The sequence below is a fragment of the Schistocerca serialis genome, chromosome 6 (assembly GCF_023864345.2).
Source record: "Schistocerca serialis cubense isolate TAMUIC-IGC-003099 chromosome 6, iqSchSeri2.2, whole genome shotgun sequence".
Taxonomy (NCBI): Eukaryota; Metazoa; Arthropoda; class Insecta; order Orthoptera; family Acrididae; genus Schistocerca; species Schistocerca serialis.
This window is the reverse complement of record NC_064643.1, coordinates 224,767,203-225,920,635: the sequence shown is the minus strand read 5'-3', so window position 1 is coordinate 225,920,635 and position 1,153,433 is coordinate 224,767,203. Positions and strand designations below refer to the sequence as shown.

At 42.3% G+C, this 1,153,433-nt stretch overlaps 4 protein-coding genes across 6 annotated transcripts; 2 read left to right on the top strand and 2 right to left on the bottom strand.

Moving 5' to 3' along the window:
* Positions 1-190,782: 190,782 nt before the first annotated feature.
* On the top strand, positions 190,783-746,022 carry LOC126483771 (venom dipeptidyl peptidase 4-like). Of its 3 annotated transcripts, none has more exons than XM_050106923.1 (16): positions 190,783-190,932; positions 666,072-666,300; positions 685,331-685,425; positions 686,864-686,938; positions 695,306-695,358; positions 695,494-695,705; positions 698,737-698,906; positions 707,220-707,314; positions 707,402-707,525; positions 713,132-713,367; positions 717,440-717,665; positions 733,779-733,960; positions 741,265-741,459; positions 741,573-741,733; positions 743,917-744,128; positions 745,207-746,022. In XM_050106923.1, exons 1-16 carry the CDS (start codon positions 190,846-190,848, stop codon positions 745,300-745,302), a joined length of 2,448 nt encoding a protein of 815 aa, XP_049962880.1. In that variant the 5' UTR covers positions 190,783-190,845; the 3' UTR covers positions 745,303-746,022. The 3 variants fall into 3 exon arrangements, with proteins under 3 accessions (XP_049962880.1, XP_049962879.1, XP_049962881.1); XM_050106922.1 differs by lacking the exon at positions 190,783-190,932 and adding an exon at positions 574,803-574,924; XM_050106924.1 differs by lacking the exon at positions 190,783-190,932 and adding an exon at positions 638,164-638,417.
* Positions 746,023-840,909: 94,887 nt separating this feature from the next.
* On the top strand, positions 840,910-846,078 carry LOC126484772 (dynein axonemal assembly factor 1 homolog). The gene is made up of 3 exons (XM_050108369.1): positions 840,910-841,894; positions 841,995-843,238; positions 846,049-846,078. Exons 1-3 carry the CDS (start codon positions 840,910-840,912, stop codon positions 846,076-846,078), a joined length of 2,259 nt encoding a protein of 752 aa, XP_049964326.1.
* Positions 846,079-859,695: 13,617 nt separating this feature from the next.
* Positions 859,696-1,053,186, bottom strand: LOC126483772 (endoplasmic reticulum transmembrane helix translocase). Its single transcript, XM_050106925.1, has 22 exons — positions 1,052,793-1,053,186; positions 1,046,623-1,046,712; positions 1,033,027-1,033,217; positions 1,024,830-1,025,058; positions 1,023,490-1,023,643; positions 1,023,256-1,023,408; positions 1,020,156-1,020,338; positions 1,010,639-1,010,776; positions 1,010,420-1,010,540; positions 994,261-994,415; positions 992,528-992,703; positions 992,187-992,423; positions 991,898-992,107; positions 983,067-983,256; positions 977,025-977,146; positions 965,706-965,834; positions 953,858-953,981; positions 925,642-925,838; positions 913,887-914,029; positions 910,268-910,400; positions 885,641-885,784; positions 859,696-861,748 (listed from the first exon to the last, which is right to left on the bottom strand). Exons 1-22 carry the CDS (start codon positions 1,053,051-1,053,053, stop codon positions 861,641-861,643), a joined length of 3,588 nt encoding a protein of 1,195 aa, XP_049962882.1. The 5' UTR covers positions 1,053,054-1,053,186; the 3' UTR covers positions 859,696-861,640.
* A 63,712-nt stretch (positions 1,053,187-1,116,898) lies between these two features.
* LOC126484213 (uncharacterized) lies at positions 1,116,899-1,130,235 on the bottom strand. Its single transcript, XM_050107626.1, has 2 exons — positions 1,129,553-1,130,235; positions 1,116,899-1,117,325 (listed from the first exon to the last, which is right to left on the bottom strand). Exons 1-2 carry the CDS (start codon positions 1,129,934-1,129,936, stop codon positions 1,117,191-1,117,193), a joined length of 519 nt encoding a protein of 172 aa, XP_049963583.1. The 5' UTR covers positions 1,129,937-1,130,235; the 3' UTR covers positions 1,116,899-1,117,190.
* Between the last annotated feature and the right edge of the window lie 23,198 nt (positions 1,130,236-1,153,433).

Here is a 1,153,433-nt window from a genome sequence, read left to right as displayed (position 1 = left end):
GACAGAGATTTAGGAACCAGGTTTTAAATTGTAAGACATTTCCAGGGGCAGATGTGGACTCTGACCACAATCTATTGGTTATGACCTGTAGATTAAAACTGAAGAAACTGCAAAAAGGTGGGAATTTAAGGAGATGGGACCTGGATAAACTGAAAGAACCAGAGGTTGTACAGAGTTTCAGGGAGAGCATAAGGGAACAATTGAAAGGAATGGGGGAAAGAAATACAGTAGAAGAAGAATGGGTAGCTCTGAGGGATGAAGTAGTGAAGGCAGCAGACGATCAAGTAGGTAAAAAGAAGAGGGTTAGTAGAAATCCTTGGGTAACAGAAGAAATATTGAATTTGATTGATGAAAGGAGAAAATATAAAAATGCAGTAAATGAAGCAGGCAAAAAGGAATACAAACGTCTCAAAAATGAGATCGACAGGAAGTGCAAAATGGCTAAGCAGGGATGGCTAGAGGACAAATGTAAGGATGTAGAGGCTTATCTCACTAGGGGTAAGATAGATACTGCCTACAGGAAAATTAAAGAGACCTTTGGAGATAAGAGAACCACATGTATGAACATCAAGAGCTCAGATGGAAACCCAGTTCTAAGCAAAGAAGGGAAAGCAGAAAGGTGGAAGGAGTATATAGAGGGTCTATAGAAGGGCGATGCACTTGAGGACAATATTATGGAAATGGAAGGGGATGTAGATGAAGATGAAATGGGAGATACGATACTGCGTGAAGAGTTTGACAGAGCACTGAAGGACCTGAGTCGAAACAAGGCCCCCGGAGTAGACAACATTCCATTGGAACTACTGACGGCCTTGGGAGAGCCAGTCCTGACAAAACTCTACCATCTGGTGAGCAAGATGTATGAAACAGGCGAAATACCCTCAGATTTCAAGAAGAATATAATAATTCCAATCCCAAAGAAAGCAGGTGTTGACAGATGTGAAAATTACCGAACTATCAGCTTAATAAGTCACAGCTGCAAAATACTAACACGAATTCTTTACAGACGAATGGAAAAACTAGTAGAAGCCGACCTCGGGGAAGATCAGTTTGGATTCCGTAGAAATACTGGAACACGTGAGGCAATACTGACCTTACGACTTTTCTTAGAAGAAAGATTAAGGAAAGGCAAACCTACGTTTCTAGCATTTGTCGACTTAGAGAAAGCTTTTGACAATGTTGACTGGAATACTCTCTTTCAAATTCTAAAGGTGGCAGGGGTAAAATACAGGGAGCGAAAGGCTATTTACAACTTGTACAGAAACCAGATGGCAGTTATAAGAGTTGAGGGACATGAAAGGGAAGCAGTGGTTGGGAAGGGAGTAAGACAGGGTTGTAGCCTCTCCCCGATGTTATTCAATCTCTATATTGAGCAAGCAGTAAAGGAAACAAAAGAAAAATTTGGAGTAGGTTCGCCGATGACATTGCAATTCTGTCAGAGACAGCAAAGGACTTGGAAGAGGAGTTGAACGGAATGGATGGTGTCTTGAAGGGAGGATATAAGATGAACATCAACAAAAGCAAAACGAGGATAATGGAATGTAGTCGAGTTAAGTCGGGTGATGCTGAGGGTATTAGATTAGGAAATGAGACACTTAAAGTAGTAAAGGAGTTTTGCTATTTGGGGAGCAAAATAACTGATGATGGACGAAGTAGAGAGGATATAAAATATAGACTGGGAATGGCAAGGAAGGCGTTTCTGAAGAAGAGAAATTATTAACATCGAGTATAGATTTAAGTGTCAGGAAGTTATTTCTGAAAGTATTTGTATGGAGTGTAGCCATGTATGGAATTGAAACATGGACGGTAAATAGTTTGGAAAAGAAGAGAATAGAAGCTTTTGAAATGTGGTGCTACAGAATAATGCTGAAGATTATATGGGTAGATCACATAACTAATGAGGAAGTATTGAATAGGATTGGGGAGAAGAGAAGTTTGTGGCACAACTTGACCAGAAGAAGGGATCGGTTGGTAGGACATGTTCTGAGGCATCAAGGGATAACCAATTTAGTATTGGAGGGCAGCGTGGAGGGTAAAAATCATAGGGGGAGACCAAGAGATGAATACACTAAGCAGATTCAGAAGGATGTAGGTTGCAGTAGGTACTGGGAGATGAAGCTCGCACAGGATAGAGTAGCATGGAGAGCTGCATCAAACCAGTCTCAGGACTGAAGACCACAACAACAACAACAACAACAACAACAAAGCCGTTCATAGTAGCTTACCCGCATTCCTGTTTTCTTATTCATTATTAACCCCACTCGTGCATTACCCCTATGTGACATTGTATCTGTAACCCTGTTTTCACCTGATCATAAGACCTTTCCTTCTGCCAACGAACTTCGCTAATTCCCACTACATCCAACTTAAAAGCTCTCCATTTCCCCCTTTAAGTTTTATAACCTACTTGCCCGAATGAGGAATCTAACGTTCCGATCCAAACAACGATAACGAGAATACGGTAAGAAAATATGTGAAATATGTAATGTGATGTTTCCTTATTTGTAACAAGAGTTATTTTAACAAAGCAATTATATGTTATTTTTAATAGATATCACAACAGCCATTTTATAGCTTATTACCACATTTTTTACGTTCTGTGTTAAGCAGTTCACACCCAATCTTCAGGATTTTACACACATAGCTATAAAAACTAAATTTTAACGTTTATTATTATAATTCTTATAACTGCTCACTTTCTATGCAGTTATAAATATACCTAATGGCAGTATTGAACTTTAAGCTGTAGCTATTTAAGAATGTAGTTAACTATTTTAAGATGACTTGCCAATCATGAAACATCTAGAATAAATAAATAATGATTACAACTATATCGTCACCTAAAGATAACGTATAGGGAACTTTTAAACCTTCGTTTCGAGACGACGCTGTTACTCGGCAAATAATCCTATAAAATGTTACCAGCTAGGTGAAAGTAAGTTTGCGGATATGTAACCCCTTCTAAAGCTGTACTGACGAAGGCGATGTCCCTTCCCTGCATCTTGAACGCTTAGGCTACGGAAGCCCCCCGAAGAGTCTCGGTTACAGGAAATTACGCCCCTGGTGTGCCTGCCGCTTCCGCCAAAATTAATGAGCATACAATTATTCTCCAAATTCTAGCCCTGATCGGGAAATTTACTACTATGAAATACCGTTTCCTAAGAGACTGGATATTGGTACCATGTCTTCAGTTCTTCGCATATGCACTTGGGGCATTGGCTCAAATATCTTCAGGAACTAGGTGGGAATGGAGTCCAAACCAACAAAATCTCTTCCTACAACAGCTAGAAAATTTTTATAGGTGTTTGTGGTTAATGTAAAGGTACAGGGTGTCCCACTCAAACCTCCCTGGTTTCAAGGACTCAGGAGATAAAAACCACAGAGCATCTCAAAGAATTTATATTCCCGCATCATAAGTGCCAAGTATTGTCGCCAGAATGCAGCATGGTCGCATGAAGTGAAAATGGCGACTCCACAGCAGTGTGTGCAAGCAGTAGTGTGATTTGCAGATGCAAAATCTCCGATTACTGTGCAAAGAAATTATCGTTGTGTGTATGAATGTGATCCACCTGATGTGAAAACAGTTAAGGAATAGTATGGAAGTTTCTGGCAACAGGAAGTGCTCTGAAACATTCTGGCAGTGCACATTATGGAGTTTCAGAAGAGACAGTGGAGGACATCAGACAAACGCTTCTCAGAAGCCTACGTAAGTCAATTCGTCAATCATCTAGGCAACTTGATGTACTTCGATCAACATTGCATCGTGTAGTTCACCAGCGTCTTCATATGTGTACCTAAAAGTGCAAATTCTGCAACATCTGATGCCGACAACAATTTGCTGCAGATATGCTGCAGCGTATTGATAAGGATGCCAGCTTCCTGGAAAGATGTTTATTCTCAGATGAGGCAACCTTTCATCTATCAGGAAGGGGTATTAGGCATAATTTCGGATTTGGGGTTCCCAAAACCCGCACGTTTCATTGAACATGTTCATGATAGCCCTAAACTAAATGTCTGGTGCGGGCTAATGCACGACAGGATTGTTGGACCGCTCTTCTTTGCGGAACAAACAGTGAATGGATCAGTGTATCTGGACACATTGGAGCAGTCTGTGTACCCTTAGATACAAGACTTGCAACCCAACATCACCTTTCAACAAGATGGAGCTCCGCCGCATTGGTCAACGGCTGTTTGCAAGTTCTTGGTTAGGAAATTTCCCAATCGTTGGATCGGGCGCGGAGGTTCCATTGCCCGGCCACCATTCATCTGACTACGCCGCTTGATTTCTTGATGTGGGGATTCGTGAAGGACCGCGTATATGTGACCAAAGTGGACGATATTCCTACGTTGCGACATCCTATCACTAATGCGATTGCAATATTATCAGAGGAAATGTTGCAAAGAACTTGGCGAGAAATTGAATATAGACTCTATATTCTTCGTGCTACAGATGGTTCACATGTAGAGGTGTGCCGATGATAAAAAATTTTTTTGAGATGCTCTACCATGTGGTGCATTTTTCATTGTCCTACCTGCTGTGGTTTTTTTTTCCTGGGTCTTTGAAATCAGGCCAGTTTGAGTGGGACACCCTGCATAATCCAAAACCCAAATGCCATCGCTGAGACACAAGATCTCTGCAAATTCGCAATGCACCGCTATCGACAGATGGTGTTTTTGGACACTCTTGTTAGCCACCTTTATTATATTTTCAAATAATTTAAAATGCCTGTTGCTTGTAAAGCTTTAACTCTCAACCTACCGAAGCATTATCACGTACGTTCTCGACATTTTTATTCGGAACTGTCCGTTCCAAGTAGTAACAGTTATTCTAGGAACGTGCCGTAAAAGCGCTGTTTGTTAATGTTACCTGTTTACAGGTCCCAAACTGATACCTTTGATATCTCCACTAAATCCCTCGCAAGGAACTTTGTCACCCTGATGACTCTGTCACTCTCGACACTCTTCATCTGACCGTCTGTCGCGCAGCACGTTTGGATCCCGTAAACGTTTCGTTAAGAATAGCATTAGGTGCTTTTGATGTTGTGTATGGTCTTTTTCCACTGTAAATTCGGGGATTAAAATATGCTCTGTCCACTTCGCGCGCAAGAAGGAACAAAGATTGTCTTGACAGAGACATGACAAAATTTTTACAGTACGTTACACTGAAATGCACATTTGAAAGTTATCTAAATAAATAAAATTATAGTGAAAGTTATCTAGATGAATAAAAATGTAGATTGAATGAAAGCAAAGCTGCACTGTAATAGTGATTAATTGTCGTAATGAAAAGGGAAGCCTTTCATACTGTAAAAGTTAGCTATCTGACTGCAAGAACTTTGAACATTATATATTTCCTTAATAATTAGCCTGGACATGAAACCTAGAGTTATTGGCTTCGGAAAATTAATCACAAAAACTGTCTGAATAACATAAGTTGATCCTGATTGAATAAATATAATACATCATAATATTTTCTTCTTACATCTAATGTGCGCAAACCTGGATAAAGCATTGCTGTACTGTTCTGTTTTGAGCGCCGCTAAGCTAAAGCTGCAAATTACTGCATCTCTGTTAACTGCAAATCAAACTGTTTATCGAACATACTTGGTTGGACGATCCATTAAAAAGAATTGTAAGAGAATGGTTGGTAAGAAAATGAAATATGCGCATAAATGACAACACTAAGTTTTTTGTATTATGTGAAAAAGTACTCAAGGCAGATTTTACATTTAATGAACTTCTCAACATTCAAACAATACACTTTCTATCTCTCAAATCTAGCAAGCCTCAGTACAATAACCAAGTTAGTCCGATGGCGCAGCTATAGTGAAAAAAAAGTAACATCATTATAACATTTAACTGATATTCCATTAGACTTCCTGCTTCACAAAAAATAAATTAATAAATTGAGACTCTAAATTTGAAATATAATATTGCCATTGCTTCCTCGCTCTGGCACAGCAAAACATTGTCTGCATCCTTACACAAACACTGCTTAACATTGTCAGCCTAACTCTAACACAGCTGAACTTCGACTGCTCTCTAACAAAGCCAAATATAGTCTGTCTGTCTGCCTGCTCCACTGCACCATCGCGCAGCCCAGCGTTACTAGCTGAACTTCTGCGGTACAGATTACAACATCGCTGCTCGCTCACCGTCGATTCAGATACCATAAGTGCACATGACACCTATCACAGTGTGATAAAAAGTAGTGATAGCCCATCAGTTCACGATGTTCAGTTAGCCACATTGAAAGGAATCAAGATTGGGTCATACTGCAAAGTACTGAACAAAAGTTTGAGAGATATGAGTCTACTTGCAACGGATCTTGAAGAGAAACTTGGCAGGAAGTCTACAATACAGCCGCGCGGGATTAGTCGAGCGGTCTGAGGCGCTGCAGTCATGGACTGTGCGGCAGATCCCGGCGGAGGTTCGAGTCCTCCCTCGGGCATGGATGTGTGTGTTTGTCCTTAGGATAATTTAGGTTAAGTAGTGTGTAAGCTTAGTGACTGATGACCTCAGCATTTAAGTCCCATAAGATTTCACATACATTTGAACTTTTTCTGCAATAAAAACAACTTGAACGACATATGTAATACGTTTCTTCAATCCTGTTGTCACGTTCTTTGATAACTCCCTCCGATTAAAAAACAGCAGGCAGACAAGCGGTACTAATAAAACAAACTGAATGGAATAACGGATGGGATTAGAATAACATGCAGGAAGAAAGAGGAGTTGTCTGACATTATGACAGGAAGTCAGAGTTCGGTAAGAGAATTTCAGTACAGAGAATACAATAAAGTGCTGAGGAATGTTATCAGGCAGAAGAGAATTAGTAGCTCTCAGAATAAAATTAAATCTATACGGTCAGTTGTGAAAGAGAGTGGGTGCTCGACACGCCTCTCTTGTATGAGAATGAAGCTGTTAGTGATCCACCAGAGTTGTGGAAAATATTTAATAATCATTTTTTGTCAAGGTCGGCACGTTAAATCAAAATTTTATTTGTATAAGTAAATATATAGAACTCTTGAAAGCTGGTGTTCCGAGTTCACTACATCAAATGCAGCAACAAAAAATAAGCAAAGATGAAATTAAATAAATTATTTCGTCATTTACGAGTGAAGACTCCCAAGGGTATGATGAAGTTTCAAGTAGCACTATGAGGATTAGGCCCTGTACGTTAGTTGTGTAGTCAGTCACCTGTGCAATGTGTCTTTCAGATGTGGTTAGTTTACTGACAGATTAAAATACTTGTCAATGAAACCACTTTACAAAAAGTTGCTGTAGTTCGATCTTGTGTGACGGTATGGGACCGCGGCTGGCCAGATAAGTTATCTGTTTGTTGCTATTATTGTAGGGGCCATTATAACCAACCGATTTCCGTAGACTTCTAACTTCTCAGTCAATGTGGACCCTTCACGCCTCTATCGCGTTATAGTGGTCCCTTCAGTAACACAGACGACTAGATGACTTGCGTAGCCTCGTGTATAGGAGTCTGAAGATGGTGCGAATGAGGCACTGAAACTGGTAGCTAAATAAAATTATTAAATAAAATTATGGCTGGTGGTATCTTTTTTCTTCAAGACTTCTAAAAAAGGTTCTGAGAGAGAATATAGGCAATCATCTGCCATTTTCGTTGCTACCAGTGTTTCCAAAGTTTTTCAGAAAATAATTTACAGGAGAGTAGTTGAACGTCCCAGTTCACGTAACTTGCCGTCAATCTCGCAGTTTGGTTTCAGCAAAGAGTTACCCACAGAAAGTGCAACTTCTCCCTTTGTGTGTGAGGCCCTATCGGGGCTAGACGATAGGTCGAGGACAGTAGATATTTTCTTTGATTTAACACAAGCATTTATTGTGTACTTCTGCATAAGTTGAAACATTATGGAATTACGGAAAAATCTCAACAATGGTTCACTTCCTATGCGGAAAGACGGAACCAGAAATTTGTGCTCTAGTGTCAACAAACAGGGAAGAGGTTCGAATATGACAAGGGTCACGTGAATTGCAGGTGCCACAGGGGTCTCCTCTGGGTTCATTGCCATTCCTGATGTATGTCAATGATCTGCCACTGAACATGACAGAAAAGTCAAAAAAATTCTCTTTAAAAATGACGAAAGTCCTCTCGTGAAATATATGAAATGTAATATAAATGATGTACGGTAATCAGTAACATCAGCTCCTGGATTTCAGAGAACAGATTAATGCTTAACTGCAACAAAACGCATTGCATGTAGTTTTTGACACGCCAGTCTTGTAAACGCGGAATTTCATTGTCCCAAGCTGATCAAACAGTGAGTGAATTCGACCATTAGAAATTCTTAGGATAGAGGGTGTAAGGAAGAGTTTTTTTGGAAGTATTCATTCACGATACTATGCACAAACTGAATACTGCTACCTCCGCTAAAAAGAGTGACTTCCACTACCTCTGACACTAAATCGCGCAGCCTTGTTCCCTTTTTTTCAGTGTCACCATTTCGTGACAGGGAACCGGCAACCGTATTACATTTCTTAAAACGTTTGTTAACGGTTTTGTCAGCAATTGCAGTATTTATACTAGGCGACTAGTTTCTAACCTTAAAGGTTCATTTTCAAACCTGGCCTAGTCAAGCTGCGCTGACATGCCTGAACTTAATACTAATCATCAAAGTCGCAACGCATGCTTTATAAATGTTTGCAAAATGAATGTCCCAATACACACGTTGCTCTTACTATGTCAAAATCAGAAGAGGTAAGAGGCACGTATGGATTATCGCATCATTATGCAAACATTTATAAAGCGTGTATTGGAATTTTGATGTTTATTATTAAGATCAGTCACTTTCAGTGCAGCCTCAGTAGGCCAAGCTTGAAAATGAACCTGTACGGTTCGAAACTAGTTGCCTTGTATAAAAACTGCAATCGTTGACAGAATCGTTAATAAACGCTTTTCATGAGCAATAAAAAGGGCGGAAATGATGTTTATGTTGATCTCTATTTCTATTTTCTATACAGGTTCCGGAACTCTCTGAACCGAGGTGGTGCTAAACAGTTTTTGATGTGTGTATTTTTTTCTTTTATACGCAATTTTCAGCCAAACAACAAAGTGTGAGCAGCAGAGAACTGCAAGATACCTGCTGCAGCAATGAATACATTGAGTCTTTGCATTTTGGTGAACCACTTTCCTGTCATTAGGTATTAGGTATTAGGAGAAACCGGGGTAGGGCGCAATCATGGGGCAGAACGGAACTACGTGTTTAGTTTGGCTAATAAGTGACGCACTTTAGAGTCACTTTCAGGAACTATTATCGAAGCGACAAGGTTCAAATGGCTCTGAGCACTATGGGACTTAACATCTGAGGTCATCAGTCACCTAGAACTTAGAATTACTTAAACCTAACTAACCTAAATACATCACACACATCCATGCCCGAGACAGGATTCGAACCCTCGACCGTAGCTGTCGCGCGGCACCTGACTGAAGCGCCTAGAACTGCCCGGCCACAACCGGCCGGCGAAGCGACAAGGAAAGCAAGATGCCATTGTAGAAGAGTTTGTCTTTGATTGTTGTGCCAGTAACGCGTTTGTGTTTGTTTTCCACGTACATATTGCAATATTAGTAACTTTTTGTCTGCAGTGTAAGCCAAGACTCTTTTTCTACTTACTTTTTTTACTTAAAGTCTCAAAATGCGTGTTAGGCCCTTTATTTTAGTGCGTTTAGAGGACGCTTATTTTTCAGAGCACTGTACCTAACCTGACAGGCGGACCGAGGTTCCATTCTGCTCCATGTAGCATACCATTCTTTCCTAGTGTTTATTTTTTAGTATTCATATTTATTGTGACACTTCGAAAACATATTACTATATTTTCAGGTTTTTCATAGTGATGCTATTGACAACCCAAAACTATTCTTCGAAGTTGATCTGCAGAAAACATGGAAGGGGCAGCGGCAGCTACTGTGAAAAAACAAATGGGTTTAGGGAAGCGAGTTCGTTGTTCATAAAACAACTTCAGAGAGCAGTTCAGAGTAAACTTCAAAATGAGACTTTTCAAATTGTCAAGCCAAGGGGAAAATTTTGTCGTGTTTTCTGGAAAGAACAAGAGCCAGAACTTGTCGGTTATTTAAAAGACATGCTTGGCAGATTGTTTGGATTGGCAATGAAGGAGTTCAGAGCGTTAGCTTTTCAACTGACAGAGAATACTGGATGACTCAGTTCCTTTCGAGGCATTTCACATTCTGCCACTAGGTAACTTAAATGCTTACAGATCTTTCGTGAATTTTAGAAAATACGATTAGATTTTAAAGTTAAAATTGTAATAAAATGTAAGTTCGTAATAGCCCTTACACTATCTTCAAGTTACGAATCTGGTTCCGTAATGCCTCAGGCTCGGGCATAACAGAACAATTTTCAACCTTTTTTTAAATTTTTTGTCGTGTTTACCTATTTAAAGTATATATTAAAAGTCACACAGAATTTTTGTTTAGCTTTACCTTTGCCATTTTAATCGAACTGCGATTATTTTAATGTTGGCATTTTCGTCCTGCCCCGGGTTCCCCTACGCGTCTTTTTTATAAGGAGAGACGCATTTACACGGATAGGTTGTACTAGAACGGTTGAAGATCTTGGCTGCAATTTATCTTCCTTTAATTTGTGTTAAAAGTACCTTTATGTATTACACTGCACAAGGTATGTTTGCTTAGTACCTCATATTTCATTAACTGTTGTCAGAACGCGTTTTTGTTCATTCGTGAGTCAAGTTTCATGCAAAGGGAAATATTTTCAGAGCGTTAGTACCGGAGTTAAAACTTGCTATGCACTCAGGTTAGATTATAGCAATATATAGAATACGCAGTTAACTATGTTCTGAAATTAAAAATTTTATACGGGGGGTTACAGCGTACGCAACATTCAAGACTCTTTGTTGATGGACTAGAGCCAGTAAACCACCAGATTTTGACTAATTCCTGTTGTAGGTGTTCAGTAGGAAAACTAGCTGATGGAACTGGCTGATAATACACGTCTTTGTCCTCTACTCCTTCCAGTCTTTCTTCTGCTCAAGCCCACTCTGTAATAAACGTGATTCCCAGATAGGGATGCTTTTCCCATACTTACAATTGCTCTGCTAATCAGAAGCAGAATTCAACAAAATTCTTGTGAGTGGGTGACCACAGCGTGATGTGATAAAATCAACAATGTTTCCCCTGCTGTTGCAGGCAACCTTTAACAGGGAGACTACCACATTAGCCGAAAAGGAGTGTAACATTTAGGGCTACTTGCCCACGTAAAAACTATAATGTTGCGCATTATGGTTTCAATTCCAATATTGCGTAAGATATTGTATAGTGGTCACGAGCTAATATGTGGCACAGTGTCTCCACGTCTCATTGGTTGATCGTGACATAGCCTTTGACTGGCAGAAAATCAGGGACAGACTCCAATGCAGCTTGACAAATCTCGTCGCGTCCGCTGTGAAGAGCTGCCCTGAAGTTCGCGGCCTAAGAAAAAGTGAGTTCAGTTCTCAGGATGTTTATTACTGATCCATTGACATCAAATGTTGTTTGCATTGCTATCAACGAGTCGGCTGGCGACCTTAAGCGAGAGCGGTCGTAATTCAAGCGTTACTGATCGTGGTCTGAGCAAAAATGTTTTTGCTGCTCAGGATATTTATTTTAATACTTTATGATTCAACTTTAAATTTATTCTTTTTAATGATTGGGGCATGCGTTTAGACAATGAAATCAAATCAAACGGTCATTCATGTGAGGAAATTACATTGTAAAATCGTTTAGAAGTGTGTAGCAGGAGGTACTGGAGATTGTATCAGTGTTTGTAAATGTTGCTACCAGCATCGTAACGGTGGAATAAATTCCTTAAAAATTTTCGCAATCATTACTGGAAGGTAGGCCTGCACATTCCTGTAACAGCTGGAACCACGACGTTGCGTGATCTTGTGCGAGAGTGACTCTGCTTTAGTAGACGCTTGGTGTAATATCAGAACCTAGGCAACGTGAGCATGATGTTGTATATGTCCGCCTACAAATCCCATATGCCCTGTTCAAAGTTGTTACGACCATCCACACACTCATGACGACTTTTAAGTAGAGCTCATGCAGCAGGTATTTCATAGTCTCGTGATACGCACACAGTAGGAAGAATTTTACTGAAATGGTCATCGACGTCGAAAGCGTATGCTCTTATGTAAGAAGAGTTGTTTTGTAACGTAATACTGCGGTTAACAACCGTAGTTGTAAATCGGAGCTTGCTCCAACTAAGGTTGACAACCGTCGAAAGTCAAAAATGGAAAGGTCTTTTAGGAAAAAAATTCCACCGTCCTGCTCAAAAAGGCAGGAAAAGGCTACATCGGATTCGGTGCGTAGTGAACTAGAAGACAGCAACGAATCGGAGCGTTTGCAACCATCAAAAAGCACACTAAAATACAAAAAGAAGATTAAACATGAGCAAATAAATGATGTAGCAACACACAACACAAACTCACCACTTCACACCGGAAAACTCAAGTAGCTCACAGATGAACTAAATAAACAAAAAAAATTAATAACAGGGATCCAAGAAATGAGAAACACCACAGAGGAACCATTCGAATCACAAGGATACAGAATTTATAATGGGAAACCAGGACCGAGGGCAATGAAACAATGTCCCCAGTTTTAAACAGGGTTTTTAGTAAACATAAAAATAATAGATTCAGTAACGGATTTCCAAGCAGTATCACCAAGAATTGCGACTCTAAGCTTTAAAACAATGAATAAAACCTATACAATAATAAATGCTCATGCCCCAACAAATGAAAAAAATTGTCTAACAAAAACAAAGGAAGTGGTAGATAAATTTTGGGACCTTCTAGAACAAACTGTGAACAGAGTAAATAAAAAGAATGTAAAAATCTTATTGGGAGATTTCAATGCTCAGTTCGGAAAAGAAAGGAAATATAAAGATATAATTGGAAAATTGAGTCCACATAAATTTACAAACAAAAACGGTCAAAGACTTGTAGAACTCTGCAGAGAACACAACCTTATATCTAAATCGACATACTTTAAGAGGAAGCCAAGTAAACTTAAAACATGGAAACATCCAGACTGGAGGAAGGGGGAGTGGCACCTAGACCATGTCTGTATGGACAAAAATTTTCATAAGGAGATCCACAATGTTAAAGTACTGAGAGGAGTAGACACAGGCTCAGACCATCATATAGTTAAAATTAAAATCAAATTCACTCCGTTCAAGAAGAGGACTGGAAAAAATAATAAAATAAAAAGGAGGTTTGACCAACATCAGCTAATTAAAAATAATAAATACCAACAAATAACACAAATCATCAAATTAACAGATGATCTAGAACAACTAGTGCCTAATCTTAAAAAAGAAGCAGAGAATCTAGCTCCCTTGAACCCCCGAAGGAAACATGCATGGTGGACATCAGAATGTGACAAATTCCATGAAGATAGACACCAAACATGGTTAAAGTTTCAAACACATAAAACTGATGATAATGCCATTAACCTAAAAAATGAAAGAAAAAAATTCCCACAAAATATTACCAGAATCAAGAGAGGATTCCATAAAGGTATTATAAATTCTATAGAAGATAATTATCATAAAACCAACTCCAGAAACTACTATAAAATCTTTGGGAAACAATTACAACACTATGAGGCCCCTACACTAATACTGAAAGATGAAGATGGAAGAATGACACATAGTAACAAGGAAAATGCAGAAATCATGGCAAAAGCATTTAACAAACTTCTGAATTGCGAGGAACCCAAAGAACCCTTACAAATCAACATAAACACCCCAATAGAAACCAAACCTAACAAACTAGACCCTCCAACTTTCCAAGAAGAAGAAAAAATTCTTAAAGGACAAAAAAATTATAAGGTATGTGGAGAATATCAGGTTTTTGTTGAAATGTGGAAATATGCAAGTGACACAGTCAAGACCTCCTTACACATGGCTCTAACAAAAATTTGGGTAACAGAACGATTCCCCGAACATTGGACCACAGCTATCATCCACCCACTACACAAAAATGGAGATAAGAGCAAACCAGACAACTACAGAGAAATCTCTCTCCTAGATTGCACATACAAAATTCTATCCAAGATCCTATATGAAAGAATCAAGGAGCAATTAGAACAGGAGTTAGGGGAATATCAGGGATGTTTCAGACCATGGAGAAGCTGTGCAGAGCAGATAATTAGTTTAAAATTGATTATGGCATGCTACAAGAAACGGAACAAACCTCTGGCAATAACATTTGTAGATTTTAAGAAGGCATATGACTGTCTCCACAGACCTTCAGTATTAAAAATTTTAAGAAATCTTGGACTCCATCCAAAACTAATTAAAATAATACAACTCACTCTAACCAACACCAAATCAAAAGTGAAGTTTAGAGGAGAAATTTCGGAACCATTCCTCATAAACAGGCTTAATACAAGGTGACTGCCTATCACCATTACTGTTCAACTGTTCACTGGAATACATAATGAGAGAATGGTACAAGGACAATCCAAAGATGATAAGAATTGGAAGTGAAAAAGATGATATTAGCTTAAACTGCTTAGGATTCGCTGATGATCATGCTCTCCTAGCCAACACCGTTCAAGAAGCCAGGCAACAAGTGAAATCATTACAAGAAACAGCAAAGAAGGTAGGCCTTACATTTCATTTGAAGAAACGGAGATTGTGCTAACTGATCCACCACTTGCAAACAAAATTACAATAGGAGAACAGGCAATCAAAATTGTTGATAAATTTAAATATTTAGGCGAAATAATAACATACAATCTAAATGAGAAGCCATCATGGCAGAATTGAATAAAAAAACTGAACTACACAAATTACATTACCAAAACTACATACAACAAAAAAAGCCTATCTATAGATGCAAAATTAAAACACTATAAAACAGTTACACAACCAGAAATAACGTATGCAGCTGAAACTATCTTCAAAACAACTAATACAGCAGAAATTGACAGAATACTAAAAATAGAAAGAAGAATAATTACGACATGTATAAATAAACTGTATAAAATAAATGGACATTGGAGAATAGCATCAAATGAAACAGTATATAAGAAAATAGAACCAGTCATGAGCACGATCAGGAAGAAACGCATCTCATTCTTTGGACATCTGATGAGGACTCCAGAAAACAGAATTAGTAAAAAAAATAATCCAAAAATTGTGGAATAGCAAGAGTGACTTCAAATGGATCACAGAAATTAAGGAAGATATAAAAGAACTCCAAATTACAGTAGATGACCTAAAAAACAAGACAGAGAAAACCAGAATACTGCAAGACCCGCAAACCAGACTACAAATGAAAATCAATAAAAGGAGTACAGGAAGAGTGGTCTCAGATGAAGAAAGAAAGAAAATATCTGAAAGAATGAAGAAATATTGGGCAGACAGAACAGCAAAACACCTTTCATATAAGAATAGACTCTAATAATTATATTACCTAAATATCATATTAAGTTATTGTTGAGCCAAATTGTATCCCTGTGTAACAACTTGTTTACAACTTTGTATTTTTGACTAGAGTGGTCCAATGAAGGCCATAAAATAAATTATAATAAAATAATAAAAATAACTGGGAAGATAAGAGTACTTAGACGGAAAAAATCTCAGTACCAAGAAGATGTTGTGCCACATAAACGAAAGTTGGTATGTGGCCGAGCGGTTCTAGGCTCTTCAGTCAGGAACCGCGCTGCTGCTACGGTCGCAGGTTCGAATCCTGCCTCGGGCATGGATGTGTATCATGTCATTAGGTTAGTTAGGTTTAAGTAGTTCTAAGTCAAGGGGACTGATGGCCTCAGATGTTAAGTCTCATAGTGCTTAGAGCCATTTGAACCATTTTTGATAGTTGGTAGGCGTGTTTCTACATCTGGAAGATGACATCTGTTCAAATTTCGCGCCAGATGCATAAGAGTAGCACTAGCAGCGACGGTATAAGGATGTAAATCAAGTTTACTTTAAATACAGCCTGTAAGGGTTGAGAGTGGTAGGTATCTTTGAGATTGGACTTGGTGAGTTGATGTCAGTCGAGAATGCAACGAAGACGACAATATCAACACCTCACCGAGTTTGAACGAGGTCGTGTATTATGGCTACTAGAAGCTGGACGTTCCTTCTGCGATACTGCAGAAAGACTTGGCAGGAATTTAGCACTGCACATGATTGCTGGCAGCGGCGGTCACGAGAATGTTCGACCGCAAGAAGACCGGGGTCCGGACCACCACGTGACACTACCGACAGGAAAGACCTTCGTGCTCGGCGTATAGCTGTGTCGCGTCGTACTGCACCTGGAGCAGCAGTCTGAGCCGCAGTTTGCACCACAGAGACACAACGAACTGTTAGAAATCGGTTACTTCAAGAACAGCTCCGAGACCGACGCCCTGTAACGTGCATTTCATTCACCCCAAACGACCACCAGCTGCGACTTCCGTGGTGTCAAGCGAGAGCTCGTTGGAGGGTAGGGTATAGATCTGTTGTGTTTTCTGATGAATGGATGTACCTCGGTGCTAGAGATGGCTGTGTGTTTGTTAGAAAGAGGCCAGTTAAGGCTCTGCACCTAACCTGTTTGCGTGCTAGACATCCTGGACCTAAATCTGGAGTCATTGTCTGGGGTGCGATTTCGTATGAAAGCGGGAGCACTCTCGTCGCTATAACACGCATCCTGACTGCAAAACTGTACGTGAATCCGGTGATTCGACCGGTTGTTCTGCAACAGAGAGGGTGTGGAGGGTGTTTTCCAACAGGATAGCGCTCGCCCACATACCGCTTTAGCAACGCAACATGCTCTGCAGAGAGTTTACGTGTTGCCTTGGGCTGCACGATAACCAGATCTGTGTCCGATCGAACACGTATGGGACATCATAGGACGACAACTTCAGCGTCATCCACAAACAACATTCACCGACCTTGTATTGACCAACCAAATGTAAAGGAGTGAACTCCATGTACGTTTGCATGTTTGTATTCAACATTCTGGCGGTTACAACGGCTACTGATGTACCAGAATTTCACGTTTGCAATGGCTTGTCCTGCGCTTACATTAATCAGTGATCCTGCGATATTAATCACTCATATACACCCATGTTCAGAATGAACGGAACACCTTCAACGACTAGAGACGAGACGTTCACAGGACATGTACATTAGTATGCCCTGCAGCAATGATTAGCATTTGAACCATGTCGGAACGAGCGTTCAAGGTCAACATCGATATCGGGGCGCAACTCCACCTACCGGTAAAATGTGCCTGTGGATCTAGCTGTCGCTATAAACCTAATGAAATGGATCAGTGTGAAACGCAGACCTGCAGGATGCCCCGCAGACGCATGTGTGAATCGTACCGTCAAATCGGTAAATTTCAAAGAGGAATATGATGCATCCATCCGGGAAACTGCTGCTCCTGTGGGACGAAGTATTTCTGCACTGCAACGGATGTGTGAGGAGTGATTCACCGAAGGCCGAAGAATACGACGAGATGGGTCGGGTCGCAAAACACAGCCCCCCCACCCCCCACCCTCCCCTTCCACGAGAAGATCAACACCTCATCCGACTGGCACTGCAGGACAGATCTGTATCCTCCTCCGCTCTGGCCCAACAGTGGAACAGTGTAACACATCGCACAGTATCAGGGATGACAGCCCGTCGACGATTTTCACGGTATGGGTTACGTGAGCACTATATTTGACGAACGCGAAAAAACTTGCTACACGGCAGTGGTGTATAGAACGACGTCACTGGGCGCAAGAATGGCGTCAGACAGTGTTTGTAGACGAATGCAGGTTCTGCTTGTTTGAAAATGATGGCCGCAGTTTGATTCGCCGCAGACAGGAGGAGCTGCATCACAGCGACTGCATTCGCACAAGACATACAGAGCCAACACATGACCTTATGGTGTGGGATGCTGTTGGGTACAGCCACAAATCACAGTTGTTGGGTGCCCAGGCACAGTTACCAGTGTGACCTACGTGAGTGACATCCTGCGACCCGTAACCATGCCCTTTCTGCACAACGTACGCCATTTATCAGCAAGACAAAGCACGACTACATGTTGCTGCACGAACACGTGCCTTCTTGGTATCACAGGATATCAGCATTTTGTCCTGGCCCACCAGATCACCAGCGCTGTGACCCAATGCCAACCACCACAGATGAACTTTGGAACCAGCTGAATGCAGCGTGGATGGCTATACCATAAGACGCCATTCGCGCCTTATACGCATCTATGCTATTATCACGCGCGGAACAAGATGTCAGGACCCATGGCAGACTCTGCTCCTACTAAGCAACACGACACATGCTGAAACGAAGTGTTTTTTTTCTCAACACGAGTGTATGTTACCTATACAAATGTTTTCCCGCAATTTCTTTACTCCTACATTAATTATTTTTTGGTTTTGCGTCTTTTTTCCATCTGTGTACTTAGGAACAAGAATCCAAGTGAGTAAAGATAGCATCCTCGTTTTTTTTTATGAAAGTGGCTGTAACAATCAGTTCACCTGGAAATAAGAAATGCTTAGTAAACAAGTAGCTGTTATTGGTTGTCAGATATTAATAATGAAATTAACGTATTTTGGCGTAACTGAATCATTCATTATCATTGGGGTAGCTTCTTTTTTTAAGAGTGGAAATTCTGGAACTAGAAATACCTTTCTGTCTTCCAGATACACCATACTTTCACATAAATTAAAATAATAGTAGTAAATTATATTATATAGGAGCTAAAGAAGATCTATGCTGATGGAATTTATTCAATGAAAGAGATCTGCTGTTGAAATAAGGATAAATCACTGGTCCATGTTATTGCTGTGTCATCATATAGACCACTCGTCACTATCATGATTTTGTAGAACGTCAGTATTATTTACTCCATTTGTCCAGTAGTCTACTAAGATACCATATGTGTGTTTAATGTCTTATATACAAGTGAAATTCTCAAGAGGACAGTCGGTAAATAAACTAGGAAAGATGCAGCAATTACACACTACTAAACTACGGCTGAAACGAGCCGCCTACATGGCAGTGAATATTCGATTTTACAAGGGCGGGTTGAAAAGTAATGCCTCCAAAATGTTTATGTAAAAGCTCTATAGGCTTGCTAAAAATAAAACAAATTTTATAAAAATTCTATATCTTCAGTCTTCATATCTACATATTTATTTCTCAACATAGTCACCTTGGCTACGAACACATTGCAAACTTCCAACTTTCAATTGTAATCATGACTTTGATGAAAATGGCAAAGGTAATGTTAATCAGAACACTGGGAGAAGCTCTGATCTAAACAGCAATAGAAGTATTCATTCTTCTCAAGACAAAAAGAAGGATAAAGAAACGGCACACAAACATGTTTTTTATTGGACAAACGCTTTCAATGATATGCGGTCTATGGTGACAAAGTGACCAGGTGGAGATCAATACACGACACTAACCAGAACTAATCGCTTTACCTGACTACATACATGCGAATCCTTGGTGTGGCCCAAAGACTGCGCTACTATCAAGCATCTACAGGGTGTTACAAAAAGGTACGGCCAAACTTTCAGGAAACATTCCCCACACATAAAGAAAGAAAATATGTTATGTGGACATGTGTCCGGAAACGCTTACTTTCCATGTTAGAGATCATTTTATTACTTCTCTTCAAATCACATTAATCATGGAACGGAAACACACAGCAACAGAATATACCAGCGTGACTTCAAACACTTTGTTACAGGAAATGTTCAAAATGCCCTCCGTTAGCGAGGATACATGCATCCACCCTCCGTCGCATGGAATCCTTGATGCGCTGATGCAGCCCTGGAGAATGGCGTGTTGTATGACAGCCGTCCACAATACGAGCACGATGAGTCTCTACATTTGGTACCGGGGTTGCGTAGACAAGAACTTTCAAATGCCCCCATAAAAGAAAGTCAAGAGGGTTGAGGTCAGGAGAGCTTGGAGGCCATGGAATTTGTCCACCTCTACCAATCCATCGGTCACCGGACCTGTTGTTGAGAAGCGTACGAACACTTCGACTGAAATGTGCAAGAGCTCCATCGCGCATGAACCATATGTTGTGTCGTACTTGTAAAGGCACATGTTCTAGCAGCACAGGTAGAGTATCCCGTATGAAATCATGATAACGTGCTCCATTGAGCGTAGGTGAACGGAACTAAAATGAGCTCTAACATGGAAATTAAGCGTTTTCGGACACACAACATCTTTTCTTTATTTGTGTGTGAGGAATGTTTCCTGAAAGTTTGGCCGTACCTTTTTGTAACACCCTGTATACTCTAGTATTCCATAAAGAAAAATATAGTTCCAAAGAACAGGGTGCTGAGAAGCATATATTGGAGCCCTATACCGTAGCAGCGAATACTTTAACCTCCTGCTGGTCAGGGCACCACACCACGATCCGTTCGGTAACTACTCGTAGAGTCACGGACGGCAGCAATCTGTTATTAATGGCGCGCGGTCGAAAATATGCAAGTACGCGGTCTTATGTTCGGCTAACTCGGAACGCAGGTACTTTCCTATGAGCCTCTGAAACCCCGGTGGATTCCAGTGTGCAGGTGGACCCGTTTGCTGGTCTGCCAAACCAATTTGACTCCGTGACATGACTATGCGTGACGGAATATGTAAAATGTTTAGACAGCCGACTCAAAACAAATAAGTAAAACCACGCATCTTTCGTTGTGTGCGTGATGCTAGAAGCAGCACCTCTGACGGTTCAGATGATGACTGGCACAGGCTCTAAGTGGCACATGAGTCAAGGACACAAGTCTCAACATTTAGGTAAAGACCTGCAGTTCTTTGCTAGTGAAGCACCAGTACAAGAGTGTCCTCTTCTCCTTCTCTCAGCTATCCTTGCCAGCTCGGTAGCATAGCACATTTATATCTTAGATTACTCCCACTTAAGCACAAGCCTATCACGAGTTGGAGTGCGGCACTCGAAGCTAGGAGACTGCCCCTTACTCTACACAGACTTGACAAATCAGTAACTTTAAAAATTAATTGGGAGAAAAGGAAAAAAGATTCAGGTTCGTGGCCTCTTTCCCATGCGTTTACGCTATATCTGTTGCTAAAAGCCTGACCTGGAGCCGGCCGCGGTGGCCGAGCGGTTCTAGGCGCTTCAGTCGGGAACCGCGCGACTGCTACGGTCGCAGGTTCGAATCCTGCCTCGGGCATGGATGTGTGTGATGTCCTTAGGTTGGTTAGGTTTAAGTAGTTCTAAGTTCTAGGGGACTAATGACCTCAGATGTTAAGTCCCATAGTGCTCAGAACCATTTGAACCATGACCTGGATGGAACCACAACCCTCCATAGAAAGATCGTTATCTCCCCTGTTGCCTTCATTTCGAACTTTCGAAAGAACGGCCATAAACTCGCTAAAAGCCTCGTGCCCTCACAAATATGTTTTGTAGCAGAGTCTGAGCAAGCCAGGGTGACCGAGCAGTTCTAGGTGCTTCAGTCCGGAACCGCGCGACCGCTACGGTCGCAGGTTCGAATCCTGCCTCGGGCATAGATGGTTGTGATGTCCTTAGGTTAGTTAGGTTTAAGTAGTTCTAAGTTCTAGGGGACTGATAACCTTAGATGTTAAGTCCCATAGTGCTCAGAGCCATTTTTGAAGCAGTCTGGATGTCTGGGCGCCACTGACCTGTCCCACAGAAATTTGTAGAAACACGCAGTCGTCTCATCGGCTTCCTGCCTAACAAGGGCCCATCTTCTGCTTTATTGCCGGTCATCAATGCTCTGCCCATAGCAGTGGCGACTCCTCGGGGCTAGTCAGCCTACCTGGACGCGGCCGCCGACTGACTGGCGCCATCCAACGTGTCTGCACAATGAGACTGAGGGTCTGGACAGTCTGCAAACGTTTTCACCCAGGTTCCACCGAATAAACGCTCCCCTAGCCCTCAGCCGCCGTACGCTTCTACTGCAGTCATTTCAATCGGCACCCTCTTCCTTTGAATGCAGGTAAAGCTTACCGCTATTCACTAGGGCAAGAGCGTTAACTACGGCCAACCATTTCATCATATTAATGAAGTCAGGTCGTATCCAGATATAGCAACCAAGTAATAAAGATCAACTTCCCTAAGAACATTGTGCAGCATAACACCATATCAGAAGTGAGAGTGTCCTGTAATCTCTCAATTTCTCCAAACGAGATGAGGAAAGACAGTATATTTGTTTTTCTACAGCCGGCCGAAGGTGGCCGTGCGGTTAATGGCGCTGCAGTCTGGAACCGCAATACCGTAGCAGTCGCGCGGTTCCGGACTGAAGCGCTTAGAACCGCTCGGCCACCGCGGCCGGCAGAGTATTTCAGATTAATGAATAGGCACGATAGTAAATTTTTTTACAATCTTATGTAGTTGGTTAGGACGAACACTATCTGATCGTAGCGCTTCGCAAATAATATAAAATTCGTAAGAACCTGGCATTATCATTTTATAGCCTTCCTTTGTTCAAATTGTCTAGAACCATCTCACTAGCTCTGGTAGTTGGTTGTAATAAAGTGAAATCCAGGAGTTCAGAGTCCTTTTAATAACGCGGGATTAAAGACATGTCAGTTACTTTCAGTTCACTAGCAATGTTTTCTCCAGTTCTGGGGAAATGTTTGTATTTCCAGCAGGAAGCGAAAGTAAAAACTTGTTGGGTTAATTCTTAGTAAGCCTAAACAGTGAGGATGAGGCAGAGTCCACGTTTCTCTCGGCCTGTGAGTATTCAGGGTCGTGACTACGTGTAGTAAAAATCTTGATCTCCACTCACCCCAGGGCTGCGCGCTCTCGTGAAACAAGTCTGTCCTGCGGCCGAAGGGCTCCAACTTTTGTACGCACGCAATCTGGCTACAAGACGTAATTGCGCAGCTGTTAGCCAAGGTCTTATTAATCGGTTCCCGAATCAGCTATTAGTATCTCGGACGCGCCGTCAGCCTCGCAGTTGCTCGCGTGACAAGTTTAAAAAGCCGCAAGTTCCAGAACTGACCACTCCTGTGCGATTACTCTCAGATAAATTTCAGGATGCGACCACTGGAGTGACTACTTATAATGTTAAAAATGTCAGGTTTGCCTTCCATGTGTTATTCGCTACGTCCTCGGTAGTAATAGAGAGGTAAATATTGTTAAAAGGTACGATAGTGAGAAAATAACACCAGTATCAAACACTTCAGATCATCGGGATCAATACCATTTATTCCAGATTTAATAAATGTCACCAAGTCTGTTTCTTCGACCAGCATCTCCTCATGTTAATTGTGGACTCCACGACATAATACAAATCTCCAGATGAATAATAACAGCATCTTGGATTAAACCAGCGTACACTCGACTCTGAAAGTCACGTAGCCCAATTCGCTATAAAAGCTGTCGTAAAGTCACATCTCGTACAGTCTCCTGGAATGCCATAAATGAAAGTAAATACTGTCCTATTGCGTCAAGTACAAAGCGTCCTAAGGTCAAAGACCCAATGGGAAACAGTGACAACGTACAGCAACAGATAACATCAATATTCCTATAAAGAAAAGAGCGCCGATATCAATTGTCTGGTATGAGCTGTATTGGTATTGTGCAAAACGCTCGGTCGCTGTTATCTGCTGAGGTCTGTAAGGTGTATTATCTGTGAGTCAGTGTGAAAATATTTTAAGTATCGTTAATCCTAAATGTTTTTCACTCGAGTGAAATAGTATCCCGTGCCATATACAAGATTAATGAACAATATTTGCTATCAATAATAACGCCTTCAGCGCATCTGCATTACTTGATTGTTGGCAGTCATTACGGCATACAACAGGATTTTGTTTGAAGGAGCTTTATCATCAGAAGGTAATTGGCAAATTTCCTGACGTTGACAAAGCTTTAAATGTTTATCACAAAATATTAAAATAATTTTCGGTTATTTCGCCCATACCGGGGTAGATAATTCGAGTACATTAACAGGTAGCCATTACAAGAGTCAAAGGAAAGGTATTAAAGGAACAAGAAGGAGCTAATGGCTCGCGTCTACGTATATCTTCGAACTATGACACATGAAATTAAAGAGCTCATTTTCCCCAGGTGTGATGAGTAATGTGACGTGATGATACGCTCAAGGTAATGTTACGTGAAAAGAGAAAGCTAAACTTTAAGCAATTTCATTTTATTCTCTGTTTGAAGAATAAGAACTGAGACAGCATAGATTAGATTAGATTAGTTTTTTGTTCCATAGATCCGTGCTGAGGAGATCCTCGTGGATGTGGAATACTGATGAAGCAGTATTAGATTATAACCACCACATTATTTTATATGTTTACGCCTCGTAGAAATCAACTACGACAAAATTAGACCCCCACACATTCACTCATTATAATGCCTGCGCTAAAGTGGTACAAACATTGCACGAAACCGAGGTACCCAAGGAGTAACCGTGAGCGAGATCTGTCACAAAACCTGTTCTTAAGCAGCCAGTAGTGATTAGTTTAGCACGGTAAGGCTTGATGATCTATAATTTTAAAGTGAGTGACCACCAGTGACGAGAGCGCTTTTTTTCATCTGAAGATGTGCCGTGTAGTCTAGTGTAGTGCGCGTGAGTGTATGCACGTCATCTGAGTAGGCTGCCACATACAGGTGGGTAATGAACAAAACGGCACGTCGCGAGTTAACCGACTTTGAACGCGGGATGGTAACTGGTGCAAGACACATGGGTTATGGTATACCGGAGCTTATGCAAGAATTCGGGTTTACGAGGACGGTAGTTTCTAGGGTAATTTCTTAATAACGCAGAGGCAATGTTACTACTTGCGTAAACAGTCGCACAGGACGACAGCAAGTGTTTGACGAACGGACGTCACGTCGCCTCTGCGTAGCCATTCGGGGCGATTACCGGTCTGCCCTGCGTCAGATCACAGCCAAACTGAATATGGGTGGAATATCTGGAACTCATTTCTACTAGTAAAGGAAAAGGAATGAAGATTAGAGTTCGGCGTACATTCGACAGCGATGTCATTAGAGATGGAGCACAAGTTCGTAATGGTGAAGGATGGGGAAAGAAATATGTCGTGTCCTTCCTAAGAAACTATCCCAGCATTCGCTATGAGGGATTTAGGAAAATAACGGAAAATTTTAATGTGTATGACCGAACTCGGATTTGAACCGTCGGACTCCCCAGTATGACCTCAGAGTGCTAACCACTGCACTACCTCGCGCGGTATTTCTACTAGAATAGTATGAAGGGTAATATAGCGCAGATGCTTCAACAGCCGATACCGACGTCACATACAGTGTTCTCGATAGAGACGTCGCATCCAGTGCTTTCCCATGACTGTTGACCTCTCACTGTAGTAGAGGTTATGACAGTTGCAAATGCAGTAGACATAGAAGAAATCAATGCTGATGGAGGCAGAAGTAACAGTAGTAATATAGATAAAATGATTACTTTATTTGTAAACTAGTGTGATTGTAGAATAGTAGTGGGAAAATACCGTGTACGTTGAACTCTTGCTAACAGGCTCTGATGTAGAATAAACAAATAAAAAAACGTTGCCTGATCACACCTGCCGTCTTTTCCGTGCCACTCGAGCCCGTTGCCCTAAGTTCTTTCAGAGAAGACGCTCCAGTTTGTGGTCAGCTGTCTTAGCTTTCTTTCTACATTTTTGTAGCCCCTCTGTCGCTAAAGAGCTCTGAATTGCTGTTTGTAACATGATGGAGTGTAATCGAGTTTCCAATTCGAACAGTCCGTCCACACATGGAACACCTTCTCATTCAGCATGACAGTGCAAGATAAAACAGGAGAGTTGTGATATCTGCAGTAGTCCGATACCTTGAGTTCGCTGTCATCGATTATCCTCCATACAGTCCCGACATGGCCATCTGTTTCGAAAACTTAGAGAATACCTCCGAGGATTTGACTTTGATAGTGATGAAGTGGTGCAAAAAGAGTGAAGTTCTGTGTTTCCGTCAACAAAGCCAAACATTCTGTAGTGAAGGTAATCAGCTTGTTACAGCCATTTTAGTAGAAAAACAAACGGTTCAAATGGCTCTGAGCACTATGGGACTCAACTGGTGGGGTCATTAGTCCCCTAGAACTTAAAACTAGTTAAACCTAACTAACCTAATGACATCACAAACATCCATGCCCGAGGCATGTCCTTAGGTTAGTTAGGTTTAAGTAGTTCTAAGTTCTAGGGGACTGATGACCTCAGATGTTAAGTCCCATAGTGCTCAGAGCCATTTGAACCATTTTTTTGAAATACTCTACCTATTTTGTCTTGAAACAACTGTCAATAGCATATTTATTTCTACGAAGCCTGGTTTAAAATCTCAGAAGTCTGTAAACTTATATCTAGTTCTCAAGCGAGCAATGTTTCTTTTTAATCACCTAAGTGTTAAAAATGCCAACGGCCTTGCCGCAGTGGTAAAACCGGTTCCCGTCAGATCACTGAAGTTAAGCGCTATCGGGGTGGGCTAGCAATAGGATGGATGACCATCCGGTCTGCCGAGCGTTGTCGGCAAGCGGGGTGCGCTCAGCCCTTGTGCGCCAAACTGAGGAGCTACTTGATTGAGCTGTAGCGGATCCGGTCTCTTAAACTGACATACGGGAGAGCGGGATGCTCAGCACGTGCCCTTCATATTCCCATCCAGTGACGCCTGTGGTCTGAGGATGACACGGCTACCGGTCAGCACCGTTGGGCCTTCATGGTATGTTCGGGCGGAGGTTTTTTAGTTTAGTTTAAGTGCTACAAATAGAGCGGTTATCAGTCCGACCGTTGTTTTAAGCATCGCCATGCTGTACTAAGCTGGACCATACGAAATATGTCTTCCATCCAGTCAGTTATGGGGATCTAACATGGAATTTCAAACACTGTGCAGCTCTATTTTTATACTGACAAAAAGTATTACCAATCATAAAAGCAGCGGTAACTGAATGAAAAAAGTATATTTCGATACATCAGATGTCAATTTCAATTTCTGTTACATTATTATTGAGCAACTGCTATTATGTAACAGCTCCAAATTTTCTCCTGTCTTTGACAGTACCCCTTCATCTTCTCTCCATGTTGTCTTTTTCTTTCCTCTGTCAACGTTGTTACTGATTTCTAATTTTATCTACTTTGAATGCCTCCAGAATTTGGTATTTTACTCCTAAAAATTTCTTTCTGATATTTCCAGTTCTTTGATGTTGTTTCATTGTAGATGTTTGCTTAATTATGTACTCCGTGCTATGGTTCGCTCCTTTTTCAAGAAGTACTGTAATGTATGCTTCATTGATCTATTGTCATTCATTCAGCAGAAATTTCCATTGCCATTCACTTTTCCGTTACTTCCAACATTTTCTGTATATTTTGGCAGATAACCTCACTACTGCTAATTTTCCAACTGCTAATTTTAATCTTCCAGGAAGTTCCAAGCATTTCTTGTTGTAGATATTTTCCACTAAGACATATCAATCCCAATTATTCTCGTGAAACCAGTTAGCATTTTTCTTATTTTATTGCTCAGTATTTATGTTTGTTTTTGCTCATTTTTTATGTAGGCATTTTTCTCCTTGGTATTGTCTTCCGTGTGATTACTGACGGCTTCAGATTGGTTAAAAGATTAACAGACTACCTACCGTCGACCCTTTAATTCGTACTAAAATCGAGAGATAGGTTTTCAGGTAAATATTAGGTAAAAAGTTTAATTCAAGGTCATGGTTAGTTTTTTTTTTCCGTGTACGTAGTATAGATTGAGTTGGTAATACCGACTGATGAGCTCTAATTTAATTGTTTATAGTCCACTCTGGAAGACACAATAATCTAATTTCCGGTTTCTCGTTTGTTTCAAATAACAATACACCTTAACCGGTAGTAAGCTTCCAAGCTTCCACCAGTTTGAAGGAAAGTAACGTTTGGTACCGCTCAAAACAAACTCCGCTGTGATAAGGGAAAGGGAAGTTTTGATTTAATTGAATTCATCACGAGAGCAGAGATCACTCGCGTTATAGCTCCACAGGACACTGCAGAGAGGTTTGAAATTTAATTCGGAATATTGGCACATGTTCTGTCGATCGGGTACTGGACGCCACGATATCGGTTTTTTTTTTTTCTTTCCTTGCCAACAGAATTCCGCCGATGAAAACTCGCTCGGTTTTCCCGTGTTCGAGTGAATATAGCAAACTCTTGCTCTTAAGCCGTCCTCACACGGGACGAATTACCTGACGTGAGCTTTGTGACTCACTTTCTGTTATTTCACACTGAGGAGCCACTGCCGCGCGTGAAAGTCAGCGTAAGTCCTGCAATGTTTCTGCAACTTGCTACGAAACGCTGAACCAATGGGAGACAAGAACGCGCTCTACGTCACAAGCAGAACACAGAACAATTTCGCTATTTTCAATTGATGGCCGATGGGTTTTAGATAATAACTTACGTCCCATGAATTTTACTTCAACTGCTATTCAGAAAAACTACAAAATGCGAAATAAAATAAACTGTTGATGGCCGATGGGTTTTAGATAATAACTTACGTCCCATGAATTTTACTTCAAATGCTATTGAGAAAAACTAAAAAGTGCGAAATAAAATAAACTGTTGCTTTATGGTCCTGTTGCCTGTAATCACCTGGTAAATGAGCAAACAGTTACTGTAACACATAACAGTAAATGGGTAATTGTAAAGTGATGACGGTAGCTAGGTGTGGGAAATGGGTGATAGTAAATAGGTAACATTAAAAGGGTAACAGTAAATGGGTAACGGATGCTGTCTAACCATTCAACCGTGTGCCTGGTGAATACATTCTTCGGTACCCCCATTTAAGTGAAAAACGCGCTGGAATCAGTATGGATATACCACTGACAACAGTGCTGATATTGGTTTGGTTCAGGATGGTCATGGAACGATGAGTATGCCTGTGGGACATTATGGAACTGCAGGTAGCGACTAAGAGTCATTCAGGGGGAGGAAGGTGGGGAGGGGGAGGAAAGTGGAAGGATGGTATGCAGTGAGGAGTTGTGACTGGGGCTGGAAAAAAGGGTACATCTCAGCAGAGATTTCATTTTTGTGTAGTTGGAGTGGACTAAGTTCTGAGGAAGAGGATGGATAAGGCATGAAGGTGCACGGAGTGTTGTAAATGGATTAGTGGTGCTGCAGGGTTGATAGTTGGTGGATAGGATACTAGGTGCTGTGACTGTTTCTGCGGGTAGTGTACTGGATTCGAAGATGCTCAAAGGAGACAAGAGGGTGTGGGAAGTGGATGAGTTGATATAGAACGCGAGTTAAGGAAGGTAGGGGGACGCGGATGGCGCAGCGAAGTGCACATCCTTTCAGAGTTTCAAGGGTGTGGTTGAATTTAGGGGAAACGGAGATCCAGCAGTGTTGCCATACGTTACGATGGTGTGGACGAGTGAGTGATTTATAGGTAAGGATAATGGTTTCAGTGTGTATACCCCAGATGCGGCCTGTAGGTAGTTTTAGCAGTTTTAGTCGTTTCTGGTTTTGAGTTGGGTGGTTAGGATGTGTACACTTCGGTTTAGTTTACTGTGTTGCTGTGTTAGTGAGAGGGATGGTTTGGTTGTAACTGGAGAAGTGGAAACCTTAACTACTTCTTTAATTATTTTTATTAAACACTGACTTACAAAATTTTCCCTGACAAAGACGACTCAGACTTAATCTATTCATTTATTACCCACAATATTGAAGCCCAAGGCAGTCTGACTGCTATACATTGACAACATGACTTCCCATAATTAATACAAAAGAATGGCCCTGAATTGCAAGAAATCCTAACAATAATACAAATCCAAAAAATATAAAATTAAATAAATATGAAACTATCTCTCTCTCTGTCAATTGCCTAAACTCATTTCAATCACGAATCCCAACAGTGCAAACCCCATTCTTTTTCATAAGTCACTTACCTCACAGAAAATCTTCATAACACGAACTACAGCAATTACAGCAAATAGCAACTACGCCAGCTAAATAAAAAAATTCTAACTACTATAGACACTAACTACTAGGAGGTATATGGTTAGCGAAAGAAATATTTTGTTGAGGATCAAACAATGTATTTAGAAAATTTTACTTTATTCATGTGACATCCAGTTCCAAAAATAATTCCACTGCACAAACATTATCAACCAAATATCCATCATCATACATTTCCTAGTGTGTTTTCTTATAAACACATCATTTCATCTCACTTTACACTGCATGCCCTACCAACACAGTGTCTCCACTAAGAAAATCATGTCCATACACTTCCCTATCCACGCGCTAACTGCCAGTCCGTCCAACCACAGAACCTCTTGCCGAAGGCACAGGGGGTTGCCAGCGATATTAACACGGTCCATAGCGCTGCCAACATACAAACATGCTACTTACAATCTGAACGATAGGAACGGCGAGTAGTGCGACCAAAGATGGTTGGCTGGCTTTTCAGCAGGTGAAGTTTCCACTTTTTGTACCACTTAACCAGGAGATCAAGTGAACTTGGAGGCATTGGAGAGTTAGAAGGTGTGGTGAGTAGCTAGATAAGCACCTAAATCTTGATTTCCATCTACTTATACAGTCATTGGTGGTGCCCCACAACGAGCGCTCCATAACCACGACTGCTCGAAAGAAATATGTAGCGCGTTATGGGCGCAGGCCGATGAAAACAGTATTAAGCTTTGGGAGAGATTCATCTGGGGTTTCATGTGACCTGTGATAGTAATAGAAGGCACCATGGCAGCTGTGGACTACGTGGACATTTTTGACAACCATCTGCATCCTTCATGTCTGCCCTCTTCTCCGACGTCGATGGCATCTCCCAGCAAGATAACTGTCCATGTCACATGGCGAGAATAGTGCTGCAATGGTTTGAAGAACATGGTAGCAGCTCACGTTAATGTCTTGATCTCCAGATTCTTGTAATCTGAACTCGAAGGTAGACGTATGTCTCGCTATCAGGCGCCAGCTCCGCTCCCACAAACTATCTACCGGTAATGTACGAGAAACGAGAATAGTGTTACCTGTGCTTAGACATCTGGTTCCTCAACCCTCCAGAAACCTATCACTGCATTGTAGAATAGCTTATGTATTGCAGTCCAAAGGGGGTGAACGCGCTATAATGTTTTGGTTCACTAATGAATGTCAGCCACAGAATACCAAAATATCAGAAGTGCAAGACCTGTGTTACAACACCGAAACACAGCAGCGCTCCAAGTGACGTGGCAGTGAACTTTGAATACGAGAAACATGGCGCGTATATCCATATTATAGCTTTTGGAAGTACCAGTACTAGATGATAATATTTTTCATTTATGCTTCAAGAGTAGGTACCGTAGTCTCGTGGTAAAGTGTATTTATTTGTATCACCCAATATTGCAGATTCGACTGTATGGCTGTTATCAAGTTGAAATCATGTTCCTGATTACGACCACCTCGTGCATATTTGTCTCTTTGAATCGTGATGTAAATATGTTGCTTGTTTCTGCTCATTTTTCGTTCTCATCTGTAATACTGAGTGGAGTAAATGATTCCATATCTGTTTTTGTTTCATATGAAATAGAAACTGGTTTCGTCTCATGGTATTCTATGGATTCATGTCTATTTGGTCCTGCTTAAGAATCCGTGTGTGAACTGCTCGATTCAAATGGACTGTAAGTATCTTGCTTGTATTGAATGTTACTTTTGTTACCATCCGTTTCCCATACTCACGCGTTTAGTGGAAGCCACCGAAATTTTCATTGACTTCTGATAAAATGTACTTTTTGTAGTACCTGTTAATAACGTGTGTAAACATCTGCATAACTACTGTCGCTTTTTTAGCATTTGCAATAGAGAAGGCTCTGGTCACCAGGACTACAAAGACACTTTGAAACGGATGGCACTCTGTGGCAAGAAGCATCACTATGCAAAGCAGAATATTCATTCCGCGGCAACATGCTGTGAAGTTGAATATCAATTCTGTCAAATTCTGATGACATGGACTTCTCCATTAAATGCAAGATAGTTCGGAAAACGTATACAGTCGAAAATAACGTAGAATACGATCAATATACTTACAATACATTTATATCGAGCAGTAACAGATACACACAAGTCCGCAGATCATCATTCGCCGAAAGCAGCTTCTGTTTAATGTGAAACAAAAATAAATTTGGAATCATATACCGCACGGATGCGAGAAGAACGCCGTCAGAGTACGAGTAACATACACTCCTGGAAAAGGAAAAAAGAACACATTGACACCGGTGTGTCAGACCCACCATACTTGCTCCGGACACTGCGAGAGGGCTGTACAAGCAATGATCACACGCACGGCACAGCGGACACACCAGGAACCGCGGTGTTGGCCGTCGAATGGCGCTAGCTGCGCAGCATTTGTGCACTGCCGCCGTCAGTGTCAGCCAGCTTGCCGTGGCATACGGAGCTCCATCGCAGTCTTTAACACTGGTAGCATGCCGCGACAGCGTGGACGTGAACCGTATGTGCAGTTGACGGACTTTGAGCGAGGGTGTATAGTGGGCATGCGGGAGGCCGGGTGGATGTACCGCCGAATTGCTCAACACGTGGGGCGTGAGGTCTCCACAGTACATCGATGTTGTCGCCAGTGGTCGGCAGAAGGCGCACGTGCCCGTCGACCTGGGACCGGACCGCAGCGACGCACGGATGCACGCCAAGACCGTAGGATCCTACGCAGTGCCGTAGGGGATCGCACCGCCACTTCCCAGCAAATTAGGGGCACTCTTGCTCCTGGGGTATCGGCGAGGACCATTCGCAACCGTCTCCATGAAGCTGGGCTACGGTCCCGCACACCGTTGGGCCGTCTTCCGCTCACGCCCCAACATCGTGCAGCCCGCCTCCAGTGGTGTCGCGACAGGTGTGAATGGAGGGACGAATGGAGACGTGTCGTCGTCAGCGATGAGAGTCGCTTCTGCCTTGGTGCCAATGATGGTCGTATGCGTGTTTGGCGCCGTGCAGGTGAGCGCCACAATCAGGACTGCATACGACCGAGGCACACAGGGCCAACACCCGGCATCATGGTGTGGGGAGCGATCTCCTACACTGGCCGTACACCACTGGTGATCGTCGAGGGGACACTGAATAGTGCACGGTACATCCAAACCGTCATCGAACCCATCGTTCTACCATTCCTAGACCGGTAAGGGAACTTGCTGTTCCAACAGGACAATGCACGTCCGCATGTATCCCGTGCCACCCAACGTGCTCTAGAAGGTGTACGTCAACTACCCTGACCAGCAAGATCTCCGGATCTGTCCCCCATTGAGCATGTTTGGGACTGGATGAAGCGTCGTCTCACGCGGTCTGCACGTCCAGCACGAACACTGGTCCAACTGAGGCGCCAGGTGGAAATGGCATGGCAAGCCGTTCCACAGGACTACATCCATCATCTCTACGATCGTCTCCATGGGAGAATAGCAGCCTGCATTGCTGTGAAAGGTGGATATACACTGTACTAGTGCCGACATTGTGCATGCTCTGTTGCCTGTGTCTATGTGCCTGTGGTTCTGTCAGTGTGATCATGTGATGTATCTGACCCCAGGAATGTGTCAATAAAGTTTCCCCTTCCTGGGACAATGAATTCACGGTGTTCTTATTTCAATTTCCAGGAGTGTATTTACAACGCAGTTCAAAGATAGTTGTAATCAGAAGTATACTGTGATGATACAAACTTCTGTCAACTAGGCCTAATATTCAGACAATAAGAAATAATGGATGATGGACTGATAAACTTGCACTCCTCCAAGAGGCGTGTCAGCGAACCAAGGCCGTGTTAGCAAATGTCCCTATACGAGCTTCACCCCCCTTATGTCAGCCATGAAACAGCACTGCAAAAGGTCTTACCATGACGACGCAGTACATGCTACATTATTACATTATTACTGTGCACTCAGGTGAAGCTAATTCAGGTGCATGCACTTGCAGTTTCGATATAAAAGGCTTAGCAGTGCTGACTTGCGTAGAAAAAGCGTGCAGAGGATATTTTATAAACTTTGTATCTGGCTCACGTAGTTTCTTCAATTCTCCAGTCTCTAAGGCTGAATCTCATGAAAAAGCACTTTCTTTCCAGAGGCAATGGCAGCTCGACAAAAGTATGTCGGAACCAAAAATTTACAGAAAGTTTATTATAACACTTTGTGTTCCTAGTGTCCGTAGGTGCTCGCACATTATCCTGTTGTTAGCTACCAATGAAACATCTCTCACATTATTATGTAATCGATTGTCTGGATGTCGTTCGCTTTATTCAGTTCCTAGTTCGATAGGAAGAAAACCTGTCTCAACAATAGCAGTGCTCAGATTACCGACTTTTTCCTGTTCCAGTGACTGCCGCTCTGTGGTATTCATATGTGCTAGTAGCTGAGTTTGAGGCGAATTGACTTGTACGAGTCTTAGATCGTTCGTTTCAGTACGACGTCTTATTATTCCGAAAATAACAGATGACGTACTCACATTTCTTGGTTCATAATACCAATATCGCGTCTGACATTGTTATTACTGATAATATTTTTAAACTAATACTCTATCTGTTGAACAAAGAAAATTAGTAATAAAAGACCTCGATGGAAACTGAAAAAAGACAAAAGAGCGATGTAGGCCTTTCGCCAGAAGATGGTAGGAGAGAACATGCCTTTCAAAACGTCGAGGACACGCTGCGGAAGGCACGTCGAGAAAACAGACGAGATTTAATTGCGTCGACACGCCTTGGAAGCCTTCATTTGCATTTATTCTTGTCTGTTCGTGTGACTACACGAAGTCGCAAGGCTGAGTAATTCGAAAACAGCAAGCGTTCTGCGGCGGTGGGTCATCTTGCATTGCTTGTAGCAGATGCACTGAAGACCATCATAAGAGAAGCTATCTCTCTTCTCCATCACCGTTCAGCCAACCTCTCCAAACGTCTATGTCATCCTGATTAAAAATGGTTCAAACGGCTCTACACACTATGGGACTTAACATCTGAGGTCGTCAGTCCCCTAGAACCTAGAACTACTTAAACCTAACTAACCTAAGGACATCACACACATCCATGCCCGAGGCAGGATTCGAACCTGCGACCGTAGCGGTCGCATGGTTCCAGACTGAAGCGCCTAGAACCACTCGGCCACAACGGCCGGCCATTCTGATTATCTGCATTGTGTCTTTATTTCTGCCAGTAACTGCTAAAATAAGTTTGTCACAATTCGCTAAGTGTTTTTTCGAGCAGCACTCTTTTAACGTCAACATGTTTTGTTCATCAGAAGCATAGCTCATTCCCCTACTCAGGTTATGGGCTATTGTGGCTCGTTTCGTTATGCAGTGGAACCCTTCGTCTTATAGCTGAACATTGTAATATATGGAAAAGTCTATAGGAATCTTCTAGCTAACTGTGTGTGTCAAATAGCTCATGATGATGGATCTGTACTCTAGAATCAAATATTAACCTTTTTTTTAATCTGAAAACCAGCACATATGAGCTGTATCGTGAATCTGAATTTCTGGAAAGTGAAAAAGAAAAATACTCTTATAATGCTAAAACTGTTTGACGTCTCAAGTAACTGCCGGGTAATTTTAATTTATTGAATGTAAATGTTGACTAAGGTGGAAGTTCAAGGCACTGGAAGCATTTAGTAGCCCTGATATCTGATCTCAGCGATCGTCCGCAGCTGATTGCTCAGAATAAATAACTTCATTATGAAGGATGAATTGGGAGCAGAATATGACTTACTTGCTACTTGCAGCCAAGCTAGCGAGAACACAGCAGCTGTAAAAGAAAACGAACTGCTTAATCGAAGGTTGACAAAACAGTAGTAGGGATTTTGAAATTATCTAAAATCGCTCAAAAGGACGGTGATACGCCGTTAGGGACCTTTAAATGTAAATATTGTAATGGATCATTGGATGTAGAAGTGTTGCTTTGCTCTTTGACCTGTGTAAAGGTGGTAAATGACTCATGTATACTTAAGTCAAAATGATTTCCAACGAAATATTAATTATTTTAACATGGTGAAAGAGTTCTGTTGATTGATCGATTATACTAAACTTTCCACTCCTCCTCCTCATTTCACTTTTCCTCATTTTTTTTCTATTTATTTAATTACAGAGGCTCCTCATCTTAAGGGAAGCCCTAGCGTATTATTATAGGTGGGGGGGAGAGAGGGTACTCGTAAGTAACATCATTGAGCACTGGACTAGAACATTAACTGCAAACTTCATATCGTGTGAGGCCAAATATTTTAAAATTATCTTACAGCTTCGATTTATGCGAGGAAAAACGTTTTAGTCGTCTGTTACTTACACTACTTAATAGCCTAAAGAGAGAGAGCTTGTATGTTGAAAAGAATGATTTACGATGACGCCGCCTCCGCCACCGTATAACTTGAAGCTGTGCATCAATGTCGTCTTACCTGAACTGCTGAAATTTATTACAGAAAATAAAACACATGCACTGCTAAGGCCCGTAGCGTAGCCTCTGAGAAAACTGTAATCTAATTGAATGGAGCATGTTTTGCATGAAACAAAGACTACATATTCAAACATGGAGACAAGCTACCCCTGGTATAACTTGTGAAAGAAGGAAAGGTGCGAGATAAAGAATTTGCAAAGCCCGTATTTATCAGAAAATATCAAATAATCCACGAACAGGTGTGATACAGTAGAAAACTTCTCCGTCGTGGCTACGAACAAACATTCAGTCATTAACATTTGACATCATTTCCAAACATCATGGTACGCAGTTGAGTAAAATTACTTTACAGATCGTTTAGAAATATGCATGCAGTGAAAGAATCTGCTTTTAAGTCATTTGAATTTATTAAAGTTTACTATGACCGATATCAGTTGACACGTCTATGGAGGAACTGGAAACGAGATCAAGGAGCTAGCGTTATGCACGGTAAGACCATACACGAAAAATAACGCGAAGAGACACTGTTTTACCTAACTTCAATGTTATCACTGTCCCCAGTCAAATGAATGAAACTCGAATGTTCACTGCTTGCTGTGACCTCACCATTATGCTGAAGTTTGCTGGTCGAATGCGACGATAACTGAACACTTCTGTTGCGGAGTGACCATCTTGAAAGCCGAAACGAAATGCTTTTGTTTCACTTTCCAACAGAATCAGGGAACCCAGCGAGCGATAAGTGATTAGCTCTATGATTGGCTGATTCCAGTCAAAGCTTTAGTCTCGCAGTGAAAGACTCTTGCACATCCCTGTTTGGGCAGAGATGAACCGCTAACGCGGATAGAGACGTCTAGTGACCGACTGCGAATCAATAAGTGAGCAACGCATAATGCAGTTTCGCGACGTATGAAAGGAGCTCCCTAAAAAGCTATCGCCCGTCAAACTAATCTCGCTATCGGATACTATTTGATTATTTTTTATTGTTATATTATGCTGCGCCTGCCCACTATAATCATCCATTTTGAGGAAGTGTTCCATTCCGATTGTCTCCACTCTTTTATTTCTTTTTTGCCTGCGAGAGTTGTTTGGATGAGTGTCATACTAAACCCACATCCATCTTGTTTCAGGTCTTCCTGACGTTAAGGTAAATGCTTGGATGTCATTTTTGATAAAGAAGCCACTGATTTCTTTCATCATCTTTGATCTTTGTCCATTTCAGATCTTTGCTCTGTTCTAATAACGTCATCGCTAAAAGCTCGTTGAGATCTACTTACTGTTTATTTTAAACTGACATTAAGTAGAGCCCCCACTAATAACGTTGATTCCCGAATGTAACACTCCAGTGGATATATCTAACTTGTAGTGATCCCTTTCTTTTACGATTGCAGGTCCACGATTTCATATGTATGTTTCAATAATCTTGGTTTATTGTTCTGCAGGTAAACAAAACCATGAGATCGGTGAAGTAAACGATTGACGTATCCAGCTTCTTCAGTGAATCACTGTTGCCACCTTCACACTAATTAGACAAGATACAGCGCCAAGTTGCAAACATACGCGTATCCGTCGTCTGCTAAAGCGGTTACCAAGACTCCCACTACAGACGTCCACGTAGGCTCTACCGCCAAGAAGAACCCCTCTTCCGCTGAAACTGCTGCATTTTTTTCTAGTAACGTAATTCCCATGGCGTCAGACAAGCCTTACATCAGTATTACGCCGCGTCTTTTGACTCAAATTTGTATTGCATAAATTTAAATTACACTGATGGCTACTATACCGATACTTCAGTGTCTCCAAATGACATTTACACTCCCTCACAAACTTCTTGTTCTGATCGCTTGCAAATTGTGTTTATATAATGTTTCGATTGAAACGGGAGAAAAAAGAAGAAGATTGGTTTTAGCGTCTCGTCGACATCGAGGTCATCAGAGACGGAGCACAATCTCGAATTGTGTCGAGAATGAGGAAGGAAATCGGCCGTGCCCTTTCAAAGGAAACATCCCCGCATTTTCCTGGCGCAATTTTGGGAAATCACGTAAAACTAAATCTGGATAGCCGGACGCTGGTTTGAACCGTCGCCCTCCAAAGTGCTAGTCCAGTGCGCTTCTTACTCGGTGATGGAACCGGGTTGAAAGGGGTGGAAATAGGTGAAAACATACAAAACAAAAAGTCATTAAAAACCCCAGAATAAAAATACAACAGAATGATGTACAAAACTGTACGTGATGTACGATTCCGTTTAATCAAAGGATTGCAAAACTGTAATCGGATTTTGCTTAAGTCAAGTATTATGAAAGTTATTAACATCTCTTCGTCGATGTTTTAATCAAACAATAGTAATGAAAACATCTTCTAAATGAAACTAGCGAGGTATTTTGACTTCCTCTTCCCACTGAAAAACATCAAATGATTGAAATGACTTGCCTACAAAAGCGTCAAAATTTCAATAAACAGTGTTCTCATATCAATTTTTGAAGGATTAGATGAAAGAAGCCATCCCTCTGAAAACCTGTTACATTGCTCTGAAGAAGGGACGGTTCGGATTTTCAATGCACGTTAGTAAAGCAGACAATAATTTTTGAAAGGCGAACCAAAAGGTTACAAAGTAAACATAAGTAAAGGGATCAATATGAAAATGGGCAGATCATTTCAAGCATTTTTGTGTAGTGGCCGAAAATGTCTTGTCAGAGGCTACTTTAACTAGGTAGAATTTGGATTGTGAAGGACAAAGCCGTTTTCATATGATGCTGTCGATTTGGAAAAGATCGAGTGATCACAATCGGCCTCAGATTTATAAAAAAACTAAATTGAGGTTAATACAACCAAGTTCGGCTGCCGTTGGACCGATACTAGAAATCAGTCACATGCCGTACCTTGCTCACTGTTTGGGAGACGCCATTGAAATTCATCTTATTTCGTTGTTGCCATATTACAACGTGCGTGTTACGGCAGTACGCTGTTTCAGGGCAATGCCACATTGAAGATTTATCACAAACAAGTCAGTCTCGATACGAGTTGTTACAATTAAAGGTCATCAGGTTACCTTCCATTCGGAAAGTGGGTGCACTCAGCGACTGTTATATGGCTTATAAATTATAGAGTGCAGCAATGAGTATTCAAAGAAATAAGACTGACGTCCGAACAACAGGGACTTACATGCATCTAGGATAGAAAGAAGATAGTGCATTGAGAATGGCTAGCCACTGGCCGAAATCTGGATTTGCGTAATAAAATCTAAAGAAGTACGACTGATTGCTGCACTCTATAAATTATAAAAATAAAAAAAATTAAAGGTCAGTTACTGAACATCGGCAGTAAAAGCGTGGAGGAGATCCTAAGATAAACTATAATAATGCATATATTCCTGTTTGTGTACGGATTGTTGGAATTCGTTATTCCTGTAATAGAAGTACGTTCTGCACTAATCGATGTTATTTACATTTAACATCACGCTCTCTCAGAAATGACGTTCTTCGATTTTGTGACTTCAGTCTGATTAAAAAACGGAAGACGACATTGCTTGCTTGTCACAAAGATCTGGATGCATCTCCGGATGTGTCGCGATTTCCGAAGGTGTGGTTGGGCAGGAACATAAGAGTAAAGATTAAATCGCTGCTAGTGAAACGAGTAGCTGCGACATTTATGTTGTTGGTTGTCACAGATATTTAGTTGCAATAGAATCCATAACAACGCTTTCGTAAATTAGACGGTCAAGACAAAGCGCCATTAAGGGAGGGATGTTACATAACCTGAACCCCAGTCAAACGCTGCTGTAGCGTCCTCAGTTCATTAGCTCGAAGATTTGGGTAGAATTATATCACATCGTTCTTCAAGTGCACTACTGGCCATTAAAATTGCTACACCACGAAGAAATGCAAATGATAAATGGGTATTCATTGGACAAATATATTATACTGTAACTGACATGTGATTACATTTTCATGCAATCTGGGTGCATACATCCTGAGAAACCAGTACCCAGAACAACCACCTCTAGCCGCAATAACGGCCTTTACACGCCTGTGCATAGAGTCAAACAAAGCTTGGATGGCGTGTGCAGGTACAGCTGTCCATGCAGCTTCAACTCGATACCACAGTTCATCAAGAGTAGTGACTGGCGTATTGTGAGGAGCTAGTTGCTCGGCCACCATTGACCACACGTTTTCAGTTGGTGAGAGATCTGGAGAATGTGCTGGCCAGGGCAGCAGTCGAACATTTTCTATACCCAGAAAGGCCCGTACAGGACCTGCAACATGCGATCGTGCATTATCCTGCTGAAATGTAGGGTTTCGCAGGATTCGATTGAAGGGTAGAGCCACCGGTCGTAACACATCTGAAATGTAACGTCCACTGTCCAAAGTGCCGTCAATGCGAACAAGAGGTGACCGAGACGTGTAACCAATGGCACCCCATACCATCACGCCAGGTGATACGCCAGTATGGCGATGACGAATACGCGCTTCCAATGTGCGTTCACCGCCAAACACGGACTCGACCATCATTATGCTGTAACCTGGATTCATCCGAAAAAATGACGTTTTGCCATTCGTGCACCCAGGTTCGTCTTTGAGTACACCATCGCAGGCGCTCCTGTCTGTGATGCAGCGTCAAGGGTAACCGCAGCCGCGGTCTCCGAGATGATAGAGTATGCTGCTGCAAACGTCGTCGAACTGTTCGTGCAGATGGTTGTTGTCTTGCAAACGTGTCCATGTGTTGACTCAGGGATTGAGACTTGGCTGCACGAGCCGTTACAGGCATGCGGATAAGATGCCTGTCATCTCGACTGCTAGTGATACGAGGCCGTTGGGATCCAGCACGGCGTTCCTGAACCCACCGATTCCATATTCTGCTAACAGTCACTGGATCTCGACCAACGCGAGGAGCAGTGTCACGATACGATAAACCGCAATCGCGATAGGCTACAACCCGACCTTTATCAAAATCGGAAACGTGATGGTACGCATTTCTCCTCCTTACACGAGGCATCACAACAACGTTTCACCAGGCAACGGCGGCCAACTGCTGTTTGTGTATGAGAAATCGGTTGGAAACTTTTCTCATGTCAGCATGTTGTAGGTGTCGCCACCGGCGCCAACCCTGCGTGAATGCTCTGAAAAGCTGATCATTTGCATATCACAGCATCTTCTTCCTGTCGGTTAAATTTCGCGTCTGTAGCACGTCATCTTCGTGGTGTAGCAATTTTAATGGCCAGTAGTGTATTTCTTAGGGAGATCTAGCCTTCCCTACCACCTGGTATCTCAACAACCACTCCTCACTCGTCGTTTAGCAAAAACACACTGACGGAAAAAAGGTGCAACATCAATAAATAATTAGTGTATACTACAGATTTTTCGGGAATACGTTTGTAAGTGATTAACAGTGCAAGATCATAGGTTAATGTAGGCGCAAAATAAGCCATTGTAAATGCAAAGTGCTGGTACATTAATAGCAGGTGTAGCAGCCAGAACGTTGAATGCAAGCATGGAAACGGGCATGCATTGTGTCGAACAGGTGCCGCTTGTAAGGTTGTAGGCTGGAGTTCAACGCATATTGCAAATGTTTGGTGAGTACAGAGACGTTCAGTGCTGTTTGTGAATGACGCTGGGGTTGTCGTTCGATGACGTCCCATATGTGCTTGATTGGAGACAGATTTGGTGATCGAGCAGGCCAGGGCAACATGTCAACACTTTGCTGAACACGTTTTGTTACAACAGCAGTATGTGGAAGAGCGAATCCTGCTTATCCTGTTGGAAAAAATCCCCTGGGCTTTTCATAAGCCGGCAGTGGTGCCCGACCGGTTCTAGGCGCTTCAGTCCAGAACCACGCGGCTGCTACGATCGCAGGTTCGAATGCTGCCTCGGGCATGAATGTGTGTGATGTCCTTAGGTTAGTTAGGTTTACGTAGTTCTAAGTCTAGTGACTGATGACCTCAGATGTTAATTTCCATAGTGATTAGAGCCATTTGAACCATTTTCGAGCTTTTCATAAATGGCAGCACAACAGATCGAATCATTGGACTGACTTACAATTTTGCAGTGAGGGTGCGTGGTATAACAAGTGCTCCTGCTGTCAAACGAAATCGCACTTCAGACCATAACTCCAGATGTAGGTCCATTGTCTAGCATGCAGACACGTTGGTTACCACCCCTCTGTGGCCTCCCTCTAACCAACACACGGCCATCACTGGCACTGAGGCGGAACCAGCTTCCATCAGGAAACACAACAGACGTCCACCCTTACCTCAAATGAGATGTCGCTTGACACCACTAGCGTCGCAAATGGCGATGGTTTGGGGTCAGTGGAATGCACGGTAAAGGGCGTCTGGCTAGGAGCTGTCCTCGAAATAACCGAAGTGTAACGGTTCGTCGTGTCCCTGTGGTGCCAACTGCTGCTGAAATTGCTGCTACAGATGCAGTACAATGCGCCAGAGCCATAGGCCGAACATGATGGTCCTCTCTCTCGGTAGTGCCACGTGGCCGTCCGGACTCCGGTCCTCTTGCGACCGTACATTCTCGTAATCAAAGTTGCCAACACTCATGTGCAGTGGCTACATGCCTGCCACGTCTTTCTTCAGTATCGTAGAAGGAACATACAGATCCTCGTGGCCCTATTACACAACCTCGTTCAAACTCAGTGAGGTGTTCATAATGGCCTTTGTCGCCTTACAGACAGTCATCAACTCACCACGTCCAATCCCAAAGGTAACTAACGCTCACGACCGTTATAGGGTGTATTTAAAGCAATCGTATTTGTACCCTGATAGTGGCGCAACTAGGGCCATTCTTATGCGACTGCCGCGAAATTTCAATAGACAGCATCTTTCAGATTAAAAACACGCCTACCAACTTTCGTTAATGTCGCACAACTCCTTCTTGATGTTGCGATTCTTTTCCGTCAGTGTATTTTCCAGTTATCTATTGACAGTACATAGTGAGGATCCTGATAGTGGCGCAACTAACTGCCATTCTTATGCGACTGACGCGAAATTTCAATAGACAGCATCTTTCAGATTTAAAACACGCCTACCAACTTTCGTTTGTGTCGCACAAATCCTTCTTGATGTTGCGATTTTTTCCGTCAGTGTATTTCCAGTTATCTACTATCAGTCGCGTACATAACTGTGCAGATCGCACTGTAGTAGCTAGGAGAAACTATAGCGTCCACTGGTGGTGAATCCGGCGCTTCCACCCGAGCAGGGAGGCGCGGTCCGCGGACATTGAAGCTCTGGGCGTGGCAGCAGCTCAGAATAGCGGCCCACGCTGCCCTGCCCTGCCCTGCCCTCGCAAGTTGGCGACCCTGTCCGCCCGTCGCCTGCTAGCGAATAACGGCGGCGCCTGCCAACGGCTGCAGGTGGATGGAGACTCGCTTTGTTCCCCTTAACCGGATGCTCAGAACTGCCTGTTAGGAGGCTTTGGCGCAGGCGGAGCAGCCTATTGACGGATAATTGGATTCGTCTGGTCCATTGCCCGCGGGGTACGCCTCCTGCAGAGTCCGTTACGCGTATACAAAGCATCGTTATTCTAAAAATAATGACGCCAGTATCAGTCTCAAACCAAGAATAAAATTTTTATCCAGACTTTTTCTACAATATTTAATGAGCCACGACATTTTCCTGGTCTCAACTCGTCGTCAGATGTGCATTCGCATTTATGAACACACAAACGATGTGTAACTGTCAAGTGACATAGCTCGATGAAACGTGGACCCTACATGGTAAGAGCTGCTACAGTATAGAGCCTAACGTAGCTGAAACGCAAAGAGAGGAACAGAAATGGCACTTTTATTCAAAGACAAGAATTATAATGATGTCACTGTTATCGACGCTGCAAAAGGCGCTTCTTAACAAGGTTTGTGATTGCCACGGACAGCAATGGATCCTCTACAACGTGCTTCCCTGCTGGCCACAAGGCTGGTAAGGAATTCTTGGGGTAGGGCCCCCCTATTCTTCCAAAAGTGAGGTTGTTAACGCTGGGTGGTCGATGGTGCCTGTGGAAGTGCTGGAGTACGTCTCTCCAACTCCTCCACATGTGAAGTAAGACGGGAGAACGAGCAGGCCAGTCCATTCGCCGAACGTCCCCTCGTTCCGAGAACACCTTCACCTGCGCTGTCTGCGGTCACCCATCGTCATCATAAAAATGAAGCCAGGTCGAAAGCATCCCTGAAAAACGTGGAGAAGGAGTACAGCGACATAACAACGTTGACCGATGAGTTACCGTGTTCAAAGGTTTGGTTAGTACGCCCATGTAACATTATTCTTCCCCACATGGTAACGCCTATACCACCAGAGTGATCAAGGTTTGTTCACCTGAGTGCATACATTTAAAGTCCTCCGCCGCATTTTCCAGTCTGTATTTCAAGAATGATCTCAGGAACAACTGTAGCGATTCTAATAACATTTTCGCTAATAGATAAACTAATTCATGCAGGGGATTTGTACGTATAATTTATTAATGCTACACCAGACAAGTCGTCTGGCCGCACATACTTAGTGCGGCCTGTGCGAACCAGCTACGGGTCATTAATATACAGGGTGGTCCATTGATAGTGACCAGGCCAAATATCTCACGAAAAAAGCACCAAACGAAAAAACTACAAAAAACGAAACTCGTCTAGCTTGAAAGGGAAAACCAGATGGCGCTATGGTTGGCCCGCTGGATGGCGCTGCCATAGATCAAACGGATATCAACTGAGTTTTTTTTTAAATAGGAACCCCCATTTTTATTACATATTCGTGTAGTACGTAGAGAAATATGAATCTTTTAGGTGGACCACTTTTTTCGCTTTGTGATAGATGGCGCTGTAATAGTCACAAACGTATAAGTACGTGGTATCACGTAACATTCCGCCAGTGCGGACGGTATTTCCTTCGTGATACATTACCCGTGTTAAAATGGACCGTTTACCAATTGCTGAAAAGGTCGATATCGCGTTGATGTATGGCTATTGTGATCAAAATGCCCAACGGGCGTGTGCTATGTATGCTGCTCGGTATCCAGGACGACATCGTCCAAGTGTCCGGACCGTTCGCCGGATAGTTACGTTATTTAAAGAAACAGGAAGTGTTCAGTCACATGTGAAACGTCAACCACGACCTGCAACAAATGATGATCCCCAAGTAGGTGTTTTAGCTGCTGTCGCGGCTAATCCGCACATCAGTAGCGGGCAAATTGCGCGAGAATCGGGAATCTCAAAAATGTCGGTGTTGAGAATGCTATATCAACATCGATTGCACCCGTGCCATATTTCTATGCTCCAGGATTGCATGGCGACGTCTTTGAACGTCGTGTACAGTTCTGCCACTGGGCACAAGAGAAATTACGAGACCATAACAGATTTTTTGCACGCGTTCTATTTAGCGACAAAGTGTCACTCACCAACAACGGTAACGTAAACCGGCATAATATGCACTATTGGCCAACGGAAAATCCACGATGGCTGCGACAGGTGGTACATCAGCGACCTTGGCGGGTTGATGTATGGTGCGGCATTATCGGAGGAAGGATAATTGGCCCTCATTTTATCGATGGTAGTCTAAATGGTGCAGTGTATGCTGTTTTCCTACGTACAAGATGTTTCACTGCATGACAGAATGGCGATGTACTTCCAACATGATGGATGTCAGGCACATAGCTCGCGTGCTGTTGAAGCGGTATTGAATAGCGTATTTCATGAGAGGTGGATTGGTCGTCGAAGCACTATATCATGACACGCACGTTCACCGGATCTGACGTCCCCGGATTTCTTTCTGTGGGGAAAGTTGAAGGATATTTGATATCGTGATCCACCGACAACGCCTGACAACATGCGTCAGCGCATTGTCAGTGCATGTGCGAACATTACGGAAGGCGAACTACTCGCTGTTGAGAGGAATGTCGTTACACGTATTGCCAAATTCATTGAGGTTGACGGACATCATCTTGAGCATTAATTGCATTAATGTGGTATTTACAGGTAATCACAGTGTAACAGCTTGCGTTCTCATAAATGATGAGTTCACAAAGGTACATGTATCACATTGGAACAACCGAAATAAAATGTTCAAAAAAACCCACGCTCTATTTTTTAATTTAAAAACCCTACCTGTTACCAACTGTTCGTCTAAAATTGTGAGCCATATGTTTGTGACTATTACAGCGCCATCTGTCACAAAGCGAAAAAGTGGTCCAACTAAAACATTCATATTTCCTTACGTACTACACGAATATGTAATAAAAATGGGGTTTCCTATTTAAAAAACGCAGTTGATATCCGTTTGAGCTATGGTACAGCCATCTAGCGGGCCAACCATAGCGCCATCTGGTGTCCCCCTTCAAGCTAGACAAGTTTCGTTCTTTGTAGTTGTTTCGTTTGACGCTTATTTCTCGAGATATTTGGCCTGGTCACGATCAATGGACCACCTTGTATATATGCGGGATAGACAAAAATATGGAAACACCCAAAATACAACGCATTACCACACCTAATATGGTGTAGGAAACGCACTGGCATCCAAAACAGCTTCGGGTCGTCTCGGAATGGATAAATATAGGTCATGTGTGGATATCAATATCTTATACCATCAGGCAACTTTCTCTCCGAAGCAGACCACAAAATATTCGATAATATTGAGACCTGCTGAATTTGTGGCCAGGGGAGAGCGGAAAGTTCAACGTTGTGCTCACAAAACTAGTCGTTGGCGATGCGAGCTGTGTCAACACTGGCCTTCTCGTCATTGAAAACAGCATTAACTTTGTTGAAAGAACCATGAGATGGACCTGATCACCAAAAACGGCCTCTTCATCCTTGCAAATAATGCTACCTTACAGAATAATCATAGGACACATGGAATACCACGATTTCCCTACCCAATCACAGCCATGTTTCACTCTCAGTACGTAAACTCGACCAGAAGTTAAAAACAGTGCAAAACAAGACTCACCCTGTGCTGGCGTAAGCTGTCGCCAGCACACTAGTCGGCAGAGATGAAGCGGAGATCGATTAGAAGGTGCTGGATCAAGCATGCCTATCACGAGACAGGCCAGAGACACACCCACGAGCAACACGCTGCAACGCCCTCTCGACGGCATGTATTTAGGCCGCTGCCACTGATTGGAGGGCCCCACTCACTCACTCACTCGCTCACCCAGTTTGGCGTCTGTCAGTTTAGTCGCAGAGTGGGTTTAATTCGTCAGAGGCGGCGGCAGTACATAGCGACCAGATTAGTGACTATAGCGGGACTATTACTGATGAGCTTGTACCACAAGTTACGTAACGCTATTCAGGTTAAGTAACTGTTACAGTTCATGTAAATAAAGAACCGTATTACTCGACGCGTGCGTTTGTGTTGCAGAAAGAGGGTACCGGCCACCCATAACAACATCCTCTCCCTTGCTCCCTTGCTGTAAAAGACTCTACATATCCGACCAAATGACTCTTCCATTGCGCCATAGTCCAGGTTTTATGGCTTGGGCAGCACGTTTTCCTATCACGGGCTCTTGCATCATGGATGAGTAGTCTTGGAATTCCAGGTCACCTTGCAGTTCCCTGCGTCCGAAGCGCTGACTTCGTGTTGTTTCGGTGCTGACGGGCTCCGCGAGTGCGACATTCGGTTCTGCAGTGACTTTTGAAGCTGTTGTCCTCTTGTTTCTCGTCACAAACCTATTCGCTGACCGTCTGCGTTGTGACTTTGCGAATTATGCTTTTCTGCTTTTCCTCTATACGGTAAATATCTTTGATACTGTGCATCTTGCAACGACAAACACTTCGGCTACCTTGGTTTCGGAAGCACCCACCAAACGAGTACCGACAATCTGGCCATGTTCGAATTCACTTAGGTCCGACATAATGCACTCCACGTACTCAGAACATTGTTCTGTCCACGACCTATACTTGCAAAGTACTGAGAACGTGGCGCAGGTGCCGTTCGTGGTGAAATGCAACAGCGCAACCTGCTGGCTAGGCTAGCGTCTGGGCTTCTGCTCAAACAAGCATTTATCGTAATGTTTCCATTTTTTTTGTCCAATGCCTGTGTATTTTACATGAGGTCAAAGTGCTAAACTGTTCATCCCATACAATTTCAGAGACCTTTCAAATACTATAATTCTATTTTCTCCCGGATAATTTGTGAGAAAGTCCACTCTAAACGATATATAGTCTTTTCTCATAGACGAACTACTGAAGATCTGTTATCCTCGGTACTCTTTACACATGGAGCTTCCGTGGCTGTCTGCCCTGTTTCCTTCAGGAAATTTTAAAAGACCGAGTTTTCAAGGTGCTTGTGGGTTCTGCCTTGTCGGACACCTTTATCCAGGAAAACGGTGTGCCTCAGGATTCCGCCTGAGCGTCGTCCTCTTTGCTACCGCCATTAACCCTATAATGACCTGTCTTCCGCTGGGCATCTCCGGCTCCTTTTTTGTTGACGATTTTGCCATCTATTGAAGCTCTCCACGGACCTGCCTCAGTGAGCGGCGTCTTCAGCGATGTCTTGATCGTCTATACTCCTGGAGCATCGACAATAGCTTTCGTTTTACCTCTGACAATAGCGTCTGTATGAATTTCTGGCGGCGCAAATGGTTTCTCCCACAATATTTACATCTTGGGCCTGCTGCCCTTCCGTTCGTTGAAACTAGACGAAATTCCTGGGGCTCATGCTCAATAGGAAGCTCTCTTGGTCCTCCCACGTGTCTTGCCTGGCAGCCCACTGTAAGCAGTTCCTCAATTACCTACATGTCCTCAATGGTACTTCCTAGGGTGCCGATCGAACCGCCCTCCTCCGTTTGTACCGGTCCCTTGTCTGTTCGAAACTCGACTATGGGTGTTTTGTTTATGCGTCTGCACGTCCATCACTCTTACGCCGTCTCAACACTATCCTCCATCATGGCATCCGTTTGGCATCTGGCGCCTTTTACACTAGCCCAGTTGAGAGTCCGTATGCTGAAGCCGCTAAACTACCACTGTTCTACAGCCGTGACTTTCTCCTCAGAAGGTATGCATCCCGTTTGTCTGCCGTGCGTGGAAACCCATCCTATGCACCCCTCTTCGATGATTCATTTGATCGCCAGTATGGGGCGCGTGCCTCTTCTCTGTTACCTCCTGGAGTCCGCTTTCGCCACTTTCTACGGCGGCTTAACTTCACGCTACCTGCAACTTTCCCAGTGAGTGTGAACCCTTCACCACCGTGGCTTCGTGAGGCGACCCATGTTAACCTTGGCCTTCATTCGCTTCCTAAGGACACTACTCCAGCCTCGGTCTATCGTCTTCAGTTTCACGACCTTCGCATGGAACTTAGTGATAGTACCTTTGTATACACTGATGGCTCTCGGACTGACCGTGCGATCGTTTGTACCTTTGTCACTGGCACCTGTGTCTTTCGATATCGGCTACCAGCACTCTCCTCAGTATTTACGGCCGAGCATTTCGCCTTGTATCAGGCCACGGATTACATCTGGCGACACAGCCTTCCCAATTGTGTCCTCTGCTCAGACTCACTCGTCGCCCTCCAAAGCCTCTGTACGCTGTACACTGCTCATCCCTTAGTGCAGCTGGTCCAGGAAAACCGTCACTTGCTGACTTGGTGGAGCCCGTGTCATGTTTCTGTGTGTTCCTGGTCATGTCGGTCTGCCAGGCTGACGCTACTGCCAAGGCTGCTGTCCTCGTACCTCAGCCCACGAGTACCTACCTGTATATTCCCTCCGATAATGTCTGTATTGCCGTCTGTCAGGAGGTGGTGTCCCTTTGGCATCGCCAATGGTCGTCCCTTCTTCCGCATAGTAAGCCTCTCTCGGAGCCTTGGGCGACCTCTTCTCGGCCCTCCCGCTGGGAGAAATTATTTTAACTCGGCTGCGCACTGGGCACTGCCTTTTTAGCCATCTTCATTTGCTCAGTGGCGCTGCCCCACCACTTTGTACGCATTGCGCCCAAATTTTAACTGTCCGCCACTTCTTGCTGGAATGCTCTTTTTCTACCAGTTTACGTTCCTACTTGGGTTTGCCGTCTGAGTTATCAGCCGTTTTAGCAAATGAAGGGCAGGTTGTTGACTGCGTTTTACTTTTTATCCCCCAAAGCAATAAGGCGATGGCCAATTAAATTTTAGTTTTGCGCCTCTGTTTCTGTGTGGTCTCTATTTCAGCCGTTTGTCCACGTGCCTAACTGTCTTCTCTTCTGTTAATTGGGACTGACATATAGTCGTTTTTTAAATTCTCTCTGTCTTCGTGTTCTATAGTTTTGACTTGGGCGTATATAACCCCAGTTGTTTCTTGCACCCAAAAAAAAAAACAGAACAAAACAGAGATGTAGATACGAACTTCACTTTTCAATATGGAACTTGTGGTGTGCGTACTGTAAGACCTTTGGTACACACACCATCGGATCATTTGACTTGTCGCTCTAACGAAGTAGGCGAGTGTCAGCAATATATCTCGTGGTCTTATCGTGGCGTGTTTCTCTTGTGCCGTTAGGTCAGACGATATAAAAGCCACTTGCACGCTTAGAGTAGCAAATTGACGGTGACCAAAATTGACAATCTGAAGGTCCTTTCGTCTTGGTACGTTAATCTTATTCTCACACATCTCTGATACTTGACAAAGTGTCTATACATTTCTCTTCATGGCTATGTACAGGAATATGATAATCTTATTAGGCGCAGACTGAAACTTGACTACAGACTAATGCAGACTAACTAATTGGAGTTCAGGTATCACTGCGCGAGTGTGATCTGTGGTGTCACCGCCAGACACCACACTTGCTAGGTGGTGGCCTTTAAATCGGTCGCGGTCCGTAGTATACGTCGGACCCGCATGTCGCCACTATCAGTGATTGCAGACCGAGCGCCGCCACACGGCAGGTCTAGAGAGACTTCCGAGCACTCGTCCAGTTGTACAGCCGACTTTGCTAGCGATGGTTCACTGACAAAATACGCTCTCATTTGCCGAGAAGATAGTTAGCATAGCCTTCAGCTACGTCATTTGCTACGACCTAGCAAGGCGCCATTACCAGTTACTACTGATGCTGTAAAACATGTACCGTCAAGAGCGATGTTCGCCAATTATGGATTAAAGTTAAGTATTCCAGCAGCTATGTACGTTTTTTGTTAGTCTCATTTCCTTGACCTGTTCCAGACCTCACGCCAGCTTGCATGAGATAAAACGCGTGCCTTTCGGCTTCCTCTCATAGTGGGTTGGCTGTCTTGCCAATCCACAACATGATCCTCGAGGAGAAAAGGTTCTATGTTAGCAGCAATCTCATTGGCTGCGTTGCATATTAATACGCGGATCGGCGGAAGCAGAATTTGGTCCTTCTCTATGACAGAGCCATCTCGTAGTACGGAGACAGACAAGCGCTGCACCTGCGCTGTTGTGCTTAGCGGAGCGCGCTCTAGTGGGAAAGTTGTGTACGCGCTGACTACGCGGAACTATATACACAACAGAACTTTATTAGTTTCTATTGCTAATATCGTAGTTCTAAAAGAGACGAATTCGGCTAGTTTCGGAGTTATTACAATATTTAGAACTTGGGATTTATCCGTTTTAAACGTGAAACTGTTTGCTGTCTTCCACGGAACTTTGGGATTTCATACCCGGATAGTGAAATATGTCATGTTGGATAAAAAGGAAACGTTGAGTTGCGCGATATCCTTGAACGTCATGCTCTCCGCCTCGCCTATCGCATCCGTCTCCCCTCCCCCACGCGGATCCTGTACGATCTCCTCCCCTTCCCCCACCTCCTCCTTTTCCTTGAAAGGATACGGATCCTGTACACCTCCCGCAAACTCGATCCTCCGCACCCGCTCGTCTCCCCGATCCTCTTCCACCCCCGCCCGCTGCCGGGCCTGTACTCGCACATCCCACCCGGTCTCCATCTCTCCACCCTCCTTACCCTCTCCCAAGGTGGCTTCCGCCAGCTCCCCCTCCCTGATGATGCCCTCCTCCCCTCCATCTACCCCTCCTACCAACTTTGATCCTCCCGCCCTCCTCCTGTGCCTGCTCCTCTCAGCACCCTCCCTCCCTTTCTCTCCCTTTTCCCTCCCTCCTCCATTTCTCCCCCCTCCTCCCCTGGGCCTCCCCTCCCCTGTCCCTCTCCTCCTGCCCCCATCTCCTCAGCCATTGGCATAGCATCCTTTTTCTCCCCTCTCCCCCACCTCACCCTTATTCCCCTCTTGGCAGGTCCCCGGACTCGCACACGCTAAGTGGACATTCGCGCGCCGGAGATCACCGCCATCAGTGTTTCGTGTGTGCCTTCGTGTTTAGTGTTCAGTGTTCACCGTCACACTCCATCGTTCACCAGTGCCATCGTCTTCTTCAGTGTTTGTGCGTCGTATCAACAATTTGCAGTGTGGATTATCGTCGCGTGTGAACGGCTCCGTGTTTGTCTTTATGTGTCTACTGTTTTATTGCTCACCGTTCTGTAACTTATGTGTCTTCTCAGTGTTTCTTCTCTTTGTGTATCCTCTGGCTGAAGAGCGGCGTAGAATGCTGCTGACAGCCTGCCTGTTGCACGGGTTTAAAATAACAATAAAGAAAAAAAAAATTGCGCGATACCGATGTAAAAGAGACACAGAAGAAATGTAGCTTTCATTCTTTTATACACAAAATGAGAGAAAATGAATGTGCTACTTACTTACGAAGAACACAAAAGTTCACTTTACATGCAATGGTATCCCAACATATGGTGTCCAACAAGGATAACAAATCAGTGCAAAAAATTATTATTGAAAGGGAGCTGGAATGCCGCATGGAGGGTAAGGAAAAAGCCAGCAGCAAAATAGATGTTCCTGTGTCTGTTCCTCATTAACTAGCTACTACCTCCAGACACATTACGACTGATTCTGCAATAAGTCGTTTCGCATTTTATGCTCAAATAGCTTCCGTCAGTATCATGTGCTACTTCACCAGATGAGCCAGCGGAACTGCAGAAGACGCATGGAATTCTGTCTTTCGGTACTGGTGCGACATCAGGAGCATAAGTGGTTTCTTCATCGGAGAAACTTTAACGGGCAAAACTAAAACTAAATTACGCTCGAACAGGCCATAAAGGCAAAATGGTACCGACCGACCGCCGTGTCATCCTCAATCCACAGGGTTCAGTGGATGCGAGTATGCAGGAGCATGCGGTCAGCACACGGCTCCCCCGGCTGTATGTCAGTTTACGAAACTGGATAACGGTTAAAAGGTTCGCACAACTTCTCAACGAAGCTCTCCTACAGAAAGTACCATTTGAAATACGTAGATATACTATCAGTTCCAAAACAAAGTGAACGCCGTTACCTATATGAAATAAAAGACACTGTTGTAAATATATACACTTTATTACTAACTGCACAATTACCTAATAGTTAATCCAATCGCCACCGTTATCGATTACAGTTCGCATGCTTTTCACAAGATTTTTTCCATATTCTCTCGGTAACGATCTCCACAACGTCCTGATTTTGTATGACAGCTGCTTCAAAGCATATATTGACTTTCCTTTAAGCTTCATCTTAGTATACGACCAAAATTTTCGATCGGTTTGGCACCTGGATACATTGTAGGCTAATCCATCCCAGTGTCTTGTTTCCACGCTGTACGGAGACAGCTGCGATGTTTCTTACTATTATCTTCTTTCAGCGCCCAGTTTGCATCGTTCGAACCAAATAGCTTCTTAACGGACCCCAGAACACATTTTTGATAAATATTGCACATTTTCTCAGCCTTTAAATTGGCTGTAAATAAGAGCAAATACCCAAAACTGCAACCGAAAAAACAAAAACGTTCAACTCTCACACTGATTATCTATACACTGTGCAAAAGCGCATTCAGTATAGATTCGAGACCAGTATCAGAGATACCACTGCCGGCGTTACAATTAACATTATGGCGTACTCTTACTTGTGGAAGTGACTGTACGTGTATATCAGTCGGGCTGCAAGTTCACATGATTTGAAGCCACTGAACGGCGTCGCTGGGGCAAATTCAGAAATGAAATCTATGCACAAGTTCCGACGAGGAACTTACGGCATCGCTGGAGCATGTGCAGATGGTGTCGAAGGAATATCTTCAGCTTACAGAATGAAATTTTTACTCTCCAGCGGAGTGTGCGTAAATGTCAAACTTCCTGGCAGATTAAAACTGTGTGCCAGACCGAGACTCGAACTCGTGACCTTTGCCTTTCACGAGCAAGTGCTCTACCACTTGTCCACAAAAGGCAAAGGTCCCGAGTTCGAGTCTCGGTTCACCACATAGTTTTAATCTGTTGGTAAGTTTCATATCTTCAGTCTGTCCGAAACTTCTTGCACCAGTGACTGCAAGCGTGTATTGCCGTAGACGGTGTACATTTCGAACAATCGATGACATAAATGGAATTTGAAGTAGTGTTTATGGCATAATGTTCTGATCACCTTCTTGTTGCTCTTGCTGATGTAAGTGGATGACCACTACCTACGGATTATGGCTCGGAGGAACCCTGACAACAAAGCCACCACGTCGAATAATGCTTTTCGTGCAGCCACAGGACGTCGTGTTACGACAACTGTGCGCAATGGGCTGCATGATGCGCAACTTCACTCCCGACGTCGACGGCGAGCAACCACGAAACCATGCAGCGTGGTACAGATGGGTCCTACAACATACCGAATGGACCGCTCAGAATTGGCATATCGTTCTCTTCGCCGATGAGTGTCGCATATGTCTTCAACCAGACAATCGTCGGAGACTTGTTTGGAGGCAACCCCATCAGGCTGAACCCCTTAGACACACTGTCCAGCGAGTGCAACAAGGTGGAGGCTCATTTATGTTTTGGGGAGGGATTATGTGAGGCCGACGTACCCCGCTGGCGGTCATGGGAGGCGCCGTAACGGCTGTACGATACGTCAATGCCATCCTTCGACCAATAGTGCAAGCATATCGGCAGCATATTGGCGAGGCATTCGTATTCATGGACGAAAATACACGCCCCCATCGTGCACTTCGTGTGAATGACTTCCTTCAGGATAACGACATCGCTCGACTAGAGTGGCCAGCTTGTTCTCCAGACATGAACCCTATGGAACATGCCTGGGATAGATTGAAAAGGGCTGTTTGTGGACGACGTGGCCCACCAACTACTCTGAGGGATATACGCCGAAACGCCGTTGAGGAGTGGAACAATCTTTGATGAATTTGTGGATAGTATTCCGTGATGAATAGCGGCATGCATCAATGGAAGAGGAAGTTCTACTGGGTATTAGAGGTACCGGTGTGCACAGCAATCTGGACCACCACCTCTGAATGTCTCGCTGTATGGTGGTACAACATGCGATGTGCATGCAATGTGTGGTTTTCATGAGCAATAAAAGGTCTGCAATGATGTTTATGTTGATCTCTATTCCAATTTCCTGTACAGGTTCCGGAATTTTCGGAACCGAGATGATGCAAAATTTTTTTTCGTGTGTGTACATGTTAACCAAGTCTGTTTTTATACAGAAACAACAACCATGTACGAGGCGTGTTTCTTAAGTAAGTACCGTTTTGAAATAAAAAAGGCGTGCTAAGACATCTCAATAATTTTATTTTTAGATGAAAGCCTGTACCTTAATCTACTTTTCTAATTAATTTCCGTCAATATTGAGGCACTTGTCATAACGTTGTACCAGTTTTTGAATACCCTTGTTAACTACTGCATCACCACTGTTTTGACTTCGTCATCATCTTGAAGACGCTGACCGCCCAGGTGTTTCTTGAAGTGCTGGAATAGATGGTAGTCACTGGACGGAAGATCGAGGCTGTACGGAGGATGATCTAGAGTTTTCCATCGAAAAGATGTGATGAGATCTTTGATCTGATTCGTCACATGCACTTGCAGCAAAACGATTCCCTTGCTCAACTTCCATCGACAGTTGCTTAGATTCTGGTGTGACGTAGGCCACCCATGTTTCATCGCCCGTAACCGTTTGGCTTAAGAAATAATCACCGTCGTTGTGGTACCGCTCAAGGAAAGTCAATACACTGTCTAAACGTTTGCTTTTGTGTACAACCGTCAACATTTTCGGTACCCAAAGTGCGCACAATCTTCGGTAATTCAAGTGCTCGGTCACAATGCCATACAAAACACTACGAGAAACATTAGGAAAGTCATCCCGCAAGGATGAAATCGTAAAGTATCTGTTTTCTCTCACTTTATTGTCCACTTCCTGCACCAAACTTTCATTAACGACCGAAGGACGCCCACTCCGTTGTTCATCATGCACATTTGTGCGGCCATCTTTAAATGCTCTCACCCACTTTCTTACCATTCCATCACTCATAATGTTTTCTCCGTAAACTGCACACATCTCACGATGAATATCGATCGCTTTTAGGCCTTTAGCACTAAGAAATCTTATGACAGCCCGTACTTCACAGTCGCCGGGACTCACGATTATCGGAGGCATCTTAAACACTCAGTACACAACGTAAACAAAGAAGACTCAGACCGTAATGGCGTCAGTGCGTAGATTAAGGTACAGGCCTTTATGTAATAATAAGATTATTGAGTTACCTTAGCACGTCATTTTTTAATTTCAAAATGGTACTTACTTAAAAAAACACGTCACGTAATTGCAAAAACGCGACGTTCGTAACGTGTACAAGAAGCCTAGAATATTACTGTTTCCCCTGTTTCTACGATAACCCCATGTCGTGCAAATCATCAACTGCAAAATAATAAAAAATGGTTCAAATGGCTCTGAGCAGAATGCAACTTAACTTCTGAGGTCATCAGTCACCTAGAACTTAGAACTAATTAAACCTAACTAACCTAAAGACATCACACACATCCATGCCTGAGGCAGGATTCGAACCTACGACCGTAGCGGTCGCCCGGTTCCAGACTGTAGCGCCTAGAACCGCACGGCCACTCCGGCCGGCCGCAAAATAATGAAAGGATCTAATTTTACTTATATGAAGTTCTCGTGTACACCTTATATAATCCTTTCGTGAAAATTTATTTTCAGAGTCCTGGCGGATGCTGTAATTTCAGTCCTTTCTTGGAAATTTATCTGCAGTCCCAAATTTTCCTTCGCGTTTCCTTCAGTGGCTTTGGTGAAAGCAACGAAAAAATTCCGAACGGAAGAAAAAGCTACCGCTTAGGGACATGACCCCACGACACTCAGATTACCGCTCTGAACCATTTCCGCTGTGTCAAACGTAGCCTACAAATTACCCTAATGTAGAAACACGGGAGAACTGCGGGATATCAGTAACGTCCTGCCACGATATTTCGGCGCAGTCTTCTGGCCATCTTCAGGTGAGTGCCACTGTAGTAGTATCGTGGCAGGACGTTACTGATATCCGGCAGTTCTCCCGTGTTTTTATGGAACAATCAGTACGCTGGGAAAGCTTTAAACATCATACACTAACGTAAATTACCCTGTCGCTTTCATTTCTGACCAAGCCCTGAAAATACCATAAATTTGGACGAAATCTGTGAACACGAGTAGGCGAAGCCCCCTTGCTAGCGCAAATATCAGCACAGCATGTGAATTACTCTACTTAATTTCCTTTAATTATGACGATACACTAGTTCGCTGCGGAAGCTGCACATAACTCGCAACAGTGTGTCAATCGACCTACTTTTCTGACCTGGCCATTGAAAAACCTTTCCTTTTCGTGTATGTAGTTAAGAGCCGAAATACTTGTTACCGTTACACGGAGGGAAGTGCCTGCTTTGACGGCGATGCCGGCGACCTTGCGGCGACCTCGGAAGCGGCCAAACCGGTCCATCTCGGAAACGGCGTCGTTGTGTGAGGGCAACCTGCAGCATCCGCGTCGGCAGGTGTGGAGACGTACGGCGGCGAGTACGGCGTGTGTTTATGTTTCCTTTTAGGCCGGCACCGCGCTCAGTTAGATGTGGGTGTAGCGCGTTTTCGCATTTACCCTTGCAAAAACACGAGACTCAGATGAAAACTGCAGGGAGCATCGACTGCTCTGTGCACACACTAACAATCACCTACTACATGTTTCCTTTAGACTGTAGAGGGAGGGAGGGATGGAGTGACGGAGAGACAGAGAGGGAGGGAGAGAGAGAGAAAGAGAGGGAGGGAGGGAGGGAGGGAGAGAGAGGGAGAGAGAACTGTACGACTGCTTTAACTGTACTGGCGATGTTTCTCTTCAGCAATACCACTTTGCAGTATATACACTCCTGGAAATGGAAAAAAGAACACATTGACACCGGTGTGTCAGACCCACCATACTTGCTCCGGACTCTGCGAGAGGGCTGTACAAGCAATGATCACAAGCACGGCACAGCGGACACACCAGGAACCGCGGTGTTGGCCGTCGAATGGCGCTAGCTGCGCAGCATTTGTGCACCGCCGCCGTCAGTGTCAGCCAGTTTGCCGTGGCATACGGAGCTCCATCGCAGTCTTTAACACTGGTAGCATGCCGCGACAGCGTGGACGTGAACCGTATGTGCAGTTGACGGACTTCGAGCGAGGGCGTATAGTGGGCATGCGGGAGGCCGGGTGGACGTACCGCCGAATTGCTCAACACGTGGGGCGTGAGGTCTCCACAGTACATCGATGTTGTCGCCAGTGGTCGGCGGAAGGTGCACGTGCCCGTCGACCTGGGACCGGACCGCAGCGACGCACGGATGCACGCCAAGACCGCAGGATCCTACGCAGTGCCGTAGTGGACCGCACCGCCACTTCCCAGCAAATTAGGGACACTGTTGCTCCTGGGGTATCGGCGAGGACCATTCGCAACCGTCTCCATGAAGCTGGGCTACGGTCCCGCACACCGTTAGGCCGTCTTCCGCTCACGCCCCAACATCGTGCAGCCCGCCTCCAGTGGTATCGCGACAGGCGTGAATGGAGGGACGAATGGAGACGTGTCGTCTTCAGCGATGAGAGTCGCTTCTACCTTGGTGCCAATGATGGTCGTATGCGTGTTTGGCGCCGTGCAGGTGAGCGCCACAATCAGGACTGCATACGACCGAGGCACACAGGGCCAACACCCGGCATCATGGTGTGGGGAGCGATCTCCTACACTGGCCGTACACCACTGGTGATCGTCGAGGGGACACTGAATAGTGCACGGTACATCCAAACCGTCATCGAACCCATCGTTCTACCATTCCTAGACCGGCAAGGGAACTTGCTGTTCCAACAGGACAATGCACGTCCGCATGTATCCCGTGCCACCCAACGTGCTCTAGAAGGTGTAAGTCAACTACCCTGGTCAGCAAGATCTCTGGATCTGTCCCCCATTGAGCATGTTTGGGACTGGATGAAGCGTCGTCTCACGCGGTCTGTATGTCCAGCACGAACGCTGGTCCAACTGAGGCGCCAGGTGGAAATGGCATGGCAAGCCGTTCCACAGGACTACATCCAGCATCTCTACGATCGTCTCCATGGGAGAGTAGCAGCCTGCATTGCTGCGAAAGGTGGATATACACTGTACTAGTGCCGACATTGTGCATGCCCTGTTGCCTGTGTCTATGTGCCTGTGGTTCTGTCAGTGTGATCATGTGATGTATCTGACCCCAGCAATGTGTCAATAAAGTTTCCCCTTCCTGGGACAATGAATTCACGGTGTTCTTATTTCAATTTCCAGGAGTGTATTAAACGAACATCAAGAATTCTACCATTACCCCTTTAGCTTGCAGGTTACAGAAAACCCCTGCGCCCACTGATCGAACAAGCAGCGGGCATGTGGTGCTACACTAACTAACAATACATCGGGCTACTGCAACGAGGTAAAAAGCGAGTCAAGAAGTTGGCTCTTATCCTGGATGTCCACTGGGGCCAAATTCGTCCGACTAACAGGTTGTCCGCCTGGTCGTCCTACTATGGCCGACCGATGAAGGTCATTCAAATGTTCAAATATGTGGTGCTAAGGGACCAAACTGCTGAGGTCATCGGTCCCTAGACTTACACACTACTTACACTAACTTATACTAAGAACAACACTCACACCCATGCCCGAGGGAGCACTCGAACCTCCGGCGGGAGGGGCCGCACAATCCGTGCATGGCGCCTCTAACCGCGCGGCCACTCCGCTCGGCGAAGATCGTTCACTGCAGCAGAGTGTAACATCTCTAACATCCGACACACGGTAGACAAGCAGTCAGTCGCGGGGTAATTGAACTGAAGGCTTACCCGATGATACCCATCCCACTGTCTAAACTAGGGCCCATGCGAACAACTTTCAACAGGTGTCTTTCTAAGATCCGACATGTGATAGAATGTATCGGAATTGATAAGTCTGTTAATATTGACACTATACTCAAATCCCTATGCTGGTTGTACAAATCGTAACCGAGAAGGAGGGGAAGAACCAGCAGCTGCATTCACTTGCAACTAACATAATCGAGAAAAAGATACGCTTCTGTTAGCGTGAATCGCAGTGTCCGTGCAGACTATTCCACACGACATAAATATATGACGTCCATAAACGGCCAAATAGACAACCAGTCAATGGGGTTAGGCGTATCACACCCCAGGAGTGTTGTCACCCAGTGAGAACTCTTTCTCAGTAGCTGCAGCAACAAACTGTCGTTTGCACCACGCTGAGAAACTCTGAGCATACCTACTAAAAGCAGCAGCAGCAAAAACAGTCGTATCGCCTCTCGACGGAGAAGTACTCTTCAGTAGCTAACACAGGGTCGCCACCTCGTTTTGGCTCGCCGAACGGTGTGTTGCGGTACTGCGGCGCAGGCATGTCAGTGTGAACAGGGACTACAGACATTTACTGCCAAACAAACAAAAATGATTTACGAACTTTATTGTTTCGAGTTGATAATTCCTCGGGTTATCCTCTGAACGCCATATATTGACTGTACTTGAGTCTTGACACGAAGACTAAGAACGCAAGACCAGAGAAGGCAGCGAAATGACGTCGGCCAATGGTGCGCTGATTAGGACGGCGCCACGACAGGAGAGACACCTGCAAGAAGTGAATACAAGCGCCGCTCCTGCCAGCTTCGGTCGGACCTTAGTGGACAGCATAGGCACAGTGGTAGACTAGCATTCGCAGATCAGATATTAATGACGTGAAATGATAATTAAATTGAAACCCTTAGTTGCCGACTGGTGTTGTTGATATACATCAATGGGGACAGATGAAAATATGTGTCCCGACAGGGACTCTGGATCTCCTGCTTACATGGCAGACGCTCTATCCATCTGAGCCACCAAGGGCACAGAGGATAGTGCGACTGCAGGGACTTATCCCTTGCACGCCTCCCGCGACACCCACATTCCCAACTGTCCACAATCTACATTCGTAGTGTTCCTAATAGATATTTGCCCATTCACTCATTACTCGCGCCATACTAGGCTGACGAGTCCCTTAAGAGTTCGGGCAAACCGTGTGCATTCGTACAGAAGAAGGTCAATGGCCGGGTAGCCTTTAACTATATGAAGATGGTATCTGTTCCCGAAAGAACAGATACCATTGATGACACTCACGGGAGGCGTGCAAGGGGTAAGTCCCTGCAGTCGCATTATCCTCTGTGCCCTCGGAGGTTCAGCTGGATAAAGCGTCTGCCATGTTAGCAGGAGATCCCGGGTTCGAGTCCCGGTCGGGGCATACATTTTCAGCTGTCCCCATTGATGGATATCAACAAGACCAGTCGGCAGCTAAGGTTTTCAATTTAATTATCATTTCATTCTAGAAAAGCTGCACCGTCATCAATGGTATCTGTTATTTTGGGAACAGATACCATCTTCATATTAATTACGTGTGTCAAACTTGCAGGAACATTGCATATAGCCAAGGACTCTGAATTTTATTGCATGTCGCCCATCGTCTGTGACAACATTTTGTACATTTAGTTAAGTATTGTTAAATCTGCTTTATAGACATAATACTACTAATTTTATTTGCTTCAATTGTTTTATAGCATTCCGAAAACACAGCATCCTTTAAGGCACCCTATACGAGTCGAGTGGGCAAGTACCAAGAGAAAAAACACTTCACTCCGAATTTTTGCACCGGCCGTTGTGGCCGAACGGTTCTAGGCGCTTCAGTTTGGAACCGCGCGACCGCTACGGTTGCAGGTTCGAATCCTGCCTAGGGCATGGATGTGTGTGATGTCCTTAGGTTAGTTAGGTTTAAGCAGTTCTAAGTTCTAGGGGACTGATGAACTCAGATGTTAAGTCCCATAGTGCTCAGAGCCATATGAGCCTCCGAATTTTTGCAAACAGAATCAGTCCACTCATTAAAAGAAAATGAATGTACCAAACTGTATCAATGAAATACGGACTTTAAATCATTACAGAACGATTCCTGCGCAGAGTTTATACTTCAGAATATCGAAAAATAAATAGAAACAGCAACTGAGCGGTGGAATTACAGCTATCTTTTTACCAGTGGTAAGAAGGTCACAAAAATTGTTTTCTGTCGGGAAAAAATGGGGCTTTTACCGTCACGATTTCTCCGAGGCGAGCTCGTAGCAACAAGTAGATTTTGTGTCGACTCAGCAAACATAATGGCTTATCTCCCGGCTCTCAGAGCTCCTTAACGCTGGGGTGCCAGCTCATTGTCGAGGCGCGAGAGCAGATTAAATTTTGCTGTCGGAAAGCGCCTCAGCTATCATTTAATAATGTCGCCCGTTCCTTTCGCTTAGCTGCCACGAACAGCGTTGTCACATCTTGTTACTGGCCACTTCCTTATTTTCGAATCCTGTCGAATATCTGACGCAAATATCGTCAGATCCCGCAATGCAGGCGAGCTGATGAAATGTCTTTCAATAAATATATATACAGACAGACAGACAAACACACACACACACACACACACACACACACACAAATAGGGCCCGTTGCTTCGCTCGCGTTAACTTTATGCCTTACACACAGCTTTTTTTTCCTAAATCGAATTTTTATGTTGTTTATGGTTATCAACTTCATCCAAACTTTTCAGCCTCGTTCAGGTCACAGAAACACGGTCTTTTCCGCATGTACTTGTGACGAAAGCTCGTAGCTGGAGCCGGAGATCTTTGTTAATCCTGCCTTTTAAGTTATTGTCGGATTATTTTCATATAAACTTTCATTCCCTAACACAAGTTTCTTTACATCTCAGATACCAATTTTCATACATTTAGCTTTAAATATATTTTAATATAACGAAATATTTTCATAACATTTTCATCCCCCGTGCACCTCCTCAGCGGATGTCTTTCCAAAAACACTAAACCCCTACTTTTTTATTTGTAACCGAGAAGAGAAGTATCAATTATCATAGATGTAGCTTTAAAAATGCTTTCGTGGTTCTTATTAATGATTTATTTTTTTGAAAAAAGGTTTCACCTACTATTTCACTCCTATAGAGATTAAATTTCACAAAATGCTGAAACAGGTATTTCTTTATTTCTGGCCGAGAAACCAAATACCAATTTTTGTAGTTCTAGCTTAAAACTTGCTTTAATAGCTACATGTTTTCAAAAAACCTTTCATCCTCTGTTTCACCCGCTTAGGGATGGAAGTTCAAAATCTCTCTTCTTAAACGATACCTACAGTATAACTTCAACACTTTCTCCAAATTTCGAGCTATTTCAAGCTCCTGTCCTTAGTGGTTTGGGGCTGGGCAGTGGTGAGTCAGTCACTCCAGTCAGGACTTTTCTTATAATGTGGCATCACGTGACCGACGTCATAGACCTAATGACGTTATCATCCGTATCAGTGACGTCATGCATGACATCATCAATTAAGTTGTTATGACTATCTTGCACGCTTTAGTGGATACAGGAGCGAGGAACAGATGCCGTTCATGAACAGAGAATTCAGACATTAATTTATTCTACATTTAATATCAAACACATAAAATAATACGTACCTTTGTTGCCGTAGTTGCAGCGTCAGTCGCTAACAGTAGCTCTGAACGTCGAAACATATACAGACACTGGAGATTTACAAATCAGTCTTCAATACGATTATTATTCTGTAGATCACGAGGCTTGGCCACTATGGTACTCTGTAAATGTTGTTCAACTGGAAAACACACAGAAAAGGCCCAGCGCATGAATGTTCGAACTGATGTGTACCCGCCGTTGGAGCTCCGAAGAGGATATGCTTGCATCTCATTGGCATCGGCGTAACCGTTGGAAGCCGGCCGGTATGGCCGAGCGGTTCTAGGCGCTTTAGCCTGAACCATGCGACCGCTACGGTCGCAGGTTGGACCCTGCCTCGGGCATGGATGTTTGTGATGTCCTTAGGTTAGTTAGGTTTAAGTAGTTCTAAGTTCTAGGGGACTGATGACCTCACCTCTTAAGTCCCACAGTGCTCAGTGCCATTTTTTAATCGTTGGTGGCAGCGCGGCGGCGGCGGCGTGACTGGAGGAGCGCGTATTTGAAAGTGAGGCCGATAGGATAGCCGTCGATACCGCAATCAAGAACCTCTCCTACCTCTCCTGTTTTCCAATCAGACTAACGGTACGCTTAAAATAGCGTCATATTACATTCTATTTTTGACATAACACACAAAGTGATGCCCCTTCACTATCTCGAGAAAATCATAGTGAAGCATTTTTTAAAATTCAAGATGTGTTGGAAACAGATCAATTGAGTGCTCCCTCCCATCTTTTCCCAACCACTCAGAGCGTAATATTCAAATGATGTGTAAAAATGGCACTACATATGTAGTAAATTTACTTAACCTCCACTTGAGAGTCAAAGATAATCATTATTTTCTTAAAAGTCAGAGATATTCAACTTTAATGTCTCATTATTTCCTTCAAAATCAAAGATAATCATTATTTCCAACATAAAACGGTGTCAAGCTATTTACGTACACATAACACACACACTTGTATGTATTATAGCTCTACATCTCTCCTCTTTCCAGCTCAGTATTAAAAATCCAAAATAATTGACTAATGGTGTGCGCGCCTCCTCCACATAAACGCTGATCGCTAAACGGCAAACGCTAAATGCTAAACATTTAATGGTAAAAGTGTGAAGTTGTTCACATGAGTACTAAAAGAAATCAGCTAAATTTCGATCACGCGATAAGTCACACAAATCTGAGGGCTGTAAATTCAACTAAATACTTAGGGATTACAATTACAAATAACCTAAATTGGAATGATAACATAGATAATATTGTGGGTTGAGCAAACCAAAGACTGCGATTCATTGGCAGAACACTTAGAAGGTGCAACAGGTCTACCAAAGAGACTGCTTACACTACGCTTGTCCGCCCTATTCTGGAGTATTGCTGTGCGGTGTGGGATCCACATCAGGTGGGACTGACGGATGGCATCGAAAAAGTATAAAGAAGGGCAGCTCGTTTTGTATTATCGCGAAATAGGGGAGACAGTGTCACAGACATGATACGTGAATTGGAGTGACAATCATTAAAATAAAGGCGTTTTTCTTTGCGACGGGATCTTATCATGAAATTTCAAGCACTAGTTTTCTCCTCCGATTGCGAAAACATTCTTTTGGCACCCACTTACATAGAGAGAAATGATCATCACCATAAAATAAGAGAAATCAGGGCTCTCACAGAAAAATTTAAGTGCTCGTTTTTCCCGCGTGCCGTTCGAGAGTGGAACGGTAGAGAGACAACATGAAGGTGGTTCATTGAACCCTCTGCCTGGCACTTTATTGTGAATAGCGAAGTAATCACGTAGATGTAGATGTTAATGCTAAATGATGAATGCCAAACAACAAACGCTAAATGGTAAATACTAAATGGCAAAGCTAAATAGTAAAAACTAAATGCTAAATGCTAGATGGTAAACCCTTAAATACTAAATGATAAGTGATAAACGGTAAACAATTGACAGTAAAGACGAAATATTAAATGTAAACATTAAAAGGTAAACGCTAAATGGCAAACTCTAAACGCTAAATGCTAAATACTTTAACGGTAAACGCTAAATGCTAAATACTTTAACGGTAAACGCTAAATGGTAAATGCTAAACGCTAAACAGTAAACACTAGACGCTTAACAGTAAATGTTTAACGATAAATGTTAAATGGTAGACAGTAAACGGTAAACTCTGGACACTAGACGGGACGCGCTAAACGGTAAACAAAGCGATTCCAAAAGGACCCTTAACTGGAGCAGCGTACCGTTACTTTCGACACAAATCTGCTTGAAACAATATCACCTGCTGTTCGTATCAAACTATGGTAAGTTACCGCAGTTCCTGGCAGTCCCGTACTGCTGGCAATATCCCATAGACTCTCTTCATTTAAGCATGACCGTCTGAAACGCACGCGATATCTAATTCATATATCTGCACCTCACTAAGGACAACGCTATTGATACTCAATCGTTGCATAATTTTCCTCTAATAACTCTCAGCATGTGTTACTTTCATTATCAGTTCGTGGACTTTCGCCTCAAGTCTTTCCACACACTCGTCACTTCAATTTCGTCCATGACTACATGTGAGGTCGTGGCTGTAGTTACCTTGAATGCTAAACTGTGGGCTCAACCATTCACAACGCAAAAGCAGACCAGTTCTTATTCGTTTCGAATGTGCATACCTTTATCATCATCAGAAATATATTAACAAAAGAACCTTCTACTGCAAACTTCAGGCCAAAAACTAGTTTGATGCGATCTCCACGCCACCCTACCCTGTGCAAGCCTCTTCATCACCGAATAATTACAGCAGCTAACACCCATTTAAACGTGTCACATCCATACAGGGATGCAATTCGGACAAATACGACTTCCTATCACTAGAAATTATATTATGTGTTAGCAAATTTCTTTTCTTCAGAGACGCTTTTCTTGTCATTGCCATTCTACATTGTATATCCTTTCTTTTTTGTCCAAACAGCAGCTTTTAGTTCCTTATTTTCTAATCTAATTTCCTCAGTATCACCTGATTTAATTCGACTGTATTCCATGACCCTTATATTGCTTTCGTTAATGTTCATCTTATATTATCCCTTCAGGAATTATGCATTCCTTTCAACTGTTCTTCCAAGTCCTTTGATGTCTCCGACAGAGTAACTATGTCATGACCAACCTCAAAGTTTTTATTTCTTTTCCCTGAACATTATTCTTTCTCAAAATTTTTCTTTGGTTTCCTTTATGGCTTACTCAGTGTACAGATTGAATAACATCGGGGTTAGACTATAATCCTGTCTCACTACCTTCTCAAACATTGTTTCCCTCTCATGTCCTTCGACTGTTAATAACTACAGTTTTGTTAATGCACAAGTTTCAACTAACGTTTCACTCTCTGTATTGCAAATCTGCTACCTGTAGAATTTCAAAGTATGTATTGACAAAAGCTTTATGTAAATCTACAAACACTATATGTAGGTTTGCCTTTCTTTAACCTCCCTTCATAGACTCGAACTCGGGACCTTTGCCTTTCGCGGGCCCGAGTTCGAGTGTCGGTCGGGCACACAGTTTTAATCTGCCAGGAAGTTTCATATCAGTGCACACTCCGCTGCAGAGTGAAAATCTCATTCTAGTATCATACCTGCTATCTAGTCTTCATCTACTTCCTCTTCCCTTTCTACAAAATTGCCTTCAAGTTCATTTCCCTTGTACAGCCCCTCTGTGTACGAGTTCCACCTTCCAGCTCCCCCTTCTTTGTTTAGTACTGGTTCTTCACCTCAGCTCTTGGTATTCATACAGCTGCTTCTCTTTTCTCCAAAGACCTCTTTAATTTCCCTATAGGCGGTAACTATTTTTCCCGTAGCTATACATGTATCTATTGTAGCTATACATGTATCTATAGCTTTTCATTTGCCCTCTAGCCATTCCTGTTTACCCATTTTGGACTTTCTGGCAGTCTCATTTTTTAAACGTCCTTATTGTATTCACTCTCGGTTTCTTCACTTGCTCCTCGTCTGCGCAGGATATATTCATAAATGAAACACGGGCAACTGCATCTTGAAACATTCCTGTTTTATCTATCGACCACGGTCTTTCAGCCGGAAAGTTTCAGTAGAAGTAAACGGAGGATGTAGAAGCCTTCATTGTATTGGTATTATAGTTTGTTAAATCTGTTATTTCCTTCATGTCACGGCATTTGTTAGCACCTGCCGCGTGCTGTGGAATATGCAGTTTCTCAGAAGCCTGATGGCCTGCTGTAAAGTCTCAGAAGTGACCGCCGGTGCAGGCAGTGGGCAGGTTCGTACCAAGGACGGCAGCGCAGCGAACTGGGTCACTGCAACGCAGGGAGGTCACCGGTTGTGTTCTCACACAATGACTGCGTCTGACGAAGTCCGCCGCGGAACATGTGCAACGATACCAGCTCGTAAATGGCAACTCTCAGGAAGAACGGAATGTAATCTGTAGCTCATTAAAAATTCCGTTACCATCTCTGTATCGATCTGGAATCGAAATGTATCAATAAGACATATTAACCCAGGCAACGGCGTGGAAAGCTCAATGCTTGTTGTAATGGCTCTTTACTTACGTGACCATTACGGCACTCCAACCCCAGTTCTCGATACCAGTAATATCGTACTACTTTTCTTCGAAGTAACAGACGTATTTTTGTGACAATATTCACATTTGCTTTTATTAATGTATAGGTACTCCGATGTATCGATATATTACAGTGATATGATTCTTGTGTGTATTCATTTCTGTGAGACTGTCATAATCTTTGACTTACTTGTAACCGTTTTGGCACGAATGCGCACAGAGCAGTCTTTGTTTCACTTCGCAGAAGTTAAATTGTTATTTCGCTTTGTAAAAGAACAGTCAAGTCTTGTGTTTGGTTAAAGTGGAAATCAAATATATGAAGATTGATACAAAACTGTTTTCTTGATGATGTGACAATTAAGAAGAAGTATATGTGAATTTACAAGAAGTTTAATAAAAATGTGGATCGTGAACACCAAGTCAAAAATTATTTCTACCATACCATTGTTCTGATCTGGGATTGTTTGATCATTAAGAATTTCCTGAAAAACGCATTTGTTAGGTCATCAAATATTGCTAAAATACAGATCTGGACCTTCTAACAGTCAAAGTGGAATCACCCTAGAATCAACAAGATGAGCCATAACAACTTCTACGAAATCTACGTGGGAATCCATTCAAGATAAGTGTCAAAATTAATGACTTTTTTACAGTGACTTCATTATTTCCATTCTGACGAAACCAACCACAGTCAATAACTTTGTTGTTGCCCGATAAAGCTAACATATTCTGCGTGAGCAACATTATTAACCTGATTTCTAACCTACTTTACGAGTGGTGGTATTGTTAGAATGTGTTGTGCTGATACGTAACAATGCTCACCCACATACGACTCGGCGGCCACAAGTGTTCTGAAGCAGTTCGCCCGGCATCTGTTTGATCGTCCACCTTAGAGTTCTGATCTTGCTACCAGCGATTTCCATCTTTTCGTGTCCAGCAAGAAATGTCTGTCCTCCGGTCAGCATTTTCACAACGACGAAGAACTGAAGACGGCTGACACACCGCTGTTCCCATTTCCAAGCGGCAGACTTCTGCGGCACACCAGTACAACAGTTGAACCCACGGTATGATAAATGTCTCATTTCTGGTGTGATTCTGTTGAAAATAGATGGAGACTTAGTTTCTGGATGATCCTCGTACATTTCAATCGCTGTCTTTCCTTACGGCGTTTGCCCCCTAGTACCAAGATAGTTATTTCCTGACGGCTTACCACAGATCCTATCATCCTGTCTCATCCTCTAGTTACTTTTTTTCACATATTACTTTTTCCCTGATTCTGGGTAGAATCTACTCCTTCTCCAATCATATTTCAAAGCTTCGATTCGCTTCTTCTGTGGTTTTGTCCCACAGCGCATGATTCACTTCAGTGCTGCGTTCCAGACATGCAGAGAAATTTCTTCCTGAAGTGAAGATTTCTGTTCAATACTACTAGGCTTTTCTTAGCGAGGAATGCTCTCTTTGCATGTGCTACTATGCTTCTTAATTCCTTCTTCCCTCGTCCACAATATCTTATTTTGACTACAAAGTAAAGCATCCGTCTTTCTTATTAGTTATTTTTAATTCATATTCTGTGCTCAGTAGATTATAGATGCCATTTAATGTAGGGTCCTGCCCACTCGTCTCGTATAGTGTGCCTAAAGCATGCTGCGTCCTCGGAATGCTATACGACAACTGAAGCAAACCACATTAACAGTTTTTATTACAATAAAGAAGATAGACAATACTTAACATTTATTTACAAGAACGTGTCGCAAGCCATGGGTGACATGCAAATAGTCAGTGTCTTTCTCTGTATACAATGTCAATACAATCAATGGATATGGATCACTAACATCATCTATCGTAGGGCTCTCCTAGTGCCGGTCTAGTACTGTGCGGCCGAGGCTGTCAGGAGCGGCGCTTATATTCTCTCCGCTCCTGTCGTGCTGCGGTCCTAGTCAGCGGGCTCCTGGCTGACGTCGTCTAACAGCCTTCTCTGCTCTTGTGTTCTCCATCTTCGAGCCGGCGATTGTCGATACGCCGGGACATTCTTTCACACTTCCACAGAAGATTGCTGTGTCAGAAGCGATTCTTTTCACTGACGTCCTTTCAGCTGAATTTTGATCCCGTCTCTGAATCCCTTCTGTCTTTTTCGGACGTACACAGCAAACAGCATTTTTTATAATCTCTTGTTGTTTCATTCTTGTTGTTCCTTCTAGGCTCTTATATACACTACTGGACATTAAAATTGCTACACCAAGAAGAAATGCAGATGATAAACGGGTATTCATTGGACAAATATATTATACTAGAACTGACATGTGATTACATTTTCACGCAATTTGGGTGCATAGATCCTGAGAGATCAGTACCCAGAACAACCATCTCTGGCCGTAATAACGGCACTGAGTCAAACAGACCTTGGATGGCGTGTACAGGTACAGCTGCCCATGCAGCTTCAACAAGATACCACAGTTCATCAAGAGTAGTGACTGGCGTGTTGTGACGAGCCAGTTCCTCGGTCACCATTGACCAGACGTTTTCAGTTGGTGAGAGATCTGGAGACCGTGCTGGCCAGGGCAGCAGTCGACATTTTCTGTATCCAGAAAGGCCCGTACAGGACCTGCAAAATGCGGTCGTGCATTATCCTGTTGAAATGTAGGGTTTCACAGGGATCGAATGAAGGGTAGAGCCACGGGTCGCAACACATCTTAAATGTAACGTCCAGTGTTCAAAGTGCCGTCAATGCGAACAAGAGGTGACCGAGACGTGTAACCAATGGCACCTCATACCATCACGCCGGGTGATACGCCAGTATGGCGATGCCGAATACACGCTTCCAATGTGCGTTCACCGCGATGTCGCCAAACACGGATGTGACCGTCACAATGCTGTAAACAGAACCTTGATTCATCCGAAAAAATGACGTTTTGCCATTCGTGCACCAAGGTTCGTCGTTGAGTACACCATCGCAGGCGCTCCTGTCTGTAATGCAGCGTCAAGGGTAACCAAAGCCATGGTCTCCGAGCTGATAGTCCATGCTCCTGCAAACGTCGTCGAACTGTTCGTGGAGATGGTTGTGGTCTCGCAAACGTCCCCATCTGTTGACTCAGGGATCGAGACGTGGCTGCACGATCCGTTACAGCCTTGCGGATAAGATGCCTGTAATCTCGACTGCTAGTGATACGAGGCCGTTGGGATCCAGCACGGCGTTCCGTATTACCCTACTGAACCCACCGATTCCATATTCTGCTAATAGCCATTGGGTCTCGATCAACGCGAGCAGCAATGTCGCGATACGATAAACCGCAATCGCGATAGGCTACCATCCGACCTTTATCAAAGTCGGAAACGTGATGGTACGCATGTCTCCTCCATACACGAGGCATCACAACAACGTTTCACCAGGCACGCCGGTCAACTACTGTTTGTGTATGAGAAATCGGTTGGAAACTTTCCTCATGTCAGCACGTTGTAGGTGTCGTCACCGGCGCCAATCTTGTGTGAATGCTCTGAAAAGCTAATCATTTGCATATCACAGCATGTTCTTCCTGTCGGTTAAATTTCGCGTCTGTAGCACGTCATCTTCGTGGTGTAGCAATTTTAATGGCCAGTAGTTTAGTCAGTGTCTTTCTCTGTATACTATGTCCATACAAACAGTGGATATGGATCACTAATAACTGCTCTCCGAGTGCCGGTCTGCTATTGTGCGTCGGAGGCTGGCAGGTGCGGTTCTTATATTCTCTTCTTGTAGAGGCCGCTCCTGTCGTTGTGCGGCCCTAGTCAGAGGGATATTGGCTGAGGTCGTCTCACAGCCATCTCTGCACTTGTGTTCTTCATCTTTAAGCCGGCGCTTGTCGTTACGCCGGAACAATTAACACCTCCGATAATTCTTTCACAGTTTCACAGAAGATTGCAGTGTCAGAAGCGATTCTTTTCACTGACACCCTTTCAGCTGAATTTTAATCCCGTCTCTGAATCTCTTGTTATTTCATCCTTATTGTTCCTTCTAGGCTCTTATATATTTGTATTCATTCGTCTTTGCCTACAGCGTGTCCTATTTTTGCGTGGATTTCTAACATTGTTCTCAACTTTACATTGCCGAACGCTCCTGCTAAGTCGACAGGTGGTGTAAAGGTATCTTGATTTTTGTTAAGCCATACTTCCATTATCAAGCGAACGTTCAGAACTGCTAGTTTTCCATTCAGGAAGCTAGACTGATCGTAAGGAAATCTATAACTTCCATACTAGCTGCAGTAATAAGGAGGTTTGACGGTGCAGAATGAGATTTTTACTCTACAGCGGAGTGTGCGCTGATATGAAACTTCCTGGCAGATTAAAACTGTGTGCCGGACCGAGACTCGAACTCGGGACCTCTGCCTTTTGCGGGCAAGTGCTCTACGAACTGAGCTACCAAGCACGACTCACGCCCCTTCCTCACAGCTTTACTTCTGCCAGTACCTCGTCTCCTACCTTCCAAACTTAACAGAAACTCTCCTGCGAACCTTGCAGAACTAGCACTCCTGAAAGAAGGGATATTGCGGACACATGGCTTAGGCACAGCCTGGGGGATGTTTCCAGAATGAGATTTTCACTCTGCATCAGGTTTGACATTTTCGGAAACAGATGCAATAGCAGACGGGAGTGCAGGGCAGAACCGTAAAAGGAAATCTTGCAGCATATGGAATATGAAGGACAGTTCATGTTATTAGTGTACAGAGAGCGGCATTTTGGTCGTAGGATGGATACAGATGGAGAGGCATAGAAATTTTTTAAAATATCCGGTTTCAAGGTAGCGTCGTGCGCCCTTGGAGGCGCGCCTCGACTGTGGCCAGAGGGAGCGGAGTACCTGGGCGTGGCCGACGTCACCTGTGCCGCTCCTTACGTAAGCCACCAGACTGGGCGTGGCGCGGGTCAGGGTCGTGACGTGGTTACCTGAGCTTAGCCGATCGTAGCCCCCCCCTCACCCTCCACCCCCCCCCCCCCCCCCACCTCCTCACACCTTGACCGAGTCCTTGAGGGAGACGCCGCCAGCTAGGGGATCACGCGTACCCGATGCTCTGGAAGTCTTCATCTCGCCACACGTCGCGCCCCACCCTGAGGTCGGCATGTTGCTCCAGGAAGAGGCGTGGTAGTCGCTGTCACCGATGCCGCTGCAGCAGTTAATTAACTGCACTCCTGTTGAGCCCTTACTTCAAACAAATCTGACTATCTACGATGACATTCTCGTCATCAGATACTGTTCATTCTGAAACTTCCTGGCAGATTAAAACTGTGTGCCCGACCGAGACTCGAACTCGGGACCTTTGCCTTTCGCGGGCAAGTGCTCTACCAACTGAGCTACCGAAGCACGACTCACGCCCGGTACTCACAGCTTTACTTCTGCCAGTACCTCGTCTCCTACCTTCCAAACTTTACAGAAGCTCTCCTGCGAACCTTGCAGAACTAGCACTCCTGAAAGAAAGGATATTGTGGAGACATGGCTTAGCCACAGCCTGCTGCAGAGTGAAAATCTCATTCTGGAAACATCCCCCAGGCTGTGGCTAAGCCATGTCTCCACAATATCCTTTCTTTCAGGAGTGCTAGTTCTGCAAGGTTCGCAGGAGAGCTTCTGTAAAGTTTGGAAGGTAGGAGACGAGGTACTGGCAGAAGTAAAGCTGTGAGTACCGGGCGTGAGTCGTGCTTCGGTAGCTCAGTTGGTAGAGCACTTGCCCGCGAAAGGCAAAGGTCCCGAGTTCGAGTCTCGGTCGGGCACACAGTTTTAATCTGCCAGGAAGTTTCATATCAGCGCACACTCCGCTGCAGAGTGAAAATCTCATTCTGGAAACATCCCCCAGGCTGTGGCTAAGCCATGTCTCCACAATATCCTTTCTTTCAGGAGTGCTAGTTCTGCAAGGTTCGCAGGAGAGCTTCTGTAAAGTTTGGAAGGTAGGAGACGAGGTACTGGCAGAAGTAAAGCTGTGAGTACCGGGCGTGAGTCGTGCTTCGGTAGCTCAGTTGGTAGAGCACTTGCCCGCGAAAGGCAAAGGTCCCGAGTTCGAGTCTCGGTCGGGCACACAGTTTTAATCTGCCAGGAAGTTTCATATCAGCGCACACTCCGCTGCAGAGTGAAAATCTCATTCTGTAAACATCCCCCAGGCTGTGGCTAAGCCATGTCTCCACAATATCCTTTCTTTCAGGAGTGCTAGTTCTGCAAGGTTTCGCAGGAGAGCTTCTGTAAAGTTTGGAAGGTAGGAGACGAGGTACTGGCAGAAGTAAAGCTGTGAGTACCGGGCGTGAGTCGTGCTTCGGTAGCTCAGCTGGTAGAGCACTTTCCCGCGAAAGGCAAAGGTCCCGAGTTCGAGTCTCGGTCGGGCACACAGTTTTAATCTGCCAGGAAGTTTCATATCAGCGCACACTCCGCTGCAGAGTGAAAATCTCCTTCTGGACTGTTCATTCTTCCGGTAGCCCGCAAACGTAATAGTCATAATACTCCTCTTTGAAGCCATTTTGACTATTTTTCTCCGGCCGGGGTGACCGAGCGGTTCTAGGCGCTACAGTCTGGAACCGCTACGGTCGCAGGTTCGAATCCTGCCTCAGGCATGGGTGTGTGTGATGTCCTTAGGTTAGTTAGGTTTAAGTAGTTCTAAGTTCTAGGGGACTGATGACCTCAGAAGTTAAGTTCCATAGTGCTCAGAGCCACTTGACTATTTTTCGACGGTGACTGTCTCAAGAAATATGTAAAGGTTTTTTTTCAAATTACCCCTACCAGTCACAAAACTTGTCAACTAATGTATTAATTATTTATTTTGCGCCATGTTCCGAGGGTTAAACCTCATCTTCAGGCTAAATGGAATTACAAAAACAACTTTACAATAAGGTCATACTGATATTACATAGTCTTTTCGTAAATGCTGTGGTCATCCTGTGGAGGAAGAGAAAACTTAGGAAGAGGGGATGTCAAGATGGACCACTGCACTACAGAACTGTTTGTGATCGTGTTTCCAAGTTACTGGCATGTTAGTGACAATTTCGTGAACAGTGACCAAGAGAGCCACGGAAATGGATACACCGCAACACATCACAACGAGACTGCCTCGCCAGAGGAACAAAGTGAGTGACCGTTACACAACATTTTCATTCAAACATCAAAAAATGTTCAAATGTGTGTGAAATCTTATGGGACTTAACTGCTAAGGTCATCAGTCCCTAAGCTTACACACTACTTAAGCTAAATTATTCTAAGGACAAACACACACACCCATGCCTGAGGGAGGACTCGAACCTCCGCCGGGACCAGCCGCACAGTCCATGACTGCTGCGCCTCAGACCGCTCGGCTAATCCCTCGCGGCCATTCAAACATCAGTCCAGCATTCAAAGTGACGTCGCCTCTTACTAAGTTCTCTCTTCTTCCACAGGATGACCACAGCATTTACGAAAAGACTATGTAATATCAGTATGACCCTATTGTAAAGTTGTTTTTGTAATGTCATTTAGCCTGAAGATGAGGTTTAACCCTCGAAACATGTCGCTAAATAAATAAGTAATACAATAGTTGACAATTTTTTTGACTGGTAGCGGTAATTTAAAAAAAAATCTTTACATAATACTCCTGTCCGTCCCCGGTAGCTGAGTGGTCAGCGCGACAGAATGTCAACCCTAAGGGCCCGGGTTAGGTTCCCGGCTGGGTTGGAGATTTTCTCCGCTCAGGGACTGGGTGTTGTGTTGTCCTAATCATCATCATCATCATCTCATCCCCATGGACGTGCAAGTCGCCGAAGTGGCGTCAAATCGAAAGACTTGCACCCGGCGTACGGTCTACCGACGGGAGGCCCTAGTCACACGACATTTACATTTTATAATACTCCTTAGGCGAAAGCTGTTGGCAAGGATGGCGTTATTGTACAAGAGGTAGACAAAAGTACTGTAACTCCAAAAACAATTTCATTACCGTACGCAAAGCGGTGTAGGAAAACAGCTGGCATTCAGAACAGATTATGTCGTCTCGGAATGGATAAATACGGGCCCTGTTTGTTTTTGAGGGAATCTTGTATCATTTTTCCTGCAAAATAGTGGCAGTTACAGGTAGTGATGATGGAGGTGGATAGGGATCACGCGAAGACCACAAAGGCTCAATAATAGTGACATCTGATGGTCAGGGATATGCGAAAATTCATCCTCACACTCACGAAGCCGGTCCTGGACGATGCGAGCTATGGGCATAGGGACCCTGTTGTCTTGGAACACCATTGGGGTACATATTTGTACCGTGGGATGGACCTGATCAGCCGAAATTGTCACGTAATCCTTGGCTGTAATGCTATCTTGCAGAGTAACTGCGGGACCCATGGAGTACCACAAAACGGCACTAAGCCCTATGGGACTTAACATTTGAGGTCATCAGTCCCGTAGACCTAGAAGTACTCAAACCTATCTAACCTGAGGATTCGAACCTGCGACCGTAGCAGCAGCATGCTTCCGGACTGAAGCGCCTAGAACCGCTGGGCTACAGCGGCCGGCCATGGAGTACCACATTATGTCTGCCAAAATCATCACCGAACCCCCGTCACGTTTCACTCTTGGGACGTAAACTCGGCCACAAGTTACAAACGTGTGACATAAGACTCATCGGACCAAATAACACTCTTCCATTGTTCCATATCCCAGTTTTATGGCTTCACTACCATGTTTGCTGCTACGGGCTTTCGCATGGTGGACTTCCAGTTCGCCCTGCAGTTCCCTGCTTATGGCCCTCCCTCCGTATTGTTTTCGTACTGACAGTGTCGGTGAGTGCAGACTTTTGCAGCATACGTCCTCTTATTTTTCGTGATAATCCTCTTCAGTTACTCTCTGACAAGATCACCGAACACACAATCATTTCCGCGATGTGACTATGCTTTCCCTGAATACGGTATAAATCTATGATACGGTGCCTCCTGAAACAGCGAACACTTTGGCTATCTTAGTTATGGAAGCATAGACAGTACGAGTACGAATAATTTTCCCTCGACAGAATTCACTTAGTTCCGACATAATGCACTCACAGCTACACTGAACGCTGTTCTGTTCACGACTGACACTCGCAACGTATTGAGGGCACTTCACAGATACCGTTCGTGATAAAATACAAGTACAACAGCGCGCCCTGCGTGCATGGCTACCATCTGCATTTGCGTTGAAGCGTTTGTTTTTCGCGGTGTTTCCATTTTTGTCCAATCACTATAAACGCTTCGTTTTCCACGAAATACCAAGCGTGCAGGTCCTCAACTACCCGCTGCAGAGTGAAAATCTCATTCTGGAGACCTGCTACTCTTATTTTGGTAGCACGGCACCGCGACACTTCAGGCAGCGTACGTGCGCTACAGGTCTTTGTCCAGTCCCACAATTTGACGTTATTACAAAGGTAAATATATTACTCACACCTTAAGAAAAAAAAAATGGCTCTGAGCACTATGGGGCTTAACTTCGAAGGTCACCAGTCCCCTAGAACTTAGAACTACTTAAACCTAACTAACCTAAGGACATCACGCACATCCATGCCCGAGGCAGGATTCGAACCTGCGACTGTAGCGGTCGCGCGGTTCTAGACTGTAGCGCCTAGAACCGCTTGGCCACTCCGGCCGGCAGAATCAAGAACAGCTGACACCATGAGTAACTTAGAAGTAGATATCGTCGGAGTGGTGAAGAAAGTTAAATCACTTAATAAAAGCAAGTTTTACGGTCCAGACTAAATACCAATTAGGTCCTTTCAGAGTATGCTGATTCAATAGCTCCATACTTGACTGTCATATACAGCCGTTCGCTCGATGAAAGATCCTTACCCAGACTGGAAAGTTGCAAAGGCCACTCCAAGAATGGCAGTGGCAGTAATCCACTAAATTACAGGCCTATATCATTAACGTCGATATGCAGCAGGATTCTGGAACATATATTGTTCAAATGGCTCTGAGCACTATGGGACTCAACTGCTGAGGTCATTAGTCCCCTAGAACTTAGAACTAGTTAAACCTAACTAACCTAAGGACATCACAAACATCCATGCCCGAGGCAGGATTCGAACCTGCGACCGTGAACATATATTGTGTCTGAACATTATGAGTTACCTCGAAGAGAACGGTCAACTCGGATTTACTAAATGTCGTTTTTGTAAAACACAGCTAGCTCTTTACACACGCAAAATGTTGAGTATATTGACAAGAGATTTCAAATTCATTCCATATTTCTAGATTTCCAGAAGGCATTTGACAGTGTACCACTCATGCGGCTTGTAGTGAAATTGCGTACTTATGGAATATCGTCTCAGTTATGTGACCAGATTCGTGATTTCCTGCCAGAGATGTCACAGTTCGCAGTACCTGACGGAAAATCATCGAGTAAAACAAAAGCAATTTCCGGCGTTCCCCAAGATGGTGTTATAGTACCTCTGTCGTTCCTAACCTATATAAATGATTTAGGATACAAACTGAGCAGCTGTCTGAGGTTATTTGCAGATGATGCTGTCGTTTATTGTCTAGTAAAGTCATCAGAAGATCAAAACAAATTGCAAAACGGTTTAGAAAAGATATCTGAATGGTACGAAAATCGGCAGTTGAACCTAAATAATGAAAAGTGTGAGGTCATCCACATGAGTGCTAAAATCTCGGTTACACCATAAATCACTCAAATCTAAAGGCCGTAAATGCAACTAAATACCTACCAATGTATAATTATAAACAACTTAAATTGGAAAGAACACACAGAAAATGTTGTGGGGAACACAAACCAAAGACTGCGTTTTATTTGCAGAACACCTAGAAAATAACAGATCTACTAAAGAGACTGCCTGCACTACGCTTGTCCGTCCCCTTTCGGAGTACTTGTGCACGGTTTGGGTCCTTACCATATAGGATAAACGGAATACATTGAAAAAGTTCAAAGAAGAGCAGCACGTTTTGTATTATCGCGAAACAGGGGAGAGTGTATCACGGACATGATTCAGGGCTTGGGGTGAACATAATTAAAACAAGGGCATCTTTCGTTGCGGAAAAACCTTCTCACGAAATTTCAATCATCGACTTTCTCCTTCGAATGCGAAAATATTTTGTTGACCTCGATCTAATAGGGACAAACGCTCATCGTAATAAAATAAGGGAAATCAGAGCTCGGACGGGGAGATACAGGTGTTCGTTTCTTCTGCACGCTGTTCGAGATTGGAATAATAGAAAATTATTGTGAAGGTGGTTCGATGAAACCTCTGCCAGTCACTTACGTATGATCAGCAGAGTATTCATGTAGATGTAGTTGTAGATGCATCAATGCAATCTGTTCATTGTGTCTACATGAGGAATCGTATACCATTCGGAACTATGGCCGGCCGCTGTGACCGAGCCGTTCTAGGAGCTTCAGTCTGAAACCGCGCGACCGCCACGGTCGCAGGTTCGTATCCTTTCTCGGGCATCGATGTGTGTGATGTCCTTAGGTTAGTTAGGTTTAAGTAGTTCTAAGTTCTAGGGGACTGATGATCTCAGATGTTAAGTCCCATAGTGCTCAGAGCCATTTGAAGCATTTCTGAACTATGCAGTCCGGCGTAACAACAGTAGTCGTAGGACGATTCCTACTGACAGATACCAGAGATGAGTGTCACATCTTGTCAACGGCAAGGGACTGAGATTCAAGAGCCAGTTAACGGAAATTCATTTCAAACAGTTTCTGAGCCAACACTGCGAAGGGAACTGAATGCAGTGGACATTTCGAATCAGGCATCTCGCAGAATCTCATTGCTCATAGCGGCACATAAGGCTACACATATTTAGTGGGCGAGACGTCACAGATATTGGACACTATCTGACTGGAGACATGTAGTGTGCCCGACATGTCTGATTTTGCCTCTTTTATTATGATTCATGGTTTCGAGAGTGCCGACAGCCCAATGAGGCCTTTAACTCGCTGTGTATGGAGGATGTATGCAGTTAAGGCTGAAAATGCTTCTGTGAATATGTGGCTGTGCTTTCTTACCGTTACTTGAGTCCAAAGATTCAGGTTACGCTGAACACGAGCGTGGATTTATTTAACAGTCTCGGTGACTAAGAGCTACCCGTATTTCTATTTCTTCATAGTGAGTACGTTGTCAACTGTCCCATGTTCCAAGATGCAAACGGCCATGTGCGCATACATGTTCATGGTTTAACGAACAGTAAATTACTCGACCTTAATCCCACAGAAAATGTCTGCCATTATTTGTAACAGTGGCCGAAACGTTGTAATCAACATTCCCATAATTTTTTGGGTCTTCGCGATCTAATAGTCAATGACTGACTTCAGTTACGTACGGCATACTTAAACTAACTTGTAGACTCGCTTCCTCGCCGAGTTGAGGCCGTTATCAAGGCTAGAGATGATGTTATACGGTGTTAAAGTGATCTATATCAACCCTCAGCATTACTATAAATTAGAAAACAATTTCGCTCAAGGGTTTCCAACCTCGATACTAAAGTAAAAAACACAAAATCGGACCTCTGCCTTGTAACAATCCCATTACTCCCACAAGTAGAAATTCCCAGTGGTGGGATAGATTTTTTGAAACCATCTACAAGGTGATGCTGGTTAGTGTCGCAGGTATCACGCCATGCAGCTATTCACCGAGGTCAGACAACTGATTTTCAGATAATGGCAAGATCGGACCGCTCAGCTTGAAACAAAGACGTTAAAAATCTTTGAAATGATAATTAAATCAAGACCCTAAGCTGTCGACAGACGTTGATATACATCAACGGGGACAGCTGAAAATGTGTGCACACACGGGGACTCGAACCCGGGATCTCCTGCTTACATGGCAGAGGCTCTATCCATTTGAGCCACCGAGGGCACAGAGGATAGTGCGACTGCAGGTATTTATCCATTGCACGCTCCCCGTGAGACCCACATTCCCAAGTTAATGTCCACAGACTACATTCGTAGTGCCCCTGCCCACTACACTCATTACTCGCGGCAGACAATCTTACCGAGTCCCGTAAGAGTTCGGGCAATGCGTGTGCACCCAGCACAGAATAAGGTCAATGGCCAGTTAGCCTTAACTATATGAATTTCAGAATGTGGGTCTCATTGTGGGCGTGCAAGGGAATCCCTGCAGTCCCACTTGTGTCCTCGGTGGCTCAGATGGATAGAGCGTCTGCCATGTAAGCAGGAGATCCCGGTTTCGAGTGCCGGTGAGGGCACACATCTTAAACTGTCCCCGTTGACATATATCAACGCCTATCGACAGCTTAGGGTCTTGATTTAATTATCATTTCATTCTAAGAGAGCTGCATGATCACCGATGGTATCTGTTCTTTCGAACATGTCCGAAAGAACAGATACCATCTTCGTATATTAACAACCTTTGTTCAACCTTCACGTAGTTCTCTGCCATCTCTACTGTAATCTCAGGATAAAAATGTCAATAGGGTTAACAGCTCAAAGATATGGTCATAAAGTCTGCCATGTGCTTTGCGCTGTTGACATATTGGCTTGTATGGAAACTAGGTACTTTCCTGCATCCCATAATTTTGATACAGTTGTTGTATAACGTTGATCTAGATAAATCTGTCATGGTTCGACACATGTCCTGCATTTTTTTTTCTGTCGATGGTGCATGGGGGCTTAATTATATAAATGAGAATAATTTTTAATTTTTCGTAGCTGTATGTCCGATTACGAAGTCTCGTAAACGGTTGGCCCTGACTAGTTTTTGTCCGCAATCTGACTGCATGGAACAACAACAAAGAATGAAATGAAAATTTTCGTTAACACAATTAATTAATTAAGTCCCCAGCAACTATAAAACCTACGAAACCAAAGCACAAGTATAACTGTTCTGTGTGTGGAAGTATGACTCAACGTACACATCTGGCACGGTTCTTCTTCAATAAGACAAGAAATTTCAAATACCATTTATACTGACGTGATAAAAAAAATTAGAAATACTATAATTGCGCAAGAAAACCAGAATTACACTCTAATACAAGAACACAAGCCAGATGCTTTGTTGACTGAACCTGTAATGACGCATTATTCAGGACATTGAAATAATGAGAAAAAAAAGAAAAGTAGTTTGCTACCTTCATTTATATTGATGAAAAGCCCTCTAATCATTACAATATCTCCACACCGACTCGCTACTGCCACATCTCGGCAAGCACTCTTCACTACGACATCTCAGCAAGCACTTGACTACTACGAGTTCTCAACAAGCACTGCTCTCCGCTACTTCTCAATAATCACTGCCAGTGGAGGCGGCGAAACAAAACTCTCTGGCGCTGTGGCTCAGTGTAGCCACCTTTCATATGCCCTTCCTCCACGGGCTAGAATTTGATGGTATTTTTGCCACCATTGGTGGTGAAAATACCACCAAATTCGTCAAAAAAAAATACAGACAAAAATAAAAGGTAATATTAATATGTAAATATCACATAATTAGATAAAATTTTGGCTTTGCAGTGACCTTTCAATAACCTAATATAAAATACAGTAGGCAATACAAATTCTTTCATACATGTGGCTTTACATAATAGTTTACACAATACACAAAAAATCAGTTCATACAAATGTTCACATAAAATATTTTTAATTATTCAAAAAAAAAAAAAAAACAAATCGTTGATAGTTCCAGCAGCAGCACCCAGCAATGGTCAACAGGTGCAAACACCAACAAGTGACATCATTTTAGTAAAAGCAGTTTCATCTGTGGCACCCAGTAATGTTGAACAGGTGCAGACAGCAAGAAGCAACATCATTTCAGTAGAAGCAGTCCATCAGTGGCACCCAGCAATGTTGAGCAGGTGCAGACAGCAACAAGTGACATTATTTCAGTAGAAGCAGTTCATCAGTGGCACCCAGCAATGTTGAACAGGTGCAGACAGCAACAAGTGACATTATTTCAGTAGAAGCAGTTCATCAGTGGCACCCAGTAATGTTTAGCAGGTGCAGACAGCAACAAGTGACATCACTCAGCAGAAACAGTTCCATTAGTGGCACCCAGCATTGTTGAACAGGTGCAGACACCAACAAGTGACATCATTTCAGTAGAAGCAGTCCATCTGTGGCACCCAGTAATGTTGAACAGGTGCAGACAGCAAGAAGCAACATCATTTCAGTAGAAGCAGTCCATCAGTGGCACCCAGCAATGTTGAGCAGGTGCAGACAGCAACAAATGACATTATTTCAGTAGAAGCAGTTCATCAGTGGCACCCAGTAATGTTGAACAGGTGCAGACACCAACAAGTGACATCACTCAGCAGAAACAGTTCCATTAGTGGCACCCAGCATTGTTGAACAGGTGCAGACACCAACAAGTGACATCATTTCAGTAGAAGCAGTCCATCAGTGGCACCCAGCAATGTTGAACAGGTGCAGAAACCAACAAGTGACATTATTTCAGTACAAGCAGTCCATCAGTGGCACCCAGCAATGTTGAGCAGGTGCAGACAGCAACAAGTGACATTAATTCAGTAGAAGCAGTTCATCAGTGGCACCCAGTAATGTTGAGCAAGTGCAGACACCAACAAGTGACATCATTCAGCAGAAGCAGTTCCATTAGTGGCACCCAGCATTGTTGAACAGGTGCAGACACCAACAAGTGACATCATTTCAGTAGAAGCAGTCCATCAGTTGCACCTAGCAATGTTGAACAGGTGCAGAAAGCAGTCCATAATATTCACTATCACTGATCACACTGTTCATCAGAGTTTATAAGCCGAAATTAAACATGTCCTAGTGGCACCAATCATGTAGAAAAAGTACAAGTAACAGTCCATAATATTCACTATCCTAATCACACAGTTCATCAGCAGAAATTAATCATTTCTAAGTGGCACCCATTATGTTGAAAAAGTGCAGGTAACAGTCCATAATATTCACCATCACTAATCAGACAGTTCAGGCATGAACAATAGTTTGAATGCACATACAAATGCTTTTACAAAATTATTCTCAATGCTCTTACACTAAACATACAAATTCTAATAAACACACAAATGATATCAGATAATTGTCATATTAACTATTACAAATACTCAAATATCAGTAAACCTATAATATTTATGGGTGTCAGTGCAAGCCACTACCAACAAATAAAATAATATTTAGGAGATAGGTGGGTAGGATTAGGAAAGGAAAACACACAAAACACACTCACTCATCTTTCATCCACATTAAGTACTACTGTGTAATTGAATAGGGTTAACTGTGTAAATGCAATTCTGTCAAAATTTGATGTTCATCATGTGTATCAAGTAGTAGTGGCAGCAATGTATAACAGTCAATAATAGTTAAGTCAACGTCATAGTCATCATGTCAATACCAATGTTTGCCAAGCCAGATCAAAATGTACGGTTGCTGAACAACTGTCAGTGAGCCAAGATATGCAATTACTTCCTCTCCCCAAAAAAAGAAAATATGTACTGCTTATTGATTTAACAAAGTGTGTGTAGACAATTTTCCTTCTACTTGAGTGTTCTAGTCTGCTATCTTCATCCTCCTTGTTCCATATAGACCAACAAAAAAAAAAAAAAAAAAAAAAAAAAAAAAAAAAAAAAAAAAAATACGCACCTCACTTACTTTACCTCTTATCCACCAAAACTCCAATAATCATCAGCATCACATAATCTCAATACTTCAATAATACCTCTTACGTCGATACATATAAATCTTATCATCAATATCATTTACCTTACCTCTTGTCCACAAAAACTCCAATAATCATCAACTTCATATAATCTCAATACCTCAATAATACCTCTTCAATACGTCGACACATATAAACCTTATCGCCAATATCATTTCACTTCCATAACAACTCTTTCCTCTAGTCAGTCTCCTCGAACAAGTACAGATAAAATCCTAATGCAAACCTCATCATCCCATACAATCCGAAGACACACTGTCAACACACAACCTCTGTGTAATCCATCTGACCCAAATCATCTACTCATTATAAATTATAAGATGAATTTTGGTTACCTTGTCCATCATTAAATAAAAGAAATGCATACATGACCTCTAACAGACTTAGTTCGAATAACTCTCAGTAATTAAGTACGATTACGGAGTGTGAATGATCATAATATTTCACAGTGTGTACACCACTTCAAGAATTATGGCAAACAGAAGCAAACATGTGGAGTATTTCTTGTGTCAAGTGTCACTTCCTATTTCAATTGCTCACGAAAAATGCAGTGTAATAACTGTCAATGGTCTAAACCTAGTTTTGGTATGTCATGTCGTTAGCTTCCTTCCTATTAGCATAAATTTATACAGCTTCCATAAAACCTCCAGCTCATGTGACTTCTATGAAGTTTCTTGTACGAATGTCGTTTATGTCGAATTATAGCAGTTCATTTTCCTATCTTAAAAATATAAGGCACTAAGCGTAAGCAAAACATGCAATAGCGAGTAAATATACCAGTAGAGAACAGAATGTCAACAAGTGGATGCAGCACAATTCTTACAACGAGGCTCTGCCAAGCGAACAATCTATAATTAATACAATAGTGTGACCTAAACTCTATGTTTGTGCACAGTATATCAGCATTTCTATATACCAAATTAAAGAGTAGTTATGACAACAAACAGAAATGTATAAATATGCAATCCATACACACAGCAGCAAACATATATCTTACGTAATAAACAGGTCATTAGCATCATATCAGCATAAGCAAATAAATGTTCATATGTCATCTTAATAAGTAAACATGAAGGCGCAAGCAGATAAATCACAAAGTATAACTTACATACATATCAGCACAACTAATCAGGTGACAATTATAATTTAAATAAATAAGCACAGCAGACACATAATAAAAAAATATGACATCAGCGAAAAAGCAGTGCAGCCAAGCGATGCATAATATATACAAATAACAACCCTGTTCATTAATAAAACATTGTCAAAAATCAGCAAATGTACGCAAGCACGTTGCTTCACAAGTAAATTCATAGAACATGAAATTAGCACAAAGTATGAATCATGTAATTGCGAGCAGCAAATTACGTCTAAAGTACGTACCTAAGTGGAAATATGTTACCTGAAAAATAAACTCAATTAATAGTTACCTTTTTAGTTTATTAGTTTCTTCTTGGAAATTACATTCTTTCTAAAATTTTCTCGATAGCAAGTCCTCTTAACGTCGGAGACACACAGAATTTACCTGAAGTTCTTAAATATTTTATACAACCGTATCCTGAAAAATACTGAACGTTAATAACATAATTCATCAAGTCACTATAGCTTTATACTGAGTTTAGTCGGAGAAATTAGACTGTGTATTTGTTTACGGCTGTCAGTGCATTCGCACTGAGCGCTCGATCAGCTGTAGGCGCGTGACGTAGGAAGCAATTGTTTGCGGTCAACGACTGCCTTGTGCGGCGCGCAGACTTGACTGTTGCTTTGAGTATATGCCGCCGCCAAAACACAGCGCGGTATCCTTGTATTCTCTGCATGTTTACGTAAACTGTTTGTTTCTCGAAAGTATGTCATTCCACAAAAATTTTAACGTTTGATATATGATGTATTCCCTTAGAGCGTCGTGATTTAAGAGTTTCTACTTCAACAGTGTTATCATGAATAATTTTGCGAATTCTATATGGACCGCTATAAAGCAGAAAAAATTTGCGACACAAGCCTTTTCCTTTGTGAGACAAACGATGAGACTTAATTAACACCTTTTGACCAACTGACAAGATTTTTAAACGACCAGGATGCTTAGCTGATTTCTCTCTTCTAGCAGCCGCAGATGCAATATTTTGTAGAGCCAGGTTGACAACTTCAGAATGCCGCAGTTTCCGTGAAGGCGGAAAAGGAACGATTTCAGATATGCGATTTGTCGGTGCTTTGTTTTTTAATATCAGTGAAGGCTGTAAAGAAATTGAGTCATTAGGAAGTTCATTCAGAATGTTTTGAAAAATATGAAGATACTGATCCCACGTTCTGTCATTCTGATGACAATAAAGACGACACAATTTATTGATTTCCTTCATCCATCTCTCTGAAGCGTTAGATTGAGGGTGAAAAAGTGAAATGAAAATTGGTTTAATTTTACGACGCCGTAGAGTACGAAGCCAAATTTTAGAACGAAACTGTGATCCATTTTCTGATATAACCTTATCAACATGACCAACTTCTTTAAGAAAATGGTTAATGAAAGCATTAGATACTGAACGAGCTGTTGCTTTGCGTAACGGTGTAAAACACACATATTTTGATGTCAACTCCACTGCTACGAAAATGCACGCAAAACCATTAGTAGAACGAACCACTGGACCGAACAAATCGACTGCAGCCATGTCCTTTAATTTCGCTGGAATGACAGGAAACAACGGTGCTCTGTCAGAAATTGTTGGCGGCTTAGCCTTTTGACATAATTTGCATTTGGCCAGAACAGATCGAATACGTTTTTCCATATTACTGAAGTAACAATTTTCTCGTAATTTATGAAAGCATTTTCTGGGACCAAAGTGTGGATAACTGAAATGCGTATACCAAATCAGCTTATTAAACCACTCATCAGGAATACAAACTAACCAAACAGGGTTGTCGACCGAGTTTCGTTTAAAAAGAACTTTCCAGATAGTTCGCAAAAACAATGTGTGGCCAAATTGTCCAATCTAACAAAGCGTCTAGGAAAATTAGAGACACCAAGGAAACTACGAACGTCACGTTTTGTGGTGGGAACAGCATAATTACGAATAGCGTCTAGTTTCTCTGGATCAGGAAGAATACCTTCTGTAGAAATAATGTGACCGAGAAATTTCACCTGAGAACGACCAAATTCAGATTTTTCCAAGTTCACTGTACTGCCAACTCTTGCAAAAACACGTAATAATGAATCCAAAATTTTGTTGTGTTCACTCCAAGAATGTTTAGCAATAAGAATATCGTCAACATATGAAGTAATATTGTCAAGAAGATAAACAGGTAAAATTTCGTTTAAACTACGAATGAATGCTGCTGAAGGTACAGTAAGTCCAAACGGTAATTTCCGAAATCTTTTTTGGGTAAAATAGTCATATCCGGTTATTGTTTATCTACTGTCTAGATAGATTGATAGTCGAAGAGTTGGTTTGACAGATGCAAAGAATAGTAAAAGAGTAGGCAGCGGTGCAGAAAACTAAAAGGGAAATAGCACCACTACAGCTCGGGGACCTATGCACGCTACGGCACATATTCACTTGGAGTAGTGAATCCCCTGAGGACTTTAATAGCCGCACATAATTTCAAGTTTGTGACTTAGTGGCAAATTTGGCGAAAGTGCGTACATAAATTGATCTAACCATGAACATGGATGTATGTCATTCTTAGAATTGCGGAAGATCTTAAATTTCCGAACAGTCAAAAAGTGTTTATAGTCAAAGTTTTCGGCTCGTGGCGACAAAGACCTACCGCGTCTGTCCCAGTCCCAATGTTGATTATTATCAAGTTCACGCGCCTGGCGCTCTCTTGTTGCATCCCGTACACGAAACAAATTACTTTCTTCAAACCCCTCTGCTACCTGTGATTCTAAATTTCCTTCCCAGTCACAATGACGATTATTGTTAAATTCACGCGCCTGGCGCTCTCTTGTTGCATCCCGTACACGAAACAAATTACTTTCTTCAAACCCCTCTGCTACCTGTGATTCTAAATTTCCTTCCCAGCACAATGACGATTATTGTTAAATTCACGCGCCTGGCGCTCTCTTGTTGCATCCCGTACACGAAACAAATTGCTTTCTTCAAACCCCTCTGCTACCTGTGATTCTAAATTTCCTTTGCTGTCTTTTCCTCCGATTTCGCCTTCAATTTGTTTGACTTGCTTTCGTAATGCCTCAACTTCCCTTTTAACGCGTTCATTAAATTTTCCCTGATTTTCAACATGCTTGTTTATGTTCTGGTACTCTTCGGTTTCGGCAAATGGCAATGGTGCTGTATCATCTGAATCTCTGTCCCCATGTAAACTAAGATTTGTCAATTTATCTGAAATCTCCTCAACTCTTTCCGATGAGTCACTTAATTGTTCTTTCTGTTTATTTACGTCTTCCGTAAGTGTCGCGACTCGGGTTTCAGTATTGACACATTTGGTAGTTAACTGTTCATATTGTTGTGTTAGGTTATTTAATCTGTCATTTGGTACGGATTCCTCGACTCTCTCAAGTATTTCTTCCTTATCGTGTGCACATTGTAAATTTAACTCTGAAAATTTTTGTACTATCACGCGATCTTTTTTTTCCTGTTCTCTGTCCTGTTCCTCTTGTCTAATTTCTGTTGAAATTAAACTATTATTGTGAGCGTTCAAAATCGGTTGTACTTCTTCTCTAATTTCTTTCTTTGATTCATCTTTCATGTTTTTGAAACATGTCCCTATTCGTGAGTCTAACCGTGTTGTCATTGCTTTCATCTTGGTTTTTAATTCAGATCCCCAAGTTCCCATCTCGGTTTTAATTGTTCCTATTTGTGATCCCAGTGAATCTAACCGTGTTTCCATTGTTCCCCTATCTGTTTTTAATTCAGATCGAAACTGCTCCATTGTTCCCATTTGTGAGTCTAACCGAGATCCCAAATTTAATATTGCACTCATCAACTGCTCCATGTTAACTGGCTCGAAACTTTTTTTGCCTCTAACATTTCCCGCAAAACCAACGTCTTCCGTCAAAGCTGTAAAGCTATTTGTGTTCGATACTATTCCAGAATATTCTGTCGTTAATCTCGGATTCTGAAAATTTTTTGATTGAGAAAAATTTTGAAATGGTTCCAAACTATTTTCCCGACTTATTAAATTGTTTTCCACTTCATTATTCATGATACTGTTTTCCTCTGTTGGCGAGTTCGCCATGTTAACAATTTCGTCATTCTCACTATCCATCATTTTTGCCTTTTTCATCGCTTGCGTAATCATTTACAAATCATACAAAACTCGTCATTGTACGAAAATTACACACAATGACTCCTCATCTCCAACAATACCATTCACACGAAATGTTTCCCTCAAACACGATTAACGAACAATTGAAATAATTGCACTAAATTGTCAAACGCGTATACAAGACAACAAAATCAAATTATACAAAAAAAATACCATTAGAAGAATGACAATTACCAAATCTACACATGCAAAATAGACTACAATTACTAAACTACAAATTACTACAACAATACTACTGTCTACTATTTTTACAATCAGAAGAATTCCAAGGGACGATCCTGGCAGGGTCGCCACGTGCATGGGGGCTTAATTATATAAATGAGAATAATTTTTAATTTTTCGTAGCTGTATGTCCGATTACGAAGTCTCGTAAACGGCTGGCCCTGACTAGTTTTTGTCCGCAATCTGACTGCATGGAACAACAACAAAGAATGAAATGAAAATTTTCGTTAACACAATTAATTAATTAAGTCCCCAGCAACTATAAAACCTACGAAACCAAAGCACAAGTATAACTGTTCTGTGTGTGGAAGTATGACTCAACGTACACATCTGGCACGGTTCTTCTTCAATAAGACAAGAAATTTCAAATACCATTTATACTGACGTGATAAAAAAAATTAGAAATACTATAATTGCGCAAGAAAACCAGAATTACACTCTAATACAAGAACACAAGCCAGATGCTTTGTTGACTGAACCTGTAATGACGCATTATTCAGGACATTGAAATAATGAGAAAAAAAGAAAAGTAGTTTGTTACCTTCATTTATATTGATGAAAAGCACTCTAATCATTACAATATCTCCACACCGACTCGCTACTGCCCCATCTCGACAAGCACTCTTCACTACGACATCTCAGCAAGCACCTGACTACTACGAGTTCTCAACAAGCACTGCTCTCCGCTACTTCTCAATAATCACTGCCAGTGGAGGCGGCGAAACAAAACTCTCTGGCGCTGTGGCTCAGTGTAGCCACCTTTCAATGGCTCTTTTTGAACGAAATTGGTAGGTTTACTATACTGATATTCAGCTGTTGCACCCAAAAATTATTTTTCAAAAAAATGTAAAAGTTGTAAATGATAGTGTCCTTACAGTAATTTAATCAGTTCCATCTGACAGTCTTTCTTTTGGTTTTCTCGGCTGGATTGAAAACAAAAGCAGAAGAATTGTCTGGGGGTCGGCCTCAAATCCATGGAACGTAAGCCAACTTTACCATCCGCGACTTCAGTCGAAAAGAACCTGGAGTTTCGGTTCATGCTGTATAGGCGAAACAGTGGATGATAGGTTTGGAATGTAAAAGTACAAGAACACAGATCTAAAATGAGATGAACTGCTGGAAAACAGGACAAACTGAAACGAACTGGAAACGTTTTAACAAAATCAGACAACACCAACAGGAGCAAAATTGGGAGGTGTCGTGTGACGAGTGTTTATTTGTGACAACAGTAATAAATTATAGTTTGAAGGCCACATTGCCGCAGCAACGAAAAGTATGAGAGAAGTGCTCATTGTGGAATGAAGTGTTTGCAGACGCCTAGGAATGCGCGTGGGAAAATAAGTTCTCCAGTGACCGCATGAGCTTGCGAAATCGCTCTTTTGTCTGGCCTGTGCGACTGTTTTCTCTGTTTTCTGGTGTAAGGAACATTCGTGAAATAACAAGTTTCCTATTCACGCGTAACCAGTCACCGTGTAATCGTTTTTTTAAAGGCGTTTCATATAAAGTTTCTAAGGCTGACCTTAGGGAGATTATGTAAGCATTTGTATTTATTTTTCTACTTCAGTTCCACGAATCACGCGACGTAGGAACATTCCAGCACAACCTTTGTTGTTCTTGGCAACTGCCAACTAATCACGATTACATGAATTTCTTTCGCTACCCGCCTTTGAATCCGATGAAATTGAAACTGTCCTTTATCAAACACTGACAGACTACAGCCATTTGCGTCGAAATCCCGCTCAGCTTTCTTTCACATCGACTTAGAACCAGTGTATTCATGATTTCTGAGAAAGATATGTAACGATTTCTGTTATTCTAGGGATGTACACCTCCGCACATGTGATTCGCAAGCATTGTATACCCCCTGTCGAATAGTACGCATTTCAAAGATTCTATTTACAGTCATTTTCAGAACATACAAATTAGCCAATATCATTAAAGTAAAATATTATGTGGGATATTTTTTCTTTCCTTACCAAGCACTGAAGATTTCCTCGTACATTAATTTACTTATGGGACACAATACTTTTTTTCGTAGTCATAGTTAATTTGTCTCAGAATGAAATTAAATTACCGTCGTTCATTACTGTAGCATGGTTTATTTCAAGGCTTTCAGCCTCATATTCAGATGTACCTAATACATACACATGTAGCTGAGATCATGTCTTGCTGTCGTCAGCTGCCTGCACTAACGTGCACTCTCAAACAAAGGACCCTTAGCACCACGCACTTAGTGGCACCCCCACTGTATCTAGACTGAGCCTTCGTATTTCCCTTTTCAGATTTTCTAGTTTCCCTACCACATTCACTTCTGATAGCCGACGATCCGACTTGGAGGATGCTACCCTTTCGTTCGTGGCTCAGTCTTATTCTCGTCGTTACCTCCCCTTTGGCAGTTCCCTACTGGAGAGCCGAATAGGAGGCTAATCCACAAGCTTTTGCTAATGGAGAGATCATTCTAACACTTTTTCAGATACAGACAACATGACATTCGGATGTACATTATGTCTGTAATGCAGTGGTTTCCATTACCTCCTGCATACTAATCACTGCTGATTCTTCCACCTTTTAGAGGAAGTTCCCCACCCTATCGGCGAGAGTGCCCTGAAGCTCTGTCCGCTCCTCTACCCACTTTAGACAAGGCTGTTGTTCGGCCGTCGTTGCTCACTATTTTTGGTCAAAATTTAAGCAGTGGCGGGGTTCGCTGAGGACAGAAATTTCCTTCGACCTGAATCACCCAGCCACCAGATGTAGAGGGGTCCTACTGTGAACCACAGTGGATCTTGGAATGTTTCACAATTTAAAAAAAAGTATTTCCAATGCTAAAAGTATCGATAAAAGACCTAAACACTAGTAGCAGCGACTGATTACCAAACTCCAAACCACTGAATGTGAAAGCTAGCAACGACTTCGCCACCCAATATGCAATATAAAATTACGCAAGCCGAACAGCGATGTTCTTGAGATTTGATCGTCTACTCGTCAGCAGCCGACTCACTCATGACACTTTTGTTATTTTATTTCAAAAGAGTAGTTACTGGCGTATTGTAATCCTCGACTTAGTTATATCCCATTACTTTCTTAGCAAGTTCAAATCACACTAAGTGAGCAACAGTTTTGAGAGAATATACGTTAACAATCAAAATGGTTCAAATGGCTCTGAGCATTATGGGACTTAACATCTGAGGTCATCAGTCCCCTAGAACTTAGAACTGCTTAAACCTAGCGGTCGCGCGGTTCCAGCCTGAAGCGCCTGGAACCGCTCGTCCATAGCGGCCGGCCGTTAACAATCGGTGTATATCGCTGTTGTGATAGATAAAGACTCGGAGACTGAAAATTTAGTAACTATCAATAAGTTTCGGATGAGATAACCCAAAACGTATATTTTAAAGTGGTTCGTAATTAATGGTTTACGTGCATCAGAAATAATACTAGCAGTACATGCACAGTCAGGGCAGAAGAGACTGAACTTGTCTCCCTATAGGTAGCCACAGTCAGACATTCGTACTTGGACACATTTTGATAGAAACTCGTCCAAGTTACTTTCATAGCAATTTCGTTTTTCAGCATACACATTTCTCCTGATGCGTAGAATTAGTGTCAGAAGACTTCCGCAGAGTGTAATAACACAATGGTAGTCTCGACAGACTTGATGCCGAAGAGAAGTTTGTTGTTGTTGTGGTCTTCAGTCCTGAGACTGGTTTGATGCAGCTCTCCATGCTACCCTATCCTGTGCAAGCTTCATCTCCCAGTACCTACTGCAACCTACATCCTTCTGAATCTGCTTAGTGTATTGATCTCTTGGTCTCCCTCTACGATTTTTACCCTCCACGCTGCCCTCCAATGCTAAATTTGTGATCCCTTGATGCCTCAAAACATGTCCTACCAACCGATCCCTTCTTCTAGTCAAGTTGTGCCACAAACTTCTCTTCTCCCCAATCCTATTCAATACCTCCTCATTAGTTACGTGATCTACCCACCTTATCTTCAGCATTCTTCTGTAGCACCACATTTCGAAAGCTTCTATTCTCTTCTTGAAGAGAAGTGTGGTTTGAATATTTGTAGGTTCGGCGTAGTTTAACGTGGGCCCTGAACCAAGCTACATCCTGGCATGTTCCATGTACTAAAGTCTTTTTTCGGTGCTGAAAATCACTTTAAGTGACAGAAAACAAATCCTTAAGATCACATGGGAGCCGGACACGAGATTTCTGGTATGATAACATGCCTTCATCAGCAGAACAATATACGCTAGGGAATCAGTGTGGAGCGCTTTAGTTGCCGAGAGGCATTTAAGGACGCATCTTGCGTTATTGAACCTTAAGAAGCATCATATACCTTTAGAATTATGGACTACCCTTAGTTTTCTTATCATAACAACAATGAAAAAATTGAAATTAACGAGTAACCATGACAATATTGTATTTTTCAGGTTCTGTAAGATATGTTTCATAAAAGAAACTTCTGTCATTTCTTTTTGTGCCCAGAATACTGTGTCGAGGTTTCAAATCCCTGTGAAGCCATCGTTGGTTATAAATTGCTTGGTTCAGCTACATAATTGGAAGTGAAGGCTCGTTAAGTGATTCAGTTCCCATTTCTTCTCCAGATTAGATGTAGACCGGCTTCCATGATCGTAACATCAGATAATATCAAATTCTAACTTCCCTCTGTCACTTTCATTTCTTTCGAGTTCTGGCTGCCTCTTTATTACTCTTTTCAACAAAACTTAAGAACAAAGCGTACTGCAATTCTAGGTATTCTTGTCACCAAATCCAAGCGACAACCTTAAGAATTAGCCAGATTTCACAAGTCTACACACAAAACTCGAAGCTGTACCCTGCGAGTAAACGCAAAAGAACTGACCAACGTCTAGGGCAGGGCCTGCCAAACGCTGCACAGTGTGCAGACGTGCGGAAGTGCTGCACATGTGCGCACGTGTGCGACAGCGACATCTGTTATTAGACATGTGTCCTAAATGAACGGCGACGGCTCCACTTCCCTGTTTATGTGGTACAAGCAAGAGGAAAATTGGTCATTAAACCGATTGTTTCAATGTATACTTACATTTAGGGTTTTTTTTATGTGTGAAGGACTACGCTCAGCTGAAGTCGATAAAACATAACATTCATCTAACTGTCGGTTATTATGCAGATTTCAGACGGAACTGATGAAAGATATAGCAATAATGGTATCGAAATAACAGGTGATCATCGAGAGGGCTGCGGTTATCATTCTGTTCAGAGGTCAGTGAGACAGAAATTATGTGAGTGTAACTGAGAGCACCGAGAATTAGTTATAGAAAACCTTGCATTAGTTTAATGTTATTTGAAATCGTGAATAAGGTTCGTTAGAAGTCGCTAAGTGCTCTCTTTCTTAAATACTAGCTCAAAAACATTACGCGTATTTACGTGCAGTCAGTCAAGCTGCATTAATAAAAACCCACGGTTGTTAACTGTATTACATGTCTTACTGGGTTAAACTGTTAACATAAAAGTAAATGTCTCAATGAGTAGACTCTGACAGTATTTTAAATGTTTAATACGCGAAATACCTTCCCATGGTTGGCTTGCAAGCTGTGGAAAGAGCACTATAATGCGCCAGTATAGAGTATCCCAGCAAGTGGATAAAGCGACATCTGTGCGTAGAAACATGCACTACATGAACGCTGACGGCTGCGGCGTGCACGCTGTGACCCGGAAGTTGCACATGTGCAGGAGCACCGCACGCGTGCAGAATTTCTGGCTGGCCCTGGTCTAGGGTTTATCGAGCCTCTGCTTAGTTAAACGCTCTGACTGTGCAAGATAAGGGGTTGGATTTTGATGACAAGCTACCCCTTAGCATGCGAGTCCTTGTGGCAAAGTATCTGCTTCGCGGCCAACTTGAAGAGCCACCATTAGATCCAATCATCTAGAATAAATATTAAAAACGTGACAGCTTAACTGATGTCTATTACGTTCATCAAGCGATAGCATGATAGCCTTTGCGATGCCTCAGACTTATAGATTATCTTAATCAGATGATAAGCTAAGACACGATTATTGTTAGATAGACACCCATCATCGTGTTCCGAGAGTTCAGCATCAAGATTCTTTCCTAGCCACCACCTATATACATACTTCGCAAACCACTGTTCAAAATGGTTCAAATGGCTCTGAGCACTATGGGACTTAACTGCTGACGTCATCAGTCCCCTATAACTTAGAACTACTTAAACCTAACTAACCTAAGGACAGCACACACATCCATGCCCGAGGCAGGATTCGAACCTGCGACGGTAGCAGTCGCGCGGTTCCAGGCTGTAGCGCCTAGAACCGTTCGGCCACCCCAGCCGGCGCGAACCACTGTACAGTGCTTGGTGAAGCGTACTTCGTACCAATATTATCGATTTTTTTCAATTTCCATTAGCATATTGAGGGAGGGAATAATGACTGAATGCCTCTGTAGGCGCCCTAATCTCTCCCACCTTATTCTCATTATTTCTACTCGAGCTACAGGATGAATGCAGCATAAAGGTCAGAGAGCCTTATTCGGATATAGACTCACTAAATTTACCCAGCAGGATTTCGGGAGAACCGACCGCTGTGGTCGCGCGTTTCTACGCACTACAGTTTGGAACCGCGCGACCGCCACGGTCGCAGGTTCGAATCCTGCCTCGGGCATGGATGTGTGTGATGTCCTTAGGTTAGTTAGGTTTAAGTAGTTCTAAGTCTAGGTCACTGATGACCTCAGAAGTTAAGTCCCATAGTGCTTAAAGCCATTTGAACCATTTGATTTCATTAGAACTCCGTCGTCTTTCTTGCTTGGATCCCAGTTTAAGTTCCCCTAGCATTTCTGTTACGCTTTCGTGGGGCCACACAGACCCACTACTATCCAAGTGACGCGTCTCTGAATTAGTTCCATGTTCGCTGTCATGCCTACTTAAAAAGGACTCAAAACACTGGAACTATAGTTTAGGACTAGGCACGTTTATGTGATTTTCTTTGCATATACTTTGTCCCACTGTCCCTAATACTGACTTTACGTGATCGTCCCATTTCATATAGCTTCTCACTATTGTCTCTCAATACTTACACTACGTGGCGTTCTCAAGAACGCCCGAACAAGAGCGTCTTTCCTGCCTCTGCCAGGTGTTCGGGAGGAGTGACTTAAGGTATGAACAATCACCTAATATGGATGAGCGCCCCCTCTGACGGGGGCCCCCATTTGGGAGGAGCGCGTCCTCGGACGCACTGGCAATCATGGAGGAATATTTTGCACTGAGCCAAACATGTTCTTCTCAATCTAAGTCTACTAAACATAAATGGAATGAGACTAACGATTCAAAGACCATCCCGGCTGCATCTCGGTCCCTCGTGGATTCGTGTACTGAGGATGGTCAATTCTTGTTACAGTTAATCTGTTTATTATTAAGAAAGGATGCAATTTCTGGCCCTATGAAATCCTACTTTCGTTTACGCAATGGCACTTTGCTTTTGGAGACTTCTTGTGATTCTCAAGACAACAGTTGCTTGCAGCTTAGCTCTTCCATGGCTATCCTGTTCTCTCGAGGCCCATTGAATGCTGAATTCTTCGTGTGGTATTATTTAAAATAGGCCGCTCAATGATCTGACTGGGGCAGAAATCCGTGCGTCTTTGCAGTCCACTGGGTGATGAAAAATGTATATGCAGCCTTAGTGCCCACATGCACTCTTTTTGTCACATGTGGTAGAGTAGAGCTTCCATTAAAGATCAAGGCATGGTATGAAATTATCGCAGTCCGACCGTACGTTCCGAACCTGATGCATTGCTGCCGGTGTCATCATTACAACCACAATCGAATGTCATGTCGACGTCCGGCCAAATGTGTAACCTGTGGTAGGGATGCTCACAAGGGCGATTATCTGCCTCCTCCTCCCTGCTGTATCAACTGAAACAGCGGAAATGCAGCCTCCTCCTGAGATCGCCCTGTGTATCTCGATTAGCAGGCTCAGGAGATCCGAGTGAAGGAAAAAGTACCTTCCCCTGTTCAAATGGCGCTGAGAACTATGGAACCTAGCTTCTGAGATCATCAGTCCCCTAGAACTTAGAACTACTTCAACCTAACTAACCTAAGGACATCACGCACATCCATGCCCGAGGCAGGATTCGAACCTGCAACCGTAGCGGTCGCGCGATTCCAGACTGTAGCGCCTAGAACCGCTCTGCTATACCAGCCAGCGCCTTCCCCTGTTTCTTGCAAGTTGTTGGCTAATGAGAAGCACTGCCTTTTACCATCTGGCACTTACAGTGCCATTCTTGCTACGTCTCGCTCCACGAAGGACATGGCCACACAGGCATGCGACTTCAAATTGAGCACCACGGCTGTAAAATCGCCCTGTGTCATGGTACCTTCCCCATCGCTTTATCCTCCGGCTGTGCAGCTCGCAACCAAATTTTCGCCTCACGAGGCGAAATAAACCTGCTGCACAACCAGCAGCCCTGAAAGGACAGAAAGACTACTCCTGCGAAAACGTTTTATGTCCCTCCAGCCAACAAACATCTGAAATATCATCTGACAACTGCAAAGGCTCCAAGAAATCAAACAAAGGCAAACGGTCTTCTCCTTCGCTACCTTGGAGGTCCTCTTCAATGGTGTCGCTGCGTGATACCCACATTCGGCCGACCTCCATGACGCCGTGCGAACCGCCAACCATTTTTCTGCACTGGGCTGCGCAGACCGACCGAGGGAGAATGCTGACGCCTCTGTAGATCTCATGGAGTAAGATCCTCCAGCCTCTGCGCCCTGTAGCAGAGAATCTTCGAAGGCTGGCACTCGGCAGCGGCCGAGGTGAAGCCCTTTCATTTTTTTCCCTCCTCCCTTTTCCCTGTTATGATTCTCCTCCAATGGAACGATCGTGGTCTTAGATCCAACAAGGAGGAATTACGGCTGCTGTTGGAATTGCAAAGTCCACTCGTTCTCTGCCTCCAGGAAACAAAATTGCGTCCTCACTACTACTTCGACCTCTCGCATTTCTTCCCTGTCTGCACTGATCTTCCCCTGACGCCGGCATTCCATCTCATGGAGGAGTCATGCTGCCCATTTGGGATGACGTTCATAGTCAAACCATCTCCCTGAACACCCAGCTGCAAGCTATTGCAGTCTGCGTTTTTCCGTCCTCGCTTCACCTTTTCCCTTTGTACCGTTTACATCCCTCCGTCATTCAATGTCACAGGGCAGACTTCCTCCAGCTTATTGGGCAACTCCCTGACCCCCTTTTGCTGCAGGGTAACTTTAATGCATACCATCCCCTTTCGGGCTCTCTCAGAACTTGTCTGAGGGGTGCCCTCTTGCCTGACCTTCTCAGCCAACTCAATCTCATCAGCTTTAACACTGGAGCACCCACGCTCCTTTCAGACTCCCTGCACAGTTATTCCCATTTGGATCTCTCGTTCTGCACTGCCCAGCTTGCCCATCGTCTCGAGTGGTCCGTTCTCTCTGACACGCTCTCAAGAGACCATTTCCCAAGTGCTATCCGTTATTGGCTCCTATCGACCCTACGTGCAAATGAAATTGGCAGCTTTATAAGCCCAGACAAGAACAACTTTTCCCCAGTTGTAATTCCCAGGTAGAACACCTTACAAACGTTACCCTCACCACCGCAGAATATTCCTCGCACTTCATCTTTACTATGCCGTGGCCCAGTCCCTTCGTTTAATGAGGCGTGCTGTGACGGGATTCGCGCGCAGAGATGTGCCCTCCGCGTTTTTAACCGTCATCCTATGATGGCGAACTGTATTCGTTGTAAACAATTGTGTGTGCAGTGTCGTCGCGTTCTTCAGGGTAGCAAAATAGGTAGGTGGTTTTCATTCACTAGTTCCTTTAACGGTTACACATCCTCTTCCGTCGTGTGGACCAACCCCTGACCGCTCTTTGGGACCAAGGTTCATTCCCCAATTTCCGGCCTGATCGTAGCAGATGATGTCATTGTGGACCCTATTGCTATTTCCAACACCTTGAGCAGCTATTTTTCGGAGATTTCGAGTTCATCTTCAGCGTTGTCTCTATCGTCTTTACTCGTGGAACATCGACAATAGCTTCTGGTTTTCCACTGACAAAACCATCTATATGAATTTCTGGGGGTGCAGTGGGTCTTTACATCTTGGGCCTGTTGCTCTTGCCGGCCGGAGTGGCCGTGCGGTTCTAGGCGCTACAGTCTGGAGCCGAGCGACCACTACGGTCGCAGGTTCGAATCCTGCCTCGTGCATGGATGTGTGTGATGTCCTTAGGTTAGTTAGGATTAATTAGTTCTAAGTTCTAGGCGACTGATGACCTCAGAAGTTAAGTCGCATAGTCGTCAGAGCCATTTGAACCTGTTACTCTTCTGTCGTTGGAACTACAAAATTTCTGGAGATCAAGGTCGACAGGAAACTTTCTTGGTCGTTCCATGTGTCTTATTTTGCAGCCAGCTGTGCCAGGCCCCTCAGTGTCGTATGTTTTCTCAGCGGCACTTCCTGAGGAGTAGATCGGACCACCCTCGTCTGTTTGTACCGATACCTTGTCCGTTCGAAACTAGACTTTGGGCGTTTTTGCATTTGCTCGTCCATACTTCTTACGCCGTCTCAATATTGTACATCGCCATGGTATCCGTTTGGCCACTAGCGCCTTTTACACTAGCCCGGTCTGTCAGCAGGTGGTGCTACTCGGGCGTCACAGCTGGTCTTCCCTTCATGGGAATTAAACCTCTGCCAGCAGCTTGGCCAACCTCCTCTCGTCCCTCTCGCTGCGAGATCATTTCAGCTATGTTGCGTATAGGACACTGTCGTTATAGCCATCGCCATTTTTAAAGTGGTCATTCCCCACCACTTTGTGCTCATTGTCATCAACCTTTGACGGTTCGCCATTTCCTGAAGGAATGCCCTTTTTTTTAAACCACTTACGTTCTAAATTATGTTTGCCGTGTGAGTTATCGGCCGTTTTAGCGAACTAAGCGCGGGCTGTCGACCGCGTTTTAATTTTTATCCGTCGTACACGGAGAACATTTAATATTTAGTTCAGGACCTCCGTTGTCTTTATGGCTTATTTTATGTACCTCTCTCCAGGAGAAGGAACCTGTTTCTAGCAGTCTTTCCTTCCATCGATTGGACTTAACGTGTAGTCGCTTTTAACTCCTTTTTTTTTCTTCGTGTTCTACGGTCATATGTAAGGGATCCATGACGCCACGAACATAGATATTAGAATCCGATACCCCGATCGATTGAAGACCGGAGACGATTGTCGAGCTCTGCAGGAGGCAGTGAGACGAGTCTGATAATAAAATGTAGACTTTCACAGCCGGAAATGTCATGTCCATTATAATTATCGTTGGGAATATTACCGTTGGGAATTGACACAGAATTCATCAACCGACCACGGCATAACAGCCCGGATAATTATAATGGACAGTGAGACGAGTGTCGGGTGAGAAGTAGTACTGGAGAGGCGGGCAAGGATTGTGGTCGAGTGAGTAGTAAACGCCGGAGTATGACAGATAAGTGCGTCCCCCTGATCGAAGTGGGGTGGACCCTCATCGATACCGATTCGCGAGTGATATGAAACCAAAAGTGACAAGCGCGAATTACGTGTTTCGCGCCAACCGTGTCGGCCAGCAACAACCATGGATTGCAGTGAGGATTGTTGTGAATATTACTGCATGTGACGAAATACATAAAATCGGCAAGCAGTAAAAGATATAACCGTAATTAGACGTGTAAGGCGAAGATAGCAACTGCCTCAGAATTTGTGTGTTACAGAAAATGCATATCAGTTTGTACATCGCAACCTTTATGGTCTTTAATTATAGACAAAGTTTCAATCATTAACTATTCCTTCTCAGAACAGCCGCACTCGATTGAAATACCCCGAAGCCACAGCATAAAAACTGATAGCCTTAAATCCATTGAGCACACGGTCATATAATCATAATAATTGTTTGGCGGCTTCGGTAAATCACACAAAACCCAATAAAGAATATAAATGACGTGTTTCATATAACATTGGCGCGTATGACCTTAGTTTTTTTTTTACCCCTAAAAGAAAACGAACCAATCGATATGTAGCCAAGGGATTCGCGAATTTCCTACGTGCGTACGGTAAATGCAGAAACGTGAACTTCGGCGATGTTATTACCAATAGGCTGTTATCGTTTTCTTGGCCGCCGTAGAACAAAATATCGGTAGACTTCCATCGGAGAATGAAAAATGTGCATGTGGAGGCATATCTGTCGAAAATAACCATTGTGGAATGGTGAACCAAGTTTTTACTGGTAGCGAGTCGAAACAAGACGCGCCCACATCGAAAATGTGTCGCACAAGTTACACCAACTCGAGTGGGAAGCCCGAGGGCTACCGCTCTATAGTTTTGATCTCTTCCCATATAACTGCCACACTTTCGGTCCCTTAAAAAAAGCCTTGAAGGGTTGACGATTCCTATCGGACGGGGTGTGCAGCAGGTAGTTGCGGACTTCCTACCTAAGCAGGAAGCGATGTTTTAACCAAAGGAATAGCATCAACCTGGCGCCTCAACGGGATGATTACCTCAATGCTTGTGGCGATTTTTCCTGATCAGCACACCGATTCTGGTCTATACGGCCTTCAAACGGAGACTTTTTCATCGCCCATGTACACTACTGGCCATTAAAATTGCTACACCAATAAGAAATGCGGATGATAAACAGGTATCCATTGGACGAATACATTATACTAGAACTGACATGTGATTACATTTTCACGCATTTTGAGTGCATAGATCCCGACAAAATCAGTACCCAGAACAACCACCTCTGGCCGTAATAACGGCCTTGATACCCCTGGGCATTGAGCCAAACAGAGCTTAGATGGCGTGTACAGGCACAGCTGCCCATGCAGATTTAACACGATACCACAGTTCATCAAGAGTAGTGACTGGCGTATTGTGACGAGCCAGTTGCTCGACCACCATTGACCAGACTTTTTCAGTTGGTGAGAGATCTGGAAATGTGCTGGCCAGGGCACAAGTTGAACATTTTCTGTATCCAGAAAGGCCCGTACAGGACCTGCAACATACGGTCGTGCATTATCCTGCTGAAATGTAGGGTTTCGCAGGGATCGAATGAAGGGTGGAGCCACGGGTCGTAACACATCTGAAAAGTAATGTCCACTGTTCAAAGTGCCGTCAATGCTAACAAGAGGTGACCGAGACGTAACCAATGGCACCCCATACCATCACGCCGGGTGATACGTCAATAAGGCGACGTCGAATACACGCTTCCAATGTGCGTTCACCGCTATGTCACCAAACACGGATGCGACCATCGTGATGATGTAAGCAGAACCTGGATTCATCCGAAAAAATGACGTTTTGCCATTCGTTTACCCAGGTTCGTCGTTGAGTACACCATCGCAGGCGCTCCTGTCTGTGATGCAGCGTCAAGGGTAACCGCAGCCATGGTCTCCGAGCTGATAGTCCATGCTGCTGCTAACGTCGTCGAACTGTTCGTGCAGATGGTTGTTTCTTGCAAACGTCCCCATCTGTTGACTCAGGGATCGAGACGTGGCTGCACTATCCGTTACAGCCTTGCGGATAAGATGCCTGTCATCTCTACTGCTAGTGATACGAGGCTGTTGGGATCCAGCACAGCGTTCCGTATTACCCTCATGAACCCTCCGATTCCATATTCTGCTAACAGTCATTGGATCTCGACCAACGCGAGCAGCAATGTCGCGATACGATAAACCGCAATCGCGATAGGCTACAAGTCGATCTTTATGAAGGTCGGAAACGTGATGGTACGCATTTCTCCTCCTTACACGAGGCACCACAACAACGTTTCACCAGGCAACGTCGGTCAACTGCTTTTTGTGTATGAGAAATCGGTTGGAAACTTTCCTCGTGTCAGCACGTTGTAGATGTCGCCACCGGCGCCAACTTTGTGTGAATGCTCTAAAAAGCTTATCATTTGTATATCACAGCATCTTCTTCCTGTCGGTTAAATTTCGCGTCTGTAGCACGTCATCTTCGTGGTGTAGCAATTTTAATGACCAGTAGTGTATAAAGGCTGGTGTTCCTCTCTGCGTTAAGTTCTTCTCAGTACCAACATAGCAAAACCATGTTGTCTAATGTTATAAGGCCAGGTCAGCGATCCTCTAGATTGTTGTCTCTGCAATTTGTGAAAAGGTTGCTGCTCCTCTTCAGGAACCATATATTAATATCGCCTCTCCAAGTATATCCTTCCGGTTTGGTAGCGGCTACGATACAACTATCTGTATCGTTGAGGAACACAAACCACCTCACCATAGTAAGGTCAATGGTGCCACAAATGATAAGCATTTCTTACAAGTGTGCTTTGTCCCCATTAACTCCTTCCAGTCGCGCGAAAGTAGTTCCCCGATGTCTTGACGCATTTCCTATTACCCCTTCCGTTATATTCTTTTTCTCCACGGTTCTGCGAAGAACCGTCCATATTATTATCATTCCACTCATCTGTCAATATACTACTGTAACAAAACATCTCAAACGCTCCAATTCGTTTCTTATCCGGTGCTCTTGCAATCCATGACTCACTTCCACAGAAATCTGTGCTCCGTAGTTACATTCTGAGACTTCTTTCTCATATTAAAGTCTGTGCTAGGTGCCAATGGACGTTCTGTTCTCGGGTGAACCTCACTTTGCACTTGCTAATGTGCTTCTTTACCATCCTTGCCTGCAATATTTTGCTAATTGCTTCATTTCGCCTACTACGTCAAGTTTGCATCTATTTCTCATCTCTGCTGCTCCGTAACAATTACGTCCTTCTTTGATTTATTCTCAGTCCATATTTTGCTCTCATTGAACTGTAAATTTCATTCATCAGATTTTGTAATTGTTCCTCATTTTCACATAGAATAACAATGTCATCAGCGAATCTTATCAGTGATATCCCTTCACCCTTTTAAATTCAGTTCTTATCCTCTCTTTCATTTACGCCATTGCTTCTTCGATGTACAGGTTGAACAGTAGTGGAGAAACACTGCGACCCTGCCTTCCGTACTTTTTAGTCAGCACATTTTTCTCTTGGTCTTTAATTCTTGTCCCGTTTTTGTTCGAGTAGGTATGGTGTATTTTTCGTCATTTCGTATGGTACATACTCACATTCCTCAAACTTCAAATATTTAGTTCTTTTTTATGAGTACTGAGATTTTGTGGTCGACTTCTTTACATCCTGTTTACGAAGGTGTGCTGAAAAGTAATTCCTCCGAATTTTTTATTCTGTTCTAAAGATCAGCTGATCTCTCGCATATTACTTGGTCGACTTTCCTGCTTCGCTGACGCAAATTGCAACACTCTACCACTAGAGGGCTCACAATTGCAGCGTGAAACACGGCGGTGCCTAACTTAACTGTGTACTGCGAGACGCTCAGAAGACAAAAAGCACCAATTTGAAAAGTTCGCCCCCTCCCCTTCGGTGTTAGAATGCAAGGCTACACACGAGCGCTGTGACATCTACAATAATCCTACACCTTGGAATCATTGTCATCGATCATACTCCATATAGTCTCGACTAGGCCCCATGTGATTTTCATGGGACACTTTCGAGGAATTCGCTTTGATAGTGATGAAGTGGTGCAAGCAGAGGTAAGGTTGTGCCCCCATCAACAGAGTCAAACATTCTACACTAACGTTATCAACAAACTGATCTATCGTTGACAGAAATGTGTTCGTCGCCAGGGTGACTATGTTGAGACACAAATACGTAGACACGAAAAAATATTCAAATGTGTGTGAAATCTTATGGGACTTAATTGCTAAGGTCATCAGTCCCTAAGCTGACACACTACTTAACCTAAATTATCCGAAGGACAAACACACACACACCCATGCACGAAGGAGGACTCGAACCTCCGCCGGGACCAGCCGCACGGTCCAAGACTGCAGCGCCTTAGACAGCTTGGCTAATCCTGCGCGGCACGTAGACACGAAGAATAAAGTATAACGTTAATGAAGTTTCTTTTTTTGAAAAAAGCTTTAAGAGTTTTCGCAAAAAAATTCAGAGGCATTACTTTTCAGCACGCTCTCGTCCGTGCCTACCGACTGAGAAGGTGTTCATATGCGAAATTATTTTTTTGGCTTTTATGCTACAATGACCGGGAATATGACACAGCCGTAGAGTATAACAAGTTTTCATTTTAGGACTGGATGGGTATAGAATGACGTGGAGTGTTGGAAGGTGTGCGTGTAAATTTTTGTTGGAATTTTTCTTGTTTTGGATGTCTGGCGTCGCGCTTGTAAGGACTGAATTGCTTAGACATACGCACGCAGCCTCGGCAGAGAAGGGGCGCTGTACAGAGATGAGCTACAGGAGATATTTGGTCTGCGAAGACGCGTGCCAAATTTATCGATTGATCACGAGGAGAGGAGAGGAGACAGACAATAGAACTTTCGTGTTAGATGTTAACAGTCGAGTTTTGGTTAAGTAGTGGTAATCAGCAAACATTGGAGATTTTTGGGAATTGTGTTACGGTTTAATAGAAGATTTGTTGTAGACGGAAAAAGAATTGATTTTTACATTCGTACGATTATACAGAATGGATTACAGGTAATGATTAAGTTTCTTTTATTTGCGGCAGCGGTTTGATAATGCAGAATTCTTGATTCGTCAGACTTCCAGATTAGGAATCTCTTTGCTTTTAAATATTTTGTTAGGATTTATCGATCGTTGTGAGCGAAATTGATTTAAGAATTAGTTTTTGAAATTTTGTTTGAGCTATGAATATACATGTGAAGAAGTTTAATTTTTGTAATTCTTCGATTATAGTTACTTGATTTCAGAGAAAGCTTAACTATCATGGAAGTTTCATTAAATGTTATTAAGTCAAATAGTTTGATATTGCTATTGAGTTCATTTAACCCTGATTCATTGTCCACATCCCAATTTTCAATTTATTTAAATCCCTTATCAAAAATTATGAACGAATAGTTACAGCAATGATTTTAGGGAACGCATTTCAGCTTTGCGTGTCTCAACAGTTAGATAAATTATTATTGGCTTCTCCGTCTTGAGCATACTCCAGTTTAATTGAAGAAAATTTTTTTCACTACGTGCGTTTCGCTTTTATTTATAAAGCATCTTCCATGGGTACTGGTGTTTCTTTACATATTCTCCAAACCATTGCTTCTTCCCTCCTTGCTAGCAGCTGTTGATGTCGAAAGACGTCGTTTCACGTATAAACTTGGCAGTGCCGAGTGAGAAAAAACACATAACTTTAGATCGATTTACAAAGGTGAATAGCCCAAAATTCAGGGCAAGAAATACTACAGATTGGCGAAAACTGCCAAGTATATATGTGAAACGAAGTCTTTCGACATCAGCCGCACCTAGCAAGGAGGGAAGAAGCAGTGGTTTGGAGAGAATGTAAAGAAAAGCCAATAACCACGGAAGATGCTATGTAAATAAAAGCGAAAGGCGACTGGTGAAAAATTCTCTTTAGTTAAACTGCAGTATGTTCAGTACGAGAAAACCATTAATGACTGATTTAACAGCTACTGCGGGAGATGGCCATGCAAAAAAACTTACTATAATGTTTGTTAGATTTTGCAACTCTATTATTGAGACGCGCTGTAGCTACATTCGTACGATTATACAGAATGGGTTACAGGTAATGATTAAGTTTCTTTTATTTGCGGCAGCGGTTTGATAATGCAGAATTCTTGATTCGTCAGACTCCCAGATTAGGAATCTCTTTCCTTTTAAATATTTTGTTAGGATTTTCGATCGTTGTGAGAGAAATTGATTTAAGAATTAGTTTTTGAAATTTTGTTTGCACGGCGTTTTCCAGTGCGACTCAGGTAAGCCAAACAGTTTAAAAACAGATTATTTGTTTAATTAAATTTCACAGAGAGCAACTTTAGTGTCCAAGTAATCAGTTTTTCACCAAAGTTCATAGATTTTGTGATAACAACTAGTTCCAGCCGGCCGTTGCGGATGAGCGGTTCTAGGGTCTTCAGTCAGGAATCGCGCGACCGCTACGGTCGCAGGTTCGAATCCTGCCTCGGGCATGGATGTTGTGATGTCCTTAGGTTAGTTAGGTTTAAGTAGTTCTAAGTTCTAGGGGATTGATGACCTCAGAAGTTAAGTCCTACAGTGCTCAGAGCCATTTGAACCATTTTGAACAAGTTCCAGATGCTGTTGTTGTGGTCTTCAGTCCAGAGACTGGTTTGATGCAGCTCTCTATGCTACTCTATCCTGTGCAAGCTTCTTCATCTCCCAGTACCTACTGCACCCTACATCCTTCTGAATCTGCTTAGTGTATTCATCTGTTGGTGTCCCTCTACGATTTTTACCCTCCACGCTGCCCTCCAATACTAAATTAGTGATCCCTTGATTCCTCAGAATATGCCCTGCCAACCAATCCCTTCTTCTAGTCAAGTTGTGCCACAACTTTCTCCTCTCTCCAGTTCTATTCAATACCTCCTCATTAGTTATGTGATCTGCCCATCTAATCTTCAGCATTCTTCTGTAGCACCACATTTCGAAAGCTTCTGTTCTCTTCTTGTCTAGACTATTTATCGTCCACCTTCCACTTCCATATATGGCTACAGTCCATACAAATACTTTCAGAAACGACTTCCTGATACTTAAATCTATACTCGATGGTAACAAATTTCTCTTCTTCAGAAAGGCTTTCCTTGCCATTGCCAGTCTACATTTTATATCCTCTCTACTTCGGCCATCATCAGTTATTTTCCTCCCCAGTTCCAGATAGGGCCTGATTTTCTTAGAATTCTCGCTGCTAGATTTCTCTGTGCATTCTCGCAGTTTAATTTTGTTACCAACAGTTAGCGTTACGTAAGCTATTAGCTTTTAATTCTGGTATGTGTACCATTCAAAACAGGAGGCCCGAAGCTTAGCATCCAACAGACAATTTAACGTTAAAAACACAATCAACGTTACAGATCCATGTTCACGAAAATAAATCTCAGTGTGAAAGACAGAATTTTTATCATGTTCCGTCGGAGAAAGCTGAATACTTCACAATTCTGGACTGTATATGAACGTGAAGGAAACTAAAGTGGTGGGGTCTCTAGTCAGTAACTTAACGAATCCTACTAAGCATTACCGTAGTGGTTCACTTTTTGGTGGTGAGAGATCTTGCGATCGATGCTGCGGTGAACGGATGCGTTGAACGTGATGGTTTCCGTCGGCCGAGGCTGTTCTAATTCCCCAGCAGATCGTGCTGCACGCCATCTTGGGCAAAGGTCGCCCCCGGCCTGCCTGTTCCGCGACCGCTTTCCTCTGCGTGTGCACCCATCGCTAAGCGGACGCCTCTCAGGGCATATAGCAAGGCTGGGTCGAGTATCTTATAACAAGTAGGAGCACTGCAGAAGTAATTTTAGCACTGTCGTTAACAACAGCGGATGGAACTCCGATAAAGAAGGAATTATACATCGCATTCATAGATTTGAATGAGGCTTTTGATAGTGTGGAATGGAAGAAAATACAACATTTTGTATTCATTTATTTTGAAGCAGATGGATCCAGTTAGCACAGACGGAATGCTGCAAAAGGCCAACATTAGGAATGATATGAGGCAGCGTTGCTCATTGTTAGCCTTAATACCGATATTTAATTTGTACGTCTTCCCCCAGTGTGGCGGCAGAAAATGAAAGTGATAAGATTCGCTGTTTACGTAGCTATGCTCGCCTACAGTGAACAGGAATTGAGTCAGATGCTTTATGAATGTATGCTGCCTAGTGACTATCCCTTCCCCTCCTAACCCTCACTGTTGTGCAGGTTAAGTTTTTACTTTTTTCTGTCGGACTGGCTTCCAACAGACTTGCTTCCAACCGTCCTGCAACGATTGTGCTCGTTATGCGCTTCTATTTCTCTTGTTTATGATGCCATTCGGCGACAATACTTTTCATCGCGGCACATGTGGTAAGAGTTTTGTTGAAAGGTTCAAGCCGTCGCCGGATCAGTATCTCGCAATTACGTTAAACTGAGTTGTTTCGGCGATTTACAGAGTATTATTGTTTGGAAAGAAGTATTTAGTGTTATACTGCGGGCATTTATTAGTAATCTCTGGAATCTCTCTATGCATACGATTTAGCCTTAAATACATGAACCAGCACGTTTGTGTTTACTACACAGATTTAGCCTTGAATGGTCGCGCTGCTGTGCTCGAGCTATTTGTGACTTTTTTGTACATTTTTTAATAGGAAGACTTTGTTCTGACTTGAGTGACTCTCTCAGTGTTTACTTCACTTCATAGATCTTCAATTTTCAGCTGTTGGTTTCTCTATAGAGAACACTGACGTTAAAACCAGACAGCGAATAAGTACGTTATGGATATTGTTAAGTTTAGACTGTCTCTCGAAGTGTCTCTTTTCCTGCTCAGACAAAAAGAAGAGGGCAGATGTGTGGTTCAAATAGTTCAAATGTTTCTGAGCACTATGGGACATAACATCTGAGGTCATCAGTCCCCTAGAACTTAGAACTACTTAAACCTACCTAACCTAAGGACATCACACACATCCATGCCCGAGGCAGGATTCGAACCTGCGACCGTAGCGGTCGCGCGGTTCCAGACTGAAGCGCCTAGAACCGCTCAGCCACAAGGCTGGCGCAGAAGTGTGTGTGGTACTGTTAGACCTTGAGTTAGACACCCCAAAAAAGACAAAATAGACTAACCTCACCCAAAACAGTGTAGACAGGGGATACGACGAGCAGTAGCCCACAGTGAATGACATTTTGTCACCACAAAATCGTCAATATGAATGAACTAAAACAAAATGCATAAAATATAATCAGTGTCTCTGTCCTGCAACGGGAAAGGGTTGCTTAAAACTTTCATAAAAAGTGGAGCAGTCTGTATCATACCTTTGTATTGCAAAGTTATAAATTCGTTGTGATTATTATTCTTTTTGCCATAAAATGTGAGTTGTAAAGTACACGGTGATTCAAAAAGAATACCACAACTTTAGGAATTTAAAACTCTGCAACGACAAAAGGCAGAGCTAAGCACTATCTGTCGGCGAATTAAGGGAGCTATAAAGTTTCATGTAGTTGTACATTTGTTCGCTTGAGGCGCTGTTGACTAGGCGTCAGCGTCAGTTGATGCTAAGATGGCGACCGCTCAACAGAAAGCTTTTTGTGTTATGGAGTACGGCAGAAGTGAATCGACGACAGTTGTTCAGCGTGCATTTCGAACGAAGTATGGTGTTAAACCTCCTGATAGGTGGTGTATTAAACGTTGGTATAAACAGTTTACAGAGAATGGGTGTTTGTGCAAAGGGAAAAGGCAGCCCGTGACAGAGCACTTCATCACTGACCTCCAAGAAGCCCTGATCTTACCCCCTGCGATTTTTTCTTACGGGGGTATGTTAAGGACATGGTGTTTCGGCCACCTCTCCCAGCCACCATTGATGATTTGAAACGAGAAATAACAGCAGCTATCCAAACTGTTACGCCTGATATGCTACAGAGAGTGTGGAACGAGTTGGAGTATCGGGTTGATATTGCTCGAGTGTCTGGAGGGGGCCATATTGAACATCTCTGAACTTGAGTGAAAAAAAACCTTTTTAAATACTCTTTGTAATGATGTATAACAGAAGGTTATATTATGTTTCTTTCATTAAATACACATTTTTAAAGTTGTGGTATTCTTTTTGAATCACCCTGTACATAACGTATTGCTAGAATTTTTGGTAGAAGTGAAATAAGAAAGCAGTTTTATTCGTTGCTGTTCGTCATAATGTCAGTTTCATCTCACTAGGACAGAGAATACTTAAGTTTAAATAAAACTTGATCCCACAATATCGTGTTGGTGCTTTTCCCCTTGACATTTTAGTGAAAAAATTTTTTTTCCTATTTTTCCGTCCTGTAATAGGCCAAAATATTCAGAGAATTCAACCAAATTCGCCAATTCCTTAAAAAAGTTTTCAGATTGGAAATGGCTATAATACACACATACACAAAGAGGAAACAAAGGTAATAGAGTGTGCAGTAGGTGTGGCAAAATGTTAAACTTTGACAAAAGTCTCTTCAAACAGTCGAGGCGGGTTTCTAGTTTTTTAATATATTAACCAACGATTGCTGACGCGCTGCGATGTTGAAGGTTCTCTTCAAACAGTCTACGAATTTTGCTGTCCTACAAAGAAGAAATATGTGACGCTGCGTGGTAGCGAGGATTGTAAAACGCAAAAGGGCCTTCTATAAAAAAAATTTAAAAAATAAATAAAAAACCAGCTCTTTACATCCAGTGCTATAAATTTTGAGATGAGAGAAATGTTTGGTGCACAGGTCTGTAAGAGTGACTGCGAAGCGTGAATAATGGGGAATGCAGTAAGGAACGATTTCAAGCCTCTGGAACGTGGCGCTACAGGAAGCTGTAGAAGGTCAGGTGAATTAATCGGGTAAGGAATGGAAGATATTTCGCAGTGAATCAACGATAAAACGTTGCTAGTAAAGACATATTTAATAGAAGAGATGAATGATTGGATACATGTCAGAGCCTGAGTCTTTCCGAAAACTGCGGGTGAAGGGATGGTAGAAGAAAAGAAATGCAGAGGCATGTGTGGATACGAATACATAAGGTAAATTCTCGAAGACGTCGGACGCAGCAGTTAGGCTCCAGTTATGAGGATAGCCGGCAAGCGACAGCAACTGAGAACTTCATCAAACAAAGCTTAGGGATTGTCACCAGTACAATTAAAAAATACCCCTCCAGTTTGAAAGCGAACAATCAGTAAACACAACGCGAGACTAAAAACCAGAACAAAACGTTACGTAACTGACAAGATCGCCAGCCACGTTCTTACATAGAATTTGTTGCATAACGCATTTTTACAAAAAAGAAAAGATAATAAGGAAAATTCGTGCATAAGGAGAAACAACTCTCGTCGTATGATGTTCTTACCAAAATCTATTTATTTCTAAAAGAACTTTCGGCAAGGCGATCATTACGGATGGATGACAAACTTAAATGCGCCACTGGTCAAAATCAGCTGTACGAGGTACTAATGTGGTTTACGAAAAATTACACCAGTTCATTGAATCACCTAACTTCCCGCGTATCATCCAAAGCATTTTTAGCAACTTCTTTTTTTATTCTTTTTCCCCTTCTTGCTTCATTACGCTCTTTACTTGATCCAAACACGATGAATATTTTTCCTCGTCGTAGATCGGGCACTTGTTATACGTCCGGGTGCGCTTCTCTATGCCACAAGGTCAACAGTATCCAAGAGGAGCAATAACCTGAGTGGCAGGTTTCTCAATACTGTTTGCATTGGCCAGCGTTTCGACTTTTCCGGCCTGATTGACACGAAACATGCTTATAGAAGTCCAGCTGGGATAAGGATTCCATTCTCTTACACTACGTTCAGTCGTTCGATGCCAATCATCAGCATATGTGTAAAGAGACACAATCGGTATTCAAAATGATACCAGGAAATACAGTGACGGAAAAAATAAGACTACATTTGTCTAGGTAAAATATTTTAGTGATTAACATTGCAAGATCACATGTTAATGTAATCGCTAGATAAGCAATTACAAATGTGAAATGCCGCTACGTTAACAACCGGTGCAGCCACCAGAATGTTGAAAGCAAGCAAGCAGACGTGGATACAGTGTCTTGTATAGGTGCCGGATTTCAGTTTGTGGGACGGAGTTCCATGCCTGCTACACAATACAGGAACGGTTCATACTGGTTGTGAATGATGCTGCAGTTGTCGTCCCGTGATGTCCCATGTGTGTTCGATTGGAAACAGATCTGGTGATCGATAACATCAGGCCAACATGTAGACACTCTGTAGAGCGGTATGTGGGAGAGCGTTATCCTGTTAGAAAACACGCAATGGAATGCTGTTCATGAATGGCAGCATTACAGGTCGAATCACCAGACTGGCGTACAAATTTGCAGTCAGGGTATGTTGAATAACCGTGAGAGTGCTCCTGCTGTCATGCGAAATCGCACCCAAGATCATGACTCCAGGTGTAGGTCAAATGAGTCCAGCTGGCAGACAGCCCTCAACTGGCCTCCTAGCCAACACTCGGTCATCACAGGCGCCGAGGCAGGAGCAGCTTTCATCGGAAACCACAACAGACCTCCACCCTGACCTCAAATAATTTCTCACTTGACGTCACTAAAGTCGTAAATGGTGGTGGTTTGGGCTCAGTGGAATGCACGCTACAGGGCGTCTGGCTCGGATCTGTCCTTGAAGTAACAGATTTGTAACAGTTCGTTGTGTCACTGTGGTGCCAATTGCTGCTCAAGCTGCTGCTGCAGATGCAGTACTACGCTCCAGAGCCATACGCCGAAGACGATGGGCTTCCCCCTCGGTAGTGACACGTAGCCGTTCAGAGCCCGTTCTTCCTACCGTACATTCTCATGACCACCGCTGCCAGCAATCATCTACAGTGACTACATTTCTGCCAGGTCTTTCTGGGATAATGCATAAGGAACATCCAGCTTCTCGTAGCTCTGTTACACGACCTCGTTCAGACTCAGTGAGAGGTTGTTGATAATGACATCTTTGTCGTCTTAAAGGCATTCTTGACTAACACCAACTCACCACGTCCAATTTCAAACGTAACTAACGTTCGCAACCGTTCCAGCTTGTATTTAAAGCAAACCTGAATTGCATCCTGATAGTGACGCTACAAGCGCCACTCTTGTGGTACTGACGCTAAATTTTAATAGACATCATCTTTGAGATGTAGGATCACACGTACCAAATTTCGTTTATGTTTACAACTCCCTTCTGCTGTTGCAATTTTTTTCCGTGAGTGTACGTGTAGAGAGATGCAGTCGGTTACTGGAAGTGACACCAGGAAATACGTAGTGTATTTCTTCACTATGTTTTTGTATTTAAATGGACAAGTCGGCAACTATTAAACTATATGATAAAAAATCATTTTCCAAAATCTTCACGTACCGTTCGGTAGTCAAATTCTTGATTTTTAGAACTTTTGAACAGGTTGTCTTCAGCTTGAACTCTTCCGCAAACTTCCTTTGAGACGCAGTTGGGCTGTTACTGCTAGCGTAGTAGGCCTTCACGAGCGCTGTACGCTGACATTTTCGCGCGCAAATGGCCGACAACAACACGGCGCGTGCGCGTGCGCGTACTAATTCCCATCATGCCCCGCGGCCAACCGTGCAGTTTGAACATCCTAACGCAAACCGTTCAGAAGTTGTGACGATTTTATTTCAGATAGTTCAGTAATTGTCACCCTCAATAATGGGCTGGCGTTGGTTGGGATGGGAAGCCAGTGGGCATTCAGGCAAACAAATGGGGGAAATAGACCAAAAAGCGACTGGCCAGTGTACGACACCAGAAGTCGTTATTCCAGCGAACGAATTCGATCGGAATAGCGCTAACGTTCCTGTCACAGCACTTCACATTGGACGAGCAGGTCGTTGTAGCGTATGGTATTACATTCTGCACCACAGGAGAAGGTGGCTTCTCAAAATGATACGACTGTAGTCTCTAGCCAAAAGGTCGCTAATGTGGCTATGGAGTCCAATGCGACTCTTCAGCTGGTATCTCCAGCGTGCGTTGTTGCGACGCAGCCACCTACTCAGGTGGCAAGATCAGAAGATTCGCCGCGACTCTGCGTTCTGCATCTGGCTCACTGGACGCATTTCTATCTTTCTGTGCTGCTTGTTACCACTAACAGGCTTCAAAAACTATGAAATCCCTTAGCTGCTGGTTTCACAGTGCTGTCATAGCTAGCTCTACCTTGGCACTTACTTTTCACCTAACTTACATGTAACAATTTCATAGCTTCTCTGATAATGTCAAAGGAACGTAATGTAAGTCTTACGTAAGATCTTTGCCTGTACATTTTCCATTCTCCTTTCTTACAGCGCTCGAAGCTCCTAGCTTTAATTATGAATTCTGCTCTCAGAAATTAAGTTGACGGCATCGTTACGCAGTGAACTCATCGGCTCTGTATGATGGGTGACACCGGAATGAGGCGCCTTAAACCAACTATAACTGTCCGCAACTGTACCTTCAACCCTAAGTGCAGTTTTTATTTATCCTGTTCAGATATCTTTACAAAACGTAAGTGGATGAAGAATATACGATTCTCAGCATGCGGAGCAGGGACTGTGTTCCCATTTAATGCCGGCAGCATGTGGTATTCGTGATAACTTACTTCGTGGCTCACTTTCTTCTCCAGAATGATTCAGTCAACTGTTATATATAAGAAAAATCCTTTTTGTCTTATAATCAACAAACAGTTTCCAACTTTTTAGTTTTTTCCGCTAAGCCCTACTACACAAAGGAAACCGACCGAGCCGTAAGTCACTTCATATTCACGTAATGGACCATTTTTAAACATCCACTCATCTACTTTTTTAATTTACTCTCTAACGACATTTAGATGTCCTAACAAGAATTGTCAGCATTAATTTTAATGTACTTTGCAGTTATCAATACGTCGCAAATTACACTTCGAGGTTTAAAATGGGAAAGATGAAATACGCAAAACTAGTTGCAGCACAGCAAAATTGTGTAACGGCTTTTTGGTGGTATCTGTAAAACGTAGTAAGCAACAATTCATCAAGAGTGTTACCACATTATCTTGTTAAAAACGTTCATACATAAAATTTAAATACTACTGTTTTCACAATCACATAACACAAGAATTTACCGTCTTTTGTTGCAGGTACGTGGCTTTCATTTCCGTCCTCATGGAACGCCAACAAAGGTATGACATTAGAACAAGACTTAGATACGTAAAATGCTCGGAAATGCATTTGCAGTGTGGTAAACAATTATAATTCCACATCAGATTTTACTAGCCCGAACTGCAGCCTATGATCTACAATTTCTGACCGCTTAACTCCTCTTTTCCCTTTGTTATTCTGTCAGTTTACTGCAGACAGAGCCCTTATGATAAAAGGACTATATTAAAGGCGAATGTATGTATGCCACAAGAATAGATTGCTTCATGACGGGAGAAGGATGACAATTACCGTAACCTTACTTTTAAAAACCAACCCTTCACTCATGAAATAAGATCGTACCTAGGTTTTTAGCTAGAAAGGGGGGGGGGGGGAGGGGGAAGCTGAGAGTTAGGGAGGGGGCGATGTGGATGCAACTCGTTTTCGTTTCACGAGAACGACGGTTAAAATCTCCTGCGCGGCGATCCAGATTTAGATACTCCGTGAATTCCTTAAATCGCTTAAAGCAAGAGGCGGGATGGTTCCTCTGAAAGGCCATGCCTAATTCCTTCCCCATTATTCTGCATTCCGAGCTTCTGCTTCCTGTGATGGCCCAGTTTACGACGGGACGTTGAACTCTTAATCTTCCTTCGTTTCATGTTAGTTTCGCGGTGAGTGACACAATAGTTGACCTTCCTCGATAATAGTTGTGGGTACAGTTGCCACCAGTCAGTTCTTTTAAATATCTGGCTTTCTCCAAGCTAAAAGTGAATAATACGTCTATACATTTGGCAGGGCAGGACGCAAGTATGGTTTCAAAAAACACAGAGAAGAACGTCTGGAGACGCCCCGAATACCGGTGGGATGCGAACCTGATTGTCGCCCCCCATAGAACCAGACAACCAGGACTGATGGTCTGGGACGCCGTTTCATTTCACAGCAGCACTCCTTTCGTTGTCATTTGCGGCACCCTTACAGCACAGCTGTAGGCAGACAGTATTCTACGCTCTGTTTTGTCGTCCTTCATGGCAACCTATCCTGGGATTACATTTCAACGAGATAGTGCCCGCCCACACACGGCGAGAGTTTCTACTGCTTGTCTTAATGCTTGCTAAACCGTATCTTGGCCAGAAAGTTCGTCGAATCGCTCCCTAACAACGTTCGGAGCATTATGCATAGTGGTGTCCAACTACCTCGGGATTTTGACGATCTAACGTGCTAATTGGACAGAATTTGGCACGATATCCCTTAGGATGAGATGAAACAACTGTATCAATTAATCCCAAGACGGGTAACAGCTTGCATAAGGACCAGAGATGGACCAGTGCGTTATTGACTTGCTTAACTTGTGAAGCTGAACGCTGGTATGCTACATTTGTAGTGTAAACGATCTGCAGAAGCCACATTATTGCAACCTTTCTGCTCATCGTCCAAGCAGACATTAAAGCAGAAAATCTGAAAAATTAATGTATTAAAAACGAAAAAAATCTATATTTTATTAGATAAAATTAATGATCTAAGCGTGATGATGAACGATTGCAATCTTCATGCACTACAGTTTTAAGGAGCAGATGTTGCTGATGGCTTTCATTAATTAAGACTGGTGACGTAGACGTCATGATGAATGATTGTTGTGTTGGCGCAGTTGGTGTTTTTATCCTGCAGAGTATGTTGATGTTTGAGCTGCTACGATTATACTGGAAGTACACTGCCCATCCAGAAAGTTCCGAGACTGATTTACTTCATGGTGCTTAATCGACGTCAGGGCAATAACTGCGGTGACAATTTAAATTAACAGCAGCTATAAACAACAGAAGTGCATTCGACCTGTCTGCTGTGAGTAGGCGGTGTTAAGTACAGGACGAGCGCTCGTAATATGTCAGCGTGGTTGTCACAAATCGCTGTGAAGAAACGAAAGGAATCAAGTGTTAAGGACATTCTCCGGGACGTTCTGAAAAAGGGAAAAGTGGGTAAACATTGTCCCGCATACTTTGACGATCGAACAATAACAACGACGCATGAACGCCTGCCGTGGCTTGATTGAAATGAGAAACGCGGACAATTCATTTCTGGAAGAAGATCGTCACGGGTGACGGGGCTACCGATACGAACTTACAACAAAACAAGAAGATGCAGAATGGGCCTCTGATGGTTTTACAGGACCGAAGAAGGTACGAATGTGACGCGCGAGTTGAACAGCATCCCTATGAAGCACTTTTCTGTGCGCTGTACTCAAATTGAGGGAAGACTACGTAGAACATCTGAAGAGTTAAAACCACTGTCTTAACTTTTTTCTATTTTTCTTATTAACCCAGTCCCGCAACTTTTTGCACTGACGGGGTAGTCTATCTGCGGCTTGGTGAATAGCTCCGGGTAAACAGAAGGATGAAGTGGGATTCAGGCAGGAATACGCCACCCGCGTAATAACAGTTACAAATTAACGGTAAGGAACCATCTTGCATATATGTTGACAGAATGTCTCATAAAATGACTCCCTATACAGATCGGAAAAGGCAAGGCTCCTGTACCTTTGTATTTGGGGGAAAAAAAGAAAACTATTGGTATGCATTGACTCTTCTAACCATTCTGCCGTAACCTGCGACACTGACAAGTTTCTGATGACTCAAACATTTTCCCAGTATATTAAGTATATATTTATCACTCTTTCAGTGCCCTATCTTGTTCTAAAATGTTATTAGCAGTAGAGGTAGACGGAAGGAAGGAAGATTAGGGTTTAAACTCCAGTGACAAAGAGGTCATTACAAACTAGAGCAGAGCACTGCATTTATGGGGTGCATAAAGACGTAGCCTATTCTGGCTATGAAAGTAGCAACATTGTACAAGGGAAGTACAAATCAAGTGCAGCGCTGGATGTTTTTACAATGGACAGACAGGAATGTGTCTAGGTATAAGGTACACTAAGCATGGGTATAAGGCACATTAACAATTACAAGTTAGTAGTTGCAATTCATTTGTATTACACTTCAGTGTAATTGAAAACATTGACATGATATACTTCACGCTCACAATAAAAGACTCCAACTACGTACGTTATAAACGATTGAAATATTAAAGCATTAAGATGAAATCTGACTAGGTCCTCAATAAAAAAATTAGACATTGACGACAAAAAAATGAGCTTCAAAAGGAAAAGCCTCTTTCTTAAACCATATTAACTTACGGTGGACTCACCTTAGAAACTGAACTGACAGAAAAGATGTATCTATATTTCCCTCTCTATTAAGAAAGCAAACGTGTAATGTAATTACATCGAAACTCCCAAAAATTATAAACTATAAACTTCTTTGTTTTGAAAGCCACTTACCTAAATCACAAAGCAGTCCACTGCTAAAATCGTTCTGTTAAAAAAAGCATTGTTATCAGTTACTAAAGATTCCAGACAAATTACACAGCAATATTTGTTCTCACTTGGCTCAGGCATACAGTTACGAGAACACCAGTTACGGTACGTACGCCAGCACTCGCCAATCCCTCCCCCTCCACCACTACTCGAAGGTCGTTTGAAATTCTTGTTTATCTTCGTCTTTGGGGAACAATCATTGTACCATGGGATTAATCTTATCAGCCAAAACGGTTGCATAATCCTTTGCAAAAACGTGATCTTGGAGAGTAACCATGGGGATCCATGGAATAAAACGATGTGGCTGCCCAAACCATCGTCGAATCCCTGCTATGTTTCACTCTTGGGACGTAAAGCCGGTCAGAGGCTAGAAACAGTGTGCAAAAAGACTCAACCAACCAAATTACTTCGACTGCTTCCTAGTCCAGGTTTTATGACTTCTGTACCATGTTTCTGTTACGATCATTTTCTTAACTGATGTGGGTTGTTCTGGAATTCCAGTTCACCCTATAATTCCCTTCTTATGGAGTTCCCTCCGTGTTATTTTTAAGCTGACGGTGTTTGCGAGTGTGACATTCAGTTCTGCAATGACTTTTACAGCTGTCGTCCTCTTATGCCTTGTCACAGTCCTCTTCAGTGACAGTCCGATACGATAACTTAACACATACTTCCATCTGCGTTGTGACTTAAGCAGATAATATTTTTACGCTTTCCCTGTATGCGGTAGTACTTCCGATACGGCATTTCTCGAAACACACAACATCTGGGATACACTGGTTACAGAAGCAGCCAGCATACGACCATCAACAATTTGCCCACTTTCCTATTCGCATAGTTCCGACTTAATGCACTTACAGCTAGAGAAAATACTGTTCTGACCTCGAATGACACTCATAACATATTGAGTACATCGCACGGATGCCATTGGTGGTAAAATCCAACAGAACACTCTGCAGGCTTGTCTAACATCCTCATTTATGTTCAAGCATGTATTTCTCACGATTTTTCCATTATTTTTCCAACACCTGTACCTTCAGTAATGCTTACTAAACACAGTATCCATATACAGCGTCTGGAATATTAATGATCGAGGTATGCAAATTTTAATGGTGTCTTTTCGTATGTTCAGCCGACATATCGATTACATTTTATGCACAATATTTCGATGATTGTTTCAGCAGTCTTCTCCAGGTTCTGCGAACTGTGTTTTTATGTACTCTTGGACGCGTACGACCCCCCCCCCCCTCCTTTTTTTGCGCATCTCTCATTTTTGTCTTCTGAGAGTTCTTTTCAGATAAACATCCCAGTGGACTAGAGGTGTGGTGGATGGCTTTCTAACTGGGGACATTTGCGATCGGGGTTCCAATTCCGTTTTTCGCCTGACAACCAACGGAAACCTGTCCCAGTGAAAAATTAAATCAGTACTCGCATCTAGCTCGCTCGATACTGGTGACCTCCCTGCTGCTCGGGAGTAAGGTAATGACTATTTGGTAGCACGAGAACACTCACTTGAGAGCGATTCGACTGGAATTGTAGCGGACAGGAAATAGACGAAGTGTTATAATGTATGAAACGCAATGAAAGCTGCATGCATGACAAGGACCCGTTTCGTGAAGACATTTTGTCACCATCATAATAGTTTGGCCTTCATATTTTCTAGCCATCTTGCTGACATTCGCTTGGGCAGACTGGCATTGGCCCCTTATTACCTTAATAAATTTCTACTTGAAAGAAAAAATAAAAAGATCATGTTTTATGATCAGTAGTGAAGTTCTATAGAGCACATGAGGTCAAATCTAAGCAATACGTGTCAGGTATAATTGAGTTTGTCACATACTTGCAACAACAGCTATTTGAGAAATTGAACGTCGACAACACTTTATGCAGTAAAAGATTTTTATTCCACATTTTGATAATACGTTGATTAGGTTCACGTGATTAAAAATAAAAAATACATGGTGGCATACATTTTAAGTAACTATATGTAATACAATATTATTCGTTAAATTTTTTCACATACAGTTTACTTAAACGAATGGCAAGTGTTTCATATTGGCCGGAGCGCCGTCTCTTAGCAAAGGCACAAGTATTTGGCAGGCAGATCCGCCATAACAAAAGCCGCCCTCTGCACAGAGTTAATAGAGCACGTCTGTGGCTCAAAAATGTTCAAATGTGTGTGAAATGTTATGGGACTTAACTACTAAGGTAATCAGTCCCTAAGCTTACACACTACTTAATGTAAATTATCCTAAGTACAAACACACATACCCATGCCCGAGGGAGGACTCGAACCTCCGCCGGGACAGTATGCACACACATCAGTGTGTTGGCTGGTTTTTTTTTTTCTGTATCGAACAGTCTACCCACAAACGTGTCACAAACTTTGATCTGATGTTTTCCTCATGGCCATAACTGCACCATTAAATGGACTATGCCAGTCAGTGTAGACTATCAAATGGCTCTGAGCACTATGGGGCTTAACATCTGTGGTCATCAGTCCCCTAGAACTTAGAACTACTTAAACCTAACTAACCTAAGGACATCACACACATCCACGCCCGAGGCAGGATTCGAACCTGCGACCGTAGTGGTCACGCGGTTCCAGACTGAAGCGCCTAGATCCGCACGGCCACACCGGCCGGCAGTGTAGACTACCCATTTTGCGTCCACTAGTCTACATTTCAACACGTGACCTGCTGCCAAGGGGAAAATAAGCATTAATGACTTGTTCTTGCCGCTTGTACTTGGAGGTACAAACCAGCCTATAAATATACTACTCCTAAAAACTATAATTATTAGTCTGCAGATGAAGTGATTACCGGTCTAATGTTGTTCAGCACAGCGTTCTCGGTCACCAGCATAAATATCTGCAGTTATTCGTGTTACACTCTGTATATGTCCCGGAAATGTTGCGTCAAGCATACGTACCTGTGTCAGGAAACGTCGTCTAACGACGCTACAGGGTGTCTAAGTTATACGTGCCGGCGCCTGACACTAGGCCACCCCTTAAGCAACAAACGTGATTTTGTGCTTTGACGGACCATAGGTCGATCGTCTCGCAATGTTGTTTATTATTCAGCCAGCAGCCTCCAGCTGAGCAACAGCAGCAACAGGGAAGTGAACCATTCTGTGACTTTTTGCGAGTTCCTAAACAGTTTCGAATTATGTAGTCTCATCTGTGTACTTTTTCAGTTTACTTTTGAATCTCTGCGTGTTGATCTAATTTACTAGGTACAGTTCTTGCGTTTTCATTAGTATCTGTAATAGAGTTCTGTAACGTGTGTCGATAGTCGTTTGTCTGTGCAATGTACACTCCTGGAAATTGAAATAAGAACACCGTGAATTCATTGTCCCAGGAAGGGGAAACTTTATTGACACATTCCTGGGGTCAGATACATCACATGATCACACTGACAGAACCACAGGCACATAGACACAGGCAACAGAGCATGCACAATGTCGGCACTAGTACAGTGTATATCCATCTTTCGCAGCAATGCAGGCTGCTATTCTCCCATGGAGACGATCGTAGAGATGCTGGATGTAGTCCTGTGGAACGGCTTGCCATGCCATTTCCACCTGGCGCCTCAGTTGGACCAGCGTTCGTGCTGGACATGCAGACCGCGTGAGACGACGCTTCATCCAGTCCCAAACATGCTCAATGGGGGACAGATCCGGAGATCTTGCTGGCCAGGGTAGTTGACTTACACCTTCTAGAGCACGTTGGGTGGCACGGGATACATGCGGACGTGCATTGTCCTGTTGGAACAGCAAGTTCCCTTGCCGGTCTAGGAATGGTAGCACGATGGGTTCGATGACGGTTTGGATGTACCGTGCACTATTCAGCGTCCCCTCGACGATCACCAGTGGTGTACGGCCAGTGTAGGAGATCGATCCCCACACCATGATGCCGGGTGTTGGCCCTGTGTGCCTCGGTCGTATGCAGTCCTGATTGTGGCGCTCACCTGCACGGCGCCAAACACGCATACGACCATCATTGGCACCAAGGCAGAAGCGACTCTCATCGCTGAAGACGACACGTCTCCATTCGTCCCTCCATTCACGCCTGTCGCGACACCACTGGAGGCGGGCTGCACGATGTTGGGGCGTGAGCGGAAGACGGCCTAACGGTGTGCGGGACCGTAGCCCAGCTTCATGGAGACGGTTGCGAATGGTCCTCGCCGATACCCCAGGAGCAACAGTGTCCCTAATTTGCTGGGAAGTGGCGGTGCGGTCCCCTACGGCACTGCGTAGGATCCTACGGTCTTGGCGTGCATCCGTGCGTCGCTGCGGTCCGGTCCCAGGTCGACGGGCACGTGCACCTTCCGCCGACCACTGGCGACAACATCGATGTACTGTGGAGACCTCACGCCCCACGTGTTGAGCAATTCGGCGGTACGTCCACCCGGCCTCCCGCATGCCCACTATACGCCCTCGCTCAAAGTCCGTCAACTGCACATACGGTTCACGTCCACGCTGTCGCGGCATGCTACCAGTGTTAAAGACTGCGATGGAGCTCCGTATGCCACGGAAAACTGGCTGACACTGACGGCGGCGGTGCACAAATGATGCGCAGCTAGCGCCATTCGACGGCCAACACCGCGGTTCCTGGTGTGTCCGCTGTGCCGTGCGTGTGATCATTGCTTGTACAGCCCTCTCGCAGTGTCCGGAGCAAGTATGGTGGGTCTGACACACCGGTGTCAATGTGTTCTTTTTTCCATTTCCAGGAGTGTAGTTTTCCACCATCTTTAGTATGAACGGCTGCTTGTCGCTGCAGTTGATAGGCATCACTGTTGCTGACCGGCCGCAGGGATCCAGCGTACGTCCAGCACAATCCATGAGTCTGGCCATCTGTCCGCACCGCTGGCCAGCCCGGTTACTGCTCGCAGTTAGGTTGATCCCTCATTCGTGGTGGAGTGGAAGGCCGCCAGGGCGTGGCAGGCTGCGAAATACTTCTGTGGGGGCCAAACTTAAGGCCTCCCCAGTTAGTCTGAAGACAGGTCCCAGCTGCTGTCTGTGGCTGACAACTTGCTTCAGAAAGACGCATTCGTTTGTCCTGTTTCAGAGGAAACCTCTCAGCCTGCAAGATCGGGGCAGTTACAGTGGATGGGATTATTGGTAGTTGGGATCTCCAATGTTAGGGCGTGTAGTGTGGCCCCTTAAGGACATGATTCCCAAGGAGGGGAAGAAAGCCAGTGTGTGCTCTGTGTGCATACCAGGTGGAGTCATTCCAGACGTGGAAAGGGTCCTTCCGGATGCAATGAAGAGTGCAGTACGTAGCCAACGCAGGTGCTGGTTCACGTCGGTAGCAACAGTGTGTCACTTTGGATCGGAAGGGATTCTTTCTGGTTTTGAGCAGCTATCTGAAGTGGTGAAGGCTGCCAGCCGTGCTTGCAGGATGGAAGCAGATCTCACCTTTTCCAGCATAGTCGACAGGACCCATTGCAGATCTCTGGTACAGAGGCGAGTGGAGGGCCTGAATCAGAGGCTCGCACGATTCTGCGAAAGTGTAGGCTGTGCCATAGGGTGGTGGGGTTACGGGTTCCGCTAAATGCATCAGGAGTCCATTATACACAAGAGGCGGTTACACGGATAGCAGGGCCTTTGTGGCGTAGACTGGGTGCTTTTTTAGGTTTGAGGACCTCGGGGAAAGGGCTTCATACTCAAAGGGTGCAGGTCGAACATAGAAAGAATGCAGATCTAGGAACCTTCGGTGTAACAGTTGTAAATTATTGTACCTGTGTTGGGAAAGTACCAAAGATCCAAGCATTAATAGAGAACATGGATGCTCAAATCGGTATAGGCGCTAAAAGGTGGCTAAACCTGAAGATAAGCTTAGCCGAAATTTTGGCGAACGACCTAACAGTCGTCAGAAAGGACAGGCTAAATACAGTTGACAGTTGCGTGTTTGTTACTAAAAAAAAATGGCTCTGAGCACTATGGGACTTAACATCTATGGTCATCAGTTCCCTAGAACTTAGAACTACTTAAACCTAACTAACCTAAGGACAGCACACAACACCCAGTCATAAACCTAACTAGCCTAAGGACAGCACACAACACCCAGTCATCACGAGGCAGAGAAAATCCCTGACCCCGCCGGGAATCGAACCCGGGAACCCGGGCGTGTTTGTTACTGTAGACGTAGTTTATCTCGTAGCGCAATTGAAAGAGATAGCTCCTGTAAGTTAGCATAGGTAGACATCATTCTTAGCAGCTGGAATAGAATAACAGCTGGATCCTTTACTGACTTCCCAGCTCCGGTGATACGATTGCGGAAATGTTAAAAGAAAACTTGAGTCAAATTTCAGACAAGTACCATACTCATACAATAGTAGTTGATGGTGACCTTAATTTACCCTTGATATGTTGGTGAAAATACATGTTTAAATCGGGAGGTACGCATAAAACGTCTTACAAAATTATGCTAAACGCAATTTTTTTAAAATTATTTCGAGCAGTTAGTTCAGGAGCCCACTCGAATAGTAAACTGTTGTGAAAACATACTCGACCTCTTAGCAACAAATAATCCTTAGCTAATAACGAACATAGAAACGGTTGCAGGAATTAGTGAGCACAGGGTTGTCGTAGCGGGACTGAATCTTAAATCCACAAAAAATAAAAGAAAAATATATCTTTTCAAAAAATCAGATTAAATTTCACTTGACGCGAATTTAGACTCCTTCCAAATTAACAATGTAGGTGTAGGCCAGATGTGGTTTGAATTCAGACAAATAGTATCGAGATCAATTGAGAGCTCCATATGAAATAAATTAACAAAAGACAAAGTTGACCCCCAGGACCAAAAGAGGTCAGAACACTGTTGCAGAACGCAAAATCCCGAAGATTAGGGATCTTTCACGGAAGCTCAAATTTTCACGGACTTCAATGCGAGATGCCTAGAATAGTTTCCACAACGAAACTTTTTTCGAAACCTGGCAGAAAATCCAAAGAGATTCTGGTCGTATGTAAAGTGTACTAGAGGCAAGACACGATCAATGCCTTCTCTGCACGATACCAACGAAAGTATTATAGAATGACAGTGCTGCTAAAGCAGAGCTACTAAACACAACTTTCAGAAATTCCTTCACCAAAGAAGACGAAGTAAATATTCCAGAATTTCAATCAAAAACTGTTGCCAGCATGAGTAACTTAGAAGCAGATATCCTCGGAGTAGTCATGCCACTTAAATCACTTAATAAAAATAAGTCTTCCGGTGTAGACTGTATACCAGTTAGCTTCCTTCCATAGTATGCTGATCAAGTACCCTCACGTAACAATCATATACAGCCGTTCTCTCGACGAAACATACATATTCAAAGACTGGAAAGCTGCACAAGTCGCACCAATATTCAAGAAAATCAATAGCAGTAATCCACTAAATTGCAGGCCCATATCTTATCGTCGATATGCAGCAGGATTTTGGAACATATACTGTGTTCTAAGATTATGAATGACCTCGAAGAAAACGATCTATTGACACACAGTCAACACGGATTTAGAAAACGTTGTTCTCGTGAAACACAAGTAGCTTTTACTCACAGAAAGTGTTGAGTGCTATCGACAAGGGATTTCAAATTGATTCCGTATTCTAGATTTCTATGCTTGTAACAAAACTGTATGTTTATAGAATAACATCCCAGTTATGCAGCTGGATTCGTGATTTCTTTTCAGATAGCCCACACTTCATAGTAATGGACTGAAATCCATCGATTAAAACAGAAGTGATTTCCATATATATATGGAAATCACTTTATATATATATATATATATATATATATATATATATATATATATATATATGCTATTTAAGAGACAATCCGAGCAGTCGTCTTAGGTTGATATCAGATGATGCTATCGTTTATCATCTAGTAAAATCATCAGAAGATCAAAACCAATTGCAATACGATTTAGATAAAATCTATGTATGGTGAGAAAATTAGCAGTTGATCCTAAATAATGAAAAGTGTGACGTCATCCATATGATTACATAAAGGAAACCATTAGACTTTGGTTACACGATAGATCAATTAAATCTAAAGGCCGCAAAGTCGGCTAAATACCTAGGAGCTACAATTATGAACAACTTAAATTGGAAAGAACCCCAAGAAAACGTTGTGGGAAAGACGAACAAAAAACTGCGTTTTATTGGCAGAACACGTAGAAGATGCAACAGATTTACTGAAGAGACTGACTACGCTACGATCGCCTGTCATCTTTTGGAGTACTAATGCACGGTGTGGGATTCTTACCAGATAGGACCAACGGAGTACGTCGCGAAAGTTCAGAGAAGTGCAGCACGTACTGTATTATTCATAAATATAGGACAGAGTGTAATGAATATGATACATGATTTGGGATGGAAATCATTAAAACAAAGGTGTTTTACATTGTGTCAGGATCTTCTCACGAAATTACAGCCACCAGCTATCTGCTGCAAATGTGAAAATATTGTGTTGACGTCGACTTACATATGGAGAAACCATCATCATAATAAAAGAAGGGAAATCAGAGCTCGGTTCGTTTCTTCCGTACGCTGATGGAGATTGGAATACTAGAGAATTATTGTGAAGCTGGTTCGATGAACCCTTTGCCAGGCACTTAAGTGTGATCTGCAGAGTATCCATGTAGATGTAGATATAGATGTGAATGGCTAATGTTCCAGTCCCCGAATTGTTTCTCAGACACTCTCTTCAACTTCTCTAAGTTTATTGCAACGTTTCTGGATGTATATACACTGGGTGTTAAGGTTATACGTGCAGAAATTGTGAGCATTGGTACCTTATGTGTACCCACTTAATTGTTTTAGTTGTTTTTTTCTCTGCGCCAAACAGTCTTCCCGCAAACACAAATTTCACTACCAAATGTTTTCCGCATGGTCATTAACTGCGCCACCAAGTGGACTATGCCTCTCTGTGTAGACTAAGCGTGCTGCGTCCGCTCTTTAACACCTACCTGATGCCCAGGGGAAACGAAGTGTTGAATGGCTTGCTCTTGCCGCATGTACTTGGAGGTTGTAACCAATTTAAAAACATACTACGCCAAATAGCTACAATTAGTCTGCAAATGAAGTAAATTCTGATGTAATGTTGTTCAGATCACCGTCCTCGGTCACCAATAGAAATATCGGCACTTATATGTAAAGAACACAATTGGTCACTGAAGAACTGTGGTGCTGCAAATCAACGAAAATATCTGCATTTATTTCACTTTATTTCATCTCTTGCATGCACCGACGAAGGGTTACAAAGGCCTGAAGAAGCGTATTTTAAAAATAAAATATTTTCGAATCAATTTACACATGCAACTTGTTTATTACATCAAAATGAGATTTACGAAACCTCATAGATGCTACACAGCAATTAAATAATTTTCAGAAGTAAACTTTCCTCTGTATCTAACTGTAATTGTCCTAACATTGACGATAGCTTCTAGTGTGTGTGTGTGTGTGTGTGTGTGTGTGTGTGTGTGTGTGTGTGTGTGTGTGTGTGGTGAACAAAGGCGTGATCATCAAGTAGTTCTCGAAGTATCCAAAACAAGTTAAAGTAGTGCATCGCTGGAACATAGCCTAAAACAGGAGGCCCTCTAAATTCCTAGGCCTGCCGGAAAGCCTCTAGCAGATCAAGACCTACACAAAGGACATCAGTCCCCAAATTAAAAGAGCGGAGCAGCCGTAAATAAAATGGAAATACAAACTGTTGTACAACCCAACATCCCATAATTCCCATTCCAAAACTTACAACTACGCTATTGCAGTGCCTGTGTTATTCTGAATTACGATGCAAAGTTCATTTGGGCGTGCATTTATGTCCAAAGGAAGAGGCGCTACGGCGACTACAGCCGTTATGAAATACATTAAATGTATTATCAATTGCGAATATGGACAACCATCAGCTGTAGATTGCAATGACTACAGTGAAAATTTGTAGCGGACCAGAACTCGACCCCGTATTTCCCGCTTATCGCGAGCGGTCGCCTTACCATTTGGCTACCCGTGGACGAATCCCGATCAGATCCAAACTTCCGTAAGTCGTTAACCACACGTCTACAACCTGTACTCGTACATCCATTATGTATGTTCCCGGAACATTGCATCGTAATTCAGAATAACACAGGCAGTGCAATATCGTTATTTCCGCAGACACCGGGCAAGCGACTTTCAAGTAAAATACACTACTGGCCATTAAAATTGCTACACCACGGATATGACGTGCTACTGACGCTAAATTTAACTGACAGGAAGAAGATGCTCTGATACGCAACTGATTAGCTTTCCAGAGCATTCACACAAGGTTGGCGCCGGTGGCGACACCTGCAACGTGCTGACATGAGGAAAGGTTCCAACCGATTTCTCATACACAAACAGCAAAAAAAAAAAAAAAAAAAAAATGGTTCAAATGGCTCTGAGCACTATGGGACTTAACATCTTAGGTCATCAGTCCGCTAGAACTTAGAACTACGTAAACCTAACTAACCTAAGGATATCACACACATCCAAGCCCGAGGCAGGATTCGAACCTGCGACCGTAGCGATCGCGCGGTTCCAGACTGAAGCGCCTATAACCGCTCAGCTACAACGGCCGGCTACAAAAACAGAAGTTGACCGGCATTGCCTGGTAAAACGTTGTTATTATGCCTGGTGTAAGGAGGAGAAATGCGTACCATCACTTTGATAAAGGTTGGATTGTAGCCTATCGCGATTGCGGTTCATCGTATCGCGACATTGCTGGTCGCGTTGGTCGTGATCCAATGACTGTTTGCAGAATATGGAATCGGTGGGTTCAGGAGGGTAATACGTAACGACGTGCTGGATCCCAACGGCCTCGTATGACTAACGGATCGTGCAGCCACGTCTCGATCCCTGAGTCAACAGATGGGGACGTTTGCAAGACAACAACCCTCTGCACGAACAGTTCGACGACGTTTGCAGCGGCACGGACTATCAGCTCGGAGACCATGGCTTCGGTTACCCTTGACGCTGCATTTCAGACAGGAGCGGCTGCGATGGTGGTACTCAACGACGAACCTGGGTGCACGAATGGCAAAACGTCATTTTTTCGGATGAATCCAGGTTCTGTTTACAGCATCATAATGGTCGCATCCGTGTTTGACGACATCGCGGTGAACGCACATTCGAAGCGTGTATTCGTCATCGCCATACTAGCGTATCACCCGGCGTGATGGTATGGGGTGCCACTGGTTACACGTCTCGGTCACCTCTTGTTCGCACTGACGGCACTTTGAACAGTGGACGTTACATTTCAGACGTGTTACGACCCGTGGCTCTACCCTTCATTCGATCCCTGCGTACCCCACATTTCAGCACGATAATGCACGACCGCATGTTGCAGGTCCTGTACGGGCCTTTCTCGATACAGAAAATGTTAGACTGCTGCCTTGGCCAGCACATTCTCCAGAGCTCTCACCAATTGAAAACGTCTGGTCAATGGTGGCCGAGCATCTGACTCGTCACAATACGGCAGTCACTACTCTTGAACTGTGGTATCGTGTTGAAGCTGCATGGGCAGCTGTACCTGTACACGCCATCGAAGCTCTGTTTGGCTCAATGCCCAGGCGTATCAAGGCCGTTATTACTGCCAGAGGTCGTTGTTCTGGGTACTGATTTCTCAGGATCTATGCACCCAAATTGCGTGAAAATGTAATCACATGTCAGTTCTAGTATAATATATTTTTCGAATGAATACCCGTTTATCATACGCATTTCTTCTGGGTGTAGCAATTTTAATTGCCAGTAGTATATATCACCTGTATGGGAGTATACATAATGGATGTTCCAGTAGCCGGCCACTGTGGACCGCGCTGCTGTTACGGTCGCAGGTTCGAATCCTGCCTCGGGCATGGATGTGTGTGATGTCCATAGGTTAGTTAGGGGGCTGATGACCTCACATGTTAAATCCCACAGTGCCTAGAGCCATTTGAACCATTTGATGTTCCAGTACAGATTGTGGACGCGTGGTTGAGGATGTATGGAAGTTTGGATCATGTCGGAAGTCGTCCACGGGTAGACCTCTCGTGATAAGCGGAAAATCCGGATTCGAGTCCCGGTCCGGTCCAAATTATCACTGTCGTCATTCCATTCTACAGTTGATGGTTGTCCATATTCGCAGTTGCGAATACATTTACTGTAAAACTTAACAAAGGTCTGGGCTTAAGGCCGTGCCATACATGGATCAGAATAAAGCTAGAAAGGCGCTCTTTCAAACACTGAAATGAACAACAACGGGGGAACGTAGTCCGTGCACCTACAGGCAGGTGTGAGTACACAGTGTGACTCGTGAATAAAGGTTGCGACTTACCAGTGCTGCATAGACACCCGCAGGCCCGTGCCAAGCACACCCCAATGTCTCAATCTTTACTCGCGGGTCAAATTGAGCTCTCACACATGCCTCTAGGTGCACGGATTGTATACCCCTGTTTTCGTTCATTTCAGTGTTTGAAAGATCGCCTATCCAATTTTATGTGAATCCATGTTTGACACGGCCTTAAGCATGGACCTTTGTAAGTTTTGGAATTGGAATTATGGAATGTTGGATCGAATAATAGTTTATATTTTCACTTTATTTACGGTGGTTCCGCTCTTTTATTTTGGGGGCGGATGTCCTTTTACGTAGGTGCTGTTCTGCTAGAGGATTTCCGGCAGGCCTAGGAATTGAAATGGGTTCCTGTTTTATTCCATGTTCCAGGGATGAACTATTTTAACCTAACTTAACCTCCTTATTCGACTTTTAGGGGTTCACATTGTATGTAAGTACCTGTTTTTTTCTTTAGAATTTTAGTTTAAGTTTCACTTAGCTTTTTTAATGCTAACAGTTTAAATAGGCGTCATTATTTATTTACAACTTTGCAGATACACCTGAAGATGGGATACGGGTCCTGGAAACAGGTTGTGCTTTTCTTATAGAAAATGAAAAATTTTACAACTGTAGCTGTGTTCTCAGTAAGTTGTATCAGTCGTGCTCAGAACAATGTTCTGTGTACTTGTGCGTGTGTTATGTCGGAAGTAAGTACATCCGAGCGCGGGCAAACTGCTGACGGTCGTAAGATGGATCCTTCCGTTGTGCTATGTTACGTTATGTTAACCGGGGGACCTAGAAACGACGGAGAGGCTCCGTCCCCGCCGCAGCCGCAGTGGTCCCAACACTCCGCCGCCCCACACCGAACCCAGGGTTATTGTGCGGTTCGCCCCCCCCCCCCCCCCGGGGAACGTCCCACACCAGACGAGTGTTTGCGTGGTGGAGTAATGGTGTTTTACGCGTACGTGGAGAACTTGTTTGCGCAGCAATCGCCGACATAGTGTAAAAAAAATGGTTCAAATGGCTCTGAGCCCTATGGGACTTAACATCTGTGGTCATCAGTCCCCTAGAACTTAGAACTACTTAAACCTAACTAACCTAAGGACATCACACACATCCATGCCCGAGGCAGGATTCGAACCTGCGACCGTAGCAGTCGCGCGGTTCGGGACTGAGCGCCTGAACCGCTAGACCACCGCGGCCGGCGACATAGTGCAGCTGAAGCGGAATAAGGGGAACCAGCCCGCATTCGCCGAGGCAGATGAAAAATCGCCTAAAAACCATCCACAGAATGGCCGCCTCACAGGACCTCGACACAAATCCGCCTGGCGGATTCGTGCCGGGGACCGGCGCTCCTTGCCACCCGGAAAGCCGTGCGTTAGACCGCACGGCCAACCGGGCGGGCTATCTTCTGTGTACTTGTGCGTGTGTCATGTCGGAAGTAAGTAAATTCGAGAGTGGGCAAACTGCTGACCGTCGTTAAGTCGGGTAGTTCCGTTACCAAGATAGCCGAAGTGTTCTGTGTTTCCCAAGCATCGTGTCGAAGATTTATACAGCATACAGGGAAAGCGGAAAAACATCATCTGCTAAGTCACCACGCGTAAGAAAGTGAGTGTTGAGTGATCGTGAGGGACGCCCATTGAAGAGTATTGTGACAAAAAATAAGGAGACGAGAACTGCAAAAATCACTACAGAACTGAACGCCGCACTCGCGAATCCTGTCAAAAACAAAACGACACGAAGGTAGCTTCAGAAGTTGGGAATTGCAGAGCGAGTTCTACTTCCAAAACCACTTAACAGTGACGCAAATGCGCGTACTAACAGGAAAACGTGGTACTGAAGCCATTAAAACCTTGACTATAGACCAATGAAAGAATAAAACAAGATTCATCCGATCAAGTGACACACTGTTTCAAACTTCTGGCCGAGTTTACATCCCACGAGTAAAACATGGCGGGGAATTGGTGATGATTTGGCTAGCCACGTCGTCGTATTCCATGAACCCAATGGTTATTCTGTAAGGCGGGATTACTGGCAATGATTATGTGAGCATTTCAGCTGATCGGGTCCATCCCATGGTACAATCTTTGTTCCCCAACGGTGATGCTGTGTTCCCAGACAACAGGGTCGGTGTTCACACAGCTCGCATCGCCCAGGAATGGTTTTGTGAGCACGAGGATGGACTGTCGCATCTCCCGTAGACAGCACAGTCACCCGACATCAATATTATTGAGTCTTCGTACTCTACTTTGGAGAGAGGGATGCGTGACTGTTATATACTTCCATTGTCATTACCTGAACTTGCCACTATTTTGCAAGAAATGTTATGTAAGATTCGACTGAAATCCGTACAGGAGCTGTATTTATCCAATTCGAGACAACATGATGTTGTTTTGAATGCCTACGGTTTTCCTACGCTGTGTTAGGTATGGTAATTTGTTGTATTTGTGGCGTTTCAGTATTTTTCTCTTCCTCTATAGCTACACATGTTATAAACTACAGTCCGTCGTCGAATTTTTCTTTCCGTTGTAAGTAGGCTGTTTAGGTTTTTATATTGGTAACGCCACGTAGCGCTCTGTATGAAAATCACTGGCTGTGCTGTGTGCAGTCTGTGGCTGGTTGGCATTTTTGGAATAGTCGCTATTGTAGTGTTGGGCAGTTGGATGAGAACAGCGCGTAGCGTTGCGCAGTTGGAGGTGAGCCGCCAGTAGTGGTGGATGTGGGAAGAGAGATGGCGGAGTTTTGAGAGCGGATGATCTGGACGTGTGTCCATCGGAGACAGTAAATTTGTAAGAGTGGATGTCATGAACTGATATATACAGGGTGGTCAGAAAATGTGTGAAATGCTTGTAGGGATGTTACAGGGCAGGTTGTACTGAGACATAAATGTTAAGAAAGAAATTCGATACGTTGCTCCGTTTCCGAGTTATTTAGCATAGAATTTAGCCAATCGGGGCGTCGCGCGCTCGCATTCAAGCGGCCTACCAGGGGCGGTGTTGACCAACGAGTGCTTTGTCTCGTTAGCTGAAACTTGAATTTACGCGCGCAACGATCTGATTGGCTAACTTCAATGCTAAATAACTCGGAAACGGAGCAACGTATCGAATTTCTTTCAACACTATTAAGGTAAATACATTGTTTGTTCTCTATCAAAATCTTTCATTTGCTAACTATGCCTATCAGTAGTTAGTGACTTCAGTAGTTAGAATCTTTGATTTAGCTGGTAGTATTGGCGCTCGCTGTATTGCAGTAGTTCCAGTAGTTCGAGTAACAAAGATTTTTGTGAGGTAAGTGATTCATGAAAGGTACAGGTTATTGTTGGGCAGGGCCATTCTTTTGTAGGGATTATTGAAAGTCAGATTCCGTTGTGCTAAAAATATTGTGTGTCAGTTTATTGATGATCTGAATAAGTAAAGGGAGAAATGTCTGTGCACGTTCAGTTTTGCTCAGCTGTTTGAAAATCAAATAACGTAAGGGGTTTATCAGCACAATCATTCATAAATTTTTCTAAGGGAGGCTTTCACTGTATGTGAAGGGTTATCTCAGGAACTAAGGCAAGGAATTTGAAATGTTTTTCCGTAATAGACGGGCTGATTCAAGGAGACGTTTTGTGGCTATCAGTGCAAGTTATAAACAAGACGTCTGGCCATAGATGTTTAGTGCTGCCCGTGCAAAGCCGGACTGGGTCGCTAGCTGTGCATAAAATGGAATCGGCGATTCGGCTTAACACATGAAAGCAGGCCGTTAATGAGTCGCACCGAAAAACGTGAGATACCAAGTACGAAGTTTTGTTTCTTCCTGCCACACTTTCTAATTACCGTTCTTACAGCACTTACTGGCACTGTGGTGTCTCTGTCTGCAGCAAAAGCAAATGGTTTTCAGATATTTTAATAGTTTGAGAAGGTTCGTTTTTCTCCATTTTTTAAGGGTACGCCAGGCAAGTTTCTCTCCTCCGTAGTTTCCACATTCACGCGTATCTGCATTGTATTTATAGCAAGGCACTACACCATATTTCAGCCTACTACTGAATAGATATGCGAGCCATTGTGACGCCGTCTACTAAGAAGAGTTTCCACGTTTCGACAGCTATTTGATTCGTCCCCATATTCTGTGGCTACGTGAAGTTTCTGTTTGAGAAACTTATTTTCGGCAGAGCATTTATTCTGTCTTCAGTCTGGCACGTTCACACGCAGACATTTGCTGCCTACTAAGTATAGTGTCAATTGGTTTCACGTTTCCATTTAACGACTACTCTTCACTGCCTGATCTTCGCGAAACACTGACCTTTGTAGTCCCATAAAAGAGAGAAGTCTTGTGCCTACAGTCTTCTTACAGCTGATGCGCTCTTCTAGGCATATGTTGTTTTCAAAAACATCGTTTTACATCATTGCACACTCCGCCTTTGATCACTAATCGTTCTATTAAAAAACTATGGCGACTTGGTATACTCTCATCACGTAGGTTACGAATACCTGATGTTTGTCAGACAACTGTCGTTGCTTTGCGTTGCACCTGTCCGCCGTAAGCCTTTACGCTTTCTAAAGCAAGTGCTGGTTGTCCTTAATTGGAACGAGGTGAGTTGCACCTTTCCAGGAACACAAGATGGTATTGATCTTCACTGAGCCAAGACTCCACCGGTCTTAGCGACGGATGGGAATGGTCGACATTCGGCAGACTGAAACTGAATATCTCGTCATCTATATGCCTGCATAGTGCCCTAGCTGTTTTATTATCGCAATTATTAGCATGAAAATAATTTCTAAGGGACAATTTCTCTTTTTTTTATTTGTTAGCGAGCATCTTCGCAGTATTCGTAAGAGTGACAGTAAGCAGTATTTATTGCAATGATGCTTTCTAAGGGACAATTTCTCTTTTTTTATTTGTTAGCGAGCATCTTCGCAGTATTCGTAAGAGTGACAGTAAGCAGTATTTATTGCAATGATGCTGGCCAGAGAATTTGATTCAATGTAACACTTAGACAGTATTCTTCTGAAACTGGTAGTGAATTCTACGTAGCGTGCATCTCAGCACATCGAAGAGGTACATCATCCCGAATAAAGCTCTTCCTTAACGAAACTGTTCGCATAATTATCTGGAATATGTACAAGTTTTCATCAATTCCACTTATAATACACTCAAGAGCCAAAGAAACTCGTACACCTGCCAAATATCGTGTAGGCCCCACGCGAGCACGCAGAAGACCGCAGCATGACGTGGCATGGAATCGACTAAAGTCTGAAGTAGGGATGCAGGAAACTGACACCATTAATCCTGCAGGCTGTCCATAAATCTGTAAGAGTACGAAGCGGTGGAGATTTCTTCTGAACAGCACATTGCAAGGCATCCCAGATATTCCGAATAATTTCTGGGGAGTCTGGTGGCCAGCGGAAGTGTTTAAACTCAGGAAAGTTTTCCTGGAGTCACACTGTAGAAATACTGGACGTGTGGGGCTTCGCATTGTCCTGCTGGAATTGCCCAAATCCGTCGGGATGCACAATGCACATGAATGGGTGCAGGTGATCAGACAGGATGCTTACGCACGTGTCACCTTTCAGAGTCGTATCTAGACGCACCAGGGGTCCCATATCACTCCAACTGCGCACGCCCCATACCATTACAGAGCCTCTACCAGCTTGAACAGTCCCCTGTTGACATGCATGTTTCATGGACTCATGAGGTTCTCTCCATACCCGTACACGTCCATCCTCTCTATACAATTTAAAACGAGAGCGACCAGGCAACATGTCTCCAGTCATCAATAGTCCAATGTCAGTGTTGACGGCACAGGCGAGGCGTAAAGCCTTGTCGTGCAGCTTTCGGCTCCGAACGCCCGCCCATATCGATAATTTTTCGTTGAATGGTTCGCACGCTGACGCTTGTCGATGGCCCAGCACTGAAATCTGCAGTAGTTTGGTTAAGGGTTGCACTTCTGTCACGTTGAACTATTCTGTTCAGTTGTCGTTGTTCTTGTTCTAGCAAGATCTTTTTCCGGCCTCAGCGATGTCGGAGATTTAATGTTTCACTAGTTTCCTGGTATTCACGGTACACTCGTGAAATTGTCATACGGGAAAATCACGACTTCATCGCTGCCTCGGAGATGCTGTGTCCCATCACTCGTGCGCCGACTATAACATCACGTTCAAACTCACTTAAATCTTGATAACCAGCCACTGTAGCAGCAGTAACGGATTTAACAACTGCGCCAGACACCTGTCTTATATAGGCGTTGCCAAAAGCAGCGCCGTATTCTGCCCGTTAACATATCTCTGTATTTGATTACGCATACCTATACCAGTTTCTTTGGCGCTTCAGTGTAATTTTCACTATATTTTACTTTTATTGTTAATCTGTTAAATTCTAGTGCTGGGTCCGAAATATGTATGTTTTTGGTTTTTAATACATTCGATGAGTATTTGCCTCGCCGATAACGAATATCCACGGTACCTTGGAGCTACATTTAACAAAACGCTGTCATTTAAACAGCACGAAACGGAGACCGTACGTAAATTGATGTCAAAAAGTAATAATCTGTGTACGTAAATTGATGTCAAAAAGTAATAATCTGCAATAATTAATCTGCAAAGATAACGCAATACAGCATGGAGTTTTGCAGCTTGGACCCTTGGCCTTGTCTACTCAGCGGCAGAAAGTTCCAGCCCTGTCAGGATCAACAGTAGCCACATGGATCTGGTACATGCGCAACCAGATCAAAAAAATTGCTCTGAGCACCATGGGACTTAACATCTGAGGTCATCAGTCCCCTGGAAGTTAGAACTACTTAAACCTAACTAACCTAATGACATCACACACATCCATGCCCGAAGCAGGATTCGAACCTGCGACCGCAGCGGTCGCGCGGTTCCATACTGAAGTGCCTAGAACCGCTCGGTCACTCCGGCCGGCCAACAGGATCAGACAGTGTGAACAAGGGTTGTAACAAGAGTCTTGTTGCAACCCTCGTTCACTAAAGTACGAGCAGCCCTTAGCGGCTCGCCATCTTACAACTATTCATGACGTCGCCTTTCCGGCTTAGGTCTTTTTTAATATGTGACTTGTAAGTACTGCATCTTTTTCCAGTCAGTACAAACGTTAATTTTATTAATGTATTATATACTTAATATGTTTTGCAACAGTTAGTCTAATTCTGGAGACGACGCTCATAGTAGCGTCGAAACCTGGTCAATTTTGACTTAATATTTGTGACCGAGGACTTATTTGTTCTAATATAACATAAAAGTAACATAAATCACATGCACAAGGATTCCATATGAAAAAAGAATGACAGAAAGATGAAATGAGAACTAATGAAAATGTTATTGCGGTGTTTAAAAGAACGTGACCACGGACTAGAAATAAAAAATTTTCATTGAAACTACTTAATTGAATTAAAACAGAGATTAAAGTTATTTCGTAAACATTTGAAAATGATAAATTTCGGAACATCTGTTAGGATTTAAACCCACAACCTTCTGAATGTGAGGAATGTAACCTATCCACTAGGCTACGCCATCAGTCTTCATAACTTTAAGGGTCTATAACGGATCAAATAAATAGTTGCAACCATTACTACGGTCGCAGGTTCGAATCCTGCCTCGGTCATGGATGTGTGTGATGTCCTTAGGTTAGTTAGGTTTAAGTAGTTCTAAGTTCTAGGGGACTGATGACCACAGCAGTTAAGTCCCATAGTGCTCAGAGCCATTTGAACCATTTGCAACTATTAATGTTCCAATCCGCGTACATAAAGCGTTTTATGTCAAGTCGTTTATTTGCGTTGCTACCGAACTTCAAACCGTATACAGCCGACAAACGCGCTCCTCGTTTCTTTTACTCCTGTCACATGTACACATCGGAAATACAGCGCAAGCGCATCTTATGCGACGGATATATACTTCGCAAGTAGTCGATAGAGCTGGCAGTAATAACGATTCCAACACTACCTAAACTGGCTCCTAATATGTGGCGTGACAAATATAACACCAGTCTCTCTAACACCGGATCCGCTTTTTCTTCCAAATCGACATCCATTTATTGTTCTAATAGCTGGGTACCTGGAGTTGCCCAGGTACCTATAAGACCATTGCTTTCTTCCACCTCTCTCTGTCGATTTCCACCATCCCCTCCCTCTGTCCACCTCCTCTACCCCACTCTCAGTCCATCACCTCCTACCCCTCTCTCTGTCCATCTTCTCCTACCCTTCTCTCTGTTCATCTCAACCTACCCCCACCCCCTCTTTCAGTTTGCTCCTCCCAACCTCTGTGTATCTCCTCTTACCTCTTCTATCCACCCCTCCTCCCCCTCTCTCTGTCCACCTCCTTCTCCTCCTCTCTCTCTGTCCATCTCCTTCTCCTCCTGTCTCTGTTCATCTCCTTCTCTCTGTGCCTATTTCTCCTTCCCCCTAGCCATCTGTTCATCTCCTCCTCCCCCTTTCCCTCTTCACCTTATCATGTTCATCCCAATAGGAGGCTACAGTATTTCTTTACAGATTGTAACTATACACATTATGTGATCAAAAGTATCCGGAAACCTAGCTGAAAATGACACAAGTTCGTGGCGCCCTCCATCCGTAATGCTGGAATTCACTATGGTTTTGGCCCATCCTTAACCTTGATGACAGCTTCCACTCTCGCAAGCAAACGTTCAATCAGGTGCTGGAAAATTTCTTGGGGGATGGTAGCCCATTCTTCACAGAGTGCTACACTGGGGAGAGGTATCGATGTCGGTCGGTGAGGTCTGACACGAAGTCGGCGTTCCAAAACATGCCAAAGGATTCAGGTCAGGACTCTGTGCGTGTCAGTCCATTTCAGTGATGTTATTGTCGTGTAACCGCTACAGGCCGTGGATTATGAAAAGGTGCTCGATCGTGTTGAAAGGTGCCATAGCCATCCCCGAATTGCTCTTCAAAAGTAGGAAGCAAGAAGGTGCTTAAAACATCAATGTAAGCCTGTGCTGTGACAGTGCCACGCAAAACAACAAGGGGTACAAGCCCACTCCGTGATAAATTCGACAACACCATAACACCACCGCCTCCGAATTTCACTGTTGGCACTACGCGCACTGACAGATGACGTTCACCGGGCATTCGCCATACCCACACCCTGCCATCGGATCGCCACATTGTGTACCGTGATTCGTCACTCCACACAACGTTTTTCCACTGTTCAATCGTCCAATATTTACGCTCCTTACATCAAGCGAGGCGTCGTTTGGCATTTACCAGCGAGATGTGTGGCTTATGTGCAGCTGCTCGACGATGAAATACAAGTTTTCTCACCTCCCACCTAACAGTCACAGTACTTGCAGTGGATCTTGATGCAGTTTTGAATTCCTGTGTGATGGTCTGGATAGATGTCTGCCTATTACACATTTCGACCCTCTTCAACTGTCGGCGGTCTCCGTCAGTCAACAGACGAGGTCAGCCTGTACGCTTTTGTGCTGTACGTGTCCCTCCACGTTTCCACTTCACTATCACATCGGAAACAGTGGACCTAGGGATGTATAGGAGTGTGGAAATCTCGCGTACAGACGCATGACACAAGTGACACCCTATCAGCTGACCACGTTCGAAGTCCGTGAGTTCCGCGGAGCGCCCCATTCTGCTCTCTCACGATGTCTAATGACTACTGAGGTAGCTGATATGGAGTACTTGGCAGTAGGTGGCAGTAGACTGCACCTAATATGAAAAACGTATGTTTTTGGGAGTGTCCGGGTACTTTTGATCACATAGTGTATATAGTAAATTTGATTTAAATCGTCCCAGGGATTTAGGATGAGTTTTTTATACGTAGAGTTGCCAGCATACTCACATATCAAATTTATTTCACATATATTTAAAGCATTTCACACGTATTTGTTCACATATTTCACCTGTTGTCTGGAGCATTTCGCCCTCTGGTTTCATTTTCAGGCAGCTCAGTGTTTATGACATTGTATCTCCTAAACTGTGTACTATACAATGACATAATTTTGCAGGTACATCCCGTGTTATATGTGGCTACTGTCTGCAAAATGTACTGTGACTAGAGTTAGTAGTGAAGAAGTAATAAATTAGGACGTCATGCATGATGCGGGAGTTTTTAACGCGTATGTTTATGACGTCATATATCCTAAACTAAGGTTCGTTCAGTGAGGTAATTTTTTGAATTTTGCCTCCAAAATATTTCCCTAATACAGTTAGTAGTAAGAAAGTAATAAATTAAAACGTCATGCTACGTGGTGACCGTCTTACTGAACAACAAAAATGTAGTAAGCGGCAAACTTTTTTCCTTTCAGCATTTTGTGGGACGTCGTCAGGGATAAAAAGGTTCGTAAACGTTTGAAATTGTGTATAAAATTTGTTGAAAGTATATAAGGGCTTTCATTCTCAAATACTGGGCGACTGAAATATGGGTATTTTCGCATTGTGGGCCACACCGCTATTTCAGCCCCACCCCCACCCCTTTGATAGGTGGGTGGTTGTTACACCACAGTGACTGTTTACAAACAGTAAATGATATATGTACATACTCTGGTTGAAATAGGTCCAATGATTTAGGAGGAGATGTGGAATATACGAGCATACGTATACACGTACAAAATTTGTGTGGAACAAACTGTTTCACAGTGATATACAGAATACTTCTCTCCATTTAAGAGTAAAATCGCTTTTGCTCTCTTAATGGTGACGCCTTTACGTCTCAACTACCTACCATGGTATGTACTGTACTATCGCAATATCTACAGCCTCAAAGAATTTCGAACGCACCTCGTCATATCTTCAGTATCTCAATTCGTTGTCCTTTGATTCCTTCTCGCGATCCTCTAAAACATCAACCCACTCTTTATTGCTACTAAACTATGGTCTGAGTCTGCATTTTCTCCTGCTTCGGCCTTACAATCTATCCGACTTTAAAAAAATGTTCAAATGTGTGTGAAATCTTATGGGACTTAACTGCTAATGTCATCAGTTCCTAAGCTTACACACTACTTAAACTAAATTATCCTAAGGACAAACACACACACCCATGACCGAGGGAGGATTCGAACCTCGGCCGGGACCAGCCGCACAGTCCAAGACTGCAGATTCTGAGACCTCTCGGCTAATCCCGCGCGGCAATCCCACTTAGGAACTTCTGCCTCACTGTGTTGTGAAATGGCTGGTATGTTCCTGTGTCTCCTGACCTTTCCCAAGAAAAGTCTCTCCTTGTGATTTTTGAAGAGCGTAGAAGCAGGTAGCTTCTTGAGGTGATTGTGTTCATCATCTGCAAGAAGTACATTAAGTACGCAATCCGCAAAAAGGGCACGATGGAGCTTATATCAAAATTGCCACTTCAGACTCCAGTAGGAGTGGACGTCCACAGCATCTTTTGCCGCTTGTCCTTTATATTGTGGGCCGTTAATTGTAGACTTGTCGACAGTCCCAAATGATTTCTCGCCTTCCATCAGTTAGTATGTCAACTCGGCAGCCTTATTGTTGGTGAATCATTCTTTTGTGATGAGCTAGTCATTTAGAGTGTCGTCAAAGTCCATTAGAATCCAATTTTTTACTTCAATAAATTTTCTTCAGAGCGGTTCATTGTCGTTATCACAGTTGAGACATAGGTACAGGAAGATCGTGACGAACGCCTGCCATCTACTCTCAGCTATGTACTGTAACAGTTTACGTTTTCATAGATCCATAAAAATTCTTAACTTCCATCACTGACATTAGTTTCAACAACAAACAGATTTTTGGTTAATCGAAATACATTTAAACTAGCAATCAATTTGTCTTTTAAAAGCTTGGGAAAACAAGAAAATACATATTTCGGACATTTCACTAAGCTACTGTATTGGCTAGTGACAGTCGAAGACAATGTTGCGTGTTTGGCGATACACTGTGTACCTGAATATCTGAAACATTTAATTCGTTGCACAACATCAAGGAAATTAGCAACTCTTTCCCAGTCAAATCTACATACATCAGGAAAATACATTTTCATTGGCAGGCTTTGTATCAAATACTTGAGATTCAGTGCCCTTAAAATGTCGCAGAATGGTTCACACATGCTAGAAAAATGCGCCTCGCAGACAGGATGAAAGACAAGGTTAGCCTGCATCAAGCATTCGCATCACACACTGTCTTGGCACTTGCTCTGGAGCTGTTGGAACAAAATGGACACGCCCTTCGCGATTGGCGGCCTGGAACCAACGCTTTTACTGGGAGGACGATGTATGTCTCATTCTGTTGAAAGAAGTACAAAAGAAGTGAAAGCCAAGGTAATGTTGCCAAGTGACATTAAAAGTCTAGAAGAATGAAAGAGAGATATCACTCATGCACCAACATTTCTGAAAGGGAAAATTGGCTCACTTTTTCAGTGATGGTGTCCGAAAATTGGTTATCAGAAAATGTAAACATTACCTTTTGTTTTGTTTTAAGGTGTAAAACAACTATGCGTGAAGTTAATGTAATAGTATATCACCTGTCTTTTAAAGAAAGTATAACATTTTTTGTAATGCATGATTTTTCCGAAAAGTATTTAGGTAGAAATGAAAGAATAAAATAAAAAAAGGATCGTAATGATATTAGATGTCCAGAATAGTCGTGATCCGGTTGACTTGCAGACAATAACGAAGTGTACACTCTTAGTAACGAAAATTAGAAAAAATGTCTGCAATGCTATTGGTATGTATAACAGAATTGTATTATCAAAGAAGAGAATTAAATTTACAATTGATGAAATAATAAATGTGAGTCTCAGACACGGTTCTCAACAATTCAATGATAGTTATAACAACGTGTGCTACGTGCATGTATTTTCATTATCCGATATTGAAAACTTTTTATTTGAAAATAAAAACGCCTTGTGAACAGTTCTTGCAAACATTAAGTCTCTGATATTTGTATTGTATAACTCAGGTTGTTTTAATTCCCATGTACTTTGTGAAGAGCGAGTTGCTCATACTATCGTGTTTTTCTTAGAAATTAGACTACAATTTAAAGTTTCATAGTGACATGAGCACTATCATACTTGCTATTTGTGTATGCATGATTCTTAACCACAGATGTTGGATAGTTAAAGAAAATGCGTCACAGATTAACCATGGTACTTCTATGCTATTCAATGAGCCATATGCTCACAAAGATCTGTATTTCTTTATTAATTATCTCTTTTATGCTACATCCTCGAACTTTTTCAGCCTGTACTGTTAAGAATATTTTGTGTTATTACGGCCAATTGCCATAACAACCGTGCCAAATTCTTCAGAAGGGGGCAGCAGGGTTATGAAAGGTATATACACGGGACACATTTTATTCAAGTTTTATAGGAAAATATTATATTGAACCAGAGATGGTCAAATGTGGTATTGATTGTGTAGCAGCGTAGCTGTGTGCTGGAGATATCCTTACTTGCTACGGGCAGTAATGATTTTTTGTTTGCAAGATGCTATGATGTTTGCTAACTTTAAGAGGAATCTCAACTAAAGTTGGAATTAATTATGGTAAATAAAATTATTTTGTTACTAATGCAAATGCGCGTATTCATAAGTGTTGACTGAGACAATCTATAGAACTCACATCCAATGATTTTGTAAAATTAACTGATAATGTATAATCAGTTTTTGAGATTGTTAATTGTGAGCATTATTAATTTTCGAAGAGTCGAAGTACACGTTGTAAAGTTAGTGCTATATTGTTACTTACCCCAAGTCAGTACCAATTCCCAGAACGATGTCATTTTTTATTAACTATTTTTTTCAATAAGTTATTGTCTCAGTCATATTCGATTTATTTAAAATGTATCCTAAGCAACAGCCTTGTGCAATAGCTGTTAGATAACTATACAATTTAAAGTAGTAACAGAGAACAGTGTGAAGAGCGTTACCATTGCGCAGATAAAGGTAAGAATTTTTATTGTTTCAGGGATGGCATCACAGAGACCATTATTTTCAAATTGATCATGTTTTGTTTTATAACTAGAGCCAATTTCAAATCAATAGTGTTGCATCAGATTCAGTTTTTGTGTTACGTAAGTTCATAGAGCTTTGGTTTGGTTTTATTGACAATTTACATTCTCGCAGCGAAATTAAATTTACATTGTCGTACTCACAAATGTTTAGCACACAGCAAAGCGGATAAGCGGCGAAATAAAATACACGTTCACATGTCATTCCCGTTCTAACAGTTGTGTTTCACACCACTGTCAGTTATGTAATTACGTCACCCTCGGGCTCGACAACGCTGCAAACAGCAATGCGTCAACACATGCATAAAAATGGCCACGACTCAGTTTATGTGACGTGTAAGGTGTATTAATAATGCCATGTTGGGCACCAAGTCTTACCACAGTTCTTCCCAATGCCACTGTGGACGTGACACACAACCGGAAGGTCGTGACACCCTCTCTTACCGTCATTAGACCCCTTCGTTTAACGCCTCTCCGATGGTGATCACAACCGCGCCGCCCAGCGTAATCACGCGGTTTTCTAATGAGTGGCCGAGGAAAATATTCCAGACTCACCGCCGCTCAGAATTGGCATTAAAATGCGGCAGAGGGATCAGTGAAGCCACCACGTTTCTCTGGGGCGTTGACTCCCACACAGTTGGCGTTAAAACAACAGTTCACAGTGCGACGAGCAACAAGAAGACGTTCTTCACACAACCTTTGACACTTCTGACATCTTCGGTCGTTTCAGTCCTTCTCTAAGGACATTGTGAGGCTGCATCTCCATCGAACGTGATCGCACCCGTTTGGAGCACAGGGCGATCGCAATTTTTGCTCTCGTGTATAGGTTGGAACCACTAGGGACCGTTCAGAAGCACTCGTCGAAATTTCAAAGTGATCTGATCGCGAGGAGATACGAAACTGACACAAATGTGAATGAAACTGAAAAGGGTACCTGTAAGACAATCTCAGGCAATGCCTTGTCGCAGTGGATACACCGGTACCCGTGAGATCACCCAAGTTAAGCGCTGTCGGGCGTGGTCGGCACTTGCATGGGTGACCATCCAGGGTGCCATGCGCTGTTGCCATTTTTCGGGGTGCACTCAGCCTCGTGATGCCAATTGAGGAGCTACTCGACCGAATAGTAGCGGCTTCGGTCAAGAATACCATCATAATGACCGGGAGAGCGGTGTGCTGACCCCACGCCCCTCCTATCTGCATCCTCTGCTGAGGATGACACGGCGGTCGGATGGTCCCAGTAGGCCACACGTGGCCTGAAGACGGAATGCTAAGACAATCCCAGTCCGACAAAACGCTAGTTGGCACCTGCCAACCTTTTTTAAGAATTTTAAAAATCTACCTCTACAAACAGTACCAGGCGTCCATAGGCAGGCGATGTTGCTGCTCTTTCGCAACTACAGTGTTGCCCTTGAGCCTGACAGTAGGCCATCTGGGATCAGAGGGTGTTGAAGGGGTTGCCTGCTTGCAGGCACCCAGTACTTCGTCACAGTTTCTGTCTGTCGAAGTATATTTTGAAAATTCTTTATAGAAGTGGGTGAGTCGCACCTAGGGTTTTCCCAAACTGGGGTATCTTAGAGGGCCCTTTGCCATTTTACTCAAGCCTGTGCCAACGTCGCATCCCTCCACGATCATGCCACAGGAGGAGACGAAATAGGAATGCTGAGAAAGCATAAGCATCATTAGCTGCTTCGGATCACGTTGAAATTTCGTCAAATGGTTTGAACGGTCCCCAATGGTTCCAACCTGTACAGGAGAAAAAAAAAATTCGCTCCAAACGGACGTGTTCACGTTCAATGACAATGCAACACCACAATGTCTTTAGAAAAGCTTTGAAACGCACCAGGGTGTCAGCAGTGCCAGAGGTTGTGAAGGACGTCGACCGCGAAATGTGTGGTAATCAACACTCTAGGGAAAGAGGCGGTTTCATTAACGCTCTTTAGTCCACCCCCTGCGGCATTTTTGTGCCGATTCTGAGCGGCAGTGCGTCTGGAATTTTCCTCGGCCTCTCATAAGAAAACTGCGTGATTTCAACGCTGGGCGCCACGGTTCTGACCTCCATCGCAGAGGCGTCAAAACAAGCAAGGGGTGAACTGTAGGTAAGATGGGTGTTTGGCGATCTTCCTATTGTGTGACACTTCCACAATAGCATTTGGCTAAACTGTGGGGAAATTTGGTTCAATGGGGCACATTTAACCTATCTTACACGTTGCATGAACCTCTGTACTGTTCCTTGTTTTTTTCTTTCCTTTATTGTAATTTTAAACACCTGTACATCAGGCGGGCTGGCAGCAGCATCCTATGCTGCTCTTCAGCCTCATATTTGACAATGAGAAAACAGAAAGAAGACACATAAGAGACAACAAATTGGCAGGCAAAAAACAGTAGACACAGAATACAAAAAACACGAAGCCTTTCACACTCGACGAAAAACACACTAATAACTGTCGGCATGGCGCACAAACACTGACGACTTCGACGGCACAGGTGAACGTAGGAGCGTGACGGCGAACACTAAACACAAACACGATGGCACACACACGAGAAACTGATGGCGTTGATCTCCCGCACACGAATGTCCACGTAACGTGTGTGAGTCCTGGGATCTGTCAAGAGGGGAAGAAGGGGGAGGGGGACGGCGAGGGGAGAACAAAGATGCCAATGGCAGAGGAGATGGTAGGAGGAATGGAGGTATGGGGGTAGGGGAAGCCTGGGGAAGGAGTGGGGCGGAAGGGAGGAGGGAGGAAAGGGGGAGAGAAGGGAGAGAGGGTGCCCATAGGAACAAACACAGGAAGAGGGAGGGAGAATGAAAGTTGGTAGGAGGGGTAGATGGAGGGGAGGAGGGCATCATCAGAGAGGGGGAGCTGACGGAAGCCACCTAGGGAGAGGGTATGGAGAGTGGAGAGATGGAGAGCAGGTGGCACGTGGAAATACAGGTGCGGCAGCGGCCGGGGGCGTGAGAGGATGGGAGAGACCAGTGGGTGAGGAGGATCGGGTTTACAGGAGGTGTAGAGGATCAATATCCATTCGAGGAAAAGGAGGAGGTTGGGGAACGGAATAAGGTCGTACAGGATTCGCATGGGAGAGGGGAGATGGATGCGATAGGCGAGGCGAAGAGCATGGCATTCTAGGATCTGAAGGGATTTGTAAAAGGTAGGGGGAGCGGAGATCCAGGCAGGGTGGGCATAGCAAATGATAGGGCGAATGAGGGATTTGTAGGTATGGAGGATGGTGGAGGGGTCCAGACCCCATGTACGGCCGGAAAGGAGCTTGAGGAGACAGAGTCGGGAGCGTGCCTTGGCTTGGATTGTCCGGAGGTGGGGGGGTCCAGGAGAGGCGACGGTCGAGGGTGATACCAAGGTACTTAAGGGTGGGGGTGAGGGCGATAGGACGGCCATAGATAGTGATGTAGAAATCGAGGAGGCGGAAGGAAGGGGTGGTTTTGCCTACAATGATCGCCTGGGTTTTGGAAGGATTCCTTGTTTTCGAATGTGTCAGATATCTGAAGCGGCAGCGATACCTAGGGGTGTCTAAAAATGGATCCCTTATTTCTGTTGCGCAATGTATATTATTTCGATTTCTGGAATCAGTCTTGAGGTGCTCAGCAGCAGACTTCGGAACAAACGCATTCTCTAACAAATTAACGGAAAAACTGAAGACTAAAATCAACACAACTGATTTTATGATGAATGCGATGAACAATTCCAGTGAAGTTCTTCACATCGCATTAAAAAGATAAGGTGAAAAGGTAAGATGAAGTATGGAAACACACGACAACGAAATCGGATTTATATGCACTGTCAATCATGCACGTTACGGAGACAGAGTTAAATAGATAACTGCACAGAAGACATCTAGAAACTAATTTAATGCTGGTGAAATTTTACCACAGTACCTTGTCATATAAACATTATGTTAACTAACAGTTTCTTCTCGTAGTTGCATAGTGTTGATCCAAGAATAAATACCCAGCATTCGGATCCGTTGGTATAATGTATGCTAATGATCGAAAGTAACTGCCTTGTCTGCTTAGATTGTACCAGTGACTTGAATATTTGTAAATGTGTCTAATGTTCAACGTATTTCCTACTCAGTCTCGGTTTCCTGAATTTAGATGTTGTTATGCAAGTAAAATGTGACCCAGAAGAAGGCCGCTGTAATCGTGGCCGAAATGGATTTTCTATAGCAGCAGTAGTTTTTATATTATGACGCGGTACCAAACCCAGAAAACTTTTATGTCGACTGTCAAGTAAAATGTGATTATAGTACAAAGAACAGATTTCAATCTTTTATTATAGACAGACTGTGAAACATAAAAACATACTGCGCACATGGCTGGATAGAGTAAGGTTCAAAGTTTTATGTTCGAATAAACACTCAACGTGACTTCCATGCGTTGCTCGGGAAACATCTAAACGGTAGTCCATTTACCTCCACACCCGAATCACCAGGTCACTGTTATTCAATCGACAGCTCCAACAATCCGATTTCTCAGATCCTGAAGAGCCACTGCAACACGGATTTATGTGCCCCCACACGAGAAAGTCACAAGGTATAAGGTATGGTGACTTGGGAAGCCAAAAACAATTAACAAGATCTTTTTGCCCACCTCTTTCAATCGGACGTTGTGGGATGGTGTTGTGAAGATAACGCCGCACTTCAAGATGGAAATGGCCGCGCGGTCTCGGGCGCCTTGCCGCGGTTCGCGCGGCTCCCTCCGTCGGAGGTTCGAGTCCTCCCTCGGGCATGGGTGTGTGTGTTGTCCTTCGCATAAATTAGTTTAAGTAGGGCGTAAGTCTAGGAACCGATGACCTCAGCAGTTTGGTCCCTTAGGAATTCACACACATTTGAATATTTTTGTCCAGGTGTGGCATTCCTTTACAGTTTCCTCAGCAAAAAAGAAAGGCCCATAAATTTTGTGACGCTGTGATTTTGTGGCCCTCAAGTTCTAACATTATGGCGTTTTACTTTACCGGGTAGATGGAACGTCGATTTGTACGTAAAGGTGAGTTGTTCGTCTGCCATATACTGGAAAACTGAAATGAGTAATCCGTACTTTCTAGCTATGATCACCGGGACGCAATTGCTAAAGTTAACTGCAGCATGTAAGGCTTCATATGCATGTGCTGTCGTTTCAAAACAAGCCACGCCTTTGTTTGAGTAAGTCTAAGTTCTCGGCCTGTCAGCCCTGTGGACCTCCGATGGCTCCGCGTGTTCTGCATCTCGGAAACGCTCGACATTTTCTTCAGGCGCACGTGGCCGACCAGTTCTCTTCCCTTTGCATGTACAACCAGCTTCCACGAATTTTTCATACCAGTCACAAAGCTGGTTGTGCACGGGCTGCGTCTTGCTGAATCGACAGCGGAATGCACGTTGCACTTCGACGATGAAATGACTTATCGCAAATTCCAGCACACAAAATGAAGGTGTAGTCGCCATGTTGCTACAAACAAGCAACAGCTCAGCTGGGTCAAAACTCTGAACCTTGCTCCATCCAGCGACATGCCCAAAATGTTTCTATCTTTTATTGTTTGTCTGTAGTAAACAGTTGCAATCTGTTCTTTCCTTTTTGTGTCACCCTGTTGTTGTTGTGGTCTTCAGTCCAGAGACTGGTTTGATCCAGCTCTCCATGCTACTCTATCCTGTGCAAGCTTCTTCATCTCCCAGTACTTACTGCAACCTACATCCTTCTGAATCTGTTTAGTGTATTAATCTCTTGGTCTCCCTCTACGATTTTTACGCTCCACGCTGCCCTCCAGTAACTAAATTGGTGATCCCTTGATGCCTCAGAATATGCCCTACCAACTGATCCCTTCTTCTAGTCAAGTTGTGCCACAAATTTCTCTTCTCTCCAATTCTATTCAGTACCTCCTCATTAGTTATGTGATCTTCCCATCTAATCTTCAGCATTCTTCTGTAGCACCACATTTCGAAAGCTTCTATTCTCTTCTTGTCTAAACTATTTATCGTCCATGTTTCACTTCCATACATGGCTACACTCCATACAAATACATTCAGAAACGACTTCCTAACACTTAAATCTATACTCGATGTTAACAAATTTCTCTTCTTCAGAAATGCTTTCCTTACCATTGCCAGTCTCCATTTTATATCCTCTCTGCGTCGACCATCATCAGTTATTTTGCTCCCCAAATAGCAAAACTAATTTACTACTTTAAGCGTCTCATTTCCTAATCTAATTCCTGCAGCAACACCCGAATTCATTCGACTACATTCCATTATCCTCGTTTTGCTTTTGTTGATGTTCATCTTATGTCACCCTATAGAATGAAAAATGGAGTAAAAAGTAATTTACTCCTCAAATACAAAAAACTTCACAATCTCTAGCAACCTAGGGAGGTGACGCAGCGGTTAGCACACTGGACTCACATTCGGGATGACGACCGTTCAAACCCGCGTCCAGCCATCCTGATTTAGGTTTTCGGCGATTTCCCTAAATCACTTCAGGCAAATTCCTGGATGGTTACTATTTTCAGGGCACGGCTGACTTCCTTCCCTAATCCGATGGGACCGATGACCTCGCTGTTTGGATCCCTCCCTCGAATCAACCGACCAACCGATCTGCAGCAAAGACTGTTACGAGACTGAACGAATGAGCTGTTCTCACAAGATGCTCGCCAACATGGCACCTAGTGCAAGGCAGCTCAGAGAGATCGCCGCTTTCATAAGCAAGTTCCCAGTATTCCTAATACTCTCCTTTTTCAGATAAAATCGTTGCAGATTATGAACTGATTCTATTTTAAGAAATAACTCCTCCACAGGTACATCTTACTTCTTTATTTATTGTGTCACAGTTGACTTCAAGAACAAAGTATCTTTATTAAGTCATTAGTATTAGCTGACATACATACTAATTGGATCATATCTAACGTGTTTCACCATTGGTCAAGTTTAAAATAAGAAGTGTTTACGGTACAGGGTGAAGTGGGCTAAGGGTGTTCTCCCATGAAATAAGTGCTAGGTTTCTTCTGTTTATATGTATTGTGCAATTTAGCAGAGGAATAGTTTCAGTGTTGCTGCTGTTTTGTTCGTTTGTTGCTTGAATATTAGCGCCATTCCCTCTCCTTTGGCGTTACACGGTGGATGGAATGGTAATGTGAATACGTGTTCGATGTCTTTCTTCCTCAAGAACTCTTTGAGGTGATTTCATGTAAACTGTGGTCTGCTGTCCCTAACAGTTCTTTGTCGATTGAGAGTATCTCAGTTGGCACTCGGGTGGTGATATCTATGGTGATAAACTGTGCGGAAAGTTAGGCAGTTTGTCTAGTACCTCTACTACAAGGATGTTAAAAAGAACTCCGCAAAGTCCAACACTGCCGATGGTGACTGGGTCTGTGTCATGATGCGAGTATTCCCCGTAATGCCGGCTGATGTGCAGATTGTCATACAATCACAGCATCTATACATACTTGTCAGCAAAACTGTTCCTAGTCAACGGCTTTTTTATTGTGTTTTCTTTCCGGTTATGCGCTAACGGCTTCTGTGTAGTTTTCATAGGATCTACTGTCGTCGTTTCTCCAGAATCATCAACCGATGCTGTTCTAGATATGGTGTCAATATCCAAATTTCATTAACTAAAAATAGTTGGAGATTTTGTGCAAAGAAGGAGCACAGCGCTGGTTCAACACATGCATGGTCTGGTTATCTCTGATGCGCCCGCTGATCACTGACGTTAGAATACAGTCTTTGTTGATGCCTAGAATGACTTTATAAGATATTACTGGGAAGTCACCTGATGCTTGTTACAGTTCTATATTTGATTTGAAATAGGTAATCTACTTTGCATCCAGTGCTTAGTATCACCCAGTTAGAAGTCTGATTGGAATATTCGCATCATGGTAAACATCTATTCAAATAACGTGCTATTATAATAATAATAATTATTATTATTATTTTCTTCTATTATTTTCACTATCGTATTATTGTTAATTATCATTCTCTTTATTTTATCATTATTATTACCATTACCATCTTTAATATTATTATTATTATTCTTGTCAGTGTTTTTGTAATATTTTTGGTATGTGCTGTTCCTGGTCAAATGTAATAGAGGTGCTTAAGGCTCTAATCTGGTCAGGCTAAACAAGAAATAAATAAATAATAAATAACATTTAGCGGTAACAGATGCAAGTATTGTGTGTGTGTGTGTGTGTGTGTGTGTGTGTGTGTGTGTGTAATTGAGGTGTTGCATCCGTGCCTCATCCATCCACTGCGACGAGTGCAGTTGCGTAATCACGAGTTCTTTAACCTTTGCACTCATGTCTGTGAAGCTGCAGTCAACCAGAAGTACGGTTGAAACTGGTACCCACTATACATGAAATTTACAAGAACATGAGATGATCAGCGATACATGTGTATAAATACCGACCTGAAGTGTAATTTTTGCTGAAACCTCTGCGATATGATGTGCAGTTTAGACAAGTGGCTGCCGGTACATCCCGGAAAAGAAATGCACATGCTCTGCCAGAACACACTGATCTAAGCCCTCAAGAGCGTCTCCAAAGAAACTAAATGTGACTGACACTGATAGTTGTTTTAATTAGTATTTTATATCACAAACCGTCTCAGTTTAGAAACCATTGTTCAAAAGGGATGGAACAAGATAATTTATAACTATTCACCTCCAGACCTGACTACGACGACCATCCGACAACTCTTGCAGTGGTTGGTGACCAGTACCCGACGCCAATGATACAGGTTTCATTCCACGTGTTCCTTTTTCTTCAGATCAGGGTGGAACCATCTGCTCCTGACATCAATATTTTTTTACTTTATGTCATTTAATTTTGGTAATAGTATATGCACTACAGTTATTATAAATAGCCACTTCATTATTTAAATCGAAACCTCATTATTCACTGCGTAGGTTCTCAAATGGTGGAATAATAATACAATTAGTTCATACGGAAATATTTTCTTTAAGGAAATGTTAGTGATGTACCTGTTATACACGCAAACCACCTGAAGGTGAAATTTTCAGTGAGCAACTAGTTGTTTACATTCTTCAGGTTGTCCTGGCATTCTTTTGGCATCTTAAGGTGTCGGTTGTTCTTCTGGACATTATGGTCGTCTATGCACAGTATTTCGACAACGAGATTCGTTGCCTTCAGAGGTGCTACCCAAGATTGCTGTTGAGCGTGAGCTGTCAGTCTCTGTTTATCTACTAGAAGACAAACATCAGGTAATAAATCAGTCGCTTGTTAGAACGTCATCTAATTTGCAGTTAGGCATATGAAATGTGGAAATGGGAAACAATATAAGTGCAATTTTTTCACGAATTACTTTTTCTGTGCTCTTGTGTTGTCGTTACTCTGTTGCATGTACCTAGATCTGATCCAGATGCCAGACCGTGGAAAAAGTCTTTGTGCCAAAATTGTGCTTCCCTCCGGAGTTCCAAAATTTGAAAGATATGAGAAGTGGTTTTTGTTGTCTATAGTTCTACTAGCTAAAAACGTTTTGCTGTATTCCTGTACCTGTATTACCCCAGTGCCTCATTATCAATGGCATTTGAAACAAAAACTTTCTTCCTGTTACTTTGTTGAAAACCGACATTTTTGAGACCGTAATAATGTACAAAATACGAGATGATTCAAGCAAAGAAGTAAACATCAAGCAGCCACTGTTAGTAATGTTGTCTACTTACACAAACTAGCGCCGTTATTGTTGTCAAACCCAAAGGTGCATCTTCAGGCTTCGAACATCATGCATAGCCCATGGTTCTGTAGCTTTCTGTCTTCGCTGTTTTTCTTGATAGAACCAGAATTTATCTCGAAATCTTTCTTTATTTGGTCTCGAGTTTCTTCGTCAGTTCTTTCTGCTTCATTTTAAGAATATCTGCCGAATATAGAGTAGTGTCTAAGTTAGGCGTTTAAGGATATCCATCTCTATCGTAGATGCCTTTAGTTAGTTGCTAGGTCATTTCCATTTTTTTTAAAAGCGTGACACGAAAGCTTCTTTCTTTGAAATGTTAGGGTCTATCTGTTCACGTAAATATTTCAACTTTTTTGCCTGTTTAATATTTTCTGGTACGATCTCCAGTTCTATTGGAGCTGATGTTAAGTCTATCCGAAAATGCGTCTTCTCAAATGTGATCTGAAGGCCGACTTCATTGCCCATGCCTTCAGTAGTTTGTTTTGCCGCCGTATGTATGGAGTCTGAAAAGAGTACTAGATAATCGGCGGGGGCTAGACAGTCCATAGTAAAACATTACTTTTGATTAAACAGCATCTTCTACTACTGACGGTAGTGAAGCAGGATGGTTTTAATTCACGAGGTGATCTACGGGAGACAGATGATTTTCAGATGGACAGTACTATGTTGTTTTTTAATGAAAAAATCTTTTATATACAGGGTGGTCCATTGATCGTGATCACTAAATAAGCGTCAAATGAAAACACTACAAAGCACGAAACTTGTCTAGCTTGAAGGGGGAAACCAGATGGCGCTTTGCTTGGCCCGCTAGATGGCGCTCCCATAGGTCAAACGGATATCAACTGCGTTTTTTTGAATAGGAACCCCCATTTTTATTACATATTCGTGTAGTACGTAAAGAAATATGAATATTTTGGTTGGACCACTTTTTCCGCTTTGTGATAGATGGCGCTGTAATAGTCACAAACATATTGCTCGCAATTTTAGACGAACAGTTGGTAACAGGTAGGTTTTTTAAATTAAAATGCAGAACGTAGGTACGTATGAACATTTTATTTTGGTTGTTCCAGTGTGACACATGTACCTTTGTGAACTCATCATTTCTGAGAACGCATGCTGTTACAGCGTGATTATCTGTAAATACCACATTAATGCAATAAATGCTCAAAATGATGTCCGTCAACCTCAATGCGTTGGCAATACGTGTAACGACATTCCTCCCAACAGCGAGTAGTTCGCTTTCCGTAATGTTCGCACATGCATTGACAATGGGCTGACGCATGTTGTCAGGCGTTGTCGGTGGACCACGATAGCAAATATTCTTCAACTTTCCCCACACAAAAAAATCCGGGACGTCAGATCAGGTGAAGGTGTGGGCCATGGTATGGTGCTTCGACGACCAAACCACCTGTAATGCAATATGCTATTCAATACCTCTTCAACCGCACGTGAGCTATGTGCCTGACATCCATAACGTTGGAAGTACATCGCCATTCTGTCATGCAGTGAAACATTTTGTAGTAACGTCGGCAGAACATTACGTAGGAAATAAGCATACATTGCACCATTTAGATTGCCAGCGATAAAATGGGGGCCAATTATCCTTCCTCCCATAATGCCGCACCATACATTAACCCGCCAACGTCGCTGATGTTCCACTTGCCGCAGCCATTGTGGATTTTCCGTTGCCCAACAGTGGATATTATGCCGGTTTAGGTTACCGATGTTGGTGAATGACGCTTCGTCGCTAAATAGAAGGCGTGAAAAAAATCTGTCATCGTCCCGTAATTTCTCTTGTGCCCAGTGGCAGATCTGTACACGACGTTCAAAGTCGTCGCCATGCAATTCCTGGTGCACAGAAATATGGTACGGGTGCAATCGATGTTGATGTAGCGTTCTCAACACCGACGTTTTTGAGATTCCCGATTCTCGTGCAACTTGTCTGCTACTGATGTGCGGATTAGCCGCGACAGCAGCTAAAACACGTACTTGGGCAACATCATTTGTTGCAGGTCGTGGTTGACATTTCACATGTGGCTGAACACTTCCTGTTTCCTTAAATAACGTAACTATCCGGCGAGCGGTCCGGACACTTGGATGATGTCGTCCAGGTTACCGACCAGCATACATAGCACACGCGCATTGGGGATTTTGATCACAGCAGCCATACATCAACACGATATCGACCTTTTCCGCAATTGGTAAACGGTTCATTTTAACACGGGTAATGTGTCACGAAGCAAATACTGTCCTTACTGGTGGAATGTTACGTGATACCACGTACTTATACGTTTGTGACTGTTACAGCGCCATCTATCACAAAGCGAAAAAAGTGGTCCAACTAAAACATTCATATTTCTTTGCGTACTACACGAATATGTACAAAAAAAAATGGGGGTTCCTAATTTTAAAAAAACGCAGTTGATATCCGTTTGACCTATGGCAGCGCCATCTAGCGGGCCAACCATAGCGCCATCTGGCTTCCCCCTTCAAGCTAGACAAGTTTCGTTCTTTGTAGTTTTTTCGTTTGACGCTTAATTCGTGAGATATTTTGCCCGGTCACTATCAATGGGCCGTCCGGGGTGGCCGAGCAGTTCTAGGCGCTTCAGTCTGGAGCCGCGTGACCGCTATGGTCGCAGGTTCGAATCCTGCCTCAGGCATGGATGTGTGTGATATCCTTAGGTTAGTTAGGTTTAAGTAGTTCTAGGTTCTGGGGGACTGATGACCTCAGATGTTAAGTCTCATAGTGCTCAGAGCCATTTGAACCATTTTTTGAACCTTGCAACTTCATAAAAATATTTTTTGTTGCTCTGTGAGCCGCAATCCATCGTGGGATCGTACTGCGAAATGCAGCTTTGCCGTTACAATGACAACGAAATATACGACACACTCAGCATTTACGACAAAGATATCGGAAGCCATACACAATTTTCTACCTTCCACTGTCTCATTGCTACTGAAATGCTCTTCTTGATGCCTCAAGAGGAACAGATGACCGAAACCGTTAGTAAATAAAGATTTATTTTATGAGCCGATATGGCGGTTTGGTATCCCCGCCAGGCTAGTGTATGTCGGCCGAGGACTTGTTCATGTGCGAGAGTTGGAACGATCCGCGACTCCACGGTAAGCGGCGTAAGTGTCGCCTACCTTGGGCTGTGCCTGTGAGGCACGGCAGTGAAACTTATACAGGGATTTCCAGTGAAACGACCTTGGTTCGCTGCCAGGCCACGTGGAGCGCTGCAAGTTTGTCAGTCCCTCGGTGCCTCTTCTTCTTATTGGGTGATTTAAAGTCTTCCATAATTTTGATTCAGTGTGTCATATATATAGAGAGGTCAAAAAAATGTATCCTCTGTTTAAAAGTCCATAACTTGCAAACTAATTGACGGAGTTGTCTCATATTTGGCTAAAGTGTAGCTTAAAGTCCAACTTAAAGATATCACTGTAGGTGTTCGAAATGGTCACCATTGACATCCACACACAAACGATGTCGCCGAACTGCAGCACGAACTACTGACTGCAAAGTGTTCAGTTGGATATTTACACATGAATGTACGATGGATTCTCGAAGTTCATCCAATGTGCGTGGCTTTCGTCGATAAACGATGACCTTTAGTGTTCCCCACAGGTAAAAGTCCAGAGGAGTTACGTCTGGGGAACGTGGTGAATACTCCACAGCACCTCTACGGCTTATCCATCTTCCTGGTAGATTTTCGTCGATATACGCCCTAACACGATTTTGGTAGTGGGCTGGGGTACCATCGTGTCGAAAGTAAACTCTCCCGTCTCCATACAAGTCTCTGATGGCAGGTAAAATGGTGTCTGAAGCTTGTGAAGGTACACCTCACCGGTAACTGTGCCGTCAAAGAAGAATGGCCCAATCAAGCCCTGGTAAGACAACTCACACCACACATTTACTCGCGGCTTTGTCTACATGGACGTTCGGATTTTCGGCTGCCCAGTAGATGCAATTGTGGCGATTTACTGCATCATTGAGTTTGTACTGTGCCTCATCGGACCACACAATCACCTCTGCAAACTCTTCATCGTTGCGCACCATGTTAGTAAACCACTCGCAGTACTCCATTCTACGATCTGGGTCGTCCTCGTTCATTGCGTGTAGCAATCGTGGGATGTAGCACTTCCACATTGCTGTCTTCAAAATTCGCCGAACACTTGAGCGACTCACTCCAGTTTCACGGGTACACTGTCTCAGACTTCTGTGGTGAGCGAGTGAATTGTTGTAACACACGGCGGGAGTTAGCTGGACTTGTTACTGTTACAAGTCGTACAGATCGTTGTTTGTGTACATCTTTAACACAGCCGTCGGCATCAAATTTTGTCGAATGCGACGAATCGTTAAACGTGTCGGTGGCTCAGTTTGATACTCATTTCGCCATTGCCAATGAGCCTCATTAATGTTTTCTTACTTAAAATACCACTTCAAAAGTGACTTCCTTTCATCGAATGTAAACCTTGCGCCAGCCATGTTTAATCGAGAAACTAGGTGCAACTAAGAACAAAACACTGACTATCTGGCGACTGTCATCTGACAAAACAAAACAACGCAATACAACGCTTGTGTGGCGATTGCCGGAACTACAAACTATTACACTACCAAAGATGAGACAAGTCCGTCAATTAGTTTGCCAATTATGGACTTTTAAATAGTGGATACATTTTTTTGAACCCCTCTGTGATCACGAATCTATATGTGAATCGCTCGATTTAAATGCGCTCTAAGTATATTGTCTTTATTCTACTTTATTTTTGTTTGCAACCGTATTCTGTAGTTTCCTGCATTTAATGGCTAACGTATTAGCAACTTTCGTCATAATAGGTATTCAGCTTTAATACATCCTGCCATGAAATGAGTATATAATTCTGCTTTGAATGGTGTTGCTTCTCGCAACAGAGTGCGACGCATTTCACTACGATTTGCATAATATGGATGTAGATGTAGATGGGTATGCTTCATAGTATTAGTGACTAAACCATACTTCCTCATAAATGCTACAGTAGTTATGCAAATGTGTTCAAACGTTACTAACAGGTACTACAAAGAAGGCATTGTAGGAGACATTAATTTAGTAGAGTTATTCTCTCATTGCAATGAAAATTTCGAGACCTCCATTAACACACATACAGTGCACTCAAATCGAGGAATTCACACAAGAATTCGTAAGCAGTAACAAATAAAGCTGAGTCCACAAAATACCATGCAACGAAATTAGCTTCTGTTTTATACGAATCAGAAACAAAGGTGGAATCACTTACCCCACCTAGTACTGTGCTATGGATGCGAGCAGACGTTAAGGAGATCTACAATACACACAAGAAGATCTTAATGACGAACGAACAGAAGTAAATCTTGCTTCTGTGTAACGTGATGTCAGATGATTTTTAGGTTTTGACAAGTGCTAACGCGCAGCTGTTTCCACTTTATGATGGTCACATAGTCGAAATTGCAGTATTTGGTTTACAAACAACTAATTTTACAGTCAAATGGTGACCTCGATCTCACTTAGAAGATCTTGCATGGCCATGAACCGCAGCTACGAGTTGTTAATCGCCTGGCATTGAACTTCGAATACGGGAAAATATGGCGCGAAAATGCGTATTCTTGCTTTGCGAAATACGCGTATTGCTTGATAATATTTTTCATTTATAGTTTATGGTTGGTGTGGTGTGCGTACTGTAAGACCTTCGGTACACACACCATCAGATTATTTGACTTGTCGCTCTAGTGAAGTAGGCGAGTGTCAGCAATATGTCTCATGTTCTTATCGTGGCATGTTTATCTTTTGCCGTTAGGTCAGACGATAGAAATGCCACTTGCACGCTTAGAGTAGCAGATTGACGGTGACCAACTTTAAACAGAACTTGATTAATTTTTACACACATTTATTAAAATAATAACAATCATAAAAATAACTTAACTTGGTACTGGATGCTATTTACAATTGACAATCTGAAGTTTCTTTGGTATTGGTACGTTAATCGTTATCTCACATATCTCTGATACTTGACAAAGCATCTACACATTTCTCTTCATGGCTATGTACAGGAATATGATAATCTTATTAGGCGCAGACTGAAACTTGACTATAGACTAATGCAGACTAATGCAGTCTGACTAATCGGAGGTCCGTACACTCGTTATAATACCTCGAGCGTTCAGGTGTCACTGCGCGAGTGTGATCCATGAGGAGAAAAGGTTCTACGTTAGCAGCAATCTCATTGGCTGCGTTACATATTAATACGCGGATCGGCGGAAGCAGAATTTGGTCCGTCTCTAAGACAGCGCCATCTCGTAGTGCTGAGGCGGACAAGCGCTGCGCCTGCTCTGTTGTGTTTAGCGGGGCGCGCTCGATTGGGAAAGTTGTGTACACGCTGACTACGTGGAACTATGTACACAACAGGTGGGCCTCATAATCTGGTGGTAAACTGGGTACTTGGAAAAGTTTTTGTAGCCTTATAAAATAATACAGGATGGGGCAAATAAAAGTGGCTCAGAGAATTGGATACGATTGGACGTGAATGTACGGCAGCATTAAAAGATGAGGAAAAAACCTGCAGTTACTTCCAACGGGATGGAGCAACTGCCCATACAGCCAGACGAACTTTGGACACATTTTCACAATCTTCACACCTGATAGAATTGTTATCAGAGGTCAGTCTGGTCGCGGATCTAGCTGGCCACCCAGGCCACCTGATATGCCAGTGTGCGATTATTTCGTGTGGGGAGCCCTCAAGTCTGAGAAGTATTGCAAAAACCCTCATAGTCTCCAAGAACTGCAGCAGAACATTTCGGATGAGATTGCAGCAATTCCAACTGTTCAGTTTCATCGCCTTCAGCAACTTGCTGACCAGGGCCCATATATGCCAAGAGATGAATGTTGGTCACTTTCAGCATCTGCTGTAGTCAGGTTAATACTGTATTTCCTTTCCTCTGCTATGCTTCTTTGCAACCTGCAACGTTGTTCTCCGAGCCGCTTTTGTTTGCCCCACCCTGTATTGCTTTGTAAGGCTACAAAAACGTTTCCACGTAACCATTTTACCACCAGACTACGGGGCCCACCCATAAAGTGTAAATGAAAATACTATCATGTAATACGCGTATTTCGCTAGACAAGAATACGGATTTTCGAGCCATATTTTCCCGTATTCGAAGTTCACTGATAGGCCACTAGGAGCGCTGCTGTCGTTCTGTTTCCCAATCGTAACACGGGCCTTGCACTTCTTATAATACAGTGTTATGTACTTTGGAGTTTTAACTTGCCATGTGCGACCACGTGGACCCAGTCAGTCACATGCTAGCATTAGCTGGGACGTTTGTTTACTTCTCGCTCGCATTTGTGCGTAATATTTCGTGATGTTTCTTGGTTTTTCACTAAACGTGTTTTTGAAATCTCTGCTCGTTGATTAGCTTGACATTCAGTGTTTGTTCACGCGTGCCTTGAGTCTCCGTGCTCGATCCGAACGTTTTTGTGAACGCTAACATCTCGCTACACGAGATATAATAGGTTATTTTGAAATATGACTTTAGAAAAAACTTCTAGTCGAATGAATAGAGCCAGTTTTTTTAATACTTTAGAATGATTACCATTAAGGCCTGTCCAAATCTTCGACAAGAGCGTCTTTTCGTGCCAAGCTCTTGTAGTTCTTGTTGTCGCTCTGTCAGAAGACTCGCTCCATGCAGTTCACCGCGTTAGTCTATCCTGAGCAAGCCTATTCATCTCTGAATAACTTCTGCAATCTACATCAGTTTGAACCTCCTTATTGCATTCAAGCCTTTGTCTCTCCCTCAGCAATTCCCCAAACTTCCTTACATTACCAAGTTAACCATCCCATCATGCCTTGGGATGCGTGTTGTTAACAGATCTCTTTCTTTTAGTCTAGTTGTGTCATGAATTTCTTTTTTCCCCCAATTCGAATCACTACCTCCCTAGTTATTCGATCTGGCACCCTGAACCGTGAATATCCCTTCAAAACCTTTTCTTAAGAATTTACTTTACTTACTAGCGATTCATCAAGAACATTAATACATTTAATCACACTATGTCAGCGTGGAAGTAGGTGCCAGTGGGTAACTGATGAAAACAAATTAAATTAAGAATGAGATTTTCACTCTGCAGCGGAGTGTGCGCTGATATGAATTAAATTAATTTCAACAAATGGGAAATTTTATACCTAAAAGCCCTTTTTTCGGACAGATTTAAAATTATAATCAGAAAGCACCCTCAAAATATCAAGTGACAATTTTATTCAGAGGCAGAAAGAACAAATATTGACAGTATGAGCTTTCGGGCTGAGAACCTTGCCACTCCCTTTTGACACGGCCGTAGTCACGACCACTCACAACAGCCCCTGAAAGACTACACTGGTGCAAATCTGCAACATACCAGATTACTTGAACAACTCACACAAGCACATAAACTATGCACTCTGTAGGAGGGATGGAAGTCGTACAAAACACTAACATTAAAAAAATTAACTTGGCACCGAAGGTGCAACTTGATTTAAAAAAACTCTTACGGTGGAAGGGTGGCAACTTTATATACTGAAATGACCATTTAAATAAAAACCCATGAAATGCAATCTTAGATAAAATATACAAACATGCTCTACATTACACATATACCGCCTCTCAAGATGATAGGCAAGATAAAAACATATTTCAGGAATTCGGCCGTTACACTTCAGGCAATAAATTCGTTAACATCGAATCCGACAAACATGACAGAGGCAGCTATTAACGTATGGCAGACCGACAGACAGACACTAACTGCCTAACAAATGCGGACGGGAGACAGACGAGCAAGCTGGGGACGACAGACTGACCAAGAAACAAGTAGAATTTAACAAGTAAATGAAACAACATATCACGAATCACTTAACTTCTAATAACTGCGATGGCTGGCGAAGACCTGGCGCAGCACCCCCAAATAGCTCTCCCGAACCGTCCGCTGCCAGCCGTATCAACGGACGCAGGAAGGCGCGCCGATCTCTCCCGTCTCACTGCGTCGCAGCTCGCCCCGGCCAGACCGATGTCATGGGTTGGCTCCTGTTGCTCTCGTGTTGGCCGCGAAGTCTCTAACCCTCGTATACGGCGCGGCCCACTGGACTGACGTGGCGACCTCACATGCGCCGACACTCAAGACGTACAAGTCATCTTGTGTCTCAGTGCGTGACTGACCAACCGATCGATCCAACCGCCAATGACCATTGCCTGAACAAACTCGAGCAGACTGGCGGCCTAACACATACTAGCACTCCAGACGACAGACAGACACTGACTGCTCCATACTGACCCAGCTGACTAACTGACCGACTGGCGAGTTTTTTTTTTTTTTCTTTATTGTATTTCAATTCCCCATCGGGGCGGGCTGGCAGCAGCATATGCGCTGCTCTTCAGCCGAAAAACAGAGAACAATACAATAGAAGACATTTAAAAACAGCAAAGGAGAGAATAAGGTGAACATAGATATAAAAAAGGGGGAACATCATGGAAGGCAATAGACAAAAAACGGGGTGGCTGTAAAATGGAGATAAAAAACTGTTTAAAAGTAGCACACACAAAAAGCCACACACTGCAACGATTAAAAGAACACAAGGCACAGTATGACTGGAGCATAAAGGTGTTGATGGATGGCATAGCACATAACGTAACACTGACGGCGAACCTCAAGGCAGTACACAATTAAAATCACACTTCTTGACACACACGAGAAACAGCACTAAACACAACACTGATGTGGCACACTGATGATGATCAATACAGAGGATCTGCCAGGTTCTAGGAGATGAGGGAGACCAGAAGAAGGGAGGGAGGGGAAGAGATGGGGGAGGGGAGCGGGGGGCGCGCGGAAGAGGGCCAGGTAGGGAGGGATGTGGGAAGGAGAGAGGCAAGTATGGGGTGCAGGGTCTCAGGGGTAGGGAGGACGGAGGAAAATCCGCTCTGGGAGAAGGGGGAAAGAGGAGCAGGGGGCCCTGGGGAGGGGGGGGGCGAACAAGGCCAGGTTATAGTTGGAAGGAAGGGTAGATGTCACGGCGAAGTTCGTCATCCAGGAGGGGGAGGCGTTGGAAATTGCCCTGATCAAGGAGATGGAGGGTGTGGAGGTGGAGAGAGGGAGGGATACAGTGATAGAGGCGCGGCAACGGGCGGGGGGGTGGAGAGGAAGGAGGAAACCAGAGGGTGGGGGGGATCAACCCTGCGAACAATGTAAAGGATGCGGAGCTGTTGGAGGAACAGGAGGAGGTGGGGGAAGGGGATCAGTTCATACAGGAGCCGTGTGGGGGAAGGAAGGCGGATACGGAAGGCAAGGTGGAGCGCATGGCGTTCAAGGATTTGGAGGGCCTTGTAAAAGCGGGTGGGGGCGGAGATCCAGGCGACGCTGGCATAACAGAGGATAGGACGGATGAGGGATTGGTAGGTGTGGAGGATGGTAGAAGGATGCAATCCCCATGTCCGGCCAGACAGGAGTTTCAGCAGGCGGAGGCGGGAATGGGCTTTCTGCTGGATGGTCAGGAGATGAGGGGTCCAGGTGAGGTGTCGGTCAAGGGTGAGGCCAAGGTATTTCAGGGTGGGGGTGAGTTGGATAGGACGACCATAAAGGGTGAGGTAGAAATCATGGAGGCGAAAGGAGCGAGTGGTGCGGCCTATGATGATTGCCTGGGTTTTGGAGGGGTTGAGATGGAGGAACCACTGGTTACACCAAGTGGTGAACTGGTTAAGGTGGGTTTGGAGGGTACGTTGAGACCGTTGAACGGTAGGATAGAGAGCCAGAAAGGCGGTGTCATCAGCATATTGGAGAAGGTGGAATGGTGGGGGTGGCTTGGGCATATCAGCTGTATACAAGAGGTAAAGGAGAGGGGAGAGGACAGAACCCTGGGGGATAAAAGATACGGGAGTTGGTGTTGTGGAGGGTGACATAGGAAGGACGGTGCGAGAGGAAGGAAGCGACCAGACGGACAAAATTGATTCGCAGGGCGTAGGTTTGGAGTTTAAAGAGGAGACCGGGATGCCATACACGGTCATAGGCATTTTGGAGGTCAAGGGAAACAAAAATGGCGAAGCGATGGGAGTTGAGCTGGAGGGACAGAAGGTGAACAAGGTTGAGGAGTTGGTCGTCAGCAGAGAAGGAGGGTCGGAAGCCACACTGGGTAAGGGGGAGGAGGTGGTGTTGAGCAAGGTGCTGATGGATATGGTGGGAGAGGATGGATTCAAAGACCTTACTGAAGACGGAGGTGAGGCAGATGGGACGATAGGAAGAGGCGGCAGAAGGGGGTTTGTTGGGCTTGAGGAATAAGAGGACGCGGGAGGTCTTCCACAGGTCAGGGTAGAAGCCAGTAGAGAGGATGACATTATAGAGATGTGCGAGGACAGTTAGGAAGGAATAGGGGCTTTCTCGAAGGTGACGGTAGGTGACACAGTTGTGACCAGGGGCCGTGTTGCGTTTGGACTGGAGGAGAAGTTTAATGTCTTGTGCTGTGATGGGAGTGTTTTTTGTGGCGGCGTTCGTAGCGACAAACAATTCGCTGTAGAAACGGCTTACGAAGTCACCGCCACACTTTTAATAGCGGGCCGACCGGCCCGCTGGAACAGTGAACAGAAAGATGAAAACCCAAACACTCTGATTAAATAAAAGTCGGTACTTATCTTTATTAACGAAGATACAGAAACACAGTACTGAACTCGGTGTCTACAGAAATCTGTCTAGTCGAGTCGGAGCGGCTAGGTCAGCGTCGGCTGACGACAAACAACAACTCTGCTGCGATGAACACACAACTGACTAGCAAGTACACAATTCGGTGGCGAGTACACAACTGAGCGGCGAGTACAGAACTGTCCTAGCGCTCGCGACTCCAGCGCTTAAGAACCCAGAAGCCAGCGGTGGCGCGCGCAGACTTGCGGCGATTTCCTGTCTCGCTGGCGCTGCTTATGCGGTCGGCGTCCGGACTTTGATGCTGCCAACCTTTTGGCAGCGGGCTCGGGTGGCATTACTGGCTAGGATATAACACTCCTCCCCCCCCAAATCGCCGCACCGTCGTTGAATAATGACGTGGCGAGCGTCGACGGCGGGGGAGGGGTCTGGCCGCAGGCGTAGCAGAAGAGACCGGGGCGGAGACTGTTGTCGGTGGCAGTCCCCGGTCCGCACCCCAGCATTGGATGCGCGGGGCCTCGGGAAACACCGACTGAAAACCGAGGTCAGGGTGCACGCCTGTGACCACGGGCGCAGCTTCTGGTACTGGACGCGACGGGGCGTCGGGACCCACGAAGAGAGGCAGCGTCTCCGGACGCTGCGTCGACGGCTGCTGAGTGGGCGCCGGACAAGGCGCTTCGGTGTCAGACTCCTTGGGGGTGCCCAAGGAAAGTGGCTGCAGGACTGGCTGCACAGCCACGGCTTGGGAAGGCGGTCCGGCTGAGGGGTCGACGTCCATCAGCTCCGAAGGCGGTGGCGACTGAAGAGGGACCGCAGGCGCCGGAGCGACCACCTGGGGCGCTCCCGGATGAAGCTGCGCGGGAGGCATCAACGGGACGGGCTGCCGGCGTGGTAGCGGCGACGGCTGCTGCTGCTGCCCTGGGGGCGGCAGAGAAGTCGGAAGGCGCGGCTGGAACCCGCCGCGGACCAAATCTGGACAAAGAACGAGCGGCAGAATCCGGGCGGCCAGCGCGGCGCAACTGGTTCTGATGCCTCCTGTGCAGCCCAGTAGCACCTTGAACAGTATAAAAACCGCGACCCTGGACACTTATCACGGTACCACGTTCCCAACGACGGCGACCGTGATAAACTCTGAAAAAAACGGTGTCGTTGCGCTGAAAACGCGTGCGATGCTCAGAAGCGGCGGGTCGATCCGGGGGGTGCAACAACCGTAGTAGGGTGCGATGACGACGTTCGTGGAGAAGCGCCGCAGGCGAAGGGCCGTCGCGTGGCGTGGTCCGGTACGACGACAGGAACGTGATGAGGGCCTGCTGACGAGAGTGCGTAGCACGAAGGCGGTCCATATGATTCTTGAATGTACGTACAAAACGTTCCGCTGCACCATTCGATTGAGGGTGGAACGGCGGAGTAAGAACATGGCGAATGCCATTGGCAGAACAAAAACTTTCAAATTCAGCAGAGGTAAATTGTGGACCATTGTCAGACACTAAAACTTCTGGAAGACCCTCAATACAAAAAATTGAAGTCAACGCCTGTATAGTTTGTGCAGACGTTGTAGACTGCATGGGCACAACAAACGGAAAATTACTAAATGCATCTATCACGAAGAGCCAACGAGAATTCCAATATGGACCAGCGAAATCAATATGTACTTGCTGCCAGGGACCGGCAGGGCGTGCACACTCAAAATAGCGTTGAGGCGGAGCAGCTTGGTGTTCGGCACACGTCGAACAATCTGTAGACATCTGCGTAATCTGCTTATCAATGCCGATCCATGTACAATGACGGCGGGCAAGCTGCTTGGTGCGGACCACTCCCCAATGACCTTGATGCAACAAGTCGAGGACCTTGGATTGGAGCACTTGGGGAACCACTACACGAAGCTGGTCATTCTCGGTGCGTAACAGCAAAACTCCGTGCGAAACAGACAACAGATGACGTTGCGGATAATAGCGACGAACCACAGGATCCGATATGTTCTTTGCCTTGGACGGCCAACCACGTTGAACAATACGTAATAGTAAACTCAGATGAGGATCCGTAGCTGTCTCACGTGCCACCTGACGATAATCAATCGGAAAATCCCGGAGGGATTGATGCTCATCGGCGTCAATCTGATGGCAAGAGTCGTCAGAGGAATCGAAGACATCATCCGCAGCAATCGGAAATCTAGAAAGCGCGTCAGCGTTTGCATGCTGAGCTGTAGGGCGATACAGTATCTCATACTGGTATTGTGATAACAAAAGAGCCCAACGTTGTAGTCTCTGAGCTGTCCGCTGAGGAACTGGTTTAGACGGATGAAACAGTGACGTCAGGGGCTTGTGATCTGTTACTAAATAGAATGGTCTGCCATAGAGGTAGTGATGGAATTTTGTGACACCGAACACAATAGCCAACGCTTCCTTGTCCAATTGGCTATAATTACACTGAGCTTTGTTTAGCAATTTAGATGCGAACGCAATAGGACGTTCGGTGTTACCGACTCGGTGAGACAACACAGCACCGAGGCCGAAAGAAGAGGCATCACAAGCTAACACCAGAGGCTTGTTAGGGTCGTAATGGACCAGACAACGATCATTCAATAAAGCCTCTTTAAGCTGCTGAAAGGCTGATTGGCAATCAGTTGACCACACAAACGGAACATTCTTACGGCGGAGACGATGCAACGGTGCAGCAATCTGTGATGCATTAGGTATAAACCTAATATAATATGTCAATTTGCCAAGAACTGCTTGCAATTCATGCAGATTGCGAGGGGCGGGCAAATCACGAATAGCCGCTAAATGTGACTGGGAGGGATGAATGCCTTGAGCATTAATAACATGTCCCAGATACTCCATCTCCGTAAGGAAAAATGAACATTTATCGATGTTGCAACGTAGGCCTGCCTGAGACAACACTGTAAACAAACACTCCAGGTTACGGAAATGTTCAGCAGGCGTCCGACCGGACACAACAATATCGTCTAAATAGTTGCAACACGAGGGCACATTAGCCAGAAGTTGTGACAAAAAACGCTGAAAAACAGCTGGAGCTGACGCACAACCAAAAGGCAAACGCAGAAAACGGAACAACCCCAACGACGTGTTTATGACAAAATACTGTTGTGATTGCTTGTCGAGGGGCAATTGCAAATATGCTTCACGGAGATCAATTTTGGAAAAGAAACGAGCTTCCCCTAACTTATCCATCAGCTCGTCCGGTCTAGGCAAAGGAAAAGAATCAATGACAGTCTGAGGATTAACTGTCGACTTAAAATCAGCACACAAACGTAACTTGCCAGACGGTTTCTTTATAAGAACTAAGGGAGAAGCCCACTGGCTCGCTGAAACGGGTTGAATAACACCGTTGTTTTGCCAACGACGAAGTTCATCTGCTACAGGTGCCCGGAGGGCGTGAGGCACTGGACGAGCACGAAAAAATCGAGGCTGAGCATTATCTTTTAACGTAATATGAGCGGCAAAGTTTGCAGCACAACCTAGTTCGTCTTTAAATATGTCACTGTATCGTTTACACAAATCGGTTATGCTGTCTTGAGGAACAACAACAGAATTGATTTGCAACACATTGTCTTGGATAGACAGGCCAAACAAGTCAAAACAGTCTAATCCGAAAATGTTTACACTGTCTGTAGCGCGGAGCACTGTGAATGAAACTGTTTTTGTATTGCCACGAAATGTGGCTGGCACGCTACATACACCTAACACAGGAATTTGTTCTCCACTATAAGTAGCCAAAGAATGTTTTGCCGCTGAAAGTTTAGGGCGGCCGATAGCCGCATACGTAGCACTATTTATGAGAGTCACAGACGCACCAGTGTCTAATTGAAAATTGAAGGTCTTATCCTGGATGCGTAGCTTCACAAATAGTTTATTACACTGTCTCTGGATCGGTGCAGTGGAGGCGGAAGACACAAAATCAGCGCGTTTAGCGCGTGTTCGCTGCTTACGACAACTCGTGGGTTGGGCGGGTGGAACAACAACTCCCGCTTCACTTGCAGTCTGTACATTACTTTTTACAGCGTTTGAATTACGCTTGGGTCGCATAGCAGTGGGCTGGGTGGATGGCTTATTGCGAACAAGTTTATTACCCACACGAACCGCGGAAGAGTCTTTAAACGCGACCTTCTGGGCGGGCTGGCTTTGAAGAACATGAATATCCATGGGCTGGGCAGCACTAGAATTGTTCTTGCGTTTACGCAAACAAACAGTCTGGATGTGTCCTTTTCTTTGACAAAAGTGATAAACCGCGTTTCTTAACGGGCAACGTTCACGAGTATGAGCAAGAACACACTTAGGGCAAGACTTAACTCTATCATTTTGCACACGCGGCTGACGAATGTGTTTAACATGACGCGGCCGGCTAGTGTTTACAGTCTGACTCTGCCGGTGGGGCCGCGGGCGTGACATAACTTGCTTAGCACAGGCAATTTGAGAAATACATGGCTGATCTAACTCACACTCAGCATAGTCAAAAGTATCTTGGGCTTCAATGATGTTCATCACAGTCTCTAATGAGGGGTCAGGCAACTTTAAGATAGCAGCACGAATACGAGAATCTGCAATGTTTTGAGTAATAGCGTCTCGTAACATGACATCACTGTAGGAAGCTCCACACACACAATTAAATCGGCACTGACGGGTGAGGCCCCGTAAATCTGTTAACCACTGTTTATTAGATTGATGTGGCAGTTTCTTTAATCTGAAGAACTTGAATCTGGCTGCTGCCACATGAACTCGCGACTCGAAATACTCAGCAAGCTTGTTAACAACAACGTCATAGTCTAAAGCTTCTGGCTTGGATTCCGGGCCGGCCGCGGTGGTCTAGCGGTTCTGGCGCTGCAGTCCGGAACCGCGGGACTGCTACGGTCGCAGGTTCGAATCCTGCCTCGGGCATGGGTGTGTGTGATGTCCATAGGTTAGTTAGGTTTAAGTAGTTCTAGGGGACTTATGACCTAAGATGTTGAGTCCCATAGTGCTCAGAGCCATTTGAACCATTTGGATTCCGGGAACAACTTACAAAGTAGTCGATAGACTTCCACGCCTGCAGTGGAAATTAAATAAAGCTGCCGCTCAGTACCCGTGATTTTGTAGACTGTCATGTGCGCCTGCAACTGCGCGAAATATTCTCGCCATTCTTCTCTTGATGCATCAAAAGCACGGAAAGGTGGTGCTGCCTGTGCTTGTTCCTTTTGTGTTGGAGGATTAGCCGCTTGTTTGGCGATTGCTTCCACCAGACTTTGTATTTGCTGACTCTGTAACAAGATCAACTGGTGTAATTCGGCAGACATAGTGAACACAAATTAAACCAGCCCCCAAAATTTTATCGCTATAATTAGTATAACCAGAAACAAGTTGAACCAGCCCTGCACACGAGTTCGGAAGTCCTCGTCGCCAGTTTTGTGGCGGCGTTCGTAGCGACAAACAATTCGCTGTAGAAACGGCTTACGAAGTCACCGCCACACTTTTAATAGCGGGCCGACCGGTCCGCTGGAACAGTGAACAGAAAGATGAAAACCCAAACACTCTGATTAAATAAAAGTCGGTACTTATCTTTATTAACGAAGATACAGAAACACAGTACTGAACTCGGTGTCTACAGAAATCTGTCTAGTCGAGTCGGAGCGGCTAGGTCAGCGTCGGCTGACGACAAACAACAACTCTGCTGCGATGAACACACAACTGACTAGCAAGTACACAATTCGGTGGCGAGTACACAACTGAGCGGCGAGTACAGAACTGTCCTAGCGCTCGCGACTCCAGCGCTTAAGAACCCAGAAGCCAGCGGTGGCGCGCGCAGACTTGCGGCGATTTCCTGTCTCGCTGGCGCTGCTTATGCGGACGGCGTCCGGACATTGATGCTGCCAACCTTTTGGCAGCGGGCTCGGGTGGCATTACTGGCTAGGATATAACAGTGTTGACGTCGGAGGGGGGCAACTGCCCCAAGTACTGGAGCGACCGAGGTATTGGCACGTTCCATAACGGTGGGGAAAAGAGAATAATCAAAGTGGGGATCATCGGGGATGGAGAAGACCTCGGAAAGGTAGGAAGCGAAGCGGTTGGCCTTACTGAGGTTGTCAGGAAGGGGGCGATCGTTATGGAGAAGGGGGCAGTGGGGAGCGGAAAGGGAACCAGTAAGACGATGGAAGGCGGACCAGTACTTGGAGGAGTTGATAAGGAGGGTGGCGTTGAGTCGTGTGCAGGTCTGGCGCCTGTCTCGGCATTTCGTTGCTGTAATAAGGTTCCGTACGTGTCGCTGTATTTGCTGGTGGCGTTGGAGTGTATCCCTGTCACGAGTGCGCAGGAAGGAGCGATAGAGGCGGCGGGATCCACGGAGGAGGAGGACAGCCCGCGGAGGGAGAGTGGGACAGTGTGGGTGGATGGTTTTAGTAGGAACATGGGCCTCCACGGCGTCAGTAAATACCTTCTGAAGGAAGGACGAGGCGTGGACGATGTCGTCAGGATGGCGATAGGTAAGAGGATGGCTTTCGGCCTGGGTGGAGATGGAGTCCCGGTAGGCATCCCAGTTGGCACGGCGATAGTCATGGACGACCTTGGGAGGGGGTGCAGGGTGCGGAGCCCGAGGGGGGCGGTTTGCAGATGTTATGGTGAGAAGAACAGGGAGGTGATCGCTACCTGTGGGGTCAAGGACGGCGACAGTGATACGGCCAAGGAGGTTGGCGGAGGCAATGACAACATCAGGGGTGGTGTTACTTTCGGGTCGGGTGTGCTGGGGAAGGGGAACAAGGTCACCTTGGATTGTGGAGAGGAACTGATGCCACCGCCGAAGAGCAGCAGGAGTGCGGGTATGGATGTTGAGGTCGGCGGCAATCACATAGGTGGAGAAGGTGTGGTCAATGTGTGAGATAAAGTCATAAGGAAGAGGAGCAGTGGAGCGGACATAGATGGTGGCACAGGTAATGGTGAGGGAGGGGAAGAAGACGCTAAGGATAAGGTGTTCAGTGGGGTCATTGAGGAGAGGTTGTGGCCGGACAGGGATATGCTTAAGGTGGCCAATCGCGACTCCACCCTGCGCACGAGGACCAGGAGCGTCAGTGCGGTGGAGGAGATAGGGGAGGTTCGGATAGAATGGTGGGGCTGGAGAAGGTTTCATTCAAGAGGAAGGTGTCGACCTGGTGGTGGGAGAGGGTGTGCATGAGGAGGTATTTGTTGGAGCGGAAGGAGCGAATGTTCTGGAAGAGGATGCGAGACTCGTGCCGCGCCATGACGGGAAGGAGGAGGGGACGAGAGGGAAGGGAAGAGACTTAAACTAGGGTGTCAAGGCGGGTGAAGGTGAAGTGGGCTTGGTTGTGGGAGTAAGTGGCGAAGGTGTTCAGGTGGAAAACAGAGCGAGCAGCAAGGGATATTTGTTGGAAGGTGTGGGGGCGCTGAAAAGGGTGAATGTTTGGAGTACAATGGTAATGAACTGGATGATGTCCTCGGCCGTGGGGGGTGGACGGAGGGAATTGTTGGGATGGACAGGGCGATCGACGGGGCGAACTGGGACTGTAAGTTCAGGGGAGGCTGGAGGGGGTTTAGCTTTACACTTGTGGGAGTATGTGGGATGGGGACCATTGCAGGTATTACAGGAAGGAGGAGCAGCGAGGTTGGGGCAGTTCTTAAGAAAGTGGGAGGCCTTGCAGTGGGGACAGGTAGGGGGGTTTTTGCAGTTGGGAGTCAAGTGGTCATTGTACATCAGGCACCGCTGGCAACGGTAGGATTGGGGAGGGAATTTGGAGGATTCAACAGGGTGGTGACGGTGGTATATCAGGGCACCCTCAGTGAGGAGATGGTCTATGGATGGGGCGGATTCAGAGAATACCCGCATGAGGTAGGTGGGACCAGAGGCATTGTGGATACGGCGGGCAGAGTGGATTTCCAAGTCCGGGTGGGAGTTCAGTTCTACCAACACTTCATCCTCTGTGATCACCGGGCTGAGCTTGGTGATCACAGCGGTGTAGGTGAGGGGGCGACGGGGAGGCTGGGGCTGACGAGGAGTGGAAGCGGAAAGGGTGTCAGAGAGGCGTGGGGGCCAAACATAACTCGTGGGAGTTTTCGCAGGAGGTCTGTGTGAAAGGATGCGGACGGGGACTTGATAAGGACTGAGTCCCTGCGGGGAATGAGTTGGGAGAAGGGAGCACCAGGTAAGTTCTTTCGTATTTCCTTGGTGAGGGTACGAGCGTCGAGGAACTTAGGATCGGGAGTTGACAGGACAAAGGTTTGGAGGGTGGTGGCCAAGGTATGGGTGGCAGGAGGAGGGGTGGTGTCCATGGTGACGGCAGGGGGAGGGGGAGGTGGTGTTGATTTTTTGTGGGAAGTGGCGGGAGCAGAGTCGGATAGGACGCGCTTTTGCTGTTGTTTGGAGACTGGAGGCTGGGAGGAGGGGAGAGGGATGGGGAGGAGAGGGAGGTGGCGGGTGGCAGATCCCTGTGGCGTAGTGGAGGCACCGGGAGAAGCAGCTGGTTCAGTGGTGGCGATGGTGGCTCGGCGCGACGTGATGCGTGCGGGAGATGCAGAAGACGAAGCGACGGGGTCGGTGAGAGAGGGGAAGCCAACCACCTGAGGGGCGGCAGCAGAGGCGGCAACAGAGGCGTACATAAGGGCGGGGGTAGGAGTGGGAGCTGTTGAGGGTGTGGAGGCTGGAGGAAGGGTGTAGAGGTGTGGGTATGCGGGGGAGGAGATAGGGGGATGGGTAAGTGGGGGAAGGGAGGGGGAGGAGTGAGGAGGGAGGCCAGGAGAGGCACTCCAGGAAGTGACTGTGGGAGAGGGGGAGGGGGAGGTGTAGATGACGGTGGAGGTGGGAGTACTCATTGCAGACGATTGGCGACGGACAGACAGGCGTGCAGCAGGCAGCGGCGGCGTCGGCGTCGGCGTCGGCGATGGTCGGCGGCGAACAGACGGACGAATAGCAGGCGGCGGTAGCGGCGGCAGCGGTCACGACGACGAAGACGGCGATGGACAGCGAGCAGGCAGGCAGGCAGGCGGACGGACGGACGGACGGACGAACAGCGACAGCAGCAAGCGGCGGGCACACAGACAGACAGACAGACAGATACAATCTTCGGTGACGGAGATTCCACCCTGAGAGTAGCCCAGGCTTTGCAATCTGATGCTTTCGAAGGAGGGGATCCAACCCTCTAGATCTCTTCGACTGGCGAGCTCATAGCGCCCCTTAAATGCACGTGAACAGGCAAGCTTTCCCCTTTCCCACCAGAGGGAGACACGAAAGCTGCGATTGCCACAGCGGCGCCACCGCCAGAAACGGAGGGCGACTGCTTCACACTACGCGCTGCTGCGCGCTCCTCAAAACAGCAGTTTTTACCACGGCTCACACCCCATTTCGAAACGTTCTGTACATTCTCGTCTGAACGGCTAATCGTCCACGTGTCACTTTCGTACAAGGCTACACTCCAGACAAGTATCTTCAGAAAGAGACTTCCTAAGCCTTAAACCCAAATTTATATTAGATGCTAAAAGAACTTCATTTTTTGTTATTACCAGTCTCCATTTTATATCAAATCTACTTCGGCAATCATGAGTTATTTTTCTGCCCAAATAGCAAATCTTCTGCCTCGTTTCCTTATCTGATTCTCTTATGATTGCTTAATTTAATTCGACTACAGTCCATTACTCTTATTTTACTTCTGTTGAAGTTCATCTTATATTCTCTTTTCAAGACGCAGTCATTCTGTTTGCCTGCACTTCCAACTCCTTTGCTGTCTCTGACAGCATAACAGTCTTATCAGGAAAGCCCAAAGTTTTTTCTTCTTCCTGGTTTTAATTACTTCCCCGTATCTTTCCTTAGTTTCCTTTACTGCTTTCTCAGTGTACAGAGTAAATAACGCGAGACAGAGGGTAGAATCCTGTTTCGTTCCACTCTCAACTACTGCTTCTACTTCAGGTCATTTGACCTATATAATTGCACTCTGGTTTCTATACGAGTTGTAAGCAACTTTTCGGTCCCTGTATTTTATTCCTCCTACCTACAGAATTTATGCCATTTTTCTCTATTTTACAAGTTGTGAAACAATCATGAGAGGATTCCAGGTATCTAGGAAATTATTTGCATTATTTAATTACAGTCTTGGATCATAATGTTTATTTTTAATCAGTTCATTAATTTTGGTAGGTAATGATCATCTTCAGACCTAGAAAATGTAAGAGCATTTATATAGAAATTAATGACTATATGAATTTAAAGCAGAAAACAACTATAAAACAACTGTACAACTTATCAATATCTCAGTGAAAACGTGTTGCATTACACATATCACGCTATTACATGTTATGGTGCACTCAAATCATAAGCCATTTCTGCTTCGTTAAACAAATAAACATTGTGATCCAAGGCTTTAATTACAATAAAGCAAATTTCTTACCTATCTTATATGATAAATGATGGTGTCAGTGCTGCCGTGCGTATTCCTACATTACTCGGGAACCCAAACTGATCTTTCCATTGGATGGCTTATGCAGTTCCGTAAATAATTCTTGTCAGTATTTTCACACAACTAATTATGAAACTGATAGTTTGGTGGCATTCACGTCTATCAGCATCTGCATTCTTTGGAATTGAAATTATATTACAGTCTTCTCGAAGTGTGAGTCTACTTCGTCTGTCTTGTATACCTTGCTCACGGGCTGAAATAGTTCTGTCACGACTGGCTCTCGCAAGGATCTCAGTATCAGATGCAGTCAGAAACGTTCCTTCGTTTTTTTTTCTTTATTGTTATTTTGAAACCTGTATTACAGGCAGGCCTGCAGCAGCATACGACGCCGCTCTTTGGCCGCACAGAAACACAAATATACAAATGAAGACATTTAGAGAAAAAACATGGTGGACATATAAACGGAGACAAACACTTTTTAAAATACAAGGTGCCGTTCACGGGCGTAGGGTCCAAGATAAAATTGTTCAGACACTTGGACACAGACAGAGACGAAAATTGTCACACGTGAACGTAGGTGCACAAAACGAATAACACTGAATCACTTAATCACAAAACGACGGCACACACAGAACACGAGGCGTTGATCTCCGGCGCGTGAATGTTCACTAACCGTGTACGAGTCTGGGGACCTGCCAAGAGAGGAGGAGGGGGGGTGGGAGAGGGAGAGGGGAGAGCAGATGCCATGGGCAGGGGAGATAGGGGGAAGGGAGGAAGGGGGAGGGGAAGCCCGGAGGAAGAGGGAAGGAGGGAGGGGATGGGGGAAAAGGAAAGAGAAGGGAGGGAGGGTGCCTAAAGGAAAGGACACAGGAAGTGGGGGGGGAGGAGGATCAAAGGTGATAGGAGGGGTAGATGGAGGGGAGGAGGACATCATCAGGGAGGGGGAGCTGGCGGAAGCCACCTTGAGAGAGGGTGAGGAGGGTGGAGAGATGGAGACCGGGTGGGACGTGGGAATACAGGCGCGGCAGCGGGCGGGGGTAGGGGAGGATGGGTGAGACAAGCGGATGAGGAGGATCAAGTTTGCGGGAGGTGTACAGGATCTGTGTCCTTTCAAGGAAAAGGAGGAGGTGGGGGAAGGGGATGAGATCATACAGGATCCGCGTGGGGGAGGGGAGACGGATGCGATAGGCAAGGCGGAGAGCATGATGTTCAAGGATTTGGAGGGATTTATAAAAGGTAGGGGGGCGGAGATCCAGGCCAGATGAGCGTAACAAGGGATAGGGCAGATGAGGGATTTATAGGTGTGGAGGATGGTGGAGGGGTCCAGACCCCACGTACGGCCGGAAAGGAGCTTGAGGAGACGGAGTCGGGAGCGTGCCTTGGCGTGGATTGTCCGGAGATGGGGAGTCCAGGAGAGGCGACGGTCGAGGGTGACGCCAAGGTACTTAAGGATGGGAGTGAGGGCGATAGGACGGCCATAGATGGTAAGATAGAAATCAAGGAGGCGGAAGGAAGGGGTGGTTTTGCCTACAATGATCGCCTGGGTTTTGGAGGGATTGACCTTGAGCAACCACTGGTTGCACCAAGCAGTGAACCGGTCAAGATGGGATTGGAGAAGGTGTTGGGATCGCTGCAGGGTGGGGGCAAGGGCAAGGAAGGCAGTGTCATCGGCAAACTGGAGGAGGTGGACGGGGGGTGACGGCGGCGGCATGTCCGCCGTATACAAAAGGTACAGAAGGGGGGAGAGGACGGAGCCTTGGGGCACACCGGCGGAGGGGAAAAAGGTGTAGGAGTCGGTGTTATGGATGGTGATGTAGGAAGGACGGTGGGAGAGAAAGGAGCCGATCAGACGGACGTAGTTAATGGGAAGGGCGAAGGTTTGGAGCTTGAAGTGGAGACCGGAATGCCATACGTGGTCATAAGCTCGTTCGAGGTCCAGGGAGACGAAGATAATGGAGCGACGGGAATTAAGCTGGTCGGAAAGGAGATGAGTGAGGTGAAGGAGAAGATCGTCGGAAGAGAAGGACGGCCGAAAGCCACACTGGGTAACGGGAAGGAGGCGGTGCTGGCGGAGATGCTGGTGGATGCGGCGGGTGAGGATAGATTCCAGGACCTTGACGAAGACCGAGGTAAGGCTGATGGGACGGTAGGAGGAGACGGCGGACGGCGGTTTGCCATGTTTTCCTTCGTTAGCACAGATACTATCAGATTAAATATATCCGCATACCCCTAAGTAGTGCGAAACTGACCGCTAGATGTCCCGAGTGGCGGACCCGCCAGTATAAAAAGAAGTATGGAGTATTGGGTTGCCCGTAAGGAAGCAGTAAAGGCTCAGTGACTTGAATGTCGCCTGAGTAACAAATCGGTCAGGCACATTTAAATCCTTTTAAAGTTATCTAACGTGACTCTCGGTGAAGCGATTGGAAGTGGAAAACGAAGCAGCAACCACAACTAAACCAAAATCAGGAAAACCTCACGTGCTGGCGGAGAGGGACGTTGAGCATTGCGGAGCGCGGTTGTAAAAAATGACATGGAATCAACGAACCACTCGTGAGTTCCAATATGCTACTAACAGACCAGCCAGAACAACTACTGTGCGTAGAAAATTAAACCAACTGCTAAATTATTTATACAAGACATCAGTAAGGCGCCAAAAGTGGCAATTTACCCTAAATAATGAGAAGTATGAAGTCATTCACATGACTGTTGAAAGGAATCCTCTAAACTTCTGCTACACGACACATAGCACAAATCTAAGGGCTGTCGACTAAATGCCTACAGATTACAATAACTAATAACTTAAATTGGAGGGATTACATAGATAATGTTGTGGGTGTGACGAATCAAAGATCGAGTTTTACTGAAGAGGCAAAAAATCCACCAAAGAGATTGGCTACATTACGCTTGTCCATCCTCTGCTACAGTATTGCTGTGCGGTGTGCGACCCTTGAAACATCCCCTTAGAAAAATTTAAAAATGGCAGTGCTGGAAAACCTCTTACGTTATTTGATTTTCAAACAGCTGAGCAAAACTGAACGTACTCAGACATTTCTCTCTTTATTTATTCTGATCATCACTAAACGGACAAACAATATTTTTTTAGCGCAACGCAATCTGACTTTGAATAATCCCTACAAAAGAATGGCCCCGACTGACAATAACCTACACCTTTCATGAATCATTTACCTCACAAAAATCTTCGTTACTCAAACTACTGCAATACAGCGTGCGCCAATACTGCCAGCTGAATAAAAGATTCTAACTACTGAATGCACTAACTACTTATAGGCATAGTTAGCAAATGAAAGATTTTGATGGATAACAAACAATGTATTTACCTTAATAATGTTCAAAAAATTTACTCTTTCTGATAGACACACGTCCAGATCGTCCGCTCTAAAAATTCTGCCATCTCTGTCCCCACATCCACCACTGCTGGCGGCTCACCTCCAACTGCGCAACACTACGCGCTGTTTACATCCAACTGCCTAACACTACAATAACGAATATTCCAACAATCTTTTCACGAAAGTTCAGTCACCATCTTTCTCCTCCGAATGCGAAAATATTCTGTTGACGCCCATCTACATAGGAAGAGATGATCAGCGAAATAAAATAAGAGAAATAAATTAAATTGAAATACTTAAGCAATTTACACAAAGAAATACTCACCCTTCAAACAAAGAATATTTATAGGTAATCAGTGCAAAAGTAAAAGATGATAAAAATGGTTCAAATGGTTCTGAGCACTATGGGACTTAACTGCTGTGGTCATCAGTCCCCCAGAACTTAGAAGTACTTAAACCTAACTAACCTACGGACATCACAAACATCCATGCCCGAGGCAGGATTCGTACCTGCGACCGTAGCGGTCGCGCTTTCCAGACTGTAGCGCCTAGAACCGCTCGGCCACGCCGGCCGGCAAAAGATGATATTCCCGAAAATAACCAAGAGAACAAGTATAAACCCCATAATAATAATTCCCATGAAGGAAAGATTTAGATGTTCGATAGAGAAACGATATGAAAGAGATTTGATGAACCCTCTGACAAGCAGCTAAGATTGTAGATTACTTATGTATTGTAGATATAGATGCAGAGTGGGGTGCAATAGTTGAACAACTCGTCATAAGCCACACATTTCTGTAATCGGTAGTAAGCGACGCTTACGGGGGAGTAAAGAGAGCCGCCGCTGTATAGTAGATGACTGGAAATCAGTGCTTTGAAGTGGTAAATCATGATATACCTTGTCGTAATACATGGAAACGTTTGGGTATGGCGATTGCCTGGACAACGTTACCTGCAATCTCGTATAGTGCCAACAGAGAAGAGCGCAGGAAGGGGTGCTGAGCTGTCGGGGTGTTTTTCGTGGTTAGTGTGTGGTTCACTTATCGCGCTTAAGAAAACGCTAAATGCGGAAGAACGTGAGTATATTTTACAACATTGTGTCTGTATACTATAGACTAGGCCTGTTCACCGATCTGTTTGTGCGAGCTGACTCGCACTCACGCTTCAGCACTGAGCAGCCGGCGTGTAATAGGCTGGGATGAGAAGGAGGGAAGCAGCGAAGGGAATCGGAAAACGGCAGCTCGGGGCGAGAAACTGTTGTCAACGAGTGTATTCTACGGCCGCTGATAGCTCTACTAAAATGTATTGCTTCACGGTAGCTAATTAATGCCTTAGGCAAATTTATTTCCTAAAACTGTTGCACTGATGAGAAATGGTACTGAAATGAAGTTTACATTTCTTTTAATCGATGAAGCAAAGAACGTGGGACTGCTAAGTACGGAATTCGATGAGTGTTACAACCGGTGCAGCCTTGTGACGAGTATAGTTATCAAAGGAAGTTTAAATTAACATCAGAGTGTGTTTCGGGAGTATTTTATTCACACGTTAAACTCAGACACACTGCATGTCAGTGAATACGACTTCTTTTACTTTTCAGTGTCTTGCACCACTTTCTCTGCACTGCTAAGACGAAGCTATCTTTTTCCAATTGAGATCCGTCAGTGAACTTCTGTGAGCAGATTTCGTTGTTGTCGTCGCGGAAAAAAGTTGCTCGCACAAAAACGTAGGTCCAAACATCAACATAACCATAGCTGCAAACCCATAGAGATGTGGAAAATTACTTTGAAGAAAACTTTTGAACGAGTCAACGAGACTTACTCCTTATTGGTGTGGCCGAGCGGTTCTAGACGCTTCAGTCTGGAACCGCGCGACCGCTACGGCTGCAGGTTCGAATCCTGCCTCGGGCATTGATATGTGTGATGTCCTTAGGTTAGTTAGGTTTAAGTAGTTCTAGGTTCTAGGGGACTGATGACCTCAGAAGTTAAGTCCCATGTGTGGTGGCCTTAGGTTAGTTAGGTTTAAGTAGTTCTAAGTTCTAGGGGACTGATGACCATAGATGTTAAGTCCCACAGTGCTCAGAGCCATTTTGTTGATTCTTTTTGCATTTGGTGCGGTCTACGCCGGCCGCTGTGACCGAGCGCTTCTAGGCGCTTCAGTCCGGAACCACGCTGCTGCTACGGTCGCAGGTTCGAATCCTGCCTCGGGCATGGATGTGTGTGATGTCCTTAGGTTAAGTTACTTATAAGTAATTCCAAGTCTAGGGGGACTGATGACCTCAGGTGTTAAGTCCCATAGTGCTCAGAGCCATTTGAACCATTTTTTTGTGGTCTACGGTGTGATTGATAGGACTTACGGAGGCACCATTATTTCATGGGCGGTTCCTCGGAAAAAGCCAAAAAAAGAGTTTTTTTACTATATTTCCGCCGTCATTAGCGGACCAAAACCCAGACGAGGTTTCCAATACGGTTATGCACAGCAAATGGCTAAAATTTTTATGATATATTCTTAAGATCCTGACCTCGAATAACCTCGAAAATTTTCTTGATAACTTCATCCGTTTCCAAGATACAGAGGCTGAATGTCACCATACTTCTACACGTAAAATCCAGTATGTGGCCAAACCTAAGTAATAAATAACTGCAGAAAGTTGGTCAAATTTTAGCAGTATATTCTCTAGGCATTTACCTAGAGGAGCTATTTCCCGTTTTCAAAAATCTTTATCCGTTATCGACAAGCATCTCAAATCCTTTTTTTTTTTTTGTTTTGTTTGTTTTTTTGTGGGGAGTACGGAAGGCCAGCTACGACACAGGAAATGACTGTTTACATTGTATTCTTAAGATCCCGATCTCGAACAATCTTGAAAATATTCTCGATATAATGTGTCGTAGCACGGGAAACATGCAAGCAAAGTGTCTCCGTCATCATCTGGGATTGTTGCATTATTACAATTTCACGTAAGTAAACTACTTAAATTTTACTGACTAATGGTTTTGCTTTCATAAGAGTAACATGCCGTGCTGCAACAGGAAAAAGAAGGGAACTAGCGGAAAAATGCTCCTATCGGAGCACAAAAAATGCGAATATGTTCCCGTTTATTTAAAAGACTGTCTGGAAAGTAAGGTACCAGCTGCCCCATTTTACCTTCCTCGGCACCAAAAAGTTTTGGCATGCGAACATATTCCCGCTCTTTAAGCTGAGACAGAAAAAGACGGTGGTAGTGGTGAAGAGACGGAAACGTACTAAATACTGGTAGATAGACAGAGGTTATGTTGCAGAAGTAGCGAAGGAGACAATGGCAGTGTGAGGGAAAAAGAGTGACACAGTGGCAGTGGAATATTTCTGACAGTGACAGGACAGTGCTAGAAAAAGACTGAAGGAGACAGTGCCAGGAGTGGGAGGGGGGCGGGGAGGAGAACAAATGGTTCAAATGGCTCTGAGCACTATGGGACTTAACATCGGTGGTCATCAGTCCCCTAGAACTTAGAACTACCGGGAGGCCGACGGTTCAATCCCGTCTCCAGCCATCCTGATTTAGGTTTTCCGTGATTTCCCTAAATCGCTTCAGGCAAATGCCGAGATGGTTCCTTTGAAAGGGCACGGCCGATTTCCTTCCCCATCCCTCCTTCACCCGAGCTTGCGCTCCGTCTCTAATGGCCTCGTTGTCGACGGGACGTTAAACACTGATCTCCTCCTCCTCCCAAACCAACCAACCAACCTTAGAACTACTTAAACCAAACTAACCTAAGGACATCACACACATCCATGCCCGAGGTAGGATTCGAACCTGCGACCGTAGCAGTCGCGCGGTTCCGGACTGAGCGCCTAGAACCGCTAGACCACCGCGCCCGGCTGGAGGAGAACAGAACAAAGAGAAAAAGAAAGTGGAAGTGAGTGAGAGCTGGTGATAATGAGAGACAGAGTATGTGAGAATAACAGCGGACCGAGCGAGGTAGCGCCGTGGTTAGCACACTGCACTCGCATTCCGGAGGACGACCGTTCAAATCCGCTTCCGGCCATCGTGATTTAGGTTTTCCTTAATTTCCGTACATCACTTCAGGCAAATGCCGAGGTGGTTGCTGTGAAAGGGCACGGCTGACTTCCTTCTCCATCCTTCCGTAATCCGATGGGACCGATGACCTCGCTGTTTGGTCCTCTCTCCCAGATCAACAAACCAACCAATCAACCAACTAATGTCAGTGAGGAACAGAGAGATAGCGACAGTGAGAAGAGACTGCAGTAGTAGGAAGGAAAGAATGAGGTATTAGCAGTATGAGACAGCAAGAGGGAGACAGTGACAGTGAGTGTAGTAGCAGGACAGAAGGAAGGGGACTGTGGTTGAGAGACAATAGGCAATGACAAAGAGACATGTAGAGATTGTGACAATGAGTTGGGCTGAATGTGTGAGAAAGGGCAACTGGGAGTGAATGGGTACGAGGGAATTGTAATGATGGCGTAGTGGGTTCAAATGGTTCAAATGGCTCTGAGCACTATGGGACTTAACACCTGAGGTCATCAGTCCCCCTAGACTTGGAATTACTTATAAGTAACTTAACCTAAGGACATCACACACATCCTTGCCCGAGGCAGGATTCGAACCTGCGACCGTAGCAGCAGCGTGGTTCCGGACTGAAGCGCCTAGAAGCGCTCGGTCACAGCGGCCGGCGTAGACCACACCAAATGCAAAAAGTATCAACAAAATGGCTCTGAGCACTGTGGGACTTAACATCTATGGTCATCAGTCCCCTAGAACTTAGAACTACTTAAACCTAACTAACCTAAGGACACCACACAACACCCAGTCGTCACGAGACAGAGAAAATTCCTGACCCCGGCGGGAATCGAACCCGGGCGCGGGAAGCGAGAACGCTACCGCACGACCACGAGCTGCGGACAAAAAGGATCACCAGATATGCTCCATTTAGTTATCAGGAGATAGTGTGTAATATTCATACTTTGACCGTAAATGTCCGCCCCGGTAGTTGAGTGGTTGGCGGCACGGTAGCTCAGCGTGTTCGGTCAGAGGGCTGCGTGCACTCTGTAATAAAAATGCTGAGTCAAGGAATCAACGATCAACTTGAACGGATGTTTTGTGACGTCCGCCCAGAACAAACTCAGCGAACTACATCGAACAAAAAAGGAAAAAAAATTGGTCAGAGTGAAAGAATGTCAATCCTAAGGGACCATGTTCAATTCCCGGCTGGGTCGGAGATTTTTCTCCGGTCAGGGACTGGGTGTTGTGTTGTCCTATTCATCTTCGCCGAAGTGGCGTCAAATCGAAAGACTTTCACCCAGTGAACGGTCTACCCGACGGGAGGCCATAGTCACACGACATTTACATTTTTTTTTACCCTATAATGTAGAATCGTTACGACTCGCCAGGTTAGCCGAGAGCGCTAATGCGCTGCTTCATGGGCTCGGGTAGGCGCGCCGGTCCCGGATCGAATCCGTCCGCCAGATTAACGACGAGGCCGGTGTGCCGGCCAGCCTGGATGTGGTTTTTAGGCGGTTTTCCACATCGCTCTAGGTGAATACCGAGCTGGTCCCCACGTCGCGCCTCAGTTACACGACTCACAGACATTTGCAACACATCCGCACTTTTCCATGATTTGCACTGGATGCAGACACATGGGGTACTCTGATTCCGTCCCAGGGGCGGTACGGTGTGGCAGCAGGAAGGGCATCCGGCCACCCCTTCACATTTTTTTTTTGGGTCATCAGTCTACTGACTGGTTTGATGCGGCCCGCCACGAATTCCTTTCCTGTGCTAACCTCTTCATCTCAGAGTAGCACCTGCTACCTACGTCCTCAGTTATTTTCTTGACGTATTCCAATCTCTGTCTTCCTCTACAGTTTTTGCCCTCTACAGCTCCCTCTAGTACCATGGAAGTCATTCCCTCATGTCTTAGCAGATGTCCTATCATCCTGTCCCTTCTCCTTATCAGTGTTTTCCACATATTCCTTTCCTCTCCGATTCTGCGTAGAACCTCCTCATTCCTTACCTTATCAGTCCACCTAATTTTCAACATTCGTCTATAGCACCACATCTCAAATGCTTCGATTCTCTTCTGTCCCGGTTTTCCCACAGTCCATGTTTCACTACCATACAATGCTGTACTCCAGACGTACATCCTCAGAAATTTATCCTCAAATTAAGCCCGGTATTTGATATTAGTAGACTTCTCTTGGCCAGAAATGCCTTTTTTGCCATAGCGAGTCTTCTTTTGATGTCCTCCTTGCTCCGTCCGTCATTGGTTATTTTACTGCCTAGGTAGCAGAATTTCTTAACTTCATTGACTTCGTGACCATCAATCCTGCTGTTAAGTTTCTCGCAGTTCTCATTTCTACTACTTCTCATTACCTTCGTCTTTCTCCGATTTACTCTCAAACCATACTGTGTACTCATTAGACTGTTCATTCCGTTCAGCAGATCATTTAATTCTTCTTCACTTTCACTCAGGATAGCAATGTCATCAGCGAATCGTATCACTGATATCCTTTCACCTTGTATTTTAATTCCACTCCTGAACCTTTCTTTTATTTCCATCATTGCTTCCTCGATGTACAGATTGAAGAGTAGGGGCGAAAGGCTACAGCCTTGTCTTACACCCTTCTTAATACGAGCACTTCGTTCTTGATCGTCCACTCTTATTATTCCCCCTTGGTTGTTGTACATATTGTATATGACCCGTCTCTCCCTATAGCTTACCCCTACTTTTTTCAGAATCTCGAACAGCTTGCACCATTTTATATTGTCGAACGCTTTTTCCGGGTCGACAGATCCTATGAAAGTGTCTTGATTTTTCTTTAGCCTTGCTTCCATTATTAGCCGTAACGTCAGAATTGCCTCTCTTGTCCCTTTACTTTTCCTACAGCCAAACTGAAGAAGAGAAATTTGTTAACATCCAGTATTGATTTAAATGTCAGGAAGTCATTTCTGAAAGTATTCGTATGGAGTGTAGCCATGTATGGAAGTGAAACATGGACGATAAATAGTTTGGACAAGAAGAGAATAGAAGCTTTCGAAATGTGGTGCTACAGAAGAATGCTGAAGATTAGATGGATAGATCACATAACTAATGAGGAAGTATTGAATAGGACTGGGGAGAAGAGAAGTTTGTGGCACAACTTGACCAGAAGAAGGGATCGGTTGGTAGGACATGTTCTGAGCCATCAAGGGATCACCAATTTAGTATTGGAGGGCAGCGTGGAGGGTAAAAATCGTAGAGGGTGACCAAGAGATGAATACACTAAGCAGATTCAGAAGGGTGTAGGTTGCAGTAGATACTGGGAGATGAAAAAGCTTGCACAGGATAGAGTAGCATGGAGAGCTGCATCAAACCAGTCTCAGGACTGAAGACCACAACAACAACAACAGCCAAACTGATCGTCACCTAGCGCATTCTCAATTTTCTTTTCCTGTCTTCTGTATATTATTTTTGTAAGCAGCTTCGATGCATGAGCTGTTAAGCTGATTGTGCGATAATTCTCGCTCTTGTCAACTCTTGCCGTCTTCGGAATTGTGTGTATGATGCTTTTCCGAAAGTCAGATGGTATATCGCCTGACTCATATATTCTACACACCAACGTGAATAGTCGTTTTAGAAATTCTGATGGAATGTTATCTATCCCTTCTGCCTTATTTGACCGTAAGTCCTCCAAAGCTCTTTTAAATTCCGATTCTAATACTGGATCCCCTATGTCTTCTAAATCGACTCGTGTTTCTTCTTCTATCACATCAGACAAATCTTCACCCTCGTAGAGGCTTTCAATGTATTCTTTCCACCTAACTGCTCTCTCCTCTGCATTTAACAGTGGAATTCCCGTTGCACGCTTAATGTTACCACCGTTGCTTTTAATGTCACCAAAGGTTGTTTTGACTTTCCTGTACGCTGAGTCTGTCCTTCCGACAATCATATCTTTGTCGATGTCTTCACATTTTTCCTGCAGCCATTTCGTCTTAGCTTCCCTGCGCGTCCTATTTATTTCATTCCTCAGCGACTTGTATTTCTGTTTTCCTGATTTTCCCGGAACATGTTTGTACTTCCTCCTTTCATCAATCAACTGAAGTATTTCTTCTGTTACCCATGGTTTCTTCGCAGCTACCTTCTTTGTACCTATGTTTTCCTTTCCAACTTTTGTGATGGCCCTTTTTAGAGATGTCCATTCCTCTTCAACTGTACTGCCTACTGCGCTATTCCTTATTGCTGTGTCTATAGCGTTAGAGAACTTCAAACGTATCTCGTCATTCCTTAGTACTTCCGTAACCCCGAGCAAAATGTGGGACAAAGGCGCAAGCGATAGCCATAGCGAAATGTAGAATCGTTACAGCAAGGCGAGTCTTCTCTTGGGTATGTAAATGGTCCCTAGTCCGAGGGCTATCACAGCACTTAGCTCTACCTTCGTATCACCAGCGGAACCTGAGGTATGAGCACAGCGAGATCCTGTCTTTGTGGGCGACGTTTTGGAACATATTAGGTACACAAGCCGTCGCATGCATACGGATAATGTGGATCGGAACGCGCCAAGTACTGATGAAGGAGGAGGAGCAGAGGAGTAGGCAGTGGCTGCGTTCCGCCGCTGCCGGCCTGCTCGCGTTGGCGTGTCGCGCGGCCAGGAGCGGCGGCAGCAACAGGAGAGCGCGCCCACTTTCACCGCCGCGGAGTGGCGAGGCGACGGTGGCTGCCGATCCGCTCGCTGGAGGCGCGCCGGTCGCCAGGTGGGAGCGGCTGCCGTCCGGCCAGGCCCGGCCAGTGTCGCGCCAGACGCCGACGCGAGAGGACGTGTGTGTGCTGTGGTCCGCGGAACACGAGCCATGGTCAACGAGAACCGCGCCGCCTCGCAGGGGACGCGCGCCAACCGCGGCTCCGCCGACGCCATCGAGATGGGCAACAGCTTCCAGGTGAGCGCGCCTCCTAAGCGTCGCGGATGTAAAGCGCGAAGAATGGTTACCGGTAACTCTCTGTAAAGCCCAAATTTCTGCAACGTTACCGTTGTGGTAATACTGTGAAGTGCGTGGCAGAGGGTACTTTCCATTGTACCACATCTACACCCACAGTTCGCAAGCCAGCTGACGGTGTGTGGCGGAGGGTACTGGCAGTGGCGGACTAGTTTCGGGGCGGCAAAACTAAGTGCAGCCTCCGATTTGCGTGCAATTTGATGTCAATGTAATGACGTTTTTGTGAAAAATTATTAATATGTAGATAACTGCTGACAAAAAATTCAAGTATTTATGATGTGTGTACTCTACGCTCTAGTACAGTGGTTCCCAACAGGTGGGGGTCCGCGAGCTATGCCAGAGGGGTCCGCAAGATGCTATTACAATAAGAAATATATTAAATATATTTCATATGATAACAGCTTTTTTGTTTTTACCCCTCAATATTTTTTCACTAATGAATATGTCAATGTTTTTTCTAAGTACCAAAAATAGAAAACGTATGAAAAGACTCTTAATTTGGCTTTTTTAGGTACTTAATACTGTGATATGACAAGGTACCAATCATGCTCGATGAGAGGGCCTTCGAGAAAATTTTGTTGGGAACCCCTGCTCTAGTAACTCAAATATACATACTTGAAGATACAGGTGCGAAAATTACAAAACGAATCAGTATTTATCGCAACAACCATCAGTTGGAAAAGAAATAATAAATATCAGAGTAAGAAAATGACCTTGTACAGTTATAAGACCAGCTACTTTCGTAACCTTGGTACCAGACGTAATTATTACTGATATTATAGTACATGTTTTCGTGCCTTTATTTTACTGAAATTCACAATAACGTCGTTAACATCTATATTTCTTCAAACTTATCTCTCGACTAATAAAATTGACAGAATGGCTAGTCGTTATTAATTCATAGTAGAGCGAAGACAACTTTTTATTTGTTTTAGTTTAGGAAACCTGCAGCATGATGCGACTGAGACACAAGTGGTCAAGAAGTATTGGACTGTAGGTATTATACATGGGAATGATTCACTAAATTCTTATTTAGCCCTCCGTTGCCCGCGCGGATGACACTCGTCATCCACATAACTTTCCCACTCAATTTTGTCTGACAGTGCTGGACTGAATTCGCGCCATTTTCAGTACCTTTCTGTTAAGTCTCCGGCTGTTAGCTCCAATCATTGTTGCCTTTCAGTTACGAAAGATACATTGTTTATGAAATTATTATACTCTGGAGGACACTTGTTATCCGCGCGAGCTCTGCTGCCACAATCTGAAACAAAGTAAGTCTGTATTACATTATTGCTTTCCAAGATTCAATCGTTCTTTCATGTGCGTAAATTTAGAGGTATTGAAACTGATTGCAGTTACCTTCCGTGTCACCTAGTATTCTCTTTATTTTTTTTAAATTGTGGAAGAAATGTCAAAGGCAAAAAACGTGGGACAGAGTTTAGTAGAGATCCTAATGTATGGTTGCAATGGTTCAATGAGCTGAGTGATGAAGATGCTCACGGTGATAGCGCTGACTCAGAGACTGAGGATTGTGTTCATGAAAGCGGCCATGATTCAGGAACAGAACAAAAAGTGTCAGAAAATGATGAATATGAATCACAGAAAGAAGTAACTCAAGAGGGCGCATTTTGTTAGGGAAAGATGGAATAACTAAACGAAGGAAAAATAAATATCCTACCAGTGTTAGAAGCAGATCTTGTAATTTTATTACGCATTTGCCTGGACCAAAAAATCAAGCTCGTATAAAAAACACAGAAATAGAAATCCTGAATTTGTTCTTGGATGAAAACATAATAAGCATTATCGCAACATGCACTAATATATACATGAATGAAGTTCGTGGTAACTTCTCTAGGGAATAGGACACTAAAGAAACAGATGCGACAGAGATCAGAGCTTTCATTGGTTTGTTATATCTATGTGGATCTTTGAGATGTTGGAGGAAGAGTGTATCCAAATTGTGGGATAACTCAAAGGGAAATGGACTTGAATCATGTTATTTATGCATATAGAGACTGGTATCAGTACCATGTACAGCGTCTTCAGGCACTATCAGGTACCTAACTTATTGTTCTGTTAAGTGCTTGCCGGCCGAAGTGGCCGTGCGGTTAAAGGCGCTGCAGTCTGGAACCGCAAGACCGCTACGGTCGCAGGTTCGAATCCTGCCTCGGGCATGGATGTTTGTGATGTCCTTAGGTTAGTTAGGTTTAACTAGTTCTAAGTTCTAGGGGACTAATGACCTCAGCAGTTGAGTCCCATAGTGCTCAGAGCCATTTGAACCATTTGTTAAGTGCTTTTCCATGTCACCCCCATTTCCTTTGATTGACAGGAAATGGGAGTGACACGGAAAAGTACTTAACAGAACAACAGATTAAGTTCCTGTCAATCAAAGGAGAACAATAAGTACCTGTCAATCAAAGGAGAACAATAGATTTGCCCCTGAGTGCATACCTGCCCCTGATGTAGGCAACCTGCACTAACAAAATGTGCCAGAACATAGCTTGTCCCCCTACTCACATTTACACTGAGGTGAAGATTGACACGTTATTGAATGAATCATTCGCAGAAGTGTCCCCATGCAGGTAAACCAGCTGCTGATAGTGCCTGAAAACGCTGTACATGGTACTGATACCAGTCTCTATAAAGTGGTAAACATTACTTGCCATAGGTAATTCTCTTACGCTGACATGAGAATTGTCATCAACTGTGCAGAGAAGTTGCTCCTCCAGTTGGGGAGTCCTCGTCTTTCTAGGCCTTCCCAGGGGCGAGCAGTAGACTAAGATGTCCCATGCCTCCAAAGCGGAGTATCATTTGCTTCAAATGCCCTCCTGCCGGGGCACTGGAGTTCGGGAAATCTCTCCCAATACAAACGCTGAACGTCCCAGCCATTACCATTGGCCAGTCCGTTCCGTACAGCAAATGAGCATCTGCCAACTGAGCACTCAGCATTTATTTATATATATATATATATATATATATATATATATATATATATATATATATATATATATAAGGCTCACCTGCCATTTGACCATCTTCTTCTGTGCAGATGCACAAACACTGCCCGAACTCTTACGGGAATCGGCAGTAAAGCCGCGTGTAATGAGTATAAGGTCAGGGGCACTACGAATATAGTGCAGGACAATAAGATGCGAATGTGGGTCCCACAGGGGCGTGCCAGAGACAAGTCCCTGCAGTCGCACTATCCTCTGTGTCCTCGGTGGCTCAGACGGATAGAGTGTCTGCCACATAAGCAGGAGATCCCGGGTTCAAGTCCCGGTCGGCACACACATTTTCACGTAGTCAGATATGTTAGAACTCAGCCTCAATTGCGCCGGCACGGTAGCTCAGCGTGATCGGTCAGAGAGCTGGTTGGCCTCTGTAAAAAAAATAAATAAATAAATAAATAAAAAAAACTGAGTGAAAGGATCAACAACCAACTTGAACGGATGTCATGTGACGTCCGCAACGACCAAACATAACGAACAAAATGCCAAACAAAAAAAGGATGGATAGAGCGTCTGCCATGTAAGCAGGACACTCCGGGTTCAAAAAAAAAAAAAAAAAGAAATGGCTCTGAGCACTATGGGACTTAACTTCTGAGGTCATCAGTCCCCTAGAACTTAGAACTACTTAAACCTAACTAACCTAAGGACATCACACACATCCATGCCCGAGGCAGGATTCGAACCTGCGACCGTAGCGGTCGCGCGGTTTCAGACTGAAGGGCCTAGAACCGCTCGGCCACCAACGGCAGGCCATCCCGGGTTCGAGTCCCGGTCGGGGCACACATTTTCAACTGTCCCCGTTGACTTATATCATCGACTATATGCAGCTAGTGGTGTTCATTTCATTGGAACTCAGCATTTGACCACTTTGCTCTTTACAGGAAACCAAGGCGTGAGGTACATTGAACAGCTGATGCTACCTGCGGGATGCCAGAAGAACTATGAAATAAGTGAGTCCCACGTCGACATCACTTTCGTTCACGTATGGCAATAAATACTGACGGTGAACCTAAGAATTGAAACTTACTCTACATTCTCACCAAACATTTACATTTCATGTTTAAAAAAAAGTGTCACGTAATGCTCATACGAACTGTTTCGGGTGTTTCCCATGATTAATGTCATTGTGAATAGACGTAGAAAATGAGCTCTAACATGAAAATGAAGCGTTTCCAGGTCTATGTCCACGTAACACATTTTATTCTTCTATGCGTGAGAAAAGTTTCCTGAACTACATCCGTCTGCTATGTACCGATTTTTCTTGGCGCGACAGGGAACGTCGGCTCTCGTTGTTTTGTAAGGAACTCGTCTAGATTCTTCTTGTAGCGTTCGCTGAGGAAACCTGTGGCGCTCTCGTGGTGTCTAAACATATATCTGACCAATCGAGCTGCTACTGTTTCGCGTATTCTTTATCTATTCCATTAGTCTACCTTTTTAAGTGCGAGACCGACCAAAAATACTGAAGAATTAGTCGAATGAAGTTTTCACAAAAGGCGTGTATCGGGAGTGCATGTACACTTAGGATTACCGCAATAAATGTCCTTTCTAGCATTAGCCGTAGATACAGACAGTTAGTCTTAATTGTTTGATGTTTATGACTGATTCTAGTGACTGATCACCGCTTGTGTAGTTAAACTCCTATCAAGACAATTTACATCCAGTGCGTTACGTTTATTGCGATGGGAGTCAGACGCCTGTCCTTGGACCAAGAACTTATAATCTGCAAGTGCTCCTGTGTTTCATGTCGATTATCGAAGAACGTTATTTCGCTACACACTCAGCAGCGTCACCTACGAACAGCAGTAGAAAACTGCAATTGTATCCTGGTTTATCTGTATAATATTGTAATATGTAGTGGCGCAAGAAACTTTTCGGCAGTTTCTCTCAGCAGTAAATGACGTATTGGAGCCTCTCCGAATAGCTCTCTAAATAAACATCCTGTTGTGTGAAATATAAGAAAATCCTGCTGCGCCAGTTTAACGTTATATTGTTTCTAACGTGACGAAACTTGATACAACATTAGGCCCCAGATTCTGATGACTTGAAAACCAGCTTATTTGCCGACTACAAGAGAGAAAAGTTTATACCGAGTCAAACTTCTGTCCATCTGGAGCTTTTTACAGGCATAACATACATTAACAGTCAACAAGAATTGTGTGACTGGTCAGGGTCGAACGGTGAGCCTTTAGTTTATTGGTGTGGCGCTTCTGTCCCTTACCTTCTGGCCATGGACAACTTCAAAATTGCATTAGGCCTTGTGTAAACGTAAGCGAGCATCCCCTTGAGCCGGAAACTTGGTTTTCTTCATGTTTAATGTGTTTCAGAAGGATGATTTGTTCACCATTACGGTTCAGATATTCAAATAATAATAATAAATACAGTATGTTACATATAACTAATATTTTACGTTTGTGACGATATGAAATACCTTGAAAGTTGAGTGAAAAATATTAATTTGATCTGTGTCTGAATATAGGCTTTACATTTCAATGCAGATAGTTTCTTACGTTATCAGCTGGATAACAAGGATTGTGAAAAGTGAGCAACTCGTCACTTGGTAACACGTAAAGATTTCGGAATATATATTTGTGACTTTTTATTTTCGCTGGAGGGAGGGAAGTGGATGTCCTTGCTGAAACGGGTGTTTGGGAAAATGTTTCCTGTATCCTTAGGGGAGATAGAACCGATCGAAAGTAGAAAAAAATGCTCTATTTATGTCTCTGGGAGCATACGCTTGTTGAGATTTTGCTTTGTTCAGAATGGTCAGGTCTCAGCAGCGTTGACGTTCATACCTGTTGACGTTAACTGCTCATTAGTCTTTCTTGTTTCAATATTAATCGCTAGACCCCTTATTTTGAACCTGTTGTTCCGCCGCCTCCTACGTCCGGAATGAGAAAGCAATGTTTATCAGTCCTATGTCTGCCGCATGATGATAGGCATTCAGAATTTTAAGAAGTCAGACACAGAGAACCACAAGTTGTGATTATGGGCCTTCTGTTGTTTCTAGTACACGTAAATGATCTTCCACATGAATTCGGAAGATTTTGTACTTTTTGCAGATTGTACAAAAACGGGAATAAAAAATGGTACTGTCCTCTTACCGAAAAGGCAGCTAATCAAATACTGGAAAACATCAACAGATTTTCATCGCACGTAGATAACTGCTGAATTTTGACACAATACATACATTTCATACTTCTCATAGTGCTCCACGATCTATAAAAATAGGTTTCTCAAACAATGAAACCCAATGTCGAAAGTTTTAAGTTTTTGCCGCTGCAGATAGATCAAGACATTAATTGCGAAACCGACTCCTTAGAGTTAAGCGCCTTGGTTCAGCCCTGTTTACAATACGTATGATTACTGCTATAGGCGATTTAAAAATGAAGAAACTAGATTAATTTGCCTATTTCCATTCACTAATGGGTTATGAAATTATTTTCTGAAGAAATTCAAGTTGCAAAGACAGTGATCTCAGAATACAGAAGCATGTTCTGAGAATTATTTTCTGGAAAAAATTCAAGTTACAGTAGTCTCAAAATACAGAAGCGTGTTCTTAGAATTACGTCTGGTGTTAATCCAATAACATACTGCCGTTATCTCTACAGAAAAAACTTGGTGTTTTGACAACTGCGTCACAAAATAGCCTACAAAATGAAAAGTCCAGGATGGAATAACAACAGTATTAATGAAAGGACAGAATACTACTCACTGCATAGAGGAGAGGCCGAAGCGCCGACAGGCACAATGGAAAGAGTTGGAACACAGTGCTCAGACGCTGCAGGTGTGTGTGTGTGTGTGTGTGTGTGTGTGTGTGTGTGTGTGTGCGCGCGCGCGCGCGCGAGCCATGTTATGACGACAATATTATGAGAAGGATACACTGCTACTCCCCACAAAGAGCAGTCGAGTCGCCGATAGGCGCAATGAAAAGATTTTAAACATTTACTCTTCCGGTCAAAAGCCCTTATTTGTAAATAGGAAGTCGGATTTGATCATAATTCTTCTTTGTTAAGGATGCAACTTCTACGTAGTTTAGAAATCCATCTTCTGTTCAGTTTGGAAGAGCACAGAGAAAAGAAGACACGGAATGATAAACATAAACTAAGAAAACAAGCGGAGAGAGAATTCAAGTGTCGTCAGCTGAGAGGCCGTTAGAAGCGGACTTTCAAGATAACCGGATGAGGAAACGCTCTTGGCCTTCAATGGAGCCTTCAGCCTGGCGACAGCCGAAATTCCAGATAAGAAAACGTTGGAGACTCTAAATTAAAACTAGTGATGGAAAATTCAGCTCTGCTCCTTCCGAATTCGAGTCAGCGACTTAAACCTTGCGACACGTCCCAGAGTCTCAAAGAGAGAAACGTGCGCCGAGGCAAGACTGGTTAATTCACTGGTAAGATACCAGAAGCCAAATGCAGAGAAATTTTTTTTTTTTTTAAATCCAGGACCATCACTCAGAACCTTTTTCTTACGATCTGCGGGATTTTAATCATTCTCCGGAAGCCTGAAGCAACTGAAAATCCTGTAAAATTGAGGTAATTTTTTTCCGCCTTCTGACTATTTGATATGGCCCACCACTGATTCCTGTCCTGTGTCAGCCTGTTCATCTCAGAGTAGCACGAGGTCAACAATTATTTGTTGGTTATATTCCTCTCTCTGTCTTCCTCTACAGTTTCCATCCTCTACAGTTTTTTCAAGTGCCATGAAAGTTATTGCTTGATGTCGTAACACGTGTTATATCGTCCAGTCCCTTCCTGTCAGTGTTTTCCACTTGTTTCTCTCCTCGTAGATTTTGCGAGAATTCCTCATTTGAAATCTACATCTACATTCATACTCCCCAAGCGACCATACGGTCCGTGGCGGAAGGTACCGTGTACTACTATTATGTTATGTTATGTTAACTGGGGACCTAGAAACGACAGAGAGGCTCCGTCCACGCCGCAGCCGCAGTGGTCCACAACCCCACGACGACTGTTGCAGCAGTCCACTTCACCCCTCCGCCGCCCCACACCGAACCCAGGGTTATTGTGCGGTTCGGCCACCCGTGGACGCCCCCCCCCCCCGCCAGGGATCGTCTCACACCAGGCGACTGTAACCCCTATGTTTGCGTGGTAGAGTAATGGTGGTGTACGCGTACGTGGAGAACTTGTTTGCGCAGCAATCTCCGATATAGTGTAGCTGAGGCGGAATAAGGGGAACCAGCCCGCATTCGCCGAGGCAGATGGAAAACCGCCTAAAAACCATCCACAGACTGGCCGGCTTACCGGACCTCGATACAAGTCTGCCGGGCGGATTCGCGTCGGGGACCAGGCGCTTCTTCCCGCTCCGGAAAACCGTGCGTTGGACCGCTCGGCTAACCGGGCAGGTCTGTACTACTATTAGTAGTTTCCCTTTTTGTTCCACTCACAAATAGAGCGAGGAGAAAAAGACTGTCTATTTGCCTCCGTATGAACCCTAATTTCTCTTATCTTTGCGGTCCTTGCGCGAAATGTATGCTGACGGAAATAGATTCGTTCTGCAGTTAGCTTCAACTGGCGATTCTTTAAATTTTCTCTTTAATGTTCCTCGAAAAGAACGTCGCCTTCCCTCCAGGGATTCCCATTTGAATTTCCGAAGCATCTCCGTAAAACCTGCGTGTTGTCTGAACCTACTGATAACAAATGAAGCAGCCCGCTTCTGAGCTGCTTCGATGTATTCCTTTAAGCCGACATGATGCGGATCCCAGATACTCGAGCAGTACTCAACAATAGGTCGCACTAGTCTCCTATATGCGTTCTCCTTTACAGATGGACTATACTTTCCTAAAACTCTCCCAATAAACCGAAGTCGACAATTCACCTTCCCCACTTACAATCCTTACATGCTCGTTCATATCGCTTCGCAACATTACGCCCATATATTGAAACGACGTGACTATGTCCAGCAGCATACTACTAATGCTGAACTCGAATATTGCGGGTTTGTTAGTCCTACTCATCGCCATTAACTTACATTTTTCTACATTTGGAGCTAGCTCCCATTCATAACAACAGCTAGAAATTTTATTTAAATCGTCTTGTATCCTCCTCTAGTCACTCAACGATGACACCTTCCCTTACACCATAGCAAAAAAAAAAAAAAAAAAAAAAAATGGCTCTGAGCACTATGGGACTCAACTGCTGAGGTCATTAGTCCCCTAGAACTTAGAACTAGTTAAACCTAACTAACCTAAGGACATCATAAACATCCATGCCCGAGGCAGGATTCGAACCTGCGACCGTAGCGGTCTTGCGGTTCCAGACTGCAGCGCCTTTAACCGCACGGCCACTTCGGCCGGCACACCATAGCATCTTCAGTAGAATTGGACCTACTAGATTTCCGCCCGCCCTGAACGCCAGATCATTTATGTACATTAAAAATAATAGCGGTCCTGTCACAGTTCCCTGGGGCACTCTTGACGACATCCTTCTCTCCGAACACTCGCCGTTGAGAACAACGTATTGGTTTCTATTACTTAAGAAGTCTTCGAGACACATATCTGGGAACCTACTGCGTATGCTCGTACCTTCGTTAACACTCTGCAGTGGGGCACCGTATCAAATACTTTTCTTATTAGTGAACCTTAATTCAATATCCCTCTGTAGCATTATACCTCAAACGCTTTCGTCCTCAATTAAGTAGGGTTATTCTGACCAGCAGTATCCTGTTTGCCTGGCGATTACTTTATGACACTTGAATAAAGAAGCAGCCGCATCAGACAAAACACATTAGAGCTGTAGGTACCTAACCGATAGAAGCAGCAGAACCAGCAGAAAACTTAGAGACTTTACTATGCGGACTTACACTTCTTGGCTGTCAAGTCCGTCTGGTTGGCCAAATTTTCTGCAAGCTTTCACTGACTCTTTTTTGATAACGAGAGAAAAGTCATGTCGACTTGTGTCGCTAAACCATGTAATCGTGAAGTTTACATACCGAATTGGTGAAATTGTGTTGGCGCTATAAGTAGTGTGGGAGAGAAAAGTAGCTAAACTTGAGTGAATGTGCATGTTCGTATTACGGACTTTCTCAACATTTCGCAACCTCGTGAAGCTGTCACATTTCCGTCCCAGCTGTCGTCCTTGGGATCTCTCTCAACCGCAAACTCGTTAGTTTGTTTTCTGCTACGATCAAATAAGAATAAACGTGCCGTGTCTGTAGTCGCCGTCAGCTGTTCCAGAAAAGTTGTGAATATAACCAAATGCAAGGAAACCATCGAACTTAACTGGCCAACGAACCCATAGACATAGACGGCCCAGCGATACCATTTAACAGTAAAAGTCAATGCTGATTCGTTACAGTTCGTAGCGGTATCCCGTCTGATTTTGTAACATGAGTCAAAACATTCCTGAGTGAATGGCACCGTTGTTCATCTCAATACCGCAGTGCTGACTAGGTGCACCGATGCATACTCTCAGTACTCTTAATCACTCGAATACGCCATTAGTAGTCAGTAAAACCCTCTCGGTTTTCAAAGCTGTATCACTTCAGTTAAAATTAACGAGTTTTCGACAGCTGTCATCGTTCTCGCCTTCGTGTGTGAAAACCGCTGCCGCTCTTGTACGTGGCGTAATTTCCTGCCTCCACGAAACAACGAAGACGAGATTGTTACTTCTCGAACGATACTGTTTCGCCAGATGGTGCAATGGCTGGAATAGCTACCTCAAACTACGTATAATGATAACTGTTGTGGTTGGCATGAGAGCCAACACCGGGTAACTAGAGGAAGCCGAAAGGCACGCGTTTTAGCGCACGCAGGCTGGCGTGAGGTCTGGAACAGGACAAGGAAATTAGAATTTAGAAAAAACGGATGTAGCTGGTGGAATACTTAACTTTAATCCACAAATGGTGAACGTCGCTCTTGACGTTACATGATTCACAGTATCAATAGTAACTGGTACTGGTGCCTTGCTAGGTCGTAGCAAATGACGTAGCTGAAGGCTATGCTAACTATCGTCTCGGCAAATGAAAGCGTATTTTGTCAGTGAACCATCGCTAGCAAAGTCGGTTGTACAACTGGGGCGACTGCTAGGAAGTCTCTCTAGACCTGCCGTGTGGCGGCGCTCGGTCTGCAATCACTGATAGTGGCGACACGCGGGTCCGACGTATACTAACGGACCGCGGCCGATTTAAAGGCTACCACCTAGCAAGTGTGGTGTCTGGCGGTGACACCACAATAACTTAAGCGAAAACCAGTTACATTCACAAACGATTTGATTTGTTTTTTAACAACACATTCTGGCAGACCAAAGATCAAAATGTCCATAGTACAATCCCCGTTTCGTTTCAGGAATTCTTTTCGCCACTTGATAACACTTTCACCATCTTTCTAATGAAAGTCCTAATTCTATTCCACGGTGAGTCCAATTCTACCGCTAGGTCACGCTCTGCTCCCTGCTTGGAGCAGTGTTCACAGTTCAGACGCAGGTAATAGTGGTTCGTGTGTAGCACGGCGGAGTGGTATTACGACCAACTTCTGCGTGGGTAACTGCTCATCTTGATAATTTTTCACTGTCATTTTAGAACAGAAGCAGTGTCCGGAAATTACAGTTACGGCATTTAGAGGGGTCACTGACTTCGAATAATCACTGTGTAGTAACCGCGTACTACGACTGAGGTATTGTTCTTATATTTTAAAGACTAGAGACGGTCCTTAAAGAAGGCCTTGAAGAACCGACGGTTGTTGTCGGACGAGGATGAGCAGCAGGAGTTAATGACTTCCTTCACGCAGCAGGACACAGTGTTTTACTAAACGGGCATCTTCAGCCTGGTGTGTTGATGGGACGATTGACCCAATGCTCACGGCCATTTTGGCTGATTGGCATACGGTTTCTGGACTGTACCGCCTTCGAACGAAAACTTTTTGATCGCTCCTTACATCACGAGCTTATTAACAGTGCATAACAATAACACACACACACACACACACACACACACACACACACACACTTTTTACGGATTCAGTTATTTGGCAGCACGTGTTCAGTACGAGTTTCCAAAATGCGTGGTACTTGAGATGACAATGGTTTCCGCACGAGCCTCGCTAAGTAGGGTATTCACTGTGCAGAAGCGAGACTAAAGGGCTGGCCACACGCTACCATTTGTCTGTCGAAAAGTGCCTGCGCTAACACAGATCTTCTCGGTTTACGTGCTTCCTCACGGTTAAGGCTTCGCGTCTACTGCCTGCTCACTACCTTGTCGCCCCAGCCTACGATTTCCATCTTCATGGCACGTAAACTGACGAACTAAGCCAACATTAAGTAATTATAATTACAGTGTGTCTACTCTTTCTAAATCTTCATAATAGAGGAAATGTTAATATAGTCAATAGTTGCAATACCTCTTTTGAAAAACGTGAATTGGCCTGCGACACAAGGTACACTATGTGATCAAAAGTATCCGGACACCCCTAAAAACATACGTTTTTCATATTACGTTCATTGTGCTGCCACCTACTGCCAGGCGCTCCATATCAGTGACCTCAGTAGTCATTAGACATCGTCAGAGATCAGAATACAGCGCTCCACGGAACTCACGGACTATTAACGTGGTCAGGTGATTGAGTGTCACTTGTGTCATAGGTCTGGATTTTACCACCTTCGAACGGAAACTTTTTGAGATTTCCACACTTCTAAACATTCCTAGGTTCACTGTTTCCGATGTGACAGTGAATTGGAAACATGAAAGGAGACGTACAGCACAAAAGCGTACGGGCCGACCTTGTCTGTTGGCTGACAGAGACCTCCGACAGTTGAAGAGGGTCGTTATGTGTAATAGGCAGACATCTATCCAGACCATCACACACGAATTACAAACTGCATCAGGATCCACTGCAAGTATTATGGCAGTTAGGCGGGAGGTGAGAAAACTTAGATTTCATGGCCGAGTGGCTGCTCATAAGCCACATATCACGCCGGTAAATGCCAAACGACGCCTCTCTTGGTGTACGGAGCGTAAACTTTTGACGATTGAACAGTGGAAAAACGTTGTATGGAGTGACGAACCAAGGTACACAATGAGGCGATCTGATAGCAGAGTGTGGGTATGGCGAATGCCAGGTGAACGTGATCTGCCAGCGTGTGTAGTACAAAAAGTAAAATTCGGAGGCGGTGGTGTTACGGTGTGGTCGTGTTTCTCATGGAGGGGACTTGCATCCCTTGTTGTTTTGCGTGGCACTATCACAGCACAGGCCTACATTGGTGTTTTAAGCACCTTCTTGCTTTCCTCCGTTGAAGAGCAATCCGGGGATGGCCATTGTATCTTTCGACTCGATCGAGCGCCTATTCATAATGCACGGTCTGTGGCGGATTGGTTACACGACAATAACATCCCCGTAATGGACTGGCCTGCGCAGAGTCCTGACCTCAATCCTACAGAACACTTTTGACATGTTTTGGAACGCCAACTTCGTGCCAGGCCTCACCAACCTACATCGATACCTCTCCTGAGCGCAGCAATCCGTGAAGAATGGGCTGCCATTCCCCAAGAAACCTTCCAGCACCTGATTGAACGTATGCCTGCGAGAGTCATCAAGGCTAAGTGTGGGCCAACAGCATATAGAATTCCAGCATTATCGACGGAGGGCGCCACGAACTTGCAAGTCATTTTCAGCCAGGTGTTCGGATGCTTTGGATCACATAGTGTACGTTATACCGTCTCAGTACTGTGACTACTACAGCATTCTATCACACTATATTACCTTACAGATAAAAGATTTCTTGGGTCGACGATAGTGACGTGGGCACACTACACATTTCAAGCTGTTCATCTGCATAAACATAAACTGACACTTTCAGATACACTAGGCTTTCATGTCTTTGCCTGGGGCACACTGTTCCAGAATTAAATAAAAAATAATTCCCAAGTTCCGTTGCGACAAAACCTTTCAGAAGATTTTACTTGTTATTCACAGTTCGCGTGGTATTTGACTGAAAAGAACTGAGTCATCTGTGGGTCAGAAAGACTAATAGTCTGCTCTGTCTTTAGGCGAGAAAATGAAAGGTACACTGCCTGACAAAAAACGACGGATCCAGTAGGAAAGGAGGAAATGAAAAGAAACTTCACAGGCTTAAGGGTGATTACACAATCGAGTCTTTTCAAATGACTTAGCAGTATGAGCCCACTTTTCAGTATGATGTTGCACCCGCTCTGGCCCGGAGGCATGCATTGATTCGGTTTGAAACAGGACCATAAAGCCATTGTATTCGCTCCTGGGGAAAGTTGGCCCACAACTGTTGTAGCTAGTCTTTGACATCCTTGAGTCTGGCACTGAAATTTAGTTAACATCCGAGTTGGTCCCACACATCTTCCATCGGAGACAGACCTGCGGATCTTGCTGGCCACAGGAGTACCTCAGCATCAAGCAGACAGTTCATAAAGACACCACCTTGTGTGGACGAACATTGTCCTTTTGAAAAATGGCACTGTAATACTATACGTAACGCATGAGGGCGCAGGATAACCGTGAGGTACCATTGTGGCATCAGAGTTCCCTCAGTACCACCACCAGCCGTGACCTAAAGTCATACTCGATGGCTCCCCACACCAGGAGTCTCACCTCTGTGCCTCGCCAAATTGTTAGAAGAATGGGACCTCTCCCATGGCCGTCGCTATACTCGTCGATGATGGCCGTTCGGTGCAGTTCAGAATCACCATTCATCGTTGAACACTGTGCGACGCCATTCATCGGCAGTTCATGTTTCTTAGTTGCAACATCTCTCCAAACGCAGCCGTTTGTAATGTGGTGTTAACAGCAGCCTGCACATGGTACATTAATTCCCTAGTCTAGTTAGCTGCTAGTCCCCGACCAAAGCTGCGGGATGACGCAGAATGTTGCTGGGAGTCCATCACTTGTTTTCGGATGGCAGGCACAGACGTGAACAGGTTATTATGCGCCTGGTGCACAATACGGTGAACCTTCCTTATCGTTGTCAGACGGGATCAACCGGAACCTTGACAACGAGTATGCCTGTTCTGACGCTCCCATGCAGTCCAACATCGGGTCATCGTCACATACGAATGCCCCACAAATTTCGATATTGCACGATTCAACTAGTCGACCAGACCGAGACCTACGAAGAGATCCCTTTCAAAATCTTTCAGGTGTTGATAAAGCTGTCTCTCAGGAGTACGCGGCTCCTCCATATCCTTCAACATCTGATGCTGTTAACGTCCCTAATACCCCCTTTCAGGCCTGGTAAGAAACAACACCAAACACCAACTACACTAATGCACACTGGTGACCTGCCTACCTGTCATTAGGAAATGTAACTCTAATCAGTTACATACCTGCCGATGTTATATAACAGTATAAAGTACATTGACATCTGACTATATCTTCTGGGCACTTCACTTTTTTTTCTGCATTGCCTTTCCTTCTGTGGCCACGAAATCATCCCTGAGACCTAATATCCAGTCCACTATAACCAATCCAGTCCCTTTCTTTCCCAGTGAAGGCTCAAACCCATGTTTTAGCTACGTGACGTCTATGACCTGCATTCTGTCTCTAGGCCCTTCCCAAAGCTCATCCTCGATTCTGTCTAATCCCACTCCCCTTCAGTCGTATATGCACCCAAATACCACACACACAAAACGTTATCAGGAGTCCACAGGAACATCGTCAAAAATGGTTCAAATCGCTCTAAGCCCTATGGAACTTAACTTCAGGGGTCATCAGCGCCCTAGACTTAGAACTACTTAAACCTAACTAATCTAAGGACATCACACACATCCATGCCCGAGGCAGGATTCGAACCTGCGCCCGTAGCAGCCACGTGGTTCGAACATCATCCTTTCAGATTTTGGAGAGTAACGAGGGTAGGGATAAATATTTGGCTGGAACTGAACATAACAAGAAGTTCATGTTTGTTAAGCGGTCGGCATGTGCGACCAGGACGCCCTTACGATGGAAGCTTTAACGAGTCTTGGGAGAATCCCGATGCAGCAGTGGAACACAAGTAGTTTTTTTAAGTAAATATGAGCAAGTACGGTGAGGGCCTACGAACAATGAGAGATTAGCAGGAGCTAGCGACTGGGTTCTGCCGGTATGGCGTGTACAGGCGCTCGCAGATCAGCTACGCTGGCCCACAGGTAGCTGAACACAAAGTAATGGCTAACGGCAGACATAGCACACGCTTTAACAACCCCAAACGAGGCCAGAAAAACTGGCACGGCAAATGCAAGAGCACTAAGTCAATAAGCTGCGTGCAGTACATCGTGTAAAAAAATTAGCAGCTGCAATCATACACATATTTACAATCAAATCATTCATGACTTCATGATACGCAATAAACCTTATGACCTGTAATGGCATTGCACAGTAGCCATCAACGCGACAAACAACGAATATTACATTATAATTAAATGTTTCCCTGAGACATTTAAGTCTCTTTTTGTTATTTACGATAATGATCGAAGCAGCTGAAATGAATTAAAATTTGTGCTGCGGCCCGGACTCGAACCCGGGGCTTCTTGCTTGCTAGGCAGAAATGATCTATAAGATCACCAATGGTACAAGGACGCCCCTTTATGTCCAATGCTGGGGTGACATCGAAGAGCCCTGGGAGTAATAACAATATGTAAGGGAAAAAAGAATTGAAGTTTGTGTTGGGGAGGGCACTCACCTTAGGTAGTTCGTGCAGCATTGTTGACCATCGTATTGCGGTTGTGTAATGGTTAGCATTTCTGCCTAGCAAACAAGAAGACCCGGGTTCGAGTCCCGGCCGCAGCACAAACTCATTTCGTAGAATATTACATTGTTGTTAAATATTCTACAATATTAAGTTTATTTATCTGAGGCTGACAAACCAGACCGTTCTACACACTTACACAGACAGTATGAAGCAGTATGCAGCTATAAGAGAATAGATTTATTATTCGAGGATCATTGCTGATTATAATATAAAAGAGAGGCGCTAGAAACGCAAATATGTCGATGTTAATCAAATACGTAATAAAAAATTACAGGAATTGGTGTCAGCAGACACACCACGATATAACCTGTCGATGAGAATACCTATTTTAGTTATATAATCATTTGCGCAGCAATTGTGGGTCTTTTGGATGTTTGTCCAAGTGTTGAACGAAGTGTGTAACTTAGTTGGGATCTGCTCGAGCCCCATTCGCTGAAGTGTTATGACGCTGGTGGAGGAAGAGGTGCGCTTGGGAGCAGGAGGGACGGAAGAGGAGCAGTTCGAGACATCGATCGAGAAGAAGAGAAGCTAGTTTCCCTGCCATCCGAGAGTACGGCAGAGCAGTGATTTTATTTATGTAGACACACTTTGGATCGCTTATCGGATCTTGGTTATGGGCATTTAAAACTGCGGGTGAGGGAATTTATGTATCGAGTGCACGGCGCGGCTTGATCTTAATGGGAATTCTGTTGTCTTCCGCAACACCCTAGATAATTAAAGGATTGTTGACATACTTCAACAATTAATTTTATTACGTGCAAAACCGCTTGTAGGTCCATCATTCAGTAGGAGTTTGGACCATACTGGATAAATGATATGCTCTTAAAAGTTAAATTTGAGGTGTTGCCTCGTGATGACTGGGTGTTGTGTGATGTCTTTAGGTTAGTTAGGTTTAAGTAGTTCTAAGTTCTAGGGGACTGATGACCATAGATGTTAAGTCCCATAGTGCTCAGAGCCATTTGAACCATTTGAGGTGTTGCTTAAGGTTATTGCAAATATTTTTCTGTTTATGTTCATTAATTTACAATTCGCGTAACATGTCCACCTCCAATTATTCGACCGCAGGATCGCATTTTAGTTAAATATTTGGCAAATACAGCAACAGGGCGTAAAGCAGCTCGTGTGCAGCTCGTGTCTAGGACATTTACGAACGAAGCTTTATTCAGAGTCTACATTTGCCGCTCTGTCTCATGAAACGTAGAGCAGTAACGTAGCAAGACAGCACATATTACTTTATAAAGTTCATACCATCAGTTCCATTCCTATAAATGTATATTTTTACCTATTATAATTGTTTTAAACGAAGGCTGTTGTCCGGCAACATGGTCATTGGCAACCCCTGTCCCCTATTATTTCGAGAAAGTAAGAAAAGGATGAATGAAAAAAAAATTGGTGTATTGAGCAAATATTCATATGTTGTGTTAATAATTCTATTTCTGACGATGAGTGAATTGTTTGCTTTTCCCTGCCGATCATTATTTTCTTAACTTTTCACCCTGCACAGACATGGCTGGTTTCTTTTAATACTTTCGTATTCCGCATTAAAGTCTCGATAGTGTAACAAGCACTGGATCCAGCCCACGGTACGTTTCACCCGCCAGCTCTATCAAATCTGCTGCGATCTCCGGTCCACACGCAACAACTTAGCGTGTGGACCGGCATTAAGCTGACGTGTACCTGTAGCATGCATTTCGCGAGAGGCAAGTTGGCTCACACTAAAATCTCAAGTGCAGCAAGTATCTGTCCCAACCACACACCTTGCCGATTGCAGCTTCACAGAGCCACGTTCCAAGGCCAAAGACCTCGTGATTGTGCAACTGCTCTCGGCGCCGCTACTGCATTAAGATCGGTTACAATGCTGTAGAAGGAAACGCGCCCCCCCCCCCACACACACATATGTTTAGAACAAAAACCAGAACACATTGAACGACTAGAGACAGGACGTTCATACAGGGTGTTTCAAAAATGACAGGTATATTTGAAACGGCAATAAAAACTAAACGAGCAGCGATAGAAATACACCGTTTGTTGCAATACGCTTGGGACAACAGTACATTTTCAGGCGGACAAACTTTCGAAATTACAGTAGTTACAATTTTCAACAACAGATGGCGCTGCAAGTGATGTGAAAGATATAGAAGACAACGCAGTCTGTGGGTGCGCCATTCTGTACGTCGTCTTTCTGCTGTAAACGTGTGCTGTTCACAATGTGCAAGTGTGCTGTGGACAACATGGTTTATTCCTTAGAACAGAGGATTTTTCTGGTGTTGGAATTCCACCGCCTAGAACACAGTGTTGTTGCAACAAGACGAAGTTTTCAACGGAGGTTTAATGTAACCAAAGGACCGAAAAGCGATACAATAAAGGATCTGTTTGAAAAATTTCAACGGACTGGGAACGTGACGGATGAACGTGCTGGAAAGGTAGGGCGACCGCGTACGGCAACCGCAGAGGGCAACGCGCAGCTAGTGCAGCAGGTGATCCAACAGCGGCCTCGGGTTTCCGTTCGCCGTGTTGCAGCTGTGGTCCAAATGACGCCAACGTCCACGTATCGTCTCATGCGCCAGAGTTTACACCTCTATCCAAACAAAAATTCAAACGCGGCAACCCCTCAGCGCCGCTACCATTGCTGCACGAGAGACATTCGCTAACGATATAGTGCACAGGATTGATGATGGCGATATGCATGTGGGCAGCATTTGGTTTACTGACGAAGCTTATTTTTACCTGGACGGCTTCGTCAATAAACAGAACTGGCGCATATGGGGAACCGAAAAGCCCCATGTTGCAGTCCCATCGTCCCTGCATCCTCAAAAAGTACTGGTCTGGGCCGCCATTTCTTCCAAAGGAATCATTGGCCCATTTTTCAGATCCGAAACGATTACTGCATCATGCTATCTGGACATTCTTCGTGAATTTGTGGCGGTACAAACTGCCTTAGACGACACTGCGAACACCTCGTGGTTTATGCAAGATGGTGCCCGGCCACATCGCACGGCCGACGTCTTTAATTTCCTGAATGAATATTTCGATGATCGTGTGATTGCTTTGGGCTATCCGAAACATACAGGAGGCGGCGTGGATTGGCCTCCCTATTCGCCAGACATGAACCCCTGTGACTTCTTTCTGTGGGGACACGTGAAAGACCAGGTGTACCGCCAGAATCCAGAAACAATTGAACAGCTGAAGCAGTACATCTCATCTGCATGTGAAGCCATTCCGCCAGACACGTTGTCAAAGGTTTTGGGTAATTTCATTCAGAGACTGCGCCATATTATTGCTACGCATGGTGGATATGTGGAAAATATCGTACTATAGAGTTTCCCAGACCGCAGCGCCATCTGTTGTTGACAATTGTAACTACTGTAATTTCGAAAGTTTGTCTGCCTGAAAATGTACTGTTGTCCCAAGCATATTGCAACAAACGGTGTATTTCTATCGCTGCTCGTTTAGTTTGTATTTCCGTTTCAAATATACCGGTCATTTTTGAAACACCCTGTATTCACAGGACATATACATTACCATGTTCTGCAGAAATGATTAGCATTTCAGTCACCTCGGTTTAGCATGCCTAGTAGGCACAAATTCCGCCATGAGCCCTAGTGACTTGTTCCATGCGTGATGGCATCGACACATGTTAGGCGCGAATGGAGTCCTGTGGTATAGCCATCCATGCTGCATCCATCTAGCTGCAAGGCTCCTCTGTGGTGTTCGGCATTGCGTCACACCTGTCGTTTCACCATATCCCATACATTTTCCGTTGGCGACAAGTCTGGTGATCTGGCGGGCCAGGGCAAACTGCTGACATCCTGTGACACCAAGAACGCGTGTGTTCGTGCAGCAACAGGTGATCGTGGATTGTTTTGCTGAAAAATGGCGTCTCGGGTGTTGTGTAGAAAAGATACGGTTACAGGTCGCAGGATGTCATTCACTTAGGTCACATCGGTCACAGTGCCCTGGACACGCACCAACTTTCATTTGTGGTTGTATCCAGTAGCACTCCAAAACATAAGGCCTTCAACTGGTGCTGTATGTCTTGTGCGAGTGCAGTCACCGTGATGCTGCTCCCTCTGTCTGCAGCGAATCAAAATGCGGCCATCATTTTCAGACAGACAGAATCTGGATTCGTCCAAAAACACTATCTGATGCCATTCCTGTCTCCAGTGACGTCTAGCATGTTCCTGCACATTCGTCAAAGATAGGCGGAGAAGTGCACCGCCCAAACACTTCGTCCCACACGGGCAGCAATTTGGCGGATGGATGCATCACATTCTCTCATGCCAATAATGCATCCTCCTTCAAACTCACTGGTTTGACGGCACAATTCGCGCATACGTCTGCGAGGCATCCTGCACGTCTGCTCAAGTCACATTGGTCCATTACCTTTGGCTTATAGCGACAACCAGAGCCGCAGACTCATTTATCGGTAGGTGGAGTTGCGACGCAATATCGATGTTGGCCTCGAACCCGCAGGCCGACATGGTTCAAATGCTAATCATTTCTGCAGAACATACTAATGTACATGTCCTGTTAACATGAACGTCCTATCTCTAGTCGTTCAAGGTGTTCTGTTTTTTCTGAACATGGGTGTGAGGATGTAGCATATTTCTGCTGCGACATGGATAAGCAATCATACAGATATGTGCAAGGCCATACGCATTGCCTTCTATCATTGTAAAATTTTGTACATGGCTGCAGGTTCAGAGACCGTGAATAGTTACAATTAAAAGAAAACAGCCCTCGGTCACTAATTTTAACGAATTTACCGGGTTTCAACACTGCTAGGAGTGTCTTCCTCAGAATTTAAACCAAAGAATGGTCTATAACATGATCACAGAATTATGACTAAAAACGTATGATACAAATTATAAGTACCGAATTATCCTGAAAGACTGGCAGTATTTATATGTCATTTATGAAATAATAAATATGCCAAAAGGGCATCAGTCACAAAGATATTTAAGATAAAAAAAAACTGTGCAGGTTGTAGCCCGTTTACAACCTGTACCAAGCAAGTAACGAGCAGCCCTTAGTGACTCGCTATCACAGTTTTTTTATCTTAAGTATCTTTGTGACTAATGCCCTTTTGGCATATTTATTACTTTATAAATGACATATAAGTACTGCCAGTCTTTCACGATAATTCCGTACTTATAATTTGTATCATACGTTTTTAATCATAATTCTGTGACCATGTTATAGACCATCTTTGGTTTAAATTCTGAGGAAGACACTCCTAGCAGTGTTGAGACCCGGTAAAATCGTTAAAAATTAGTGACCGAGGGCTGTTTTCTTTTAATTGTTCTACCAGTGTGCTTCAAATTCATATCTCGCCATTCGCGTGCCTCTCGCAGATCGACCTTCATCCACATCAGCACTGTGCGTTCACGTCAGAAGCGCCATGCTACCGACGAGTAAAGTATTTCTTAAATTGTAATGTCTTGTCTGGTCCGAACTTTGACACTCACACGAAATGAAGCTACCGTTATGAGTTTCTACCGTCGGAGTCTGCAAACAAAGATAATTCATCTGTGATTTCCACACTCGAACCAAAACAAAGCAATTATAGTAGCCATTCCAACCTTCTGCAAAGTATCCAAATGCGTGAACACAGTACAAATAAGGTATGACTTCAGTTTCTTCCACACTGGAGCAACCAGGGGAGGTGTGTTCCTAGCTTCCATTGTGCTGGTGACGTGCAAAGGTAAAACTACAACGTAAAAGTATTTTACAAACTTACCACAATACAGCTGGTTCCGTTACATCTGTTATATGAGCTCCACTTACCCAGAACTGTGAATAGGGTTTACAGTAACAACAGTAACAGAGGTTTCATGCATGAACAATAACAAAGAAATGTGCCCTCACTTGTTTCCAGCAAAGAGCTTGCATTGAAGAAGTGTGTTTCGCAGTAGCAATATTGGTAAGTGCTCTTATCTCTTAAGATATGAATTTTAGAGCCCAAGTTTACTGAATGTCATACCTAACGGCCCGGGTTCGATTCCCGGCTGGGTCGGAGATTTTCTCCGCTCAGGGACTGGGTGTTGTGATGTCCTAATCATCATCATTTCATCCCCATAGACACTCAAGTCGCCGAAGTGGCGTCAACTCGAAAGAGTTGCACCAGGCGAATGGTCTACCCGACGGGAGGCCCTAGCCACACGTCATTTCCATCTCAAAAGCTTCAATTCTTTTCAGTTGCGGTTTTCCCATAGTCCATGTTTCACTACCACACTATCAAGTGCTCCAAACGTACATTCTCAAATACTTCTTCCTCAAATTAAGTCCTGTGTTTGTATTAGCGGACTTCTCTGGCCGGGAATACCTTTTTTGCTGGTGCTACTCTTGCCGTTCTTTCTCCGTCCGTCACGGGTTAATTTGCTCCCTAAGTAGCAGAATACCTTAACTTCATCTACTTCGTGATCACTCCTGATGTTAAGTTTATCGCTGTTGTCATTACTTTCATCTGCCTTCGATTTACGCTCAGTCTGTATTCTGTAGTTATTAGACTTTTCATTCGATTCAACTCATCGTGTTATTCTTCTTCACTTTCGCAGAAGATAGCAATCTCATCAGCGAATTTTATGATTAATATTCTTTCCCTGTCAACTTTAATCTCATTCTTGAACCTTTCTTTTATTTGAAATTACAGTGAAATCCAGAGCTTAAGCTGCTTACAGATGTTGATAAATATCAATGGGGACAGCTGAAAATATATGCCTCGACTGGAACTCGAACGTGGGCTCTCCTGCTTACATGGCAGACGCTCTGTCCGACTGAGTCATCGAGGACACAGAGGATGGTGCAACTGCAGGGACTTATCTCCGGTACGCTCCTCACGAGACCCACACTTCCAGCTTACTGTCCACACACTACACTTGTAGTACCCCTGCCCAGTATACTCATTACTCGCGGCAGTCAATCTACCCATTACCGTAAGAGTTCGGGCAATGTGAGTGCATCCACACTGAAGAAGATCATTGGCGGGTAAGCCTTATTTACATGAAGATTGTATCTGTTCTTTCGGCCATTCACATTTCTTTTATTTGGCTCATTGCTTCTTCGATGAATAAATTGAACAGTAGGGGCAAAAGACTACATCTCTGTCTTACACCCTTTTTAATACGAGAACTTCTTTCTTGGTATTGTACTCTTAGTGTTCGCTCTTGGTTCTGTACACGTTGTATAGTACTCATCTTTCCCTTTGGCTTACTCATCCTGCAGCATTTGACATTATTGAACGCTGTTTCCAGGTCGACAAACCCTAAGAAAGTGCCTTGTTTTCATTCAGTCTTACTTCCATTATCAACCGAAACGTCACAATTGCCTCCTACCTATCCTAAAGCGAAACTGATTGTCATCAATCGTCTTTTCCATTCTTCCGTGTATTATTCTTGTCAGCAACTTAGAGGCATGGGCCGTTAAACTGAGTGTGCGATAGTTCTCGCACTTGTCAGCGTCCAAATTAGTTTGTATATAACTTCTCGAGTCGCTGGTGTGCTCAAGAAGCTTTGCACATACCGATGTCCGCCTGGGAGATTTTCTTCCAGCCGGGATTTCTTTTTTTCTGGTGCCGAATAACAGGAGGCTTCCGCGACACATTTCTCGCGCTCCCCTTTTTTTTGTGGCAAGCTTGCTGTGTGACGTAAGGCAAGGTCACGTTTTTTAGCGTGTTCACAGTGACGCATGGCGCATGCCAGCGGCGTTCGCTACTGTGCTGTGCAATCGTTGTTTATTATTCGGAGGCACTGGCCTGTGTGTACCACAGTGGGCGACGCTGGTGGGAATCCGTCTCAAGAGAGCAATGCGTACTCTTGCGGTGTGCGCACTTCTAGAGTGCTTCACGATAGACTAGTCATGGGAAAACCGTCCTCTTAAAGCCGATACCGGTATTTTACTTCTGAGTAACAGGTATTTTTCGGCATTTGTTTAATCTCGATTATAACGTCTTTTTTCATTTTTTACTAATAACTTGGTAAAAAAACTGGCACATCCCGCTTGCCATAGCAGCAGTGCAAAAATTTTTGGTTTTTAAATAAAATTTTCTTTAAAGATCAGTAAATTTATTCGCAAAATCTCAATTCCTTTGACATATTGGATTGTTATAGAAATTGAGAAAGGTGATCAGCACTATTCTAATAACAACTAGCAACAAATACATGACGCAAGAATCGGTACAGCTTTGCAGTGACAATAACGCAGCTTTCGCCATGGTACCCGTGTACCTACTGTGTGCAAGACTTGCCCCCACCTGGTCTATACCGGTCAGGTTGTTTCTTGCTGCGATCCTCGGACATTCGTTACATTGCAGAGAGGTACCATGCATTGTTTGGAAGTATTTTACGTAATGCAGTAGCAATGATATTCAATGCCCCTTTTGCTTTAAAAGATTAAAAAGTGAAGGCGCTACAAACTTGTGACATCATTTGAGGAGAAAGCATCCACAATGTCCCTGGGAAGACAAGTTAAATTTCATTGATATACCTACAATTTTATTGACGCACTATAAATCTCTGGGATGGTAAGAGAACTCTACGAGATGAAAAAGTAATACTATTGATACAGAAAAGTCACCAACTTGCGACTTTTGGCTGTCGTTGCCACCGGGTCCGTCTCCTTCACCCTCACAGTCTTTGCTCTGGACAATGAGGCCGATTTCTACCACAATCTCAACCCCACATCGATCGTGATCTCCCACTCTTTCACCTTCATTAAGTGTTTTTCAATCTTTGTTCGAATTTTACGTTTATTAGTGGAAATAATAACAATCGGTTATTGCAGAAACCGGTTAGTTCGAGCTGTTTTAACTGTCAGGTTCGACTGGAGACCAAAAGAACCGGTGTAGCCGAAAACCGGTTGTTTCAGCGATAAACGCAATCCCTAGCGTCTATCCACAGTCACTGAACAGTAAAAGTTTGCGGAACAAGTCGTGGAAAGGCGGAGAGAGTTTAGCTTACAGACTCGTACTGCATTTATTTATTTATTTTGAACAGGCTTCAGAACTAGTGGAAACAGTTAAAGAGAGAGACACATTCCAAGGTATCTGACAGGAATTCATCAAAATTGCGAGGGGAAACGAGACTTGGTGTAGCCTCCAGTACAAACGAATAAAGTTCTGAACCAAAGGTTTACTCCCGACAAATATTTATTCGGCCTGATCATATCGGAAATATATAGCCTTCTTACGACATAATTTTATATGTATGTTGACATTATTCTAGAAAAATGCGATATTTAATCAGAACAAAAATGTCAGCACAATGGTGGATGGTGATGATGATGATGATGATGATGACGATGATGATGATATGATATGATCATATGTTTTGTGAAGGCGATCTGCAAATGACAATCCTGCAAGTGAATCTAGTGTGTAATAAACTCACTACGCCAGTGCAACCATGGAAATCGAAATTCCTGGCTCTTTGATGGAGTGCATACAATACCTCAAAGGTATGAATTAACAGCATATCAATATGAGTTGACTAGTCATCGGATATTTGAGTAACAAGTCCATCAGGAACAGTTCAAACCGTCTGTAGCTGCCCAAGTCGACTCCTGATGTGGTTGTGAAGTGGAACCGCGGAGGAACAGCCACAGCTAAAGCGAAATCAGACGTACCTCATGGACTTACGGACAGGAACCCTCGAGCAATGCGGAGGGCAATCGTAAAAAATCTTTCTGAAATCGGCAGAAGGGATCAGTCATGAATTTGAAAGTGCTACGCTCGGTCCACATAACACAATGACTGTGCATTTAAAATGAATGGGTGTCAGTGGTCGAGCATCTTCTAATAAGCCATACATTTCTATAGTTACTGCTAAGCGACATTTGGGGTGGAGTGCAGAGCTACGTCACTGGACGATGGCTGATTGGAAATGAGTGATTTTCAGTGATGAGTCAGGCTATACTCTCTGGCAATCAGACAGAGGGATTTGGCGAATGCCTGGAGAACTTTACCGGCTATGATTTGCAGTGTGAACAGTGAGGTACGGCGGAGGTGGTGCTACGGTATGTGACTCTTTTTTTATGTCCTCCCCGTAACACGCTTAAGAAAACGCTAAATGCGGAAGGTTGTGAAGCCATTTTACAGCACTGTGTATTGCATACATTAAAGGAGCAGTCCGGGGACGATGACTGGTGGTTGTTCGTATCAGCATGCGACAGCACCTAACGCTTACTGCTGAGTAGCTGCAGTTCTAAACAGCAGCCCATAGGAGCGAACCTGTTGCGCCTTTGACTGTGGTTACTCGCACTTCAGGTACTGGGGCTATGCGCGGCTCTGTTTGAAAAGAACAGGTCGACGTACTCATGAGGTCGAGTCACACACCTCTGCTTTCATGCCCCATAGCTAATTCGCTGCAAATAATAACCTGTAGATGTGATATTGCACTCAAATAGTCTATGCATTTTCTCGGAATTGATAAATTACACAGAAATATAAAATAAAAGATAAATAATTTAATAACAATAACTTTTTCTAAAGTCTGCATTAAATGCAGACGACAGATAACTATGTTGAATAGTGTTTATTCAAGAAAGGGCAGCCAGCCGCTGTGGCGGAGCGGTTCTAGGCGCTTCATCCGGAACCGCGCTGCTGCTCCGGTCGCAGGTTCGAATCCTGCCTCGAGCATGGATGTGTGTGATGTCCTTAGGTTACTTAAGTTTAAGTAGTTCTAAGTCTAGGGGACTGATGACCTCAGTTGTTAAGTCCCATAGTGCTTAAAGCCATTTGAACTATTTTGAACCAAGGAAGGACATCTCAAATAAACCGGAAATAGTCCTAAGACATTCGATTAAAATACAGACAGAAAATACCCTTATCAAATGCAGTAAAGTTACGTCGAGAGCGTTACAAGAATGGTAGCAAAATCCCCATACAAAATAATTTCGAAGATAGGCAAATTAAGTCCATTTCGTAATGAGAACACACGAGATATTCACCTGCTCAAAACATTTCAGAATTCAACATGATGATTTACATATTGACACACGTGATACGAAGAATAGTAACTCGTACTCTATCTATGCGCAGTGCCATATTAGAAGTGGAAAAGGCAGGATCCTACTCTGTGGCGCATACAGCCCTCTAGAATTATCAAGTCCCTTAAGAAACATGATAGCGGCCGTTCACCGCCCAGAATCAACAAACACTTCCACGACTGCATGTTGCACGTTACCGCAGGCAGGTCTATCTTCTTCAAGAGCTCGACAATAAAATGTTCAAGATCACACCCTTGAGCTCTCCACTCGAAAAGTTACGGTCTCCGCTTAACTCCCATAGTGTTCGTTACAATCTGTTTTTCCATCTCCACAAAAAATGCATCGTCCTTAAGCTCTATAGACATGATTTGATTCAAGCTGACCACTTCCCGGACTAAACTAATATATTACAACAATATTTAAATGAAGAAATGTCATGAATATTTGGCTACACTCAATCATTTACAACAAACATAAGTAATAATTGGTCCATAAATAAATAAGGTAGTGTCCCGGCGGAGGTTCGAGTCCTCCCTCGGGCATGGGTGTGTGTGTGTTTGTCTTTAAGATCATTTAGGTTAAGTAGTGTGTAAGCTTAGGGACTGATGACCTTAGCAGTTAAGTCCCATAAGATTTCACACACATTTTTTTTATAAATAAGGTAGTATTCTTGGGCAAGTGTGCTCACTATAAATGACAACAGATTGCCCTTAAGTATTGTTTAAACAGTTATTTATGCCTTCTTGACAGAAGAGTCTTTTGGTTCTCTTTTCAGTCGTGGTGTCCGCTAACACATGCGATTGACCACTTATAAATTAGCACACTTTTTAGTACCACTTGCAATCAACATTTAAATAAAGTTATTGTCAAAACAGTGAACTGTTCATTAAACAACTACCCAAGTATGACAATATGAGGTATTGATGCTGTATTCATTTGCTGTGTAGATGTGGAGAATACGATGTTCTGAGGAACATTTGCATAATGAAAACGATATAAAGGACATCCTAATTCAGTAAAAAACGTAGATACAGATATATAGCTTTCATGGATGAAAGTGCAATGCTGGCATCTTAGATGCAACTTGTTGAAATCACATGAAGTCGTTAAAAGTTATTAATTGTTTGATGGGTTGATATGGGGGACGGGTCCAAACAGCGAGGTCATCGGTCCCATAGTATTAGGGAAGGATAGGGAAGAAAGTCGGCCGTGCCCTTTCAAAGGAACTATCTCGGCATTTGCCTGAAGCGATTTAGGGAAATCACGGAAAACCTAAAGCAGGATGGGCGGCTGCGGGTTTGAGCCGTTGTCCTCCCGAATGCGAGTCCAGTGTGCTAACCACTGCGCCACCTCACTCGGTAGTTATTAATTCAGAATATCATCGTGAAAAATGTTTATTCGCTTGAGATATTAAAACTTACGTAGTTTTAAAGATATTGAGATATTGTTGTGTCACTGGATGCACCTCATTTTTCTGAGATTGGAAATGTATTCAGATTTGCATTAATATTTGATGTTATATTTATTCCAAGTTCTGCTACCAGTCACTTTTTATTTTATGCGTAATCTAACATAACGCAAACTTGAAATAAATAATTATCCCACACAGTCACGGTTCACAAACATAGCCATTATGGCTGAAAATAATAATAATAAATATTTGATGTGACTTATTGTCGAATCTCAGCGAGCTGAAACTTAGCCATCTTTAAGATTGTATGACACTCCGCTATTTCTTGGAGCATTTCTTGCCCAAAGGCCATGCGAGTAACAGCCGTCCTGATTCCCAGCCTAGGGATTTTTCCCGACTCCTGGCCTCACGCTGCTTGTGCCTGGACCTACGTTCACCGGTGGCGGTCGTGCGACTCCTGGATCCACCGACTCTCACCCAGCCAAGCAAGCAAATTCAGCTTTCCTCGATACCGTAACGTGACATACATGGTAGTGCACCCTGTAATAAAGCAACGTCTGTGGGGCGGCCGTCTGTGGACATCAATATTCCTGAAATGGACTGGCCTGCCCAGAGTCCCGACCTGAACCGAATAGAACACCTTTGGGATTGAACTGGAACGTCGACGTCATTCCATACCCCCACCATCAACATGACTACGCTTTCGACTGTTGAAGAACAATGGGCTGCCATACCTCCACAGATATTCAGAAGCCTCACTAAAAGTGTCCCCAACAGAGGCCAAACTGTCATGAAGGTGAAGGATGGACACACCATATATTAATGGCCACTAAAAGGTTCTTGTGCAACACAGCTAGCTCTTTATTCCCATGAACTAATGGGTGCTGTCGACATGGGATCTCAGATCGATTCCATATTCCTAGATTTCCAGAAGGCTTTTGATACCGTTCCTCACAAGCGACTAAAATCAAGTTGCGTGCATGTGGAGTATCGTCTCAGTTGTGAGACTGGATTCGTGATCGATCTGAGAGAGGTCACAGTACGTAGTGATAGACAGTAAATCATCGAGTACAATAGAAGTGATACCTGGCGTACCGCAAGGTAGTGTCATAGGCCCTCTGCTGTTTCTGAGTTGCATAAATGATCTAGGTGATAATCTGAGCAGCCCCCTTAGATTGTTTGCAGATGACGCTGCAATTTACCGTCTAGTAAAAGCACCAGACGATCAATTCCAATTACAAAATGATCTAGGGAGAAATTCTGTATGGTGCGAAAAGTGGCAATTGGCACTAAACAAAGAAAAGTGCAAGGTAATCTACATGGGTACTAAAAGAAATCCGATAAATTTTGGGTATACGATAAATAGCACAAATCTAAGGGCTGTCAATTCGACTAAATATCTAGGAATTAGAATTACGAGCAACTTAAATTGGAAAGACCACATAGATAATATTGTGGGGAAGGCGAAACAAAGACTGCGCTTTGTTGGGAGAACACTTAGGAGATGCGACAAACCCACTAAAGAGACAGCCTACATTACACTTGTCCGTCCTCTGCTGGAATATTGCTGCGCGGTATGGGATCCTTACCAGGTAGGATTGACGGAGGACATCGAAAAAGTGCAAAGAAGGGCAGCTCGTTTCGTGTTATCGCGCAATAGGGGTGAGAGTGTCACTGATATGATACGCCATTTGGGGTGGCAGTCACTGAAACAAGGGTGGCTTTCTTTGCCGCGAGATTTACGAAATTTCAATCAGCAACTTTCTCTTCCGAATGCGAAAATATTTTGTTGACACCCACCTGCGTAGGAAGAAAAGATCATCATAATAAAATAAGAGAAATGAGCTCGAACGGAAAGATTTAGGTGTTCCTTTTTCCCACGCGGCATTCGAGAGTAGAATGGTAGAGAAGTAGTATGAAAATGGTTCGATGAACCCTCTGCCAGGCTCTTAAGCGTGAATTGCAAAAAAATGTGTGTGAAATCTTATGGGACTTAACCGCTAAGGTCATCAGTCCCTAAGCTTACAGACTGCTTAACCTAAATTATCCTAAGGACAAACACACGCACCCATGCCCGAGGGAGGACTCGAACCTCCGCCGGGTGTGAATTGCAGAGTAACCATGTAGACGTAGATGTAGAATATGTTTCATTACTTTTAACAAGACAGTGTATGCATTCAGTGTGATTCTTATTAATGCTTAAAAAAAACCGAAACGAAATAGATGACACTGAGACAAGTAATTTAACACAAGTCACAAGGGGCTGCAACTGTCGGGAAAAAAAAACAAAATTGAATGACAAATGTTGAACATCTGACGTCACCAGATGACGTACCTCCCCCCATGTGCACCGGTGCGGCCTATCGGTCCGTCGCAATCGTTCATCCCAGCCCAAGTCAGGTATTCACGTCTGTGTATCTCCGGGCCTATGTGCGCGGCTATAGCGCGAGGAACTCAGGGTTCGATTCTTCAGTCTGGCAGCCAGTATTTTCTTTTTTGCATTGTGTCAAAACGTTATGTGTTTACACTGAGATAATGCTCATTTGCAGGTCTCGCAGCTTCTGCCAGTTAACTGCAAAATACGGTACAACAAAAACCTACCACATTGGGTCAGAAGTAAGTATGTATAAGGTTGCCGAACTGTATCACTACCAGTAACTAACCTACATGTTCTTTGCTAAATAAAGTCTGTAAATAAAAAAGAAACAAGTGGCAAAAGGAAACAAGCATAAAGTTATAAAAGTCTTTGCTTGGCTACAGCGAGGACAATCATTTTGTAACTTTAGCCTTTACAACAGGGAACATTTACAAAAGGTGTGCAAAAACATAGTCTATCGCAGTGATGTGAAGCACTGCCCTCTGCCGGCAATGGTAGGATAGACAACCCTAATCGCTGCACATGTGGCGAGGTACGTTATTTCGTGATGTCACATGTTCAACATTTATCATCAATTTTTTGGGTATTTTCCGACGTTTGCGGCCCCATGTGTTTCATACTAAATTGTAGGGAGCACATTGTGCTCATGTGGGAGCGATCTAGATGCCTGTAAAACGATAAATTGGTAACCAAGATCGCAGGAATTCTTTTTGTTCCATGATTACCGGTTTCGGCGAAACTAAAGCCGCCATCATCTGATCTAGGGTGGACAGAAAACACTATAAAAGTGGGCTTGGATTCCACCTACACTGCTGGCCACCGTAAATGCAACACCCTGAAGGAAGCATCCGAATCAAGTGAAATTTACACCATGGGTTTGCAGCGATGAGATATGCAACTGATTAGAATTTCAGCGCAGACGCACATCACGCGTGCCCGTGGCGCCACCTCATAGCGCCATTTAAGGCTTGGCGATTTCGACGAGTGTACGTTCGGCACGTGTGTTTACCTTGTGGTTGTTTCACAAGACGATCAGTTATGCCTCGTAGACAACAGCGAAGATCTTTTGATCAAGTATCCGAGTTCGACAGAGGAAGGATAGTGGCTTACCGAGATTGTAGATTATCATACAGAGAAATCGCTAGTCGTGTTGGACGAAACCAATCTACTGTAATGCGGATATGTGACCGTTGGATGCAGGAGGGTACGACGGACCGACGTGGTCGATCGCATTCACTTCGGTGCACCACTGCACGTGCTGATAGGCAAATTGTGCGCATGGCAGTGACGGATCGCTCAGTGACATCCCGAACCATAGCACAGCACATTGAGTCTGTAACGCATCATCCAGTGGCTGCGCGTACCATTCGACGCCGTTTACAGCAGAGTGGTCTGTCCGCAAGACGTCTATTGCTTCGTCTACCATTGACGCAGAACCACAGACGTCTCCGTCGCCAATGGTGTGATGACAGACGGATGTGGACGGCAGAATGGAATGACGTTGTCTTTACTGACGAGGCACGCTTCTGTCTGCAGCACCACGATGGTCGGATTAGAGTGTGGAGACACCGTGGAGAGAGGTTGTTGGACAGCTGCATTATGCACCGCCACACTGGTCTTGCACCGGGTATTATGGTATGGGGCGGTATTGGATATTACTCTCGCACGCCTCTAGTACGCATTGCCGGTACTTTAAATAGCCGGCGCTACATATCCGAGGTGCTGGAGCCAGTTGTCCTTCCTTACCTTCAGGGCTCAGCCACAGCCATATTTCAACAGGATAATGCGCGACCACACGTGGCACGCATTGTCCAAAGGTTCTTCGTCAGTAACCAGATTGAATTGCTTCCCTGGCCGGCTCGCTCTCTGGATCTTTCGCCGATAGAAAACATGTGGTCCATGGTTGCTCAACGATTGACCCAGATTACATCCCCAGCTGCCACACCAGATGATATTTGGCAACGTGTGGAAGCTGCTTGGGCTGCTGTACCCCAGGAACACATCCAACGTCTCTTTGACTCAATGCCGAGACGTGTGGCAGCGGTGATCTCCAACAATGGCGGCTACTCTGGCTACTGATTCTGGCAGGAACCACATGTCACAGACGTCTGTAAACGTAATCATTTGATACTTGGTCAACATGTTATCTACAAAATAAATCTTGTTGTGCTATCTCTTGTCTTTCTTGGTGTTGCATTTACGGTGGCCAGCAGTGTATATAACAAGTATACATATAAATTTAGTTACATACCTTAGGACACATACAGGTTACAACATCAAGGCAAACAATGGTGATATTAATAGTTGCCTATAACACGCAGGACTTACATAATTGTCGTAAATAGCACATAGGCGTCCAAGAGAGATGGCATTATAAATGTTAAGTGTCTCCATCACATACAAGCGCAAGCTACGTACTACCGCCAACTCCGGCTCTGGTCTTACACTACAGGCCGCGTCGCGAGATGGCGCTAGCAGAAGAGGCTCCAATGAATGTCACAGCTCGCGTCATAACAGGCTCTGCGTGTGTGGTAACACTACGTCATTAGGGCTTGTACATAATTCCAGAGATTACTGTATCACGTAAACATCCTACACGATTGCACATCTGCCTGGTCACATATCGACATATCGAAAAGCAAATGCAAATTTCATGAGAAGTAACCACCATTGTTTGCCTTGATGTTGTAACCTGCATGGGTCCTAAGGTATGTAACTAAATTTATATGTATACTTGTTATATAAGTGGAATCCAAGCCCACTCTCATAGTGTTTTCTGTCCTCCCTAGCCGGCCGAAGTGGCCGAGCGGTTCTAGGCGCTTCATTCTGGAACCGCGCGACCGCTACGGTCGCAGGTTCGAATCCTGCCTCGGCCATGGATGTGTGAGATATCCTTAGGTTAATTAGGTCTAAGTAGTTCTAAGTTCTAGGGGACTGATGACCTCAGATGTTAAGTCCCATAGTACTCAGAGCCATCTTGACGCAGTAAAACAGCAGCATCAGGCATGACATTTTAATTTGTTACTTCTTTCCTATTAAGTCTGTTCGCAACAAATTTGGCAGACAGTATACACACGTGCCACTGAATGTACCTACAAAAAAATCTATCACTATACGACACACGGTTCAGGAGATATGGTGTTATAAACATTGAGCAGCTTGAAAACAAGACATCAGGGCGAAATTTACTATAGATACAGGTGAAATATGTATACAGATAAGTGTGAAATATGTTAAGTACATGTCAAACATTGTGACATGAGAATACGCGGGCAAAGTCACTGGAAAAAGCTCTTCTTAAACGGCTGTACCTGTTTCAAGCACAGTTGGTGCACATATTGCTTACTATCTCGAAAGACGTACTATAGGGGTAAGAACCAACAGCTTCATATTGAGGTGGAGGTGTTAACGTGGAAGGAAATGGACAGACAAGAAGGGGGGGGGGGAGGAGAGGGACATAGATTGGAGAGGAGAAGGAGATGGAATGGAGAGTAGAGGGCTAAGGGGAAATGGGACAAAGAAGGGATGGAGAGAGAGAGAGAGAGAAGATATATATATATATATATATATATATATATATATATATATATATATATATATATATATATGGATAGAGAGAGGAAAGAGGAGGAGATGGACAGAAAGAAGGGTAAGGACGGGATGATATAACAGAAGACCGGAAACAAATTTATAATAGTAGAACGTCTGCAAACAGGAAAGTTGTATTTTTGGCTTATCTGCTTACGATTAGAATACTACAACACAATCTGAACTTTCAGTAATAATAAACATGGCTGAAGGTCAGAGAGGGGGAAGAGGAACGGACAGAGAGTTGGAAGGACGTAGACAGTCTAAGTCCTATGAACCTTGCAGAACTAGCACTCCTGAAAGAAAGGATATTGCGGACACATGGCTTAGCCACAGCGTAGGGGATGTTTCCAGAATGAGAATTTCACTATGCAGCGGAGTGTGCGCTGATATGAATGCTTTCTTTCAGGACTGCTAGTTCTGCAAGATCCGAAGGTGAGCTTCTGCAAAGTTTGGAAGGTAGGAGACGAGGTACTGGCAGAAGTAAAGCTGTGAGGACGGGGCGTGCGTCGTGCTTGGGTAGCTCAGTTGGCAGAGCACTTGTCCGCGAAAGGCAAAGGTCCCGAGTTCGAGTCTCGGTGCGGCACACAATTTTAATCTGCCAGGAAGCTTCATCTCAGTGCACACTCCGCTGCAGAGTGAAATTCTCATTCTAAGTGGAAAGTGTTGCGGTGTTGGGGGGGACGACTGGTAACCGATGATGGCTTCTGCGGCTACAGGCCTCGTGAGATTATTGGCGGAAAGGGTTCAGTGCCTCAGACAAGACTTCCTGCCCCCCTCCCCTCCTCCTCCTTCCGCCGTAACTGTAAAGTAATCTTTGACAGACTATAGTGTCCTACACCAACACCAACTCAAAAGAAGGCCTCGGCGCTTGTTGGTGACGTCACGTCAGCTAGGCACGGCGAACGCCAGGTCTGTTGCAGGCAGAAACGCCTGGGCGTTTGGTTTGGTATTGTTTTGGATTTTGCACTTTTATTTAGATGAAATATTTTCTTACTATCGTAAAGCTACAAATGAAGATCATAGTTCTGTATTGCTGAATCCTGTCGAAACAAACGTAGATCAATATGAGATGCTTTGCCCCATTGCAAGCTTCGGAAATTTTACATTCAAGTAATTATATTTACTTGATCCATTTTGCTATCGAAACATACTCCAACCCCCTTACAATTACCTCGTTTCTTTTATTTATTTATTTATTTTCGTTTGACACCGTCATTGGAAATGTGAACTAATTTACATGTGTAAATGTCCAACTGTTTGCCGGTCATTAGATTACAGTCGATTTCAACGAAAGGAATTCTAAACAGGAAACAAAATAGCTTTATACATCGAAAATACTGCTAAGCTTAAACTTTTTTAAACGTACACATTAGAAAAGATAAATATTCCCCTCTTGCAACTGAAAGGAGAAACTTTATAAGATAAAAAAAAAATTTATTTGATAAAACAAGTATCTCTCTTTTGCCTCTTCTTCCGTCCCCCACCCCCTCCCCCAACGTGTACAATCGCAAGATATTTCATTAACATTCAGTGCTCCTCACCCCATAGTCAACCAAGATACCTAAAGAAGAGCACCAATATGTTCACAATTTCTTGTAAAAGCAACCCAGTACAAACGTAACTTCCTCAAATTTACAAATAAGGTAAAGAGGCACGAATTCTGTTGGTGCTGGACCATGAAGTTGTTTTTGTATGTCAATCCTTAAGACAGGTGGGAATTTAAGTTCTGGAGTACACTATTCGTTAAGAAGTGTAATGAATTGCACAATTAATTGATTGCAGAAATCTCTCAGAACAATATGTGTTGGTCAACTACCTCCAATAGTTTCACATTTTCCTGTGTCAGAGAGGGAGACACCACCATTATGAGTATGCCTGCAACAGACCTGGCGTTCGCCGTGCCTAGCCGACGTGACGTCACGCACAAGCGCCGAGGCCTTCCTTTGAATCGGTGTTGCCTACACCCGGTCTCTTTTATAGATGAGCTACACTTTCCTAGAATTCCCCTGACAAAACGGAGCGAAACATTCCACTTTAACACAATTTCCACTTCGCGAAGTGACTGCCAACTCACTTTAAACGTGTATGGATGAAAGACAATACAAACAAAAAAAGAGAAGAAAGCCGGCAATATGCGACTCCGCTATTACCAATCTGTTTCCGCTAGAGGCTGGCTGCGACGCTTGGCGGGAAACCCCCCCCCCCCCCCCTGTCACTGTGACTGGCGGGTCTGCACGGTGCGGTACGACGTGTCAGCGCTCGATGGCTGGTGCCCCGTTCGCTCGCTCGCTAGAGCGCGACACGTTTACGTAATGAGGCCGTCAGCGCGTGGACTGGCGCGCCGTCACTGCCCGCGGCTGCTGCGTGGCAGCGGCACGGAGCTCGGCTGCGCGGGCTTTACGGGCCTTTCTCTTGTTTGTGGCTGTGGCTCGCCCAGCCAAGGCCGCAGTATCCTTTGTGTGCGCCCGGCCCTACTCCACTGCGTGCCGGAACAAGAGCGCCGCGCATTAGACCGCGTCTACACCTGTCAGGGAAAGGAGCGCGCGCGCGCAAAAGTAGTTCCACGTATTCTTAATGCCATGTTTACTGGCTGCGATAGAATAACAAGTATGTGAGAGGGCTGGACCTTGCATGGCCAACTCTCTCAAATCATTATTTGCCAACAATCAACATACACTGCTGGCCTCTAAAATTGCCACATAGGAAAGAACAGCAATGGACTGTGCGGCTGATCCCGGCGGAGGTTCGAGTCCTCCCTCGGGCATGGGTGTGTGTGTTTGTCCTTAGGATAATTTAGGTTAAGTAGTGTGTAAGCTTAGGGAATGATGACCTTAGCAGTCAAGTTCCATAAGATTTCACACACATTTGAACATTTTTTTGAAAGAACAGCAATGATCTAGATTGAGCTTGGGTCCGCAGCATCGATAAATTGTTTAAGTGATTTGAAAATGCAAGTTTAAAGGGACGTGAGGCACAAATTACACGCGTTCGGCCATCCTGATTGTAACGAAACTGGTTACATGGGGAGACAGTAAACTTTTGCCAAGGCGAAAATTTTCAAAATCGAAAAGAGATTATTTGATTTTAACAAAAAACCTCAAAAATATGTTGTTGTTCTTGTCCTCCATAGACATCAAGAAACGTGTTATCATGGGGATGTTTCTTACTGATCACATTCGCCTCCACCAATCAAAGAATTACTTTGAGACAAAGTCAATTGTTTACTGCTAGAAGTTTCCGAAACATTACACTTTAGTAATTACTTCCGCAGTGACACTTAAATAGTTTAGTTGATTTCTTATACGTATCTTGCTGCACTGTCGGGACAGTGTGTCTAAGGCGACCAGCCTGACCGGATTGCATCCAAACACGTCTCCGACGATTGTGTGGTTAAAGGCATATGCGACAGTCATCGGTGAAGAGAACGTGATGCCAAACCTGAGCGGTCCATTCGGCATTTTGTTGGGCCCATCTCTACTGCGCTGCGTGGTGTCGTGATTGCAAAGACTGACTTCGCCATGGACGTCGGGAGTGAAGTTGCGCATCGTGCAGCCTATTGCGCACAGTTTGAGTCGTAAAATGGCGTCCTGTGGCTGCTTGAAAAACACTATTCAACATGGTGGCGTTGCTGTCAGCCATAATCCGTAGGCAGCGGTCATCCACTGCAGTAGTAGCACTTGGGCGGCCTACCTCTCAGTATCTCCTCCATCTCCGAACAACGTCGCTTCGGTTCAGTCCGGGACGCCTGGATACTTCCCTTGTTGAGAGCCCTTCCTGGCACAAAGTAACAATGCGAACGCGATCGAATCACGGTACTGAGCGTCTAGGCATGACTGAACTACAGAAAACACGAGCAGTGTACCTCCTTCCTGGTGGAATGATTGGAACTGATCGGCTGTCGGATCCCCTCCGTCTAATAGGAGCTACTCGTGCCTTGTTGTTTACATCTTTGGGCCGGTTTAGTGACATCTCTGAACAGTCAAAGGGACTGTGTCTGTGATGCAATATCCACAGTCAACGGCTATCTTCAGGAGTTCTGGGAACAGGGGTGAACTTCTTTTGATGTGTGTATTTGTTACTTTTCTTTGAACGCTGTTAAACGTAATGTAGGTGCAGAAATCTGAAATACACTGCTCTGTATCTGCCGCATTGGGCTATATTGCTTCTCCAGACGCAGGGAAGCTTTGCAACAAGGGGGCGAGCACAACATCACTCGTGCACGTTTTGAGCTTCTGTGCATGCGCAACTGCGTGACGGTAATTGCTTTATAGACCAAATACATACGGATTTGATAACATGTGCACGGTTTACGGCGTACACTGCTAGTCCTTACCACTCAACTAAACGTTTATGTGAATGCCAGCAGATGGTAGAAGACTGCACCACACTTTTATCCACGTTCGCTTGGCATAAATCCCGCTAGGCGTTATCACACTCCTCAGATATGCCAATTCACTCACTACATAGCAAAATTAGATCGGACATCAGTACATGTTATAGGTAAACTGATAGAAAAACCTGTTTTTTTGGGATTCTGGATGAGATATAGTACACAGAGTTTCGGATTTTGTCATATCGTAATCCATTCGAGGCGCTAAGAACCATAAAACACATCATCGAGACTGTAGCATTTATTCACGCTCCTGAGATCTGTTGCTTTTATGGTGGGTCAGGTTATCTGTACTGTAGGCCTACATTGTGTGTATATCTGAACACTCACGAAAACCTGTCTCACTGGTTTGTCTCATATTCACTTAAAGACAGTGTGCTTTTGACCATGAAATTTGTGGTATGGTCTTATGGGACCAAACTGCTAAGGTCATCGGTCCCTAAGCTTGCACACTATTTACTCTAACTTGAACTAACTTACGCTAAGATCGGCACAAACACCCATGCCTGGGGGAGGATTTGATCCTCCGAGGGGGGGGAGCCGCGCGGACAAGACAGCTCCACCCGCGCGGCTGATCGTTATGGCTCTCAGCGCCTCATTCTAGTCTCGTGACCTTGTTGGTAGATAATACTATTTCAATTTAATAGTTTCTGCAAACGGCAATTTGTGTTTGGAGTTGGTTGTTAATTGTGCAGGAATCAGCTTTCATGTGCAGTGTCAACATGAACTCTGTTGAACCTGTATTAAGCACAAACAGACAAGAAAATTAGCAAAGGAAATAGGGTCTCCCAGACCAAACATGCTGTCTGAGAAAGTGACGAGGTCAAATAAGCGTGACTGCAAGCGATTATTTAACCAAAAAGTTTATAGTAAGCTTAAGTAGTTGTGTGGGTGCAACGTGAAAATGCCTGATTTTCAACCCGGAAGCTAATTTGTTAACTAACACATCAATTAGAGAGATTGTACATTTTTCCGAAAAAATAAAAAAAGCTCGAAAACCCCGACTTACACAAAAATGCGAAACGGAGAGTAGCGAAAGCTTAAACGTTATTTCGTTCTTGCCATGACTATTCTTAATTACGCACGAGCGGTTCTAGGCGCTACAGTCTGGAACCGTGCGACCGCTACGGTCGCAGGTTCGAATCCTGCCTCGGGCATGGATGTGTGTGATGTCCTTAGGTTAGTTAGTTTTAAGTAGTTCTAAGTTCTAGGGGACTGATGACCTCAGAAGTTAAGTCCCATAGTGCTCAGAGCCATTTGAACCATTTGCGCACAAAACAACAGAATTCCACAAAAATAACTCTTCCTTTTTTCCAGACGTTGTGCATATTATTATTATTGATAGCGGCTGAAGTTGTATAAATATGATGATAAACGTAACTGTTATACAGCACCTGCTATTAATTTCGCCCTTTCGTAATTGTCTGAATTTAAAAATTGTGAACCCGCAGAATGTATATCTACGAACCGTTACTGGCACCATCCGTAGCGTGCAAGTTTTTACGAAGTGCAGTATCAGTGAAGTACAGTACCGCATTTGCTTTAAAATATTAACTAGGGGGCGAGCCACAACGTATTTGTGGCGTAATATAAGAATAAAGTTCATTCATAAGAAAACAGTTCATTCATAGTTTGCAATAAGAATAGAAAGCAGCTGATAGCTTAATGTGTCTACGGGGCATGCCTTTATCGGCTTGTAGCCGTTAAGAACGGACAAATTAACACCAAAAATACAGCTCTTCGGTCTCAGTTTTTACTCTTTTGCACTGACGATTCGTAATGTCAAATAGTGGTGTGATCCCCGATTACAACATTATTTTTGAGCAGAGTGTCAAAAAATTAGAATCAGTAGGAGAATACTAGGGATTTTTTTTTGTAGTAGTCAACCACTTACCACTTCAAGAGAAAAGCAGCAAACGGTGAACGGATTATGTTTTCCTTTATTCGTTTATTTAATTTAATATTTTGAGCCTATTTATCTTAAAACTGAAGGAGTCAAAATTTTTCAATCTTTGTTCTTAGGAAATAATAGCAATAAAAAACCGAAAAGAGGTTATTTCAGGAATCGCTTATTTTGAGCGGTTTTAATAGCCCGGTTAAACTGGCATCGTAAAAAAATAATTTAAAAAAGATATAACAGAAAACAAAAAGAGATATAACCGAAAACCCGTTGTTTCACTGATAACGCCATCCCTACCATGAAGTCCAACATCACACCACTGTCACATCCGAATGCTCCACAAATCTGGAAAGTGCAGGAATCGACCTTGCGGCAAAATCAGGCCCACAATGAGGCCCCTTTCAAACTCCTTCATGGGCAGATAACGCAGTCACTGGCACACACGCATACACGACACCTCCGTGTCCTTCACAGTCAACATCTGACGCTGTTGTATACCCTACCAGGTCTGGTAATAACGTTAAACAGAAACAACACTAACGCACCTGGTGGCCGTTGTGCGTACCACAGCCAATTGAAACACTAAACCATTCAGTACCCGCCCATGGTACATACTTGTACGAAGTTACATTGCCGTACTGTCATGTGCTCTGGGTTTTTCAGTTTCTTTGCAAGACAATGTAGTTGTTGTTGTTGTTGTTGTGGTCTTCAGTCCTGGGACTGGTTCGATGCAGCTCTCCATGCTACTCTATCCTGTGCAAGCTTTTTCATCTCCCAGTACCTACTGCAACCTACATCCTTCTGAATCTGCTTAGTGTATTCATCTCTTGGTCTCCCTCTACGATTTTTACCCTCCACGCTGCCCTCCAATACTAAATTGGTGATCCCTTGATGCCTCAGAACATGTCCTACCAACCGATCCCTTCTTCTGGTCAAGTTGTGCCACAAACTTCTCCCCAATCCTATTCAATACTTCCTCATTAGTTATGTGATCTACCCATCTAATCTTCAGCATTCTTCTGTAGCACCACATCTCGAAAGCTTCTATCCTCTTCTTGTCCAAACTATTTATCGTCCATGTTTCACTTCCATACATGGCTACACTCCATACGAATACTTTCAGAAATGTCTTCCTGACACTTAAATCAATACTGGATGTTAACAAATTTCTCTTCTTCAGAAACGCTTTCCTTGCCATTGCCAGCCTACATTTTATATACTCTCTACTTCGACCATCATCAGTTATTTTGCTCCCCAAATAGCAAAACTCCTTTACTACTTTAAGTGCCTTATTTCCTACTACTTTAAGTGCCTTATTCAGCATCACCCGACTTAATTCGACTACATTCCATTATCCTCGTTTTGCTTTTGTTGATGTTCATCTTATATCCTCCTTTCAAGACACTGTCCATTCCATTCAGTGAAATATTCAGGTTTTGCATAAAGTACACAAAGGTAACGTAAAGGAAGTGATTTTAATCCCGTCTAAGGGACCTATCTGGTAGATACTGTGGCGTCGATAGTTAGCCGGCCGGAGTGGCCGCGCGGTTCTAGGCGCTACAGTCTGGAGCTACGGTCGCAGGTTCGAATCCTGCCTCGGGCATGGATGTGTGTGATGTCCTTAGGTTAGTTAGGTCTAAGCATCGACGCGCAAGTCGCCGAAGTGACGTCAAATCGAAAGAATTGCACCAGGCGGGCGGTCTACCCGACGGGAGGCCCTCGTCACACGCCGTTATTATAGGTTTAAGTAGTTCTACGTTCTAGGGGACTGATGACCTCAGCAGTTAAGTCCCATAGTGCTCAGAGCCATTTGAACCATTTTTTGTCGATAGCTACGATGCCACTACGTAGGTACTACGAGAGAAGACTAACTACGCCGACCACAGCAACCTCTGGCCGACTCTGTGCAGCTCAGCAAGTACCGTCTGGATTTCCGCCCATTTCATGAAGAACAGACGGCCTGGAAATATAGCTTCTACTACGGAGTGGGCTAGCTTGCTATTGAGACTTTGTATTAGTTACGTTCAGTTAAACTTTGGACAGCAACGAGGATTAAACACCAACGTGCTCAAGCTAGCCAAAGTTATGTATGTATTTGATATTTACTTGTGTTTTTGACTCTGTTAAAAGTGTTGAAGTTGCATGCAGTACCGAAGAGCTTCACATCTCCTGCTCCTACTTGCTTCCTTCACTCTCGGCCTATATTACGGAAGCCTATCCAGGCGGAATACAAAAGATACTATATAGTAGAGCCTGTGTTATTGCGAATTAAGATTGAGTGTCCTTTGGACATGCATGCACATCGTATTTATCCTTCGACACAATGCAAGCGACTCCCAAGCAAAATGTCTCACATGCCCGGGAATATACATAACGGATGTGAGAGCGCAGGTTGGAGACGTATGGTTGACGTATGGAAGTCTGGGTCTGGTCTTGAGTCGTACACGGATAGCTGAATGGTAAGGGGACCGCTTGCGATAAGCGGGAAATCTGGGTTCGGGTCCCGGTTCAAAATGGTTCAAATGGCTCTGAGCACTATGGGACTCAACATCTGAGGTCATCAGTCCCCTAGAACTTAGAACTACTTAAACCTAACTAACCTAAGGAGATCACTCACATCCATGCCCGAGGCAGGATTCGAACCTGCGACCGTAGCGGTTGCGCGGTTCGAGACTGAAGCGCCTAGAACCGCTCGGCCACTTGGGCTGGCTCGGGTCCCGGTTCGGCACACATTTTCCCTATCATCATTCCATTGTACGGGTGATGGTTGTCCGTATTCGCAACTGCCAATACTTTTCATGGAATCTGATAAGAGTTCTGAACGAACGAGAAGACTTGCGAAATGGAAAATTTCAAGACAACTTTGGACCTTTTGTGCGACGAGGCGTTGCAGGACTGTAGGATGTCGTCACTATGCTGACACACATCCATGTCCGCAATAGAGAGGACCGTGAAGCTATGTAATCAGAAGCCAGCTGCAAGCATTTTATTTTTCTCGACTGGTAAGTTGTACACCTCGGCCATTTTATTTAACCCATCCGTCAGTTTTAACTCAGCATCAAGGAAGTTCATGGTCATATACTGTTCATGACACCTGTGTGGATCATCTCTGTATGTCGAGTACAGGCGCGCGGGTTAGCCGCACTGTCTAGGAGTCTTCGGCTCCCCCCGTCGGCGGTTAGAGCCCTCCCTCGGGCATGGGTGTGTGTGTTGTCCTTAGTGTAAGTTAGTTTAAGTTAGATTAAGTAGTGCGTAAGCTTAGGGACCGATGACCTTAGCAGTTTGGTCCCATAAGACCTTACCACAAATTTCCAAATTTTTTTTGTCGAATACATCATCCCCGTACGTCTGCTGTGTAGTTTTGCATAAACTCTTTGTAACAGCATTATGTGTAGTGCAAGGCCCATACAAATCAGTGTGCGGTCATAACGAGTAAGCCGAGTACAAGTGGCACGTGGAAATATATATGCTTTTAAATGTATGACGTCGTCCCTTATTAATGATGCTCGTAATACTCAGATTTATTACGACGAAATTTATAATCTCTAGGACAATGATAGTGTATGACATTCAAGTATAACATAATGTGCCGCCGGTGAGTTTTTGTAACTTTTTTATTAATTGTAGAAGATTGGATCTCATGATTTGTTACTGCTTTTAATTTTTAATCGATTGTTAATAACCGAAGTACGTATTGATTCCGTTTGTTGGGGTACTTCAAAATGGTCTAACACCGAAAACTTTAAATATTACTGTTCTCTAATGGTGCAAGGTGCCGCAAGGGTGCAGCAGCGAGTGGTTACTGTCACTGTAGGTAAGAATTTCTACGTGGCCCTCCACACACAGGGATGGCCGAACGAGAGCAGAAGTAGGGGAGATATTTATTGGTCTTAGTGGAGGACCGGCGTGACCGCCCAAGCCGCTCGGCCGCACTTGTGTCTCACAATGTTGTGTTAAACATACAGTTCACTGTTTCCAACCATGTATTTTTATTTTCAACCGCCTTTCCTTTGCAATGAGTGTAAGAATTCGTCTGAGCTGTGGAAAGAGCGAGGCGACGCAGATATACCGTGCCTTTCTTGCTGCTGCCCACTAGCACACAAACAAGGAGGGGACGGCAGCTGTAAGGATAGAAAATAACAAAATTTTATTTTCTGACCCCATCCGTGCTAACCGGCTTGGATTCCGAAAACTTCGGTAATGAGAAACCAAACTTGTTCTTTTTTAACATGGCAATCTCAAAGACATGGATCGGGGCAGTCGTGATAGATGCGGTATGGTGTTTTGCAACTTTTGCTGTTCGCGTCGTATACTATTGACCAGGCAACAAACAAATGAAAACCACAGACTTTTTCCCAGATGATGCAGTTATCTATTAAAACAAACCAACAAACAAACACCGTCCGAATAGACTTCGAAAGCCCAACGGTACCGACCGGCCGCAATATCATCCTCAGCTCCTTAGTAGCCACCGGATGAGGATACGGAGGGGCATGTGGTCAGCACACCGCTCTCGAGGCCGTTGTCAGTTTTCGTGACCTGGAGCCGCTACCTCCACGTCAAGTAACTCCTCAGTTGGCCTCACAACGGCTGAGTGCACCCCGCTTGGCAACAGCACTCGGAAGACCCGGACGGTTTGGCACCTATAAAAAAAAAAAAAAAAAAAAAAAAAACGGCACTAACATCAGGTTGATCTTGATAAGATTTTGAAATGCTGAAATGATCGTTAATTTGCTTTAAATATTCAGAAATGTAAGCTAATGCACTTAACTAAATAAAAAATGTGCTCACCATTGACTACAACATCAATGAGTCACAATTGGACTCAGACAACACAACATATATGAATGCAATAATTTGTGACCGAGCGAGGTGGCGCAGTGGTTAGCACACTGGACTCGCATTCGGGAGGACGACGGTTCAATCCCGTCTCCGGCCATCCTGATTTAGGTTTTCCGTGATTTCCCTAAATCGTTTCAGGCAAATGCCGGGATGATTCCTTTTAAAGGGCACGGCCGATTTCCTTCCCAATCCTTCCCTAACCCGAGCTTGCGCTCCGTCTCTAATGACCTCGTTGTCGACGGGACGTTAAACACTAACCACCACCACCACCAATAATTTGTAGAAAGATGTAATGGAACGATTAGTCGTAGATAAACCAAATGCTATGGTTTGGTTCATTGGTTGGATACTAATAAAATGCAATCAGTGTATCAAAGAGATCACTCGCAGAATATTCATTCGACGCATCCTATAATATTGCAGCAGTATGTGGGACCCGTGCCGAATACGACTTCCAGGAGACATGCACCAAATGACCTTAACTCTATATGACTAGTGATACAGAGATGACGAAAACTATGACTGGCAGACTCTTGAAGATATCTACATCTACATCTACATCCATACTCCGCAAGCCACCTGACGGTGTGTGGCGGAGGGTACCCTGAGTACCTCTATCGGTTGCCGGCCGTGGTGGTCTCGCGGTTCTAGGCGCGCAGTCCGGAACCGTGCGACTGCTACGGTCGCAGGTTCGAATCCTGCCTCGGGCATGGATGTGTGTGATGTCCTTAGGTTAGTTAGGTTTAAGTAGTTCTAAGTTCTAGGGGACTTATGACCACAGCAGTTGAGTCCCATAGTGCTCAGAGCCATTTGAACCATTTTTGAACCTCTATCGGTTCTCCCTTCTATTCCAGTCTTGTATTGTTCGTGGAGAGAAGGATTGTCTGTATGCTTCTGTGTGGGCTCTAATCTCTCTGATTTTATCCTCATGGTCTCTTCGCGAGATATACGTAGGAGGGAGCAATATACTGCTGGACTCTTCGGTGAAGGCATGTTCTCGAAACTTTAACAAAATCCCAATTATGCAAACGCTATCCCACGAAAGCCTGCTTAATAAATTTCAAAACCAGTTATAAGTAGGGAATGAGGAATATACTTTAAACCTCAATGTATCTCTCATTTTTAGGAACCACAACAATAAGATCAGAATAATTACAGAGCACACAGACAAGTTCTGGCAAACATTCCTCCCGTGTTCCATGTGTGGATGGAATGTGAAGCAGTCCTAATAAGTGACACAATCAGAAGTACCCTCTGCCATGCACTTTACAGCGTATTGCGTAGTATAGACTGTGTTAGGGGTATAGGTACAGGTATTGTGATACTTGGTACCTTAACGTGTACCCACTACAATGAATTAGTTGTTTTTTCTCTACAGACTTCGCACAGAACAACCGCATAATTTACTATATGATGTTCTCTGCACAGTTATAACTGCGCCACGAAGTGCACTTCAGTACCTGACCTTCTGTTCAGGGGAAAATGAAAAGTAATGGCTTGGTTGTGCCGCTTACAGCTGGAGATACAAGCCCACCTAAAAACATCCTACTCGTATTAACTACAGTTATTAGTCTGCAACTCAAGTACATACTGGTGTGACGTTATTCAGTAACTGCCCCCAGTCATCGGTAGAAATATCTACACATATTCGCCTAAAACCATGTAGACGTAAATGTACAGTGTAGCAGAAAGAATAAAAGATGAAATTTGTAGGTGATTTGGAACAACAGCTCTAACGCTGCAGGGCATAGAGTCAAACTGTGCTTGGATGACAGACCCTGACTGCGTCCGCTCCACGTAGGGGTTCAGAAATCGTAGTGAGTGCTGGTGCGGCGGTCCTCTCGTAAACTCCAGACAGATGTTGTCAGCGGATGCGAGATCTGAATAATGTGCAGGTCAGGGCAGCAGTCGATCACCCACTGTATCGAGGAAGGTCAGGACAGGACAAGTTATATGGTGCGGTCTTGTGTTATCTTGCTGAAAGATAACATCACAGATACCTCGAAGATAGGGAAAAGGCACATGTGAGAATACTAACATCTACCGTCGGAATTTCCAGCTATGCAAAGTGGAAGTGATCGTGTTGTCTACCCAGTGGCGTCCAGTAACATCAGATTAACTCTCGGGCCCATATTACGGTGACGAATTCAGTATGGCGACTTTCTTTATCTCCAGAGACTGGGCGACTTGGTGCCACTCCTGTATTCAGTGTTTCTGTTGGCCGCACAGCTGTCATGGTGCCTCTTTCTGTTGTCACGTTAGGGGAGCCGCAACTAGTCACCGTGCTAACACTCGGCGGTTCAAAAATGTTTCAAATGGCTCTGAGCACTTTGGGACTTAATATCTGAGGTCATCAGTCCCCTAGAACTTAGAACTACTTAAACCTAACTAACCTAAGGACATCACACACATCCATGCCCGAGGCAGGATTCGAACTTGCGACCGTAGCGGTCGTGCGGTTCCAGACTGTAGCGCCTAGAACCGCTCGGTCACCCCGCACTTGCCGGTGTTCCAAAAGTCGTCGCACTAGAGCGCCTATACAGGGTGGTCAGAAACAATAAGGAAAGCTTGTAAGGATGTTGCAGAGTAGTTGTGATAAGAAATAATTGTTAAGAAAACAATTCTGTGCGTTGCGCCGTTTACGACTTAATTAGTATCGAAGTTAGCCAATCAGGCCACTGCGCGAGCAAATCCAAGCGGCCCGCCAGATACAATTATTAGTATGTTATTCTCGTAGCGTAGATGGTAGCGCACAACACTACTCAGCCTTTGGCTTGGGTTCGATACTTGCTACCGTCCCACGTCCAAATTTTGCATCGCTTGTTCGGTTTTAGGAAACCAGACGAACAACAAGTTTGGCAACACTACCTCTAGCGGCCCACTTGAATTTGTGCGCGCAAGGGCCTGATTGGCTAATTTCAATATTCTTTAACGCGGAAACGACGCAACGTATCGAATTTTTTTAAGAGTTATTTCTCATCACAACCTACCCTGCAACACCCTTTCAAGCTTTTCAGATTCTTTCTGACCACGCTGTATACAGAGAGACTGCGACCAAGGTGGGGTCGGACATGACTGGCTGATCAGCTGCGGTGCCATGTTTATGCCACGGGTATATCTCGAGTCTTATGTTCGCATTGCTTTCCGGAGTTGGAACATTGTTTTCAAAACTTTTGAAAATCACTGCTACGAAGTCTGTAAGTATTTCTGCTTTGGACAGACAGCTGGTTGTGGAGATTTTACGCCTGTGATCATAAGTATGAGCTTTCACCTGAAGAGAGCACTTTATGGACTGGCTCTCTTCGATTTTATTTATGTTTATAGGATTTGAAAGTCTGTCCTCACTCCCCACGCATAAATTTCCTGAAACAATACGACAGAGTTCTAAAGAGGAAGAGCTCGAAATAAATCACCTTTAGAAGATTTCAAGCTATGCTAGCCGGCCGTTGTGGCCGAGCGGTTCTAGGCACTTCAGTACGGAGCCGCGCTGCTGCTATGGTCGCAGGTTCGAATTCTGCCTCGGGCATGGGTGTGTGTGTGATATCCTTAGGTTAGTTCTAAGTCTAGGGGACTGATGACCTCAGATGTTAAGTCCCATGATGCTTAGAGCCATTTGAACCAAGCGGTGCTAAGTACAGACATTTCGTGATCATGTACTGAGTCGCCGGTAGCTAAATGCAAGGCGTCGAAGTCTAATGTGAGAGTAGTCCATGGTTCGAATCTCATTTATAGCAAGATTTTTTTGTTGTATTTAAATTCTATATTTATTTCCAAATGGAAATTGTAATAAGTAACCACTGAATCGTTATTTTATAATGAAAATGGCATCTTTCTATTTTTAATTACTATTCGATGAAATAAATTACAACTAGATACAGACATGCCACCTGACTTAAATATATCAAAAACTCTGGTGGATTTCACTCGCTGGTATGTTTTACGGAAAGGAGCAAACGGAGGCGATATAAAATACACACCAAAAAATGCATTTGCAGTTGACTAGCTGGTCTTTCTGTAATTACTGTCTAGCCTTTTGGATCTCTCTTACAGACGCAGACTTTGTTAGATGACTCCTGAGACGGATGCTTGTCACTATGGTCTTTTGCTCTTTGCTTTACTCACATTGACTCCCAGAGCTTTACGCGACTAGTTTAGTTCGTGCCAGTGAAAATCATTCGCTGCACCTAGTTTCAGAATGTACTGATTTTCTGATGCACAATAGTTCCTGAAAATTTCGTTCATACCACCATTAAACATTACGAAGCCCCCAACTCTTAGTACTTGCTAATAACGTAAAGTTTCAGTCTCAGTTTCAATACGTGTTGTTACTTTTTGTCCACTTCCATTGGTCTTATTGCGCTGATTCCGTACAACCGGCTGGCACACAGAATCACTTCACTAGCCATGAATAACAACAGCGGTGGTAGGGCACCGTGACCGCTCTCCAAAGCGACCAGTGTGCGCTTGTAAACACTGCGCCGTAATTGCCATTTCATAATAAGTTTTGGCCTCTTATTTGCGGAACAGTGGACTAGTGCGCAATGCGAGGGCACGCGGGAGCATATCCCATCCAGTTGCATTCACCGTACCGAGATAGGTTTGCCAGGTAGTGTTGGAGAGATAACGCGGGATAGTACCTCACCCTCCCTGAGATTGCAGCCGACCCAGGATGAACGACCTCAGGACAAGGCGGGGGCTTTCACCGTTGGAGTGCGGTGCGGGTCGGCTTGACGTGTGGAGCCCGTCCGCTCACCAGTGCTGCCGACTCATTGTGGTCAATCGGCCACAGAGGATTCCTTCGGCCAGTCGGGCTTTCCCTCAAGTTGCGTCATCACCCAGTAGCCCAACAAGCGGTTGTCGAGTTGACGTTAATAATATCGACGTGTGACTACAGCTACATCAACATACGAGGTGCATTCAAGTTCTAAGGCCTCCGATTTTTTTTCTAATTAACTACTCACCCGAAATCGATGAAACTGGCCTTACTTCTCGATGTAATCGCCATGCAGACGTACACATTTTTAACAACGCTGACGCCATGATTACATGGCAGCGGCGAAGGCTTCTTTAGGAGTTTGAAACCCGATTATTGTTTTCATTTACCTCATTTTATTTTATTTTCATTTCTCTATTCGTGTCCGTTGAAGGTTACTACACAACTTCTGATTGTATAAATCATGGAATACTTCTAGATAAGCTCAAGTACTGTGATATAAATGTGACAGCGCTCAAATGGTTTGAATCATACTTAACTGGAAGAGTGCAGAAAGTTGAAATAAGCAGTTCACATAATATGCAAAAAACTTGTGATTTCTCAAACTGGGGAACAATCAAGAATGGGGTGCAGCAAAGTTCGGTCTTGTGTCCTCTGCTGTTCTTAATAAATATTAATGACTTGCCATTCTATATTCCCGAAGATGCAAAGCTGGTACTTTTGCCGATGATACAAGTATAGCTATCACACCCAACGGACAAGAATTAACTGATGAAATTTTAAACGATGTTTTTCTTAAAATCATTAAGTGGTTGTCTGCAAATAGACTCTCATTAAACTTTGACAAAACACAGTATATACATTTCCACACAGTAAATGGAATGACACCACTAATGAATATAGATTTCGATCAGAAATCGGTAGTTAAGGTAGAATATTCAAAATTTCTAGATGTATGCATTGATGAGGGGTTGAACTGGAAAAAACACACTGAAGATCTGCTGAAACGTCTGAGTTTAGCTACTTATGCTATTAGGGTCATTGCAAATTTTGACGATACACATCTCCTTAAATTCATTCTCTGCTTTCGTATGGCATAATATTCTGGGGTAACTCATCATTGAGTAAAAGAGCGTTCAGTGCACAAAAGCGTGTAATCAGAATAATTGCTGGAGCTCATCAAAAATCATCCTGCAGACACTTATTTGAAGAGCTATGGATCTTCACTTAGCCTCACAATATATATATATATATATATATATATATATATATATATATATATATATATATTCACTTATGAAATTTGTTATTAACAATCCGAATGAATTCAGAAATAATAGCAGTGTACATGGCTACAACACTAGGAGAAAGGATGATCTTCACTACTCAAGGTTAAATCTAACTTTGGCTCAGAAGGGGGTAAATTATGCTGCCACGAAAGTCTTTGGTCACTTACATCTACATCTATATCCATACTCCGCAAGCCACCTGACGGTGTGTGGCGGAGGGTACCCTGAGTACCTCTATCGGCTCTCCCTTCTATTCCAGTCTCGTATTGTTCGTGGAAAGAAGGATTGTCGGTATGCCTCTGTGTGGGCTCTAATCTCTCTGATTTTATCCTCACGGTCTCTTCGCGAGATATACGTAGGAGTGAGCAATATACTGCTTGACTCTTTGGTGAAGGTATGTTCTCGAAACTTTGACAAAAGCCCGTACCGAGCTACTGAGCGTCTCTCCTGCAGAGTCTTCCACTGGAGTTTCTCTATCATCTCCGTAACGCTTTCGCGATTACTAAATGATCCTGTAACGAAGCGCGCTGCTCTCCGTTGGATGTTCTCTATCTCTTCTATCAACCCTATCTGGTACGGATCCCACACTGCTGAGCAGTATTCAAGCAGTGGGCGAATAAGCGTACTGTAACCTACTTCCTTAATACCTACTTACCTAATAGCATCAGAAGTCTGACAGATAGCCGTATAGCATTTAAAAGGAAACTCGAAGAATTTCTGAATGGCAAGTCATTCCACTTATTAGATGAATTTTTGGATGTAGAAGTGGGTAATTTCCCCACCCCCACCCCAAAAAAATATTAAGTGTCATGTAGTAGTTTGTGTAATGTAATATCTTGTATTGACACCTATTATTAACCTGATACGTTCCACATCATTACGAAGTGTCGTATTCATGATCTATGGAACAAGTACTGTACTAATCTAATCTAATCTCGCTCGACGGCAGGTTTGCCACTGTGATATTTCTTCGTACGAATATTGCTCGGGAAGGAAACGTTGTTACCATCGTTGAAAATTTCACATTTTGGGAATAATTTCGCGGGAGTTCACACATGATAGATCACTTTACCGAAAACTGGCCCTTGCAATCGACTATAAATCAAAATGTACTACAGGAATTTCATCAAGAACAATTTTAAATAATTTTCTCATTCATTTTTTTCTTTTTTTAAAAAATTATTCCCTAGACGTAAAGACAGTAGACGAATAAGGACAACGTTATTTCAATATACATTGGAAAGCATTCCAGGAGTTGTCTTCTACGGACGTGGGTAAATAAACGAAAACAAAAATAAAATTAATAATTGGGTTTCGGACTCGGGAAGCGTGAAGCCGCAACGTTAGCCACTACGCCATCGCTTCAGCTGAGCTTTGTGCTCACTAAAAAGGAAATAAAGTACCTAGAAAACTTTGGCAGTCGTTTTCTCAGTAGCGTTCAAGTATCTACGGATAAGCCGAACACGTTTTAACTTATTCTGATCCCTCTTCCACTGAGCGAAGTTTCGGGGAAATAGGTTTATGGCAGTTGCCGTGTTCGCCTCGTCCGGAGCGACCACCCTTTGTACCGTGGGCCAGGCACCGGAAGGTCCAGTACGGCCGAGCGTTTAAGCCGCTCGCCACAGTATTGTCTGAGACTTACATACCGCTGGCGGAAAAACTCTGCGCGGTCATCATGCCACTTTTCGCACGAAGTGTGGTCCAGTGGCTTCCCAGTAAATCGGATAACGTAGCAGCAGAACATTTCGGACGACTCGCTGGGCTTAGCGAGCCGGCGCAGCGGGGCGTAACTGTTTGTCAAACGAAATTTGTTTTCAGTTTGGAAAGTCCATCCCAGGAGCGAGTGGCGTGAGGCGTCGAACACCCTGTGGGACCGCGAGAAACCGCCAGGCCTAGGCGTAAGTCTTCACACGGCACAGCAGAGGAAGTTCGCGGATAATACAGGAGCAACCTTACTGATTAATAGTAATAACGTGGCAGTGGAGCGGAGCCGGACGCTGGGTTCCAGAAAGTCCCGAACGTGGAGCCAGCGGATTGGCTAGAGAGAGAACTTGATAGCAGAATGGAGACGTCAGGAAGATTTGTTCAGAATTGAACTCTGCCATTGCAAATTGGGAAATTGTTGATTTACTTACGGCCATGACATAGGATAGAGTTTTGTAAAGTCGTCTGACTGATGACTGAAAGGTACACCGACACAGAAGTTAGTCTGGAGAGCGAAAAGAGAACACTACATCTGTGGGCGCCTAACAGAGCGGACATCCCTCCTTTCTCATTCTTTGACATAGTCTCCATTTAGACTTATACACTTCGTCCAATGCTGTTGTAATTTGTTTATCCCTTCCGAATAATAGGAATTGTCCAAGTCTGCAAAATAGCTATTAGTTGCTGCAATCACCTCGTCGTTTGAATAAAATCTTTGTCCCGCCAGCCACTTCTGCAAATTGGGGAACAAACAGTAGTCCGAGGGAGTATGGAGAATAGGGGGGATGTGAAACGAGTTGGAATCCTATTTCTATTAATTTTGCGACCACAGTTGCTGAGGTGTGTGCTGGTGCGTTGTCGAGATGGAAAAGGACTTTTTTGCGGCCCAATCGCCGGCGTTTTTCTTGCAGCTCGGTTTTCAAACGATTCAATAACGATGAATAATATGCATCTTTAATAGTTTTACCCTTTTCCAGATAGTCGATGAGGACTGTCCCTTGCAAATCCCAAAAGACTGTCGCCATAACCCTTCCGGCCGAAGGAACGGTCTTCGCCTTTTTTCGTGCAGTTTCTCTCTTTGTAACCCATTTTTTAGATCGAAATATATATAAATATAAGTATACATTTTTTATAATGTTGTTTGGTCTCAGGAGCGTAGTAATGTATCCATGTTTCATCCACAGTGACGAAACGACGCTGAAAGTCCTGCGTATTCTTCCTGAACAGCTGCAAACCATCCTTGCAACACTTCGATTCCGGTTTTGGTGAAGCGCGAACAATCGCGGAACCCATCTTGCGGATAGCTTTCTCATGTCCAAATGTTCATGCAAAATATTATGTACCCGTTCATTCTAGATGTCCACAGCACTAGTGATCTCACGCACCTTAACTCTTCTCTCATCCATCACCATATCATGGATTTTATCAATGATTTCTGGAGTCATAACCCCCACAGGGCGTCCAGAACGTTCAGCATCGCTTGTGCCCATATGCCCACACCGAAAATTTTGAAACCACGTATAAAGTGTTGTAATCGAAGGTGCAGTCACCGTAATATTTGTCAAGCTTCTGTTTAGTCTCCTGAGGCGTTTTGCCTTTCATAAAGTAATGTTTAATCACCACATGAAATACTTTTTCGTCCATTTTTTGACAATCACTCGACTTCCTTTATTCACACGAATGCCAAAAACAAATAAATAGACCAATATGGCTGAAACTTGGTTTTCGTTCATTCCAAAGATGCTACTAACTAAACATGACCTCGATATACACCGCTGGTGCCATCTCTCGGGCTTTGCAAGGATCTCTCAAACGCCCCTCGTATTTGACTTCTCCTACGGGCACCGAACAGAAGACTTTACTGCGGGCTCGTTTCCTCTCCGCCAGCAACACTGAGCAGCACGTCTGCTCCGCTTGATATTCCATACGTTCGTATTTTGTTCAGTACGTGGCACTGCGGAACTGCACCGAAGGCCTTCCAGAAGTCAAGGCACATACCTGCGCGCCTGTATCTACTGCTTTTGGTGTCTCATGTGCGTATAGAGTGAGCTGGATTTCACACGACAGACTAACTCATTCATAATCTGACAATAATTTACGCGTTTTCGATAGTACATTTCTTCTTTGTTTAACAATGTGCAGTAATTAAATTTCAGCGACGCAGAGTGGTCCAGCGTCATCGTCTTCAGTGGCCTGGTCGTCAGCTGTAGGTCTTCCGCAACTGGCGCTATCACATCCGTTACACAGAAAGTACAGAACGCTGACCTCCTCTGCTCTCGCTCGGTGACGTGAAAGACACAAAATTTACACATTTATGTAGCTTAATTTTTTTTTTTTTTTTTTGATCTAATACATCGTAGACATTACTTGAAAATAACACCCAACGTCTCTCGGCTCTCCAGGAACGTAGCGCTTCGAAATGTTTGGCACACTGCGTCACCTAACGAGTCAAAGTGGTCCCATACTCAAGAGAATGAGTGTAGCGGAGCAGATACAGGAATCCTGCATCACCGGTCATGGTGAGAAGCTAATGGAGGCGGCTTTCCGCTGCAATCCTCTGACATCTCGTAAAAGTGTCAACTGTGGCGTGTGGATGGCTGTGTCGAGAGCGTGTACGAGAAAGGAAGGGAGAAGATGACACACAGTGCCGGCACATAGCCTACTTCTCTCGAATACCACCGAGGAAATCGCAGAGCTTAACGCCCCCGTCCGACGGACGGATTAACATCAACAATGTGACATGGCCTCACTTCGAGAGACACGGTGGAGAGGTTTGGAATTTTATCCAGGACATCGGTGTAAAGACCTGCCATCTGTAACTTTACACTACCATCTCTCCTCCCCTCGCCGGCAAAATACTGGCAGTGGAAATTTTCCGCCAGCGGGATTCGAACTGGCGTGCGTTAGCGACCTCGGCTACGGAGGTGGGTACGTCGTTATTCTGATCTTTCCTTATCTGTTGGAGTCCAGCAAAGAAGTTTCTTGGTCCCTCTACAATCCATTTAACAGTCCATATATACCTCCCACATTTATTTCCTTTGCATTTCATATTTACGTCTTCATCTCTAGTCTATTCCGTGGTCGATTTCTTTGTCTTACTAGTTCTCGTTGTAACGCCTAAGTGCATCTCTCCTATACTCGCTGATCAGCCCAGTTTTCACAATAACACATTATTATTATTATTATTATTATTATTATTGTTGTTTCATTAAACAGAACTGACGTTTTCCCAAATATACAACTTCCAAGGCGGGCAATAAGAAAGTCACATCCGAGGACATTGACATCGTGGAACGAGGCTCGTCCCGATACATGAAGCGTTGCGTTGACTCCCCTTTGGTAACAACGAGGGTTGGATGAAATTCAGTTAGGAGAATTGCCCTCTGTCACGGTTGCCATTAATTATTATCTCTAGGAAGTTTCTCTCTAGTACCTATTAACATTGTAAAAGTCTTAATATTGTCGTTTTTATTCGCCACAGCTTATAGCTATGAAAGTACGCTGTCATCTGTGGTAGCAACGAAAATAAGTGAGGAACTGAATGAACTTCGCGTATAATTTACTATGTGCAATGACGGACAAGAGAATGGACACAAAAAGCTTTGTCAGAAATAAGTACTAACAATCAAATGTTCAAATGTGTGTGTAATATTATGGGACTTAACTGCTAAGGTCATCGGTCCCTAAGCTTACACACTACTTAACCTAAATTATCCTAAGGACCAACACACATACCCATGCCTGAGGGAGGACTCGAACCTCCGCCGGGACCAGCCGCACAGTCCATGACTACAACGCCTTAGACGGCTCGGCTAATCCCGCGCCGCTACTAACAATCATGTCATTGGTTTGGTAAAAATGTTACAATTACATGAGTCGTAATTTTTAATGTTAAATATCACTTTTTTAACTAAGGATTAGGTATGTGTCCGACTTCGTTGAAGGTGCTTTTAATATCCGATCCCGGTGGGTCGTAAGGTTTTCAGGAGGAGTGGGAGTCACAGGCTCCTTTTTTTCCATTTGGGAAGAAATACAGAATTCGCAAACCTTATGGGTTCAGTAATACAATGTTTGCTAAGATCTGCAGTGAAATTTCCGGGTTCCCGGGTTCGATTCCCGGCGGGGTCAGGGATTATCTCTGCCTCGTGATGACTGGGTGTTGTGTGATGTCCTTAGGTTAGTTAGGTTTAAGTAGATTTCAGTTGAGAGAACGACAATCATTAGCAGTAACCTTCAGGAATTTTCTGGCAAGGTACGAATGGCAATGCAAAACAGGACGTAAAAGAAATTCTGTATTGGTTTTGGTGTATTGTGTCTCCGGATAGACAAATATTCAAAAGCTTGTAGCAACTAAAGACTTAGTGAAATATCACTTGACGCTAAACGAATGACATCGCGCAACTATAAACGTATAAACACAGTTGATAATGTGAACTATCACCTGAAACCTATTGCGTGTCCTACAGAATACTCGTCTTTCTCATTGTTTGCCCACAACTTTTGTTGGCATTTTTAATAATAACTGCACCGTTGTAACCATTTATTGATGGCATTCCTCTCGTCATAACTTGAATATGTGTTCATTCTGATTTCTCCTGTTGACATTCATCGTAACTGTCTTATGAACTAAGGGCGTAAATTTCGCAGTAAATACTACACAAATTTGTTTCTGTTTCTTACAAAGTTCCAATTAAATTGTCTAAGCGTTGCAGCTTCTAGTACAGAACTGTATTGTTGAACACAATAAAATTGTTTAATGTACATTTAATACCACTTAACAAAACTTCCGTCATTAAAAACACCCATGTTTATGACACAAGTTTACCACATATTATGAACTAAAAACCTTCAGTTTGCTTACGACACAAAACATTCTGCAGATACCTCCGTTCCTAAAACGAATACACAACACAGACACGGGTATTTACCGAGAACTGGTTTTCCGTCAGGCAATTATGCAGCGCGGTGTTCTTGTTTTACTGCTCTCGTTTGACCTTCCTCAGCCACATTCGCTTTTGCTTCATAACAAAGTGGTTCCAATTTAGGAATTACGAGTAGCAGAAGCAGTTCATTATTCTCTTAGCGGTGTGTTTCGTTAATAATGTGATGTTTAGTGGAACAGTTCCGCCACCACTGGGTCATCCTTGTTCCGTATACCGAACTGCCGCTCAGGTGCATTTAAATTCAGTGAAGAAAGCACGTGAATCGCTGGCAAGCTAGAGATACCAAGTGGCATGAATGTTACATGAAACCGAATATTTACAGTTCGCCCTACACAACTAAGATCAGTAAAGAGTGTGATACAGTTGGAAAGTTCCTTTTTTTCAAATGTCAATCATTATTAAAACCTAAATAAATTACTGATTTACACAAACAAAATGTTACTTGCTTTCGGAAAAGTATAATTGCGTTTGACATTTAAAGACGAAATTCCTGTATCTACCAATTTATTACACACGACTGAGTGGAACGTTGCCTGACACCAACCATTAATCAATACACACAGTATCACAATTAAAGATTATTCACAGCGCATTAATGCAGCTGGCAATTTATTTATTTCAGAATGGAACCTCGTTGATCCAAGGCACCAGTTCTTTCTGGCTCTTTTCGTTGACGACTTTGCTATTTACTGCAGTTCCCAGCGGACGTGTCTCCTGCAACGCTCCCATTCAACGTTGTCTGGAAAGTCTGTATTCGAGGAGTGTTACAAATGGTATCCGCTTTTCTGCTACCAAATCAGTTTGCGTCAACTTCTGGTGGTAGAAGGCGTTTCTCCCTCCATCCTTACGACTGGGCCAAAATGCTCTCCCGTTCGTGGATGCAACGAACTTCTTAGGGCTTACGTGCGATAGGAAACTTATTTGGTCTCCCCACGTGTCTTACCCGGCTACACGCTGCACCTGGTCCCTCAATGTCCTTCGTGTATTGAATGGTACCTCTTGGGGAGCTGACCGGACTGTCCTCCTCCGCCTCTATCGATCTCTTGTCCGCTCCAAGTTGAATTATGGATGCATTATCTACTCCTCTGCACGGCCGTCTATCTTACGCCGTCTAAATACAATCCACCATTTGGAGATCCGCCTCGTCACTGGTGCCTTCTGTACTAGCCCACTTGAGAGTCTATACGCAGAAGCCGGTGATCTACCACTGTCATACCGGCGCGACATCCTACTCAGTAGGTATGCGTGTCGGCTTTCTTCCATGCCAGGCCACCCAACCTTTGACCCTTTTTTTTTTGACATTCTTGGCTGTCAATACGAGATGTACGTTTCTTCTCTGCGGACTCCCGGCGACCGCTTTCGTCACCTGCTTCAGCAGCTGCAGTTCACACTTCCTGCCACTTTCCGAATGGCTGAGAGCCCTTCACCACCTTGGCTTCAGGCACAGGTTTGTGTTCAATTTAACCTCAGCTCGTTCCCGAATGATTCAACTCCCGAGCTGACCTATCGCTGCAAATTTCTCGAACTTCGCTCACACCATGCCGATACCATATTTTTGTACACTAATGGTTCGACGCCCGCCCACGGTGTTGGCTGTGCTTCTGTCGCGGGGATGATAAGTTTCAATACCGGTTCATCGAGCGGTGCACAATTTTTACCGCAGAGCTTTTTTCCCTCTATCAGGCTGTTCACTACGCCCAGAGGCACCAGCTCTCTCGCTGTGTGATCTGCTCTGACTCCCTCGGTGCTCTTCAGAGTCTGTATGATCCAGATCCAGTCCACCCCATCGTTCGACGGATCCAGGAATGCCTCCATTTCTTCCCCAATAGGGGAGCCCATGTGATGTTCATGTGGGTACCTGGCGATGTTGGTGTGCCTGGGAATGTCGCTGCTGATGCTGCATCCAAGGCCACAGTCCATCTCGGTCGGCCCGCCTCTTACTCTGTTCCCTCGCAAGATATTCGTAACTTTCTCTATCAGCATATCACGACACTTTGGCATGACCACTGGTGCTGCCTTCATGGGAACAAACTCAGAGAAGTCAAACCTCTCCCAACAGCCTGGTCGACTTTCTCCCGGCCGTCTCGCCGTGAGGAAGTAATGTTGGCTTGGTTGCGAGTAGGGCACTGCCACTTTAGTGACCGCCACTTGTTGAGTGGCGACCCTGCACCCAGCTGTCCTTTCTGTAGCCAGCCATTAACAGTCAGACATTTCCTGATCTTCTACCCCTATTTTAGCCACTTACGTCTCAGGTTCGGAGTGCCGCCCGCTTTGTCGAACATTTTAGCGGACGACGTGCGAGCTGTGGCTCGCATTTTAAGTTTTTTAAAAAGCAGCAATATGACAAAAGAGATTTGATTTCTACCTGGTGACACCGGTGTCTTGTCGACGTCTTTTAGATACTCTTCCGTAACGTCTTGACATTTTAGATTTGTTTTTTCTTCCATTCTGTATTGGTCCTCGAAACGGTTTTTTACGCTCGCGGTCTCATTCTATGGTTCTATACTGGGCGCCTATGACCTTAGATGTTTTGCGCCCTAACCCCCCGCCCCTCAGAAAAAAATCACCAATTCACTCTGCCATCTTTATTACATTACACGTGCATTTTTAGCGATGCGTGTAGGAGTCGACACAACCTTTCATCAGCATAGATTGAATTGTTGCTATTGGTCTTGGCAAGAGATAGGTGACACAGCCTTGATAAGGCCAGAGAAAAAGAGCAATTGGATTGAGGTCAGGAAATGTTTGTTTTTTTGGTAAGTGGACCATGTGCTGAAAGTAGGGAAAAGTCGCCAGTCAGTCTGTGCTCATATTTCACAGAACCAATGAAGTTGTACACCACACTCATCTGGACAGACTGTCAGTTGATGGTTAGCTAATGGAGGTATCGTACACGAGACAGTTCGTACCTCTGTCTCTTCTGTAAGAAAAGTAATGAGATGTCAGTTGGCAACATCAAACGTTAACTGTTGTTTTATGACATACTGTTACTCAAACAGCATGTGTTTCCCCACATGTTTATTAACAGAAGGAAATCACATTTTCTAGGAAACATTCATCCTTCTCCAATTGACAATTGCTGGGACATTATTTGAATGGACTTCTGTGGCGAATGCTCAAACGCATGTTGTCTGTACTTCTCTCCGTGAAGTCGTTGCACCAAATTCGTCATGACGGCCAAGGAGATATGTCTTCACCGTATTGTGTTCCATGGTTTATCAGAATCTGCGACTCTGATCAGTTGTCAACATAACACTTCATAGAACGTACAGTATTCTTTCTTGAGCTAATACCGTTATATTACGTGGGGCGTTTAATAACTAATGCAATACATTTTCTTTCTGAAAGCAAGTCGCTTTTATTCAGGATTCCAATATACCACATTATTGCCCACTCTTGTGGCTACAAAAACCAATTTTTCAACATAATCTGCGTTCAGTGCGACGGCCTTACACTACTTTACTGGGATGGCTTATATGCCCTCGTGGGACAACTCTACTGGTCAACGTCGGATCCAACGTTCCGCTGCGTTAATAACCTCCCCATCATCCATGCACTGCTTCCTGTGGAGCGCATCCTTCATTGGGCCAAACAGGTGCGAGATGCGGGCTGTAGGGTGCATCAGAAAGAACAGTCCAATGAAGTTTTCTGAGCTCTCTCGGGTGCACAAACTTGTATGAGGCCTTACATCGTCATGGAGAACAAGTTAGTTTGAATTTTGTCGCGACGAACACTGAAGTCGTTTCTAAATGGCTCTGAGCACTATGGGACAACATCTGGGGTCATCGTTCCCCTAGACTTAGAACTACTTAAATCTAACTAACCTAAGGACATCACACACATCCATGCCCGAGGCAGGATTCGAGCCTGCGACAGTAGCAGCAGCGTGGTTCCGGAATGAAGCGCCTAGAACCGCTCGGTCACAGCGGCCGTCTGAAGTCGTTTCTGCATTTCCTGAGGGTGGCATAAAACGCTTCGGGATTGATCTTTGTACCATGAGGGAGGACATCAGACAAAATAACCACTTCAGAGTCCCAGCAGACCGATGCCATGACTCTAATGGCTGAAGATGCAGCTTTGATCTCTTTCTTCGGAGGAAATGTGGTGAGGCGCCACTCCCTGGATTGTAGTTTTGCTTCGGTTCGAAGAGATGAATTCATGTTTCGCCGCCTGTAATGATGTTCGACAAAAAATCGTTGCGATCAGTCTCGTAACGCTCAGGTAGTTTCGGGATATGGTCCTTAGCTGCTCTTGATCTGTCAGCTGGCGAGGAAACCAGCGGGCACACACCTTTGAGTAACCCAACTGGTGGACGAATGTGTCACCACACCAACAGAAACGTCCAGTTAAGCAGCGAGATGTTTGATTGTGATCCGTCAATTACCTCGAATAAGGGTGTCCGCACGTCCCAACATTGCGACCTTGTTGTGATGATGATTCACGTCTCGCCCAACGACTCACCTTGCTTTTGTTCACTGCCATGTCTCTTGTTTTCCGCCAAGGGAAACTCTGCGACATCTCTCTGCCTGGAACGCACCTCCTTTACTGGCGCCATTTTGAAAGTTACGTGTAGCGCCGACACCTATCTGAACTTCATGAACCTATAGCGGCTGAAGAGGGATTACAATGAAGGCTTTCACGACCTCAGCAGCTGAAGAGGGATTATTTCATGATATCTCACAACAAATTCCGCATTTTTTCAACCAAAATTAGTGGACACAAAGTGTGTTGGGTTACTTTTTGAATGCCCCTCATATATTCCTTGTACCTTGAGCGCGCGCGTGCGCACACACACACACACACACACACACACACACACACACACACACACTAAAGCTGTTTCAGTTTTTGCAGCAGAGCCTTCATCCTTTTGTTACTTTCGTAGTCCATGATGGTGTTTAATATTGTATGGGGCACCTTGTGTTACGTGAACGCAGTACCCGACAAGAAGCCTAGCCATTAACTGCGGACCGGAAAAACACAGATAGCAGTGGCGTCGCAGTAGAAGTAGACCGGTAAGGAAAGTACCTAGGCAGGTGGAACATATCTTATCGGAAAAGATAAATACTAAGTGAAGCATGCTAAACGGGGAAGTTGGTGTCACTACTGAACGGCGAACGGACTCCAGTCTAGTGCAGAAAAGTGTTTGACGAAGAAGGCATAACTACGTGCAAAGGGGAATGGAAAACTAAATGACTGAAGCACTGTATATAGTACGGGATCATAAATCAGTTACTAGATGGCATCTGGTAAAAAGCAAGTCACTGTAATCACTTTTAGTTGGGATAGTGGTTGATGCAATAAGCATCGAATGAAAATTGCGTTTGAGAAAGATATTGTAGGCATAAGATCTAGGCTATATTAAATGGACTCATATAGTAAAGTAGCAAATTATTTCTACATTTGTTCCCACGTGTTAATAGCGGAGGACTTACTACGAAGAAACGAGAAGTACACTATTATCATGTACCACATTCCTAAAATGAATAGATAAAATCATTTGCCTGTAACCATAATGAAGTGTTCACCAATAAACTTCTAACAACAGCATTAAAATAAATGTCGTGGGTCGCTAATGGAATCTTCTCAAACGTAATTGCTTGATTTCCGTGAACTCGCCAGATTGCGTGGTGACCCTGAGGCGTGAGAATTGTTGGGTTCGTTACTACCGCAAGTAAAAATAATGTCTGCTTCTTATTCAAGTAAATTTTTCACTTATCTACTGAACTAAAATTCACTGCTTCATTACAGAAGTTTTAATTCTATTTATTCACTGATGTAGAATGGCACCAGCTTCAAAGCATAACGATAAAGATGTAAACAACTTTTTGATTAGTTAGGGACGTTACAAAATTGTATAGCATGATTTCCTATACAAGTCTTCTCCTGGTTCCGCAACATTACGATTTCCACATTTTGCCCTCCTTGCGACTTTCTGCCGAGGGTGAAGATTCCGTGCTTGAATTGCGATACATCGTCATATCCAATAAACGATTCAGGGAGGTCACAATTATTTCTTTTAAATTAGGATTATACTTAAAATTCGTACCTGTAAGTCTGGACAGTTGTAAAGATCAGACCAATAAAAAAAAGGAAAAAGAAGTAATCCACTGAATTAAAGGAAGATATCACTGACAGCGATATGTAGCAGTGTTTTAGAAGATACACAATGTTCCAACATTATAAACTGCCTTGATGAAAACTGTTGGCACTCGAACTGTGTCCTCTGTACATTGTCTTCATAACATTAATGTATCCATCTTCTATATCTATCTTCTTCATTTCTTCCCAGAGTCTTTCCCTGTCAACTGAGTCGTATGCCTTTTCTATGTCTATAAAAGCCATTATCACCCTTTTGTTATACTCCAACTTTTTTCCATCAGTTGACGGATAGAAAATATCAGGTCGTTCGTGCTTCTTCCTTTCCTGAACCCATGCTGTTCTTCACTCAGCCCTTTTCTATCTTTTCACTTATTCGATTTAGTAAAATTCTTTCAAAAATCTTGGCTGTATGACTCATAAGGGTTATTCCTCTGTAGTTTTTACAAAGTCTTTTATTGCCTTTCTTGAAGATTGGAACAATGTCTCCTCTTCTCCAGTCGTCAGGTATTGTACTGTTTCTCCATATACTTGATAGTACTCTATACAGCCACTGCATTCCCACAGGACCTGCTGCTCTTATCTTGAGTGGCACCAGCTTCGAAACATAACAATAACGATATAAATAACTTTTTGGTTAGTTGGGGACGTTACAAAATTTTGTAGCATGTTTTCCTACGGAAGTCTTCTCCTGGTTCCCCCACATTACGGTTTCCACATTTTGCCCTCCTTGCGACTTTCTGCCGTGCTTAAATTGCGATACATCGTCATATCCAATAAATGATTCAGAGAGGTCACAATTATTCCTTTTAAATTAGAATTATACTTAAAATTCATACCTATAAGTCTGGACAGTTGCGAAGATCAGATCAATACAAAAAAAGAAAAAGATGTAATCCATTGAATTAAAGAAACATATCACTGACACCAATATGTAGCTGTGTTTTAGAAGATACACAGTGTTCCAACATTGTAAACTGCCTTGATGAGAACTCGAACAGCACCGAATCAGAAAATATTATTCTTATGAGATAAAATTGTCTCTCTATTGAGTGCTGTCGACAGGGAATATCAAGTTGATTCCATATTTCTATATTTCCAGAAGACATTTGATACCGTACCTCAGAAGAGGCTTCTCCCGAGAGCGTGGAGTACTGTCTCAGTTGCCCAACCAGCTTCCTGATTTCCTGTCAGAATGGTCACGGTTCGTAGTTGACGGGAAGTCGTTTACGGACACCAATGAGACATCTTTGGTTCCAAACGATGTGTTAGAGACCCTCTGCTATTCTGCATCTACGCTGCCTGACAACAAAAGCTGAAGCACCCAGAATAGGATATGGGATGTTGTTTTAGTGATTACAAACTCGAGTCTAATTTACAAAGAGCTTGGCAGCATAAGCCCACCTATCAGAATCACGCGGCTCTCCCCCCTCTGTTCTGGATTCATGCACTGAATCGGATGGAAAGTTGTTGTCCCTTGAAGCAAGCTGTCCCACAGCTGTTGTAACGGATCCTTGACATCCTGGATACTGAGGCCGACGCAGTTGACGTCCGAGCTGGTGCCACACATGTTCTAAAGTGTTCAAATGTGAGTGAACTCCCAAGGGACCAAACTGCTGAGGTCATCGTTCCCTAGACTTACACACTACTTAAACTAACTTATGGTAAGAACGACACACACACCCATGCCCGAGGAAGGACTTGAACCTCCGGCGCAATCCTTGACATGGCGCCTCAAACCGCACGGCCACTCCGCGCGGCTCAGTTTTTGTGTGGCCCATGTTTCACTACCGTAATTCAAACCTGGCAATACACACTGGTGGTAAACTTTCCTTTTAGACTGAACGAAAACTTAGTTACGAACATCCTACTTAGTTTACCGAAAGCACGTCACGTCACGTCAGTTTTACTTTCCTGTTTACTTTTTGTTTACCAAAGCTCATAAATTAGTTTTATTACTATGTCCTTAATTCTACATCAACATCTACATACATACTCCACAATCCACCATATGGTGCATAGCTACTACTGTTCAGTCCCTGACCTGTTCCACTCGCATACCGAGCGAGAGGACGAAAGGCTGAATATATGCTGCCGTACGACCCCTGATTTCTCTTGTCTTCGCGGTCCTCACACAAAATGCACTTTGGTGGCAGAAGAAACGTTCTGCAGTCTATGGCACATGCCGGTTGTCTAAACTTTCTCAATAATCGTTTTAAGTGATTCAACTGTGGGTTCTCTGTGAAGCATTATACAAGGTGGTCAGAAACAGTATGAAAAACTTGCACAATAGATTGTGCTGAGAAATAACTGTTAAGAAAAAAAATTCGATACGTTGCGCCGAGTTGGTTAACATTGAGGTTGGTCAATCACGCCGTTGCGCGCGCAAATTCAAGCGGCCCACCAGGTACAATTAGTGTCAGTTGTTCTCATAGCGTACATGATAGCGCACGATACTGCTCAGCCTTTGGCTCGGGTTCGATTCTTACAAGCGTTCGATGGTCAATTTTTATATCACTATGTTGGTCGATTTTAGGGAACCAAACGAAGAACCAGGTAGGCGACACCGTCTCTGGCGGGCCGCTTGAAATTGCGCGAGCGACGGCCTTATTGGCTAATTTTAGTGGTAATGAACACGGAAACAGCGCAACGAGTCGAATTTTTTTCTTAAAAATTATTTCTCAGCGCAACTTACACTGAAACACCCTTAGAAACTTTTCAGAATGTTTCTGTCCACCATGTATATCGTATTAACTAAACGAAACACTTTTCTGCTTGTTTAACAAAATTCCATTGTTTTTATACCACCTGTGTTTCGAGATGAAGCCTATTTTCCAGAGGACAGCTGATTCCAAAGATGGCAAGCAAGGAAAGATAAACACATCTTAACTTCTTAATCTATCGTTTCTCGGCTACAACCATTAAAGTTACCTCTGTTGGCCATTTTGACACTGTTTTATTTATATTGTACAGCCTCGTGACATTCATTATGACAGCATTTACTCGAACTGTCAATAATCGTCTATTGCAGTATATCTATGTGCCAAGAAGCGGTATCTGCATTGTTACCTATTTATGACTCACAGTTACGAATTCCCGTGTTCGTAGGTGTATTACAGTGTGCATATTAGTAAGTCGAGAACTGACAGATTAAGAAGCTGACATTGTTTCATTTGTTTGGTTGCCATCTTCGGAATCAGTTGTGTATTAGAAAATGGTGTTACAGCTGGAAATAACATTCTGTTAACAAGCCAAAAACGTGTTTCTCTCAGTTTCTCAATGCTGTTTCGCAAAAAGAATATCTGCTTTCGTTAAGGGATCGCCATTTGAATTCATTGAGCATTCCCGTAATACGAGTTGATCTAACCCATCGATAATAAATGCAGCCGCATGGCTCTGAATTGCTTCAATGCCTTCCTTTAATCTGACGTTGTGAGGATCCCAAACACTAAAGCAGTGTTCAAGAACTGATCTCCTTTATAGGTAAGCTACATTCTCCTATAATTCTCCAGACAAACCGACGTCTACTATTCGCCATCTCTACATATTCGTTTCATTTCATGTCACTTTCTGACGTTACACCTCTGTAATGACGTGATCGTTTGTTTTTTTCTTTGTGACGCGTTCATTATCATTATTTCAGCCGGAACTCTGGACTAAATATATCTACTTACCTCAAGTGGAATTATTATTTTTCATTTGTACATCTCACACCAATTTCAAGCCATCGTGGTTTATTAACTATACTGTAACATATAAACAAGGTTCAAAATGGTTCAAATGGCTCTGAGCACTATGGGACTTAGGAGGAGGAGGAGGATGTTAGTGTTTAACGTCCCGTCGACAACGATGTCATTACAGACGGAGCGCAAGCTCGGGTTAGGGAAGGATGGGGAAGGAAATCGGCCGTGCCCTTTCAAAGGAACCATCCCGGCATTTGCCTGAAACCATTTAGGGAAATCACGGAAAACCTAAATCAGAATGGCTGGAGACGGGATTGAACCGTCGTCCTCCCGAATGCGAGTCCAGTGTGTTGACCACTGCGCCACCTCGCTTGGTATATGGGACTTAACTTCTGAGGTCATCAGTCCCCTAGAACTTAGAACTACTTAAACCTAACTAACCTAAGGACATCACACACATCCATGCCCGAGGCAGGATTCGAACCTGCGAGCCGGCCGGTGTGGCCGTGCGGTTCTAGGCACTTCAATCTGGAACCGCGTGACCGCTATGGTCGCAGATTCGAATCCTGCCTCGGGCATGGATGTGTGTGATGTCCTTAGGTTAGTTAGGTTGAAGTTCTAGGGGACTGATGACCATAGATGTTAAGTCTCATAGTGCTCAGAGCCATTTGAACCATTTTTCGAACCTGCGACCGTAGCGGTCGCGCGGTTCCAGACTGTAGCGCCTACAACCGCTCGGCCACGCCGGCCGGCTATAAACAAGGAATTCGCAATAATGATATATTTGAAACCTTCATGGAAACATGAAGCGGTATGGCGTTTTGCAACTATTCAGCAGCTGTTTCTTAAACTGCGCTGCAACTGCATCTTTGTTATCAAATATTGTTCTGGTTTATTTAACATTCCTTAATCTTTGTCTATACTAAGGAAGATCGTTTTTTACTCACTATACGCGATACGTCAGCGATGCTTTTAAAATTACTGCAACGGTCTCTATATTTGAAGTGTCGGCAGAAGACCCAACACTGTTTTTGTAGAGGAGGCCGAAATGCACGCATTTAATTACACGCTGATTGGCGTTAGGTCTGGAACAGGATAATGTCTTGAGAATTGCAATAAAGTACGAAAATCTTGTAATACTTAACTTTAATCCACATTTGTAGAACATCGTTCTTGATGATACATGCTTCACAATATTAATTATCAAAGCTATGGCGCCTTGCTAGGTCGTAGGCAATGACTTAGCTGAAGGCTATGCTAACTATCGTCTCGGCAAATGAGAGCGTATTGGTCAGTGAACTGTAGCTAGCTACGTCGGCTGTACAACTGGGCGAGTGTCAGGACGTGTCTCTAGACCTGCAGTGTGGTGGCGCTCGGTCTGCAATTACTGACAGTGGCGACACGCGGGTCCGGCGCATACTAATGGACCGCGGCCGATTTAAAGGCTACCACCTAGCAAGTGTGGTGTCTGGCGGTGACACCACAATATTCGCTTATTTATTTACATTTGATGAACGGAATACAACTGCACGATTTCTCCTGCTCAAACTATCCTGCTCTCTCTCTCTCTCTCTCTCTCTCTCTCTCTCCTCTCTCTCCATAGATAGTCCTCTCAAAAGTGCTATGATTCTCTTTGAGTAAATTGCTCGTTTTTTTGCAGTGACTATGGCAGTTCGCTGCTCCTGACCTGCTGTCTTCTGAGGTCTAATAAATCTCGGACAGAGTAAATCCGGCCACAGCATTTCTCTTCTGTTGTAACCTGAGGCACAGTCTCTACAGCGCACCCGGAAAGTTGCAGCGTGGTCACGTTCTGGTGGAGGCACTTTAAGCCCGCTTTTGCGCTGGTCACTTCTTGCGCCGAACGCCGTTCCGAGGCGTCATCGGGGATTGAGTTTGCCACCCACACGCCGTTCTCTAGGCTGGTTGGATTCAACGAGTGCCGTTACAGGAAAGCGTCGCCTGCCAGGCCTTACTGAAATAGCGAAATGGCGCGCTAGAGCTAGTAACGGGCAACCTACATTCGTCAGCACAAATAGCGTCAGTGTTCGTCACGATTATTTCTGTTCTGTTCAAACGTGACAAATAAGTTTAATTACGAACGCGCTAGTGCCAAAGACGTGGACATTCACGTGCCACCCGTCGACGACCACAGGTGAGAGTTCATCAAGATATTTGCTACATATCATCACAATAAATCTGGACTCTTGTCCAGTAAAAACGGGCCCAGAAGCTACCCATTTGCTAAATAATTGCAAATGTATCGTTACGAGGAACCACTGACTTCAGTACGAAATACTCTCCCAATTAGTTCAAATGGTTCAAATGGCTCAGAGCACTATGCGACTTAACTTCAGAGATCATCACTCGCCTAGAACTTAGAACTAATTAAACCTAACTAACCTAAGGACATCACACACATCATGCCCGAGGCAGGTTCGCTCGGTTCCAGACTGCAGCGCCTAGAACCGCACGGCCACTCCGGCCGGCTTCCAATTAGTCTCTCTGAAATGTAAACCTTCAGTCCGGAAAAGCGCTGCTGCTACGGTCGCAGGTTCGAATCCTGCCTCGTGCGTGGATCTGTGTGATGTCCTTAGGTTTAAGTAGTTTTAAGTCTAGGGGACTGATGACCTCAGATGTTAAGTCCCATAGTGCTTAGATCCATTTGAACCATTTTTGATAAGTAAACTTTTCGATTAAGTCCACATGCAGCTGTACTCAAATTCCACTCAAAGCAAATGAAGGAAGAGCGTATCCGTACTGGCTGCGTCGCAGTATTCCAATGATTCAAATGGCTGTGAGCACTATGGGACTTAACATCTGAGGTCATCAATCCCCTAGACTTAGAACTACTTAAAACTAACTAAAGGACATCACACACATCCATGCCCGAGCAGAATTCGAACCTGCGACCGTAGCAGTCGCGGGGTTCCGGACTGAAGCGCCTAGAACCGCTCGGCCACCGCGGTTGGCGCAGCATTCCCACCCAATACCTTGCAGTTACACAGAACTTTACACATTTGTACTCTTTCAAACGCAAAAATCAACAGAATGCTCGTTCTTACTATGCTCAGACAGCGGCAGATGAGAGATCGTCCTGTCACTCCCTCCTCCCACCCACCTGCCGTCCACAACATTTATTGCTACCACAGTTTCATAATTTACACACAATTCTAACAACGCTTTGTCTGGAACATGTTAGAAAGGATTGGCTCTATTAACTGACGTTGTCTCATCGTTTTCTTTGGGCGTTTGTGCTACCTTGTTACTATGGATTTGACGGTGTTAGTGTCACAGGGTGGCCAGATGCCCTTCCTGTGGCCACCACAACCCCCACTGGACGTAATTAGTGTAACCCTGCTGTGTGCGTCTAGTGTAATGCATGAAATAGTGCGAACGTTTTCAAATGTGTGCGAGTCGTGTAACTGAGACAGAACGTGGGGACCAGCCCAGTATTCACCTAATGGGATGTGGAAAACCGCCTAAAAACCACATCCAGGCTGGCTGGCACACAGGCCGCCGTCGTTAATCCGCCGGGCGGACTCGATCCGGGGCCAGCGCGCTTACCCGAGTCCAGGAAGCAGCGCATTAGCGCTCTCGGCTACACTCGTGGGTACTATTAACTGACGTTTTGTTTTAAATACTTACTTCTCATATTAAATTAACAATATCAATAGGCATACTTCTTCTTATGTACATCTACATTTACATAGTGAAAACCACTGTAGCAAATGATACTTCCCATATTGTATCACTTAAATGGTTCAAATGGCTCTGAGCACTATGGGACTTAACATCTGTGGTCATCAGTCCCCTATAACTTAGAACTACTTAAACCTAGCTAGCCTAAGGACATCACACACATCCATGCCCGATGCAGGATTCGAACCTGCGACCGTAGCAGTCGGGTGGTTCCAGACTGAAGCGCCTAGAACTACTCGACCACCGCGGCCGGCTGTACCACTTACTAGGGCTTTTACCACCTGCATGCAAGTACTGAACAGGGGGAGAATGATTGTTTAGATGCCTCCGAGAGCCCTGTAGTTACGTTAAACTTGTGTTCACGTTTCGTACGGAAGCGATACGTTGAGAGTTGTAGTATATTTGTAGTCATCACTAAATAGTGGTTCTTGAAATTTCGTAAGTAGGCTTTCACTGGATAGTTTCCGTCCGTCTTCAGGCATCTGTAAGTTTGGATCTTTAAGAGTCTCCGTGAAGCTCCTCCATGGGCCAAACAAACCTGTTACCGTTCGAGATGCCTTTCTCTGTGAACGTTCAGTATCCCCCTGTCAGTGCTATTCGCTATGGGTCCAACACACACGAGCATTATTCTAAGGCCCACAAGCGTTTTGTAACATGTTCCTTTGTACACAAACTACGTTTCCATAGTATTCCACCAATGAAGTCGGCCACTTGCTTTACCTGCGACTGAGAATATGTCATCGTTCCATTTCACAACTCTACAAATTTCTGCATCAAGGTATTTGTACGAGTTCCAACTGTGACTCATTGATGTTGTAGTCATAGGATACTACGTTTTATTCATTTTGTAAAGAGCAAAATTTTACCTTTTCTGAACATTTAAAGCAAGTTATCAATTTTTGCAGCACTTTGCAATGTTATCAAGAACTGAATGAATATGTGTGCAGCTTTTTACAGGGAGTATTTTATTATAGACTAGTTGAGTACCCGTCGTTGCCCGGGTCTGTATTTATTTCAATTCCACCAGTCCATTTCCCCCCTCCACCTCTCACCATCTCCTCCGCCCTCCTTTCTGTCCACCTCGTTCCCTCCACCCCACACTGTCTGTCCGTCTTCTCCCGCCCCTCTCTCTTTCAGTCTGCTACTCCCGCCTCACTTTGTCCATCTCGTTCTGCCCCCCTCTCTGTCCATCTTCGCTTTCCTTTCTATGTCCATCTCCTCCTCCTCCCCCTCCTCCTCTCTGTCGTAGCACATTCAGCGACATATGTGTCGGGAATACTTAGTACCAAAGAAGTAATAAATTTAAACGTCATGACGTCATGCCTGACGCGACAGTCTTATTGCACGACCAGCGAAAAAGTAGCAAGTGACGGACTTCTTTCCTTTCACAGTTTTTTTAGGGATTGTAAACGAGAAAGTTCCTTAAAGGTTTGAAATTAGTTGTAAAGTTTTTTGCAAATCACAAAGTGCTTTCATTCTCAAATACTGGATGGATTAAATCAGGGTATTCACGCATCGTGGCCTACATTTCTTGTTCACATTCACACCGCTCCCCTCCCCTGCCCCCGTTTGATATCTAGGCACCCCACAGCGATTGGTTCCAGACAGTGACTGGTATATGCATCAAGTTTGCTTGAAATAGTTCAGGTGGTTTCGAAGGATATGTGGCACACATTTTTATAATACGTATGGATATTCGTTTTCGTGATCTGATTTTGCTGAAATAAAGCCTATACGGTGCCCAAATCTATACTCAAGTTACCTGCGAAAACCGCATGAAAATTCGTGTAGTAGTTTTGGAGATCAATGTGTTCAAATAGACAGACAGACAAGAAAATTTTATTAACACTTGAAATTACGATATTTTCTCCGTGATTAGATTTTGATGAAATAAAGCCTATACGTTGCCCCAAGCTACGCTGAAGTTACCATTGAAAACCGCACAAAAAGCCATCTAGTTGTTTTGGATATAAAAGTGTTCAAAGACAAGCACATAGACGCGACGCTTTCATACCAGGGTTGGAACTTTAATAGTGGCAACTATTTATTTACAGCTCGTACAAAATAGATTCGTGTTTCAAAGTTTTGCTGACCTTCAGAGTAGTCACCAGCATTGTGTATAACCCGTTGCCAGCGATGAGGAAGTCGTAGGATACTCTTAGCAGTGCCAGTTGCGTTGACAGTTTGAGCGGCGCAGTCTACTGCCCGACGAATTTGTAGCAGTTCTGAAGCGAATGCCGTGAAGTGTTTCCTTCATTTTAGAAATCGTGTTGAACTTACGAGGGCTTAAGTCGGGGGAGCGCAGTGGGTGGTACAGGACTTAGCAGCCCCCTCAGTCAAACAAATCAGTAACAGCTTGCACTGTACGTGCTTCAGCATAGTCCTCCAAATGATGGTCAGGTCCTGCAGAAAGTGTCATCACTTCTGTCTCTGTGCTGTTCATTTTTGGAACACAACCTACGACCACCATAGGTACGTGTTTTAAAGTTTTACTGGCCTTCAAAGTAGTCACCAGCATTATATATAACCCGTTGCCAGCATTTTGTACGAACTGTAAATTAATAGTTTCCACTATTAAAGTTCCAACCCTCGAAGTTTCGTTATTAGTACAGATAACTGCATGACCTGTGAAAAGTTTGAGGGTACTATTAATATCGTCTCTAAGGTCATTAATATGCAAGATGAACAGTAAGCGTCCCAGCACACTTGTTGGTTTTGCTTGACACCTAAATTATGGCAGACAATATCATTCAGAGCGTTTCGCTCTTTATTTCAGAGATACGACACGTTTTGTGGCCGGCATTTTCATTCTCCGCAGAGCTCTTTATTTCTGTATAAATGTGTGTACTGGCAACTTCACTGACTGCTCGCCCGTGTCAAGCAGCTAGAGACGTGGGGACTGTAACTCACCAAAGCATGCCATACAAATAATTAACTTAGTGCCTATGAAGCCAGAATACCCTTTACACAGTAGAATTAATTGCGCACTACTTCGTCACATTGCAATACTACTACTTTTTCTATAAACTGTGCCGGGAGTTGTGGACGAGCGGTTCCAGGCGCTTCAGTCCGGAACCGCGCTGCTGCTACGGTCGCAGGTTCGAATCCTGCCTCGGGCATGGATATGTGTGATGTCCTTAGGTTAGTTAGGTTTAAGTAGTTTAAGTCCAGGGGACTGATGACCTCACATGTTAAGTCCCATAGTGCTTAGAGCCATTTGAACCATTTTTTCTACAACCTGTCTGCTGGTTTGAACCTAACAGTGCTTGTCTCTGAGGGGAATTCTACAGAGCTTTGCCCGACGGCGATAAATTTGGCGGGGCCGAAACTGGACTTCCGTGTGCCAGAAAGATAACTGCGTTTGTGTCCGTTCCCAGTGCTGGCGTCACACGCCACTCACAAAAAAAAAGTCGGCGGTAAAAATTTGTACGGAAAACGTAACAAAGTTGTGTTCTTATAAAAGGATTCTATTTTAAAGTTTAACTTAACTTCTATTCGTCAAAATATAAATGTTTCTATTTAAGTAACGGAATCACGAAACCAGCAAAACCGCCGTAAATTTTCGGTCAGCCGAGCATCTTTGAGCCACAAATAACAGTACATGACGTTAAAGGAAGGTTCCTTCACGTAGTGTACGTCAATACTATCACGTGAATGGACCCTTCTGTAACCTGATGTAATGTTATTCGTGGCTCGAATATGATCTCCTGACCGTCACGCCGTTATTTAAATACTCTCTAAAACAAAAGAAAAACCACGCACCACTAAGGAGTTACGCAAATTGGTCACAAATTGATACTCTTACAGGTATCGAGGAAAAGTGCGAAATTGTAAACTTTGGAAGTTGATGACTAAATGTGTGACGCTGCAGCGCAATTTCACCGTGCATCTGGCAAGGATAGGAAACCGGGGACACATCGATGGCAAAGCATAAGGCCTTCGCGAATTGCATCCCGTGTACTCAGTTGGGCAGTAACTATGACCCGCAGAGAGGTGCATGAACCATATAAGCAGATGTCAGCATTTGAGAGAGGACGTGTAGTTGGAGTCAAAGAAGCCGGTTGAAGTAACCGCCGAATCACATTCTAATAGGAGAAAATCCACTGTTCGATGGGGTTGGCAGGAATGGATGAACTTTGGCCGAACACAACGCCAAGAAGGAAGAGGTCCACCTAGAGACGATACAACGAAAGAACGGAGAAATCGTCGGATAGGCCCCGGATTCACCATTACCAGCGATCCGACATATAACTCGCGCATCAGTGATCAAAAGGACCTTTAATAGGGGACTCACACAAAGGGGCTAGAGTTCAGGGTGCAAGGGGCGCCGACTACCGTTGATCTCTTTTCACCAACAAGCCCGTTTGCAATGGTGTCCGGCACAATCAGCCTAGCATCTCATTGACTGAAATAGCATTGTTACTCTGCGAACTGAGCCCCGATGACCAGGGAATACTAGTCTGGAGGCGCCTCGGCTGGTGGTGGGAGCTCGTCTTCGTACCTGCCAGAACCTACCTTGGCCATCAAGGTCGCCGGATCTCGTCCCAACTGAGAACGTTTGGAGCATTATGGGCAGGGCCCTCCAACCAGCTCGGGACGTTGACGATCTGACGCACCAATCGGACAGAATTTGTCACGATGTCCCTCAGGAGGACATCCAACAACTCTGTCAATCAGCGCCAAGCCGAATAATTGCTTGCATAGAGGCCAGCAGTGGACCAACTCGTTATTGACTTGCTCAATTTGTGAAGCTGTTTCCCTAGAATACATCATTTATTTTGCTGAAAATGTAATAGCCGGCCGCGGTGGTCTTGCGGTTCTAGGCGCTCAGTCCGGAACCGCGAGACTGCTACGGTCGCAGGTTCGAATCCTGCCTCGGGCATGGATGTGTGTGATGTCCTTAGGTTAGTTAGGTTTAAGTAGTTCTAAGTTCTAGGGGACTGATGACCACAGCTGTTAAGTCCCATAGTGCTCAGAGCCATTTGAACCATTTTGAAAATGTAATCATTTGTTTGACTGTACATGTATATCACATTCACCAATTTCCACCCCATTCGGATAATTCTTTCACGTTGCGTCTTTCTTTCCTTGGGGAGAGAGGGGGTGGGGAAGTGTTCATTGAAGCTGTGCAGCACGATTTACAGAAAAAAATACCTACACGCGCAAACAAAGTTGACACTCGGCACAGTGGCTGATGGGAGCGACCGTAAAGGCAGTTCCCATTTGCAGTCGCCCCATCAGCCACCGCGCCGAGTGTCAACTTTGTTTGCGCGAACAATAAATGTCCGTGCAAGCTGAAGACTAACATTCGTACACGACTCATACGGACGAGTTTTAGAGAAATGGCTAAGGATGTCAGGTGGTTGATACGATCACAGCTGCTTCTTCCGTTGTTTCTATTAGCGACACAGATTGCTGAGACAGGTGCTGTTGTCATTTTTCTTGATTTGGACGGCTTGGCTGGTGGGCGGCAGCACTTAAAACAGGTTTCTCGCTGTCAGTGCCACGCTGCTGGATGTGGTGGCTGCTCCCTTGGGACTTGGCTCGTGTCCAAGCAGTCGGTGCCACTGTGCGGCCGTGGATGAATTCTGGTCCTGGTGAGAAGATGAAGGCAATAAAATACCAATCTCACAGCGCAGAAGTGATCGCCGAGCACACTGATCACATCGACATGTCGTCAGGGCGAAAATTACAATTTCGAAAGTACGTGCACTAAATGTAACGAATGAAAGCACGAAGAGTTGGGTTTATCTTCCGATCAGAAACGATAGCCTTAAGAGCCTGCCGGCCGGAGTGGCCTTGCGGTTCTAGGAGCTACAGTCTGGAACCAGCGACCGCTACGGTCGCAGGTTCGAATCCTGCCTCGGGCATGTATGTGTGTGATGTCCTTAGGTTAGTTAGGTTTAATTAGTTCTAAGTTCTAGGCGACTGATGACCTCAGAAGTTAAGTCGCATAGTGCTCAGAGCCTTAGAGTCAAGAGCGCAATGAAAAATTACCAAAATTGGATAATCCAGTACCTATAGATAAATCTACCTTATTTAATCATGTGCGTGCTGCGCTTCAGCATCACGCTGAGTTAAGAAAAACATATTATGATAAACGTTTAACTAAGCTTGTTCCGTACTGAGCTTGTTACGTACTAAGCTTGTTACGTATCGAGTTGTAGAAAGCGTTATGTTAAGATCACATCTGAAATCATCTGCCATGAAAAGGTTAAACAAACAGTGGTAATTAAAATATGAAGGATGCGACGCTCCGAGAGTGGGCAGACAGTGCGTCTGGGAGAAAGATGGGAAGGAATATGGCCGTGTCCTTTTCGAAAGAACCAGCCCGGAATTTGCCTTAAACGCTTTAGGGGAGCCATAGTAAAACTAAATTTGGATGGCTGGAGGTGAAGTTGTTCCGCCATCTTCGAGAATGCAAGGTTTGCCTTCTCGGTAGCGTCCTCTAAAATCAGGCTATTACCGTGTCATTACGTTTCCTTCTTACAGATTCTAAGTTGGCTCCTCATTTCTCGATAAATTTGATTTCTTGATGCCTCCACAATATCTTCAATTATCTTCCTCCATGGATTCCATTAGTCTTTTCTTCATAAATTTTACTATCAGCTATTTGAAAAACGTCATCTGGGGACGAATAAACCAGTCACCTGAATTCTCTAAGCTTTTACTTGAGAGTGCTCACTGCTTTCTGAATGAAAAGGCTTAACAAACACGATGATGTGGAACAACATTGTCTTACTTCAATTCTAAGTTTTGCTTTTGACTATCAAACATTAATTTCTACTAGGGTCAGAGAAAAAGTAATGCCTTCTATTTTTTAAAGAAATTGTCAAGCATTTCAAATGAAATTACACAGTTACAACATGATCTGGGGACAAACAAACCAGTCACATGAATTCTCTAATCTTTGGCTGTGAGGATGCTCACTGCCTTCCCAATAAAAAGGCTTAACAAACACGATGCCATGGAACAACTTTGTCGTACTTCAATTCTAAGTTTTGCTTTCGACTATCAAACATTAATTTCTAACAGGGAAAGTCAAAAAGTAATGCCTCCCATTTAAAAAAAAAAAAAAAGTCATTTCAAATGAAATTACACAGGTTGAAAACAATAACATTGGCGATCAATTTGACTTTTCGGTATAATATTTGCCCATTTCCACAGTTTTGGTCCATCTCTTAACAAGGACATGTATTCTAGTGTGGTAAAACGTAAGGTCCCGGTTGCAGAGTCAATGACGCACGGGTGCTTTCTTGGCGTTCCCATCTTCAAAGTTAATCCCACGTTAAGCTTTTTTTTTAGCGGCTGGAACAGATGGAGGTCTGATAGTGCCAGGTCAGAGAATGAGGCAAGACTTCCCACACAAGATTCACAATCTCTTCAGTGGTTGGACGACTGGTGTGTTGTCTTTCATTGTCATGCAGAAGCACAGTATCCGCATGGCTGTTGTTGGGCGTACTCGATGAAGTTGCTTTAAGCTATTTGAGGGTTTTGACGTATTGGGGAGAATTTATTATGCATCCCTGCTCGAAAAAATCAACCATAGTCACACTATCTATATCTGAGAATACTTGGCCAATAACTTTCCCTGCCGATCGCACGGTTTTGAACTTTTTCTTCTTCGCTAAGTTTCTGTGATGCCAGTACACCGACTGCCTCTTCGATTTTGGTTCAGAAAAATCAATTCATTTTTCGTCTCTGGTCACAGTTTTTTTCCAGAAACTCTTCTCCCTGTATACGGAAGCGCTGAAAGGATTGTGAGGCAATTGTTTTTCTTGTCTTTTCATTCTGATTGGTTAACATTCTTGTTACCCAAGTTGCAGAAGCCTTTGAATACCTTAGTTGTTAAATAGTCATCATCACATTGTCTTAACTGAGGGAGGAAATGCGACACAAATCATCTGCAGTCACCCGGCGGGCGCTACGAATGATGTCAACCACTCCACGTTTTGTCAGCCAACGGCGTTTGCCATCCAGTTTCGTCACAGCGCCTATAAAAATACTGACACACATTACTGCACCACCGTACACATTTCTCTATCTTGCAAGAGCGCGAATGGGCGTTTCACTTTCTGCGTTCAAGAATTCTATCACAGAACGTCACAATGCATCACCGTACGCATTCCTCAGTCTTGCATGAACGCGAATGGGCGTTTCACCTTCTGCAGTCAAATATTCTATCACAGAATGTTGTCTAATACGAACTTCGATGTCGGCCATTTTGCAAGCTACTGCAGCACTGGCATCTGTTGACGCAGAAAGTTACTGCTGAACTGTACTGGAAAGGAGCGTTGTGGAAAAAAGCCAAATTCAAATTTTTAACGAACCTTATTGAAGAAGAAAAACTAGGCGGCGTTACTTTTTCACTGACACTCGTAAACTCACACTGTGGTCTCTTCATATTCGATATCATTACCCAATCTTTCTAACATCAGGAAGCATGTTGGGGTGTCGTCCTGTCAGATGTCTCTTGTAAACAATGGAGGCCATGGACACAATAAGTTGTTAAATGCTATCTAAATGGTTCAAGTGGCTCTGAGCACTATGGACTTAACTTCTGAGGTCATCAGTCCCCTAGAACTCAGAACTACTCAAACCTAACTAACCTAAGGACAGCACACACTTCCATGCCCGAGGCAGGATTCGAACCTGCGACCGTAGCGGTCGAGCGGTTCTAGACTGTAGCGTCTAGAACCGCTCGGTCACCCTGGCCGGCTAAATGCTATCTCATACTTGTTTTGTATCACATTAACGCAACAGCCATTGTCTTACGATGTACCGATGGTATGTTCATCTACCGCCTCACCGTGAATGTCTTGTTGATCTGATAAATGTGATAGATACCACTACATTTCAGGAAACCGCTAGATAAATCGTGGGACTTGGAGGAAGAACTTTCACTGTCTCAGATTGCGAATCATCGTAACGACCCTCACTTCTCATAAGGACTGCCGAAAACCACTGAAAATCAATCTATTGAACAAAATGACGTTACAGATTCATCAGAAATTCCAAACAGCCTTGAAACAGCAACTCCGTTGCAGCCACCGGTAAATTCCTTTACGAAACGCCTCTTCGGTTGTAAACAAAACGTTTCACTGTTAATTTCTTCCTCGTTTCAGACACGGTTTTGTCTACGAGAAGATAAACCAAGCCCGCAGATGTGGCAGTGTGCCATTAACATACCTCACTGATTGCATAAAAAGCCTCTGCAGACGTTAACAACAGTGCCGTTGTTTTAACTGCTGCATGCTTCTGTTATCACACTACTAATGTGATGCGCATTCCAGCAGTTTGACCAAGGCTACAGACATCGTTCCGCCAGAAAGAGAATAAGACGCGCTTTCAGTGCTCGCCGTTGTAGGCTGTCTGTAATTTTGTCCATATCTGACATTTCAAATACGGAAATTTAGAAGCAGATTCGAAACTTGAAACTAGTCGTTATCGAAGTCGTGATGCATTTTAGCAGAATATTTCTGTCGCTGGGCCACCTAAAGTAATCGTATGATAAAATTCTCGGGTGTCTTAATATTTTTGTCAGTCTAGTTTGATATTATTTTGCATTTCACTATAGTAGACATAGAGATCATAAATATTCACTGTTAAAGATGCATTTCAAAAATAAAAACGTATGTCATCGGCCCAGTCGAAGGGAGTGGTTTCTATCGTTGAGCCAGGATGTTTCCTTGAATGGGCTGTTGCGAGGTGGGGGGTCGAACCCGAGACTCCAGTTGGCAGAGCTGAAGCCGGGACCCACCGAGCCGTATTTTTTTCAGGAGGCCGAGAAGGTTCAAGAGCGTCGAGGGGCAGTGCAGAGTGATACAGCGGTGTTCGGTGACATTCGTTTATTCATTGAATTTTGATATAATTTCCCTTTCTGTCGACTAGGACTGACACTAGCGCAGCAGGGCTGTTGTGTAATAGCTGTTAATTATTACACACATAAATTTCAATACATTGCACATTTTTCATTTTGATGAGTTTTTTGCTGACATCTGAAAACGAACAACAATTTTCGAAACCAAGGGGTCTAAAATACGAGGGTTGGAACTTAAATAGTGGTAACTATTTATTCACGACCGATACAAAAGCGTTACATATTTGCACCTGTTACTGTCCTTCAAAGTAGTCACCAGCGTTGTGTAGAACCCGTTGCCAGCGATGTGGAAGGCATAGCAGAGCCTGTTCTGTTGATGGTGCGAATGGAGCGGTCTATTGCCTGTCGAATCTCTGGAACAGTTCTGAAGCGGATGCCACGAAGTGGTTCCTTTATCTTCGGAATCAAATCAAAGTGACAAGGACTTAAGTACGGGGAGTATGGTGGATGGTACAGTACTTCCCATTTCCATCGACCGAACAGAGCAGCCACAGCTTGCGCTGTATGCACCCGCGCATTGTCCTGCAAAATGATGGGTGGGTTGAGTATAAAGTTTCGCCGCTTCTTTTGCACTGGTCGTAGGTGATCAAATACGAACAGTAATACTGTGCATTGACGGTCTGCCGTGGAGGAACGTAATGCTTTAGGATTACACTATCACAGTCGTACGTTAGACCGCTCGCTCACAGGTGACTGTGTTTCCCTCGGATGTGCGCAACCCTCACAGCAGCTAAGCCATACAAATTATCGTTTAGCTGCTTCACTCTGTTTCAATGGCGGTGAACAATTACACAATAAAGAAAAAGCGTCTTCTTTATTTACGAAACTACTCAAACGTAATCCGATTTGTCGACAGTTTAACTAAGCCTATGGGACAAGTCACGGCTCGACGAATCAAAGGTGCATTTGACTGAAGGTGCGCGGTCATACAGCTCCTTCGAGTCCAGATAGTCGTGAACCGGCGGCGTTGATTGCCAGTGGAAACGGTCTGCACTTGATGTTTAAGAAATAGGTAAGAAGTTTCAGTCAAAGCTAGGGTGCATTCGTGGCCATCTCGCACAGTGTAACGCGCTAGCTTGCAATACAGGGAGGTGACCAAAAACAGATCGGATCTGCAGGACGGATTATCGGCTATTAGTGTGGTACTAAGGCCAGTCTTACTGAGTTTTTTAGACGGTTTTTCGCGTCCGCTCGGGCAAATGCTGGGCTCGTTCCCACTCACTGCCTGAGAAAGTAGAATTAACAGTTAAAATACGATAACAAAGAGAACACATCTTGAGTATTAATTAACCGCTTCAGCTGTATTTAGTCCTTTATCACTGGATCACTACCAGCTTCGTGACACTAAGTGTCACATCTTCAGGTGAACATATGACTAAAACATTGGTCATATGTTCACCTAAAGATGTGGTTTTTAGTGCCACGAAGCTGGTAGTGAACCAAAAAGGACTAAATACAGCTGAAACGTTTATTAATATCCAAAGTGATTGCTCATAGCTGTGGCTGCCCTACCTGCAGAAACACAGTTTACACCGTCAACAGACAGACGGCAATAACCACTTCAGTCTTAGTATAACTGAAGACTATACCAACAGGAAGGACGTCCTTCCACAAAGTTAAAATAAAATAAATTTGCCAAATCACGAAAACAGTGGACCCCGAACGAAGGGATGCACTTTAAGAAAGTGTGAATACGTTAGTTCCGTTATTTTAGTATAATGAACCTCGAGGGTCTTCATGTGAGACTCCGGTGAAAGTAGAATCAGTGGGCGTAGTGAGAAGAGATACTGTCAGAAGTAAAGCTGTAAGGACGGGGCGTGAGTCATGCTTGGGTAGCTCAGATGGTAGAGCCCTTGCCCGCGAAAGGCAAAGGTCCCGAGTTCGAGTCTCCGTCCGGCACACAGTTTTAATCTGCCAGAAAGTTTCGGGGGTAGTGATGTTTGTGGCACTTTGTGCAAATTTGTTGGAATTTATCGGTTCATAATGGGGCGTTCATCAAGAAGTCAGGTGAGTGATAGATATCTAGAATGTTCCAATGTGTGTGAATTCCTAAGGGACCAAGCTGCTGAGGTCATTGGACCCTGCTCTTACACACTACTTAAACTAACTTATGCTAAGAACGACACACACACCCACGCCCGAGGGAGGACTCGAACCTCCGGCGGGAGGGGCCGCACAATCCGTGGCATGACGCTGCAAACCACGCGGCCACTCCGCGCGGCGATATGTATCTAGGGAAAAAAAACTGTTGTGAAACACAGCTTGATAACTGTGGTATGTGTTAAAACATTAGCAGAAGTAGTCACCCTTTCCCTCATTTACTGCTTAACTTTTTTTTCTCCAGATATTCAGCTGTTGTTGCGTCTCGAAATCCCTAATTCCTTTCCTCCACGTAACGACCCGAAAGGGCCTCAGGTATCTCGTTTCCACACCATGGACTGTGATTTTGCATCTCTTTCGTATCACCCATTACACATTCCCATGTAGGGAACGTTTTACAGTGACTTTTTATAAATTTTCGTCATTATATATTCCTTAGTTACTTTTCTCTTAATTTTTCTAACATACGATCAAATTTTCCGGGCTGTTGACATGCGTTACGGTACTCGTGCCTATGATTGTCTTGTATTGCAGCGGTAAGGATCGTGTACACTATAGAAATTGTGACGTTAAGTAGTTGTAAAATCTTCTTCAATTTGCACAGCCCTTATAAACAAACTGGTGCTTTTTATTTATTATAAGATTTCTTCCTGGTCTGATACGTTAACTTCAGTGTTTGCAGACATGCATACCACGAAAATAAAAAGAAGAAAAAATTGAAATAAAAGAAGAAAAAACTGAAAAGTTTGTACGTAATCTGCTGTTTTTAATGCCATTACGAAGTATAATTTGAAAAGAGGAGACATACACAGCATCATTTCTCATTATCGTATTAGTTATATCCGTTAGATATGTATCATCTCATTTCTGTATGTACAATTGTTTCTGAGGGTCTGTATAGGACCCCAAATGCCTTAATTAAAGAACGAAAATCTCTTCGATTAAGGACGAACCATATGACATTGTTAACAGTTGCAGAGTCGGCGCATAAAGTATTTGTAGAATACTGCAGAAAGGAGGTAGAACTGTAGATAGAATTTGCCAGAAGTGGAATAACAACTGCACTCATCACGTTGACCAGGAAGAAACTAAAACGTTTGTGTGATTCGTCAAGGATACCACGCTTTACAGTGAAAAATTTAGTGAGCAAGTCATAGAGCAGCAAGAGCCGTATTACTAAAGGTGAAACGACAAAATTTGTCATAAAAACTAGAGCATAAACTTTACAGCCCCAACAGCATTTTAAACGGCTAAACGAAAAATCAGTATTAGACTAATAAGTCCTACTAGTTCACTAAAAAACTAAAAAAAAACCTGGATTGCGAAAAAGCACCTAGTGTTAAGTGCTGCACAGCCATGTCGAAGGTTCCTACTAGTTCCACTAAAACAAAAAAGGGTCCCCCGAAAAATGGCCTTTTATATTAATTAGATTCATCTACTCTCATGTGATGCCTGTCTGCGGGCCACAAGTAAAAAGCGGGAAAACTACACTATATTTTGAATGATCGATTCTACGCATGCTATTTTAACCATTTCGTTGGAAAATCATCCATCTTCAGGTAACAGATTATTTGATAGTTTACTCACTGTCACTTTTCCGCTGATACTGATGTTTTATTCGAATGCTTTCATATTTTATGCGAATGTCTTCCTATACTACGCCTACATCAATAGTCAACATGTGTATGCTGCCGGAACTCTGCTCCGTGCACAACCACATAGCTTTTTGACCTGTGTGGTAACTCAGAGAGCACTGTCATTGTACCATAAATTAAATTTATCCACCTCCATGAAAAACATATTAAGCGGCGTCACATTCGTTTTTGAGGGATGCCGATGAGTTTCAACAGCCCTCCGGTGACCTCGTATAGAGTGGAGCAGAGTGCGGCGCACTGTTCTTGTTTGTGGAGTGCAGAGGTGCAGGTGACGTCACTTCAGCTCCCGACAGCATCGCCATAGCACCCGCACAATGTTAATGTGGGCCAGGTGTGTTTTAAAATCTAATTACAAACACACACACACACACACACACACACACTCACACAAAACCACCCATCAGCAGACCGCGTAGTTTTGCATATGCCGCTGGTCATGAAATGGGAACTTATTATACAGTCGACGATTTGGCTCGTTGATTAAAATATTGGACACGTATTGGTGAGAAGCAGAGTTCGGATCTCCGTTCTGCCCTAAATTTGCTACGGGTTCCCTAAATCACTTGGGACTAACGGCAGGACGATTCCTTAGAGAATTGTCACTTTTCGCTTCCTGTCGTTGTGCGTTCTGAACTAGTGCTGCACCTGTAACGAAATCGACATCGACGCTACTTTCTGCGAACTGATAATGAATGGTTTTGTGCCTCCGTTTAATGACACCGTTAGGCCACATTAACAGCGGAAACTTTTTAACCATTTTTACTCGTACGCGGCATGCTGTTTCCATGAACTCCACTCACTTATGCACCACTAAAAATTATTTTTTTTACCTGTTAACTTCCAAAATTTGGGATTTATGACAACTGCCTAGTTTGTAATTAATCGGTGACGATATGTCATAATTATGATAATGGTGAGCGATATACATGACACTGACCGGAAAAAGAGGGAAATAACGCCTGTTTTCAGTCGGCAGTGATTGCGTTATTATTAATCTTATCAAACGGGAATTAAGACTGTTGTGTCGTCCGAACAAGGCGCAGCCAGGACAAAAGCACCAAAGGCGCAAAGATGCGAACTGCTGCCAGTGCCATACAGACTCGCCACTTACGCGTGTTCTACCAGCGGCATGGGCGGCGCTGAGGATGAAGACATCGACTTCACCTCGGCCAATTGCCGGCCGAGTACAATCCGCCAATGAACGGACGACAAGGGACAGAAGCCTACCCAGAAGTAGAAGAGCAGCTCTCGCCCTCTTGGTTATAGATGATCGTTCTTGGCTGACTTAGACAGGGAGCGTCGTTTAGTGAACTCTTGGAAGTGAACAGACAGTTGTAAATTGCATTTTTATGTACTGTGAAGTTTACCTGCGATTATTTGTACTTAGCCATTGAGGACCTTTTTGTGTTATATTACAGCGTTGCGGACTTCATTATTCAACAAATCACAAAGATAAGTAAACCTTTTAATTCATTTGTGTGACTTTGTTACTGATTTGATGGAGTGTTGAACATTTCTACTATTATGTTACCTGACCCTGGGGCATAGCTGTGTAATAGTGGTAGGGAGAAATTCTCTGGTCCCGGCGGAAGCTCGAGTCCTCCCTCGGGCGTGGGTGTGTGTGTTTGTCCTTATTATAATTTAGGTTAAATAGTGTGTAAGCTTAGGGACTGATGACCTTAGCAGTTAAGTCCCATAAGATTTCACACACATTTGAACATTTCTTTTGAGAAATTCTCTAAGCGGTGTACTGCACCAGAAGCCGTTTCACGAACTCACAAACTCGGCCTACCGTAACAACAGTGTCAACTCGACATCCACAACAGTAGCGACTTGGCCTTTACAAAACTGGCGACGAGGATTTACAAAAAAAGATTAAGTTATTTAACAGCAAACGTGATGATTTCCGTAAGTTTCGAAAAATGAAAATTGCAACACGGGAATAAACGGGATGGCAAAATGGTTAAATGGAGAATATGTTCAACATCAGCTCATTTCGAAGATGCTAATTAGATTTTCCTTTATCTCTGGTATTAATTCGCAGCAGAGGCCTTGCAGAATTCATTTATGAAGTGTAAGTCGCTTTGAAAGTCACGTGTGTTGCTGGCGACACCAGGAGCAACACTTTATATGAACCATTCGAATTCTAGTACGTCTTACTAGTGAAGGAGGTAGCAATGAAAAATATCTTAATTGATGCAGTTGCGGGCTCTTGATGAAATCCTGTATACTGTGTTAACTAAATGAAACACTTTTTGAAAGAATACACCGCCACTTGACTACTGTATTTTTCTTCTGTACAAAGCTACTTTGGGCTGACTTTACTAAATACGACGTGTTTCTGGTCTAAGAACATTGCACTCGATAATGACGTAAAAACTGAAACCTAGATTTTACATTAGAAAATTACAGTAATACAGTAAAAGACCTTGGAATAATCTTGGATGAACACCTAAACTGGGAAGAACAAACAGTCACAGCTTGCCGGAAATCGCTCTCCTCCCTACATGCAATTCAAAAATTTAGAAAAATATTTCCAACCCATGTCAAACAAAAATTAGTCCAAACACTAGTCTTGCCTAATCTTCACTACTGTGATGTAGTTCAACACGGCACAAATAGTGAAAATTCGTGATGCCTCGAGCTAGTGATGAATGCTTGCGTTAGATACGGGTGCAATATACGGTTGTATGATCGTATCAGTCATTCATACTCCCAGCTAAGTTGGATACGCCCACATAAGGTACGCAGTCTCCACACGATGAGTTTACTTCATCGATTTCTTAGTCACTGGTGCCCCCAATACTTATCTTCCCACATTAAACACCTATCATCATACCCCAGCGCAATACCAGATCGGATACGTCTAGCATCTTGGCTGTACCTTTACATAACACAAAATCTTTTTCCGTGTCATTGTCCATCTCAGCCATACGACTATGGAACGCGCTCCCCTGTGATCTGCGTCTTATCCAGAACCACTCAACATTCAGGAGGGAGCTCAAAACTTATATACTAGGGACGGTATAACCCCCAATGTTGTGCCCCTCTAATCTCTTTCTTTATCCTCTCCATCATAGCTTCGAATTTTACCATTCTATTTCTCTTCCTCTAACCTAGCTACCTCTTCTATATCTCTTTCACCCCATTCTGTCGTCTTATGTCTCTGCTCGATGTGAATAACTCACAAGCTGCAAGAACATAACGAGAAAATTCCGTACTAGCAATCGGACTGACAATCATAAAAGAAAAAATGTTTACTTTCATATACATAGTCATTACTATTATTATTATTATTATTATTGTTATTATTCATGATTGTTATACTTATTTTATATAATGTTGTAATTATCCTTGTACTACTGTTATAATCTCTCTTTTTTTCTTTAACATTAATAGTGTGTAACACGTGGTATGTCCATAATGTTCTGTACAAACCGAAATTCGTTCAATCTGAGTATGCCTGGTTAGGTGTAAGAGAGGGCCTGAAGGCCCTAATCTTGCCAGGTAAAATAAATGCATACATAAATAAATAAATAAAAATAATACAGTCAGATGCCTGCGTATTCTTTCAAAAAATGCTGTATCACTGCGGCTCAGCATCATCGAAAACTTTTATGCTATGTTTCAAAAAATTTTATTGCTTATGTTCGACCTATGTTTCTGTTGTAAGCTCATTTTCCAACATTCAATTTATTCCAAAGATGGCAACCAAATAATGGTAAGCACATGTCACCATCTTAATCTATCAGTTCTCATGTTAAACTGTAAAAGTTATCTGTATTGAATATCGTGACATAGTTATGTATTACACTACTTTATGACATTCACGAGGACGGAATTTACAGTAATAATAAATGTACACTGGAGTAGTATGGGTACATTAATCTATTTTTGTGAATTACCCACTTATGAATGAGGGCGTCAAGTTTCTTTTTCTGTGTAAGAGTTGTAATATTTTCTAAAAGGTATGAATAATTCAGATGAGTGTATTCTGAATGTGTTCTAACTACGTTTCAAGTATCCCAAACACTTCAACGAGGATGATGGCAGCTGCTAAGAATGGAGTATATACGTAGCAAGTAGTTTAAGTGATACTTTCGCCACGATAAATAGCACGAGAGGCGGAGTCGATAGCTCTGTATGTTGACGGCCGCGGCCTTCAGCTGCTAGCCGGCTTAGCTCTGAGTCTCTCCCACCTCCAGCTCTGTCAAAGGTCGAGAAATGGACGCGGTTCTCTCACTTTCACACAGTATAGCGTGGCAAGGTAGCCTCGTGCCAGCCGCCCGCGAGTAGTCGCTGAGAGACACACAGCTTTCTCATTTTGCGCCACCCACACCGCTGCAGTGACTTTCGTTCCCTAGGTCCTGAACGAAACAGACCATCAAAACAGTGTTTAGTGCGGAGAGTCTACACTCCTGGAAATGGAAAAAGAACGCATTGACACCGGTGTGTCAGACCCACCATACTTGCTCCGGACACTGCGAGAGGGCTGTACAAGCAATGATCACACGCACGGCACAGCGGACACACCAGGAACCGCGGTGTTGGCCGTCGAATGGCGCTAGCTGCGCAGCATTTGTGCACCGCCGCCGTCAGTGTCAGCCAGTTTGCCGTGGCATACGGAGCTCCATCGCAGTCTTTAACACTGGTAGCATGCCGCGACAGCGTGGACGTGAACCGTATGTGCAGTTGACGGACTTTGAGCGAGGGCGTATAGTGGGCATGCGGGAGGCCGGGTGGACGTACCGCCGAATTGCTCAACACGTGGGGCGTGAGGTCTCCACAGTACATCGATGTTGTCGCCAGTGGTCGGCGGAAGGTGCACGTGCCCGTCGACCTGGGACCGGACCGCAGCGACGCACGGATGCACGCCAAGACCGTAGGATCCTACGCAGTGCCGTAGGGGACCGCACTGCCACTTCCCAGCAAATTAGGGACACTGTTGCTCCTGGGGTATCGGCGAGGACCATTCGCAACCGTCTCCATGAAGCTGGGCTACGGTCCCGCACACCGTTAGGCCGTCTTCCGCTCACGCCCCAACATCGTGCAGCCCGCCTCCAGTGGTGTCGCGACAGGCGTGAATGGAGGGACGTATGGAGACGTGTCGTCTTCAGCGATGAGGGTCGCTTCTGCCTTGGTGCCAATGATGGTCGTATGCGTGTTTGGCGCCGTGCAGGTGAGCGCCACAATCAGGACTGCATACGACCGAGGCACACAGGGCCAACACCCGGCATCATGGTGTGGGGAGCGATCTCCTACACTGGCCGTACACCACTGGTGATCGTCGAGGGGACACTGAATAGTGCACGGTACATCCAAACCGTCATCGAACCCATCGTTCTACCATTCCTAGACCGGCAAGGGAACTTGCAGTTCCAACAGGACAATGCACGTCCGCATGTATCCGGTGCCACCCAACGTGCTCTAGAAGGTGTAAGTCAACTACCCTGGCCAGCAAGATCTCCGGATCTGTCCCCCATTGAGCATGTTTGGGACTGGATGAAGCGTCGTCTCACGCGGTCTGCACGTCCAGCACTAACGCTGGTCCAACTGAGGCGCCAGGTGGAAATGGCATGGCAAGCCGTTCCACAGGACTACATCCAGCATCTCTACGATCGTCTCCATGGGAGAATAGCAGCCTGCATTGCTGCGAAAGGTGGATATACACTGTACTAGTGCCGACATTGTGCATGCTCTGTTGCCTGTGTCTATGTGCCTGTGGGTCTGTCAGTGTGATCATGTGATGTATCTGACCCCAGGAATGTGTCAATAAAGTTTCCCCTTCCTGGGACAATGGATTCACGGTGTTCTTATTTCAATTTCCAGGAGTGTAGTTTGGATATTTGCGGATCCCATCCCAATACAAAGCGTTCACTTTATTATGCCTCATGCATTACCTTAAAAATAAAGCTGTTTTGTTTGTTTGAAGCTGAGCCATTCAATGCTTTTGTATCTTGTACATCCTCTGTTCTGACTATTGCAAAACTATTTCTACAACAACAAATATAGATTCCACTGAATTGGATTTTTTTGCCCATCAGTTGCTCTTTACTGGCGAATGTGAGCTGCCTAAGTATCGGTATTCCGTTCAACCAGGTAAATCTAAATACAACGAATATGAGATAAAAATTTAAGAATGATAAGTATTTACGTGCCGTTTAAGAGCATCAAAGTATCGTTTACATTTATGATTTTCCAAACTGATGATAGGAAATACTGTCTTTCTTTAAAACGGTCGTGATGAGAGATTTTAAAAGACTTAGTGCACTACACTGTACAAAGGTTTCCATTGGATGGAGATATTTTAGGAGAGGGATGGGTGACTGGTTATGAGATTGGTAAAGTGTACACACAACGGAATCGGGAATATTTGGATGTGCAGTACGTGTAATGAGGAGAGGTCTGTGGCAGGACACAGGAGTTGGGGTAAAGAGGAAGGAAGGGACCTATGGGTACGAATTGGGCGTGGTTAAATGTAGTAACTCGCGATGCAGTATTGATCCTACGACTCAAATTGTGTCTGTTAAAGAAAGGCAAACCTGCAGTTATAGCGTGTTAGATATAGTTGGCAACGGCTGTGATGATACATATGTTGAGGGTGGATTTCATAGTCTGGGAAGTCTGTTGAAATTTCATTGAGCGCTGGAGTAGAATGTGTCTAGTTCTGGGGGGGAAGTGTAGGTGTAAGTGGACGGGAGCAATTTGTGGGTTGTTCTAATCTGACTTGCAAGATGCAAACGATGTACATAGGTGTTTTTTGTGGTCGAAAAGTGAGAGGAAGTTGATGAGTTGACTAACTGGTAAATAATTTATATAGGTGAGGATAGGTGGATACGGAAAGTTAAGCATGAATGTATGGCGTTTGTAAATTTAGTGTAAATGCGAGCAGCAGTGTTGGTAGTGGAGACGGTATGTCAGTTGAAGTCTTTTTTGGTTGTGAATGTGGTGGAGGGAATCGTCTCAGTGTTAATATATTTAGTTGGTGTGTTCTTCAGCTAGATGGGTAATAGCCGGTGTTTCCACGTTGATTTACTGTTGGTTGCTAGTTCAAGGTATGTAGTATTTAAAACAGTCTTCGACAGCAAATTTCTTCTTTTGTGTTATAACTGGTTTCGATCTAGATGATCATCATCAGATATTTCCAGAATGAGATTTTCACCCTGCAGTGGAGTGTGCGCTGATATGAAACTTCCTGGCAGATTAAAACTTTGTGCCGGACCGAGACTCGAACTCGGTCCGGCACACAGTTTTAATCTGCCAGGAAGTTTCATCATCAAATATGTCTCTCGCTAAACCAGTTACAAAATATTAAAAATCTTTAGCCAAGGTAGCCATCCTTAAAAGATAAAAACATAGTACAACAATAATGAATATAAATGATCCGCACTGCAGGGTCAACGTTAGCAAACGGTGCACCAGAGCGGTTTGGACAAACATAAAGGCATAAACCGGCCGTGGTCCGCTCGAAGGAACCATCCCGACTTTCGCCAGGTATGATTTAGAGAAACCATGGTAAACCTCAATCAGAAAGATTGAAAGCGGATTTGAAGTCTACTGGTCCCAAGTAGTAATACAATGTCATAACTACACCATTTCGTTGGGTACGTTAAATGTGTGTCGCGATTTCGCTCATACCAGTTGAAACATCCTTTTTTCCTCAATGAGAATACAATTACAGCTATTCCATAATTACATGAGATGCAGCCCAAGGCAGCTTGATTATTGGAAGGAGCACTGCCAACTTTCCTGCTTGTAGTTTCCAAGTAGATGTTCCGCTTTAGATTCATACATTCCATAGCTTTAATTGCAGTGGACGCATTGAGCTGATATTTGAATAAACCTGAGTCTGAGAAGTTTGCCATATGTCCCCACCAGTGGTGTTACTAAATTAGCTGATGCCCAAGGCACTCTTCAAAATTGCATCCTCTCCTCCCCGTCCCTGCCGGTATCTCGTCATTGTCCGTCTTCAGCGCTGCTTCAGTTGTTGCTTATTGAAACCAGCACGACTTCGTCGCAATAACATAAAAAGTACTCGTTTTAACAACACTTGTTTCGTCATCACCGTTGCTTAGCCACTTTATTTGCTTATTCAGATCAACACATTTTTACAATGAGAATACACATTTGAATAGTTGTTCGAAGTCGCTTTGCTTGCAACAATAGCACGATTCTCATTATTTAATTGCCGTCCAGTCCAAAATCGTAATAACTAACAACCACAAAGTATACTCTTTACCGTTACATTGGCTCACTTAAACTTGTTAGCATAGCGAGACTGACTAATTCTAGTAGCTGAAAACCCAACAAGCATCCCCGTGGTATTGAAACGTAAGTCGTATGGAAATGTTGCTCAGCACAATCAAATTCCATCTCATCGTGATTTCCTTTCATACATCTCGGCGCCCTTACCATTTCAATGCCTGAAGGCATTCCAATCATTTTCCTTCTTTTTTCCACTACTATACTGCTGATACTACTGCTACTACTACTACTACTACTACTACTACTACTACTACCACCACCACCACCACCACCATCACCACCCTGTCGTATTTTGCTTTCCTTGTTGCCTTTGCATTTTTATTATTTTTGTTATTTTCGCATTTTTCTTCAATAAAGTGGGGAAAAATTTTTCTGGAGGCCTTCAGAATAACTAAAGAACTGAAACAAGGACGCCGTCTGTGTCCCGCATCTGTCTCGTGCACTCTGAGTGCAGAAGGCACTGGATCTGTGGTGCAGAAAGTGCATGGCCATGGAGACTGAAGTAGGGAACCAGTGAATGTACACACTTTCGCACGCTGATAATCACTTCGTAGCAGCAAACGGTGAAAAGGATATATTTTACATGCTTACGAAGTTGTCGGAAGAGCATACAAAGTGGGGATTGCAAGTTAATTTTGAAAAGACAGGATACCTATGTTGCGGAGAGAAGTAGCTCGGACTTTGACGGACATCATGTTAAAGTGCGTATGAAGTACGTAGATAGTATCCTGTCACGCGATGGAAGATGTGACAGAGACATTCAGCAGCGAATCAGACGGGGAAGGACGGCCATTCAAAACATTAATTCCTGTACTTTGATCCTAAGAAATGAGGTTAAAGGTTAAAATGCATTTGTAAAAATCTATCGTGGAACCAGTAACAAGGTATAAGAATGAGCGCTGTGAACTCAGAGAAAGAAATAAAAACAGCCTTAGAGTTTTAGAAATGGACCACTTGAGGAGAGCATGTAGAATTTTCCGACTTGACCATGTAGGTAAAGAGGAAGTACGAAAAAGGATGCAGGCTCAATGTTGTATTACGGATAAAATAGAAGAATGATAGGTGGTTTAGGAAATGTCAAAAGTATAGAAAAAGAAAGAAGGTCGAAGAGAGTACTTCCATGGCAACCTCGTGGAATCAGAAGAAAAGGAACCAACGGAAAAGGTGGATAAGGGTATCCAAGAAGAGATGGAGAGAAGAGGAATGGAAGAGGACGAGGAGGAATGACGAGATCGAGGCGTTTGGCGACAGAGATGCGGGATGCAGGATGCGGGGACAGCTGTAGGACGCCCGCACCAAGAGGAGGATTATTTTCGCCGATCACATAACTGCATCCACGTGGCGCACCGGGTATACTCCAGTTACACCCCCGGTTCTCAAGTAGAAATGTAATAAAAATAACAACAGACCGTGAAATTTTTCTTGAGCCGTTTGCGACATGATGCGGAAAGTCTCTCTGAATCTTCTTGAATCTGGAACTCAGTGAGTAATCTGCAGATACCCCGTTTTCTTAGAGCGTATATAGAGGGCGTATCACCATTAACAGCGAACTCCAGTTCACTCACTCTTTCTTCGCTTCATGCTAGATCAACAGTATCACTGTAGAATAAACACAGTAATGTACTTTTCATTTATAACAGTGGAGACTGAAATGGGCAAGGAATTCGATAGAAGCAGTAACGTAACAGTAAACAAGGGACCGCAAACGAGCCGTTTTCGAGATAATTAAGATTGCGTGGTTACGAGCCGACACTGACTTCAGTATGACGTCTTGTCTTAGTTAAAACAAATGTATTTGAAATGGTCCGGCCAGATAGCTGAGTGGTCAGCGCGGTGGTCTGTCACACCAACGGGCCCGGGTTCGAGTCCCAGCTGGGTCGGAGATTTTCTCCGCTCATGTACTGGGTGTTGTCTTGTCCTAATTATCATTTCATCATCATCAGTGGAAGGCAACGGGAAACCACCATTGGCATCACTTCCCTAGACGCTCATACGGTGGACCTCTCTGACGAGGCTTCCCCCTTGGCAAGACCTGCCTTAAGGCAGAACACAAAGGAAGTAAGTGATTTGAAATGTAAGCTTTCCGACCAAATCCCCATCTAATAGGACTCAAATTTCACCCGTATCATACCTTAACAGATCACAGAATGTTGTGTGTATTCAGACTGAAGTGATGAATGAAAACTTGTATCAAGGCCGGGATTCGAACCCGGGTCGCCTACTCACTACGTCACCCTGGCACAGTGGCTTTGCACAACCGCACAGAGTACCATAGCGCGCCTACCCCCTCAACCTAAATTCCCATTCACACCTAAGTCCGCTTGGTATTCACCCTAAAACCGAACAGCATTGCAGTAGCTTTCCAAACTTACTGGAATGGTACCTCAGTATCGAACGATTCGTCGCTGCAGTCTGCATATGTAGGGTGTCCCTAAACACGCCGACAAACTATAGGGACAGGTTCCTTATACTGAAATAACTAAAAAATGCCTAGTAAACTTTGGCTCTAAAATGCATATTTCAGGAGGTATGAGAACTTGTTTCCCTTCGATGCTATGAAACAGATCTCATCTACTGCAAAGTCTTTGCTTTCCATATTTTTGGAGGAGCTAGTACTACTCAGGTAGTATTGATTAAAACAACAACAAAATGTATAATGTCTAGAATGCGTACTTTAGGGGTTATGAGCACTTGTTCGTCTTCTCTAGTGTGCCACACATCTCTACTTCTCAACAAGTGCTCATAGCTCTTAAGGTATGCATTATAAAGGTTGTCGTCTTTTTTTTTAGAGGGGGGGGGGGGGGGGGGGTGGGACACCCTGTATACATCATAGGCGTCTGAGACTTGGAAAGGTCTCTGGAACCACATAGTTTCTTGATTAAAAAACAAAGCCACTCTGCCAGCGTGACGTATTGGTTAGTGCATCTGTTTAGTGATCAGGAGACCTGGGTGCGAATTCCGGCCTTGACACAAATTTTAATTCGTCACTTCAGTCTGCATACTTTTATCATAGATGTTTAAGACTTGAAACGGTCTCTAGAAACATGTAGTTTCTTGGTTAAAACACATACGCCTGGGTTTTAGGCTGGATCCCCCGTTTGTTCGAAGCTTAGTGCTATTACTGTACATCTGGGGAGCCACTGCAATGCTGTTAGTTTATGGGGAATACCAAGTAGACTGATTGTGGAGGAAGACTGCTAGGGTAGTCCGTGCAATTGTGCAAAGAGCCTGTGGCAGGTTGACGTAGTGGTTAGCGCATCAGCCAAGTGAGCAAGAGACGCAGTTTCGAATCCCGGCCGTGATACAAATCTTCATTCGTCGCTTCCGTCTGCTTACATTTACATCATAGCTGTTTTAGACTTGAAAAGGTCACTGGAAGCGTATATTTTCATTGAAGTATAATGCTACTTCAGCATGTTACATGTTGCATTATACTATAAACTCGTTCTCTTTGATGTTGTTCCACGTCTAGTGCTCCCATTCGGCTGCAATACTGCACTCGTCTGCAGTGAGTTACGATTTCTTTCAAACACTCCCCGGATCATCTCGTAAACCCTGACAAGTCTGTACACTTCGCTGTTAGTTTTTCATCCGTATCAGTGAGAGTGCTACAGAAAAATGCAGATGAATGAAGTAAAGTGATCTTGAAGTTGAGGATGCACGTCCATCTCGACGGATTCATCTTCGTCCATGGTGGCGGATTAGATGTCGTCCTACATCAGCACCAAAATATAAAAAAAAAGAAAACAGGCGATTGCCACATTCCCCAAACATGGGCCACGGTGAAATATGAGCTCAATAAGGTGGAGGCTCAATTGAGAAGTTTACATTTCATATACGTTGGTGCTAACTAGGAAGATGTTTCATACTGATGTCAGTGAATAACACGGAGACTTTTTGAAGGCATACAACGTGCATGGTACGGCCGCAACGGCTGTCCATAGCAGTCCCTGTTACAAAACAGAGCCAAATAAAGTTAATTTCATCATTACAACCACAGACTCGGGTTGTTACAAAATTTCGGTGTGATCGATAATAATCTCAGACCAGACGTATCATGAATATAAGTCATAAAACTTAATCCATCATTGTATGCAATTAGATAAATTTTCACCGGCCAACGCATACCACCGATGGATTGCCCAAATAGAGAACGGAGGGTGCGAAATAATTTCCACGTTCACCATTTGTTTAATAAATAAAGTGGTTAATATGGCGAAAGTCTGCAAAAGTTTCTGGTAGTTTGAAACGTCTTTATTAAAATTCTTTTCTGCTTCTATTGCTGAATGAAATGGTAAATTGAAACTTCTACGTTATTTGATTCTGAAACAGCTGAATAAAACTGAACGTGCTGAGCCTACATTCTCTTTACTTTTCTTTATTATGTCAACACTGACCCACAATATTCTAGCGCAACGCAATCTGACTGCTCAAAAAAATTACAGCCTGACTTCAAATAATTCATTCAAAAGAATGACCCTAACTGAAAAGAAATCTTAACAATAACCTATACATTTCATTAAGCACTTAACTCACAAAAATCTTCATTACGCGAACTATTGCAACACAGAGAGCGTCAATACTGCCAGCTAAATAAAAGATTCTAATTACTAAAGCCACTAACGACTAATAGGCATGTGGTTAGCAAAGGAAAGATTTTGTTGCAAACCAAATAATGTATTTTTACCTTAATAATGTTACATCCAGTTCAGACACGAATCTAAATCGTCATCGACATCCAGTACAAAGATATACAGGGCTATTACAAATGATTGAAGCGATTTCATAAATTCACTGTAGCTCCATTCATTGACATATGGTCACGACACACTACAGATACGTAGAAAAACTCATAAAGTTTTGTTCGGCTGAAGCCGCACTTCAGGTTTCTGACGCCAGAGCGCTCGAGAGCGCAGTGAGACAAAATGGCGACAGGAGCCGAGAAAGCGTATGTCGTGCTTGAAATGCACTCGCATCAGTCAGTCATAACAGTGCAACGACACTTCAGGACGAAGTTCAACAAAGATCCACCAACTGCTAACTCCATTCGGCGATGGTATGCGCAGTTTAAAGCTTCTGGATGCCTCTGTAAGGGGAAATCAACGGGTCGGTCTGCAGTGAGCGAAGAAACGGTTGAACGCGTGCGGGCAAGTTTCACGCGTAGCCCGCGGAAGTCGACGAATAAAGCAAGCAGGGAGCTAAACGTACCACAGCCGACGGTTTGGAAAATCTTACGGAAAAGGCTAAAGCAGAAGCCTTACCGTTTACAATTGCTACAAGCCCTGACACCCGATGACAAAGTCAAACGCTTTGAATTTTCGGTGCGGTTGCAACAGCTCATGGAAGAGGATGCGTTCAGTGCGAAACTTGTTTTCAGTGATGAAGCAACATTTTTTCTTAATGGTGAAGTGAACAGACACAATGTGCGAATCTGGGCGGTAGAGAATCCTCGCGCATTCGTGCAGCAAATTCGCAATTCACCAAAAGTTTACGTGTTTTGTGGAATCTCACGGTTTAAAGTTTACGGCCCCTTTTTCTTCTGCGAAGAAAACGTTACAGGACACGTGTATCTGGACATGCTGGAAAATTGGCTCATGCCACAACTGGAGACCGACAGCGCCGACCTCATCTTTCAACAGGATGGTGCTCCACCGCACTTCCATCATGATGTTCGGCATTTCTTAAACAGGAGATTGGAAAACCGATGGATCGGACGTGGTGGAGATCATGATCAGCTATTCATGTCATGGCCTCCACGCTCTCCCGACTTAACTCCATGCGATTTCTTTCTGTGGAGTTATGTGAAAGATTCAGTGTTTAAACCTCCTCTACCAAGAAACGTGCCAGAACCGCGAGCTCGCATCAACGATGCTTTCGAACTCATTGATGGGGACATGCTGCGCCGAGTGTGGGAGGAACTTGATTATCGGCTTGATGTCTGCCGAATCACTAAAGGGGCACATATAGAACATTTGTGAATGCCTAAAAAAACTTTTTGAGTTTTTGTATGTGTGTGCAAAGCATTGTGAAAATATCTCAAATAATAAAGTTGTTGTAGAGCTGTGAAATCGCTTCAATCATTTGTAATAACCCTGTATAATCATGAACAATTTTCAATCTCCAAGTCGCATACCTCCTGGTCGTTAGCCTACGCTAACACTTCAGACCTCTACCCTCCATCAATGCTAACTGCTCACATTTAACATCCATCACTGCTGGCCGTTCACGTCCAACTGTCCAACAGTGCTTCCATCACTGCTGGCGACTAACTTCCAACTGCCCAACACTACCGGCTATGAACTTTAAACAATGAGTCCGACCAGCCACAGAGTCTCTTACAAAGAAAGTGCAGTCAGAGATCCAATGCAAAGCGCTACACAGCGCTGCCAACACAGAAGCAGCCCACTTACAAGTTACATTTGAATTTAAGTTGAAGCCACCCAGTAGCGGAGGCATGCCAGTTCCTCCCTCGCTCGGGGAACTGGTGTCCAAACAGGTGTCCCAACTTTAAAGTCTGTGCCGCCCGCAGAAGCGAACTTACATCAACGGCCCGTTTTCTCCTACTTTCATCGTGGCTGGAGTAACCTATAATAGTTACCAATGGGGGCACATTATGGTGCGGCACCTGAGTTTGCAAATAGCACAGAGACTGACTTTTCAATCCATTTGGTTGCTGAACTCGGACGAGTACACAACGCAGATAGCAGGAGTACTCCACTTACAGCCGTCTTGATAGGCATGCGTTGCCTTCCATCACCTTGGGAGCAGCCTTGTGTTATGACCGTCCGGTTTGGTCAACAGCGTCAGACAATGCGCAGTAACTTCGGCGGTTGGTTTCGTCGATTACGCTGCTTTTCACTGGGACTCCACTGTTCGCAAAGTGGTAAGTTCTGTCGCTCAGCCCCTCCGTGCACAGAATACGAAACTCATAGCTCAGTTTCTTGATTCATTTCTGTCACAGTGCTCTCTCTCTCTCTCTCTCACTCTCTCTCTCTATATATATATATATATATATATATATATATATATATATATATATATATAGGGTGTTTCAAAAATGACCGGTATATTTGAAACGGCAATAAAAACTAAACGAACAGCGATAGAAATACACCGTTTGTTGCAATATGCTTGGGACAACAGTACATTTTCAGGCGGACAAACTTTCGAAATTACAGTAGTTACAATTTTCAACAACAGATGGCGCTGCAAGTGATGTGAAAGATATAGAAGACAACGCAGTCTGTGGGTGCGCCATTCTGTACGTCGTCTTTCTGCTGTAAGCGTGTGCTGTTCACAACGTGCAAGTGTGCTGTAGACAACATGGTTTATTCCTTAGAACAGAGGATTTTCAGGTGTTGGAATTCCACCGCCTAGAACACAGTGTTGTTGCAACAAGACGAAGTTTTCAACGGAGGTTTAATGTAACCAAAGGACCGAAAAGCGATACAATAAAGGATCTGTTTGAAAAATTTCAACGGACTGGGAACGTGACGGATGAACGTGCTGGAAAGGTAGGGCGACCGCGTACGGCAACCACAGAGGGCATCCAGAGTTGGCATCCCTTCGCTCCCAGCTTCAGGCAGTGTTGGCTTCGGTCACACAGCTTGAGGCTGTTGCCAATGGGCATCACTGTGGGGGTCCGGATGGGGGTTTGTCGGGGACGGCCAGCTCGTCCCACGCATCCCCTGATCGGACTACGACTGTGGTTGCCCGGGATACTGCCCACATTGAGGCTGATCCCTCACCTGTGGTAGAGTGGGAGGTCGTTTCAAGGTGTGGCAGGGGGCGAAAGACATTCCGGAGGGGCTAAACGGAAAGCCTCTCCAGTTTGTCTGACGAACCGGTTTCAGGCTCTGTCTCAGGCTGATACTGATCTTCGGCCTGACATGGCTGCTTGTCCTGTTCCAGAGGTTGCCCCTCAGTCTGCAAGATCCGGGCAGTTGCAGAGGGTGGGCTTACTGGTAGTTGGGAGCTCCAACGTCAGGCGCGTAATGGGGCCCCTTAGGGAAATGGCAGCAAGAGAGGGGAAGAAAACCAATGTGCACTCCGTGTGCATACCGGGGGGAGTCATTCCAGATGTGGAAAGGGTCCTTCCGGATGCCATGAAGGGTACAGGGTGCACCCATCTGCAGGTGGTCGCTCATGTCGGCACCAATGATGTGTGTCGCTATGGATCGGAGGAAATCCTCTCTGGCTTCCGGCGGCTATCTGATTTGGTGAAGACTGCCAGTCTCGCTAGCGGGATGAAAGCAGAGCTCACCATCTGCAGCATCGTCGACAGGACTGACTGCGGACCTTTGGTACAGAGCCGAGTGGAGGGTCTGAATCAGAGGCTGAGACGGTTCTGCGACCGTGTGGGCTGCAGATTCCTCGACTTGCGCCATAGGGTGGTGGGGTTTCGGGTTCCGCTGGATAGGTCAGGAGTCCACTACACGCAACAAGCGGCTACACGGGTAGCAGGGGTTGTGTGGCGTGGGCTGGGCGGTTTTTTAGGTTAGATGGCCTTGGGCAAGTACAGAAAGGGCAACAGCCTCAACGGGTGCGGGGCAAAGTCAGGACATGCGGGGACCAAGCAGCAATCGGTATTGTAATTGTCAACTGTCGAAGCTGCGTTGGTAAAGTACCGGAACTTCAAGCGCTGATAGAAAGCACCGAAGCTGAAATCGTTATAGGTACAGAAAGTTGGCTTAAGCCAGAGATAAATTCTGCCGAAATTTTTACAAAGGTACAGACGGTGTTTAGAAAGGATAGATTGCATGCAACCGGTGGTGGAGTGTTCGTCGCTGTTAGTAGTAGTTTATCCTGTAGTGAAGTAGAAGTGGATAGTTCCTGTGAATTATTATGGGTGGAGGTTACACTAAACAACCGAACTAGGTTAATAATTGGCTCCTTTTACCGACCTCCCGACTCAGCAGCATTAGTGGCAGAACAACTGAGAGAAAATTTGGAATACATTTCACATAAATTTTCTCAGCATGTTATAGTCTTAGGTGGAGATTTCAATTTACCAGATATAGACTGGGACACTCAGATGTTTAGGACGGGTGGTAGGGACAGAGCATCGAGTGACATTATACTGAGTGCACTATCCGAAAATTACCTCGAGCAATTAAACAGAGAACCGACTCGTGGAGATAACATCTTGGACCTACTGATAACAAACAGACCCGAACTTTTCGACTCTGTATGTACAGAACAGGAAATCAGTGATCATAAGGCCGTTGCAGCATCCCTGAATATGGAAGTTAATAGGAATGTAAAAAAAGGGAGGAAGGTTTATCTGTTTAGCAAGAGTAATAGAAGGCAGATTTCAGACTACCTAACAGATCAAAACGAAAATTTCTGTTCCGACACTGACAATGTTGAGTGTTTATGGAGAAAGTTCAAGGCAATCGTAAAATGCGTTTTAGACAGGTACGTGCCGAGTAAAACTGTGAGGGACGGGAAAAACCCACCGTGGTACAACAACAAAGTTAGGAAACTACTGCGAAAGCAAAGAGAGCTCCACTCCAAGTTTAAACGCAGCCAAAACCTCTCAGACAAACAGAAGCTAAACGATGTCAAAGTTAGCGTAAGGAGGGCTATGCGTGAAGCGTTCATTGAATTCGAAAGTAAAATTCTATGTACCGACTTGACAGAAAATCCTAGGAAGTTCTGGTCTTACGTTAAATCAGTAAGTGGCTCGAAACAGCATATGCAGACACTACGGGATGATGATGGCATTGAAACAGAGGATGACACGCGTAAAGCTGAAATACTAAACACCTTTTTCCAAAGCTGTTTCACAGAGGAAGACCGCACTGCAGTTCCTTCTCTAAATCCTCGCACAAACGAAAAAATGGCTGACATCGAAATAAGTGTTCAAGGAATAGAAAAGCAACTGGAATCACTCAATAGAGGAAAGTCCACTGGACCTGACGGGATACCAATTCGATTCTACACAGAGTACGCGAAAGAACTTGCCCCCCTTCTAACAGCCGTGTACCGCAAGTCTCTAGAGGAACGGAGGGTTCCAAATGATTGGAAAAGAGCACAGATAGTCCCAGTCTTCAAGAAGGGTCGTCGAGCAGATGCGCAAAACTATAGACCTATATCTCTTACGTCGATCTCTTGTAGAATTTTAGAACATGTTTTTTGCTCGCGTATCATGTCATTTCTGGAAACCCAGAATCTACTATGTAGGAATCAACATGGATTCCGGAAACAGCGATCGTGTGAGACCCAACTCGCCTTATTTGTTCATGAGACCCAGAAAATATTAGATACAGGCTCCCAGGTAGATGCTATTTTTCTTGACTTCCGGAAGGCGTTCGATACAGTTCCGCACTGTCGCCTGATAAACAAAGTAAGAGCCTACGGAATATCAGACCAGCTGTGTGGCTGGATTGAAGAGTTTTTAGCAAACAGAACACAGCATGTTGTTATCAATGGAGAGACGTCTACAGACGTTAAAGTAACCTCTGGCGTGCCACAGGGGAGTGTTATGGGACCATTGCTTTTCACAATATATATAAATGACTTAGTAGATAGTGTCGGAAGTTCCATGCGGCTTTTCGCGGATGATGCTGTAGTATACAGAGAAGTTGCAGCATTAGAAAATTGTAGCGAAATGCAGGAAGATCTGCAGCGGATAGGCACTTGGTGCAGGGAATGGCAACTGACCCTTAACATAGACAAATGTAATGTATTGCGAATACATAGAAAGAAGGATCCTTTATTGTATGATTATATGATAGCGGAACAAACACTGGTAGCAGTTACTTCTGTGAAATATCTGGGAGTATGCGTGCGGAACGATTTGAAGTGGAATGATCATATAAAATTAATTGTTGGTAAGGCGGGTACCAGGTTGAGATTCATTGGGAGAGTGCTTAGAAAATGTAGTCCATCAACAAAGGAGGTGGCTTACAAAACACTCGTTCGACCTATACTTGAGTATTGCTCATCAGTGTGGGATCCGTACCAGGTCGGGTTGACGGAAGAGATTGAGAAGATCCAAAGAAGAGCGGCGCGTTTCGTTACCGGGTTATTTGGTAACCGTGATAGCGTTACGGAGATGTTTAATAAACTCAAGTGGCAGACTCTGCAAGAGAGGCGCTCTGCATCGCGGTGTAACTTGCTCGCCAGGTTTCGAGAGGGTGCGTTTCTGGATGAGGTATCGAATATATTGCTTCCCCCTACTTATACCTCCCGAGGAGATCACGAATGTAAAATTAGAGAGATTAGAGCGCGCACGGAGGCTTTCAGACAGTCGTTCTTCCCGCGAACCATACGCGACTGGAACAGGAAAGGGAGGTAATGACAGTGGCACGTAAAGTGCCCTCCGCCACACACCGTTGGGTGGCTTGCGGAGTATCAATGTAGATGTAGATGTAGATGTAGGGCAACGCGCAGCTAGTGCAGCAGGTGATCCAACAGCGGCCTCGGGTTTCCGTTCGCCGTGTTGCAGCTGCGGTCCAAATGACGCCAACGTCCACGTATCGTCTCATGCGCCAGAGTTTACACCTCTATCCATACAAAATTCAAACGCGGCAACCCCTCAGCGCCGCTACCATTGCTGCACGTGAGACATTCGCTAACGATATAGTGCACAGGATTGATGACGGCGATATGCATGTGGGCAGCATTTGGTTTACTGACGAAGCTTATTTTTACCTGGACGGCTTCGTCAATAAACAGAACTGGCGCATATGGGGAACCGAAAAGCCCCACGATGCAGTCCCATCGTCCCTGCATCCTCAAAAAGTACTGGTCTGGGCCGCCATTTCTTCCAAAGGAATCATTGGCCCATTTTTCAGATCCGAAACGATTACTGCATCACGCTGTCTGGACATTCTTCGTGAATTTGTGGCGGTACAAACTGCCTTAGACGACACTGCGAACACCTCGTGGTTTATGCAAGATGGTGCCCGGCCACATCGCACGGCCGACGTCTTTAATTTCCTGAATGAATATTTCAATGATCGTGTGATTGCTTTGGGCTATCCGAAACATACAGGAGGCGGCGTGGATTGGCCTCCCTATTCGCCAGACATGAACCCCTGTGACTTCTTTCTGTGGGGACACTTGAAAGACCAGGTGTACCGCCAGAATCCAGAAACAATTGAACAGCTGAAGCAGTACATCTCATCTGCATGTGAAGCCATTCCGCCGGACACGTTGTCAAAGGTTTCGGGTAATTTCATTCAGAGACTACGCATGGTGGATATGTGGAAAATATCGTACTATAGAGTTTCCCAGACCGCAGCGCCATCTGTTGTTGAAAATTGTAACTACTGTAATTTCGAAAGTTTGTCTGCCTGAAAATGTACTGATATATATATATATATATATATATATATATATATATATATATATATATATACTGGACTCATTCTCGTTTGAATTTCTCATTGTGATTTTTTTTATAGCTTCTTTCCTTGCCCCACAGCATGGCGGCATCTCGCCAACCCACCCGGACTGAGGATGCTTTCTGTAAAACACTGTGGCAGGATACTTCGCATTTGTGTGTCTTCCTGCTGTACACATTGTCCAGTCACATTAATGTAGCTACCGACTATGTTTTCAACGTGAAATAATCACTCACAGACGGCAGGTGTCCGCACTAACACTGGTGGGTATATAAAACCTGTCGAGGGAACGCGGAAAGCAGCTCAGTCGCTACAGCAGTGCGGAAACGGAGCGGTATATCTGGCGCCCAAAAAGGCATGATCACTGGTTGTCAGGCCAAGGATGGAAGCATTTCCGAAAAGTTTATAAACTATTTGCACTTGAAGTATATCGTGCATGACAAAATGGCGCTATCCAAAACCAGTGCCGAAACCACCACGGGCCATAGATGTTACGGGCGAACGACGGCCACGGATATGTGTACGGGCGAACAGATGTGCAACTGTTGGGCGACTGACCGCCAAGATGAACCATGGGGCTACCAACAGTGCCTCATCAACGACCGACTAGCGAACTTTGCTGCGTATGGTCCTCCGCAAAGGTGCCTGCTTCGTGACCCTTGCTGACCGCTGATCATCGGTGAGGATCGTTGGAATTTGGATGTCAGTACTGAAACTGGACATGAACTGAGTGGCGGTAGCCGCACCTTTCCACAGATGGGTGGTGGCATGTACGGTGTGAGAGGTCTGGAAGCAAATTCTCTGCAGCAGTCGTCAGAAGGATCCAGACCGGAGGAGAGAGCGTTATGGTCTGGGGAAAGTTTTTGTGAGTTTTCTTGATGATTTCGTTATTCTGATAGGAAAAATGAAGCAACAAAAGTAGGCATCTATCCTTGGGGACCTTGTCTACCCCCTACATGCAGTTTGTTTCTCCTCGGCGCGTAGGCATCTGCCAGCAGGACAATGCAACTTGTCACACAGCTCGTAGTGCACGTGTGTGGTTCGAAGAGAACCAGGATGTGTTTACCGTGCTCCCGTGGCCACCAGACTCCCCGAATTCAAACGAATCTCAGAGACCACCTCGACAGGGGAGTTCACGCTATGGATCCTCAACCGAGAAACCCAGCGCAGCTGACCACGGCACTGGAGTCGTTAAGGCCCCCCACATCCCTGTCGGTACTTTCCAGAATCTCATTGATTCTCTTCCTGCACGCGTCGCAGCGGTCCGCGCTGCAAAAGGTTTTTGGGAGGTGACCACATTGTGACTGGACAGATTGTATATTCAAATTTAATCGTAGTTACTGGCTATCTTTGCTGTGTAGCTTTCCCACCGTCCTTATTTCTATGGATTAAAGAATCAATTAGGCGATGAAACATCTGCCAATAGAAGTCCGACGTCTTTACGGTCAATGAGCAGGAGGCCGGCAGGTGACTGCTGCTTCTGATAGGGAAACTGTGATAGGCAGCGATTTTCCCAGCTTCAATCATCCTGTTCATCGACCACAGACCGGCCGCTACAAGTGGCGACGCGTCGGCTGACATTCACAATTGTCTCGCAGACGGTTAGTTTGCTGATCCATGTGTGGTAGTTTTTGCTTCTATTGTTATACGCTTTCAACCGTGGTTTTTAAATGTATCCTGTACGAACTTTTCTTCGTTTTAGGCACAAAAGGGCCACGCTGGCCCTTTACACGCGTCCTGTGTAAGCTCTCGGGATTGAGTGGATGTTTCCTTAGTGACGGTGTTGAAGTAGGATTTCAGACAGCGCCACACGTGCTGCCTAGAACAGGTTCAGCTGGGAGCGACCTCGAGGCGTCGGGGAGGCGAACACTCGCCAGCTGAGCAAGCTGTCGGCGCTCTTGCGTCAGCTGCGCGCTGCTGCCAGCCGATTCGCAATGCCGGCTGCTGCAGTTGTCACTATTCTCTCACCATATGCTGCAAACATGGCTGCTTATGAAAAGAATTTTATACTTCAATCGTCCGTCTCTTTGCAAACCGGTCGCTGTGGCCGAGCGGTTCTAGGCGCTTTAGACCGGAACCATGCTGCTGTTACGTTCGCAGGTTCGAATCCTGCCTCGGGCATGGATGTTTGTGATGTCCTTAGATTAGTTAGGTTTAAGTAGTTCTAAGTTCTAGGGGACTGATGACCTCAGATGTTAAGTCCCACAGTGCTTAGAGCCATTTGAGCCATTTTCTCTTTGCAACGAGGTGCTTTTTTCTGTTGATGTGAAAACTGGAACACATTATTTAGGCGAACAAGGCCGAAAACCAATGAGAGCAGTAACAAACTAAAAGTCATCATTACCCACGGGGAGATATAAGTAGTGTTCATATGCTCCTCCAATACCGCCGTTCAGTGACAGGGGATGATGAGGGGTCGGCAGGTAAGGGATTCAATTTCCAATGAACCATAATTAGGTACGTGCGTGCGTTGGCAGGTGACGGAATAATATCGGTGTGCTCCGACACGCCTGGAGAAATAATACACTTTTGCACCGTGAGCATTTTGAAGAAATATAAGAACATCTTGTTGAACACACCTGTGCCCTTTCCTTATAAAGAGGTTTAAAGTTTTGTAATGCTGGGAAGTGCTAAACAATTAGTGCTCTATCTCCCTCCCTCCCTCTCCGGAAATGACTCTTATAACGATATTGCTGGTTGTAATATAAACTGAAATCTATCTGAAGGGATGGGGTGGTGCTGTTTGGTAAATTTCCGTTACTGTGGTAGTCGAGACAAATGTTCTTAAAAGTCCTCGATACTAATTTCCAAGTGAATTATGAAATCCATGTGATCATTTATAAATAATTATTTCGTTCAGCATGTATTGTAACTAATCAAAGCATTTCTTTTTAGCTATACACAAGCAAAACGCTCATGTTTTTAATATATATAAGATCGTCATTACATCATTAATTTTAAATCAGAGGAAGTAATTAAAAACAAATGGGGCAACTAATGATTCTAATAACACTTTAATTTTCTTCTGTATATCAGATATGTAGTACTGTGTTTTAGACACGTGGAAATCGTCGAAATTTTAGTAAAGATGTTTCACGTTAAACTTTATTATTGTGCCTTTCGTCATCAGTCTTCTGATATTAATACGCTAGTTAGTTTCACTACAAACGTTTTATTTAAAGAAATGTGGTGAAACTGCAGTACCTACAAAGTATGTGTTGCCTAAAGTTTTTACACAGCTGACTGCTGTTTTGTTACACTTGACGTACCTCGACTGAAACATCCGTTTCTCCACTTTTGAAAGAACTATTTTCTTCTTCCAAAAGATAACTTGTTTGAAAAGTTACTGACGATAAAAACTTCCACATTCTGAAGTATTCTTTTGTAAAATTAAATAAAGTTTGGATTACCAAGGCTGCTTCTTTGGCCTCTAAAAATTTGTACCTTTGTCAAAATTAATGTGCTAATTACAAAATCATTGTAATTAGCAACCTCCTCATTCTCACAGGAAATGTGACACTATATATATTGTCGTTGCGTACCATTTCCCCGAGTCTGTGTTTAGCTTTTGATACGTAAAGACGCTATGTCAATGAGTCCTCAGTTGACTTGCTGCTTGAGAGATGCTATGCCACTCGTCCGAAGATATTTGTCTCACTTGTCTTTAGAAGTGTAGAAAATAACTAAAAAGGCGAATAAATGTATTTCAGTCATCGTATAACAAACAAGATCTTAGACAACGAACAGGAAGCAAGAGAGAGAGGTGCACCAATTTTGTTTGTAGTGACGTATAATTTCTGTGAAGATGTAACAAAGAACGGACTAAAGGTGAGCAGAGCGCACGATACCCAACACCACGCCACCATAATGAAACTGGCACGGTCGTAGCGTGGTCCGTGTCGCAAGAGCTACGCCCTGGGTGGCATTTCTCTCCTAGACCACCACCCAGCGCGGCCGAGACTGTGGTGTCATAACACCGTCACTCGAACTGCTTGTGGCTTCTCTTGTAACCGCTGACGACCTTTTTCTTTCCTCGCTCGACATTCTACTGTTGAGACACACACTCTTCTCTCTCTCTCTCTCTCTCTGTCTCTCTCTGTCTCTCTCTCTCTTTCTCTTTCTGGCTCTGCGGCAAAGAGAATTTGCCAACTTCATCATCTGTTTGAAATATGGTAATATGTAATTATGCTGTATCCAGGGCTCAGGATAGTCAACAGTTAATCCTATTTACCTTTTTGGCCGCAAATTTGACAAGAAGCAAGAAGATATGTCATTCAACTAACGAGAATTGAGCCGGATAGCTTCCTCGACAACAGTCTGTATTTCTTCAGGCGAACGCTCGAATTTTAAAACACGAATGAAAGAGAGGTGGCTGGGCGTAAAATCATCACTTCGTGAGCGCGGCCACTCCAACGAGGAACCAAAAGGCGACGTATGCAGAAAGGCAGTAAGCAGCGCAAACAAGCACCATCACTCAACCAAAAAATGACTTCAGACGTTACCCTTGGTGCAATATTAGTTAACAGCGAGTGAGCAAGTACTGGTAACTCCGTCTCTCTCCTGTTTAAGCGGAACCAGAATCTCTGCCTGCCACTTACACTTAATGAGACAGCATTATTAAGTTGTTTACGGTGTGTATCTCTTTCTTCATACTTCTTCTTTTGGCTCCTAGTTGATGTTGAAATTCACAGCGATCTCTCGTTTCATTTGTGCCTTGAAGATGACGGTCGAAACATAGGCTGCAGTCCTGAGTTATTTGAGCATGTTAGCTACGTTGGGAACAGTTAGAGTTTCACGATAAGATATCTATTTTCCAAAGTTGTATTATTTGCAATAAAAAATACAGTATCGTATATAAACAATACGTAGTAGTTTTCTACGAATTTTTAGTCAAAATCCTGGAAGTAATACTAGTAATTGAAAGTCCATTGATATCTCATTTCTTACACTTGAGAAATACGTGTATAAAACTGAAACTATTTGCGGCTACATTCACAATAAAAATATTAAAAAATATATTTTGACTGTGTCTAGTAAATATCATTGGCTCTTGAATAAAACAATGAAAAGTCTGTAAATGACACCCTGAACATTAAAGACGTTACATAGATCTTGGGTCACATCATGGTCACGAAAGCGAATATTATGAGCTACATGTATGTACACACACACACGCACACACACACACACACACACACACACACACACACATCAAAAAAGTTTTGCATCACCCTGGTTCCCAGAGCTCCTCAATATAGACGTTGACTGTGGATATTGTATCACAGACATAGTCCCTTTGACTGTTCAGAGATGTCACTAAACCTGCCCAAAGATGTAAACAACCATGCATGAGAAGCGCCTATTAGATGGAGGGGGTCCAACAGCCGATAAGTTCCAGTCATTCCACCAGGAAGGAGATACACGGCTCGTGTTGTCTGTAGTTCAACCATGCCTAGATGGTCAATACCGCGGTTCGATCGCGTCCGCATTGTTACTTTGTTCCAGGAAAGGCTCTTAACAAAGGAAGTGTCCAGGCGTCTCGGGGTAAACCAAAGTGATATTGTTCGGACATGGAGAAGATAAAGAGAGGCAAGAACTGTCGATGAAATGCCTCGCTCAGGCCGTCCAAGGGCTACAACTGCAGTGGATGACCGCTGCCTACCTTATGTCTCGGAGGAACCCTGACGGCAACGCCACCATGTTGAATTATGCTTTTCGTGCGGAGACAGGACGTCGTGTTACGACTCAAACTGTGCGCAATAGGCTGCACGATGCGGAACATCACTCCTGATGTCCATGGCGACGTCCATCTTTGCAATCACGACACCATACAGCGCGGTACAAATGGGCCCAACAACATGCCGAATGGATCTCTCAAGATGGGCATCACGTTCACCGATGAGTGTCGCATATGGCTTCAACCAGACAATCGTCAGAGACGTGTTTAGAGGCAACCCAGGCTGATCGCCGTAGACACATTGTACAGCGAGTGCAGCAAGATGGACGTTTCCTGCGGTTCTGGGATGGCATTATGTGGGGCCGACGTACGCCGCTGGTGGTCATGGAAGGCGCTGTACGATACATGAATGCCCATTCTCCGACCGATAGTGCAACCATATCGGCAGCATACTGGCGAGGAACTCGTCTTCCTGGACGACAATTCGCGCCGCCATCGTGCACATCATGTGAATGACTTCCTTCAGGATAACGACGTCGCTCGACTAGAGTGGCCAGCATGTTCTCCAGACATGAACCCTATCGAACATGCCTGGGATAGATTGAAAAGGGCTGTTTATGGACGACTTGACCCAACAACCACTCTGAGGGATATACGTCGAATCGCTGTCGAGGAGTGGGACAATCAGGACCAACAGTGCCTTGATGAACTTGTGGATAGTATGCAACGACGAATACAGGCACGCATCAATGCAAGAGGACGTGCTACTGGTTATTAGAGGTACTGGTGCGTACAGCAATCTGGACCACCACCTGTAAAGTTCTCGCTGTGTGGTGGTACAACACGCAATGTGTGGTTTTCATGAGCAATAGAAAGGGCGGAAATGATGTTTATGTTGATCTCTATCCCAATTTTCTGTACAGGTTCCTGAATTCTCGAAACCGAGGTGATGGAAAACCTCTTTTGATGTGTGTGTGTGTGTGTGTGTGTGTGTGTGTGTGTGTGTGTGTGTGTATAGATATATACTCCTCGCATCAGTTAAATTATCTCAGCAGAATGAAACCTTACATTTATTGGTCGATATTACTAAATTGTTGCTTCAAGACCTTACATTTCTATTTCAAGAAACGTAGCGAGGATTCTCAAGTTCAGTGGAAACATTCTTAGAATACCATGTTATAAGGCTTATGATCAGATCTCCAGTCAATTGACAGTAACTACTGGACACACATGTATCATAACGCCTTCACTCAACCTCCCCTCCCCCCCCCCCCCTCCCCCCATAAATATGTACAAACTTAACTTACAAATGGGTATACAGTTAACGACTTCCCGCGACAGCTATGAATGTCTTCCATGAGAACTCAATTGTATGCACTGTTTAAGTTTTGCTGTCTGAAGAAATAATAGGATGTACCATCCCATCGAGGTTAGACAAGGGTGGAGAATCTAATCGGCCACTTTACAGGGTGGTTATAACTAAACTATCGCTACTGGAGCCAGTGTAGACGAGAAATTATTTACCATATAGGGGTGTGTGTGTATTGTGTATTGAACTGGGGACCTACAAACGACGGAGATGCTCCGTCTCCGCTGTAGCCCTCAGTGGTTCACAACCGAACAACAGGCTACAGCAGTCCACTCACCCCACTGCTGCTCCACACCGAACCCAGGGTCATTGTGCGGTTCAGCCCCCAGTGGACCCCCCATAGGAATGTCTCATATCAGACGAGTATAACCCCAAATGTTTGCGTGGTAGAGTAATTATGGTGTATGCGTACGTGGAACAGTGTTCGTGCAGCAATCGCAGACATAGTGAAACTGAGGCGGAATAAGGGGAACCAGCTCGCATTCGCCGACGCAGATGGAAAACCGCCTTAAAAACCATCTAAAGGCTGGCCGGTTCACCGGACCTCGACACTAATCCGCCGGGCGGATTCGTGCCGGGGACCGGTACGCCTTCCCCCTCGGGAAGCAGCGCGTTAGACCGCGCGGCTAGCCGGTCGGGCTACGGTATAGGTACTCAACTGTAAGTGTGCACTCTTCAGCCTGTACGCTGGAGTATTTGCGTTGTTAGTAGTGTTAGTGTTAAGACTTGCCGTTAGGCGCCGCGCCGGTACTGCTACGATGACGTAGAAGGAACTCGACCCGCAAGGAACAAGGACATGCAGCGTGAACGGCGCACGTTATTCTTCAACATGTGATCCCTGATGTACTGTAGAGACGCGCTTTCGACTCAACTGTTTTGATGCGATGCGAGATGGAGCTCCTCCTCACATAGCTCGAGTGGTCTCTTGACTACTCAGTAACGAATTTACAGTAAACCGAACCATTGGCCGGACGTTCTAAACTGCTTGGCCACCGGGATCACCAGATTTGAACTCTTGTGATTTCTGGCTGTGCAATTATCAAAAGAACAGGGTCTATCAGCGGGGCACTAACACGTTGGAGGCTGAAGGTGAGTATAGCGATGGAGGTAGCCAACATCCCGCCTGAGATGTTTCGGACAGCAGTAGAGCAATCTCGTGTGCGGTTCCAGGCAGATGGTCTTCACACTGAGCAATATTTGTAACCTGGAACGTGAAGATGGTAGTAGTTAACATTCCCTCTCATGTGGTGATGAAGACATGTGTCTCTCAACGGTTTATTCGTTACTTATTTTCCCCATTTCCTTACAGGTGTTTCCACAAAATTTCATTTTCCTACGAATACTCGTTTTTAGGGACCGTCGCAAGTAGCGAAAGTTTAATTATAACCACCTCGTATTTTTTAAGGGAATCGTCCTGTATTTGCCTTAAAACAGTTTGAGAAAATCAGAGCGAAACTGGGATTGGGAAGTGAAGACTGGAAATCAATTATTTCCGACTGTGAAACCGTTGCACCAAGTTACAGTGCATTACGGAATGAATTTTACTGAATGAAAAAAGGAAATCTTCTGACACGAAGTATGAATCTTAAGTTACTCCGCAGTGGTTAAGAGAAGTATGAATGATTCAATTTTACCTTGCACACCAGAATTTTCGTTTTTCAGCACGAATCTTGTAATGTGCATTTATAAAACGAGGCTACAAAGACAGGAAAGAGTGTATCATGCGAGATACTGATCCCCTAGTCACCTCGAGAGCTGCTGCAGTTGCAGGAGGTACCTCTTGCTTGTTTTGATATGACGGTTAGCAATAACGGGCGAACTAGAGACCGTTCCAAGGACCAGTAGTCTTTGTGACCTCACGTGAAGTTTAATTTTGCGGGAGAGGTTCTGGCTGCTTGAGCACTGTGCTATAACGGATTTAGAGACGGCTATCTTTGGTAAGTGTGCATTTTGCGAGCGGGTAATGTGGATGTTAACGAAGAGCAACGAACATTTCTAATAAATAATTCGATTGGCTGGACTCGAATGCAATTAAGACATTATTGATTGTACAGGGTATTGTCAATAACAAAGTTATGAATCCCTTTTTTCTGATTTACGTTGTTACTTACAACGGTACTTCATGAACTTCAGATTTGCTAAAAAACTGAAAATTTTGACATCGTGATGATGATCTGGTGTAGAAACCGGTCGTGGAATACATATATATTTTCAGACATGAACATTATAAAGTATTTATTGGCTGTTATTGACCACCTTATATTTTAATTAGTATGTATATTGTGGTGGATTACAATGAAGTGGATTATTTGTAACTCCCTCAGTTCGATAGCATAATGAATTCATCACGACGTAACTGAGCTGACCATAGTATAGCCAAATAACAATATACTTAAGGGTTAAACCTTAATCATCTCTCATGAATTTATCCATAGAAAAATATGTCGAACATTCAGCACGGCACGTGGATATATAGTAATTACCTCCAGCTGTAACTAACACACTGAGACGCCAGACAAACTGGTATAGGCATGCGTATTCAAATACAGAGACATGTAAACAGGCAGAATACGGCGCTGCGGGCGGCAACGCCTGTACAAGACAACAAGGGTCTGGCGCAGTTGTTAGATCGGCTACTGCTGCTACAATGGCAGGTTATCAAGGATTATGTGAGTTTGAACGTGGTGCTACAGTCGGCGCAGAAGCGATGGGAATAGCACCTCAGAGGTGGCGATGAAGTGGGGATTTTCCCGTACAACCATTTCACGAGTGTACCGTGAATATCAGAAATCCGGTAAAACATCAAATCTCCGACATCGCTGCGGCTGGGAAAAAGATCCTGCAACAACGGGACCAACGACGACTGAAGAGAATCGTTCAGCGTGGCTGAGCTGCAACCCTTCCGAAAATTGCTGCAGATTTCAATGCTGGGCCATCAACAAGTGACAGCGAGCGGAACGTTCGACGAAACTTCATCGATGTGGGCTTTCGGAGCCGAAGGCCCACTCGTGTCCCTTGATGACTGCCCGATACAAAGCTTTACGCTTCGCTTGCGCTCATCAACACCGACATTGGACTGTTGACTGGAAATATGTTGCCCCCATTTTGTCTGTGCATGGGAGCCTCCAAGCGTTACCGGCACCTAAAAAATAACATAAAATAAAAACTTGGCCAGTTCTTCTATACACGGAGAACTTTCTGAAATGCAACGAGTGCGAAATTAAAAAACAGACTACTCAGTTAAAAATTTCTTCTATGTCAGTATTAATCTCTTTACATTAGTCCTGCAGGACAGGTTAATAAACGTTCATAGAAAACGAATTACATTCACACAGAATTTTGTTCCATTAGAACGAAATTATACACGAAGCCCAAGCCTACTACAGTAGTACAAGTTTATATGCCAACCAGCTCTGCAGATGATGAAGAAATTGATCAAATGAATGATGAGATAAAAGAAATTATTCAGGTAGTGAAGGGAGGCGAAAATTTAATAGTCATGGGTGATTGGAATTCGACAGTAGGAAAAGGAAGAGAAGGAAAAATAGTAGGTGAATATGGATTGGGGCTAAGAAATGCAAGTGGAAGCCGCCTGGTAGAATTTTGCACAGAGCATAACTTAATCATAACTAACACTTGGGTCAAGAATCATGAAAGAAGGTTGTATGCATGGATGAACCCTGGAGATACTAGAAGGTTTCAGATGGATTATATAATGGTAAGACAGAGATTTAGGAACCAGATTTTAAATTGTAAGACATTTCCAGGGGCAGATGTGGACTCTGACCACAATCTATTGGTTATGAACTGTAGATTAAAACTGAAGAAACTGCAAAAAGGTGGGAATTTAAGGAGATGGGACCTGGATAAACTGAAAGAACCAGAGGTTGTACAGAGTTTCAGGGAGAGCATAAGGGAACAATTGACAGGAATGGGGGAAAGAAATACAGTAGGAGAAGAATGGGTAGCTTTGAGGGATGAAGTAGTGAAGGCAGCAGAGGATCAGGTAGGTAAAAACAAGAGTGCTAGTAGAAATCCTTGGTTAAAAGAAGAGATACTGAATTTAATTGATGAAAGGATCATCATCATCATCATCATTTAAGACTGATTATGCCTTTCAGCGTTCAGTCTGGAGCATAGCCCCCTTATAAAATTCCTCCATGATCCCCTATTCAGTGCTAACATTGGTGCCTCTTCTGATGTTAAACCTATTACTTCAAAATCATTCTTAACCGAATCCAGGTACCTTCTCCTTGGTCTGCCCCGACTCCTCCTACCTCTACTGCTGAACCCATGCGTGTAACATGACCCCACCATCTAAGCCTGTTCGCCCTGATTGCTACATCTATACAGTTCATTCCCAGTTTTTCTTTGGTTTCCTCATTGTGGACACCCTCCTGCCATTGTTCCCATCTACTAGTACCTGCAATCATCCTAGCTACTTTCGTATCTGTAACCTCAACCTTGTTGATAAGGTAACCTGAACCCACCCAGCTTTCGCTCCCATACAACAAAGTTGGTCGAAAGATTGAACGGTGCTCAGATAACTTAGTCTTGGTACTGACTTCCTTCTTGCAGAAGAGAGTAGATAGTAGCTGAGCGCTCACTGCATTAGCTTTGCTACACCTCGCTTCCAGTTCTTTCACTATGTTGCCATCCTGTGAGAATATGCATCCTAAGTACTTGAAACCGTCCACCTGTTCTAACTTTGTACCTCCTATTTGGCACTCAATCCGTTTATATTTCTTTCCCACTGACATTACTTTCGATTTGCAGATGCTAATCTTCATACCATAGTCCTTACATTTCTGATCTAGCTCTGAAATATTACTTTGCAAACTTTCAATCGAATCTGCCATCACAACTAAGTCATCCGCTTATGCAAGACTGCTTATTTTGTGTTCACATATCTTAATCTCACCCAGCCAGTCTATTGTTTTCAACATATGATCCATAAATAATATGAACAACAGTGGAGACAGGTTGCAGCCTTGTCTTATCCCTGAAACTACTCTGAACGATGAACTCAATTTACCGTCAACTCTAACTGCTTGCTGCCTGACTATGTATGTAAAGACCTTTAATTGCTTGCAAAAGTTTGCCTCCTATTCCATAATCTCGTAGAACAGACAATCACTTCCTCCTAGGAACACGGTCATATGCCTTTTCTAGATCTATAAAGCGTAGATACAATTCCCTGTTCCACTCATAACACTTCTCCATTATTTGTCGTAAGCTAAAGATCTGGTCCTGACAACCTCTAAGAGGCCTAAACCCACACTGATTTTCATCCAATTGGTCCTCAACTAATACTCGCACTTTCCTTTCAACAATACGTGAGAAGATTTTACCCACAACGCTGATTAAAGAGATACCTCTGTTGTTGTTACAATCTTTTCTGTTTCCATTTTTAAAGATTGGTGTGATTACTGCTTTTGTCCAGTCTGATGAAACCTGTCCCGCCTACCAGGCCATTTCAATTATCCTCTGTAGCCATTTAAGACCTGACATTCCAATGTATTTGATGAGTTCCGACTTAATTTCATCCACCCCAGCTGCTTTATTGCACTGCAATCTATTGACCATTTTCTCCACTTCCTCAAATGTTATCCTATTTCCATCATCATTCCTATCCCATTCTACCTCGAAATCTGAAACATTACTGATCGTATTTTCACCTACATTGAGCAACTCTTCAAAATATTCCCTCCATCTGCCCAAGGCATCCACAGGATTCACCAGCAGTTTTCCTGACCTGTCCAAAACACTTGTCATTTCCTTCTTACCTCCCTTTCGAAGACTGCTAATTACACTCCAGAATGGTTTTCTAGCAGCTTGACCCATAGTCTCCAACCTGTTTCCAAAGTCTTCCCAAGATTTCTTCTTGGATGCTGCAATTATCTGTTTGGCTTTGTTTCTTTCTTCAACATAACTTTCTCTGTCCACCTGAGATCTAGTATGTAGCCATTTTTGATACGCCTTCTTTTTCCTTTTACAGGCTGCCTTGACTGTGTCATTCCACCAAACTGTTTGTTTCATCCTACTTTTACACACTACTGTTCCAAGACATACTTTAGCCACTTCTAGTACTGTGTCCCTGTACCTTGTCCAGTCCTTTTCCAATGACTGTAATTGACTACATTCTAACTGGTACCTTTCTGAGATCGCTGTTATGTACTTGTGCCTGATTTCCTTATCCTGCAGTTTCTCCACTGTTATCCTCCTACATATGGACCTGACCTCCTGCACTTTCGGCCTCACAATCCCAATTTCACTGCAGATTAAATAATGATCAGTGTCATCAAAGAATCCCCTGAATACACGTGTGTCCCTCACAGCCTTCCTGAATTCCTGATCTGTTATTATATAGTCAATGACAGATCTGGTTCCCCTGCCTTCCCAAATATACCGGTGAATGTTTCTTATGTTTAAAAAAAGAGTTTGTGATTACTAAGCCCATACTGGCACAGAAATCCAAGAGTTGTTTCCCGTCCCTGTTGGTCTCCGTATCCTCTCCAAATTTACCCATAACCTTTTCCTACCCTTCTGTTCGATTTCCAATCCTGGCGTTAAAATCACCCATGAGCAGAACACTGTCCTTGTCCTTTACTCTAACAACTACATCACTGAGTGCCTCATAAAAACTATTCATCTTGTCTTGATCTGTCCCTTCACAATGCGAATATACTGACACAATCCTAATTTTCTTTCTAGACACTGTCAAATCTATCCACATCAGTCGTTCGTTTACATACCTTATTGCAACAACGCTGGGTTCCATTTCTTTCCTGATGCAAAGCCCTACACCCCATTGTGCTATTCCTGCTTTGACTCCTGACAGATAGACCTTGTATTCTCCCACTTCCTCTTCTTTCTCACCCCTTACCCGAATGTCACTAACAGCTAAAACGTCCAATCCCATCTTACTTGCAGCCTCTGCCAGCTCTACCTTCTTCCCAGAGTAGCCACATTGATATTAATAGCTCCCCATCTCGTTACCTTTCGTTTGCCGAACCGTATCTTAGAAATCCCTGGTTTGTCAATTAGAGGTGGGACTCCGTCACCTCCAAAGGTCCGAGGCATTTTGCTCTGATTGTTGTCAGCATCATATTTAAAGTACCAGGGAAGCAGGTTGCAAGCCTTACTTGCCCCGAGTCCCATTGGGTTTTACCCCTAACGGCTGAGGGACTAACCGGTGGATTTGGTAGTCCTTGCCGTATGCGCACAAGGGTGACCACGACTCAGAATATGTCCGAGATGCCCAGCCTTATTCCAAAGTAACTGGTATCCCGACTGTCGGGACCACTTACTTAGCCACTCATACGTTGCCCGTGGTTCATGAACTAGGACATGACTACAGGAACCCACACCATGAACCAAATGAAAGGAGAAAATACAAAAATGCAGTAAGTGAAGCAGGCAAAAAGGAATATAAACGTTTCAAAAATGAGATCGACAGGAAGTGCAAAATGGCTAAGCAGGGATGGCTAGAGGACAAAGGTAAGGTTGTAGAGGCTTATCTCACAAGGGGTAAGATAGATACTGTCTACAGGAAAATTAAAGAGACCTTTGGAGAATAGAGAACCACTTGCATGAATATCAAGAGCTCAGATGGACACCCAGTTCTAAGCAAAGAAGGGAAAGAAAAAAGGTGGTAGGAGTATATAGAAGGTCTACACAGGGGCGATGTTCTTGAGGACAATATTATGTAAATGGAAGAGGAGGTAGATGAAGTAGAAATGGGAGATATGATACTGCGTGAAGAGTTTGACAGAGCACTGAAAGACCTAAGTCGAAACAAGGCCGCAGGAGTAGACAACATTCCATTAGAACTACTGACAGCCTTGGGAGAGCCAGTCCTGACAAAACTCTACCATCTGATGAGCAAGATGTATGAGACAGGCGAAATTCCCTCGGACTTCAAGAAGAATATAATAATTCCAATCCCAAAGAAAGCAGGTGTTGACAGATGTGAAAATAACCGAACTATCAGTTTAATAAGTCACAGCTGCAAAATACTAACGCGAATTCTTTACAGACGAATGGAAAAACTGGTAGAAGGCGACCTCGCAGAAGATCAGTTGGGATTCCGTAGAAATGTTGGAACACGTGAGGCAACACTGACCCTACGACTTATCTTAAAAGAAAGATTAAGGAAAGGCAAACCTACGTTTCTAGCATTTGTAGACTTAGAGAAAGCTTTTGACAATGTTGACTGGAATACTCTCTTTCAAATTCTGAAGGTGGCAGGGGTAAAATACAGGGAGCGAAAGGCTATTTACAATTTGTACAGAAACAAGATGGCAGTTGTAAGAGTCGAGGGGCATGAAAAGGAAGCAGTTGTTGGGAAGGGAGTGAGACAGGGTTGTAGCCTATCCCCGATGTTATTCAATCTGTATATTGAGCAAGCAGTAAAGGAAACAAAAGAAAAATTCGGAGTAGGTATTAAAATCCATGGAGAAGAAATAAAAACTTTGACGCTCGCGGATGACATTGTAATTCTGTCAGAGACAGCAAAGGACTTGGAAGAGCAGTTGAACGGAATGGACAGTGTCTTGAAAGAAGGATATAAGATGAACATCAACAAAAGCAAAACGAGGATAATGGAATGGAGTCGAATTAAGTCAGATGATGCTGAGGGAATTAGATTAGGAAATGAGACAAAGTAGTAAACAATTTTTGCTATTTGGGGAGCAAAATAACTGATGATGGTCGAAGTAGAGAGGATATAAAATGTAGACTGGCAATGATAAGGAAAGCGTTTCTGAAGAAGAGAAATTTGTTAACAACGAGTATAGATTTAAGTGTCAGGAAGTCGTTTCTGAAAGTATTTGTATGGAGTGTAGCCATGTATGGAAGTGAAACATGGACGATAAATAGTTTGGACAAGAAGAGAATAGAAGCTTTCGAAATGTGGTGCTAAAGAAGCATGCTGAAGATTAGATGGGTAGATCACATAACTAACGAGGAGGTATTGAATTTGGGAGGAGTTTCTGGCACAGTTTGACTAGAAGAAGGGATCGGTTGGTAGGGCATGTTCTGAGGCTTCAAGGGATCACCAATTTAGTACTGGAGGGCAGCGTGGAGGGTAAAAATCGTAGAGGGAGACCAAGAGATGAATACACTAAGCAGATTCAGAAGGATGTAGGTTGCAGTAGGTACTGGGAGATGAAGAAGCTTGCACAGGATAGAGTAGCATGGAGACCTGCATCAAACCAGTCTCAGGACCGAAGACCACAACAACAATAGCAACAACAACAGAACGAAATACGTTCTCTACTCAATCAAATTCCATTTTACGAACACTGTATTTGTCGCGGGACCGCAACCGTGCGCTGTTTATCCATTCGCTTGTGCACTTGCGCTGCTTCCCTGAGGAGAAGATCCACTTAATGTCCAATCGATATCGGTACTAGGGGACACGGACGGACAACTCTCATCAACAAAACTGGGAAAATGCATCTGACGTGGTGTGGTTCACGAAACCGTCCCAGCATCCGCCTCAGGCGTCTCTTATCCTGCTGAAAGCGAATGACTCAGCCAAAGCGTCAAAACGCTTCCGTTCCTGGGAGTGACCACTTCCTCTAGCGCTTGGTATTCCCATTTAAGTAACTGCCATCTACTTCTGCCACTAAATGGGAACTGCTACGCCCTCCATAGGAGAGACATTTCCAGAACAGAAGCTGGCAAATTTTCCCATAACAGCATCACACTTCCACAGAGCAACAATCTGTGGGGCATGACAGCAAAACTACTATTGTTGGTTATTGAAGCAGCCCATTTTATGATCTGTCTTACAGGTTTCGCCTGGACGTATTATGAAACATTCTCACTGACCTGAAATATACAAATATATACTGTATATTCAGTACTTTTCTAGTGCAGATTTTAATAGCGTGTAAATATTTTTTCCGTTTTGTTCTGTTTATGTGATGCTACCATGTGTAGAATGCGATCGTTTAGTGTGATCAACCATTTAATTACTTATGATTTGGGTGTTACAGTGTAGGAATTTCAACTGCTGGCCATTAAAACTGGAACAGTGTGAAAGTGCTGTGCAATAAACGTCCATTTGCGCAAAGTAGGCAGGTGTAACACAATCTACAATCTGTTTATAAGGAACGATTGTGCAACGGGTTTCTCATCCGAAAATCGCATTTGAATGTTTATGTTTTTGTAAGAAAAATCTCTACCAGCAGATGCTTGACTTCTACATGCGGCAGGGTCGTGGCCTATCTAGACAGCACTTAGCGTTGCGCGGTTCTGCTGCTCCCGTTGGTCTAAAGGACAGACACCTGCTTCGCCTCAGTGGGCAATGGATCCACCCTCCTCAGTGTGGATGCACAAATACAGCCGACCACCTGCGGGAATCTCAAGGTAGTGAGCACGGAGCAAATGGACGGGGACTGAGGACAGGTGGCCGTGGGAGTGTGGGTGGGCTGTGAGGCGAACCGATATAGTCTGCGCAGCTGCGATAGCACTTGTGTCCCGGATGGCGCTGTAGTTAACCCACCTGCCCAGAAAGCAGGAGATCGCAGGTTCGAATCTCAGTCCGGTACGCATTTTTATTCATCGCTGCTGATTCCGCGTAATCTCCCTATCCTAGCTGCCACAACTATTCCCTTCCATTTCCTACCTTTCGCCCCCCCCCCCACCCTCCCTTAAATTTACGTGTAATCACTCATCAAAACGTATAGGGTACTTCCCATATGCCTAGAATCGTTGAATTTGACAAAAAGGAAGGTTCCACAGTACAACCAAAGAAAAAATCCGAAACCTGTAAATTTTTATTTAAATAATATGCATAAAAATTTTTGTCATTTCACTTCTGACCCTGTTTCTTCGTCAGTTAAGACCCCTTTTTCTTAGAAACGGGTCTACGTATCAAGTTGAAATTTGTCACATTTAAAGTTCTATGGTCCCTTGGCGGTGTAAAAAAATTGACGCTTTGAAGTCAATGCAGTCAAAAGATATGGCAATTTATGTCACTTATGTTGATACGTGCAAATTCATTCATCAGAACATGTAGCATTCTTACCTTTGGCCTAGAAACATGAAATTTGGTAAGAAGCAAAGATTCACAGTAAATTCAAAGGAAGAATCCTAAAACTGCAATTATATCATACGAAAAATGTTTTTGTTATTTGTTATCAGTCCTTCGGTCTGTTAAAACCCTTTCCTCAGGAGCAGGTGGACGTATTAAGTGGAAATTTGGCAGATACTAAGATTTACAGTCCTTTGGCGATGTAATAAAAGTTATCTTCTAAGTCAATGCAGTCGAAAGGTACGGGCCCTTACGTCCCATATTTTGATTCTAACAAATTCACTCATCAAAAGCTACGGGACCTACAGGAAAACCTACAGGACCTTTGATCTATAGTGATCAAACTTGGCGAGAAGTAAGGGTTTACAGTACAAGTAAAGGAAAAATATCCGAAAAATCTTTAATTTCTAATTGTATAACATGAAAAAAATATTTGTTTTGTCGTTTGTTTTTCCTTTTGTCGTTTGTTGTCCGACGTGAAGCTTGAAATTAAAAGAATCAGTAGTCCTGCATTCAAGCTGGCTGGGTCGCAACGGTAAAAGTCAAACATCAGACAAGGAATTACTTTATTGCTGTTACGACGCTTTTCGGAATTTATCCATCAACAGCTATCCAGGAGCGCTTACTACACATAGATATGCCGTTTCAGATTGCATGCGAAACAAACATTCGCAGACTGGTCTGGAATTATGAGACGCGTCAAATGAGGCATAATGCCATTCCTTGTCTGATGTTTGACTTTTACCATTGCGACCCAGGCAGTCTGAATGGAGAACTACTGATTATTATAATAATGGTAGCCTGCCCCCTGCATGACTTTGTCATGTTTACGTAATTGAAATTAAAACATTCTCGAAAATCTTGGAATCCATGGGACCGGTATCTTACCAGTATCAACGTCGCTAACACTCAAAAGTTGTCGAAATTGTCGATTCCCAGGTTCAATTAACTATCTTTATACATCGTTAAGTTTGTACCGATCCTGCGTGCGCGAGGCCTACTCGCACCTGGCCAATTTTTTTTTTTTTTTTTTTTTGAACTACTTGTCATTCACCTCTCCTTGAAACAAGATAGCAGCGCGCGGGATTTGCCGAGCGGTCTAAGGGCGCTGCAGTCGTGGACAGTGCGGCTGGTCCCGGCGGAGGTTCGAGTCCTCCCTCGGGCATGGGTGTGTGTGTTTGTCCTTAGGATAATTTAGGTTAAGTAGTGTGTAAGCTTAGGGACTGATGACCTTAGCAGCTAAGTCCCATAAGATTTCACACACATTTGAACATTTTTTGAAACAAGATACGTTATTCGTATGTGAAGATAATGACTGTTCCCGAAAGAACAGTTACCATTGATGACCGTGCAGCTTCTCTAGAATAAATGATAATTAATCGAAACCCTCAGCTGCCGACAGGTGTTGTTGTTATAGCGCAATGAGGACAGGTGAAAATGTGTGCCCCGACCGGAATTCGAACTGGGGATACCCTGCTTACATGGGAGACGCTCTATCCATCTGAGCCAGCGAGGACACACATGAATAGCGCGACTGTAGGGACTTATCCCTTGCACGCTTCCTGTGAGACCCACATTCCCAACTGTCCGCAATCTACAACCGTAGTGTTCCTAATAGATCGTTGCCCATCTACTTATACTCGCACCACCTAACGTGATGATTCCCTTAAGAGTTCTGGCAACCTGTGCGCTTTCACACAGACAAAGGTCAATGGCCAGGTAAGCGTGCAATGGATAAGTCGCTGCAGTCGCGCTATTCATCTGTGTCCTCGGTGGCTCAGATGGATAGAGCGTCTGCCATGTAAGCAGGATATCCCCGGTTCGAGTCCCGTTCGGGGCACACATTTTCAGCTGTCCCCATTGAGGTATATCAACAACACCTGTCGGCAGCTGAGGGTTTCGATTAATCATCATTTATACGTTATTCGTCCCTAAAGTAGTTCACAACCCTAGTCACGGTTCGTGCATAGCCGAAAAGGCTGGAAAAGGCTGTAAGTGAAATCACTCCAACACGGAGACGGAGTCAAAAAATTCATATAACTGTCAGAGATCTATGTCAGTCACCTATTTCACATTGAGAGAAACCACTCAAAGCGATAGACTGAGAGAGAAACATTCATACAGACGACGTGGCCGTAGAGACTAGTTTCATTGCGTTATTTCATTCTACTGAAGAACGGGAATTCAAGAAGAAACTTGTGAAAACCAGTCGGTTGTCCCGTCAGTAGGTATGAGGCGCTAGGGAGCGCGGCGCGGGACAGGTTAGATAACCCAGTGTATCCTGCTACGAGAAGTGACACGTCTGCTAATTTGATTGACAGACCTATATGTGCAAGGATTCTATGTGTGTCTGTGTGGAAACTTCGAGACATGATTCTACAGGGTGAAAAGTATTTAAACCGACAAACTCTGGGTGGTTGTAGGGGACATCGAAACAAATATTTTTCCCTAATGTCATTTTTTCCTATGAGGATTATTTAAACTGGTGGTGGCCGTATTACGCTCTTCAGTTGTTAGAGGTGGTATTACGATCTTCAGTTGTTAGAGGCCGTATTACGCTCTTCAGTTGTAGGCAACTGCTGTCCACCAGTGTAGTAGTGCACTGTTTATTAATGTAGCGATACACCTGGAGTGAGTACACTGATATGGTTGGTGCGTGCTACGTAGCGCACCACAACGGACAAGCTGCACAGCGGGTTTATCGACAACAATATCCTAATCGCCGTATCCCGCATCATACGACCTTTGCTGCTGTGTACCAACGTCTGCATGAGACCAGGTCATTTTGCAGATTACCTGGACAGGGACGCCTTCGCACGGTAAGAACGCTGCAAGTTGATGAAGCTGTCTTGCAGCATGTGGAGCGGGATCCTTCAATCAGCACTCGTACAATTGCACGTAACATGGGGACGAATCAGACGAATGTAAGAACAGTCCTTCGAGAGCAATTGTTACGTCCATTTCACTTACAGCGTGTCCACAACCTGGAACCAGTTGATTATGCACCCAGAGCACAGTTTTCGCAGTGGTATTTGGAACAGTGTGAAATGCATCCTACATTTCCAACCTCTGTTTTGTTTGCCGATGAAGCAACGTGAGGGGGGGGGGGGGGGGGGGGGTGATGGAGTCGCATGTTTGGAGTGAGGATAACCCACATATCGCAGTTACTATCGCTCATCAAGTGCGGTTCTTCGTTACTGTGTGGGTCGGTGTTGTTGGGGACTGTTTAATCGGGCCGTATCTGCTACCTAGTTCTTGTCTCTTCGTCATAAAAAATGGAAAAGTGTTAGTTGGTTTAATTAATTTGCCGCCAGCGAAATCTTCCTCTACCGGTTTAAAAACTCCTCATAGGAAAAAGTGACGTTAGGGAAAAATATTTGTTTTGATGTCTCCTGCAACCTCCCAGAGTTTGTCGGTTTAAATACTTTTCACCCTGTATATTTATTTTTCTTAGGGGTCGTGGGATTGATATGAAACTAGCATGTGGGACGCGGGTAAACCCACGGCCTGTGGTGCAGGTAGCGGCGACCGGGGCCGCACATGAGAGCAGAACGAAGCGCGGCAGGGAGAGCGGTCGCGCGCACGCGGTTCAGCGGGACATCCTGTTTTGGGAGAGACAGTCAGTGAGCGAGCGAGCCGCGGCTGCGATCCCGCCCGGCACTCTGCAGAGTGTGCGCCGAGGCGCGAGCCCGCGCCAGAGCAGGGCCTGGATACGCAGCAGCCGCTCTAGCCGACAGCTGAAGGCGTCGCTGCACGAGAGCCGCGAACGCGTACCGCACAGCGCACGGATGATGTTTACAAAAAAAATATGTCATTTTTACAAAACACCAAGAACTTATGATAAAATAAGATTGTGAAGGACGTTTGCTATTCACAATATACATAAATGACCTTGTGGATGACATCGGAAGTTCACTGAGGCTTTTTGCGGATGATGCTGTGGTATATCGAGAGGTTTTAACAATGGAAAATTGTACTGAAATGCAGGAGGATCTGCAGCGAATTGACGCATGGTGCAGGGAATGGCAATTGAATCTCAATGTAGACAAGTTTAATGTGCTGCGAATACATAGAAAGAAAGATCCCATATCATTTAGCTACAATATAGCAGGTCAGCAACTGGAAGCAGTTAATTCCATAAATTATCTGGGAGTACGCATTAGGAGTGATTTAAAATGGAATGATCATATAAAGTTGATCGTCCGTAAAGCAGATGCCAGACTGAGATGCATTGGAAGAATCCTAAGGAAATGCAATCCGAAAACAAAGGAAGTAGGTTACAGTACGCTTGTTCGCCCACTGCTTGAATACTGCTCAGCAGTGTGGGATCCGTACCAGATAGGTTTGATAGAAGAGATAGAGAAGATCCAACGAAGAGCAGCGCGCTTCGTTACAGGATCATTTAGTAATCGCGAAAGTGTTACGGAGATGATAGATAAACTCCAGTGGAAGACTCTGCAGGAGAGACGCTCAGTAGCTCGGTACGGGCTTTTGTTGAAGTTTCGAGAACATACCTTCACCGAAGAATCAAGCAGTATATTGCTCCCTCCTACGTATACCTCGCGAAGAGACTATGAGGATAAAATCAGAGAGATTAGAGCCCACACAGAAGCATATCGACAATCCTTATTCCCACCAAGAACACGAGACTGGAATAAAAGGGAGAACCGATAGAGGAACTCAAGGTACCCTCCGCCACACACCGTCAGTTGCCTTGCGGAGTATGGATGTAGATGTAGATGCAGATATATGCAAACATTTCGAAACGCTGACAAATCAACAGATAAGTGTTTGCGGTTTACACTGTGAGACAAAAGTCATGTGAGAGCGATATGCACAGAGATTGCGGTAGTATAAAAGGGCAGTGCATTGACAGAGCTGTCATTTGTACTCAGGCGATTCATAAGATAAGGTATTCGACGTGATTATGGCCGCCCGACTGGAGACTTCGAAATGGTAGTTGGAGTTAAACACATTGGGCATTCTATTGCGGATATTTGTGGAGAATTAAAGTACCGGGTGATCAAAAAGTCAGTACAAAACTTAATAAACCACGGAATAATGTAGATAGAGAGGTAAGAATTGATGCACATGCTTGGAATGACATGGGGTTTTATTAGAACAAAGGAAAAACAGTATTGCTAGACGCGTGAAAGATCTCTTGCTCGCGTCGTTTGGTGATGATCGTGTGCTCAGCCGCCACTTTCGACATGCTTGGCCTCCCAGGTCCCCAGACCTCAGTCCGTGTGATTATTGGCTTTGGGGTTACCTGAAGTCGCAAGTGTATCGTGATCGACCGACATCTCTAGGGATGCTGAAAGACAACATCCGACGCCAGTGCCTGACCATAACACCGGACATGCTTTACAGTGCTGTTCACAACATTATTCCTCGGCTACAGCTATTGTTGAGGAATGATGGCGGACATATTGAGCATTTCCTTTAAAGAACATCATCTTTGCTTTGTCTTACTTTGTTATGCTAATTATTGCTATTCTGATCAGATGAAGCGCCATCTGTCGGAAATTTGTTGGGCTTTTGTATTTTTTTGATTCTAATAAAACCCCATATCATTCCAAGCATGTGCGTCAATTTGTACCTCTCTATCTACATTATTCCGTGATATATTCAGTTTTCAAATTTACACTGACTTTTTGATCACCCGGTATGTGCCTATAATACCTTATTTCAGACATGACAACGGACGACGCAGTGTTGGATGGCCTTCACTTAACGACTGAGAGCAGCAGCGTTTGCGTAGAGTCGTCAATGCCAACAGACAAACAACACTGCTTCAAAAAACTGCAGAAATAAATGTGGAACATGCGGCGAAATTATCCGTTAGGACAGTGCGCCGAAATTTGGTGTTAATGGGGTATGCCAGTAGGCGATCGATGCGACTGCCTTTGCTAACAGCATCGGCTGGTTGGTTGGCTGGCTGACTGGCTGGCTCGTTGAGAGGACTAAACGGCGAGGTCACCGGTCCCATCGGATTAGGGAAGGATGGGGGAGGAAGTCGGCCGTGCTCTTTCAAAGGAACCATCCCGGGCCGGCCGCTGTGGACGAGCGGTTCTAGGCGCTTCAGTCTGGAACCGCGCCACCGCTACGGCCGCAGGTTCGAATCCTGCCTCGGGCATGGATGTGTGTGATGTCCTTGTTAGATAGGTTTAAGTAGTTCTAAGTTCTAGGGGACTGATGACCTCAGATGTTAAGTTCCATAGTGCTCAGGCCATTTGAACCATCCCGGTATTTGCCTGACGCGTTTTACGGAATCACGGAAAACCTAAACCAGAATGGCCGGACGGGGGTATGAACCGTCGTCATACCGAATGCGACTCCGGTGTGCTAACCACTGCGCCATGTCGCTCTGTCGGAATCAGCTGCAGCACATCTCCTGGGCTCGTGACCATACCGATTGGACCCCACACTTGTCAGACGTGTATCGATTTCAGTTTTTAAGAGCTGATTGCAGGATTTGAGCGCGGTGTAGACCCCTAGAGCCATGGAGCCAAGCTGTAAGCAAGGCACTTTGCGTGCTGGTTGTGACCCCATAATGGTTTGGGCCGTGTTTACATGGAACGGAATGCGTCTTCTGGTCCAACTGAACCGATTATTGACTGGAAATGGTTATCTTCAGCTACTTGGAGACTATTTGCAGCCATTCATCGATTTTTATGTATGACAAAGCGCCATGTCACCGGCCCACAGTTGTTAGCGATTGGTTTGGAGAGCATTCTGGGTAATTCGAAATAATCGCTTGGCCACCCAGGTGGTCCGACATGAACCCTATTGCACATCCATGGGACATGGAGAAGTCAGTTCCTGCACAAAATCCTGCACCGGCTACAGAGGTACCATGGCTCAGTATTTCTGCAGGGGCTTCCAAAGACTTGTTGAATCCAAGCCACATCGAGTTTCTGCATTAATCCTAGAAAAAAGGGCGTCCAACACGACATTCCCATGACCTTTGCAACTTCAGTGCATGTAGTCCAGTATGCTGTCAATAGCAAAACTAAAATTAGTACTTGCTACTCTAAATTACCACAAAATTTGAATATTCCGCCCAAAGAATCACCAACACAAACTTCGGCTGCTAGGCCGAAACATCCGCATACCCCTAAGCAGCGCGGAAATTAAATGAAATGATCGCATGGCATTTATTGGCCGGGATATCCCCTTCGGGTTCGGCCGCTGTATTGCAAGTCCTTTTTGTTGACGCCACTTCGGCGACTTGTGTGTCAATGATGACGGACACACAACAGCCATCCCCTGCTGGCAATGGAACGCGGGTCCGCAGCTCGTGGTCTTGCGGTAGCGTTCTCGCTTCTCGCGCACGGGGTCCCGGGTTCGATTCCCGGCGGGGCCAGGGATTTTCTCTGCCTCGTGATGACTGGGTGTTGTGTGTCTTTCATCATCATTTCATCCCCATCGACACGCAAGTCGCCGAAGTAGCGTCAACTCGAAAGACTTGCACCAGGCGAACGGTCTACCCGACGGGAGGCCCTAGCCACACGGCATTTCCATTTCCAATGGAACCCGGGCCCCCATGCTTGGTAGGCGGTAACGCTACCGCTGCACTACGGAGGCGGGCAGCGCGGAATTAACCGCTAGACGTCACGAGAGGTGGACCTACCCATATAAATGGTGGCGGGGAATCAATGCGTTGTCGGCAGAGAAGCAGTAAAGGCTGAATGAGTCGGCCAGGAGAGCTCAGTGACTTGGAACGTGGTTTGGGTCATTGAAATTCACCTGAGCATCAAGTCCGTCAGGGGCATTTTAACCCTTCTAAAGCGGCGATGTGACTGTGAAGTGGAAAAGTGAAGAAACGACCTTAGCTAAAACAAGACCAGACAAGTCTCATGCACTGATTGTCAGGGACCACCATACATTGCAGAGGATGGTTTAAAAAAAAAGTATGACGTCAACGGAAGGGTGAGAAAAGTGCTACCGGCTAACACAGTCACTGTGCGTATGGAGTTAAAAAGAACGGGGTACATAGGTCAGGCAGCTTCTTATAACCCACTCATTTCTGAATCCACTGCTAAGCGATGCTTGAAGTGGTGTAAATAGCGACGGCACTGAACAGTGAATTAATGGAAATTAGTGATTTGAAGTGATTAATAACACTAAATCGTGAGACAATTGGATGGAAGGGAGAATATGTCACGGCCTCTTGCTACACACCTAACCTACTTCTCCAGTGAACTTGCAGCCAATAGAACGTCAATAGAATGTAATATTTTAAAATTTTTGTTCTACTTCTTTTCCTCAATAATATTATGCGCTTCACGACCTCAATTTTCTTCCTTTGTTCTATCCTGTCACCGTCCCGATAGCGGTTATCTTCCTCTGCTTTGAGATGTCATTTAATGCCGTTCGTTTACAAGATGATTTATCAACACTGATACGCCCTGCTAAACCCACAGGACAGGACAGGTAGTTTAAAGTGTATAAAGGGGCCAAAATAAGCGGATGTCAGTTACATTCGAACATACAACTTTATTTGTCTGACCAAACATTACAAGCGCCAAGAAGATTTTAAAAAAAACACAGCATAAATTTTTGGAACTTAACTACCAGCTGAATGCGCCATACAATCTCATGCCTTAAGGGCAAGACGACTTTAATTTAAAATCGGCTGAAAGCCAATAACTTAAACCAAAATAAATTTTTGAAAGGCCAAAAGGCCTTATCTTAAAACAGTTCTTTAATTAGGGGGAAGGCCCAACCAATCTGACACCTTAAGAGCAAACAACTTTAATTTAAAAATCGACTACAAGCCATAAAAATACAAACAACAAGAACAAATAAGAAAAGACAGTACACCGAACGGCGCTCAGAAGTTTCCGAGGGTCGGCCTGGAATTCAAACGCTAACACTCACTTAGATGAGACAGGCAGTCGGCCTAACCATTCTCGATCCAACGACAACCCAACCGACAGACAGTCAACGGGCCCACCGACGAGATAACTTCCGCTCCACCCGACCAGCTCACAACAGGGAGTTCAATGGAACAACGTAGAAGGTATTGCCGCCCACAACCAATTATACATTGGGCAGTCAAATTACACACCGTGCTGGACAGCGACAACACGATGAGGAAAATACAGTGCCTGAATTTAGGTGAACATCTAGGGCAGGTAACCGGAACGTTAACGGCCACAAGGCAGAAGATTCCGCTGGTGCACTTCAATTCAAAGTAACCAAGTACAGTTAAACTCCACCGGAGGGTGGCTAAAATTTGCCAACTTGGAAACACGCGTTGTTGCTCGCTGAATGTCCCAACAGCCAACAACGAAATCCGAACGACACAATGTGAACAGTCGTGACTTGCTGGTAGATTAAGTCAAAACTCAACTTTCGTGTCCAGGATCGGTGAGCCACGGACCTCGTAGCAATGGGAACAGCACCACACACTCCGACCGCGCGTGTACGCCGCCAGCGGCCTCGGCCAAACTACGATCCGCGGAGATTTCCTCGCTGCTCCACACCAACTGACCAACTGGTAGCACACAGCACAGCCGGAAACTATAAGCGCCAGGCCAAAGGTAGTACAAGGTGCGAATATCGATACACACCGCTGCTGCCACTCGCGGACAGAGGATAACAGCATAATCGCGATAACCGCGGGAGACTAAACACAGAGTAGCAACCAAGTTTTAATCCAACGCATAACATGAGCCAGTCACAGCTCAATCAAAATATAGTGGCATTACATTTTGTTATTAACGCATACCGCAAAACTTTCTCCCACATACTCACTTACAGGCTCTCAGATAGCAAAATCTTTAACATCAAATATTTGCGAAACTGTGGGGATTTTCAATAAGCAATGCAACACATTTTTTTTCTAAAAACAGGTAGGTTTTATTCAGGGTTCCAACACATCCATCTCCTCTCTTATCGCTACAAAACACTATTCTTCAACTTGCCGGCAAGACTCAGCAAAACCAGGAGCACCTCCGAAGATGTCCAACGCAGCCTTGGACGAAACATCAGGGATAGAAGAGTTCCATGGACCACGGCCATACAACCCGGAAGAATTCTCGGCAGCTGAAACATCCGGTCATTGTATGACTATTCTTCAATATGATCTCCGTTCAGTGTGACGGTCAAACGCCACCTTACGGAGAGGATCTGTATGCCCACATGGTACCACTCTAGGCTGGCCGACTTCGAAATTAACGTCTTGCTGCGTCAGTAACCTTCCCATCGTTCACGTACTGCTTCCTGTGGAATGCATCCTTCATTGGGCCAAACAGATGGAGCTCGAAAGGTGCGAGATCCAGATTGTACGGTGGGTGAAGATGAACAGTCCAATTTGTGTGAGGCCTTGTGTTGTCATGGAGAAGTTCGTTTGCATTTTTGTGGCGACGAATACGCTGGAGTCTTTCTTCAGTTTCCTGAAGGTAGCACAATACACGCCAGAATTGATGGTTCGACATAAGAGAGGATATAAAACAGAATAAACCCTTCAGAGTTCCAGAAGACAGTCGTCATGACTGTACTGCCCTTGGATGCGACTTTGAAACTTCTCTTCGGAGGAGAGGTGGCTGGGCGCCACTCCCTGGATTTCCGTTTCTTTTTTTTCGATTCGAAGTGATGAACCCAGGTTTCATCGCCTGTGGTGATGTTCGACAAAAAATAGTCACGTTCAGCCTCGTAACGTGCAAGCAATTTCGCATAGAGATCTTTCGTTGCTCTTTATGGTCTTCTGTTAGATGGCGAGGAACCCAGTGCGCACCTTTGAGTACAAGTTATAGACTAGTGTGCCAACACTACCAACAGAGACGTCCAGTTGTGGAGCAAGGTGTTTGTGATCCGTCGATCTCGTCGGATGAGTGGTTCTAGTGGTTCTAATGGCTCTGAGCACTATGGGACCTAACAGCTATGGTCATCAGTCCCCTAGAACTTAGAACGACTTAAACGTAACTAACCTAAGGACATCACACAACACCCAGTCATCACGAGGCAGAGAAAATCCCTGACCCCGCCGGGAATCGAACCCGGGAACCCGGGCGCGGGAAGCGAGAACGCTACCGCACGACCACGAGCTGCGGACTCGGATGAGTGTGTCCGCACGTTCCGACATGGCAGGACTCACAGCTGTGTGCTGCCGGCCGGTACGCGGGAGATCGGACACGTTTGCGCGACCTTTTTGCGATGGCGACAGACGCCTCGCCCAACGACTCGCCGTACTTTTGTTCATTGCCAGGTCTCTGTAGACGTTCTGCAAGCGCCTCTGAATATCTGCGATGCTCTGGTTTTTCCGCCAAAATGAATTCGGTGAGACATCTATGCTTGGAGCGCATCTCCACTACAGACGCCATCTTGAAGGCTACTTATGGCGTCGACACCTATCGGAACTTCTTGAAACTATAGGAACTGAAGCAGGAATATTTCGCGATGAATTCCGCATTTTTTCCACAAATTGGCCGAAAAAAAACGTGCTGCATTAGTTACTGTACACCCCTCGCAGTTTCGTTTCTCCTGTAGTCTCAGAGAACAAGACTGATCACTCGCTACCACAACAGGCGGCGCCATATACTTGTAGCAAGTAGCGAGCACACCGTAACGGGCTAGAGCCACGGCCTTCTCGGCCAATTCACGTCATATGGGGTGATCCTATGCTCTCCGGAGTGAGATAAAACAGCCCCACAGTGACAAGAAGCCATTGCGTATTCAGACTACATGCTTACAGCCTACTCGCCGGCCGAGATCTTGGGCTACTTTTGTTGACAAAGTAACATTAACTACAGAGATATCTTGAAATCTGGTAAGTCGTTTCGGAAACATTATAATATCTAAAACTTAAGATTCCTTCGTTTTGATCATAAAACTGACTGCATTCGTATGCGGAATTTCGTGATATCATACGGAACTGTCGAAGCCGCGTGACAGGTCGCTCTAAGGCAAACTGAAAATTAAGAATAGAAGACGGAGAAAATGCAAAGCTACACCTCTCTGCCCTTTCGTTTACTCCTCATCTGACGCCACGTATTGCGGTATTTTGGGTATGAAATAACAGCAACAAAAGACTGATTGCATTTTGATGTTCAAAACAGAGAAGTCCTACTCATTTAATTTTGAAGAGTAAAGCGCAGTTGTGTTCTTCAGCAGAAAATCTGCAATTCCACTCCAACAAGATTTATATTTTTGTTTTTACAAATATCCCTGTAACTAATGCTACTTAATAGGAAATGATACGCCAATTAGTAGGGAACATCTGACAGTTCATATGGTTGAAAACAAAACTACCAAAGCTTAAACGGTTCTCTAAAAAATACCCTGTACGTTGATCGAAACTAAAACCCTTCCATAAATGAAAGCCAGAGAAACACAAGGACCATATCCTCTTGCATATATTTCAGTGGTTTGCAGAGCATGGCTGTAGGTGTAAAGGAAATCATTTATTAAAAAGGTATAAATTTTACATACTGTTTTGTACTTGGCCAGCAACAGTTAAAAAAGTACGACGTTAATATTTAAGAATCTTCAAACCGTTATTTTAAACAAAAAAAAGGTCTTACGAACTGATTAGATTCACAGTGAATGAAGACTGTCCAAGCCACTTCAGCAGCTTCGCACCGTTACAAGCGCATCCTCAGGCAATGCACTGTTAACTGAAATACAGCCTTTTAGAAAAGGACATGATAAAACGGGAAAAAAATTATAAACATTCTTAAAAACATTTGTCAAGTGTGGAAAATACGTAAAAAGTTTTTAAAAACCATTATTCGCATTATTAGCGCTCAAACAACCGAGAAGCTACGATGTCCCATCGTTTAGTTGCAAATCGAAAATGTTAATACATTAAGAGCTTTAGCCAGTAGTAATATTGGCATGAAGCACCAGTAGGTGAATGTCAGACTGGACATGTGAGTGATAACTCTTAGTCTTTAAAAAAAATATTACTGCCATTAAAATTTATGGCTGAAGCGAGTAAAATACTTAATGTTCGCAGTATGTAACGTCTGCAGGTTCTACAAAAGTAAATAATAGCAGCCTACAAGAAGTGCTAGTGCACTCAAGAATCGCTGACCATTAAGCAAATGTGAAAATGACGACTGTTTACTGCTTGTTATGCCAACGCTGCAAACTGGTAATTATTGATGGTGGAGCACTGGAAGCTCAAATTGGCAAACATTCATCCAGAGTTCGATGCCCTGAATCATGTGATTTCCTATGACGAAAAATTGTGAAAATGAGTTGTAAAAGAGTACCTGCACTTCTGACACCAATTGTAAATGTATATGATCCCACTTCTGACACCAATGTTAATGTATAAAATGGCAGGGAATGGCGAAGAAGGTTGTTAAATATGCCTCGAGGCGGAAGTGTGCACGAGTGGTCAGGATTTAATAGTGGGCATCCAGGGCTGCCGTTAAATGACAAAATAGGAAATTAAGTACAATAAATAAGATACATTTCAATATACGGAGTACAAAGAGCGCACCTAGGGTCGGAAGTTAGCAGGTTTATGCCAGTCTAGGAAGTCGCACAATTAATTAAAATGGGCAACGGAAGGGGAAGTGGTTCATGTTAGCTTACGTTGGTGGCCGGTCGTGAAAAGCAGAGCCAGAGGCTCTGCCTTCCAAAAAGACGTCTGTCCTGCTCGAAGTCTGGATTACAAGAGAGAGAAGCAACTGTGTTCTGCACCGCAGGACGCTCCGGCGTTCACACACGTGATCGGTATCCCGTGCACGCTATTGGCTAAAATCAATGGCGTGAATTCGCTAGCAGTTTCAGCAGAGGGCTCACGGCGTCTCCTGTCAGTAGTTTTAACTGGACCGAACTGCTTCGATTTTGAAAGACAAGCGACTTGTATCGCGTAGACACGGCGTGAATTACTCTGGGAGAAAACTTGTAAAGATTCCACTGATCCTTTGAAATAAATTACTTAAACGAATTCTCTAAAATATTCCTTGACTGGCTGTCATCCTGTACAGAATGAAGATATGGCAAGGAACCGCATGCAAATACACTGAGGTGACAAAAGTCACGGGATACCTCCCAATGTCATGTCGAACCCCTTTTTGTCCGGCGTAGAGCAGCAACCCGACATGAAATGGACTCAACAAGTCGTTGGAAGTCGCTGCAGAAATATTGAGGCATGTCACCTCTGTAGCGATCCATACCTGTGAAAGTGGCGCCGGCGCAGGTTTTTATGCACGAACCGACCTTTACATTATGTCCCATAAATGTTCGATGGGATTCATGCCGGGCGATCAGGGTGGTCTCATCATTCGCTCGACTTATCCAGAATGCTCTTCAAACCAGTGACGAACAACTGCGACCCGGTTGCATGGTGCACTGTCAACCGTAAAAATTCCGTCGTTGAATGGCTGGAAATGGTCTCCAAGTAGGCGAACACAACCATTTCCAGTCAATCATCGGTTCACGTGGACCAGAAGATGCAGTCCATTCCATGTAAACACAGCCAATACCATTATGGAATCACCGTCAGCTTGCACAGTGCCTTGTTGACAACTTTGGTCTATGGTCTGGCGGGGTCTGCACCACACTCGAACGCTACCATCAGCTCTTACCAACTGAAATAGGGTCATATTTGACTAGGTCACGGGTTTTCAGTCGTCTAGGCCCAACAGGCGTGGTCACAAGCCCTGGAGATGCGCTCCAACCAATGTCGTACTTACAGTAGAGGCACTCGCATCGGTCGTTTGCTGCCATAGTCCATTAACGGCAAACTTCGGCACACTGTCCTAACGGATACATTCGTCCTACGTCCCACATTTATTTCTGCTGTTATTTGATGCAGTGTTGCTTGTCTGTTAGCAATGACAACTCTAAGCAAACGCCGCTGCTCTTAGTGCTTAAGTGAAGGCCGCTGGCCACAGCGTTGTCCGTGGTGAGAGATAATTCCTGAAATTTCGTACTCTCGGCACACTCTTTACACTGTGGGTCTCGAAATATTGAATTCCTTAACGATTTCCGTAATGGAATGTCCCATGCGTCTAACTGCAGCTACCATTCCGCGTTCAAAGTCTTTTAATTCCAGTCGTCCGGCCATAATCACACCGGACACCTTTCCACATGAATCACCTGAGTACAAGTGACAGCTCCACCTGTGCACTGCCCTTTTATACCTTGTGTACGCGACTCTATTGCCATTTACCTATGAGCATTTCGCTATCCCAATCCCATGACTTACGTCACCTCAGTTTATCTGACCGCCCTTTGAGTTAAATCAGCGGCAAGTGCCATAACAGTGAATGTAAAGATAGTTGCTGTTGTAACTTGGCAAGACAGCCAAGCCACTAGGAGGTAAGCCGAAAGGCACGCGTTTAAGCTCACGCAGGCTTGCGTGAGGTCTGGAACAGTTGAAGGAGTTGAGTCTAGTAAAATAAGTACGTAGCTGCTGGAATACTTTAATCCATAATTGGTGAACATCGGTCTGACGGTACATGCATCACAAGATAAATAGCAAATGATAATGGCGCCTTGCTAGGTCGTAGCAAATGACGTAGCTGAAGGCTATGCTAACTATCGTCTCGGCAAATGAGAGCGTAATTTGTCAGTGAACCATCGCTAGCCAAGTCGGCTGTACAACTGGGGCGAGTGCTAGGAAGTCTCTCTAGACCTGCCGTGTGGCGGCGCTCGGTCTGCAATCATTGACAGTGCCGACACGCGGGTCCGACGTATACTAACGGACCGCGGCCGATTTAAAGGCTACCACCTAGCAAGTGTGGTGTCTGGCGGTGACACCGCAGTTACCAAGTTTTTTTTTTTTTTTCAGAGACGCTCTCATAAAAGTATAAACTAATTAAAAGTATTCCAATAGTAGGTGGTTGTTCTGGCAGACGTGGAACCAGTAAGGGAAACATTCGCGCTGCAGCTGCTGTAGGTGGCGTGCGGTCGACTGGGTCTTGAGCATCTGAACAGGAATCGGGCTTGGATTATGGCACTGAAGAAGCGCACATTCATTTTAATGAACAGTGCATGACCTGAGGATGCACCTGTAACGTTGCGTAAACGGTAGTGTTCCCAGTAAAGGGCTACAAAACAGATAAAGCGGTTTAAAGCGGCTTCATACACTGTGAATCCCATCAATTCATAAAACCTTTTCTAGTAAGAAACTGTTTGAATGTTCTTAAAGATTCAGTTATTAATTTTAAAATCACTTCACTCCATTACCACCTCAGTGCACTGGTGCAGCAACCGTAATAGGCGTTTAGAACAGAAAAAAATGTGTGTGAAATCTTATGGGACTTAACTGCTAAGGTCATCAGTCCCTAAGCTTACACAATACTTAACCTAAATTATCCTAAGGACAAACACACACACCCATGCCCGAGGGAGGACTCGAACCTCCGCCGGGACCAGCCGCATAGTCCATGACTGCAGCGCCTAGACCGCTCGGTTTAGAACAGAAAAAAAAAGTCTTGATTACTCAAGATAGGCTGTTTAATCTTCACTTGAGACGCGTTTCACCTGTTCTAGGCATCACACAATTTTAGGAAATTACAAACTGGTGTAAGTATAAATTGCTATTAAAGGCAATAATAAATGAATAAATTGAAAATAATAAGAGGAATACAGACACCGAATGGACTACGGAGCAAAGGGCTACAGTTGTATTTCTTGGAGTGGTGAGGAGTATAAATTTCAACTCATAAAATATTGCGCCATGTTTGAGCTTACCGATAAAAATTCTTACTTAATAGTAACCGAGGCGTCGAACGTAAGTACGAGTCCCATAGAATTGGGAGGTAACAGACAGCCACTGGCAATGCTTCATTAAATCACCGATAACATTCTTCCTACTCGTAACTGAGGCGTCAAACGTGATTAAGTCACAAAGAACTTCATATTAATTTTGTTCGCCTCGCCGAATAGTAATTCCATTCGAACAGTAGGTATTGCAGGCGAACAGTTGAAGACTCGCACACGGGGTAATGAGAATGTCACCAGAGCTTTGCGGACGCAAGATCGCATCGCTGGGAGAAATGGTTTGTATCGAACAGGGGGTGACCTGGCCGTCGCGTGGCGGGGTTACTGGCAGTCGTGACAGCCGTGACCCTGGCAGCGGCAGCGGCGGCGGCGGTGCAAACAGCCGTCAGTCAACACGATGATATGTTTGTCCTCGGCACGGGTGTTTGCCCAGTCGTTACCCGCCATGTGTCCAGTCGGGCGTGCACTCTGCAAACCCCACCCGTCCAACGAGCGAAAGCCACCAGCTGTTGCGTTGCCACCTACCAGTCGATATCAGACATGTTTATTTATTTATTTAATCTGCTATAATTATATCTCGTCAGCCATGTCATGCACAGGTAGGGCTACCAGATGTCTCGGTTTTCAGATTAAAGATATCAGTGTTCCGAAAAATACTTTCGGAACGACAGTTTGTCCCGGATTTCAGATTTCAGTAAAACAGCCTCATACTATTTTTTTCTTCAAATTCTTGCGTACATTTCCAGCTATTAAACTAAATACTGAAATTGTTGTTACCGCAGCTGACGGAGACCCTTAAGTAATAATGCTGCTGAGTTTCCGTTGTCCCTTTTCTCACTTCAGTTTAAGACATGGACCAACGTGATTCTGGCTCTCTGTCCCAGTGACATCGCGGTTAATTTGTTTTATTAAAAAGTTTCATCGTTTCAAGTGAACTCAAAATGCCAAAGAAGCAGTGTTCATTCCAGGAAAAAAGTTCAGAGAAATAGTTATTCTTAAAATGAGGGCAAGGGAATATGAAGTACGAGGGCAGTTCAATAAGTAATGCAACACATTTTTTTTCTCAGCCAATTTTGGTTGAAAAAACCGGAAATTTCTTGTGGAATATTTTCAAACATTCCCGCTTCGTCTCGTATAGTTTCATTGACTTCCGACAGGTGGCAGCGCTGTACGGAGCTGTTAAAGTGGCGTCTGTAACGGATGTGCGTTGCAAACAACGGGCAGTGATCGAGTTTCTTTTGGCGGAAAACCAGGGCATCTCAGATATTCATAGGCGCTTGCAGAATGTCTACGGTCATCTGGCAGTGAACAAAAGCACGGTGAGTCGTTGGGCAAAGCGTGTGTCATCATCGCCGCAAGGTCAAGCAAGACTGTCTGATCTCCCGCGTGCGGGCCGGCCGTGCACAGCTGTGACTCCTGCAATGGCGGAGCGTGCGAACACACTCGTTCGAGATGATCGACAGATCACCATCAAACAACTCAGTGCTCAACTTGATATCTCTGTTGGTAGTGCTGTCACAATTGTTCACCAGTTGGGATATTCAAAGGTTTGTTCCCGCTGGGTCCCTCGTTGTCTAACCGAACACCATAAAGAGCAAAGGAGAACCATCTGTGCGGAATTGGTTGCTCGTCATGTGGCTGAGGGTGACAATTTCTTGTCAAAGATTGTTACAGGCGATGAAACATGGGTTCATCACTTCGAACCTGAAACAAAGCGGCAATCAATGGAGTGGCGCCACACCCACTCCCCTACCAAGAAAAAGTTTAAAGCCATACCCTCAGTCGGTAAAGTCATGGTTACAGTCTTCTGGGACGCTGAAGGGGCTATTCTGTTCGATGTCCTTCCCCATGGTCAAACGATCAACTCTGAAGTGTATTGTGCTACTCTTCAGAAATTGAAGAAACGACTTCAGCGTGTTCGTAGGCACAAAAATCTGAACGAACTTCTCCTTCTTCATGACAACGCAAGACCTCACACAAGTCTTCGCACCCGAGAGGAGCTCACAAAACTTCAGTGGACTGTTCTTCCTCATGCACCCTACAGCCCCGATCTCGCACCGTCGGATTTCCACATGTTTGGCCCAATGAAGGACGCAATCCGTGGGAGGCACTACGCGGATGATGACGTTATTGATGCAGTACGATGTTGGCTCCGACATCGACCAGTGGAATGGTACCGTGCAGGCATACAGGCCCTCATTTCAAGGTGGCGTAAGGCCGTAGCATTGAATGGAGATTACGTTGAAAAATAGTGTTGTGTAGCTAAAAGATTGGGGAATAACCTGGTGTATTTCAATGCTGAATAAAACAACCCCTGTTTCAGAAAAAAAATGTGTTGCATTACTTATTGAACTGCCCTCGTATAATGTGTAATATGTGTCATGCTTCCACTGCATATGGCGAAAGACAAAATACCACATGGTTATACACTGAAGAGACAAAGAAACTGGTACACCTGCCCAATATCGTGCAGGGTCCCCGCGAGCACGCAGAAGTGCCGCAACACGACGTGGCATGGACGAGACTATTGTCTGAAGTAGTGCTGGAGGGAACTGACACGGAATCCTGCAGGGTTGTCCATAGATCTGTAAGATTACGAGGGGATGGAGATCTCTTCTGAATAGCACGGTGGCAAGGCATCCCAGATATGCTCAGCAATGTTCATGTCTGGGGAGTTTGGTGGCCAGCGAAAGTGTTTAAACTCAGAAGTGTGTTTCTGGAGGCACCCTGTAGCAATTCTAGACGTGTGTGGTTTCTCATTGTCCTGCTGGAATTGACCAAGTTCGTTTATGTGCACAATGGACATGAGAGGATGCAGGTGATCAAGTAAAATGCTTACGTAAGTTTCACCTGTCAGTCGTATCTAGACTATCAGGGGTCTCATATCACTATCACTGCATATGCCCCACACCATTACAGAAACTCCATCAGCTTGAACAACCCCTGCTGACATGTAGGTCCATGGGTTCATGAGGTCGTCCCTACACCCGTACACGTCCATCCGCTCGATACAATTTGAAGAGAGACTCGTCCTACCAGGCAACATGTTGCCAGTCATCAGCAGTCCTATGTCGGTGCTGACGGGCGCAGACGAAGCGTAAAGCTTTGTGCGTGCAGTCATCAAGGGTACACGAGTGGGCCTTCGGCTCCGAAAGCCCATATCGATGATGTTTCCCTTGAAAGGTTCGCAAGGTGACACCTGTTTATGGCCCAGCATTGAAACATGCAGCAGTGTGCGGAAGGGTTGCGCTTCCGTCACGTTGAACGATTCTCTTCAGTCGTTGTTGGTCCCGTTCTTGCAGGATCTTTTTCCGGCCGCCGCGATGTCGGAGATTTGGTGTTTTATCGGATTCCTGATAGTCACGGTACACTCGTGAAATGGTTGTACGGGAAAATCCCCACTTCATCGCTACCTCTGAGATACTGTTCCCGTCGCCTGTGCGCCGACTATAACACCACATTCAAACTCAGTTGAACCTTGATAACCTGCCATTGTAGCAGCAGTAACCATCTAACAACTGCGACAGACACTTGTTATCATATATATGCGTTACCGACCGCAGCGCCATCTTCAGTCTGTTTACATATCTCTGCATTTGAATGTGCATGCCTATACCAGTTACTTCGGCGCTTCATTGTAATTGAAGAGCAGCTACTCAAAGAGATCCAGTATGGGGAAGAAATTTGGTAGATATGCTAACGAGTTAATGCGGAACTTATTTATACGGAACAATTTTTTTTTTGCTAATTTGGGCATCAGCCACTAGGAGCTTCAGACCTTACCCATTAGCTACCCACTATATCATTTATGTCTCATATAAACAGTAAAAGTCCTATAACGTTCTTGGGGCACTCCTGAAGTTAGTTTTACATCTCTCCATTTCAGTCCCGTTAAAAGGGGCGCGTTGCATCAGCCACAAAGTCCAGAATACCATAATGAGTATGGTCCGATATCCCATAAGCTCCTAACGACAGAACAGGACTGTGTGGAATGCCGCGTGGAGGTCAAGGAAAACAGCACTGACCTGGGTTTCGTTGTCCACGGGACTCTGGATCTGATGGACGAACAGAAAAAGCAGAGTTTTAGATCATCTGTACCTGCGGAGTCCATACTTATTTTTATAGAGGAGTTTTGGTTCTTGTGTAGAATAGAGGGACCATAATGAGATTTTCACTCTGCAGCGGAGTGTGCGCTGATATGAAACTTCCTGGCAGATTAAAACTGTGTGCCGGACCGAGACTCGAACTCAGGACCTTTGCCTTCCGCGGGTAAGTGCTCTACCCGTTTAGCTATCCCAGCACGACTCACGCCCCGTCCTCACAGCTTCAGTTCCGCCAGTATCTCGTCTCCTACTTTCCAAACTTCTGTTTTTCCAGTTTTAATCTGCCAGGAAGTTTCAGTACGAGGGACGTTCAGCAGGTTGGTTTTATTTAGGATTCCAATACATCGTATTATTCCTCACTCTCTTATCTACATAACCTCCGTTCAGTGAGACGGCGCCGGCCGCGGTGGCCGAGCGGTTCTAGGCGCTTCAGCCCGGAACTGCACGACTGCTACGGTCACAGGTTCGAATCCTCCCTCGGGCATGGATGTGTGTGATGTCCTTAGGTTAGTTAGGTTTAAGTAGTTCTAAGTTCTAGGGGACTGATGACCTCAGATGTTGAGTCCCATAGTGCTCAGAGCCATTTGAACCAGTGCGACGACCTTACGCCACGTTACTGGGAGGGCCACTATGCCTATGTGGTACCACTCTACTTGACGACGTCGAAGCCAGCGTCTTGCTGCATCAATAACCTCCACATCATCCACGTACTGCTTCCCGCTGAGTGCATCCTTCGTTGAGCCAAACAGAACAAAGTCGTGGGAGCGATATCCGGGCTGTAGTGTGGATGAGGAAGAACAGTCCAATGAAGTTTTGTGAGCTCCTCCCGCGTGCGCAGACTCGTGTGAAGCCTTGCATTGTCGTGGAGAATGAGAAGTCCGTCTGCATTATTGTGGCGACGAACACGCTGAAGTCGTTTCCTGAGTGTAGCACAGTGCGCTTCAGAGTTGATGGTTGCACCCTGAGGGAGGATATCAAACAGGATAATCCCTTCAGAGTCCCAGAAGATCTTCGTCACGACTTTACCAACTGAGGGTGCAGCTTCGTGCTTTTTCTTCAGAGCAGAGGTGCTATAGACCACTCCATGGATTGACGTTTCATTTCCAGCTCGAAGTGATGAACCTCTGTCTCATAGCTTGTGGCGATATCCGACAAAAAATTCTCACGCTCAGCCTCGTAACGCGTAAGCAATTTCGCGCAGAGGTCATTCGTCGCTCTTCGTGGTCTACTGCTAGGCAGAGAAAAACCAAGTGGGCACACACGTTTGAGTACCCCAGCTGGTGAACCAGTGTGTCAGCACTAGAAATAGAGACGTCCAGTTGAGCAGCGATGTGTTTGGCTGTGATCCGGCTATCACCTCCAGTGAGAGTTTCCTTGAATTTACGTCTATGGTCACAAACTTTTTGTCAACAGATAATCGGTTTCGGTCTTTAATGAGCATCATCAGATCTGCAGCAAAAATTTTTGCTGCAGATCTGATGATGGTCATTAAAGACCGAAACCGGTAATCTGTTAACACAAAGTTTGTGGCCATACACGTAAATTAAAGGAAACTTGTTGTATATACGGGTCACTGTTTTTTCACGACAGTGTCGCAGCTTGTGAAATCCAGTGAGAGTGTCCGCACGTCCCAACATTGCAGGACTGAGAGCTGTGTGCGGCCGGCCGGTATGCTGGATATCGGACAAGTTTGCGCGGCCCTGTTACGATAGTGATAGACGCCTCGCCCAACGATCCAACGCACTTATGTTCACCGCCAGATCTCAGTAGACATTTTTCCAGGCGCCTAGGATTATCAGCGATGCTCTGGTTTTCCGCCAAGAGAAATTCAGTGACAGCTCTCTGTTTGGAACGCACCTCCGTTAGGGACGTCATTTTGAAGGCTACCTATAGTGCCGCCAACTATCGGAACTTAATGAAACTACAAGGGTTCAAGCGGGAATATTTCACGATGTCTCACAGCCGTTTTCGCATTTTTTTCAACCGAGAAAGGGTGTGTTGCATTACTTATTACGCCTCTCGTGTTAGTGCGAGAACATAAAACTTGTTCCAGAATTCCACAACAGATAGTCGTCAGCGATATACGCCTATAATTACCTTCATCTATCCAACGACTTCTCGAAGGCGTGTCGTAGAAGACAGTGAAACCTTTCAGACTCGTCCGTACGTTTTTTGAATAGGAGCGAAACTCCATTATCCGATAAGGACTGGTGCGTGTAAGTGCAGATCAGTTGAAAGTTTTCCATGAGTTGCTGACTTGATAACTTTGCAAAAGTTTAACACTTTCTCGCTAAATGTCCTTTCATCAACTACTTAAAGACGCAGGATGCTGGGACATATGTTCATGCGTATTTTTTTTAGGAAAGGAACACGCTGCAGAGTTCGTTCAAATGGCTCTGAGCACTATGGGACTTAACTGCTGAGGTCATCAGTCCCCTAGAACTTAGAACTACTTAAAGCTAACTAACATAAGGACGTCACACACATCCATGCCCGAGGCAGGATTCGAACCTGCGACCGCAGCGGTCGCGCGGTTCCAGACTGTAGCGCCTAGAACCGCTCGGCCACTCCGGACGGCACAGAGTTCGTTAAAATATTTCTAATACCTTTACACACTAGGGGACTTCAAAGAGCAAGTAACGCATTATTTAGGAAGGCCAAGTGATTTTTATTGAATGCTGCATTACACTTCAAAGTAACAGGGATATAGGGCACTATTTTTCAACATAGTCACCAAGTATCTGTAAACAACGTTCGAAATGTTCTAGAAAATGGTTCAGTTCCTCTACGATACAAATTTTGGTCTCGGAGCCACTCGAGAGCCGCCGTGTGAACAAACTCAGCGTTGGAAAATCTCTTTCCCGCATATTTTCTTTCAGCTTTCCGAAAACGTGGAGGTAGGATGTTGCTACATCTGGACTTCCCGATCGCCATCATGCACGTCTGTGAGTCCTTGATCAAGCATTGGCACCATTTCAGTACGACTGGACGCGATACTGCAAGAGGCCCGTATACCGCCAAAATTTTACTGTGAATCTGTGTGCCAATATAGACGTGTTTCTCACAAGAATATGACTGTCCCGTGTACCTCGACTCTCGAGTACATTTCCAGTTGCCGCTCCATTGCTGTCGCACACTGCGATACACATGTCATCCGTATCGCAGTTCGACTGCCTCTGCGGGATGCCCGGAACATACACTGTTTTCTGACAAATTTGTCACTCTTGTTGGGCAAAGGACTTAGTGTGGGACGACGTGTGTAATTTACTTTCAGAAGTCCCAATGTGCAGTCGAACAAAAATTAAATCCTTTATAATATAATCTTGGTCCAATGTATCCATTCTGCAACTTCAATTTTTAATAATTAAATTATATTGCCGTTTTTTTCATTTTCAGTTCTTTTTCTAATACACCACGTCAAACAAAGTTTTGCATCACTTCGGTTCCGAGAGTTACAGAATCTGTACAGAAAATTGGAATAGAGATCAACAGAAACATCATTTCCGCCCTTTTTATTGCTCATCAAAGCCACACGTTGCATGTTGTACCACCGGACAGCGAGACCTCCGGAGGTGGTGGTCCAGATTCCTGTACACACCGGTACCTCTAATACCAAGTAGCAAGTCTTCTTGCATTGATGCAGGCCTGTATTCGTCGTGACATACTATCAACAAGTTCATCAAGGTACCGTTGGTCCAGATTGTCCCGCTCCTCAATGGTGATTCGGCGTAGATACCTCAGAGTTGGTGGGTCACGTCGTCCATAAACATCCCTTTTCAAGCTATCCCAGGCATGTTTAAATGGTTCAAATGGCTCTGAGCACTATGCGACGTAACTTCTGAGGTCATCAGTCGCCTAGAACTTAGAACTAATTAAACCTTACTAACCTGAGGACATCACACACATCCGTGCCCGAGGCAGGATTCGAACCTGCGACCGTAGCGGTCACGCGGTTCCAGACTGAAGCGCCTAGAACCGCACGGCCACAACGGCCGGCGCCAGTCATGTTCGTTAGAGTTCATATCTGGAGAACATTCTGGCCACTCTAGTCGAGCGATGTCGTTATCCTGGAGGAAGTCATTCACAAGATGTGCACGATAGGGCCGCGAACTGTCCTCCATGAAGACGAATGCCTCACCAATATGTTGCCGATATGGTTGCACTATCAGTCGGAGGATGGCACTCACGTATCGTACAGCCGTTACGGCGCCTTCCATGACCACCAGCGGCGTACGTCGGCCCCACATAATGCCACCACAGAACAGCAGGGAACCTCCACCTTGCTGCACTCCCTGGACGGTGTGTCTAAGGTGTTCAGCCTGACCGGGTTGCCTCCAAACACGTCTCCTACGATTATCTGGTTGAAGTCATATGCGACGCTCATCGGTGAAGAGAATATGGTGCAAATCCTGAGCCGTCCATTCGGCATGTTGTTGGGCCCATCCGTACCGCGCTGCTGGTGTCATGGTTGCGAAGATGCACCTCGCCATGGACGTCGGGAGTGAAGTTGCGCACCATGCAGCCTATTGCGCACAGTTTGAGTCGTAACACGACGTCCTGTGGCTGCACGAAAAGCATTATTCAACATGGTAGCGTTGCTGTCACGGTTCCTCCGAGCCATAATCCGTAGGTAGCGGTCATCCACTGCAGTAGTAGCACTCGGGCGGAGTGAGCGAGGCATGTCATCGAGAGTTCGTGTCTCTATGTATCTCCTTCATGTCCGAACAACATCGCTTTGGTTCACTCCGAGACGCCTGGACACTTCCCTTGTTGAGAGGCCTTCCTGACACAAAGTCACAATGCGGACGCGATGGATAAAGGGTATTGACCGTCTAGGCTTGGTTGAACTACAGACAACACGAGCCGTGTACCGCCTTCCTGGTGGAATGCCTGGAACTGATCGGCTGTCGGACCCCCTTCGTCTAATAGGCGCTGCTCATGCATGGTTGTTTGCACCTTTGGGCGGGTTTAGTGATATCTCTGAACAGTCAAACGGACTGTACCTGTGATACAGTAGCCATAGTCAACGTCTACCTTCAGGAGTTCTGGGAACTGGGATGATGCAAAACTTTTTTTGATGTGTGTAAATTGCCTACTGTCTCAGAGCAGTACATTCATAATAATCCCAGTATTAAGTAATACTCAGTACTCGTAATGGCAGTTAAGTGTGGAACTCTGTCACATCTACTTTTTCTTTGTTCAATTTATTTTATTTATTTATTATTTTTTATTTTTTGTACTCTCAGTATAGTCGTACCGTGAGCACGAGGTTCGCTCTGTGGAGCTGCAGTCACCAGCTGTTTCAATTCACTACGTCGCCTCCGTCTAAAGGACGCAAGTCTGCAAAACCCGTTTTCTAACAGGGTGAATTAATGGCACCATCATAATGAAATATGTCTCGGTCAAAGTAATAGAGCAATAAACTGCCCTCGAGATGGTGGCCTCAAAGTATATTCCCTTTTCCTTCAGTTTTACGCAATAATAATAATAATAATAATAATAATGACTTCCCTAGGAAGGAGACAGTATGCACGGAAGAAATGTAAGGTCAGATAACTCTGCCGGCCTACGACGAGTTACGTCGTACCGGTTAATTACGCATGTCAAAATTTTATAATCATGTCCTCTTTGTTCCTCCTACCTGAGCCACGATGCTCATTAAGATCCATTAGCTTGATGTAAACGTCATTGAACTTTCACAGCTGAATATAATGGAGCAATTTTCTTCCTGTTATTTGGGTACTGGATCATCTTATCAGCGTCTGAATATGGCAAGTATGCTACTGACGACAGACGTCTGCACTCACATGGCAAGAATTAGTATGGAGTACAGACAATGTGAGATTAACAAACGTTACTAAAAAATACTCCAGAATCTAATGTTCCGCTTTACTTTCATCGTCTGAGCTACATAATGAACAAACTTCAATTTTCTGACACTACAGCGTTGCTGAATACATTGAAAATGCGTACATGTTTGTCAAGTATGCTTAAATGCACTCTTTTTTTTGCATTTATTACGTATTTTACTTTAAATTATCAAACCACGTATCCAAAACTCCTTAAATTTACCTGGGGATGTGTAATGTGTTTTGGGAGAGGTAGAAAATGTTTTATGGAGCAGAGGTCACATAAGACTTCAGACGCTAGCCTAATGCAACCTCTTGTCGCGAAATGCACATCACATTTTTTTGTAATGAACTGTCTTTCTCTCGTTACAGGTAAATAAAAGGCCTATACAGCTCGCCCTTCTCGGATTAATGGCCACAAGACAACGTTCTGGTAAGTGCGTGTAAACACGTCAGATCCCATTTTTTATACATCCGCCGAGTGGAATGTGGGACACTCACATACCGCGGGCAGGTTCTATGTTCCTTGCCAAAGAATAAGACTTCAGCAAACGAGTTAGGATGAAAAGTAGCAATTCTTTGCGGAGAGCTTATAACCGGTAACTATGGAACATAATGATGAAACATACAGTTACAGTGAGACAATGGTTTCACGCTTACCCTACGTGGCATCCTTACCACAGACTGATCGTCGTCGCCGCCACTACCACCGTAGTTTCCAACATCACCATCGTCATGATCAACAGATTGAACTGGATTCAACGATAATCATCCGACTTCAACATATATTTTAATTTATAGAATTTGTGAAACCTTATATATTTACTGTTGTGGAATCCGCAACAAGTAAGATAATTTAGAAATAGTATTATTCTGCATTTAGCCAATCTTTTCAATGGTTTCCCATTCCTCATATCCATTTTCAAGTTACGTTACGGATATTCTGAGGAGCGAAAAGTGGAAGGATACGAGAATACTAACGATGCCAGCTTCTTCTTGCAGGAGCACATGAGTAGCTTCAGTTATCAGTTTTGTGTTGTGCAGTGACAGGTCTTAACAGTCCACAGCGTTACGAGTTTACTAATAGAACCGCCTTAACGGCTTCACACTAATCTGCAAGAGACTAAATACTCTGTAAGACTGGAAAAGCGACTCACCACGAAGGAATTATGCGAATGGGACGGAAATGGGCAAATGTAATGTATCTGTACAGACAAATGATTACAATTTCAGAAGAATTGGATGATTTATCCAAGAGAAAGAGCTTCACAAATTGAGCAAGTAAATAACACGTTGAGCCACATCAGGTCCTTATGCAAGCAGTTTGGCTTGGCATTGATTGAAAGAGTTGTTGAATGTCCTACCGTGTGATGTAGTGAGCAATTCAGACGAATTTGTTGGCCGGTGGGGTCTGGCCCGTGGTCTAGGGGTGCCGGCACAGTAACTCAGCGTGTTTGGTCAGAGGGTTAGCTGCCCTCTGTGATAAAAAAAAACTGAGTTGATGGATCAACGACGAACTGAGACGGGTGTCTTGCAACGTCCGCCCCGAGCAGATACAACGAACGAAAATGAACAAAATGAGATTAAAAAAAGGGGGGGTAGCGTCTTTGATTCATAATCAAAGTGTCTTCGGTCCCGGGTTCGAATCCCGTCGCTGCTTAAATTTTGATTAAAAATCAGCATTGTCGGCCGAAGGCTTCCGGCTTAAGAAGTCACCCTTTCTGCCAGCGGCCTTGTCAACGATGGCGGAGGAGCGAACAGAGGTTCAGGGCACACTCTTGTCCTATGGGTGGGAAACTGCCCATAAAGGCGGAAGAATCAGCAATGATCAACGACATGAGGATGCAGAAGGCAATGGAAACCACTGCGTTAAAGATACGTAACGTGTATCCACAGGACATGTGGCCTGTAATTGAAGAAGTCTCATGATGATCTCTTCATTGGCAAGATTCTGGAGTCGTCCCCCATTCGGATCTCCGGGAGGGGACTGCTAAGGAGGAGGCTACCATGAGAAAAAGATTGAATAATCAACGAAAGGATAACGTTCTACGAGTCGGGGCGTAAAATGTCAGGAGAAAGCACAAAAATGTTCCGGAAAACTCAGGAATACAGAAACAAAAGTTGCCGAGGAATCAAATTAACAGTAAGTGCAGCGAAGCTAAGACGAAATGGCTGCAGGAAAAATGTGAAGACACTGAAAAACAAATGATTGTCGGAAGGATAGACTCAGCATAGAGGAAAGTCAAAACAACCTTCAGTGACATTAAAAGCAAGGGTGGTGACATTAAGAGTGCAACGGGAATTCCGCTGGTAAATGCAGAGGAAAGAGCGGCAAAGCGGGAAGAATACATTGAAAGCCTCTATGAGGGGGAAGATTTGTATGATGTGATAGAAGAGAAAACAGGAGTCGACTTAGAAGAGATAGGAGACCCGCTGTTATAATCAGAACTTAAAAGAGCTTTGGAGGACTTAAGATAAAGGAAATAAGGCAGAAGTGACAGATAACATTCCATCAGAATTTGTAAAATCATTGGGGGAGTGGCAACATAACGACTATTCACATACCATCTGACTTTCGGAAAAGCATTATCCACATAATTCTGAAGACTGCATGAGCTGACATGTGCGAGAATTATCGCACAATCAGCTTAACAGCTCATGGATCCAAGTTGCTTACAAGAATAATTTACAGAAGAATGGAAAAGAAAATTCAAGATTCGGTAGATGACGATCAGTTTGGTTTGAGGAAAGGTAAAGGCACGAGAGAGGCAATTGTGACGTTGCCGTTAATAATGGAAGCAAGACTAAAGAAAAATAAAGACAATGTAAAATGGTGCAAGGTGCTAGAAATTCTGAAAATAGTAGGGGTAAGCTATAGGGAGAAACGGGTCATATACAATGTGTATAACAGCCAAGAGGGAATAATAAGAATGGACGACCAAGAACGAAGTGCTCGTATTAAAAAGGGTGTAAGACAAGGATTCAGCGTTTCGCCTCTACTGTTCAGTCTGTACATCGAGGATGCAATGATGGAAATAAAAGAAAGGTTCCGGAGTGGAATTAAAATTCAAGGTGAACGGATATCAATGACACGATTCGCCGATGACATTGGTATCTTGTGTGAAAGTGAAGAAGAATTACATGATCTGCTGAACGGAATGAACAGTCTAATGAGTACAGAGTATGGATTGAGAGTAAATAGAAGAAAGACGAAGGTAATGAAAAGTAGAAGAAAAGAGAACAGCGAGAAACTAAACATCAGGATTGTTGCTCACGAAGTAGATGAAGTTAAGGAATTCTGATACCTAATCAGTAAAATAACCAATGATGGACGGAGCAAGGAGGACATCAAAAGCAGACTAGCAACGGCAAAATGGCATTCCTGGCCAAGAGAAGTCTACTGATATCAGATATCGGCCGTAATTTGTGGAAGAAATTTCTGAGGATGTACGTCTGGAGTACAGCATTGTACGGGAGTGAAACATGGACTGTGGCAAAACCGGAACAGAAGAGAATCGAAGCATTTGAGCTGTGGTACTACAGACGAATGTTGAAAATTACGTGGACTGATAAGGTAAGGAATGAGGAGGTTCTGCACAGAATCGGAGAGGAAAACAATGATAAGGAGAAGGGACAGGATGATAGGACATCTCTTAAGACTTCCATGGTACTAGAGGGAGCTGTAGAGGGCAAAAACTGCAGAGGAAGACATAGATTGTAATACATCCTGCAAATAATTGAGGACGCAGGTTGCAAGTGCTACTCTGAGATGAAGAGGTTAGCACAGGGGAGGAATTCGTGGCGGGCCGCACCAAACCAGTCAGAAGACTGGTGACCCAAAAAAAAAAAAAAAAACGGCCTGGCAAGCACGAAGACAAGCAGTGGAAACTCTCGCTTTGTGTGAGCGGGCACTATCTTGCTGAAATGTAAGCCCAGGATGGCTTGCCATGAAGGACAACAAAACGGGGCGTAGACTATCGTCGACGACCCGCTGTACTGGAAGGGTACCTCGGACGACTGCCAAAGGGGTCTTGCAATGAAATTGTATGGCACCCCAGACCATGACTCCTGGATGACGGGCTGTATGGCGGGCGACAAGAGATGTTGGTATCCCGCTGCTGTCCGTAGTGTCTGCAGACATGGCTTCGCTGGTCGTCGGGGCTCAGTTCGAAGTGGGACTTCCTTCTTGACACTGTGTTCAGCAGTGGTTCAACCGTTCCTGCCAGCATCGTCGAGTAGTGGCAACGCACCAATTTAAATGTCGAGAGAGATGCTGATTACTTCAGCCGGTATCTCTGAGCCCAACTACACGTTTTCTCTCAAATGCTGACATATGCGTATACTGGTCACGCGTCTGCCTGCGAGGCGTAAATGTCCAGCTGAGTACACGCTATGAGGTTCGCAAACACTTTGTGCCCTGGTATCGACATGTCCCTTGTTTACTATTGTTGCCACCTGCGAAATGAAACTGCTCAGCAGCGTCGCATTTTCATCCATCGCCCGCCAATGTTTCAATTTATCATTTTCCATCAACATCCGTATGGATACCAGTTTGTGACCAGTCTCGATAACTCTTTCGTGATGCGTTGTTTTATTTATTTTTTATTTTTTTTTCACAGCAGGGCTTAAAATGCAAAGAAAATATCTCAGATACGGCTCAATTCATGAGATCGTTTTACATTTCGTTTTTTCAAATCCAGACGCTGAGCAAAATACAAGAGCAGTCTAGAAAGTAAAAGGCGATTGTGCCCCACGCCCGGCATCGATCCTCCACCACAGCGATCGCAAACGTGCCAGTTAGCTCCTTGTCCCGTCTCAGTGTGAGCCGAGTTTCGTTGCCGAGCGATCACTCCTCTCTGCTCTGTAACGTTTCGAAGCGGCGGCACCTATGGAAAATCCCCCAGATGCCAAGTGCGTAGTGTCAAACACTTTCTGAGTGCACAAAATGTCTGGCCTATCAAAATTTATAGGTAAATAAAGAATATTTGTGGTGATAGTGCAATGGACAGGTCTTTTGTGAAGAAATGGTGTGCTGTGTTTAATTAAGGAAGAATCAGTGTGCGCAATGATGATCGGAATGGGAGCCCAGAAGTCATCACGGTATCAGCACGAACACTGTAAGAACTTTGAGGTCTTACGTGGCACCAAATGTTTTCATTTATTCCTGAAATTAAATGGGTTTTTGGGTGGAAACCAGTTTGCAAACAAGGGAGACCTCAAACAGACAGTGACTCTGGCGGTAGAGGCATACAGCATGGGAATTATGAAATTAGTCCCTGAATGAGATTTTCACTCTGCAGCGGAGTGTGCGCTGATATGAAACTTCCTGGCAGATTAAAACTGTGTGCCCGACCGAGACTCGAACTCGGGACCTTTGCCTTTCGCGGGCAAGTGCTCTACCATCTGAGCTACCGAAGCACGATTCACGCCCCGTACTCACAGCTTTACTTCTGCCAGTATCTATCTCCCGAGTTCGAGTCTCGGTCGGGCACACAGTTTTAATATGCCAGGAAATTTGAAATTAGTCCCTGTTTACAGTAAGTGCCTTTGACAACTATGGCGACTACATTGAAAAATAGTTACATACTGGAACTTTGTAAATAATGTTTTGTGTCGATTATCTTCTGTTCTTATTTAGTTATGACAAAACGTTCTTTACTTTCTGGACGACCCTCGTAACGTGACCTCTGGGATGTAAACACTTCGTTTCGGAGCCTGTTTCCCTTCTTATCCAAAGCACTTTCACCTTCTTTCTTGAACTATATCATCTCTGAAAGTGTTATACGGCAGTACATTTGCGGTCGTTGTGGTAGTTTGTCAGATAAAGAAAACTTGATCTGCTAGACCTTCTGTTAAACAGAAAGATCTTTCTGAATAATTTGTTAATTGAACAAACTGAGTTTAGCAACGACAGTTTTTTCATCAATTTCTTAAGTATATTTTTTCCTAAAGAAGTAAAAATTTAACAGTTATGTCAATTTTACAACAAAGGATTACATCTGATGTCCATAGAAGAAAATTGTTCTGCAAATGACATCTGTTTACATATAATTATGTAACAACTTTATACCGTCTTAGAAATAGCAACATCTGTGTGTATGTGAAAATTTTGTCCCTTTGCATTTTGATATTCTTTGATTTGTTTGTATTTTACTGGAAAATTTGCTGCGGAACTAATAGCCGCGCGGGATTAGCCGAGCGGTCTGGGACGCTGCAGTCATGGACTAAGCGGCTGGTCCCGGCGGAGGTTCGAGTTCTCCCTCGGGCATGGGTGTGTCTGTGTTTGTCCTTAGGATAATATAGGTTAAGTAGTGTGTAAGCTTAGTGACAGATGGTTTTAGCAGTTAAGTCCCATAAGATTTCTTCACACATTTGAACATTTTTTGAACTAATAGTTTTTGTATGTACGTAAATATGTCTACATATGCGCTGCCTAGAACCTATTAACTACTGCTGGAAACAATAAGTTATTCTCCTTTGCGTCTTAGTTTAGTAAAAATGGTAGTCACAATGTGCCACCGTGTAATACAGGCCTACCCACGTACCCTTAACAGGGCCATTGTCTTCAGAAAATGATTTAAACTGATCAAGCACCGGAAGATGATGCCCCACGGCTCGATAAGTTCATATATTGAAATAAGAAGCACAATTTGTGACTGAAGCAGCTTTCGTTTCCCTTTTTCACGGAAATAATGCAACCACGGCAGCAATACTGACGACAAAGGACAAATGGTTCAAATGGCTCTGAGCACTATGCGACTTTACTTCTGAGGTCATCAGTCGCCTAGAACTTAGAACTACTTAAACCTAACTAACCTAAGGACATCACACACATCCATGCCCGAGGCAGGATTCGAACCTGCGACCGTAGCGGTCGCTCGGCTCCAGACTGTAGCGCCTAGAACCTCACGGTCACTCCGGCCGGCTGACAAAGGACAAAAAGAATCATTATTCTTAACCGTCGCTGGTGTGTAGAGGTCAGTAAGTCGTCTCTTGCGCGCAAGTTCACGTTTTCAAATCTAGTTGAGGCTCGCACTTATTTTTCAGCTTCAGAAATCTGCTGTAAGCCGTGTACTTACGTAATGTAGCCTGTAAAAGAGCCTAGAAAAACCTTTAGCGTACTCCCGGACACATTTACTCCACGTGTTTTGCTCCTAAATTACAAGTAATGGCGTGGAGACGGAAATATTGCTATTAAGCACATGACCTCTGTCCTTTAATATGGCACCAGAGGAAAAAGCAATAATTTTGACACTTCGTTAATTTTCTGTTGTGTTGTCTTTCCCTGCTTTCTTATAATTAAATCTATTAAACTGTTAATAAATGAACTTGTGGCACATTGAATTGTGATACTGTATTGTTTAGATGAGTAATATTGCAACAATAGTGTATTTTGGTGTGTGTGTGTGTGTGTGTGTGTATGTGTGTGTGTGTGTGTGAGGAAGGGGGGGAGGGGGAGAGGAAGCGATTGACGCAGTTCATTACTCACCAAACCAGCTAAGCTGACCCTTGTAGTATGCATATGACGTGCAGAATTTCGTAACGATATGTGAACAAATATGTGTTAATAGTCCCCGAGAAGAGGCAGAAAGAGTGGAAACATTTTACAGTGCTGTGAACTTTGATTCAAAAGATCCGCTAAGGTTCGCGGTTGATGTCCGAACGGAATGGTAGATGAGAAGCCCTAGAACGATATGCTTTGTACAGCACTCCAGTCATTAATTCTCTCCGCCCCCTTTCTTTCTTCCCTCTCCCTCCCTCCCTTCCTCTCTCTCTCTCTCTCTCCCTCTCTCTCTCCCTCTTACTCTCTCCCTTTCCCTGCCTGCCCCCCTCACTCCCTCGAGCCACAGTCACCCTATTCACGGCGAGAACGTTTGCTGAGCTCGCCTTCGCTCGCCGAGATTGCCTCTCAAATACTCAGCGGCTCTGTTACGGCTTCATCGGCAGTAAGCTCTGCCGTACGCGCGGCGACGATACAGTTTCCTCCACCACGATGACGAGAGCAACTGAACTATTTTCAGCTCTGTATGGGGGCATTTGAAATGTGGTGCTACAGAAGATTGCTGAAGATTAGATGGGTAGATCACGTAACTAATGAGGAAGTATTGAAAAGGATTGAGGAGAAGAGGAGTTTGTGGCACAACTTGACAAGAGGAAGGGATCGGTTGGTAGGACATGTTCTGAGGCATCAAGGGATCACCAATTTAGTATTGGAAGGCGGCGTGGAGGGTAAAAATCGTAGAGGGAGACCAAGAGATGTATACACTAAACAGATTCAGAAGGATGTAGGCTGCAGTACGTATTGGGAGATTAAGAAGCTTGCACAGGATAGAGTAGCATGGAGAACTGCATCAAACCAGTCTCAGGACTGAAGACCACAACAACAACAATGGGGGCCACAAGCGTGCATAGAAACACAGACTTGAAGTGGAAACCGCTAACGTATTGTGGTAACTTGTTATGGGAAGCTGGTAGGTTTGAAATAAGGAACTCTTCTCCTCTTTTGTTTTTTTGTAATCTAAGATATGTGCGAAGAGAATTTATTATGAAGATTCGAGAAGTTAAAGAGGAAGCAGCTGAACCTCGTGCTCCGTTGGAAAAATGTGGCAAAAGAATGATTGGCGCTTGAGGCATTATTAGCGTGGAAAACAGATAGAATGGCATTGAAGAGAGTGTAGTTAATGCAGCTTAAAACTTATGAGGATTGAAAACACGCAGCCATAAATAACAGAAGAGACACTGAAGTTAACAAAGAAAACAACAGAAATGTAACTGTCGAAAGAGAATAGCAACAGTAAAGGCAGTCAAAAATTTAACGGGAATTCAGAAAAGTTGAATAAGAATTGACAGGGGATAGATGTGCTGAGACAGATTCAGAATTGAATCAAGACTGCCCACTGCGTGTTGAACGCAGAGTAATAAAAGAAGGTTGGAAGGAGCATAGATCAACGAGCAGAGTGATTAGACGTGAAATATGGGATTCGGTAACTGAAAACAGAAAGTAAACCGATATAATAGAAACAATACTTTGAGAAGCTTTACAGATATCCATAATAAATTCTGTCAATTAAAAACGAGGACACAGTACACGAAGATAATACGAGACATACAACCCTTGTCTCTGAATTTTAAAACGCCTTATACGAACTATAAAGGAACTGATGTACAGATACTGGTGAAGTAACAAGCGGAACACTTACGGGAATGAGGTCATCCACTGCCGTAGTAGCCCTTGGGTGGCCTGAGCGAGGCATGTCATCGAAAGTTCCTGTCTCTCTGTATCTCATCCACGTGCGAATAAATCGCTTTGGTTCACTCCGAGACGCCTGTAAACTTCAGTTGTTGAGAGCCCTAGCTGACACAAAGTAACAATGCGGATGCGATCGAACCGCGGTATTGACCGTCTAGGCATGGTTGAACTACAGACAACACGAGCCGTGTACCTCCTTTACGATGGAATGACTGGAACAAATCGGCTGGCTGGCCCCCTCCGTTTAATAGGCGCTGCTCATGCATGGTTGTTTACATCTTTGAGCGAATTTAGTGACGTCTCTGAACAGTCAAAGGGACTGTGTCTGTGGTACAATTTCCACAGTCAACATCTATCTTCAGGAGTTCTGGGAACCAGGCTGATGCAAAATTTTTTTGATGTGTGTATGTCCAGTATGTCCACAAGCAGCGCCGTTTTGTTTGTGTGCATACAGGACACATACCAGCTAGCACTCACTTCAGTTCATTGAAAATCCTACTCAATCCCTGTCCATTTTCAGCGACCACTGACGTTTCATCCGCAGAACATATCACACTGATTTTCTGAGCGTGATGGACAGATCACAGATCGAGGTAAGCATTTAGCTCTCTAACAGCCTATTCAAGACAGAGGTGACAAAGAGCAGCGCTGGCTTACAGTTTTCCTGGTTTTGGCCTCTTGTGCCATTCAGTGCTATCACTTGAGTATCCCTGCGTAAAGAGAATGGTTTACCGTTCTACGTATGTTCTTTGTAGTATACTGCCTGACAATAAAATCTTTTATTCCATTCCACATTGTCAAATTCCTTCTCCACACCTATTAATTCAACGAATTTCCTTGTACAGGGGGTCTCAAAACTTTTGGGTCAAATTGAAACAGATGATAATGAGTCTACAACCCATTATGTTGAGACAGGGAACCCATGGTCAGAAATCAATATTCATTATGTTATGGACATACACAGCGTACACCGCAAAACAACAGAGTGACTCATAGTAACTGTTCAAAGTGACGGCCGCCAGTCTCAAAGCATGCATGGAAAAAGCACATGAAATACTGCCGCACTCTCTCAAATATCCTTGGTATCTGTTGTATCAGGAGACACAGGCATATTGGACCCTAGCAACCAAGTCTTCATCCGTTTCTACGGGATTTCATACACCAACGTCTTGCCGTAACCGCAGAGGAAAAAGTCCGCGCCGCCCGTGGGCCTGGACCTTCTATTCCAATCCAACAACGTGGGTACGTGTTGTTCAGGTCCTCGCGGACATCAACACCGAAGTGGGCTGGTGCACCGTCGTGCTGAAACCACATCCTTTCGTGTACCACAACGGTCACGGTCTTCAAGAACTGTGGCAGCACATCTCGTAGGAGCACCAGGTAACATGGACCAGTCAAATGGGGAAGCAGCAAATAAGCGCTGTTAGGTGTTATGGTTCCCCACGAAAGGCAAAGGTCTCAATTTCAAGTCTCGCTCAGGCACACCGTTTCAATCTGCCAGTTTCATATCAGTGCACACCCCGCTGCAGGGTGAAAAATTTCATTCTGCAAATATCCCCCAAACTGTGGCTAAGGCATGCCTCCTCAATATCCTTTCTTCCAGGAGTGCTAGTTCTGAAAGGACTGTAGGAGAGTTTCTGTGAAGTTTGGAAGATAGGAGACGAGATACTAGCGGAACTGAAGCTGTGAGGACGGGTCGTAAGTCGTGCTTGGGTAGCTCAGATGGTAGAGCACTTCCGCGAAAGGCAAAGGTCCCAAGTTCAAGCCTCGGTCAGGCACACAGTTTTAATCTCTCCGGAAGTTTGAGGAGTTATTGTTGTTACGCAGTGTACGCTGTGTGTGTCCACAACACTTAAATGTGCATATCCGACCATGGGCTCCCTGTCTGAATATAATCAGTTGTGGATCCACTCTCGTCTGTTCCAATTTTACCCACAAGGTTTGAGACACCCTGTGTATACATACACTATTGACTGGAATGCTAATATTGCTTCTCAACTATCCCCCACTTCTCCTAAAACCAAACCGATCATCTACTAATCTGCTTTCAACATTCCCTAGAGTTTTTTCGGTAATATTGTATTTTTGATAAATATGATACTAAACGTTATGCTTTCTTGGGAATAGTAATAATTATATTATTTTTACGATCTGTTGAAGTTTCCCCAGTTTCATACATTTCAGTCACTAACTTGCTCAGTTTAACTTTTACACACTCATCAAAAAAACTTTCACATCACCTCGGTTCCGAGAGCTCCGGAACCTGTACAGAAAATTGGAATAGAGATCAACATAAAAATCATTTCCGCCCTTTTCATTGCTCATGAAAATCACACATTGCACGTTGTACTACCATACAGCGAGACCTTCAGAGGTGGTGGTCCAGATTGCTGTACACGCCGGTACCTCTAGTACCCAGTAGCACGTCCTCTTGCAATGATGCATGCCTGTATTCATCGTGGCATACTATCCAGAAGTTCATCAAGGCACTGTTGGTCCATATTGTCCCACTCCTAAACGGCGATTCGCCGTAGATCCCTCAGAGTGGTTGGTGGGTCACGTCGTCCATAAACAGCCCTTTTCAATCTAACCCAGGCATGTTCGACAAGGTTCATGTCTGGCCACTCTAGTCAAGCGATATCGTTATCCTGAAGGAAGTTATTCACAAGATGTGCACGATGGGGGCCCGAATTGTGGTCCATGAAAACGAATGCCTCGCCAATAGGATGCCGATATGGTTGCACTATCGGTCGGAGGATGGCTTTCACGTAGCGTACAGCCGTTACGGCGCCTTCCATGACCACCAGCGCCCCACATAATGCCACCCCAAAACAGGGAACCGCCACCTTGCTGCACTCGCTGGACAGTGTGATTAAGGCGTTCAGCCTGACTGGGTTGCCTCCAAATACGTTTCCGACGATTGTCTGGTTGAAGGCATATGCGACACTCATCGGTGAAGAGAACGCGATGCCGATTCTGAGCGGTCCATCCGGCATGTTGTTGAGCCCGTTTGTACCGCGGTTCAGTGTGTCGTGGTTGCAAAGATGGACCTCGCCATGGGCGTCGAGAGTGGAGTTTCCGTATCGTGCAGCATATTGCGCACAGTTTGAGTCGTAACACGAGCTGCTGTGGCCGCACGAAAAGCATTATTCAACATGGTGGCGTTGCTGTCATGGTAACTCCGAGCCGTAATTAAGCCAGATACATGGTTGATAAGGTAAATAAAATAGATACGGTGTTAGGGTTAGAAACCCACAGCAGTAACGTTGCTGAAAGAGTCAGTGGCGATTAGCGCTACTCTTCGTCAAAAATTTCCATTCTGTAGGAATTAACGGTCTATTTCCAGTGATTGAGATCTTGGTATCTGAAGAACTGCTTTGTATTCCTGATGCAGTTCACCTGCGACGCTACAAAGCTCCTGGATCCTAGCATATAAAAAAATCTATGAACCATGGACCTTGCCGTTGGTGGGGAGGCTTGCGTGCCTCAGCGATACAGATGGCCCTACCGCAGGTGCAACCACAACGGAGGGGTATGTGTTGAGAGGCCAGACAAACTTGTGGTTCCTGAAGAGGGGCAGCTGCCTTTTCAGTAATTGCAGGGGCAACAGTCTGGATGATTAACTGAGCTGGCCTTGTAACACTAACCAAAACGGCCTTGCTGTGTTGGTACTGCGAAAAGCTGAAAGCAAGGGGAAATTACGGCCGTAATTTTTCCCGAGTGCATTCAGCTTTACTGTATGGTTATATGATGATGGCGTCCTCTTGGGTAAAATATTCCGGAGATAAAACAGTCCCCCATTCGGATCTCCGGGCGGGGACTACTCAAGAGGGCGTCGTTATCAGGAGAAAGAAAACTGGCGTTCTACGGATCGGAGCTTGGAATTTCAGATCCCTTAATCGGGCAGGTACGTTAGAAAATTTAAAAATGGAAGTGGACAGGCTAAAGTTAGATATAGTGGGAATTAGTGAAGTTCGGTGGCAGGAGGAACAAGACTTTTGGTCAGGTGAATACAGGGTTATAAATACAAAATCAAATAGGGGTAATACAGGAGTAGGTTTAATAACGAATAAAAAAAATAAGAATGCGGGTAAGCTACTACAAACAGCATAGTGAACGCATTATTGTGGCCAAGATAGACACGAAGCCCACGCCTACTACAGTAGTACAAGTTTCTATGCCAACTAGCTCTGTAGATGATGAAGAAATTGATGAAATGTATGATGAGATAAAAGAAATTATTCAGGTAGTGAAGGGAGACAAAATTTAATAGTCATGGGTGACTGGAATTCGAGAGTAGGAAAAGGGAGAGAAGGAAACATAGTAGGTGAATATGGATTGGGGGTAAGAAATGAAAGAAGAAGCCGCCTGGTAGAATTTTGCACAGAGCATAACTTAATCATAGCTAACACTTGGTTCAAGAATCATGAAAGAAGGTTGCATACATGGAAGAATCCTGGAGATACTAGAAGGTATCAGATAGATTATATAGTGGTAAGACAGAGATTTAGGAACCAGGTTTTAAATTGCAAGACATTTCCAGGGGCAGATGTGGACTCTGACCACAATCTATTGGTTATAAACTGAAGAAACTGCAAAAAGGTGGGAATCTAAGGAAATGGGACCTGGATAAACTGACTAAACCAGAGGTTGTACAGAGTTTCAGGGAGACCATAAGAGAACAATTGACAGGAATGGGGGAAAGAAAAACAGTACAAGAAGAATGGGTAGCTTTGAGGGATGAAATAGTGAAGGCAGCAGAGGATCAAGTAGGTAAAAAGACGAGGGCTAGTAGAAATCCTTGGGTAACAGAAGAAATATTGAATTTAATTGATGAAAGGAGAAAATATAAAAATGCAGTAAATGAAGCAGGCAAAAAGGAATAAACATCTCAAAAATGAGATCAACAGGAAGTGCAAAATGGCTAAGCAGGGATGGCTAGAGGACAAATGTAAGGATGTAGAGGCTTATCTCACTAGGTGTAAGATAGATACTGCCTACAGGAAAATTAGAGAGACCTTTGGAGAAAAGAGAACCACTTGTATGAATATCAAGAGCTCAGATGGAAACCCTGTTCTAAGCAGAGAGGGGAAAGCAGAAAGGTGGAAGGAGTATATAAGGGTCTATAAAAGGGCGATGTACTTGAGGAAATGAAAGAGGATGTACATGAAGATGAAATGGGGGACACGATACTGCGTGAAGAGTTTGACAGAGCACTGAAAGACCTGAGTCGAAACAAGGCCCCGCGAGTAGACAACATTCCATTAGAACTACTGACGGCCTTGGGAGAGCCAGTCATAACAAAACTATACTATCTGGTGATCAAGATGTATGAGACAGGCGAAATACCCCCAGACCTCAAGAAGAATATAATAATTCCAATCCCAAAGAAGGCAGGTGTTGACAGAAGTGAAAATTACCGAACTATCAGTTTAATAAGTTACAGCTGCAAAATACTAACGCGAATTCTTTACAGAAGTCGACCTCGGGGAAGATCAGTTTAGATTCCGTAGAAATGTTGGAACACGTGGGGCAATACTGACCTTACGATTTATCTTAGAAAAAAGATTAAGGAAAGGCAAACCTACGTTTCTAGCATTTGTAGATGTAGAGAAAGCTTTCGACCATGTTGACTGGAATACTCTCTTTCAAATTCTAAAGGTGGCAGGGGTAAAGTACAGGGAGCGAAAGGCTATTTACAATTTGTACAGAAACCAGATGGCAGTTGCAAGAGTCGAGGGGCATGAAAGGGAAGCAGTGGTTGGGAAGGGAGTGAGACAGGGTTATAGCCTCTCGCCGATGTTATCAATCTGTATATTGACCAAGCAGTAAAAGAAACAAAACAAAACAAAAATCGGAGTAGGTATTAAAATCCATGGAGAAGAAATAAAAACTTTGAGGTTTGCCGATGACATTGTAATTCTGTCAGAGACAGCAAAGGACTTGGAAGAGCAGTTGAACGGAATGGACAGAGTCTTGAAAGGAGGATATAAGATTAACATCAACAAAAGCAAACAGAGGATTATGGAATGTAGTCGAATTAAGTCGGGTGATGCTGAGGGAATTAGATTAGGAAATGAGACACTTAAAGCAGTAAAGGAGTTATGCTATTTGGGGAGCAAAATAACTGATGATGGTCGAAGCAGAGAGGATATAAAATGTAGACTGAAAATGGCAAGGAAAGCGTTTCTGAAGAAGAGAAATTTGTTAACATCGAGTATAGATCTAAGTGTCAGAAAATCGTTTCTGAAAGTATTTGTATGGAGTGTAGCCATGTATGGAATTGAAACATGGACGATAAATAGTTTGGACAAGAAGAGAATAGAAGCTTTCGAAATCTGGTGCCACAGAAGAATGCTGAAGATTAGATGGGTAGATCACATAACTAACGAGGAGGTATTGAATAGAATTGGCACAGTTTGACTAGAAGAAGGGACCGGTTGATAGGACATGTTCTGAGGCATCAAGGGATCACAAAGTTAGCATTGGAGGGCAGCGTGGAGGATAAAAATCGTAGAGGGAGACCAAGAGATGAATACACTAAGCAGATTCAGAAGGATGAAGGTTGCAGTAAGTACTGGGAGATGATGAAGCTTGCACAGGATAGAGTAGCATGGAGAGCTGCATCAAACCAGTCTCAGGACTGAAGACCACAACAACAACAACATGTACAGCGATCGACGTCTGAAATTGATCCCGAACTAGCAGTTAATAAGCCGTGACAACTCGAAACGAAATTCAGAATTCTAGCCTCTTGATACAGTCATCTAGTCATCGCGAAGGAAAGCTTGCAACATCAGGGATATTTTCTGGTTTCATGTGCAGACTTTGGTTCGGAACACGCCGTACCGATCGTGGGATAATGTTACGTTTACTGTTTGCCCGTGTTGTGAATCTCTTAGCACTCAGTTCAAGCGTGGCTCTCGACATTTCCATCTGTTGCGGCTGGACCGTTTGCATAAACAAGCGAATTCCATGAATCTCTGATGTCATTCATAAATAATTTGATCGCGACGGAGCGACTGCCAGTTAAATTGGCGGTGAAATGTACTGTCCATCGGAATGATCAATTCACACGTCGAAATTTACAGCAAATGAAGTGATTGTTCCTCTGTAATGGCATCACCAAATTTTTTCACGAATAGGCAACAGCGCTACATTGCCTTTACGCGTCACCCTCGGAATATTCAAAACTGTGAAAGATTTTTCCGTCCAGAAACCTTTAAACTGTGTTTTTATCTGTTGTAATTTTTGGAGAATGTCTGAAATCTTCCCTTTCTTTCTGAATGGCCTTGTAAATGGAGGTCTACCGGCGCAACAGTATTTCTCTAATGTCTGTACTGCAGTACCGCCAAGTCTGTAGTATTTATTCAGTTCTACATCTGTTGGGTTGGTGCAGAAATTCGTAGTGTTTTTCCATAAATTTAGTAAAAAACACAACACATAAACAAAACACAGACTTTATCATCAATAATATACTACCGGCCATTAAAATTGCTACACCACGAAGATGACGTGCTACAAATGCGAAATTTATCCGACAGGAAGAAGATGCTGTGATGTGCAAATGATTAGCTTTTCAGAGCACTCACACAAGGCTGGCGCCGGTGGCGACACCTACAATGTGCTGATATGAGGAAAGTTTCCAACCGATTTCTCATACACAAACATCAGTTGACCGGCGTTGCCCTGTGAAACGTTGTTGCCTCGTGTAAGGAGGAGAAATGCGTACCATCATGTTTCCGACTTTGATAAAGGTCAGATTGTACCCTATCGCGATTGCGGTTTATCGTATGGCGACATTGCTGCTCGCGTTGGTCGAGATCCAATGACTGTTAACAGAATATGGAATCTGTGGTTTCAGGAACGCCGTGCTTGATCCCAACGGCCTCGTATCACTAGCAGTCGAGATGACATGGCAAAACGTCATTTTTCGGATGAATCCAGGTTCTGTTCACTACATCATGATGGTGGCATCCGTGTTTGGCGACTCCGTGGTGAACGCACATTGGAAGCGCCTATTCGTCATCGCCTTACTGGCGTTATCACCGGGCGTGATGGTATGGGGTGCCATTGGTTACACGTCTCGGTCACCTCTTGTTCGCATTGACGGCACTTTGAACAGTGGACGTTACATTTCAGATGTGTTACGAGCCCTGGCTCTACCCTTCATTCGATCCCTGCGAAACCCTACTTTTCAGCAGGATAATGCACGACCGTATGTTGCAGGTTGAAGGCCTTTCTGTATACAGGAAATGTTGGACTGCTGCACTGGCCTGCACATTCTCCAAATCTCTCACCAACTAAAACGTCTGGTCAGTGGTGGCGAGCACCTGGCTCGTCATAATACGCCAGTCACTATTCTTGATGAACTGTGGTATCGTGTTGAAGCTGCATGGGCAACTGTACCTGTACACTACATAAAAGCTCTGTTTAACTCAACGCCCAGGCGTATCAAGGCCGTTATTACCTCCAGAGGTGGTTGTTCTGGGTATTGATTTCTCAGGATCTATGCACCCAAATTGAGTGAAATTGTAATCACATGTCGGTTGTATTATAATGTATGTGTCCAATAAACACCAGTTTATCATCTGCGTTTCTTTTTAGTGCAGCAATTTTAATGGCCAGTAGTGTATATTCTCCTTCAGTGTTTACAACGCTTTCCAACGCTGGGGTAACTTCCCGATTCCGCGACTGTAGGAATCACTTGGTACTCAGCCGGAGAACTTATATGTTCGGAGCGCATTGTCATCCGTAAAGGAAGTACGTTGAACATTGTTCGATAGAGAGCGAAAAGGTGAAAACCTGAGGACGCAAGATCGGGTGAATAAGGTGGGTGTAGAGTGACTTCCCAACTCAATTCCTGTAAAGTGTTTTTCGTCACCCCAGCAGAATGCAGGCCTAGCATTGTCGTGGAGTAACATCGCTTCACGCACTCTTCCTGATCACTGTTCGTGGATTGCGTGTGCAAGACTTGTCAGATAGTTACACCTCGGGGCAGCAATTCGTAATACACCCTAGCGTCGCTGTACCACCAGATGGATAGCATTATCTTTTGTCTTTGAACGGATGCTTTGTTTGTACTCAACCACCCCTTTCTTTTTCTTACATTTGCATAAAGCCACCATTTCTCGACGGCACTGATGATACAGGATATGAATGGTCGGTATTGTTCACGACCCAATTGAGGACGAGCAAGCAGAGATGCACAAGTACAGCATACGGTACCCATACACCCGCTTTTTGAACCTTCCCCATTGCATGCAAATGTCGCACGGTGGTGTCGCATTTACCAGTTCTCGTGTACAATGACGCGGATCATTGTGGATTAATGCATTTAAACGTTCTTCATCAAACCCCCGGTGGTCTTCTTTAACGTGGAGAGCCACTAATGAAAAAACGATCGTCGTTAGAACGAGATAACCATTTTCTTGCCGTGCTCTGTCCATTAGCATTGTCCCCAACACGGGGCAAACATTTTTGGCTGCGCTGATAAGAAACTTCCTGGCAGATTAAAACTGTGTGCCGGACCGAGACTCGAACTCGGGACCTTTGCCTTTCGCGGACAATTGCACTACCAACTAAGCTACCCAAACACGACTCACACCCTGGCCCCACAGCTTTAATTCTGCCAGTATCTCGTCTCCTACCTTTAAATTTTTCAGAAGATCTCCTGCGAACCTTGCAGAACTAGCACTCCTGAAAGAAAGGATATTGCGGAGATATGGCTTAGCCACAGCCTGAGGGATGTTTCCAAAATGAGATTTTCACTCTGCAGTGGAGTGTGCGCTGATATGAAACTTCCTGGCACATTAAAACTGTGTGCCGCCTTTCTTTCAGGAGTGCTAGTTCTGCTTTACTGAAGTAAATCTCTGAGGCTGAGGCAGTCTTCAAGAAGGGTCGTCGAGCAGATGCGCAATACTATAGACCTATATCTCTGATGTCGATCTGTTGTAGAGTTTTAGAACATGTTTTTTGCTCGAGTATCATGTCGTTTTTGGAAACCCAGAATCTACTATGTAGGAATCAACATGGATTCCGGAAACAGCGATCGTGTGAGACCCAACTCGCTTTATTTGTTCATGAGACCCAGAAAATATTAGATACAGGCTCCCAGGTAGATGCTATTTTTCCTTGACTTCCGGAAGGCGTTCGATACAGTTCCGCACTGTCGCCTGATAAACAAAGTAAGAGCTTACGGAATATCCGACCAGCTGTGTGGCTAGATTGAAGAGTTTTTAGCAAACGGAACACCGCATGTTGTTATCAATGGAGAGACGTCTACAGACGTTAAAGTAACCTCTGGCGTGCCACAGGGGAGTGTTATGGGACCATTGCTTTTCACAATATATATAAATGACCTAGTAGATAGTGTCGGAAGTTCCATGCGGCTTTTCGCGGATGATGCTGTAGTAAACAGAGAAGTTGCAGCATTAGAAAATTGTAGCGAAATGCAGGAAGATCTGCAGCGGATAGGCACTTGGTGCAGGGACTGGCAACTGTCCCTTAACATAGACAAATGTAATGTATTGCGAATACATAGAAAGAAGGGTCCTTTATTGTATGATTATATGATAGCAGAACAAACACTGGTAGCAGTTACGTCTGTAAAATATCTGGGAGTATGCGTGCGGAACGATTTGAAGTGGAATGATCATATAAAATTAATTGTTGGTAAGGCGGGTACCAGGTTGAGATTCATTGGGAGAGTGCTTAGAAAATGTAGTCCATCAACAAAGGAGGTGGCTTACAAAACACTCGTTCGACCTATACTTGAGTATTGCTCATCAATGTGGGATCCGTACCAGATCGGGTTGACGGAGGAGGTCGAGAAGATCCAAAGAAGAGCGTCGCATTTCGTCACAGGGTTATTTGGTAACCGTGATAGCGTTACGGAGATGTTTAATAAACTCAAGTGGCAGACTCTGCAAGAGAGGCGCTCTGCATCGCGGTGTAGCTTGCTCGCCAGGTTTCGAGAGGGTGCGTTTCTGGATGAGGTATCGAATATATTGCTTCCCCCTACTTATACCTCCTGAGGAGATCACGAATGTAAAATTAGAGAGATTAGAGCGCGCACGGAGGCTTTCAGACAGTCGTTCTTCCCGCGAACCATACGCGACTGGAACAGGAAAGGGAGGTAATGACAGTGGCACGTAAAGTGCCCTCCGCCACACACCGTTGGGTGGATTGCGGAGTATAAGTGTAGATGTAGATGTAGGCCGGGGTGTGTGTCGTGCTTGGCTAGCTCAGTCGGTAGAGCACTTGCCCGCGAAAGGCAAAGGTCCTGAGTTCGAGTCTCGGTCCGGCACAGTTGTAATCTGCAAGGAAGTTTCAAAAGCGCTACGAACTTATACACCAATCTAATACGTATGCGCCACGCCCTTCAGATACACACGCACACATTACATTCAATACTAACGTGAATCTTCACAGCACTTGAAAAAGTAAATAAATTCCCCAAACGCGTCATGCAATGCATGAAAATACATGTATGGAACTGTACTTCATTATTTGAACCGAATATGTTTTTATTATAATTGACTCCTTCGCAGTAAATATGTCAACTTTACTACCTTTATTGCGATCAGATCAGATTTAGTAAAAAATAAATTGAATCATTTAGATCACGGGATCCAAGTGAGTGTCAAATTTCGTGATATTGTATTTACGTATCAAAGAGACACGCGTCAGCGCTATTTGCCTCTTGAATCCTTGTCGCTTTTGTAATGGCCAGCAGTTTAGCCGCTAGCCAAGGACCTTGTCTTTCAGCTCCGGGAAGTGTGGTCGCGTCAGTTCATTACGGGCCTTTCCGCAGCCTGTGACGCGACAGCCGCAGACAACACGAAAGCCATGCAGCAGGAAACGTCAGCTGCAATTTCCGCCGCAGTACGTGTTGTCCGGCGGAGGCGCTACCTTTGTCGTCTCACACTTTGCTCAGATCTCCACTTTTCTCCTGTGCGCAAGCGCTATTCGACTTTTTCTAAAGCATTCGTCGCATTAAATTCTCTCGGTTCTGAAGCCGCGTCAGATTAATGCAGAAGCTCAGTTCTTTCCAAGTTTTGTACCACATTCATCGTCAGCGGATTGGCTGCTAGGATCAATGTTGCCTCTCATATCTTGTCGTTCTGATTTACTGCGTGTGAAGATGGGCACCAAGTGCCTCAGTGCAGGAAATAGCTTTCGAGATGTGGGTACATTGCAGAGTGGACGGTGATATAGACAAACGAGAAGGCCGGCCGGAGTGGCCGAGCGGTTCTAGGCGCTACAGTCTGGAACCGCGTGACTGCTACGGTCGCAGGTTCGAATCCTGCCTCCGGGCACGGACGTGTGTGATGTCCTTAGGTTAGTTAAGTTTGAGTAGTTCTAAGTTCTAGGAGACTGATGACATGAGAAGTTAAGTCCCATAGTGCTCAGAGCCGTTTGAACCAAACGAGAAGCCCCTCACATATGAGCAGGTACAGAAAAGTATCCAACATTTAGAAGAGAGAGAGTGCGTATTTAGGAAGTATGATGTAAAGTGGAAAGTACTGATTCTTGTGGATAATAATAAAAGGCAGATGACGAACTGGAAGAAAGAGGACATGTTGGTCGCGAAACACCAGGAAATTGTCGCGAAGGTATTCTGTCGCTGGTGTCCGCCTTCTTAGCTGATTGGTAACGTGCTTGCCTGCCATGCAGCGGGCCCGGCTTCGATTCCCGGCCGGGCTGGAGATTTTCTCCGCTCGTGGACGGGGTGTTATGTTATCACTGACACGTAAGTAGCCCAATGTGGCGTCACCTGAAATACGACTTGCACCAGGCGGCCGAACTTACTCGGGCGGGACCTCCAGGCCAATAATGCCACACGATGATTTCATTCCATTTCTATCGCTGGTAGGAGCCGCAGGAAATCGAGACACTATGGAAAATGTAACAGAAAATTCGACAGTGGATATCGATGGATGAAGGAAATGGACTGATCGGAGTGTAATCCTATATCTTCATACGTCGCAATTGATCACTGTTCTTGACACATTCGTGAGACTGCATATCGAACAATGAACTATCGATAATAGAGCAGAAAAGTGGTATATTGTATCCACGCGTAAAAAGTTATATTTGCCTACCAGTAATATTTTTATGAATTACTAGCGAACCAGGCTATGCCTCGCAGTTGCTAAATATGTATGGGAATTGGATACACATCCTAATCTTCTTCCCCTCCTTCCCACCCAGCGAGGTGGAGCAGTGGTTAGCACACTGGACTCGCATTCGGGAGGACGACGGTTCAATCCCGTCTCCGGCCATCCTGATTTAGGTTTTCCGTGATTTCCCTAAATCGTTTCAGGCAAATGCCGGGATGGTTCCTTTGAAAGGGCACGGCTGATTTCCTTCCCAATCCTTCCCTAACCCGAGCTTGCGCTCCGTCTCTAATGACCTCGTTGTCGACGGGACGTTAAACACTAACCACCACCACCACCACCCTCCTTCCCGGGTTCGATTCCCGGCGGGGTCAGGGATTTTCTCTGCCTCGTGATGGCTGGGTGTTGTGTGATGTCCTTAGGTTAGTTAGGTTTAAGTAGTTCTAAGTTCTAGGGGACTGATGACCAAAGATGATAAGTCCCATAGTGCTCAGAGCCATTTGAACCTTCTTCCCCTCCCCCTCTATCCCTCTCCTACTGCCCCCTCACTTTGTCCGGCTCCTCCTCCTCCTCCTCCTCCTCCTATCTCTGTCCATCATCTTCATACCACTCCCTGTACATCCTTATACCACACTTCCTCTAACCATCTCCTCCTCTCTCATCTCTCTGTCCATTTCCTACTTCCCCTTCTTTACATCCATTTCTTCCCTGTCCATCTATTCCTCCCCCCTCCCGACCGTATATATTTTTACTGAAAACGGAACTTTGATTGGGAATAGAAGTCAGAATGAATGGGTAAACCAGAATATGGTAGAGCTTTATCGAGATGCAGAATTTGTGGTGATCGTAGCGTCAATGACAATATTTCATATAGTGTTGATCTACTAACAGGTGGGATTAAAATAGTTACCATAAACACAACTTTGACTGCGAGAAGGAAAACAAAATCGCACATTTTCACAGCACAGCTTAGAATGTTCTTTTTTGCAGCCGACTTAACAGAAATTGTTTATTGTTTATTGTATAATTATTCGATTTGCTTCCAAACGCTGTCTATGCTCTTCGTCAGTCTCATTGACTCTGCGAACACGTAACTGGCTTGCGTTGGGCTTACTCTGATCTATATTTTGGCGCCTCATTGATGTCATCTTTCCCAAAAAAATAAACCATGAACTGGAATAAACTGAATATTTGCAACACACCAAATTAACACTAACTGACATCAATTCAATCTTCGCAACACACCAAAGATACGATCACCGCCGATAACACACTGAAATTTTGCTGTCAGTTGTATTCTTTTTTCGCAAAAATCGATATTCAGTGCGGAATTTGTTGTTGTTATGAAAACATGCGACAGTAGAACTGTCAAATTGGACGGCACATTTTTTTTCTTTTTTTATGGAAGCATGCGACAGCAGAAATGTCAAACCACCTGTCACATTTCCTTCATTGAGATTTTAATACAAAAATACCATCCAAATTTTTGGCTTTTCCGGTGGATTTTCCAAAAATTTTCTTTCATACAAAGGTTTTCGTGGCAATTATGGACACAGTTAAAAGAATCGGGCAAATCGGTCGAACCATTCTAAAGTGATGACCTTTCATACATGCGGTAACTGATTTTTATTTGTATACATATCGCTGTCGTTCGCTCTGCGCACCCACTCGACGTACTATGTGACTCAGACACAATTGGTCAAATGGTTCAAATGGCTCTGAGCAGTATGGGACTTAACATCTGAGGTCATCAGTCCACTAGAACTTAGAACTACTTAAACCTAACTAACCTAAGGATATCACACACATCCATGCCAGAGGCAGGATTCGAACCTACGACCGTAACAGTCGAGCGGTTCTGGACTGAAGCGCTTAGAACCGCTCGGCCACAGCAGCCGGCCACAATTGGTCGACAGAGCTGTTGCGATGCAGACGCGCTAGGCTATATGTTTTGTTAGAAAGAGGATAACATTGCGCCATTGTCCATTTTACACTCAGTTTAATCAGTCGTGCTACGTTTAGAGTGTGCTTGAAATTTCAATGTGAAGCAAGTCGCTACGTCTTTCGGCGTGTGTAATTATCCTGAAGGGAAGTGTAACTTCAATCGTTTGAGTACAGGACTATTGCAAAAATAAACAAAGCATTTTGTGATCTGTAATTACTTCGTTACAATGATGAGCCAAAACATTACGACCACCTGCTTAATAGTTAGTTTCTCCGTCTTTGGAATGAAATACATCACTAACTGTGCGCATCAGGGATCCGGAAGTTTGTTGGTAGGTTTTTGGAGGTATGTGGCATTAGATGTCTACGCACCGGTAATGTAATTCGCGAAAATAACGGGTCGTTGATTTGTGTACGGGGTAATTGTGCCCGACAGCTACCCAGGTGGTTCCTATGATTTAGATGAGGCGAATTTGGTCCCCGATACATCAATGTGAGTACACTATAATGCTCCTCAAACCACTGTAGCACGGTTCTGGCTGGTGAAAGGTGACATCAAGCGTAAAGGCTTGCAGGTGGTTCACAGCTGTCTTCGATTACTACCACACGTTCCATGCAAGCGCAGGAGAATGTCTCACGTAGCACAATACTGTTGCCACCAGTCTGCGTCCGTGGCGTGCTGCACGTTCCGAGCCACAGCTCACCTCGCTGACGAAGTTTGTAAAGTCGACCATCGACCTAGTGCATCTAAAATGAGATTCACCTGAAGAGCCGACACGTATCCATTGATCGACGGTCGAATCTCGATTGTCCCGTTCGCATTGCAATCGTAACTGATGGCACCGTTGGGTCAACATGCGAACACGTAGGGGTGGTCACTTGCAGAGCTCCATGTTCAACAGTGTACTCCGACACACTTGTGCGCGCACCAACACTGTGCTCTTTCGGCAGAGATGCCACAGATCACCATCTATCCTGCTTTACAGACCAGACAAGCCTTAGAACTCCACCTTCTGTGGAGAGTCGTGCATGTTCAACCATTCAGCGGCTAATGGTAGTTTCACTGTCCTTCTACCTTTTTCCATAGTTGCTTACGACAGTAGCACGTGAACATTTGACCAGCTTCGTCGTTTTCGACATACTCGTTCACAGGCTGTGCTTAATAATAAACTGCCCTTTGTCAAAGCCGCTTATTTCCATGCGTTTTCCGATTTGCAGCCCATATCTTCGCTAGGATGATCTCCAATCTGTGTCTGCGCCGCTTACCTACCGCGTCACTTGCCCGCAACGCCAACAGGCGGCATCCGATGTCGCCCTGGACAGGGCATCTACATCAACAGCTGCATCAACATGGATACTCTGCAAATCATAGTTAATACCTTGCAGAGCATTCATCGAACACCTTCACAATAATTCTGTTATTCCACTCTCGAACAGAGCGTGGAAAAAACGAACACCTATATCTATCCGTGTGAGCTCTGATTTCCCATATTTTATTACGATGATCGTTTCTCCCTATGTATCTCGGCGTCAAGAAAGTATTCTCACATTCGGAGGAGAAAGATGGTGATCGGAATTTCGTGAGACGATCCTCCTCCAGCTATAAACGCTGTTGTTTTAATGATGCCCACCCCAAATCGTGTATCATGTCCGTGACATTCTCTCCCCATTCCTCGATACTACGAGTATAAACCCGCTAACCTTCCTTGAATTTTCTCGATGTACTTCGTTAATCCCACCTGGTAACGATCCCACACCACACAGCACTACTCCAAAAGGGGACGGACAACCATAGTGTAGGCAGTCTCTTCAGTGCATCTGTTGCATCTTCTAAGTGTTCTGCCAACAGAACGAAGTCTTTCATTCGACTTCTACACAAAATTTTCTATATGTTCTTTCCAATTTAAGTTGTTCGGAATTGTCATTCCTAAGTACGCTACTGGCCACTAAAATTGCTACACCACAAAGATGACGTGCTACAGACGCGACATTTAAGCGACAGCAAGAAGATGCTGTAATATGCATATGATTAGCTTTTCAGAGCATTCACACAAGGTTGGCGCCGTTGGCGACACCTACAACGTGCTGACATGAGGAAAGTTTCCAACCGATTTCTCATACACAAACAGCAGCTGACCGGCGTTACCTGGTGAAACGTTGTTGTGATGCCTCGTGTAAGGAGGAGAAATGCGTACCATCATGTTTCCGACTTTGATAAAGGTCGGATTGTAGCCTATCGCGATTGCGGTTTATCGTATCGCGACATTGCTGCTCGCGTTGGTCGAGATCCAATGACTGTTAGCAGAATATGGAATCGATGGGTTCAGGAGGGTAATACGGAACGCCGTGCTGGATCCCAACGGCCTCGTATCACCACCAGTCGAGATGACAGGCATCTTTTCCTCATGGCTGTAACGGATCGTACAGCCACGTCTCGATCCCTGACTCAACAGATGGGGACGTTTGCAGGACGACAACCATCCGCACGAACAGTTCGATGACGTTTGCAGCATCATGGACCATCAGCTCGGAGACCATGGCTGCGGTTACCCATGACGCTGCATCACAGAAAGGAGCGCCTGCGATGGTGTTCTCAGCGACGAACATAACGTTTTGGTTCATCTGTCTACAGCCTTTAATGCCCACGCCAAAGATGGTTCTGAAGTAAGTCATAAATAATTGTTGCACTAAATCAACCGATTTACTCACTATGATTGGCCGATTGGGAAAGAATGAACCAGTGACTGAGGTGGCGGGAAGCGGAGTAATGAAGCATCGCCGCTAGTATCGAGCGGGCGTCTCAAAGGGCGTTACTCACACAAAAGAATGGTATCATCATCTGGCTCTATCGAGTGAAGGGACGCCAACAGATAGCGTATTCTGTGTGTGACGTCGAAAGAGCGGTTGCAGAGGCGTACAAAGGAATCACTAATGAAAAGCCAGGTTTCCGCCGCCGCTGCTGCTGGCGCTGCTCTGAGGATGAAAGACAGCGAGGCTGGCTGGGCATTAAGAGGGCGCCTCACCGTAGTTGGTAGGTCGGTGAGCACCGCTATCGCTGTGTAGCTGTGTTCTGTCGCGGAAAACCCTACTGACAGAGAAAACTATCACGTCGTCTCTGCAGCAACCGATTTTGGTCAGTTCAAATATTGTAAGTAGGCTGATTAGGTGTTTGTGTTGATAATGCCACGTAGTGCTCTGTGTGAAAATCACTGACTGCGCTGTGTGCAGTCTGTGGCTGTTGGACTCACTGTTGGAATATTCGCTAGTGTAGTGTTGGTCAGTTGGATGTGAACAGCGCGTAGCGTTGGGCAGTTGGAGGTGAGTCGCCAGCAGTGATGGATGTGGGGAGAGAGATGCCAGAGTTTTAAGAGGTTACAATGTGAGCACGATCAGGACGTGTGTCCAACAGAAAAAGGAAATTTGTTAGACTGGATGTCATGAACTGATATATAATGACTTTTGTACGCTATTGCGGTAAATACATAGTTTGTTCTCTATCAAAATCTTTCATTTGCTAACTATGCCTATCAGTAGTTAGTGCCTTCAGTAGTTATAATCTTTTATTTAGCTGACAGTATTGGCGCTCGCTGTATTGCAGTAGTAACGAAGATTTTTGTGAGGTAAGTGATTCATGATAGGCCGGCCGGTGTGGCCGTGCGGTTAAAGGCGCTTCAGTCTGGAACCGCGTGACCGCTACGGTCGCAGGTTCGAATCCTGCCTCGGGCATGGATGTGTGTGATGTCCTTAGGTTAGTTATGTTTAATTAGTTCTAAGTTATAGGCGGCTGATGACCTCAGGAGTTAAGTCGCGTAGTGCTCAGAGCCATTTGAACCATTTGATTCATTTGATTCATTATTGTTAGCCAGGGCCATTCTTTTGTAGGGATTATTGAAAGTCAGATTGCGTCGCGCTAAAAATATTGTGTGTCGGTTCAGTGATGATCAGAATAAGTAAAGAGAAAACTGTCGGAGTACGTTGAGTTTTGCTCAGCAAATAACATTAGTAGTTTTATTTCTATAAAGCAAATTGACGATATTTAACTTTGGGGTTACATCGGTGTCGCAAGTGACATGCAAACAGTGATAGTCATCGCTATAGTCCAAGTAAGCACTTGATACTGATCACTAAAATCTGTTCTGCGAATGCCGGTCTACAGCTGTCCACTAATGTCCGTATACGGAGCCTATCTGAGCGTCCGAGGCTGGCAGGAGCGGCGCTTATATTCACCTTTTGCAGATGGCGTGCTACATGTCAGGGGGATATTGGCTGACGTTTCCTCACCTCTTTCTCTGGTGTTCCGTTCTTCATCTTCGTCGCTGCGCTTGTGGTTACGCCAGCCAGAATACAACGTTTGTACTGGGAGAGGTTTCCAGGACGAAGGTGCCCCGACCGGCGGATCTAAACCCACTGGACTTTCATTTGTGGGAGCATTTAAAAGCTCTTATACGAGCTCGTATATGAGACCCCAGTATAAGATTTTCAGTCTCCGTAACCTTATTATGAATGCTGCGAAACCATACGCAATACTCCAGCGCATCCCAGATTCACTACGATGGTAGATTGATGCATGTATCAACAATGCCCATGGAGTGCATATTCAACATCCCCTGTGAGAAAGAGTTGCATGTGCTATGCTGGTGTGTTCAGATCATGCGTGTTTCCTTATGACTAATGAGTTGGGAGAAATGAGTTGTAACATGGAAACAAAGCATTTCACGACCCATGTTTATATAACATAATCTCTTCGTCTAAGTGTGGCGAATGTGTCCTACAATTTGTGCCACACAGTTTTGCTACACCCTGTATAATAGGCTGAATAATTTGCCATGTTTTCCTGTCGTGATCTAGCGGCTAGCGTTGCTCCCTCTGCATCACGGAGTCCGGAGTTCGATTCCCGAGGGGGTTGCCGATTTTCTCGTCATCATCATCATCATTCGTAACAGTGGCAAAACTGAACTGTGTAATAATTGGGACTTCGTACGGGCGCTGATGACCGCGCAGTTGAGCGCCCCACAAACCAAACATCACCGCTGTGTTTTCCCCAACTCTGAGTATTCGGCAATGTTAACTTGTGGTTGGTTAACCTATTCAACAAGATCTCCCCCCCCCCCCTTTTTTTTTAGTAAAGACAGCCCACTGGTTGCAATGGATTTTATAGTCGAATTGACCATGGTTTCGACTCCTAAACTAAGGGAGTCTTCATCAGAATTTATATTACCAAAATAAGGGGGATACAAAGTTAGTCACTAATAAGAAAAATACAAGACAGTGGTTCAAATGGCTCTGAGCACTATGGGACTTAACATCTGTGGTCATCAGTCCCCTAGAACTTAGAACTAATTAAACCTAACTAACCTAAGGATATCACACACATCCATGCCCGAAGCCGGATGCGAACCTGCGACCGTAGCAGTCGCGCGGTTCCGGACTGAGCGCCTAGAACCGCGAGACCACCGCGGCCGGCTACAAGACAGTAATATTTTTTTTTCCTTTATTGTTATTTTAACACCTGAACAATCAGGTAGGCTGTCAGCGGCATGCTACGCCGCTCTTCAGCCATAGTGTTGACAATAACAGTACACAGAATGGAGAATTAGAATGAACACAGTGACGGGCAAAAAAATAGTGGTCACAGATACGCAAAAAACACGGAGCCGTTCACACTCGACGATAACGACACTGAAAACACGTTGACACGGCGCACATAACACTGATGAATCCGACGGCACAAGTGAACGTAGAAGCGTGACGGCGGACACGAAAAACACAAAACGACATCACACACACGAGACACTGATGGCGATGATCTCCGGCGCGCGAAAGTCCACGTAGCGTGTGCGAGTTCGGGGACCTGCCAGGTTTAAGGAACATCAGGATACGGGAGGTTTTCCACAGGTCGGGGTAGTAACCTGTGGACAGGACTACATTGTAGAACCTGGCCAGAGTGGAGAGGAAAGACACAGGCAGGTTACACGATCGTGACCAGGAGCGGTGTTGCGTTTTGTGCGGAGTGTAGCAATGAGATCCTGTGTAGTGATAGGGCCATTGAGTTCCGTGTGTGCAATGTTGTCCAAGTACTGGAAACCAGGTGCGAGGGGAGGGACAGAGGTGTCAGTTCTATCGCGGACATCCGGGAAGAGGGAGTTATCGAACTGGGGATCATCAGGGATGGAAAACACGTCGGAGAGGTAGGAGGCAAAGTGATTGGCCTTACTAAGGGTGTCAGGGAAGGGGTGATCATCATGGAGAAGAGGATAGGAGGGGGAGGGTTTAGTTCCGGTAAGGCGACGGAAGGCTGACCAGAACTTTGACGAGTTGATAGGTAGGGTAGCATTTAAATGGGTGCATGTCTGTCGCCAGTCCCGGCGTTTCTTAGCCGCGAGCAAATTACGAATGTGTCGCTGGAGTTGCCGGTGGCATCATAGTGCGTCCGGGTCACGCGTGCAGAGGAAGGCACGGTAGAGACGGCGGGATTCTCGCAGGAGGAGGACGGCCTGTGGGGGTAAGGTTGGACGGTGGGGGTGGATGGCGACAGTAGGGACGTGGGCCTCCATGGCCTTAGACAAAGTCTGCTGGAGAAAGGAGGTGGCATGGGTTTACATCGTCAGGGCTGTGGTAGGTGAAGGGATGGCTATCGACCTGGGTGGAGAGGGTATCCCAGTAGGCATTCCAGTTGGCACGGGGATAGTCATGGACGTACTTAGGGGGAGGGTCATGACGAGGGTCGGGGTGGGGGCGATGACTGTCTGAAATGGTGAGGAGGACAGGGAGATGGTCGCTACCAATAGGCTCCAGGACATCCACTGTTATGTGGCCAATGAGGTTGGGGGAGGAAAGGATAACATTGGGAGTGGAGTTGGATTTGGGACGGGTGTGCTGGGGGATGGGGATGAGGTCGCCTTGAAGGGAGGAGAGGAACCGATGCCACCGCCGTAACTGGGCGGCGGAACGACTATGGATGTTGAGGTCGGCGGCGATCACGAAGGAGGAGAAGGTACGGTCAACGTGGGAGGGGAAGTCGAAGGGAATAGGGGCGTTAGGGCGGAAATAGATAGTAGCGCAGGTAACGGTAAGACTGGGGAAGAAGAGGCTAAGGATTAGGTGTTGGTGGGGTCAGGAAGGAGAGGTTGGAGCCAAATGGGGATCTGGTGGTGGTGACCAATGGGAACTCCGCCACGTGCAATCGGGAGGGGATTATCGGAGCGGTGGAGGAGATAGGGCGAAGTGTGGATGGTGTGGTGGGGTTGGAGGAAGGTTTCATTGAGGAGGAAGGCATCCACGTGGTGGGTGGCAAGGGTGTGCAGGAAGGGGTTCTTGTTGGCGGGAAGGGAGCGGATTGTTGAAAAGGATACGGTGTTATCGCGCCATGTCAGGGATTTAGACAAGGGTGTCAAGACGAGAGAAGGTGAAATGGGCCTGGTTGTTGGAGTAGGTGGCGTACATTTTGAGTTGGAAAATGGAACGGGTGGCAAGGGATATCTGTTGGAGAGTGTGGGGGCGCTGAAAAGGATGAATATTCTGAAGGACGATGGTGAGGAATCTGATGATGTCCTCAGCAGTAGGGGGTGGGCAAATGAAATTGCCGGGAGGGGTGGGGGCGTCCAGAGGACGGAAGGGGACGGTGAGTTCAGGAGTGGTCGGAGGGGGTCGGGCTTTACACTTTTGGAAGTAGGTGGGATGGGGGAGATTGAAGGTATTGAAGGAGGGAGGGGATTGAAGGTTAGGGCACTGCCGGAGGAAGTGCGCTTGCCTACAATGCGGGCAGGTAGAGCCCTCACGGCACTCGGCTGTTGGGTGTGCGTTATAGAGCAGATACCTCTGGCAGCACAGGGATTGAGGAGGGGAATGGGAGGGGTCGACCTTGTAGTGCTGGTTGAAGAGGAGGGCACCCTCCTTCAGGAGACGGTCAATGGGGGGGGTGTCCTCGGAGAAAACCCGCTTAAGGCGGGTGGGGCCGGCCGAGTTGAAAATGCGGTGGACCGCCCGCACCTCCAGCATGGGATGCGCCTTGAGCTCCGCCAACACCACCTCCTCCGTGATCGTCGGACTAAGCCGAGTGATCACGGTGGTGAGGGACGGCAGGTGACGCAGGGGTTGGGGTTGGCGGGTAGGAGACTGAGAAGGAGCAGGGGTGAGGGAGGCTTTGGGGCCAAAACGGGTGATGGGGAGGCGGGAGAGGATGTCAGTATGGAGGGTTGGCCTGGGGGAGGAGATGAGAACGGAATCCTGTCTGGGAATGAGGAGAGAGATGGGGGCACCAGGGAAGTGTTGGCGGAGGAGGAGGGAGAGATTCCGGGCCTTGAGAAGGGAAGGATCGGGATGGGAGAGGAGGTATTTGTATAAAGAGGGGGGGAGGAGGAGGAGGAGGAGGAGGAGGAGGAGGAGGAGGAGGCGGTGGCGGAGGGAGCAGGGCCAGCCGGGGAGACATCCATGGCATCCTGGGGGGGGGGGGGGGGGGAAGGAGGACGGGGCGGGGCCTTTCTGGGAGCGGAGGCGGTGGTGGTGCCACTAGGGCGTTTAACGGCAGCAGAAGGGTGGGTGGTGATATGAGGGACGGGAGCTATAGGGAGGTGGTGGGAAGGGGCAGGTCCCAGCGTGGACGCAGCAGTCGGCGCCGGAGATGGTGAAGGCGATGACGACGGCGACGGCGACGGCAGTGGCGGTGATGGCGAAGGGATGGGGAGAGTTGGGCATGGGCAGTGGCCCGACGGGCCACCACCCTAGCTGGAGCTGCAGTGACAGGCTGGGGGAGTGGGGGGAAAGGATCAGAGGGAGAGGAGCGGGAGGAAGAAGCTGGAGAGGGGGCGACAAAGAGCGAGGGCGAAGGAAGAGTGAGAAGAGGCGGGATGGAAAGAGTGGGGTGTGACGGGGCACACCATGTTATGGTTGTGGTGGCGGCGGAGGGGGAAGTGGCTGTGGTGGTAGTGGTGATAGTGGTGGTGGGGGCTGACATGACGACAGGGAGAAACAAAAACGCACAGGACGAAAAAGAAAGGACAAAAACTGGGGACAGACAAAGACGAAGACGGATGAAAACGAAGACAGACGAAGACCAGAGTCCCACGCTGCTGGCGCTGACGGCGACGACGAGTGGCAGGAACGCCGGCCGCTGCTGCTGCTGCAGCTGCTGCTGCTGCAAGACAGTAATAATTAATATTCGTATATAAAGATGTACTTACATACGTAAAAAGTTGAGCATTACAGCTCTCGTCATACAATTTTAACACCAAAAATGCCACGTCATATAATGAAACATCCTACGTAAAAGTTTTACTATCATTTCTAGTCAAAAATTAAAGATTGCCGCTAAGGGCTGCTTGTGTATACTGAAACAGGTGGCATCAGACTGGGTGGCACGTGCGCCGGCTATACTACGATGTGGACACGAAGTGTCACGCCATCTAGTGATGAAAATTGGTAACATCTGCTTTACGTGACAGAAAGGTTACAGCAGTTTGTATAGCAGATGTGTCTACAACTTTTAAACATTTTATAGTATGAAGACATGTTATAATTTAAAAGCAGTTAGAAATTATGAAACTTTTTTTTCAGTAATTTGTTACAGCAAAATATAGTAAGTAATTAAACTGCAATAAGAGTATGGGGAGGAAAACAACATTTCAGAAAAAACACGAGGAGAAATTGACATAGATGAAAAATATCTTTCAAGGATCCTTCAGTAGAGGTTTGAAGCCATTGAAAAAATTCTTGTTACGTAACTGTAACTGTTCATTAAGAATAAGGCTACCATTGAGAGAGAAGTGTTTGATTATTTCCATTTCCTCAAGAACATCAAGTCTACGACCTTTTTTCTCTGTGTGCAGAATATTAATTTCATTAATTTCGTTAGGTTTGTGGCCTGTGATCAGCAAATGATCAGCGAAAGAAGAATTATGAATGTTAGTGCCTTTTTTCCCCAATAGATGCTCTTTATATCTGACTGAAAAACCTCGCCCTGTTTGTCCTATATAATATGAAGGACATACGTCGCAAATGATTTTATAAACTCCTGAATGTAACAAAGGGGAACGTACTGATTTTAAATTACACTCCTGGAAATGGCAAAAGAACACATTGACACCGGTGTGTCAGACCCACCATACTTGCTCCGGACACTGCGAGAGGGCTGTACAACCAATGATCACACGCACGGCACAGCGGACACACCAGGAACCGCGGTGTTGGCCGTCGAATGGCGCTAGCTGCGCAGCATTTGTGCACCGCCACCGTCAGTGTCAGCCAGTTTGCCGTGGCATACGGAGCTCCATCGCAGTCTTTAACACTGGTAGCATGCCGCGACAGCGTGGACGTGAACCGTATGTGCAGTTGACGGACTTTGAGCGAGGGCGTATAGTGGGCATGCGGGAGGCCGGGTGGACGTACCGCCGAATTGCTCAACACGTGGGGCGTGAGGTCTCCACAGTACATCGATGTTGTCGCCAGTGGTCGGCGGAAGGTGCACGTGCCCGTCGACCTGGGACCGGACCGCAGCGACGCACGGATGCACGCCAAGACCGTAGGATCCTACGCAGTGCCGTAGGGGACCGCACCGCCACTTCCCAGCAAATTAGGGACACTGTTGCTCCTGGGGTATCGGCGAGGACCATTCGCAACCGTCTCCATGAAGCTGGGCTACGGTCCCGCACACCGTTAGGCCGTCTTCCGCTCGCGCCCCAACATCGTGCAGCCCGCCTCCAGTGGTGTCGCGACAGGCGTGAATGGAGGGACGAATGGAGACGTGTCGTCTTCAGCGATGAGAGTCGCTTCTGCCTTGGTGCCAATGATGGTCGTATGCGTGTTTGGCGCCGTGCAGGTGAGCGCCACAATCAGGACTGCATACGACCGAGGCACACAGAGCAAACACCCGGCATCATGGTGTGGGGAGCGATCTCCTACACTGGCCGTACACCACTGGTGATCGTCGAGGGGACACTGAATAGTGCACGGTACATCCAAACCGTCATCGAACCCATCGTTCTACCATTCCTAGACCGGCAAGGGAACTTGCTGTTGCAACAGGACAATGCACGTCCGCATGTATCCCGTGCCACCCAACGTGCTCTAGAAGGTGTAAGTCAACTACCCTGGCCAGCAAGATCTGCGGATCTGTCCCCCATTGAGCATGTTTGGGACTGGATGAAGCGTCGTCTCACGCGGTCTGCACGTCCAGCACGAACGCTGGTCCAACTGAGGCGCCAGGTGGAAATGGCATGGTAAGCCGTTCCACAGGACTACATCCAGCATCTCTACGATCGTCTCCATGGGAGAATAGCAGCCTGCATTGCTGCGAAAGGTGGATATACACTGTACTAGTGCCGACATTGTGCATGCTCTGTTGCCTGTGTCTATGTGCCTGTGGTTCTGTCAGTGTGATCATGTGATGTATCTGACCCCAGGAATGTGTCAATAAAGTTTCCCCTTCCTGGGACAATGAATTCACGGTGTTCTTATTTCAATTTCCAGGAGTGTATGAAGGAGATTGGTTTTCAGGTTATTATTAGTGGAGAATGTAACATTGCAGTTATATCTGTTTTTAAGGAGGCGCTGGATTCTGTAAGAGATGGGCCCTAAAAACGGAATGGAAAAATATTTCTTTTCTTGCTGTTCGGTACTGGAGGAACCGAGAGTAGTAACTCTGTTCTTAGTTTTCTGCTTGGAGATGTCATCTACTATAGTGGGTTCGTATCCATTATTAACTGTGGTAGTTTTAATCAAATTTATCTCAGCATTGAGGTTTTCAACATATAAGGGCGTAGAAACAGCTCTGTGTATGGAGGAATGAAAAAAAGGCATTTTTGTGGGATTGTGGGTGTGTAGAACTAGCTGGTACGATTTGATCTGGGCAAGTTTCTTTTCGGCAAACGTTGAAAGAAATTTTATTAAGTCCGTCCGAACGGGCCTTGGAAGGTCCAATGGTTCTGACCGGCCGCCGTATTATCCTCGGGCCATAGGCGTCACTGGATGCGGAAATGGAGGAGCATGTGGTCAGCACACCGCTCTCCCGGACTTTTTCAGTTTGCGAGACCAGAGCCGCTACATCTCAGTCAAGTAGCTCCTCAGTTTGCCTCACAAGGGCTGAGTGCACACCGCTTGCCAACAGCGCCCGGCAGACCGGATGGTCACCCATTCAAATGCTAGCCCAGCCCGACAGCGCATAACTTCGTTGATCTGACGGGACCCGTTAGCAATGTTCCCTCTATAGTCTTCCATAATTGCGAACGCGTTGCCGGTACACTATTTTGTTTATGAACTGGCCTCATAAATGTTGTATGTGATTCATGTCGGACGGTCTGGGTGTCTAATAATTCCCTCGAATTATCTAGAATGTTTTTCAAACGAATAACGGACAATTGTGGTTCGGTATACGACATTGTTATTTGGGAACATGAAGTCCATGAATGGCTGCAAACGGTTTCCAGGAAGCCGAGCATAACTATTTCGAGTCAATGATCGGTTCAGTTGGATCAGAGGACCCAGTCCATTCCAAGCATACGCAGCCCACACCATTATGGAGCCACCGCTAGCTTGCACAGTGCCTTGTTGACAACTGGAGTCCATGGCTTCGTGGGCACTGCGCCACTCTCGAACTCTACAATCATCTGTTACCTACTGAAATCGGGACGCATCTGAGCAGGGCACGGTTTTCCAGTTCCCTAGGACCTAACAGAAATTGTCACGAGCTCAGGAGAGGAGCTGCAGGCGATTTCATGGTGTTAGCAAAGGCGGTCGTCTGCCGCCATAGACCATTAATGCCAAATTTCCAATTTGATTTCTACGGTTATCTCACGCAGTGTTGCTTGTCTGTTAGCAGTGACAACAATGCACAAACGCTGCTGCCCCCGGTCGTTAAGTGAACGTTGTCGGCCAGTCTGTGGTCCTTGGTGTGTGGTAATGCCTGAAATTTGGTATTCTTGGCACTCACTTGACACTGCATATCTCGGAACATTGAATTCCCTAACAATTTTCGATATGCCCATTTGTCTAGCCCCAACTAATATTCCGCGTTCAGTGTCTGTTAATTCCCGTCGTGCGGCTATACTCACGTCGGAAACCCTTCCACGTGAATCACCTGAGTACAAAGGACAGATCCGCCAATGCACTGCCCTTTCATACGTTGTGTTTGCGATACTACCGCCATCTGTACGTGTGCATATCGCTCTCCTATGACTTCGTCACCTCATTGTATGTCGGAGCTAGGTGACTTCGAAAGTGGATAGTTCGTTATTGGCCATATGGCGGTGCTTCCGTAATCTAGGTAGCTGAAATCTTTGGTGTTTCAAGAGGATGGACGAGTGTGTTGCGTAGTAGTGACTGACGCTCATTGAAGAGCATTGTGAGGAAGAATAAGAGGAAGACAATTGCAAAAGTCACAGCAGAATTGAATGTCACACGCATGAATTATGTCAGGGCCAAAACAACACGCAGTGAACTCCGTAAGTTGAGAATTACTGGGAAACCTAGAATTCCTAAACGACACATCTGTAATGTAAATTCTTGTAATAGCAAAACGTGATGCCGAAGTCATAAATCCTGGACTATGGAGCAGTGGAATAATGTTATTTGGTGGGATGAGTCTTGTTCACACTGTTTACAACTTCTGGCCAAGTTTACGTCCCAAGAGTGAAACACGGCGGGGGTTCGGTGATAATTTGGGCAGCCATGTCGTGGTATTCCGTGGGTTCCGTGGTTACTCTGCACGGCTGAGTTACAGCCAAGGATATTGTGACCATTCTGGCTGATCAGCTCCATCCCATGGTACAATGTTTGTTCCCCAATGGTGATGCTGTGTTCCAAGACAACAGGTTTCCTGTTCACACAACTCGCGTCCCTCTGGATTGCTTTTTTGAGAACGAGAGTGGATCGTAGCATCTCCGCTGGTCAGCAGTCACCAGATCCCAGTATTATTGAGTCTTTGTAGTCTACTTTATAGATCGCTAACAGCCTCCATCATCGTTATCTGTATTTGTCACTATTTAGCAGGAGGAATAGCATAACATTCCGTTGAAAACCATATATGACCTGTATTTATCCACTGCAAGACGAGTGGAAGCTGTTTTCAATACCAAGGCGTTACGTGCACCGTATTGGGCGTGCCAGCAAGTTCTGTTTACGGTGTTTCCACTGAGCATGCACGGTCACACTCCGGGAATGCTGCACGAGTTTTTGCAGTGATACTCTGTGAAAACTGTCACTGTCACGATTGGGCATTACTCCGGTACAGTTCTCGAACCGTAGTACACCACTCAAATCAATTATTTATTCACTCTACTTAAATCGGTAGACTGAAGTTCTCGATAGTAAATTGCTTTATTTTCCCTCTCAATTACATAACAAATGATATTCCTTGTGATGTTGTCATAAAAGAGGTCTGTCCAGAGATTTCAGACAAGAGGGTGCATAAAATTCAACGAATTCGAAAGTAAAGTTCTATGTACTGACTTGGCAGAAAATCCGAAGAAATTTTGGTCTTATGTCAAAGCGGTAGGTGGATCAAAACAAAATGTCCAGACACACTGTGGCCAAAATGGTACTGAAAAAGATGATGACAGACTAAAGGCCGAAATACTAAATGTCTTTTTCCAAAGCTGTTTCACAGAGGAAGACTGCAGTGCAGTTCCTTCTCTAGATTGTTGCACAGATGACAAAATGGTAGATACCGAAATAGATGACAGAGGAATAGAAAAACAATTAAAATCGCTCAAAAGAGGGAAGGGCGCTGGACTTGATGGGATATCAGTTCGATTTTACACAGAGTACGCGAAGGAACTTGCCCCCCTTCTTGCAGCGGTGTACCGTAGGTCTCTAGAAGACCGTAGCGTTCCAAAAGATTGGAAAAGGGCACAGGTCATCCCCGTTTTCAAGAAGGGACGTCGAAGAGATGTGCCGAACTGTAGGCCTATATCTCAAACGTCGATCAGTTGTAGAATTTTGGAACACGTATTACGTTCGAGTATAATGACTTTTGTGGAGACTAGGAATCTACTCTGTAGGAATCAGCATGGGTTTCGAAAAAGACGGAAGTGTGAAACCCAGCTCGCGCTAATCGTCCACGAGACTCAGGGGGCCATAGACACGGGTTCCCAGGTAGATGCCGTGTTTCTTGACTTCCGCAAGGCGTTCGATACAGTTCCCCACAGTCATTTAATGAACAAAGTAAGATCATACGGACTATCAGACCAATTGTGTGATTGGATTGAAGAGTTCCTCGATAACAGAACGCAGCATGTCATTCTCAATGAAGAGAAGTCTTCCGAAGTAAGAGTGATGTCAGGTGTGCCGCAGGGGAGTGTCGTAGGACCGTTGCTATTCACAATATATATGCATGACCTTGTGGATAACATCAGAAGTTCGCTAAGGCTTTTTGCGGATGATGCTGTAGTATATCGAGAGGTTGTAACAATGGAAAATCTGCAACGAATTGACACATGGTACAGGGAAGGCAATTGATTCTCAATGTAGGCAAGTGTAATGTGCTGCGAATACATAGAAATAAAGATCTCTTATCGTTTAGCTACAATGTAACAGGTCAGCAACTGGAAGCAGTTAATTCCATAAATTACCTGGGAGTAGGCATTAGGAGTGATTTAAAATGGAATGACCATATAAAATTAATCGTCGGTAACAGGTGTAAGACTGAGATTCATTGGAAGAATCCTAAGGAAATGCAGTCCGAAAACAAAGGAAGTAGGTACACTTCTTCGCCCACTACTTGAATACTGCTCACCGGTGTGGGATCCGTACCAGATAGGGTTGATAGAAGAGATAGAGAAGATCCAACGGAGAGCAGCGCTCTTCGTTACTAGATCATTTAGTAATCACGAAAGCGTTACGGAAATGATAGATAAATTGCAGTGGAAGACTCTGCAAGAGAGACGCTCAGTAGCTCGGTTACGGGCTTTAGTTGAAGTTTCGAGAACATACCTTCACCGAGGAGTTAAGCAGTATATTGCTCCCTTCTACGTATATCTCACGAAGAGACCATGAGGATAAAATCAGGGAGATTAGAGCCGACACAGAGGCATACCGATAATCTTTCTTTCCACGAACAATACGAGACTGGAATAGAAGGGAGAACCGATAGAGGTACTCAAGGTATCCTCCGCCACACACCGTCGGGTGGCTTGCGGAGTATGGATGTAGATGTAGACGTGCTGCAGTGTATATTCTCTTCTACAGCGTTATTCACTACGGTGCTACGAATCTTCTGTCTGGCGTATTCGTTGGCGCTGAAGTTGATTATGAGGTCTTGGATCAGATGGCTCTGAGCACTATGAGACTTAACTTCTGAGATCATCAGCCCCCTAGAACTTAGAGCTACTTAAACCTAACTAACCTAAGGACATCACACACATCCATGCCCGAGGCTGGATTCGAACCTGCGAACGTAGAGGTCGCGCGGTTCCATACTGTAGCGCCTATAACAGCTCGGCCACTCCGGCTGGCTTATGAGGTCTCTCTGCACTTGCTCTGAGGTCACGATATCGGCTCCTGCCCCCCAATGCTACCGTAGTCCATCGAATATCTCGAAAAGTACGTGGACAAAACCAAACAGAGACAAATATATACAATACATAAGTGAAACTTGAGTTCTTATAAAAACATCATAGAACATGAATCAATACCAGAAATAACGCTAAAACTCTACACGTTTACTCACTCATATACATCATCAAGTGAACAGAAATTTTAGCACGATAAATTCACGCGTATTCCCAGGTTTTAAGTCTCAAAATTTCTGCACCCTCTCAATATGAGCAGCTCGTACTAGTCCACAATCTAAAGCGCTCCGCAGCGAGCAGTGCGCTCTTTTAAAAAAGTGACAAGTATTTTGTTCAGGAATCTTGTATCAGGATGCTTTAGTCAGTGCGTAATAAATTATCGATGTATCACTATGGCTGTTCGCTGTGAGGAAACTATTCCTGCAGTAATATTCTACGTTCGTCGGCGAAGAAATGAAAATGACAATGGTTGCTTTAAAAAATAGTGAAGTTTATAGAAAGGCACCCTTGCGAAGTACCTCTTCTCCTTCCCTGCAGCAGATTTCGTGCCTATGGCTTCTTTCCTGCTGCAGCGGGCGCGTCCGGTGCTCGCGTGTTCCAGCACAACCACCGGAACCGGGGACCGCCAAGGACTGCTTCTTTGCAGAAACCTCGTGGCCCTCTGCTCTCCCTCTACCGCATCCGCTCTCTCAGTTTCTTCCACGTACTAGATTTCGCTAATTTCAAAAGTTGTTCGCGGAGTTTCTAAAGAAACTCAGACACACTACACTTTCCCATTTCTTTAAGTGCAATATTATCTCGTTTGTAAGAAACTTTTCGAACTAACCACAAAGTAATAGCTGTACTATATTACGAGAATCGTGACAGGTCACTTCATCTATACGTTTAGAAACTAAAATCCACTGCTGCGTTTTTCTTGTTGTATCTCTACGTGAAACGCAGCAATTGCAGTAACGTCCGTGTAAGATCGTGTTGGAAGTGTGAATTATTTAATCTGTCTCTTGAGTGTTAAGAAAACTCGCTGGTCGGGGTGGCCGAGCGGCTCTAGGCGCATCAGTCTGGAACCGCGCCACCACTGCGGTCGCAGGTTCGAATCCTGCCGCGGGCATGGATGTGTGTGATGTCCTTAGGTTAGTTAGGTTTAAGTAGTTCTAAGTTCTAGTGGACTGATGACCACAGAAGTTAAGTCCCATAGTGCTCAGAGCCATTTGAACCATTAAGAAAACTCACTGAATCTCTTTCTGTATTTGTTTACCTTGAGGGGCCTGCATTCACCAGTACTGAATATCTACACTGCGAAAAAGGCTGCTTGTTGGTGAAGCCATTATTTTCAGTCTGCTGCGCCCTAATAAAGAAACAGGGTGTCGGAATTGGGTTGGGTTGGGTTTTGGGGGGGTTGGTTGGTTATTTGGGGAAGCAGACCAGACAGCGAGGTCATCGGTCTCATCGGATTAAGGAAGGACAGGAAAGGAAGTCGGCCGTGCCCTTTCAAAGGAACCATCGCGGCATTTGCCTGGAGCGATTTAGGGAAATCACGGAAAACCTAAATCAGGATGGCAGGACGCGGGATTGAACCGTCATCCTCCCGAATGCGAGTCCAGTGTGCCAACCACTGCACCATCTTGCTCGGCATGTGTCGGAGTATTTGTACCAGTACGGAGCACTGTGTGAATGTTCAGCGGGTCTAATTGTGTTTTACCATGACATGCAATTAGGGTAATTATAAACTCATGCAAAATTGCATGGACCATGAAGCAGGATTCGACTAACTCATACATCCCTGTAACTTATGCTGACAGGAATCGTTATGTACGAAATATGGAATTCAGGAAAGATAATAAAAATATAAAAAAACACACATACACAGTGAACTTTAATAAAACCGACAAACTGCAGGGACGGATTCCTGACTGTAAATGGAGGAAAGAAAGTCCTATGACCATGTGTCTGGAAATGGGCTGTGTACGTGCAACGACAACATATCGCCCGGAACACAGTACAGAAGCTGCATCGCATGTTCGTCACAACAGATGTTAGTGCCCTCTATGGGATGCAGCGCACGCGTTCACACGTCGCGTCGTGGATTGCCGCACTCTTTCCCACGTTCCGACCTCTCTCCGAAAAGCGTCACAGGCGTCGTGAACACGCTGTTGCAGGGTCTGCGCATTAGGAAACGGTTCAGCATACACAACGCTTTTCAGATGCCCCCAGACGTAGAAATCCAGTCTGGTGATCTAGCAGGCTATGCTACGGGGCTTCCGCGATCTATCCAACGTCCCAAGATGTTTTTGAGGTGACAGCGCGCTATAATGCGGAAGTGGGATAGTGATCCATCATGCAGAAACTACATAACGTGTTGTATTGCCAAAGGCACATTCTAAAGCAATCCAGGCGCAGTATTCCGCAGGAAGTCCAGGTACATTCTTCTGTCGAGGCGTCGTGGAATAATAGTCTAACCAGTTTAAGAATGTGGCCACTGAGAACCCCTGCCCACACACTGACGCTGAACCGATGCTGATGAGACGCCTCGACCATTCCCCAGGGAACTGTCTGTAGCTCACAGACGACTGTTAAGCATATTGATGATGCCAGTCCTTGTAAAGATTCCTTTGTTGGTAATGACGACTGATCCCATAATTGTGGTGGACTGGTGCAAAAACTGTCGACAGACTCGTTCACGTAGAGGGAAATCCGCTGGTGACAATACTTGCATCCGTTGCAGGCGATAGAGATAGTAGTGGTTGTCATCCAGGATACACACAATCGTACATTGGCTCACACCTTGTTGGAGGGCCACTTTCCTGTAGCTTGTCCTAGGGTTCGTCTCAGTATCCCGTAGAACCCGGTCCTCCGAATGTGGTGTACGCACAGTCCGCCGCTCTCCTGAACGTTTGTCTGTCTGGAAGGATCCATGATCTCACAAATGCCCAAAAAGGGCTTTAAATGTGGTGTGATGTGGTTGGTGTCTGTGAGGATACTTGTTTTGATATAGCCATGCTGCCTTTCGACAGTTTCCATCTGTTTGGCCGTGCACGAACTCCATCTCGGCTTGTTGCCGACATGAATACCGGACCATACTGCTGCTTACAGTACGCTGCGTCAATCACACATCCTGCAACACACAAGGAACACACGGTACGTGGTCGGAGGAAGTGTCATTCGTCAGCGCCATCTACCGTGGCAACGAAGTACTTCCGGAAACATGTCCATAGGACCATTTTCCTCCATTTCCAGTAAATAATCCGCCTTTGCAGTTTTTCGCTTCTATTAATGTTCACAATCCCAAATAATGTCCTTAGCCTTCGTTATATTTACTCGGTCACATTAGCTGTACTTCGTTACGTTGCAGTTTCTCGCAAATGGCTTTCTGTAACACAATGCAGAAATAATATCGATCTCTTTAATGCACCGATTCCCCTTCCCCCACCTCCTCCTGTTCCTCCAACATCTCCGCATCCTTTACATTGTTCGCAGGCTTGATCCCCCCCACCCTCTGGTTTCCTCCTTCCTCTCCACCCCCCGCCCGTTGCCGCTCCTCTATCGCTGTATCCCTCCTTCTCTCCACCTCCACACCCTCCATCTCCTTCATCAGGGCAATTTCCAACACCTCCCCCTCCCGGATGATGAACTTCGCCGTGACATCTACCCTTCCTTCCAACTGTAACCTGGCCTTGTTCCCCCTCCCCCCCCCTCCTCAGGGCCCCCTTTTTTTCTCTTCCTTCCTTCTCCCAGAGCGGATTTTCCTCCATTCCCCTCTCCCCTGAGGCCCTGCACCTCATACTTGCCTCTTTCCTTCCCACATCCCTCCCTACCTGGCCCTCCTCCGTGCACCCCCCGCTCATCTCCCCCATCTCTTCCCCTCCCTCCCTTCTTCAGGTCTCCCTCATCTCCTTGCGCGTGGCAGATCCTCTGTATTGATCATCATCAGTGTGCCTCATCAGTGTTGTGTTTAGTGCTGTTTCTCCTGTGCGTCAAGAGGTGTGGTTTTAATTGTGTATTGCCTTGAGGTCCGCCGTCAGTGTTACGTTATGTGCTACGCCATCCGTCGATACCTTATGCTCCAGTCATACTGTGCCTTGTGTTCTTTTAATCGTCGCAGTGTGTGGCTTTTTGTGTGTGCTACTTTTAAACAGTTTTTTATCTCCATTTTACAGTCACCCCGTTTTTTGTCTATTGCCTTCTATGATGTTCCCCCTTTGTTGTATCTATGTTCACCTTATTCTCTCCTTTGCTGTTTTTAAATGTCTTCTATTGTTTTGTTCTATGTCTTTCGGCTGAAGAGCAGCGCATATGCTGCTGCCAGCCCGCCCCGATGGGGAATTGAAATACAATAAAGGAAAAAAAATTAATGCACCGGTTTCTAATGCTCAGCTAGAAACTCCTCCGAATATTGTCACTTTTACTTCAGGAAGTAACACTCGTTCAGTGTCCTTAGAACGCTAAGCTAACTTTTTTCAAACCATTATTACAACATCTGTGGAAAAGCTGTACCGCGTAGCGTAAGCTTACACAAAATATAAAAAAATAGAGGTTCTTAACAAAGTCACAGTTTTTGTATCCTGAGTTCAAGCACATACCCACATACATTTGAAATAAAGTTTGCTAGGTTGTGGGGGTAGGTCATTCTGTGCGTTTTTCTAATCTTAGGTGCTACTGTAAAGATTTTGGTACGGTTTTCACTAATAGACAGGCTCATTCACAGGCAAGGTTTGTGTATTTAAGTGGAGGTTTACTGTCTTTGGTCCGAAAAAAGCATGTTCTTTGAGAATTTTTTTCTCGGGATGTGTTATAGATAGATATCAATGTCAAATTTGGCCAAAATATTTATTGATATTTCCTCTACAAACTGATATATTTTCGACCGGAAATGTCCAAGAGCAAAGGCTGAAGTTCCGGCTAAACGAAACAAAATTTCCATGTAGACCTCCACGGGCGGTATGTCACAAGTCAGCCGGCTCGTCTGAAGTCAAAATTTAGTTGACGTTAGCTAAACTTATAAGCTTCTTTAGGAGTTGCACCTCGCTTAAGTTATTTGGACCATATGACAAAAAATGGCCGCCATTTGAAAAAAAGTAGGGTTTTTTTTCATCGATTTATCGACTTCTTCAGCCAAGTAAAAATATTTATAGTTGATAGATCGGAATAAAATTGGTACAACTCCTAGACAGTTTAGTTAGCTTCTTCGGAAACGATCAACCATGCCAATCGGTTCAGTAGATTTGAAGTTTCCACACTGCCCGATAAAAAAGGAAGCCATTTCGAGAAAAATGCGTTTGAAGTTTTGAGTACATATAAATGCAACATTATGCAACTTATGTTCTATCTGCTATTCCGGGTCCATAAACTAGTTCTTCCTCTTCCTCATAGAGGGCGTTCTGCTCGATCTGGGCCATCCTGCGCTGCTCCGGAGCCGCTTGTGCGGCCGGCGACAAGCGGTTTTTGCCGCTTGAATCCGGTGGTCGTCCGAATGCTTGGCGAACTGCGTCGAATAGAGTCCCAGAGTGACGTCCATCGTTGTCATGGTCTTCAGAATTGCTGAATACCCTTCGTTGAAGCTGCTCACTGCCAGGAAAGTCGCAATCTCCACAGTCTTCTCACCACAATGCAAGTGCATGGGGCCTAACTTCCAAACATTCAAACTTTCAGAATGAGATTTTCACTTTGGAGCGGAGTGTGCGCCGATATGAAACTTCCTGGCAGGTTAAAACTGTGTGCCGGAGACGTACTGGTAGAAGTAAAGCTGTGAGGGCGGGACGTGAGTCGTGCTTGGGTAGCTCAGTTGGCACAGCACTTGCCAGCGAAAGGCAAAAGTCCTGAGTTCCAGTCTCGGTCCGGCACACAGTTTTTATCTGCCAGGAAGTTTCATTCCAAATTTCATTTGAATTTTGTACTTCCTCCCAAGCACCGGTACAATAACTCGTCCTCCGAAAGAAAAAAACTGGTGCGTGAAAAAAGTCGATTTCAGGTAGGTGCATTTTTTTGTTCAAGCGCGAATAACAAACATTTCTGTTCCGTATTCGGAAAAACCGTTTCAGGGGTGGATTCTAAATACTTTCATACTACATTCCAAAAATGCAATTTAAATAAAATCTCTTTTTTTTTTTTTTTTTTTTTTTTACCGAAAGGTAGTAAACCTCCCCTTAAGTATTTCTTGTAAATTGGCTGAACTATGATTAATGTCTTTCTTGTAAATTGGCTGAACTATGATTAATGTCTCCTGTCGTATTTTTGTATCCATACAGGTTGTCCCAGGTGTAGGGATGTAAAGTATTCAGGGATAAGACAGGAACGATCACTCAGGAGAAAGAAATCTGTGTAACAACGGCTGCAAAACGCATACCTTCAGAGCTACGAGCACTTATGCACCTTCGCTGCTGTGAAACACATTTCTACTGAAAATGTTATATATAACTGTGTGCCACTTAAAAGAGAATCTTAACTTATTTCATAAAAAACTGAGCTTCATTCTGGCGTCATCAAGAAGAGACTGAGTACAATTTTACACACAGTCATTACGTTCATTATTCATTCTTTTGTTTCATTATAGCATCACAAGTGCCGCAGGAGATGTGTTATGGATTCAGCTTTGCTGTTGGCTTCGGAGTGATAAACTCGTGTGGAGTGGTAAACTCGTGCCATTAGCTCTGCACGTAGTACATGTAACGACCAAAAAAGGAAAAAAATGTAAATAATATTATAATGCAGTAATTAAATTAATTACATAAGTATGATACATCGTGTTAGCGGCAAAGTGCTCGGTAATACTACGCAACGTATACATCACGACTACTACACTAATTAAATAAGAACAGTATGTAAGTAGGCTGTTTAGGTTTTTTTATTGGTAACGCCACCTCTGTATGAAAATCACTGGCTGTGCTGTGTGCAGTCTGTGGCTGCTTTGCATTGTTGTAATACTTGCCATTGTAGTGTTAGGCAGCTGGCTGTGAACAGCGCGTAGCGTTGCGCAGTTGGAGGTGAGCCGCCAGCAGTGGTGGATGTGGGGAGAGAGATGGCGGAGTTTTGAAATTTGTCATGAACTGCTATATTTATATATGATGATATCAAGGTAAATACATTGTTTGTTCTCTATTAATATCTTTCATTTGCTAACCATCCCTATCAGTAGTTAGTGCCTTCCGTAGTTTGAATCTTTTATTTAGCTGGCAGTAGTGGCACTCGCTGTATTGCAGTAGCTTGAGCAGCGAAGATTTTTGTGAGGTAAGTGATTTGTGAAAGGTATAGTTTAATGTTAGTCAGGGCCATTCTTTTGTAGGGAATTTTGAAAGTCAGATTGCGTTGCGCTAAAAAATATTGTGTGTCAGGTTAAGCACAGTCAGGTATAATTGTTCAAAGGGGACGTTTCATACGTGCGTTTTGTGGCTGCCTGCGGTATGAGTCATTGCCTATTGTCTCTTTGTTGGCGCGCGTCGTTATTGGGATTTGGAGACCTAACTTCTACAAATTCACCGTGACGAGAGGGCCCTGCCCTGTTTAAATCCCGCCAGTTCTGATTCAATTCAGGTCTGTCGTTACGATCACATCGTCTGTCGTCATGTTGGTAGTTCCTGTAGTTTCTTTCTTGTCGGTTAAGTGGTGGAGAATTTCTCCCTGAATCGTAACTGCGCCCTGGACCGTTGCGTCTAAAGTTATTCTGTCTCCCGTAATAATAATTATTTTGGTTCCCATATTGTCTGTTTCTCTGATTGTCTCTGTAATAGTCATTACCGCGGAGAGGTGATCTTTCCCTGTAATTATTACTACTCTGCCAACGGTTGTCATACGGGTGGTGTCTGTTTTGGTCACGATTTACGTTATAAGAATAGCCTTGTCGTGTATTATTTCTGTCATCGCGGAATTGTGACAGATGTGACCTGTAATTGTTGTGCTCCTGTTCCCGCGTCCCCCGATTGTCAGTGTCAATTTCCAGTTCTTGTAACAGTCCCTGAAAAGCCTCAATGTCTTCTTCACAACGTCCTGCTAAAATAATATGTCGTAAATGTTCAGGCAATTTGATTAAGCAAATGCGGATGAGTTCTGAGGGGCTGTATGGGTTTGACAGGTACTGATTCTTGTGCAACATGTCTTCAAAATATTTCACAAGACTGGAGAATTCAGATTGTTCGAAATGTTTCATCATTATGATGCCATGTTTTACTCGGTCTTGTGTGGATTGAGACCAATATGCTGAGAGGAAGGCATGGTAAAATTCTCCTTCACTGTGGCAATCGTGTATGACCGATCGCATTCTTACAGCTGGTTCATTCTCTAAATAGCCACACATGAATTCTAATCTGTGTTCTAACGACCAGTTGGGAGGAAAACAATGAGAGAATTGATGGAGCCATGCTTGTGGATGAATGTCGTTGCCAGAATGATTAAATGTTTTGAATTTACGTGTAGTAATGAACAGCTTATAGTCAAAATCATCATGTCGGCGAGCCGCATGTCGGTCATTGTTACGTCGTTTCGGCGGTTCCATCTCAAAATTCGGCGTACCTTGCCAACTTCTTTCACAATTTCCGAAGTGCCCTGTGTTGTTATTTTGTGTCTGTTCCGTATTTGTATGTCCCTCTTCCCGTATTGGGGCGCGAGTGTCCTCTGAAATACGTAATTCTTGTACTACTTGTGCCAACTGATCTTACACTTCCCGGATTTGTTCACACTCTTCAGTGTCCATGAAGGCTACAGGTGTTGTGTCATTCAGATCATCATCTACCTTTGTAGATAAGTTAGTGAACTGATCTGAAAGTTCGGCTACTTTATCCGATAGTGAAATCATTTCCTCTCTATGTTTTTCTGAACCAAGTTTCAGAGTGTCCATTTGTGTTGCAATCGTGTCTACTGTGACCTTTAAGTTTTCCTGAGTTTTTGCAAGTTGCATAACCGTTTTGGTAGATGCAACTGAGTCAAATTTTGCTTGCAAGGTCTCATGATTTTCATGAACAATAGTTTGCAGTTCTTTTATGGCTGCATCGTGATTCTGTAGTGCATTTTCATGACGCGAAAAAATAGGTTGGAAATGCTCACAAATTTGTGTTTTTACGTCATTACAGACTTTTTGACATTTCGATTCAATGTGATGTAACTCAGCAGTTAAATCCTCACGTGTTCGTTCAAGAGTTTGCTCCAATGAGTCTAACTTTTTAAGATTTTGTTCCATTGTGTCTAACTTTTGAAGCTTTTGCTGTGTTTGTCTCTGATTTTGTTCCATTGTGTCTAACTTTTGAAGCTTTTGCTGTGTTTGTCCCATTTGTTGTATTAATTGTAATAACAATGCATTGGTGTCTGAAACATGTTCCTCAGTGCTTTTCGGCAGTGAATTTACACCGGAAACATTCACATTTTGGCAAGCAGAAAATGTGTCTTGACTTATTTGAGAAAACGGTGAGGATCCAAAACCTGAATCTACAGTATTTGCGAGATCGTGTCGTGTCATTTCGGCTTCCTGAGGCGAGCTATTGCCGACCGATCGATCGATAATGCTTCCCTCTTCACTAATTGTTTCACTGTCCACGCCATTGTTTGCCGCCCGCTCCATTTCCCTATGCACAATTACCAAATTACTACTTTGAACATCAGTTAATTCATTACTCGGTGGCGCTAACACACTGCTTTCATTTTCACTGTCATTTCTCAGTTTACTTTGGAGCCTAGTATTACGTTTTTCACACGCCATTATTGTCACAGTATTTCACACGACAACACAGAAAAACACAATTTGAAGAGCAAAAATAAGAGAACACATTAACATAACACTGAAAATAATATCTAGTTAATTGCAGCTGCGAAATACTTGGTGCAAATCTACATGCATGCCACAACTGTTTTACTGTACAACAATGAAAGACTGCAACTACAAAGGAGATTTTCTCTACAATTACGCGCTAGCAATAAACAAAATCTACACTAATTAAACAAACTACAACAAAAGATCAGAAGATTCCAGTGAGGTATCCTCGGCTAAGGGTCGACATATGAAACGTCCCCTTTGAACAATTATACCTGACTGTGCTTAACCTGACACACAATATTCTTCAGCGCAACGCAATCTGACTTTCAAAATTCCCTACAAAAGAATGGCCCTGACTAACATTAAACTATACCTTTCACAAATCACTTACCTCACAAAAATCTTCGCTGCTCAAGCTACTGCAATACAGCAAGTGCCACTACTGCCAGCTAAATAAAAGATTCAAACTACGGAAGGCACTAACTACTGATAGGGATGGTTAGCAAATGAAAGATATTAATAGAGAACAAACAATGTATTTACCTTGATATCATCATATATAAATATAGCAGTTCATGACAAATTTCAAAACTCCGCCATCTCTCTCCCCACATCCACCACTGCTGGCGGCTCACCTCCAACTGCGCAACGCTACGCGCTGTTCACAGCCAGCTGCCTAACACTACAATGGCAAGTATTACAACAATGCAAAGCAGCCACAGACTGCACACAGCACAGCCAGTGATTTTCATACAGAGGTGGCGTTACCAATAAAAAAACCTAAACAGCCTACTTACAAGTATTACAATTAAATCATTAAACTATTAGACACATCGTTTAGGCGGGAAATGTTCTCGATACCAATTTCTATAATTTAGATCATGAGGAGCGCATTACATTGTGAGCGTTTTTTTTCTCCGCAATTATTTCACTTACGTTTGGAACGGAAAAATGATCTCTAAGATTTTCGTGTCGTGTTCTCTGTTTGCTCCGGTTTCTCAACCGTTCTAGTTTCCTCTCCTCCTCCCTTACCCCTTCTTTGTAATTACACGACTTGGCCTGCTGTGCTACCAATTATTTCCGTCTTTTACCCGCCAGTCAGAGGGAGACACGACTGTCCAAATTTCATTTGAATTTTGTACTTCCTCCCAAGCACCGGTACAATAACTCGTCCTCCGAAAGAAAAAAACTGGTGCGTGAAAAAAGTCGATTTCAGGTAGGTGCATTTTTTTGTTCAAGCGCGAATAACAAACATTTCTGTTCCGTATTCGGAAAAACCGTTTCAGGGGTGGATTCTAAATACTTTCATACTACATTCCAAAAATGCAATTTAAATAAAATCTCTTTTTTTTTTTTTTTTTTTTTTTTACCGAAAGGTAGTAAACCTCCCCTTAAGTATTTCTTGTAAATTGGCTGAACTATGATTAATGTCTTTCTTGTAAATTGGCTGAACTATGATTAATGTCTCCTGTCGTATTTTTGTATCCATACAGGTTGTCCCAGGTGTAGGGATGTAAAGTATTCAGGGATAAGACAGGAACGATCACTCAGGAGAAAGAAATCTGTGTAACAACGGCTGCAAAACGCATACCTTCAGAGCTACGAGCACTTATGCACCTTCGCTGCTGTGAAACACATTTCTACTGAAAATGTTATATATAACTGTGTGCCACTTAACAGAGAATCTTAACTTATTTCATAAAAAACTGAGCTTCATTCTGGCGTCATCAAGAAGAGACTGAGTACAATTTTACACACAGTCATTACGTTCATTATTCATTCTTTTGTTTCATTATAGCATCACAAGTGCCGCAGGAGATGTGTTATGGATTCAGCTTTGCTGTTGGCTTCAGAGTGATAAACTCGTGTGGAGTGGTAAACTCGTGCCATTAGCTCTGCACGTAGTACATGTAACGACCAAAAAAGGAAAAAAATGTAAATAATATTATAATGCAGTAATTAAATTAATTACATAAGTATGATACATCGTGTTAGCGGCAAAGTGCTCGGTAATACTACGCAACGTATACATCACGACTACTACACTAATTAAATAAGAACAGTATGTAAGTAGGCTGTTTAGGTTTTTTTATTGGTAACGCCACCTCTGTATGAAAATCACTGGCTGTGCTGTGTGCAGTCTGTGGCTGCTTTGCATTGTTGTAATACTTGCCATTGTAGTGTTAGGCAGCTGGCTGTGAACAGCGCGTAGCGTTGCGCAGTTGGAGGTGAGCCGCCAGCAGTGGTGGATGTGGGGAGAGAGATGGCGGAGTTTTGAAATTTGTCATGAACTGCTATATTTATATATGATGATATCAAGGTAAATACATTGTTTGTTCTCTATTAATATCTTTCATTTGCTAACCATCCCTATCAGTAGTTAGTGCCTTCCGTAGTTTGAATCTTTTATTTAGCTGGCAGTAGTGGCACTCGCTGTATTGCAGTAGCTTGAGCAGCGAAGATTTTTGTGAGGTAAGTGATTTGTGAAAGGTATAGTTTAATGTTAGTCAGGGCCATTCTTTTGTAGGGAATTTTGAAAGTCAGATTGCGTTGCGCTAAAAAATATTGTGTGTCAGGTTAAGCACAGTCAGGTATAATTGTTCAAAGGGGACGTTTCATACGTGCGTTTTGTGGCTGCCTGCGGTATGAGTCATTGCCTATTGTCTCTTTGTTGGCGCGCGTCGTTATTGGGATTTGGAGACCTAACTTCTACAAATTCACCGTGACGAGAGGGCCCTGCCCTGTTTAAATCCCGCCAGTTCTGATTCAATTCAGGTCTGTCGTTACGATCACATCGTCTGTCGTCATGTTGGTAGTTCCTGTAGTTTCTTTCTTGTCGGTTAAGTGGTGGAGAATTTCTCCCTGAATCGTAACTGCGCCCTGGACCGTTGCGTCTAAAGTTATTCTGTCTCCCGTAATAATAATTATTTTGGTTCCCATATTGTCTGTTTCTCTGATTGTCTCTGTAATAGTCATTACCGCGGAGAGGTGATCTTTCCCTGTAATTATTACTACTCTGCCAACGGTTGTCATACGGGTGGTGTCTGTTTTGGTCACGATTTACGTTATAAGAATAGCCTTGTCGTGTATTATTTCTGTCATCGCGGAATTGTGACAGATGTGACCTGTAATTGTTGTGCTCCTGTTCCCGCGTCCCCCGATTGTCAGTGTCAATTTCCAGTTCTTGTAACAGTCCCTGAAAAGCCTCAATGTCTTCTTCACAACGTCCTGCTAAAATAATATGTCGTAAATGTTCAGGCAATTTGATTAAGCAAATGCGGATGAGTTCTGAGGGGCTGTATGGGTTTGACAGGTACTGATTCTTGTGCAACATGTCTTCAAAATATTTCACAAGACTGGAGAATTCAGATTGTTCGAAATGTTTCATCATTATGATGCCATGTTTTACTCGGTCTTGTGTGGATTGAGACCAATATGCTGAGAGGAAGGCATGGTAAAATTCTCCTTCACTGTGGCAATCGTGTATGACCGATCGCATTCTTACAGCTGGTTCATTCTCTAAATAGCCACACATGAATTCTAATCTGTGTTCTAACGACCAGTTGGGAGGAAAACAATGAGAGAATTGATGGAGCCATGCTTGTGGATGAATGTCGTTGCCAGAATGATTAAATGTTTTGAATTTACGTGTAGTAATGAACAGCTTATAGTCAAAATCATCATGTCGGCGAGCCGCATGTCGGTCATTGTTACGTCGTTTCGGCGGTTCCATCTCAAAATTCGGCGTACCTTGCCAACTTCTTTCACAATTTCCGAAGTGCCCTGTGTTGTTATTTTGTGTCTGTTCCGTATTTGTATGTCCCTCTTCCCGTATTGGGGCGCGAGTGTCCTCTGAAATACGTAATTCTTGTACTACTTGTGCCAACTGATCTTACACTTCCCGGATTTGTTCACACTCTTCAGTGTCCATGAAGGCTACAGGTGTTGTGTCATTCAGATCATCATCTACCTTTGTAGATAAGTTAGTGAACTGATCTGAAAGTTCGGCTACTTTATCCGATAGTGAAATCATTTCCTCTCTATGTTTTTCTGAACCAAGTTTCAGAGTGTCCATTTGTGTTGCAATCGTGTCTACTGTGACCTTTAAGTTTTCCTGAGTTTTTGCAAGTTGCATAACCGTTTTGGTAGATGCAACTGAGTCAAATTTTGCTTGCAAGGTCTCATGATTTTCATGAACAATAGTTTGCAGTTCTTTTATGGCTGCATCGTGATTCTGTAGTGCATTTTCATGACGCGAAAAAATAGGTTGGAAATGCTCACAAATTTGTGTTTTTACGTCATTACAGACTTTTTGACATTTCGATTCAATGTGATGTAACTCAGCAGTTAAATCCTCACGTGTTCGTTCAAGAGTTTGCTCCAATGAGTCTAACTTTTTAAGATTTTGTTCCATTGTGTCTAACTTTTGAAGCTTTTGCTGTGTTTGTCTCTGATTTTGTTCCATTGTGTCTAACTTTTGAAGCTTTTGCTGTGTTTGTCCCATTTGTTGTATTAATTGTAATAACAATGCATTGGTGTCTGAAACATGTTCCTCAGTGCTTTTCGGCAGTGAATTTACACCGGAAACATTCACATTTTGGCAAGCAGAAAATGTGTCTTGACTTATTTGAGAAAACGGTGAGGATCCAAAACCTGAATCTACAGTATTTGCGAGATCGTGTCGTGTCATTTCGGCTTCCTGAGGCGAGCTATTGCCGACCGATCGATCGATAATGCTTCCCTCTTCACTAATTGTTTCACTGTCCACGCCATTGTTTGCCGCCCGCTCCATTTCCCTATGCACAATTACCAAATTACTACTTTGAACATCAGTTAATTCATTACTCGGTGGCGCTAACACACTGCTTTCATTTTCACTGTCATTTCTCAGTTTACTTTGGAGCCTAGTATTACGTTTTTCACACGCCATTATTGTCACAGTATTTCACACGACAACACAGAAAAACACAATTTGAAGAGCAAAAATAAGAGAACACATTAACATAACACTGAAAATAATATCTAGTTAATTGCAGCTGCGAAATACTTGGTGCAAATCTACATGCATGCCACAACTGTTTTACTGTACAACAATGAAAGACTGCAACTACAAAGGAGATTTTCTCTACAATTACGCGCTAGCAATAAACAAAATCTACACTAATTAAACAAACTACAACAAAAGATCAGAAGATTCCAGTGAGGTATCCTCGGCTAAGGGTCGACATATGAAACGTCCCCTTTGAACAATTATACCTGACTGTGCTTAACCTGACACACAATATTCTTCAGCGCAACGCAATCTGACTTTCAAAATTCCCTACAAAAGAATGGCCCTGACTAACATTAAACTATACCTTTCACAAATCACTTACCTCACAAAAATCTTCGCTGCTCAAGCTACTGCAATACAGCAAGTGCCACTACTGCCAGCTAAATAAAAGATTCAAACTACGGAAGGCACTAACTACTGATAGGGATGGTTAGCAAATGAAAGATATTAATAGAGAACAAACAATGTATTTACCTTGATATCATCATATATAAATATAGCAGTTCATGACAAATTTCAAAACTCCGCCATCTCTCTCCCCACATCCACCACTGCTGGCGGCTCACCTCCAACTGCGCAACGCTACGCGCTGTTCACAGCCAGCTGCCTAACACTACAATGGCAAGTATTACAACAATGCAAAGCAGCCACAGACTGCACACAGCACAGCCAGTGATTTTCATACAGAGGTGGCGTTACCAATAAAAAAACCTAAACAGCCTACTTACAAGTATTACAATTAAATCATTAAACAATTAGACACATCGTTTAGGCGGGAAATGTTCTCGATACCAATTTCTATAATTTAGATCATGAGGAGCGCATTACATTGTGAGCGTTTTTTTTTCTCCGCAATTATTTCACTTACGTTTGAAACGGAAAAATGATCTCTAAGATTTTCGTGTCGTGTTCTCTGTTTGCTCCGGTTTCTCAACCGTTCTAGTTTCCTCTCCTCCTCCCTTACCCCTTCTTTGTAATTACATGACTTGGCCTGCTGTGCTACCAATTATTTCCGTCTTTTACCCGCCAGTCAGAGGGAGACACGACTGTCCAAATTTCATTTGAATTTTGTACTTCCTCCCAAGCACCGGTACAATAACTCGTCCTCCGAAAGAAAAAAACTGGTGCGTGAAAAAAGTCGATTTCAGGTAGGTGCATTTTTTTGTTCAAGCGCGAATAACAAACATTTCTGTTCCGTATTCGGAAAAACCGTTTCAGGGGTGGATTCTAAATACTTTCATACTACATTCCAAAAATGCAATTTAAATAAAATCTCTTTTTTTTTTTTTTTTTTTTTTTTTTACCGAAAGGTAGTAAACCTCCCCTTAAGTATTTCTTGTAAATTGGCTGAACTATGATTAATGTCTTTCTTGTAAATTGGCTGAACTATGATTAATGTCTCCTGTCGTATTTTTGTATCCATACAGGTTGTCCCAGGTGTAGGGATGTAAAGTATTCAGGGATAAGACAGGAACGATCACTCAGGAGAAAGAAATCTGTGTAACAACGGCTGCAAAACGCATACCTTCAGAGCTACGAGCACTTATGCACCTTCGCTGCTGTGAAACACATTTCTACTGAAAATGTTATATATAACTGTGTGCCACTTAACAGAGAATCTTAACTTATTTCATAAAAAACTGAGCTTCATTCTGGCGTCATCAAGAAGAGACTGAGTACAATTTTACACACAGTCATTACGTTCATTATTCATTCTTTTGTTTCATTATAGCATCACAAGTGCCGCAGGAGATGTGTTATGGATTCAGCTTTGCTGTTGGCTTCAGAGTGATAAACTCGTGTGGAGTGGTAAACTCGTGCCATTAGCTCTGCACGTAGTACATGTAACGACCAAAAAAGGAAAAAAATGTAAATAATATTATAATGCAGTAATTAAATTAATTACATAAGTATGATACATCGTGTTAGCGGCAAAGTGCTCGGTAATACTACGCAACGTATACATCACGACTACTACACTAATTAAATAAGAACAGTATGTAAGTAGGCTGTTTAGGTTTTTTTATTGGTAACGCCACCTCTGTATGAAAATCACTGGCTGTGCTGTGTGCAGTCTGTGGCTGCTTTGCATTGTTGTAATACTTGCCATTGTAGTGTTAGGCAGCTGGCTGTGAACAGCGCGTAGCGTTGCGCAGTTGGAGGTGAGCCGCCAGCAGTGGTGGATGTGGGGAGAGAGATGGCGGAGTTTTGAAATTTGTCATGAACTGCTATATTTATATATGATGATATCAAGGTAAATACATTGTTTGTTCTCTATTAATATCTTTCATTTGCTAACCATCCCTATCAGTAGTTAGTGCCTTCCGTAGTTTGAATCTTTTATTTAGCTGGCAGTAGTGGCACTCGCTGTATTGCAGTAGCTTGAGCAGCGAAGATTTTTGTGAGGTAAGTGATTTGTGAAAGGTATAGTTTAATGTTAGTCAGGGCCATTCTTTTGTAGGGAATTTTGAAAGTCAGATTGCGTTGCGCTAAAAAATATTGTGTGTCAGGTTAAGCACAGTCAGGTATAATTGTTCAAAGGGGACGTTTCATACGTGCGTTTTGTGGCTGCCTGCGGTATGAGTCATTGCCTATTGTCTCTTTGTTGGCGCGCGTCGTTATTGGGATTTGGAGACCTAACTTCTACAAATTCACCGTGACGAGAGGGCCCTGCCCTGTTTAAATCCCGCCAGTTCTGATTCAATTCAGGTCTGTCGTTACGATCACATCGTCTGTCGTCATGTTGGTAGTTCCTGTAGTTTCTTTCTTGTCGGTTAAGTGGTGGAGAATTTCTCCCTGAATCGTAACTGCGCCCTGGACCGTTGCGTCTAAAGTTATTCTGTCTCCCGTAATAATAATTATTTTGGTTCCCATATTGTCTGTTTCTCTGATTGTCTCTGTAATAGTCATTACCGCGGAGAGGTGATCTTTCCCTGTAATTATTACTACTCTGCCAACGGTTGTCATACGGGTGGTGTCTGTTTTGGTCACGATTTACGTTATAAGAATAGCCTTGTCGTGTATTATTTCTGTCATCGCGGAATTGTGACAGATGTGACCTGTAATTGTTGTGCTCCTGTTCCCGCGTCCCCCGATTGTCAGTGTCAATTTCCAGTTCTTGTAACAGTCCCTGAAAAGCCTCAATGTCTTCTTCACAACGTCCTGCTAAAATAATATGTCGTAAATGTTCAGGCAATTTGATTAAGCAAATGCGGATGAGTTCTGAGGGGCTGTATGGGTTTGACAGGTACTGATTCTTGTGCAACATGTCTTCAAAATATTTCACAAGACTGGAGAATTCAGATTGTTCGAAATGTTTCATCATTATGATGCCATGTTTTACTCGGTCTTGTGTGGATTGAGACCAATATGCTGAGAGGAAGGCATGGTAAAATTCTCCTTCACTGTGGCAATCGTGTATGACCGATCGCATTCTTACAGCTGGTTCATTCTCTAAATAGCCACACATGAATTCTAATCTGTGTTCTAACGACCAGTTGGGAGGAAAACAATGAGAGAATTGATGGAGCCATGCTTGTGGATGAATGTCGTTGCCAGAATGATTAAATGTTTTGAATTTACGTGTAGTAATGAACAGCTTATAGTCAAAATCATCATGTCGGCGAGTCGCATGTCGGTCATTGTTACGTCGTTTCGGCGGTTCCATCTCAAAATTCGGCGTACCTTGCCAACTTCTTTCACAATTTCCGAAGTGCCCTGTGTTGTTATTTTGTGTCTGTTCCGTATTTGTATGTCCCTCTTCCCGTATTGGGGCGCGAGTGTCCTCTGAAATACGTAATTCTTGTACTACTTGTGCCAACTGATCTTACACTTCCCGGATTTGTTCACACTCTTCAGTGTCCATGAAGGCTACAGGTGTTGTGTCATTCAGATCATCATCTACCTTTGTAGATAAGTTAGTGAACTGATCTGAAAGTTCGGCTACTTTATCCGATAGTGAAATCATTTCCTCTCTATGTTTTTCTGAACCAAGTTTCAGAGTGTCCATTTGTGTTGCAATCGTGTCTACTGTGACCTTTAAGTTTTCCTGAGTTTTTGCAAGTTGCATAACCGTTTTGGTAGATGCAACTGAGTCAAATTTTGCTTGCAAGGTCTCATGATTTTCATGAACAATAGTTTGCAGTTCTTTTATGGCTGCATCGTGATTCTGTAGTGCATTTTCATGACGCGAAAAAATAGGTTGGAAATGCTCACAAATTTGTGTTTTTACGTCATTACAGACTTTTTGACATTTCGATTCAATGTGATGTAACTCAGCAGTTAAATCCTCACGTGTTCGTTCAAGAGTTTGCTCCAATGAGTCTAACTTTTTAAGATTTTGTTCCATTGTGTCTAACTTTTGAAGCTTTTGCTGTGTTTGTCTCTGATTTTGTTCCATTGTGTCTAACTTTTGAAGCTTTTGCTGTGTTTGTCCCATTTGTTGTATTAATTGTAATAACAATGCATTGGTGTCTGAAACATGTTCCTCAGTGCTTTTCGGCAGTGAATTTACACCGGAAACATTCACATTTTGGCAAGCAGAAAATGTGTCTTGACTTATTTGAGAAAACGGTGAGGATCCAAAACCTGAATCTACAGTATTTGCGAGATCGTGTCGTGTCATTTCGGCTTCCTGAGGCGAGCTATTGCCGACCGATCGATCGATAATGCTTCCCTCTTCACTAATTGTTTCACTGTCCACGCCATTGTTTGCCGCCCGCTCCATTTCCCTATGCACAATTACCAAATTACTACTTTGAACATCAGTTAATTCATTACTCGGTGGCGCTAACACACTGCTTTCATTTTCACTGTCATTTCTCAGTTTACTTTGGAGCCTAGTATTACGTTTTTCACACGCCATTATTGTCACAGTATTTCACACGACAACACAGAAAAACACAATTTGAAGAGCAAAAATAAGAGAACACATTAACATAACACTGAAAATAATATCTAGTTAATTGCAGCTGCGAAATACTTGGTGCAAATCTACATGCATGCCACAACTGTTTTACTGTACAACAATGAAAGACTGCAACTACAAAGGAGATTTTCTCTACAATTACGCGCTAGCAATAAACAAAATCTACACTAATTAAACAAACTGCAACAAAAGATCAGAAGATTCCAGTGAGGTATCCTCGGCTAAGGGTCGACATATGAAACGTCCCCTTTGAACAATTATACCTGACTGTGCTTAACCTGACACACAATATTCTTCAGCGCAACGCAATCTGACTTTCAAAATTCCCTACAAAAGAATGGCCCTGACTAACATTAAACTATACCTTTCACAAATCACTTACCTCACAAAAATCTTCGCTGCTCAAGCTACTGCAATACAGCAAGTGCCACTACTGCCAGCTAAATAAAAGATTCAAACTACGGAAGGCACTAACTACTGATAGGGATGGTTAGCAAATGAAAGATATTAATAGAGAACAAACAATGTATTTACCTTGATATCATCATATATAAATATAGCAGTTCATGACAAATTTCAAAACTCCGCCATCTCTCTCCCCACATCCACCACTGCTGGCGGCTCACCTCCAACTGCGCAACGCTACGCGCTGTTCACAGCCAGCTGCCTAACACTACAATGGCAAGTATTACAACAATGCAAAGCAGCCACAGACTGCACACAGCACAGCCAGTGATTTTCATACAGAGGTGGCGTTACCAATAAAAAAACCTAAACAGCCTACTTACAAGTATTACAATTAAATCATTAAACAATTAGACACATCGTTTAGGCGGGAAATGTTCTCGATACCAATTTCTATAATTTAGATCATGAGGAGCGCATTACATCGTGAGCTTTTTTTTCTCCGCAATTATTTCACTTACGTTTGAAACGGAAAAATGATCTCTAAGATTTTCGTGTCGTGTTCTCTGTTTGCTCCGGTTTCTCAACCGTTCTAGTTTCCTCTCCTCCTCCCTTACCCCTTCTTTGTAATTACACGACTTGGCCTGCTGTGCTACCAATTATTTCCGTCTTTTACCCGCCAGTCAGAGGGAGACACGACTGTCCACAATTCTGCAGCCCGCATTAAATTCTTCCAGTGAACGACGGCGTCCGACACGACGAGTTCGTGGAGCTTTGGTCTCTGCCGAAATAAAGGCCACCCTTGAGCGGCCTTTCTCATTTCTCGCGGTCTTATTGCGTGCCGGCCGGGCGCTGGGCTTCCCCATAATTACTAGAGCTCACACGAGTTATTTTTCAGAAGCAGGAAATTCTTTGTTTCTGCCATGAACGAAATCCTGTGCAACGCACTGGAGCCGAATTTTGAGATAATTACGTTCTTCTGTAATGGTCAACCATTTGTCTGGTAAGAGAATTGTCCATTTGACGAATGGTCGCAATTTTCAGTCGGTTAATCTTTGCTTGTTCGCCCAGGAGAAAGATCATTAAGAACTTCACGCTTGTGTAAACTTTCGGGGAAATGTGGAGAAATCTCTTACAATACATCAGTAGCGTTTCTGAGTCCATCACATTGACTCCAGTCACTTAAAAGAAGTTACAAGAAAGTAATTTCGCGGAACATAACTGGCTATATAGCTCTCTCTCTCTCTCTCTCTCTCTCTCTCTCTCTCTCTCTTCCGGCAATTTTAGCACAATCTTTCTCACGTTGCTGTCAAAATCTTCCTTCACTTTATGACTTTCGTACGTTCTTCTGTGTATTAAACCAAAACTGTCAATTATTTCTCCGTTCAAATTGTTTCCTTGAAGATCAAAGTTTCACAAAGTAAATGGAAAAACCATTTAAGCAGTTTCTATAAATTATTGCTAAAATAGAGTAAAAAGAAATTTCCCATTTGTGAAAATAAATTCACACAAATTTGTCTAACTGCTTTCATGCTCTTAGTTTAACTAAATTCAAACGAACTCCCATGAAAACTTTTAATTTCCTGTGTTATCGTTACATATGTTCTTATCATTACGCTTTCGTACCATACTCCACCACAGGTTTATATAATGACTCAACAGAATTTATTTTACAAATAACCCTATAGGTCGGACAACAACAGCTACCAGCTCGCACATAATGCCAAGGACAATCAAACAGTTCAAAATCAGAGATGTAAAATAGATTATATCAAAATTGAGTTTAAGTCCCAATCCGCAATAGATGTTTATTGTTTTTTTTTTTCACTGTATGACGGTCGGTTCCATAACGTGGAGCTATATCCTCAAGTCATATCAAACTAAAACGTTATAGCGCTGTTCTGTGTAGTTCTATGTGACGCATGCCAATATATTTAAGTATGCTGGCGACTCCCAAGGACTGAGTGTCTTTTAATTTTTTGTTACTCCTGAGGATTTCGGCGACGGTTTCATCCTATCATACGTGGTTTGTCGTGTGCTGTCCGAGCTCGTCTTTTGACTGTTTTTTGGAGATGTATTAGTGATCATGCAGGATTGGATCGGATACCCATCTACCGTTTCATCAAGGGTTTTACTGAGGCATGGCATGTTTTTACGTGCAGATGTATCTTGTCATTCGTGGCACATGACATATTAGTTTTACGTAACCAGAAGATATACCTCCAGGACATGAAACCGGTCGTCATACAGTGAAAACACAATGAAACAGGTATTGTGGATTTGGACTTTCGCTCAGTTTTAATATAAACTATTTTACCATCTCTGATTTTAAATTGTTTGATTGTCCTTTTACTGTGTGAGTCTCAAACTGTGTATGAGACAAAAGACAAAGAGAAGTACTCGTCCATGGTATCAGTTGAGGACTCGCGTGTGTGATGAATACGTTCTTAAAATTACTTTATGTAATATGATTCCGTGTGACGCTAGATTCAAACTCTGAGAGAGAAGCAAGGTGAGTCGGCCGTCTATCCAGCAACGCCACTTGGCTTGCATTGCACAGGAAGACGTGCAAATATCTCCAGAGTTCATAGTAGGAAAGTAGAATTACAAAGTGGGGCAGTGTCGTGTGAAACTGGGATAAATATTAATTGAAGTGGGAAAGCTGAAAGTGATAGTGTTGTGACTATTTAGTGTAGTATTTCATGTTGTAGTGTGATGTATGTCATGTAATTTGGGTATGTGTGGTTTGCATGGGAGAGTAGCAAGGTAGTTCCAAAAGATTAGTGGGTTATGCTTGTTCCTTCTGTATCGCTCGATCTGGAGGAAAGTTTCGTGATGATGATTGTGAGAGTCGAAGTGTGAGATATAATAAAAGATCCACCATCCTATCCAGAAAGTGCACTGTAGCGTTAAATAATTACGAGACCATAATATAGAGATTCACTAATGTAAAGCCATGCCCACTGGGCGGAATTTCTCATGTGTTATTGTTGTAGGTTATAGAATTTGTGTGTTTAGGTTATTGAATTTATCGGAATAAATAAGATAGTGAAAAGAAAAAGATTGGTGGACTTTTCCTTCGAATTGTATATTGTCATAATCTCCCGAATTTATAATGTGTACGCTATTCATATTCAGTGCGGTGGCCACGTGTTGACAAAAGCCGTTAAATAAAATAAGAAAGAAAATGTGGTATTGCCAGTGTGTAGTGAACAGTCAGAGTTCTGTAAATCACTGATAGTCAGATATGCGTTTCCGTTGCGTATTAATTATATAGGAGGATAATTTGTAACTAAACTGTGAGTACGAGAGTTCATGTTACTCGATAAATTAAGAACGAATCCACTCGCTTGGCAGACCACTCATCTTGCAGGCCTGACTGCTTGATGCCACAGTATGAGCAAGGCATGTGGGTGCCTCTCACCATAAGCTATTCACAACGAACTATAAAATAAATTTTATGGAACATCAGCACTGCGTACCTCAGTTTTTAATAGCATTATACGTAAACACTCCATTCATTAAACCAAATCAAACTAAGACAGAAAATTTATATTGTGTGATATGTAAAACTTCCTACGCGTCGTGGAAATATTTCAGGAACGTTGGTCATTGGCGAACATCAATCGCAGGCCGCTGTTTATTTGTTACTTACAGTTAGTGCTGTACTTTAAGACTTTACAGTAATCATATTCCAGACATGTTCAGTCAACGACAGTGCAGTAACGGAGGATTTTGTGATGTTGTGGACAATGTAAGGATCCGGTTACTGCTGTGTAACTGACATTGCCGCGAGAACCAGAGAAATTGTTTGATTCATCTTGGATCGATTTTTAATGCCAGAGAAAAAGTATTTATCAGATAAATCTTATCAGTCATTGCGGAAGTGGAGACAATGGCAGCGACAGACTTCACATCCGAATTAGCAGGTGGCAATGCTGTTGTGCTTAATAAGTTAACTGTTTCCCCGAAACTTACGGAGACAATGGACAAGAGGGGTGGGGGACTATATCACTACAATCAAGTACTAATATCTAATCATTTGGTACTATAAATGCAATTGTTTTATTCTTACATACTTTAAAAAAACGGTCATAAGAGCACAGGTCAGCTGCAACTTCCCACCGTAAGTTATTCAGGAACTGCAGTAGACATCAATTACGGAGTAGTGATTAACGATGCAGGGTTAAGTTCATACACAAGACAACTGAATCAAGCATCAGAAAAAATATCGACTACCACAAAGGTAATAGAATTATCTATGCCTAAAGGTTGGGCAGTCTGAAATACGAGGTGCATTCAAGTTATAAGGCCTCCGATTTTTTTTTTTTTTATCTAAATAACTACTCACCCGAAATCGATGAAACTGGCGTTACTTCTCGACGTAATCGCCCTGCAGACGTACACATTTTTCACAACGCTGACGCCACGATTCCCTGGCAGCGGCGAAGGCTTCTTTAGGCTGGTGAATGAGCGCATCCACGTCTCATCCATTGTCACAACCGACGAAATGAAAGTCCCATTCATGCTGTCGTTGCGCGTCAACATTGCTTGGCAACATGCCACACGGGCAGCCACGTGGTCGTCCGTCAGCATTCGTGGCACCCACATGGATGACACTTTTCGCATTTCAGGTCGTCATGCAGGATTGTGTGCACAGAACCCACAGAAATGCCAACTCTGGAGGCGATCTGTTCAACAGTCATTCGGCGATCCCCCAAAACAATTCTCTCCACTTTCTCGGTCGTGTCGTCAGACCGGCTTGTGCGAGCCCGAGGTTGTTTCGGTTTGTTGTCACACGATGTTCTGCCTTCATTAAACTGTCGCACCCACGAACGCACTTTCGACACATCCATAACTCCATCACCACATGTCTCCTTCAACTGTCGATGAATTTCAATTGGTTTCACACCACGCAAATTGAGAAAACGAATGACTGCACGCTGTTCAAGTAAGGAAAACGTCGCCATTTTAAGTATTTAAAACAGTTCTCATTCTCGCCGCTGGCGGTAAAATTCCATCTGCCGTACGGTGCTGCCATCTCTGTAACGTATTGACAATGAACGCGGCCTCATTTTAAAACAATGCGCATGTTTCTATCTCTTTCCAGTCCGGAGAAAAAAAATCGGAGGACTTAGAACTTGAATGCACCTCATACGAGAAAAAAGGTCATATTTCTTCATGACGAGTCGCAAAGGTAAGGCTCCTGACGTTGTGGCCAAAGTCTGACGTGGTGTCCAGGAAAAACACCAGCGGGGCACAAGCGTCGTGACTCCGATTTAACGTCCACGATCGCTTCTAGAAACTCCTACCATTTCGGAACGCCAACGGATGATGTCCTCTACTGTGCTACCATGAAATCATATCCGCAGAACGTTCGTAGTCACCATCGCACGGGACCCGTGAAAAATCAGAGCTAAAAAGGAGCATAATGAAATGAGCGGTTGAGAACAACTCAAGTCAGATTTGTAGTTTTATTACCGCGCTCCTCGAGGAGTGACGTAAGGAATCCTGCCCTCCGTCATGTCCTGACGCCACCACAACTGCCGGAAAGCTGCATGTGATACCCTCGTTTCTTTCCGCAGCATCAGCGGAGATGAATCTGCTTTCTAAAGCTGGTAGAGGCGTATATGCTATGGGGCCTCACGTCATTTCTTTTTAATGGAAATCTGCCAGGAGGACCCGCGCGCAACGGTCGTTTCGTGCGTATTCTGGCGTGCGAAACAAAGACGAGGATTCTGAAATGAACTGTGACTCGTCTTACTTAATCACTTATACGAAATTGAGATGATGGCTGTACATGAACCCATAAGACATGTCTCCAGTTCCTCTGAAGCGTACTCGTATGTTGAGCCGAATTTTGGTCCTTAGCATTGCCACGACATTAGCCTGTCAGTTTATATGAACTATTAACCAAACATTTAATCAAAAGTTTAATATAAGTCATGTTATAACCGCCGAGCGGTTCTAGGTGCTACAGTCTGGATCCGCGCGACCGCTACGGTCGCAGGTTCGAATCCTGCCTCGGGCATGGATGTGTGTGATGTCCTTAGGTTAGTTAGGTTTAAGTAGTTGTAAGTTCTAGGGGACTGATGACCTCAGAAGTTAAGTCCCCTAGTGCTCAGAGCCATTTGAACCATGTTATAACCCGGTCCTCAGTCACACTCAAAAACTATTAATAGCCATACACGTCTCGTTCTTTGCACTTCTTAGAGAAATGAAGCTTCACAACAGAACTAAAAATTCTGGCCTACATGTCTTCGGGCATGTCTTGTCGGAATAATATGATTTGGAGGTAAATGAAAAAGAAGATTGTTTTACACAGTGTCCAAAATTTGTTATAAAAAAGAAAAACTAAGGTATTTCTTGCGAAATCCCGTTGCATAGAATTGGGGAACCTTTATTCTCCTCAGTCTTTATGTAGAGTGTATGCCACATCAAACTTCTACTCACTTTTTAGCTCGGTGAATTAACTAAATTCGCTTTGCCTAATTGTTGAGTATACCTTACACCACGTGCTTTCCTTGCATCAGCTGCTTTCGTTCCTGCAAGCTCCCAGCAGGTTTCAGCATCTCACTGAAGAAAGCCGTATATCGTAGTGTCAGCAAGGGTTCGAGATACAAAGATAACTTTCGTTTGCTTTTAGTAATTTTGAACTAGAATGTGTTTAAAATATGTTGTAAAATGCTAATATACCCCATACTATAGTATAAGTGATTGTTTATTTAATACCAACGATACGGCGATACTTTTTTCGATGTAGCACTGGATTTACATTCGACAGCGACCTATACTTTCACAGGCACAAGAGAGATTACAAGGGGAAGAACAGTGAAGACGAAGAGGAGGAATGTGATGACAAAGATGCAGTTCCACAGAGGAAGGGCCCATCGTCTCAAGCAACGTGTCGTCACTAATAGCGAGGAAGATTCTTGCCATGCATTTGCCTCAGATGATGAACAAAACCCGGGATTGCAGTTTCAGGTGTAGGTTGCCTTGGTGTTATGATTCAGCATTTACACAGTGAAGCAAATGCAAAATATATGTTCCGCAGGAAAAAATCGTTTCTGCAATTCCATAAAAACAATAGACTCTATACATATTATAAAAGTGTGTGTGTGTGTGTGTGTGTGTGTGTGTGTGTGTGTGTGTGTGTGTGTGTGTGTATGCCTGTTCCAGAACTCCTAAACAAGTCGATTTAACCAAACACTTGGCACACACATTACTTACTTACTGACTGGAAAGAAACACTGTGGAAATAGGAACCAACAACCTCCTCCTGCCGCGCAGGATTAGCCGAGCGGTCTAAGGCGCTGCAGTCATGGACTGTGCGGCTGGTCCCGGCGGAGGTTCGAGTCCTCCCTCGGGCATGGTTGTGTGTGTTTGTCCTTAGGATAATTTAGGTTAAGTATTGTGTAAACTTAGGGACTGATGACCTTAGCAGTTAAGTCCCATAAGATTTCACACACATTTATTTTACACAACCTCCTCCTGGGATGCATGTGATAACATGGGCTGATATATATATATATATATATATAAGGAAATGGACAAGGAGCGGGAAAGTGGAGATGAACAGAGATGTGGGTAAGCAGGAGATGGATAGAGAAAGGGAATGGGGAAAGTGATAGAGGAAAGGTACAGGAGAACATGGACAGAGAGATTGATCACGAGGAGATAGGAGGGTAGGAGGAGTTGTACAGAGGGGGAGGGTACAGAGGGGAGGAGGAGTAAATGGACAGAGAGAAGGGGAAGAATTACATGGACGGAGATTTTGGAGGGGGGGGGCAGATGAAGGAAGTGGAGAGAGAGAGAGAGAGAGAGAGAGAGAGAGAGAGAGAGAGAGAGAGAGAGAGGATAGAAGGAGATGGATAGCAGAGAGAGAGGAGGAGGAGATGAACTAATGGAGTTGGAATAAACACGGCAGGTGCTCAGTTAGTTACGAAGTATTTTCTGGTTGTATTTCACGAATAACAAGAAAATAATATCATGGTGGCTACATAAATATATTTATGTGCTTGCTGCGCTGGATTAGCCGAGCGGTCTAAGGCGCTGCAGTCATGGACTGTGCGGCTGGTCCCGGCGGCGGTTTGAGTCCTCCCTCGGGCATGGGTGTGTGTGTTTGTCCTTAGGATAATTTAGGTTAAGTAGTGTGTAAGCTTAGGGACTGATGACCTTAGCGGTTAAGTCCCATAAGATTTTACACACATTTTTTTTTTTTTTATTTGTGCGCTTCAGTTTCAGTTTATAAATAAAATCCATCAAAGAAATCCCTGAAAACATTTTGTATACCAGGATACAAAAAATGTATTTGAATGCTGACGTAGCATAAATACTGTATACCCTGATGTTTTGCTAAATCACAGTAGTTTTTACTTTGGAGTATCTTATTTTGTCCCAGAACAAGGCACTTACTATTTTTTCAGATATAAAATCTACACTCTGGGCTGAGGACGGTATTTGATAGTGAATGTGTAAATAATATGCTGTCGCCAACGTATATCTCGCATATGTATAAAGGGAAAGATTAGGGCTTGAAAAGAGGCAATAGACATTTATGCCTCGTTCGTTACGTGAATGGAATTGGAAAGAAAACTGACGATATTGTTACTATGTACCCTCGGCCATGAACTGTACAGTGTCTTTCAAAGTGTTCATACTGTGTGTTTCAAAGTCTTTGCATTATATGATGGATCATGTCAGGGGGAACAACTTTCGTTTAGAGACAAAGTAATCGCTCAACATTCCGGTGACACTAGGCGTCTTATCACAGATCATCCCCCAGAGAGGTGGCAGGGCACAGGCGCTCTGCGGCGTGCATATGCAATGTGTGTTGCCTATAATCCAGTCAACTACTTCATGTGAAAGGCAGTAGGATGAGTGAATTCCTTCCTTGCACAATGTCTTTCTCCTCTTAGAGACACTTATTCTTAAAATTTTCTCGTTGAAAATGATAGTATGCATATGCTACACAGCTGATTAGTAGATCCTGCGAGCTCGGTGAAATCTAGTTGTCTCTGGCGTGCTGAATTCAATGAGAAGAAGCGTCGCTGAATATCTCTAACGAAAGTCGTTCCCCCACGAGTGATCTGTCAGCGCTACATGTTTATTAAAGAACTTTTAAGTTTCTGACTGTGTCTCTGTGTGAAATTTAGCGCATATTTACCTCCCCTGTATAAAAAGTCTAGATATTACCAAAACAGTGTACCCACAAACTGTTATCCGACTTAAACTCGTATGCTAACCTTTAACTAAACGGAAAGTAATTTCAACTGTAACTGGTGTGGATACAATTTGTCTTTATATTCAATGCACAACAGAATTAAAATAATTATCTGGCCCTAATCAAAATTTCCACTTACCTCGCGTCTTGACAAAATTGTTTCAGATTTCTCGAAAGCATAACAGCAAACTGCAAGCAGGCAGCGGCTAAACTAGATTTCTTTTTTAAATAAAGTTTGCAGACAACATTCGAACTGTTGCATAGCATATACTGCAGTGTGGTAATGAGTAGTGATAAACCTTCTTTAATCATTGGTACAGACAAAGCAACTGTTCCTGTGAACTAATATTCCAAGACAACGATTTTAGAATGAAGTATGTTTCCAAAAAGTCAGAGTAAATCTTCTGGAGATCTTCACACATAACATTGGTCTGAACAATACTATGCTTAACAGAGTGAACAATGATTTACGAGGGTGAGTCAAATGAAAATCTTAAATATTTTTTAAAAATATTATTTATTGTGCATAAGTGGTACAAAGCTGTATCACTTTTCAACATAATCTCCCCCACGTTCAATGCAACCCTCCAGCGCTTACAAAGTGCATAAATTCCTTTAGAAAAAAATTCTTTTGGTAGTGCGCGCAACCACTCATTCACCGCGTGCCGTACCTCTTCATTAGAACGGAACTTCTTTCCTCCAATTGCGTCTTTGAGTGGTCTACACATATGGAAATCACTTGGTGATGAGGAATGGCGCCATTCTTTGCTCGCTCTCTTCTTTTCCGGTTGGTGGAAGTGAACCCAGGTTTAGTCCCCAGTAACGATTCGTGCAAGATAGCCATCACATTCTCGTTCAAAGCGCCGAAGAAGTTCTTCACAAGCATCAGCACGTCGTTCTCTCAATTCAGGAGCCAGCTGCCGTGGCGCCCATCTTGCAACACTTTGTGAAACTGGAGTACATCGTGCACAATGTGGTGTGCTGACCCATGACTAATCTGTAAACATGCTGCAATGTCATTCAGTGTCACTCGGCGGTTTTCCTTCACTATGGCTTCTACTGCTGCAGTGTTCTGTGGAGTCACAACTCGTTGTGCCTGACCTGGACGAAGAGCATCTTCCACTGAAGTCACACCATTTGCGAACTTCCTACTCCCTTCGTAGACTTACTGCTTTGACAAACATGCATCACCGTACTGAACCTTCATCCGTCGATTAATTTCAATAGGTTTCACACCTTCGCTACGCAAAAACCGAATATCAGAATGCTGTTCTTCCCTGGTGCAAGTCGCAAGTGGGGCTGTCATCTTTATACCGATACTGCGACGGTACGTGTGTGCATCTGCACTATGCTGCCACCTACAGGCCATTCTGCGCTCTGTTTGTAGCACACTTACCAACTTACAGGATAAGGGCGCGAAATTTCGATTTGTTATAACAAATTTAAGGTTTTCATTTGACTCACCCTCATAAAAAGGGTATAATGTTAACATAGAATTTATATAAAACCAAACACCTTAGTCAGCTGATATGTTAATGCATTGACTCAGGGAAGTGGGGTGCTCTTTCTCTCAGCTAGCTCTGAGCAAGTGAACGAAGTCAACTAGCTGACAATAATCATTCCGACAAACTAACTGCGCCGTGCTGCGGTCTTATCTCAAACCTCTCTTAAAAAGAGTTATTCAAAATTTATGTTGTTTTCGCCTTTGAATATATACATCATATTCATCCTTGCTGTCCTTTACTATAACTCTTTCTTCATCTAACCGATACAATCACAAGTCAACACAGCACTACTGAATACGTCCATCACCAACCATACTTCATGCGCCAGACAGCACAGCACAGAAGCAAAGACTGTACCGCAAGAAGAGCAGATATTCGGAATGAGATTTTCACTCTGCAGCGGAGTGTGCGCTGATATGAAACTTCCTGGCAGATTAAAACTGTGTTCCGGACCGAGACTCGATCTCGGGACCTTCGCCTTTCACGTGCAAGTGCTCTACCATGGTTTTTTTTCCCCCGATATAATTCGTTGCGTTTGGTCTGGTCAGACATCACAAGACATCCGTTCAAGTTGATTCCTTGACTCAGTTTTTTTATTACAGGGAGCAGGCAGCCCTCTGACCGAACACGCTGAGCTACCGTGCCGGCGCCATCTGAGCTACCCAAGGACGACTCACGACCCGTCCTCACGGCTCTGCCAGTACTTGGTCTCCCACCTTCCAAACTTCACAGCTCTCCTACAGACCGTGCAGAACTAGCCCTCCTGGAAGAAAGGATACTGAGGAGGCATGGCTTAGCCACAGTATGAGGGATGTTTGCAGAATGAAATTTTTCACCCTGCAGCGGTGTATGCACCGATATGAAACTTACTGGCAGATTAAAACGGTGTGCCTGAGCGAGACTCGAACTCGGAACGTTTGCCTTTCGTGGGAAACCATAACACCTAACAGTTTCACAGAAGCAGTTTTAATCTGCCAGGAAGGTTCAAGAGGAAATACTGTTTAACAATAACATCACTTGCTGTCTCTCTGATAACTTACAGAAATGACATTCCCACCTTACAGACACACTGTAAAGATATACACGGTGGCGCACGAAATGTGTTACCATTTTGTTTTTGAATATAAACTGTATTGTCAAGTCAATCTGAAAGGAACATATACTACAATGAAGAGCCGTCCATGGAGATTTTTTCTAACTCACACATGCTCAATATGTCCACCATTTCGTTTCCTAACTTCCTTCAAACGAACACTGAAGTTAGTGATTACCCTGCGGCACATGTCTTCCGTAATATCACTGCAAGCTTGAAGAATAAGTCTTCTGAGCTCCATTAAATCACGTGGACGTTTCGCGAAAATTTTTTCCTTTAGGTACCCCCAAAGAAAAAAGTCTGGACTATTGGGGGGCCAATTTTGTCCGTCATTGAAGCGACCTGGAAACCTGAGTGAAATGATCCGCATGTCGAAATGCTCGTGTAAAACCTCCAACAGAGTGTTTGCACTATGTGGCCTTGCTCCATCTTGCATGAACCACTGCGTGTTGAAGGGCAAGGCAGTAGCAAGAAGCTGTGGAATGAAGCTATTGTAAAGCATGCTCAAATAATGCTCGCTGTTCATAGTTTCTTCAAAGAAAAAGGGTCCAATAAGTCCGTGACTGGAAATTGCTGTCTACGCTGTAATCCTCGGAGCATAATGTTGTCGTTCATGAAGCACTTGTGGGTTTTCAGTGGCCCAAAAGCGTCCATTTTCTTTGTTAACCACACCGTCTAAATGAAAATGCGCCTCGTCTGATAACCAAACGTTGTTGAGAGTTTCTTCCCTATCCTCCGCCCACTGAGCAAACAGTAGGCTCTGCTGCTTGTGTTCTTCAGTGAGCTTCTATGCACAGGTCATCTTGTATGGGTACATACGGAGGTCACTTTTAAGAATGCGTTGAACGGAGCGTCTGGATATTCCCAGTTGCATTGCTGCCTTTCTACACGATTTCCCGGGACTTCTCTGTACAGCAACTCGTACCGCGAACAAACAGGCTTAGGCCGAGGTCGCTTCGCTGCCAATACTGTTGCTTCCTGTACAAATTTATCGTACTACCTGTGGATGGTCTTCTTGCAAGGAACCCATCGTGTGTTAAACTGTTGTCGAAAGCGCCTCTTGAGTCACAACAAAGCTTTTCGTTTCATGAAAAAGTAACACAATTGCCGATCGTTGCTGTGTCGTCAGCCTTCCATTGTCAGCCATTGCTTCTTACTAGTCTCCTAGCGGCAGTATCGTGAATTACACGTCATTTCGTAACTCATTTGTTTTTCCAAGCTATGCTGGTACTGCTGTGGAGATCCCAGCGGGATATCTAAAGTGCGCCGTAAATTGTGAAAGAAGCAATTGGTAACACATTTCGCGCACCACCCTGTAGATGCAGAATGAAAGATGGGCGATTTAACGAGTGCTCCCATGATATGTGTAAAGCCGGGTTCACACACGCAACGAAAGTATCACCACAAGTCAAGTCATTCTGGAGTGGCGCTGTGAGATACCGTTCACACAGGACGCCACAAATTCTTCGTAATTGCGCAGTTTGCAAAATGGCGTCACCTGTCTCAGCTGATTAAACGGCTGTATATATTACTAAATAAGATGTTTTGCGAACATAATAAATGTAAAATATTACTTACCAAAGTGTTTCTCGTCTCTCTTGTCTCGACTACATGTTTTAAGAACCGGTCTGCAGCTTCAAACCAAGCAAGGCTGGGTTTATAAATACCGTCTGTAGACGCACCACTCTTAAGTGATTTCAGTACTTTTTTATGTTCATTCATGTAAGCATTTCGAATGCATCGAATTTTTAATTTTGTTGTAGCTACATCAATTCCAGGTACATATTCACGCATACTGTTTACTATTTCAATTAATGCAGCATCTCTCAAATTTCTGTCTTTGTATGATTAGCTTTTGTGGTTCAAAAGGCATTCTCGTTCTTGATACGCCTCCAAGAATCTCATAATTGTTGCTGTTGGCCACTTTTTCGACATATTAATAGCAAACGCACAAACAAAAGAACTATCTGCGAACGAATACGCACTAGAAAGGTTTGAATCCAGCCGCGAGGTAGCAATCGAATGACGTTATTCGATTGTGGAGGAGGCAAAATGGCGCAACAAAGTAGAACCAAGTTCATCTTTTTGTGGCGTGACAAAAGTTGCGCTTCTTAAATGGCGCCACCGAAAACTAGGAGTTCACACATGCAGCTACGAAGCAACTGCAGTTCGCCATTAGCAGTGGCGATACTTTTGTCGCCTGTGTGAACCCGGCTTACGGCGCTCTGCTGGTGGCACTTTCACGCGAGGCCCGCGGCCCACCGGCAGGCAGCTACTGCGCGACGCGTTCCCCTGGGGGCCAGCTTTCGCTTTCACCCCGGCGCGCCGCGGCCCGCCCGACACTGAGCTCCGTGCCTGGTCGCTGACGCGGCCTCGCTGCGGAAGAGCGCGCCCGCTTCCGCATCGAGCTGCTGCTGCCGCCGCCGCCGCCTCCGGCCGCTAACCGGTTACTCCAGGCCTCTTTTGGACCGACCGCGTTCCTTCACAGCTCTCCGCTCCGCAAGCTGACAGCCGCCGGTGCAAAATATAGGTCGCGAGACTTTCTATAGCTCCGTACTCACCAGTGAGGCGTTAGCCTGCAAAGACATCGACACGTTTTGATACTACTAGGGCTGATGGGAGCGTCTTCTTTCCTTAGAGCCAATTTGCACATTCATTTTAACGCACAACAAGAGGAGGAGGAAAAAGTGCTTAACGTCCCGTCGACAACAAGGTCATTACAGACGGAGCAGAAGCTCGGACTAGGGAAGAATGGGGAAGGAAATCGGCCCCGCCCTTTCAAAGGAACCATCCCGGAATTTAGGAAAATCACGGAAAACCTAAATCAAGGTGGCAGGACGCGTGTTTGAGCCGTTATCCTCCCGAGTGCTGGGTGACGCAAAAGTGTCCGCGGAGTTTCGGCGACTGCCTGAACTCGTTATCTCCACCCTGTTGTGGTATGCTGCACTGAACCGAAGGCAAGTTTAGACCGTCACATCAAAGATATGAGAACATCACTATGTAATGTGGTATTGACCACTAAGTCTCACTGTAAAAGGAGACCGGGGAAGTGTTGTGTCGTCCAGGAGAGCTCAGGGGCTTCGCCGTAGACTAGTCATTGGATGTCACCCGAGTAACAAATCCATTAGGGATATTGCAACCCTTTCTAAAACTTTTTGGAGGTTTTATGAATACTAGTATGGACGCTGTAAAAATACATGGGAATCACAAGCTGTATTGTGAGATGTGGGACTTAGGGAAAGCAGGACAAGGTGTGGACAGGGCCTAATCAGTTACCGTTGGTTGCACAGTGTAGTGTGCGTACTGTAAGAATTCAGTACACACACCATCAGATTATTTGACTTGTCGCTCTAACGAAGTAGGTGAGTGTCAGCAATATGTCTCGTGGTCTTATCATGACGTGTTTATCTTCTGCCGTTAGGTCAGACGATAGAAATGCCACTTGCATGCTTAGAGTAGCAGATGGACAGTGACCAACTTTAAACAGAACTTGATTAATTTTCACACACATTTATTAAAATAATAACAAGCATAAAAATTACTTAACTTGGTTCTGGATGCTATTTACGATTGACAATCTGAAGTTCCTTTGGTATTGGTACGTTAATTTTATTCTCACATATATCTCTGATACTTGACAAAAGTGTCTATACATTTATCTTCATGGCTATGTACAGGAATATGGTAATCTTATTAGACGCAGACTGAAACTCGACTATAGACTGGTACAGACAAATGTAGAACTCGTACAGACTGGTACAGACTAATGCAGACTGGTGCAGACAACTGCAGACTGACTAATCGGAGGTCTGTACACTCGTTATAATACCTCGCGCGTTCATGTACCACTGCGCGAGTGTGATCCGCGAGGAGAAAAGGTTCTATGTTAGCAGCAATCTCATTGGCTGCGTTACATATTAATACGCGGATCGGCGGAAGCAGAATTTGGTCCGTCTCTAAGGCAGCGCCATCTCGTAGTGCGGAGATGGACGAGCGCTGCGCCTGCGCTGTTGTGCTTAGCGCGGCGCGCTCTAGTGGGAAAGTTGTGTACGCACTGACTACGCGGAACTATGTTTATTTAAGGAAATAACTTTTTAAAAACAATCACTTAAAAAAAACTAACTGCAACACAAGCCACACTGACGGCTGAAGGCCACAAGCAATGCTTCAAAACAATCATTAAAGAAATCGACTATAACACGAGCTACACTGACAGCTGAAGCCCTTATTAATAAAGAATTCAAATTATTTGTCGGCCGAAGGCAACAAGCAATAGGAATAATTTAAACGAAATATTTTAAAACAATTGACACAATCAGACCAAATAAAAAAGGAGAGTGATCCACAGACAGTGCTCCAAGGATCGACCTGAGAAAAGTCCCTACAGCTGCGCAAGCAGTGAGACAGGCAGCCAGTAGTTATGCTCACTTAACAGGATGGCAACTCAAACTAGGGACAGTTCTAACGCCGATAAATCCTCTTTCCAAATCCACCTAATGTGTGATAACCAGTATAACGATGGAATAATTCAAGTGTGGGCGAAGTGGCAGACAGCACTGCGTCTTCAGAATCCGGTATTTAAAACATCCAAAGGCAGAAGGAACACTACAACCAAGGTGGACAAAAGAAACCACAATCCACACTGCAATCAATGAGGCTGTCGAACTACACGTCATGCCGGACAGCATCGGCAAGATGAGGAAAAGTACACTGCCACAAAAATACGCTAACCTCCAGGGCAGGTAACTGGGGCGTTAGCGGCCACTAGGCAGTAAAATACCGCTGGTTTCACTTCACCAAATGATAACACAAAATTCAAAAACTAATAACAGGCAGTAGAAGATGGCTAATAGATTCCGCCAACTCGACACGCTCCACTTGCTGCTGTTCGTCTCACGGCGACCCTCAAGCACAATGCACAAACAAACGGCATGATCACCAAAATGGAGGTTTCACTACTGGATTAATGTTCACTCAACTCAACGTGCTGGGTCCGGTGGACAACGAGGTTGTGGCCCTCGCAACTACAGCCCCTCGATCCAGCAATGCCTGCGTGCCGCCAACAGTCCCAGCATGTCTTCGCGCTGCCGGACCTCTCTGCTCCTCTGTCCCAACCGAACGACAGACACACCCGACCCGGAAAACACTTCACGTCCATCCAAAGATAGTACGAGTACTAGATATCGATAAACGCTGCTGCTGCCATACGCGGACAGACAACGCTAGCAGACGTAGTGGTGCCAGTAAACAGAGAAGAAAACGAGACGCCACTATCCCTATTACACGACGCCAACCTACCAACGGTACCAACGCTATCCGCATACGGCTCACGTAATGAGCACTTTCTCTGTTTAATCGTTTCGATTTATACATCATCAAAAAGTTAGTCAAGGTTTCGGAGAGCAAGTCATACATAGGTATGGTATCATCTGTCTTATCCCTAAGACAATGAGCTTTGCAGTGTCTTATGGATAAGACAGATGACTGCATACTTACATATGACGTGCTCATCTAAACCTTGATAAATCTGATGACGATGTTCAAATCAAAACGCGGAATTAAAAGAGTAGTCTCCACACATCCTGTGACTTCCATATCTTTTTATAGAGTCCACAACAGCACTGATATAAGCTCCGAATTACCGAGCGGTATGGACTCGCATTCGGGGGGACGGTGGTTCAAACCCGCGTCCGATCATTCGCATTCAGGTTTTCCACGGTTTCCCTAAATCCCTTCAGGCAGATGCCGGGATCGTCATTTTTGAAAGGGCACGGCCTTTCCTGCTACGGTCGCAGGTTCGAATCCTGCCTCGGGCATGGATGTGTGCGAAATCCTTAGGTTAGTTAGGTTTAAATAGTTCTAAGTCTAGGGGACTGATGACCTCAGATGTTAAGTCCCACAGTGCTTAGTGCCATTTGAACCAGTCCTTCCCCATTCTTCTCTAATTCCGTGGGACCGATGACCTCGCTGTTTGGTCCCATCCCCCGAATCAACCAGACAACCAGCCTTCAAATTCGATAAAAATGGGCGCATACCTCTTATGTGACTTAATGTCACGCCTGTTAGCTTTCTAAAACTGTCCATGTCGATTGTTGGCTATATGACTGTGAAGGAACAATTACAGCTGAAGCAAGACCAGGCGGATATCATGTACGGGCGGACAGGGACCGTGCAGCACTGCGTAGGGTGATCGTGAAAAGTCGCATGAGATCAGCGGAAGGAATCCACTGTGCTACCAGCAGACCACTTAGCACAATAACTGTGCGTAGGGAGTAAAACAAAAACAAAAAAAATGCATTGGTGGAACAGCTTCACAATGCAGTACTCAATGATAAACGACGCTTCAGGCGGTGTAAAGAACAGTGGGTGACTAAATGGATAATCTGGTGTGATGAATCATGCTATAATCTGTAGTAATTATCTGACATCTTGTGTAGTGTCAACAGAGAAACACCGAGGAGCAGATGTTACAGTTTGGAGTAGTTCTTCGTGGTTTGGTTGTGGTCCCCATATTGCCCTTAAGAAATCGCTAAACGCTGAAGGATATTTACACATTTCACAGCATTGTTTACTACGTACAGTACAGGGACTATGATCGTATCGGCACGACAATGCACTCTGTCAGAAAGTAGCATATTTGTGACACTGGTTTGTGGACAATAAGATTACTGAAGTAGACTAACCTGCCAAGAGTTTCAACCTGAACCACACCGAACGTCTTTGAGACGAGTCGACTCCACTCCATACCTCACCGTCCGACATCACAAACTTCTCTGGTTTCGGCTCGTGAAGAAGAACGGGCTGCAATTCCTACACAGAGATCCAGACACCTAATATAAACTTGTCACTGGGATAGTACTATCCTTCGTAAGGGCGAAGAATGGACACGTCAAACATTAATGCCCATTAACAGGTGGCCGGATACTTTTTATCAGAGTATGCACTCGTATGGTGAAGAGAGCTGTAGGTACTACAGAGCCCACGGCGCACTGGCAAAGTGATTCGAGAAGAAAGAACGTAAAATATGGTAACTTAGTTCGAAGATCACGTGAATTTCTTTTTTGCCATTAGAAATAAAGATTACGATAACAGGAACGAAACCGGTACAGCATCAAATGAAATCTGCTGGATGTTACGAGTGTAGCCTGCAGATAACACGTGCAGGTAATTAAAAAGTACTGTCAAGAAAGGCTTGTAACTAAGACCCCAAAGGAAACTGGTGCTAGAAGTGAGGATGCTTATGTAACAGATGTACAGTGCTTTTGACAGGCCGGCCGCTGTGGCCGAGCGGTTCTAGGCGCTTCAGTCTGGAACCGCACGACCGCTGCGGTCACAGGTTCGAATCCTGCTGCGGGCGTGGACGTGTGCGATGCCCTTGGGTTAGTTAGGTTTAAGTAGTTCTAAGCTCTAGGGGACTGATGACCTCAGATGTTAAGTCCCGTAGTGCTCAGAGCCATTTGAGCCAGCTTTTGACAGACCTCCATTCAGCAGTAGCATGGAATCTTAGAGTAGCTGGTAATTTCTCTGGAAATGCGATTACGGCGTCTTTCTCCGTTAGTGTGTGTTGCACAAGGTCTAGTACGAATCGGTAATTACATTCACTCATCTTTACTAGGGGCGTTCAATAAATAATGCAAAGCAGATTTTATTCGGGATTCCAACGAACGATATTATTCCCCTCTCTTGGCTACAAAACCCTATATTTCAACATAATCTCCATTCAATGCGACAGCCTTACACCACTTTACTGGGAGGGCCTTTATGTCCGCATGGTAGCTCTCCACTGGTCGACCTCGAAGCCAATATTGTGCTGCGTCATCAACCTCCCGATCATCTACGTACTGCTTCCCATGCAGTACACCCTTCATTGGGCCAAACAGATTGAAGTCGAAACGTGTGAGATACGTGCTGTAGAGTGGATGAGGAAGAACAGTCCAATGAAGTTTAGTGACCACCTCTCGGGTGCGCAGGTCTTGTATTGCCATAGAGAAGGAGAAGTTCGTTTGCATTTCTGTGGCGACGAACACGCTGAAGTTGTTTCTTCAATTTCCTGAGGGTAGCCCAGAACACATAATAGTTGATCGTTACACCGTGAGGACATCAAACAGAAAACCCCTTCAGAGTCCCATAACACCGCCACTATGACATTATCGATTGAACGTGAGGCATTGAACTTTTCCTTCGCAGGAGAGGTAGTTTCGCCATTCCATGGTTTGTCGTTGTGTTTCCGGTTCGAAGTGATGAACCCATTTCTCATCACCTGTGACGATGTTCGACAAAAAGAGTCACGATCAGCCTCATAACGCGTAAGAAATTCAGCACTGGTGGTCCTTCGTTGCTCCTGAGGGTCGTCTCGTAGGCACATTGGGCACAGACCTCCGAGTACGCCAGTTGGTGGAGATTGTGTCAGCACTCCCAACAGACGTCCAGTTGAGCAGCGAGGTGTTTGTGAGCCGTCGATCACCTCGAATATGGGTGTCCACGCGTTCCAACACTGCACAGTCACAGCCGTGTGCAACCGGCCGGCACGCTGGAGATCGGACAGGTTTGCGCAACCTTCTTGTGATTATGACAGACGCTTCGCCCAACGACTCACCGTGCTGTTGTTCACTGCTAGGTCTCCGTAGGCATTCTGAAAGCGCCTATTAATATCAGAGATGGTCTGGTTTTCCGCCAAAAGAAACTCAATTACAGCGCTCTGCTTGGAACGCGCCACCGTTACAGACGCTATTTTGAAAGCCACGTATAGCGCCGCCACCTATCGGAACTTCACGAAACTATAGGGGCTGAAGCAGGAGCATTTCACGATCACCCACAAGAAATGCCACATTTTTCAATCGAAATTGGCAGAGTAAAGAAGTGTTGCATTACTTATTGAACGCCCATCTTAATTATTAGGTCTACAATTTTGCTTCCGCCGTTTTGCAACAGATGGCAGTAGCGGCAAGTGGGGTTCCGGTGGTTGTTCGTGGGTGTAATACAATAAGCTTAGGCATCTGTAAACATAACGCCATAAAAATATTAGTCGAGTTGTGATTGTATCATAAGGTTATTCTCGATTAAGTACGTCAACTTACGTACCCATTTCTCGCCATTTGCGGGAAGTTTTAATTTTCTGATTTAACATGAATAAATCTGCGGCTATGGCTCTTGAAATGCTGGTAAGACCAATGGTGAGGGAACTATTAGTGGAAGAACCTGCAGAGACTGTTTTCAACGCCTTAAGAACGGTGATTTTGATGTCGATGACCGGAATGGCGGTGGAAGACAGAACGTTTTCGTAGCTACTGAAACAGACGAAGACAGCCACAGGACATTATTACCGCAAGCAAATGATGCGTTCGAGCCCAGCACTGAAACACAAACGGCCACAATACAGCGATAGACACGTAGAGGTAATTTTGCAGCAGGTCAGTGCTCGATCCCATGTCGCAAAACCCTTCAAAATATACATGGAAACGTTGAAATGAAAGTGCTATCCCTCCCGCCGTATTGTCCAAACGTTGCTCTCTCTGACTACCACCTTTTTCGATCAGTGGCATACAGTCTAGCTGACCAGCACTTCTGATCATATGAACAAGTGCAAAATTGAATCTATTCATGGATCCCCACAAAAGACGCCCAGTTCTTCCTCCACGGGATTCGTATGCTATCCGAAAGATGGGACAAAGTAATGGCCAGCGATGGGCAATACTATGAATCATAGTTTTTTTGTAAGTTTTTCTCAATAAGAAACGGCGGAAGCAAAGTTGTAGACCTAGTAATTTTAAATTTCCCCTCTGCTGCCGTCTCATCAAAGATTTTTTCATCCATGAGGACCGTTTACTTATTTTCATGTTGTTCGTCCGCTATGTGATAAAAATATCAGGAGACCTATTAGTGGACATTAATTATGGTGTGGCCATCCTTCGCCTTTGACAGGTTCATCTCTGCGAGGGACATTTTCAGAGAGGTATCTGAATGTCTGTGGAGGACTGGCAGCACGTTCTTCAAGAGCCGAAACCTGACGAGGTGGTTGTGTTGGTCCCTGAGGCCTGGCGCGGAGTCAAAATTGTAGCTCATCTCGAAAGTGTCCCATTGATTTCAAGTCAAACCTCTGGGCAAGCCAGTCCATTTCAGTATTGTTATTGTCCATAGACCAGTGCCTCAGAGAAGCTAGTTCCTGACACGGTAGGTTGTCATGCTTAAACAGTAAATCATTGTCTCCGGGCTCTTCCTCTACTGTACGCAGTTCATAATACTGTAAAATAATACCTTTCCGCCTTTAGTGTTTTCTTAAGCGCAATATGGGGATCACACCCAAGCCACGACAGAAAGTAGATATCTTAGGTGTTGCGAAACAACTCAGATCACTTAAGACAGGCAAGTCTTCCCGGTCCAGACGCTATACCAATCAGGTTCCTTTCAGAGTATGCAGACACAATAGCGCCTTTCTTTGCAATCATAAACAACCGCTCACTTGACGAAACGTCTGATCCTAAAGACTGGAAAGTAGCACAGGTCACACCAATATTCCAGAAAGGAAATAGGAGTAACCCAATTAAATTACAGACCCATATCACTGACTTCAATTTGCAGCACGATTTTGGAGCATATACTGTACTCGAACATTATGAATCACCATGAAGAAAATGACTTATTGATACATAACCAACACGAATTCAGAAAATTTCGTTCTTATGCGACACAGCTCTTTATTCCCTTGAAGTAATGAGTGCTGTCGACGAGGGATCTCAGATCGATTCCATATTCCTAGATTTCCAGAGGGCTTTTGATACCGTTCCTCACAAGCGACTGTAAATCAAATTGCATGCATATGGAGTATCGTCTCAGTTGTGTGACTGGATTCGAGATTTCCTCTCAGAGAGGTCACAGTTCGTAGTGATAGGCGGTAAATCATCGTGTAGAACAGAAGTGATACCTGGCGTTCCGCAAGGTAGTGTCATAGGCCCTCTGCTGTTCCTGATTTACGTAAATGATCTATGTGATAATCTGAGCTGCCCCCTTACATTGTTTGCAGATGACGCTGTAATTTACCGTCTAGTAAAATCATCAGACGATCAATTCCAATTCCAAGTGGCAACTCGCACTAAGCAAAGAAAAGTGCGAGGTCATCCCCATGGGTACTAAGAGAAATCCGATAAATTATGGGTATACAATAAAGGGCTGTCAATTCGACTAAATACCTAGGAATTACAATTACGAGCAACTTAAATTGGAAAGAACACATAGATAATATTGTGGGGAAGGCGAAACAAAGACTGCGCTTTGTTGGCAGAATACTTAGAAGATGCGACAGACCCACTAAAGAGACAGCCTACATTACACTTGTCCGTCTTCTGACGGAATGTTGCTACGCGATGTGGGATCCTTAACAGGTAGGATTGACGGAGGACATCGAAAAAGTGCAAAGAAGGGCAGCCCGTTTCGTGTTATCGCGCAATAGGGGTGAGAGCGTCACTGATGTGATACGCGAGTTGGGGTGGCAGTCACTGAAACAAAGACGGTTTCCTTTGCGGCGAGGTCTATTTACGAAATTTCAATAACCAACTTTCTCTTCCGAATGTGAAAATATTTTGTTGGCACTCATCTACGTAGGGAGAAATGATCATCTTAACAAAATAAGAGAAATCACAGATCGAACGGAAAGATTTAGGTGTTCCTTTTTCCCACGCTCCATTCGAGAGTGGAATGGTAGAGAAGTAGTATGAAAATGGTTCGATGACCCTCTGCCAGCCACTTAAGTGTGAACTGAACTGCAGAGTAGCCATGTAGATGTAGATGTCTAAAACACTCCCATGCCTTAACACCACGTCCTCTGTACTTCACTGTCGGCACTACACAAACCCTGCCATTGGATTACAAACCCTTCCATAGGATTACCACAAGATAGAGTGTCACACATCACTCCAAATTACCCGCTTCCACTCATCTACATGCCAGTGGCCTCGCTCTTTACCCCATCCCTAGCTTCACTTGGAATTGACTTCAGAAATTTTTGGCTAATGAAGAGCTGCTTTACCATTGTACTCCACTGTTTTTAACTCCCTAAGCACAATAATTGTGCCAGATAGACTGCCGATAGAAATTTGGAACTCACGAGTGATTCCTGATGCTGGTTTAATGTGATTTCTTACAACCAGCCTCCGCAATTCTCAACGGTCCCAGCCGGCAGTATATGAGGTCTGCCTAGTACTTGTTTAGCTATGGTTGTTCCCCCCACGTTTGCACTTCAGAATCACATCTCAAACAGTCAACGTGAGAGCTGAAATGTCGTAAGGATTGGAATGTCCCTCATGGATTTACTATTCAGGTGCCATTCAATAACAAGTTCACGTTCTAAATCACTGAGCTCTCCTGACTACCCATTCAGCTTTTGCTGCTTCTCTGCTGACACCGCAATACACCTGGCCTCCTTTTATGTCTGAGGGACCACGTCTCGTGACCTCTAGTGATCAACTTTGCATTACATAGGGGTGTCAAGATACTTCTGATCAGATAGTGCATAATATAGTGGATACAGAGCAAGCAAGCATAGCAGGTTTCCTGTTAGCACTCGACACCATCACGGCTTGCCCTCTGTTTGTGAAGTACTGATGTTCTCTTCCTGTCGCCTTTAACCACTCGCGACTAATCACTTTCGCTTTACACTCAGGTGACAAAAGCCCTGGAATGGCGTGATAGCGGTAGTATCGCGTGCACAAGGTATAGAAGGGCAGTACATCGGCGGAGCTCTCGTTTATACTCAGGTGATCCATTTGAAAAGATTTCGGCTGTGATTGTGACCGTACGGCGCGAATCAAGACTCTGAACGCGGAATGGTAGTTTGAGCTAGACGCATGGGGACATTCAGTGTCGGATGTCGTTAGGGAATTCAATATTACGAGATGTCAAGAGTGCACCAAGAATACTAAACTTCAGGCATTATCTACACAATGAACAACACAGTCGCTGACGGCATTCCCTTAACGAATGAGAGCAACGTCGTTTGCGTGGAGCTGTCAGTGGTAACAGACAAGCAACAGTGCGTATAATGACCGCAGAAATCCAACGTATCCGTTAGGACAGTGCGGCCAAATTTGGCGTTAATGGGCTATGGCAGTAGACGACCGATGCGAGTGTCTTTGATAACAGCACGACATCGCCTGCAGCCCCTCTTCTGGAATCATGACCGTGAGGGTTGGACACTAGAGGACTGGAATACCGTGGCCTAGTCAGATGAGTCCAGATTTCAGTTAGTAAGAGTTGATGGTAGTGTTCGAGAGTGGCGCAGACACCACGATTTTTGACTGGAAATTATTAAGTTCGTCTACTTGGAGACCACTTAGTCGCTCACGACTTCATGTTCCCAAACAACTAAGGAATTTTTATGGATGTCAACGCGCCATGTCACCTGTTATGTTACAGTCAAAACCTGTTTTTAGTTGGAACGCGTTCTTACTAGTTAAAACTAGTTTTTTACTAAGCCACTTCGTCAAAACGCGTTTTTCCTAGTTAAAACTAGTTTTAACTGATTTTCGCTTTTGACCAGCAGTAAATTTTAGTTGTAACTAAGGCTATCGGTATCAACTAGTTTCAACTAGAAAAAGAATGAAGATGGCTTCAGATTCAATACACGCCACTGTAGAAATCAGTGGCAATATAATTATACCGATTCCTGTCATCGACAGAGCAAAAGCAGATCTCCCCAATATTTTTTGAGTTGTTCTTCAGAAGGATGAACAGAGCCTGCACAAGATTGGAACGAAATATGGGATACTCAACAAATTGTATTGCAGGCAAGTATTTCTGAATTGATTTCAATAATTAAGGACAAATGTCAGACATATTCATTACTTCATTGATTTAATGCTCTGAAAATGTTGCTAACTATCCAAGTAATTAATTAATATTTAAAGTTTTAGTACTTACATTTTAATATATTTTATAATACGCATTAAGTACCTAATCGCCTTTCAAACAAGCCAATTAAAAATTTTCTTCCAGAGCCGAATTCGGCGTGTCCAAAGAGAAATTCTTACTGCTGGAAGACATGCCAGAGACAAAGGTATCATTAAGAACTGCTGAGAAGATGGCAGCCTTAGTATCAGGACAAGGATTTGTTCGCTGTGTGTATAAGAAGACATGTATTTCAAAAAGGTGCTTTTGCAGGAAAAAAGGAACCTTTGTAACTCAAAATGTCACTACAGTTTGCCTTGCAATAACAAATAATCAAAATTTAATTGTTAAATTTTTTTGGTACGTTTCTCTTTTATTAACACTACAGCAACTTTTGTCAAATGTATGAGTATATAATATACTTTTTACTGTATGATTATTTTGTTTCCACCATCGCAACTAATACTGTTAATATGGCTCTGTAATGTTCCTTAAAATGTTTCTTCAGTGTATGGTTATTTTTGTATTGCTGTTGTTAATATTAATGGCCTAGGCGTATGATCAATATTCTCAATAAATATTGCATTGCCCAACACAAAAATGCTGTTTTTTATTTCAATCAATATGTAGTTGCTCTTAATTTTAATATTTGCCCCTAAATTAATTTAGTGAAAACTAGTTCTGTCTAGTGTAGTTAGAACGCGTTCTTACTAGTTGGAACTAGTTAATAGTGATAGCCTTAGTTACAACTATAATTTAATGCTGGTCAAAAGCGAAAATCAGTTAAAACTAGTTTTAACTAGGCAAAACGCATTTTGACGAAGTGGCTCAGTATAAAATAGTTTTAACTAGTAAGAACGAGTTCTAACTAAAAACGGGTTTTGACTGTAACAGTTACATCTACAGATCAGTAGCACAATCTGTCCACAGATACCAGGTATTGACCCACGCTGAAACACTCTTATCAGTACGTGTGTAGCCTCCACTGGTGGCTGATTCTGGCATCCAGTTGATCTTACAGATGCCGAATACTGTTCCGGGATACATTATGCCACACCTGCTCATCGTGTTCGCGTAGTTCTGTAAGAGTTCTTGGTTGACGAGTCGCACGAGTCACTTCTCGTCCCATCATGTTCCACACGTGCTCGACTGGAGACAAGTCCGAAGATGGTGCTCGCAAGGGAAGTTACTGCACGTCTTCCAGAGCAAGTTGAGTTTCACACGTAGTGTGTGGGCGAGCGGTCAAGCATTATCTTGTTGGAACAACACATCACCTTCTTGTTGCAAGAACGGCAAAAGAACGGGTCTAACGGCATTCTGCATGTGCCCAGTGCTGATCAGCGTCCCCTCGAGACACACCAAACGACAGTTGCAGCTTACCGTGCCCCAGACCATAAGGCCTGGCGTAGGGCCACTGTGTCCTGGACGAATTCACTCTGAGAGACAGCGCTCACCAGGTCTAAGTCGTACTAGAAAACTCCCATCACTTGCGTGCAGGCAGAATCTGCTTTCATCGCTGAAGACCACGGCGCGACGTGCAGTCTTCCTAGTGATCCTCTGACGGCAACGGTCGTGCCTTGCTCGTCGATGCTGCGGCGTGAGTGGAAGACGGGACAGAGGTGTGCGTGCCCGTAGTCGCACTGCTAATTACTGGTTCGCAGCGATTCGTGTTGACACGTCTGCGCTCACAAACCTTCCTCCAGTATGTATGCTGTGGTAGCTGTACGGTTTTCCACTGCTACCCTTACAATACGGTGGTCCTGGCGGGCGTCGATGCTGCGTGGACGTCCAGAACCTCGTCTACGGTTGCGAGAATGTTCAGGTGACCATTGATACCAGAATCGTTGGACAACTGACGCAGCACGTCCAGCTTGTGTGGCAGTTATCCGAAAGACCCATCCACGGGCCACAATTTGATCCTTTTCAGACTCACTCAGTTGGCTGTACCAAACACGAGTATGTCTCCTTGGCATGGTTCCCTGCTTGCTTCACACGTTTGCACCACAATGAGTCTTCCGGCTGTGAGCATCCCCAATTAAAGGATAGACACAGATGTCGTTCTGATAGCTATTCCACGACGGTATCTGTTGGCGGACGACGTTCAAACAATTATCAGTACATCTAATATCCCCCAAGTAGCATATGCATGTCATAGGACCAAAATCGACGACTTTCTAGATGTACTCTTTTCTTCTGGCACTGGGTTTACAAATGTGCACAACATATTTTTGCTTATGTGCCTCTGAGATGGCTTCCTTATAGTTGTTTGTCTTCCCCGCACACGGTGGCTGGGTAGTTACTTGACAGCGGGAAGCCATTAAGCTTAAGCCTATAGTCATTATTTCTATCGACATTATATTCGTTCAGCTGCTCCCGGACTTTCCTTCTATCAACGTTACATTCTGCGGCTAGCACACGTACAAAATTTTGTATCTTGATCACACTCTTGGTCTTCCGCCGTCCCACATTTTACATGTGTGGCATTTGCGCTCTTCATTAATTTCTTTTATTATCTGTATACAGTTTGCCAAAGCCACACGTCACTTCGTAGACTCCCACAAAAAGGTGGTTCAAATGGTTCTGAATACTATGGGACTAAACTGCTGAGGTCATCAATCCCCTAGAACTTAGAACTACTTAAACATAACTAACCTAACGACACCACAAACATCCATGCCCGAGGCAGGATTCGAACCTGCGACCGTAGCGGTTGCGCGGTTCCAGACTGTTGCGCCTAGAACCGCTCTGCCACCCCGGCCGGTAGACTCCCACAATGCCAATTTGATCCAGTGTATTGGCTTTATGTTAAAGAAGTTTTTTATTGGCACTTACTGAAAAATGTAGTGTAAAGAAAGTTTCAGATACGAAGTTGTTATTGCCTGGGTCGAGTGTACGGACGCTGGATTACTAGTTTCGACAGGACTAAGCAGCCATCTTCAGATCCACAGAACATGAGTGCCGACTTAAGATTTGCGGTGAGAGGAAGACAGATGGAACAGTGAGTACCAGTTCCGCGAGAAACTGCGCCAGTTTAATAGCAAGATTGCCGACAAAGGAGCCAGCGCGCCAAAATTGTTAGATTCGATTATTAATATTTGATGAAATACTATTCGGATTTGTCTGTCATACTGAATGCACTCTCAATACCGAGCTTTAATCCACTTATTTTAGATCTCAATTCGTTAACATTAGAATAACTATATTCAGACGAAGCATTTCGTGCACCTTCAGCACGGTTTGGTTCGCGTTACTGGCTGCACATTACAATCTCGGATGCGCGACACATAAGACTGAATTCGAATGTGTGTGAATTCGTAAGGGACCTAACTGCTTAGGTCATCAGTCTCTAGACTTACACACTACTTTAACTTATGCTAAGAACAACACACACACACACACGCACACACACACACACACTCACACTCAAGCCCGAGGAAGGACTCGAACCTCCGGCGGAAAGGGCCGCGCAGTTCGTGACATGAGAATTCGAATAAAGCGACCCGCTGTGTAATGCAGAGAAGAGCAATGCAACAGTGCATATAACTTTTTGGACATGTTTTCTAAAAGATTTAATGTAATACTGTTGTGACAGATTCTTATATGAACGTTGAAACGTGTCACTGAGATCGAACATACGCAAAACATTTTGTTTGCTGTTTGCAGCTTCATCTGTAAATACTCTGACGAAAAAGAGTCACAACACCAGAAAATAATTAATGTAGAGTACTGAAATTTCATGAATACATTAGTCTAGCCAACATATTGAAGTGATTAATATTGCGAGATAAAAGGTTAATGAAAGCGCAAAATAAGCCATTGCAAATGTTTTCGCTGCTACATTAATAACCGGTGAAACAGCCAGAATGTTCAATGCAAGCACGCAAATGTGCATCCATTGTTTTATACAGGTGCGGATGTCAGTTTGTGGGTTGGAGTTCCATGGCTGTTCCACTTGGTCGGCCAATACAGGGATGGTTAGCGCTGAAAGATGAAACTCCTGGTTAAATCCGCAGGACAGAACAGGCAGTCGGAATCGTGGAAAGAGACCAAAAATGAGCGGCTGTCAGTTACACTCGAACACATATAACTTTATTCAGTTGTCCGAACATTACATCGCAAATTTACGACCTTAACAATCGACTGAATATGTCACACAATATTATGGCTTAAGGGCACAATCTCTTTAATTTTAAAACGGCTGAAGGCCCACGATTTAAGAACACAACAACAATAAATTTTTACAGGCAGAACGCCCAAAGCTTTATCCTTAAATAATTTTAAAAAACGGAGGAACGGAGGCTGAAGACCCAAACAATCTAAGACTTAACAAGTAAGGAATTTTAATTTTAAGACGGCTGAAAGACCATGATTGAAAAAAAAAACATAACTACAATGAATTTACAAAAGGCAGAAGGCCCAAAGCTTTATCAAAAAAAATATTTTAAATGAGGCTGAAGGCCAAACAATGCAAGACTTGACAAGTAAGGAACTTTCAACTTTAAAACGAAGGCCCATTATTTAAAACCCAACTAAAAGCATACAAATTCATACCATCGGCTATGAGCCATTGAAATACACAATCAAACAAACGTCAATAAGAAGAGGCACTACAGCCAGCGGCGCTCAGAAGTTTCCAGTGGTCGGTCTGCACTTGAAATATTAACGTTCGCTTAGGAGAGGCAGGTAGTCGGCCCAACTATATCCGATGCGCCGGCAACCCAACCAAGAGACAGTCAAAAGACCCACCGACAAGACGACTTGCTTTCCACCCGACCAGTGCACTTCCAATGCCAAAACGTAAAAGGCGTAGCCGCCCACAACCAAGTGCGCATAATTTGTCAAAACTACACACACGTGTTGGACAGCGACAACACGGTGAGGAAAGGGCACTGCCTGTATTTTACTTCTGCGGCCAGGACAGGTAACCGAAACGCTAACGGCCACAAGGCAGAAAATTCCGCTGGTGCACTTGGACTTCAAATAACCAAAATACAGTTAAACTCCACCGGATGGTGGCCAATCTTTCGCCAACTCGAACTCTCGCTGTTGCACACGGGAATACCCCCAACAGCCAACCATGAAAACCACCGGCAAAATGTCAACAAACTGGCTTCGGTACTTAAATCACCACTCAACTTTCATGTCCAGGGTCGGTGAGCCACGAACCTCGAAGCAATGGTAACAGCTGCCTCACACTCCGACACTGCGTAGAGACCGCCAGCGGGCCTGGCCCACTGCGCCGTGCGGAGATTTCCTGGCTGATCCACACCAACCGACCGACTGTCGCACACCGGCTAGCCGGAAACTATAAGCACCAGACCAAAGATAGTACAAGGTGCGAATATCGATACACACCGTGGCTGCCACACGTAGAAATAGGTACAACCACGTCATAACCGCAATAACAGAGGGAAACCAAATGCAAAGTAACAGTCAAGGTTTAAACCAACGCATAAGCCGGGGCCAGCAGGACTCAAATTACTCTGGCAGATTAAAACTGTGTGCCGGACCGAGACTCGAACTCGCGATCTTTGCCTTTCGCGGGCAAGTGCTCTACCAACTGAGCTGCCCAAGCACGACTCACGCACCATCCTCACAGCTTTACTTCTGCCAGTATCTCGTCTCCTATCTTCCAAACTTTACAGAAGCTCTCCTGAGAACCCTGCAGAATTAGCACTCCTGAAAGAAAGGATATTGCGGAGACATGGCTTAGCCACAGCCTGGGGGATGTTTCCAGGATGATATTTTGACTCTGCAGCGGAGTGTGCGCTGATATGAAACTTCCTGGCAGATTAAAACTGTGTGCCGGACCGTGACTCGAACTCGGGACCTTTGCCTTTCGCGGGCAAGTGCTCTACCAACTGAGCTGCCCAAGCACGGCTCAGGCCCCGTCCTCACAGCTTTACTTCTGCCAGTATCTCGTCTCCTACCATCCAAACTTTACAGAAGCTCTCCTGCGAACCCTGCAGAACTAGCACTGGCAGAAGTGAAGCTGTGAGGACGGTGCGTGAGTCGTGCTTGGGTAGCTCAGTTGGTAGCGTACTTGCCCGCGAAAGGCAAAGGTCCCGAGTTCGAGTCTTGGTCCGGCACACAGGTTTAATCTGCCAGGAAGTTTCATATCAGCGCACACTCTGCTGCAGAGTGAAAATCTCATTCTGGACTCTGGAGTTGTCATGCGACGATGTCCCATATGTGGTCGATTGGAGACAGTTCTGGTGATCGAGCAGACCAAAACAGCATGTCGATACTCTGTAGAGAATGTTGGCTTACAACGGCGGTATGTGGACGGGTGTTATCCTGTTGGAAAAACAGCCCCTGGCATGCTGTTCACGAATGGCAGCACAGCAGATTGACGTGCAAATTTGCAGTCAGGATGCTTGGGATAACCACGGTGGTGCTCCTGCTGTCATACGAAATCGCATCCGAGACCCTAGCTCAAAGCGTAGGTCCAGAGTGTCTAGGACGCAGATATGTTGGTTGCAGGTCCTCCTAACGAACAGGTGGCCAGCACTGTCAGCGAAGCAGAACTAGCTTTCATCAGAATCACAACACCCCACCATGTTGTCCTCCAATGAGATCTCGCTCGACACCGCTGAAGTAGGAAATGTCGATAGTTTGGCTTCAGTGGAATGCACGCTGCAGGGCGTCTTGCTCGGAGCTGTCCTTGAAATAAGCGATTTGTAACAGTTTGTTGTGTCACTGTGATCCTAACTGCTGCTCAGAATGCCGCTGCAGATGTAGTACGAGGCGCCAGAGCCTCTCGCTAGTGCCACGTGGCTATCTGGAGCCAGGTCTTCTTGTTACCGTACTTTCTCGTGACCACCACTGCCAGCAATCATGTACAGTGGCTACATTGCTGCCAAGGGTTTCTGGAATATCGCAGAAGGAACATTCAGCCTCTCGTAGCCCTATTACACGACCTTGTTTCTAGCTCGGTGAGGTGAAGGTAATGGTGTCTTTGCCGCCTTAAAGGCATTCTTGACTTACATCAACTCACCACGTCCAATCTCAAAGATAACTAAGGCTCACGACCATTACTGCGCGTATTTCAAGCAATCCTGATTTGCGTCCTCATAGCGGCGCTGCTAGCGCCACTTGTAATGGTACTTGAATTACGTAACCATTGCGGCACTTCATCTCAACCCCTCGATACCAGCAATATTCTACTGTTTTTCTGTAAAGTAGTTAACATATTTCTGAGACAACATTCAGATTTGATTTCATTAATGTAGAGGCATTTTGATACATCGATATGTTTATATTGCAATGATATTATTCTTATTTGTATTCTTTCTTTTGTCACTATGATCTTTGACGTACTTGTAACTCTGATTTTTGGGCGCGTAAGCGGTTATTAGGAAGTCAAGTCTTGGTCGTCATGTTGAAAAGACGCAAATTGTAGTCAGTTCATGAAATGTGAACTTTAACAGTGAGAAAGATATTTTCAAGTATGTTTTATATTGTGAAGTGATGTTGCAACAAAAGTAATAAAAAAAGAAGTGTAACTTAAATTCGGAGTGCTGATTATTTTTTTACATCACCATTGTCCTAACTTGCAAAAGTTTAATCTTCAAGAATGGTTTATGAAACACATCTATGAAACTTTTGAATATCGCAGAATAATACCTAGGCCTCTTTGCATCCGAGCTTTGAATCATCATCACCTAGATTTTCGACGATTGAGCTATGAGTTCACAACGAGATCAGCGTGGGAAACACGAAAAGATGAGTGCTTAGTTTATCCATTATTTAATGAAATGACTTTATTAACTGCACTCTAATGACACCTGCCACATAATATAACTTCGTTGTCGCCCGAAAATACAGTATTTAGCAGCGTGAGCAACACTTCAATTATAATTAATTTTTGACCTTTGTTGTGGTAGGGTTGTTAGATACTCTTATGCGAATTGCTCGAAATTTTAATAAACATCTTTCAGACACAGAAACACGCCTACTAACTTTCGTTTATGACGCACAACTCCGTTTTGTGATTTTTTTTTTCGACAGTGTAAAAATTTCTTAATTTGGAAGTTATCTCACGATTCAGTTGAATCGAAAGCCTTTGTCACCTCGTCAGTTATTCTACAACCTCCTACCAAGAGCAACGAGTACGAAGATGGTTACGGCTAACCGGCCATTGACCTCCTTCTTCTGTGCTGGATGCACACGCATTGCCCGAACTCTTACGGGACTCGGTAAGATTGTCTGCCACGAGTAATGAGTGTAATGGGCAGGGGCTCTACGAATGTAGTGTGTGGACATCAAGTTGCGAATGTGGGTCTCACGGGGAGCGTGCAATGGATAAATCCCTGCAGTCGCACTGTCCCCTGTACCCTTAGTGGCTCATATGGATAGAGTGTCTGCCATGTAAGCAGGAGATCCCAGGTTCGAGTCCCGGCTCGGGCACACATTTTCACCTTTCCCCGTTGATGTATATCGCCTGTCGACAGCTTAGGGTCGTGATTTAATTATTATTTCAAAAGCAACGCACTCGCAATATGATCTCTACATCTGTGCTCGGACAACTGCATATATACAGGATATAAGTTCAGCGAACTGTAGCGGAATTTCTATGTTCTGCCTTGTGCGGCAGAACATGACTAGGCCCCTTGCACTTCCTGTTTTTCCAGTACAAATGGAAACAGTTACACACCATTTGTGCTGGCGCACAGGAGGGAAAAAGAAGGAAGGATCAATGTGGCGAATGAGTGCTGATTTGGAAACAGAGTATTATCGCCGTATTCGATACTTAGCTCAGTGAACATCTGACTCTGCTTCCCTCCCCCTTTTTCCTTTCGTACCGCCGTGATAAAATCCTGCTTACAGAAGTACACTAAAATATTCGCCTTTCTGAAGTAGTCGCACTGTGTTGCACCAATACGTCTTCCGAAGTGCAACCTTCGGCATATAGCCCTCTTACAGTCTCGCTCACTTTCTGGAAATAGCACAGTGGTGGGGCAATCTGGAGCGCAGGACAGATTAGCCTCAGCCCTCGGAATGCGACCGGTCTAGTCTCTGGTGGAGGCGCCGGGTAGTACTATAAACAATGAATGTCCCTGATAGGCTCGATAATGTGGATCGCTGACTGCGCGCGACCGCAGAGCCAAAGATACTGTACTGCTTTGCTGGAGTATGAAAGCGCTGGGCACACAGTTGTAGGTAGCTGTCTGTGAGGGAAAGACGACCGAGTAGGCAGTTTCTGTGGCGTGCTGTGTGAAGCCACCAAGAGTTAAATTAGTGTAGATATGTCAATATTGTTGAATCTGGAAGCAGAAGTCTTCAGGCAAATAAAGTAAATATTTAAATAATGATGATTTCTGTTTTTGCCAGCGCGTTAGTATAGATGAGTTGGCGGATAACTTGCAACTGTTGAATAACACCAGAAGGTATGTACACGATTTTGATAAAGAAACTAGTTAAATATTTCATTTTTGTAATGAATTTAAGATTTGTTAACAGAGTTATGTGTAATTTGATGATTTTCATTTATGTTGGATTAATGTAGTTAGATAATACTTGCTGTTTAAATCTCATTGTTTGTGAATCAATTGCGGTAATGTAACTTCAATTGTCAGATGTTTCTGAAAAGACAAACTTAACTTACAATATAATTTTGCAAAAAAAATTGAGTGTCAGTGATTCGCCATAATTAGTACCGCCTCCCAGTCCAGGTCATATATTTATTAAACAAGTTGAGTTTTCTCAAATCTTCTCGTTTACCATCCAAACGAATTCCATGTGCATTTGAAGTATTACGACCAGCATTGCACACTGCTGGGTCTGGAGTTAGCATTTGTATTACTTGTGAGAGACCAGGATATATCACGTTACTCCGCTGCTGCTCTAGAGGTAAGATAATTTAATTTATTTGTTATGTGCACAGGGACCAAAGTTATCAGTTTTGGACAGGGCCAGATGATTCAGTGCGTAAGGGGCTGAATGTCTTTTGTAGTGACTGTATTTCGTTATTTTTATTTGAAGTTGCAATGCCCAATCAATTCGTGTAATGTTTCGCTAGCAACAACACAGAGTAGGCACAGCATTTGCAGTTACAACACGACAATTAGAGTTCAATACTCATTCCACAATCCAGACTTCATGCAACGTAATCGTAAAGTTTCCCATTTCACATTTTTAAAGAACGTTACAACAGCTACAGGCCTCTAGTTATTGACTTTGGAGTATTGAGACATTTAACACACTCTCGCACATCAAAGAGGCTGGCGGCCTGTATTTACACTTACGTAATAGTGTAGCAGTGTAGAGGATTAATCTCAGTCCGACAAAAACCGCTTCCGGGTAGCAACACGTCTGGCAAATTTTCTCGCGCTCCGCAGACCGCTAAGTGTGTAAATTCTGGCCACTGCTGCGAGTGATATTTCGCTCCACATCACGTAAACTCCAAGTACAGACGAAAAGAATTTTTCAGTCTGTCACTAAAGTAATCGTATCTGCGCAACTCTTATTTACTGTGTGAACATTTGAAAAATGTATTACCCACCTAGCAAAGTTACAAAGATGCTTTAAATACGCATTACTTAATGCCCTGTCATCTACTACCGGCGACAGTGATGAGCCTGCAGGTCACCGAAAGATCGTACCTCATATTCTTTTTATTATTTAAAATAGCTCGCCTGCAATTCGACAAATTCACAAATGTCTGGGGCAGTTTTACCATGAATGATGTCAATAATATCTGCTACTGCAATGCTAGTAAATAAAGTTTTGACGTCGAAGATCACCAGAATTTGTCACTAATTTCTTCTTCGTAATATTTTGTCTTTAAGTTTTCAATCTTTCACAAAGGTGTTTGTTTTTCTGACTAGACGCCGCAGTTTCACAGAAAAATTATTTACTTAGAAGTAAGGGAGATAATTCTGGTCACCGAAAAAATTTTACCTTCAACGAAAACGGCCACGAAATCCTGCAAACTTACACATTTATTGTACAATTCGGGACGAATTCCAAAAATGCAAGCCGGCTGCTGTGGCCGAGCGGTTCTAGGCGCTTCAGTCCGGAACCGCGCTGCTGCTACGGTCGCAGGTTCGAATTCTGCCTCGGGCATGGATGTGTGTGATGTCCGTAGGTTAGTTACGTTTAAGTTGTTCTAAGTCTAGGAGACTGATGACCTCAGATGTTAGGGCCCATAGTGCTTAGAGCCAACCAAAAATGCACAAGTTAAATAATAAATCAAAGAACGAGGCTCTTGTATACTTAAAGTGAAGAGCTGAACAGTCCGTTTCCAAGTCGTCTTCGGGAATGCTAATGAATCCGTGGCAGAGTTCCGGGTGTATTCCAGGTGAATAACAATCCGTCGGAGTTCAGCATGATGAGTCGGCGTTATACAGGAAGCGTATTCAACAGCGAACGTGCCTCTTGCTTGCTGCTTGCCGGTTTTACAGCCGTTAGGAGCGTGGTCAAATTACCGTGTGATGTTGCTTACTGATATGGCCTCTGCTGTAAGAAATTCTGCACACTTAGGGTCGACTCAACTAAGAGTTAGTCACTTCCGCATTAGCCCTTCACCTAAGGTATCGTAATGTAACTTTTCTCTCTCTCTCTCTCTCTCTCTCTCTCTCTCTCATTTTTATACTGTCGATCTCTTTGGTCCATAATTCACATTTGTAACTTCCGGAAAATCGAACATGACGAATAACTTTTCTTAAAAGTCTGCTCCCCACACAACGTTCAGAACTGGCAGCACCACACTACAAAACTCCATGCCTAGTTCGTCGACTGCTTTTGTCAGCAGCAGCTCCCGAAAATTATTCAATATTCGGCCTTTCAGTCAATCAGCGCTTAGTTGACACACTGATTGGCCTTATGCTTCCATAACGAACCAATTGATTGGTTGCGGCCCTCGTCCACCAATTTTACGTCCATGCTAGGCGTTTCCTCCAGCCATGATCTGCCGTTATATTTATGCCATAACGAGCATATATATGATGTCACACAAATCCCTGTAACGCTTAGACTAAATGAAAATCTTCTGCAAAAGCGATAATCAGGCAAGCAATCACTCTAAAAGCCATCTAGTCTTTAAATTCACTTCAATTTTTATTTCCTGAATAGTTGGCCATCCACCATCTTCGCTGCAATAGTAGATTGGAAAAGGGAAACACAAAAATGTACAGGAGTAGACAGGAATACGAGTACAGCAGTATGTCACTTTAAAAAAAATAAACACGAAGTGCAGGGAAGCTAAAGGGAAATGGCTGCAAGAATAATGCGAAGAAATAAAAAAGGGAGTCATCCTCTTAATGACAGATTCAGCGTATAGATAAAAATCAAAAGGCGTTAATATTAAGAGGAAAGGGGGGATTCCATTAATCAACGACGGGGCCAGAGCGGATCCATGGAAAGAGAACATTTAATGTCTCTACAAGGGGGGAAAATTGTCTGATGACGTGGTAGAAGAGGAAACCGGAGTCCATGTAAAGACATAAGGGATCCAGTATCAGAGTTTAACAGAACTTTGGAAAGTTTGAGACCAAAAAAAGACAAAAATATAGGTAACATCCCTTAGGAATTTCTAAAATCATTGGAGGAAGTAGCAACCAAACGACTATTCAAGTTGCTGTTTAAAAGCTACGGGACAGGACATACACCAGACGTTCGAAAAATATCATCTGCACAATCCCGAACATAGAAACGGCATATAAGTGCAAAAACTATCGCACGATCAGCATAGCAGCTCATGCATCAAAGTTGCGGACAAGAATAATTTACAGAAGAATGGAAAAGGAAAATGAGAATCTGTTAGATGACGATCAATACTGGCTTTAAGAAAGATAAGGCACCAGGGAGGCAGTTATAATGTTATGCGTGGTAATGGAAGCAGGCGTTAACAAAAACCCAGACACATTCATAGAATTCGTCCAGACAGAAAAGCGTTCGACAAAGCAAAATGGTGTAAAATTTTCGAAATTCTCAGGAAGGCATGAGCAGGCTGTAGGGGAAGACGGGTGAATACATCAAGTACAAGGACCAAGCGGGAAAAATAAGAACAGAAGACGAGGAACGAAGTACACGAATAGAAAGGATGGAAGGGATGTAATCTTTCGCCCCTACTGTTCAATCTATGCATCGGAGAAGCAATGACGGAAGTAACTGCTAGATTCAAAGTGGGATTAACAGAGGGTGAAGGGATATCATTTATAAAATAAACTGATGACATAATTATGATCAATGAAGAAATGGAGCACCTGTTGAGTTTACAGCAGAATGACGAAAGTAATGAGAAGTAGCAGAACTGAAATTCGTGATGAACATAATATCACTATTGTGGCCCACCGAGTAGAGTTACCTTGCTACCTTGGAAGCTGAAATACACGTGACTGACGAAGCCAGGACGACATAAAAAGCACACACAAAAGCAGACACAACACCACAGATATTCATTCAATATAACCCATTAACATCGCTGGTAGAATCGTCAATAAGCAGATGTAACCATACAGTATCGCTGATCGTCTGATACAATTGCTGTCACACAATTTCAATTGGAAATTAAGTTTATTTCCGACTATTGTTAGTGAAATGTCAAGTGAACACATAATTGGTTACTACTATAACAACACAAAAGAACAGAATCAGTAAACAAATAGACAGAAGTAGAAATAACAAAATAGCTGATCACCTGTCACAACTGCTGTCACTGTGGCAACTGTTGTTGCTGTTGTTGTTGTTGTTGTTGTTGTTGTCTTCAGTCCAAAGACTGATTTGATGCAGCTCTCCATGCTATTCTATCCTGTGCAAACCTCTTCATTTCCGAGTTAATACTGCAACCAACATTCTTCTGAATCTGCTTAGTGTATTCAACTATTTATCTCCCTCTACGATTTTTACCTCCACGCTTCCCTCCAGTACTAAACTCGTGATCCTTTGATGCCTCAGAACGTGTCCTCCCAACCGATCATTTCTTCTAATCAAGTTGTGCCACAAGTTCCTCTTCTTTGACTACCACTAAAAGAAAAGTCAGAAGTACTAGGAAACTGGTTATTATTGCTACATTAACGTGAAACATAATCAGTAACAAATAGACAGCAACACAAACAACAATACTGCATGGAAGACAGGACTTGAAAAAGTATATAAAATCATATGATTCATAAATAACTCAATTTTAATACAACAAACGTACCAAAATTTATAAGATGTTCTATTACAGATAACCTGATGAAAGCTGTATAGGTTAAATAGGCCTACAGTTAGAAATAAAACTAATGTTCTTACCAGCGAACCTGGTTATACAAAATTTATTATGTATGCCCATAGTTTTAAAAAAGACAGTGACGTGAGCGAACGATATAAGAGGAACAGCACGGCCACACATTTGGAGATACGCTATGGTTAGTTTCGTATCGGGGTGATGTTGTGCAGTGGCCACTTCATAAGACTGTAAATGAGTCAGACTCGGTGGAGAAGAAAAATATGTCACAGGCCTGATGCAGAAATCGACAGTACCAAGAAACCTGACCGAGGTTACTGTGACCACAGCAAACCAAGTTACAGCATGTAGGTAAATTCTCTGTGCATAGTAAAACCTTGGAGCAATTTCTCCCACGCTCACCGGATTTCTGTTGCTGTTCAACCTTGCAAAAAGGGTCGAATCTATGCCCTTCCATCGAGGCAATTCCTTTGAATAGCTCTACGGTGCATGTGAGCGATTACTGTTCTCGATAAATCAAGGTATCGGATTAATCTGTCAACCGTCCCTTTTAATCATTCGTTTCAGCTAACTGTAAAAGTACAGTCGGAGGAAGTAGTCAATAAGCAATAGGTTATTAATTAGTCACAGGTGGACACCAAAGAATACGGGAAGTGAGGGCGTTACCATGGTCTGGAATGTTCTTATCGTAGACGTCCCGCTAATTGCGTCAACTGCAGACAGGCTAAGCTAGTGCTCTAGCAGAACGTTTAATTATGTATACAATACGTCTAATTGTGATTACGAGCGATGATAAAACGGAATGCATTAAAACCAAGAGCAAATAGGTCATACTTGTTAGGAACCAATTTCAGTCCTTTTCTTAGCAAAAAGAAACGAAAAGAAAAGCACTTTCAGTAACTACCTGTTTCTTCTGTTCCAGGTGAGTTCGCCAACTACTCTGCTACAAGAGCTAATAAGTTTCGAAGCAACGACTAAAAGGCGCTCTCCGGAGATGGGTGAGGATTTCACTCATAAGTACTTCAATCTTTAACACATCAGGCAACAAAAGGCGTATTCAGGCTTCTTGCTAAAAACCCAATTCAGTGAAACAATGCTCACGAAAAGTGTTTATATTGAATGTGATGGAGCCAATGCAACACATTACTGCTACAAGACCCGGTTTTCGTGAATTTATTTGACAAACAGGTCTAGAATTAAACAGGAGATTCATATCCTCCTTTAGGCATTCTATCACAGTATGCCTCTAAGTAAGTATTGATTCGTAGTGGAGGCCCGAGGACTTTGATAGAACGACATCCAAATGGTTCTTTCGGATACAGCTGCGACAGGTAACAGGTCTGAGAAAGTACCAGTAAAAAAGGAAGGTTGGGTTTAATGTCCCGTCGACATCGATGTCATTAGAGATGGAGCATAAGCTCGGACTGTGTCAGGGATGGGAAAGATTTTCTGTCTTGTCCTTTCAAATGAACCATCCCGGCATTTGTCTAAAGCTATTTAAGGAAATCACGGAAAACCTAAATCTGGACGGGCAGATGCGGACTTGAACCGTCGTCCTCCCGAAAGCGATTCCAGTGTCCTGACCACTGCGTCGCCTCGCTCGGTAGTAGCGGTAAATGTAGTTGCCGTATGTATGGTTTCCTGTAGTGCACGGACTCCTTCCGAAGTTAGTGGGCAGGATATTCTGAATTGTATCATACCACTGTTTCAGACTCATTATTTAGCCAGAGATTAACCATCACGTTTACTTGAATCATATGAATACTATCTGAACATTTCTCTTTTGAGACATCATAAAGTCACAGGTTCTCAATTAATTTTTATCACTTGTTCATTGGATTGAAAATGGTTTTTTATTGTCTACGGTATCTACCTCTTCCCAAATTATTAATTTTATTCAAACCATTGTCATCTTATTTCCCATTAATACAAGCAGGATAGCTAATGACCATTCCGTATACGAACAACGGAATCACTATCATAGTCCACGTAATCATCACCATTGAAGAAGAAACGTTCGTGTAAGAGTTGTCTTGCAAACAGAGACTCGTTGGGTAATGCAGGACTTGCCGTGGTAGTCGCGGTTGATAGTACTAAAAAATCATAGCAGTAGATATAGTCGATGTGACCCGAAGGCACGTGGTATAAACTCATCTGCCGTTTATTTATCGCGACTCTTCAAAACGTATTCTGAAGCATGTAAGCATGACTCCAAAACGAACACTGAATCGTATTGCGAGGTCGCAGTGGCCGTCAAACATGTTATTCCTTACGAAAATAACATTGTTCAATCATCCTGGATGGGCCAGCGAATTTGGCAGAAGTCTGAGCACAGGTGGCCCTATGATGATAACATTTCGTCCTGCTAAATTTTCTGGCCACGCGGAGTGGCCGCGCAGTTTGAGGTGCCATGTCCTCGGGCTGCGCGGCGCCTCCCTCCGGAGGTTCGAGTCCCCATTCGGGCACGGGTGTGTGTGGTGTTCTTATCATAAGTTAGTTTAAATTAGTTTAAGTAGTATGTAAGTCTAGGGACCGATGACCTAAGCAGTTTAGTCCCTTAGGAATTCACACACACACACACACACACACACACACACACACACACACACGCACACACATTAAATTTTCTGTGTTGTCTTCACTGGCCTGGTTCCTGCGTTGTAACGACCATTTCAAACCAAGGCCATGAAGAGGATTCCTTTCGCAGAGCGAAGGTGCGTTGTTCTGTACCTCTGCTAGATCGCCTCTTGGGAAGATTACTCGTACAGCAACGCAGCTTAGCGGGAAACCGAGTCCACAGGGGCATAGCAGTATGGGAGGAGAGCAAGATCTGAGTAACACACCGACCTAAGTGACGCGGTGGCTGGAGCACTCCTGGAGCTCTTCCTCCCTTGCGAGAAGTATGGCTACGTCGCTAGCAAATTTTATCATTTACACCATTTCTCTCTGATTTTAATTCAACTTCTGAGTCATTCTTTACTGTTCTTCCTAGCATCTTCAATGTATAGGTTGAATAACTGAGAAAGATTGCATCCCTACCTTACCCCCTTTTCAATCTAGTACTTTTGTCTTATTGTCCCCTCTTGGTTACCGTGTATACTGTGTATCACCCGTCTCCCTCTAACTTTTTTACCTATGTATCTGAGGATTTCAAACATCCTATACCACTTTACATTGTCAAACACTTTCCTTAGTTCGATAAATCCTGCGAAAGTGTTTTGACTTTTTCCTATGTCGTGTCTCCATAGTGAAGCGCGTCACTATCGTGCCTTTCCTGAACCAATGTACACTGCAGCTGTTTCGTTGCTATTAAGCAAGCGAGGGATATGCAACAGCAGATAAGCGCCGTATTCCTATTCTAAATAACGTGCACTCTGTTCCGACCTCGGACGTGTGGGGATTTCCGGGAATGAGTTCTCAGTCGGCGGACCGTGCTAGGTCAGGTAGCTATGAATAAATTTCCTCTCTCTGCTGCAAAGCGAGAGCCGTTCTAGAGGAAGCTGAAAAAGCAAGAAATACGAAAGTGTGAGTTAATCTGAGAAAAGCAACTGAGATACCACGACGAACAATAAATCTGAAAAGATAAACACCATGACGAGTAACAAGTAAAAACTTACAAAAAAGCATACGAAACCAGTTTGCCGTGATCGGCAGTACTCCCTAAGGTCGGAAGCCGTGTTACAGAGACTCGCTAAAAAGCCTTAAGGTTAATTAAAATATATTACTGTTTCATATTCCACAATAGTGTGTTGTTGTTGCTGTTGTTGATGATGATGTTGTGGTCTCAGTCTGAAGACTGGTTTATTACCTCTCCACACTACTCTATCCTGCGCAAGCTACTTAATCACAGAATAATTACTCCAACATACGCCCACTGAAACTGCTTACCGTATTTACATTTTGGTCTCCCTTTACAATTTTTATACCCCATACTTCCCTGCATTACCAAATTAACAATTCCTTAATGTTTCAGTTCGTATCCTATCAACGGATCCCTCCTTTTAATCAAGTTTCGCTTTTCTCTCCAGTTTGATTCACTACCTCCTCATTATAGAATGAAACATCAAGTTTACTGAAATTAGTCATTTTTTATTTACATACACGACGCGTTTCGAAGGTTTAAATCTCCATCACCAGGTGGTTTTACGTGTGTTAGTATGAGGTATGTGTGTGTTGTGTTATGTTTTTGGGGTAAGTTGTGCCACTGTCTCCAGTGGCCACAGGTTCCTTTCTCTGTCGTAACATCACTTGTAAACTGTCATATATTGTAAACAAAGAAGTCATAACACAACACACGCATATTTCTCACTCACATATTAAAATCCACCAGATAATGGAGGTTTAAACCTTCGAAACTCGTCATGGGTATAAATAAACAGTGTCTGTTAACAGTAAACTTATTGTTTCATTCGATATCAATAACAGTCACTGTAACGCCTAATCTAAATTGTTCGCTTTCAACCTCCTCATTAATTACTCGATCTACCTGTAAAGTCTTCAGCATTCTTCTGTAGCACCACATTTTAAAAGATAACTGTTTCGTTCTACGTTACAAAAACTGTAGTTGTAGGATATGAATTGTTCAAAGAACAGTGTGTACTCCAACATTATCGGACAGATTGAAGTTAGAACATAAAAAAAATGCGAGAGTAAGTCAATTATTATCCGCAAAGCAGTTTTATTGTAATCAACTAGGAAACGTACGATAACATCATTTTTCGACATAGTCTCCTTGCGTTTCAACGCACTCGGTCCATTGTTGTACAAGCTCTCTGGTGCCCTCATAAAAGAAGGTTCTAAGTTGAGCTGCGAGCCAGGAATGCACCGCTTCTTTCACTGCTTCGTTCGAGGCAAATCGACAGCCCCTTAATGCTTGTTTGAGTGGACCAAACAAGTGACATTCAGAAGGGGCAAGATCGGAACTATATTGGGTATAATCAAATACTTCAAATTTTAGTTTCTGGAGCGTTTCAGCAGTGTGGGTAGCAGTATGCGGACGGGCATTGTCGTGCAACAACACACTTTTGACAGCAAACCTCGGCCTTTGATTCGAAGTGCCGGCTCTATCCTGGCAGTAAGCATCTCACTGTAACGTACACTGTTTATTGTTGTGCCCCTTTCCTCATAATGTTCCAGTACTGGACCTTGTGCGTCCCAAAGAACCGTAAGCATCAATTTTCCTGCGGACGGATGGTTCTTGAAGTTTTCTTGCACGGCGAATTTGGATGTTTCCATTCCTTACTCTGCCATTTACTCTCCGGCTCGTAATGATGAATCCATGTTTCGTCACCAGTAATGACCCTGTCTAAGATGTTGTCCCCTTCGTTATCATAGCGATCCAAATGTTTTTTTGCAGATGTCCAAGCGCGTTTGTTTATGCAACTGTGTGAGTTGTTTTGGGACCCATCTTGCACTAACTTCTTGAAAGCCAAGTCTGTTGTGGATGATTTCGTAGGCAGAACCGTGACTGATTTGCAAACGATGTGCCACTTCGTCAATAGTTAATCGTCTATCTAAGAGAATCATTTCACGTGAACGCTCAGTGGTTTCTTCATTTGTGGCGGTAAACGGTCGTCCGGCTCTTTCATCGTGCGTAACACTTGTGCGACCATTCCGGAATTTTTCAATCCAGTCGTAGACACTCTGTTGTGGCAAAACACTGTTCCCGCACTGTACCGAAAGTCTTCAGTGTATTTCGGCCCCAAAAAACGGTTCAGTGAACGTTGCTCTTCTTTGGTGCAAATAGAGAGCGGAGGAGCCATGATTAACAGCACGGCAGCGATAACGAAACTAACCTAGCAGCTTGAAAATTGCAAAGATATAACAACAAATAAACAAAACATGCGCAATCAACGTAAAACGACAGTACTACCAAAACAAACAAAAATATAACTAAACTGCGGATAATAATTGATTTACCCTCGTACTACTGGACTAATACTCGGTGTCTCGAACCTGTGTATTCCAACAAAAAACTCTACCAACTGCAGCAACTAGATAACACAGCTATAGATTGTTGAATGAAGGTACTTGTCATATATCAGACTGCAACGTTACCAGATCTCCATTCTTTGACTGCCATTTCCTACCGAAATTTTGTTGCAGACACTTTTGTACTGTTACTATGTAAGGAATAGTGCTGTGATATCCGAGAGCGCAGATTTTAGTTCATTGTGTGTACGGGAACGGTAATGGTCAACTAACACTTCCAACATTTATTGCAAAGCGAAAATTAATAAAGTAGGAAGCAGGGCACAAGGCTGCAGGAGTGGGATGCTGAGCCACAATTTGAGTATACAATAAAAACATTTGACAAACCAAAGATGCAAACACTGGTATCAACACAATTACAGAATAATGCTATCATAAGTAACCGGTGGTCTATTAATGTTATAGAATTAATTTAAAAAAATTTAAAAAAATACTACCCATTTAAGAAAACAGTTCTTGAATGTGTGCAAGATAAACAGCCTTATGGCCTATAACTTTAATAAAAACAGCATAACTGCTACATAGAATTAACTTCAGAGTTAAAATTAAAAAACTTAACTACTGATGTAAGTTGAATGAACGAATTTTGACCCAGAAAAAATTATAGCCCCTTAAGAATGTCAGTACGCTAACACAGTTTATAACAAGCTGGAAGTTTTCAAAATATTCAAATGTAAATTGTCTTAACAGCAAAAGTCTCTATGACAATTGAGCAGCCTGGATAATAACCAAAGAATTTGCAGCTTACAGAGAAAAGCACAACAATAAATATGGGGTGATAATTACATAACGCTGAGAGGGTAAGCCCAAATTAGCACAATATTGACCTTTGGCTTTCAACATCGGCATCGCGTCTTAATTTCGTGCGCGAGACCCCACCGGAACAATAACCAGCACGGCTATACACTGACAACAGCTTCTGTAACACAAAAAAAACATTAATATGCTGCTCACTTAAACAAATCACCACAACAGTAAGATACAGGATCATCGAGGTAGAAAACAAATTGAGATCAGATTCGGCTCGAATTTTCTTAAATTCGGTATTGCGTAATAAACTGCAGCTACAGTTGATGTTAATTCTGTCGTTAAGATAGCTTGAATCAAATTAACATTCATAAAAGTTAATCTGTAGAGCCATACAAGACTTTAACCTTGTAAAGGACGAAAACTTGCCCACAGTTTTTAACTATTGAGAATACCGCCACTTGATGGCACAAGGTTTTCAACAAATTACAACCGTCCACAGGCAGAAAGTGACACAGTAAAACCCAACTTAAGTTGAAAGTTAAGCTTTAGCAATCAGACGAGGAATTCATTGACAAATTGTAAAATTAGCAATTCACTCACATAAGACACAAATTCGCCGAACAGCAGCCACAACTGACAGCAGTCAGGAACTGATAGCAGGATCAACCAGGGAACATGTCAGTCACTTCCACTCGCGATTAACGATGACGCAAACTCTATATTCAAAGCGATTTAGAAGAACACCCATCGAACAAATAGAATGGCCCCACGGAGCAATCACGATCTGGGAAAGATCCACCAGACAGATAGCTCACCATTTAAAAATTAATCCCGGGAGCTGCCGTAAATGTGCAAGCCAGGCCAACCGCCGCGGCTCTCGTCCCAGCGAAAAGGCGGAACTACTCTTGAACAGAGCCAGCCACTGTGGCCGAGGCGCTTCAGTCTGGAACCGCGCGACCGCTACGGCCGCAGGTTCAAATCCTGCTTCGGGCATGGATGTGTGTGATGTCCTTAGGTTAGTTGGGTTTAAGTAGTTCTAAGTTCTAGGGGACTGATGACCTCAGATGTTAAGTCTCATAGCGCTCAGAGCCATTTGAATCAACCTCATGAATCCATGGACCATGCATATGAGCAGGGGACTGTTCAAGCTGGAGGAGGCTCTGTAATGGTGTTGGGTTCAAATGGCTCTGAGCACTATGGGACTTAACTACTGTGGTCATCAGTCCCCTAGAACTTAGAACTACTTAAACCTAACTAACCTAAGGACATCACACACATCCATGCCCGAGGCAGGATTCGAACCTGCGACCGTAGCAGTCGCGCGGTTCCGGACTGCCCGCCTAGAACCGCTAGACCACCGCGGTCGGCAATGGTGTTGGGCGTATGCAGTTAGGAGACCCCTGATATGTCTAGATACGACTCTGACAGATGACACGTACGTAAGCATCCTGTCTGCTCACTTGCATCCGTTCGTGTCCATTGTACATTCCGACGGAGTTAGGCAATTTCAGCAGGACAATGCGACACCCCACATGACCAGAATTGCTACAGAGTGGCTCCAGGAACTTTCTCCTGGGTTTAAACACTTCCGCTGGCAACCAAACTCCCCAGACATGAACATTATTGAGCATATCTGGGATGCCTTGCAACGTGCTGTTCAGAAGAGATCTCCACCACGTCGTAACTCTTCCGGATTTATGGACAGCCCTGCAGGATTCATGGTGTCATATATCCTCGTATTTATGTGGTGATGTCTTCTCGCTTCATGTGCGATATTTTCGTGTCGTGACCTCCCGCGATGCTCTTACTTTCTCGGAGTTTTTCCTGTCTAAATCATTTGCGCTGGTAGGCGAGCGCCCACTTGATGTGAGGGGGCCGGCGCTCTGCACGGGAAAAAGGAAGACAGAGCGAGTCTGCACGGTGTATTGCAAGGGTATCAGTTGGATTGTGGTGTACTTCTGTGTCGCATTGGTGTTGTCATGGCGCCGCCTGTGGTTGCAGTGACCAATAAACATAGGCTCTGTTCAAAAAATGGTTCAAGTGGCTCTGAGCACTATGGGACTTGACATCTGAGATAATCAGTCCCCTAGAACTTAAAACTACTTAAACCTAACTAACCTAAGGACATCACACAGATCCAGCCCGAGGCAGGATTCGAACCTACGACCGTAGCGGTCGCGCGGATCCAGGCTGAAGCGCCTAGAACCGCTCGGCCGGCATTCATGAGGTTGTCTCCATACCCGTACACGCCCATCCGCTCGATACAATTTGAAACGTCGCTCGTCCGACCAGGCAACATGATTCCAGTCAACAATCCAATGTCGGCGCTGACACTCCCAGGCAAGGCGTGCGGCTTTGTGACATGCAGTCATGAAGGGTACACGAATGGGCCTGCCACTTGTTGGCGGCTCAGCGTTGAAATCTGCAGCAATTTGCGGAAGGATTGCACTTTTGTCACGCTGAATGATTCTCTTCAGTCTTAGTTGGTCCCGATCCAGCCGCAGCGATGTCGGTGATTTGATGTTTTACCGAATTCCTAATATTCACGGTACTCCCCTGAAGCGGTCATACGGGAAAATCCCCACTTCATCGCTACCTCGGAGATACTGTCTCCCATAGCTCGTGCGCCGATTATAACGGCACGTTCAAACTTCTTGATAACCTGCCATTGTAGAAGCAGTAACCGATATAACAACCGCGCCAAACACTTATTGTCTTACATAGGCGTTCCCATCCGCAGCGCCGTATTCTGCTTGTGTACAGATCTTTGTATTTGAAGACGCATACCTATACCAGTTTCTTTGGCGCTTCAGTGTACTATGATGTGCGTTATGGAGTCAGGCAGGGACGTGTCCCTCTGTACTGTACGGCCAAGGTCGTCCGGGCGTACGTGGCACCGTCATCAGCGTAATAATCTCGTGGGTGCGCCATATTAGCGCGGTAAGGGGCCATCAAGAGGCCCGGCACGCCGTGTGCGGAGACCGCCCGCCTAGCCCTGACGGGGAGCTGCCAGTAGTGCCCCGACACACACGCCGCGCACACATGGCCCTCGCCGCGCTGGTGCTCGCTATCGACGCGAATGTCTGCTCCGCTGCGGAGGTGAAACACGTGAGTAGTTCACAGCTGAGATATACGACGCGACTTTTGTGCCAGGCCAAGTACACGACTGGCCATTAAAATTGCTACACCACGAAGATGACATGCTACAGACGTGAAATTTAACCGACAGGAACAAGATGCTGTGATGTGCAAATGATTAGCTTTTCAGAGCATTCACACAAGGTTGGCGCCGGTGGCGACACCTACAACGTGCTGACATGAGGAAAGTTTCCAACCGATTTCTCATACAACAAACAGCAGTTGACCGGCGTTGTTGTGATGCCTCGTGTAACGAGGAGAAATCCGTACCATCACGTTTCCGACTTTGATAAAGGTCAGATTGTAGCCTATCGCGATTGCGGTTTATCGTATCGCGACATTGCTGCTCGCATTGATCGAGCTCTAATGACTGCTAGCAGAACATGGAACCGGTGGGTTCAGGAGGGTAATACGGAGCGCCGTGATCCCAACGGCCTCGTTTCACTAGCAGTCGAGATGACAGGCATCTTATCCGCATGGCACGAACAGTTCGACGAAGTTTTCAGCAGCATGGACAATCAGCTCGGAGACCATGGCTGCAGTTACCCTTGACGCTGCATCACAGACAGGAGCGCCTGCGTTGGTGTACTCTACGACGAACCTGGGTGCACGAATGGCAAAACGTCATTTTTTCGGATGAATCCAGGTTCTGTTCACTACATCGTGATGGTGGCATCCGTGTTTGGCGACATCGCGGTGAACGCACATTGGAAGCGCCTATTCGTCATCGCCATACTGGCGTATCACCGGGCGTGATGGTATGGGGTGCCATTGGTTACACGTCTCGGCCACCTCTTGTTCGCATTGACGGCACTCTGAACAGTGGGCGTTACATTTCATATTTGTGACGACCCGTGGCTCTACCCTCCATTCGATCCCTGCGAAACCCTACATTTCAGCAGGATAATGCCCGACCGCATGTTGCAGGTCCTGTACGGTCCTTTCCGGATACAGAAAATGTTCGACTGCTGTCCTGGCCAGCACATTCTCCAGATCTCTCACCAACTGAAAACGTCTGGTCAATGGTGGCCGAGCAACTGGCTCGTCACAATACGCCAGTCACTACTCTTGATGAACTGTGGTACCGTGTTGATGCTGCATGGACAGCTGTACCTGTACACGCCATCCAAGCTCTGTTTCACTCTATGCCCAGGCGTATCATGGTCGTTATTACGGCCAGAGGTGGTTGTTCTGGGTACTGATTTCTCAGGCTATATGCACCCAAATTGCGTGAAAATGTAATCATATGTCAGTTCTAGTATAATTTATTTGTCCAATGAATACCCGTTTATCATCTGCATTTCTTCTTGGTATGGCAATTTTAATGGCCAGTAGTGTAACTTCTATCGAATGCTGCACTACACTTTAAAGTGACACAGGCACATGAAACTGTTTTGCAACTTGCCAACGGTCTTGCCCCAGTGGTAACACCGGTTCCCGTCTGATCGTCGAAGTTAAGCGCTGTCGGGCTTACCTAGCAACTCGGATGGGTGACTTTACGGTCTGCCGAGAGCTGTTGGCAAGCGGGGCGCACTCAGCCCTTGTGAGGCAAATTAAGGAGGTACTTCATTGAGAAGTAGCACCTGCGGTCACGAAAAGTGACTATGGCCGGGGGAGCGGTGTGCTGACTACACCCCCTCCCATATCCAAGTCCAGTGACACCTACAGGCTGAAGATAACACGGCGCTCGTTCAGTTCCGGTACGGCCTTGCGAGACCTGCTCGGATCGAATTAAAAATAAAAAAACTGGGTGACCAAGTCGCCGTAAACAGAGGTCGAAACGGTCTAACAATCATTTAATTCCTCGACGATATAAATCCGCTCCTTGATCACGTAACCGTACGAGAAGCGCTGCATTAACGGCCTCATCGTTGGATAATGTCTCCCACACCCATCCCACCCTATGATGTTCTTTCAGATTGCGGAAATGATGCAAATCATATGCGACAAAATCTGGAGAGTATGACGGATGCTCCCAAACCTCCCATCGAAAACTGTGATGCAAAGGTTCCATTGTCGTGCAGGAGAACAATGCTTTTCCTTAATTTTTTCTGCCTCTTGTTGTCTATGGCGTTGCTCAGCGATGTAAGTGTTGCACAGTACGACGCGGCTTTAATGGTTGTCACCTATGCTATAAACCAATGCTTCCCAACCTGAAGGTAATTACCCGATGAGGGATAAAATTAAATTTCCTGAGGGTAAATACCAAACTATTCGATTCTGTTTCAGTCACGAAACTAAATTATTTGGAAAAGTTCATTACTATTATCACAGTTTTGTACGACTCTAATATTGATTATATAAGTTATCAATGATTACTTCTTCCCAATTAGTCGCAATACTGCGGTGGAGGTTACAGGCTCCTCACATAGTCCACCCTCTACACTCGTATGTTGTGCTTTGGCACGCACATTGCTGACGATAAAAGTGAGACGTATACGTAACAAATGCTAAATATCTCAAGAAAATCGTTTCCCCGATTTGTAGATAGTACTTGCAGTAGTCCAGAAATTGCTTCATTATTGGCTTTGAAACAAAGAAATGAATTGACAGCAACACAGCAGTAACTACATAAGGCTGTACACGGTATTATTACTAGACTGCTTAGACACAAAGCATTAACTGCCTCAACTCGTCCAATTTCTGCCACATCAGAAGTAAGGAGTCCAGTATTCAGATGATTCACGAACAGTAAGTATAGGGCACACATCTGAACTTGTTTTATTTTAAATGGGTTTACAGTGAACAGGTCAAGCAAGCGTCGCCGTGGAGAGAAGTAATGCAGGGGAAGATGTTTTGTAGCAAGTGTATACTCCCGCTATGCACAGTTAGCTTTCTTATCTGAGAAGAAGTTGTGGGTAGCACTTGCGATACAACGCGAATTCGTTCGTCATTCGTTCTAACACAACAGCAGCCCCCCCTCCCCCCACATACACACACAGACACACACAAAAATTGTCAATCATCTTTCATCATTTTAAAGAAAACTCTTTCGTTACAGCTTAGTTAGCTGCTAAAGTTGGTGATAATGTAGGAGGGGGTGGGGAGGAAGCGTTGCTAGCTAATGTCTGATTTCACTCAGGGGTAATGGTCTAAGAAAGGTTGGGACCACTGCTATGAACTCTACGTACACAATTCATTCACTATCGAAGAAACCGGTGGCCATAATCTTCCCTGCCGATGGCGGAAATTTGCATTTCCTTCTTCCTTCGTGGAGGCGGGCAGGTATCTCTGCATGCCATAGACGCTCTCTTCGTTGCAGGAGCGAAATGATGTACCAACGTTTCATCGGCCGCAATGATGTCGCTTAGGAAATCATTGCCTTCCACGGAGGATCACTCTAGGAAGTGCAGAGACGCCATAAACGTTTCTCCTTTGCGTGTGGTGCTGGGACAATGACAGTGGAACAGGGCTCGAGTCCAATTTCCGATACTGCAGGCGATCTCGGACGATGTAATGAGAACTGCGTATTGGGATGCGCATCTGCCGCTCTGTGACTGCTGCGAATCACTTCCTCGATTGCCTGGACATTGCCGTCTGTCGCCGTTGTCGATGTCGAGGGCCTTCCTCCCTGGTAAGCAAAACCCACGTCTGTGCGGCTTTGACCAAATTGCTGGCTCTATTTCACGGCAGCTGGACACCGCAGCGTGTTTGGTTCATACACTACCAGAATTTCACAGTATGTCTGTGCCGAGTTCAGACGTTTTGCCCATACGAACTGTACTGTCAGACGCACTTCACCTCTGGAGTACATCAATACATGGAAACCAGTCTATGATCGCAAATATTTGTTTTATTTAATGATACGTTTCGATTGTTGTGATCATCATCAGATTAATCTTAAAAATTAATGTGCATATTTATGAGTAAGATGATAATGACAAGCCACAACATTATAATTAGTAGCGTTGATACACATTTTCTGAGAAGCATCTAACAAATAAAGAAATAATACTCTGAAATTGCGGATTAGACACAAGATAGGTAACAAACGTTATAAATTTCAAATTCGAGTCTCTCTAAAATATATTGCGACATTGTGAGAAATTATGAATTGGACAAACTGACTGAAAGTTAATATTTTTAGGGAACATCCGCTGGCACAGAATAAAACTGCAGTTGGACAACATCTGACTGAAGAGAACCATACGGTAACCGACATAGATTACAAGTTTCAAGTCGTACGCACTGCACCCAAGGGCTGCCTATTGATGGTTCTGGAAGAAATGGAGATCTACGGGGATAAGGAACGCCACCCCACAAAACTGAATTAACAAAGCGAATTTACAGGAAACGGCTATCTTTCACTGACAGGCTAATGACAGGCTAATGTAGTTTTCGCATGTCCTGATGTGCTAACTCTGCCAGTTTGTTTTCTACTCTGGCTGCGCGTTGCCCGCATTTTCTTGGCTTCTGTTTCACGAATTCGTTGTGCCTGTGGCTTTTTTCGTGTTTCAAGATGCTGCTTCGATTAACCTCGTAATATATTATATACGTCGCAGGCTCCCATTTGAGAGCTCGCATTTATAATCATTTTAACTAATATTTTACTGTTGACCCATGTTTTTTTAATTACATTTTTCACTCATCCTGTTGTGGTGTGCCTTGTAAAACGTCATTGTAAACAGTGCTTACTGTCGTCAGCGACACGTAGCGGCCAAGCCCCATCTGTTGTTTATACTGCAGCTCTAAGCAGTGTGTGCTAACGACGCCCCTACATCATAAGCCATGAGTGTTTATTTTTATTTTATTTCGTCAAACGTGACTATAAATTTTACTTGCGTCTTTTCTTACATTCAAGGAGACAGGGATGATGTATGTTAGATGCTTCTCTGATAATATGAATCAAATAGTTCAAATGGCTCTGAGCACTATGGGACTTAACTTCTGAGGTCACCAGTCCCCTAGAACTTAGAACTACTTAAACCTAACTAACCTAAGGACATCACACACATCCATGCCCGAGGCAGGATTCGAACCTGCGACCGTAGCGGTCGCGCGGTTCCAGACTGTAGCGCCTAGAACCACTTGACCACTCCGGCCAGCAATGTGAATCAATGCTACTACTTGTAATGTTGTTAAATTATCATAATGCTCTTCCTCAGAAATATGTACATTCTTTTTTAGATCAGTGTGATGATGATCATAATGATCCAAACCGGTGAATGAATAAAACAAATATTTGCGATCATAGTTTGGTGTCCTCGAAAGGTCGTGGTGCCACAGCAAAGACGGGAAGGCGAATCGATACCACGGACGTTAGCGAGAGCACGCTGCAACCCGCAACAATGTATGGGAGGCATTCTTGATGACTATGCATCCTCCCTCAGCACAGCAGCGCCCTCACGCTGAGGTCAAGATAGTGCCGAGCTAGCAAGAGCTCTACTCCAGTTCCAGACTTTAGTTTCAGTAGTCAACATCGAGTAAGCCCGTGTTCGTGGAGTTTCAGATGGATGTATACTATTGTGTAGATCGAACATTGCACTTCAAAGGAAGAGCATGTAATTGTTTGCAGGTAATGCTATAGTAGTCACTGACAATTGTGAACTATCCATCACTCCTGTGACAAAGTAGTGTGTCAAAGTTAAGTAACTCGTTTATTCATTTATCTGATAAAGTGAACTAATATTTATCAGTTTCATCTGATGAGCCTTTTCCCAGCGCAATCAAAGAACCCACAGCTGTGGCCTGGCGAAAGAAGTTTCGCCCAGTCAGGACACATAGACTGTTTGATTTCGACATATTAAGGCGCTGCAGTCGTGGACTGTGCGGCTGATCCGGGGGAGGTTCGAGTACTCCCTCGGGCATGTGTGTGTGTGTGTGTGTGTGTGTGTGTGTGTGTGTTTGTCCTTAGGATAATTTAGGTTAAGTAGTGTGTAAGCTTAGGGACTGATGACCTCAGCAGTTAAGTCCCATAAGATTTCACACACATTTGAACTCTCGGCATATTGTGAAACTTTGCATCGCTGTTATATTCAAGGTAACCATGTCACCTTGCATTTGGAACATATTTCCAGTTGCCGAGTCATATCACTCCCACTGCGCGGTGTACTTCTTACTTGTACTGAAGTGAAACTGTGGAGGAAACCAGGAAGGTGTCGTGTACCCCCTCTGACTATGTGCCAGTCTCATTACGCAATGGTCTTACCCTGGGGACAATATGTGTAACTTACTTTCTGATGTTCCTAGATGTAATATCCAACTGTGACTCCCGTGAGCGCTATTTCGATTCTCGTGTTCCGCTGCATAGAGACTGCCGGCCATTTCTCCCTGGCTTCCGTGCTTGGAACATCGGCAGAATTACCGGTACTGCTAGGGATTTTTCCTTGTGTGGAGGACGGTCTGCACTGAATCTCAGACGGTCAGTTGAGAAAGCACTTGAATGAGAACTATCGGTTCAAAGATCTGGAAAGCTGGCAACGGCAGGGGGTAAGATAAGCTGACCCCCACGCTCCTCCATACTGCACCCGAATGACGTCATATGGTAGATGTTCACACAGCCAACGGCCGCAATCGCGGGCCTACTTGTTTCCCGCTTGATATAAGTCTCTCTGCAATTGTGCCAAATGCTTTTTCTGTATCGCGCTGCTTACCTGTACATTACCTGTCTACACTCATGCTCATAAATTAACGATAATTGTAGAATGTGGTGCCACACAACGCGGCACTACACAAAACTGGCGCTAATAGCATAGTGAACACACGCTAGACAGATCTGTAAGTCCACGGCATTGGTGATAAGTTGAGAAAACCGTCCCGAAACACATGTGCTGCAAAACGCCAATGTTTCCTGCGCGTGTACCCCGACATCAATATGGGATATGATGACCATGCACACGTAGACAGGCCACAAAACGGGCTGGCATACTATGGATCAGGTGGTCGAGCAGCTGCTGGGGTATAGCCTCCCATTCTTGCACCGGTGCCTGTTGGAGCTCCTGAAGTGTCCTAAGGGTTTGAAGATGTGCAGCGATACGTCGACCGAGAGAATCCCAGACGTGCTCGATGGTGTTTAGGGCTGGAGAACAGGTAGCCCACTCCATTCGCCTGATATCTTCTGTTTGAAGGTACTTCTTCACGATGGCAGCTCGGTGGGGCCGTGCGTTATCATCCATCAAGAGGAAGGTGGGACCCACTGCACCCCTGCAAATGCTGACATACTGATGTAAAATGACGTCCCGATACACCTGACCTGTTACAGTTCCTCTGTGAAAGACATGCAGGGGTATACCTGCACCGGTCATAATCCCACACCATCAAACCACGACCTCCATACAGGTCCCTTTCAAGGACATTAAGGGATGGTATCTGGTTCCTGGTTCACGCCAGATGAAAACTCGGCGAGAATCACTGTTCAGACTATACCTGGACTCGTCCGTGAACGTAACCTGGAACCACTGTTCCAATGACCATGTACTGCGTTCTTGGCACCACGCTTTACGGGATCTGCTGTGACCAGGGGTCAGTGGAATGCACCTTGCAGGACTCTGGGCAACTGTGTGTCTGGAGACAACTGTTCCAGTGGCTGAGGTATGGTCCCGAGCAAGGCTAGCTGCGTACTCCGTGGCCGTCTGCGGGCACTGATGGTGAGATATCGGTCTACTCGTATGTTGTGTTGGCAGAAGAGCCAACACCGTGTTACGAATGGAGGCCGAAATGCACGCGTTTTAGCTCATGCAGGCTGGCGTGAGCAGGGAAGAACTATACTGACGTGAGGTCTGGAACAATGACAAGGAATTAGAATTCAGAAAGCGGACGTACTTAATTTGATACTTAACTTTAATCCATTAATGATGAACGTCGCTCTTGACGGTACATGATTCACAATATTATACGTTCAGAATACATTCATTAAGAATATGGCGCCTTGCTAGGTCGTAGCAAATGACGTAGCTGAAGGCTATGCTAAACTGTCGTCTCTGCAATTGAGAGCGTCTGTAGACAGTGAACTATCGCTAGCAAAGTCGACTGTACAACTGGGGCGAGTGCTAGGGAGTCTCTCTAGACTAGACCTGCCGTGTGGCGGCGCTCGGTCTGCAATCACTGATATGGCGACACGCGGGTCCGACGTATACTAACGGACCGCGGTCGATTTAAAGGCTACCACCTAACAAGTGCGGTGTCTGGCGGTGACACCACATTGTACACTGTGGACGTCCCGTACTTTAGAGCCTGGACACGTTTCCTGTCTGCTGGAATCGTTGCCATAATCTTGAGATCACACTTTGTGGCACACGGAGGGCTCGTGCTACGACCTACTGTGTTTGACCAGCCTCCAGTCGCCCTAGTATTCTACCCCTCATATCGTCATCAATATGTGTTCTTTGAGCAATTTTCAACACACAGTCACCATTAGCACGTCTGAAAACGTCTGCACACTTACTCGCTGCACCGTACTCTGACATTCACCAACACACATCTGTGTACGTGGATTGCTGCCAGCGCCACCGTGCGACGAGCAAAGGTCAAATGCACCACATTGTCACACCCCGAGGTGATTTAAACCTCGCAAACCGCCCACCAGAGCGTTGTTTCACCACGTACCAGCATTATCCTTAATTTATGAGCACGAGTGTATATACACAGAGGTGACGAAAGACATGAGATAGCGTTATGGACACATGCAGATGGGAGTAGTATCGCGTATACAAGGTATAAAAGAGCAGTGCATTGGCGGACTGTCGTTTGTACAATGTGACTCATCCGAAAGATTTTCAACGTGATTATTGCCGCACGACAGATATTAACAGACTCTGAAAGATTTGGAGTAAGACGCGTAGGACATTAAATTTGGGAAATCGTTAGGAAATTTTGTTTTCTGAGATCCGCTGTGACAAGATTATGCCGAGAATACCAGATTTCAGGCGTTGCCTCTCACCATGGACAACGCAGTGGCCGAGGGCCTTCACTTGACGACGGAGAGCAACGGCGTTTGCGTAAAGCTGTCAGTGCTAACATTCTCCTGACCTCGTGACCATATCGACTGGACACCCGTAGACGACTTAATAACTGTGGCCTGGCCAATGAGTTCCAATTTCAGTTGGTAAAAGCTGATGGTAGGGTTCGAGTGTGGCATAGACCCCACGGAGCCAAGGATCCAATTTGTCAACAAGGCACAGTGTAAGCTGGTGGTGGCTCCTTGATGTTGTGGGCTGCGCTTACATGAAATGGACTGGATCCTATGGTGCAACTGACCCGATCATTGCATGGAAATGGTTGTGTTCGGCTATTCTGAGACCATTGCAGCCATTCATGGACTTCATGTCACCAAACAAATGGTTCAAATTGCTTTAAGCACTATGGGACTTAACACCTGAGTCCATCAGACCCCTAGACTTAGAACTACTTAAACCTAACTAACCTAAGGACATTACACACATCCATGCCCGAGGCAGGATTCGAACCTGCGACCGTAGCGGCAGCGCGGTTCCGGACTGAAGTGGCTAGAACCGCTCGGCCACAGTGTCAAGTCACCGGACCGCAGTAGTTCGCGGTTGGTTTTGTACAACATCCTGGACAATTCGAGCGAATGATTTGGCCACCCAGATCGCCCGACATGAATCCCATTGAACATTTATGGGACGTAAATCCTGCCCCGGCAACATTTTCGCAACTATGGATGGCTACAGAGGGAGAATAGCTCAATATTTCTGCAGGGACTGCCATCGACTTGTTGAATCCATGCTATGTTGAGTTGCTGCACTACACCGTACACAATATTAGGAAGTATCCTATGACTTTTGTCACCTCAGTGTAAACTAAATTATATGTGACCGTATGTCACTCATCAGATGTTTCCCAGCTATCCTCGCTATCTACCTGTGTTCTGTCTTCATCTGAAGTAGGGTCTGTTCTGAGGTATCAGTGCATAGAGCACGATTCCCACCATTGTAGGCGGAATATTTAATATTATATATAGACGAATGCTAGGGCAGGAGCACAGGTACTGTAACATTGTCTTAACCATTCACCTAAAGAAAAAATGGAATTCTAATTTCTACTTAGTAACGTAACTGCACTTCACCGTTAATCTGAATCTTATATCTGTTTAAGAGAATTTATTGTGTTTGAAAAAACCATAAGGTCGGCGTCCACAATTGATTCCAGTGGAAGGTATATTTTAGTTAAATACTATTCGCCTTCTCGCAGCAAAATAAGGCATGAGAGAACCTGTATTTCATATTTATGTTGTTCCATTATTACTTCTAAATAATTAACATTCTTTTGACGCTTTAATAGAACAATCCTTACTTGAAAAGCTATAAAAATGAATAATTAATGTTTTGGTAATACAGAGAGTGTTTTTTCGGACGCTACAAACCTCACACTTTTCACGTTTTTCAGTATTTATGGCGCTTGCTTTACTTCATTCGTCATAATATTGACGTAGTGTTTCATTACTTTATAGCTCTCATTCGATTTTGATATTGAGGCGAGTAATACAAGATCAATTATTATGAATATAAGAGTATCTCTCTTGCTTGTTCCAAGTTGCTCATCATTTGCAAAAAAAGAAAAAAAAAGTGTTAAGTAGTCCATTCTATAGAGGGTGTAGGTAACGGATTTATCGAGTCATCTCCCACCGAACGCTGCGGCGCATCAGCAAGACTGCGGGCCATCATTTGGGAGGTCGACGGTTCAAATCTCCGTTCGTCCGTCGAGATTTAAGATCCCGACACTTTCACTAAATCTTGCTGAATAAATACCAAGATTGTTCGAATGGAAAGGACACAGAGGAGCTGCTTTACCAGCCTTACATCAACTGAGTTTGTATTACATCTCTGATAACATCGTAGTCGATAGTACGCTAAACCCTGACCTTCCTTTTTTCCTAACAATTATCTCCTTTGTTTCTTCTTGGTGTTGTAGGTCATCGTAAAATGCCTATTTCCTGTGTGCTGCTTCTGCCTCGAATTGCAACCTCTTGCTTTTCCTAGTATTAGTTTATATACCATTTGACCCACAAATGATGCTACCCTTTAATTTGCAGTGACAATAGGGATTTTTGGAGACTCGCCAACGCATTGTGAAAATCTGTTCACTGGGGAATTTTTTTCTGCCGAATCTACCGTTCTGGCGGGTCAGTGTGCCCTAAAAGTCAGAATTCGGGTACTGGATATTTTCAGAAGCCAGATGCTACTGCGGTTTCTTAAAGTGAGGAGTGTAAATACACAAACGCATGCAGGCATCTGACACGCAGTCTGGTCGGTCTCTCTCTCTCTCTCTCTCTCTCTCTCTCTCTCTCTCATATACACACACACACACACACACAAATCGGCGGTCAAGCACCTCCATTCGTATCGTACCTTTTTCAAATTCGGTTTCGGTTGTGAAACAGCCGACTGAAACACATGGTACTGAGAACATTTTTTCCTACAAGTATGAGAGTTAAAAGTGAACAGCGAATAATTGAATCAGCAGTTGTTGACAACGAACTATCAGTAAAAGTACAGGCTGGCCTTCTCCAAATTGCAAGCACAGTACGGTACTGGCCATTAAAATTGCTACACCACGAAGATGACGTGCTACAGACCCGAAATTTAACAGACACGAAGACGATGCAGTGATATGCAAATGATTAGCTTTTCAGACCATTCACACAAGGTTGGCGCCGGTGGCGACACCTACAACGTACTGACATGAGCAAAGTTTCCAACCGATTTGTAATACACAAACAGCAGTTGACAGGTGTTGCCTGGTGAAACGTTGTTGTGATGCCTCGTGTAAGGAGGAGAAATGCGTACCATCATGTTTCTGACTTAGATAAAGGTCGGATTGTAGCCTATCGCGATTGCGGTTTATCGTATCGCGACATTGCTGCTCGCGTTGGTCGAGATCCAATGGCTGTTAGCAGAATATGGAATCGGTGGGTTCAGGAGGGTAATACGGAACGCCGTGCTGGATCCCAACGGCCTCGTATCACTAGCAGTCGCGATGACAGGCATCTTATCCGCATGGCTGGAACGTATCGTGTAGCCACGTCTCGATCCCTGAGTCAACAAATGGGGACGTTTGCAAGACAACAACCATCTGCACGAACAGTTCGACGACGTTTGCAGCAGCATGGACTGTCAGCTCGGAGACCATGGCTGCGGTTACCCTTGACGCTGCATCACAGACAGGAGCGCCTGCGATGGTGTACTCAACGACGAACCTGGGTGCACAATTGGCAAAACGTCGTTTTTTCGAATGGATCCAGGTTCTGTTTACAGCATCATGATGGTCGCATCCGTGTATGGCGACACCGCAGTCAACGCACATTGGAAGCGTGTATTCGTCATCACCATACTGGCGTATCACCCGGCATGATGGTATGGGGTGCATTGGTTACACGTCTCGGTCACCTCCTGTCCGCATTGACGGCACTTTTAACAGTGGACGTTACATTTCAGATGTGTTACGACCCGTGACTGTACCCTTCATTCGATCCCTGCGAAACCCTATAGTTCAGCAGGATAATGCACGACCACATGTTGCAGGTCCTCTACGGGCCTTTCTGGATAAAGAAAATGTTCGACTGCTGCCCTGGCCAGCACATGTTCCAGATCTCTCACCAATTGAAAATGTCTGGTCAATGGTGGCCGAGCAACTGGCTCGTCACAATACGCCAGTCACTACTCTTGGTGAACTGTGGTATCGTTTTGAAGCTGCATGGGCAGCTGTACCTATACACTTCATCCAAGCTCTGTTTGACTCAATGCTCAGGGGTATCAAGGCCGTTATTACGGTCAGAGGCGGTTGTTCTGGGTACTGATTTCTCAGGATCTATGCACCGAAATTGTAATCACATGTCAGTTCTAGTATAATATATTTGTCCAATGAATACCTGTTTATCATCTGCATTTCTTCTTGGTGTTCTAATTTTAATGGCGAGTAGAGTAGCTGTGAGAACAGGTATGCATCATACCACGTAGCGTTAAAGGTTTGGATACGGAATATTCAGCGGTGCAAAACCCGACTAGTACTCTTCGCATGCGTCAAGTACATCTAATGAAAACGTAATGCCTTCAGACACGCTCCATCTGCCAGACCTTTGCAAGTGAATCGCTAATGAGGCGGCCAAGGTACGCGCTGCTGACATACTGGTACGGGCTTCCTCTCGCTTTTTCCGACAGGTGGGCGTTGCCCGGAAAATCCAGGAGCGATACCGCCCTTCAGAGGAATGATGCTGGGTCACGTGAAAAATTCTAAAGTGGTGCGTGTCGTTATTTCGAGCTGTGCCACAGAGAATACTTTCACGCTCAGGTGTGACGGCTTGCTGTTAACGTCATTAACTTACTGATTCGCCGCTGTCAGTGGAGAGGAGATAGTGGATGGTAACAGCGAAGTGTTCAAGAGTGTAATGAGTGGGTGATGATGTAAACAGGGAAAGAGTTCCATTTAGTGGTGAATGGAGTTGCGAATTATTCCACTGATGTTACACGTAAAAGTGCTATGTTGCAGCTGTTTCTCCGATTCTATATACGACCTTAACAGCTCTAATCACACACAGCCAGACTTTACAAACAGAAAAGAAAGAAGCTGACTATTTTATCTGTGGGATGACGTTTTAAAGACACCATAATACACGGTCGGCCTTGTGAGACTGCTAGGACATAGTTGCAAAATGAAAATTTTTCCCCAAAAAAATTACGTAAGAAACCAAAGGGGCATTGATTTATTTTGATGAGCTCTAGATCCATCACACTAAGTGATACCAAACTCAGAGCCAGAAAAGATTTAATTGTTGTAATCAAATGAAACCAAATGATTCCAGAGACCTTTTGAAGTCTCAAACATCTATTATGTAATACGCAGACTCTTGCGACGAATAAAAATTAGTTCCAGGGCCTTGGTGCAAATTTTCATTCATCTTGTCAGTCTGCATATACAGGATGACTCACTTAAAACTTGCACCGCAAGCATTGTGGAAATCGAAAGAGCTATTGATGTGCGGTTTTTATAGAATGGATTGGTATCAGGGGATCGTAATGTTAGCCAATCAATAGATCGTAATAACACTTAGAAAGTGTATTTTTTGTGCAAACATACACTTTTCCAAATGGAACAATGGCTATTGACATATAAAAACTAGAAGTAAGGTAAATTAGAAGGTCGGTGGTGTTCGTTGCACGATTCTAGTGCGAATCGTTTGCGAGATATCGTATCTTGAAAAGTTCCCACACTGGTACTTGCACAATACCTGTGGTAGCGCACACTAAAGAACAAGGTTTCCCGTGATTTCCCTAAACCGCTCCAGGCAAATGCCGGGATGGTTCCTTTGAAAGGGCACGGCCGACTTCCTTCCCCGTCCTTTCCTGATCCGACGAGACCGATGACCTCGCTGTCTGGTCTCCTCCCCCAAACAACCCAACCAACCCCCTAAAGAACAACACAAGTGCATACACTAGTTACATGGATTCTGGCCAGTTAGGAGACAACTGACCATCACAGATTGAGTTCAGAATGACCACCGGCAACGTCACTACACGCTTCCAGTGTGGTAGGGAGCGACTGCTGCACACAAGTTGGCATTTCAGCGGAGACGTCGGAGCAGGCTGCAGCAATATGTCGTTGCATATCATTGAGTGTAGTTGGTATGTCCTTGCAGACAGCGTCTTTCAGTTTCCTCCGCAGAAAAATATCTACAGGCGACAAATCAGGGGAACGGGCCGGCCAAGGTACAAGTCCTCTGCGTCCATTCCAATGATTTTGAAAACAATTCGTGAACACATGCTGTAGTACTTTGTGCACTATGGACAGCCATCATGTTGGTACCAGATGTTTCTCCTAGTCTGCAGAAGAACGTCTTCTAGCATCCGTGAAAAATGGTCTGCTAGAAGGCTGCTTGTACTTGTGCGCGTTCAGTCTTCCGTCTATGAAACACGGGCCTATGAGCTGATTGTTTCAACATCCGACACCACACGTTTACACTCCATCTACGCTTACGTTCCACCTGACGAAGCCAACGGGAATTGTCAACAGATTAATAGTGTATGTTTCGGCGGTTTACCTGGCCACGGTTGGAAAATGTGGCTTCATCACTAAACAAGAAACATGACACATCGGGAATATCCTGTTTAATGCCCACGTACATAAATCAAGGCAATTATCATAGTCGTTTCCACGTAACTCTTGATAGAGAGAGATGTGACAGGAATTGAACTTACGTCGATGGAGAATGCGTAGGACACTTCCCGGACTCATGCTACTCCTCGTGCGATTGTGTGGTACCTAAAGTATAGGTCAGCTGCAACAGCAGCAAAATCATTAATTTCCCCTTCTTACAACATCAGTTGCTTCCTTCTGTTACGTTGTCTAGATGTTACACTACCACTATTACGTACCTTGTTGAAGAGGTTGATGAATAATTGCCGAAAAGGTTGACGTCTATTGGGATATCTTGCCGCATGCACCGTACCAGGACAAATTGCGTTTTTCCTACAGCATGAGAATGTCGTCTTTTTCTGCACTGGTAAATCCCATAGTCCACTCAAGACCTACTGCTTGGGATGTCATACACTGACTGACTAGCAAGTCGCAGTGATCTCAAGGAACACACAAGCACACTGTAAGCGAACATAAGAACATCGTACCCAGCAGCTACACAGGTTCAATGGCACAAACAAAAGTCAGTTGAAAACTTTTCATAATACGATATCTCACAACGACTCGCACTAGACTCCTAGAACAAACACCACTGGCGTTCTAATTTACCCTACTTTTAGTGTGTTAATGTCGATAGCCATTATTCCATTTAAAAAAATTATTGTTTACACAAAAAATACACTTTGTCAGTATTATTATAATCTATTTATTGGCTAACAATACGAGCTCCTTACTACCAACCCAGACTGTGCAAACCGCAATCAATAGTATTTTCCATTTCTCTGTGGTACATGATTCACCGTGTATCCTTAAAAAGGTCTCTGAAACCATGTAGTTTCATTTGATTACAGCGCCTTTGGCTGGGTTTCAGGCGGGGTCTTCCGTTTCGTTCGATACTGAGATGCTATTCTAATATGGTTAGAGAGCATCTATAATGCTGTTCGAGTTTATGGGGTATACCAAGTGAGATGAGGCGTGAACGGAAGTTTGGACTGAGGAGGGAGGCGTGCTAGTATAGTTCGTGCAGTTGTGCAAAGCCAATGTGCCAGGGTCGCGTAGTGGTTAGCGCATCTACTTAGTGAGCGCGGGACCCAGGTTCGAATCCGGCCCTGCCACAAATTCTCATTCGCCGCATCAGTCTGCCTTTATTTTTGTGCCTCATACCGTGTGTTCAACGCACCAGATTTCAAGAGAAACACTTTAAACCCCGCTCCCGAAACCTTTTACAACAGAGTCATATACGTACGAACTTATATGGAATATTGAAAATAGCTAACCTTGTCGTAGGCTAAAATTCTTTGTGAACTACATAGTAACTACCTATTGTGTTAAGTGAGTGGGGAAATCTATATTCCTCTACAATAAATAAAAAGTTTAATTACAGGCACTGGAGAAATAACCGTTTTGAGCCAACGTCAGCCAACTGCAGGCTAATAAAATCTTCCGCAGACAATAAAGTAATATTAACCATAAAATTCAATGTAACTAAATTTCTACATTACGTTCTCTGTGGCTGTACACAGAAACTGAAAGAAAAACAACGTTAACGCAAATCACAGAACACAAAAACCACCACATGTAGTAACAACGTATACGTACAAAGTCTTGCCTTTTTTTTCAAATTTCAGAATACTTTCTTAAAAATTCAGTGTTATATATGTACACGTAGAAAACAGAAATTTTGTATTTATTTAATAGAAAGAAGTCAAAAACCCTCTGACGATGATGTAACTTCAGCGTGACATCTTTGGGTAAAAAAAAAAGAAAAATGTTTGGTCATGGCGGATCCCATCCAAAGATAATACGTACGCAGATACTCACAAGACCATCAACCTCAAGATGAATTTAATTTATTTGTTCAAATTTGGCACACATCCTAGATTTTCAAAAAAATGGAGATCTTATTCTAGGAAAGGAAAAGTAGTGTTTTTTCACATGTCATAACCATTTAAATTTTGATGGATACGTTCACCGTCCTAAATATTGTACGCTGTCATCCCAAACAATTTCGGTACTAGATTAATAAAAAGTTTACAGAAGTTAAAATGGTGGATTTAATGCTTCAGGTGTTCTAAATAGTGTTCCCTCTCCTGCCCCCCCCCCTTCCTCCAGCTGAGTACAACGCACAGAATGTTCATACAACTACGTGAAACTGTCAGACTAATCCTTCTTTGGGATGATCAACTCGCGCGTCGCATTGGCTTGAATGTCGGTTACGCCGTCAAAGTGCTGACCCTACCTGTGAATTTCTGTACTTTACCGCTTAATAGTAGGTTAGAACTGATAACGCCAAATTTGGTCACCCACGATGATTTTTTCCAGACAAAAATTGCTCGAATCTGGCATTTCAATCAGGTTGCGGCAGCCGTCTCCACGTCGTTGCTTTTGTTCGGGTTCATCGTGTGCGGGACAAACTTTGCACTTATTTTTTTCTTTATCAACACATTCTATAGACTCTGTATGTCATCAATTGAGATAGATTAATCATACATCTGTTTTTGTTCCTCCTGCTTTCCTTGTCTTCCGATATAATTATTTTGAACCCTGCGTACCTTGTATTGGCTCATGTTGTGGCCACTGGACTGCATCTATTTGTCAGTTGGCTATTCAGAGTGAACACAACTCTACAAATGTAGTATCCGAGGATGAACGAATATTTTCTGAGTATTTTAATGAATGGACCCGGTGTCTGTGGTGGTTCGTTGCAGAGTAGCAGAATTTCATTTGGTTTTTGGATCCCATCCATCTTTGTTTTTATGTTGCACTGAAACGGTGTTCTCTTTGTGTCCCATTTGGAAACAAATTGTTTCATTCCCTCCGGTATTTGCTGTTGGCAACAGTAATGCTACTTTGCTGTTTATATATAGACACCCACGAGTAAGCTGTTCCTGGCCATGCGAAGTATGCTTGGACACCCGATCTGGAAGAGTGATGAACGGTTTGGGCAACAATGAATTGGTCGCACTTGTCTTGCTCCAAACATGACTCAAATGGACCTTTCTTCTGGGGACAATGTGAAGGGCCTAGTTTACGAAACTCAGATCCATAATCACATGAACATGGTTGCTAGCATTGTCGCAGCCATGGAAGCAGTACGTAAAACTCCTGGAATTCTTGAGGGTGTTAGACAGTCGCTGGTGGGTCGCTGTACGCTCTGTGGTTATCTGCTGGTCCACATTCTGAACAGCACCTGTACATTAAGAGTTCTGCATTTGTTACGTACTGTGCTATATTGTACTGTGACAAAACACGCTGAGCATACTCTGATAAGAGTACGTGTTTCGTCTGAATGTTGACACATTCTTAGGTGTTTTCTGTTCTACAGTATCATCATTTCATATTGTCACATTTCTCACTGTTGTGAAGCTATTTTGACAGAAACAAAGGTAATTAGGGCAGGAAACCGAATAAAGCATAATTACATTATTATTCTGTAACGAGCCACCGCAGACCACGAGCACCACCAGTTAGACAGAAAATCGAGGCGCGCTCGTGTGGCGTCACGAAGAGCGCGCTAGGATTGGCGAGGCGCTGCGCTGATAGAATCGAGGCGCACCTCATGCAATCTTTCTTAAACGATTTTTAGTGCATCTGTTTGATAAAAAATGGTTCCTACGTTACTTGTAGCTTTGTATCTAAGCTTCATGGTAAAGTGCCCATTATCTCGCTAATGGTCGTAATTGTGATGTCTACTTTTATCTAAGACACTGTGCGAAATTGGACAAGTTTGCACTGAAAAATAGGGATCGCTATGGTTTTTCATTTGGTTCATATTATACCATATGTTGTTGCATATGAAATTTAACTAACATGCTAAATTTTTCTTTAGACTTGGGAGGATGTCTGTATCTGTCTATAGTCTCTGGGTTTTATGTAGGGCGTTCACTTCCGATTGCACGCGCGCGAGAATGAAACATTCATAACATACCCCATATCTCGTAAATCGTTCGAGACATCAAAAGGGGTTTTGAGGCAAATAATAGCACGCAAAGAGGAGGGCATTAAGCCAGATAGCTAACATGTGGATCCTTCTTATCTGTGGCGACATAGCAGAAGATATAGGTTTTTTTCTTTCTTTGTTCAGAGCACTACTGTAATTTTTAAGAGTCATTAACAGCTAGTGGAAAGAGAATTTGACAATATCAGAAATATGAGGTTCTTTTCTTATGTTACAATAAATCGACACAACGAGGTTTCCGTAAGTTATTGACTCCTCTGGTCGCCAATTGCTTGTTTAATAAAACATTCTGTTTCAGGCTAGCACCTATGTTTTAAACATCATCATTACTATTTTCTCTTTATCTTCATATACACGAAGATAGCTGAAGTTTGTCTGTTTTTGTCTCCATTGACAAAGGACGTGCAAAACTTCGAACACTTAGAACCGCACGAAATGGTGCTTAGAACATAAATTGCACATCCCAGTCGAACGCAAAACTGTGCGTCTTACAACGAGAGCCATTTGCATGATGACTTATCCACGTTCAATGAGAGGAACAAATTATCGGTATAAAAGGACCGAAAACACAGAAATTTCAATGCCTTGACTTGTTGCTATTTTCCTCTCCGCTTAAAATACACTGCCTGACATAGAAACTAAAGCACACAGAAGGGAAGGAGGAAACGAAATGAAACTTCACAGGCTGAGAGGATATGAATGTTGCTTCAGTGATTGCAAAATCTAGTCAAATTTACAGTGGACTTTGTAGCATGAATCCCCTTCTAAGTTACACGTTGCACCCTCTCTGGCCTGGTTGCACGCACTAATTAGGTTGGGAAAAGTGTCACAAAGCAGCTGCAGCTTCTCCTGAGGTAAAATCGCCCCTAAATGTTGTAAATGGTCCTTGGTATCATGGATACTGGATTTGGAACAGAGTTGAAGTCCGAGCTGATCCCACGCATGTTCTTTCTGGAATAAATCCAGCTGGCTAGGGGAAAATCTCAACACCACGCAGTCAGTTGATAAAGATACGTAGTACATGTGACCAAGCACAGTATTATTGAAAAATGGCACCACTAAACTGTCGCATGGGAGCTAACACATGAGGACGCAGGATGTCCGTTATGTACGATTTCCCCTTAGAGTTCAGTCAGTCACTACCAGCCTTGACCCACAGTCATACCAGATGGCTCCCTACACCATGACACTAGGAGAAACAACACTGTACCTTTCGAAAACATTCGAAGACTGGCACCTCTCCCCTGGTTGCCATCGTACTCTCCCACGGTGATCTACCGGGATGATGCAAAACCGTGGTTCATAACTCAACACATTTGCGTCCCCGTACAACACCACTTCAAACGCAGCCGTTCGTTTTCTTGTGCTGACGACAGCCAACACATGGGATGAATTCCATAATATGGCTGCTGCTAGTCTCAGATCAGTGGTGCAGAATCACATAGCGTGGTGCAGGGAATCCATTATCTGTTTTCGGATGGCAGGAGCCGATGCGAAGGGGTTACAATGTTCATGGTGCACTACATGGCGATCCTCCGTTGTGGTGGTCAGATGGGGTCGACTGAAACGTTGGTGATGATTATGCCTGCTCTCAGGTTCCCATGCAGTCCAACACTGGATCACTGTCACATCTGACTGCCCCACAAATCGGGATACAGCACGATTTGACTATCTGTCCAAATGGAGAACTACGGTGAGGTCCCATTCAAGGTCTGCCAGGTGCTGATACACTGTCTCACACGAGTACACGGTACACTAGGGGATCAAAAGTATCCGGACACCCCCAAAACATACGTTTCTCATATTAGGTGCATTCTGCTGCCACCTACTGCCAGATACTCCATATCAGCGACCTCAGTGGTCATTAGACATCGTGAGAGAGCAGAATGGGGCGCTCCGCGGAACTCACAGACTTCGAACGTGGTCAGGTGATTGGATGTCACTTGTGTCATACGTCTGTTCGTGAGATTTCCACACTCCTAAACATCCCTACGTCCACTGTTTCCGATGTGATAGTGAAGTGGAAACGTGAAGGTACACGTACAGCACAAAAGCGTACAGGCCGACCTCGTCTATTGACTTACAGACACCGCCGACAGTTGAAGAGGGTCGTAATGTGTAATAGGCAAACATCTATCCAGACCATCACACAGGAATTCCAAACTGCATCAGGATCCACTGGAAGTACTATGACAGGCGGGAGGTGAGAAAACTTGGATTTCATGGTTGAGCGGCTGCTCATAAGCCACACATCACGCCGGTAAATGCCAAACGAGGCCTCGCTTGGTGTAAGGAGCGTAAACATTGGACGATTGAAGAGTGGACAAACGTTTTGCGGAGTGACGAATTACGGTACACAATGTGGCGATCCGATGCCAGGGTGTGGGTATGGCGAATGCCCAGTGAACGTCATCTGCCAGCGTGTGTAGTGCCAATAGTAAAATTCGGAGGCGGTGGTGTTATGGTGTGGTCGTGTTTTTCATGGAGGGGGCTTGCACACCTTGTTGTTATGCGTGGCACTATCACAGCACAGACCTACATTGATGTTTTAAGCACTTTCTTGCTTCCCACTGTTGAAGAGAAATTCGAGGATGGCGATTGCATCTTTCAACGAATTGACTGCCCTGCACAGAGTCCTGACCTGAATCCTATAGTACACCTTTGGGATGTTTTGGAATGCCGACTTCGTGCCAGGCCTCACCGACCGCCATCGATACCTCTCCTCAGTGCAGCACTCCGTGCTGCCATTCCCCAAGAAACCTTCCAGCACCCGACTAAACGAAATGCCTGCGAGAGTGGAAGCTGTCATCAAGACTAAGGGTGGGCCAACACCATATTAAATTCCAGCATTATCGATGGAGGGCGCCACGAACGATTAAGTCATTTTCAGCCGATGTCCGGATATTTTCCATCATGTAGTGTATCTCTGAGTCCTTCTTAGTGATCATTCATCATATGACACTATTCAGTCCTGGCAGGCATGATAAAAACCCTAAACGCGAGCAACACTAATGCACTCTGGTGGCTGTTCCACCTGTCACAGAGATTTGCTAGTCTAATCATTTACATACCCGTTTATGGTGTCCTTGTACGAAGTTACATTGGCATGCGGCCACGTCTTCTGGGTGCTTCACCTTTTTGCCGGACAGTGTAATTACTCTATCTGAACAAAAAACTTTCTCTACTGACCTGATAGTGTCTTCCAAGTGCAGGTGTGGGATTTCAGTGTAGTGGTCAAAGCGAAAGAGAACAGAACAGTATGCCCATCTGACAAAAGCCACTTTTCCACGTTTAGCGTTGCTTCAACCTTCAAAAATGGTTCAAATGGCTCTGAGCACTATGGGACTCAACTGCTGAGGTTATTAGTCCCCTAGAACTTAGAACTAGTTAAACCTAACTAACCTAAGGACATCACAAACATCCATGCCCGAGGCAGGATTCGAACCTGCGACCCTAGCTGCAGCGCCTTTAACCGCACGGCCACTTCGGCCGGCTTCAACCTTCAAATAGTCCAATATCATCATTTGAAGATGTAATTAGACTGGCGTCTATGATGGACTACTTGAATGCAGAAATCACGCCGAATGTGACAAGTGGCTTTAGTCAGAGCTGCATAGTGATCAGTTCCACTTTACTTATACCGATTCATTGAAATCCCACACTTGCACCTTGAAGACTGAATAACTTCGCAACACCATCAGGCTAGTAGAAACAATTTCTTGTTCAGATGGCGTAATTACTTTCAAGCAGTGTGAAAGATATAAGTAAGAAGTCACGACATTCAAATATGTGTCCTATTAGAACGATATTGTTTCTTCGTCATACCAAAGTTCCTTCTTTATACTATGAATATGTGAACGATCAAATATCTCTCGTGGTAAGACGCTTTTGCATCCGAATATTCATACTACTGTTATTGGGATGAGCGTTCGAAAACATACACTTCCGCTGTAAGAGGAAAATTCGTATTTTTGAAAACACTTGTATCATGTCAGAAAATTTTACATTTATTCTAAACAACACACGCTGTTATAAATGACAAAATGTAACAACAGAGATTCGTTATTATTATGTGCAACTACAACGTCAGAAGATATTCTAACGCTCTCAGCTGAATAGAAACCAGTAGCAGTAGAAACAATTAGCAGAAAGGTCGTGAGCACCTAAGAAGAAAAAGTCCCGTTTGTATTCCTGCAGCAACTCGGCGGTCTTTTCATTTACTGGAATAGCGCGTGACAGAGCCCCACTAGTAACAAAACGTACCTGATCCACATCTCCGTCTCTCGCGTTCCGGGACGTAAATAGCTCGCTGCCGCCGCTCTAGACGGCACTCTATAATAACAATGACCGAACCAAACCCTTCATAATTTCTTAGGAACTTCGCAGAGGTAAGATATACGTAGTACAGTCGAGTTATAACATGTACGATTTTTTTTCTCAGGACTGGAAACATATATAAAAACGCGATTTGTTTTAAAATACGCGTTGGATCGTTGTGAATGCATGATGGTGATGGCAGCACAAAATGCCACACGCAACTCTAGCGGTAGTGGCAAGAATGAGGCCAGTTTTTTGAAATTTAAAATAGCGACGTTTTCATTACAAGATCAGTTTCGTTTTCTCCGTTTTCGTGGTGTGACTTCAATTGAAATTCATCGCCAGTTGAGTGAGACATATGATGATGGTGTCATTATGTGTCTAATTACGCTCGTGGATCTGACAGTTCAAAGAAAACAGAACGTCATATGGCAACAAACCAAGACGAGCTCAATCTCGGCCTCGCTCCAGCCCGTATGACAACATTATTGAGAGAGTGCAGAATGTCATTTCCGAGGATAACCGAATGAGTGTGGAACACATCGCCTCCGAAGTTGGTATTTCTGTGGCGTCTGCATAAACAATCCTGCACGAAGACTTCAGAATGCTGAAAGAGTCCTTCAGGTGTGTTCCACGAATACTGACGGATGACCACAAGGCTGTGTGCTTTGCATGTTGGCGGGCAATGTTGACTCGTGATGCTGGCATGAATGGGAGTTTCTTTTCATCGGCAACTGCAATGGTTGAGAAATGGAAGCGCCAGATAGCTCAATGGAAGCGCAGACACTCACCACAACAAAAATTTCGGCTAAGTGCCTGTGCTGAAAAAATTATAGTGGCCATGTTCTGGTACAGCGATAGCATAATCCTTACTCATTGCGTTCCAAACGGCACTACGGTGACAAGTGCACCCTACCAAGATGTTTTCAAGAACAAGCTCCTTCCAGGATTGCGTAAAAACAGCCGGAAAAGGTCTGACGTGTGCTCTTTCACCAAGACAATGCGAAAGCGACGCTGCAGTTTATTCCCGACAATAACTTTCAAGTAATTTCTCATGCTCCGTACTTACTTGACCCGGCTCCTAGCGACTTTCGGCTGTTTCCAACGATGAAAGACGCATTCCGTGGTCGCATATTCACTGGCACGCCGCTGTTGCATCAGAGATTTTCCAGTGGTCAAGCCAGACTCCCAAAAAAGCGTTCGCAACGGTAATTGAAACTTGTCATCGACGTTGTGAAAAATATGTACGGGTACAGAGAGATTACTTCGAGAAGGAGGAAGAGTTTCACAATTTTCGAATGATTAGTTTGTGAAAAAAAATTCGGAAGTGTTATAATTTGAATGCACTTCGTATATCCGATGATTTAAAGAGGACGGCAGTTTTTCCTTTAGACAGACCGGCGAAAATTTCCCTAGAAATGCAGTTACTGTCTACTGATACTTCGCGACGCTGTCTGAGTTCACTTTGTATTTCTATGTTAATAATAATTCGTGTTTCACAATACTTCTCTGCAAAACCATTTGTGCGGTTGTTCTGCTGTTTACATACCATATGTTTGTATCGTCGATAACCGTCTCGCTAATTAAACACCTCGAAAATCTTACTTCTGTAGAAGAGTTGAGCTGCTTAACTTTCAAGTTCTTTTTATTTAATTTTCATAATCACGAGACAACACAGTGACGCAAAATGAACAACGTATTGACATATGAACTAGTTCTTTAAAGATCATCTGTTTTGAATATTCAGGGACTAAATCAATTTGAAGTACGGTATCTACTTTTGAGTCCTCCTAATTATATTTGATGGAAGCATTCCTCTCTCCATAACTAAGATAAAATTTCTGTAGTCATCATTAGGCAATCAGACAGCTCAACCAAAGCTTCCTTATTCTAGCTCCAAGCTAAGGAACTATCAAAAAAGCGTTTGTCCTTCATCCATGAGCGTGAAAATCTGAATAACAACAAGCACAATAGAAATTACGTAGGTATACACTGCAAGTAATATATTGTAAGCATATTGTTGGGTTGGCAGAAGAGCCAACACCGTGTTACTAGTGGAGGCCGAAATGCACGAGTTTTAGCTCACGCAGGCTGGCGTGAGGAGGGAAGGACTATACTGACGTGAGGTCTGGAACATGACAAGGAATGAGAATTCAGAAAGCGGACGTGATTAGTTTGATACTTAACTTTAATCCATTAATGAGGAACGTCGCTCTTGACGGAACATGATTCACACTATTATCTGTTCAGAATACATTCATAGTAACTGAATATGGCGCCTTGCTAGATCGTAGCAAATGACGCAGCTGAAGGCTATGCTAAACTGTCGTCTCTGCAAATGAGAGCGTATGTAGACAGTGAACCATCGCTAGCAAAGTCGGCTGTACAACTGGGGCGAGTGCTAGGGAGTCTCTCTAGACTAGACCTGCCGTGTGGCGGCGCTCGGTCTGCAATCACTGATAGTGGTGACACGCGGGTCCGACGTATACTAACGGGCCGCGGCCGATTTAAAGGCTACCACCTAGCAAGTGTGGTGTCTGGCGGTGACACTACACATACAACCCACATTGACCGTAAACAGTTGTAAAAATATGTAGCATTTTACTCATCATAGAATTCTGTAACTGAAGAATTTATAATATCTTCCAAATAGCTTTAATATATTATATAGTACTTACATATGTATACGCGAAACATTTACAAATGCTGCACAAAGCGCAACCTCATATCTAACAATAACGCAAACTGTAGGAAATGGCGGAAACTGCTTATGATGTCCTCTAATTCGCGTTCCTTCGTTTGATTCTATACTCAGTACCGAAAAAGGACATAATTTCTTCCTAGGTACACCATCCTCTAGGAACAACACTCCCCTACAGATATCACACCGCTGTTGATAACCACCTCCAAGCGCAATGAGTTTCGCTGAAAACAATCTTGCAGGATAAAATCGTTGTAATCAAAAACTGGATGAATAACCATTTGTACAAGTTTCTTTTTGATGTCCGTAAGGAAGATATATTTGCTTGTTTGTAGTATGTGGAGGGATGCTGATGTCTTTTATGCCTGGAAAAGGTAGCAACAATGAGAAGGTCCACTGTTTGTGAGTGTTGTGCAGCTGTAGTTTCGATCATTAATTAGGATTTAACAACAGACCCAGAGTTCAGCAAGGTCCATCGTGGATAAGAAATTGGCCACGTGCGAACAGGACTCGCGCTCTTAGGGTTCCGTATAAACTTAATTATGTATACAAAAAGGAATCGAGAATCTTGACCATTTTTGCCCGGTATCGGCATTGATACTGGCAAGATATCGGCCCCAGGGATACCAAGACTTTCGAGAATGTTTTAATTTCAAGTTTGGCATCAAATAAATGACAAAATAAATATTTTTTCGCGTGATATAATTATAAATTAACAGTTCTCTGATTTTTTTTTCTTTACTCGTATCGTGAAACCTTGCTTCTCGGTAAATTTCGTGATTCTACGTCACACCCTATAGGTTTTCATAAGTGAGTTTTCAAGTATCAAAATATGTGACTTACATGACAGTATCTTTTGGCTGCATTAACTTAGAAGCTCACGTTTGTTGGACTGCCAAGGGACTGTAGACCTTAGTCTCTGACACAAATTTCATTGATACGTGTACCCGTTCTTGGAAAAAAAAGGGATCTTAACAGACAGACGGACAGACAGATAGTCAGAAAGTAAATGACAGGTTTTTTTCGTGTGATATAATAACAAATTAACCATTTTCCGATATTTTTCCTTCACTTGATCAGTGAAACCCTGTTTTCTCGCCAAATTTCATGATTCTACGTCAACAGAAAGTACCCTATAGGTTTTGATGAGTAAGTTTGCGAGCATCAAAATGTATGACATAAACGGTCGTATCTTTTAATTTTATTGACTTAAAAGCTAAAGTTTATTGGATCACTAAGGGGCCATACACCTTAGTACATGACAGATTTCAACTTGGAAAGTCTACCCATTCCTGAGAAAAAGGGGTGTTAACAGAGGGACAAAAAAATTTGTTTTTCGTGGTGTAACTACGAATTAACAATTTTCTATTCTTTTCTTTGGTTGTACTGTGAATTCTTGTTTCTTGCCAAATTTCATGATTTTAGGACAAGTGGAAAGTGATGGTGGTAAGTTCGTATAGGACCAAACTGCTGAGATCATCGGTCCCTAGGCAGATACGCTACTTAGTCTAACATGCAATCGAACCTCCGAAGGGGGGGGGGGGGAGGGAAGCCGCGCGAACAATGACAAGGCGCCCCAGACCACGCGGCTACCCCGCATGGCCGAATGGAAAGTATCCTATAGGTTTTGAAGAGTGTCTTTACGAGTGTCAAAATACGTGACATAAGTGACCATATGTTTTGACTGCATTGACTTAGAAGCTAACGTTTATTACACCTCCAAAAGACCATATGACATAAATTTCAACTTGAAACTTCTACCTTTTCCTCAGAAAAAGGGTTTTGAACAGTCGGACAGGTAGACTGATAGACAGACAGACAACAAAGTGATCTTATAAGGGTTAAGTTTTTACCGACTGAGGTATGGAACCCTAAATAATGTAAATATGGAGTTTTGATCGTCACGGAATACTCCTCACGTAAAGAATCAAAACCATATGTTCGTCAGCGAATAAGAAGGCGCAGTTATAAAGAGTATAAATAGTAGGCTTAGTCTAGGGATAAAATATGGCTCTTGCCTGGCTGGCTAATTAGTTTCTCTGTCGAATGTATGAGACAGCTAAGAAGTGACGCCGGAAGGGCATGTCGGGTCCCAAAAGCCGTGACATCAAAACTCCCGCCATCAGAGACGGAGGATTGTTGTTTGGAAGAGAACGGGCTCTCGTTAAATCTGTTCGATGTTTCGTGAAATTCGAAGTTCTCGGCGAACATTCGTTCACTCGGCGTCGTCGCCCTGCAGCGTTCGCGCAGCGGCAGGAAGTTGTCGCTGGGGGCACGTATACATTCTGATGTGCGCGAGGAAAATTGCGTCGTTATCTCGGAGTTTTCACATCTGGCAGAGAAATTCCGCCAGTACCATATCTCCACGCACAAGTAGGTAAGAAGCCTGAGGAGGGGCACTGAATGTCTGTAACAGAGAAAAATACCTGCACATACACCTTACGTGGCTTTCGCGGGCAGCTTTGGTAGGTACTTTGCGTTTTATGCAATTACTGGCTACCAGTGCAGCGTGATGGCTTTCTGACTAGGTGACAGACTGTAAATCCGGTGGTATGGGATTCAGTCCCCAAAAAAGGTCAAAGTAGTTTTTATTTCCGAGCAGATATCCTGCTCTCCACTTCGGCCAGTGCTCCACGTACATGCAAAACAGGCTGTAGCGTGGTGTGGATTTCAGGGAAACGATGGCTTGGTCAGCCAGTCCACGGGCCGCAAGTAGGGAAGGGCGTATCGCCTCCAGGACCGCAGTAGAAAGCACTGTGGGTTAGTTCGTCACCAAATGTTTTTACTGACACGAGAACAGCAAGATAAGGTAATGTTTTGGATCACGAACAAGGTGCGAAAGATATGTTTCTCTGTGTCTAGAAGTAGCTGCAAGCCGTCCAACGAACTTGCAGATGACATGGTGTATGTCGAGAAAAACGGAAACAATTGTAAAATCATGCTTTGATGTATAGTAAATAAGAATGATAGAACCCACTGATGATGGCGATATGTGTCGCTGAAACTAGTTTAGGGGAATAAATAAATAAGCAAAAACAGTGTTTTGCATCAAGGCGGACAAACATATATTGTTGCTTTTGTATACAAAGACGGACCAGTGGAAGAGTTTCAAAATAAAATTATTAGTATATGAAATCCTGTTTATTGTTATGCAGTTTCTTCAGTTTTTCTACTGCAGTTGAATGTCTTTACGATTTGATAAACGATTTCCTAGTGCGTAGAACGCAACGTGTCTTTCTGAACGGAACGTCGGGCGAACTCCAGAGAATATTACATAGAGTGACCCACGGGAAATGTACATTACCAATTGCCCACCCTGCTAAGATGTAGATGTGCTCGCGTTTTCTACTGCATTTAATCGGACCCACATAGTATACCACTCAGTCCGGTATGCAACATTGGCCAGTGTAAGTGCATATTGAAGCAGTGGAGGAGTTAATTAGTTACATGTTCCATAGATCATTTCAATGATTCATTTATCGAAATGATGTGGAATGAGTTAGCCACGGGGTACTGCACATGAATTGTGCTAACATTCATGAACACATCAATTACACTTTCTTTTTTTAAAGAAATTTTTTCGTGAAAAAGGAGTAGTTGTCCAGGAGAAATGGTTTGAAATTATAATTAAAACATGTTTTGCTATCTGTCAGACATTTTGTGTTATTGGGCAACTGATCAAAGATTTTGGTTGCTGTATAGTGGATTCCCTTCTTAGCCGCTCACCCCTTTAATAGTGCGTAATGAAGATCATTTTCCCCTCTAGTGTTGTTCGTAAGGACCACACTGTTGTTCTAAAACTGTGCTGGATTGTTTATGACGGCGTAGTTAAAATACCTTGTTCCCTGAAGTGGTACTCATATGATGTGCATGGGTGGACACCATATTATTCTTACTGCGCTGTTTTGTGCAGTCGACACTTTCTTTCTGTGTGGCGAATTACCCCAGAAAATTATTCCATAAGACACTGAGAACTATGCAAAATATTTCATGAGGTTAATTTGTATCCAAGATTAGCAATTACAAGAAGAGCAAAAGTAGGCTAGTTGTTTGAGAAGCTCAGTAATATGTTGCATCCAGTTCAAGTTTTTATAAATAGCCACACCTAAAAATTTGGATCATTCAACCCTATTTACTGACTCCTGTTCATGTGCTACATCAACGGTTGATATGACTCTGTGTGTTGTACAGAACTGAATATTGTCTGTTTTTGAAAATTTAGGAATAGTACATTTCCTGAGAAGCACTCAATAATTCTTTAGAAAACATCGTAAGCAATATTTTCCGTTGTTTTTTCCTGATGAGGTTTATTATAAAGCTACTATCGTCTATAGAAATCACTAATTCTGATTGTTGAGTGCTAAGTAGAAGGTCATTCACATTATAAGGAACAGGAGTGGATCCAAAATTGAACCCTACGGGACTCCCTTTGTGATTTACCCCCAATCACAAAAATGTACTACGCTGCCAATATTGTTAGAACTATTCAGCACAACATTTTTCCTTCTGCTTGTTAAGTACTATTCAAGTCAGCTGCGCGTAAAGCCATCAGTTTCATAAATCTTGAGTTTTGCCAAGAAAGTAACATAATCTACCCATCAGAAGCTTTGGAAAAATCACAAAAAATATCAGTTGTTGATATCGTATTATTTAAGGATGTACTGTGTATTGAATGAATTTATAACAGCATTCTCAGTCGAGCAACCCTTCTGGAATACAAACTGCAATATACATGGTAAATTTTTTCTACTTAAGTATGAGACTGATCTTAAGTACGTTACTGTTTCGAGTGTTTTGGAAAAATATGTCAGTAAGGAAATTTGAGTTATTGAAATAACTCATTCTTGTCCTCTTTCTTATGAAGAGGTTTAACAACTGTGTATTTTAACCTGTTCGGAAAAATTCCTTATGCCTCTGATGCATTTCATATATCATTAAGGACATGACTTATTAAATTGGAACAATCTTTAGAATTCTGTTTGAAATCCCATCAACACCACATGAGCTTTTTTTTTAGAACTTTCGTAATTTTTTAATTTTAGTGAAGCATGCTGGTGCAGCTGCCCTACAAAGATTGAGAAAACTACGGAAAACTAAATTTGTTGGCCCAGGTAAATAAACAAGGCTCTTCTTTATATGAACAGCATTTTCCTATTTTAAAAAATGCAGAAATTGTGGCTATCTTAAATCCTAACAACTCACTCGATCTCCTCCAGAACTTTCGGCCAATTTCCCTGCTTAGTTGTGCGTGTAAACTCTTGGGGATACTTATTTACAGTAGAATTAGTGGATGTATTTTATAACACATTCCAATAGAAAAAGCGGGATTTAGGCCTCACGGAATCTGCAACGACCATGTACTGTCTCTGACAACTTTCATAGAGGCCAGTTTCCAGCAGAAACTTAGGCCTCACGGAATCTGCAACGACCATGTACTGTCTCTGACAACTTTCATAGAGGCTAGTTTCCAGCAGAAACTAAAGACATCTGTGGCCTTTATCGACCTCAAGGCAGTATATGACACCGTCTGGCGGGAAGGAACCATTTACGAATTACTGAAAATAATTAAATGTTGAACAGCAGCATCTCCTATAAACAGCAAGATAAGTTATCGAGTCTTTCAGGTTTGCTTGGGTGAAAACAGAAGCTCAATTAGGAAACAAAATAACGGCCTGCCACAGGGCTTAGTCCTACCACCTCTCCTGTGCCGCGTTTATATTTTTAACTTTTAAAAACATCTTCAAGGAAATTCCGCTATGCAGACGATATCACTCTGTCTTGTCAATGAGAAGAACTCGGTAAGCCAGAGGGAACACTAACACCACCTCTGGGAAAGGGGCGGGGGGCTTCACTGGGGACTTTTCGTCCAAAGGCACCTGCACTGTTTTTTTTTCGGCTGCAGAGCATTGCGCTTCAGTGTGGTGTAATAGTTGTCGTACCAGCCTCGTCGATACCCTGCTGAACAACACGATAGGCATGAGTACTGGTACAGCCAAACCAACTCCTGTCTACTGGCTTCACCAGTTAAGCAATATCTAGCCACCGTAGATTCGTAGAACTGAGACCCTTCTTATAGATTACCACAATATACAAGAGAATAAGAAACTACCGATTCATCACAACATACTTGTATAACGAAAAAGTAGGCTCCGTTCGGGACACCAACCACTACTGTAAGCTGAACAGCAAACTACAAGTAACACCAACATAAGACATTTCTGGTACGAGAACTGCCAACACATTGGAAATTACAAAGAACGGGAATGGTTCGAAAAATATAACTATGATATTGTGGTTGTCGAACTTAACAGGGAAATGTGGGTAAAATTAAATAGGATCCGCACTGAATGTGGTCAGTGCTCTGAATCATTCCATAAACGGGGTATTATGCAGTGTTATTTATGCCGGACCGGGACTCTAACTTGGACTTCCCGCTTGTCGCGAGCGGTCACCTTAACATTTGGCTACCGTGTACGACTCACGGCCAGAATCAAACTTCCATATGTCGTCAGCCATGTGTCTACAATCTCTACTCGCACATCCATTATGTAAACTGAAGCGCCAAAAACCTGGTATAGGCATGCATATTCAAATACAAAAATATGCAAACAGACACAATACGGCGCTATGGTCGGCAACGCCCATATAAGACAACAAGTGTTTGGCGCAGTTGTTAGATCGGTTACTGCTGCTGCAATGGCAGGTTTTCAAGAATTACACTACTGGCCATTAAAATTGCTACACCACGAAGATGAGGTGCTACAGACGCGAAATTTAACCGACAGGAAGAAGATGCTGTGATATGCAAATGATTATCTTTTCAGAGCATTCACACAAGGTTGGCACCGGTGGCGACACCTACAACGTGATGACATGAGGAAAGTTTCCAACCGATTTCTCATACACAAATAGCAATTGACCGGCGTTGCCTGGTATAATGTTGTTGTGATGCCTCGTGTAAGGAGGAGAAATGCGTAGCATCACGTTTCCGACTTTGATAAAGGTCGGATTGTAGCCTATCGCGAATGCAGTCTATGCTATCGCGATATTGCTGCTCGCGTTGGTCGATATCCAATGACTGTTAGCAGAATATGGAATCGGTGGCTTCAGGAGGGTAATACGGAACGCCGTGCTGGATTCCAACGGCCTCGTATCACTAGCAGTCGAGATGACAGGCATCTTATCCGCATGGCTGTAACGGATCGTGCAGCCAAATCTCGATCCATGAGTCAACAGTTGGGGACGTTTGCAAGACAACAACCATCTGCACGAACAGTTAAACGATGTTTGCAGCAGCATGAACTAACAGCTCGGAGACCATGGCTACGGTTACCCTTGACGCTACATCACAGACAGGAGCGCCTGCGATGGTGTACTCAACGACGAACCTGGGTGCACAAATGGCAAAACGTCATTTTTTCGGATGAATTCAGGTTTTGTTTACAGAATCGTGATGGTCGCATCCGTGTTTGGCCACATCGCGGTGAACGCACATTGGAAGCGTGTATTCCTCATCACCATACTGTCGTGTCACCCGGCGTGATGGTATGGGGTGCCATTGGTTACACGTCTCGGTCACCTCTTGTTCGCATTGACGGCACTTTGAACAGTGGACGTTACATTTCAGATGTGTTGCGATCCGTGGCTCTACCCTTCATTAGATCCCTGCGAGACCCTACATTTCAGCATGATAATGCACGACCGCATGTTGAAGGTCTTGTACGGGCCTTTCTGGATACAAAAAATGTTCGACTGCTGCCCTGGCCAGCACATTCTCCAGATCTCTCACCAACTGAAAACGTCTGGTCAATGGTGGCCGAGCAATTGGCTCGTCACAATACGCCAGTCACTACTCATTATGAACTGTGGTATCGTGTTGAAGCTGTATGGGCAGCTTTGTACACGCCATCCAAGCTATGTTTGACTCAATGCCTAGGCGTATCAAGGCCGTTATTACGGCCAGAGGTGGTTGTTCTGGGTACTGATTCTCAGGACCTGTGCACCCAAATTGCGTGAAAATGTAATCACATGTCAGTTCTAGTGTAAAATATTTGTCCAATGAATACCCGTTTATGATATGCATTTTTTCTTGGTGATGCAATTTTACTGGTCAGTAGTGTAAGAGTGTTTGAAAGTGGTGCTATATTCGGCGGACGAGCGATGGGACACAGCATCGCAGAGGTAGCAATGAAGTAGGGAATTTCCCGTACGACTATTTCACGAGTGTACCGTGAATATAAGGGATCCGGTGAAATATCAAATCTCCGATATCGCTGCCGCCGGAAAACCTTCTGCAAGAAAGGGAGCAACGACGACTGAAGAAAAATATTCAAGATGACAGAAACGCAACCCTTCCTCAGATTGCTGCAGCTTTCAACGCTGGGCCATCAACAAGTGTCAGCATGCAAACCATTCAACGAAACATCATCGATATGGGCTTTCGGAGCCGTAGGCCCACTCGTGTACCCTTGGTGACTGCACGACATAAATATTTACGCCTCGCCTAGGCCCGTCAACACGGACATTGGACTGTTGATGACTGGAAACATATTGCCTGGTCGGACGAGTCTTTGTTTCAAATTGTATCGAGCGAATGGACGTGAATGGGTGCAGAGACAACCTCATGTCTCCATGGACCCTCCATGTCAGCAGAGGAGTGTTCAGACTGGTGGGGGCTCTGTAATACTATGCGGTTTGTGCAGTTGAAGTTATAAACGACCTCTGATATGTCTATATACGACTCTGACAGGTGACACGTACGTAAGTAGTCTGTCTGACCAACTGCATCCATTCATGTCCATTGTGAATTCCGACGGACTTGGGCAATTCCAGCAGGACAATGCGACAGCCCACACGTCCATAATTTCTACAGAGTGGCTCCAGGAACACTCTTCTGAGTTTAAATACTTCCACTGACCACCAAACTCCCCAGGCATGAGCATCATCGAGCATATCTGGGATGCCTTGCATTGTGCATGAGATCTCCACCCCCTCGTACTCTTACGAATTTATGGACAGCCCTGCAGGATTCATAGTGTCTATTCCTTCCAGCACTAATTCAGATATTAGTCGAGTCGATGCCATGTCGTGGTGCGGCACTTCTGAGTGCTCGCGGTGGCCCTACGCGATATTAGGCAGGTGTACCAGTTGAACATCAACAAAAGCAAAACGAGGATAATGGAATGTAGTCAAATTAAATCGGGTGATGCTGAGGGAATTAGATTAGGAAATGAGACACTTAAAGTAGTAAAGGAGTTATGCTATTTAGGGAGTAAAATAACTGATGATGGTCGAAGTAGAGAGGATATAAAATGTAGACTAGCAATGGCAAGGAAATCGTTTCTGAAGAAGAGAAATTTGTTAACATCGAGTATAGATTTAAGTGTCAGGAAGTCGTTTCTGAAAGTATTCGTATGGAGTGTAGCCACGTATGGAAGTGAAACATGGACGATAACTAGTTTGGACAAGAAGAGAATAGAAGCTTTCGAAATGTGGTGCTACAGAAGAATGCTGAAGATAAGGTGGGTAGATCACATAACTAATGAGGAGGTATTGAATAGGATTGGGGAGAAGAGAAGTTTGTGGCACAACTTGACTAGAAGAAGGGATCGGTTGGTAGGACATATTCTGAGGCATCAAGGGATCACCAAATTAGTGGAGGAGGAGATTAGTGTTTAACGTCCCGTCGACAACGAGGTCATTAGAGACGGAGCGCAAGCTCGGGTAAGGGAAGGATGGAGAAGGAAATCGGCCGTGCCCTTTCAAAGGAACCATCCCGGCATTTGCCTGAAGTGATTTAGGGAAATCATGGAAAACCTAAATCAGGATGGCCGGAGACGGGATTGAACCGTCGTCCTCCCGAATGCGAGTCCAGTGTGCTACCACTGCGCCACCTCGCTCGGTACCAATTTAGCATTGGAGGGCAGCGTGGAGGGTAAAAATAGTAGAGGGAGACCAAGAGATGAATACACTAAACAGATTCAGAAGGATGTAGGTACTGGGAGATGAAGAAGCTTGCACAGGATAGAGTAGCATGGAGAGCTGCATCAAACCAGTCTCAGGACTGAAGACCACAACAACAACAACACCAGTTTCTTTGGCTCGTCGGTATATATTCCCGTACAGGTGAGACATTTTACTTGAAACTCGCTTTCCCGGTGTTGGCATGCATGTCCAAAGGAACAGGAGCTGTGGTGACTACAGCCGTTATGAAATACATTGTAGACGGTTCTAGGCGCTTCAGTTTGGAACCGCACGACCGCTACAGTCGCAGGCTCGAATCCTGCCTCGGGCATGGATGTGTGTGATGTCCTTAGGTTAGTTAGGTTTAAGTAGTTCTAAGTTCTAGGGGACTGATGACCTCAGATGATAAGTCCCATAGTGCTCAGAGCCATCTGAACAATTTTTTTTTAATACATTGTATTCCAATTTCGAATGTTGACTTCCATTAAAATACCTCACCTGTTCGGGAATATACATAATGGATGTTCGAGTACACGTTGTAGATGAGTGGTTGGCGACATAAGGAAGTTTGGGACTGGTCCTGAGTCGTGCACGGATAGCCTATATGCTTAGGCAACCGCTCGCGATCAGCGAGAAATCCGGGGCCAAGTCCCGGTCCGGCACAAATTTCCGTTGTCGTCTTTCGATTCTACAGCTGATGGTTGTCCATATACGCAACTGCAAATACATTTAATTTAATTTCTTATATGGATATCGTGTCTGTTCTTTCAGACATGTCCGAATATATAATTCAAATTTCGTTCTAGACGGCTGCAGGTCATCAATGGTGTCTGTTCTTTCAGACATGTCCGAAAGAACAGACACCATTGATGACTTGCAGCCGCCTATAATGAAATTTGAATTATATATTAATACCATCAGCTGCTGGCGGGCGTTGATATACGAGGGCAGTTCAATAAGTAATGCAACACTTTTTTTTTCTGAAACAGGGGTTGTTTTATTCAGCATTGAAATACACCAGGTTATTTCCCAATCTTTTAGCTACACAATACTATTTTTCAACGTAATCTCCATTCAATGCTACGGCCTTACGCCACCTTGAAATGAGGGCCTGTGTGCCTGCACGGTACCATTCCACTGGTCGATGTCGGAGCCAACGTCGTACTGCATCAATAACTTCTTCATCATCCGCGTAGTGCCTCCCACGGATTGCGTCCTTCATTGGGCCAAACATATGGAAATCCGACGGTGCGAGATCGGGGCTGTAGGGTGCATGAGGAAGAACAGTCCACTGAAGTTTTGTGAGCTCCTCTCGGGTGCGAAGACTTGTGTGAGGTCTTGCGTTGTCATGAAGAAGGAGAAGTTCGTTCAGATTTTTGTGCCTACGAACACGCTGAAGTCGTTTCTTAAATTTCTGAAGAGTAGCACAATACACTTCAGAGTTGATCGTTTGACCATGGGGAAGGACATCGAACAGAATAACCCCTTCAGCGTCCCAGAAGACTGTAACCATGACTTTACCAGCTGAGGGTATGGCTTTAAACTTTTTCTTGGTAGGGGAGTGGGTGTGGCGCCACTCCATTGATTGCCGTTTTGTTTCAGGTTCGAAGTGATGAACCCATGTTTCATCGCCTGTAACAATGTTTGACAAGAAATTGTCACCCTCAACCACATGACGAGCAAGCAATTCCGCACAGATGGTTCTCCTTTGCTCTTTATGGTGTTCGGTTAGACAACGAGGGACCCAGCGGGAACAAACCTTTGAATATCCCAACTGGTGAACAATTGTGACAGCACTATCAACAGAGATGTCAAGTTGAGCACTGAGTTGTTTGATGGTGATCCGTCGATCATCTCGAACGAGTGTGTTCGCACGCCCCGCCATTGCAGGAGTCACAGCTGTGCACGGCCGGCCCGCACGCGGGAGATCAGTCAGTCTTACTGGACCTTGCGGCGATGATGACACACGCTTTGCCCAACGACTCACCGTGCTTTTGTCCACTGCCAGATCACCGTAGACATTCTGCAAGCGCCTATGAATATCCGAGATGCCCTGGTTTTCCGCCAAAAGAAACTCGATCACTGCCCATTGTTTGCAACGCACATCCGTTACAGACGCCATTTTAACAGCTCCGTACAGCGCTGCCACCTGTCGGAAGTCAATGAAACTATACGAGACGAAGCGGGAATGTTTGAAAATATTCCACAAGAAATTTCCGGTTTTTTCAACCAAAATTGGCCGAGAAAAAAAATGTGATACATTACTTACTGAACTGCCCTCGTATATCAACGGGGACAGGTGAAAATCTTTTCCCCACCGGGACTCGAACCCGGGATCTCTGGCTTATATGGCAGACGCTCTGTCCATCTCAGCCATAGAAGGCACAGACGATAGTGCGACTGCAGGGACTATCTCGCGCACGCCTCCCGCGAGACCCACATTCTCACCTTGTATGCCCACACACTACATTCCGAAAGAACAGTCACCATATCCATATAATTGTATAGTTCTGGCAATACCGGCCATGACCTCCTTCCGAACTCTTACGGGACTTGGTAAGAATGTCTTCCACGAGTAATGAGTGTGTTTGGGTAGGGACACTACGAATGTAGTGTGTGGACAATATAAGGTGAGAATGTGGGTCTCGTGCGAGGCGTGCGCGAGATAATCCCGTAGTTGCGCTATCCTCTGTGTCCTCGGTGGCTCAGATGGATGCCGGCACGGTAGCTCAGCGTGTTCGGTCAGAGAGCTAGTTGGTCTCTGTAATAAAAAAAACTGAGTGATAGGATCAACAACGAACTTGAACGGATGCCATACGACGTCCGCAACGACCAAACACAACGATCAACAAAGAACTAAATTTAAAAAAATAAATAAATAAATAAAAAAAAAAGATGGATAGAGCGTCTGCCATGTAAGCAAGAGATCCCGGGTTCGAGTCCCAGTCGGGGCACACATTTTTTACCTGTCCCGTCCCCGTTGATATGTATCAACGCCCGTCAGCAGCTGAAGATCTTAATATATAATTCTAATTTTAATGTAATTGTTTCAATCGTGTGAAGCAGAAAACAACAGGCAATTGTCTAAGTACCCCTACGCCCAACGCGACCTTCCCCTTCTGGTAGAAATCGTCCATCTGAGCTTAGCTCTCCGTCTCTAATAGCCTCAACGTTGACCGGAGCTAAACATAACACGTCCTCTTTCAGACTGCTGGTGCCAGATTTCGTATCCGAGAGGGACTGCGAAGAGTATCGAGAGTTCCTTCCTTTCGTCCCGCCGGGATTAATTAATGAATCCGGAGCCTTAATCTCACTGCTGTCTGCCTTTCGTTCCAAAGTCTTCCACCCGTCATTCTCTTCCCTTTTGTGCAAAGCACTCTTTGTCGGAGCAGACTGGTCGATGGTATTTTCGATGATCAAGGGGGTGACGTCTTCTGCAGCATATTGAACAGAAGGACGGCTCGCGGAATACGCAGTGTCAGTTTCTTGTACTCGAGAAGACTTCAGATGACTCGTGCCAGTAAGAGAAACAAAAGTGACGAAGTCAGGAGTTGTCTTCTTGCCACTTCGAAATATGCGACCTTTGTAAATGTTCGAATAATAATTTATTATTTCTCGATCGTTTGGATATATGAAAAACATTAACGGTACCGGGTTCCACAATTACAAGTCATCCTTAGATGTGTTTAGTCCACTAAAAATCTTCGCACAGATGTATAAACAAATGTAGTTAAGTACTTTGAACATCATGAAGTCATTTAACATTTCAACGAATCTTCGTCATATCATCACAAGATAAATTTTTTCTAGGCCTGACAGGTATATTGCGACTTGATTGAAACGTGCCAAGCAGGAACAAAGAAAGATGCACTAGCCAGATTGGCCCCACATGATAAGTCTTTTTTCCTGTGACGATATGATGTAGATTCAATGAAATGTTAAATAACTTCATGATTTTCAAAGTGCCTAACTATATTTGTTTATACACCCGTACGAAGCTTTTTAGAGCATTAAGAACATCTGAAGATTGCAACTATTTGCCGAGGCCGGCAATAGAAATATTTTTTATGTACCTAAGCATTCTGACGTAATGAATTAGTATACAAACATTTACAATAGATGTTCTAAATACAAGCATGGAGGAATTTCCAAGTAATAATCCTCATACATTACTCGGAAAACGGCAAAAATGGTCACTGTTATGCTCCATTGTTGGAGCGTTTGAAACTTGCGTTGGCTGAAAAAAAGACCAAGTTGGCACGCAACAAAGTACTCTTTTACCAGGATAATGCTTCATTCCGCACATTAGTAATATCGATGGCGAAAGTGTATGAACTGAGCTTTGAACTGATTACTCATTCTCCATCATTAATCAGACTTAGTCCCAAGTGACATCCTGTTGCCTAACTCGAAACTTTGTCTTGTAAATGAAAAGGCTCTCAGCTCTATGGGACTTAACTTTTAAGGTCATCAGTCCCCTAGAACTTAGAACTACTTAAACCTAACTAACCTAACGACATCACACACATCCATGCCAGAGGCAGGATTCGAACCTGCGACCGTAGCGGTCGCGCGGTTCCAGACTGTAGCGCCTAGAACCGCTCGGCCACTCTGGCCGGCGAAACTTCGTCTTGCTGTGAAAATTTTCATCAGATGAGTAAGTGGTAGTTGCAGTCAAGGAGCATTTTGCAGAGTTTGACAGAACCTGTTTTTCCGATGGGATGAGGAACCTTTACCAATTGTATATTCCTCAAAGAAGACTATGTGGAGAAGTAAGGTGAGTTGTTTACGAAACAATCATTTTTTGTTGCTTTTTTACCAGATTTCTCAGACCACCCTCGTGGAATTGCACTCAATGCCGTGTAAAATACGTGCTTCCATATTTATTGTGAAATCGTGTGACATCCTTTCCATGAATCTAAATCCCTTCGACGCCAACGTCATTACAGAGTGAGCACAAACTGGAACTGAACAAGTGCGGAACAGGTTATATGTCGCGGTTCCCTTTCGCCAAAGATCATTTAAGGAAACAACATAAAACCTACATTTGGGTTTTCAGACTGCGAGCTGTACTTTTGAATTAGTCACCACGCTACTTCAGAATTACAAAAATCTTAAATTTTTGTAATCGCCTACAGTCGAATATTGCCCAGTTAATTTGTACAACCTCCCTCCAGCTCCCATCTGCTTTACACTGCGTCATTATAGTGTCTCCCTGTTTGCAACTCAAAAAAACGGATAATAATAACAGTGCTTTAAACAAACATTTTCATGAGTGGAAAGCTGCGACGTAAGTGAATTTGCACACACAGGCCGCCGCAAGTTTGTAAGAGCTATTATGGGTAAATGATTGAAATGGCTGTATTACGCTCCTTGGAAAATAACCGCTTCAGAGGTGTTTTCACAAAAACTCCAAGGAGCGTAATACAGCCATTTCAATCATTTACCCATAATAGCTCTTACAAACTTGCGGTGGCCTGTGTGTGCAAATTCACTTACGTCGCAGCTTTCCACTCAAGAAAACGTTTGTTATCGTCTCGTGAATTTTGCTTCTGTGCCTGCGGTTCATTCTACATTATGGGAAACGCTGACGTTAAACACGTAAAATATGAGCAGAAAGTCACAAAAACAATGAGCCGTATCGGCTCTTAACGATATTGTGCGTGGTTACGCCTTTTGGCTGTTACCCAGCAATGGTTACGCGCGTGGCGCCGGACAGTACTTTTCGCGCAAACTAAGTTAACACTCGATGCCGTAGCTGCTGGGAGCGACCGTAAAGGCGATCCCATCAACCACTGCACCGAGTATCAACTTAGTTTGCGCGAATAGAACTCGTGGGGCGACTTCCGAGTCTTTTACAGGCGAAGCCGCGTACCTCGAATCCCGGAGCGATGACCGATCCAAAGCCGCGTACCTCCTGTCTCGGGGTGACAGCCGATCTAATGCCGCGTACCTTCCGTCCCGTGCCGAGTGCGACTCTTTCTTTCTGGCGATCAAGAAGTGAGGTTCCAGCGCCGAATCCACTCCGAGCGGATAAGCTGATTGGGCGCCTTCAGAACAGCGTGTGGTCGAGTGCACGACGCTGGCGTCAGTGTCTACGCGAGCTTACGGACAGAAGGCGAAGTGGTCAGCTGTGCATCGGTTGAAGGAATTGTAGGGTCTTGGGTTCCGGGTGGCGGCCGAAGGAAGGCTGGTGTACCAGTTACCACTTGCGACAGCCGTTGTTCAACCAAAAAGAACTAAACTTACAACGCTTGTTCTAGGTTTACCAGGAGTTGTTTTTTTTATTTATAATGAATGTATTGTTTTTTTAAATAAAAAATTCTTTATTAACACAATACAATACAATATAAAGATACAAACAAAACCCACCACCTCAAATAATTAGTGGGTCTATATACGATACAACATAGTTCAGCAGCATTATTACATTAGATTTTCTAAAACTGGCTTATCTATGAGCAAGGTTAATCTATTCTATTTCTAAGATAATCTACTCTGCAGCAATTGTGCCAGTTTATGTATAAACCTACTATTGTGGCCTGCTCACCGAGCGAAACACAGTGAGCGTGCCCCTTGCACTGGGCTGGCCAAGTTGGTTTTGTCGGTGCAGTCCCTACTTTGTTAGTGTGGTTAGTGTTCTATTCTACCTACTACTACTACTAACTTCTAGTACTTACGGTAAGAGTGCAATTGTCTCTACCTGGGAGGCGATGCATCCGCTGGTCTAGTCCAGTAGCGCGGCGGATTCCAGTCGTGGAGCGACTGGACCAGGAGTTGTTTACTATTCAGGAGTTAATAGCTATCACCGTCAGATACAAGCACTATTGTATCGTGAACAGTTGTTTTAAATCTTGTATTTCTGGGCGCGGGCAATGCAGTGTATAATTTGTGGAACATTGAAGAGACATCCACTGTTGTGAACCTGTTGTGTGTCAAATGTACTCTGTTATGCGTTGTAGAATTACCACTGACTGTTGTTGTTGTTGTGCGAATGGTGTTTATTTGACGGCCTAGCCCCATCACTTTCCATGCACCTAGCGCACTGACAGTTTCAGACACTATTGTATTCAAAATATATGATGCAGAATGCTGAGTTCATATTCTTAATACCCTAAAAATTACGGACGTCAAAATTCTACAGTTGAACTACCCAGACTCCAAACTAAAAATAAAAGTTATGGAAATTTAACTCTCTTCGAATAAAAACGTAACTGCACTTACCGAAGGGAAGAAGTATAAAACAATGCTTTTCTTATTCTTTGCTTTAAATATTCTGTCGTCTTTCGGACATACTCACCAATGCGATTAAAATCCGATGTCCAGATATAGTTGCCATATCACCTTTCTTAAAAGTACTTCACCAATCCGCAATGTAATAACATAGTTTGGAAGAACATGAGGCAACATTTATTGAGTTTTACAACAAGACTGTTGACAATATGTCATGTTTGCTAGCAGTTTCTAGATATATAGTAAATAATATTGAAACAATGAGCATGTCAATGCTAATAATAAGAGCCTAAAACGAAAATCTGTTACGTGTAGAACGCCAGCCCCCTAATTTTTGGGTTTCTAAGTGGAAAAAACTGCACTGTGAAAGTGGTATCTTACTCACAATATCGTCAGCAATTTTTACTTACTATTACACTAAATCGCTAAAGATGTGGTTGGCTAACTACAATCAGCTCATTTAGATGAACAAAATTCAAATAGGAAAGACGCTACCACTAACTGCGTCCCAGCATATTACATGAAAAGTTGTACATGCTATTTGCCTACAGCTTCATAACATGCTGTGAAGCTTTCTTCCAGAGTGGCAGAGCGGTTCTAGGCGCTACGGTCTGGAACCGCGCAACCGCTACGGTCGCAGGTTCGAATCCTGCCTCGGACATGGATGTGTGTGATGTCATTAGGTTAGTTAGGTTTAAGTAGTTCTAAGTTCTAGGGGACTGATGACCTCAGATGTTAAGTCCCATAGTGCTCAGAGCCATTTGAACCATTTTTTTGAAGCTTGCTTCGTCCAGGGTTACAGTGACATAAACGATATGAAGTGCTCGATCCTCCTTATACGTTGTGTGGCAACGTGACGTGGCAACAGTTTCATGTTTTCCAATTTTCTGTTGTTATGTCGCAATGGCTTACCAGTTTATCGTTGAACACCTATTTCACCTGTCGCAGTGATTTAAATTCTTTGTGTATGAGCAGGGTAATCGCCGAGACTGAATTTCGAGAATTATTCCCGTCAGAAGTGAAGTTAACTGTCTGTTGACTTTTTGCGTTTGCTGTCTTTGTATGCACAATAAAGTTATTGTCAGTGGTTGGCCATGCCAGTTTCTTTTACTGATGATGAAAGAGTAATGTGCAAATACTCAATATGGAAATGAAGAATTACATCCTATAACCCGAACATCCTTCCATTTTAGTATTGTACTGAAAATACAACCATCGTCCTGTACGTTTGGAAATGCGGACTGCATCACCAGAAAATAATGTACGATCTCTGTCTACGTTTAGACAAGTAAATTTGTACTACCAGATTTGTACCATACTCTGCACTGATTAATGAAGTAACAGTTATCTTAGTATTTTAATACATCTAACATCGAAACTAACAGCCTCGTTTCGTTAACTATCATTACGTCAGTCGCCAAAGGACTACGTATCTTGACCTCGGTTTTCGGCATATTTGCTCTTCTACTTAGTATCGAAAAAAAGGAGCTATTGAAATCTCAACGTCCTATAGTTCATATGTCATCTTGGTTGGTGGTAACATGGAACATTACAGTAAAGAAGAGTATGGCGAAATGCATCTCGTATGTGGTAGGTGTAACGGCAGTGTACGGGACACTGAATGCTTGTACCAAGACAACCCGAGAATGGAACGTTTAAATCAGTGAATCAACGCCTCCGAGCAGCCGAGGGTTTTGCACATCTACACCTACATGGATGATCCGCAAATCACACTTAAGTGCCTGACAGAGGGTCATCGAACCACCTTCACAACAACTCTATTATTCCACTCTCAACAGCCGGCCGAAGTGGCCGTGCGGTTATAGGCGCTGCAGTCTGGAACCGCGAGGCCGCTACGGTCGCAGGTTCGACTCCTGCCTCGGGTATGGATGTGTGTGATGTCCTTAGGTTAGTTAGGTTTAACTAGTTCTAAGTTCTAGGGGACTAATGACCTCAGAAGTTGAGTCCCATAGAGCTCAGAGCCATTTGAACCATTTTGAACCACTCTCAACAGCGCGCGAAAAAAACGAACATCTATATCTTACCGTACGAGCTCTGATATCCCATATTTTATTATGATGATCGTTTCTCCTTATGTAGTTCGGCGTCAATAAAATATTTTCGCATTCAGAGGAAAAAATGAAATGAGCGTTTGGAGTCATTGGCCGGGAGACCCCTTACGGGGCAGGCCCGGCCGCCTTGGTGCAGGTCTTATTACAGTCGACACCCCATTGGGCGACCTGCGCGCCGGATGGGGATGAAATGATGATGAAGACAACACAACACCCAGTCCCTGAGCGGAGAAAATCCCCGACGCAGCTGAGAATCGAACCCGGGCCCCTTAGGACGGCAGTCCGTCACGCTGGCATTCAGAGGAGACAATTAGTGATGGAAATTTCGTGAACCGATCCCGCCGCAATGAGAAACATCTTTGTTTTAATGATGTCCGCCCCAAATCCTGTATATTGTCCGTGACACTCTCTCCCCTATTTCTCGATAATAAATAACGTGCTGCCCTTCTTTGAATTTTCTCGATCTACGCCGTTAGTCTTATCTGGTAAGGACTCCATACCTCGCAGCACGCCCCAAAAGAGGACGGACAAGCGCAGTGTAGGCAGTCTCTTTACTAGATCTATTACGTCTTCTAAGTGTTCTGCCAATAAAACGCAGTCTTTGGTTTGCATTCTTCGCAACATTTTATATGTGGTCTTTCCAATTTAAGTTGTTTGTAATTGTTACTCTTATGTATTTAGTTGAATTTCCTGGAGAGGGTAGGCCTGCACGAATTATTCCTGTACTTGAAGATGTGATGCTGGAAACAGTCGAGCACCCGCCAGGAATCTCGACCAGGAGACTTGCCACACAAATTCCTGAAATGAGCCACAGTAGTGTTTGGAGAATAATGCATTGCAGTGCAGTGTGTCCGTGCCACCTCCAATGAGTTCAGTATCTTACTGAGGCGGACTTTGGTACACTAATGTTCTGTCATTGGATGCAACTAGAAGCTGTAGACAATCCTACGGTTGAAAATAACATCTTATTTACAGATGAAGCAGGATTTACTCGTGATCGTGTATTTAATTATAACAGTTCTCACGTTTGGAGGCATCTAGCCTCCAACCCACATGCTGTGCATCAGTCTCCACATCAGCGACGTTTCTCACTGAGTGTGCGGTTAAGGGTACTAAGTGACCGTCTTCTTGGGGTGTACATGTTACCAGACAGACTAATGGACGGAATTACCTTTGGTTTCTGCTGCTTCATGTTGCAGGATTGCTTGAGGATGTTCTCTTACAACAACGCTAGAGGATGTGGTACATATGTGATGGGGCACTGGCATATTTTGCTGCTATGGTAAGACGACATCTAAAAAAGCTACGGTATCGCCAGAGATGGATAGGGCGAGGAGGAACTGTACCGTGATCTCCAAGGTCACCTGATCTGAACTCCATGGATTTCTGTGTTTGGGGTCACTTTAAAGGCAAAGTGTACGCCACGGTTGAAGAATTGGAGCAAGGTCTTGTCACTGCTTGTCAAAAATTTCGAAATCGTCCAGTTGTGTTTGAAAGGATTGCCGATTCATTGTGGTGACGGGTACAGGCGTGAACCCGGGTAAAAGGATGACACTTTGAGCACTTCCTTTAACTACGAGTACTGTCATGTAAGTCTTGTGGTGTTCATTTAAAACACCTGCGCCTTTACCAATGTATCCGTAATAACTTTTCTTAATGTTGTACAGTATTGTTACCTTTTGCTAACTTGAATGACTTTTAGGTGGAATCAAGTTACTGGTTGACAACAACAAGCCGGCCGGTGTGGCCGAGCGGGTCTAGGCGCTTCAGTCTGGAACCGCGCGACCGCTTCGGTTGCCGATTCGAATCCTGCCTTGGGCATGGATGTGTGTGATGTCCTTAGGTTAGTTAAGTTTAAGTATTTCTGAGTTCTAGGGGACTGATGACCTCCGATGTTAAGTCCCATAGTGCTTAGAGCCATTTCAACCATTTTTGAACAACCACAAAGGGGCAATTATCTCGTAACAGTTCGTTTACGGAGACTTTTTTGCTTCTTGTATCGTGTACTTTCATCTGTATGAGTTTACGGCATTATTTGTGATACAACCTGTATAAGGTATGTAATAATAAATGCATCATAATTGTATCAAGGTTTGAACTAACGAAGTTGTGGTTATGGTTTTTGTTTCAGGTAAGTGTCCTAGGAGCTGAGGCAACTAATGGTATTGTGGAATGGTGGCTGAATGGGTAAGTGTCATACTGAAAACCTGAGGGACTATGGTTCGGCTGTCGGTCAGTTCTTGCAATTTTTTAAGTTACTTCCAGAAATTTTGCTCTGTTACCGCGTTTCGTGTACGTATTAACGCCAATCTTTAAAACAGTAGACGCAGATCGAGGTTTGAGTAAGCTGGATCAGTGGATATAGGTTGCAATAACTGTGCAAAGACGATGAGGTTTCCACAAAAGAGATAGCGTAGATAGCTGCATCAAACCAGTAATAGGACTGAAGACAACAACAACAGGTTGTGTGACTCCTTAAAGCAGTGGCTCGAAGACTTCTTAAGTAATAGAACCGAGTACATTGTCCTCGATGGTGAGTGTTCATCGGAGGTGAGGGTATCATCTGGAGTGCCCCAGGGAAGTGTGGTAGGTCCGCTGTTGTTTTCTATCCACATAAATGATCTTTTGGATAGGGTGGATAGCAATGTGCTGTGGTGTACGGGAAGGTTCAAATGGCTCTGAGCACTATGGGACTTAAAATCTGAGGTCATCAGTCCCCTAGAACTTAGAACTACTTAAACGTAACTAACCTAAAGACATCACACACAACCGTGCCCGAGACAGGATTCCAACCTGCGACCGTAGCGGTCGCGTGGTTCCAGACTGAAGCGCCTAGAACCGCTCGGCCACACCGGCCGGCTACGGGAAGGTGTCGTCGTTGAGTGACTGTAGGAGGATACAAGATGACTTGGACAGGATTTGTGATTGGTGTAAAGAATGGCAGCTAACTCTAAATATAGATAAATGTAAATTAATGCAGATGAATAGGAAAAAGAATCCCGTAATGTTTGAATACTCCATTAGTAGTGTAGCGCTTGACACAGTCACGTCGATTAAATATTTGGGCGTAAGATTGCAGAGCGATATGAAGTGGGACAAGCATGTAATGGCAGTTGTAGGGAAGGCGGATAGTCATCTTCGGTTCATTGGTAGAATTTTGGGAAGATGTGGTTCATCTGTAAAGGAGACCGCTCATAAAACACTAATACGACCTATTCTTGAGTACTGCTCGAGCGTTTGGGATCCCTATCAGGTCGGATTGAGGGAGGACATAGAAGCAATTCAGAGGCGGGCTGCTAGATTTGTTACTGGTAGGTTTGATCATCACGCGAGTGTTACAGAAATGGTTTAGGAACTCGGATGGGAGTCTCTAGAAGAAATGAGGCGTTCTTTTCGTGAATCGCTACTGAGGAAATTTAGAGAACCAGCATTTGAGGCTGACTGCTGTACAATTTTATTGCCCCCAACTTATATTTCGCGGAAAGACCAGAAAGATAAGATAAGAGAGATTAGGGCTCATACAGAGGCATATAGGCAGTCACTTTTCACTCGTTCTGGTTGGGAGTGGAACAGGGAGAAAAGATGCTAGTTGTGGTACGAGATACCCTCCGCCACGCACCGTAAGGTGGATTGCGGAGTATGTATGTAGGTGTAGATGTAAAATATTTTTGCTCAAGAGCTAACACTGACATTGTGGGACGCACCTCGAACAGCATATGTACCGATCTTATTAATAAAAATACTCTACATAAATTTGTATGTTACGAGTCCCCAACAGACTAGCTATAGTAAGAGCGATAAGTTAGCTGCCGGCCCTTATGTAGTGATAGTCATAAGTCGGCGTCTTTCGGAACAGTGTGTGCAGATTATTACAAATTCTGCCACCATCAGCGGCTCAAAGTTGTGGCACAGTAATTACCTTTTTTTTTTTTGGTCATCAATCTACTGACTGGTTTGATGCGCCCGCCACGAATTCCTTTCCTGTGCTAACCTCTTCATCTCAGAGTAGCACTTGCAATCTACGTCTTCAATTATTTGCTTGACGTATTCCAATCTCTGTCTTCCTCTACAGTTTTTGCCCTCTACAGCTCCCTCTAGTACCATGGAAGTCATTCCCTTATGTCTTAGCAGATGTCCTATCATCCTGTCCCTTCTCCTTATCAGTGTTTTCCACATATTCCTTTCCTGTCCGATTCTGTGTAGAACCTCCTCATTCCTTACCTTATCAGTCCACCTAATTTTCAACATTCGTCTATAGCACCACATCTCAAATGCTTCGATTCTCTTCTGTTCCGGTTTTCCCACAGTCCATGTTTCACTACCATACAATGCTGTACTCCAGACGTACATCCTCAGAAATTTCTTCCTCAAATTAAGGCCGGTATTTGATATTAGTAGACTTCTCTTGGCCAGAAATGCCTTTTTTGCCATAGCGAGTCTGCTTTTGATGTCCTCCTTGCTCCGTCTGTCATTGGTTATTTTACTCCCTAGGTAGCAGAATTCCTTAACTTCATTGACTTCGTGACCATCAATCCTGATGTTAAGTTTCTCGCTGTTCTCATTTCTACTACTTCTCATTACCTTCGTCTTTCTCCGATTTACTCTCAAACCATACTGTGTACTCATTAGACTGTTCATTCCGTTCAGTAGATCATTTAATTCTTCTTCACTTTCACTCAGGATAGCAATGTCATCAGCGAATCGTATCATTGATATCCTTTCACCTTGTATTTTAATTCCACTCCTGAACCTTTCTTTTATTTCCACCATTGGTTCCTCGATGTACAGATTGAAGAGTAGGGGCGAAAGGCTACAGCCTTGTCTTACTCCCTTCTTAATACGAGCACTTCTTTCTTGATCGTCCACTCTTATTATTCCCTCTTGGTTGTTGTACATATTGTATATGACCCGTCTCTCCCTATAGCTTACCCCTACTTTTTTCAGAATCTCGAACAGCTTGCACCATTTTATATTGTCTAACGCTTTTTCCAGGTCGACAAATCCTATGAAAGTGTCTTGATTTTTCTTTAGCCTTGCTTCCATTATTAGCCGTAAGGTCAGAATTGCCTCTCTCGTCCATTTACTTTTCCTAAAGCCAAACTGATCGTCACCTAGCGCATTCTCACGAGGGGTTCTTGTGTTGTCTGTCGAAGTGGGCGATTAATTGCAGTTATATGTAAATGTGTGATCCAATAGTAGACAAGATCACAAATGTTTACTAAATGTTTTGAATATTATTTTTCTTCTACTCATTGCGATGTATTTCATCAGCCTTGATTTAATTTCATGCTCCTTGCTACAAAAATATACCGCATTTGAAACTGTAAAGACCGTCCATATAACGTGGATTCATGAATCAATTTGTGTGAAATTCGACCGAAGCAGCTTATCAGTGCTAGTAGGCCACCACCGTGAGCTGTAAGTACGGCAAGACTAACAATAAAGCATTCCCCCTCTCGCCTCCTCGAAGCCTGAGATGGCCATGTCACTTGTCCCTCTGCCCCTGATGTAAGCGCGCAACATTACTTACAAGGGAAACTCCCTATCGCACCCCCTCACATTTAGTGGTAATATGGTCCAGCGGATAGCTGCTCAAAAACTGAACACAGATCAAGCTTGAAAACAGGAAGAAGATGAACTGAACTGTGAAAAAAGAAGCAAAATAGAAACACTGAACGGTCCAGGCTCAAAGTGTGCAACAACGAGCGGGTTGCACGAACTACGCCGTCGTGGTTGTGTGGTCACGGTGTTGGGCTTCAAAGCAAGAGATTCGTGTTTAAATATCCCACAGGACACATTTTTTTCACAAAATTATGAACTTCCCATCCGATCATTGACGTGTCTGTTCTTCTGTAATCTTGAAATTGTCATACTATACGTTGGTTATAGAATATAATCCGTGTGGTAAGAATATATAACCGTCGCAAGTAAACGTGGTGAATAGTAAGAGCAGCAGAGATGCCGCATGGACCTTTTATACAAATGAAAACAACAAATAAAAGGGTGAACTATGTTACAACAAAGGAATTTAAGAGTTAAAACTTATATAAAGGAACGCGAGAGGCATAACATGTGGTACTTCTGTAGAAAAAATAGGAGGTACATACGTCTGGATGTTCCTTCTCTAGGATACGAACACGGATCACCCCTTCATAGTCCAACACCATGACCATGACATCATGGCCATTCAAATTCGTTCAATGTTGCGCACCTTGAGCTTGGATCCTTCAGAGTGTCTATTTTGCTTCTTTCTTCAAAGTTTAGTACACCTTCTTCCTGTCTTCATGCTTGATCTGTGTTCAGTTCTTGAGGGACAATCCACTGGGCCATCTTACCGCTAAACCTGAGTGGGCTGGGTTGGGGAGTTTCCTTTGCTAGTCCACGCGTGCATTCACCGAAGTCAACAAAAATTAAGCACCTCTCAATATATTACTGTCTCTGTAAGTATTGTTATTACTAACCAGGGAAATTGCGTTCCTGAGAAGCTCTTACCGTTAGCTGACTTTTTTTGGATTCGGCTGTTACTTGCTACGTGAATGTTGTTGTAAAATACTACTGACAACCGCGGGTCGCATGAATACTTAGTTCGAGCCGCAAGCGGCCCGCAGATTCAAATCCTGGCTCGGGCATGGATGTGTGTGATGTCCTTAGGTTAGTTAGGTTTAGTTAGTTCTAAGTTCTAGGGGACTGATGACCTCAGATGTTAAGTCCCACAGTGCTCAGAGCCATTTGAACCAAGCGGCCCGCGCGCTGCAGTTTGACGTCAACAGCTGAAATTGCGAATAATCCAGGTGTCTGGAATCTGTTAAAAGGGTGTCTATAGATTACTGAAGATTTCTAAACCACTTCCTGCTGCGCCTACTGTACAAGAAATTTGGCATCTCCAGTTGTGCATGTTACAACGGCGCGTTCAATATTTAAGCACTTCTTATGCAGATATATATTTCTTTCTATCAGACATGTGTGTACCATAGCAAACAATGATTCGAGCACATCGCAAGGAAAATCGGATAAGACTTGAAAGAAAGAAGAAAAAGCCGAACGATTTTGTTTCAAAGCATACCTATATTTCTGTTACGTCCACTATATATACGTCATATGTCTTGAGTGTATATTTCTATTTTCTTCTTGTTTCCTACTGTAGCTTACAGCTGAAACATTGACCGCAAATCCCGACTGGGGTGAAATATCCTTCCCACCTGAGTACAGCTGATATACATTCAAGAGGCACAGAACCTGCCTAATATCATCTAGGGCGCCATCGAGTACGCAGAAGTGCTGCAACACGACGTGGCATGGACTCGACCGATGTCTGAAGTAGTGTTGCAAGAGACTGACACCATGAATCGTGCAGGGCTGTCCATAAATCCGTAAGTGTACGAGGGGGTACAGCACGTTGCAAGGCATCCCAGATATGCTCAATAATGTTCATGTTTGGGGAGTTTGGTGGTCAGCGGAAGTGTTTAAACTTAAAAGAGTATTCCTGGAGCCATTCTGTAGCAATTCTGGACGTATGGGGTGTCGGATTGTCCTGCTGGAATTGCCCAAGTCCGTTGTAATGCACAATGGACTTGAATGGATGTAGTTGGTCAGACAGGATGCTTACGTTCGTGTTAACTATCAGAGTCGTATGTAGACTATCAGGGGTCCCATATCACTCTAACTGCACACGTCCCACACCATTTCACAGCCTCCACCAGCTTAACAGTCCCCTGTTGAGATGCAGGGTCCATGGATTCATAAGGTTGTCTCCATACCCGTTCTCTTCCATCCACTCGATACAATTAGAAACGAAACTCGTCCGACTAGGCAACATGTTTCAAGTCATCAATAGTCGAATGTCGATGTTGACCGGCACAGGCGAGGCGTAAAGCTTTGTATCGTGCTGTCATCGAAGATACACGAGTGGGCCTTCGGCTCCGAAAGCTCTTATGGATGATGTTTCATTGAACGGTTCGCATGCTGACACTTATTGATGACCCAGCATTGACTGAACGATTCTCTTCAGTCGTCGTCGGTCCCGTTCTTGCAGGATGTTTTTCCGGCCGCAGCTATATCGGTGATTTGATGTTCTACTGGATTCCTGATATTCACGGAAGACTCGTGAAATGTCGTACAGGAAAATCCCCATTTCATTGATACCTCGGAGGTGGTGTGCAGCATCGCTCGTGCGCCGACTATAACACCACGTTCGAACTCACTTATGTCTTGATAATCTGCCATTGCAGGAGCAGTAACCGATCTAAGAACTGCGCCAGACACTTGTTGTGTCATACAGGCGTTGCCGACCGCAGCGCTGTATTCTGCCTGTTTACATATCTCTGTATTTGAATATGCATACCTATATCAGTTTCTTTGGCGCTTCAATGTATATTGCTAATTGTCGGTAATGATCAATATAGTCATGTTATAAAATCTGAAATTTTAAACCACTTCACCCCCCCCCCCCCCCGCCCAACACACACACACACGGTCAATACATACACTACCTTACAAAAAAGTGAATTCCCCACAATGCATCGGTCGGGCTGTCAATGTAGCTTTGTACACGTACACACCATCAGCGGATATGTAAACGATTTACAGATTAATTCTCTGTGACAGGTAGAACGGCAGCCACAGTGCGTTGGTGTTCTTCACGTTTAGTGTTGTTGCCAGACCTGGTAGGGCATACAGCGGCGCGTACAGCGTCAGACGATGAGTTATCTTTGTGAAGGACATAGAGATGCTGCGTACGCAGCACCTGACATAGATTGTAAGTAACATCGCTGCGGTCTCCATTTGGCTGGGTTGTCGATACGTGCCATATCCAGTACTCCGGGGCACTCTGATGTGACAGTGGCCCCATGTTGAACTGCTTGGGATCGTGAGGGGTCGCATACTTTTTATGAATGTTCCGGACGATAACGTCTGACCACTACATGGGAGGACCGTGGTATTGTGCACCAAGCACATCGTAACCCCTGCACACCTGCGCCTTCCTTCCGAGAAAAAGCAATGAGCTTCCTGCAGGTTTACGTATCATTCCGCGCCACTGGTCGGAGACTAGCAGCAGTCGGACAAGAAAATTACCGCCCCATGCATAGGCTACCTTCAATAACACACACAAACGGCTGTGATTGGAGTGGTACCTTCACCGGAAAGCACGGAATGTTGAATGGCGTTCAGCGATGAATCACGGTTTTGCTCTTCCCCGAATGACCACTGTCGGCGACTGTGACGCTGGAATAGGGAGATGTTCCATTCGTCCAAAGCGCTGGAGAAGCACAGCGATGGTACAGTGGCGTCATGGTGTGGGGAGCCATCGGGTAGGAGTTCAGGTCACGGCTGGTGGTGACTGAGGGAACTCTGACGGCACAACGGTACGTCAGGATCATCCTGCGTCCTCATGTGTCACCTCTCCTGCGACAGTATCGTGGTGCCATTCTTCAACAGGACAATGCTCGTTCGCACATGGCGCCTATGTCAGTGAACTATGTGCTTGATGTCTTTCGCCGGCCAGCGAGAACACCAGATTCGTTGCCGATAGAACTTGTGTGGGACCAGTTCGTCGGCTGGGGTGACCGAGCGGTTCTAGGCGCTACAGTCTGGAACCGCGCTACCGCTAAGGTCGCAGGTTCGAATCCTGCCTCGGGCATGAATGTGTGTGATGTCCTTGGGTTAGTTAGGTTTAAGTTGTTCTAAATTGTAGGGGACTGATGACCTCAGAAGTTAAGTCCCACAGTGCTCAGAGCCATTTGAACCATCTGGGACCAGTTCGAACGTCAACTCCGCACCAGTGACAGCGTCCAGGATATCAAGGACCAGTTAACAACACCTGCGGGCCAGCTTGCCTCGGGAGAGGATACAACGACCCTATCACACCATTCTCAACCGAATAGTACTTACATCCATGTTAGATGGGATGCAACGTCCTACTGATAAATGGACTCATACTATCAAGTTCTTATCATAAAATGACAAAAATAAAACGGGAAAGATATGCAAAACTATGAATAAAAGTGAGGGAAAGTCAATTCAGTGATCAAGATCGAAATTTGGATCAGCATTTTTCATTTACAATTAACACTTCTTGAAACGAATTTAGTGATCAGATTTTCGTCTTGTGCCTGAAGCTCACTTTTTGTCCGTATTTGCTTTCACATAGAGAGTGTTCGGAACTCCCGTTACAGACTTCTAGGACTTGTAGAGGGAAGTGAGTACATAATATTTTGAACTAGGGCCGATGTCCGGAAACGTACCGTTTCCGTGCTACAGTAGTTTGAAAAAATGTGTGCTAGATACGTATTTACAAGGGTAGTCTTGATGGGGGATGGATATGTCTCATCAGCCTTTGTCAGTTGACGTCTATATCACCTCTCTGACCTGGTTCGAGTCTCATTCAAGTGTCTGTGAGTGTCAGAGCAATACGGTTGAGTACACACTTGTACAATACAAAAATGGCGCTGATCACTATGGGACTTAACTTCTGAGGTCATCAGGCCCCTAGAACTTAGAACTGCTTAAACCTAACTAACCTAAGGACATCACAGACATCCGTGCCCGAGGCAGGATTCGAACATGCGACCGTAGCGGTCGCGCGACTCCTGACTGTAGCGCCTAGAACCGCTCGGCCACCTCGGCCGGCTGTACAGTACACCGACATGATCCTTCTGAATGGCGAAACTCATGGTAATGGAAGAGCTGGTCGCCGCCTTTATCAAGATCATTCTTCACAACGTCCGACTGCAACGCATACCCTTTTCGCCACAATCACGCAACGGCTCCGAGAAAGGGTACAGGAGTGCCTGTGGTGCTCCAGCGAGACGTTGCACACCCGAACTGGAAGCGGCCCTACTGCATTTCATTGAAGAGAACCCGTCAACGAATACACGAGCAATTTCTCCGGCTATTAATGATTGAAATTGTAAAACAATTGATGTACGGGGTTACGCCTAATAAATTACTTGTGACAGTGGTCGCATTACCGACGTGTTTTCAAATGATTGTAGCACGGGAAAGGTACTTTACCGGACGTGGGTTCCAATTCAAGATATTATCTACTCATTTCGCTGTGTAAGTCCTAGAAGTTTGTAACGGGAATTCCTGAACACTCTGCATTTGAAAGCAAATACAGACAAAAAGTGAGCTTCAGTCGCAAGACGAATACCTGGTTGCTGAATTCGTTTCAGGGAGTGTTATTTGCAAGTGAAATATGCTGATCCACATTTCGAATTTGACCACGGAATTCAATCTTCCTCAGTTTTATTAATGGTTTTGCATATCTGTCTCTTTTTATTTCTGTCATGATATTCTTTAAGCAAAAACCAGGGTACTCGTTCGAACATTTGTTTTTTATAAATTCAAGAGAGAATGCACGGGACATTAAGAAAATTTACTTATAACAGACACGGATGGAACTTATACGAAACTGCAAGGCCGGCCGAGATTTCGTCGCACACCTAACTTTTTTTGGCATTGCAGTTCCGGCGTGCAGGCACACAGTGGAAGGTTAATGTAGACTGTTCAGGATACTTCCGGCCTACAGAACTTTTCTACAGGCTTTGAAGGAGCTTCATCATAAGGTGCGCATTCATTTATTTTTCTCTAGTATCCTAGCCGATATCGCTTTGGACTTGGAGACATTAGTAGCGTCCGAACCGGCGTCTTTCTATTAGGCCACGCGAGGCACCAGCGGGGAGTGTGATGGGCGCAATCTCAAGTGAGCCAGCATTACCGGAGTTACGACCTCAGGCAAGCCGCTTTAAATAGCCGTGGCACAGCTCGTGCGATTCGGCACTTTAGTGTGGAGAACAGAGCTCTCAGCAACGCGAAGTCGCGGAATCTTTTATTCGTGCCGGCCCTGTTGCATAGCGAACGCTAGAGACCAGAAACTGAGCGAGTGCGAGTCTAATGCTGCGGGTTTCGAACTTCACAAATCATGACGTCTCTGTTACATTAGTGCTAACAGGCTTCCATCGTCCCCGCTGTAGTTTCACGAGTATGATAAGTCTAAGAACCGTGGTTCTGCGGCCGCTTCATACTCGTCAGCCCGTTCTCTCTTACTGATGAACGCAGGCGTGATAGGACAGTCGTGACTTCTTATTAGTGCGCAAGATAAGAATACGATATTGTTGCAGAGAAGTAGCATTCACAAGGCGAAAAGAGTGACAGTCAGGATCAGATGGTCTAACGAAGTTATGTTTAGTGAGTCTGTGGAGGATGTAAGACGAAAATTAGTTAATGTTGAGTACACAGTTGCATATGTGTTACATTACAGCGTGAGTGATATCTGGATTAAGTCCCACGCTATAGTCTATGCTTCAGACGAAAAACATACAAATTTCGTCCAATGAAAACAAAATAGTTGCATTCTTGTTCCTTCCGCCTCGATCATAAGTAATCATGTATGCTGCTCAAAAGAAAATTGGACACAGAGCAGCGCCACTGATATATGCCCGTTACCAATAAGGACGCTATTTCTGTATTCCTTTGGTCATGACAGCTTGCGTTTATGGGATAATAGCGAGTTCTGTAGCTTAGCCTATCGTTCGTTTCCGTAAATTTTTCTAAGATTGTTACAAATCTATTTTAATAATTAATCAGACTTTATCTTCAAATAATCTTTCCTGGCACTGTGGTCAGAGAGTTGGTACCGCCTCGAAATTGCATGTTTGTCAACGTAGTTAGATTCTTTCAGAATAGATATTAAATATTAAAATATTACGTTGACAAACAAACGCTTTCGAGGCGTTACAAAGTCCCTGTATATGTACCGTAGCACCGCCCAGACCCGCATTGACTGCTATCGCCACGCGGCAGCGCTGCTAAGTAACTGCTGCTGGGGTACTGGCTTTTCTTCGTGTTTTAATGTCCCTGTTAATATGAACCGATAAAACAAATATCACATTAGATTAATATGCGCGATCGAGTGTGCGCGAAACATTCCGCATCAAAAGACATTTTGCTCGTAACGGTAAACAAACCAACACTTTCTGTCTGCATTTGGCGTCGCATGAAAGACTTCATGAGCAATATTTGTTTGGGACGACTCCAGGTACACACTGCATAAGACAGACTGCAAATATCTGCCGAAACACCACAAAAAATGTGGCTGACGACTCTCAAAAGAGACACCCCGCTTATATATACCTAATGGTTGCTTACGTCATTTAGGCAGGTCGGGAATTTTGTGACATTTCAGTTTGCACCTGAAGATGACCGTAATGATTGTGTGAGTAAATGAATGGTCATTTACAGTCTAATGGCGGATATTTATTTCAAAATGGTTGCTCATGCAGCGGTAACGGTGCGAGCCCACGGTTATACTTGCCAACTCGCGTACTTGCTCTTCTCTCTGAGCGAGTCGAGTCCAATAGACTGAAATGACAAATGGGCTACGGCGGAGACTTACGAGTCCAGCTTACGAGGACACGGTGAGTTTGGAGACTCGCTGGTGAGTTTAAAGCGAGTATACGGAGCTCTCTAGTGAACGATTGTGGGTTTCTGTTTTGGTACTACGAATATTGGCTGTCGCAGACTTTGGTTTATTATTGGATCTCTGTTGATCTGCCGATTCACTCCGCCACTCTCCTCGCAGTTATAATGTTCAAATGGGTCATTCAATAAATAATTCAGGGCTGCCTGACAAAAAAAGTGAATCATCCAAAAAACTTCGTCGGAAGTCAGTATAGCTTCATACACGTAGACACCAGCGGTGGGTATGTAAGACAGGAAGACGATGCGGTGATATGCAAATGATTAGCTTTTCAGAGCATTTACGCAAGGTTGGTGCCGATGGCGACACCTACAACGTGCTGACATGAGGAAAGTTTCCAACCGATTTCTCATACACAAACAGCAGTTGACCGGCGTTGCCTGGTGAAACGTTGTTGTGATGCCTCGTGTAATGCGTACCATCAGGTTTCCGACTTTGATAAAGGTCGGATTGTAGCCTATCGCGATTGCGGTTTATCGTATCGCGACATTGCTGCTCGCGTTGGTCGAGATCCAATGACTGTTAGCAGAATATGGAATCGGTGGGTTCAGGAGGGTAGTACAGAACGCCGTGCTGGATCCCAACGGCCTCGTATCACAAGCAGTCGAGATGGCAGGCATCTTATCCGCATGGCTGCAACGGATCGTGCAGCCACGTCTCGATTCCTGAGTCAACAGTTGGGGACGTTTGCAAGATAACAACCATCTGCACGAACAGTTCGACGACGTTTGCAGCAGCATGGACTATCAGCTCAGAGACCATGGCAGCGGTAATCCTTGACGCTGCATCACAGACAGGAGAGATGGTTTACTCAACGGCGAACCTGGGTGCACGAATGGCAAAACGTCATTTTTCGGATGAATCCAGGTTCTGTTTATAGCATCATGATGGTCACATCCGTGTTTGGCGACATCGCGGTGAACGCACATTGGAAGCGTGTATCCGTCATCGCCATTCTGGCGTACCACCCGGCGTGATGGTATGAGGTGTCATTGATTACACGTCTCGGTCACCTCTTGTTCGCATTGACGGCATTTTGAACAGTGGACGTTACATTTCAGATGTGTTACGACCCGTGCCTCTACCCTTCATTCGATCCCTGCGAAACCCTATAGTTCAGCAAGATAATGCACGACCACATGTTGCAGGTCCTCTACGGGCCTTTCTGGATACAGAAAATGTTCGACTGCTGCCCTGGCCAGCACATGCTCCAGATCTCTCACCAATTGAAAACGTCTGGTCAATGGTGGCCGAGCAACTGGCTCGTCACAATACGCCAGTCACTACACTTGATGGACTGTGGTATCATGTTGAAGCTGCATGGGCAGCTGTACCTGTCACGCCATCCAAGCTCTGTTTGACTCAATGCCCAGGCGTATCAAGGCCGTAATTACGGCCAGAGGTGATTGCTCTGGGTACTGATTTATCAGGATCTGTGCACCCAAATTGTGTGAAAATGTAATCACATGTCAGTTCTAGTATGAATACCCGTTTATCATCTGCATTTTAATGACCAGTAGTGTATAAGGGACGTTAACAGCCTCAGATTGACTGATCACTATGCAGGACACGGAGATGCCGTGTACTCAAGTGATACACCGTAATCAACACTTTAAGGAGATTAAAAGGAACATCATGTTACGTCTCCATCTGGCCGGCTGGTCGAATCGTGCGATATTCACATTTGTGGAGGATTTGGATGTGACAGTGGCGTGCTGCAAGTTTCGAGCCACCGTTCACCTCGTCGACGGCGTTTGTGGAGACGACCATCGATCTAGTGCAGCAAAAATGTGATTCACACGAAGAGCCGACACTTTTGCATTGATCGGCGATCGAATCCCGATGGTACCGCGCCCACTACAGTCGAAATTGACGATGACGTTGGGTCAGCGTGTGAACACGTAGGGGTTGGTCTGCTGCGGAGCTCCACGTTCAACAATAAACCATGAACAGTGTGCTCTGAAAGACTTGTGCGTGCACCAGTATTGCGCGCTTTCGGCAGAGATGCCACAGATCACTATCTATCCTACTTTACAAAGTAGACAAACCTTCGAAACCCCCGTTCTATGAAGAGTCGTGGAAGTCTAACCATTTAGCTCCTAGTGGTAATTTCACTATCCTCCAGCCTCTCTCCACAGATGCTCACAACACTAGCACGTGAACAGTGGACCAGTTTCGCCATTATCGAGATACTCGTTCACAGGCTCTGTGTAATAATTGTTATATCCTAGCCAGTAATGCCATCCGAGCCCGCTGCCAAAAGGTTGGCAGCATCAAAGTCCGGACGCCGTCCGCATAAGCAGCGCCAGCGATACAGGAAATCGCCGCAAGTCTGCGCGCGTCACCGCTGGCTTCTGGGTTCTTAAGCGCTGGAGTCGCGAGCGCTAGGACAGTTCTGTATTCGCCGCTCAGTTGTATACTCGCCACCGAATTGTGTACTTGCTAGTCAGTTGTGTGTTCATCGCGGCAGAGTTGTTGTTTGTCGTCAGCCGACGCTGACCTAGCCGCTCCGACTCGAACTAGACAGATTTCTGTAGACCCGGAGTTCACCCCTGTGTTTCTGTATCTTCTTTAATAAAGATAAGTACCGACTTTTATTTAATCAGAGTGTTTGGGTTTTCATCTTTCTGTTCACTGTTCCAGCGGACCGGTCGGCCCGCTATTAAAAGTGTGGCGGTGACTTCGTAAGCCGTTTCTACAGCGAATTGTTTGTCGCTACGAACACCGTCACAAAAATAATAATCTGCCCTTTGTCAAAGTCGCTTATCTCAATGGATTTGCCCGACTGCAGCCCATATCTTCGGTAGTATGATCCGCCGCCCGTATCTGCCCCACTTACATACTTTTGATACAGTGTCAGGTGCCCGCAACGCCGCCAGGCGGCATCCAACGTTGCGGTGGGCAGTGGCCATAATGGTTTAGGCTATCAGTGTGTACAACTGTTAGAATGCAACCCAAACAAATACTTCAAAAGGTGTCTACATGCAGACTGAAACGATGGATGAGTCCCCCGTTTCGTTCGATGCTGACGTAATATTGAAATAGTTGGGGGCCTCTGCAAGGATGTTCGAATTGAGAGGGAATACCAAGTGGGCTGTGACGTGAATGCAAACTTGAATTGAGGAGAGAGACATATTAGAATAGTCCATGCAGCTGTTACGGCAAGAAAAATGAATAAAAGTGATATAGTGTTAATACTTTCATCCTTCTTTACCTCCTCTGCATTACTGCAGATGACGTGTCACTGAGCACGTTTGTACTGTGCGTGCAGTACACGTGAGGTGCCTAGTTGTTTCCACTGCCCTGTGTGGAATACATAAGTTATTGTACACTTTACTAACCTGCTGTCTGCATGATGATGATGTCCCCAGCGCAGAAAACAGCACGCAGGTCGTGGATTCTTTTTCTTGAGGCTGAAATTAACTTCGCAAGGAACTGCTGCTACGAATAAACTATAACTCATTTGGGATGCGACTCGCGTTTTTATTGATTGATATATATATATATATATATATATATATATATATATATATATATATATATATATATATATATATACGAGAAACTATTCTTGATCACAACGTATTGAACATATCTTTCCACAGTCATTATATCTGGCTAAAATAACATGAAATACATCCTGCCACAGACAACATGTCTGTCTACTGGAACCGTCAGACTTGGAGAATAAAATTACATGAATTAAATACTACTATTACAGACAGCATGTCTGTACCTAGCGACGGTCGGAACTGTAGTAAATAAAATTGCCTGAAACAAATACTGCTATAACAGACAACATGTCTGTCTTCTGGAACGGTCAGAACTGGAGAGCCGGACTGCCCGAGACACTTCGCACGCCAAGCCAGCAAGGCGTGACCCGAACGCCACCGAAGTGCATCGGCAGTAATATCGTCAGTCTTTTGTTTTAGTAATACCTTGATTTTAATAATTTTGAAATGACTGATTTATAGCTGGCTGTTGAGAGATGTTTATTTTAATAAATGAAGTAATTTGGATCAGGTTTAATTAATAATAGCAACTAAAGTTTAACGTTTTGGCGCCCTACCGCCGAACACAGCAGCCAATCACAGAGCAGCAGCATCATGCAGGCGGTCTTTCTCATGGGCATGGTACCGAACCTAACATCTGTCACCGGTATCTCATCCCACATTGGGTCATCTCTATGCTTCTTGCGTCTCCACTGCCCTGGGAATAGCTTCCTGGAGCCTAATATGATGGTTGAATAAGCCAGAAATATTACACTGCGCAAAGCCACTGTGCCAGGCTGGCGTAGTAGTTAGCGCACGCATCTGTCTACTGAGCAAGCAACTCGGGTTCAAATCCCGGCCTTGGTACAAAGTTTGATTCGTTGCTTCAGTCTACATATATGCATCATAGGTGTTTAAGACTTGAAAAGGTTCCTGGAAACTAATAGTTCCATTTGACTTCCAAAGGTGTTAAGCAGAAGAAAATGAGTAAGTTCAAAGTTTATTTTCGTAAATTCTACGATCAATTTCCGTTGTATATGATAAGTATAGTGATGTCCTCCATATTCTTGTATGTGAAACACAGTTACGTGTAGAAATTCTGCCTGTGCTTGTTGAAACATTACGTACTACCAACTGTATAATGTCTTCTATTTCACCCAAAGATTGTTATTTTGCACGTTCAGATGAAATATTACCGCTGGGCACTTTTTCAATCTCACGCAGTACAACGAAAAAAAAAAAAAATCTTGGCTCTGGTAGTGTGCAATTTTGAAATCATCTGACGCATCCTCTACATCACTACTTAAACTAACTTATGCTAAGAACAACAGACACACTCATGCGCGAGGGAGGACTCGAAACTCCGGCGAGAGGGGCCGCACAGACCGTGACATGGTGCTTCAAACAGCGCGGCCACTCCGCGCGGCACGTCCGACATGCTTAATCGTTACAGCAGAATTGTCCAGCAAATCAGAGTCACAATCACAGTGTAAACTTAATCCAACTTGACAACTCGAACTTCAAAACAAACATTACAATCTATAAACAGACCCATAGCAATCGAAAAACTAACAGGCCAAATGGAAAATTTCTCTCCGTAAAAAGCTGTCTCTCTATAACCAATAAATGCTGTACACACGCTATATGGATGTTCTATTCAAATTAACCTATACTACCTCATCCTTAAATATTTACTACTTCTTCTTCTGAAACATCTTGTACACATTAACGGAAATGGTAAGGGTTACCTTGACCAAAAGCTACCAGACTAGTAATGCAGTGTACGCTGATTAAAATTTGATTATTATTTGAGCTTATTACCCGTACAAAAAAGCCACTATTACAGATGAAGAAAGGGGGTGAATACGTGATGGCCCTGGGTCTGGTGTTACTGGAAGTTTTCAGGTGGAAATCACAACTCAGTATACATAGAGCACGCAAACTGGCTGCTTATCGCCATCTTTTCAACTTCGAGAAATATCGAATCGTTGGCATGAGGGACATGAGAAAACCATACCGACGGATCGCACAGAATTTGTCTACGTGCACTGATTGCAAAATGAGTAGTGACGAGACGGACTCAGGAAAACAGCGTGATGAAAAGAGTCAGCATAGGTCCTTCAAGAAGGACTACACCAAGAGAAGATCCCAATATTGTTTGATCTGTTCTGACGAATAGATGTATAAGAGCAGCCGAAATTCGGCTAGGGATGAAATTTACCCGCTTAGTTCTGTTTTGTATTACTTCCACGCACTTGAGCAATATTGTAAAACTGATCACACGAGTATTTTGTAAGAAATCTACTTTGTAGACTAACAGTATATCTGGGTATTTGTGAGAGTTGACTGATCCATTTCGACTCATTTTAATCATAGAATAACAGATTTTAGCGTTTTATAAAGTTCAGAACTTAACACGTTCAAACATTTACAGTCCCTAGTCTACGCCTAAAGTTACTACTACATTTGTCGATGGCATCGTACCCAAGATACAACTTTCCTCTACGTTAACGGGATGAAGTCACAAAATAAAAACAGCAAGTGAGAAACGTAGACAGAACCGTGACAACATGTGTTGACGATGTGACACTGTAGGAAGCCGTTGGCGGGTCGCGGGCTGCAACTGTACTGCTATTTCGCGTAGTGCACTCCCCCTGCGAGGTAGGCCTCCTGCCGCGCGGCTGAATTCTGCGCGGCCGTAATTGTAATTCCCCGCCAGTGCTCGGCGGCGTCTGACCTTGCCCGCCGCGATGCGCTTTCGCTTTCACGCGCTTTCCACTGTAGAAAGGAGACGTCGCAGCGCCGGCCCGCTACTCCATTCTGCATCGCGTGAGCGTGCAGAGAAAGTCTCCGACCCGGTACGGGATCAGCCGCTCTACGCCCACTTCTTTCTCTTCCCTTCTCGCAGTAACTTGATCTGAGAAAAGACGGGAAGGAAGATTGAAGTTTCACCTCCCGTCGACGACTAGATCATTAGAGACGGAGCACAAGTTTAGTTTGGGAAAATGTGGGGAAGGGACTCGACCGTTCCTTTCCATTGGAACTTCACCTTACGCAATTCAGTGAAATCGCGTAAAACCTACATCTGGATGCCCGGGTGGAGATTTGAACCCCTGTCACCCGAAAATGAGTCCAGTGTCTTACCATCGCCCCACTTTTCTCTGTGTCGTCATTCTCTTTGGGGCACCCATGCGTCACAACTTGTAGGTAATGGTGATGAGATGGTTTTATTGACTGAGGGGAGGGGGGGCAACCATTATGAGCAGATGTTCAGTGTTTTGTGTCACATAACAGCGATTACAAGTTCGAACTATGTGACAGTGGTGAATGACCTCCATACCAGTCAGCGTGGATACCGAACCCGTCGATCATGAGAAGCTCAACTTGCGCATTTCTCTCACAACACCCTGAAAGCTATGGATCAACACAGTCATGTAGGGGCAGTACTGTTTGGTTTCCGAAAAGCATTTGACTCGGCACCAAACAAACGATTGTTAACTGACGTACGATTAGACGTGGTATCAAAGAAAATTTTTGGCTAGATTGAGTATTTCTTGGTAGGTAAGACGGCGTATGTTATCTTGGATGAATGGAAGGTCATCGGCAGAAAAGTAGCTGCAGGCGTGTCTCAAAACAGTGTGTTGCGTCCTTTGTTCATATTGTGTATCAATTACCTTTTAATATTTTTTGTGGTATTCAAAAAATTTAAAAAATCTCTCTCACACCGGCCTGATTTAGCTTCACTGATCATGATAGTAAAAATATGCGTATGTTAAGGCTGGCTCTGAGCACTATGGGACTTAACATCTGTGGTCATCAGTCCCCTAGAACTTAGAACTACTTAAACCTAACTAACCTAAGGACATCACACACATCCATGCCCGAGGCAGGATTCGAACCTGCGACCGTAGCAGTCCCGCGGTTCCGGACTGAGCGCCTGAACCACTAGACCACCACGGCCGGCGTATGTTAAGGGAATTTTCATTCACAAAGCAGGCTTATCGCATTCACACAGTTAAATACTGTTCTATCCTGATTAAATTGAGCTTAACTTAAATTCCATAAGGCAGTGAAGCAATTTCGAAGTCTCGGTGCGACGAAAATTGTCAGTCGATCTCCTGAAAACATTTGTAATAGTTATTAACTTTCGGTGATCACATGGGGAAGACCGGAGATCTGCTGGTAAGACCGTGTTAGCCTATTTATTTGAAGTAACTGGATATCTTGAGCATACAAAACGCCAGGTTCGTCCAGTGTAAATCAGACGTTCCCCACTGATCCCGTGCAACACAGCGTAGTAAGCAGACACTGTCAATAATAATCAGTTAAATAATACGCGAACTCACTTACTTTAGTTTAGTTCATGTATTAAATTCCTTCTCATACAGAATCTTATCAAGATGGCGACTAGCTCAACAATACATACATATACATCCTCCTTCTTTCACGGCTAATCGGCAAGGCCTTCATTCTTTTCATAAGAGAAAACATAGATAGCAGAGAAGCTATTCCATGGAATAAATGGACGCTCCAAGGAATAATAGGGCTTGAAACTACTTTGCATTGATAATCATCGTATATTAAAGTTTAGGAATCGGTAAGATAAGAAGAGATATTTCGAGATATGTACTGAGTTATATAATTTCTAAAATTTCTGAAAATATCGCGGAGAGACCGCTGCAAGAGACATTACAACCTGACAAACAGTGTTAATAGTAATCTCAAACTTATGCAGATGAGGCTGTTATTTATAATGTATCATCTGAGGAAAGCTTCACAGATATGCAGACCGATCTTGATAAGATTTCAGAGTGATGCAAAACAGATTACCTGTTTTAAATGTTCAGAAGGGTAAAACTGTGCATTTCACAAAACGCTGAAAAGTTACGTCCCGTAATCACAATATGAATGAGTTACAACTGAGATCACACAACTCGCACGGCTACCTGGTTGTAACAGATTGCAGGGCTTTGTAACGGAATCATGGAGAAGGCTCAGTCGTAGCTGAAGCAGGTGGCACTCTTTGGTTCATTGGCGGGAAATGGACCACGCTCTTTCGAAAGATCTATCCCGGTATTCTACTTAAGCGGTTTAGGGAAATCATGGAACAGCTAACCTCTACAACCGGCTGGGAATCATTAGATGGACCCCAGAAGCACTTTCAGGCGTTTGGCGCCCATACGTATGATCCTACTTTTTCTAATATGCAACAAAGTAAAGGTGCTACAGTGCTGAAGGAATATTAAGAACATTCGTGGTTTAGATAACTTCTAAAATGATTCTTCAGGTGTTTTCTTTAGCAAAAATTCTGTAACTAATTACACTGTCACTGCATTTATTAGCTAGCAGTTCGGCTTTAGAATGTCACTCGAAGGGGATAAGTCATTGAATAAATTCATACTGCAGCTTCCCGTTGGCAGTATCTTACTCCTTCATTGGACTGTGTTTTCATAACGTTAATGTGAGATGAGTCAAAGCATTGTCATTCAGTTTTCTGAAACTAAGACAAAAAATCTCAGCCGCTGGAAAAGCACTCTTTCATACTCAATGCTACGTCTTCTTTGACTTCACTGATGCCTTGCAGATGCTCTATTGCGCTGCATCCACTTATCCAACCAGGCTGCTGCTTTGCCCGATGAAAATGTGAAACTCTTTCAACACGGCTGATGACAATTAACGGGGGGGGGGGGGGGGGGGGGAGATCAAAAAGTCTGTCAGCTTTTCTGTCTGTCTGCTTATAGCAGAATATTACACTGTATAAACTCTTTCCCAAACAGCTGTATTCTGTACCGTTCGGCTCATTCGTAGTATAGTAGATTTTGGATTTCGGGCACCTGGCAGAGATAAATGGTATCATTGAATTTGTTAGCAACCTTGTGGTTCACTAAACAGCTGACAACCTACTGTGCAGGCCTTCCATAACTCATGTGTTACTGCTGTTGGTGGTGGTGGTGGTGGTGGTGGTGGTGGTGGACGTGGTCTCCAGTCCGAAGACTGGTTTGAAGCAGATCTCCACATACTGCCAATTACAGAAGTGTTCCACTTTTCTTTCGCAAGTTATTTCTATTTCAGTTTTATCCTGCTGTTATCATTTCTATTGAAACAGCATCACCTGGCGAATTTCTTTTGATTATATCCGTTATACAGGTAATCGACACATCGCACACACAAAAAAGTGTGTTTTTATAGCAGTCATGCGTTCATAATGCTTTCCCCGTTCAGTGGTGCATGTACGAACTCGTTTTACCATGTTTGGGACCATTTTGTGGACCACATTGACACTTATCTTGTTAACTTTCTTTGTTATGTTAACCCTTAGTTCCGCCAATGCGAGAATCTTCCTTTACGATAGTCTTAGAGGAAAACGCCTGGAGACATTGCAGCGGGAAAACATGAGGGTCATAATACTTTGGAGATTATTCAATTGCCAAAACATTGACTACTAAATGAATTGTTTCATTAGGTGTGTGACAAGCGGTGCCGTTCTACTGCAACCAACAATAATTTTCATATGCTTCAAGAAGCTAAATAAACTTTTAATGTATAAAATCTTCTCGGTTTTCAAGCCGCGTCTGTTCGAATAAAACTCTCGAGCTTTCGATGCTTATCTCCGCCACTGACTGCCGTGGCTGGTACGGTTTCCCGCTTATATAGGCATGACTGCAGCCTCTGGCACCAGTCAGATGGGGAAGGCGAGTTGGTCAGCTCATAGCAGCTCCGCCCCCCCCCCCCCCCCCCCCCCCCCGCCCCCGGAGACAGTGGTGGCAGGCCAGCGACGGGCCGGGGCCACGTTTGAAACTGCCGCTCCCGCCTCCCTACAAGCGTCAAGTACACGTCTTTGCTTTCTTTCGACATGCTTATCCTGCCCCCACGCCGTACTAAGTGTCTATCCGTGGTCTTTGTTAAAATTATTGCTGTTTATTCTGATCTCAGCCGCCTCCATTATAACGGAATCCCAATAAATTGATGCATGAGCCAAGACTCCCGTGTTTTCAAACTGTATTTTGTGTCCATCTTCCAGGAAATGTTCAGCTATGGCCGACATATCGAGCTCCCTTTGTTTTTTAGCTTGTGCTAGGTACAACGCTGTACAACTGTGCCCTTTGTCTGAACTATATAGGTGCTGCCGCATTTGCAAGAGACACCATACACATCGGGCACACTAACTATGTCGTGTTTAATAGGGCACAGCATATCTCGTATCTTGCGGCCGGCCAGAATACTGTTCTCGGTCCATGTCTCTGCAGCACACGTTCTAACTTGCTGCTCGTTGCCCCACAGTATGGCAGGAAAGCAGCCGCCTAGACCTCTTCTGCAGATGCACAAGCCGTCCTCCTTCGGTGGCACCTGAAAGCGTTGCAATGCCTCTCTAGCTATAACCATTCTCTCTGAACACGTCTCTGAAGTGCTGTAATTCATATTGTGGATAGTTGTCAGAAATAACATTTGCTCTGTGTACTAGCGTGTTCAGGACCGTGCCCTCGGAGTCTTTCGCGACGCCATATATGAATAAAACGTTCTCGGTTTTCAAGCCACTTCAATTCGAATAAAATCCTCGAGCTTTCGATGACCATCTCCGCCATCGTCGTTAGGAGTTCACTGACTGCCGGGGCTAATACGGTTTCTCGCTTATATAGGCATGATGACATCATCAGCAGCCAATCAGATAGACCCAATGCGGCGCGCGCGCGCGTAAGTCGACCCGGGCAACTAGCGGAGCTATTGCCTGTGGCAGCACCGGTGACGTCAGGTGGCGCCAGGGGCAGGCGCCACGTCTGAAACTGCCGCTCCCGCGTCGCGCATCTGTCTTTGCTTTCTTTCGATGTCCAACGCCCGCCCCCATGCCCTGCTGAGTGTGTACCCCTGATCTCTGTTGAAATTGTTGTTTAAACAAATCTCGGCCGCTTCCTTTATAACTGAGTCCCAATATGTAGATACATGATCGAACACTTTTGTATTTTCGAACTGTATTTGATGTCCGTTTTTTAGGCAATGCTCCTCTATGGCCGACTTGTCAAGCTCCCTTTGTTTTATATGGCGCTTGTGCTCAGTACAACGCTCCGCAACCGTGCGTATTGTTTGTCCGATATTCATGCTGCCACATTCACAGGGTACACCATACACGCCGGACACTCGAAGAGCAATGTCGTCTTTAACAGGGCGCAATATATCTCGTATCTTGGGGGCGAGCTGGAACTCTGGTCTTAGCTCATGTTTCTGCAGCAGACGTCCTAACTTGCTGCTAGTTGCTCCACAGTATGGCAGGAATGCAGTCCGTTTGGCCTCTTCTACTGTTTCACCAGGTGTTTCTCGTCGGCGGCCCTTGAAAGAATTTGCGGTGTCTCTTTTGCTGTATCCATTTTCCCCAGAAACACGTTTTAAGTTCTGCAGTTCAGACTGTAGGTGGTCGTCGTCAGAGATAACCTTGACTCTATGAACCAAAGTGTTCAAGACCGCTTTCTTGTGTACAGGGTGGTGGAAACTATTAGCGTTCAAGCACCGATCAGTGTGTGTTGGTTTCCGGTAGACTGAATGACCAAGCTGACCTCCTGCCTTCCGCTCAACCAAAACATCCAAGAATGGTAGCTTGCGGTGCTTCACCATCTCGACGGTAAATTTAATGTTGGGATGGACACCATTCATGTGATCGACGTATCTTCACCATGAGGCCATATCAGGAAGGTGTTATCAACGTACCGTAGAAAGCAAGACGGCCGTAATGTCGCAGTTTGCAGAGCCTGCTCCTCAAAGTGCTCCACGAAGAAACTGCGACATTACGGCCGTCTTGCTTTCTACGGTACGTTGATGACACCTTCCAGATATGGCCTGATGGTGAAGATACACTACAGCAGTTGGGTCTATCTGATTGGCTGCTGATGATGTCATCATACCTATATAAGCGAGAAACCGTAGCAGCCCCGGCAGTCAGCGAACTCCTGACGACGATGGTGGAGATGGTCATCGAAAGCTCGAGGATTTTATTCGAACTGACGCGGCTTGAAAACCGTTTTATTCGTGTTCAGGACCGCTTTTTTGTGTACAGGGCAATGAAAACCATCGGAGTTCAAGTATCTATCAGTGCGCGTCGGTTTCCTGCACAGTGAATGACCAAACCAGTGGCTCAAATGGCTCTGAGCACTATGGGACTCAACTGCCGTGGTCATCAGTCCCCTAGAAGTTAGAACTACTTAAACCTAACTAACCTAAGGACATCACACACACCCATGCCCGAGGCAGGATTCGAACCTGCGACCGTAGCAGCAGCGCGGTTCCGGACTGGAGCGCCTAGAACCGCACGGCTACCGCGGCCGGCACCAAACCAGTCTCCTGCTTTCCGCTCAACTATAACAGACGTGTCGCCTCGAAATACTCCAAGGACACATAAGCTGTTAAATAATGTCTTGGTACACAACACTGTTCGGCGACGCTATACGGCGCACCACAGTCAAGTTTTTTTGACAAAGCAAGGTGTTTTCATAGAATGACATGCGGATTTACGGTTGACCAAATTCCTGTGTTTTGACTATTCACGTATCCACTAAGGTAAAATCATACCTCGTTAGAGAATAAAATACGGTGCAGTGCTGCGATTCGTTGGATGTCACCAAATGACCGAAATCGTGTACAGTACAGCAGACGTTTTTCCTCAGTTCCTGCACAGCTGCGCGAAATTTTCACTTTTTGAGCACTATCGTACGAAACCTGAAACTGGACATCCTGTACTCAGATATTTTGGAAGCGATGGCAGCACAACATTTCTCTCCCCAGCCAGTATGCGTCTGTCAAAATGGCCGGTTTCCTGGTTTTCTTCCTCTCTTGATTTCGTTTTTGTCGAACTGTTCGGCAGTCGGCACACGGCACCTGGATATGTCCCACGAAATCTTGAGAAAACGGCATGTATATCAAGATGAATTGCGTAGCACTGCAGACGTAATGTTATCTGTGCTCGTTACATTACGGTAAGTACGCATTTGTACACAGAATCGAGCGATTGTCTACAGACACTGTGGAGGGGCTGTCCGTAGACATGTGGCTAGACAGTGTATATAAATAGTCTAGATATTTTGTCTCGTGCACACACCTGAATGCCTTGTTCCTCGATATTTGCTAAGTATGGCTGACCTTGTCGGGATCGCGGCTTTTGCAGTGATAATAGTCAGTAGTGAAACTAATCGAATAGATACGCTGGTGGAAACGTGAGCTGTTTGCGGAGGGGCCGCGTTTCGGCTGTAATTTACTTTCGAATTTGAAAATAGAAGACAGCACTCTTTTTCAATATCACTCACTGACACTTAATATTTTTTGGCCACCTGTTCGATAAACAACTTCTTCTTGTTATGATTTTTATGTTCAGAGTTACTAACTTTCCACAAGCAGGATGCCACGTGAAAATCTTTAATGAGCGGTAACACACTCTCCGTTGGCCGCATCTTGATAAGTGACGTTTAACGATAAGGAAAACAAATTGTATTATCACGAAATATGAGAGAGTGTGTCACAGAAATGTTACAGGATTTGGGCTGGACATCATTAAAATAAAGGCGTTTTTCATTGCGACGGAATCTTCTCACGAAATTCCAATCACCAACTTTCTACTCCGAATGCGAAAATATTTTGTTGATACCGACTTACATAGGGAGGAACGATCACAAAGATAAAATAAGGGAAATCAGAGCTCGTGCGGAAAGATATAGGTGTTCATTCTTCCCGCGCGCTATACGAGATTGGAATAATAGAGAATTGTGAAGATGGTTCGATGAACCCAAATGTGATTTGCAGAGTATCCATGTAGATGTAGATGAAAAATAATAAAAAAGCCGATGTTACGTTTTCGACGGCGCAAAGAGAATAACTGGAGGCCGTGTCTACCGACATGTTCAAATGTTTCAAATGGCTCTGAGCACTATGCGACTTAACTTCTAAAGTCATCAGTCGCCTAGAACTTAGAACTAATTAAACCTAACTAACCTAAGGACATCACACACATCCATGCCCGAGGCAGGATTCGAACCTGCGACCGTTGCGGTCGCTCGGCTCCAGACTGTAGCGCCCAGAGCCGCACGGCCACTCCGGCCGGCCTACCGACATGTCCACACTACACAATATTGGGCAACATTTTCTAAGAATCGTCTCATGTCTCCCATTTAAAATGGGAGGCACAGGCTCTGCTTTTGTTCCAAGAGCGTGTCTACATACAAGAAATGTCTCTCTCGGATGTCTCTATACAAAATCGTTGTATTGTCTGTAGACTCTGTCCGGATACAAAAATCGCTCGAGACTGTGGAGGGGCTGTCCGTAGACATGTGGCTAGACAGTGTATATAAATAGTCTAGATATTTTGTATCGTGTACGCACTTGATTGCTTTGTTCCTCGATTTTTGCTAAGTATGGCTGACCTTGTCTTGATCGTGGCTTTTGCAGTGATAATAGTTCTATTGTCTGTAGACTCTGTCCGGATACAAAAATCGCTCGACTTTGTATACTAGTGTGTACAAGGCCTTAGAGTCTCCTTTCTGCTAGGTTATACTGTGGTGCTGTCTTGGGGTAGCTGATTGAACGAATACAATGCAACTCGTATGTATTTTCATGTGCGCAGCTTTTCGATATTATTGTAACTTTATACTCTTTATCTGGCGCTACTGGCAGAAAAACATGACACGGCATGAAATAAAAGTTAAAAAGAAACTAGTACTAGGAAAATAATTTATATTCGAACACAGGCAGTATTTCTGGCAAGCAAAAGTGTCAGTTTGCTACTGCACGAATAACATCAGTACAAGGAGCAGTGTACCAGAGACATTGTTGTTGTCGAGTGGTAATCTTAACTTTCAATCGTTTGCAGATTCGAATTTCTACAGCGTGAGAAAAAAGAGATAACAGGACCGCAAAGCAAGGATGTGAGAAACTTCGACTCTTTCATCTGTAGCAATCAGTAAATCGCCGCTGAGCGCCACAGAAATTCTGTATACTGTTAAAAACAATAAATCAAATTCTACTCTCTTAAATTTGTCTTCAAATTTTTGAGTAATTCACCAACCCTTCGTCGTATGACTCAAAAACGCTTCTCCAGGCTCCAACGTATAGTAAAAATTTATAATTCTTTTTCTGATAAAAATCATTTTCCGTCTTCTCCACAAGATTAAGTGTAGGCCAACTCAGAAAAACTTTGTCATTAGCTTTAAGGCTTCACGAAATATTTGCTGATGTTAAAAGCTTTGTACATTAGAAAGAATAGTCAATCTGGATTCAACTCGAAACCATTCTTTTCATATGTATTACGACAAGTCTCAAGGGAAAATAGGGAGAAGATGTCATCGTTGCTTGGACGATGGCCTTCAGTACCATACGGGTTGTGACTAGTATTCGACACCGCAGTCCGTCTTCAAAATGTCACAGATTCTTCACGTGCTCAGCCGTAAGAATGAGAGAAATAGAATGTCACCTAAAGAAATCATTTTAGCATATGATACACTGGGTTGGTGATTATAGTAGCGAGTGTGATGCATAATTTCTTGATACTACAGTGTTACTCTGTTAATAATGCTATCTACGAGCTGTGTAAGGAGTTAAGGCCGTCCTTGTACAGAACGCTGCTTTCAATGTGACGAGTTACGACATCACAAAAAACGTGCAGTCACAGTGCCCGCAGGAAAGACAAATAGGTCTGTCCGTCCACCTAAAGATATAGCACCACAACACACAGGCACTATCTCGTCCAAAGGCATCTTTTTTACCCTTCCACGTGATGGATGTCAAATAAAAAGCGGATTCCCGTTATTTTTCAAGCTGCATCAAAACTTGCCCGTGAGGAAAACTGCCCTCTGGTGATCTGCGGTGGACGATACGTGTTGGCGTACCAAATGCAAACTCTGTCCTCATGTCGAAATATGAGCGGCACAATCGTTAACAGCTTGCCACGCATACAGTCAGCCATTAGAAAGGGGTCTGCGCTTAGAACTCAGTGATGTCATCCTTCAGGGGACAAAACGTTGGAAATACTATAACTTCGCACCGTAGTTCCTCGGGTACATAATAAGCAAATCAGTGGCAAGGGTCCGTTGATGACCTCGGCTGTCCTGTGTTGAATCTCCTTGATTCCCAACCTTCCGTTATAAATTGTCGCCAGACTCTATGAATGAAAGGCTAATGTACATCTCATCCTCTGGTTTCTTGTATTTCAGTTTATGCAGCTTCCAGAATTTCTAAATTGCCATAAATCCAGCCGAGGATGACTAAAATTTATTAATCAGGTAGTTAATTTCCGTCAACGATGACCATCTTCAGACCTGAGTACATATTGTATTTACTCACGTCTCAAGATTGATCGAAATTAATTACTTGGTAAATAAATTTCTGTGATCCATGACTGAATTTATAAGTAAATAAATAAATGCCTTTACAAACTAATCACCTAATATTTGCCACGACATAAAAACATCTAGATATAAATGTTTCATATTCACTGTATACTATTGTTTTTGTGATAGAAACTATCTTAGCTTTTAAGTTTCTTTGGACTGATGTAAAAAATGATCGTGAAAGTGTTAAGTTGTGATGTACTTCTTAATGTGCTCTGTGTGCCAGACAACGAAATTACCAACAAAAATATAAGTAAATGCACTAACGAAATGACTAATCATGCTTATCACAGTGTACACAGTGTACCATATTTTCGAGGAGCCGGCCTCTGTGACCGAGCGGTTCTAGGCGCCTCAGTCCGGAACCGCGGGACTGCTACGGTCGCAGGTTCGAATCCTGCCTCGGGCATGGATGTGTGTGATGTCCTTAGGTTAGTTATGTTTAAGTAGTTCTAAATCTAGGGGACTGATGACCTCAGATGTTAAGCCCCATAGTGCTCAGAGGCATTTGAACCATTTTTTTTATTTTTTTTTTTTTTTATCTACGAGGGCTGTTCGGAAAGTAAGGTCCGATCTGTCAAGAAATGAAAACCACATTGAAAACCAGCAAGGTTTCATTTGTAACAGTTGGCTGTACCTTCCAGCTATGTCTCTACATAGTCACTGCTCCGACATAGACATTTATCTAGCATTGTACCAAATGTCAAATACCCTCGTCACAGAAGGTAGCCGCCTGTGCTTACAGCGAATTCTCTTCGCTGATCTGCAGCTTGCTGTCTGTGCCAAAATGTTGTCTACATAGCCAGCGGTTCACGTGCACAGAGATGAAAATTAAAGAGGGAGCAAATTCCGGGCTGTATGGTGGGTGATGAAACACTTCCCGTCAAAAGCGCTGCAGGAGCGTCCTCATGGCCCCTGCAGTGCGCTGCGAAGAATTGTCATAAAGAAGGAAATGCATGGCAGTTACGTTATGTGGGCTGCATGAAAGCAGGCGAAGTCTCTCACGGACACCCATACTTGGCGGGAGACACTATTTTCTGCATCTTTACGTGCTCAATGTGCACTCAGAAGTGAAAAGAGCGAAATGACGCGATCGATTGGTATACCGCAGACACTGCTCGACACATCTATGCAAAGCTTCATCCTGTTTTCATTGTGGTTTCCATTTCGAGATCGATCGGACCTTACTCTCTGAATAGTCATCGTATCTTCGTGAACAGGAGTCCCTTTACACATAACCTCACCGGCACACGAAGAAAAGGAAATTAACCTCACTTCGTGTCAATTACAATGTAAAAGTGATTGTAAGTGCACCATATGATAGCACCATTCTGCCGAAACGAGTCGTGCTAATAAAATATTAGCAACAAGTGACCATCTTACAACACAGTCGTAGCCTTCAAATAACATCCATAAAACGTGGATAAATTTAGGTTTGAAGACTAGATATTTCCTGGATCTCTGTGGTACCCAATTGTGAATATGTCAAAACTTGTGATTGCAGAATTTCATTCACAGAATATAAAATTCGCTTAAGTACTGAAGTGGATCTTTTTTATGCTATTAATATGTTCCTCAGTTGCGAATGGTCGCCTGGTCAAATACTTCATCTAGAATTTCAGATGTACGCCATTGCAGATAACGTAAGTGGCCACAGCACTGAAGATTTACGTGCAATTGATTCGCAAAGCATCGCTGTGGTGACAGCCACCTCAGCTTTCCCGTCAGGTACTTTGTTTCTTCAAGTATTTGTCATATCTACCACTTTCCCCTAACTTACAGAATTGAGTGTAGTAAAATGTTTACCTGTCGAATCTATGTGCTGGTCATCCTGTCTACAAAAATAGGAAAAAATAAAAGCATCTCCAGTAAAATAATGAAGGGAACAGAATCGATAATTATTCTACGGTGATTTTCAGACATACGGAAAGGGCGCATGAGGAAGATTAGACCTGAAATCGGACAACCTGTCTCCCATTATTGACTACAGTTTGCTGCTCACTTTTTTGTTGTTCTGTCGATAGCGTCAATAGGAAGCCCTGAAAGTTAGGCTACCCAGTACACACAGAAGCAACTTGGGTTACCCGCACAGCTCCATTACGGATCCTATTCCGTATCACTTTCTAGCTCTCTCCCCAGGTACACCCTTCTGCCTCTTTCTCTCCCTCTCTCTCACTCTCACTCTCCCTCTCCCTCTCTCCCCCTCCACCCCTCCTCTCTCTCTCTCTATCTCTCTCTCTCTCTGTCTCCCCTCCCGCCCCCCGCCCCAGAAACAAGTGTGCGCGCATAGCTCGTCTAATGTAGATATGCTAATGACCATTAAAATTGCGACACCAGGAAGGATATCAGCTAACGACATTTTGCTTTTCCTACACGGAACTGCCACGTCTTACAGCCACAATGGTTCCGACCTGACTGGGCGTCGAATCAAATTGATAGCTAGACTAATATAGATGCATTATTCCATGCTGTTTCAACTCTGTGCCGGAGTTCAGCAGTCTTAGTGGCTCATGAGTAGTGGCGTGCAAGTAACTCGGCAACCATGACCAGATGTCTTCACTGGGTTTGGGGGTCTGAAGAACATGCTGGCCTGGACAACAGTGGAACACAATTTGTTTCGAGATAAGTCAGGACACTTAGGGTCATATGCGATTTTGCACTATCTCGTTGAAAGATAACGGTCAGAGACTTGAAGATAGGGCACAGCTATTGGTCTTAACCTATCATAACTGTCCAAATTACGGGCTACGCGAAACAGAAATTCTGAAAGCACAACTTTTGGAAGTGGCGTAGACTGAGACACAAGAAGCCAGGTGATAAGAATTATATTATCCTATCACTTATAGTGTCTTCTTTACTTCAAGGAGAAGGCTTATGGTCTGTTCAGTCTTCCTGTATCTCGCTTTCTCCTACAGGTCTATAGCATATTACGTTTCTGACTCTTCTCTCTGTCCTCAGTCTTTCAATATGCTTCTTTCATTTTGTCATCCCGTTTTCTGTTCTGTAGTTCATCCAATGGCAATCCACGTCATCACGTCAGATGCTAGGCTCATACTATGGTGGTTATTACAATATGGCAATTTTGTTTTTCTCAAAGCTTCCACACACTATAAGGAACCTGTCAGTGTGCCTGTGTGCCCATGTCTGTCACGTATCGGAGAATACGATATTCGCATTAAATTCATGACACGATCCAACGGAATCAAAATCGTAACTTCGTATTTCTTGCATTTGTGATAACACAAGTTAGTTTTATACTTTTCTTAAACAGAAATAAAACATCGAATTAACATCACATTTATTTTTCAGAAAACATTATTACTTTTATATAAATCAAATTTAATTCCAAATTGTAATCACATTAGAAATTGTTAATGTTTGTCTATAATTTATTCTTTGTAGTAATATGACAATATTTGTGAAATAAGTATTAAATGGTGTATGAAATTATTTGGATGCAAAATACCGATTTATTATAATATCGCTGAACTGCAACGCCTCGTATCTTTGTATTTCTCGTCGAATAAGTAGTAGCAGTTGTTAAGTAGCTGTCATGGAATGATAGATGGTCTTTTACGGCACTGGCGCGATAAGTTGTTATGGAATGGTTAATTTCAGATGAGTGGATCGTACGAAATGGAGACGTACTCTTGAAATTTTACTGACATATAAGATGGAAAATGTGAAAGAAGTTATAATGAAATTTAATCATGCAGCATCCAAATTGTCAAACTTAAAAAAAAAAGTAATCATACCGCCAAGAAATTATTATTTTCTGCGAGCCGTGGTTTTAACGAGCCAGATTATCGACAAGTTGCAATAACTACCAGCTGAGTACATTTTGTTTAAATTATTATTTCTGACTTCCATCCCACTGAAAATGGCTGCACTCAACTAGAGCTAATATTCCCAGAAAAAAGTGTATGTGAATAATGATTGGTTTTTAGAAGTAACATGGAGGGATTCGTGATAACGTGGATCCGTCCATTGTGATGCTGAATTCAGAAACTCAACCAGAGGAGACGTGGTGGGTCTCTAGTGTCCAATGTAGATTTCAAGAAGGCGCAGCCATGGTAGCTGTGCTGACGGTGCGTAGTTGGCCAGACAACGCAACGATGTCTGCGTAGATTACTCAATTTGATGCAAACAAGCCTATTCCTTGACGCAGAATAAATGATGTGGTTGTATGTCCTCCACTGCCGAGGGAATAATATTTGTGTCCTCTCAGGTGCTAGTCGTGTGGGACTGTTGAGACTATACCAGGCGCTGGTGCTGAGTATACCCCCCCCCCTCCCGCCCCCTAGGACCTCTCGATTCCATATTCATATGACAATCATGGGATACCGACCAAAGATAGCAGCAATATCACAGAGGCATGACATGATTTTCTAACAAACCAACATTCAGATGCGATTTATGAATGAGAAAAATCCGCTGCTTAATGTTGCCTTATATGCACACTGTAGATGGAGTTACTCCTAACTGTTTCCTGCTGTTGCGTTAAAATGGTAAACATTCACATATTCAAGCATGTAGTACACTTATGCCAGTTTCAAATTTGTTGCATACCCCCTTATGGTACTGTCTTCATGGTGTTGCATTTTTTTATTACCAACAGTGTATCTTAATCCTCATCTGTCCTGCCGCCATCTCAGTAAATTTCGATGTCAGTCAGTGCTTCATCTCCAAGGACTTAGATCTAGACATGATGTTAAATTGTAACATCCGTTCGTTCTTTATTGTTCTTCCGGCGATTGCGTCAATAGGAAGCCCTGGAAGCTAGGCTACCCGGTACACACAAATGTAACTTTGATTGCATCCACAGCTCAATTGTGGATCCTATTCTACATCACTTTCTGGCTCCCTCTCTCCAGGTAAACTACTACTCCCTACTTTTTTCTCTATTAACTGTCATGACCTAATTTTTTTTTCAGGATAATGCAATTAAAGCTGTAGGTCTATGTTTGTGTTTTGCGGTAGCTGTACTTCATATAATAGCCAAGTATAACGTTCATCGATACTTTCATCTTATTGAATTACACAAATCAAAAAAAGTTTTGCACCACCCCAGTTCCCAGAACGCCTGAGGATAGACGTTGACTGTGGATATTGTATCACAGACACTGTCCCTTTGACTGCTCATGGATGTCACTAAACCCGTCCAAAGATGTAAACAACCATGCATGAGAAGCGCCTATTAGGCAGAGGGTTCCGACAGCCGATCCGTTCCAATTATTCCACCTCGAAGGAGGTACACGGCTTGTGTTGTCTGTACTTCAACCACGCCTAGACGGTCAATATGCGGTTCGATCTCATCCACATCAATACTTTGTGCCAGGAAGGGCTTTCAACAAGGGAAGAGTCCAGGCGTCTCATAGTGAACCAAAGCGATGTTATTCGTACATGGAGGAGATACAGAGAGACAGGACCGCCGATGACATGCCTCGCTCAGGCCGCCGAAGGGCTACTACTGTAATGGATGACCGCTACCTACGGGTTATGGCTCGGTGGAACCCTGACAGCAACGCCACCATGTTGAATAACGCTGTTCGTGCTGCCACAGGACGTCGTGTTACGACTCAAATTGTGTGCAATGGGCTGCATGATCCGCAACTTCACTCCCGATGTCCATGGCGAGGCCCATCTTTGCAACCGCGACACCATGCAGATGGGCCCAACAACATGCCGAATAGACCGCTCAGTATGGGCATCACGTACTCTTCACCGATGAGTGTCCCATACACCTTCAACTAGACAATCGTCGGAGACGAGTTTGGAGACAACCGGTCAGGCTGAACGCCTTAGACAGACTGTCCCGCGAGTGCAGCAAGGTGGAGGTTCCCTGCTGTTTTGGGGTGACATTATGCGTACGCCGCAGGTGGTTATGGAAGGCGCCGTAACGGCTGTATGATACGTGAATGCCATCCTCTGACCGAGAGTCCAGCCATATCGGCAGCATATTGGCGAGGGACTCGTCTTCATGGACGACAATTCGCATCTCCATCGTGCACATCTTGTGAATGACTTCTTTCAGGATAAGAACATCGCTCGACTAGAGTGGCCAGCATGTTCTCCAGACATGAACCCTATCGAACATGCCTGGGATAGAATGAAAAGGGCTGTTTTTGAACGACGTGACCCACCAACCACTCTGGAGGTATCTACGCCGAATCACCGTTGAGGAGTGGAACAGTCTGGTCCAACAGTGCCTTCATGCACTTTTGGATAGTATGCCACGACGAATACTGCATGTATCAATGCAAGAAGACGTGCTACTGGGTATTAGAGGTACCGGTGTGTACAGCAATCTGAATGAGCACCTCTGAAGGTCTCGCTGTATGGTGGTACAACATGCAATGTGTGGTTTTCATGAGCAATAAAAAGGGTGGAAATGATGTTTATGTTTATCTCTATTCCAATTTTCTGTACAGGTTCTGGAACTCTCGGAACAGAGATGATGCAAAACTTTTTTTGATGTGTGTATATTGCCACATACTTCTCTGTTTGTTATCGTTTGGATAACCAACATAGTGGTTGAAGTAACTTGTACACAGCCGACTTCACTTTCCAAGCATACTATAACCAATCTAAATACTTTGCGTAAAATTGTAAGGATTTAATACCTATAAATTAGAGACAAGTGATGAGGATAATAGCTGTTAATGATGTTACTTTCATTGCTAAAGTGGTGCTACTATATCAAAATTAGAAACAATGAGTTTAAAAACGCAAAGATAAAAGGAGCTGAAACCTTTAACAAAAAAATTAATGAATCTATTGGTCGATACCTTGTGAGCAGGGATATTATATCAACGTTGACGGTGATGTAATTGTCTGACAACGGCAGTCCACTGGATGAAATCCACAGAGTTGCGTTTTCGATGACAGCCCTTACCGTGGTTTGGACTCAGCTATGGTTTGATGCTAACGAGTTGATCCGTACAGGTGTATGCTTACATAAACTTGCATCAGTTGCAGGAGAGTATTTTCTACAACCTCAGGGGATAGCCATGGGCAGTCTGCTTGCCATGATGAGGGTGGACCTCTTCAAGGAACTCTTGCTTATACCCCAGTGTAAGTAGCACATTTGTCAGTTGGCTACAAGCGTGGATAAACTACATGGGTTCCTGCAACTCACGCCATTAAATTTTCTGCTTCAGCATGGAGTTAGGTGAAGATGAACAGTTATTATTCCTAGACGTACCACTGAGGCGGACGTTGGCTTCGGCAAAGTATACATCGCAAATACACACCACACACAGTCACACACACACACACACACACACACACACACACACACGGAAGACCTGTCGTCCGTCATAGAAGAGAGGTGTCCCGAAGGCTTGGTTAAAAAGATGACACGACGATAGTTTTGGAAAATGCACTGAATGATTTTTAGTGAGTGTGGCTACTATTGTACAAATTATTAGCAATGTTTAAGTAAATGGCAAAGAGAGAAAATCAACTGTAAAATGGGCTTTGTGGGAGAAAAGCTCAGTAATAATGACTATTAATTAGTGCTTGCAGTTGAGCGGCATCTGCTTGGCACTGGATCACAAAACAAAATTAATTTTTAAATAATTTCTTTTCGAAATCTGACTTTGTCAGTAGCTGCTTCTTCATTTGTATTAATTGTTGAAATAAGTATCCACACTCGAAAATTTATCACTCGTCATTTTTTAATTACGAAACATATATTAGCCAAACTGATACGATGAATTATTACCCTGTACGTTTTACTACTGAATTAATTACATCAGAATAGGAAGCATTATTTTATAAAAATTGGGAAAAATGAAGGAAATTTTGCTAACTACACAAAAATGATTGCACATATTACTTTAGATTTATTAAGAAACAATCACTATTTAATTTTAATAGAAAATAAATAGCACATAATTTGTGGCTATGAGAGCTTGCTTTTATTGCCAGTCTGTCGCCAAAGCCCCTGTGTTAGCAGCGTTTTATTTGTTGGATGGATTCCCAGGTTCTGTCGCTACAATGCCTAGCGGTGCCGATAATTTGTCGAATTTATAGTTGATGACACCAGTTCGTTAATACGTCCATTCCAGGCGGTGTTCCGACTACTGCTCTGTTGATTTTATTACTGTTGGAAATTTATTATCGCACCACTCCTATTGTCAAACGTGTACAACGTGAATACGCCCCACGCTGTTAATTACTGAGTATAACTGGGTGTGCACTGACACAGTCGGTACTAATCACGATACCGTAATTGTTTACTTGATTACACCACACAATCACAAACCTTTTTAACTTTAATTCCCGATGTAGAGAGCGCTGTCCGAGTATTGATGTACTCAACGGCGAACTTGAAGGGAAACAACTTCTCACCCAAGATCGCATTTGTAAAGCCTTATTTACGATGGCTGGTTTTCGGTAAACCATCATTTGATCTGTGAACAGTGTACGTAAAGTGTAAGGCATATTACATTATAAAAAGAGCGTACAAGTCAGGAATATAGCACATAGGGTGAATTATTGTTACACGTACCTCAATAAAGATCAATACAAGTCCCCAATTAGAGCTGTAAATGTACTCCGTATCTTACATAGCCGGGTACTTGACGTAACATGAACTGGCATAGCAAAGTTGAACCAGTATTTACAATATGTTCGGCCAAGTGCATCAGTTCCGTATTACAAGTCAGGGGTACATCACTGATACATGATCGCCGCTGAAATGGTGCGTGGCGACAGTTACTAGAGATGATTTGGACATTTGGTGCGCCTAATTTCAATATTAAAGTATTTGTACGTCCTACACCCATCGTCTGCCATTTTTTAAAGCTGAAAATCACGATACTATTTCAGGTTAGTGGACAGAATACAATAAAATGTTGGAAACTTAGCGGTGGAAGTTCGGCTCGCACATATAAATGCGACTTCTCAGATCGGCTTTATTCCCCATACCGAATCGCAAAGGATGTTTACACTGAACAGCCATCACATTGTACCAGATGTCACCTGATGGTGTTGGGGCCACATGACGCGGTTGTAAGAACGTAAGCGGAGCAGAGACGGATTGTCGCACTCCCTAGCGAAGGTGTTGGCTGTAATGAAAATCCATTGGGATAAGCAACTTTGCCAAAGAGCAGATTCTTTTCACGCAGAGCCTGTGAATGATTATCTCACAAAGCGCGAAGCTAGTCGAATGTTCACTTGCTACTGTCGTGAGCAACTACGGAAACAAGTAGAAGAACAGTGAAACTACCACTAGGTGCTAAATGGTTGGACGTCCATGACTCTTCACAGAACGTGGAGCTCAGAGCCTTGGCTGCTCCGTAAGGCAGGATAGATGGTGATCTCTCACATCTCTGCCGTAAGAGCACAATGCTGATACACGCACAAGTGTTTCAGAGCACACAGTTGATCGTACATTGTTGAACAAGGAGCTCCGCAGCAGGCCATCCCTACATGTTCACATGATGATACAAGGACATCATCAATTACGATTGCAGTGGCCACGGTACCTTCGGGATTCGACCCTCAAAAAATGGCTCTAAGCACTACGGGACTTAACATCCGAGGTCATCAACCCCCTAAACTTAGAACTCCTTAACTAACTTACCTAAGGACATCACACACATCCATGCCCGAGGCAGGATTCGAAACTGCGACCGTAGCAGCCGCGCGGTTCCGGACTGAAGCGCCTAGAACCGCTCGGCCACCGCGGCTGGCAATTCGAACGTCGATCAATGAAAACGTGTCGGTTCTTTGGGCGAATCACATTTTTGCTACACTAGGTCGATGGTCGTCTGCACAAACGCTGTCATCAAGATGATTCAAACGGCTCTGAGCACTATGGGACTTAATTTCTGAGGTCATCAGTCCCCTAGAACTTAGAACTACTTAAACCTAACTAACCTAAGGACATCACACACATCCATGCCCGAGGCAGGATTCGAACCTGCGACCGTAGCGGTCGCGCGGTTCCAGACTGTAGCGCCTAGAACCGTTCGGCCACCAAACCCCTGTCATCAAGGTAACGGCCGCTTGAAATGTGCATCGCGCCGCGGACGCAGGTTGGTGGGAGCTGTATTATGCTACGGGAGACATTCTACTGCGCTTACATGGGACCTGCGATAGTAATCGAAGACACGCTGTCAGTTACGAACCACCTGCATCCCTTCATGCTTTATGTCTTCCCCGACAGCGATGTTATCTTTCAGCAATATAATTGCCCGTGTCTCGGAGCGATAATCGTGCTACAGTGGTTTGAGGAGCATTACAGTGAACTCAAGTTGATGTCTCAGCGACCAAATTTGGCTGAGATAAAACCTAAGGAACCTACGTGGGTCGCTATCGGGCGTGTACGTAAATCAGCGACCTCTTCCTTACGCGAATTACATGACCTGTGCTTAGACATTTAATACCACATACTGTAAGTAGGTTGTTTAGGTTTTTATGTTGGTAACGCCACGTAGCGCTCTGTATGAAAATCACTGACTGTGCTGTGTGCAGTCTGTGGCTGGTTAGCATTATTGGAATATTCGCTATTGTAGTGTTGGGCAGTTGGATGTGAACAGCGGATAGCGTTGCGCAGTTGGAGGTGAGCCGCCAGCAGTGGTCGATGTGGGGAGAGAGGTGGCAGAATTTTAAGAGCGGACGATCTGGACGTGAATCCGCCAGAAAGAGTAAATTTATAATACTGGATATCATGAACTGATATATATATATATATATATATATATATATATATATATATATATATATATAATTACTTCTGAATATTCTCTATCAAACTCTTTCATTTGCTAACTATCCCTATCAGTAGTTAGTGCCTTCAGTAGTTAGAATCTTTTATTTAGCTGGCAGTATTGGTGCTCGCTGTATTGCAGTAGTTCGAGTAGCGAAGATTTTTGTGAGGTAAGTGATTCATGAAAGGTATTGGTTACTGTTAGTCAGCGCCATTCTTTTATAAGGATTATTGGAAGTCAGACTGCGTTCCGCTAAAAATATTGTGTCAGTTTAGTGTTGATCAGAATAAGTAAAGAGATAAATGTCTGCGTACGTTCAGTTCTGCTCAGCTGTTTGAAAATCAAATAAAGTAAGAGGTTTATTAGCACAGTAATTCATTAATTTTTCTAAGGGGATGCTTCAATACCTCCACAAACCTAACAACAAATTGTAGTACCGATGGTGTGCAGAATCGGTGCTGTACTGCATTCCAAAGATGGACTAACAAGCTATTAACCAGGTGGTCATAACTTTTTGGCCTCATCAAATTACATTGCCACATATCGATGCATAAATGCATTTATAAACATGCAAACTCAAATATCAAATGTGGTAAACTTTCGTTCAGTACAAGTTGTCAGGGTGTTTGATGCGTGTGTGTGGATAAGATCTGCTTTCCTGCACAGGAGACACTGATGTTTGTACAACTTTTGAATGGTCTGCCTCTGCATTCGACTCGTCGCCAAACCCTGCTGTAATTGGCAGCATTGATGTCCATTTCCGTGATTAGCTGCCTCCGATCGACTGTGTGAAGCAATCAGCATTCTGTGTACCCGCGTGCGTCCAAAAAGCGAGAGTGCGCTAATTCGCTTTCGTACACAGACCACACAGCGAACAGCTGCTGTTGGATGTCATGCATTTGTCAATGCGCATCAGCTCTGGTTGGCGCGAAGGATTGTGCGACAGAATGCCTGTCACACAGTCCATTGTTCTTCTAAGTGTGTCCGAATTTTCAGACACCAGTCTGATACATCATTCTTCTTGAGCAAAATTTTAAAATTAAAAAATGTTTGATTGAAAAAACCAGTCAAATGTTTCGTGAAATGGTTTTTATAACAGATCAGAGAAACATTTGACACACCTTTAAATCACACTCGAAATCTTTTGAAGGGAGCACATTGTGCTAATGTGTGAGCTATCTAGATGCTTTTAAAACAATAAACTGGTAGCCAAGATCGCAGGAATTCTTTTTATTCCATGATTACTGGTTTCGGCGAAACTAAAGCTGCCGTTATCGGATCTAGGGAGGGCAGAAAACACTGTAAAAGTGGGCTTGGATTCCACTTATATAACATGTATACATATAAATTTAGTTACATACCTTAGGACACATACAGGTTACAACATCAGGGCAAACAATTAGATTAGATTACATTAGATTAGATTAGATTAGTACTTGTTCCATAGATCATGAATACGACACTTTGTAATGATGTGGAACGTGTCAGGTTAATAAAAGGTGTCTATACAAGATATTACATTACACAAAATATTATATGACACTCAATATTTTTTTTGTGGAGGTTGGGAAATTACCCACTTACAATATCCAAAAATTCATCTAATGTGTAGAAGGAGTTGCCATTAAGAAATTCTTTTAATTTCCTTTTAAATGCTGTATGGCTATCTGTCAGACTTTTGATGCTATTAGGTAAGTGACCAAAGACTTTTGTGGCAGTATAATTTACCCCCTTCTGAGCCAAAGTTAGATTTAACCTTGAGTAGTGAAGACCATCCTCTGTCCTAGTGTTGTAGCCATATACACTGCTATTACTTTAGAATTCGTTCGGATTGTTAATAACAAAAAAATGGTTCAAATGGCTCTGAGCACTACGGGACTTAACATCTGAGGTCATTAGTCCCCTAGAACTTAGAAATACTTAAACCTAACTAACCTAAGGGCATGCCCGAGGCAGGATTCGAACCTGCGACCGTAGCGGTCGCGCGGTTCCAGACTGAAGCGCCTAGAACCGCTCAGCCACACTGGCCGGCATGTTAATAACAAATTTCATAAGTGACTATATATATTTTGAGGCTACAGTGAAGATTTCTAGCTCTTTAAATAAGTGTCTGCAGGATGATCTTGGACGAGCTCCAGCAATTATTCTGATTACACGCTTTTGTGCAATGAACACTCTTTTACTCAGTGATGAGTTACCCCAGAATATGATGCCATACGAAAGCAGAGAATGAAAATATGCGTGGTAAGCTAATTTACTCAGATGTATATCGCCAAAATTTGCAATGACCCTAATAGCATAAGTAGCTGTTGTTTCAGCAGATCCTCAGTGTGTTTTTTCCAGTTCAACCCCTTACCAATGCATACACCTAGAAATTTTGAATATTCTACCTTAGCTACCGATTTCTGATCGAAGTCTATATTTATTAATCGGTTCATTCCATTTACTGTGTGGAACTGTATATACTGTGTTTTGTCAAAGTTTAATGAGAGCCCATTTGCAGAGAACCACTTAATGATTTTCTGAAAAACATCGTTTACAATTTCATCAGTTAATTCTTGTCTGTCGGGTGTGATAGCTATACTTGTATCATCGGCAAAAAGTACCAGCTTTGCATCTTCGTGAATATAGAATGGCAAGTCATTAATATATATTAAGAACAGCAGAGGACCCAAGACCGAACCTTGCGGCACCCCATTCTTGATTGTTCCCCAGTATTAGAAATCACCAGTTTTTTGCATACTATGTGAACTGTTTATTTCAACTTTCTGCACTCTTCCAGTTAGGTATGATTTAAACCATTTGAGCACTGTCCCATTCATACCACAGTACTTGAGCTTATCTAGAAGTATTCCATGATTTACACAATCAAAAGCTTTGGTAGATCACAAAAAATCCCAACAGGTGACTTCCGGTTACCCAGAGCATTTAATATTTCATTAGTGAAAGTATATATAGCATTTTCCGTTGAAAAACCCTTCTGGAAACCAAACTGACATTTTGTTAAAACTTTATTTTTACAAAGGTGTGAAACTACTCTACAATACATTACTTTTTCAAGAATTTTGGATAAGGCAGTCAGAAGAGAGATTGGGCGGTAGTTGTTGACATCAGACGTATCCCCTTTTTTATGCAGTGGTATAACAATGGCATACTTCAGTCTATCTGGGAAAATACCCTGCTTCAGATAGCTATTAATAGTTGCCTGTAACACGCAGGCCTTACAAAATTGTCGTAAGTAGCACATACGCGTCCAAAGGAGATGGCATTATAAATGTTAAGCGTCTCCATCACATAAAAGCGCAAGCTACGTACTACCGCAACTCCGGCTCTGTTCTTACACCTACAGGCCGCGTCGCGAGATGGCGCTAGCAGAAGAGGCGACAATGAATGTCACAGCTCGCGTCACAACAGGCTCTGCGTGTGTGGTAACACTACGTCATTAGGGCTTGTACATAATTCTAGAGATTACTGTATCACGTAAACATATACAAATCTTATGAAAGCTGCAGACCTACACAACTGCACATCTGCCTGGTCACATATAAGACATATCGAAAAGCAAATGCAAATTTCATGAGAATGCGACCAGGCAGATGTGCAATTGTGTAGGTCTGCAGCTTTCATAAGTTTTGTATATGTCTACGAGATACAGTAATCTCTAGAATTATGTACAAGCCCTAGTGACGTAGTGTTACCACACACGCAGAGCCTGTTGTGACGCGAGCTGTGACATGCATTGTCGCCTCTTCTGCTAGCGCCTTCTCGCGACGCGGCCTGCAGTGTAAAAAGAGCCGGAGTTGCGGTAGTACGTAGCTTGCGCTTGTATGTGATGGAGACACTTAACATTTACAATGCCATCTCCTTTGGACGCCTATATTCTACTTACGACAATTTTGTAAGGCCTGCGTGTTATAGGCAACTATTAATATCACCATTGTTTGCCTTGATGTTGTAACCTGCATGTGTTCTAAAGTATGTAACTAAATTTATATGTATACATGTTATATAAGTGGAATCCAAGCCCACTTTTATGGTGTTTCTGTCCTCCCTAGATCCGATGACGACGGCTTTAGTTTCGCCGAAACCAGTAATCATGGAATAAAAAGAATTCCTGCGATCTTCGCTACCAGTTTATTGTTTTACACTCGAAATCATCTGTAGCAGTAGTATCTCAAGGTCACACAACAGCAGACTACTCGGTCTCTCAAATCCATCCTCTAATACTCTTTAAAATTCGAAGTTAAAAATTGAACTATAAATTTTTAATCGCAGGTCATTTGCTGTACACGATTTCGAGCATCATTCAAAGCGCGACTGTTTCTTTGATCTGTTTTATTTCTTACTGTAATAAAAATAATTTCACGAAACGTTTGAACTTTTTTCCGTTTTTTTTTTTCTCGGTGTTTATGCAACGTACCCTCCCAGAAATAATGTGAATACAGATATGCATTACGGTTTGAGAGCAACACATAACGCTCCTCGTTATTTAGTCAATGTCTTCTCTTATATCTGACGTAAGTTAGATTACTACAGTAGTGGAAATCATTATAAAGGCAGGATTCCACGAAAGTAATAGTACAATGTCTGAGCATACACGCATCTAATTTACTATGAAAGTAGCAGATAAAAATAAGACATAAACAATCATGATGGAATTAGAAAGTTTGTTTCAAAACACAAGTAACAACAGAAGGCGTTTGCGTTTCCTGGATGGAAATTTGTGTAAAGGCACTCACTGTCCGATTGTGTTATTGCATTGTACTTTTTTTCAACCTCCGTTCTTCCTAATTATCTCAAAAATTTTCTTTGGCATTGATTTTGCTAGAGTTTATAGTTCTGGGAGTGAAATTGTCGCCTATTCTTCTCATTTCGCTCTTTTCAGCTCACGTAGGCCACAAATTGCCTTTCATTGCGATAAAAACGCCGTGCAAGTATTCCACAAAAGGTTTACCACAGGGTTCAAATCCGGGCCACTCGCAGATCAGGATAAGACATCGATATCTTTATCTTCAAACCTGCAGTTAGCAAAACTATACACAGATGCATTATTTTGTTGAAATATTAAACTTTCGTCCCCTGAAGTTCTAATCAATGCTGTTTCTAACATCTCAGTGTACATGTTAGAGGTCATTCGGGCGTTCAGCCAAGCAATGCGCGATTTACTTTAAGCGCCGAAGGGTGCCCAAATCATAACACTTACGCGACCAAAATTTCTCCTTATTCTTACCTGCTGCTCTATTCTCGGATTATGCCAATAATATTGAAATTCATCCTGCCCATCTAAATTAAACTTCTTCTAATTATGAAAATCATTTTATACCATTCTGAAGTCCAAGACTGATGTTTTTCAGAAGACTCCAAACTAGCCTGTTTACGTCTAGGTGTTAATGCGGGTTTCTGCAGTCGTTACTTAAATGCAAGATGTTGGTCATGTGAGAAAATTTGCCGTACCCGTCTGCCAGCTACTGGCAACTGTAAGTCAGTAACAAGCTGAGAAGAATAACGGTTTGAAACCCTAGCTTTGCGCAAAAGAAGCCTCTTCTATGCCTCAGATAATTTTCTGCTTTACCCATATTTTCTGTTCCGTCCACATCATGCGCCCAATCTAACGAAATTATGAGTCAAGTTCACCCTCTTGGCAATTGAACGGTTAGAGTGTCCCATTTCCTTGTACATACATGTTTGTTCTTTAATCACATGACCATCGTTTTCCGCGTAGCATTGTCACAATCATGGTTTATGTACATTATCTACTCTCATTAATGGTGTGTTTCCTACCTACAGTAAAAAACGTACGCGCACACTAACAGAATGCCATTAGACCGAGTTCCACCCTTTACCACCTGAATCGTTGACGTCTTGTTGTAGCCTATACTGTATTACTGACACAAAATGCGATGCCATTTGACTTCATTTGTCGATGTACTGGATTGGATACTATTGCATATACATTGTGCACAACTATTCCAACGCTAAACGCTTATTTTTCTGCAAATATCCATGCCATTATACTGATTTCCATTACTCTATTACGAAGTTGTCATCAAAAGCTTGCTTCAAAATTGATAAAAAATGAGAAGTGTCTAAAAACCCCCATACACGCACTAAAATCTTTTACCTCGTTTTCAAGATCATTACGCGGTTTCTGTGAAGAAAGAAGTATGATTCGTAGGTAGTCTATCTGCAACATCGGTTCTCTAGATTTATCAGAGAGGTTTTCACGAGAGCAACGTCGAGTATCTTCCCACGATTTCCATGCAGGTTTGTTTAACATATACCTTATACTTTAGTGTGGTTACACTTGTTACTTTACTAACAACGCGTCTGTCATCATCGGACGTGGCAGGAACCCCTACATTCGACTGTTGTTGTGGTCTTCAGTCCAGAGACTGGTTTGATGCAGCTCTCCATGCTACTCTATCCTGTGCAAGCTTCTTCATCTCCCAGTACCTACTGTAACCTACATCCTTCTGAATCTGCTTAGTGTATTCACCCCTTGGTCTCCCTCTACGATTTTTACCCTCCACGCTGCTCTCCAGTAATAAATTGGTGATCCCTTGATGCCTCAGAACATGTCCTACCAACCGATCCCTTCTTCTACTCAAGTTGTGCCACAAACTCCTCTTCTCCCCAATTCTATTCAATACCTCCTCATTAGTTATGTGATCTACCCATCTAATCTTCAGCATTCTTCTGTAGCAGCACATTTCGAAAGCTTCTATTCTCTTCTTGTCCAAACTAGTTATCGTCCATGTTTCACTTCCATACATGGCTACACTCCATACAAATACTTTCACAAACGACTTCCTGACGCTTACTTCAATATTCGATGTTAACAAATTTATCTTCTTCAAAAACGCTTTCCTTGCTATTGCCAGTCTACATTTTATATCCTCTCTACTTCGATCATCATCACTTATTTTGCTCCCCAAATAGCAAAACTCATTTACTACTTTAAGCGTCTCACTTCCTAATCTAATTCCCGCAGCATCACCCGATTTAATTTGACTACATTCCATTATCCTCGTTTTGCTTTTGTTGATGTTCATCTTATATCCTCCTTTCAAGACACTGTCCATTCCTTTAAGCTCCTCTTCCAGGTCATTTGCTGTCTCTGACAATTACAATGTCATCGGCGAACCTCGAAGTTTTTATTTCTTCTCCATGGATTTTAATTCCTACTCCGAATTTTTCTTTTGTTTCCTTTACTGCTTGCTCAATATACAGATTGAATAGCACCGGGGAGAGGCTACAACCCTGTCTCACTCCCTTCCCAACCGCTGCTTCCCTTTCATGTCCCTCGACTCTTATACAGCGTGTTTCAAGAATGACCGGTATATTTGAAACGGCAATAAAAACTAAACGAGCAGCGATAGAAATACACCGTTTGTTGCAATATGCTTGGGACAACAGTACATTTTCAAGCGGACAAACTTTCGAAATTACGGTAGTTACAATTTTCAACAACAGATGGCGCTGCAAGTGATGTGAAAGATATAGAAGACAACGCAGTCTGTGGGTGCGCCATTCTGTACGTCGTCTTTCTGCTGTAAGCGTGTGCTGTTCACAATGTGCAAGTGTGCTGTAGACAACATGGTTTATTCCTTAGAACAGAGGATTTTTCTGGTGTTGGAATTCCACCGCCTAGAACACAGTGTTGTTGCAACAAGACGAAGTTTTCAACAGAGGTTTAATGTAACCAAAGGACCGAAAAGCGATACAATAAAGGATCTGTTTGAAAAATTTCAACGGACTGGGAACGTAACGGATGAACATGCTGGAAAGGTAGGGCGACCGCGTACGGCAACCACAGAGGGCAACGCGCAGCTAGTGCAGCAGGTGATCCAACAGCGGCCTCGGGTTTCCGTTCGCCGTGTTGCAGGTGCGGTCCAAATGGCGCCAACGTCCACGTATTGTCTCATGCGCCAGAGTTTACACCTCTATCCATACAAAATTCAAACGCAGCAACCCCTCAGCGCCACTACCATTGCTGCACGAGAGACATTCGCTAACGATATAGTGCACAGGATTGATGACGGCGATATGCATGTGGGCAGCATTTGGTTTACTGACGAAGCTTATTTTTACCTGGTCGGCTTCGTCAATAAACAGAACTGGCGCATATGGGGAACCGAAAAGCCCCATGTTGCAGTCCCATCGTCCCTGCATCCTCAAAAAGTACTGGTCTGGGCCGCCATTTTTTCCAAAGGAATCATTGACCCATTTTTCAGATCCGGAACGATTACTGCCTCACGCTATCTGGACATTCTTCGTGAATTTGTGGCGGTACAAACTGCCTTAGACGACACTGCAAACACCTCGTGGTTTATGCAAGATGGTGCCCGGCCACATCGCACGGCCGACGTCTTTAATTTCCTGAATGAATATTTCGATGATCGTGTGATTGCTTTGGGCTATCCGAAACATACAGGAGGCGGCGTGGATTGGCCTCCCTATTCGCCAGACATGAACCCCTGTGACTTCTTTCTGTGGGGACACTTGAAAGACCAGGTGTACCGCCAGAATCCAGAAACAATTGAACAGCTGAAGCAGTACATCTCATCTGCATGTGAAGCCATTCTGCCAGACACGTTGTCAAAGGTTTCGGGTAATTTCATTCAGAGACTACGCCATATTATTGCTACGCATGGTGGATATGTGGAAAATATCGTACTATAGAGTTTCCCAGACCGCAGCGCCATCTGTTGTTGAAAATTGTAACTACTGTAATTTCGAAAGTTTGTCTGCCTGAAAATGTACTGTTGTCCCAAGCATATTGCAACAAACGGTGTATTTCTATCGCTGCTCGTTTAGTTTTTATTGCCGTTTCAAATATACCGGTCATTTTTGAAACACCCTGTAACTGCCATCTGGTTTCTGTACAAATTGTAAATAGCCTTTCGCTCCCTGTATTTTACCCCTGCCACCTTCAGAATTTGAAAGAGAAGAATTAATCGTACTAGCGTCTTACATGCGGTTTCCTTAACTATCCCAGAATTCTCCCAACAGTTCGAAGTCCTCTGTTTACCTATCTAGCAACTGTTATTAACTGTTAGTTCCGTTTTATTTTGCTCATTAATGTTACCCATAGACAAACCGTGACAGTGTCCACAAGTTGACCGCTAATTGAACGTGATATTGTCGGATATCACACCAGAAATTGTCGCCAAAGTGACGGAGCTGAAACAGGATCTACTGTCTAAGACCTCATTAGTAGCTTGGATATTGTCAATGACACGACGGTTGAACAATGGGTAAATCTAGTATCGCTTGTGCGTCCTAAAGAAACATCACAGGTAAGTAAATCATGATCCAAACTCTTTAAGGTAGATTTTACTAGTGGTGAAAGTCAGTTTGTGTCTGTGACTACGTATGAGGTGTGTTCAATAAGAAACGGAACACATTTTTTTACTGTAAGAAAGTTTGTTTTATTCGGTATTTCAATACACCATATTATTCCCCACGCTTTTGGCCACAAAACCCTACTTTTCAGCATGGTCTCCGTTCAATGCGAGGACCTTACGCCACCTGAATGGGGGGAGGGGGGGGGGGTCCCTGTATGCCCGCATAGCACCACTCTACTGGTCGACGTTGGAGTCACCGTCCAGGTGCATCGATAACCTCCCCTTTATGCCACATACTGCTTCCTGCACAGTTAGTTCTCCGTTACTCTGTATGATGCGGCCGACTACAAATTCCGCATTTTTTCAACCGAAACCAACCGAGGAAAAAAATATGTTGCATTGCTTCTTGAACGCCCCTCGTAACTAAACTGTAATCGTCAAAATCAAAGCACCCTTCGTCAAGAGTATGAAAATTCAGCAAGCTGGGTGCAACACTTAATTCTTTCTTTGGGTTTTCCTCTTGACCAAACAGTGAACAAACAGGTTCGCAGAAGAGCTTCTGTGAAGTTTAGGAGGTAGGAGACGAGGTACTGGCAGAATTGTAGCTGTGAGGACGGGTCGTCAGTCGTGCTTGGGTAACTCAGTTGGTAGAGCACTTGCCCGCGAAAGGCAAAGGTCCCGAGTTCGAGTCACGGTCCGGCACACACAGTTTTGATTTGCCAGGAAGTTTCAGTCAACAAAGTGTTCTAATGTGAGTTTCTAAGGCGTCTGTGAGGCTAGATGAAGAGAACACGACCGAAGAAGTGACGCACAAACTGCGCAATCCACTTTGACCATGGAGGTCGTTCAACGTTCATAAGGCTTCGTGACAAAACCGAATCAAAGCAATACGTGACGTGACCTTCTACTTCGATCTGGACTCCCTTGGTAGATCTATCTGAACAGAGATATCGACCAGATTCTGTTGTTCTCTGTCCAGCGCTGCTTCCTTAACCTGCTCGTAACCTCAATCATTTTTTGGGTCAGCCAGCATTTCCTTCATATTTTCCATGCAATGTTTCCTTCGATGAATGTTTACTTCAGGCAATGTTTTCGGATATACGTATCATTATCATTTCTACCAGTCTTCTATCCTCTCGTAATATTTGAAGTATTTCTTCTTTCCTTATTCTACTTTCAACATTTTTCTCCACTTCCTCGTTTCAGAATTACGACAATACATTTATTCTTTCTTTTTTACTGCCCTTGTTTGACTACCGTTAGTACTGTAATCCAGACAATATATTTGGCTAATCCCTTTCTTAACAGTATCTGAATTCTTTTTGCTGTCGGTAACCTATAACATTCCCATAAAGTATTGCACCAATAAAAAATGGACTACTTATTTCCTCCATATTCCGTTACCAAGATGCCTAAGTACAGCAGAAATCGATCTTGTTCCAAACGCTTTAATTCTAATTATACGAGGGATACTTGGAAAGTAAGGAACGATAGGTCGCGAAATGGAAACCACAGTGAAAATCAAAACTGTTTTGTTTGCAATAGTTACCTACAGCTTCCAGCTACTTATCTCCATAGTTGCCGATCCGACTTAAGCGTTTGTCGTAGCGTTGTACCAATTTTCCAATGCCCTCGTTATAGAAGGCAGCCGCCAGTGCTTTCCGTCAATTCTCTACGCTGGCCTACAGCTCGTTGTCTGTGTCAAAATCTTGCTTCATAGCCAGAGGTTCATGTGAGCAGAGCTGAAACTCAGAGGGAGACAATTACTGACTGTATTGTCGGTAATCAAACACTTCGAATTGAAAACGATGCAGGAGCATCTTCATTGCCCCTGCAGAATGCGGCTGAGAATTGTGAAGAAGAAAACGCACGACAGTTATGTAATGTCGGCTGCATAGCTTCAGGCGAAATTTTCCACCAGCCCCTCGTACTCGGCGGGAGACACTATTGTTCTAGGTATCTTTATGTGCTCCCTGTGTGCTCAGAACTAAAAAGAACGACGTAATGCGATCGACTGGCATACTAAAGACACTGCCCAACACACCTGTGCAAAACTTCAACGGATTTTCACTGTGGTTTCCATTTCGCGACCGATCGTTCCTTTCTTTCCGAATAACCCTCGTATTTTGATGGAATTGCTCCCGCAGCAATTGAAGAACGATTAGAGTTTAACGTCCCATCGACAACGAGGTCATTAGAGACGGAACGCAACTTCGGATAAGGGAACAGCCGTAATGTTCAGAAACAGCATCAGTAGTGTCCTGTTTGATACAGACGCGTCGTTCAAATATCTGGACGGAACGTTGCAAAGCAATACGAAGTGGAACGAGCATATGAGGATTGTGGCAGGAAAGGCGAATGGTCGATTTCGGTTTATTGGGAGAATTTTGGAACAGTGTGGTTCATCTGTAAAGGAGATCGCATGTAGGACGATAGCGCGATCTATTCTTGAGTATTACTCGTGTGTGTAGGATCCGTTTCAGGTCGAATTATAGAAAAACATAGAAACTCGCTGTTAGATTTGTTACAGGTAGGCTTGAACAACACGCAAGTGTTACGGAGGTGCTTCCGGAACTCGTATGGGAATCGCTGGAGGGAAGACGAAGTTCTTTTCCGAGGAAATTTAGGGAACCGGAATTTGAAGCTGACTCCAGAAAGGATTCTATTGCCGTGAACATACATTTCACGTGGAGACCACAAAGATAAGCTTCGAGAAATTCGGGCTCATTCGGATGCATAAGGACAGTCGTTTTTCCCTCGCTCTATTTGCGAGTCGGACAGGAAAGGAATGATTATTAGTGGTACACGGTACCCTCCACCACGCACCGTAGGGCAAGGAAATCGGCTGCGCACTTTCTAACGAACCATCCCGGCATTTACCGTAAGTGATATAGAAAAATCACGGAAAACCTGAATCTGAGTGGGATTTGAACCACCGTCCTCTCGAATATAATCCAGTGTACTAACCACTGCGCCACCTCGCTCGGTAAGGTTAATGTTACTATCCTGAACATAGTCATCGCAAAAGATGCTACATTACTTTTAGGGCGTTTTCTTCATTGACTGCCAGGCTTTTTCGATCAGCAGGGTAACAACTGCAACGTTGAGCTTTTATGAAAGCTGAGGACGTTTTAATAATTGAAATTAGCGTAGACACGTGATCTTCCACTTAAAAATAATCCTGTGATCGAGATTCCAGTTGTGATAAGTGTAATAAAACTGGTAGCCAGAGTCCAACATATTGTCTTCGAAAAGCTGCCTGGAAATCCTTCTTGAAAAAGAAATATGGTCATCTACATTCCTTTATGTGCGTGCTGGTGTGATTTAAGCATTTATAATTCGCTGTGAGTGGAAGGACGCTTGGTTGCATGACGTTTATCTCTCTCGCGCTGGAGCTTTTACTGCTTCTATTCAAATTCAACGATTTTACTCTACAGGTGAAATAGCGCAGTCAACTGTGACAATTGCCTGTTCCTAATCGTGAGAAGTGCGAATGTTCCTAGCACTTGACCTGTGAATTCCCTGACACGTGTCGCTCCCCAAGGCGATGCGATCGTTTCGATTTCACACCATTTCGGCGGCTTCCATATCAAATTCGCTTCTTATTTGCTGCTCTAGCAGCTTTTCATTTCACAGCACGATGCTGAGGACACCCCATTTCGAATAATCTCGCCTCACATAATTCGCAGCTTGTCACAAGGATTCTATTGTTGCACATCCAGGTTAGTTGCACGTTGTGTTTAACACAAGACCACGGAAGCGGACTCGTAATCGTATTCCCACACGTACTTAAAACAACGAAGGTCAGCCTTCCAGTTTCCTAATTCAACGGACGCTACAGTAATGTGCAAAGTATTATAGAACAAAGGAGTATCAGCTTCCGTTAAATGCGAATAAATTATCGCGCATGAATTTGGGGAAATTCGCTAGCATTTGAATACAGCAGTAGTAGTTTACCCCTCGAATTTAAACACATCAGTTATTTACATAGGCGCTACGTTGTATGAAATGTAACTACCGCGTAACGATCACCTGCAGCAAAAAGCCAGTTGGTAACTTCAGTTTTCTGGGAGAACACGTATAAGACTCGATTATAAACTATTTTGCTATTCTAATGTTTGTAACCGCAATGAAGTCGGGTGAAATGACTAAATCGAAGAAATCTGAAAGCGTGTTCCATGACTTCGAACTGGCTAACCCAATCTGCACGGGATTCCTAAGCAGATGTTCAGGGGATTTAAATGAGGATCTTGGGAATAATAGCGGCATCCTTCTCGCCAAAGGGTGTCGAGCAAATACAGAAAACTGAGATAGATTGTAAAACGATTCTAGAACCTCCACTGCAGGAATGTGTTTCAGGCACTGTCCGTAAGAACAAGTTAGGAACTTCTTCAAAGATTCCATTCGTTAGTGGAACATCCGGTATGAAATATATGACTCACGGTGCATACCGTTCAACACAGTAAAGTAACCATATTATTTAGGAAGGTAACTTTGGACTTTAAGATGGGATTCGAGAGCCTCTGGAAAAAAAAAGTATGCAGAAACAGTGTGTGCTACGACCTGCAGTCAAAATTTTTCCAAGAAACGAAACGTTTAGATGTTGCATATAAAGGCAGAAACTGAGACACAGTATAGGTTCACAAAGGTCGTTACGTAAACGTCGCGGAACTTTTGCAGCAATCCTCAGTGTATTTAGCACGTAACCGTACCTTTTTTTACCAAAGAGTTTCACTGCAAATTACGGTGGCCACCACATAGTCATGATTGGAAGGCCTCTCGAATCTCAGTTAAAAATTGATTGTTTCTTTTTTCATAAAAATATAATTATTACTCCTTTAGCAACAGTGGGCAAAGAAGGTAGAGAGGGGAGAAGTTGGAAGGACGGAGAGAGTAAGAAGAGAACGAGTTACCGCTTAAAAGGGTACAGCTATAAGCCTGATCCGTAGTGAAGTTATAAAGTGTTACGAAAAAGATTTTACATTTTTTTAACATCCTCTCTACGGAGCAGTAGTGATATGACGATAACATGCTCGAATATTATAAGAATTAACACTGGACCCGTCCATTGCCTTATTTTCTGGCATCAGTAACAGTTCTTGAGTATTCAAAGAACTGTGACTGGCGCCCGAACAACAGGGACTTACATGCATTGAGAATTAAAAAAAAAAAATAGCGCATTGAGAATGGCTAGCTACTAGCCGAAATCTGGATTTGCATAATAAAATCTACAAAGGACGACTGATTGTTGCACTCTATAATCTATAAGTTACATACAGTCGTTGAGTGTATCCACTTTCCGAATGGAAGGGAACCTGAAGATATCATTTATTGATCATTTATTGTCTGTAAAGAATTACTGTGCGGGGAGAACCACTCACCTACCAAGGGAGTGGGGCGAAAAAGCAGTAGAACCCACGGCGCGGATATACCCATGCTTTAGGTTTCCAGTAACTTCAAACGTTTATGAAACTTTTCCTCGCTGACGACCCCCACAAAACAATGAAAAGAAAAAAGTTCTTCGCTTACTACATTCTCGCTGTTCATTTAGTAAAACTGCCACGAGAGGCTTGACGTTTTAATTCATCAGACCAGAAAAATTACAACATTGTACATACTTTGTCCAGGAGATACGACATCATAAACACTAAACGCGTGAAAAACTACTGCATCATGCAAGACGCTTAAATTCATTACTTCGTTCCTATTTACTTTATTCTCAACACTTTTCACAGATAGTATCCACAATTGTCGTTGAATATACTTACAAAATATACCACTGTACGACACATAATTTAGGAGATATGACGTCAAACACTTAGATGCGAGAAAAAACAGCCGCACCATATATGACGATTTAATTTTGTTACTTATTTACTACGAATTCTGTTCACAGCACATTTTGCAGACAGTATGGAAATATACCACTGGATGTACCTGCAAATTTATGTCATTGTACATCACAAAGTTCAGGAGATACGACGTCAAAAACATTGAGCTGCATGAAAATTAAACTGCAGGGTGAAATTCGCTAGACATACAGGTGAAACGTCTGAAATATGTTAAGTATGTGTGAAATGTATTTGACATGTGAATAACAGGTAAAGCCACTGGAAAAAAGCTCATCCGAAACGCCTGGAATGATATCTATCGCATTTGGTATGCACAGTATGTACAATGTGGAAAGAAATACTGTAGGGGTAAGAACCACCAGCTTCTTGTTGGGTTGAGTGTGATAACGTGGAGAAAAAAGGGAGGGCTAGGAGACGGACAGTGCGAGAGGGAACGAGGAGATGGGCACAGTAGGAGTAGGAGAAGACTGACAGAGATACAGCAGAGGGAAACGGACAGAGAGGAGGAGGAAGAAGGAGAAGAAGAAGATGAGCAGGCCTTCTAAGACCGGGATACGGAAGATGCCCATTACCTGAAGAACATGTCTTTGAGGACGAGACTACGATGTAAGTCGTGATTAATTAATAGGATAATAGGCGACGGTGGAAGGAAGCAATGCATTTATCATTTGTTTAATTCAGAAGTTCCAGCAAGCACTATAATTTAATCGCAAAAATTGTAATAATTAACGAAATAAAGATGGAAAGGTAACTTTGTGAGGGAAGTGAAACTTCCTGTTTCATCATTTGGGTCCGCTTTTCTTGGAAAAGATGATGTTGATTTGTGGGGCGCTCAACATCGTGGTCATCAGCGCCCGTACAAGTTTCAAATCCTTCCATTTCCAGTCTCGGCACTTCCTAAATGATGATGATGTGATAAGGACAATGCAAACACTCAGTCCCCGGGCTGAGAAAATCACCGACCCGGCTGGGGATCGATTCTGGGACCACGTGATCCAGAGCCAGCAACGCCAGCCACTAGACCACGAGCTGCGGACTTTTCTTGGGAAACAGATGAGGACAGCTTAGAACGTCAGAAACGATCCACGTGGTTAGCTGATCTCAGTGGAGAAGAGCGTGTTTCAGAATGAGGACGAAAGCGTAAAGTATAGGCTCTGACAATTTTGGCTGTCAGAGCTGATGGCTTTGCACATTGAGCTGCGGTTTCATTGAAATATTTACCATATTAATGCTTCTAGTAGTTGGTATTATTAAATGTATCAGCCATTCAGTTTGTGTGAATGTTCTGCTTCACACAAGGTGGAGTATAACTCCAGTGATTTAACTGCTTAATGGTCATCTTGATAGAAAGTGTAATTTATTTTCAAACTGCTCAATAGCAATGCTGAAAAGAACTCGGAAAGATTATTTAGATCGCTCCAGCAGTACTTCCCCACATCACACTTCAAAGCTCCAAAACCTGATACACAGGTTTAACTAAAACTAAACTTAACTCCTCCCGAACAGGCCATGAAGGCCCAACGGTACCGACCAGCCGCCGTGTCATCCTCAGCCCACAGGCGTCACTGGATGCGGATATGGATGGGCATGGGGTCAGCACACCGCTCTTCCAGCCGTATGTCAGTTTCCGAGACCGGAGCCGCTACTTCTCAGTCAAGTAGCTCCTCAGATTGCCTCACAAGGGCTGAATGCACCCCGCTTACCAACAGTGCTCGGCAGACTGGATGGTCACCTATCCAAGTGCTAGCCCAGCCCGACAGCACTTAACTTCGGCGAGCTGATGGGAACTGGTGTTACCACTGCGGCAAGGCCGTTAGCACACAGGTTTAACTAGTCACAAATAATATTACGGCTAATGGTATGTCGTACTCGTCAAACCAGATGGGTAAGTGTTTTCGTGGGTGTATGCCGTTCTTCGAGACACATTGTTATCAAAGAGCATCCACGATAAAGAGAAAAAAAATTCCTTCAGTGGGTCACATGTTATCTGAGGAAGAACCACAGCATTCTAAAATAATGAGCTCTAAATCAGTGTTGGCTAAAATGGCTCTGAGCACTATGGGACTTAACATCTGAGGTCATCAGTCCCCTAGAACTTAGAACTACTTAAACCTAACTAACCTAAGGACATCATACACATCCATGCCCGAGGCAGGATTCGAACCTGCGACCTGAAGCGCCTAGAACCGCTCGGCCACACCGGCCGGCTATAAATCAGTGTTCTCTGGTTCTGTAGTTCAGCAGATAACGTTTAACACTGTCATATGTGGTTCAAGGACCGGTTCTATGGACTTTCCCTCATATTAAAAGTGGCATTTCCCCTTGAAATTCTTATGTAGAAAATTTATATGGCGAGACTGCCAACGATATCTTCTGTGCAGCTGCATACCAGCCTTGAACTCTTACGGGAATCGGTGAAATACCGGGAGTAATAAGGATAATGGCCAACAGGCACTACATTAATAGTGTGTAGGAAAGTTGAGAATTTGGTTCTGACAGGAGGTGTGCCAGCGTATTCTATGCAGTTGTAATGACTACTGTGTCCAGATGGCTTAGTAGTCAGAGCATTTACCTAGTAAGCAGGAGATACGGGTTCGAATCCCGGTCTTGCACAAATTTTCAATTTTCCGCATTGATTTCAATCAATGGCCACTCGCAGCCAATGTCTCTAATTCCTTTGTGCCTTAACTTACATCTATGATCACTCAACCACACCACGAAATATGACACCAATGTCGCTTCCTCCTACCTATTCTACTTGTGGTTCGAGAACAGGAACAACCACTGACCAAAGTTGTAAAACTACAGTAGGCTTTTGTAAACCATCAGAAGGAAGTGTGAACTACAGTAGTTTTTCTAGTAGCCTTGGTAAGTTAAGATCGTAGGCGCACTACTTTCACATTTGGTGTGTTGCATACCTATCGGGCGCTACCTGATTTCGAACGTTTTGTTTGCGTAGGCGATCAGTGTCCTAGTAGACTCCCCTAGAAACCGGAAGTGCTGGACTGTCTAAGGATATATAAGGACCACGTAACCTACCGAATATTTTTGTTCTGCACGATTATCCTCCTATCTGTTTCTTAAAAATAAACAGTATTTGTGGGAAAACTGAAATTCCCAATGTTTAATTTGAGTTCTACTGGGAAATTGGTGATTTTTAACGTGAAACGGAGGGATGTTGTAGCAAAAATAAAAAAGCAATCCGAGCTTGTCATGTATCTTAAGAAAAAGTAAAATAAAAAAATTATACAAAACATAATGTATCAAAAATCGCATCAATTCTTCGTGGAGCTTGTACAAAACATGTTCCTGTTATTCATAAACAACTTTCGTGCTTATCAATAATAACAGGAAACTCTTACCTTTGATCACGATGAAGAACGTTCCACTGAGTAGAAAATGATGACAATAATTATGTACTTTTTTATGTTCGTGCGTGTTAACTGTACTTTCATCAAAAGTAACTGCTTTCGTTACATAAAAGCGCCGAAGTTAGGCGATCAACTAATTTTTAATACTTATAAAATGCAATTTATATTTTGTAAGGATAGAAAACATATAATGGACCAACACTCAGCGATTTGAGGTTCTCATTGTGTGAAAAACCAACCAACCAAACAAACAAACAAAAAATCATAGAAAAGCTGTCTGCTCCCAGTTTCTCTAGCACACATTAATTTATATTTCTTTCCCCACCAGTGCTACCAATACTTCTGGTAATCCTACTATTTACTATGCCATTTATGTACTGTACCAAAACTACCGAACGGTAGTTGCGAAAATGGAAAGTGCTATTGATGTTCAGTTTTCACAGGACGAATTGGTAGTCAATGGCTCATATTGTTAACCAATAAACAGACTGTAATAATACTTAGGAAGTGTATTTTTTGTGCAAACATACATTTTTTAAATAGAGTAATGCCTATTGACATAATAAAAAAAATGGTTCACATGGCTCTCAGCACTATGGGACTCAACATTTGTGGTCATCAGTCCTCTAGACTTAGAACTACTTAAACCTAACTAACCTAAGGACATTACACATATCCATGCCCGAGGCAGGATTCGAACCTGCGACCGTAGAGGTCGCGCGGTTCCGGACCGAGGCGCCTAGAACCGCTAGGCTACAGCGGCCGGCTGACAACAAACTAAAAGTAGGGTTGGTTAGAATGTCAGCCGTGTTTGTTGCGGGGATTCTAGTGGGAGTCGTTTACGAGACATCGTATTTTGCAAAGTTTCCACACCGACACTTGTTTTTGCCATTCAGCCTGCGTAATTGCTAGGTACAGTGTTGTTATGTTTGCTTACAGTGTGCTCGTGTGTTCTTTGAGTGCACTGCGCAGTTACTGTGTGACAGTCCAAGCAGTACATAGTGAGTGGACAATGGGATTTACCAGTGCAGAAAAAGACGACATGCTCGTGACGTATGGAGGGTGTAGGAAGAATGCAGTTCGTTCTTGTACGGTATACGCGGAAAGATATCCCAATGGACGTCAACCATCACGGCAATTATTTATCAACCAGTTACGTGATAGTGGTTGTGTAAAACCTAGATAACATAACAGAAGCAAACAAGTGGCGATAGAAGAGGGCGGAAGTAATGTTCTTGCTGCTGTTGCAGCCGATCTGCACGTTGGCTCTCGCGCAATCGCACGAACAAGTGGCATGAGTCAGGCAAATGTCCTACGGATTCGCCATTGACATAGGTTCCATTCTTATCACTTCACTCTCCATCAATAGCTACGAGGAAACGATTATAAGAATCGTGTTACCTCTAAATATGGGCATTACGACAGGATAATCCAGATGATTCATGTATCTTGTTCAATGCTGAAGCCACATATTCCTATCGTGGCCAGTTAAACTGCCGAAACATGCAGTTTTGGTCTGCTAACACTCCCTGTTGGCTTCAACAGGTGCAAGCCCAGCGTCCATGGAATGTAAACGTGCGGTGTGGGATAGTGAACCATCAGCTCCTAGGCCCGTGGTTCATAGACGGAAGACAGAACGCGCACAAGTATCGCAGCCTCCTAAAAGACCGTCTTGCACGAATGCTAGAAGACATTCTGTTTTGGTTGGCAGGAGAGGCAACACCGTGTTACTAGAGGAGGCCGAAAGGCACGCGTTTTAGCTCACGCAGGCTGGCGTGGGGTCTGGAACAGGACAAGGAAATTAGAATTTAGAAAAACGGACGTAGCTGATGGAATACTTAACTTTAATCCGTTAATGAAGAACGTCGGTCTTGACGGTACATGAATCAATATCAATAGTAATTGATAATGGCGCCTTGCTAGGTTGTAGCAAATGACGTAGCTGAAGGCTATGCTAAACTATCGTCTCGGCAAATGAGAGCGTATTTTGTCAGTGAACCATCGCTAGCAAAGTCGGTTGTACAACTGGTGCGAGTGCTAGGAAGTCTCTCTAGACCTGCCGTGTGGCGGCGCTCGGTCTGCAATCACTGATAGTGGCGACACGCGGGTCCGACGTACGCTAACGGACCGCGGCCGATTTAAAGGCTACCACCTAGCAAGTGTGGTGTCTGGCGGTGACACCACACATTCCTCTGTAGACTTGGAGGAACCTGTGGCACCAACATGACGACTGTCCAGCCTATAGTGTGAGAAGTACTACAGCATGTCTCCATGAATTGTTTCCAAATCGTTGAATTGGACACAGAGGACTTGTCCTTTGGCCGGCCCGTTCCACGGATTTGCGCTTTCAGACTTTTTCTTTTTTTGGTGGGGGGGGGGGGGGGGAGGAAACTTAAGACGGTCTTTACAAGGAGATACCAACTACACTCGATGATATGCAATGACGTATTACTGCAGCCTGCTCGGACATCGCTGAAACGGTAGCACGTGTGCTGCAGTCGTTCCCTATCAGACTGGAATTGTGTATTGCCGCTGCCAGTGGCCATTTTGAACACAATGTGTGATGGCCAATTGTCTCGTCAGAAGGCACGTTACTAGTGTATGCACTCATTTTGCTCTGTAGTGTGTGCTACCACAGATATTTCAAAAGTGTCGGTGTGAGAACTTTTCAAAATAAAATATCTAAACAACTCGTACTAAAATCCTGCAACAAACACCATCGACATTCTAATTTACCGTAATTTTAGTTTGGTAATGTCAATAGACATTGTTCCCTTTAAAAAGTGTATCTTTGCACAAAAAATACACTTTCTAAGTATTATTACAATCTGTTGATTGCCTAACAATACGACCCCTGATGACCAATCCATTCTGTGCAAACCGCACATCAATAGCACTTTCCATTTCCGCAATATCTGCGGTGCAAGTTTCAGGTGATTTACCCCGTATAAGGGTGTACGACTATTATTGGTACAAAGGGGTGAGATGAGGACAATGAAACAAACAAGTAATCCTAATAAAAAATGGTTCAAATGGCTCTGAGCACTATGGGACTTAACGTCTATGGTCATCAGCCCCTAGAACTTAGAACTACTTAAACCTAACTAACCTAAGGACATCACACAACACCCAGTCATCACGAGGCAGAGAAAATCCCTGACCCCGCCGGGAATCGAACCCGAGAACCCGGGCGTGGGAAGCGTAATCCTAATAACCATAGGTCCAGAAACCAATGCTTTCCCCTACACTACATTTTACGACTGGGTATATAAACATCCTATAACAAAGCCGCGACGCTCCTATTAGCAGATGTACAGCTGAGGAAAAACACATCACAAGTCTTCCACGTGGCCACCGTTCATGTGAAGGCAGGCTACAGCACGTCTTCTCAATGACGCCCGTATTCGTTCAAAAATGGTAGTCGTGTTCCAAATGCATTGATAACCATCGACAATGCACTCCCGGGGTTCTACGACAATATCAACAGTGCTAAATACACCATTACATATCCCCACACAAAAAAAAAATCCAATGGGTTCAACTTGGGGACCTGGAGACCGTGGTACTGGCGTGCCATGACCGAGACACTTGTTGTCGGAACGCTGTACTTAGGTATCTGCATTGATGACAAAATCTAATGAGGGCAGTTCATCACTTTGTAATTTACGCCTCACTTGCAGTGTTTCGAATTATGGGAACTCGGCGTAGAACGGGATAACTGGGCAAAACGGGATTGTGCTGTTTTCCACTCTGAAGAATGCTGAAACCTATTTTAAAGATATGTAACTATGTCTATGAATGGAAAGGAAAGTTTGAACGCTGTTTTGACTTTGAGTACGACTTGTAGTAAACGGTTGTCCTTCATTTTCTACTTGTTTTTTTTTATAACTATCAGTGATTTTAAACGCAAGATAAGAAGTTAATTCTCAATTCCACGCCCTTAATTGACAAGTAATCCTAAAGTGCATGCCATTCACTATACGTTAGTTAGATAATGCGGTCAGTTGTTAAGCTCCATAAAAGTTGTTGCCCTTGAATGTGGTCTTGGGATAAAAAAGGGCGGGGCAGAATGTACAGTGTCCCATTGGAAACATAAGTTAGGAAACTAAGAATAATACCAATCAAAAAGTTGACAAATCAAATGGAAAATTTAAAAAGTCTTCATTTCTCAACAAAAAGACGAAATAGTAGCATACCTGAAGTCAATGGAGAGCTGATTTTTTTTATCCCAACGCCGTAAGATCTCATTGTCAGTTATTTAGCCTACCAGCTAGCAGAAAGAAATGACTTACCACAGATATCTGATGAACAGACGTCTCTGGTTGGGCGGAACTCGTTTGCTGGAATTTTTAACAGTCATCCTACTGTATGTTGTCCATTCGAAAGCCAGAAAACACATCTGGTGCTCGAGCTATGCGGTTCAAAAAGTAACAGTAAAGTAGATATTAGGCTTCCAAAATTATACATTTTTCAAAATGACATTAAAATATTTTATTATTGTTAATGATTTTTAATGATTCTGTGTTCCTTAGTTTAAACTGTTCATTAAGCAACTTTATGTCTTAGTTTTAAGCTGATATTCTTAATAATTACAACGATTATACAATAATTTCACAAAAACCTGCCTTATCCCATTCCGTCCCGTGGGTGGGGCGGAACGGGATATGTGCAAGCATTTCTCCGAAAAACAAAAAATAAACGCCCAGCTTTAAGCGAGTTTCAAGTAAATACGTTAGATTATAACTCAAAATCATTTGTTATTCCTTTAAGAATCATTTTTCTGTGTGCTCTATTTTACAAAAATTGTTAGCCATTAAGTATCCCGTTCCGGCCCGAGTTCCCCTCAACCTAGCCTCAGAGTCTAATAGTGTAGTAACATTGGCACGACTACACTAATCCGTGTGTCGAATCAGGGAAATCATGGTTTCCGGATCTATGTTTGTTAGGATTGTTTACTTGTTTTATTGTCATTGGCTCACCCCTCTGTATGTACCTATAATAACCGACCTGTAAAAGGGGCCAGCAGGAAAGGTGCAAATGGGATGAATCAAATTATACACTCCTGGCCATTTAAATTGCTACACCACGAAGATGACGTGCTACAGACGCGAAATTTAACCGACAGGAAGAAGATGCTGTGATATGCAAATGATTAGCTTTTCAGAGCATTCACACAAGGTAGGCGCCGATGGCGACACCTACAACGTGCTGACATGAGGAGAGTTTCCAACCGATTTCTCATACACAAACAGCATTTGACCGGCGCTGCCTAGTGAAACGTTGTTGAGATGCCTAGTGTAAGGAGGAGAAATGCGTACCATCACGTTTCCGACTTTGATAAAGGTCGGATTGTAGCCTATCGCGATTGCGGTTTATCGTGTCGCGACATTGCTGCTCGCGTTGGTCGAGATCCAATGACTGTTAGCAGCATATGGAATCGGTGGGTTCAGGAGGGTAATACGGAACGCCGTGTTGGATCCCAACGGCCTCGAATCACTATCAGTCGAGATGACAGGCATCTTATGCACATGGCTGTAACGGATCGTGCAGCGAAGTCTCGATCCCTGAGTCAACAGATGGGGACGTTTGCAAGACAACAACCATCTGCACGCCATCCAAGCTCTGTTTGACACAATGCCCAGGCGTATCCGGCGTTATTACGGCTGGAGGTGGTTCTTCTGGGTACTGTCTTCTCAGGATCCATGCACCCAAATTGCGTGAAAATGTAATCACATGTCCAATGAATACCCGTTTATCATGTGCATTTCTTCTTGGTGTAGCAATTTTATTGGCCAGTAGTGTAAATATTGCAAATACAGAATTATCAGTTTGTTTACATTGCAGTTTTATAAAAATGGTTCATATGGCTCTAAGCACTATGGGACTACTTAAGTCTAAGTAACATAAGGACATCACACATATCCATGCCCGAGGCAGGATTCAAAAGTGCGACCGTAGCCGCAGCGCGGTTCCGTACTGAAGCGCCTAGAACCGCTCGGCCACATCCGTCGGCGCAGTTTTACACCCAGCCGAGTTTGTTTGCAGTAATTGCAATCGATTTCGAAGTCTTTTATGGCTACATCTTCAGCGACTTAGACAATGTTATCAAAATGATGTACTCCCGGAAGTGCATCTTTTTGCTGTGCACAGCATCGTCTAATGTCGGAAAGTCTTACACTTATTGTTAGTTATTACACAACGTCATCCTTCGTGGTACTTTCTAGGCGACGTGCTACATTTCGTGAGGCGGTTCCAACCGCAAATCTTAGCGCATACCGGAGATTATGTACGCTGATAAGCCAAAGCATTATGACCAGTGGCCATCAAGATGGATACCGCATGGTGTCGTCGTTGCGGGCACGTAATGCTGTAGCAAAAGTATGAAACGGGACAGACACGGACAAGGGGTCACCCTAGCGAAGGTACGGGGGAAATCCATTGAGATAATCGACTTTGACAAAGGACAGATTATTATTACGCAGAGCCTGTGAACGAGTATCTCGAAAACAGCGAAGCTGGTCGAATGTCACATGCTACTGTCGTCAGCATCTACGGAAAGAGATAGGACAGTCAAATTCCCACTAGGCTCTAAGTGGTTGGACGTCCACGACTCTTCACAGAACGTGAGGTTCGGAGGCTTGTCTGCTCTGTAAAGTAGGATATGCGGTGATCTGTGGCTTCTCTGCCGAAAGAGCACAATGCTGGTGCACGCACAAGTGTTTCGGAGCACACCGTTCATCGCACATTGTTGAACATGGAGCTCCGTAACAGGCCACTTCTACGTTAACTTTTTATCCCTGGGATCCACAGTCACGTAGAACTGTATAAAAAGACATCATATTTACGCCAGTGACTGTAACACTTTCTTTATTTCACGACTGCAGTTTCGGCCTTAGGCCATTATCAAGTGAAGATGTTATGGCCATGTCGACCTAAAATGAGCTGACACATTTATAGTGATGACAACGACATATAAATGTGTCAGCTCATTTTAGGTCGACATGGCCTAATAGCCATAACATCTTCACTTGATAATGGCCTAAGGCCGAAATTGCAATCGTGAAATAAAGAAAGTGTTCCAGTCACTGGCGTAAATATGTCTTTTATAAACCACTCCTACGTGTTCAGATGTTGACCCAATGTCATCGCCAATTAGATTGCAGTGGACAGGGGACCCTCGGGATCTGACCATCAATGGAGGAAACGTGTCGGCTCTTCGGTGAATCACAGTTTCGCTACACTAGGTCGGTGGTCGTCTCCACAAACGCCTTCGTCGAGATCAGCCTCGGATCAAAACGTGCAGCGCGCCACGGACGCAGGCTGGCGTGATCAGTATTATGCTATGGGAGACGTTCTCCTGCGCTTGCATGGGACCTGTGGCAGGAATCGACACGATGACAGCTGCGAACCACCTGCATCCCTTCATGCTTGAAGTCTTCCCCGACAGCGATATCTTCTTTCAGCAGTATAATTATTCGTGTCTCGGAGCCAGAAACGTGCTAGTGGTCTGAGGAGCGTTATAGTGAACTCACGATGATGTCTCGGCGGCTAAATTCCCTGATGTAAATACGATGGAACTCATCTGGATTGCTATTGGGCGCCATCACGGCATACGCAAATCAGCAGCCCGTTATTTACGCGTATTACCTTACTCGTAGGTAGACATGTAATGCCACACGCCTCCACAGATCTACCAAAAAATTGTCGGATCCCTGATACGCAGAGTCAGTGATGTACGAGGGCGAGTCAAATGAAAATCTTAAATTTGTAATAACAACTTCGCGCCGTTATCCTGTAAGTTGGTAAGCGTGCTACAAACAGAGTGCAGAATGGCCTGTAGGTGGCAGCATAGGGAAGATGCACACATACCGTCGCAGTATCAGATCAAGATGGCCGTCCTACTTGACGTTACACCAGGGAAGAACAGCATTCAGTTATTCGGTTTTTGCGTAGTGATGTTGTGAGACGTATTGTAATTCATCGACGAATGAAGGTTCAGTACGGTGATGGATGTTTGTCACAACAGCAAGTCTACGAATGGAGTAGGAAGTTCGCAAATGGTGTGACTTCAGTGGAAGATGCTTCTCCTCCAGGTCATTTACAACGAGTTGTGACTCCACAGAACACTGCAGCAATTGAAGACATAGTGAAGGAAAACCGCCGAGTGACACTGAATGACATTGCAGCATGTTTACAGATTAGTCGTGGGTCAGCACATCACATTGTGCATGATGTGCTCCAGTTTCACGAAGTGTCTGCAAGATGGGTGCCACGGCAGCTGGCTCCTGAAATGGGAGAATGACGTTTTGATGCTTGTGAAGAACTTCTTCGGCGCTTTGAACGAGAAGGTGATGGCTTCCTTGCAAGAATCGTTACTGACGACGAAACCTGGGTTCACTTCCACCAACCGGAAACGAAGAGAGCGAGCAATGAAATGTGTGTGAAATCTTATGATACTTAACTGCTAAGGTCATCAGTCCCTAAGCTTACACACAACTTAACGTAAATTATCCTAGGGACAAACACACACACCTATGCCTGAGGGAGGACTCGAACCTCCGCCGGGACCAGCCGCACAGTCCATGACTGCAGCGCCTCAGACCGCTCGGCTAATCCCGCGCGTCAGAGAGCGAGCAAGGAATGGCGCCATTCCTCATCACAAAGTGATTTCCATATGTTTGGACCACTCAAAGACGCAACGGGAGGAAAGAAGTTCTGTTCTGATGAAGAGGAACGACACGCGGTGCATGAGTGGTTGCGCGGTCTACCAAAAGAATTTTTTTCTAAAAGAATTTATGCACTTTGTAAGCGCTGGAGGACTTGCATTGACCGTGGGGGAGATTATGTTGAAAAGTGATACGGCTTTGTACCACTTCTGCACAATAAATAATATTTTAAAAAATATATCAGGTTTTCATTTGACTCACCCACGTATTTTGTTCCAAAGACGGACAAACAATCTATGAAGCTTGTGGTCGTAATGTTTTTCTCATCGTAGTAGATGTGATGCTGAACAAAAACGATGGCACAGCTAAAAGGTCATTCACAGGTGTTTCTGCAACAGCGACCGCAGCTGCAGTAAAGCAGGCGTCGTGAGTCAGACGGGGAACAGTCGTGCACTATCTCGGCACGGAGTTAATAGAAACAGAGTCACCCAGCTAGACAAACAGGCGAGCCGCACTCCAAGTTCGAGCGTAGTTGTGAGAGCATTTCGGGCAGTGCCTACGTAGTTAAACGTTACACGTCGCTGAGGACTACCTTGTTCCAGACTCAGCAATATTCAAAAATAAATCATTTAATAAAGAAAGACGTAACACAAACTTCATCTCCCTTTAATGACAGAGAAAAGTGTATGCCAATTGAAAACTTACTGCCACTCAATCAAAAAGATTTGTTTTGAACCAAAATGAAACAAGACAAAAACAACGACGCACCACGAAGTGTTTACCCGAATGGGACCGAAATCGGAAATGTTATTTACATTTTCATACAAACAAAAGATGGATCAAGAAACTATTACGTTGGACAGACAGGTAGGCCCATTAAAGTAAGATATAAAGAACACATGCTACGTAAAAATGGGGAAAATGTGTACAATTCCACGTCTGCTGAACATCTATTGCTCTTACAGCATACGCCAAGAAAACTGCATGACGTAGAATTGCTAAACGAAGTGAGTAAGGGTTAGAAACTGGACCTGTTCGAGGAAATGGAAATTTTCAATCTCAGAAAGATGGATTTATTCTTAACGAACAGGTGCAGCTTAGAAACAAAAATTGTTTGGATAGTTTCAAACCCCCTCTTGCTCTAACGTAATATAGTTTGGCTGACTAGAAGGTAGTTTTCTTGGCTGTTGATGCAGGTGAGATGCTCCTTTCCTGTCTTTTGGGATTTTACGTATTTTTGATGATTGTTGTTCGAGGTTCTCGATGTGTATGTGTGGTTTAAATGATTCTGTTATGTTTTTTATTCATGACGACATATGTTTTCGATTTACTACAACATTTTGTTCGTTTTCACTAGTATGTATCCTAGTATTTCATTCGCACTTAATTCTCGCTCATAGCACTAGTGCCCTCTCTCGTTACATGTGTTCCTTAGCGCAAGCTTAATCTGCTTGACGCTCGGACACAGGCAAATTGGTGTTCATATTTTGTATTGTATGTAGGTGTTTTAAATGGTTCTGATATGTTTTATTTATTAAGACACAGGGTTTGAATTAGCACAACCTTCAAAATTTTGACGCGCATGAGTATGTACCCCTGGGTTTTAATGTGCACGAGTGTCCCGCGCATACCACAATTGCCTTCTCTCGGTGAAACTGCCTGCCCTAGTGCTTCCACACTCTCTTCACGCTAGTTCACAAGCTAAGTACTGATAATATACTGTGTTCGATTCAACCATCTCTTCATAATTATGCTGTACAGATGGAGGTGATATTATAATTTTATCTACTGGCATGATTGTTTCATGCATCTCCATTGCAGAATGTGATTTTAGTAAGTGACTAAAAGTTTTTGTAATTTTCATGGTTACTTAAAGCTATAAGTGTTTGTTTTTTCTTCTATCTCAGTTATGTTTCTAAGGTTTTTGCTAAAGAAGGTGTCTTCCTGTTCAGGTGTATTTTTGCTTCTGATGAAAGTATATTTAGATATACCGAAATCGTGGTCAAGGATTTCAATAAATCTTTATCATGCAACTGTTCGGCTCTTATCATTTACCATGAAGATCAAAAGAAACAGCTTCACAAACTGAGCAAGTCAGTAACGAGTTGGTCCACCTCTGGCCTTTGTGTTAGCATACATTCGTCTCGGCAATGATTGAAAGAGCTGTTAGATGTCCTCCTGAGGGATATCGTGCCACGTTGGATAGTCAATATCCCGAGCAGGATAGAAGGCGCTGTCCATAATGCTCCAAACATTCTCAGCTGGGGACAGATCTGGCGACATTGCTGGTGTAGGTAGAGTTTGACAAGCACGTGTGCAGGCGAGCAACATCTTACTGAAATGTAAACGCAGGGTGACTTGCAATAAATGACAGCAAAGCGAAGCGTAGAACATCGTCGACGTACCGCTATAATGTAAGGGTACCGTGCTCGACAACTAAAGGGGTCCTGCTATGAAAATAAACGGCATCCCAGACCATCATTCTTGGTGGTCGGGCCATAACGGCTAGTTTCCCAACACAGTCTGGGACGTCTCTGCTGAAGACAATTCTATTCCAGTCAATGAGATTCCAGGCCGAATACGTGACTGGAGACGCCGGGACAGCGGTCGTATACCAACCTGTCGCACGCCATACATACAGCTACCGATGTCCGGGGCGTCTCGAGACACGTCTTTGGCCTGCAATCCCAATGACTGGAGTGGTCTTGAGTGATGAGTTCCGCTCCGAACTAAGCCTCGATGATCAGCGAAGACGTGTATGGTAGCTGTCGCCCTCCATTTGGCCCAACCAGGAGTGATGGTCCGGGACGGCATTTATTTTCATCGCGGGACCGCTTTGGTTGTCATGAGCGGCACCCTTATATCATAACACAGCGGTACGTCGACGATATGACATGTCCCGATTTGTTGCCCTTCATGTCAAGTCATCCTGGGCTTACATTTCAGCAAGATAATGGCCGCCCGCACAAGGCGAGAGTTTCCTCTGCTTCTCTTTACGCTTGCCAAACCCTACTTTGGACAGCAGGGTTGACGGATCTATCCCCAACTGAGAACCTTTGGAACATTATGGACAGAGTCGCCAACCAGCTCGAGATTTTGACGATCTAACTCGCCAATTGGACAGAATTTGACACGATATCCCTTAGGAGGACAACCGACAACTCTGTCAATCATATGAAGATGGTAACTGTTCTTTCGGACATGTCCGAAAGAATAGACACCATCTTCATATAGTTAAGGCTAACCGACCATTGACCTTCTTCTGTGCAGATGCACACGCATTGTACAAACTCTTACGGGACTCGGTAAGACTGTCTGCCGCGAGTAATGAATGTAGTGGGCAGGGGCACTACGGATGTAGTGTGTGGAGATTAAGTTGGGAATGTGGGTCTCGCGGGGAGCGTGCAAGGGATAAATCCCTGCAGTCGCACTATTCTCTGTGCCCACGGTGGCTCAGATGGATAGAGCGTCTGCCATGTAAGAAGGAGATCCTGGGGTCGAGTCCCGGTCGGCCCACACATTTTCAACTGTCCCCATGATGTATATCAACATCTGTCGACAGCTTAGGGTCTTGATTTCATTATCATTTCACTCTCTCAATCAGTGCCAAGCCGAATAACTTCATGCATAAGGGCCAGAGGTGGAGCAACGCGTTATTGACTTGCTCAGTTCGTGCAGTTCTTTCTTCTGAATAAATAATCTAAAAAATGGTTCAAATGGCTCTGAGCACTATGAGACTTATCAGCTGAGGTCATCAGTCCCCTAGAACTTAGAACTACATAAACCTAACTAACCTAAGGACATCACACACATCCATGCCCGAGGCAGGATTCGAACCTGCGACCGTAGCGGTCGCGCGATTCCAGACTGAAGCGCCTAGAACCGCTCGGCCACCCGGCCGGCAATAAATAATCTAATTTTTCTGAAATTGTAAACATTTCTTTGTCTGTAAATGTGCATCACATCTACCAATTTCCAACCCATTCAATTTTTTTCTTCGACCGTATTACTCACCACCTTAAAAAGAGCACTGTGATCGCTCTGCAGCACTGTAAATGGTGGGGAACTGGCGCCAAGCAGTCATGCGACCCTCCAACTCTGACGTGTGTCACGACGGCAAAGTGGTGTGTACGTGCCTGTCGGTTCTGTGCAACCTGCGCAGTGGTATGTGTCGATGAGAAGATGTTACATAAAGGCAGAAAGGAACTATAGTGTTATGGTGTCTTCCTGACGTCATCGTAAGTGAAATTGCCTGTTTTGTTGGTGTAGCAATACAGATTGTGTAACGTGTCTACAAGGAATGGTGTACCACTTGCAGCCATGTAACAGGTCATAATAACATTGGTCATAGCAAGCACATAATCGACAGTCGCCAGAGACGTGTCACATCTTGTCAATGACAATCGGTTTCATATCGTAAAAGAATTGCTGCTATAATTGAATGCAACTTTATCTCAGTCGGATTCCTAGCTAACATAGCGAAGGAAACTGCATTCAGTGCAAATTTGGAGTGCGTACCGCACAAGAGGCCATTCCTAGCAGTTGTCTTCAACAGGCCCAACAACACAGAAATTAAACTAGACAATAAACGACTGTAGGCTTTCGTCTCCCAGACAGTCGCGATTTTGCCTCTGTTCAAATAATTTAAGACGCCGAGTGCACTGACATCCTAATGAGGTGCATATATCGCAGTGAGTGGAGGTTGTAGTTCTGACCGGAGGTGGTTCCGTCATGTTTGGTGGTGTTTTTCGTACCAAGACTTGCGCCCAGTTATTCAAGCTGCACTGAACATGGATAAGGCTCTTTATTTCAACACTCTCAGTGACAAATGTTGGTCTTTCTTGTATACAGGTAAGCTTTTGACGGTCCTGTCTTTAAAGATGACGACAGCCGTGTTGAGAAGGTTGAAGGCACACGTTCCCGGCTTCACAATCACTCAGGCAGCTTGTTGCACTCGACTGCTCTTGAAATCACCTGATCTTAACCCAAAGAAAATGTCTGCTGCTGTTGTAACAGCGGGCGAAACGAAGCAATCAACATTCCGGCAATTTTGTCTCTCTGCGGGATTTAATCTACAAATTGGCTTCAGCTGTATGTGGTATACCTGAAGAGACTTGTGGAGTCTTCCTCGCCGAGTTGCAGTTACCAGTTAGGCCCATTAGCCAGAAATATAAGGAATTCCTATCATCTTTATCTCTAAATGGCGCAAATATCAACTTCTCTTCTTCAGCAAAGAGTCTAGCAATAACAATGGATGAAAATCTAAATTGGACTGAGTACGTAACTGCCATGCGCACGATGGCATCATCATCTCTCCACGCCTTATAAAAATATAAAAAGCTCTACCCTCTTGACCTGAGAAAGGGACTTGTACTAACGCTTACACTTCCAATCATTGATTACAGCAATGATATACTGCAAGGCCTTCCCCAGGAAACCTCAGGCGCCTGCAACTGGTTATGAATGCCTGTGTTCGTTTTGTCTGTGATAATCGACTCTTTGCTCACATTTTACCATCGTATGCACAGCTATCATGGCGACGTGCAGACAAGCAAAGTGATTTCCATACCCTCTGTATTCCTTACTGTCTTATTGATGCACACTGTTCCTCATACCTCTCCCCGGCCTTAACTTTCTTGTCTGAAAAACATGGCAGAAACACCCACTCCCATCAAAGTAAAATCCCTGTTCCACTCTATCGTTCAGACACCTTCTCGAAGTCATTCTCAGTAGCAGGGACCCGAGAGTGGAATAAGCCTCCTCGTCATAAAAGAGATATGAATAACATCCCCACCTTCAGAAGTCAGTTAATGAAATATCTACTGTGGCAAAAATAAGGATTACCATTGTCCCTGTATGCACTCGTTACCCTTGTACAAACCTCTTTCCAACCTAATCTTCCTCATTTACCAGCAATCTTTGCAGAAACTGTCTCCTTAAATTTCCTGTCCTTAGAATTCAACACCACATAAAATATCTGTTTTGTACACGTTTAAATTCTTTTTACATCTGCACTACATTATTGTTATTATTTTTATTATTACTCTTACCACTATTAGTGACAGCAGCTGCAGTTGTACGAGTATTGCCTGTATAAACTTTAGTACACTACTGGTCATAAAAATTGCTACACTGCGAAGATGACGTGTTACAGACGCGAAATTTAACCGACAGGAAGAAGATGCTGTGATATGCAAATGATTAGCTTTTCAGAGCATGCACATAAGGTTGGCGCCGGTGGCGACACCTACAACGTGCTGACACGAGGAAAGTTTCCAACCGATATCTCATACACAAACAGCAGTTGACCGGCGTTGCCTGGTGAAACGTTGTTGTGATGCCTCGTGTAAGGAGGAGAAACGCGTACCATCACGTTTCCGACTTTGATAAAGGTCGGATTGTAGCCTATCGCGATTGCGGTTTATCGTATCGCGACATTGCTGCTCGCGTTGGTCGAGATCCGATCACTGTTAGCAGCATATGGAATCGGTGGGTTCAGGAGGGTAATACGGAACGCTATGCTGGATCCCAACAGCCTCGTATCACTAGCAGTTGAGATGACAGGCATCTTATCCGCATGGCTGTAACGGATCGTGCTGCCACGTCTCGATCCTTGAGTCAACAGATGGGGACGTTTGCAAGACAACAAACATCTGCACGAACAGTTCGACGACGTTTGCAGCAGCATGGACTATCAGCTCGGATACCATGGCTGCGGTTACCCTAGACGCTGCATCACAGACAGCAGCGCCTGCGATGGTGTACTCAACGACGAACCTGGGTGCACGAATCGCAAAACGTCATTTTTTCAGATGAATCCACGTTCTGTTTACAGCATCGTGATGGTCGCATCTGTGTTTGGCGACCTCGCGGTGAACGCATATTGGAAGCGTGTATTTGTCATCATCATACTGGCGTATCACCTGGCGTGATGGTATGGGGTGCCATTGGTTACACGTCTCGGTCGCCTCTTGTTCGCATTGACGCCACTTTGAGCAGTGGACGTTACATTTCAGATGTGTTACAACCCGTGGCTCTACCCTTCATTCGATCCCAACGAAACCTTACATTTCAGCACGACAATACACGACCGCATGTTGCAGGTCCTGTACGGGCCTTTCTGGATACAGAAAATATTCGACTGCTGCCCTGGCTAGCACATCCTCCAGATCTCTCACCAACTGAAAACGTCTGGTCAATGGTGGCCGAGCAACTGGCTCGTCACAATACGCCAGTCACTACTCTTGATGAACTGCGGTATCGTGTTGAAGCTGCATGGGCAGCTGTATCTGTACACGCCATCCAAGCTCTGTTTGACTCAATGCCCAGGCGTATCCTGGCCGTTATTACGGCCAGAGGTGGTTGTTCAGGGTACTGATTTCTAGGATCTATGCAACTAAATTGCGTGAAAATGTAATCACATGTCAGTTCTAGTATATTTGCCCAATGAATACCTGTTTATCATCTGCATTTCTTCTTGGTGTAGCAATTTTAATGGCTAGTAGTGTACTTCATAGTCAGTATAATTTAATCACACTGCTACTTCAGACACTCATATCGTATTAATACCAGTTGTCGTATTAAAACTATTATTTCTTTAGGTAACCGTGATTTAAAAAACATATTGTATGTGTGAAACCCAAGTCTGATGTAAGAGGGGATCTGATAAGGTTAAATAAATAAAAAATAAAGACGGTCTTACACGATATTAGTCGACGCCTCCTAGTCGTTTTTTTCCGGTGAGCTTATTCGGAGTAATCATTGGGGTATCCATTAGTGCAGACTGCTTAATGAAGTGGAACTGCATCGACAGAATAATACAGGCGAATGTGAAGTCCATTTGAATACGAGTGCACGGCTCAACAAGTCAAGTTACTTGCTACAAACGCCAAGATAATGGTTTACCTTCGTAATTACCTTGTTGATTTCATGGCACAGACAGTATAACAATGGCGTTAGCTGCTGAGACCTCTGGCGGCGGCACTATTACGCCGCGGGCCTTGACGGGCGGTGAAGCGACGAGCGGTGACGTGGGTGGCGCGCTGTAAACCTGTTCTGTTCGGGCTCGCTATCGGCCTAGGTCTCGGTCTCTGCTCAGGGGGCCGACTCCGATGGCGCGGGCACAGCCGGGGGTGGGGGGCAAGTGCGCCGGCTGTCACGCCGCCTGCGTGCGGCCAGCAGTGCCGGAGCGGCCGCTGCTCGAGATGGTCAAGTACTCGCCGGAGCCCCTGGTGTCGCTCTGGCGAATGCCGGACCTGGGATTCGAGTTCCTGGACCACACCTCTGCGCATGCGCTGTACGCGGCTCCCGTCCAGGTAGGCACTGCCACGCCGCGCGTCAAGGGCACGCTGGAGAGAGAGTCGTGTGGCATTGTTGACATGGAGTGGGGGTGGCGGACCAGTTGTTCCACCGCCTGATTTGTAAGGCTCTGTTGCTTGACTCCTCCACACAGCCCGCCTCCGTAGCAGTCGCTAACGCTCGTCTGGCCAGTGGCGCTCGAGTACTACATCTACATTTATACTCCGCAAGCCACCCAACTGTGTGTGGCGGAGGGCACTTGACGTGCCACTGTCATTACCTCCCTTTCCTGTTCCAGTCGCGTATGGTTCGCGGGAAGAACGACTGCCGGAAAGCCTCCGTGCGCGCTCGAATCTCTCTAATTTTACATTCGTGATCTCCTCGGGAGGTATAAATAGGGGGAAGCAATATATTCGATACCTCATCCAGAAACACACCCTCTCGAAACCTGTCCAGCAAGCTACTCCGCGATTCAGAGCGCCTCTCTTGCAGAGTCTACCACTTGAGTTTGCCAAACATCTCCGTAACGCTATCACGCTTACCAGATAACCCTGTGACGAAACGCGTCGCTCTTCTTTGGATCTTCTCTATCTCCTCCGTCAACCCGACCTGGTACGGATCCCACACTGATGAGCAATACTCAAGTATAGGTCGCACGAGTGTTTTGTAAGTGTGGTGTGGGTACTGTAAGACCATCAGATTATTTGACTTGTCGCTCTAACGAAGTAGGCGAGCGTCAGCAATATGTCTCGTGGTCTTATCGTGGCATGTTTGTCTTCTGCCGTTAGGTCAGATGATAGAAATGCCACTTGCACACTTAGAGTAGCAGATTGACGGTGACCAACTTTCAACAGAACTTGATTAATTTTCACACATATTTATTAAAATAATATCAAGCATAAAAATAACTTAACTTGGTTCCAGATGCTATTTACAATTGACAATCTGAAGTTCCTTTGGTCTTGGTACGTTAATCTTATTAGGCGCAGACTGAAACTTGACAATAGACTGGTACAGACTAATGCAGACTAAAGCAGACTGGGGCAGACGAATATAGACTGGTACAGACTGGTGCAGACAAATGCAGACTTATGCAGACTGACTAATCGGAGGTCTGTACACTCGTTATAATACCTCGCGCATTCAGGTATCACTGCGCGAGTGTGATCCGCGAGGAGAAAAGGTTCTACGTTCGCAGCAATCTCATTGGCTGTGAGACATATTAATACGCGGATCGGCGGAAGCAGAATTTGATCCGTCTCTAAGACAGCGCCATCTCGTAGTGCAGAGACGGACGAGCGCTGCGCCTGCGCTGTTGTGCTTAGCGGGGCGCGCTCTATTGGGGAAGTTGTGTACGCGCTGACTACGCGGAACTACGTACACAACAGTACGTCACCTCCTTTGTTGATGGACTACATTTCCCAAGGACTCTCCCAATGAATCTCAACCTGGTACCCGCCTTACCAACAATTAATTTTATATGATCATTCCACTTCAAATCGTTCCGCACGCATACTCCCAGATAATTTACAGAAGTAACTGCTACCAGTGTTTGTTCTGCTATCATATAATCATACAATAAAGGATCCTTCTTTCTATGTATTCGCAATACATTACATTTGTCTACGTTAAGGGTCAGTTGCCACTCCCTGCACCAAGTGCCTATCCGCTGCAGATCTTCCTGCATTTCGCTGCAATTTTCTAATGCTGCAACTTCTCTGTATACTACAGCATCATCCGCGAAAAGCTGCATGGAACTTCCGACACTATCTACTAAGTCATTTATATATATATTGTGAAAAGCAATGGTCCCATAACACTCCCCTGTGGCACGCCAGAGGTTACTTTAACGTCTGTAGACGTCTCTCCATTGAGAACAACATGCTGTGTTCTGTTTGCTAAAAACTCTTCAATCCAGCCACACAGCTGGTCTGATATTCCGTAGGCTCCTACTTTGTTTATCAGGCGACAGTGCGGAACTGTAGCGAACGCCTTCCGGAAGTCAAGGAAAATAGCATCTACCTGGGAGCCTGTATTTAATATTTTCTGGGTCTCATGAACAAATAAAGCGAGTTGGGTCTCACACGATCGCTGTTTCCGGAATCCATGTTGATTCCTACAGAGTAGATTCTGGGTTTCCAGAAACGACATGATACGCGAGCAAAAAACATGTTCTAAAATTCTACAACAGATCGACGTCAGAGATATAGGTCTATAGTTTTGCGCATCTGCTCGACGACCCTTCTTGAAGACTGGGACTACCCTGTGCTCTTTTCCAATCATTTGGAACCTTCCGTTCCTCTAGAGACTTGCGGTACACGGCTGTTAGACGGGGGGCAAGTTCTTTCGCGTACTCTGTGTAGAATCGGATTGGTATCCCGTCAGGTCCAGTGGACTTTCCTCTGTTGAGTGATTCCAATACTAGTGGTGGAAGAAACTTTCGCCGCCTGTATTTGGCCGACAAGGGGACGAGAGGCGGTGACGTAAATTTCCAGACAACCTGGCTCTGTACCAGTGGCCTGGATAATATTCCATGCCTCCTGAGTCTTACGGAGTGTCGGGATGAGAGACTGATGATGGTGATACGCCCGTCGGTTGGGGACGTTAAGCTCGGCGAAATCCTTGGTTCTATCCGGAACAAGTAGGCTGTATCCTGGCTCTGGGACCTCGCCGTCTTACTTCTCTCGTAACCTACAACAAAAACACGTCACCGCACTGTACATACTTCCATTACAACCACCCACACTAAAAAGAAACACCTCAGACAATAACTCTCAAACAACGGGAGGAAACTGTCATTGAGCACTGCTTTCAGATTAGGCAGCTAAAGCTACCACTCGGCGTTCCGAAACATACGACTCTTTCCTTCTTTCATTTACATCCGGTGCGTTAAAGTGCATCATAACATTTCCACATTATGGGTGAGGGCCAATTCTTCTCGTTGTTGTTGTTGTGGTTTGATGCAGCTCTCCATGCTACTCTATCCTGTGCAGTACCTACTCCAGCCTACATCCTTCTGATTCTGCTTAGTGTATTCATCTCTTGGCCTCCCTCTACGATTTTTACCCTCCACGCTGCCCTCCAATACTAAATTGGTGATCCCTTGATGCCTCAGAACATGTCCTACCAACCGGTCCCTTCTTCTTGTCAAGTTGTGCCACAAACTCCTCTTCTCCCCAATTCTATTCAATACCTCCTCATTAGTTATGTGATCTACCCATCTAATCTTCAGCATTCTTCTGTTGCATCACATTTCGAAAGCTTCTATTCTCTTCTTGTCCTAACTAGTTATCATCCATGTTTCACTTCCATACATGGCTACACTCCATACAAGTACTTTCAGAAACGACCCCCTGACACTCAAATCCATACTCTATGTTAACAAATTTTTCTTCTTCAGAAACGCTTTTCTTGCCATTGCCCAGTCTACATTTTATATCCTCTCTACTTCGACCATAATCAGTTATTTTGCTCCCCAAATACCAAAACTCCTTTACTACTTTAAGTGTCTCATTTCCTAATCTAATTCCCTCAGCATCACCCGACTTAATTCGACTACATTCCATTATCCTCGTTTTACTTTTGTTGATGTTCATCTTATACCCTCCTTTCAGAGTTTTTATTTCTTCTCCATGGATTTTAATACCTAATCCATACTTTTGTTTCCTTTATTGCTTGCTCAATATACAGATTGAATAACATCAGGGATAGGCTACAACCCCGTCTCACTCCCTTCCCAACCACTGCTTCCCTTTCATGTCTCTCGACTCTTATAACTGCCTTCTGGTTTCTGTACAAATTATAAATAGCCTTTCGCTCCCTGTTTTTTACCCCTGCCACCTTCAGAATTTGAAAGAGAGTATTCCATTCAACATTGTCAAAAGCTTTCTCGAAATCTACAAATGCTAGAAACGTATGTTTGTCTTTCCTTAATCTTTCAATTCTTCTCACTTTGTCGATAATACAACTTCTACACATGTACATCTTCAGGCAGTTTTGTAAAATATACCGTACTTATGTTATCGGGGACCACAGGAAAGTTTATTATTGTAATATCGAGTTTCTAGTTACGACCTCCTTACTTTTGAAATATTCCCTCGCTTACATTTCGATATATATTTGCGACGTTGTTACATCGTCATTTATCTGCCGTTGTCCGCCCCCGGTAGCTGAGTGGTCAGCGCGACAGAATGCCAATCCTAAGGGCCCGTGTTCGATTCCCGGCTGGGTCGGAGATTTTTCTCCGCTCAGGAATTGGGTGTTGTATTGTCCTCCTCATCATTTCATCCCCATAGACGCGCAAGTCGCCGAAGTGGCGTCAGATCTAAAGACTTGCACCCGGCGAACGGTCTACCCGACGGGAGGCCCTAGTCACACGACATTTCATATCTACCGTTTATAATAAACAGTAAGCAAGCGCTTCACCTTATTTATAGGTGTGTTCACAGGCCACGTATAGATAACAATAACAACGTCTGGTCGATCTCTCTCTTCTTTGTTCGTTGTGTCTTGACGGTTTAAGTCCACATCTAAATTGATCGCTACGCAGCATTTGAGATATTCACGGGTTCTCTTACCACTTGAGTATGGATATTTCTCTGTAAGAGTCCTCCTCTCTCCATACTCCCTCACCAGTCCACTAGCAACATGAAACAACAGGAAGTTACATTAGAAAATGAGACACCGTAAGTGATAGTCGAGGTTTGCTATTTATGGAGAAAAATAACTGACAGAGCCGTGACGTGCATGATCCTCTCTTATGTCGTGAGTAATTATTTAGCAGTTAGAAAGTCGGGCACGCCCTGAGCAAACCTGTCCAAGCTTTTGGTGATATCTGTCCCAGGCACCACCTTTTCCCCCATACATTGGTCATTTTCACTGTTACTGAACACGGATGAAACACAAGGCTTCGAGGTACTAGACCGATCCAATTCCAACCGCAGACGACTGTAACATGGCTGACTTCTGTTCATAGTATCATGTGCTACGAGGGAGGCGTTGTGCACCATGGAGGTGCTTACTTTTACAATTACAAGGCACTATGCTCCAAGAAGTGACCGGCAACATATTGATGCCACCCACACACATCGTGCGAAACGACCAGATCGAGAAACTAGAGAAAATCGATGTCATACGGACTAATGTGCAATACCGGCTATTGCCCTTCCCGTGCCCCATTCCCGAAGGAAACAGAAAAACAGCGAAATTGTAGTAGTACAGGTAGTAATCCTCGCGACACACGGAAAGCTGCTTCCCGGAATACAGCTGTAGGTGCGGGGTGCTCTCAAAACGATTCATACGACTTCTCTATACTATATCTTCTACATTACTAAACATAGAAACTTTGAGTAATTTTTGACGTATGTAAGGCACAACAGTGTTTTTATTTTCAAAAGAACAACCCCATATTACTATGGAGTAACGTTTACCTGAACGCACATATAACACTGATTTATCTTTCATCATTACATTCAAGGAAGCTTTCATTCACTTTTCACAAATGTTCAGTATGCATTTCATTAGATATGTTTACGCTGCGGACGCCTCCGCTGGCCTGTTTATTGTACTTTGATGAGTCAAAATGTTCAAAGGTGTGTGAAATCTTACGGGACTTAACTGCTAAGGACATCAGTCCCTAAGCTTACACACTACTTAACCTAAATTATCCTAAGGACAAACACACACATACACACACACACACACACACACACACACACACACACACATGCCCATGGGAGGACTCAAACCTCCGCCGGAACCAGCCGCACAGTCCATGACTGCAGCACCTGAGACCGCTCGGCTAATCCCGCGCGACTTTTGAGGAGTCACTGCGTGATGTATTCAAGTCATCTGATGGCGACTTGCTAAGAAGTAGAAACCGGAAATGGCACCATATATTTGACGTTAATCTGCTTTGTATAATTAAAAAATCTGTCAGTTATTTTTTGCGATAAATAGGAAAGTTCGTGCTCCTTACGGTGCCTCATTTCCTAATCTAATTCCCTTTGCATCGCCTGATTTAGTTTGGCTGCTAGCTGTTACTCTTGTTCTACTCCACCATCTACTCTATTCAGCTGTTCTTCCAAGTCTTTTACCGTCTCTCATGGAACTACAGTGTCACCGGCGAACCTAAAAGTTTTTATTTTTCTCCTTAAACTTTAAATTCTTTTCCAGATTTTTGCTTCGTATGCTTTACAACTTGGTATATGTATGAACTGAATAACATGAGGGATAGGAAGCGTTCTTGCCTCGCTCTCTATTGAATTACTGCCTTCTTCCCTTTCTTGTTTTTTAACTCTTACAATTGCAGACTGGTTTCTGTATAAGCTGTACATAACATTTCGCTTACTGTACTTGCAAAAAGTGCATACTTAACCAATCGAAAGCTTTTGTAGGTCCAAAAATGCTACAGATAAAAGTTTGTCTTTCTTCAACCTATCTTCTAAGACAAGGTTCAATACCGCCTCGAGTGTTCGTTTATACTGCAACCCCAGCTGATCTGCTTCCCGGTCGGCTTCTGGCAGTCCTTCCAGTCGTCTGTCTGTAATTAGTGTTAAATTTTACAACCAGTAATTATTAAACTGATGGTTGGTAATACATCTGCCGCCATACTGCCTTGATTGGCCGCCGCTTTTAACACCATTCAGCTCGTGGCACGGTTCTTTGCCGCCCCTTCATTTAGACTATGAACTATCGCTTTTAACGCGTTTGTTTTTACAATCAGACGTGGATGATGGCTCTAAGACAGTTACCTTTCCGATATGAGTTGTTTAAACGAATCTCTATCAGCTGAGGATGTGTCTTCAGTCAACGTGAAAACGATCGTGACTGTCAATAAAAGTATTTTACAGCCAATGCGGATCGTATCATTCAAAATCTGGAAATCCGGCTGCGGTTGCACGCAATTTAAAACATTATGTAATACATTAGAGTGCCCCACACTGTATCTGGAGCAGTTTAATGTCGATAACAAGGATAGTGCCTTTTTCCAGATCAGAGAGTTTTAGGCTGACAGAGGAGCAGAAGGAAGGAGCGACAATTTGGAACGGGCGTATCATCGTGAAACTGGACGTTGATTTGTTTACTGATCCGTCCGTCTTCCAGGGCTGTCACTAATGGGCTGCTGACGTCACGCGGCACATTCCCCATTATACTCGCCAAGAGCAGGAATCAGTAGTGGGGTACATCAAGGCAGGTCTAACTTCACTTTGCTCAAGGCACGAGGGTGATTCAAAATGCACAAGGCCTATCTGGAAAAACGTATTTCGCAGACAGTTACAATGACATTATGTTTATGACATATTAAGAACTACTCTGGAGGACGTTGTTATCAGGACAAAGAATGGCTCTGAGCACTATGGGACTTAACATCTATGGTCATCAGTGCCCTAGAACTTAGAACTACTTAAACCTAACTAACCTAAGGACATCACACAACACCCAGACATCACGAGGCAGAGAAAATCCCTGACCCCGCCGAGAATCGAACCCGGGAACCCGGGCGTGGGAAGGACAAAGAAAACTGGCGTTCTACGGATCAGAGAGTGGAGTGTCAGAGCCCTTAATCGGGCAGGTAGGTTAGAAAATTTAAAAAGGGAAATGGATAGGCAAAAGTTAGATATAATGGGAATTAGTGAAGTTCGGTATCAGAAGGAAAAACACTTCTGGTCAGACGAACATAGGGTTATAAATACAAAATCAAATAAGGGTTATGCAGAAGTATGTTTAATAATGAACAAAAAAACATAGGAGCGTGGATGAGCTACTACGAACAGCATAGTGAACGGATTATTATAGCTAAGACATACATGAAGCCCGTACGTACCACACTAGTACAAGTTTATATGCCACCTAGCGCCGCAGATGATTAACAGCTCGAAGAAATGAATTATGCCATAAGAGAAATTATTTTGATAGTTAAGGGAGACGAAAATTTGATAGTCATTGGGGCCTGATATTCGATAGCAGGAAAAGGAAGAGAAGGAAAAGTAGTAGGTGAATATGGACTTGAGGTAAAGAATGAAAGAGGAAGCCACCTGGTATAATTTTGCACTGAGCGTAACTTAGTCATAACTAACACTTGGTTTAAGAATCATAAAAGAAGGTCGAATACGTGGAAGAGGCCTGGGGACACTGGAAGGTTTCTGGTAGATTATATAATGGTAAGTAAGAGAGTTAGGAACCGGGTTTTAAACTGTAAGACATTTGCAGGGGCAGATGTGGACTCTGACCACAATTTATTGGTTATGAACTGTAGATTAAAACTGAAGAATCTGCAAAAAGGTAGGAATTTAAGGAGTTGGGACGGAGAACTAGCCATGACGAAACTCTACCATCTGGTGAGCAAGATGTAAGAGACAGCCGAAATACTCTCAGACTTCAAAAAGAATATAATAATTCCAATCCCAAAGAAAACAGTTGTTGACAGGTGTGAACAGTACCAAACTATCAGTTTAATAAGTCACGGTTGCAAAATACTAACACGAATTCCTTACAGACGAATGGAAAAATTGGTAGAAGCTGACCTCGGGGAAGATCAGTTTGGATTCCGTAGAAATGTCGGAACACGTGAGGCAAAACAGACCTTACGACTTATTTTAGAAGAAAGATTAAGGAAAGGCAAACCTACATTTCAAGCATTTGTAGACTTAGAGAAAGCTTTTGACAATGTTGACTGGCATACACTCTTTCAAATTCTAAAGGTGGCAGGGGTAAAATACAGGGAGCGAAAGGCTGTTTACAATTTGTACAGAAACCAGATGGCAGTTATAAGAGTCGAGGGGCATGAAAGGGAAGCAGTGGTTGGGAAGGGAGTGAGACAGAGTTGTAGCCTCTCCCCATTGTTATTCAATCTTTATATTGAGCAAGCAGTAAAGGAAACAAAAGAAAAATTCGGAGTAGGTATTAAAATCTATGGAGAAGAAATAAAAACTTTGAGGTTTGCCGATGACAGCAATTCTGCCAGAGGCAGCAGAGGACCTGGAAGAGTAGCTGAACAGAATGTACAGTGTCTTGAAAGGAGTATATAAGATGAACATCAACAAAAGCAAAAGGGCGATAATGGAATGTAGTCAAATTAAATCAGGTGATGCTAAGGGAATTAGATTAGGGAAGGAGACACTTAAAGTAGTAAATGAGTTTTGATATTTCGAGAGCAAAATAACTGATGATGTTCGAAGTAGATAGGATATAAAATGTAGACCGGCGATAGCAAGGAAAGCGTTGCTGAAGGAGAAAAATTTGTTAACATCAAGTACAGATTTAAGTGTCAGGAAGACTTTTCTGAAAGTCTTTGTATGGACTGTAGCCATGCATGAAACTGAAACGCGGACAATAAATATTTTAGACAAGAAGAGAATAGAAGCTTTCGAAATGTGGTGCTGCAGAAGAATTCTGAAGATTAGATGGGTAGGTCAAGTAGCTAATGAGGGGGTACTGAATAGAATTGGGAAGAAGAGGAATTTGTGGCACAACTTGACAGGAAGAAGGGATCGGATGGTAGGACACGTTCTGAGGCATCAAGTGATCACCAGTTTAGTATTGGAGGGAAGCGTGGAGGGTAAAAATCGTAGATGAAGGCCAAGAAGTGAATACACTGAGCAGATTCAGGATGTGGATTGCAGTAGTTACTCGGAGATGAAGAGACTTGCATAAGACAGAGTAGAATGGATAGCTGCATCAGACCAGTCTCAGGACTAAAGACAACGGCAACAACAACTCACTGCCAGTACATTACGATATAACTGCTTTATTGTCCAATCATTAGATTGGTGCATACGTTCGTAACGGTTTTGTTTTGAACGTTGGTATTCTGGTTGCTGTGGGTTTATTTATCAAAAAATTGTTCAAATGGCTCTGAGCACTGTAACATCTGAGGTCATCAGTCCCCTAGAACTTCGAACTACTTAAACCTAACTAACCTAAGGACATCACAGACATCCATGCCCGAGGCAGGATTCGAACCTGCGACCGTAGAGGTCGCGCGGTTCCAAACTGAAGCGCCTAAACTGCTCGGCCACAGCGGCTGGCGAAATCGCGACCGGGGTGTGGTCCGTTGGTGACGGTACCTGATTGTGAAAAAGGCTTTTTTGGCGGTTTTCTCAAGAACGTGCCATAAATTTATGCAAATGCATCATTCATTCATTCACGGGTATACCCGTCAGTTTAATTAAATCATGAGTTTATCATGGATATACCCGTCATCAATCAGTTTATGTAATCTTTACGTGCGTATTTTACTTACACAAATAAAGCAAATTTGAATCTCTGTATGTTGGAAACGAATAAAGATATCAAGAATACTTTCAAGGTAGTTAGAGTTCGGGATCTTAAGTACACATCGTAAAAATATTAGCCACTTTCTGTGCATAGTCGTGTTGGTATCCTCAGCTGAGCTTTGGTCCGCTGGTGGCGAGAACGTAATAAAAAAACCTTTTTGGGGGTTTCCAAGGAATCACCCATGAAGTAATCGTGCCTCCATATTTCCTATCAAGCCCACGGAAGCCCACATCAAACGCAAAAAGAACCTACCGATCTCCTCCATTTGTGGAGGAAGTGTGTAATATTCATACTTTGACACTGTGCTGTAGATAGTGACATTAAGACGATCTTTCCGTTTGTTACACAAATGGTCCCTAACCCAAGAGCTATTCAGAACACTATACCCCACTTTTTATCACCAATATAAGCCCAGATATGAGCACCGGAACATCCCGTTTTTATGCGCGGCGTTACGGAACATAAGGGTAAGCATGCTGTGGCATGCATAGAGATCTGCTTTGCTGCTAGCAGTACAGTACTGCTTGCGGTGGCATATGTAGATTTTCACCTAGCAGTTTTTTACGTTAGGTATTTAGTTGAAGAGAGGAAAATAAGGATTTAAAGTCCCTTCGACATGTCATTACAGTTGGAGAATAAGCTGGGATTGGTAAAGGATGGAGAAGGAAATCGGCCGTGCCCTTTTTAAGGATAGATCCCACCATTTGCCTTAAACGATACAGAAAAACCTAAATCTGGATGACTGGGCAGGGATTTGAACAGTTTTTAGCAGTTTTTAGCTAGATGCTTATTTTGGCTATTTGTGCAGAAAGAACCCTGAATGAGATTTTTCAAAGAATTCCGTTTTCCATGCGCCTCAAGTAGCTTACAATAGGACCCCCACCTACTGATCATTACCGATTACGACCAGATTTATGGTATATGCATGGCTTGGCCAGAAATAAAAATGACCGAAGCGGTAGCTCCAGATGGCCAGGTATTTAGACATATTGCATTTTTGGCGGGCCATTCTAGCATAGCTTCTAAACAGCGGCCGAAGTACATAACGGTAATCCGGGGGGTCGTGGCGTTGAGTCTCTATGAAAACGCCTGTTTAATTTTTATTATCAGCTTTTACGTTACGTACACTGCAAATGAACGGAAATAATACTCAATGCACCGTATTTATTAATATTTTCATAAAATGCGTGAAAACGAAAGGCAAAGGAAAATTTGGGATTGGAAATAAATTCCCAAGAAAGGATTTTACTTACAGCGTCCAGTAGAACTTTGCAAATAACTTTCCAGGAAGGAGTTGTAATAAAAGCAGAGAGGACTTTGTATTCCGTTGGTTTCATTCTGACCTTCGAGCAGTACTCGTCAGCTGCATGCGAACGATAGGATACCGGTGCAAGATGCCGCTAAAATTACTGTACCCCCTTTTTTACGATAAATGCCACACAGCACATGTAATTCAACAACAGTAAAATAATTTAAAAAATATCTAATTTTTATGTACGAAATTCTCGTGTAATACATACAATCCCTCCTTGAAAATTTGTTTGCAATCCCAAATGCTGTCTCCGGCATAAAACAATAATATCATTGCTTTGGTCTAGATTTCTCACAAGAGCTGGGCATCAATGTGCTGTACATGGTCGACCTGAGAACTGGTACTTGTAAACACGAAGTGTTTGTTGAAAATGACAACAGCGACCACGATTGTTGCGTGACAATAGCGCAAATTTTATCTCGCGCTCTTAAAATTCCTCTGGCAATCATTACGCAAACAGGAAGGTAGAATCAAACATCTTGGGGTTGAAGCTCTTTTTTCCCGTGTTTACTTTAACAAGTTATATGTTTTTGGATAGGGTCCGCCTTTAGCAAAACACAATTTTGTTTTTTAACCCAAACATGTTTCACTGCAGTTGTAGCATCTTCAGTGAGCTTTTATTTTATGACTGTTAAAGATAAAGAATTTTCTTTACTGTTTGTTTACATGTAAATATTAGTTTTTAAATCATAATTACAGATATTTTAAAAAACACATAAAATTATGAATCATACATTTTTACCACATGGTGTGGTTTTCATGATGTATTATGTTTCTACAGCGACTGTTTTGTTTCACAGTTTGTCATCTGCAACCACTTACACCTTAAAGTAGATAAATTATTTAAGCCAAAATTACGATTTGAAAATTTTTATGGCTATTCCTGAAATTAGTTAATTCTGTGTGCCCACTGAAGATGCTGCAACTGCAGTTAAATATGTTTTGGTTAAAAAACAAAATTGTGTTTTGCTAAAGGCGGACCGTATCCAGAAACATATGTATAGGAACGTAGAAGCATAACAAGTGGGTTCTTCTCATTTCGTACACTAATTACTTGATATTCCACCTGTGGAAAATTTCAAAATGAGTGAGATCTGTCGGTTGCGGCTTCTACAAGATATCACTTACCCTTCCAGGGATTCACTAACTGGTGAGGTAGACAATGGTAACATCGTTATGCGTAAAAATTCGAGTACAGTACTTCGGCGTAGAACATTTTAAAAATAAAAGGCGAAGTATCAGAACATTGGCTTAATAAATGACTAAATTAAAGTAACGAGGACACAATAATAATTTCATCAAAGAACTCACTCCATTTTACAAAGCTTAAAAATTATCAAGAGAATAGGAAAGTGTTGGCCCTGGCTTGTCAAGAGGACCCATCCCGGCGTTCGACTAAGTGTGCGAGGCAAACAGGCCTAAATCCTCGCACATGAAATGTTTCCTTATTTCTTTTTCATTTAAGTGATTCAACAGTTACTATAACACGAGTATGTAAATCTGTTCATGCATTGAGGCTAGTTTTCTTCGGTGTGCTGCAGTTAACATAGTTAAATGGTACCGAAATATACTCGTGGAGAATAAAAGGTGTCTATCAGGGAAAAAATAACTTCCTTCAGCATTTGAGTATAACCTTACATTCCAATAAAGTTAAAAGAGCTATATGAATTAAAACACAATTAACTAAAAAGAAGAAAATTTAAAATAAATATTAATAAATCATAAAGTATGGGGTTGTACTACTAACCGCTTTCAACTCTTATGTATACCTGCTGAGAACGTATATTCTAGAGCTAATGATGAGCACATCTGAAGCGTGTGCTCAAAACATGAAGATTGTCTTCGTCTTGTGTTCACCACTGTCTATTTCCAACAAGTTCATGTTGTCAACCATTAATCTCATCGGTGAGTGGATAAAGTGCAAAAATATCTAGCTTCTTAAATAGATGCGTGTTTTATGTGCGTCATGTATGACTTAAAAGATAAATTACGTCACTTTCAGAGAGGGTCTGGTGGCCGAGAAAAAGCATTCAACAGCGTAACGGAGAGAGTGCGTGGTTGCACTGATGGAGAGAGTAGGAATTTGTTTTCTTTTCATTAATAACTTGGTTGTCGGTCGGTCGATCGCTACGCCTGGCAGGTAAATAAGAGAAGTGTAAACTTATAATTACAGTAAGCAAAAGTTTTGCGATTGGTTGCCTGCTGCCTCTGGACACCCCAGCTACGAGAGCCGCGCTCGGTTGCAGGCTTATTTACGAGGGCTATCCACAAAGTACATTACGTTTTGGAATTAAAAATAAGTAAAGTACTGGATTTTTTTTTATTATATACAGATGAAAGCCACACTTAAATACTACTTTTCTACATAGTTGCCATTTAAATTAAGGCACTTATCGTAGCGATGGACGAGCTTGGAAATTCCTTCGTCGTAAAATTCGGCCGCCTGCGCCTTCAACCACGTGGCGACTGTCCTTTGGGACAGCAAAGGTGTGATTTTTGTGGATTTCCTGGAAAGAGGCACTACAATAAACTCTCAAAGGTATTGCCGAACTCTGCACAACCTCAGAAGAGCAATACAAAACAAGCGCAGGGGGAAGTTGGGCTCAAAGATCTTGCTGATTCACGACAACGCCCGGGCCCACACGGCAAATGCCACTCGTGAAGTTCTCGAATCTTTTAAGTGGGAGTTGTTTCCTCATCCGCCGTAAGTTCCGACCTGGCACCGAGCGACTTCCACTTATTCCCAGCAATGAAGAAGTGGTTGGCTATGCAGCGTTTTGATGACGACGCACAGCGTCAAGAAGAGGTAACCACGTGGTTGAAGGTTCAGGCGGCCGAATATTACGACGAAGGAATTTTCAAGCTCGTCCATCGCTAAGATAAGTGCCTTAATTTAAATGGCAACTATGTAGCAAAGTAGTATTTAAGTGTGGCTTTCATCTGTATGTAATAAAAAAATTTCCAATACTTTATTTATTTTTAATTCCAAAACGTAATACACTTTGTGGACAGCCCTCGTATAACTGATTACATAAACACTAAACATATCCATGTAAAACAGTCCGACAGTGGAGTAAAACCTACTGTCTCGAATTCGTTTTCGGGTGTTCAGAAAGTGGTTACTTATATAACAAAGGGCACCTATCGATAAATTTTCTTAGCTGACGGTTCTTTTTACAGTTTATTTGACAAATTGTCACCAGTGAATATAAAAGTGACACGCACACATTCAAACACACATTTTATGCCACGTGGCATGCACAATGTTGTGACAATGTAGTGTCACTGTCCTATTTAGATATTTTTGTTGCTTTTTAGCGGACGAGGCTAATGATGAAGCCTGTATTGCCAACTAGGAAGATGATAATGACAGCGAGAACAATAAGGCGATACTGCCGATTAGTACGACGACGATGGGGTTGCGACGGCGATTGTGTGTCGGTTATGGTGGCAGTGGTGATGTGATAGTTGGGTTTTTAAAGCGACTCCATGGCGGTGCTGACGATCATTGCGATGATAGCGACAATAATGGACTCACTGGACAGAGAGGGCAGGCTATTCTCAAGAGCGCCGTCGATCATTTTGGAGCAGGAAGCAGTTTAACAATTTGAGTGCCAACAATGCGAAAAAATATATAATTTTAAAATTTTTCACGTAATTAACTCATACCATGGTAAGCAACGAATACAAGAAATTCGCAAAAAGTAAACAATCAGTTGCTTCTAAATGTAAAATCTGGCGACTGCCGTTCCCACTCGCGTAATGCCAAGTCAGCCGCCGCAACACGGCCTATCCAGAGACGTGGCAACGTCTTATTCAGGTAATCTCGTATACAGTATTGTGGAAGGGTGCCGCCTAGTTTGAAACATGAAGTTTCCACTATCAGTTTCATGTTGCGGCGTGAACCACAATAGCAGCATTTCGAGGTAGGTGACACCAAAGACAGTCCTCTCAATGAAAAAGATGGGTCCGTAGACTTGACCTGATGCACACAGGACAGAACACGTTAACTTCCTTTGAATCTCGGACGTGTTCGACTGTTGCATCTGGAATATTTGTACCCATACGCATATATTGTGTTCATTGGCCTATACCGACAAAAGAAAATTCTCTTCGTCACTGAAGATTAATTTGCTTGCAAAGTCGACATTTTCAAGATAGAACTGCAGATGGCGCAATTTTTCATCATGGCTTATGGCTTCCAGGAGCTGCAATTTGTACAGTTTCCTCCTTAATAGCTTACGAATGATTTTTCGCACTGTTAGGTGAGGCATGTTGAATTCAGTCCTAGTTCGATAATAGGCTTGTGGGACTTTGCAGCATCACATCCTTCACACAGTTCACTGGCTGCTCTGACACGCCCAGTAGGCCAGAACGCTTCACAATTAATCATCCTCCTCGAGTTTCTTCTCCTATTTCTCTATACTGTTGTAAATTAGTAGTGACCTATAGACTTTCCATGTAAGGCTTTTTGCACACTCAGTACCGATTTACAAAGGGATATCGATTTTTTAAAAAATTTCATGGACTTTATAATTACCCTGTACATGAAACAAAGACACAAATCTGACACTTCGCAAAAGAAAGATTGTAGGATTTCTACAAAAATGTATCTATAAAAAATATTGAATATTCTTTTTTAAAAACTTGCTCCTCGTATAACGTGTGCTTTAGATATGGTATTCAGCTGCTGAGCAATACTGGTAGGCCATGTGTTGGGCATGTGAACAGCATAGTGAAACAAAACTTTAAATTTAGTGAAGTACTGAGTTTGAAATAATTAAGACTAATCTAGTTTTATGCCAAAACTAACGAATTTTGTACTCTGTGAAAATTATTTAACTGAAACTCAATACTGAAGTACATTACGAAAGCTGCGTGACACGAAGTGCAATTTCTGATTTGAAATGTCTACAAAAATAAAATACTGCTCTAATCAGAAGAAAAATAACTGTTTGAGATACCTACACTGTTCACTGTAAATTAATCTGCTTATTTAGCCCAACACCTGAAAATTTTGACAATGTACTGCTTCCTCGTAAGAATGGAAAGTGAAATATGTGCTAAAACAAAAGTAACTTACCTCATGCTCAGCACGTTGTTTTGCGTCTGGTGCACTGACCTCGAAAGCAAACAGAAGTCAGCAGATGCAACGGTTAAAAGAAAAACAAACAACTTGCAACAAAATTTGTTTTGTGCTTGGCAGAAACAATCGGTGTCTACGTGTGACGTAAGGTGCAGTGCACACACGACAAAATATTCAAAAACTTTACTAAGAATGATGGAGGGGCCTTTTACTTTAAAGAAAGTCGTTCTTGAGAAATGAAACTCTGATTGTTGTAAAAAAGAGACTGTAAAATATAAGAAGACGCTAATAATTACGAAATTCTCTCAATACAAAAATTACAGATATTTACACTAATTGCATTATTTGAGACACAATGAAAACTAAGACCACATTAACTCTAATCATGAGCATTATTCGTTATCTCAGGGACAAAGATTTCCTTTAACTAATAGTTCTGATCAAACATTTCATTCTGTGGGAACCCCTTGGTTACTTCGAAAAATTTTCTAAATAAATCTTCATCAGTAGAATCATTAACATAAGGTTTACGAACAAGTTTTCATCTCCATAATAAAGTACTCCATATAATTTCACCCAGATTCACAAATATCGAATCTCCTTCTCTAAAAACTCAACTGCTTGCTACTACGCCTCAAATAAGAATGCCCCAGGGCTGCGGTTGACCAAGCGAACCACAGATTACATTCAACACAGACTCAAGGATCTTATCCAATATTCATCCAGCGTGCCGATCCATCTTTGTTCCAGTACAGTGCAGGTGAATTATTTACTATGCAGAAAACATAGCCTTGCGACCTCGAACGGGTCTTTGCTTTGTGCGAGAAATACACTATTGGCCATTAAAATTGCTACACCACGAAGGTGACGTGTTACAGACGCGAAATTTAACCGACAGGAAGAAGAAGCTGTGATATTCAAATGATTAGCTAGTTAGAGCATTCACACAAGGTTGGCGCCGGTGGCGACATCTACAACGTGCTGACATGAGCAAAGTTTCCAACCGATTTCTCATACACAAACTGCAGTTGACCGGCGTTGCCTGGTGAAACGTTGTTGCGATGCCTCGTGTAAGGAGGAGAAATGCGTACCATCACGTTTCCGACTTTGATAAAGGTCGGATTGTAGCCTATCGCGATTGCGGTTTATCGTTTCGCGACATTGGTGTTCGCGTTGGTCGAGATCCAGTGTCTGTTAGCAGAATATGGAATCGGAGGGTTCAGGAGGGTAATACGGAATGCCGTACTGGGTCCAAACGGACTCGTACCACTAGCAGTCCAGATGAAGGCGTCTTATCCGCCTGGCTGTAACGGATCGTGCAGCCACGTCTCGATCCCTGATTCAACAGATGGGTACGTTTGCAAGATGACAACCATCTGCACGAACAGTTCGACGACGTTTGCAGCAGCATGGACTACCAGCTCGGAGACCATGGCTGCGGTTACCCTTGACGCTGCCTCACAGACAGGAGCGCCTGCGATGGTGTACTCAACGACGAACCTGGGTGCACGAATGGCAAAACGTCATTTTTTCAGATGAATCCAGGTTCTGTTTACAGCATCATGATGGTCGCATCCGTTTTTGGCGACATCGCGGTGAACGCATATTGGAAGCGCGTATTCGTCATCGCCATACTGGCGAATCACCCCGTGTTATGGTATGGGGTGCCATTGGTTACACGTCTCGGTCACCTCTTTTTCGCATTGACGGCACTTTGAACAGTGGACGTTACATTTCAGATGTGTTACGACCCGTGGCTCTACCCTTCATTCGATCCCTGCGAAACTCTACATTTCAGCAGGATAATACACGGGCGCATGTTGCAGGTCCTGTACGGGCCTTTCTGGGTACAGAAAATGTTCGACTGCTGCCCTGGTCAGCACATTCTCCAGATCTCTCACCAATTGAAAGCGTCTGGTCAATGGTGGCCGAGCAACTGGCTCGTCACAATACGCCAGTCACTATTCTTGATGAACTGTGGCATCGTGTTGAGGCTGCATGGACAGCTGTACATGTACACGCCAACCGAGCTCTGTTTGACTCAATGCCGTTATTACGGCTAGAGGTGGTTGTTCTGGGTACTGATTCTCAGGATTTATGCACCCAAATTGCGTGAAAATGTAATCACATGTCTGTTCTAGTATAATATACTTGTCCAATGAATACCCGTTTATCATCTGCATTTCTTCTTAGTGTAGCAATTTTAATGGCCAGTAGTGTATTACACTAGTAATTCTCAAACACGTTCAACATGTATTCGGCACTGTTTTACTGCACTAGGTTGCCGAGCATCAGATCTCGAATGAGAGAATGGGGCTGACTCGGTGGGGGAGTTGGTCCCAATAGGCAGCTTATTTTGCTTTTAGTTTCTTCATTTTTTTCAGTTTCCTCGTTTTTTTCAGTTTCCTCGGTTTGTAAACTGCCGTTTCCGCCTTCCTTACATCAACTACAGTATTGCACGAAGTAACTGAGCAAATAGCGTCAACGCTCGAGTACATTTTGCTGTATTACACCGCATTGTTTATTTTGTACTATTACGTTCTTACCAGTAACTCTCCCAACAGCGATTCTTTAAAGAATCGTCCAGTGACATGTATGGATGTGTTGCGAGTAGAATTCATAGTAATAAACTGTTATGCCAGAAACTAAAGTTCTTCTGCATGAGCAGTGAAAATATAGCGAGCGATAAACTTTTTTCTTTTCTCGTTTTGCGAGAGGTTTAAGCAAGAAAGAAATTCTAAAGGTTTAAAATTGCACCTGAAGTTTGTTCGAAGTCGCTAAGTGCTTCCACTCTCAAATACTGGATTAATATAATGTGCAGTCTGAGTGGTTTGCGCGCCTCGAGTTTCGCTGCCTGAAGACATATACATGGTGTCTAATTTTAATATTTGATTTATTATGTTTAACTTTCAACAGAAGATTATATTTCTTAAAGATTAGATAATGAGAGCAGTTTAAAATTTTAAATTCGGTCAATAATTATATGGAATACTGAAAAAAAAATTTTGTGATGCGCCTGAGCCTTTGGACAGGAAGCCTAAAACTGTGATTGACTGAGGTTTACAACCATTTGGTAATATAGATTTCTAGTAGTTTTTGCCTCACTATATCTGTACTAGTCACTTTTTAACACTTCTACGTTGAGCCTGAGTGTTGTGTATTTCCAATTACTTCTTTTGGATTTCTCTGAGTGGGAAGAAGATTTTTTTTTCTTATAGTGAAAAACGGTTTGCCATGATACGTCGCTTATAACTGTAGAACACCGGCGCTCCCCGTTCTTGCCTGTAATAGTAAACTCAAAAAATTTTAAAAAGGCTCATTGTTCTCGTGAGAGGCACCCACATGCCTTGCTCATACTGTGGCATCAAGCAGCCAGGCCTGCAAGATGAGTGGTCTGCCAAGCGAGTAACATGAACTCTAGTACTCACACTCAAGTTACAAGTTATCCTCCTATACGATTAATACGCAACGGAAACACGCATCTGACTATCAGTAATTTACAGAACTCTGACTGTACACTACGCACTGGCAATACCACATTTTCCTTCCCTTTTTTTTTTATTTAACGGCTTTTGTCAACACGTGGCCACCGCACTGAATATGAATGGCGCACACATTATAAATTCGGGACATTCTGACAACATACAATTCGAAGGAAAAGTCCATCAATCTTTTTCTTTTCACTATCTTATTTATTCCGATAAATTCTCTAACCTAAACACAAATTCTATAACCTACAACAATAACACATGAGAAATTCCGCCCAGTGGGCATGGCTTTACAATGGTGAATCTCTATATTATGGTCTCGTAATTATTTTTAACACTACAGTGCACTTTCTGGATAGGATGGTGGATCTTTTATTATACCTCATACTTCGACTCCCACAATCATCATCACTAAACTTTCCTCCAGACCGAGCGGTACCGAAGGAACAAGCATAACCCACTAATCTTTTGAAACTACCTCGCTACTCTCCCAAGCAAACCACACATACCCAAATTACATGACATACATCACACTGCAATAAGAAATATAAAAAAAACTAAATAGTCACAACACTATCACTTTCAGCTTTCCCACTTCAATTAATATTTATCCCAGTTTCACACGACACTGCCCCACTTCGTAATTCTACTTTCCTACTATGAACTCTGGAGATATTTGCGCGTCTTCCTGTGCAATGCAAGCCAAGTGGCGTTGCTGGATAGACGGCCGACTCACCTTGCTTCTCTCTCAGAGTTTGAATCAAGCGTCACACGGAATCATATCACGCAAAGTAATATTAAGAACATCACACACGCGAGTCCTCAACTGATACCATGGACGAGTACTTCTCTTTATCCTTTGTCTCATACACAGATTGAGACTCACACAGTACTCACCACGTGGAAGTACTCGTCTCTAATTTCAAGTCCTGCACACGCCATTTCTTAAATATTTCAACTTATGGTACACACGCTATTTCTTAAATATTTCAACTTATTGTACACACGCTAGTAATTCAGCTTAACTTAAGCACACGGAAGTATTTCAACTTATTGCTACATGTGGTTTCATTGTGACCGTTGGTCACTTCTGAAGATGACTACAATCCCTTTAATATTACCTGCCTGACATTTAATTCTCCCCACAAAAGTTCCTGAAATAGAGAAATTATTATTTCAAACTACTCTTAAATATTCCACATGGATACCCTGTCTCCACTCTTTCGTCATTACGGAGCACAACTAAAACAGGTCTTAACAGCACAAGATCCAGCGGCAGAGTGCTGAAACATGGCCGTTCTCCAGGTCCTCTCCCATCTCTGTCGAGGTGGGGGAAGCACCTTGCTATCGTATTGGTCAGCCACATTTCAGGCGCTCAAAGCTCTGGTAAATTTCATCTCTTTGGTCCCACCAAAGGTGGCCAAAGGATCGACTCAAAGATGATCATATATTCACATTCACTATCTGCGGTTAGCAGACGACCATACATTCATTCATTTCACAGATCTCACCAAACTGGATGTAGGGATTTACTTTGTGGGAGTGCACATGTGATCAATTAAATAAATAAATTGTCATTCTTTCCCACACTGGTATCCGGCTTCGTTGTATTAATTGAAATTGAGTTATTTTTACAAAAAAAATGTGTTGTTCTGACAAAAATAATGAAGTATGTTGTACCTATTTTCAATGTTGGGCGGTACTGTACCCTTTCACACGTTGTAACTATAATACTATGCTCTGTTGTAGATGACGAGGATTTGAAAATGACAGGTGATGAACGGAAGTTGGACTGGCTAAATAGTAAAACGTACTTTAAAAACTACAAAAGTGATAACTAAGTTTTCCTAGCAGAATATAGAAAATACCGTTCAGCATCCTTGAAGAGCAGAGAAAACTCAACTGAAGTACAAAATCCCAATTAGGACGAAATGCTACTTTCAGTTGTGTGCAACAGAAGGCCTTAAGGAAGCGGATATAAAGTTGTTACGCGATGAACAGTACAGACTGTCTGCACACTAAGAACTGGTGGAAAGAAGTAACAAACTCTCACAGATTTTGTAATAAATAACGTTTGGCGTACATAACGGTCACAATTAAGAGATCCGGAGCAAAAAGATTCGAGACATTGTTAATAAATGTTGACAACATGGAGGAAATTGTTTCTCTAAATGCTACTTCATCCCAAATCGCAATAAACTCATACAATAAAGAGGAAACTGGAATAACAATTGTACAAGATCTGTGCACAATACTCTCCAAGTGCACAAATTCTGAAGTACTTTTATGAGCGAAAATTCAGTTTTCTTCACTAACATTACATCTGTTACTAATTAGTGCCCAGCTGTGGTTATATATGTTCATTCTTAAAACAAAAACTTTCGCAAACCCCTTCGCTGTTGCTGCTGTACGCCTTTGGAACAAACTACCCGCGCTCTGGCCACAATTCAGTGAATTTTTGCTTTTAAAAAGAAGGCGGAGTTCTTCCTTGTGCCACCCTCATAACGTTTCCCCAAAAATCAACGTATGTGGCCAATTTTCCCTCTGTCATATAATATAGCCAATACTCCTGCCTTCTCCGTTGTGCTTCTTTCTTCTTGGTTCTTGCCGCAAACCATTCGCGAATGGAGCATGAAATGATTGAAGTGAGTACCCTCCGCCACACACCGTAAGGTAGGTAACAGAGTGTATATGTAGGTGGCAATGCAGGTGCTTCTCTTTCTCTTTCTCTCTGAGTCACGCCACTTCCTTTTCCCTTATATTCACTAACCGTATGCTATCACGTCCCTCTGTCTCTCCCCTGAAACTCCCCCCTCTCACGTCCATTGCCGCTGCCCTCTCTACTATTGTAATTTTTAATTTCTAAATATAGCATTGCATGCTCATCGTAATACATACACTACTGGTCATTAAAATTGCTACACCACGAAGATGACGTGCTACAGACGCGAAATTTAACCGACAGGAAGAAAATGTTGTGATATGCAAATGATTAGCTTTTCAGAGCATTCACACAACGTTGGCGTCGGTGGCGATGCCTACAATGTTTCGAACCGATTCCTCATACACCAACACCAGTTGACCGGCGTTGCCTGGTGAAACGTTGTTGTGTAAGGAGGAGAAATGCGTATCATCACGTTTCCGACTTTGATAAAGGTCGGATTGCAGCCTATCGCGATTGCGGTTTATCGTATCGCGACATTTGTGCTCGCGTTGGTCGAGATCCAATGACAGTTAGCAGAACATGGAATCGGTGGGTTCAGGAGGGTAATACGGAACGCCGTACTGGGTCCAAACGGCCTCGTACCACTAGCAGTCCAGATGAAGGCATCTTATCCGCATGGCTGTAACGGATCGTGCAGCCACGTCTCGATCCCTGACTCAACAGATGGGGACGTTTGCAAGACGACAACCATATGCACGAACAGTTCGACGACGTTTGCAGCAGCATGGACTATCAGCTCGGAGACCATGGCTGCGGTTACCCTTGACGCTGCCTCACAGACAGGAGCGCCTGCGATGGTGTACTCAACGACGAACCTGGGTGCACGAGTGGCAAAACGTCATTTTTTCAGATGAATCCAGGTTCTGTTTACAGCATCAAGATGGGCGCATCCGTTTTTGGCGACATCGCGGTGAACGCACATTGGAAGCGTGTATTCGGCATCGCCATACTGGCGAATCACCCCGTGTTATGGTATGGGGTGCCATTGGTTACACGTCTCGGTCACCTCTTTTTCGCATTGACGGCACTTTGAACAGTGGACGTTACATTTCAGATGTGTTACGACCCGTGACTCTTCCCTTCATTCGATCCCTGCGAAACCCCACATTACAGCAGGATAATGCACGAGCGCATGTTGCAGGTCCTGTACGGACCTTTCTGGATACAGGAAATGTTCGACTGTTGCCCTGGCCAGCACATTCTCCAGATCTCTGACCAATTGAAAACGTCTGGTCAAAGGTGGCCGAGCAACTGGCTCGTCACAATACGCCAGTCACTACTCTTGATGAACTGTGGTATCGTGTTGAAGCTGCATGGGCAGCTGTACCTGTACACGCCATCCAAGCTCTGTTTGACTCAATGCCCAGGCGTATCAAGGCCGTTATTACGGCCAGAGGTGGTTGTTCTGGGTACTGATTTCTCAGGATCTATGCACCCGAAATGCGTGAAAATGTAATCACATGTCAGTTGTAGTATAATATATTTGTCCAATGAATACTCGTTTATCATCTGCATTTCTTCTTCGTGTAGCAATTTTAATGGCCAGTAGTGTATAGTGAAAAATATGTAGTGTGCCTGGTTAGATGTAACAGAGAGCCTGATCCTATCCATAGCAAATAAACCAACAAATAAAAAATACTTTATCTTTTTAGATTTAGTATCCTATTTCACAGTTTGAAACACGTTAGAAACCTGCTTGCTGGAATTACTTTGTCGGGTTGGAAAATTACCGGTAGCTGTAGATGAACATTTCCTTTTTGATTTATATATTTTCCCGCACATCGTAAATCTGCGAAAACTCCTCCGAGAAAACTAGAAAGAATTATGTACAAGTTAATAATACACTTCTGACGTGACGAAAGTCGTGGGATACGTCCTAATATCGTGTCGGACCTCCTTTTTCCCAAAGTAGTGCAGCAACTTTTAAGTGGCATCGACTCAACAAGTCGTTGGAAGTCCCCTGCAGAAAAATTGAGCCATAGTGCCTCTAAAGTCATCCATAATTGCGAAAGAGTTGCCGCTCAAGGATTTTGTGCACGAGCTGACCTCACGATTATGTTCCATAAATGTTCCATGGGATTCACATCTGGCGATCTGGGTGGCCAGATCATTCGCTCAAATTGTTCAGAATGTTCTTCAGACAAGTCGCGAACAATTGAGGTCCGACGACGTGGCATATTATCATCCGTACGAAATTCCATGCTTATTCGAGAACATGAAGTCCACGAATGACTGCAAATGGTCTCCAAGTAGCCCAGTATAACCATTTGCAACCAATAATATTGATTCAGTTGGACCAGGGGACCCAGTCCATGGAAACACAGGCCACCATTATGGAGCCACCACCATGTTACACAGTACGTTCTTGACAGCTTGGGTCCATGCGGCACACTCGAACCCCATCATCAGCTCTTACCAACTGAAACTGGGACTCCACTGACCAGGCACGGCCGTCCACCGAAATGATAACGAGCCCAGGAGAGGCGCCGTAGGAGATGTCGTGCTGTTAGCAAAGGCACTCGCGTCGGTCGTCTGATGCCATAGCTTATTAACGCCACATTTCGCCGCACTGTCCGAAGGGGTACTTTCATCGCATGACCCACATTGACTTCTGCGGTTATTTCACGCAGTGTTGCTTGTCTCTCAGCAATGACAACTCCGCGCAACGGCTGCTGCTCTTGGTCGGTTAGTGAAATGCCTCAAATGGCTCTGAGCACTATGGAACTTAGCATCTGAGGTCACCAGTCCCCTAGACTTAGAACTACTTAAACCTAAGTAATCTAAGGACATCACACACATCCATGCCCGAAGCAAGATTCGAACCTGCGCCCGTAGCAGTCACGTGGTTCCGGACTGAAGCGCCTACAACCACTCGGCCACATCGGCTGGTCGGTAAGTGAAGGCCGTTGGTCTTTGCGTTGTCCATGATGAGACATAACGCTGCAAAATTTTGTATTTTCGGCACTCTCTTCACATTTTGGATCTCGGAATATTGAATACCATAACGATTTCCGAAATGGAAATTTCATACATCTAGCTCTATCATTCCGGATTCAATGTCCGTTAATCCTCGTCGTATGGCTATGATCACGTCAGAAACCCTTTGACATGAATCAGTTGAGGACAAATGATAGCTCGCCCAGTGCAGTTCCCTTTTATACCTTGTGTAGGCGATACTACCGCCATCTGTATATCTGCATACCGCTATCCCATGAATTTTACCACTCCACGGTAATTTTGCTGCTAACTGTTCACAGTAAAATTGGAAGGAAATTGCCCCCCTTCTTGCAGCGGTGTACCGTAGGTCTCTAGAAGAGCGTAGCGTTCCAAAGGATTGGAAAAGTGCACAGGTCATCCTCGTTTTCAAGAAGGGACGTCGAACAGATGTGAAGAACTATAGACCTATATCTCTAACGTCGATCAGTTGTAGAATTTTGGAACACGTATTATGTTCGAGTATAATGACTTTTCTGGAGACTAGAAATCTACTCTGTAGGAATCAGCATGGATTTCGAAAAAGACGATCATGTGAAACCCAGCTCGCGCTATTCGTCCACGAGACTCAGAGGGCCATAGACACGGGTTCTCAGGTAGATGCCGTGTTTCTTGACTTCCGCAAGGCGTTCGATACAGTTCCCCATAGTCGTTTAATGAACAAAGTAAGAGCATACGGACTACGAGACCAATTGTGTGATTGGATTGAAGAGTTCCTAGATAACAGAACGCAGAATGTCATTCTCAATGGAGAGAAGTCTTCTGAAGTAAGAGTGATTTCAGGTGTGCCGCAGGGTTGTGTCGTAGGACCGTTGCTATTCACAATATACATAAATGACCTTGTGGATGACATCAGAAGTTCACTGAGGCTTTTTGCGGATGATGCTGTGGTATATCGAGAGGTTGTAACAATGGAAAATTGTACTGAAATGCAGGAGGATCTGCAGCGAATTGACGCATGGTGCAGGGAATGGCAATTGAATCTCAATGTAGACAAGTGTAATGTGCTGCGAATACATAGAAAGAAAGATCCCTTATCATTTAGCTACAATATAGCAGGTCAGCAACTGGAAGCAGATTATTTCATAAATTATCTGGGAGTACGCACCAGGAGTGATTTAAAATGGAATGATCACATAAAGTTGATCGTCGGTAAAGCAGATGCCAGACTGAGATTCATTGGAAGAATCCTAAGGAAATGCAATCCGAAAACAAAGGAAGTAGGTTACAGTACGCTTGTTCGCCCACTGCTTGAATCCTGCTCAGCAGTGTGGGATCCGTACCAGATAGGTTTGATAGAAGAGATAGAGAAGTTCCAACGGAGAGCAGCGCGCTTCGTTACTGGATCATTTAGTAATCGCGAAAGCGTTACGGAATGACAGATAAACTCCAGTGGAAGACTCTGCAGGGGAGACGCTCAGTAGCTGGGTACGGGCTTTTGTTGAAGTTTCGAGAACATACCTTCACCGAGGAGTCGAGCAGTATATTGCTCCCTCCTACGTATATCTCGCGAAGAGACCATGAGGATAAAATCAGAGAGATTAGAGCCCACACAGAGGCATACCGACACTCCTTTTTTCCACGAACAATACGAAACTGGAAAAGAAGGGAGAACTGATAGTGGTACTCAAGGTACCCTCCGACACACACCGTCAGGTGGCTTGTGGAGTATGGATGTAGAAGTATTAACTGTTAGCCTACTGCTATTCCCCAATTCTCGCCTATGATTTCTGAGTAAATGTGAAGTGTTTTTTAACAGAAAAAAGGGAAACATCTAGACAGATGCGTAACAATGTTCGGTCGTCGTACCTGTCGGCAGCCGTCTTCCTTGCTCCCCCACCCTCACTTCCCGTGCCACGTGTGGTGGGATGACAAATCTACAGTCGAACCGACGCTACAAACGTGCTCCCGAGGCAAAACAGGAGGCTATGTTCCGTGGCGGCAAAGAAATACTCGACATGGACACTTACCTGTTCCACTATCTGCCTTCTGTTCATACCACATCTTCACAAGTGCCAGCTCTGGCGTTTATCGAAACTCCTCACTCAAAGTGAAGGGGCTGCTACAGAATGGTGTGTTTAAAGTGAAGAGGAACCCCAGAACATTTAGTGCTAAACTGCCTCGAAGCCTCGCTCTATTCACACATGGTATCTTGCAAATAGTAAGAGCTTCTTCTTCTTGTTCAAATTCCGATTGGTCGCGAAATTAATATCACAATGACAATCCGATGAAGCGTTGCGCAGTTGCGTTGCGCACTGCCTCTAGTGTGCCCGTCGATCGCATCACGTCGAACGTCTCAGTGAAGTGCGTGCTGTCATTCGATTTCTTCATGCTGAGGTTATCCGCCGAAATTTATGCAGCCCATACGACATAACTGTCACGCGTGACAACAAAGTGCTGCGACGGTGCGGGAACTTTGAACTGTAACGTACAGGTGGAAATGATGCAGGCGGTCGAGGAAGGAAGCCAGTGTCAACAGAATATATTGTTCAGGAAGTGGATCACGCGATTCGAGAAAGTCGTTAACGAAGGGGAGTGCACAACAAGTGAAGGAGAATGCTATCATCAGACATAGTCCTCCTTCGACCGCGCACTGTAGCTGTAACGGAGACGCTCCTGCAAGCGTTTTTGATAGGAAGCCCGGACTTGGCTTCCTTCTAATTACATCTCTTCGCTCACACGAACCGCTGGTTATGAGGACAGCATTTTGGCCCAGACAACGAGCTGCAGACTAGCTTAGAGAACTGGAGGGAAAGCACGGGCGGCTGCCTTCTATGGCGCAGATATTGGAAAGTTGGAACCATGCTGCGACAAATGCTAAGTCAGAGGGGCGACCTTGTAGAGAAGGTGCTGCAAGGTGTTCTAAATCTTGTAAATAAATCGTTACTGATTTTCACTGTGGTTTCCATTTCGCAACCAATTGTAACTTGAAAAAGACAGTAGCCCTTGTTCTCCTATATTTCCGAAAGGCGTTCGACGTTGTACCACATTGTCGACTGATAACCGGTGTACAGTATATATCATACTTAACAGTGAAAACTGATACGGGTGACAGTATATGATAACAGATGTGAAAACGTTCTAGTCACACCGAACCCCAAACGAGCCGTTTGTGACGTACAGTGCCTGTCAAAAACAAGATAAGTGTGGTGTCACCGCCAGACACCACACTTGCTAGGTGGTAGCTTTAAATCGGCCGCGGTCCATTAGTACATGTCGGACCCGCGTGTCGCCACTGTCAGTGATCGCAGACCGAGCGCCACCACACGGCAGGTCTAGAGAGACGTACTAGCACTCGCCCCAGTTGTACGGACGACTTCGCTAGCGATGCACACTGACGAACCCTCGCTCATTTGCAGAGCAGATAGTTAGAATAGCCTTCACCTAAGTCAATGGCTACGACCTAGCAAGGCGCCATTAGTAACATTGCATGTATCTACAGAGTCTCACTTGTATCGTCAAGAGCGATGTACAACAATGATGGATTAAAGTTAAGTATTCCAGCAGCTACGTACTTTTCTTTATAGCATTCATTACGTATCCTGTTTCAGACCTATCTCTAGCCTGCGTGGGTTAACGCGTGCATATCGGCTTCCTCACTCAGGTAGTGTTCGTAGTGTTGGCTAACTGCTAACACTACAATAATCACTCATAAGCAGTGCTGTTTTTCTGGGGTAACGCTGGGGGATGCGTACCCCTAAACTATTTCGTCGACAAAGTAATTTTTTTACGATGTTGAGAACTTGAAAGAGTGCCAAAGATTTATTTCACGGACGTAAATTTTTTATTTCATTTTTTCGTGTTTGTAATTGCAATAAGAACGATACCAGTGCAGTTTTTGGTGGGAAAAGCGATGTCATTGACTGTTTCAAGCATTTCGAAGCTGCAGCAACCGTTCTCGACAACTGAATTGCTGGGAGCCAGTTCGACAAACATGTAGTACCCTCGCCCGCTAATAGTGGGCAATGGTAGTGCTAAACAGATATGCATGCACTCAAACGCCGAGCTACCGATATATGTCTCTACTGTCCCGCTACCATGATGGTGTTGATGACTTTATGGCTAAAAGCAGACGGGTGGTATCCCATGCTTCAGTTATAAGTAATTTTCGCTCCATTATATCCAATGTCGGTGTACCCTCAAACTTTTTTTTAGAAAAAAAAGCACTGCTCATAAGACATGTTCGGATGTTAATGTAGCTCCGGTACACACCATCAGAGGGATATGTTAAAGCCAAGAGCTGCGATTTTCTATGACTGATAGAAGGAACACCGCATGGCTTAGTGCTGGTTGTATTTAGTGCTTTTACCCGGCCTGGTGGCGTGTATAAGGAGCTTGATCGGCGTCAGATGTACTCCTAGAGTGATCTCTGAAGGATAAGGAAATGAATCGTACTCTTGTTCAAATGGCTCTAAGCACTATGGGACTTAACATCTGAGGTCGTCAGTCCCCTAGACTTAGAACTAATTAAACCAAACTAACCTAAGGACATCACACACATCCATGCTCGAGGCAGGATTCGAACCTGCGACCGTAGCAGCCTCCTGGTTCCGGACTGAAGCGTCTAGAACCGCTTGGCCACGTACTCCTATGAGACGGGATTATCAGCACCTGACAGAGAGTGAAACTGACCTCATTGTGCGTGTCCATTTTGTCAGTTGGTCGAATCGTACACTATCCAGATTTGTTTGGCAGTCGGATGTGGCAGTGGCCCCGATTGAAGACTGCTTGGGAATGTGAGGGTAGGCGTAAACGTCGCACAGGTTCCGGTAGGCCACGTGCGACCATCACAAAGGAAAATCGCGGTATTGTGCACCAAGCACATCGCAGCCCCTTCACGTCTGCGCCTATCACCCGAGAAAAAGCAACAGACTCTGTCCATTATTTTGTGCCATCCAGCACCACTGCTGGAAGACTAGCAACCGCCGGACTAGAGAAGTATTGTCCTTTGCGTACGCTGCCATCAACACCCAACATAAACGGTTACGTTTGGAGTGGTGCCGTGAATGGGAAGCATGGACTGCTGATGAATGGCGCGAATTGTGTTCAGTGATGAATCGCCGTTGTGTACTACCCTGGATGACCATCGTTGGCGAGTATGGCGGTGAACTTGTGAGAGGTACCACTCTTCCAACGTTTAGGAGAGGCATAGCGGTGCTACTCCTGGGATCATGGTATGGGGTGCCATCGGGCAGGCCATGGTTGGTAGTGACTGAGGGAACTGCGACAGCACAAAGATATACTGCGGACACCCTGCGTCCTGATGTTACATTTCGTGCGACAGTATCATTGTGCTGTTTTTCAACAGGACACTGCTCATCCTCAAATGGTTCAAATGGCTCTGAGCACTATGGGACTTAACTTCTAAGGTCATCAGTCCCCTAGAACTTAGAACTACTTAAACATAACTAACCTAAGGACATCACACACATCCATGCCCGAGGCAGGATTCGAACCTGCGACCGTAGTGGTCGCGCGGTTCCAGACTGTAGCGCCTAGAACCGCTCGGCCACACCGGCCGGCTTGCTCATCCTCAAGTGGCACGAGTTTGTATGAACTGTCTGAGTGACGTTGAGATACTCCCACGGCCAGCAGGATCCACTGATCTGTCCCCCACAGAGAATGTGTGAGACCAGCTCAGATGTCGACTCTGTCCCATTGCCAGTATCAAGGACCAGTTACGACCGTTGTGCGCCAGACGATGCAACAGCTTCCCAACCGAACTAGTAATGTTTGCAGGCCAGAGAGGGGTGCAACATCATACTGAAAAGTGGGTCAGTACTGTTAAGTTCTTTATAAATTCGACTCGATTGTGCAAGCACTGAAATAACATCACATATCCTCCCAACCTTTGAATTTCGTTTCCTCCTCCCCTTCTGGGTGCCTCATGTTATTTTCTTTGTCAGGCAAAGTGTGTTTTGGTCCTTACTGAAGGGCTGTATGGACCCCAATAGTATACATCCGTTTCCACACGATGAATTTGGCCTCAAGGCGCCCATCGCTACTATATAACAACAGCACAAACCCTCCAGCATCGTGATGCACGGAGGAGGTGGGCAAGGGAACACCTAGAATGGACCACGGATCAACGGTGTGGAAGCGTCCTCAGCGACGTGTCTGGAACTGTCTGACGGCTGATGACCGCCGTACAAGAGAACATAGTCGGCGAGGTGTCAAGGAAGGTCATAGACATGAAGTCCCACGGGTGCTGTTGTGGTTTGGCCGGTTTCGTACAAGGATTCAACGGAGATCTCAGACTTGCAGCCACACAGGTTCAGTTGTGGTTTGGCCGGTTTCATGTAAGGAAACTGGAAGCCCCTCGTCGCTATGGAGGCCAATTGAAGGCTATGCAGTAGCTGGAAATAATTGTACAAACTAAGGTCCAGCCCTGCAGTCCGTATTTCGGCAACAGCTTCAGCTGTAAAGATCGTATTGGCCGTACATACGGCGCCCGCATCTGAATACCTTCCTTCAGGAGTCATTAATCAGTGGATCGCCTGATATGAGCCCAAATAATCGTGCGTGGGACTGAAACCTGCAGTGTATCTTCGCAGAAAACCCCCTCACGCACTGGGTGGCAGGAGGGTTGCCTTTGAAGAGTGGGACAGGCTTCAGCAGCAACGTCTGCGTCACCTCGAGCACAGCATGACAAGGAGAATCAAAGCACATTTCATGGCAATGAAGCAACACGGTATCGACTGATACCGAGCAGCATGTTTTCATTTCACAGCGGTGCAAAGATGTGCACTTTTTTATTTCACTGCTGTGCGGCTATATGTAGTTCCTCCTGGCAGTCGACACCTTTCTTCATACTTCCGCAAATGATTTTTGTTATTCCTAATGGTCATTCCATACCGCTGATGAAGTTCATTTATTATCAGCCATTCGACCCCTCAGTGGCTTGCCATCTCACAGTGTGGTGATGCGCAAAGTTTGCTTCTCTGTTTCCCAGGTGCGAGGCCATCCTCTTTTGAACATATTGTAAACAGAACATCTCTGTGTATCTACTATCGACAGATGAAAATCGCAGCCTTCTACATAGTGTAGTTTCAGAGATACTCATATATAAAGAGATGCGTGTCCAAAATTAGGCAGCTTCTCATTTACGCAAGTAATGTGATAAAATGAAAAATAAAGTACTTCTAAGGTTCACACGGAGATAGATTGTTCACCATTTTACGCGAAAAAGTGAATAGCATTATACGTCTTGTTTTGAAAATTATTTAAGTAAAAATCAATTTTTAATCCACCACCTTTTAAATCTGACTAAAATGTTTAAAATAATTTCTCCTAGCCCAACACAAATTCTAAACCCCATACCGAGAGGCCTCAAAACCAGATTGTGAATTTTTAATCGCTTTCAAAATCATGTTGAGGTTGAGGCTCTTCTGTGAATGTTTGCTTTACCAGTAGATTTGTTTTTGGAGGGGGTCCACTTAGAGCAAAACACAATTTTCTCTTTTCCTGTCCCGTACGTGTTTCGTTGAAGTTATAGCATGACCTATGTGTTTTAAGTTACAGCATCAAAAAAAATGGTTCAAATGGCTCTGAGCACTATGGGACTTAACTTCTAAGGTCATCAGTCCCCTTGAACTTAGAACTACTTAAACCTAACTAACCTAAGGACATCACACACACCCATGCTCGAGGCAGGATTCGAACCTGCGACCATAGCGGTCACGCGGTTCCAGGCTGTAGCGCCTAGAACCGCTCGGCCACCCCGGCCGGCTTACAGCATCATCAAGGGGTCTTAAGTCAGAGCAGCATCAATGGGCTTTAATAGCAAGAAAATAAAAGCCCACTGACGATGCTGTAATTTCAGTGAACCATGTATGGAAAATAAAAGCATTAGCCAACGGCTGCTTTGTGCAAAGAAAAAAGCACAGGCCGACCGCGTGTGTCAAGAGGATGATCTCTGACGTATTCAAGAAAACTTTGAAACTTTCTCTTTTCATTGGTATAAAGCTTGTTCATTTTGGATCTGTACTTGAATAAATACGAAGTTTTGAAAATTGGTCCATCATTTAGAATAACCCTGTAGTAACGACATGTATTAAAAATTCATTTTTATTTACGTAATTATTTTCTGCTTTCAGTCTAGAGTGTGTGAATTTTTGAACTCGCTTCAAAGGTTTTGATGAAATTACAACAGATACATACGACAAAATTTCAGGTTTATTTCAGTTTCTCTTCACCTGAGTAAATTAATATATTGCTACCTACTACGTACATCTCGCGAAAAGACCGAGAAGCTAAAAATTAGAGATTTGAGTTCGCATGGCGGCTTACCAGCAATCATTCTTTCTGCGAACCATTCGCGACTGGAGCAGGACAAAAAAGCGAGTTAATATTAACTGCCATCCATTACTGAACTATGTTGAAAGTTTCAAGCCTCTAGCTCATCGGGAAATAAGTTTAAAATCAATTGCAAAATTTGTACAGCACGAACATAGAAAAAAGGAAGCGATCTAATAAAAACATAGCAAAATATTCAATATTTAAAATTTTTTCTTGCACAATTCCCTTAATGTCTAGCTGACATATTTCTGCTGATTAATACAAAAGTAGACCGTGTTGGCCATTCTGATGCTTTGTACCACCAAGTTACCATTCGTACAGTTATGTAGCTGTACAATACTACATTTCTGAAACAGGCCTCGCATAACAATCGTGTCTGCCAAGTCACCGTGTTTCGCAACGTCAATGCGTTCTCTTAAAACACACCTAGTCGCAGCCCCACAGAGATCTCAACTGAGGGTCTTCTGCTAGCTCTCTGCTGACACACACTTTAGAACAACCTCTCTCCACGTCGAGCGCGGAAATGAGATTCCCAGGGATCAAAGGCTGCGACAAATTGTGTCTCATGAACCTGCTCCTCTCCGGACTAGGACAAACGCCTCAGAGGATGCAGAGACAGGAACCAAGACCGTAGCATTCTGAAGCGTGCGAACTGCAAAGAAGAGAGAGGAGGTAAACTCTGTCATAGCAGACAGTAAATGTTATTAAAGGGAGAACAACGACGCCTGATATTTGCAGTGCGTGTTCGGTAACGATAGAAAAGTTAGTAAAATCATAAATTACCAGTGAACAATAAAATGACATATCAGGAAATCTTGTTTAATAACTAGTTGTACTGGGTGGTTATAATTTCGGAAGTCCAATATGGGCTGTAATTATCGTATGGCAGCGAAACTTGATATATATGCTAATGCGTCAATGTGGAACCATTTTATGCTGAAAAAAATAGTTCTAGTTGTGGCCACGAGGTGCAAATCTAGCTCTGTACAGTGCTTGTATGACAATATTAGGTCCACCCTCTCATTTGACAAGCCGCAACGTGAGTGGACAGTATGGTTATCGAGAAGGAAGGCCGTGCGCAGCTTATGAAACTGTTGTGTGTGAACGACAGTAATTACAGTGTTGCACTGAGAGAGAATCACCGACTGGAAGGTCTGAAGAGGGGCCTGATGTCGTTAAATGGTTCAAAGAAGAAATTGGAAAAAGACAGATAAGGCTGGTGTGGCACCTGGAAGAGGAAGGGATCCTATCCCGGTGTAAATTATTGACGAGGTTGCTGTAGCTTCAACTGACCATGCAGTATGCCCCCGGTTAGTGTTAGCGCTCGTTCAGTGCCACCACATTTGCCCACCCCATGGTCAACAGTACGGAAAGTTTTCCGACGTATTTTACACTGATACCCGTACAAGATCCAGAGGTTCAGCAACTGAAACGTCATGATCCGCAGCAACGTTCATTAGTGTTAGAGCTCGTGCAGTGTTACTACATTTGCCCATCCCATGGTCAACATTACGGAAAGTTTTGCGACATATTTTACAGTGATACCCGTACAAGATCCAGGCGGTACAGCAACTAAAACCTCATGATCCGCAGCAACGTTCTGAATTTGCTCTTGGTTTCCAGCACGGATCGAAGTTGATGACATGTGGCCAGGCAATATTCTATGAAGTAACGAGGCACTTTTTCGCTACGGGAAGCAATGAATACACGGAACTGCCGAATTTTTGTTACTGTTAAATCGTGTCGTGCACGAAGAGTTGTTCGCTTCGCCGTATGTGACTGTCTTGTGGATTCATAAACACCTTTATTCTCGGCCTGTCCTTCTTTGAAGAGAATACACCCAGAGGGACTATTAGGTGCACCATCATGTCTGTATGTTATCGAGACTTCCTTCTACGGCATGTGATTCCTGCTTTGGAAGAGCGCAGCTGTGTGGAAACCATTGTTTTCATGCAAGATGGTTCAGCACCTCATGTCGTGAAAGATATGCTTAATGCAATGTTCCACGAACGCGTTATCTCCAGTGGTTCTAAAAGAACGTGTTTAGCAGGGACAAGTTAGGTCTCTGCCTGATAAGTAGGCCAGTATGCAGGAACATGGTGCTCACATTCCACACGAACTGCTGCGAGCAGCCCGCATCTCGTGGTCGTGCGGTAGCGTTCTCGCTTCCCACGCCCGGGTTCCCGGGTTCGATTCCCGGCGGGGTCAGGGATTTTCTCTACCTCGTGATGGCTGGGTGTTGTGTGCTGTCCTTAGGTTAGTTAGGTTTAAGTAGTTCTAAGTTCTAGGGGACTGATGACCATAGATGTTAAGTCCCATAGTGCTCAGAGCCATTTGAACCATTTGCTGCGAGCAACTGTTGATCACGTTGTTTTACGGATGCAAGTCTCGTCGACATTTCCGGTATTATTGAAGAAATTGTATAACCAGCGATTAGTAATAAAACTACATTACGCCGTCCTCGCTTGTTTGACCTTTTCTGCCCTCGTCCCGTTACTAATCCATTACACATGGTAACATTATAGGTGTTGATTTGCAGCTGGTGGCCACTACTAGCACAATTTTTTTTTTCAGCGTAAATCGGTTCCGCATTGACGCATTAGCATACCTACCAAGTTCCTGTGCCCTACGATAACTACAGCCCACACTGCACCTCTGTAACTGCGCCTTAATTATAACCACTAGGTATATTTACGAATTATGTGTAGTTGTTAGGAGTAAACCTGGGGAAACAACTCTGAGAATGATGAATCGCTAGTTTTATAATGAGCTCAGTTTAACGTAGACGCCAATCCACAGTGCAACATGTCGGTTTTCATATTAGCAAGTGTATGGTATGCCAAAGGTGAAAGAAGCGGTAAGTGACCGAAGCAAATCCTTAAACTAATTGGGTACTGAACCTCGGATCTGTAGTCTGCTCCTAATTTTGAATAAAAGACATGTTGGAATAATTGTATGTTTGCGTGAACCAACTTGAAAAGGAAATCAGTAGGCTACTCGAACCATTACTGGTGTATGTTGCAAATACATTTTCATTACAGACTGCGCTAGGAATGCGTGCATTGTGTGGTTTCGTTTCCTGTACACTACGTGTATACTGCATACATTTTAATTTTCCTTTAACTAAGAGAAAGGTCATTACTTTGCCCATCACTATTCCATACCTCGGATACTAATAATCTGCTGTTTCTTGTGATACAATGAAACTACCCATTACTTGGCATCGCTCCCGACATCACAAATATCGAAACAAAAGTCTCGACACTTACTCTTAACAGCAATACTTGAACGGCCCTTCCTACGCAAAGTGTGGGGTTTGTCTCCGATACGGAGTATCTTCACGAATATGTGGTTGTCTGGAGGAATATTTAACTGATAGAATTCGGTCGTAATACTGGACGCTGAATGTTCCACAGAAACGGAAGCAGCGTCGCGTTTGCCCAAATGAAGCAATGTTTTCAAAAGACACAAACGAGTTATCAGATACGATTACCACTAGAAGATTGTTCGCTGACCGCACCGATGCATCTAGGAACGTATTCCCGCTGGACAGTCGCAAGGAAATGCAGAGAGACATGGACAAAATTTCCACGTGGTGTAAGGAGCAGCAGCTGTCTGTAAATGTAGGTAAATGTAAGAGAATGCATATAACGAAGAGAAAAAAAAAGCCGTGTAGTATATGATTAGCTCAACGCTCGCCTCTCCGCTCGCGCTGAGTGTAAGGTCCGCATAGGTGTTTCTTGTTTTCCATTAATGGAATTTTTATGTTGTTCACAGATGACAGCACCTTCTAAACTATTCAAACTAGTTAAGGCCATAGAAGCTGGTCTTTTCCGAATTTACCTCTGACCAAGAGAGCGACTTAGGTAGCTGGAGTCAGATATTTTTGTTAATCCTACCTTTTGAGTTGTGGTGATATTTTTATAGAAAATCTCTATATATTTCTTTATTTCTAATCAAGAAGTGAAATGCCATTTTTCATAAATTTAGCTTTAAAACTGTTTTCATGTATCGAATTATTTTCTTAAAAATTTTCATCCCCTGTTCCACTCCCTTATAGGCTGACTTTCCAAAAACACTGAAAGACGTATTTTTTATCTCTAACCGAGAAGTCATATACTGGTTTTCATAGACGTAGCTTCAAAAATGCTCTAATAGTTCTTTGACAATCATTTATTTTGTAAAAAAAGAAACTTGCTTTCCTGTTTCAACCCTTGGGGGTTAAATTTCCAAAAATACTGAAATAGGTATTTCTGACCCAGAATCAGAATACCAATTTTTGTTGTTCTAGCTCCAAAACTGCCTTAACAGCGACAGATTTTCAAAAACCTTTCACCCCTTATTTCATTCCCTTAGGAGTGGAATTTCGAAATATCCCTTCTTAAAAGATGTCTACGGTATAAAATCGACACCATCTCCAAATGTCAAGTTTCTGTCTTTAGCGGTTTGAGCTGAGCGATGATGATGATGATGATGATGATGATGATGATGTCTGGATTGTGGGGCGCTCAACTGCGCGGTTGTCAGCGTCCGTACAAATTCCCAACCTTTACTCAGCCCAATTTCGCCACTCGCATGAATGATGATGAAATGATGAGGACAACACAAACACCCAGTCATCTCGAGGCAGGCGAAAATCCCTGACCCCGGCGGGAATCGAACCCGGGACCCCGTGGAGCGATGATGAGTCAGTCATGATATTTCCTTTTGTATATAGAGATTGTAACCTAAGTGGTGATCGCCTTGAACACGTCACATCATGTAAGTATTTAGGAGTAACACTAAGATCCGATATGAAATGGGGCGATCACGTAAAATTAGTATTATGGAAGGCGAATTGGAGACTAAATTTGTTGGAAGATTCTGAGGAAATACACTACATCTGTATATGAAATCGCATACAGCACGCTACTACAGTCAAATCCGAGGTATTGTTCCGGTGTTTTGAATCCTATTCAAATAGGCATGACACGTGACATCGGATGAATTAAGAGACGCGATGCTACAATTGTAACAGGCTGGTATAGCTCATGCGAAAGTACGCCGGTATGCAAACCTTAAGGACGAAAGTAACGTTCGCATGATGTGACAGTTCTAAGTACTGTAGCTCATTGAAACACGGACTATACGTCGACAGAACTGCTATGATATACCGGAGGTAACTGAAAGAAATATCCAATGAGACGGACAGAAACGACACTATTATTCAAAGATATTAATTACGCAGAAGTCTCCGCGATTTACGATAGTTGCCTGGACATCACGGAAGACAAGACATGGTTCTTAATGAGATGGGTAATCACCATGGACAGCAATGTATGCGACAAGGTTGGTATAGAGTTCATATCGTAGGCCGTTCCATTCTACCACCAGTGCGGCTGACAACTGCTGAACGTACGCCTCCCAGAAATGATACTTTTACCAGAGCCAATAATTACATGGATTCACCGCGATTCTTGGCGGTCCCCTCGACATTGCAGTCGGCGGCACCTGGTTCTCAAGTATCCCACACGTGCTCGTTTGGATTTAACTCGAGGGAACGGCATTCACCGAATATCATTTCGTTCCAATAGCTCCTCCACCTCCACACTTAGATGCGGTCGCGCATCTTCATCTATAAAAGCTAAGTCAGGGCTTAATGCTCAGGGAAAACATGCATGTAGGAAAAGAGTACAGTAGCGCAGTCCGGTGAGTGTACCATGTTCAAGATTGGGAGTTCAGTACTACCATGGAACATTATCCCGCCCCACTCCTTAACACCTGGACCATTGTAACGAGCTCCTGTAATGCTGGACGTGAACACATAATACACCCGGGAACATTGTCGAACCTGGTCGTTTTCGTGGCCTAGTTGTTATGGTACGGCGAGGTATAATGTTGCATGGGCATACTGAACTCCAAGTCTTTGAGAACGGTACTGAAATCTGGTAAGCAGGACAGAGCGGATCAGATTGTGGTTGCGGAAAGGGGCCAAAATCAGATACTCACGTAAAAGTTCGGCTGAGGGCCACATACTGAACATAGAACAACTCAAGGCTTAAGGCCTGGATAATAAAGAATTCAAATGTAGCCAAATCTGCTTTTTAAAATTACTTTTAAACAAATCAATCTTGAAAGCTTAGTTTAAGTCGGCTGAAGGCCTTATTTTACAATTAAAACCAAGTAAACTAATAGATGGCTGAAGGCCTCGCACAGTACTTCAGACTAAAGGTAAATTTACCATCTAAAACCAACATAACAGTGGCGCTCAGAAGTGTTCCAATGGTCGGCCTGAGGAGGTAACTCTAACGTAAGGTTAGGTGAGAGAGGCAGCCAAAAGTAAGATTAAATAATCGGATGGCAACCCGACCCAGGGACGGCTGAAGGACCGACCAACAACCTAATAAGTTCCCTTCCGCCTGACCAGCGGCACGACAACGGAAAACGTCAGCGAGGACGAAGATACCAGCAGCACTACGTCTTCAAGTATTGGCGTCTAAATATAGCCAAGGCCCAATAACCACTCAAAAATATGAACAACACCAAAGGCTGTCGAACTACACGCCGTGCCGGATAGCGTCAACACGGCGAGGAAGCACACACTCGCTGCTCTGTCCCAACCGACCGACTGCCTCCTGAAGTATGCAGACAGCATTAACATAATACTCAGTCGAAATTACACAAGCTGGACACAGTTCCACGAAAACACTTCCACAAGAACTCGAATAATCGTAAAAGCAACCACTGTGGACCAGAAGGACGGATCACAAATCGACACACGCAGAGTCTCCATAAGCGGTCGGCGACCAAATACACGTCGGCCGATGAGACGACGGACCGAACGACCAACCAAGGTCGTGCCCCCTCAAGTTATGCGTGTCGGCAACGGTCGGGCGAGTCATGGCCATCCGGAGCTCACTGCAGCCCCATCCCGACTCCCTTATTGTCAATTCGGAACTCGGAGACACGGCTACCCGAGCACACTGGCTCGGACCCAACCATCCAGAGGGAACATTTGCCAATTGGCAATTGGCCACCCGACATCTCTGCGCAAGGATGGAACCGACGCACGTCCGGCAAGATGACCAACTGACGAGGCCCAGAAACGGTCAAAAGACAGAATACACATCTCCCGATGAGACGACCGACCGAACGACCAACCAACGGTCGTTCCCGCTCCAGCCTCCTTCCGTCGGACAACACATGTGTGTCGCCAGCGGTCGGCGAGTACTGGCTGCCCGCACCTCACTGGCGCTCCGTCCCAACTAAACTCCGACACACGACGAGCCGGAAATACTAGCGGTCGCTTCAAAAATAATACGACAGTGCTCTTATGGAGACGCGCTGCTGCTGCCACTCACGGGGAGGCAAGCCAGCAACATAATCACGCCACTAAATCGAATAAGAAACGAGATGACAATTGCGTAAAGACAAGCTGTCAAGCAAGAAACGGCGTGAACACGAGCCGCACACGGCTCAGGTACACTTCCCGATCACCGTTATTGTGACGCTGCACTCTTTCCGCGTTCGTCTCTTTTCACGAATGTATTCGGCCCTGACTTCATTTTTTGGATGACAACGAGTGACTGCATCGGACAGCGCAGTGGAGGGGCTCTTGGAATGAGACGATATGCGGCGAGTGGACTGGCCTCTCGTTCCCCCGAGTTAAATTCCATTGAGCACTTGTGGGATACGTTGGGGAGACGCTCTGCACCAAGGAGAATCTAGCAGCTGTGAACCGCGCTAGTGGAGGAATGGAATGCCGTACCACGAGAACGAGTGGCGTCAAAGGTAAACATTGATTGGGAAGGGAGTGAGGCAGGGCTGTAGCCTCTCCCCGATGTTATTCAATCTGTATGTTGAGCAAGCAGTAGAGGAAACAAAAGAAAAATTTGGAGTGGGAATTAAAATCCAGGGAGAAGAAATAAAAACTTTGAGGTTTGCAGATGACTTCGTACTTCTGTCAGAGACATCAAAGGACCTGGAAGAGCAGTTGAACGGAATGGACAGTGTCTTGGAAGGAGGATGTAAGATGAACATCAACAAAATCAAAACGAGGATAATGGATTGTAGTCGAATTAAATCAGGTGATGCTGAGGAAATTAGGTTAGGAAATGAGACACTTAAAGTAGTAAAGGAGTTTTGCTATTTGGGGAGCAAAATAATGGTCGAAGTAGAGAGGATATAAAATGTAGACTGGCAATGGCAAGGAAAGCGTTTCTGAAGAAGAGAAATTTGTTAACATCGAGTATAGATTTAAGTGTCAGGAAGTCGTTTCTGAAATAATTTGTATGGAGTGTAGCCTTGTGTGGAAGTGAAACGTGGACGATAAATAGTTTAGACATGAAGAGAACAGAAGCTTTCGAAATGTGGTGCTACAGAAGAATGCTGAAGATTAGATGGGTAGATCACGTAACTACTGAGGAGGTATTGAACAGAATTGGAGAGAAGATAAATTTGTGGCACAACTTGACTAGAAGAAGGGATCGGTTGGTAGGGCATATTCTGAGGCATCAACGTATCACCAATTTAGTACTGGAGGGCAGCGTGGAGGGTAAAAATCGTAGAGGGAGACCAAGAGATGAATACACTAAGCAGATTCAGAAGGATTAAGGTTGCAGAGATACTTGCGCATTAAGAAGCTTGCACAGGATAGAGTAGCATGGAGAGCTGCATCAAACCAGCTTCGGGACAGAAGGCAACGACAACATGTGAAGTAACGGTCGAGTCGTCGCGCCCTGAAAATATTCTAGGTTCGGAGGAAGCAGTGACCGCACGGGCCGCTCGGCAGGCCGACCACGTCGTGCCGGATGCTGGCCGAAGCAAGAGAGGTCCAGTCGCGTGGCTGGGAATTACGTGATGACACTGTGGTGATGAAGGTGACACGCCGGGAGTGCCAAAGATGGCGGACTTTGTGAAACCTTAACGCCAGACATTTCACAGTTCGTATACAAATTAATAGTAGCCAGATGAATTATGATACCCCAAAAAGAAACATGTACATTACTATTATTTTAACGACGATTCTGATGGTGTAATCAGATTTTCAATATCTTTAGTTTAAAGTTTAGATTCCCAAAATCTAAACGGTTCTTCCGATTTCATCGATCTACGTGTCTTTAGAAAGCTATTAGTGTACACCTAAATTGGTATGAATTACAGGCATGTAACTTGAATAGTACATGAGTTATTGGAGGTCAAACTGGCCGATTACTATCGATCGCGTCAGGTCATAAGTGCTCCACAGTTACACGAAAAAGCTGTAGCAGCATGCTTGTAAATATATTTATTCATCTATGTCTTTGTTGATATCCGATATATACTATTCATGAAGAGATTGGCTAAATATTTACTGTGGTTTAGAAACCACAGAGATATTAGGCTACTGCCCTACCTTTTGTTCCTATTCCTTTGATGTGTGTTTATTTAATTTGTTTATGTATTTAATAATGTACGTTAGAGCGTGTTTATGGTCCAGCCGTAGGAATATTTATTTAATTTCAAGTTATTTAAATGTAAATCCAGTGTTTTATGTTTGTGAGTGTGCATTGGCTTGAAGACATGGCGGGAGCGCTCTAGCCAGCCACGGCGCTCGTGAATGGGGAAACTCGATGGAATTGGGAGAGTACGGCATAGAACACGGGAGTGCGAGACAGTTCAACACAACGGACGCGCGGAGTCGCAGGAAAGACTTGGAGTGGAGCAGTTTGCGCTTGGTCGCAGGTGATAGAAATATTTCGCAGTGCCAACTTGTAAACTTGTGAGATTTCCAAGGTTTCTACAGTTTTGCAGAAATATACCGCATTCTTAAAAATACTTCTACTATCTTACCAATCATTTAAAGTCGTTAAGATACTACCTGCAGATTTTATTTAACTGCAATCTTTCATTTATAAATTTATATGTTACTTTCATAACTCGCGATTGTCGAGTGATAGAAACCTTCGACCATTCGATTCATGTGTGTATTCTTATCGTATACTGTAGACTCACCAGTATTTGGCCTGTAATGCGGCAACTACGTATCCCAGCCCCTAGACAACGAAACCAGCCAAAACGTTTAAAATTTCAACGTTGAGTCGGAGGGTACGTAGTTGAGGGCCACCACACCATTTCATTCATTATTATTTGAAAGCCCGCAAACAACAACCACGAGAACTGCTTACTAACGTTGTGGCTAGCATGGCAGCACGTTTCACAGTTTAGTGGTCAAACATCCAATTGAGAATGATTTTACGCCATCTGTAGCGTCCAGGGGACCGTCATGAATCACAGTGACTTCAGTCTAATTATTGTCTTTGAATAAAAGTATCATTTCTGTTCGTCTAATTGAATATCTCTTTCGGTTCCCTACTGTAGAGCACTGTAGTACTTCTTTCTCTATGATCCAAGTTTTGTCGAGCTATGTTACTTGACAGTGACGCATCACGCCAAAGTTACTTTCGTCCCTGAGTTCTGGACACTAATGTGTGTGTGTTAAATGTACAGGGCGGTGAGAAACAGTCTGTAAAGTTGTAATGGTGCTGCAGCGTAGGCTATAATGAGAAATAATCTTTAAGAAAAAAATTCGATGCGTTGCGCCATTGCAGAGTAAATTAGCAAAGAAGTTAGCCAATCAGGCCATTGCGCTTGCAAATGCAAGTGACCCGCCAGAGACATGATTTCCATAAACCGAACATGAGGGCGATACAAAAGTTGGACATGGGATGGTAATAAGGCTCGAACCCGACCCTAAGGATCAGGAGTCTCGTGCGCTATCATCTACACTAATTGAATCTGGCGCGCCAGTCGAATTTTCGCGCGTCACGTGAAACTTGAATCTATGTGTGTGTACAGTGTGGAGTGTAAGTGCACGAAACTCATTACCGAAAAATTTGATTACTGAAGTCCTGTACTGCAGAGTCGAGTGAACAGTGGTGTGTTGCCTGACGTCACAGTGCACAGTTTTTCAACATCTCAAGAAATACGCCAAAGTAAACCCGATACAAAATTACACATCAAATGAACTGCTGAATTTTGTCTGAATAAAGTATCCAAATTACTTCAAAAATGGTTCAAATGACTCTGAGCACTATGGGACTTAACATCTATGGTCATATGTCCCCTAGAACTTAGAACTACTTAAACCTAACTAACCTAAGGACATCACACACATCCATGCCCGAGGCAGGATTCGAACCTGCGACCGTAGCAGTCGCGCGGCTCCGGACTGAGCGCCTAGAACCGCTAGACCACCGCGGCCGGCTCCAAATTACTTCAATTCCACTGCAGATTTACGACCCTAACTTGCGAAACCAAACTCAGAATACTAAAAATGTTTTAACTTGCATATATCACACAGTTCACTGAACTGTACTTTGTGTAACAAGAAAATATCCTCCAGCCTCAAAGTAAGCTATCTGATCTCACCACTGATTAAATGTATAATGACATTGTTCTGTATGTATAGTGTAACTGTATGACTATGGCTGTGAATTATTCTTGGACTTACCTCGGTACAATAAAAATTTTCTCTCGAAATTGGAGCACAGTAATCAGCGCCACAGCAAAGCTTAATTAAAATGGTAAACTAAAAATGACATTCAGAAATGAGTGTACCGCCAAGTGCAATGCGGACACGAGTAACATAGTATTTATCGCATGGGAATAATTTTTGGTGCTAATGCTCTACAAATGATTTTTCCAAGACAATTTTATAGCAAAGAATTACTTTCTAACTTCACTTTCAAGATCGTGAACGATACTGACTTTATACAAAAATTACTGGTTCAGGTAACAATTGTAACAGGTTACTATTCAAAATTTTACTCTACACAAAAGATTAACCTACCAAAAATTATCTGTATTCTTTCACTAAATGTGTATGTGTCGGAAGGAGGGGGGGGGGGCAGGGGGAATGATAACTAATGATAACTAACTTCCGTAGCAGTAAGCAGTCCATGAGATATGTTTCAACAAAATTTACAATTAATTTTACCACTAACTACGCGCAAGTATGCAAAGCTGCGGATTTACCTCGAATCACACCGAGCGATATGTCGCAGTGGTTAGCACACTGGACTCACATTCGGTAAGACGACGGCTCAAATCCGCGTCCGGCCACCCTGATCTAGGTTTTCCATCATTCCCCTAAATCGCTTCAAGCAAATGCCGGGATGGTTCCTTTGAAAGGGCACGAATGACTTCCTTCCCCATCCTTAGTCCAATGGGACCGATGACCTCGCTGTTTGGGCCGCTCCCCCAAATCAATCATCCAACCTTGAACCACATTTCTTCACAAAAGTTTTTTTTTAAAAATCAATAAATACTCTCATCACTAACGTACTCAATCATTTTCAACTAATCTGTATTCGATATTTAGCAGCTGAGTTCCAGATAAAAATTTTGTCACCATTCAGTTTCATGTTTGCTGCTCAACACAACTCGACTAATAATAACGCTCTCTCACTCTATGAACACTCTCAGGTAGAGATGGTGTAACGGCGCAACCAAAGATATCGGGTCAGCGTGGCTTGCTCTCAGATGTTTACATATCGATATATGAAAGTAAGAAGTTAACATTTTTGTAATGACCAATATGAGAGGCACACCTCACTGACATTTTGATAGGCTAACTTCAGTACGAATTAACTCGAAAAACGAGCAACGTATCGAACTTTTTTCTTAATAATTATTTCTCATCACAACCTTCCCTGCAACAGTCTTACAAGCTTTTCAGCCTGCTTCTGACCACCCTGTATGTGACTGATCCTTAACAGACCTAAAGTGGAGCCGTGGTTGTCAATGGTAATGTTGTTCATTTACCACTAGAAATATCGCCCGACGTGGGACAGTGATTACCATATACGGTGTTTGCGGCTTTTTACCAAATGACGCCAGCAGCAGCCTGGTCGACGAAAGAGTACCTGGAAAGGCATCAGAGACCGTACGTCGCGAAGGCCGGCGGCTAGTCGTGCAGTTCCCCAGTCAGCGACGTCCTTGCTCAGGACACTGACGTCCTTGCTCAGGACGTAGGATTTCCCTGCTGTGCGGCGCCCGACACGTACCGTGGCGCCACACGACGTCCCGTGTCGCAATTACCGACCTAATTGTCGCGGCGTATCTTTCCCTCCGCGTCTTATCTCCGCCACCAGTTCCTAGAGCCAGTTCTATATCTCTCCGCGTCACTTCTAAAAAAGAGCGCCTATTAATACTTTGTGGTCTGTAAAACTGCTGTGATTAATACCTTGCTTATCCGACGTATTCTCCCAAGGGCAGTATGGTTGTGTCAGTCAGGTGCAACAGACACATTGGCTAATATCAATGACTCAACTTGTTGCCCAAATTACACTTTTCCTTACAAAAGCTATTCGTGACTTTTGGTACCATATTGTATGATTAATTACGGTTAATGACAAGGTGTGTGGTTTGAGAATAGGCGTGTCAGGCCAAAACCCGTAACCACAGCAGCAAAATTTCGTATAGATGAAACTGAGACGGACGAAATAAAAAATTATCCAGTTTCCTCAGTGATTGACACCTTCATACGAAACCGGTTAGAAATCTAAATATTCGCCAATGCATAAAAAGGGAACACTGAAAAAAGAAAAAAGAATCCGTCTAATTGGCGGTGTTCTGCAGGTACGAAGTTCGAATGTCCGATTGCTCATGGGCGACCATATGATTACATTTAGGGAGCGAGAGGAGAGAGAGCGCCTAAGAATAACCCTTAACTTATTCTTGGGTGTAATGTGATAAAGGCTAAAATGTAGAAAAACTTAATAGGTACCCACTGATAATTTTTAATCAAACAACTAGTACCATATTTTCCAATTTTGAGTTGCATAAAAAATCCAAATTTCTGTTCTGTTCGGCACTTCTATACATTATAAAATTAAGAACAAGTTCTGTACGCCAGTTTCCTTTACTGATACAGAAAGTACTACTTACTTAAAAAATTAGAGACATGTTCAAGTTTTGGACAATAATGGGGCGGGAACGGTAATTACACCAATAGACTTAGCATTTTTCACGGAAGACATACTGAGGATTTCGCTTGTGTTTATAAAACCTATCTATGGTTAAGTAAAACAGGACATATTGCGTTGGTGAATAAGTTCGTAGCGTTTTCCCATAAGTATAATAAACACAACAGCTACGCATAACACAGACCCAGCGAGGTGGCGCAGTGGCTAGCACACTACATTCACATTCGGGAGGACGACGGTTCTATCCCGCGTCCGGCCATCCTGATTCAGGTTTTCCGTGATTTCTGTAAATCGCTCCAGGCAAATGCCGGGATGGTTCCTTCGAAAGGGCAAGGCCGACCTTCTTCCCCGTCCTTCCCCAATCCGATGAGACCGATGACCTCGCTGTCTGGTCTCCTCCCCCAAAACAACCCCAACCCCATAACACAGACTTGAGCCTTCAGTAATATATTCTCGTTCACTACTGACAACAGTATACCAACGCTGGGGTAGCTGTTCGATTCCGTGACTATAGAAAGCATGCGATGCTGAGGCGAAGAACTCGTCCAGCCATGTTCGGAGAGCATTTTCATCCGGAGACGAAGTCCCTTGAAGCTTGTTCGATAGACAGCGGAAAAGATGAAAGTCTAAGGGCGCAAGATCAAGTGAATAAGGTCAGTGCGGAATAACTTCCCAACATAACTTCTGGATGGTGTTTTTCGTCAGTCTAGCAGATCGGGCGGGTGTTATTGTGGAGTGGCATCACTTCACGCCGTGTTCCTGATCGTTGGTTTTGGACTGCTTCTGCAAGACATCTCAGTTGTTGATAATAAATGTCAGCTGTGATGACTGCACCTCGATGAAGCAATTTGTAGTATACCACACCGTCGCTGTTTCACCATATACATAACAATACCTTTCGTGGATCCACGCAGGTCTTTTTGCAGGGAGTCGTTACTTTGTTTCGGCTCATAATTCCCCTCCTTTCCTCGCGTTAGCATAAAGACACCATTTCTCGTCACCAATAATGATACAGGATAAGAATGGTCGGCGTTGTTCACAAGCAAATTGATGACGAGTAATAAGCAGAGGTGAACATATGGCCACCCGCTGATTTTTGTGATTTTGGCTTAGGGCATACATTACCCACACACACGATTTTTTAGCCTTCCCCATTTCATGCCAGTTCTCACGTAGATTGACGTGGATCGTTGTGCATTAATGTGTTTAAACTATCTTCGTCAAACCCTGAAGGTCTTCTTGAACGTGGAGGGTCACTAATGTCAAAATGATCCTCTTTAAAACGAGAAAGCCATTTTCTTGCCATGGTTTGTCCAATGGCATTATCGACATACATGGCGCGAATATTTCTGGCTGCCTCCGTTGGTGTCGCCCCTCTATTGGACTCAAAACAGAAGCATATGTCGTAAATGTTCCTATTTCTCCACTTGGTGCTCCAGTTTCTAGCGTCCATGGCTCCACTCACTATCCTTAAATGACGATATGTAAACTCAAACAGCAACAGTGAACTACATATAAAAGATGACAGTCAGTAAACAAACTCATAGCAACCGGAGTACTAACATGCAAAGCAAAAACGTTACGAAGTTACGCACCAACCTACTAGTTCTGCGTAGCCGTTCATAAGTATTCAAAAACAAGCGTTATCTTCAGCTTGTCTTTTGTTAATAGTACGACATATCCTGATTTAATTATACGCGGCCCGAGAAAAGAATCGGAGCACCCACAAGGGAAAGATCAAACGAAAAGAAATGAGACTTCACGGGTTGAGAGAGTATGTGCTGTTATTTGAGTTATTACAAAATCGAGTCAAATTTACAAAGAACTTAACAGTATCCGCCACACATATATCAGTATGTCGCTGCAACCCTTCTGGCGTGGATGCATACACAGATGCGGTGGAGAAGGGTGTCACAAAGCCGTGTATGCTCCCCTGAGGAAAGTTGACTCTCAGCTGTCGTAAGTGACTGACATTGGGACGGAGTTGACATCCGAGATAGTCCCATACCGGACAAGGCCTGGTAACAACGCTAAACACGAACCACACAAATGCACTCAAGCGACCGTTCTATCTATTGCAGAGAAATGCAATTATAATAATCTAAATAGCCGCCGATGATGTTACTTGTACTAAGTGACATCCAACCATGTCTTCAGTTGGCTTCATTGTTTTTGCCAGGCAATGTAGTTTTCCATGACGATGTCCCCCAAAGCTTGATTATATCTCTAATTTCATAGTTGCGTAGTATTCCTGCATCACCTAAGAAAACTGACGAAGTATTTCTTATTATGTGTGTTTTATATGAATAAATGTGTCAAATAGAACAGAAACTGACGTTTTTTCTATAACATTATAAAATATGCTACTAGTTATGCAATTAAAAATCACCAGTCGGTGCCACTAACGATTATTTTTTTGTTAATTTCAGTATTTTATGCAGCCAAGCCTTGAGTAGATTAAAGTTTGTGGCTAAGTAAAGCGGGAGACAGCTGACAGCTGTGCTTTATGGCTGTATTTTGCAGCAGCACCTAAAGCCGAAAAAAAAGAGGCTGTGCGTGGATCTGTGGAATTGCTAATCTGTCCTCAGCTTTATTCTTTGGTCACATTAGATATTTGCGCAGCTGTTTCACATCTTAAGTGCACTGACTGGGTGTAAACCGTAATGAACAATAACATTTCTATTGTATTTTATTTAAACTGTAGACAGAGGAGAAGAAAGGCGGGGAAAGGGAAAATGGAAAAGAGAGGTAAAAGGAAAAATGAAAGAAAAGGAAACGAGAAAGGAAAGGGAACGGAACTGTTGATGTAATCTGCATCGGAACTTATGCACAATCAAAATGGTTCAAATGGCTCTGAGCACTATGGGACTCAACTGCTGAGGTCATTAGTCCCCTAGAACTTAGAACTAGTTAAACCTAACTAACCTAAGGACATCACAAACATCCATGCCCGAGGCAGGATTCGAACCTGCGACCGTAGCGGTCTTGCGGTTCCAGACTGCAGCGCCTTTAACCGCACGGCCACTTCGGCCGGCTATGCACAATCAGCGGCGACGAGTTCAAATGGTCCAAATGGCTCTGAGCACTATGAGACTTAACTTCTGAGGTCATCAGTCCCCTAGAACTTAGAACTACTTAAACCGAACTAACCTAAGGACATCACACACGTCCATGCTCGAGGCAGGATTCGAACCTGTGACCGTAGCGGTCGTGCGGTTCCAGACTGTAGCGCTCGGCCACCCTGGCCGGCCGGCGACGAGTCAAAATGTATGCAGGGCCGGGATTTGAACCCGGGATGTCCTTTTTACGAGGCACTTGCGTTAACGACTGCACCATCTGGACACAGTGTTTGTCCCACTTGCGTGAACTACCTGGTATGCCTCTCGGCTAACCCATCTTTTTTACCTAGCGCCACGTACCCACAGTGCTTGTCCATGTCGGAAAGAACAGACATTACGCATTAACATAATTTCTGCTATGAAGTGCAAAGCATGACGAACGGTAGCACGTGTGACTTCGCTGCAGTCTTTATGTCTATAGCACCTAGCTCTGGGTAACTATTTTTGCCCTATGACCCATATCGTGTCGGTTATGTCATCTGCTTTTTGTACAGATAAGCGCTCGGACATTGCTTTTTAATCCGAAATTAGTTGTCTAACTAATAATACGTCTTGATAAACATAGGGTGGCCAAGGGAAAAAAAAACACAATTTCGGTTGGCCGCCTTGCCGAGATGTGGATATGCTCGCGCCATCTACCTCATTTAATCGGATCCACATATTATGCCATTCAGTTAAGTATGGAACATTGGGCAGTGCAGGTGTCTTTTGAGGCAATGGAGTAGTTGTGTCGTGAGCAGAGGGTTGCGGTGCTAAACGCGCAGTGCGCCGTCGAAGATACCGTCATTTCTGTGTTCCAAACGGAAGATAAATAAAACAGGGGCGTGAGACGGGTTCTGTAACCAATGTGGAATATAAGCGGCGTGGCTTGATAGTACAACGACGAGTTTGTGCTGTTCTGCAACAATGTCCGCAGTGATCTGTCCGTTGCCATTCCAGAACATTACAAACAGGGGTGATTCTAGAAGTCGGTCAAGGGAGAAGGGGGGGGGGGGAGGTTTGGGGGAATGGAATATCGCTTAACAAATGGAGAGTTGGGGTCCTCCACCTACAAATTGGTAAAATTTGTTGTTGCTTAAAGTAGTTTGTTTTGGAGTTCAGGGTAAAAATTGTGTATTAATAAATAATAAGACGCTTATTTTAAGTTAAATGATATTTATTGGTTTCGATAGTATTTGCCGCTAATATTCTGTTGTTAAAATGTGTTTGAAATACATTGCAACCTATATTGCTACATAATTATAAAAAAATGATTAAATCTGTTGGAGTAATATATTCGCTGATTTCTGAAGTCGTTTTATCCAGTGTAGTATAATACTCCATGGCGGGGGGGGGGGGGGAGGGGTGGAGGCTATAGCCCCCAAAGCCCCCCCCCCCCTCCCCTGCCACCGCCCCTGATTACAAATCCCCCGTACATCGTTTAAAGCAGTGCCGGCCACGGCGTGCCAGTTTTCACGCGTGCAGGGGTGCGGGCTGCGGTCTGGCAAAGGCCCGGTCTCTCTCGGCTTTGCTCGTTCCTTTCCGGAAGTACCCGGAACAGTCCGGCATATCATTGAGCATTGCGCTGTGGCATTTTCTGGTGGGCACAGCCCTCTTCAGTTCTACACCATTGTCGTGTGAGCGCTGTTTATCCTTTGCTATTTCTTTGTGGGTATGGAGGACGTTCACGGGTCCAGTGGCTGTTCGCACAAATAAAGGCACTCTAGCAATCTATCGTGACAAGCCTTTAAAACTGAATGGGAGTGGCAGAAGAGAGGGACGAGAATTCTCATTATATATTGTGTAGTCGCATAAGCGACGGGTATCGAAAATCTGCTCTGAAACGATATTACAATACCATGCATTATGAATTTAAAGACGTCGTTGGCAATGAAAGAGCAAAAGATCGACAGACGGGATTCGCTGTTCTCTTCATCAAGAAGTGCTTGTATTAAATTTGCGAGTATGGAGCACGTGAAGAAATTGGTGCTGCGAATAGTAAAATTTCTGAAGTCGCACACATTATTCCGCGGTCAGTTGCAACAATTTTCGATGGAACTGTACGAAGAGTACGGAGACTTTAAATTTTACTTCAAAGTACATGGGCCAAGTCAAGGAGCATGGCTGGAACGATTCAAAACTCGCTATTTTTGAATCTATGAAGGAAAAAGGAGTGCAGGGACGGAAATTAGAATATCCAGAATGGATTGCAGACCGGTCACCGTAAGACACTGCAAAGAGAGAAACAACTTAGTTCTGATTTGTTGGGGGATGCATTTAAAGAGAAGATCGCGTCGTGGGAGAACCACGTTCTGACAAACACAGCCCAGTTCCCTAAGCTCACTGCCGTTAAAGAAAAAGCGAGGTCTGAAGGTTTCATTGTGGCCTTGAAAGAATTACAAAAATAGTTGCCAATACGTTTTGAGGGCACTGCCAGCCTTACATCTGTTTTCGAGACCTTTTGCCGTTTCAGTTGAGAGCACCCCTGTGCATGTACAGGTGTAACTGACTTATCTGCGAAGTAATTCCCGTTTTAAAGATAAATCCCATTCAGAGTAGTACTGATCCAGACGTTTACATTGCTTTCTTCAGGTAGAGTTTCTACGTCTCCATAATGAGGTTGCAAAGGTTGTGCAATATTTCGAATAACATACGTGTGTGAAAGACTTTGTCTTAGATTATGAAACTAAGTAAGTTACGATTACGTGGCAACCTGGATGCGAAAATATGTAAAATTGTCTGTGTATGTCCGCGTGCCGACAGCTGATACCAAATAAAAATTATATATATTCACGCGCCAAAACTAATTAAATAATACTGAAAATTTGACTCTTTTTTTATATCTACGTTGTTGAGAAATATGAAATACAATACTAAGACATACGCGGTGCGACTGCATTGTCATTTAAATGCCGCGCATTCGTAGTTCCCCCTCCCTTCCCCCCCCCCCCCACCCCACCTCATGCTCAGACAGCGTGGCGTGGCTAGGGGGAAACCTGCTAGCCAGGTTGAGCTCTATGGCAATCATGCCAGGGCACCGCCCACGGGCCAAATTTTTTGGCGTTAAGGTTTAATCCTGTAAAGCTGCAAGTCGCTCACCGGTCACGACCAGGAGATAAAATGATTAGGTGCAATTTCTGCACAACATTACTGAACAGAATTGACCGGGATGTTCCATTTCTGACAAACCTTGTGATCTCTGATGTGGCAAACGTTCATCTGAATGGATTAGTCAATAAACAAAACCCTCGATATTACTCGGGCACTAAGCCGTACCTCATCCATGAAAAGACTCGGGATAGTCCTGGATAGCCGTCTGGTGTGCTGTTATACAGTTGGAATTGTTTTGCTGGCCCATGTTTTTAAAAAAAAGAAAAGAAAAAACAGCAACAGCCGGGCAGAGAATGTCAGTTCCGAGCGGTTTGCGGCCATGATTATCAATTTCTTCATTCCACAACTGCAGGGACATTGCTGTTTAAACGCAAGATTCGGTTGCAGCCCATACGTCCCGTAATTGAGTGACCACGATGGGGTGCCACTTTCCACATCAATTACTCTCATGATCTGGTAATGTCCCATGACAGGCGAAAGCATATGATCTTGCAGGCCTTGATTTCTTTTCCCATCGGCTTATCTCAAGAACACAGTTTTCCCTTGGCAAGTCCACAGTACTGATAGGATGAAAACCGCAAACCGGGATGATGTAGAGGCAATTCCTCAAGGAATGATCAAGAACGTATTCAGGAGCTTCCGAACGTCTTCAGCAATGCATCGTTAAAAATGGAAACCGTTTTGTGACGTAATTTTTGAGAAATAAACTTGTTTTCGATGATGAGAATGTTTGTAAAACAGTTATCTGTAAGTTATGTTGGTATGAATATATGCTAGACCTCACAAGAACCAAATGAAAATGTATTGCAGTACTTCCTGTGGCCTCTCTGTATTACAACATAAGCGGAAAATATTTTCGCTGGTTACCAGCAAAAAGCATTTGGAAAAGAAAAAGCTTTAAAGAAATCATCACATTCAGTAAAAAACCAGATACTTATTTTTGTCAATAACATGTCTACTTTGGAACGTAATCCCTGAAAGTTTTAGCAGATCACACTCGTTAATCATTTGCTCTGCTTCAGCAAGGGAATTTTATACTTACTATTCAACGCCGATGCCCAATTAAACCAAAGTATACACTCAATCTACAAATTACAGAAAATGGCATATGTATCTCGGTCAAAATAAGAAAGTGATTGACAGTCGAACATTGAAGGTGGAGATGTTTGCAGTTCACCTTGGCCAGAGTGCACTATATGGCTACAACAGTAGCAAGTGTGTACTTCATTTCCGGGCACGTTCCTCTGCTCCACGTATTAGTTTTCCTTAGCGGCGTAGTAACAGCCTCGCCAATTTCCCTCGGATTTTCACAACCGGTTTCTGACATTCTGTTGCGTGAAATAAACAAGCTGCACAGAGAAACAAAACGGACAAAGTAAGCAAATCACACTGTTCCACTCTTGGCCTGCGGCGTTGTCTGCAACTGACGAAGGTAACTAGCCCTTGAGGTAGCACAGCGATGAGACAACGTTGAAGTGAACAGAAAGCGAGACAAATCCCATTCCCTGTTCAGTTCTTGCTATGGTAGCTATCCCTTGAACAAATTGCTGTCAATCACATTGTTACTCTGGTCCACGTGTAATATGTACGTGCCTCAAAATATCGTATAAAATGTAAACTCTGTCTGTTTAAAGCTTCATGCCTTGTGCTGAAATAAAACTGATTCAAAGTCATTGCAAATGTCGTCCCTTTCCTTAAATATTCAGCATTATTTTGAGCAGTTACTTTTACAAACAGTAAACTTAAATACAGGCCACCATAAAATCAACGTTAAGTCTTAAAGTGGAGCAAAGTACATGGAAAGTAATAAACTGATTTAGGATGAAGGCTATATTAGAGTCTGACAGTTGTAGTGGGCTCTGAGCGGCTGCTTCGCGCGTTTACCGCAGCCTGTCACGTAACGCGGTTTTTTATATGTCTCTATGGCAAAAAAGCGCTGCCAGCTATCAAAGATCTTCATCAACAGTTGAAGACGTGCGCGGAAAAACGGGCTAACCCTCAAATGTAAAAGCTTAGAGATAAGTGTTGCTATCTGTTGCTGGATACGGGAACTATCAAAATTGACATTGGTCTCACCCCTAAGAGATATTTAGAGGTGAGACCAATTCAGTTTTGATAGTTTCCGTGTCCAGCAATAGATAGCTACACTTATCCCCAGAGTTTTACATTTGTGGATTAGTTCGTTTTTTCGCGCATGTCTTCAATTTTGCTGAAGAGTTTTTTTTTTATTTTGTTTCTATTTTATTGCAACTGAACCCAGATAGGATTAAAATAGATGCTTAAAAGCGTTGTGCCTATATTTTTATCATCATCTCATTACGAGGTTCTTTTCCTTCTCGCTTTGGACTTCCTTACTAATATCTGTTTCTTCAGTTTTTCCCTTTGGTTGTCTTGGCATGCTGTTTCTCTCATTTGCTATCTTCTAGTGCGATCCCTAGGTGTTACAGACTTCTTCTTTTCCCAATCATTTCATGATATTACGACATCACCTAACGGTTCTCTGCTGATTAGTTGATCTTTAACCAGTAGCTCCAAAAGAGCAAATCAATTGCGACTTTACCTCATGTCATGTTACCCGTACCTTGGATAACCGAGCAACGCGCAGCTGTGTTTAAAATGAATGGCTCGATGTAGTCATAGGGTCAAGCTGCCCACGTCTACTTTCATGCCCAGCAGCTACTTCACTGCAAGTAATAAACTGTAGCTGTGATCCTGCATTAAAATAGTCTATGCTTGGCTAAAATGGCGAATTAATAAAATGGACATGTTAAAGAACAGGTACATGAATAATTAATAAACAAAAGGTTCTGTTCTAATGTCTGTTGTTGACAGAGAATTGTGGTGAATAATGTTTGTTCAAGGAAATGAAGCTAAAATAAACGGAAAGTGAAGTATAATACAGACGGAAATACTCTTCTTAAGTGCAGTCCATTTCGTGATCACAATAATCGAAATATTCACTTGCTCAAAATAATTGAGAGTTCGACATAATGAGTTACAAACCAACACATGCGAGGTAACGAGTAGAAACACATACTCTGTCTGTTCTCAATTCCGTAATGCAATCGGAAAAAGTTAAGAGTATTTTAGCGGCCGTTCACTGCCCAGAATCAATCAGTTACACAGCCAAATACAACTCGCTACCACAGGCAGGTCTGCCTTCTTGAAGCATAAATGTAAAAGTATCTTCTTCTAAACGAAAAGTGCCCAGAATCGCAACTTTGAACGCAACACTCGAAAATAAAGTCTGTCTCCACTCGTTTCTAGTGGTCTTCCGCCATTACCTACTTTTCAATCGGCTGAAGTCCATCCCCACCAAAAAAGTTCTACATACATGATTTGACTCAACGTGACCACTTTCTGCACTAAACTTATCTACTGCAACAAGATTTAAATACAAGAAATGTTATAAACATTCGCTCACATTCAGATCCTTTACAATAAATATAAATTATAGGTTGTCCATAAATAAATAAGTCAGCATTCTTGCGCAAATGCGCTCACATTAGATGGTAAGATTGTCGTTAAATACTGGTTAAACAATTATTTAGGTTTGCTTGACAGAAGCGTCCTGTGGCACTCTTTAAAATAGTGAAGTCAGCGAACACATATGACTGACCAATTCTTAAATTACCATGATTTTGTATTAGCAATTGAGAACAGTAGTTAAATAAATGTCTGGCAAAACCAGTAACATTCATTGTAGAACTACAGAAGTATGACAAGATATGAGGTATTGATGCTGCATTCATTTGCTGTGTTACTGTGGAGAAGACGATGTTCTGACAAACATTTGCATAATGAAACCATATAAAAAACGTAATAAATCAAAAAAATAAAATGATACACCTACATAGTTTTCAGGAAAGGTAACTGTAGTGGAATGCTATCAGCTGAGATATCGTTTGTTGATTGCATGAAGGGTTTAAAAGTTGTTGATTCAAAGGTTCAATGTGGAGATGTTTAGTCACTGTGAATTATTAACTTCTGAAGTTGCAAAGATAATGAAAATATTGTTGAGTCACTGGAAGCACCTCATTTATCTGAGATCAGAGAAGTATTCGGATTTACTTTATTATGTAATTGAGATTCACTGTCGAATTTCTACGAGCTGTAGCTTAGCCATCTTTCAGATTGTCTCAAAGTCAACCCTTGCTGGAGCACTCCGCATTCTGCTAAGTGGCCATCCGTCGTATACGTTCCCCGTACAAGTTTTTACCCGCTTGCTTCTACTCGCTCCACCTCTGCACCTGGGGCAGGGCCTTACCGGTCGCTTCTCCCGGATAGTCGCTTGGTTGCTTCATACTTTGAACTAATCTAAACATCTCATTTCCTGACCCCGCCTGTGTGTTCTTCCTTTGACACGAAAGGGTCTTTCTTTACCCTGGAACTGATGGAATGGTCTCTCCGTAATCCTCATAAATGTGTTGTGGTCGGAGACTACATGACTGACTTACCAGGAGGCAATTTTCCCATGACGGCCAGTGTTTCCAACATAGACCGCACAAAAATTTCCTAAAAACGCTGTACACAGAACAGACAATGGCCAGTGAGAAGGCCTGCATTCTACTGCTAATTCCGACTGGCTGTCAGGCCTGTGTGTTAAATGATGTCGTGGTCTGAAGCTGGCGAAATCGACGACTCAGCCTGCAATCTTCACGGCGTGTAGAGAAGTCGTGTGCGCTCTGAGGCGGAGGTGGTAGTTTCGTTGCGTGCTTTTGAAGTCGGGAATAGGCGATTCTTCGTGATCAACCAAGTTCTTTACTGCAACACGAAACAGAGGATACGATGTGCGTCCTTTGGCTCGGGCGTGGAATTGCGCTTAGGTACTTCCCTGTTTTTCTCGGCGATGTTACGGATTAGTGAGCATGGCCTTGTCTGGCAAGGAGAGAGAGCCCGGAGCATACCGTGTAGAAAATAGCTACCTGGAGACTGTCTTGGATAAAAGTTACGGACACGGCTAGGGTTAATCCATGCCAATAAATTTAATTTGCTTCTGTGCGTAGGCCTGCCTGAGAGTGATATTGTGACTTTCCTGATTGACTTTATTCTTTACTATGCTTCGAAACTGCTAAATATGTGCGGAAATTGGATGCACATCATAAATTCTCCACTCTCTCTGCGTATCTCCTCCTGCCCCTCTTTTCATCTATGTCCTGCTCCTCCCCTCCCCACTCTCTGCACATCACCTCCTCTACCGTCTCTATGTCTGTTTCCTCCCTTCCTCACCTGTCCTCTCACCCCTCTCTCACACACGTAACTTTGTTCATTGTTATTGCCAACGAAATCTTAATTGGGAGTTGAACTCGTTTAAAGTGAATGCGTTGGGATCATTGGTACATTGGATATGAGGGAGACTTCTTTTTCGCTGCTGGATCTGTAAGGATAGTAGCTACCAGAATTGCGCACAGTTTTAATCTGCAAGTGGCTAGAATTACAAAGTTTCAGATGATTCAGATTCAGTATTAGTAGCAGTTGTAATAGTAACGGCAAGGAAGAAAACAAAACAGCACATTGTCCTATATACAATTATTATTGAATATTTATGTAAGGAGGAAGACTTTATATATAAGGCACGTAAACCATTAGGCAAATTGTTTCACACACACACACACACACACACACACACATATATATATATATATATATATATATATATATATATATATATATATATATATTTTGTGTGTGAAACAATTTGCCTAATGGTTTACGTGCCTTCCTGTCGTACTTCAAATTAACTGCAAGAAATAAAACGAAACCGCACATTTTCACAGCACAGAACACCATTTTCTCCTCCCAGTCGGTTTTAACGCTAAACCTGGACACAAGTCTTTAAAAAAGTATATACTTCATGTTAATCTGAATGTTTATTACTGTCTCGTGTGAAAATTTTAAATAAATGGTCAAGAACTTTTCGAGATTTTTGTAACAACGTTTCCCATTTATGTATTACATATATATTTATATAGTACATATATTTAAAAATATATATATAGCCTATGTCCTTCCGAATGTTCATTAGAGTATCGTGTAAAAAACTGAAGCAAATTTGTCAAGAACTTCTAGAGATTTTTAGTAACAGCGTTTCCCACTATATATTACATTTATATTTATAAGTTTATTATATTGTAAATATAATTGTAGTTTATGTTCGTCCAAATGTTCATTACAGTATCGTGTAACGACCTGAAATGAATCGAAGAGCTTTGAAGGTTTCTGGTAACAATGTTTTCCTTTTGTATATTACATATGCTATGTGTATTAAAACATGTAGTCTGCATCCATCCAAATATTCACTTGAGTATCGTGTAAAAACCTGAAGTAAATTGATCAAGAACTTTTCGGTATTTTTGGTAACAAAATACATTTTAAATATATATTGTATATTGTATATATTAAGTCAAAAATAGCCTACATCCGTTCAAATGTTCATTAGAGTATCGTGTAAAAATTTGAAAAATTTCGGTCGAGCACTTTTTATATTTGGTAAGCATGATTTTCTATAGTAGTACAGATTCCTATTTTATTGCAGTTGTGGTTATCGGCTAGAACTGCTAATGGCCAGGCGGTGTGTGACATATTAGCGGTGTACATATTCCTGTCCAGTGGTCGGATCTCGGAATCTTTTCTGAAAGTCGTTAGACAGCTACAGGGCTTTTAATTATTGACTTAGGAGTTGTGAAAAGTTAAACGCTGTTTCGCGGGGCAAAGCGCGGCTGGTGACCCTTATTTAGACTAAGCTGATAACGTAACATGGAAGCTTGTAGCTGTGGCATGGCATATATTGGTCAAACCATCAGGACCGTGGAGGACCGATGTATTGAGCATAAACGACACTCACGATTACAGCAGCCAAGTAGATCTGCTATTGCCGAACATTGCTTGGATATTGGTCACCCCGTGCTATACGTATAACAACACCGAGATATTGGCCTGCACATCCAGCTTTGAGACAGTGTTATTAAGGAGGCAGTTGAGATTAAATGAGCGAGCAACCTTGTAACAGCGATGGAGGTTTTTTTTTTTAAACTCTGTTTGGAATCCTGCTCTCTCCCGTGCCAAAAAACAGAGGGATAGAATCAATGTTACCTCACCTGTTAGTTCGCAGTCTCACTATCGATATCTCTGACTTTGATCATCTTTGGTGGCACTAGTGTCCAGTGTATGTTATCTTTCCTGCATCAGTCTAAGAACCGAGGTTTTAAATTTGCCTGTACTTCGCCTGTCCATTGCAGTTTACCTTGAAAATGGCGGGGTGTACTCCCGCCGAAATATCGGCGGTCGCTGAAAATATTACCTGGATGAATACCCGTCTGTTGCTTGAAAAAAGTTTGAAGATAATGTTTGTTTACATTAGCATGATAGTGCACCCCGACCCCGTCGTAAACCAAAATGGTGTGAGGTAATGGTTGTGGACCGTAACATTCCTTATACAGACTAGCCTGCCCAGAGTCCCGACTGAAACCTAATGGAACACCGCCGGGTCGAACATCATTACATTCTGTGGTTTCGGGTCTTGCGGAACAATAGGCTGCCATTCCTCCAGACATTTAGGCACCTCATTGGAAATGTCCCTAGCAGTGTTCAAGTCGTCAAAAAGCGTCGACCAAGTGGCCGGCTAAGGTGTGATAGGTCCGTTTTCCTGTTCAAAATTAGTGTTTTTTTTTTACGCAGAGAGACATTTCTGTTACGTGTTTAGAGATCTACTGCATTGATGTAAATATTTTATGTAAATTGGTATCTTTTTGTTTTATTATTTGCTACCTCAACATTCCCCCCGATTTTTAAATTATTTTTCCTTCAAGATACTCAAACTGTTGTATCCCCTAGACTTTGCCGTATTTTGTCTCTGTGTAATAGTGGTCTATTATTATTTATATTAATATAAGCGAAGAAACAATAGAGACTACAGTACATGAGTACATAAAATGGAGAGGACATTCCATATGACAAAATAACATACAACAAAAAATCTTTGTCCTGGAAAGCAAAACTAAGACATTACCTAACAATGGTAAGCCTGGAACACTGTATGCAACGGAAAAATTTAAACTAACAAGATTTGGTGACCTTGAAAACTGGAAAAGTTAAAGAATTTTAAGGAAAATATCGGGATATAAAAGTAACAGTAATGCTGAATCCAAATTAAGATCAGAGAGCTGTATCTGAAAATGGTAGCGTTAACTGCTGCGATGAGGAAAAAAAGAATAGTGTTTCGTGGACACATATTCGTAAATGATGATAACGGACAAACCAAGCAGATCGACAATAGTAAACATGACTTGCTGAAATTGGCAAACATATGAAAAACAATGGAATTAGAATGGACATAGTAGATAACAGAATACTTTTTAGAGAAGCAACACAGAAGTAGGATTTCAGGAACGAAAGAGATTAGGAAGGCTGGAAACAGAAACACTAAACACTGTGAAGAAAAGCCAAAGCTGGTTTATCGTATCCTAAGAACGAGTTATTCGAATAAATACGAGCAAAGAAACTGCAACCGCTACGGTCGCAGGTTCGAATCCTGCCTCGGGCATGGATGTGGGTGATGTCCTTAGGTTAGTTAGGTTTAAGTAGTTCTAAGTTCTAGGGGACTGATGACCTCAGATGTTAAGTCCCATAGTGCTCAGAGCCAAAGAAACTGTAACGTGAAGCAGTAGGAAAATTAGTTCTTTAGATTATATTTATGGGGCTTAACAATTAACAGTGATACGTTCACATGTAATTAGCGTTCCTTTTTGCTAACTATGTACTCTGGAGAGAACTGGTAACCGCTACCATCCAGTAGAATGTCAGCTGAACTGGCTGCTGTTTGTTACGCGTTCGCGTCACTGATAAGACACGTTGCGTAAGGAAGTTCCGCTTAAGCAGCGGAGAGATCATAAGCCTAAATGAAGCGGGGCATTTGCCAGTGACAGTGGAGCGGCAAACTTGGTTTCTTGACCGGTAGCAAGGACTAAATGCGCCCTTGGGGCCTCACCGCCCGCCGTGCTTCGGCAAACGCTTCTCCAAACTCGGTGGCCACTTCCGAAAGACGACCCTGGCCGCGCAGAAGCATATAGCAGTATCGCTCAGCGGACTCCTCAGTTCACAATGGCTCCGACGTTCTGCGACTGTGAATCGTGTAATGCGACCACGGACAACCCGCCACTCAAGGGGGACTTCAGGGTAAGTATTCTGATTCGCGTAGCGTACGTTGCCTCGATGGATACACCATCGTATAGCGTCAAATCTATGCTTTATTAAGTTCTGTGCACAACCGCTGGGAGCGCTGCTGCGCTTCAGTACGTTCGTAAAATAAGGTCTCTGCTTATTCAAAGTTTTTCCACAACCCGCGTATCATTCGCTTCCGCTTTACTGTGTGTAGTTATTATATTGTTATCGCCTAGTTTTCCTTCCTTCGATATTCTTAACTTATAAGTCGATTGATGGATAATGATTTGTGCTCTCTTGCAAAGTTTATATTACCACTGCATTTGTTGTTTCTGTCGCGAAACTTTCGATACTTTTCACTGCCACCGACGTATGACAGGGGGAGAAAAAAAAGAGTGCAGACACGATGTGGCGCGCTATTCGAATTGTGCTTCTCTCTTGTGTTGTCTATAATGTCTACCTTCCGTATGTTATGAGATGGCTCACGATTTTCTCGTGAAATCGAGATATCGCAGGAATGTTGTAAAACAGTGCGTCGCCAATGGACTAGTAAAGTGTAAACAGAAATGTTATCACAAGATGAGACGCATCCTTTGAAAGAAGACAGCCGACAGGTGAGACTCGAAGTGACAGAGGAATCATTTTAAAGTCAGTTATGAAACAAATCGATCCACATATTTTTTTAGCTCGGCCAATCGATAAATTTAATATCTCTTATACTGGGTAGCATGTATTAGTGTTGCCTGCCTTGAAATCTTGTTTGCTCTTACAGACTGATCTCTGACGGAGCGCGGGTTCTAGTTTAGCTTGGACGATGACAATCTGCTTGTAATTTGCCGAAGCGAACAAATATACGAAATAATGCATCAGTCAACAGATTGCTCCGTAGCCTGTATAGCCCAGGATCACATCTGTTCCATATTTAAAACACTTTCCATAAATAAATAACTAAGATACTAAGTTATTTCCCAAAAATTGTACACAAATCTGAGACGAGCGCTTTGGTGCATAGTGTGTACTTACAACGAATGTATGACGAAAAATCCAAGCGGAGCAGGCGACCCTACATAATTCTTACTCCATAATTACATAACTGGAAACAAATTCCGGGTCCTCTTACCTAGACGTTAACAATGCAAGGATTAACGATAATTAGTTAATATGCGAACATCCAACCGTAATTTTCTGTTAAGTTTGTCATTGTTCTCCATCCCATTCATCTGTTTTCCAGAAACCGTCTTTGGTACATGTATTTAATAACTGCGACTGAGATAACATTCTCTGCAATATGCCTAGACTGGCTATGCCGCCCACAGTACCGCACTATTAGGTCGAAGAACCAGTCACTTATTTAATAGATTTTCATAGACTTTTGTTTTTCTGAAAACGCAAGCCAGCGAAATCAAGCGCACGGAAGTTAATCAAACCTCCAGCTGTGTCAGAAACTTCAAATTCGATCTGCGACCGCACTTAATGCGTAATAAGTCAGATAATTTTCATGCGCGTATGTATCTGACGTTTAGCGCTAAGCTACTAAAAATCAGAAATGGCTTTCCTTTCTTACAGGAATTAGGTGTAAATGTTATGCGGAATGTTACAGGAGCAGGTTAAAAGACATAAATTTTACCGTTTAGCCCCATTTCAGATTGCAGATTTTTTTTTTTTTTTTATAATTCCCAGGTATCTAATATGTTCTGTTTTTCGAATTATGAACTGCTGTCACAAAAATTTATTATTATGATCCATTTTATCGATAAGTTCTCACTGTCACAAAAATTTATTATTATGATCCATTTTATCGATAAGTTCTCAAAGTTTGAACAGGTTTATTCGCGTAACAAATACTGTGTATTCCGTGAAGATGGAACATTGAATACTTTTATTTAGAATCGTAATTATTCTTGAACCATCGTCTAATAGACCTGATAACCACACACTAACATGACTACAATCAGCATTAGGAACATTGTTATCTAAACCAAGCGAAACTGCACAGTGCTTAGGACTTGCAGTGTTATTCGCAAGGAGCCGTCACTTCGTCATTATAATTTAAATTTCCGGGCACTGGGCGATTCTCTTCTCCGTTTTTGTTTCTTTGTACCAGTACCTCGCCTTTAAAAGCTTGGGTGCTAATGGAACGCTTCAAACACGTGCGGGGCGCTGATAACCTAGGTGTTGAGCGCCCGTAAGCTCCAAACACACACTCAAACACGGGCTCTCCTTCGACTGAGACTGGGTCTCTTCGAAAAGCAGTCCGAAGTCTGCGAAACCGATGTGGGGGTTGTGCGCATGTCTGTCACCAACAATTCCAGTAAGTTATTCGGATAGCAGCTCAAAATAAGTAACGGGCTGTTGGCAGAGTGCACATCACGTGCATGTGCGTACCTGCTCTTTCGTCTCGACTTGCATTTGTTTATTATTCAGTTCATGCCTTGTATAGGGTTGTTATATGAATGTAGGTCCAACATCAATTTTTATTTCCCCATTCTATCTATAGAAAGTTCTTACACAAGGTGTCAAAATTTTCAATTTTTTGGTCCTGTCCTCCTCAGTTGCGCGTAATACTTCGGTATGTTGATGATTTTCACTTATGGACCGTCTGACAGCAACTGAATAAAACACAATTTTAGTGCCATACGCGTTTCGCCTTTATTTTCTGCAAGGCATCATCAGTGGCCTGTAATATGTACATATGTTAGCTATTTTATTTACATTTTTGTCACTGTGCCTATAGGTTATAAACAGTTCTGGTGGTTGGTATTTCCTATTAAGTACTAATGTTTTGAACTGTACTTACAGGTTGCGTAGACAGTTTCTTACATATTACGCTCCTGTTGCATTTTTGGTCTTGTTCTTCTTCCTATGAGCGCCAATTTGCTGTTTTTTCTGCATTCCACAGCACTATGCACTGAACGCTTTTTTTAAATGCAATGTTTTGGTTTCTGTTGCCGACTGTCAAATGTTTTTGCCAAAGATCGAATATTACTGCCAAACTTATGAGTGTAACTATCGAAGTATCTGTGGTCTGTTCGTGTATGCATTTGTGTGTGCGCTTGTGTATGTGTGTGTGTGTGTGTGTGTGTGTGTGTGTGTGTGTGTGTGTATGTGTGAGTGTTTTTTGGTGTCATATTAATTTAATTTAATTTTATTTTATTGTATTTAATTATTTATTTTTGTTTATGTCCTGTGTATGTGTGTGTGTGTTTTGGTGTGATATATATATTTTTGAGCCGTGTATGTGTGTCTGTCTGTATTTTGGTGTTATGCTTTTTTTTTTTTTTTTTTTTTTTTTGAGAGGGGTGTGTGTGTGTGTGTGTGTGTGTGTGTGTGTGTTATATACTTTTTTTATGTTATCATTTCCTTTATTAAGTGTAGTAAGGAGCCTGTGCTGATGTGTGTTTGTTCATTTATCACATGTTTGTTTTCTGCTATGGCTTTCTGGATGTGGAAGTTTTCTTGCATTTGTGCAGAGCATTTAAAACACTACAACCATCATCCTACAAACATGGAACAAGAAATGAAAATAATGAGAATAAGCAACCATGACAAACATCTTATACAAATGCAAGAAAACTTCCACATCCAGAAAGCCATAGCAGAAAACAAACATGTGATAAATGAACAAACACACATCAGCACAGGCTCCTTACTACACTTAATAAAGGAAATGATAACATAAAACAAGTATATAACACACACACACACACACACACACACCTCTCTCCAAAAAAAAAAAAAAAGAAAAAGCATAACACCAAAATACAGACAGACACACATAAACGGCTCAAAAATATATATATCACACCAAAACACACACACACATACACAGGACATAAACAAAAATAAATAATTAAATACAATAAAATAAAATTAAATTAAATTAATATGACACCAAAAAACACTCACACATACACACACACACACACACACACACACACACACACACACATACACAAGCGCACACACAAATGCATACACGAACAGACCACAGATACTTCGATAGTTACACTCATAAGTTTGGCAGTAATATTCGATCTTTGGCAAAAACATTTGACAGTCGGCAACAGAAACCAAAACATTGCATTTAAAAAAAGCGTTCAGTGCATAGTGCTGTGGAATGCAGAAAAAACAGCAAATTGGCGCTCATAGGAAGAAGAACAAGACCAAAAATGCAACAGGAGCGTAATATGTAAGAAACTGTCTACGCAACCTGTAAGTACAGTTCAAAACATTAGTACTTAATAGGAAATACCAACCACCAGAACTGTTTATAACCTATAGGCACAGTGACAAAAATGTAAATAAAATAGCTAACATATGTACATATTACAGGCCACTGATGATGCCTTGCAGAAAATAAAGGCGAAACGCGTATGGCACTAAAATTGTGTTTTATTCAGTTGCTGTCAGACGGTCCATAAGTGAAAATCATCAACATACCGTAGTGTCAAAATTTTTGCTAACGTCTTAAAAGAAACAGAACAAAGTGATTAAAAATGAACTTTATGCTAGAAAATACCTTCGTTACGAGGAGAAAATAATCATAAGGGATGTATCTGTTCATTTAAATGTTGACTTACCATGCAAAATTCATAAGGAATATTGTACATTAGAATACTGTATGCAGCGCACCAGCAATGTGTATTAGATTTTACAGCCTACAAGGCAATGTGTAGCTGAACATATGAAAACAACATTTTCTAAATTTATTTTCTTCATAACTATCTTCAATTCTAGATTGTTTCTTACAGTCATCTAATACCAAAAAAGTATTATTTTCACTGTTCCTTAACCAGTCTAACACTTTATGTCGGCCGGCCGCGGTGGTCGAGCGGTTCTAATCGCTTCAGTCCGGAACCGCGTGACTGCTACGGTCGCAGGTTCGAATCCTGCCTCGGGGATGGATGTGTGTGATGTCCTTAGTTTAGTTAGGTTTAAGTAGTTCTAAGTTCTAGGGGACTGCCGGCCGAAGTGGCCGTGCGGTTAAAGGCGCTGCAGTCTGGAACCGCAGGACCGCTACGGTCGCAGGTTCGAATCCTGCCTCGGGCACGGATGTTTGTGATGTCCTTAGGTTTAACTAGTTCTAAGTTCTAGGGGACTAATGACCTCAGAAGTTGAGTCCCATAGTGCTCAGAGCCATTTGTCCCATTTGAACTTTTATATCGCCTGCCTTAATTTCCGAGAGGGTTGAGAGAATCTTAAGCAGCTTCTCATGAAGAATCTGAGGAGTTTCTCCGTGCAGCGCACCTATCGCTCCTTGAAAATACGCTCGCTGCTGCTGTATCTCACTGCTTGAGATACGAACAAATAATTATTCTTTCTTCTGTTTAGGAGGGAACCATACTTTATGCTGGCATTTGCTTTATATGGTATAGGGATATCACAAAAAACTTAAACCAGTAAGGCCGAGCAAGTTTTTGAATCGTCGCTGTATGCTCCAGTGTTTTTAACAAGTGCACCACCTCGATTGTCATAGTCGCCACTTGTGTGACGTCTCGGGACGAGTGAGCGGGCTGGTGTTTACACACGCATCTTGCACTCATTCGCTGATGCTCTGACACAGTAACCTGCTGCCCCTGCATGCAGAAACTTTCGTTGCTCTCCAGTAATGTTAGTTGTCAAATGGTTCAAATGGCTCTAAGCACTATGGGACCTAACATCCGAGGTCATAAGTCCCCTAGACTTAGAACGACTTAAACCTAACTAACCTAAGAACATCACACACATCCATGCCTGAAGCAGGATTCGAACCTGCGACCGTAGCAGCAGCGCGGTTCCGGACTGAAGCGCGTAGAACCGCTCGATCACAGCGGCCGGCTGTTAGCTGTCCATGTAAAGTGTTGTACCTCTTCGTTTGTGTTGTAAAATTTAGCAACTGCGTTCAGACATCCAATGATTCTATTGTGGTGTACGAGACCACGTTGAAAAGTAAAGGCTCCGAATTTCTAATGCAGAAACTCTCAAATCTTTTTAAATAAAACAAACTTGGTTTACATTCAACGTCTTTATTCTCATTTCTATAAATTTATTTCTCGACTTAGTCACCTTGGCGACGAACACATTTCTCCCAACGAGAGACCAGTTTGTTAATACCGTCACTGTAGAATGTTTGACTTCGTTGACGGATGGTTCAAATGGTTCTGAGCACTATGGGACTTAACTGCTAAGGTCATCAGTCCCCTAGAACTTAGAACTACTTAAACCTAACTAACCTAAGGACAAATGGTTCAAATGGCTCTGAGCGCTATGGGACTTAACTACTGAGGTCATCAGTCCCCTAGAACTTAGAACTACTTAAACCTAACTAACCTAAGGACATCACACACATCCATGCCCGAGGCAGGATTCGAACCTGCGACCGTATTTTTTTTTTGCAGATGATGAAAATCGGATACGGCCAAGTCGGGATTGTATGGGGGATGAGCGATGACAGTGAACTGAAGGAATGGGATTGTTGCACATGTCGCAACCTTCATGAGTTGTCTGACGTTGTCGTGCTGAAAGAGAGGCTGTTCTGTGTGTGAACAAACTCAGTTTCAATTGTCTGGGAATCTCGCAGCACATTGACATAGTTACGTTACATACCACCAAGTTACACGCTACAGCTCGGAGCCCTCTAGCGGCAGATGGTTGCAACTTCGGTCGGCGAAGCAGTAAACTCGACCGAATAATATGCATTACGTGTAATACCCCAACTGTTGTGTTGGCAGAAGAGCCAACACCGTGTTACTAGAGGAGGTCGAAATACACGCGTTTTAGCTCACGCAGCTGGCGTGAGGAGGGAAGGACTATACTGACGTGAGGTCTGGAACATGACAAGGAATTAGAATTCAAAAGCGGATGTAATTAGTTTGATACTTAACTTTAATCCATTAATGATGAACGTCACTCTTGACGGTACATGATTCACAATATTATCTGTTCAGAATACATTCATAGTTACTGAATATGGCGCCTTGCTAGGTCGTAGCAAATGACGTAGCTGAAGGCTATGCTAAACTGTCGTCTCGGCAAATGAGAGCGTATGTAGACAGTGAACCATCGCTAGCAAAGTCGGCTGTACAACTGGGGCGAATGCTACGGATTCTCTCTAGACTAGACCTGCCGTGTGTCGGCGCTCGGTCTGCAATCACTGATAGAGGCGACACGCGGGTCCGACGTATACTAACGGACCGCGGCCGATTTAAAGGCTACCACCTACCAAGTGTGGTGTCTGGCGATGACACCACATCAACCGATCTGGAGAACAGAATAAAAAAATCTTAGACGTTACTTCTCACCACTCCCTCATACACGTTATAGGCAACGTGCCAAATCAAGGCATTGTATAGGACACCTAGGCAATGTATAAAATGCGTAGAACTTTTTGGCAAAGTGTTCAATTTGATTTCAACTTAACACTTATTCTAGGAAAAATATAAACTGCCTATGTATTTTATATAATACGAAAAGGACATAGGCAAAGTATAAAACTGCCATGATATAACATGTCCAAACGAGAAATTTGTACATTTATTGAAAATTGAATTAAAACATGAAAATTATCGCCAAGTGCGTGTCTTAAAATTGTCTTATCCTTGAAGTAGATGTGTTGTAATAGTTTTTTTTAGAATTACTAATATGTAATAAGCAACGGAAAAAACTGTTTTAATAGTTGTTCCAAATGTCTAATAAACACTAAAAACCCACCGACAAGCTGTGAAGGCCCAACGCCACCGACCGGCCGCCGTGTCATCCTCAGTCCTTAGGCCTCAACGGATGCGGATAAGGAGCGGCATGTGGTCAGCACACCGCTCTCTCGGTCATTGACAGTTTTCGTAACACGTGCCGCCACTTCTCAATCAAGTAGCTCCTTAAATGACCTCACTAGGGCTGAGAGCACCCCGCTTGCCAGCAGCACTCGGCGGACCCAGACGATGACCCAACCAAGCGCTAGCCCAGCCCGACAGTGCTTAATTTCAGTGATCTGATGGGAACCGGTGTTATCATTGCGGCAAGGCCGTTGGCCTAGTTAGCAAACAATAACTGAATCTAAACTATCAATTCTTACATACTTCGAGGCTGTACTTCTTGAACTCCAATTGAACAGAAATAAACCTTAATAACAAGGATATCTGAAGACCTTGTAACCGTCAAAATATTTAAATTATCAATTCTTTCATACTTTACCTTAAACGTAACCAGCTTTTTATTAAGTGCCCGAGCAAAATATGGAATAAGATGCATTTCATACCCTGCCTTAACGATTTTTGATATTCTATGTATTGCCTAGGCATTTGATAAAATGCTAGATTTCACAGTTTGGCGGTAATATATACACAACCTCACACAAAATTATAGTTATTTATTTACGCTCCCACCCAACAGTTCTCTGTATCAAACAGAACAGCATCAGCGCTATATCAAGTCCCATCTATCCAGTCAAAAGTTCGCATCACTATCTAAATGTTTTACTATTAAATATTTTTAATTGCAAAGTGTCACATGTAGGAGCAATGTTTAAACACGCACCGATTAACCTCTACGGGCAACCGAGTAGTTTTTATTTTATTTTTGTTGTTATTGCTACAGGTTAGGGACGCCCAACTGCAAGGCTAGATAACACAGCATTGCAGCTAAGTTACATGCACTGTCTAAATAAATGCATCCAGACACACATGTGTAATGCTAGATGTGTATATGCAAGCTGAAGCAACGAATGAAAATTTGTATCCAAGCAGGGATTTTAATAAATTTACATTCGTACCTTCAGTCTGCTTATACAGGGTCCTCAAAAAAACTGTCGAATACTTTGACAGGTGGTAGTACTCGTATTCATCGAAACAAGAAAAGTAAGTCCAATAAGCTTGGGTCCAGAAACGTATACTTTCCGAGGTAAATACAGGGTTATTACAAATGATTGAAGCGATTTCACAGCTCTACAATAACTTTATTATTTGAGATATTTTCACAATGCTTTGCACACACATACAAAAACTCAAAAAGTTTTTTTAGGCATTCAAAAATGTTCGATATGTGCCCCTTTAGTGATTCGGCAGACATCAAGCCGATAATCAAGTTCCTCCCACACTCGGCGCAGGATGTCCCCATCAATGAGTTCGAAAGCATCGTTGATGCGAGCTCGCGGTTCTGGCACGTTTCTTGGTAGAGGAGGTTTAAACACTGAATCTTTCACGTAACTCCACAGAAAGAAATCGCATGGAGTTAAGTCGGGAGAGCGTGGAGGCCATGACATGAATAGCTGATCATGATCTCCACCACGTCCGATCCATCGGTTTTCCAATCTCCTGTTTAAGAAATGCCGAACATCATGATGGAAGTGCGGTGGAGCACCATCCTGTTGAAAGATGAAGTCGGCGCTGTCGGTCTCCAGTTGTGGCATGAGCCAATTTTCCAGCATGTCCAGATACACGTGTCCTGTAACGTTTTTTTCGCAGAAAAACCGTTAGATTGCACAAAACACGTTAACTTTTGGTGAATTGCGAATTTGCTGCACGAATGCGTGAGGATTCTCTACCGCCCAGATTCGCACATTGTGTCTGTTCACTTCACCATTAAGAAAAAATGTTGCTTCATCACTGAAAACAAGTTTCGCACTGAACGCATCCTCTTCCATGAGCTGTTGCAACCGAGCCGAAAATTCAAAGCGTTTTACTTCGTCATCGGGTGTCAGGGCTTGTAGCAATTGTAAACGGTAAGGCTTCTGCTTTAGCCTTTTCCGTAAGATTTTCCAAACCGTCGGCTGTGGTACGTTTAGCTCCCTGCTTGCTTTATTCGTCGACTTCCGCGGGCTACGCGTGAAACTTGCCCGCACGCGTTCAACCGTTTCTTCGCTCACTGCAGGCCGACCCGTTGATTTCCCCTTACAGAGGCATCCAGAAGCTTTAAACTGCGCATACCATCGTCGAATGGAGTTAGCAGTTGGTGGATCTTTGTTGAACTTCGTCCTGAAGTGTCGTTGCACTGTTATGACTGACTGATGTGAGTGCATTTCAAGCACGACATACGCTTTCTCGGCTCCTGTCGCCATTTTGTCTCACTGCGCTCTCGAGCTCTCTGGCGGCAGAAACCTGAAGTGCGGCTTCAGCCGAACAAAACTTTATGAGTTTTTCTACGTATCTGTAGTGTGTCGTGACCATATGTCAGTGAATGGAGCTACAGTGAATTTATGAAATTGATTCAATCATTTGTAATAGCCCTGTACATGTTTATACGAAGGGCTGCGTGGCACTTGGTTGCGGATATTAGCACAGTCGTTGCACCTCTAGGCAGTCTAGCCAGTTGTGTGGTTCGAGTTGTGTTCTAGGCTAAGTTAGTTTTCGTCGTGTTTGTGTGCCTTACTGTACGTACTGTCAACTATGGATAAGTATCATGGTGTTTTACCTTCTTCCAAACGCTGATTCACTTATTTGTTTACAGTTATTGCGCTGTTTGTACCTACAGATCGTGTATGTTTACATTTTCTCTCTTCCACCACTTGTTAGCAATGGAAGCCTACTACTCCACAAGTGAAATGGCAGATACGATGTCTTGCAATGGTTTAGTAAATGGGCGTAGCCTGCAAGCCCGTGCCCTCTACGGCGGAAAACATGCACAGTGCAGAGTGCCCTCTGATAAGCTGTTCGGTAAACTTTTCCAAAGTCTGAGGGACACACGTACGCCTGCACGTCCCACATCCGAAGACCGACTGTGGAAGGCCCCGCGCCGGCTCTTGTGACCGAGCGGTTCTAGGCGCTTCAGTCTGGAACTGCGCGACCGCTACAGTCCTAGCTCGGAATCCTGCCTCGGGCACGCATGTGTGCGTGATGTCCTTAGGTTTAGGTAGTTCTAAGTTCTAGAGGACTGATGACCTCAGATGTTAAGTCCCATAGTGCTCAGAGAAATTTGAACCATTTGACGGCCCCGCACAGTCCGCACGGCTGACATGGAGGTTCTTGAGCTAAGTTCGCTGAAAGAAGCCCCTGGAACAATGTGCGACGTTAGCAGCAACAGAAGGCGAGAAGGCGTGTCTCGCTCTCTTATCTGCGGAGGGGGGGCGGGGGGGGGGGGGGGCGGCGGGTACTTCATGAACAATTGCTATACCCATATCATCTACAGCGCGTTCTGGCCATACGGATACAGGATCATAACGCAGACGGCGGTTGTGGGAATTTGGAAATTGATTTAATTACCTTCTTCTTTGCACTTCCAGCTCACACTTCTGCCTTTTACCCACTTCTTTAATTACCCAATGCTAACCCCCTTTTTACAAAGTAATTATTACTTCTCTCCTTACTGCTACACTTTATTAAAGTGTTCATATTCTTGTCTTATGTCTTCATTCCTCTGCCTGTCTGGCAGAATACATCTTTACTCTTCCGCTGGAACTTCCTTTCACCCCTCCATATTCTCTCTTTTTCTTTGGCGAGGGGACCAGTTTTCACAGCATAGAGTGCTGTAGACGTTGCCCTTGTCTTGTGAACTTTTGGCACTTTGCCATTTCTTGCGTTAATGCTGAAATATTCTGTCTGTCTTACATCACATACACTGAGGTGACAAGTCATGGGATAGCGATATCCGAATAAACATATGGCAGAAGTATTGCGTACATGAGGTATAAAAGTTCAGTGCATTTGTGGAACTGTCACTTGTACTAAGGTGACTCGTGTAGAGAGGTTTCCGACGTGATTATGCCAGCTCGACGGAAATTAACAGAATTTGAACGCGGAATGGTAGTTGGAGCTACATGCATGGGACATTCAGTTTCGGTGTCAAGTGTCAAGAATGTGCCGAGAATACCAAATTTTAGGCATGGACAACGCAGTGACCGACGGTCTTCACTTAGCGACCGAGAGAAGCAGCGTTTTCAGTACTAACGTATGGCCCGCCCGGCTAGCCACGCAATCTAACGCGCTGCTTCCCGAGCGGGAAGGCGTGCCGGTCCCCGGCACGAATCCGCCCGGCGCATTATTGTCGAGGTCCGGTGTGCCGGCCAGCCTGTGGATGGTTTTTAAGGAGGTTTTCCATCTGCCACGACGAATGCGAGCTGGTTCCCCGTATTCCGCCTCATTACACTATATCAGACATTACTGCGCAAACACTGTCTCCATGTACGAATGTATGCATACACCATACTTACTCTACCACACAAACATTTGGGGTTTCTGTCGTCTGATATGAGACGTTCTTGGGTTCTTGGAGGGGGGAGGGGGGGGGGGGGAGAGGCGAACCGCACAATAACAATAATCCTGGGTTCGGTGTGGGGCGACAGTGGGGGTGAGTGGACTACTGTAGCCTCTTGTGGGGTTGTGAACCACTGAGACCTACAGCCGGCCGCGGTGGTCTCGCGGTTAAGGCGCTCAGTCTGGAACCGCGCGACTGCAACGGTCGCAGGTTCGAATCCTGCCTCGGGCATGGATGTGTGTGATGTCCTTAGGTTAGTTAGGTTTAAGTAGTTCTAAGTTCTAGGGGACTGATGACCACAGATTTTAAGTCCCATAGTGCTTAGAGCCATTTGAACCATTTGAGAGCTACGGCAGGCAACCCAGTGTGGTACGTGCAACGAAAGTATCCATTAGGACAGTGTGGCGGAATGTGGCGTTAATGGGTTATGGCAGCAGACGACCGATTCGAGTGCTTTTGCTAACAGCACGACTTCCCCTGCAGCGCAGCTCCTGGGCTCGTGAACGTATCGGTTGGACTGTAGATGACTGGAAAACCGTGGCCTGGTTAGATGAGTCCTGATTTGAATTCATAAGAGCTGATAGTAGGGTTCGAGTGTGGCGCAGACCCCACAAAGCCATGGACCGATGTTGTCCACAAGGCATTGTGCAAGCTGTTGGTAGCTCGATAATGGTGTGGGCAGTGTTTATTTGGAGTGGACTGGTTCCTCTGGTCCAGTTGAGCCGACCATGGACTGGAAACGGTTGTGTTCAGCTACTTGGAGACCATTTGTAGCCATTCATGAACTCCATGTTCCCAAACATATCACGGGACCACAGTTGTTCGCGATTGGTTTGAAGAACATTCTGGACAATTCGAGCGAATGATTTGGCTATCCAGATTGCCCTACACGAATCCCATCGAACATTTGTAGGACATAATCGAGAGGTCAATTCGCGCAAAATCATACAACAGCATCACTTTCGCAATTATGCGCGGCTGTAGAGGCATGATGGCTCAATATTTCTGCAGGGGACTTCAAAACATCTTGTTGAGTCCATGCCACGTCAAGTTGCTGCAGTACGCCTGGCAATAGGATGTTCGACACGATATTAGGAGATATCGCATGACTTTTGTCACCTCAGTGTATACCGAAATCTGTGGAATTTTTTTCTTCATGTTGAGGTGATTTGGAATCTTGGCGGTGTTGTGGGTAGTTAAAATATGATACCTGTTCTATGAATTAGTTCCACTCGTATGAACTCATTTGAAAACCACGACTTTCGCCTTTTTTCTTTAATGATGTATTTTTATGTGCCAGATTCAATTAGTAGAGCGCCACTTGGTCATCTTCAATTTAGTGTTTGACGAGCAGTAAATGTCACCATGTTGTATATTTATTACAGCCTAACGCTATGTTTTGACTCGAAATCTCATTCTTTTAGAATATCGTCAACAGTTTTTAATTTAAAAAAATGAATGTACAGGCACTTCCTTAATTTTGTGTCTATATCTATAATCTAGCCACCTTACGGTATGAGGCGGAGGGTACTTTGCGTACCACTGTCAGTGGCACTTCCCCCTTTCCTGTTTTACCCACGAACAGATCGCTGGAAGGACGATTGGCTTCCTTGTTAGCACGAATCTCTAACTTTATCTTCATGACCTGTTCGCGAGATATACGTAGAAGGAAGCAACATATCGGCTGGTTCTTCTGGGTAACGAACGCTTTCGGAACGTCAACGGCGAACCCCACCGTGACGCAGAACGTATCTTCCAGAGCCTGCCACCGGAGTTGGCCGGGCATCTATGTGACACTTTCGCCACTTACTAAATGAAGCTATAATGAAACACGATGCTCTTCTTTGGATCTTCTCTGTTTCGTTCATAAATTCCAACTGGTGCGGATTCCAGACGACGAGCAATATTCAGGCATTGGTCGAACGAGGGTTTTGTGAGCTGCCTACTTTTTGGGCATGGCTATCGGTTACTCCACAACTTTTCGCTTTCAATTGGCAAGACAAAGAGGGCCATGCGTTGATGAAATGACTCGTCTACACGTTTTTGATCATTTTAACTCTATGCGTTTTTTGTCTCATCGCTTAGCTACGATCAAAAGGAAGTGTGTGTTTAACGTTAACTTGCAAAAGAAATACAATTTTTTTAAACTATCTAACGACATCAACATTGAACGTGTTTATTGCACACTATGTACTAGAATTTGCTGTCGCATATAGAGGAGCGAATGATACTAGAGATTGCCGGCCGCAGTGGTCTAGCGGTTCTAGGCGCGCAGTCCGGAACCGCGCGACTGCTACGGTCGCAGGTTCGAATCCTGCCTCGGGCATGGATGTGTGTGATGTCCTTAGGTTAGTTAGGTTTAAGTAGTTCTAAGTTCTAGGGGACTTATGACCACAGCAGTTGAGTCCCATAGTGCTCAGAGCCATTTGAACCATTTTTTTGATACTAGAGATTACGTGAAAACAGATAAACATAAGAGTGCTATTACTGCTACTGGGCCGGCCGAAGTGGCCGTGCGGTTAAAGGCGCTGCAGTCTGGAACCGCAAGACCGCTACGGTCGCAGGTTCGAATCCTGCCTCGGGCATGGATGTTTGTGATGTCCTTAGGTTAGTTAGGTTTAACTAGTTCGAAGTTCTAGGGGACTAATGACCTCAGCAGTTGAGACCCATAGTGCTCAGAGCCATTTTTGAACTGCTACTGGTTCACCAAACGTAAGCATTTTTTTAAGGCACAAGGTGGGAACAAGAGTTATCTCGAGAGTGTTGCTAAAGAGGCTTCATCTTCATCCCACACTCCTACACGCGAACACAATTTCTAAAAGGAAGTCATACCTAGCGAAAAATACGACTTAACAAATAAGATTTAATAGTCAGTATACTCAAAAATGGCTCTGAGCACTATGGGATTTAACATCTGTGGTCATCAGTCCCCTAGAACTTAGAACTAGTTAAACCTAACTAACCTAAGGACATCACACACATCCATGCCCTAGGTAGGATTCGAACCTACGACCGTAGCGGTCACGCGGTTCCAGACTGAAGCGCCTAGAACCGCACGGCCATACCGGCCGGCTAGTCAGTATACTATTAAGACCTTTAAGCAATTTCAAAAATATGTTCTGTCTTGGTCCTAAAAAGATGTGTGTCTTGGGCTGGGCCGAAAAAGTGTAAAAAGCCTTGTCGCAATGTATGTCTGCCTCGAACATTGTAGTTTGAGGTTGAGGTTGACGACTGCATCTCTCTCTGTAAGTTAAAAAAAAGGAAAAAAAAGACTTTTGTTCGCATTCCACGTTTTACTGTAGGTCATCATGTAACTGGATACATACATCACTTTACAGGCAATCAGGTAGCGTATAAGGTAGCAAAGGACTGGAGTTTCAAACCAACTCATGGCAGCTTTTGCTTACACGTGGTACAACTACCAGAAAATGTCACCTGGGGTACCAAAAGCAATGAAAATCTATTGGATGAAATGTGGAAAACTGGGTTTTCGTTTAACTACCGTAGTTTGCTAATAATTGTCAAAGGAATATTGGTGCTAATTCGAAGTGACGTTCTCTGAAGAGTAGAACTTGTTCTGAGTAAAACGAGGGGGTACCAGATAATTGGTTAGATTTAAAAAAAAAAAAAAAGAAAGAAAAGAGAGAGAGAGAGAGAGAAATGTGTAGTGAACTAGACTGTTCGAGAAGAATATTCGATTGATGCTTCTGAAAATTTTGCTTCATTGACGACCCCCTTATAATAAGTTTGTAAAAACATTATGTTTACGGTATTTTTAACGATAACAGTCGATTACAAGGATTAAAATTTTGGCTTTACTTTTCTTAAGATGCTAATTTCAGTAGCAGAATCAGTGCGATATTCTCGTGGGCCATTTGCGTGTCTCAAGGTATTGACGACAGTGGAACGATAACGACGACCAGTTCGCAAGACGTCAGTTCGCGGTATCCAGTAGTTCCGACTGCGCGGGAAACCGCTTGATAATTTGCCCCATCGGTCTTCCGGCGCCGATAGCGCACGCGCAGCCGCGCCTTCAGTGTCGGTCGCGGAGGACCGCTAAGCGGTATAAAACATTGGGTGCGGCTCTCCGGCGCTACAGTACGCCGAACGACCGGACAAGACGTTTGAGCTCGGCATCGACAGTGTGTTTCTTACGCAAAGCGCGGGTTACTGTTGTGTTAGCGAAATTACGCCACCGCTCGACGCCGTCCAAGCGTTCCGCGGACTGACCACCCGATGCGCTCGAACAGGTAGCATGAAACTTAGCACCTGCGCGCCTTCATTCGTGCCCGACGACAGTACCTAAGGTCGCAGATCCTCAATAACCATTCGGCGTGTGTATTACCTGGAAAATTACCGCGAGTGGACCTTTTCACGTGTTCAGAAAACTGCCAGAACTGAATCAAATTAAAAGTTTATTATATCATTTCGAATGTGTTTATATATTCCTACTTGTACTTTGAACCAGTACTAACTGATGGAGTCTAGGCTACGAACGTTAATGGTACCGTAACAGTTAAACTAAATGACAAGTTTGTGACTGATCATTCACAAGGTGCGACTAGTGTTAATCCTCTATTAGTTCGTCTTCTTCTTCTTCTTCTTCTTCTTCTTCTTCTCCCCCTCTCTGTTCATCTCCTCCTCCCCTTCTCTGTCCATTTCCACCTCGCCCTATCTTTGTCCATCTCATACTCTCCTCTATCTCTGTCTATCTACTCCTGTCCCTAACTGTGCCCATCTCCTCCTACCACACCCTTCTCTGTCCATAACCGCCACACCAATAGTAAGAAACATACGAATAAAGTTTGGTTTAAATCTACTCAGGTGTTTAGGAGGAGCTTTTTACCCACAGTTTCACGCTTGTACACACCTGTCACGTATATTTAACATATTTCATACATATTTGTACACATATTTGACCTTTATTTCTAGCGAATGTCCCCCTACAGTTTTGCTTTCACTTAGCTCAATTTTTATGATATCTTATCTCGTGAAGTACGAGTCGTACAACGATAAAAATTTTGCAGTTACATACAACAGCATATGTGAATATTGTCTGCATCATGTACTGGAATTAGTAGTAAAGAAGTCATAAATTAAAACGACATGCATGATGCGGCAGTTTCTCACGCGCCTCTGTGTTTATGATGTCCTATTTCCAGAACAGTGTGTAGTACAATGGTATCATTTTGCAGCTACATTCAGTTGTAGATGTAAATAGTGTCTGCAAAATGTGTGTCGAAAAGAATTAGTAGCAAATATCAAATAAGTTAAAACGTCATGCCTGATTTTTAGTGCATGAACAGCGAAAATGTAGTACCGATAAACATTTTTCCTTTCGTCATTTTGTGGCAGATGTCAGTGAGTAAAAGTTTCGTACATGTTTGAAATTATGTGTGAAGTTTGTTCCAAGTGACTGAGTTCTCTCATCCTCAAATACAGGATGAACAAACTCTGGGTATGCGCGCGTCATGGACTACTCCTCTTTTACACCCAACCCCCACCCCTTTGATAAGTAGATGGTTCTTAAGACCACAGCCGCTTCTTTCCAGACAGTAAGTGATATGTGTACTTAAGTTTGGTTCGAGCTGATCCCGTAGGTTAGGAGGAAATGTGGAACTGCTAACATTTTTACAATATGTATCGATTGAGTGAAAACGGTCTTAAAACCCAGGCATTTACTTGTTGATTCTTCAGTTCAGGAGAATGGCTACTGATATAATTTATTGCTGATAGCGAGTGCTGACTTATTTCATGTGTGAATGAGCATTCTTCCCTGTTGCTGCCGAGCATCACTATCAGTTCTGGGAACATCTAAATTTCTTGACCTTCAGCCCTGCGTTAATAAAGCTCCATTCTGTGAAGAAAACTGCCAACTTCATCTTACGCTGTCGAAACATTCGCCACATTTTCTTACAAGCCAAGGTTAATCGTTTTCCACCACTGAAAATCCCAGACGTCATTACAGCTGCTAGTTGTTTGATCATCTTTGCGTTTTCTGGTTCAGTTTATTTCCTCTAGGTCTGTGGTTTCCCAAAGATTCTACTAAGTAATCCGCAAGATATGCCACTGTGGAAATAAATATTTTATCTGTTATTTTCACATGTAAGTGTTTCTCGACTTTCGTCCTCGCCGTTTCTAGAGACAAAGCAGTTTCTTGTCGAAGCTCGAACACTCTACGTCGCAGCTTCTCGTGTGGTAGCTACAGAAGCTCTGTGTGGAACAAGGGCACAACGAATTTGGCTGCCAGACTCTTTTCACAACACTGTGAGAACTCTTATGTTTGCTGCACTCCCTCGGATGTGGCTTACGATCTACACTTCTTGAGTGAGTACATTCAACAAATCAAGTGGATGTATTTTCACTACCAAAGCATAGCGATGTATAATGCAGTTGCTGCATAACGTTGTATAACGCAATGGCTAAACGCTTCATTCGGAGCAACATCTTTCACCAGTGTGTCGAATCCAGAGCGAACGCCCAATATGGAATGTGCTAGTCTGTGCATACACCTACCAGCTTCAACTAATGCATCTCATTTTCCTCAACAAAATTCTTCAGCGATTGGAAAACACATTCGCCGCGTGACGTAGTATTCAATGATTCCGAGAAGAAGTACACTATGTGATCAAAAGTATCCGAACAACCCCAAAAACATATGTTTTTCATATTAGGTGCATTGTGCTGCCACCTACTGCCAGGTACGCCATATCAGCGACCTCAGTAGTCGTTAGACGTCGTGAGAGCAGAATGGGGCGTTCCGCGGAACTCACGGACTTCGAACATAGTCAGGTGACTGGGTGTCACTTATGTCATACGTCTGTATGCGAGATTTCCACACTTCTAAACCTTCCTAGGTCCACTGTTTCCGATGTGACAGTAAAGTGGAAACGTAAAGGGACACGTACAGCACGAAAGTGAACAAGTCGACCTCGTCTGTTGACTGACAGAGACCGTCGACAGTTGAAGAGGGTCGTAATGTGTAATAGGCAGCCATCTATCCAGACCATCACACAGGAATTCCATACTGCATCAGGATCCATTGCAAGTACTATGACAGTTAGGCGGGAGGTGAGAAAACTTTTATGGTCGAGCGCCTGCTCATAAGCCACACATCAAGCAGCTAAATGCCAAAAGACACCTCGTTTGGTGTAAGGAGGGTAAACTTGGAACGATTGAACAGTGGAAAACGTTGTGTGGAGTGACGAATCACGGTACACAATGTGGCGATCCGATGGCATGGTGTGGGTATGGCGAATGCTTGGTGAACGTCATCTGCCAGCGTGCGTAGTGCCAACAGTAAAATTCGGAGGCGGTGGTGTTATGGTATGGTCTTGTTTTTCATGGAGGGGACTTGCACTATCACATCACAGGCCTACATTGATGTTGTAAGTACCTTCTTGCTTCCCACTATTGAAGAGCAATTCGGGGATGGCGATTGAATCTTTCAACACTATCGAGCACCTGTTCATAATGCACGGCCTGTGGCAGAGTGGTTACAAGACAATAACAACCTTGTAATGGAGTGGCCTGCGCAGAGTCCTGACCTGAATCCTATAGAACATCTTTGGGATGTTTTGGAACGCCGACTTCGTGCCAGGCCTCACTGACAGACATCAATACCTCTCCTCAGTGCAGCACTCCGTGAAGAATGGGCTGCCATTCCCCAAGAAACCTTCCAGTACCTGATTGAACGTGTGCCTGTGAGAGTGTAAGTTGTCGTCAAGGCTAACGGTGGGCCAACACCGTACTGAATTCCAGCATTACCGATGGATGGCGCCACGAACTCGTAAGTCATTTTCAGGCAGGTGTCGGATACTTTTGATCACATAGTGTATTTTTCTTTCACGTCGTTGTCATTTATGTATCTAACATAGACAAGCAACATCCGTCGATTCATCTAAGGCCTGAATTACACTGTCAGAGTTCTTTGACACATCTCTTAGAACAGTCAGTACCACACGTGAGAAAATTACTCCAGTACCCTGGCAAAGATTCTGTAAAACGTCTTTCATAAAAGATGTTTGACCAAGATCTTTTACAATGTGATACGGGCCTAACTGCAGTGCAGAGAATGACTTGATCCTATTTCGTTGAGTACTATATCCAAAGGTTCAAACCGAGCGAGGTGGCGCAGTGGTTAGCACACTGGACTCGCATTCGGGAGGACGACGGTTCAATTCCGTCTCCGGCCATCCTGATTTAGGTTTTCCGTGATTTCCCTAAATCACTTCAGGCAAATGCCGGGATGGTTCCTTTGACAGGGCACGGCCGATTTCCTTCCCCATCCTTCCCTCACCCGAGCTGGCGCTCCGTCTCTAATGACCTCGTTGTCGACGGGACGTTAAACACCAATCTCCTCCTCCAAAGGTTCAAACTCATGCCCTCGACACGTCTTTTGATTGTGTTGTAAGAAATTGATCTCTTGTTTATCTTTTCCACATTTTGCTCTGTTAGAAGTAGCATCACCGCATCTAGTAAGCAAGGCTTGATGGGATCCTTTCCTATCGTATGAGATTCTTGGTTTCAGCAATTCGGTATGAAGCTTCAAAATCAGCTTCAGTTGGCAGCAAAAAGGAGCCTGATGAATCCATGCGTGAACTTTTCAATGCACATTCTTTGAGTTTGAAGAACTCCATGTCTTTTCCAGGGAATCCTGCATGACTTCCTTCAAAGGGGTCTTTTTCATTCGTTGGGGTTCATACCCTCTGCTGTTAGCACTTTACTGCACAGAAAACACTGGGGCTTTCCATTAGCTTTATCAAGTCTCGTAGTAGAATGCCCTGCCGAAAATCTTCTTTGTATTATCTTTTTCAGAGTAAGAGAACTTAAGAGCGATAAACACATCCTAATGCGCTTCTAAAAAAAGGATGTCGCAAAAATGTAACATTATTAGTCCAGAACATAATTACACTGATTTGGTTTATTGATGAGTTTGGGGTTGCGTCTATTTGCAACCGATTTAACGCAATTTATGTTTTGCCATATACGTTTTGCTTCAGTTTATTGTGAAGCACCTTAAGTAGTCTACCAGTATGTATACATTTATGTGCTGACCACGCCATTTATTTATGTGTAAACGGACGTATACTCGAAACCATCAATATTGTATTGCTACTTTTTTCATCTTAAGATCGAGACGGATTTCAACATTGTGTTTTGTATTACCTAGCAAAGAAAAACCTGGCCAGTATAGCACAACCATGTTTACAACAGAGGGAGCGAGAGACAGAGGTAACAAAAGCGTACGCTCCAGCAGCCTTAAGCCTAGTAGGCAGTGGTACACAATGCTGCCAGTCGTCGCAAAGCTGTATCTAGGCTGCAACTTAAATGACTCCGCGATATTCTCTTGGGCCGTGACTTTGCATACTTAATCTGGTGCTTGTAGGACAGTATTTAGCCGGCATTTTGAATCCTAACCTAAGTGGGATTCTCAGGCTCAACGTTGCGGAAGATTGCCAGTGTGCACGTGCGTCAGCGACAAACAGCAAGTGAATATCGCGGGCGTCGCAATACGGACTACAGCGTAACAAGTCACAACATCCCATATATTTCACTAACAGCTTTCTGTTCACAGGAATGGTGAACCGATGACTGCCTGCATTCGCTTTATGGCAGTGTGTTCTCATGAACCCTCGCAATACCAAGGTGCAAAGGTTTTTTTTTTGGGGGGGGGGGGTGCTTTATGCACACCTTTTGGAACTATTGTTAGTTAATCATGTTCTTTACATTCTGAAATTCTGAAAAATATGTTCATCGTTCTTAATGATTTCTTACACCAGATTTCGTAATTGTTTTAAAATTTATCGGTAAAACTTAACGCAAAAATTTAAATTTTAGCAGTGAAAGTGATTTTTTGCAACAAATATTATATTCATATTTTCAGGTTCATAATCCTTCTTACACATCTATATATATTAAAAAAACATGTTGTGAATGAAAATGAGGGATAATTAGCGAAAACTGTAGTTTTAGAAAATTCGTCTTGCTGTGAATTTGAAACCGTCCGCTCGAACGTGGAAAGTGCGGTCACTTAGGTAGGATTTGAGGACCCGGACTTGTGACACCCGTACCCCCAGTGCAAGAAGCTTGTTCAGGAGGCCGTTATGCCACACGCTGTCGAATGCCTTGGACACCTCGAGGAGTTCTGCCCCAAGGTACTCTCTACAGTATAGTGTTCCCATTGCCTGCTCAAGCAACCTAAGGAGCTGTTGTTGGGTTGGTGGTGATGATCGTTCGGGGCGATCATCTACCGGCATTACACTAGAAAATGTCAGTTCTATTCGGAATGCGACTGTGAAAGATCGTAGGATCCAAACCACTACATCCGTAATACCGCGGGATTATCATACGGCACATGTCAGCGGATTTTCTCAGAAAACTTGAATATGAGATCGATTGATGCAAAGTTCGTGCCACGACGATCAGGAACAGTATCACATGAATGTCTGCAGGAAATAGAAAGAACTGCTTAACTTAGATTTTCTTTCTAAGTCAATGATAAAATGTGCTTCAATTTCTAAAAAGGAAGGCGCTGCCCAGTTTCAGGACATTTCTCCATTCTTCAGATGTATATTAAAATGTGAGTCCACAAAGGATGCATAACCAAGGTTGGCATAACCAAAACCTTAGTTATGAATCGTTTGTGGACTTATATTTTAATATGCACCTGAAGATGGGACAGATGTTCAAAAGTGGGTAGTAATTCCCTTTTTAGAAATAAATAATTTTTACAGTTGTAGCGGATTTTATTGTTGACAACGAATAGCAGTTGAGGATGTCCCGTAAACTTATGTCTTTCTAAGTTCGTTGCAGGTGACGAAAACTGAGTTTTTGGGTAGACCTGAAACTAAAAGCAGTCATCCCTGTGCAAGAGCCCAGATATCTATTGATCAGTTCCTTAGATACCGACAGGATTATCCAAGAGAAATTTGAGAATCGTGGTCAGACGATTAATGTAGAAACCTATCGCGATGTTGTAAGACGGCTAAGGGAAGGAGGAAACGTCCAGAGAAGTGGCGCAGGACTGATTGGGTCTTCCACCACAAGAATGAGAGGCCACATACAGCCTTCATCGTGGAGCAGTTTTTTGCAAAAAACAACACGGCGGTTCTTCCTCATCCACTTTCTTCACCCGACTTGGCTGCATGCGGTTTTTTTTTTCTCTTTACCAAGATGAAAATGAAGTTTAAGGGGGCGACGATTTGACAAGATAGGTCAGATTCAAACGGAATCGCAAGTGGCGCTGAACACAATGACTAAAAACGACTTTCAGGATGCATTCCGTTCGTGAGTGAAACGCCACGATCGGTGTCTTAGATCCCAAGGGGCTAGTTTGAAGGTGTGCCGCAGGGGTCCGTTCTCGGTCCCTTGCTGTACACGTCCGACATACCGAAAACTCCCAGAGTCGAGCGTGTGCTTTACGCAGATGACAGCGCTCTTTGCTGCGCAGCCTCAGTGGGCACATAATGAGGCGTCATCTGCTATAGATACATGCGACAATCTTGGATCTTGGAAGACCGAACGGCAACTCAAGATGAATGCAGCTAAAAACCAAGCCCTGGTCATCACCAGGAAAGAGCTTCCTGCAGATTTAGTACCGTTTCATATCATGGGAGGCCCCATCCCATGGTCACGAACAGGGAAATACCTGGGCGTGACCCTGAAGACCTCACGTCCGCGAAGTAAGAGGAGAAGCATTGGGTCGCCTACGCACGTTTTACCCAGTCTTAAACCCAACGGGGACGCTATCCACACAGTGGATAAACGCTATATCTGGCACTTATTAGGCCCGTTATAGAGTACCCTTCTATGGTATGGTGCAATGCTGCCAACATCCACATAGAAAAACTACAGAAAATGAAGAACAAAGCTCTACGCCTTGCTCTGCGCCTACCTAATGCTTCCCCACTAAGGAGCTTCACGAGCAGGCTGGCGTTCCAGTGCTACAGGACCACATCAAACAGACTGCCCACCAATTCTATGAAGAGGCTCAGCGGTCTGAAAATCCATTAATAGCCTATCTGGGCATCCAGACACATTGGCACCCGACCGCAAAGCGGCCGGAACTGTTGCGTGAATCAAGCGCGCAAGAAGAGAACTAGGTTAATAAAACAAGAACGACACATTGAGCAGGCATACCAAAAAGAGAAGAATTAAAAATTCAAACGAATAGAGGAGTTAAGTAGGTAAACACAAAAGTCAAGTGAGTGAACCGTCAACAGATATCCGACCATTTTTAAAACGTTTAAACCAGTCGGAAGTTTGTGTCTGGCCCAAGGCGTCACTACCAAACATTTGCACTAACATTTTGTGCGTTTCTGCAGCTGTTTTACCAAGTCTAAGACAGAACTTGATACAGTGACGCAGTTCTCTCAGGTCGCTCATTGCAAAACTACAAACAAAAGCAAAGGTCACGGTAAAAATTTTCCCACTAACAGTCAACACGTCCACTTTATGACCACCTATTTGATAGCCGGTATGTCCACCTTTCGCATGCATAAGACCGGCGACACTTCGTGGCATGGAAGAAGTGAGAGCTTGGTAAGTCACATCTCCACACAGAAGTCGTGAATTTCGGGGAGCTCTGGGGCCATGTTGAATCGCAACCCAAATGTGTTCGATCGCGTTCAGATCTGGCGACCGGGGGGACCACCACATCAATTGGAACTCGCCACTATGTTCCTCGAACCACTCCATCACACTCCTGGCCTTGTGACATGGCGCATTATCTTGCTGAAAAAGGCTACTGCTGTAGTGAAAAGTGACCGTCGTGAAGGGGTGTACGTGGTCTGCAACCAGTATACGATACCCCTTGGTCGTCACAGTGCCTCGCACGAGCTCCACTGGAACCACGGATTCCAACGTGAACGTACCCAGAGCATAATGGAGCCGCCGCCAGCTTGTCTCTGTCCCGCAACACAGGTGTCAAGGAGTTGTCCCCCTGGAAGACCAAGTATTCGTGCTCTCCCATTGGCTTGATAAAGAAGGCACTGGGATTCGCCAGACCATGCAATGCTCTGCCACTGTGCCAACGTCCACTGCAGGTGGTCAAGTGCCCATTTCAGTCGTAGTTGCCGATGTCACGGAGTTAGCACTGTCACATGCACGCGTCGTCGGCTGCAGAGGAATTTTCAGCGCACTGTGTGTTCTCCACACTTGTACCCTGCCCATCATTAAAGTCTGATGTTAGTTGTGTCACTGACCGCTGCCTGTCTTGTTTTACTGGTCTGCCCAGCCTACGATGTCAGACACCTGTAATGAGGGGCCGGCCGGTGTGACCGTGCGGTTCTAGGCGCGTCAGTCTGGAACCGCGTGATCGCTACGGTCGCAGGTTCGAATCCTGCCTCGGGCGCGGATGTGTGTGATGTCCTTTGGTTAGTTAGGTTTAAGTAGTTCTACGTTCTAGGGGACTGATGACCACAGATGTTAAGTCCCATAGTGCTCAGAGCCATTTGAACCATTTTTTTGTAATGAGGGGTGGTCGCCTAACGCCACTAGGCTGAATGTGGTTTCACGACATGTTGAAGATACTCACCACAGCACTCCTCACAATCAGCTAGATTTCTTGCGATCCCCATTCTACACATGGACAGCACGCTCGCTGATACTACATGCACCGTGCGTGTATATGACTAGCAGTTAGTTATTCCTTGCCAGGCGACGCTGCTATCGCCTTGACAGGTTTATACCGTTAGTAGGTCGGTGGTCACAATGTTCTAGCTGACTGGTGTAGATCGAAGCCGCTAGGCGTAATGGTGTATAACACAGCTCCAAACGGCATTTGGTTGTACCAACGTTTGTCAGTACGGGTCACACAAATTTCGGGAACCTTTGGATGGCACCTCCTACACTACTGCTCATTAAAATTGTTACACCACGAAGATGACGTGCTACAGACGCGAAATTTAACCGACAGGAAGAAGATGCTGTGATATGCAAATGAGTAGCTTTTCAGACTTTCACACAAGGTTGGCTCCGGTGGCGACACCTACAACGTGCTGACATGAGGGAAGTTTCCAGCCGATTTCTCAAACACGAACTGCAGTTGACCGGCGTTGCCAGGTGAAACGTTGTTGTGATGCCTCGTGTAAGGAGGAGAAACGCGTACCATCATGTTTCCAACTTTGATAAAGGTCGGATTGTAGCCTATCGCGATTGCGGTTTATCGTATCGCGACGTTGCTGCTCGCGTTGGTGGAGATCCAATGACTGTTAGCAGAATATGGAATCGGTGGGTTCAGGAAGGTAATACGGAACGCCGCGTTGGATCCCAACGGCCTTGTTTCACTAGCAGTCGAGATTACAGGTATCTTATCCGCATGGCTGTAACGGATCGTGCAGCCACGTCTCGATCCCTGAGTCAACAGATGGGGACGTTTGCAAGACAACAACCATCTGCACCAACAGTTCTACGACGTTTGCAGCAGCATGGACTATCAGCTCGGAGACCATGGCTGCGGTTACCCGTGACGCTTCATCACATACAGGAGCGCCTGCGATGGTGAACTCAACGACGAACCAGGGTGCACGAACGGCAAAACGACATTTTTTCGGATGAATCCAAGTTCTGTTTACAGCATCATGATGGTCGCATCCGTGTTTGGCGACATCGCAGTAAACGCACATTGGAAGCATGTATTCGTCATCGCCATACTGGCGTATCACCCGGTGTGATGGTATGGGGTGCCATTGGTTACACGTTTCGGTCACCTGTTGTTCGAATTGACGGCACTTTGAACAGTGGACGTTACATTTCAGATGTGTTACGACCCGTGGCTCTACCCTTCATTCGATCCTTGTGAAACCCCACATTTCAGCAGGATAATGCACGACCGCACGTTGCATGTCCTGTACGGGCCTTTCTGGATACAGAAAATGTTCGACTGCTGCCCTGGCCAGCACATTCTCCAGATCTCTCACCAATTGAAAACGTCTGGTCAATGGTGGCCGAGCAAGTGGCTCGTCACACTAGGCCAGTCACTACTCTTGATGAACTGTGGTATCGTGTTGAAGCTGCATGGGCAGCTGTACCTGTACACGCCATCCAAGCTCTGTTTGACTCAATGCCCAGGCGTTTCAAGGCCGTTATTACGGCCAGAGGTGGTTTGTTCTGGGTACTGATTTCTCAGGATCTATACACCCAAACTGCGTGAAAATGTAATCACATGTCAGTTGTAGTATAATATATTGCCAGTGCTAACTCCGTGACCTCGGACAAATATAAACAACCCGATTATCATCTGCATTTCTTCTTGGTGTAACAATTTTAATGGTCAGTAGTGTATGTTATTACTATCATGTCTCTCTCGTCCTCCAAAACTGACTTTGGCACTGACGCCTCCAAATCCAATGCATTTCTTTACGTCAGTATTTGAATCGTTTAAAACGTGTACAGAAATTCGCTTCGCGGCGCTCGGCGGGACGCGGTAGTAAATCGTTCGCGTGCAAAGAGAACAGCCGCTCTCGTAAAACGGGCGTAAGAGCGCGTGTTGTGTGGTGCTTGCAGGAGCTGGTGTCGCGGCGCGGGCGGCGCGGATGGCGGTCGCTGGTGGCGGCTGTGGCGGTGGCGGCGCTGGTGCTCGCGCTCGTGGTGGCGGGCGCCGTGCTGCTCGCCAGTGGCGGCGACACGTCCACTGCGCAGGCGCAGCAGGGCCCCGCCGAGCAGGGGGTGCCTCTAGAGGACGTGCTGGGCGGCCGGCTCTCCGCCGCGCCCGCCAACGCCTCCTGGATCTCAGGTAGGACACACGCCTAGTCAGAGCACTCAACTGGATACAAATGGCAACAAGAAAAAAGCAAAAATCAGAAGTGGAGTGAGTAGAGTTGTAGGCTACATAGGTTACCGTAGACTGTCGTAAGTAAGCATAGTCCACAGTGGCTTTCCCAGTTAGCCAGTTTCTTCCTCGGCGCCTTTGTCCCGCTCCAACGCGGGATCGGCTTTGTTATTACAGATGTGGCAGTGTTAATTGCAGAGGGTGGCCGGATGCCCTTCCTGACGTCACCCCGAACCCCCTGTTGTGTACATAGTTCCGCGTAGTCAGCGTGTACACAACTTTCCCACTAGAGCGTGCCCTGCTAAGCACAACAGCGCAGGCGCAGCGCTCGTCCGTCTCCGCACTACGAGATGGGGCTGCCTTAGAGACGGACCAAATTCTGCTTCCGCCGATCCGTGTATTAATATGTAATGCAGCCAATGAGATTGCTGCTAACGTAGAACCTTTTCTCCTCGTGGATCACACCCCGCAGTGATACACGAACACGCAAGGTATTATAACGAGTGTACAGACCTCCGATTAGTCAGTCTGGATTTGTCTGCACCACTCTGTACCAGTCTACATTAGTCTGTACCAGTCTATAGTCAAGTTTCAGTCTGTGCCTAATAAGATTACCATATTCCTGTACATAGCCATGAAGATAAATGAATAGACACTTTTGTCAAGTATCAGAGATATTTGAGAATAGGATTAACGTACCAAGACCAAAGGACCTTCAGATTGTCAATTGTAAACAGCATCCAGAATCAAGTTATGTAATGTCTATGCTTTTTATTATTTTAATAAATGTGTGTGAAAATTAATCAAGTTCTGTTTAAAGTTGGTCACCGTCAATCTGCTACTCTAACCGTGCAAGTGGCATTTCTATCATCTGACCTAACGGCAAAACGCTACAATAAGACCACGAGACATATTGCTGACACTCGCCTACTTTGTTAGAGCCACAAGTCAAATAATCTGATGGTGTGTGTACCGAAGGTCTTACACTACGCACACCACACTCCCCGGGATGGAAGTAGTGTACCCCAGGTGTCTGCGTCTAGTGTAAGTCACGAAATGGTGCAAACGTTTTCAAATGTCTGTGAGGCGAAACTTTGGGACCAGCCCGGCCTTCACCTAGTGGGATGTGGAAAACCGCCTAAAAACCACATCCGGGCTGGCCAGCATACCGGCCCTCGTCGTTAATCCGCCGGGCAGATTCGATCCTTGGCCGGCGCGCCTACCCCAGTCCAGGAACCAGCGCATTAGCGCTCTCGGGTGCCCTGGCGGATTCCCAGTTAGCTATTCTACATACGATTCTACCCACGTTGCCTGTACCTTAAGTTTGTTGCATATCCATCGGACGTTACCTCATTTCGATCACTTTGTTTATACATACAATCAGTGTCCCCTCGAAACCAGAAGCGTTGAACCGTCTAGAAAATGATTGAGTATATACAACATGTGATCAAAAAATTAATAGGAATTATTTTAATTTAGTAGGCTTTATATGAGGCGTGTTTTTTTAAATAAATACGGTTTCAAAATTAAAAAAAGACGTGCACAGATATCTCAATAATTTTATTTTTACATGAAAGCCTGTACCTTAATCTACTTTTCTACATAATTTCCGTCAATATTGAGGCACCTGTCATAACGTTGTAGCAGTTTTTGAATACCCTCCTCGTAGAAGTCTACCACCTGACTTGTTAACCACTGCATCACCACTGTTTCGACTTCGTCATCGTCTTGAAGACGCTGACCGCCCAGGTGTTTCTTCAAGTGCAAGAACAGATGGTAGTCACTGGGCGCAAGATCGGGGCTGTACGGAGGATGATCTAGAGTTTCCCATCGGAAAGGTGTGATGAGATCTTTGGTCTGATTCGCACCATGCTTACGGGCATTGTCTTGCAGCAAAACGATGCCCTTGCTCAACTTCCATGGACAGTTGCTTTGATACTGGTGTGACGTAGGCCACCCATCTTTCATCGCCCGTAACAATTTGGCTTAAGAAGTCATCACCGTCGTTGTGGTACCGCTCAAGGAAAGTCAATGCACTGTCTAAACGTTTTGTTTTGTACATCCGTCAACATTTTCGGTACCCAACGTGTGCACAATTTTCGGTAATTCAAGTGCTCGGTCACAATTCCATACAAAACACTACGAGAAACATCAGGAAAGTCATCCCGCAAGGAGTAAATCGTAAAGCGTCTGTTTTCTCTCACCTTATTATCCACTTCCTGCAGCAAACTTTCACTAACGACAAAAGGACGCCCACTTCGTTCTTCATCATGCACATTTGTGCGGCCATCTTTAAATGCTCTTTCCCATTTTCTTACCATTCCATCACTCATTACGTTTTCTCCGTAAACTGCACAGATCTCCCGATGAATAGCGATCGCCTTTAGGCCTTTAGCACTAAGGAATCTTACTACTGGCCGTACTTCACAGTCAGCGGGGCTCACGATTATCGGAGGCATCTTTAACACTCAGTACACAACGTAAACAAGGAAGAATCAGTGCGCAGATTAAGGTACAGGCTTTCATGTAAAAATAAAATTATTGAGGTATCTTAACAGGTCTATTTTAATTTCAAAACAGTACTTACTTAAAAACACGTCTCGTATATCCGATTTTCAATATTTTTTCATCTTTTTGGTACATATATTCATGGTGTACATCATGATTTTCAGCTGTTTTGAATACTTAGTTTATTGTTGGCAGTCGAAAAGATTATACGTGTTTTAGAGTGCTTGACGAATTTTTACTTTGGAAAGAGATGGATCAGAGAATTTACATTAAATTTGGCTTGAAAAATGGAATAAAGCACAGTACCGCGTTGCATATGTTGACTGTGGCATATGGTGGATCTACTATGAGTACAACAGTTTATCAGTGGTATAAGAGTTTCATAGAGGAGCCGAGAAGACACTGAAAACGACAACTGCCCTGGAGGCCCTAGCACATCAATTACTGACCACAAAGTGGAGCCGGCCGGAGTGGCCGAGCGGTTAAAGGCGCTACAGTCTGGAACCGCACGACCGCTACGTCGCAGGTTCGAATCCTGCCTCGGGCATGGATGTGTGTGATGTCCTTAGGTTAGTTAGGTTTAAGTAGTTCTAAGTTCTAGGGGACTTATGACCACGGCAGTTGAGTCCCATAGTGCTCAGAGCCATTTGAACAAAGTGGAAGAAGTAAGGCAAGTGATTATGGAAAATCACCGAATCACCGTAAGTGATGATGTCGGCATATCCTTTGTCTCAAGCCAAGCAATTTTTTCGGATGTTTGGGCACGAAACGTGGAGCAGCAAAGTTTCTTTTCCGAAATAGTTGAATTTCGGCCACAAACGACATCGCATAGGCATCGCTCAGGAATCTCTGTATGAAGTCGACAACAATCAAAAACGTCTAAGGAAGGTTATAATAGCTGACAGAACATGGGTATATGGGTATCGGACGGTCCTATAACAATTTCTAGCAGACGTAAAAGAAGTTGTCGCTAGACTTGTTTAGCTTCACGAGCCTCATTATCGAAGTTAGAAACCCAATGCTAAAGGAAAGCTTTTCACCTCCATGCTATGGGTACAATGTTGTTCAATGCTGAATATCAGCTTGTTCACACTGTTGTCGCAGATAAGATTAAAAGTGCAAATGCTCTCGCTGATGGACTGACAGACGTGTCCGGACACCAGGTGATTAATTTCATTGCCATGACGCCAGAAACCTTTTTTTCCAAGAGCATTCGTCCTGGTGAACGTAGAAAAACATCACAATTATTGATATAAAGTATAGAATGGACTAACGTTGAATGATGTGTGGTTCTAGTTATGTGCTAAACACACAAACAAAAAAACATAGAAAAGTTCTCGGTTCGCAGTTTCTGTCTTACACATCCAGTAACGTTTCTTTCCCTACTGATAATCCTATCATTTACTACGTCATTTATTTACTGTTCCAAAACTACCGAACCATTGTTTTGGAAGAGCGCAACTCTTGGAGTGAAACAGGGATGTCCTCTACCACCTTACTTTCACAACAATATTTTCAGTAAGGAGACAATAACAACAATGAAAGAAAAGATGATTGGATTCAAAATTAATGGTATGCATACGCACTTCATCAGATTTATTGATAACATTGCAAGAGTTGCCGATTCAAGGAAGGAACCGAATAAAATTCTTAGGATCTTAATTCGAGAGATAACAAAACTAAAAGCAGAAATAAATAACAAGAAGACAAAAGTTATGCCTATAGACAAGAAAGAAGGCGGAGGTAAGATTGGCATAAGAATGGACCGTGAACAACTCAAGGAAGTAACGAATTTTGATATCTCATTAGCAATGGCGAGGAAAACGATATAGGGTTTTCAAAATGAGCTAGACACTTTAAAGTGACTGTAAAAAATGTCGGTATTGAGGTAAGGTATTATATGATTATGTGTTTGGAAACAGAAACTCAAGACGTTTTTTGTAAAGACGTTCTGTGTGATTCAGTTCTGCAAGAGCAGGTCCACTAACGCAGCGCATCGGAAATCCAGGAACTCATTTACCAAGTCTCCACCTACCATACAGTTCATTTATGAATGGGAATAGAAGTTTAATACAGGAAATTTTCATAAAGACAAAAGCAATGGGCGGCCATCACCATCTGAGGAACAAGGTGAATGCATCAAGGAAACGTTCCTCAGAAGTTTACAAAAGTCAGCGTCTTGGGCCAGTTGCCACATAGGAACTCCACAGCCAACTATTTGGAGAGTGCTGACTGCTGAGAAAACATCAGCAAATGAAACCGTATCAGACTTAGCTACTCCAAGCCATTACACATGACTTTTAACATTTGCAAAAACAGTTTTGCATTGATATGCAGTTGTGGCCTCACTCTTGCAGAACTAAATCAAGCAAAATGCCTTTTTCAGTCATCTAGCAGCCATGATGCGGGCGAAAATTGTAACAAAAAAGACTTACTGAGTTGATGGTTCCATACATACACTGACACGTCAAAGAAACTGGTATAGGCATGCGTATTCAAATACAGAGGTATGTAAACAGGCAGAATATGGCGCTGAGGTCAGCAACGCCTATAAAAGACAAGTGTCTGGCGCAGTTTACTGCTGCTACAACGGCAGGTTATCAAGATTTAAGTGAGTTTGAACGTGGTGTTGTAGGCGGCAACAAATGATGGAACACAACATCTCTAAGGTAGCGATGAAGTGGGGATTTTCCCGTACAACTATTTCACGAGTGTGCCTGAACATCAGGAATCCGGTAAAACATCAAGTCTCCGACATTGCTGTGGCGGGAAAAAGATCCTGCAAGGAGGGGGTCAACGACGACTGAAGAGTATCGTTCAGTGTGACGGAAGTGCAACTCTTCCACAAATTGCTGTGGATTTCAATGCTGGGCCATCAACAAGTGTCAGCTTGCGAACCATTCAATGAAACATCATCGATATGGGCTTTTGGAGCTGAAGGCCCATTCGTGTACCGTTGATGACTGCACGACACGTAGCCTTACGCTCGCCTGGGCCCATTAACACTGACATTGGACTGTTGATGACTAGAAACAGGTTGCCTGGTCGGTCGAGTCGCATTTCAAATTGTTTCGAGTGGATGGACGAGTACGGGTATGGAGACAACCTCATGAATCCATGGACCCTGCATGTCAGCAGGGGACTGTCCAAGCTGGTGGAGGCTCTGTAATGGTGTAGGGCGTGTGCAGTTGGAATGATAGGGGACCCCTGATACATCTAGATGCGACTCCGGCAGGTGACACGTACATAAGCATCCTGTCTGATCACCTGCATCCATTCATGTCCATTGTGCATTCTGACGGACTTGGACAAATCTAGCACGACAATGCGACACCCCATCGTCCAGAATTGCTACAGAGTGACTCCAGGAACACTCTTCTGAGTTTAAACACTTTCGCTGCCCACCAGACTCCCCAGACATGAACATTATTGAGCATATATGGGCTGCCTTGCAATGTGTTGTTCGCAAGAGATCTCCACCCCCTCGTAATCTTACGGATTTATGGACAGCCCTGCAGGATTCATGGTGTCAATGCCCTCCAGCACTACTTCAAACATTAGTTGAGTCCATACCACATCACTTCTGCGTGCTTGCGGGGGCCCTTCACGAGATAAGGCAGGTGTACCACTTTCTTGGACTCTTCAGTGTATAATCATATGATATACTGCATCAATACAAGAATTTTTTACAGTCATTGTAAAGTGTCTATATAATTTTGAATAAACCTATAGATGTCTGACGGGAATAAACATTAGAACAGCACTAGCCAAGAGTTCCTCCAAAATAAGAACAATTTCCTGCTGAATAAGCACACAAGCGTCCACATTAAGAAACGATTTTTATAAAAACTTTTCTATGGGGTGTCTTGACATACAGATGTGAAACCTGAACGTTAGCAAAGAATGAGATAGCTCACCTCAAAGCTGCAGAAATGTGGTGCTGGAGGAGAATTACAATAACTGGCTGGACTGACAGAATGCTTCTGCAAGAAACAGAAGAGAAAAAAGAATTACTGAAAGTTACATGTAAACGCCAAGTTAAACTCACTGGACGATTAATTAGACAATATATTCTTTTACAAAACAGTTTGAAGACAAGACTGGAGGTATAAAAATGAGAGGTCTACTGAAGACATACTAGTTTAAAAATACATTTTTGAAGGCAAGCTTGCAGGGAGGAAAATGAGAGGATGATCAAGGATATCCTATTTAAAAAATACAGTCAGTAAGATGGAATGTTCTCCCTATGTGGAGATATGGAGATGAAGAGGACTGCAGAAGAGGGGAAGCTGTGGCTGGGTAGGCAATGCTTAGCCTTTTGCAAGGAGTAGTAGTTTCAGATACATTCCAGATTATTCACTTTTTCACACTATACACCAGTTCTTTAATATTCACTGTAAATGAATGGAAGGAAGGAAGATTAGTGGTTAATGTTCCCTTGACATCAAGATCATTACAAATGGGACACAAGCTTGGAATGTTTCAAAGGAACCAACTTGGCATTCTCCAGGAATGATTTGGAGAAATCACAAAAAAAACCTAAGTCTGGATGGACGGATTTGAACAATCATCCTCCTGAATGCAACTCCATTATGCTCAGCACATGAGGTAGTACATGGTTCACAAATAAAATGGATCACAAATGAAAGTCTAATTCACTGAGATCATGGAAATTTGGATATCAGCTGGCAGTGCTAAGTCAAACAGTCCACTTTCCTTAAAAATAAATATGAAAGGCTTGGTGAATGGCCCTGCTATCATGAAGAGGGGCTTTGTAATGCATAAATGGCATATTTTTTACGTCTTTGAGAATATATGAGTTGTATGTGTTGCAATTAAAGGAACAGATGATCCAGATGAAATCAATGTAGATTAGCTGATGTGAAATAATGTCAATGAAAACTGGTTAGAACTTATGAACCCAAAATGACTAATAAATATTTATACTGGGTATGGACCTGAACCTGAATTTCCTGCTTTCCATGATAAACAGTTGCCTTAACTATTAGCCTATCTGAACTTACATCCAACAGATTGAGCTAAGGTAACTATAGAGCAGAGAAGACAGTAGAAAACATAAATATTTAGCATCTGTTAGTTATGCAGGAAAGAAGCTTCAGTGTTCATTATATCTGACCTCCCGTAACATGTGCTTGAAACTGTACTGAAATTTGGTGTTGGGAATAGAACTAATGAATGAAGTTAGGAAAATTTGGGTTTAAATGCAAACATTTTACGCTAGGCTTTACTATGACTGTTATTGATAGTAACTGAAATAATAAGTTTACTTTTATCAGTCACCATTTATTTTATTTTTACTATTCATTGCAATGGCTTAAACCTCCATCATTGGGTTTCTAATGGTCACAGGCTCCTTTTCCAGTTTGCCACATCACATACTGTAGAAACTAACATCCTCGCAAATAAAATTAGATGCAATTTGTAAGAGTTCAAGAGAGTGAAAATGGGATGTAGATATCATATTTGCTTCTTCAGTTTTTACAAACTGCTTGTGGTGTAACATGACGAAAAAAGGAATCTGTCACCACAGTAGACAGTATGAAAGATTACACCAAAGTTGTAAATACAGCACATACATGTTGCATTAATTCACCCGAAGATGGAGGTTTAAACCTCTGAAATGCCTAGTAGAAGTAAAATAAATTGTGACATAACAGTAAACTTGTTTCAACCAAAATTTGAGTTTAATGTCTCATTGAAGATGAGGCCATTGGACATGGAACACAAACTCAGATTACAGAAGGAAGTCACTCATTTCTTTTCCAGGGAATTATCGTGGCACTGACCTTGAGCGATTTAGTGCAACCATGGAAAATCTAAATCTGTGTGGCCAAACAGGGGTTGAACCAAGTTCTTCGCAACTATGACTCTGATGTGATACCACTGCCCCACCTCTACTGTATAAAAGATCTTCTATCAATTAGCGAACTGGAATATTGCCTAAAAAGTGGCAATTTTTTGTAAACCATTGCAAAAGCCAGGCTCATAATCAGACTGTTTGTTCATGATCTGCCATTTGCAAAGTTTGGACCTGTGGATGACACAGGTATGACAACTCTTTACTCCACAGTCACTAAATACTCTTGATATGGTTATATATTTGTCTTGCCAAATTCTTGTACTTACAAATGTGTTCTAGGAGAGAAGTAATAAAATTTCTTCTTCTCACTTCAGCTATAGCCCATGACATTTAGTCTTAGCATTAAGAACCCTGTGAAATAGTTCCTTGTGTGCACTCGAACATTCATCCATTGAGCATAAGTTTGAAATACATTAAGCCCCAGACGTGCTGACTACAGCTACAGTTTACACTTTGACTAAAGCAAATAAATTATCATCCCAACTAACAACTGATGAAGTATTAGTTCTTAAACCTCTAACACGCCATATGAACACTATGTTTGGAGAGTATTTTACCAAATGTTTTCCAACTCAGTGACTCGTTATTGTGTGTCCAACGTTATTGTCTGTTCCAAAGATTTGTATCTGTGATTGTTGTACTATTGTGTTTATCTAGGTTTGCAGGCTTGTTGGTGCCAATTTAGCTGGTGCATCAGCAACAGCAGTTGCACACGCAGTGTCATGGCTAGGCCTCGCATTTTTAGGTGCTGAAATCAGTAAATTATTTATGCTTGTGTGACAAAAGGTAAAAATATTTAACTATAATTTAGTTTATTTGTGTCAATAAGAACAATACACAATGCTCACAAATTCATTTTATGCTACACCTTACTGATTGCTGAAAAATTACAGTAAATAGTGAGATCCATTCTCAAGTTACCCATCACAAATGATGGACAGTTATCCCAAAACACTGCCTTATACAGTGAAAACATGCACACCACATCACACAATGTTAGTCTGTTGAATTTTTAGCAGGGAATGTTGCTCATGTCCACAACAGTATCATCCTCATGCTGGCCATCTGACACATTTGCAACTTTGTCCATAATTTGAAGCCTGTTATTGTTTTCAAACACACATCTGAATTGATTTTGTAACATTTGTGGTGTAGTTCACAAACACTGTTTAGTTTTCTTTCAATGTCATGAAAGTGCTGAACTCTGACTGAAAGAGTACTGCCATTTCAAGTTTGTTACTGAGCTGCTAAGAAAACACAAGTATATATACCAAGTAATTTTCTAACACTGTGTCACGTAACATTTCCTGAAGTATTCCAATCAAAGTTGCATCACCTTTGTCCATTACATTAACTACTGAAGCAAAATAATCAATATTTCCTGCACAATACTGGGCTGCAGTGAACCAAGTTTTCCACTATTCATTTATTGGGATGGGTAGCAGGAGATGGGAGGAAATTAGTGGTGACTGTTGTCTCTAATAAGGAAAGCACTATTGCAGGTGACAGCTGAGCTTCATATGCAAGTAGAGAAAATAATGATATAGAAAAGTGTGTGATAGGACTTGCATGGGCAAAAAAAAATCATGGTAAAGCTGTTGTTGCAAAACCTCTTGTAAACTAGGTATGTTCAAAGAATGTAATTCATTGACACAAGAAGCTTGAAACAACTAACAACAAATTTAACTCTGATTTGCTTACATTAGTATTACACTGTTCCCTAGTGCTTGACAAGTTTAGATAAGAGGAACACAAGGGAAAGCATACAGTTGTAAAATAACAGTATTATGTAAAACCCAGATGGTAGTGTTTTGATGCATAAAAGAATGGCACATTACCCCAGCATTAGCAATATGCCCATGGAGTGTTTACTGTGTAAAACACAATAATCACCAGGATGCAGAACACATTTCAGTATCTATAGATCAGTCAATGAATTGGCAGGGAGATGGGCTTTCTGCTTTTCTTTGCTAATGAACTTATGTTCATATATTTTGAAAAATTTGGTCACAGTCACTGTAACCAGTTTTGTAACTAAAGTGAAGTACTGAAGCTATATGCTTCATTAACAAAGATCTAAGCTATAATGGCCTACCAATATACGGGACTCCAGTTACCACGGGAATCACTCATACACTACTGGCCATTAAAATTGCTACACCAAGAAGAAATGCAGATGATAAACGGGTATTCATTGGACAAATATATTATACTAGAATTGACATGTGATTACATTTTCAGCAATATGAGTGCATAGATTCTCAGAAATCAGTACCCACAACAACCACCTCTGGCCGTAATAATGGCCTTGATACGCCTGGGCATTAAGTCAAACAGAGCTTGGATGGTGTGTACAGGTACAGCTGCCCATGCAGCTTCAACACAATTCCACAGTTCATCAAGAGTAGTGACTGGCGTATTGTGACGAGCCAGCTGCTTGGCCACCATTGACCAGACGTTTTCAATTGGTGAGAGATCTGGAGAATGTGCTGGCTAGGGCAGCAGTCAAACATTTTCTGGATCCATAAAGGCTCCTACAGGACCTACAACGTGCGGTCGTGCATTATCCTGCTGAAATGTAGGGTTTTGCAGGGATTGAATGAGGAGTAGAGCCACGGGTTGTAACACATCTGAAATGTAACATCCACTGTTCAAAGTGCCGTCAATGCGAACAAGAGGTGACCGAGACGTATAACCAATGGCACCCCATACCATCACGCCGGTGGATACGCTAGTATGGCGATGATGAATACACGCTTCCAATGTGCGTTCACCACGATGTCGCCAAACACGGATGTGACCATCATGATGCTGTAAACAGAACCTGGATTCATCTGAAAAAATGACATTTTGCCATTCGTGCACCCAGGTTCGTCATTGAGTACACCATCGCAGTCGCTCCTGTCTGTGATGCACCATCAAGGGTAACCACAGCCATGGTCTCCGAGCTGATAGACCATACTGCTGCAAACATCGTGAAACTGTTCGTGCAGATTGTTGTTGTCTTGCAAACGTCCCCATCTGTTGACTCAGGGATTGAGACGTGGCTGCACGATCCGTCAGAGTCATGCGGATAAGATGCCTGTCACCTTGACTGCTAGTGATACGAGGCCATTGGGATCCAGCACGGCATTCCGTAATACCCTCCTGAACCCACCAATTTCATATTCTGCTAACAGTCATTGGATCTTGACCAATGCGAGCAGCAATGTCGCGATACGATAAACCGCAATCGCGATAGGCTACAATCCAACCTTTACCAAGGTTGGAAATGTGATGGTACGCATTTCTCCTCCTTACACGAGGCATCACAACAACATTTCACCAGGCAATGTCAGTCAACTGCTGTTTGTGGATGAGAAATCGGTTGGAAACTTTCCTCATGTCAGCACGTTGTAGGTGTCGCCACCGGCGCCAACCTTTTGTGAATGCTCTGAAAAGCTAATCATTTGCATATCACGGCATCTTCTTCCTGTTGGTTAAATTTCGCACCTGTAGCACGTCATCTTCGTGGTGTAGCAATTTTAATGGCCAGTAGTGTATTTAACAAGTAGGTGTCAGGTAAAAAATTAATCTGAGGAAAGGGCTCCTTCTCACTCTATTCAGTTATCAGATGATAAGGACTACTCTCATTATGATGTGTTTATTCAAATACTGATAAACTGGCACACCATTACATTGATTTGTTGAAAATGGATGATACTCAAAAATATACCCATATGGAAAATAAGTAAATGTGTTTGTGTAGATAGCTAGCATCAGAGTTACAACATCATTCCAAAAATACAATGGGGTTCATAAACCCTGACTATGAAGGTTTTGTATTAGTCCGCTTGGTCATGCCCACCTGAAGTGATAATGAGTAAAGGTGGCCTTCTCATTCTGCGGTGTGAATGGCCTGGCCTTACTTTTTAAATTCCTCCAATCTATCCTTCTGCACCCCCTGAGGAAGAAACTATTAGTTCTGAACACCAGCAAGTGTGTTACTTTTATATGAGTCTATCAGCAGTACTATGCGTTGCCCCTCCTGGATGTGGTTACTAGTCAGCTATTCTGTCTCAAATTTATTAGTTTTCTTGACAGTTTTATTTATTTCAATCTTTATCTGATTTCAACAATTCTTAACCAATTCTCATCCTGCCAAGACCAAGTTATTTTCTAGATGCTTCAAAAAATATTCCATCAGTGTGAGCTTTCTTTTAGTATGGGTTTCCCATTGGCATCTCCCCTCCCCTATTCTTTCTAGAAACTGTTAATTTTGACTATTTTCACTTATTTTTGAACATTTTAAATTAATAGTTTACACATGATTGTGTAAAACTGCTGAAATATTATGAATAAGAGGGCACAAGTTATCCATGTGAAAAGGAACGTATGAGATCAAATGAGACCATGAACTATGATACTGGGAAATGAGAGTGACATAAATACCAACAGTCCTGTTCGGTACAGTGGTAAACCTACAACTGATTCATACTGGCATAATATTAACACATCACATCATGGAATGATGAAAACTTGTTTTTTCATTGCTGCACTGTTGAAGAGTTCTGTTCACATTGTTGGGTTTTCATAGAAGGGCTATACTTCAGCATGTATCTTACAAAAGTATACCAATTTTGCACATTTCAGGTAACACATACAGACAAGGAAACAGAAATGTTAATGCAATATGTGGCCTATATGTTTCATCAAAATAATTTGAAAGCATGAAGTTTTTCATAATTAATTTATTTCATTTTAAAGTCATTGAAAGAACCACCTGTATTATAACTAATTGTGTTTTAGGGGGAGTTTATGATTGTTGTTACAGTGTTAGGTAGAGATCAAGGCATAATTCTTCCAAGTGTAGACCTTGAGGATGTTTTGGATGAAAGATTTGAACCTGAAAGTAATGAGGGTTTCAACAGCACTTGGGTTTCAGGTGAGATGAAACTAATCACTATGTGGGTTACATGCTTCTATTGCTTTTTGCTCTTCTGGGGATGACTCCAGTGTCACCCTATGAGGCTGCTGTTTGAATGAGAGAGTATGACAATCTTAGCATGGACACGGCATGAGTTATTGCAGTTTCCTTGTAAGATCAAAAACCTTTTTTTTTATATATATGGTATACAAAGGCATATTATTAGTAACCAGGATAATACTATTCATAAAAACTGAATTATGCATCTCTTTGTTTACAGTAAACATTTTGACTGAAAATGTCTAATCAGTACTGTAGCGCATGACAGAAGACGAAAATATGATAATTCCACACAGTACAGAAAGAATAGGAAAATGCTTCTGCATCTACATCTATACTCCTCAAACCATCATGAGGTGAATGGCAATGGGTATGTCCCATTATACTAGTTAGAGTTTCTTCCTCTTCCATTCACATATGGAGTGTGGGAAGAATGATTGTTTGAATGCCTCTGTGTGTGCAGTAATTATTATTATCTTATCCTCACGATTACTATGTAAGTGATGTATATGGAGTTGTAGTACATTCCTAGAGTAATCATTTAAAGCTGGTTCTTGAAACTTTGTTAACAGACTTTCTTGGATACTTTACATCTGTCTTCAAGAGTCTTCCAGTTGATTTCCTTCAATATCTCTGTGACACTTTCCCACAGATTAAACAAACCTGTGACCATTTGTGTATTCATTCAATATCCCCAGTTAGTCCTATCTGGTACAGGTCCCACACACTTGAACAATATTCTAGAACCAGTCACACAAGTGATTGTAAGCAATCTCCTTTGTAGATTGATTGCACTTACCAAGTATTCTACCAATAAACTGAAGTCTATAACCTGCTTTACCCAAGATTGAACCTATGTGATGACTTCATTTCATATCCATACAAAGTGTTGCACCCAGGTATTTGTATGAGTTGGCTGATTCCAACAGTGACTCATTGACTTCTCTTTGTCTGTCTTAGGTGCTATACATTTGCAGAATTCCATGGCATAACAGTGTTTCAAAATCTTTGTCACAAAGTGCTTCTTATTACTTCTATTTTATGTAGTTCACAGACTAATATAGTCAGCCACATACTAAATATATTACATATGATTTTGCATGAGACACAATCATCATGATATGGAACAAATCAATGTTAGCAACAACAAGTAGATGTGTTGCTGTTGTACACTACATAACCAGGTGGTTTGTACAGATTTATTCACTACTAGTATGTAAAAGCAGTTATCTAGAAGAATATTTTTCAGGTATTTTTCTCTGTGATAAAGCCAATTACATTTTGATACAGACATGCAAAATGCCTTATTCTGAAACGAAAAATTATTATATACATCACTAAAACTGTCCAATCTCCAAAAATAAAAATAGTAGTTTATTTTCTGTTTGACCTTCTGTATTTTTGCACCAAATTTCGATTCATTGTGAACTGCCATTTCAAGCAATCTGTAATTAAAAATAAAAATTTGTTCTTTTGTTAAAATGTTATGAGTCAGCCCTTGCTAATTAACATTCATATTTTTTACTAAATATGGCACCCAAATAAACAAACAAAGCTGTTGCTGCTAGTGAGATTTGAACGAGCAACTTACGATTATCAGACTTTCACCCTACACATTCAGCTACCAAAGATTATATTAATTGGTTACAATTTTTTATACTTAACAGTGTTCACAAATCTTCTAAACTAGGACTTGCATCGTACAGCCTTAGCAAATTGTTGTCGGGGCAACAACGTTAAAATCCTAAGAGTTGATGAAAATCGAAGGGGGGCAGCCTGTAAGGTGCCTTGTTAATTACTGCTTGTCAGGCTGGGTCCCTTACCAGTTACAATTAGTAGAGGTAACAGAGAAGAGCCACAGAAAGATGGCACATTTCCTCATAAGTTCACTTAGGAAGCACAAGAATGTCATTTACGTGCTCGCTGAATACTAGTGGCAGATATAACAGGAGTGGCCAGTGTTCACCATGGAGAGGTTTACTGTAAAACTTCCAAGAGCATCCTTTATAAATAAGGTTAAATAAGGTCACACAACATCTTACTCCCATCCACATAATTACATCTCTTGAAATGATCATGGCTATAAAATCATGCAAATTCAAGCTTTAGACTGTTGTTATTCCCGCATCACCATTCGTGAATGGAATAGGAAGGGCAGAGGAGGCAGAATGATAATTACACTCAAAATACCTTCAACTACAAAATGTAAGTATAATTGTAGATGTAGAAAGCACACAAATATGATTGTGTCAATATTATACTCTCCTTTCCATGCCAGAATAAGGGTGAATCGTGAAGCATGCACACTATTTTTTATTTTTTGAGTTACATTTATGAATGATTGATACAAGCTGTCGAGAGACAGCACATCTACTCTCGTTCATAAAGAAAGAATGCAAGAACTCCTATCGCTAGCACAGTAGTTGCAATGGAATTCAAATTGATTCCTGTGAGACCCCTTACAGGTTCTGAAAGGGACTATTTGTGATTTGTTTTAGTACTCAAGCTTCTTGCACTTTTCTGGGAGAGAATAGTCTAATTTAGACTGAGAAAGTGCTTTACAATACGTCTTCCAGAACAAATGAAAGCTCTTGGCATGCTTTGTACAATGCATGTGCTACTCAAATTAAAGAAAGAAGAAAATAAATATACATATTTTTACCTCGTTTGGTTGCAGTGCAGTAACTGGGAAGCTACTCCAAATATTTAAAAGAGCATTTGCAGTGCAACTGAGTTAGTTCTTATAGCATGATAATCTGCACATTAGGACATCTCGTTTAAAATATTTCCAATAAAAAGTAAATTAGCATTAATTACAGTCATTAATTATTATTAATTATTTTTCATACATTATAATGACACAAAGGACAACAGCTGTTACAATGGACACAAATAAAATTCCGTAAATAAATGATCATTTGTTTTCAGTCATAGCTATGTCTTACTTTACGTAGTTACTTATTGTAAGGCAAACATTGAGTAGATGTCAGGTTATACTGAGCAGTGATATAATGCAGGAAAACAAGGTTCTATGTATACATCCATAAAAAATGAGTGAGTCTTCAGTTGCCAAAATATACCTCATATTTTGATTACATCATGCTGCTAATTGAAATACTATACAATTCAAATCGAAGACTGCTGAATGGATAGTTATTAATGTATGATCAGGAAGAAAACAGCATGTTTTTGCAGCATGCCTTGCTGTATATTTTTGCATGCACTATGTTCTCTGGAATTTTATTTTCAGATGAGGAAGTCTGCATAATTTCCAACACTGGAATGCATTTTTTGAAGGACATTCTCAATTTATTTGGCATGTGCCCCCCCCCCCCCCCCCCCACACACACACACTGTATTTTATGACTCTCAAGATGGAGAAGCTGTAGAATGAGTGAAATTCAATGAACACAGAATGTGGATTATCCTACAATGGTAGCCATACCTACTACACAAAATAAACCAGTTGCATAAAGATAATCACTCTTATTTTATCCTGATAACATGTGCTCTGCAGTACCAAAATAGTTGTACTTAGATTATTTAGTGGACTGCATAAGGGTATTGATTGTAGGAGCTATATTAGATATCTATCAACATTATCATGTGCTGTCTTACAAGATTTAATGAACACTGTCTCACTTCATAGTAAAGAATCCTTGTATCTCAGGATTATTGAATGTGCAATAAAAGTGTACATAATTTTCTTCAGTTTTGCTTACAGTATTTTTAATTTCTGATGTAACTTAGAATTCTCGGATTACAAATGGGAATAGTAAAATATTATATTATTTATGCTTGTGTTAACTATCACCAAATGGCTATCAGGCTTAAAGTTTAACATATAATCAATGTGAGGTTGTTAGATATGGAACTCTATTTTGGGCTAGATGAGAATGAGGGAAAAGAATCTGCTATGGTTTTGCTGAAAGAACCATCACAACATTTGATCCACATGATGTAAGGAATTAATGAAAACTTAATACAAGTGTTTGTGACATATTTCTATATTTGAAATAGTCTTTTCATTAATACACTGGTATTTCAAATTGCTTAACTGCCATCTGTTCATGCAGTTATGGCATTCAGCATCAACTTTTGTCATTCTCTGAATATATTATTTTTTTAAATTTATCAGTATGGATTATATATCAGGAATATCCACACAGTGTCCAAATACATGAGCTTCCCACACATATTCTGAGTTTAATTTAGCACTGAACAAATTTTTCACTCAGTCTGTGCAGCAAACTTATGCACAGGTGATGACTAGGCATCATTCACTTAATGAGTCCTTAATTCTTATTAGTATAAGCCAATTGAACAAATACTTCATGTAATAACTTTGTAGGGTTGTGGACCCCAATTGGGGAGGATACCTACAATGGTCTTGTGGCAAGACCCATCCCAGCATTCACATGAGCTAGGTAAGTATCAAAAGCAATAAGCAGGGTTGGTCATTATGTGATTAAAACTTTGTTTCTCCAGTGTATGAGTTCATTGTCATGAACCACTGTGCCTAGTTGCTTGATGGGTCTCAAACAAATAAGTTGTGATACAGATGTTCCTACTGACAAAACTGATCCAAGTAGCATACTTTGCAACTGAATGGTAAAACATGTTACTGGTCACTGTTTTATGACATTCCTTATGAGTTGGTAACTAAATAGTGGTCATTCCCACATAGAAAGTTGTACAGCAGTTGCAAAATTGATACACAAACATGGTCTCTTTCACAAGTGATGGGATAGAACACGCTGATTACAAAACTGGAACTGTATGTGGTTTGCAGATAGGTAGGCTACAACTTGCATCTAGGTTTTTGCATGGGTATGACACCTCGGGCATGGTATCAGAAGCAAGAGTAGCATAAGCATGGACAAGATTACTGTTTGTTTGGTGATCAGCATGATAAGGCTTTGGGAGGCTACAAGGAATTTTGGAAAAAATATTTCTTTTTCCATAGTGTGATTAAAGGTGATTAAAGATCTGTGAGTGGTGAATTTCCGATCCCCCAGCTACCCAACAAAGGGGCTTTCTTAATCAGATATGTATGTGTGAGTGTTAATTCCTTTTTGTATCAGAAACTAGTTTCTTGGTGTAAACTTTCTAGCTGTTAAAATACCATTATGTTGTGTCATATTCATCAAGATGAGGTAACTATAAGACATTGTACATGTAATGAAGGATAGAATAATTTCAGGCTCAATTATCCATTTGTGAAATATATTATTTCTGTAATACTGTGAAACTTTCTCAGAAAGGTTATTGTCCATTCCTACCACATCCTTCTCAGAACTAGGTTCTGTCTCTAATGTAAATACTACAACATTACAAGAAATAAACTTATTAAACATACAGTATTGTGTACAAAATACAAAATTAGAAAATATTTCATTGTCACTCCCCACATGGTAATGTAACCTGAGTCCAGCCCCAGAAGTTTATTTACTGTGAAAAATGCAGAAATGTTTTATGTATAGTATTCAAGTAATTTGAGAGCAGAAGTTTCATATAACCAAAGAAAACAAGTATTTACAGTGTTTAATAATTGTTACTTCACATACTATGTAAGAAAATTCATACCCATTTGCAAAACAAAAACAATGACTTATATTTGATGCCAATTTTTGTTTTAGACAGTGAACTGCTATACAAAGACCCACTGGGACAGATAATTATTTTTGATGTTGCAAAGCAAAAGAAGACTGAACTACTTGGGGACAATTTTGCAGTAAGTATAAATTTATATTGAAGTTTATATTTAAACATTTAATCACAGTTTTGCATTCTACATGTAAGTTCAGTGTATACACATTCATACCTTATTCATCCTAACTTACAATCTCATTTTCCCATACTGTGTTTAGCACATTTGCAATAAGTGAGTGTGGTGTATTGGTCCTCCTATGTTGGGTTTCCTGCAGATCCCCCAAATCATTTCAGGTAAGTGTTGGAAAGGCTCCCTCAAACAGGTCATGTTCAAATTCCTGCACCCCCCCCCCCCCCCCTCCTTTTACCCTGCTTATCTAACTTGAGTTTTTACTTCATTTCTAATGATTCCAATGTCAATGGAATCTTAGACCATCTTGCTGCACTTCCATCAAACACATTTCTTGTCATCAGTGATGTCACACTGTTTATTACCAATATTATGAAAATGTATATTTGCTATTGACTGCTTCTTACCTGAATGGCACTCTGTTTGCTACCTGAGACGTCATTTTTTCTGTCATTCCCATTCAGAACTACTCCCTCTTGTATAAATCTTTTCAGAGGCCTCCTAGATGGAAAAGTTGAACTGACAGCTTGTGGTCACATTCAGATTTACAAACAGTACCTTACTATCTTGTCTCACAGTGATCCCTAATTTTTAAATAGTTTAGTCTTTCTAAATCTCTAAGTTCACACTGGCACTCTCCAAATCGTGTATGATTGTTCTCCACTTTTAAATCCTCTATATGGTGTCATCTTCACTTTTATGTTTTTATCAAACTGACAGTGAGCAACAATATATCAACTTTAAAAATCACTGCATTTTACATCAAGCATTCTGCCTTTTACATCATGGTTTTTATAACTTTTTACAACTCATTTTATTGGTTTGAAGGCAGAACAGCTAGCTTATTTTGCATGTATGCTTCCTTTTGTTTTACAGTGGTATGGTCTTGGTGACGCAAAAAAAAAAAAAAATGCAGTATTTATTCGTTTAATGAGAGCAACAACATTGGCTAAACTAGATAACTGCATATCTTGCAGTGTCATCTTCAAAATTCATGAAAATTTTCTCTCACAGTGATATCTACAGAATTTGATGAATGACCAATGAACTCCATAACTGCAGTGTACTGTAGTGAAATTCATTCGCAGAAAACACTGAACGTTAGATTCATGTTTGTCAGTTCCACCCAGAACATGAGAGTGAAATAATAAATACAGAAATATTCAAATTATTTTAGCATGTACAAAACTGTCTGTGTTAAAATCTCAATTTTATATTCTGGTTGGGCATGCTGCATTGTCTGTGTAAGCTGTTCCTTTTTCAGTTTCTGTTGTACTCATTAAACGTATCAAAATACTAAAATACATTTTTCATATTGCAGATTAAATTGTTCATTCATGTGGGTTCTACAGAACCTGAAATGCTTCATGTAAGTAATTCTTGCTTGCAGGTGCAGTACCCAACATTGCAGCTTGAATTGTCTGAGGATCAGAAATATCTTTTAATTTCCAGCAACCATTCAAAGGTAACAATACCATCCTTTTTTTCTATTTACATGTAGATACTTTTACAGTTTTGAAACATTCTTCAGAAAATCAACTTGTTGATACCTTGATACTTTCAAGATAAGTCTTAATTGATTTCACACTTGGGTAACTCACGAGTGATTCAATATATGTATATAATAGAGGGAAACATTCCATGTGGGTAAAATATATATAAAAAAAAAGATGCTGTGACTTACCAAACAAGAAAGCGCTGGTAGATAGACACAATAAAAAACACACAAATTTCAAGCTTTCGCAACCCAAGGTTGCTTCATCAGGAAAGAGGGAAGGAGTGGGAAAGACGAAAGGATGTGGGTTGTAAGGGAGAGGGTAAGTCTTTCCGCTCCTGGGATTGGAATGACTCCCCACCCTCTCCCTTAAAACCCACATCCTTTCGTCTTTCCCACTCCTTCCCTCTTTCCTGATGAAGCAACCTTGGGTTGCGAAAGCTTGAAATTTGTGTGTGTTTGTGTATTTTTTATTGTGTGTATCTACCAGTGCTTTCTCATTTGGTAAGTCACAGCATCTTTGTTTTTCAATATATATCTTGTCTCACAGTGATCCCTAATTTTTAAATAGTTTAGTCTTTCTAAAAACAAAGATGATGTGACTTACCAAACGAAAGCGCTGGCACGTCGATAGACACACAAACAAACACAAACATACACACAAAATTCAAGCTTTCGCAACAAACTGTTGCCTCATCAGGAAAGAGGGAAGGAGAGGGAAAGACGAAAGGATGTGGGTTTTAAGGGAGAGGGTAAGGAGTCATTCCAATCCCGGGAGCGGAAAGACTTACCTTAGGGGGAAAAGGACAGGTATACACTCACACACACACACTCATATCCATCCGCACATACACAGACTCAAGCAGACATTTGTAAAGGCAAAGAGTTTGGGCAGAGATGTCAGTCGAGGCGGAAGTGCAGAGGCAAAGATGTTGTTGAATGACAGGTGAGGTATGAGTGGCGTCAACTTGAAATTAGCGGAGATTGAGCCCTGGTGGATAACGGGAAGAGAGGATACATTGAAGAGCAAGTTCCCATCTCCGGAGTTTGGATAGGTTGGTGCTAGTGGGAAGTATCCGGATGACCCGGACGGTGTAACACTGTGCCAAGATGTGCTGGCCGTGCACCAAGGCATGTTTAGCCACAGGGTGATCCTCATTACCAACAAACACTGTCTGCCTGTGTCCATTCATGCGAATGGACAGTTTGTTGCTGGTCACTCCCACATAGAATGCGTCACAGTGTAGGCAGGTCAGTTGGTAAATCACGTGGGTGCTTTCACACGTGGCTCTGCCTTTGATCGTGTACACCTTCCGGGTTACAGGACTGGAGTAGGTGGTGGTGGGAGGGTGCATGGGACAGGTTTTACACCGGGGGCGGTTACAAGGGTAGGAGCCAGAGGGTAGGGAAGGTGGTTTGGGGATCTCATAGGGATGAACTAAGAGGTTACGAAGGTTAGGTGGATGGCGGAAAGACACTCTTGGTGGAGTGGGGAGAATTTCATGAAGGATGGATCTCATTTCAGGGCAGGATTTGAGGAAGTCATATCCCTGCTGGAGAGCCACATTCAGAGTCTGATCCATTCCCGGAAAGTATCCTGTCACAAGTGGGGCACTTTTGTGTTTCTTCTGTGGGAGGTTCTGGGTTTGAGAGGATGAGGAAGTGGCTCTGGTTATTTGCTTCTGTACCAGGTCGGTAGTTGCGGGATGTGAAAGCTGTTGTCAAGTAGTTGGTGTAATGGTTCAGGGATTCCGGACTGGAGCAGATTCGTTTGCCATGAAGACCTAGCTGTAGGAAAGGGACCGTTTGATGTGGAATGGGTGGCAGCTGTCATAATGGAGGTACTGTTGCTTGTTGGTGTGTTTGATGTGGACGGATGTGTGAAGCTGGCCATTGGACAGGTGGAGGTCAACATCAAGGAAAGTGGCATGGGATTTGGAGTAGGACCAGGTGAATCTGATGGAACCAAAGGAGTTGAGGTTGGAGAGGAAAATCTGGAGTTCTTCTTCACTGTGAGTCCAGATCATGAAGATGTCATCAATAAATCTGTACCAAACTTTGGGTTGGCAGGCTTGGGTAACCAAGAAGGCTTCCTCTAAGCGACCCATGAATAGGTTGGCGTACAAGGGGGCCATCCTGGTACCCATGGCTGTTTCCTTTAATTGTTGGTATGTCTGGCCTTCAAAAGTGAAGAAGTTGTGGGTCAGGATGAAGCTGGCTAAGGTAATGAGGAAAGAGGTTTTAGGTAGGGTGGCAGGTGATCGGCGTGAAAGGAGTGCTCCATCGCAGCGAGGCCCTGGACGTGCGGGATATTTGTGCATAAGGAAGTGGCATCAATGGTTACAAGGATGGTTTCCGGGGGTAACGGATTGGGTAAGGATTCCAGGCATTCGAGAAAGTGGTTGGTGTCTTTGATGAAGGATGGGAGACTGCATGTAATGGGTTGAGGGTGTTGATCTACGTAGGCGGAGATACGTTCTGTGGGGGCTTGGTAACCAGCTACAATGGGGCGGCCGGGATGATTGGGTTTGTGAATTTTAGGAAGAAGGTAGAAGGTAGGGGTGTGGGGTGTCGGTGGGGTCAGGAGGTTGATGGAGTCAGGTGAAAGGTTTTGTAGGGGGCCTAAGGTTCTGAGGATTCCTTGAAGCTCCGCCTGGACATCAGGAATGGGATTACCTTGGCAAACTTTGTATGTGGTGTTGTCTGAAAGTTGACGCAGTCCCTCAGCCACATACTCCCGACGATCAAGTACCACGGTCGTGGAACCCTTGTCCGCCGGAAGGATGACGATGGACCGGTCAGCCTTCAGATCATGGATAGCCTGGTCTTCAGCAGTGGTGATGTTGGGAGTTGGATTAAGGTTTTTTAAGAAGGATTGAGAGGCAAGGCTGGAAGTCAGAAATTCCTGGAAGGTTTGGAGAGGGTGATTTTGAGGAAGAGGAAGTGGGTCCCGCTGTGACGGAGGACGGAACTGTTCTAGGCAGGGTTCAATTTGGATAGTGTCTTGGGGAGTTGGATCATTAGGAGTAGGATTAGGATCAGTTTTCTTCGTGGCAAAGTGATACTTCCAGCAGAGAGTACGAGTGTAGGACAGTAAATCTTTGATGAGGGCTGTTTGGTTGAATCTGGGAGTGGGGCTGAAGGTGAGGCCTTTGGATAGGACAGAGGTTTCGGATTGGGAGAGAGGTTTGGAGGAAAGGTTAACTACTGAATTAGGGTGTTGTGGTCCCAGATTGTGTTGACTGGAATTATGAGGTTTTGGAGGGAGTGGAGCTGGAAGTGGGAGGTTGAGTAGATGGGAGAGACTGGGTTTGTGTAAATTATAGGAGGTTGAGGTTTGCTGGAAAGGTTGTGAAGGGTGAGTGAGTTGCCTTTCCGGAGGTGGGAAACCAGGAGATTGGATAGTTTTTTGAGGTGAAGGGTGGCATGCTGTTCTAATTTGAGGTTGGCCTGTAGGAGGATGATCTGAACAGCCGGTGTGGATGTGGGAGAGGAAAGATTGAGGACTTTTATTAAGGGTAGGAGTTGACGGGTGTGTTCATTGGCTGAGTTGATGTGTAGGTGAAGGATTAGGTGGGTGAGGGCAATGGATTGTTCAGTTTGGAACTGGTATAGGGACTGATGGAAAGAAGGGTTGCAGCCAGAGATGGGAACTTTAAGTGTGAGGCCTTTGGGAGTAATGCCAAATGTCAGACAAGCCTGAGAAAATAAAATATGCGAGCATAATCTGGCTAGGGTGAAGGCATGTTTGCGGAGGGAATGTAAATAAAACTTAATGGGGTCGTTGTGGGGGTGTTGTGAGGGTGACATGGTATTAGAAGGTGGAAAGTGTAACATGAGGTTGAAATGTAAATGTAAATAACTGGAGAAAGTAACTGCAGATCTGTTGTGTAAAAAGGCGAAAAAGTGTTGGATAAAGCTGGGCTATGTTGATCCAGTGGTGAACTTGGGTTGGTAGACAACGATGTGCACAAAGGTTAAGTGTTTGTGTTGCCGCCAAAAACGTTAAAGGATGGAGAGATTCGGGAAAATTTCGAAAAAACGGCGTGTAAATGTATTAAAAAGAGTGGTTTTGTGGTGGCAGATTATGAAAATGAGGCTAACAATTGTCTGGCGAAGAAATAATGACGTTAAAACCTGTGGGAAGCGGCTAAAAATTATCAGTGATGTAGGAAAAACGGAAATGGAAATAAAGTGAAAGTTATCAGAACTAGACGAAATGGTTGTTTAATAGGTGAAAGGAACTGTTTGTGGACTAGAAACGGTGGATTTTATAGCAGCGGTAGTGTTGAAAGCGGAAAAAAATTTTTTGGTTATGGTTTGGAAGTGGATGACGTATTATTGAGTATATATAGGCGGGATAAAATTGTATAGTAGATTACGGTAAAAAGGAGAAGGTTAATACAAAGTGAAACTACTGGCAAAAACAAAAACAGAAAATAAGACGACAGAAAAGATTTCGAAATGCAACGGTGACAAGGTTCTAGTTCTGATAACTTTCACTTTATTTCCATTTCCGTTTTTCCTACATCACTGATAATTTTTAGCCGCTTCCCACAGGTTTTAACGTCATTATTTCTTCGCCAGACAATTGTTAGCCTCATTTTCATAATCTGCCACCACAAAACCACTCTTTTTGATACATTTACACGCCGTTTTTTCGAAATTTTCCCGAATCTCTCCATCCTTTAACGTTTTTGGCGGCAACACAACCATCTAACCTTTGTGCACATCGTTGTCTACCAACCCAAGTTCACCACTGGATCAACATAGCCCAGCTTTATCCAACACTTTTTCGCCTTTTTTCACAACAGATCTGCAGTTACTTTCTCCAGTTATTTTCATTTCCATTTCAACCTCATGTTACACTTTCCACCTTCTAATACCATGTCACCCTCACAACACCCCCACAACGACCCCATTAAGTTTTATTTACATTCCCTCCGCAAACATGCCTTCACCCTAGCCAGATTATGCTCGCATATTTTATTTTCTCAGGCTTGTCTGACATTTGGCATTACTCCCAAAGGCCTCACACTTAAAGTTCCCATCTCTGGCTGCAACCCTTCTTTCCATCAGTCCCTATACCAGTTCCAAACTGAACAAACCATTGTCCTCACCCACCTAATCCTTCACCTACACATCAACTCAGCCAATGAACACACCCGTCAACTCCTATCCTTAATAAAAGTCCTCAATCTTTCCTCTCCCACATCCACACCGGCTGTTCAGATCATCCTCCTACAGGCCAACCGCAAATTAGAACAGCATGCCACCCTTCACCTCAAAAAACTATCCAATCTCCTGGTTTCCCACCTCCGGAAAGGCAACTCACTCACCCTTCACAACCTTTCCAGCAAACCTCAACCTCCTATAATTTACACAGACCCAGTCTCTCCCATCTACTCAGCCTCCCACTTCCAGCTCCACTCCCTCCAAAACCTCATAATTCCAATCAACACAATCTGGAACCACAACACCCTAATTCAGTAGTTAACCTTTCCTCCAAACCTCTCTCCCAATCCGAAACCTCTGTCCTATCCAAAGGCCTCACCTTCAGCCCCACTCCCAGATTCAACCAAACAGCCCTCGTCAAAGATTTACTGTCCTACACTCGTACTCTCTGCTGGAAGTGTCACTTTGCCACGAAGAAAAATGATCCTAATCCTACTCCTAATGATCCAACTCCCCAAGACACTATCCAAATTGAACCCTGCCTAGAACAGTTACGTCCTCCATCACAGCGGGACCCACCTCCTCTTCCTCAAAATCACCCTCTCCAAGCCTTCCAGGAATTTCTGACTTCCAGCCTTGCCTCTCAATCCTTCTTGAAAAACCTTAATCCTACTCCCAAAACCACCACTGCTGAAGCCCAGGCTATCTGTGATCTGAAGGCTGACCGGTCCATCGTCATCCTTCCGGCGGACAAGGGTTCCACGACCGTGGTACTTGATCGTCGGGAGTATGTGGCTGAGGGACTGCGTCAGCTTTCAGACAACACCACATACAAAGTTTGCCAAGGTAATCCCATTCCTGATGTCCAGGCGGAGCTTCAAGGAATCCTCAGAACCTTAGGCCCCCTACAAAACCTTTCACCTGACTCCATCAACCTCCTGACCCCACCGACACCCCACACCCCTACCTTCTACCTTCTTCCTAAAATTCACAAACCCAATCATCCCGGCCGCCCCATTGTAGCTGGTTACCAAGCCCCCACAGAACATATCTCCGCCTACGTAGATCAACACCCTCAACCCATTACATGCAGTCTCCCATCCTTCATCAAAGGCACCAACCACTTTCTCGAATGCCTGGAATCCTTACCCAATCCGTTACCCCCGGAAACCATCCTTGTAACCATTGATGCCACTTCCTTATGCACAAATATCCCGCACGTCCAGGGCCTCGTTGCGATGGAGCACTCCTTTCACGCCGATCACCTGCCACCCTACCTAAAACCTCTTTCCTCATTACCTTAGCCAGCTTCATCCTGACCCACAACTTCTTCACTTTTGAAGGCCAGACATACCAACAATTAAAGGGAACAGCCATGGGTACCAGGATGGCCCCCTCGTACGCCAACCTATTCATGGGTCGCTTAGAGGAAGCCTTCTTGGTTACCCAAGCCTGCCAACCCAAAGTTTGGTACAGATTTATTGATGACATCTTCATGATCTGGACTCACAGTGAAGAAGAACTCCAGATTTTCCTCTCCAACCTCAACTCCTTTGGTTCCATCAGATTCACCTGGTCCTACTCCAAATCCCATGCCACTTTCCTTGATGTTGACCTCCACCTGTCCAATGGCCAGCTTCACACATCCGTCCACATCAAACCCACCAACAAGCAACAGTACCTCCATTATGACAGCTGCCACCCATTCCACATCAAACGGTCCCTTCCCTACAGCCTAGGTCTTCATGGCAAACGAATCTGCTCCAGTCCGGAATCCCTGAACCATTACACCAACTACCTGACAACAGCTTTCGCATCCCGCAACTACCCTCCCGACCTGGTACAGAAGCAAATAACCAGAGCCACTTCCTCATCCTCTCAAACCCAGAACCTCCCACAGAAGAAACACAAAAGTGCCCCACTTGTGACAGGATACTTTCCGGGACTGGATCAGACTCTGAATGTGGCTCTCCAGCAGGGATACGACTTCCTCAAATCCTGCCCTGAAATGAGATCCATCCTTCATGAAATCCTCCCCACTCCACCAAGAGTGTCTTTCTGCCGTCCACCTAACCTTCGTAACCTCTTAGTTCATCCCTATGAGATCCCCAAACCACCTTCCCTACCCTCTGGCTCCTACCCTTGTAACCGCCCCCGGTGTAAAACCTGTCCCATGCACCCTCCCACCACCACCTACTCCAGTCCTGTAACCCGGAAGGTGTACACGATCAAAGGCAGAGCCACGTGTGAAAGCACCCACGTGATTTACCAACTGACCTGCCTACACTGTGACGCATTCTATGTGGGAGTGACCAGCAACAAACTGTCCATTCGCATGAATGGACACAGGCAGACAGTGTTTGTTGGTAATGAGGATCACCCTGTGGCTAAACATGCCTTGGTGCACGGCCAGCACATCTTGGCACAGTGTTACACCGTCCGGGTCATCCGGATACTTCCCACTAGCACCAACCTATCCAAACTCCGGAGATGGGAACTTGCTCTTCAATGTATCCTCTCTTCCCGTTATCCACCAGGCCTCAATCCTCGCTAATTTCAAGTTGACGCCACTCATACCTCACCTGTCATTCAACAACATCTTTGCCTCTGCACTTCCGCCTCGACTGACATCTCTGCCCAAACTCTTTGCCTTTACAAATGTCTGCTTGTGGCTGTGTGTGTGCGGATGGATATGAGTGTGTGTGTGAGTGTATACCTGTCCTTTTTCCCCCTAAGGTAAGTCTTTCCACTCCCGGGATTGGAATGACTCCTTACCCTCTCCCTTAAAACCCACATCCTTTCGTCTTTCCCTCACCTTCCCTCTTTCCTGATGAGGCAACAGTTTGTTGCGAAAGCTTGAATTTTGTGTGTATGTTTGTGTTTGTTTGTGTGTCTATCGACGTGCCAGCGCTTTCATTTGGTAAGTCACATCATCTTTGTTTTTAGGTATATTTTTCCCACGTGGAATGTTTCCCTCTATTAATTTTAATATATATATATATATATATATATATATATATATATATATATATATATATAAAAGTGAAAAGTATTTCATTTTCTTAAAATTACACTGATACCACCAATGTTATGTCTTTTCTATGTAAATATTCCAATTTTTCTACTTAAAAATGTTTAATTTATCATCTATTCTGCTTTCAGCTATTCAGACATACCTACTTGGCCCAGTATGAAATCATCAACATAGAGAAGAAGTAAGTTTATAAAACAGGCACTGATGAATTGCTGTTTGATGGAAGTTTACTAAGTAGTAATTAACTGTTATGCTCACATGTAAAATTTCTCATACAAATGTCTTCTTTTCTCAAATTTCTCCCTCTCTGTTGCAGAACAAAAATGCCTCTAGTAAATAGTGAGGGACTATTAGACAACAAGGTGTTGCAGCTTGTTGTGTGGGCACCCACTGGAAATGCACTTGTGTATGTTTACCACAATAACATATATTACCGTCCAACAGCTGAACTTGCTAGAGAGTTTAAGCTTACCACCACAGGTAGCTTTGGATCAATTTATCATGGTACACCAGACTGGGTATATGAAGGTAAGGAAGATAATCTAGCTTTTATTGGCACACCGATGCTGGAAATGTTTTATTATGCAGCAACAGATATTCTTAGGCGCAAATACTCAATGGATATTATATAGAGTTCACCTTTCATGAAGCAGATGACAGAATCAGATAAGATAAACATTTTCGGATGGAAATAGACAAATAGTATCTACAAAAGAAAAAGAAGGAATAAAACAATGTGTTTGGCAGAATAGACAAGCTACAAAATTACACCTAAGTGACAGAATTCTACCACACTTCATGCCAATGCATATGGCTGCCATCTTGTTTATGGACCACATGGAGAATCAGCATAAGTAGATAACCACAGATATGCTACTGAATATTACTTGTGTTCTGTCTAAGATAGCTTTCGAGCATTTTACTTTTAGGAAGATCCATTCGTACGCCAACTTCAGCAATATCAACTGTGCTGGTCCACTTAAATAATTTCTTAAAATAATTACCCAACCACTGAGGTGTAATGTAGCAAGCAGCATGTATACAAAGTCACAAAAAGAGCATAAATTCCCCCAATAATTCTGACTGTTATGAGAACTTGTAAGAAAAATCATCTTTTCTCACAAAAGATATTCATAATAAAGCAGAGTAAAACTGTATGCGAAAAGAGATTCAAATACCCTAGTTTGCTCATTAAAATCTATATAATCACACAAAACTTTTCCTTTTGTAAGTTATGTTACAACACACTTCTTATTTTTAAAGCTGTACTTGACACTATTTAATAAAACTGAACTGACATTTTGATACTTTTATTTTAAAAAGAGGCAGAAAATCTGTGTGTCTGCTGGTCTGCTGGTCCACTTAAATAATTTCTTAAAATAATTACCCAACCACTGAGGTGTAATGTAGCAAGCAGCATGTATACAAAGTCACAAAAAGAGCATACATTCCCCCAATAATTCTGACTTGTCTTCTGTCTAAGATAGCTTTCGAGCATTTTGCTTGTTGGGAAGATCCATTCATACGCCAACTTCAGCAATATCAACTGTGCTGGTCCACTTAACTTAGACAATCCACATTTATTGTTGCATCCTGCCACAGACAACACTAAAAATTCTAATGTGATGGCTGTCTCTCTTGCACTTAACTGTTTAAGTTACCACATGGCAACTTAAGGAACTGTACACTGCCTTTTTTTAAAAAAAAAAAAAAAAAAAAAAAAAAAAAAAAAAAAAAAAAAAAAAAAAGTGAAGCATCCAGCATGAAACTTCACAGGTTCAGAAGGTGTGTGGTGTTATTGCAATGATCAAAAAATCAAGTGACCTTTTCAAAGAACTTGACAGTATGTGTCTGTTTATCAGTATGATATCACATGTCCTCCGACTTAGTGCATGATCTGATTGAGTTGAGAAAGGCATCATAAAGCCATTGTATCATTTCCTGCTGTAAACTGGCTGGCAACTGTTGTATCCAGTCTGTGATCATGCACACAGTTCATATAGATGCTTGCCTTGTGTGGATGAGCACTGTCCTGTTGAAAAATAGTACCACAATACTGTTGATTGAGAAGTAACACATGAGGACACAGGATGTTCGTGACCTATGTTGTGTTATCAGAATTTGCAGTCACTACCAGAATTTGTGCAGTGATCTGAAGTCATACTCGATGACTCCCCACAGCATGATGCTAGTAGTAATAATGCTATGCCTCCCAAAAAAACATTGGTAGAATTGGATCTCTCCCAACAACAATGGTCATCTGGGGTAGTGCCAAACTTCAGTTCGTTGCTGAACACAATGTGGCAGCATTCGTCAGCAGTCCATGGTTTTCTGTTATAGCTCCACTCCAAACAAAGCTATTTGTGTTATTGTATTAACAGCAGCCTATGCTTGGGACAATAACGCCCCAGTTAAGCTGCTACTAGTCTCCGACCAATGGTACAGGATGACACAGAATGTTGCAAGAAGTCTATTACTTGTTCTTAGATGGAAAGACCAGATGCGAAGATGCACAATGTGCTTTGTGTAACAATACAGTGATCCTCCCTGGCTGGGACCTCAACAACAAGTATGCCTGCCCTCACATTACCATGCAGTCACATCCAAACAGCCCACAAATCTTCATGTTGCATTTTAATATATTCTGAAGCAACATTATAAGGAAGTGTAAGCAGCATATATCATTTATTTAGAGCATCTCAGACCCCATGTTATCACAACTGCAAAGCCTTGGCACATCTGATAGCTCCCTCTGTTCCTCTCTGATAGAACTATTCACCCAGTCAGTTTCTATGGGTGTAGCTTGCTATTTTGGTGTTTTGCCTATGACACTTGTACACTGTGACAAATGTTGTTACAGAAAAGCACAAGAGTCAGTATCTTGTTTTCAGCAGCTACCTTGCTGCTACAAGTTGAGATCTGATTTTCCATTGTTTGACTAATGAGACATTAAGGCATTGCCTGATTCAGTAGACTTACCAGAAACTGTGGTGAAAGCCACAGCATATTTTATGAAATGTCTCCTAAATTTAGGCCGTGTGTCTGACAGATTTACCCCCACATATTAATAGTGAACATTCATACAGGACAATGTTGGAAGTATAGAATTTTGCTCTAGTTTGTCAGCAAGAAACAGAAAATGAATATTCTACATTGCTTGAAGTTTCGTCAAAAATTAAAGTTCTTGGCTCTGAGTAGACTCCTGATCCTCACATTAATACTTTGATCATACTGCCAATGAACAATCAATGTCTCTAGAATCATACCCATTGCTTAATGTGTTTCAATCAGATATATGTAACTTGCATTTCATTGCCAAAATAATAATTTTTCTCATTTCTTAAAAATGCTACCAAACTTTTTATTCTCAACATGCACAATTTTAGCAAAATCACATTCTCTTTTCTGTTGTAGGAAATAGTATTAGTTTAACTAATTATATGCATTTACTTAGCTGTTTCGTTTTGTCCCCAAAAGGGAACTTATTTTTTTGTTATTAACATAATGTTACTGAAACTGGATTTTCAATTACTGAATTTAACCTTTCTTCTTTTTTCAGAGGAAGTCCTTGCATCAAATAAAGCACTCTGGTTTTCTCCAGATGGGAAGAAATTGGCTTATGCAACATTTAATGATAGTTTAACACGTTTTATGACAATTCCATATTACGGATCTCCTGCAAATCTGGAGTTCCAGTACACAAGAGCCGTCAATGTACGATACCCAAAGGTGATTACCAGTTTTCCAAAACAACAAAGCTACTGTAATCTCATAAATGTAACATTAGTCATTAATTGGGAAATATTGAGGCACATTTCTTGAAACTTTCATTGTCAGCTTTCCATAAGCTAATGATGGTAGCTGACAATTTCCTGATGCTTTACATGTTAATCAAATATTTTCATTACATTTATATGATATCACCACTATCATTACTTATATTACAAACTGAAACATGCAGACTATAGTGCCCAGTGTGTTATATATAGTATAACATTCACCTTTGTCTCTCCCAGTTCTCATAACAGATGGCTCCCTTTCCTTCTGGGGTCTGAGTGATCTACCTCCTTTCTAACATCACTAACCTACATCAGCCCATCCCAATTTTCTTCTCAAGAAAGAAACTAATGGCCACAATAGCTAGGATAGTTTCTCATGCTTTTACATGTGTGCATAATAATGAAGTGACTTTAGGTTATGTATACATGGGGTGTTCATTTTAACTGGAGACATTGAAATATATCATATTTGATAAAAAAATTATAATTCTGATTTGCTTGTCTCAGCGGGGGACATCCAATGTACCACACTTGACCTATCACCCTACCTTGTGCATGAGTGGCAGGGGCCAATTTTGAAATATTCAATGGGAATCCCCATTTTTTATAGCAGATCGCAACTCTACAGAAAAATCTATGTACATTTTGTCTGAAGCAATATCTTCATTTCATCACAGATGGCACTGTGATTGAAGGAATAGAGATGGGTACGTAATCGTAATTTATGACAATGGCACATGGGTCCCCACCTGTATGCTGTGAGGGTAGGACAGGCCGGTATTTCATAACATCTAATTGGAAGTCCCATTTGCAACATTGTATTCCACTGACATGTTGAACAGAGGACTACCCAATGCACCACCATGGCCATGTAGCGAACTACGACGTATAGTAGCAGGCAATACATTGTGACCAGAGCTCATGTACCATGCAGACATAGAACAGGTAGCAGCTCTAAACAGTGCAATCCTTGTGTAGTGTTCATTGCCTGCATGTCTACCTATCATTTGGAGAACAGACAGGCAAGTGGACAATGAATGTTGCAAACCCAGAAGAAAAAATTGAAATGATCCTGATTTACCGAAAATGTAGGAGAAATGTTGAGGCTGGTGTTGCCTTGTATGCCAAGCATTTCCCAAGGGGAAGTTCCCTCTTGTTTATCCTTTTACAAGGTGGTGGATGCCTTTATGTCTGATGGTAGCATACAGAATGGCAAAAAGAAATGAAGCAAATGTGTTACACGAGAAGCTCATGAAAGAGCTGTACTAGCAGCAGTGCACCACAACCCAAGGATAAGTTCCTGGAAATAACACTGCGATTCTGGTGTGTCCATATGAAGTTTTTGTCACAATACTGCATCATCATAAGTATCATCCTTACCAAGTGTCACTGCATCAAGTACTAAATGGTGTCATTTTCCATAACCGGGTAGTGTTTGTGAAGGGCACATCAACAAAGTCAAACAACCACCACATTTTTTTAATAATTAAATGTTTCCCTGAGACATTTAAGTCTCTTTTTATTATCTACAATAACGATCGAAGCAGACTAAATGAATTAAAATTTGTGCTGTGGCTGGGACTCGAACCTGGGTCTTCTTGCTTGCTAGGCAGAAATGTAAGGGGAAAATGAATTGAAATTTGTGCTGGGGAGGGCACTCTGTTTAGGTGGTTCATGCAACAATGTTGACCATCATACTGTGATGGTGTAATGGTTAACATTTCTGCCTAGCAAGCAAGAAGACCCTGGTTTGAGTCCCGGCCCAGCACGAATTTTAATTAATTTCGTCTGCTTTGATCATTACCCCCACATTTGTTGCTGAGGTGCTATTTTCCAATGAATCTACATTCACAATCCATGATAGTGTTAACTGACATAACGTGCATTATTGGAGTATGGACAATCCCCACTGATAATGGCAAGTTGACCATCAACATCCTTGGCCAGTAAATGTATGGTGTGGCATCATGGGAAACAAACTCATTGGTCTGTATTTTACTGAAGGCACATTGAATGGAGGCAAATATTGAACATTTTTGGGAGAGGAACTATTGGTACTACTGCATGATGTCACCCTGAATGTTCAACAGCGTATATGGTTTCAGCATCACAGTTGCCCGGTGCATTACACAATTGAAGCACGGTAGCTATTACACTGTGTTTACACTGGTCTGTGGGTTGGCAGAGGTGACCCTGTTAATTGGTCTACTAGGTCACTGGATTTGGCATCACCGGATTTCTTTCTGTGAGGAAAAGGTGAGGCTTACTAGCAAGTGCCAACAGGCCATGAAGACATGGTCAACCGCATCAGAAATGTCTGTGCTGACATTCCCACAAAAATGCTTATATCCTTTGTGCAGTCATTTGAAAAGTGGATCACTAAGTGTACTGGAGCTGGTGGTAGTACATTTGAACACTTACTCTAATTGGAAAAGCAGAGTAGCATTCACCTCGAGCCATGGCCACAGTGGCATGTTGAGTAGTCTCCTATTCAATGTGTTGGAGGAACACAACATTGTGAATGAGATTTCCAATTAGAAGGTATGAAATACTGGTCTGTCCTGCCCTTGCAGCATAGAGGAGGGGTCCCATGTGCCATTGGATATTCAAGCCATCACAAATTATGATTGAGCTCTCATTTCTATTCCTCTGATTACAGTGCCATCTGTGGCAAAATGAAGAAAATGATCCAGAGAAAACATGTACATTTTGCTGTAGAATCATAATCTGAAGGAAAAAAAAATTTCAAAGCTGCCATCCATCCATGGGGTGGAGTGATAGGTCAAATGTGGTGTCATTGGATGTTCCCCATCTGAGACAAACAAATTGCAATTATAACTTATTTTGATCCAATGAGTAGTATTCAAGATATTTCAATGTCTTCAGTTAAAATGAACGACCTGTATGTATGTATTTAATCTGTGTGTGTGTGTGTGTGTGTGTGTGTGTGTGTGTGTGTGTGTGTGTGTGTGTGTGTGTTGTGTGCAAAGTGAAAAAAATTTGTTTTTGTTTTGCTGTAAGGGAAAATTGGTCAACAGGACACAATCATGTTCACATGTTGCTAAACTACAAATATATACAATAGAAACACTGCAGTTAATTTATGCTGCAAACAGCTAGACTGGAAACAAAGCAGGCACAAATCAAAGAGAATCAGATGAAAACAACAACAGAAGAACTTTCTCAAAGGTACTCAAATGTGTCAAAAAAGTGAATAAGTGGCTTAATTGTTAGTCTCCACATCATTATTAAGGAACAAGTAAACCACTGCAGTCAGAGATAAGCAAATTTTTAAGGCTGGAGAAACACTTCATTGCAGATATTCAAGTTTTAGAAAGATGTCTCCACTATTAAAAGCTCCCCCAGCTCCACAAAAAACCTTTAGACATAATAAAGATTAGAGTTTTAGGTCCTAAACTTGACTCCCCATTGCTAGGGATGATTTTTCAGTAGGTACATCATCACAATCAGCCACAGTGGCAGCTGTATGTCTGTATAACAAAAAATCCAGCTCTTCAAGGACTTCGTGTGGTATTTTTACACTTACAGGCTACTAAATGTACTTCTTAGTAATGTTTGTCATCTGTCTATACTAATAATAAATCTGTAAAACTGTCGTGTTTGTCTGTTTGAAAACACATCTCCAAAACTACTAGACAGTCCTTAACGGGGGTTTTCACGGGTAATTTGAGAATAGCTTGGGCACTATATGGGCTTCATTCCATGAAGAATGAACCATGGGGAAAAAAAGATATCACAGTTGAAAGTTTTAGCCATAAAAATTGTGCAAATGTGAAAATAACCCTGTTACATTTTCAGGAGTAACCAGTTGAACTGTTTTCAATGGCATTTGGTATGGAGATAGCTTGAATCCTGAGGATGAACACAGGCTGCTTTATAAAGTGTGTGGTACAGGATACTAATTAATTTCAAGAATAATGTGTGAATTAGGAAACAAATATTTACTCTTTGAAAATCTATTAATTCTTTGACTTTTGATGTTTATCGTATTAGTGGCAATGCTTTTCTGGGTTGATATATGTTACTTGATACAATTTGAAGTAATGAATACAATACTTATATAATCTTCATCATGTTTAATCTATACTTCTACAAGATTTGTTGCATAATGTACACCTTGTATAACGTATAGTTAATTCAATATAATGGAAGGAAACATTCCACGTGGGAAAAATTATATATAAAAAACAAAGATGAGGTGACTTACCGAACAAAAGCGCTGGCAGGTCGATAGACACACAAACAAACACAAACATACACACAAAATTCAAGCTTTCGCAACAAACTGTTGCCTCATCAGGAAAGAGGGAAGGAGAGGGGAAGACGAAAGGAAGTGGGTTTTAAGGGAGAGGGTAAGGAGTCATCCCAATCCCGGGAGCGGAAAGACTTACCTTAGGGGGAAAAAAGGACAGGTATACACTCGCACACACGCACATATCCATCCACACATACAGACACAAGCAGACATATGTCTGCTTGTGTCTGTATGTGTGGATGGATATGTGCGTGTGTGCGAGTGTATACCTGTCCTTTTTTCCCCCTAAGGTAAGTCTTTCCGCTCCCGGGATTGGGATGACTCCTTACCCTCTCCCTTAAAACCCACTTCCTTTCGTCTTCCCCTCTCCTTCCCTCTTTCCTGATGAGGCAACAGTTTGTTGCGAAAGCTTGAATTTTGTGTGTATGTTTGTGTTTGTTTGTGTGTCTATCGACCTGCCAGCGCTTTTGTTCGGTAAGTCACCTCATCTTTGTATAGTTAATTCAATACCATGATTCATAGATGAGCACTCCTGCCCATACCCCTCTGTATGCACTGCTTGGCACTGCACATGCATCATGTGTTAGGACAGCTTGGCTGCTTGAGGGGCAGGGGGGGAGGGGATTGGGATTGGGGGGGGGGGGGGGGGGACAGGGAAGGAGGAGGGAAGGGTGCACATACTTATCCAAATAGCAGAGACCTAAGGACAGTTGATGTTATCACATGTACAGTAGCTTACTTATTCATCATCACTCATCATAACAAAACTACTGATATGTGAGTACAGGCATGGGCAATAGCAAGTTAATAATAAGAATGAATTTAGGGTGAACTGTGAAATTCACAGCCACAGTACTAGAACTAAAAGTAAAAGTAATTTCTCTGCATTGGATTCAGAATGGATTATTATATTCTGGTGCAAAAGGTTGACATTTTTTGACAAGAAACGCATTTCTTAATACCCTTTTGACCTTTTTTTCACCAAGGCAATTGATGCAGTGGTAAGGCAATGAACTCATTAATGGTGTACTTCCAGACTGGTTAGAGTCCTTACAGGCAGTACACATATCAGCATAACTTCCGGCACTTGAAGAACATGACAGTCAGTCATTGAAACATTATGCATAACAAAACAGTAACAACAACTTCGATAAACACTCAAAAGTGCACCATTAATCAATTACTCTGAGAAAACCTGAGAGATCACATCAGCAGACTCACCTTCAGGAGGGCGTCATTTGGAATCCTCAGCTGGTTATCCAGATTTAGAGTTTTGCTTAACCCTATCAGTGCTGTGGACATATATACATGTCCTCCTCTGCTACTGCACATGTATACATGCACCTCTTGGGGCTTCCTACAGTGCTACTGACGTCTGTACGCATCCTGAACCACCGAACTCTCACTGCTGTGGATGAGTTACTTCCATATGTTGGCAAACAAAAAGTTTTAAATATTTATCATACAACACATGTGCCTCAATGTGTGCTGTCATTTGCAAAAAATAAAGAACTTCATTTCAGTATCTTGAACCACTTATGAAATACGATGATTGTCATGGCCAAATAGACCCAGTTCACAGAGACAGAAATGTGTTGCATGAGACTGTCTGTGGGATATAAAAATCCATCACTCAAGAACAACATGAGATATCATTCAATTCTCAATTTTAAATAAAATTTTGATATATTATCTAGATGTCATACACAGTGATGTATAAGCATAAAATCAACCATGTGCAAAGTTTACACAGTGCATTTTTACCTCTGCAAACTCTTTAAAATAGCATGCAATCTATTACTTAATTTTATGCAGCACAGTAACTATACAAATAATACAAAGCAATTCAGTCCTTTATTGAGTGAAGATATCACACTGTAAAATGTGGAAGTATCAAATTTTTTCAGCAAATAGCTGTCTTAAAATCAGATGATAAGTATTTCACAGTGGCTGGAACGCCATTTCTCACCCCTGATATCAGCATTTTCTGAACAGTACAGTCACAGCAAAGCTGTGTTCAGCATGGAAAGCAGAGAGCATGTATGTAGCTGCGAAAGAGTTAAAGTGAATTCTGAAATAGATCCAATCAAAGGGCATGGTTGATTCACTTCTCCATTGATACCCATTCTGATTTATTTCAGTCTCTAATGATCTTATTGTTGATGGAATATTAAACCTCAGTCTTCCTTTCCTTTTTTGGTGGCAGCTGGAAGGGCTATGTTGACTCAGACAGTCTGCAACTACCTGATCAACTTGGCCCCAAAGTACCTATTACGAACGAAAGTACAAAAGTCTGGCATTGTAGTGTGTAAATGAGGTTAGTAAAGAAACACTTGAAACAAAAGTTGGCTCAGTATCATCATTCTGTCTTCACCAATGTGTGCACAATTTGTCCAAAGCTCAATGTGCATTGTACAAGAGAATGAAAGCAGTCAGGGCCAATAAACATCTCATGTATGGAGTCCTATGAGGTCAGCAAGGAGGTTGGTCAGTCATGTTTTGGATAGCTACTATGCCTTCCATTGTTATCAAGGATGAGTTGAGCATTGTACAGCTACCCTGCACCAGATTTTGATTTCAAAAATGTGCCCTTTCAAATGGATTGCCATTATTTTGGTTATTACTTTGTTTTTGTTTCACAGTGAAGCTGTAAGTCTTATTCTTTCCTTCCCTGCTGCCTTGAATATGTGTTCGTAGATACACAGATGTTGCAACAATTTTTGTCATCATTTTTGTTGTAACGGTGACCGGAACGGTTGCGGGGTAGTAGTGGCAGAAACGCGCGGGACCTGCGGAGCGACCCGCGAACAACAACACAATGGGAGAGGACAGACATGACCAACGGAGGATCTTATGACACAACAAGAACAGACAACAGAGTAACGAACCAAAACGAGACAACCACATCCACTGGAATAGAAACACGAATTCAATACGCTGTCTGAGACGATATATACTGAGACGCAACACAATGTTAGACTGCTGGCTGAGCATGAAGCAGGCGCTTAAGTATGCTATCGGGCGTGCCGCTATTGGCTGCTGGGACCACGTGTTTCACTGTGGCGCCCTCACACTAAAAGCGGGCCAGGAGGCGCGCACCGCCACAGCTTACGGCGCGAGGGTGCAGAGACCTCTATGGGTCTTCGACGTCCACGACGTCTGGCGTGGATTCAAATTCCGCAGCGCGCGGTACCAGAATTTTATATAATGAGTGTTAGAAACAGCATAGTATCATGTTGCAACATGTATCAGCTGATCGTAGAGTTCAAACTTGTAAGCACTGGGAAAAGTTAGATGAGGAAGGAGAATCGAACTATACCAATAAATATTCTCCTACCAGTTTCATTCAGTATTTAAAATAACCCTCAATCTTAATGATTATTTGTTAACTGATTGACTTTTTGCATTCTGAGAATATTCGAGTGTTCTAATAAGCAGAAGAATTATGTCTTTGAAACATGGATGCCCACTGAAAACTAACAAAAATTTCAGAAATTAAATAAACTGAAGAATTAAGTCTTTGTTATACTTTTATTTTTTAAACAGATAACTGGTTTTGACTTTACTTCTATCTTTATATTTTAAAAAGGACAGTAATGCACATGGCAATAGATGTAAATGTCATCCATCTATGAGTACACATCAGGTGAATTATTGCTCTTTTTAAGATCTGATGAAAACTCTAAGATAAAAACCAGTTATCTGTTCAAATAAACCAAAATATGACTAAGACTGTGAAATCCTCAGTTTATTTATTTGACACTCCTGCAAAGGTCCAAGTGACCTCATTTCATTTTTTGAAAAAATAATGAGCTGGAACATTATTGCAATCCATAGCATGTAAAGTTTCCATATAGAAAACACTGTTTAATGAAGAAGCAGAACATTCAAGTCCCCATAGCATAAAACTCATGTTGCATGTGTTCTGTATTTGCTAAATAATATAAAAATCAGTCATTCTCATTGTATTTGTTTTACCTCTTCCAGCCTGGAACGCCAAATCCAACTGTATCATTGACTGTTGTACAACTAGATGGCTTCAGTGCTTTTGATATACCTCCACCAAAAGAATTGGCAAACAGGTAAAACAGGAAATGGTGTACATGAATGCCATGATAAAACAAACAATATCTTTTGATAAACTATTTTTTTCTTTCTCTTTGAAACAGTGAGCCAATATTAACAGCTGTGTCCTGGGCTAACAGTAATGAGGTGTCTGCTGTTTGGATGAACAGGGTGCAAAATGAAGCAGCAATAGTTGTATGCAGCACAGTGGACTTCTCTTGTAAAAATGTAAGCTGGCACCAATAATATTTAGAGCATTACATAAATTTTTTGTTGTGAACATCAAATTTTTAACATATTTTCATGAAGTTGCTGTGTTACTCTACATTTTTACTCCTCCCTCATTAAAATTTAATCTACTACAGAGGTTGGCAAGAGAGATGGGAAGAAGAGTTGCATTTGGCACATAAAATAAAAGCGAGGTCAAAAATGTGCAATTAAATAATAAGTATAAAATTGTCTGCATTGAGGGAAATAGAGATTTTAAAAACAGGAGACATAGGGTACAGTAAAGTAAAGATAGTCATTCAAGCTATGCTTGAAAGGTATAAGACGAATTGGTATACAGTGAACTTAATTCAAATAACTCTTCATTTCGTGGAGGGAGAAGAAAAAAGAAGGTACATAAAAACAAAAAAAAAAGGACAGAAATTCTCACTGAGGGAAGTAACTGAATGTCAGTAGTAGGAGAAAGAAAAGAAAAAAAGGAAAACTCTTAAAGCTAAATAAAACTAAATAATTTCTGCATAATATGGGAACTGCAATAAACTGTTGGGTGAAAAATTGTTATTTTTTGTGTGTGTGTGTGTGTGTGTGTGTGTGTGTGTGTGTCTGTGTGTCTGTGTGTAAGTGACAAGTCTGATGCAAACACAATTTTTTTACTTTTCCATATATAACAGACTTTATCACAAGTCTGATATAAAATAAAATGACTATGTTATTATCATACACATGATTGCTACATTACGTTTGATGATTTTACATTATAAGGTTTCAATTCAATTGCTGAAGAGTTAATTTACAGAGTAAAAACTGCAATCCATCAGAAATGACTTAAGGTCTTTTTGAAAAAAACAAGCTTTCTTCCTTTCATAATTTGATGTTGTTACAAACATGATTATACAATTACATACCTCCACGAAGAACACTTTTCTGATAGGTTGACGTCCTGGTGTAGGAGACATGGATGTTATTGCCATTTCTTGTTCCATGACTATGCACAGAGTTGTTTTGTTAATTTGCATTGAAAATTCCTAAATATTCTCTTGTAAAAACTATAATTTCAAATAAGTACAGGCATGGAGTGTTCAGTATCTTCCATGTTGGGAAAAGAGGGTGACATGAATATTGTTTCTTTACATTGCATATGATTCTGATAGCTTGTTTTTGGGCTTTGAATATGGCTTGACTATGAGGTACATTCTCCCAGAATATTGTTCTATACCTAACTGCTGACTGGAAGTGTGTGTGATATTCTTGTGTTACTGTTTCTCTGTTACAGCTTGAGTTAAGTATCCATACTATGTAACAGACTGATGACAGTTTAGCTGTAAGAACTTTAACATGTATGTTCCATTTTAGGTCACTCTGCAGATTTATTCGTAGGAATTTCACATCATCAACCAATTTTAAGCTTTCGCTATTCATTTTCAGTGAGTGGTCATCTTGTTGCTTAGGGTGGGATAAATGAAAAGTTCATGGCTGCCATTTTTTCGGTGATTATGATAAGTTTATTTTTTTCAAACCAGTGTGTTAGCTCCAGCAATGATGTATGTATAGATGTTTGAAGGTCTTTTTGATTTAATCCTGTAATCAAAATACAGGTGACATCAGCAAATAAAGTTTTCTGTTTGTCATGGACAGTTTCATTCAGGTCATCTATATAGAAACAAAAGAGGAATGGACCTAAAGTCAACCCTTGTCACAATCATATTTTACTGTAGCTTTTTCTGATGTGAATGTTGTTGTTCTTGTAACATTTCCAGGGATTTTATCCAGTTTAAGAACAACTTTTGGTTGTTGGTTAGTAAGATATGACCTAAGCCACTCATTTGGAATACCTCTAATTTCCTTTCTTTCCAATTTATATAATAGAATACAGTGATCTGTGATATCAAATGCTTTGGATAGGTTAAAGAAGATTCGAGTAGCCATTTCTTTTTCACCTATAGCTTTTAGGATTGCATGCAGTAATTAGTAGACTGCTGTGGTTGTGGATCTTGACTGCCTTAAAACCATGCTGATGATTTGACAGCAAAGAGTTTTTGTTAATAAACTGTAGCAGTCCATTGTAAAAAAGCTTCTCAAAGATCTTTGTTGCAGTACTATTCATTTATGTAGAGTTCTGTGTTAGGCATACAGTGTTTTCATGTATATCCTGTTGGCAACTTGCAGGTGGTTTTCTTGAAGTTCAGGAGTCACCAACTCCTTTCCTACTCCTTGTACAAATACATCTTGAGGATTCATGACGAACCTGAATTCTCATATTTCTTACAACAACTTAATTAATTTTCATAAATAAGATTTATTTTGTCTTTCCTGGAGCCCATACCACCTTCTTTTGAGTTAGCTTCCATCTAGCTGAAGACCGTTTCTGTACATCAATAGACGTGTTACCTTTTGCCACAAATTCCACATGAAATATTCCTTGCCTTATATCCTACTCATCTGTGGTAATACTTCTATATGGATTATGATTCACTGCCTACAGTAAGTCAGTTCACATAAAAAAGTAGCCACTCTAATTGCTCCATAAGCATAAAAAAATCTATCTTGGTCTGAACTACATCAGTCGACCTCACAATCTCAAAATTGTGTTTGAAGATTAAGTTCACCATGTATACTATTCTCCCCAACTAACCCACAGAGTTTGCCAAACCCTCATATCATATTTGACATTTTAGCCAGGCCCCACACCTCCTCAGTCTATTTTCTCAGAATTTCACCGAGTGAGGTGGCGCAGTGGTTAGCACATTCGCATTCGGAAGGATGACAGTTCAATCCTGCATCCAGCCGTCCTGATTTAGGTCTTCAGTGATTTCCCTAAATCACTCCAGGCAAATGCCAGAATGGTTCCTTTGAAAGGGCATGGCCAACTTCCTTCCCCGTCCTTCCCTAATCTGATGAGGCCGATGACCTCACTGTCTTGTTGCCTCCCACACAACAACCCAACCCAACCCTCTCAGAATTTAATGGTTGTGATTGTGACATTTCCCTCAGCAATGCTTGTGTTATGCACTCTCCTATTGCTTGCTTCAACCTTATTACATCAAAAAGTATACTAACTAATTACAACCATTGTTTAGATTTGTGTGTTGGCATGACAATCATTAAGCTCTTGGTAAAGATGAATGGTGGATAGAAGGGCACATTTTAAGTTTTTATGTATTATTTTGGTACAAATCATTACATCCTTTCTGAAAATATTCACCTTTAAATTTAAACACTTTTGCATGCATTTGAACAAATCCTGGTTAAATTTTTTCCACTCTGATGTTGGTATCTTAAAAATATAGCTTTAGAAGGATTCAACAGCTTAGGTAATGAAAATTAGTGTCCACTCATGTCTGGTTTGATGGAACAAAATTAAGTTTTTAGGCAGTAAATCACATGAATATGGGCAATATGACATTTAATTAATATTTCCCTCCTCCAAATAATAAATTGTTTGACATGTTGTTTGACAGTTGGTATCATTATAAAGAAGAACTGAGCAACATTTTCACCCATTTTTCTGGGTTTCATTGATGCTTTTTGGCAGACAAATAGTTGTGCCCCATTCAGCATTAACTGTTCTTTGATCCTCTAAAACAATAGTTGTGACATGCTAGTGTAAACAAACAGACAAGAAGTTTTCTCAATGAACCCTTTTTGTTGGTTTCAGTTTATCACAGAGCACCCCACCCTCATAAGAATAAATCAAATATTTGTCTCCAGTTATAACGTTGTATTGCATTTCCTTGTTCAAATTTTTTGAGAACTTTGTTCGTCAACTGATTTGAGCCTGTCTTTTATGCTTTCATCAAATTGTGTGGAATCTGTTAGGAACAGATCTTTTTCGCAGCTAAATTTTCATTCAAAATTGAATGTACTGTATCTTCGATATGCCTAAGGATGTTTTATCTCGTAGCAAGTCCCATACACATCCTCTTCAGTAGTGCTGCACACAGTGCCCGTGTTTCTATTTTGAATAAAAATTGATCTGGTTGGTCTTCACAAAATTCATCATTGCCACACTCCTGACCACAAAAAAATTCTGCAAGCCAATTGTAAATAATATTTTCTGAAGATGATTAATTAACAAAAGCAATTTGTTGTTGAGGTAAGCCTGTATGAATATCATAAACAATTATCCAATGAAAACCTTTAGCTGAAATTCCATTTTTTCGTAACACTGTTTCTTTAAATTCTCACTGAAAGCAAACAACATGGCTTCTTTCTGAGCTACAGTTGTTTTAACTATTAGAAATTTTAAAACAATGGCAGTGTCATGTCACACTAGTACCATCTAGTCTTCATTTCCAAAAACTTAAAAGAGTATCCTCCTAGAGATAGATAATCTGTAGTGTTAATGCAAATACAGTTGTAGATAATAAGCTGTAGAGCTACATCTCAGTTTTGCTACATCATGTCGGAAATTTTGATCCTTCCTAGTAGCACCAGTCTCGCAGAACTTTTCAGATAATAATATTATGTACACCATGTATCTGGTTCCCATGTCCACCTGGCTTCAACTTGCATAAATCCTTTTTCTACACTTCTCTCTTCCATATTTTGTGATTTCTGTTGTATTTATTTGGTTTTTGTCTTTTTAAGTTCACTTGTTTCTCCTTTTTACTACTGTATATTTGTCTCATGTTGTTGTTGTTGTGATTCTCAGACTGAAGACTAACTTGTTCCATGCTAGTCTAGCCTGTAAGCCTCTTTGTCTCTGCATATGTACTCAGATCATATGCATTTGAACCAACCTTCTTACTGTATCCATGCCTAGGCCTCTCTATACTTTTTTTTACTGAGGTGTTGGCCAGAGATGGTGGTCATGTGTGTATAAGTGTGTGGTGTGTGTGTGTGTGTGTGTGTGTGTGTGTGTGTGAGAGAGAGAGAGAGAGAGAGAGAGAGAGAGAGAGAGACTGCAGTGGACGAAGGCGTTTTGGCAAAGAGCTCACATGTTTAGCAGTCTCTTTTTTGTGCCCTCTGTGTCTAAATATCTCCTCTACGTTTTGAGTCGCAATTAAGCTAAAGCTTCCTTCAACTCAGACTGAATTTTAATACCACAGTGCCTTGCTAGGTTTTGCTTTTGCCTTCTTCTGCTCTTCCAACTGCCTTATCCAGCTTGTTACATGCGGACCATACATGTGGAATTTAAACCATGGTGCAACCTAAAATTTTTCATACATACAAAGCATTAGCAGAGTTGAAAGAAGCAATAAGTAAATTAAAGAACCCTAAGACTGTCAAAGGACTGAATCTTGGATCTTCATATTTTTTTATTCTGGACATTTACCCACTTACACACTGTAAGCACACAGGTGAATATTTGACCCATACCTAAAAATTCCTCAGTTCTATTTGGTGAGTAAAGTCATGAATTGATTTATCTGTACATATAATTGTCTTCTGTTTTTGAATAATAAAAATCTGTAAATTCAAAAGTTACGATCTCTTTCCAAATTTTGTACATGTGTTATGTACTACTTCATCTTTCTTTACAATATTTTACGTTTAGTAGTACAGTCATTCATTCATTCTCACTTCATCTGAACTGCTGCTGTGGTGGAACAATGAAGTTATATTGCGTTATACATATTAATAACACAATGTTTTCTTTGTTTCAGGTATTAGAAATGAAAGAACCTAAAGGATGGATAGACCTTTTTGTGCCACCTAAATTTTCTGATAATGGTGATAAAATGATTATAATATTGCCACAAGAGGAAGATGAGAAAAATGGTGCCTTTCGCCACATAACTTTAGTAGACAGAAATTTTGTTCCTCCTAAAATGACAGCTCTAACTACAGGAAAATTTGTGGTAACGGAAATTCTGGCTTGGGACACAACAACAAGAACCATGTAAGATTTTTATCATTTACATTATTTGATACAAGTCATTATATTGTGTCAGGCTAAATAGCTACATAGGAGTGAAATACAGAATGGTTCATTGATGATATAAATTATTAATTCCTCCACCACCTGACAAGTGGAGTCAGTGTTTGTGACTCTATACAGCTATCTCATTCATTCTTACACACACACACACACACACACACACACACACACACACACACACACACACACAAAGTTATGTATTAATGACCTTACAGACAAAATTAATTGTTGGAAACAAGTATGTCATTTTCTTTGCTGACACCTTGTATAGCAATTTGTTGTTTTTTCATCTTAGGTCTGTTTTGTACATATATCACAGAATAAATTAATAACTGAATAACCTGTGTTCCTGGAAACAGAGTCTATATGAATTTAATTCATCAGGGCCAATTTTCTAATCTCCCAAAGGATTAATTGGTGTCAATATCCAATATTAACAGTAACCTCAGACTTTTGCAGATGATGCAGTTATCTACAACAAAGTACTGTCTGAAGAAAGTTGCACAAATATTTAGTTGGACTCTGACAACATTTCAGTTTGGTGCAGGGACTAGTAAATTGCTTTTAATGTTCATAATTATAAAATTGTGCATTTCACAAAATGAAAAAAAAAATTATTTTATGATTACACTATCAGTGAGTCTCAACTGGAATCAGTCAACTCATAGAAATACCTTGGTGTAACAATTTGTAGGGATATGAAATGGAATGATCACATAGGTTCAGACATAGGTAAATTGGGTGGCATGCTTTGGTCCATTGGTTCATAGAGGAAGAAGGGCAGCATGAATGATCACAGGTGTGTTTGACTTACAGGGGAGTGTCACAAAGGTGCTGAAGAAAACGAACTGGCAAACACTCGAAGTTAAATGCAAACTATCCCAAGGAAGCCTACTTACAAAGTTTCAAGAACCAGGTTTATATGATGAATCTAGGAATACACTATAAGGTTAGACTAATTGCAGCATGCACATAGGGATTGAAACTATTCTTCCCACATTCCATATGTGAATGAGGCAGGAAGAAATCCTAATAACTGATACAATGGGAAGTAGCTCTGCTATGCAGTTCACATGATTTGCAGACTATGGATGTATGTGTAGATGTAAATAATTCGTGTCACCTAGAACACAAGATCAGAAATGTAATGGAAAAGAATAAGTGTAAATAAAACAAAAATTATTACAGGCCAGTTCATCAATATAAATGTCTGATTAGTACTGAAAAAAGAGATATGGTTAAAAACTCAAACAAACCATGTGCATCTAACAATATCTGCCAAAGAAAACGATTTCATATAGTGCTATATTGAAAGAATCAGTAGAGCAGTGAAATAAGATTGTAAGGGAACTTTTCCTTTCCATCATGAGTGAAACTTAGCTGATCTCCCAGCACAAGCACAAGTAACTAGCTAAGCTATTGTGTTATATATCAGAAAGTAAGCATAAAATTGAGTTGTCTACTTTTTCTTTGTAAATTTAAACTTTAAGCCAATGTAGTTGCTGCACACAGGAACAGTGGAGACTTTCTGGCAACAAATGTACCTGAACTCTTCAATTCAGTGGCTGTAATGAAGGGCCATCACCACGAGAGTATTATGGCATCATTCATTATTAGTATTTAATAAAAATTTAAGAACAGGAGGAAGGTATTTATGCTTAAGAAGTGCAAAAACAAAGTAACTGAAAATCTCCTGAGAATTACACAGAAAAATAGCAGCTCTGAGTAGTAGTTACTGGATGATTTATGGTTTAAATTCAGAAACATTGTAGAACGCGTGTGAGGAAGGTTCCTGACATAGAAGATAGTAAAAGTGGGGAAAACCCATCATTGATAGGCCCCTATATCTCTAATGATGTAATTGCAAGCACTGAATCCTAATCTTCCATCCTTCCTTTACAAAGACAATAATTTCTTTGAGGGAGGTGGGAGGGAGGAGGAGCACTTCCCCTGCTCTTTGCTGGGTACTCCCCTGAAACAAAGTTGCAAAATCCTCATTCAGCTAATTCTTCAGTATTTTTCATCAATCAATAATAAATGTAGGAGCTTTATCAAGTAAGATTAGCAAAAGATATAGAGAAGACCCAAGATGACCTGTGAACTTCAGGTTGGTTTGAGTAATCTGTGCAAGAGTATCAAAGGTACATTCAACAAACTCCAGTGGATAACCTACAAGAAAGGCACTCACTGTGTGTTGTGTTAAATTCTAAGGGCCCACATTCCAGAACAAGTAAAAAAAACCTATATTGTCCTCTGTCTCATGTAATGACCCTGAGGCCAAAATTAGATTAATACAGACATGAGGTACCAATGATATTTCTTCCTGCACACCAGTTGCAAATGGATAAGGACAGGGGGAAAAATTTATTCAGTTACACCATTTACCCCTCTGGCTTGTGGAGCACAGATATACAGGGTGTTACAAAAAGGTACACCCAAACTTTCAGGAAACATTCCTCACACACAAATAAAGAAAAGATGTTATGTGGACATGTGTCCGGAAATGCTTAATTTCCATGTTAGAGCTCATTTTAGTTTCGTCCACCTACCCTCAATGGAGCACGTTATCATGGTTTCATACGGGATACTCTACCTGTGCTTCTAGAACATGTGCCTTTACAAGTACGACACAATATGTGGTTCATGCACGATGGAGCTCCTGCCCATTTCAGTCGAAGTGTTCGTACGCTTCTCAACAACAGATTCGGTGACCGATGGATTGGTAGAGGCGGACCAATTCCATGGCCTCCACGCTCTCCTGACTTCAACCCTCTTAACTTTCATTTATGGGGGCATTTGAAAGCTCTTGTCTATGCAACCCTGGTACCAAATGTAGAGACTCTTCGTGCTCGTATTGTGGACGGCTGTGATACAATACGCCATTCTCCAGGGCTGCATCAGCGCATCAGGGATTCCATGCGATGGAGGGTGGATGCATGTATCCTCGCTAACAGAGGACATTTCAAACATTTCCTGTAACAAAGTGTTTGAAGTCACGCTGGCACGTTCTGTTGCTGTGTGTTTCCATTCCATGATTAATGTGATTTGAATAGAAGTAATAAAATGAGCTCTAACATGGAAAGTAAGTGTTTCCGGACACATGTCCACGTAACATACTTTCTTTCTTTGTGTGTGAGGAATGTTTCCTGAAAGTTTGGCCGTACCTTTTTGTAACACCCTGTACATGTAGATGTAGAAATGCAGAAACATCTGTTGTCACTGACTTGACTTGGATACTGATGGAGCGCAATAATCATCAAATTGTAAGTTACACTTCAGTTCCAATGAGTGTGAATCATTCCAGTTTCTTGGATTTGAAATAACTTGAAAAAATGAAGAAGTTGGACAAGCAAGTCTCTCCTATGCTCTTTGAAGAAAGCATAACATGTCATAAAGTCTGCCTTTCTCTCAATTTTTCATTTTTGTGCAGATAACTGCCAAATAATGAGAAGCAAACAGTAAACAATAGTTACTGCCACATTGTAAATGTCCACAACTGAGTACCTATCCAAGAATATAAGGGAGACTGAAGATATACTACTGGCAATATTCTCGAAGGCTGCTGAGAGAATAATTAAAAATTATGAGTTACAAGGCCTAGCTAGATAAACAAAAACAGATTTTAGTGTTTTACAACAACACAAAGTACTATCTGCCAAACAACAGTAATTTAAAATCACATTGGTTACATTCTGAGTGCCCAACATTTTCAACATATCATCTAACTGTCAGTGTCTTTAAATTATCTGGATCATCTTCTAGAGGGAAAAAGGACCACAAAGAAAGCAGTTTTCAAAAAGTCTTTCACCAACTCCTTCAATTCAGACACCAACAAGTACAAAAATAAAGCAGTATTACTGAATTCAAATATTATTAGGAATTGTGTTACATAAAAGAATGATGCCTGTTGTTCAACATCTTACTAGGAAATCTAACATTTAATGTGAAAGTACTTAAAATAGTAATAATTGCAATATTAGCAATACAGAAAAATTCACATTTCAAAGGGAGTCTTTTATATTCATTTTTGCAGCTTTTATCTGGCAAATCAAGAGGAAGATCCTGGAGTTTCACATCTGTACAGTGTCTCAGATAGCACAGAAGCAAGAGAACTGCCAAAGTGTTTATCGTGCAATGCCAAAACGAGAGATGGCAATGAATTATGCTTGTACAACAAGGCGGCATTTAGCAAGAAAAATTCATACTACATGTTAAATTGTGCTGGTCCTGACATTCCAGAAGCTAGCATTTACAGCAAGGTTTGTGTCTGAGCCTTTGAAATATTATTATTCTTTTTGCAATATCTACTTGAAAATAAACGATCTAACTGGAGCAGGCATATACAAATTAATGATATACTACACATATTCATCCACTAACTGCTGTCTTTAAATATCTCTTAAACTATTCTATCTATGTGATTTTTAAATAATGTTACTTTATTATTCTTATTTTTTGCTGTTTCATTTCAGTATTTCCATATGCTCATAATTTGAGCAGTGTCTTCACTTTTTTTATATATAAAAGAAATGAACATGTTTTAAATACATTCCCTATGACTAAAATATATTGTTGTCAACATACACAGTACTGATCATACAATCAAGGCTTTTATGGTCATTTGGATTAGCTCCTGGCAAATTTTCCAAGTTGTATGGCCATGGTCCTTGAAACTTTTTCGTTTCCAATGTCTTGTCCAGATCTGTGTTGGGCATCTTCAGAGGTGCTCCTGGTTCCAGTACGTCTTGCCAACTGATGTGTCGAACTTTGGAGGATGTATTGTAAATATTGCGGGAAATGCATTTCGTAGAAGCTTACTCAGGACTGGCAGAGGTAATTCTCCTCAAAGATAAAACTTAACTGTTGTACTGTCATCTGTCAAAGAGAAAATTTATCTATCAATTCTGTAGAATTACTATCCATGTATCACTAGTTTCATGGCTTCTACTTTCTGTTAAAATTATCCTCATGTTTATATATTTTGATGGCTTCTCTGTATAGCCATGGATAATAGTATGTCATTGAAGATAAAATTGTGATTTCGGAAAACTTCACTTTATTATTTCCCTGCTGAAGAGCAGCTGATTTCTCTACTTTCCCAAGTTCCTTCAGCCATATATTCATGCTTTCCTTGATAGTTCCAGTGTAGACCTTACCACAAGTGCATAGAATTTTATGTACTCCACTTGCCAGCAGAGGAGGGCATTTATCCTTTATGGATCTGAGTGCTTCCCAGAACCCATGAAACATAGTAATACGTGGACAACAGCTCTACAGATTTGTTACATAAGTTTTATCTTTGACAGATGAGAGTTTGATAGATTAGTTTTATCTCTGACAATGATTATCTTGGCCAATCACATGTAAACTTCTATCATACCCCTTTTTCACAGAACTTATGTTGCTCTCTGATGTCCAACCTGTCAGTCAGTAAGACCCAGTGGAACCAGGAGCAACTCTGAAGATGTCCAACGCAACTCTGGACAAAATTTCAGGAATGAAAAAGTTTCCTTGACCACAACCATAAGACCCGTAAGATCCATCAGCGGCCAATACACAGTAATATCAACAAAAAACATTGCCTATTTGATGCACAGCCAAGGCACCCTGCTAGAATGTATTTAGGGAGAGGACGATTGAAATGTCAATAAAGAAAAGCCATATTTTTATTTTTTGTAAACTTGTTGTTTCAGCCCATTAAAAGTTTTCATCTACACTATATTTAATTTTTTGGGTCTCAAACAATATTAGTAGTGATAGCAGTAACAATTTATCAAACAAAATTACAAATAGAATTTATATTTGTCCTATGTAAAACAGATATTCTTATTAGTGACTACTTTGGGAGTGTACGTCTAACCACAAAATGCTGAAAAAATAAGTTATTTTCACCCAAATTCTTCCAAGTATGTGACCATTTCATGATGTCAACTACTTCAACATTTTGGTCACTGGTGGTCTCAATCAGTGGACTAAAGCTTATATTGAAAACTGTCTATAAACTTGTTGGAAAATACATCCATTTATTTAACTTTAAAAAATAATTTCTAATACACTCAATGAAACCACTCATAAAATACATATTTATGATTTTTTATCAGAATTATTTGTTGGGCTAAATAATCATTTACCAAGTAAAAACATTGTTCAAGTAGAAATTTTTTATATTCTACCTTCAATCTGTTTTCATCTTCTAACTTTCTGATGTTGGCTGGCAGTATGTTGTAGAGTTTTGTACCCATATGGCTCACACACCTTTGTGTGTGTGTTCTTTTTGTTTGCTGAGTATGGAGTGCTGTGCTATTTTGAGCATTGTAGTTATGCAAGTTGGCATTTGTCTGAAAATCTGCAAGGTGTGCCCTAACATATAAAACACATTTGTATATATATATAATGAAGGTATTGTTAGAACTTTAAGCCTGTTGAGTAAGGGTTTGCATTGTGTCTGTGGATGACTGTGTGCTATTATTCAGATAGCCCTCTTCTGTAACAGAAAGATTTGTTTTAGACAGCAAGTGATGGAACCCCAAAATATTATTCCGTATGTTGCAAGAGACTGAAAATAGACAAAATATGCCATCCTGGCACCCTCTGCAGTACAAACATTTGCAATAAACCTAAGAGCAACACAAGCTGAGTTAAGTTCTGCACAAGTTTCATTACATGATCATTAAAATTAAGATTTTAATCTACATGAATCCCCAGCAATTTTGTTGATGCCACTCTGTCTGTGGCCTTGCCACCCAACAACAGATCAAGATTTACATTTTGATACATTTTTCCCAAACTGCATATAATTTGTTTTATTTGTATTTAATGTCAACCAGTTTGCACTGAACCAAGTGTGGACATTCTTAATTACTTGATCAGTAGTTGTTTGCAGCATTTGCTTTGGTGCGCCTATTATCACACTAGTGTCATCTGCAAATAGTATGGCCTTTGCTACTCCATCTGAGGTGTGAAAGCCATTTATATACACAAGGAACAATAAGGGACCTAGAATACTGCCTTGCGGCACTCTATTTCCACATTTTTGCATCGGACACTAAATTTATTTTGTGGTTGGAGTAGTCCTACAATTCGTATTCTGTTTTGTTGGTATGATTCAAACCGCTTTTTCCCTGTCCCATGAATGCTTCCAGTTTTTCTAAAAGAATGCCATCATTGACAGTGTCAAATGCTTTGGAGAGATCTAAATTTATTCCTAATACGCTGTTGTCTTTTTCTAGATTTTTGATTATTTGTTCAGTGCAGCACATGAAAGGGTGTATGTCAACTTTGAAGCCTACTGCAATCAAAAAGTCAACATACATTTTTGGTTAATATTTTGAGATGTTGTAGTAATGAAAGAACAAAATTCATTAATCTTCATCCTTAGTGAATAGTTTTATATGCCTTTCAAACTAGAAAAAGGTGCTGTTACATAGCTGAGGACTGATCATTGCACAGTACCCATACAATGAAGAAAACAGCTATAAGTCTTGTCTAGGTGGGCTGTTATTTTTCAAGCTACAAGTTCATCCTCACTCACCTTGTTTCTTGTTTCGTAATCTTCTGGGAACACTACAGTAACGAAATCAAATTTCAGAACATGTAATACATTGTATCCCATTTTAATAATATACCTACACCCTGAGACACAATATGTCATTTGCCCATATGTGAATGAATGCAATATCCACAAAGAAGGGTGGTGCTATGTTTAAGACACTGGATTCACATTTGGGAGGATGATGGTTCAAATCAATGTTCACCCCTCCAGATTTAACTTTTCTATAGTTTTCCTAAATTGCTGGCAAATACCAAGATGTTTCCTTTGAAAAGGACATGGCCAATTTTATTTGCTACTCATCTCCACTCTGAGTCTGTGCTCCACTTCTAACGGCCTAGTTGTTGACAATATATTAGCCCTAACCTTCCTTCCATCCTTCTTCTTTTCCTTCAAACTTCTCATAATCTTCTAAATGTAGTAAAGCTATATGAACCTTATACATGCTGCCAGCATGTTAAAATAAAGACACAGTTATGTAGATCATAAATTATTTACATAAATGTCTTTTATATGTCTCGGGCATTAAACAGCAACATATAAACTATCATGGGATCAAGAAACAAACTGGTATCCACTACAATATCACATGATTCAGTGAATTAAACATTATGCCAGTTCAGTCAAATTAATTCTATATATTATATTATAATATATTACTGAATTAATCACATGTGAACTCTCTGACATTTGTTATCTTTGCTGCTGAAATAATTTAAGTTCAGCACGTTTCCTTTTTAGCTTCTTTTAACAAACATTCTTGTGTGCATTTGTAGAGGACAAAAAGTTGATTCTGTACATTCTAAAGCTAATGCAATTATTTATGTGGATAAAGTAGAAGCCCACATAATTGGTTACCCTATCTAAGAACTTTCATGCCTGTCCACAAACAGCAATTTGACAAACAGCAGAAATACAGATGAAGACAATAAGCAATGAACGGCAAATTATTCCATGCTATTGCTGATAAAATTAGCAAATGCCATGAGGACATAAATATTTTGGAGCTTGTTGTACTGTCAAATATGAACATGAAGCCCATTCAGTGCAACAAAAACAGCATTAATTCTGCCTTGCCCACATATCACAGCACAGTGAACATTTTTCCCAAGAGAGAAGCAGCTGAGATAAGTACTCTCATGCCACAACAGTGTGTAATGACAAGCCCTATAACAGAGCTGAAGCAATCCATCCATCAGTTTCAGCAGTTTGCCTCCAATTATGGGCACCACTATTTAAGCCCACCCAACAGTAAGCATGGTTTACAGTAATGGAGAACATATTTTGGTAGCAATGTATGATAAATAACCATGAACAATGCAACTTCATGACAAGTAATTTGGACCAGAAAACACAAGAGTGGTCCCCCTGCAGGCCCGGGAGTTAGAATAGGCTCAAGGTATTCCTGCTTGTCATAAGAGCCGACTAAAAGGAGTCTCACACCTTTCGACCTTTATGTGATGATCCCCTGTAGGGTTTGACCTCCATTTTTCAAAACTTTCCCAAAGAGTGAGCCAACTGCGGAAGGGCACCTTACATGATGCATAGTGTCCATCGTGCATTGAGAAATTTAGCCCACTTAATTGTCGAGGCATTGCAGTCCCGCTCATCCTCCATCTCTTGGGTGAGGACACCTTCCTGGGTGAATTATCCTCCACCCAGTATGCAGTGTCGTTTTCTGTGCCAACAATGACCATGGAATGCTTTGCACCTCATATTCAGCATGATAGCAAGTCCATTGTGGTAGACCTTCCATGTACCCTGTTGGTTGTAGCCCCCTGACAACACAGGGGTCACTCTGCTGATATCTGCGCTGTTAACTCCCCATGTATGCCAAGGAGTAGATTTTCGTCACCCTGGGGCATTGGGACTCCCAGCAATGGCCATCCTGCCATGTAGCCTTTGCTGCGGCTGGGTGGCACTCATGGGGAGGGCCCCTGGTCGGAGCGGGTGGCATCAGGGCGGATGATGCGTGATGAAGCATGCCATGTCATCACTTGCTGGTGATCTAACACCAGCAGTCTCTAAGCACTCCAAGTCTCAGTACAATGCAAGGAAGTATGATCCTAAGTCGTTCCCCTCCCTGGCCACACCGTGTGACAAACGACAGTCTAAGGATGCCAGCGAACCTTATTCACCCCGGTACCTCGTATGTATGAGAACTGATGGGGACTCCTATGTTTTGATGAAGCCACAGTTTTTTGTACAGGACAAGTTTGGGGAGGTGGAGAGCTTGTCCAAAATGCGCTCTGGGTCAGTCTTGATAAAAACAGTACCCTCTGCCCAGTCACGGACTTTACTCAGTTGTAACAAGTTGGGAGATGTTTCTGTTACCATCAAGCCACATAAGGGCTTAAATATGGTACAGGGTATTATCTTCCACAGGGACCTTCTTTTGCAGACTGATGACGGGCTGCACACCAATTTAGAAGGGCGAGGTGTTCATTTCACGCAGCGCGTCCATCGGGGTCCAAGGGATAATCAGGTTGCCACCGGTGCCTTCATCTTGGCTTTTGAGGGTGACACCTTACCTGAGAAGGTCAAGGTGATCATTTACCACTGTGATGTCAAGCCATATATCCCTCCCCCAATGTGAAGCTGTAAGTGCAGGAAGTTCAGCCATATGTCATCCCGCTGTACTTCCAGTGTCATATGTCGAGACTGTGGACGTCCATCACATCCCAAAAATCCATGTGCCCCACCTCTCATCTGTGTCAACTGCAGAGAGCATCATTCCACTTTGCTCGCCAGACTGCAGGATTTTACAGGAAGAGAGGAAAATCATGGAATACAAGGCCCGGGCCAACTGACCTACACTGAGGGTAAGAGAAAATATGAGTGCCTACATCCTGTAGCTATGACCTCCTCATACACCGCCGCTACGAGAACAGTTGTTGCCTCATCACAGTCGGCTCTCAAAGCCCCCTTCATGGTGGGGGGGGGGGGGGGGGGGGCACTTACCCTCCATGTTGCTCCCACACCACCTACCTCAGGAGCACTGCCACCCCCCCCCTCCCCCCAACCATCAGGGACACCAGTCCCCACTTCTCAGCTGAAGAAGCGTAAGTCATCTTCGGCTCCTCTCGCCAGGAAGAGGTCCCTTTGGTCACTCCTTTCCCAGGTTTCTGCTAATGGGAAAAAAGATGCCCGCCAGTGGCTGAAGTGCCCAAAGCAGCTGGTCGTAGGACTTCAAGATCATCATCAGTCCTGGCGCAGCGAGAAAAGTCCAAAAAGAAGACCCCTAAGACCAAGGAAATTTCGGTGGCACCCACACCACCGTTACTTACAAGCTCTATGTCTGGGTATAAGGTGGAGGTTCTAGCGTCCACTGAGGTCCTAGATCTCGCAAGACCCCTCAGACGCAATGGATATAGACTGCTCAGGCAATAAGTCGGTGACACCAAGTGACCCTGAGGCGTAAACTGCTTGAATGTTCCATGTGTTCTCAGTCTCACAATGACGTCATCCTCCAGTGGAATTATGGCGGTTTTCTCCACTGTCTGGCTGAGCTATAGCAACTGTTAATCTTTACACCTACTTTCTGCATTGGCCTCCAAGAAACCTGGTTCCCGGCAATGCCGACCCCTGCCCTCCGCGGCTATAAGGGATATTACAGGAACCGTAGAGACTATAATCGAGTGTCAGGTGGAGTTTTACATTTATGTCCTAAACTCACTCTGTAGTGAAACTGTGCCCCTTCAAACCCCTCTTCAAGCCCATAACCCCTTGTGGGTTGACGCCATGCTTACTAGCCAAGAAGTCAAAACTTTACTACCTCACTTCGACCTCTGCCTTTTAAGTACTGGGGCTGTCACATATTTCAGTGTGGCTCGTGGCTGTCACTTAGCCATTGATTTGTCCATTTGCAGCCCAGGACTTCTCCCATCTGTCCACTGGAGAACACATGACGAACTATGTGATAGTGACCACTTCCCCATCCTCCTGTCACTGCCCCGGCATCAGGCCCATGGACGCCTGTCCAGATGGACTTTAAACAAGGCAGACGGGGAAATTTTCACCTCTGTGGTCACTGTTGACTCTCCCCCACACAGTAACATCAATGTGGTGGTTGAGCAGGTGACTACAACAATCGTTACTGCGGCAGAAAATGCGATCCCTCGCTCTTTAGGGTGACCCTGGATTAGGCGGTCCCTTGGTGGTTGCCGGAAGTCACTGAGGAAATTAAGGAGTGTTGGCGAGCTCTACAGTGGCACAAGTGGCACACTTCCCTGGAGCACCTCATAGCCTTTAAGTGGCTCCGTACCCGCATTCACCAGCTTATCGGAAGATGGAGGCAGGAGTGTTGGGAGAGATACGTCTCCACCATTGGGCACCATACGTCACCTTCCCAAGTCTGGACGAAGATCACATGTCTTTTTGAGTAAGATCAGATGTCTTTTTGAGTACCGGACCCCAACAGTGTACCTGGCATTAACATCGTTGGCATGTTATCTACTGACGCAAATGTGATTGCTGATCACTTTGCTGACCACTGTGCTCAAGCCTCTGCATTGGAGAACTACCCCCTAGCCTTTTGCACCCTCAAATGGCGGATGGAAAGGAAAGTCCTCTCATTCGCTACACGCCACAGTGAACCCTATAATGCCCTATTTACAGAGTGGGAGCTCCTCAGTGCCCTTGTGCATTGCCCCGACACAGCTACTGGGCCAGATCATATCCACAGTCAGATGATTAAACATCTCTCGTCTGACTACAAGCAACATCTCCTCATCATCTTAAATTGGATCTGGCGCCATGGTATCTTTCCATCGCAGTGGTGGGAAAGCACCATCATTCTGCTGCTTAAACCCGGTAAAAACCCACTTGATGTGGATAACTATTGGCCCATCAGCCTCACCAATGTTCTTTGTAAGCTGCTGGAACGTATGGTGTGTCAGCAGTTTGGTTGGGTCCTGGAGCCATTTGGCCTGCTTTCTCCATGTCAGGGTGGCTTCTGCCATGGTCGCTCTACCACTGATAATCTTGTGTTCCTCGAGTCTGCCATCCGAACAGCCTTTTCCAGACACCAACACCTGGTTGCCATCTTTTTTGATTTATGAAAAGTGTATGACACCACCTGGTGACATCATATCCTTGCCACATTATACAAGTGGGGTCTCTGAGGCTCACTCCCGATTTTATCCAAAATTTCTTGTCGCTTCGTACTTTTCATGTCCAGCTTGGTATCTCCCATAGTTCCCCCCATATCCAGCAGAATGGGGTCGCACAGGGCCATTAACAGTCTAGCAGCAGCTGTAGGCCCGTCCGTCTCACCTTCTCTGTATGCAGACAACTTCTGCATTTCGAACTGCTCCACCAGTACTGGTGTTGCTGAGCAGCACCTACAGAGATTCGTCCACAAGGCAGTCCTGGGCTCTAGCCCATGGTTTCCAGTTTTTGGCTGCAAAGTTGTGTGTTATGCATTTCTGTTGGCATCATACCATTCATCCGGAACCAGAACTTTACCTTAATGATGATCCACTCACCATAATGGAGACATATTGATTCTTAGGACTGGTTTTTGATGCCCGATTGACTTGGCTTCCCCATCTCCAACAGCTTAAGTGGAAGTGCTGGCAGCACCTCAATGCCCTCCTGCCTGAGCAACACGCAGATTGCTGTACGCTGCTGCAGCTCTACAGAGCCCTTGTTCAATCCTGCCTTGATTATGGGAGTGTGGTTTATGGTTCAGCGGCACCCTCAGCATTGGGTTTACTCAACCCAGTACACCACTGTGGCGTTCACCTAGCGACAGGAGCTTTTAGGGCCGAGTCCAGTGACCAGCGTCCTGGTGGAGGCCGGAGTCCCTCCATTGCTGGTTAGGCATGCACAATTGCTCTCCAGTTACGTTGCATGTGTTCATCATTCTCCTGCACATCTGAATTACTGTCTCCTTTTCCCACCCACAGTGATTCATCTCCCTCATTGGCAGCCCAGGTCAGGGCTTACAATTGCAGTCTGTGTGCGATCCCTTCTCTCCGAACTGGAGTCCTTGCCTTTACCACCTATACTCAAGTTTCATTTGCAAACGCCTCCATGGTGTACACCTATGCCATGGCTTTGCCTAGACCTACCACGTGGCCCTAAGGACTCAGTTAACCCTGCAACTCTCCATTGTCAAAAAAATGGCTCTGAGCACTATGGGACTTAACATCTGAGGTCATCAGTGCCCTAGAATTTAGAACTACTTAAACCTAACTAACCTAAGGACATCACACACATCCATGGCCGAGGCAGGATTCAAACCTGCAACCATAGTGGTCGCACGGTTTCAGACTGTAGTGCCTAGAACCGCTCGGCCACTCCAGCCGGCCTCTCCACTGTCACTTCCTCTCGATTGTCAACATTTACCGGAGCCATGAAGTGGTTTACACCAATGGCTCAATGGTTGATGGTCACATTGGCTTTGCCTATGTTCGTGGAGGACATGAAAGAACAGCACTCCTTGTCAGATGGCTGCAGTGTTTTCACTGCAGAGCTGGTGGCCATATCTTGGCTCTTGAGCACATCCACTCATGCTGAGGCGAGTGATTTCTCCTGTGTACTGACTCCTTGAGCCTACAAACTATCGACCAGTGCTACCCTTGTCATCCTTTGGTAGTGACCATCCAGGAGTCCATCTATGCCCTGGAATGGTCAGTCATTCAGTGGTGTTTATATGGGCCCCAGGTCATGTCGGAATCGCAGGCAATGAACATTCTGACAGGCTGGTCAAACAGGCCATGCAGAAACTGCTTATGGATTCTCAGAAACCGACCTGCATTCAGTATTGTGCCGCAAGGTTTTGTGGCTTTGTGAGATGGAATGACATATCCCCAGTATGCACAACAAGCTGTGTGCCATTAAGGAAACTATGAATGTGTGGAAGACCTCTGTGTGCGCCTCTTACAGGGACTCTGTGGTTCTCTGTCAGCTCCGCACTGGCCATATGTGGCTGACACATGGTTACCTCCTATGTTGTGAACCCACCTCGGTGTCACTGTGGCTCATGAATGATTATCATCCATCTCTTGCTGGACTGCCCACTTTTAGCCGCTCTGCGCCAGACATTTAATTTTCCCGGCACCCTACCTTCGGTGTTGGGTGACAATGCCGCAACAGCAGCTTTAGTTTTACGTTTTATTTGTGAGGTTGAGTTTTATCACTTGCTCTAAGTTTTAGCACATATCCTTTGTCCCTGTGTGTCCTCCACTCTAGTGCTTTCAGGGTGGAGGTTTTAATGTGTTGCAGAGTGGCTGGCTTTTCCTTTTTATCCTCATTGTCAGCCAGCCATGGTAATCTGCTTTCTTGTTTTAACCTCTTCTACCTATTTCTTGTGTCTTTGTGGTTTTCTTGTCTCCTTTTGTCCATTTAATTGTTTGTTGCCCTTCAGTCAGTGTTGGGTTTTTCCTTTCATTCTGTTTTGTGCTGTAAGTCTCATTATCTTATTATCACCCTTGTGCCATTGTTTCCTTCTGAACAAGGGACCGATGACCTTACAGTTTGGTCCCTTCCCCCCTCTTTTAACCCAACCGACCAACCAACCACAACAGTGGTGCCAACGATGGTGCCAGACATTACAGTGCACCTCCCACCATGTGGAGCTTACAACAATCTGAAAGATGAGCTCATATCCCACTATACAAATTCCACCTATCTCAGTGTAAGGCAAGTACTACACCAGGAGAAACAGGGTGACAAGCCCCATCAGAGTTCTGGTGAGATCTTTGTAATTTAGTGATCAGCCCCACAGTGTCCAGTGATTTGTTACTACACAGTTGGCAGCAACAACTGCTGACACAAGTATGGATGGCATTGGTGGTATACAATGATAAGTCACACAAAAAATTACTGCAAGTTGCCGATAGGGTCTACGAAACTCTTCAGGTGTCTGCAACAATTGCCATAACATTGGTGGACCACTGCTTGCCAAGCTTAACTGAGACAATGACTCCAGATTCCGCAGCTATCACATCACAATACCTGTTGAGCATTTCCAATGAAATCTGAAGCTTAAGAACCACAGTGGAAGCACTGGCAACACTGATGTGCATGCAGCAGCAATGACATGGCTGTAGCAGTTGAACTCAGGACCATTGGAAGAGCTCCCATAGTGTTTGCTGTTGCAACAAGCATGTTGGCCAACACTCAATAAAGTGTACTTCACCATGCAGTTACTCACATAACCAGTGCATCCACAGTAGCAGTATAGTGTCTACCCACTGTCAGCAGCAGCCACCTCGACATGCACATTCAACAACGTCAAGAAGATTGTAAGTGGCAGACAGGCATACAGGAACGATATTCCTTGTAGACACTAGCTCTGATATCAACACACTGCCTGCCAGCAATGTGCCAGACAACAAACCGGATATACAAATACGGTTGAAGGCAGTCAACAACTCTGCAATCAACACCTATGGATACAAATAGTTCACTTGTTTCTCTAGGCATTTGTACTTAGTGATATCTCTCAACCTATTTTCAGTACTGACTTCTTCAAAAACTTTGTTCTAGCAGTTGACCTACAAGGTACATGACTACTGAGTTCAGTTGACAAGAGTGCAGTATCAGGGGCCAGAGACCATCCTGTTTACAGTGTCTTAAAGAGAATCGACAATGCATGCACCTCCAACAAACATAGTACAATTACAACATAGAAGCCTTCTGAGAACCACACAACTACAGCATCAAGAAAATGCAGATATACATTCTCTGTAATGATGTCAACACAATAGAACTACACTCGGACAACCCGTCTCACTATGTGCACACAGAATTGCACCTGAGTGCTTAACAGAGACAAAGGCAATTTTTGAGGAAATGTTGCAGACTGAAATCATTTATTGGTCTGACAGCACTTGCCTTTGTCCCTACACCTTTTCCACAAGACAGATAGGTCATGAGGTTTGGTGATTACCAGACCTTAAATGCAAGAATGATACCAGACCAGTATCTGGTCTCCAACGCAGGGGACTTCACATGCACACCTGCTGGTGTAAAGGATTTTAGTGTCCTTGATTGTAAAGAAGTATAGAACAAGATACCAGTAGCGACTGGACTGTTTGACCATGGAAAAGTATTACATGAAAACAAATGCATTATTGGGATGACTCAAGTCACATTCCTAGGCCGTACTGTTTCAGCTGACAGCATTTGCCTGTTGGCAGAGAAGACTGAAGCACTACAGTCTCTGCCAAATCCAGCAGATTACCATCAACTGAGATCATTCCTGGGTATGGAATATTGTTGCCGCCATCACCTCCCAGTAATGGCGGTTGTACAGACACTGCTCACAGATTCTCTCAAGGGTTGTGACATCACTGTACATAGACCTGTTAAGTGGACACACAAAATGGACAAGGCATCCCATGACCTCCAGGTGAGCTTCAGTCAAGCAGTGTTACTCGCTCACCTGTTGTCTCATGCACACCTGCCTATAGCCATCAAAGCAAGTCAGTCATAATCGGAGCAGCACTCTAAAACGTTTTGACAAGCTTAATAGAAGTGGTGTGCATGAAGTAGAGAGCTGTTAGTAATCTACAAAGCAGTCAGATAATTCAGACATCAAATAGAAGCTCGACCAGTGACTGTTTTTACAGATCATAAATCCATTACTTCGCCATTCAAGAACTTCAGTGGCGAGTGCTCACTTAGTCAGTGTCAACATACTAAGCTTGTAAGCCAGTTTATTTCAGACACTCAACATATTAAAGGTGCTGAAAATTTAGTGACTGACCACTTTTCTCATATTTGTGGTCCGGTGGAGACTGTAGACTACTGTTACGGAGGAGGCACTTGTTACGGCTTCTGCACCACTTGTTACGGCTTCTCTCCACTTGTTAGCAGCCGACACAGTGGCTGCACCAAAGACTGAGATGGCATGGAGCTTTACAATTATTTATTGAACTTTCTTTACAATTTCTCCCTCATCATTGCTGCCCAGCCAGCCCGGATCTTTCCGCCTGGCTGTTGCTGTGTAGATTCTCCGACAATGCAAGCAACGCGTGCCACTGATCGCACTCAGCAGCCTCAGGCCACCAGTGCTCCGCTGAAGCCAGGATGCCCTGTGGTTGAGATGAACTCGTCCACATGCCGTGGGGCCAGCTGCTGACGCCTGCTGCACCGGCGGCCGGGAAGCCATCAGTCGCGATGTCTGCAAGGTCCCGTCATGGATGGACCACGCGCAATGGGGCTGGGTTGCCGTGAGGTCTGGACGTCAGTCCCTGGTGGCACCTGTGACCTAGATCGCGCTGCGGCCGGTCCTGCTGGAAGTTCTCGCTGTAGTTAGTCAGCCATGGTGCCGACCAAACTTGGGCCAACCCCCAGAACTGAAGTTGACAAGTTGACATCTGGCAGCGAACGGATGACTCCTGCGAGCTGGAACAGACTTCCGAAATTGTCACCTACAAAGACTGAACATTCGGACACAGAGCACATCCGTCCTCAGATCCGAACTGCTTCCTAATGGCTTCTGTCTGTTGCTGCCTGCACTCCATTATTTATATCCAGAAGGAGGACGTTTTTTACCCTTTTGTTATTACTCCCGCAGTATACTGCAGCATAACTTAGCGTGCTGGCCACACTTCCCCTTACTCAGCACTCTCCAGGCTTTGCTCGGTTCTCGGTCTGTGTGTGTCCTTGCGTCAGCTTGTTGGTAGACTGCTACTGTCAGCAAGGCTATCCGTGCCATGCTTACTTTGGAACGCCTCGGTCGCCGGCTGCCTCTGTTTTGCCATTCTCTACTGCGTGAAGCAAGACTTACGACATGTGGCCAGAACACTACAGAGGACTCACAGCACAGCAGGACACTGATCCACAGTGACAATGGTTTTTGAGTTACTTATCTACAGAGCTACACCTCAACCAGATCACTATGCCCAACTCTATGTTGAAACTGTGGTGTGACATATCCCATAACAAGCCAAGCCCATATATTTCACAGAAGTGCTGCAAGACAGCCTTCAACTGCATCTTTGGCTCTCATCAGGGGACAATGCTATGGTCAGATTTTTTTATGGGCCACTTTGTGTGGCCTTCCCTGAAGGAAAATGCATGCATGTGGGCACATTTCAGCATACTGTGCCAACAGAGCAAATTTTGTCACCACTTACATGCTGATGGTAACTTCCAAGGTGCACCAGCTGGATCTGCCCATGTTCACAGCGATCTCGTTGGCCCTCTTCCACCATTGGATGTTTAACAGATACATGTTCATGGCCACAGATAGGTACACATGGTAAGGAGAGGCAACCCTGAGTGCTGACATCTCAGCAGAAACTATGAAAAAAATACTTATGTGAACATGGATTGCACATTTTGGCTACCCTCTCCAAGTTACAACTGATCAAAGTTGCCAATCTGAACCTACTTGTTCCATGAAATAGCCAAAATCTGTAGCTTTTGCAGCACCATACAACTGGCTGTCACCCCACTAGTATGGTAGAATGGTGGCAAAGACCCTTGAAGGTATCACTAATGTGTCGCCAAGAAAAGTGGATGGAGGAACTTCATTTAGTCCTCTTAGGCCTCTGAATTGCATACAAACTTAATATTGATAGCCAAAATTGTTAATGGTTAGCCTCTACACAGTCCAGCAGATTGCTTATTGCCAGCACCGCTATCTGACATGGTGGAACTTCCACAGTTAGTGCAGCAGTTAAAACACCACTGCATCAATATCCATGGCCTGCTCCTTATCACCATGTGCACAAAGACTTACACAGCTGTTTGCATGTTGTGCTGTGTACAGATTCAAGTCAGATTGCCACTACAGCCACCATACACCAGCCCTTTCCCAGTGTTGAGTAGAGGGGATCACACCATGGACATCCTATACGATGGAACTCCTTTGAAAGTATCCATCAGACTTGTCAAACTGACGTGAATTTTGTGCTCAATGGTACTGGATACCTCATCAACACATCACAGTACAGCCACTGGATCATAACTCCCAGACACCAACCAATGCTGCACCTCATCAACACATCACAGTACAGCCACTGGATCATAACTCCCAGACACCAACCAATCCTGCCTCACAACTTGTGGATATACCTGCGCTGCAACTGATAGTGTTGCCATCACCATGACATCTGACCCACACAGGAGCCTGTTGGTGAATAAGGTTTAGGTGCCAGAGCATCCTGGATGTTCCACACTGTATGAGGGGTTGTGTGGTAGTGATGCATTTTTGTACTTTTACACTATGAGAATATCAAGATGTCCATGTGAAGTCTCTGATATGCTTAGTTTAGTTGTCTTTTCTGCAATAATTTAAGTTCTGTGCATTTCCTTTTAGTTTCTTTTATTGAATGTTTTTGTATGCATTTTCGGTATGTCTAAAGGTATGTGCAAATATTTATACGGATAAAATAAGAGGCCACATTATATTTATAGAGCTCAAGTTGACATGTTCCAGCCAGTTTAAGATTTTCTTTTTGTTTGTGAAATGTGTTTGGTGTGGGGCACTGTATGACTAAATAAGAATTGTTGCAAGTCAGCGTGGACCCCAACAGTGCTGATAGAAATTTTATGATGCTGAAGTGTGACAGGTGTGTGAATAGCACCTGAAATCGACAATGTAGCTGATCCCTCTGCCAGACTTTGCCCAACATTCCACATTACAGTCATATTTTCTGCATCTCCACACTGGAACTTAGTACTTAAGGTTGCTATCTACAATGGCAGGTTACATCATTGATGTATAACATGTTTATGTTATTTATTTTAACCAAAGTATGTAATTACTGAATTCCATTATCTGCATAATTTTAAGTGGAGTATTATTTCTTCAAAAACACAATATCTGAGCTTACTATAATGCTTTTTTTTCACCTTTAAGGACAGCAAGAAGGTCATGGTATGGGAAAGTAATGAAGAAATACGGAAACTGCTGCAACACAAATCACTGCCATCAGTTCGTCACTTACAGGTTGAGGTACCAGGAGGATTCAAAGCTCAAGTTCAAATGTGGCTCCCACCTAACATAGATAGGAAGCAGAAATATCCATTGCTGATAAATGTGTAAGTACAGCCTTTGTGGCAGAACTCTATTGATGTTATTTTGTTTTGGGATCAAAATGTGACCCAGCTTTCATCACCTGTCACAACATCATACGTTACTGATGTTGATGCGATTATCACCATACACAGCGTTTATTCTTCTGTGGATCTTGGTTGTAGGCACATTCTGTGCAGTTAGAAACTTGATTGTAGCACATTGTTCCTCAAGCACCGACATAGTTATCACCATGTTACACGCAACAATTTGGAGCCCTCTAGTGGCAGAGGGTTAGAACTTGTGTCAGCAAAGTGGAAAAGTAGACAGATTAATACGCATGACATGTAATACCTCACCCAATATTGAGAACAGAATAAAAAAATTCTGATGAATTACTTTTCAGCACACCCTCATATACGCTTTTATGAGGTAGGACAAGTGGTCAGCTGTGGCTTTGATGAAGGAACCATTGCCTGAAATGGCTCGGAAAAACCTAAATCAGGCTGGCTGTACAGAATTGGAAAAGCAAAATGGCACGGTAAAAGCAAATATTCCCTAAAAGCAAGTATTCCTTATCTGTGTTGTATTTGCCATAAAATTATCATGCAATCAAAGTTTCAGTTGTACCAATAGTCTTAGCACTAATAAAAAAATTCACTGTGGGCAACTTCACAATGTGTATAATTCAGCATTGCTATACACAAAACTTCTTGCTGTGAATGGCCCATCTAGCTTTACCACTAACTTAATGTTTGCATGACTATTAGTCTCAAATGGATAATTTGGTAGAGAAAAGGTTACATTACAAGGAAACAGAATGGCTGGTGCATAACTGCCTTTGGGAGGCAAAATTCCTGATGCAGTTAACTGAAACATTTAAAACAGAACACAGCAATCCTAGCTTTTGAAACTAAATATTGTTTCTTTGGGGAGGAAAGAGGAAATTACTGAGAAGTATTGGAAAGGTACAGTAAGTCACTTAGTGGTTGAGAACAAACCACCTTTTGACAATAAACAATCCCAAATATGAAATTAATATTGAAGTCTCCAAAAATAATGAGTCTCAAGTTAAGACTCCATAATCTTATTAATAATCTCCCTACCTGTTTGCCTAATCTTAAGATATGTCTTGTAATAGCTTGATCAGACAGTGAAAAGCCCAGGATGAAATAACAGCAACAAAACAGGATAAATTGCTTCTCACCAATGAGAGAAGTTGCTGACTGGCAGACAAGCACATTTAAAGTTCAGGGTGATTATGATTCAAGTTTCAGTTCCAAAAAGCTGTAGAAAATGAACCACTGCTCAGAATGATGTCAAATTTTAATGGAATTTATTATAGAAGAAGGGCGAAATGTTATGGAGAGAAAAATTAACAAAAATTCTACCACTAGATGGCAGTGTCAGTGGCAGAATATGCAAAATTAAGATACATGGTACACAGCTGTTCCTCAGTTTTCATCGAAAATGCTCAGCATTACTGTCTCTATGCACGATCACATGTTGCTGGCAAAGCTCGTTTGTACAAGAATGGTGACTATGGCAGTAGCTCTGCAGAAGTACCGGACACTCAAGCATGTGGAAAATAGTGTTTGTCCATTGTCTACCAAGGACCTGGAGAGAATAAATATGAAATTAAAAAAGACAGGTTTGTTTTAAGTGGAGTGTGGCAGAGGCAGGATCTGACGTCAGTAGATGATGCAGGAGTAGTCAAGTGGTGTTATGCAAAGATGTAGTACACCAGGAATTGTTTAAACATTGGACATGACAGCGAGTATGGCGCATAAAATTTTAAGAAATGTCCTGCATTGCTGTCTATACAAAATTCAGAAGATGCTTCATGCTGACCTTCCAGTGAGACAAACATTCTCTCTAGAATTTCTTACTTGTGTGGAAGTGGATGGTGAATGGCCATGGAACATTGTATGGACAGACAAAGCCCATTTCCTTCTCCAAGGACCTGTCAATTACACAGAATTTTTTTTTTTTTAAGCAGATAGGTCGTTCACATTGCACAGTATCACAGTCTGGTTGGTTTAATGTGTAACTCACACCATAGCCATCATACTGCACATCATCTGTCATTTGGAGCCAAACCCATTTATGTTACAACACTTATAGCGCCATCTAGTGGGGAAAATTTTCGTTGAATTTTTTGTCATTGAATGGCAGCCCATTCTTCCTTAAGAGCCAAAACCAGAAAAGGTAGTTATGTTGGATGCTGGGGTCTGGAACAAAGTTGACGTTCTCACTCATGCCAAAGATGTTCTATTGAGTTCAGTTCAGTCCACTTCAAGAATTTTACTGTTCACAAACAATTGTCTCACAGAAGTTATATTATGACAAGGTGCATTGTCATACTAATACAGTGGTCATGATGCCCAAACTGTTCCTCTGCTGCATGAAGTAAATAATGTAAAATTTGTTGATATCATTCTGCATTTAGTGTTTTCCTATGCACAATAAGGAGCTCACACCCTAACCCCCAAATACACCCGATACCGTATTACCAGTTCCTCCATACTTCACTTTTGGCACTGCACATGATGGCAGGTAATGTTCTTGAGGGATTTGCCAAAGCCAAATCCTTCCAGGGGATAGCCACAGGCTATAGCATGATTCATCACTCCAAATCACTTGTTTCCAGTCATCCACTGTCCAATGACGCCACTCTTTACACCACCTCAAGTATCACTTAGAATTGACTACAGAAATGTGTGGCTTCTGAGGAGCTGCTCAGCAATTTTATTCCATTCTGTTTTAACTCCCTATGCACAATCAAGATGCTTGATGGACTGCTGGTAGCACTTTCAAACTCACAAGTGATTCCTTCTGTTGATTTCATACAATTTTTTTACAACCACCCTCTGCAGTGCTCAACAGTCCCTGTTCAATAGTAAATGAAATCTCCCTAGCCTTGCCTTAGCCATGACAGTTCCTTCCCTTGTCCACTTCACATCGCATCAACCACAGTCAACTTAGAGAGCTCTACAAGGGCTGAAATGTTCCTGATAGATCTGATACTCAGGTGACATCCTATGACCACCTCAGATTCAAAGCCCTGGCTAATCCATTCTGCTGCTACTGCTTCTCTTATGACGACCCAGTACTCCCCACCTCAATTTATACTGGCAGGATTGCTTCTCATGTCATCTTGTGGTCAATTTCGCATTATATAGTGGTGTCCGGATATTTCTGATTAGATTGTGTGTGCACATTTTTTTCTACCCAAAGAAGAATTTAACCCAATTGCTTTACCTACTTTTAAATGTGTCTCTCTGTGACACAGTAATTCCCCTATGTGGCGAGTAGGCACCTGTCCTATTTCATTGCTGTTAGTAGTAATAGCTTGCACATTTCCAAATCTATTGTGGACCACACCAACATTTTCTCCTACAGTGTTTCCACATATGTTTGACTGTCACTCGAATTTTCCAACATTCATAATATCCCGTATAATATTCCACAAAGCAAATGAAGGGCACAAAATGTATAACTGACAAGAACCTGAAATTATTGTCACAATGTCTAAAAAATTTAAAAAATTAAAACTTGCAGTAATGTAATATCTGATTTCAAACTAATATGAATTTTTAAATGTAATTGGGCTTGTATGAAGAATTCAACACTTGACATTATATCTATGAAGAGTTTTAAATCAGGAAATGTCTTTGATTTCAATGCTGTTGTTGTGGTCATCAGTCCTGAGACTGGTTTGATGCAGCTCTCCATGCTACTCTATCCTGAGCAAGCTTCTTCATCTCCCAGTACGTACTGCAGCCTACATCCTTCTGAATCTGCTTAGTATATTCATCACTTGGTCTCCCTCTATGATTTTTACCCTCCACGCTGCCCTCCAATACTAAATTGGTGATCCCTTGATGCCTCAGAACATGTCCTACCAACTGATCCCTTCTTCTAGTCAAGTTGTGCCACAAACTTCTCTTCTCTTCACCCCAATCCTATTCAACACCTCATTAGTTATGTGATCTACCCATCTAATAATCTTCAGCATTCTTCTGTAGCACCACATTTCGAAAGCTTCTATTCTCTTCTTGTCTAACTACTTATCATCCATGTTTCACTTCCATACGTGGGTAGACTCCATACAAATACTTTCAGAAGTGACTTCCTGACACTTAAATCTATACTCGATGTTAACAAATTTCTCTTCTTCGGAAACGCTTTCCTTGCCATTGCCAGTCTACATTTTTATCCTCTCTACTTTGACCATCATCAGTTATGTTGCTCCCCAAATAGCAAAACTAGTTTACTACTTTGTCTCATTTCCTAATCTAATTCCCTCAGCATCACCCGACTTAATTCTACTACATTCCATTATCCTCGTTTTGCTTTTGTTGATGTTCATCTTATATCCTCCTTTCAAGACACTGTCCATTCTGTTCAACTGCTCTTCCAAGTCCTTTGCTGTCTCTGACAGTGCTCTATCACACTCTTCACGCAGTATCATATCTCCCATTTCATCTTCATCTACATCCTTTTCCCTTTCTATAACATTGCCCTCAAGTACATCGCCCTTGTATAGTTCCTCTATATACTCCTTCCACCTTTCTGCTTTCCCCTCTTTGCTTAGAACTGGGTTTCCATCTGAGCTCTTGATATTCATACAAGCGGTTCTCTTTTCTCCAAAGGTCTCTTTAATTTTCCTGTAGGCAGTATCTATTTTACCCCTAGTGAGATAAGCCTCTACATCCTTACATTTGCCCTTTAGCCATGCCTGCTTAGCCATTTTGCACTTCCTGTCGATCTCATTTTTGAGACATTTGTATTCCTTTTTGCCTGCTTCATTTACTGCATTTTTATGTATACTTATATATTTCAATATGAAATATTTATTTAATGGGAAATATTGTGTACTATAACCATGTATGTACCTTGGTTTGGAGTTGTTGTTTGTTGTTGTTGTCTTCAGTCCTGAGACTGGTTTGATGCAGCACTCCATGCTACTCTATCCTGTGCAAGCTTCTTCATCTCCCAGTACTTACTGCAACCTACATCCTTCTGAATCTGCTTAGTGTATTTATCTCTTGGTCTCCCTCTACGATTTTTACCCTCCACACTGCCCTCCAACACTAAATTTGTGATCCTGTGATGCCTCAGAAGATGTCCTACCAACCGGTCCCTTCTTCTTGTCAAGTTGTGCCACAAACTCCTCTTCTCCCCAATTCTATTCAATATCTCCTCATTAGTTATGTGATCTACCCATCTAATCTTCAGCATTCTTCTGTAGCACCACATTTCGAAAGCTTCTATTCTCTTCTTGTCCAAACTATTTATCGTCCATGTTTCACTTCCATACATGGCTACACTCCATACAAATACTTTCAGAAATGACTTCCTGACACTTAAATCTATACTCGATGTTAACAAATTTCTCTTCTTCAGAAATGCTTTCCTTGCCATTGCCAGTCTACATTTTATATCCTCTCTACTTCGACCATCACCAGTTATTTTACTCCCCAAATAGCAAAACTCCTTTACTACTTCAAGTGTCTCATTTCCTAATCTAATTCCCTCAGCATCACCCGACTTAAATCGACTACATTCCATTATCCTCGTTTTGCTTTTGTTGATGTTCATCTTATACCCTCCTTTCAAGACACTGTCCATTCCGTTCAACTGCTCTTCCAAGTCCTTTGCTGTCTCTGACAGAATTACAATGTCATCGGTGAACCTCGACGTTTTTATTTCTTCTCCATGGACTTTAATACCTACTCCGAATTTTTCTTTAATTTCCTTTACTGCTTGCTCAATATACAGATTGAATAACATCGGGGAGAGGCTACAACCCTGTCTTACTCCCTTCCCAACCACTGCTTCCCTTTCATGTCCCTCGACTATTATAACTGCCATGTGGTTTCTTTACAAATTGTAAATAGCCTTTTGCTCCCTGTATTTTACCCCTGTCACCTTTAGAATTTGAAAGAGAGTATTCCAGTCAACATTGTCAAAAGCTTTCTCTAAGTCTACAAATGCTAGAAATGTAGGTTTGCCTTTCTTTAATCTATTTTATAAGATAAGTCGTAGGGTCAGTATTGCCTCACGTGTTCCAACATTTCTGCGGAATCCAAACTGATCCTTGCCGAGGTCGGCTTCTAACAGTTTTTCCATTCGTCTGTAAAGAATTCGTGTTAATATTTTGCAGCTGTGACATATTAAACTGATAGTTCGGTAATTTTCACATCTGTCAACACCTGCTTTCTTTGGGATTGGAATTATTATATTCTTCTTGAAGTCTGAGGGTATTTCACCTGTCTCATGCATCTTGTTCAGCAGATGGTAGAGTTTTGTCAGGACTGGCTCTCCCAACACCGTCAGTAGTTCCAATGGAATGTTGTCTACTCCCAGGGCCTTGTTTCGACTCAGGTCTTTCAGTGCTCTGTCAAACTCTTCACGCAGTATCGTATCTCCCATTTCCATAATATTGCCCTCAAGTACATCGCCCTTGTATAGACCCTCTATATACTCCTTCCACCTTTCTGCTTTCCCTTCTTTGCTTAGAACTGGGTTTCCATCTGAGCACTTGATATTCATACAAGTGGCTCTCTTTTCTCCAAAGGTCTCTTTAATTTTCCTGTAGGCAGTATCTATCTTACCCCTAGTGAGATAAGCCTCTACATCCTTACATTTGTCCTCTAGCCATCCCTGCTTAGCCATTTTGCACTTCCTATCGATCTCATTTTTGAGACGTTTGTATTCCTCTTTGCCTGCTTCATTTACTGCATTTTTATATTTTCTCCTTTCATCAATTAATTTCAATATTTCTTCAGTTACCCAAGGATTTCTACTAGCCCTCGTCTTTTTACCTACTTGATCCTCTGCTGCCTTCACTTCTTCATCCCTCAGAGCTACCCATTCTTCTTCTACTGTATTTCTTTCCCCCATTCCTGTCAGTTGTTCCCTTATGCTCTCCCTGAAATTCTGCACAACCTCTGGTTCTTTCAGTTTATCCAGGTCCCATCTCCTTAAATTCCCATCTTTTTGCAGTTTCTTCAGTTTTAATCTACAGTTCATAACCAATAGTTTGTTGTCAGAGTCCACATCTGCCCCTGGAAATGTCTTACAATTTAAAACCTGGTTCCTAAAACTCTGTCATACCATTATATAATCTATCTGATACCTATTGGTATCTTCAGGATTCTTCCATGTATACAACCTTCTTTCATGATTCTTGAACCAAGTATTAGCTAGTTTTGGAGTATCAGAGCAAATAAATTCACTCCCAAAGAGAAAAGAAAAAGATATGGATTATCAATGTGCATGTAAGTTTAAATAAGTAATGTTACTGTATTGTTTTCCATTTCAGCTATGGGGGCCCAGATTCATTTCAAGTCACAAAACGATTCAGTATTGACTGGAGTACATATCTGACAGTGAACAGAAGTATTATTTATGCTGCAATTGACGGTCGTGGTTCTGGATTGAAAGGGAATAAAATGTTGTTTGCTGGCTATCGTCGACTAGGAACGGTTGAAATTGAAGACCAATTAAGTGTAACAAAGTAAGTACAGGTATTAACAATAAGGCTATAGTTACTCAAACTGCTTTTGAAATTGAGTGTGAAATTGTTACTACAAAATTAATCTTAAATATTTTCCTTTCCTTGTCCTGCAGATACATACAGGACAACTTCGATTTTGTTGATAAAAATCGAACAGGTATCTGGGGCTGGAGCTATGGAGGCTATAGCACTGGTATGGCATTAGCAACAGACCGAGAGGGTGTGTTCAAATGTGGAATTGCTGTGGCACCTGTAACAGACTGGGCATATTATGGTAAGAAAATCAGGATTACTCTATCAAAACACTTACATTTAGTATAGTGAATGGTGAAGTAGAAGTAACAAAATGCCATGGAGAACCATGGGAACATCAAATTATAATGAACGGATTATGTTTACAGTTTTTCTCAAGCTGCAAAAATATAGTAAGTTACGAGGTGTGTTTTTTAAGTAAGAAATTAAAAAAAGACATGCTAAGATATCTCAATAATTTTATTATTACATGAAAGCCTGTTCCTTAATCTACTTTTCTACATAATTTCCGTCAATATTGAGGCACTTGTCATAATGTTGTACCAGTTTTTGAGTACTCTCCTCATAAAAGTCTACCACCTGACTTGTTAACCACTGCATCAACACTGTTTTGACTTCATCATCGTCTTGAAGATGCTGACTGCCCAGGTCTTTCTTCAAGTGCAGAAACGGATGGTAGTCACTGGGTGCAAGATCGGGGCTGTATGGAGGATGATCTAGAGTTTCCCATTGAAGAGATGTGAAGAGATCTTTGGTCTGTTTCACCACATGCAGACGGGCATTGTCTTGCAGCAAAACAATGCCCTTGTTCAACTTCCATGGACTGTTGCTTTGATTCTGGTGTGATGTAGGCCACCTATGTTTCATCGCCCATAACAATTTGGCTTAAGAAATCATCACCATTGTTGTGGTACCGCTCAAGGAAAGTCAATGCACTGTCTAAACATTTGGTTTTCTGTACATCCGTCAACATTTTTGGTACCCAACATGTGCACAGTTTTTGGTAATTCAACTGCTTGGTCACAATGCCATACAAAACACTACAAGAAACATTAGGAAAGTCATCCTGCAAGAAGGAAATCATAAAGCGTCTGTTTTCTCTCACATTATTGTCCACTTCCTGCACCAAACTTTCATTAACAACCGAAGGACGCCCACTCCGTTGTTCATCATGCACATTTGTGCGGCCATCTTTAAATGCTCTCACCCACTTTCTTACCATTCCATCACTCAATGTTTTCTCCGTAAACTGCACAGATCTCCCATGAATATCGATCACTTTTACACCTTTAGCACTAAGAAATCTTATACCAGCCCATACTTCACAGTCGATGGGACTCACGATTATCGGAGGCATCTTAAACACTCAGTACACAACGTAAATAAGGAAGAATCAGACTGTAATGGCGTCAGTGAGTAGATTAAGGTACAGGCTTTCATGTACAAATAAAATTATTGAGATATCTTAACATGTCTTTGTTTAGTTTCAAAATGGTACTTACTTAAAAAACACCCCTCGTATTTAATGTTATTGTGCTACAAGCTTCTGTTGAGTTTAAGAGTTGGTGCTGAGGAAATTAATTCACTTGATTACTACTCACATCTTCTTGGAGCTGTTTTATTGGTGTACTGTGGACCTGAGAAAGCATTACCCACATTTCAATTAATGGCCAGTTAAGAGTATGGTCATGCCATGGATGGCAAAAAGGAAAGAAAGGGTTTAATGTTCTCTTGAAGAGAAAGATTTCAGAGATAGAGCAGAAGATAAGATTGGAAAAGGATAAGGGAGAAATCCAGCCAAGTCATTTCTACTGAAATCATCCCAGCATTCACTTCAAGTCATTTAGGTAAAGAGAATGGAAATCTACAGGGAAATGAACCACACTCCTCCACTCAAATGTGCCACCTTGCTTGGTCAGTTGATGGCACTGATCCTCCCTTCCTGCTGATTTATTAGCACATAACAGGTGATGTTTGTTTGAAATAAGGGGATAACCACAGACTACTCCCAGAAATAAGTTATTATTGTTCTGATGTAGCTCCATAAAACATCATTTAGTCATGCTCTGCCTTTTAGACTCTTGCTCGCCTATGTGAAATATGAAAGCTTTAGTTTTTACTGGATTTGGCTTGAGAAAATCCAGACTGTAGTGCTGAGTGAGGTTTATAAGTGGTTCAGTCAAACCAGTGTCATCTCACACATCCAGAGATTGAGGGTTGAGCACCTATGATAAGTAGTTCATTAGTTAATCTTATATGAAGATGTTAAACTGAGTGGGCACCTAATTTTTTAGGATGTCATCATCTTTTTTTATTAAGTCTCAATTTTGTGATCTGACACTTACATGTAATATAATTTCTCTTTTAATTTGGTTGTTGTTGTTATAATTTAAAAATTCATTTTTGTCTTTCTCATTCTTCTAGATACAATTTATACAGAACGGTACATGGGGTTACCAACTGTAGATGACAATCTAGAAGGATATGTAGCTTCACAACTGATAAACAAAGTTGACAATTTTAGGAATAAAATGTTTTTCTTAGTTCATGGCACACTGGATGATAATGTACACTACCAACAGTCGATGATGCTATCCAAGGCACTGGAACACAAGGATATTCTTTTCAGGCAACAGGTAAAAGTCATTGCATAAAGTATGTATTTTTTCCATATATTGCTTTAATGTTTATTACTGAAAATAATTTAGGGACAAGAAACCATCTGTAGTGCAAACAAACCATCATACAGTGTGAACTACACTGAATAATTTGTGGAGAAGTATACATTTTGCCCTCTGTATTTGAACATGAAAGAAAGGACAGATATTAATATGGTTGCTGAATGGCTTTAACAGACAGAAAAAAAGATGAGACTGCTCTCATTGCTATGGAACTATCTGTTGCCTAGCATATTAGGGCGCAGCCGTTTTTTGACCTTGAACTGTATTCTTACACTGTGATAAGCTTCATAAATTATGATTGTTTCAGACATTGGCACTGTTTTATTACAGATGCGTTTTATGGAAAATGTAAACGATGAAGTGTTCAAAACAGAACATAGCCTTATGCTCCAAATTAGTGTACTTATCAAATGTATTCAATGAGTGGTGGTTACCTGTAAAACGGACCGATGATCTCAGAAGTTTGGTCCCATAGGAACTTACCACAAATTTCCAAATTTACCTGTAAAGTGAGACAAATTTGAGCTCAACTATGTCTCCATCTGTTCTTTTCACAATTCAAAACATTTAGACAAGGCATCTAATTTTTGGTGAGCCTGCACAGGAGCTCTGCAGTTTTTGCCTTGTGATGGAGTACAAGAATATGTCTGTAATAAACCCCTCATCTACTGTCACTGAACTGATCAGTTTGTTTGAAATTTATCACAGGAAACAGTGCAAGATCAAAAAATAATCAAACACTGATCTGCCACAGCAAATAGTTCCTTAATAATTTGAGTAGTCTTTTTTTATTTCTGTTTATGTAGTACACTACTTACAGGCCATCAGCCTTAGTACTTATCTTTGAGTCCACTAATTAATGATTCCCCATTATATTTCAAGTAGTTTTTATTTACAGAAGCTGTACATGTATACTGAACACACATGAAATTTAGGTGATGTACTTCATGCAGAACTCTTCCTCTTTGCAAAGAATCTTTCACAATGCATGATGTGGTAAAAGGAGAATTCAACTCTTTTTCATTTTTGGCAGAGTTATCCAGATGAAGAACATGGACTGTCTGGTGTGAGGCCTCATCTGTACCACACACTTGAAGACTTTCTGGAGGAGTGTTTCAATTTAAAGTGAGGCAGCATGTTTGACCTCAGTTGCTCAACCTGAACTGAATAAGCCCCATAGGAAAGCCTAAATTTATCAGACACTCTGAGCAGTCATGAGATGTTTTTGGGGCTATTTCAGTATACTGGTTAATAGCTTGGAGGAAAAGGTGCATGTTGTGTTTACTAATTACTTGAATGTTGTGAGAACTAGTCAGAAACTTCTGTACGTGTTTTGGGACAGATCTCATAATCAGTACAAGTTTGAAACTGATGTAAGTTACTTTATTTTCACAACACCAAATTTGTTGTATTGAAGCAGAATGTGTGGACTCGATCAATATTCTTTGTATCCTTGCAAATTAAGGTGGTGTACAGTGTGTGGCTTCATCTGTGTCAAGAACTTGATTATTTTGTTTTGTGGACATGTTAATATTATTTGGATCAAAAGAGCAGCTCACAGGAATTTCATTTACTCATTTATATTGTACAGTAAAGAATGGCAGCTGGTTTTTGTCATATATCAACATGACATCACATAAACATAATCATCATCATCATCATCATAAGTACACAGCACTTGTGAACTATTTATATGAACAAATGTTGTAAAATTAAATGTACATAATAATTTTTATGTTGTGTGTATATGTTTATGAAATATATGATAATCTTTATTACAGAAATTTATTTTTGTTACTAATATATAAATGAAAAACTTGATGAATAAACTGACTGAATCAAAACTAAGTATTGTAGTAGTTCACAAAATTTTGTTAACAGCATTTACATTAGGTATTGTTGTTCATCCAATCCTTTTTTCACAGAATGAAGTGTATACTGCACCAAAGGTACATTAATCAAAAAAGTAGTTTGGTTAGAGGGCCGCTAATACCTATATCTGATGACTGCTGCTCTTCACTGTGTTGTATCGAAAAGAGAACAGCACCCATAGAATGAAAGGCAAGAACAGACAATGTGAAAATAAAATATGTAACCACTAATGAGAAAGAAGTGCTGTTGTTTAATGCAGCTCTGAACATGAAAATGTTCATGCACACTTATCTGCGTTCATGCCACAAAACTGAGCTAGCAGATCTCTCTACACTAATGACACTGCAGATGGGTGCAGCTGAAACAAAGTAAGCTGTATAAACTGCAGACATTTTATGGGTCACTGTTAACATGTTGCTTACAGGTGTTTCGCATGACGAATGACTAAATAAAAAGATTCATGTCATATTTATTTTATTTCTGTAAGTTATCATACCAATGAGAATTGGCAGCAAAATATTGTGTCTAGACATAGTATCCTTGGTAACAATCTTTTAAAAACAACCAACTTAAAAAAACTCTACACAAAAGGAAAGCAACAGATCTATGATTTAACGCTGCCAAAACATGAATGAATTGATCACAAACAAATCATTGATCACCCTTTTAAAAGACTTGGCAAAACATAACATAGTCTCACACTTCTTAGAATTAAGCTTGTTAATATATTACTTTCACAAGCATATACAGACATCTGAAAGACTTTCAGAAATATTGTAAAAAAAGTAAACTTTAGAAAAGGTAGTTGACATTTGACTAATGCCACCCACTAAAACATTACCAAAATTTACGTATTTCTGATCACTTGAAGACTAACAAATCATTAATTGAATAAGTTTAGGTACTTTTTAATAAAAAAAAAAAAAAAACAAAAAGAAATTAAATGTAACTTATAAGTCATTTCTAATATTGTGGCAGCACCCAATAGTCAATTGTATGCTTCTCCAACCCAAGTGCTGCTCCCAAATGCCTGGTGCTGAAATCAAGGTGGTTCCTAAAATATGGATTGACAGGCTTAATCATGCAAAAGCCTCATTTATACAACACCAGCACAAATGAAAGTTAATACAAGCAAGCAAACAAACATTCCTATGAACAAATATTTACACTGGAGGGTAAACAAGTGAATATGAGAGAAATAACATGCAGGTATGTTAACCCTATGGAAGGTGAGTTGTTGCCTTGACCCAAAATTATTCCATGGTTTAGTGACAAAATTTGGAAACTGTTGAGGAAGCAGAGATTGTTGCATTCGTGTTGCATAAGAATGTGGAAATGTCAACACACAAAAGTTAGTAAAAATTTGTTTGTCTATAAAAAATCGATGCATAAGCATACAATGGTTTGCACCATCATATCTTAGATCTCCATGTAGGGACTATGCAAGAGGACGTCGTTATCAGGAGAAAGAAAACTGGCATTCTACAGATCGGAGCATGGAATGTCAGATCCCTTAATCGGGCAGGTAGGATAGAAAATTTAAAAAGGGAAATGGATAGGTTAAAGTTAGATATAGTGGATATTAGCGAAGTTCAGTGGCAGGAGGAACAAGACTTCTGGTCAAGTGAATACAGAGTTATAAATACAAAATCAAATAGGGGTAATGCAGGAGTAGGTTTAATAATGAATAAAAAAAATAGGGGTACGGGTAAGCTACTACAAACAGCATAGTGAATGCCTTATTGTGGCCAAGATAGACATGAAGCCCACGCCTTCTACAGCAGTACAAGTTTATATGCCAACTACCTCTCCAGATGACGAAGAAATTGAAGAAATGTATGATGAGATAAAAGAAATTATTCAGATAGTGAAGAGAGATGAAAATTTAATAGTCATGGGTGACTGGAAGTCGATAGTAGGAACAGGAAGAGAAGGAAACGTAGTAGAAATGAAAGAGGAAGCCGCCTGGTAGACTTTTGCACATAGCATAACTTAATCATAGCTAACACTTGGTTCAAGAATCATGAAAGGAGGTTGTATACATGGAAGAAGCCTGGAGATCCTAGAAGGTATCAGAGATACTAGAAGGTAAGACAGAGATTTAGGAACCAGGTTTTAAATTGTAAGACATTTCCAGGGGCAGATGTGGACTCTGACCACAATCTTCTGGTTATGAACTGTAGATTAAAACTGAAGAAACTGCAAAAAGGTGGGAATTTAAGGAGATGGGACCTGGATAAACTGACTAAACAAGAGGTTGTACAGAGTTTCAGGGAGAGCATCAGGGAACAACTGATAAGAATCGGGGAAAGAAATACAGTAGAAGCAAAATGGGTAGCTTTGAGGGATGAAGTAGTGAAGGCAGCAGAGGATCAAGTAGGTAAAAAGACGAGGGCTAGTAGGAATCCTTGTGTAACAGAAGAAATATTGAATTTAATTGATGAAAGGAGAAAATATATAAAAGCGGTAAATGAAGCAGGCAAAAAGGAATACAAACGTCACAAAAATGATATTGACAGAAAGTGCAAAATGGTTTAGCAGGGATGGCTAGAGGACAAATGTAAGGACATAGAGCCTTATTTCACTAGGGGTAAGATAGATACTGCCTACAGGAAAATTAGAGAGACCTTTGAAGAAAAGAGAACCACTTGCATGAATATCAAGAGCTCAGATGGAAACCCAGTTCTAAGCAAAAAAGGGAAAGATATGCTCTGTGCAAAATTCTACCAGGCAGCTTCCTCTTTCATTTCTTAACCCCAATCCATATTCACCTACTATGTTTCCTTCTCTCCCTTTTCCTAATCTCGAAATCCAATCACCCATGACTATTAAATTTTCGTCTCCCTTCACTACCTGAATAATGTCTTTTATCTCATCATACATTTCATCAATTTCTTCATCCTCTGCAGAGCTAGTTGGCATATAAACTTGTACTACTGTAGTAGGTATGGGCTTCGTGTCTATCTTAGCCACAATAATGCGTTCACTATGCTGTTTGTAGTAGCTTACCCGCACTCCTATTTTTTTATTCATTATTAAACCTACTCCTGCATTACCTCTATTTGATTTATGTCAGCAATATTTCATGGATATTAGGCAGAATCTGAAAGAAACATTATGTCAAAGTAATTTTCCGTCTACATACAAAGGCTTGTGCTCTTCTTGGTTTGGTAAAAGACAATATGGGATTGTGGAGGGCTGGAATTACAGAATACATTGCCAGTGTGTTAAAGCTTACATTGTGGATGGTTAGACAATGCACCACAGGAAGTCAGTCTTAGCTAAGCATTATATCTTCATAGGGAATTCTATGGATTATTCTGCCAAGGAAATCTCGGCCATGACGAGATCCTTCAGGGATTCACTTATTAAGGAACCGGTGGAAATACGTTTGGCTGAAGATCTTACTCCTCGTGATGGCGGCTTTCAACTGTATAAGGCGTGGGACCTGGTGATTTCTTTATTAGTGACATGTCTAGCAACAGTTGATTACATTAATTTGACATTAGTATTTTCACTGCATGAGCCAGCATGCATGTAGTATCACCATTACACAAGCACCTGCAGGGTGTAAAACTTGACAGTAGTGACTCATATAGTGGCTGCCTTTGCATATTCACCTCTCCACTAATTTTTGGTATAAAGTTAACAATGTGAACTAACAATCTCCAGTCCAAAACATTCACCTAAAGATGGCTGAATGGTTGTTAGCCGAAATATCATGTCAAGAAATTTACGTCATGTGGCTGCAATTTCAAACATTCATAGAATACTCTTTATGCCGGGAATATTTCAAGAATCATAATATTTATTTGCTTGAGAAAAAATATACATACAAAAATCCAAACAGTATTTAGAATGTTATGGCATAAAGTCAGCACCGGCATGCCAGTCGGAAACGATAGGGAGGACAAGGCTATGAGAAGAGGTCAGCAAATCACAGGCTGACCATCTCCTTCCAGGACAACAACGTAACAGCAACAGCCCCTAGGTGAAGAGGACATAAGCACTGCGACCGACTGGCGGCAGCCAATTTCAATAGCAGCCTCAACATTAGCCACTTCATCCGGAATCTCTATGTAGCACACACTTGTGTTTGTTCTGAAGAAGACTGATTGTTTTGCAGGTTGCCCTATGCTTGAATATGAGTTGTTTGATTGTTTGTCTAGCGAAATGAGTACGCAAGATTCCTAGACACAACATAGAACACAGTATACAGCTCCTAATTATTTCATCTATAATGTCTTTTTTTCAGTGTCAAATAAAATCCACAACTATTTTTTCATAGTTTACTTTCTTGTTTATGTATGATGTTTCTTTGTCCAGATATTCCAGAATGTAAATAACTTCTAGCTTTTGTATAATTTAAGACGAAGTGGGAAACCCTCAATGTCCCAAAAATAGATATTTAGGAAAATGGGAAATAACTTACAGAATTTACACTACAAACAATTTGTATTTAATGAAATATATATTCTAATATTTGACATTGTTCTAAACATTTCACCCAAATACATTTTAAAAAGGAACATTTGGTATTGAGCACCGACTCACATAAAACTTAAACATTTCTTTCGGATCTGGCAGTAGTTGCACAGTACAAAAAAACTCAAAATTACTAAGAAACGTTATAAAAACATCAAAGAACCCATGCACACAATGTCAGAAATCAGTGCTTCCGATAACAGACTTATGGCAATACGGAATGTAGTGAAGTGGAGGCAGGACAACCAGCCACAGAGCAACACAACAACACTATTGAACTGAACAGAAGGGCTATAAAAGATAAGTCACAGGTAGAAAATGTATACAATAATCACTTCTTAAATATAGAAGAAAGCATCGGGACAAACAGTTCAAGAGCAAAATCACAGTAATATGTTGCAATTGTAACTTTAATAAAAGTCAGTCATATGAATGTATCACCAACTTCTTCAATGAAATTAAGAAAACTATACATTCTCTCAAAAATAGAAGCTCATCTGGTTTTGGTGGTGTTTCTGACTGAGTACAAAAATTTGTTCCCATGTAATGAGGTCAGTCTTATCTGAAATATGTAACGCATCACTAACCCAAGGCATTTTTCCAGAGAGACTGAAATATGCCATTGTTAAACCTTTCTTTAAGAAAGGTGATAAGAGAGATGTCAATAACTACCGACCTGTCTCACTGCTGACATCATTCGCTAAATTTGTGAGAAGTTGATTTATTCTAGAATATCTCACCTTAGCAACAATAAATAGTATCCTTAGCAAATCAAATTTTGAGTTTCAGAAGGATTGCTCTACTGAGAACGCCATTTACATGTTTGCTAACCATATTTTACAGGCATTAAATTATGAAAAAGCAGCAGTTTGTGTTTTCTGTGAACTATCTAAGGTATTTGACTGTGTGAATCACTGTATTCTCCTAGATAAATTAACATTTTATAGGACTGATCGTATAGCCAACCAATGGATAATGCCATATCTAACTAAAAGAATGGAGAAAATTGTACATAGTAATTCAAGCAATATGGTCCAGTTACATAATTCTGACAAGGGAGAAATCACGTATGGGGTTCCCCATGGTTCAGTCTTAAGTCAACTACTGTTCCTCATAGATGTAGACGATTTTGCGTCTAGTACACAAGAAGCACAAAAAAAATTATAAATGTTCGGAATGTAGCGGTATGATTGATTGATTGATTTTTATTGTTGTAGAGACCTCAGAGATCATCTGAGGCATTACAAAAGTCAATATTACATAGTATAAATGTTACACAAATACTTACAAAAACAAGAAAAATATTACACAATATAAATATTACACAAATAATTATGGTACCTTCACACAAAAACAAAACAGAGAAACTTCTGGTACAAATTGATATTGCATAGTAAATTTAGCCAATTACAGACTTATCATAAATAGAAGCATATAAAAACTGATCACAAAGTGTAGTCATACCATATTCTTTGTCTCCCTTAAAAATTCATCAGTTTCATAAATGCTGAGCTCAAGAAGAAATTCTTTTACTTTTTTTTGAATTGTTGAATTGGAAGCTCCCTGATATGTTGGGGTATGGCATTAAAAAATTTTATGGACTTGTATAAGAAGCACTTTTTTGTGTTTTTTATAGTTACATCGGAAAGAAACTAGGTCCTGTGTACATTAATTTGCGATATGCATGTATAATAACTCGTTCCACATCATTACAATCTACCATGCAAAATTATCCATGGAACATATTACTAACTAACTGTAATGCTGTGCTATTTTAGCCAAGGAATTGCTGAATGTCCACTCAAGTTCTTACACTCTGATATCACTTACAAAAAGATTCGTAAAATGTTCAACATTTCTCATCAAGAAACGGAATCATAACAATAGGTCCATTTTTTCTTTTCATTCACTTTGCTTGACAGTGGAAGCTGGGAAACATTTCCTAAGGACGGCAGGTCATTGAAGTTCTGTCTGTTTTTGAATGCAGAAATCTCAGTCCAGTGCGCTTTATCAAAATGAGTTTTCGTTACACGCTTGCCTTTCGTGTCTGAATTGAAACGTATTACTGAAGCTTTCGTTATCTTTAGTTTGCTGGTGGTAATAAGATATGTATTAGCTAAGGAAGCCAGATCGCAGAAATTACCTTCATCCATGTTGATCACTATAACAGGTTTTTTTTTACTCTAGCTGTGGCTACCATATTTTCTAGTTCTTTAGGCTCCATGCATTTGACATTCTTTTTCCTTTTCTCTGTAATACCAAAAGTCTCGGTCGGAAGGCATGAACTGTGACCAGACACGGAAAACTTGATTTCAACACTTTCTGGAACAAGCAACATTAAAGCTATCAACATCATACGATTTTTTTTTTTTTTTTTTTTTTTTTTTTTTTTTTTTTTTTTTTTTTTTTTTTTTTTTTGTGTCTGACACAGTTGTCACACTACAAAATGAGTTTCCACAATATTGAAAGTCCTACAATGGTATGAGCTTGCACCATTCACAGGTTACAGCAATCATTGCCTTTAGGCACTGAGCACTATGGGACTTAACATCTGAGGTCATCAGTCCCCTAGAACTTATAACTACTTAAACCTAACTAACCTAAGGACATCACACACATCCATGGCCGAGGCAGGATTTGAACCTGCGACGTAGCGGTCGCGCGGTTCGAGACTGAAGCGCCTAGAACCGCTCGGTCAAAACAGCCGGCATTGCCTTTAGGCACTTGACATGTTCACCATGGCGCTGGCGATGGAACATCCATCCTCCCACATCTGTCGGGCATCTTGTGAACTAAAAGGAAACTTTTGTGGTGCTTCCAACCCTTCCCATGTTATTCGCATTAGCACATACAACATGAAAAATCTGACATTGTACAATTTTGGCACTTTCTGTGTTTTCCAATTCGAGTCTTCAGTTGGTCTCTCTTGTGAGGGAACAATCGTACCATAGGAAAATCATTAAAACAAGTCCTTGTTGGACGTTTGAAACGTGTCAGGAAAACAAATCTAACAATAAAATGAAGATTAAGAAAACGCAACAGCACAAAACCCATTATCACAATATGAATTTGACAAAAATTAATTATAACTTCCGTTGTCAGCAGATGACGCAACCGTACTGTCTGTGGGCATCCCCAGTTTTCAACATACTGCGAATTTCCTATTTTCGGCACAGTCAATAGATCATTGACTGCACTCCCGAGGTGTTTCTCAGCTGATATAAAAACAATGGCACGTCCGCATAACCGCCACAAGTAGTCGGTTTTGACCAGGGCGTCCCTCGTGCAAAACAGAGCAGTTTTGTGTTGAAGTGTTTTTGTGATTCCCAATAATAATAATAATATCATCCTCAATAGTATGTTCGTGGTGTACAGAAACACACGTTTGAAGCATTTTCTCAATTCTTCAAAAATTTTAAATAGTTACAAGAAGTTACCCCGTAAACAAACGGAGGTAGTGACAATAGAGCGTCGTGTCGCGTAGCACTAGGCTTCCGAACCGTACATCAGGCAGTTTCAAGCGCGAAATCCATAGGGATAATGTCCTATTTCATAATTGTTTTTCGACAACTTCCAGTTCTTGTTGGCAGCTGATATTTTTCTTACGGGAGTTTTGAAAAATTGACTGACAGTAGAAAAAGAGAGAGAGAGAGAGAGAGAGAGAGAGAGAGAGTCGACGTGACGAGTCTCAATCTTTCCTCGTGAATTCATGTACCAATGGTTACTGAAAACAATGTCTTACAGAACATAGACTTCAAAGATACATACACAGATTTTATTGCGAAAAATATTGAAATAAGTAAAAATGTAACATCAGCAGTTCGCTAAAAATAAAATAATTCATTTATTTATGATATATAATATGTTGATAAGTATGACTACTTTTAATCTATTTTGTAAGAAAATATTGATGCTCGATTGGTGGGTAATATTTTTTTACTTAAAATTTTTGTTGGGAGATTTATGAGATTTAGTCTAACGAAATTCTGTTTTCTGATTATAGACGAAATTGAGCAATGGGAGTTAATTTTCTGATGTATTTTGGCTGCAGCTCCATAGCCTTCTGGGCTTAAACTGTGGAAAACGATGACGCAAATTAAAGCTATTGTTTTCAATTTTCAATCAAAAAAAAAAAAACATATGCTGACTCTCGCTCTTGACCACCGCCAGGTGCATTTTCTCTGGTGTCTAGGTAGATACTGGCAGTTTCGTTTTTTCAATGTGTATATAAAGTGGCGAAACAAATACAGCTCACCACATATTTTGTATTGTCAATAGAACGCGTCAGTTTCTTTCCCGTTACAAACAAAGTTATTTATAAGGTGACGTTTTACGTGCCCATTCGATAGAGCGAGCCCAAGTTAGTCTATTGCTGTATTCGTTATATGGATATGTATACTGGTTTGTATAATTATATATGCTGGTTTACATAAACAAATAAATATTAACAGGGATGGTAAACCAGTACTCCAACAGCAACAGCAGCGCCCTGGCCTGTACTGACTGTTGCCATGGATGTCACCGTCCCGAAAAACAAATTAAAAACTATTCAAAATCCCAAATATCCCAGAAAGAGATTAAAAATAGTCCAGTCCCCCTATTGTTCTAAAATCTAATTAAAAATAGTTACAACCCCCGATGCCAACCAAGGTTTCTGGGCACATGGTTGAAAACGACTTAAAAGTTCGTGGCGCCCTCCATCGGTAACGCTGGAATTCAATATTGTTGGCCTTGATGACAGAATTACAGGGATGTTCTTGTCGTGTAACCACTCCGCGACGGGCCGTGCATTGTGAACAGGTTCTTGATCATGTTGAAAGATGCAATCGCCATCCCCGAATTGCTCTTCAACAGTGGGAAGCAAGAAGGTACTTAAAACATCAATATAGGCCAGTTCTGTGATAGTGCAAGTCCCCTCCACGAAAAACGAGACCACACCATAACACCACCACCTCCGAGTTTTACTGTTGCCACTACACACGTTGGCACCATGCCCGCACACTGCCATCGGATCACACGTTGTATACTGTGATTCGTCTCTCCACACAACGTTTTTCCACTGTTCAATCGTCCAATGTTTACGCTCCTTACACCAAGTGAGGCGTCGTTTGGCGTTTACCGGTGTGATGTGTGGCTTATGAGCAGCCGCTCGACCACGAAATCCAAGTTTTCTCACCTCCCACCTAACTGTCATAGTACTTGCAGTGGATCCTGATGCAATTTGGAATTCCTGTGTGATGGTCTGGATAGATGTCTGCCTATTTCACATTACAACCCTCTTCAACTGTTGGCAGTCTCTGTCAGTCAACAGACGAGGTCGGCCTGTGCGCTTTTGTGCTGTATGGGTCCCTTGCGTTTTCACTTCACTATCAAATCAGAAACAGTGGACCTAGGGATGTTTCGGAATGTCGAAATCTCGTGTACAGACATATGACACAAGTGACACAGTGGACCTAGGGATGTTTCGGAGTGTAGAAATTTCGCGTACAGACGTATGACACAAGTGACACCCAATCACTTGACCACGTTCGAAGTCTGTGAGTTCCACAGAGCGCCCCATTCCGCTCTCTCACTATGTCTAAAGAATACTGAGGTCGCTGATATAGAGTATCTGGCAATAGGTGGCAGCTCAATGCACCTAATACGAAAAACATATGTTTTTGGGGGTGTCCGGATGCTTTTCATCACAGAGTGACTGTTTTCTTTTTTTTTTTTTTTTTTACGTGGGCGCCATGTATTAAAATTCCGATTTCTTTCGTGTACATCACATGAAAAAGATTCAGTTGTAAACTTGCAATCTATGGGCTTAGCACGATGATTAGCGTATCCTAAAATCAAAAGACAAAAGGTTGTCCAAATACTTTTAAACTGGCAGCATATTTACCGGTTCATGTTTATCAGCTCCGTATTTTTATAAATAAAATTAGATTTGCAGTGAAAATCATATTATACTAATTAATTTCACACAACTTTCAGCATTTCAAGGGTAAGTTAAGCGAAGGGGAGCAGTATAGTCCTTGAAAACTCATAGATTCCAATCCTGTCACACGGAACCAGTCATATATAAGACTAAACAGTTGTTCCTTTTGGGAAACTCCATTGCGGTACCGTACATAACAGATCTTTGACAGAAGTACGATATTTTATTTAAGTTGTCTAGATCTGACATCTTTTCATTGGTAATGATAAATTTAATGCGTAAGAACATTGTGAAAACAAACGAATTTTCTCTCTAACTATAACACTGTTTTTAAGTTCTTTAAAGCTCTATCTTCATTCCATTCTTACTGAGTTCGTTATGTATAGATTTTATGACTCGCGTGTTTGCCGAAAAGTCGGTCTTCTGTGCTCATAGCACTGAGCACTGTCTTCCAGATGACGCTTGTTTCCGATACCGGTACGCTGTTGTCGGGGAACGTGGTATCAATTGTTTTAAACACACTACCGCGAAGCAGTGTAGCATCCGTTTCATAGAGTGAGTAATTATAATCCCGTGGTGGTGTTTCGCTATGGATGGAAGTGGAGACATTGTAGTACAGGTTCGCCAAGATAATGAACCGCGAATGACAAAAAAGTCTCTGCGAAAAATCTGCACGGACAACAACCTGTATGTGACGCCGCATTTAAATGATGTTTTGTATCTACATTACAAAGGCTTCAGTAAAATAGAGAACCTAGAAGAATACACTGGGCTGAAATGTCTCTGGTTGCAAAATAATGACATTGAGAAGATTGAGAATCTCGAAAATCAAACAAATTTGAAAAGTCTTTTTTTGCACTACAATTTAATTGAGAAAATCGAAAATTTGGAAGTGCTTCAGGAGTTAGATACAGTGGATCTGAGCCACAATTCAATCCGAAAATTAGAAACTATAGACGCTCTGCCAGTGCTTGACTCTCTGTACATAACACATAACAAGCTTCAAACAGTTGAAGACATAGAAATTTTGACAAAATGTAAGCAGCTGAGTGTTTTGGACTTGTCTTTCAATCATTTGGACAGTCCCGACATTGTTAATGTGCTTGGTGCCATGGAAAACCTTCGAGTTCTTACTCTGACTGGAAACCCTGTACTCAAACAGCTTTCTCCATACAGAAAGTTAATAATAATAAACTGCAAACATTTATTACATCTAGATGAACGCCCGGTATTTGATAAAGACAGAGCATGCACAGAAGCATGGTTTGCAGGTGGGGAGGAAGCAGAAAAGAAACTAATGGAAAAATTTATACAAGAAGATAGAGATGTATGCCTAAGAAGTGCTTTGGAACTTATACAAATGCGCGATAGGAAAATTGCAGAGAGGGCTGCACAACTAGCCGATGACACACTACAGTGTGTTTCATTACTGTTTTCAGAATATTCCCAGTTACCCTACACACCATTACAAATTACATCCAGTCATTCTAACGATGTCAAAAGTAACTACACAAATACTGATAAAACTGGGGAAAGTGTTCAAGGTAAAATAGATAATAAGGCATTATATAAACAAATTTTAGACAGTAAAATATAAGTAACTAAGTGCAGCATGTCATGTAAGTCTCATATAAAAATGAAATGCTATCTATTCTGTTTCAGACCTTGGAAAGCTAACAGTGCTAAAAAAGACTCATGATGCAGAGCCCTCACAACATGCTGCCTCTGAGAACAACAGCTGTGAATTTAGTTTGAATGCCATTACTGCTGGGGATAAAAGCACCAATGAAAGCTACAACAAAGAAACTGCACTGCTTAGAGAACAAGAAAATCTTGATAATTTAGGACAATGTGAATTAGAAACAGATAACGATTGTAAAAATACATCTGAAGTGGATGGATATAGAACCTGTGTGCATGAGAGAATTAAAATACATGACACTTGTGTAAACAACACAGATTGTACACAGACTCAGGCAGAAAATAATGGCAGGGATAGTCTAGTTTGTCATACTCATCATGACCATCAAATATTCTCTTCAGTTTGTGGCCAGAAGGCCTCTGTACCCACTGAGCAGCAAATGTTGTACAATGCGTACATAGACAACACAGTGGAAAAACAGGAGGAGAGTGACAGTGGTACTAGAGAACTTTACCTAGAGAACTTTACCTATGACAATTGTGAAAATGCAATAGCCTGTGATTGCAGAACAGAATATGCTGTTAAATGTAATGCAAAAATAACTGCTCATGGTCTTTCAAGTGACAAACAATTTACAGTACACAAAGCAGCAAAAAACATAGCATGCAACCTAAGCACTTCCTCAACTGAAAACAATAGCTGCAATAAAGAAAAAGAGCTTGCATTGCATGACAGAGAGAGAATGGTGCTTGACAAGCAGATGAAACCAGACTGTTTGAACACTGGGGTGCTGCAAAATGAAGGTGAAAAGAGCCCCCAGTCTGACTGTTATAACACAGATTTAATTCACAAAGCAGTTGCACCAACCTCTGAGGAAAATCTGTTAATATACAATGGGAATAAATTAACAGGTGTAGACATGGCAGAACGATTATTAAGTCAACAGTCTGTATACAATCCTCAACAAGAGAATATTGTAGATGATCGTGGTGATGATAGAACACTGGGTTTGGGGAACAGTAAAGATGAAACTGTTGTGCTACAGAAACAATAGGTTCAGATTGTGTTTCTTCATTTAGTTATGGACAACATGTTGCAGGAACCAAATTTTTCACTGCACATCTGTTACATATGATGGGTGCATACCAAGTGAAACGAGAAACCTCATAAAAAACAATGTGCCAATTCTAATTAATGTACATGCAGCTGATGAATTTGCTCCACCTTACATGAGAAAGCAGAGGTTTCTGAATCAGACTATTCTGTCTTCTCATTAAATAAAGAAATATATATATGAAAGTGACCCAGAAAGCTACTAATGTAACAGATCCTACCAAGAATCTAGCACTGCTCCCTCCATCAAAGAATGTATGCAAGAAGACAATCTCAGTAATTAGCCTTAGATTTTTGGAAATACTGCAATTAGTGCCAAACCATTTGAGTAGTCAGACAGTAAGATGTAATAAAATATAGAGTGTAACTATTCAGAATTGACTTCACATTAAATCTACATATTTTTGGACAAAGAAACAAAAAATAACTGAAAATACATAATATACTTGAGCATTTTTTTTCAAATTATACTTTTTTACAGTTTACCAAATAACAATTGTTCTACATTCATCATTCCCAACTCCGTAAAGGTGGATGACTGTATTCTGCATTGCTGTTTTGTTTGGTAGTTTTACACATATAACGTAGCCCCTGCAAGATTAATTTTCATGTACATGGCAACAATGTTAACTGAAAGCGAGAACACTTAAATTGAGACCACATTTGGTACCTTACATTTGTATGTTGTTAATCCTATTACTTTACCATAATTCTTAACTTTTGGATGAGTACTGGTGTATTGCTGTATGAAAACATTTACAGATAACAGACTTAAATTGTCTATCTGATGATAACATCCTATTACAATTAAGAGAATTTATTTCTCAGTGTGATGAGAATGAATAGTAAAGTGTTTATATTAATATGCTCACATGTGAGAGGCTGATGTCTTCATCAGTGAACCAGCTGTATTTTACTGTCTGTCTCTCTGCACAGTAATTTTCTGCCTTAAAATCAAATAGACAAAATACTCCTGTTATTGCAAATAGCTGCTTATATGGCTACTGAAGATTCATGTATTGACAGTTTTCTTCATTTCTGGTATCATGTGAATGGACAAAATGGTTTCATATGACCTCCATTATTTGAAACCATTTCATATTTAGTGTTAATTTATCATCATAATACAAGTGCCAGAAAAAAAAAGTTTTAAGTGTGAACTATATGTCTTCCACTAGATTGTTCAGTCTCTTGTAAGTCATGGTTCTTATTCACACTCTGACTTCATCTATGTCTACTTCTATACTTTGCAAACCACTGTGAGGAGCATGGCTGAGGGTACATCTCTTTGTACCAGTTAATAGTCTCTCTTTCTGTTCCATTCACACACAAAGCATGGGAAAATTTGTGAATTGTGTTTTATTCATCTCATGATGTACTTTTGCAATCCATTTGGACTGCATACAGGAGACATGTCAAAAATTTTATAAAACAATTACAATGATTTTTACATTAATAAATAACAACACTATAACAATAACGACATTGTACCCAGCTCAAATTTCCAGTTTGTCCCGCATGAATTCATCCACTGAGTAATAACACTTCAGTGTCAATACCTCATATAGCTTTCTTTTAAGTGAACCTAGATTCATCTGCATCAACTTGTTCCCTTTTAATATATTACAAATTTTCATTCCCATGTATTGGGGTCCCTGGGCATAAAGTCTGAGGTGGTGGGTGGGGAGCATAAAATTTTCTTCATTTCTGCTATCATGTGAATGGACAAAATGGTTTTCCTCAAATAATTCATGTCTGGTGTACAAAAATATAATAATCTCGTATATGTATAAGGATGGCAGAGTCAATATTTTAAGTTTTCTAAATAAGGGTCGAGATGGTTCTTTGTGATTTGCAGTGCACATATTTCATATGATTTTTTTCTGTATTTTTGGTATCCGCACTATATTTTTCGAGTTACCCCAAAAAACAATACCATACCTAATAATGGATTCAAAGTAGCTTTTAGATGCTACTTTCCGTGTGTCCATGTCAATTTCAGTTGACAATATTTGCATTGCAAATGCAAAGTTGCTCAGTTTGTTTGCCAGGTGTTCAATGTGTGCCTGCCAGCTCAAATTTTTATCTACATTTAAACCTAAGAATTTGACTAAGACAACTTCTTCTATACCTTGGTTGTTGTGTACAATCTTAATCTGCTCACATTTTGACTGTTTGGTTCTAAACTGCATCACATGAGTCTTAGATATGTTTAGATTCAACCCATTCAGCTGAAACTAAGTTTCTAAGGTACTGAGGGTACCGATCGCAGATTTGGGAATTTTTTCCGAGTCCTGATCTTCATCTAAGACAGAAGTATCATCCGCGAACAGAACTGACGGGGAGCTGATATTTAATGGTAAGTCATTAACATAAAAGGGAAATAGGACTGGGCCTAATATGGATCGTTGTGTAACACCCTGAGATATTTTTTTCCAGTCAGAAAAATAATATGTGGCATTTAAAGAAATGCTAACTCTTTGCTTTCTGTTGGATAAGTAGGATTTAAGCCATTGTAAGGCACTGTCGCTAATGCCATACTTTTCAAATTTGTAAACAAGCAGTGCATGGTTTACGGAATCAAATGCCTTTGTGAGGTAGCTGAAAATTCCAGCCATCTTATTGCTCTTGTCTAATGATGTGCTTATTTTCTCAATGAAACTGTTTACTGCATCAATGGTGTTTTTACCCTGCTGGAAACCAAATTGATTGTTTAGAATAACAGAATATTTTTCAATGAAGTTTTGGATTTGTGTAACAGCAGGTTTTTCAAATATTGTAGATAGGACTGGGAGAATTGAGATAGGATGATAATTTCCCATGATCTCTCTTCATCCCTTTTTGAAGAGTGGTTTGACTTCAGCATATTTCAGAACCTGTGGGAAACAGCCCTCTTCAAAACACTGTTTTATTATCTGAGCTAGTGGGTTTGCAATTCTATTGTGTACCACTTTAATAACTTTGGTGGGTATTCCAGCCCAACCTGCAGATTTTTTGTTTCTTAATGTTAGAACAGCATTGTCTACATCCCCAACAGAAACTTTTGAGAATTTTGTAAAGTTCTCAGAGTTTTCGTCTAGGCCAAAGGAGTTTACTTTGTTGTGATAGTCTGTTACATCTACATCAGACTTTGCTACATTTATAAAGAATTCATTAAAGTACTCTGGTATTTGAGTTGGATTTACAATAGCATTTCCTTCAATGTCAACTTTTGAAATTTCTTGGCTACAGGCTCTAACTCCTAACTCAGATTTAATGACAGACCACACAGCCTTTGTCTTATTTTTATGATTTAAAATTAGCCTGTTATTTGCCAGTTGTTTTACTGCCTTGAAAACTCTTTTAAATATGGTTTTAATGGAATCAATATCTTTATTATATTTTAGTTCTGTGTGCAGTTGCCTTTTTCTTACACTGGAAATTTTTATGCCCTGGGTAATCCACTTTACTGTATTTGTTATTTTACTGGTGAAGAGTCTAGGTGAAAATGTTTGATTAAAGTCTCCAAGAAAACTGTTTAGGAATTTCTCAAAGTTTTTGTCACTTGAGTTACAATAATCAAAAGGCCATGTTTCATCTCTTAGCTTCTCACTAAATGTTAGCAAGTTTTCTTTGCTAAAGTTCTGCTCATATGGGTTCTCATACGTGAAATGTTCCTGTCTGTCTGTGGCAGCTCAATGAACAATGATCTGAAATACCTAGATCTAGACAAAATTCATACACATCTTCATATACATAATTAGTTAGAACATTGTCAATGCATGTTGCTGATTTTCCATTGTCTATGGTAGATTCAAAGAAATTCAATGATTGTTTGAATGCCTCTGTGCATGCAGTAATTATTTTAATCTTATTCTCATGGTCCCTATTTCAGCCATACATATGGGGTTGTAATATACTCCTAGAGTTATCATTTAAAACCAGTTCTTGAAACTTTGTTAATCGACTTTCTCAGGATTGTTTACATCTATCTTCATGGGTCTTCCAGTTCCCTGGGGCACATCCAAAGTTACTTCGGCATCTGACGCTGATTCTCTGTCCAAGATAAAATATTGTGTCCTCCCTACCAAAGCGTCCTCAATCCAGACACAAATTTCACTTGATACCCCATATGATCACAATTTTCACAATCAGCTTAGGTGCAGTACTGAGTCAAATGATTTTTGGAAATCAAGAAATACTGCACCTACTTGGTTGCCCTGCTCCAAAGCTTTCAGTATATCATGTGAGGAATGTGCGAGTTGGGTTCCATGTGAATGATGTTTCTGAAATCCAAGCTGAATGGCACTGAGGACGTCATTCTGTTCAAGATAGCTCATTATGTTTGAACTTAGAATATGTACTAAGATTCTACAACAAATCAATGTCAAGGATACTGGATGGAAGTTTTGTGGATCACTTCTACTATCCTTCTTGTAGACAGGTGTGACATGTGTTTCAAAGTACTGGATATGGTTGTTTGTTCGATGGCTCTACAATAGATTGTAGTTGGAAGAGGGGCCACCTCAGCCACAAATTCAGTATAGAATCTGACAGGGATTCCATCAAGGCCTGGAGCTTTGTTCAATTTTAACAATGTCAGCTGTTTCTCAACACCACTGACACTAGTACTTATTTCATTCACCTTTTCGGTGGCACGAGGATTAAATTGGGGCAATTCTCCTGCGTTTTCCTTTGTACAGAAACATTTGAAAACTGAATTAAGCATTTCAGCTTTTGCTTCAATACTCTCAAATTCAGTTTCTGTCTCATTGGCAAGGGATTGGACATTAACTTTGGTGCCACCAACAGCCTTTACATAAGGCCAGAATTTCTTTGGATTCTGTGAAAGATCATGTGACAATATTCTACCACAGCTCTCAATAACTGTTAACAGGCTCTGTACTATTTTCCATCTTGTATATAGTCTATTCAATCTATCTAATGATAGGATCTTGGGCAGCAGTAATCAGTGGCTCAGCAGTTTCCTTGTCACATATTTTTTTCAGTACCTGAAATGTATTTTGTTTCTGCTATTCGAATTTTACATCATGTCATGTGAAAGTATTTGTGTGATCAGTGTTGTTATATCTTAACAATGTTCACATCAAGTGAATCAGTTACACAAGTCAACAGCCATTACATCAACTAGTATGTATTTTCATGTGTAGAATCCAAATATACCTTTCAAAATGTTCTAGCACATACCATTTTTGCGTTTTTAAAGGTTTTTATTTTCGTATTCAGTATTTCGCTTTTTGCTGTTCTTCTGTTTTGATGTTTAATTTTTTGTTTTTGATTTGCAGAGGGCTAGTAGATTTACAAATTGTCAGTAAATGGTTGGTGTAGTAATCCAGTGGTGTGAAAGAGATCCTCAGTGAGTGTTTCCTGTGAAAGATAGTGCAAACATTTTGTGTTTAAAACTTACACTAAGAAAAATGGCAACTAGTAAATCTCGTTGCTGTCTAAACCAGCCCGACAACTTTTGTTATGTGTGTAGGAAATTCACTCCAAAAGTACAAAGAAAATCATTCACTGATTTGGTTAAGAAGGCATATAAATTGTATTTTCATTGTCCTGTTGGTGATCAAGATAAAAATGTTGCACCTCATATTGCCTGCATAACCTGTACTACAACCTTTACCAAGTGGTTGAAAGGAAAAAGCTGAGCCATGCCATTTGCTGTTCTGATGGTGTGGTGTGAGCCTAATGACTATTATTCAGACTGTTACTTCTGTCTTACAAATATTTCAGGACATTCAAGCAAAACTAGACATAAAATAAAGTATCCAAATGTATCTTCAGTGCATCTGCCTGTGCCCCATGAGAAGGGGTTGCCTGTTTCTGTCTGTAACTTGAAGCCACGGAAGCCGACACCATGTAAAGTGAATCAGAAAGTCTTGAACATATAGAAGAGTATTGCCCTCAATATCATAGCAATTCACCTCAGCTCTTGATTCAAAAGGAATTGAATGATTTGATTCATGATCTAAAAATTTGGAAACAGCAAGCTGAACTCTTGGGGGTCGAGACTGCAAAAACGGAACCTTCTAGCTCCTAGGACAAAAATTTCCTGTTTCAGATCAAGAGGTGCTTCCTTCACTCAATATTTCAATATGCGGAATTCAGTGTGTGTATGTAGAGATGTCAATGGTGTGATGATGTAGCTAGGTGTACAACATAATCCACAGGAGTGGCAACTATTCATTTACTCCAATAAAACCAGCTTGAAAGCAGTACTACTGCATAATGGCAATGCATTTCCATCGGCACCTTTGGCTTACACAGTAGACATGAAAGAAACTTCTGAAACCATGGCTTTGCTGCTAGAGGCAATCAAATATAAGGATCATGAACGGCAGCTTTCCTGTGATTTAGAAGTTGTTGCACTCCTTACAGGTTTACAGGCTGGATTCATGAACTATTGCTGCTTTTTGTGCCTCTTGGACAGCTGTGACACCCATAACCACTATAAAGTCAAGGAATGGCCTTTAAGAAAGTCATATGTTCCTGGAGACTTAAATGTGAACAATACACCATTGGTTGGGCCCAATAAAATGATTTTGCCTCCCCTTCACATCAAGTTTGGCCTTATCGAGAACTTTGTAAAAGCTCTTGATAAAGAAGGTGAGGCCTTCAATCACTTAAAAGAAAAATTTCCCAAATTAAGAGAGGCAAAGCTGAAAGAGGGCATATTTGTTGGACCACAAATAAGAAAATTGCCAAAAGATCCAACCTTTGATACAAAACTCACAGATATCCAATTAGCTGCTTGGCCTTCTTTTAAATCAATTGTGAAGGGCTTTTTGGATAACAGAAAAAACAAAAACTGTGTTACCATTGTGAATGATCTGTTGACAACTGTATATACTGGTAAAATCAGTTTTTCTCTATGATTTCACAACTATAAGAACATGGGGTGTAGAATGTTGCTTAAAATTCACTTTTTACATTCTCACCTTGATTTCTTCGCGGAAAAGTTGAAAACAGTAAGCGATGAGCATGGTGAATGCTTTCACCAAGACATTCTTACCATGGAACACCATTAGGAACACCATTACCAAGGCCATTGGAACCCTTCAATGATAAGTGACTACTGCTGGGGTCTTGTTAGGGAGAGTGATGAAACGGCAAACAAAAGAAGAGCTCCGTCGTTTCATTTTTCAAAAAAGACGATTAAAGGTGAAAATATCTTCTGAACTAATTTGGACCTTTTATTGGCATCGTGCCCATATATACATACAAAATAGAATTGATTTCAAACATTCGGAATAAGTATTTTTGTTTAACTTAATTGTGTCAATTTTCGTTATTACCATTTTTTATTCTGCTGTGTATCTAGGAAATTTTACCAGTGTATTCAACGCCCCAAAATTAGGTAAATCCACGCATTTACAAACCAGATGCAGAAAAAAAAGTTCACATTTGTTAACTAGTGTTATATAGAAAATCTTGGCGTAGTTCCAGTTCTTTCATTGTTGTTGACAAACGGATGTCATCTCAAAATGTAATATAGTTTATTGTCATGCTTTTGATGAACTAAAACCCAGTTTTGTTTTAGACAGCACACACTTTCGACCAGTGGTTGTCAAATGGTTTTGCCTGAAAGCCAATACCGACATTATGGAATGGCACCTTGGGCCACATATGTACCGATCTTATTTTTAATTGGTAGCCTACCAAAGTTAGAGTGTGTTGAACCATAAATAGACTAGCTATAGTATGGGCACAATAAGTTAGCTACTGGCTTCCAAGTACGTATCGTAAAAAGTGGGAACCATTTGGAACATTTTGTGATGACTGTTCTCTGTTTCAGATTGCTGCCACCCTCAGTGACCCTAAAGTTGTGACTCTTTAATTGCCTGACAAAGTGGTATGGTGTTGTCTGTGTGACTGGATGATCATATGATAAATAACAGTAATTGTATTTATATTTAAATGCAGTAGTGTAGCTAATGTTTTTTGCCCACAATTGTATGATCTGCAGAAAGCTCATCAAAAAATTTCTTTGCTTATGTGTTCATCTTGAGGTCACCTTTGCGTCAGTGTTCCAAACTTTCACTTCTTTTATTACAACTTCAAAACTGTTTCATAATGTAACTAGATTTTCTTGCAGTTTGAAGAAGTTGACGGGTATTCTGTATGTCAGCTTTAGGGGACTGTAATAGTTTGAAAATGAGGTTAATATTTTCCAAAATCTTACTTTGAAATTTGAGGAGCAGGATAAAATCAAAAGTTTCCATATTTTTATCAAATTAGAAGCTTCTTCCCACTCTGCTTTCTTCTTACTGTTTAAAATGATACTGGATAGTCATAACAAAATTTTTATGAAATTGTGTTTGATTTATTGTATCTTCAAAATCGTCATAACGAGTCTGTCAGTGACAACAGTTTCATTTATTTGTTGCCATTGGACACACAGAAAAACTAAAGAAAACACAAAATTGTTGTACTTCCACTATATTCATGATGGACCATTTGGTACCAAATTTAATTTATGTGTTGAATGAAGTATAAACCCAGCATTTGAGACCCATGCTTTAATTCTTGACTGCAAACCTGAGTATTTGTCACTCATAGTTGCAGCCCCATTGTATCCTTGACGCCTCAACCTATTAAGTTGTATGTTAACCTTCTCAAAATCAGTTGTTATTTCTTTTCAAAACTCTTAGTGTCATGGCTTTGCACCTCCCAGAATCCTAAAAACTATGCCTTTATTTCAAACTCCTTTGTATCTGATTTGCTTAAATCTAAGTGCAAATATCTTAAAACAACACCAGTTTAATCCTTTCTTGTTACATGAGGGGTTGTGTGTACAATAAGTGAAAAGAATGGCTGCTGTTTGATTTCACCAATGATCTACTGTAAAACAACCATTTAACAGTTGTTTAATCTATTTAAATACAACCTTTTTCTAGACATTGTGGTTTTAACTTAATGCAGATGTTTAACTGCAGTGCATATAAGAAAATCCAGCAATATGCTTTACATTAATGCTAGCACAGTTTTATTTTTTCTTCATCTAAGCTGAGCACAGATAACTGATGTACATAGGTGCAATTTCTAAGTCACTTTCTATTAGCAGTTACTTGCACTGAAACGCTGCGTCCATCACAAACTCACAAAAAACTTAATGGATTGTTAGTAGGAGAGCCTACAGAAGGAAGTACGCAATGAAAAAGGTAGCATATTATAATGCACTAGCTGATGTTTTGGTCACTACTTGTGTAGTGTGCCACACACTGTTGCATTCTCGCTAACATTAAACACAAAAAGGTCTGAAACGCTTGCAGGCACACTTCTGTTCATTTCTCCTCAGTGGTTTCCCATGGGTAAAGTGAATATGAGATTACCTTTTTAAATGAATCAGTGAAGTCAGTTTGTGCCCTCACTCCTTGCCCCCCACACCAAAAGTAAGGGGTCCCATTAGTATGCTCCTCTCCCTGCCTCCACCTGCACTGCATGGTCTAAAAAATGGTTCAAATAGCTCTGAGCACTATGGGACTTAACATCTATGGTCATCAGTCCCCTAGAACTTAGAACTACTTAAACCTAACTAACCTAAGGACAACACACACATCCATGCCCGAGGCAGGATTCGAACCTGTGACCGTAGCAGTCGCACGGCTCCGGACTGAGCGCCTAGAACCGCTAGACTACCGCGGCCGGCACTGCATGGTCTGTGGGTTGTTATTTATGCCTCTGTTTAAATGCATTATGCAACATGAGACATGGTTACAAATGGCTACTAAATGTTTTGAATACAAAGTGTTTGAAAATAAATGGTGCAGTTTTAAAAATTAATAACAAATTGATTTGTTACTTTATATGGGCAAACATTACAGTGCAAGCAGTGGCAACTGTCCAAGTATTCAAAGCATTAATCACAATCTTTCAATATGTTCACCCTTGGTCACACATCTACATGGTAATCAAATTCTTCCCATACTACGTGTTGCGTGTCCTCCGTGATGGTCTGCAGTGCATGCTTAATCCAATCACACACTCCCTCAAGGGGCATGAACATTGGTGGTACATAAACATGGTCTTTTAACAAACCCCCACAGAAAGAAATTGCAGGGTGTTAAATCCGGTAAATGAGGCGGCCATGGGAGAAGGTTTCTGTCTGATGTTGCAGCACATCCAGTCCAGTGTTGGTGAGATCATCATTAAGAATCTCTTGTACATTCCTGTGAAAATGGGGCAGAGCACCATCCAGTTGCAAAACAATCATCATAACTGGTGTTCAGCTGGGTAAACAACCACATTTCCAACATGTCCGTAGCCATTTGTTGCTCGAACAAAAGTTAGCCCTGCACTTTTTCGTGCAACACCACATAGAAAACCTTCACTTTTGGAGAGTCACTCTGAAGTTCTATCACCATGTGTGGTTTCTCGCTTACCCAGATACAGAGCGTGTGTGTGTTCACCTTGCATCTTATGTGGAAAGTGGCTTAATTGCGGAAGATGAGTGTTCCTGCAAAACCACTGTCCTCCATTTGTAGCAGCAGTGCTTCACAAAAATCATGCCTTTTCACTTTGTCTGGTGGTGTAAGGACCTACATTACATCCAGTTTGAATGGTTTAAAACATAGCCACTTACGCAATGCCTTTCACACAGTAATCTTTAGCATTAACAATTCCCTACTTGCTTTACTAAGTGACTTGGAGGACTTAGGTAAAATGCCTTGTGCATTCTTTTGACATCAGCATCAGACACACAAGGTCGATCAGGACTCTTCCCCTTACAAAGGTATCCAGTTTTCATGAATTGTTGGTACCAAATACATATATTATTCTTGTGTGATGGGCCTTTCCTTGCATTACACTGTAACTACAGGTCTGTGTGCCACCATGGAAACAGGTGCTATGTCTATGAAGTAAGTGTGACAAGTGAACAGCAGGTAGCACTTCAAAAACTTGGACAGCTGCTGCTGAGGCTTGTGCTATAAGGTTCGCTCATGTAAAGTAATAAATCTATTTATCATTAATTTTTAAAACAGCAACATTCATTCATAACTACCCTGTATAATTTTTATTCCACTCATTGCGTTGTATGACAACAGCTTACTATAATTCCATATTTCTTCCTACAAAGACGTACTGCATTTGAAGCTGACAGTCTTTGTAATGCCCATTAATAAATCCATGTTACTTTCATTTCAGATGTATACAATAACAGCTGATTGGTACAAGTTACACATGCCGTTGAGTTGTCAGTAAAGGAAGATAAAGAATAAAACATTCCCCCTCTCACATCTAATCCCACAGTGGCCACGCTACTTACCCCTCTATCCCTGAGGTAAGCAGTCAACTAAACTTATGAGTAGATCATTGCCAAATTCACCAGTGTTAATGAAAATTAAGCACATCTTAAATAAGTGCTGCCTCTGTTAGTATTTTTGTTTGTTACTGAGCAGGAAAACTATGCTTTCAAGAAGAACTTAATGAAAGTTGACATTTTTGGATTTAGCTGTTTGTCACTAGATGCATATGACATTGAGGTGAAAAAAGTCATGGAATACCTCCTAATATCCTGCTTTTGCTGGATGTAGTGCAGCAGGTCAGTGTGGCATGGACTCAATAAATCACTGGAAGTCCACTTCAGAAATATCGAGCAATGCTGCCTCCACAGCCATCCACAATTGTGAATGTGTTATCAGTGCAGGCTTTTGTGCACGAATTGATCTCTTGATTATGTCTCATAGATGTTCAATGGGATTCAGTTCTGGTGATCTGGATGGCCAGGTAATTTGCATGAGTTGTCCAGAATGTTCTTCAAACCAATCACCATCAACTGTGGCCTGGTGAACATGGCACATTGTTATCCATAAAAATTCTATTGCAGTTTGGGAACACAAAGTCCAAGAATAGCTACAAATGGTCTCCAGAGAGCTGCAAGTGACCATTTCCAGTCAATGATCCACGTAAACGCAGCCCACACCATTATGGAGCCATCACCAGCTTGCACAGTGGCTTGTTGACAACTTGGGTCCATGGCTTTTTGGAGTCACCACCACACTCAAACCCTACCATCAGCTCTTACTTGAAATCAGGACTCATTTGATCAGGCCATGGTTTTCCAGTTGTCTAAGGTCCAACTGACATGTTCACAAGCCCAGGAGAAGCACTGGATTCGATGTCATGTTGTTAGCAAAGGCACACAGGTCAGTCACTTGCTGCCATAGTCCATTGACACCAAATTTCACTATGCTGTCCTAATGGATACATTTGTCATACATCCCACATTGATTTCTACAGTTATTTCACACAGAGTTGCTAGTCTGTCAGCACTGACAACTCTATGCAAACACAGATGCTCACAGTCATTAGATGAAGGACATCAGCCACTGTGTTGCCCATGGTGAGAGATAATGCCTGAAATTTGGTATTCTCAGCATACTCTTGACACTGTGGATCTCAGACTGTTGAATTCCCAAATTGAATTCCCATATGCATTTAGCTCCAGCTAACATTCTGCATTCAAAGTCTGTTAATTCCCATCATGCAATTGTAATCATGTTGGAAACATTTTCACATGAATTTTCTGAGAATAAATGATAACTCCACCAGTACATTGCCCTTTAATACCTTGTGTACATGATACTAGTGACTTCTGTATATGTGCATATCACTATCCCATGACTTTTGTCACCTCAGTGTATTATGACATGTAGTTGAAAGCCACAGGCCACACGAATAGTTGATTTGGGCCGCAGGCAGCGTGCTGCCTGCAGTTTGACGACCACTGCTTTAGACAGTAGGATGATGTTAAATAAGTTGGCAATAGTCAACAATGCCAGATGAAACACAACAGATTGAAAAGCCAGCTGGCAATGAAAAATTGGACAACCTGGTAAATTATTATTATTATGAAGACTCTTTTAGAAAGTGATAGCTTTTGGTGCTGTTATTGGTTAGTTAGTTAAACCAGAAGAAACTGTGCAGAATATTCAAGACAATCTACAAGTGTCATTATTCTCAAGCTTTTAGGTTTTCTAATTATGTAGACAAGTAAACTGTAATAGTTGTTGATGCTTCCAAATCCCTTGTGTGATTAGACTCACTTTTGAAAGATCTTAGAGCTGATGACATCCCTTGAGTTTCTAATTTACTTAGATAATATGTTGTAATGTTATACAGTGAGCGCAGATACTGAAGCAGCTCATGCCTCCACAACCAACTAAAGAGACCACCGCACATTGGCATAGATGGCATAGCAAGCATTGCACCATGTGCCAAACAGCTGTATATGAGCCCAGCATGCCAGGGTCCTCTGCATATTAATGTTTATGTGACTGAGTGTGCTCAATGTTAGACTGTGCATTAAAGTACTACTTGGTTATGTGTGTTTGTATTAAGTACTACTTCATTCAGTGTCTAAGTATATGCCTGCATGTGGAAACAGAGTAGAGGTTTCTTGGTTGGAATTCTGATATTATGTTTGTGTAACGTTACAGTATAATCAAAATACAATCAGCATTTTATGAGCAATCAGTTGGAGTATGCAGGTACTGAGTGTCTCTGGTTGGGACAGTCGAAGTTTAAACACCTTTAGATATTTGACAGGTATGCAAGACTTGTGCTCTGTATCATTCCACTGCCGTCTTGTCAGGTGTTTTCTACCTCATCAAAGGCAGGGCCACCTGCGATAGGAGCCATGTGGCCCACCAACTTAACTGCAACCACTGTACAGCATTCTACATGGTCATGAACTTAAATAAGCTGTCTGTCTGCAAGAATGTTGCCTGCCAAAACATGGCCAAGAGACAGCTGGACCACCCATTTACTGCGTATGTAGCGCAAAGTGTAACATGATGTGCTTGACTTCGACAGCAGTTTCACTGGCCATGCTGTCTGGATTTTTCTCATGAACACCAGCTATTCTGAACTATGGAAGTAGGAACTCTCCCCTTCTTTGCCCCCCCCCCTTCCCCCCGCAGTTCAGCCTCTGATACTGCAGCCAGCCCATCATCCTGACCCTGCCACATCCTTGCACAATCCCACATGCAGCATTAGAACATCTTCTGCCACCCTTGTCCTGCTATCCCTCACCCTTCCAACCTCACGCTTGTCTGTCTCCACTACCCACCCCAGCCGAGATTGCTATTCACCTCTTCACTTTTTAAATATAACAGTGCCCATTTAGCACCAATGTCCACAAAGGTAGGAAGGAAACACAACCTAGGTAGCTTGGTGTCACGTGTAAGAGAGCTTGCAGTTTGACTAGCACTCTTGACTTGCAGCAACAGATGACCCCTCCCTCATGTTCCCTATTGGCTATACATAGCAAGTGAATAGGGGACATATATGTTGTCAGCAGTTCAGGGGAACCAACAACCTTTTCTGACGCAACAGTCTTACATGGCATGATAAGTGAAAAGTAATTTATAATATTTTTAAAGGACAGTGTAAGAAAATAACTAGACAGGTTATGAGATTTATTTATCTTGGAGGGATTTTGGGGTAGGGGTGTGGTGGGTGGGAGGTTGACCTATACAAATCTTATAGCCATGAGAAACAGAATGTAAAATTTGCCAGATTGGTTATAAAAGTGTTACAATAATTTTTTTCAATGACTCTACAGTAGCCAGTGGTGCTGTTGTTGAGGACAGAAACAAAGGGTGAACATAGCAGTCCTCATTATCCGCATTGAGTGAGTGGTAAGAGTAGCATGAACAGCTGGTTACTTGCGACATCCATATAGGTAAACTGTGTAAGTGCAATATCACAAGAACACAAACACAATTATTATGGAATGCTTGGAAACAATTTTCTTTATGTAATAACCCAATATGAACGCTGAAAGCTAATTGATCTCCTTTCTTTTAGGTTCTATTGAGCTAACAAGTTTTCCACAGTTAGAAACTTAAATTAGCAAAATGGTTCAAATGGCTCTGAGCACTATGGGACTTAACATCTTAGGTCACCAGTCCCCTAGAACTTAGAACTACTTAAACCTAACTAACCTAAGGACATCACACACATCCATGCCCGAGGCAGGATTCGAACCTGCGACCGTAGTAGTCCCGCGGTTCCGGACTGCAGCGCCTAGAACCGCACGGCCACTGCGGCCGGCCTTAAATTAGCAGACAAATCCTGTTACAGAAATTTAAATTTTTTATGTTAGGCATCATTAAACCTTGGTTACAAAATATAGATGATGAAATGCAGTAAATGCTAAGAGCTATACTGAAACTGGATAGAAAAAAAATCTAGGTACTCACCAAGAGGCAGGAGGAGAACACACATATAAAGGGTATTACAGCATGCAAGCTCTCAGAGCCAGTGGTTTCTTCTTCTTCCTTTCATACAGTGTTCATTAAAAAAAAGACGTTAGCTTATTTGTTTTAGTTGTAAATATTTGCCATGTATTATTGTTTTTCTGACATGTTTTACATCCTGGAGGACCTCCTCACTACGGATCAATTGGAATGAAAGTAAATCTAATCTAATGTGGCAAAAGGGTTGAAGACAGAGAAAGAAGGGGAAGGGACTGGACTGGTGAGGTTTAGGGAAAGGGGTAGAGTTTGGGAAAGTCACCAGAACCCCAGGTCAGTGGATAATTAACAGACTTGGGGTTCCCAGTAGGTAAAAACCTAAATTGAATGGGAAAATCCCATTACATAAAGTTAAATCTTACGTTAAGCATCATTAAACCTGATTTACAAAATATAGTTGTCTCATCCTGTCTGGTAAGTCTCCCCTGACCTGGAGTTCTAGGTAGCTTTTCCAAACTCTATCCATTTTCCTAACCTCACCAGTCCTTTTCTTTCACCCCTCTTTCTTCCCCTTCAATGCTTCTGCCAGAAGAAGGAGCCACTGGCTCTGAAAGTTTGCAAACTGTAATACCCTTTATATGTGTGTTCTTCTGCTGCGGCTTGGTGAGCAGATTTTTTTATCCATTCCGTTACATTATATTTTCAAAAATATATTATTTTCATTCAGATACTAAGAGCTGTAACTCAACACAGGCTCTCAAACCCTTAAAGGCACATGTAGTAAAGATGGAAAAACAAAAATATTTATGGAAAGCCCATTGCTAGAGCCATGATAACATTAATATTCAGAATACGTAATACCTAAGTATTATGACTTGCCATGATAAAAGACTGACAACTAGGCATCTTTTCTTAAATCTAAGCCTACCTATTAAAGCTAAATGCAATACAAAATGTGGAACATATCATGCAGCTTGGATCACTGCATTTTTCTAAGACAATATGAAAATTTCATGTACCACAACAGTGACTAAGGTAAAGTCTTTGCTCCTCCCCCCCCCCCCCCCCCCCCTCTCTCTCTCTCTCTCTCTCTCTCTCTCTCTCTCTCTCTCTCTCTTTCTCTCTCTCCCTCCCTCCCTTCTCTTCTCTTCTTTGTGACTATATTTTAAATGGTTGCCAGAAACTCAGAGCTGAAAGATGTAACCAAGTTGGATCACAATTCCTTTGTAAACAGATTTTCTAGTAGTGATAATCATGGCACTACTGAAGGACTGTTCACCAGTAGCCTGTAATGAAATCCATGTCATGACACACCTGAAATGATGTGGGGGAGCCCAGAGGAATAAAGTCTCTGTCTAATTACAGAAAAACAAGGTAGTAACAGGAATAATGTAAAACATGTCTAGAACAATAGTCATACAACACTGAAAAGCAATAAAATGTAAAATGGAACAAATGTTACAAATAGTCACTGCAAATTATCTTAAATATTAATGAAAGAGCCCAGTATGGGCAACTCACAAACACCAGGAAAAGTTATACAGTGCAGGTTTAGCATCATATTGGAATAGAACTGTGATGGATTTTGGTATGGCTTCAGTGTTCCATTTCCTTTGTGCAGTCTTAACCCTCTTATATTTGATAACAGAAGCTTTACTTAATAAGACTTCTTTTGGTCAACTTTTTTTGGTGTTTGCTGAGGTATACCAGCTAGTCAATTCCACCCAGCTGTGCTCCAGCAATCTTCACAAAACTTCATCTACTTGTGCATGGATTGGATGCTGAAAGAGAGCATTAATTGTCCTCCAAGTTAGCTGAGTGACATAAAAAACTTCCTTCTGTATTCACACTTTCTTTCACAACAACACAGTCTCGGATACTAAGCAGGATGACAGATCATCTAAACACATGTAGCTTGTGCAAAAGCAACACAAGAGGTATATTTTACATGAGCCAATTTCACAGTCATTTTTCCCCATGTCTATTGTAACCATGACCTTGTCTCTTTTGCAGCTTGTCTTCTGGACATCTTCAAAGCATGATGCCAAGGAACAACCACACCAGGTGGAGATGCTCACTTGACATTTAGCATTGTAGAAGTGATGGGTTCAAGCTGTTCTCTCATGTGAACACATTGTTATGATTTCTAGCATAACAGGATGTCCCAACACTTACTACTAAATCTCACTTTTGTCATCACAGAACCTTGAAAGCGGGTCATGCAATCCTAAAAGTATCGTGTCACATCTTAACATGTAGTCATCGGAAGCCATTTGTGTAAAAGTGATTCTTGGATTGACTATAATGTTACAAATCATTTTGTTACATCACACAGTGTACTTGGCATTCCAACAAAGAATTATTCACAGTGGTTCCAGGTGACAGGGCTGCTAAACAGCAATGGAGTAAAACTTGAGAGACAAAACATACACTATGTGATGTAAAGTATCTAGACACCACAAAAAACAAACATTTTTCATATTAGGTGCATTGTGCTGCCACCTACTGCCAGGTACTCCATATCAGTGACCTCAGTGGTCATTAGATATCGTGAGAGAGCAGAATGTGGTGCTCTGCGGAACTCACAGACTTCGAACATGGTCAGTTGATTGGGTGTCATTTGGGTCATACGTCTGTACATGAGATTTACACACTCTTAAACATCCCTAGGTCCACTGTTTATAATGTGATAATGAAGTGGAAATGTGAATGGACACGTAGAGCACAAAAGCGTACAGGCCGATCTCAACTGACAATAGACCACTGACAGTTGAAGAAGGTCATAATGTGTAATAGGCAGACATCTATGCAGACCATCACACATGAATTCCAAACTGCACCAGGATCCACTGCAAGTAGTGCCGACAGTAAAATAGAGAGGCAGTGGCATTATGGTGTGGTTGTGTTTTTCATGGAGGGGGCTTGCACCCCTTGTTGTTTCACATGGCACTATAAGAGCACAGGCCTACATTGATGTTTTAAACACCTTCTTGCTTCCAAACGTTGAAGAGCAATTTGGGGATGGTGATTGCATCTTTCAACACAATCGAGCACCTGTTCATAATGCACGGTCTGTGGCAGAGTGGTTACAAGACAGCAACATCCCTGTAATGGAGTAGCCTGCACAGAATCCAGACGTGATACCTATAGAACACCTTTGGGATGTTTTGGAACACTGACTTCGTGCCAGGCCTCACCAACCAACATCGATACTTCTCCTCAGTGCAGCACTCTGTGAAGAGTGGGCTGCCATTCCCAGAGGAACTTTCCAGCACCTGATTGAACGTATGCCAGCAAGAGTGGAAGCTGTCATCAAGGCTAAGGTTGGGCCAACACCATATTGAACCCCAGCATTACCGATGGAGGGCGCAATGAACTTTTAAGTAATTTTCAGTCAGGTGTCTGGATGCTTTTGATCACATAGTGTACATGTTGGCCCTTGTGTGGGCACAAGAGGAGGAAACTACTATAAGTGATATTGATTGAGGCTTTAGTCTCCTGAGTATACAACAAAGTCAGGAAGCAATGGCAATCAAACAGCATAACAAATTATGACATAACACCAGATTGCACTTCATATCATGTGCATGTTCACGAAATTACATAATTCAACTTTTTATAAAGTTTGGAATACTGTTACTGGCCTTTCACAGTCATCCAAGTTATAACTTCAGTAACAGAGAGATAGAGGAAGGGGGTGGGGGAGGGAGGGGGCACAAAGCAGGGAGTATTTCATTATAACAGATGATTACTGGCAATGAATGAATGGACATTGGAAACTGAAAATATCAATATGTTGAGGGTGTCACAACACTGCAGTTCCAGTTATTGTGGGAGACTTCCTAAGTTGTGAACTGAGAAAAGAAGTTTTCCTTGGAGCATGGCTTACTCCTACCCAATTCAAAAATGTCCCTATTAATTTAGTGTGACTAACACTGATACAAGATAAAATAGTACCATGAAAGTCATGGTGGTTTGGGTCACCCAACCAAGATTTTTCTCTTTTTGTGAAAAAATAAGGACTTATCTGTCTGAGAATTGACGTATAATTGCAGAGTGGTGTAGTTCCCATCCAACGGGGAGATTAACAATAAGATCTGAAGCACCTTAAGCCTCACAATTGAAAATATGCCAATGTCAGAATGCCACCTGGTTGCAATGATGGAATGTGACATGGTAAGGAAAATACTGGGTGGTGCATAAGATTATAGTGTTTTTCTGAAAGTTTAATAAACACACCAGATACATATAACAGAGACTTAAGTAATCAATTACATATTTTCCTTCACTATTTACAATAATCGCCAACGCTGGGGTAGCATTTCAATTCCGTGACAGTAAAATCACATGGTTTCAAGGTGACAAATTTGTTGAGCCATGTTCAAACCGCATTTTCATCGGGAAAGGCTGTTTAATAGAGAACAGGAAAGGTGAAAATCTGAGGGCACAATATCAGCTGAATAACATGGGTATGAAATGACTTCCCAACCCAACTCCTGTATAGTGTTTCTCACGTATAGCAGAATGTGGGCAGGCATTATCACAGAGTAGCGTCACTTCATGCAGTCTTCCTGATTGTTGTTCGTGGACTGAATCTGCAAGGTATCTCAGTTGTTGACAATAAATGTCAGCAATTCGTAGTACACCACACTGTTGCTGTTCCCCCAGATGCATAACATTATCTTTTTTGAATGCGCACGCGTCTTTGTACGGGAAGTTGCTACTTTGTTGGGGCTCAACCATTTTTTTCCTTATGTTAGCATAAAGACACCATTTCTTTTTGTCATTAACAATTCAGGAAAGGAATTGTCGGTGTTGTTCACAAGCCAATTTATGATGATAATGCAGAGATACACATATGGCCACACACTGATTTTTGTGATTTTGGCTTAGAGCTTGTCAATACACCCAAATTTTGAACCTTTCTCACTGCAAGCAAATGTCACACGATAGTGGTATGATCAGAGATTTGGCAGGTCTTGAGTGTCCTGATGTGGATAGTTGTGAATTAATGCGTTTAAATGATCTTCATTGAACCCCAAAGGTCTTCCTGAATGTGGAGAGTTGCTATTGTCAAAACAGTTGCTAATGTCAAAACAATCCTCCTCAAAACAAGAAAACAATTTTCTTGCTGTGTTCAGTACAATTGCATTATCCTCATATGTGGTGCAATTGTTTCTGGCTGCCTCCACTACTGTCACCCTTCTGTTGAACTGAAACAGAAGAATATGTTGGAAATGTTCCAGTTTCTCCACTTTGCGCTCCATTTTCTAGCATCCTCAGCTCCATTCACTATCTCCAAATGACAAAATGACAATGCTTAAACTCAAACACCAACAGTGAAGTACAAATAAAAAATAACAACCAATAAATAAACCTATAGCAACCAGAATACCACTCTTCAAAACAAAAACACTATGAACTAATGCACCAACCTAATATGTAAGCGGAGCTAAAGTTAATGGGGAATGAGTCTAGTGACAACATACAGTGCATATCTGCAAATCCACTGAGAAACTTTTTTGACAAATGAGTGATTATTATGGCCCAATGTCTGGAATTAATATCTCGGAAACAGCAAAGCAGTTTGCATGCTACTGTTGTCAGCATCTATGGAAACATACCAAGAATTGGTTCAAGTTGTACTAAATCAATCGGGAAGAAAAACTGCATGTGGTATTGATTAAAATCTGATATCTTCAGACTGCATACAATTGTTATCAGAATGTCAGCTATGCAGACAATGCACATTAGAAACATGTTTGCAACTGTTTTGTCAGAATCTCACAGTCTGTTGGACAGTGGGGTAACACAAAGTGCTGGTCAATAATTGAACAAGGTGGCCCAGGCACTTCAGAATTTAGCAAACGGTTAAAGCATGAACATATTTGCCAATAAAATTCTTCTGGGTTTGAGGCTGCATTGTCAACTATAGAATTCCGACATTTCAGAGGCTATTGCAAGACGCCTTCCTCAGGGTGTACCGCTAACTGTTTATAGTTGACAATGCAGCCTCAAACTCAGAAGAATTTTACTGACTGTGACAAAGGCCACGGAAGCCTACATTTACATGAGCATACTTATTAAAACTATTTACAAGAAAATGTATTGACACATAACTTTTATAACACTGATAGTAACTGTTCCACTTTGTCTCAGTTCAATACTGTGGATTACAGGCTAGTGGTTACAAGGTACAATCACTTGCTACCTGTTATCAGATTAGCAACATCATGTTAGGTCCTCGTATTCTCACTGTCAGTCTTCTAAGATCAGGATAGAGACCAGTGTGCAGTGTCTTAAAAAGATACTTGGAGGGCTACATTTGCATGCAGCGAGTCGAAGCAAAGACGGAATCATCTGGTAGGGATGGCAGTTACCACTCAAACAACCAGTTTTCAGTTATATCAATTTTTTTTTCAACACTGGTTTAACCTGAGGGTTGAAACTGCTCGAAATAACCGGTTTCTGAAATAACTGATTTTCAGTATTTTATTCATATTATTTCCTGTAATAAACATAGAAATCAAACACAGATTTATGAATTTCAACTCCCTCAGTTTCAAGACACATAGAATCAAATTTCAAATTAATTTTCTTGAAAAGTGATAAGCAGTTGATTACTATAAAAAAATCAGCAGTATTCTCGTATGGACTCTAATTTTTGGAAACTTTTCTCAGAGAATCATACCTCTATTTGCTTACTATGAACAGTTTGTGCTAAAGGGTGAAAACTGAGGATGAAGAACTATTTTTCAGATTAATTTGTCTGTTTTCAAGGGCCACTTTCAGATAGAGCCACATAATGTGGACACAGGCAGATACTTTCTATTTTTATTGTACACTATGAATGAATTGTAGAGTTTTACGTTTTGTCCTTATATTGTGTCGCAAGTTTGTTGTGCCTCCTGTTCTCAATCTTTAAAGCAAATAAGGTATTGTGCTTCACTGACTCGGCACTTCATAACATATTTTCAGACTGAGGATGGTGCCATTCTGAAATACAACTAATGTCCAATGACAAGAACGAGAAACCACCATACAGACCAGATGGTGCAAGTCACACACACAGGTTGTACATGTGTATCATCCAGTAGGCCATGCCACATTGTAGCATGTACGTTATTGTACAGCGGTGCTGTACCAGTTCATATGCCTTGTATTTGTGGCTCACTTCCATCAGCACTATTATTAAAATAGCCCTTATCAGTTTTCCCATTTTCTGTAATAATGTAATATTTCAAAACCATGCAAATTTTATGAATAAAAATTACTCCCTTTTCAAAAAAGATTTATTTGAACATGAAAAATTTTAGCACTGCTGCAATGACTAATTAATATTTTGATTTTTTTACCCAGTTACAATCAAAAAATAAAAACACCTGTTAAAACCAAGACCAAACAAACACCAAAAAATACAGGTTATTCAGAACCAGAATATGGGTATCAGTTTTAACCAGTCAGTTTTTCCTATCCCTATCCTCTGATGGTGTCCATAGGACCACCCATTAGAAGATGGCAAACTCTGGAGAGAGCAGGCTCACTCAAAAAGTCTCTTCTTCTGCAGTGACTTGTGCCATGTGCAAATTACAAAGACAATGTCGCTGCCACATAAATACTAGCTGAGCTGTATGCCCAACATTATTAGCAGCAGACTGTGGGCTTTTGCCATGCCCACTGGCCACAGAATCCTTAAGAGGAATATGTCTATATCTTCCAGAACAACCAAGAAAATGTTCTATAATATAAAATGTCAAATCAGTAGCACTGTTACAAAAAACAACCAATAAACTGTGATGAACCACAATCTGTACTATTTGATTGCTGAAACATGCTATGCACATCAATGAGGACCTCATATAGACTGATGAACCATAACTTCATGACCACTGTTTGCAATGGGACCAAATGCCAGCTGGTTGCATTTTGAGCACTCAGTGTAGCAAGGAAAGAATGTAAGCAGAGTAGAGGTGAATGGGAAATCATCCTAATGACAATGTAGGCTGTAAATGGGGGAATCCACTGACATAAGCAGCTTTCACAAAAGGCAGACTGTTATGGCACAGTGCCTAGGAATTAGCATCTCAGAAATGGTTAAGCTGTTCACTTGCTATTGTGCTCAGCATCTATGTGGCTGAAGGATGTTGGGACCACTGAGTAGCTGACAAGGTGCTGAATGATAATGCCCCAAAAAAGAATGTGGAAGTCAGAGGCTGCCCCCTTCTGTGATGTATCTGACAACAGAGTACAGCTTGCACAGCTTAACTTGGCCCCTGAGCAGAGGATGCTGGTAGTGGAAACTTGTGATCAGCTCATAGTGCATTGGATATTGGGAAACCTTCCATCTCCTTCTCACAGAGTAGCCATCTAGTGGTTTGGTTCATCACTCACCATTTATTGCACACAAAATGATTTATTCATAATACTTTCAAAATTAAAACAAACAATCAACTTTACATGAAAATATAAAGTTTCTCTAAATTCAGACAAAGTTTCACACTATTATAGCTTTCAGCCATTAAGGCCTTTGTCAGCAGTAGACACACATACACTCACACATGCACACACACATACACTCATGCAAACGCAACTTGCACACACGTCTGCAGTCTCAGAGAGCTGAAACCACACTGCCTCTGAGACTGCAGACGTGTGTGCAAGTTGCATTTGCATGATTGTGTGTGTGTGTGTGTGTGTGTGTGTGTGTGTGTGTGTGTGTGTGTGTGTGTGTGTGTGTGCATGTGTTGTGTATGTGTATCTACTGCTGACAAAGGCCTTAATGGCTGAAAGCTATAATTGTGTGAATCTTTTTGTTGTGCCTATCGTGACTCAGCATCTCCACTATATGGTGAGTAGCAACTTTCCTTCTCTGGTATTGTTACATTCCATCCTGGATTTTCCATTGTTTGATTCAAACAAAGTTTACAATTTTAAAACAACAATTCAACAATATAAAGCTTTCAGACAGAAAAACAATAATTTAATTTAAAGCAGCTGCAAAATTTGTATGAATTACTTTAAGAACAATCCCTTAGTGGGCAAGAGGACAGTAAGTAACACTTTATTTCACATGAACCAATTAGTAACAATTTTAGTAATTAACAAAGGGTTGAATTATAATGACAATTCCCAAAATTGATGTACAACAGATAACAAACCCCAAGGGGCAGCAACCATACTAATAATAATTTGCCCCTAGAAAGAACAAGATGATGGTAATAAAGGGCAAGAAATCAGTCCAGGAAAATGAGGGCATCACAACCCCTGATTTTTAAAATAATTTTGAACATTACATGATGTTTACTGTTAATGGCGACAAGAGATCCCCTTACATCTTAAAGAATACCATGGATGAAATTCTTCATGCCCACCAACTCTTTTAGCAAAACATTAACATATGAACCTTTTTTCTTTGAGAAATATAAAAACACAACAACAGTAAAAAAATGTACCAAACTCAATTTACAACACAAATGCATGGTAATATACAACATTCATCTTCTCAATATACAGTCCAAAGGTATGGTAATATACAACATTAAAACACTTTTCTTCATCATGGAATTTAGTGATCTCTTGGATAGCACAAACTACTACAGTGAACACCCCAAAATTGTGTCAAAGACTTTGAGGGGTAGTACAAGCTGAATACAGTTTATCTTGTATATGAAGTCCGTGCATGCAGTGGGCTCTGACAACAATGTCACACACAACAGTAGACACAGTTAATGCCTCACTAGTGTGACCGCTCGGCAATCACCGGAGGGGCAAATAACATACCGATAGACTACGGGTGTATGAAACAGGAATCACAAGCCCCAATCAGGCTCAAATACTCACACCCACACATAGCAGTGCAAGGGCCAAAATCAATCAAGTTTGCCATAGATGCTTGAAATACAGGGTGTGCATTAGTAAATATTAAATTTCAGTCACCCTAACCTGTACGCAACCAATCAAATTGATACAACTAAGCCCAGAATACCTCAAGGAACCCCCATGTAGTGACAAAATTTCAACTGAGTGTACAAAATACAAATTACAAACACATACGGGTCTACAGCTAAATCAAGTGAACAAGAAATTTAAATCTTAAAATGCTCGGGTCAAAACCACATCAAAATTGCCATAAAACTAGTCCTTCAATTATTCAATTACAAATCAGCCTTACAGTCATTGCTTATCTGGTGCAGAGGCAACACCCAAAACTCTCCAGAAAATATCTGATGGAATAACAAGGCTGTCGAATACAACCTCTGCTTGGCAATACACAGTGCTGCCTGGAACAGACTAAATGCCTCTACTGAGAGGGGTAAAATGACAAATACCCACACAGATTTTCCTGGTAGCAATCAGTGAAACGATTCAACCCCTGATGTGGATAACTTGAATAACTATTCAGCACCATTCTGGACTTAACGGATCTTAACACCGACCCCCACAATAAATCATGAATACGAGTTCAGAGTTCAGGAGCGAACAGCAAACTACAGATATAGAGGCCAGAAAATGAAAAGTGTTCACATAAAACAACATAAGCAGCACTGGAAAAGCACATTACAACATTTCTAAGAGTCCACATCTGACAGCATAAATTCTCCAATTAATAGATAAGTGAACCAGGTCTACATAGCAGCAACAGCTGTAAATGACCCCCAATTGCCTAGTCTTCCCAGCTTGTCCACAACACACTGCAAGCACTTCAACACTGGATAAATTGATGACCACTTCGTGAGGCACTTGTTAGGCTCGTACTGTTTCATGCCTCTCCAGTGACCTCTTTTCTCTCTGCCAAGTCGCAACCAATGACAAAAGACCAAAACAGAAAGCAAGGATCAATAACCAGAGAGCTGCCACAGGTCAGGCTCATGGATTTTAAAAGAAATGAAAATCTAATGGATTAATTCATTTCAGAAGTGACACAAAAGTTCCTGGCAAGTTGCTAAAAGGACCAGGTACCATTTCTTCGCTCATTTTTGAAAATAATATTTCAATCACTTCAACAACATTGCACACAAATGAACACTAGATTCACAGTTGCTATGTACTGCTACAGTGCACAGTACTGTTATGTAGCTAACGTTGGCAACAGATGTAAACATTCTTGAATAGCATGAAGTCATCTGGCTTCCAACAGCTTTCAGAGCACAATATTCTGCACACATTGTTGAATGTAGAGTGCTCCAACAGACGCCCCCTAAAGGTTCTCCTAGTGAGCCAATGACATTGTCAACTAAAATTGCAGTGGGCACAGAATCATGGATGTTGAACTGTGGATCAATGTAAACTTGTCACCTGATCAAATGAATCCTGTTTTCTTGTCACACCAGATTGACGGTCATGTCCAGATATGCTGTCATCCAGATGAACCACTATGCAAAATATGGCTTTGGACAACACAAAAATTATTGCAAACCACCTGCACCCCTTCATGCTTGATGTCTTCTTTGATAGTAATGGCATCTTCAGTCAAGTAAAATAACATAAAAATGAGCAAAGAGACTGGGAAGTGCTGCTGAATTGATATGTATTCAAAAATAGAGTTAGGAAATAAGCCCAATTCAATTTGGTTGAGTAAAAATGTCCTGGCACATCCAGATCTGGACCAGAATGCAGTATGAACACAGCCTAATTCAAAGCCAATTGACTGACAGCCAATGCTATGTATACACTGAGAATGGTGTATTATAATCATTTTGGATGGATTCATGAGTGGTACAAGGTGCCGTCATGTCATCTCTGCTGCTCTTATACTCAGCAAGTTTGCTGATGACGAACACCACAAACAGTGCATTGACCTTTAGCAACAAAATGGAAATCTGGATGAGATAATGAGGGATAAAACTGAACCTGGACAACACACAAGTAATCCTCTTCAGACACTGACAACTGGTCACAAACTGATAGCAAAATGATGAAGACATACTGGTAAGGCAAATGTTATGTGATCAGACTGGTAATTCAAAATACAACCAAATACATGAGAATATACCTTGACTAAATGTCAACTGGAAGACACACACAACAACAGACGCTAGACAGGACAGAACAGAGATGGACTGATACAACTATTTCAAGGCAGAACTTGTAATTTTTAAAGGGCATGACATGTATTGAGACATGGATGAATATAGGTGGTTGAATTATAACACACACACATGAGTGTTAATAAATGTATTGCACATAATCACACACAATGTCCAGAATGACACTACCACCAAATTATTGTCTTTACACAAGATATTTTGTCATGAACTACGAAGCTGCGCAACAGGGCACACACACAAACAAAGAAGCACAAGCCAGAAATCTCTTGTTTGTGAGTGTTCTAGAAATGGCACTGAATTCAAATGATTGTCACCACATTAACTAAATAGAATTGCAACACTTTCCATTGGTGGGCACCATAAGAGAATAACTTAATAGTCTCACACTAATAAATTTCAGTATTAAAAATAAGAACACAAATGAGACAAACCTTAACTGGCAGGTAGCCCAACAGAAAATAATATTATTTTAATCCTAATGTGTCTCTGACTCTCTCAGTTTTAGTACTGCTCAGACCTATAGTTAAAATGACTGCCACATTGTCATCAGTTGACACAGACCTAAACTTAAGAAAACCATCCAGACTTTATGATAATGCACACTGAAAGTTTTGGTTGTTTCTGACACATCCTTTTTCTTGGTAATCTCAGTGGCACCTGTGTTGTCAGCATTCACCCCTAGGGGGAGCCTAACAAATGCAGAGCACTTCACCTCATTTAGAAAATCTATAAACCATTTCACCTCCTTGCATGTTTCATGCATGGAAATGTATTCAGCTCCCACTGTAGAGGTCACTACAATGGACTGCTTTTTGTTCTTCCAGATGATTGCTGCTCCAGTAACAAAATTGTGTATTCCATTATGAATTTACTATAACTGGGTCATTAGCCCAGCCAGCATCAATGAATGTGCCAGTATCAGAACAATTTGTTCTGAAACATACACTCAAATCTTTAGGTTGCTGCAGGAAATGAAACTCCTTTCTTATTCTGATGCAATGAGAAACACTTGGTTTAGAATTGAAGTGACCCATCCTTCCTGCAATAAAGACAATATCAGGCCAATTACATGTGGAGGTATACAGCAAACAATCCTCTGTCTTTTGATACATGTTTTGGCCAATTGACTTGTCATTCTCATCTTTACAAAAACAGTTGTCATTACATAGTTTATCTATGCTCTTATAGCCATGCATTTTAAATTATCTTAGTGTCTGCCAAATGTAGCTAGTATGATTTAATTTCAACTGTCCTTGAAACTGTTCAATCTCAAGTCCTAGAATAAACAACATGTCATCCATTTCTTTAATTTTACAGTGCTCTCTTCCACACCTATTACAACACCATCATCAACATGAATCCAAATGATTAAATTATAAGAAGAACACACAAGGTTCCTTTTCACATTGTTTCAAACCTAACTTAACCATCACAGAGCACAAAAATCATTCCAGTCTTTACATGCCAGTGAAGCTCATACAAACTCATATTGAATAAACACACTGTACTCTTCACATCAAACAATTTGGGTTACTCCATGAAAATGGTGCCACTTATGGGGCTATTCAGATAATCAGTTTCTACATCAATGTATTTGGTTTCCTACCCTCTTAGTACTGCTATTGCTATCAGAATCCACAAGCTACTTTGTCTCATCACTGGGCTGCTTTCCAAATAATCTACTCCTAATATCTGGCTATAGCCTAGAGCTACTAACCTTGCTTTAAATTTAGTAGTATCATCTTCTGTGTTTTGCTTTGTTGTAAATATACGCTTACTTCCTATAACAAGATCAGCTTTTGATCAGCATGTGAACTGAGGCTAAAGCCTCATCTACTGATGTTAGACCACATGGATTCATTTGGCACATTGTAACTAAAAAACATGGAAAGAGATACAAACCACACTTTTTCAGTTTCACCAGATGTGAAGCCCATCACAACTCTACTTCGCTATTTTCACTGGGAGTCTCACTATTGAACACCACATCACACACTTCACTATCTTCACTGTTGGTAATTGCACTGTCTTCTGTATCATATCTATCTTCTTCTCTGACCCCAGATTGGTTCCCAACTCCTCGAACAGCTGTTGACTCAACTACATCATTTGTTACTGGTTCTATATTCCTTGGTAGCGTGTTGTCACCATCTGTTAATAGATCCTAGAAGGTCAACGGCACTGTATTGGCATCATCTGCTGTCATCTCATTGCTGTGTGGATCAGCTGTTGTAGTTTACTTCATGTTTACTTTCTCCCTTCATGTTTACTTTCTCTGGATGACACAGTTCTTTGTTTACCACAGCTTTCAGGGGGAATACTCTCTCATCAAAGATGACATCTCTTCTCTTTTCCCCCCAACTATGTCAACATGCTTGTCCAGACCCTGCAGCCAACACTATAAGTGTTTTCAAATCTTCTTTAACAAGTTCTTTCCACTTCCAGACTTCGTATGGGATTTTTCTACCAATGGATTTAGTTGAATATCTATTTCAGATGTAGCGGACCAACATCAAAGCTTCCTCAAAAAGTTGTTAGGCAAACCACCTTGGAATAGTAGACACCTCACAATGGATATGAGTGTCTGATTAGTCAGCTTCGATGGAGGAGATAAACTGTGCATTTCCAATGTAATATGCTCTCTTCCTTGAACAACTGATATACTCAGCCCTATTATCCAGTTGGAAAGTTTGCAGTTTTCTTCCCATCTCACACTCTGTAAGTCCCTTTAGAACTCCACAAAAGACTCAAACACATCACTTTTCTGCTTTAACACTTTCACTACCAAATATCTTGACTGATCATCCAGGTAAGGAACATAATAACATGCTGCATCCAAGGAGGACTGTCTAATATAACCTACATCAGTATGTACCAGTTCTAGAACATTTTCAATAGTAGTCTGACTTGGTTTGAAAGGCTGTCTTTACATTTTTCCTAGCACACACACTTCACTTCTCTCTCTTTTTTTTTTTTTTTTTTTTTTTTTTTAATAGCTATCACTGCTTGATGATCTTACTCTAAACTCTTCCTTCTCAACAACAGACATACCAACATAACTGTTGGATGTAATGCACATTCTTTTCTTATCCACCTGTTTAACATTAAACAAGTGCTCATCCTGTTCTTTCAGCAGAAGCATTTCCGTTAACTTGACTGACTTACCATCACATGATTTTACTGTTTCCATGATAACACTTCCCTTACCAATCACTTCAGTAACCTTCCCATCACCCAGTTTCATTTCTCCAAATTTATCCATCTTTAAGTCCTGTAGCATCTCTGGTGACTAGTCATATGATGTGAGTCATGTGAATCCAGAACCCACACCTTTCCATCAGCACCACCTCCATCTTTGGCCACTGTTGTAGCTTCTATTTCATCATTATTATTCACACTTGCACTTGATGAGTCTTCTCTGTTTGGATCACTTTTAGTACTGTTGGGCTTGCACCTGCTTGCTCTGTATGCTGATTTCTTGGAAATATTCTGCTTGCTAGGCAGAGCTCCTGGTCGTTTTTCATGGAAATTTAGGCATTCCTTGGTGATGTCCTCTGCTTCACTGCAGGAGAAACAGAGTCTGTTTCTGTTGAATGTGTTCTTTTGACCTTCTTGGTTTTGGTTATGGTGTTTGTAGTGGCTCTGGACGAACTTGTGCTGTTTCTTACTTCCACCTTGTGCTGGATATGCTTCAGCTTATTCTCAGCTCTCGGTGGATTTGTACTCTGGTTCCAGGTGCTTCTCTTCTGATTTTAAACTGTTGATGACAATGTCTGTGGTCAACTGGTGTTCATCTCTTTATGAACTTCCAATGAGGCCTTCATACTTCTCCAGAGGCAGTCTGAGAAGCATGAAGCCTGCACCTATTTTGTCATTAAAGCAAAAGCCCTCTTGCTTCACTAAGCTATTGGCAGCCAGTACCTTCATCACATAGTCATGCATATTCGTATTTCTTTCTTCACATTTACTATCTCTCTCATTTTGGATATTGTGCTGAGTAGGTCATTTCTGCAGTGTATGTTCTCAAGCTTCTCCCATGCTTACTTTGCTAGACTGAGAGTATCAATCATCTCTCGATAGCAGTCTTTGACCAGCATTAGAATGATGGACAAGGCCATCTCATTTTTCTGCCTTTACCCTGCATTCAGTTGATCATAAGATGTTCCAAAGCTGGGTTCTATAGCATCCCAAGCCTCACGATGCTGTATCCGTGAATAAACATATAACAATCACATCAAATCATTACTGCTGCACAGGCAATCTATCTTCATTGGTAGTTCTGTCATTCTGAATTGCTTTTTCATTGTCAGCTATTGTAGAACATCAGATATGTCATCCTCATTGGTTCTGGCATTTAGCGTTCTTTTTCTTGTTGAACACAAACATGCTCACCACACTCGTGCACCAGGCCCATAACCTGTTGTAATTTTCAAAGTGCGTGATGCGTATTGTGATGTGGATGAGGATAGGTGATAACACACATATAGTCACAGTTAATAAATACAATGTATAGAGTGTCACTACCACCATAGTATTGTCTTTACACTGAGATGTTTTGCTGCAAACTACTAAGCTGCCCCAAAGAGCACACGCAGAAAACAGAAGCGTAAGCTGGAAATCCCGCAGTTTCCAAGTGCTCTGAAAATGGCGCTGAATTCAAAAGATGGTCACCGCATTAACTGGACAGAATTGTAACAAACAAAGCTGTGCATGGAAAGCCATCCTACTTACATCTAAGGCATTTATTAGAGCACCATTTACTATTTGACTGCATGACAAGCTTCAAGAAAGACTCTACACCATTGAATGTGTAATGGGCTACTGTGCTCCCTCATGAGACTATCCTAGATAATCACAAGATAACAAGCATTTTATGGTAGTCTATAATAACTGATTGCCATACGAGGGGAATATAAAAATCTCTTATTAAAATGATAGCTTTCGTATACTACTGTTGTGTTGTCATTCATTTACAATGACAGGTATAGCTGCCACACCACGGCAATGCTGTATTGCACTACAATGATGGGTACAGCCATCATATAGCTGTAATAGGGAAGCTGACAAATTTTTTGAGCTTTTTGTATTTGGTAGTAATATCTATAATTATTACACCATTTTTTTCATAAACTACATTTGTATGGTATTTTTCTTCAGAAAGCTCATTCCTTTGTTTGACTTATAAACTTTCCACTAAAACACTCATTGTGGTTGCATGACTATATTCTGATGTTAAAGTTCGGTAAGCTCCCTGATGCCATGAGGCATTATCGAAGTCTCCCACTATCATTAATGTATAAAATTATCTGATAATGGTTTACCTCAGCTTCAAGAGTTCAAGTTTCCACATCTGGTGGCAGAGAGTAAAATTATAGGTGCTGGTTTGGATGAAATGAAGCATGATGGAAGAATTCAGATTGGTTGTTGATCTTTTTTTTTAAAAAAAAAAAGTTCTCATCTTCTCCACTATGGTGCACATAACACACAGAACAATCATCTGCATTGTAAGCTGCAGAGTGGTCACAAGCAAATGTAATGTTGCTGATGGAAGAATATAGATACATAGGTGCTCATGGGATCAGAGAGAGCCCCAAAACGAAATACCAAAAATAAAATAAAATAAAATAATTTAAAAAAAAATGTTTAGTAGGAAACTGCCAAAGCAATCAAGGGTCCAACTAAGCACATGAGAAAACTAGTAATTTCATTCATTGGATGCTAAATCAGTCTTAAACAATATATGTTGTATTCCAAACCAAACAATGTGCAATGTATAATGTAAATATTAAATTGAATAGACTGCCAATTAAAAAAACGTAAGCAGCACAAAGTTTTTAGGAGCTGTTATGGATAAGCAATCGATATGAGGGATAGGGGTGAGGGGTTGGGGTTGATGTGGTGTGGGGGGGGGGAACATAGATGTACTGTGTAAAAAGATAAACACACATATTTTTCTCATGCTCAAACCAGGAAAAACTGTTTAGTATCTACACAGGTGTGACAACACCACTAGACTACACTATCAGCATGGGTACTTCACAGGCTGACAGTGGCTCAATAAAAAAGAGGACATGAAAACTTACCATTTGATTCAATCTACAGAAACAGAAAGTCTGGCCACATAAAGACATGCATGGAGATAATCTTAGCATGTGGTGGGTGCAGGCAGCAGATGACTGAGTACTCGGCAACAATACTCAGCACCGAGCCCACTTCTGCCAACGAGTTTGCCCATAATATGTGTTGTGTGCACCATCCTTGGCAGGTTTCCACATTATTCCACTGTGCTAGCCACTCCAGCTCATCAATCTCCATTGCGATGTCCGGTGTCGGGTATACTAAACTGTGGCTGATAAAGTTCACAGTACAGTGTAGTATGGATTTGTGTTCCCACATATCTCCAACTCAGCTCATATATGGGGAACTGCACAAGCTAGCTACTTAAAAAGAATATTTAAAATTCAGAAAAGAGCAGTGAGGTTCAGGCCTATAGCAAAAATACTACCCAGACATACTTACAGACAAGCTTCAGTACACTTTAATATTATGGTTGTGTACTCACTTTATATACCAGGTGGTTATAATTAAACTGACAGTGTTCTGAGTGCTGCAGCATGGTCTATATTCACTTCCAGAGGCAAAAACATTGTAAGTATGTTCATTAATTGGTGTGCTCGTGGAGTAAGCTGAAAAAATAATAGTTATACTTTCTGTAACCAGCTGAAAATATGTTACTATAGGCAGTCAGAATGCGGGGTGGGAACATGAAATGGGGAAGAATGATCAAACACATGACAACTATGCTTCTGGAACATTTATTAAGATATGGTTAGAAGTTACAACATGTGTTCAGTATGATCTCTTGACTCGGTAACATGCTGCATCCGTAACATGGCATAGTTGACATTTGCTCAGAGCACATCTAGAATAACCAGAGCAATATGTGGTTGTATACTACCCTTCATATCAGGAAGAGTCTGAATAAATCCCTGATAGACACAATCTTTCAGATATCTCTACAACCAGAAGTTACATGGATTTAGGTAAGGGAATCTGGAAGACCACATATCTTGAAATTGGTAAAGATGATGTGGTTGTTAACCGAAAGCATCTTGAAGCAAATCTTTCACCTGGCAAGTGACACACATTGTCACCCCATCTTACATGAAAATAGTGATGTGAACACAGTTACGTTCTAGGATGGCTGGAATCATGTGTTGCAGAAGGCAGTTCTTACAACGTGCAGATGTCACTGTATATCTAACATGCCTGCAAGATGTCATCTCCTCGAAGACAAATGGACTCAGAATGAAGGAGCTTGTGATACCATACCACACAGTCACAAAATCTGAGTTCAGTGAATGTTCCTGCACAACATGGGGTTGAGTAGAACCTTATATGTGACAATTCTGTTCATTCATGGTACCATGCAGAGTAAAATGTGCCTCGTCCATCCATAGAACATTCCCCAGCCACATGTTGTCCATTTCCATGTGTAGCAAAAAATGAGGGCAATGTCCAGTGCTGCAGTCTATCTCAGGACTTCATTTGGTGCACATTCTGAATCTTGTAGGGATACTAGTGTAAAATGCACTGCAGAATCTTTTGAAGTGTTAATAATAATGTCGTGTGACTAGGGCCTCCCGTCGGGTAGGGCGTTCGCCGAGTGCAAGTCTTTCGATTTGACGCCACTCCGGCGACTTGTGCGTCGATGGGGAAGAACTGATGATGATTAGGACAACACAACACCAAGTCCCTGAGCAGAGAAAATCTCCAACCCAGCCGGGAATCGAATCCAGGCCCTTAGGATTGACAGTCTGTCGCGCTGACCACTCAGCTACCGGGGACAGACTTTTGAATTGTTGACCCAGAGAGAGACAATTCCTGTGACACAGTTCCAGAACTGGCTGCAAAATCTGACACTTTTGCTGCACTGTCTGCTACACTTACAGCGACTTCATTAACAACTGCCATGGGCCTCCCTCTCCCTGCTGCACCACTAATTCACACGTGTTTCTTCAAATTTCTTGATCATATTCTGTAGCCTATTTATTGACAAGGGGCCTCTTCACAGCTGTTTCTGTCAGCAATATTCCTGCAGTGCAGCACTGCTATTGCTACTGTTCTGATAAAACAACTTTACCAGGAGTGCAAGATCTGTTTTCTCAATAGTCATTGGCTTTCATACAAAAAACTTCAATCTACTTAACCTTTTACACCAACGGATAGTTCACAAAAGGAATCAAGACAGTTTGTCAAGCAACAAGCAGCGAAATAGGAAACTGACTCCTCACAGCACCATATTTTCACCTTGGGGCCTTAAGTGAATACATATCTAAGGAAGAGTCCTACTAGGAAGTCAAAATAAAATTCAAAACAGGCTCAAAAGGTAAACAAACAGTTAATAACATCCTGTAAATCACTCCAAGGGTTCATCTTCTGCTGCTGCAAAGGGAAAGAGTCTATATTCAGTTCGAGTCCTTATACATCAGAGATTTTGTGACTGTTCGGAAATGCTTCAATTGCTGGGTCCTGTGTCACATATTAAAATGTTGTGATATAGAATCAGTCTGTGGAAAATGTGTGAAACCAGACCACAAGAAGTTAGAATGCTGAGAGGAAGCCACAGTTGTAGTATACCATGTAAATATAGGAACATGTATTTGACAAGGCAGGGGACCTGATCGTTCTACCTACTAGCAGTTTGTATGAGAGGCAAATAGAGTGCACTGAAAATGGCATTACCAACAACATTCACTGAAACAGAGTACAACTACAATGATCAGACACTAAATCCCTCCTTAAATAAAAGTACAGATATGCAAAAAAACAACACATGCAAGCTTAAACATAAGTCTTCACCAACTAAAATGAGAGATTGGCGGTGTGCAGTCACCTGGTGACAAAATATGGATAGCACAATTAACAGATCTAGAAATTAACAACCTTACATTGCTGCAAATATTTAACATAATACAGCAAAGATATTTTAACATCACTGACTATGTAGATGACGTGTGTGCAGTGAGCCATTGACTACCTTGTAGGAAGACAGGTAAAAACACAAAATATTCCAGTGGAAAATCTTCCAGATCAGACTTCTGCTATGAATGAAAGAACCGGAAGAGGAAGGTGTTGTGACAGTGCCACAACATTTAACAGTGCCGCCACGACAGTACGCGCAAACAGTGATAGAGGCGCTCCGCAACTCGGCTGAGCGCGAGAGCGCCACCTAGCTACAAACGGCGCCAGCCGCATGTCATGGCACGGCAGTCGAATGAGAGATACTGAGTTGTTATCATGTAACCAACTATTGTTTCTACGTGAGTGTGTTTGAATATCCACACAATTATTGGTGATTAAAGGTTATAACACTTTTTGGTGACGAGGTAGGATATTTTCACTCCGTTGTGGATTTGTGTGTTCGTGACGGGGCAGACATGGAACAGCTTATGCAAGCGCTCATTGAACAACAAACACAGCTGATGGCTGCTATTCAGGCACAACAAGCACAGCTGACGGCTGCTATTCAGGCGTTGTCGACGTCGCTCACTCATCGTCTGTCTTCCTCTTCTCCGCCTCCATTCCCTCCTTACGACGAGGCCGCTGAAGACTGGGAGGATTATGAGAAGCATTTGCGGCAACACTTCTTGGCTTTCGGCATTGTCGACGCTCCTATGTGTAAGTCGTTATTTCTATCTTGGATTTCCCCACGGCTCTATCAGCTGCTATCTCAGTTAGCCCCTCTGTGGGAACCTGCCTCCCTGTCCTTCCAAGAAATGTGTGACTTATTGTCTAACTATTGCCGCAAAAACAGCCACGTTGTTGCCGCCTGCATGGCGTTCTACCGGTGTCATAAACAGCCCCATCAATCTTACCAGGCTTGGGCGGCAGAACTACACGGTCTGAGTAGGAAGTGTCAGTTTGTCACGGACACTCATCATGAGTCTTATGCTGATTCAATGGTTAGGGATGCTATTCTACGGCTTGCTCCTGATAAAGAAGTTCGGCAACGTGCCCTACAACTGCCCAACCCGTCGTTGTCGGAAGTTCTAAGCATCGCTCAATCCTTTGAAGTGTCTCACGCTGCTGGCGCGCAAATAGACGCGTGGTGCGATGTAAGTGCTGTACAGTCAACTTTCGGCACGGACAATTTGCCTGTTTCACAGGAGAACGAAGATGTGGTGGTGGTTCACTTGCGTAAACAACATCGCGTTGGGCTGCAACGCTCGCAGCAAAACAGCAACCACAGAAGCAGGTTCGTTCCGCACTTCCTTCGTGTCCACGTTGTTTCGTACAGCATGACAGGGCCGCGTGTCCAAAACATTGGGCCACGTGTAATTCATGTAGGAAAAAGGGCCACATTGCTTCTGTGTGTCAGTCCCCTAAAGCTCCTGTCGACGAGGATGAGGCATTGGACATGGATGTTAACTGTGTGCTTTCTCAAACAAATACGTTGTTTGTTACTGTTCGTGTTCTGGATAAAGACATTCGCATGCAAGTGGACACTGGCTCTGCAGTAACTCTCATTAATTCTCGCACGTATTTGGAGTTGGGCTTCCCTCCCTTGTCTGCAGTTATGCGAAATCTGAGAACTTATAATAAAGAGAAAATTCCTATCATTGGCCAGTTTGATGCTTCCACTGCCTACAAGTCTGTTGTTAGGCCTCTCACGTTTTATGTGGTGGATCATGCGGGCACTGAAAACCTGTTTGGTTATGATGCTTTCCAGTTGTTCGGGTTCTCCATTGATGATGAGGTGCACCTCATATCTGAGGATATTCCGTATCAACAGCTGGATGGATTGTGTTCTGAATTTTCGTCCGTGTTCTCTACTGGTCTGGGTCATGCCAAGGATTTTGAAGCCCACATTACTCTTAAACCTACAGCTCGCCCTACGTTTTTCCGGCCACGCCCTATTCTGGTGGCGTTGCGGCCACCTGTCAAGGCTGAGATAGACAGGTTAACGGCTTCAGGGATTCTCCTTCCTGTTACCTCCAGCGAATGGGCATCGCCAATTGTGGTGGTTTCTAAACCAAATGGGAGTCTGCGATTGTGTGGTGATTTTAAAGCCACCGTCAACGCTCAGAGCCTCATTGACACTTATCCTCTTCCCCATTCTGAGGAGTTATTTACCAAGCTCGCTGGGGGGCCAGTTCTTTTCCAAACTTGACTTATTGGAGGCATACCATCAGTTGCCGTTGGATGCTTCTTCCAAGGAATTTCTTGTCATCAACACGCCTTGTGGGTTGCATCAGTACCAGCGGTTACCATTTGGCGTTGCTAGTGCGCCGACCATTTTTCAGCGGTTTTTGGAACAGCTCACGGCTTCCGTTCCCGGCTGCATAAACTATTTGGATGACATTGCTGTCACGGGGGCCTCCACTGAGGAGCACCTTCGCAATTTGCGTTCACTGTTTCGGGTTTTGCATTCGGCTGGGTTGAAGTGCAATCTGGACAAGTTACAGTTCTTCCAACCCTCCATTGTGTATCTTGGTTTCCACTTGTCCCGTGAGGGTATACGTCCTCTACGTCAGCATGTTGCAGCCATTAACGCTCTACCCCGGCCCTCTACAGTCAAAGAACTTCAGGCATTTCTAGGCAAGATTGCTTATTATCGCAAATTCATTCCATCTGCGGTGGCGGTAGCTCATCCTCTGCATCAGCTGTTACGCAAAAATGTCCCTTTCTGTTGGTCCGACAAGGCTCATTTGCAATCGGTGCCTTGTCTTGCCACATTCCGTCCGGGTCAGCACTTGGTTCTGGCGACTGACACGTCACAGTATGGCCTAGGGGCTGTTCTCGCCCATCAGTATGAGGATGGGTCAGAACGACCCATCGCCTATGCTTCCAAGACCCTCAACGATGCGCAACGGCATTACTCTCAAATCGAAAAGGAGGCGCTCGCTATCATTTATGCTCTAAAAAAGTTCAGCGTTTTTTTGTATGGTTCTAAGTTTCACCTCATCACCGACCACAAGCCGCTGGTCTCTCTGTTCAGCCCATCGGCGTCGCTTCCGGATAAGGCAGCTCACCGCCTGCAACATTGGGCCTTATACTTGTCTCGTTTTCACTATGAGATTCACTGTCGCCCCACGGCCCAGCACGCCAATGCTGACGCATTGTCGCGATTGCCAATGAGTCCCGACCTGGTTTTCGATTGTGATGAACTACTCTGTTTCCACATTGATGAGGAAGAACGTTGTGCGGTCGAGGGTTTTCCACTTACAGGTTTGCAGGTCACGTCGGCTACTGCGTGGGACCCAGTCCTGTGTCAGGTGATTGGTTTTGTTCAACGGGGTTGGCCGGACAGGACCAAGGGCCGGGCATCAGATCCCCTTCGCTACTACCATGGCTTGCGCCTTCGTCTGTCTGTTCGTGATGGTGTTGTTCTTCTGGCCACGGAAGGCGCATCTCCATGGGTCGTGGTGCCAGCCTCTCTTCGCAAAGATGTTCTCAAACTGTTGCATGAAGGCCATTGGGGGATTTCTCGGACTAAGTCCCTGGCCCGCAGGCACGTTTATTGGCCCGGTATTGATTCGGACATCGCCCACATGGTTGCTGCATGTGGTCAGTGTGCTCAACAACTGGCTGCACCTCGTACAATGCCCTATCCGTGGCCTGATCCGGCGGAGCCATGGGAACGGGTGCACGCTGACTTTGCCGGCCCCTTCCTCGGTACTTATTGGCTACTGTTGATTGACGCCTTCTCAAAGTTTCCGTTTGTTGTTCGATGTCCGTTGCCCACCACTGCAGCGACGATGCTGGCTTTGTCCAAAATCTTTGCGCTAGAAGGCCTTCCATCCACGATCGTCACAGACAATGGCCCTCAGTTCTCTTCGCAGGCCTTCCGTGATTTTTGTACTGGACAAGGGAATCATCATGTTACAGCACCGCCCTTCCATCCACAATCGAATGGGGAGGTCAAGCGCCTTGTCCGCACTTTCAAAAGCCAGATGAAAAACTCCTTAGTGATTTTTCCACAGATGATGCTCTGCTGCAATTTCTGAGTTCTTATCGCTTCACGCCTCTGGGTGATTGCAGCCCTGCTGAAGTCTTGCATGGCCGCCAACCACGCACTCTACTGCACCAGCTTCACCCTGTCAGGCTTTGTGCTGTGACCCCTAGTGTGGGAAAATACTCGGTGGGCACCAACGTGTGGGCACGAGGGTATGGATCTCGCCCTAAATGGATTCCAGGGGTGGTCAAAGCCCTTCGCGGCCGCCGGCTTTGTGAAATACGTACGGACGACGGCATGGTTGTTCGCCATTACAACCAGATGCGCCCACGAGTGGTGGCCATGCCGGTGCCACCGCCCCTTCCTTCGCCTCCACCAGTCCGAGAAGCCGGTCCTGTCGCTGCTGCTGATCTACCGTACGTGTTGATGCAGCCGACGTCACTACCGCTTCCGAGTACGCCGGAACCGGCCCCAGTCGCGATGCCGCCTTCTCCGGGACCCATCTCGCTGGAGCACACCCTCAGGTCCATGAACCCTATGGATGCTGCTCCGGAGTTTTCACCCATCATCTCGTCCAGGAGGCACGTTCCACGCACGAGCTTCCGTCCTGGACATTTTCGACCATACTCTCGTGTCTCTCCACGGGATCTTCTCGGGGCCTCACAAGAGGCCATGGATGTCTCTGCACTGTCCATATCTCCAAGGAAGTGAGTGTTTTTACTTTTCAAGGGGGGAAAAGTGTTGTGACAGTGCAATGACATTTAACAGTGCCGCCACGACAGTACGCGCAAACGGCGATAGAGGCGCTCCGCAACTCGGCTGGGCGCGGGAGCGCCACCTAGCTATGAACGGCACCAGCCGCATGTCATGGCACGGCAGTCGAATGAGAGATACTGAGTTGTTATCATGTAACCAGCTATTGTTTCTACGTGAGTGTGTTTGAATATCCACGCAATTATTGGTGATTAAAGGTTATAACAGAAAGTTTCTGCCAGTGTAGTGGGGAATGTAACAAAACAACCAGAAAACAAACACAAAAGGATGCCTAGGGCACTTCAGTGATACCAACACATATTCATCTCACAACACTGAAAAACAAGGAACAGATATTGACACACCAATACAAGAAACACAAAACAATACAACAATTGTTAACAATTCACTAGGTCAAAACACATCCTTAAAATTACATTCGGAATATGACTGGCAAGTGCAGACCATACATGAAGCTCGTACATTTTACATATGGTGGCAGCACACACAGCACAAACACACAGAAAAATAGCCACAAAGAAAACACTCAGTTGCCAAATAACCTTGGGTTAGGCAAACAATATTCCAAAAACAGAGATACTGGAAGTCCAATGCTAGGTACAAACAATCTACCTAATAATACGGTAAAAAATACTTCATCCACACACAATTCCCGGTGTACACAAATGATAGAGGAAGATAAATGTTTCACAGGACACGCACAGAAACCTTAACAACACAATAATACGATTCCTGATTATGATACTTTTGAGAGTAACTTATGCATAAGCAGGTTAGGAAACAGGGAAATTTTTCAGACTGCTCTGTGTCTGATGATGACCCAAAGTGGGAAAAAATATGTTTCCCTACAACATAGCAGACTGACAGAATGATACTTGGGATAGAGAACCTGCCAACCAACCATCGTGAACTCTGCAGTCTCTTAGGATAAGCTTGCACATGAAGAGGTGCAGGTTTAAATACAGATAAAGTTTATAAGGACTTTGTCAGGGTGAATGGGCACATTTATTATGACCCTAAAGAGACAACAACTAAGTGCTATGCTTTTACTAGATATCCCCTGCTGTGAAGATCATACAACTAAACTGTAATAGCAGCACTTTGGTTGAAATGGAACTGGGTAGACGTCTGAACAAAGCACAGACAGATATAATCTATCTTGAATAGGCATATATGCATGGCAGGAGAATTCCAGGCCATCCCGAACAAGTCATCACAATTACCAGGACCTAATTTTCCACTGCTGCAATTGTAATAACGAACTTACATTACACAGTCACAAAAACAATAAAACTTTGTTCTGAACATGTAACCACAGCTGAAATTACTCATGGATGAGATTCTTGGATTATCACATCCATGTACACACAGCGTTCATATGACATAGGGCCCTTTGCTGACCAAGTAAGAAATACAGCACAATTTTCTAGGGACAAAATAGTACTCATTCTTAATGACATCAATGCATGGTTGACTCTATGGCACTCAAACAGAACAGACAATAGGAGACAAATTGCAATTAACACAATAAAAAAATGAATGCAGCCTCTTTGTTCTACACAAAGCAGGACAAACGCCTACGTATTGCAACAATGCAGGAGGAACCAGCAACATTGACATCTCACTAGTAAATGTGAAGTCCATAATACATGTCAAGAAATGGGAAGTACTAGAAAATGCCATACACAGTGGCCATAGCAACATACTCATCTACCTAAACAGATACACATACACAACCTTCACATCAACAAAAACAATGACTTCTTCTAAACAGGCCTGACTGGCAAAAGTTAAGATGGTTAAAGAATTTTCCCTCCATACAGTCAATGGTAGCATAGACTATAAAATTCAAATTCTGATGAACTTACTTCAAAAATCACAACAATTAAATATCCCAAAGACCAAGTGTGTACCGAAATAGAAACTCCCTTGGTCCAATGAGTTAACAAAACTAAGGAAAGATGCTAGAGGCAAAAGGAAACATTACAAAAAAGCAAAAGCAGCACAAGAGAGGGAGGTAAGATTGCAACTATACCGCGATGCAAAGCAAGAATATGAAAACAAATTGTACAAGAACAAACAGGATCACTAGAACAAATTTATCAAAATTCAGCTACAAAACAATACATGGAGGGGGGGGGGGGGGGGGGGGCTTTTGAACTTCAAGGAGATAAAGTAAAGATGCCTACAGCACCGTCAGCTCTTGGCTGCACAGACAACACTACTACAAGGGGCTGCAGATTTTCAGCAACATCATACAGACTTACGAAGACAAATGGATCACACGTACACAAATGGCCCTGTTACTGTCCCATTTGCCCAATAAGAGGTAGTGTTAGCAATAAAACTATTAAAGAATAAGAAGACTCTTGGACCAGATGGTATACATTCAGAAACATTAAAATACTATTGCACAGGTCAGCCCCCTCCCCCTTTCTGACAGAGTTACTAAATGAAGCACTGCTGCAAGGTAGGATCCCTGCCATGTGGTAAACAACAAACATAATAATCATCAAAAAATCAGAGGATCACGACCCAACAGACCCAAAGAGCTAAAGGCCCATCTGCCTCTTGAACACTTTGGCTAAGGTGCAAGAGAGGTTCCTGTGTAATCGATAACAGTCATACACAACGCTCTTTGTCCTTCATCCACATCAGCCGTTTAGAACGATGCACTTAACCACACACTGGAAATGATGCAGGACTCGAGAAAAATATGGATTAGCAATAGTAATTGATGTAGCAGGTGCCTTCGACAATCTCTGGTGGCCTGTCTTGTTTGACAGGTGCAGACACCAATAGTGCTATACAATAGGATACTCAACTATTGAAAAGGTGGGGGAGGGGGGGGGGTGCAATGGCAAGCAAGAACACAAAACAAAAGAAAACAAAAGTATGACCACACAAGGCTCAATCTGTGGGCCAATTTTCTGGGTTACTGCCATAAAACCACTCCTAAACAATCTGGACAAAGGTGATAGGGTGAAGAGTATAGTAACTTATGCTGACGACTTGCAGAAAGTAATAACTGCAAACCTGAGAGTGCAACTTGAAAGCAAGGTTACGCAACTCATAAAATTAAGTGACTGGTGCAGCCATAACAAATTCACAATTGCAGCAAACAAGACAGCATATTTACTGATCAAAGGGGCCTTGCTGAGAAACCCTGAACCCTGAACAACACTAGCATACAAAAGAAAAAAACCACAAGATACCTAGGGATAAACCTCGAAGAAAAACTGACATTCAATGAACACATAAGACTTACAACTGAAAAAGCTACAAGACTAATGCACAAACTCACCATGCTAAACTAAACTCACTAAGACTACCATTGCAGACACTGTGAATGTATCACACAGGCCTCTTTGAATCTATAATGTGTTTTGTGGCAAGTGCCTGGGCACATTGACTGTCACTCATGACCCAAAAATCCATTGTGAGGCGTGGACAAAGAGGTGTATTGCTCAGAATGTCAATGGCATATCACACCATATCCACGGAAACCCTATGTGTTTTACTTGCAACATACCCCATTGGCATAATCATTAGACACAGTGTGGCAGTATACTGGCTCAAAAGGGGCAGACTGGATAAGATACATGACATAATAGGGGATAATATTACAGAAAATTGTCAAGTAAATCTTTGGAAGACTGAGACATGGCAAAAAGAATGAGAAATGTGACAGGGGCCATTAGGTTTTCTCCTTCTTCCCAAACATCTGGAAATGGTTGAGGGTCAGATACATTGACCCAAGTTGCAGTACGGTACATTTCCTAACAGACTACAGGCCTTACCTTACACATCTGCGCCACTTTGGCCTTAGCCAAAGTGATATGTGTGAATGTGGGTAACATGGATCCCCCAAACACATAACACTAAAATGTGGCACACCCTCACACGTAAGGTTAACGTCAGAAACTGAAGACATGAGGCAAGCTTTAAGAGACCCAGGTAACTGGAGCATGCTTAATCACATCACTAATGCAATATCAAGAATGCTACACAAGATTTATAAGTAACAATGACCATGTACAAGATCATGACTTGAAACACACCTACACCACAACATGATGCATGGAACAACAGAGATTCAAACAATGATATGGAAACAGATGAACATATAGACACAGATGACGAATGAACACTCCTATACGATCAGATACATATACAGCATTATAGTAGATCACATTACTGCAACAATACTACAAGCAATACATACATGGAATTTAGAAATAATATCAATATAATAGAAGGAAACATTCCACGTGGGAAAAATTATATATAAAAACAAAGATGAGGTGACTTACCGAACGAAAGCGCTGGCAGGTCAATAGACACACAAACAAACACAAACATACACACAAAATTCAAGCTTTCGCAACAAACTGTTGCCTCATCAGGAAAGAGGGAAGGAGAGGGAAAGACGAAAGGAAGTGGGTTTTAAGGGAGAGGGTAAGGAGTCATTCCAATCCCGGGAGCGGAAAGACTTACCTTAGGGAAAAGTCTTTCCGCTCCCGGGATTGGAATGACTCCTTACCCTCTCCCTTAAAACCCACTTCCTTTCGTCTTTCCCTCTCCTTCCCTCTTTCCTGATGAGGCAACAGTTTGTTGCGAAAGCTTTTTTTGTGTGTATGTTTGTGTTTGTTTGTGTGTCTATTGACCTGCCAGCGCTTTCGTTCGGTAAGTCACCTCATCTTTGTTTTTATATAGAATTTAGAAATAAGTTAGAAATAAATAAAACAACGAATTTTCTTGTTTGTACAAGTAAAACAAGTAATTATTTAGTTGTTTGGATTGTTATTTTCACACATGCAATTGTGTAATTTGTGAAATGTATAAGATGCAAACTGTAAAACATGTGAACTTTATAAAATTGTGCATAAACATACATATGCAGTATAATGAGATGTAAATACACAAACAGAAATGCACAACATAGATAGAAGCGCCCTTTGGGGAGAGGATGCTCAAGGTCACCTTCTGAGGCTCCTTTCCTGCTTACAGGGTAGTTAAGTTGAGGAGGCAATTGTAGTAACAAACAGTACTGTTGTAACGTATATACACGTTGTGTAGATTTAATATCACAACATACATACATACGGTAGTAGCTATAGCAGAATAGAATATACTCGAAGTGTTTACCAAAGCCCTCCCACTTGAAATAGCTAGGTATAGCGACCTCTTTTGCTGCCTAAATCTTTCCTTTTGTGTATTATTTTCTTCTTAAGAATATAATAATTTTATAATTTTTTCTTCCATTCCCAAATTGTACAAGCAAACAATTCACTATAGTCACCAGGGTGGTGAGTCACTCTGTAATGTTATCCTTCACATAGTTTAGTTATCTTCACTTCATTATTTTTCAGCTATTTGTCAACTGGGATGTCTTTCAATGCACTGCCACACTCCTTTCAGATAGGTCTAATCACAGTTGCACAATATGTGCATGAAACGTGCTACAATATGGGAAATTCTGAGCTGTGTACACCTGCCTCCTCCTACTACACAACACAAGTATACCAAATGCAATTATCTGAACTGTGTGGGGCCACTGACAGTAAGCATGTCAGGGGTGAACGTCCTCCTCATTCTGAAACAATGTACTACGATGTACAAGAACAGCCCTTCACCAAAAATTTACAAAAATTGATATACTGACATCATCTATAAATAGAATGATGAACTATGTGTCTATGGTACTAGTTTCACCAAAACAATTCCACATTAAAAAAATATTGGTGTTAAGTAAGTCCATGTTCTACAAAAACAGTTCTTTTTCTACAAGAATGGCCCTTGTCCATGGATGTTTTTGTTGGAAATGTTGGCTATTCTGATAACCAAGAAGACTGTCTCCATTTCAAGAGTTACTCAATTCCACTGTTGGTTTTGTTACATTATTCTGTTACATTTACACATCCTTTTCAACACAGATAGTGAGGCTAATGGTGCAAGAAAGCATGCAAACAAGAAAGAAGAAATGATTACAGATGCAAAAGTAAAGAGACAAAGTCGTATTAATCATGCTGGAAAGATGGCGTAAGAAAAACAATTTGTTTTGCATTTCCTTGTCAAAAGCATGCAATGTTTGAATATAATTCTTCACTATTGTGTTTAGCTTTACAAATAACAAAATTTAAATAACTTTAAATAACATGTAGTAACTTATTTTCATTGCTGCCTTTAGGTGCATCTGATACAAATGCTTTGTAAGGATAAATGCATAGCAATGTGAGAAATCTTCATGGAGTTCTCCAAGATGCCAATTAAAAATGTCCAGGAGTCTTATTTAGCTGGTTGAATTACAACAGATGCTGTGCAGTGCAGGAGAGAAATGGAAGGTAAATGGAAATGCAAAGTTCACCCACTTGTCATTGTTCTTCTACAAGATACAGATTAATGAAAATGGCGGTCCCACAGATGTACCCAAATGTAGAATGCCTTTTTAGTTTACCAATAGATTACAAGGCCACATCAGAGGCACATTCAATCCTCTTTAGTCTCTGGCTGTCCATCACCTAAAGATCAGTCCATGGATGTGTCCTGAGGATACAGAGAACTTGGTTATTGAAAATATTATGTCTTTTAAACTGAGAACATGTCATTACTCAATCAGAGATGCTCCAGACTGCAGACACTTACTACAAACATGGAGTATTAATACAATGCATACCATGTTTCTTGAGATGTATTATGCAAATATTCCATACAAGTTCTATTCGGCTGCTTTTTCTTAAAAGTTTAATATGAAGTTTGGAGTACCTATGTCTGACATATGTACACTTTGTGACATTCTAAAGGTCAAAATTCAATCATCATCTTCTGGCAAAGCAACCAGTGTGAGGGAGGAGGAGTTGCATCTCTGAAAAACAGAAATGTTTCAGGAAAACACAAGGAAACTGAAACAGCAAACTCACAATGGAAAACGCTCAGTAGTTTCATTTGATTGTGTGCAGTATTTGTCTGTACCAAACCTGCACACAAACCAAACATTTTATGCTAGACACTTATGGCATTTCGTTTTTCGCAAGTACAATTTCTATGACAATAACACGTCTCTATACATGTGTCACGAGGTTGCTGGGAAATGGGGTCTAAGGGAGGTATAATCACATCTTGTCCATTACATTAGAAATATGAAAAACAAGAGAGATGGTCTACCCTTGGTGTCCAATAGGGTTCCTGGCAAGAATAAGAACTATAGTTCCTGTATCTATTGGTGCACTGTTTGAAAATGTTCAATATGATCACTACATGTTTCCAGTTAGGGGTCATTCATACCTTCCCAATGATCAGGACTTTGCACTCGTCTGTAAGGGAAAAACCGTGGAGACAGTAGATACTCCAGAGCAGTGGAATGACACACTGGTATCATGTCATAAGAAACCAAGCCTCTTGAAGCTTGTAGGTGTTGCACATAAAAAGCACTCCGTCTTCAGGCCACGAGTGGCCTACCGGGACCATACGACCGCCGTGTCATCCTCAGAGGAGGTCGTTATGATGGTATTCTTGACCAAAGCTGCTACTATTTGGTCGAATAGCTCCTCAATTGGCATCATGAGGCTGAGTGCACCCCAAAAAATGGCAACAGCGCATGGCGGCTGGATGGGCACCTATCCAAGTGCTAGCCAACAGCGCTTAACTTCGGTGATCTCACAGGAACCGGTAAGTGCTGCACAAGAAAATATTTTAAATGTAAAGGACCACCTCCCCAGCTGAAGAAGCTTAGTGTGTACAGGGTGGATAGGCAACAGACACTTGCAGCTGTGAGAGATACTTATACTGGGCCAGTGAGAATATGAATCATTTGACACAAGGAACATGTGCCTTCAGAATTTAATTTTCCCTGGCCGAGAACAAGATGAGTTCATATCAATGGTGCAATAATGAATGATTTGCAAAGTATGTGTCCTGTATTAACAGGTCTCACAGGAACCGGTAAGTGCTGCACAAGAAAATATTTTAAATGTAAAGGACCACCTCCCCAGCTGAAGAAGCTTAGTGTGTACAGGGTGGATAGGCAACATACACTTGCAGCTGTGAGAGACACTTATACTGGGCCATTGAGAATATGAATCATATGACACAAGGAACATGTGCCTTCAGAATTTAATTTTCCCTGGCTGAGAACAAGATGAGTTCATATCAATGGTGCAATAATGAATGATTTGCAAAGTATGTGTCCTGTATTAACAGATAAAGGAATGAAATTTTCTTAATTCTTTTATAAAAGTAACAATGGACAGTGCTTGCACTGATGAGGCAGATAATAGCAGTGATGAAGAGCCATGAACAAAAAACTGGAAAAAAGTATATTAAGCAAGTTTCTATGTTTTAGCATTGCTCAGTTACGTTGTAACACTAAAAATTAACTCAATGAAAGCTATTAAATAATTCAGTTATGTTATAACGTTACAAATTAACACAAATATAGTTATTAAAGAATATACTAGAGCTACTTCTTTTCTCATTCAAAAAAGAACTTATGTTCCATGGTTTTCTTACAAAAACAGCTCATGTCATTAAATAATCATGTTTACTACAGTGTATGTTGGTCATAATCAACCAGAAATAAACCTATTCAAAGGTTAAAATATATGTTTGATAGTCTAGTTAGGGTATAATGTAAGACATTTTAACTGTCTGAAAACTGTGGGTTGCCAGAAAGTTTTTTCTGTATTCTGAAAAATTATATTGAATGGACAAGTCCTGTTTTTGTAAAAAGCCTTCCAATTACAATTTTGTCTTTTTTCGATTGCTTGACTAGCTGTAGCTGACTAACTGCAGATTAACAGCAATTGACCTTGGAGGTGATGGCAAGCAATCAGATGCCAGGACATTTAGGGCAACTGATCTGTACAATGATATTTTGAATGTTCTGCAAAACTGGCTACCACCGAAGGAATTAAGTGGCACATTAGTAAAAGTCCCTTCAGTGTTGAGGGAAAATGAAGCCTTTCCCCTATTGAAAAATTTAATGCATCAGTTTCCTGGACTGCCACTGAGTGAGGAAGAAAGGTTATTTAACAGGAGGTGATTTCTGGCAAGAATGTTGGTGGAACACACATTTGAAATTACAGCCAGCAAGTGGCATCTTCTCCAAAAGGAAATTGGAACTTTGGTTTGTTGTGTACGATTTCATACACAATGGTAGGATAAGGTGGGCTACAGACTGGTACAGCAACTGTCATCATGGGAAAGCTGGACAGGAGCAGAAATGATTAGTGAGCAGGTTAACAAAGTGAAAAGAAGATTTACTTAATCTGTATTTCTCCATTACGAATAAGTAGTAAATGATCACATGGAACACAAACTATCATGCGCATACATTGGAGTTATCACATCGGATCGCATCACATAGCTCGGCTCAGGCTGCCTTATATGGGTTGTTCCATCATTAAACCATGCCCCAAATTGTGATGTGATCTCAGCACATCACTGCTCGGCTTGCCATCGCATTGCAGGCGGTGTACATTCAGTCAAAGTGATAAACTGTGCCTAAATAAAGATATACATAATAATGCAACAAGAAGAAAGGAAAATTGTTACATAAGGCAATGAAATCTCAAATTGATGGTAAGTGTTCCAGTTGAAGCAGACAAAAGGTCTTTTAACAAGGAACCAAAATCAACCACAGAAGAAAACCAACTGATTGATTGATTTATTGATCATCCATTTTAATCACATACAATGACATAGAACATATCATATGTTGATACAAAAAAACTTAAATAATAGTTTCTGTACACAACTCATGCAGATAATTAAGTACATAAACAGAAGCAAACCATACAGATACTGATAAAATCATACAGATAACCAAATACATTCTAAGTTTAAATTATATCCAGTTACACATATCTATGTTTATCCTAAGTTATGGATGTCCACAAACTCATAAAATTTGTGTACTCATCAATACTATGAAAGCTTTCAGTTATAAGTATTATCTTAAGTTAATATTTAAAAGTGTGCAGCTTTGGTATCTTTTTAATTCTTAAGGAAAGGGCACTAAAAAGAATTTTGGAATTATATATCACATTTTTTTGATACATGGCTTTCTTATGTACTTCTCTATGGAATCAGTTTCATAGTCGTGGTAATCACTGTTCAAAGAAAAGAACTGAGGATGGGGTTTCAAAAGGCATATACTTTCATGAATATATATAGATGGTAGAGTCAAAACTTTCAGTTCTTTGAATATTTCTGTACAGGACTCCCTAGATGAAATACCTTTTAAAATTCTTGTTACTCATTGTTGAATAGTAAAGGACTGTTTTGCTAGACTTGAAAAATCCCAAAATAAGACACCATATCACAGTAGATTATGCATGAATGTATAATAGGCACTCATAATTGTTTCTTCGCTGCAGGAAGTTTTGAGCATTCTTGATATGTAAAAGCATTTACTTGACTTTTATTGAGCCATTCTATATGTTTATCCCATTCAAGATGACAATCTAACCAAATTTCTAAAAATTTAGTATTTGAAGTTGTAGTGTTCTCTGATTGCCTAACTTCACTATTATGTTAGGGATTACTTTACTTGATGTATGTCTGCAATTCATCCATAACATTTTGTTCTCATTAACAAATAGACTGTTTTCTCTAAACCATTTAACTACTTCTTCGTTTGTTATTTCCATTTTTTGTGTAAGTCAATCCATATTCTGAGCTTTAACAAAGAGACTGGTATCATCTGCAAACAGTACAGCATCAGCCTTTGTTAAATAACTTGGTAAGTCATTTATCTTCCCCCCATGAACCATGGACCTTGCCGTTGGTGGGGAGGCTTGCGTGCCTCAGCGATACAGAGGGCCGTACCGTAGGTGCAACCACAACGGAGGGGTATCTGTTGAGAGGCCAGACAAACATGTGGTTCCTGAAGAGGGGCAGCAGCCTTTTCAGTAGTTGCAGGGGCAACAGCCTGGATGATTGACTGATCTGGCCTTGTAACATTAACCAAAACGGCCTTGCTGTGCTGGTACTGCGAACAGCTGAAAGCAAGGGGAAACTACAGCCGTAATTTTTCCCGAGGACATGCAGCTTTACTGTATGATTAAATGATGATGGCGTCCTCTTGGGTAAAATATTCCGGAGGTAAAATATTCCCCCATTCGGATCTCCGGGCGGGGACTACTCAAGAGGACGTCGTTATCAGGAGAAAGAAAACTGGCATTCTACGGATCGGAGCGTGGAATGTCAGATCCCTTAATCGGGCAGGTAGGTTAGAAAATTTAAAAAGGGAAACGGATAGGTTAAAGTTAGATATAGCGGAAATTAGTGAAGTTCGGTGGCAGGAAGAACAAGACTTTTGGTCAGGTGATTACAGGGTTATAAATACAAAATCAAATAGGGGTAATACAGGAGTAGGTTTAATAATGAATAAAAAAATAGGAGTGCGGGTTAGCTACTACAAACAGCATAGTGAACACATTATTGTGGCCAAGATAGACACAAAGCCCATGCCTACTACAGTAGTACAAGTTTATATGCCAACTAGCTCTGCAGATGATGAAGAAATTGATGAAATGTATGACGAGATAAAAGAAATTATTCAGGTAGTGAAGGGAGACGAAAATTTAATAGTCATGGGTGACTGGAATTCGTCAGTAGGAAAAGGGAGAGAAGGAAACATAGTAGGTGGATATGGATTGGGGGGAAGAAATGAAAGAGGAAGCCGCCTTGTAGAATTTTGCACAGAGCATAACTTAATCATAGCTAACCCTTGGTTCAAGAATCATGAAAGAAGGTTGTATACCTGGAAGAATCCCGGAGATACTAAAAGGTATCAGATAGATTACATAATGGTAAGACAGAGATTTAGGAACCAGGTTTTAAATTGTAAGACATTTCCAGGGGCAGATGTGGATTCTGACCACAATCTATTGGTTATGAACTGCAGATTGAAACTGAAGAAACTGCAAAAAGGCGGGAAGTTAAGGAGATGGGACCTGGATAAACTGAAAGAACCAGAGGTTGTAGAGAGTTTCAGGGAGAGCATAAGGGAACAATTGACAGGAATGGGGGAAAGAAATACAGTAGAAGAAGAATGGGTAGCTCTGAGAGATGAAGTAGTGAAGGCAGCAGAGGATCAAGTAGGTAAAAAGACGAGGGCTAATAGAAATCCTTGGGTAACAGAAGAAATATTGAATTTAATTGATGAAAGGAGAAAATATAAAAATGCAGTAAATGAAGCAGACAAAAAGGAATACAAACGTCTCAAAAATGAGAACGACAGGAAGTGCAAAATGGCTAAGCAGGGATGGCTAGAGGACAAATGTAAGGATGTAGAGGCTTGTCTCACTAGGGGTAAGATAGATACTGCTTACAGGAAAATTAAAGAGACCTTTGGAGAGAAGAGAACCACTTACATGAATATCAAGAGCTCAGATGGAAACCCAGTTCTAAGCAAAGAAGGGAAGGCAGAAAGGTGGAAGGAGTATATAGAGGGTTTATACAAGGGCGATGTACTTGAGGACAATATTATGGAAATGGAAGAGGATGTAGATGAAGATGAAATGGGAGATAAGATACTGCGTGAAGAGTTTGACAGAGCACTGAAAGACCTGAGTCGAAACAAGGCCCCGGGAGTAGACAACATTCCATTAGAACTACTGATGGCCTTGGGAGAGCCAGTCATGACAAAACTCTACCATCTGGTGAGCAAGATGTATGAGACAGGCGAAATACCCACAGACTTCAAGAAGAATATAATAATTCCAATCCCAAAGAAAGAAGGTGTTGACAGATGTGAAAATTACCGAACTATCAGTTTAATAAGTCACAGCTACAAAATACTAACGCGAATTCTTTACAGACGAATGGAAAAACTGGTAGAAGAGGACCTCGGGGAAGATCAGTTTGGATTCCGTAGAAATGTTGGAACACGTGAGGCAATACTAACCTTACGACTTATCTCAGAAGAAAGATTAAGAAAAGGCAAACCTACGTTTCTAGCATTTGTAGACTTAGAGAAAGCTTTTGACAACGTTAACTGGAATACTCTCTTTCAAATTCTGAAGGTGGCAGGGGTAAAATACAGGGAGCGAAAGGCTATTTACAATTTGTACAGAAACCAGATGGCACTTATAAGAGTCGAGGGGCATGAAAGAGAAGCAGTGGTTGGGAAAGGAGTGAGACAGGGTTGTAGCCTCTCCCCGATGTTATTCAATCTGTATATTGAGCAAGCAGTAAAGGAAACAAAAGAAAAATTCGGAGTAGGTATTAAAATTCATGGAGAAGAAGTAAAAACTTTGAGGTTCGCCGATGACATTGTAATTCTGTCAGAGACAGCAAAGGACTTGGAAGAGCAGTTGAACGGAATGGACAGTGTCTTGAAAGGAGGATATAAGATGAACATCAACAAAAGCAAAACGAGGATAATGGAATGTAGTCAAATTAAATCGGGTGATGCTGAGGGGATTAGATTAGGAAATGAGACACTTAAAGTAGTAAAGGAGTTTTGCTATTTAGGGAGTAAAATAACTGATGATGGTTGAAGTAGAGAGGATATAAAATGTAGACTGGCAATGGCAAGGAAATCGTTTCTGAAGAAGAGAAATTTGTTAACATCGAGTATAGATTTAAGTGTCAGGAAGTTATTTCTGAAAGTATTTGTATGGAGTGTAGCCATGTATGGAAGTGAAACATGGACGATAACCAGTTTGGACAAGAAGAGAATAGAAGCTTTCGAAATGTGGTGCTACAGAAGAATGCTGAAGATAAGGTGGGTAGATCATGTAACTAATGAAGAGGATTGGGGAGAAGAGAAGTTTGTGGCACAACTTGACTAGAAGAAGGGATCGGTTGGTAGGACATGTTTTGAGGCATCAAGGGATCACAAATTTAGCATTGGAGGGCAGCGTGGAGGGTAAAAATCGTAGAGGCAGACCAAGAGATCAATACACTAAGCAGATTCAGAAAGATGTAGGTTGCAGTAGGTACTGGGAGATGAAGAAGCTTGCACAGGATAGAGTAGCATGGAGAGCTGCATCAAACCAGTCTCAGGACTGAAGACCACAACAACAACAACAACAACAAGTCATTTATGAATATCACAAGCAACAAGGGTCCTACCACCAATCCTTGGAATTTAGTACAAGTTTTAGGGAATAGAACAACGAAAACAATCAATTATTAATAAAATTATTTAATTGGATAGATAAAAAATCTACTCGTCAAGCGGCAGCAGAACATATACATAAAAGACTGTTGTGATTGGTAAGCTTTCAGAGCCAGTGGCTTCTTCTTCAGGCAGAAGGATTGAAGGGAAAAGAGGAAAGGTGAAGGAAAAGGGGTAGATTTTGGGAAAGTCACCCAGAACTGTGAGGCTTACCATACGGGTGAAGAATGATTGATGGGGACTGCATCAGACGAGATTTGAAAACCTGAGAGCTTAACAATGGAAGGCAGGGTAATATGCAAGACTACTAAAACAACATCGTGCATGAGTTGATTTATTTATTTACATTTTCTTTGCGTGGAGCCATCGTAATGATGGCTTTTGCAAACATCAGACTTAATACTATGGTTATATTTACACTTACAAAATACACTATGTTCTGTAGCTGTTGCTTCTTATGTCTATTTTTTACATTTATCACATTACAACTGATGTGCTAATGCCTTATGTTACAATCACTATCTTAAAATTCGTTGAAAGAATATAAACATTTTTCTATTAGAAAAGATTTTAATTTTGTTTTAAAAACATTTCCTGTGTACGTTCTTAGAGAGTTTGGTAGCTTGTTGTACCAAATCAAACCACTGATATTTGTCATTTTTAACGTTGTTCTGTTACGGAAATAGTTACACTTTGTTCTAGTGTTGTGACCAAGTACATCACTGCCCTTGATAGCTTCTGTTGGTTGACTTATAAAAAATACCAACTATTTTTAAGATGTACAGAGAATATATTGTCAGATATTTGTGCTGCACAAACACTTCCCGCCATGAATCTATATGACCCAACCCATGTGTGTGTCTTATTGCTCTTTTCTGTAGTAGTAGTATTCTTTTTAAATGTACATCAGCTGCACAGCCCCACAGTTCAATTCCTAATTGAGAAAAGAGTAAAAATGTGGTATGTCCACCACAAATTTTCATCAACATACACGCCCAGGAATAAGAGTGAGAAGCTAACTGCATTGTACGTAACAGAGGTGGGAGGGGGCAGTGAAAAATAGATGGGAAAGACAATTAAAGATGTAGAAAACTAAAACAGAGTGAAGCAAAGAGTAGCTACAGTGAAGAAAGGCTGACAAAGAGGAAATTGACCTAGATTGACCAGGTGGGTGGCAAGAATCAAGGACATGTTGTGGTGCTAGTTCCCACCTGCAGAGTTCTGAGAAACTGGTGTCTGAGGAAACAATCCAGATGGTATGTGCAGTGAAACAGGTGACGATATCACAAATGTCATGTTGTAAAGCAGGCTGTGCAACAGGATATTGTGAGTTGCCAGTATATATCCTCTGCCTATGTCCATTCATCCTAATTGATAATTTGTCGCTTTGCTTTAGTTTTCTACATTTTTCATTGTCTTTCCAACCTATTTTTCCCCGCCCCCTCCCACCTCTGTTACGTACAATGCACTTAACTTCTCACTATTACTAACTCGTACACAATGTGGTAGTAGTAATCTCTGTCTTGCATATTACCCCACCTTCCACTTTTAAATTCTCAGGTTTTCAAATCTTGTCTGATGCAGTCCCCAACAATTAGTCTTTTCTTTTCATTCCATACAGTAGTCTCCCTTGACCCATGGTTCTGAGTGACTTTCCAAAAATCTACCACTTTTCCTAGACCTCTCCAGTCCTTTTCCTTCACCCTTCTTCCTTCCCCTTCAACTCTTCTGCCAGAAGAAGGAGGCACTGACTCCAAAACCTTGCCAATCACAACAGTCTTTTGTATGTGTGTTCTGCCACTGCTTGGTGAGTAGATTATTTATCTATCCAATTAAATAAAATTTTAGGGAATTATATATACACTACTGGCCATTAAAATTGCTACACCAAGAAGAAATGCAGATGATAAATGGGTATTCATTGGACAAATATATTATACTAGAACTGACATGTGATTACATTTTCACGCAATATGGGTGCATAAATCCTGAGAAATCAGTATCCAGAACAACCACCTCTGGCCACAATGACAGCCTTGATACGCCTGGGCATTGAGTCAAACAGAGCTTGGATGGCATGTACAGGTACAGCTGTCCATGCAGCTTCAACACGATACCACAGTTCATCAAGAGTAGTGACTGGCGTATTGTGACGAGCCAGTTGCTCGGCCACCATTGACCGGACGTTTTCAATTGGTGAGAGATCTGGAGAATGTGCTGGCCAGGCCCGTACAGGACCTGCAACATGCGGTCGTGCATTATCCTGCTGAAATGTAGGGTTTCGCAGGGATCGAATGAAGGGAAGAGCCACGGGTCGTAAAACATCTGAAATGTAACATCCACTGTTCAAAGTGCCGTCAATGCGAACAAGAGGTGACCGAGATGTGTAACCGATGGCACCCCATACCATCACGCCGGGTGATACGCCAGTATGGCGATGAAACATGCTTCCAATGTGCATTCACCGCGATGTCGCCAAACACGGATGCAACCATCATGATGCTGTAAACAGAACCTGGATTCATCTGAAAAAATGACGTTTTGCCATTCGTGCACCCAGGTTCATCATTGAGTACACCATCACAGGCGCTCCTGTCTGTGATGCAGCGTCAAGGGTAACCATAGCCATGGTCTCCGAGCTGATAGTCCGTGCTGCTGCAAACGTCGTCGAACTGTTCATGCAGATAATTGTTGTCTTGCAAACGTCCCCATCTGTTGACTCAGGGATCGAGACGTGGCTGCATGATCCGGGTAAGATGCCTGTCATCTCGACTGCTAGTGACACGAGGCCGTTGGGATCCAGCATGGCATTCCGTACTACCCTCCTGAACCCACCGATTCCATATTCTGCTAACAGTCATTGGATCTCAACCATCGCGAGCAGCAATGTCGTGATACGATAAACTGCAATCATGATAGGCTACAATCCTACCTTTATCAAAGTCGGAAATGTGATGGTACGCATTTCTTCTCCTTACACGAGGCATCTCAACAACGTTTCACCAGGGAACACTGGTGAACTGCTGTATGTGTATGAGAAATCAGTTGGAAACTTTCCTCTTGTCAGCACGTTGTAGGTGTCGCCACTGGTGCCAACCTTGTGTGAATGCTCTGAAATGCTAATCATTTGCATATCACAGCATCTTCTTCCTCTCGGTTAAATTTCACGTCTGTAGCACGTCATCTTCGTGGTGTTGCAATTTTAATGGCCAGTAGTGTAGAAATTTCAGATGATCTGTGTTTTTTTCTAAAACCATTTTGTTCATTAGCAAATATTCCACATTCATTCAAAAAAGCAGAGTGTATTTTGTACATTATTCTTTCAAAAATTTTTGAGAAACAAGACATCTTTGATGAAAGTGTGTAACTTTTTACATCATAAGAATAACTGTTGTTGTATAATGGTTTTATTATTGATAGATTAAGTACTCTAGGGAAAGTACCAGCAATGAAAGAAGTATTAATTATATCAACGAGTGGAGGAAAAATATTTTTGCTGTGTTTAATTACTTTACCAGAAATGCCATCTGCACCACAGGAAAATTTAGTTTTTAGTCTGCTGATTGCATTCTCTGCCTCTTATACTGTTACAGGATATGAAAATATAGTTTTAGGATTTACAGAGATGCGATGATTAACCTTTATGATTGATTTTTTTATAAGATTTTGTACTAAACTTGTGTGGTGGCTTCTGAATATAGTGACAATTTGTAAAGAATCATTTACATTTTTGCCCTTGCTTTTAAGAACAATGTTGATGTTTTTTTCTTTGTTTCTGTTTAAATTTGTATTTATCATATTCTAAACTGATTTCATTTTTTCCTACCCTTGTTTCTGTCAATGTATGAATTGTTGCTTAATTTTTTTGTTGTTGTAACAGTTTACATAGTGTTTCAGGGCTGGATTTTGCCTAGCTGAATTAATTAAATTTTCTCTGAAGATTTTCTTATCCCCTGTGTTACCAAGTTAAATCTTTTAAAAGTGTACCTCACCGAGAAATGTATATACAGTATGAGTAGGTATTAAATAATCGAATTAAATATTACATCTATATCTATATTACATGTTATATTTCTAAAAGCAAAGATGATGAGACTTACCAAACAAAAGCGCTGGCAGGTCGATAGACACACAAACAAACACAAACATACACACAAAATTCTAGCTTTCGCAACCAACGGTTGCTTCATCAGGAAAGAGGGAAGGAGAGGGAAAGACGAAAGGATGTGGGTTTTAAGGGAGAGGGTAAGGAGTCATTCCAATCCCGGGAGCGGAAAGACTTACCTTAGGGGGAAAAAAGGACAGGTATACACTCGCACACACACACATATCCATCCGCACATACACAGACACAAGCAGACATGTCTTTCCCTCTCCTTCCCTCTTTCCTGATGAGGCAACAGTTTGTTGCAAAAGCTTGAATTTCGTATGTATGTTTGTGTTTGTTTGTGTGTCTATCGACCTGCCAGCACTTACATGTTATATTGTAACAGAAAACATGTAATTACCTCATATGTACCTGTAATGTGTAAGTTTGTTTTCTTTATTGTACTTTTGTTGTATATGTACTGAATTTAATCTTTGATGTAGCAGTAATGTGACATGGTAAATGCAATCGGAATACATATGTTCGTCTGCCATGGTCTGTCTGCCTATAAAACTGTATGATACACACTGTACTCTCATCTGAAAATTATGAGTTGGGTCCATGGGCAAACAATGAATGAATGCACAAATAAATAAATTCCATCAGGAGGGAATGAAGTGAATAAGCAAAACCTCTGCAGTTTTTCTTTGTAAGTAAACATAGATTTATCTTTCTTAAGCATACTTTAATAAAATCTTTGAAGTGCTTCGTGTCTGCCGCTACCAATATCTGAAATATAAGGCTAGCAGCTGTTGATATGGTAAACAATTAGTCTCCAGTTGTTCAGAACAATAGTGTAAGTTATTTCAGGTTACCATATGTTGCTTGTCAGCCATTAGTGTTCTGCTTTTAAATTTATCCCTCACTTGTAACGAGACACCAGAGAAAAGCTTTCACTAATGTGGTGCATTGGTATGTGGAAAGTTTGGGAATAATGCTAAGGATTGCTGAATCTGCATTTCAGTGTTTAGCACACTATGCCCATAAAAATTTAGACACCTAAATTTTTCTTTACCTACACCACTTTGCTTCCTTCACAAAAATTAGTGTGCTCATGATGCCAAATAATCCTATATGAACACCAAAGGCTTGCATCTTTGCTATAACTTAACAGGTGAAACATGTGTACTGATTAATTTGCACAAAAAATAAAAAACACATCATGCATAGGATTGGTATACTATATTTGTTCTCTCGTGTTCTCTTCCATTCCCTCTGGTGTAAACCATTGTACAAGGGAATAGTAGTGGACACTGCTGTGAATGTTCATTAGCTTCCATTTGCAGCATTACCATCCATATTGAGAACAAGTGTCCCTTTGTGCTCACTGGAAGAATCAGATGCAGGTGGATTATACTGAAAAAGTGCGTAATTTCTAAAATTTCTTCAACCAAATAAATCTGCTTCCCTCACCCCCTGCCACAGAAATCAGAAGTTTCGAATATTGTTACAACATTTTTTTACAAAATACTGTTGTGAAACTCATGTTTTTAAAACATAATTTCTTATAATCAAAACAATAAAACCACAAGATTTAATACAAACTACAGGTACTACCATCTGTACCTGTAGCAGTGTCACTTTGCACCCATATTCTGCTTCATTTACTGTGCTGGTAATCCAAGATAAGTTGAGCATTGACCTATAGTCTAACAAGGGTGCGAGACAGAGAAAGAGGAACAGATCTTGATGCCATGGGAAAAGAAATGTGAATGAAAGGAGGTTTACGTACTGGCTTGATAGGCTAACAACTTTTAGACGTGCATGCCCCATGCACACAGTTGACCAGCAGGTGAGGCATAAATTATGACATAGAGAAACAAGAGTTTTTGAAGGCAAATTATACTGATGCTCACGTTCAGACTCCCTTACATTATTTATGTCTCATTAACACACTTAACATGAGACATTGCAATGTTACTAGATCACTGAGGTTGCTGGCAGTCATGAAGGAAAGGCGATATTGTTCGGACAGTATATTGTGCCAGTTTTAGGTGAGGGTGTTTTGATCTATGGTTGCTGAAGTTACTGGTAGACATCTGGCCTGTCCCACCACTATTGCAGCACTGCCAACCATTATCGAAAGCCTCATGTATTCTCCACTTTGTTTTGATTTTTGTTGTGCATTGCTAGCCTCAAATTTTGAACTGAGTGAAGACACTGCTCCAGATCCATCATGGCGTTCGAGTACGGCTCCTGTGACCCCTAAAAGGAAAGGGAGATTCATATTATGAAGTAGTGAGCATAAAAGACAATGTGCTGGAAGATGGAAAAGGATCACGAAAAGCTCCTGCATCCTGTATCTCAGGCCCATAAGAGGGATGCCACATACACTGGGAAAACTGTACAAACTCTAGACAGGATCACAAAGTTAATAAGCTCTCATCCAGGCGAGTTGCCTGGCATTCCAGAGAAGAAAAAGTCAGTTTTCGTTCTAATTTGTACTGCAGAAGAATAATGTTGTTTATATTTGACAATGCTTTCAACTAGGCAGCTGTTAGGTTCGAATTATTTACTTTTATTTTGTTTCACTTACGAAGGGGCATACTCATTTTCAAGAAGAAGTCAGCGTCTTCAATAAATCAGTTATAAATTACAAGAAATACAATTGTGGAGTTCTACACACAACAGAAAATAGTTCCTAGCATGGCAAAACGTCTTCCAGGGCTTTGTGAGAACATAACTTGGAGATAGGGCAGTACGTTATTAAAAAGTTTATTGATACTGATGGGATTCGTATGGAAATTCATAATGAACAAACTAAATCACTTGCTATAATGTGAGGACATTCTTCTTTGGCTGTCTTGGTTCTTTGCACGTGGGGAGCATTTGGGAGGGTCAACGAAACTTTTTTTGTCTTGATGAGCCGCGGACTGACAGCAATCTAATATCCGCCAAACGCTAGCAGAGAACACGAGATGTATTGGGTGTTGTGAGAGGGGAAGTGCCTCCAGAAGTACGATAGTGGCAAATGTTGCCTCGAAAAACGGATTTGTGAAGCAAGAAGAGCTTAAGTTTTGAGCGAAATCGAGGCAAGGAGATTATTATGGGCAAATGATTTCTGAGAATTTCGAGAAGAGATGGTACTCCCAAATCTTCTGCCCAATTCTATCATTTTTATGGACGGTGTGTCGTATCACTATAGGCCGGTGGACGAAACACCATCAATGTACTACCCAAGAGAGGCGACGACAGAATGGAAAGTTAAATTTAACGACAGCATGACAAGGACTGAGCTGTATGCTCGGGTGCAGGCAAATAAGCCAAATGAAATGAAGATTGCAGTAGACGAACTGGCTAAGAGTGTAGGCCATATTGTGTTTCGCGTGCTTCCATATAGTTGCAGTCTGAACGCAACTGAACTTCCATGTGCGAAAATTAAATGTTACGTAAGGGAGCAGAGCGTCTCTGGTGGCATGTCTGCAGCCATTCTCAAGAAACTAATAGACGATGCTTTCAATTCTGCCACTCCAAACGACTGGGAAGAGCAGTAGAAAAGTGCTAGAGGTGGTGCATAATTATAGGGGGCGTGATAGTGTAATGCAAAATGGCAATAAACGACATTATAAGTGCTATTAATTCTAGTGATGACTCATCTAATACAGACACAGTGGAGCACGACAGCTCATCCCATACGGACATAGCTGATAATGATCTTCACGTACCGATATGGCAGACAGTGACCGTGAAAGTTACTAATATAAAGCGCCAAGCATTTTCATGCAATATGTAAATGTTATATATATTTAATTACATTGGTCTTATATCAAACATCGTGTTGATCTTTAATTATCCTATCATTTCTGATAACTGTTAAAGGCCCGTCCACGTCTGCGCAGACAGATCGTTGCGTGTGGACAGAAGATTTGCACCAACCTGAGGTGTGTGCAAACCTGGAAGTTGGAGTTTTGAGCGAAACCACTCAAATCTGTGGGTTCAAACCACATCTGCGCACACAAGTTGGAGCGTGTGGACAGGAGATCGCCGCAAATCTGGCGCGAAACAGCTGTTTGCTCAGTCTAGTGTTTGTATTTGTGCGCACAGGGCATTAAAATGGCTGATAACTCGTCAGTGTTCTCGAGAGTTTGTTAGTGAATTCATTGAAATATATAGAAACCACCCATGTTTGTGGAAGATTAAAAGTAAAGAATATAGAGACCAAGACAAAAAGACTGCACCATACAATGCTCTAATTGAAAAATTGCGGGCAGTTGACGCCTCGGCAAACAGAGAAACAGCAATAAAAAAAAAGTTATCCAAGGTTCAGAAATCTAGAAGATCTGGTGTAGGAGTAGATCAAGTATACCAGCCAACGTTATGATATTTTGATCTGCTTGGCTTTCTTAAGGTTCGCCCTGCAAATCTCGCAGTAAATTTACGTGAGAAAACTGCTTTCGCTTTAGCAGCCACTGTCTACACCATTTTGACCGCTTTCTTTGTTGCCTGCGGTTGGTCTGAATGTTTTTTGCACCACAAGTTGCGAACACAGACCACAACAGAACTTCTTCCACTTCTATATTTCAAAATAACTGAAATAAAGTTTTGGCGTTTACGGGGAGCGTAGTCGCTTGCCACTGAATTCTTTTCTACACCGACAGATGGCGGGCGTGTAGTAGATTGGGGTTTGTGTCGTGTGGACACACCACATTTGCAGCGATCTTTTGCATGTACAGACATCTGCGCCGATGTCTGCGCAGACAGATCTTTGCGTGTGGACCGGGCTTTACGCACTTTGTAGCAATAGATATCTTCACTTGTCCCAGCATTACTGTAACTACGGTTGGCTGCCCTGCCACATGGGGGAGACGGGTAAACTCTAAAGGCCTTTGTGCTCGTTTGTTTACACTCGCCGCAGACTACAAAGGAGGTTAACGGCAGCCACTTTATCGTGTTCGGATAATAATGATACTAATATTAATAATACTGTATTCAACATAGAATTATTCATTGTATATATGTAATATGTATTGATTAAATCTTCGTAACGAAGCCAAACAAATTTTGGTTGTACTGTAATTCTCTGAGGTTGCTCGCACTCGTAAACAAAAGACAGTCAACACGAAGGTCACGGACAACGAGTTAAAATTTCATAGAGTGGCTATAGGTCTGCCATGTTTGAAGCAAATTGAAGTTCTGGCCGCCATGTTTTCTTTAGTCAAGACATTCGTCTGCCGTGTCCCGCCCCCTTGTAACTGCGTTTGACTTACTTGAAATAGCCCATACTAGCTTTATTTTTTCTAAAACAAGCAATAGACAGCAGTGATTTCAGTGTACACTGACAGCAAAAAGGGATGTTTTTGTCGAAGTATGGCTAAACTTTTCGATGTAGATAACACTACAAGACAACTCAAATAAGTCTGTCTATCCACTATAACGTTACTTGTTGCCCATAAATTAATGCAATTAGAGCAGGTACCACCAGAATATTACGGTGAAACTTCTAAACATGCTGTGGTTAACTATAGAAACAGTAACGGGCGCAGAAATGCGATATTTTTGTCGCTATTTCAAAGTAAACAGTCAAAGCCTCAAAAACCAGTACACTGTGAACGAGAATTTATTTGAAATATGTGTTACAAGTAGTTAACACAAGCATAGTAATTCAATAACAAAGTCGAAGCGTTCTTGGGTGGGGTAATTTCACAAATTTTCGTAAGTAGCTGTATGCCTTGGCAGAATAAAAGTGTAGGGTCAGGGCAAATTTCCTTATTTGCTGAGAATAATGGCATACTTTAGCACTGCACTGAAGTTCCAATAGCTCCTTCAACAAACCAACTAAATGTTCACTGTTTAACATATCAGAAACTGAACTACATAGCCTTCTTCTCAAACCAGCAACTAAAGTCTGTAACTGCACTATTCTTCTTTTGTGTCGTACACTAAGTTGCTTCATTTGCTTTATCCGCTTCTTTAGTCGCACATTCTCTGCTTGTACTCTGTTATATTGTGTTTTCAACTTGTTAGGGCTTGGTAGACAGTAATTGTGGTCAGCAGAAACAGATGTGGGTCCGACAGGCACTGAAAGAATGTAGTTACATCATAAGTTTATAACAGAGTTACACCATAAGATTATAATAGAAAGTATGTAATTCAAAGTAATAAGAACACGGAGTAAAATTAAATTATTGACTTACTTTGAGCTAATGATGTCACTGTAATAGCACTATCTTGCAAATTGTCGAAAGATCGCTTTCTGGGTTGTGGTCGTAATACTTTATCTTGCTTTTGTAAATGTGGTGGAAAGTTAAAGATAGTAGGTACAGGTTTTGACAAAAGGCGCCTCTGGACATTTGTGTGGTACATATATTTCTCTTCAAAATGAACTGAACAGAGGTAGGCTAACTGGCTGTAGTAGGAAATCAGTTTTCTCGCTTCATATTTATAACCCATCTTTTTGTAATTTCCTTATCTTTTAAAGGAAATCTGTAATCAACGATAAATAAATTACTTCCTGCATTTGTCTTAAGCATAATTACAGTTCCAATGCAAATGACTCTTTAATAAACGTTAAAAAACGTGTGTCGTATTTCGGTAGTAATATACTTACTTATAATATGAAATATTTGTTGTTTTATCGCTGCGATTTGTGCAGTTGAACGCTGAACACACTGCAGGCATGTTGACTTTATATTTTGTAACAAAAAAGTCAACTAGAAAAGTTAAATATTGCAGTAATATCACAACAGCTGACACACTTCCAACACAAACAACAGTAACGCTTTCCTAATGTTTTGACTAAGGAGAACATGGCGGCCGAGTTAGCGTTGGTTGCCGCTAGGAGCGCTGTAACTAGTATCTCAGCCACTCTATGAAATTTTAACTCGTTGGTCACGGATACATACTGATCACAACTTACCGTAGGTATAATACCATGGAGGTAGAATAAGGGGAGATGGCGCTACAGACTTGCGCTGCACATTGTTTTGAAGCCAGTGGACGGGGCCTGCCGCCATCTTGGTTCCCCCAAACATCAGCAGACGAGTGTTTACAATTGCTTCTTGTTCGTTATTTATGTCGTGTGCACGTGATATTTGTTTTATATAGTAAATGTTACTCGGTTTTAGCGAACAACACAGCATAAGGAACGCAACTTCAAACGTTTTTCTGGTCTTAAATGCGTATTCGATACAGTAATACGTAAAAATATTACGCTTCTTGCCTCAGTACTGTAATTCCTTTTTGTTTATACACTTAGAATAACCGAGAAGAGACGTATGTGCTATGAAAAGCGCGCTTTTGTAATCCATTTCTATTCACTTTCATTGTGTTTGTGTCGATAATTGATAAAGCCAGAGCTCCAAAAACAATGATTGATAGTTTAGAGGCACCGATTTGTATTCGTTGCATTTTCAAGTCAAATGCAAATTTTAAATGTTCACGTTTGCAAGAAACTTACCTTATTTCCTTTGGTGTCCCATAGATGTATGCAGGGATGATATAAATAAGCCAGCTGTCATGTCAACAAAGTGAAAAATACGTTAAATTACGAAGGAACAGAACTGAATTTAAGATTGTCAGGCCCATTGCAATTTCCACATCTGCTTTCTTTTTAAATTGTACCTACCAAATGACATTCAGTGTGGCAAAGAACAGAAATTTACAGGGTAATACAACAACACAGTGATTAATAATGATCTAAGCCTGGACTTCGATAGGGGACTTTGCTTTAACAAATATGTAACCATTTAAGTACTTATAATTTAACCACTGTAACAGGTGTTCCACACATTTTACTGAAGATTTAATTAACTACATGTAGTTACATTAGTTTTATATTAAATTATTGCATTTTAAAACGTTAGTCCCCATTTCCAGGATATTTCTTGCCAGGACTTTTCAGTTACTTCAGAATAACCACACAGTGAAAACCAAGTGTAATGCTCACTTCCAGGCAGCTCTTCGCCTTGGATTGATAGGAAATCTAAAGTTAAATCACAGAAATAAAACCATACTGTAAAACTTTACAGTGCATCAGAATTTCAAGTATATATAAGAAAATAGCGCTTAAATAAGTCCACTTACGAATGAAATGTGATTTGTTTAAACCTTAGACTACAATCAGAACGATTAGTACACTCGTAAGCGATGCAGCCGGCATTTTTTTTATCAAAACACTTCACGACTACACAGAATCAAACCATCAGAAGCGAATGTTTTGGGGTAGCTAACATGGCGGACCTTCTCTTGGGTCGGCTTCAAGTTTGTGACGTCATGACAACTCCTCTTATTTTTACCTCCATGTATAATACACACACACACACACACACAGAGAGAGAGAGAGAGAGAGAGAGAGAGAGAGAGAGAGTACCTTAACCCACCCTTGCCCATCGGATCACATAGGTCAAGATCACTGGCGCCGTCACAATGGCAAATTATACTTACGATAAAATATAGGGGCACTGCTTTAAATTGCCGGTGCCGAATTGTTCCAGTGAGTTAAAAAAATTTCCTGGAAGTTATCGGAACGCCGTTCTAGCCCAAATGAAGCCCTGCATCAAACAGCTCACGTGCTACGTTCACAGCTGCGAGCAACATACTTTTGAGTGATGCAAGGACCTCTCGGCTCTTAACTCTCAAGCATGTACACACCATCACAGAGAGCGGGGAATTCCAAGGCCAGCGCAAGCAGTAATGCTTACATGTTTTCTGGCTAACAAAGTTAAGTGGCGTCCACACGATGCCTTTTTTGTGTTCAACTTTGCGCATGGCATTTGTGCGTGCGTAATTTCTTGGAAATGGAGGCCGTGCGTAAGGCGCATTGCTACCAGCATTCGGTGGGAATCACTGCGCTTTTTAGCAGACGACAGGTGGCTGAGGCCCATGTGTGTTTGGCCGATATTACTCTATCATATTTCTTTGTCAAACTTGGTATATCAAATATCTATGTCGAAGAAATTCGAGACTACAATAGGGACGTTTGTCAAATCTCGCCTTTCGTCAAAGAAATATGATCAAATCCGCAGCCTCCCCGTAGATTTAATCTTCAACATCGTTCGTCTCTGTTCACTACAATGTGAAATGTAACCGCTTGGAGCGCTGCAGCTATATGACGTCTCTGTAGTGTGTTTGTAAAAATGGCTTCAAATGTGAGACCAGTGTTGGTTGGTACTAGAGATGGGCAAACTGAAACACCTAACTGTTTCGAAACAAATGAAACAGTGCAATGTAATGTTTCGAAACGCTGTTTCGAAACAGTGAAACAGTTTGTGTTTTGTAATAGTATAGGCCTTCACATTATATCATCTTGACCCAGATAGCACAGTAAGCCGGTTTCAAACTTGTTTCCAGATGTAAAGTTCAAGTATATAAGCTTGATCAAAGCTGGAATATTCAGGCCTGTTAGTTGGATTCAAGCTTGAAACAAACATGAAAGTTGGCAGAGTTCAAGCTATATTTCAAGCTTGACTTATCAAGTTTGGCTCCAGCTGTATGTACACACGTGGAATAACGCCCTTTTATTTACAGCTTGTTTTAAGCTACATAATTATTAATCTGAATTTATTGAACCTAATTAATTAAATAAATATCAGAATGGAAATGGTGTGACAAAAATTATCAAGACATGTATGTTTAAAAAAATTTATTTTCAAAGTGTTTAAAATTGTTTTATTTTAAAATTTAATTATTCTGAAGCCCCTCCAGCCCCAGCACACAGACCAGAGCAGGATCAAATATCGCTGATTTCTGCTGGTATAATGATCCTGTAACAGGTAAAAGAAAATGTTAGCCGTACCTAAACATAAAAAATGTATAAAGTTGAAACTGATGAACCTAAATATAATTTATGCCCCAGATTAGCAAAATAACTTCAAACTCACTGACGTAGTAAGAATCATTAACTAGTATAAACGTCACTGAGTAAGCAGCTGCTTCTGGTGACTTCATTCCAAAGAGTTTTTAAAGTAATTTGAAATAACTTTTTGTTTGAAATTTTGAAAATAAAGATGAAATTTGGGTAATTTTGCGATGACTTCATGAAGAAGCCACACATCACTATTTCTAACAGTTTCAGGGCCATTTAATCTGAAGTATAAAGAAACAATTACTTGAAATCATATACACCTCATACTGTAAGCTTATAAGGAAACTACCGTTTAGAAAAATGTAGACTTTTATTCTATCCACAATTATATTTTAGTGAGTAAAACTGAATCAAAATGAAATAAAAGATGAAATCGAAACGAATTTAAGAAATTACCAGTTCAGTGGAACTGAAATGTAAAAGAACAAAAAATGTTCTCCTTGTCACATTTTAATATTGCCTTTTATTAGATTTCAGCCACATTACAAATAACAATAAAAGTAAGAAGTAGCAGTAGGCCTTGCAGTATTATTTCACCTAGGGAACAACAAAATTAAGAGCAACTGAAGATCAGTCAAAGCTACGTAAATAAAAAACACTGACACCTATGTAGTGACTGGTTCTTGATGCACTTTTCCCGTTCACCATGTCATTACTATTTGTATTAGCAAAGAATCTTTTCACACTTCACGATTATTCATTCATGGTGTGACACACGCGAGTATTTACAAGTAAACAAATGTAATAGCGCGATATATATAAAAAGGAGAGATTTTAAAAAGGTAAAATAACATTAAGTTTTAATTTATTGGTGCCACGTACTAGAGAGCTAGTTTAAAATGACCTCTTTTTGCTGAACAACTTGTAATCTGTTTTCTTAGCTGGTAATCCATTTCACTTTCACCCAGATTCAATTTTTCTACATAAAAGAATATGATATTTCTTTACGTTACATAATAATATTTAACGTTTGTAATATTAACATACCACTAGAGAAAAAATGCACCAGCGTACCTGTAATACACTATATATCTTCTTCAGACCCGGTGTAGCAGTAAGGCAGGGGACACCACACACTTTCCGAACTATTTTCCAGTATAAAACAAACTTCACAACAGTCAACAATCATTAACACACGTCACAAAAATAAAATGGCCGTAAACCTAGCAGAGTCAGTGCAACTGCAAGGCTTATAAACGCTTGTGGCGCTTCCTGTGGACGTCTATGGAAGCTATGCTGCGTGCGCATCTGCTGTACAGCCTTCCAGGGAAATTACAGTTTATTTCAAGCTTGGGAAAATTATTTTAATTCAAGCTAAATTTTTACAGCTTGATGTAAACTGTGTAACAGGTTGATTTTTCAGTCTTGAATTTTCAACTGAACCTAAACTCAATATCCACCTTGAAATAAGCTGTGTAACAGGTTGATTTTTCAATCTTGAATTTTCAACTGAACCTAAACTCAATATCCACCTTGAAATAAGCTTGAGTGCTAGCTGGGGAGTGTCTACTGTATAAATATTGTCACAAAAACACAAATGAGGTGCGAGACCGCCAATCATATAGCAGAAAGTATGAAACTTTCACTTAGGCGTCTTTGTAGTTCCATATTTCCTCAGACTAAATATGTTCGGCACAACAGATTTTGCAAAACTCGTTTCGCTGTATTCTAGTGCATAATTTTGATAGGTTTTATGAGTGATAATCTGTATTTGCTCTTGAAAAGGCATGTCATGAGATATAACTTATTGAGATAACATTCTGGGAAGCAAGGCACTGAATTAACATTTACGAGTGTGCCACTCACACTTTTATTACTCACAGTTAAATTTTCCATTGTTTGTCACACAGAGCAGGATGCAAAGTGACTGATGCACACAGATCAAAAAATCACCGTAACAGACTGGAGGATATATCACAATGGTCAAGTATTACAGTTTCTCAACAAACATCCACAAGTTAGCTGGATACATCTCATAGTAAGTACACTTGATAGAATTGGAATTTCAAGGTAACTGAAATACAGAGATAGGTATGTTTCTTTGAAGTATAAAATCCAGACTAAAATTTAAAACAATTCATACAGTGTAATGCCTTTGTGATACCTGTATCATGGCAGATCTGCCTCTACACCACTTATAGTTCTTGCTAAAGAAGTTTGTTTGAGGTACAGGTACATGGAGTTGCCTCAAGTACTCACAGCAAGCAGATGTATTACCATTTTATTATAAACTTCACAAGGAAATCAGAGATGAAGTTATGTTGCTGTTGAAATGCAATTTTTATCACAGTATCTGAACGCCAAAAGCAAAAGTATCGAATTACCATTGTTGATTTGACTGAGAATTATTTATCATACACAAGTATCAAGATGCCTATAATGTAATAACCAAACACAGCACATGTACAAAAATAAACACACAAACATATACATACACAAAACAGATAATTATTCTCAAACACATGAATGAATAAATAACACACTCAAAAAAATTAAACTCACTGAATGGTGAGTAAAAACGTGTTTTCTGTGTGCAAAAAATTTGATAAAAATGTTCTTGTAAGGTAGCTACATGCACACTTTAGTGGACTAAACAAAATACAATCAAATATAAATTCAGTGCACTCTGTCCAGAGAAGAGCAAAATCAATTGAAATTTTACTGTTTCATTTCTGAATAGATCTGCTGTATCTATTCTAAGTTGTAGTTTAGAAATATCATTTTTGATACTTTTTTGCTCGAAAGACGGGATCGTCTGTCTGTTATTGTTTGCCCCTGCCTTGAAAATATGCGCTCACATGGAACAGAGGTGGCCATAACACAAAGGCGTCGTTTCATTATTTCAAACAGTGTAGGAAACAACACATACAGTGGCATCTTCATATATTTATCAAGCTCGACTATACTTGCAGCACATGGATTGTCTACACTTTGGATCAAGCCACCTACAGATTGGTCAAAATCTTGCCAAATGTCGCCATTGCTAGAGGTGAATGCGCTCACCACAACTGGTTTTGCTGGTGGTGGATTTTCTGTAGAACACCAAGTGGGTTTCTGTCGTATTGCACAACACTTGTTAATTATGGCATCTTATCTTTTAATCGATGCCCAGTTTTTGGAAAACCATGCTCCCTGAGGCGAGGGTCCAATAATGTTGCTTCACAAGCAATTGCTTTATCTGCAAACTTTTGAACGAGGGGGGTACAGATTCCGTCCTCAAGTTTAGCAGTTACTGTATTAGTGGCTTCATTGCTGTGATCTGAGTTTTTCAGTCTCAGACAATGACTTTGTAAACCTTTGCTTAATAAGACAACTTTTGACAAGGTTACATTTCTTTCACTATCAATTTCTGTTGTGACTTGTTCACAAGATTTTTCAATAACTGACCAGTCTTCATTGGACAGATTTGTTTGTGAATCCACACTGAGGATGGCGAGAGTGCTTCGCAAAGGCTCTTTGATTTTCAAAAGCCTGTCAAACATTTCATATGTGGAATTCCATCTCGCAAGGCAATCTTGTTTTGATGTTCAAATAGGGAAGCTTGCTTCTGAATATTGTGTAACTTCTCAAGTACTTGAGGACTTCTTTTGAAAAATTCCACTATTGACTTCACTTTTGCCCTTGTGTCTGTAATTGGTTCAAGGCTTGCTTGCACAATTAAATTCACTGTATGTGCAGAACAAGGTACATGCCACCATTTGCACATCATCACTGCCTTCACCATATTAGGTGCATTATCATTAGTGCAAGCTACAATTTTATTGGTAATACCCCAAGTTGAAGTCACATTTCGTAATTCACTGGAAATGTTTTCTGCCGTATGCTTGTCATGGAATTTAAAACTAGATAACAAATATGACTTCAGATTGCAGTTTTCATCAATAAAGTGAACAGTCACTGCAATATAATTCTCATTTTTCACAAATGTCGATCCATCAGTTGTAATGCACATGTAGGATGCAGCTTGCACTGCAGATATTACTCGCACTAGTGTGCTGTCGGACACTTGAGAGAGTAAACTGTGGGAGAGTGTTTTTCTACTGGGACGTACATAGTTTTCATTTAATAAAGAAGTCATTTTTCTAAACTCTACACTCTCAACTACATTAAATGGAAGGTATTCTTTAACAACAAGTCTTAAACTCTGTTCGTCTATTTTGGCACGTTTGGATGATGGCACTGGTCTTGATGCAAAGCCAGTAATCTTTGTTTGTCTACCACACCGACCCAGAACTGAACTGGTGGAAGTGCTGGGTATTTCTTGCACAGATTGTTCATCTTGACGCACAGGCACTGAAATGGCAGATTCCTGAACAGTTGCTGTGGAAACTGAACTGACTTCGTCACTGTCCAGATTCATAAAAACTGATTTCGATCGAGTTTCACTTAAATTAACTGTTGGATGCTTATGTCGCAAGTGTCTATTTAAGAAAGAAGTTGAACTACTTTTAAACGACAACACTGTCGAGTATTAGTTACATTTAATTTTCTCAAGATTTATCTTCATAAAATAATCCCACACCGGGCTTTGTAATGCCATAGCTGAAGACAGAAGAACCAACACGGACGGTACTGGAGGCTGGAATAAACTGCGGAAACAACGGATACGCTACTGGGATTCCCACATTTCGTTAGTATGGATAATATATACCTGGCCTGCTAAAATCCATGCACACACAAAAAAATCATTGTGGACAATAGGCACATTGACTATAGACTCACAAATAAACCAACATAATTCGAATAAATAAAATATAAGATAAAAAAATTTTTGTCCCTCAAGGTGTTTCGAATCATTACTGTAAATTCACCATGCTTCCCAGCCCTTCCCGTCCACCATCACATCATCAATGATCCGTCAATCACATTGCTTGAAAGTACATCCAATTTATGTATTTGTCTAAAAACTGCCAGCTTTTTAATTCAAAATGTTGTAGGTTTAGTTGCGTTTTTTAAATATGATTACTGTAGATAAACAGAGAAACATATATTATAGGAGATGTGTAATTTAACTGAATGTTTTTCACACTTTTATTAGAATAGAATAGAATAGAATCTTTATTTGCCTTTCAATATGTTTTCCATACAATTGGCATCGTCAGTGTGTTCAATACATTTTTTTAAATTACAATAATTATTATTGTACATAATTGTACCTGTGCAGGGCAAGCAGATATTGATAATACCACAATTATTCATTCACAATAGTAATAATAATAATAATAATACTTCATAGTTAAATATACAATAGTATCAAGATATATTTATGGTACATCTTATGTATCCATGTAAGTACATTACTGTCACAAACATATATGTATAATTCACATGGGAGTTTTTTTGTTTCATGTAGCATATCTCTTTTGTGTCACTGTATAGAAACACATCAAGTGAGTAATATGGCGTACATTTGAGCCACACTTCTATTGTCTGCTTAAAGTTATTCATCGGTAGTTCGCTCACAGCTTTTGGGAGTTTGTTATAAAATTTTAATCTAAGGTGTTTATGGCTCTTTTGTGTCAATGTCAGCCTTGTGTATGGTAGGTCTATTTTACTATTATTTCGAGTATTATGAACATGAACTTCAGATCTTAGGTTAAAGTTCTTTACATTCTCTTTAGCATATATTAAACAATTATAAATGTATATACTAGGTAGTATCATTATCTTTAGTTCTCGAAAATGGTTTTTGCAACTTTGTCGTGGTGCTAGTCCTAAAATGCACCTGACTGCTTTCTTCTGCCACTTGAAGATGGTACTTGAACCCACTGAGTTACCCCAAAGAAGTATTATTTTGAATGCGAATAGTGTGCTTTATTTTATTGTCTGTTAGTGTTTATAGAGGATATATTACGCCATTTCGGAATAGAGCAGTCAATTAGAAACGAATCTTTATTTTCGGAAATCTTAAGCTTCATGCTGTTGTGTTTCAAAAAGATTTCGACACTCTTGAAAGAGTTTGATGAAGTATTATATTAAACATATTTCCGTATCTGTGCCGTGCCCGAATCTCGTCCGATACAAAGCGAAATGAAACATCACTGTTTCGATACAATTAGTCCGTTCCAACCACAAGTGGACTGAAACAGCGTTATCCTGAAACAACGATACAGTTTCTGTGGCTGGCTCGGGATCGAATCTGGTCCCGTTGTCCGACACAGAGTGGAATGAAACACCACTGTTTCGAAACAGTGAAACATAGCCGTTTCAAAACACTGAAACAGTTCCACGTATCGATACACTGTACCGAAACATAGAAACAGTGGGCAAGTCTAGCTGGTACTCTTTAAAGACCTTGCTTTGACTGAAGTGGGGAGGGGGTGAGTAGGGGGCACTGTGCCTACCACAGTCTAACATAACAGTCGCGACACTTACTGCTGTAAAAGTTGTTGCCGTTTGACAGATGGAGCGACACTAGCGCTCCAAGCGGCAGGTAAGTAGAACGTCAGATGCGTCGTAAGCATAATGTTTGTTTGCATCCATTTCCTGCGTAATTTCCGAATTATTCGAGTTATTTTCTTGCCTCCAAGAGTTTGTTTAGCATCAAAAGGCAAATATGTTTCTATTAATGATTCTAAAATAAGCGCAAGTATGGACAAAAAGCTACTACAAACAGCATAGTGAACGCATTATTGTGGCCAAGATAGATACGAAGCCCACACCTACTACAGTAGTACAAGTTTATATGCCAACTAGCTCTGCAGATGACGAAGAAATTGAAGAAATGTATGATGAAATAAAAGAAATTATTCAGATAGTGAAGGGAGACGAAAATTTAATAGTCATGGGTGACTGGAATTCGAGTGTAGGAAAAGGGAGAGAAGGAAACGTAGTAGGTGAATATGGTTGGGGCTAAGAAATGAAAGAGGAAGCCGCCTGATAGAATTTTGCACAGAGCACAACTTAATCATAGCTAACACTTGGTTTAAGAATCATGATAGAAGGTTGTATACATGGAAGAACCCTGGAGATACTAAAAGGTATCAGATAGATCATATAATGGTAAGACAGAGATTTAGGAACCAGGTTTTAAATTGTAAGACATTTCCAGGGGCAGATGTGGACTCTGACCACAATCTATTGGTTATGACCTGTAGATTAAAACTGAAGAAACTGCAAAAAGGTGGGAATTTAAGGAGATGGAACCTGGATAAACTGAAAGAACCAGAGGTTGTACAGAGTTTCAGGGAGAGCATAAGGGAACAATTGAAAGGAATGGGGGAAAGAAATACAGTAGAAGAAGAATGGGTAGCTCTGAGGGATGAAGTAGTGAAGGCAGCAGACGATCAAGTAGGTAAAAAGAAGAGGGTTAGTAGAAATCCTTGGGTAACAGAAGAAATATTGAATTTAATTGATGAAAGGAGAAAATATAAAAATGCAGTAAATGAAGCAGGCAAAAAGGAATACAAACGTCTCAAAAATGAGATCGACAGGAAGTGCAAAATGTCTAATCAGGGATGGCTAGAGGACAAATGTAAGGATGTAGAGGCTTATCTCACTAGGGGTAAGATAGATACTGCCTACAGGAAAATTAAAGAGAGCTTTGGAGATAAGAGAACCACATGTATGAACATCAAGAGCTCAGATGGACACCCAGTTCTAAGCAAAGAAGGGAAAGCAGAAAGGTGGAAGGAGTATATAGAGGGTCTATACAAGGGCGATGTACTTGAGGACAATATTATGGAAATGGAAGAGGATGTAGATGAGGATGAAATGGGAGATATGATACTGCGTGAAGAGTTTGACAGAGCACTGAAGGACCTGAGTCGAAACAAGGCCCCAGGAGTAGACAACATTCCATTGGAACTACTGACGGCCTTGGGAGAGCCAGTCCTGACAAAACTCTACCATCTGGTGAGCAAGATGTATGAAACAGGCGAAATACCCTCAGACTTCAAGAAGAATATAATAATTCCAATCCCAAAGAAAGCAGGTGTTGACAGATGTGAAAATTACCGAACAATCAGTTTAATAAGCCACAGCTGCAAAGTACTAACACGAATTCTTTACAGACGAATGGAAAAACTAGTAGAAGCCGACCTCGGGGAAGATCAGTTTGGATTCCGTAGAAATACTGGAACACGTGAGGCAATACTGACCTTACGACTTATCTTAGAACAAAGATTAAGGAAAGGCAAACCTACGTTTCTAGCATTTGTAGACTTAGGGAAAGCTTTTGACAATGTTGACTGGAATACTCTGTTTCAAATTCTAAAGGTGGCAGGGGTAAAATACAGTGAGCGAAAGGCTATTTACAACTTGTACAGAAACCAGATGGCAGTTATAAGATTTGAGGGACATGAAAGGGAAGCAGTGGTTGGGAAGGGAGTAAGACAGGGTTGTAGCCTCTCCCCGATGTTATTCAATCTGTATATTGAGCAAGCAGTAAAGGAAACAAAAGAAAAATTCGGAGTAGGTATTAAAATCCATGGAGAAGAAATAAAAACTTTGAGGTTCGCCAATGACATTGTAATTCTGTCAGAGACAGCAAAGGACTTGGAAGAGCAGTTGAACGGAATTGATGGTGTCTTGACGGGAGGATATAAGATGAACATCAACAAAAGCAAAACGAGGATAATGGAATGTAGTCAAGTTAAGTCGGGTGATGCTGAGGGTATTAGATTAGGAAATGAGACACTTCAAGTAGTAAAGGAGTTTTGCTATTTGGGGAGCAAAATAACTTATGATTGGCGAAGTAGAGAGGATATAAAATGTAGACTGGAAATGGCAAGGAAAGCGTTTCTGAAGAAGAGAAATTTGTTAACATCGAGTATAGATTTAAGTGTCAGGAAGTTATTTCTGAAAGTATTTGTATGGAGTGTAGCCATGTATGGAAGTGAAACATGGACGGTAAATAGTTTGGACAAGAAGAGAATAGAAGCTTTCGAAATGTGGTGCTACAGAAGAATGCTGAAGATTAGATGGGTAGATCACATAACTAATGAGGAAGTATTGAATAGGATTGGGGAGAAGAGAAGTTTGTGGCAGAACTTGACCAGAAGAAGGGATCGGTTGGTAGGACATGTTCTGAGGCATCAAGGGATCACCAATTTAGTATTGGAGGGCGGCGTGGAGGGTAAATATCATAGGGGGAGACCAAGAGATGAATACACTAAGCAGATTCAGAAGGATGTAGGTTGCAGTAGGTACTGGGAGATGAAGAAGCTTGCACAGGATAGAGTAGCATGGAGAGCTGCATCAAACCATTCTCAGGACTGAAGACCACAACAACAACATGGACAAAAACCATGAATAGAGTGGCAAGCTACAACACATTCGTGAAGAAACACTTGTGACATTGGACAGAATTGCAGCTTACCACGTTGATATCAAAAGAATATAAACACACAGATTCACAAGTAAGAAGCACAGACATGTACCTCTACATGCAAAAATGATCGACAGCTCGTTTATCGTTCTGTAGGCCTACTGTGTGTGTCATTGTCGCCTGTTGCCACAAGTACGACCTTAATCTTTATATTATTCTAAGTGGGTCAAGCAACTGCCAAATAGTAGCAGAAATATGCTGAAAACATTATAATGAGCTGATTACATTACATTTCACGAAAAACCAAATATTTGAATAATTTTCAAACAATGTGTCTGTAGGCACTTTCTTTGTCCCGTAATAGTTTCGCTCGATCTGCACAATCTGACACTTCACACGCTTTTGTAAGACACGAACAGCTGCACTTAATCTAACCACTTTATCGTCAAAGCACGTCTGTGGTGACGATTCGCACGAATCTGGCACTGATACATGGAGAGCTGAACTGGCTGCTTCTGTGTCATAGGACTGTTTTACAACTTTAGATTGACTGTCGAATCTTTGTGGCAGTTTCCTCTTCATCGTCAGTAGAAGTGGCTTATTTGGGATGTCAAACAGTGTGGATACCGCATTCCACATGAGTTTGTTATTGTCTGCGTTCATGAACTGGTTTTCTTCGAAATGTAGCGGACAAAACCTAATATTATTATACAGGTAAACTGGGTCTCTCTTCATAAGGTCTTCTCGTCTGCTATTAACTAGCCATTTTCTACTCCTAAAACGAAACATTTATCATTTATACACATATAGTTTGCAAGTGAATCCTGACGATACAATTTAGTAACATGATGGTATATACCTCTCAGGATCCTTAGGAAACCTAAAAAGAGACAGCTGTGGTGTCTTCTTCCTGTTGTTGCTGCAATTTATCGCGCTACAAACGCTCTCGATGGTAAAAATCATTGTATAAATCAAAATAAACAATCACTATTTGCTTTCACGATCGCGCCGAACTCACAGTTCAACCTACCAGCCGCTTGGGGCGCTGCTGGCGCTGTAGGCAACAAAATCGAGGCGAAGTGTCGCGACTGTTGTGTTAGACTGTGGTGCATACTATTATTCGCTGCAGGCGACTTCACAATCACAGAAACAACTTCCGCTATCCACCTCTACATCTGGAAACATCCAGGCAGCTTTTCAGCAAGCCAGAATAGAGGATGTGGTCACACACTAAAGTAAGAAGAAAAATGTTAGCTCTCCATTTTACTTTCTCTATTTTTGAACTCTGGACGCCACAAGTTCAAAAAGTGCGTCATCTGTTTAGTACTTTTATTAATTTTGTAGTTGTTGGAATACTAAAGCTATCAATCAAATTATTGAAAAGTAAATATTGTTCTTAATACACATATAGTGTACTAATAATTTATTTACCGTCAGATATTCCCCCTTCATTGCTTTATTAAATCGCTTCACACCTTTCTGGAATTATTTTGGTTAATGTCCAGTGTGGTATTCTAGGAATGCCAGAGTAGCTCTCTCCTGGATCAAGAAATCGTAGTGTCATGGTGAGCCTGTCTTCTGCACATACAGCATTTCGCAAGTGAGTATTCTGTTAAAATGCATACTGTATTTGGTTTGCAAAATGTGACCAGTTTGTGTTACAATGTACTTTTCGGAAGTAATTACTTACGTAAAAGTTTCCTTGCAACATATTACGGCAAGAATAATTGTAAAATAACTGTAATGCTGTACCTATAAGACAAATGTCGACACCAACTACATGTGAACATGTTTAAAGGTTAATAAATATTCTCTTCTATTCTACTCTATGCACTCTCATCTACTCGTTAGTAAGGACTTAATGTCCTCCACTTGCAGCTCTCGTAACAAATGTTGCTGCATGCTTTTATTATTGAGATGTAATACCCATGACATCACCCAAGTAAGCTTCCTTTTTTCCCGTCGCTTTTCCTCCAAATGTACACACAATGCAGTTGTGGTACAAGTAACTGCAGTGCATAATAACAAGTAGTTGTTATCTGCGATCTTGAAATTTGACGAAAAATATGACGAGAGTGTAATACGCCAAATAGCACCACACCAAAGATCATTGTCAAAGAAATATGACGAATATTTGATCTTTTTTCTTTGTCAAAGAAATATGATAGTGTAATACCGGCCTAACGAAATTTCATTGCGAACCTTATCGTTGGAGTTTCCCAAGCAGAAAAAGTAAAATCTCGCTGTGACCTCCTTCGAAATTTGCGGACAAAACATTGTTGTCACTTTGTATTTTTCCTACCTCTGTTATTTAGATACCGTACTTCTTTACCAACAGTCGCTTTTGTGTATTCTTTTTCTGTCGCCTTTTCATCGCAATAAACGCAACAGAAGCTCCCAAGCAAAGAAGAGAATTCAAAGCAGATTGCTTGCACAACGAGGCAACGTGTGAACTAGAGAACGTCTTGTGTACATGCGTTCTTTCCCCAAATTTTTGTGCATGCCCTCTTGTTCCCGTGCGTCTGCGATTGCGCACGACGGAAGAGGCAGGGAGAGGATGGTTCACGTGTACTTTATGAGAAGTCTTGTCAATTATTCTTCCAGCGTAATGTAATACCCGAACAAGCAGCGAGCCAACAACATGCATTCCGTCTGGAATTGATTTAGTGTTAGGTGTACGCTCAGGATGTTGTCCTGTACTATTCTTGTGCCAAATTGTGGAAACAAATTATGGGACTTAACATCTGTGGTCATCAGTACCCTAGAACTTAGAACTACCTAAACCTAACGTTAGTTAAGGACATCACACACATCCATGCTCGAGGCAGGATTCGAACCTGCGACCTTAGCGGTCTCACTGTTCCAGACTGAAGCGCCTAGAATCGCTCGGCCACATCGAGCGGCGCAAGTTTGAACAACTAAGTTCATGTGTCAAAACATTTATGTCATTACCGATACCGTACTGATTTTTTAAGTTGACGCAAAGTATTTTGTTTGTTCTGTACGTGAAAAGAAATGCATGCAAAACTTGCTGTTTAAGTCATTTCATCTCGTTATCAGATCCATTGTGTTCGAATATTTTTTACACTCGCAGATCGGCACCGGTATATGTAGCAGTTTATGTTTCTCTCTCTTTAGTAAACACGAAAGAATCGCACTAAAAATTATACTGATTACTGAAGCTAAAGATTACACCGATACGTTCGCTACCTGCAGGCCAACTGACGCCGTAAACACTGCCGTCAGGCTAATGCTTGCTTTCGTTATATACTGTTGTCAAGGGGATGCGAAATCAGTTGTTTTCAACGCACTGCTGAAAAGTGTGATGTGGTAGCGTTCCTTTTTAAGAGTGGCTATTCGTAATTAACTATTATTTCACAATGGATGGAAGTGGTGACTTCCTGACACGATCCTGTCGAGATGATGGAATACGAATGACAAAGAAGTCCTTGCGAAAAATCTGTAAGGAAACCAGCTTATATTTAACACCACATTTAAACGACGTTTTGTATCTACATTATAAAGGTTTCAGTAAAATAGAGAACCTAGAAGAATACACTGGACTGAAGTGTCTGTGGTTACAAAATAATGGCATTGAAAAGATTGAAAATCTCGAAAAGCAAACAAATTTAAAATGTCTCTTTTTACACTATAATTTAATTGAGAAAATCGAAAATTTAGAAGTGCTGCAAGAGTTAGACACAGTGAATTTGAGCTATAATTCAATCAGAAAACTGGAAAATTTAGATACTTTGCCAGTATTGAATTCATTGTACATAACACACAACAGACTTGAAACTGTTGAAGACATAGAAATTCTGGCAAAATGCAAACAGCTGAGTGTTTTGGACTTGTCCTTCAATCGTTTGGACAGCCCTGACATTGTTAATGTGCTTGGTGCAATGGAAAACCTCAGAGTTCTGACTCTGACGGGAAATCCTGTACTCAAACACCTCTCCCCATACAGAAAGCTACTAATAATGAACTGCAAACAGTTATTACATCTAGATGAACGTCCTATATTTGATAAAGACAGAGCATGCACCGAAGCATGGTTTGCAGGTGGAGAGGAAGCAGAAAGGAAGTTAAGGCAAAAATTTATACAAGATGAGCAAGACAGATGCCTCAGAAGTGCTTTGGCACTTGTAGAAATGCGAAACAAAAAGGTTGCAGAGAGAGCTGCACAAGTAGCTGATGACACTCTGCAGTGTATTGCATTACTATTTTCAGAATATTCCCAGGTGTCCTACACTAACTACACTTTTGGGACGGTAGAAGATGCACCATTAGACACTACAGACAGCCATTCTGAAGATGTAAAAAATAGTAACGTTAATGATGAGAAAACTGAACAAAATGTACAAGGTATAGTATATAATAAGACACTATATAAAGAAACTTTAAATAGTGAAATGTACCGAAATCAGTGTAATATGCAATTCCAATACTGTTCATTCTGTTTCAGAGCTCGGAAAGCCAACGGTTTTAAAAGAGGCTAATGATGCAGAGTCCAAGCAAAATGTTGCCTCCAACAACTGTGCATTTAGTTTAAATGATATTAATACTGAAGATAAAAGTACCTTTGAAAGCTATTACAAAGGAACTGTAGTGGTTGGAGAACAAGAAAATCTAGGAACTTTAGAACAATGTGAAAAGACACATGAGATGGATGGATGTAAGACCAGTGTATGTGAGGGAATCAAAACACATGACACTTGTTCTGCAAATAATACAGAATGTACACAGACTGAGGTAGAATATAGTTACGGGGATGATCTGGTTGGTCTGACCCATAGTCAACATGATCATCAAACATTTGTTTCTTCTGTTTGTGGTCAGATTGTCTCTGTACACCCTGAGCAACAAATACTCTGCCAAGTTTGCACTGAAAATACAGCAGGAGAAAAGAAAATTGTGAAGGATAGTAGGGAAGGTGAATGTAATAGCTCGGATTACTGTGATAGTGGAAATGAAATAGTTTATGACTGCACAACAGAACATGAGGTAAAATGCCATAGGAAAAAAGTTGTTCCTGATATTTCATGTGATATTCAGTTTACACTACATAAAGAAGGAAACAGCACAATATGCAATATTAGCAGTTCCACCCCTGAAAAAATGAAACCAGATTGTTCTAGCAATGGAGCTTTGGAAAAAGAAAGTCATAACAACTCCAGAGTTGATTGTAATGTTACTGAAGAAGTTTACAGAGCCAGTGAATCACTTGTCTTTTGTGCCTCTGTGAAAAATATGTTACTGCATGATAGTGATATACCAACAAATCTATGCAGTCTGGAACTTGAAGTCATCAATGATGCTCAAAATCAAATATCTGCTTGTCGTCCTCAACAAGATAATGTTGCAGATGAATATGATGCTGATAGAATAGTGGCCCAAAGGACTAAAGAAGATGGATGTATTGCAATGGAGAAAGAGGAGCAACAGATTGATAATGCAGATTATGGAGATGAAAGGACAACTTGCTGTAGGGATCAAATCTTACCCTGTACACCTTTTACTAAAGGAACACATTTGGAAAGTGAAACTAGAAACATTTTAGAATACAATATACAAACTACAATTGACACATGTAAAGCAGATGTGTGTGCCCTTGCCTTACATAATAAAGAAAAAGTTTCTGAATTAGCAACTGATTCTGTTCTGTCAGTTAATGCAGAATCAGAGAAAAATACATGTGACAGTGACACAGTAAGTTGTGAATGCAAGAGAACTTGCCAAGAAACCAGCCCTTCTCCCCCCATGAAAAGACTTGACCAAGAAAACAAAATAAATATTCAACTATTTGAGGAATCAGAGTGTCTTGATAACAAGACAATAGCCTCGCTTCACAATGACAGTACATTGCCACAAAATGTAGAGTGTACGTATTCAGACCTGGCTTCCCAAAAACAAGAAATGTCTAACTGTTCTCAGCAATTTCCAGAAAATGTGAAAGATAATAATTCCGATCCTATCTGGATGACAGGCTACAAGAAAAATGATATATCCCTGGACAAAGAAACAAAAAAATTAAGTGAGAATGCATAATATACTTCTGTTCTTTTAAAATATATAAACATATTATTTTACAACTTGTCAAAAAACTGTTGTTGTTATTTCATCATTCCCAAATAGTTTGAAGAGTGCATGAAGATGGATGGTCATATTATGTGTTTCTGTTTGATCTACAAAGGATAATTATGCTTATGCGAGATTGTTTTTGACAGAATAATATATTTACAGTCAAATTTAAATTGAAATTAATTGTGACATTGGAAAATGTACACAACAAAATTTTTAACTAAAAGTGAGAAAAATGTGTGTTTAAATTTAAATATATTTTTTTATTTTGTTAATCAGATTGCTTTATGGTGGGTGTAGAAATGATTTCTGGCAACAATTGGATTATATTTCAACACCATAAAATGTAAATAATTATTCTCAGTGCATGATAAAATGCATAATACACCACACATTTGGTAAAGGAAGAATGTACTTATGGAAAGCACTTACTTGTAACATAGTTAAATTGAGTATATGATGAAAACACCATCTTCCACTTAAATGTAAAAATATGTTCTCAATTTGTGGTAAAATGTTTGTGCTAACATGGCCACTTGTGTGAGAATGTTGCCCATCTCTTTGAACAAGCTGTAATCTAAGATTGTTGTCTAGTGGTGTTGCTGACTGTTATTTACAGGTTCAACATTAAAAAAATGTGCAAGTGTAGTTTGGTCAAGTGACAGATGCAATACTTTTGTTGTTACTAACTGTTGCATTTCAGGCTGCTAAAGATTCATGTGGCATCATTCATGTGACCAACATTATGTAATCGTAACTCACATTTATTATTGGTTTTCAATATAATACACACGCTTAAAACATGTTTTAAATTCCACCTGTCTGTCTTCTTCAAGATCATTAATAAGTATTTCCTCTTTTTTATACACTGATTTGTTCAAGAATTTTTTATAATATTTGCAACAATTCCAATGCCAACCATCTCTTTCCTGTGAGAACCAATTGATAATTTTGTGACTATACAAAATAATATTTTCCAAAAAAGCAACTTCGTATCTCAAGATGCCTCCTCTCAGCTCAAATCACCACACCCAATGTTTCCTCACTCTTTTTTTTTTTTTTTTTTTTTTTTTTTTAATTCTCCTAAAAATACAATTGTCATCATCATCATCATCATCATTTAAGACTGATTATGCCTTTCAGCGTTCAGTCTGGAGCATAGCCCCCCTTATAAAATTCCTCCATGATCCCCTCTATTCAGTGCTAACATTGGTGCCTCTTCTGATGTTAAACCTATTACTTCAAAATCATTCTTAACCGAATCCAGGTACCTTCTCCTTGGTCTGCCCCAACTCCTCCTACCCTCTACTGCTGAACCCATGAGTCTCTTGGGTAACCTTGCTTCTCCCATGCGTGTAACGTGACCCCACCATCTAAGCCTGTTCGCCCTGACTGCTACATCTATAGAGTTCATTCCCAGTTTTTCTTTGATTTCCTCATTGTGGACACCCTCCTGCCATTGTTCCCATCTACTAGTACCTGCAATCATCCTAGCTACTTTCATATCCGTAACCTCAACCTTGTTGATAAGGTAACCTGAATCCACCCAGCTTTCGCTCCCATACAACAAAGTTGGTCGAAAGATTGAACGGTGCACAGATAACTTAGTCTTGGTACTGACTTCCTTCTTGCAGAAGAGAGTAGATCGTAGCTGAGCGCTCACTGCATTAGCCTTGCTACACCTCGCTTCCAGTTCTTTCACTATGTTGCCATCCTGTGAGAATATGCATCCTAAGTAGTTGAAACCGTCCACCTGTTCTAACTTTGTTCCTCCTATTTGGCACTCAATCCGTTTATATTTCTTTCCCACTGACATTACTTTTGTTTTGGAGATGCTAATCTTCATACCATAGTCCTTACATTTCTGATCTAGCTCTGAAATATTACTCTGCAAACTTTCAATCGAATCTGCCATCACAACTAAGTCATCCGCATATGCAAGACTGCTTATTTTGTGTTCACATATCTTAATCTCACCCAGCCAGTCTATTGTTTTCAACATATGATCCATAAATAATATGAACAACAGTGGAGACAGGTTGCAGCCTTGTCTTACCCCTGAAACTACTCTGAACCATGAACTCAGTTTACCGTCAACTCTAACTGCTGCCTGACTATACAATTGTCACGGTGTCCAAATTGTGAGTTTGTTTCTGCCATTATGTCTTCATCGGACTGAGCCAATTTTTCATTTTGTGATGAGCAAGAAGACGCTCAGAGCCAAAAACATTTTCCTGACAATATGGTATCATTTCTGTAACAATTTCTTGTAAAATTAATCCATTAATGCACAATAATATGAGCCTCTGCCAGATAGTCTATAAATATTGTGTGGGTGAGTACTCCAAAAAACCTTAGCTGTGAGTTTTTGTGACAAAGATTTTTTTTAGCATATTTACAGTAAGAACTCTTCTGAGTGCATTGTTGTTTTGTTACAGATTGAAACTAATGGAAAGACATTTCATTAAGCAGAAATAATGCCACAATAAGACATTTAGATTGTTCTTGAATTTGTTTAAACATTCCTGTGAAGTGGTCATACAATTATGCTTTTCGTGAACTGTGTGAATTTGTGGCAGCCTTCCTCATATTCAATGTTCATGCAGAATATTATGAGTTCACTTGAGAAGTTTACAGTTTTGGCAGTCTCACGAATTTTCGCTTGGCAGTCTTCCATCAAAATCTCGTGAACTTCGTCCAACATTTCAGCAACTGTGACCTCAACTGAACATCTTGCGTGCCTGGTACCTCTCATACTCAAATTGAAACAACTGCATGGAAATTTTGTGAACCATGCCATTTGATGGAGCATAGTCCACGTAATACATTCTCAGTGTTTTTTCCCATTCCTTCCTTGTCTTACCATGTAAAACGAAATGCTTTATCAAAATACAAAACTAACTATTCTCCATTTTTGCAAACAACATGCAACGATGCTCTCAAAAATGCACTAAGACACAGGTACTGCTGAATTTCTGTGATTAGACACAGAATAGAGGACTTCAGTGCCAGTAAGAAATCTGCGATTTGAGTGTAATTTCTTCTGAGTCATGGACTTAGCAATTGCCCTCGTATTTAGCAGTTCCCAGGCGGGAAGTTCGGCCGCCAAGTGCAAGTCATATTGAGTGCGACACCACATTGGCCCACTTGCGCATTGACAGTGGGGATGAAATGATGATGAGGACAGCACAGCACCCAGTCCCTGAGGGGAGAAAATCCCCCCCCCCCCCCCCCCCCCCAGTCAGGAATCGAACCCAGGACCCCGTGCGTGGCATTCCAATGTGCTGACAATTCAGCTAATGGGGCGGACTATGAAAAGGATTGATTGTTACTGATCAAATACCAGAGGTGTTCAGTCTCCGACAGGCTGAAAGCTTACATGTTTAGTAGTCTTTAGTTGTACCTGTCTGTGACTCAGCACCTTTGCTATATGGGTCACCTTCATGGAGAGTAGCACTCTTACCTATTCTTGGTATTGTTGTTGTTACAATCTGGAGTCTCCTAGTTCCTCTAATGCAATTTGCAACAAAAAAGTTGTGGGAACAGATAAAATTTGTACACATGCAGAGATTGAAAAACATAGTGTACATTCTGTAGTAAATGTGTCTCATATATTTCTTATGGAATCATCTTCTGGCGCAGTGCATCTACAGCGTGTGTGGCTCATGATTTACTTTCTGGCAAAGGCTGCAATCTTTACTGATCAAAACGACCATAGACCTTTGGCTACACTACAGATCAGTCTGTTACCACCATTATATGGAGGGAGGGGGGGGGGGGGTAATATCATATTCTAGCCAAGAGTTGACATACTTTCAACTCCTTTCCATTTCAAAATCAACTTTTAAATAATATCAAGAGCTAAACCAACATAAGATCTACAAGTAGCATATTTCTCTCTCAATGTCACATTTACTGACACTTTATCACAACAAATCATGCCAGAACAAATGTTTTGGAGAGATTTTTAATGAAACACACTAGCTTCACTGCATGCTTAACACTCTCATGTTTACAATTCTAAACTTGAGACATTGTTCAATATGGGGCATTTATGAGTTTGTGAAGTGAAACAGTGACGTTTCTCTAACATCATGGATCTTTTGCTGTGTTTGGCTGACAGAAACAAACCAAGAAACCACCATGTTGATTTAAGTGTTTGCAAAGCTAGCATATGGTATTTGTTGTTTTTCATATCAGTACTTGTGTATTATGAAAATATGTAGTTCAAGTGATCTTGCATTAAAATTATTCCGAAATGCATGATTTTCAGTAAGGTTTGTTGTACTAAATAGTCAGATAATGCAATGTTTGTAGAAAAACACGTTACTACCCATTTTTAATCATTTCATTTAGTAAGCAAATAGGTAGTTACAGCAAAGGAAGTGCTTTTTATCACCTGTTAGTGCACATTTTGCTTACCTTAACGCATTTGTTTGTCCACAAAATCAGCTTGTCTCCCATGTTGCAAGGTGGTCTATGACCAATTCATTAAAATTTGGATGGTTCAGTAGTTCTTATTCAAGTTCATGTTCAAAATTTTTCCCTATTAAATTGCACACTGAATTCATGTTGTGCTGTTTTCAGATTTGTGGTACACAACAGTTATTTGCAAGAAAATAATACTCACTACAACTCAAGGTGCAATATATTTACAAAAAGGAACTTGCTAATATTAGTAGCAGAACATTTTTCGCAAGCTTATTTCCTCTGTTTATTCATGAATGTCTTGATATGTAGCGACATGTATTTAATCATATTCTAGTGGGCTCTACCGAGACATTTGCAGACTCGTAACTACAATGGACAGAATTGCCAATGTCAGAAAGGAAAAACTACAAAAGTATCAAAATATTAATACTATATGTTGATTAATGATGCATAAAGCATAATAGAGACATACAGAGAGAGGGATTTGATAGCGAAGCTTCAGCTGTTCTGTTCATCGCCTTTTGATGCAAGCAGCAGAACATAAAAATAATGTGGAAGTTGGTAGGACACCATTTGGCTATATGAACAAAGCCTTTGTTGGGTCCATAAGACTCATACACCATAGAAGCCACATCCTCAAGCTCTATTACAAGAGCTAACCATATTTTCAAGGCACAACCTTAAGACTAGCTATTGCTTGTTCAAAAATTGTCACTGGACATCAACAGTTCCAAAAGTGTTAACTGGTATTTGTGTGGGAAATATTCCAAATGCATCCTAATAATTTATATTCTGAAACACATTACTGAGAAATATATTTTAATATATATTTTGAGGTGGCTCCACCTCCAAGCCTTTAAGAACAAGCCACACCTGATCTAAATTAGATAAAGTGTTTATTCAGTGATAGTGATTAATGCAAATATTGAAGCCTTTTTAAAGATGTTGGAATTTTTTACACTCATTTTCCAATACATTTACTCTTCAATGTTTTTTGTTGCTGATAGTAAAAAATCAGTGTCAGAAGAAATGTGAAACACACAGTCACAATATAAAACACAAAAATAATTTTCATGGAGATTTCGCCTCCTGGTCCTGTACCCTGGATGCAAGATATTCAACAAGTTCCCATCCTAACATGTAGCAAGAATCTGAGAATACTCACCAAATCAAAAGATAATTAAAAACAAACTTCATTAATGTGTCTTTCTACAAACTATCAAAATATTGGATTGAAAATTTCTATTAGCTACATGGCAAGTAGCAATGTTTGTTACAAAGCTGTATGACAAGAAGTAACATACAGTAAATAGAACTCAATACATAAAGATAAATATATTTTCTTTGACATATGCTACTGCAGTTAAGTTAATATTACGGTAATAGGTAAACAGCAATAATAAAACAGCAATAATATAGTACAACTGATGAGGCACCAGTTCTTTTCAGTGCGGCAGATTTCTCATTAATTTACTCAACTAAATTAAGAGGTATAGCATAAGCATGAACAGCATTAAGCAGTACTGTGATAGTTTGTTGTTAATGCAGTATAGAGATTAAGTTTCTACAGTTTCCTAACCTGTTGTTAATGTATACATTGACTCGTTCCATATTCCTGAAGGTGTTTATTCTTGATGGAATCTATGGAACAAGTCAAATAAATAAATGAATCATGATGCTTAATTGCTAATATTCTGTGGAAAATAATAACATGTGGAAGAAAAGCACAGTGTAATAAATGAATGTTGTCATTGATGAATTCAAGAAGTATTTGCAACATACAGATATACACAACTCACCTTGGTGAATTAGTAGTATATGCTATTGTTTCTTCAGGTACCTAGGATGCAAAATAACCAGTAACTTTCATTGTAATCAATAAATATAAACAAGAGTAGCTACTGAAAAAGAAGTAGCAGTATTTTCTGCAGTAGATTGAATAAACAATCAAGGAAAATATCAGAAGTGTTTCATATGGCATTTTACCCTATATGGTGCCAAAATACAGATACTATAATGAAGAGATGAGAAATGCTTAGATGCTTTAGAGAAGCACATTTGAAGAGGAATGGAAGGTGTAAATGAAAATGACAAATACTCAAAACACTTAGTCCTAGATTACTAAACCCTTGTAAAAATTTATGATTGAAGTAGCATATAAAACAAAGGACATTTCATACTTAATTTGGTATGTAACATACCTTTGGAGATCTAATAATTATAATTAAGTAATGCATAACTTGTAAATTATGAATTCCTTTGAATAAAATGTGGAGTAGTAAACTTTACAATGGTTTAGTAGCACTATAACATTTTCCGCCCTTTAGCATTCTTGGGTTACGAGAGGGAAAAGAAACTGACCAGGATGCTGGATTAGAAAGTACTGCATAATAAATGATTCACTAGCAGGTATGAAGACTAGAAAGACGACACAAAGAAGAAGAAACTAGCTAATTGACAACATCGAGATAAATGTATTATACACAGCTACAAAAAGGATGATGGAAAAACCAGGATTGGATGATTTTTAACTTGCAATGATCCACCTGCCGTATGGGCAAAACTCACCACCACCACCACCACCACCACCACCATCAACAACAACAACAATGACAATAATTAACAATTAATACTGATGCCAGAAAGTTTTCTGATACACTGTATCTGATAAAGTGATCATCGATTATAGGCTACTGCTGATCATTGAAACTGCAACACCAGGATGGAGAACAAACAACAGAATTTTAGTTGGTGTGTAGTAGAAAGAATACATGGATAAATTTCTAGGTGATTTAGGGGTATAAATCAGTAGGGATACATATATATATATATATATATGGTGATAAACTTATTACATGGAGAGTGACACCCCTGACAGCAACGACGACTCTAACCTGGCTGGGCACTGAGTCGAAATGAGCATTTATGACAAACACAGATATGCCATTCCTTGGTGCTTCAACTCTGTGTCAGAGTTCATCAATTGTAGTGCCTGACGAGTGATGATGTTCCAGTCTCTTGGTGACCCATTACCAGATGGTTTCAATAGATGAGGTATATGGATGATATGCTGGCCCGGGCAACTGGCGCACATGTTGCCCTGACGTAACTCAATACAGTATTGAGGTACGTCAGGGCAGCATGTGCAACATGCGGGGAGTCTGTAAAATGAAAACCACTGAAGAGATTCTAATGCCTTTGCCTACAGAAGAAGTTGTGATCCCTATAAGAGTGCTGAGGTTTCAAACAAGCCAGTAGAGGGATATGAGCGCACACCCATGAGGTGACAGAGTGATCATGTGCCTGCATCGGATGTCAACTGCATTCAGTAGTGCTGAAAACAGAGAAATACATATTTCAAATGAAGACAGAAAAGGTATAACACATTTTCTAAGAGTGGAAGGTGTGTGGGGAATCGAAATTCATCAAAGAATGGTACATGTGTATGAAGAGTACTGCATGTCCATTGTAAGAGTCAAGGTGTGGCACGAACAATTCAAGGAAGGATGGGTCTCATTGACCGATGACGCATGACCTGGAATGTCATACCACATTACCAATACCATGTCCTGCAGGTAGATGCCCTCATCATTGAAGACCAGTGAGTTACAGTGGTAGCCATTCCATTGCTCCAGAGATGGAACTGAGAGTGGAATTGAAATGGGTATGCAATGCTCTTTGCACACTTGTGCCATTCATCAATGAATTTTCATACCTCACACTTCTGCTGTAAGGAAACACACTACACTCCTTTGCTCTTTTTTTAAAGCCCCAATTTCTCTGTTTTCAGCACTATTGAGTGAAGTGGATAGTCAACGCATACAAATGTTCACTTGGTCGCCATGTGGGTGTGCACCAGTGTCACTCTAGTAGCAAGTTTGGGGCCTCAGCACTCTTATGTGGACCACACCACCTTCTGCAGCCAGAGGCATTACAATCCCTTCAGCAGTTTTCACTCCTCCAGCTCATTTATTTTTGAATGTACCTTATACACGGGAAAAAGGAACAAAGTCTGTCTTCAAGTGTTTTTCCAGATGGTAAATGATATTGTTGAAAGATAACATGGAGACCTGTTAGGACAGGATGTAACACATCAGAAATGGAATGGTTGCTGTCCAAACTATTAACTATACAAAGTGAGGTGATCGTGTTGCGTACCAAATGGACCCACACCATCTCATCGGTTACTGGGCTAGTATGACAATGACGATGTTGTTGTGTCACTACTGCCAGAGTACCTCTCTCCTCTGCTGCACTAAGGGAAGCCCCACAACGATCACTGTGTTGATAGTCTGTGGTGCTCCAGGCTTCATTGCATCACCTTTGTGAACACTTTTCTTGCTGCAAACTAGCCCATTTCCTGACTCAAAATATGCGACATGGCTGTATGGATGAGTGAACATGTGGTCTGTTCTTTCAGGGGCTAGTTGTGTGGGGCTGATCAGATCCTGCACGGTGTTGAGCATGCCCTTCCTGAACTCGTCAATTCCATATTTGTATGACAGTCGTGGGATTCCAACCAGTGTAGGCTTTATACTTCCCAACCAGTGTAGACTTTATACTGAATATGTGGTTGAGTTAGCCCATCTTCTAACTATAATCTATCATAGATCCCTCGAACAAAACGTGTCCAGTTCTTGGAAAAAAGCACAGGTCACATCTACAAGAAGGGTAGTAGAAGTGATCCACAAAACTTCCGTCGAATATCCTTGATGTTAATTTGTTGTAGAATCTTACAACATATTCTGAGCTCAAATATAATGAGGTCTTTTGAACAGAATGACCTCTTCAATCCAACTGCCATGGATTCTGAAAATATCGATCATGTTAAATTCAACTCGCTCTTTTCTCACACGATATACTGAAAGCTTTGTATCAAGGTAATCAGTTAGATGCAGTATTTCTTGATTTCTGAAAAGCGTTTGACTCAGTACCACACCTACACTAATTGTCAAAAGCATGATCATATGGGGTACCAGATGAAATTTGTGACTGGATTGAGGCCTTTTTGGTAGGAAGGACGCGGCATGTTATCTTGGATGGAGAGTCATCATCAGATTTATAAGTAAATTCAAGTGTACCCCATGGAAATTTGTTGGGACCCTTTCCATTCATGTTGTATATCAGTGACCTTGTAAACAATATTAATAGTAACCTCAGACTTTTTGCAGATGATGCAGTTATCTATGATGAAATATTGTCTGAAAGAAATTTCATATATATTCAGTCAGATCTTGAAAAGATTTCAAAGTGGTGCAAAGATTGGCAACTTGCTTTAAATGTTCAGAAATGTAAAACTGTGCATTTCATAAAATGAAAAAAAATGTAGTGTCCTATGACTATAATATCAGTGAGTAACTATTGGAATCGTCCGCCCCCGCTAGCTGAGTGGTCAGCGCAACAGAATGTCAATCCTAAGGGATTCAATTCCCGGCTGGGTCGGAGATTTTCTCCTCTCAGGGACTGGGTGCTGTGTTGTGCTAATCATCATCATTTCGTCCCCATTGACGCGCAAGTTGATGAAGTGGCGTCAAATCGAAAGACTTGCACCTGGCAAATGGTCTACCCGACAGGACGCCCTAGTCACACGACATTTACATTTTACTATTGAATGGAAGGATCACACAGGCGCAGTTGTGGGTAAAGTATGTGGAAGACTTTGGTTTATTGGTAGAATACTGGGGAAGTGCAATTAATCTACAAAGGAGATTACTTACAAATCACTTGGGCGACAAGCTCTAGAATACTGCTCAAGTGTGTGGGGCCTGTATCACAGGGATATTGAATGTACCATATTTACTTGAATCTAAGCCGCACTCAAATAAAGCTGCACCTGAAAAATGAGACTCGAAATAAAGGAAAAAAATTTTCCCGAATCTAAGCCGGACCTGAAATTTGAGACTCAAATTTCAAGGCAAAAGTTATAGACCGCACCTCCAAATCGAAACAAAATTGGTCCATTGTAACATGAGAGACAATTTAGGTCAAATGGATGAAAATACAGATACAGTAGTTTGGTTCGAGTCGTACACTTAGCAGTTAAGGTAGCTATTGCTATGCGTCAGGCACTCCGTTTGTAATTATACGGGAACCCTTCCTTTTTCACGTGCTTCGTCTGGTTTCAATCGATTGCTTATTTTGCTTTGATCCGATAAGTGCTGTTCTCTTTGTTATAGGTGTTAACGTCACTCTAAGCTGAAAATGCATTACCGGTATGGTATTGTACTGTGTCATGCATTGTTTGTCGCATGCTGATAATGAGTGTTTATGACCTGTCGCCACTCCAGACATGGCTTACTTTTGTGCACACTACTGCCGCTTACAATAAAAAAGAGAGGAATTGTCTCATTAGCGAAACAATGGGAAGAGACTGGTATTTGTTTTTACTTACACTGCTGCTTTCTTTGATAATGGTCAACAAGAACCAAATAATAGACTGCATATGATAGAAGATGTTCTGAATGAGAGTTTAGCGAAAATTTTTCTCCATTTGAGAATCTTTGCAGACGCCTCTTTAGTGCATTACATTCTGCACAGAAATTAGAGCCATCTTAGACTTAAGAATCTAGTGAGTTGCTGTGCTTCATTTCTGACTGTCTCACTATTCAGCATAAGAATAATACGAATATAAACAGTTTCGTAGTTTATTAGGCAGACAGGATTTAAACGAGATAGCAGCAAACACAAAAGAATACGTGGCATAATGTTTACATTCGTATTATTCTTATGGTGAAGAGTATACTGCATGTGATTCACGATTCATAAAAGTTTCTATTAGCAACCATCTCTTGTCACAGGTAGGAAAAATTCAGAATGTAGAGTTGGCCATATTGACATACATCCCAAACAGTCTTGCCAGTCAGATTTTCGTAGTAGATTTTTAGTGACGACTTCAAATGCACAGTGTGTTGTTGTCTTCAGTCCGTAGACTGGTTTGATGCAGCTCTCCACGCTTTCCTATCCTGTGCAATGCAGAGTAGCAACACTTATAAACCAGCGAAAATAATTTAGAAATTAAATGCTGAAATTTAAAACAAAATTTTATTAGGTTCGTAATACATCTTATACGAAATGTTTAAAATATCAGTCATGATTCTGAATCACTATCACTCGATTCTTTGTTGCTTATTTCTTCATACAGAGCATCGTCTTCCGTACCATCTAGTGCATTGGATATCGAACGTTTTTTAAATGCTTGTTGCACAATCTGATTTGAAACACACTTCCATGCATCATAAATCCATTGGCACACTTGCGCGTTTTAAAGGTCCTGTTGGTGTCAGTTGTCTGTCGCTTTTTGAAAGCCAGTCTGTGTACATGCGGTTAAGATTGCGCTTAAATGGTTTATTCAAACAGACATCAAGTGGTTGCAGAATTGACATCATCCCGCCTCGAATTACTAGTCCGTTTTGCTTTCCTCTAATTTTTGTTTTACTACAGGTGTTGTATGGCCTGCGTACATATCTAATACCAACAGACTGCGTAAACCAACCATTGTGCTATGACGACGACTCCACACACGCCTAATCCGTTCCAGCACCACGTCCTCCGAAAACCACCCAGTTTCGTTTGCTCGTACAATTACAGTTTTTGGAAACACTTCCGATTTCGGTAAAGTCTTTCACTTGAAAACTATGAATGGGGGTAATTTATGCCCAAATGCTGTGCAAGCAACCATGATGGACATCCGCTGTTTTTCACCCCTGATGTAAGAACACTTATGTCTTTCTTTCCTTTGGCGTCAACCATATAATTTGACAGCATGTCAGAATATACAGGAGTTTGGTCAGCATTTCCTATCTGACCAGAAAGGTATTATTGCTTTTCTGTGCGCCGCCTAATTATGAGGCGCTGAAATTCCACAAGTTTTTCTTCATAATTTTTTGGCAGCTTCTGTGCAACTGAAGTTTGCCTCTGAAGTGAAAAAGCTCAGCGCTTCATAAACAAAACAACCCATCTGCGACTAGCCTTAATATTTTCGGTTTTTTGCTCTCTAGCAATTTCATGTGCCTTAATTTTTTAAATTTCTGCGTTCACAGACAGGAATTTCTGACACTGTTCTGTAACAAATTCATTTAAAATCACTTCTAGTGCACGATATCGGCCACACTTTGGATCATTAAATGCTTTCCTGCTACTTGAACATTCAAATAATTTGTCTCTCTGCAGTCGCCATCACCTGACGTTGCTCTCATCAATCCCGTATCGCGGACCTGCAGCACGATTAGAACTTTGTTCCGCAAAATAAATAACTCGCCTCCTGAATTTGGCACTATAATGAAAGCGCTTCATTATGGTTCACTAACACCAACAAGCACTTTACAAAATTCCAAGAAGCAACAGGTGCTCCTACGTGAAATCTTATTGAGCCCCAGCGTATCATCTCGTGCAACAATCCTAAAGCCTTTTGCATTGTTGGTATTTTTGTGTAAAGAAATTTATTTTTGTTGCTATGAATATTTGAAAGGCTGCTACATTTGAAGATGAACAATAGGGAATTTCTATTTACTTTGTTGGATAATGTATGAAAATGCAGTGGTCGACACTAAGGGCAGAGAAAAAAGCTCATCTTCTACTTTTTTTAAAAATTTTTTTTACTGATGCAGAGGTTTTGGCGCCAGTATTTATCTTTGTGCATGCAAAGCATGCCTGTGTAGTGGCTAAATGTATTCGAGGGCAGAAGTTAGTTGTGGCGGCACCTACCAACATTTTTCAGAACTTTCGCTTACTTTGCACTCGATTCTACGCCACAGGCTGTTTTCTGGAAAACACACACACACACACACACACACACACACACACACACACACACACACACACATATAAATATATATATATAACTGCAGCTTAGATTCAGGTAAATACGGTATACAGAGGACAGCCCAGATGGTCAAAGGTTTGTTTGATCCAGAGACACTGAAGAAACTGAACTGGAAGACTCTCGAAGATGTTGTTGTTGTTGTTGTTGTGGTCTTCAGTCCTGAGACTGGTTTGATGCAGCTCTCCATGCTACTCTATACTGTGCAAGCTTCTTCATCTCCCAGTACTTACTGCAACCTACATCCTTCTGAATCTGCTTAGCGTATTCATCTCTTGGTCTCCCTCTACGATTTTTACCCTCCACGCTGCCCTCCAATGCTAAATTTGATATCCCCTGATGCCTCAGAACACGTCCTACCAACCAATCCCTTCTTCTAGTCAAGTTGTGCCACAAACTCCTCTTCTCCCCAATTCTATTCAATACCTCCTCATTAATTATGTGATCTACCCATTTAATCTTCAGCATTCTTCTGTAGCCCCACATTTCAAAAGCTTCTATTCTCTAGTCGTAAACTATTCCGAGAAAGTCTATTAACAAAGTTTCAAGAACTGGTTGTAAATGATAACTCTAGGAGTATACTACAACCCCCTAAGAATCGCTTACATAGGGAGCATGAGGATAAGGTTAGAATAATTACTGCCTGCACAAAGGCACTCACTCTATCATTCTTCTCATGCTCTGTATGTGAATGGAATAGGATGAAATCCTAATAAATAGTACAATAGAATGTTCCCTCTGCCATGCACATCACGGTGGTTTGCAGTGTGTAGACGTACATGTATATGTAGATGCAAGCAGCACTATTGTAGAATGGTAAACCATAGTCTTGAAAAGTCACAATCCTGTTGCTGTCAAATTCTGACACACACTTGTTGACATTTCTTCTTCTTACATCTGATCTAACACTATCTTATCACAAACAAACCACACTCAAATGCAAATTCTGAATGAAAACTTCATGCAGAATCAATCCTTATGCAATGAGTGTACGTGTTACCCCTGCCTACTCTGTGTGGTTTAACTGGTAAATTGTTTTTATATCCTAGGATGTACATTTCATGCCATTTTGTTGTTTGTATCATGCTGCCTTCACGATGTTGCAATTTTAATGGCAAACATTGTAGCATTTCCATTTGTTCTCTCGTTCTGTTAACAGTTTATAGCTCTGAAGTGTGAAATTAATCCTGCAACAGCTTTCACAATGTGTTAGTGCTTTCTTTTGAGGCAAATATTTTCTTTATGTTACATCTGTTTCAGTGTATCTGGGTAAAAGACTTGGTGATAATCTCTGAAGCCTTTCATCAGTTATATTGCTCAAGTATAGTAAACTACCCAGCTGGCACTGGAGCAACGTATCACTTATTTCTTTTGTTACTAGGATAAATCTCTTGTGTACAATAATCTATCCCTGTGTTAGATAAACTGTGTATTGTTTTCATCCCTCTGTTGTGCAATTCAAACATCAATAACTTTAATTACTTATTTCCTGGTACCATTAATGTGGTAACAGATTAATGCTCATGTGTAGAAGATGGATGTACAGTGATAACTGCTCAGCTTTGTGATGACTGCCAGCTAATGGATAAGCTGGTGAAAAGTTGAAAAGCACTTACTGGGAAGTCAAACTTCCTGTTTCATAGCAAAAAATAGCTTTCAAAAGTTTAGAAGTTAATGTCTGCAAAGGAATATTTTCTTCCAACAGGTAGAGGGTGATATGAACTTTGACATCTTGAAAAGTTTTCAACTCCAATTTCAAGTAATTAGAGTGTTTACTGTAAAAGAAGTGTTAAAAATATACTGCTTTTTGTTGATAACTCAATGGTGCCCAGTCTTATGCTGCATAGGAAAAAGGAATGAAATCTACCTGCATGTAAGAAGTTTGGCTAAGACTCTTCCACCCAATATTGACTCACCACAATGGATCAATTGTTACCAGGACTGATACCAATAAGCCTGACAGTCATGAACACTGCATATTTAAGCCTAAAATTCATCATCTTTATATCCTCTTCAGGGGTGAAATGTCATTGGAACCGACACCAATCCGATCAGTGGCCCCTAAAATGTTGGATTTGATATTTGTGTTGTGAAATGTTATTAAATGCAATCAACTATATATACTTACTTAAGGTGGTGATAATATCATTCATTCTACTACTCAGCTATGTTTGATTCTATTATAAAGTGAAAGGGAAATGGTTTAGCTGTTACCAATTCTGGATTATTTAAAACTTTTGCAGCATATCAATGTGAATACTGCATTATAAATTTCACAAAAAAGTTTATTTACTTGAAGGCACGAGAAAAATGAAATCAAGTGCTAAGATTATAAGTGTGCCATTAAATGGTAAAACAGGAAAGACACTGCTGTGCATTAGCTTTCCACACAATACTACATAATTCAAATTATAAAAATACTTTCAGTGGTGTGAAAAGAAAGAATGTACTAAATATAACCATGTTGTGACACTGCTTCCATATTTTTGTAAAAAGTAAATGTTAACCTTTATAAAATCATTTAATCAAAACCATTCAAACACAGTAAAAGATTCAACTGACAATGCACAAACAGGAAGCAATACGTTAGACAAAGATAGAGAATACTCTACGTTCCTCTTCAATTTGCCACTGCTGCAACATTTAGAAAGCAGTGCACAATCATTTTGATGACTAATAATATGAAACTCAATTAGAATCTTAATGCAGCAGTTTCGTTATAATGCAATAATAAGTGAATATGTTCTTATAAAAGATTATAAATAAGGAATACTGCAGCAATACTACAGCCACTGGCTAAAGTTGATCATAATTCAAATGTAAAAAAAAGGGCGGGTTACTGTTACATAAAAACTGTTTATCAACATTTTAACATTACAACAAGAAAATATGTTGTTCATTCTGGCAGTATATATAGAAAATGAATATTTGATAATAAATAAATAAAGGAAATAGCTCTCAGGACACAGTTATCTTTACAGACAAGCACTAACATTCCTCAAAAATTTACTGCTACTTATTCAACATATCCATATCAAAACTAAACACCACTTAGAAAACAGAATAACATTTGAATTAAAAAGTTCATGAATTATTTTAAAAATTTCCTGTTTTTACAGACAAGACATTTTGTACTATCATTAAATGAAGGAACCTATCATGATAGTAAAGTCAACAATCAAGCCATGTTCTTGAGCTTCATAATTTATTGAAAGAATTATGTTCCTTTTCTTCCACCTATAATCAGATAATGCAAGACATCTCAGAATAATTGTTTTCAACACAGAGTACCTCTTAATATTTTTACATGTAATAATGGAGCTCAGATAGATGACTGACATTGAGCTACCAATGGAATGTCACAATACAAAGATTTTACCTTTATTTTGTCCTCTCAAAAGTATCTTAAACAAGCATGTAAACATTTTTTAAACTGTAGTATGTATTATGCCAAACTGCTTATTTATAGAAACTATTGATAATGAACTACGAAACATGAGTGTGTTTGAAATTGCACAATTCTCCTGATACAATAACAACAGGGCTCATTTTTGATCAAACACAGTAATATTTTCCTCCTTATGGGCCACACCTGATGTTCACTCAGTATGGCAAACAACAACATCCCCCATCAAATATGCTACTAACATTATCTGCACACACACCAACAGCACTGTCCTCTGGATTTCTTCTGTTGCAATCTTTTCTTAGCTGATTAAAGATGACCTGCATCTCTTTCACCTCATAAATATATTTTAATTTTTCCATACAAACAGGTTATAGTTTACTGGACATACTGCTACACTCGTTCTGCTTATGAAACTACATTTTTTAGAGTTATACCTTCATATGAATCCAAAATTAATTTTGTTTGTTTTCATATAAACCAAATATAAAAGTAAGCTGGTACTGAAGCAATATTAAACCTGTACTGTAACAACAGACTATTCATAACAAAAATAAAAGTACACACAAAAATCACATGGTATTTGGTAGTGGTTCTAAGACAATAGTAAAACATTATTTACATTAAAAAATAGAAAACTGGTAGCATTACATGTGGCTTTCTTTGGATTATAACTAGAGTAATCATGGATTCTAAGCTTCCATCTACATAAACAAACTTGCTTTGATAAGAATTTTCATTATTTTGTCTGTTTCAGTTTGTGGCAATAAAACAGCCAGGGAGTAAATAACAGACAATGTTTATATTTTCTTATATCTCACGTGTAACTGCAAAACAGGTAAACACGGCTTTAAAAAATTTATACTATTCACCAACATGAATAATTTCATTTACCCCTTGAACATTACCATATTAGCATTAGAAAGGAGATAAAAATGTTGTAAAAATAGATGCAACTTTAGAAAAATGTATTGTTTCTGAGATACTTGACCTGTCTTGTTGTTCAAGTTTTAGAAACAAATTTTGCAGACAGAAGATATCAAAGGTGTATTTTACAAATAACTTTCTTCCTCCAATTAACAAGTTGTACATTGTCAATAGCAACAGCTCTGACATAACACATTTTTATTACATAAATATATCTTATTTACTGAGTACCATAAAGTTACTCTGTATACAAATATACTTTCATGGAATATATATACAAAGGGGATAAATTTACAATGTACAATTTTTACATTTGTATTTGATGGCATATTCTCAAAAATGACGATGTAACACTGCTTGCAAGTTCCATGAACTTAATAGAGTGGACAAAATGTGATCACAGATAATTATGAATGAATACCTTCATGAGATATTGTGGAATGCTGGCTTAATCAATATGCAGTCTTCCTTCACCAAACAACCACAAACAGATCCGGTCTACTACGAATGACAGCACAAAATCTGCAATCAGTACCTGAACCAGAATTACCCGAAACTGAAAATAAGAGAAGTCACAGGTTAGTGAGCACACTGGATCTGTGTATTTTGATAATCACTAGGCTAAAAGGTCTAATTTTTGCATGCATGAATATGTGCCTGACTACATTGCACTGGTATTGCAGCTCAACTGAAGTGAGGGGTTGCATAGTGTGGAGTGAGCAATGGGAGAAAGGAGACAGTGGGAGGCGGGGTTATGGATTGGGAAGAAAGGTGGTTGGCAGTGGGATAATGATGAGGCCCAACTGAGCTCACTCTGGTGCCAGCAGGTGGACTTGTGTGTGACACACACTGATGTGGACGACGATAGGTTCTGGGGTGGGGCGAGTGTGTGTGTGTTATATATATATATATAAAGATGAGGTGACTTACCGAATATGTCTGCTTGTGTCTGTATGTGTGGATGGATATGTGCGAGTGTATACCTGTCCTTTTTTCCCCCTAAGGTAAGTCTTTCCGCTCCCGGGATTGGAATGACTCCTTACCCTCTCCCTTAAAACCCACTTCCTTTCGTCTTCCCCTCTCCTTCCCTCTTTCCTGATGAGGCAACAGTTTGTTGCGAAAGCTTGAATTTTGTGTGTATGTTTGTGTTTGTTTGTGTGTCTATCAACCTGCCAGCGCTTTTGTTCGGTAAGTCACCTCATCTTTGTTTTTATAGATAATTTTTCCCACGTGGAATGTTTCCTTCCATTATATATATATATATATATATATATATATATATATATATATATATATATATATATATATATGAGAGAGAGAGAGAGAGAGAGAGAGAGAGAGGACGAATAGGGAGATTGCAGAGAGGAAGGTGTGAGTATAGACTGAGTGATAGTGCATGCGGAGGTGGGGTGGGGGGACATGGATGGAGTTAGGTGTGGGGCAGGGGCTACTAAAATCAAAGAATTTTTTTATTCAGTACAATTTCCATTTACAAAGTTCAGAAAGGCTGCCATCCCATTAATTCTATAAAGTCTCACCCAACATTCTGGCTACTCGTGGAAGGCATATCAGCAGTGACAAGGGATCCATTGCTTAGTATGCTAAAGAGCTTATCACAGACCTACTCCACAAAAAGACTACCTGTGCCACAGCCATGAATGGTAGCATGACAATCTATCTTGCAATGTGGACAGATGGGCAACTGCAGTCAACATATGAGATTGACAGATGTCAGTGAGGTGTAGATCCTGGAGCTACCTGCTAGGAATGCAGTCAAAACCAGAAAGGCACGTCTGACTCAAGTTGGTCAGTGGGTAAATGCAGCTAGAGCATCAATTTCCGCCAATGACCAAACTGCTGAAACAGCAAAACTTATTAACTCGGTAATACGATTATTAAGTTTGTCAATGTGCTATAGTCATATAACATACAAAACCGCTATAGGACTGAGAATTTTAAGTTAAATCACATGCAGTGCATATCCACAAGTACCACACCATGGATAATTATTTATAGTTAATACAGGGTGTATACAAGGACAAGGAAAAAAAATTCCCGGATTTCCCGGTTAAAAATACACTTTCTCCCAGATGAAAACACACTTTTTCCATTTTATTAAGTAACAGTATATTTTCCCTTGAAACCGTAAAATTTATCAATCCTTTGAATGGTTATGTTTTTATACACGGGTGTAGAATTATAGAAAACGAAACTCGGGGAAGAAAACCCCTTTTGGAAAGATTTTTGATGTGCAGCAACATGTACGCTGCATATTTTTGTATTACGAAAGCATAAATTCGAATTCCACCAATTTCCGAACCATTGTAATCGAGATTGCGATGCGCTTTTGTAAGCCAGTCATAGCTCATGTAACGTGATCCCGCCACCTGATGACAGCGGATATTCAGACCACAGGACACGTGATGTCAGCTAATAGTAACATCACTGTTAAGTAGCGCGGATACACAAACTGGAAAGGTAATGTTTTTAATTAATATACGTTGTGTTGCTACAAGCAAAAGCAAAGCTTTCACACATAATATTGGTCTCTGAGGTAATAAGCTGCAAGAGAAGCTAAGCTTTCACATGTAATGTTGATCTTTTTTGCACGTGTTTCACTTTAAGATTATCACAAAAATGTGCCAGTAAAATTTTTAGCCGAGCCCAGCGACTTGTCCTCAAAGTTTTCCACAAATAAATTAGCTACAGCAGAAGAGAGAGAGCTTCCCGTAGCACTACATCAATTTGCTCATGATAATGACATGAATGTCGGGGTAAAAAATATTTATAAATGGCTCGTCATCAAACACTCTGTGATTTAAGAAGTTCATCGTACATTGTCGCACATAGTTCAACTTGCGTAAAAGGAAATTTACTTTGAAAGTAACGCTTTTCAAATCACCATTCGCAATACTTTCCCGCAACCTGTTAGAAATAGGTTCGTTTCAGTAGTTGTCAGAGACCGCCAGATGACAGGCGCCGCCGCGCTTTGGCAGCTACTATGACGCAGTAAGCCCGTATGTTCACACGAATAAAACATTAAAAGATCTTACATAATGTCATAAAAGAAAAAAGACGTAAGAGGATACTCCAAGAGCATTGGAATTTCGTGAATTGTACTAAAATGGCACATTTAAAGTGCATACTTAAAGAGCACATTCGTAGGTCCAGATTTGCAATGAAGTAGACCTCGACCTGATATTAAGCTTTTCAGCGTGGATTCCGGGATGTTAATCTTCTTGGAGTACCAGTACTGTATCAACTCATTTTTGATTCTATATTGTGGCATAATGCCATACGTGGTAGAAGATGAAAACGTGCACTTGAAATGCAGTGAGCTGTTGAAATTAGCCAAGAGTGTGGAACTAAACACTTTGTTTCAAACACATTGACTGCCTCTGTGTAAAAGATTGATAAAAACCAAATTTCTTTAGGAAACCGACAAAAATAACTTCATTGCTCTACAAAGCTTTTAATGCATGACTGTCAGAAAAGTGGAAATAAAATAAAATCTGAAACTAATACGTATATTAGCCTTCCGTGATTATGTGAATGTCTTAATTCACTTGACAACTCCCGGCCACAGAAATCCGTTTTGTTTTTATTTGACGTGAGAGCAGTAAAAAGAGGAAACAGCAAACTTACTAAAGTGTAAACACGGGTCACGTGGAGACTAAAAACTTCCCCACTACAACTCACACTGCTCTGCGCATCAGCCCCGGATCTACGGTAATTCAGAACCGGGGCAATAATGCGATAATAGCGACCCCCCCCCCCCCCCATCCTGTCCCCCACCCCTCCCAGCCCCCTCTCCCCTCCCTCGAGCGTTTGAGATAGACGTCAAAAATTTTATAAAATTGAATTTTCAAAAATATGTTCAATTTGTACGCAGATCTATCTGAAGAGTCTGATACATAAAACATATATGTTCGAGGAAATGTAAGAAATATTGTTTGGTCTTAAGTGTCCCAGAGTGCAGTGCCACCCCTCTCCACACAGCATTCTTCTATCGCACGTCACTGTATTTCGCTCCGTGGAATTTTAAATTGTATATTTTGTACTGGCTGGCCGCTGTGGTCTAGCGGTTCTAGGCGCTCAGTCCGGAACCGCGCGGCTGCTAAGGTTGCAGGTTCGAATCCTGCCTCGGGCATGGATGTGTGTGATGTCCTTAGGTTAGTTAGGTTTAAGTAGTTCTAAGTTATAGGGGACTGATGACCACCGATGTTAAGTCCCATAGTGCTCAGAGCCGCTAAAAAAAAAAAACCACCTCGCAATTAATACTGGATGGGATTATTTGTAATCGGGAGAACAAGAATTCTTCAGAAAATTTGCACTCTGTATTGCCTGTTAGCTAATAACTTTCTGTTTTGGGTGACATAAAATTAAATACAGGACACATAAAACCAGTAAAGACAAGAGACAAAGGAGACAGTACACATTTCTTCAATCCTTGGCTCCTAGCATAATTTATCTCTAATATGCTACAGCTTTACATGGCGCGCTTTCCTTTCTGCGAAAGAATCTATTACCTCATCAAAGTTCAAAGTTCATTAAACGTTTTGCTACATGAAAAATCGAAATATTGTTGTCTAATACTGCGTAAGCTATTAATACAAATAGTACCCAAGATTGGTGTGGTTTCTCGACCTGATTACGTCTATTTTGTCACTGACTGCTAGGTAAAACAAAATAGGCCTTTCTAACACTGCAGAAGTTGTAACACACACCAAATAAACGAGACCGTTTTGGTACAAATGGTCATTTTTATAACACGACAGAATATAATTCACGAAGGCCAACATAAAATGCCTATTAGACCTACTGCAAGCAAAAAGCTTTATGTTAGAAAATAGTCTCACATTTCATTCATACGCTCCTGTTTCTCGACCATGAGATCTCTAGCACGAGATTTTTTTATAAATTTGGAATGGTCATATTCTTCCCTAATTTGTGTGATGTCCCCGTTTCTACTCCTTCCTCGTTCTAACAATCAATCTTGTCATGACTAATTCTGGAACTATTCCAGCCTTTGTCAAAACTTATTCACCGGTTAACTTCACTAACCCTGCCAGAATCACCGGTTTAGTTATCTCTGATTATTCTCTTAGGTGTTGTTATGTTCGTACAAACCATTTTCCGCGCTACTTCCAGAATAGAACTTAAGCGGCTGCTAGACGGGGACTGTACAACAGGTCCTTACTAGTGTAGCGACCTGGCCAAAAATTTTCTGACACAGTTTCATTTTTCTGAATACACTGAGAAGAGAACACGTAATCTTTCTTACCTGTTATTCCTGTTGGTCGTTTGTTTTCACTCTGGAAGTCTGAATCTATCGATTTCCCTACTAAGTATAACAACGCTGATCATTCGCAAACCCAATCAAGAACATAACAGACAGTGATTGCATTCACTCGTTTGGCTTTACTTCGCTCAGCTCGTGTAGCCTGGTCCCCTTTTGCCTGCAGGAAAGTTTATTTCTAGATGCGACTAGGATTTCCCTGACAGAGACATCACGTACACTATGCACGCATTCAAAAATCAACTTATGATTAATTCAGAAATCAACTTACAGAGTGTGTCCAAAAACTAACAGGAATGCGTTTCAAAATCATATGAGTAACCGATAGACCAACTTGCGCTGGACGCTAGGTGCTTTGTGAAACAAGGTTTTTCCTCCTCAAGAATATGAATTTGGGACCTCTTCCTTCCCTCATAGATCCAGGCCTGCTGCGCATGAGTGAATCTGGCAGCTTGGGCGTGGCAGTAAAACTATTCCCGGCTGCATCTAGCAGCTTGCTGCGACTGCTTACACGGCCAACATCCACATTTCTGTAGCCAGAAGCGGGAGAAGGTACTACTCATACGCCACTCACAACTGCCATGCGCATGAGCCCGCTCGTAACTGCTAAAACAAATCTAATGTACACAGTTGTGACGTCACGCTCATCGGAGGAAATTTGTTGTTATGAAGCATTGCATAGTCTTCCTAAAGCGTTTGACACAATTTTCTATTGGCAAACGCTTGTATGAGCACTGTGTTTTGTTGTATATGGCACATTTCCTTTGCGATTAATGTTTTATTTTATTTTTTTCTCATTCACGTTTTATTGTTGCAGTATTATTCTGCAATAACGCGATACAGTAATATCCTTTGTAAGAGTATCGATTCTTACCAGTCAAAATAACAGAAATTTAACTGAAAACTAACACAACGAAAAATTCCCGGGTTTTTCCCGGTTTTCTCCCAGATAAAAAAATTCCTGGGTTTTTCCCGGATCTCCCGGTTATCCCGGGTCGTATACACCCTGTAATATAAGAATAATAAATTTACTAATATCAAGAAAATTAATAGCACCAAAAATAATTAATGTTAACACCCTGAGACACACCATTGTATCTGGCTGAGTGAGCACTATTTAATGACACTATGCAATTTCAGGGTAAGCATTGTACTCAGCCACAAGCCATAATTAATTAAAATCCATCAATAAATTGTAATAATCACTAATTATACTTTTCCCAGATAGGCAAGCATGTCAGCCTGGGAAAGCTATACTGTATAGTCATAGTGTAGTGTAGTTTGGTTAGATATATATTTTACGGTGGTGGTGGTGGTGGTGGCAGCAGTGGAGGCACCTAAAGTCAGGAAATAACGTTTTTTGTACATAAATCATAAACAAAGTGACGTATTCTGATGAACGCTAGCACACACAATAGGCAATGCCCATTAAAACAAATACCATGTATGTAATGACAGGTGCAAAGGATGAGAAGATTCTGGTTAGAAACAGTTTGAAAAAGTCTTAAATATTAATATCCTGATTTCTCTCGAACTATTAAGAAAAATATTTTGAGTTTTATATATGTCAATAGGTGGCATATATAATCATGAACATTCATTGCTTTAGTTTTCCTGTGTGCATTAGATTTTACAAATTATTTCAAGTTGTGAATTTTGAGCTCAAAATTGTGCATTTACTGATGTGGAGGAGGAAAGAATTCAATGTAAGGCACAACTCTTGAAGTGTGTGACACCTTGTTCTGGCAGTGTGCATGAGACTTCCGTACCAGCTGCACCGGGAGACACTTGGTTTACCCGTTATGTTTGAATTAAGTTTGTGTGGTAGTCCGGGTGGCATCTAGCTGACAATTGAGATATTTTACCTTTTCATCTTGTAGCAAAGTTGTTCCTTCAAGCTGGTTTTAGTTCATTAACTGTTTTTACAATTTGTTTTGTAATATCTGTTACTTCTGTTAAATCAAGTCTCCCTTGTCTTTGCAGTGTTTCTATTTTAATATTCTAGCATTCTGATTGAGTGAACTAGTAGAAAGCTTTCTTGACTCTTACCGAAACAGTTTTGAGCATCTGTTTATTCCATAAATGGGGAACATACTATTCAAGTAAACTGAATGTGCAGTGGAAAGATGGTTATCGAAGACTGAAATTAATTACTTAGTATCAAATAACAGGGTCTATAACAGAAAATAAGTATAACAAAATAAAAAAAAGTATTTAGAAAACTGTGGTCACAGATATGTGGAATTCAGTGAGCTGCAGAGCCTAAATTTGTCTTTATTTGACAATCATTCTCAAACAAATCTGAATCTGTTTCGAGAATCATTGGGACTTTGCAGTTTTAGTTGGGCAACTGACATTCAAATAAAATTATTCCACACCTTCCTCTCTGCAGTCTCTCTCTTCCTCTGTTCTGTTTCGCCTCCCAGTCCCTTCCTCCACACCATTCCACAACACATGAAACTCTCCCTGCCTGTGGCAGGGCGAGCTCACCAGTACTATACTTCTATCCCACACATTTGCTGCCTTTCCCTCACTGCTGTCAGCCACCCTTCCTTCCAACTCTCCTTTCACCTCTACATCTCCTTCCTCCCATCATCCACTCTACAAAACAAAATGCTCACCCCAGCACATGTAGCCATACATGTGTATGCATGTGTCTGTAGGTGTATTCTGCAATAGCTCTGGTAAAGGACATCATTTGACAGCTTAACAATGTTTGCAGCCTCATTTACTTGCATCTCAACCATTCAACCCAAATCAATTATTTCTGCTGAGTGGACCCTTACTCCTTCCATTATTTATGTTCCACCAAGATCTTGGAATGTCATACCAAATATTCAATGCAATCACGAACTCTCTATCTGTCAGAACCCACTAAATCTCTATCAATGGCAAGACCAACAACTTATTCACAATACAAGCAAACACAAAGTGGCACGTAAGCAAACAACAACTCTTTCGTGTTACCAGACATACAGACCTAAGACAGAGCAGCATCAACAATTTAACTGTTTGGTAATCAGACAGCAGAATGAGATTCACTGGAATAATCCAGAAAAATTTTAACTTGTCTATGAAGGACCCAACTCACAAAACTTTCAGTATTGGCGAATGTGATTTATCTGTAGTCCTTATCAAATATGACTACTAGGGTTTACAAACAACAATTTAAGAACCCCCCACCCCATGAACCATGGACCTTGCCATTGGTGGGGAGGCTTGCGTGCCTCAATGACACAGATAGCCGTACTGTAGGTGCAACGACAATGGAGGGGTATCTGTCGAGAGGCCAGACAAACGTGTGGTTCCTGAAGAGGGGCAGCAGCCTTTTTAGTAGTTGCAGGGGCAACAGTCTGGATGATTGACTGATATGGCCCTGTAACACTAACCAAAATGGCCTTGCTGTTGTGGTACTGCGAACGGCTGAAAGCAAGGGGAAACTACAGTCGTAATTTTTCCCGAGGGCATGCAGCTTAACTGTATGATTACATGATGATGGCGTCCTCTTGGGTAAAATATTCCGGAGGTAAAATAGTCCCCCATTCGGATCTCCGGATAGGGACTACTCAAGAGAATGTTGTTATCAGGAGAAAGAAAACTGGCGTTCTATAGATCAGAGCGTGGGATGTCAGATCCCTTAATCGGGCAGGTAGGTTAGAAAATTTAAAAAGGGAAATGGATAGGTTAAAGTTAGATATAGTGGGAATCAGTGAAGTTCAGTGGCAGGAGGAACAAGACTTTTGGTCAGGTGAATACAGGGTTATAAATACAAAATCAAATAGGGGTAATGCAGGAGTAGGTTTAACAATGAATAAAAAAAATAAGAGTGCAGGTAAGCTACTACAAATAGCATAGTGAACGCATTATTGTGGCCAAGATAGACACTAAGACGACGCCTACTACAGTAGTACAACTTTATATGCCAACTAGCTCTGCAGATGATGAAGAAATTGATTAAATATATGATGAGATAAAAGAAATTATTCAGGTAGTGAAGGGAGACAAAAATTTAATCGTCATGGGTGACTGGAATTCGACCGTTGGAAAAGGAAGAGAAGGAAACGTAGTAGGTGAATATGGATTGGGGCTAAGAAATGAAAGAGGAAGCCGCCATGGTAGAATTTTGCACAGAGCATAACTTAATCATAGCTAACACTTGGTTCAAGAATCATGAAAGAAGGTTGCATACATGGAAGAGCCCCGGGTATACTAGAAGGTTTCAGATAGATTATATAATGGTAAGACAGAGATTTAGGAACCAGGTTTTAAATTGTAAGACATTTCCAGGGGCAGATGTTGACTCTGACCACAATCTAATAGTTATGAACTATAGATTAAAACTGAAGAAACTGCAAAAAGGTGGGAATTTAAGGAGATGGGACCTGGATAAACTGAAAGAACCAGAGGTTGTAGAGAGTTTCAGGGAGAGAGGTACCAATTGACAGGAATGGGGAAAAGAAATACAGTAGAAGAACATTGGGTAGCTTTGAGGAATGAAATAGTGAAGGCAGCAGAGGATCAAGTAGGTAAAAGCACTAGGGCTAGTAGAAATCCTTGGGTAACAGAAGAGATACTGAATTTAATTGATGAAAGGAGAAAATATAAAAATGCAGTAAGTGAAGCAGGCAAAAAGGAATACAAACGTCTTAAAAATGATATCGACAGGAAGTGCAAAATGGCTAAGCAGGGACGGCTACAGGACAAATGTAAGGATGTAGAGGCTTATCTCACAAGGGGTAAGATAGATACTGCCTACAGGAAAATTAAAGAGACCTTTGGAGAAAAGAGAACCACTTACACGAATATCAAGAGCTCAGATGGAAACCCAGTTCTAAGCAAAGAAGGAAAAGCAGAAAGGTGGAAGAAGTATATAGGGGGTCTATACAGTGTAGGGAAGCAGCCTACTCATACCGTATAAAATTCACATCAGTCTTTCCATTGTGTGCCAGCCTAGTCCGCTGTAACTAGCTCTGACGTCATAAATGTTGCGCAATACTTTAAAAATCAAGTAAATAACCTGAAACATTTCTAGCAAGTCAGGAGTAATACTAAATCAATATGTGTTGGATATCAGTTCAATAACTTTAACCATTTTCGAAATTTGGATGTTTTTCTGTAAAAATCATTGGCGCAACAGAAAAGAGCTAGAAACTTACAAATTTATATTTAGATTCCTTTTTCATAATAATTTAGTAGAAACAGTATTCTGGATCTCACAAATTAAAATTTTAGTGGAAATTCATGATTTTCTGGTTTTTGTCTTAAAAATTAAGGAAGCAAGATAGATTAAGTAGGCGAGTAAATAAAGCTAGGATGTTTAAATTTAAGTAGAAGGAAGATCTGCTATAATCATAAAGATGTGAGAAGTTTCAACTGAATATCTATAAAACTATAGCAATAGCGTATCTCTAAAGAGCAAGTTCAGAGCTCGTCTGCTGCGTGTAGTATAAATAAATTAATTCTCTCGCCCAAAATATCTTACTTAGTCATGTCAGACTGCTGATTGCACATTTAAATTGAGAGCTTCATCGGCCATCAGCAAAGGAAGCAATGATTTATTCAATAACTTAAAGTGGTGCATTACTAGCCCAGCGGCTAGTCGGGAGAGCGGAATTGATCAGGCATTCCCTTAGCCGTCCGCACCGCGGCTTTATATATAAGAACGCTGCACGAGGAAATAAGGCCCCAGTTCTCTCCAGACGCTGATTAGCGCACCATCTGTGCCGGGAGTCGCGTCGAATCGGTATCATTGCTATAAAGAGCCTCGGATGCCGTAATAAGTTACTTGGGATACGCGTAACCATGAAATCATTTTCGAGTGAAGTGTTAATTCTGGGATGACTTTAATGATCTATCTTCAGTTTGCGTAGGTCGTATTTTCACGTGCCGTCGCGGGACATACATTCTACCATTATTTAGCGTGGCGTTTGATGAACATTATCATCAAATTATGGCGAGCATTCACTTAAACATTTAATTTGAACAGTTATAGTTGCATCAGCGCATTAGACTCTGAACTGCTCTGTTAGTTGGATTGTGTGGATTCTTTTTGGTCTGTGACTTTCAGAATTTAGTGAACATTTTCAGAGAATCGTTTTTGATTATGAAACCCAGACAATCTCCTAATTCCTCAGAGCTATAAGCTGTAGCTATAAGTGTATTTCTCAGTTGAAGTGGGCACTAGGATTCTAATTACAGGCTTCACGTTTTGCTAATCACTTTCTGCTTGCCAATATTGTAGTTAGTGAGCCAGTGTTGAGAACGGCAAAACCACAGCATAAATAATAGGAACATTAACAACAATAATTCCACCCACCGCCCCACATACAGTGAATCGGCCGGGAAATGCATCTTTTCTACATTACACTCTACATTTAAATAACAACATATAATTCCACCAGCCGCCCCACAACAGGGGCGATGTTCTTGAGGACCATATTATGGAAATGGAAGAGGATGTAGATGAAGATGAAATGGGAGATATGATACTGCGTGAAGAGTTTGACAGAGCACTGAAAGACCTGAGTCGAAACAAGGCCCCGGGAGTAGACAACATTCCATTAGAACTACTGACGGCCTTGGGAGAGCCAGTCCTGACAAAACTCTACCATCTGTTGAGCAAGATGTATGAGACAGGCGACATTCCCTCAGACTTTAAGAAGACTATAATAATTCCAATCCCAAAGAAAGCAGATGTTGACAGATGTGAAAATTACCGAACTATCAGTTTAATAAGTCACAACTGCAAAAAACTAACGCGATTTCTTTACAGACGAATGGAATAACTGGTAGAAGCCGACCTCAGGGAAGATCAGTTTGGATTCCGTAGAAATGTTGGAACACGTGAGGCAATACTGACCCTATGACTTATCTTAGAAGAAAGATTAAGGAAAGGCAAACCCACGTTTCTAGCATTTGTAGACTTCGAGAAAGCTTTTTACAATGTTGACTGGAATACTCTCTTTCAGATTCTGAAGGTGGCAGGGGTAAAATACAGGGAGCGAAAGGCTATTTACAATTTGTACAGAAACCAGATGGCAGTTATAAGAGTCGAGGGACATGAAAGGGAAGCAGCGGTTGGGAAGGGAGTGAGACAGGGTTGTAGCCTCTCCCCGGCGCTATTCAATCTGTATATTGAGCAAGCAGTAAAGGAAACAAAAGAAAAATTCGGAGTAGGTATTAAAATCCATGGAGAAGAAATAAAATCTTTGAGGTACGCTGATGACATTGTAATTCTGTCAGAGACAGCAAAGGACTTGGAAGAGCAGTTGAACGGAATGGACAGTGTCTTAAAAGGAGGGTATAAGATGAATATCAACAAAAGCAAAACGAGGATAATGGAATGTAGTTGAATTAAGTCGGGTGATGCTGAGGGAATTAGATTAGGAAATGAGACACTTAAAGTAGTAAAGGAGTTTTGCTATTTGGGGAGCAAAATAACTGATGATGGTCAAAGTAGAGAGGATATAAAATGTAGACTGGCAATGACAAGGGAAGCGTTTCTGAAGAAGAGAAGTTGGTTAACATCGAGAATAGATTCATGTGTCAGGAAGTCGTTTCTGAAAGTATTTCTATGGAGTGTAGCCAAGTATGGAAGTGAAACATGGACAATAAATAGTTTAGACAAGAAGAGAATAGAAGCTTTCGAAATGTGGTGCTACAGAAGAATGCTGAAGATTAGATGGGTAGATCACATAACTAATGAGGAGGTATTGAATAGATTTGGGAGAAGAGGAGTTTGTGGCACAACTTGACTAGAAGAAGGGATCGGTTGGCAGGACATGTTCTGAGGCATCAAGGGATCACCAATTTAGTACTGGAGGGCAGCATGGAGGGTAAAAATCGTAGAGGGAGACCAAGAGATGAATACAGTAAGCAGATTCAGAAGGATGTAGGCTGCAATAGGTACTGCGAGATGATGAACCTTGCACAGGATAGAGTAGCATGGAGAATTGCATCAAACCAGTCTCAGGACTGAAGACCACAACAACAATTTAAGAAGGGTGACACTGAAACAAAGTTACTCATCAGGAAAAGGACTCTTGTAACAATTGTGAGAATTATCCTCCAGGAGGAAGGTGATCATTCCTCTTGAGCACAATTTGTGAGTAACGTGTGGCTTTCTCTCTTGCAGCATATAATATGATGTTTTGAAATGCAACACATTTTAATTCTCCAACAATTTCTGCACTATTCAAATAATCAAATGTAACTTGAGTTTTTAGATTGTCCTCACAAATTAGATCACAATCATGGTCATGACACACACTTCAGGATAAAGGACTCCTACAAGGGATGTTAAAAATGTATCCGACCTTATTTTTTTAATGTTTAAAGCAAGAATGGTGTCGGGGCTCGCACACTTTCTTTGTTTGTAAGTACATGTAGTGCACATGCTTAATTTTTTTCATGATTGAGGAAACAATCCGTTACCAGCTAGCTGTTGACAAGTGAACATGTGTAAGTGGTAGTCAGATTTTATATTATGGGCAAAATGACAAAAAAGTGAAACAGCATTATTGCATCAAATTTTGTTTTAGGCTTGGTGATTCTCAAGTTGAAACAATCTGCAAGATTCAACGAGTGTTTGGGGACAAAGCAATTGGTACCACGCATATAAAGGAGTGGTACAACCAAAGATGGCCACTCACCAGTGAAGAGTGAAGCATGTTCAGATAGGCACTCAATATCCACAAATGAGATTGTTATTGATCACATAAGGACCCTAGTGAGGCAGGTAGGCAAATCATGATCAGCAAACTTGCGGACGAGGTTAAAATTAGTACTGGATTCATTCATTTCATTTTAACAGAACATTTGGCCCTCAGGATGATCAAAGCAAAATTTGTGCTAAGATTGCTAGAAACTGAGCAGAAGCAACTTTGTTCAGAAATCGCACAGGATATGCTTGATACTGTGACCAGTAATCCCAACTTTCTGAACATAGAGGTCGCTGGTGATGAGTCTTGGGTTTATGGGTATCATCCCCAAGACCCAAATCAGCGAGGCACGTCAACAGCAATGTGAAGCCATGCTGACCACTGTTTTTTCTTTTTTTTTTACTCCAGTGGCATAGTCCATCATGAGTAGGCTCTACGAGGATTACCAAGAGGTTCTGCATCACCTTCGTGAAGCAGTGAGATGCAAATGGCATGACTTACGGGCAGCGAGCAGTTGACACTTTCACCACAATAACGTACCCACCACCGTCCACAATTAATTCAGAGCTTTTGGCCAAACACAACACAGCAGTGGTTTGTCAGCTTCCCTACTTCTCTGACCTAGCACTGAGGGACTTCTGACTTTTCCCTAAGCTGAAAGATACTCTCAAAGTGTGGTGTGCGTACTGTAAGACCTTCAGTACGCACACCATCAGATTATTTGACTTGTCGCTCTACCGAAGTAGGTGAGTGTCAGCAATATGTCTCGTGGTCTTACCGTGGCGTGTTTATCTTCTGCGATTAGGTCAGACGATAGAAATGCTAATTGCATGCTTAGAGTAGCAGATTGACGGTGACCAACTTTAAACAGAACTTGACTAATTTTCACACACATTTATTAAAATAATAACAAGCATAAAAATTACTTAACTTGGTTCTGGATGCTATTTACAATTGACAATCTGAAGTTCCTTTGGTACTGGTACATTAATCTTATTCTCACATATATCTCTGATACTTGACAAAAGTGTCTATACATTTATTTTCATGGCTATGTACAGGAATATGGTAATCTTATTAGGCGCAGACTGAAACTTGACTATAGACTGGTACAGACAAATGTAGAACTTAAGCAGACTGGTACAGACTGGTGCAGACAAATGCAGACTGACTAATCGGAGGTCTGTACACTCGTTATAATACCTCGCGCATTCATGTATCACTGCGCGAGTGTGATCCGCGAGGAGAAAAGGTTCTATGTAAGCAGCAATCTCATTGGCTGCGTTACATATTAATACGCGGATCGGCAGAAGCAGAATTTGGTCCATCTGTATGGCAGCGCCATCTCGTAGTGCGGAGACAGACGAGTGCTGCGCCTGCGCTGTTGTGCTTAGCGGGGTGCACTCTAGTGGGAAGTTGTGTACACGCTGACTACGCAGAACTATGTACACAACACAAAGGGACCAGACTTCAGAACAAGGAAGACATTATGCAGAATTTGACAGAGCAACTGGCATCATACCTGGCACCAAATGGCTTTCTAGCGATGTTTCCAGAAGTTGCAGCAGCACTGGGAGAGATGTGTAGGAGCTGAAAGGAACTACTTTGAAGGTGACTGGTGTAAAGTAATTTTATCTGAATAAATGTTGATTTTATAAATAAAAGTCAGATACTTTCTGAACAGTCCTTGTATAAACTTTTTGCTGCTATATTGTCCACAGCAATAAACATCCAGACTGTTAATGCTGTGCTGTTTTGCAATGTCTTCCACTGAACACTGTTCTTCATTTTCTTTTGGAATCCACCAGACAACTTCTCTGTTCACCTGCCTATATTAACACATTTGTGTTAAAGTCATTACTTCATCTTCCATTCAGGTCTGGTCCCTGTTCTATTTATTTGTTTCTCTGTCTCTCTTGGTATCTTCTAAAATGTATTTTCCCATTCCTCTCTGAGCAGTACTCAGCTTTGCATCTGTTTTCACATTAAAAATGTGTGAAATAATATGTTTAACAAATGCAAAATTAAGATGTTTCCACTCTTCTGTTAATTAATTATTTTATTTTTTGCAGCCAGCCTGGTTGTTGGCTTCATTGTCCCAAATACAATATCTCCTCAAATGGTTCTATGACTTCATTGTTAGTTTGTACCAGTTTCTCTTTGAGTAAGAAAGCATTATTTAACCTTAATGTAATCAATTTTGAGGCCTACTTGCAAAGTTGCTACGTTGAGTTCTTCCACTGGCTGTTTAAGTTTATTTGCACAAGAGGCTAAACAGTAGAATGCCACAGGAAAATGAAGATGGTACAGATATTTTTCATGCTCTTCTTGTTTTCAGTAATTTCTGTTATCAAATTTTCACTAAATTTTCTCGTGTTGTATACAAGACATTTCCAAATAGCTTGAAGTTGTGGACTTGCCTGTGATGCATGAAAACATCAGTAGTATCCTAAAGCTACCAATGTATTATTACTGCTTGAGACACTAAACTAGAAAGGTAAGCAGAATTAAGTTTCAACTGGTATAACTTACTAAAATACTGAGAAGCCTCACTGGGATCTCTTACTAACGTGGCCTTGTCAACCAATGCCTTCAGTCCATTGCCAGTAGCATATTTCCCTACTTTAAAGACTTCACCCTTCTCCTCCACTATTTTTACAGTCAGAACCACAATTTCTTGTTACCTCTGAGATGCCACCTGTATACTAATATGCACCACACCTACGACCTTGCTGCAATTGAAACTTCCCTAAGATCCTGATGGCACTAACTGCACCATCTTTATCCTTGCAAGCATAAGAAACACCATTCTCAAATAGAATGGCTGGCCATTATTTATGAACAAGATGTGAAATTCTTAGTACAGCTGAAAGACATATATAAAAGTATAATGAAAGAGGACGTGTCAGGGAGATAGAGATAGATAGATAGATAGATAGATAGATAGAGAGAGAGAGAGAGAGAGAGAGAGAGAGAGAGAGAGAATCTTTGATCTCCTACACTCTCTGGGACCTGCTCCTTCATTTCTGTCTTCCCTAACCCTCACTACATGTGGCTGCAAAAAATTCACAGCACAGAAATGTGCACTTACATGCTAGTATGAAGTATGTCATTCCTTTATGATCTCAACATACTACAATAAATATTATGTTTATTCCAAGAGCTACAACTGCCTTTACACCTTACAGTAAACCCTGAGCACACAAAGTATAACGAACAGCTAATAAACAATTTCTTGGTAATTGTTTATAGAGTACCAGTCTCATTCCTTTGCAGAATTTGAACACACTTCCAGCTCAATGCCATTATGCCCATTGTTACTGATCAAGTTACATTGCTGGCCATTAGAACTGAACCTCAGATTGGAATGAAGTGTACTATTCTTGGATATGCAAATGATTAGCATCTCTGACACACACACACACACACACACACACACACACACACACACACACACACACACACACACAAAGAGGAGGTAGGAGTAACGTCGTCTACATTTTGCTGTACATAAGAAAGATTACACGATGTGTTTCTTACTCAGAAATCACATTTGAATGTTGGATGTTCATGAGAAGACCATGTTATGCCTCATGTAAAGAGAAACGTGTACCAGCAAATGTCAGAATTCAACATTAGCCGGATTGGGGACTGTCAAGATTGCAGTTTCTCGTTCCACAATAATGCTGCTCATACATGTTGAGATCCCACTACTATCATGCGAATATGGCATGAATGCATTCAGAAAGGCTGTAATTAACATCATGCAGCATCTCAATAGGTTCCCACAACTAGCACTCAGGAGGAAAAACATTGTTTGCCCAGTCGAGCAGGTCTGTACAGTCTCTTCAGTCAGGAATTGGGCCTGTTTGCAGCAAGACAGGTACCCACAGTGCAACATTATCTGAAGCACCACAGCCTATCTGCACAGCAACCACAATTAGGGCTTCCCCTGGAGCAGGAGTAGAGAACACACATGGTGACAGTGGAATGACAAATGACAGCTCCCGAGACAGTAGTGCCATTATGCTGTCTTTTCAGACAAGTCCCAGCTCTCCATACAGCAGTACGATTCATGAAGGTTCCACGAAGAACCAATGTCACCATACTGCATTTGTTATCATCATAAAGCCCCAGCTCCTGGTGTCATGCTATTAGGTTTCATTGCTTGCAATTCATGATTACCTCTGATTTGCGTAGCTGGTGATTTTCACATTGACTATTACATATCTGATGTGTTAAGGCCAGTGTCTGTGCTCCATCTTCAAGGTCTCCATGAGATTATATTTCAATAAGGTAATGCAGAACAACATATTAAGTGATCTCACATGACCTGCCTCAGTAAAGAGTGTTTGTCTGTTGCCTGGTTGGCATATTATCAAGATCTCTCACACACTGAAGACACCTTGTCATGGATTTAAGAATGGCACACCACCATCACCAGCCATTACTATAGGTGAACTTTGGCACAGAGTTGAAGAAGCATGGAATGATGTACCCCTATCTGTCATCCAAGTCATGGCCAGCCAGGTTCACTCCATTGCTGCTGCCAGAAGTGGCGGCTTTGAGTACTACATTTTGCACACCGTATATTCCCCCATTCTCACAAATTCAATCATGTATTCTGCCTACTATACTGGATAGGCACAAAATACAGGATTTCATTATTTGTTGTTCATACTGGTTTTGTAATTTGAGTGGCCCACAGGGTATTTCATGTTGACATTTCTGTTCCTTATACAAACTTACTGTCAAACAATTTTCCGATTTGGTTGTATTTCTCCATTCAGTAATGAAATTTTCAGACTGGTGGTCTGAAGACTGAGACACAAAGATCTGGGGAAACTGGAGTTGTAATGTTCGCAGCTGTGGCAAACTTTTCTCTTGCCATTTAATATTTGTTGCATGAGCTGATTTTTATCTCCAAAAGACTTGTTACAGCTGTCACAGAAGAGAATTTCTATGAGGGTTGTTATGTGCAGATGAGATATGTGTCTCACCAACCTGCGGATTGTGGAATAACTTTCTCTGGTAAAATTACAATCTATAAATAATATTTCAGATGGAACAGTAGGTTGCACCTGTGTTTACTGTCTTCCTGTGTCGAATCCCATTTTCCACTATACTTGCCATTCATTCACAAAAGTTTCAATATCAAGTGGATATAAATTGCTCAACTGCTTTATATGGAAATTTTAGACTGAGACTTAAATCAGTTACACAATCCCAAGACTTCTAAAAAACCTGCACCATGGCTTTGACTGACTTTTTGTGTGTCCTTAAATTAAAAAGGTCCTCTCCAAAATCTTTTTTAGCCTTAGACATGGAACTTTAAACATTCAAAACAAAAAATTACAGTCGATGATAAAGACAGTTGAGAAATAAAACCATAGCAATTGGAGTACAATCATACAAAATGGAAACTTATCGCTGTAACCAACAAAATTTGGATACATGCTACATAAAAAGTTTTATACAATTTAATCTATACTAACGTTTTTTTTGGTAAACATTTTTGGAATACAGTGACCAAATTAATTGTTATATTTAGATTAAAGTTCAGTCTTGATCACGTTATGTCTGTTTTAATGAGTAACCGGTTTCGGTTTTTTTCTATAAAACCATCATCAGACCTGTGAATAAATTTTAAGAAATACTAGATACCAATCCTTTGATACTGAACTTAATAAAATTTTGAAAGCATTCTATACGTATGACAGCAACAGTTATGAACTAACACAACAAATCCACAATATAGACATTCCAACTAGTGCAAATTTTGCCTCATTAGATATTAAAAATTTATATACAAATATACCAATTACTGGGACGATTAATATAATTAGGGATAACTTAATACAATACAAAAATATGACTAAAGACGAAATAATCGAACTTATAGAACTACTTGAATGCACTTAAGATTACAATTATTTCTCATTTAATACTAAAATCTATTGTCAGAAAGATGGCTTAGCAATGGGAAATTCTTTGGCTGGGACAGTAGCAGACATTTTCGTAAACCACGTTGAGACGCAATTCTTGAAAAATAACCCTGATATCGCAAATAAAATCATATATTACAAGCGATATGTAGACGATACATTATTACTTTATAATGGTTCAAAAGACGAAATTGAGAAACTTGCTATAAAATTAAACTCTATGCATCCGAAGTTACAATTTACAGTTGAGCGTGAAAATCGAAAATCTATTAACTACCTAGATCTCACTATAACTAATAACAACGGGAAACATTTATTCACCATATACAGGAAACCTACAACCACTGATGTTATTATTAATGCTACATCATGTCATCCTGACAAGTATAAAAAAGCATTTTTTAAGTCTATGATATACCGAATACTAAAATTACCGCTAGAAGCTAATGAGATCAAAAAGGAAATGACCATCTTAAAACAAATTGCAAAAACCAACTCTTTCGACACACGACAGGTAGATATCATTTTTAATAAAGTACAACAATCACAAAGTACTCCACTAATAAGTAATCCAAAATATATAAAGATGACATATATGGGAAACATATCAGATAGAATCACTAACTTATTCAAAAACTCTGGAATAACAATAGCATTTACAACTGACAATACTTTACAACAAAAATTAAGACATACCGTAAATAAAGATAATGGAAAATCTACCAGATCAGGAGTGTACAAGATCCAATGTAGAGACTGTGAGAAAATATATATCGGCCAAACAGGTCGAAATTTTGCAGTAAGGTACAAAGAACATACGTCAGGTACCTCACGAACAAACTCTGTTTTTGGTCATCATATAACATTCAATAATCATGCTGAGGGGACAGTACAACAGAATTTACAAGTTCTTCATTATGCAAATAAAGGCTTACTTATGAATATCCTAGAAGAAATCGAGATATATGCTCATTTGAAAACCAAATCATCAATGCTGCTCATATATAATATAACATTCAATAATCATGCTGAGGGGACAGTACAACAGAATTTACAAGTTCTTCATTATGCAAATAAAGGCTTACTTATGAATATCCTAGAAGAAATCGAGATATATGCTCATTTGAAAACCAAATCATCAATGCTGCTCAATGAGCAATTAGATTTTCGCGAAAAATATTATTACGACCTTTTTGACGAAATTTTATAATAAAAGCATCTACTCTTTTGTTTTTTAAAAATATAAGATTAGTTATACCCATGGCAAAAGCAATGTATGTAAAATATGCTGCATCAGCAGTCTCATCAGTTATTCAGATATACATAATGTGGAACGTACTATTAGTTGCTAACTTAATGCTATAAAGAACATTGCCATAAAAACTACAGTTAAAACAAGACGATTCTGCAGCATCCAACAAAGATGCAATTGTGATGTAGGCGACTTGGTATAATCGATATATACCACAACGCCAAGGATTTTATATCTTTGATGTAACTGGCACTGTAATAATATTAAGCTTGTCCATAGAGGGCACAGCTATCACACATCGTAATTCACTGTTTTTATCCAAAATATAAATAAGTTGTAGACACAACTATTATCTGTTAATCAGATATTTAAATGAATCAATTTTATGTTATTAGTGTATTTCCTACTTTTATACTTTGACGATGACGTCATATTATGAACGCTGATTGGCAGTTATGAAGTAGTGTGACAGGAAGTAGGCGGAGCCTCTGCATATTTAAGCTCGTGCTCAGCACTCATAGCCATCAGTTGACTGCACAGCAGCAAGGAGAGCTCCACCTACCAACCCAAGGGAGCCAATGGGTATAACTAATTTTATTTTATTTTGTTAAAAATTTTGACATCATTAGACTTTTTCATTCATTTAAGGATTGGTATCTAGTATTTCTTAAAATTTATTCACAGGTCTGATGATGGTTTTATAGAAAAAAACCGAAACCGGTTACTCATTAAAACAGACATAACGTGATCAAGACTGAACTTTAATCTAAATATAACTATACTAACGTCCCTGAGACAAGTCTTGTACTGCTGCAAGTTGGGCACAATTAAATGTATGTTACGTGTGTGTGGGATAACAGAAAAGAGCATTGGAACTTATTTCATCATAGCAATTTCTTCTTACTTCCACCTGCACAAGAAACAGTAACATAAAGGGAACAAGAACGTTTATTGTGGAGAACTGATACATTCATGACTTACCATCAAAGCTGATGACATAGGGTCACTGGCTACAATATAAATAACAGAGTTTCACCGTGACACTGTTTGCAGCACGGAATAAGCACGCAGACAGCGCTCCACATGGCAAACATACATACATACCTCTCTGACAGATATTGGTGATCAGCTGATCACACCCCCACTGCATACATGATCTGTACTGGTCCTACCCCCTACATATAAATCATGCCTCCTGAAACACTGTGTGTGTGTGTGTGTGTGTATCATACACTTGAAAAATAATATACGTACTTCTGTAAGTAACAAATATAACAATGGAAAGTCCTGGTTGGAATATCAACAATACTGAAAAGGATAGATTACTACTCACTGTAAAGATGACACATTGAGTTGCATACACACACAACAAAAGACCACCAACAGTACTTTCACTTCAACAGCTGAAATCTCTTTTGAACCCAAAAATCCCTCCCATACAACCTGGTCACTCAGGGACAGCATATCTGCAGAGACAAGAATTCTTTTGCCCAATATGACGGTCTCATGAAGACCTTCAGAGACAGCCACTATCCCCAGACTTAGTCCGCACACAGCTTTGCTGTGCCATTTCCCCTCACTCTCAATCCTCCCATCACACCCAAGAACCAGCTTTGTCACCCAGTATCACCCCAGACTGGGACAACCACACAAATCCTTCATCAGGACTTTGAGTATATCTCATTCCACACAAATCCTTCATCAGGACTTTGAGTATATCTCATTATGCCCTGAAATGAGGGAAAACCTACCCAAGATCCTTCCCACCCCTCCTAAAGTGGTGTTCTGTTTCCCACTCAACCTCCACAACATCCTAGTCAATCCCTATGACACTCCCACCCAGCCTCTTACCACATGGGTCATATCCCTGTGGAAGACCCAGTTGCAAGACATGCCCAATCGACCCACCCAGCACTTCCTATTCCAGTCCTGTCACAGGCTTATCCTGCAACATCAGAGGCAAGTCCAGCTATGAAAACAGCCATGTTACATACCAATATTGCTGCAATCATTGCACAGCTTTTTACATAGGTATACTAGCAAACAGCTGTCCACCATGATAAATGGCCACCACCAAATTTTGGCCAAGAGCAAAGTGCACAAGCCTGTGGCACAACATGCAGCTGAACATAAAATGCTCGATTTCAATAACTGCCTCATGATCCAATCCATCTGGACCCTCCTCTCCGCTACTAACTTTTATGAACTGCACTGGTGGGATTTATGCTTACAACACATTCTCCGCTCCTAAAATCATCCCAGCCTCAACCTATGTCAACCTACTAACCCAACATCCTCCTCCCAACAGTTTCTGCACCTTCTGTTCCATCACTTCTTCCAAATTAATGTCCTATCACACTTACTGTGTGCCGCTCTCTGCCAAGGCCTCCATCAGCCTTTTCTCCTCCCCAGCTCCTCTACTTTTTTACTCCCCTCCCCCCACCCCCCCAACACCTAAGTGCGACTACAGTCTCGTCCTGCCACCATGTAGACCCAGCATGTCCTCCAGGCATCACTGACTTTTCTCCCCCACTCATACCCAGCTATCCCTCCCAATTTCCCATCCCACTCCAGACGGCTGCTGCCGTTCGACATGACACAGTTGCATTTTGGATGGAAATAGTGGTTATGTGCACGTGTGTGTGTGTGTGTGTGTGTGTGTGTGTGTGTGTGTGTGTGTGAGAGAGAGAGAGAGAGAGAGAGAGAGAGATGCCTGCTTATGTGAATGTGTGTGTGTTTCTCTTTCTGAAGGAGGCTTTAGGCAAAATCTCAATATCTGCAAGTCAATGTGTCATCTTTACACTAAATAGCAATCAATACCTTTCATAATACTGTTGATAAGTGACAAATCTTTCACAATTTACCTACACAGTTATTCTGTTCCCATCAAAATGTTTTACAATTTCTGTTAACTGAATCTTAACATTTGTTATCATCTTATCACTGCATCCAGTGTCTGAGTTATTCAGCTTTGGTTCAAAGCAAGTTGTAAGAACATGCTAAACAACAGCTAGTCACAAACTGTGCAAAGAGTCTCACTCCCACACCCCAAAAAATCATCCCACTGAATTTTCCAACTGCCATATCTTGTCACAACATCTCCATAACCTCATTTCAATTTAACTATCAGAAAGAAATTAATCTTTTACATTTTTCTGGGTTTTATGAGCAAAAATGTCATATAAATGCCAGTTTTACCTCTTATTTTGATATAAACCATTAAATAACAAATTGAATATTGTTATTATTAATAAGCATGACTGCTCTAAATTCTATGCATAGGTGTACTTACCTCTGCAGGAAATTCCACTATTTCAAACTGGTACGCCATTTCAGGCACTAGTCCCATAGCTAAAATTAAAATAGCTGCAGCCGACCCAACAATGCTGTATAGTAATGCTTTGTTCTCTGTTAAACTTTCCATGAATGGATGACCCTGTAGAAGTCCATTACAAATGTTAATATAACAATTAATAGAAATGTTATTAGTATTAATTACAACTTGATCTACTGATAAATCAAAACTTAATCATGTTGCATCAGCAAGATTGGCAATTATTATCTGAGATGCAGCCTCCAATAACTGTGACAGTCCTTCACCAGCAATGAAAATAAAATCATGCCAGCAAAACATCAAATAAACATACAAACATCTACTGAAGACCGCAAGAGAAATTTGACAGGCAAGAGATCAATAAACAGTCACAAATGCCTCAATTAGTTAGGTTGTTCTCCATTCTTGTTATTTATGTAACACCTAAAGTGAATCTCAATCTTCCACCTATTGCCTAAGATCTCCCAAGTGATGATGGCAGGGTAAATGAACAACAAAAATTAGCAACAGAATCATAGTCTATCATCCTGTACACATACAAAAATTAACTCTTTCAGACCTGAATTTTTTTCTGGAGGAAGGAAAATTTTTCTTTATGGAGTAATGCTCTTAGGTGATTTTTTAACTGATTTTAGGTGCAAGATTTATACAAAAATACATAGTTTGTGCACTTCGCTTCATTTTATGGACTAAAATAACTAATTACAAATTATTATCTACTGTAATAAATAGTAAAATGACAATTGAATAATTACCATACAAAATAATAACAATATTCAATTACACAGTGGAATATAGCAAACCAACCACATTTGTGTACTCTGGTGGTCATGAGCTCTGACTTGCTGATATTTTTATAGTGATGCCCAACAGTTGGCAGCACTCGTGTATGATTGAAAGGCTGGACATTCACAAATATGTATCTCAGGTTTCCATAGGGAAAAAATAGACACAATAAAAGTAAATGTACACAGTTGTAGCCAGAAGGACCGAAAGGGTTAAAGTCTCCCAACGCAGTTTCTGTCTGCATGTTCAGGCCAATTTCAGAAATTACTGTAGGGATTTTGATATGATTTTCACAAGTAGATAGACTGAGTCATGAGGAAGGGTTGCGGGCACAGGTAATGTAAGGTTGATAACAGTAGTGCCAGGCCGGCAAGAGCTACCGCTACCATTATCATGCTGCAACAAGGAGGCCAGTGTGAGTTACTTGTGACTTCCTAAATGATATAAAGTTGAAAAGAATAGATTTTTTGGTACAGAGATAATGCGTGGACAATGAAGGGAAATGTGGGAAAAAGTCTCACAGAAAATGTAGCTGGCACTGAAGTAGGGTGCCCTGCAAGTGGCAGTAGCTTGTGCCAGACTACACTGTGGTTAGGCAGACCTCTCTGAATTGGAACTTATGACAGGCAGACAGTAAACAGAAGCTGATCACACTGAACTGGCATCACAGTCAGGCAGCATGAAGTAGGGTCCATCGGATATACATTTATTGCGTTTAGTGCTGACTTGAACACAGAACAACTTTGAGCAGTGAACACATGCAGTGTTACTGGTTATTTAAATATATTTGGCGAGTTTACAAACCACTATATTGGGGACTTGGGCTATTTTCAATTCATTTGCCAACTGAGACATTGATCCACAGTCTGCATTTTAGTCTTGTGATAAAGGTGAATAAACTGTTAGTACTGAACTTTAAAAAATTCAGTTGGTAAACGTTATTTTGCAAATTGCATCTCCCTTCAACCTAAGATTTATTTATTCTGATCTCTACACCGGGACCAATTATTTTTATTTTATAAACTTCTGATGAGGTTACAGTATCCCCATGATGACAACAGAACCAATTAGTTAAGAAAAAAACAATACATGCCCAATACTTTATATGAAAATGATGAACTTGTTCTCTGTATTTTAATTGTATTACCATGGCCCATAAACAAAATTACCACTATGCCAGGTAAGTCGTCAGAGGTGGGTCACTAGTTGTAGAGATCTAAATGACATTCATTCACTGCTAGCATTTTCCTATGACCTTCTTACAACTATCATTGATGGCCATGATCTCTACCCAGTCTCAGGTGTTGAAAACAAAGAAATAAGTCAAATTTAAGATGTCGCAATTACTGGTGGCACTTCCATGTTAGTTTCAGTGCAGAGGCAGATTTAAAAAGAATGATTTTAACTGTTATTGCAATCAATGTTTTGACATTATTGCAAAATATGAAAATATTACAGCCAAATTGTTGCAAAAGGAACATTTTCATTTCTTTCTGAATCTCTTTCATTTATTTATTTATGGTACCTCTATTCCATATATGTTCCTGCCTACTATGATTTTTATGAAGCATGTAAAAATCAAGTGGAAAGTGTTGCTGTAGGTATACTGTCACTTCATCAGGCATTTGGAAATAACAAGTAATGTATATCATCATGGACTACTGTTGCTGTTTATCCATGCCAACAGAATAAATAATACTATACAGGAGACTACTTTCTTACATAGCTCAGTTTGTTTGTTATAACCATTCTGAAATTCCCACTATTGTGGTATTTATTTCTATTTACACCCATGATCTGTTGTTGAACTCAGACAACCCCTCATCAACACACAAGTGCCAAGTATTAAAAGATCACAAAAAATTGTGTTATCTTTTAAGTGTGCATGTGTGCCACTAACATCTGCACGTGAAGGGTTGGTCATTCTTCGTATTTGTTTTAACACAAATGGAAATGTTTTAATAATATAAGCAGCTAATAGATACATTTCAGGCCAGAAGACCTGTGATGAATGTACATGCTCTCTGCTCAAGAGTAAGACTGAAACCTATTTTATATCTAAAATTAGAACACTCTGCACTAAAATACATTCGTGTTTGATAGGTGACACACTGTAGTTTCTACAGAATCTATGGCCACTAAATAATCAACTTTCAGAATAGTACACAAGTTTATTTTAATAATCTATCAAATAAAGTTGTGTTCTCTCACACACAATGTTTCACAACATTTAATGCTTATAAATGATTTTAAAAAACTAAAAAGTTTGAGTTGTAAGAAAACAATGTCCCATTAAATGTTAATTTGTTATGAGAGAGAGAGAGAGAGAGAGAGAGAGAGAGAGAGAGAGAGAGAGAGAGAGAGAGGGGGGGGGGAGGTGGGGGGGGGGGTAGGGATGGGGGGGGGGGAAATGGTACCATAAACAAGTTATGGATAAAGTTCTACATAGAAATTTAAAATGATAGTTGAAGGAGAACGGTTCAGAACAATTGTAACTGCAAGGCTTCGGAAAAATTTGCATGTCATATAGTGACTTTGCCTCTGAACTACACAGACAGTAGCTACACTTTATATGTGATCTAGGTAGCTAGTTTTTTGTACAAAGAGTCGTACAATTACATCATGTCACAAAAGAAAACAAGACTAGATAAAAACAAAAATAATTAGGAATGAACATTTAGAAATACCTTAAAAAGAGATAAAACCCCACGATCTAGGGGTAGCATCTTTGATTAGTAATCGAAACGTCCTTGGTCCCGGGTTTGAGACCCACCACTGTTTAAATATAGATCAATAATCAGCATTGGTGGCCAAAGACTTCCGCCATAAGAAGTTATCCTCATTCAACCAATGGTCTTGTGAAAAGAGCAGAGGAGTGGACAGGGATTCAGTGTACACTCTTGTCCGTGGAGTCGGAAACTGCCCTTAAAGGCAGAAGAATCTGCAATGATCAACAGCATGACGATGCAGAAGGCAATGGGAACCCTTGTATTAAAGACACATAACGTGTATCCACACGACATGTGGCCTGTAGTTGAAAAAGTGTCATGATGATCTCTCCTTCGGCAAAAGGTTTTGGAGTGGTCCCTCCCCCACTCAGATCTCTGGGAGGGGACTGCCACGGGGTAGGTGAGCATGAGAAAAAGATTGAATAACCAACGAAAGGATAATGTTCTACGATTCAGGGTGGGGAATGTCAGAAGCTTGAACGTGGTATGGATGCTAGAAAATCTGAAAACTGAAATGCAGAGGCTCAATCTAGGTATAGAAGACATCAGTGAAGTGAAATGGAAAGAAGACAAGGATTTCTGGTCACATGAGTATAGGGTAATATCAACAGCAGCAGAAAATGGTGTAACAGGCATAGGATTCGTAATGAATAGGAAGGTAGGGCAGAGAGTGTGTTACTGTAAAAAGTGCAGTGAGAGGGTTGTTCTTGTCAGAATCAACAGCCAATCAACACCAACAACAATAGTTCAGGTATAGATGCTGACATCGCAAGCTGAAGAGGAAGATATAGACAAAGTATATTTGGTTTGGTTTGGTTTAGGGCGTAAAAACATCTAGGGTCATACGCACCCATGTGAGAACTGTAGAACACAAAGACAAAGAGAGGAGTTAAAAATGACTATATGTTAGTCCCAATCAACTGAAGAGAAGACAGTTAAAAACAGGTACATAGAGAAAGGTCTATAAAATACGCCATAGAGAAACAGAGGTCCCGACCTAAAGATTAAATGTCCTTCACCATATTGTTCCGATGGATAAAAAGTAAAACCTGGTCGACAGCCTGTGCCTCATTCACTAAAATGGTTGATAACTCAGACGGAAAACAAAAATGAGAATTTAAGTGGTTGAAAAATGGGTATTCCATCAGGAAATGGCGAACTGTCAGAGGCTGACGGCAATGGGACAAAGTGTTGGGTGAGCACCTCTTAACAAATGGCGATAGCTAGAGAGACAGTGCTCAATAAGCAGCCCAGCTAAAATGATTTCCTCATGGCAAGAGGGCTGAGAGGAGGTCGTCCAAGCTGCTGGGAGACATTTAATAAACCAGAGCTTGTTCCTTTGAAGGAAGGACCAGTGGTGATGCCAAAGTGACACCACCTGCTGACAGACGGCAACACAGAGATCACTGGAGGGAATGGAAGAACTAGTGGGTTCAGGTACGAGGACTGTGTCTTGGCAGCGCCCTCACTTTCTGTCAGACTGAAGTGACCAGGAACCCATATAAACATCACAGAGGCTCCATCAAGAGTGAGCAAGTGACAGCTTTTCTGGACCCTTGCACTAAGGGATGGGTGGTTTACAGCACACACAGGCTCTGAAGGGCACTGAGAGAATTGGAGCAGATGAAGCAATTGAAAATCCTGTGCCGCCGGATGTACTGTGCGGCCTTATACAGAGTGAAGAGCTTTGCTGTAGAAACTGAGCAGTGTTTCAGAAGCTTATACCAAAGAACGTTGGTGCCAATGACGAAGCCACACTTGACGCCTCGGTCAATCCAAGAGCCAACAGTGTACACAAAGGTACTATCGCGAAGTTCCAGGCGAAGGTCACGAAACTGAAGGCAATAGAGTGAGCTGGAGTAGTGTCCTTAGGAAGCGAATGAAGGCCAAGGTGAACACGGGACACCGCATGAAGCCAAGGTGGGAAAGGGTTCACACCCATCAGGAAAGTGGTATGTAGCATGAAGTTAAGCTGCCAGAGCAATAGCTAAAAGCAACCTCCAGGAGGTAACAGAAGAGGGACATACCTCATACTGGCGATAAAAGAAGTCATCGAAGGAGGCGGCTTAGGATGGGTGGCCACGCATGGTGGACAAACAGCATGCATATCTGCTGAGGAGAAAGTCACGGCTGTAGGGAAGTGGTAGTTCGGCAGCTTCTGCGTACAGACTCTCAACCGAGCTAGTGTAAAACGCGCCTGTGGCCAAATGGATTCCAATTTGGTGGACAGTATCGAGATGGGGTAACAGGGACAGATGTGCAGAAGCATAAACGAAACACCCATAGTCTAGTTTTGAACGGACAAGTGACTGGTACAAACGGATAAGGGTGGTTCGATCTACTCCCCAGGAAGTACCACTGAGGACACGTATGACACAGAGACCGCTTACAGCGGGCTGCCAGGTTTTTGGGAGGACCAAAAAGTTTCCCATTGAGCATGAGCCCCGGGAATTTTGTAGTTTCAATGAACGGAAGAGCAACAGGCCCAAGATGTAAAGACGGTAGAAGAAACCAATTGCGCCACCAGAAATTCATACAAACAGTTTTGTCAGTGAAAAAATGAAAGCCATTGTCGATAGTCCGTGAGTAGAGACAATTGAGACATCGCTGAAGACACTGTTAAATGAGGCAAGTGTATGGAGAACTGCAATACATGGCAACATTGTTAATGAAAAGGGAGCTGGAAATTCCCATCTGGAGACATGTCATTATAGCGTTAATGGAGATAGTAGAGAGGACGACACACGACACTCAGTGAGGAACCCCGAGGCACACCGTTTTACTGGCTAAAGGTATCCGACAAGGCAGAACCCACATGTTCATTGAAAACTCGGTCTTTTAAAAATTCCTGAAGAAAATGGGGAATGCAGCCATGGAAGCCTCACGTGTAGAGTGTACGGAGGATACCTGTCCTCCAGCAGGTGTCGGAGGTTTTCTCAAAATCGAAAAACACGGCCACAGTTCTGGGATTTCCGCAGAAAACTATTCACGACATGGATGAAAAAGTGATGAGATGGTCAACTGCAGAACAGTGTGCTTGAAATCCACACTGTGCAGTGGTTAGTAAATTGTGAGACTTGAGCCATCTTGCCAGCTGGGCATGTATCACACGTTCCATCACCTTGCAAACACAGCTGGTGAGAGAAATGGGGCGGCAGCTAGAAGGAAGGTGTTTGTCCTTCCTGGGCTTAGATATGGGCATGATAGTGGCTTCATGATGATGCAGTTGTACATATGGAAAAAAAAAATAAATAAATAAATAAAAAAAAATGTAAATGTAAATGATGTGTGACTAGGGCCTCCCGTTGGGTAGACTGTTTGCCGGGTCCAAGTCTTTCGATTTGACGCCACTTCGGCGACTTGCGCATCGATGGGGATGAAATGATGATGATGATTAGGACAACTCAACACCCAGTCCCTGAGTGGAGAAAATCTCCGACTCAGCCGGGAATCGAACCAGAGCCCTTAGGATTGATATTCTGTCACACTGACTACTCAACTACTGGGGATGGACAAGGAGAAAGTGCTTGCCTGCAAGAGAAAGTTGCTGCAGCATCTGAATGTGAACATCATCTGGCTCTGGGGCCGAAGGTAGGGATGAAGTGAGAGCACGATCGAGCTCCCTCATAGTGAACGCAGCATTGTAGCACTCACTATTCTGAGAAGAGAAGGGTGTGGCCGGAGCCTCTCGTCTTGTTTCCGATGGAGGAAGGCAGTGTGATAGTGGGAGGAGCTCAAAATCTCCACAAAATGGAGGCACAAGGTGTTGGAGATAGCAAGAGGGTCCACTGTGACATGGTTTGCTACTGTCAGGCCGGAAATTGGGGAATGGCCCTCGATCCAAGAGAGCCGTCGGAGGTTGGCCCACACAACGGAAGAGGGAGTGGAGCCGTTAAAAGAATTAGTAAATGAAATCCAGACAGCCTTTTTGCTATACCGAAGAATGCAATGACACTGTGCACGCAACTGTTTATAGTAAATGCAGTTTGCCATTGTTGGATGGTGGTTAAAAATGCAGGTCTCCCTGCACAAATTGTGCAGCACACCTCAGTCCATTAAGGGACTTGGACACGGTGCGGTACAGAGGGAGTATGAGGAATGAAATGTTCTGTGGAGGTAAGGATAACGTTTGTAAGATATTCAACCTGGTCATCGCAACTGGGGAAACTTTGTTCATGAAGGCCGCCAAAGAGGAGTAAAGCCTCCAGACAGCCTCAGAAAGCTGCCAGGGGATGGTGTGCATTACAGTCACTGAGCAACTGAAAGGGGTGAGGTAGCTGCCCAATAAGCTGGAGGAAGGTTGTCCTGGTGACATCGAATAATGGAGGGGAAATGCGAAGTGAGGATGGATAATGTGAACTGCGACACTTGAAGCCGGGTAGTCAGCATAACTACCCCATGAAATGGAATGCCATCCTTGAGGGGAAGGTCAAACTGGCCCGGGACGAAATGCAAGAACTCAAAGTGGTCCTGAGGATGCAATTTTGTTTCCTGGAGGCAGAGTACAAGTGGATACTGCAGTTCTAAGAGCAGCTGTAGGTCCTCTTTGTTGGATCAAAGGCTACGAAAGTTCCATTGGAGGAGAGTCATGTCGAAGAATAATGGAAGGGGTGTCACCTCGGCAGTACCAGAGTGCCAGCCTTCGAAGACTCATTGCTACAGGACACAAAGGCTGGAGGATCCTGCTCCATGAGGTCTAGAGGTGTCAGCATTCTTCTTCTGTCTGCGGAGTTCAGGGCAGAAAAATGGTTGGTGATGTGCACTGGCAACACGGTCAACTGGCCAATGGTATCACAGGGCGACACCGCAAGTCAGTGAAGGAGAAGACCATTTCCCTTAATTTGATTTCTTGGAGCCTTTCCTGTTGACAGAGGAAGACACAGATGTTCGTTGGCTGGAGGGATGTAGGAAGTGGGGGTATTCCTTCTGTCCTTTCAGCCTGCCGGTTGTGTAGCAGGTGACTTGGCCCCCTTGAGGCAAAAATTTGGTGGCTTGTTGCCCAGTTGGAGGAGGAGATGGGGACTCTACCATGATGCTGGGCATTCTCCCAACCACGGTGCTAAACTTGAAGCTGCATGTCTGCGTGGCTATGTCCTTCACATAGCAAGAACAGTACTGTAGATGCTAGATGGTAGAACGCAGGGTTTCCGATTAGCCACAACTTGCAAGTGACTGGGTAAGGCACTTTTCCCTTCACCTGGCTCTCCTGGGCAGCCGCTCATTGAGGTACATGGGACAATCTCAGGAGGAAGCAGCATGGTCGCCATTACAGTTCATACAGCGGAGGGAATGAGGCGGACAACTGCCCTCACGAGCATCCATACTGCAGATGATACATTTGGCCGGGTATCGACATGACTTCAGAGTGTGATTGTAATGATGATATTGGTAGCAGCGCATTGGGTTCGGGATGTACGGTTGTATCGTGATAACTTCATAGCCTGCTTTGATCTCAGTCAGAAGTATCACTCTATCAAAAGTGAGAAAAAGAGTGCATGTGGGCACTAAGGATGCATCTACATTTTTCACCATCTGATGGACTGCAATGACACTCTGATCAGAGAAGTACATTTGGATCTCTGCCCCAGTCAGACCATCGAGTAGCCTAGTGTACATTAACACTTTGGAAAGAATTCAGCACGCGATGGACCTCAACACGAACAAGATAGCCATGGAGGAGCGAAGCTGCAAGCAGCTGTTATGCTTGAGAATCAAAAGTAGTCTCCAAAAGCCAAGTGACACTTATAAACAAGAGAAGGATTTCACAGGGCTGGCAACTGCATCAAGACCTTTCTGAATAATGAATGGACTTACTGTCGCAAAGGACATGAAACCACGAGGAAGTGTGGTGCAGCTGGGAAGATCTTTAAATTGTTAGCCTCATTCCATTTACAGTTGGTATACATTGACGGTGAGAAAGATGATTGGCTCACTGCAAGAAAATCCCCCATCATTGCCAGCATCTCCGATAGTGCGCTCCTTCCAACTGGGGTGCTCCCCTCAGAAGGGGGTGCACCTGCCTTAGATGATTGTTCACACCTCAGGACACACCTCCCAAACACCTGACAGAGGGACCAATCAGCAATTTAGGAAGGTAGTAGCTCAGACAGTCACCCCTCTCTGGACCGGGCCTTTACCAGGGACTATGTGCGAACCCTGCCTGTCATGTTACCCAGTCACCTGTTACGTGTCAAGACGCATGGGATGGCCTACAGGAGCTCACAGGGATGAAGAAGAAAAAGAGGAGCCTTAAACGCCTAAGTGGAGGAAGGATAAGGGAAGGGGAACGAAAAAAAGAAAGAAGGAATGAAAGACAGTGGAGAGACTGTTCTGATATCAATGACTGAATATGCATAACACATTTCCAACAACATCCCAGACATGTTACCCAAGAGAGGAAAAAGAATAGCAAGAATAGAGACATGCAGCACAGAAGGGAAAAGATGCTGCAAAGGCCAGGGCCCTGTGGTAGCCAAGCACAAACCCACCAAAGAGCAGTGAGTCCCTTGGGGGCAAGAGAGAAAGTATGTGAATATTGAAAAGGTAATACAGTACATAAAGGGAGATGAAAATCTAATAGTCATGGGGGACTGGAATGCAGTTGCAGGGGAAGGAGTAGAAGAGATGGTTACAGGCGAATATGGGCTTGGGACAAGGAATGAGAGAGGTGAAACACTAAGTTCTGTAATAAATTTCAGCTAGTAATAGCTAATACTCTGTTCAAGTATCACAAGAAGAGGAGGTGTACTTGGAAAAGGCCAGGTGATACGGGAAGATTTCAATTAGATTACATCTTGGTTAAAGTGATATTCCAAAATCAGATACTGGATTGTAAGGCATACCCAGGAGCAGATATAGACTCAGATCACAACATTATAGTGCTGAAGAGTAGGCTGAAGTTAAGAGATTAGTTAAGAAGAATCAATATGCAAAGAAGTGGGATGCAGAATTACTAAGGAATGATGAGATACACCTGAAAATCTCTAAGGGTATACATACAGCAATAAGGAATAGCTCAGTAGGCAGAACCGTTTAACGGGAATGGGCACCTCTAAAAAGTGCCGTCACAGAAGTTGGAAAGAAAAACACAGGTACAAAGAAGGTAATTGAAAAGAAACGATGAGTAACAGAAGAAATACTTCAGTGAATTGATGAAAGAAGGAAGTACAAATATGTTTATTGAAATACTGAACTTCAAGACACTGAGGAATTAAATGCATAGGAACTGCAGTGGGGCTAAGACGAAATGCTTACATGAAAAATGTGAAGAAATCGAAAAGAAATGATCGTTGGAAGGACTGACTCAGCAGATAGGAAAGTAAAAACAACCTTCGGTGAAATTAAAAGCAAGGGTGGTAACATTAAGAGTGCAATGCAATGCAGAAGAGAGCGGATACGTGGAAAGAGTACACTGAAGGCCTAAATGAGGAGGAAGAGTTGTCTGATGTGATAGAAGAAGAAGCAGCAGCAGAAGTCAATTTAGAAGAGACAGGGGATCCAGTATTAGAATCAGAATTTAAGAGAGCTTTGGAGGACTTAAAGATCACATAAGGCAAAAGGGATAGATAACATTCAGAATTTCTAAAATCATTGGGGGAAGTGGCAACAAAATGGCTAATCATGGATGGATGGGTGGCGAAATACCACCTGTCTTTTGGGAAAATATCATCCACACAATTCTGAAGATTGTAAGAGCTGACAAGTGGGAGAATTAATCCACAATCAGCTTAACAGCTCATGCATCCAAGTTCTTACATGAATAATACACAGAAGAATGAAAAAGAAAAGTGAGGATGCACTAAGTGATGATCCATTTGGCTTTAGGAAAGGTAAAGGCACCAGAGAGGCAATTCTGGCACTGCGGTTGATAAGGGAAGCAAGGTTAAAGAAATATCAAGACATATTCATATGATTTGTCAACCTGGAAAAAGCATCCAACAATGTAAAATTTCTCATGCTGTTTGAGAGTTGCTTTCCATTAGACATTCTAAAATGGGTACTAGCAGTAAAAGGCAGCCTAGGTGGCTGACTAGTGGGATAAGGATATCATGTAGAACAAAGAGGGAATTATATCAAAATGTTAGAAGTAGTCACAATCAAGCTGCACTAATCCATTACAAACAGTATTGTGAGGTGCTTAAATGTGTTATTAGGAAGGCAAAGAGTATGTGGTATGCAAATAGAATGGCTAATTCACATGATAAAATTAAAACTATATGGTCAGTCGTTAAGGTCAGCAGCAAGCACATGGTTGATGATATAAAGTCAGTTTGTAGTAAAAATATTTCTGTTACTGATAGGTCAGATGTATGTACAGTATTTAATAATCATTTTCTGAACATTGCAGGTGAATTAAATAGATGACAAATATAATGCTTTCGTTAACACATTTCTCATGCTGTTTGAGAGGACATGTGGCCAAACCATTGCGAGGACATGTGGCCAAACTTGAGGCAACGGAAGCAACACATGGGAGCTGGAATGTACTGTTTCACGTCACATCTGTACACCATTATCTTGACGTTCTCGGGCAGCTTATCCCCATCAAGCAAACAGCAATCAGGAAGATTAATACCTGCATCACTCCAGAAGATATTCCTGAGAGACAAGAAATGTGAACATGTTGTCTTGTAATGGTTGCAATAAAGGCACACCAAAAGACTATTATTTGTGCTCATTACGTGATGCTACCCAAAAAGGCACACAGCAAATGTGTGTAAGTTTTCTAAATAATAATTGATAATGTAAGAAAAGCTACTTTACTTTTGTTGATTTTAGAACAAAATATCCGGCACTTCAAAGAATAGGTGCATTAGTAGCCACAATAATCTCTGGAAACAAGATGATAAAAGGGAAAGATACCTGGGTCATAAGTGACCCAGCCACAGTTCTATGTTAGACCACATGTCAGTGGTTCCAGTGTTACATAGTTTCAGAAATTACATCATATTCTTACACCTGTCTTTAGATAGACACATCTCCATTTCAGTTAAAGTGAAAGTTTGTGGTCAGGAAGTAAACAACAAACATTTAAGCAGCTTAGGATCTGCAACTGGTGAGTAACTGAGTAACATTTCCCAGTCAGATCATGTTAAGAGTCCATGGTAACCAAACATTTGGATGACAATAGTATGTCAGTTAATGTAAGGAGTCTGCAGCTGTGAAAGATATTTGATCCTCAACATCTTGCGTGAAATAGTAAACATGTAACTTCTGGGTGCTAATATTCTACAAACACTACCTACGGGACAGTGTTATTAATTCTAGTGATCTAACTACAAATTATTTTGTGTGCCTTCTTACTTGGTCTCTCAAGCTTATGCCACTGTGAAATTCAACAAATATGGTGTCTATTATTAATGGTTGTATTAGTTCTCTTCTGGATATGTTTACAAAGGAAGAGATGCACATCTCTCTATCTGTTTAAATTGCGATTTTCATAACTGGAATTGGCAATCAACAAAGTTATAGTGTGAAATTAGTGAGAGGAGTCAGTTTTAAAATTCATCTATTGCTTGGTCTAAATCATTTGGTACTATCCTTCATAGTATGTTTACAGAATAACATTTCATTACAGCAAGATAAGAGACTTCGAGCTACGTAAAATAAATGCAGCACCAACAACAGATAAGAGGAACATCGCACACCCTTTTCCCCTTCTCTCTTTCCCTTTTCCCCAGCACAGCTACTGATTGACTGACTGACTGATTAATTGAGAGGATTTATGGGGCCAAACAGAGAGGTCATCAGTCCTGCAGTTCCGGGGTTACTCACGGATGAAAGAGGGTCTGCAACAAATGCATGGAACCAGTCAGGGAAGTCAAACTATAAAACAAGGAAGTTATGATACCCAAAGAGGGGGAAATTCCTCCAATACATGGGATACCGTCAGTCTGGCACCAAAACCACATTGTGAGGATGGTTTGTTACGCAGGAGGAAACAGTGGGTGAGCCTGGTGTGACCGATGTGTATATGGCATAAAACAGTGGACTCCTTCTGAGAGGAACAGAAGGAAGAGCGCCAATTCTCCTCGATTATGCGGAGTGTGGTGTCACCGCCAGACACCACACTTGCTAGGTGGTAGCTTTAAATCGGCCGCGGTCCATTAGTACATGTCGGACCCGCGTGTCGCCACTGTGTGATCGCAGACCGAGCGCCAGGTCTCGAGATACGGAATAGCACTCGCCCCAGTTGTACGGACGATGTAGCTAGCGATGCACACTGACGAAGCCTCGCTCCTTTGCCGAGCAGATAGTTAGAATAGCCTTCAGCTAAGTCAATGGCTACGACCTAGCAAGGTGCCATTAGTAACATTGCATGTATCTAAAGAGTCTCACTTGTATCACCACAATCTCCAGATGTACCAAAAGGATGGATTAAAGTTAAGTATTCCAGAAGCTACGTACTTTTCTGTATAGCATTCATTACGTATCCTGTTTCAGACCTCACGCCTTCCTGCTTTAGCTTAGCGCGTGCCTTTCGGCTTCCTCTCATTGTGTCTAGGCTGTCTTGTCTAGACACAACATTTTTGGCGAAGAGTCCGAAAAGGGTCTTGTTCTTTCTAATTGCTTACATTTACTTGTGTCATGGCTTCGCCAGATGTACTGTCCAAATTTTATCGCTTGCAGAATCAGCAGACGCAGGCGTTATTGGATGCCCTTGGACAGCTCGTCCAGGTTCAACGTGCACTGCAAAACGATGCGGCCGCCGCCGCTTCATCGCTACCGCAGCCACAACATGCAGTTGCACCCCCATTTTGTCCCTACGAACCAGCTAAGGAAACATGGATGGAGTGGTCACGCCAGTTTGGATTTCATCTCGCCGCCTACAGAATTCAAGGTAACGAGCGGCAGCCTCATTTATTGTCGTGTGTAGGGGTGCAAACGTACCGTGTGATAGTGAAATTATTTCCCCGCCGCGACGGCAACTCTGTCCTACGAAGAAATTTTGTCTGCTTTAGATGCCTATTTCAAGGAAACAGTTAATGTAGTTGCAAAAAGGTATACTTTCTTTCGTACAAAACATACGGCCGGTCAGACTAATAGGGAGTGGGTTGCAACATTGCAAGGCCTTACAAGGGATTGTGCTTTTGAGTGTGAATGTGGACTCCCTTATTCAGATACAATGGTACGTGATGCAATAGCACAGAACGTTTCTGATGTTCGCATACGGGAACAGATTTTGAAACTCGTCAATCCCTCCCTTCCACAAGTGATAGACATATTGGATAGACAAGACACGCTTGACTTTGCTCAGAAATCATTTGCAACTTCGCCAGCCGTGTGTAACATTAATCAGCCCGCCGGGTGCGCTGCGCGGACCGATAAACTGCCCTCGCGCACGTCCACGCTGCTGCCGCCACGCTCTAAACCAGGTGTGCCGCGTAAGCATACATATGCAGTGAAATCGTGCCCGCGGTGTGCTACTAGACATTCGCGTGAACATTGCCCATCACGCCAAGCTATTTGCTTTTTCTGTAATAAGAAAGGACATGTTCAAAGTGTTTGCCAGAAAAAGCTCAGATCAGACAATCACAACCATTTCAGGCCCTTTGCTTCGCGCCGGAATCGGAGCAAGAATACTCAGGCTCGTGAACCTTCGCCCATGGACATTCATGTAGTTAATTCCACTTCGTCCAGTGCCACTGTCTCTAACAGTGACTGTGTTCGTCCCACACAAAGTGTGTGTCGACGTCGCCGGAAATCACGTCAATTAGCAAGTGATGCTGCACCTGTATCAGTTCAAATTGCACGAGACAGTCGCTCTTGTCGTCAGAAGGACAATAAACTTTTTGTAGATTTGGACATTCATGGCCACATGATAGCATTCCAGCTCGATACCGGAGCTGCTGTTTCATTGATCAATCACGACACGTACAAACAACTGGGCAAACCTCCGTTGCGCGCCTCAAATGTTAAGTTACATAGTTATTCAGGTCAGAATATCCCTGTGTTAGGACAGTGCACTCTTCTTGCAACATACAAGGGACAAACACAACTTGTGTCATTTTACGTTCTTCGTTCTTCTACTGCAGTGAACTTGTTTGGTTTAGATTTATTTCAATTGTTTAACATGTCTATAGTAAATCAGGTCCTATCAGTGAATCAGACTGTGTCTTCAGACAGTGTTTCTCGTCTGTGTGAAGAATTTGCAGACATTTTTGCACTGGGCTTAGGTTGCGCTCAGCACTATGAAGCACATTTGGAACTGAAAGTCAACGCGCAACCGAAATTTTTCAGAGCGCGCAATGTTCCTCACGCATTGCGTGATGAGGTCGCAAGAACATTACACGATTTAGAATCACAAGGTGTGAGTGAATGTGCACAATGCCCCTTCCATTTCAGCTCCGCTTCATCGCTTAAGCCGTACAGGTGTTCCGTTCGACTGGACGACGGAACGCGAACGCGACTTTCGCCAGTTGAAATCGGCGTTGCTTTCTAATACTTGCCTTACGCCATTCGATCCCCAGAAACCCCTTTTGTTGATGGTAGATGCATCGGATTTCGGGATCGGTGCTGTGCTTGCGCACAAAGATGGATCGCACGATCGCCCTATTGCCTTTGCGTCCAAATTGCTCTCATCTGCGCAAAGAAATTACTCGCAGATAGAGAAAGAAGTTTTGGCTCTCGTCTTTGGTGTTACTAAGTTCCATGATTTCTTGTAAGGTCATCACTTCACCATCCAAGCGTTGTCTGCTATCTTTTGCATTGAAGGTCTTCCGCAGACTATTGTTTCCGACAATGGCCCACAATTCATGTCCGCAGAATTTCAGTCATTCTGCCAGGCCAATGGTATTCAACATCTGACATCCGCGCCGTTTTCGCCTCAGTCAAACGGTGCCGCTGAAAGATTGGTCCGGACTTTCAAGTCACAGATGTTGAAGCTAAAAGAGTCGCATTCTCAGGAGGACGCGTTGTTGCTCTTTTTGTCTTCGTATCGCTCTCAGCCTCGCGATGGTCGCTCGCCGGCTGGGTTGCTCCACGGTCGTCCTCATCGAACCTTGATGTCTTTGCTGCATCCGCCGCATCAGGTTCCTGTGCAGCGGCAGACTCCTGCTTTTGCTCCAGGCGATGTTGTACTCTATCACAACTATCGCGGTTCACAGCGTTGGCTCGCAGGGCACATTCTTCGCTGCCTCGGCCGCGCGATGTATTTGGTTTTGGGGGCCTCTGGTGAGGTGTGTCGGCATCTCAATCAGCTGCGCCTCTGTCGTCGCACGAGTTCTGCCGCTCCCCGTCTGCTTTCAGCGACGGTGCCGTCCGGTCAGCGCCCTGGGGACCCATCTACTGGCTCACCTCATCCCCAGGTGTTACCGACGATGCCTTCCATTTTGCCACATGGCGACGCGACGCCGACGCCGCCGCTGCCGCCACCGCCACCGCCGCTTGGTCTCCCGCCGGCGCCACCCGCAGAGGATGCTTCGCTGCAACCGCCATGTGCCTCCCTGGGTCGCGCGCCGCCGATCACTTCCCGTGACCAGCTGTCCTCCGCCATGGAACTCTTGCCCGCTCCGGACCACATGACGTCGTCATCGCGCGTCGGATACCCCGACGCAATGGAGGTCGACCCTTCGGCCCCTCCTGTCTCTTTACGGGCGCATACACCGCATGTTGACGTGCACCCTGGACTAGGTTTTCAGGCGTTTCCTAGATCCCCTCGGACCAAATGGCCGGGTGCGGGTGGCACAGCCTCGCCTGTTGTTAGGCTCCCCACCTCATCGCATACGTCAACATGGGGTCCTCCCCACGGCGGGCGGAAGCCTTATAACACGACCGTTCGCCGATTTGCGGGGGAGGAATGTGGTGTCACCGCCAGACACCACACTTGCTAGGTGGTAGCTTTAAATCGGCCGCGGTCCATTAATACATGTCGGACCCGCGTGTCGCCACTGTGTGATCGCAGACCGAGCGCCAGGTCTCGAGATACGGAATAGCACTCGCCCCAGTTGTACGGACGACGTAGCTAGCGATGCACACTGACGAAGCTTCGCTCCTTTGCCGAGCAGATAGTTAGAATAGCCTTCAGCTAAGTCAATGGCTACGACCTAGCAAGGCGCCATTAGTAACATTGCATGTAACTAAAGAGTCTCACTTGTATCGCCACAATCTCCAGATGTACCAAAAGGATGGATTAAAGTTAAGTATTCCAGAAGCTACGTACTTTTCTTTATAGCATTCATTACGTATCCTGTTTCAGACCTCACGCCTTCCTGCTTTAGCTTAGCGCGTGTCTTTCGGCTTCCTCTCATTGTGTCTAGGCTGTCTTGTCTAGACACAACACGGAGTTTATTGTTGAGAGCAGTAGCACACCAGTTGTCATCCCACTTTTGGGCAAAAAAAGATCTGACATAGATCCACATATCTGCAGGTGGAGGCATGAAAGGGAACAATGGGTGAGTATTGACTTCTCTAGCCAAACGATCAGCCAGTTCATTCCCTGGGATACCCACATGACTTGGGACCCAGAGAAAGACAACTGAGCAGGCGGCACAGCCAAGGGAGCAGAGAAGGTCATGGATAGCAGAAACCACAGGATGACAAGAGTAGCACTGGTCGATTGCCTGCAGGCTGCTCATTCAGTCAGTACACATTAAAACACTGTGGAGGGAGGCCTGAGTAACAAAATGGAGCACCCTGGTAATGGCTAGCAGCTCTTCTATGAACGCACTACATGATTCCAGCAATTAATGGTGTTCTAAGCCAATAGGAGATGTGAAAGCATATCCCGCTTTATCTATTGTATTAGAGCCACCAGTGTAGACGATGGTAGCACCCTGGAATTGCAAGGATGGAACGTACAAGACATTGGAATACCATAGAGGCAACAGAGACCTTACAATCCTAGAATAGGTTGGTCCTATTCCATGGCCTAGACACCATCCAAGGGTGGGGGTGGGGGGGCAGGGGGTTTGAGACAAAAGATACAGGGTGCATTCCAGTGAGTGAAGATGGAGATCCCAAGAGAAGGAAGTGGGATGCATTTCAACAGGCTATCCCACCCATGGGTGTTACCGTCCCTCGCTTGCAAAGAGAACACGGTACACAGAATGGTCAAGGAATCTGTAAATGGCAATTGTGCAAGAAACCAGGAATTGGCTTCATCATATTTGTAAGGGGGGGGGGGGGGGGAGGGAGGGGGGGATGAATCCCTGCTTCTGCAAGGAGACTGTCAACAGGATAGCCAGACACAACCCGCAATGGAGAAGAGGATCAAGAGTTTTCAGAGTGGAAGGTGCCGTTGAGTTGAGCCATAAGCCAGACTTCCATAAATTAGTCTGGACAACACCAAGGCATGGTAAAGGTGTCTGGACAACACCAAGGCACGGTAAATATGGAGAAGAGTAGCATGGTCTGCACTCGAAGATGTGTGAGTGAGGAGGCGGAGAGCATTAAGCTTCCACATGTATGTAATCTTTAGGTGGCCAATATGGGGCAGCCACGTCAGCTTTTTATCAAAACTAAGACTCAAGACACATGACTGTGCTACAGCATCTAGGAGCTTGTCACCTAAATAAAGTTTTGGTTTGGAGTGTACTATGGGTTGACAACAAAAATGCGTAACTGGTGTTTTGGGGGGAGAAAACTGGAAACCATTGGAGGTAGCCCTCACAGAGCTCAGTCAGATGGTGCCTTGGAACTGGAACTCAGCAGACGCTATCAATTGGGAGCTGCACCAGATGCAACAATTGTCAACATACAATGCCAGGATAACCAGAGGCCCAACAGAGGTTACAAGCTCATTGATGGTTATGAGGAAGAGTGTGACACTTCATATCGAACCCTGTGGGATACCGTTCTCCTGAATCTGAGGGGTGCTGAGTGAAGTGCCAATTAGATGAGGCAGTGGGATGAAAACTCACGAATAAAAATCAGAAGGGGATCACGAAAGTCCCAGTCATGGAGGGTAACTAAAATGTGATGGCACCAAGCCATATTGTATGCCTTATGTAGGCCAAAAAGACCGCAATAAGGTGCCAGCAGTTAGTAAAAGCCTGTCGGATTGCAGTTTCCATTCTGAGTAAATGGTCAGTTGGAGATCATCCTTCTCTGAAGCCACACTGATACGAGGACAAGAGGTCCAAGATTCGAGTACCCAACATAATCGAAAGCTAACCATCCTCTCCAGAAGTTTACAAAGTGCATACGCCAGGCTAAACGGGCGGTAGCTGCCGAGAGATATTTGGTTCTTCCCAGCTTAAGGACTAGGATAACTGTACTGTCTCGCCATTGTGAGTGGAAGGCACCTGTGAGCCAAATGCGGTTGAAGACCCTGAGTAGATACTGCCTCTGTGTAACATCCAAGTGTTGCATCATCTGGTTGTGGATGGAATCTGGGCCTGGGGCCATGTCATGTGAAGAGGTAAGAGCCTGTGAGAATTCATATTCAGTGAAGGGTTCATTATAGAGTTCAGCTTGGTGAGGGTTGAAACAGAGGGAGTGGTCTGTTCAACTCAGTGTTTCTGCCAGAGAAAGGAAGCAGGATATGAAGAGGACACCAATGTGGTTGCGATGTGTGTTGCACAGTGTCCTGCAAGTACATATGAATCATTAGACAGAGCATCTTGGAAGATAAAGACCTTGGACAGTTGACTGTCACTGGTGGCCCAGAAGGCTACAGAGCTTGGACCAAACCTGCAATGAAGCGGCATACATCCCTAGGGAGCAAAGGTAGCACTCCCAGCATTCCCTTTTACTCCGCTTAATAAGGTAACAAGCCTTAGCAAGGAGCACTTCAAAGTGAGGAGGATGGACTGTGAAGGTAGTTGTTTAAATCGCTGCAGCACCCGTTGGCAGTCCAGGACTGACTGCTATGTCCTTGGTCCATCACGGAATGTGCGAGACTGGGATATGAGCGAGATCTCTGAATAGAGGAACAGCAGTGCCAGCAGCATGAAGAATAGTGGCAGAGATGCCCTGCACGACTGCATCAATGCAATTCAAAAGAGAGGTGTGGAAGTATACAGCAGGCGTATATAAAGGCCAATTGGTCCTACGGAATGGTCAATGTGGGGGCACGGCTGCCGGGCGACGGCAAGGGAATGATAGAACCACTGGAAACTGGTCACTGCCACAAAGATCATCTTGGAGTGACAGATGTAGGGAAGTCACAAGAGAAGGGAGGAGATTGTGAGATCAATAGCAGCAAAGGTGCCATGAGCAGCACTGATGTGGGTAGGGGAACTGTCATTGAGAAGACACAAAGTCTGCAATAAGTTGGTCGAGCAGAAGACCCCTACCCGACGAAGTGGCTCTCCCCCAGAGGTGGATGAAGCACCCTGGAGGGAGGTACACATTGCAAACGGTGATTGCTGGAGTCATCTGCACTTTAATCGTATTGCTTCCAGGCTGGTATGAAGGTGGATCCAGTCACTAATGACATCAACGCAAACCAAATTGCAGACCTCTCCAGACGCTGTCCGGAGCTGGCATGGCTCAGACAGAAAACACGATAACCACGAAATGTTGGAGAGTGGGTATCATGAAGTGCGTTTCTTGAAGAGCAAGAAAAAAGAGTAGGAGGAAACACGGCCTTCTATTTCCAATAGGTGATGGCAATATCTTTTGTAATTCCACTGGATTATCAAGTGGTGAGAGTCCAGGTGAGACATAAAGAAGCCGAGAGGACGTCACATCACTTGGTCGGTGGTCTTCACCAATGAGAATGGGGTGGCATAACTGGGTCTGATTCAGGATGAGGAGAAGGGGGCAAAGCCTCCTGGAAGCCCAGTCCTTTGACTTGCATTGCTTCTTCTTCTTCTTCTTCCTCGGAGGGAGGGAGGAGGCATTATCAGTAAGGGAGCAAGTGGCAGTGATGTCGTGATTGGACAGAGAGATAGTGGCTTTGGAGCCCTTGGAGCGTGGGTCTCTAGTTCGACCTGAGGGTGCAAGCTTCCTGTACTACAAACACTTGGGAGGGGTGTTCCAAGAGGGAGCCCCATCCATAGGATGTCTTCCCTGGTGGAGGAGGAGGATGAGTAGGAGCAGTTCCTGGAGGAGAAGGGACAGAAGGCACTGAGGGTGAGGGAAAGGAAGGGGGGCAGGATGGGGGTAAGGGGGAGGGGGGGCTGAAAGGCCTCCCCACATGAAGAGGGCAGCCACAGTCACCACAGATGGGAGGGGTATCGCATTGCAAGGACATGCAGCCAAACCCTTGCAAGGACATGCGGCCAAACCCTTGCGAGGACATGTGGCCAAACTTGAGGCAACGGAAACAACACATGGGAGGCGGAATGTACAGTTTCACGTCACATCTGTACACCATTATCTTGACCTTCTCGGGCAGCTTATCCCCATCAAATGCCAGGATGAAAGCCCCAGTGTCTACATAATGGTCCTTAGGACCTTTCTGGACATGCCGGGCAAAATGGACACCACATTGTTCCAGATTTGCCCTGTCTTCATCATCGGACTGGAGGAGAAGGTCCCTATAGAAAATTACATCCTGTGTCATACTGAGTGAGTTGTGAGGAGCGATAATCACGAGGATGTCTCCTAAACGGTTGCAGTCACAGATGCAGGCTGGCTGACTGGCAGAAGGTGTCTTTATAAGTAGAGCGCCAGATCTCACCTTGCTTAACAACTCAACTGCACTGAAATTGTCCTCAATTTGGTCCACAAAGAAAAGGGGTTTGGTGGCGGCAAAAGTCTCCCCATTGGTCCTGGTACAAACCAGGAACCGAGGAAAGGGTTTCACCCCAAGCCATTGGGCCTGGCTCTCCTCCCAGGGGGTAAACAAGGAGGGTAAGGCAGAAACAGGAACTGAGACAGAACTATGTTGAGAAAGAGGCACGGCCACAGACGAGGGGTCAGAGAGTTTAACACCTTTCATGTGCCAAACATCTGCCCACATATAACCTACTCTGAACAGGGGCTCGCCTTATGAGCATCACTCAGCCACAGCAACGGCCACTTGGAGGACAGTCGTCGTTGGGTGTTCGGATTTCACAAGGCGTTCACAGGACAGGTCCCAGCAGTGTGATCCCTGTGGTGTCAGCGGGCCCAGATGGGTACACAACAGCCCTACCACACAGACTAACTACCAAGCTGGTGACCTAGCAAGGAGGCAAAAGGGCTATGGCAGGGAGGAAAGCGAAGGGGGGAAAAGGTAGAGGGCAAGAAGGAGGAGGAGGAGGAGGAGGAGGAGGAGAGGAGAGGAGAGGAGAGGAGAGGAACCTACACCAAAGATGCTAGGGAGGGAGTTCTTCCCCATCTGGCTCACACTACAGATTTCAAATTTAGAGATGGAAGTCAAACGCCGGAGGGGGACCAAAACAGAAAAGCCAAAATAGAGGAGGAAAAGCAACCAACCAAAATCACAAGATGAAGCAAAGTCACAAGGATAGCTGGGCCGACATGAAGAACAACACCGGGAGAGGGAAAGGAAGGGGCAAAGGGAAAGGAAGACGGATAGGGATGGAGAAGGAAGGGGAAGGTACAGCAGCCTGGTAAAGAATAAAAGCTGCAATAGCTCGGGGACCCATTCACATCGCTTATGTAGCCACAAAAGACTTGTGGTCCCCCTGGGGTACAGCGCAGCTACTGACTCTGCACCTAGCGGCACTATCCCCCCAACATCCATACTTGCTCCCACAGCTGCCCATCATCTTCCACCACCCCTACCCTGCCACCCTCTCCCCGCCTCATGCCTCCTTTTTATCCGCACCACTCACTCCAGATTGCTGCTCATGCTAGATGCTGGCAGATTCTGCAGTCAGGGTCCGAGCAGCCATAGGCAGTATCCATGTGTATGCAAGTCATTTTTGTCTTTGTTTTCTGCTTCTGGAGAAGGCTAAAAGTTTAGCAATCTTTTCACTGTGTGTCTGTGACTCAATGCCTGCTGTATGTGGTGAGTAGCAATAATTGTTTTTGTATTATTGTTATACCATCCTGGACTTTCCAGTGCCTGAAGGTTACATGGGTCAACTGAGTAACCAGTGAGCAGGTAATGAATCAAACTGGGGAAAAAAATTATGTCACAACTTGATTATAAGAAGGGATTGGTTGGTAGGACAAATCCTTAAGCATGACGTCTCATCATTTGGTAATGGAGGGAAGTGTGAGGGGAAGAAGACTTTCTCTTCGCAAAATGCTATTGAGAAAATTTAGAGGTGAGAGATTTGCAGCTGACTGCAGAATGGTTGTATTGCCTCCAATGTACATTTCGCATAAGGACCACAATGAGGAGATATGACAAATTTGGGTTCATATGGAGGCATATAGACAGTAATTATTCCCTTTGTGGTGTATGGTACCTTCTGCCACATGCCATACAATGGCTTGTGGTACAAGCAGATACAGATGTAAAAACTCTGGAGGGAGACCAAGGGTCAAATACAGTAAGCAAGTTGAAATGGATGATGAGGCTTGCATAGGACAGAGTAGCGTGGAGAGCTGCATCACGCCAGTTGTCGGACTGAAGACCAGCAGAAAAACAACAACAACAACGACACATCCCACAATCTAAGATGAACAGTAGCATGCTAGCAATGACTCTGCATTGTTTATAAAAATTCAGGTATGTAACCTAAAATACTGCAACTGAAATTACAGTTGTAGTAGCAAACAAAAGTACTATAATAGATATCTTTTTGTTTACAATGAATCTTTGCTTCTGCACTTTCTTACAAAAACTTACAGTCTATAAGAATGATGATAAAGTAAAACACAGCATAATATACGTTATAGAGAATACAGGATTCAAGTAGCATAAAATACATTCTATTCTCAACGTAAGACAAACAACAATTACAAAATATCAGAATTTTAAAAATGAAGAAGAAGAAAACAGAGAACTAATAATGCAACAACTGCAGGAAATTTGGAAATACCTAATGCTCAAAACTCAACACAAATTAATATTGTACAGCTACAGTGTAGAAAATTTTATTTATTTTATAAAGATTATACTAATAACTTTATACATGTCTGTGCCAATACAGCTGACAAACAGAAGACAATGCAACCATAATCTCAGATATGAAGTGAAGTAAACAGCTTCAGAAAATTGTTCCAAAAAATAGATGGAATGTGTCTAACAAGAACTCACTGTAATGTGGAAGTTACAACTTACCCTATAATTAATGGCAAATGTTGCAACTTGCAGTGCCATTGAAATTATGTACACTGTGCTATTAAGTAAGCTTGGTGCAAATTCTTCTTCTTCACTGTCAACATCACCAACACTTTCTGTGGGCTTTTCATCCCTGCAAAACAATAATAAAATAAGAAAAGACAAGGTTGAGAGAAATATATATGGAATAGCAACCCAAAAAATCTAAATTATAGGGAGGGGGAGGAATGAGTTAATTGTTCTTTGAAAAGATTTTCTGGCTCATATTCCATCTTGAATTTTTTTCTATTTTAATAAACAGTAGCTCTGCACTCAGGATGATTGGATCACAATAGTAAAAGTCAAAAATTAGGCAAGGAACAACTTTATTGCTCATGTGACACATTTCGAAATTTATCTATCGTCAGATATCCGGAGCTGCTGCATGTGAATGTTTGTTTCACATACAACTGGAAACTCTTCATCTACATGCAGCAATCACTCTTGGATATCTGATGATGGACAAATTCTGAAATGCATCATATGAGCAATAAAGTCATTTCTTGACTGTTGTTTGACTTACCATTGACCCAGTCAGCCTGAATGCACTACTACTGATTATTATAATAATTGTCACCTGCCTCCAGCATGACTTCATGTCACATTTATATTCTTCTATTTTATTGCATATTTTTACATTCATGGAAAAAAATTGCAGCACCAAGGAGGAGTGACGCAAACAAAAGTTGGCAGATGTGTTTCTACTTCTGAAAGGTGATACCTATTCAAATCTTGGACTTGTTGCATAAGAGTGAGGATGCAAATCAGGTTTGCTTTACACACACTCTGTAATGGTTGTGTGAGTTTGGATGTGGTGAGCTGATGTCAGTCCAGAATGCTTTTAAAGTGACAAGACACCATTACCAACACTTGACTGTGGCATGTGAGACTGCCGAGAGAGAAGACCACGTGTTGCCACTTATGAACAGCATTCCAAGGGATGTTTTTCAACAGAACAATGCTCGTCCACATACCACTGTTGCAACCCACTGTGCTTTACAGAGTGTTGACATGTTGCTTTAGTCTGCTCTATCACCACATCTGTCTAATCGAGCACATATTGGACACCATCTGATGACAACTCCAGTGTTATCCAAAACCAGCATTAACCGTCCAATGTTGATCGACCAACAGCTCTACCCATGAACACTGCTTGCTGTTTGATTCACCCTTTAGAAATTTCAATCTCCCAGACTTTTTGTTGCAAGCTCTATATTTTGAAAGTAGTATGAAAGTAGCAACTTCATAAAGGCAACTGCTTTAAGAATTAGGGTGTAGTAATGACAGCCTCGCAGTATATTTACTCTCTAATGAAGTCTGTAATGAAGAATCAGGAAATATTTGCAAATAATTGTAGCATTCACAGATACAAAACTAGGAACAAAAAATCACTTCTTAATATTACTCCCGCAGAGGAAGAAGTATGCTGCCATAAAAATAATTGACCATCACCCTTGTGAATTAAAGGTTCTGGCAGATAATGGAAGTTAAACACATTACTATAATTTCTACATGAGAATTCCTTCTACTCCATAGATGTATTTCTGATTAGGTAGGATATATGAGGTGCGTCCATAAAATATGTTTTCCCACATGCTCCACAGCTAGCAATCCATACGACATGAAATGGTGTGTGTGCTAACATAACTTCCTGGGATCTCACGTTAACTCTGCAGCAGCAGCTGAAAATGGAGGTTTGTATTCCAGCCCCCACCATGTGTGATGTGAGACGGGTGATAGTTTTTTGAATGCACAGAACACAGTGCCGATTGAAATTCATCATCAACTGTGCCAAGCCCACAGGCCTAACGTAATGAGCAAGCAGATGATGCATCACTGATGCAAAGACTTTACAGGATGCACCAAAATGTTCATGATGATGAGCGCAACATAGGAGGCCATCCATTATTGAAGTTACCCATGTATGGAGAATCATCACTTCACAATCAAGGAACTCGGCAGTCAGTTTCCACAGATGTCTGCTCTTTGTTGCACGAAATTGTCAAGAACACCTGTTCCATAAATTGGATTCTGAAACAACTAACACCTGAACACAAAGCTAAGTGCATGGGGCCAGCTTTGACTTTTCTGCAGTGGTACCATGATGAGTTTTTAGACTGGATCATCACAGGTGATGGAATTTGGGTTGCACACAATAAGCCAACCAGCAGTCAAGGGACTGGTGTTACATATTATAGTCTCATATGAACACTTATTTTTTGGGAATCGGCACCACCCCAATATATTTCAAATCACGTGTTTTCATATTTTATTTCTCATTGGTGAGGATATTACCACAGCCTTTAAATAAGACAGTGCTCATTGATACATGGCATGTGCTACATTACACACTGGTACTAGTAGTCTGTGACTTGTTCTTAAGAGGATGTGTGAGGAAGATAACTACGAGACATTTACCACAGAGTTACTGTGTTGACTAACACTTTCAGTACTTGCAAGCCTGATCTTTTTGTCTTTAACACCAAGCCTAACAAATGTTAAGTTCACACTGAGCTCATCCACCTTGAAATTAAAATAACTTTGAAACTTCCTGGCAGATTAAAACTGTGTGCCCGACCGAGACTCGAACTCGGGACCTTTGCCTTTCGCGGGCATGTGCTCTACCATCTGAGCTACCGAAGCACGACTCACACCCGGTACTCACAGCTTTACTTCTGCCAGTACCTCGTCTCCTACCTTCCAAACTTTACAGAAGCTCTCCTGCGGTCTGTAAAGTTTGGAAGGTCGGAGACAAGGTACTGGCAGAAGTAAAGCTGTGAGTACCGCTCATAAGTCGTGCTTCGGTAGCTCAGATGGTAGAACACTTGCCCGCGAAAGGCAAAGGTCCCGAGTTCGAGTGTCGGTCAGGCACACAGTTTTAATCTGCCAGGAAGTTTCATATCAGTGCACACTCCTCTGCAGAGTGAAAATCTCATTCTGGAAACATCCCCCAGGCTGTAGCTAAGCCATGTCTCCGCAATATCCTTTCTTTCAGGAGTGCTAGTTCTGCAAGGACCGCAGGAGAGCTTCTGTAAAGTTTGGAAGGTAGGAGACGAGGTACTGGCAGACGTAAAGCTGTGAGTACCGGGTGTGAGTCGTGCTCCGGTAGCTCAGATGGTAGAGCACTTGCCCGCGAAAGGCAAAGGTCCCGAGTTCGAGTCTCGGTCGGGCACACAGTTTTAATCTGCCAGGAAGTTTCAATCAGCGTACACTCCACTGCAGAGCGAAAATCTCATTCTGGAAAATAACTTTGTCTCAGAATGGGATGGACAGGATTCTGAGAGACAGTGGAATTCCAATGGGATAGAAGGATGTAAGCAGCTTAGAGGGCTTCCTCAGATGGTGTTGAGAATGACGTTCTACATATAAACTATTTCAAATGTATGTATATACCTTGTTTAAGAAATGGCTGCACAAGCTAAGGCTGATTCAGTTATGTTCTACATATTATGCCTGCTGTAATACGTTTGACATACCACTACAAACTACAAGAAGCAAATGTGATACCCTATTTCTTAATAAATAAATAAATAAATATTACAAAAGTAATTTGGTAGTTTTGTTAACAATTTTCACTTACTTTGGTGGTGATCTCAGTGATGCTTGTTGCACTAGGTATATTAGGCACACAAAATGTACCGTAAATTGAAGCAAGACTGTTAGAATAGTGTAAAGGTTGAAGATGTTTGGAAGAGGTCTTTGCTTTGATAATGTCTTCAATGGCTTGAAATGAGAGAAAAACATAATCATCATTTGATACGAACAAGTCAATCACTGGTGTACAATTATTTGTATGAAATATGATTTTTTTTTTTATTACTAACTAATCACTTTGGATTAACAGTAAGACCCACATTGTTATTGTTATTATTATCATCATCATCATCATCATCATTATACATATCAATAAAACACACACACACACACACACACACACACACACAAACACAAACAAAATAAAAATTAATTTTTCTTACATGTAAATGATCTAATAATTATAAACCATATGTAAAACTGGATTGGTCTAAATTTAAAAGCTAGATTTATAAGGATGATTACGTGACTACTACATTTAACTTCTTGAGTTTACTTTAACATTTGTCCCACATACCCCATTAATGAATCAAAGTTACTTTTCTATATACAATTTTGAATTTAAGTTTCCATATTTTGATTTAAGAAAGAATAATTTTAATTTTGTGTAGCCCGTACCTGTCCCCCCCCCCCTCCCCCTCTTTTTCTGCAATCAAGTGTGACCGCCATTTAAGATGTTTCTTCTTCCATAAATAAACCTGTGTTACGTGATGATCAGATAACAGCAATTTATACCATTAGTAAGGAAAGTTCTGGCAATGTGTATATGATAAGGAGTAAAGGAGACCAGTCATCCAACTACAGAGGCTTTAAGGGGACCACACCGTCGTTCAGGCGGGGGGGGGGGGGGGGGGGGGGGGGGGGGGGGCAAAAAAAAAAAAACTATTTTCAGTTTTCATCATATTTCGATAGATTAACGTTTTATTTAAGTACTCTGAAAAGGATTTTGCTGAAAAAATTTTTTTTCCAAGCATTTAAAGAGCATTTTCCTACCACGTGTGTTTATGTGCCACGCCCACTTTTTTGCATATATATTTTAGATCTTTATATCCCCTGCAATGCACGTTAGAGATTTTTAAAATTTTTTATTACCAGGTGTGTTGGCTATCCTTGGAATGCTATGGTTGGTATTCTTTTGTTTCTGCTGTTTGTAAACAACACACTTTCAAATACACGGTTAGTTTTGTTCAAGTGTGATTGCGAGTAGTTGTTATACTTACGTTTGTAGTGCTTGTTTGTGTGTGTTTTGTTGTGTTTATTGAAGCAACGCAGCTAGCTCTTTATTCGCACGAAGTAATGGCCGCTATCGACAGGGGATCTCAAGTTGATTCCGTATTTCGTGATTTCCAGAAAGCTTTTGACACCGTTCCTCACAAGCGACTTCTAATCAAGCTGCGGGCCTACGGGGTATTGTCTCAGTTGTGTGACTGGATTCGTGATTTCCTGTCAGGAAGGTCGCAGTTCGTATTAATAGACGGCAAATCTTCGAGTAAAACTGAAGTGATATCAGGTGTTCCCCAGGGAAGCGTCCTGGGACCTCTGCTGTTCGTGATCTATATAAATGACCTGGGTGACAATCTGAGCAGTTCTCTTAGGTTGTTCGCAGATGATGCTGTAATTTACCGTCTAGTAAGGTCATCTGAAGACCAGTATCAGTTGCAAAGTAATTTAGAAAAGATTGCTGTATGGTGTGGCAGGTGGCAGTTGACACTAAATAACGAAAAGTGTGAGGTGATCCACATGAGTTCCAAAAGAAATCCGTTGGAATTCGATTACTCGATAAATAGTACAATTCTCAAGGCTGTCAATTCAACTAAGTACCTGGGTGTTAAAATTACGAACAACTTCAGTTGGAAAGACCACATAGATAATATTGTGGGGAAGGCGAGCCAAAGGTTGCGTTTCATTGGCAGGACACTTAGAAGATGCAACAAGTCCACTAAAGAGACAGCTTACACTACACTCGTTCGTCCTCTGTTAGAATATTGCTGGGCGGTGTGGGATCCTTACCAGGTGGGATTGACGGAGGACATCGAAAGAGTGCAAAAAAGGGCAACTCATTTTGTATTATCACGTAATAGGGGAGAAAGTGTGGCAGACATGATACGCGAATTGGGATGGAAGTCATTACAGCAAAGACGTTTTTCGTCGCGGCGAGATCTATTTACGAAATTTCAGTCACCAATTTTCTCTTCCGAATGCGAAAATATTTTGTTGAGCCCAACCTAAATAGGTAGGAATGATCATCAAAATAAGAGAAATCGAAGCTCGAACAGAAAGGTTTAGGTGTTCGTTTTTCCCGCGCGCTGTTCGGGAGTGGAATGGTAGAGAGATAGTATGATTGTGGTTCGATGAACCCTCTGCGAAGCACTTAAATGTGAATTGCAGAGTAGTCATGTAGATGTAGATGTAGATGAAGATGACGAAACGTAAAGCCATTTTCAAGAAACGACAATTTAGAGGAAACAAGTTTAGAAAGCTTTCTGTACAAGAGGTTATGTCGCCTGGTAACAATGTTTCTAATTGCAATTCTTCAACAAGTGCATCATCAAAGAAGCTCTCACCATTTCAAGAGAGTTACAACGAATTTACTGTAAGTGACAAGGGGTGCAGTAACATTATTATAAATGTGAGAATATTATCAGATGTAATTTCTAAATTTGTGCAATGTAGACTGTGTGATCAGTCACAGAGTGTGAAAATTTAAAGAGTGTGCCAGTGGGAGAAAAGGCCTAGCAATTGCTTCGGATTTAATTTGCACTAAATGTTCGGCTGTGATTTCATTTACGAGTTCTTCAAAACCAGAAGCAAGTGGCCCTTGGGAAACCAATACTAGATTAGTTTATGCCTTATGATCCGCAGGCAAGGGCATGGCTGCAGGGAGAACATTTTGTTTAGTGATGAACTTACATCAACCACCAAATAAATTTGAAAAACTGACTGCATATTAAAGAAAGCTGTATGTGAGGTCAGTGAGGAAAGCATGAAACTGGCTGCTAGGGAAGCAGTGGAAGAAAATGATGGATGTTCGGATATTGCAGTTGCACTTGATGGAAGTTGGCAGAAAAGAGGACATACTTCTCTGAATGGAGTAGTGACTGCCATGAGTATAAACACCAGTAAAATGTTACATCTGGAGATAATGTCTAAATATTGCAAATTTTGCAAAGTCAATGAACATAAAGAGCACAACTGTGTGGCTAATTTTAGAGGAACAAGTGGTGGCATGGAAGTTCATGGAGTACATCAAATATTTCATCGCTCTGTAGAAACAAGAGGCGTACGGTACACCAAATATTTGGGTGATGATGACAGTAAGGCATACAACACTGTGGTGTGCTCCAAGCCATATGGAGATGCCATTATTAGCAAAATAGAATGTGTAGGCCATGTTCAAAAATGTTTGGGAACAAGGCTGAGAAAACTAACTGTTGATACGAGAGGGAAAAAAAATTAGAAGATGGAAAATTGTTGACCGGACAGGGTCGGTTAACTAGAACTGAAATAGAAAACTTGCAGACAATTAGCAGAAATAAACAAAATCTGGAGGCAATGAAGAGAGATGTTTGGGCCATATTCTTCCATAAGTCATCTACTGATGATAATCCATGTCATGGATTGTGCCCATCAGGAGAAAATTTGTGGTGCAGGCAACTGGAGAATTTGGAACCGTCTTCCTAAAACTGTATTTGTAGGCTCGCATACAATGAAACTAGGAGTTCATGATGCTGTTATTACATTCAACTGTGGTAATATTGGAAAATATTGGGTACTGAAAAAGCTGGGAATTAATCCTGGTGAAAATATGATCATTGGGCTGCAACATTGCGATAAAATGAGGATAGCCGATGCAGACAGGTCTGCATCTAATATGGCCAACAAAGCAAGACAAACATCCAGCAAGGTGAAAAACAAGCTGCAAGACCTGCTAGAGGCCAAAGAAGGGCCATCATAAGCAGCAGGACAGTTTTAATTAGCTGTAAGTAACAAATTTCAAAAGTTTTTTCTTTAAAGACAATTTCCTGCAAACTAAAATTTTCAGTACATACGCCCCATTATATCAGAAACTATCACAGATAAATGAATGAAATTTTCAGAGACTCTGCATAACATAAAAAGCCACCTCTGGTACTACATTCATTAATATTCCCCCATTAAGAAGTTCACAAAAAATATTTTCTGCAGAAAAAACTTAATATTTTTTTGTTAATAAATTTAAAAAAGTATTTCTTAAAAACTATAAAATGGATAAAGTAGATTTTAGTACAGTTGACTCTATTAAAATCATGTAACATACAGTGAAAATATTAAGGTCCTGCATCAAATAGTTTTTTTCAGAAATGAGTCAAATACTTGCCTAAATTAACATGGGTTAGACAGGCAGGGTGTGGTCCCCTTAAGCCATCAGCCGGTATACGAAAAAGAATGAAAGCTTTGTAAGCTTTCAGAAGAAATCCTTTAAAAAAAGATACTCTGCTAGTGTATACACACACACACACACACACACACAGTTTCTTTAAGCCTAAACTGCTATACATAAATGGAGTGGGAGGTGGCTGCATGTACCATTGAAGTTTTTTTATAATGAATATTTTTGTTTTAGTTTAGTACATCCTACGCAATGGTTATTAGTGGGTGTACCTCATGAGAGGTAATGAGATTTTCTACAGGGCTGAAATGAAAGTTCACCAATGGCTACAAATAAACACATACACAGCAAAACAAGACAGAATCCATGAAAAAAATGTATTTTAGTTTTTGTATTCTTCTGTGATTTTCGATCTTATTATGTCCAGCTCCCCCCCATGACCCATGGACCTTGCCATTGGTGGGGAGGCTTGCGTGCCTCAGCGATACAGATAGCCGTACCGTAGGTGCAATCACAACGGAGGGGTATCAGTTGAGAGGCCAGACAAACGTGTGGTTCCAGAAGAGAGGCAGCAGCTTTTTCAGTAGTTGCAAGGACAACAGTCTGGATGATTGACTGATCTGGCCTTGTAACACTAACCAAAACGGCCTTGCTGTGCTGATACTGCGAACGGTTGAGAGCAAGGGGAAACTACAGCCGTAATTTTTCCCGAGGGCATGCAGCTCTACTGTATGGTTAATGATGATGGCGTCCTCTTGGGTAAAATATTCCGGAGGTAAAATAGTCCCCCATTCGGATCTCCGGGCGGGGACTACTCAAGAGGACGTCGTTATCAGGAAAAAGAAAACTGACATTCTACGGATCGGAGCGTGGAATGTCAGATCCCTTAATCGGGCAGGTAGGTTAGAAAATTTAAAAAGGGAAATGGATAGGTTAAAGTTAGATATAGTGGGAATTAGTGAAGTTCGGTGGCAGGAGGAACAAGACTTTTGGTCAGGCAAATACAGGGTTATAAATACAAAGTCAAATAGGGGTAATCCAGGAGTAGGTTTAATAATGAATAAAAAAATAGGAATGCGGGTAAGCTACTACAAACAGCATAGTGAATGCATTATTGTGGCCAAGATACACACGAAGCCTGCGCCTACTACAGTAGTAAACGTTTATATGCCAACTAGCTCTGCAGATGAAGAAGAAATTGAAGGAATGTATGATGAAATCAAAGAAATTATTCAGATAGTGAAGGGAGACGAAAATTTAATAGTCATGGGTGACTGGAATTCGTTAGTAGGAAAAGGGAGAGAAGGAAACGTAGTAGGTGAATATGGATTGGGGGTAAGAAATGAAAGAAGAAGCCGCCTGGTAGAATTTTGCACAGAGCACAACTTAATCATAGCTAACACTTGGTTCAAGAATCATGAAAGAAGGTTGTATACATGGAAGAGCCCCGGGTATACTAGAAGGTTTCAGATAGATTATATAATGGTAAGACAGAGATTTAGGAACCAGGTGTTAAATTGTAAGACATTTCCAGGGGCAGAAGTGGACTCTGACCACAATCTATTGGTTATGAACTGTAGATTAAAACTGAAGAAACTGCAAAAAGGTGGGAATTTAAGGAGATGGGACCTGGATAAACTGAAAGAACCAGAGGTTGTACAGTGTTTCAGGGAGAGCATAAGGGAACAATTGACAGGAATGGGGAAAAGAAATACAGTAGAAGAAGAATGGGTAGCTTTAAGGGATGAAGTAGTGAAGGCAGCAGAGGATCAAGTAGGTAAAAAGACGAGGGCTAGTAGAAATCCTTGAGTAACAGAAGATATATTGAATTTAATTGATGAAAGGAGAAAATATAAAAATGCAGTAATTGAAGCAGGCAAAAAGGAATACAAACGTCTCAAAAATGAGATCGACAGGAAGTGCAAAATGGCTAAGCAGGGATGGCTAGAGGACAAATGTAAGGATGTAGAGGTTTATTTCACTAGGGGTAAGATAGATACTGACTACAGGAAAATTAGAGAGACCTTTGGAGAAAAGAGAACCACTTGTATGGATATCAAGAGCTCAGATGGACACCCAGTTCTAAGCAAAGAAGGGAAAGCAGAAAGGTGGACGGAGTATATAGAGGGTCTATAGAAGGGTGATATATTTGAGGACAATATTATGGAAATGGAAGAGGATGTAGATGAAGATGAAATGGGAGATATGATACTGCGTGAAGAGTTTGACAGAGCACTGAAAGGCCTGAGTCGAAACAAGGCTCCAGGACTAGATAACATTCCATTATGTGATTCTTGGGTTTTTTCCCAGCGTATTTGATAATCAAAATATCCACGGGTGTGCTGCCGGTCTATAGTGTCCAACGGGCACAATATTTCGGCGATGATACATGTCGCCATCATCAAGTGAACTGACGGACTGAGTTCCTGTGAACGTGCCGGCACGTTCACAGGAGTCTTTACAGACAAATGCAAAAACTGGTAGAAGCCGACTTCGGGGAAGATCAGTTAGGATTCTGTGGAAATATTGGCACACGTGAGGCAATACTGACCCTACGACTTATCTTGGAAGCTAGATTAAGGAAAGGCAAACCTACATTTTTAGCATTTGTAGACTTAGAGAAAGCTATTGACAATGTTGACTGGAATACTCTCTTTCAGATTCTGAAGGTGGCAGGGGTAAAATACAGGGAACGAAAGGCTATTTACAATTTGTACAGAAACCAAATGGCAGTTATAAGAGTTGAAGGGCATGAAAGGGAAGCAGTGGTTGGGAAGGGAGTGAGACAGGGTTGTAGCCTCTCCCCGATGTTATTAAAACTGTATATTGAGCAAGCAGTGAAGGAAACAAAAGAAAAATTCGGAGTAGGTATTAAAATCCATGGAGAAGAAATAAAAACCTTGAGGTTCGCCAATGAGATTGTAATTCTGTCAGAGACAGCAAAGGACTTGGAAGAGCAGTTGAATGGAATGGACAGTGTCTTGAAATGAGGACATAAGATGAACATCAACAAAAGCAAAACGAGGATAATGGAATGTGGTCGAATTAAGTCGGGAGATGCTGAGGGTATTAGATTAGGAAATGAGACACTTAAAGTAGCAAAGGAGTTTTGCTATTTGGGGAGCAAAATAACTGATGATGGTCGAAGTAGAGAGGATATAAAATGTAGACTGGCAATGGCAAGGAAAGTGTTTCTGAAGAAGAGAAATTTGTTAACATCGAGTATAGATTTAAGTGTCAGGAAGTCATTTCTGAAAGTATTTGTATGGAGTGTAGCCATGTATGGAAGTGAAACATGGACGATAAAAAGTTTAGACAAGAAGAGAATAGAAGCTTTCGAAATGTGGTGCTACAGAAGATTAGATGGGTAGATCACATAACTAATGAGGAGATATTGAATAGGATTGGGGAGAAGAGAAGTTTGTGGGACAACTTGACTAGAAGAAGGGATTGATTGGTAGGACATGTTCCTAGGCATCAAGGGATCACCAATTTAATATTTGAGGGCAGCATGGAGGGTAAAAATCGTAGAGGGAGACCAAGAGATGAATACACCAAGCAGATTCATAAGCATGTAGGTTGCAGTAGGTACTGGGAGATGAAGAAGCTTGCACAGGATAGAGTAGCATGGAGAGCTGCACCAAACCAGTCTCAGGACTGTAGACAACAACAACAACAACATATGTCCAGCTATGTTCCTCTTGGTTTATTGTTCCAAGTGTCATTCCTAGCTTAATTTTGATGATATTTTGTTACCTCCACATTATTTCTTCTATTTTTTCACATGAAGGAATCTAAGAAAATAGCTAACAGTTGTCCTGACAAAAGTATTTCCATTTAAGTACGAATGGATTTGGCCATACTGAAAAGTCTGCCCCGTGGAACAATTTCATAACTGTTGCATTTGTAAGGACAGTCACTGCTCACTATTAAACTGCCCCCACCTACATTCCCCCTGCAACTCACTGTTATCAATCAGGGCAAGGGTTTGTAATTTGTATGCAAAATGCATAGGGTTTTTGAATAGTCTAAATGTATGCATTTGCAATATTCTTTACCATTCTCATCTTTATGAGGCCACTGGTGCATTTTTAAAGTGCATGTAACTGCATATTTTGGGAAAATTGATTTTGCATGCGCATTATTAAAACTTATGAATAATTGCATATTTTGGAGATGCTGAGTGACAGACAGGCACAACAAAAAGACTCACAATTATAACTTGCAGCCATTAAGGCCTTTGTCGACAATAGACACACATAAGCACTAGCGGGTCGACAGAAGCGTCCGATCCCACGCGTCGGCTTTGACCCGTGATGTAAGGGTGTTGTCGTGTGTGATGTCATGACGGCGCGGAGTTTGGTTTGAGTGTGGCTGTCTCCAGTTCTGTTTTATCTTATTTTATTTACTTTTCTGATCTGTTCGTTCTATCTCGTGAGATTTTTTTTTTTTTTTTTTAATTTAAAAACACTTATTTTAATTATCTGTTTCCTCCAATTTCTGTTTTAGTTTATTATATTTATCTTTCTGATCTGTTCGTTCTATCTCGTGAGATTTTTTTTTTTTTTTTAAAAAAGACAAAAAACACTAATCAGCTACTGAAGCATCTTTATCTTCTATGGGTTGCAGGGGTTATGACCCCTGGGGAGGTGGGTGGGTATTCATGCATGGCTGTCTTCACTTACACGTTGTAGCTACGCAAGGGGTCTAAATTTGTTTATATTTAGTTTGCCCCCCACCCAAAACACCCCATTTCCCGCGCTTGTCCCGTTAGTGTCATTAGGCTTATTGTGGAAAGTGTGTGTTTGTGTGTTTTTGTTTCCGCCATATTTGTGACGTCATGGGTCAAAGCAGACGGGGGGGATCGGACGCTTCCGTATTTCCGCACTAGCACACACACACACCCTCGCAAACACAACTCACACACTCAACCCACACACTCAACTCAACCCACACACTCAACTCAACCCACACACTCAACTCAACCCACACACTCAACTCAACCCACACACTCAACTCAACCCACACACTCAACTCAACCCACACACTCAACTCAACCCACACACTCAACTCAACCCACACACTCAACTCAACCCACACACTCAACTCAACCCACACACTCAACTCAACCCACACACTCAACTCAACCCACACACTCAACTCAACCCACACACTCAACTCAACCCACACACTCAACTCAACCCACACACTCAACTCAACCCACACACTCAACTCACACACTCAACTCACACACTCAACTGCAGTCTCAGGCAGCTGTATCTACTGTTGACGAAGCCCTTCATGGCCAAAAGCTATAATTGTGAGTCTTTTTGTTGTGCCTATATGCGGCTCAGCATCTCCGCTATATGATGAGTAGCAACTTTCCTTCTTATAATACTGTAACATTCCATCCTGGATTTTACATTGTTTGAATAATGGCATATTTTCCTTTTTCTAGCCAAAATAAAAATTCCAATTCATAATCAAATAATATTTTATCTCGAAATTATAAAGTACATTATATAAAATTCTAATTGGTTGACACATGCAATAGTTTTATTTATTTTCCCTTGAGCTAATTGTTTAGCCATGCTGCAACAGATTCTGGGGTTCCTCTACCTCGTAGAATGGGAGGTGGCTGCAAGTACCATTAAAGTTTTTTATAATGAATATTTTTGCTGAATCATGTGAGGTATGACACTAAGTTCACATCTACTGGACTTATTACATGCATTTATGTGCAGTTGCAATCACAGTTCAAAAGCAAGAATATGGAGTGACTTGATACATTGTTTCGTTTTGCCACCAGTTAAACTTGTCATGATCGTCTGTGTCATGTAAATGTGTTACTATGTCACACAGCTTGGAAGTGATAATTTTAGTGAGAATGGACAAGTATTATTCTGTTTATTATGTGAATGAAGTACCGCTTCTGACAAAAAGTTCCAAGTAGCAAATCATCTGAAAACTGAAGGACAAACAATTTAGTAGCAGAAAAAATGAGATCACAATATCCAAAAGTTGACTGTTTTGTTTCCAATGTCAAGAAAATTTTCATTAAGGCACCCAATAGAGTTTCAATTTTCGGAGAATTGGCTCCGAAGTTAGCAATACCTCATTATCCTATTTTAACATGGCATGGTTTGTGGTTGGAGGCCCTATGTTACTAGGCTAAACACTGGAGTGATGTGAATAAAATAGTAGACAGTTTAGATCCAGAAGAAGCAGGTTCTATGCAGATAGCTCTAGAGTGTTTCACCGCAAGTGGTACATAAAATTGCATTCGTATGTAGTCATTTTCAGTGCTATCAGAAATTGTACAGAAGTTGCAGACTAGGAACAATTCATTCCAACTATCACTGTCCCAAGGGAATCAGGTATTGTAGGCACTGTTCTTTGAAACATATGGAGTTGAAAAATTTCTTTTGGTAAGTTGAAAACAGCTCTTGGTAAAATACGCACCCGGATGGGGAAACGTGTAAAGTGCAAGATGAATTCACTGAAGAAGAGCTTTGGAGTTACTATCGTGCACTGGTGACTTCTTGTGTTGGAGAGAGAGGTCAATTTCACTTTAGAAAAAAACCTACTTTAGTGACAAACTGTTCTTTACATTTTCCTTAAAGATTCAGATTAAAGCTCTGGAATACTTTTCTACAGAATTGAGAAAAAATAATTACATCGTGATAAACTGCTGACAATATTTCTAAAAATGTAAAATCCAGGACATAATGTAACAATATTATGAAAAGGGAAGTTGCTACTCACCATATAGCGGAAATGCTAAGTTGCAGATAGGCATATCAAAAAGACTGTGTCAAATAAAGCTTTCGGCCTCTAAGGCCTTCTTCAAAAATAGATGACACACACACACACACACACACACACACACACAGAGTCATGACTGCTGTTGAGTGTGAGTGAGTGTGTGAGTGTGTGTGTGTGTGTGTGAGAGAGAGAGAGAGAGAGAGAGAGAGAGAGAGAGAGAGCGCTCTCCGCTATATGGTGAGTAGCAACTATCCTTTTCATAATACTGATAAAAATATTTATTATTTGTACCATTTTTATTTTGCATTTGTTTATGGACATTTCATGAATTTTTAGTGGGTATGTTAGCAATTTGTTTTTGGATATAAATCCGGGCTTCAGTTATCACTCTAGTTCTCACAATGTCATTTTTATAATTTCCTCACTACATTGATCTTTCCCCTGGATCAAACACAATTGCCATTATTTCACTCCATCAATGTCTTCCATGGATATATGAAAAAATTATGTCGCTCAAATCTCTTGAAAAAATATCTCTATTACCTTCTTTCATTGCAACCAAAGGAAGAAAGTAATAAAGTATGGATACAAAAATAATTTAACTTACTTTTGATCTAGATATGAAGAGGAAGCAAGCAGCTAACAAAAGACCCTGAAGAGTTGCTTGTGTATCGCTAAATTTAATACCATCTAAGTACAGAACTGATTGACTGTAAGCCAAGATAAGGGCATTCAGTGCAAGTATCTTGAACATCTGTAATGTTGTAACCAGAGTGCATCTGCCTTGCTTCACAACATGACAAACTGAAAATGAAAAACAATATCTATTAGCTATTAGGTCGTATTACTTATTACACAATAATATACAAAAGTTACAGCACTACCTGTATCAAAACTAGCGAAAGGTAGTTTCAGTTGTCTTGAACTTGACAGTTAAAAAATGGTTTTCTTGACAACTGTGTGTTATACACTGAAGAGCCAAGGAAACTGGTACACCTGCCTAATACAGTGTAGGGCCCCTGCGAGCACACAGAAGTGCCACAAGACAATGTAGCTTGGACTCAACTAAAGTCTTAAGAAGTGCTGGAGGGAACTGACACCATGAATCCTACAGGGCTTTCCATAAATCCATAAGAGTAAGAGGGGGTGGAGATCTCTTCTGAACAGGATGTTGCAAGGCATCCCAGGTATGCTCAATAACGTTCACCTCTGGGGAGCTTGGTGGCCAGTGGAAGTGTTTAAACTCAGAAACGTGTTCCTGGAGTCACTCTGTAGAAGTTCTGGACATGTGGTGTGTCGCATTGTCCTGCTGGAATTGCCCAAGTCTGTCAGAATTCAAAAATGGACATGAAAGGATGCAGGTGATCAGACAGGTACAAGTCACCTGTCTTATCTACAGGTATCAGCAGTCCCACACCACTACAGAGCCTCCACCAGCTTGAAGTCCCCTGCTAACATGCACGATCCATGGATTCATGAAATTGCCTCCATATCTGTACATGTCCACCCGCTCGATACAATCTGAAGCAAAACTTGTCTGACCAGACAACTTATTTCCAGTCACCACCAGTCCAGTGTCGATGGGCCCAGGTGAGGTGTAAACCATTGTTTCGTGCAGTCATCAAGGGGGCTATGATGTTTCATTGAATGGTTTGCACTCACTTAATGATGCCCAGCAATGAAATCTGCAACAATTTGTGGAAGGGTTGCACTTCTTTCATGCTAAACGATTCTTTTCAAGTCTTCGTTGGTCCCGTTCTTCCGGGATCTTTTTCTGGTCGTAGTGATGTCAGAGATATGGTGTTTTACGGATTCCTGACATACATGGTACACTTGTGAAACGGTCATTGGGAAAAATCCCCACTTCATCACTACCTCAGAGATAGTGTGTCCCATCATGTGTGCACTGACTGTAACACCACATTCAAGTTCACTTAAATCTTGATAACCTGCCAACAACTGCACACAACACTTGTTGTCTTATATAGGCTTTGCTGACTGCAGCACCATATTCTGCCTGTTTACATATATCTGTATTTGAATGTGCATGCCTATACCAGTTTCTTTCGCACTTCAGTGTGTATTTCAAGCATGGTGTGTGTGTGTGTGTGTGTGTGTGTGTGTGTGTGTGTGTGTGTGTGTGTGTGTTTTAGGTTTTCTATAAAAAATATAATATAAACACAACAACAAGAAATTCAAATAAATAATGGAAACAGTCCACAAATTAAAAAAATGAACTGAATTTTTATACTTCCTTCACCTTAAAGACAGTATCAGTACTTTTATTACCATCGTTTTTTCTGACGACTATTGGATTGGGGAAATTCCCCATGTGATTCTGATATTTCTTGAAAATCTTTGCATCATAAACAAAAACATTAACTTGAATATGTTTCAACATATGGTATTGGAATTAAATCAACAATGGGTGATGACTGTGGAGGGAAAGAAGAAAGAAAGATTAGAACTTAAGGTTATTAGACTTGGACTACAAGGTTGGTTAGAACAAGGATGGGGGAAAAACACTGTATCCTTTTCAAAGGAATTGGCCATGCATTTGCCTTATGCATTTATGGGAAACCAAAGACAATCTAAATCTGAATGGGTAGAAGAGGACTGAAACCTTGCTGTTTCTGGAAGAGTGGATGGGTGGATGGGTGAATGGGTGGGGGAGAGTGGGGGAGGGAGAGAGAGAGAGAGAGAGAGAGAGAGAGAGAGAGAGAGAGAGAGAGAGGGGGGGGGGGGGATGGGCATCAGGTTGCCAAATCTGGTGTGGGTCGCTGTTTACCTTGCAACATATGATGCAGCACTTTTCAAAGCTTGTTCTGTAGCTACAGTTAATATATTATTATTTTTTAAATGGTTAGACACACAAATTTAAGTAAATCTGAGTTCTTCCTGTCACTAGTAGTGTACAGCTCATCTTGCAGTCTGCAACCGCTATAGTTACTACTACTGTTTTATTAATCTTTCTGAGTAAATAAACAAAATTGAAATTTTACAACAGAACTTTTTTTATGCACATTTTGACTGCTCAAAAGAAAAACTGTAAATTTTGGCATTATATTTTTAAGGTTACACTTCTTACTTGCATCAATAGTACTGTAGTTAAATAAAATCTGTTCACTGTTGACTGACAAATGAGAACAAACTGTTTCTCAGAAATTTTGAAACTAGCAGTGTAAGTGATAAGTAACAAAACTGAGGTTTTGCGTAAGAGAACATTCAAAATTTCACGTGTGACAATGGCCTGATGTTGGACTGCATGGGAATGAGGGGGCAAGGTGTATTCACTGTCAATGTTTCTGTCAACCACGTCTGACCATCACAAGGTGTTCGAACACATCAGCGTCATCTATCTGAGAACAAGTAATCAATACTCTGCAACATTCTGTGTCATCCCACATCACTGGTCGAAGACTATCAACAGCTGGACTAGGGAACTAATGTCCAATGCATAGGCTGCCATTAACACGTGACTGCATAAGGAGTGGTGCCCTAAGCACCGACTGCTGATAAATGGTGTTCAGATAGGAATTGCAGTTCTAAGCTACCCTTTATGATTATTGTCAGGGAATATGGCAATGACTTGAGGACAGGACCCATTCTTCCAATATTTTGAAGAGGCACAGCAGTGTTACTCCTAACATCATGGTGCTGAGAGCCACCTGGTATGACTTCACGTCACAGCTGGTGGTGATCGAGCAAACTCTGACAACACGATGGTGCATCACTGACATCCTACATCCTCATGTATTACCTCTCATGTGATAGTACTGTTCTGCCATTTTTCAAAAGGACAATGCTCATCCACAAGTTGCATGTGTCTCTATGAACTGTGTGCATGACATTGAGGTACATTTGTGGCAAGCAAGATTCCTAGATTTGTCCGATGCTCTTCCCAACTGAATCAGTTCGAGTATCCAGCTCTTAGGGGTTGCAAAGTCATACGGCAAACAGGCTTATACTCTTGAGTTATTTTGAAATTTGATTTTATTTTGTAATCACTGCAATAACATCACATAAACACTCGATTTAAAAACTCAAGGCACTAGAAATCAATTACCATGATATCATGTGTGCCCAGAAAACAATGTAGTATTACTGTGTAAAAAGAAGCCAGCAAAGACATTTGTCGTAGCATGCAATGAGTTTGAAGAAACCACTCTGGCAAAACTCTGTGCGATGTGACACAAGGAACTGTCACACAGCCTGCTAGGCCTCAGCATTGATTTAGAAGTGACATCCCAAGAATGTGGCTTTAAATGCTGGGAAAAACTGGAGGTTTGACAGGGCAAGATCGGGGCTGTAGACCAGGTGATCCAATGTCTCCCATTTGAAGTGATGAATCTGTTCCTGTGTGAGCACTGTTGTATGTGATTTTGCACTGTCACCCACGAGCACAACATCTTCACTCAAGAGCCCTAGTCTTTTTCATTGAATGGTGGTCCTCAGTTTGGTGAGGGTCTCACAGTAACATGGTACACTGATGGTTCGTTGCTGGAGTAAATCAAGGACAATCCATCCTTCACGACCCAGAACACAATGGCCATAACCTTCCCTGTGGATGGTGACACTCTCAGCTTTTTTCCTCATTGGTGAACTGACATGTTTCCATGTCACTGAGTTGATCTTGGATTCTGGGTTAAGTGGTGCAACCATGTCTCCTTGTCTGTGGTTATTCTGACAGGAACTCCTGTTCTCCTCATGCATAATGCATCAAGTGAATGAGGATGATTCCCATTCTTGCACCCTTGTACCCTGGGGTCAGGCTTCTTGGCACCCACCCTGCAGACACTTTGCAGTGATCCAACCCACCATGGAGCACATGATGGGCCTGAGTACAGCCAATATCCAGTGTGGATGCCACATCCGATACTGTGATGTGCCTGCTCATTGACACCATGTCCTGTACTCTAGCAGCGTCATTTTCAGTCATGGGCGTGGAGGGATGCCCAATTCAACCTTCATACTCCTCACACTGTCTCTCTCTGAACACGCAACACCAATGATAACCATTTGATGAGACGTGACCTCTTACCCATACATGGTCTACAGGCATTCATGGATAACTGACACACTAGTCCCACGTGCCCATTCATACCAGATAACAGGGTACACTTTCCCTGTCGACCATGTTGTCAGTACATGTCCATCTGACATTGTTATGTGTACTCTAATAACCTCGAGCATGCCACCTGCTATTATTCTCTCTTCTTTGGCGGTCTGTACATGCATCATTCCTCCACTACAGACAGCCCTTCTGTCATTGAACCAGCCACAGGTGTTGACGCATATGGCATTCGTTTGTGTCATCTAGTTTACAACCATCTCTTTCAAAAACAATGCTCAAAATTACTTCCAGAATGCTATTGTACATTCGTATTTATCACAAATGTGAATTTTTGGTGGCTCTAGCTATAGGAAACATGTCTACATCATTTCTTTGGTGTACTGGAGAATTACCGAGAAAGATTATCAGTTCAACTAATGTGTTTAGTTACAACACTATTCAGTTGTAATTTTGATGTATTAAATGAACTCAAGATAACTTACTAAATACATATGTAAATTCTGTTTGTTAATATTTGATATCATCTTCTACTTTATGGGAGTGAAAATGTTATTCAGTCAGGTTACAGAAGCCTTGAATACTGAGTCTGAGCCCCCAGTAATCAGTCAAATGAACACTGATGTATGAATATGTTTATGAACTGCATGGCTTCTTATGTGCAATGATTTACAAAGATGCTCCTAGACAGGAGTACAATTTCTATGTAGAACACCATTCAACTTCTATAATACAGACTAAAATTGCTCTGGGCAAGATATTAATATTAAACAATGTGAATTCTCTGTAGACTCTTTCAATATTTAACAACAAATTTTAAAATTCAGATTAACAATCAGTGAATATTTAAGGCAAGTCAGTCAATATAGTACTGGTATATACTTTGTACCAGGCCACACATCAGGGAACCTTATGCATACATCTTACAAGGGGATAGAAACCACTCTCAGGGAGAAAAATGAAAGCCTTGTAGAATGGAATACCTGAGGGAAGACATACAGCAAAGTAAAAATTATAGTTAAGAAAAGGTACTCCTTAAGGTTGTACCACGCAGTCATATGAGAGATTCAACACCTTTCAAAATATAGGAATACGAAATATGTGTGTGTGTGTGTGTGTGTGTGTGTGTGTGTGTGTGTGTGTATGTGTGTGTGTGTGTGTGTGTCTACCCATGATTGGCAAGATGTCAGGTTTGAAAAGAACAAGTTGTGTTTTGCTTATGTGTTACTTTCTAAATACAAACTTGATATCTGGAGAGAAGTCCTTCTCCCAATAAGAACAATGTCAAATTTAAGTTAAGAACATGTTACCATTATATTCATGGTAGCACAGCAAAATTATCAGTGCCCTTGTCAAAATATTGTAGAATTAAATAGTTAACAAACCTCAAACATGGAGAAGAAAGCATAAAACACCCATGGCTATGAGGTGGTCAATAAGCTGTATGCATGGAACTTAATGAGTTTTTGCTGTGAATCGGCAAATAATAGTTCACCAGACTTAGCACAGATGCTAGCTATAGTGTTGTCCTCAAAGCCCCTACATCCAACCCAATAATACCTTCAAGGAGTGCAGCGTCTATGGACTTCAGATAAGATTGCCTTGCTGAGCCAGAAACTGAATATTCAAAGTAAAGAAAAGATAAAAAAAAGTTTTGTATAATTGTAACAGCAGGAGCAGCTGATTCCTATGGTGTGCAAGTGAGGTGTTTCAAGATATTGGATGCCTCCACATCCATGTGTCAACCACATGAATTTTTCATCAAACAGAAGGGTCTGAAACTGCACACCACTTTTAAAACTTGAGCTGATATCCCTAAATACGAAGTTCACATGTGCAGAAACATTGTGGTACTGGTTCAAGTCCAGACACAATCATTTCAGAAGCAAATCTGAAGTTAGATGCCTACCTGATGTGTAGTGGTTCTACAGCTGAAAATGGTACAAAACAGCAAATCCAGCCATAAAGAGTGCACCAGAGAGATATACAGTATTTTGTGTGATTTACTGCTTGTGGCTATTCAAAACATAATTACATTTTATACAGGTTATTGGGAATACCTTTCTGTCCTGAGAATCTAGCACTTACATATGCCTCAACATCTGAAAATAAAAATTCCGGAAAGAAAAGGATTGTACAAGAATTGGGAGGGGGGGGGGGGGGATGGATAGCAGGTTACAGAGTTTAATGTCTCACTGATGAAGAGGTCATTAGGTACAGAGCACAAGGTCAGTTTGGGGAAGGATAGGAAAGAAAGTCAGCTGTGTCCTTTCTAAGGAACTATTCCATTATTTGTCTTAAGCAATTTAAGGAAACCACATAAAACATAAATATGGATGAGAGGGTGGGAATTTGAAACATCCACTCAAATGCAAGCCCAGTCTCTTAATCATTACAGCAGTTTGCTAAGTATGAAAATGAGAAGATGGATATTATATCTTAGGGTAACATCACTAGCTTTCGCAAAGAAAAAAGAACACAAAAAGAAAAAAAAATACCAACACGGCATTACCTCGATAAGAAAACCTCTGCTATATCCACCTCCAACACTGTCAATCAGTTTGGCCAACTTTCTAGATCCAAAATATCAGACACTGGTTAACCACTCTATCCTGCACCATTCCCATGTAGATTATGTGGGGAATGATACACAAACTACTGGGCAATGGATGATTTTTGCTTGTCTGTGTGGTTTCAAGAGGAGATCAAGTTAATACATTTTTTGTTGAGTTTGATTCTGTGAAGAAGACATAGAAGACTTTTTTCACTTCTCTTCCTATGCACTATAACAAGCTGTCATTTACGGGTGTCATTTCACAAGCATCAGACAAGCAGAATCCAGCTACCACACAGAAAGGGCAAAAGGGCAGTTGTACTCTCCTCTGTTGATTGAACAATGGTTGTTGGTAGAAGCAAATTGTATCCTACTTTTTCATTTGGATAATTGTAAGTAAAAACTATGCTGTCACTGTCTATGCAGCATCTCTACTTTGTAGTCAACGGCCTCTAAAAGATTCTGATTCCATCACTGCAACCTTCACTGTCACGACAACATACAGCTTTTCTCCCAGGCATTTGTGAGCAGACTGCTTAAATTATCATTTGCAGAAAAAGAAACAGGGAGAGTTAGTTTTACTACATTCCAATGATAAAAACTTCTCGGGTTGACAGCTGAGTCTGTGTGTTGTTCTCTGTCAACATTCAGGTGAAGACGGCCTGAAGATGGCAAGCAAGAAACTTGCTGAAACGTTGCTGGAGAATGACGCACTGACTCGGCTGTCACTCCAAGAAGATTTTATCATCGAGATTCACTGAGAAAGCCTGCAGTCTCATATTTTACTATATTCCATTGCATGGAATAATGGGTACAACAACACAATTATTAAATGAAGGGAACAGAACAGTTAAACCTAAAAATTCAGATGCTGCTCAAACATCAAATATAGAGTTCAATACAAAAATATATCCACCCTTTCCAAATTATAATAATGTCTCATAAAAACTTTATGGACAATTCTGTAAACCCAAAATATGTATTGACTTCAAAATACACACCTCTTTGAGGGTACTCACCAAGCAGTATGTGGCAGAGGGCACTATTCGCACCAAAGTCATATTTCCCCAGTACTCTATAAAAACATCCCATGGTCACTCCTTGTCTGATTGACAGTTTTATCCAGACTATTTCACAATCCAACCCAGTATCGATCTCAACTGCGTTCAAACAGCTTTTAACTGCAATGAGCACACCACCTCCCATAGCATCAGTCCTACCCATCCTAAACATTGTCCAACCAGAGTTCAAAATTTCACTGCTATTAATGTCTGGTTTCAACCAGCTTTCGATACCTAGTACAATATTGGCATTACTACTGTTTATTTTGGAGAGTAACTAGGGGATGTTGCTGCACACACTTTGATAATTCACTAACATGAGATTTAGCATATTTAAATCCTTTGGAATGACCTGTTTAGGCGAACTAACAATTTTTACAGTTGGCACACCCACATCAGTGTCATTAACTTATAATTTTTCAGGTTTGTTTCCCATCGCGAGGAACCTAATCTAAAAAAAAAACCATGTGAACGCCACACAAGTACCGTGCTACCCTTATAGCTGCTTCCTATGTGTAGCGTCCCCCTTATCTATCAAGGGGCATCCTAGAACCTTCCACCCCATAGCATAGGTCAAGGAATCTACACCTACTTTGGTCACAGAGTCGACGCATCCTCTGATTTAGATCCTCCACTCGACTCCAAACCACAGGACCCCAGTCCACCCTGGGTACAATGGTGCAAATCGCCAGCTTGGCTTCCGCTCCTCTAGAGGTGGAGGCTGCCTTCAGCAATTTAGCCATCCATCAAAAGGACCCAGGATTTCCTTGGAACCCCACTGACTGGCAGCTGGTTGCACCTCGCACACTCGATAGCTGCCGGAAGAGCCTCTTCCACATTCCGGACAAGGCCCCCCGGCAAACACACTGAGTGAATGTTGGACTTCTTCCCCATGAAGGATGGATCTCATTTCAGGGCAGGATTTGAGGAAGTCGTATCCCTGCCCTGAAATGAGATCCATCCTTCATGAAATCCTCCCCACTCCACCAAGAGTATCTTTCCGCCGTCCACCTAACCTTCGTAACCTCTTGGTTCATCCCTATGAAATCCCCAAACCACCTTCTCTACCCTCTGGCTCCTACCCTTGCAACTGCCTCTGGTGTAAAACCTGTCCCATGCACCCTCCCACCACCACCTACTCCAGTCCTGTAACCCAGAAGGTGTACACGATCAAAGGCAGAGCCACGTGTGAAAGCACCCACATGATTTACCAACTGACATGCCTACACTGTGAAGCCTTCTATGTGGGAATGACCAGCAACAAACTGTCCATTCGCATGAACGGACACAGGCAGACAGTGTTTGTTGATAATGAGGATCACCCTGTGGCTAAACATGCCTTGGTGCACGGCCAGCACATCTTGGCACAGTGTTACACCGTCCGGGTTATTTGGATAATTCCCACTGACACCAACCTATCAGAACTCCGGAGATGGGAACTTGCCCTTGAATATATTCTCTCTTCCCGTTACCCACCAGGCCTCAACTTCCACTAATTTCAAGTTGCCGCCCCTCGTACCTCATTCAAGAACATCTTTGCCTCTGTACTTCCACCTCGACTGACATCTCTGCCCAACCTCTTTGCATTTACATATGTCTGCCTGTGTCTGTATATGTGGGGATGTGTGTGTGTGTGTGTGTGTGTGTGTGTGTGTGTGTGTGTGTGTGTGTGTGTGTGTGTGTGTGTGTGTGTGTGCGTGTATATCTGTCCTTTTTTTCCCCCTAAGGTAAGTCTTTCTGTTCCCAGGATTGGAATGACTCCTTACCCTCTCCCTTAAAACCCACATCCTTTCATCTTTCCCTCTCCTGCCCTCATTCCTGATGAAGCAACCTTGGGTTGCGAAAGCTTGAATATTAGTGTGTGTGTTTTTTATCGTGTCTATCAACATACCAGTACTTTCTCGTTTGGTAAGTTATAGCATCTTTGTTCTTTATATATAAATTTCCCATGTGGAATGTTTCCCTCTATCACACACACACAATATATATATATATATATATATATATATATATATATATATATATATATATATATATATATATATATAAAAAAACAAAGATGAGGTGACTTACCGAACAAAAGCGCTGGCAGGTCGATAGACACACAAACATACACACAAAATTCAAGCTTTCGCAACAAACTGTTGCCTCATCAGGAAAGAGGGAAGGAGAGGGGAAGACGAAAGGAAGTGGGTTTTAAGGGAGAGGGTAAGGAGTCATTCCAATCCCGGGAGCGGAAAGACTTACCTTAGGGGGAAAAAAAGGACAGGTATACACTCGCACATATCCATCCACACATACAGACACAAGCAGACATATTTAAAGACAAAGAGTTTGGGCAGAGATGTCAGTCGAGGCAGAAGTGAGAGGCAAAGAAGTTGTTGAAAGACAGGTGAGGTATGAGTGGCGGCAACTTGAAATTAGCGGAGATTGAGGCCTGGCAGATGACGAGAAGAGAGGATATACTGAAGGGCAAGTTCCCATCTCCGGAGTTCGGATAGGTTGGTGTTGGTGGGGAAGTATCCAGATAACCCGGACGGTGTAACACTGTGCCAAGATGTGCTGGTTGTGCACCAAGGCATGTTTAGCCACAGGGTGATCCTCATTACCAACAAACACTGTCTGCCTGTGTCCATTCATGCGAATGGACAGTTTGCCGCTGGTCATTCCCACATAGAATGCATCACAGTGTAGGCAGGTCAGTTGGTAAATCACGTGGGTGCTTTCACACGTGGCTCTGCCTTTGATCGTGTACACCTTCCGGGTTACAGGACTGGAGTAGGTGGTGGTGGGAGGGTGCATGGGACAGGTCTTGCATCGGGGGCGGTTACAAGGATAGGAGCCAGAGGGTAGGGAAGGTGGTTTGGGGATTTCATAGGGATGAACTAACAGGTTACGAAGGTTAGGTGGACGGCGGAAAGACACTCTTGGCAGAGTGGGGAGGATTTCATGAAGGATGGATCTCATTTCAGGCCAGGATTTGAGGAAGTTGTATCCCTGCTGGAGAGCCACATTCAGAGTCTGGTCCAGTCCCGGAAAGTATCCTGTCACAAGTGGGGCAATTTTGTGGTTCTTCTGTGGGGGATTCTGGGTTTGAGGGGATGAGGAAGTGGCTCTGGTTATTTGCTTCTGTACCAGGTCGGGAGGGTAGTTGCGGGATGCGAAAGCTGTTGTCAGGTTGTTGGTGTAATGATTCAGGGATTCCGGACTGGAGCAGATTCGTTTGCCACGAAGACCTAGGCTGTAGGGAAGGGACCGTTTGATGTGGAATGGGTGGCAGCTGTCATAATGGAGGTACTGTTGCTTGTTGGTAGGTTTGATGTGGACGGACGTGTGAAGTTGGCCATTGGACAGGTGGAGGTCAACGTCAAGGAAAGTGGCATGGGATTTGGAGTAGGACCAGGTGAATCTGATGGAACCAAAGGAGTTGAGGTTGGAGAGGAAATTCTGGAGTTCTTCTTCACTGTGAGTCCAGACCATGAAGATGTCTTCAATAAATCTGTACCAAACTTTGGGTTGGCAGGCCTGGGTAACCAAGAAGGCTTCCTCTAAGCGACCCATGAATAGGTTGGCTGTTCCCTTTAATTGTTGGTATGTCTGGCCTTCAAAAGTGAAGAAGTTGTGGGTCAGGATGAAGCTGGCTAAGGTAATGAGGAAAGAGGTTTTAGGTAGGGTGGCAGGTGATCGGCGTGAAAGGAAATGCTCCATCGCAGCGAGGCCTTGGACGTGCGGAATATTTGTGTATAAGGACGTGGCATCAATGGTTACAAGGATGGTTTCTGGGGGGTAACAGATTGGGTAAGGATTCCAGGCGTTCAAGGAAGTGGTTGGTGTCTTTGATGAAGGATGGGAGACTGCATGTAATGGGTTGAAGGTGTTGATCTACGTAGGCAGAGATATGTTCTGTGGGGGCTTGGTAACCAGCTACAATGGGGCGGCCAGGATGATTGGGTTTGTGGATTTTAGGAAGAAGGTAGAAGGTAGGGGTGCGGGGTGTCGGTGGGGTCAGTAGGTTGATGGAGTCAGGTGAAAGGTTTTGCAGGGGGCCTAAGGTTCTGAGGATTCCTTGAAGCTCCGCCTGGACATCGGGAATGGGGTTACCTTGGCAAACTTTGTATGTGGTGTTGTCTGAAAGCTGACGCAGTCCCTCAGCCACATACTCCCGACGATCAAGTACCACGGTCGTGGAGCCCCTGTCCGCCGGAAGAATGACGATGGATCGGTCAGCCTTCAGATCACGGATAGCCTGGGCTTCAGCAGTGGTGATGTTGGATGTAGGATTAAGGTTTTTAAAGAAGGATTGAGATGCAAGGCTGGAAGTCAGAAATTCCTGGAAGGTTTGGAGAGGGTGATTTTGAGGAAGAGGAGGTGGGTGCCGCTGTGACGGAGGACGGAACTGTTCCAGGCAGGGTTCAATTTGGATGGTGTCTTGGGGAGTCGGATCATTAGGAGTAGGATTAGGATCATTTTTCTTCGTGGCAAAGTGATACTTCCAGCAGAGAGTACGAGTGTAGGACAAGTAAATCTTTGACGAGGGCTGTTTGGTTGAATCTGGGAGTGGGGCTGAAGGTGAGGCCTTTGGATAGGACAGAGGTTTCGGATTGGGAGAGAGGTTTGGAGGAAAGGTTAACTACTGAATTAGGGTGTTGTGGTTCCAGATTGTGTTGATCGTAATTTTGAGGCTTTGGAGGGAGTGGAGCTGGAAGTGGGAGATTGAGTAGATGGGAGAGACTGGGTTTGTGTGCAATGAGAGGAGGTTGAGGTTTGCTGGAAAGGTTGTGAAGGGTGAGTGAGTTGCCTTTCCCGGAGGTGGGAAACCAGGAGATTGGATAGTTTTTTGAGGTGGAGGGTGGCATGCTGTTCTAATTTACGGTTGGCCTGTAGGAGGATGCTCTGAACAGCCGGTGTGGATGTGGGAGAGGAAAGATTAAGGATTAGGTGGGTGAGGGCAATGGATTGTTCAGTTTGGAACTGGTATAGGGACTGATGGAAGGAAGGGTTGCAGCCAGAGATGGGAACTTTAAGTGTGAGGCCTTTGGGGGTGATGCCAAATGTCAGACAAGCCTGAGAAAATAGAATATGGGAGCGTAATCTGGCTAGGGCGAAGGCATGTTTGCGGAGGGAATGTAAATAAAACTTAATGGGGTCGTTGTGGGGGTGTTGTGAGGGTGACATGGTATTAGAAGGTGGAAAGTGTAACATGAGGTGAAATGAAAATAAACACCCCCACAACGACCTCAATCTCCGCTAATTTCAAGTTGCCGCCACTCATACCTCACCTGTCTTTCAACAACTTCTTTGCCTCTACACTTCTGCCTCGACTGACATCTCTGCCCAAACTCTTTGTCTTTAAATATGTCTGCTTGTGTCTGTATGTGTGGATGGATATGTGTGTGTGTGCGAGTGTATACCTGTCCTTTTTTCCCCCTAAGGTAAGTCTTTCCACTCCCGGGATTGGAATGACTCCTTACCCTCTCCCTTAAAACCCACTTCCTTTCGTCTTCCCCTCTCCTTCCCTCTTTCCTGATGAGGCAACAGTTTGTTGCGAAAGCTTGAATTTTGTGTGTATGTTTGTGTTCGTTTGTGTGTCTGTCGACCTGCCAGCACTTTCATTTGGTAAGTCACATCATCTTTGTTTTTAGATATATTTTTCCTGCGTGGAATGTTCCACCCCCCCCCCCCCCCCCCCTCTCTCTCTCTCTCTCTCTCTCTCTCTATATATATATATATATATATATATATATATATATATATATATATATATATGAGAAACATTCCACGTGGGAAAAATTATATATAAAAACAAAGATGAGGTGACTTACCGAACGAAAGCGCTGGCAGGTCGATAGACACACAAACAAACACAAACATACACACAAAAAAAGCTTTCGCAACAAACTGTTGCCTCATCAGGAAAGAGGGAAGGAGAGGGAAAGACGAAAGGAAGTGGGTTTTAAGGGTGAGGGTAAGGAGTCATTCCAATCCCGGGAGTGGAAAGACTTACCTTAGGGGGAAAAAAGGACAGGTATACACTCGCACACACACACATGTCCATCCACACATCTTTTTTGGAAGGTGGAAAATGTAACATGAGGTGAAATGAAAATAAAAATATATGGGGAGAGATAAAGGTGAACCGGAAAGTAACTGGAGATCTGGGATGAAAAAAGGCAAAAAGGTGTTGGTTACAGCTGGGCTATGTTGGACTTGGGTTGGTAGACAACGATGCGCATAAAGGTTAGGTGGTTGTGTTGCCGCCAAAACACGTTAAAGGATGGAGAAATTCGGGAAAATTTCGAAAAAACTGCGTGTAGTATATTAAAAGGAGTGGTTTTGTGGTGGCAGATTATGAAAATGAGGCTAACAATTGTCTGACGAAGAAATAATGACGTTAAAACCTGTGGGAAGCGGCTAAAAATTATAAGTGATGTGGGAAAAACGGAAATGGAAATAAAGCGAAAGTTATTAGAACTGGCCAAAATGGTTGTTTAAAAGGTGAAAGGAACTGTTTGTGAACTAGAAACGGTGGATATTATAGCGGCGGCAGTGCTGAAAGCGGCAAAAAAATTTTTTTTGGTTATGGTTTGGAAGTGGGTTACGTATTATTGAGTATATATAGGCGGCATAAAATAGTATAGCAGATTACGGTAAAAAGGAGAAGGGGAATACAAAGTGAAACTACTGGCAAAAACAGAAAGAGGAAAATAAGACGATAGAAAAGATTTCGAAATGCAACAGTGACAATAACAAACGTAATTGTTGGATTCAAATTAATGATATCAATATAATAGAGGGAAACATTCCACGTGGGAAAAATTATATATAAAAACAAAGATGAGGTGACTTACCGAACGAAAGCGCTGGCAGGTCGATAGACACACAAACAAACACAAACATACACACAAAATTCAAGCTTTCGCAACAAACTGTTGCCTCACCAGGAAAGAGGGAAGGAGAGGGAAAGACGAAACGAAGTGGGTTTTAAGAGTGAGGGTAAGGAGTCATTCCAAAATTATATATATATATATATATATATATATATATATATATATATATATGCTATTTTTTATTACAAATGATTGTACATATAATGCCCTTCATGTCTATCCATTCCAATTACTGCTATGATTGTGTTTCAGTAGGTGCAGTATTTTATAATGAAATAGGTGCCAAAGTGTCCTGTAGCTATCACAAGTAGTTTATGATATAAAGGAACAGAAAGCATAAAAAAGTCATTTTGAGAAAATCATACCTATGCCAGCTTCCTTCTCTAAAAGCTTCTTTCTTCAGACTGACCTTGCCTCTTTGGTGGTGGACTCAGCTGCACGCTGTGCCTCAACGAGTCTCAACTTGTCCAATAACTTCAAGACATTTACAGTATGGTAGCCTGGAGTGATGTTAAGATGTTTTAGAACAGTGACAGTCTTTTTGTTGTGCCTATCTGTGACTCAGTATCTCCACTATATGGTGAGTGGCAACTTTCCTTTTCATAATATTGTTAATATGTTAGAACTCTTATTCTTCCCATGTTTCAGTCATCAAATGTTAATAAAGCATCACTAACTCCCCATTTCAGTGTACTGAGCCCTACAAAAACATTTATGAGTACTTGTATGATAATGTTATTGAATAACTCGTTAGGATTCTGTGTTTGGCAATGTAGACACTTTTTGAGGAGGGCTGGGTGAGCTAGGTCCCTATCAACTGGTTTGATTGCTTCCATAACAGCTTCAGGAACAGAGTTCTTGTGCTCAAAAGACACTTCTGAAACTTCAGCCTTCTGGAATTTCCACCATGATTCAGGTCCAAGCGTGCAGAGTAAATGTGTCAGTTGAAAGTTTGTGGAAGTATGAGTGACAGACCGCTTTCCTCACTTTCTAAATCATTTCCATTATTTCTGATGGCCATTCTATAATACTGATGAAACTCATTCACTGTTTTATCCGTCAGCTGATCTCTAAGTGGCTTGCCATCAGACAGTGCAGTGGTGCAAAGAGTTTGTTTTATTTTTTTGAGACATGTGCCCATCCTCTTTTCCAGATGCCCAATGCATTCCAATTTCTTTATCACAATATTTCATATGGATTTGCTTCAACAACACACTTATATGCTTTAGAGTCTCCATCCCCAAGTTAATATATGTATCAAACACCCCTTTCCTGCAGTAATGGGCTACACATTTTCATAGCAGGCTCAGCTTCCATTCCTCTACTGGTTCGTTCATAATTTTTCTGACGGTTTTTACTTTCATTCTTTCCATTTTTCTCACAGGAGCTATAGCAAAGTTTTGTAAGTGCCTCAAAATCAATTACTTTGCCTGTGTCTACACTTGTGATTGTGGCAACAGAGTTTTTCAATGTGTGGCCACACTTTTGCCACGGCCCATCAAACACAACTGGTTTATCAATGCTGCCTTTGTTCATTTCAATAGCTTCATTTGTTCCAGGGAAGCGACAGATTCAACCGCTTCTCCTATAACTTCACTGTACCTCTGAATTTTCATAGGTGGTGATGGTGAGATTCATAAGCAAACAGAAACATCGAGCTGCACTAAGACATTTTCTGATAGCTCTCATGGCATTTTGCAGTCATCTGATGTTACAAATGACTTCCTGTTGTCAAGGCCAGTGCAAATAACTGCTATATATTGTAGCAAGTCCAATTCTTGCAGAAAAATCTTTTTCAATAATTACTTTTCTGCCACAAATTTTATGGCACAATGGATCAAACAACACATTAAAATGTTCATTTCACACAAAACATAACCCAGACCAGAAGTGATATTTTCTAAATTATCCTGCAGTGATCCTAGTTCCTCATATTGTTGATCTGTTTTAGTTTTACTTGCTTGGGTGATGTTGCAGCTCCCTTGTTCTCTGATCATGCACTGAGGTTATTTGATTATACCCTGCTTGTGGGTTCCAACTCTTGAACAACACTCGGTTTTACACTTCTAGTGTGCTGGTTACCTCCAAACTTACGTTTCTTGAAGAGATTAGCACTTCTAGGCATGTTTGTATTACGTCAAACTGCACCAGATTTTACCGAAAGTCACTGTTTCCCTCAAAACAAACAAACAATTGCCAAGTAACAGGCAATACAGCAGTGTGACTACACCACGTATTTTCTGTCCATAGATGAAAATCACAGCCTTCTATAAAGTGTAGTTTCCGAGATATTCACATAAAAACAAATGATGTCTGAAATTTGGTGATTTCAGATACACACATGTAAGACCAAAAAATTAAAAATAAAATACTTCTAAATGTCACACACAGATAATTTATGCACCATTTTGTGCAGGCAAGAATAAATAATATTTTAGGGAATGCTTTGTAAAATGTCAAAATTATCGAATTTTTGCCTGCAAACTCCACTTAAAGATGGACGAAAGGGTTATATGTAAGATAGAGATTACTGCTGAAACATCACATGCATTAGTTAATAAGAGCAAAGAGCTAAGTGTATTGTATGTGTGACAGAGGTGGGAGGGAGACACTGAAAAAAGATAGGTCAGAAAACTAAAGATGTAGAAAACTAAACGGAGTGAAAAAAGGAGTAGTTACTGTGAAGAAAAGAAATTAACGTAAATTAATGCCAGGTGCGTGGCGAGAACCAAGGATATGTTGTGGCGCCGGTTCACCCATTTGCAGAGTTTTGAGAAATTGGTTTCTGGCAGAAGATGTCAAGGTCATGATTGTCATGATGTGCGTGCTCTGCAACAGCATATTGTGTGATGCCAGTAGACACCCTCTGCCTATGCCCCTTAATCTTAACTGATAACTTGGTGACAGTCATGGCGATGTAAAAGGCTGAACATTGTTTATATAACAGCTGGTACATGACGTGTCATTTCACAAGTGGCTCTCCCTCTGATAGTATATGTTGTCCCAGTTGGAGGTCTGGTACAGGTGGTGGTAGGAGGGTGCATGGGACAGGTCTTGCAGCGGGGACAGTCACAAGGATAGGTGCTGTAGGGTAGGGAGTTGGGTGCAAAAGGAGCATAGGGTCTGACAGGAATATTGCGGATATTCGGAGGGCAACAAAAAGCTATTCTAAGTGTAGGGAACAAAATCTCAGACAGAATGGACTTCATTCCTGAAAATGATTTTAGAAAGTTATGGCCTTGTTGAAGTAGCTGATTAATACCTTCAATACCAGGATAATACAGGGCGACAAGTTGTGTACACGGAGGAGGAGACACGTTTTGGAAATATCTAATGTGCAGCAACATGTATGCCGCATATTTTCGTATTATAAAAGTATAAATTCAAATTCCACCAAACATCGCATGTTACTTTCCAAAGCATTGAAATCGAGATTGCGATGCGCTTTTGTAAGCTCACGTCACGAGATCTTGCCAACCGATGACGGCAGATATTCAAAGCATAGAACACGTGATGTAGTCAGCCAACAGCAACATCATGGTTAAGGAGCGCGACCACACAAGTAGGAAAAGTTAATGGTTTAAATTAATATAAATAGCTTTCACATATAACATTGGTCTTTAAGATTAATAAGCTGCAAGAGAATCTAAGCGTTCACATATAATGTTGATCTTTTTACTGCATGTTACACTTTAAAATACATCACATAAATGTGCCTGTAAAATTTTTAACAATGACATAAATGTCTGATCATCTGGGCTCAAAATTCTTCTAATGGTCGTCCTCAAAGAGTTGATTTTTAAATTAAAGTAAAACACTCTGTGATTTAAGAAATTCATTATACATTCTTGCAAGTAGTTCATCTTGCATAAAAGGAAACTTACTTTGAAGTTAACGCTTTTCAAATCACCATTCACAATATTTTCCCATGACCTGTTAGAAATATTGTAGGTTCGTTTCAGCAGTTGCCACAGAGTGCCAGATAACACGCGTCACCGCGCTTGTGCAGCTACGATGATGCAGGAAGCCCGTATGTTCAAATGTGTAAAACATTAAAAGATCTTACATTATGTCATAAAAGAAACAAGACATCAGAGGATACTACAAGAGCCTTGGAATTTCGTGAACCAAACTAAAATGCATAATCTAGCTTTAAGTGTGCAATTGTATGTCCAGATTTGGATGTAAATTTTCTTGGAGTATCAGTACTGTATTATCTCATGTTTGATTCTTTATTTTGGCATAATTCCATACGTGCTAAAAGATGAAAACGTGCACCTGAAATGCAGTGAACAGTTGAAAGTAGCCAGTAGTGTGGAATTAAACACTTCATTTGAAATAAATGGACTGCCTCAGAAGAAAAAGAGTAATAAAAGCCAAATTTTTTTAGCAAACTGGTAAAAATAACTTCATTGTTCTGCAAGGTGATTAATGCTTAACAATCAGAAAGGTGGAAACAAAATAAAATCTCAAACTAATGACTTATTTTAGCCTTCCATAATTACTTGAATGTATTTTAATTTACTTGATAGCTCCGGCCACACAAATCCGTTTTGTTTTCATTTGACATGAGAGCAATAAACAAAGAGGAAACAGCCAAATCACTAAACGTAAACACTGGTCACATGGAGATTACCCACCTCTCAACTATAACTCAGACTGCTCTGTGTATCCGTCCCAGACTGCTCTGTGTATCCGTCCCAGATCTACAATATTTCCAAACCGGAACAATACTAGATAGTGGCATCCCCCCCCCCCCCCCCCTCCGTCTCCGGAACAATACTAGATAGTGGCATCCCCCCCCCCCCCCCATCCGTCTCCTCCCTTCAGCGTTTGAGGTAGGAGGCCAAAAATTAAATCAACTTTTCAAAAATTGTTCATTTTGTAGCACACCTCTTTCTGAAGAGTGAAGACATAAAACATATTTCTTTGACAAAATGTGAGATATGTTATTTGGTCTTAAGTGTGCCACGCCTCTTCACACAGTATTCTTCTATCACACGTCACTGTATTTCGCTGTGTCAAATTCAAACATGCATGTTTTGTAATGAATGCCATCAACCTATATTCAGGACAGTGGAAATTAAAATCTCCTGTAGTGCCTCTCCTGCTCCGAGTCAGCCAGTTAGACATCCTGCCCCTCTTTTTTAAAAAAAAAGACACATTTAATACTGGATGGAATTGTTTGTAACCAAGAGAACAAGAACTCTTCAGAAAATTTGCACTCTTTATTGCCTATTGGCTAATAATTTGCTGTTTTACATGACATAAAATTAAATATAGGAACATAAAACATATAAAGACAAGAAAGACAGAACACATTTCTTCAATCCTTAAGTCCTAGTATTTTTCTCTCTCTAATCTTGATTCAGCTTTACATGGCGTGCTTTCCTTTCTGCAAATCTATTACCTCATCAAAGTTCAAACATTTTGCTACGTGAAAAAACGAAATGTAGTTTTCTAATACTGAAAAAGCTGTTAATACAAATAGTACCAAAGACTGGTGTGCTTTCTTGAGCTGATTACATGTCTTTTGACAGTGTCTGCTAGATAAAATGAAAGAAACTTGTCTAATATTGCAGCAATTGTAATACATACCAAATAAACAAGACTGTTTTGGAACAAATTGTCATTTTTATGACATGACAGAATATAATTCACGAAGTACGAATATCAAATGCCTATCAGGCCTACTTCAAGCAAACAGCTTTATGTCAGGAAATAGTTTCACATTTCATTTATAAGCTCCAGCTTCTCAAGCAAGAAATCGAAAAGTAGCAGCACAAAATTTTTATGTAAATTTGGGATCTTCATATTCTTTCATAACCATTTCTTCTCCTTTCTCGTTCTAGCAACCTTGTCATCACTAATTCTGTAACTATTCCTGCCAGTGTCAAAACTTATTCTCCCATTAACTTCACTAACCGTGCCACAATCAACAGTTTAGTTATCGCACGTTTATTTTCCGTTTAGGCATTATTATCTGTTTGTGCAATGCGTTTTCCAAGCTACTCGCAGAGTACAACTTAAGCTAGCCAGGGACTGTACAGCTGGCCCTTACTAGTGTAGCTGTCTCGCCAAAAAATTTGTGCTTCAAAATCTCATTTTCTTGGATACACTGATTAGGTAACATGTAATCTTTCTTACTTGTTACTCCTGTTAGTCACGTATTGCCACTCTGGTAGTCTGAATCTATGGCTTTCGCTAGTAATTATAACAATGCTGATCATTCGCAAACCCATTCAACACACAAACAAACAGCGATTGTCATTCACCCGTTCGGCTTTATTCCGCTCAACTTGTATAGCCCCGTCCTCTTTTGTTTGCAGGAAAGTTTATTTCTAGATGCGACAGGGATTCCCCTGGCAGAGACATCATGTACACTACGCATGAATTCAGAAATCAACTTATGATTCATTCAGAAGTCAACTTTGAATGTGTTCAAAAATCAACAGGGATGCGTTTCAAAATTATGTATAATCGATAAACAAATGTGCACTGGAACATGAATTTGGACCCCCCCCCCCCCCCCCCCCCCCCGCCCCAAAATTGCCACCCGGGGCAGATACCCCAGTTTACCCCCACCCCAGATCTGGGCCTATTGGCATGTGTGAATCTGGGTTTTTCCCAGTTTTCTCCCAGATGAAAAAATTCCCGGGTTTTTCCCGGATCTCCCGGTTGTCCTGGGTTGTATACGCCCTGTCAAAGCACTCACCAAACATATGTCTGCCATAGTTGAGCAACACCTGCAAACCACAGTACGAAGACTTTCCTCCTATGTTAGAGACCCCAACCATTTCCTAGTTCACCTGAAGTCCATGCCTATCCCACTCCCATCACACACCTCGCTTGTCACCATTGGTGCCATTCCCTCTATACCAACATCTACGACGTACATGGTCTGTCTGCTGCTGAACATTTCCTCAGCCAGCGCCCACCTGATTCGAAGCCCATGACATCCTTGTGATTACAAACAACTACTTCACTTTGAGGGGCAGATATACGAAAAGATCATGGATATGGCCATGGCAACCAGGATGGCTCCTTCCTATGCTAATACTTTTATGGGTCACTTGGAGGGGGCTTTCCTGGTATCTATAATCCTTCAGCACCTAATTTAGTATAGATACATTCATGACACCTTTGCCATATGGACTGATGGTTAGGCTGACCTGTTAAAATTCCTGGAATCTCTAAATGGATTCTCCCAATAAAATCCCATGTCATTTTCCCTTATGTTGATCTCATTCTCACTGAAGGATAGCTACACACTTCTGTCTGCATTAAACCTACTAACAAACAACAGTACTTGCATTCTGACAGTTGCCAAACTTTCCGCGTCAAACGTTCCCTCCCATACAACTTTGGTGTTTGAGGCAAACACATTTGTTCAGAGGCAGACTGTTTACAGCAATATACCACCACACTCACCTCAGCCTTCACTGGATGTAATTACCCCACCAGCCAAGTTCCTGGGCCATCAAATCCAAGCCTGATGCTGCTAATCCATCCAAGAAACAACTTACGAGTACACCACTTGTCACCCAGTATCATCCTGGTCTTGAATGCATTAATCAGCTACTTCAACAGGCCATGACTTCCTAAAATTGTGCCCTGAAACGAGGTCCATTCTGTCAGATTCTGCCCACTACACCTAGGATAGCTTTCTGTTGCCCTTCCAATCTCTGCAACATGCCTGTCGGGCCCTATGCTCCTTCTGCACCCATCTCCCTATGCTATGGCTCCTATGCCTGTGATCGTCCCCACTGCAAGAACAGTCCTATCAAAGGGAGAGCCAACTGTGAAATCATATACATCATACACCAGCTGTTATATAAACAATGTTTGGCCTTTTACATCTTCATGACTACCATCAAGTTACCTGTTAGGATGAATGGGCACAGGCAGAAGGTGTATACGGCAATACACAATATCTGTTGCAGAGCATGCACTACAACATGACAATTGTGACCTTGGCACATGTTTCACCACAGGTGCAACCTGGAGCACCTGTGAATTCTTGCCCCAGAAACCAGTTTCCCAGAACCCCGCATGTGGGAACTGGCGCTACAACATGTCCTTAGTTTTTGCCACCCAGCTACCCTTAATTTACAATAATTTCTTCGGTCTCGGCATTTCATCACAATGATTATTCTTTTTTTTCACTCAGTTACAGTTTTCTACTTCTTTCATTTTATGACTCTATAACACACAATACACTTAGCTTTTAGTTCTTACACTATGTGATAAAAAGTATCCAGACACCTGGCTGGAAATGACTTACAAGTTCGTGCCCCCCTCCATCGGTAATGATGGAATTCAATATGGTGTTGGCCCACCCTTAGCCATGATGACAGCTTCCACTCTCACAAGCATATGTTCAAACAGGTGCTAAGATTTCTTGGGGAATGGCTGCCCATTCTTCACAGAGTGCTGCACTAAGAACAGGTATCGATGTCGGTCAGTGAGGCCTGGCACGAAGACAGTGCTCCAAAACATCCCAAAGGTGTTCTATAGGATTCAGGTAGGACTCTGTGCAGGCCAGTCCATTACAGGGATGTTACTGTCATGTAAGCACTCCGCCACAGGCCGTGCATTATGAACAGGTGCTCGACCATGTTGAAAGATGCAATCGCCATCCCCAAATTGCTCTTCAACAGTGAGAAGCAAGAAGGTGCTAAAAACATCAATGTAGCCCTGTGATGTGATAGTGACATGCAGAACAACAAGGGGTGCAAGCCTCCTCCATGAAAACATTGCCACACCATAACACTACCGCCTCTGAATTTTACTGTTGGCACCACACACGCTACCAGGTGACATTCACCGGGCATTCGCCATACCCACACCCTGCCATCAGGTAGCCACATTGTGTACCGTGATTCGTCACTACACACAACGTTTTTCCACTGTTCAGTCATCCAATGTTTATGTTCCGTACACCAAGTGAGGTGTCGTTTGGCATTTAGCGGCATGATGTGTAGCTTATGATCAGTCGATCGATCATGAAATCCAAGTTTTCTCACCTCCCGCCTAAGTGTCTTAGTACTTGCAGTGGATCCTGATGCCGTCTGGAATTCCTGTGTGATGATCTGGCTAGATGTCTGCCTATTACACATTACGACCTTCTTCGACTGTTGGCGGTCTCTGTCAGTCAACAGACGAGGTCGGCCTGTAAGCTTTTGTGCTGTATGTGTCCCTTCATGTTTCCACTTCACTACCACATCAGACCCAGTGGACCTAGGGATGTTTAGGAGTGTGGAAATCTCACATGCAGACGTATGACAGAAGTGACACCCAATCACCTGACCATGTTCGAAGTCTGTGAGTTCTGCAGAGTGCCATATTCTGCTCTCTCTCAATGTCTAATAACTACTGAGGTCGGTGATATGGAGTATCTGGCAGTAGGTGGCAGCACACTGCCCCTAATATGAAAACCATACGTTTTGGTGGTGTCCGGATACTTTTGATCACATAGTGTATTAACTCAGGCATGACATTTCAACAGAAATATCTCCCTTGCATATTACCATTTCTTCCACCTTTAATCTCTCAGGTTTTCAAATTTTGCCTGGTGCACTGCACAACAATCAGTCTTTCCTTCTCACTCCATTTGCTAAGTCTTGCCTGGACCAGAGTTCTTGGTGACTTTTTCGAACTCTACCCCTTTTCCTAAACCTCATCCATCCTTTTCTATCACTCCTATTCCTTCTCCTTCAACCCTTCTGCCAAATGAAGGAGCCACTGGATCTGAAACCTTGCACACGTAATACATTTTATATGTGTGTTTTCCTGCTGCTGCTTGACGAGTAGATCCAATCACACTAACTATACAAAGAAAACTTTAGACAATAAAATGTCCTGACAGATTTGAATATTATGGACACTTTACCGGAGACAACATGTGAGGGAAGTGACAAGTTTGAAAGATGGTAGAAGGGCATCAGTGTTTCCTGGGAATCATTTTAAATGGTTAAGTATGTCATTTTATGCTCGTAGCATGTTTTTTCCCCTCATGAATTTCAGTATTAAAAACTCTGAATATCCGCTAAAACGCTCCCTTATAGTCATGTGATATCTAGTGATGTCACTCGCTAGCATGCTCCTCCTACTGTCGAAGTTCATCCACAGTGATATTTGTTTCTGGAATTTATGTTTCGGAAAATGGGTCACAAATGGAGTATAGTGCCATGTGTACATCTATAAAAACTGCTGAAAAATTATTTTTGAGTCTTCAAACAAAGGAGAAGATGAAACTTCCTGGCAGATTAAAACTGTGTGCCGGACCGAGACTCTATCTTGGGACCTTTGCCTTTCGTGGGCAAATGCTCTACCAACTGACCTACCCAAGCGCAACACATGCCCCGTTCTCACAGCTTTACTTCTGCCAGTACCTCGTCCCCTACCTTGCTTGGGTAGCTCAGTTGGTAGAGCACTTGCCCGCGAAAGGTAAAGATCCCGAGTTCGAGTCTCGGTCCAGCACACAGTTTTAATCTGCCAGGAAGTTTCATATCAGTGCACACTCCACGGCAAAGTGAAAGTCTCATTCATAAAGGAGAAGATGCATAAAATGTGGTTGCAACTCCCTCGCAGAGATCCAAATGGGATAGGAGTAACTATGTGGTTTTATTTCTGTGAGGTTCATTTTGATATTAGTAAGCACTCCATATTAACATGTTGTCCTTTTATGTTCCAATGTAATGCTTGCAGGATTGATCCTCATTTGGAGCAAGGCTTTTTTTTTTTTTAAGGATACAATTATGTAAGAGCTTTAAATCCTATATCATATGACATTTTAATATCTATTTTCATTTATTAGCTTCATTTTACACTTGATCAATTTGAGAGGAATCAAGACGAGGGCATAAAGAAATTGTATTTTGTACCTAAAGTAGCTATTTGTCTGAAGAATCTGAGAAACCATTTAACAATTTCTGAAACATTATCCATGTCATTGGAGATGATAATTTGCCACTTCCAACAGTCTCCATCGAGCCTGTTGTAAAGGGGTCTCACAAAGAAAAAAATTGACCATTGCTTGGAAGCTACGAGAAAATGCATTAAGACCAGGGAATTACATTAAAATGAAAGCTGGTGCAGCTTAAGACTTTTCAATCATGGTGTTTCAGCAGCAGTTAAATATTCAGTAGAAAAAATAGATACCTTTAAGGTTCCGCTGCATCAAGTGTGTATTTTATAGACATATTTTTCCAGTTGTTTAAATTAATGAGCTAGAGGAACAGAAATACTGCAATGTGTAAAACTGTTGGACGTAAACACAATGATGCTGTCTGAAAATCTGAAAATTGATAAAGAGAGGTATTTGGAAAACAGTAGTAGTTCTAATAACAACACAGCAATTAACAACCAAATTATCTTCTGGATGAAAAACTTTTGACTATGTTTTATTGTGTTGGCTTTCAAAAGTAATTCTGGAAAAACCTTCTCAGTATGAACCAATCAAATAATCCATTTCCAGATTCCTTTAGTTTTAAGATGTTTTGATACTTATTGCTGTGTTGTGTTTTTGAAGAACAAAGAAACCATAGACTCATCAACTTCAGAGAGGTTTCCACTATCAGCCTTCACAAAATTCCTTTCCTTTGTTAGTTAAAAGTTGTAAACAAATTTTCCATTACTAAATAACTACACTGTTTGCAGAAAAATATGGAAAAACACTAGCAACTTTGGCTAAGACTCCTACAACACACGTTTAGCTTCGTCTTACTCCCAGCCTCTGACACCACTAGAGCTTCAGCCAGTGACAGTGTGTTTTCAATCACAAGAACATATCTTGAAATTTAATTATTCTTAAGTTTTATTTACATAAAAATAACAGATATTTTGTGAGAATATTGACCAATATGCTATTTGAATGTTATAATCATACAGAATAACAACAATCTAAACAAAATTTTTAGCATGGGTAAATAGCCTAATGGGTGTAAGGAGAAGAAAAAGCACTGAACTAATATTTAAGAATTAAAATACGGAACAGTGAAGCTTTAAAATGGGAAAATAAGCAGTTTAAATACACTGCAAATAAGTTTATCACCATAACTAAGATTTTGGGAAAGAGGAGTGGCAGTATCACACCCTAGCCAAATGTTTGTGGCTATCCATCTTTCCCTATCACAATCAACTGCTAAATAACATCAAAAACTAACTCCAAGTTAATATCTGTAGGTAGCTTATTTATCTGCTGTCGTCAAATTTCCAGACACTTTATCACAACAAATCATACTAAAAGATGTGTTCTGGAGAGGTCTTTAAGGTTGCGTATGTTAGCTTCACTGTGTGCTTAATGTTATTCATGTTTTCAATTCTAAACTTGAGATGTTTAATGTTTTGTGTGTGTTCAATCCAAGGCAAAACGGTGATGTTTCTGTGATTTTATGCCTCTTTTGCTATATTTGTGGTAAACTTCCATGGATATGTGTCTTATTTTATGTGAGCCCATGAAGGCATAATTGCCAGTATGTCATTAACTGATTTTTAACTATAACTTTCATATTAAGAACAATGTGTTTGATACATCTTCAGTGCACTATTGCCTTGATACAGCATACTTTCACAACACCTAAGTTACAACACAAAAACAATGAAATATGAAAATTCTTAACTACCCATATGATGTGTACCATCATTTCTTACAGCAAATCATACCAATAATGATGCATTTTTGAGAAATTTTCTATGTGCTGGTGCTTTGAAACAGCAATTTTCAAAGGATGTAAGTTATAAAAAGAAATCCATGAAATATGGGCTTCAACTGATAAGGATGAAATCCAATATGGTGTCTCCAAAGTTCTGCTTGTGACAGATTTGAAATAGGATGGCTAGAATGAAGGGACTGAGCCTTCAGAAGGCTACAAGAACTTTACACTGTAGATGTCACTCCCTCAAACCTCTGCTACATATAGCTAAGTGAAATTTCAAAGTACAGTCTTAAGACTAGACCTGTTTGAAAAACATGACATCAACAGTTCCAAAAATGTTGACTGTCATTATGTAAATTCACTTGGGAAGTAATCAAAAGTGCCCTAATAATTTAAATTCTGTAATCCATTATTGAGAAATGTATTTTAATAAATATTTTGGCACAGCTCCACTTCAGAGCCCTTAACTGTGAGTCATGCCTGGGCTATGATGATATTAACATAATTTAAAGAACTGTCTACATAAAGATAATAGTACCACACATTACAATTTCTAGCTCCAACTGTGGCGACATTTCAATAATAACTTACTACACATGATGGAAGATAATTTTGATGTGAAGGGGGCAGCAATACTGGCATCTCCAAGTTTAACTATCTGAGCTTGATCTTGCTCTTCCATTTCTTTCAATAATTTCTGAATCTGAGCAACACTCTGAAAATAGAACAAAATTTTCATTTTAATGTTCTAATAACTACTGATAGCCAAAACCACTGCAAAAAGGTTAATAGGGGGTTTTAAAATTGTAATTACATGAAAAAAATTCCAAAATGATTTAAGAGTTACATTTAATAAAATGAGATTTTTTTAAAAAAATTCAGTGTTTACAATATAGTAAATGGTACACACAAGAGCTTATAAAATGGAACAGCAGCAAGAGGTATTCCTAAAAAAATATGGCTCTTCAGATATAGTATGGTACTAGGTTAGCTGTGGTTCTCACATACTGCTATCACAAAGTGTTCCTAAATGAAACATCCACTTTGAAACAATTATATGTATTACTGCACATATAAGAAAACATTAAATATCCAGTAAGTCTCCGTGTTTCAACAATCATACTAAAATTGTTGCACATATCAGTCTTACACTGTAACATAAATATTAAGACAACACTAAATTCACCCTGAAGATGTTTCAGAGCATATCCCTGCCCAAAATTAATGGCAGCTCTTATGTTTCTTTTTCTTTCTTCTTTAGCTGAAACAAGTCAATTCAAAAATGGTAGAAAAAATTGTTTTATATATCTCCACAACAATAAGTAACATTACGAGATCTGGTCGAAGTCAACCGACAAATGGTGAAATAAACAATTACCCTACAGATGTCAACAATAATAAATAATATTAGGGTATTTGGGTGGCCAAGAGTCTGGTCTCAAAATTCTAAAATTTAGCTGAAAAGCTTAAGCACTGATGTCTTCACCACACTTGACAGAAGCACACAAGGCCACCGTGTACAGTAATTTCCTTCTGTATAAGATAGGCACAAAATATGTTAATAGCAGACAATTCTTCATCATTCTCCTCATGCTTCCATGCTAAAATTCAAATTGAGGAAGTGGCTTTTGTCTTCCAATTCCCTTAAAACATTGTCAATTAACTATATTTTCTTCTACCAGTCATCTGCAAGCAAAATATGCACTAATTGAAGTCACTCTGGTCTCCATTACAATTCGCAATATGAAGCTTTGTAAACAGTTGGGCAACACAATGAATGGATAAGAATGTGACTTCATGAAAAAGCTTCTTTAATTGTTTTCAGATTTTCATCATAATTACATGTATTTTTTGCAGTTCTAATTTTTTTCTTTTACATAATAGGTTGTTTGTTCTGATTACTGATAGTTCCAAAAACACTATCATTATGTAAATTTATGTGGAATATATTCAAAATGTGTCCTAAAAATTTAAATTCTGTAACCCATTTTCAAGAAATTGATTTGGGTCCAACTGATGTCAATGATGAATGCTTCTTTGCTACTAGTTTACCAAAACAAAAACATTTTTGAAACCAGCAATGTATCATAATTGTAAATGTGGTCTGGAAATTCTGTAGATCACATGCCCGCTGTAGCTGTGAAAATTGCTTAATGCATATCTTGTCCACTTGAGTAAGCATCTCTCTCATTAACAACAGTCCTACACTAATTTTGCAGAATTCTTAAGGTTCACCAATCTTTCTTACTCTAGTCTTTTCTTTGCTTCTCTTCTGCCAAAAGGAGCACCTGATTTCCAAGTAATACTGTCTTTTTACCTTCAGTTGCTCGGTGAGACCTTCCATAAACCACAATGCCATTTAACACCTTAAGTAAGAGAAATGCAAACAGCAGTGTCAAACTATACCACATGTCCATACAAATACTGTTTGGACTGAATAACTTATTATCATTATGTCTCTGATGATAACAGACATACAGACATAATTTGTAATTGTTATGGTCTTCAGTCCAAAGACTGGTTTGATGCAACTCTCCAGAGTGTAACATTTATGTTGAATGGATCATAAGGTACCAGACCTTCAGTCCAAGCAGAAGCACATGGCAGTTTGGTGATGTGAGGCCTCCAGCATGACGGAAATGATGTGCTGGCTAGCTATTGGCTAACAGAAACTAAAACTTATATGGGCATAAGAAAAATCCAGGCCTCTGATTGGCATAAGAGTTTTTAGGTCAGGAATGCCATAGTCACAGGTTGAGGTGTCTCACAGTGATGCCTAAGCAGACGGTTGTGTATTGATCACATTTCATACAAAGTGTTGCCTAACAGCTTAATTATTGTCAATCGGAGTAAAAATCATTGTTAAAAGACAACATGAACAGTCGCAAAACTGATGATGATCACAATTACTAAATTGGTCAGGAATGTGATGGTCGAGAATCACACATATCACATAGTGTAGTTAACAATGTAGGAAAAGTCAAATTGATACTTACCACAAAGCCAACATGTCAAGTTGCAGACAGGCACAATTAAAAGACATGTACGTAAAGCCAGTACTGTCACAGGTTTCTCCTACCCCCTCAGTGACCGTGCCACCTGTGGAAGCAGCCTTGTCATTTACCAGCTCTGCTGCAATTACTGACAGCTTTTTATATTGGTATGACTACAACCATCTGTCCACCAGGATAAACGGCCATCGCCAAACTGTGGCCAAGAGCGAAATAGACCACCCTGTGGTACAACATGCAGCTGAACATAACACTTCATTTCAATGGCTGCTTCACACTACCCGAGCCATCTGGATCCTTCCTTCCACAATCAGCTTTACTGAACTGCACACATGACAGTTATCCTTACAACAATTCTCCACTCCCATATTTATCCCGGCCTCAACCTACAGTAACATACGGTCCCTCACACCCTCCACCCAACAGTTTCCACCCCCCTTGTCCTGTCATCTCCTCCCCATTCTCATCTCCCATTCTGTTTTGTTTGCAGCCCTCTGCCAAAGCAACCGCTCATCTTTCCCCGTCCCTCTCCTTTTTGCTTCTTTTTTCCTCACCTCCCTGCCCCACAACCTCCTGATGCTGTGCCTGTTGGCAGTCTAGTCCCTTCACTCTCCCCACAGTGTCAGGGTGTATATGTGGACAAGGAAAAAAAAAAGTCCCAAATTTTTCCCGGATGTCCCGGTTAAAAATAAATTTTCTCCCGGGTGAAAATACACTTTTTCCGTGTTAAGTGACAGTATACTTTCTGTCGAAACAGTAAAACTTATCAATCCTTTGAATGGACATGGTTTTATACAGCAGCATGGAGTTTAGAAAACGAAACTCGGGGGAGGGGACACATGCTTTGAAAAGATCTTTGATGTGCAGTGACATGTACACTGCATATTTTCCTATTACAAAAGTATAAATTCTAATTCCACCAATAGGAAAAGTTAATGGTTTAAGTTTATATATAGTGTTGCTACCAGAAAAGCAAAGCTTTCGCATATAATATTTGTCCCAAAGATTAATAAGCTACAAGAGAAGTTTTCACATATAATGTTGATCTGTTTGGTGCATGTTACACTTTAAGATACATCACACAAATACGCCAGTAACATTTTTAATACCGGCGTAAATCTCTGATCTTCCGGGCTCAAAATACTTCTAAATGGCTCGTCATCAAAGAGTTGATTTTTAAACGAGAGCAAACGCTTTGTGATTTAAGTAATTCATCTTACATTCTCGCACATAAATCATCTTGCGTTAAAGGAAATTTACTTTGAAAATAACGCTTTTCGAACCACAATTTGCAATATTTTCCGGTGACCTGTTTAGATTCATTTCAGCAGTTGCCAGAGAGCGCCAGATAAGAGGCATCACCGCACTTGCGCAGCTACGGTGACATGGGAAGCCCCGTATTCGTGCGTGTAAAACATTATAAGATCTTTCTTACATTATGTCCTAAAAGAAACAAGACATCAGAAGATACTCCAAGAGCATCGGAATTTCATGAACCGTACTAAAATGCATAGTTCGCCTTAAAGCGCACATTTCTATGTCCAGATTACCAATGACGTAGGCCTCGATCTGATATTACGCTTTTCAATGTGTTTTTCGGGACGTAAATTTTCTTGGAGTACCAGTACTGTATTATGTTATGTTTGGTTCTTTATTATGGCATAATGCCATACGTGCTAGAAGATGAAAACGTGCATTTGAAAAGCACCGAACAGTTGTAACTAGCAAATAGTGTGGAATTAAACACTTCGTTTCAAATAAATTTACTGCCTCAGCAGGAAAGCTTAATAAAAGCCAAATTTCTTTAGCAAACTGAAAAAATAACTTTATTGTTCTGCAAGGCGATTAATGCTTGACTGACAGAAAGGTGGAAATAAAATAAAATCAAACTAGTAACATATTTTAGCCTTCCGTAATTATGTGAATGTATTTTAATTCACTTGATAGCTTCCAGCCACAGAAATCCATCTCGTTTTCATTTGACGTGAGAGCAGTAAACGAACAGGAAACAGAAAAATCACTAAATGTAAACACTGGTCACATGGAGACTACCCACCTCCCAACTACAACTCAGACTGCTCTGTGTATGTCCCAGATCTACAATACCCCCCCCCCCCCCTTCCGCTATAACTCAGACTGCTCTGCGCATCAGAACGTCAAAATTTTTTTTTTTTTTTAAGAAACGGCTTTTCAAAAATAAGTTCATTTTCTAGGGCACATCTCTATGAAGAGTGTGATACATAAAACATATATCTTTGAGGGAATGTAAGAAATGTTATTTGGTCTTAAGTGTGCTGAAGTGCAGTGCCATGCCTCTTCAACAACATTCTTATACGGCACATCACTATATTTCGCTCTGTGGAACTCAAACATGTATATTTTGTAACGGATGGCATCAAACTATTTCAGGACAGTGGAAACTAAAATGTCCTGTAGTGCCTCTCCTACTCCCAGTCAGCCGGTTTGACATCTTGCCCCTTTTAAAAATTAAAAAAAATTGCAATTAATACTGGATGGGATAATTTGTAACCAGGAGAACAAATGCTCTTTATTGCCTATTAGCTAATAACTGCTCTTCTGAGTGACATAAAATTACATATAGGGTACTTAAAACCAGTAAAGACAAGAGACAGGCAAGACGGTACACATTTCTTCAATCCTTAGGTCCTAATGATTTTTCTCTCTGATCTTGCTACAGTTTTAAATGGCGTGCTTTCCTTTCTGCGAAACAACTATTACCTCATCAAAGTTCGTCAATATGAAAAATCGAAATGACGTTGTCTAGTACTGAAAAAGCCGTTAATACTAATAGTACCAAAGACTGGCGTGTTTCTCGATCTGATTACGTCTACTTTGTCACCGTGTGCTGGATAAAACAAAATAGGCCTTTCTAATACTGCAACAATTGTAACACACGCCAAATAAGCGAGACTGTTTTGGCAAAAATGATCATTATAATAGTATGACAATATAATTCATGAAGTACCAATACGAAATACCTATTTGGCCTACAACAATCAAAAAGCTTTACATTAGTAAATAGTTTCACAATTCATTCATACGCTCCAGTTTCTCACACTCGAGACCGAAAAGTAGTAGAACGAAATTTTTGCATAAATTTGGAATCATCATATTCTTCCATAATTTGTGTGATGTCCCCGTTTCTTCTCCTTCCTCGTCCTAACAAACAATCTTATCACTAATTCTGTAACTATTCCAACCACTATCAAAACTCATTCTTTGGTTAACTTTACTAACCCTGCCACAATCACCGGTTTAGTTATCCAATGATTATTCTCCGATTAGGTGTTATTACGTTTTCAAAAAATGGTTCAGATGGCTCTAAGCACTATGGGACTTACATCTGGGGTCATCAGTCCACTAGACTTCGAACTACTTAAACCTAACTAACCTAAGGACATCACACACATCCATGCCCGAGGCAGGATTCGAACCTGCGACCGTAGCAGCAGTGCGGTTCCGGACAAAAGTGCCGAGAACCGCTTGGTCATAGCGGCCGGCTATTATGTTTCCGTAAAATGCGTTTTCCGTGCTATTCCCAGAATGGAACTTAGAAAGGCTGTTACCCAGGGAGTACAACTGGCCCTGTCAAGTGTAGCGATCTGGCCAACCGAATCAACCACATACACAAGCAGCAGTTGACGTTCACCGGTTCCGCTTTATTCCGCTCAGCTCATATAGTGCCGTCCCATTTTGGCTGCAGGAAAGTTACTTTCTAGATGCGACGAGGATTCCCCTGGTAGACACATCACATACACTATGCATGCATTCAAAAATCAACTTAGACTGTGTTCAAAAATGTCCAAAAACCAGCAGAGGTGCGTTTCTAAATCATATGAATAATCAATGGCCCGATGTGCACGCTGGATGCTAGGTGCTTTGTGAAACAAGGTTTTTTCCTCAAGAATATGAATTGGTCCCCCAGATCCGGGCCTTCTGCGCACGCGTGAATCTGGCAGCAGTAAAATTTTTCCGGGTACCCCATGTGGCTGGTTGCTGCTATTGTTGCTGCTTACACAGCCAAAAACTTCAATGAATCTAATGCAAACAGCTGTAATGTCACGCTCATTGGAGACAATTTGTTGTTATGAAGCATTGCACAGTCTTCCTAAAGCCTTTGACACATTTTGCTGTTGGAAGACGCTTGTATGTGCACTGTGTTATTTTATATGGCACCTTTCAATTTAAGTTTTATTTTCGTTTTTTCTCTCGTTCAAGTTTTAATGCTGCATTATTATTCTGCAGTAGTGGGATACTGTAACATCCTTTGTTAGAGTGTCAGTTCTTACCAGCCAAAATTACAAAAATTTAACTGAAAACTAAAACAACGAAAAATTCCCAGAATTCTACAAAATTCCCGGGGTTTTCCCGGTTTTCTCCTGGATGAAAAAATTCCCAGATTTTTCCCAGATCTCCCGGTTGTCCCGGGTCGTATACACCCTGAGTGTTCGTCTCTCTCCTCACCCACACACTACTATCCTTCCCTCCCCCAACCCCTGCAGATTGCCACTTACATCCCAGGTGACAGTTGCATTCCAGCTTGAGATGCTGGAGTTGGCAGTTGTGTGCATGTGAGGGGTGTGTGTGTGTGTGTGTGTGTGTGTGTGTGTGTGTGTGTGTGTGTGTGTGTGTGTTACCTGTGGCCGAAAGCTTTGTGTGTCTTAATTGTGCCTGTCTGCAACTTGATGCGTCTTCTTTACGGTAAGTAGAAATCTGTCTTTCCCTACAGTGTTGTTATTCCTATCTACAGCTGAACTGTTTGATAAGGTGTAGTTAGGCATTAATGGATCAATGTGCTGTATATTATTAGCGAGTGTAAAGTGTTTTGATACTGTTCTGCAGTAAGACTTGTAGACAGTGTTTAAAACTGACATCCCTACCAAAAATCTGTTTGAAGTGTTTGCTACTGAAGACAAGTTACTTAGTAGCCTACAATCTTCACTTAACAATACTCAGACATTTTGAGTCAACAAGGCCACGACCTGGAGCTGTTATCTGCTGCAAGAGAGACATCTTTCATAAAAGATGCCATACAGGAAAACTCTGTACATACTCTTTTGGAGGTTTGACAGATCTGCACACCTTCAAACATAACACCCGTGTTTATAGTCGATAAATGTCAGGGCACATACATATTAACATACATTGAGTGTTGTGACACTAGTCCATCCTGCACAAGAATCTCTATCTCTGCATAATTATTGCGACCCACATCTGAAACTGCTTATTGTAGTCATGCCTCATTCTCATGCTAAAATTTCTAACATGCCGCCCCCCCCCCCCCTCCCACACACACACACACACACACACACACACACACACACACACACATTCTCTCTCTTTCAGATGTGTCCTACCCAACCAATCTCGTCTTCTTTTGGTCAAGTTGTGTCAGATTGCTTTCTTCCTAATTCAGCACTCAGTACCTCTCCACTAGTTATCCAATTCAACACTCTTCTGCAGCACCAAATTTCAAAAGCTTTTATTCTTTTTGTGTCTGAACTGTTTACCAATCATGTTTCACTTACTTTCACTTACATATAAGGCTACACTCTGAAAAATTATCTTCAGAAGACACTTGCTAACAAACTTATTTCTCCTTTTTAGAAATGATTTTCTTTCTGTTCCTGCCAGTTTACATTTATACCTTTTCTATTCTAGCGATTAGCAGTTATTTTTGATGCCCAAATAAAAAAAATATTCATCTACTATTTTAAGTGTCTAATTTTATAATGAAATGTCACTAGCATCTCCTGATTTTTTAAATGACCACATTTCATTAATGCTGTTTTACTTCCACAGATATGCATCTTATAACCTCTTTATAAGACACTATCTATTTCGTTAAACTGCTCTTCCACGTCTTTTGCCGCTTCTGACAGTGACAGTATCATTGATAAACCTCAAAGTTTTTATTTATTTCCATTGGCTAGCTCTCCAAATATATGCATTTAAGTCTTGTCTGCTACTGTTTCTGATGGAACAGCACTCCTGGCCTCTAAGTCATAACGGGTCACAAACACTGGATGTTTTCATCGGGTAATCACAACGTCATTTGCCCCAGCTTTCCCACCCTGTCGGCTCCTCCAGAGGCCCTATAGATTATGTAATGGATGGCAGCTCCTCTTTTCAAAGGACTGGGCAGCATCTTCAGCAATGTCAGCTTGCTGCTTACACGTTCTTGCACCAGTACATCTAATTAGTCAGATGTCTTACAACACCCCTCCCTATGACATCACTTTGCTGAGTTGGTCGCAAGAGCTGAATTCTTTTTCTTTTTCTTTTTTTTTTTTTTTTTTTTTTTTTTTTTGGGTCATGTGCAACATATTAAACTGACGGTTTAGAAATATTCACACTGTTCAGCATCTATCTTCTTTGGAACTGGAATTATTACATTCTTCTTGAAAACTGTGCAAAATATATGAGACAGGCAAAATAGTTCTGTCATGGCTGGCTCTCACAACAATCGTATTAATTCTGAGGAAATATTGTTCACTACAGGTGTCTTGTTTTGACTTAGGTTGTTCAGTGCTCTGTCAAATTCTTCTCACCGTATGATCTCTCTCATCTCATTTCATCCCCTTCCTCCTCCCCGTAAGATAATCTTGAAGTTTGTTTCCCCTGTATAGTCCTTACACATTCCTTCCATTTTTCAGCCTTCATCTGAGCTTTAAATACTCATATATGTGCTTCTCTTTCCTCTGAAAATCTAATTTTTCTGGTATGTGACCTCTATATTTCTCCTATTTATGCATGTTTCTCTAGCCTTGCATTGCTCCTCTGATTATTCCAGCTTTGTCACATTGCACCTCCTACTTGTCTCATTTTTTAGTGTCTGTGATACCATTTCCCTGCTTCATTTTTATATTTCCTCCTTTCATTCATTAAATTCAATATCTCATGTTATCCAACGATTTCTATTGGACCTTGTCATTTTGATTATTTGATCTTCTGTTGTCTTCACTATTTCATCTCTCAAAGCTAGCCTTCATCTGCTGTTGTACTCATCCCCCATTTCATCTGATCATTGTATAATGCTCCCTTTACAACCATCAATAACTCCAGGTTTTTACAATTTAAACTCCAGGTTTTTACAATTTATTCATGTCTCCCCTCCTTAATTTCTTACCTTTCTGCAATTTATTGAATTTAAAATTGGATTTCGAAACCTCTGACATACCATTATCTAACCTATCTGAAACCTGAGGCCTCCAGGTATCGTCCATGTGTTCTACTTTCTTTCACGATTCTTAAACCAAATACTGGCAATGATTAAATTGTTATCTGTGAAATTCTAACTTGTGCCTTCTGTTTTCATTTCTTTTCCTGAGTTTATGTACTACTACTTTTCCTTCTCTTCCTTTTCCTAATATCAAATTCCAGTTTCCCATTACGACTGAATTTTTATCTCCCTGATCATCTGAATAATTTATTTCATTTCATCATAAATTCTTTTGACATTTGCAGATACAAGGTGTCCCCATCCAAACCCCCCCCCGATTTCAAAGACCCAGGAAAAAATCCACAGTAGATAAGACAATGAAAAATGCACCACATTGCAGAGCGTCTCAAAGAATTTATTTAACTGTCATCAGTACACCTCTACATGTGAACCATTTGTAGCACAAAGAATATAGAGTCTATATTCAATTTCTTGCCTAGTTCTTTGAAACATTTCCTCTGTTATTGTTGCAATCGCATTAGTGATATGATGTCGCAACATAGGAATATCGTCCACTTTCGTAGCATACACATGGTCCTTCACGAATCCCCACATGAAGAAATCAAGCAGCGTAATGTCAGGTGAATGTGGTGGCCAGGTAATGGGTCTTCCGCGTCCGATCCAACGACTGGGAAATTTTCTATCCAGGAACTTGCGAACAGCTGTTGACCAATGCGGTGGAGCTCCATCTTGTTGAAAAATAATGTTGGGTTGCAAGTCTTGTAACTGCTCCAACATGTAAAGATACACTGACCCATTCAGTGTTTGTTCCGCAAAGAAGAACAGTCCAACAATCCTGTCGTGCATTAGCCCACACTAGACATTTAGTTCAGAGCTGTCACAAACATGTTCAATGACAACGTGCGGATTTCGCGAACCCCAAATTCGAACATTATCCCTATTAATCCTTCCTAATAGATGAAAGGTTGCCCCATCTAAGAATAACCATCTTTCGAGCAAGCCGGCATCCATATCAATACGCTGCAGCATATCCGCAGCAAATTGTTGTTGGTGTGGTTTGGCGTTCGGCATCAGATGTTGCAGAATTTTCACTTTGTAAGCACACATACGAAGGTGCTGGTGAACTACACGATGCAATGTTGATCGAAGTACATCACGTTGTCTAGATGCTTGAAGAATTGACTTAAGTGGGCTTCTGAGAAACATTAGTCTGATGTAGTCCATTGTCTCTTCTGAAACTCCGTAGCGTGCACTGCCAGAATGTTTCAGAACACTTCCTGTTGCCACAAACTTCCTATACCATACCTTAACTGTTTTCACATCAGGTGGATCACATTCATACACACAACGATCATTTCTTTGCACAGTAATCAGCGATTTTGTTTCTGCAAACCACACTACTGCTTGCACACGCTGCTGTGGAGTCGGCATTTTCACTTCACTGCACTCTGGCAATGATACTTGGCACTACTGATGTGGGAACATAAATTCTTTGAGATGCTCTACAATGTGGTGCATTTTTCATTGTCGTGTGTACTGTGGTTTTTCTCTCCTGTGTCCTTGAAATCAGAGAGGTTTGAGTGGGACATCCTGTATAGTATGCACATAAACTTTTACTACTGTGGTGGACGTTGGTTTAGTATCTCTCTTGGCCATGATAATTTGGTCACTATGCTGTTTACTGTAGCTTAACTGCACTCCCATTTTCTTATTCATTACTAGACACACTCCGGTACTGCCCCATTTCACTTTATATTTACAACTCTGTACTCACCTAACATAAGTCCTGTTCTTTCCACCACTGAACTTCACTAAGACCCAATACACCTAACTTCAACCTATCCATTTATCTTTTTTAGTTATCCTATTTACCTACTCGATTAAGGATGCTGGTGACATGCCAAATATTTTGTAATCATGCTGATTACTGAATTTGGATTTTTCTTATTGCAGCAATATCTACAACTAAATTTCAAGTTGTTGCATGACAATTTCAAATGGCTCACCTGCACATAATGGAAATAAAATTAATGAGGCACGAACACTTGTTGCTCCACAAGTGTACTGAAATGCATCTGCAACCAAATAATCATAATCCAAGTCTATGAACTTACCTGAATATTCTAATACTGGGGCTGCTTGTCCTTAATGAAAGACATTTCTAATTTGAACAAAAAACTAAAAATTGGGCTACATTCTGAAAATCTGTCACATATATACTTACTCTTTTTTCTAGAGTATCCTTATCATGGTGCCTAGTTCCTCCAGAACTACTTTCATTGGAGAAATTTCTTCTGAACCTTTTCTCCTCTGTTTGAGCTTGTGCATCTTTCCCATGGGGCCTCCACTGGCCCTAAAAATTATTGTGTTTCATTAACATCTACAGTTCTTGAGGAATAAAAGCAGGAAGCATCCATCACACTAGGAATTATCAGCAATGTAAACATGAAGAAATGGTAACTATGGTTTGTAATAAAATACACATTTTAAAATTTAGTGATGTATAATATCTTTCACTCTAATTTGTTTGTGACAGTGAAACATTGGTTACAAAAAAGGAAAATTACAAAAATCTCAGCGTCACAAAACATTAAGTACATCCACATCTATATTCTGCAAGCCACTTACGTGTGTGACAGGGGTATGTTGTGTACCATTACCACTTCCCCCCCTCATGTTCCAGTAGTAAATGTTTCACGGGAAGAACGTTTGCTGCTAAGCCTCCACATAGGCCTGAATCTCTCTAATTTTACTTCCCTGGTCATTTTGTGAGATGTATGTAGAATGAAGCAATAGAATGACTGTTTCTTCTAGGAGCGTATGCTCTTGGAAATTTTTTTAAGCCATGTCAAAAATTGGATTCCTTTATTAAGTCTTTTTCTTCCACTAAACAAGAATGAGAATATTGCTCTCATTGAACAACAAAACACTGAAGTTCAATCTTTAGGAAACCAACTTAACAGGAGACCTACTTGCTTACTGGTGCCTAAGATGAACATGATAACCTGCTCAGGATAAATTGGTACTACACAACACAATTACCTTTTAAATGGGATTTACGCGCAAATCAACAAGTTCCACCTGATCATGCACAGGAGCCATTTCAAATGAAATGCCAAATGATCCCAAAAATAACTCAAAAACAAATATAAAATTTACAGTATCCTCAAAAGGTTTAGAAAACTGAGCTTGTAATTCTTTCAACACCATGATAAATTCTTCGAAATTTGCATTTTCTTTAATGCTAGTGAGCTTAGGGAAATGGACAGTGTTTTATGTCAGAAGTTGTTCCTTCCAGAATGCAATTCTCTTTTCAAGTGCACCCACTTTCTCCTTGAAATCATAAATAAATTGCTTCTCACCTTGTAATGTCTTACCAAGGCCAGTTTGCAGCCAATTCAATTTAAAACATGACATATGCAATCCATTCCAAATCTTTTAATTTTTGTTCTTGCTTTCCTTTTTCCATCAGAAATTTAACAACTTTTTGTTCAATTTCATTAAAAATTTTTGCAACTGACAATGTAATAATGCGTGCAACTTCAGACCATTTATCATTCATAGCACCAGTTTCATCATGTGCTCCACACCCACAAATTTAGCACATAGTGCAGAACAATGAATCCTATACAAATCATCTGTTGATCATTGTAATTTTTTGCTCTTTCATGATCAACTAAATCCTTAAATTCTTTTCGCATGGTGATATAAGAAAGTTTCATAGCAAATTTGTGGGAGCCATCAATTACACAACTGCATAATACATAATGAGAATTCTCAACCTTCTCTTCTGCAATACGCATTCATTTTTAGAGGCCTATGATGACAGATTGCTAGATTGTCTGTTTTTGTGCAAACAGGCACTGCACCTGTGAACTTCCTTTATACCACAAAGAAATTGTGGAGGACAAACAGCGTTGACAAAATGATTCGGCCTAACTCAGGAAAGTTATTTCAACTGAAAAATTCTGTACAAATGGCCAGAAGAAAGTGTAACATTGCACTTCACTGCAGCACATCGTGCATGCATGCAGTTTTGCCTGCAGTGGCCAGCCCTATTGTAGAAGCATTAATGGCTTTAGGAAACATATATGCTGTAAGTAGGAAAACTAAAGAAACCTTTGGTAAAATATGCAGCAGCTGTGTGAACAATAAGTGCTCTGATGGGAAGCTAGCACTAAGCAAACAGGTGGGCATTGGAAAGTAGAAGGAATATGTTTAAGGGCTCTATAAAGGAAAGAAACTTGATAACAATACAGTATGTCTGTGTGAAACCTCCCTGACTTAAAAGAAACTATGGGACATAGGTACTTGCAGTTTGAAGCATCATGTAGGTTAACTCAGAAAATTTTGTTTATGTTTTCCCTACACGATTCCTTTAGTATTGTTTCAGGTGCTAAATTTTTACCAAAAATAGCTACATCTCATTAAAGAGCCCAAGTTGTGGTGTGGTATGGTCTGCAGAAACGAAATCATGAAATCACCCACTGCTGTCCAAAGAAATTACTGATGTGAATTTCAAAAGGGAACCTAAGATGTTACTACAATTAAGGCTTGGTATGAGAAGTTCCTAGCTGTGGGAAAAGTAAACAGTCAGTTTCTGGCAAAAAACACACATCTGACGAGATGGTAGAGGGGATCAGAGAGACCATACAAAGAAGTCCATCAAAGTCAGCATCACAAGAGTTAAGCATCTGTTGCTCAACAGTTCAAAAGGCGCTGCACAAATGACTTTGCTTGAATGCACACCTGGGGTCCGGAAATCCCTGACAGTTTTTGGGAACATGTCGAACACAGTGCAAAGGTGAAAGTGTGGTGTGTGCTGATGAAAGACAGCATAGTTGGACCGTTTTCCTGGACCAAACATTTCCACAGAATGGATAGGACGTGATGGATCAACCAAGTGGCTACCATGATCTCCGGACATGTCTTCCCGTGGGGTTATGTGGACTGTACGTGACTTTGGCAATCTCCACAGAAGAACTGTGGATACAATAGCTTCCATCACAGCACTGTCTACACATTTTATGGGTTATGAAAGGAACCCGCACTGAAATTATTAATTTTTGTGTACAAAACTTACTTTGTTGGTTTTTATGATGTTACAAACTGCAAGTATCTATGTCTCCTAGTATTTTGTTAAAAAATAAAAAATAAATAAATAAATTGAAATCAGGAAGTTTTCATGTGACATCTTTAGTGTGGGAAGAAAACTGGAAGTGGATGAAGATGAGGTAGGTAATGCGATACTGCGAGAAAAATTCAACACAGCACTGAAAGACCTAAAATGAAACAAGGCATTTGGAATAGACAACATCCTCTCAGAATAATATATCCTTTTAACAACCAATCTTGATAACAGTTTCACCTGGTATGGAGGGAATCTGAGACTGAGAAAATGCTCTCAGAGTCACAAAGAATTTAGTACTCCTAAATACCAAGAACGGCAGGAAGACAGGTCTAACTAGAGTCAACACTGCTGAATAAGCTGTTTATTAAGTCATGATTAAAGATACTAACATGAATTTTCAATACATTTAGACTGACCCCTCATCCATGCTTGACTGGTAGGTTGTTTCAATGAGTGACAAGCAGCAAAAGACTTTCCAGTGAACTGATGTTAAGGCCTCCACAATTTGTCTGACAAAAAGGTTTCAAGCACTATCTGTGGCATATAAAAATCCTGAGCCAGCTGTAGTCATTTGTCCTGTTTCTCAGCCTGCAGTATCCTGGCATTCATAGGGGGTACAACTACTGGTACTTGGCAGCTCCCATGTCAGGTGTGTGATGGAATCCCATAGTGACATGGCTGCAAAGGATAGGAAAAAAATCCAGTTTGTACCATGGAGGAGTCATTGCAGATGTGGAATGGGTCCTCCTGGATGCCATGAAGAGCACAGGTTGCAGTCAACTGCAGGTGGTGGCTCATGTTGGTACGAATGACGTGTGTTGCTTTGGATCAGAATGGATTACCTCTGGTTTGTAGTGGCTATCTGAAGCGGTAAAGCAGCAGTTTTGCTTAGAAGATTAAGGCACAGATCACCATCTGCAGCATTATTGACAGCAGTAATTGTGGACCTTTGGTACAGAGCCAAGTGAATCAGAGGCTGACACAGTTCTGAAGCAACACAGACAGCAGATTCATTGATTTGTGCCTTAAGGTGAAAAGATGTTGGGATCCACTTAAAAAATCATGGGCCCATTACACACAGCAGGCAGTTAATTGGGTAGCGGGAGCTGCGTGGCGTGGAGTGGGTGGCTTTTTAGGTTAGAGGGTCATGGAAAATTACAGACAGGGGTTCAGTCCCAAAGAGTGCAGGTCAAACGCAGGTCAAATACAGGTCAAGGGTAGATTAACAAAATATTAATATTATAGTTTTAATCTGGTATAATTGGGTTTGGAAAGAATCAGAGTTCTAAGCACTAATAAAAAGCACTGAATCTGAAATTGTTCTAGGTGCTGTAAGCTGGTTCAGCTGGAGCTACATTCAGCTGAAGTTTTTCAGGTGTTCAAAAAGGTTATATGAAATTCAGTTGGTTGTGGCATGTTTGCTGCTGTCTATAGGGAAATTTAAGTAGATAGTTACTAGATACTAGAAGTTATACTTGATAACCAGAATTAATTAATAATTGGTTCCCTTTACCAAGCCTCCACAATGAAACTGTCTCAGAAGCTGGCAGAAAATCCAATGAGAGTCTGGCCATTTGTAAAGCATATGGGGAGTAAGATATTATCAATACCTTCACTGTCGGATAACTTTGGTAATGTTACAAATGACAGCACCACTAAAGTGCCATTACTGAACACAGTTTTCTGAAATTTCTTCACCAAAGGATATACAGTAAATATCCCAGACTTTGAAACTGCCAACATGGACAACATAGAAGTAGGTACACTCAGTGTAGTGAGGCAACTTACGTAGTTTAATAAAGGCAAGTCTTCCAGTTCAAACTGCATACGAATTAGGTTCCTTTTGGTGTATGCCTAGGTAATATGACCTTTGATTTATCCGCGCAAAATAGAGATGATAGCGTGGCGGCACTGTACACAGTAAAGGAAGAGACCTTTATGCGCATGCATGAATTTTGTCCCCGCCTTCCAGCACGTCAGTTGCTGCCTGTCGGTCACTGAGTGAGGTGCTACACAACATTTTCGTCGGATTACCGATTCTCTCAAGATGACTGAACGTGTTGAGCCAGGATACTGCATCAAATTTGGTCAAAAGCTTGGTGATTCACAAAGTGAAACAATTCGTAAGATTCAGCAGGTGTTTGGAGAAGATGTGATGGGTGTAACACAAATTAAGGAGTGGTTCAACCAATTCAAAAATGACCGCACGTCATCAGAGTGACCAGCATTGGCAGGCCCCAAACTGCTTGGAGTGCAGCTGTTGTTGAGAGGGTGCAAATTTTGGTGATGGCAGATTGTCATTTGACTGTGTGGGAGATTGCCCAAGAGGTTGGAGTGAGTAAAGATTCTGCACATGCAATTTTGCATGATGATTTGGACATGCACCGAGTGGCTGCAAAATTCGTGCCCAAGTTTTTGTCGCTGGAACAAAAAGACCTCCATTTTGACATTGCACAGGAACTTCTGGACACCACCAACACTGATCCTGGGTTTCTGAACACCGTGATAACTGGAGATGAGTCATGGGTGTATGGGTACAACCTAGAAACAAAAAGACAGTCGTCGCAATGGAAGCATCCCGAGTCTCCAAGGCCAAAGAAAGTGCGGCAGGTGCGAAGCAAAATCGAGGTGATGCTGACTGTCTTCTTTGATGTCTGTGGAATTGTGCATCATGAATACACACCAGAAGGACAAACAGTGACAAAGGAGTACTATCAAGATGTTGTCCGGCGACTCCGTGACACAGTTCGGTGCAAAAGACCAGACATGTGGACAGCGAAAAACTGGCAATTGCATCACGACAGCGCTCACACACATTCATCCCACTTGATCCAAAATTTCTTGGCCAAACATGGAATTACAGCTATTCGCCAACCTCCTTAATCTCCAGACATGGTTCCTTGCAACTTCTGGTTGTTTCCAAAATTGAAGATGCCACTGAAAGGATTCAGTTTTGAGAGCAGAGAAGAGAGAATGCGATACATGACGACAGAGCTGAACACCATTCCAAAAGAAGACTTCCAGAGGTGTTTCCTGCAGTGGAAGGATCGGTGGGCTAAGTGTGTGCAAGCACAAGGGGCCTACTTTGAAGGGGATCGGGGCCTCAACCCCAGCAGTTATTCGAGAAATTTTTCTGGCCAAACATCAGATACTTTTTAGACAGGCCTAGTAGTTCCACATTTAGCAATCATACTCAATCATTCATTCAACAAAAGATCTTTAGTTAAGGTCTAGAAAGCTGCACCGGTCACACCAATACACAAGAAAGGAAATAGAAACAATCTGCTGAATTATAGACTCATGTCACTGACATTAATTTGCAGTACGATTTTGGAACATATATGAACTACCTTGGAGGAGGGGATGGGTGTATTGACACACAGTCAGCAGGGATTCAGAAAATATTATTCTTGTGAAATATAACTGGCTCTTTATTTACAAAGTAATGAGTGCTATTGACAGGTGATCTCAAATTGACCCCAATATTATAGATTCCCAGAAGGTTGTTGACACATTCCTCACACATCACTTCTAATCAAATTTTGTGTCTATTGAATATCATTGCAGCTGTACGAATGAACTCACAATTTGCTGTCAGAAAAGTCACACCTCATAGTAACTGACGGGAAACACCAGATATCACTTCTGTTTCCCTTGATGACTTCCCAAGGAAGTGTTATATAGACCCTCTGCTGTTTCTAACCTATATAAACAATTTAGGAGACACCCAGTAAACCCCTCGTTCTTCTCTTTGTATAAAACAGTTTCAAACATTTGATCACTTTACAATTGAGTTAATGTATTAAATATTTTGCATTACACGTGTAAGCAAGAAAAGTTTCAGAAAAGGTTTGAAATTATGTTTAAAGTTTGTTGGAAGTCACTAAGTGCTCTTATTATCAAACATTGGGTAAGTATAGTTTGTGTATTTTGTATCTTGTTTTATACAAAAGCTAGTTTTTCCATCACCCATCTCAATGCTTATGATCCTATCTCCTGAACTACATGGCATACAATGATGTAATTTTGCAGATATGTTCAGTGAAATATGTGGATACCGTCTGCAAAATGTATTGCACACAGAATTAGTAGCTCTCATGTGCTATTTGAGAGTGAAACAGTAAAGAAATAGTTTTACAGTGGTTTGATGAACCTTCTGCCAAGCATATCAGTTGAACTGCGGAGTAGTCATGTAGATACAAATGGTCCAAAGTCTGTGAAGGAAGTGGTTCTTATCTTTATTATGACAGGCTATGCTATGGGCAACTGGTTGGAGGTGTTGATCAACAAGAGCAGATGTGCCACGTCCTGGGTATTGACCTCCATCTCCATCTCTCTGTTGGGTTCACACATACCTCTGTCCATATCACACCCACCAACTATCAACAGTACCTGCATTCTGATATGTGTCATCCCAAGTTCTGGCCACTGGTAGACAGCACATGTGCAATAATCAGAATTCCCTTGTCCAACATGCAGGTGGTCTCCATGACCTTCACAGACAGGCACTAAATCCCTAATCCACAGAAAAATTTCCTGCACCATACACCCACACCTCTAATCCTTCCAGTAAGAACTAGCTGCAAAGGAACACCCTCTCTTATCAGCCAACATCATTCTGAACTGCAACAACTGAACCATATTTTTTGCTAGTGTATTGACTATTTATAATTGTGCCCAGAAACGAGAAACGTCCTACCCACAATCCTTCCCACCACATCAAAAGTGGTATTTTGCCTCCCACCCAATTTTCGTAATCTCCCAGTGTGTCCTTATGCCACGCTCATCCTTATCTCTTGGCACATGGGTCATACCTCTGTGGAATGTCCAGGAGCAATTCTTTCCCAATTCATCCAACTCCAGTCCCATTACAGGCTTATCCTACCTCTTCAGAGGCAGGTCCACCTGTGAAAGCACCTACGTCATATACCAGTTCTGCTGCCTTTCCTGCATAGCATTTTATGTGAATATGACCACCAACCAGCTATCCACCTAAATGAATCAGCACTGCCAAACTGTGGCCAAGGGTAGATAAGACCACCTAGTGGCAGAATATACTACAGAGCACAATGTACTCTTATTTCAATGGCTACTTCACAACCTGTGCCATCTGGATCCTATTCTCGAACACCAGTTTTTTTAACTACAAAGATGGGAGTTTTCCTTGCAGCACATCCTTCACTCCCATAATCCTCCTGGTCTGAATTTCTGCTAACTTCCTGCTCCACACTTATGTTCGCATTGCCTCAGGGCTCCCCCAGTCTCCCCACCCTCTGTTCTACCACCCCCTCTCAAAGCACTCCTCCACAGTCTTCAGTGTGCGCTGCACTAACTTACCTGTGCCGGTGACTGTGCTGCTTTCCTATCCTAAGTGTCTGCTTTCCTATCCCATGCACCTGCTACCTCTTTCTGTGCTGTCTGTCAATTCTCCCCAACCCTCCCTCCCGTTCCCTGCCTCATTTCTCCCCTCATCCACTCCACTAAAAACAACCTCTCACCACAGTCTAGCTGCAAAACTGCAGTTTCGGCACTGCAAGTTCAGCTGGCACAGTGCCTGTCTGTTTCCAGTCTTTTTTTATGTTCCTGTTGATAAGTGAATATCTCTATCGTCATTGTGTTGTTGCCTTTACCTTAATTACAACCTCTCACAATAAAGTTCGGTGAATAGTCTTTTAACATTAACATAGATGAACTATGAACTACAGTTACCTAACTGTCATATGATAGTCAGCTCCCATAACTATGCACCACTGAGCTCAGCGATACATGTCCTAGAAACTTTGCACAAAGTCTTCCTTTGGGATGGTGTTCAAAAGCTATATCCTGTTTCCTTGGATGTCAGGACTATTGTCACATCTCTCTCCTTTCAAAGCGATTTTGAGTCAAGGGAATAAGAAGTAGCCTGGAGAATTGAGATCCTGCAAGTTTGGTGGATGTTCAATTTGCACCACCCCGTTTATTGTCGGTAACTGCTTGATGATATTGGCTGTGTGTGGGCGAGTGCTGTCATGAACAAAAAAACAGGAACCTTGATGTGCATACTGGGGTCATACCCTGTGTAGACGCCACACGAAACAGGTCAAGATTTCAATGTACCATGCAGCGTTCAATGTCGCTCCCTCAGGTAGAAATGCCTTGTTGATAATGCCTTGACTATTGAAAAAGATGATGAGCATCATTTTGATGCATAGTTTTTCAGCTCGGACCTTTTTCCGATGAGGTGATGTCTGAGAATGCCATTCCACGCTTTGCTGTTTCGTTTCAGGGTCGTAAAGGAGACACCAGGTTTCATCCTTAGTGACAATATGGTTAAAGAAATTGGGTGTCACATCCACTATTTCGACAAAATCCTGTGAAGCCTCTAAACATGCCTGACTCTGATCATCAAACAAATGATGTGGCACAAGACGACAACACGTTTTCCTCTTCCCTAGCTCCTGAGTAAGGATTTGTCGCACAATTTCACGTTTCATCTGCAGTTCATCCACTATCATGCACACAGTTAGTCGATGGTAATTGTGATTAATGTCCTCACTTTTTCAATGTTTTCGTCACTGACAGTGGTCGCTGGTCGTCCGCTACAGGTATTGCCAGAAACAGTTTCCCAGCCTCCTCAAAAATGGGCAAACCACTCATACACACACTTAATGGACAGTGCTTGATCCCCATACGGACGTACCAGCATTGCATGCGTTTCTTTTGGTGTCTTGCCAGGCTTATAACGAAACTTTAAATTGATCCTTTGCCCGTTCATTGTCCTGTCCTCAGTTCAGAACCAAAGCACTAAACAAGCACTTCGTGCAACACGTCTAACACGAAACACACACGACACTCAACTGAACTACGGTGGGGGCAGGTTGTCAACACTGGTCACTACGCAGGTGCAACGTTGTGAGTCACCAGAGTTGCCCGATCGACAGTTCTGACAGTCAGATGTTGTATCTACATTCTGTGAGGAATTTCAACTACGATATTTATAAACAATCCATAATTCAATAATTAAATGGTCAAAAAGCTCAGAGTCATAAAGTTTCATACACAAGTATATAGGCTGTCTGTGACTGTCTAAGAAGGGGCAGTGTTCAGCTCCTCAGGATGGTCATACAACTCCAGGAACACACACACACACACACACACACACACACACACACACACAGCAAATCATTGTGGAGGAAAATATGTAGTTAACACATGAAGTGCTCAAAATCAGATTCACCAGTAGTCAACAGGGATATGCTGAAGTAAAGACTGTAGCATCATTCCAAGACTGATGGGTCAATGTAGCCATACTGTACCTTCTCGTGGTTTAGTTAAAATTCAACAACATTTTTTACATATGATTATACTGGTTTTCAGCCACAGCTACACAAAATATTTTCAACAGATTAAAAACACAAAGCTATATGTGCTCTGCAAAAAAGGCAAAACTCCTGAAGCAAATATGCACATGCTTTATTTTGTAACGTGTGTGTGTGTGTGTGTGTGTGTGTGTGTGTGTGTGTGTAAAATCTGGAGTTATGCCTTCCGCAAGTAACAAAAGTACACATTTAGGATACCAAGATACCAGTTAATGCACTGCATCAGCAGGATGCCTTGAAAGTTGATACTCCACTTTGAGATGCCAGAGATGGTGGTCATGCGTGTGTGAGGTGTGCTTGCTTGTGTAAATGAATGTGCGTGTGTTTTCTTTTCTAAAGAAGGCTTTGGCCAAAAGCTAAATTGTAATAATAATTTTGTTGTGCCTGTCTGCTACTCAACACGTCATCTTTACAGTGAGTAACAATCTATCACTTTCCTGGTATTGTTAATTACTCATATACAGTTTTATAAATGTCCATGTTTTAGAATCATGACCATGTCCGTAATATACACAATACTTTTTCCAATTAGTTCATTTCATCAAAAAGAAAACAATATTTTGCTGGAAAATGCATGTCTTATACCTCTCAATCACAGTCTACATCCACATACATATTTCACGAGTCGTCATGCAGTACATTGTGGAGGGCACCTTGAACCACTGTCAATCATTCCAAAGAAAAGTGACATTCTATATGATTCCGTACAAACCCTGATTTCTATTATCTTATCTTCACAGTCCTCACATGAGATACACAATGGTGGCAACAGAATCGTTTAGTAGTCTGTCACAATTGCCAGTTCTTTAAGCTTTGAATAGCATTTCGAAAAAGGATATCTTCTTGACTAGAGGGGTTCCCATATGAGTTCACGGAGAGTTTTGTACTTGTGATGCTTTCTAAAACTGACCAATATGTGGACAGAAGCTACTCTCTTTGGGGAATTTATCGTATTTAAGATTCTAATATGTTTACATGAAACAATGACTGAGTGATCACACAGTTTAGTGGGTGCAAAACAATTATCAATGTATCATCTGTTAAGAAAACCTACCTGTCTGGTGTGTGTAACCGAGTTTGGCAATGATGGAGGCATTCTACTTCTTTCTCTCTCATTCTTTTCTGTCTTTTTCCTCTCTGGCAATTTCTCTGGTGCATTTGAAAGAATAGCAACACCTAAAACAAATAGAGCACAACATAAAATTTTGTAAAAATAAAAATAATAATTAATGGACAAAAAGAAGAGAACAAGTGTGACAGCAATGCCCTGACTCGTACTGACTGCTTCCACCACGCAGAAGCGTGCTGCTCAGTCACTGCTAGAGTACTAATTATTCTTCGTGTTTTACTGTTCTGTTCATACATCAGTACAAATATCGCAGTAGTCTAATTTGGTAGCACTCTATTGAGTGGGAACATAAAATTCTGATCTAACATTCATTTTGCTTGAAATGGGAAACAAGCTGATACATTTTGTCAATGATGGGCATCATATGAAAGACGTAATGGGCAGAATTTGTTTGGACAGACACCAGCCACACATTGCAAAAATGAAGTTACAAAAATCTTCTGAAACACCTGAGAAAACATGCCTGATGACCCATAGGAGACACACCCCAGTACATATAAAAAGGCGCAACTGATGAGAGAAACCCTTAACTAACATTTCATAACTGGCAACACACAATCCAGATGTCACTACAAGTCAGCTTGAATGTGAAATGGGAACACTCAAAGGATGGTTCTGCAAACACTATGTTTCAATGTGTTTCAGGCTTAAACATTTGACTCCATCAAAAGCTTTGTGGCAAAGACTTTCAAAATTTGTTGTAGTTCTTTGAATCATGTCTATAACAGCAAGGCAACTCAGCATTTCTATCCAATATTTAGCATATCATTCTTTACAATATGCTCTACTAGTCAGTTCAAAATCTATGTTGGCTGACACCCAAATCTCCAAATGTCAGACACCCAAATCTCCAAATGTCAGACACCCAGACCAGAACCAGACAGTGTATATCGATAAAGCATCAACCAAAACACCGATTTCGTTCGTGCTATGTGCTATCATCCAGTAGAGCATGCATAAACGGTAATTAAAAGTAACACCAGGACTACAGAGCACTGGAAAAGCATATCAGTGACTTAAAATTCTGTATATCTCATGTTGGTGAGTTGTTAGCCTGTGAGACCGTCATTCAAGCTCCGCTGAAGCCATTTTCTTTTAACAACTTACGCACGGAACTGTTATATGGGAGAACATTTTCCTGACACATAAAAGGACTTTTCGGAGTTTGTAGCAATGTTCTTTTTGCAATCCACTTTCACTTTGTTAGTTCAAAGTAGCAAACATATAACATACATTTCTTCAGATAGGTTTAGTGTATCTGAGTGTGTGACATACAGAGGTTGAGAGAGAGAAGCAGATAGACAACAACTTTGGTATGTCAGCATCTGATATGGGCTTTTGAAGAATCCCATTACTGGTTCCTGTTTTATTATCAGTAGTCAAATAGTCATAGTATCTATAGTTGCTGACGGATGCTGCAGTAGTTATTGGAAGGCAGTCCACTGGGCATAAGGTAATTTAAGTGGCAAAAACATGATAGATGTCCTGCACATTCCCCATGGATAATCACTGACTTCCTTAGCAAAACATTTGTAGATTGTTTGATTGGTCGTTCAGGAACCACAAATAGCTACACACTTACCTGTCTCTGAGGGAGAATGGAGGAGAGGGTGGGGGATGTGTGGGGGTAAAACAAGAGATCTAAAACGAAACACTAACAACTCCTGAAGACATGAAATGTTATTTAACACACATACTGGGATGAGTGAACATGCCATTTCATGTGCAGTACTGTCTGACATGGCTTCATAAGATGTATCAAAGCTGAAGATCATCATATAAGCACTTGAGAGGACAGTCACAATAATAAATACATGAGATCCACCTGAGTTTTGTGTGTGCTTAAATTTGAAACAGCGGAACAAACATTTGTGGGGCCTCTTCTGATGATATGACAGTGGCTTATGGCATCATTATCTTATCACTATTTTTTCAAGTCCGAAATATATGCCACAGAAAAAAATCACTGTCATAATTTGGCAGCCATAAATGTTAAAAATTACTTCTGTGCATCACAAAATTCAGTTCACTGCTTGCTATAACTTGATAAAAATTGTACCTTACTATATTTACTCATCCTGGATATATTTTGAGTGTAACTAGTCTTAGCTGTCTCTCACTGAATAGAAAACCACTTGTATTTGCAGAAAGCGATCTATGAGATACATAGATAAGAACAGGATGAAGTACTAATATAACTGCCCTCTATATTGCAGTGTTGGTAACTTCACTTTTATGAATAGCTCTCATTAGTTGTGTAGTAGTGCTGAACTATACTCTTATTTTGAATTATTGAGAACTTTATTTAAAAAATACATATATCCTGTAATCTATATAAATCCAGCATGATGGTGATAGACACCTCCAACCTGCTCCCCCCTCCCCCCCCCCCATGCTACTTCTGTACGTCCACTACCCACCACAGCCATTATAACTACTCACTTCAGTCAGGCCTCAGCACCACAATATGACAAAGGCTGTGTGTGTGTGTGTGTGTGTGTGTGTGTGTGTGTGTGTGTGTGTGTGTGTGTGTGTGTGTGCGCGCGCGCGCGCGCGCCAGTAGCTTGTCCAACATTATACTTGTAAATTTGTGCATTTGCTGCTCAACCCCTCCTCTATGCAGTGAGTAGCTTTCTATCATACTTCATATTGATATTGCATCCTGGATGAACATTATTTTCAAATGTTCCTTTGCAAAGGAAAATTCAGGAGTACTGTCCCAATTTAATTCTTGCCCCACTGCATAGATGTGTGAAATACACTGCTGGCCACCGTAAATGTAACACCAAGAAAGACAAGAGGTAGCACAACAAAATTTATTTTGTAGATAACATGTTGACCAAGTATCAAATGATTACGTTTACAGATGTCTGTGACATGTGGTTCCTGCCAGAATCAGTAGCCAGAGTAGCCGCCATTGTTGGAGATCACCGCTGCCACACGTCTCGGCATTGAGTCAAAGAGACGTTGATGTGTTCCTGGGGTACAGCAGCCCAAGCAGCTTCCACACGTTGCCAAAGATCATCTGGTGTGGCAGCTGGGGATGTAATCTGGGTCACTCGTTGAGCAACCATGGACCACATGTTTTCTATCGGCGAAAGATCCGGAGAGCGAGCCAGCCAGGGAAGCACTTCAATCTGGTTATTGACCAAGACCTTTGGACAATGCGTGCCACGTGTGGTCGCGCATTATCCTGTTGAAATATGGCTGTGGCCAAGCCCTGAAGATAAGGAAGGACAACTGGCTCCAGCACCACGGATATGTAGCGCCGGCTATTTAAAGTACCGGCAATGCGTACTAGAGGCATGCGAGAGTAGTATCCAATACCGCCCCATACCATAATACCCGGAGCAAGACCAGTGTGGCAGTGCATAATGCAGCTGTCCAGCATCCTCTCTCCACGGTGTCTCCACACTCGAATCCGACCATTGTGGTGCTGCAGACAGAAGCGTGCCTCGTCAGTAAAGACAACGTCATTCCATTCTGCCGTCCACATCCGTCTGTCATCACACCATTGGCGACGGAGACGTCTGTAGTTCTGCGTCAATGGTAGACGAAGCAATGGACGTCTTGCGGACAGACCACTCTGCTGTAAATGGCGTCGAATGGTACGCGCAGATACTGAATGATGCGTTACAGACGCAATGTGCTGTGCTATGGTTCGGGATGTCACTGAGCGATCCGTCACTGCCATGCGCACAATCTGCCTATCAGCACGTGCAGTGGTGCACCGAGGTGAATGCGATCGACCACGTCGGTCCGTCGTTCCCTCCTGCATCCAACGGTCACATATCCGCATTACAGTTGTTTGGTTTTGTCCAACACGACTAGCGATTTCTCTGTATGATAATCCACAATCTCGGTAAGCCACTATCCTTCCCCTGTCGAACTCTGATACTTGATCAAACGATGTTCGCTGTTGTCTACGAGGCATAACTGATCGTCTTGTGAAACAACCACAAGGTAAACACACGTGCCGAATGTACACTCGTCGAAATCGCCAAGCCTTAAATGGCGCTATGAGGTGGCGCCACAGGCGCGCGTGATGTGCGTCTGCGCTGAAATTCTAATCAGTTGCATACCTCATCGCTGCAAACCCATGGTGTAAATTTCACTTCATTCGGATGCTTCCTTCAGGGTGTTGCATTTACGGTGGCCAGCAGTGTAGATATTAGTGGTGCTGAGAAACAACTGAAATTACTAAAACTGAACAAAGCTCTACGACCCAATAAAATTCCTATCAAAATCTCCACAGAATTTGTCACTGGGTTAGCCCCCTTTCAATCATAATATACTGTAAATCCCTCTAACAGAAAATTGTGCCCAAGGGTTGGAAGAAAGCACAGGTCACAGACATTTACAAGAAGGGAAGCAGGAGTGAGCCACACAACGAACATATTGTGAGCTCAAGCATAATAAAGTATCTCAAGCAGAATGGCCTCTTCCATGCAAACCAGTATGGATTCTGAAAACACAGATCATGTGAAATCCAACATGCACTTTTCTCACTGAAAGCCCTTTCGCAAGGCATTAGAGTAGATGCTGTAGTATTTCTTGATTTCTGAAAAGCAAATGGAGTTTGTGATGGGATTTCTTAGCAGGGAGGATGCAGCACGCTATCTTGAAGAGTCATGCACAGATGCAGATGTAACTTCATGTGTGAACCAGGAAAATATGTTGAGACCCTTGCTGACCATGTTGCCTATTAAAACCCTTGAAGACAAATTAATAGTAACTTCAGACTTTTCATAGATGAAGCAGTTATTTACAGTGAAGTGCTATTTGGAAAGAGTTGCACAAATATTCAGTAAGATCTTGATAATACTCTGAAGTGGTGCAACGATGGCAAGTTACATTAAATGTTTAGAAACGTAAAACTCTTCACTTCACAAAAACACAACATACATAGTATTCTGTGACTACAATTTCAGTCAGTCACAACTGGAGTCAGTCAATTCATACAAATACCTTTGCATAACAATTTGAAGTGGTGTGAAGTGGAAAATCACACTGCCTCAGTCATAGGTAAAGTTAGTGGTACACTTCATTTCATTAGTAGGATACTTGGAAAATGTAACCTGACAACAAAGAAGTTTGCTTAAAGAGCACTCATGCAGCCAAACATAGAATATTGCTGAATTGTGTGGGGTACATACGCTCCCATACTTAGAGGACTAACAGGGGATACTGAATGTATGGAAAACTGGGGAACACCAATGGTCACAGGTTTGTCTGACCCAGGAGAGAAAATCATTGAGATGCTGAAAGAATTGAACTAGAAGACACTAAGATAGATGTAAACTATCCTGTGGAAGTCTGCTTACAAAGCTTCAAGAATCCAGAAATATAACTACAACCCCTTGTGTGTAGCTCCCATAGGGATTGTGAAGACAGGATTAGACTAATTATAGTAGCCACAGAGGCATTTAATCAATTGTTCTTACTGAGCGACATATGTGAATGAATGGGAAGAACTCCTAGTAACTAGTACAATGGGAAGTACCCTCTGCCATGCACTTGACAGTGGTTTGCAAGGTATGGACATTGATGTAGATGTGCAAGTCCGGAAAAGTGACTGAACTCTTAACTGACAGGATTGGGGGGGTTAAAGATAGTTGTAAATCAAAATATACATGATAGATACCACAAAGCCTTGTATTTGAGAAGTATGAGGTTTTCAAATTGGAAGCTGCTGGGCAATCTTTCCACAAGCTGATCAACAGGAAATACATTGTAGAGGTATATGAATTACTTTGAAGTTATAAATTGGTATAGGGACGGGAGTGGGAGAGACAGAGAATAGTCTTTCTGCATATCAAGAAATAAATGAATTTCAAGTGACATTACACTGTCATTCCAATACAGTAAGAAAAGTAATGATGCTCTAATTTATTACATGACAATAATAACTTCAGTTGATTCTGTATCTTGCTTTTTTGTGTAACACTTAAAGAAATATCTACATACCTACATCAGCATGCTTCAATGCTCCAACATCATTTGTTCCATCACCACACATAAGAGTTGTAAATCCCAATGACTTTAATGTAACGATGACAAATTCTTTCTGTTTTGGTGCAACTCGTGCGAACACTGTAATATGTGGCAAGATTTTAAACAGAAATCCTTTGTGTTCTGTGCTTAAAAATGTTAATCCCTAAAACAAAATTATTACATATTTTTTCATTAATATTATTATGTGCAACAGCCACTAAACTAAAACATGCTCAACAGACATCACATAATGAAGAACACAAAAGTATCAAAATAATGTAACACTATTAAACACGTGTAATGTTCTGCAAGCTGTCCCCTCTCTGATATTGCTTTGAGAACAATGGAAACACCTCCAGAGACAAACATCTTCCAAGTTGTAACAGGCATTTCAATTAAATTTTTAACTATTTACACACATTACATACATTTATAAATTAAGAAAACTAATACAATAAACTGGTTATTTTCACATTAATTCTGATGTCTGTCTCTGTAAAATAATTTAACAAAAGCATACACACTTTTTAAGAACAAAAAAAGTTATTTTTTGTGAACAATATAATCTTATTTGACCCATAACTGATACCGATTATGACATACAATTTTATGTCCTGATGTGCAAGTTGCATATTTCTGGATTTTAATTTATGTAGATTGAGGGAAAAAACACAAAATCCTAATTGTTTTTTTTATTTTTCCTACAGATGGTAAGGGAACATTTTTTATAAGATCAATATCTGATTTTAATTTAAGCCTAGAACTGTTACACATTAGATGGCAAAATGCACTGCACTCAGTCACTTCTAACATCACATAGTTTTATTTCAAGTTGAAAAAAAAAAAAAAAAATTCTTCATTTATTGTGTTCATGGAGCAAAAACAACTCTTACATTCATACAAATTGAAGATATTTATCAGTAATGGTTTAAGAATTTTCTAGAGAGGCTTCGAGATTTACTCAGTGCCCAACACAAGCAGCACCAGTGATAACATCTTTCCTTGATGTCCTGTCTCTGGCCACAACTGGCCCACATTGGCTTTTCATGATGATTCTGAACGTTCTGCTCCAGCATATGAAGAACAGTGACATGCATCACTTAACTGCAGATTGCCACTCCAATGTCGAGCACAGCGAGCAGCAGGGCATACAAAGAAAACAAGAATCTTGCCGACACTATCTCATTAACATCATCATCTGAAACCAACTAGGTGGAAGAATCAGAGGTGCATATTGCAGTTCATAATGAGTAAAAAACCCTTCCTCAAGAACTAGGCCTTTTTGAGCCTGGTCTTATGAAAACCCATGGCTATTCCAAGCCTCATCAATTTTGGGATGCACTTCACTAACAGTTCCACGATACATCATGGCCACGCCAGGTTATGGGATGCTTGTATACTGCTGAGAAGCAACATGATAAGAACTACGAAAGCTTGTCACTGATTAAATCACAGGGGCCAGGCTTGGACTGTCTGATGCCACTTCAGTTAAGCCATCTCCTAAAGGAAGCCCTTCCAAGGCTACTGTATGCCATCCTGCTGGATCAGAAGTTCTGCACAAGCTCCACAGTCACCTCCTTGGTGTTCAAACCACTCTGCTAGCTAAGTCCTCAGCTAGCTGGATCAGAAGTTCTGCACAAGCTTCACAGTCACCTCCTTGGTGTTCAAACCATTCTGCTAGCTAAGTCCTCAGCTCTTATATCCTATGCTGACTTTTGTCAATTGACAAGGTGTTTGCGGGTGCCAGTTACACTCTTGAAATTTAACAGTGTGCTTTGATGGCTTGTGATGAGATGTTGGATGACTGTTTGCTTTTCAACATTGTGATGTTTAACAGGATGCTGACCTGCTGGGCACTCTATGTAGAGTCTTGAGATGTGTCTTGGTCCCAGACTATAGTCGAGCAGCACGCACAGCACACGGGAAAACAAGTGGGAGGCCATGCGTGGGAGCACAGCAGCATTCTGTGGCACATATACACAAGGTTTCCTGAAATTCCCTACAAAGAGAGAACAAATGTTCTGCACAGTTGTTTCTAGTGTTACAATAACTCACTGATGCTTCTGCCTGCGGTTTGTAGTAGCCAAACGGTATTCTACATGAATACACAAGTCACTGTTATGATAAGTAAGTTTGATCCGATGAGAAATGACTCGAGCTACTCTTCAACGTCTCTCGGTTTCTGGGCCTCTATAGTAATTTCAAAATGTGGCATTTATTTTGGGCGAAATTAGCATCTATTTTTGGTGAATATATTAAAAAAAGATGTTCTGACTTACCAAACAAGAAAGCACTGGTAGATAGACACAATAAAAAACACACAAACACACACAAATTTCAAGCTTTCGCAAGGTTGCTTCATCAGGACAGAGGGAAGGAGAGGGAAAGACGAAAGAATGTGGGTTTTAAGGGAGAGGGTAAGGAGTCATTCCAACCCCGGGAGCGGAAAGACTTACCTTAGGGGGAAAAAGGGACAGGTATACACACGCGCGCACACACACACACACACACACACACACACACACACACACACACACACACACACACACATCCGCACATATACAGACACAAGCAGACATATGTAAAGGCAAAGACTTTGGGCAGAGATGTCAGTTGAGGCAGAAGTAGAGAGGCAAAGATGTTGTTGAGTGACAGGTGAGGTACGAGGGGCAGCAACTTGAAATTAGTGGAGGTTGAGGCCTGGTGGGTAATGGGAAGAGAGGATATATTGAAGGGCAAGTTCCCATCTCCAGAGTTCCGATAGGTTGGTGTCAGTGTGAAGTATCCAGATAACCCGGACGGTGTAACACTGTGCCAAGATGTGCTGGCCGTGCACCAAAGCATGTTTAGCCACAGGGTGATCCTCATTACCAACAAACAATGTCTGCCTGTGTCCGTTTATGCGAATGGACAGTTTGTTGCTGGTCATTCCCACATAGAAGGCTTCACAGTGTAGACAGGTCAGTTGGTAAATCACGTGGGTGTGCTCTTTCACAGGTGGCTCTGCCTTTGATCTTGTACACCTTCCGGGTTACAGGACTGGAGTAGGTGGTGGTGGGAGGGTGCATGGGACAGGTTTTACACCGGGGGCGGTTACAAGGGTAGGAGCCAGAGGGTAGGGAAGGTGGTTTGGGTATTTCATAGGGATGAACCAAGAGGTTATGAAGGTTAGGTGGATGGCGGAAAGACACTCTTGGTGGAGTGGGGACGATTTCATGAATGATAGATCTCATTTCAGGGCAGGATTTGAGGAAGTCGTATCCCTGCTGGAGAGCCACATTCAGAGTCTGATCCAGTCCCGGGAAGTATCCTGTCACAAGTGGGGCACTTTTGGGGTGGTTCTGTGGAAGGTTCTGGGTTTGAGGGGATGAGGAAGTGGCTCTGGTTATTTGCTTCTGTACCAGGTCGGGAGTGTAGTTGCGGGACGCGAAAGCTGTTTTCAGGTTGTTGGTGTAATGGTTCAGGGATTCAGGACTGGAGCAGATTCGTTTGCCATGAAGACCTAAGCTGTAGGGAAGGGACTGTTTGATATGGAATGGGTGACAAGTGTCATAATGGAGATACTGTTGCTTGTTGGTGGGTTTGATGTGGACGGATGTGTGAAGCTGGCCATTGGACAGATGTAGGTCAACGCCGAGGAAAGTGGCATGGGATTTGGAGTAGCACCAGGTGAATCTGATGGAACCAAAGGAGTTGAGGTTGGAGAGGAAATTCTGGAGTTCTTCTTCACTGTGAGTCCAGATCATGAAGACGTCATCAATAAATCTGTACCAAACTTTGGGTTGGCAGGCCTGGGTAACAAAGAAGGCTTCCTCTAAGTGATCCATAAATAGGTTGGAGTACGAGGGGGCCATCCTGGTACCCATGGCTGTTCCCTTTAATTGTTGGTATGTCTGGCCTTCAAAAGTGAAGAAATTGTGAGTTAGGATGAAACCGGCTAAGGTAATGAGGAAAGAGGTTTTAGGTAGGGTGGCAGGCGATCGGCGTGAAAGGAAGTGCTCCATCGCAGCGAGGCCCTGGACATGCGGAATATTTGTATATAAGGAAGTGGCATCAATGGTTACAAGGATGATTTTTGGGGGTAACACATTGGGTAAGGATACCAGGCATTCAAGAAAGTCGTTGGTGTCTTTGATGAAGGATGGGAGGCTGCATGTAATGGGTTGAAGGTGTTGATATACATAGGCAGAGATACGTTTTGTGGGGGCTTGGTAACCAGCTACAATGGGGCGGTCGGGATGTTTGGGTTTGTGAATTTTAGGAACTAGGTAGAAGATAGGGGTACGGGGTGTCAGTGGGGTCAGGAGGTTGATGGAGTCAGGTGAAAGGTCTTGTAGGGGGCCTAAGGTACTGACCATTCCCTGAAGCTCCGCCTGGACAACAGGAATGGGATTACGTTGGCAAACTTTGTATGTAGTGTTGTCTGAAAGCTGACACAGTCCCTCAGCCACATACTCCCGACGATCAAGTACCACGGTCGTGGAACCCTTATCAGCCGGAAGAATGACCATGGATCAGTCAGCTTTCAGATCACAGATAGCCTAGGCTTCAGCTGTGGTGATGTTGGGAGTAGGATTAAGGTTTTTCAGGAAAGATTGAGAGGCAAGGCTGGAAGTGAGAAATTCCTGGAAGGTTTGGAGAGGGTGATTTTGAGGAAGAGGAGGGGGGTCCCACTGTGATGGAGGACGGAACTGTTCCAGGCAGGGTTCAATTTGGATAGTGTCTTGGGGAGTTGGATCATTAGGAGTAGGATTAGGATTATTTTTCTTCATGGCAAAGTAATATTTCCAGCAGAGACGACGTGTGTAGGACAGTAAATCTTTGACGAGGGCTGTTTGGTTGAATCTGGGAGTGGGGCTGAAGGTGAGGCCTTTGGATAGGACAGAAGTTTTGGATTGGGAGAGAGGTTTGGAGGAAAGGTTAACTATTGAATTGGGGTGTTGTGGTTCTAGATTGTGTTGACTAGAATTTTGAGGTTTTGGGGGGAGTGGAGCTGGAAGTGGGAGATTGAGTAGATGGGAGAGACTGGGTCTGTTTGCAATGAGAGGAGGTTGAGGTTTGTTGGAAAGGTTGTGGAGGGTTGCCTTTCCGGAGGTGGGAAACCAGGAGATTGGATAGTTTTTTGAGGTGGAGCGTGGCATGCTGTTCTAATTTGCGGTTGGCCTGTAGGAGGATGCTCTGAACAGCCGCCGGCCGCGGTGGCCGTGCGGTTCTAGGCACTTCAGTCCGGAACCGCGTAACTGCTACGGTCGCAGGTTCGAATCCTGCCTCGGGCATGGATGTGTGTGATGTCCTTAGGTTAGTTAGGTTTAAGTAGTTCTAAGTTCTAGGGGACTGATGACCTCAGATGTTGAGTCCCATAGTGCTCAGAGCCATTTGAACCATTTTTTTCTCAACAGCCGGTGTGGATGTGGGAGAGGAAAGACTAAGGACTTTGATTTTAGGGATAGGAGTTGACGGGTGTGTTCATTGACTGAGTTGATGTGTAGGTGAAGGATTAGGCAGGTGAGGGCTACGGATTGTTCAGTTTGGAACTAGTGTAGGGACTGATGGAAAGAAGGGTTACAGCCAGAGATGGGAACTTTAAGTGCAAGGCCTTTGGGGGTAATGCCAAATGTCAGACAAGCCTGAGTGAATAAAATATGAGAGCGTAATCTGGCTAGGGCAAAGGCATGTTTGCGGAGGGAATGTAAATAAAACTTAATGGGGTCGTTGTGAGGGTGACATGGTATTAGAAGGTGGAAAGTGTAACTGAGGCTAGAGTGAAAATAAAAATATATGGGGAGAGATAAAGGTGAACTAGAAAGGAACTGGAGTTCTGGTGTGAAAAAAGTCGAAAAAGTGTCGGTTTAAGCTGAAAAAAGACAGGTATACACTTGCACACACCCCTAAGATAAGTCTTTCCGCTCCCGGGATTGGAATGACTCCTTACCCTCCCCCTTAAACCCACATCCTGTCGTCTTTCCCTCTCCTTCCCTCTTTCCTGATGAAGTAACCTGGGTTGCAAAAGCTTGAAATTTGTCTGAGTTTTTTGTGTGTTTTTTATTGTGTTCTATCTACCAGCGCTTTCTCGTTTGGTAAGTCACAGCATCTTTGTTTTTTATATATATTTTTCCCACGTGGAATGTTTCCCTCTATTATATACATACACACACCCAAGCAGTAGCCACCTCTTCCGATGGTTTACTCCGGTAGCTTCATCTATGACTGATGAAGACAAGTACGAAACTCATCGGTGCATTGTATCAACATGATCATAGGACTTGGATGATAACTCTAGAGGATTTCTTCAAAAGAAAACACTGCTGTCATAAATTGCAGACTATCAGACAATAAAGAAAAATTACTGAAAGTAATTGGTGATATTATATTCAGTTACAAGGGATGGAGAAAAATATGGAAACACTAAAACACTATACATTATGGTTGGCTAATACGGTGTAGGAAAACCACTCGCATTTAAAACAGATTCCAGTCATCTTGGAATGGATAAATACAGGTTCTGCATGGTTTTCATGGGAATCTTATACCATTCTTCCAGCAAAATGTGGCACGTTCATGTAAAAATGATGGGCGCAGATAGTGATCACACAGCCTTCTCTCCAAGTATAGCATGAAAATTCAATAATATTCAGATCTGGTAACTGTGATCGCCAGGGGAGATGCAACAATTCATCCTTGTGCTCAAAAAAACCAGTTCTGGATGATAGAAAGTATGTGAACAGGGGCCCTGTTGTCATGGAACACAGCATCACCACTGGGGGAACAAACAAGACGTGACCTACCAGAATGGTCACATAATGCTTGGTAGAAATGCTACCTTGAGGAATAACCATGGGGCACATGGAATACCATGATATGGCTGTACAAATCATCAGTGAACTGAGGTTTAATTTCACTCTTGGGATGTAAACTTGGCCAGAAGTTGAAAATGGTGCCAAACAAGATTCATCTGATAAAATGACTTCCTTCTAATGCTCCACAGTTGAGGTTTTATGGAATCTGCATCACTGATGAGTGGTTTTGGAATTCCAGCTCACTCTGCAGTTCCCTGGTTTGGAGCTCCCTTAATGTCGTTTTATTACTGAAGGGGTTCGCGAGTGTGACATTCAGTCCTGAAAGATGTTTGCAGCTGACATCCTCTGATTTTTCACCACAATCCTCAAAATGACTTTTTTTTTATCACTCCACACACACTTTTCATCTGCACCATGGCTCAGTGTGTGATGTTTTTTCTCTTTTCCAGTATGTGGTATAAATCTTCGGTACAGTGTCTCTTGAAACACCGAACCTTTTGGCTACCTTGGTTACAGTAGGACCCACCATATGTGCACCAACAAACTGCCAACATTTGGATTCAGTTTGCTACACACACCACTGCTTTGAACATGACTGATACTTGCAGTACGGTGAGAACATCGCACAACTACCATTTGTGGTCAAATTTAACAGTGCATCCTGTAGGCTTAGTTAGCATTTGCATTTACATTCACACTTGCAATTCTCATTGTGTTTCCATATTACTGTCCTAGCCCAGTATATCATCACAAACTAACACCAACTAAAGAGTATAATTAGAAAATATGTGCTTTTAGCTAATGATGCAAAACACTGAAATGAGGGCTTGTTAAGTGTGAACACAATAGCATGTGTTTAATTTATTTGAGTATGATTTTGACACATTCAGCTGCCAGATTCCAATCTATTATTATATTATCACAAGCTCACTGAGGTTAAATGCAGATTTAATTATCTCATTGATGCTTAGTGGTCTGGTTATATCTGTACATATACTGATGGATCCAAAATTCCACAAGAGGAATATACTGGATGTGTTTTTCTACGTCCACTGATTCAAATCGGTAAAGCCCACATTTCCTTAAATGGAGTCAAGAGCCACAGGAAGCAGCACTGGCAAGAGATGTGAAATGTATCCCAACAAATGAAAGGTGGATATTATGCAGCATTACAACCTCAAATTACCAAAAGGCCGTGGTTAATGAGGATGCATTTGGACCGATCTAAGATTTCCACCATCATTCAACTCCGCTTTAACTATGCCTCATTTCTTCTACGTCTGTTTAGAATTAAAATTTATGATTCCCCTACACATGAGTGTAATTCTGAGTCAGAAGCTGATGTAACCCCATTTTGTTTCAACGTTTCAAATATGACAATGAATGATCAGAATGTTTGGAGGCTCTGACGAGTACAGGTTATCTTCTCACTCAGAGTCTTCTCTTTTGGCTTCTAAAGATATCCGCCTGTATAAAGTGACGGTTTTCTTAAGAGTATAGGGTAAAATCTGTAAGACTCATTTTCATTTATCTGTATCACTTATTATTAAATTTAAGAAGTACTATGGACTGATAACACAAATATGTCTAGTTTAGTTTAATTATTAAATATTTGTTGTGAAAAAAGTTGATGGTCTGAGCTTTCAATTCTGTATGTATGAATTTTTGTGTTTTCTCTTATGTTTTCTATGTAAGCATGTATTCTTGATGGCTAAACAAAGTACAAAGCCATAGAAAACAAACAAACGAACAATTTTTTACTTAAATGTTACAAATACTTGAGATAGTTCTCCTTCGTGAAGGGATCCTAAGAACATGATGTAGAAGTTAATAAATTTACTTTATGCAATGTTTTAATGTTAAAAAGTGAACTTAATGTTGTCATCCTTTTGATTTATTTGTCGATCCCTAGTGATTTCATGCTTCTTATTCTCTGTCATAAGTGTCCACGATTACATACATTCAGATCTTTAGAACTTATCATTAAACATTGGTGGGAAAACTAACCTCTCCAGTGACACACAGGTCATATTTAGAAACAAGGTCCTTGTAATTATTTTTTGGGAGAACTGGAAGCCTCTGTGTCTGGTCAATACTCTCCCAATGCCATTCATTCTCACTATTAGTTAGAATCAGAACTAAAGATTTCTGAACAAATTTTAATTCTTTTGCAACATGGCATGCCGTTAATGGATTGTCCCCAGTGATCATCACAACCTGTAAACAGGACATGGACCTAAATTAATATTGTAATGCATTTAACTGCTAAGATAGGAAACAGGTTTTTTTCATGTACCTGGTGAGAGGCATTAAGAATCTCTTTTATTACACTTTTTGAATCAGTTTTAAGTGGGCAGGATATGACTACAAATCCAGCAAATTTTAATTCACATTCTATGTCTTCCCTTGAAAATTCGCGTATTTGCTGTGGAGTGAGACGACCAATCTCTTTCCAACCCAATGCCAATACTCTTGCACCTCGCCGAGACATTTCCAGATAAACGGAGTCGTAGTTGTCCGGAATGACAGAGAACTGTAATTTCATTAAAGAAATGCACAGATTAGTCAAAACTTGCACATATTCTCTTTGTACATGCAGATAACTATGGATTTTCTTGATTGAAAGAAAAACATCACCATGGACTTAAGTGTTTCTGGTGCTCCTTTCACTGTCGCTACATATGTTGTATCTGTGCTTCCAGATAGTGTATACCCAGCAATAACAGACATTCTTTTCAAAGCTGATGAAAAATGATGCCGATAAAAAATCTTCATTCCAGGAGCTTTACCTTTCTTGGGAATCACAGCATCACCTATAACAAGAGTGATTATTGACAGAAAAGTAAAGAAATAATTGACACGAATACCATATTCTGCTTTTTTAGCATGCGCATGTGCGCACGCACACACACACACACACACACACACACACACACACACACACACACACACACAAATATGATGTATAAAGGGAAAAATACAAGGTTATTCAATCAATAAATTGAATACATCATGGACAGAAATGCATGAATTATTTGGCTATTTTCTTGTTCAAGATTTATTTAGTCACTAAAAACCCAAACATCAGTTGGGGCATCAGAAAACATCAGAACAGTTATGGGAGAAGCACTTACCTACTGAGCTGTCAAAAAAGTACCTAAGAAGTATTGGTACTACGAGAGATCAGACAATGGATCAAATTCATCTCCATTTGTCCAGGTGCTCCAGCGCGATGGTGCCAAAATGAAGGTTTTAAAATGGAAAGAGACAGCAGTGCAGTTTCTACTTCCAGCCACACCACAAATATGAAAGTTACATAGCAACAAGAGGCTGTCAAATTGAAATTCAGCTCACGTAGACAACAGAAGAAAGGCCAATGGACCAGATGGTGTACTTTGTTTAAGCTAGATTACCAAATATGCAAGAGAATAGACTCAGTCATATGTGAAACCCAGCTTGCTCTGTTAATTCATGACATCCAGCACATGACGTTTAGGTTACCGTCACAATTTTTGATTTCCAGAAAGCCTCTGATACAATTCATAGCACTTACGCTGTGGGGAAAAGAAAAGTGCATGGAATGTTCTAATAGGAATACAATTGGTTAAGACTTCACAGTCGACATAACTCAGCACTCATCCTTAATTGAGGAACATTATCAGAAGAAAAAGTGTTGAGCAGCATCCCTGAAGGTAGTGTAATAGTATAGCTATGGTTCATGATGTGTATTAATGATCAGGCAGATGGTGTCTGTAGCTCTACAAGGCTGTCTGTAGATTGTAGAATTACGTACAGGGAGGTTACATTTTACTGAAATTATTATAAAATGAAGACACATGCAGATTATTACCTCCTGGTGCAATACCTGGTAGCCAATTATCAGCATAAATGAATGTAATTTAATACATGTAAATAGATGAACAGATCTCATGTTACTTGAGTATGCTATCAGTCTTTGGAATCAACCACAACCATCAACTTTATAAGAGTACCTATCAACAGCAATTTAGGGTGGAGCAACCTCACACATCAAACCATTGGGAAGGCAGATGCCAAATTCTGATCTACTGGAAGGAATTCTCACTCAAAATCCTTTCTTAGATACTTTTAATGGTCTGGAAGCCCAATGAAGTATTTTGACAAAACATAGACAATTCGTAGAAAGCTCTGCACATGGTGCTATTTCAAATACATAAAAGGGAAAATGAAAGCTTTTTTTCAGCCCTCCTCCCATAAAAAGAAACAAAATCTGCAACAACATGTTGGCTTTATATGTGCACTCAGTAGCATGTACAAGGAAAAAAAACATTACCTGTTAAATTTGCATTACATTCATAAGACTAAAATGAAATGATTGGATACTCAAATACCTTTGGTAAGATTCCAGTCCACAGCAGTTAGTGTAGCTTTTTCCAGTGGATCACCAACCAAACCATCATCAAGTTGTGCTAAGGCATGACAAGTTGCGAGGACTTGTATACTTTCTAATGGAGCTTCTGACATGGGAGTGACTCCTGAGCGGCCCCTACAAGAAACAAATCTACACTCGTATATAAGCTTAAGTAATATAGAAGCTGAATACAAGGAATAAAACACTTAATCCCGTATATAAAACACACATCCACAAGAAAAATGAGCATTCTGTTCAGTTACCAAACACTGCAGTATGTATGTATGTAGAAAAAATTTATATATGAACAATGTCTGACATTCACCAAATTCTACTTTGGCCAGGATGCACACCACGCTACTACATGAGCTATACTGTGTTGAAGAGAACAGTCATTGTCATCATCAGTAACAGCATCAACCAACCTTCTGTAAACTTTCCTTGACATATTACCACCTCTGCAATGCTATCCATTCCATCACTAGATCAACACCACAAACATATGGGCTTTCAAAATAAGTGACATAAATCACTCACAATTACAATATAAGATTTTAATGGCTTGCTTTTACACACTCCTGATATATAACAATGAAATGCTTTTCATATTGTTGCAGAAGAAGCTGAGTAGCACAGTCACCATGGTGTAGTAGTTATGACACTAGACTGTTGCATGGAGGGTCGTGAGACCCAAACTCACCAGAACTGTAAAATTTTAATTTCTATATTCAGTTCGAGTACATTCTGGAAGTATCCACAAATGGCATGAATCATTGTAGTGGAATGTTCTGTAACTGTGTATATACCATATGTGTTCTGGCCAGAGGCAGTTCGCTCCACGCTCTTGTATATGCAAGTACTGAATAAAAATTCGTTAAGTAAAGTTTGTGTTTGTAATTCATCTAATTACACCTTCTTCTACGTAACATTATTCTGGTGGAGACACTGGGTATTGGAACCTGTGATAGCGCACATTATCAATGATACAGTAGCTCCCATCAGGCCACGACAGAGCCGCCATTTACGTGGCGAGAAACCCGAGTTCAAGCCATATTCAACAGATCACAATCTATGACAGACAGAAGAAGAAAAGGATTTTATGATGACAGCAACTGTGTGACACCACATGAGACAGCCTTCCGGGTTCTCTGGTGACGATGGCCAAGATGCAAACAAGTGGATGAAGGTATATGAGCTTATAGCCAAATTTAACAAATGGGATGACACCATGTCTTTGGCTAACATATTTTTCTACTTGGAGGGCACTGCCAAGCAATGGTATGAGAACAACGAGGAGAAGTTCACAAGAAGTATTCCAGCAACACCCAATGTCAGAAGTGCAAGGTTGAAGATAAATTAAAGTGCAGGGCACAGCATCCAGGAGAAACTACAGCATCCTACATTCAAGGCGTCTTGAAGCTGTGTAAAATAGTGGATCCTAGAATGAAGGAGGAAGATAAGGTTGCACTCTCATGAAGGGTGTTGCTGAGGACATGTATCAAGCCCTACTCCTTGTTGCCAGTATATCGAGATAATGCATCAAAAAATAATTACACACAAGAAGTTTGAACGGCTTCCAAACGTCTTATCAATGTCTTGTGACGGAGGAAGGAACCGATTTCACAAGTGTTCTTCGTCAGATAGTGAGAGAGGAAGTTCAGAAGGCACTTGGGTTGCACGACGAGCAAACACCGAGACCCTTCAAGAAGTCTTAAGGGATGAAGTGTAACAGACATTGAACCCAACCTCTCGTCCTTCATTCCCTTTCAAACGATGAAAAAGTTGAGACCCTGGCGAACTTACGTTCCTACAATGCTACATGGGCATCAAGGAAGACTGACATCTGGAGGACCCACGATAACGAACCAGTATGTTTCTACTGCAGACGACTGGGACATGTTGTGCACTATTATCAATAAAGGCAGTGGATATTTGATGACGACCGCACCAGAAGACAGCAAACCAATCTTAGCTGATGCCAATTCCGGGATGACAAAGAATAACACGAAGATGTGGGTGCAGGATGACATAGGTCACTATCGCTGCAAGCTAGCCACTGAAGAGGATGCTCCCCAACACACCGATCAAGGTCTCCATCACCGTTTAGAAGCTCCAGCCAATCACCTAGCTGCCAAAACCTGGAAAACTAAAGGGTGCAACCTTCCTTGGAGGTGTGGCTGCCGAAGAGAAAAATCCTCCGCCGTACATCACTACAAAAATGATAGGAAACTACGTCGATATCCTCATGGATGGCTGACAAGTGCAAGCTCTTGTGGACTCTGGAGCATCATATTCAGTCATTTCGGAGAAGTACCATCGCCAGTTGCAGAAAATCTTATTCGTTGACAACAAAACATCTCTACTGAAGGTGGCTAATGGGAAATATGTAAAAACTACAGGAAGATGTGTCATTCGTGTGGGTACAAGTGGCCATAGACAGCTCTTAGAATTCATCGTCTTACGAGAGTGTAGTCATGACGTCATTCTCGGATGGGACTTTTTGAAAGCTTCTCAGGCAAATATAGATTGTGGTTGCTCGAAGATTATGATAGCCGAGATGAGATACTGTGGACAGGAAGATGAGCATCAGAGTGTGTGGAGACTGTGTGCTCGATGAAGTGATCATTCCTGCAGTCAGCACTAGAAAAGTAACTGAAATGTGTCATGCCATGCATCAACCCATGGATCTTGTAGTGGAATGTAAGGGAAGAATACCACTGAAGAATAACTTGGTCATCCCAGCCTCTGTCGTCTCATTTAAGAATGGATTTGGCGAATTGTGGATAGTTAACTGTCGCCGAGAACTGCCAATCCTTCCAAGACGCATTTTTGTAGCAAATGCTGAGCTGTTAACTGCCGAACAGCTGAGCATCCACTATGAGACAAGATCTTGTAGCTCGACTATCACTATGGGACAATAGAAGAAGCTAATTGCCATTCTTCAAGAGTTCTCTGAATGCTTCAATCCACAGATGAAGATCAAATTAGACAAATTGATGGTGAAGCACCGGATTAACACTGGAGACCATCAACCAATAAGCCAGAGAGCAAACCATGTGCCAGCAACGGAATGTTGAATAATTTGCGATGAGATAGAGAAAATGATGAAGAATGACATCATTCAGCCTTTGCAGAGCCCATGGTCGTCACCAGTGGTTTTTGTCAGGAAGAAGGATGACAGTTGGCACTTTTGTGTTGATTACAGGAAGCTTAATAAGATAACTAAAAAGGACATTTGCCCCCTTCCACAAATTGACGATACATTAGATTGTCTGAAGGGAACTAAATTTTTCTCAACCACGGACATGTACTCAGGATACTGACAAATCAAAGTACATGAGGCTGATTGTGAGAAAACTGCATTCATCACCCCTGAGGGCCTGTATGAGTTTAAGGTAACGCCATTTGGTTTGTGTAATGCACCAGCAACTTTTGAACGGATGATGGATAATCTTCTAAGTCACCTGAAGGGGATGATATGTCTTCGTTCTCAGAGACGTTTGATGAACATGTAAAAAGACTGAGGACCATTCTTAAGTGTCTCCAACAAGGAGGATTGTATTGAAGCCAGGCCACTCCAAGAGTTGTTAAAAACCGATGCTACTTTATCTGGGGTGGTGCTTAACAAGATTCTTTCGATGTGCTGTGGGAAGCTCTGACGATTGAACCTGTACTTGGTCTGTATGATGAGAGAGCACCTACAGAACTACACACAGATGCCAGTGATTATGGGATCGGTGCTGTTCTGGTGCAAATTTCGGATGGAAAAGAGAAGGTTATAGCCTATGCTTATAGGACACTTACAAAAGCTGAGAGATACTACTCAACTACAGAAAAAGAATGTCTTGCTGTGATCTGGGCCATGTGCAAATTTTGACAGTATCTATATGGAAGGCCATTCACAGTTGTTACAAACCATCATTCACTTTGTTGGTTGACAGGTCATAAGGCTCCAACAGGATGACTCACCAGGTGGGCACTACATCTTCAAGAGTACGACATTACCATAGTGTACAAAAGTGGAAGAAAACAACAAGATGCAGACTGTCTCTCAAGAAACCCTGTGCAAGACCATCAAGACTTTGATGAAGATAGTGACTGTCTCGCTGCACTCCAGGATCTCTCTGCTGAGCAGAAGAAGGATGCCAAGATATCTCAAATCATGCTTGCATTAAATCAGTCATAGGATGTGAAAGGACAATTAAGGTAGTTAATGGATTACTTTGCAAGAAACAGTTTGATCCGTTTGGAAAGAGGTGGCTACCAGTGATTCCTAAACACATGTGCTTAGATGTTCTACAGAAATTCCAAGACACACCTGAAGCTGGACATTTAGGATTTATTAAGACATAAAATAGGATCCGCAAGAGTGTTTTCTGGCCAGGGTTATTTAGGAGTGTCCGTCACTGTGTGTCGCACTGTCGAGAGTGCCAGAGGAGAAAAGCAGTTCCTCACAAACCACCCGGCCAACTCATACCAATTCCACCAGCCAAAACACCTTTCCAATGTGTTGGGATTGACCTCCTCGGACAATAACCAACGTCTGCTAGTGGCAATAGATGGATTATTGTTTGCACTGATTATCTGACACACTATGCCATTACAAAAGCCATGAAAACAGCTGAAGCATTTGAGGTAGCAAAATTCGTCGTGGAAGACATTGTATTAAAACACGGTGCCCCAAGGTCATTAGTTACGGACCGAGGGAAAGTTTTTCAATTAAATCTTGTGACAGAGATAACCCGTCAGTACAACATTACTCATCACATGACGACTGCCTGCCATCCGCAAACTAATGAGCTTACTGAACGCCTTAATAAGACCTCCCATCCCCCCCCCCCCCCCCCCCCCCTCCCCTAGCAATGTTTGTCAATGTTGAGCAGAGCAACTGGGATGAGGTGCTACATTTTGTGATGTTTGCTTAAAACACCGCCAAACAAGACACCACAGGATTTACGCCATTTTTCCTGGTGCGTGGGCGTCAGGTGGCTATGGTGATAGACACTGTGTTTCTGTTACATCCTGATGGCGTGGATGATGACTACATAGGCCAGGTGTTAACCAGAGCTGAGGAAGCTCGGCAGTTAGCTCGACTCCGCCCACTGCAGGCTCAGGAAAATGATCTCCAAAGGTATGATGCGAGCCACTGCCCTGTTGTCTACCAGCCTGGTGACCTCGTCTGGATCTTCACTCCTGTTCGGAAGATTGGTCTCTCTGAGAAGCTCCTCAGGCACTACTTTGTAAAACAGTTGTCTGATGTCACTTATGAAGTTGAACATTTCGACCCTAACACAAGATCAGAGATATGGTCCACGTCCTTCGAATGAAGCCCTATAAGGATCCTGCATCTCAGGGTAAATTTGAAGCTCCAGCAACAGGCAACAAGCAGAAAGGTGACAAAGAGCATAGGAGCAAAGGAAGTTCTAAGAAGATCACCGCCAGGGCGAACATCAGTCTTCGGGAGTCGGAGTATGCAGGACCGATGACTCATTCCCAGACTAGGAGGACGTAACGTCGAGACGCTGTCCTCTTAAGGAGGGGAGCAATGTCACAGAAGAAGTTGAGTAGTAGAGTCACCATGGTGTAGTGGTTATTATACTAGACTGTTGCATGGAGGGTTGTGAGTTCCAAACTCACCTTTGTTTTTATTTGCTTTCTGCATCTGTGTGCCAAAGCTGTGGGCATTTTCCTGTTAAAGATACAGTTCTGGCAACAATACTTGACAGATGGGTGAATGTTTACATTCCGTATTTAAATAATTAACAATTTCCTTGCATTGTGAACTCTATCATAGGTAATCATGTTACTACTTCATAAATAAAGTAGGAGTAAAGGAGACCTCTCACCAAGTGACAGCTCTCACCGAATAGTAGAAGTGCACCATTGCTAGGACTGCAGTTTGGCAGGTGGACTACAGTAGGGTATGTCGGGTGAGGGCGGGTAGAGATAAAGTGGAGGGAGGATAAAAGAGGGGCTGGTGGTGGGGAAGCTAGCAGCTCAGAGGGAGGCAGCCAGTTGGATAGCTAGGAATGTGGGAGGGAGAGGTGGCAGCTGAGCAGGCCAGGTATGTCATGTATAGGTGCAAGAGCTAATGGGGAGTGGCCCATGATGAAGATGATATGGAGACGTGAACTGGATGTGGGTGACTGGAGAGAACTGGGAGGAACGAATTGACAGAGGAAAGGGAAACTGTTGGGTGTAGAGTGTGGTGACAATTTGTTAATGGAGACTGCGGCCAGGAGGGTTACAGGAGCAAAGACTGTGTTGTAAGGAGAACACCCATCCACACAGTTCAGAAAAGCTGGTGGTGGAGGTAAGGACCCAGATGGCCCGGGTTGCGAAGCAACCAGTGAAACTGAGCATGTTGTGCTCAGCTGTATATAGTGATTAACTTTGTTCTTAGCCACTGACTGGCCATGGCCATTCACTCTTAGGCAGCTGGTTGGATGTCATTAGCACAACAAGTTGCGCAGTGATTGGAAAAGAGTTGGTATATGACATGGCTGCCTTTGCACGAGATTCTCACTTGAATGAAGCACTTGATTAAGACGACAGAAAAGACTCTTTGACAAAATCTTTAAGTAACAGTTGTGAGCTGTGTATGTCAACTTGTACAAAGCATCCATCTGAATCTACACGAGACGAAAATTCTTCGAAATCTGGAGCATCTGAGAGTGAGAGTGAAATGTGTGGGGAAAGATCATGCTTTAGCAATATGTCCGACTGGAAGAAATGTCATTTGTGTACAGCTGTGCAAGATTCCAACAATCTGTCATTTTTTCTAATATTCCTAACAAAGAACAAATGAAATCTGTAGCAGATGATACAATAGGTTTTATTTAAATTTCACTGAAAATATGTGAAAATCACTGCATTTTCTACATTTACATCTAAATATGTATTCTACAAAGAGCTGTAAAATGTTAGGTGGAGGGTTTTTCCTGCTAATATTATCAATTTTCTGTATTACTTCATTTGCATATTGAGCAACAGTCTATATGCATTGGTACAAGTCCTAATGTGCCTTGTGTTACAGTCATGATCTCTATGCAAGATATAGAACAATGTCAGCATAATGGTTGCACAATTTTCATGAAATGCAGGTTCTTTTAAATTCCTCAACAGGTTTTTGTGATAACTATGCCATCCTTCTTCCAAGTACTCTGATTTAAGTTCTCCGAGCCTTTCTGTTGCACTTTCGTACGGGTTACACCAGTCCGTTAATCTAGCGAAGTTTCTGATTTCATTCAATGTCTGTTGTGCCTAAACAATAGAGCCCCAAACACTGGAACAATACCCTACGCTTGGTCGCATTAGCATCTTGTATGCGATTTTCTATAAAAATTGTACTTTCCAGAACTTTTTCAACAATTTTAAATCCATACCACATCCCATAGTGAATTACAGTCATATCAAATGCTCTGCCTTCATGACAATATTACTGTTCAAAGAGCAGTTATCATTCAAAAATCATACTCTGTCCAAACGGAGTACATTTGTAATTTAAAAAAAAAAAAAAATAAATAAATAAATAAATAAAAAAATAAAAAAAAATTAAGTTGTGCGCTTGTCAGAGTGGTTATGCACTGGATTTAATCATAAATAAAATTGCAACAGTGGAAATCTGCTGTCACAATGTGAGGAAAAACTGTGACATAGTGGCAACACTCATGAAGCTGTATGTGGAACAGGGGCACACACTATGTGCTGACAATCACTGTTTTGAGTCCAGGCCTGTTCCTAGGCTTCATAACAATCGAACTACCACAACACTACTTTGTAAGGGCAATTTGTCAAAACTACATGACAAAATGAAATGAGGTGAAATCAGTTTTAAGTCCACTGATATAAAGCATGGCATGAAGTGGTGCGAGAAAAGAAATGTTTGTATGTTGCCACCTGTAATACCACAGAAAAGTTTTAAATGGAAAAGACTGACAGAAGGAATGGTGAAAGAATCTTCAAAACACAATACATTGCAGATTATAATTCAAGTATGGGGACAGTTGGCCACACTGACATGTCATTGAGTTCAGACAGATCAGTGATGAGGACTGTGAAGCTTTAGAAGAAGTTCTTTTTGTGCATACTGGACCTATGCATTTTAAATAGTCATGTCTTCCACAGAACAACAATAGAGTGAAAAAAACGTCAACAGCAGGGTTTCATTTGTCTCTGGTCAGAGAACTTACTGAAAAGAATTTTGATGTAAAAGGTATTCACACACTTAAAGAGTCCCCGACATTGAAACTTTTTGCAATTAATTGCACAACTATACTGATGGAAATGGAAATAGTTACACAATGAACACATTCCACAAATGCTGAAAAATTGATAGTCTAGTATTTCCATGCCTTCAGAGTAAGTTTTTTTAAATTTCACACTTGGGTGAGCTTACTTCAGTATAGGTAAAAGCCAGTCCGGCAGATGAAAACAGGTATGAACACATACATAGTGGCTACTGCGTGTGTGTGTGTGTGTGTGTGTGTGTGTGTGTGTGTGTGTGTGTGTGTCCAGAACTTTTTAGGTGGAGACTGCAACACAACTTGCCCAGAAGATATGCACATGCAACTTATTGCCACTGAGGTTGGATATATGCATGAGGGTACAGGAGCATTATACAAAATGGTTCAAATGGCTCTGAGTACTATGGGACTTAACATCTGAGGTCATCAGTCCCTAGAACTTACAATTACTTAAACCTAACTGACCTAAGGACATCACACACATCCATGCCTGAGGCAGGATTCGAACCTGCGACGGTAGCAGTCGCGCGGTTCCAGACTGAAGCGCCTAGAACCGCTCGGCCACCAAGGCCGGCTAGCATCATACAGATAGATCTTACAGATGCTGACTGTTATGCAATGACTACAGAATGAGTTGTGGTGATATGGACTCAGCACAACAGTGTGGCAAAAGAATCTCTTCAATTGGTTTTGACAGACATATGACAACAGCTGAAATCCAGACAGGGGTTACAGCAGAATGTCATCATCATGAACTGTCGGGAACAGATCACTAGAAGCTGGGTTGAGATTTCCAGTTGCCATGCATCATTTACTGCAAACACTTAGCACACACAACAGAGACTTGCATGTTGGCCAATGTCAAGTGGGACACTGAGTGGCATTCTGTGGAATTCAGCAACCAGTCTCGCTTCTGTTTGTGACAGTCAGATTGACTCCAAAGTGTCCATAGGCAACCTGGTGGAAAGTCACAGGAACCCATACCTGGGGAAATCATGATTCAGGGAGTTACTGGATATGACAACAAGACTGACATAGTAACTGTTGAAAGGAGGCTGAATGTTCATCAACATATAGCAAGAAGAACTTTTATTTAATTCATAGAACAATGATACAGCAACCAGTGATAAATGTTTTGCAGAGATAAACAGTTTTGGCTGCAAAACAGGCTTTGTTATTTTATATTTTGCCAAATAATATTGTTTGTGTGGCCGGAACATATACAACAGCATTTCTTACATGTTTACATTTCCTCATGCATTTCTGTAGGCCTGATTCCACTTTTGACATCTTTGGACAACACTACATATTCTACAAGTGCACTGTGCAAGTCTCTTACAATTCGACAAGGGTAACTACCTCCTGAGGTCTTTTATGAACTTTAAATGTGACTTTCCTTCTCCTCAACACTATTTTATATCAGGGCACCATGCAATGTTCTTAAAATATAGACAACGGTGTTTGCCTGCTAAGACATTTTCATGGACAGCAGCCTGTGTGTTTAACATCTGATGAGCCAGCCAATATGAAGATGCCTTAAACACGGTGAAATGAATTATTGGCAAAATATAAAATAACAAACCCTGTTTTGCAGTGAAGACTGTTCATCTCTTCAAAATATGGCAAGAATGTTAAACCCTCATGTCGTAAACTCCAGGACCAGTGTACCAGAAATGGCATCTTTCAGCAAAATAATGCAAGATCCCACACAGCAGTTCACACCACAAATGCCTTAAGGAATGTGGGGATCCTAGCCAGGCCTGGTTTGCTACCCATAGAGTGTCTCTGTGATGTGATGGGAAGATGTATACTCTCACACCAATAATCCTCATGAACTGACAAAGCAAGTATTTCAGGCATGGCAAGAAACTCCTCAAGATGACATTCAGAGACTGTTGCTTCCATGTCACAATGAGTACACAAATATTATCTTGCTTGTGGCAATCACACCACATACTAATACTGATGAACATCTGTTCCAAATGGAAGGGAAGACTGTTCATATTACCCACTACGTGATGAACATCTTCAAAAAGTCTGATAAGTATTGGACTGGTACTTCATGGCAAACTGTTGTACATTTAGAATTATTGTGTTTCATAAGTTACATCTAAAAAATTAAAAATGAAGCATTGCTACAACAAAGATCGCAACCTCAAAGAAAGGCAGCCTATTCACAAGAATAAATTTGAAACTAAAGCAGCCCTTTCATTAGATACTATACTAAAAGACAAAAGCTGTGCCTTACTAATGCTTTATACAAATTGTACTCATTATGAATAGACAATCTGTCCAAGTACAACTATGTACTCAATCTGCTATATTCTAAGGAAAAATCATACATAAAATATCAAACAACTGAAATACAACTGATTCAACGAAAGCGGAATGAATAAATTTTTACCGTGATTCACAGCAAGTGTCGATGTGTTAGAGTGATATGACAGACCTGAGAAATATTTAATAGGTAATTTAAAACTATAAGTCACCCTGAGCTGTGGGTTGTTTTCCTCTTCTTTAGGAACATGTTGCTTTTGACCAATGCTACTAAAACATGTCTCAAACTAGTGGAAGATATAATTCTTAGTTGAGAAAACAATTTTAATGACTCTTGGTATGTGAAATAATTCATCTGCAGAGAAGTATCTAAGTCAGAAATTCTGTGTGTCCACACAGCTTATGCACTCACAGTATTTAAATTCTATCAATGCAGAGCAAACTCTGGGAAACATACGATCACCATTGTAGTTTCAGGAAATATTCTGCACAGAGCAAGGCAAGGTGTGAGGGTAACTCAGCCCCCTTCAGCTGCTTGAGTACAAGGCACTTAGTGAGCAAGTAGACAGATTACCAACAGCAGTTAAGATAATGTACAGTGAACACATTTTAATTAATTAATTAATTAATTAACCATCCAAGTAAATGAAAACACACAGCAACAACAATAATATAATCCTAAAACTACAATCTAATATTGATGACACACCAGCATGGTCATTCACTGCAAACAAATCTTCCATGTCACATAATTCACTCATTTTGCTGCAAACCAACATGTGTTCAGAATCCTCCTTTGTCCCACACTCACAAAGCTAATCATCACTGATACCCAGCTTCTTCACATTAATCTTGCATCTGGTCAAATCTGTTCTCAGTCTACTGAGTGTCTTCTAAGTCCTGTATTGGAGATGGCAGCCTAATAGTAGTTTCTCTTTTGCGGTCCATAATCCTCCAATGGACTCTGTTCTCCACAACTAAGTTTGGCCGGCTTCTACTGAAGCTGCAATTGGTGGTATTGCAAGGATGAAGATTTTCTGGATTTCAATCATGATGGATAAGCATGAGTTCCAGACAATGGGTGCCTAGGATCTGTTTATCACTTCTTTTTAATCTTTACTGCTACCTATCTTCTTACACCTGGAGGTGCTACTCCCATGAGTGCAAAGATCTTCTTAGTGACTAGAGTTGGTCTTAAGCATCCTGCGACAATGCAATGTCTCGAACAGCCATGTCAGCTCGATTAAAATGTGCAGAGTTCCTCCAGACCGCAGTGGCATACTCTCCACACAGAAGGAGCAGATGTGTGATGACCACTGGGCTGCACTTCCCATATGGTGTTTGTCAGTTTGTGGATGGCTTTATTCCTCGTGCATACTTTCTGTCTGGTGTGTATACAGTGTTGTTTATAAGTTAAGGCGTCAGCCAATTACAGTATAACTCAGCTTTTACATTCCTGGAATTAACGCTTTCCCGCCATTTATGACTTTTTTTATCAGTCCCGTCAAATTTCCTGAGCCCACAATATTAATTTGCACCTGATTTTGCATCAACATACTTATAATTTTCCTGTGATTTACGCATTACGAAAAAATGTGTGTGGAGAAAATATGATGCTGGCATAATGTTGGTCATCCAGTAGTGTTTACAAATATTAAGTGGTTAAGTTTCTTGACACAAGGGCACTCTATCCAGTGGATTTGAACGAGTAAACGAGTAAAAGTTGTAACAATTCGTGCCGTATCTCCCGCTGCTGCCCAGCTCTACATGGTGTGGTGGCTGATGGGAGTATATAACTAGGTTCATTCGAATGAAGATATCATGACCAATCACAACCATTTCCAAACTGTGTCTACTGCGCAAATGCAGTTTTGTGATTGTTGTGATCATTGTGACACCTTTGTCGAACCATATTTAGCGTGTTTCAGCATATGGCCACGTGGAGCGCTAGTTGACACAGTCATTCAGTTTGTGTTGTTCAAATGTTTTTAATGTAAACACAGTGCCGGTTATGTATTTTATTCATGCTGAGCAAAACGTGTTTACAGAATTTATTCTCGTTGTCAAGTGCAGCATTTATGTATGTATTTTTTGTGATGTTACACAAACGAACAATGTGAGTGATAGTTTGCCTGTGTGTGTGTGTGTGTGTGTGTGTGTGTGTGTGGTTTTCTACATAACTGATGAGGCACAGTACCTGATAACCTCAAAAAGCCGCAGAATAACACATATTCAAACACCACACAAAATACTTGTTTACATATTTGCACTTGACAACGAGAAAAAATTCTCGACACACGTCATGCTAAGCATGAAAAAATAAGAAACTAGTGCAGTATTTCATCATTTAAATAATGAATGACAGTTGCAGGCTTTCCAAAAACAATGATTATGACGTCTGAAATTAAGTCAAACGTTTCCATTTCCCAGGCAGTTATCAATTGCAGTTACATCAGCAGTTTTTATTAGCCAATAGACCTTATTACATAATAAAAAAGTCACTGACAAGTCTTTTGCTGCCTGTTATGTACATACGTCATACATAAAGTGCAAGAGGGTATCCTAAATGTAACTTTCACAGCTTAAAACATTATTTCCCACATTTTCCTGCATTTTACACTATTTTTTTTTTAAGTCCCTTGAAAAGTGTAAAAGTGGGTTTTGACAGTATAACAATAGGAATTGGGGTGAACACAGTTATTTACATTGCATCCTTTCCAGGTGATGTCCAATTTTCTTCTTGCCTCCTTTCTGAGTAGGTGGAATGCACACACTTGCATTTTATCATAGGTACCATGGTTATCGTCTTTGATAGCAAATGTTAGGTTGGATTCTATTTATTTGAATGTTGCGACTACTTAAGCAGCGACAGCTACCTCATCTACATAGATGAAGGACTAGCTTCCAGTGTTGCAGGGCTGATCATTGGCACACATGTAATATAATATCGGAGCTAGCACACTTCCTTGGCTAAGACCAGTTGTCTACATTCTCCACTGGCTTTTTAAAGTGACAAAATTTGTGTATTATACAGCAGGCACTGAGTAAACTGCATCAATCTATAATCCTTACTTGTAGTATACAGCTTTTATGTTAGTTTCTATGAGTCATGGCACTATAACCAGGTGTAAGGTCAAGGAAAGCAATTCCCGTAATTTGCTTTCTTTTGTAGCCTTCCGTGACGTGTTAGGCTAGATTAAGTATCAACTAGCAAACATTTATTTAAGGAACTCCGGATATGCACAGTATCTTCACAATACATATATTCTCTTATGAAATTTATTGTTAATAATCCAACCCAATTCAAAAATAACAGCAAAGTGCGTAGCTACGACACTAGAAGAATGGATGATTTTCACTATTCTGGATTAAATCTGACTTTGGCAAAGAAAGGGGTTAATTATGCTGCCACAAAAATCTTTGATCATTTGCCAAATAGCATCAAAAGTCTGACAGATAGCCAACCAACATTTAAAAACAAATTAAAAGAATTTCTGAATCACAACTTCTTCTACTCAATAGATGAATTTTTAAATATAAAGTAGTAACTGTACGTACGTATAATTTGTATATGTGTGTGTGTGTGTGTGTGTAATCAAAACTTATGTTAAATTGACATGTTCCACATCATTATGAAATGCTGTATTCAAGATATATGGGACAAGTGTTAATGTGATATAATGACCAGTACATGACTTTCCTGGACTGAAATCTGACTGTTCTTTAATATAGAAACTTTTTATCTTCACAAGCACACAACACCAAGACTTTGAAATAAATATAAAACTGTTTTGCATACTGCTAAAGCAATCCCTTAAAAAAAAATAAAGGTTGCATTTTTGTGTCTGTGTTCCTAAACAGCTAAAGAATTTTCAAGTCACCATGAACAAAAGAATGCAGTGTTTACGGCATTCTATAATAATGACAGAAGTAGGATGCAGACTGACAGTAAATATTCCTGTAAAGTGCTAGCATCATCTAGTGCATAAAAGTTAGAAGTAGAATCTATTAAGCTTAACTTTGTGCTGAATTAAACCTGAAATTTTAAGAACGGCCCTTGAAATCAAATAGTTGGCATCATCATGTTCACAGTACAGTCTTGCAAAAACAACAAATAAGCAGTCACCATGGTTATAAAAATATATAGGGACAAAATCACAAACTTGGTATACTGACTTAAGTCGCAGTAATTCAACTGCTGACTGAGGCACTTATTTATATACTCTGTTTACATATGAGGTGGACTACTGTTCTGGTGTGTATAAAAGGTCTACCTCAAAACCATACAAAAAATTCTGGCTTACATCACTGGTGATCTGAACTCTCCATGTGTTAATACCAGCCCTCTCTCAGACATGTACCACTGAACATTTTAGTCCACCTATTTCATAATTTCTCTAGCAACAACACAGTTAATCAAAAATTTATTCCTCCTATCACTCAGCTGAGACTGGCCAAATATTTATGATAAAAATTGTTGTTCTGTGACTGATAGTAAGGTCCAAACTACCTCTTGTAACTCCTCATATTTCAGTTTAAACTTTTAACAATATTAGAGAAGGGAAGTTGCCACTCACCATATAGCGGAGATGATGAGTCGCGATAGACAACAAAAATATTCACACAATTATAGCTTTCGGCCATTAAGGCCTTTGTCAGCAATAGACACACATACATATAGGCACACTCACGCAAACGCAACTTGGACACATGTCTGCAGTCTCAGATAACTGAAACCACACTGCAAGCAGCAGCACCAATGCAAGATGGGAGTGGCGACAGGGTGGGGGTAAGGAGGAGGCTGGGGCGGATAGGGGGAGGGGTAGTATGGTGGGGGTGGCGAACAGTGAAGTGCTGCAGTTATAGACAGAGGGCAGAAGAGAAGGTGGGGAGGGAGGTGAGGGTAAGTAGCAGAAAGGAGATAAATTAAAAGACTGAGTGTGGCAGTGAAATGACGGCTGTGTAGCGCTGGAATGGGAACAGGGAGAGCATGCCAGCCTCATCCTTACCCCCACCCAGTCGCCACTCCCATCATACACTGGTGCTGCTACTGCTCGCAGTGTGGTTTCAGTTGTCTGAGACTGCAGACATGTGTGGAAGTTGCGTTTGAGTGAGTGTGTGTGTGACAAAGGCCTTAATGGCCGAAAGCTATAATTGTGTGAATCTTTTTGTTGTGTCTATTGCAACTCACCGACCCCACTATATGGTGAGTGGCACCTTTCCTTCTCTAATATTGTTACACTCCATCCTGGATTTTCCATTCTTAGTTTTAACTTTTAATAATATTGTATCAACATCCATGCTGTTTCATTTCCAGTATCTAATTAACAGGCATTCAAGACAATATTTTAATGCTTCTTACATAATGGGACCTCCACTGTATATTAATCTGTCTTCTGGCTTTGAACTTGTTTTGTTCTGTTCATGAATGAGTTATTGGCGCACTCTCTCTCTCTCTCTCTCTCTCTCTCTCTCTCTCTCTCTCTCTCATAGTAACTAGGAACAACATGCTTGATTAACAGAAACAGATCAAGGAAAATATAAGAAAATAATAATAATAATAATAATAATAAAATTAATGAATTATAAGGGATTTAATAATCACTTGAAACTTACTCAAGACCAGAAACTCCTTCTACTACAAGGTTATCACTTGTGAGTGTTCCTGTTTTGTCAAAGCAGCAGATCTCTACTTTCCCCGCGAATGGAATTCGGAATGGCTCTGTACAAAATACCGCTGTAAAAAGAACATATTGTAACTTGATTTAGAAACCATGGAAAATTTATTCCTTTTTTTCCCCACTTCTTGTACTACATCTGACACTGTAAACTTACCTAATTTTGACAATGATAGAAGAGATGTATTGACAGCAAGTGATAATTCTATAGGAAGCTCTGGAGGAACAACTGATGTCAGTATCAGTGCACATTCAAGGAACAGCTTGTACCGATTGCGTTTTGGATCTTCTGAACCTATACAATGCAACATTCTTATTAATCATACAAAAAGTTGTAATGTTATCAAAACAAAGAACAACATCAAAGGACTAAAGTGTCTGTTTATTGTCAGTGCAACAGAACGACTGACATACTAAGCTCAGATATAACAACATAGTTTCATTTTGCACAAAAACTTTTGGTCCACTAATCTTACAAAGAATGAGAAATCTTCAGCAAAACAGAATACGTACTGACACATAATTAAATCTTTGAACACGCAAAGAGATATTTCTTATAGCACTAGGATACTTAACATTATTCATGAAGTGCTCCTTGTTTTCCTGTATTTTGTTTTGATAGGAGAAGAAAATGAAAGTACATTCTTTCATACGCTGCTGTTTATGAGAAAAATTTTAAAATACTCACACAAAATATAGTTTCATAACACAACAAACACATTCTTCCCCTCAAAGTATCTTTTTTTCAAAACTTTTAACTTTCATTTCCCTAAAATAAATTCTACCACAAGCCATTCCACATATAGGCCCTACCTTAACTGTTGTCTGGAATTGGTGGAGTTTTATCCCAGTAAACGAATTCATAATTTAATCATACTGCACAGGATTCCTTAAAGTAATTACCATGGAAGAGCATAATGGTCAAATGCAAATATCATGCACAGTATTGACACAGTCCATATCTCTTCTGCTGGTGATCCACATGCCAATCTCCTATTACACAATACAGTAGCTAGCATCACGAATACTGGTAGGTGCTACCTTATTCGACTGTAAATGTAGTAATTTCTCTGGTCTAACTAAATCACTATTGCTATTTCACCCAGCAGACAAAGGATAGTGAAACCTAAATTTTTGTTGCACCTCTAGATTGATTCCTGTTTTAAACAGTCTACCCAGCACCCTCTACACATCCTAAAAGCTTGTAAGGTAAGATCAAAAACAGCCTCTATAAAAGCAAGACTTCCCACAAATGGATCTCTTTAATGTTCGCTCCTAGTACACCAACACACAATGGTGACAACTAAGGAAAAATAGTCAATTACTTGTCAACACAATATTCATATGTGGCAACAGTGCCAATCGCCCAATGGAAGCTGAAGGTCACAGCAGTTCTTCATCCTTTGACAAAGTCAACAACTGGTATCTCATAAAATCTACACAATATGAAGTACAAAAATCAGCCCAAATACTTGGAAAATTAACTTGCAAAGAAGAATTCACTCAATGGTCAAGAAATAGCCTCCATAATTTCATGAAAGTCTGACTACATTTAACAATCAAGCAAATTCAATATACCTAGATAGTTTAAATTACTTTTAGTTGTCAAAAGTAAAACCCCTCTCGGAATACACGTCCCATGGTATTAGTATTAAATATCCGCAAGTCTGTCCTTATAAAAGTCAAAGTACCAGATTGATGCAAACCGTGACAAGGAGCAAGGTTATTTTAGTGGCATCACCTGACGTCAGAATGGAAACCAAATAGCTGGCATGACATTACTGTTGACCACTGTGGTACCAATACCCAGATGGAGCCACTCTTTAGGGATGTCCTGTGATAGGACACTGCCAGAATCTCACAGATAAGCTGGCCCAGAGCTGGTCTGAGTGAGCAGTAATATGATCTATAGAGAGAGTGGCAAGTATGCTACCAGTTTGGCTTGTGTACTAATATTGTGGACTGTGTCAAAGGCATGGACTGGACTTCGGTCTGCAATACAGACATAAGTTAGCTTGTGTTGTTTCCCAGTTATTCTGTATATAACTCCCATTGCAAACAAACAAGGCCAAACATCCCTGCGAACTCTGTGCATCTCACCTCCAGAAACTTGGCAACACACCGGGACCTGTGTGCGTGCAAAATGGACTTTGAAAATTTTGGTATCAGGAGCTAACAAGAGCTATATTACAGGCATTGCAAGCATTATCAAATGCCGCAGGAAAGTTTTCTGTGACACCCATGTTTATAGCTTTTGTATCATTCAATGACCAAGATAATTGTGGGACACTTACTGCTAACACTTGCAGTTATATTAAGTAGGAATTTCAATTTTAAATGTTTTTGTACATGGAATTATGCAGACTTTCTTATCAGGGATGTTACAATTTACTTTACCTCTGACTCAGAAATGTGGAACCACAAATGAAGGAAATCAGGTCTGCCTCTGATGGAAGTAATGTGAACAGTTCAAGCCTGTGAAATTGCCTACACAACCCAGAGTTTGTTATGGTGGAAGAAAGATGGTCAGCTCTATGGCACTGACCACACTAGACACGATGCCACTTCTGACAGGCCCCCATCTGTTCCATGGCCCAGATGAACTTGTAAATGACCACCCCTGCAGCAACAAGTCATATCAGTGACAGTGCAGTTACCCAGATGTAAAACAGTGTTTCTTTCACCACATACGTAGTGTGTGTCTCCACTGGAACACAACATGCCACAGGTGTGGATAAAAGGGACATTTGTCAAGAGGTCATTTGTAGCAATTGCAGACTTCATGGGATGCAATCCTACAAATCTTTGACCACATGCTCTTTCATGTTAATGCCCTCTGTGGTTTTCTAGCAACTTTTAGAGTCTCCCTGATTGAAGGCTGCAACCCTGTGGAGTGGTTTCATGGCTGCCCATTACTGCATGGTATTGAACATGCTGTGACCACTGCCAGAGGATGTCACTGCCGAAGCCTTTCCTTGACAGGTGGGCACACTGGTGTGGGTCTGCGAGTCCCAATGCCCCACAACCTGGATCTCCGAGATGATCTCTGCCTGTCAAGGGTCCTTGATGTTTAAGTTCTCTCTGTCCATGAACATCTGAGGTGCTGCCACAATTAACTCAGCCACTGCTATCCTGGTCAGCAGCCATCATTAGCTCTTCTGCCCCCTGGCGACTAGTGCACCTTCCACAAAGCCTCGTCTTGCATCAGCCTTCCACATCAATGCCCATGGACACTGACTTACCGCTGTTCCCAGTGGAAGCTTATTCGGACCACATGCCACCAGTGGTTCTCCCTAATGTCACTATGTAAATTGAATAGCTAGCACAAAATTTCTGTCGGTTGCTGTGGCACCACTATCCAGAGTGGCCCTAGTCATTAGGAGCACCCTCCTATGGGACCATGCCAGAATCTAGCATATGAATTGGTCAAGTGCTAGTCTGAATAAGTTGTGATGCAATCTGTGGAGTGTGCGGTGAGTATGATACACATTTGGCTTAGATACTAATATCATGGACACTATCTGTCATGGTCGGAACTCTGATACAACATGGACTGGACTTTGCTTTGCAATACGGACTTAAGTCAGCTTGTACTGTTTCCGATAAACATCCTGTATAAATCTCTTGTCGTAAATAAACCTAGGCAAGACCCCACTAATTCACGTGTAACTCGTGTTTACGAAAGTTATAATCTATCTAGTTATGGCTTCAATTCTCTTACAATAGCCAGTTCTTGTTACAGATGTTATTCATATGTTTTCTGAGCACTGTAAATTGTATTGTAAGTGGGGGTCGAGTTCCAGTCTGGCAGTTTTAATCTGTCAGCAGGTTTTGAAAACAACACATACACTGTTGCAGAGTGAAAGATTCATTCTGGAAATTATGCATCACTCTTCACCAGTGATAATTACATGGGAGATTTTTAAACCTCATTTGCACCAAATGGTGCTTACAGGACCAAATAAAGTTTGAAGTATCCATTGAAGGGGACACATACTAATATACAAAGTGATATAATTTCTTAACATGCTTGATTTAGCTCAATGGCAGTGCCACAAAAAATAAATAAATAATGCTTTGAAAATGATTAACTTTTAGAACTGATTCTTGTGGACAAACAACAACTGCTAGGGCAACAAGCTAACTAATCAAAACTAGACGTATTTGTCTTCATGGAGTCACCATGATTATTACTTGTAATTTGGACACTTTTTAACACAATAACTATCATATTGTATTATGGACTAATTGAACAATAAACACTACAGCTGGAACAATTTAGGAAGCGCAAGCTTTTAAGAATTAAGTGTTTGAAACTCTTTCTGCATGAGCAGAAAATCTTTATTCCTATCTAGTTTTATTCACTGAAGAGCTAAAGAAACTGGTACACCTGCATAATATCAAGTAGGGCCACCATGAGCACGCAGAAGTGCCACAACATGACATGGCATGGACTCAACTAATGTCCGAAGTAGTGCTGGAGGGAACTGACACCATGAATCCTGCAGGGCTATCCAGAGTATGAGGGGGTGGAGATCTCTTCTGAATAGCATATTGCAAGGCATCTTAGATATGCTCAATCATGTTTGTGTCTGGAGAGTGTGGTGGCCATTGGAAGTGTTGTGGCCATTGGAAGTGTTTAAGCTCGGAAGAGTGTTCCTGGAGCCACTCTGTATCAATTCTGGACGTGTGGGGTGCCACACTGTCCTGCTGTAATTGCACAAGTCCATTGTAATGCACAATGAATGTGAATGGATGAAAGGTGATCAGACAGGATGCTTATGTACGTGTCACCTGTCATATCACTCCAACTGCACATGCTCTAAGAACCTCCACCAGGTTGAACAGTCCCCTGCTGATATGCAGGGTCCATGGATTCATGAGGTTGTCTCCATACCCGTACACGTCCATCCACTCAACACAATTGGAAATGAGACTTGCCCGACCAGGCAACATGTTTCCATTCATCAACAATCCAATGTCGGTGTTGAAGGGTCCAGGCAAGGATGATGGTGGTGGTGGTGGTTAGTGTTTAACGTCCCGTCGACAACGAGGTCATTAGAGACGGAGCGCAAGCTCGGGTTAGTGAAGGATTGGGAAGGAAATCGGCTGTGCCCTTTCAAAGGAACCATCCTGGCATTTGCCTGAAACGATTTAGGAAAATCACGGAGAACCTAAATCAGGATGGCCGGAGACGGGATTAAAACGTCGTCCTCCCGAATGCGAGTCCAGTGTGCTAACCACTGCGCCACCTCGCTCGGTCCAGGCAAGGAGTAAAGCTTTCTGTTGTGCAGTCATCAAGGGTAAACGAGTGGGCCTTCGGCTCCGAAAGCCCATTTCGATTATGTTTCCTTTGATGGGTTGCACGCTGACACTTGTTGATGGCCCAGAATTGAAATCTGCAGCAGTTTTCAGAAGGATTGGCATAATCCATATCACTTCACAGTCTCAGATATATTTAGCATATGTTAAAATTCAGGAGTGAGTAAGAAACACTTTTTTTTTTTATTTTGTCCAAAAAGTTCCTGCCCCGAGATACAGGCATCCAAAGATGACACTGAACACCATTTTGAAAATGCTAATTTTGCAAAAAAATTTAAAATGCTGTATCTCTGTAAAGTTCTAGATATTGTATTTTGTTGGAGTTTTTTTTATTTGAAAGATTATTTAAGATTACAATGGTATCCTCCATTTGGGCATGTCTGTCAAAGTTCTTTTTACTGCTGCCTGTTGAATTTTTTTTATAATTTACAGGAAAAAAAATTTTTTTTTCAAAAATGCCGATCCAGAAAAGTTAGATTTTTTTTTTTTCTGTTGATTAGTAACATGTAGTACTATGTTCTTGTTAAAGGATAGCTTCCACTATTAAGTTGGACAGGTTTAATTAAAAAAAAATTTTTTTTAACTTTCAAGGGTAATGTATGTCTTCACTGAAGTTGTTTCTTACTAATTTCTTTGTTACAATGTTTATTTCTATTGTCTTTGTTGCAGTTATTTCTCATCACTTTCTCTGTTGCAGTTATTTCTTACTTGTCAGTTTCTTTGTCGTGGTTGTTCATTGTAGGTTTCTGTATTGTAGTTCTTTAGTGCTAATTTGTTTACTGAAGATGCTTCTAAGAAATCGGAGACCATCCAGTGAGATCTGTGTTTTCGTGAGGAATTTGCCAGTTGACATAGCTGCAGTGTGTTTTGTGAAAAGGACTGTTTGAAATGTCTTCTGACTAGAGTCACAGGAGAGTGAATTGTGCTGACTATTTGCATATCTGTAAAAGAGTGATAAATAAGACAAACAAAAAACCAGACTTTGTTCAGGTTCAGAATAAGTGTTCTCATTTAAAGACTCTGCTTCAAAGTGAATATGTTTCCAGTGATGACCTTTTGTGTTCTAAATGTTTTGACAGAATAACAACAATGATAGTATCTGAACAAGGTGAAACCTCCCATGGTGCAGATGATGCAGATTTTGCATCAATAGAGGAAGAATTAAATACCCTGAATTAGTCAACTCAGAGGTAGGTGTTAGTCCTGTTAAGAAACCGTGGTCAGTCAAGTCGAGTCATAAGCTCTATGCATCAAGAAAGCACAGAGAAATTACTAAAGCTATGGATGAATACACTACAGCAAAACTGACCACACTCTTCAAAATAGAAATTCCATCTTCAGAAGAAAATGAACCACAGCACTCTTGCACCTCTTGCCAGGAATTTTTCACAAATATCAATTCAGCTGTTGAATATTGTGCACCCTACAGTGAAAATGTGCAAGTTTTAACTGTTATTCCAGAGACATTTTCAAAGAAGACAATTTTGAACCACTTTGCATCAGTATCAAAGTACATGGTAGACAAATCAAGAAATGTGAGTTCTTTAAAAGAAGTCTTTGGAAGACCAGATCCCTATTATGGTCATCCTGTAGAAGCAGCTCAAGGTCAAATAGTGAAGTCATTTTATCTGGAAGATAAGTGGGACTGTTCTCGCCAGTGTGTAAACAAAAAATACACTATAACTTTAATAGCTGAAGGTCAAAAAGTTGTGAAAGTGAAGAGGTACATGACTCACAGTATTTAAGAAACTTTTGCAATTTATAAGAGCAACTATACAACTCCACATATTGGAAGATCAAAATTTTATGCACTACGACCGACGTGGGTAGTTCCACACCCACCTAGAGATGTCTGTTTATGTGTGTACTGCACAAATTTTGAACTTTGTGTAGTAATTTCGACGAACGTACTGGAGCAAATGACATATGATACCTTGGTTGGGTGTGTGATGTCATTAGTAGTCTGTGACATAAAGCGAATGACTGGTTTGTTTCAAGAATGTGGTGACTGCCCTGGAAAGGGAGGACTGTCTTCACAGACACTGTCTGGAAGATGTAGCAGATAACTCTGCAGAAATTACACGAGACATGGGAGGAAAATAAATTAACTAAGACAACTGTTGCCTTTGACATTTTCATTGATGAACTTGGTAAATGGTCAGTGAAAGCAATAACACACCGCATCTGAAGAAATTGCAAGACCAGCACATTGTAGAAGTGAAAGGGTGTGTACAGGCTGAAGAAATATATTTAATGCTTCACTGTGATTTTACTGAGAACTGGTCTGTAACTCTCCCACAAGAAGTACAAAGGAATCATTGGAGTAATGACTGGGTTTCAATTTTAACACGAGTGACCTATTTTCAAAACAAGACCAAAAGTGTTGCAGTTGTAAGTGATGACACAGGACATGACTCAGCACATGCTTTGCTAGCAATGTGCAAAATTCTTCAACTGCAAACAGTCATTTTAAAAATCGTTACTAGCTGTTTGAATTGAGTAAGTCGCTTGTGCCAACTGACTGGGTAAACAGTGCTACTGGTCACGGTAAGGCGCCTTGTGATAGTGTAGGCGACCTGTTGAACACCATGCTACAAAACACAATCTTTCTAGACCAAAGACAACTGTGATTCAGAATGCTGAGGATTTTACGAGAGTCATGAAATCTTACACATCCACAGCCCTCAGTCTTTTGTCCAAAGAGGAAATTTAAGAAAAAAAAAAAATGGTCCAAAGAAACTACTACTGTGAAAGGAATTCAGAAGACACATTTTTGGATTCAAAGTGATGGGCGAACTCATATTGCATGCACTTTAAAGAGCAAAAAAGAAGAAATTTCATTCGTTCGGCCAACACCTCAAAAACAGCAGGATAATATTCAGATTCATAACCTGAGAATGGGGGCTGTTTGTGGCGTGTGTGTATGACTGACTGGTGTATTGCAGAGATTATAGACACCAATTATGAGTTAAATGAAACTGTAGTGAACTTTATTCTACCACATGGACCAGCTGCTGGATATAGGTTTCCAGCTGGAGGACAGCAACAATGCCATCAGTGCTCACTTCCTGTTCCCAATGTTTTGAAGATCGTAAGTGCTCCAGTTTCTATTGGTTCAACAGGAAAGCATCACTCTGTATCAAAAGAAGATACTGAAGTAGAGTAGCACATTTTTAGTTCATTGACTGGCTAATTTCAGTACAAAAAAAAAAAAGAGTGCACAGAAGTTGTGTAAACTGAAATCTTTAAGTCTTTGGATCTTTTATATACATTTTGGAACCGTTCAAAATGACACTCTTACTCATCTTTCAAAACTAAAACTTTGTTAAATAAGGATAGGTTTTGAATTTTATGAGCTTGTTATGTGATAATGTGGTAATAAAACAGGTTTATGTACACCAAAAATTTCAATTGTTTATAAAACCTGTTCAACCTAAAAGTGGAAGCTCTCCTTTTCATGGAATGTAGAACTCTATGGTACTAATCAACAGAAAAAAATTAAAATGTTATGGTTTGGCATTTTTGAAGGAGGGGGGGATACATAAATTATAAAAAAAAGTTCAGAATGCTATAGTAAAAGAATTTTGACAGGTAAGTACAAAAGGAGGATTTCTTTGTAATCATAAAGCAATTAACTTTCAAATAAAACAAAGCCAACCAAATACCTAAAAGCATTTTTAAATTTTTTCCAAAATTCGTATCTCCAAAATGGTATGTGCGGTGTCATCTTGGAGGGCTGTATCTTGGAGCAGAATTTTTTTTAGAGAAAACAAAAAAATGTGTGCTTCTTACTTACTCCTTCATTTTATCATATGCTAAATTCAATAAAATCTGAGATTTGAAGGTAAGATTTTTTCCTAGCCTGCCTGAATTGATATGGACTACGCCAACTGCACTTCTGTCACACTGAATGACACTCTTCAGTCGTCGTGGGCCCTGTTTTAGCAAGATTTATTTCCAGCCACAGCGATATCAAAGATTTGATGTTTTGCCAGATTCCTGATATTCATGTACACTCGTGAAATAGTCATATGGAAAAATCTCCACTTCATTGCTACCTCAGAGTGTCCCATCGCTCATGCACCAACCATAACACCACATTCAAACTCACTTAACTCTTGATAACCTACCATTGTAGCAGCAGTAACCCGATCTAAGAACTGTGCCAGACACTTGTTGTCTTATATAGGCATCGCTGATCGCAGTGCCGCATTCTACCTGTTTATGTATCTCTGTGTTTGAATATGCATGCCTATAACAGTTTCTTTGGCACTTCAGTGTATATTGCACACACCAATACAAATTTAACCACGTACTGAAAACTAAAAATCTTTTATCTTTATGTTACTTACCCTTTACCCAAACATAGGCAGCAGCAGCAATTGCAAATATCAAGAGAAAAAGGATGAAACCAAATGTTTCCAAGTTGTTTGCCGTTACACGCTTAACTCCAAACAATATTGTACGAAGCAGCTTTCCTTGAGAGGTATTAAATCCAGTTCGTAACACGTAAGCAACACAACCATTATCCTGTGCTGAAATAACATCAGAGATTTTGTGAAATGACAGAATAACAACAACTAAGGAACAAATTTTCCAGTTTACAGAAAGAACATACCAACAAATATATGTTGTTTATGAGGTAGGAAAGGTTAAAATATGACAAAGTTTAAAAATAATTTCAGAAGCATTTTGTACTCTACTGACAATCCAATACTCAAAGACATGGTTTTCCAAATTTTTTCAGTGCAAATTATTAATCTGCTTCAAATATGCAATTCACAGATTACATGCAAGTTAAAGAAATGTGTAAGCTTTCCGAGACAGTGGTTCTTTCTTCTGCCAGAAGGGCTGATGGGAAAGAACTAGTGAGGGTTAGGAAATGGGGCAGTTATGGAAAAGTCACCCAGAACTCCAGGTCTGGGGTGACTTACCAGACAATGAGAAGAAACGACTGATTGTTGGAGATAGCACTGGATGAGATTTGAAAAACTGAGAGCTTAAAAGGTGGAAGACAGGGTAATAAGCAAGGCAGAGATTACCGACAAAACATTGTGCAAGAGTTAATAAGAGTGGAAAGCTAAGTGCATTATAAGTGGTAGATGTATGGGGAGGGGGGGGGGGGGGTGTTGGGAAAAAATTCAGGTCAGAAAACAAAAGATACGACGGAATACTAAAAGGAAGTGAAGAAAGGAATAGTTACCGGTACTGAAAAGAAATGCTGAGACTGAAGAAATTAACAAATTAAGGCCAAATGGTTGGTAAGAACAAAGGACATGTTGTAATGCCAGTTTCCCACCCGCGTAATTCTGAGAAACTGGTTTTGGGGGGAGAACTCATGTGGTGAAACAGGCACCAAACTCATGACTGCCATGTTCTAGAGAATGCTCTGCAACAGGATACTGTGTTGCCAGTATACACACGCTGTCTATGTCCATTCATCAAAACTGATAACTTGATGGTAGTCATACCAATGTACAAGCCAAACAGTATTTACATAACAGCTGATACACGATCTGTTTTGTTTCATAGGTGGCTCTCCCTTTGATGGTATATGTTTTGCCAGTTACAGGGTTGGTGTATGTGGTGGGAGCAGGATGCATAAGACAAGTCTTGCAGCAGGGACAGTCAGAGGGTTAACATATTGCAGAGATTGACAGGGGTTGCGGGTAGAGGAAAAGGTAACCTAACTGTGCTGGGCAAAATGCCACACAGAATGGACCCTGTCCAAGGCATAAATTATAGGATTATTTCTGGCATTTTTCCCAGAACATCCATATCTTTTCATGGTCCCTCTCCCCCATAAATGTCCGCAATATCCTGGTAAACCATATGCTGCTCCTGCACCCATTACCTTACGCTATGGCACATATGCTTGTGACCATCCCTGCTGTAAGACTTATCCTATGCACCCTCTTCCCACCACTTATACTAGCACTACAACTGGCAAAAAATTTACCATCAAAGGGAGAGCCACCTGTGAAACAACATGTCATGTACCAGCTGCTATGTCGACACTGTCGGGCCTTCTACATTGGTATGACTACGATCAAGCTATCAGTTTGGATGAATGGTCATAGACAAAGTGTCTATGCTACAACACAATATCCTGTTGCAGTGCATGCTCTACAACATGGTAGTCATGAGCTTGGTTCTGTTTCACCACACGTCATCTGGGTTCTCCTCTGACACCAGTTTCTTGGAAGTATGTAGGTGGAAATTGGCGATGCAATATGACCTTGGTTCTCACCACCCACCTGGACTCAATTCATGTTAATTTCTTCAGTCTCAGCACTTCTTTCCAGTAATTACTCCTTTTTCACTCCCTTTTAGTATTCTATATTTTTTATTTTCTGTCCTGTCTATTTTTCCCCAACGCTCATCACACACTGACCACATATAATGCACTTAGCTTTTCACACTCATCAACTCTTGCACGATGTTTTGTCAGTAATCTCTGCCTTGCTTATTACTCTATCTCCCACCTTTAAGCTCCCAGTTCTTCAAATCTCATCTGGTGCTGTCCACAACAATCAGTCTTTTCTTCTCCCCCTGCCCAGTAAGTACCCCCTGACCCAGGATTTTGGGCAGCTTTCTTGTATCTCTCCCCATTTCCTAAACTTCATCAGTCCTTTTCCTTCATCCCTCTTCCTTCCCTTTCATCCCTTTTTTTGCCAGGTGGAGTAGCCACTGTCTCAGGAAGTTTGCACATTTCCGTAACTTTCTCAGAAAGCTTGCAGATTTCCTCAACTTTTACACGTTTCTCCTGCTGCCGCTTGGTGAATAGAATTTTTAGCCCTCCAATTACAGTACATTTTCAAAAATTGATTATTTTTGTTGACAGATTATATAGGGTAGGACACCCACAAAGATAAATGTTTAGTACATAGTGCCAAATAATGAGATACAAAACACAATCCCCCCCCACCCCTCCCCTTTGCTTTAAACTGAGAAGACATTGCAACTGAATTTCATGAAGTTGAGAGCTATAATGCATTCCTGTGCTTCACAGTGTGTTAGGACAAGATAATAGTTTAGGATAATTCCAAGCATCTGTGAGCTTCTGCTCAATCTAAATGTGTACAGCCTCCACTTCAAAATATCCAAATTAGTCTGACCAGTTCCCTAACTGTCAAATCCACAATCCAACCATGATAAATTCCATATGCTCTCCACCTGAATGCATGTTGAGCACCCAAATTCATGTTACAGTGAGTGAGTCGGAGTCCAATCCACAGCACACAGTTTCAGTCTGCCAGGATTTTGGATTGCTCTTATCTTCAGATTGATTTTTCACTAATAACTTCTATTCATCTAATACGTTGTTCACAGGAAAAAACATTACAAACAGATCTTGAGAATAAATGAGAGTCAAATGTTTTCATTAATACTGTTAATTTACATTTCTTCCCAACACAATTTGCCTTTGTTTACTATTTTAATATATTTTACCTCTTAGGCCAGCTGATGTTTTACTGGGAGGAGTGTGCTGAACAACCTTCGTCCCTCCAAACAACACATGTAGCTTTCCATCTGTCTCAAGGTCAAGGATTCTGTCCTGTTCTAAATTCTCAATTGGTTCCTTCATCTGAGGAACAGATTCACCTATGCACACAAAAAGAAATAACCAGATAACATGTGAGGTATGTAACAAAATCTGCAAGAATGTATCACTATTTTACTTACCTGTTAGCATGCTCTCATCAACAATGCAAGGGCCTCGCAGAAGTAACAGATCACAAGGTACTAAATTGTCATTCTGTGATCTTGCTATTGACACAATGTCTCCGGGCACCAACTGATCTGTAAAGATGGGTCTCCATCGTCTATTTCTATACACCTGTAACAATCAGACCAGAGATAAATTCTGGAAGGCCAGAATTCAAATTACATATTGACTTGTTTAGTTCAAAGCATCAATTTTCTCCTCTCCAATTTTAGCATTTAATAAAATAATAGTGGGAGGAGATGAACATCTGATGAAAATGATGATAAAGACTGTGTACATGTATGCTGTCTAACTCAGAGGAAGGTCTTTTGGCTGAAAGCTTAGTTGTTTAGTAGTCTCTTCGCCGTAGCTGTCTGCCACTCAATATCTCCACTATATGGTGAGCAGCAATCTATTCTTTTCATAATACTGTCCTTGGACAGAACCTGATACAGATACAAAAACAGAAAGCTAAAGAAAACATGTTTTGTCCCACAGATACACTCTCAATCATCTGGGATAAAGCTCAGTTGTGCACTCAACTTCAACTTTCGCTGCTTGAACACAAAAGTTGATGTACAGAGCCAAGAAAAATTACTCAGAATTGCCAGCATTGGGAGTTGTCCACCTAGATGATTCTCAAATGCCACACCTTGCTATGAATAGCAAAATAAACAGCCCACTTCGGAGAATTCTGCTCATACAAAAAGATTCTATTACTCTGTATACACAGAAAAGGGATCAAAGGATTAACTAAGATAGCATGTACAGAATGACATCTTCAGATTTCGGACCCAGAATTGTGGAACAACTTAAGAAAAAGATGCAGGAAGCTCACATCGAATTTCGCTTACACACCCTGCCTGTTAATAAGCTGAGATCAAGAACCATCTCTATGAGTACAATTGAGTCTATTCTATTATCTTATATTGCCCACCAAATGCTGCTCTGAAGAAGTCTGTCTCCTGGAGATTAATCCACGACTTTCACTACAGGATCCTGAAGGTGCTGACTGCACATTGAAATGTCATAGCGGAAGGAATATTAGATGTCGTGGACACACAGACATTGTGTAGATGCACAATCCATCTATATATTATGGGGAGGCGTTTAGCTATAGAATTCTGGAGTTTTCTTTTCCTTTCAAACACCCTTTTTTTACTTCTATTACTACATCAGTACATTTTTTAATATCATACCCATTATAAATAAGCAATAATAACAAAATTTCATTGATGTTACTGTGTAAAAAAATTTTGTAGTCTTAGCAAAAAACAAAGCAGAGTTTAGGGGAAAATAACTACAATTGCAACAATACCTGCATCATGTATGGCTTGTTACCCATCTTGCGTATTTCAGCCATATTTCTCAACTGCTGCTGGACCAGTGTACACTCAAATAAAATAAGCATTGCAAGTGTAAAGAGTGAGTAGTACCAGTACTTGTCCAAGCACCACAGTGCCACACAGAGGACTTGGAAAACAAAGAATGGCGCAGTAGCACGCTCCTTGAAAAGCTCCATGAATTCTGGTATAACCATGTCAAGCCTGAAATAAATTTTATACAGTGGACAAAACACATTTTTTATTCTGCACTGTAAATACCTAATGAATAAACAATATGAGAAAGACGCTCTATGGACACTTCACCGTACAGCACATAACTTTCTACATGTCTTATGATAACGTATTTCCTTGATATTTACTGGTATTAATACCAGTTCAGAAGATTATCATTATGAGAATCACCAACAATGTGATAAATATGAAGTAATTCAACAATTTGATTTAGTACAATCACTGTTATAAAACTGAACCATCCAACAAAAATTATGGTTTACATTTGTTTTCCAGCACTACATATGCACTGCCTCATTTGAGCACTAACTGCTCATTCGAAAGCATAAATTATGGTCAGATTTCAATAAAAACGTCCATGAATTCATATTTTGCAGAGGCATATAAAAGTACAAAGTTAACTACAGTTGCCCATCAATAAACAATTATTCAATTATTTTTGGAATACGTAACATGAAATGGCAAACCCAAATGGTAATACCAGACCTTCACAAAGTCAGTAAGAATAGCATAGCTGCCAACCTTGGAAGAGGCTTCAGTAATCACACGGCAAATATGGAGATGGGTCCCACACACTTAACCGAATATTCTGGGATGGGTCTCGCGAGTGTTTTGTAAGCGATTTACTTTTCAGACTATTTGCATTTTCTAGTACTCTGTAAAGCACTGACATCAGCCTCCTGCTATATCTACTGCTGGATCCGTGTGCTATTTACATTTCATATCCCTACAAATTGTTACACCCAGGTATTTGTATAAGTTGACTGATCCCAACTGTGAATCATTCACACTGCAGTTACATGATATTACAATTTATTATTATTATTATTATTATTATTTTTATTATTATTAGTCGTAAAGCTCCCAACATGGAAGACGCTAAGTAAAGATGGTTCACACATTATTATTATTATTATTATTATTATTATTTAAATTTTAAGAAGTATGAAGTTTTATATTTCTGAACATTTAGCAAGTCACCAATCTTACACATTCAGAAATCTTATCAAGATCTGACAGAATATTTTTGCAACGGTTTTCCAACTACTTCACTGCAGAGAACAGCATCATCTGAGGTTACCATTAATATTATCTACAAGATCACTAATGTAAAACATGAATAACAAGGGTCCCAAACATTTCCCTAGCACACCTGGGATATCTTTGTAAGTGACAATCATGAAGTTAGGAGAGTATTTCTGCTAGAAAGAGCAGATAAGCAGTTGTTAGCATACCACTTTGGCAATAAATTGATATCATTTAGTTAGCATACCACTTTGGCAATAAATTGATATCATTTAGTTCCAGCATTATGGGTGTAGAGGAATTGTGGGCAAAGTTTAAACAGATTGTAAAGTGTCCTCTGGAGAAGAGTGCAGAGTAAATGGATTAAGGCTGTAGAAAATCCACTGTGGTTTAACAACAAATGTCGAAAAATGCTGAGGAAGCAAGGCTGTAGCAATCTCAGTTCAAAAGAGAATGCACAAGTGATGACAGGCAAAAGTTAGTATAGATTTGTGCATCAGTGTAAAGATCGATGTTCAAAGCATGCAACTACCACCACTGTCACACCTTAGCAAAAGATCCCCCTAAAAACCCAATCCACAGCAAAATCACTAATCGGATCTTAGGCTTCAATCCAGTCACTTGTTGATCAATCTGGTGTCAATAGAAGATAGTAAAAGGAAAGCCGAAGTTTTCAATTTTGTGTTAAGAAATTATTTGTGCAGGAGAATTGTACAAACATTCCATTGTTCGACCACCCATATGGAGGACACAGTAATAGTCATTCTAGGAATAAACAACTGTAAGAGTCGAAAATAAGTTGCCAGGTCAATATGGAATCCCAAGTCCCTTTTACAGGGTTGGGGTTGTTTGGGGAAAGAGACCAGACAGCGAGGTCATCGGTCTCATCGGATTAGGGAAGGAAGTCAGCCGTGCCCTTTCAAAGGAACCATCCTGGCATTTGCCTGGAGCGATTTAGGGAAATCACGGAAAACCTAAATCAGGACGGTCGGACGCAGGATTGAACCGTCGTCCTCCCGAATGCGAGTCTCCCTTTTACAGAGTACTCTACCGCACTGACCCCTTACTTAGCGAGCATTTATTGTGCATCTCTCCCCCAGCACTAACTCTGAAGTGAATAGAGAAAAAAAGGCAGATGACTCCTGTATATAAGAAGAGTACAATAAAGGACCTGCAAAATTGCAGACCAATATCCTCAACATCAGTTTGCTGCAGGATTCTTAAACATATTCCGAGTTTGAATATAGTAAATCTCCTTGAGACCAAAAAGCTTCTGTCCACAAACTAGCATGGTTTTAGAAAGCACAACTTGTGCAAAGCTCAGCTTGCCCTTTAGCCACATAATAACCTGTGAACTAGAGATGAAGGGCAACAGGCAGACTTCATATTCCTAGATTTCTGAATAAACAATTGACATGGTGGCCCACTGCAGCCTTAACGAAGGTACTAGCATACAGAATAGATTCCCAGATAAGTGAGTTACTAAAAGACTTCTGAAGTAACAGAATCAAGTACATTGTCCTAGATGGCGAATGTTCATCAGAGGTAAAGGTATTGTCAAGAGTGGCCCAGGGAAGTGCAATAGGACTGCTGTTATTTTCTATATACATAAATGATCTTGCGGAGAGGGTTAGCATCTATCTGTGGCTGTTGGCTGATGATGCTCTGATGTACGAGAAGGTGTTATCACTGAGTGACCACAGTAGGATACCGCACCACTGCTTAAATTTTGAATAAAAACCATCAGCAATGGTGCCCATAGAGTCCCGACATAAGAAGTCACCCCATTCAGCTAAAGCTTTGTCAAAGAGGAGGGAGGTGCAGACAGAGGTTCAGGCCATCTCTTGCCCTGAGGGTGGGAAACTGTCTCTAAAGGCAGAAAAATCAGCAATGATCAATGGCATGAGGAAACAGAAGGCAATGGAAACCACTGCATTAAAGGCACATAATGTGTATACACAGAACATGTGGCCTGTAATTGGAAATGTGACATGACGATCTCTCCATTGGCAAAAGATTCTGGATTAGAATTCATATCTACAGGAGGGAACTGCCTAGAGGGAGGTGGCCATGAGAGAAAGATCGAATAACCAATCAAAGGACAACATTCTACGAGGCAGGGTGTGGAATGTCAGAAGTGTGAACATGGTATGGAAGTTAGAAAATGTAAAAAGGGAAATGCTAAGGCTCAGTCTGGATGTAGTGGGGATCAGTGAAATGAAATGGAAAGAAGAAAGGATTTCTGGTCAAATTAGTACAGGGTAATATCAACAGCAGCAGGAAATGGAATAATGGGAGAAGAATTCATTATGAACGGGAAGGTAGTGCACATAGATAGATAGCGTGAACAGTTCAGTGATAGCACTGTTTTCATCAGCATCTACAGCAAACCAACACTGATAATGATAGTTGAGGTATACATGCCGACATTGCAAACCAAAGATGACAAGGTAGTGTGTGAGGATATTAAACGGATAATTCAGTACATAAAGGGAGATGAAAATCTAACAGTCATGGGGGATTGGAATGTGGTTGACGAGGATGCAGTAAAAGGAAGGGTTGCGCCAGAATACGGGGTTGGTACTAGGAATGAGAGAGGAGATAGACAGATTGAGTTCTGCAATAAATTTCAGCTAACAATAGCGAGTACTCAGTTCAAGAATCACAAGAAGAAGAGGTATGCTTGGAAAAGGCCAGGAGGTATGGGGAGATTTCAGTTAGATTACATCATAGTTAGGCAGAAATTCCAAAACCAGATACTGGTTTGTAAGGCATTCCCAGCAGCAGATACAGACTCAGATCAAAATTCAGTAGTGATGAAGAGTGGGTTCAAGTTTAAGAGACTAGTCAGGAAGAATGAATGCACACCGAAGTGGAATATGGAAATACTAAAGAACAGAGAGATAATGCTTGAAGTTCCCTGAGGCTACAGATACTGCAATAAGGAATAGCTCAGTACAGTTGAAGAGGAATGGATATCTCTGAAAAGCGCAATCACAGAAGTTGAAAAGAAAAATATAGATAAAAAGAAGGAAAATGCAAACCATGGGTAACAGAAGAAATACTTCAGTTGATCAATGAAAGAAGGAAGTACAAATATGTTCAGGGAAATTCAGGAATACAGAATGGCAAGTCACTTACAAGTGATATAAATAAAGAAATCAAAAAAGGAATGATTGTTGGAAGGACTGACCCAGCATACATAAAAGTTAAAACAACCTTTGATCAAATTAAAGGCAAGGGTGCTAATATTAAGAGTGCAATGAGAATTCCACTGTTAAATGCAGATTAGAGAGCGGATAGGTGGAAAAAGCACGCCGAAGGCCTTTGGGAGGGGGAAGACTTGTCTGATGGCATGACAGAAGAAAAAACAGGAATTGATATAGAAGACATAGGGGATCCAGTATTAGAATCTAAATTTAAGAGAGATTTAGAAGACGAAATCGAATACAGCAAAAGGGAGAGAGATCATTTCATCAGAATTTCTAAAATCATTTGGGGGGGGGGGGGGGGGGGGGGGAGTGGCAACAAAATGATTATTCACATTGGTGTGTAGAATGTATGAGGCTGGTGATATACCATTTGACTTTTGGAAAAACATCACCCACACAATTCTGCAGATTGGACGAGCCGACGAGTGTGAGAATTATCGCACAATCAACATAACATTTCATGCTTACAGATTGCTGACAACAAAAATACACAGAAGAAAGGAAAAGAAACTGATGATGTGTTAGATGGTGATCAGTTTGGCTTTAGGAAATGTAAAGGCACCAGTGACACAATTCTGATGCTGCGGCTGATAATGGCAGCAATACTAAAGAAAAATCAAGAAAAACTCATAGGATTTGTTGACCTGGAAAAAGCTTATGATAATGTAAAATGGTCAAAAATGTTCAAAATTCTGAAAAAAAAATTGGGATAAGCTACAGGGAAAGAGGGGTAAATTATGTACAAGAGTCGAGAGGGGACAATAACAGTGGAAGACCAACAACAAAGTGCTCAGATTAAAATTGATGTCAGACAGGGATGCAGTCTTTCACCATTACTGTTGAGTCTATACACTGAAGAATCAATAATGGAAATAAAAGAATGGTTCAAGAGTGGAATGAATTCAAAGTGAAAGGGTTTCAATGATAAGATTCGCTGAAAACACTGCTATTCTCTGTGAGAGTGAAGAGGAATTACAAGATATGCTGAATAGAATGAACAATCTAATGAGTACAGAATATAGTTTGAGAGTAAATTGAAGAAAGATGTAAGTAATGACAAGGAGCAGAAATGAGAACTGTGAGAAATTCAACATCAGGATTGGTGATCACGAAGGAGATGAAGTTAAGGAATTCTGCTACCTACACAGCAAAATAACCCATGACAGACAGAGCAAGGAGGCCATAAAACGGTGACTATCACAGGCAAAGAGCGCATTCCTGACCAAGAGAAGTCTACTAGTATGAAACATAGATCTTAATTTGAGCAAGACATTTCTGAGAATGTACATTTGGGGCACAGCATTGTATGGTAGTGAGACATGGACTGTGGAAAAAGTGGAACAGAAGAGAATCAAAGCATTTGAGATGTGGTGCTGCAGAAGAATGTTGAAAATTCGGTGCACTGATAAGGTAAGGAAGGGGGAGGTTCTGTGTAAAATTGGTGAGGAAAGGGTTATATGGGAAACACTGGTGATAAGAGGAGACAGGATGATAAAATATGTGTTAAGACCTCCATGGTGGTAGAAGGAACTGTAAAGGGTAGAAACTGTAGAGGAGGTTTAGCTCTAAATGTAGAAAAAATGTTAGGTAATATAAATAAATAGGAAAAGCAATCCTGTATCATGTGAATACAGCATTAACAGATTAATAGTGTGCTGCTTGACACAGTCATGTTGATTAAATACATAGGCAACCTGTTGCAAAGTGATATGAAATGAAACGAGAATGTAAGTCTTGTAGTATGGACGGCAAATGGTTTTCTTTGGCTTATTGGAAGAATTTTAGGAACATGTGGTTCATCTGTAAAAGGAGACTGCATATAGGACAGTAGTCTGACCTATTCTTAAGTACTGCTCGAAGGTTTGGGATTCGCACCAGATCAAATTAAAGGAAGACATAGCAATAATTCAGAGGTGACCTGCTAGATTTGTTACTGGTAGATTTGAACAGCACTCAAGTGTTATGGAGAAGCTTTAGGAACTCAAATGGGAATCGCTGAAAAGAAGTAGACATTCTTTTCACGGAACCCTATTGAGAAAATTTAAGGAACTGACATTTGAAACTGACTGTAGAACTAATACTACTGTGCTGATGTATAATTCACATAATGACCACAAAGATAAGTAGGGACTTGCATGGATGCGTATACACATTTGTTTTTCCTTTGCTGTATTTGTGAGTGGATCAGGAATGGAAATGACTAGTAGCGGTACAAGGTACACTCTGCCACAAACCGTATGGTGGCCTGCAGAGTATGTATGTAAATGGAAATAAATGACACACTATCCAAGACAGCATGCTGGATCCATCAAACCAAGAAATTTTCAATTCAGTCATAAATTTTATTTGATACCCCATATTAGTGCAATTTGCTAGTAAGAGCTAGCATGGTTCCAAGGAAAATGTTATTCGAAAGACCAGAGATATGGCATTTACCTGACTTCCTTCATCCATGACTTTCTGGGTGACATGAGAAAAGTGGGACTTGGATTTCACATGACTGTTTCTGAAATTCATGCTGGGTGGCATGGAGAAGATCATTCTGACTGAGGTAACAAAAAAATGGTTCAAATGGCTCTGAGCACTATGGGACTTAACTTCTGAGGTCATCAGTCCCCTAAACCTAACTAACCTAAGACCATCACACACATCCATGCCCGAGACCGTAGCGGTCGTGTGGTTCCAGACTGCAGCGCCTAGAACTGCTTGGCCACCCCGGCCGGCGACTGAGGTAAACCCATTACACTTGAGCTGAGAATGTGTTCTAAGATTCTAAAACATACGAATGTGAAGGAAATTGGATGTCTCTTCTGTGGATCACTTCGGCTATGTTTTTTGTTGACAGAAGTGACTTATGTGCTTTTCCAACTCTGAGGAACATTTTTATACATGGGATCTATGATATATTATAAGTAAAAAGAGCAGCTAACTCAAGCACAAATTCTGTATAGAATCTGATAGGGCCCTAGACTTCTGTTCAATTTTATAGATTTCAGCCAACGGCACTAATGTGTATATCGCTCATCTTTGCAGCGGTGAGAGAATGAAATGCAATATTCCAGGATTTTTCTTTGTAACGAACATTTTAAAGAATGAATTCAGAATTTCTGCTTTTGCCTTGGTACGCTCAATTCCAGTTCCTGTATCATCATACATGAGCATCTGTACATCATCAATTTGGTACCAGTGACAGCCTTTACATATGACCAGAATTGCTTTGGGTTTTGCAAGAGATCTTTCAGTAATATTCTGCTATAATAATCATTTAAGGCTTCACTCATTGCCTTCTTGACAGCCCATATAGTAGCTTTCTATCCATATATTTATGTACTTTGTTTTGCACTACTGTATGGTAGCCTCTGCTTCTTTACAATGACTACACCAAGGATAATTTTTGAATTTGAAAAATTTGAATTTTTGGTCTTACTTCCAAATTTAAATTTTTTTCTCCATTAAATGTAAGAGGAATGAACATTATATTTTCCGAACTGCTGAACTATAGCTTTTGTATGTCACTGTCTGTCTACACTGCTAAAAATTGCCATGAAAAGAAATGAACTGTGTACACTTTTCTCTCAAGGTATAGGGACAACAAATTTTATTTCTTTAAGTTTTTGTCTTCAATACAATTTTCCTCATTTTTACCAAAAGTTTTACCACCAAAAAATGATAAACAAAAAAGCAACAATAAGAAACTTACTGGTTTCTTCCATATCTGAGATCTGCATTTGCCACATCACTGTCTTCTTGATGTCCTTTCCAGTCCATATAATCCCCAAATGGAAGACTAATGGGAAACTGTAAGCCACGAAACTGCTTCTTTTCAGGATCCCAAACATACTTTGTTTTTTGAAACATAAACCATATGACTGGTTCCTCTGTTACTCCATCCTGAGGAGGAAAAAGAGCTCATAGAATGTGCAGATAAACATAGCAATTGCTGTATTTTATTTATTAGGAAAATTAATGTTCTGCACAAATTGACAGTTGCCAAGAAAGAGTGTTAATACCACTGCAGTGCAGTACAAATACTGTAAAATTATCAACTGTAGGCACACAATCCCAGACACAACAAGAAAATGTTGCACTCTAAAAGAAACAGCTCAATAACATTGTTTATCTAATTGTTGAACAACTTACCAAACAAGAAAGCGCTGGTACATAGACACAATAAAAAAATACACACACACAAACTTCAAGCTTTCGCAACCCACGGTTGCTTCATCAGGAAAGAGGGAAGGAGAGGGAAAGACGAAAGGAGAGAGGGTAAGGAGTCATTCCAATCCCGGGTGAACCAAGAGGTTACGAAGGTTAGGTGGACGGCAGAAAGACACTCTTGGTGGAGTGGGGAGGATTTCATGAACGATGGATCTCATTTCGGAGCAGGATTTGAGGATGTCGTATCCCCGCTGGAGAGCCACATTCAGAGTCTGATCCAGTCTCGGGAAGTGTCCTGTCACAAGTGGGGCACTTTTGGGGTTCTTCTGTGAGAGGTTCTGGGTTTGAGGGGATGAGGAAGTGGATCTGGTTATTTGCTTCTGTACCAGGTTGGGAGGGTAGTTGTGGGACGTGAAAGCTGTTTTCAGGTTGTTGGTGTAATGGTTCAGGGATTCAGGACTGGAGCAGATTCGTTTACCACAAAGGCCTAGGCTGTAGGGAAGGGACCGTTTGATATGGGATGGGTGGCAGCTGTCATAATGGAGATACTGTTGCTTGTTGGTGGGTTTGATGTGGACGGATGTGTGAAGCTGGCCATTGGACAGATGGAGGTCAACGTCAAGGAAAGTGGCATGGGATTTGGAGTAGGACCAGGTGAATCTGATGGAACCAAAGGAGTTGAGGTTGGAGAGGAAATTCTGGAGTTCTTCTTCACTGTGAGTCCAGACCATGAAGATGTCTTCAATAAATCTGTACCAAACTTTGGGTTGGCAGGCCTGGGTAACCAAGAAGGCTTCCTCTAAGCGACCCATAAATAGGTTGGCATACGAGGGGGTCATCCTGGTACCCATGGCTGTTCCCTTTAATTGTTGGTACGTCCGGCCTTCAAAAGTGAAGATGATGTGAGTCAGGATGAAGCTGGCTAAGGTGATGAGGAAAGAGGTTTTAGGTAGGGTGGCAGGTGATCAGCGTGAAAGGAAGTGCTCCATTGCAGCGAGGCCCTGGACGTGTGGGATATTTGTGTATAGGGAAGTGGCATCAATGGTTACAAGGATGGTTTCCAGGGGTAACAGACTGAGTAAGGATTCCAGGCGTTCGAGAAAGTGGTTGGTGTCTTTGATGAAGGATGGGAGACTGCATGTCTGGATCTCATATCATGATCTGGACTTTCAGTGGAGAACAACTCCAGAATTTCCTCTCCAACCTCAACTCCTTTGGTTCCATCAGATTCACCTGGTCCTACTCCAAATCCCATGCCACTTTCCTTGACGTTGACCTCCATCTGTCCAATGGCCAGCTTCACACATCCGTCCACATCAAACCCACCAACAAGCAACAGTATCTCCATTGTGACAGCTGCCACCGATTCCATATCAAACGGTCCCTTCCCTACAGCCTAGGCCTTCGTGGTAAACGAATCTGCTCCAGTCCTGAATCCCTGAACCATTACACCAACAACCTGAAAACAGCCTTCACATCCCGCAACTACCCTCCCAACCTGGTACAGAAGCAAATAACCAGAGCCACTTCCTCATCCCCTCAAACCCAGAACCTCTCACAGAAGAACCCCAAAAGTGCCCCACTTGTGACAGGATACTTCCCGAGACTGGATCAGACTCTGAATGTGGCTCTCCAGCAGGGATACGACTTCCTCAAATCCTGCCCCTAAATGAGATCCATCGTTCCTGAAATCCCCCCCACTCCACCAAGAGTGTCTTTCTGCCGTCCACCTAACCTTCATAACCTCTTGGTTCATCCCTATGAAATCCCCAAACCACCTTCTCTACCCTCTGGCTCCTACCCTTGTAACTGCCCCCGGTATAAAACCTGTCCCATGCACCCTCCCACCACCACCTACTCCAGTCCTGTAACCCGGAAGGTGTACACGATCAAAGGCAGAGCCACGTGTGAAAGCACCCACGTGATTTACCAACTGACCTGCCAACACTGTGATGCATTCTATGTGGGAATGACCAGCAACAAACTGTCCATTTGCTTGAATGGACACAGGCAGACAGTGTTTGTTGGTAATGAGGATCACCCTGTGGCTAAACATGCCTTGGTGCACGGCCAGCATATCTTGGCACAGTGTTACACCGTCCAGGTTATCTGGATACTTCCCACTAACACCAACCTATCCAAACTCCGGAGATGGGAACTTGCTCTTCAATATATCCTGTCTTCCCATTATCTACCAGGCCTCAGTCTCCGCTAATTTCAAGTTGCCGCCACTCATACCTCACCTGTCATTCAACAACGTCTTTGCCTCTGCACTTCCGCCTCGACTGACATCTCTGCCCGAACTCTTTGCCTTTAAATATGTCTGTTTGTGTCTGTATATGTGTGGATGGATATATGTGTGTGTGCGTGAGTGTATACCCATCCTTTTTTCCCCCTAAGGTAAGTCTTTCCGCTCCCGGGATTGGAATGACTCCTTACCCTCTCCCTTAAAACCCACATCCTTTCGTCTTTCCCTCTCCTTCCCTCGTTCCTGATGAAGCTACCGTGGGTTGCGAAAGCTTGAAGTTTGTGTGTGTGTTTGTGTTTTTTATTGTGTCTATCTAACAGCACTTTCTCGTTTGGTAAGTCACAGCATTTTTTTTTAAATATAATAGTTGAACAACTTATATTGTACCAATATTTAAACAGATGATAAAACAGTGTTATTTTTTTATGGCTGAAGGACAACTGCTGGCATCTGGCATTTACAACTCTTAGTTTGAGTTCTAGACATAATATGTAGCACATTCCACGAGAAACAAGAGAAACATGGCAAGAGCACAACTACACCAAGATTATTGTAACCAACTACCACAAACATACCAATATTAACAGCTTTATCCAAATAAACTCAAGTCATTTTTACAGTGCACTACTATCCACTACAGAAAATGTTGATGACACATTATGTTAAAATACAATAAAAGTCTCTGTTTTTTTATAAAGGTCATTCCAGATATTTGACCCAGGATAACACGGAAACAACATATGGTGCTGTCTACACCTAACATAACAGAAATTTCCATCAAATATGTCAACTGCCTACTATCATCACAGTAAGATAAACCTGTACATGTCAATAGGTTGTATTTATTTAGGAAGCGAATACGTCATCTCACTGTCAAAGCGCATTATTTTCCAGTTGGGCTTTCATCATGTATTCGGACATCACACCTCAGGGATCAGTTCTTTATGCAGATAATAAACAGTCACTTTACGACTGTATGAAAACCACAACCTTGAGGAAAAAGTCAAGATCCAGTTTCAACACGAAATAGCAATCAGTTAGCAATACTAGTGAACTGCTGCCCTATGATCTAAGACATTTTTATACGGAAACAGGTTAGAAGCCAAATTTGCTAACATTTCATTAAAAGCCACCAGTTTTTCATTATCTGTCACAAAATTTTCTTGTCTTCAGAGATACATCACGTAGGAAAGAGAACCTAAGAAAAATACTAAACTGTATGTTACTTTTCGTAGTTGCATTAAATGTAAAAAGTTATTGTAAATCCATTAATCAGCTGCATAATACTCAAATATTTAAAATAAGACCACAGGTGAAGAATGGACTTTCTATTCAAGAAAGAATGAGCAAGAAGGTACACGCTTAGTTAGCAAGCCGCAAAATCAGACTTATTTGAACAGATGTCCATAAATTAATGGTTCTATGTGCTAGTTTCAGGATACTTTATTATTTGTGAGTACACACACTTTTTTCAGCTCTTGCCTACCTAACTTTCAATCTACAATATAAGTTGACAGACACTGGACTGAAAGGGTGGTTATATCATACTGCAGCTTACTTTAGTAGTTAAAGATGATTCACAAAGGATGTCATAGAAAAGATGATTCCATAATGCATTTCATACAGACTAGGCAAGCTTTATTGGAAAGTAAGGTTTCACAATCATGTCATCTGATAACATAGGAAGTTAATCAATTATCACAGCACTTGCTCATGGTATAGTATTGGATTTTATGCTCTTGTGACTTCTTAATACTTATTTTATTGCTTCTTTGTTTTTATGATATACTGCAAAGGAGACCTGAACAATTCATACTTTTCCTTAAACTGTTCTCCCACAAAAGAGATTAAACATCTGAAAGTAAAACATTATTTAGGCTCTAAAATACCTGAACAAATAAAAAGCCTACACTATGCACAAATAAGAACATAAATAGCTAAAAATATGTTTCATTGTAATGGAAAGTCCTGGTGAAACAAAAATAATTTAAGGAGTAAAGATAACAACACATCAAATAGCAGGAATGTTGAGTTGTCGAAAGGAACATAAACAAGACTAAAAACTTCACTAGCTTTTAGATGAACACTCCTCATTCCACCCCCAACCCCTCCCACTCACGGCCACACTGAACAGGCTGACTACATCGCACCAACACTGCAATTCTGCAACTTGACAAGGGTGAGGTGGTTGAGTTGGGAGGCAGGAGGACAGTTGGTGGAAGGGTGACTGATGGCTGGGAGGGAGAAGCAATGGGTGCACAGGTTGGAATGTGGAACAGCCACATATTCCAGATAGCTCATGCAGTGCTTGATTACATGTAGGAGTGGCTTGGGGGTGGGGAGATGGACAGGGAGAAGAGTTTGTGGGGAAAATACTGAGGATGTAGGATGAGTGAAGTTAGGGTCCTGGGGCAGAGGTGGAGGTGGGTGTGGGCCAGGGGGCCAGCAGAGATTGAGGATTACTGATCAAATGATGTGTTGCAAGGACAACTCACAGATACATAATTCAGATAAGCTGACATAGAAAGATCCAAATGGCAGGAGCTGTGAATCAAACTCCATCCACAGGCCCTGGCGTGTTGCAAGGACAACTCACAGATACATAATTCAGATAAGCTGGCATAGAAAGATCCAAATGGCATGAGCCATGAATCAAACTCCATCCACAGGCCCTGGCAGGTCAATCAGTACTGATGACCTACCATGTAATCCTCTGCCAATGGTGTCACTCTAAGCAGTATGGAGGGCGTGAGGCCAGCACACCACTCTTCCAGCTGTTTTCACATTTTTTGTCCTGAAGCTGTGACGATTTGGTCAACTAGATGTTCAGCTGGCACCATGAGGCCAAGTGCATCTGTTACAGTTCACCCGTCAAGGAAAAATCTCTTGTACGTTGGCTGTCCTGACCAGTCGGCCATTGAAATCAAGCCACTACCAAATAGTATGGACAGGTGGCTGGCTGTTATGCCCACATAAAATACTGAGAAGAAACTGCAGCAGAACTGATATATGATATTAAACCTTTCACAGTTGTTATTTGGCTAAGAAAAGAAGGAAAATGACATTTGCTTTGTTATAAACAAAGATACGTAATCAGGCAGAATACGGCACTGCGGTTGGCAAGACTGATATAAGACAACAAGTGTCTGGCGCAGTTCTTAGATCAGTTACTGCTACTACAATGGCAGGTTATCAAGAATTAAGTGAGTTTGAATGTGGTGTTATAGCTGGCGCATGATCAATGAGACACAGCATCTCCGAGGTAGTGATGAATTGGGGATTTTCCTGTACGACCATTTCACGAGTGTACCGTGAATGTCAGGAACCTGGTAAAACATCAAATCTGCAACATCGCTGCAGCCGGAAAAGACCCTGTGAGAATGGGAACAATGACGACTGAAGAGGATCGTTCAACATGACAGAAGTGCAAACCTGCAAACTGCTGCAGATTTCAACGCTGGACCATCAACAAGCATCAGCGTGCGAACCGTTCCATGAAACATCTTCAATATGGGATTTTTCCACTGGCCACCAAACTCCTCAGACATAAACATTATTGAGCATATCTGGGATGCCTTGCAACATGCTGTTAAGAAGAAATTTCGATCCCCTCATACTCTGGACAGCCCTGTAGGATTCATGGTGTCAGTACCGCCCACCACTACTTCAGACATTAGTTGAGTCCATGCCATGTCATGTTGGCACACTTCTGCATGCTCATGGAAGCCACACACATTAGGCAGGTGTACCACTTTCTTTGGCTCTTCAGTGTACAAGGGTAATCCCAAAAGTAAGGTCTCCTATTTTTTTTTATATGTACATAGACCTGTTTATTTCTACAATGGTTTACATCAGTTTACAGATTGAACATTTAGCTATTTCTCGACATAATGACCATTTATGTCGATCCATTTTTGTAGACGCTGTGGCAGTTTTTGTATGCCCATGTCATACCAGCTCGCCACCATGCTGTTCAGAAAGTTATGAGCTGGCATGATTATTGCTTGGTCTCAGGTGTAAAGTGGTATGCTCAGGTTTCATCACCCATGACAACTGAGTCCAGAAAGTTGTACTGTTCGGCCGCAAGGCGGTGAAGAAATGTGCGGGAAGCATCAACTCGTTGTCGCATGTGGTCCTCAGTCAGCATGCGTGACACCCATGTTGCGCACACCTTCCGGTAGTTCAATGTTTCCACTAAAATTCTGTGAGCGGTGCTTCGGGAAACCTCAGGAACCAACGTGCAGAGATCATCCAGGGTGATCCGCCAATCTTCATGCTTGCTTTGCTCAACCTTCAACACTGTCTCCTCCAAAATTGACAGTCTCCCATTCCTTTGTTCGTCATGGATTTTGGTCCAACCAGCTGCAAACTCTCTACACCACTTATGAATATTTTTGACATCCATGCACGACTCACCATACATTTTCGTCAACTGGGGATGGATTTCAATCGGCGCAATGCCCTTTGCTTTCAAAAACCGAATAATTCACACTTGGCGGTAACGTCCAACAGAAGCTCCATTCTCAACGGCCGCCAAGCCAAGACTGAGTGCCTCAGCGTGGCGTGTGCATGTTTACACACAGCACATGAAGCACTCTTCATAATAGTGTGACCAACTGCCACACAGAGTTCTGTACTTATAAAAAAATAGGAGACCTTACTATTGGGATTACCCTCTTATTTTCTCATGCAAATAAATGTTGACATTTTGAAATGTTTGTACAGTTTTGTGTTCTTTCAGTGCCTTGTCAGCTTGTAGAATTTACCAAATGGCCATTGTCAAGAATATGCATAACTAACTTTGCTTTTGAGAGTAATAAAACCTACTAACATTACTAGACAATGAACTGGCTTCCAAACTTGTAAGAAAATTTTTTAAGTTGAACACTGCAGTAATTAACTTAAATTGTGCTTTCCTACTAAAGGCAACAAAGAGAAAGCATTGTAATTAGAATTTTTGAATGAGAAGACAGTAGACCCAAAGTCTACTACTGACATTCTTAGCTTCCCACAGGCATCATTTATATGACATAATATTTTATATGACATAATATTTTGAATTCTTCTTCAAAAATAACATGGAGAAGCTGGCAAATGTCATTTTAACCTACTTTTCAAGGCAGAAATAAATCATATTCTTGTGTAGGCCACGTCTGTTAAAGAACCTCACCGGGGAGCTAATGAATTTGTCTGTATGTTTGGTCTTCAAAATACCCTGTTTCTCATGAACTCTCACCCAAGTTCAAAAAGCTTTGAGATAGCTTCATTATTGTGAAAAAAGAGTTTCTGGTTGTATAAGAAGCAACTTATTGAACCACATGAAGAGAAACAGTTTCAGGCAGAGATGAAGGAAATATTGCAATGCACCTGGTTGCACCTCCAAACGATAGTACGTTTAAAATTACTTGATAGTTGATCTCTGTCCCTTGCCACTACAGTTTTGCCACATCAGCTGCCAGCTACTGTTCAGTTATAGACAACACACAAACACGGCAAGTTACTTCAGAAATTATGCTATTAATGTGTAACGCGGAGTAATGTTGAAGGTGGCCACTGCGAGGTATTTTGGAAATGCGAGATAGTCTGTCAACTGCTGATTTTAAGGGGTTGCGGCAGGAGATGCATTTTGTAGCCCTGAATTGCAACTTGTGTTCTATGCTAACCTCAACCTTGTGATGTATCTGAGAAAGCATTGGTCAACATTCTGTGGCAGAACTAAAATCACCGTTGCTTTGTTCACGGCTATTAAAGCTAACTTCTACGAGCAAACTCGAGAAAGAAAAAGTTCAGTTTCAGTGCTAAACGTGAACTGTACTTTCTTGCTATCATTGGTTACTTGAAACTATCCTCTCAGTGAATACACTTGGCACTTTTACATCCCAGCTGATATTACTCAGGCAGTGAATTGTATTTAGGTGCAGGCAGCACTTTCGCTTAAGCTGGCAAAGATGGGGAATCCATATCAACTGAGAATTGAAGGCCAGTGCTAAAAAGCGATAAGTCTCTACCACACTGAGTAATTGGTCATCGTGGTAAAGATCTGTTTCTTGGTGAACAGTATGACATCAACACAAGCGCATGACGCGAGTCCTGGCGATGGGAAACTGAAAGCCATGTGTGAGGGCTGCTGCTTGTGCTTTTCGTATGGTGTCTTGCAGTCGACGTTCAACGGCAACCACACTAGAGGAGCAATAGTAGAGGTAAAACTCGTCAGCATACAAGGAGGGTAATGCTGAGGACCCAACAGCTGCTGCTAGACCATTGATAGCTACTAGAAGGAAAGGGACAGTCGGTACAGAGCCCTGCAGGTCCCCATTCTCTTTGGTATGGGGAGGTACTGTAGGAAGCACCAACTCGGATGCAGAACGTACAGTGCAACAGGAAGTTCTTGATGAAAATCAGGAGTGGACCCCAGAGATCATCCTTGTGCAAGGTTGCAGGAATGTGGTGTCGTCATGTGGTGTTATAAGCCTTTTGGAAGTCGAGGAAGGCGGCTATAAGATGTTGACGTCAGACAAAAGCTGTTTGTATGGCAGACTACAGGTAAACCAGGTTATCAGTAGTGGAATGGCCTTTGTGAAACCTATCCTTGGATGGCGCAAGAAGACCCCGAGATTCAAGGAGGCAACACAAATGCTGGATCACCATGCGTCAAGCAACTTACAGAAAAAAATTTGAGACTTATTGGATGATAATGTCCCTGCCTAGAGGGTGCTTACCCAGTTTCAGTACTGGGAGAATGGTATTTCTCACCACTGTGATGGGAACTCACCCTCACTCCAGATGTGGATAAAGATGGCAAGGATATGAAGGTGACAGTCCACAGGTAGGTTCTTGATCAATAGGTTGTATCAGGGCAGTGGACTAAAACACTGACCAATCCCCATTCACTGAATGGAGCATTATGTGGCTCCAGGCAGCTTGCAGTGAAAGACAATTGCTTTTGCTCCATCCACTGTTTTAGGATTTGAAAGGCAGGTTGATAATTCTCAGACGTTGAGGCTTGAGCTTAGTGCAGAGAAAAATGTTCAGCAATGGCATCTGGATCAATGCAGACAGTGCCATTCAAGGTAATACCAGGTACGCTTGCAGGTGTCTGGTATCCATAGAGACATCTGATCTTAGCCCAAACCTGTGACGAAGAGGTATGTGGCCCCACAGTTGAAATGTACTGTTCCCAACATTCTCGCTTCCATCTTTTTATTAGGTGGCAGACCAAGGCACGGAGTCACTTAAAGGCAATGAGGTGCTCCATTGATGGGTGACACTTATCACATTGGAGAACCAGCCAATGGTATTGAATGACCTCTGCTACTTCCAAGGACCACTAAGGTACTGTCTGCACTGGGGCAGGCCAGTGAAAAGAGGACCTCTAAATCAGCTGCCAAAAGAATGGCTGCAGTTGTATTCTGGACTGCCTCATCAATATCTCCAAGTGGCAAGGATCCAAGGTTGACAGCAGAGGTGGAAGGACCCCAGTCAGCACTGTTGAAAGCCCATCTGGGCAGGTGTCCAGGGGAGTGACACAGAGAGAGGGGTAGAGGGGTAGGACAATGAGGAAGTGGTTACTACCACACAGGTCATTGTGGACCCCCCCCCCCCCCCCCAGTGGATGGATGGGAGAAGAAAAAGGCTGCAAATGGAAACATCAATGGCCGAAAAACTTCTGTCTGCCACACTGAAGTGTGTGGGGGGTAACAATATTCAAGAGGCAAAGGTAAGTTGTGCCAGTAAATTTTCGAGGTCTTTACCATGGCCAGTGACCATGATTCCACGCCGCACAGGGTTATGGGCACTGAAACCATTCAAGATTAGAAAAGGTGGGGGGAGCTGAGAAACCAATGCAAACAGTATGTTCTGAGACACTTCACAATCTGGGAGAGAGGTAAACACTGCAGATGATAATGTCCTGAAATGTCCTTTCCCGAACAGCATCCAAAGATGTATTAAGAGGCATGAATTCACTATATGCAGTGTCTCGGACATACATGCAAACTGTACCCAATACCCTGCCATTAGTAGCATGATTCTTATACTATCCCCAATATCCATGAAGGGCTGAGGTCTGCTTTGCTGGAGAGCAAGTCTCCTGAAGGGCAATGCAGAAGGCAGGTGTAATGTTTAAAAGATGATGTGGCTCAGCCACATGGTGGAAAAAACTGCTACAATTCCACTGTCTATGTACAGTGAGGCCATGATGGGACAAAGGAGCAGGTTATGCCTTACAGTCACCTGCAACCACTGTTGAGGGGTTATGGCATCAAAATACATAGCTTTAGGTTCCACTGTGTGGTGCGGACTGGGTCCTCAGGGGCCGCTGGAATCTCTGCCTCAGTCACACAAGTGGAACAGGTGGGATCTAGTGGCATGGGGGTCACCGTACCGTCCTCCTCCTTGGGGGACTTTTCTTGCCTTTCCTCTCCTTAAAGGATTTCGATGACTGCAAGAGTTTCTCTGAATCAGTTTCAGGTAAAGATGACGATCGCTAAGCCCTGTGACCAGCAGCCTGTGGCTCCTTCAGCCACTGGGTGATGTCCAGCTGTAGACAGGTGGAAACCTTGTAAGGAAGTGTCCCAAAGGACCCTTTCCTGGCAAGAGAAGCTGCCAGAAGGTGATTTCCATCCGGTTTGGAGATGGGGACCAATATCCCCGGTGGGCGCGAAACCATCAAATCCCAATGTAGGTGTGGGGGAAGCAGCAAGAGGGGAATCCCCAACCATCAGGAGGGCTGGTATGGTTGAGTGGCCCTGAGGGACTGCTATAGGAGGTGTAACAGGCAGGGGTACCGTCACCAAAGGGGGTGACGTCATCATAGCTGTAGCATATGACTGTTTGACATGCTGGGCGCAATCGCTCGTACTACTTCTTGGCCTCTCAGTAACTGTGTTTCCCCCGAGTCTTCTATTTTCTTTTTCTATCTCCCTGGAAAATAGTGCAATCTGGTGAGCAGGTGCTTTCCACAGTTGACACAGGTGGTGGGAGGTACAGGGAGTATCTGCAAGTAGCACTTGTCCACAATCTTGACAGATGGTATGTGCCCAAATTTTAGACACTTGAAGCACCACACGGTGGATGGGTGGGGGTACACTCATACGGTTTCACGTCACATCAGTATACCATCACCTTGACCTTCTCAGGCAACGAATCACCCTCAAAGGGCAAGATGAAGGTACCAGTAATGAGCCTACTGTGCTTTGGCCCCCTATGCACATGATGGACAAAGTGTACACCCCGTCGCTCCAAGTTGATGCGTTACTCATCATCAGATTGTAAGAGCAGGTCTCTGTGGAAAATTATGCCCTGAACTAAATTTAGACTGCTATGTGGAGTGACGGTCATCGGTACATCACCCAGCCTGGTTCAAACGTACCTAAGTTCTCCACAAAGAGCAAGGGCTTTGTGGCCAAGAAGGAATCACCTTCAGTCCTTGTACAAACCAAGTATTGTGGGTGGTATTGCTCTGCTTGCCGCTTAGCCCCACATTCTCCCCCTGGCGTAGACAGGGAAGGGAACAGTTTAGTGTCGTATCTCTCTGCAATGAGAAAGGGCTGTCCTTTCATAGAAACTGCTTGGGCCATATGACCATCAGCAAGAGATAACTTTATCCAGTTCATTTGCAGCTGATCTGCAGTGGTGCCACCCACTCTAAACAGGGGCTCTTCCCATGGGCACCACCCAGCCTCAACATTGACTACCTGGCCAGTAACCTGTTGCTCAGAGTCCCCATGTCCCAGTCATGACAGGCACACACTCTTTGGCATACATGGGGAGTTTTCAGCTCAGGCACCAACAGTACAATTCCTGCTTGGTCAGGGAGCAACCAACGTGCAGGTATTTGATGACCCCCCTCACAATCGGATGGCTACTGTGCTGGGTTTTGTGTGTATTACTATACTAAAGGGAAGGGTACACAGATGGAATGCCACAAATGTCGAGAGCACATCGCATTGGGCCACCAGCCCAACACCACTTGCACTGCTGGAGAATTCTGAAAATTGGTGGCAGCTAAAACCCAACAACGGGGACCATGTGTCTAGTTAATGAAAAGTTGTAGAATACATTGAAAGTGGAAACTAGAGGCCCAATCGTAAACCAGGTCCAAGTATGGTCAGCAGCTAGAAAACCATCTGATGGAGAGCCGGTGAGGAAATGGGGCAGTGGATATATAAGCAGGCAGCACGCAAAGTAAGTAATGCTGCAAAAGCTGGGTGCCCGTGGTAGCCAAGTATGTATTCACAAAAGGATTGTGAGCCACCTGGGGGTGTATGTGTGTGTTTGTGATGTGGTTATCATGTATGACGAAATACAAAATAAAACTGACAGACCCATGAATTAAAATCAAAATACATCAAGAAAAAATCCTAGACATGGAATTGGAAGTGAACTGACCACTTGTTGTGGTAATTTCGCAACAGCGAATGGTTCGGGTGTGATGTTGAGCGCTCTAATTGGAGGAAACCAACTCCAACGCACGAAGTGTCAACTATCAAGTAATTTTAATCAGACTATAAGGTGACAATACTTATGGTCACAGATTCATGCAAGTCGGTGATCACTGCCATAGATTCGAGGTGACAATAAACAAGCCAGAAAAATAAGCAGACAGAAAATAACGCCAAAACTGACAAAGAAAAGTCACTGAAATTGGCAAACCATAACACTGATAGAGAGTGTACAATAAAAAGAAATTTTCTTGCCCCTATCCTATTTTTCTGACAGCAGTAGTCATTACATGGTCAAGACATAGACCCCACACTACACATGATGAGTGAAATATGGGCTTAAGAAGCACTGTAGGAAAACAAACAAAAAGAATACGACACTCCAATGGTTCTGGGGAATATTTATTATAGTTCCAAAATAAGTTAATGTGTAACTCAGATGATATACCTTAGCTTGATGTACAGACACTAGTTCAGAGGACCCATTGTTGGCTGTTGGTACAACTTTTGCCACTTTCGCTTTGAAAGGATCATTAGTCTGAAAAACAGTAATACACTCTTTTAAATAACCTATACCAATAATACTGTACTTATAATACAACAAAGCAATGCACAGATAGCAACATACTAAATGACAATGAAGGAAGCACAACACTGAATCCTAATATAGCACAGTTAACATCTTTATTGGACTTAATTAGCATGTATTTACTTAGGGTAGGCTAGTACCTAAAAATGTATTCATTAGCTGCTAGTGTTATCCCAAATATTTTCAAATTTTGAATATTTGTTGAATTACCATCAACTTGGTACAAATATCTACTGAATAATCTACACACTTTTGGGGGCTTGTTGATTTTTCCAACAAATGTCACTTTTTCTCTCTTGCGCTTTTTATCACATTGTTGGATATCATGACAAGTGGATGATTATGTGTCTTTGAGATGTGGGATGGATTTTAAGTTTTTCACTCTTTGTACTGTTATAAATGTCCTATTTGGCGTCATCAATTTCCTATGCCTCCCACATTCCTATAATTAGGCTTGTTGTAAATTTTCATACCTATTCTTTTCTATCAATATAAATATCTGCAATTCCTCAGACCAACAGCTAGGGGCATATTCTAAGGCAGGAAAGCTACTTGATACAATTTCCACTTTACTGCACAACTTTCTGACATTACAGGTGACAGTAAGGTAGACATTGGCAACTTCAGGAGATGGATATTAAAGCAGCCTTTGTGAACTGAGAAACCAGTGCAGTTTTTGACTATTTTCTTTCTATTGAAATGCAAAATGCAATCATATCTTTAAATTTTACTCATCAAATTCTCCCAACGTTACTTCAATAATAAAAGCTGCAACAGGCTGTCTTTTACTCATAATGATTAATTTTATTCATCAATATTTCACTTTTGGTGCTTGGTTTGTGATATGGGAGTAAGTCATCAGACACAAGATTTCATGTTCACATTTGTTAGCTTCACCAGCTCACAACCAGAGCAATGAGTGTAGCCTTTAATGACTACCGTAGGAGAATATTGTCTAATGATCTTTCACAAAACTCAAAGAAATTCCAGTCGTATGTAAAGGCATTTAGTGGAATCAAAGTTAGTGCCCAACACCTGGTAAATGAGACAGGCACTGAAACTGAGGGTAGCAAAGAAAAGCTGCAATTCTTAAATCTGTTTTCAAATGTTCCTTTACAAAGTAAAACCCAGTTTAAAACAGACCAAAGTTCCAAGGCCTAATGAAATCCCTAATAGATTCTTTACTGAATTTGCAGATGAGCTAGTAGTTTGAAGAAAGCACAGGTCATACCCATCTACAACACAGGTAGTATATGTGATTGTCAAAACTATTCCTTGACATCAATTTCTTATAGAATCTTAGAACTTATTCTGAGTCCAGACATAATGAGGTATCTTTAACTGTATGACCTCTTACATGCCAACCAGGATGAATTCCAAAAAAATCGATCACACGAAACCCAACTCGTATGACGTACTGAAAGCTTTGGATCAAGGCAATAAGGTAGAGGTGGTATTTCTTGATTTCGGAAAGCATTCAACTCAGTACCACACTTATGCTTATAGTCAAAAGTACAATTTTATGGTGTATCAATCGAAATTTGCACTGTACCGAGGACTTTTTTGTAGGGAGGCTGTAGCGTACTATCCTGGATGGAGAGCCATCATCAGCTGTACAAGTAATTTTGAGTGTGCCCATGGGAGGAGTGCTGGAACTCTTGGTATTCAAGTTGTATATTAATAACCTTGTGGACAATATTAATAGTAGCCTCAGACTTTTTGCAGATGGTGCAGTTATCGATAATGAAATACTGTCTGAAAGAAGCTGCAGCAATATCCTGTAGATTTTGGAAAGATTTCAAAGTGGTACACAGATTGGCATGTTACTTTAAATGTTTCAGAGATGCAAAATTTTACACTTCATGAACCAAAAAAATGTAGTATCCTATGAGTTTAATATCAGTGAGCCACAGTTGGAACTCGCCAAACCGTACAAATACCTGGTTGTAATATCTTGTACGGATATGAAATGGATGATTACATACACTCAGTTGTGGGTTAAGCAGGTGGTAAACTTTGGTTTATTGGTAGAATACTTGGGAAGTGCAACCATTCTACAATGGAGATTGCTTACAAATCACTCATGGGAGCCATTCTAGAATATTGCTCAAGTATGTGGGACCTTTACCAAATAGTATTAACAAGGGATATTGGGCATATACACAGAAGGGCAGCACAAATGGTCACAGGTTTGCTTGACTCATCAGAGTGTGTCACAGAGACTCTGAAGAAACTGAACTGGCAGACTCCTGAGGACAAGACGTACACTACCCTGAAAAAGTCTACTAAAAGTCTCTGCATGTCCATTTTTTCAGAGATGGTTGTGGGGCTCAGCTGTTCAGTACAGAATGTCAAATCAAACACCTTTCACCCATCTAATTTCTGAACTGTTATTTTACTGGGTTCCCAGTTTTGGCGATTTATTATGCCACCTTCAGGTGCTCTGACTGACATGCAGGAAGATTCCAAGCTCTGTTCCTGTCAGGTTGAAGTGATTGCTTATCAAGCAGAAATCTATTTAAAGGTACCAGTCTTTGAATGTTGGCCCCTATTTTGACCAGAACTGAGGTTGGAAACTTCCTACACGTTGGTCAGGCGGCCTGAAGATGGTATAATAAATCGCCAAAACTGGTAGCCCAATAAAATAATGATTTGGAAAACAGACAGCTGAAAGGTATTTGATTTGACTATCTACTAAAAGCTTCAAGGACTGGCTTTAAGTGATGACTCTTCCACATCAACTCTGTATCATTCACATTAGGATTGTGAGGACAATTAGAATAACTACAGCACGCAAACAGGCATTCAAAACAATCATTCTTCCAGCACCTTGTACACGAATGGAATGGTAAGAAATCCTAATAACAAATATAATGGAATGTACCCTCTGCCATGCACTTCTCGGTGGTTTGTGGAGTATAGGTGTACATGTAGAAATAAATTGTCAATGTCCAATCAAAGCTATGCATCAGGCTACACTAAAGCTTAGTTGGTAAACCACACAACCCGCATTTCAAAAAATATTGTCAGTGTTTCATTTTCTTCCAGTTTGCACATATATGTCACAGGACCATTAGCAGAGCAGGAATTCACAACTACCATCCATTATTGTAGTAGGGCCTACATACAATTCCACGACAGATAAATACAGCAAACCATCATCTATTCTTGAAGACAGCCTCTCTTCGCAACTTCTATTGCAAATTGCATTATGAACATCACTGTGAGAGATTCTTTCAGTGCTATGTGGTTGAAAAATTTCATATTTATAAATGAAAAATTCAAACTGTGGATGCTTTACAGTACCAATTTAATGACTTGGTTTATTGCTCACATGGTCATAATAAGATGTTTGTGTTGACAAATACTGTCTGCCAATGGCCTTTTAAGCCATAAATCTGGTCACAAAATAAAGTAATGTTGCAGGACATCCAATGTTAGTGGCTTTCTATTGAGTCAGGAATATAATAGACATCAACATTTGATACATAAATGTAAAAACCAATACCTTGTGTTTCCTTTTGGTGACTCTTCGCTGTTCAGTCAACTGAGTAAATTGACTAGGATTTTTTTTATATATGACATCCCCGGAAGATTACCAGTAATAACTCAACTGAAGGTGGACGAGAAATGTCACGAGGAATAGGTTCTGATCAACATATGAAAAATACGAGTTCCCTGATACAAAAATCATCACAATTCTGGCATTATCAGGTACCCAAACAAAATGCAAAGTTGAAAATATTTACAAAACAGTTGGTTAGTTTCATGTTCCATAGATTATTTGCACAATAAATCATGACTTGGAATGATTTCTTTTCCATTCCCATCACACATCAAATTGTAAATATGGCAACATGCTGACCATTTACTAGTTTCTCTCTCTCTCTCTCTTTAAAAATAAATAAATAAATAAGAAAAAAGCTGTACGCAATACCTACTCACCAACTTTTTCACACATTACAATAGCACAAAATCTACATCTATACTCTGTAAACCACTATGCATGGCAGAGGGTACATCCCATTGTAATAGTTATTAGGGTTTCTTTCTGTCCCATTCACGTCTGGAAGAATGAATACCTCCGCGAGTGCAGTAATTAGTTCTAATCTTATCCTCACAATCCCTGTGTGAGTGATACGTAAGGTGTTGTACTATATCCCTAGAGTAACTACTTCAAGCCGGTTCTTGAAACTTTGCTTATAGACTTTCTCAGGATAGTTTATGAGTTTTCAAGAGTCTGCAACTTCAGTTCCTTCAGTATCTCTGTGACACTCTCCCATGGATTAAACAAACCTGTGACCATTTATGCTGCCCTTTTCTGTATACGTTCAACATCCCCCATTTAGAGCACGCTGCCAATCTCTGCACCATGTTGAAATATTATCTATATCTGACTGAATATTTATGCAGCTTCTCTCAATATTAGCCTACTTCATTATAGATAACTACATCATCTGCAAAAAGCCTGATTTTACTATTAATATTGTCTGCAAGGTCATTAATATACAATGTGAACACCTAGGATCCCAACAAACTTCCCTGGGGCACACCTGACGTTACCTCTACATCTGATGCTGCCACTCCATCCAAGATAACATGCTGTGTCCTCCCTACCAAAAAGTCCTCAATCCAATCACAAATTTCACTTGATACCTCACATGATTGTACTTTTGACATTAAGCGTAGGTGGGGTACTGGCTCAAATACTTTACAGAAATCAAGAAACACTGCATCTACCCGGTTGCTTCCCACAAAACAGAAGTAGTCAAGGAGAATTTTTTTCAGCTTGTTTTCAAATTTTACTCTACTGTCTGACAGACATTTTATATCATCCAGTAAGTGATTAAAACTTTTGGCTGTGGCACCGAGCAGCCCTCTCAATGCTAAAGACAGTATGTTATGAACTGTCAGTAATAGTAACTGCAAATCTATACCGCATCAAATTTTTATTGCTATGTCATCATAGAAAACTAAAGTATAAATATCAAAGGGCTGTGAAACAAACACAAAACTTACAATAAGATTAAACAGCATATCAGCAACAGCCTACTGTCTTAACAGATATTCACAACTAAATGCAATACCTGTGGATTACCGGAAGCTGGTCTTCTGCAAAGATATTTCAAACACACTGCACCTAAAAATGTCATCAGACAACACCACACAGTTACATCATGAGTAAAAGCCAATGGGCTATACCATGTGTAGTATAACAAATACTATGATATCAGTCTAGGTAATAGTCTAATAATATGCTAAGTTTGTGATATGCAACTCTAAATGAAGATTTATTTGATATGATTTTTAAATTCTACACTTACAAGTCTTTCTCCAGAATAAACTGTCTTAACATTTAATAATTGACCATTTTCGCGTTTACAAGTTAATTTATCTACACTCATAATTTGGGTTTGTAGTTGAAATTAACACTATAAATACAGATACTGCCATCTGCTCCATACTAAATATGGTGAAAACATCATGCTGCCATATAAGATTACACAGATACCTAGGTCATTTATGTATGTATAAAATTACTGACAGTACTACGAAACTCAATATTTCTTTCAAAAAAATTGTACAGACAAGGATACTTTAGTCACCAAATTTGTTAGGTTTATAGCATATACCATATAAAATTGTGAAAAAGTTTTCGTGTTTTCTTTCTGATTTACACAACATCAAAGTCTTATAAAAATTACTTAGGTAATTAACTATGTGAATAGGTTCACTCATTAGAAGCCAGAAGTGGTGGGATCTCTAACGAAATTATTGTCGATGAATGTCTTTTCACAGCTAGACAACAATACTATTTTTGTTCTGAATATTCCTATTCACGGTACTGAGCAACCTGTAGACGATTTAAAAAAAATCAAACTTTACAGCAAGTTCTAACACATTCAGTAGTTGACAGTTTATCAGCTGAAAGCTTTCTAAAAACAACTGTAAACAAGTTGTGTACCAGCTGTTGACACAACGTCAGCAATGTATTTCTCACAACAGGACGCACTCAAAAATAAACTTACACTTTTGCATGTTAGAAAGCAGTGTACATGTACAGACCAGTGGCAGCAAAGGCAGCTCAATATTTGCAGCAAACCGATCACCGCCACTCCTATCAGACCGGCTTCATAATATTCCTCAACTCCATACACGGTAACCCAAATATATATCCACAGTCCATAAAGACACATAAACGGTAAAATGTATCCATGGAAAAGCAATTTTCTTGGTATATGCAAACTGACACACTGCACCAGTTCATCGATACGTGCTTCCCCCTTCATTATTTTGGAATTAACACGAGACTGATGCAAACCACGTCTTTGCACTTCATGTGGCACACTATCTTTGTTGAAGCAAGGCTTCCAACATAAACAATCATGTTCGAGAAAATGATTGTCACTGCTTTGCGACCAGTGCCCTATGATGATCGATTTTTCGGCTAGTCGAATGTTAGTCAATAACGTTCATTTTACTTTACAATACGTTTATGCCATCAGTAATTTTCTACTTCGTTAAAGACTGTTAAGAGTTTGCTAACTGCTGACTCCGATGCATTGCAGCAACTGCCCACGTTTCGCATACCCCATAATACTCCTTTTGCAGTCGGCAGTAGAGTATCGACCGCAAATGAACAGCAGAAAGTCGGTCAGGCCCAGCGGTTCATTTGAAGTTTCTGTTCGGGTTACACGTTGCCGTTAGAATGTTGATACGGTTAGAATGTTGTGATCAGAAAATACGGACGACTTTGTAAACTATATTACCTTAAGAGTACTATTGGCTGGAGACGCAAGAAGACTGGTAGCAGGTTTAAAACGCAACAAACAATGCTTAGTTGTGTTTGATTTATGTGCGCATTATTATGTATTAAGTATTATACTTTAATATCCTTAAAAAAATAGTCTGAATTTAATACTATTGTTTATATAGGATGTTTAGGAAAAGTGTCACATATTCCTGTAGGAGGTAGTATTGGTGAAAACTAAAAGAAAAGTTTCCATAATTGATATGTCAGGAAACCTGTACCTGTTGGAGATATAGGCCTGTCTGTCTTCTCATTCCCTCCTTTCTTGTACATAGAAGTAGACTCTATTGGCACTGGGCCCTTGGTTACCGCGCATCCTGACATGCCCTTCAACCCTTTATAGGCAGTGGGCACACTCCCCTGAAATGTCTGCATGTTGCCGGCCGCGGTGATCTAGCGGTTCAGGCGCTCAGTCAGGTTCGAATCCTGCCTCGGGCATGGATGTGTGTGATGTCCTTAGGTTAGTTAGGTTTAAGTAGTTCTAAGTTCTAGGGGACTGATGACCACAGATCTTAAATCCCATAGTGCTCAGAGCCATTTGAACCATTTGTCTGCATGTTGTCAATGGGTTAGGCATAAATCGATGCCCCTAAATGTCGCCATAGAACTCCATAAAACGAAAAAAACGTAGTAGGCTACGACTATAATATCAATGATTCACAGCTGGAAAGGCAAATCATACAAATACCTGGGTGTAACACTGTAGGGATAAGAAGGAATTATCTATCGCATTGGGTAAGTTCTAGGCAAAGCAGTTGGCAGACTTTGGTTTATTGGCAGAATACTGGGTCTCCAAAGAAGATTGCTAACACTATCACTCGTCCAACCCATTCTAGAGTACTGCTTAAGTGTGTGGGACCCATACTAAACAGGACTAATAGGGTATAGTGAGCCTATACAGAGAAAGGTAGCACAAATGCTCACAAATTTGTTTGACCTGTGAGAGAATGGCACATAAATGCTGAAAAAACTGAACAGGCAGTCTCTTGAAGACAGACATACGTAACCACGAGAAAGTCTGTTAATAAAGTTTCAAGAACCAGCATTAAATGATGACTCTAGGAATATACTACAGCTCCTATGTATCTGTCATATAAAGGTTGTGAGGATAAGATTACGATAAATACAGCACACACAGAAGCATTCAAGCAATCATTCTTCCCATATTCCATATATGGAACAGGAAGAAACCTAACATACCCTCTGTCATGCACTTCATGGTGGTTTGCAGAATATACATGTAGATGAAGATACCTAGAAATCAAACAGATTCAGATCCAGTTAATGGGGAGGCCACACTACTGGACTTCGTCAACCAGTCAATTTCCCATGAGACACTCTGATGAGGTCCCTGTCACACACACTGCAGAAAATATGGTGGTGCCCCATTGGGCATTAACCACAGTTATTATCTTTCTGCAAGAGTAACATTCTTCTATAGTGCTGATAATTCATCAACAATGGATTGCAGCATTAAATTGGTCCACACCATGGAATTTTACACATAACTTGTCACAGGTGAAATGGCCCATATCTCAACAGATATTGGTTTCCAGATATATAATTATAGGAACTTTTCTTCTAGTTTCCACTGATACCATCTCCTGCAGAAATGTGTGATTATTTTTTAAACGCGGGAAACTCAAAAAGTTTATTTTATTATTTTTTTTTTTATCGTACCTTTTCATAGGTGTTCAACATCCCCCCCCCCCCCTTGAGATGGTCTGCATTTGTCAATACAGTATTCAAATTGTTCCCACACTGCAGCAAGCATGTCTTGAATTACAGCTTCCATAGCTGCTGTTATGCGATGTCTCAGTTCATTCATTACTGTTGGTAATGGAGGCACACAAACAGAGTCTTTTATAAATCCCCACAAGAAATAATTAGATACAGTCAGGTCTGGTGACCTTGGAGGCCAGTAGTGTAAGGCTGAATCATTTGGTCCAGTGCGACCGATCCATCATTCAGTAATCCTTTGATTTAAAAATTGCCACACTTCCAGATGCCATTGTAGCAGTGCCCTATCCTGTTGGTAAATGAAGTCATTTGAATCAGTCTCCCAGTGTGGGAGAAAAAAGTTCTCAAGCATATCGAGATATGTGCTTCCTGGAACAGTGTTCTTGGAAAACAAAAATGGACCATATGTCTTTTCCCATGAAAGTGCACAAAACACGTTAAATTGTGGTGAGTCCCTCCATGTTTTACAACTTCATGTGGTTGTTCCGTACTCCATATTCTCACAATATGATGGTTCACCTTTCCCGGAATGTTGCCTCATCACTAAACACTAAGTGTGGAAGAAAACTGTCATCCTCCATTTTGCCAAGAGCAAAATTTCAGAACTCCACACGTTGTTTGTCACCTTCACAAAGAACTTGCAGTAGCTGAATGTTGTATGGTTTCATGTAAACTTCAGCACAACACATGCTAGATGGACATTGGGGGCATGTTCAGCTGTCGAGCTACATGGAGAATGGATTTTTGTGGACTCCTTCTGAAACTATGGTGGATGCGTTCGACAGCTGTGTCAGATACTCAGGGATTTCCCTTTGCACAACCTGTTTCTTGGAATTGTTCATACCATCGTCTAATGTTCTGTGCTGTAGGAGGATCAAAATCATACCTAGTACAAAAGTCACACTGAATAGTTATTACTGACTCACACTGTGCAAAACATAGAACACAAAATGCTTTCTGTTGTTCCAACAGCATTTTTACTAGAATTGAAGTGGGTGTTCACTGCTGCTACCAAGCAGGAACCATGTAAAACTTGAGAGTTTGCTCTCTCCAACAGTGCATTGTTCACTCACATATCTCAAATGACATAATAGTTATGATTTTTTAAAATTGGATTATTCTTTTTGATACACTGTATTTTTAGGGGAAAAATAATATTTTGAAATTACATGCATTTTTTTTGAAGACTTATGTAGTGATTGATCAATTTCCCATACCTAAATGGCCAGTGCCATCGCAACAATATCTCATGTTCATTTTTCTGATTTTCATGCATATCTTCCAGGCATCTTCATGCTTTACTATCTGAAAGAATACCAAATTACTGCAGCAGATTACTTTCAGTGGGACTTCTGTATTAGGCCAAATATAACAGAACTGAAACAGTTTTAAATAATATGAGATAATTAATTTCAAATGACCAAAAAGTGATAGAATCGTGGACGATAGCTTTGTATACAAAAGGCTTCAGAAATCATTTTTATCTGTTGTATTATGTGTGTTGTTTGGAGGTAACTACCTGTTGTTTGGGTGAGCATCTTGTTCACTTTTCCTGACAAGTAGTGTTGCCACTTTTCCCAAGAGGACACCATGCTGTTTGGCATTAGTGATCCACAGGAGATCCTAACAAAAGAAATAATAAGGAACTACATTTGTAGGCCAAAATACTTTGTTTAAACATTTATATTGTAAAAAATCAATACTCTTCATACAGATGAGGTAATAAGAATGATATGAATGACATGTCTTACATCAGACAACTTGAAAAGGAAAAAAAAGTTTTTACTAAAAAGTAATAAAATGAGCTTTGTCTGTCATCTCACTGACAACAACGGTGATGTATTTTAGAACTAGTGTAACCAATTCTTGGCAAGCAGCACCACTTTTCAGGGTAAAAAAATATGCAGTGACCATTTTTCCCATCCTGGTGACTTTACCACACCTTCCCTTACTAATTTGATACAGTATCTTGTATTAATTAATAACAGCAACTAAAATGTGAGACACCATCACAGATGTTTACTAAATGTTTTCAATGTCATTTTTCTTCTACTCATTACATTGTATTACAACAGCCTTAATTTGATTTCATCTTACTTGCTACAAATGTGTACTGATGCACCACATTTGAAGATGACCATCTATATAATGCACATTCACAAATCCCTGTTACTTCCATGTGATATTTGTGCCACAGCAGGTGATTGGTACAAGCTCCACATGCTCATGAATTGTTCACATTGTAAGACAAACAATAAAACATTTGCCTTCCAACTTCTATTAACCCCACAGTGGGCATGCTACTTACCACTCTGCCCCTGAGGTAGGCAGCAAAGTTTACTTAACTCATGGCTGAATTCATGAATGTCAATTAAAATTAAGCACATCTTCAAATATTACTGTACCTGCATGTATATTTGTTATTGAGAAAGAAGAATTCAATCTTGAGAAGATTGTTAACATTGTTTGATGTTTTTGGGATATCTGCTGTTAGTTGCAAGAAGGATGGTATTATAAAACACAGCTGAGAACTGCTGGCAGCACGAACACTTGATTACTTGATTTAGGCTGCATGCAGCCTTCAGGCTGCAGTTTGATGACCAGTTGTTCAGAGTACTAGTCACTGAATAAGGAGTAAGTCGAGGTGAGCACCTGCTTAAACAAATCAATAAGTTCCCCTTCCAGCTTCCTGCCAATGAACAACAATGATTCATGCAATGGCACTCGAGTAAAAAGTGAGACCACATTGAAACTAACAAGAATATCTGATGGTGCAAGTCGCAAGTTCTTGAGATGACAGATAAAATCATTTGGAGAGTGAACATGGTTTTCATGTTTTTGGGCAATATAGCAGAAGGGTTGAATAATGAAACCAAGGGCTTGTGGCCGGTGTTGAAGTGAAACTTAGACCCATACAGAAACACATGAAAATTTTTGATGGCATAAATGGTAAAAAGTGCTCCATTTTCTCCTTTGGAGTTGCACTGCTGAGTATAGTTGAGTGTTTTTTATGCTTAAGCTATCAGACACCCAGAATCATCCTCATATCGGCATGCGAGAATGACCCCAACTCCACAGTGAGAGGTGTCCATAGCCATAACCAGATGGTGGCCAGGACAGAAAGTACCCAAACAAGAGGCAGAATGTAATTTAGATTGCAAAAGCATGAATGCATGCTCACAGGCCAGGATCCACTGAAAAGTAACATTGTTTTGGATAACCTATTGTGTGGGCGAGCCAGCATAGACACACCAAGAATAAATTTGTGACAGTAAGCAATTTTACCTAAAAATGCTTGGAGTTCTTTGACATTTGCAGGATAAGGCAGAGCTTTGACCTTGGTGTCATGATGACATAAAGAAATCTCAAACCCCAAATAGAAAATGGATGGCTGAAAAAGGTGTGACTTGGCCAAGTTGCATTTCAACCCAGTAAGACGGTGAACAAGGTGCATTAGTTAACTAAGTACTCCTCGATGGATGCACGCATCATGACAATGTCATTAAGATAGTTGATGTGCCCAGAAACAGACATCGTCAATTGTTACAAAAAGTGCTGAAAATCGCCATGGTGCTATCCACACCGAACAGGAGGTGCTGATATTGGTACAATCCAAAGAGTGGGTTAATCACAAGGAGCCATTTAAAATCCTCATCCAACGGAACCTGTAAATAGGTTTCAGATGAATCAGTTTTGGAGAAAAACTGGGCCCTGGTGAGTTTACTCAATAACTCCTTCATTCGGGGCAAAAAGCAGGTATCAATATAGAGCAAGTGTTAACTGAAGCTTTAAAGTTGTCGCAGAGGCAAAGTTGACCAGTCAGTTTTTAGTAATCATGAGGGGGTTGACCACTCACTCAGTGTAACAGGCTGTATGACCTCCAGACTTGATCATGCAAAGCTGCTGGAACAGGGTGTAGATGGAAAAAGCACAGCCACACCTTAGGTTTCAGGATAATGTGGGCCACAAGATTAGTGGCACAACCTAACTGATCCAAGAAAAGAGATAAGAACTCAGAATACTGAGACTCTGACTGTTGGTAAGGGACTTGGTCGGAAACAAGGTGCACCATGTCCATAATGGAAATTCCAAAAGCATTAAAAGCATCCAGACCAAATAAATTTGCGGTACCAGCATCATCTACTACCAAAAACATCAGAAACCAACAACAGATTTATACATAGTGGGAGACCTAAATTGCCCTAAAACTGGAATATGCTGCTTGTTGAACCCATCAAACATGAGTAACCGAGACAATGCCAGAGTTCCCAAATCCACATAAGTTTCTGAGTTAAGTCACAGCTGCACCTGTGTCCATTTGTAGTAACATCACATTGTACATTACTTGAATTTTGATAAACACTTTGTTATGATTCATAAACACTGGACACACACTTTTAACATCTATGTTCACAGGAAGGGGCTGGGTATGACACACAAATACTATATGTCCTTTTTTCCTACAGTTGTTGCAAGTCACCTAGCATTTAGGGCATGCAGCCCTGTCAAGTTGCATGAAACAGTATGGTCAAAATGGGCACATGGAGTGCTGCTGTTGATGTGTTTGTTGTTTGACATGTCCCTGTCCAGTGCATTTTGACTGCATTGCCATGGTGTTTTCCCCTCAAGAACTGACTGATGCACAATGTCACACCAAATTTCAACCTGACCAATAGCAACACAAGATATCTTGAAAGACTGAGTAATATTTAACATTTCAGCCAAAGGTGGATTCTCACACTGTTGTCCATGTTTATGCACCTCTTTGTCAGGAGCCAACTGAATGATAGTGTCACGGATCATAGAATTGGTATAGGAATCATGATGAGCATCAGTAACAAACTGACATTTGCAAGTGAGGCCTTGGTGTTCAGCCACCAAGACCATTAGGATTGGTGGACTGTTTATGACAACAACAGAATTCTACACATGGTGCAGTGACATCTGTGTGTTTACAGTGACAACAACTTACATGTGACATTGAATGAAAGTGATGCAGGTTCCTGGAGCGAGGCCAGCTGGTGCAATAACTGGTAGATCCAAAGAGAAACCCTAGAAAGAAACAAACTCTTGCACATGTTTACATCAGTGACACCAAAAGCAAGGAAGTGGTGCTGCAGTCACTTCTCATAAGCCTCCCTGTCTTTGGCTGCATTGTCATAAGGGAGAAAGGGTAGCTGGTATGGAAGCCTGCATAGTCAGTGTAGCTGACAAGATCATGAAAGCAACCTAAGAGCTTGCTACTGCTTGACGAGAGATTGGAGCACTGCTTCCATTGCCAGAAGAATCAAAGGGACAACCAAATAGACTGAACACACGGAAGTGAGAAACACCAGCATGGTCACAATGAACCAAAGTTTATTCTTCTTCCACGTAGAAGCAAACAACAGTTCAGAACATAATAAAAATCCAGTTACTGTTACAAGTAATTGCTGACAATAAGTATGAACACAATATGAGGGTGAGTGCCTCTTGCACTGCACTTATAAAGTGGAGGGCTCTGGTACATGACATGGCGGATGTAGAGCCGTGTGTGCACAAGTCGTGTGACTGTCTCCATGTGGACTGTGGTGGCTGGCCCACACAGATGCATTGGCAGGATATTTGAAATGTAGCACGCCAGTGTACAGGGTTATAGCAATAGGAAAGAGAGAGCTCAAAGATAAAGTACTAAAATACTACACCATCTGCATGTAGCTGGTGACTGCTAAAACATAAGTGAATGTGCCAACCAGTCTGCACCACACTTAAATCTTCAAGCTGATAATTTAGGCTGGAATCCAGACAATTTAACATGTGTACCACAATCATCTCATCAGCGACTGAAATAAAGGACAAGTCTCAACTTGAATTTACTGCTGCCCTCTCATCATAACATAAACAAAGACTCAGTTAATACATTATATGTTGGGTACAAACTAGTAGGTCCTTTTGCCAGAGTAAAATGCCATGGGTCAGACGCCATTGACATACAAAGATAGGTTAGTACCACTCCATCTCATCTCTGTGACCAGATAGACAACCATCACGGCCAGACAATTGGTTTCATTGACAGCAGCTTGTTTTCCTACACTTCCAACGGCTCTTCCTTCCAAAGATTTATGATATTTTGACTCAAGAGTAAGGAATTGGCTTGCAGGGGCAGCATATGTTCCTGCATTGTGTTACTGACAGCCTCCCCAACTGCAATGTCAACTTCCTTATTTCCCTAGATTCTGACATGTCCTGATATCCAACAGAATACAACCTCCTCCACTGGTGACAGAGATGCTCAGGGAGTTCCAAACAGTATGAAGTATTCTCTCTATTGGATACATCTGTGACACTGCTTAGAAAGCACTGGAGGAATAGAAGCAGATGAGAAAATCTTAGGTCTATTATGCCTCATGTAACCAGTGACTTTGGGATTGCACATATTTCTTTGCTGTCAACTGTAAATTAATTTTACTGGCAAGTCCTGAAAATGCAGCCAAGAAAATCACTGAGCACCAAAGGAGAATCCCTAAGCTTAGACTCATCAGTGTTCACTGGAATACAGTTGCATCACCCGTGTAAAATATTGCTAAAAAAGGATTTAGAAAAAACACTACATACACTATTTTTTAAAAAAATCATATCTATAGTAACTCTGGGTCTCTACAGAAGCCAAAGTGCTGATTTGCTCCAATGTTAGTGTACAACATATGACTGCACCAGCAGTTTTATTTAAAGTTCACTATTGGTGTGGCCTATGCATGAGCTAGACTATTAGCTTGTCTCATTACAATGTCATGGAGGTCAGTCAAACATAAATACTCAAAAGCTTAAGCATTTATTAAAGACCCTAAGATCATTATAATTTAGTAGGCAGGTGTTTGAAATAATTTATACATAAGTAAACTGCATGGATAAATTCCGTGAGATTAATAATGTTTTTTGAAACAGAATAACTATCATTTATATAAAATTAATGTTTGTTGAAAGTAATTGCACTTTCAGAATGGAGACCTTGAGAAATTGTGGATTCAAATGAAAAAATATAGATAATAATTAATGTAGAACTGGAGAGCACTGTCAATGGAATACATGCATGCAAAGTTCATTTAAAAACCTATTAGTCACAAAATTCGAAAGCATACACTCAAAATCTGAAAGCACAGTTTCTCACTATTAATCATGAGTATGTTTCATGTAAGGTCCATGGAGATAAAATGAGATAAATTAGGGCTCTTGTGGAGGCATACACACAATTTTTTTTCCCTGTTGTGCTACAAGGTACCCTCCATCACGCATCATATCTACATCTACATATTCTTTTTGTTGTGCCTATCTGTGACTCAGCATCTTGTGGTGAGTAGCAACTTTCCTTTTCATAATATTGTTACATCTACATCTACCTAGATACTCCGCAAGCCACAGTACGGTGCATGGCGGAGAATAGAGTGAGGGAAAAACGACTGCCCATATGCCTCCATATGAGCCCTAATTTGTCATATCTTATCTTTGTGGTCCTTATGCGCAATGTGTGTTGGGTGCAGTAGAATCGTTTGGCAGTCAGCTTCAAGTGCCAGTCCTCTAAATTTTCTCAATAGTGTTTCTCGAAAAGAACATCACCTTCCCTCCAGGGATTCCCATTTGAATTTCTGAAGCATCTCCTTAACGCTTACATGTTGTTTGAACCTACTGGTAACAAATCTAGCAGCCTGCCTCTGAATTGCTTCGATGTCTTCCTTCAATCCACACATATGCAGACACAATATGTCTGCTTGTGTCTGTATATGTGTGGATGGATGTGTGTGTGTGTGTGTGTGTGTGTGTGTGTGTGTGTGTGTGTGCGAGTGTATACCCGTCCTTTTTTCCCCCTAAGGTAAGTCTTTCCGCTCCCTGGATTGGAATGACTCCTTACCCTCTCCCTTAAAACCCACATCCTTTCGTCTTTCCCTCTCCTTCCCTCTTTTCTGATGAGGCAACAGTTTGTAGCGAAAGCTTGAATTTTGTGTGTATGTTTGTGTTTGTTTGTGTGTCTGTCGACCTGCCAGCACTTTCATTTGGTAAGTCACATCATCTTTGTTTTTAGATATATTTTTCCTACGTGGAATGTTTCCCTCTATTATAACTACATTATGGACAGGTAGACAATTTAAGAAAATTCTTTATAGAATGAGCAGAAGCTAGCAAAATACACAAAGCAATCACTCATATAAATACATCGGCTACACCATTGAAATTTCATAACCACTTTTACAACACTTTAGATCACATAACATCAACAGATACAAAAAAAGTAAATTGGAAAAAGAAAACACTACATGGCAAGCACCGGTATCATCTAACACAGCCACACATTGATCAAGACGCATCCAACACATGGCTAAGAAAAGGCAATATATACAGTGAGACGGATTCATGATTTGTAATACATGATCAAACAATAAACACCAGATATTACAGCAAGCATGTTATTAAAGATCCCAATACCACAACAGATAACTGCAGACTTTGCAAACAACAAATGGAAACAGTAGGTCACATCACTAGCGGATGTACAATACTAGCAAGTATAGAATACCCCAGAAGACATGACAATGTAGCAAAAATAGTATATCAGCGTCTTGCCTTACAACATAAACTAATAAAACAACACGTTCCCACATACAAGTATGCACCACAAAATGTACTGGAGAATGATGAATACAAATTATACTGGAACAGAACCATTATAACAGATAAAACAACACCACATAACAAACCTGACATAATACACACCAATAGAAAGAAGAAATTAACACAACTAATCGAAATATCCATACCCAATACAACAAATATACAGAAGAAAACAGGAGAAAAAATTGAAAAATACATCCAACTGGCTGAGGAAGTCAAGGACATGTGGCATCAGGATAAAGGTGACATTATACCAATTATACTATCAACAACAGGAGTCATACCACACAATATCCACCAGTACATCAACGCAATACAGCTACATCCAAACGTATATATACAACTACAGAAATCTGTAACTATTGATACAAGTTCAATTACCCGAAAGCTCCTAAATGCAATGTAACATATACCGTACAGTTAAAAGGAAGTTATGCTTGATCAAGGCCCGCTCACTTTCCAGTTTTAACCAGACATAACGTCTGAGAAAGGAAAGAAATAATAATAATAATAATATGTATAACTTATCTTAGAAAAGAAAGAATTGGAATTTTGTTGTTTTGTACAGAATTGAGTACAGTTTAGGGAAATAACATAATGATGTGTAAGCTTTTGCAAATCTCCATTTTGCATTTTTGTGTAAGTGGGAATTGTCATGCTTTTCAATTTTTTGGGACAAATGTACAAGATCCGTAACAGATGTATTAGTTCGCGAATTTACTTCCATGCTGAAAATCGGATACTCTTACACTGCACCCAAACAAGAACTCATGCTAACTTTACAATTCCTTGTTAAAGGTTTGCTTGTAGTCATGATTATTGGATTTTGTCACTTTCTCAATGAAAGAATCTGTTCTCAGAGGCCCTAGTTCCTCTGCAGCTGACTTTTCCTGGTAATTTACTTTTCTGTTCCCAGAATGAGATTTTCACTCTGGAGTGGAGTGTGCACTGATATTAAACTTCCTGGCAGATTAAAACTTCAGGCTGGATTGAGACTCGAACTCAGGACCTTTGCCTTTTGCAGGCAAGTGTTCTACTGAGTTAACTACCCAAGCAAGACTCACAACCCATCCTCACAGCTTTACTTTTCTGGTAGCATTTAAAATAGATTCAACATAGTTCATATCTACACTGCACATGAAAGCCACTTCCTGCACAAGAAACAACCTACTCCAAACACAAAGTGCCATTTGTGAAAATAATTGAACTCAAGTAGTAATGTCTACCAACATGGTCACTTGACTAGACTACAAATGAGGCACTGACATTCATAACAGCCTAAAGCACACCACTTGATCCCACATTTAAGTGACTATCAGAGAAACCAGTGATACAGCTTTTTGCGAATTTTCATAGATACAATGTGGGCCTACATTACAGATAAACCTGACTCACCATAAGATCAACAGAATGCTACAATTGACAGTGATGTGCTTTAGGCCCTTATGATTCTTAGCACCTCAAATGGATTATTGTATAGTAAAATTCATAACTTAATATACTATGACTCATTTAGAAACCCACAAAATAGGTTTACTGTCACTACAACTTCAACATAACTGACATCCACCAATCTAATTTCACTACAGTACATAGTGAGTGAATTAGCAGGTCTGGGGAGTGTGCTATCATCTAGCAGGATTTATGCCAAGCGAATGGGGATAAAAGTCTGCCGCAATGTGCTACCAACTGGTGGCACTGACATAAACTTCTAGTTGAGTGGCAAAGGCTAGCTGTGCCCATCGTGAACCATGCACATTGTTTATAAAATCCGTACGTATTTGGCCCGCAAGGAAATTACATCACGTGAGTTGCACGTGCGTAAAAGCTCCTTGTAACATCAATAACTGAATGTGTGCTCGTGACCTTGATGTGAAGTTTCACGGAGTCTAGAGGAGTAGTAGCATGGTAGATTTAAGTGTCGATCTTTCTATATTACGTGTAACAGCATTCAAAGAAAAATAACTAATAAATATGTAAGGTGTCAAAAGTTAGGGTGTTTACGTGCTATTGTGCTCTTATGCAGCAGCCACCACTGCGAACACCTATATCTTTCTGTGCAGTTTCTGATTTCCCTTATTTTAAGACAATAATTGTTTCTCCCTATGTAGGTTGGCATCAACAAAATATTGTCGCATTCAGAGGAGAGAGTTGGTGGCTGAAATTTAGTGAGACGATCCTGCCACAATGAGAAATGCCATTGTTTTAATGATGTCCACCCCAAATCCTATATCATATCCCCAACAATCTCTCCCCTATTTATCGATAATGCTAAATATGCTTCCCTTGTTTGAACTTTCTCAATGTACTCCGTTAATCATGTTTGGTGAGGATCCCACACTGCATGGCGGTACTCCAAAAGAGGATGGACAAGCATAGTGTAGGAAGTCTTTTTAGTGGATCTGTTGCATTGTGCAAGTGTTCCGTCAATAGAACGCAGTCTTGGGTTCACCTTTGCCACAGCATTTTCTGTGTGTTTTTTCCAATTTAAGTTGTTTGTAATTGTAATCCCTAGTTATTTAGTTGAATTTATGGCCTTTAGATTTGATTGGTTTATCGTGTCACTGAAATTTAACGGATTCCTTTTTGCTCTCATGTGAATGACCTCACACTTTTCATTATTTAGGGTCAATTGCCAATTTTCACACCATACAAATATCTTATCTAAACCACTTTGCGATTGGTTTTGATCTTCTGATGACTTTACTAGATGATAATTGACAGCATCATCTGCTAGTAACCTAAGACGACTGTTCAGATTGTCTCCTAAATCATTTGTATAGATAAGGAATGAAAGAGGGCCTATAACTACCTTGTGGAGCACCAGAAAACACTTCTGTTTTACTTGATGACTTTCTGCCAGTTACTATGAATTGTTATGTCTCCCACAGGAAATCATGTGTCCAGTTGCCTAACTGACAAGGGAAACACCCCATTGCATCCCCCTCAGATTTAGTGGTAAGATGGCTCAGTGGATAGCCTGTCAAAAACTGAACACAGGTCAAACTTGAAAACAGGAAGAAAGTGTACTGAATTGTAAAAAAGAAAAGCAAAATAGAAACAGTGAACGGTCCAAGGACAAGAAATGCAATAAAGAGCAGCCGGAAATAGCAATGGTGTCATGGATAATGGGTCATGGTGTTAGACTGCCAAACAGGTGAGCCATGTGCAAGACTCCCTTGTGCCATTTGTTTTTATTTATTTATTTATTTGTTTTTCACAACATTATGAACTGTCTGTCTGGTCATTGAAATGTTTGTTCTCTTTCTGCAGTCTTGGCAGTTGTCATACTATACATTGGTTATAGAATATGAGTCATGTGGTAAGAATACATTACCGTACATGTAAATGTGATGAATAGTGAGAACAGGTGAGATAACACATACATGTCTCATAGAAATGAAAACAATAAATAAATTGTGTTTCAGAAGAACAATGTTTCTGTAGCTGTGTTGACTGTGTGTCAATACACCATGCTCTTCGATTTAATTCATAATGTTCAAACACAACATATGTTCCAAAATCCTGCTGCATGTCGTCATTAATGATATGGGCCTATAATTTATTGGGTTTCTCTATTGTTGTTGTTGTGGTCTTCAGTCCTGAGACTGGTTTGATGCAGATCTCCATGCCACTCTATCCTGTGCAAGTTTCTTCATTTCCCAGTACTTACTGCAACCTACATCCTTCTTAATCTGCTTAGTGTATTCATCTCTTGGTCTCCCTCTACAATTTTTACCCTCCACGCTGCCCTCCAATGCTAAATTTGTGATCCCTTGATGCCTCAGAACATGTCCTACCAACCGGTTCCTTCTTCTTGTCAAGTTATGCCACAAACTCCTCTTCCCTCCAATTCTATTCAATACCTCCTCATTAGTTATGTGATCTACCCATCTAATCTTCAGCATTCTTCTGTAGCACCACATTTCAAAAGCTTCTATTCTCTTCTTGTCCAAACTATTTATCGTCCATGTTTCACTTCCATACATGGCTACACTCCATACAAATACATTCAGAAACGACTTCCTGAAACTTAAATCTACACTCAATGTTAACAAATTTCTCTTCTTCAGAAACGCTTTCCTTGCCATTGCCAGTTTACATTTTATATCTTCTCTACTTCGGCCATCATCAGGTAATTTGCTCCCCAAATAGCAAAACTCCTTTACTACTTTAAGTGTCTCATTTCCTAATCTAATTCCCTCAGCATCACCCGACTTAATTCGAATACATTCCATTATCCTCATTTTGCTTTTGTTGATGTTCATCTTATACCCTCCTTTCAAGACACTGTCCATTCCTTTCAACTGCTCTTCCAAGTCCTTTGCTGTCTCTGACAGTATTACAATGTCATCGGCGAACCTCAAAGTTTTTATTTCTTCTCCGTGGATTTTAATACCTACTCTGAATTTTTCTTTTGTTTCCTTTACTGCTTGCTCAATATACAGATTGAATAACATTGGGGATAGGCTACAACCCTGTCTCACTCCCTTCCCAACCACTGCTTCCCTTTCATGCCCCTCGACTCTTATAACTGCCAACTGGTTTCTATACAAATTGTAAATAGCCTTTCGCTCCCTGTATTTTACCCCTGCCACCTTTAGAATTTGAAAAAGAGTATTCCAGTCAACACTGTCAAAAGCTTTCTCTAAGTCTACATATGCTAGAAATGTAGGTTTGCCTTTCCTTAATCTTTTTTCTAAGATAAGTTGTAAGGTCAGTACTGCCTCACGTGTTCCAACATTTCTACGGAATCCAAACTGATCTTCCCTGGGGTCGGCTTCTACCAGTTTTTCCATTCATCTGTAAAGAATTCGCGTTAGTATTTTGCAGCTGTGACTTATTAAACTGATAGTTCGGTAATTTTCACATCCATCAACACCTGCTTTCTTTGGGATTGGGATTATTATATTCTTCTTGAAGTCTGAGGGTATTTCACCTGTCTCATACATCTTGCTCACTAGATGGTAGAGTTTTGTCAGGACTGGCTCTCCCAAGGCCATCAGTAGTTCTAATGGAATGTTGTCTACTCCCGGGGCCTTGTTTCGACTCAGGTCTTTCAGTGTTCTGTCAAACTCTTCATGCAGTATTGTATGTGCCATTTCATCTTCATCTACATCCTCTTCCACTTCCAAAATATTGTCCTCAAGTACATCGCCCTTGTATAGACCCTCTATATACTCCTTCCATCTTTCTGCTTTCCCTTTTTTGCTTAGAACTGGGTTTCCACCTGAGCTCTTGATATTCATGCAGGTGGCTCTGTTTCTCCAAGAGTCTCTTTAATTTTCCTGTAGGTAGTATCTATCTTACATCCTAGTGAGATAAGCCTCTATATCCTTACATTTGTCCTCTAGCCATCCCTGCTTAGCCATTTTGCACTTCCTGTCGATCTCATTTTTGAGACGTTTGTATTCCTTTTTGCCTGCTTCACTTACTGCATTTTTATAGTTTCTTCTTTCATCAATTAAATTCAATATTTCTTCTGTTACCCAAGGATTTCTACTAGCCCTCGTCTTTATACCTACTTGATCCTCTGCTGCCTTCACTACTTCATCCCTCAGAGCTACCCATTCTTCTTCTACTGTATTTCTTTCCACCATTCCTGTCAATTGTTCCGTTATGCTGTTCCTGAAACTCTGTACAGCCTCTGGTTTAGTCAGTTTATCCAGGTCCCATCTCCTTAAATTCCCACTTTTTTGCAGTTTCTTCAGTTTTAATCTACAGTTCATAACCAATAGATTCTGGACAGAGTCCCCATCTGCCCCTGGAAATGTCTTACAATTTAAAACCTGGTTCCTAAATCTATGTCTTACCTTTATATAATCTATCTGATACCTTCTAGTATCTCCAGGATTCTTCCATGTATATAATCTTCTTTTATGATTCTTGAACCAAGTGTTAGCTATGGTTAAGTTATGCTCTGTGCAAAATTCTACCAGACGGCTTCCTCTTTCATTTCTAACCCCCAATCCATATTCACCTACTATGTTTCCTTCTCTTCCTTTTCCTTCTCTCGAATTCCAGTCACCCATGACTATTAAATTTTCATCTCCCTTCACTACCTGAATAATTTCTTTTATCTCATCATACATTTAATCAATTTCTTCATCATCTGCAGAGCTAGTTGGCATATAAACTTGTACTACTGTAGTAGGCACAGGCTTCATGTCTATCTTGGCCACAATAATGCGTTCACTATGCTGTTTGTAGTAGCTTACCCACACTCCTATTTTTTATTCATTATTAAACCTACTCCTGCATTACCCCTATTTGATTTTGTATTTATAACCCTGTAGTCACCTGACCAAAAGTCTTCTTCCTCCTGCCACCAAACTTCACTAATTCTGACTATATCTAACTTTAATCTATCCATTTCCCTTTTTAAATTTTCTAACCTACCTGCCCGATTAATGGATCTGACATTCCACACTCCGATCCGTAGAACGCCAGTTTTCTTTCTCTTGATAACGATGTACTCTTGAGTAGTCCCTGCCCATAGATCCGAATGGGGGACTATTTTACTTCCAGAATATTTTACCCAAAAGGACGCCATCATCATTTAACCATACAGTAAAGCTGCATCCCCTCGGGAAAAACTACGGCTGTAGTTTCCCCTTGCTTTCAGACGTTCACAGTACCAGCACAGCAAGGCCGTTTTGGTTAGTGTTACAAGGCCAGATCAGTCAATCATCTAGACTGTTGCCCCTGCAACTACTGAAAAGGCTGCTACCCCTCTTCAGGAACCACACGTTTGTCTGGCCATTCAACAGATACCCCTCCATTGTGGTTGCACCTATGGTATGGCCGCCTGTATCACTGAGGCACGCAAGCCTCCCCACCAATGGCAAGGTCCATGGTTCATTACTCTATTACTTTTCTTTAATATTGGTGTGACCTGTGCAAATTTTCAGTCTTTGGGTATGGGTCTTTCCTCAAGCAAGTGGTTGTATATGATTGTTAAGTATGGAGCTATTGTATCAACATACTCTGAAAGGAACCTAATTGCTATATAGTGTGGGCCAGAAGACTTGATTTTATTAAGTGATTTATGTTGCTTCACTACTCTGAGGATATCCTCTTCTAAGTGACTCATGTTGGCAGCTGTTATTGATTTGAATTCTGGAATATTTCATTGTTGCTTTGTCTTCTTTGATGAAGGAATTTTGGAAGGCTGTGTTCAGTAACGCTACTATAGCAGCGGTCATCAATAGTACTTCCATTGTTATCATGCGTAGAAGGTATTCATTGTGTCTTGCCGCTATTATACTTTGTAAACAACCGGAGACTCTTTGGATTTTCTGCCAGGTTCCGACACAAAGTTTCATTGTTAAAACTATTATAAGCATCTCACACTGAAGCCCGAGCTAAATTTCAAATCTTGGGGATTTTCCGTTCATTTAAATTTGACATGCTTTTTTCATTGTTTCTGCAACATTGTTCTGACCTGTTTTGTGTACTGTAGGTGATCAGCACCATTGTCTGTTAATTTATTTGGTACAAATCTGTCAATTGTTGTTCATACAATTTCTTTGAATTCAAGCCACATCTGGCCTACAATTACATAGTTAATTTGGATGGAGTGAAGATTGTCTCTCAGGAAGGCATCAAGTGAGATTTTATCTGCTTTTTTGAACAGATATATTTTTCGTTTATTTTTAGTGCATTTGGGAGTTACGGTGTTCAGTTTTGCTACAACAGCCCTGTGTTCACTAATCCCTGTCTCCTTTTTGATGCTCATTAGTAGCTCAGGATTATTTGTTGCTAAGAGGTCAAGTGTGTCTTCATAACCGTTTGCTATTTGAGTCGGTGAATGAACTAACTGCTCTTAATAATTATCAGAGAATATAGACCCATCTGTAATGGATGATGGGTAGGGGAGGGAGGAAGGTGGGAGAGGGAGAGGAAAGGCACCAATACTGTATGGTATTAAAATGTACATGGGTAGAAAAACACACCTCAGATGCCCTGTAGCGAAAGCTTTATGTTCTTAGTGTTTTATATTGATGTTTTAAATTAATTATGAATTTTAACAATATATTTCATGTATTAATATTAGGTACATCACCCAAATTGCTTGTTAGTTTTAAACTAATTGCATTAAACCTTTCCGACAATATCTTTCATACATTTTTATACCACACCTCCCTCCTCCCACCTTCTACTTTTCCTACCCATCACCCTGACACATGTGTCTATATGATGCAAGGGGAATCAAATGGAAATGAGGCAGATGGGAAAAAAGGTATATAGATTGTTTATTATATCAAAAACAATCGCCATTACTGTTAATACATTTATTGCACTGTGAGACAGGATGGTCAGTGTCTTCATGAAAAAATGTTTGTTGCTGGCTGTGGAGCCATGATTGCTCCCAAGCATACTCATCTTCACATGTAGCAAATCGATGGCCATGAAAGTCTTTCTTCAGTGCTCTAAACACATAGAAATCGCATAAGGAGAAATCAAGACTGCATGAAGGGTGTGAAAGGGTTTCCTGTAAGGGCTTCCCAGCAAACTTTCTGCAATGCAGTTGAAACAACCTTGGCAACACTGTGTGTTGTATTCATCAAAACAATCTAAAATCCAACGTCCAAGGCAGCAGGAAGGAAACCCCACACTACAGAAAATTTTTTGCAACAGATGTGATCACTGGATGTTATATCTAAAACAATAAAAACGGCAACACAAAATGAAACAAGTAATAAACATTTTTTCTCCTTTTTCTGCTTCATTAGGACCCTTCAGGATCATGTGTGGCTTGTTTTGCACATCTTCTTTCTCCCCAATATGTCTTCATTCTCTTGCTTCTTCTGTTTCTTTCTTCTTCTGTTAAGACAACTTTGATTTTGGTGTCCAGTCACCTGTGACCATCCACTAACACTTTATACTTCTCCCTGTCCTGTACTACTGCCTGCAGATTCTTTTCTTTTATTCCTACAACCTTCCATCATCTCTGACTTCCTTCAACCAGTTGTTTCCTGTGTGACATGCTGCATTCCATATCTTCTTAGTCAACCTTTCCTCGTCCATCCTCATGATGTGCCCAATAAATCGTAACCTCTTCTTCCGTATCTCACTTGCTATGGGTTCAATATTTTCATACAGTTCCTGTCATGTTCTGTGTATCCATATATCCCGATGTTTTTTGGTGCTGCATATGTCTCAAAATTTTTCACTCATCCTTCTCCAACTGTATACAAGCTCTGCTGCTGAGTGTGATCGTTTCTGATTCATACAGAGCAGCATTTCTTGCAGTGGTTGTGTAATGTCGCAATCTGGCATTCCATGACAGATTTTTCTTGCCGTATGTTGTTTTCACCGCATACCGAAGCTTTTACAAATGCTGTGCCCTGTCTACTGCGCTACTGTTGCTCTGTATGCCACCAGTTATCTTCTCCCTCAAATAATGAAAACTGTTGACTTTCTCAACCATTTGGCCTTCCAGTCAGACTCAGTGTTCAATGTCTTGGTCTTCCCGTATGCAGTCTTCAGTCCAACCTTTCTGCTGTTTCCGCTAGATTTTTTAGTGCTGTCTTTGCCTCTTCTTCTGTCTCATTTAAGAGTGCCATGTCATCTGCGAATGCCAGGCAGTCCACTGTTGCAAAATGTTTGACCTTGTACCCTATTTGCACACCTTTGATCTTCACGTTACTATTTACTTATCTCCACTGTATCACTACTTCATCCAAAACCAGGTTACATAAAATTGGTGACAGTCCATCCCCTTGCTAGACTCCTGTTTTTATTTCGAAGCTGTCTGACAGCATACTGCGATGCCTAATCCTGGCATTAGTGTCACTTAACGTTTCCATTATTATTCCATATGTTTTAGCATTCAGTCCTCTATCTTCTAACACATCAGCAGACTACTTCTGTCAACTGAATCTAGAACTTTTGGAAGTTCACAATCAGCAGACTACTTCTGTCAACTGAATCTAGACCTTTTGGAAGTTCACAAATGTCACTATTGTCTTTTTTTCCTGTGTCTGTGTTCTATTGCTCTTTTTATTCCAAATATCTGTTCTGTACAGTTCCTCCCTTTTTAAAGCCACACTGGTACTCTCCTCTCATTTATGCAAAGAATTTATAAAAAATACTTAACTTTCAGATATGTATGACGTATGGCTTTGTAGTTAAAGACCTACGTGCTACTCTAGCCCAATATATTGAAAGAGAACTGCGTAATCTAAAAAAGGTGAATCTGGACTGCTGTCGCTAACATTTTTCAGTTCTGACCCAGAATTGAATATCGCATATACACTCAGGATTTATGTCTGGTGATCGCTCATTTATAGCGGCTAGCTATAACTGTGGCAACTGGTGCTCTGCTTCGGTTGGCGATGACTGTCGATTAAAACTTTTGCCGGCTATGAACTGGAGCTGTTGGCAACTGGAACTGCAACTGATGGACCACAACTGGCTGAGTGTATGCAGTGCATCTCCATTTATCTGTGACAGGTGGAATGATGTTCATTTGAACTCTATGATGCAGAAGGGGAAAGTAGTTCCAGGTATCAGCACTCTCCATGGTAGCTGCCATTACTGCAGGCAGATGTAGCTGATTATTTGAGAGTCTCTTGGCAGAAGCATAAATATATTCCAATTTGTAAGCACCATACAGGTGGTGAAAGATTGAAAGTGTGGCATGAAGAGTGCCTGCTTGGTATTGCTATCTCTTGTTATTGCTATCTGTTGATATTAATGTGTAACACATGACTGTGTACACAGCACATAGCTTTCATTAAAATCCCCACAAAGAAGAGAAGACTTGGAGAGTTGTTTGATAAGGTTGGTGGGAGTCAACGGATTAGATTATGCTGGAAGGTAAGGGGGTGGGTGTTTGAGAGCATGTACAGTAACTTTATGCTGCAAGTGACCTCTAATAGAAACAGCTTGTATGTTTGTGCTGGAAGGGATAGGTGAGAAGGGGTATGTATCATTTACAGAGATGTCTACTACTCCTCTAGCTATCTTCCCACTTAGGTTGTCCACTCTGTGAACAGCACAGATCATCACTTAACGTAAAATGTGTTCCTTCTAAACGCAAGCACCAAGATGTGTTCTGAGCTAGAAGTCTGACTTAATGAACTCATTTACATTCCACTGTAAAATAGGAGCCATATTTATGGCACAGTTTTGTTCTTTCTTTGCTCACTATCTTTCTGCTGAGTGGGTGTGTTAGGACAGAAAGGTGTTCACTGGAGAATTCAGTCTTGATATAGTCTGTAATTTCACCTTTATCCAGTTTACCACAAGAAGGGTAGAACGAAGATGCGTGCCTGAAGATTATGAAACATTCACCCATACCCTGGACAATGTTGATGGCACCCAAAGACACTCCGGTGGTGTGCTTGAATCAGCATTTGTCAATGCTAGCAATAGTAACAATCTCCAGTACTACTGAGGGGAGCAGTAGAGGAGGAAGCACTACTGTCCAACACTTGAATGAAACATAACTTTGATATATTACTGGTCCAAGAAACTCACAGAGGACCAAATGACTGCTGACCAAGGGTGAATAGAATGAAACTTGTCTTAGAGAGAGCTAATGGGCAATATGTGAGTACAATTTTCACAAAACTGGACATTCATATACCGTATGCAGATATAAAATGTGTAGATGATATTAAAAACCTGACAGTAGAAATTCAATCTTGCACTATTACATCTGTCTACAAGCCACCAAATAAGGAATACGTATTTCTTGGGCAAATAAGGAGACAGGCACAAATGGTAAAAAAACTAGAAGACTGGGCTGAATGCATGGGTTTATGAGGTTGGACCCAAGAAACTGTACTGACAGGATGCTGCCATTTGGAGACATAGAACAGAGGTCTCCTGCTAGATGGGATTAGTAGAGACCTTCACAAGAGTAACCAAGCTGCAGGCTTGAATGACATGAGATCAGAGCAAATAAAGAACTTTAGCCCTATAACCATCAATCGGATGCTGAAATTTATGAACACTTAAGTTGTTAGAATACAAAAAATCTGGCGCAAGGTGAAAGTTGTGGGATTGCTTGAGTCAGGAAAAGAACTGACTAACCCCAAGAACTTCAGGTGTGCCTCACTTCTGTGCCATCTGTTTAAAGTTCTGAAGAGAATGATTTTGAATTGAATTTCTGAGTCTGTCAACAGGAGGATCATTAAGAAACAGTCAGGTTTCAGGCGAGGAAAATTGTGTATTTGTCAGATATTTAATTTAATCAGCACTTTGACAAAGGGTATGGCAGAAAGCAGATTACAGGAGTTGTTTCATTGATCTTACACATGCTAATTGTACCATGAATCATAAGAAGCAAAGAAAGAAGCTGTACACAACAATGGAGGACTACTGATTGGTGCTGTTTATTTGTATCTGCTGTAGAACGGAAGATTTTTTGCCACTATAAATGACAAAAAAAGTTGATGGAGAATTCAGAAGACTGGCCTTCCCCAGGGAAGTCTGCTGGCTCTGGGTTTATATAACATATATAAAAATGATCAGCCACTCAACACTGGAACCTGGTCCTCCATCTATGCAGGTGATACAGCTCTCACTGCTTGGGGAGGAGCTTTTGAGGAAGTAGAATCCAAGCTAACATTTGCTCCCAAAGAACTTCCTATCTACTATGATGACAATCACTTGAAACTGAACCCAAGTAAAACTTAAGTGTATACATTCCAACTACATAATAAGGAGGCAAGAGAAAGCTGAGCATCACCTGCAAGGGATGCAATCTAAATCACTATGGCCACCCCTAGTACCTTAATATACAGACCACATTATATAGACACTAGACAGAAGGTATGCACTAGGAGCAATCTTATTGGTGTGGGGAATGCGGCCCAATATCCTCCACACATCTGAACTTTTTCTGCAACGGAGTATGCCACTCCAGTCTGGAGGAACTCTGTACATGCTAACCAAGTTGATATGGCTCTTCATCAGACAGGCACATGGTGCCCGACCACAATAAAAAAAAATCTTTTCACTCCTGGGAATAGCACCTCCAGATGTAATAAGACAAGTAGCAGCAGAGAAAGAAATGAATAAGTAATAAACAGATCCAAGGCATCCATTGTTCAGAAGTCATGCTTATCCATCACAAATGGAATCCAGAAAAATCTTCCTACTTACAACAGCACTGATTCCAACTTCAGCAGACGTCCACCGGACTGAGTTGTGGAGAACAACGTCTCTTGGAGGATTATGGACAGCAAAAAAGAAGCTACCTTCTAACTGCCATCTTCAATAAGGGACATGGAAGACTCTCAGTAACATATTAAGAACAGGAGTGGCAAGGCACAAGACTAATTAGAAGAAGATTAGTGATGAAGTTTATGAATGTGTAGTAAGACAGGACTCTTAAACACTTGATGGCTTTCAGTAATCTGAGCAAACCCTTTGATATGGAAGACTTGTTTGCAGCGAATGACCATGCCAGTCTGACTGATGAACGTTGAGCTCACAAAGTGAACCTAGCAGTTATACATTCAAGCAAAATTGTAGCACTGAAGGTCAGAACAGACACAGCTGTTTTGTTGAAACACAGGTGTCTTGTCTAGTTCAATGTTCACTTGCTTTATGATATTTTTGACATATGTTGTAGCAACCTCTTCCCTCTGCCTCTACTCCAGCCCCCAGTGGGCTCACAACTCTTTAGTGAGTATATGCTTGGCTACCATAGGGACCCTGTCTTTTTTGCAGCACAGCTTTCCTTTCAGTGCTGCAAGCCTGTACTTCCACTATCCTCTTTCCATCAGATGGTCTTCCTGGTGCAGACCAACTTGGACCTGGTGCATGATTTACGACCCTAGTTTTCCATTTCGCTTCCAACACTACGGCTTTTCATTAATCAATACGTGGTCCCCATTGCTGGGTTTGACTTGTCACTACTTTCCCAAATTTTTCAAAAGTGTAGATCATGAAAGGATGGTTGTCCATTTTGATGTATGTTCCACCTTTGTGCCTTTCTGCCTTTCCTTTCTAGTAAGGTAGTAAACCTGAAACCCGGCACAGTAGCCACCCATTGTGTAGCCTCCTGACCACACAAGAACAGCAATGTTGGTGCCTGAGCTCGAAATTCCCACATGTGCAAAGGAGTATGTGCCTATCATGACTGGGGCATGGAGCTCCAGGCAACAGATTAGTGCACAGGTAGCCATTGTTGAGGCTGGGTGGCAACCATGTGGGAGAGCCCCTATTTGGAGTGGGTGGCAGCATGGTGGATGACTTGTGCATGAAGCAGATGAAGCTTTCTCATGCTGGTGGTTACACAGACCATGCAGTCTAGTCAGAAAGAAAGAACTCATTCAGTGCAGAGAGATATGACCCCCAAAATGTTTTCTTCCCTGGCTATGCCATGGGAGGAATGTAGGGTTAAGCAACAAGCAGAGAAATACTAGCCCCCTACCTCCCAACCCCTGGTCTGTACAAGGACTGATGAGGATCTTTTTTGGCCACAAAGCCTTTATTCTTTGTAGGGCATGTAGAGGACAAGTTTGGGGAAGTTGCAGGCATCTCCAAAATGAAGAGTGGGTCAGTTTTGATTAAAACAGTAGTCCATGCCCAGTCACGGGCATTGCTCACTCGTGACAAGCTATTTGATATTCTGGTGACTATCCCTCCCCATAATAGTCTAAATATGTTCCATGATATTGTTTTCCATTGTGATCTCCATTTGTAGGCTGATGATGAGCTATGTGCAACTTGGAGTGACTTGGAGCAACATCCATTGTGTCCATAGAGGACTAAAGGACAATAGAGTTGCGATGGGGGGCTTCATCTTGGCCTTTGAGGGTGATTTGTTGACGGAAAATGTCAAAGTGATAATATACCGATGTGATGTGAAACCGTATGTTCCTCTGCCCTCTCCCACGATGCCCCCTTCCCTCACCTTGCAGTCTTCAAATACATGAAATTCGGGTACATGTCTTCACGTTTCAGTGTCAGCCCATTCTGTAGGGATTGTGAGTGATTTGCACATGAATGTTCCTTGTGCCCCTCTCCCATCTGTGACAGCTGAGGAGAGCACCATTCTCCCTCATCACCAGATTATATGGTCCTTCAGAGAGAGAAAAAAAAAATAGGAATATAAGACCCTGGACAGACTGACATACCAAGAGGCAAGGAAACAGTACGAGTGTCTACATCCTGTCCACTGACAATGATGTATGCTACAGCTATGATGACATCATCGTCTCTGACAACAGTACTCTTGCCCATTATACCTCTTACAACAAGCCCTGAGGGCTACCCGGCTACGTCTGACCTCCTCATGGCTTGGGACTCTTCTCCTGCTGCTACTCCCACAACCACCTTAGGAGCAGTGGCTCCCCACTTGCTGAGGACACCGATCCCCGTCCTCAGATGGAGACACAGCATCCATCTCTGGCTTCTCACACAACAAAGGGATCCCATGGGAGACTCCCCTCCAAGGTTTCTTCCAGTCTGCAACTGGATACCAGCCAGTGGCCAAAGAAGCCACAGGCTGCTGGTTGTAGAGCATCACAATCTTCCTCATTCCCTGAAAATAATGTAGAGAATCCCTCACATTCATCTAAACTCTCTAAGGAGAAGAAAGATAAAAAGAAGTATTCGAAGAGGAAGGAGATTCCGGTGGCACCCACACCACTGTATCCCTCATGTTCTGCTTCTGTGGCTGAGGCAGAGATCCTCATGGCTCCTGAGGCCTCAGATCGCACCACGTAATTTGTCTCAGAACCTGCGCGCGTTGATACCATAACCTCTCAACCGGTGGCAGCAGGTGACCTTGGGGCATAAGCTGCCCCCTTGGTTCCTTCACACTTTCATAGTATACTGACAGCATGATTCTCTAGTGAAATTGTAGCTGTTTTTTCCAACACCTGATTGAACTACGGCATTGCATAAGAATCTTTCCTGCTTTCTGCATTGCCCTTCAGAAAACTTGGTTTCCATCAATGCAGACCACTGACCTTCGTGGCTACTGGATATATTTTAAGAATTTTGCCGACTATGATAGGGTGCTGGATGGAGTTTATACATATGTTCTGGACTCTTTATATAGTGAACTTGTGCCTTTTGGTACAACTTTGGAGGTTGTGGCTGTTCGGGTAAGGGCATCTCAGGATGTTTATCTCCCTCCTGATGGTGAAGTGCCTCAGAACATATTGTGTGCATTGGTTTCCCAGCTCCCACCTCCCTTCCTAATCTTGAGTGATTTTAATGCCATAGTCTTTTGTGGTTGGAGCCACAATCACTGACTGTGGTAGAGAAATCGAGAACTTACTGGCAGATCTCAATCTTTGTGTCTTGAATACTGGGGCCCCCACACACTTCAGTGTGGCATATTTACTCTGCCATTGATCTTTCCATTTGCAGCTCTGGCCTTCTGCCATCCATCCACTGCAAAATCCACAATGATCTGTGCGGTATTGACTACCTCCTGATCTTTCTCTCCATCCCTCAGCATCACTCGCCTGGGTGTGCACCCAAATGAGCTCTCATCAATGCCGGCCATGGTGCTTTTACCTCCACTGTCATCCTTAGCTCCCCACTACATGGAGATACTGACATGGCTGGTCATTCTATCAGCAGCTGACTTAGCAATCCCCTATACTTCGGTATCCTCCCATTGAAAGATAGTACCTTGGTAGCTGAGACTGTTAGAGATTGCAGGATGGCTGTTCAGTGCTGTAAGTGGCATCCATCAATGGAGCACTTCATTGCCTTTAAATGACTCTGTGCCTGTCTCCATCACCTAATAAAATGATGGAAGCAAGAATTCTGGGAATGGTATGTTTCAACCAATGGATCACATACCCCTCCTTGGCAGTTTGAGCAAAGATCAGGTTTCTCTATGGAGACCAGTTCCCTGCAGGTGTATCTGATATTTCCTCAAAAGATGCTGTCTTCACAGGTCCAGATGCTGTTGCCAAACAGTTTGCTCTGTGTTATGCCCAAGCCTCTCCATCTGAGAACGATAAACCTGTCTTTCGAGTCCTCAAACAGCAGGTGGAGCAAATGCAGTTCTTCTTCACTACACGCCACCTGGAGCCATATAATGCTCCATTCAGTGAGTGGTAATTCTTCACTGTTGTAGCTCTTGACCCAGTTACAACCCCAGGGCTAGACTATCCATAACAACATGCTCAATCACCTGTCGGTGGAATGTCAGTGTCATCTCCATACCATCTTCAACTGTACGTGGAGTGAGGGCGATCTCCCACCTCAATGGCTGAAACCAGGTATGCACCTCCTTAGAAATGGGCAGCTGTCACCCAGTTAGTCTTATCAATGTTCTCTGTAAGTTGCTTGACTGCATGGTGAGCTGGCAGCTGTGTTGGCTCCTTGAGTCTTGGGGCCTTCTGGCTACATCCCATGGTGGTTTTCACCAAGGCCATTCCACTGCTGATAATTTGCTTTGGCTGGAGTCTGCCTTCCAGACAGCTTTTGAGGCTTATAACACCATATGATGACACCATGTCCTTGCTGCCTTACATGAGTGGGGTCTCCAGAGCCCGCTTCAGAATTTTGTCCAGAACTTATTTCACACTGTACTTTCTGGGTTCAAGTTAGTGCTTTACAAAGCCCAGATCCTGTCCTCTCCAGATTACTGGAGTTTGGCATGTGGTTTGGCACTGCCATCAACATTGTGGTCACTGGACCTGATACACCATTTACAACAGGAGCCTTTCGAACTAGTTCTGTGAACAGCCTACTCATGGAGGCTGGGGTCCCTCCACTATGAATCAGCCCCCAACAACAGCTACTTAGTTATGCTACACATGTTCACAACTCCCCTAAGCATCCAAAGTATTGTGTCCTTTTTCCTAATATGGAGATCCACCTCCCACAATAGAGATCCAGAACTAGGGTTACAGCTGCAGTTCGAATACAGTGTCTCTGCTCTGAACCCCAACGTCCCCCATTGTTGCCTCATCAGGGAGCAATCGTATATGTCTCCATGACATGTACCCCAACCTCGGATCTGTCTCAATTTATCTGTTGTACTGAAAGATTCAGTTGACCCCACAATTTTTGGCCACTTGTTTCTGGCTGGTCCTCGATGCTTTTGTGGGTTGGAGAGTGGTATACACTGACTTTTGATGGACGAACTGGTTTTGCATACACACATGCAAGGTGCATTGAACTATGCTCCCTGCCAAATGGATACAGTGTCTTTACTGCTGAATTGGTGCCCATCAAACGAGCTCTTGCCATACTCATTCTTGCACAAGCAAGATGCTTCTAATTTATAGCAACTCTTTGAGCAGCCTTCAACTATAGACCAGTGCTATCCTTGTCACCCTCTTGTCATGATTATCCACATGACTATTCAGGATCTTCTTTCTGACCTCCATCAAGCTGGACAGTCGGTTGTCTTTGTTTGGATCCTTGGTCATGTTGGGACATCAGGGAATGAACATGCTGACCAGTTGGAAAAGTTGGATGCTGATTTTGGAAACATGGGTCACAGAACTGGACCTTGGGTTGATTCTATGCCATCAACTGTTAGAGGTCTGGAACTCGGAATGGACCACCCTGGATTCCCCAAGGAAACTGAGGGCAATAAAGGAGATGGCAACCATGTGGCAGTCTTTCTTTTGTGCTTCTCACAGAGAATTCACCTTCCTTTGTCAGCTACACATTGGCCACACTTAGCTGACCCATGGTTACAGTCTTTGACATGGGAACCCACCTTTCTGCTGATGTGGTGCTTGCCTGACAGAGGCCCACATCCTGTTAGACTGCTTTGTGGTGATATCTTAAACTTCCTGACACACTCCATCTGATGCTAGTGAATGACACCAAAGAAGCTCACTTGGTTTCACATTTTATCTGCAATGGTGGTTTCAACTTGTCTCTGTGAGATGGGGCACTTCGGCCTCATTGACTGCCTGAAGGGTTGGAGGGGCACTCATTGCCTGCTCTAGCCCAGGGGACCCACAGCGGCCCTTGCTTGGGGGTCTAGCCTGGCTCCTACCCTCCCCACCTTTTTATTTTCCGAATTATTTTATATTTGCTATTTTTAATGTTTTGTCTTTCCTAAAATTTTATCCTCTCGTCTGTATTGCTCATTTTCTTGAGTAATGGAGGGCGAGGTAGTGCCGGTTGGTTCTCCCACTGTGTGCTGTGCCCTGGGGTCCTCTTACTGCATTCTGGGCAAAACGAATCACCTACCTTGCTTCCTCTCACTCCTCTCTTACTTCTCCTTGCTTATTGTATCTTGGTTACAATCAGGCTTCCTAGGATTTGTCTGTTGTATCGTTCCTCTGAGGATTATTCTTGGTTGGATGACAGGACTGAAGACCTTTCAGCTTGGTCCATTTAACTCCAAAAAACGAACCAACAAAACAGCCTCTCTTCCTTCAGTTCCTGTACACCTGCAAGGGAAATCTAAACTCCATCAACCAAATTTCAGAGGCTGTTTAAAGATGTTTTCTGAGCATTTTGGTGTAATGGACCTGCGGTCATTAATGGCACATTACTGAATAATAATATAATTATAATATATTTGATTTTGTTACCCAATTTACCTTTGTTTCTGTGAAAATACCTTCAAAATGATGAAAAAACCTGTAATACACAGTCATCAAAATAGGGAAAATCCACTTTCTTGTAGGTCCCTGCATACAGATGCAGAAGTATTATGACAAGATTTACATTGCTGCAGGAACATCTTGGCACAGAGTTGTGATGCTCTTCCATTGAATTCTGCATTCAGTGGACCTGTAGAAGAGGTGCATATCAGCTAATTCTTCATCAGAAAACCTATTTGTTCTACTTATTTATTTATGTTATTTATCATATGGTGACAACAGCAAATTTTGAGTAATACATACAGTTTATAATTATACATTTAAGGCTTTCGGCACAAAATTAGTATGTTCAAATTCTTAAAGTTAATAATTCAATAATACTAAAAGGAAGACATTTAAACTATAAAATTAAGATTGTTATTTAAAATAGATACATTTAGTCAGAGTTCAACATTTGTTGAATGAAGCTAGTTGATAGCAGAGGAAGCAGTGTTAATAGAATCACTGTGGTTCTGTGCATTTTCTCAGAGGGCAGTCTCCGACAGTATGCTGAACAGTTTGCTCTAGAGCCCCACAATCACAGGCTGGAAAGTCCTGGAGCCCCACTTGTAAGTCAGAACATTGCACCTGGTTTGACCCATCCTTATACTATTCAATCGTGTCCATTCATTTCTCTTAAGATCGAATCCTGGTAGACTGGAAGATGGATCTTGAACACCTTGATGTTTCATTGTACTACCTATGTATCACTGTTAACATACAACTAACAAATCTGAGACAGAACCAAACAGTTCTGAATGAAGGCGTGATGGTGAAGAGTAAAGTGGACATTACTGTTGCCAGTAGCAGGTATCATGAGTGAAAGGATAGTTCAAGTTGAAAAAGAGATGGAGGGAGAGAGAGAGGGTGATATATATGTCCGTATGATAAACCTGTTCTTTCAAAAACTTCTCTCCTCCATACCTCTTCTGTGTTACCAGGTGGCGTGTCACTGATCTCATTTGTACTAAGATTGCAGTACATGCAAGGTGCCTATTTGCTTCCACTCCTCTGAGTGGAATGCATAAGTTCTAATAAATGTTCATGAACCTGCAGTCTTCAACAGTTGTTGTTCACTGTGCAGAAAACAGCATGTAGGTTGTGAATCTGTTATCTTTAGGCTATTAAGAAATTCTTAGCAAGGAACTGATATCATGTGACTAATTAAATTTTCGATGACTTTCGTTTATATGGGATGTCACTTGATTCTTATTAGCAGAGCATGAGAAACTGTACAATTACATCCCAGTTTAGAGTCACGAAAAATTTCCATTTTTCAATGAATTAATTAACTGCATATTTCCGTAAATACTATCACACTATTCTCAGCTACATGTCTAAACAACCAGAGTTTGCTAACAGGGGCCTAACTGACATTGACTGCAACATACAACATATCTGCTTCTGGCACTGCCGAACCAGCTCTGGTCTTACAACCAAACCACTTCACCTGTCATCCAAGTTAGACATGATCCAAATATCTCTGAAGTGCTTCATCTGCCTTTTCATTTAGCAGTTGTGTAATATTTTGCTGGTTATTAATACTTGTGAAATTATGGGCTATGGAGAGATGCTATTAACCTGAAATGCAAGTTGAATAAGAGAAGGAGGGAGAGAGAAAGGGTGATATATACATGCATATGATAAACCCCTTCTCTTGAAAACTTCTCATTCATACTTCCTCTGTGTTACCATATATGACGTGTCACTGATCTCATTTGTACTAAGATTGCAGTACACGTGAAGTGCCTATTTCCTTCCACTGCCCTGAGTGGAATGCATAAGTTCTAATAAATGTTCACCAACCTGCAGTCTTCTGTAGTTGTTGTCCCCTGCACAGAAAACAGCACATAGGTTGTGAATCTGTTATTTCTAGGTTGTAAGAAACTCTTAGTGAGAAACTGATATTATGTGAATAATTAAATTTTCAATGAGTTTTGTTTATACAGGGTGCCACTTGCTTCTTATTAGCAGGACACAAGAAACTGCACAATTACATCCCACTTTAGAGTCACAAATAATTTCCATTCTTCAGCAAAATAATTAACTGCATATTTATGTAAATACTAGCACACTGTTCTCAAGTACATGTCCAAATAATCAGAGTTTGCTAACAAAGTCTTAACTGACACCGACTGCTGCAGGCAACATGTCTGTCCTCCAACACTGCTGAACCAGCTATACATTTACAAACCATACATTGCGAATAAAGTCTCAACTGACACCATAGCAGACAACGTGTTTGTCCTCCAACATTGCCAAACCAGCTCTGATCTTACAGCCAAACCACTTCGTCTGCCATCCAAGTTAGGCGCAATCCAAAGATCTTTGAAGTGCTTCATCTGTCTTTTTGACTAGCAGTTGTTTAATATTCTGCTGGTAGTTAATACTTGTGAAACTATGGAATGATAGCATGTTATTGAGATATGCTTTAATTTGAAATGCAATTATATATGTTGTTTAGTTTGTCTAATATTAATGATATAAGATTATGATTTTGGTGTGCAACTTCTGAATGCAGGAGCCAGTTGTGGAGAAGGACCACAATTTAGGCGGTCTCTCTCACAATACCCTTATCGAACAAAGCATCTGTCATCAGCACCTCACACCACATTACGTCGTCTTCCCATTGCTGCCTTCTCGACTAAGAAGAGCTTCTAGTACCTGAATATGATGGCTGCAAAGCAAGAAATAGTACAAGGAATTAGTTTGTTTAGTAACACCAATTGATGTGCAAATGGTCACATCTCGTAAGGGCACCTGTGGTGGGTACACTAACCAGTTTGCTGGCTAGTCACATGGGTTTCTATAGTGGGCAAATGTAAGGCCACCTGGCAGCAGTCTCTGCCTCAGTTGCTGTTACCTGACAAGCCTCTACCAGTCAGCTCCAGCCACTGCAGCTGTTCACTGGGACTGATGTAGATCTGTGTGCATAGTGTTTCAACTTATGAATGTATAGTTTCCACGACTGACCAACAAGTGTAATTGTGTTCAATAATTATTATTGGCTCTAAAGTGAGAGCTGGAATAGCATTTTTTCCAAACAAGACACACAGTATGTATCATCAACATTTGCAGTGTTGTGTGGATAGTTTCAGTCCAAAACAGATACAAAGATAAATAGGGTAAGGAATCAGACAAAATGCAATTGCTTTGGTATGACTAGAGACCATGGGCTCCTTACACCAAAACACTCAGAAAATATCTCTGAAAATTTTCTGAAATTTTCTCAGTGATGTTCAAGTTTCTACATGATATGACCTCTTTATTTATTTTATTTATTTATTTATTTATTTATTTATTCATCCGTGGAACAATAAATATTGTATGGATGTCGTCAGATTACAACACATGAGCACACATTTACATTTACAATTAAACAGGTTTCTCATATTTTGTGTAGTTTTTATAACTAGTCATACACATATTTATAATTACATAATATTTTGGTGATAATGTCATATGTTGCTAATAATCTACATCTATGTTAAATATTCTTTTACAGTATAAAAACTTTTACTTACTAAAAAGGTTTTAAGCTTTTGTCTGAAAGTGAGGGGCTCATTTATTTCTTTAATTTCTTGTGGTAATTTGTTGTACAGTTTTATCCCATTGTAAAATATACTTTTTTGTGTCTTTGCCTTGATCTTTCTATCTAGATGGATGTGGTGACAAGCTCTTGTTTCATGGTCATGTATTAGGCTGTTTGTGTTGTACATGTTAAGATTTTTCTTAATGAACATTATGTTCTGAAAGATATACTCACAAGAAACAGTTAGAATTCCAAGCTTTCTAAATAATTCTAGACAGTGGGCCCTGTTGTTGCTATTTGTTATTATCCTTATGGCTCTTTTTTGTACTTTGAACACAGTTTGTATGTTACTGGCACTTGTTCCCCAAAACATGATCCCATAGCTGAGGACTGAGTGTAGATATCCATAATATGTTATTTTAAGACAGGTATTATTGCATACCGGTGCAAGGATTCTAAGAGCATAGCATGCTGTGGATAATTTCTTTGCCAAAATGTTGACATGGTTTGTCCATTTCAGTTGGCTGTCTACATTCATCCCTAAGAATTTGGTACTTGTTACACATTCTAATTCATTATTATTAACTTTTATTCTAGTGGCATTGTGTTTTTTGTTCAATTGGAAGTTAATATAGTTAGTTTTCTTTACATTTAGGGTTACTTTATTTTTTAATGACCAGTTGTGGACATCATTGAGAGCCTCGTTTGCTCTTTCTGACAGTTGTGTTGGATTTTCACCTGTTATTACTATGTTGCTATCATCAGCAAAAAGTATTTTTTCGCCATGTCTGATACTTTGTGGGAAGTCGTTAATGTATATAAGAAACAATATTGGGCCTAATACACTTCCCTGTGGGACACCTATATTCACATTATCTGGGTCAGACAGGTGTTTTATAAGGGAATTGTTTGAAACTTGTGATATCTCAACTCATTGAACTCTGTTTTCCAAGTATGATTTGAACCACTTCTTTGTCACACCTCTTATTCCTATTTGCCCTAATTTATGAAGTAAGATTTTGTGGTCAACTGTATCAAAGGCCTTGGACAAGTCTAAAAAGATACCACTTACATTTTCACCTTTGTCCAGTGCTTCTAAAATTGCTTTAGTGAACTGTGCTATAGCATATTGTGTGCCTTTTCCGGGCCTAAAACCAAATTGGTCATTGGAAAGAAGATTATATTTATTCAGGTAATTTAGCAGTCTCTTTTTGACTAGTATTTCTATTATTTTAGAAATGATAGACAGTATAGAGATCGGCCTGTAGTTCTCTACATTTTCCACATCTCCGTTTTTAAGGATAGGTATAACTTTTGCTTGTTTTAGGTACTCCGGAAAGTATCCAGACTCGAAAGATTCATTAATTATGTCTGTTAATGGGCCCTTTATGGAGTCTATACAATCTTTAATTATGCAGACTGGAATTTCATCAAGTCCTACTGAAGTTTTATTTTTTAGTTGGTGTACTCCTAGTGCCACTTCCCTTTCTGTAGTTGGCAAGAGCACCATTGAGTTTGTTGGCTGGTTCTGAGTAGGTAAATCATACGTATCTGGAAATTTCTGCTGTAATTTTTTTGCAATACTACTGAAATATGAGTTTACAAAATCAGCTAATTTTTTAGGGTTACCTACTGGTACATTTTTGTTTTTAATATGTGAATTGAGGTCCTTTTTAGCAGAGTTAGATGTTTCCTGTTTGACGATGTTCCAGGCTGCTTTGGTCTTGTTTTCAGCTTCAAGTAATATTTTGTTGTTTGAAAGTTTTTTTGCGGCTAGCAACACCTTTCTGTAAATTTTCCTGTACTTTTTGTAGGATTGCAGAACTTCTGGGTTAGACTGATTATTTTTTATGGAGTTGAGAGATCTAAGAGTTTCTGAGGATTTTTTGATACCTGTAGTCACCCACTGATTTCTCTTGGTAGTTTTAATTTGATAAAGAGTTTTGGGAAACATCTCTTCAAATCTGAGTTTAAAAATTGACATGAACTTGATAAATTTCTGATTTGCGTTGGTTTCTGCATAGACTTCCCTCCAATCTTCATATTCTAGCTGGGATTTAAACTGATGCAGGGCTGATTTGGAAAACATTCTTTTGTATGTACAAAGTTTAGGAGGAGTTTCTACATGAATGTTAGTTTTTAAGATCTGGCAGAGGTGGTCTGCTAGGCCCAGGTTTTGGACAACAATATGACATTTTTTACTATCAATATCTGTAGCTACATGATCTATAGATGAGGAGGATTCTTTCGTTATTCTAGTTGGACAATTAACAAGGGAGGATATTCCGTAACAGCTTAGAATATTCACATATATGTTGCTAGCCTTATCAGGCTTCATCATATTAATGTTTAAGTCACCACAGATAATTACATTTGCTTTTGGTCCAGAAACCCTGTCTAAGCTTTGATTCAGTTTTGAGAAGAATATATCAATGTCTCCACTAGGAGAGCGGTACACACAAAATATGACTAATTTTTTTGCTATGCCAGGTCCTATTATTTCAACAGCGGAAAGTTCGAAATGTTTGTCCTCACCTAGATCTAAAAGATCATTTACTTGAGTTTAGGGTGTTGCTTTCCACATTTGTTTAGTTGGTGTGATGTAGCTATTTCCACCAATTGTATACCATTTCACATGTTCGTCTTTGATTTCATGTACCTTAGTAGACATTGCAGCCCTTTATGTATATAAAAAAGTGACACTTTTTCAAAACTTCCTTTCTGTCTGTTAGTGATCAAACCACATTCTGAGACACGTTAAGTTGTCCTATTACTCAATGGCATTCCTTTTGGAGCTGAAAATCGTGGTAGACTATCTAAAGTTCCTGTTGTTGAATGGATCTTGTTGCTTATAGACAATATACTCATACCACTGGGAGTGTCTTCGTTTGAAGAAATTGCTGCAGTACCTGGACGAGCAGCTAAAGATCGACAATGGAAAATCCAGGACAGAATGTAACAATACCAGAGAAGGAAAGTTGCTACTCACCATATAGCGGAGATGCTGAGTCGTGATAGGCACAACAAAAAGATTCACACAATTATAGCTTTCGGCCATTAAGACCTTTGTCAGCAGTAGACACACACACACACACACACACACACACACACACACTCATGCAAATGCAACTTGCACACACATCTTCAGTCTCAGAGAGCTGAAACCACATCAAAGATGTGAAAGTCCACACAGACTTAACCCTACTGAAGTGCAGTAGGTGCCCAAGTGTTTTCTCATAACAGCTGTTTAATCTCAGCAGCTATCCACCCCACTGGCACGTAGCACCTCAAGGTTGATATTTTTTTTTTAATAGAGGCTTGTACTATACTCATGATCCAAGCAGTTAAGACCAGATCCTTATTCTTTGTGACACACAGTGTTCCATCATTGTGATGCACGGTGGTTTCTGAAGTAGTTGGCAGCACTACCTAGTGCAAACTCGGCTTCAACTGGTGAAGGTGCAATCCAGGGCCGGCCGGTGTGGCCGAGCGGTTCTAGGTGCTTCAGTCTGGAACCGCGCGACCGCTACAGTCGCAGGTTCGAATCCTGCCTCGGGCATGGTTGTGTGTGACGTCCTTAGGTTAGTTAGGTTTAAGTAGTTCTAAGTTCTAGTGCTCAGAGCCATTTGAACCATTTGCAATCCAGGAGGCACTTGTGACTTATTGAATGCCATTGACACAATGAACATTGCCTCCCACCCCCCACAAACCACACACATATTTACAAACCTGCAGATGGTGCAAAACTATTTTGAGTGGTTTGGATGTACCACAGAGTATTGTAGTAGATCCTCTTCTGTCCTCCTTTCATTTGCCTTTAGACCTTAAACCTTCAGCTGTGTTTTTGTGATCCTGTGTCTGGCAGTTCATTTCCCCTGATTTACATATGGCATTGACACAGAGCAGAAATGACATCACCTTTCCCAACATCTGTAAATGGAAGAGAACATCCAGGGTGCTTTTGACTGAATTGCCTGCTGAATGGCCTGCAGAGCATTTAGTGAAACACAGCAGATGAGTAACTGTTGAGCCTGATTCCATTTTGTTCACTCCAATGCTCATAGAATCACATGGAGTTCAGCACCAGACAATGTTCATACATTTTGCAGGTGTACTCTGATGACACAGTAGGGGAAAATGATGGGGCAGGCAGTCATGTCATCTGTTTTTGGCACCCTCAGTGTACACTATCATACAGTTGATTTAAAATCAAACAATGGAAAATTCAGAATGGAGGAGGAGGAGGAGATTAGTGTTTAACGTCCCGTCGACAACGAGGTCAGAGACGGAGCGCGAGCTCGGGTGAGGGAAGGATGGGGAAGGAAATCGGCCGTGCCCTTTCAAAGGAACCATCCCGGCATTTGCCTGAAGCGATTTAGGGAAATCACGGAAAACCTAAATCTGGATGGCCAGAGACGGGATTGAACCGTCGTCCTCCCGAATGCGAGTCCAGTGTCTAACCACTGTGCCACCTCGCTCGGTAAAATTCATTCAGAATGGAATAACAACAAAATGAATTAGAACAAAGTGCTCTTCACCACATACAGGAGGTGTTGACTGACAGACAGGCACATTTAAAAACTATTAAACACAGTCCTTCTTCAGATGTAGAGAAACACACACAATCATATACATTCATTTGCATGTGTGTTTTTCTAAATATGAAGGGGGCATTTTTGGCTACTTTTAAATTGCATGTCTGCTGCTCAGTGCCTTCTCTGTGTGACGAATAGCAGTTTACCCTAATTCATATTGCTATACAGTTGAGATATTTGTTTAAAATATCATAAAATTACACCTTAAAATGTAGTCCGGAGTACAGGAATTCCTGACCTCTATCAGATCTACAGTCAACTGGGCCTTATCAATAACCATTCCAATCTTGTGCCTGGACATTCATGTGTAGCTGCCTCAGTTCAGACAGGTGTTGCTTTGGTGGGACTCCAAATGACCACTTGGCTCATTGTTGGGTTTTGTACATGCATTCTGTTGTGGTTGGCAGGAGAGCCAACACCGTGTTACTAGAGGAGGCTGAAAGGCATGCATTTTAGCTCACGCAGGCAGGCGTGAGGTCTGGAACAGGACAAGGAAATTAGAATTTAGAAAAACGGACGTAGCTGGTGGAATACTTAACTTTAATCCATTAATAGTGAACGTCGCTCTTGACAGTACATGACTCACATTATCAATAGTAACTGAACATGGCGCCTTGCTAGGTCGTAGCAAATGACGTAGCTGAAGGCTATGCTAAAGTATCGTCTTGGCAAATGAGAACGTAAGTAGGCAGTGAACCATCGCTAGCAAAGTCGGCTGTACAACTGGGGCGAGTGCTAGGAAGTCTCTCTAGACCTGCCGTGTGGCGGCGCTCGGTCTGCAATCACTGATAGTGGCGACACCCGGGACCGACGTATACTAACGGACCGCGGCCGATTTAAAGGCTACCACCTAGCAAGTGTGGTGTCTGGCGGTGACACCACACATTCTTCATGGTAATAGTTAACAGTAGTGAAAACAGATGAATGATGATGTGTTTGGATCTTGTTGACATTTTCCACCATGAGTGACTGACACTAGAAGATTGTTGGCAGCTCTCCAACATATACACATAAGCTGGATTCAGGACTGGTCTTGTGAGTGCCAGTAACTAATCTGATGCTCTCCTGGTATTGTGGGTTGAACATTTTAAGGTATGTAGCTCATACTGAACCACATATAATGCGCCCATAATTCTACTACTTCACAAGGCGTCCACAAAAGTTTATGTTGACTGTAAGGGCCAAAAATCTCAATGCCTCTGTAAAATTGAGATTAGTATCCCCCAGTTTTATCTGTGGTGGGTTGCAAGGACAATGTTGATTCTTAAAAAAGAAATGCGTAAAGGCTTTTTTCCAGTGAAACATTACAAACTGTTTTTCCTTTTTCCCCCTACCCTTTTAAATTAAATGTCATCTACAGTTGATGGCCGTGGCTGACAGACTATCACACGGATAAAAATTCAAAACAGGCTTCACCAATTGTTCTATATTGCTACAGCAGACAATACAAATTCCTATCATATGACACAAGAAGCAGAAAAGCTAGTTATCCCAAGTTTCAATGGATATTATGCATGTTATGTTAAAAAAAAAATCTGTATAGTCAGGAAGAACAACATTAACTGAAAAAAGTAATACTCAGCTTGTCTATTCACTGTTTGAGTTCCAATATAATTTTCTCCAGAGTTCATTGTGATAAATGAATGATAAACAACAATGATTCTGTGGTTGCTTATATTAAAAATAATAACTTTCTTCAAATGCCTTTTCACAAAATTTACTTTGTTTATCCTTCGTGTTATTCAAACACACTGATCAGCTAGAACATTATGATCATCAATCTAATAGACAGTATGTCCAGCTTTGGCACAGATAACAATGGCGATGCTTCATGACATGAAAGCATTGAGGACTTTGTAAGTCACTGGAGGGAGTTGGCACCATACCTGCATACACAAGTCACCTAATTCTTGTAAATTCCAGGAAGGGGGGCGGAAAACCCTGACGCCACGTTCAATCACTTCCCTGATGTGTTTGATTGGTTCAGATCTGGCGAGTTTTGTGGGGCCACCACATCAACAGGAACTCGCCACAGGGTTCCTTGAACAACGCCATCACACTCCTGGCCTTGTGACATGGTGCATTATCTTGCTGAAAAATGCTACTGCCGTCAGGAGTCATGATTGTCATGAAAGGGCGTAAGTGGTCTGCAACCAGTGCACAATACTCCTTGGCTGACATCGTGCCTTGCAAGAGTTCCACTAGATCCATTGATGCCCATGTGAATGTTCTGCAGAGCACAATGGAACTGCTGCAAGCTTGTCTCCATCCCACAGTACAGGTGTCAAGGAGCTGTTCCCCTGGAAGATGAGAGATTCGCCCTTCCCCTCAGCATGATGAAGAAGGTATCAGGATTCATCAGACCATGCAGTCTCCTGTCACTGCCCCAACATCCATTGCCGATGGTCATGTGCCCATTTTGGTCGTAGTTGTTGATGTCACGGTGTTAACATTGGCATGTGCATGGGTCGTCGGTTGTGGAGACCAATTGTTGGAACTGTTCGGTGCACTGTGTGTTCAGACACATTTGTACTCTGCCCAGCATTAAATTCTGATGTTAGTTCCATAACAGTTCATCGCCTGTCCTGTTTTACCAGTTTGCCCAGCCTATGACGTCCCACATCTGTAATGAGGGGTGGCTGCCCAGCCCCACAATGTCTGCATGTGATTTCACCTTGGTTTCATCAGACGTTGAAGACATTCACTAAAGCACTCCTCAAACAGCCAACGAGTTGTGCAGTTTCCTAAATTTGGAAGGTAGGAGACGAGGTACTGGCAGAAGTAAAGCTGTGAGTACCGGGCGTGAGTCGTGCTTCGGTAGCTCAGTTGGTAGAGCACTTGCCCGCGAAAGGCAAAGGTCCCGAGTTCGAGTCTCGGTCGGGCACACAGTTTTAATCCGCCAGGAAGTTTCAGTTTCCTAAATGCTTGTGCCGAGCCTCGACCCATCACAATCTGCCCTCAGGCAAACTTAGATAGGATCATACAGCTTCTCTCACATCCACTTCACCTGGTGCTCCTCCACTCATTGTACCACATTCCTAGATGTTGATCTCATCCCCTCAGATGGCTCCATCCACATCTCAGTCCACATCAGACCCACCAATCACCAGCAGTACCTGCACTCTGACAACTGCCACCCCTTCCACACCAAAAAATGCCTCCCATACAGCCTGGCCACCTGTAGCAGATGCATCTGCAGTGATGAGAAATCCCTCGCCCAGTATGCTGAAGGCCTTACAAAGGCCTTTGCTGACAGTCAATACGCTCCCAGACCTAATACACAAACAGATCTCCTGTGCCATATACCCACATGCACCTTATCCTCACATCCATCCCAAGAACCAACCACAAAGAAGTGCCATCCTTGTCACCCTTTACCATCTGGGACTGAAACGACTGGACCACATCCTTTGTCAGGGCTTTGATTATCTATCATCGTGCCCTGAAATGAGGGACATCCTACCCAAGATACTTCCATCCCCTCCCAAAGTGGTGTTCCACCACCCACCCAACCTCCACAACATCCTAGTTCATCCTTATGCCACTCCCACCCCAAGTCCCTTACCACATGGATCATACCCTTGTGGAAGACCCAGATGCAGGATCTGCCCTATCCACCAACTCAGCATCTCCTACTCCAGTCCTGTCACAGGCTTATCCTAACCCCATCAGAGGCCAATCCACATGTGAAAGCATATATGTTATGTACCAGCTCTGCTGCAACCACTCCACAGCACTTTGTATTGGCACGACAACAAACCAGCTGTCAACCAGAATGAATGGCTACCATCAAACTGTTGCTAAAAACAAGATGGACCACCCAGTGGCATAATATGCAGCAAAGCACAATAGGCGAGATTCCAATGGCTGCTTCACAACCCATGCCATCTGGTTCATCCCCATCACCACCACCTTTTCTGAGCCATGCAGATGGGAGCTATCCTTACAGCACATTCTTTGGTCCCATAATCTCTAGTTGTGTGCTGCCACCTCACGCCCTAGTCTGTGAAATCGTTTGCTCAGCTGTCTGCCACCTGCCCCCTCTACTTGCACCCCTAGCTAGCCCACAGATGGCTCCCCACTCTCCCACAAACTGCTAGATGCTTCCCTCCAACCCCCTCCCTGCCTCCCATCTCTCTCCATCCCTCATGCCACCCCACCCTGTACCCCCACCTCATCTCAGTACACTCACCAAGGGGCAGGAAAGAGATGGCAGTTGGATGAGCCCAATGTAGGGAGACAGGCATATGTGTGTGTGGGTGGGTGGGCGCGCACATGCGTACGTGCATGTGCATTCGCGTGTGCGCGCATGTGCATTCGCATGTGCGCCCATGTGCATTCTCGTGTGCGCGCATGTTTCTCCTACAGCTTGGCAAAGGAATTTCATTCCGAAAGTTAGCAAAGCAAAGCTTGGTACCTTTTGTTTGTGTATCTGTCAATGACACAGTGCTTTATTCATGAATAATTTGTTCCCCATTCTACACACGGACAGCACACTCACTGACACTACATGCACTGTGCATGTGTCTGACTAGCAGTCATTCCCTGCCAGATGATGCTGCTATTGCCTGGAGGAGTTTATATCAATAGTAGTTTGGTGGTCATAATGTTCTGGCTGACCAGCGTGTATGATACTGTACATTGGTAACCATTCTCCACATCTCATATCTGTTTGCCATGTGGTCTCAATGAACGCTACCACTTTGCAATGATGTAACAGGCTGTGAAGGCACCATAGCAAAGGGAAATAGTACAGCTTAGCAACTCATATTTGATATCTTACACCTTGAAAACTTTGCAAATGGACTGCCAATATTCTGTCTTGACAAACTATAAATTAATTGTCTGATATCCCTGCTAATATTACAATGACTCTTCCCTCCAGAATTCCACTCATAATGTGCTATGAGTAGAATTGTGTCAGAATCCTGACACAATTGTAGTACAATGGCTCTCATTACAAACATAATCTTTCGCAATGAACATATTTCTTTAAGAGAAAAGAAAATAAACAAAGAAAACATTATGATTTTCATGAAGCCTGGCAGTCCATCATTTTGTCCTTTTCAATATCAATCCGTAAGACATAGTCTTCTCTCATTTCCATTTTTCCCCAATTTCTTATAACAGTTCAGCATTGCTTTAGAACCATTGATAGGTTCTATAGTATGGACCATAATGCTTTCATCAACATCACAAAAATAATATATTTACCTCTGTTGCATCAAACTGTTATTTAACTATCAACTTTACAGTATCCAAGTTGATAAGCAGATAGTGACATTACGACTGTAAAATAACAGTAGAACAAAAATAAAATAACCACATGCAATCCAGGTTTGCATTGCATATGTATAAATAAACACATTTTCTGTATCAAAGGTTAATAACTTCATATGTACGTAAGTAATGTTGCTCCTATAGTCATAATCATGTCCTAGCATACAGCTAGATAGAAAAAAAGATAATTATAACAGATGGAGAAAATAGAAAGAGGCTGTGTAGGAAAGAAGGAAGAAAAATGAAAAAATAATGCCACGTGGCTTGTAACACTGTACCCAGTAAGCACAGAGAGGCAGCAGATGTGTGGGATAGCAATGTAACACACAGGCACCAGAGCTGGTGGGTTCATGCAGAATATGATGATGATGATGATGATGATGATGTAGTGGAAGGGTTTGGGAAGGAGTGGCAGTTTAGAGAAAGGGTATACTGTTGGGTAGAAGGTGTGGGTGCAGTGGGTTAGTGGAGATTGAGGCCAGGAGGATTACAGGTTGAAGGATGTGTTCCAAGAATAACTCCCATACACATAGTTCAGAAAAGCTGATGCTGGGGAACCAGATGGCATAGGTTGTGAAGCAGCTATTGAACTTGAGCAAGTTGTACTGAGCAGCATGCTGCAGGGTTGATCGCTAAGTGGCAGAAAACAATGCTCAGCACAACATACTCGAATTCAGTGGCTGCTTCATAACCTATACGATCTGGATCCTTCTCCCCAGCACCATCTTTTCTGAACTACATGGATGAGAGTTGCAACACACCCTTCATTCTCATAATCCTCTCACCTGCTGCACCCACCCTCTACCCAACAGTCTGTAAACTCTTCTCAGATCCACTTTGCCTTGGCATCATTATCATGCACTGCATGAACTCACTGACTATGCTGCTTGTGTGTTGCATTCCTATCTACTGCACCTGCTACCTCTCCCTCCTACAATCCTGTCCTGTATATCCTGCTGCCCCCCACCAAGCCATCAGCTATCCTTTGCAAACCCTCTGTATTGCTTCCTGCCTGTTTTCTCTCTCTGCACACTTTACCCTACACAACCCCTTACCCCAGTCTACTTGCCAAACAGGAGTCCCAACATTGTGCTTTCAGCTGTAACAGTATAGCTGCACAGGCTTCAAAACTCTTGATCATATGTAGGTAGACAGTTCCAGACAAAGCTTGATAGACAGATGGGTAGCAAGATTAAAGAATGCAGCACAAAACAATGAAATTAGGAAGCTAATGCTACATGGCATGGGACCTTCTCGCTATGCACATAACTAACAGAGAGTGAGAGTCCTCTTGGGGGTTGCTCACATTACTTGTATGTATTGTATTTTATGTTAACCAGGGACCTAGAAACGACAGAGACACTGTCCCCGCCGCAGCCGCAGTGGTCCACAACCCCACGATGACTACCGCAGTTCACTTCACCCTTCCGCCGCCCCACACCAAACCCAGTGTTATTGTGTGGTTTGGCCCCTGGTGGACCCCCCAGGGAACGTCTCACACCAGACGAGTGTAACCACTATGTTTGAGTGGTAGAGTAATGGTGGTGTACGCGTATGTGGAGAACTTGTTTGCGCAGCAATCACCGACATAGTGTAGCTGAGGCGGAATAAGAGAAACCAGCCCGCATCCGCCAAGGCAGATGGAAAACCGCCTAAAAACCATCCACAGACTGGCCGGTTCACCGGACCTCGACACAAATCTGCCGGGTGGATTCATGCCGGGGACCTGGCGCTCCTTCCCACCCGGAAAGCCATGCGTTAGACCGCACGACCAACCGGGAAGGCTCGCTCACATTACTTACTTTCACTCTTCTGGCTCTACAAACTGCTGTCAGTTTTCTGCCTTGTCAAGTAGCCTGTTCCGTAGTGTCCTATCCTTGGCGTGTACTTTCCTTGCTCCAAATATCTGAAGACTTTTGGTCACCTGTCTCCCTATTTTATTTTTGGTCTGCCTTAAGATCTTCGACCATCCGGTTTCTTCTCTGACAGTCATCTCAGTCCTGAACACTCTTTTCTGCTATAGATGAGATCAGCCCCTTTAATTGTCCTTGTTTTGGTTTCCACAACAACATCTGGTTCATTATATTCCTCCCTGAGCTTCCTGTTCTTTCTTCTTTGTCATTGTCTTCCCTCACAAACTGATCCAAACATTTTTTGCAGGGTTTTATTTTCAAAAACCTTTATCTTTCTCTCTGAATAATTAACTGTTCCTCGTATTTCTGCCCCAAATAATAACACTGTTCTGATTATAGTTTTATATATCCTTATTTTGATTCTTCTTGTAAAAATTTGGATGACAGTAATTTGTTGAAGGAGTATGACATTCTGAATGCTGCTTTGAGTTCTTTCATTTCTTGTTTTTGATCACTTATGTTGTTTAGTGCCACCACCAGACCTTTAAACTCATCTACTTCTTCAGACATGCGGTTGTAATTTCTTTCTTTCAGCATTCATGAGTTTTGCTTTTTTGAATAGCTTTCTTGCAAGTATTTTCAACAATTTAAAACTACATACAGTGAAACACCTGTTTTATGTTTTCATGCAGCCCATACTTACAAAACGGAAAAGTGAGGAAAATACAGAATTGAGGAAAATGTTAAAACCCTCCAAAATTAGAGCAAAAACACATTTAATTGGCATATATGATTAGAAATCACAACCCTCTTCAATACTTTGTATAAAATCTGTCTAAGTGAAGGAAATTAAATGTACAATACAAAGTTTACACAATAATTTGTCCACGTTTTTGAGTGATTATCCTTTGTGCTCACTTAGAAAATAGCAGAAACTGATGAACATGTTGAATTAAACCAAAAGTGGTTAAACCATAAGTATAAATGCGAACTTGTACTTAATGACATACTTTGTCACCATTGCTGCTATTGTTTAATGCTTTTCTTATGAGCCACACTTAATATGCTACCCCCCGTTAAAGTGTTATTTTAGGCTTGATGAGACATGAAAAAATGTGTTTACTTCCCCAATTGACGTCACAAGTTTGTTAGAAGTCAACTCAGTGAATTCCTGTACACTGGGTAAAATGTAAATCTGAAATAAAGCTCAGATGCTACAGTTTCGCGTCATGCCCTCTATCACTGCTGCCAAGCTTTACAATCTACAATGTGTGGTGTGTGTGGTGCAAAGTATATACACAGGCAGTGTTGGAACTGTATCATGTCAGATTTGAACATGAAACTCTTTAAAATGTGCTATCACAAAAGCTTTGTTCTATTTCGTGTGACATCTCTGTTATAGCACATCATCTGCATAAAAATTATATTTTCAGCACTTCATAAAAGCCTTTCACTCCTACCTGCACTCCCATTGCTGAAGGGTCACTCCCTCTCTCCACACAACCAGTAGGTGAGCTTACTTTACATATGTAAGTGTGGTGTTGACTGTGTTGGCTATTGGGTGACTTAACAAGTTGACAGCCAACAAGAGTTCACTAGCCAGAAATGGGTGACATTTCCTTGATTATGACTGATCATATTCTTCGAGACACAGTGCTTGAATTTAAAAGGTTGACGATTGATATTGCTGCTGAGGACAGTACATTGGAAATTCATGCAAAAAGATGAGACTGAGTTATAAGTGGCACAAGAAAAGGTGGTGGCTGGACCCCTTTGCCATGTATTGGCTTGGTCTGGAACCCTTTGCATCAACTGTCTTGGTTTTTAATTACTGCTGTGTCCTAACAGTAGTTGTATCATACAATAACTGCGTGGTGAAGCTAAATGTTGCAAGTTGTGTTGGCAACACCATTCGTGGATTTACATCAGTGTTTCCTCTCTCACATCTCCCCTCTTCACAATGGCGTGAAATATTCCCTTAATTCCACCACCACCCATTGTGCGAACCTTCACTTATAACTTGTCTAGTCACATCAAATGTCAATAGGAAGAAAATGGGACAAAGTCAAGTGAGACATCAAGTAAGAACTTAGAATCAAGGTAAACCATACTAGGAAGAAATGTAAAATTGGGGAATTTTTGGCATTGATCTTATGGGTTTTTCACAGGGGCTATGAATTTATGGTGCAGAATCATGAAAAACATAAAATCGGAGAATGTAAAATTAAGATTCCACTGTAATTTGAAATAGTATAAAAATTCCTTTTGATTCATATGCTTATTTCCTCTTCTGCTTTGCTTGCTGTATCCAGTGCTCCCTGTACTATTTTGTTGAACAAGAGTGGTGACGCTCCATCTCCTTGCCTGGCATCTGATTTTATGTCAAAAGCTTTGGACTATTCTGCTTGTATTTTCACTATTCCTTTTGAGCCTTCCAGTGTAATGTTTACAAATTTTGTCATCTTCTTTGGTATCCCAAACTTCTCCATTTCCTCCCGCAACTTTTATCTATTCATCCTGTCATAGGCTTCCTTAACCCTGCAGTAGTTGCGTGTGGGATGGCAGTCTGCGTGGATGAATTTTTTTTCTTTCCTTTAATCTTGTCGGACCTAGGAATCACATGACCTGTGTATCTTCTCCTACAATCAGCAGTACTATCTTACTCCTTTGTTTCATTTGAACCGGAGCAGTGGTGGTAGAATGGTCAACAATTGTGGACTCACAGTCCTGCATGATCAACGACATTCTATGTAATTTGCAGTGTTGGCTTTAGGAGTAATAGTAAAAGATTAGCCTTTATTACCATACTATTGTTAATTCTCAAGGGTTTTTTATTAGTGCAGTGTTACCTTCTATTGGTTATATTGTTTTGTTAGGTTCAGGTTAATTAATTATTTTATTTATATATTTTTTGCAGAATGGATGTATGTGAAAGAGAGTCTGAAAGAATTAGAAAGTTGCTTGCTGAGGTTTTGGTACAGAGTGATCCTGAAGGTGACTACGATGGTTAATGTGAAGAAAGTATAGATGAGGTAGAAGAGCAACCTGAAAATTATGATGCAAAACAAGAGGCGTCTGATGGTGAAGACATTATTGACAATATCACAAACAGTCCAATGTGCATTGGAAAAAAAATCAGGTAATGAAACGGAATAAACAAGTACCTCCAAAAAATGTTAGAACCAGGTCCAAAAATATAATAACCCACCTTCTTGCTGTAAAACATCTGAAAATGCCAACTGAAATTTTGAAGCACTTTTTTATTGATGATACTATCAGAACAATAGCAGAAAACACAAACCTATTTACTAAGTCATAGAGAGATAAATTTTCCAGAGACAGGAACTGCAATGCTACAACTGCAAGTAAAATTTAAGCTCTAATAGCTCTACTGTATTTGGCTGGAATGATGAAGGCTAACCATCTAAATGCAGATAATATGTGGAAGACTGGTGGCACAGGGGTCTCAGGATCACCATGTCACTGTGCACATTTCACTTCGTTCTCAGATATCCATGATTTGATGACAAGTAAACAGAGAAGAAAGACTGAAATATGACAAATTAGCTTCTACAAGAAACATTTTTGAGATGTTTGTCCAAAATTGCAAAACAGCGTATACTCCCTTTGAACACCTCACAATCAGTGAGAAGTTAGAGGAATTTTGAGGCAATTGTTGGTTTATACAGTATTTACCTAGCAAGCTGAGCAAACACGGAATAAAAACTTTGCTCTTTGTGATGCCAGGATGTATTCTACTATTGATATGGAAGTGTATGTAGAAAGACAACTGGAGAGGCCATTTTATGTAAATAATACTCCAGCTGCTATAGTTCAGAGACTGTGTACCTCCATCAAAGGAACTGGCAAGAGTATCACAGTGGGTAACTGGTTTACCAGTCGTCCATTGGTTGAACTCTGAAAAATTATTTTCAGTTGACTTTAGTAGGAACCACACACACACACACAAAAAAAGGAATTGCCACTTGAATTCATGAAGCCAAATAAGTGTCAAGTGGGTTCAAATATGTTTGCCTTTAGAAAATTTTGCACTCTTGTATCATGTATGCCTAAGAAAGGCAAAAGTTTTGTAGTGGTACCCAGTCTTCACCAGGATGACAGTGTTGACAAAGAGACAGGCAAAGCAGAAATGATAGCCACGTATAACAAGATGGAAAGAGGTGTAGACATGTGTGATGAGTTATGTGCTGTCTACAGTGGCACAAGATGCACTCGCTGATGGCCTATGGTCATATTTTATTCATTTCTGAATGTTGGAGGACTCAGTTCTGTAGTGATTCATGCTGCTAACAACCCATACAGCTGCACTCCATGAAGAGATTTTCTGCATCAGTTGTCTTATGAGCTTGTTACAGAACATGTGCAAGTCCGAGGTGCTGTAAGTACATACTATCTAATATTCCTTCAAGGATTTGTGAAAGTTTCCAAGTGGAGGTGAAAGCAAGGCCTACCGAGCATCCAAACAACCAGAGAGTATGTTGTGCATGCTGTGATAGGAGAAAGAACAGACCTACCAGGTACATCTGCTGCAAATGTAGTAAATATCTCTGTTTGGAACATGCAAGTGTTATTTGTTCAGAATGTTCAAAAATGGAAGACTGTAAAATGTAAATGTCGAGCCAGTAGGACCTCCCGTCGAGTAGACCGTTTGCCGGGTGCAAATCCTTCGATTTGATGCCACTTCGGTAACTTGCACGTCGATGGGGATGAAATGATGATGATTAGGACAACACAACACCCAGTCCCTGAGTGGAGAAAATCTCCGACCCAACCAGAAATCGAACCCGGGCCCTTAGGATTGACATTCTGTCGCGCTGATCACTCAGCTACTGGGGGCAGACATGGAAGACTGTGACTGAGCTGTATAAACTGAAGAACTGTTGTAACCACTGTGTGCCTTTCATCCTGTTTACAATATTATTATACATCTTTTTCATATCCACAAATTGTGTACCACCTCATTTGGCAAATAAATATTGAAACATATTCGGAAACTTACAATTTCAGTGGATCTGGACAGAATTTACAGCTTTATAAAAAGTATGCACTTAGCACATTAAAATTAAACACAGTAAACTGCATATTCTTAATTACTTCATTAATTTTTACTTATGAATCTATATTTATCGCCTTGTGGACTGACAGTTCACAGCAACTATTAGCGGTACGGAACATGGTGCAACTACTGCAGGGTTAACATCAACAAACAATATTGCCTTTGTTTAGTTGTATCCCCAGTATTCTGATATGGCTTCTTTTAGTGCAAATATCTGATCGGAGGTGGATCAGTTCTTCATAAATTCCACTTGTTTCTCATCTGTTGCCTCTTTTAAATATGGTTCCAATCTTTTGGAGAATACTTTGTAGGCTGTGATACTTAATGAGATGCCTCTAAATATCTGCATTCTTGTTTGTTGCCCTTTTTATGGACTGTTTCTATGATTACTTCTTTCCACTCAAACAGCATGCTTTTTTTTTTAATTTCAAATCTTGGTCAAGAGTTTGTGTATTTCTTTTGCAACTGTACGTCCTCCCTTTTTAAATAGTTCAGCCATTACTCCACCATCCCTTGGAGCTTTGTTCAGTTTTAGTATTTTGTTTTTGTCAACTGTCCCTTCCATTCTTGAGAGTGAAACAAGGTGATCTAAGTTCTGATATTTACATTGTTCCTTCATTTCTGTCTTCAACATTTACAACTCCTCAAAATATTCCTTCCATATTTCTGTACATTTTGTTCTTTCCAGAACTGTATTGCCACTTTAATCATCAATGCTATCTATCCACAGGATATATTCTTTTCTGACAAACCTAATTGACTTGTACAAATCTCTTGCATTCTCTGCAGTTTTAAGCTTTTCTGCTTTTTAATTAGCCTTTTCATTTTTCTGAGAAGAGTCTTAGTTTCCCTATTACCTCTTTTATATGCTTCTTTGCTTTAATTGGAATCTTCTTGTAGATGCTTTTCCTTCACTGCTCTTCTTTCTTTCACATTTTGCTTACATTCTTCTGAGAACCATGGATTTTTCCCCTTTTTCTTTTTCCATTCCTTTCTAAAGCTGCTTCTTCACATTTGTTTTTATCATTTTGTGTAGGCCTTCAATGTCAAAGTGGTTTTCCATGTTTAGAAACTCAAATCTATTTCAAAGCTTAATGACAAATTCCTATGCCTTGTCATAATCTTTCACATTGTCTGCATCAATATGCAATTCTTTTACGTTCTTTCCTCCCCTTGGTTTTTCTATAGCTATTCATTGTTGTACCTCTGTCATGAATAAGTAGTGATCTGTGTCTGCATCAGTTCCTCTTATGGTTTTCATATTCATTACACTACTTTCATGTCTTTTATCTATCAGGACATGGTCTGTCTTGCTTTCTCTCTCTCTCTCTCTCTCTCTCCTCTCTCTCTTGGCATGTATTCTTTTTGTCCTCTGCTATCTCAGTTGGAATGTGCAGCGTAACTATAGCTATATTTGTGAACCCATCTCTTAGTCTCATAACAGCTGTTCTGTCATGAATTGGTTGAAACTCATTTACTGCTAATGTTGGCCACTTGCTTAGTGTATGAATGAGAATCTATCAGAGACAGACAGTTTCATAATGAGATTTTGTAAACAACAGTTAATTCTATGATACCATGTACATAATTTTTTTGCAGCAAAAGGCTCTTCATTCCAGTTGGAACATACAATATAAAGGGCATTACAAGAATGAACTGGGTGGTAACCACTACATTTAGAACAACTGGCTTGACTCTTTCATTATTTGCTGTGATTCTAAAGCACTACCTTATGCTGAAATTATATGGTGACACCCAACATCATATTCCAATGAATAATTTCACAAATTGGTAACTCTTAAAAACTGCATTTCAGGAATCACCTTCAAAGTTCAGTGTTATGATTTCGCTTATCTTCCTTCATCTCCTTGGTGACAACTTTTACACTGTCTAATAGATCCTTCTGTTTACAGGTTAATGTATAGCTGCAGCAGTGCAACGCATTTGAAATAATCCTGTTTGCATGTGTAGTTCTGCTGGGTATAGACAATGATGGTGACTTATAATTACAAAACCCAACTACAGTGTGGAACAAATTTATTATTGCACAGAGCATACACAAGCAAAGCTACAGAACACAACAAAGCCATAAGCCAGACTGACTGTTAGAGAATTTCTGTCTGAGGTATTGGCCAACTGCCAGCATGATATTTGTCAGTGTAGTGTTCCCACAGAGCCCCCCCCCCCCTTTTTTTAAAAAAAAAAAAAAAACAAACACTGTAAGCGAAGCTGTGTAGTGGGACTTCACAGACACAGACAGGTGTTCAGGTTGTGTTGTCGTCTGCAGCAGTGAGGTCGTTGGACAGTGAAATATGCAGGATGGCAGACAGGTGGTAATCATGGAGGCAGGTCGGCCGTAGCGTGAGTGCATGTTGATATCTGGGATGACAGCACAGAGGGTGCATCGCCATGGCTGAGTAGCACCAGCTATGATGAATGGCCTGATGAGGTGGGCGGCGAGGTGCTGACCTCTGAGATTGTATCAGTGAGGTATTGCCAGCCACTGATATGGTCACATGCAAAAAGTCTGTTATTATGAAGGAGGTGAGGCAGAGATGATCCATAATTGTCATCTTGGTAATCAATGCAAGCGCAATGTAGTTGGTGACATGTTGTGCATGTGTGGACACAGTGCAGCTTGTCATGTTCTGCACAGATGCGAGCACAGCACATAGGGGAGAAGTGGGGCTTTGTTGATGCCATGTGAAGGTTACTGCTCTGGCCAGAAGCAGTGAAATTGGCAGTGGCAAAAATCGGGTGAGTTTGGGTTGGCTTGTTGTTAGTGAGCTGTTGCTTTTACTGCTGTTGGAGCTGCGAGTCAAGCCCACCACTATTGTTGTCAACATTATAAATGTGCTATCCATGTTGTACGAAGGAGTATATTTGATCAGCAGGTTGAAGTAATATGTTCAAAAATTCATGCTCATGTGCAGCCATGGCTAGTTGGACTTAAGCGGGGAGTTTTATAACCCACAGGATCCATAATCTATGGTCAGCCATGAGATGAAAGCTGATCTGACTGCAGAGGTGATGTCATAATTGCAATGGAGTCTTGTCACTAAAAACTTCATCATAAATGATGTGTGATGGATCTGCTCCTCCAGAGGAGAGCAGTGTTGCTTTCACAGTCTCATGCTTGTTGTCTGCTGGAGAAGGGAGTATGATTTCATTTCTTATGTCTCTGTGTTCCTCAAGTGAGTTGATAGAGTAACCAATGTGCTATCACTTGAATAGAAGATATGTCCATAGTGGTGAACCATAACGTTGGATGGTCTGTCTGGAATGGGCTCGAATGGTGGGTGGTAGTTTGAGGTGTGTCCTGTGGCCAGTAGGTTGTCAAGACAATGTTCGTAGTGAAAGAATGGCCGAACATGTATTGTCCATACGTGACACAACATGATACATGGCAGTCGATGTGGGAGGTGATGCAGCCAGCTGCATGAGGTCTGGAGCGATCACATTCACATGCAGCATGGTTGATGTCTCTTTGAAAGTGAGTAGGCACAAGTCCAACGGGTTGGATTGCTGTGGCTCAAATGTAGCCCAGTTTGCAAAAGGAGCAGGACCCCAAGCATGATCACATAGTGCAATGTTTGTTACATTCCACTGCTGAGCACTGTTGCTCACAACACAGCACTGTCCAGGCGAGTATCACTGTCACTTTTTATTGCTTGAGCTGCATGTGTGGTGTTTTACATAGTGTCTGATGTCATTGGATAAGAAACAGTGTCCATAGACATAATCTGTGAGGCACAATAGGGACACAATGGCAGCATTGTAGTTGCCCTAGAGTTGGAAATGGTGAAAGTGCGTGCAAACACAGTTGTCTGGTGTCACCAACATAGTTATACAAGATATAGGTGATGACAGTGGCAAATAATCACATAACCCAAATACAATGTAGAACACTCTTATTATCACACAGAACATACACAAGCAAAATGACTGAACACAATGAAGCCATAAGCCAGACTGAGTGTCAGATTGTCTCTGACCGGGTTTCTGGTCGACCACTATTGATGCTGGTTGTCAGAGCAGTGTTCCCACACATGTACTGTTGCCACAGGAGGAATATACAGACTCTTGACAAATACTTACTTGCTAAAGTTGGCACAATGTCTACAGTTGATGGGACCTCCATGTTATGATTCAAACTACAGTCTGGGATACCATTTTTTGTCATACCATTATGTGTTGACTTATTCAAAACAGCACTAAAGAAGTTCACATAAACTATTTAAGAGTAATGCATTTTTGTTCCAAATCAGTGTGGCACATAACATAAAAACTGATGACTTTTCAACAACAAATCAGTAAATGCTCTTACAGTTAACTTCACACTGGTATTTTTATAGAGAGGTAACAGTTACAAATAAGTTTTTATTATTACAATTTTAACTAGTCTTGATTTACAATAAAGAATTAAAAATGTGTAAAGTTTTAAGTACAACTACATATTTTCCTTAAAATAATACCACGACATGAAGGAGGAAGGAAGATTAGAGCTTAAAGTCCCATCAACAGCATGTCCCTTATGGACTTTGTAAACTTTTATAATTTATTTATAGAATAAAAATGCGCTTCAGTTGCAAGTAATTTCTTAATCTGTGTTGTGGTTTCTAGGCAGGCACTGTGGTTGCTGGTCGTGCGTTCCCATGCATCTGTATGACATGGGTGAGACCCACCATGACTGACTGGCCTGACTGCCACACATTTATGTTCCTCATCATAATTATTTGATGGCACCTGAAGATGAAGCTTTAAGCTTTGAAACCGATCTTTAAATAAATTAAGTAATTACTAGCAACTTAAGTGGGTTTTTATTCTATTAATATGTTTCTCAGCTGCGGATGTTCACACATCAAATATTTTGCATTTTAACAATTGTTTTTGGAATTTGTAAATTTCAGGTATGTGAACTGATTATGTTAGTTACATACATTCTCTGAATTCTTAAAGCTAAAGTCCTGTTAATTCTTACAAAGAAATGTTTTTAAAATCATGCAAGAGATGATGAATGTTTTAAATGTTTACATTTTGCACATTTGACAGAGACATTTTACAGTGTTTTCCAGAAACATTTATTGGAAAATTCTATGTATTTTATGGAAAAACTACATTACATGGACGAATTTCTGTTTTCTTGGACTTGAAACATGTGAACTGATTGACGAGAAACATGTACATATGGAGCTTCAGTTTGTACTGTATCATAACTTCGCATAAGAAACAAGATGATGAACTTTGTCCTATGCAGGCCATTAGATTACATAAAAGGATGTCAAATACTGGTTAATATGTGTAACAGAAAGAAACATAATCATAAATATACATCAACATAATAAACAAAAAATATTACTAAGTATTGCTTGGCCTACTTCTGTATGAATCTGGTGGAGGATAGTACATTATCAAACCAGTTACATCTCAGCTGTCAAGAGACACATCTGATGTAGAGTTCATTTATTTGTTAACAGTTACGTGTTTTGATAATAGATGACTACTCCTTGACTATGAACCACTTTAACTGCAATATAGGCCAGATACTTGTGTTACTAGCATTTCAAAACTGAAATCAGCCACAATATCATTTGAATCCTTCTATTACCAACTTTACTGATGACTTTGAGATATAACATAGTTTATTGATAGTAATAGGATGAAGTTTCCTTATGTTCTCATCCTTTTCTCCCATGAAAACTTTACAGAACCCTGTGTTCATGACTCTGTACTTGGGCTTCTGGAACATTTTTATGGGAACACTACTTGCTAACTGGACTAGCCTCACTGCTTGTTGTTGTTAGGTAAAGTATTGCTGGAAACCATTTCTGGGTCCTGTCTTGATTTTCCACATCATCCTCGTTCTGTCACTTTCAGTAGCAGTGTTCTTGAGCTGGGTTGGCCATGGTAACATTTGTGGTATCCCATGATGTTGCATTGATTCGTATTACACAGGTCGCCAAAAAAATTTTTTTGTCAGCTGCATTAGATATTTTTACTGAATTATATGTTTTAGAATGTGCGGATTTCAGAAGTGATGGTCATTTTCTTCTATCACATAAGGTTTTTTTGCAAAGTCAAACACAAAAAATTGCTAAAAGCACTAGTTTATTCAAAATTATCAAACATAATATTTTTTTTACAACCTATGAAACATTATTTTGAGATATTATATTTATTCATGTTTTTTTATGAAACGTTTTCTTCTTTTCCTTGATACTTTGCCGAGTCCTTTTCCGATTCCATCTTTAGTTTCCCGCTTAAGCATCCAACAGTGGTCAGCAAGCATAGTGACATCCCACCTTCCTTGGTATCGCCTCTCGATATCACCGACACCCTGGTGAAACCATTCCCCCTGTTCTTCACTGTAAGCTCCCAGGTTTTCAGGAAACTGTCTAAGTGGGAGTGTAAAAAATGGACCTTCAAGCTCATCTTGCAGTCTTGAGATTTGTTTTCTGCTAGCATCCGTTGAACAATGGTATTGTAGTCAGAATCCTTAGTATTTCCCAAAAACTTTTGCACTACATCCTTGCACAAAAACCAAGCTTCTTTTTCCTTTTCATTCATACTTTCTACAAAGAGTGTGTCAGTTAAAAGTTTTCTTATGTCGGAGCCAGTGAAAACTCCCTCTTTCAACTTTGATTCTGACAGCTTCAAGAATTTTGTACATAGATATTTAAAACAATCCCCATCCTTTTGCAGCGATTTTACGAATTGTTTCATCAACGCCAATTTGATATGGAGAGGGGGCAACAAAACCTTTTCTGGTGGTACCAAAGTAGTATTGATAACATTTTTCTCTCCAGGCTTTAAAGCTTCTCAGGGTGGCCAATCACTTTTAGTCCAGTGCTGTTCTCTGGCTCTACTATCCCACAAACATAAGAAGCATGGGTATTTAGTATAGCGTGCCTGCTGACCCAAAAGCATCATGAGTATTTTGAAGTCCCCACAAACCATCCGTTGATGGTCCTGATATTTGATTTTTTCCAGGATAATGGCCAAATCGTTACAGTTTTTGTCCATATGCACAGAATGTCCCATCGGAAGTGATGCAAATTTATTTCCATTGTGCAATAACACTACTTTAAGACTAGTTTTGGATGAATCAATGAATAGGCGCCATTCAGATGAGTCATACTGCATATCAAAGCAATGCACCAGTCCTTCCACATCATTGCAGAAAACTAAATTTCCTTCTTTTGAGAAAAACTAGGTAAATTCTTTTTCTCGGTGTCTGTACCATGAAAATGAGGTGCCAGATGATAAAAGGTTTTTATTTTTTAATCTGGAACCTAACAGTTTGGGGCTGCATCTATTGAAAGACCTAAATCTCTTACTAGATCATTGAGCTCACTTTGAGAAAATAGTTGATGCCTTTCATCTGATCTGAAGAAAAATCTGAGCTTGATTCACCCTGAGGAGGTAATGTACGAGGCATGTTTTTTTAAGTAAGTACCGTTTTGAAATTTAAAAAAAGACGTGCTAAGATATCTCAATAATTTTATTTTTACAGGAAAGCCTGTACCTCAATCTACTTTTCTACATAATTTCCGTCAATATTGAGGCACTTGTCATAACGTTGTACCAGTTTTTGAATACCCTCCTCATAGGTCTGCCGCCTGACTTGTTAACCACCGCATCACCACTGTTTTGACTTCATCATCATCTTGAAGACGCTGACCGCCATGGTGTTTCTTCAAGTGCAGGAACAGATGGTAGTCACTGGGCACAAGATCGGGGCTGTACGAAGGATGATGTAGAGTTTCCCATCGAAAAGATGTGATGAGATCTTTGGTCTGATTCGCCACATGCGGACAGGCATTGTCTTGCAGCAAAACGATGCCGTTGCTCAACTTCCATAGATTGTTGCTTTGATTCTGGTGTGACATAGGCCACCCATGTTTCATCGCCCGTAACAATTTGGTTTAAGAAATCACCACCGTTGTTGTGGTACTGCTCAAGGAAAGTCAATGGACTGTCTAAACGTTTGGTTTTGTGCACATCAGTTAACATTTCGGTGCCCAATGTGCGCACAATTTTCGGTAATTCAAGTGCTCGGTCACAATGCCATTCAAAACACTACGAGAAACATTAGGAAAGTCACCCCGCAAGGAGGAAATCATAAAGTGTGTGTTTTCTCTCACCTTATTGTCCTCTTCCTGCAACAATCTTTCATTAACAACCAAAGGACGCCCACTCCATTGTTCATATCATGCACATTTGTGCGGCCATCTTTAAAAGCTCTCACCCACTTTGTTACCATTCCCTCACTCGTAATGTTTTCTCTGTAAACTGCACAGATCTCACGATGAATATTCATCGCTTTTAAGCCTTTAGCACTAAGAAATCTTATAACAGCCCGTACTTCACAGTCGGCGGGACTCATGACTATCGGAGCCATCTTAAACACTCAGTAGACAACGTAAACAAGGAAGAACCAGACTGTAATGGCATCAGTGCATAGATTAAGGTACAGGCTTTCATGTAAAAATAAAATTATTGAGATATCTTAGCACGTCTTTTTTAAATTTCAAAACGGTACTTACTTAAAAAACACGCCTCATAACTTCATCCTCCAACTCAATCGGGTATTCATCCAAACTGGAAGGTGGCAGTAGGATAGGTATTTCAGAGCTATGGGGCACTGAATGTATAGCTGAGTCAAAATTAGGATAACTTATGCTTCTTTTGTTTTTTGAATTGAATCACTTTTCATCAACTGAACATAAGTAGCAATCAGTGATATGGTTTTTCTGCTCACACCATATCATAGCAATTCCAAATTAAAATGCATTTTTCTTACCCTTAAACCACAAATAAAGATCTTCTTCACATCTTCTACACAACTTATGGGGGGTCCATGGTTTATATTGATCACCAAGTTTTAATTTAAAGTAAGCAAAATAAACTTTCCTCAGAAAATCACTTATGTTTCTCTGTTAACTTTTAATAGTGTATTCACCACAGATATAACAAAAACTGTTTGGAGAAATAACACAACCTTTTGTAGCCAGGACTAGACAGAAACAACATCACTGTTCACTTGAATAGCAATATGTCTACTGAGAGTTTCTCTTTATTTAATGCGAGGTACAAATCATCATTTGACTTGTCACAACACGATAAAACTGAACAATAAGATTGTTTGCATTTGCTTCTGGCACCCAGGAGTTCATGCTAAACCTGCAAGTGGTAACAAAGAATAGTTAACATTGCAATTTTTTTAAATTAAAGTTTATTTTACCAATTCATTTTTAATAATTATTTAATTAAAAAACCACAAAGGTTTATTACCAATGAACATAAATACTGCAATATACATAAAAACCTATGTGATAGAATTTTTTAAATATTTTTCCTGGTTTTGAGAGGTCAAAATCTATAAGAATATGTTAAAAAATCCTATGTAGTTTTTTAGTTGCAGACCTGTGTTAACCTTTCAGTTGGTTAACAACCTTGTGGCTTTGTCTAATGTTTCTGGTGGAGGATTTCGAAGAGTGCCCACTGGTCACTGGTTGTACATGGCTGGAGCTCTGGCTCAAAGTTTACACTCACCTCTGAGGTTTCTGCAAACACGGTGGGTTGTTGACAGGACAGGGACAATAATTTATTGGCATATTATCACTAAAACTCGGGTAGTGCAGCTTATAGAGCCCAGGCCGCACATTTTCTGTCACTGAAAGTAAGCTGTCTAATGGACCATGCTAGTGAACAATGTTCATTCAAACACTTCTTAAATTAATTCAAATCATTTAATAAAATTAGAGACGTGAACTTCGAAAGTAACATCTATAACACATGTGTTACTAGGCAACTCATTCGCATGGTATTGGACTTTTGGTGATTAAAAATGTAGGAACTAGCTGCTGTCATAGATACATCTTTTTACGTGTTAACTACAGGGTGCCCAGCAAAGGAGTCCCATATTTAAAAATTACATATCTCGAAATCTAAGATTGATAAACAAGTGCAACAAATGGTATGTTTATTGTGAAAGCTGTAAGAATTTTATACAGAAGTTTCAAAATAGTTTGAAAAGCTGCTAAAGACAGTGCTGTAATTGCAATGCATAGCGCCTGTAAATGATGCGTCGCTACACAAGAGCATCAGTTCCACCACAAAATGTGAAAGGAGATTAACATACTGAAGGAAGAGTTTAAAATTATGCATTCCATTGAACAACATGTTTTACTCGAATACCACAGCTTAAAAACAGTCCTACAATAACAAAACAAAGTTTTCAACCACATTTTAACATTCCATAAACCATTTGCAAGCTCTTTACCAAATTCTGGTGGATAGCAGCAGGGCTGATGATGTACATAGAGGGGAATGCTGGCACCAGGCAAGCTGTAGTTACTCCTAAAAATGTCGCTATGTTTTCTGGAATTATTCAGCAAAATCCAAGGAAATCTGTCTAAAGAGCTGCAGCAGAGATTGGTTTGAAGTGTTCCCGCAGGCAGATAATACTGAGACAGAGCATACACATTTCCATTCTAAATGCAAAGCCACCAAGCCATACCTGTATGAGGTGTGTGACAAATAGTTGACTTTGCTAACCAGATTATCAAAATGATTGATATTGAAGGATTTCTTGTTGCCTGCATCTGGTTCACAGATGAAGCACACTGCCGCTGGAATGGAGACACGAACACACAAAACTTACAACTAAATCCCCATTTGTGGGAAGTGAAACTACTGTATTCTCCCAAAGTTACTTTTTGTGCTGTGGTATGTAGCAGAGGCACTTTTGGCTCTCTTCTCGCACAAGAAACAATCAATAGTGAACATTATGTTGCAACATTTTGTCACCACACAACCAGTGATGGAGGATCGAGCAGGCACCGAGTACTTAATACAAGATGGGGCCAGATCATATTGCACTGAACAAGTGTTTCACTTTCTTGGTGAATACTTTGGGAACAGTCATTGCATTGGGTTATTGCAAATTTACTGGGTCAGGGATGGATTGATCTTTGTATTCGCCCCATCTGAGGCCTTGTGACTACTTTTTGGGGGGCACATTGAAAGTCAGTGTCTATTGGAACCATCCCACCATGCTGGGACAAGCTCGGATTGGTGGTCCCTGTGGCATTTGAATCCACTTCCACTGGGACACTACCTGATGTGATGGTAAATTTCATTCTTCATTTGTGCCACCTCCTTACAGTGAGTGGTGCACAATTAGAAAGACTGTGATGTGACTGCAAAGAATGGTTGCAGAGCTGACTATCTAAGCGCCATCTGTTAGCAGCTTCCCAAACAATTTCGAAGCTTCTGTATAAAATTCTTACAGTTTTCACCATAAGCATACAATTTGTTGCACTTGTCTATCAATCGTAGTTTTCAAGATATTTAATTTTAAAATTGGGGCTCCTTCACTGGAAATCCTGTTTGAGAAGGCTTTGTGCACCATGGGAGCCACTTTTGTTGAATGGTCGCCAAAAAAGCAAATGGAAAAACTACTGTGTTCTGTTTGGACTATATCGAAAGACGTACAACCAGCTGTAAGAATTTTATACAAAAGTTATACAGAACCTCCAAAATACTTTGAATAGCTGCTAACATATGGCACTGTTGGGTCTGGGTCGCTTACTACATGCTAGGAATGGAGCGGTAATTAAAGCAGCAGGTGTAAGTCACTGGCACCGCACAATAATGTGAAAGGTATATGGTCTGCTGGTGAAGCTATGACCATTGATTTTGGGGGAGCAAATGCAATTCTTCTTGAATGTTATCTTGAGAAGGGCAAACCAATAGCTGGAGAATACTTTACCAGTCTTTTGAACAAAATGGATGAAAAAATATGCAAGGAAAGGTGTGGATTGAAAAAGGATGAGGACAAAAAATCATCACTTATCGGGCCAATGTGCCTCCCCAAAAATGTTGCTTTGGCAGTGAGAAAACAGGGATTAGGAGAATGGCTTGTTGCAATATCCACCAGGTTCACCAGACTCGATATCCATTACAGTTCATTTATTCCTAGAGCCTAGAAATGTGTGACTACAAAGTGTTTTGAGAATGATGAAGAGGTTGCAAACACTTTAGATGGTTACATAAATTAAATAAACTTTTGATTGACATTTTTATTCAACTTACTGATGCGTATCTATTGTCTCCGTCAAAGTGCTCCTCTCTGCTGTTCAGTCACTTTTTGGTTTGCCCATCAGTGGCTGAGGGAGGACAGTAATGTGACTGCTGAACAGGCACGCACATTGTCACTATGAAGAAACCATGAGCTGTCTTACAACAACTGTGGTCTCTCTTTACAAATTTTTTCATGTGCCTGTTTGAAAAAGGACCATTTGAGATTACATTCCCTTCTGCAAGTTCTCTGACTGTCAAATGATGGTTGGAAGTCACCAGACTGCTGATATTTTGAAAGCAAGTGCCATCAATTGAAGCCAAACACTTTGCTGGTGCAGAATAAGCTTCAGCTGATTAACAAATACTTTTTAATTCTGATAACCATTTATAACATTGTGTGTGACCTAGAGCAACATCTTTGAATAAGTTTTCTTCAGAAGGTCAAAGGTTTCCCACTTTCACATTACATTTTATATCACATGACAGCTCTTGTGAATTAGACCTTGCAAAAACCTTGACACTATACCATCTTCACCTAAAATAATAATATCTCCAAAATTAAATATGATGACAACAATATGATGGGTCAGGAAATTGCAACAGATAAAGTATTGCCAACAACACCTACCTAAAAGCTTAATTCCTGCATAAAAAAGATGATTTGGTTACTTTTCCAACAGAGCCCGCACATCACAATTTTGAGCTGAATTAACTGAGTGGAAGAAACAAGGGGCAAATTGTACTGACATAAAAGAGGACTATGTAAAAAAACAAATTAATTTTTTACCTACAATCATAATCTTTCACTGAGAGGCTAAGAAGTTTACTCCTTGCCCTTGTAGCAGTTTTTCAACATTTGTCTCTGAAAACAGTGCAGGAGACATATTTCCTGTGTTTAAAACAATGAGAGGGATTATCCTGGATGTTACTGGTAACAGACAATTACACTTAATGGTTGTATGACAAATGAGCATTAAATGGCATTTGTTTTTATTTATATACAGTTCACATGCCCACAAATAATTTAAACAGTTTCATTCAGGGTTCTTTAAGATATTATTCTAGCATAATACTGACAGTCATATCACATTTACACAGATTTAAACAGAACTATGAAACAATCTAACAAACAGTGCTGAATACTGCATCACCATCCGCCACTGAATTGTCTCCTCATATATAATGACAAAAAATATAGTTCTGTGAGGAGAGACATGTTCTTTTTTTATTTTATACCTTGCACTGAAAAAATTCTTCCCTGTTAACTATAAGCCATACAATGCTTTCATTTTCTCATCATTCTCCTTGTCCGCTGCATCATCATCATACACCCAGAAGGAAGAGTTAAATCGGCTAGTTTTCTTCTTGGCTTCAGGTACCTTCTCATGGTCAAAAATGCACTGAAACAAATAATGAAGTGATATCCATATCCATAAGTAATCCAATGAAGTTATTACAGTAAGTATCAAAATTAAATTTGACTATGGTGCTTAGAGACTACTGCATAATAGGTGTAAAACAAAGCTTAGGGTTAGAGAGATGCTGAAGGAAATGAGTTTGGCTGTCAAGAAGGGAATGTGTGATGCCTTCAACTGCTGTTGCAGAATATTATTGAAGGACCTCTCAGAAAACCCAAAGAAATACTGGTCATATGTAAAGGCAGTTAGCACTACCAAAGTTAGTGTCCAGACACTCAGGCATGAGACAGGGACTGAAATTGAGTGTAGAAAAGTGAAAGCATAAATGTTGAATTAAGTCTTTAGTCTGCCAGCTTTGTTTGTTACATACATATCTGATCACCAAGATATTCATGGCAAATTAAAGATGGGTTCTACCTGAAATGAATCAAATAAAGTCTTTGGTGGCTTCTTATTTAGTGACCAATACAGGAATTGTTCAGTGCTCCTACTGATTCCCAATTTAATTCTCGCACCACTGGAAAGATGAGTGATACATATTTTAGTGTCAGATAATTGAATTATGCTCCAGGTTCCGATGGAATCCCTATCAGATTCTATAGTGAATTTGCAGCTGAGTAAGCCCCTCTTTCAGCTGTAATCTACCGTACATTCCTCTGAGATGTGGCAGTGACATGTAATTTGCCTATGCATGCCCATTTACAAACACAAAAATTACATGACCCCTTGAGTTGGAGGAAAGTATAAATTATTGTATACCTTGGAATTAGTGGCTCCCATGAAGGCTCCTTGAATTCTGGTGCGAACCACATCTCTCATTGATTCTGGATATGAGACCTATGCATTCCAACTCAATTGGAGGAAAAAGTTTTTGATATTGCTAAGCAACAGTCATACAATTTTTTAATTTCATTTTATTTATTTTTTTAGGGAACACACCACCATTTGATTGCTTTATTGTTTATTTAAGTACAACCTAGGTTTAGGCCTCTTATGCCATTTTCAAGTATTTGATTTTATGTCTTTAACATATACTGCAGGACACTTAACATGTTGTCAAGCTCAAACTTGGCCATAAATTAAGAAAAAACATTAGCTCCCCACAAAATGCCAGATTTAAAATCACCATCTTGTAACTGATCATTAAATAATCGTGGGAGCAAGTCACATTGTGAAAACAGGCTTATGCTGCCAAATAAAAGATGAGCATGAGGACATGTGTTCATCTTTTATTAACCAACAAAGCCTGCTTTTCCTAAATATGATGTGCTCCTATGATTATTTAATGGTCTGTTACAAGATGGTGATATTACATTTGGCATTTTGTGGGGAGCAAATATTTTTCTTAATCTACGGCCAACTTTGAACTTGACAACATATTAAGTGTTCTGGAATATATGTTAAATACATAAAATCAAATACTTGAAAATGGCATAAAAGACTGAAACCTTGGTTGTACTTAAACAAACAATAAAACAGTCAAATGGTGGTGTGTTCAACAGGAGGCTACAGGGCCTCAACAATATAGTCTGTTTTTACCAGACACATTAGGTACTAATTTGCTGGCCAACTCCTCTCTTCCCTGGCTTATCATTTTTTTCAAAGTATGCTAAGGTTCCACATGTTACCTATTGGGATGTTACTCTGTTTAGTAAGCTAGCTAATGAGAAAAAGAAATTTATCATAAGTGATGGAGTAAATTGCTGCGAGTGCTAGTGTGTGTGTGTGTGTGTGTGTGTGTGTAATTAAAGTGCAGCTCTCACAGAAGTCCAGTCTGGGGCATATTAATCATATGGCAGCGAAACTTGGTGGATACACTAATGTGGAACTGATTTCTGGCCACAAGGTGCAAATCTGGCACTGTATAGCATCTCGTAAACATCCTTGGTGCCCATAATGAACAAATTGTGTAAGCAGCAGTTAATAATAAATCAACATTATGGCTGCCTCACTTGTTTGACGTTTTCTGCTCATGTCCCAAAACACTAGTTTATTGGAGAATTACTTCGTTTTATGGGGTTGAATTGATACAGAATGTGTTGTCACAAGTCCCAGCATAAATTAGAAAGGAGCAAAATGCATTAAATTAAGAACTGGCCAAGATGAAAAGTTGTAACCTGGAAGGTGTAATACTTGTTGAAACGGAGGTGGAATCAAAAGTTTGATGCTCCAATGAGTAGTTTTATGTTCATAATAATTATCTAAAATATTGATAAATAATGGTGATGGTTTCAGTGTTTTCATGGGAATGCAAGTGATAAGAAAGACTTAAGAAGGATGAGGGAAAGAAGTCTGTTTATATGTTGAACATTATTATAGTTATACAAACAGCCAAGCAGTGGCATTACCACCCTAGCAAGGCTACTTCCGGTTTTTGTTGCCTTTATTCGCAGTTGCATACGAGACAAAGCTGGCTTTGAATCATATGCACAGTAGGCAAGTGGGGGGAGAGAGAGGAGGTGGTGGGGTGGTGGTGACCAGCAGTAGCAGTCAGATACCGTCTCCCCCTCCCCCTCCCCCCTCCAACGGCCCACTGCCCTCCACAACTGTCTCTAATCCATTGACCACCATCACCTACAATACAACAAGACTTAAGAGTCTGCTTTGAGTGCGAGAGAAGGGTAAAACTACTATTGCCTGTGGAGAAAAGAAAATAAAGCAGTAGTGAGAAAATTTTGCTTGTGTTTCCAATTTGTGGATTCCATTTGTTTTATGTATTAACAGCAAAAGTTTTACATTTATCTGGTATGATGAAAAGGTCCTGGATAATTCTGGTTAATGATAAGGAATTTCTCAAGCAAGCAGTACAACAATTTGTCTAGCCATCATCATCATCTTTAACAGTTCCCATTCCCAGGCTGGGTCTGTTTGGGATGTAAATCTCACCATCTAGTCCTGTTTTCCCACAATCTTTCTGTGTTCACTCTGGATCAGTCCTTGCCTATGTTTTCAACACTCTCCTCCTTCAGCCAAATATCCCTTGGTCTTCCTCTTGTTCATTTCCTTTGCATCACCATTTCATGTATCCTCTTATTTTCCGTTCTCTGTCAGTGTCCATGCCATATTGGCTTCAATATTTCTATCCTGCTCTGCAAGGGTTCTTTCACTATTTCCCTTACCCTTTCATTCTTCATCCTATCTCTCCTTATTATTCCTATCCTAGTTCTGGCGAATTTCATTTCATGTGCCTGTTACTATGGTTACATCTCTTTGCTTCATTACCTATGCTTTAGATGCTTAGGTCAATACTGAGATGCAGTAACTTCTATATATTACTTCTTTGCATTTTTAAGGGATGTCTTTGTTCCAAACCAGGCTCCTAACACATCACATAAATGTGTCAGCCTGTCTGATATGTTCACTGATCTATTTCTCATTTTTTACATTTTCATCTGTCACACTTCCCAAGTACTTGACACTTTACACTTTCTTCAATTGTTCATCTGCAATCCTTATTCCGCTAGTTGGTCTATCTTTCTTTCTAGCTGTAACCAAGATCTCACATTTGTTTACATTACAGATCAATCCATAGTGTCTTGCAGTTTCTTCCCTAGCCAAGCATTCAGCTGTTCCTGAATCTCCTCCTCCCTGTTTCCCTGAGCATCAAGTCATCTGTGAACATCACTGCTGTCATACTGTCTTCTCCAGTTTTTCCTGCCACCTTAGTCATTATCTCATGCAAGAGCACAATGAAGAGGAAAGGTGACAGTGCACTGCCCTGTTTCATGCCACTTGTTTGCTGGAACCAATCCATCCTTTCACTTTCCACTTTCACACAACCCTGACTTCCACACTACGTCCCCTCCACTGTGCTTGTTGTTGTTTTTTTTCCACTCCCTTCTTTTCTAGTGCTCTGCAGACCTGTCTTCTACAGACACTACTATCAGATGCCTTTTCTGTATCAAGAAAGGACGCCACGAGATCTTCCTCTGATTAATAGAGATGCTCCTGGAGCTATTTCACTGCAAATATGAGGTCAAGAGTTGACCTCCCAGGTCTGAAGCCATGCTGTTCCTCTCCCACTTTGTTCTCGACTCTTGTCTGGATTCTGCTCTCCAGGATCTTCTCATAAACCTTGGCACAGTGCGGTACCAGTGTGACACCCCAGTAGTTTCTACTCCCTTTCTTGGATATAGGGACAATTAGTGCCCTGTTCCAATCTTCTGGAGTCTTCTCATTCCACACTACCCTCATCATGCGACGCAGCCACTGTTTCCCAACCTCCCCTGCTGCCTTCACAATTTTGACACTTCCTTCATCCAAATGTAGCGCCCTTCCTCCTTTCATCTTGTCCAGTGCCATTTTGATTTCTTTCATTGTCAGGGTCCCCCCTCCCCTCCCCGAGTTTACTTCTACCACCTTTAGCTTTAGATTATTGTTATCATCTCCAAGTCCATTTGGATTTTGCAAGTGCTCAAAGGACTCCTTCCACACTCTTTAGTGTCTCTTTGTTATGAACCTCTCTACATATTTCTAAAAAGCATCCGACTGAGTACCACACCTATGCTTATTACCAAATATGCAACTGTGTAGGATATTTGTGACTGGTTTGAACATTTTTTGATAGGGAGTATACAGTGTATTATCTTGGGTGGAGAGTTATCAACAGTTGTAGAAGTAACTGCCCCAGGGAAGTGTGCTGGGATCCTCGCTGTTCAGGTTGTATACGAACAGCCTTAATAGTAACCTATGACTCTTGCAGGTGATGCAGTTATCTACAATAAAGTACAGTTTCAGAGAAGCTGCACAAATATTTAGCTGGATCAGATTTCAGAGTGGTGCAGATACTGACAAACAGCTTTAAATTTTTTTAAATATAAAATTTTGCATTTTGCAAAATGAAACAATGTAGTACCTTATGACTACATTATCAATGGTCACAGTTGTCATCAGTCAGTTCAAACAAATACCTGGCTCACTTTTTAGGGATATGAAATGGAACAATCACATATTTGGTAAAGCAGGTGGCAGACCTCAGTTTATTTGTTAGAATACTAGGGAAATGCTATCAGTCTACAAAAGAGATGCTTATAAATCACCCATGCAGCCCATCCTGGAATCCTGATCAATTGTGTGGGACCCATAATAAATACGACTAACTACGGAGATATCGAATGTATACAGAGAAGGACATCACAAATGGTCACAGATATCTTTAACCCATGGGAGATTGTCACAGAAATTCCAAAGAAACTGAACTGATAGACACTTGATAATAGATGCAAACTATCTTGTGAAATCCTTTTCATAAAGTCTGAGAACCAACTCTAAATGATGACTACAAATATGCTACAGCATGCCTATGTATTGCTCCCATAGGAATTGTGAGGATAAGATCTGATTAATTATAGCATGCATAGAGGCATTTAAACAGTCATTCTCCCTGTGCTCCATATGTGAATGTAACAGGAAGAAGTCCTAATAAATGGTGCAGTGGAAAATACCCTGTTTCTTGCATTTCACAATGATTTGCAGAGTACAGATGCTGATGTAGAATGGAATGAGATTTGCCACTTTTTTGCAAACTTATACTTTTTCTGCATCAGTCACCTTTATATTACAATATGCATGTAGTAATTAACAACTTATAGCGTGTGTTTAAAACTCATTTCATCAGACTGGAGGGAAGCAAGCTTTGTAGTAAGTGCAATAAAATTTGGCTGACGTCTTCCTGTATGAGTCACACTCTAGTGAAAATTTTTGCCCATGAAAACTTGAAATAAAACTGAAGGCAATAAAAGGCATAATACACAATGTAGTGGGAGAGAAATATGCTAGTGGGACTGAAACATCACTGTTGTGGAAAAACTGACAGTGAGATCCAAATAATGGCCACTTGTAGGTTGCGGTTGCAACTAGGATATACCTAACTTTTTGTACACTTAAATGTTTATTGTTTCAAATTAAATACTCTGCAATTGGATGAATAAAAGATTAACCCACCAAGTGGCAGCAGGAGAAAACACATATGAAGATACTGAAACTTGCAAGCTCTTGTGGCAGAAGGGTTGAAGGGGAAGGAAGAGGGGTGTAGGAAAAGAACTGCTGAAGTTTAGGAAATAGGGAAGTTCAAAAAACTCACTCAGAACCCCATATTACCCTGTCTTCCACATTTAAGCTCTCATGTTTTCATATCTTGTCCGGTGCAGTCCCCAGCAGTCAGTCTTTCCTTCTCATTCCGTCCGGTATGTCTTTCCCAATCTGGTGTTCTGGGTGACTTTTCCAAACTCTCCCCATTCCCTAAACCTCACCAGTCCTTTCCTTTCACCCCTCTTCCTTCCCCTTCCATTCTTGTGTGAGAAGAAGGAGCCACTGGCTCTAAAAGCATGCAAATTTTAATACCCTAATAAGTGTTTCCTCCTGTCTCTGCTTGGTGAGTAGATTTTCTTATCTGTTCAGTTGCATTATATTTTCAAAAATTGATTATTTTCATTAATAAAAACTAATAATCTGGAAGTATAAGAAATATCTATAGACTATGCTTCCTTATGTGGAATTCCAAATGGAGTTTTATATTCTGGGGCAAAATTTGATAACGGAATACCAGCCATCCTCAGATAGGAAGCTGTGAGGATGATTTGTGAATTGTGCTGTAACAGATCAGTCAGTAAGAACATTACCCACACAAGGCAAGGTCCTGGGTTGAGTTCTGGTTCAGCACACAGTTTTAATCTACCAGGATGCTTCAAAACTACACATAGGCTACTGCAAAGTGGAAAGTTCATTCTGAATGGGAAAGGAAATTGAAAGTTCCCAAGTACACTAGACTCTCACTAATCCGGCCATTCCATGCACATATGGGTGCCAAATTAGCAGAAGAGCCGGATTGTTGAGAGATCTGTAATTTAGTTTAAACACAAAAAGACTATACTTTATTAAATCCAAAGAAAATTCATATTTGTAGAAACTGAAAGTATATACATACATGCTTGTATATGTACAGTACTATAACTGTCACAAACTTTTAGTTGTCACAATGATAATAAGGAACAGTGGAATGCTTTATCGTGCAATTGCTTTACAAGCATCGACATCAATGGTTGTTGCATAACCAGGAATATTTGTGCCGCTGCAGCGCTATCTTTGTGAGAAATGTTCATGTTCTCTCCTCCTATGTCCTCTTCTTCATCAATTTCTTCATAAGTTTTCTGCACTGTTTCGATTATTTCTTCATCTGTTAAAGTTTGATTTATCTCTCTGTTTTCCTCATTCAGCCACTAGCAACACATTCTCCTTATTAAAAACAGCTAGAACCAGTTCTTCATTCTCACTATTTCACATAATCGTGCAGTTTCCCAACTCACTCCCCATTTGGGTTGCGTACTGTCAAATACACTACTGGCCATTAAAATTGCTACACCATGAAGATGACGTGCTACAGACGCGAAATTTAACCAACAGGAAGAAGATGCTGTAATATGCAAATATGCTTTTCAGAGCATTCACATCAGCCTGGCACCGGTGGCGACACCTACAATATGTTGACATGAGGAAAGTTACCAACAGGTTTCTCATACACAAACAGCAGCTGACCGGCGTTGCCTGGTGAAACGTTGTTGTGATGCTTCGTGTAAGGAGGAGAAATGTGTACCATCACGTTTCCGACTTTAATAAAGGTCGGATTGTAGCCTATCGTGATTGCGGTTTATCGTTTCACGGCATAGCTGCTCGCATTGGTCGAGATCCAATGACTGTTAGCAGAATATGGAATTGGTGGGTTCAGGAGGGTAATACGGAACGCCGTGCTGGATCCCAATGGCCTCGTATCACTAGCAGTTGAGATGACAGGCATCTTATCTGCACCTGTAACAGATCGTGCAGCCACGTCTCGATCACTGAGTCAACAGATGGGGACGTTTGCAAGACAACAACCATCTGCACGGACAGTTCGACAACATTTGCAGCAGCATGAACTATCAGCTCGGAGACCATGGCTGCAGTTACCCTTGACGTTGCATCACAGACAGGAGCGCCTGCAATGGTGTACTCAACGACGAACCTGGGTGCACGAATGGCAAAACATCATTTTTTTCAGACGGATCCAGGTTCTGTTTACAGCATCATGAAGATCGCATCCGTGTTTGGCGACATCGCAGTGAACGCACATTGGAAGTGTGCATTTGTCATTGCCATACTGGCATATCACCCGGCATGATGGTATGGGGCGCCATTGGTTACACGTCTAGGTCACCTCTTGTTCGCATCGACGGCACTCTAAACAGTGGACATTACATTTCATATGTGTTATGACCCGTGGCTCTACCCTTCATTCGATCCCTGCGAAACCCTGCATTTCAGCAGGATAATGCACGACCGCATGTTGCAGGTTCTGTACGGGCCTTTCTGGATACAGAAAATGCTCGACTGCTGCACCAATTGAAAACGTCTGGTCAATGGTGGCCGAGCAGCCGGTTCATCACAATACGCCAGTCACTACTTTTGATGAACTGTGGTATCGTGTTGAAGCTGCATGGCCAGCTGTACTTGTACACGCCATTCAAGCTCTGTTTGACTCAATGCTCAGGCGTATCAAGGCCGTTATTACAGCCAGAGGTGGTTGTTCTGGGTACTGATTTCTCAGGATCTATGCACCCAAATTGCATGAAAAAGTAATCACATGTCAGTTCTAGTATAATATATTTGTCCATTGAGTACCCGTTTATCATCTGCATTTCTTCTTGGTGTAGCAGTTTTAATGGCCAGCAGTGTAATTTCTTTCTCTTTGATGTCACAAATACTTGCTCATCCACCACCTCTGTACTCAGCAGCAACGGTTTCCTGTGAAGAACCTTGTTTCCGCTTATCTAAAATTTTGAGTTTTTGCTTAAGACCTACCGTAAAGTGTTTCCTTTTTTGAACCATAATACTAAACTGCAAAGGAAGGCCACATATTCAAATATATTTAGCTTTGTTTAACACTTTTGCACATGATAATTCACTGTTGTGGGTGTCATTTCTGCTTAAGGGCCTGGAGTCTGTATATGGGCCAGATTACTGAGAGGCCAGACTGCTGAGGACTGGATTAGTGAGAGTTCAGCATATTCCAGACTAAAGTAAAACATTATTAATTACTCCTTTTATAATTAGTGTAAATATTTTGACTCTGGGATCATAAATTACATTCAAAGCTAATGTTCACATTGAGCAGGTTTTAATTTTACCAGTATATAGGCACAGCCTGACAATGTTACCTGGATTAGACACGTTACATAAATACTCAGTATGAGGTATTAGATAAAAGCAGCCACAGAAAAAGCTTAAGACAAAGGGCAAAAACCATTAAGTAGCTGCTTTTCATGTATTCTTAAACTAATTTAGAAATAATTTTCATAATAATCAATGTAAATAGATTAGCACTACTCATAACTAGATGTTAATATAATAAACAGCGGTAGCACACAGTGGCTGCTTCAGTCAATTAATGTGTAGTTGGACTCTTTCCACACCCTTTATGGTGGGATTTATGGAACATGTGTGAGTGAGAAATTTTTTTGGAAATTTGTGGTAAGGTCTTATGGGACCAAACTGCTGAGGTCATCGTTCCCTAAGCTTACACACTACTTGTTCCTAACTTACGCTAAGGACAACACACACACACCCATGCCTGAGGTAGGACTTGAACCTCCGATGGGGGGAGCCCCACGGACTGTGACAAGTTGCCTCAGACCGAGCGGCCACTCCCGCGTGGACATGAGTGAGAGCTAGTAAGAGGAACTAGCCTCGAATTTGTTTTTATCAGGTTAGGAAAACCACATACAACATTCTGGATTGAATGCAAGTTCACTTCTATTGATTTGACCACTTAGCGCAGCTGAGTACAAGCTTGGACTGGACACCAAGGAAAAAGAAACCTGGAATGAGATTTGAATGCTGTTCCTTTCAACTGTGAATCCAGAGTATTAACCTCGGTGCCACTGCAGTCACTCAGAGTAATCAAGGACCAAACTCTACCAAACAATACAAAGATTAGATGATTGCATAGCAGGTTTACAGTAAATACTTTAAATATTCATCTCACAAAGGCTATCACTATGCAATTTAAAACATATAAAACAAGCTGCTGGAACCACAATTAGATATTGTGTGTAAATATCCTTGGGACAGAGCCAGGCAGCAAGCCTAAATGGTTTCACCACACAGATAAAGTAATGAAATAGTACAGTTCAACAAGTTTTGCGCTTAACATTGTGTCTCACTGCACTGACTTCATGATTAGGATACTTTTTTTACTCCCTTTCATCTTAAGGGGTTGTATTCTGGGGAAATGTAGATTAAGTCAATAAAGTATTTATTCTGCTGTAGTTTTCAGTAAGAATATTGTGTAAAAATCTGTTGAAGATATTGAAATTCTTACATGTACTTCAAGTGAATTCAAGTTATAAATGCCGGATTTTGGATTTATCCCATAATGTAAGAGTGTTCTGAAATGTGTTGTCATATGTATCCAAATAGAAAGAAAACAGGATACTGACAATATTCTTTTGTGTCTATATTGCTTTTTTTATAATGTAGATTGTGGAAATAGAGTAGCCCAAGACATAATTTTAGTCAAAAAATGACAATCTGATTATTATTTGAAGAAGCCAGTTGATGTGAATATGAAATCTTAGAGGTCTAGGTTAAGTTGAAAAGTTGTAGTTTGGTTGAGAGTTTGCAAAGTGGCACAAATGGCTTCAGTTAATTTCATTTTCTCTGTACATTTACTGCTCAGCTGTATTAATTGCTATTACAAAAAGAAAAAAAATGTTTGAGCTGAACTGTAATTTACATAACCCCAGCACAATACTCTAAAATAAAACCCATGAAAGTTTTGTCCACTTGTTTAAGGTTCGGAGTGGAATTCTATATTGTGGTGTAAGATCTCTAAAAATGCTCTAATAAGAATAAAGTAAGAAATTTAGAATTCCTATAAATGGAAAGAAAATTGAGAATATGCCACTAATTCTAAAAATTATCTGATTATTTATATTCACGGATTGAAGATCCCTATTCACAGTATGACAAGTAGCAATGCTAATTTAAGGTGGTCTTTACTGTTATGGTACAGATAATACTTGTTCTATGATAAATATCCAAGCTGTCATATAGCTACTAAGGAGATAAACAGTAGATGTTTAATATAACTGAGAAAGCAGTCAGATTTTTTTCAGTGTACTGACTTGCCTTTTATTTTACTATGTTGAATTCTGACTGAGGAGGTATAAACAACTTATAATGATTAAGCACAGCAAATTTTTTATGCAGTTTCTAACAGCTGTTTCAGTTTTTTTACATATATTCCAACTGGTTCCACTTACCTGAATGTTCTTCTTGAAGGAATTTACAGAATACAATGAATGGATGAGTACCCATGCATAAAACTGTAAGCTTGGGTGGATATTCTTTAATAGCATGGTAAGATTCTAACATCAAATGTACATTAGCTTGCAGCAAAAAATACAGATAACCACTTTCCTCATGCTATAATTGCTAAAGAAGTGGGTAAAACACTTTAACCATTACTGTCTGCTGCAGACTTCAGAGTGAGATGACAAAATTTAGGAATTTAAATGTAACTCCTGCCAGTGCATCATTCATTATGAATTCACATAAGGATCAATGTATTCTTGATACATGCTTACATGTTATTGTTTCAGTAAACACACTAATTGGTGAGAAAATGCTGAGCTCTGCCTTTAAATCATGTGTTATCATTGTGGCTGCTGCACTACCAATAAAATCATGTGTGAATGTAATGGTAAGCTGCAATTTATATTGTGTAGTCTTAGGCATGTGAGACTGCTGCATTTCCATTTAAAATATTACGCATGAATATAACGGTAAGCTCCATATTTCATACTGTTTTGTCCTCGTCATGTCCTTCAGATCTGTAAATGATATTAAGTACTGTACTCGGTTTTGCTGCAACTAAATTCTCTTGGTAGCCTCCTGTCTCTTAAACAAAGATTCCAGTTGCTAGTCAGTTAAATACAGGAGAGTTAATGATGGGAGAGGAATAAATATTGTTTCAATATTAATTAAAACTTCGAGAATATAATAGTACCAATGTCGCCTTTGAACCACTGGGAATGAGTGGACTAGGAAATCCCGTGCATACTGAGTTTATAAAGATTGTCAATGCTCTGAGCAGGCGCTATCTGACATTGGTGAACCATACGCAAATGGTGTCTGTTACAGTGAAGGAACATGATTATTGTAAAGATACATACGTGTCTACAAGCTTTTCCACAACATCTTCCTTTCAGAAAGTGGCGCAAACGTGTCTTGATTCGGTCTCCAGTTGCTGGATCATCGTATGTGAAGTGACCACGCCGGACGGCTTCTGCGTGTGCTTCGTGAATAATTCTTTCCTCTGCAGTCAGCTGAGCGTACTGAACCTTCGACTCCATCTCTTTCTCCATCTCCCAAAACTTCTGACGCTTTTCCAGTTCTATGGGATCTTTTAGCTCGATCATTTGTCGCGAGTATTTAGTAGGTTCTTGAGCAGACGGTGCGCTAAACTTCGCAGTTTTAAAAACGATTGGACTCTGAAAGTCTAATAATTTTACTGATGAATGTATGCATTTTTCACAAAACTTTCGAGGTACGAACATTCTGAACACTGACCTTTAACAGATAAGAGAATTCATGGCTTCAAGTGTAAGGTTTCATTTTTATGCCACGAGTTGTTATGTAACTCAAAATGCAAATATAGTTTCGGCTAATGTGAATACTTCGGACATAATGTTGCGAATAATATGACATACATTTTCAGTGCCGCTGTGGTATTCTGTATCCACACAATTCTCCACTTAAGGTAAAACTTTCGTTGAAACGCTATTAAATTTACATGGCGAAAGAAGCACTCGCTGCAATTATGTTACGAGTAGCCATTTAACGACAGTACGCTGTGTTGCTATTTGCCGGCAACACGAGACGCCAGTGATATTTTGAGGAAATATTGCTTGTCTTTCCATAATGAAAAGGCAACAGAAATGATTAAAAAATGTTAATAAATCGTCAACAAAGGAAAGAGAATTTTACATCGGCGCATTTGAACGTTGATTTCTGCCCAACAAGTTGGAGTTCCAGGTACCATGGCCGATATCACAACTTTTCTGGTAACTGCTGCGCTCTATGTATGGCTTGGCAAATCAAAATTTCACCGTTCCGTTCTACTGTGTATTCACCTTGCTTCGTAGTTCCTTTTTGAATTCACACAGTCGACGATTTTCTAGCTTTAGATCTAGTTGTGAATCCAACTGGATTTTTTATGATCGAAAAACACACGTACGTAAGTTGTATAAAGCAAAACTTCGGACATCTTTCTGACAATGATGGACAACTGTTGAACATGCATGATATAGGCTTAAAATGTTGAGCTAATTATAGTTGTATAAATATATCCTATAAGGGCCCCACAAACTTGTACCCGCTCTTCTCCAGCCGAGACCTGAATTTAAATACCAAGCTCCGGCTGTATCACTCCGTTGTCTTACCATCACTAACGTATGGTTCCTATGCGTGGGCCACGATTAGTAAGTCCCGGATGCTGCGCTCCAGCGCCTACAGAACAAAGTTCTCAGGTGGAGTCTTCACGCCCCTCCGCTCACCAGGATTGTCACTCTGCATGAGGAGACAAATACAGCCCTTCTCAAGACGGCCATTCGCCGTAAGGCTCGCCAACTGTACAGAAAAGTGGACGTCCTCCGCGAGCCAATCGCTGGACTCCAATCCATCGGCACAACAGTTCCACGGCGCTGGCATCGATACCCTGTTCCTTTCACCATCCTGGAGGACTCGGATTCGGGCTATGACTGACGTTAGGCCCAATACGACCACGTTTTTCTGCCCCTTTCGTACAGTCACTAGCAGTGGCCTGGTCACGTCCAGCTACTTTTCTCCTTGACCATAGAGTTGGCGCATTACGGCCGGTGTGACCGAGCGGTTCTAGACGCTTTTATTCAGCCGTTGCTTTGAGTCTCCTTTTACTTGTCCACCGAGACAGTTGGACCGGATCTGAACCGGTGACGCTGTGTATTAGTAACCTGCAAAAAAAGAAAAAAAATCACCAGCTAGCTACGGACCGCAGAGATCCGTCGCATGGGCGACCGATTGTTTTCCGGGCCGCTTCGAGAACATTGTTCCAGAGAAGCGACTTATCGTTTGGCGCCACCTACCCCTCTTTTCAAAAAATGGTTCAAATGGCTCTGAGCACTATGGGACTCAACTGCTGAGGTCATTAGTCCCCTAGAACTTAGAACTAGTTAAGCCTAACTAACCTAAGGACATCACAAACATCCATGCCCGAGGCAGGATTCGAACCTGCGACCGTAGCGGTCTTGCGGTTCCAGACTGCAGCGCCTTCAACCGCACGGCCACTTCGGCCGGCCCCCTCTTTTCCCCCCTCATGTACTTTCACCCACGGCAGTTTTCGCTACTAATTATTGTGATATACACTGTAGTATACAAATTTTGCTCTTGGGTACCCTGGCACCCCGCTCAGCTTGGCGCCTCAAGTGACGTCTGTGTCGCGTGGGTTTTTAACCAGTCCTGATTGCTTCGTAGATCGCATTTGTGTGGGGAAATCGCAGCGACCTACCACTGATCGCATAGAAATCCAAGGCAGTTTGATGGAACGCATAGTACTCGTAATATTGCTTCCTGGCTGGTTAGTAGCGACTTATTTATTTATAAACAACAATATTATCATCAGTCCCATAGCAAATACTTGAAAAGGCTCAAATGGTTCAAATGGCTCTGAGCACTATGGGACTTAACATCTGTGGTCATCAGTCCCCTAGAACTTAGAACTACTTAAACCTAACCAACCTAAGGACATCACACACATCCATGCCCGAGGCAGGATTCGAACCTGCGATCGTAGCAGTCGCGCAGCTCCGGACTGAGCGCCCAGAACGCGAGACCACCGCGGCCGGCCACTTGAAAAGGAAAGAGTTTACTAATAATCGACGATGCGTGGTAGTCCTTAACAATGTGAGTAACCAGTCAAGGGCTTTTGTAGAGAAAGCTACAATAATGTTTGCGATAATGATAATCCGTGAGCAGGAACCGCCCCAGAAAGTGAAATATTAGGATTGCTACGATAAATTAAAAAGAGAGAAATGTTCCCGCTCGTAAAAGTTATAGAAAAGGACTCAGCAGCAACAAAGGAGTAGATTTAAAAAATTTACAACTTGGGACCTGTTTTTAAGAAAGAGTGCAGGGAAGGGGAAAATATTTTAGTGTCTGGGAGAGCAACCTAGACCAAATAAGTACACCACAACTGTAGTATTTCAATAACTTTATGTTTATAAAGGACGCTGCTTATCATTATTCCTCAACAGCCTGTTCGATGATTGAGGCGAGGAAATTACTAATTAATTCGTATTTATCACGGTTACTACATAGGAGCTATAAAATAGGAATGAGGTAGCAGTGATTTAAAATCAGTACCACTTATTTTTATCTTTAATGACGGCTATTACAAGTACTGCAGTACAAAATGTAGCAAATGAAAAAAACAGAAAATGTATACGGTCGTTATTATATGTAAGCTATGACAAACGAAAAAATGACCTGTTCAGTTGAATTGCCCTTTTGGAGCCCAAACTGATTTTTATCAAGGATATCGTGTTTATTAAGATAATCCATAACACTCTTGTGCATATGCTTCTCCAGAATTTTAGAAAAAATTAGTAGCAATGAAATTGCCTTTTAGTTGGAAATCTCGTTTGTCAATCAGCTCCTCAAATCCATAAACAATAAAACGTCACCAATTATGTGAACTGTCTAAGGCAGGGCCGACCACGGCGTGCCAAATTTCATTCGTGTACGGGCCAAGGGCGGGCCAAGCCAGACCTCTCACTCAGCTTTGCTCCTCCTCCTCGGAAGTATCCGGAGGAGCGCGACATTTCATTTAGCATTAGGTGCGGAATTTTTCGGTCGGCACAATCTCTTCAGCTTGGCAGAATCGTTCCGTAAGCGCTGTGCAACCTTCGCGATTTGTTCTTGATATGAAGTACGTTCACTGGTCCAGTGACTGTTTGTGGAAAGAAGGCAGTCTAGCGATCTATCGCCGTAATCCTTTAAAATGAATGGGAAGGCAGAAAACATCTTCCGAAATTGTACTAAATGCTTTCTCTGAGAATTACTTTGAACAATTAGTTCATGAGCTCACACGAATTGTAAATGGTTGCAAAACCACACTTGACCTCTTGTTGTTGTGGTCTTCAGTCCTGAGACTGGTTTGATGCAGATCTCCATGCTACTCTATCCTGTGCAGGCTTCTTTATATCCCAGTACCTACTGCAACCTACATCCTTCTGAATCTGCTTAGTGTATTCATCTCTTGGTCTCCCTATACGATTTTGACCCTTCATGCTACCCTCCAGTGCTAAATTGGTGATCCCTTGATGCCTCAGAACATGTCCTACCAATCGATCCCTTGTTCTAGTCAAGTTGTGTCACAAACTTCTCTTCTCCCCAATCCTGTTCAGTTCTTCCTCATTAGTTATGTGATCTACCCACCTTATCTTCAGCATTCTTCTGTAGCACCACATTTCGAAAGATCCAATTCTCTTCTTGTCCAAACTATTTATGGTCCATGTTTCACTTCCATACATGGCTACACTCCATACAAATACATTCAGAAACGACTTCCTGACACTTAAATCTATGCTTGATGTTAACAAATTTCTCTTCTTCAGAAACGCTTTCTTTGCCATTGCCAGTCTACATTTTATATCCTCTCTACTTCGACCATCATCAGTTATTTTGCACCCCAAATAGCAAAACTCCTTTACTACTTTAAGTGTCTCATTTCCTAATCTAATTCCCTCAGCATGACCCGACTTAATCCTACTACATTCCATTATCCTCGTTTTGCTTTTGTTGATGTTCATCTTATATCCTCCTTTCAGGACACTATCCATTCCGTTCAACTGCTCTTCCAAGTCCGTTGCTGTCTCTGACAGAATTACAATGTCATCGGCGAACCTCAAAGTTTTTATTTCTTCTCCATGGATTTTAATACCTACTCCCAATTTTTCTTTTGTTTCCTTCACTGCTTGCTCAATATAGAGATTGAATAACATTGGGGAGAGGCTACAACCCTGTCTCACTCCCTTCCCAACCACTGCTTCCTTTTGATGTCCCTCGACTCTTATAACTGCCATCTGGTTTCTGTACAAATTGTAAATAGCCTTTCGCTCCCTGTATTTTACCCCTGCCACCTTCAGAATTTGAAAGAGAGTATTCCAGTCAACATTGTCAAAAGCTTTCTCTAAGTCTACAAATGGTAGAAACGTAGGTTTGCCTTTCCTTAATCTAGCTTAAGATAAGTCGTAGGGTCAGTATTGCCTCACGTGTTCCGATATTTCTACGGATCCAAATTGATCTTCCCCGAGGTCGGCCTCTACCAGTTTTTCATTCGTCTGTAAAGAATTCGCGTTAGTATTTTGCAGCCGTGACTTATTAAACTGATAGTGCGGTAATTTTCACATCTGTCAACACCAGCTTTCTTTGGGATTGGAATTATTATATTCTTCTTGAAGTCTGAGGGTATTTCGCCTGTCTCATACATCTTGCTCACCAGATGGTAGAGTTTTGTCAGGACTGGCTCTCCCAAGGCCGTCAGTAGTTCTAATGGAATGTTGTCTACTATCGGGGCCTTGTTTCGCTCAGGTCTTTCAGTGCTCTGTCAAACTCTTCACGCAATATCATATCACCCATTTCATCTTCATCTACATCCATTTCCATAATATTGTCCTCAAGTACATTGCCCTTGTATAGACCCTCTATATACTCCTTCCACTTTTCTGCTTTCCCTTCTTTGCTTAGAACTGGGTTTCCATCTGAGCTCTTGATATTCATACAAGTGGTTCTCTTTCCTCCAAATGTCTCTTTAATTTTCCTGTAGGCAGTATCTATCTTACCGCTAGTGAGATAAGCCTCTACATACTTACATTTGTCCTCTAGCCATCCCTGCTTAGCCATTTTGCACTTCCTGTCAATCTCATTTTTGAGACGTTTGTATTCCTTTTTGCCTGCTTCATTTACTTCATTTTTATATTTTCTCCTTTCATCAATTAAATTCAATATTTCTTCTGTTACCCAAGGATTTCTACTAGCCCTCGTCTTTTTACCTACTTAACCCTCTGCTGCCTTCATTACTTCATCTTTCAAAGCTACCCATTCTTCCTCTACTGTATTTCTTTCCCCCATTCTTGTCAATTGTTCGCTTATGCTCTCTCTGAAACTCTGTACAACCTCTGGTTTTGTCAGTTTATCCAGGTCCCATCTCCTTAAATTCCCACCTTTTTGTAGTTTCTTCAGTTTTAATCTGCAGTTCATAACCAATAGATTGTGCTCAGAGTCCACATCTGCCCATGGAAATGTCTTAAAATTTAAAACCTGGTTCCTAAATCTCTGTCTTACCATTATATAATCTATCTGAAACCTGTCAGTATCCCCTGGCTTCTTCCATGTACACAACCTTCTTTTATGATTCTTGAACCACGTGTTAGCTATGATTAAGTTGTGCTCTGTGCAAAATTCTACCAGGCGGCTTGCTCTTTCATTTCTTACACCCAATCCATATTCACCTACTACGTTTCCTTCTCTCCCTTTTCGTACTGACGAATTCCAGCCACCCATGACTATTAAATTTTCGTCTCCCTTCACTATCTGAATAATTTCTTTTATTTCACCATACATTTCTTCAATTTCTTCGTCATCTGCAGAGCTTGTTGGCATGTGAACTGGTACTACTGTGGTAGGCGTGGGCTTCGTATCTATCTTGGCCACAATAATGCGTTCACTATGCTGTTTGTAGTAGCTTACCCGCATTCCTATTTTCATATTCATTATTAAACCTACTCCTGCATTACCCCTATTTGATTTTGTGTTTATAACTCCAGACTTCAAGAAGAATATAATAATTCCAATCCCAAAGAAAGCAGGTGTTAACAGATGGGAAAATTACCGAACTATCAGTTTAATAAGTCACGATTGCACAATACTAACGCGAATTCTTTACAGACGGATGGAAAAACTAGTAGAAGCCGACCTCGGGGAAGATCAGTTTGGATTCCGTAGAAATATCGGAACACGTGAGGCACTATGGACCCTACGACTTATCTTAGAAGCTAGATTAAGGAAAGGGAAACCTACGTTTCTAGCATTTGTTGACTTAGAGAAAGATTTTGACAATGTTGACTGGAATACTCTCTTTCAAATTCTGAAGGTGGCAGGGGTAAAATACAGGGAGCGAAAGGCTATTTACAATTTGTACAGAAACCATATGGCAGTTACAAGGGTCGAGGGACATGAAAGGGAAGCAGTGGTTGGGAAGGGAGTGAGACAGTGTCGTAGCCTCTCCCCAATGTTATTCAATCTCTATATTGAGCAAGCAGTGAAGGAAACAAAAGAAAAATTGGGAGTAGGTATTAAAATCCATGGAGAAGAAATAAAAACTTTGAGGTTCGCCGATGACATTGTAATCCTGTCAGAGACAGCAAAGGACTTGGAAGAATAGTTGAACGGAATGGATAGTGTCTTGAAAGGAGGATATAAGATGAACATCAACAAAAGCAAAACGAGGATAATGGAATGTAGTCGAATTAAGTCGGGTGATGCTGAGGGAATTAGATTAGGAAATGAGACACTTGAAGTAGTAAAGGAGTTTTGCTATTTGGAGAGTAAAATAACTGATGATGGTCGAAGTAGACAGGATATAAAATGTAGACTGGCAATGGCAAAGAAAGCGTTTCTGAAGAAGAGAAATTTGTTAACATCGAGTATAGATTTAAGTGTCAGGAAGTCGACTCTGAAAGTATTTTTATGGAGTGTAGCCATGTATGGAAGTGAAACATGGACGATAAATAGTTTGGACAAGAAATGTGGTGCTACAGAAGAATGCTGAAGATTAAATGGGTAGATCACATAACTAATAAGGAGGTACTGAATAGGATTGGGGAGAAGAGAAGCCTGTGGCACAACTTGACTAGAAGAAGGGGTCGGTTGGTAGGACATGTTCTGAGGCATCAAGGGATCACCAATTTAGTATTGGAGGGCAACGTGTAGGGTAAAACTCGTAGAGGGAGACCAAGAGATGAATACACTTAGCAGATTCAGAAGGATGTAGGTTGCAGTAGGTACTGGGAGATGAAGAAGCTTGCACAGGATAGAGTAGCATGGAGAGCTGCATCAAACCAGTCTCAGGACTGAAGAACACAACAACAACAATAACAACAACAACCCTGTAGTCACCTGACCAGAAGTCTTGTTCCTCCTGCCACCGAACTTCACTAATTCCCACTATATCTAACCTTAACCTATCCATTTCCCTTTTTAAATTTTCTAACCTACCTGCCCGATTAAGGGATCTGACATTCCACGCTCCGATCCGTAGAACGCCAGTTTTTTTTCTCCTGATAACGACATCCTTTTGAGTAGTCCCCGCCCGGAGATCCGAATGGGGGACTATTTTACCTCCGGAATATTTTACCCAAGAAGACGCCATCATCATTTAACCATACAGTAAAGATGCATGCCCTCGGGAAAAATTACGGCTGTAGTTTCCCCTTGCTTTCAGCCGTTCGCAGTACCAGCACAGCAAGGCCGTTTTGGTTAGTGTTACAAGGCCAGATCAGTCAATCATCCAGAATGTTGCCCCTGCAACTACTGAAAAGGCTGCTGCCCCTCTTCAGGAACCACACGTTTGTCTGGCCTCTCAACAGATACCCCTCCGTTGTGGTTGTGCCTACGGTACGGCTATCTGTATCGCTGAGGCACGCAAGCCTCCCCACCAACGGCAAGGTCCATGGTTCATGGAGGGGACTTGACCTCTTGGAGACAAATAATCCTGATCTAATAAAAGCTTCATGACGGATACAGGGATTAGTGAACACAAGGTCATTATAGCGAGGCTTAAAATCATATCAACCAAAACCACTAAAAATAAACGCAAAATATATTTATTTAAAACATCAGATAAAAATTCGCTTGATGCCTTCCTAAGAGAGAGTCTCCATTCCTTCCAAGCTAATTATGTAAGTGTGCACCAGATATGGTTCAAATTCAAAGATACAGTATCGACATAAATAGATAGATTCATACCGCATAAGTTAATAAGAGACGGGACTAATCCACCATGGTACACAAAACACGTCAGAACACTGTTGCAGAAACAACGAAAAAAGCATGACAAATTCAGAAGAACGCAAAATCCTCAAGACTGGCTAAGTTTCACGGAAGCTCAAAACAATAGTGCGGACGTCAATGGGAGATGCTTTTAATAGTTTCCACAATGAAACAATGTCTCAAAATATGCTAGAAAACCCAAAAAGATTCTAGTCGTATGTAAAGTACACCAGTGGCGAAAAACAGTCAGTACCGTCACTGTACGATAGCGATGAAAACGTTACCGATGATGGCGTCACTAAAGCAGAGTTACTAAATACAGTTTTCTGTAATTCCTTCACGAAAGAAGACGAAGTAAATATTCCAGAATTCGAAACCAGAACAGCTTGGTATAAAAGTAGATATCTTAGGTGTTGCGAAACACTCAAATCACTTAAGAAAGGCAAGTCTTCAGGTCCAGATGGTATACCAATCAGGTTCCTTTCAGAATAGGCAGACACAGTAGCGCCTTTCTTAGCAATCATACACAACTGCTCACTTGACGAAAGGTCTGTTCGTAAAGACTGGAAAGTAGCACAGGTCACACCAATATTCAAGAAAGGAAATTGGAGTAACCCATTGAATCACAGACCCATATCACTGATCTCAATTTGCAGTAGTTTTTTGGAGCATATACCGTACTCGAACATTATGAATCACCTTGAAGAAAATGACTTACTGATACATAAGCAACACAGATTCAGAAAATATCGTTCTTGTGGAACGCAGGTAGCTCTTTATTCCCATGAAGTAATGAGTGCTGTCGACAAGGGATCCCAGATCGATTCCATATTCCCAGATTTCCGGAAGGCTTTTGGTACCGTTCCTCACAAGCAACTATTTATCAAGTTGCGCGCATGTAGAGTGTCGCCTCAGTTGTGTGACTGGATTCGAGATTTCCTCTCAGAGAGGGTACAGTTCGTAGTGATAGGCGGTAAATCGTCGAGTAAAACAGAAGTGATATCTGGCGTTCCGCAAGGTAGTGTCATAGGCCGTCTGCTGTTCCTGATTTACATAAATGATCTAGGAGATAATCTGAGCAGCCCCCTTAGATTGTTTGCAGATGGCGCTGTAATTTACCGTCTAGTAAAATCATTAGACGATCAATTACAACTATAAAATGATCCAGAGAGAATTTCTGTTTGGTGCGAAAAGTGGCAATTGGCACTAAACAAAGAAAAGTGCGAGGTCATCCACATGGGTACTAAAAGAAATCCGATAAATTCTGAGTATGCGATGAATCGCACAAATCTAAGGTCTTTCAATTCGACTAAATACCTAGGAATAATAATTACGAACCACTTAAATTGGAAAGACCACATAGATAATATTGTAGGGAAGGCGAAACAAAGACTGCGCTTTGTTGGCAGAACACTTAGAAGATACGACAAACCCACTAAAGAGGCAGCCTACGTTCCACTTGTCCATCCTTTGCTGGAATATTGATGCACGGTATAGGATCTTTGCCTGGTAGGATTGACGGGTGACATCGAAAAAGTACAAAGAAGGACAGCTCGTTTCGTGTTACCGCGCAGTAGGGGTGAGTGTGTCACTGATATGATACGCGAGTTGGGGTGGCAATCACTGAAACAAAGGCGGTTTTCTTTGCGGCGAGATCAATTTACGAAACTTCAATCACCAGCTTTCTCTTCCGAATGCGATAATATTTTGATGGCACCTACGTAGGGAGAAATGTTCATCATAATAAAATAAGAGAAATCAGAGCTCGAAAGGAAAGGTTTAGGTGTTCGTTTTTCCCACGCGCCATTCGAGAGTGGAATGGCAGAGACGTAGTATGAAAATGGTTCGATGAACCCTCTGCCAGACACTTAAGTGTGAATTGTAGAGTAACCATGTAGATGTAGCAGAGAGGGATGAGAATTCTTAATTCGCATAAGTGACAGGTAGTGCATATTTACTATGAAATGACGTTAGGATACCGCACAGAAAGAATTTAAAGATTTAGTTGACAATGAAAGAGCAAACAATTACAATGATCGACAGATAGGATTCATTGTTTTGTTCATTAAAAACACTTTGTGCTAAATTGGCAGACATGGTGCACGTGAAGAAATTGGTGGTACGAATAGTAAAATTTCTGAAGACACTAGCGTTATTCTATTGTCAGTTGCAACAGTTTTTAGTGGAACCGAACGAAGAGCATGGGCACTTCATATGTTACTGTAAAGTATGTAGGTTAAGTCAAAGGGCACACCTGGAACAATTTTTCGATTTAAAACTCGCTACTGTTTAACTTTTTTTAACGAAAAAGGAGTGCAGACTTCGCATTTTAAGTGTCTTTGACTGCACACTCGCCATAGTAAGACTGTACAAGTAACTTCTTTATGATTTGATGTGGATGCGTTTAAAAAGAAAACGCGTTGTACAAGGGACACATTCTGACTATGACAGTCCAGTTTTCCCTAAGCTCACTGACGTTAAAGAAAATGTGATGCCTGAAGAATTCTATGTGGCCTAGAAAAAATTACAAGGATGGTTTTATAAAGATTTTGAGGACACTGCCCATCTGACATCTATTTCCGAGCTGTTTTCGACCATTTGTCTTTCCAGTTGAAAGAGCTCCTGTGCCTGTGCAGATGTAACTAATTGATCTGCAAGAAAATTCCATTTATAACAAATATTTTTATGTTAAAACTGTCCAGATCGTCTACATTGTTTTTGTCAGGTTCAGTTTCCTTATTTCCAACAAGTCACGATTACATAGCAACTTGACTGAAAAACTTAATTGGCTGCATCTGTCTGTATACCGGCAGTTTTGTACCAGATAGAAATTATATTATGTCTTCAGCTAGAAAAAATAATTAAATAGTAGTGAAAATTTGTTTTGTTTGTGACCTATGTTGTTGACAAATGTGAAATACAAAAACAAATCGTATGCAGTGCGACTGCACTGCCCGTTAAATGCGGCGCGTTCGCATTTTTCCCCTCTTCCCCCTCCTATGAAGCGGTTCAAATGGCTCTGAGCACTATGGGACTTAGCTGCTGAGGTCATCAGTCCCCTAGAACTTAGAACTACTTAAACCTAACTAACCTAAGGACATCACACACATCCATGCCCGAGACAGGATTCGAACCTGTGACCGTAGCGGTCGCGCGGTTCCAGACTTTAGCGCCTAGAACCGCTCGGCCACACTGGCCGGCCCTATGAAGCGGGGCTGAACGCTTAGGCACACATGCTCCGCACACCGGGCGCGAGGTGAAATCTTGGCTGCCCTTGGTTTAAGGATTTCGACTGTGAAGATCGTAAAAATTCTTCTTAGGAAGATAAGCACATGCTTTAAATGGTTAAGTATGGATATGACTCATGTCGTATCTAGATGACAGAAAGGAGAAGGTAGTGTTAAATAATTCTGCAGTTGCACCTGCCTGCTCTGGACATAGTGAAATATGAAGTACCACAAATCTCAGTGCTTGGCTCCTTACTATTCTTAATCTTTATCAATGATCTGCCATTGTGTATGGCCAAAAAGCACACTTCACCCTATGTAATGATGACAGAACCATTATGATTGACAAAGTATCCAACTGCAGTCTAGAGAAGACTGCGACCACTATATTCAGTGAGGCTCTATATGGGTCACTTCAAATGGTCTGTCCCTCAGTGTTAACTAGATTCAGTTCATTCAGTTTCACACAGCACACAAAAAAGAAAAATTGCTGGAATGAAATTTGGTGAGAAAGAAAAATTGAGAGTTGTATTCTACAGACTCCTGGGATTACATATTAATAACAACTTAAACTGGTCAGTTCACATCCTCAATCTATGTGAAAGACTGAATTTGGCAGCATTTGCCATTCGCTTAGTAGCATCTGTTTGTGTCTTGGAAACAATCAAAGATGCATATTGAAACCTGGTGGTCAAGGGAAGGCAGGATACGGTTACGATTGTGGACAGGGCCGTAACCAGTTGCTATTGGTTGCCTTTTACAGTTACACACATTTATTTTTAAAACAGTAATTCCAGACTCAACAATAAATAAAACAATACCGTACGTCATTAATGAAGGAATAAACAACTGTGTAAATAATAGTGTTTTCAGTGCGTTACAATTTAGCTAATCACCATAAAATACAGATACAGATAATGCTAAAACAAGCCACTGTGATCAGGGCTGAAGGCCTTACACGCCAAGAATGGCAATAAATTAAGAATGTTTAAGAACTCGCTGCAATTTCAACTTACAGGTACTGAAATATTAAAAAGTAAGTGCCCACAAACCCAGCAGAAGGTATCAGACGCCAGGAATGGCAGTAAATAAGGTTTTAAGGCTTACTGCTAAAATACACATATCGAATTATTTTTTTTTAAAGCAAATGACCACAATTTTCACGGCTGAAAACCTTACACGCCAGGAACGACAATTATACCTGTATAGCCGGCCGTGGTGGCCGTGCGGTTCTAGGCGCTGCAGTCCGGAACCGCGGGACTTCTACGGTCGCAGGTTCGAATCCTGCCTCGGGCATGGATGTCGGTGATGTCCTTAGGTTAGTTAGGTTTAAGTAGTTCTAAGTTCTAGGGGACTGATGACCTCAGATGTTAAGTCCCATAGTGCTCAGAGCCATTTGAACCATTTACACCTGTATAAAAAATTTGGAAACCTGCTGTAAAATAGCGAATAGAAGCAAAGGTTAATTAAAAGAAACAAGAAACTGACCACCAAACGGGTGAAATAAGATGATGGTAACCTTGTAACATAACCCTTACACCGCTAGACTTATTCCAGAAGGCAACCGGAACTATTAACGAGTCATACATAATCTTTAATGTTGGCATTACAGGGTATGGTAATAAATAATACAGTAATAAAACACAAGGACCAATCACAGACGGTCTCCAGGAATCGACCTCTGAGAAGGTCCGGCAACAGACACTTTCGCGAGCGATGAGATAGGCAGCCAAGAATTGCATTCACTTCACAAGATGTTAACTCAGACTAGTGGGAGTCTAACGAATGACTAATGATAATCTTACTGAAGCTACCTGACGTTCGATAAACCAAATGCAACGATGGAACAATACGCCAAAGCCGGAACCGGCGGTCTGCACTACATCCCCAGAATATTGTGCTTGGAGCGCCCGGAACGAGAAAGGAATCACTACCACCAGAGCAGAAGAATCACAAACGGCCTACAATCAAGAAGGCTGTCAAAACTACATGCCTTACCGGACAGCAGCTGCAAGGCGAGGAAACGTACACTGCCGTTGCATACACTAACCCCCAGGGCAGGTAACTGGGGCGTTAGCGGCCACCAGGCAGGAAAAAATACCGCTGGTTGAACTTAACAAATCGTAACAAGCTGAACGCACTAAACAGTAACTGCACTCGCTGCTCTTCGCCTCAGCGACACTACGAGCAGCAACACGAACCCAAGTCACTGGAGAATCGCGAGATGTCACAATGGTGGAGGTTTCTCTACTGAATTGAAATGCACTCATGCTAAAGCCTGCAGGATCCAGTTTATGACGAGGTTGTGCACCCTCGTGACCACAGCCCTGCCACCCGCCAGTCCATGTGTGCCGCCAGCGGTCCCGGCGCGTTCTGGCTCTGCGCGGACCTGGCTCCTCCTGAGTCCCCAACCGAACTGGCCCACTCACACGACCCAGAAAAACAACGACGTTGCCCCAAAGATAAGGCAACAGTTACTACATATCGATAACCGCCACTGCTGCCACTAGCGGACAGGCCAAGCTTGCAAAACGAGTGGCGTCAGTCAAGACGAGAAGACAAACAACCGCAACCATGACAACTAAACGACACCGTCTGGCCTCCAACAGAGGGCGGAAATCTACCAGCAGCACCAACGCGAGCCGCAGCACGGCTCACATACCTTAGATATTTCCATTCACCTATGACATTAGTCATATTCTGTAGAAACCAATCACAAGCAAACAAAGTCTTTATTGCACAGAAGAGAGTCATCAGGATAATGAGTGGAGTTCACTCTAGATTCTCTTGCAGAAATTTGTTCAAACAGCTAGGAATCCTCATCTTGCCATGGCTGTTGATTTTTCACTCGTGCCCTATCAATAAGAATCATACAGTTTAAAAAAATAAGCAGTTGATACCATATCATGATCATGATACAAGAAGTAAAAAATCTCAGCATGGTAAGAAACGCATGCGTTATTCAATCATTAAAGTATATAATAAACTTGTTAGCATTCCTGGTTCCCGTCTGTGAGAGACGGGCAAACTGAGACATCTTTAGTATCGCACGCTGCAACAATGGAGATGGCATGCGCTGAATAAAACGCTGCTTTGAAATTCTGCTTATGTCTTAAACAATTTTCAGCTGAGGCCTACGCAAAGTTACAGAAGGCCTATAGAGAGAATGGCTGTCCCTACAGCACAGCTTGAAGATAGTTTAAATTGTTTTGATGAGGAAGACAATCAATTTCAAAAGAAGGTGGACCTAATGCTCCAGTTACTGCTCTTACGGGAGAAAAGATCAATACTGCAGTAGTCATGAGAGAGGATCGACGAATAACCTTGCGAACTCCTTCTGAAATGCTGAAAATTTCACTGGGTGCCATCCAAAAGTTGGTAACAGAAAATTTACACATGAGTGGTGTTCGTGTGCAGTGGAAGACTGCTGATTTCCGAACAAAAGTACATTTGCATACAGGTCTGCATGCAGTTGAATTTGATCTTAAAGATTTCTCAAAGATAATTACTGATGACAAAACTTGGCTACCCCCTTATGGTCCTGAGAGCAAACAGCAAAGCTCAGTGTGGAAAACTCATAACCTACAACAACAAATCCCCCGCTCCCCCCTCCCCCCACCGTAAAGAGCAAACATGGTTGCTTCTGCTGGGAAAATTATGTTCATTTCAGTTTTTTATATTCACGAAATGGTTTATCAGCATGTTTTACCTGAACACACAATAACAACTGGATAATATTACGGGGATGTCCTGAAAACATTGCTAGTCCGTGTGAGGCACAAAAGATCACATATACATGAAACAGGATGGATACTGCACTACTACAATGCACAACTGCATATTACAAATGTTGCAAAATCAGTGTGAAGTGCATCCATCTCCTTCCCTACAGCCTGGATTTAATACCACATGACTCTTCTCTATTCCATAACTCGAAAGAAACGCATTTGTGGATAGCATTTTCTGTCGTAAGGAGCTGTAGTGAAGGCAGCAGCGGCGATTCTGATGGATCCTTCAAAAATGGTTTCCAGCATGTATCTGCAGATTGGCAGAAACGCTGGGACAACTACATCACATCCAATCAGACAATTTTGAGAAAGACTGTCAAAATTATGGGAATGAGTAGAGGTATGTTGTCAAGAAATGATAATGATCGTTTTTTATTGAACAGACCTCGTAATTGTTAGCGTGTATATTTTACGACTTTAAATTAAGCTGACTTGTCCTATATTAGAAGCACACACTATATACATAATACAGCGAAAGAAGACGAAATACAGTGAAAATCAGTAAACTAATCCTTAACGTGTTGATCTTGAGTATTGATACAAACTATAAAGTGATTCCAGACAGGCAATACTGTATTTCCAGCGGTGTGACAACCTAAGGGGGAGCGAACGCCCCTGTCCTCTCTCCCCCTATTGCAAAGTCTTTGAGGGAGGGGGTATGCGAGATGAGGTTTTCGTCCCCCGCCCCAACCGCCCCTCACCACCCATTTTCTTTACGTATGCACATGACCCGCAGGCAGAACTAGCGACAAAAAAATTCCTGTAAGTCAACAAACATGCTATTGTTAGTTTGGTTGCTGGCAATTTTTACTAATGACTGCATCAGACTGTGGCGTCCTTGAAGATGCTATCTGTCAGATAATATTAAATGTCTTATAGCTAAAACGACATTGTGACCTGTCCTCTCTACCTTCAACCCACTTTTCAGTCTGAGCCTGTTAACTCCCCACAACGAAAAGTGCTAGCGGAATATTGGCTCTGTCAGTATAAATAACAAATTCTGGATACCACTTCTGAGTAAAAACATCTAAGTTCACACGTTCTCAGATACGCAAGTGGTGCAAAACTCTTTTTAAGCTAATTACCCTCGCCGATTCGCAAGTAGAAGCCACGTGCCATTTGACAATGGCACATACCAATCAACAGTGCCCAAACAGCAGCAGGTACACTTCTGCGCCGCCCCGCACTAAGAAAAATTCAACATTTAAAGAAAACAATAACTTCGTGATAACCTAAATGTGAGGAAAGGCAGTATTCTGACAATTCCTCCTCTTAGCTCCTTTCACGTCATAGCTACGCTGACAAGCACTGTTCTTCTGATGACGAACCTGAAAAGTGTGCAGTCCAGCCAGTAATTTTCCTCCAATTTTGTACACAGAAGCAAAGACATGCTCATGTGATTTGCTGTTTCGAAGCGATATGAGTGAATGTTTATAGTTAAAGGCGTGGGGGTACGGGTGGGCTGTAATGATTCTTAAATACAAGGTGACAATTATTGAACTATATAATATAAAATCGTCATAACTTCTGAACGGTTTGCGTTCGGACGTTCAAACTCCTCGGTTGGCCGCGGGGCATGTTGGGCATTAGTATGCGAATGCATGGTTTGGTTTAGCGACGAATCCCACTTTCATTTGGATGGGTTCGTCAATAAGTAAAATTGGGGCATCTGGGGGACTGAGAATCCTCATTTCACGATCAAGAAATCTCTTCACCCTCAATGGGTGCCCAGTCACGGAATAATTGGTGTGATGTACCTTGATGCCACGGTGACTACTGATGATTTCATCCCCATTATCCAAAGTGATCCTGGTTTCGTCAAGATGTGGTTCATGCAAGACGGAGCTTGCCCCCATCGAAGCAGGAGAGTGTTTAATGACCTGGCGCAGCACTTTGCGGACCACATTCTCGCTTTGCGGTACACAGACGCCACTTGCATGGGCCTCGATTGGCCGCCATATTCTCCGGATCTGAACGCATGCGACTTGTTTTTGTGGGACTGCAAGGTATATAGCAATAACCCGAAAACCATTGCTGAGCTGAAAACAGCCTTTCTGGAGGTCATCAACAGCATCGATGTTCCGACAGTTCAGCGGGTCATGCAGAATTTCGCTATTCGACTGCCTGTGAACATGCATTCCCTACTATTACAACGAAGCAAAAAACTGCGCACTCACCGAGAGCTGCCGAGAATCCAGGTGAAACAATACCATTTAACCCAGCACAGAAACGCCAAAGCATATTACGTCGCATCGAGAACTGCGACGGAATAATTGTTGTAAGGTTAAAATTATTCAGCAACGTGAAACTAGAGTACCTGTAATCGCCTGGGTCGCGCGGCATCTGCTGGCCGATTGGAAGAAAGCTTACTGGTAACAGTCAGTTCTTTCAGGTTCCTGGTTCGAACAGGAATCGCACTGAGAGGTCACGAATCGATCGGTGGAAACCTCATGGCACTTCTCAATGGAAGGAAGAACGATTTAAAAGAACTGCGGGTCTGGTTGAAGCACTGCGACACTTGATTGACAACAACGATATTAAACAAAATACTGGAGATTATGGCTCACATGATCCAGCTAGATATTGTGCAGCAAACAAAAAAAATCATTTCACGGAATTATAGCACAAACGCTGGCAACTGCCATTAGACGTTCTTCTTAGACCCTCACAAGAGTGGAGGTTATACATGCCCATTGTTTTTATGGTGGAACTAATATGTCTGGTCAGAACAACGATGTGAAGTAAATCCTTATCCATCCATTGCAGTAATCATTATTTCGATCTTGAACTATAGGAAGTTTTCCAGAGCTGTGTCAATTGTGCGATGCCTTGGTACATGAAAGACTATCAGATATGGTTTTGGAATCCCAAAAACAACTTGTGCTACAATTTGGTGTTGACGAGCCAATGGCAGATACATATGGGGTCGCCCCTCCCCCCCCCCCCCCCCCTCCCGCTTTATTTGCAGGGCCTCCCAATTTGCCACAATTGCCACCCGCGCCGCTCCCGCCAGTCAACCCGCACGCTATTTGCTCGTTTCTTTCGTCAGTCGACCGGACTGAATCAAGTTATCGAGTAGTTGTACTTTCCTATGCAGCACGTGCGTCCGCGTCATCGTAGTTTATACGTTTCTGTCTGGCACATAGATAGCTAACACATACCTACGAGAAAAGTCGCGGCTTTCTAGTGATCTCGACACGTAATGCTAATGATGCTATGACATGTTGGAAAAGAACTGTTTTTATTCCAATACTGGACCATGTTTCGAATAACATGAGAAACATTTTGCTGAAGAAAATATTTATCATTTAAAATTCAACATACTTTTAACCTCATAACTACTGCAACATGACGGTAATGATCTGCACATAAATTGATCCAGTGCTTAACTGAACTACCGTTCTTTGAAGAAGAATCACTCTTTGTGATTAAAAGAGACTAATGGGAGAGACTCTTCAATACAAGCAAACGAGCATAAACGCCCTTAGTGATTCTGTCATGCAAGCGTTGTCTGTTTGTCCTAGATCTGACTATTCTACTTTGCACATGCTGTACAAAATATTTGCTTGTCTGCCTGCATCTATTGCTGCAGTTTTCCACCATTGCGGCGTACAAAGACATGACTGAAGTCGACATTGAAGGAGGATCGACTTAATGGCTTAGCTCTGTTGAACACTTACCCTGACATTGATTGTCCTATTGACGATGTAATTAACCGATTTTCCAGGAAGAATAGGCGCAAGGAATTCATCATTTAAAGAAGATAACCACAATTGTAACTATTTTATATTGTCAGATGGCATTGTCTTGTGTATGTGTATTGTCAGTTTAAATAAAACTTTCTTAATCTGTGCAAGTGACTAGATTATTTTTTACTACGGTAAAAGTAAAGATAGCTCAAGATATCTTTAGCGCCCCCTTGAGAGTTTTCTGTATCCGCCACTGCGACGGGTCGGATACAGATCCATTAGTTCAACGGCTGATACCATTTTGAGTCAGTTGGCTAAGGTTTTTTAAACGTTTCAGGAAAAATTATGGCCTGGTCCAGAAAACAATAACTGAAGTACTGAATGCACAGAGTGCACAGAGCTAATTAAGAAGAAACGAAAGCTGGTAAGTCGTGTAGGGTGCCTGAACTTTCTGACTGTGGTGTTTCCGATCCTTTGTAGGTACCGTGGGACATCCGACCAACCATTTTTGCACCCTGTTTTTTCCGTCCAGTGTCTGCCCCACTGCCGATTTACGCTAGTCTTTCAATAACGGTGGATGTGGGTGAATTCTGCACAGAATACGAGCCGAGGACGTTTAAAAATTTAAATGGCAGAATCATGACTGAACAACAACATTCTTGCTCACGTGACGAGGCAGATGAGCAGATTATGAAGCTAATGCCTAACTGTAGGAAAACAGTACACGCAGAAAAGATAGTGCCAGTTTTCGAAATTTTTAAAGATAAATTTCAAGACTTGATAGACTGCAGTGGTACGGCATTCTTAATGTGAGATAAACTCATAATTCAGGCAGCAGTATGTATCTAAGACGACGTACCTACAAGTCCAGATCGCGAGTTACATTCTCGGAGATCGTATCTGACATGCACACGAAGATAATTCCGTGATTACAAATTCCTGTATGCTCTCGCGGTCTGAATATGGACATTAGTTCTATAAACTGACATGTTATTTAATTGCAAAATAAGTAACAGTTTTGTAATCAGCAGCAATGGGATCTGTCGATTATTCTGTTGCTATACTAAACCAGAGATCACGCTTAACTGCATTGTTTTTGCTATCTGTCAGTTCGTCTCGTAATAACACACCTTTGCTCTTTGATCACTTAGCGTAGAGTCCGTCTTCATGAAATTTCAAATATTCATTACTTATCGGGATATATGGCCTATAAGAACTTGACATTTCGAATATTTGCACTTTTCAATTATAAGCCACTTAGTTTTTTTTCACCAGAGATCATAACCACTTCCACGGAGGTAAATGATATAGTCTCTGATCACTAGAATTCACACGTGCCTCAATTTACACACACAGTAGCTATACCCGGCATGCATTGCAGTGCTACGGAAAGAAAAAAGTGTTTGGTTGTATAATCTGTTCATTCAAGTGCTTTTGAATACACAATATTTTTGGTTTTTATGTCTGGTGCCTACACGAAGAGTCAGATTGTTTGCCGATGCGTGAGCAACCCACATCCTGTTGCCCACGTGAGAAGCATGGATTTTCCAAAGTTAGTCCACACACTTGTAGTGATTATTCCTGCACCGTGTTGATGGTCATTGCAAATGCGAATCGCACCGGAAACTGTAAGCGTTTGAACTCGAATGACATGTCTGTTGGAATTATTGGGCTGCAATAAGGAACATTTACATTTTCTGTTCGTTTGTTCTCAATAGCAAATCCCGGAAAGTTTTTGACCAATTGATTTGAAATTCTGACACAACGTCGTACTGAATACGCCCTTGCTTTTATATACTTTTTTAATGCGTTTGCAAAATGTGTTGCGAGTAGCTTTAGAAGCACATAACGCATCTCAGTGTTTATGACTTCTTATCTCCTGAACTACATATCCTACGGTAATATAATTTTGCCGACACATTTAGTGAAGTGTGGATACTGTATGCAAAGTATGTTGCAAATAAAGTTAGTAGTAATGAAATAATGCGTTGAAACATCGTTCCTGATGCCGCAGTTTTACAGCATGTAGAACGAAAATGTAGATGCTGAACTATAGGGTGGGTGCTCAAGTGTCTCCCATTTGAGATGGGGTAACTTCTGCGTTACATTTGCGATATGCCGACGTGCATTATCATGAAGCAGCAGCACCCCTTGTCGTGGGTTTTGCGACAAACATGCTACTCCATACACATCTTCATTCTCCGATGGATGTCTACCGATATTTGTCCTTTGGCAGCCAAGAGAATAATAAGAGCATGATGGTTCTGTTCGGAAGCATTTGCTAATAACGTCGTCGTAATCCACATTTCCGCCTTTACCGAACGCACATCGGAAATACACGAATGACACACTAGCCCCTTACCCATATGTCAGTGCCAATGTACCTGGATCGCAGTTGCGCTACAGTGCATATATGCTACAGCAACGCTGTCAAACGGAATTTTTTAAATTGCCCCTTGTAGTGTGCGAGTACATGCACTACGACTGTGTGGTTTAGTGTTGATGGAATTATCTTGCGTAAAACATTCCGCATCTCCGGGCAGGACTAACCAGAAGCATGTTCTCTTCAAAGGAAAAAGATGCTTTTTGGGAGGGATGACACAGGAGAAAACTGAAGATTAGATGGGTAGCTCGGGTAAATAATGTGGAGGTACTGAAAGGAACTGGGGGAAAAATTTATGCCATAACTTAGTTAAAAGAAGGGATCAGTTGATAGACATCAATTAATAGTCAGTTTAATAATCAAGGAAAGTGTGGCGGGTAAAATTTATGTAGGGAGACGAAGGATTACTACAGTAAGCAGATACAAATAGATTTACGTTGCCGTATTTATGTATATTTGTAGAGATAGCACAGGATGATTAACGCAAACCAGACTTCAGGCTGAAGACCGCAACAGCAGGATGTATAAAAATGTGTCATGGGGGAATTGCTCGATCGGGAACGGCCTGCAAAACGAAGCTTGAGCGTCCAATAGTCAAGAATCTCGATTAGGTAATAAAACATTAGGTTGGTGCATACATCCGCAACGCTTTTGTTTTGCATGATGGTATTCCGGTTGCTATGGATTTATCTACCGATTGTTGTTCTTTTATTTGTAGTACACTGTTCTATTTGAGTTTAAATATTGTCACTTTGTCATTTGGAGATAATGAGCGGAGCTGTGGACGCTAGAAATGGAGTGCCAAGTGAAGAAGTAGGAACATTTAAAACATATTCTTCTGTTTGAGCTCAATAGAGAGTTGACAGCAGCAGAGGCAGCCAGAAACATTTCCGATGTGTATGGGGATTATGGCAGTCGACAGAACACGGCAAGAAATGGTTTTCTCGTTTTAGTGACTGTCCGTGTTGAAGAAGACCTTTCGGGTTTGATGACGGTCGTTTAAACGCATTAATACAAAATGATCCACGTTATTGTGCTCGGGAACTAGCAAATGCGATGAACTGTGATAATTCCACCATAGTGTGACATATGCATGCTATGGGAAAGATTCAAAAATCGGGTGTATAGGTAGCGAGCGCGTGCTCCAATCCAAAATCACAAAAATCAGTGGGTGCCCATATATGCATCTCTGCTTGATTGTCATCAGTTGCCTCGTGAACAACACCGATCATTCCTATCCTGTATTGATATTAGTGATGAAAAATGGTGCCTTTATGGTAGCATAAGGAAAAGAAAGGAATGCCTGAGCCCAAAGAAAGTAGCAACTCCCCGTACAATAGTCTGCACACATCCACAATAAATAATGTTATGCATCTGGTGAAACAGCGACGGTGTGGTGAGCTACGAATTGATCCCCCGAAGTGTAAACGTCACTTGTAATATTTATAGCTTTGCAGCCATCATATTTGGCTACAAGAAGCTCTTCTTAGAGTAGTTTGGAAGGCAGCGGTTGCAAGATGTAATGTGGTGTGAGGTACCGACGACAGGTGGTTTGTTCGGTACGGGTATCTCGAGAAAGAGCGCCTAAATTGTGGTATTAGATAAACTAAACAGCTTATTTAATTCAATTTTAAGTTAAAGCATCTCTCAATAGCGTGCTATCCTTCCATTATTTCACAATTATTAATAACCAGCAGAATAATAACTGCAAAACGAAAAGTCAGACGAAGCACTTCGGTGATTTTCGGATCGCGCCTAACTGGGACGGTGGGCGAAGTCGTTCGGCTGTAATATCAGAGCTCGTTCGGCAGTCTCGGAGGACGGACATGTTGTCTGCCGCGGTATCAGTTAAGACTTAACTTGCAATGTCTAGTAGTGAA

Bases quoted from the DNA above. Each gene is read 5' to 3' on its own strand.
- LOC126484213 (XM_050107626.1), bottom strand. From the start codon at position 1,129,936: ATGTTCGTACCTCGAAAGTTTTGTGAAAAATGCATACATTCATCAGTA. The intron at 1,117,326-1,129,552 runs GTATGTATCTTT...TATTTGTTTCAG, and splicing joins GTGGAAAAGCTTGTAGACAC to TGCATTTTTGACCATGAGAA.
- LOC126484772 (XM_050108369.1), top strand. From the start codon at position 840,910: ATGGATGGAAGTGGTGACTTCCTGACACGATCCTGTCGAGATGATGGA. The intron at 841,895-841,994 runs GTATAGTATATA...ATTCTGTTTCAG, and splicing joins AACTGAACAAAATGTACAAG to AGCTCGGAAAGCCAACGGTT. The intron at 843,239-846,048 runs GTAAGTTGTGAA...GTTTTGTTACAG, and splicing joins ATACATGTGACAGTGACACA to ATTGAAACTAATGGAAAGAC.
- LOC126483771 (XM_050106922.1), top strand. From the start codon at position 574,814: ATGGTCAAGTACTCGCCGGAGCCCCTGGTGTCGCTCTGGCGAATGCCG. The intron at 685,426-686,863 runs GTAAGTATAAAT...TCTTGCTTGCAG, and splicing joins TACTTGGGGACAATTTTGCA to GTGCAGTACCCAACATTGCA. The intron at 707,526-713,131 runs GTAAGCTGGCAC...TCTTTGTTTCAG, and splicing joins TGGACTTCTCTTGTAAAAAT to GTATTAGAAATGAAAGAACC.
- LOC126483772 (XM_050106925.1), bottom strand. From the start codon at position 1,053,053: ATGAAGGGGGAAGCACGTATCGATGAACTGGTGCAGTGTGTCAGTTTG. The intron at 992,704-994,260 runs GTATTTGAGTAT...CTCTTGTTATAG, and splicing joins GGACTGGAATCTTACCAAAG to GTGATGCTGTGATTCCCAAG. The intron at 965,835-977,024 runs GTAGGTTTTCTT...AATAATTTTTAG, and splicing joins CGGTTACACACACCAGACAG to GGCCAGTGGAGGCCCCATGG.